This window comes from Eubalaena glacialis, chromosome X, assembly GCF_028564815.1.
Source record: "Eubalaena glacialis isolate mEubGla1 chromosome X, mEubGla1.1.hap2.+ XY, whole genome shotgun sequence".
Taxonomy (NCBI): Eukaryota; Metazoa; Chordata; class Mammalia; order Artiodactyla; family Balaenidae; genus Eubalaena; species Eubalaena glacialis.
This window is the reverse complement of record NC_083736.1, coordinates 96,911,383-98,064,815: the sequence shown is the minus strand read 5'-3', so window position 1 is coordinate 98,064,815 and position 1,153,433 is coordinate 96,911,383. Positions and strand designations below refer to the sequence as shown.

The 1,153,433-nt window shown below is 37.3% G+C and overlaps 3 protein-coding genes across 8 annotated transcripts; 1 reads left to right on the top strand and 2 right to left on the bottom strand.

The window, feature by feature from the left end:
• The first annotated feature begins 42,966 nt into the window (after window positions 1–42,966).
• SERPINA7 (serpin family A member 7) lies at window positions 42,967–48,107 on the top strand. Its single transcript, XM_061178975.1, has 5 exons — window positions 42,967–42,973; window positions 44,536–45,171; window positions 46,240–46,513; window positions 47,217–47,364; window positions 47,910–48,107. Exons 1-5 carry the CDS (start codon window positions 42,967–42,969, stop codon window positions 48,105–48,107), a joined length of 1,263 nt encoding a protein of 420 aa, XP_061034958.1.
• Window positions 48,108–88,416: 40,309 nt separating this feature from the next.
• NRK (Nik related kinase) lies at window positions 88,417–230,696 on the bottom strand. 6 transcript variants are annotated; one of them, XM_061177973.1, is made up of 29 exons: window positions 230,327–230,696; window positions 223,299–223,364; window positions 169,136–169,192; window positions 167,742–167,813; window positions 159,129–159,254; window positions 155,954–156,064; window positions 154,365–154,455; window positions 151,592–151,722; window positions 149,664–149,718; window positions 145,455–145,533; window positions 144,210–144,385; window positions 136,590–136,653; window positions 135,009–136,176; window positions 132,787–132,894; window positions 120,544–120,611; window positions 118,656–118,750; window positions 116,109–116,206; window positions 114,678–115,042; window positions 112,800–113,136; window positions 109,929–110,115; window positions 109,328–109,483; window positions 107,006–107,149; window positions 104,945–105,103; window positions 101,225–101,329; window positions 99,448–99,590; window positions 99,008–99,157; window positions 96,073–96,232; window positions 93,206–93,345; window positions 88,417–91,489 (listed from the first exon to the last, which is right to left on the bottom strand). In XM_061177973.1, exons 1-29 carry the CDS (start codon window positions 230,381–230,383, stop codon window positions 91,394–91,396), a joined length of 4,764 nt encoding a protein of 1,587 aa, XP_061033956.1. In that variant the 5' UTR covers window positions 230,384–230,696; the 3' UTR covers window positions 88,417–91,393. The 6 variants fall into 6 exon arrangements, with proteins under 6 accessions (XP_061033956.1, XP_061033951.1, XP_061033952.1 ...); XM_061177968.1 differs by lacking the exon at window positions 99,448–99,590 and having other exon boundaries at window positions 101,229–101,329; XM_061177969.1 differs by lacking the exon at window positions 99,448–99,590 and having other exon boundaries at window positions 96,073–96,208; window positions 101,229–101,329.
• A 76,503-nt stretch (window positions 230,697–307,199) lies between these two features.
• IL1RAPL2 (interleukin 1 receptor accessory protein like 2) lies at window positions 307,200–1,027,807 on the bottom strand. Its single transcript, XM_061178193.1, has 12 exons — window positions 1,027,802–1,027,807; window positions 853,602–853,651; window positions 846,281–846,306; window positions 835,543–835,816; window positions 805,320–805,506; window positions 790,277–790,430; window positions 577,261–577,335; window positions 349,115–349,244; window positions 334,161–334,306; window positions 325,280–325,423; window positions 319,709–319,879; window positions 307,200–307,897 (listed from the first exon to the last, which is right to left on the bottom strand). The coding sequence occupies exons 1-12, from the start codon at window positions 1,027,805–1,027,807 to the stop codon at window positions 307,200–307,202; spliced, it is 2,061 nt and encodes a 686-aa protein (XP_061034176.1).
• Window positions 1,027,808–1,153,433: the final 125,626 nt, after the last annotated feature.

The following is a 1,153,433-nucleotide window of genomic DNA, read 5'->3' as shown; positions in this document are numbered from 1 at the left end:
TAGCCTGCCTGGCAGGAGAGCAAATTTGCAGTCTCACCAAGTTGTTGAGCATAACCTCCAAGTCCTGCCCCTCTGGGAAATGTGGCCACAGACATCTGGAAAGTGCAGAGCACATCTGATGGCATACCTGGACAGGGAGCCAAGCCAGCAGCCCTGCCCAGCTTGCCCGAACTGTTACCATGAGCAGCCTCAGAGCACAGTCTATGGCACCACCAAGCCATGGAGCTCAGCCTAAAACCCCACCCAGAATTGGAGCAAAGCCTATAGCCCTGCCTGATTACTGAACACAGCCTGTGGCTTCACCCAGGCAGGAAGCTGAGCCAGTGACTCCACCCAATGGGGAATCATGGCCTGTGAGCCCACCTGACCAGGGAGATGGGACATCAACCCAGCATCAATGTAGAACACTGTCTCCAGCTCCACCCAACTGTGGGGTACAGCTGGAGTTTCCACCCAATCAGAGAGCCTGGCTAGTGTCCTTGAACAACAGCAGAGCATAGCCAACAGCTTACCCAACTGCAAAATCCAGCCTGTGGTCCCATTCAACTCCAGGGCACAGTCTGCAGACCCCTGCTTGATCTCAGAGCACATCTGAAGCCCCATCCAACTGTGCTGCCTGGCTTGTGGTGCCACATGAATGTAGAGTCCAGCCAGTGGCACCATCTGTTTGGTTGGGGAGCACAGCTGCAGGTCCAATCCAACTGGAGGTAATTGCAGAGACTAGCTAGTGGCTTCACCTGATTGCAGAATGCAGCCAGCAGCCCTGCGCAACCAGGAAGCTCTACTTGGACAAGGAGCCCAGCCAACAGACAAACCCAACCATGGAGCTCAGGCAGTGATACCCTGCCCTCCCAGAGTACAAGCAGTGGCCTTGCCCAACTGGAGACCCTGATAGCAGGCCCTGCCTGCCTTTGAATGCTACCAGCTGACCTGTACAGTACTCCAAGTCGAGCTGACTGGTGAAGCTCTTTCCCTGCTTAAGCAAACCTGTAAAGTCTAGAAGAGGAGACTGCTCATTCATATGTGCAGATACCAATGCAAGGATGCAAGGATCATGGAGAATAGTATAAAAATGACACCACTAATAAAGCTCTAGAATCTGACCTTAAAGAAATGGAGACCTGTGAATTGTCTGGCAAAGAATTCAGAATAATTCTCTTAAGGAAGTTCAGCAAAATACAAGAACGTACAGACGAGAAATGAGGAAGGAAGGAACAAAGGATCTATAAGACAGTCAGAAAACAATGATCAAAATAGGAATAACAAGTTCTTGCCTATCAATAATTACTTTAAAATAAAAATAGATTAAATTCTCCAATCAAAAAACATAGAATGGCTGAATGGATTAAAAAACAAACAAACAAAAAATAAAATCCAATAGTATGCTGCCTTAAACAGACACCTTAGTTTTAAAGACAGTCTGAGAGTGAAGGGATGGAAAAAGAGATTCTGAGCCTATAGATAGTAACAAAAAGAAAACGGAGGCAGCTATACTTATATCAGACAAAATAGACTTTAAGCTAAAAATGGTCACAAGATACAAAGAAGGTCATTATATAATGATAAAGGGATTAATTCATCCAGAAGATATAACAGTTGCAAATATTTATGCACTCAACATCAAAGCAGCTAAATATATAAAGCAAACACTAACAGAAGTAAAATAAGAAATAAACAGCAATACAATAATAGTTGGGGTCTTTAGTATCCCACTCTCAAAAATGGATAGATCATCCAGAGAATCAGTAAGGAAACAGTGGATTTGAACACTGTAGACCAAATGAACCTAACAGACATATACAGAACATTCCATTCAACATTAGCAGAATACACATTCTTCTCAAGCACACATGGAACATTTTCTAGGATAGGCATATATTAGCCTAAAAAACAAGTCTGAACATATTTAGGAAGGTAGAAATTATGTCAAGTATCTTTCCTGACTAAAATTGTATGAAACTAGAAATTAACAGACAAAAGTTGAAAATTCACAAATTGACAAAATTCAACATCTATTCAAGATAAAAATTTTCATCAAAGTTGATATAGAGGGAACATACTTCAACACAATAAAGGCCATTTATGACAAAACCACAGCTAACATCATACTCAATGGTGAAAAGCTGAAAGCTTTTCCTCTAAAATCAGGGACAAAACAAGGATGCCCAGTCTCGCCACTACTATTTAACATAGTATTGGAAACCCTAGACACAGCAATCAGACAAGAAAATGAAATAAAAAGCATCCAAATTGGAAGAGAAAGGAATCCCCAAAGAAAGAAAGCAAAGAGGTGAGACCAAAATTTGGCAGGGTGTTTTCCCATAAGACATTTGTTGATTTTTAAAGTAGTAGCTGAGGTTTTGGAGCTGAGCAGAGCTTCCAGAAGCATCTTGGGGCTTGAAGAACAAAAACTGGATTTTTCTCTGATACTGAGAAAAAGCCCTTTGCATGCCCAAGGACTTTAGTAAGGAATTATGAAGGGCTAAGAATAAAAATCAGCCCTCCCAAACATTGAATCTCAGCTTTGAATCACCTGTCTGAATTAAGGTCCTCTGCCTTAACAGACATAACCACCTTGATGCAAAGGACTAAAGGATGTGTAATTGCAGTCGCAGAATGAGAGGGGATACAGAATCAATGAACGAAATATTGTAAGTAACATAACTGGGAATTTTTAAAATATTAAAGGCATCAAAACATACATTCAAGAAATGCCACAAACACCAAAGGGAATGCAAAGGACATCACACTTAACCACATTATGGAGAAATTACTGAAAATCAAATGCGAAGGAAAAAAATAACACACATCAGTTATTTAAATAGATTGAATGATGAATTGTTTTAAAAAATTGGAATATTGAAAGGGACAGAAAAAGAGAAGGAAACATTGAGACAGCATACAAGAAGTAACAGCAGGAAGCAGCTACCATAATTAGAGACAGGATGAAACGTGGGGAAGAGATTGGGGTTATTCAAATATGTTTAGGAACCTCTCTTTCTAGAACTCAAAAGTCACAAGACCATCCAATCGCAGGCCTCTGTCATCTTAAATCACAGAATAAGAGGTATATGGGCACAGCTGGAATGTCAATCTTTTCTCAGCGGAAGCAACCGGCTTCTCCCACACAAGAGGATAGATCAGATGGCACTTATCCTGACTTACATCCTCCCCCTCAAAAAATAGAAAAGCTCATAATAATGGTAGACAAGCAATAAGCCTGTTGTTGATGGAAGCATTCTTCCATCTATTGTAAATATGCTGCTAAATATTTCTGCTTCCGGGATATGTGGGCATAACCCAGGTATCATAGAAAGCAGAATGCCATTATAAAGTTCTAATTGTTGTTAGATTTCTACGGAAACTGGAAAATACAAATTCATTCCCAGTGGTACCCCCTTAATCTAGACATCAGCCATTTATTGCCCACCTAATCCAATTAATGAATTAGTAAATAAAATATTAAAGGCAATATCAGCAACCCTCAAAAAAAACATTGAAGAAAAAATCTTTTCAAATAGTGAGTTATGGAGGACACAAAGGAACAGATTTGTCTTTTCCAGTAGACACACAGATGTAGATAAACAGGGTGGAAAAGATCTCAAAGTCCACAAAGCCCCAAATTCAATCACAACACTTGGTTGCCATGATTGATCCCAAGACCCAAAGATGGAGAGAATGGAGGCATGGCTGAGATATGTCTGATGACCTTCCCTAAAGATCTCAGGTTTGAGTCACTTACCAAGGGGCTTTAGGCCCTTAGTTTCAAACCCCAAGCAAACACACACATTAAAATCTGCAAAGATTGGGTCTTTAGGGATTCCGGATATCATATCTTTGTATACAACATATAATTTCAATGCATAACTGTATTCAATAACTGGACCTCCAGGCATAAATTACTTCATCCCAGGCAACAGAAAAATGAAAATGTGATGTGTTACAAGACTAATGTATACATGGGTATAAATACATGGGTTGCAAGATTAACATATACTTTCTATGGCACATTCACAAGCACTGCCTTAAATACTTCTCAATGATCACACATTCCTCCCAAAGCTAGGAAGGAATGAATGGATGAAGCAAAAGTGAAAAAGTTAGAACCTGGAGATGAAGACTCAGGTGAGAAAGGAGAACTTAAATAATATATCTAAGTTTCTTATAAGAGATCCATATAAAGAGTGAAATTTGCCCAATTATAACAGTCACCAGGATTCTAATAAGGAGGAGAGAATTTAATGAAGATAACCTCCACAGGTTCAGAGAAAATAACCCACATTGAGGCAATGCCAGGGCCAAACATGTAGATAATCATTGGACAAACATGTACAATGATATTGGAGAAAAATCAAGCTCCCAGAGAAGAGAAACAAACTCTAAAAAGTATCTTATGTTCTTGTGACCACAGGGAGAGAAATTGAGCCTGTCATATTTGGGAAATTGCATTCCCCAGGAAATGCTAAATCGACACCCTGCAAATGTATAAAGATGCCTGGAGTTAAGGAATTTTTTTTATCATCCTATGATGAAACAAGCAGACAAAAAAGTAAGTAGCTTTGCAGAGACCTCACATCCTCATCATCAGAGTACATAAGGAAGGACACTCTTACACAAATTCAGGATATTCCAGTTAGAGAGACAGAAACATAGTATGGCCTTGATTGATTTGGGGAGATTAATAACAAAATTATTTTTAATTGTAATTGTTTATTAATAAGAAGATTAATAAGAAAAAGCCCTATCTGTTCAGGCCTAGGTATTCTAAACAAAATGAAGCCATCTCATACCTCTGGGGCCCACAAAAGAAGAACCATCTAGGACAAGATTATACATGTAGCCAAACAGGATTGTTTTCACTTCTCTCAGAGAGAAAATGTAAATAAAAAGAGAGACGTCTTCAGAAATAAAATACTGAGAGAATAAATAGAAACGTGATTCCACATTTTAAACCTGTTTTGAATGACCTACTAGGTCATTAGCATGGGTGTGAGGAAATGGTCACTCTCAGGCATGTGCCCAAAGTCACACAGATGAGAAGCAGAGGAGCCCATATTGGACCCAGGTCTGTGTCCTCCATAGCAGTCAGTTGTACTCTCTCCACCACTCTTCCCCACGTCCTATGTGAGGAATCAGGCTTTGTTTTAGCAACCAGGGTGATGTTCATCCATAGAATGATAAAATTGATGATTATAATCCCAGCGTATGTTTTGTTTAATTCTATGACCCTGATGGACAGTTTTGGAAAATTCTGGCTGTTTTTAGTAAACCTATCCATATTTTTTCACTCTCCCTCACATTCTCATACTTTCATACTATCATTGTCACATTTCACACTCACTCCAGACATTCACATACTTCTTGTTTGTTTGTTTATTATGTCTTAATATCCCTCACCTATTTCTGTCATCTTCTCATTCCATTCCCCTCTGGTGACCACCTGTTTGCCCTCTGTATCTATGACTGTTTCTGTTTTGTTATGTTTATTCATTTGTTTTGTTTTTTAGATTCTGCATATAGGTGAAATCATACATCATTTGTCCTTCCCTGACTTATTTCACTTAGCATAATAACCTCTATGTCCATTCATGTTGTTGCAAATGGCAAGATTTCATTTTCTATGGCTGTATAATACTCCATTGTATATGCATGCCACATCTTCCTTATCCATTCATCTATTGATGGGCACTGAGGTTGCTTCCATATCTTGACTACTGTAAAAAATGCTGAGATGAATATAGGGGTACATATCTTTTCTAATTAGTGTTTTTGTTTTCTTTGGATAAATACCCAGTAGTGGTATGTAATGTCCTTCTTTGTCTCTTGTTACAGTCTTTGTTTTAAATTCTATTTTGTTTAATATAAGTGTTGTTACCCTGGCTTTCTTTTTTATTCCATTTGCATGGAATAATTTTTTCTATCCCTTCACTTTCAGTTTGTGTGTATGTTTAAATCTGAAGTGAGTCTCTTACAGGCAGCATATAGATAGGTCTTGTTTTTATATCCATTCACCACTCTATGTATTTTGATCAGAGCATTTACATTTAAAGTAATTATTGATAGGTATGTACTTATTACCATTTTGTTAATTGTTTTGGGGTTGTTTTGTAGTTCCTTTTTGTTCTTTTCTTCTTCTTTTGCTCTCTTCTCTGTGATTCGATGATTATCTTTAGTATTATGTTTGGATTCCTTTCTCTTGTGTGTGTGTGTATCTATTATAGATTTCTTGTTTGTGGTTATCACGAGGTATATATATATATATATATATTTTTTTTTAAAGTTGATGATCTCAAGTTCTAACAACCCTGAAGTTTTAATCCTCCCCACAACATTTAACGTTTTTGACACCATACTTTACATCTTTCTGTTTTGTATATCCCTTAACTACTTATTGTGGACATAGATGATTTTACTACTTTTGTCTTTTAACTTTCCTACTAGCTTTATAAGTGGTTGATCTACTACATTTACTGTATATTTGTCTTTATCAATATTTTTCCTTTTGTAATTTTCATATTTCTAGTTGTGGTCTCTTCTTTTCTGCTTAGAGAAATCGTTTTAACATTTCTTGTAAAGCTGGTTTAGTGGTGCTAAACTCTTCTAGCCTTTGGTTGTCTGTAGAACTCTTTATCTCTCCTTCAAATATGAATGATAACCTTGCTGGATAGAGTATTCTTGGTTGTAGGTTTTTCCTTTCATCACTTTAAATATATCAGTATCATGCTACTTCCTTCTTGTCTGCAGAGTTTCTGCTGAAAAGTCGTATGGGAGTTCCCTTGTGTGGAACTAATTGCTTTTCCCTTGCTGGTTTTTAATATTCTCTATTTATCTTTAATTTTTGCCATTTTAATTACAATGTGTTTTGGTGTGGTCCTCCTTATACTTCTTAGAACTGGATGTCTGTTTCTTTTTCTGGGTTAGGGAAATTTTCAGCTATTATTTCTTCAAATAAGTTCTCTGCCCCTTTCTCTCTTTCTCTTCTCCTGTAAAGTGGATATTAGTATGCTTGATGTTGTGTCAGAGGTCTCTTAAACTGTCCTCATTTTTAAAAAATTCTTTTTTCTTTTCAGCTTGAGTGATTTCCACTACTCTGTCTTCCAGTTCACTGATTCATTCCTCTGTATCACCTAATCTATTGTTGATTCTTTCTAGTATATTTTTAAGTTCAGTTATTGGATTCTTCAGCTCTGTTTGCTTCCCCTTTATATTTTCTAACTCTTTGTTAAACTTCTTACTGTGTTCATCCAATCTTCTCCCAAGTTCATTGAGCATCTTTATGATCATTACCTTAAACTCTTTATTGGGTAGATTGCTTATCTCCACTTTGCATTGCTCTTCTTCTGGGGTTTTATCTTGTTCTTTTTTTTTTTCCAAAAATTTTCCTTTGTCACCTCATTTTGCCTGATTTTTTGTTTTTTATTTCTATGCATGAGGTAGGTCAGGCATGTTTCCTGATATTGGAGAAATGGACTTATGTAGGAGATGTTCTATGGGTCCCAGCAGCACACTCCCCTCTGTTCACCAGAGTTATATGCTCTAGGGGTGACCCCTATGTGGGCTGCATGGTCCCTTCTTTTGTAGTGGGACCAACTACTGTGGGTGTTCTGCTAAGTGTGGCTAGCCCCCAACCTCATTGGTTGCCAAGTCCTGCCTAATGTGGGAGCTGCTGGCCACTAGTGGGCAGGGCTACATCTTAAGGTGGCTGGCTACAGACCCCTGGGGAATCCCAGGCCTAGTGCCAGCCCACTGTTGGGCAGATCAAGTTTCTGGGGTTGGGTCTTGGGGAGGCTGGAGTGCTCAGGAAGACCTACAGCTGCTGTTGGCCTTCTGATGGGTGGAGCTATGTCCCTGCATGGCTAACTGCTTGGCCTCGTGGGTCCCAGAACTGAGGCTGACTGGCTGGTTGGCATGGCTGGGTCCAGGTGCCAATAAGATAGAGGAAGGACTCTAAAATGTTCTCATAGTAGAATAAGGTTCCCCAAATGGCTGCTGCCAGTGTCTGTGTCCTTAGGGTAAGTCCCAATTGCCTCCCACTTCTCTAAGAGGCTCTCCAAAATCAGCAAGTGGGTCGCTTAACTAGGGGTGTGGGTATTGACTATACTGTGTCTCTGACCATCCTACCCATCTCATTGTGGTTCCTTCTTTATATCGTTAGTTGTAGAAGATCTTTTTTGCTAGTTTTCAGGTCATTCTCATCAACAGTTTCTCTGTAAATAGTTGTAATGTTGGTGCACCTTTGGGAGGAGGTGAGCTCAACGTCTTCCTACTCTACTATATTGGCCACTCCCTCTGGGAGGATGACATTCACATATTTCTAAACTGATTCTCAACCTTAAACAGAACATACACTCACACTTATTTATGACCTTTCATTTAACCTTATGTAAGAGCCTTTGTCCTGATCTTAGAATGATCTAAGTCAGTGGCTCTCAGACACTTTCAGATAGACAAAACATCTTCTAAGAATCATAAAATTATAACTCAAATTAAATTATAGGATTTCTTAAAATTTCAAAGGTGTATCCTATAAGAGCCTCACAGAATTCCAAGGTAGAGAAGAAATTTTTAGGTGTGGTTTTTGTTTAATGGGGTAGATTATAAATTGATATGCAGGAAGCCCCCAAAGGTTTTAAAGGAACTACCTCAGTTTGAACTGAAAAGGATAGGGGTTATACAAAATAAAAAGAGGCATTTTGGCACCCAAACTTCTCTGAGAGTGTAGAAGACTGAGGTTACTCCACTTTAAACACAGGCCACTTCTTAGGGAAAAAATAAAGATGACTCAGAGAGCAGAAGCAAGACACACAGTCCAAAGCCAAGAGCCTCAGAGAACAGATCCCAGGGAGTAGTACTACTACTTTATCAAGGAACTGCAGGAAATGACTAGTTGGATTTTAGAATTGCCATATTCAGTGGCTAAGTGCCTCTTATTTTCCCGTTTGAATGGGAGTGTCTATAGTAATTTTCCTGTGCCTGTCTCAAATTTTATGTTGGGAGGGAAGGAGAAATTACTTGTCTCATTAATTCACAGGTTTTCAGATTGAGAAGAATGGTACTCAAAGAGGCAAAATTGAAGAACAATAACCAAAGAGCGTTATGTGCACAGGGACCTGATTGAGATGATGAGATCCAGGTCTTGAGCAGAATCTTTAACAGTATGAGACTTCTGGGGGGGGTCTTGAAGGAGATGAGTGTAATTTGCATGCTGGAAGAATATAAGTAATTGTTGCTAGAGAGCAGACTGTGGAAGATTTTATTTTCCAAAGATATCTATGACCTCGTCTTCCATCCCACATGCTGCTCAAGAACATTGCTATATCTCATTGAGAATTGGGGCCTATGTCCCTAACCCTTTCATCTGGGCAGGTTTGGGGGGAATGTTTCATTTAATAGGGTTTGGCGAAGGTGACACTATTTGACTTCCAAGGATAGACCCTGAAAGTCAATGCAACTTTCATATGGTCTTCTGTAATACTTGTCTTTGAGTTCTTGAGCTGCCATGTAATATGTCTATCCTGAGGCCAATATGATCTAAGGAAGCCAAGCCATCTAGAGAGTTCACATGCATGCATGTGTTCTGATTGGCAATCCTAGCTTTTGCATCCTTTCAATCTGGGCATCGTATGTGTGAGTGAATGTACCTTCCTATTATTCCATTCCCCAGCTAATGAAAGACTCCTAGATTTCAGATCTATCCAGCTGAAGCCCAAGATATAATGGAGCAGAGATAAATCTTTTCTGCTATGCCGTTTCAGAATTCCTGACCTAAAAAATCTGATAGCATAATAAAATTTTTGTATTATACCACTATTTTGGGGATGATTTGCTGTGCATAAAAATAGCCAGAACAGATATCAGGAGTGGTTCCAGAGGAACTGCTTTAAGGATGGTTTCTCTGAATTAGTTCTCTGATTTGATTATATTTAAAGACATTAATAGCTTTTTCCATTGGTAAAGGGCATAGTATAGTTTACGGTGTACAGCAGCAATACAATTTCTTATATTATCACCTGTAGACACCTTGAAGCAAATGCATATACATGGCAAGACTTTGAGTGTCTGAAAAACACTTGCAGCCATAAAACACTTTATTGAAATAAGGTTTATAATGAGGTTGGTTGTTTGCTTCTACATGTTTCAGAGAACTTGGGAAAGAGAATGATGAGCTCAGGGTTTTAAATTCCCAGATCAAGTTCCTGGTAGGGAAGCAAACCACATCTATGACTGCTCTAAACAACAATTGTTATCTCATGTAGTCATAAGGCTGATATTTCTGAAAAGCAAAACTAAAGTATAATCTTGTGGGGGACTGAAGTACAATGAAAATTTATTTTCCAAACTTACGGATTCTCTTATATTAAAGTTAGAACATTGATAGGAAAGTAAATGAACAATGAAAATTTAGAGAGGAACATGCAGGAAGATCATCATGAAGCTGAAGTCCTTGAAACCATAAATTCTGCCAATCTGCCTTTGCTATTAGTAGCAGTCTTTACACTTGTGTCTGAGGAGATCAGTCTTCCTTAGTATGAAAAACCTGTAATGGCCTTCCTTACCTGAGGTAACTGACTTGCAAGGGACTACTGATTCTCCTCAGCACCTACCCACACCATGTATCATTGCTTTTATTTTTACTTTCCTACCTTTATTAAGATATAATTGTCATATAATATTATGTAAGTTAAGGTATACAATGCATTATGACAAAATGATTACCACCATAGTGCTAGCTAACACCTCCATCATATCACATAATTACCATTGCTTTTAGATCTATAACCAGACTCAAGTCCTAGCAGCTTCCAGAGCATGAGGTAAAAAGTGTAGCCTATGGGAAGGTGTGATACATATCAGAAGAGTTATATGATTTTGTCCACTTATATTAATGAAATCTGGGGAACAAGCCTGGAAATAGATCCTAAAGTTGTTGGATCATGATGTAAAAAGATATGTTGGATTGGGCCATATTTATTGATATGGTCTCACTAAGCGGAGAGAATTTAATACGTCAACTTCAGTGGCAAGAGTGAACTTAGCAATTTGCTTAATTGGTTGACTGAAACACGGACCCAAAGGTATCCTATAGGAAATGAAGTCAAAATGTCAGTACTTCCTTAGAACACTGGAGATGAAGGTATCTAAAGGTTTAAGGAGTCTGAAATGGTAGAGTGGATTTATCGCTTAAGACCTACTCTCAACACCCCACTGTGACATCCAGAAAAGTCCAGAAGACTCTTTCTTTACCAAAGCTGTTAGAAACACATCCAAGAGGGGAGCCTCAGCATCATTGAATGCTCTGTGATGTATAGTCTTTGTAGGGCAGAGTTGAGAGTGGGAACTGCTGCCATCAAATTGAGCTTCCTGCATCAAAAGGGGACATTGTGTTCTTGGTTTGGAAGGAGACAAGTGGGGACATGTATTTGCTAGAGACAAGATGGGTATGGTTGCTATAATAGGTGGCAGAGCTTAAGCAGTAATGAGCATTTTCTGACTCACAGTGAGCTTTGGTGTTGACAAGTAGATTGTGGTGTCCCTAGAACTAAAATAGATGAGCAGCCTACTAAATTCTACTTCATCTGTATAAACTAAACAGCTCTATATCTAATAAATAGAAATCTGACTTGAATCGCTATAATAAAATGTCACAGACCTTCTTGAGCTCAACTCCCATACTTGAGCCACTTCACAAATTCCATGCCCTGTGAATAAAGGGGAGGCCAGATCCCCTTGAAAAAGGACTCTGCTACCCAACCAAAAGAAATATTGTAAATCTTTATTTGGTCTTCCCTAAAGGAACTTGTATCCATTTATCAAGGAAACTGCATTGAGAAAGGAGGAAAATAATAAAAATTTTCAGAGATTACTAGACACTGACTCTGAAGTAATCCTAATTCCCAGAGACTCAAAATGCCACTGTGGAGTTTTGACTCAAGTGAGTGACACATATCCTGCTACGCTGTTGTTATCCTTATTACAGAATGCATAAATGAAATAGACACACTCAGAAACTGAAAGAATCCCCATGTTGGTTTCCTGCTCCATAGAATATGGACTATTACTGCAGGGAAGGCCAAGTGAAAAACACTAAAACTGCCTCTGTCTACAAATACAGTAAACCAAAAGCAATATTGTACAGTAAGTCCCCTGCATACAAACAAGTTCCATTCCGAGAGCGTGTTTGTAAGTCCAATTTGTTCATAAGTCCAACAAAGTTAGCCTAGGTATTGGACTAACACAATCGACTATATAGTACTGTACTGTAATAGGTGTATAATACTTTTCATACAAATCATACATAAAGAAACAAACACAAAAAATAAAACATTTTTTAATTTTACAGTACAGTACCCTGAAAAGTACAGTAGTACCAGCTACATCACTGCTGCTTTTATGCTTGCTTCTGGACATCCTGGGCTTGAAATAAAGGTACTGTACTACTCTACTCTATACAGTAAAGTACACAAAAGCACAACTACCTGTAGAGGATGCACTCACGTGACAATGTACACCGGACACGTGAACTAACTTATGTGACTGGACATGCAAATGCACGTTCACATCTTTGAAAGTTCGTGACTTGAAGGTTCGTATGTAGGGGACTTACTGTATTCCTGGAGGAAACTTGAGATTAACACCACCATCAAGGACTTCAAATATTCAGGGAGTGGACATTCTCATCATATCCCCATTCAACATTCCTATTTGGCCTGTGTAGGAGAAAGATGGATTTTCAAGAATAGTAGTGGATTATTATAAAAGCAGTCAAATGGTGAACCCAATTGTAGATGCTATTCAAGATGTGGTTTCTTTGCTGGAGAAAAGCAACATATCCCCTGGCACCTGGTGTGAAGCTTTTTTCCCTCTGTATTTGGAAATAAAGACCCTATGAAGCAGTTTGATTTTAGCTGTCAGGGCCAGCAGGTTACCTTCACCATTCTGCCTCAGGGCTCTATCAATTCTCCAGACTTATGTCAAAAACTAATCCTTCCGGATCTTGATCACTTCTCCATACCACAGGAAATTACACTGTCCCATTACATTGATGATATCATGCTAATTGAACCTGATGAGTAGGATGCAGCAACAACCCTAGACACCTTGGTAAGATGAATGTATGCCAGAGAATGGGAAATGAACCCCACAAAAAATTCAGGGACTGGCCTCCTTGGTGAATTTTCTAGGGGTTCAGTGGTCTAGAGAACATTGAAATATTCCTTCAAGGGGAAGGACAAGTTGCTGCACCTGGTCCATACTAGTGGGCTTCTTTTGACTTTGAAGGCATCATATATCTTACTTGGGAGTGCTAATCCTACCCATTTACTGAGTATGCTAAAAGGCTGCCAGTTGTGAGTGGGGTCCAGAATGAGAAAAAGATCTGCAATATGCACAGGCTGCCATGCAACCTGCTCTTTCACTTGGTCAGAATGGCCCAGCAGATCTAGTGGAATTTGCAGTGACTGTGGCAAATCAGGATGTTGTGTGGAGCACTTTTCATACTTTTATAAGTGATAGTTTGCTTATAATTCCTTCAACTGCCCATAGCAAATAGTTTATTTGGGTTTATACCCTTCCCCAAGATAATTGTGGCATGCTACACCTCCCACCCCTTTGTTTTTTTCTCAGAGGGGACCAATATAAAGTTATTCTCACTCTGACAATTCCTGCATTAATATTTTATTTTCCAAAACTAACAATATAACTTTTTTAAATGAAGAGGCTAAGAATTTCTAAATTCACAGAGGCACATTTTGACAAGTTTCCAGCTTTTTTGTAGCTTACTTAGTATTTCACTCTGTGAAAAACTACCCTTACAAAAATAGAAACTGTTCTGTAGCTTATCACAATCTATGATTAACAGAGAGAAATCAAATAGGATATTGACAGGTCAGATGGGAAGGCTGTCAGGGAAGCAAAATGTTCTTAAGAAGGATTGTTCTTAAGAATGATTGTTCTGTATGGTCTTAAATGGGCTCCATACAAGTGTGTATGAACAAGTTGATGGCTGTAGCCTCAAGGCGACTGTTTGCATGGGGGAGAAGTGGTTTTGAGTAAGAGAATTTATGCACCCAATATGTGTGGAGAAAGTGAGATATGAATGGGAGAAAGGGTGTATGTGATTGGGCATGGGAAGGGGAGCAAGAAGATGGTTGGTGATTATACTTTAGCCTTGCCCAGGGCCTAGGTCCATAGGTCCAACCTTGTAGAATGATGGACTATGGGATCCAGCTGCAGAGACCATTTCCAAAGCAAGGAGCAGCACTGTTTCTGTGCCTAGGTAACAAAGTGTGACAGGGAGTGAGGATGGGGAAGGGGTAATAGGTCAAATATCTAAACTGGACCACCTGTAACATTTGAAATATTTAAAGGTTTAGGGCAAGAGTTTAATTGGGGGCTTACAGGCCATATATAAAAATATGTGAAAGGTTTAAATCAACTAATAGACTGTTAAACAAAATATCTTGACATTAACCTGAATGGTCAGGTTTGCATTTGAGTAGTCTGTGTATTGTGTTGTTTTTCTTATATAGTTGATTGAGGAAATTTAAAAACAAAGCTGTCAGTACAGGTGTATGTCAGGAATGGTTCGGTGGTACTCAAGATCACACATCCAGATACCTATCTCCAGGGCTGTCCTGTGCTAAATCCAGTGTATTAATTATCTATTGTTATATAACAAATTACCACACAAAGGATCTCTCTCACCTTTCCATATTCTATTGGTTAGAAGGAAGTCATTAGTCCTGCCAAACTCCAGGGCGAGGAATTTTGCAAGAGTGTGAATACCAGAAGGTGGGGATTATTGGGGGCCAGCTTTTGGTCTGTCCACTATACTTGGACTCCTTTAAGTTCTGTTCCAGTGATGTGGGGAGAATAGAGCCACCACCCTAGGTCCATGGTCCTCCTCCCAGACCCCAGCCTCTCCTCTACCTCTTCTTTACACTCACTGAGCTCCATTCCTCACCTCAAGAGGCTTCATATGCATATATGCAGATAATGTAGCTAACTTGTCCTCTGTTCCCTGCCTACAGCCATTACCTCTTGGTCACTTCTCAGTCCTGGGAGTATATATCTTGGCTGTGAATTCAACTCTCAGAAGCACAGGCCCACTGAAGAGGACGATGCAGGCCTCTTGGGCCTTAGGACTTAGGGCTACATGGGGAGCAAATTTCGGGCCTCAAATAGGTAGGGAGGCAAAAGTTCTGAGCATGCACATCCCCTTAACCCCACACACTGGACTCTTGGCCGTTTGCAGAGTTGAAGCCCACCATGTAACCCTTCCCAATTAAATTTTCTTCACTTTCTCTCCACTCGAGGTAGACACTATCCTAAATAAGTTGTTTATAATTCTCATACATGACTTTTTGTGTGCTACATATGCATGCATAATTCTTATGCATTCCTTTTATTACATGTGTATTTACCCATAATCAATTTATGGCGATTGTTTTGAATGTTTTTAAACTTCGTATACAAGGCATCATAATGTTTGTGAGACTAGATTTTTCCCTTACCCATGAATGTTTTTAAACTTCGTATACAAGGCATCATAATGTTTGTGAGACTAGATTTTTCCCTTACCCATGTTTTGTTTCACTGCTACCACCCAATCTTTGTACCTGGTCTTTCTCTGTCTCTCCATACCTGAGAATTCTGGTCTCTTTCCCAGTTCAGCCTTTATTGTCCCGTTCAATTTACTTGAAACAGTCACAAGTCAGTGAAGTAAGACTGGTCATCACATAGATAAAGCCTAAGCCAGTGGTTTTCAAACTTTAGTGTGCTTCAGATTCACCTAAAGGACTTGTAAAACTCTGATTGCTGGACCACCTTCAAATTTCCAATTCAGTATGTCTGGAATGGGGCCTGAGAATTTGCATGCATTTCTAACAAGTTCCCAAATGACACTGATGCTGCTGCTCCATGTCAGCCCAGTACCAGCCCAGCACCATCTGGTCTCGAGGTAAGCTAAGTCATCCATCAGGTTCTTTCAATAAAATGCAGTAGGGCCTAGACCTCCATGCCTCTTTACATAAATTGTTTATAACTTGATATTTCAATTAATTGAAGGATGCAATAAAAGAACTTGATCCCTTTCAATGACAGTAAGGTGGGCCAAAACAGAAAGAAAGATAAAGTTGAATCAGAGTTATTTATCTAAAAAAATCTTTCAGATTATTCATTTTAAACAAAGTTTTATTTTCAACTTGAACAAATGCTGTCAGATATATCTGAATAAAGAGAAAAATCAGATATCATTGGATGTTACTTTTTGGGTGATGAACTTTGGAACAAACCCATGTTGATAAAATTTCCCACGGACTCCTGAAAATCAGAAAATCTCAAATCCGTGAAGAACAAATTCACTGTTTCTCCTTCATCCATGTCTTTCTATGACTTCAAACTGTAGGAAGAAATAAATGAACAATTGAACACAATTAAAATACACCAGTGACTTTCTAAATCTAAGAATAGTCAATCATACATATATCTGTTGTGTCAACAAGAGAAAACACAATCTTCCTCTTGTAACCCAGATCCTTGGGTATCAGGGTGGTTGTCCATCATTTGACGCCTTCAATCATCTGATCACACCAATATCATTTCCCACTTGCCAAACACCAAAAATGCGTGTTATTTTTTTTTGGGGGGGGGGGAAGTAGGATACTACTCAGGGATATAAATATGTCTTTCCACCTTAAAAGACTGTGCTCTTTCCATAAACCATAATCTCTTAATTTCCCAGACCCTCAGTGTCCATATCTGTAAAAGGAGAAAGAAAAAAAAAGAAGGAAATAAAAGAATAGAAGAGATGTAAGTTAAATTAACAATTCAATGATAACCAAAATCTTAATATGACTAATTTTCTTTTAAGTGTCACATGAAATACAAAAGTTTAAAACTAAGAAAATACTTAGGTATAAGTCATTAAATGTGGTCCTACTTGAAATTCTTAACTTTTTACAATTTTTAGGTAGTCACATTATCAAAGGCATTGCCTCCGAGTTAGTACAAGAGACCACATATAATTGGCCACCGAATGATGAAGTCCCATCTAATGTATGTTCCAGTCACTTTAGCTACTAGTTCTGGCAACTGTGTTCTAAACAAATAATCTCAGTTACCAGGTCTGATAAATTTCCCACCTATAGAAGTCTTATAATTACAGCTCAAAGAATGTGTGCCTGTGAAAGAAGTACAATTCAGAATAAGCTGCATTCTATATGATGTAGTATATATGTATATTATTAACCCTAAAACTGGTTTATAAAAATTTTAAACAATTTATTATTGTTTATTCAGAAAATTTAAGAATATGACATGTGTATGGCAGGAATGGTTGGATGATATTCAACCTGGATTCTTCCAGGCTGCACTGTACTGGATTTGGATCTTTCTCAGGTCCTTCTTCTGGTTCTTCATTTTCAGCTTCTTTCTCCTCCTTGCCTTCAGATTCTTGGACCTCTTCAACAGAGTTTTCATACTGATATTTAATTGCTTCTTTCATGAAGAGTAATATGGACTTTGGGATGAGAACTTCACGGAAAAAATAGCCCAACTTATAATCAGTGGTGACATCCAGAAATCTACCCTCCGGAGAATCAGGAGGGTAGAAGTAGGTGAAGAAAGAAGAGCTGGGCACCTTCCTAGGGGTCGGTACGACACCTCCAGGGCCCTCACAATTCTGCAGCTTGAGAGTTTTCACGGTGAGGTCTTTCCCGTCTTTCCAGTAGATCTCACGCCCTGTGCTGCTGATTATTTCTGGCCCTTTGGAGAAGAAGGGATCAGAATCATCTGGGTCTGATCGCATGTGGTATGTTTTCGTCAGAACTTTGTTGAAAAAGTATTCATTTGACTTAAAGAGAAATTCTACAGTGAAGCTCATGGGTTCCCAACCCCTGAAAATCTTATTTTTACATCTTTCAGGTGCTCCAGTACAAGTTCATCATTTCCCCAGATCACGCTACTGAGAATCTTTACATTTTTACAAGCCGTCAACCAAAAGCGAGGTATGCCATTTGTTTGCCCCTTTCCTTCAGGCTCTCTTTCCATTTCCTCCCAAGCTCCTTCCTGAACACCTACTTGCCACTGACTTCGACTTCTGTGGGCTCATGTATTGCATTGATGATGTCAGCTTTCTTATCAAACAGAGGTTGGTAGAAGGCAGCATACTTTTTCTCAAGATCATAAAGGTCTTTATAGAATTGGGCTTCTACCTTGTGCATATTGTGCCTGAAGGTTTTTGAGAGCTTTGACCAGCTGCTTAACTGCTAGAGGCCAGCTCTGAGCGTGGCCTGCCTTTGAGGCTGATGCCCCAGCAGGGGCTGCAAGGGCCTGAGGACTGGGCCACCACTCGCCAGCCTCGGCCCCGTCGGGTCCACAGGCCCCACCACAGGCCCCAGTCTCCCAGGACTCGGAGGCATCAGCCAGGACCTCGCCCACCCAGAACTGGGCCTCCGCCGCTGGTTCCTCTGCCTTCTGGGATGCCGCCTCCTCTACAAGTTCCTTGGGCACTTGCGGGGAGGTTCCCTCTGCCAGGTCCTCGTCCTCCCGAGATATGGGTCCCTCTCCCGGATCCTCGGGCTCTGGGGAACAACTCCTGACCACTATGCAGCCTGCATGAGGGTGATTCAAGACGTGGTCATTTTAATGGATACAGCGTGTATGGGACTGGATCAGATCCCAGAAAAGGGATTGAAACCCTGCCATGGGTAACTAAAGGACCCCTACAACGACTACTGCACCCTCCTCCTGTACCTCCTCGTTATGGTCTTCCCCTTCATACTCATCTTCCTCCTCGCCATCGTAGTCCTGTTCCTCTTCCTCCTCCTCCTTCCCCTCCTCCAGGTCTTCCTCTTGCTCTGCTGACCGGACATCCCTGTCCTCTTCGACTGTGGGCTGGGAGGCCTCCTGCTCACCCTCCTCCTCCAGAAGAGCTCTGGCGACTGCCTGGGAAGCCAGAAAGGCTGCAGCCCCCACAAATTCATCTGACCCTTCTGCAAGGGGAACCACGGGGGCCTCGACGAGTCCAGGGTCACGGTCTGCCCCACCATCAGCTCTGTCCTGGTCACCTTGAGTTGGGTCTTGCTCCTCTGTGGCAAACATGGCAGGAGGGATGCACGAATCCCTGCCTGGACCTAAGCTGTGATCCTGTGCAGCGATGACTGCGGTGAAGATGGCAGCCACCAAACTGACTGCCACTGAGGGGATGCTGTTGGCAGTGGGGCCACCGGGAGGTGGTGGAGGCACAAAGAAGATGACTGCACAGGGGACAAGAGTCTGCGAAGGTGCCTGTGGGGGACCCGTGACAGGAAGGGCGGAGTGCAGCCCACCAAGACTGCACCTGCGGTGGCAGTGGACAAGGTGGGAAAGAATCCGAGGGGCGGGTGGTGGGAGCGGAAGCTTGACGGGTCAACAAAGGACCACTTCTGTCATCGCCGAGCTCTAAGCTCATTTGCTGAGAAGTGAGGATTGACATGCCTGTGGTCCAATGAGTGATCAAGACCCCTTGGTTCTGGATTGCTTAGAATCTCCCTTTGAACCTTAGAGTCCTTGTTCGCCCTTTAGGCCCACACGAGTTCATAAGTCCTGTTAATTTCACCATTGTCAGCAAAACTATAGTATTCCAACATGGCTGCACCCTGCAGCACAGGAACTGTAATCCCCTCCTCCCATTTTCATCTAAGGACAGCTCATGTCAGTAGGGACAAAGTCATAAAAAATTGTATAGCTCAGATCTCAGCAGTGGCAAAAGTCTCCAAGAAGAGAGAGAGAAAAGATTTTGGATTTACTAATGTTATTAAAACTCCTTAAGAAGAACATATAAAGCTAAAATGAAATCAGTCAGAACAAAGGGTTGAAGAAATGTTAGAAACAGGAGCTGGAAGGAGTTTAATAAATGCTGCCAAAAACACATCAGTCCTCTAAAGAATAAATATAGAAAGGAGGACACTTATTTAAGGCAACCGTAAAAGGCTTTAAAAGGGCAGCCTTCTTAGGATGATCTGAGTTAAACTAAGCCTTTCTGTTGCATTCTGACCCACTAAACCAAGAAATCAAGTGTAAAAAAATTCTTAAAAAAATGGATAGATCACGTTTTTGGTATTTATTCTGAAAATTAAAATATTTTGTAACTGAAAAATATTTTAGAAAAAAGAAACATAGGAAATGAATTCTGAAATATCATATATCAGAAAAATAACACTGATAAATCCCTTTCATCACTCCAACAAAATTTCAATAAATTTTAAATTAAAAAAATTTAATGATTTTTATTGAAGTAATATTAGTTTATAATATTATGTAAGTTTCATGTGTGCAACATTGTATTTTTACTTCTGAATACACAACAGCATGCTCAGCACCAAAAATTTACTTTCCATCCATCACCATATTGAAACAGAGCAGGACCCTATGGGGCCTTCCCAGGACAGACCCACCCCCCCCCTGCCCCAACCATGTCCTCTGCCTGCCTTTTGTTGGTGAGAAAAACTTTAGCCAAAAAATAAGTTTAATCTGAAAAGTGAGAAAATACAGAAACAAAAGAAAATGGTCCAACAAGACTAAATAATAATAGTTTAGTCATTAAGCATAGTCAAGGACCTTTAGTTCCTTCTCAAGGGCTATAGATAATATTCTGAGCCATATCCTTTGAACTGTTTTATAGATACTGAATCTCCCACCAGGTGGAAGAAGTTAACTACATGATGACCAGACTGTAGCCATGACATAAGCTACCATAATTCTGAGAAATGGCCTCAAGGAAATGGGACAAACCCACCCTGGAACCGAAGATTAACTGTATTTAAAACAATCAAGATGACACTGATTAGACCACTGCATGACCAATTTCAAGATGACTGTCAGAGCTGACTGTGCTGTTTCTGCATGCCCCCCTCCCTCTGCCTATAGACCCTGAAACTCCCCCTTAAAAGCTATTCCCCACTGATTGTCAGGAGAGAGTTGGCCTTTGAACATGAGTCTGCCTTCTCCCCCAACTGCCAGCCTCTGGAATAAAGCAAACTTTCCCTTCTGCCAATCTTGTCTCTTGAGTATTGGCTTTTGAGCAGTGAGCAGCTGGACCTGAGTTTTGTTACCCATTTTGCCCTCCTCCTCAGTGGTTACCCTCTGGAGACCACTACTCTGTTTTCTGTATCTAGGTGTTTGTTTGGATTGCTTTGGTTTGTTCATTTATTATGTTTGTTTGTTTGTTTGTTTTTTACATTCCAGTAATGAGCGAAATCATATGATGTATGTCTTTCTCTGTCTGACTTATTTCACTTAGCATAATTTCACTTAGCATACCCACAAGGTGAATCCATGTTGTTGCAAATGGCAAAATTTCATTTTTAAATGGCTGAGTAATAGATATATATTATAAAGAAGATATATATCACATCATCTTTATCCATTCATCTATTGATTGTCACTAAGTTTGTTACCATATCTTGGCTATTGTAAATAATGCTGCCATGAACAAGGGGGTACATATATCTTTTCAAATTAGTGTTTTCATATTCTTTGGATAAGTACCCAGAAGAGGGATAGCTGGATCATATGGCAGTTAATTTTGTCTCTGGTCTCACCTCAAGAATGGAACATGACATTGCCAAAAAACACTGATTTAAATTTGAAGGGAATGTAGCAAAGTAACTAACCAGACACAGAGAAAATCAATGTCCCAGAGCACCTAATTGGCTTGTCGAAGGTCACGCAAATTAATGGCAGAGTCAAGTCTCCATACAAAATTTCCTGATTAATCTGCATTTAAACAAGATTGCTTTTTCTATCCAGCTTGGGGGGCAACATGACATCTGAAGGTTAATTAGCCAGCCACAGAGAAAGTCAGTGACCCCAATTAAGGGAATCTGAAAGGACCAGACTAACCTATCTCCACCACTCTCCCTCCACCTTTGACCAAAAACATTGCCAGGGACTGAGAAAGAGGTGCCACAGTCCCCCAAAATGAGAGGCTCAAAGTCTGGCTTGGAGAAAAGACTGAATGTGAATTGGATCTATAAAGTATCATTACACATAATACATTTACTACTAACTGTGTAGCTGAAAGAATCAGGAGGGGTCACAGTGGGTGGGCTTTTCTCAAGAAAGGAGGAGGAAGGACTTAAGGTGGGCACCAAAAGTAAGGCATCAGACACCTGACTTGGTAGGACAGTTTTTGCTTTGCCCCTTCACAGTGCCCTAGTCCTCTCAGAGTGTCCTTGACTTTTTCTCTCTGGAGGAAGGAAAATATAATGGAGATTTGACTTTACGTTACTGTAGGAACTGGCAAAACAATTTTGGTTCAGCTGTTACCTTCACATCTGGTGCTGATCCTCAACTCACAAGACACATGGCTGGGAAGGAAGAATAAATATGAACTGGGGAAATGCAGGGAAAAATTGAAACATGCAAACAAGATGGAACCTGTATCATTCCTTTCTTTCATTGGCCCCCATGTCAGAATTTGTCTAACATCAAGCCTAAAAATTTGCTGCCATGTATGACCTGCAAGAGAAATGCAACTCCTGCCACAAAGTCCGTCTTGAACTTGGCCCAGAAGTGATAGAAGCTAGAGGAATATGACCCTGGAGGCTGGAGTTGTGAGCCTGGCTACTGCCATTGTCAACAGTGGAACCAGCAGATGTACAAGAAATTTTGTGATCTACAACATGGTACCTGACCTGCATCATCCTTCCAACAATAAAACATGGCTACTGTTTCATTTCAGCTTTCCAGATTTTAGGCACAATTTTATGGTGACAAACCCTAACTTGTAACATGCAAAGTAAACAATTCTGGGAAATGTAGTTTGGCTTAGCCAAGTTGACACAGAACAGTGCTTTCACAGTCCAGCCCTTGTCAACTTGGCATCCATACACAATTCAACCAAAGGAAAGAGCAAAGCCATGCTTCAGCCTATCATGATGCAACTCTCCCATGTAAAAATCAGAACATGCTAACTCTCTTCATAAAAGAAGATACAATCCCCTTTATCCATCTTGGGATCTTGGGTGATGTTCACTTTTCCTCTCAGACCACTTTGACATCTGGTAACTTGTACACCAAAACAAAAATTAACCGTAAGTAGCACATGTTATATAAATAGGAAGGAATAAGGGAAAAGGAAGGTAGAAGAAAAATGGTTAATATAAAGACAGATATATTGATATCAAAATAAGGAAGAAATACTCATAACTATTACAGCCCTGGGGTTTGCAACTGGTCTGGTGATCATAACTGAGGCTTTCACCTATCTTCTTCTACTACCCATTCCGTAGTCTCATTGCTGTCAGCAAGTCCCTTAGCTGGGTGAGTTTCCTTGCTTGGTGGAATGACCCAATTTTTCCTTTCTGGAGGGTCTGAACCATTAGCAGTTCTGTTTGTATGGGCTGCTATAGTTTTCCATTGATTTTGTTCACAGGACATGGGAGTGTTAATGAACCAAACTTGAGTCCGCTTGCCCACATGCAATAAAGCCAATCTACTGACCCGAGGTTGTGGTGAAGGACAGTGTGGCATTTATTGCCAGGCACCAAGCAAGGAGTCCAGGTAGCTAGTGCTCAAAAAGTGTGAACTCCCCTATGGCTTTCAGGGAAAGGTTTCTAAAGGCAGGGTGAGTGATTGGGGTGGGGGGGGGTTGTGGGGTGTGTGATCAGCTTGTGGACATTCTTCTGATTGGTTGGTGGTGAGGTAATTGGGAGTCCACATTATCAACATTCTGGTTCCAACCGGTCTGAGGTATATGTACTTGTGGGCAGCATGCAGTTAACTTCTTCCACCTGGTGGGGGGCTTTCAGTATCTTCAAAACAGCTCAAAGGACTTGGATCAGAATAATATCTATAGACCTTGAGGAGGAACTAAAGGTCCTTGACTTCGTTTAATGGCTAAAGTATTGTTACTTTGTCTTGCTTGACTGGAACTCAGGGAAGGCCTAGGAGGCTAAAGTTTTCAACAGACAAGAGGCAGGCAAAGGACATGGGGGGAAATCTGTCCTGGGAAGGCCCCACAGGGTCCTGCTCAGGTACAGGAGTAGTAAGAGGCATCCCTGGGAAACTCCTGCATTACAACCCCCCATTTTGTGTGACAATGCCATTTCTTCTTGATAGTCAGGATCTACCACCCCAACCAGTACTCTAACCCCTCTCTTTTCCTGTTCATTCAGTGGCATGAGTAACCCAAGGTGGCCAAGTGGTAATCTCAACTACAAGTTCAGTGGACCCATTGTTGTGCCCCTCAGTGGAAGCACTCATCCATTTGAATCCGGAGAGCCTAGTTCACAGGGACAGGAAGCAAGAATTGTGCTAGTGGATTAGTAGGGGAGTAATGAGAGGATCCACACTCATTTTCACTCCTTGATTCCCCAACCTGTGAATCCAGGCTATGGGAGAGACAGCACCACATCTTGGATGCTGATTTAGAGCATATACCACATCACAAAGGACATTGTCCTACCCTACAAGGTGTTGTCATCTAGCTGGCACTGCAACTGAGTTCAAAAGGCCTTTTCACTCTCTATTAGGCCAGCTGTTTCAAGGTGATGGGAAACATGGTCAGACCAGAGAGTTTCATGAATATCAACCCATTGCCACATTTAGTTTGGTGTGGAACGAGATTTTTTTTGTCAGAAGTGATGCTATGTAGGGTATCATGATGGTAGATAGGGAAGTTTGTACGTCCATGGATAGTAGTTTTGGCAAAAGCATTGTGGGAAAGGAAGGCAAAGCCACATTTAGAGTCAATGTCTATTCCCGTGAGAACAAAGCAATGCCCTTTCTATAATGTATGTGGTCCAATGTAATCAAGGTAAAACCAAATAGCTTGCTAGTTCCCCTGAGGTATAGTGCCTTACTTGAAACTCAGTGTTGGTATCTGCTGTTGTTGTGGTCGCATTGAACTTGTTGAGTGGAGGTCCTCATTTCTGAGCCCATGCATAAATTTTATCTCATTTGGTATAGCCACTTTCTTCATGATCTCATCTGGCAAGGACAGGAATATCTGGGAAAAGTCGCTGATTGACATCCACAGATTGCATCATCTTTTCCACCTGATTATTAAAATTTCTACTCTGCTAATATTGCTCTTCGCTGAAGATTTGCATGGGACAGAAATATCTTCATGCTCCATGGTCATTTGCAGAGAGTTACACACATACCGCTTCCCCAGACCTCCTATCACTTGTTTTCCATTCATGTCCTTTTCATGTTCCCAATCATTCAGGCCAACCATTAACCATCGTCCATGAATTAGGGTAGATGCATAATTCTGTTTACGTTTGCTTTCAGGGAAAATGAGCAATCTGGTGCACTGCTTGAAGTCTTGGCCACTGAGAAGATTTTCCTTCATCACTGTCCTTTTAAGAGCAGCTTATTTTTTGATCTTGAACTCTAGAACAAACTAATGTTTGATGGTGGGCCACCAAACACTCATGTAACCTGAAATGCCCATTGATGAACTGAATGTTGCTTAACCCATTAAACCATAAAGTTGGGTGTGAACAATAGCATTTCATCAACACATGATAGTGGTATAGCTGGGAAGTGGAAGATTTGGCTTGAGCAAGTCCTGAAGGGACAAGCAATTTGCACAAGTGTGGTATAATGGGAAATATATATTTGGTCTTTGTCCCCAGTTCCTAACACAGAGTTCCTAAAACCCTTGGAATTTTCTGAGTCATAGGGGTGATAGAAACTTCTTTTGTTATTTATAACAAGCCTCTTTAACCTTTAAACCATACCTGAGTTTATGCTAATGAGGTGACTCTTGGCTGGACCCTAGATAGCTTCAGGATTGGGGTTGGTTGCCAGAAAGACCAAGCCATTATTAGAGGTTTAGAACTTTCAGCCCCATGTACTAATCTCTAGGGAGGGGAGAAGTGTTGGAGATTGATTTCAATCACCAATGGCAAATGATTTGATCAATCATGCCCACATAATTAAATCCCCATTAAAAATCCCTAAACAACAGGATGTAGGAAGCCTCTAGGTTGGTAAACACATCAAAGTGCTGGGAAAGTGGCATGCCTGGAGAGGGCATGGAAACTCCATGCAACTACCCCATACCTTGGCTTATGCATTTCTTCCAATTCACTATTCCTGAGTTGTATCCTTTATAATAAACCAGTAAATGTTTAATTGCTATTTTGATTTCCCATCTATTTGGGTCTTTACAAAAAGGTAAAAGGATAAGGAAGGCCCTTGCAGGGTCTACTACGGAGACCAAAGTGTCAATACTATAAAAGAAGGGTACACAGTTGAAGGAAGGAGGTAGACAGTGTGATCAAACATATGGCATAAGGGCTTTTTTGGGGGAATTATTGTGTTGATACCCCAGACTACTCACTCGAGATATGTAGTCCAAGCTGGGATTATTTTGTCCCATCTTGTCAGCTGCTTAAGCTTGTCCTTTAATTATCCTTTAAATTTTCCAATTACCTCTGTGGCTTGGGCATGATATGAAGCTTGGAGATTGTATCATATATCCCATGATTGGGTCCACTGATGTGTACTTTGGATCACAAATCTGAAGCCATTATTAGATGCAATGTATTCAGGAAACCTGAACAGGAAAAAAATGTTGTTTTGTAGGTCCAGGATAATGTGACCAAGTCAATGAAATACATATAAATGACTAGGCCAAACCCCAGAGAAAATGTCTGCACTAGTTAGGATCCAGTGAAGCCCTCCAGATGTGACCAGAGGCTCAATGTGATTAACCTGTTAAGAATGTCCTGGCCCATGGCTTGGGGAATCTTGGGCAGTGTTTTAAGCTTTGACCAGGGTTTGGCAGGTGTAGTAGGTTTTCTGTGTTGTTTCAGTATTTTCTAATGGCACTGGCAGTGCATGTGTGTAGACCAAGTCTAGGATTGTGTCTGAATTTCTATGGGCTATCTCTGGTGGACCCCAGGGGCAAGGTATCACAAATCTACCTGCTTTAGGGTAGAAGACACTTCAGTCTCAGCATTTAGCAGACAATCACAGTCTACTCATTGATTATGTTTTCCTTCACCATTATTAGAGGCTTTCTAGTGAGCATCTGTATGGGTAACAAAAAGTTTATTAGGAGCAAAACTGATTTTTATTTAAATGTTTCTGCCCTACAAGGGGCCTTGTTTTATAGGCCAGTCTGAGGCTTGCAAGTGGCCAGATCAAATTTACAAGCCATTAGCTATAACCTATGAGTCACATAGGTTTTTACGGTTTTCCATATGTCCCACTAAAATGGCCCTAATTGTAGCAATTCTCATCAGGGCCTGAGGGCAAAAGCTAGCAGAGATGTATGTAGACAATATGTCAATACCAATAACACATTAAGTTGTGGCAGTCATAAAAATAGAGATTTGTAGGAGCTCTAAGGGACCCTGCCATAGTCAAGCTTAGGTAAGGGTATTAGTGGTTGTGGATTTAGACTCCAAATCAGAGGGTATTATCTACTTTTCTCTCATCTTGGTGTCAGTGGTTGTGTGGAGCACAGTAACCTATGAAATGATACTTAGAAAGCCAAGGAGTTTAATTTTTTCACCTCTCTATTGAATTTTAACCTTTGCATAGGAACTCTGGTCCCCTGGTAACATAGGGACATTGGCTTGATCGCAGTCTTATTTGTATTTGAAAGCTGAGAGGTCAGATTCTGGTTCAAGATGGCTATATAGGAAGATCCTGAACTCACCCTCTCACATGCACACACTGAGTCTATAGCTATATGGAACAATTTCCTCTGAAGGAAACCTAAAGGCTGGCTGAGCAATGACTACACATCAAGCAAACAAGAAAAAAAAAACCTCATAGAAGTGGGTAGAAGAGACTGGGACACAATCTTCCCATAAAACCCACCCCTAGCATGGTGACCCACAATTGGGATGGAACTCAAAACCTAGAGCTTCTCCCTGAGTAGCAAAGGATTTGAACACCACATTGGTCACCCAAACTTTTAAGACCTGCACCTGAGGGGTGAACCCCCAAAACATCTAGCTTTGAAAACCAACTGAGCTCACAGCCATGAGATCTACAAGACTGTAGCAATACGAGAAGTGGCTCTAAAAGGGCTTGTGTGCTTGGGCTCACCACCCCCTAGGGCCTAGCTCAGAGGTAGCCAATTGTACTCAGAGGCTAAGTGAAAGAGGTTTGTGTGTATTAAAGTGTTGGCTTTAGGGGCAGGCATCTAATTTAACACACATATCTAAAAGCCTGCTGGAATACTCTCTGGGAGCAGACTATTGGGCGCCATCTTTGTACTCTCCCTCTGCCTTACTCTAGCCAGGAGGTACCATCCTTTTATTTATTTATTTAATTTCTGGTGGAACCATCTTTATGCTCCCCCTCTGCCTCATTACTGCTGGTGGGCACCATTTTCACACTCTCCCTCTGCCATGCTCTGAAGCACCAGTATCTCAGGGAGGGGAGCTTTTACACAAATCTGGTGCCCTGATTTTTGCAGCTACCACCCAGGGTATGCCCCTTGATTTCCTGGTTCTGGAGGCCAAGAGAAATTGTATTCCTGGGTACCATGGAACTGTATCAATCAAAGAGACAGTTCTTGGCAGTCTACCACCCCCAAGGCATTGCACAGACAGTAGACTGAAACACACCCTGATATTTATATGAAAGAGTCCTATTTGCTTGTCCAGGAACTTTGGCCTCAGGGGCAGGCTTCTGGTTTAACACACATCTGGTGCCCTAAGAAGTGATTTCAGGGAACAGAGACCAATGGATGCAATCTTTGCACTCTCCCTCTGCCTCACTACAGCTCATTGTTATCTCCCAGGAAGGAGCTTATACCCTTGCCTGGTGCCCAGATTCTTGCAACTGCCACCAGGGGACACCTCTACATGGCCTGGCTCTGGTGACCAGTGGGGCTTATGCTTGTGGGTCCCACAGGATTTTAACCAACAGAAAAATAGTTCTTAAGTAGTTACCACCCCAAGGGCACAGCAAGAGACAGCAGATCCAGGAGCTCAGTCTCTATGAAAGAAGCCTATTAGCTAATCGTCATAGATGCAGACTGAGGGGCAAGCTTCTAATTAAGCACACATCTAAGGCATGACTGTAATCCTTTCCACAGACCTCAGAGGGTGGGTGCTATCTTTACACTCTCCCTCTGCTGTGCACAGGAGCAACAGTATCTCCCAGAGGGGCACTCTCATACATGTCTGGGGCCCTGATTTTTGTGGCTGCTGCCGAGGGGATGCTCCTTGACTGCCTGGGTTTGGTGGCCAGAGAAGTTTGTTTTCCTGGGTCCCATGGGACTGTAACAATCAGAGAGATATTTCTTCACAAGCTAACACCCCGATAACACTGCAGAAACGATGGACTGAAATGCACCCCCAGTCTTTCTGTGAAAGAGGCTTATTTGCTTGTCCTGGAGCATTGGCCTGAGGGGCAGGCTTCAGGTTTGGCTCATACCAAGGAGCCTATGGAACTGCTCTCAGGGAATGTAGGACAGTGGATGCCATCTTTGTGCTCTCCCTCTGTCTTACTAAAGCTTGCCAGTATCTCCCATAAAAGAGCTTATATACTTATCTGGAGACCCAACATCTGAAACTGCTGCCCAGGGGACACCTGCAAATGGCCTGGATTTGGTGGCTAGAAGGGCACACGCTTGTGATCCCACCAGACTGTGTATACTTGCATACTTTAAAAGCTGCTGCCTGAAGGTCTGGACTTCAATAAGCCTGAATCTAGGAGCTGAATGAGACCCTCCCCTTTGGGATGTTGACAGGTCTTAGCACACCCTCAACTACTTGGAGCTATTAAAATTATAATAGGCTGCTTGGACAATCACAAAGGTTTGAGAGATAACCAAGAGCTATGGAAGGGTTGAATGACAAGGTTCATCTCCTACCTAAAGCTACTACTTCAAGGCTGGGAGAGGTGCCTGGTTCATCTAATGCATTGAAACCAACACAGAGGGTCAAGCAGAATGAAGAAACAGAGGAATATGTTCCAAATGAAAAATGATGAAATTTCAGAAAAAAATCTTAATGAAATGAAGATAAATAATTTAAACCTGATAAAGAGTTAAAGGTAAGGGTAAAGTAAAAGTAAAGATGTTCACCAAACTCAGGAGAAGAATGGATGAACAGAGTGTGAACTTCCACAAAGAGATGGAAAATATAAGAAGTACCAAGTAAAAGAAGAAATCAAAGAAAAAATTTAAAAATACATCAACACAAACAAAAATGGAAATACAATGAATTGAAATTTAGGGGATGCAGCAAAAGCAGTTCTAAGAGGGAAGTTCATAGCAATAAATGCCTATCTCAAGAAACAAGAAAAATGTCAAATAAACAACCTAACTTTAAACCTAAAGGAACTATAAAAAGAAGAACAAATAAACCCAAACTTAGTAGAGGGAGGAGAATAACAAAAATCAAGCAGAAATAAATGAAATAGAGACTAAAAAGACAATAGAGAAGATCAATGAAACTAAGAGCTGGTTCTTTGGAGAAATAAACAAAATTGACAAACTTTTATCTAGACTCACTGAGAAAAAAAGAGAAAAAACTCAGATAAATAAAATCAGAAAAGAAAGAGGGGATGTTACAACTGATACTACAGAAATACAAAGGATCGTAAGAGCTTACTATACATCAACAAATCTGACAACCTAGAAGAAATGAATAAATTCTTAAAAACATACAACCTACCAAAGGCTGAATCATGAAGAAATAGAAAATCTGGACATATTACTAGTAAGGGGATTGAATCAATAATCAAAAACTTCCCAAGAAACAGAATTCCAGTCTGCACTGATAAATTCTATCAAACATTTAAAAAAAGAATTAAGAGCAATTCTTCTCAAACTTCTAAAATATAGAAGAGGAGGGAACTCTTCCAAACTCATTTTACAAAGTCAGCATTACTCTGACATAACTAGGCAAGGACATCACAAGTAAAGAAAATTATAGGCCCAAATCTCTGATGAGCATAGAGGCAAAAATCCTCAACAAAATAGTAGCAATCCAAAATCAACAATAAAGATATTAAAAGGATAATACACCATAATCAAGTGGGATTTATTCCAGGGATACAAGGATGGTTCAACATCTGTAAATCAATCAATGCAGTACATCACATTAACAAAATGAAGGATAAACATCATCTCAATAGAAGATCATCTCAATAAATGCAGAAAAAGCATTTGACAAAATTAAACACCCATTTATGATAAAAATCTCAACAAATTGGGTATAGAGGGAATGTACCTCAACATAGTAAAGGGCCACATATGACAATCCCACAGCTAACATCATACTCAATGGTAAAGAGCTGAAAGCTTTTCCTCCAAGAGCAGAAACAAGACAAGGATGCCCCCTCTCACCACTTTTATTCAACATAGTATTGGAAGTCCTAGCAAGAGCAATTAAGCAAGAAAAAGAAATAGACATCAAAATTGGAAAGAAAGAAGTAAAACTGTCACTATTTGCACATGATAAGATGTTATATATAGAAAAACCAAAAGACTCCATTAAAAAACTGCTAGAACTAATACAAGAATTTAGTAAATTTGCAGGATACAAAATCAATATACAAAAATATGTTGTGTTTCTATTCACTAATAACAAACTATCAGAAAGAGAAATTAAGAAAACAATCCCATTTACAATTGCACCAAAAAGAATAAAATACCTAGGAATAAATTTAACCAAAGAGGTGAAAGACCTATATAATGAAAGCTACAAGAACTTAATCAAAGAAATTGCAGAAGACACAAATAAATGAAAATCTATGCCATGCACATGGATTAGAAAAATTAATACTGTTAACATGTTCATACTACCCAAAGCAATCTACAGATTTAATGCAATCCCTATCAAAATTCCAATGGCATTTTTCATAGAAATAGAACAAACCATCCTAAAATTTGTATGGAACTGTAAAAGACCTCAAATAGCCAAATCAATCTTGAGAAAGAAGAACAGAGGTGGAGGCATCATGCTCCCAGATTTCAAAGTATATTATAAGGCTATAGAAATCAAAACTGTATGGTACTGGCAGAAAAACAGACACATAGATATCAGTGGAACAGAATAGAGCACTCAGAAATAAACCCACATATAAATGGTCAATTAATCTACAACAAAGGAACCAAGACTATACAATGGGGAGAAGACAGTCTCTTCAATAAATAGTGTTGTGAAAACTGTATAGTCACATGCAAAAGAATGAAACTGGGCCATTATCTCACACCATACACAAAAATTAACTCAAACCATATTAAAGACTTAAATTTAAGACTGGCAACCATAAACTAGAAGAAACATAGATGGTAAGCTACTTCACATAGGTCTTGGTGATAATTTTTGAATCTGACATCAAAAGCAAAAGCAACAAAAGCAAACAAACAAACAAAACCAAGTGGGACTACATAAAACTGAAAAGCTCCTGCACAGCAAAGGAAACCATTAACAAAATGAAAAGGCAACCTACTGAATGAGAGAAAATATTTGTGAATCATATATCTGACAAGGGGTTAATATCTAAAATATATAAAGAACTCCTGCAACTCAAGAGCAAAAGAAAAATGCAATTAAGAATGGTCAGAAGATCTGAATACATATTTTTTCCAAAGAAGACATACAGATAGCCAACAGGTACATGAAAAAGTGCTCAACATCACTAATCATCAGAGAAATGAAAATCAAAATCATAATGAGATGTCACCTCACACTTGTTAGAATGTCTATTATCAAAAAGAAAACAAATAACAAGTGTTGGTGAGTATGTGGAGAAAAGGGAATACTTGTGACTTGTTGCTGGGAATCTAAATTCGTGTAGCCACTATGTAAAAGAATATGGAGTTTCCTCAAAAAATTAAAAATAAAACTACCATGTGATCTAGCAATTCTACTTCTGGGTATTTATCTGAAGAAAACAAAAACATTAACTCAAAAAGATACATGAACCCATGTTCATAGCAGGATTATTTACAACATACATTAGCCAAAGTATGGAAACAGCTTACATGTCCATCGATGGATGAATGGATAAAAAAAGTGACATACGTACATATGTGTATATATATATATATACACACATATATATATACATATGTATATATGTATACACATATATATTATAATTCAGCAATAGAAAAGAATGAAATCTTACCATTTATGACAACATGGATGATCCTTGAGGGCATTAAGCTAAGTGAAAAATGTCAGATAGAAAAAGACAAACAGAATGACCATCATTAAAAAGTCTACAAACAATACATGCTGCAGAGGGTGTGGAGAAAAGGGAACCCTTTTACACCGTTGGTTGGAATGTAAATTGGTACAATCACTATGGAGAACAGTATGGAGGTTCCTTAAAAAACTAAAAATAGAACTACCATATGATCCAGCAATCGCACTCCTGGGCATATATCCAGAGAAAACCATCATTTGGAAAGATGTATGCACCCCAATGTTCATTGCAGCACTATTTATTTACAATAGCCAAAACATGGAAGCAACCTAAATGTCCATTGACAGAGGAATGGATAAAGAAGATGTGGTACATATATAAAATGGAATATTACTCAGCCATAAAAAAGGACGAAATAATACTATTTACAGCAACATGTTGGACCTAGAGGTTATCATAATAAGTGAAGTAACTCAGAGAGAGACAAATATCATATGATATCATTTATATGTGGAATTAAAAAAAATGATACAAATGAACTTAGTTAAAAAACGGAGGGCTTCCCTGGTGGTGCAGTGGTTGAGAATCTGCCTGCCAATGCAGGCGACACGGGTTCGAGCCCTGGTCTGGGAAGATCCCACATGCCGCGGAGCAACTGGGCCCGTGAGCCACAATTACGGAGCCTGCGCGTCTGGAGCCTGTGCTCCGCAACAAGAGAGGCCGCGATAGTGAGAGGCCCGCGCACCACGATGAAGAGTGGCCCCCGCTTGCCACAACTGGAGAAAGCCCTCGCACAGAAACGAAGACCCAACACAGCCATAAATAAATAAAAATTAAAAAAAAAATTAAAAAAAAAAAACAAACAGAAACAGACTTAGAAAACGAATTTATGGTTACCAAAGAGGAAAGGTGGGGGAGAGCAATAAATTAGGAGTTTGGGATTAACATATACACACTACTATATATAAAACAGATCATCAACAAGGACCTACCGTGTAACAGAGGGGACTCTACTCAATATCCTGTAATAACCTATATGAGAAAATAATCTGAAAAAGAATGGATATATGTATATGTATAACTGAATCACTGTGCTGTACACCTGAAGCTAACACAACATTGTAAATCAACTATACCTCAATATAAAATAAAAATTAAATTAAAAAAGAGAAAGACAAATACTGTATGATATCACTTATATGTGGAACATAAAAACAAAAACGAAACTTAAAATAAAACAAAACCAGAAACCCAAATTCATAGATACAGAGAACGGATTGGTGGTTGCCAACAGCGGTGGGTGAAGAGTGGGAAAAATGGGCAAAGCGGATCAAAAATTATAAACTTCAGTTATAAAATAAATAAATCATGGGGATGTAATGTACAGCATGGTGACTACAGTTAATACTCTATTTCATATTTTAAAGATGCTAAGAAAGTACGTCTCATCACAAGGAAAAAAATTTTTTGTAACTATGTAAGGTGACAGATGTTAACTAGACATTGTGGTGATCATTCATTATGTTGTACACGTGAAACTAATATAATGTTATATGTCACTTAGACCTCAATTTAAAAAATATTTCTTTTAAAGAAGAAGAAAAAAATGCTGAGAGGTCTAGACAAAGCTTCTGGGCCTTTTGATATATTCCCAGGTCCACAGGGAGGGGTGGACCTGCATCGGTCACAGGGGCTGACAGCATAGAGACCCCAGCAAGGCAACCTCCCTGGATTTGGCCACAGTTTCTCTGGAGCAGGAGAGGGAGAAGGAGCAGAGAGTGGGTGAAGCAACTGACTAGGGTGGACAGCTGTTTCCTGGCTAGGACTCCTGGGGGCGTGCAGGGTGGGCCTGTTCAAGCAGAGCCCAGGCTTCCCTGGAAGGGGATGGCAACCAGAAGGCTGCAGCTGCTGTTGCTGCTGCTGTTTGCATTCTGTTATCCTGGCAACGGCTGCCGTAAGGGCACTCTGAATGACAGAGTTTGTAGTAACGCACCCCACACTGTGCCACTCTCCCTTTATTAACTTTAGCTAGATTACCTCTGGTGGGATCTAATTAAGTTTCTAAGGTCTCTTTGGGGCTGCTGGACAAAGTAATCTTGAGGGGTACTACACTTTTTTTCTCTCTTGAAGTTTCAACAACTTGCTGACAGCAGGGTGTTTATTGGCACCAGGGACATAGAGTACAAGTTACTCAGCTTGCGTGACAGCACCATCCCCCCATCTCATTGTTGGAGAGCCCTAAACAGTGGCTAGGATATTGCTTCCCTAGCTTTCTTTGAACCCCTCTGTTGGATCACTTGTCTGACTAGCCGGGTGAGATCTGCCAGGGAGTCAGGCACTAAGGAGGACTAGAAATTGCCCTCAGAGCTGAAAACTTTATATAAAAATACGCTAACACCCTCTAAGAATGCCCCATGGCTTCCTCTAGCATTCCCCAAGACCCATACGCATGGCTGGCAAAGTGCCCCATGGGACTTTTAGACTCTTGCAAATAATCCACTAGCAATCTTTTAATATGCCCTGCGGACTCCGCTAATACCTCCCAAAGGTACTGCGGGGGATCTTCAGGCTTTGTGATTTTCCAGGATAGCATTGTGGTTAATTGACCGCTTGGCTCTCTACATCAATTTGTCAGGAGCTCAGTTGAGCTGGAAAGAAAGCTGATCTGCCAGATGTCAGACTAGCTGCTTAAGACAACAAACCAAAGTGAAAGTAACACTCAAGCCTTACTTAAATCACTTACTGCAATAAGATAAGCAAAAAGCTAAACTGGGGAAAGTGCTGATTCCACTCTTTTCCATTGTGCCCATGGACCAGTACCAGCACAGGGTCAGATGGATGAACACAGACATGGAGATTGTCTCACTGTGGAAGGAGCCCTGAACAAAATGCTCCTGTGGTTTTACGGTCCGAGGAGCTGGAGAACAGGAGAGGGAGAAGAGCTAAGAGCGTAATGAGTACTGATTCAGAGAGGAGAAAAAGTGTCTTCAAGGTTCCTTCCCTCTCCATCCCCCACCCAAGGAGATTTCAGCAGAGGCACCTGAGGAAGGCCTCTGCCCAAGGCACCTGTTAAAAAGGCCCTCAAGTGGAGGCACCCAGGCTAGGAACGCAGCTATGTGTAAGAGCATGGCCAGCCAGGAGAGGCTGATTCCTTGACAGCAACGCCCTCCAGAGACTTCAATGCATTGGTTGAACAAGACATCTGGTGTAGGGAGAGCAATGTTCTCTTGTGAAGTCTGCCAGTTAAAGCCTTTGTAATTGCCTATGGTCAGGCCTGAAAATCACACATAAGTTTTTAACCACGAGCCAGACTCTTCATTTTCATTATATTTTTTAGTGGGTTTTTTTTAAGTGGATGCCCTAGGGCTCAACATACACATCTTAACTTTTTAATATCAGCTTCAGATTTATACTAACTTAATTCCAGTTAGATATACAAACACTACTCTTATATAGCTGTATTCACTTTACCCTATTTTGTGGTATTATTGTTATACATGTTAACTAATAAATGTTACAAACCCAATAATACATTGTTATAACTATTACTTTATATAATTTTATGTTTCTTGAAGAATCTGAGAGGAGAACAAGTACATGTTTATAGCTTTTGTTATATTAACCTTCTTATTTATCATAGCTGGTTCTCTTCATTTGTTCCTGTGAATTCAAGTTACCATCTGGAGTCATTTCCTTAGTCCAATACAGCTTTGCTCCTACCTTCCTCCACTGTGCTGTTTTTGCTAAATATATTACATTTCTATATGTTATAAGCTCTACAATATATTATGTACATATTTTTAATACAATTGCCTTTTAAATCCGTTAAGAAAGGAAAGGAGAGTAAATATGCTTGTATACAGTCTTTTTATAATTACATAGTTACTGTTGCTCTTTCTCTGTGTGTATGTGTGTGTGTGTGTGTATTCAAATTACAATCTGGGGTCACCCATTGTCAGCCTGAAGAACTTCCTTTAGTATTTATTGTACATTGAATCTGTAGATTGCTTTGGGTAGTAGAGTCATTTTCACAATGTTGATTCTTCCAATCCAAGAACATGGTATATCTCTCCATCTATTTGTATCATCTTTAATTTCTTTCATCAGTGTCTTATAATTTTCTGCATACAGGTCTTTTGTCTCCTTAGGTAGGTTTATTCCTAGATATTTTATTCTTTTTGTTGCAATGGTAAATGGGAGTGTTTTCTTAATTTCACTTTCAGATTTTTCATCATTAGTGTATAGGAATGCAAGAGATTTCTGTGCATTAATTTTGTATCCTGCTACTTTACCAAATTCATTGATTAGCTCTAGTAGATTTCTGGTGGCATCTTTAGGATTCTCTATGTATAGTATCATGTCATCTGCAAACAGTGACAGCTTTACTTCCTCTTTTCCAATTTGGATTCCTTTTATTTCTTTTTCTTCTCTGATTGCTGTGGCTAAAACTTCCAAGACTATGTTGAATAATAGTGGTGAGAGTGGGCAACCTTGTCTTGTTCCTGATCTTAGTGGAAATGGTTTCAGTTTTTCACCAGTGAGGACGATGTTGGCTGTGGGTTTGTCATATATGGCCTTTATTATGTTGAGGAAAGTTCCCTCTACAGCAGGTGTGCTAGCAACAAATTCTTTAAGCTTTTGTTTGTCTGGAATGTGTTTATTTCACCTTCATTCTTGAAAGATCACTTTGCTTGATATAGGATTATTGGTTGACAGTTTTTTTCTTTGAGCACTGTATTTTGGCCTCCATTGTCTCTCTCTCTCTCTTTTTTTAAAAAAAAATTGAAGTATAGTTGACATACAAAATTATATGTTTCAGATGTATGACATAGTGATTCAACATTTATATACATTACAAATTAAAAACGACAAGTGTAGCAAACATCTGTCATTGCAATATTATTGACAATTATTGTTACAATAACTTATAATAATGTTATTGCAATATTATTGACAATATTCCCTATGCTGTATATTATATATCTGAGACATTTATTTTATAACTGGAAGTTTGTACCTCTGAATCTCCTTCACCTATTTTGCCCAGTCCCCCACCACTCTCCCTTCTGGTGACCACCAGTTTGTTCTCTGTATCTATGAGTCTGTTTGTTTGTTTATTTATTTATAAAATATTCCACATATAGGTGAGATCATACAGTATTTGTCTTTTCTGACTTATTTCACTTAACATAATATCCTCAGTGTCCATCCATGTTGTTGCAAATGGCAATATTTCATTCTTTTTTTATGGCTGAGTAATATGCCATTGTGTGTATATATCTATATCTATATCTATCTATATATATACCACATATTTATCCATTCATCTATCGATGGATACTTAGGTTGCTTCCATATCTTGGCTATTGTAAATAATGCTGCAAGGAACACTGGCGTGCATGTATCTTTCAAATTAGTGGGTTTTTTCTTTTTCTTTTTCTTTTTTTATAAATACCCAGAGGTGGAATTGCTGGATTGTATGGTAATTCTACTTTTAGTTCTTTGAGGAATCTCCATACTGTTTTCCACAGTGGCTGCACCAATTTACATTCCCACCAACAGTGCACGAAGGTTCCTTTTCTCCATATCCTCACCAACACTTGTTTTTTGCTGTCTTTTTAAAAATTTTTATTGGAGTATAGTTGATTTACAATGTTGTGTTAGTTTCAGGTGTACAGCAAATTGAATCAGTTATGCACATACATATATCCACTCTCTTTAAGATTCTTTTGTTTTTTGTTGTCTTTTTGATAATAGATTTTCTGATAGGTGTGTGGTAATATTTCATTATAGTTTTGAGTTGCATTTCCCTGATGATTAAGGGTATTGAGCAGCTTTCATGTATCTGTTGGCCATCTATATGTCTTCCTTGGAAAAATGTCTATTCAAATTCTCTGCCCAATTTTATTCAGATTTTTTAATATATATTGAGTTGTGTGAGTTTATTATATATTTTAGATGTTAACCCCTCACTGGATATACTATTTGCAGATATCTTCTCCAATTCAGTAGGTTGCCTTTTGCTTTTGTTGATGGTTTCCTTTACTGTGCAAAAACTTTTTAGTTTGATGTAGTACCATTTAGTTATTTTTGCTTTTGTTTCTTTTTCCTGAGGAGACTGATCCAAAAAATGTCACTATGACTGATGTCAAAGAGTGTACTGCCTATGTTTTCTTCTAGGAGTTTTATGGTTTCAGGTCTTACATTTATGTTTTTAAACCACTTTGAGGTTATTTGTGTAGATACTATAAGAAAGTGGTCCAGTTTCATTCTTTTGCACGTGGCTGTTCAGTTTTCCCAACACTATTTATTGAAGACACTGTCTTTTTCCCACTGTATATATATTCTTGGTTCCTCTGTTATAAATTAATCAACCATATAAGGATAGGTTTCTTTCTGGGCTCTCTATTCTGTTCCATTGATATCTATGTGTCTGTTTTTGTGCCAATGTCATATAGTTTTTTTTTAAGTTAATTAATTAATTAATTAATGGCTGTGTTGGGTCTTCATTTCTGTGTGAGGGCTTTCTCTAGTTGTGGCAAGCGGGGGCCACTCTTCATCGCGGTGCGTGGGCCTCTCACTATCGTGGCCTCTCTTGTTGCGGAGCACAGGCTCCAGACGCGCAGGCTCAGTAATTGTGGCTCACGGGCCCAGTTGCTCCGCGGCATGTGGGATCTTCCCAGACCAGGGCTCGAACCCGTGTCCCTTGCATTGGCAGGCAGATTCTCAACCACTGCGCCACCAGGGAAACCTGGTCATATAGTTTTGATTACTATAACTTTGTAGTGTAGTTTGAAATCATGGAGTGTGATACCTCCAGCTTTGTTCTTCTTTCTCAAGATTGCTTTGGCTATTCGGGGTCTTTTGTGCTTTGTACAAATGTTAAGATTATTTGTTCCAGTTTTGTGAAAAAATTTTTGATGAAATTATGAAACTTTGAAATTGATTATCTAGTCTAGCAGGGGTAAAGGCAGCTGAAAGCCCTATAAGGGAATATCAAATGAAATGACAAAGTAATTAAGTGGTCCTCTGAATTATAAGGGAGATACGTATTTTTAGATTTGGTTGAGTTTACTGATATGGCTGCACTTCCTAGAGATTCTGTATTCAATGTGCTAGCTCCAGCAGCTTTACACGGGACCAAAATAATTATTTTAAATATAAGAACTACCATACGACCCAGCAATCCCACTACTGGACATATACCCTGAGAAAACCATAATTCAAAAAGAGGCATGTACCAAAATGTTCATTGCAGCTCTATTTACAATAGCCAGGACATGGAAGCAACCTAAGTGTCCATCAACAGATGAATGGATAAAGAAGATGTGGCACATATATACAATGGAATATTACTCAGCCATAAACAGGAACGAAACTGAGTTATTTGTAGTGAGGTGGATGGACCTAGAGACTGTCATACAGAGTGAAGTAAGTCAGAAAGAGAAAAACAAATACCGTATGCTAACACATATATATGGAATCTAAAAAAAAAAAAGAAAGAAAGAAAATGGTCCAAAGAACCTAGGGGCAAGACGGGAATAAAGATGCAGACCTACTAGAGACTGGACTTGAGGATACGGGGAGGGGGAAGGGTAAGCTGGGATAAAGTGAGAGAGTGGCATGGACATATATACACTACCAAACGTAAAACCAATAGCTAGTGGGAAGCAGCCGCATAGGACAGAGAGATCAGCTCGGTGCTTTGTGACCACCTAGAAGGGTGGGATAGGGAGGGTGGGAGGGAGGGAGATGCAAGAGGGAAGAGATATGGGGACATATGTATATGTATAGCTGATTCACTTTGTTATAATGCAGAAACTGACACACCATTGTAAAGCAATTATACTCTAATAAAGATTTTTTTAAAAAAAAATATGTTTTAGAGAAGATCTTACACATTAACAGTCAATCCATCAATTTCATCTTAGGGAGAATGTTTTTCCAGAAAGGAGAACTGAACAGTAGTCTGGAATGGGAGGGAGGTGGCGTACAGGGACTGTGGAGACTTGGAGTGGGGGAAGAGAATCAAGATAGTAGATGAAGGGGAAGAGAATTAACAGTTTCTGGATCCCTGCTATGTGCCAGGTACTATATAGGAGCTATATATATACCACCTCTAAATTTTACTTGATACTCCTGATAACCACATGATGTGGGGATTGTTATCATTCTACTCTAGAAGAGAGGAAACTTAAGTTCAGGGATGTTAAGTAACTTGCCCCAAATTACACAGTTCTTACATAGCAAAGGCATGACAGGAGCACAGGACTCCAGAGCACAGAACAGGGGAGTCTTGGTTGGGGGGTGGAGGGCTGCCCTTCTCATTTGTGAGCAACAGATCTTGCAGTTGCTACCTGCTAGCAAAGCTCAGCTGAATCAGATACAGCAGAAAATAAGCTGTGCCATTGTCTGACTATGCCGCCAGAGGGCACAACTTTGGAAGTTTTCTTTCTAGACAGTCTGCCTGTTTCGTCTGAAGCAAATACTTATAACTGAAAGAGCAGACTGTGTGTTGTATACCAAGAGTGAGTATGGACTGACCTCAGTGTTGGGAGATCTGAGCTTTCCATTGCATTGCTGCAGGACAAATACACCCATGACCATCCTATATGTGAGGTGTGCCCTCTCCTGTTCGGTTTGGGCAGTGGGTGTCAGGTAGTTGGAAAGATCCTTTGAGTTCAGGACTGATAGCAGCAGTGGGATTTTGAAATCCCATTGTTAAGTGTGGTCATTTCCACACAGTAGGAGCTCTGTCTATGTTTGCTTGAGAAGAAACAATGTCACAGTACAATCACCCTCTATCTAGTCACTGCTTTGTCAAAATCCCCCAGTGGCTTTCTAATGCCCTCTAGGTAAACTGTGCACTATTTAACCTGGCTTCCAAATCCCACCATAGACTGTGGTCTAAGCTTATCTCAAACTAGCTCCTTTTTCCCCAACACTCACCCCAATCTTAACATACACACATCCTTAACGTAGTCCTGAAGCAGTGAGTGCTTGGAATTAGATGCTTCACATCACGCCCTGCACATGGTAAATACTCAATAAGCAGGAGTTTCTACTACTGCTAGACCTAGAAATTGGCAGAGGCAAGGTCGAACTCAGGTCTCCTGACTGAGTCCAGTGCTCTTTGCTCCCACTGCTGTTTGCAGCACACAGTTCGGTACATAGTGAATGCCGAACAATGAAATCTTTGATTCCACTCTCCTTGGCCCCTTCTGTGTTCTCTTTTGGGGTCCCGTGGCACAGGCAATGGCACAGGTGATTTTAGTGACCAGAGGACAGGACTGCTTTCCCCCTGAGCAGACGTAGATGTGTACAGCACCAGAAGTCTAGCGTTGGAAGCTACCTTTGACATCATCTCCTCCAAGCCAATGCATAAATAATTTCTACAGCACCCATTAAAAGAGATTCACCCAGCCTCTGCCTGTGTATATTTTCCCCTCAAAAGGCTGCTGATCCCAGCACTGTTATGCCGTGATGGGGAAAATAGTCTTTGCCTTGCTGCCTTTTGGCACGTTTGCCCTTGGTTCTCATCCTGCCTGGTGAAAAGACACATTTCCTAGCATGAACATGGGCCCTGCCTGCTCTGACAATCTTCTTCCTCTCTTGTTATAGATGAAGAATGTGGCAGCAAAGCAATCATTCAAAGTTCCATCCTTATCATTTTTCACTTTGTTCTTTTTGGCCTTGGTTTTGTACACCAGCTTTGAAACTATCACCCCAGGGCTAATGCCTGGGGTTAATGAGTAACTAAGAACACTCTACTTTTGCAATACAGGGCATGTTATAAAAATGGAAAGATTTTGCTTTCTGAGACATGCAAGTGGCTTCTTGGGCATGTGCTGTAAGTACTTTTTTTCTCTTTTGGAACCTTGAGCATCTCTATCAGCAAGACAGAATCCCAAATAACCATGAGCTCCAAATTCTTAACTCTAGAGGCCAAGGTCTAAGTGTGATCATCTTATAATTGACCTCCTACCAGCCTCTGCGACTTTTTCAGAAAAAGGACTTTGGTGACAATGTGGAAATTGGATAGAGGGGTAGAAGAAGGGGGATTGGAGTGGGAGAGATTGAAGGTCGTGTGACCTGCTAGGAGCTGGTGAAGTAGTTCAGTCCATGAACTGAGGCAGTGGCAGTAGAAAGGGAGAGAAAGGAACAGTTTTGAGAGTTATTTAGAAGGTAGTACTCATAAGGCATCATGACTCATTAGATGTGGGGAATGAGAATGAAGAAGCCCCTAGGATGACTCCCAGGTTTCTGGCATGGGAGCCTCAATAGACAGTGATGTGGAATGAAGATGAAGGAGCAGCCTTGAGGGTGAAAAAGATGATGCGTCTACTTTAGGAAACTGAGATTTCCAAATTGAAACTGAGTTATGTGTGGAACATTCTGGTGGCTATATACAGTAGGCAGCTGGACAAATGGCTGAGAACACAGGAGTACACTCTGCAATACAGTATGTAGTTTTGTGCAATGGCAGTTTAGTTCCTGGAAGTGGATGAGATCACTCAGGAAGAGAATGGAGGGCTATCTCTTCCTTCCTATCACTCATGTCCATGGTCACTGGATTCCACAGCTGACTCCCTTTCTCTGCTGCCTCGTACTCTTACAGGCTCGGAGAATCTTACATCATATTTTCTGGCTTCTGCTCTAATAATTAAAAAAAAACCTGAATGAGTTTAAGAATAATAGTGATAAGATGTCTTGCAACTTAAATATGACTCTTTAGATGATACTGATGGTGAAAGAGATCTGAAATGCAAGAACTATACTTTCATCTTCCTGTTGTTTAGAAATATTCCTGTGACTTCCATATGTTGCATGAATGCATTAATTTCAGATCATGACCTTGTACATGGCTCCATAAACTACCACCATTCCATTCCAATTAAACATATCTTGTGAAAATTATTCTCCTTTTGTCTTTTATCCAAAGAAAAGTACAAGTATTCTCTCATCTCATCTCTCATAGATTTTACCTTAAGAAAAACACCAAATTAAAAAAATTTTAAAATTCTTATCTATAAAAAATAATGTAAGCAGAGAGAGTGCTAATTTTATCTAAAGAGTCTTCCTTCTCCAAAAGGTTGCCTCTGGTTCAAATAAAAAGTAATTCAATTTCCATACATTTGATTTATTCCCAGAGTTTTCATATGTCACTATTACATCTGAATGACAGTCCTTGCCATTATTTCTGTGGCCCCAGGAGGCCACCTATTTCCTGCTCCTATTAGATGTGCCATCAGTTTTTCAGGGGAGAAAGGCCTCCCCACAGGCCCTGGTGAGCACACCAGTAGATATTTTCTACAGTTTTACTAATCATGATGGGTGAATATTATGTGTTTCTGGTTCAGAGTTTTCATCCAGCTAAGATCCCCAATGGTTTTCTCACCTCATCTCTTATAGATTACCCTCCTTCCAAAATGCCACTGTTCTTCTATCTGGTTCTCTTGGTACTTGGGCTTCATTGTGCACCACCTAACAGCTGTGAAGGCAAAATAACCTCCTGCCTTTCCCCCCAACAAAATGCCACTCTCTATAAGATGTCATCTATCAATGCTGACTTTGCATTCAACCTGTACCGGAGGTTCACAGTGGAGACTCCAGATCAGAACATCTTCTTTTCCCCTGTGAGCATCTCTGCAGCTTTGGCCATGCTCTCTATTGGGGCCTGCTCCAGCACCCAAACTCAAATCCTGGAAAGCTTGGGGTTTAACCTTACAGACACCCCAATGGCAGAGATCCAGCAGGGCTTCCAGTACCTGATCTGTTCACTGAATTTTCCAAAGAAGGAGCTGGAATTACAGATGGGAAATGCCCTTTTCATTGGGAAGCAGCTGAAACCACTGGCAAAGTTCTTGGATGATGTCAACAACCTCTATGAGACTGAAGTCTTTTCTACAGACTTCTCCAATGTTTCTGCAGCCCAGCAGGAGATCAATAGTCACGTGGAGAGGAAAACCAAAGGGAAAATTGTGGGCCTCATCCAAGACCTCAAACCAAACACCATTATGGTTCTGGTGAACTATATTTACTTTAAAGGTAAGGTTCTAAGATGTCCATTTCTAGTTCAGTGTTCCAATAATTTAATGGGGCACTTGGGGAAGCTCGAGGTGTCTTCTCACTGGCATCAGTAGGTGTCCCTCATACTACAGTGACCTGCTTCACTGGACATAGCTGTGTGTAGTTTTGGATCTTCCAGGAGGGACACACAGCTCGTGGATGAGCCCAGGAAATTTCTAGGGAGAGGGAACTTTCAGAGAGGTTAGTTACAGTGGTATGAACACCTTGCTCACATCTAGCTACAGAATCATGGTTTCCAAAAGATTTGGTGAGGTGAGACAAGCTTGCACTTGGCAGGTAAACAGAATTAGTTTTGAACCTTAAAGTGACCCTCACTTGCTGTTCATTCTTGGGCATGTTACATAAAGACCTCTATCATGTACTATGTACCCACTATATACTAAGCACCATGCTACATGTGTGGTTTACACACATTGTCTCATCTAATCTTCACAAGTGCCCAGGTTCACACAGTTAATAAGTTTCAGAGCTGGTATTCCCACCCAGGTTTGTCTGATTCTAAAGCTGGTGCTTGTAACAACAAGAATCATGTGACTCTTTCCTGAAGGTGCTGTGCCCAAATGATTTCTGCTGGTTCTACAGCACATGTCAGCCACGTTTGGTGGAGGAGTGAACGATTCTTGGCCACAAATCACACACTTGTAGACGGATAAAACGGCAGAACAGATCTGTTGTCTCATTTCACCCTGTGTGTTGGATGTGCTTATGCCTTTTTACGGAAGAGGAAACTGTGGCTCTGATGGGTTTAGTGTAAGTATAGTGGTTCTGAACACAGATGGAACATCTGTTGAACATGGAGTCTAACAACCCTGGGTGTGACTCCTGGCTCTGCCACCAGCTACCTGGGAGAACATGTAAAGTCACTTTCTCTCCCTGATTCTCAGTTACTCATTTGTAAAACTGGTTGACAGAAGGTACCTACCTCTGCGGTGGTATTAATTACTAGATTAGATGACTGATAGAGAAGTTCATATTGGCACAAATACTGGTTTTAAACAAACAACTCTCTTCTCTTTGTATTTTAAGCCCAGTGGGCAAATCCTTTTGATCCATCCAAGACAGAAGAGGGTTCCAGTTTCTTAGTGGACAAGACCACAACAGTGCAAGTGCCCATGATGCACCAGATTGAACAATACTATCACCTGGTGGATACAGAGCTGAACTGCACAGTGCTGCAAATGGACTACAGCAAGAATGCTCTGGCACTCTTTGTCCTTCCCAAGGAGGGCCAGATTGAGTGGGTGGAAGGGGCCATGTCATCTAAAACACTGAAGAAGTGGAACCGCTTACTGCGGAAGGGGTAAACATCTTAGATGATGTGAGAAGTGGAGGGTGGGCATAATGGCACAGAGACCGAATTCAGCAGAAATCCAGAGGCAGGAGAATCACTCTGAACCACTTAAGAGCTGTGTGTTGATCACTACAGTATAGTGAGGACATACTCTTTGCCAATCCCTTTGTTGGGCACTTTACATACTTTATTTCATCTAAGCACATCAACAAACCTGCAAAGGAGATAGTATTACAGGCATTTTTCACATGAAGAAATCAGGACTAGAAAAATAAAATGAACTATCCAAAGTCAGTCAGCTAGTAAATTGGTGCCTTCCCAGAGTCCAAGTGGAGCTTGGGGAATGGGTAGGATATTGATAGATATTTCATACTGAGCTGGAAGTGCTAGATGGAAGACCATGAAATTCCCCCTGGTACTACCCATTGACATTCATGCCACTGGCTTCCCAACCTTCATGAACACCCCCAGAGATTATAAGTGGGTCACATCTTCCAACTTCCATTGTTGCAGTCCCAAATGGGCTGAACCAGAGAGTATTCCTTCCAGGATAACTTCTGAGGTTTTGGTGCCACGTGTTGACCTGCATAGTAGTGGTTGTCAATACCTAGGAGAGGAGCAGCACCCAATACAATAACATGGAGACAGAGAGGGAGGGAATCATGAGCTTGGTGTGCTAATAGCCATATGTCCCCTTCCCCTTTCTCCACAGGTGGATTGACTTGTTTGTTCCAAAGTTTTCCATTTCTGCCACATATGACCTTGGAGCCATCCTTTTGAAGATGGGCATCCAGGATGCCTTTGCTGACACTGCTGATTTTTCTGGACTCACAAAGGACAATGGTCTTAAACTTTCCAATGTAAGTTGGTAAATTAGAGTCCTTTAATATCCTTTAGATGTAAGGGCCATTGAGAGTCAGTTAATGCAACTCTCTCATTTTATCAGTGATGATTCTGAAGCCTGTAGAGGCAGAATGACTTCTCCTAAGCCAGGTTTACTCCAGGGCCATTCTCATTACCCCCAAACAAGTCATTGTAACAGTTACTTCCATCCTTGACCTTCATGTCCTAAATGATTCTGTTAGAAGAACTTAATCATCAGAATTGACTCTGATGTGATACAGTTCTTGAGGAGGTGGTGGGGGCAGGGGACAGCTTAATAAGTGACTTCTAGAGGCAGAAAGCCATGGAAAGAGTGGTGGTTCCTTGACAGCTAGCTCTAAAATCACCAGAGAGTCATTAACTACACTTAGACAAATGTCCTTCATATTCAAGCACCATCAACATAATACAGTAAAGGGGTGGCCCCATCCTTCCTTCTTCTTCCCTGCTTCTAAACTGTTCCAAAGATGTTTCCTGTTTCTTCAGGGGATCAGCAGTGTTTATTCTCCCCCCCACTCCACAGGCTGCCCACAAGGCTGTGCTGCACATTGGTGAAAAGGGAACTGAAGCTGTCCCTGAAGTCAGATTTCTGAATCAGCCTGAAATAACTCTTCTTCATCCTATCATCCAGTTTGATAGATCCTTCCTGTTGTTGATATTGGAGAAAAACACCAGGAGTATTCTCTTTCTAGGGAAAATTGTGGACCCAACAGAAGTGTAGTTGGGAAAGAGGTTGTTGGCTAATTGCATGTGCTTATTGCAATGAGAAATAAATAAATAGTATAGCCTGATGTGATCGATGTGGGCTTGGATGTGCTTTCCTTTGTACAGGGGTGGAGACTGGACCCTAGCCGAACTGCATTGGGTGTGAAAGAGGCCACTCTAATGTTCAGATAGTCAATGAGTGACTCATTACCCAAAGCACAAGAAGGCCCCATGTCAATGCATTCCTCTTTGTCAGAACCCCAGTTAGTTAGCTCCCAGTTAGTTAGCTCCAAGGAATTTTACTGGGCTGACAAATGTCTTGTCTTCTGCCCTCTTGGAGAATAGTTGAAATGCAGGTCAGGTCCTCCTAACCCATTATTTTCATAATAAGTACAATGAATATTAAGCAACATAAATGCAGTAGATTATATATGAACTTCTCAACCTCCTTCCTCCCACCCCATCAAAATTGTTCTCTGTGTTCTTGCCAGAACTGCCATTGGTGGGTTGTAAAAAGGTGTTTTCACTACAGGGCTGAGTCACAGACTGAGAGCTACTGCTAGGGATGTCGCTTTTGTGACCTAACAAGCATGGGACAAAAAAGCAAGAAAGACAGAGATGAACTTCACTGTACAAGCCCACCTTGCCCCTAAAAAAGTTTCCTTATTGATAAGCTATAAGCTGGCAGTGGAGAAGGAAAGTGATTCATTCATATTATATCTCATGGCCCTTCCTTTTCTGTATTCTAATCAGACTCCTTTCCAAATGTTGTACCTTGGTCTCACTTGCTCAAGTATAAATCTCCTGGTTAGTTTCACTGAAGTTTGATACCTCCCTATCCTCAGATCCTTCAGCAATTTTCCCTTGTCTGTTCATGCCCTTCTACCCCCATCCACCAAACTAGACTTCATCTCAGACAATACGTATTCAAATCTCCAATATTAGATAGAATTCAGTACACATAAATAGTACAATGACTGTTAATGATGTACTGTCTGAAATTCCAGCCCTAAGGCGAAACTCTTCAGTGACAGGGAAATAATAACAAATGCATAAGTGCTTTTGCAGATATTGTGCTTCCAGATTGAAATAAATATATATGTTTAGAAAAGTATGTAGCCCACAAACATTCTAGTGTTTTATTAGACAATTTGCATGGAGGTTTGCTTACTCCTGGGTATAGTTTGCATTTTGGCTTTATGGATAAGAAACTGGAAGCCCAGGGAGGGAAAGTGATTTATAGCACAGAAAAGTCATCACTAACATGCAGTTTGGTTTCACTGAAGTTACAATACAATCCTGGCTCTGCTACTTATACTGTTTTGTGATCTTGGACAAGGTACTTAAACCTTGCACCTTGTTTTCCTCATCTGTAAAATGGGAACACTAATAATATTCGTGTCAGCAGGATTTTGTGAACATTCCTTGCTACAGAATATGTAATGTTCTCATCACAGAGTCAGACATCTGATAAAAAGCCTTGTAAATATTAATTGTTTTTCCTGTTGGTCAACATCAGCCAGGAGCCTAGTGTCAGAGCCAAGGTTGTAGTGTGGGTCTCCTGGTTTGCAGATTTATGTTCTCTGGCACAGACCCTACATCCAGAGGCCAGAGTTAATGTTATACAGGCACCTTCCTAAACCTCCCCAAATGAATTGGATCAGAGGTTGTTCTTGGAGGAATATCAGTTTCTCCAGGGGGAAGTCGGGAATTACCAAGACACTGTCTTTCAAGCAGAGACTAAATCTCATTCAATCAGTCATTCCTGTAGCCAGATCATGAAGAACTACCACTATTAACCATATAAATCTCAGCTTATTCTAGCAAACTAGGACTAGAAGATAACTTCCTTAATTTCATAAATGTTAACCATAAAATACCTATACCAATATTTCAGTAGCAAAAGTTCACAGCAGAATTTTTACTAAATTGGGAAAAAGACAAGTATTTTCTCTATCATTGTTTCTATTAAACATTATACTGGAGGTCCTAGTGAATACAGCAAGATAAGAAAAAGAAGTACACATTATAAAAAATGTAGTGGAAAGGAGGAAACAAATCTCCCTACACAGAAAAACCAAGAAAAATCTATGGGTAAACTCGTAGAACAAAAGGGAGAAAACTTGTTGGGGGACAGGGTACAAAAGAGTAGTGGCATACATTGCACGAAGTTCATCAGCTCTGTTTTCCTTTCTCCATTATAATAGAATCATAGCCACAAGGCTTCCCTGATATACTGCATTTCCTAGCCTCCCTTACAACTAAGTGTGACCATGAGACTAAGTTCTCATTAATGGAATATGAGTGTAGGTGTGGTGTGACATTTACTGGTCAGGGCATTACAATAGTTGGGTACCTCCTTCACTCTTTTTCCATCTCCTTTGAACTGGTTTGTGGACTTACTTATGATCTAGTTTGACCACCAAGCAGATGAAGAGCTTTTTGGCAGTGTGGTGTAATGTATGTGCCTCTTTTCAGAATATTTTAAATGCCAAAAAAATTTAGGATTGCAAAGGCCATCAGTAACATTGAAATATAATTATAAAAATAATACAATTGAAATGACTGATACAGTAATATGTATGCTTCCACCACAACATATTAATTAATAAGATTTTGTAACTGGTATAATAAATACATTCTTTCCAAAGTAATCGGAAGTATAAGTGCTTTGAAATTATGTGAACTTTGTTTGTGACAAAATCACAGGTACCGTTGCCACTACTGTGGTTTGTGGCCCACAGTTATAAATGAACAAAATGCTAAATTTTGGTTGGAGGCTGGCAAAATTAAAGATGAATTTTTTTCATAAACAAATTTACAGATTCTCAGAATTTTGTCCTTAGACATCCTTGAAGTTTCTTTGGACTCCAGGTTAAAAATTCTGCCTTTGCAGAAAAACAGGATGGAAAAGACCTGATATCTAAATACCCACATGGAAGAGAGGTGGCCACTGACCTAAAATTCTTATCCCAGATGATTAGGTGACCAGAAATAATTTTCTGTCTTCTTTAAGAATTAGACTTATTGCTGAGTCTATTTACTAATCAGGCTGCCATAACTATACTACAAACTGATTGGCTTAAAAAATAAATTTATTTTGTCACTGTTCTGGAGGCTAGAAGTCTGTGATCAAGGTGATGGCAAATTCCATTTCTGTTGAAATCTTTCTTCCTAGCTGAAGCCTTTGTGCTATGTCCTCTCATGGCTTTTCCTCCCATGCATACATGTGTGTGGAAAGAGCAAGTGAGCTCTCAGGTATCTCTTCTTATAAGGATACTAATCTTATCAGATCACGGTCCCACTCTGGTCACGTCATTTAACCTTAATTAATTCCTTAGTCCGTATATAGCCACACTGAGGGGGGGGGGTAGGGCTTCAATGTATGAATGGGGGGAGCAAATACATTCAGTCCATAACACTAGCCTTATTCCAAGTCATACAGAAATTGGTAGCACTAGTGGAGATGTTGCCGGTTATATTCTCCAGGAAGCAGACAGAGTTCATCATACAGGATGTTTACAGGGAGTTTCTTTGTGACTGATGCAATTAAATGGATGGGCCTTCACACACCCACCTCAATCAGTCATTGAATATGGGCCAGACATCTCTCTACAGCTGAGGCTATCCTATAAAGGTCTAAAGCTGAAGACTTTCTACTGACAGGACACCTAGAATCTGGAAAAACAAGTTCTTTCCCTGAAGAGGAATATGTATGGTACATCTCCATGTCCAACACAATCTATTTCTTATGCTGCTTAAATCTACTTCTTCATATAAGTCCAAGAAGCAGATCCTCCAGAGTCCTCCACTATCTGTTCTAGATTCCTATTCTTCTCAGCTGGCCTCTGTACCTCACTTCGTGACATGACTGAGACCCTCATCCCTGACAAGTCTTGAACACTTCTCTGGCCAAGGTTGCTACATATGTCTATTTCCCATCAAAACTGGTCAAAGGAGTATCAAAAGGCACCATGTGGATTGCTTGGTGCCAAGCATATTCAGCTTGCTCCCACTGTGTAACAACATTTCTTCCTCCTTCTGATAGAGAGGGTCAATTGCCTTTGCCTCAGATGGTGTAATAGTCTGAATCCATTTTTTAATGCTTGATTGCTAACATCTTCTAAGCCTCACCCCTCCCTATTCCCCTTGTGTACCACATCTGGGCAAGCTTATAAGAAACTAAGGTGTTCCCTCCTTTAGTGCTGATGGGAGGTTCAAATCACACAAGCATGCACAAAAGAATCTCCATACCCTACTCACCATAAAACCCCAAGCCAGTTTCATTTCCCTGATCTCTGAAGTCATTTTTGGACCAGCATAAGAAACCAGCTCTTTTGAAAAATCCTTACTATGTAAGTAATAAGACTTTAACACGTGTGTGTGTGTGTGTGTGTGTGTGTGTGTGTGTTTACCAGTCTTGACGTCTGAAACAAATTTTGAGCAGGGGTCCATTTTGTGTCTGTAAGGATGGCAGCAACAGATGGTGACTCCTCTTGTTGTTTGCTATTCCCTGAACAAAAGAATCCTGAAGTGTCCATGCAACATCCATAGCTTATAGTACAATGGGACTCTTGCTGGTTTTCATGGGAGAAGTGTTTGTCTTTTGGGGATCATGACCTGCAACCCTAAAGAGCCCAGAGTTGTAGGAACAGAAAGAAAAATTTCATCTCTGGACTGCCTTTAGATACAAGACTACAACATCAACTCTTCCCTGGATCTCTGCTCTGTTAGCATGCCCTGCAGATTTTGGACTTGCCAGCTTCCACAATTATGTGATCCAATTCCATAAAATCAATCAATGAATCTCATATACATTATATGTGTTGCTCATTTCCAGCTGAGGCCTCACTAAAGTCACCTTAATGTCCATATTTCTAGATTTCACTCTAAAACTCTTCCAGCCTCTACCCATTACCCAGTTCCAAAGCCACTTCCACATTTTTAGGTATTTGCTATAGCAGCACCCTATTTCTCACTAACAAAACGTCTTAGTCTGCTTGGGCTGCCATAACAAAATGTCATCAATTGGGTGGCTTACATGACAGAAATTTATCTTATCATAGTTTTAGAGGCTAGGAGTCCCAGATCAAGGTGCAGTAGGAATTATTTCTAACAAGTATTAGCCTCCTGCCTTATAGATAACCACCTTCTCACTCTATCCTGACATAGACTTTCTCAGTGTGTGTGTGTGTGTGTGTGTGTGTGTGTGTGTAGATAGATCTCTCTCTCTTCTTCTTCTTGTAAGGCCCCCAGTGTTATCAGATTAGGACCTCACTCTTATGGCTTCATTTTTAGCTTAATTACAGTCTAAAAGCTCTATCTCCATATACCGTCACATTGTGGATTAGGGTTTCAGCACATAAAATTTGGAGGGACACATAGGAGTGGTCCTGCAGCATTTAAAATGCCAACAGTATACTTCTGGACTCTAAATAGAAAGACTTCGGGCTGAAAAAGTCTTCAAGAAAAAAGGCTCATTACTATTTACAATAGCCAGGACATGGAAGCAACCTAAATGTCCATCAACAGAGGAATGGATAAAGAATATATGGTACATATATACGATGGAATATTACTCAGCCATGAAAAAGAACGAAATAATGCCATTTGCAGCAACATGCTTGGACCTAGAGATCGTCATACTGAGTGAAGTAAGTCAGACAGAGAAAGACAAATATCATATGACATCACTTATAAGTGGAATCTAAAAAAAAATGGTATAAATGAACTTATTTACAAAACAGAAATAGAGTCACAGATGTAGAAAACAAACTTATGATTACTAGGAGAAAGGGGGAAGGATAAATTGGGAGACTGGGATTGACATATACACATTACTATATATAAAATAGATAACTAGTAAGGACCTACTGTATAGCACAGGGAACTCTTCTCAACACTCTGTAATGACCTATATGGGAAAAGAATCTAAAAAAGAGTGGATATATGTATATGTGTAACTGATTTACTTTGCTGTACACCTGAAACTAACACAACATTTTAAATCAGCTATACTCCAATAAAAATTTTTAAAAAGTCTCATTAAGTCTCTTCAGTTAGAGAGAAAATGGTAGAATAGAAAACCTTAAAAGCCCATTCTTCCACAAAAATAGTAAACTGGCAAAACCTGTCAGAATCAACTTTACTAAACTCTGGAAAGTTATTAATATATACACACCTAACATAGGAGCACCAAATATATAAGACAGTTATTAGCAGACCTAAAGGGAGATATTGACAACAACACAATAATAGTAACAGACTTTAACATGCCACTTACATCAATGGATAGATCATCCAGACAGAAAGTCAACAAAAAAACTTCAGCCTTAAATGAAATACTAGAGCAGATGGGCTAATAGATATATACAGAAAATTCCAAAATGCTCAGGCCCAGATGGCTTCACTGTCAAATTCTACCAAATTTTTACAAAAGAATTAAAATGAATTATTCTCAAACTTTTGCAAAAATATAGAAGAAGAAAGAACACTTCCTAACTTATTCTATTAGGCCAGTATTACCTTGATACCAAGGCCAGACAAAGACTTCACACACACACACACAAAACAACAAATACCAATATCATTTATAGATATAGATGCAAATATCCTCAACAAAATACTAGTAGGGTGAACCCGGCAACATATATTTATTTATTTATTTTTGGCTGTGTTGGGTCTTCATTTCTGTGCGAGGGCTTTCTCTAGTTGCGGCGAGCAGGGGCCACTCTTCATCGCGGTGCACGGGCCTCTCACTGTCGCGGCCTCTCTTGTTGCGGAGCACAAGCTCCAGACATGCAGGCTCAGTAGTTGTGGCTCACAGGCCTAGTTGCTCTGCGGCATGTGGGATCTTCCCAGACCAGGGCTCGAACCTGTGTCCCTTGCGTTGGCAGGCAGATTCTCAACCACTGTGCCACCAGGGAAGCCCCCCAGCAACATATAAAAAGTATTATACACCATGCCCATGGGAGATTTATCCCAGGAAAGCAATGGTGATTCAACATACAAAACTCAATATAATACAGTATATTAATAGAATGAATTAAAAAAGCACAATATCATTTCAATAATTGAAGAGAAAGTGTTTGAAAAATTAAACACACTTTCATGATATAAACAATCAACCAGGTAGGAATAAAAGGGAACTTCCTCAACATAATAAAGGACATTTGTTAAGAACCCAAGGCCAATACCATACTCAATAGTGAGAAACTGGCAGCATTTCTCCCCAAATCAGGAAAAAGACAAGGATGCCCAATATCACCACTTATATTCAATATTTTACTGGCATTTATATCCAAAGCAATTAGGCAAGAAAAATAAATAAGTATACTACAGATTGGAAAGGAGGAAAAATTATTTCTATTTGTAGATGAAAACCCTTAAGAATCCATAGGATACTACTGAAACTAATAAAGAAGTTCAGCCATATTGTAGGATATAAAGCAACATACAAAAATCAGGTCTATATCTATATACTAGCAATAAATAATCTTAAAGGAAATTAAGAAAACAATTCATTTACAAAAGCATCATAAAGATTTAAATATTTAGGAATAAATTTAACTAAAGAAATGCAAGACTTGCACATTGAAACTATACAATATTGTTGAAAGAAATTAAAGAATACATAAATTAATGGAAAGTCATCCGGGGTTCATGGATTAGAAGACTTAATATTGTTAAACTGGCATTACTCACCCAATATGGATCCACAGATTAAATGTAATCCTAGTCAAACTTCCAACCACTTTTTCTTGCAGAAATGGAAAAGCTGATCCTAAAATTCATAAGGAAGTACAAGGGACCCTGAGTAGCCAAAAAATCTTGAAAAAGAACAAAGATGTAGAAATTACACTTACTGATTTATAAACCTATGCCAACCTATAGTAATCAAAGCAGTGTGGTACTGGTATTGATAGACATGTGGATCAATGGAGTAGAATTTAATTCTAGAAATAAACCCATACATCTATGGTGAGTTGATTTTTGGCAAGGGTCCCAAGACCATTCAATGAGAAATTATAGTCTGTTTGACACATGATGTTGTGACAACTGGATATCAACATGAAAAAGAATGAAGTTGGACCGTTATATCACACCATATACAAAAATTAACTTCAAATAGAAAAGGTTCTAATTAACTCAAGTAGATAAAGGTCTTTGAAAGGCTTATTAAGACTTCATTTAAACTGATATACTCAGTCTTTCAGCAAAGATCAGATTATAGCTGTTTCCTTCTCACCCAACCCAACAGATTTAGATGGCCTTAATTAAGAAAAGAGGTTGGCAGAGAGTGAGGAAGCAAAGAAATAAGGTAGACTTAATTGTGTCTAGGAAAAAAGTTGGATATGGTTGCTGTCATATGGGACTGAATGAGTGCAAATAGACTGAAAGCTTATTGAGTTTTGAGGCAATTGCATTGACAGAGAAACCACAAACTTGTTGTAAAAGAGTTTATGACTGTATGGTCTGGTCCCCAAACCTGTACCATCAGGAAGAGGGGTGTGGAAAATTGTGTATCCACCAAGGAAGGAAATATCCCCCAAACCCACTTGAGATATTACTATGGATAGCAATGGACAAGGGAGTTTCTCACAGGGAGAAGATTCACTATCTAATCAGGGAACCTCCCTCACTACCAGGGCAGAGTGTCTTCAGACCTGATCAGTAAGATTCCATCATTGCTATGAACAAGTGATCACAATATATCTTTCATTCCTCCATTTTTATAATGGAAGTTTTTATTCAGCTTACTCTGTCCCTATTCTACCATTGTCTATTGGGGACGTGGGAGAGACTGATAATTTAACTTTTAGTTCAAAAGTATCTACATGTGGACCTGATGGAGAGGACTGCACATCACCCAGAGATCCTGGATTTTGAACTGAATGTAGTAACTGTTTAGAACATTGGCTTATCTTCTTTGGAGAGGGAGTCAGTATATTCTAGATGTGAGAAGGAAGATGCATACAGATATATATAGCTAAGGAAACACTGTAGATGAGAGAATAAAGGCTCAGGGGCTTAAAGAACTTTCCCAAACTTAAATGGCTTTTTTAGTGTTGAGACAGGATTCTTACTGCCATCTCACTCTGGAGCCTTTGCTCTTGGCTAGGACATTACTTGTCTCCTGGAAAAATAGTAGAAATAAGGGCATTGCCAGCAGTACTGGTATTTGTACAGTTACTTCCTGCTACAGCAGGAGGCCACCCACAGGTAAATAGAAAGCAATAAGCAAAAGCAGTCAGAATGCTTCATCATTTTTCAACATTTCCAAGAAGTTAGTTGGAAAGTTGGAACTTGGAATTAAAGGCCCAGAAGCAGAGGGGGACCCACAAACCTTCTTGATGCATTCATTCATTAATTCAACAGACATAAATGGAGGGCCTATCATGTGCCAGGATCTGTTCCAACAAAACAAAACAAAAATATTCATGGAGATTACAATCCAAGTGTGGAAAGACTGACAGTAAACTAAATAAGTAAAATATACTAGGTCTTTTACATAGTTATGAGTATCATGGAGAACAATAAAGCAAGGAAGAAGGAAAGTACAACAGTTCAGATATAATGGTTCCTTTCTGCAGGTTGGAGAAACAAGGGTTACTCTTTCTGTTTGATATACCACACTTCCCAGAACCTGAGATGAAACACCCTCACAAGGTCTAAGTTGATTTTTGCTCCCCCCATCACCTATTTGTTTTATTTCCTTGCAAATTATTAACTTTGCAAGGTACGATTTTGCAAGGGTTTGTCTCGGTCTGCACCTCCCTTCCCCTATCCTGTTGTGGCAATTGTCTTATCTACTTTCCATCTCTCTACTGCCCATCCAACAGGCCTGTTCTTTGCTGATTGTGGGCCTATGACTCCTGATGTTGTTCCACTTATTTCCTGCCTCTTATCTCAGTCTTTTCTTATTCATTCAAGGAGCCAGACTAGCACCACAAGTGTGAGTTTTGGAATCAGAGGAACCTGAATTTAAACCTTGGTTCTATCACTTACTGGGTATGGGAACTTTGGCAAATCACTTAATGCCTGAATAGCATGAAATGAATATAATGCTAGGAAAGCAATCTAAACTTGTTATTTAGATTGAAAAGTTGGCACCAGAATGTAAATTAATGCAACTCTTCTCTGGCAGCGCATCCGAAGGCTCAGATCAGGCAAGAATTAAAGTTTGAGTATACCACTGAACAATGAAGCCCAACTGCTAAGGTGCTGGTAAAAAGAAAAGGGTATATTAAATGGTGAGTGGAGGAAGGAAGTCATAAATGCTAAATATGATCTCAATACCAGCTAAAGAAATATGGGCTTTGCAAATAGGTCTTTACAAATAGGTTCTTTCTTACTGGTCATGGATTTATACGTATATATTTTAATTAATATAGTCCCTTTCTTCCAAAACTGTACGTAAACTGTGTTTATGATGGCGAAATTTAGTCCACAAGTTGAGGAATATTGAAGCATAATCACAATAAATCTAGAGGAAGTATGAGCATTACCCATAGATCCTGGAATTGGAGCTCAGTGAAGTGACTGAAGAAATGTTGGAAAGTGACAGAATTTATTTTGGATTATATATAAGATAATTGTATCTTTTTGGGTAAGAACATTTTTGGAAGAAAGTATTTGGGAAGAAGGGGATGTAGATGTTGGGTAGCCCTAAGCATGGATTCTAATAGACATGTATTACTTTTTAGCAACCCAGCATCAACTTTCCCAGTCCTTAATGTACTCCAGTTTCCTTTTAAAGAAGTACCCTTGCCTTTTATATTAAATCTACTTAAATCAATGGCACTTCTCTCCTCTAACGAAGAGGCAGGCATATCTTGACCTAAGTTAGAATAATCTAATGCTCTGTGGCTAGATTTTGGGTCTTAATAACAGGGACACAAGAATGAAAACGTCTGAGATCTAAGCAAACCATGTGTCAGTATCCTCATCAGACCAATCATGCTACATCACCACTTTTGGTTATTCCTAGCCCAGTTGTCCAGTTTCCTGTTGGTTCTCTGAGCTCTTAATATCATTATAGCAAATTCACTTTTTAAGTTTGCCTGAGTTATTTTCTATTTTTTCTCACTTTAAAAAATTTAAAGAATTTCAATATGATAAACCAATGATGTACATGGGTACTAGCATTAGAGCATGGGTTTAAATTCTGGTCCCACAACTTATTTAAACTCTCTGGGCCTCAGTTTCTTTAGTATTTTGTAGAAAGGAGATGATAAAAATGGCACCTACATCATAGTTTTTGTGTGATGTGTCCAATAAATGTTAGCTTTTACTATCATGTAACTGACTAAATTTTTTTGAATTAAGTATTCCTACCCTTTTGTCCTTCATTGCCATGTTATAAGGAGGAATGCCCTGTTGCGTGGGCAGCTCCCAGACATGGGATTTTATTGCGCTGATTGGAATAATGAATAGAGCTGCAGAACTGAAGGACCCTAAAAAGATTAGCTCAGTTTACCTTTGAAAGGGAAAGGTAAACTGAGCTAATTCTTAGGAAGAGGTGACTATTCAAAAGACTGGAGTCTTTTGAATATAACATTGTGATGTAACTGATCAGAGACAACAAGCTTTACTTTGTATTAATTAAAATAAATTAGGTGTGTGTGCGATGTTATGGGGGAGGTTCTTCCCCTGATATGTTCCTGGGAGTTTCAGCTGAAGCATTCTGTCTTGCCCCCTCTGCCACATAATTTCTTTTTAGGCAATGTCGATCAATACTTCCTCTATCTGTGCTCATTTTCTGACTGTCTTCTATAATTAAGTCTTCATCACCAACATGCATATAGTTAAGTTTTTGACCTGAATATTCCCTATGGTTCATAATATTCCCATTGGCCTGCCTCAGAGTTCTAAAGCACTTTGTCAATATTATTTAACTAGTGTTTACTTTGAAAACACTGAGGACCTTTAAACTCTCCCCATTAAGTACTTTACCTTTTCCATCTGGCAGCAACAAGTTTTGCTAACGACAGGGTTCAAATGTCTCTTTCCCTGGTGCTAGAGCAGGACTACTTGAGAAAAATCTCTGCTTTTAATAAAAGTGACTTTAACTATGAGATGAACATCTTTTCCTATTGCTTATCCTAAATTATGTTCCCAGAATTTGCTAATTCTGTGGGAGCTTGGATTTATTTATTTGTTTATTTATTCATTCATTCATTCAGCCGTGAATCTTCCTCTTTATGGGAATGTAGCCCTTTTACTCCCCAACAATGCTGCATTTGTAGGGAGAGGCTTTGAAAATCAACTACATTTTTGATGTTCAGGCATACATGCAAAACATTTAATAGTAGTTGGCCCTTAGTAGTGGGGGGTGGAGGTGTGGATTTTGGGTATTTAAAATTTTATTTTATACATTTCTTTTTTTAAAAAAAAAGGATCATGTGATGCTTTTATAATTACACATTTTCCTAAACTATAGATCCTTCCTTATGAAGCCATTTTCTAAGGAAATCTATTATAATAATAGTCTCTATATCTGGGTATTTTATCCAGCTCAAATTCATGCTCAATCATGATAATTATTTTCTTGCATATGCCCTTGACTCTCTTGCTCTTCTTTCATTTTGGCACACTTACTTGGGAAACTGGAACCTTGGTTAAATCCACCTTTCTCTCATACTTGCACCTGAAAAGCTGACCATGACTGGAGAAAAAATTGCACAACAATAAATTAATGACCACATACCTAAACTACGTTTTTAATGCTGCCAGATACCTTGTTATTTGTTTTAAATCCATTAAATCTCCCAGCCACAAAGGTGACTATTTCACAGCTTCTTCTCTCTCTTCAAACCTCTAATACCATCTCCCCCATCTTCTCTCTCAGCTGATTTCTTTGCTTCCTACGTTGGAGATAAATTGAAACAAAGGGGAACTTCCACATACTCTTATCACTACTTCTATCCACTTAGCAGCATCTGCACCCATATACGCTAACTTCCTGCTTGTACAAAGATGATCTTTCCTTACTTTTCTCTAAAATCAATCTTTTTTGCACTAGATTGCATATTCTTTTAACCACTTTTGCTTAAGCCCCAGAGATTCTTTCTTCACTCTCCTATAAATTCTTATTTTTTGCTCTCTAGTGGATCATTCCAATAAACATATAAATTTCCTATTACTTCTTCCATCATAAAAGAAAAGTTCCCTGATATCACTTCCCTGTTATCTGGCACCAAATTCTTTTACTCACTTGCACAGTAAAACAAAAATTTTTACTAATACTTGACATATACAATTTCTCTCATCCCATTCTCTGTTCTCTCTCTCTCTTTGCCCCCTCTCTCTCACACATGTGCATACACACTCATCTTTAATATAATTCACATGTAGTGAAATAATTATATTGAAAGTGTACCATTCAATGAGTTTTCACAAATGTATACACCCTCAAAATCCATCCTCAAATGGAGATATAAAATATTTGCATCAATCCAGAAAGTTTCCTCATGTCCCTTTGTAATGTCTCCACATCATTTATTGTTTCCATTTCTATTGCTATAGGCTAGTTTAATCTGTTCTTAAATGTAAATGTACTTAATAGTCCATAGACAGATGCTTTTATGTCTAGCATTTTTACCTCTGTATTGTAAGGATTGAAATTCCATGCACTGCCTTGACATCTTTGAGACTCACGTAGCCCCAAATGGTTAGCTGTGAGTTCTCCTGCTCTCACCATGTATGCTCCACATCCAGCAGGGAAACCTTCCCACCTAATTAGTCTCTTTATCAGTGGGTTCAGCGGCACCCAATCTGGTCCTGAACCTAAGGTGTTTTACTTCCATGGCAACCCGTGAAACTATTCAAACAAATTACAGGTTTCTTTAAAGGTACTGTTTTTCACACTTCTGTATTTTTTATATGCTTCATTATAATATTTATATAATTTTATAGTAATGATTTGGGATTTGGGCAGAATTATAAATTTCTGTAATGGATGAGAATATCTTGTTTACTTTGTACCACCAGGCCTCAAGACTGGATATAAACAAGGAAATGAGTATAGACAGAGAAGGGAAATAAGGACTGAACCCTGGGGAATGCCAGTGTTAAGGGGTTAGCTAGAATAGGAGAAACTAGAAAGGGCAGTGAGAAGAAGCTGTCAATGAGGTTGGAGAAAAAAACATAAGAATGCCATTTCTGGAAATCAAGGAAAAAAGGTTTATCAAAGAGAAGGTGTAATCAACTGTGTCAAATGCTGTTGCTAGGTCAATTAATATGAAGTCTGAGCCACATATGATGCACCTCAGCCCTGGGGTCTGACACTGGGAACACAAGCCCCCTTAGCTGTTTGAAAAACAGTGGGACTTAGTAAATGGCTATAAGAAGCCAAGACTCTTCTTGAAGAGCGTGTGCATAGACTTGCACACTCACAGTCACAGCTCAGAGGCAGCAGATTGAAAACTGCCTAGAGCTCTGGCCAGTTTGCCAGGACTGCTCCAGCACACCCCCAGCCCACAGCAGGCTCCTGCTCCAGCCCTTCTTGCTCCAGTGTTGCTCCCCACTGAGACGGAGCCTACCATTGCCAATGAGAATGCACACACTTGAAGGGAATAGAGGCAGCTCAGACCTGACCCTGCCTCTGACCAGAGCTGGGCAGCCATTACCAGCTTGCATGTCCCTGTACACACTCCAGAGAAAGTGAAGCTAGCTCCAGGGCAGAGACAGCCACTGCAGGAGCATGCATTCCTCTACACACTTGGGAGAGGGTGGGGGCTGCTCAGTGGTGTAGTACCCACCCCTCTGGCCAGGACCCAGCCTCTAACTAAGGTATGCATACCAGGGGAAAAGTGAAACCAGCACAGAAGTGCAGCACCAAGCCCTCAAACCCCAGCCATGTCCCAGACCAAGATGGAGACTGCCTTTATACCAAGGAGAAACCCAGTTCCCTGAGAGCTCCTGCTCCAGCTCCTCAGCCCCCAACCCCACCCATGATAAGGGGGTGATGGCCACTAAGCTTAGGAAAAGTCCTGACTTGCACCTGGCTTTGGCTCTAGTCCCTCTGACTCCAGCCCTACCTCCCACCAAGGTGGTGGCTGCCAGCACACCCCAGGGAAAGATGCAGCCCATGCTCATTTCAGGTCCAGCTCTTCCACCAAAGCCACTGTGCACAAGCAGATTGCATAGAGATACTCCCACACAAGGGCACACCTTGAAGACTGTGATGGGTAAATGTTTCACCTAATTTCACAGAGACAGAGAAAGTTAAACAAAATGAAAAGACACAGGGACATGTTTCAAATTAAAGAACGGGGGGGGGGGGAAATCACTGAAAAAAAACCCTAATGAAACAGAGATAATTACCTGATAAAGAGTTCAAAACAATAGTAATAAGAATGCTAACTGAAGTGAGGAAAAGACTAGATGAACATAGTGAGAATTTTAACAAATAACTAGAAAATATAAAAAAGAAACAGTCAGAGCTGAAGAATACAATAACTGAAATGAAAAATACTTTAGAGGGAATTAATAGCAGATTAGGTGATACAGAAGAGTGCATAAGTGATCTGCAAAATAGAATAATGGAAATCACCCAATTAGAACAGTAAAAAGAAAAACAAATTTAAAAAATGAGAACAGTTTAAGGGACTTCTGGAACAAAATCAAACATATTTTTAAAAAATTTATTTATTTATTTATTTATTTTTGGCTGCGTTGGGTCTTTGCTGCTGTGAGTGGGCTTTCTCTAGTTGTGGCAAGGGGGGGCTACTCTTCATTGCGGTGCACAGGCTTCTCATTGCGGTGGCTTGTCTTGTTGTGGAGCATGGGCTCTAGGCATGAAGGCTTCAGTAGTTGTGGCTCATGGGCTCTAGAGCACAGGCTCAGTAGTTGTAGTGTATGGGCTTAGTTGCTCCATGGCATGTGGGGTCTTCCCGGACCAGGGCTCAAACCCGTGTCCCCTGCATTGGCAGGTGGATTCTTAACCACTGTGCCACAAGGGAAGCCCCATTAAACATATTAACATTCACATTATAGGGGTCCTGGTGGGAGAAGAGAGAGAGAAAGGGGTAGAAAATTTATTTGATGGAATTATGGCTGAAAATTTCCTGAACCTGAAGAAAGAAACATATATATCCAGGTACAGGAAATACAGAGTTCTAAACAAGATGAACCCAAGAGACCCACAACAAGACATATCATAATTAAGATGGCAAAAGTTAAAGATAAAAAGACAATTCTGAAGGCAGCAAGAGAAAAACAAACAAGAGTCACATGCAAGGGAACCCCCATAAGTCTATCTGCTGAGTTTTTAGCAGAAACTTTGCAGGCCAGAGGGGAGTGGCATAATATATTTAAAGTGCTGAAAGGGAAAAGCTTACAACCTAGGATACTCTGCCTAGCAAGGTTATCATTCAGAATTGAAGGTGAGATAAAGAGATTCTCAGACAAGCAAAAACCTAAGAGTTCATCAATACTAAACTGAACTTATAAGAAGTGTTAAAGGGTCTGCTTTAAGTGAAAAAGATAAGGCTACAACAAGAAAAAAGAATTACAGGAAGGGGAAAATTCTACTGGTAAAGGCAAATGTATAGTAAAGGCTGTGGATCAGCCACTTAAATAAGCTAGTACAAAGATTAAAAGACAAAATTGAAAATCAAATATAACTACAATAAATAGTTAATAGATAGACAGTAAGATGTAAAATATGACATCAAAAACACAAAACATGGAGGGGGGAGTAAAAAATGTAGAGCTTTTAGAATGTGTTTGAACTTAAATGACTATTAGTTTAAAACAGGTAGATATGGTTATAGGTCAACACATATGAACTCCATGGTAACCACAAATCAAAACCCAACAGTAGATAAACAGAAACTAGAGAGAAAGAAACAAAAACATAACACTAAACAAAATCATCAAACCACAAGGGAAGAGACTAAAAGAAGAAAAGAACAGAAAAGAACTACAAAAACAACCAGAAAACAAATAACACAATGGCAATAAGTACTTACTTGTCAATAATCACTTTAAGTGTCAATGGACGAAATGCTCCCATCAAAAGACACAGGGTGGCTGAATGGATAAAAAAACAAACCATCTATATGCTGTTTACAAGAGACTCACTTCAGAGCTAAGGCCACAGACAGACTGAAAGTGAAGGGATGGAAGCAGATATTCCATGCAAATGGAACTGGAAAGAAATCTGGGGTAGCAATACTCATATGAGACAAAGTAGAATTTAAAACAAAGAAGTCTATAATAAAAGACAAAAAAGGGCATTATATGGTGATAAAGGGATCAGTACAAGAGGATATAACTTTAGTAAACATATATGCACCTAATATAGTAGAACTTACATATATAAGGCAAATATTAATAGACATAAAATGAGAAACTGACAAGAATACAATAATAGTAGAGGACTTTAACACCCCACTTACATCAATGAACAGATCATCCAGACAGAAAATCAGTAGGGAAACAGTGGCTTTAAATGACACACACATTATAGCAGTTGGACTTAATAGATATCTACAAGGCATTCCATCCAAAAACAGCAGAATACACATTCTTTTCACATGCACATGGAATGTCCTCCAAGATAAATTACATGCTAGGCCACAAAACAAGTCTCAACAAATTTAAGAGGACAGAAATTATACCAAGCATCTTTTCTGACTACAAGGATATGAAAATAGAAATCAGTTACAGGAATAAAAATGGGAAAAACACAAAAATGTAAATACTAAACAACATGCTACTAAACAACCAATAGGTCAATGAAGAAATCAAAGGAAATCAGAAAATACTTCGAGACAAAAATAAAAACACAACTTTCCAAATTCTATCTGACTCAGCAAAAGCAGTTCTAAGAGGGAAGTTTATAGTGATAAAGGCATACCTCAAGAAACAAAAAAACCTCAAATAAACAACCTAACGTACCATCTAACGAAATTAGAAAAAGAAGAACAAACAAAATCCAAAGTTAGCAGAAGGAAGGAAACAATGAAGATCAGAGCAGAAATAAAATAGAGACCCCTGCCCAAATAGAAAGATCATTGAAACCAAGAGCTGGTTTTTTAAAAAGATAAACAAAATTGATTAGCCTTTAGCCAGGTTCATTAGAAAAAAAGAGAGAGGACCCAAATAAACAAAATAAGAAATGAAAAGGAGAAGTTACAACTGATATCACAGAAATACTAATAATCATAAGAAAATACTATGAACAGTTATAAGCAAACAAATTGGACAATCTAGAAGAAATAGATAAATTCATAGAAACATACAATTTTCCGAAACTGAATCAGGAAGAAATAGATAATCTGAACAGACTGATGACTAGCACTGAAATTGAATCAGTAATCAAAAAATTCCCAACAAACAAAAGTCCAGGATGAGATAGCTTCACAGGGGGATTCTACCAAACATATAAAGAAGAGGTAATACCTATCCTTCTCAAACTATTCCAAAAAATTAACAGAAGGGAACACTCCCAAATTCATTCTATGGGGACACCATTACCCTGATATGGAAACCAGAGAAAAACACTATAAAAACCCAAAATTATAGGCTAATATACCTGATGAATATATATGCAAAATATCTTCAACAAAATATTAGCAAACTGAATTCAACAATATATAAAAAGGATCATACACTGTGATCAAGTGGGATTTATTCTAGGGATGCAGGAATGCAAGATCAGTATCTGCAAATCAATGTGTGACACATATTAACAAAATGAAGTGTAAAAATCACACGATCATCTCAATAGATGCAGAAAAAGCATTTGACAACAGGCAACATCAATTTATGATAGAAACTCTCAACAAAGTGAGTATAGAGGAAATGTACCTCCACATAATAAAAGCCATAAATGACAAACCAACAGTTAACATCATACTCAATGTTAAAAAGCTGAAAGCTTTCCTCTAAGATGAAGAATAAGACAATGATGACCACTTTCATCATATCTATTTTGCATAGTGTTGGAAGTACTAGCCACCGCAATTAGACAAGAATAATACATAAAAAGCATCCAAATTGGAAGGGAAGAAGTAATACTATCACTATTTGCATATGACATACTATATATAGAAACCCGTAAAATCTCCACCAAAAAATATTAGAACTAATAAATTAATTCAGTGAAGTTGCAAGATGCAAGATTAATATACAGAAATCTGTTGAATTTCTATACACTAATACCAAACTATCAGAAAGAGAACAATCCCATTTACAGTAACATAAAAAAGAATGAAATACCTAGTAATAAATTTAATCAAGGAGGTAAAAGAGCTATACTCTGAAAACTATAAGATATTGATGGAGGACGCTGAAGGTGATAAAATAAATAGAAATATATCCTGTGTTCATGAATTGGAAGAATTAATATAGTTAAAATGTCCATACTACCCAAAGCAATCTACAGATTTAATGCAACCCTTATCAAAAAACCATGAAAATTTTCATAGAACTAAAACAAATAATCCTAAAATTTGTATGGAACCACAAAAGATCCCAAATAGGCAAAGCAATCTTGAGAAAAAAGAAGAAAGCTGGAGGTATCATGCTCCCTGACTTCAGACTATACTACAAAACTATAGTAATCAAAACAGTATGGTACTGGCACAAAACCAGATACATAGATCAATGGAACAGAATAGAGAGCCCAGAAATGAACCCACACAATATGGTCAATTAATCTATGACAAAGGAGGCAAAAATATACAATGGAGAAGATAGTCTCTTCAATATGTGGTGCTGGGAAAACTGGATAGCTACATGTAAAAGAATGAAATTAGAACATTTTTCACACCACGTACAAAAATAAACTCAAAATAGATTTAAGACCTAAATGTAAGAGTAGAAATCATAAAATCCCTAAAATAAAACATAAAGTGCACGAAGTACACTCTTTGACATAAATCTTAGCAATATTTTTTTGGACCTATTCTCCTCCACCAAGGGAAACAAGAGCAAAAATAAACAAATGAGATCTAATCAAACTGAAAAGCTTTTGGGTAGCTAAGGAAGCCATCAATAAAACAAAAAGACAAACTACTGAATGAGAGAAGATATTTGTAAATGATATGCCTGATAGGGGTTAACAGCCAAAAAATATAAAGAGTTCATCCAACTCAATATAAAAAAAAAACAACCTGATTAAAAATTGGCAGAAGATCTGAATAGACATTTTTGCAAAGAAGATATACAGATGGCCAATAGGCACATGAAAAGATGCTCAACATCACTAATCATAAGAGAAATGCAAATCAAAACCACAATGAGATATCACCTCACACCTGTCAGAATGGCTATCATCAGAAAGACAGCAAATCATAAATGTTGGCAAGGATGTGGAGAAAAGGGAACCCTAGTACACTGTTGGTGGGAATGTAAATTGGTATAGCCACTTTGGAAAACAGTATGGAGATTCCTCAAAAAAAGTAAAAATAGAACTGCCATATAATCCAGCAATCCCACTCCTGGGCATATACCTGGAGAAATCTCTAATTCAAAAATATACATGCACCCCAATACTCATAGAAGCACTATGTACAATAGCCGAGATATAGAAGCAACCTAAGTGTCCATCAATAGATGAATGTATAAAGGAGATACACACACACACACACACACACACACACATATATATACACACAATGGAATATTACTCAGCCATAAAAAGAATGAAAATTTGCCATTGTGACAATATGGGTGGACCTGGATGGTATTATGCTTAGTGAAGTCAGACAGAGAAAGACAAATACTGTATGTTTTCACTTATATGTGGAATCTAAAATATAAAACAGTTCTTGCTCTCCTACAGTCTATTTTCAAAAAGTCAGAGTAATCCTTTTAATATTTAAGTCAGTTCATGTTTCTTCTGCATAAAACCATCTAATGACATCCTCTCAGAATAAAATCCAAAGTCCTTTAAGTGGTTTAGACTTTAACTTTATGTCTTCTTCTTCTACTATTTGTTATCTCCATCAACTACAGCAACTCTAACCTCCTTGCTCCTTGAACATACTAGGCATGTTCCAACCTCAGAGCCTTTGTACTTGCTATTTCCTCTCCCTGTAATGCTCTTTGTTGAAATAGACACATGACTTGCTCCCTCACCTATTTCAAATCTTTGCTCAAATATTAACTCACTGAGACTTACCCTGACCACCCTCTTTAAAATTGCAGCCAACAATTCCAGCACGCCTCCCCTTCAGCATGTTTTATTTTTCTGTAATATTTCATCTTCTAAAATACTCTATACTTTACTTATTAATTTTCCTTATTTAGTGTCTCACTCTCCTAGAAAATAAGTTCCACGAAGACAAGGATTTTGTCTCTTTTGTTCACTGCTATGTCACCAGCATCTAGAAGAGATACTAAAAAAATACTAGATACTCCAGAAAAGCTGGTAAATTTTGAATCAAGCTCCACCTGGACTGCTTTTAAGGCTATTCTTAACTTGACATGTGTCATATCCTGAATTCATCCATTCTCACCATTGTTATCTTGCTGCCACTGCACAGATGCAGGTGATTCCTATTGCTGATTGACACTCTCCACCTATAAGTGCTAGTTACTGCTGCCACCATTTGGGGCAAACTTGACCAATGTCCAGCTTCATGGATCTCCTGTCCAAATGCCACTGGTCATTTATGAAACCTCAGTACTCCAAACTACAACTTAGAGTTTGCCTGAGTCATTATCTTCACCATCACAATGTGCTTTTGATATAATCATTTGTTATAATCATCTCTTGGACTTAAACTTCTTGGAACTATAAGGAAATGCCTTTTTATCACATCTCTGTGCTGGTTTAGAAAGGTCTAACAGTAAATATGCAATAACTCTTGTGCTATAACACATTTTGTTTTATGCTCACAGCTATTTCTTCTCCTAGGACACAAAGGTGCTTCTTGGGAGTGGGGTCAAGGTGAGTTCAATCGTCTTGGACTGAGTATGCCTTAATGTTGTCAGAAGGCCACATACTGTACTGATACTTACTGTTCTCTAACTTCTGTCTCTGTTACATGGGTGACTCATGTTGCTAGACTGGGTTCATTTGCAGGGCCCTGAAGTCTCTTCTGTCATACTCTCTGCATATAGTTTGTCAGATATACTTCTATGCAGGGCACATAAACCTTTAGTGTTCAAGGTTAAGTTCTTTCCTAGGAGATGAATTGCATCTAATAAGGGCCTTGATCAAAGATGGCACTGCTATGGTCTAGTCAACACAGACTCAATCTCCTCCACATATCTGTCAGATGTGTTTAGAAGGGTGTTTATATGACAAAATGAAATCAGATTTAGTTTCATGGAGTCAAAATTCTTTTACTGAGACTGTGTATCTCTTCAGCTGTATCTGGGGCAATATTGTTGGGGAGAAGACACCATAGATTTGAAGACTGGGTGATCCTGTCTGGGAAAGCAGTGCTCTGATATAGTCGATGGGGCCTAAGGCCTGACTGCATTCCTGGCCTTTAGTTCTCGTTTTGAAAAATACTTTATCCTTATGATGTTTAGGATTAGAATCTGCAGCCAGTGACTAAAAAATTCAAAATTTCCATTGCTTAAATATTTTAGAAATGTATTTCTCTCATGTAAAATCTGGAGTTTCATATGTCAGGGGTGCCATGGCAGCTCTGACCAATGAAATCTTAGAGAACTTAAGCTCCTCCAGTTCATTTTCTACCTTGCTGAGCGGAGCCCTTACCCTTAGGTCTAAAGCGTCAACCACATTCCAGGCAGCAGGACAGAAGAAAAGATGAAGAAAAACGTGCAACATGCAACCTTCAGCACTTTTATAAAGAAGGTTGTTGGAAGATGTCATGTGACACTTCTGCTTTCATCTCATTGGCCAGAACTTAATCACATGTCATATGTAGGGAGGCTCAGAAATTTATTCTTTATTCTAGGGAGCTACATTTCCAACTAAAAATACTATTATTTGGCTGATTGAATCGCAGGGCTTGTAGCAGGCTTGAGAAAAATGCATATTAGGAGCAATCTCTGCTACCACACTTCTCAATTACATATATATGTAGTGCAGTTAGCATCTATAGGTATATGTGTGTGTATGCGGCTGCTCATGTGTGTAATGGGAGTAGTCTTTACGTGAGAGGTGGTATGAGATGAGATAGTGGTTAGAAACATGGACTTGATTCCATTCAATTTTGCTGTAAACTTAAAACTTCTCTAAAAATAAAGTATATTAAAAATAGGAAAAATAACTCATGATCTTAGGTCAGCAGACCTTAGATTTAAACCCTGATTCTTCTACTTATAAGCCCTATGAACTTGGACAAGTTATTTCACCATCCTGAACCTCAATTTGTCATCTGTAAAGCAGAAAATATATCAACTTTTGGGGCTATTGCAATTTTAATATCAGTAATATATATAACTTGCTTAAGCACAGAATTTGACACATAGTAAGTTCAACAAATAGCAGCTCATATTATTTATATATATGTATGATTATTTACATAAAAACTTACCTATATATCCATGTGGAAGCCATTCAAACAACAATTTCAAAATTGTTGTAGCATTGCGTATTGATTTTCAAAGAGATAGTGTGGCTTTCTGAAAGGGCCCTAAAGTCAGAAGAGCTTTTAACTCAGATGGCCTTAGGCAATTCACTTACTATTTTTTTTCATTTCCTTCCTCCCTTCCTTCCTTCCTTCCTTCCTTCCTTTCTTCCTTCCTTCCTTCCTTCCTTCCTTCCTCCCTCCCTCCCTCCTTCCCTCTCTCCCTCCCTCCCTTCTGTCTCTCTCACTTTTTTTTTTAAACATCTTTATTGGAGTATAATTGCTTTACAATGGTGTGTTAGTTTCTGCTGTATAACAAAGTGAATCAGCTATACATATACATATATCCCCATATCTCCTCCCTCTTGCGTCTCCCTCCCACCCACCCTATCCCACCCCTCTAGGTGGTCACAAAGCACGGAGCTGATCTCCCTGTGCTATGCAGCTGCTTCCCACTAGCTATCTATTTTACATTTGATAGTGTATATATGTCTATGCTGCTGTCTCACTTCGTCCCAGCTTACCCTTCCCCCCTCCCCGTGTCCTCAAGTCCATTCTCTAGTAGGTCTGCGTCTTTATTCCTGTCCTGCCCCTAGGTTCTTCAGAACCATTTTTTTTAAGATTCCATATATATATATGTGTTAGCATATGGTATTTGTTTTTCTCTTTCTGACTTACTTCACTCTGTATGGCAGACTCTAGGTCCATCCACCTCACTACAAATAACTCAATTTCATTTCTTTTTATGGCTGAGTAATATTCCATTGTATCTATGTGCCACATCTTCTTTATCCATTCACCTGTCGATGGACACTTAGGTTGCTTCCATGTCCTGGCTATTGTAAATAGAGCTGCAATGAACATTGTGGTACATGACTCTTTTTGAATTATGGTTTTCTCAGGGTATATGCCCAGTAGTGGGATTGCTGGGTTGTATGGTAGTTCTATTTTTAGTTTCTTGAGGAACCTCCATACTGATCTCCATAGTGGCTGTATCAATTTACACTCCCACCAACAGTGCAAGAAGGTTCCCTTTTCTCCACATCCTCTCCAGCGTTTATTGTTTGTAGAATTTTTGATGATGGCTATTCTGACTGGTATGAGGTGATACCTCATTGTAGTTTTGATTTGCATTTCTCTAATGATTAGTGATGTTGAGCATCCTTTCATGTGTTTGTTGGCAATCTGTATATCTTATTTGGAGAAATGTCTATTTAGGTCTTCTGCCCATTTTCGGATTGGGTTGTTTGTTTTTTTGATGTTGAGCTGCTTGTATAATTTGGAGATTAATCCTTTGTCAGTTGCTTCGTTTGCAAATATTTTCTCCCATTTTGAGGGTTGTCTTGTAACTTTTTTTTCTTCTTTGCATTGTAGTATCAAGGATCACAAAATGTAATGGAAATGAATTAGCGAAAATATAAAGTACATCCTCTTTAGCATCCCTGGTCTCTACACACTACATGCTAGTAGCACCAACCTCACTCATTTGTGACAATGCAAATTGTCTTCAGACATTGCCAAATGACCTCTGGGGAACAAAATTGCCCCCAGTTAAGAACCACCACTGTAGGCAATAAGATATTGAGAAAGTAATGCTAAGTGTTATCAGTTTAGAATAGAATCATTTAATAAAAACTGTATTAAATACGAAATAAACTTAAAGCATTTTTCTTTTGTAGTTTCCTGGTGTGTAAAGTTATTAAGTCTTTCCGTAATCACAGGTTCATAGTGGAATGGCATGCAGGAAGCTGGAATTTTAAAAGAAAAAGACAAAATTATATGATACTAAAATTGTTGTACGTTCTATAATACTGCAATTGTTTTTAATAATCTGGTATGAAGTAGAATAATGAAACAAGTGTCACCTGTATAACCCACCCCTAGGCCTTCTAGTGAACTCATCCAGTCCTTCAACATCTCAGCTTCTGAATACTCATTTTGAGCAAAGGAGTAAAATTTTGGGAGGAAAATCGGCCTGAATGTTTGTCAGTTTTCTTGGAAGATTCCAAAAACATCACTATATCTATTTTCATAAAATAATTGAACTTGTCCCTTATTTCTCATACTTGAGCCTATAGCGCCACTTAGTGGCTAGTAGGGTTCACAAGAAAAGCAAGTTTAAGAGTAGTTTTCTTCCTAAGGTCTAACAGGAAAACAGGTGCTATTCCTATTTTCTGATTTTGTTACAACGCTTATTTAAAATAACCAAGTGCAGCAGAACTATAATACAAATATCAAACAGCTGTAATTTCATCTAATCTCAGGGAAAATTTATATTCCCCCTTGATATTGCATCAGAGGCCTAAGCTCAAGTCCAGGTGAAGGAACTCCTTTTCTCTCTTGTGCTGCCTGATTTTGCTCCAAAAGAAGCAATTAGAGCAAGGTAGAGGAATCAAGCGAAAAGGAATAGCTGGTAATAGCATAAAGGAGTTTTCCAGTGAAGAGGGTGATGGTGCCGCCCAAACATGCCATGCAGAGCTTATGAAAATATTTTTTTGAGGGGAGAGGACTTTGTTACTTTATTATTAAAGTAATACAAACAATTCAGAAAAGTATGAAGAATAAATAAGATAATATATAGTCCTACCTCTATGTAGATAATTACTTTTAACATTTTGGTGTGTGTGTGTGCATTTGTGTGTGTGTATGTGTATTTTCTATGCACAAGAGCTATAGAACAAATTGTTTTTCTCTCTGAAACTGATACACTAAATTAAACTGAAGATTAATTTCAATTACAATTGAGGAACACAGCATCCATTATTTGGTTAATTTTTTTGTAATTGAAAAAGTAATATACAGGCATGACTAAAAATTCTAAGAGTACAACAGGATAGAAAAATAGATGTTTTACCTAATCAGAAACTATTTTTCCTTTCTCAGAGACATTGTATGTTAATGTTAAAAGTTATTATGTAATATAGTAGGTAATATAAATAATATGATTCTTAATTATACTATGTACATTTTTTGCACCTTGTGTAATCCCTTTAATGAATCTGATTTTCCATATTGGCCCACATAGATAAGCTCCATTTTTGTTAATGGCATATTTTCTGCTGTATAGGTTTACTATACTTTTTAAACCAATCACCTGCTGATGGAAATTCAGTATTTTTTCCCCAGTCCAGTACTTTATTACAACCAATCCTGCAACAAACATTCTTGTGCATATAACTGTGTCTGAGTATATCTATAGTATATATTTCTACAAGTAAAATTGCAGGTTCAAAGGGAATGTGTGTGCTGAATGCTATTGTCAAATTGCCTTGCAAAGAGATTGTAACACTAGAACATAAAAGTGGCATAATATCAAAATCTTTAACCTTTGCTAATCTGACAGATAAAAAATGGTTTTCTTTGTTCTCATTCCTGTTTTTTTTTTTCATTATGAGTGGGCCAAACATATTTTAATAAGTTTATAAGTTATTCATATTTCTTTTGATGACCTTATTGTTCATGTTTTTAGCCTATTTTAGTCTATTGGGTTTGTCTTAGTTTGGCACTGAAAGGAGAACTTTATACAAGGATATGGATTCAGATAGTTTATTTGAGAGATGATCTCAGAAAGCAGGAGTTGGAGAGTTGGTAGAGTGAGAAAAAGAGGAAGGAAAGACAATAAAATGATGTATGGATGCATTATTTAGGCCACTGCAAGTTTTAGGGACAAGATGAAACAGACTCATTTCTCCCTGCCCCTTCCCACCAGGTACAGCTATAAACTCTGAATTTAGAGTGCATTTGGCAACCAAAGAATTCTAAAAGGTGGTAATAGGAAGGCAAGGTTGTTGGGACTCCCAAGACTGGAGAAACAACACAGTGGCAAGTTATCATAAGTATTCCCAATCCTCAGCTGAGTAAAAAGAGGTAGCCCAGATAGGACCATTTCTCCCCCAGATTTAATGAGAGTCCCTCTGACAACATCAAGAAAGCCCAACACTACTAGAAAAGGAAATTTATCAGTAACCTCATGAGGAATAAGTGGCCAAAGGAGGCACTCTTGCACCCCGCTGGGCCAGAGACTCCAATCCCACACTGGAAAATACTGGGGGTAGCCTGGTAACACCAGCAAGAGGGGTTCCACCACAATAATCAGCCCAGCCTGGAAAGCTCCTTTGTCTCCACTAGCATAAGACTCCTCTTCCCAGCCCAGAGACATTAGTTCACCAGTAGATGAGATCCTACAACAACTGACCAGCCAGAGATATACACTCCATCATCCACAGACAGAGGAAACCATGCCAAAACAACCTCACTGCCAGGGAAGCCTCTTTGGCCCATGGCTTGAGACTCCCCTCTCCTACCCAGAGAACCAGGTACCTAGGACTAGGGAAACATCTTCCACCCCAGCAGCAGGTACTAGTGGGAGCTACAGCAGCACCAGATAAACCAAACAGACCAAAATAATACTGCAAAGACTCTGAAAATAAATAAACTGTCATTGTAACCACAGATCACAAAAGTAGACCAGGACTTTGGTGTTAAATCTAAGCATGGTGGCTTCCTGCTTAGATAAAAGATTTAAATGCGAGTCTCCTAACATAATCAATAAAATGTATAGGAAATATAAATCTGTCATACCAAGAATCAGGGAAATCATAACTTGAATAAGAAAAGATAAGTAACAGATGCCAAAAGTAAGATGAATCAAATGTTGGAGTCATCTGGGCATCACTATCATGGTACCATAAGTCGTCCTTTGTATTTGTCCTCCCACTTCAACAACAACACTTTGACAACCATCCATGAACAAAATCGCCTCTCTGAGAGTTCTGAGATCCAGGACCATATGCCAAAGGACCTGGGAGGAGTCTCACCCACCTGTGCATTGGAGAGCAGTCAGACAGACCTTGACACTGGTTTGGAATTTGCAGGAGACAATGAACTGGTTCTAGTCCCTATCGGCTACGGTCTGCAAACAACTGGAGAACGCTGACTTGGGCAGACAACTATGGATGAGAGTCATTTCAGCACTCCCTTGGAGCAAAAAAATTACAAGTTTCTACACATTGGAATGGGTAAAAGAAAACACTTCACTAGCATCACCCTTCCCCCAAGGCAGGACAGCTTAGGGCTAAATAAATAAGCCTGTGATCTCTCCCTGGGGAGAATGGGAGAGTGGGTGGGTAAACACCTGGCTTTCCCAGCTGTGTAGGACACTGCCAAAGAGACTCATTTCTCCCTCATAGCATCTAGAGTATTAACTTCTGAGCTCCACTACTGGGAGGAAGAAACAGATCAGGGGAGTGGCATAAAAGATTCCTGGAGGATATTAAAAGGACATGATTCCTACTGACGGCATTCTGGATTCCATTAGGAAATCTACCCAGAAGCTGTAGGGAAAATCTCAACCACAGATCCCCTGGACTGGCCCACAGACACCCACAGTGTATTGCATACCAAATCCACACCTCCTCCAACTCTGCAGCTGGCTCCCTGTGGTGACCATGAGAGTGTGATTTGGAAGAAGACTAGGGAACATTCACAGGAAGCAGGCCAGGGTCTGTGGGCAAGGGAGAAAGCACAAACTTGAGCTGTAGTATCTCCTTCAAGAAAGTAAAAGAGAGACTATCAGCAACTGGCCTGATGCACTGTAGGATCAAGAGAAGCCATGCAAGCTTAAGAATTCTGCCACAAGAAGGAACACGAAGCAGGGAGCAGCTGTACCCATACAAGGTCTGAGAGACTCTCAGAATTTACAGCAAGACTGATTAAAGGTATTTCTACCCTGAATGCAGTTAGTAAAGATTGGAGGTGGTAACTGTTATTTCAAATGTGAAAACAACAACACAAAACTCCAAGGAACGTGAAAAATCAAGGAAGCATGACAGCACTAAAAGATCACAATAATCTTCCAATAACCAAACACAAAGATATGGAGATCTATGATTTATACAATAAAGAATTCAAAATAGCTGTTTTAAGGAAACTCAGTGAGCTACAAAAAACCCCACAGACAATTCAATGAAATCAAGAAAACAATACACAATCAAAATGAGAAATTTAACAAAGAGAAATCATAAAAAATAACCAAACATACAGTCAGAGCTGAAGAATTCAATGAATAAAATGAAAAAACTGCAGTAAAGAACATAAACAGCAGAATAGGTCAAACATAAGAAAGAATCAGTGGAATCAGCAAGATAGAGGATAGGGACTTTGAAATAACCCAGTCAGAGAACAACAAAAAGAGTGAAAAAATCCTATGTGATCTATCAGAGACCATAAAAGAAACCAATATACAAATCATTGGAATTCCAGAAGGCAAAGAGAGAGAGAAGGGGTCAGAAAGCTTATTAAATAAATAGTGGCTGAGAACTTCCCAAAACTGGGGAGAGATTTAGACACCCAAATTCATGAAACTAATAGGTCACACCATTATTTCAATCCAAAACAATCTTCTCCAAGACACATTATAATAGAACTGCCAAAATGACAGACAAAGAAAGAATTTTAAAGGCAGCAAGTGAAAAGAAGTTTGTAATCTACAAAAGAACTCTCATTAGACTATCAGTGGATTTCTCAGCAGAACACTTACAGGCCAAGAGAGAGTAGGATGATATATTCAAAGTGATGAAAGGAAAAAAAAATTGCTAACCAAGAACGCTCTATCTGGCAAAGTTATCCTTCAATGAAAGAGAATAAAGACTTTCCCAGACAAACAAAAGCTTGGGGAATTTATCCCCACTAGACATGCCTTACAAGAAATGCTGCAAGGAGTTCTTCAAAAAGAAATGAAAGGCCACTATTTAGTGACAAAAACATGTGAAAATATAAAATTCAGTGGTAAAGGTAAATACACAGTTAGATTAAGACCACTGTAATTCTGTAATATGATGATGTGTTAACTACTTAACTATAGTATAAAGGTTACAGGACAAGAGTATTAAAAATAACTATAGCCGCTATAATTTGTTAATGAATACATAGCATAAAAAGTGGTAAATTGTGACATTAAAAACATAAAGAGGGAAGTAAAAGGGTACAGTTTTTGTATGTGATTGAAGTTAACTTTTTACCAGCATAACATAGAGTATTTAACTATAAGATATTTTATGTAAGTCTCATGGTAACCACAAGCTAAACTCTATAGTAAACTCACAAAAATAAAGAGAAGGGAATCAGAGCATACCACAGTGGAAAATCACCAATTCAAAAAGGAAGGCAGTAAGAAAGATAGCAAGGAACAAGGGAACTACAAAACAGCCAGAAATCAATTAATAAGATGATATTAGTACTTCCTTATATATCAATAATTATTCTAAATATAAATAGATTGAATTCTCCAATAAAAAGGCACAGAATGGCTGGATGGTTGAAAAAAAAGATCCAAGTGTACGCTGCTTACAAGAGAATTGCTTCAGCTTTAAGGACACACTTAAGCTCAAAGTAAAGGAATAGGAAAAGATATTCCATGCAAGTGAAAACCAAAAAAGAAAAGGGGTAGTTGTCCTTATATCAGGTAGAATAGACTTTAAGCCAAGAACAATAATGAGACAAAGAAGGTCGCTATATAATGATAAAGAGGTCAACTAAACAAGAAGAGATAACAATTGTAAATATATACACACTCAACATCAGAGCACCTAAATATATTAAGCAAATACTAACAGATCTGAAGGGAGAAATAGACAATATAAAATAATAGTATGGAACTTTAATACCCCACTTCTAGAAATGGATAGATCTTCCAGACAGAAAATAAGCAAGGAATCACTGGACTTGAACCACACTTTAGAACAAATGAATCTAACAAACACATACAGGACATTCTACCATCTACCAACAGCAGAATACACATTATTAGCAAGCATGAATGGAACTTTCTCCAGGATACATCATATAATAGGCCACAAAACAAGTCTTAGCAAATTTAAGAAGACTAAAATCATACCAAATATCACTTCTGACCACAATGGTATGCAACTAGAAATGAAAACCAAGAAACTGGAAAATTTACAAATATATGGAATTAAACAACATTGTCCTGAACAACCAATGAATCAAAGAAGAAATCAAAAGGGAAATAAAAAATATATTAAAGAAATTAAAATGTAAAAACAACATACCAAAACACATGGGATGCTGTAAAAACAGTTCTAAGAGTTTAATCAGATTCTTGAATTGTCAGGCTTATGTCTTTCACCATATTTGGACATTTTCTGTCATTATTTCTTTATATTATTTTCCATACTACCCTCTCTTTCTCTTCTCTACATCTGGGACCTTGATGGTACTCAAAAGTAATTAATCCAAAGACATCCACTCCAAGGCACAGAATAATCTTCTGAAAACAAAAGGAAAAGGAAAAACCTTGAAAGGAGCCAGAAAGAAAAAATGTATTACCTATAGAGGGTCATCAACTAGAATGAGAGCAGATTTTTCATCTAACACCATGAAGGTCAAAAGGAACTGGCACATATTTTTCAAGTGCTGAAAAAGAACTGTCAACTTTGGATTCTATATCATGTGAGAATAGTCTTCAGGAATAAAGGTAGAAATACGTAAATTCATTCTAGGATTAAAGAAAACTAAAAGGATTGGTCTCTAGAAGAACTACACTGAAAGATTGGTGAAGGAGTGTTTTTCAAACAGAAAGGAAGTGATACGAGAAGCAATCTGGAGACTCAGGAAGAAGAAAGAAAAAAGGAAAGAGCCAGAAATATGATAATACAAGAAACTATCCCTTCCCTCATGAGTTGTATAAATTATAATGATATTTACATGCCATTATCTAAAAATGATAGTTGAAAAGACTAAAGCACAATCTGATACTCAAGTTAAAGATATTTTAAAATGGAGAAGGTAAAGGGACCTAAAGGGAAGTAAGGTTTTCACATTTTACTTCAAGTGGTCAAATGTTGATATCATTAGGCTGTGATGAATCCCATAAGTATATATATAATTTAAATTTTTTTGAAGTATAGTTGATATACAATGTTGTGTTAATTTCTGCTGTACAGCAAAGTGACTCAGTTATACACATATATTTTTCATATTCTTTTCCATTATGGTTTATCACAGGATATTGAATATAGTTCTTTGTGCTATATAGTAGGACCTTGTTGTTTATCCATCTTATATATAATAGTTTGCATCTGCTAATCCCAAACTCCCAGTACTTCCTTCCCCCACCACCCTTCCCCTTGGCAACCACAAGTCTACAAGTCTGTTCTCTATGTCTGTGAGCCTGTTTCTGTTTCATGGATAGGTTCATTTGTGCCATATTTTAGATTCCATATATAAGTGATATCATATGGCATTTGTCTTTCTCTTTATGATTTACTTTGCTTAGTATGATAATCTCTAGGTCCATCCATGTTGCTGCAAATGGCATTCTTTCTTTCTTTTTTTTGATGGCTGAGTAATATTCCGTTGTATATATGTACCACATTTTTATCCATTTCTTTGGAGATGGACATTTAGGTTTTTTCCATGCCTTGGCTATTGTAAATAGTGCTGCTATGGACATAGGGGTGCATGTATCTTTTTGAAGTTTGGTTTTTCTGGGTATATGCCCAGTAGTGGAATTGTTGGATCATATGGTAACTCTCTTTATTTTTTTGGGAGGGTCCATACTGTTCTCCAAGTGGCTGCACAAATTTACATGACCACCAACAGTGTAAGAGGGTTTCCTTTTCTCCACACCCTCTTTAGCATTTATTATTTGTAGACTTTTTAATGATGGCTATTCTGACCAGTGTGAGGTGGTACCTCATTGTAGTTTTGATTTGCATTTCTCTAATAATTAGTGATTATGAGCATGTTTTCATGTGCCTATTGGCTATATGTATGTCTTCTTTGGGGAGATGTCTAGTTAGGTCTTCTGCCCATTTTTCGATTGGGTTGTTTGTTTGTTTTTGTTATTGAACTGTATGACCTGTTTGTATATTTTGGAAATTAAGCCCTTGTCAGTCGCATCATTTGCAAATATTTTCTCCCAGTCTGTAGAATGTCTTTTCATTTTGTTTATGGTTTCCTTTGCTGTGCAAAAGCTTATAAGTTTGATTAGGTCCCATTTGTTTATTTTTGCTTTTATTTCTATTGCCTTGGGAGACTGACCTAAGAAAACATTGGTACAATTTATGTCAGACAATGTTTTGTCTATGTTCTCTTCTAGGAGTTTTACGGTGCCTTGTCTTATGTAAGTGTTTAAGCCATTTTGAGTTTACTTTTGTGTATGGTGTGAGGGTGTGTTCTAATTTCATTGATTTACATGTGGCTGTCTGAGTTTCCCAGCACCACCTGCTGAAGAGACTGTCTTTTCCCCATTGTATATTCTTGCCTCTTTTGCCAAAGATTAATTGTCCATAAGTGTGTGGGTTTATTTCTGGGCTCTCTATTCTGTTGCATTGATCCGTATGTCTGTTTTTGTGCCAATGCCATGTTGTTTTGATTACTGTAGCTTTGTAGTATTGTCTGAGGTCTGGAAGGGTTACGTGTCCTGCTTTGTTTTTTGTTTTCCTCAGGATTGCATTGGCAATTCTGGGTCTTTTATAGTTCCATATAAATTTTAAGATTATTTGTTCTAGCTCTGTAAAAAATGTAATGGGTAATTTGATAGGGATCGCATTAAATCTGTAGATTGCTTTGGGTAGTATGGCCACTTTAACAATATTAATTCTTCCAATCCAAGAGCATGGGTTATCTTTCCATCTTCAATTTCCTTTATTAATGTTTTGTAGTTCTCAGCATATAAGTCTTTCACCTCCTTGGTAAGGTTTATTCCTAAGTATTTTATGTTTTTGATATAATTTTAAAAGTGATTGTTTGTTTACATTCCCTTTCTGATATTTCATTATTAGTGTAAAGAACCAATAAGTATATTTTAATACCCAGTGTAACCACCACAAAATTATACAAAGCAATACACTAAAAATCATTATAAATAAACTGAAATGGCCAAGTAGCCCACAGGAAGTCAAGAAGAGAGAACTAGAAGAAAGAACTAGAGGAAAAAAAAATAATACAATGACAGAATTAGGTTTTAAATTACTTATAGCACTAGATACTTGCACTGTAAACAAGGAAATGTCTCAAACCAATCATCTAAGTTCCTACCTCAAGGAAATAGAAAAAGAAGAGCAAAATGCATCTATAAAAAGCAGAAGGAAGAGAATAATAAAAATAAGAGCAAGAATCAATGAAAGTGAAAATTGGAAAACTGTATAGAAATTCAACAAAACAAAGACAAGGTTTTCAAAAAATCAATAAAATTGATAAGCCTCTGGCAGGACATACAAAAATAAAGAGATAGAAGACATAAATCACCACTACCAAGACTGAGGCAGGGAATATCACTAAGGATCCAGCAACTTAAAAGAATTGGACCACTCCTCAAAAACAATACACTACTAAAACTCAACCAAGATGAATTACACAATCTTAATAGACCTATAACCATTAAAAAATTTAATTCATAGTTTCACAGCTACCCCCCAAAAAGAAATCTTCAGGCACAAGTGGTTTTGTTGGAGAATTCTGCCAAAAATGAATATATCATATAAGCTGTAGATTACATGAGTTTGGAGCTCTGAAGAGTGGTTCAGACTGGAGGTAATTATTTGGGTGTTGTCTGTGTATAGATGACATTAAAATGCACTAGAATAGATGTTATCACCTAAGGAGAAATTGTAGATAGAAGAGATATAATATACTAGAACTGAACCCTGAGGTGCTACAACATTTAGAGATCACAGAGATGAAAAGAAATCAGAAGAGGAGACAGGAAAAGATGAGACCAGTTAGCAGAATTGTTCATGACTGTAGAGCCACAATCAACTGCACTAGTGATGTAGGAGACAAACCAGGAGAGAGTGGTATCCCAGTGGCCAGAGAAGAAATTATTTCAAGGAGGAGGGACTGATCAATTTTGCCAAACATTGCTGATATGTTAAATGAAAGAGGACTGGGAAAAACTGGCACTGTATTTAACAATGTAGAGGTCATTGATGACCTTGCAAAGAGCTCATCAGCTCTTTCTGTGGAATGGTGGGAATGAAAATCTGACTGGAATTAATATAAAAATGATTTGTAGAAGAGGAATTGCAGAGAATCAACTTGATACATGGGTGGATAAGATGGTGGGAGCTACTGATTGCTTTTATTTTCTCAGTGAAGTAAGAATGCAGGTCATTAGGTGAGAAGGAGAATCAGTGGAGGCAGATTTTAGAAGATTAAGGACAGAAGAGAAAATATGAATTTTTCATCTTCCCATATGTGAGTGGGAAGAGTGAGTGGAATAGGGAAATGTTGTATAAATTACTGAGTTGCATTGCCAGCCCACTGGTGGCTTTCAGGAATGAATTCAAAATGAGACCAGTTAGCACAGTTGTGTGTTTTCTTTTTTTAAAAAACCTGCAGTTTATTTTATTTTATTTTTTAAAATTTATTTATTTATTTTTGGCTGTGTTGGGTCTTAGTTTCTGTGTGAGGGCTTTCTCTAGTTGCGGCAAGCGGGGGCCACTCTTCATTGCGGTGTGCGGGCCTCTCACTATCGCGGTCTCTCTTGTGTGGAGCACAGGCTCCAGACACGCAGGCTCAGTAGTTGTGGCTCACGGGCCCAGTTGCTCCGCGGCATGTGGGATCTTCCCAGACCAGGGCTCGAACCCGTGTCCCCTGCATTAGCAGGCAGATTCTCAACAACTGCACCACCAGGGAAGCCCAGTTGTGTGTTTTCTATAGCCACAATCAGCTGCACTGATGTGGGTGTGAAGGAGACAAAGAATTTGATTCAAGGAAATTTATAATTTTGCTAAGCTAAAGAAAGGCAATGAAGTTAAGGGCCCATGCATAGGACTGATTATGTTGATATACCACGAAATGTTAGCTGAGCCAATAAGGGATTGAGAACTTCTCTGAGTGAGGGTGAAGGGCAGTAAAAAGATGTTAGGATCATTGAATTGTGGGTCCATATGAAGTCAAAGAATTTTTGGAGTCCAGTGATAGAGGGAGTCAGTTGGAAAATGAAAGTGGTGGTCTGAGACTGGAACAATTGAATCTAAGCTTGTAAAAGTATAATTAATGGTAATGATACAGTCTAGAGTGTATTACTCTGGGAGTGGGTGGCTGAGATAATGTGGTCAAGTTTAATTGGATAGTAAGTCACGGATTACAGGCCGAAGGATATCGACAGAATCATCTAAGTAGATATTAACTTTACCAAGAATTAGAGGGCTTCCCTGGTGGTGCAGTGGTTGAGAATCTGCCTGCCAATGCAGGGGACACGGGTTCGAGCCCTGGTCTGGGAAGATCCCACATGCCGCGGAGCTACTAGGCCCGTGAGCCACAACTACAGAGCCTGCGTGTCTGGAGCCTGTGCTCCTCAACAAGAGAGGCCGCGATAGTGAGAGGCCCACGCACCGCGATGAAGAGTGGCCCCTGCTTGCCGCAACTAGAGAAAGCCCTCGCACAGAAACGAAGACCCAACACAGCCAAAAATAAATAAATAAATAAATTGAAAAAAAAAAAGAACTAGAAATAGTGTTGGAGGAAATGACAGCAAGCCAGCGTTAAAATTTTTAAGGAATGAAGAGGAATGATGTGGAGGTCTATACATGACTGCAACAAGGATGAGTAATGGATAGTATGGTCTGATTGATAGCAAGAGATTCAACAGTGGAGACTATCAAGGAAAGAGAGACAATGACTTAGAAGGGACAATTGTTTGGAAGCTGCAACAGGGCACAAAGGAAAGTGTCAGGGTACTAGGGAGGGGACTGTAGAGAGAGTAATGAGAAGTGATTAGACATTTCTGGACTTCCTTATCGTTACAATGATAATGTTTCACTCTTCGAAATTTTCGTTTCTTTGATTACATTAAGTTGAATTATTTTTTCATATGTAGGTGACAGGATAAGTAACTGGTTTAATTTGTTCTAACTGAATTTACTCTCCCCAAGTTTATGGATGGGTCCTTTTCCTTTGGCAGGTACAGAGGTTATACAGTGGAACTCAAGGCAAAAGTTGTCTCAAAATCTCATGCTGGATTTTTGTTTGTTTTTTGCTTAAGCTCTTTGACACAATTTTCATAAAGGGAAAGGAAAGAGGTACTTACATTTTATATGGGATGAGGTGAGGACAGAAGTATAAGAGCTTAAGAGGAGAGAGAGAGAGAGAGAGAGAGAGAGAGAGAGAGATTCACCAGGAATAGGAAAAGATATGAGGAACTGTGGTTACTTAAAGCAGCAGGGACCTATGCCCACCCAGCACCCAGGGAGGTACTGTGACCACCATGGATATGACCCTAGGTATCTGGGCTCCCTGCTTTGACAAAGATTTCCATAGCTACACAAGACACAGAAGTTGCAGAGGCACCACAATAGACTAAGTGAGCAATGAGTGTAACAATCTTGACCAGTGTAGACTATAGATTGGTGGGGTACCCCTATTTTTTCTGATCCCTCAGACCTTCGTACAACCCTAGTAGATAAATAAGGAAAGAACAAATAATGATTAAGTTTAAATTTCCTCTCAGACTGGTGGGATAAGAGTTGGAGTTCAAATAACCATTTTTTGTTTGTTTTGGATTGGTTTTTGCACATACAGGTTTGTGGAATAAAATTCATAAATACTTTCTACATTGTCAAATGAAGTGCCTATTTTCCCAGCCTGTCATATAATATTAATTTTCCTTTTAGAGAGAAGATTTTCATTTTTGTGTAGTCCAATTTACTTTGAACTTCATTATATTCATTTCTCACTATCTGGACTTGTGAGACTCAACTTCATGGTGTTAAAAGTTTGCTTTTAGAATTTTGGAAAGATTGTTCCATTTGGCATGCATTTTAATGGCTACCTGCAAGTCAGACACACTCTTTCATCAGCTAAAAAAGTACCTTCAAGGGATGCCTGGAATTTGATATATCGGTTTATGGGAACATAATTTAAAATTTTGGGATCAATAGTATATTGACAAACTTTGATGACCCTTAAATATGTCTCAGGATGCTGCAACGTTGAGTCATTCTTGTGAAAAAGAATCAGATTCAAACCAAATGTTTGTACAAAACAGACAGTTATATAGCTTGTTTTTGTGCTGTTTTTATATTATTAAATAACCTTTGTCATTTCTCATGATCCTTGGGTAATTACTAAAGGGGCATAGTGGTCCCTTATGTGTTGCTTTTAAAGGTAAACAAAACTTTAAAAGACACTATTTTAATTTTATTTTGACCTACCCTTTGTTACATTTCAGGTTTGTAGGGTAAAGTAATTTGAAGTTACCCAAAATAGGTCATTACCCTTTGGTCACTGGAACCCAGATGGTACTTTGATGAAACAATTGGATTTGTGAGTTTCCATTTCAGGCTGTTGTAAATTAAATAGCACTAAGGACAATCAAATCAAAAAAGACTCAGTTTCCCCTTTAAACTCATGTTTTTATTGGGTCTTTGCTGTATAAGCACCAAATGAGGCACTTTGATGTATGGGATGGCAACATTATAAGAAAAAGTTAATCCCGAACCTGATTTTGTATTTCTCTACAAAGTAGGCTGTGCACTAGCTGCTGAAAATATAAATCCATATAGAATCAGTTTTATTCCCTTAGGATCTATTCTTCTTTAATCAGTTGACATGGTTGTAAACAATATAAAATGTAATATTGACAATGTTTTTTGAAACATGTTGGCCTTTATTACATTAGCTGTCTATTAAAGAGCAGGCACACTCAACCTGACTATCCTTAGGTGAGGGTTAAAGGACCTATAAAGAAAAAAGTGTTATTACACTGGAAAAAGATTGTTAATAGACTTGCAGTGTTGGAGTCTGTAAACCCACTGCTCCCTTTGAGAAAGATAAAGTTACCAATAGCGATTTCTACTCATGACCTACACTACCCCATCCTTTGGTAAAGGATCCCCAGGATAATGCCATCTTTCAGCCTTGGGGCATCACCCTGACCATTCTAATTCCAATCTGTGATGATATTTTCATTCCTTGGCTCATAACACTGTCCCTTAAAGTAGTTGAAGTCAGTGGGTCCTATGTATCAAGCCGAATGAGTCAATTTGATCATAATGAAGTATTTTGAATTTAGCCTCTAAAAGCCTGAGCAAGCATGTCGTGTCCAGCTAACCCAACTCCTGAATGTCTGGCCATACTTGACAAATTAGGACCACACCAATTGGCTCTAACAGGAAAGTCTGATGAACATCTCTCCAGAATGTTCTGAGACAATAGGATCTTCATGGGACCAGTCCTCTAACGCTTTTGTGACCTGCTGAGAGAAGTGCTATTCCTCTCCTGACCCTAACTGAAGAACTTGGCTTCCTTGACAATCTTCCATGTTTATCTTCCATTTTCCACCATCACTCTGCACTAAACCTTTTCTTGAATGTTAATAAACTTTAAATCTTTACTCCACTCTTTGAATAACGTTTCTCCTCTTTTTTCTCCACTGGACTTCAGGACGGACACTGGGATGGGATGGGAAGGAAGTCAACATTAAAACTTGCTCGGGTTTTACCCATACCCTGTGAGTCTGTGTGTCTGTTTAAAGTTCCACACATTTAGAGGAAAACTAATCCCACCACTGTACCCAGAAAGATTTTACTTTCTAATTCCACCACTGTACACAGAAAGATTTTAGTCAGGTTAATATACCCCTCCTTGGCTAGAATTCCTAATGGAACAATAGGCAGAACCCGTAACACCTCCCAATCAGTGCATTATTATATACTTTAAAGAAATGAATATTCCTTGAATGAGTCTTAACTCTGAGGTATTAGACGAGTGTATTTCAAATAATGACATCAATCAATACATTAAAAAAATTTTTATTTTTAGAGGTTGAACAATGATTCATTGCAGACTTTCTGATGAAACAATTAGCAGTCTCAAAGATTACTTCAATAAATTTTAAAGTTAGAGCACAGATTGAATATAAATCGATTTAAATAGGCACAGTTTTGAAAAGAACTGAAGAGTACTTAAAAGATCCCATTGAATTCATGTGGCACTATTCCTAGTTTTATCGATAGTGTCTCAATTAAATGTCCTGGCAGAAAACACTTAGTGATTAATTTATCTAGAAACTGGTAGCACTGAAAATATTAAAATTTATGCATTCTAATGGTTTGCGTGTGTGTGCTTCTATGTACACATGTGTGATTTCTGCTTTGCCTATTTTACTATCTTAATGATTATCCTTTCTTACTGTTTCCTCTGAGGCTCTCACCTTACTTCAAGAGACCTAATCACACTGAACTTTTCTTGTCAGCTCTTTGCATACATCATTTTCTAGCTTTTGAACATTTTCAATAATTCCTTCTATTTTGGACAAGGGCTTTGGTGAAAGAACTAAAGTACACTAAAATAACACTGTACTCTGTCCCAATGCTACTCACAACTTGCCAGAACTTTCATGCTTCAACTCACAGGACTCAGGAATCTGGCTTTTCAGAAATCCCCCTCAATGCTTCTGTGGTGGGCCAGGGCTTCCAGGTACTGCTGCTACAAGGTGAGGTGTAGTTATAATTTTTTCTGTCACTGTGCATTGACTGTGAAATTTAATTGTCCCTTCACTTTCTTGTTTCGGCTGGCAAAGGATGTAAAAATTCCAGATGGATTAACATCTAAATTGGAAATATTCATTACCTACAAACCACTTTAAATATTTTCAGTCCTTCCTAAATTGGCTATCCAACATCTCAATCTCCTTTCTTAATATGTGCCAAGCTTCCTTTCCTCATTAGCACCTTATCATTTAACACTCAATTACACATTTGCAGTGTCTCTTGCTTGTTTACTTTGGGACACCTCTGTAGATGCAGTTCACTATTGTGTATGTTTATTAGAATAACAGCCACAGAGCACAATGGGAGTTGACTTCCTAAAATAGTTTACTGTCTTACTGTGTTAAAAATATGATTTTAAGATAAAACTTATTTTTGAACCTTAACTGAGTAAATATTATGAAGAAAAAATGAATTCTTAAAAGACTTGATTCTACACGCTACTTAAATGAGAAAATTTTCTGAAATTCAAACATAGCAAGCTCCATTTGCTCAGCGATGAGGTACTTGCACAAAGTTCCCCATGGCCTTTTTGGTGTACAAATTTATAATAATGAAGACTACTTCTAAGGAAATAATTTGAAATAAAACTTTTTTTTCTCTTTAAACTACTGCATTTAAAAAGTCATTCGAGTTGTAAACACTCAAGGATAAGCCAGTTTTAAGATCACATTATTGTGTCACAGTAACAGAAATGTGAATCACATTTACCTTTAATTCATGGATTCAGGTTCTCCTAAATTCTCATTATTGAGCTACTACATTCTTGATATAAGTTGTTAGGAAAATCCAAATCATCATTCCTGGCGCCAAGGTGCCAAGAAATAACGTGCTATCATGAAATCACACATAGTCTGCTTTTGTATTTTGGTTAACCAGGTAGTTTGAAAATTATTATCCCACTAGCACTGTCTTCAGATTTTAGAAGCAGAACTAGAGGAATTATAATGAGGTATACTTTGTGGTAGTTCTGTTGCTTCTCTACTGCTCTAGAACTAACCATGGTATTGAGGATGGATATGCAGAAATGATGCTTTTCACCAGGTAGCAATTACCATAGGTGACCAAACGCCACCTATCTATGGCGTCTATAACTTATTGGGGTGATGGACTAGAATGATTTTTTCAAGACTATAAATTTGTAGACCTAGGTATTTGATGAAAGTTGTATTTTCTTTCAAAATCGTTTTTTAACCTATTACATTAAGTCCCTACAAGTGGACTTATCACTTTTAGATTAATTTCTGATATTACAGAAATAGAAACATGAAAAACACAAGTATTAGCAGCCAAAACTTTTTGTTGTTACATTTTGTAATTTTTGTTTAATAACTGGAGTGAAATTTTTATATAGTTTAATCTGGAATCAGGAAAATATTTAATGCTGTCTGATGGTCACACTGTTGGCCAGATAAGAGTTTTGATAAATCAACCAATCTGCCTTGGGGGATAGAATTTGACGCCTACTTTAAAGTATTAAAAAATACAACTTATTCTACAGTACATGTGTATAGGAGTTCAGTCCTATATTCAGGCTTGCAAGTGTATTTATTATTCGGTGGTTTTTAAAAACAGCTATTGCACATCTTTGGAGTTTCTGAGGAAAATCAAGCATCCGAGGCTTTCTTCCTTTCTTCTTATCAGGAGAAAACCAGCTTAACATGGGGTGAAAAGAACACAACTGTTCTCTATCTGTGGGCTTAACTGTCATGGAGCAATGAGGAAATGGGTGGCCTTTTCCCCTTTATCACTGTAGTTTTCTCCAGGCATGCAGGTTGCTCAGCCTTAGTCTGGTTTATGCTTAGTCCTTATTATTTTCATTTCATAATCTAACCTTTGGTTCTTCATAGGACTTGGCAAATTTGCATATGGTTTATTGCTATTTTTATTTTTTTCCAAAAAAAAAACCCCTCATTCAGGGCCAACTCTTTTGAAAGCTGTTTGGAATCTAACTTATTACAGGTTTCTTAACTCCATGTTGTAAAATCTGAATATAGATACTGTCCAAACTGTCCAAAGAGTAATGTTTGAATTCACAGTAACAAAAGTTACAAGGTTTGTGCAAAAGATATTGTACACCATTGGAGTACATAGAGCTTGCTATAGTTAATTTTATATATAAAGCTGCATTTCTCATTAAAACTATTCTGTGCTACATTAAAAGTATCTGATTTAATTTTTCCCTACCAGTAAAACTGAATGCTCATTTAATCTCAGAAATTTAAAATGCAAATTGCATATTTATGATGTTTGTAATTGTTATAATAAATCATTGGAACCTTTTAAACACCATAATTGCTTTGGAGCTCTTCAAGTTTTCCAAGGGTCATGAAGTAAACCCGGCTGTGGCGATTGCGCAGGATAGAGGTAAAGAACAGCTTTAAAAAGAGAGAAAGAGACACCATCAGTAAATATTTAATACATTGCAAACTGATATTTCATAGGTACAACTATAACTTCAATTTATCTGCACCAACCAATAAAATATTAAGCCATACTGTTTTTCAGAAAGGGATTTCCTCAGATTAAAGAATACGAATTTAAATTAGTATGGAGTCTAAATTACAATTAAAAAATAACCTTTTACCATACTCTATAATTGTACTTCATATAGTTTAAATAAAATTAGATTTTTGTAGGTGGCATTCATCTGCTAAACTTCTTGATTGGTTTGGTTAACAATTCTCCTTTGCTATTTGTTTAAAATCTATTTTTATTCAAGTTGGCTTTCCTTTTTCTTTTAATATATGGAAAATATTACCTTATTTAGATGTTCACATTGTTGCTGGTGTTTAAGTGGCCACTGAAATTTTCTACTTGGTGCAAGCTTCTATTTCAGTGGAACAGACTGACATCAATAGACTGAGATTATGAGCTAAACCAATCGGCTTAGAGAGGAACATGTTGTGTAAATATGGTCTGTGCCATAAAGAAAATTAGGACAGTACAATAATATAAATAGCAAACAGAGGTATCCTTGCTAGGACTAAGGTTTTCAACATCCACAATGGATATACTTAGGAGGGTGTGTGATGTAATGATGATGATGATGATAATAACACTAGCTACCCTTGATTTAACACTTTTATGTGCCAGGCAATCTGTGAGATGCTTACTATGTACATATTATTGATAATTTTCAGAATTGTTCCCAAAGTAGTTATTAATATTCCCATTTCTGAGATGAAAAAGCTAAGGTTCAGAAGGACTAGTCAAACTTTCAGGTTTTTACACGTAGTTAGGTGGCAAAGCTGGGACTGCATCCTAGATCTATCCGATCTCAATCACTGGTTCTTGCCATTATATCCCTTTATATTACAAAAAAGTACCTTTTCTTGATGCCCAGTGCTTTACCCTGTTTGTTCTGATATTAATTCAAATCCTTTGCAATTTCTTCCAAATGTGAATGTTTCCTGGTCTTATTAGAATTATTTCTTCACGCTATTATTTCTCATAACATGTTGGGACTGTAATTATGTCATGCAATTCATTTTTCCATCTAAACTATCTGAATTGGTTAAAATTGATCACATTACACAAATAATTGCCAAATCTTGATTTTATTTTTCTTTCCTGTGAAATGGACATAATAATGTCCACTTGTGAAGATTAACTATGATAGCTTCTAAAGTATTTAGCACAAACTCTACCATATAATTAGGTGTTCAGCAAACATAAGTAACTTTTTCCTTCTTCTGTTATTGGATTACGTTGAAAACTATAAAAGGAAGATTTACTCAAGCATTCTTTTTCAAAATATCATATTAATAGGAACATGAAAAGAACTATGCATCAAAGACAATGGAATTTGTAAGAAATAAAATAAAGGCTAAGCTTTGCTTTGGACACAATTAGAATTTTTACATTTTTGAAAATGATTTCTTTTGAAATCAAATTTCATGATTTACCAAATCAATGTTTCTAATGCAAATTGCAAAATTATTTTTATTAATTTATTATATTATTAAGAGTATGCCAATTTGGTAAATATAGCATAAATATATTTATAGCCAGAAAGAAAAGGATATAAATTTCCTTAGTTAATTTTCATCACTTGCTTTATTTTTGCTTTAACTGGGGGATGTAAACTATACCTTGTCACCTCGGGTACACAGAAATCTCAGCTTCTTAATTGACCTGCGCTTCAGTTCACTTTCCAGAACCCTTGACTGCAAAGAGCGGACTTCAATGGCTTTTTGGCCCCATCCTGTGGCTCGCTGTGAACACTCATAAGCTACAATAAAAATTTAAAAATCAGAAAAACATAATATCTTTCTGTCAGTGATAGAAAATTATAAACACAGTCAACATTTGATTATTAAGAGGGACATTATTACAGTTCAGGTAAATACATTCTTTTTTTCCTGCTTATAAGACTGTTGTTTGGCCATTATGCTGCTCAACAGTGGTGTTCAAACCAGCTATGTACTATCACCATTGTGACCAACTATTCAACATTGTGAATAACTAGATCTCAGTTAATTTTTGTATTCATATTCTCCAATACCACAGAAAAAGCTAAGGGTTAATCTTACCCTGTTTGTAGAAAGTCAAATCTAGCTACAGTGATTCTTTATTTTATAATCTAGTTGAGGTACAACATCCTGTAAGGGTTTGTACTTGTGCTTAAGTGACATACATGGAAACCTGACTAACTTTTCAAAATTAAAACTGCTAAAAAATGACTCGCTCAAATAATGACTTTAGCAACTCTAATGTAATTCAATTAACTACCATGTTATACATAGAACTAAAGCTAATTTGATACTGCTAAGCCTTTCTCTTGCTCAGGAAATTTTTATTAAGATTTAAACTATTGGACCCTGTTTTATATTACTCAGTGACAATAAAGACTATGACAATTGCTTTAAAGCAGAAAACCTAATTATGTAAATAGCCATATAGTCAGCTGACACTGTAAGGTATTTTCTGACATGGGGAGCAGTATTTTTTCCAACAACTGCATACAGCAAAATTTTCTAAACTTAATGCACAATGTACTTGCTGAGCCCAAGTACACAGTTCACATGGCATTACATAATTTCTACCTTAATTCTAAAACACATTAATCAGCCACTTAACCTAGCTACTGAGCTAGCTTGTGTATGGGATGAAATCCAATGATTTAGTTTGGAATGCTTAATGATACTTGCTGTGATTGTTAAGTCTCTATATATTTGTTTGAAAATCCAAAGCAAAGATCTTATTAGTAAAAACATTCATTATATCTAAAGGAATGTAGATTGGGAAAATCTGGATCTAGGTTAGTTTTAAATAACAAAGCAGTTGTTTTTAGACAGAAAAAGAGAGTAATTGATTTCCTTAATATTAGTGTTATAATGCAATCTTTATATACTCTCAAAATACCCTTAATACACAGACCAAAATATCATGTTTTTATAGTGCTATAATTTATCTTACACATAGAGGAATGCTTTTCAATTTTAGTGACTTAAAATAGCTCTTTGCTTTAGGTCAGAAGTTGTCCTGCCTAAGGACAAGAACTGTACCAGATGACTTTTTAAGACCTCTTTGAGTCCTATCATTGTCTACATGTGGCATAAATATGGCATAAATATAGGGGCTCTGTTTCCCATTTGAACTGAATTTCCTTATTCCAATTTCTGATTAATATATTGATCACAACCACTGTAAAGGTTAGAACAAGATTCATTATTTCAGGGTTTTTTTGCCCCAGATCTGTCAATTATATTGTAAGCGTTTACGTCTTGTCACAAAATGGTTTTAAACCCTCTGTGAGTTCTTACCTTTTGAAGAAATTGGAGGAGGTTTTCAGGATAATCCTTAACACTATGTATGCAAAAAGAAAGGATTCTGCAGATGCAATGCAAAGTGCCATCATCCCATAATGGAAAAAATGTCCATTAAAAAGAAGTTCTTTCAAACTGGTCTTTAAAGCCACATGTGGATCACATTTAGCCATTTTATAGGGATTTCAGAAGCTTCTGGCTTCTTTATTGATAAACTATTTTCTCTCTGTCTCTCTTGTCCTCCTTCCCTCCCTCCCTTCCTCCCCTTCCTTCCTTCTCTCTCTCTCTCTCTCTCCCTCTCTCCACCCCCCTTCCCTCCCTCACCCTTTCCTTGTCCTTCTCCCTCTCCATCTCCTTCTCCCTTCTCCTTTATTTGCTTCATTAACCTTATCTTCCTTCCAGGAACATTTATCTTCAAGCAAATCATTCTACTCTCTCTCTAATATTTTTACTGTTCATATGCATTATTCTGTTCCCTATCTAGAATCACCTCTGTAGCCACCAAGACTCAGAGAAATACGAGTTTCAAGTTATTCAGATTGCCCAGATCAGCAGTCCTGCGATGGTCAGGAAGAAAAAAAAAATGTCCTGGTCTAATGAAGATGAAAAGGCAGTTTTCTTTATGTTGCCATCTGGGTAGTACCTAATAGGCATTCCAGTCAGTCATATTTATCTCTTTTGTAAATGAAGTTTGATGAAATCTTAGTGACAACCAATATGTCACATATTCAGTTTGTTTTTGATTCTTCACAGAAATATTACTTGCTGAACAGAACACTATTAACTGTATAAAATGGAAGTATTTTGCTCTTCTCTTATGACTATTTGGCAGTCTCCTAAGATAAAGGTAAACCCCAAAAATCAATGTGATGGAATGAAACAGTTTCAACATCTGTGTAAAAGCTGCAAGCAAAGGGATTTAAAATAAAATTACAGATTATTGTGGAAAAGAATTACTTTCCTATTTTAATTACATGATTATTGAAAATGAACAACTAAGACAGCCAAAATCAGTCTCTTTGTGGTAGCCTTGTGAATTCATTAAGCATAAGACAAACATACACATTACCTTACAAGGGAATAAGTATGCCATATCTCAAATTAACACTATATGCCTTGAGAAAAAGTGATACTTCAGGAAATAGAAGCTTTTCTGGGATCATCTGAAAGGAGAAAAATTTTAGACATACCTACTGAAGATGGTATGTCTTTCCACACTTCAAGGATCTTCTTGAAGAGTTGTTCATTTGCTTCCATGGAAAGGGCTTCAGCATTGAAGGTGAGCATCATGCCAATTCCCACGGAATCAGGTAAAATGATGATATTCTGTGGTATAATGATTTCCAGGGGCTGGAATTATGTTTCATAAGGATTTACACGTCCAACATTTTATCACTACTACTTTCATTGAAGCAGCTTGGTTGAGCAATAAAGACCAAAAAGGGGTTCAAAATGCAGGGAGGAGAGAAATTTCTATTTCAGTACTAAACAGCATGCTATCCAACACTTGAAAAGAGCCTTCCCTATGTCATAAATCTGTCACTGTTTAATATTCTCCTTTATATTTAGGAGAAAACTTTGTAAAAAACAGAGATATACTTCCAACACAGAGAAATTCGTTGAAATTTCACAAACTATTATGTATAATGATAGAAGAAACATTACTTGTTTGATTTCAGATTCATTTCAGCACACTAATGAATACTTTAGTAAGGAATGTGTGAACCAAGTAACAAATACAAAATCACTGCTTATCAACCAATTCATTCAAATCAGAAATAGAAAATTAACTTTAAAATAGCTTGAGCTTAAATATTTACAAGGGGCAGCTTTATAATATCCTTCACTGCTTGAAATGTATCCTCCCTTCACAAAAATATAGAATTTCTTATCAAATTTATATAATCTTAAAATATCTTCAGAGATGTATTAGGTGACAGAAGATGAAATACTAAGAAATATCTAAGAATTTCTAAATTTCATAATGCATAAAACAATGTGACAAAACTTGCCTAAACTACAGATATTGTCACATTAATCATATTTCCCTAAAAACCGAACAATTAATTCCTCTATCATTTTTCGAATTTAGCAAGTTAAAGGAAAAAATGTCAGAAACTATACTTGCCAAACCCAGCGTACTCAGGCCAAGTGCTTGAGGCCATGTCTCAGTCTCAGCAACAACAATTCTTAAAACTAAAATGGGGATCCAGAGGCGAAAAGCAATTTTAATGCGTTCCCTGGGCACTCTCATGAGCAGTTGAATCAGAAAAGAGATGAAGGAAGAGAGAAAAAGAAATTCAAGAAAAAAGATTGCCTCAAAAAATTTGTTTAGAATAGATCTGGGCTGTTGTAAATCCAGAAAGCCTCAAAGGTAATTCTCTTGTTTCTCAGATGATTCCTGAAGTAACCAGATATTCTGTAGCTTTACAGCTTTTGTAATCTAGCACTTTTGGAAAAGTATTATTTTTAGTACATTCTGTTTCAGAAGACACTCTCTCCTCCCTTATATTAGAGTCCTTTCTCTTTTAATGGGTCAAGACACTAAGGCATTTAGCTAAAAATTCTATTTTTTAATACACTTAAGGTATCCTAATTAGGCCAGAAAATGATTTTTTTAAAAACCTCATCTTCTCTCATTCTTGTTTCCATAATAATTAACTGATCGTTTCAAAAGAAAATAATTCTTCTTGCTTAGTAGTCAAGTGGAACACAGAATTCAACCTTCCTAAATGACTTTTCAAATAAGTATAAACTTGGACCAATACTGTGGTGTTCAATAATGCACTACCTTCAAAATAAAGGCTATCTGACATGACATAAAAAATAAGATGCAGGAAGTGATGGAAGACACTCCAAGTGAAAAGTACTATAATATTTACACTAAAATTAACCTGAACTCATTTAAATGGCTTTGGCTGGGCTTGGTTCAGTATTTTCTGCCTTATAAACAGTGATTTCTATATAATCATAGGTGACAACAGAATGATCAGCTAATTAGATTGTTAAATATGACCAAAACTTTAAAAAAAGTCTCCACTAATGATCTGACAATTGCTCCATGTAATCTGTCAGAGATATATAGATAATTCTGAAAGCTGTGCAAAATATCACATTAGTACAGTGGCTTAGCAGTACATAAAAGTTTTCTCCTGGAATTTTGTATAATGCTAAACTGCTAAAACTTTAGTGATTGACAAAATGGGGAATTCTAAAAGGGTGAAGCAGAGATTTGTTGGTTCAGCCCTTCCTTTTTACTATAATTTTTCAATAGGACAAATATCATTTCTACCATCAAATTTGAGATATAGGAGAATTATATTATGTATGGTACGTGTGTGTGAGGGGTATTATGTTCAAGCTCTTCAGACAAATGATGTGTATAGTATTTTTACAACTATCCATATTTTAGATGCTGTGCCATATTTTCATATTTATAATTACTTAAGAGTTAAGAGTTGATGTGCATTAGCTTTTAAAATGCTGAATCCTTTGATCAGAAATTCTAAGTATAACTTATACTGTGAGAGAATACTTGATGATAATTTGCTATATATCACAGTTAAAGTACTACAATCTGGATAAAGAAAGGGCATACACATAATAATGCTGCAATACTGGTGTAATTTAAAAAAATCTGTTAATGCATTATGAGGTGCAGAAGACTAAAGCAAGGGTTGCAAACTCATATGGCTACGAGGGCCAGTTATTATAAATACATAATGGTGGATGGATAGAGAATGTATAGCGTATGTTCCATCTAAAAGTGGGCAGGCACAAATTTGTTCCAGTTGATTATGGTCAGATAGTAATGTTGGCCTGATATTGTCAGATCGTTGGTTTTTCAATAGAAATCCAGATTTTAAGTGTAAATGATATTCACTTAAAAACAAACAAAAATCACTGTTGCAGACAAAATCTATCTGCGGAACAGACTTAGCTGTCTGGACTAAGAAACCATCAGTGATTTTTGTTTATCCGTTACTACTTTCTGGCACTTTATACTTACCTTTTACGTCTCAGTTCTAATATAGATATTGATACTCATATATTTTTAAACCTTTAAGAGTTTTGACAGTTGGAAATACTCAAATTGTGTTATACAGTAATTTCTAGGGATCTTACGTTATTTGGCAGGGTCACATCAGATATAACCTCAGATTCTGCATCAATGATGTGATATCCATCTGCTGAACTGAAGAAAATCTTTAGTCTTTTTTCAGAACCAATAGCCAGGTCAACTGTCACTGGCTTATGACCAAGTGTTGGAAACACCTGTAGATATAAAACCAAATATGGCCAAAAGGCCAAAAATGACACTCTGTCTAAGGCGAAAATTCCCCTGCCCTTTTGTTTAACAGGTTTATAAAACCCAGAATGATTTTTAAAATTACATAATATATTTAGAGACCTATGTATTATAACTTTTCTTAGGTCTGTTATTACAATAAGAACGATTATATTCAGGTTCTAAATATTGAGTTTTCCTTCGAAGGCCAAATCTCCAAAAATCATAAGAGCCTTGTATGGCCCTGTACTCTGTTTGCTGTCTTTAAATTCCTTGCCTTGAGCTTCAGCAAATGAAGGAGCTCATCTGGTCTCTTAAACCGGTTTGCTGGATCAGCTGCCTGTATTTTTGCCAGTATTCGTATATAGGCTTCATAGGACATGTAGTCTCCTTCGGAGTCTGCTGATTGATCAATGCACACTTGGTAGGGAATGAGAAAGGCCAGACATGTTAACCTACCATAGACTGGATGTACTCTAGGCTCTTATGGTTCCTAGTACAAGGAAACAAAAAGCCAAACAGGATTCATTGCCAAGTTCAGGTCACAGTAGAGGACTGGGCAGCACAGGTTTCACCACACTGTAGTCATGAGGTGGGATTCAAGAACTGGAGTGAGGACTTGGACCAGGAACTGTGTATCAGGCTACACAGACTGTTGGTACTTACCTTCTTTGCTTTCCAGCTCCATACCAGGCAGCTCTGACCAATCAGCAGACCCCCAAGAACAAACCCATATCCAAATACTGACAGCTGACCCAAAGCCCAATTTAGGGAGATCAGATCAGGGATGTGATTTGTGTCAGGACAGACCCAGACTATCTATATAGTAGTCTGTGCTATTTATAAAAGAACATATTTATTGTGCAAATAGACATTGAGGAGCAGTCATAAGTATTAACCCATCTTTATTGTATACATGTGATGTTTTGGTCTATAAAATATACCATGTAATCAGATCCTGACCTAAGATACAATAGTATTTCATGAATATGTTGTTGGGGTCTATCATGATGTGCCCCTATCAGTGCTTTGTAAAAACTTGTCCAGGGACCAACCAGTTCAAAATCTCCTGGGATGTTTGATAAAAATATAGATTCCCAGGCTCCACTTCAGACCTACTAATTTGGCCTGGAGTTGGGTCTGAGATCTAAACTTTTAACAAATGCTCCAGATGATTCTTGTGTATATCCCAGATTAGGAGCTACTGGACTCTATGTAATATTGCCAGTTCATTAATCAGTCCTTATTACTATAGAATAAATACAAAATAATCTTATTTATGTTGAATTCTGGAGCATTATAAAAAGATAATGAAGATAAAAATAGCCCCCAGTTTATGAGATGTGATTAAAAATCATCAGCAACTTAATTGTTTGGGACACTAAATGGTTACCTTAAGAGGCTGATCCATAGAAGTTCAATTAAACCATAATAAGGGTGGAAATAGTACTCATAATCCAAATAAGCCTAACCACCATTCCTTGTAATAGTTCTAGAGAAAAATGTGTTTAGAGATCCAGCTTGGAAGGAATATAGAGCCATCCTTTCCTCCCCACCCCCATCTACTGTAGCCCTGGTAATTAGAGCAAAGGCTTTCTCTTCCTTCATTCCTCTTCCAGGTTCATTCCTCTACCATTCCTCTACAATGGTAGAGGTTTCCCCCTTTACCATTGTCACACCTTTCCTTACCTTCCCTCTGCTCTCCACCCCCCACTAAGAGAGAACAGGGACTTTCTCAGCTTCAAGTCATTGGGGTGGCACCCAAAGCTTGTGTTTGTGGCTTTAGAAGAGAAGTTCTTCATGTTGACTACAGGAATTGGGAGTGAGGAGCTGGTGGGGAGGTCCTTTAAGGGGAGGGGTCAGGGATTTCCCTCACACTCTCCCTTGGTGTGGTGCCTGTGAATTATCTAAAAAAGGGTTAAATGATAATTATTGACATGGTATATTTAAATTACATTAATTGTAGAAGAATGGTATATATTTCTGCTACTCTATTCCAAATACTGTCCTGTTTACAATTTCTCAAAAGAAAAACCAAAGGAAAAGGAGACCACTCACTTTAATGGCAGTGCTTTCATCAAAGGACTTTGGTGCCCATGCATACAGGTGAATTGATGATTTCAAAGCAATTGCAATATATGTTGTTTCTTCATGTTGCACTACAATGATAAAATACAAAGAAGTAACGATGCCACAGAGTTAACAAGAACACTCAAGTATTTGTGTTTGTTGTTGAAAATGTCATAATAACAACGTAAGACCATAGATCATTTATTTTAGAAAAGTTATTTGGTTACAATTTGATGCCCAAAAGAAGGTGACAAAAATACTGTATAGTTTTATGGAGTGTATGCATTAACCTTTAAGAACACTCTAAATTGTACACTGAAAACTACAGAACATTGCTGAAAGAAACTAAAGAAGACCTAAATAAATGGAAATACTTCCTCTGTTCATGGACGGGTAGACTTAACATTGTTAAGAGGTCAATACTATCCAAAGTGATCTACAGATTCATTGCAATCTCTATTAAAGTCCCAATGGCCCCCTATGCATAAATGGAAATGCTGATTAAAATTCACTTGGAATTGGAAGAGGCTCCAAATAGCCAAAACAATCTTGAAAATGAAAAACAAAGTTGGAGGACTCACAGTTCCCAATTTCTAAACTTACTACAAGCTACAGTAATCAAAAGAGTGTAGTACTGACCTAAGGACAGGCATATAGATCAATGGAGTGGAATTGAAAGTCTACAAATAAAGCCGTACATTTATGGTCAATGGTGCCAGGACTATTCAATAGGGAAAGAATAATCTCTTCATCAAATGGTACTGCGACAACTGAATATCCAAGTACAAAAAAATGAATTGGACCTCTTACCTCAATCCATGTACAAAAATTAACTTGAAATGGATCAAAGACCTAGATGTAAGAGCTAAAACTATGAAATTCTTAGAAGTAATTATAGGAATAAACCTTCATGGCAATAGATTCTTTTTTTTTTTTTTTTTTTTTTTTTTGGCAATAGATTCTTATATTTGACACCAAAAGCATAAGTGACAAAAGAAAGAAACAGATAATTTGGGTTTCCTTAAAATTAATACTTCTATATATCAAAGGACACTATCAAGAAAGTAAAAAGACAAAGTATGGACCGGGAATAAATATCTGCAAATCATATATCTGATAAAGGTCTAATGTCCAGAATATATAAAGAATATTTACAACTCAATAACAAAAAGATAAATAAGCCAAGGAAGATATACAAATGGTCAATAAACACTTGAAAAGATGCTCAACAACATTATTCATCAGGGAAGTGCAAATCAAAACTATAATGTGATGCCACGTTACACCCACTTGGATGGCTAGGATCAAAAGACTGACATTTACAGGTTTTGGTAAGAATGAAGAGAAAAATGGAGCTTTCATACTTATGGCAATGTAAAACAGTTCTGTCAGTCACTTTTAAAAATATTCTGGCAGTACTATCTAAGAGAAAAGAAAATATTCACTCCAATGTACAAAGACATGTATGAAAATGTTCATAGCAGAATTATTCCTAATAGCCAAAAAGTGGAAAAAGTGCAAACGTATAAAACAATGGATGTATAAAAAACTGAATAAACAAAAGGTGATATATCTATACAATGCAATACTATTCAGCAATAAAAAGGAATACTGATACATGTTGAACAGGTTACAGCATGGATGAACCTTGAAAACATTATGCTAAGTGACAGAAGCTTGTCACAAAAGACCACATAATGTATAATTCCATTTAAATAAATCGTGGAGAAAAGACAAATCCACAGCAAAGAAAGTAGATCAGTAGCTACTTAGGACTATGAGGGGAATAAGGTAAGAGGAATAAAATATGGAGTGACTGCTAATGGACATGAGGTTTCTTTTTGGAATGATGAAAATTAGATCATGGTGATGGTTACACAACTCTATAAACATACCCTAAACCCTTTAATTGTACACTTTAATGGGATGTATTTTATGATGTGTAAATTATTTCAATAGAGCCTTTTTTTAATTAAAAAAGAGAAAAATATATAAAAAGTATATGCTTGCTCTTGGCTAGACCTTCTGGCTCTCATGAAATATGTTGTCCTACTTCTAGATTTATATTTGCGCTAAAACCCCGCTTCTTTGGCAGAGACACTGCTTCTGTATTCGCTAGCCAGACTTCATCTGAGACTAATATATACGAATTCTCTCTCTCCTCTCCCCTCCCCTCCTCTCTCCTTCTCTCTTTCTCATTCTGTGTCTCTGTCTCCCTGAGTTTAGCTTTGCTTTCTTTTTTTTTAAACTGTTCAGAAGTAGGTCAAAGAAGCATGATTAATAAATCCCCAAGAAGCAAAGGAATTCTTTGTAAAGCAAATAGTTCCAATAATTTTAATATACGACGGTAACTGATGTCGGTCTATTATTTTGTTGACCTTGGAAGGCTATGAAAATACCATGCAAGTATGGTTATGTTGTTGTCCTCCTATGTAACAGTGCTACTGTTCCACCTGTCAGTAGGACAAATGTTATTGGTTGTTATGAGAGCTGGGATGGGTTGGAATGCGGTCAGCCAGGAAAACTAGACTAAACTAGTCCATCTGTTTACCAAAAGCACAGATTTGCAAGGTGACTATCTTTGTAAACTCTCTCTTATTGAACTAAAAACTCGATAAGTTAGTAAGAGGCAGTTCTGCTATATAAACTTTTGGGTTAACATCTGGGAATATCTTTCACCTCTGGCTACCACATTTATGTAATAGGATTTGGAGGAAATTAGTGATACATAAAACTAGAAGAAAGTAGTATATTTATTTGATGCCTAAGTTGTCTGGGTGCTCATTCCTACCTTTATTGGTGTTTGTGTACATATGTACACACATATGGAAACCTATCCTCGGAAAGGCTCTTTGCACGCAGAACAGAAACAGTCAGTCAGTATAGAAATATCCTGCCTCAACTCATATTATGTGATTCCAGCTATCTCTTACCTATGCCACTAGTTCTGCCTCACAGGCAATTAGTAAAGAGGAAAGAAGAAAACAAAGGCTGAGAGTAGAGGGGATTTGCTTCAGAAATAGAAAGAATTGGATAACATTACTTCCAAGTTGTTGACAGATTAGAGCAGGACTCTAAGACCTTGGATTTATTACTCCATTTCACAGTGGATGGTTGTGAAGAGACAGGGGATATGAAAACACAGTAATCAGACAGGAAATATTTAGCAATTATACTCATGAATATCGACAGTGGGAATGAGAGCCAGCAGACAATTGATGAGTTTTCTTTTTGACTCATGGTAAAGTTTCCTAGTCAGTATTAAGAGGGATTTTTCTGATTTTGAAAAAAGGAATTATTATGTGATCCTATTTTATTGCTGTTCCAAGGAACGATAATGTCATATAAATCTCCTTGTAGGTTATTGAAGATACATCAACACCATTTATATAATTGAAGTTAGATAGAAGCAGGAAGAAATATCAGTTCATATGAACTAATTAGAGTGGCTGGGAAGGGAAGAAAGGTGAGAAAGTGAACTAAACTTAACTCCAGTAGTTATTTCAGTCAATCTATATTTTCTCAATAACAGCCATGATTGTGACATAAAAGACCTGAAAGGTTTCTCAGTGAAATTCACTCATTTTTGTATTTGAAGTTGCAAATTCTTTTCTTTCTCTACTTTGCCTTTCACAATAATGTTCTTCACCAAATGAAGGGAAGCAAAATTTATATAGCTATAGTAAATATGAAATGAGACTTACAGACACTGAAGTGTTCACAGCCTGTCAACTTATCAATAGCTTTGCAGGCTTCCTCTGTCTTGAGCATTTCCTCTTGTCTTCTTTTACTTTCTGGATCATCATTCAAAATCTTGTTTCTCAGCCAGGTCAAATGATACACCCGAAGTCTGTTCTTATGGCCTGATAGATAAGAAAAGATACAATGTTTCAATTCAGTCTATTTTTTTTATATATTAGAAGAACAGAAAAGGTAAAAGTATTTTTGTCTTTTTAACCAAATGTTTTCATTAAAGTAAAAAAGCACTTTTAAAAATCTATGCTGCATCAGAGTCTTCCCTTTAGAGAAATATGATAGCAAAGTCTCTCTTAGTCTCTCACTTCCAAGAGATAGCTGAAGTGTCTACCAGCTACCTATGTAGAAGTAAATGTAAAATACTTCTTTGGGACAGGTTAAGGCTGCCACTGTGCAGGCAACAGAATCACCATCCATTCATTTGTACCTTAGCTTCTTATCTAAGTCATGACCTTTCTGGGATTCAGAGACCCAGAAGCTATCTCTGGTAGTGTGTATATATGAGAAGGGTGTCTTATGTATTGCTTGTTAGGCATTCTGGGCCAGTGAGATGGGTCTTTGTACTCTTTCATTCCAGTATACTTACGAAGTAACTGAACAGTTTCATTATTTTTTCTCAGCCCAATCTATCTTTAACGTTAATTTTCTAACTGTAAGTCCCATCAAATTCCTACAATTCCTTCAGAAAAACAAGCCATTAAAATTACACATTTCTTTTCATATATAGTGACTTTACATTCAATTTTTAGGGTTTATGACTGTAAGATTTCTGGGCCCAACAATAAGATTCTCATTTATGTAATTAATCTTAAATATATTTTTACACAACATTTTTGAGCAGTGTTAGAATTCAAGCATCTATATCTATTGCCATTCTATTCTCAAATGGTAAAATAAAATTGAACTCCAAACTATTAGATATCTTTCTATACTGATGTTCTCAGTACTATTTGATGCAAAAATAATCCACATTTAAGAGAAACTTAAGAATTAAAAAGAGAACATTTGGGTTAGAGAAAGCTGGATAAAAAGTAAAGAAATCTGTTATCCAGATGTGCAGTCTGTAAGCCACCCAGATGTTTTCAAAAACTAAATGTTGCTTCTGTGTGCCTCAAGCAACTATAAATGAATGACCAAACAATCATGACACTTTAGTATATCTGTAGAGGATTTCTCTAACCAAAACTTAAAGCAAAGTTAATCATATTTAGGACTATACATAATCATTAATTAATGTGCAATATCGTTATTAGGTACAGACAGGAAGTATATAAACACATAAAATTACTGTGATTAGCATAATTTTATTCTACAGTCAAACCATTTAAAAAATTTTTCCTAATCTTTCAGCAGTCATTTTTTTGCCTAAAGTCAGCATTAATGTTAGTGCTTTCCTGATACCAAGTACTGTTTAGTAATCACAATAATTATTAACATCCATATACTTGTTCTCTCATATTTCAAGGTTCAGGATCTGACTGACCAAAACTAAGAAGTTCAACTACTACGTGGGAAGAATGGAGAGATCTTAGGGGATCCATTCTTGTTACTAGTCCTATCTGTAGGCCCTTATTATACGGCTGTGGCAGAGACAACAGAGTCTCATTTTTATCCAATTATTGTCCTTTTTGTTCTTTGTTGCTTCTAACACAAGAAAGGTATATAGTGGAGGTTAGTGTGGTCGTGTGTGCATGGGTGGGTGAAGCTGTGAGTTGTGAAGATGTAGGTGGCTCCTCAGAAAAGATGTGAAAGGATGCAAATGGCATGGTTTTTCTTGTCACTGACCTAGGACAGGTACATTACAATCAAATATCCAGACACCAAAGGAGAGTCAGAAGTTTAAATTGTAAATAGGTAAGAAAATACAAGTAGGAAAGCCTGGTGTCCCAATTAAAGTTTATATTTAAAGTGCTTTCCTATGAATACTTCCACTTGAGAAAGTCTTTAGCCCAGTTTGCAACCTAATTTATCTGCATAATTACTCAGTTAATTTTAGTTCTTAAACAAACCGGAGATGGTAATCAGCAAATTGAGTGGCTCTACAACTTGAATTTGACGGAATGGTCTTCGCTTTATAAGTTTAGTAATGTCTGCCTTTCCGCTTCTGTCCATCAGATACAGATTTGATCGAGTTCCCAACAGCAAATTCACTCCTGTTCATATATAAAAAGAAAAGTGCTATATTAGCTCAGATTACATTTTTATAATTGAATTTATACTAGTATTTTTGCTACTCCAGTGTGCTCATCTATGTAAAGATGACGTTTATCATCTTAGGCTAATGTTAATTTCATTCTGTGTAAAAATGAACTCTCTGCCAACAGAACAAATTTATTTTCATTAAAATATTGAAGATAATACCCTCTGGCAATATTCTACTGGCTGGTGTCTTGTTTGCCATCACACAAATAGAACTTTATGTATATCTCAGCACCTTTTAGTAGTGTCCCAAACTTTATAAAAATCAATCAACCTTTTTGAAAGTTACCATTAAATAAAAAAGATGCCTAGTATATATCAAGTCTTCAATTCAGTTGATTTCTCATTGCTAACTGTAACACGGTTTTAATGCTTTTAGAATAATTGCATGTAAATTGTTTTTAAATTGAGTGATTCTGTGTTCACACATATATTAAAAAAAACTTATATTGCTAAATGCCTATAAAATTAGTTTCTACTTTCATGTATTTACACTCCTACACTCTGTTATTTGTGTGCTGGCTCTATTCATTCTAATAGAAGCACTGTTTATAGACTGAATGAAAAGACTAAAATAGCAGATTGAAGTAAAGTTAGAATATACTTCAAATGGGGGTCAGGATCAAGATGGTGGAGTAGAAAGACCCTGAACACACCTCTTTCCATGGGCATACAAAAATTACAACTATTTACAGAGCAACTGTCTATCAGAATGACCTGAAGACTAGCAGAAAAGATTTTCCACAACTAAAGACATAAAGAAGGAGCCACAACAATATGGAAAGGAGTGGCAGAGATGTGGTTTAGTAAAGACCCACACCCCAGGGTCGATGACTCATAAACAAAAGGGATATCATAACCACAGAGGTTCTCCTCAAGGAGCAAGGGGTCTGAAACCGACATTGGGTTCCCCAGCCTGGGGGTCTGGCACTGGGAAGATGAGTTCCTAGAACATCTGCCTTTGAAAATCAAGTGGGGCTTATGTTCAGGAGAGCTGGGGGGCTATAGGAAAAGGAAATTTCATTCTTACAGGGCATGCACAAAATCTCACATGCTCCAAGTGGCATGACGCAGGGCAGATGCAGTAGTGTGAAAGATGCCTGGGTCAGAACCACTTGTTGTTCTTAGAGAATCCCCCTGGAGAGGCATGAGGCAGCTGGGACCCCCCTGAGGACTGAGACACTGGCAGCAGCCATTTTGGGGATCTCAGTCTACCACATTGACACATATTATAATCTTTTATTTTTCAAAATATAAAATGACAAATGATAAAAATGAGTTACTAGACATTAAGTTCATCTCTGGGTAGTTGCCTGACTGAAATGATAATGAAGTAAACTTTGCTTTCTTGTTATCTGATACATTATATTAGTAGAACTTTGAGGATGGCTTATTTTTTCCCAAGTTGTTTAATCCACGTAACTATAATGTTTGCTACACTGCTCTATTTTTAATTTAAAATTCTGTCTCCTGTTCAATCATACATTAAGCAAATCTATGAAACTGAAGGTAGGAGGTTGGCATTTATTTTGGATTTTCCCTTCCTTGCATTCATTTATTCTGTTTAATTTATGATTCAGACCCGCTTGAGGTAAAATATTGTCTCAGCATTACCAATGTGGTTATAATTCTTCTGGAACAAAGGGTTGAAAAAGTCTATCAAAGTTAAGATATTACACAAGGAACTTTCTCTACAAATCCTCAAGATATTTTAAAAACAAGAACCTGAAGAAATTTCTTGTAATATCTCATTAGGTATTATATGTTGCATTCTGCCCAAATTAAAAATACTAAGCTTGAATTTTCAAATAATCATAACCTAGTCCGATTTTATATTTTAGCCAAGTTAATTCGGGCCGTAAAGAAAAACAGAATAAAAAGGGTAGGGAGTAATTCAAACAGCAAACTGCATTGAGTAAAAATAAATCAGCAAATAAATAAATAAGCAAGTTAACTACTGTGTGTGTGTGTATGTGTGTGTATATGTATGTGTATATATGTATATACTTGGAAATGTACAGTTTTTCAATAGCAAACACATGTTTACATCTATGATTTTTCACAAGTTTGCTATATAGATAAAAATATATTCTTTAAAATATAACAACTCAGTTTTAAGAAACCAAACTCACCCCACAAAGAACCACAGTAGATCTCAGAAGTGAATTCCTTTTCATACATGTGGATTAGTGGTTTTTTACATTCAGGAGAGACATAGAGTGGGTTAACATTGACTTCAGAGGGTTGCTTAGATGATTTCTCAGGTACTTCCACTAATCCAGCATGTACTGTGAAGAGAAGATATTGAGAGAACTTACAGCATATGCGCTTGAGTGTTTCCACAAATGAGACATAGCTTAGAAAAATTCCTTTTCCTTTATTGTATTTTATTTTTTTATTGGAGCTATAATTTCTATAAATACTAAACCATCAGGTAACACAAATCAAGATGGTCAGAATACATTTCTGAATATGAATATACTTCAAGTTACTGTGATTAGATTGCAAGTAAAATCCAGATGAGGGACCCAATTTCTCAATTGTAATTCAAATTTAGGTGCCATAAAGACTAAGTGAAGAGTAGATTTAAAAATATATACACATCCATCTGAATTCATGTCAACTGAGTATCAGAATGATTTGATTCTTTTCTGATAATGAACCAGTGGCCAAACACTGTATTTAATATGTGAACAGACTGCAGCGTTTGGAGATTATATTAAATACACTTACAGATGGCACTGGCAAAGTCAGCATTTGCGGCCCCTTCAGAACCGTTGGAAGGAGATGAGTGGCTGGCAGAAAAACCTGATTCTGTTGATACTTCTGATATGTCCATAGTGTCATTCTCATCACCAGGTGCTGCAGGTGCAGCGCCTGAGGCAACGGCATTTGAGGCTTCACTTCTACCACCTGACTCCTAAAAGATGATTAAAAATTTATTTTGACTTTATTAGGAAATTAACAGTGAGAGAAATATGATATGCCTAGGGGTTATTTGAAAAAGAGAATACAAAATTTGTAACATCTTATAATTCTTTATCCTTATAAAATCCACATTTACCAGTAGAACTCAACAATGTTATCAGAAAAGAAATAACTAACCTATATTGAGACAACTGATGCCAAAGTAGGAATTCAAGGAGCATGAACTCCTTAGCTGTATAATTTACGGACCTAAAATTTGTGGAGTTTTTACTATGCATTAGATACCCTGCTAGGCATCTTATTTACATATTGTTGTGAATCCTTGCAACAACCCCAAAAGTAAGTAAGATTATCTCCATTTTACTTACAAGGAAACTAAAGCTTAGCAAAGTTATATAATTTATTCAAGGTCATAGAGATAACTAAGAGGATCAGAGTTTGAAGCCAAAGTCTGTTTGATTCCAAAGCTTACATTCAGCTATGCTATGGTAGATTCATTTCCATTTTGTCAAATGACAAAGTTAATGATGGAAAATCAACTAACACAAATTCAAGAGTGTGAACATGCTTCAGTGAAAATTTAACCAGATTCCATTAACTTACAGAGAAGAAATTCAAGGATAAAAGTCACAAAATGTGACAGAATTTATGTGGGATGCCATATCCTGTGGAAAAACATACCAACAGTTTTTGGTAAGCCTGTTTGCTGATAAGCATTTCTTTGTTTCTAAACAGTGATTGAGACAGTTGTGCTGCCCTGTCAAAGACTTGTTTTTATGACCTTTCCTGCCACAAAAGTGTTGTATGGCAACATGTCCTTTTAAAATTAAAATAAAAAGAAGATCCATTCACTCTGTAAATGTCAAAAACATTTCTTAAGATAACTGGAGATACCCAGGGGTGCTATGAAAACTGTGCTGGGACATCCTGTTTTAATGTCTTTAATTAAGATAAGTAGGTAGGCAGTTAGGTAGGTAGGTAGTAGGTAGGTAGGATGGATGGATGGATAGATGGATGGATGGAAAGATAGATAGATAGATAGATAGACAAGTAGGTAGATAGATAGATAGGTAGATAGATAGATAGACAGATAGAGAGGCAGACATAGATACTTTCCCACTGATGTTGCTTTCCCATTGGAAACCATCTAGGGAGTTTCCTCCTTCCTTGTCTTCTTTGTTTCCTTCCTTCATTGATTTCTTCCGTAATTACTGTATGCCTGCCATAGACGAAGCCCTAAGTTGGACCCTGAGATTGTGTGAGTAGGTAACAAAAAGTAATCAAGGATGGATTAAAAATAGTTCCTGCCTTTTAAGAGTTTACAATCTATCGTGACAGAAGAGCAAGTAAACAAATAAATAAATTACAAAGTCATAAGTACTAAAATAAAACGATGGGCAAAATGCTTGCATGTGCAGATGAAGAGGTGTGTAATTCTGCCTTGGGAAGTCAAAGATGATATATGAGTTGGATCATGAAGGATGACTAGTTCACAAGCAGAGAAGAGGTAAGGGGAAGGCTTATAGACAAAGGGAAGTGCTTGAACAAGGTCACTAATTCATGAAAATCGTGGCATCTTCTAAGCTAGTTATGATAGGACAATAGGCTGGGAAAGTAAATTGGCATGATTTTTCCTTTGTCTGGAATCTCATCTCTGTTTTCAGATATCCAATACTCCCCATTTGTCAAGAATTAGTTCAAAAACCACGTGTTCCAGGAAATCTCTGTGATAATTCCTATTTATCTAGCATATGTGAAGCTACCTGAGTATTTTAAAACATATCTATAAAGTTTGTAAATATTTTGTGAATGACAAAATAATTGTCTAAACACAGTACACTACTTCTGTTTTAAATTGTATGTGTTAACACTTCCTCAAAAAGTTAAAATAGAAGATAACAATTCCACTCCTAGGTATATAGCTCAAAGAATTAAAAAGAGGGACTCCAACAACTGATACTTGTACACCAATGTTCACAACAGCCAAAGGTGAAAATGACCCAAGTGTCTATCAACATATGAATGGATAAACAAAATATGATATATTCATACTACAGAATATTATTCAGCCTTAAAAAGGAAGGAAATTCTGATACATGCTACAAAATGGATGAACCTTGAAAATATTATGCTGAGTGAAATAGACAGACACAAAAGGACAAATATTGTATGATTCTGCCTATATAAGGTACCTACACAGAAAGTAGAATAGAGGTTATTAGGGACTCGGGGGAGGGATAATGGGGAGTTAATTGTTTGTTTGAGATGATAAAAAATTTCCAGAAATGAATAGTAGTAATGGTTGTAAAACATTGTGAATGTACTTAATTCCACTGAATTGTACACTTAAAAAATGGTTAAAACATAAAATTTTATGTTATGTGTATTTTATCACAATAAAACCTCCCAGAAAAATGTATGTGTTAAGAGACACTATCCCAAGCATGTGATCTGAGTAATAAAGGTAAACAAATAGGATATTTTTGTCCCTGGAAGAAAATAGGAACCATCCATATTAGAAGAAATAAAGATCTATCTAGAGCTATAATTAAAAATCTTTAAGGCTTTGGGATAGAAGTTTAAAATATATTTGTAATGGCTGGAAATATGACATATCACATGAAGAACGCATTCACAAGGAGAGAAATTCATTCTCCTTTTCAAATGGCGCATTACCTCTGGTTTATGTTCAAATTCCTGGGATACTGGTCTCTCCAATACTGGATCATCTATCTCTGAGCAATTTTCTTCTCCATTGAGTTCAAGGGCTTCACTCTCTTCATTGGTTCCACTGACTCCCTCATTTCCATTACCGTCTTTGCATCTTCTTCCACTGCCTGTATTGGCTCTGTGTCCTTCATGGTCTCCAATGGCTACACTGCCCCCAATGGCTGTACTTCCTCCGTGGCTTCTACTAGCTCTCTGGCTTCCATTGCTGCTGAAAGTTCCTTCCCCTCCATCACTTCCATCTTTACCATCTTGCTTGTAGCTTCCACCTCTGCCACAGCTTGGCCTGATAACAAGATCCGATTAATGATAGAAAACCACCCAACAAAAACATATTTGAAAGTCAACAAATGAAACAAAATTAGGATGCCTTACACATATGTACTATCTCCAGGCATGTTTTTGTTCTATGTGAACACTACTGGTATGATATAGATATGAAAAATGTCCCTATGTCCTGTCAATCTTAAATATTGAATTAACACCATAGCCACTGTCAATTCCCTAGCTGCATTTGGATGGCAGATGGAAGAGAACTTGCATCCTTTATTAGGAACATGTGTTAGGTTAGTAGCAATAATATGTTTTATTTTCTTAAACCGTAGACTACTTCATGCATTAGCAACTTCACAGCCACATGAATGATCAAGCCCATATTTTTGGTTCAACCACAACATATTTAAATAATTCTTATAATATATGTAATTTATGTTAATTTAAACACATGCCTTTATTTTCTAACATGTGTATTGTCTGCTTTGCAACAGATTTCCATTGATTGTTCTACTATTATCACCAGGAAGTTCAGTAATATAGATCTCATTAAGTTAAGATAGTCACTTAATTATTTGCTAAGAACACCAAGCTTAGCAAAATGTCTCAATGATCTTTTGCATAAGGGACAACATAAATATGTACCTATGATAATTCTAAAAGCAAATGAATTTGAGAACAGAATTCCTGGTAGTTTTTTAGTTGGCAAAAAAGAAAAAAATGTTGAATGAATTGTAGTCTGTTCTGTCATGTATATCCCCAGCAACATTTGAAAATTAACAAAACAAAATATGGATTTCAATATTATAAAGCAAACAATTCTCCCACTGTTAATTATTTTTCTAAAAATATACTATATTAATGAATCACCTTTGAGAGCAGTTTAAATACAAACCATAAGCACATGTAAATAAGAACACACTAGCTGCTTATAGAGCAGGAACAAGTAACTATATATATATAGCATACTGGTGGTATGCCAAAAACACTACTTCACTAAATATTACCACTTTGAGCAGCTACTCTATAAGAAGATAAAATTGAACGAGCACTGAATTTAGTTACAGCAGTTTTCAGAATCCCAAGGATAATGCTATGTTAGTAAGTTGGAGCTTAAAACTATCAAGTGAGTATCATATTTGCACTTCATTTTTCTCAGCAAATTTAGAGATTTTGTTCACAAACATCAGGGTTCAACTTACAATTATTAAGAGGCACACTACTTAATTTGTCAGCCCATTTCTCACACTCATTGTGTCTTACAGGGTAGAATGATTCAGTAGCATTAATTTTAACAGAAACACCCAGACAATTCCAGTTATAAAGAACATAATAAATAGTTGAATGCTAATAAAATATAGTATTACAAGAAATGCAAAATTAAGTGTTTTGCATTAAAATAATTTAAAATCTATTGTTGAAAATCAACCATTTACCAACATGCAAGTGCAATTCATTTGCCCTCTTGGTAATAAATTTTGAAAGTAAACCAAAGATGCAAATAGTTTTGAAATTATAAAATATGGATAATGCAAGTAATCCAGAAAAACCAACCTTGGCCAACTAGGAGCATCATCAGGATTATTGCCTTTGTCATCAACAACCTCATCATTGTCGTCATCATCTTGGTCTTCACCAGCATCATTAGCCTGATCAACCTGGTTATCCAACTCATCACAGCCATTGTCATGGTCATAAGTATCTTCATAAGCATCATTAGAATCATCATCATCGCCATCAGTATCAGCACCAGCATCATAGAGTTCAACATAATCACCATCCTCTTCAGGTGGCTGAATGACAGGTGCAGGAGTTAACCAATCATTCCGGAAGATTTCAGAGAGTGCATTATAGCCTACCCATTCATTTGTCAAGTAAACGGGGGGTGATATTTTTCCTACTTTAAATCCATCTGGAACCTGTGTGCACAAGAAAGGTTAATGTAGTCTCTAGTAGCCTTTCATTTTCTTCTAGATTGGAAAGCTTCCAGGCTGATAATATTTTAAAATGTATTTTCAATTGAAATGAAGATGTTCACTCACTATATAGAGCCAACATTTTTGTGAGGATGAGCTGCCAAAACCCAAACCTCAGGCTATGATCATTAATGGCCTTTCTGGATCACACAGGGCAAAATTTACTCACTTTGTTTTTTATTAGTCCTACTTATCTGCTGAGAACTAGACATTTGGTTTTGGTGCTGGAGAAGAGAACAGATAATTTAACATTCTAGAGAAGATAGTCACTTTTTTCCTTTTGTTTTATCCTTTGATATTGGGATTAGCTCTTAAAATTGATATGTTAATTTCCCAGCTCTAGTTTTATACAACATAGGCTGTATTAAAGTAATGTAAACACTTCTAAGAAGTAAATTAATATAAATTCACCTTTAAGTATGGTATGTGTCCTATAAGCAACCTCTGAGCAATCTGAAAGGGGTGTATGTGTAGTAGGGTAGAGGTAATTACAAAAGTAAAACAGAATGATCTGAAAGCACACTGCAAAAATAATTAGAAGGCCTTTTTATTTATGAAATTAGAAAGCATTTTATTTTTCGCTAAATGTTTTATCTTTATGCATTCATTGCCTCATCATCCACGAAATGATATTAGACAAAAACTGAGCACCTAAACCTTACTCCTTAATTTGAGATTAGTTTCTACAAATAGCTTTTTATCACTCCTCTCCTGAATATGATCTGACACAAGAATGTGAAAGTAAAATATTTTATGATCGATTAAATGTTTTTATATTTTACATCACAAAATATTTTACATTAAATGTTTTTACATCGATTAAATTTAATTTCTAGATTTCATATTCTGCATACTGACATACCAATAGAAATATATATTTGAAAGATTAATTTAAAAACTGAACACTTTAGCCTTTCCCTCGAATGAAGATGAAAATATGTAAGTTAAAAGAAATTGAAAATTAAAAAGAACAGATATAAATGTGTTAAGAGTTAAGATGGAAACCTACATGGATGTCAACCAGCAACCTCTGATCAATAGTAGAATAAGGTGGTGATGACTGGGACCTCCTCCTGGTCACAGGGCTCTCTTCCTCAGAAGAAGATTCTGTGGAATGCCAAAAAGACATTAGTAACAGTTGTGATCACAGCCATTGACTTCTTTTTTATAGTGTACCAGTTCAATCCCTTGGTATTTTTCTTGTAGCCTCTTTCCATTCTGGAGATATCACTTGATAAATTCTTATGGGGCTAAGATCCTATGTTCTGTTTTCACAGGTAGTGACAGGCTCACGGTTTGTTCTGTTAGACCTGTATGGTTTTTCTGTTTTCAGTATTAAGTGTACACTTGCTAGGTATTTTTCTCTATCTGTGTAACAAGGTACACAATAAGACTGGTATACAGATAGTCCCATGAAAAAAAGAGAATGTATCAAGAATAGGAAGGGCTGGGTGGTATTTCTGGCCTCCCATACTAACCAGTAGAAAAAGAGCCCAACAGTATATTAGAAGATGATAGATTAGACAAAACTTTCAAGAGGAGAGTTGACTCTTGAATCTTAATCCCCCAATTTCTACTCAATGATATATCTTCAAGTATTTCAATACAGTTGAGAAGTGAACAGCTGAAAAGTGGCAAATCTTAGCCCTTTTTATAAAGCCAGGAACCTTTCTATAGAAGCTCTCTGCAATAGAACTTTCTGCAGTAATAGAAATGTTCTGTATCTGCATTGTCCAATACAGTAGCCACTATCCACACATGGCTATTGAGCATTTGAAATATGGCCAGTGTGTCTGAGAGGTTGAATTTAAAATTTAACTTCATTTTCATTTTAGTTTTAATTTTAATAGCCACATTTGCTAGTTGTATCACAATGCACAGCTCATTTCTATAGTGTAAATACTTCCATTTAAAATGCAAATTTGCCTGGATTAGAAGTCTGGATTTTTGATATTAAGACTTGTGGTATAGTAAATAACATCTGTGGTTAAAATAGAGTGAGAATATTTAGGCTCAAAGATCAGTAAATCTGGGTGAGTGTACTTGGAAAAAGCTTCACTAAGGGGACTCTCAAGTCCCTTTTTATTGTTTTTGTGTGCTTGGAATTTGAAGATAAATAGTACTATCCCTCTTTTATTTGCAGCCTTTGTACTAAACACATCTTACAATTTGTGTTCACATCTTCTGACACTGTTGTACTTTTGCAATTTATTATCTTTCCGTAGGAAACTATTTTCTCTCAGGTCTTTTGGTGTGTCATTAGGCTAAGTAAGAAGTTTGGGTGAATGTCTGAGATTTTGAGGCAAATTTGTAGTAAGGTGTTCTGATTTCCTGCATCATGAAGTATGCAGTCTCATGGGAACTTCAAATCATCTATGTAGCACACACAATAAAATAATAGAATTTTAGAGCTAAAAAGAACTTTAGCTATTATCTACACAGATACTCTCCCTTTCTCCCTCCCACCACTGTTCCTAAATGCTTTGAGGCCTAGTCCAGAGTTTCCTTATTTCAAAATATACAATATGAATAAACCTTAAAGTTTTAGTTGTTTCTTCAGTATTAGCAAAATTAACACTAGTCAAACCAGAAAGATTCTGGGGAAAAAAGTCCTAAAGTTTCTCTTCACACAGGCTTATCTTATTTCTCACAAGATAATATTTCTGCACAAGGGGACACTACCATTTAAAAGAATTAGGCCATTATCTGAGTCTCCTAAGAAGAAGAATGGGATTTTAAAATTCAGGTCTTCGACTATCTGATTTTCATACAGTGTACCTATATATCCATTTAATTATTGACATTTTAATAAAATCTATATGCTATATTTTACAGACGACTTGGGGACTCAGTCAGGCATTTTTCCCTCACTTAACTTACTTGAATTGCTTAAAAGTAGATAGTGCCAGATTTTATGACCCAAGGCATAACTTTTCACTTTGTTTATCTGATATTTCACAAATCTATAATTCATTTAAACTCTCTCAAAAGTACATCATAAAATAAAATACTTATTTGAAATTCATATCACAGTTTGTAAAGTTATTTTCTATGATTTTATTGATTAATTTTTCATTTTGAGTAACTACATTAATTTTTAACATTTAAGAGATATTGTATATATCTTACTTTGGGGAGGTGAAATAACAAACTGATAAATAAAACACATGCCCGCAACTACCCCATTTAATATTTCAATATTCTAAAGATTGCCTATAAATTTTAGCCTGTTGTAGAAGCCTCTCTCAAATTCCTTTCCCAGATTTTTCACACATGGTATAGAAACTAAAGCTGAACCCCCCCTCCCGCCTCCCTAGACACATTTTTAACTACTACCCAACTGAAAGAAGAAATTTCAGAAAAATTACTTTCCATTTCTCAAAGGTCATCACTGATCACCTAGTTGCCAAATCCAATGGCCTCCTGGTCTTAATCCTACTTGGCCTCCCTGACACTATTGATTCATTCCTTCTTGAAATTCTTTCTTAACTTTTGCAAAATAAACTATTAAACATTAACTCCGTTTTGACTGTTTAAACTTTGTGCTTTGAATCACCTGATGCTGCTGGGCAATTTTGAGGATTTTGCGAACTTCTTTGTCTGATGTCAATGGGCTTCTGAGCTTGTTCCAAAAGAGACCGCTGAGGAACACTAATGAAAAGACAGAAAAGCATGTGCCACATCCTAACATCCATAAAGGGAATGTACAACTCCACATCAAGACCAACAAAAGTTTTAAGTATATGGGTATATATCAAACTAAAAAGAAGTAGAGCTTAAGTAATATTTTCCAATTTCCCCAAACCTGTTATTTTATCTAGAAGAGAGAAACAATTTCCAAAATATAAAAAATTGTCTCTATACAAGTATGTTTCCTTCACATATCATATTTATTTCTAAAAAGTCCTACGAACTTTCTTTAAGCTAATATTCAGACATTATTACTACCTGGGTAAAACAGCAAGAAACATAAATTTATAGTATATGTGAGTATTTTAACATGATAAAAACTAAGTTATTTTTATGTTAAATATTCCACTATTATAATCCTGATCTCAAATGTTTGGAATTTGTGTTTTTTAATGTCCTGTTCCTAATTTAGATATATGGATAAATAGATAGGACACTTTAGTTTTCACTATTCAAATTCAGGGAATATTTAGAAAGTTTCTTTGGACCAGTGCTGCTAAATTTTATAGCTGCTTTGGAATTTCTATATAGGAAGGACTTTGGTTATTGATTTAGGCCTAGAACAGACAAGAGTCTTTTCTATGACCCCAAATTTCAGGAAAGACTTAAGTTTCAGTTAAATTGATTTCATAAATATAACCATATTTAAAGTAAATATATTTGCAATTCATAAATTCAAAACCCTTTTTTGTAATAAGAACAACCAATTCCAGTTTAATAGCAATATTGATTTTTATATACCCCATGTTTATCAGTTATATTGATTTTATATCATACCCCATGATACCAAAACAGATACACAAAACTAAACTGATTTCTCCCCCTTTGTTGTCAGAAGGATCATGACAACTCATTCACTGAACGCATAGTAAGAGAAAGTTCCCAATCTTGCTTTAAAATTTTTCAAGATTTCTGCACACCAGTTAAATCTAAGGACACAAATACATGGGGTTTTTAAAGAATAATAAGATAAGAATATACATACTAAATACTATCAGCTTTATGCCATCTGACCATACTGTTCAGAATCTTGAATACAGTAAGTACTCAATAAGTATTTACTGAATGACTGAGTGAATGAATATAGGTTAAGTTCTCTCCACTATGAGTTGGAGTTGGAAGGGGTATGATTTTCAAGGAACATCTAAATTAAAATTTAGCATTCAAATATAACACATTGCATACATCTAAAATATGAAACATGATCTTTGAAAATTACTGAAGATTATCAATACTACAGAGTTAAAAATTACAGTGACTGGTATAAAATATTGCTATAATATTGAGTTTTAGATTTGATTTTCCCTATAGGTTATTTTAGGTTTGCCCATTCTGTGGCATTAGCTTCTGAGGTTAGCGATTGTGTGTGTTTTATCATGTAGTACATCACGAATATCATGTAATTGAAGTGTACATGATACACATGAAACTTCACATCTTTTTATTGTAAATTACTAATTGAACACTGTCCAAGAATTCACTGTTGTTTCTGTTATTAAATTGTGAATGTTACCAGCTAATCATCAAACTAAATAACACTGAGATTGCAGTATGTCCAAAGGTGAAAGATCTAGTTAATGGATTGTTGCAGTTTTAAGGTTTTAAATATGGGCCGGTGATATCACTGATGACTATGTTGTCATTAATATTTTAGTTTTGAATTCACACAGAACTTAGTATCAAATAGATAAGCTTTAATTTCCCATATGACAGTAAATCAGAGTAATCTGAATATAGAAATCAGAGACACATACCTTGAAGAGAACTTGACACGATGTACACGATCCTGGTTGTAAGGAATAGAAATAGATCTCTCTTGGATCTTAAAGATACAATGCAATACTTTGGTAGAATTCTGAATCATACATTTTTTGAGCTATTAATTCATGGGAAAATGTCATTCTTCACAAAGAGATATTTTCTTAAAAATCCAGCTTATAAAATCTGATTTTCATAAATAGATTGTATTTCATTATTACTTATAGTATAACATTAGAACTACTTAACCATAATTTTTGAATATATCATTGAATTTTAGTATAACAACAGATTTTGGAGATCATATAATCAAACACCCTCATTTATTATTGAGGAATCTGTATCCCAGAGATGGAAAATGACTTTTCTAAGAACTTTACATCAAGTCAAAGGATATCTTTAATCAGACTGTAGGTCTCCCACCTGCTAATTTAATGTTCTTTCTATGTTTTCATATTACTTTTTATACCAAGTTCAAACTTCCCACTCACTCACCCTTTCAAGCTAATACTAGATTTTCAAAAGTTGTAACACACATACACATCACTAAAAACCTCTCAAGAGTCTAAAGTGTTCCTACTTTATTTTTATTGGAGTATAGTTGCAATATTGTGTTAGTTTATACTGTACAGCAAAGTGAATCAGCTATATGTATACATATATCCCCTCTTTTTTGGATTTCCTTCTCATTTAGGTCACCACAGAGCATTGAGTAGAGTTCCCTGTGCTATACAGTAGGTTCTCATTAGTTATTTTATACATAGTATCAATAGTGTATATATGTCAATCCCAATCTCCCAATTCATCCCACCCCCGCTTTCACCCTTGGTGTCTATATGTTTGTTCTATATGTCTGTGTCTCTATTTCTGCTTTGTAAATAAGATCATCTGTACCAATTTTTTCAGATTCCACATATGTGTGTTAATGTACAATATTTGTTTTTCTCTTTCTGACTTACTTCACTCTGTATGACAGACTCTAGGTCCATCCACGTCTGTACAAATTACCCAATTTCGCTCCTTTTTATGGCTGAGTAATATTCTGTTGTATATATGTACCACATCTTCTTTATCCATTCCTCTGTTGATGGACATTTAGGTTGCTTCCACGTCCTGGCTATTGTAAATAGTGCTGCAATGAACAATGGGGTGCATGTGTCTTTTTGAATTACGGTTTTCTCTGGGTATATGCCCAGTAGTGGGATTGCTGGGTCATATGGTAATTCTATATTTAGTTTTTTAAGGAATCTCCATACTGTTCTCTATAGTGGCTGTATCAATTTACATTCCCACCAACAATGCATGAAGGTTCCCTTTTCTCCACACCCTCTCCAGCATTTATTGTTTGTAGATTTTTTCATGATGGACATTCTGACAGGTGTCAGGTGGTACCTCATTGTAGTTTTGATTTGCATTTCTCTAATAATTAGTGATGTTGAGCATCTTTTCGTGTGTTCGTCGGCCATCTGTATGTCTTCTTTGGAGAAATGTCTATTTAGGTCTCCTGCCCATTTTTGGATTGGGTTGTTTGTTTTTATTGATACTGAGCTTCATGAGATGTTTGTATATTTTGGAGATTAATCCTTTGTCAGTTGCTTCATTCAGAAATACTTTCTCTCATTCTGTGTGCTGTCTTTTCGTCTTGTTTATGGTTTCCGTTGTTGTGCAAAAGCTTTTAAGTTTAACTATGTCCCATTTGTTTATCTTTGTTTTTATTCTTATTACTCTAGGAGGTGGGTCAAAAAAGATCTTGCTAAGATTTATGTCAAAGAGTGTTCTGCCTGTTTTCCTCCAAGAGTTTTATAGTGTCTGGCCTTACTCATCTTTAAGAAAGTATGTATTTTTTCACTTTACAACTTGACTGTAATGTCATAATCAGAGTTCCAAATACTTTTCAATTCTAAATAAATTAATTTTTATTTTATTAACTATTCATTCATCTAATACAGCAAAAGACTCAAGAAAGAGCACATATAATGAGCCAGCTTCCATCAGTGGTGCAGATTTACCTTCTGCCAACATTAATATATAGGGCCATGGAGTGTTGCCTTGCTTAATTTAATTTTATATCTCTAGGTTTCTACTCAAAATAGTTTTTAGCTAACCCCCAAAATAGATCATTCTGACATTCAACAAGGCAGTCATATTAGATTCTTTAGAAAGGAAAATTCAACATGTTACAATAAAAAATAAATTTAGCATTTTCATGCTGATAAAATCACGCTATAGTTTCTAGAAACTATAATAACCTTACTACATTTTTTTTTCTCTTATGTAGTAACTTTTCAAGGTTGTCTTTATACTCCAACAGACAGATACATAAGAAGTGAAAAATGTTGTCAATCATTCACATGTTTTGTTAATGAATGTTTCCAAATACAACCAGATGTTTGGCAGTATGCAGGATAAGCATCTGACTGACTTTTTCCACTTTTGATTCAGATAACTGGAATCATATTGACCCAGTCTAGGCCTCCTGGTTCATGAAGCTGATCTCAGAAAGTTTATTGAAACTAGTTTACCAGAGGCCAAAGTTACTCAGAAGAGATAAAGGGCAAAAATAAGAAAGGCTAATGCCTAATATGAATTGACTGTATTTGTTCTGAAAAATGGGGAGAAGAAAATGATTAGTAAGAATAGCATATGTTATGGAAAATGATGTATTCCAAATCAACCAGACACAGCTCATTATATTTTGGGCTTAACGTATCATGCTTATAGTAATAATTCTTTTCTGGGAGTAAGAGTAAAGTCATCATTTAATAAGGCAGAGAGGGGGACACATTGCCTCTTGTAATTAAATAATACAATCCAGCATATTTTCCTTCTGTCAGTAATTAGTATTTATAAAGCAGTACTCTGTTATTCATTTCAGAGGACTGTTAGTATCAGAAAGAACATATTTAAAAAGGATGGACCCAGCAATCCCTCTACTGGGCATATACCCAGAGAAAACCACAGTTCCAAAAGACACATGCGGATAGCTTCAAGACGGCAGACGAGTAAGACGTGGAGATCACCTTCCTCCCCACAAGTACATCAAAAATACATCTACATGAGGAACAGCTCCTACAGAACACCTACTGAACGCTGGCAGAAGACCTCAGACTTCCCAAAAGGCAAGAAACTCCCCACATACCTGGGTAGGGCAAAAGAAAAAAGAAAAAACAGAGACAAAAGAATAGGGATGGGACCTGCACCTCTGGGAGGGAGCTGTGAAGGAGGAATAGTTTCCACACACTAGGAAGCCCCTTCACTGGTGGAGATGAAGGGTGGGTGGGGGGAATCTTCAGAGCTATGGAGGAGAGCACAGCAACAGGGGTGCTGAGGGCAAAGCGGAGAGATTCCCGCACAGAGGATCACTGCCGACCAGCACTAACCAGCTTTAGAGGCTTGTCGGCTCACGTGCGGGGGCAGGTGGGGGCTGGAGGCTGAGGCTCGGGCTTTGGAAGTCAGAACCCAGGGAGAGGACTGGGGTTGGCTGCATGAACACAGCCTGAAGGGGGCTAGTGCGCCACAGCTAGCCAGGAGGGAGTCTGAGAAAAAGTCTGGAACTGCCTAAGAGGCAAAAGACCATTGTTTCGGGGTGCACGAGGAGAGGGGATTCAGAGTACCACCTAAACAAGCTCCAGAGATGGGCACGAGCCATGGCTACCAGCACAAAACCCAGAGACGGGCATGAAATGCTAAGGCTGCTACTGCAGCCACCAAGAAGACTGTGTACAAGCACAGGTCACTATCCACACCTGCCCTCCTGGAAGCCTGTATAGCCCGCCACTGCCAGGGTCCCGTGATCCAGGGACAACTTCCCCGGGAGAACACACGGCAAGCCTCAGGCTGTTGCGACGTCACGTGGGCCTCCGCCACCGCAGGCTCGCCCCGCATTCTGTACCCCTCCCTCCCCCTGGCCTGAGTGAGCCAGAGTCCCCAAATCAGCTGTTCCTTTAACCCTGTTCTGTCTGAGTGAAGAACAGACGCCCTCAGGCAACCTACACGCAGAGGCGGGGCCAAATCCAAAGCTGAACCCCAGGAGCTGTGTGAACAAAGAAGAGAAAGGGAAATATCTCCACGCAGCCCCAGGAGCAGTGGATTAAATCTCTACAATCAAATTAATGTACCCTGCATCTGTGGAATACCTGAATAGAGAATGAATCATCCCAAAATTGAGGTGGTGGACTTTGGGAGCAACTATAGACTTGGGGTTTGTTTTCTGCATCTAATTTGTTTCTGGTTTTATGTTTATCTTACTTTAGTATTTAGAGCTTATTATCATTGGTAGATTTGTTTATTGATTTGGTTGCTCTCTCCCTTTTTTATATATACATATATATATATATTTTTTTTCCTTTTTCTCCCTTTGTGAGTGTGTATGTGTATGCTTCTATGTGTGATTTTGTCTGTATAGCTTTGTTTTTACCATTTGTCCTAGGGTTCTTTCTGTTGGTTTTTTGGGTTTTTTTTTAGTATAGTTTTTAGCACTTGTTATCATTGGTGGATTTGTTTTTTGGTTTGGTTGCTCTCTTCTTTCTTTCTTTTTTTTACTACCTTTTTATTTTTAATAATATATATTTTATTATTTATTTTAATAACTTTATTTTATTTTTCTTTCTTTCTTTTTCTTCCTTCCTTTTCTTCTGAGCCATGTGGCTGACAGGGTCTAGGTGCTCCGGCCGGGTGTCAGGCCTAAGCCTCTGAGGTGTGAGAACTGAGTTCAGGACATTGGACACAGAGACCTCCCAGAGCCATGTAATATCAAATGGCGAGAGCTCTCTCAGAGATCTCCATCTCAACGTGAAGACCCAGCTCCACTCAACGACCAGCAAGCTACAGTGCTGGACACCCTATGCCAAACAACTAGGAAGACAGGAACACAACCCCACCCATTAGCAGAGAGGCTGCCTAAAATCACAATAAGTTCACAGAGACCCCAAAACACACCACCGGATGCGGTACTGCCCACCAGAAAGACACGATCTAGCCTCATCCACAAGAACACAGGCACCAGTCCCCTCCACCAGGAAGCCTACACAACCCACTGAACCAACCTCACCCACTGGGGGCAGACACCAAAAACAACGGGAACTATGAACCTCTAGCCTGTGAAAAGGAGACCCCAAACACAGTAAGTTAAGCGAAATGAGAAGACAGAGAAATACACAGCAGATGAAGGAGCAAGATAAAAACCCACCATACCAAACAAACGAAGAGGAAATAGGCAGTCAACCTGAAAAAGAATTCAGAATATGATAGTAAAGATGATCCAAAATCTTGGAAATACAGCATACAAGAAACATTTAAGAAGGACCTAGAAGAACTAAAGAGCAAACAAACAATGATGAACAACACAATAAATGAAATTAAAAATTCTCTAGAAGGAATCAATAGCAGAAAGACTGAGGCAGAAGAACGGATAAGTGACCTGGAAGATAAAATAGTGGAAATAACAATTGCAGACCAGGATAAAGAAAAAAGAACGAAGAGAATTGAGGACAGTCTCAGAGACCTATGGGACAACATTAAACGCATCAACATTCGAATTATAGGGGTCCCAAAAGAAGAAGAGAGAGAAAAAGGCACTGAGAAAATATTTGAAGAGATTATACTTGAAAACTTCCCTAATATGGGAAAGGAAATAGTCAATCAAGTCCACAAGCACAGAGAGTGCCATACAGGATAAATCCAAGGCGAAACACATCAAGACACATATTAATCAAAGTACCAAAAATTAAATACAAAGAAAAAAATATTAAAAGCAGCAAGGGAAAAGCAACAAATAACATACAAGGGAATCCCCATATGGTTAACATCTGATCTTTCAGCAGAAACTCTACAAGCCCAAAGGGAGTGGCAGGACATATTTAAAGTGATGAAAGGGAAAAACCAACAACCAAGATTACTCTACCCAGCAAGGATCTCATTCAGAATCAACGGGAAATTAAAACCTTTACAGACAAGCAAAAGTTAAGAGAATTCAGCACCACCAAACCAGCTTTACAACAAATGCTAAAGGAACTTCTCTAGGCAGGAAACACAAGAGAAGGAAAACACCTACAATAACAAACCCAAAACAATTAAGAAAATGGGAATAGGAACACACATATCGATAACTACCTTAAAGGTAAATGGATTAAATGCTCCACCAAAAGACATAGACTGGCTGAACGGATACAAAAACAAGACCTGTATATATGCTGTCTACAAGGGACCCACTTCAGACCTAGGGACACATACAGATTGAAAGTGAGGGGATGGAAAAAGATATTCCATGCAAATGGAAATCAAAAGAAAGCTGGAGTAGCAATTCTCATATCAGACGAAATAGACTTTAAAATAAAGACTATTACAAGAGACAAAGAAGGACACTACATAATGATCAAGGGATCAATCCAAGAAGAAGATATAACAATTGTAAATATTTATGCACCCAACATAGGAGCACCTCAATACATAAGGCAAATGCTAACAGCCATAAAAGGGGAAATCAACAGTAACACAATCATAGTAGGGGACTTTAACACCCCACTTTCACCAATGGACAGATCATCCAAAATGAAAATAAATAAGGAAACACAAGCTTTAAATGATACATTAAACAAGATGGACTTAATTGATATTTATAGGATATTCCATCCAAAAGCAACAGAATACACTTTCTTCTCAAGTGCTCATGGAACATTCTCCAGGATAGATCATATCTTGGGTCACAAATGAAGCCTTGGTAAATTTAAGAAAATTGAAATCTTATCAAGTATCTTTTCCATCGACAACGCTATGAGACTAGATATCCATTACAGGAAAAAAACCTGTGAAACATATAAACACATGGAGGCTAAACAATACACTACTAAATAACCAAGAGATCACTGAAGATATCAAAGAGGAAATCAAAAAATACCTAGAAACAAATGACAATGAAAACAGGACGACCCCAAACCTATGGGATGCAGCAAAAGCAGTTCTAAGAGGGAAGTTGATAGCAATACAATCCTACCTCAAGAAAGAAGAAACATCTCAAATAAACAACCTAACCTTACACCTAAAGCAATTAGAGAAAGAAGAACAAAAAAACCCCAAAGTTAGCAGAAAGAAAGAAATCATAAAGATCAGATCAGAAATAAATGAAAAAGAAATGAAGGAAACAGTAGCTGAGATCAGTAAAAGGAAAAGCTGGTTCTTTGAGAAGATAAACAAAATTGATAAATCACTAGCCATACTCATAAAGAAAAACGGGAGAAGGCTCAAATCAATAGAATTAGCAAAGAAGAAGGAGAAGTAACAACTGACACTGCAGAAATACAAAGGATCATGAGAGATTGCTATAAGCAACTGTATGCCAATAAAATGGACAACCTGGAAGAAATGGACAAATTCTTAGAAAAACACAACCTCCTGAGCCTGAACCAGGAAGAAAAAGAAAATATAAACAGACCAATCACAAGCACTGAAATTGAAACTGTGATTAAAAATCTTCCAACAAACAAAAGCCCTGGACCAGATGGCTTCACAGGCGAATTCTATCAAACATTTAGAGAAGAGCTAACAGCTATCCTTCTCAAACTCTTCCAAAATATAGCAGAGTGAGGAACACTCCCATACTCATTCTACGAGGCCACCATCACCCTGATACCAAAACCACACAAAGATGTCACAAAAAAGATAAATATAGACTAATATCACTGATGAACATAGATGCAAAAATTGCTAACAAAATATTAGCAAACATAATCCAACAGCACATTAAAAGATTCATACACCATGATCAAGTGAGGTTTATCCCAGGAATGCAGGGATTATTCAATATATGCAAATCAATCAATGTGATAAACCATATTAACAAATTGAAGGAGAAAAATCATATGATCATGTCAGTAGATGCAGAAAAAGCTTTCAAAAAAATTCAACACCCATTTATGATAAAAACTCTCCAGAAAGTAGGCATAGAGGGAACCTACCTCAACATAATAAAGGCCATATATGACAAACCCACAGCCAACATCATTCTCAAAGGTGAAAAACTGAAACCATTTCCACTAAGATCAGGAACAAGACAAGGTTGCCCACTCTCACCACTATTATTCAACATAGTTTTGGAAGTTTTAGCCACAGAAATCAGAGAAGAAAAGAAATAAAAGGAATTCAAATCGGAAAAGAAGAAGTAAAGCTGTTACTGTTTGCAGATGACATGATACTATACATAGAGAATCCCAAAGATGCTACCAGAAAACTACTGGAGCTAATCAGTGAATTTGGTGAAGTAGCAGGATATAAAATTAATGCACAGAAATCTCTTGCATTCCTATACACTAATGATGAAAAATCTGAAAGAGAAATTAAGGAAACACTCCCATTTACCTTTGCAACAAAAAGAATAAAATATCTAGGAATAAATCTACTTAAGGAGACAAAAGACCGGTATGCAGAAAATTATAAGACACTGATGAAAGAAATTAAAGATGATACAAACAGATGGAGAGATATACCATGTTCTTGATTGGGAAGAATCAACATTGTGAAAATGACTATACTACCCAAAGCAATCTACAGATTCAATGCAATCCCTATCCAACCACCAATAGAATTTTTCACAGAACTAGAACAAAAAATTTGACAATTTGTATGGAAACACAAAAGACCCCGAATAGCCAAGGCAATCTTGAGAAAGAAAAATGGAGCTGGAGGAATTAGGCTCCCTGACTTCAGAATATATTACAAAGCTACAGTCATCAAGACAGTATGATACTGGCACAAAAACAGAAATATAGATCAATGGAACAGGATAGAAAGCCCAGAGATAAACCCATGCACGTATCACCTTATCTTTGATAAAGGAGGAAAGAATATACAATGGAGAAAAGACAGCCTCTTCCGTAAGTGGTGCTGGGAAAACTGGACAGCTACATGTAAAAGAATGAAATTGGAACACTCCCTAACACTATACACAAAAATAAACTCAAAATGGATTAAAGATCTAAATGTAAGGCCAGACACTATAAAACTCTTAGAGGAAAACATAGGCAAAACACTGCATGACATAAATCACAGCAAGATCCTTTTTGACCCACTGCCTAGAGAAATGGAAATAAAAACTAAAATAAACAAATGGGACCTAATGAAACTTAAAAGCTTTTGCACAGCAAAGGAAACCATAAACAAGACGAAAAGACGCCCCTCAGAATGGGAGAATACATTTGCAAATGAAGCAACTGACAAAGGATTAATCTCCAAAATATACAGACAGCTCATGCAGTTCAATATCAAAAAAAGAAAAAACCCAATCCAAAAATGGGCAGAAGACCTAAATAGACATTTCTCCAAAGAAGATATAAAGATTGCCAACAAACAAATGAAAGGATGCTCAACATCACTAATCATTAGAGAAATGCAAATCAAAACTACAGTGAAGTATCACCTCACACCGGTCAGAATGGCCATCATCAAAAAATCTACAAACAATAAATGCTGGAGAGGGTGTGGAGAAAAGGGAACCCTCTTGCATTGTTGGTGGGAATGTAAATTGATACAGCCACTATGGAGAACAGTATGGATGTTCCTTAAAAAACTAAAAATAGAACTACCATACGACCCAGCCATCCCACTACTGGGCATATACCCTGAGAAAATCATAATTCAAAAAGAGTCATGGACCACAATGTTCATTGCAGCTCTATTTACAATAGCCAGGACATGGAAGCAACCTAAGTGTCCATCGACAGATGAATAGATAAAGAAGATGTGGCATATGTATACAATGGAATATTACACAGCTATTAAAGGAAATGAAATTGAGTTATATGTAGTGAGGTGGATGGGCCTAGAGACTGTCATACAGAGTGAAGTAAGTCAGAAAGAGAAAAATAAATACTGTATGCTAACACATATATATGGAATCTAAAAAAAAAAAAGGTTCTGAAGAACCTAGGGGCAGGACAGGAATAAGAGGCAGATGTAGAGAATGGACTTGAGGACACGGGGAGAGGGAATGGTAAGCTGGGAAGATGTGAGTGAGTGGCATGGACATATATACACTACCAAATGTAAAACAGATAGCTAGTGGGAAGCAGCCGCATAGCACATGGAGATCAGCTTGGTGTTTTGTGTCCACCTAGAGGGGTGGGATAGGGAGGTTGGGAGGGAGACGCAAGAGGGAGGGGATATGTGGATATATGTTTATGTATAGCTGATTCACTTTGTTATACAGCAGAAACTAACACACCATTGTGAAGCAATTATACTCCAATAAAGATGTTAAAAAAATATGTACAGCTGCATGTAAAGGATATTTTAAAAAATCTATCATGCCATTCTGTGTGTGTATATGTACAGATATGGAATTAAACACATAAAAATATATAAAAAATAAGTCACATGCACCCCAATGTTCATTGCAGCACTATTTACAATAGCCAGGTCATGGAAGCAACCTAAATGCCCATCGACAAACAAATGGTTAAAGAAGATGTGGTACATATATACAATGGAATATTACTCAGTCATAAAAAGGAACGAAACTGGGTCATTTGTACAGACGTGGATGGACCTAGAGACTGTCATACAGAGTGAAGTAAGTCAGAAAGAGAAAAACAAATATCGTATATTAATGCATTTATGTGGAATCTATTAAAATGGTACAGATGCACGGGATTGCAAGGTAGAAATAGAGACAGAGATGTAGAGAACAAACATATGGACACCAAGCGGAAAAAGCAAGGGGGGTGGGGTGGTGGTGGGATGAATTCGGAGATTGGGATTGACATATATACACTAATATGTATAAAATAGATAACTAGTAAGAACATGCTGTATAAAAAATAAATAAAATAAAATTAAAAAAAAGAAAAATAAGAAGGATGATTGTCCATGACATACATCATAATGGACTACTGTGAAGCATCTTGAAAGAGGAAATATAGTGATCTTGGGCCCTTGTCCTAATTAAGAACAGCAATGAGACTCATGACTCACTATGAGTAAGGCAAGAATTTCTGAGTTCTTCACCCATCCACCTATCTGTCCTTAGTGACCAAAAATTTTTTAGATAGCTAGCTGTAAGGAATGCTGTCTATAATGACACTACCTTGTCCTCACAGGAATTGAAACTGCTACTCGGTCCCCACCAATACCATGTGCTGAATATCTATTAATAAACTTGTGAAAACAAAAGTCAACCTGGACACCAGGACTGACTTGATTATTCCCATAAATCTAAGAAAATGAGTGACAGATTAAATGACCCAGACCCTGTCATAAACTACATCTCAGAACAGAAATGATCAAGGGAAAAAGTATGTGTGATTGTGTTACAAGCTGAACTACTGAATTTTTCATGGGCAATAGTTTTACTTAAAAGAATGACTGATGAGACAAACTGTAGTTATTCAACTTGGGTATCTGGCAGGCATTTTATTTAAAATCAACAAAGTAAGTCTATCAATTCAAGGAAAAAACAACTGATGTTAGTTGTTAGCAATGATAAAATTGAGCTTTCAATTGAATGTTAGAATTTTAAACTCATCTATCACTGTGCATTTGACAGCTTATCAATACTCAATAATTTTTATGATGAAATTGATGATATTAACAAATGCTATTTTTTGGTGTTGTAAAATAAAACGTGTAAATATTTGGAAAGATCTACATACACAGTGAACCAATATTTTCCGACTGACCAATGCACGAAGATACAAAATTGTGTATGAGCAAAACATCTATTCACAGCACACAACAGACTTGTGGATTTTAATATTACTGAATATTCAAAATTTCACTGATATGGTTTTGGACTCCACTTCTCTAGTTGTGGTGTATTTCAAAGAATATCGACAATTATCTGAAAAATCTATGGAAATTCTCTTTTTCCAACCACCTATATGTGAGAAGTCAGCTTTTACTCATATACTTCAACCTAAACAACATATGGCAACAGATTGAATGCAGAAGCAGATATGAGAATCCAGCTGTTTTCCATTAAGCAAGATGGAAAATGGTTATTTTCATTAAAATTTGTTTCTTATATTAACATCTAATAGTTTTCTTACTTTTTAAATGAAGTAGTAAATATTTTAAATTTTGGGGGTTTAATTTCTAATACATCATACATTGAATGACACAATCCAACTAAGCAAAAGCTTTTTGGGGTCTTCAATGTTTAAGAGTATAAAGACATCCTGAGACCAAAATGTTTAAGAACCACTGTTCCAGGCACTTATTAGTGTCACAGCAACTCATATAGAGAAACTTACCTCATTTTCTTTAGGATTTGGAATGTATGGCTGCAATGGTTCTATTTGGACTTCAGCCTGAATCGAATGAAATACTTCATCATTATCTGATGATTCATCTTCCTTTTCCTTGAAACAAAAAGGAAAATAAGTATTTTACTTGTTGTTAAACTGTAAATAATACGAGCAATTCCCATCATCTTAATGTTCAATTAAAAAAAATAATTTTCAAATATTCAAATTGATTTAAGCCTGTAGTTTCTAATAGTTTTTGGTCCTGGATCCCTTTCAGAATCTGAGTAATGCTACAGATTCTCTGTAGAAAACTGCATACAGACAGACACATGTCTCTGCAAGTATTTTCAGGGGGATCACTGGCCACCTGCAACTCACCTATTAGACCCAGGTTAAAAATCTCTGGTCTAAAGCTTAACTCATAGCCTCAAACTGTCACATTTAATAAGCGGTTATAACTACAAAGTTTGGCCCTCCTGTGCAGTGGAAGATCTGCAACACAGCAGTGCAAATATTTCTTCTTGATTGACTCCTAGTAGTTTAGGAAAGTTTCTGTTTTCCCATTTAAGCCAACTGATATTTCTCCAACTCAAAGAGAATAATGGGAATGTGTTTTCTTTCCTTCTAGTGAGTTGAAGCACTCACATATGTCTTTAAACTCTAATAAATTTTCAGGTATTTCAAAAGACCTATGACTTTGACTAGAACATCAATAATTTTCTTTTTCTTTATGTTTTCTTTAAGAGTTACACATAAAGGCAGGAATGTCTATACAAGATCCTAGGGTCATGGGATTAGTAACTATTATTTAGTAACTTTTTCTTCCATTTTAGAATGGCTTCTCACATAAATATTTAAAACACTGAATGCCAATAAGTATGGGTCATGCTACTAATACTATGAGTCTTGCAGAAATGCATAAAAGTCTTTTTAAAAAATGCAAAGCCCATTAGATCCAATTGTTACTAAGGCTCATTTTGGAATAGTCATTAGCATTTTAGATGCCTTAATGTCAGGCAAATATCAGCATTCTAGACTCATGCCACCCTTTCTCTATTTGGTTTCTTTTGCTTCTTATCTTCCTGTTTTTTTGGGGACTAGACATTCATTTCCCCTTTTGGGCCTTTCTTTTCTTGTTGCTTTTACCTTTTCTCATGTTAAACATGTCAGGGAAATAGTATTTGCTCAATTAACTCAATGGACAAAAACCAAAAGTCTCCCTTATTCAGACGTTCAGACAAGGTTCATTTGTAATAACTACATTAATTATTATTAGGTAAATGGATGTTGATACCAAGGTTTAATTTAGGATCTTCACAATGATTCCTTTTATGTAAATGGATGCTATGAAGTATTAGGAAACAACTGCTCTCCTGGTCTTTTTGACCTCTATAATTTGCTTACGAAGCCCACAAACCCTTCAGGATCAGATTAGATTTGCCAGATTGTATCCATCAACTCCAGCCCAATTATATCCATTTATATTAGAGAATTTTGAAAGAATGAAGTTTTGTTGACTAAACCAAAATAAGATAAAGAGATTAACATATTGCACCCCACATTTTAGAAGAGTGCAGAGATGAATTTGTAACTTGTGTCATGTTCTATGCAGGTACTTCATCAATTATGTAAAATGAGTGAAAAATAAGTGAGACAAGTCATACTTATGGTAACCATGTACAAAATGTTTTAGAAAATGCTTTTCCTTCTCAGTTTGACCTTTAACATCCTGATGTACGAAAGCTAGTGCAATTCTCTTAAATAATACATTCAGCATTCTATGGGAAGGAAGAGCAAAATAAACTTAGAGGTTGGAGGAACAAAACCAAATTTGTTTTTGTATTTATTTTTAATGAATTATATTTGAAATTTTGACCTATGAAAGTAATTTTTAAAGATCCAGTATAGTAACTTTAAATGTGCATATGACGTCCCTTTATTGGTTAAGGGAATAATAGGTAGAAATTTAACTAATAATTAAAGCTATATCTCTACAGAGATATTAAGCAATTACCTGGGTCATTCAAGCAAATTTTTCCTTCTCAAATTTAGTCACAATTATCTGGAAATTTCAGGATAATTTATTTGAAGCACAAATTATTTAGTTAATCTTCTGTGGGACACAAGGAATATTTATTTCATTTGGTTTTTACAGAGGGAACACTTGAGTATGAACTAGCATATTTTCTCTGCATATTTGACTTAGGAAAAATATCAGAAACTCTTACATTTGCAACTTGTCTCAATTCTTCCTCATGCTGATTAAAGATATCCTCCCATCTGCGTTGGCGCCTTTGCCTATGGGCTTCTAAATCTGATAGCTCAAACTCTTCAGGTCTGCGTGACAACTTTGCCCGGAACCTCTTTGGTGATAGCCTTTTTGCCAATGCCTGCCTTAGACTAGAAACTTTTGATTTTTTCTTCCGTGCTTGTTCTGGTTGAGAGTAAAACACGTCTGATGACAGGTTTTCCATCAGGGTTTGCAGTAGACCAAGCGGCTTTGAGTTATGTGAGTTTGGTGCTCGAAGTAAGTCTCTTGATAGTCCCTCTATCAGTGCTTGAACAGAGCCAACTGCCTGCGTGGGCTCTAGTGCCCAGGCCTGTGCTTGAGGTGACCTTTCATTTTGCCCCTCTACTGGAATGAGCACCTGAGTATCCAAATGTAGTGGCAACAGCACGTGGTGGTTCTGTGACAGTAGGGGCAGGAATACCTGGGCATGTACTCGTAATGACTCAGGTTCCTCTGCCTCTGTCTCTGCCTGTGTAGGCTCAGCAGCCTGTTCCTGTACCTCTGGCTGCTCTGGTGCCCTGTTCTGCTCCAGCTGCTGTTCAGGTACCTGGTTCTGTCTCTGCTGTTGTTCAGGGACCTGGCCCTGCCTCTGCTGTTGTTCAGGTACCTGATCTTGCCCTTGAAATTCCTCTGGTACCTGGTCCAGATCCTGTGGCTCTCCTGAGGCCTGGGGCTGGGCCTGAGCCTGCTGCTCTTTGGGTACCTGGGCCTGTACCTGTAGAGGCCTAGGCGCCTTAACCTGAGTCTGTAGTGGCATAAGCATCCAGGCTGTCCTCCGTAGTTGTGGAGGTGCCTTCATCTGCATCTGTAGGGGCCTAGATGCCTTAGCCTTAACCTGAGCCTGTAGTGGCATGAACACCCGAGCTGCCCCCTGTAGTCGCTGAGGTGCCTGGGCTTGCCCCTGTAGAGGCCTAGGTGCACTGTCATGAGCCTGTAGTGGCATGAACACCCTGGCTGCTCCCTGGAGATGCTGAAGGGCCTGAACCTGTGGCTCTTCTCGATCAGGTAACCACCTTGGCTGAGAGGGTTCTCCATGCAGGACTCTAAGTGGTCTGCATCTACTGCTGGTAGGCAATCTCAGAAGCTCGTGAGTACAAGAAGGTCCCCTAGAAATAAACATACAAATGACTGCTGCACAATTAGAGTTGTCAGTAGAGTGAAGTCATTCAGGGGAAATGCTTTTATTTTAAAAGATGAACATTTTCTGCAATAAAGGTATTTTCAGTACATCTTTCTTGAATCATTCCTGTAATGTCTGAAAGTCTTTGCATTACTAATATATTCAGTACTAATGGTCTTATAATATACTTGATCATTCTATTACCAGAAATTAAGGACTCTTTGGGTAGTAATAAAAACTTTTCCTCAACATTTCCACTCAAATATCTCTTGCAAATACAGATCTGTTTTTATTTTATCAGAAAGGATTAAGTTTTCTGAGTCACATACAACAGTATGGAATCAACTGTCTTACATGAATTGCTAACAACAAATTATATATGTAATTTGTCTAACGCACCTGAATCTTCTCATGGTATACTGCTCCTTAATAGCTTCTTCTCTTTCAAAGATCAGAGGTATTCCTTTTTATGAAAGAGAAAAAAAGTGCATAACAATCAACAGAGATTAAGATAATACACCTTAGTCAATGTGCACCCTTCACTACTCAGGAAGCTGAGTGAATTTATAAGGACAAGAGGACTGTAACCCTTCACATAACGCCTAGTTGGTGATGGAGACAATACCCTTGTTCCTAGGCCTACTTCTGCAGCACGGTGCAGCTATTCCATAGAGACTAATTTCTCTCAGCATAGGAAAAAATATTTAGCAATCTGATTGCTGCAATTCTAAAGAGGAAAAATTGAGAAAGGTAAAAAGAGAAAGGGCCAAGAGAAACTAAATGGTTGGTGAGCATGGCTTACAGGTGTGTACTCTGGATTTAAGGACTTTATGGCTTGGGCCCACACCTATCTTTGGTCCTTTCAATGAGAAGGTAAAAATCTAAATTCTGGGTTTTACACTTGACACACTGAAAATGTTTGGCATCTTTCCTGTCAGCTGTGCAGTACTGAAATATAGAAGCTTAAAAATAAAAGAGTTTTCTTTTGAATTTCCTATATTAAAGAGTTTAGGAATGCGGCCCCCACTTTTCATGCATTGCCTCAGGGAGCGCTAGCCTCATGAAGAAGCTCAGGGTAAAGGCACAGCTGCCAAAGCAGGAGTGAGAGATACTTGACACCAGGAGGGAGATCCCAAAGAGGCCGCAGCTGCAGGAGGTGGGAGTCCTGGTCACTGTTGGCCTTCCCTGAGGGCTTCGACTGGGCCCCTCAGGCCGTGCACCAGCTGAGCACCACCCGCCTCATGGACCTGTCCTGCCTCACATCACCGAAGAGTCGCCCTGTTGCCTAAATGAGCTGAAGTCTGAAAATTGCTCAGCAGGACCAGGCATAGCACGAGCCTCCTATCTTGTGGTTTCACTTGCCAAGGACCACTATCTTGATAATTCCGTGTGGCTGACAGGGTCTTGGTGCTCCAGCCTGGTGTCAGGCCTGAGGCTCTGAGGTGGGAGAACTGAGTTCAGGACATTGGACCACCAGAGACCTCCTGGCCCCACGTAATATCAATCAGCAAAAGCTCTCCCAGAGATCTCCATCTCAATGCTAAGACCCAGCTCCACCCTACAGCCAGCAAGCCCCAGTGCTGGACGCCCCATGCCAAACAACTAGCAAGACAGGAACACAACCCCACCCATTAGCAGAGAGGCTGCCTAAAATCACAATAAGTTCACAGACATCCCAAAACACACCACCAGATGTAGCCTTGCCCACCTGAAAGACAAGATCTAGCCTCATCCACAAGAACACAGGCACCAGTCCCCTCCACCAGGAAGCCTACACAACCCACTGAACCAACATCACCCACTGGGGGCAGACACCAAAAACAACGGGAACTATGAACCTCTAGCCTGTGAAAAGGAGACCCCAAACACAGTAAGTTAAGTGAAATGAGAAGACAGAGAAATGCACAGCAGATGAAGGAGCAAGATAAAAACCCACCATACCAAACAAACGAAGAGGAAATAGGCAGTCAACCTGAAAAAGAATTAAGAATAATGATAGTAAAGATGATCCAAAATCTTGGAAATACAGTATACAAGAAACATTTAAGAAGGACCTAGAAGAACTAAAGAGCAAACAAACAATGATGAACAATACAATAAATGAAATTAAAAATTCTCTAGAAGGAATCAATAGCAGAAAGACTGAGGCAGAAGAACGGATAAGTGACCTGGAAGATAAAATAGTGGAAATAACTACTGCAGAGCAGGATAAAGAAAAAAGAATGAAAAGAATTGAGGACAGTCTCAGAGACTTCTGGGACAACATTAAACGCACCAACATTCGAATTATAGGGGTCCCAAAAGAAGAAGAGAGAAAAATGGCACTGAGAAAATATTTGAAGAGATTATACTTGAAAACTTCCCTAATATGGGAAAGGAAACAGTCAATCAAGTCCACAAGCACAGAGAGTCCCATACAGGATAAATCCAAGGCAAAACACGTCAAGACACATATTAATCAAACTATCAAAAATTAAATCCAAAAAAAAATATTAATAGCAGCAAGGGAAAAGCAACAAATAACATACAAGGGAATCCCCATATGGTTAACATCTGATCTTTCAGCAGAAACTGTACAAGCCCAAAGGGAGTGGCAGGACATATTTAAAGTGATGAAAGGGAAAAACTGACAACCAAGATTACTCTACCCAGCAAGGATCTCATTCAGATTCAACGGGAAATTAAAACCTTTACAGACAAGCAAAAGTTAAGAGAATTCAGAACCACCAAACCAGCTTTACAACAAATGCTAAAGGAACTTCTCTAGGCAGGAAACACAAGAGATGGAAAAGACCTACAAAAACAAACCCAAAACAATTAAGAAAATGTTAATAGAAACATACATATGGATAATTACCTTAAATGTAAATGGGTTAAATGATCCAACAAAAAGACACAGACTGGCTGAATGGATACAAAAACAAGACCTGTGCATATGCTGTCTACAAGAGACCCACTTCAGACCTAGGGACACATATAGACTGAAAATGAGGGGATGGAAAAAGATATTCCATGCAAATGGAAATCAAAAGGAAGCTGGAGTAGCAATTCTCATATCAGACGAAATAGACTTTAAAATAAAGACTATTACAAGAGACAAAGAAGGACACTACATAATGATCAAGGGATCAATCCAAGAAGAAGATATAACAATTGTAAATATTTATGCACCCAACATAGGAGCACCTCAATGCATAAAGCAAATGCTAACAGCCATAAAAGGGGAAATCGACAGTAACAAAAATCATAGTAGGGGACATTAACACCCCACTTTCACCAATGGACAGATCATCCAAAATGAAACTAAATAAGGAAACACAAGCTTTAAATGATACATTAGACAAGGTGGACTTAATTGATTTTATAGGACATTCCATCCAAAAACAACAGAATACACTTTCTTCTCAAGTGCTCATGGAACATCCTCCAGGATAGATCATATCTTGGGTCACAAATGAAACCTTGGTACATTTAAGAAACTTGAAATTGTAGCAAGTATCTTTTCCCACCACAACGCTATGAAACTAGATATCCATTACAGGAAAGAAACTGTAAAAAATACAAACACATGGAGGCTAAACAATATGCTACTAAATAACCAAGAGATCACTTGAAGAAATCAAAAAGGAAATCAAAAAATACCTAGAAACAGATGACAATGAAAACACAGTGACCCAAAAGCTATGGGATGCAGCAAAAGCAGTTCTAAGAGGGAAGTTTATAGCAATAAAAACCTACCTCAAGAAAAGAGAAAACTCTCAAAGAAACAACCTAACCTTACACCAAAAGCAATTATAGAAAGAACAACAACAACAAAAAAACCCCAAAGTTAGCAGAAGGAAAGAAACCATAAAGATCAGATCAGAAGTAAATGAAAAAGACATGAAGAAAACAAGAGCAAAGATCAATAAAACTAAAAGCTGGTTCTTTGAGAAGATAAACAAAATTGATAAACCACTAGCCAGACTTATCAAGGAAAAAAGGGAGAAGACTCAAATTAACAGAATTAGAAATGAAAACGGAGAAGTAACAACTGACACTTCAGAAATACAAAGGATCATGAGAGATTACTACAAGCAACTATATGCCAAAAAAAATGGACAACCTGGAAGAAATGGACAAATTCTTAGAAAAACACAACCTTCTGAGACTGAACCAGGAAGGAATAGAAAATATAAACAGACCAATCACAAGCACTGAAATTGAAACTGTGATTAAAAATCTTCCAACAAACAAAAGCCCAGGACCAGATGGCTTCACAGGCGAATTCTATCAAACATTTAGAGAAGAGCTAACACATATCTTTCTCAAACTCTTCCAAAATATAGAAGAGGGAGGAACACTCTCAAACTCATTCTAAGGGCCACCATCACCCTGATACCAAAACCAGACAAAGATGTCACAAAGAAAGAAAACTACAGGCCAATATCACTGATGAACATAGATGTAAAAATCCTCAACAAAATACTAGCAAACAGAATCCAACAGTACATTAAAAGGATCATATACCATGATCAAGTAGGGTTTATCCCAGGGATGCAAGGATTCTTCAATATATGCAACTCAATCAATGTGAAACACCATATTAAAAAATTGAAGGATAAAAACCATACGATATCTCAAAAGATGCAAAAAAGATTTCGACAAAATTCAACACCCATTTATGATAAAAATCCTCTAGAAAGTAGTCATAGAGGGAACTTACCTCAACATAATAAAGGTCATATATGAGAAACCCACAGCCAACATTGTTCTCAATGGCGAAAAACTGAAACCGTTTCCACTAAGATCAGGAACAAGACAAGGTTGCCCACTCTCACCACTATTATTCAACATAGTTTTGGAAGTTTTAGCCACAGAAATCAGAGAAGAAAAGAAATAAAAGGAATTCAAATCGGAAAAGAAGAAGTAAAGCTGTTACTGTTTGCAGATGACATGATACTATACATAGAGAGTCCTAAAGACTCTACCAGAAAACTACTAGAGCTAATCAATGAATTGGTAAAGTAGCAGGATACAGAATTAATGCACAGAAATCTCTTGCATTCCTATACACTAATGATGAAAAATCTGAAAGAGAAATTAAGGAAACACTCCCATTTACCACTGCAACAAAAAGAATAAAATACCTAGGAATAAACCTGCCTAAGGAGACAAAAGACCTGTATGCAGAAAACTATAAGACACTGATGAAAGAAATTAAAGACGATACAAACAGATGGAGAGATATACCATGTTATTGGATTGGAAGAATCAACACTGTGAAAATGACTCTACTACCCAAAGCAATCTACAGATTCAGTGCAATCCCTATCAAACTACCAATGGCATTTTTCATAGAACTAGAACAAAAATTTTCACAATTTGTATGGAAACAAAAAAGAGCCCAAATAGCCAAAGCAATCTTGAGAAAGAAAAACGGAGCTGGAGGAATCAGGCTCCCAGACTTCAGACTATACTACAAAGTTACAGTAATCAAGACAGTATGGTACTGGCATAAAAACAGAAATATAGATCAATGGAACAGGATAGAAAGCCCAGAGAGAAACCCACACACATATGGTCACCTTGTTTGATAAAGGAGGCAAGAATATACAATGGAGAAAAGACAGCCTCTTCAATAAGTGGTGCCGGGAAAACTGGACAGCTACATGTAAAAGAATGAAATTAGAACACTCCCTAACACCATGCACAAAAATAAACTCAAAATGGATTAAAGACCTAAATGTAAGGCCAGACACTATCAAACTCTTAGAGGAAAACATAGACAGAACACTCTATGACATAAATCACAGCAAGATCCTTTTTGACCCACTTCCTAGAGAAATGGAAATAAAAACAAAAATAAACAAATGGGACCTAATGAAACGTAAAAGCTTTTGCACAACAAAGAAAACCATAAACAAGACGAAAAGACAACCCTCAGAATGGGAGAATATATTTGCAAATGAAGCAACTGACAAAGGATTAATCTCCAAAATATACAGACAGCTCATGCAGCTCAATATCAAAAAAACAAAATACCCAATCCAAAAATGGGCCGAAGACCTAAATAGACATTTCTCCAAAGAAGATATACAGATTGCCAACAAACACATGAAAGGATGCTCAACATCACTAATCATTAGAGAAATGCAAATCAAAACTACAGTGAAGTATCACCTCACACCAGTCAGAATGGCCATCATGAACAAATCTACAAACAATAAATGCTGGAGAGGAAACCAGCAGGGAACACTCTTGCACTGTTGGTGGGAATGTAAATTGATACAGCCACTATGGAGAACAGTATGGAGGTTCCTTAAAAATCTAAAAATAGAACTACCATACAACCCAGCAATTCCACTACTGGGCATATACCCTGAGAAAACCATAATTCAAAAAGAGTCATGGACCACAATGTTCATTGCAGCTCTATTTACAATAGCCACGACATGGAAACAATCTAAGTGTCCATTGACAGATGAATGGATAAAGAAGATGTGGCACATATATACAATGCAATATTACTGAGCCATAAAAAGATACGAAATTGAGTTATTTGTAGTGAGGTGGAGGGACCTAGAGACTGTCATACAGAGTGAAGTAAGTCAGAAAGAGAAAAACAAATACTGTATGCTAACACATATATATGGAATCTAAAAAAAAAAAAGGGTCTGAAGAACCTAGGGTCAGGACAGGAATAAAGATGCAGACGTAGAGAATGGACTGGAGGACACAGGGAGGGGAAGGGTAAACTGGGACAAAGTGAGAGAGTAACATTGACATATATACACTACCAAATGTCAATTAGATAGCTAGTGGGAAGCAGCCGCATAGCACAGGGAGATCAGCTCGGTGCTTTGTGACCACCTAGAGGGGTGGGATAGGGAGGGTTGGAGGGAGATGCAAGAGGGAGGGGGTATGGGGATATAAGTATACATATAGCTGATTCACTTTGTTATATAGAAGAAACTACCAGAACATTGTAAAGCAATGATACTCCAATAAAGACATTAAAAAAAAAAAAAAGAGTTGAGGACAACTATATTTACATCTTCCATGTAATCTCCATATAATCGTGTCTTTTCCTGCAGGTTACATTTTGAAAATCTTGCAGCTCTGGTAATTAGCGAATTCTCAACTAGATGTGTGGTCTTCCTGTATCCATTTGTGATTGGTCGGCTTCTGTGATGCTGGTCCAATAAATTCTCCACCATGGGTAAATAAATTAATTCCTTCTGCTTCTCACTCCAAAATAAGATATGTATATTTATGTAGATGGAAGGAGCTCGCTGCAATCAATCTTAGAGTGAATCTGAGAATGCCTGCTATCTTTTTCAGGCTCCCCCTTTGCCATTCCATTACCACTCAACCCTGCCTGTGGTGCCCTAAGTTAAATGCGGAATATGGTATACAACCTATAAAGTTAGAACTTCCTAAGTAATTTCCTCTGGGTTTGATGAACATTCATCCTGCCATTTTTGACATTAAAATCTAGAAGCTTACTTTTATTTGCATAAATGTGTTCCTTTAATTTCATCTTAAAGTTGGAGATTCGTACATAAAATCAACTTTGTATGGTACACTGATATTACTTCAAAATTAGTAGTCAGTAAATGGTTAATTACAAATCCATTTATCTCATTGGAGTTAATTAACATATTAGCCAAAAAAGAACAATAAGATATAGATTTTGTTATCTTTTTGTTTATTTTATTTCTTCAGTTAGGAGTTTTCTTAAAATAAAATTGGCATATCACAAAATTCTTCTGGAGACCTTCAAAGTCTTTGTAAATATGAACACGTGCCAGTTGTAACTGACAAAAATTTATAATCTTATGTATATATATATGATCAGGTAAGAGATAATGAATTAAATGCATATGGCATATTAGTGGAAAAACTAAATATCAGAGGCCTCAGAATTTTTACTTTCAACCTAATTCTTAAATATTTTTTTCCTGAAAAAAATAAATTAATAAATTTTGCTCTCATTTGAATATTTATTCCAGTAAAATGAAGATTCACATATTCTACCTTTTTTCTGTCTCTTTTTAATGATTCCAGTAAGGTGCTTCTTTAATGACTCAACAACATGTCCTTCATTTTTTATATTCCGAACAAATGGGTGATGAAGCATGTTTGCAGAAGTAGGACGAAATAAGAAATTTTTTATCATGCACTTTTCCATGAAATTATGGAACTTGCGGGACCTAAAAGAAATGAGTCAAAGAGATAAAAGAGCATTCTCAGGCCTGCCACACCTCCTCCCACCTCCACCCACATGCCACTCTGAAGGTTGTATTTTTGAAGAGAGTTGTCTCTAGCTATTAATAGTCTTTTCAGTAGCCAAATATTCTGCAGCTTGACAATATACATTACACAGCAATGCCATTCAAACCTCTGAAGAGGCCAGAGTCAATGGCATTTTCTACCCAAATAATAGTAGAAACTTCAATGAGTTCGGAAGTATGTACATGATAAAAAGTCAAGTGGTGTGAAGGCAATTAAGTGGTTGATGTGGTTTATGTAGACCATGAGACTAGATTGGTCATCCCACAGTAGTCATACTTTGAAGCCTGAGTGTTTCACTTGACTATATGCACTTTAAGTTATAAAGGTGCCAATGTAATGATCCAGAAAAGGGTGTTAATAGTACCATGACTAATTAATCTTATAAAATGGCCCATAGAAACAGATGTGACCAGAAAGCCTGAATCTGTGGGAAGGGTTAAATTTAATCACAAGGAAGAATGTCTGCAATCAAATCATAGTAACCACTTCTACCAGGGAAAGCAATAAATACTAAGAACAAGCAAGAGCTTCAGGTACTAGATCAAAAAGCTTCAGGAAGAAAGATTCCCAAGTTTAGTTGGGCTGTAGCACGCTGAGAGAATAAGTTCTCTTTCCTAGGTCTGTGGATGTTTAGTTCAATGGGTCAAACGACTGGGCTATATATCACAATCACTGACTGCCTATCTAGGCTCAGTGAGAAACTTCTCAAATGGCTTCCATTAGTCCATCCCATTACTGAAGAAATAACTGAATATGTCACTAATGCCAGGACAGTAATGTCATCACAATATACTACGGAGAGTATTATTTCTGATTGGCTAGCTAGCTCTTAATGAACACTAGTCATTTAGACCCCCTTACTTAAGGTATTGGTTTTTAGGAAATTTTGTCCAATAAGGATGTTGAAGCAGGGCTGACCAAATGAATTCTTTGCTACATAAAAATGTCAGGTTAATGTGTTTAAGAGATTAAGTCATTCATCTTTACCATCCGCTGGATTTGACTTTGGGAGCAGATTCTCGCAAAATAACGAATAGGGCTTCCAAAGGCTGAAGGTTACACAGGGCTGCAAAGGAAAATAGACAAGCTTCGAATGAGTAAGAAGGGTAACTACAGAACACACTTCTTATTCCTGAGGGGATTCTCAGTGTTCTTTCACATATGTTGAATAGATACTAAGGAATAGATACAAAAGAATGTAGTTAGAGGAAAGCTGATTTTAACGCAAACAGTCCATTATATAAGATCCTAAAGCTTCACTATTGCCAGGTGTGACAAATAATAATAAATTACACTAGATAAAAATTTTGAAATGTGTGATTGATAATTTATATCTAGAGAAGTAAACAATACAGGTGGAGACAAGCACTCTTCTGTGTTTTTGTGCTGCAGGTATCTACAGTTGTAAAATTGGAATATGTAATTATAGGCTGAAAAAGTCAACCAGACTAATAACTATGTGCAACAATACATAAACAATTATTTAGTAGTCTAAAAAGAGGAGAATAATCTGTTTTGGAAGCTGACAGTCCTAGGAAGAGAGGTAGATAGAGTAACTATTAAGAACACACCCTCTAGAGTAAGATCACCTGTGTTCAAATCCTAATTCTACCTTTGTGACTTTGGGCAAATTACTTAACCTCTCTGTGCCTTGGTTTCTTCATCGTAAAAACAGGAAATATATCAAGAATTCCTTCAAAGAGTTGCTATGAGGATTAAATGGCAACCTACATATAAAAGTGTCTGGCACAGAGTAAGCACTTAATAAATATTAGCTATTGATATTATAAGATTTTAACTATCTGGCACCTCAATTCTGTGCCAAATTACAAGACTTTCATTCTCTTTTTTTAGACACACAGCCATACAAAGAAAAACCTATTCCAATATGTGGTATATAAATTCATTACCTCATTGGCTTGGGAAATCGGGGATTTTCTGTAAGTGTTTAAATATGTGTCTCACTTCACTTATTTCCTCTTGTGTTTTGATTAAAGAAAACGGGCAGTGCAATAATTCCCCAAAGGAAAGCCATAGTGTAAATTTCATCTAACACTACAAGTGTGCCATTCATCTGAGGACATTTTGATATTAATGACTTTTTAGAGGCATCCTTCCTCTCCTAAAATACGTCTCCAGAGAAACTACAGTGTCGAACTGGCCTCTCATAGTAGTAGAAATAAACTCCCCAGGGTAATTTCATTAGAGTAATATAAAGGCAATTGTTCAAAGGTCAAAATTTTGTTTCAATTACATGGGTATAAATTAATAGAAGGTGCAGGTATATAATTGAGGGCAAAATTAGCCCCCAGCTCAAAACATCCGGATAATATTTGATTCTCTTCATTCCTTTACTGTGTCCAATCAATCACCAAAATCTGTCCTTTAAACATATCGTAAGTAAATTTTTACAATATTAAGCAGTTGTCATTTATTAACATCTGAGCATCTCAGTTAACTAACAACATCTTCAGTGTCAAGAGTTAGGGCATAGGCTGGGTAAGTTTTCATTAAAGGAAAGGAGAAGTCTACAAAGGAATGAAGCATAGGGTGGGTACAAGAACTATGTCAAACAGCAATTGTGGAGGTTTCCTATATTGTCTAATTTTAGGAATTCCAGTTAATGTCCCCTTCACCCCATATATCCTAATGTTGCCTAAATTTTCACCATTAGGGGCTCATTCCTTTGAAGTAGTAAATCTACTTTAAAAATACATATCTTGATAGATTAGAAACGTTAAACTGGGTGTAGTTTGAATTATTTTAAATAACGTGGTTTAACTCCTACAATATGTTGAGATCCAAAGGAATCTTCTGAATACTGAAGAAATGGGTCTCCTGATGGGACAGGGGTAAAGACACTCAGGTAAAGATTGATCCGGGGCATAAGGGAAGGACACTACAAGGAATAGAAGTAGGACTATAAACGAGCATGTCTGATAGTATTAAAAACAATCTCTACAACACCAAGGAGAATGCTAACATAGGGAAAGATACAGTTCTGATTAAGGTAAATTGGCTGGTGTAGATCCTTGACAAGGAAGGAGAGTTGGAGTAAACTGTCAATCCAGTACTGCTTCTCCAGGCAACGATTCACTTTTCTATAAAAAACAAAGAAACTAAGAACTACACATATTCAATATTAATTGACCTATGATATTCTGGTGTTTGAATAACTACTAGCAATGTTCTGGCCTTGGTTTAAAGGTCTGTGCATCAAGTTTGAATTTCTATCCAGAAGCCAAGGACTTAAAGTCCTGATGTGCAAGGGTCCTGATTCTCTCTCCTCCGAGAGTCCCTACAGCACCCTTTTAGTGAGAAGGTATTCTCTCTTTCTTTTTACTTCCCTGGGAGAGACTCACCAAAGGCAGAAGGGGATTTTGTTATTTGGACCTCAGAGGTAATTATCACATAACTGTCACTTTGGAAGGCCATCCTTTCTGAGATGATAAATATCACAACCTGGAGGATTTCTGTATTTAAATTGATGACAGCCATTCCCATCCAAAATTAATACTCCAGGCAATAAAGGAGACTGGTGAAAGACAAATGTTTTAGCAGTATGGCTATTTCAAGTTGTTCATGACCAAAGTTGCACCATTCCAATGACTACTTATCCAGGCATGCTGGTCCTATTTTCTACTGTGAGTTAAGAATCTCCTGGTCCTCATCTATCTTTTGCAAAAAGTTGCCATTTGTGTATTCTGTGAAAAACTCCCTCTCTGTATTTCTTCTGTGAGTTGCTCATTACCTCTCTTTTCTCCAATGATTTAATATTTTAGAATAAAAAAGTGAAACCAAAAAAGGTGAATCAAAAAGTACAAATCTGCAAAATGTAGAAAGCTAGTCTTTTTGGAAAGACACTAGAAATAATATACTACTTGATGCAGTCATTCATCCTAACCAAATACATGCATCAATACTCATGAAATGCAATATGTATATTTAAAGAGTGCAAGAGAGGAGGAGGAGGAAGAGGAAGAGAGGAGGAGCTCAATATAATTTAAGCATGTTTCATAAAGAGAAATAATCATGAGATAATGAGGAATAATATGCACCTTCCCAGTCTCATCTCAATTATATATATGTGGAGTAAACAATTTTTCCATCATTTTAAAACTCACCCAATATAGGTACTTTGTAGTTTTTTGGGCACTAGCAGAGACGCAGCAGTGACCTGATCTCCACATCTGGCTCAGCTTTAATCCAAGCCCGTTCTATGATACGTGCTATTCCAAGGGACACCAGGAATTCTTAACAATTATGTTACCACTATTTCTACTCCCATTAGCCTTGAAACACAGTGCTAAGATAGTAGATACTGTGCAGATGAAGCATGTAGGAACGTGGGAACCTACAAGATCTGCTTGGAGAGGGAGAAGCAAAGCAATTCCAACCCCTGCCCCCTGACACACACACTCCAGGCATTTCTCTCACTTCTCATCAATACTAGGAATGTATTTATTATTTATATCCTTGGATTTAGGTATTGAGGACAACAAATATGCTCTGCTTATGGGGTCATACATTAGATGGTTATTAATCATTTATACCCAAGTTCACATTCTATTTTCACTTTCCTATCAGAAAGCAGTGTCCTGAGAGAACAGAATGCTGACAGGTCATTTAAATGATGGGAAGGAGGGGGAAACAAGAGGAAATGGAGCCTTCTGAACAATTAGGGGCAATGAAGTGGCTGATAGGAGCAAGGAAGGCACCAATGATGAGCTAGACTGACTCCAAAGGAAAACAAAAAACTTACTTCTCAATGTTGTTGAGGATTGGCTCAATTAAAAGGAACTACTGGGGGATTTTCTCAACTGTCACAGTCTGAAGTAGTAGCAGTGTATAACTGTAAATGTTTGGGAACCTAAATATTCCACCAGTGAATATGTACTGAATGCCTTTATATTCTGTTTGGTCAGGACTATCAGGACCAAATGTTATTGAGGCTAAATTGAAACAACACTTAATCATCCTAAAATAAGATATCTTAAGAGAGAAAAATACAAACTCTTCTTATAGACATATCTGGCCATTCTGACTGCAGCATTTGGTAATCAGGAAAAGGCCACCATTTATAGTTTGGCACATAGTGTGGCACCTTTGTGGCCAGTGCAAGCTAGCTAGTACAAGTGGCGGATTTGTACAGCATGTTTCCCTAACTTTGAACAAACAACAAATATTTTTACTCACGAGGAGCCCCTTCAGCCATTTCAATAGCAGTGATTCCCACGGACCACACATCACTCTGCAAAAGAAAAGATGACCAAAAAAATGTCACTTAAAAATGGGAAACTGATAGTATTTAGAATCTCAAAACAATCTTTGGCTGAGGGGAGATGTCAATGCTACAGCCATTTTATGGGTTTTCTATAATGGGGCTTCATTGTAGACTGATGTTATAGGAAGATCTTATTTGACCTTGTGACCAGCCAGTACTGCACTACACAACCAGTTGACATGGGATGGGATTCAATGTAAGGAAAATTCATCTTGGGTGTATTGCTATTGTTACCTTAACTGAAATAACAGAAGGAATTTGTTGTAAAGAAGTCCTATCACATACTACTAGCTGTAAAGAAGTCGCATCTTAGGTAAATGATTTAACTCTTTGTACTTCAATTTCACCCTATGTAGAGATGATAATGGTATACACGTCATAGAACTAGTATAAGTATTAAATGAAATACTATATATAAGCACTTTCAGCAGTTCCTTGAATATAGTATATTGAGGATAGAATTATTATAATTCTAGGAAATTATATTCTAGGAGGCTCTAGGAAATGACCCTCACTACTATCAACTGTACTTTGTTTTTTAGAATGTGGAAAGGGCACAGGGCTAGAGGTGCACTGTTTGGCTTAATGACTCCTAAGCAAGTTAACTGAATTAAAACACCTGTTTATAGATGTCTTAGCTTCAAAGGGTTGTTGTGATGGTTTAAGTTTTCTTTAAGTTACATGGGACTAAAACTTAAAAATATATAATTAAAACGGGTGAAAGTCCTTGGAAGACTGCCAGAAATTGTACAGCTATAAAACATTATTTTTTACAGCAAGCCACTTAAAGAACATTACGCTTCCATTGTTTCCATAGCTCCTAATAGTACTGGGCTATAATAAGCTCTCAGCAGGTCTGCTTGCAGATCAAGCAGGGGGCATTTAAGGGAAAGGGAAAAGAGATGAAACTTGAATTAATCAACTTCAAGTATCGAGTCCTAGGTTCCACACAACGAAACCACAATGAATTGTTTGGATGACTTATGATGTGGAGAGTGAGTGTGGTTTTTCCAGTCTATAGCAAATGGAGAGTTTTCTTTCCACATCAGCTTTTTGAAATGTGTACATAGATGTATATTGTCCAAATTGCAGCTTCAGTGGAAATTTTAATAAATAGCATGAATTGTTACTTAATTTGTCTATTCCACTGATTTTCTGTGGTTTGGAGGTGAACCATGCCAAGGATTTTCTCCATTACTCTGAGTAATCAAATTATTATTTTTTTCTCTCTGGAGCTAAGTTACTGTGGGGATTAATAATTGGCTTTACATTTATTCATTTTTAAGTTTACAAAGCACTCTGTCCCTGGAAGTTAAATTTCCATATAAAGCCACATAATATAATATTTTTACCAAGAAGTTGCAAGCAATATGAACTAGACATTCTTCCTCAAATATGGATAACTCCCAATGGTCTACTTTGTCTACATTCTTAGAAAATATTATTTTTATGCACATCATTAAACCACATATAGGAATAGTGGCTAGCATTTCTTATTAGAGTCTATGTGAAAGAAGGAGCTGCCTGCTTTTTACAGGGAAATCAGCTCGATGCTTTGTGATGACCTAGAGGGGTGGGATAGGGAGGGTGGGAGGGAGGCTCAAGAGGGAGGGGATATGGGGATATATGTATACGTATAGCTGATTCACTTTGTTGTACAGCAGAAACTAACACAACATTGTAAGCAATTATACTCCAATAAAGATATAAAAAAGAATACATTAAAAGAATCATAAAAAAGGAGCTGCCTGCTTTTTATTCTTTTATTTCATAATTTAAAATAAAAAGTCAAAAGTCCTTTCCAAAATTTGATTCCTACTATCTGAATCCTTACACTTACTCTGTAATCATAGGAGCGTCTGGGGTCCTCGTCACAGTCAATCACCTCAGGTGCCATCCAGTATGGTGTCCCAATGAAGCTATTTCTCCTCCCATTAGTTCTGCTCACCTGGGCACTCACTCCAAAATCCACTGCAAAATTCATTTGTCAAAATAATTAATCAGTAACAAAAAGGTCAATAAATTATTGCTTTAACTTGGAAAGCCAATACAAAAGCCACAATGGATAACAGATTTTCATTCCAGCCCAGCAAACTTTACCATGAAGTCTACTCCAGGAACACTGGGAAATAGGCTTTTGCTGGTATTTATGTTGGAAAGAGAATCAGCAGTGCTATTATAAATCTACAGTAGGTTTGGCTGAACGTTTACCATGAATATTAAAAATAAAGTTCCATCAGTACACCCTGAACCTCTGAAGTGATAACATATGTAGTGTTTGGACCTGCCACCAAGCTGGAGGAAGACCAGCACTATAAGCAACATCTAAGAAATCTAAAACTTATTAGTACTTTATTAGGAAGTCTCATTTATGATATTAGAAAGCCCTACCACACTGATAAAGAAAAAGGAATTTATGCTAAAATTTAGTTTAAGTTCTTCTACAGATCTTCTGAATCAGATGCAAATATTTACTGCAGTATCCATATCTTAGCTTAGACTATAAAAGATCAGTCTTCTATTCATCTGTGGGATATATTATATGAAAATATTTAGTATGGTATCCTCAGAAACAGACAGAAAAAAGGCTAAAGTAGACTGGGGTTATTTAGTCCAGAAAAATAAGACAGGGATGAAAAATGAAGTAGATTTTCTAATTTAGAATGGTTTCCAGGAATCTAGAGGATGGCTAACAACCTTGACTGAAAAGTAGTTTAAAGAACTTAGGAAAGGAAAAGAAAAATTAAAAAGTTAAGAGTTTAAGGCAGTGTTAAAGGAAGGACTAAGAAGAACAATAACAACAAAATGTCCATAATATATGAAAATCATCATTGGGTGTTGCACAATCTCATTAGCTAGATATTTTTTTGAGAATAGGTTACATCAGAGCTCAGCATTCTCACTATCCCTGAGGGCCAAGGTTAAGGGCCAAGAAATACCTATGAAGGCCATAAACTGATATATGACATTCAGAGAAGAAAATGAAAGGAGAAAAGACTGGAAGAAACAGTGATGAATGGAAGAAAAGGGAAAAAAGAAAAGCTGAAGTTAAAAGTAGAGATGAGACCCCAGCAGTGGCATCATTCACCTTTTCTTTAAAGACCTAGGTACCAGAATATGAGGATTATTGATCAATTGCAATTGCAACAGAATCACTGTCCAGTCTCTTTCCTTTCTGTTACTCCCTTTGGCTGTCATTGAGTTTGGTTTCTGCAACCTTCTCCTTATAATATGTTGTTTAAAAATATGCTGAGATCTAAGAAATCTAAAACCAAATGTATAAGGATTACGTATATAATAAACCTGATTAAATTTTAATCTAGTGCTAAAAGGTCTCTCCTACAGAGTCAAGTACATGATCTTTAGTGCATGGACTTTGTGACAGGTTTTTCAGTGGCTTTTCACATATTTACAATTTCTCTTCTGTGTTGCAAATGGTAGGGCTGGCCAGCAACTTGACCCAGATATATGGTAGTGCTGCCACATGTGAACAGAGTGTAGCTGTGTGACATACTATCTACCCTGCACACTTGAATGTGAGATCCAAATGACTCTCATGAATTTTAACACAGTGTCTTAAAATTCTGTTTCTAGCTTTGTAGCTTGTAGACACAAAAGACACAGTACATTTTCTTGAAATTACTTTTCACTTATTTCAAGAACAATTATTGCCTCATGCTTCTTCCAGAAATATTCAGTGAAAAGCATTCTCAGTGAATGAACAAAATCTCTACTTTGGTTATATTTATTTAGCAGAAAAATGGGAATGATCTTAAGGTCATGCTAGAGACATGGTAGGCAAGAATTGATATAATTAAAAAGTAATGCAGGATTTGATACCAGTGATTTTATGTTCTATTGTATATATCAATGAGGTCATCTGCCATTACAAACTACTGACATTATTCATATGGCATTATTTAAAAACAAATCAACAATATTTATTTTAAACATTAAAAGGTGCAATATATTGTCCCCTGTGTGCCTGTGAGACATTATGTGTAGTTTTTCAAATAAATTATGCCATTCTGAACCCTGGAATAGAAAGCCAGGAACTTTTTGGTATTTTGATTTCTAATTCTCAATTTGATTTGGATATTACTGGAGCATTATTTCTAACTGATATCAGTTCTTTAAATATTTGAGGGGAAATCCCAATGAAGCAATTTGTGCTTAAGTCATTTAAAAGTTCTTTGATTTTCTTTGGAAAATATGGCTCTGTGATGTGGAAGAATTGTCTTCTTGTTTAATCCTTGTCCATGGCGCAGAAATTTGCACATGGTAAATACTCAATTCAATTGTTAAAATAAATGTAATAGCTGAATCTATTAGAGGGTTAAGCAATGATAAAAATGTAAAACTCCCATTATACTTGAAAAGTTGTTTTTATCTACATGATTTCAGAGAAGCAGTTAAGTGCATCTTTCTATTGTCCCAACCTCCCTTCCCAAACAAATTTTCAAATTTTGACTTGTTTTGCAGGCAGGGAAGACACGGCCTAAATAAGTAGAGGGGATTGTTAGTGACATGATAGAAAACACAGTAATCTTAAAGGATTTTTCTCTATTAAGATATTTTGGGCCTCACTTAAAGTATTACAAGAATAAACTTACCTAGTTTTACTTCAGCATTATGAGTCAGTAGCACATTCTGACCTTTGATGTCCCGGTGAATTACACGGTGTGCATGAAGATGAGCTAAGCCCTGCATATATATACATATATATATATATATATACACATTTATATTAAAAAGCAACATCAGTATATATTTTTCTCTTTTTCTGGTACTCTTCTTAGTATTTTTGGAAAAACTTTTGGTAAGAAAAATGGCCCAGATTTGCATTTTTCAGACAAAATTCTTTCTTTAGGCTGGAATTACTACAACCAGTTCCCAGAAATACTACTTTTGGCTATAAGGAAAGGAAAATAAATCAGGACACCCATGAAAGAAAAAAAACACCAAAAATTAATGTTTGTATACATTGGGCCATTTACCATCCTTTCTAGCCTCCATTTTTCCAACGAACCATATGAGTAAAGACCTGGATATCTTAAATATCATAGCTCGCATTGTTTTACTCTATTCTTCATCCAACCATTTGTTTAGTCCAAAATATTTTCTAGTCAACCTTGTAGGCTGAGAATTTGGGGGAATATGGAAATTCATTTTAAAGCATTTGCCATTTGTATTGGCTTACCATGCTGTCTCCAGACCATTCACCACTAAAACTAACCCGTGACCTGGCTAACCCATGCCCTGGCTTCAGTGAGATTGCTCTAGATATGAACTGGGGATTAATAACAGAAGTAACAGTAAAAACAGCTAATATTTACTGGGTCCTTATTCTTTGCCAAGCACTTTGCTAAGTGCTTTACGTGGAGTAAATTACTAAATCCTTATAGCAACTCTTTAAGGAAGGTGCTAATACCACCCCAAATTACAGATGAGGAAAATGAGATTTGGAGAAATTAAGTAATTGGCTCAAGGACACACAACTAATACATGATGAACCAGAATTTAAACTCAGTCCAGAGTTTGCACTCTTAATATTTACACTATTACCACAAGTGAATCCAATTAAGATGACAAGAAAGACATTCTAATATTTTATCAGTGGTGCTGTTCAGTTCTGTTAATATCCTTCTTGGGTGACCCTAAGCACTTAAGACACAAAGAAAAATTTGAGTTTGATAGATCAAGAAGATTGGCACTTTCATCCAATTTGGTGTTCAAAATAAGGAACGTTTTAGAAGTAAGCCATTATTCAGAGAGAATATCTGTCTGCAAAACAGTTTGTAGATGGTTTGGAGCCATTGAGTAAAACACTGACTTCTCAACTTATCTTAATCTCTAATGACAGTGCTATGCTTTTTTAAAAAAAGAACTCTAAAAATCATAACAACATAATAAATACTCCAAGTTGTCATATCCTTGATCCACTGAACACTACAGTCTGACTTTGACAGAGCCATTAAAGGCCACGATTTGGAAGGCCCTGGTTAGCCATCTGCTGGTGTACCTTAAAGTTTAAGGACATCATCTGAAAATCTGCTTTCTCTAAAGCCTTTTTCAGTATCCTGATCCAGAAGATATGTTTAGAATTCTAAAATCATCCTATATGAGCAGGTATAAGGTACATTGTATATATTACCACCAGGTTTTTTCAAGACCAGGGGAGAATGACTATATGAATGCTCACCTGGAGGATTTCTCGGCAGATATAAGCAATCCAATCTTCTTTCAAACTCTGATTTCTGGTCATTCTCACTACATCAGTGACTGAGCCTGCTGCACATAACTCCATCACCATCTGCAGGGAAGCCAGCAGAGTATCAAGGTTTAGAAAGTAATTCTCTGAAAATATCTGGAGAGTTTTAGTTCATATGGCTTGTATTTATATGCAATGTTTAGACACTAAGACACTGCAAAGACTGGCTCAATTGTCTGGTAGAATGAAAAAGAACTGGGAAAAAATCCAAAGATCTGTGGAGGGAGAGAAGGCAGGTACCACACCAGAGATTTTTAACCAGGACCTGGGATTTGAGCTAAGCCTTGAAGGATAGGTAGTGTTTGTATATGCTGAGAAAGAAGAACGTGCAGTTTATTGAAAACCGAATGAGACTTGCCTTTAGAAAGAAGCTTGTACAGGGGCAAGCCTGAATGATGACTGGAGTAGAACAAACAAAACAGTTGAGGGAATAGTTTGCAGGTGGAGAAGCAGGATGTGGAAGATCTCAAAACAATTTACACTTCAACATTAAGACTAGATTTGTTTTTTATTGTTGTTTTATTTTTATTTTCAAATTCTAGAATATTTTCCCCAAGAAACTGGCAAAATACAACTCCAAGGGGGAAACTGTCAGTTCCATTACTGTAGGGCATTTTTTTCCAAATAACTTTACTGCTAAGGAAAATCTATTTTAAGGTTAATACTTTGACAGTGTCTCATTCAGATTTTACTTTATTAATAAATGTAATTTCTCAGGAAATTTATTTTTGCCACTAATGAATCAGGTGTCCAACTAGTAAATTTGCTTCCCTATATTAGCTAATTAGGGGACTGACCAATGTGAAGGAGAACGTAACTATTATAATCAACTTCACAAACTTTAAGCACAGGTTTATGCATTAGTGCCCATGTCAATACTACCTTGCCAGTAGAACAAGACATGCCTTTAAAAAAAAAAAAGTGTAGGTAAGTTAATTATTGCCATAGATGAAGGGAAGCAAAAGGATAAACCCCAAATCATGAATATTCAAAAAGTCTACCTTATTTCCTTTTGGAATACTAAGATTTTCTTTTCAGAAAATTACTCCCTTATTTTATATTTGTTCACAACTGATATATCATGTGTCTTTTACCTGAGTACACTCTCCCAAAAAAGAAGAAAAGAAAAACAGCCTAACAAAACCAATAATACAGATAAACCCAAAAGGTTAATTTTCATGTCAACTATATCAAACAGGCACAACATATACACTGTGGTAATGGAAGAAAAGGGGCTCATTTTGAATCACGACAAACATGAATTAAAGCCATTCACTAAGATGAACATTGGAAAATCTTGCTAGTATTACCAGAGTCAGAAGAGCTCTACTATGAAAGGAATGCAAGGCATTCTCATTTTCCTGGCTTTGTAAGCACAGTGCCCGGCACATACATTTTATAAATGGTAATTATTTAGTCATTTACTTCCTCTGTGTTCTGATTAACATGGGAAAGAAAGTGCGAATGGTCCCATGAAAATTCTTACCTCAACAAATAACTTTTGCATGCAGTGCCTATTCATCCTTCAGATCTCAGTGCAAGAAAAAGTTTCTCAAGGAAGAGTTTCCCATTCCCTAACTCAGATTCCTTTGTTATTTGCCCACACAGAAGCATGTTATTTCCCTTCTGACAAATTATACATTTATTTGTGTGATTATTTGATTGATATTTGTCTTTGCAAATAAACTTTAAGTGCCAGTGGGCCAGGGTCATGTCAATTCAGCTTATCATGGTATTCCCAGCATCTAGCAAAGCCTGGCAAGTAGATGGGTTTTGAATGAATAGATGTTGAATGACTGAACAAATTGAGCACTAAGAAACATATCTAATAAGTAGACCGCCATACTGTCAGGAGGAAAAAAACTTGTAAGTAAAAATATATTAAAAGACAAATGTTGTATGCCCCCCCAAAAGAAAAAGAAAAACAGTAGCCATGAAAAATGTGCAGTGATATTTAATAAAATCTGAACTGGAATTGTCAGCGAATAGAGGATTTAGTTAACTGGACATTTGGGAGAAAATAGGGTTAAATCGAAGATCTCTAAATTTGAGGGTTCTCGAAGTGTGGTACCCAGATGAATAGCATCAACATCACCTGTAAACTTGTTAAAAAGTCCAAATTTGTGGACCCACACCCCAGACCAATTGAATCAGTAACTCTGTGGGTGGGGCCCAGCAATATGTGTTTTATCAGGATCCCCATGAAATTCTGATGCAGGCTAAAGGTTGAGAACCACTGTTTCAATTCAATCCCTTGTTGAAAACCTTTCTATGTCCACTATCCTGCTTCCTAAAGTTCACACATAAAATGTAACAGAATCTTTCTTTGACTCTTGAAGATCCTGAAGAGTCTCAGTCATTATTTTTTAAAAAAATACTACTCTTGACTTGGACTAGAAATCGAAATGCAAGCAAGTGTACACCGACCCCAGATTATGTTCTAAATATTCCTTTTTAAATAAAGATATCCTTGATCAAAGCTCATTTTCTTGTGATTTAATTACGTCTCCTATAGGGGGAGGCAGCAACAATTCTGTTAACCGTAGCATGGGTCTCACTTAGCCTCTAAAATTTATATCTTTATTGATTTGTAATTCATGATACTATAGGCATGAAGCCTAAGAAAAGGATGTCAACTAACCATTTAGAAAACAGTTTCTAGGAATTATGTTTAAACATAAGTGCATGTACTTAGCAAACACTTAAATTGCATTCATATGCTCTTCCCAAATGTGAATTAGAATCGATATTCATCCAGTCATTATACCCAAGTCCATCAGGTAGTCTCCTTAGCTATACCTTTAATTTACAAGTAAATGTAGTAACTACATAAAGTTAAAAGCAACAAAACTCTATTTAAAAAAAAATGTTTGAGTCTTCTCCCATCCTACCCCTGAGCCCCTTGACAGGCACTTAATTTATTTTTCCATATTTTATCACTCCCATATCCAGGAATCAGAGCACTTTTTTTTCCATACTACTTTGATCAGTTGAATGCTTAAGTTTTCCTGTAGGTGCACAAAAATGACATCTCAGCTTATGAAAGTTTATGCCCTCAAGTGAGACTTAGTCTTATGCAATAAGATCAAGGTAACTGAATACACACCCAAAGTTGATGTCTCTGGCCAGGGGGACTCAGTTTGAAAAATGCACCATAGAAGGACACAATGTTCTTGTGGAAAGAGTACTTCTTCAAAAGGTTGAGTTCAGTCCTGAGATCTTCTTCTTCATCCTGTAGAATAAGAATAGACAATAAAATTCCGAAGCTATGCCACTCAATGACTACGGAACCCTAAACTATAGTAGATCAAAGAAGGAGAATCCTATGGCAACCCATTATATCCCACAGCAATTTATAATAAGATCTCAACTAGAATTGTCAGAATGGAGATCTGGGGTTAACTGGGAATTTGGGAGAAAATAAAGGTTAATTAAATATCTTTTAATTCAATGCTTCTTAAAGTGTGATCCCTGGACCAGCAGCAATGGCCACTGTATAAAGTTTTCACTAACTGGAATCACCCAATTAAAGTGTAAAATTCAATGGTTTTTAGTATATTTACAAAATTATTCAACCATCACCACAATCAATTTTAGAACATTTTTATCACCCCAAGAGGAAACCCCATACCCTTTAGCTATCACCCCCAAATTCTGCACACACATCCCAGCTTTAGGCAACCACAAATATATTTTTTATCTCTGTAGATTTATCTATCCTTAACACCTTATATAAATGAAAATCATACAGTATGTGAACTTTTATGACTAGCTTTTTTTCCCCAGGATGCATCCATTTGTAATACATATCAGTATTTCATTCCTTTTCATTTACCATTCATCAACTGAAGGAGTTATTTCTACCCTTTGGCTCTTATGAATAATGCTGCTATGAGCATTCATATCAATTTTTTGTGTGGATATGTTTTCATTTCTCTTTGGTATATACCTAGGAGTGAAATTGTTAGGTCAAATGGTAATGCTATATTTAACATTTTGTTGAAATGCCAAACTTTTCCACAGTGGCTACACCATTTTACATTCCCAGATCAATGATGGTTCTCATTTCTCTATACCCTCACCAACACTTATTATTTTCTGTTTTATTATAACCATCAGAGTGGGTGTAAAGTGGTATCTCATTGTGGTTTTGATTTGCAATTCCCTAAAGACTGATGGTGTTAAGTATCTTTTTATGGGCAGAGGTATGTCTAATAGAATATCTTTGCCCCTATGTTTAAATTGGGTTAATAGTCTTTTTATTATTGAACAGTAAGATTTATTTATATATTCTATATATAAGTACTTTATAGGTGTATGATTTGCAAATATTTTCTCCCATTCTGCAGGTGCTCATTTCACTTTCTTGATAGTGTCTTCTGAGGAACAAAATTTTTAATTTTGATGAAGTCCAATTTATCAATTTCTTGTTTTGTTGATTGTACTTTTGGTGTCATATGTAAGGATCCATTGTCAAATCCAAGGTCATGAAGATGAACTCCAATTTCTCTTCAAAACATTTTATAGTTTTAGCTCTTACATTTAGGATTTTTATCCATTTTGAGTTAATTTTCATATAAAGTAGGGGACTAACTTCATTCTTTTACATGTGGATATCCAGTTGTCTCAGCATCATTTGTTGAAAAGACTAGTCTTTCCCTATGAATTGTCTTTTCATCCATGTCAAAAATTAGTTGACCACAGATATATGGAAATAGTTCTATTTCACTGATCTATGTATCTATCCTTATGCTTGTACCACACTGCCTTGATTAATTTGTGATTAACTGAATTTTAAAGGTATTGGTTTGATTTGTCCTATCTTTTTAAATGCTTAAATTCATTATTTTCCTAATCACTACAGTGGTAAATATGTAAAAAATACTATCTATCTATCTATCTATCTATCTATCTATCTATCTATCTATCTATCTATCTGTCTATCTAGAGAGATAAGTGATCTGAATTCCTACTAGCTATAAATTTCATTTCATTGTAAATAAACAAAGCTCTCCTACAGCATCTATAAAAGTTCAATTTATATAACCTTTTCAGGAATACTCTTATTGTACAAAGTGAAATATATCTGTAGTATGTAAAAAAGAGAAGACTTTTATTTTTTATTTTTATTTAACATCTTTATTGGAGTATAATTGCTTTACAATGGTGTGTTAGTTTCTGCTTTATAACAAAGTGAATCAGTTATACATATACATATATCCCCATATCTCTTCCCTCTTGCATCTCCCTCCCTCCCACCCTCCCTATCCCACCCCTCTAGGTAGTCACAGAGCACCTAGCTGATCTCTCTGTGCTATGCGGCTGCTTCCCACTAGCTATCTATTTTACATTTGGTAGTGTATATATGTCCATGCCACTCTCTCACTTTGTGCCAGCTTACCCTTCCCCCTCCCCGTATCTTCAAGTTCATTCTCTAGTAGGTATGCGTCTTTATTCCCGTCTTGCCCCTAGGTTCTTCATGACCATATTTTTGTTTGTTTTTTAGATTCTATATATATGTGTTAGCATACGGTATTTGCTTCTCTCTTTCTGATTTACTTCACTCTGTATGACAGACTATAGGTCCATCCACCTCACTACAAATAACTCAATTTCGTTTCCTTTTATGGCTGAGTAATATTGCATTGTATATATGTGCCACATCTTCTTCATCCAATCATCTGTTGATGGACACTTAGGTTGCTTCCATGTCCTGGCTATTGTAAATAGAGCTATAATGAACATTGTGGCACATGACTCTTTTGGAATTATGGTTTTCTCAGGGTATATGCCCAGTAGTGGGATGGCTGGGTCGTATGGTAGTTCTATTTTTAGTTTTTTAAGGAACCTCCATACTGTTCTCCATAGTGGCTGTATCAATTTACATTCCCACCAACACTGAAAGAGGGTTCCCTTTTCTCCACACCCTCTCCAGCATTTATTGTTTGTAGATATTTTGATGATGGCCATTCTGACCGGTGTGAGGTGATACTTCATTGTAGTTTTGATTTGCATTTCTCTAATGATTAATGATGTTGAGCATCCTTTCATGTGTTTGTTGGCAATCTGTATATCTTCTTTGGAGAAATGTCTATTTAGGTCTTTGGCCCATTTTTGGATTGGGTTTGTTTTTTTGATATTGAGCTGCATGAGTTGCTTGTATGCTTTGGAGATTAATCCTTTGTCAGTTGCTTCATTTGAAAATATTTTCTCCCATTCTGAGGGTTGTCTTTTCGTCTTGTTTATGGCTTCCTTTGTTGTGCAAAAGCTTTTAAGTTTAATTAGGTCCCATTTGTTTATTTTTGTTTTTATTTCCATTTCGCTAGGAGGTGGGTCAAAAAGGATCTTGCTGTGATTTATGTCATAGAGTGTTCTGCCTATGGTTTCCTCTAAGAGTTTGATAGTGTCTGGCCTTACATTTAGGTCTTTATTCCATTGTGAGTTTATTTTTGTGTATAGTGTTAGGGAGTGTTCTAATTTCATTCTTTTACATGTAGCTGTCCAGTTTTCCCAGCACCACTTTTTCAAGAGGCTGTCTCTTCTCCACTGTATATGCTTGCCTCCTTTATCAAAGATAAGGTGACCATATGTGCGTGGGTTTATCTCTGGGCTTTCTATCCTGTTCCATTGATCTATATTTCTCTTTTTGTGCCAGTACCATACTGTCTTGATTACTGTAGCTTTGTAGTATAGTCTGAATTCAGGGAGCCTGATTCCTCCAGCTCCGTTTTTCGTTCTCAAGGTTGCTTTGGCTATTCGGGGTCTTTTGTGTTTCCATACAAATTGTGAAATTTTTTGTTCGAGTTCTGTGAAAAATGCCAGTGGTAGTTGGATAGGGATTGCATTAAATCTGTAGATTGCTTTGGGTAGTATAGTCATTTTCACGATGTTGAATCTTCCAATCCAAGAACATGGTATATCTCTCCATCTGTTTGTATCATCTTTAATTTCTTTCATCAGTGTCTTATTATTTTCTGCATACAGGTCTTTTTTCTCCTTAGGTAGGTTTATTCCTAGATATTTTATTCTTTTTGTTGCAATGGTAAACGGGAGTGTTTTCTTAATTTCACTTTCAGATTTTTCATCATTACTGTATAGGAATGCAAGAGATTTCTGTGCATTAATTTTGTATCCTGCTAGCTTACCAAATTCCTTGATTAGCTCTCGTAGCTTTCTGGTAGCATCTTTAGGATTCTCTATGTATAGTATCATGTCATCTGCAAACAGTGACAGCTTGACTTCTTCTTTTCCGATTTGAATTCCTTTTATTTCTTTTTCTTCTCTTATTGCTGTGGCTAAAACTTCCAAAACTATGTTGAATAATAGTGGTGAGAGTGGACAACCTTGTCTTGTTCCTGATCTTAGTGGAAATGGTTTCAGTTTTTCACCTTTGAGAACGATGTTGGCTGTGGCTTTGTCATATATGGCCTTTATTATGTTGAGGTAGGTTCCCTCTATGCCTACTTTCTGGAGAGTTTTTTATCATAAATGGGTGTTGAATTTTGTCGAAAGCTTTCTCTGCATCTATTGAGATGATAATATGGTTTTTCTCCTTCAATTTGTTAATATCGTGTATCACATTGATTTATTTGCATATATTGAAGAATCCTTGCATTCCTGGGATAAACCCCACTTGATCATGGTGTATGATCCTTTTAATGTGCTGTTGGATTCTGTTTGGTAGTATTTTGTTGGCGATTTTTGCATCTATGTTCATCAGTGATTTTGGCCTGTAGTTTTCTTTCTTTGTGACATCTTTGTCTGGTTTTGGTGTCAGGGTGATGGTGGCCTCGTAGAATGAGTTTGGGAGTGTTCCTCCCTCTGTTATATTTTGGAAGAGTTTGAGAAGGATATGTGTTAGCTCTTCTCTAAATGTTTGATAGAATTCGCCTGTGAAGCCATCTGGTCCTGGGCTTTTGTTTGTTGGAAGATTTTTAATCACAGTTTCAATTTCAGTGCTTGTGATTGGTCTGTTCATATTTTCTATTTCTTCCTGGTTCAGTCTCAGAAGGTTGTGCATTTCTAAGAATTTGTCCATTTCTTCCAGGTTGTCCATTTTATTGGCATAGAGTTGCTTGTAGTAATCTCTCATGATCCTTTGTATTTCTGCAGGGTCAGTTGTTACTTCTCCTTTTCATTTCTAATTCTATTGATTTGAGTCTTCTCCCTTTTTTTCCTGATGAGTCTGGCTAATGGTTTATCAACTTTGTTTATCTTCTCAAAGAACCAGCTTTTAGCTTTATTGATCTTTGCTATTGTTTCCTTCATTTCTTTTTCATTTATTTCTGATCTGAGCTTTATGATTTCTTTCCTTCTGCTAACTTTGGGGTTTTTTTGTTCTTCTTTCTCTAATTGCTTTAGGTGTAAGGTTAGGTTGTTTATTTGAGATGTTTCTTGTTTCTTAAGGTAGGATTGTATTGCTATAAACTTCCCTCTTAGAACTGCTTTTGCTGCATTCCATAGGTTTTGGGTCCTCGTGTTTTCATTGTGATTTGTTTCTAGGTATTTTTTGATTTCCTCTTTGATTTCTTCAGTGATCTCTTGGTTATTAAGTGAAGACTTTTAAATTAAAGATACAGTTAAACTCCTGTTCTTAAATCCAGTGAAAAAGGATACCTTTGGCTTATTTGGGGCAATGAATTAGAACAGGGCCAACTGGCATTAAAAGCAATTAATGGGTGGACCTCTAACTATCTTTAGTTCTCCTCAGCATTTCCCTCAGTTACCTTGACTTGAAGACCTGGAGGTAGGGGAAAATACATCTGTAGAACATTTTTTAGCATTTCCCTAGGATTTTCCAGTGGATTTATCCATAAACATTCAATTACTATAAAACAAATCTAAACACCTGTATGTCTTTGGGGGAGGGGATGGAGCCGTATTTCTCCAGTTGGAAACCCCAATGACAGGCTCTATTTGTACTTATTGTGTAATAAAGGCATGAATGAATAAAACAATCACTTGTAGCATGAGAATTATATGGAACTTCAGGTTCCAGTTTCATCCCAGCCTCCCAAGGAAGCTTGGTTAATAAGTTTCCTTCAAATCCCCTTAACCTGTTTCCTACAAGCTAAAGATTGATCCTTGTGGCTTTCATTCTTGCCATGTAGGACCCTTAAACTTTCTGCCTCCCTTGTGATGTTGCCCTTCTTTGAAATTGTAACAATATCTGCAATCATATAGGAATAAATCTCAGAAACTAGCAATTCTGTATGTACAGGGGCACTCTCAGTTCCTAGCAAGGCACCAAGGTTCTACTGAGAGAAATATGAACTCATAAAGAGTGCAATAAATAAGAATGAGATGATGGTGTGAGGATAAGAACACAAAGAACAGGTTAAAAAGAAGCACAGGCTAGATTGAGTCGTTTAACTTGTTTGGTAGTTTGATATCAAAGAGCTTCCTTTTCTTTCTGGGTAAGAAATCTCATGTCCTCAGGCAGGAAGAGGAGAATGGCTGGGCTCTAGGCAGCTCTGTAGTTACATTTAACCATACTTTTAACCTTGTTATAGGCAGGCCAAATATTCTGGTGCCATTTTACCTATGAGAAACCTGAAGCCTAGAGAGGTAAGACTACTTTTCCAAGTACTTCTTGGTTATTTAGTGGTAGACTTGGCATTTGAACTCATGTTTCTGGACTTCCACATTATTGCTCTTTCCATAAACTCCTGACTTAATGAGATGTGTGTGCAAGTCACAAACTCTTTACCCCAAAGGATTCAGGGTGATTTAGAGATGCTAACTGGCCGATCACTTATTTTTCTTACTAAAATATATAATCAGAGGATACAAAGTTCCCAACTAGAAAAACTTTTAAGAGTGGGTTTCCCATATAAATGTAAACTCCCCCAAAACCAATAGACCAAGATCAGATATGTTTGGAAAGCATTAGTATGTTTGCCATTCTCAATTAACAGGAAGTTGAGCTTGTGAGAAACACATAAGTACATTATATCCATCAGGCCAAGTGGGTAATTTAAAACTGTCACATATATCCCAGTAATATGATGCTATAGCATTTCCTGGCTCAGGGCCAGTTGATCCCAGAGTGGCCTGAATATCCTGCTTTTTGTCAAGAAGAGGCAGCTCAAGGATGCCAAAACTTGCTTTGAAATTTCACCCAGTTCTAGAATCAAAATGTTTTTCCTTATAAAAGAATATCAGAGAGGGTTTGGAGATGAACTTTAAATGAGTTTATTAACACAAATGTTTGATGAAACCAAAATTGGTGAAACAATTATAATTTTCATATTTTACCTTTCATAGCTTCTTTTTTTTTTAAAGAATGTGATCATTTATTATTACTATTATTTTATTTATTTTTTTGGCTGCATTGGGTCTTCGTTGCTGCGCACAGGCTTTCTCTAGTTGTGGTGAGCGGGGGCTACTCTTTGTTGTGGTACGTGGGCTTCTCATTGTGGTGGCTTCTTTTGTTGTGGAGCATGGGCTCTAGGAATGCGAGCTTCAGTAGTTATGGCATGTGGGCTCAGTAGTTGTGGCCCGAGGGCTCTAGAGTGCAGGCTCAGTAGTTGTGGCACACGGGCTTAGTTGCTCGTGGGGCAACTAAGGATCCCAGGATGTGGGATCCTCCTGGACCAGGGATCGAACCCGTGTCCCCTGCATTGGCAGGTGGACTCTTAACCACTGCGCCACCAGGGAAGTCCCTTTCACAGATTCTTGATCAACCAAAGCATGTTATTAATCAGTACTACCTGTTACTTTTGGATATGCTTTGTCTCCCAAGATACACTGTAAACAAAACAGGAGCCCAGTACTTACTAAACCAATCATGAAACTCTTTACCAATGCCTTCCTAATATAACTAGAAAGTTCTTCTGGATGTGATTGTTAATGGAAAAGGTTATTTTAAATGAGCCTGAGAGCATATTTATCAAGACACAAAAGTTTGAAAATATTTGACTACTAGATAGTTAACTGCAGGGGAGACAATTAAGAAAAAAATATATCAATTATATTGTAAGAGCAAAATTCTACATTTAGGCCCAGAGAATATTTTGATAGATCACTAACATCTAGATCATCAACATCTACTGAAAAAGAATTTCCTTTGCCAGAGCTTATTCTAGAGCCAGCAAAGTATCAGAGTAATAGAGACTGCTTTGTAAAGCAGTTAAAAAGCTTCAAGTAGAAAGCACTTTCACCCTCCTTCATGTATTCAAGTACTGTGCCAGATGTCTGAACACTCTTAGGCTGGGTAGCCTGTTGGTTTTCTGTCTGCTACTGGTCTCACACATACAAAAAAGTAGTCATCATTGTGCTCATATATGATGGCAATGTTTCTTAGAATCATAATGGGGGAAAAGCCAGTCAGTCCGGAATACCATGTAAAAGGTGTAAAAAGGACCTTGCCAAGGCCAATTTTAGGCAAAATTCACTCTTGTTCCCATCATCTCTTTTGTTATTACTCAGCTAAAGGGCATAGAGCACTGTGAATTTACTTAGTCCTTCATCTGCAGTCAACACTTACCTGTTCAGGGAACCATTTCTTCTAGGCCCTGCTTTCTGATAGATGCTAGTGTTCACATATAATGAATGAAACTATGTGAATATGTTAAAAACATAAATATGTTATCACTTTTAGGCAAGAACATTTTAGTGGTGGCCTTCTAAAGATAATGATACAACACAAAAGGACTAGTTTAACTTGAATATTAAAGGAAAGACAGCTTGGGGGCTAATGAAGACTTTCAGTACTTACACTGTATCTCCACCCGACAGACTTTTGATATTTATTCACTCTCACTCGCCTCCCTATTTCAGGTAAAGGGGTCTGCAAAGCCAAGAACAAAATGTTATTAAACCCACTGGTACACTCTGAAAATGATTTATTCTTAAGTGCTTTGTGCTCTTCTAGTACTAAATGGAAGAGTAACATAATATTATTCCTCTCTCAATTTTCACTAATAGTTTTAATAAAAAATCAGATTCTTATATATACAGAAACTTGGCACCAAATTCATAGTAACAAATTTAACTGCCATTAATGGGATATTACAATTTGATGTTAGTAAAGTGCTATTTCCCCTAAAAAATAAACAAGGTAATTGACACTATCTATGGGCTGAACATGATTTTTAACTATTTCAAGTTAGAGTATCTAAAATGTAGATTAAGTGTGGGTCAAAGTCTCTCAAGTTAAAAAAAGGAAATAAGTATTTTAGAGAGTCTCACTCAAAAAGCACCAGGCTGATTATTTGGAAGTCATGGTTTATAGGGCAAAATAAATCCACAAAACCTCAAAATTCATTGAAACTCACGTTGGTTTGCAACATTTGACATTTACTGGCAAAACAAAAAGCATGCAACTCTTTAAATAGTTTCAGCAATTCACTTCCTGCACAAATTGGAAAAGAACAGTTTATGGCATTGATAACAACTCAGTGAACATGTACAATTTTTCAAATATAATATTTGAGAAGTTTCTTTTAGGGTGTAGTGCAGTGAAAATGTTTTGACCTTTGCTATGCTCATGCTAATATTATCTTGAGAAAGTGAGGCACTCATGCTAAAGAAAGAGGACAGAAATCAGGGCTTAACAAATTCTATGACAATATGTTATGATCCACGACACAGCTTTATGAATGTTATCAGGAACAGTGCCAATTAAACTGTCTCTCTCGCGCATCTGTCAGAAAATACATGAAAAATGTGCATCTCAGACAAGTTCTTTTCCTTCTACTTGTCATTGAAAATCTAGTGGCCTCAACTCTCAAAAGGAATGGTTGGGGAGGGAAAGAAATATGATGAAACAGAGGATTAACACAACATTAGAGGAAATCTACTTTTTACTATCCCTTGAAACAGATAATCAACTAGAAATAGACAGGAGTACAGATATTTTTTCATTTTTACAGAATACTAAAATATATAGCACTTTTGTTGTGAGTAAAAGTTTTTAATGTGTAAATGTAATAAATAATAAAAATAATATACTAATGATAGAAATAATATTAAATGATAAATATAATAAATGCAGATTAAGATAATTATATATAACAATGATGAAAAAAACAAACACAATATTTTCTGAGCTGTTTATCACAAGACCATAGTCCACTAAGGGAACAGAATACAGATAGGAGGTAATATTACCTTACGAGCATTCATCACTTTAACAGCTGTAAGTGCACCAGTCTTTTCATGGAGTCCCTGAAACACAGGATAGTAATAAACATCAAATGCTGGCTATATAATCTAGCAATCAAGAAGTAAATAAAGTAAAAAATATTAAAATTAAATAAGGTTAAACATTGTAGCCTATTATGAAATATAAAATATTATATAGAGATTAACTATAAGGTATTACATAGAGGACAGAAATATTAATTTATGAACATTTTAAAGAAACCCCAACCATGTCACTCAAAAAAATCAAGCAAATTTATGCAGTTTTGTTTTTTATGTTTGATTTGAGTAGTGGACATGATTGGCCATTTGAAGGCATTGCTTTCTTAGTATCTTTAATCTAGGTTTACATGGCACTGAAGCACCCAGATAAAAAGTAAAAATTTCAGACTGGAGATAGGGAAAAAGGAAATGTTTTATTGAGCATTTTTCCAACTGATTATGTGGTACTATGCAGACAGATATTTCTATTGACCCCCTCTTCACATACTAAAAAAGTTTTTTCCATAATGATCACAGATAAGAGTGATACATAATTAATTCAATGGCCTTTAAACCATTTAGTGTGCCCTCAATCATATGAACCAAAAATATTTATGAACAGGAGTTCTGAAAGATTCTTTCTTATTGAAAACACTCTGAGTTCTAAGAACTTGGACTTAGAAAATGTGAGTACAAGTTACAGGTTTATAATTTTCAAAAATGAACACAGAGGTTTGGAACAACAGTTCTTGTTTTGTGGCTGGTGCCTTTTAAAATATTTCAAGCTGTAGTCATAGAAAAAAATCAGTCTGATATTGATATGAGTAAGGCTTGAACTTGAAACAGAATGCCTTTTCTGATAGTTCTCCAGCAGATTTGATTCTTCAGCTGTACTGGGTTAGACAGTATCGCCACAGAATTCAGGTTCACCCATAACCTCATATGGTGACCTTCCTCGAAAATAGGGTCTTTGCAGTTGTTATCAAGTTAAATGAGGTCATACTGGATTACAATGGTCAATGACTAGTATGTTTATAAGAGAAAAGGGAGGGATATTTGGACACACACGCACACACACACACACACACACACACACACACACACACACACAAAGGGAAGATGGTCATATGAAGACAGGAAGAAAGTGGAGTGATGCAGCTATGAGTCAAGAGATGCCAAGGATTGCTGGCAACCACTAGAAGCTAGGAAGAGGGAAGGAAGTATTCTTCCCTAGAGCCTTCAGAGGGAGAATGAATCTGCAGACTTATAGCCTTGAGAACTATGAGAGAATAAATTTCTGTTTAAAGCCACCTAATTTGTGGATTTGTTACTGCAACTGTAGTAAACTAATATAGGGGCAAAACAAAGGACTGTCACTAGTCACAGATCTCATGTGAAAAACAGCCACACTTTTTAACTTATAGAATGATCAAATGAGGGGTGGTATTTCTGTATAATATTTTAAATATCTTGGGTAACCTGTCAAGTGAGTAACTATGCAAAAGATCGAGATTCCTTGATTTCAAGACAGTGATATTTAAATATATTGTTAGTTTGTTGTTAAATCTCTCTTATAAAGCATATGCTTTGAAGTATATGAATACTGTTTTTAGATGATTCCTACAAGTTTTCTCATCAAAATAAAGCCAACTGATCAAAGAAGCTCAAAAGAAAAAGAATCCCACTCTACCATTACTATCAATGTTACATGCTACATGAGTGTCAAAACTCCATTTTCTCCACTGATATGTTTGATAGGATTTAATCCCGTACATTTAAGGTTACTTCAATCCTATTGAGCAAGCCACTGTTTGTAAATGAAGCTGTGTGTCAGAAATGGATCAGAAGACTTTCAAGGAAATACAGTAACTCTAGAAACACCAGCACTTTGATTTAACTGCAGTTCATGCCTAAGAACTAGCATTAAACAGCTATACTGGTTAGATTGTTGTAGCACTGATGGGGAATGGCATGGATTGTTGGTTTCAGTTTATGGAGTCAGTCCTGTGAGAGTCAGGTCAAGGTGTTTTGTGTTCAGTTGTGTCCTCCAAAAAAATATGCTGAAGTTCTAACCACTGGTACCTGTGGGTGTGACCTTTTCTGAAAATAGGGTCTTTGTAGATGTAATCAAGTTAAGATGAAGTCATACTCAATTAGGGATGGCCCTAAAGCCAATAACTAGTGACCTTATAAGAAGAGGAAAATTTAGACACAGATACCCAGGGAGAATGCCATGTGATGACAGAGGCAGAGATTGGACCAGTGTGTCTACAAGTCAAGGAAAACCAAGGATTGCTGGCAATCGCCCAAAGCTAGAAGAGGCAAGGAAGGCTTCCTCCCTAGTGCCTTCAGAGGGAGAATGGCCCTACAGACACTTTGATTTTGGAATTCTAGCCTCCAGAATTGTGAGGGAATAAATTTCTTTTCTTTTAAGCCATCCAGTTTGTGGTAATTTGTTACAGCAGACCTAGGAAACTAGTACACAAGTCTAGAAGGATAGAAACTAAGCAAGGGAATAGGGCTGGACTTGGGATACAGTTCAGAAACTAATGATCAAGGTATAAGGAAATGTCTAGGATCAGGCGAGCAGTTTTGGGTGGAGCATGACAGCTACCAAAGACTAGAATTTTTAAAGGAAAGGAAAATGTTGTAGGTTACTGACTGATCAGAGAAAAGTAATTAATATTTTAGATATTAACCCCTCATCAGATAGATGATTTGCAAATATTTTCTCTCATTCTGTAGGTTGCCTTTTCATTTTGCTGATTGTTTCTTTTGCTGTGCAGAAGGTTTTTTGTTTGATGTAGTCCCACTTAAGTTTTTGATTTTGTTGCTGGTGCTTTTGGTGTCATATCCAAAAAATCCTTTCCAAGATCAACGTCAAGAAGTTTTTCCCCCTATGTTCTCTTCTTAGGAGCTTTACAACTCCAAGTTAAGTACTTAACCCATTTTGTGTTAATTTTTGTAAGTGGTGTAAGATAGGGGTCCAATTTCATTCTCTTGCATGTGGAAATTTAAATATGTTGGAGAGTCCCACATTTATTTACAGCTCTGGGAGAAAATATATATTAATATTTTTATCTATTTAGCCCGTATCATGACGTAGAAAGTATTGTTTTTCTAATTATTCCCATAAACACTTTTTAGTCAAATTTTACTCACATCTGTGTGCACAAATACAACATGTTGGAAACTGGTTCTCACACACCCTTTAGAGGAGTTAAAATGTTTACTTCCTTGATTCTAAGAGGTTTTTGTGGGCCAAAATACTATCCTGTGCAACACAAATATTCGGCTTGTTAGCAAAGGTATTAGCCATAAATTGCATTATTTGATCTATGGTTAGTAAACCACAAAAGTTTTTAAAGTCTGGAATACACAGCCATCATACTCATGACACATATTAGTGAGATAACTGAATATCTTTAAAAGGTGCCACCAATTGCCATAGAACAGAGAAAATCCACTTGGTTCCATCCTCATTATCTGGGATTTATTCTCTCACTTGAAAACTGCACAAAATTATTTTGACAGACAAGGAATCCTAATGTGGGGTTTTAAAAACATGCTCACTGTGTCTATAGAGGAATTAAACCCCAGATCTTGGAACCATATATGGGGTTAATATGCCTAACCATTATGCAAGCTTCCATAGAAGTCTAGAATAGCCAGATAATAGATAAATGGAAAACTGCTTCCTGTTAACTTAGTATTTCAGAGACTATCTTCTGTATGTTGACTTTTAAACTATTTTTATTTTAAATAATAATTTCAGACTTAGAGAACAGTTTCAAAGACAGTACAAGAGTGTTCCTGTATATCCTTCACCCAGCTTCTTTTAATGTTAACATCTTAAATGACCATGGCACAATTGTCAAAACTAAGAAATTAATATTGGTCTAATACTCTTAACTGCATTATAGTATTTATTAGGATTTCCTCAGTTTTTACACTAAAGTCCTTTTTGTAGGACTTGCATTGGGAACCTGCATTCCATTTAGCTGTCATATCTCCTTAGGCTCTTGCAATCTGTGACAGTTCCTTAGTCTACTTTTCTAGTTTTCATGAACTTGAGACTTTTCAGGAATACTGGTCAAGTATTCTATAGAATGTCCCTCACTTTGGGTTTGTCTGATGTTTTCTCATGATTAGACTGAGGTCATGGGTTTGAGGAAAGAACACCACAGAGGTGAAGTGCCCTTCTCATTACATCATGTCAGGAGTACATGGTATAACCATGACTGATCACTGGTGAAGTTAACCTAGATCACTTGGTTTAAGTGATGTCTGCCAGGTTTCTTTACTGTAAAGTTACTATTTGCCCCTTTCATACTCTATTCACTCTATCAATCAGAAGTGATTGATGTTGCTTTTGAAGAGGGATAACACTATTCTTGAGCATTTATCTAAAGAACCTAGAAGTCATCTTGAGATAAACAATATTTGTTCAGTGGTGCCATCTTGTGGTTCACTGACTACATAGAAGCTGTCTTGTGATCTTAGCTGAAGGTCATGTTGTCATAAACAGATTGTCTCCCAAATGAGATGTTGAATCAGCACCAGCAAATTCAATTTCTAGAATGTGCCTTTTATCAATTACAATGTATGTTTTATGAAAATTTAAACACCATTTGTTGAAAACACACATAGAGAATGCTAAGAAAGGAGTTTGGCTTTGAATTCTAGATTGAATGTTAAATAATCTCACATTTCCCACTGGTCTTAGTGACTATTATACAGGAAAATCACAAGGAAAACCTTAAACTATAAATGTGGGTTTTTTGGGTCTGATTTTCCTACCATCAGTAATTCCAATAATATCATGCAGGAGCTACTAACTGCACTGGATTAGCAATGCTCCCTTAAATAGAGTTTGTGTGCAAAGAATGACCTTTTAATTCTCAAGCATCACAGAGCAAGAAGAATATTTTCCTAGCTCTCATTCCTACCATAAGAAAAGAAGCCCTCTCATATTTTTAAATTAATTTTTATTGGAGTATAGTTGCTTTACATTGCTGTGTTAGTTTCTGCTGTACAGCAAAGTGAATCAGCTATATGTATACATTTATTCCCTCTTTTCTGGATTTCCTTCCCATTTAGGTCACCACACAGCATTGAATAGAGTTCCCTGTGCTATAGAGTAGGTGCTCATTAGTTATCTATTTTATACATAGTAGTGTATATACGTCAATCCCAATCTCCCAATTCATCCCACCCCCCCCTTCCCCCCAGTATCCATACATCCATTCTACATCTGTGTCTCTATTTCTGCTTTGCAAATAAGTTCATTGGTATCATTTTTCTAGATTCCATATATAAGCGATATTATACAATATTTCTTTTTCTCTCTCTGACTTACTTCACTCTGTATGACAGTCTCTAGGTCGATACACATCTCTACAAATTGCACATTTTTGTTCCTTTTTATGGCTGAGTAATATTCCACTGTATATATGTACCACACCTTCTTTTTTCCATTCTTCTGTTGACGTACATTTAGGTTGCTTTCATGTCCTGGCTATTGTAAATAGTGCTGCAATGAACATTGGGGTAGATGTGTCTTTTTGAATTATGGTTTTCTCTGGGTAAATGCCCAGGACTGGGGTTGCTGGGTCATATGGTAGTTCTATTTTTAGTTTTTTAAGGAACCTCCATGCTGTTATCCATAGTGGCTGTATCAATGTACATTCCCATCAATAGTGCAGGAGGGTTCCCTTTTCTCCACACCCTTTCCAGCATTTATTGTTTGTAGATATTTTGATGGTGGCCATTCTGACCAGTGTCAGGTGATACCTCATTGTAGTTTTGATTTTCATTTCTATAAAAATTAGTGATGTTGAGCATATTTTCATGTGTTTTTTGGCCACCTGTATGTCTTCTTTGGAGAAATATCTATTTAGGTCTTCCACCCATTTTTTGATTGGGTTGTTTTTTGATATTGAGCTGCATGAGCTATTTGTATACTTTGGAGATTAATCCCTTGTCAGTTGGTTTGTTTGCAAATATTTTCTCCAATTCTGAGGGTTGTCTTTTCATCTTGTTTATAGTTTCCTTTGTTGTGCAAAAGTTTTTAAGTTTCATTAGGTCCCATTTGTTTATTTTTGTTTTTATATTCATTACTCTAGGTGGTGGGTCCAAAAAGATCTTGCTGTGATTTATGTCAAAGTGTTCTGCCTATGTTTTCCTCTAAGAGTTTTATAGTGTCTGGCCTTACATTTAGGTCTTTAATCCATTTTGAGTTTATTTTTGTGTATGGTGTTAGGGAGTGTTCTAATTTTATTCTTTTATGTGTAGCTGTCCAGTGTTCCCAGCACCATTTATTGAAGAGGCTGTCTTTTCTCCATTGTATATTCGTGCCTCTTTTGTCAAAGATAAGGTGACCATATGTGCGTGGGTTTATCTCTGGGCTTTCTATCCTGTTCCATTGATCTATATTTCTGTTTTTGTTCCGGTACCATACTGTCTTGATTACTGTAGCTTTGTAGGATAGTCTGAAGTCAGGGAGCCTGATTCCTCCAGCTCCATTTTTCTTTCTCAAGATTGCTTTGGCTATTTGGGGTCTTTTGGGTTTCCATAAAAATTGTAAAATTTTTTGTTGTAATTCTGTGAAACATACCCTTGGTAATTTGATAGGGATTGAATTGAATCTGTAGATTGCTTTGTGTAGTATAGTCATTTTCATAATATTGATTCTTCCAATCCAAGAACATGGTATATCTCTCCATCTGTTTGTGTTGTCTTTGATTTCTTTCATCAGTATTTTATAGTTTTCTGAGTACAGGTCTTTTGCCTCCTTATGTAGGTTTATTCCTGGGTATGTTATTCTTTTTGTTGCAATGGTAAATGGGATTGTTTCTTTAATATCTCTTTCTGATCTTTCGTCATTAGTATATAGGAATGCAAGAGATTTCTGTGCATTAATTTTATATCCTGTTATTTTACCAAATTCATTGATGAGCTCTAGTAGCTTTCTGGTGGCATCTTTAGGATGCAAACAGTGACAGTTTTACTTCTTCTTTTCCAATTTGGACTCCTTTTTTTCTTTTTCTTCTCTGATTGCCATGGCTAGGACTTCCAAAACTATGTTGAATAAAAGTGGTGAGAGTGGACATCCTTGTCTTGTTCCTGATCTTAGAGGAAATGCTTTCAGTTTTTCACCATTGAAAATGATGTTTCCTGTGGGTTTGTCATATATGGCCTTTATTATGTTGAGGTAGGTTCCCTCTATGCTCACTTTCTGGAGTGTTTTTATCATAAATGGGTGTTGAATTTTGTTGAAAGCTTTTTCTGCATCTACTCAGATGATCATATGGTTTTATTCTTCAATTTGTTAATATAGTGTATCACACTGATTGATTTGTGTATATTGAAGAATCCTTGCATCCCTGGGATAAATCCCACTTGATCATGGTGTAAGCGCCTTTTAATATGTTGTTTGATTCTGTTTGCTAGTATTTTGTTGAGGATTTTTGCATCTATGTACATCAGTGATATTCGCCTGTAATTTTCTTTTTTGGTGATACCTTTTTCTGGTTTCATTATCATGGTGATGGTGGTTTCGTAGAATGAGCCCTCTGCAAATTTTTGGAAGAGTTTGAGAAGGATATGTGTTAGCTCTTCTCTAAATGTTTGATAGAATTCACCTGTGAAGCCATCTGGTCCCAGACTTTTGTTTCTTGGAAGATTTTTAATCACAGTTTCAATTTCATTACTTGTGATTGGTCTATTCATATTTTCTATTTCTTCCTGGTTCAGGCTTGGAAGGTTGTACCTTTCTAAGAATTTGTCCATTTCTTTCAGGTTGTCCTTTTTTTTGCATATAGTTACTTCTAGTTGTCTCTTATGATCCTTTGTATTTTTGCAGTGTCAGTTGTAACTTCTTCTTTTTCATTTCTAATTTTGTTGATTTGAGTCCTCTCCTTTTTTTCTTGATGAGTCTGGCTAATGGTTTATCAATTTTGTTTATCTTCTCAAATAACCAGCTTTTAGTTTCATTGAAATTTGCTATTGTTCTTTTCATTTCTATTTCATTTATTTCTGCTCTGATATTTATACTTTCTTTCCTTCTACTAACTTTGGGCTTTGTTTGCTTTTCTTTCTCTAATTGCTTTTGGTGTAAGGTTAGGTTGTTTATTTGAGATTTTTCTTGTTTCTTGAGGTAGGATTGTATTGCTATAAACTTCCTTCTTAGAACTGTTTTTGTTGCATCCCATAGGTTTTGTGTTGTCGTGTTTTTATTGTCATTTGTTTCTAAGTATTTTTTTATTTCCTCTTTGATTTTCTCACTGATCCACTGGTTATTTAGTAGTATATTGTTTAGCCTCCATGTGTTTATGTTTTTTACAGTTTTTTTTTCTGTAATTGATTTTGAATATCATAGTGTTGTGGTCAGAAAAGATGCTTGATATGATTTCAATTTTCTTAAATTTACTGAGGCTTGATTTGTGACCCAAGATGTGATCTATCCTGGAGACTGTTCTGTGTGCACTTGAGAAGAAAGTGTATTCTGCTGCTTCTGGATGGAATGTCCTATTAATATTAATTAAGTCTATCTGGTCTAATGTGTCATTTAAGGCTTGTGTTTCCTTATTAATTTTCTGTCTGCATGGTTTGTCCATCGGCGTAAGTGGAGTGTTAAAGTCCCCCACTATTATCGTGTTACTGTCGATTTCCCCTTTTATGGCTGTTAGCATTTGCCTTATGTATTGAGGTGCTCCTATGTTGGGTGCTTAAATATTTACAATTGTTATATCTTCTTCTTGGATTTATCCCTTGATCATTATGCAGTGTCCTTCCTTGTCTCTTGTAATAGTCTTTATCTTAAAGTCTATTTTTCTGATATGAGTATTGCTACTTCAGCTTTCTTTTGATTTCCATTTGCATGCAATATCTTTTTCCATCCCCTCACTTTCAGTCTGTATGTGTCCCTAGTTCTGAAGTGGGTCTCTTGTAGATAGCATATATACGAGTCTTGTTTTTGTATCCATTCAGCCAGTCTGTGCCTTTTGGTTGGAGCTTTTAATCCATTCATGTTTAAGGTAATTATCGATATGTATGTTCCTATTACCATTTTCTTAATTGTTTTGGGTTTGTTTTTGTAGGTCTTTTTCTTTTCTTGTGTTTCCCACCTAGAGAAGTTCCTTTAGCATTTGTTGTGGAGCTGGTTTGGTGGTGCTGAATTCTCTTAGCTTTTGCTTGTCTGTAACGCTTTTGATTTCTCTGTCGAATTTGAATGAGATCCTTGCTGGGTAGAGTAATCTTGGTTATGGGTTTTTCCCTTTCATCACTTTAAATATATCTTGCCACTCCCTTCTGGCCTGCAGAGTTTCTGCTGAACAATCTGCTGATAACCTTATAGTGATTCCCTTGTATATTATTTGTTGCTTTTCCTTTGCTGCTTTTAATATTTTTTCATTGTATTTAATTTTTGTTAGTTTGATTAATATGTCTCAGCATGTTTCTCCTTGGATTTATCCTGTATGGGAATCTCTGCACTTCCTGGACTTGGGTGACTATTTCCTTTCCCATGTTAGGGAAGTTTTCAAGTATAATCTCTTCAGACCCTTTCTCTTTCTCTTCTTCTGGGACCCATATAATTCAAATGTTGGTGCATTTAATGTTGTCTCAGAGGTCTCTGAGACTGTGCTCAATTCTTTGTATTCTTTTTTCTTTTTTCTGCTCCGCAGCCATTATTTCCACCATTCTACCTTCCAGCTTACTTATCCATTCTTCTGACTCAGTTATTCTGCTATTGATTCCTTCTATTGTATTTTTCATTTCAGTTATTGTGTCGTTTATCACTGTTTGTTTGTTCTTTAGTTCTTCTAGGTCCTTGTTAAACATTTCTTGTATCTTCTCGATCTGTGCCTCCATTCTATTTCCGAGATCTTGGATCATTTTTACTATCATTACTGTGAATTCTTTTTCAGGTAGCTTGCCTATTTCCTCTTCATTTATTTGGTCTTGTGGGTTTTTTTATCTTGCTCCTTCATCTGCAACATATTTTTATGTCTTCTCATTTTGTCTAACTTACTGTGCTTGTGGTCTCCTTTCTGCAGGCCACAGGGTCATAGTTCCTCTTGCTTCTGGTGTCTGCCCCCAGGTGGGTGAGGTTGACCCAGGGGCTTGCGTAGGCTTCCTGGTGGGAGGGACTGGTGCCTGTGCTCTGGTGGGTGGAACTGAGTCTTGTCCCTCTGATGGGCAGGGCAGCTTCAGGTGGTGTGCTTTGGGGGGGTCTGTGAGCTTAGTAAAAATTTAGGCAGCCTGTCTGCAGATGGGTGGGGCTGTGTTCCTGTCTTGCTGGTTGTTTGGCATGAGGCTTCCAGCACAGGAGCCGTCTGGGTGGCCGTCTTGTCACAGAGACACCTGAGGGGTGGCCATCCTGTCATTGACTCCTCCTCCAGGTGCAGTCATCTGAGGGCCAGGCACCAGGTCTGAGGCATGTGGGGTGCTGGGTGCTCGGGTCTGGTGGGCTCCATCTCAGCTCCAGAGTGTAGTGTTAGCAGGCTCAGCCGGTGCCTGGGGTCCAGTTTATGTCTCAGATCCGAGTTTCACCCTCTCATATTTGAGTAACAGAAGATATGTAGTAACAATTTTTTGTAGCCATTCCTGACTCTAGGCTCAAGCCTATTGACATTTGGCACCAAATCACCTATATTTTCACCTCAGGCAACTGTCTGTCTTGTCAATAAGCTCATTTAATTTATTTAAGTTTAGTTATTAATAGATGAAGCTCATATGATATGATTTTTAGGGGCAACAGAAGGTCAACTACTCAAAAAATCTCCCCCTCCAATACACCTTACAACCCACTACAAAGTATAAAATCACTATTATGGCCTCAATTTTATTAAAGGAATGATACTCTCTGATTATTCAAATGTTAGCTGAGAAAAAGACACATTGATTTATCATTTGTCATTAACACTTTAGCATGAGTTATAGGATCAGATTAAATAACTGCAAGAATGATAATGAACAGTTAAGTGTTGATGGAGGAAGGAAAGGGCTAGAGTCTGAGGAGTTCCAGGAGAGGTTGCTCCTCAGCCATAATGAAGGTAGGAGGTGCCTAGAATGGGTAAAGGTGGCTGAGAAGGCATTCTCAAAGTGTGAGGGAGTAAAAAAAAATGGGGGGCGGGGTGGAGAGGTGAAGAGACAAAATGCACCAAGTCACAATTTTACTGGAGAAATTTACAGTATTTAAGATGTATTATCTGAAACAATTACAGAATGAAACCAAATACAAAGACTAGTTAACAACATGAACTCGTTGGTCCCAAATATAGTCTAAGTACAGTTTAAAGGGTTCAAGAGACTAAATATATGATAAAACAAGAAGGTCTTAAATAAAGTCCTAAGAAACGTCCCTTACTAATTTATGATCATACTATTTTCTAGGATTGTACTCCAAAATATAGTAATTAGGACAAACTTGTATTCTTTTTCCAGGACCATTTGAAATTATCCAGGAAAGAACATAAATTCCTCAATGTGTTGATTTCAATTTGGCAGTGATTTGTGTTCTTATTAATTAATTAATTTAGATAATCAAATAAGCAGCATTATTTCATCTGCTTCCCCCAGGAAAAACAGAGTTTATTACTGTGCTGTTGCTCTTCCATGGCTCCAAGCTGAATATAAGCATTGTGAATCTGTCCTATGAACATAAAATGTGACATGTCCCTGAATTTAGGGCACTAGTTACATATAAAACATTGTTAAAACGTATATGTGCCTGCTTTAAACAAAAAACATTACAGGAAAATCTTTACATACTTAACAAAATAAATGAAGTAATGGCCATAAAAGAACTCTCTGGTTTACAAATGGACTTATACTAGCTTTCATTAAACACCAAACTCCTCAAATTTATTTTTGGAAAGTCAAATTACCACATTTCAGATTATTTCCAATTTGAGGGAATATATCAAAAGTAATAAAGCAAGGTCAACTTGTAGATTGGGAATCCAGAATCAAACTATAGATTACCTAATGATTACAGAAGAAAATTACAAATTTTCAGTATCCTGGTCACTTGAAACTTAGCCTTATTGACTTCTAGCGGACCAACCAGTCCATCATACTTCCTTTTGGCCCACAGCATCTCAAGATTTCCATTTTTGTTTGATTGGCTTATCTTCTGCCTTTAGACCTATTCAGATGGTGATAAATAGCTATTCCACTTATTCATTATGATTTCTGTTAGGAAATCTAGAAGATAGATGTAGATATGGAAGGAAGAGTAGGGAGAAGAAGGAAGAGTAGGGAGAAGGACAGTAGTAGAGCAGGGAACAGGTGACTGCCCCAGGCAGGGCCCAATCTTCTCAAATCCTTTATTATACAGAACCACATTGACAATGATAAATAAGATATATGGGTAAACTAATTACATGCAGACAATTACAATGGAAAAATAAATTAAGGCAATAAAGTCTAGTTCTCAAGCACATAATCATATCAAGGATTTAGTCACTCCATCAATAAACTCAGGCAAAAAATAAAAGTTCCTGAAATCTGGGAATATATGTCTTATATTTTGGTATCTCTAGTGCCTAGCACAACGGCTAGTATATAAGACCCTTTTAACGAATACTAGTTAAGTGAATGATGAATAGAGTAACTGGGAAGGCTTCCTGGAAGAGGTAGAATATCATTTGGACCATGAAGATGGCATAGCATTTGAACAGATTCTGAAGGGCAGGATGGACCAGTGAGTGACACACCATGAACAAAGACTATGAGGTAATACAGATTATGAAGGCACAGCCACTGAAGAAGAAAAGAAAAGGAAAAAGTGGGAGTGGCCATAAATAGAAGAGAGATGAAAAGGAGAGAATACAAGAGTGCACCTGTTTTTGTCATGCCAGAAATTTCAGTGTAAATTTTTTAAAAATAAAATCTTGTTTAAAAGAGGACAGAAGTGATCACTGAGAAATTAGCCATTAGTAGTATAGTACTTTATGACTGGCTTTTGTTAGTTAATGGTCTAATGCAAAGCTCAGGGTGGTTAAGGCAATGAAAAACCAGCACTGAATTGCAGTAATGATCAATTTCTTGGGGATTACACATTTTAAACCATAACAAATGATTTAAAATAGCAGTTGTGACAGCTGTGTTGGAAAAATCCATCATTCTGCGGCAGTTAATTACCACGTTTTTTTCCCCCAGAAAGAACACAAGACAGTCCTCGATGGCCTTGTAATTTTAATTAGGCTAAAAACTTTATTTTTAATAATGCAGTTAAGGAAACTGTTGTGGAAAGACTGCCAACTATTCGGCAGTTCCTACATAGTCCTTCTAGTTATTTACTTTGCCTTCTGTTGGGAAATCTAAACCACATAATCCCCAGGGCATTCTTTCTTTCTTTTCAATTGGTTTTGTGGTGGCAAAAGGCCACAAGGCACTCACTGCACTCATGTCCATTTGGTAACCTTGTTTTTCATTCACACAGTTTTGTCCTTCTAGTCATTTGTTTGGGTGCCAGCTTTCTCCTAGCAAACAAACCAAGTGAGGCTTCAAGGCCACCAAGAGTGCAGCCCTAAACAACATTGACTGAGTACTTCATGCTGTGCTGTGGAGGGATAAGACAACGTGGCTAACAGGATAGTTTTTGTCAGCATCGTGTCTATGCAGAAAAACAAAGACATGGGTCTCAAGAGAACTTTCAAAGGTTAGCAAGCCCATAACCCTGCCTCCAAGCAGGGACTTTCCTTAACCAATGTTTGAGATGGGAAGTAATGGTGGTTTGGTCCTTGTTCGAAAGTCTTTTCCTTTGCTTCCCTTTTTAGTCTTCATCACTACCAACAAGCTCAACGATGCCAAAGGAACAGATGAATTTGGAGCAGTCAGGGTTTGGAGGTGTGGCCAAGATTGGAGAGGATCTAGCACAGACTGGTAGTAGTGGTGAGTGGGTAGAGTTGGGGAACGTATAAGGGAACATGTTAATCACCCTACACCTCACCGCTTATCCATCAGGAAGATTTATTTATTCTAAAGATTGTCAAAGGAAGAGATGCAGCCTGTTCAGGGAGCTGCTTAAAGGAATTCCATAGACTTTAACTTTAGATTTGCTTTAAAATGTTGTAAGGAACTCATAGATGTGTAGATGTTTGAAAAGCACAATTTGATAATTGACAAGATTATTAAGACTCACAATTTTTATAACTCCCACAAAGCCTAGTACAGTGCTAGGACACAACAACTGTGTTCATTAAATTTGATTGAGGGGAAATAGTTATTTAACTGACAAGGGGCACTAAAAAGACTCTTTGATTTGATATTTGCATGAGCACCCCGTCATCACAAAAGTCTTGATACAACCAAGTGTATCAAAGTTGGAAAATTATTTTTGGATGTGACTTTCTCCTTTTGGAGAGAATTCAGAATAAGCAGGAGCAGATATTTCTGGCTTCGAGCAGATGGAACCTGGAGATGAATAAATACTATTTTAACCTTGACACCTTAGGATAGAAGGCTTCCATAATCAAGTTGCTACAACTTGCAGAACTTGCAATTTGGGGGGAAACAGTAGCTACACTTCCTTCAAGAATAGTAACAAACAGATTGTTGCTGGACTTTATATTTTTTATGACACAATTGTCACTTTTAGGTCCCTATGAAGAAGTGTCATATCCGTATAAATATATCATGAGATTTAATCTGCATTCATGTTGTTTCAGCAACATAAATGAAACTTACATTATAAGTTGGTACTTTATATTTCTGAGGCTTCATAAATTCCTTTTACCTAATTAGTCTATTTACCTATCCATCTCCACTATTAGACTGGCAGCTCTCTAAGGACAAATTTCCTCTCTGTATATCTTTATAGTCTAGCACAAAGCCTGGCATATCACCATCACACAGCAAATATGTTAAACTAAATCAAGTCAGTCTCCATATGGAGCTCTAAATAGGGGAGGACAACGCATGAGCAAAGGTGTGTATGTATGTGTGTGTGTGATGGTGGGGGAGTGTGCAGAGATATGCCAAGTTATGTGGGCGAAGATTTGGAGAGAGGCCAGAGTCCAATGTGCCCTATGATACACTGGGTTTTCTGACAAAGAATGGAATGCTGCACTGCAGCAGGCTACTCCAGGAACTCAAAGATCGTTACTTGTCCATAGATGAATTTCATTTTTTGACCCTATAATCACTTTTGTGGTTCCACTCTGAGGCCACTCAAAGTTCCTCACAAATCTCTTTGGTCAGAGATCCTCAAGGGAGATGATATGTGCTAGTCAGAGGGCATGATCTTACATAAATAATAGAAGTACCAAGGCTCTTGCCAAATTGGTACAAGTTTGGTTTGTCAGGTGAAATTACCTAATTCTTATCCATGCTTCCCTTAACCCATGGCTACTATTCCCAAAGCTTCTTCAGTAAAGATCTGCTGTTTATACCCCTTGTGGCTATATCTACTACAACTACATGAGACGGCGAGAGTTCCAAGTTCCTCACTTCCTTTTTTTTTTTTGTTAGCAAACCCCCAAATTACCCAAACCCTGGCTAAATGGAGCCAAAGAATATGTACTGAAACAGAAATTTTGTAGCTGAAAAGCTACTAACCATCAGCATAATCCAACGGAATAATGTTTTTCCTCATCCAGAAATCTGGGACAGTCATAACCATGCTTATTAGAACTGTGAAAGGAGTCAGAAGAGGGCCTTCATGGTTTAGGTGGCTATGTAGCTTAGAAACTGCCCTGTAATTTGAGGCAGTTATGTATGCTTATACAGCAGCTTCAAATGAGTTTTATTATCCTTGTTATTACTCCTGCAGGAAAAATAGGTCAAAATATGTAGTAACATCATTTGCAAATGGAGCTGCTCTCTATTGTGCTACAGCATTCAAACAGCAAATTGCTCAAAATGGACAATAAAGTTCAATGTTCTTGGCTGCAGGATACACACAACATTTGCTGGAAATAAATGAATAGCTACTAGTAGGCAACTAAGGGAAGCTCTCAACGCACTGCTATGTGGCAAGCACGTCAGTGTCCACGGGGGACAAAAGTATAAAGCCATTGAGTATTTGTGCTACAAATGGGTGACATCATGAAAACTCTGATGCTGGTCACAAACTCAGGTTTAAAGTCAGTCTGTAACTATGCTAATGCTGAGTAAACTGTGTAGGAACTCTGTGAGACTAGGGACCACACTATGTCAAATGCTCTGAAAACACTTCCAAACAGCTTTGTCTATAATATATAGTGAAATAATGATCAAGTGAGAGATGATGATTTAGTTCTCCATGCGTGAAGCTTCCCCACAGTGATATCTTCCCCCTCTGAAGGCCCATACACTACAAAAATAAAGAAGGAACTCGGCTACTAGAAGCCACTTTTGTATTCAGATTTTTTTCCTCTCAGTTTCCATTTTCTTCCATTGCCATAGATAGTGTCCTTTTTTTTCTTTAAGGTTTGTCTGGGCTTGACCATGGGGTAGTTGGTGAGGGCATGGGCAAGAGCAAAGGATGAAACCCTCTATAAGCAAACAGGCTTCAGCATACGCTAGATAATGCTTCTTTGCAATGTCACAATGTTTTAACACAGATTGCTTTCTTTATGCAATGCATGAATCAGTTAACACTCATGCAAAATGCATTCCATCTGCTCAGACAGATGAAAGCTGCAGTGTTTTCAATTCCATCAAATAGCACAGCTAGTTGAAAGAAAAAGACAGATGGGTAAGGAAAGAGACTCAACCAAAAGAAGCAGCTTTGCCTCAAAATCTACCCAATCAAAACAGGATCCTCAACTCTCCCAAGTCTGTCTACAGAGGTACAAACACAACACCCTCAGTATGAAGCTAAGGTGGAGAGGATGCTGATGCCTTAAAGAAAAAAAGTCCTTAAAAACCTAATTATCTCCATAATCTAAAGCAGTGATTAGCAGTTCTCAAAGGCACTTTTGGAGCACCTATATTTGACAGGGATGGACACTAAGACTTAGGGAAATGCCAAGGAGAAGGGAAAATGGAAAAAGAAGGAGTAGTGGGGGAAGTGAGAGAACAGGCAGGGCATAGAAAAGATTGAGAAAGGAGATGAAGAGAGAAAAATGGCTTCCACAGAAGATAGGCCAAGAAACACCAACAGCCTTCAGGGTCTAATCAATGCTCTAAAGCATAGATGTGAAGAAATTAAAGGACATTTTCCACCAATATTAATTTGGTAATTTACCACTAACTCCCCATCTCTGCCAGCCTCAAAAAGTTTGGGAGTCCTCATTCTAGCCCCTAAGATGACTTAAACATACATCTCATTGAACTGACATTGAATTGACCTTTGTGGGCAGTACTCCATGCCTTATATGTTTACTCCCTTATTACTCCACTCTACTACCCCATTCCTTCAGGATCCTGCTCTGGCCTTTTCAAAGTCAAAGCATTAGCTAACCTTCTCTTACTGATGTATTGGGAAGGTCTCATCTAGTGACCTTCCTTCTCACCAAGGAACTACTCGTGCATTTTAACTAGAACTGTCTGCTTTTTGGAGGGCCTTTTTAACTCAAAGGAGTTATCTAGGCAAAGGGAATTTCAACACATTTTGGCAACTATAGTGCTGGATTTGCCAATAACAGGCTGTTTACATCAAGTCTGCAGAAATGAAATCTGAAGAGTGTGAAATCAACTAAAAGGCTCAAAGTTAAACCCCTCAGTGTATCTCTCACAGTTGTGTGGCAGACAGAAGTGGGTGGGGAGAAAGGATAGCGGGATATAGCCTCCCAAAAAATGCTGAGTTGAAAATTGTAACAGGATAAAAGGAGAATGGTGCTAGTACACAGGGAAATAAAAGTACAGGAAGATCTTAGATAAGGCTAACCAAAAGAGGAAAGTTACCGAGGCAAGTCAAATCTAGCAAGGCAATATGGAAGACTAAGAGACTAAGGCAATAATAAGGCTGAATAATAAGGCTGGAAACATATATTTATGCCAAATACCTCATTATTTCAATAAAATCTGTGTGTGTGTGTGTGTGTGTTCACACACATGTGGGAGGAGCATTAGTGGGGAACAGTGTGTGTGTGTGTGTGTGTGTGTGTAGCAATGACGACTCCCAGATTTGCAGGAAAGGAACAAAAGAGATCTAAAGGATCATGGGGGCGTATAGAAATAAACTTTGCCTTTTACACAATTTTGACTTTTTCCTTTCCTCTTTCAAATAGTTTTGCCATTTTTTCCTGCTGTATTCTCTACCAATAGCCCCCCAGATTAGCAGCAGAGGCACAATTAAGCCCAAGACTTCCTTCCCAATCTGATGTTCCTTTCACTCCTTCACACAACCTCCATATTTAAGGAATATTTATTAAATCCCACCTATATGCTAGACACCAGGCAATATATTATAAAAATTAGTTATAGTTTCTACTTTTAAAGAATTTTCTAGATAGTAATAAAGGTACACAAACTACCAAAATGAAGGAGAAGAAGTGGCAACTTTTATAAGGGTGCACATGAAAACTTATGAGGTTCTTGAAAGTATCAGAATTATATTTAAGATTTTCCTGTTGAAAGTATTTCACAAATCCAGACCAGCATTCCTATAAATCAGTGAGATCCTATATATTTGACTATTTTCAAATTCCTAGTATATAACTGAAATCATACATAATAGCTACATTTTCTTAGGCCATAGGTTCTATATGGTCTCATATTGAGTGCAATGCCACATATTACTGTTATAATTATAAGCTTCAGGGTGGATTCTTGATGAAATCCAATGGAGCAAACTGCTAATATTTAGAGGATATAAGGAAAAGAACTGATATAATAGGCTATTTGAATTTTTTGTTTTAATTTTTATTTGTAATGGAAGGAAGAGTTTCATCTGTAAAGATCCCTGTGAATTCAAATGCAGACACAAATGTACTGTTTAAATATTATTTTAACCAGATAAGTGTTTCTTTGACAATGCTGAGACATTAAATAATAGAAATATGTTTGATGAGATTTATTTTCAGGATGGGTTTGTGTAAGTCAGGGACTGTGGCCTAATTCTTAGTCTGGCATTAGGCCACTACATTTAGGTGGCCTATCTATAACCTTAGCAGGCTCATTTTGGCTAATCATCAGACCTTTCAAAAACATGTATCAGTTTTCCCAGCACCACTTATTGAAGAGGCTGTCTTTTCTCCATTGTATACTCTTGCCTCCTTTATCAAAGATAAGGTGACCACATGTGCATGGGTTTATCTCTGGGCTTTCTATCCTGTTCCATTGATCTACATTTCTGCTTTTGTGCTGGTACCATACTGTCTTGATTACTGTAGCTTTGTAGTATAGTCTAAAGTCAGGAAGCCTGATTCTTCCAGCTCCCTTTTTCTTTCTCAAGATTGCTTTGGCTATTCGGGGTCTTTTGTGTTTCCATACAAATTGTGAAATTTTTTGTTCTAGTTCTGTGAAAAATGCCATTGGTAGTTTGATAGGGATTGCATTGAATCTGTGGATTGCTTTGGGTAGTATAGTCATAGCATTGCTCAGAACCTCCAAAAAAACAAAAACAAACATATATCACACCTGGCTTAGGATCAGAGTACAGAGTCCAGAGAAGATACTTCACCCATACCTCACTTGGTCAAAAGAGCATCTGTAAGATGTAGCTTTGGTTGTCATTTTGCCTTTTCAGAAGATTAAATAAGTAGATTATGCTTCAATAATTTAGACAAATTTTCAGAAAAGACATTCTGAATTATTTCAAAATCTAAATTGAAATAACTTCAGTATATTTATCCAGGTTGCCAAATAGACAACATTAGGGAATCTACTTTGACTGGGTAAGAATGATTTTCAATTAACTCATCAAGACTATACCAAGGATAGTTTTTCATTAATTTTTACTGCATACAATCCAACAAAAATTAATTGAATGCCTGTTTGCAAAGCATTTTGCTAGGAAGTGTGTGATAGAAAATCTAGTGCTGCCAAAGGACTTGAAAAAAATTGTTATTCTTAACAGATTAAATAATCTTCTTACGATTGTCTATTATATTAATTTGCTTAACACTTTTTTTCCAATCAACCAACAAGTATTATGAATTATTATGCTATGTGTTTACTACTATTATTTGATATCCATGGGAGGTTCAAAATAGCCCTTTCCTATTTAATCAAAATTATTGCTGGATTGGATAAATATCTGAGTAAAAAAGTATTTTTGAGTGTATATTAAAATATTAATTTCTCTATGAATTATTTATATATACAAGCTTTTGATTCCTAAATACATGAGGAATTTTGTTACCATTTTGTTGTTGCTTTCTAAATTGTATTGAATTTTGGTCAGATAGTATGTTCTTTAGGATACAGATTTTTTAATATTTAAGATTTTCTTTATAGCCAAGCATATAACCAAATTTTCAAAATGCCTCTTATGTTCTGGGAAAGAATGTTTGTTCCCTAATAGTTGGTTGCAGAATTCTACTTATTTCTAAGAAATCAAGCTTGCTAATTATATTTTCGTCAACTTGGTCTGTAAAATTCTGAGACAGGGGTCAAAGTCTTCCACTGTGATTGGGGATAGACTAATTTCTCCTTGTAATTCTATCAATTTAGCTTCACTTACTTCTGATATTTTAATATTTTACCTATACATTTTAAATTTCATCATTATACAATAAACTTCTTTTAATAAAAATACACTTAAGCCAGGAAAAAAATCCATTTGAGTTCATAACTCAAATTAAAATCTATCATGAAAAAATCCCGCTTTTATTACTTACTTTTTGTTTTGGTTTGTTTTAAGCACCTGACTTACACTTTTTGAGAGTTATGCCACCTAGAGTACTTCCCAGGCTAAGGAGTGTCCCTTGGGCCAAACTTTGAAAACAAAACAACTGACTGAACTGGTTTATCCCTGAATTGACTGACAAATGGCTGTGTTGGCAGAATCTAAAAGAAGAAAAGATTATCTTGCCATAGTAATGCCTACGAGGCTGTAAGACCAATATCTTTTTCTTAAATAAGTGTTCAACAGATAAGGAAATAGAGCTAGAGACCTGCAAAGAAAGGTAGCAAAGGCAGATTTTTTCTTTTATTCCAATTTTATTTATTAATACACAAAGTCCAATTCCTTTCAGGCCCAAATTACAATATTTACATAAACAGTAGCTCAGCAGCCTTCACCAATTGTGTGGGTTTAAATGTTTGTTGCACCCCTTAACAGAGGCTGCAACATATTTCAGGGTTTCCACTTCAGCAAGACAATTATTTAAAAAAAGATTCCACTATCTCTCTAAGTCCACAAGTGGGATTTCACAAAACCAAAATACTCTGGTTCCAAGGGTCTTTGCTGGTGATATGGTCATGAGTCACTGTCAGTGAGGTAATACAGAAGTTGCTCTTATTTATCATATAGTGTACCTTTATTCCACTGTGAATTGTGAGAAGTCAGAAAATTCCTTGTCTTTGTGGGGCAGTACCTGAAAGGGTGTGAACTCAGGGGCCTCCTCTGGGAGGACACTGTACCTGTGAAAATTGAGCCTTCCCTCCAAGGAATAAAATGCTATCTGGTATCCTCCATTATCTCTCCTCCTGTCTTCCCCAAACTACCACTCCAGGCATAAGCTTAGAGAAATAGTGAAGTTGTTTTATAATTGTCTTGCTGAAATGAACCCCTGTAATATGTTTCAGCAGCTGTTAAGGAGTGCAACAACATTTAAGTTCAGGGGAGATTCACAAATTAAAATAAACATCTGGGGCAATCATGAAGGGGAAAAATATTTCTGAAGAGGACCCTGAAGAGGAGCTGGGTAGAAGAATGGAGTAGACCCATCCACTTTGACTGGGTGAAGGTGGGAAACTGGGGGAAGCAGGGAAGGGGAGGGAGGGAAGGAAGGAAAGAGAGAGGGAGAGAGAGGGAGGGGGAGGGAGGGAGAGAGAGAAGGAGAAGAAGGGGAAGGAGAAGAAGAAGAAGAAGAGGAGGAGGAGGGAGGGGGAAGGGAGGAGGAAGGTAGAAGAGGGAATGGGGAGGAAGATGATGAAGGCAGGAAGAGAAAGAGGTGCAGGAGGAGAAGGAGAAGGTGGAGAAGAAGGAGGAAGAGGAGGGGAGGGGAAGGAGGAGAGGGGAGGCGATGAGAAAGACTGACTCTCTTTGAGAGTAGGCAAAGTGTGCAGCCAAAGCAATTCATTTTACAAGTCCCTTCTGCTTAGTATCTGTGAAGTTTACTAGTCTCGCAGCAAAATTCAGACACCTTAAATGACCTAGGTTTACTCTTTCAAATTAACTCTGGCCTAACCAACTCTTGCCTCACAGAAAGCCAAATGGAAACTAGTTTTCTACCTTGACAAGTTTAACTACCAAATTACATCAATAAGATTATTCAGGTATTGAGAACCATATATGTGTGTGCATGAGCATATGTGTGTTTCACTTATTAGGTATATATTCATTAAACTTTGGATGGTTTGGTATGTTTGCCACCAGCTAAAATAAATGACAATTTTCTATAAAGATCAGATTTCTTCCTCTACTTGGTACATTTGATGGTTTCAGTTTTCCCACTAATACATATTTTATTCCTTTTAATTTAAAAGGATTTCAAAACTTCTAGCTCAAACAATAGGGAGAGATTTTTCTAATCAATAGGGTGAATAAATTTGCAAAATTGGCCGGATATAACTGGACAGTGGCCTATAGATATGTTAAGATCTCCCCTATACTTACAAGGTAATGAGATGTACTACACCACATTACAGACTAAATATCTGTCTTTTGTCTGTGTCCCATTTAGATTTTTGAAATTAAGCAGCACCGAGAACTGCGGGATCCTTTCTTTAGGGATTTGTAACTCTATGCTCTGCCCCTTCGGATATATAAATTAAACTCAGCATGTCCTTGCAGTATACATTCTAAATATACTTATAACAATAGAGAAAAACCTTTTTAATCCTTTTTTAAAAGTTTCCATTCAAATTACAACTTTATATTGTTATGCATGACACTGAATGACCATGGATAAAGAAGAACTTAGAAGATCATCCTCTTGCAAAAAGTGACTCAGTTTGGTTTAAACACATTGTTCTCCTGCATTAATGACCAAATTGACTCCAAAGGCAGAGCATTTGAGAGATGCTTTGGCATAAGATTTTCTTATATAGTTTTCAGATATGACCACACATGGTGAGAAACAACAGTTTGAGAAATGTCAAGGTGAGAAATGAAAGTCTCCTAAATAGAATTCTGAGATTGTTAGGTTCCCTCTTTCATTTGAAAAGTACAAAAAGTGCAGACGCTCCTGAAGAGACTCTACTTAAGCCAATTTGAGCATTATCATTTTTTAAGAGAAGAATATTCTTTTACAAAGAATAACAGAAATCACTGAAGTGATGGTAAGTGAATCTTTCCAGGAAAGTTTAGAGGTATTAAAGTTGTAAAGCTGAGAGAAGGTTCAATGGTAACCTGGAAGATTGTCTTCAAATATACATATATATATACATACACACACACACACACACACACACACACACACACACACACACATATATATATACATATAGTGTGACTACAGGAAAGTGATAAAAAGGAAATAGGCTTTAATTAAAGCAGGAAAGATTTTTTTTGAATTTAATTTTATTTATTTTTTTATACAGCAGGTTCTTATTAGTCATCCATTTTATACACATCAGTGTATACATGTCAATCCCAATCTCCCAATTCATCATAAAGCAGGAAAGATTTTGACTAAATGGCAGCAAGAATTCTTTGACAATTAGAATGATAACACATGGGAATGGGTTACCTTCTTTTCACAGAGACTTTTAAAAACTGTGTGTGTGTGTAACTAACTTGAAGGTTTGAAGTTTGGCCAGTCTAAATATAGGTTTTGGTGTTGGAACAAAACTCTCTATTCTCTGATATTAATAGTATTCAATAATACAACTGCCTTCTTACCTTTTGCGACTTTAGCATCCTTAGAATCATCCCTAGTGTTTTCATAGTGGCTTTCCTTCTTGCCTTTCAGGAAATGTAATCAATGTAGTACAAAAGACTGGGCTAAGGTTTCATAAAAATCATATATCATACCATCCCATAGCTTAACTATTATTCCTTGTCCACCATTTATACAATATTGCTTTTGTTTTTCCCAGGCCTATCATGCAGGATAAATGGAATATAAACTCCCCTGCTAGTTCCTAATTTTTTGGTGAATACAATTCCTAATTCTCAAATCAGTCACTCACCATTCAGAAGATTTAAGGACAGTTAAAGTATGAATTTGCTAAGTACTATGCAGGGCCTCTCTCACCCAAATGTATTGCCCACTGGAAACAAATTCAGTCAACTCTTGATGCTGCGATGCATCAAGATGCATCAAGAGCATAATAAGCACAAGCCCCTCCACCCTGGTTTTAACATCTGCCATTAATTGTATCCATCATAAACGTTGACTTAGGAAAGTTAAAGCTACAAACACATGCATTTTATATTTTAAAATTTTTTCTTCCAGTTTTACTGAGATATAACTGACATATAGCACTGTATACATTTAAGGTGTACAGCACAATGACTTGAACTACGTACATCATGAAATGATTACCACAATACGTTTAATGAACATTATCTCATAGATACAAAATTAAATAGCAAAAATATTTTTCTTGTGATGAGAACTCTCAGGATTTACTCTCTTAACAACTTTCATATATAACATACAGCAGCATTAATTATATTTATCATGTTGTACATTACATCCCTAGTACTTACTTATCTTACAACTGGAAGTTTGTAGCTTTTGACCACCTTCATCCAATTTCCCCTTCTCCCACCCCCACCTCTGGTACCCACAAATCTGATCTCTTTTTTCTATGAGTTTGTTTTTGAAGTATAATTGACCTACAGCACTGTTAGTTCCTGTTACACAACATAGGGATTTTACCACCTGTTTTTATAAATAAAGTTTTATTGGAATACAGCCATTTACGTATTGTCAATGGCCGCTTTAGTACAAACACACACATTTTAAAACCAACTTTTTCTCTGTATACTTTGTACAACAAATGATCCATATCATAATACCAAAATATTCTGTCCTCCATTGCTATTTTTTGAAACAAATCTATGAATAATCTTAGCCAAAGGAAAGTTCTAAGGAAAGCACTTTGGAGACTATAAAATATATTTCTTCTTCATTTTGGAGATGTGTGACAACTTTCCTTTTATTCTGATTTTTTAGTGTCTTATGATTATATTTCATTTGTATAGGATAATTACCTGGCTGTTTTTTTTCTTTTCCCCTTTGTAATTTTAGTGGTTAACCAGTAAAAAATTCTTCTTGCATTTAATAGAAGGCAGTCAATGATATTTATATATTACTGTATTCAAAACTAGCTCTTGAGTAATCCATTTCACAGGTAAGGTGAAACTACAGTAGAGAATAATTTACTGTAACAAAGACCGAAGTATAATTATTTTCAAAATTAGAAGCCACTCACTTTTTCTTCCTTGATGACAAAATTCTTTCAATAACTATTTTAGAGCAAGTAAGTTTATATCTTATCATGGTTTCATTTTGTGCAAAGCTCAAATATCTAAATTAAATTCATGGCAGACATCATAAAAATTTGATAACATATGAAAATAATTTTTTTAACATTTTTATTGGAGTATAATTGCTTTACAATGGTGTGTTAGTTTCTGCTTTATAACAAAGTGAATCAGTTATACATATACATATATTCCCATATCTCTTCCCTCTTGCGTCTCCCTCCTTCCCACCCTCCCTATCCCACCCTTCTAGCTGGTCACAAAGCACTGAGCTGACATGAAAATAATTTAAATTATTTTAAGTTATGTCTATATGTCTATATTTATGTTCAAATGGTTGTTGACAAGAGTGTCAAGACAATCGTGGAGAAGTAATAAATTTTTTTAACAAACGGTGTTGGAATAACCTGCAAAAGAATTAAGTTGTACCCCTCCCTCATATCATATACAAAAATTAACCTGAAATGGATCAGCTACCTAAACATAAGAGCCAAAACTATAAAACTCTTAGAAAAAAACATAGGAGTAAATCTTTGTGACATTGGATCAGGTAATGGTTTCTTAGAACAACTAAAGAAAATATAGATAAATTGGAGTTCATCAAAATTAAATGAAAAGAAGAATGGGAGAAAATATTTGCAAATCATGTGTCTGATCAGGGACTTATATCAGCAAAGGATTTGAGTAGACATTTACCCTAGGAAGATGCACAAGTGGTCAATAAGTACATTAAAATATACTCAACAACATTGGTCATTAGGGTAATGCAAATCAAAGCCACAATGAGACACTACACTGTATCCACAAGGATGGCTATAATATTCTTTTAATGAAAAAGAGTGTTGGTGAGGATGGAAAGAAAGCAGAAATTTTATATACTTTTAACAAGAATGTAAAATGGTGCAGCCATTGTGGAAAACAGTCTTGTAGTTCCTCAGTCATATACTTATCATGTGATCCAGCAATTCCATGCCAAGGTGTATACCCAATAGGATAGAAGACATACATCCATGCAAAAACTTGTACATGAATCATCATAGCAACATTATTCATAATAATCAAAAATGTTAAAATAACCTAAATCTCTATCAAAACTGAAGAATGGGTAAACAAAGTGTGGTATATCCATACAATGAAGTATTATTCAGCCATTAAAAAAGAATGATGCACTGATTCACACTACAACATGATGAACCCTGAAAATAGTATGCTAAGTGAAAGTATCTGGTCACAAAAAGGTCACATATTGTATGATTCTGTTATATTTATGTAAAATTTCTAGAATATGCAAATATTTTGAGATGGTATATTAGTGATTGTCAGTGTCTGGGGGAAGGGGGAATGGGGAATGATTGCTAATGGGTACAGGATTTCTTTTGTGGGTAATGAAAAGGTTGTGGAATCAGATAGTAGTCATGGTTGCACCAATTTGTGAATATATCAATACTAAAAAATACTGAATTACACACTTTTAAAAGGTGAAATTTATGTTAATTTTATCTCAATAAAGCTGTATTGAAAAATGAAAATAAGTTAAATAATGACTGTAGGAACATTAAGTATGAATCTCCTCTAGTCTTAACAGAACAATGTAGCAAAAGAAACAGCTTAATAATAATTGCTAATATATTAGAATGGCATACAAATATATGTTTAATCTCTTTGGACAGTGAAGCAAGCTCTGGTATGGTAAAAAGAGTATGTTGGTCTTTGAATTTCAGACGTTTACCATTACATAATTATGTGACCAGCTATTAGGCAAGTTACTTGACCTTTCTGAATCTCAGTTTCCTCATCTGTAAAATAGGAATGATGATACCTTTCTCACAGGAATGTTTTGGAGGTCAAAAAAAACATACATGAAAGAAGTAGCACAGTGCCTGACACAAAGTAAGCCAAAAAAAAAAAAAAAGAAAAAAGAAAAAGAAACCAAACAGAACTAATTCATTCAATGCAAGGTGCTGGGCTTGAGCTTTAAAAACAAATTAAGTCAAGGACTTCACCTTCAAGAAGTTCAGGGTCAACTAGGCTATTAAAAATTACCATAAACCAGGTTTATTATTCTTTCCAAGCTTTCTGTGTAGCAAGGGCTACTCAACTGCCCATTTACCCCCTCAGAAGATTTCTGTACCCTCCTACCCCCACTGTCACACGATTATGGAAACATCAAGTAAGTTAGTGCAAAGAATTCTACTTGTGTATGTTGTTGTTAAATGAACACTATAAAGCAGTTATTTTTCACTGGGGATATCTATAGTATATTTTTAAAAAGTAGTTTACAATAGAAGCTTGGTTTCCATGCACTCTGTTGAGAAACACATTCCAGTGTGTTTCTGAGATATATGAAGACTTCTTAGTTGCTGCTGTTCTCTAGGTTCAAGCCACATTTTATCTTAACCACACCCTTGTTGGGTTATGAGTAACTAAAATAATGCTGATACTGGCTATATATAATTGTTTGACAAGTCACTGACATAAAAGTACTCTAATTTATCACTGGGGATTCTTGTCTCATAGGTTTCATTTATAGATGCTCTTTATAGGTTGAAGACAACCAAGTTCAACCAGAGAGCATAGTTTGCCTTGGCTCCTCTTATTTCTTTTTCAAAATCATCATCTTATCAAGTTTACTATTTTAATAGGTCTATTTGTGCTTGGAAATGGAAATCAGGTCTCCCAAACATAATTAGGTTATATTACAGCATATATTGCTCAATATTGCTCAAAGAATTATTCTTTCACATTCAATACTGATACAATCAATGATACAGGTTTTCCTCATTTCTCTAACTGAAAGAGATATTTTTGAGCAAGCAATTACAGGAAAGCAAGACAGTAAAATATTCATAAAATAATACCCACTCCTCTTAGAGGCAATCTTTACTCTTCTAAGATGAGTATAATTCTCTTACACTGAGAATAACTGTTCATTAATTCTTTCCCTCTTCCCCCATAGCTTAAAAAAAAAAACCCGACAACAATTCCCAATGAAAGTGAAAATAATCCTAAAAACTATAAAACTGATAATAGTCTTTTTTTACACTGGCCAAAATGTCTTGGGTCAATTAGATTCTGATTTCGGCAACCTGATACATCACTTTGACCCAGGTGACTCCATCTTGACCCAGACACTGCTATAGGCTAACAGATGTTTCTCAAATTTCACATGACATTATCCATTCCACCTGTTTTTGTGACAGATGATTTACTTTCTGACACTTAAACAAATCCTCCCTCCTCCCACCCTCTCCCCAAATCAGGTCACCTCAACAGAAAATGAGGTGACCTTAATGAGGTTCTAGTCCAACCCCTTAAGCTTATAAGAGGCAGAAACAACCTCCAGAAAGTGTAAGTAAACTTAGCGGTGTCACTTGGAGGAGGGGTGTAGCCAGTGGTGTGGCTGAGCCTGAAATTATGCCTCTGGGGTTTCAGTCTCAGTGCTTTTCTATAACTACATAATTTTATCTCTATAGCATTTTGGATATCTATCCATTCATCCATCCAGATATCTTTTAAATCTCTCCCTTTCAAAATCCAAGGAGAAAAAATTTGGAGATGGAGCACATTTTTGGGGGTCGGGTTTACTGAAGTAAAATTTACATTAGTAAAATTTACTTGTTTTAGTGTATATTTCTATGTGTTTTGACAAACACAGTCATGTAACTACCACCACAATCAAGATATAGAGTAGTTTCATTATCCTGGAAAATTCCCTTGGGTGGCACTTTATTCTTACTATATTGACAGTGCTGGTAATGAACTTAGCAGTCAATGGAAAGTTCTGTTTGACTAAATGTTTAGCTTAACTGCGAGGTAACCATAAACACTTTTGGTTCCACTTTTGCTGAAAAGCTTTCTAAAATGCCAGAGTACATTTGCTGCCTTATTATGTAGAAAAGAGAAAGGCAGGAGATACAGACCAATTTACTTGATCAAGTAGGGTTCCTCAGGTGACAAGTCTGGGAGGGATTCTACCAAGTTAAGGAAGGAAGGAAGGAAGAACAAAAGAGGAAGGGGAGATGGCAAAGGAAATTTTGCTTATTCATATATTTTGCAGACAGTCTTAAAGGTTGATATAGACAGAAGATTTGTAAAACCATGGGGAATGTGTGCTTGCCTGCCAGCAAATGCCTGGAAATAGCTTTTTATGCTTATTTTGTTATTTTCCTCCTTGTCCTACAAGTTATTTATGTAACAAAACCCCAGTAAATTAAGGCTCCCTTAGGTTGGGATTAACCAATCAAGATAGGATTGTAAAAAAAATTAGTTTTCTTTTTTTTTTAATATAGTTTTCTACAAATTGATATAAATGCCATCAGGATTTAAAAAAAAAAATTTCCTTTTCTTGGCCTCAGATGCCGAGAAATCCAGATCTTTATTATTCAACTAACTCATTTTCTGATGTTAGATTACTGGTATAATTATCTTTATTCTTCTCCTAATTGGTTTCTGATCTCTCACCTTGATCTTAACAAATGTATATTAACATTATAAATTACCTCAACATTATAAATTACCTAATATTATAAATTACCTTTTTCTCTGAAAAAGGTGAGGTTTAATTTACATATTATTTACATCCGGTTGCTTGGAAACTGGCTAAAAAGAGTCATGTGGAATCTAAATCTGTACCAACCTTTTGCTTCTTAACTGACAGCCCATATTTTATGAGGAGTGTGATTCTAATCAAAGATTATAGAGCAATACTATTTTGTTAATAGTAGATTAGAGCAATAAAAATAATGATTGCTTTAAAAAGGAAATAAATCAATCTCAATTTCTTCTACATGCTGGTTATTGTTTCACTATTACTGCAGGACAAAGAGCCATTAGACTCAAATAACTAATGACAACGATAAAAATTAAAATTTTATATGGCTTTCTATGCACCAGGTTTTGTTCTAACAATTGTTACCATATATAAGCCCAGTTAATCCTCACTACTACCTTATTGGGTAAGTAGTATTATTACACCCACTGTGCAGATGAGAAAATTAAGAGGTCACATGCCCAAGATCACATAGGTACTTAAGTGGCAGAGCCAGGATACAAATTCAAAACTCCAGATCCTATGTTTTGAATGATTATACAACACTGCCTTTCACTATTTGTTGACTCAAATAATTTTCTTAACTGAACCCAACAACCCACTTACTGATCAAACCTATTTGATTTAGCATCTATTTGAAACAGCCTCATATACATGGATAGTTAAGTTTAGATACTATTGTATCTAAGAAAACCAGGCCCTTTTATCTCTATAAGTGGTCCTGAGGTACCTATTTCTGTCCCTAAGTAGTCAGTGATCCTGTGGTGGTGGTATCCTTAGCTTGGTATATTGTTTTTTTTCTACTTGGAATTGCCTACAAGCATAACAAACATTGATGTTGTTTTCTACTGCTATTGTATCCATGAAGAGTCTTAAATAAGGATCACGCACATTGGCAATATTGATGTGATGCTGCAATCAAACATCTAGATGTTTAGCATCTTATGTACATAAGCACTAACCCTATGACATAGTGGACTACAATGAGACTTCTCATGGCATCCCAGGAGCATTAGTGTTACTTTATTACAGACTGTTTACATACCATTGAAGATCAAGTGGCAAAAGTGGAAAATAAACACACTCCCAGAATTTGGAATTCCTTTAAGAACAAGAATTCTAGTGAGAGTTGTTAGATGCCTAGGTATTTTCTCAGCAAAGGTTTCTCATAAATTTCTTGATTTTCAAATTTTTTGTAAGCAACTATTAATGTATCTAAATAAAATGATTAGATATATTTTCATAAGGTATCAATTCAAAGCTTTGACAAACTGTCCCAAAAGATTTCTTTTTAATTAAAGAAGGAATGATTACAGGACATAGATCAATAGAAGCAACAAAATAGTTACTATCCCAAATTTTTCTTTTGAGTGTGGTTGATAAACATAAAACTTGAAGAAAAATGGTAAAAATTAGGTGAAAAGTATTTTCATGGATCAAATGGCTCAGAGGAAAACTATCAATATAATGACTGTTGGTTGACTAATAGCTATAGAGTGACTACTCATCCTAATGACCCTTAGTTTATTCATTAAATTTGTTGTTCTGTTAATGTTAGGTACATTAGAGTGGTGTTTAAAAGTGAGGCATGAACAAAGAAGTGAGGCCTAAGTTAATACCTTAATTACATATTTTATCTTCCACAAAAATATAGTATCTACAGTGGTTTAGTGGATTTCACGCTATCTTCTTTCTGTCAGAGTCAGACCACAATTAAAAAATATTACTGATTCACTTTGTTATAAAGCAGAAACTAACACACCATTGTAAAGCAATCATACTCCAATAAAGATGTTAAAAAATTATTACTGTCTCAATAAAAACTGAGGCATGAATATCTATGGGTCTCTACTGCCAATAATTTTCCTTCATTCTTTTGTTTTATAAGATAAAGATCATCATTTAGGAGATAGTCACCTGAGGAGATAATCAATTATGTATGCTGCAAATGCAGACTTGTCTCCCAGCTAGGGGAGGTGAGAGGGCATGAGGAGAAAGCTTCCAGAAACTCCCCCACTTTCAATCTTCTCAATCAGAATAATTTCAATGTCTTTCCCTCCTTCTCTCCCACAAACCCCCACTGTCATTCATAGCTCCTTTTATAGTACTTATTACAATATGCACTGTATTACAATTATTTCTGAATTCTCTCCTGGTTGAATTATGAAGATACATTTCCCCTTCTCCCAATTCTAGTTTTTGCTTCTTCCCTGAGATCCGTACTTCCATTTTACCATTCAATATTGTTTCTTCCATTGAATCAAAACTCTTTTTTATCCTTGTTATTGAATCAAAGCACAGAGATGCCAACCTCAGGCCCTTTCACCTTCTCTTTCCCTCTGTTCAACAGCTAATGTATTACCATGTGCACAGTTCATGATTGATTCTGTCAGGAAGACAAACAGTATACTCCCTTCAGGTCACTAGGACAACTCAGTGTTTATGCCTCTTAATTAAGATTAGTTTCTCAAGTGTAGATTCCTGTGTCCTGAAAGGTGGTAACTAACATTTACTGAGTACTTAAGTATCAGGTACTGTATCTTGTGAGGTAAGTATTATTATCATTAATTTTGCAGATGAGGAAACCTGAGGCTCAGACTGGTTAAGGAATTTGCCTAAGGTCACACAGAAAGTGGCAGAGTTAGGGTTAAAACCCAGGTCTGAGTGACTCCAAAGCTCATGCTTTCTGCAATACACTATGCAGCTCCCGAAGGCAATCCAGGAGAGCTAGTACAACTGAGGATTCCCTTGCAAATACTGAAACTCAGCCTCAGAGAGAGCAGAACATTTATCATCTGACATGTGCACTTAACGATGTCATGTACCAGACCATAGTGAACCTGGGTTTAGTCAACTTGGGTGCAGGTTAAAAGAAACACAGGTGAAGTGTACTTTACTATAAAAGGTTTGGTGCTTCCTGTGACTCAAATGATTAAGTTTCATCTGAAGCCCATCAACCAAATATAAAATTATATTCATGTGGCTTGCAGATGTTAGTGTTTCCTCAGTTTCTTTCTGGGAATATATCAAACGTAGGCTGTGTCTTGAGGCTATTGTGTCTTGAATGAAATAGCCAGCCGTATAGTTAATCAGGAGTTAATTTAGCCAAACAACTGGTTTGACAATGTTTCTTTTTCATTATTAAATTGATTGACTAAGTTGACGGGAATAGACCAATCTGTTTGGCGGCAAAACAACAAAAGTTCTAAAATCATTTGCAAAGTATTTCACTCTGTAAATCTTACCAGGAGAGGGGATCATACATCTCTCTCCATTACCATCCTCAACTTCTGTCCTTTCTGAGAAATCTTGCACTGGTTTACAGATCTGAAAGTTCTGCAGAAACATTTAGTGAATTCTAGCCCATCATCACGGGGAAATTTACTGCAGAATGCTGTTATAGTACTCCAAACCATGGCACTAAGCTGCCACCACTAACTTGCCAAGAAAGAACTTTGCGAAGACAGCCCCAAAATGCTACTCGACTGTGTATTAAGATATAAGGAACAAATTGCTTAAGTTTCCAATTCACTAACAGGATACATATGCAAAGCAAGGAAAAGTAACTAATTCTATAATCAAAATCAGGGCTACATGTATTTCTAAACTTTTAGGGATTTGCGGTGTGGGAGTAGAGGAGTGAGGAGATTTGCTTTTATCAATGCCCAAGGACATGCTTGCATAGTTTATAGTTTATTTTTACTGTGAAAGAGAGTCAAATACCTTCCTCAAGTCTATATCCTCTAAGAACTTAATCTGAAGGATAACCTATATAAATGCATGTGCTTGACATGGGGACATAGAGTATGTGCAATAGAGGGACAAAAGAGCACCTACAAGGATGGTATATAACTAAGGAATGTACTAAGGCAGTGGCTCTCCAGGTTGGTGCATGCATCAGAATTATTTAATCTGTTAAAACAAACTGCCTGCCCGCACAACCAGCACTCCTTCCACAGAGTTTGAGTTTCTGATTTAGTAGTTCTGAGGTGGCAACCAAGAATTTGTACTTCTAACAAGTTCCTGAGTGATACTGATGCTGCTGGTCCAGATGCCAAACTTTGGGAACCACTGTATAAGGGTATTAACATGTGAAAGTAGAATCTGTGAATCAACCGCTCCAAAAGGTCATAAAAATAAAAACTAAAGAGTAATTCCAAGGACCACTGGGACACTGCACTGAACTTTACAGGAAGAACCTGGTAAACCAGAGGAGGAAAAAAACTAATTTCATTACTCAATTGACAGATGTGAAGTTCACAAGGGTGTAATAGGGCATTCAAAAGGATTTTTAAGTCATTATATCCCACCTTCCTTTGCCACCAAGGCTGTTAAGGTCTTACGGGTTTTGGGCAGTTGACCATATTTCCAGTAAGTCCATATTGACTAGATTTTAATTCTACTGTATGATCTGCCAAGACGTCAGTACCAGCTTCTGGGCTCCCCATAAAGAAAGTGGTCCCCACTCATGCCACTTCAGCTGGCTTCCTTAATTAAAAACATTGGTGCTGCTTCAGGGAATAGATGCTAACTTGGGAGCCAGGGGAGTAAAAAAGAGTTCATGTGCTTGGCTTGGTTTAAATCCTGCTGCTTAGATTTGATATGTGCTTTAATCCCTGTTTTACATGGCCAAATACTAAAAAGAAAAAAAAATAATAAAAAGTCCAAGACTCAAGTCATCTGACCAAAGAGCAACGAAAAAATCCAAGAGCAGATGAATTAAAACCACATTTTTTAAGGGAACGTAGTCTCTTAACTATATGCTGCTCAGGACGTCTGGACAAATGGGCTTTATTGATATCTGGAAAGAAAGATAAAAGTCATGGTAGAATTCATGATTACCAATGTCCCAAAACTTCTTTTTAACCAAACCAGAACTTTCAATATTTCACTATTTTTCATTTAACTTAAAACAGCCTAATCTACATGACCATTTTCCCCATCCCCTCTAACCAGCCTTCAGCCAAGATCCCTGTGCTTGCATTTTCAGCATATTGAAAGGTTCTGACAGGTCTTCTGAAAGGTTTCTTTCACCTAAGAGTCAGTCCCTCTATCTGCCAGAGGACGTAGTAGGACGCACAACTCTGGCTGAGGTTCACGTGAGCAAACAGAAAATGGCATTTCAAAATGATATGACATAGTTTAATTAATTTCCCTGAATTGACAAATAAATTTAAAGTTGCTTTGAATATGTGTTTGTGCCTGTGTGTGTGCATGCGTGCATGCGTGTGCGTGTCTGTGTGTTTCTCTTCACTGAATAGGCCACATCAATCAGCTGTTAAATACTGTGTAACCTAAATGGTAGGGTTAAGTCCCTCCAGCCTTTCTCCTTTTGTTGCTTTGCATTTAAATGAACCAGGGTCAATGGAGGGTCATTCTAAGCAAAAGTGACTTGAGCCTGTGAGAGTAAGAGAAACAGGCTCCCTCCATCAAGGGCAAATGGATAACCTCTGGCAAAGTGTATTTTGCCTTCATCTCCTGCCCCGCTTTCACTGGCTCCTCCCATGTCACCCTTAAGGCTCTCTCTTACAGAGGTGCTACATCTGGCTTTGCTTTCCTTGGGAACAACTCCCATGTTACAAAACTCTCCCTCTCCCCTCTCTCACAGCCACCAAAAATAATTTACCTGCCTTGTGCCTCATTTCCCTTGGGATTAGGGTGAGACCTAATCTCATCTGTGCTAAAGTGTTAATTAGTAGTTTAATGTATTACTTAATTTATAATATGCATGTAAATAGGTGATTTCTGGTGAGAAGTCCAAAGAAATGACTCTTTAATAATGGGAATTTTCAGGAATGCAGTAGGTTTGTCTTTGGGATATATATTTGGTCTGGGATATCTTTCCTGAAACTCATACCATACTGAGTCAAATCTCTGCCCTCCCAGCACATATGCTTAATTTTTTCCACTTATGAAAAAAGTAATATACCCTCTCTGAGATTTCTAGGTTACATGTAGAATCTCAAGTTCACCTAGGCAGTGGTTCCCAGTCAGAATCTCTTAGTGTGGGTCTTGAACATTTGCATTTTTAAATGATTCCTCCAGAGGATTTTGATATGCACTCCTGCTTGAGAACCATGGAAATACAGAAGTAAGGGCATTCTGCTCCATCAGAAGGCATCAAGTCCAGGCCTGATACTGCCTTTGCTCAAAATGCTGCTTAAACACAGTTTCTCAGTTCATGTCAAATTATGAATTGCTCTGGAAAAAATGCAACATTGAAATCCATGAGTATATATTCTTTCATTCACTCTCTCTCCCTTACTGCCTCTCACCCCACTCCTGCATATCGATTATCAGTGGTTATTTGACCTGCTACGGGGCCATAAGGAACAATACAGAGAGACATTTTAAGATTAGGCAGGCCAGGACTTCACTTAATTTCAGTGCTTTCAAGTGTTCATCGCCATCTAATGTATCTGGGACAAATTACTCAAAATTTTACATAATAATACAAAGCATATGGAGATAAGCATGGTGCAAAGTGACTCTGGAAAGTCAACTAATAAGTCACTTTTACATTTCTCCAGATTTTGTCCAAAAAAATTAAAGAGACTTATAGCAGTCAAGGTCACTTACCACACTTAGAATTGTCAGTATCTAAAGAAAAAAATGAGGGGGTATATAAAACGAAAATAAAAGAACTTGTCAAGGCAAAGAGATATAAAGTGGGGCTGATGTGAGTTGAAGACAGAGGATTCATTTTTCAGAGGCTGGAGTAACTGAAGCCTGATTTATGAAATTTCTTTTTCTCCTTGTATTTTTGATAAATACTAATAAGCCTCCTTAATGTAAATTGAATAATATCCTTTATTCCTATCCGTCACTCAGAAGAGTCTGAAGGTACATTTGAATCATCATTCTGATTTCAAAAATTATAGTTTCACTGGTATAATAAGACAATAATTATAACTATAAACTTGAATTATTACAGTTTTAATTAGTCATAATCTGGTATGAGAGGGAAAATGAGATATTTCATCTCAGCTCCCTATGATGAAGTAGCATACTTAGGGGATGACTATCTGGAAATTAGAGCATTAGCTAATATCTAAGAAGCCTTGAACAACTGAGTATTAGTTAACAAGGGATCGGAACATGGTCCTTCTAAAACAAAGTGAGGCTTTACACCTTTAGATATTTGACCTTAAGCAAGTCACATCTCCTCTCAGGGTTTGAGTTTCGTCATCTGTAAAAAATCTGACCTCTAGGGAGTCCTTCCAGCTCTATCCTGCAGTCAAGTTTGATTCTTCCTCACTTGTCTCAGCTTTCTGACTAGCGAATATTAAAATAACTTTTATATTAAAGAAAGGCATCCCTCCATCAATTCCTGCACTCAGTGGTAATAACATTTTTATAATGCTTTCAGTCTTGATGAAAGGCTTTTTGCATGTTCTCTCCTGGGGATAATAACAGATGCACTGAATAATGGGTTTATTATCCCCATTATTTTTGTGAAACTGCTGCTTAGAGATGTTAAGTGACCCACCTCCTGGTCACTCACCTCATGGATTAAATTCAGATCTGTGTGACACCAAAACACATGCTCCCACTGTGGCATGGCAGGGGACTAGACAGACTTGATTATCCAAGGATGGAAGCTGCATACTTCAAACTTGTGTCAAAATAAGTCCCTACATGAATTTTTAGCTGACTAGTTAGAATCTATACTATGAACCTAAACTGAAACCTTCCTGGCCAGGGGTCTCATCAAAGGGATTAGTTTTTTAAACAGTATGTGTCTACTGTCTAGTTTTTTGAGAGAAGAGTTTTTCCTCTTGAAATTGTATAGCACAATATCGATAGCATGTCTAATTTATTTCTGTTCTGGTTGGTTCCAAAACCTATATTGTGCACCAGACACTTTGCTGTTGAAAGATTTTACATAAAATTTATTCTTAAAAATAAAAGCCAGTTCTCAGTGAGAAATTTTAATTGAATCCTTCTTAAATATTTACTATTCAGAATAGGCACTTCATGAATGGCTAATTAATTTCTCATGTAGCTTCTAATGTTCCCCATAAAATATACCATGTAATTTGGCTTTGTCAATTGACTGAAAAGATAATTCTCTAATTCTCTCTGTCTTCATTAGAAAGGCTCTCTGAGACTGAGTGGAAGAAAACAATAATGCTTGAAACTGGGAGAATTATATACACTGGAGCCTTATCCTAAACACTCCTTTGGGGCTTGGTGGAACCACCTTCTAGGTTCTCATTGATCCAAATATATCATGTATCAATAGAAAGGTGTTACTTTTTGTACTTACCAATCCTCTTGTGGTTTTATATAGCATAGTTAAAGTGAGGGCTTTGAAGGCCAGAGAGATCTGGTTTCAAACCTGGCTTGGCCACTTACTGCCTGGCTTTAGACGGGTTATTTAACTTCTCCATGCCTCAGTTTCATATACAAAATGAGAATAAGATTTATAAAATCTACCTCATGGGATTTCTATGAGGCTCAAGTCAGTTAATGTCTATAAAGAATATAGAATAGTGTCTGATATATAGTAAGCAATTAATGGTAACGAATTGTTTTGGGCTAGGGTTCAAGACTGATTTACTTTGTATCTATACATTACAGTGCATGGCCTTCCCCACTTATTATTTAGGAACTACTTTTTCCTGAAGCACTAGAAAGAGTTGATGATGGCAGAAGGTCCAATAAGTGAAGTCACTGAGAAAGCTGGGAGATGGTGACATTGTTTCAGGCTCTATTTCTCTCTCTACTGGGGACTCTTAGCAAATCCAGAGAGGGCATAACTAACAATGTCACAACAAGTAGAGACCTCCAGTATATCACTGCCCCTTTTGGAATCTTCTTAAAATCTACAGAAGCATTCTTCCTGTGTGATTATCAGTTGTCCTTGAGGACATTCTCTGGGCCATCCTGAGGGAATTAGGAGCAGAGCGAGATGATGGTTGGATTTAAACAGTTTTGCTGGCAATGTCTCTATTCTGCACTGTAGATCAGTCATGCCCTATGTATCCTTCTTTAAGGTAAACTCCCAGTATCACAGGCAAAATGATTTAACTCACAACTCTTAAAAACAAATGAACCACATGCAGCGGGGCTCTAAACAACACAAATGGTCTTCCTATGAAGAAACAACTCTGTAAATTGAAGCCAGTGATATACTGGCCTGTGAAACAGAATAACGAAGACTGTTTACCGAAAAACAAAACAAACAAACAAACATCATTGACTGATATTGGCTGAAATCACATTAGGTGCTTGGGTCCATATTAGGTACAATAAAACTGGAGAGTGACTAATCAAGTCATCAGCTTGGTGCCCTTCCGCTTTTAGAGAAGGAAAAAAAAAGTGATATTGATTCTCTTTTTCGGCCCAGGGGACTGAGCAGTCAAAATGTTCTCCTTGGCATGTCAAAGAGAAAACTCTCCTTTCCTCTACTCAGCCTCTCAGCAAAGAGAAAATTACACACTTGTACTAGGTGGGCCCTACAGCTACCAGCAAAGCAGTCTTGCTATGGAGCCTGAAAGCACACCAAACATTTGCCAGAAGAAGCAGGGAGGAGTAGCAGCTGTTCTAGGACCAGAAGACCACTCCTATCTAGACATTGGCAGCTTCTTAGTAGGCTGAACTGGCATTCTCTACCATACCACAGCAGGTGGGTGAGATAATCTCCCTCTTACTTCTTAACACAGGGTTGGTGGATGGCAAATCTGTGACCTGGGGAAAGCTGTTCTAGATAAGGCTGGCAGATAAACTATAGGACAGGCCCAGTTAAATTTGAATTTCAAATAAACAAACATTTTTTAGCATAAGTATATACTATTGGGACACACTGACACTAAAAAAAAAAAAAATTTGTTCTTTATCAAAATTAAAATTTAACTGGGCATCCTGTATTTTTATTTGTAAAATCTGGCAGCCTTTATTGTAAGTTCTTTCTTACCCTTCTATTGTTTTTTTAATTTTTATTTTATATTGGAGTATAGTTGATGTACCATGTTGTGTTAGTTTCAGGTGTACAGCAAAGTGAATCAGTTATACATATACATTTATCTATTCTTTTTCAGATTCTTTTCCCCACATAGGTTATTACAGAGTATCGAGTAGAGCTCCCTGTACTATGGAGTAGGTCCTTGTTGATTGTATATTTTATATATAGTAGTGTGTATATGTTAATTTTTTCCTCTCCATTTCCCCCACTCCCCCATCTGATCATCAGGGCCCTGGAATATAAGATTTGAATAAAGAAAACCACAAAATATAGAATTAACCAATGAAATTTCATTCATCATAGTGCTACTTCAGGGGATATTAAAGAAGCAATGTATAGTATCTAGTCCCTGACCTCATAGCCTTTTTACAATGAAAAGTTTGATTGGGGCCAAGTGAAGTTACTTGGGGCCACATTTCATTCTGCAGATTTTAATGCAAATAGAGGGCAAGTTGCATCCTTAAAGGGTCAAGTGACTTTTGCTTCTATATAAACCTGAGATACAACCGTAGGCATTAAATCTCTGTTGCTGTAACTCATTCAAACTGCATTGCAATTCTCTACCAAGTACATAATGATATATTAAATGCAAATAAATGGCAAGATAATTCGCAGCACCAACAGAACTCAGAAGAGATAAGTATTTATAAAGGAGTTGATACCACATTACTATATTTACCAATACTGTAGAAAGGCCAATCATTTGCCTATTTTTTAAAAAAATACAAACCCTGCTGATTTGTAGAGAGTTAGGAAGGCTTTACAACTCAATTTCAATGGAGCCATGTAAATAGTTACTTTGATATTTATTTCTTTAAATGAATTATCCTTATAAATTAACTGGCCATATTCTAATTGATTTATGTAAACCCTCTCCCAACCCAACTCACCTATCACTCATGCCACTGCCAGATCCAAAAAGGTGAAGGGAATGGGGGGAGGTTAATCTGAAAAGTTCTGGCCTCATACCGGAGCATCCCATCTGAAGGGCGTTAGGGAGGTAAGTTGACAGTGCGTTATGCTTCTCTAATCTCCCTCCCTTGATGTCCAAGCATTAAGATCTGTCTGAGAAGTCCCTTCTAAAAACCATTTTGGACACAATGTAAAACGTCCATGTCGCTCCTAAAAACCATTTTGGACACAATGTAAAACATCCATTTTCCATTTTAGTAAGGCTATGGGTACTAGATGCCAACAAACATTTTGGTAATTTCTGTCAAATAATCAGTCAATTAATTCTGTCAGTTTATTTTTGGAGGGGATGGTGGTGGTGGTGAAGAAATCAGTCAAACCAATTTTCACATTGTGCTGGCTGGGGTAAACATAGACTCTGCTCCCTACAAATATCACCACTCTGTTTTTCACTTCTCTTAAACTACTTTGCACCTTTCTACTCCCATCTGTTAGTTCTGTCCTGAGTACTGTTGAGGGGAGGATACAACTACCTCTTACTCAGTACAATATGTTGCTCAAGTATGAAAAGGCATAAATCAAGCATGTATGTATGGTGTCCCTAACTGATGGGAGTTTCCCAAGACATGGGACTAGAAACGTAACCCAACAACCAAGGTGTATATATATATGTATATATATGTATATATATATATATACACACACACACACACACACATATATATATACATAGATATATACATATATATATACACACACACACACACACATATATATATATATATCAGTGTAGGGCCTTGCAAAATCCACATTACTAAAACTTTTAGAGTTTAACATTTTGGGGCATTTAATTTTTTTGAAACTCACTAAAATTTAAGGTAGTTTAAAAACCCATTACCGCAACTGGCAAGCGTGGGTAGAAGGCTGAGAGAAGCAAAGGCATTTGAAGGCTCTTATTTATGTGTTTTTCTTTCTAATGGCTGCCAATCTTCCAAGTCAGGAAATATTTGCACATGTTCTAGACATCTTCCTGAAGGTATGAGGCTCTCTTGAAACCATCCTTACACTTGGCTGTGCCAAAGACACTACAGCAAACTACAGTACCCCAAGAAAAAATATACTCTTTCAAGCTTCCTAAATGACTCATTCAGCAGAAAGTAATAAAAAAAAAAAAGTAAGGCTAATATTTCCATCCTTTGGAAATATTTATCTCTACACAGTGCCACCTTTTTCTAATAGTCAGAGTAGAAATTTACTTAGGTGGCATAATTTTTAAAGGCCAACCTGTCTCCAGCACTGGCTTAACAGGGTGTCATTAGTCAATCCTTTCCATCAAGGCACATCTGCAGACAGCCCCTATTAAAATATGTCATTTGGGAGGGGGTCACTTTTGTACACATCTTTTTAGTCCCACAAGAAATTGTGCTAAGCACCCACATGTAGAAGGTATTCTGCTAGTCCCAAAGAGATTATAAAGGTGATTCAGATAGATTTTTCTGGACACACCTAATTTTTTCATAGCACGTACTTGTAGAATGACAACGGTGATAATAAAATGAGAAAATGAATGTAGGCAATAGAAAACATACTAAGACATTTACATTGAATTTTTTGCTTGGCATACATTCCTGATGCTCTTTGTGCCTAGTACATGCAAGGCACTTTATGAGGTGCTCTGGAAGTACAGCCAAAATGAAAATGTCCTGGTCTCTGCCTCTGAAGAAATTTGTGAACTAGTTTTATTTATATATTTATTTATTGTGAACTAGTTTTAAAGACTAATGAATTCTTAGGCATCAACTGCAAGCTCCGGAACTGGTTTTCTACTGTCATTGCAACACATTATTTTGTGACAAGGTGGGAGGAACTTGGCTGCCTGCAAAATTCTTGTAGAGGTTAACCACCAGGAAAGCCTCAAGTTCTGCTAAAACCTGCATCTCCCTCTGAAGCGATACTATAAGAAGAATTTTACTTAAGCAGCACACCTGGTATACACCTCCTCATCTCAATGCCAAACCTGCCTCCATCTACCTGTTCAACTCTCTTCCTCTGCCAGCCTCTAACCTTCCAAGCTATAGCCACTTAGCCCCTACATGTAATTTATTCCCAGCCTAGACTGTGGGAGAAGTTGTGCTCTTAAGCAGGAAACAAACAATTATCCCTAGAAATGCATCTCTTAGATAATACACAGATTATTTTTAATTTGTTAATTTTAAAAATACCCACCAATCAGAAACCAATCATCCACAAAGGAAATCCTGAGGTTCTGTTTCATCTTTGAGAGACACTAATTTTCAATGATCATTTGTTGCCTCCCTCTTCCCTGGGGCTCCCAGTAGGAGCAGTAAGTGAGGCAAAATACCTCTGGCCCTGCTCACTAGAAGAGAGTAAAGCACTAGCAAGCACTTCTTTGCCTTCCTAGGGCTTCTAAGGGTTTGAGTAGGGATTTAGTCATGAGCTTCAAGTGTCCTATAAAGCCCATCTGCTTGCTCCAGTCCACTTCTGGAATTCTACTAAGTCCCTCAGACTAGAGCGTGCCTTAGTGCCCATCATGAAGGAAACAAATATGCCAGAGGGACAAATCATAAATAATCTTCATCACTGACCTCAGCTCACCAGTTTCCTGTAAATTTTTATATTTGGGCAGATATATTTTTCAACTGGCTGATCTAGTTTAGTGGTTTTTGACTCTGGCTTGTACCTGTTGATCTGAATATAATGTAGTAGAGTTAAGAACACAGACCTAGTGGCCAGGCAAATTTTGGTTTGACTCCTGACTTTGCAACTTAATAGCTTTGTTCAGTAACTCAAATTTTGGATCCTTAATTTCTTCTTTTATGAGATGGGGGAGATGATAACAATGGTACCTACCTCAAAACACTCTTATGAGATATAAATGATACAGTGTAAATTAAGCACTAGGCGCAATGTAAGCACTCAGTGAATGTTACCTATTTTTTCTTTAATGTTACCAATTCTTAGGACACTGAGCTCACTATCTCTAAAGTGACAAACATTTCATTCTCCATCTTTTTTTCTCACTCAATTTGTGTACCAAATAATTTTATTTAATTTTAATGTTTTTCTCAGAGTTAGGAAAAGCTGTCCTTCTCTGAGGACTCTCAGACGTGTCCTTTTTGATCATGGTGGTGTTTTTATTTTGTTTTGTTTCTCTTCAGAGTTAATGATTTATACAAAATGTTACTGGCAGTGCTTAGAATATAATCAATCTTCTTTTCCCTCAGGGGAACCTGAATAATCCAACCTCCTTTTCCTAGTCATAAAGGAACTCTGCCTATAAATGACATACCTAAAAGGAGCTTTATTATTTTTCCAGCACGAATTACACATAAACCACCTCCATATTATTATTTCTCCAATTGAAAAGACACATAATTTATGCCTTATTGTTCCTCTCTTTCTCCATGCTCTGCTAGAGGAGGAATACAAATTACTGAGTGTAGCTGAGCAGAGAAAAATAAGAGTACTGGTTAAACAACTGCTTAATATTCTGACATTCTTTGATATTTTAGCATTATTTTACTCACAGCCTCTTTATAAGAGCCTGCCTTTAATGTAGCCCCAGCAACATAAAAGTTTAAGAGCTTCTACTTTTACTTTGGCACCTCCAGAGAGCTACAGTGGCACATTAATTTCTAAATGCTATTTTGGCATCATCCACAAAACTACCTTAGACACAGATACACAAGTATGGTATAATGTTGAAAAGTCCTAAAACCAAGTTAGGGCTCGTTGTTATTTTCAAGAGTTAGAAATGCCTAAATGCTATTTTCCAAAGTGTCTGTTTCATGAAATGTGGTGAGGACCTGGCCAACAAATTTTTAGTGGTCAACTATTAGAGGATCAAGGAAAGAAAGAACTTTTGATACTTCAACCACCTTCACCGAATTTACTGAGAATCTGACCACAGTGTCATATAGATATACATACGTATATATATATATATATATATATATATATATATATATATATATACACACATACACACACACACACACACGTATATAATATTCTGTGTAGTATAAATATATAGTATGTATATACATATACTTGCATTTTGTGTATATATGTATATACAAACATATATATATTTATATGTATATTCCTATACATAAATGTACATATATAGTATATATAAATATATATGCATATATATGCAAAATAAAACAAAACTTGATTTTCAATATATTAGACAAAGAGCACATTAGTATTTTTAGCAGTACTCCCACCACTCTTTAAAATGGGCTTTTTCACATAAATTTTCCTAGGACTGACATATTTAAAACATCTTTAAGTGTAAAATCGAAGCATCAATTTTGCAATTTTGTATATCAATTTAAAAAAATTTATTTAAAAAAATTTTTATTGGAGTATAGTTGCTTTACAATATTGTGTTAGTTTCTACTGTACAGCACAGTGAATCAGCTATATGTATACATATATCCCCTCTTTTCTGGATTTCCTTCCCATTTAGGTCACCACAGAGCATTGAGTAGAGTTCCCTGTGCTATACACTAGGTTCTCATTAATTATCAATTTTATGCATAGTATCAATAGTGTATATATGTCAATCCCAATCTCCTAATTGTACATCAATTTTTAAGTAACTGTATTATTTCCCCTTACACACAGAGATTTATATTTTATTAAAAATCTATAATTGGGATGCTTTTATCTGATTGAACAAAGCCACATGCTATAGTTTATTAGTCTTGGCTTTTGTTTAGAAATATGTATTTGTCTCCATTCATTTAAATTTGTCTTTTCTGCTCATAAAACCCATTTGTAAAATCAACTGGATTAAGTATATGAAGACATGAGACCATGATTTTTGTATTACCCCAACACACCAAATATAGAATTTCAATTTCTCCCCATATATATCTGTGAACTTATTAAATAGATGAGTAGTTGTGAAAATTTGTAATTGTGGCCTCTAGAGAGCACAAATTCTACATATGACTTTTATTTTCACCTTTCATTTCTATCATGCTATTGCTTCTTCCTCCCTCAAGTTTTATCAGGAGGCAGAAGTAAATTTTGGTATAACACAAAAAGAAAAAGACAAGCCTACAACTCAGAGACTGGGTTATATTCCACAGTTGGAGAGATGTCATGGCCAAGATAGAAATATTCCATTTTCTCCAAGGCTGCTAAGCCTCAGCACTTTCCACTAATTTGGTCCCCTGAGTCTCAATTTATTTAGTGTATGTTGGTTCTTTCACCCCCATTGCAAATATTCAAACTCAGTTCTCTTGTTGAGGAAAAACTTGTTCCTGGAGGGTGAATTAGAAGGTTCATTAGACTTTCCACATCCAAAAAAAAAAAAAAAGGACATCCCTATTTTCTCCCTCCTTTTGCCCAATCTCACCCTAGCACTCCCTTTCCTTTCTGTTACTCATCATTCCCTCCTCAATATAGAGCTACAGTCATAGGGAAAATAACCTCCTTCTTTATGTCTACTAAAACTAAATCAATAAAAATGACCATCCCCCCCAAAAAAATGGTTTCTGGTAATTCTAACTAGCACCTAGTACTTAACATATTGCTTGGGACACAGTGAACATTCGATAAATATTTTTTAATTGTATTATGGAAAATTAAACATTCAAAGCAATGTTTTTATTTAATGGATAAATTGATGTTTCCTATGTTAGAGAAGCCAGAGGGTTACTTAAGTAAGACCAACCTCTACTTTTGAGGCATATAATCACAAGGGGGTGATGTCATAGGAAGAAGGAGGAACGAAGAGAGGGATCTGGTCTTATGGTACTGCACCAGGAAGGCACAACGGCCTCGTAAGTCTGTGGCCTCAACTCAGCTACAGCTTCAGTTCCTGCTTCTGAGGCTTGCAATGTATAATGAAATGCACAGTGTTATGCACTTTATGGGTGCTTAAGCAATATTTGTTGGCTGACTTAATTGAGCTATATTTGCAAAATGGCAAGGATGTGAGGAAACTTTCCTACCTAAAAAGAAAGCATTCACAGTGCTAGACATTTGGTAGGCAAATAAACAGTATAATTTCAGCCTAAAAGGAAAAATATTCAAACCCCTATCCAATAGGCCTAGTGGCTAGGCAATCCAAATGTCAGCACCATGTTTCTGAAACTTAATTTAAAATATCATAAATTGTATGTCATCAACTTTGAGGACGTTTCTTTCCTGCCTTTCTGTTCCCATTCCCTGTCCTAACTGCAAATCCAGAAAACGTAACTAGTAAACCTAAATCTCACCTGTCTGGTGAGATTTCCAAGTAAAAGCAATGTGTCAAGCAGTGATTTAAAAAAAAATCAAATTTAACAGGGACGCATTGGACAGTGTTTTAAAAAGAAATTACCATATTCAACAGTACACTTCCAGAGAGCAAGCGATTCAGGAATTTGCTCATCATTGTAATGACACACCTTCTATATCTGACTTAATCTGCTAAGTGCCAAGGGGCAGATGACCCCTCTAATATATCTCAAGGACAGATGGTTACTTATGCCCAGGGTATGTTTTTAAGTTTTAGAACAATAATATATTTGGCCCAGTCCCTTCCTTCCACCAGCATTAACTGAGTTCCAACTAGGCATCAGGGACGTGTGAAAATTAAGCTCTAGACCCAACTGTAAAGTTTTACCCTATTTCAGGTGAATTTTTCCTTTGCTTGAAACAGTTGCCTTGAACCTTTTCCCACTTCTTTTTCTGCTTTCACCACCTGCAAATGGCAACGTGGGAATAGGTGATTAAAGTTAGAAGTACAGTCAAGACGTCATGAAGGGCAAGGCAAACTGGTTCACTCTGGCGATTCAGTTCATTGTCTTACCCCAATAGTATTCCGCTTAAGAAAATGCTGTTAGATAACAGTAACACAGTTTTACCTTTGCATTGGGCATCATAGTAGTTACTGAGATAAATATTAGGTCTTGCTATCAGGTAGTAAAGTGGAGGAAAGAATGGAAAAACATGATGAGAATCATTTTATTTGGTGAAATGAGGAACTACTTCACCTAATAGCCAATAATCAACTTCTATTTTGCAAGGTGGTGAAAGAACTATAAGCTAGTTATTATTATGCTGGTGACAGTAAGAATAAGAATAGTTTACATTTTACTGAGTTCCAGGCACTGTGCTAGGTGTATTGTTGAAGAGCCAGAAGAACGCTGGAGATTATCTAGCGAAACACATATATTTTATACTTGAGGAAACAGGCCCAGAAAAGTCAATTTATAAGTATTGTGTCAGTTAATGGGAGAGTCAGGTTGCCACCCACTGAGCCAACCTAAAGGGCCTTGGTCTCTTTCTTAATATTTCATAAAATAACTGTGGTCTCTCCGTGTATATCGCTCTTCGGGAAATTGTTTATTTTTTTAATAGTAACATTAAAAAACAAGTTTCAAACTATTTTCTTTTTGTTTATTTGGTCTCACATGGGCAAATTCTAATTCAAATGACAATTCTTAAGCTATGAGACTAGCATCTAAAGGTGAAGAGGAAACTACGTTTTATAACTCTACTAGAGGAAAAAAAAGAAAGAGCAGTACTTTCTCCTAAAAAGAGAGAGAAAAATAAAACCCACAATTTTAAGTGAGGTTTGTACTGGCAGGAGGTGGGAGAGGGTAGAAAGACAGGCATTTAATTAGAAGAAAAAGAAGGAAAGGAAAAGGGTTTCAATGTGGAATGTGCAACTCAGCCTTCATTTCAACGTGCACAGACCTCAGTAGATAGCTGGAAACCTGCCAGAGAACGAGGCCTTGGAAACAAGCTGGAAGACATTGGAGAGACTTTAACCAAAACAAACACCAGCAGGGGATGTGGTTGGCAGAGCTGAAAAAGCAAAGGACTCTATGAGTCACTCCGACATTAATTTTGAATGGTATCATGCTTCCATTTTGTTGTACAGGGTATCTATACAGCATTATATATGTACATATATATACATATATATATATATATAATATACATACACACATACATATATATTATTTAGGTAAAGAACATATAACATTACAGTCATTAGAAATATACAATTAAAAAATATAGAGTAGAAAAGTACATCCAGTATCTCACTATTCTAACCATTTAATTCACCATTTTTCATGTGCAAGTTTTAACAGAACTGTAATAGAGTATACAAATAATATGCAATACTTTACTAAACATCATAAACATAGTTCTATGCTGCTAGATATCTTCATAAACATTGCTTTTCAGAGAAATAATATATTAACTGAGTTAAGATAATTTACTTCATCTTATTTTTTACTATTTAGTATTTTGCTGAATTTGTCTTCCTACAAGTAATAGGAACAGTAATAATGATATCAGTGGCTATCTTTTAAAGATAGCTACCATGTGCCAAGTGCTTTATAGGCATTGTTTCTAAATTTTATAAAATCTTGCAAGGTAGGTATTATTAGCTCCACTTTATAAATAAGGAAATTTATACTCAGAGGTTAAGTGACTTGCTCAAGGTCATAGCTAATTAATGGCCAAGTAAGCACTGAATTAGGTCTGTCTCATTCCAAAGCAGGTCCACTTTTCACCACAAAATGCCACCTTTCTGCTAAAATGAATATCTTTATGCTTTTTCTATATTTTTGTGTTTATCATAGATTTCCAGAAGCAGAATTATTGGTGTAAAGAGTATGAACATTTTAAAACCATTTACTACATACTCAAGGTTGTTTTCCATGAAGGAGGTATTTATATAAAGTGCCACCATCCCAAAAATTTTTACAGAAGGAAATAAATTTGAGGTAGAAAAAAGAGGTCACATCAATGAGTGACAAAGGAAAATCTGTCTAATGTAAATAAAGCATCTGTAATCATTCACCTTCTGTAACACAGAGGTTTCTAGTTTGAAGATCTGATGGTAGAAAGTGTCCTCTATCTCTGGATGTGAATAGGTACATATAAAAGTCTTAGGAATTATAAATGTGTACAGGACCTAGCATATAGTAGATGCTTCATGAAAATTCAGTTTGACATGGACTTCTGGCTCCTGATGAAGATGTGGAAAGCTGGAAGGAGTGCCACCTCCACCCTAACAACAATCAAAACGTGAATAACCTACGAAATCATTAATTTTCTTGAGCCCAGAGAGAAGTCTCAAGGCAACCAGCCAGCCTGAAGTCTGAAAAAAGACAAGCACTTGCAGGGAGAGATCGGACATGAGCACTGGCTCACCTGTGGCTACAGAGGGAAGACAGGATCACATAGAAGCTGGTATAAAGAATTCTGCTGAACATGGATGGACCTGGAGATTATCATACTAAGTGAAGTAAGTCAGACAGAGAAAGACAAATATCACATGATATCACTTATATGCAGAATCTAAAAAAAATGATACAAATGAACTTATCTATGAAAATGATACAAATGAACTTATTTACAAAACAGAAACAGACTCACAGACATAGAGAACGAACTTATGGTTACCAGTGGGGGAAGCGTGGAGGGGAGGGACAGATTGGGAGTTTGGGATTGACATGTACACACTGCTATATTTAAAATAGATAACCAAAAAGGACCTACTGTATAACACAGGGAACACTGTTCAATATTCTGAAGTAACTTAAATGGGAAAAGAATTTTAAAAAGAATAGCTACGTGTATATGTATAACTGAATCACTTTGCTGTACACCTGAGACTAACACAACATTGTTGATCAACTATGTTTCAATAAAAAATAAAAATTAAAAAAAGAATTCTGCTGAAGTTTTAATGAACTGCTAAAGGCCAAGTATGGGCTAGCATAAGAGTACAGTACTCTCATGAGCCACAGATACAAGAGGAATATATACACAGCCATAAGCTTTTCTCCACAGATTTATGGTACTGACCTGATGGAGAGAAGAAGCCCTTGCAGTAGGAAACGTGTGAAACCATATGCAATTTCTCTCCCCGCCCCCCATGGAATAAAAGCCCTAAGCCTTAGGGGAAGGGCATCAAACGCTATTCCCCGCAGGTTGCAGAGGAAGACCTGATATAGCTGGGGGAAATGTAAAAAAAAAATAATTCACTCCTCTATTTCTGGGGGTAGCGCAGGAATTAGTCCTGGGTCCAAAACACTTAGGATGTCTTACCACTAATAGAGGGGCAGGGTAAGTAAGAAAGTCTCACTCTCATGACCTAGAAGCACAGTATCTGCCTAAGACTGGGGTTGAATCAGGAAAACAGAGAACTCCTCCCTGCCCCACACCATCAGGCTAACAAGCACTTAAAGAAGCGATAGCAGTATACCACTAGGGGAGGCAGGAGAGCATTGAGCGAGAATCTTTGAAGCACAGAAGCACAAGGAAGAACTAAAGCTCATATCCCAGAAGCTCAGAGAAACCCAAGGATGGTAAATACCCCACCAAACACACACACACACACACACACACACAAAATAAAAACAAAACCCCTAGACATTTCATATTTAAACTGCTGAAAAACAAAGATAAGGAGAAAAATCTTAAAGGCAGCCAGAAGATAGAAGGAGGAACGAAGATGACAGCAGACTTCAGAAACTATGCAAGCCAGAAGACAATAGAGTGTTATCTTTAAAGTGCTGAAAGAAAATACAGTAACTGTCAACCCCAAATTCTATATCCACTGTAAATATCTTTTAAAAATGAAGGAGAAATAAGGACTTCTCACACAAAAGCAGAGACTTCATTACCAGAAGCCCTGCACTATAAGAAATGTTAGAGGAAGTTCTTCAGGCTTAAAGAGTATCATACCCAGATAGAAACTTGGATTTACCCAACGAAATGAAGATTCCAGAAATAGCTCAAATGAGTATAAATATAAATTTTTCTTCTTTTTAAATTGCTCTAAAAGGTAACTGACTAAAGAAAAAGTAGTAGTATTGAGTAGAAGGGAAAAAGTAGTAGTAGTGTAGGTTCCTATCATACGTAAGAGCAAAATGTATAACAACCATAAGCATAGTACACAAACTAGGACACCACACAGTGAAGTGGTAGAATATTACTTGAAGGTATACTGTGTAATTTAAGATGTATATTGAAAAATCTTGATTGTGGTGGTAGTTACATGACTGGACATGTTTGTCCAAACTCATAAAATTCTACACTTAAAAGGATGAATTTACCAAGTGTAAACTATACCTAAATAAGCCCTAGTTTATTTATTTTTTTAAAGATTTTTTTGATGTGGACCATTTTAAAGGTCTTTATTGAATTTGTTACAATATTGCTTCTGTTTTCTGTTTTGGTTTTTTTTGGCCGCGAGGCATGTGGGATCTTAGCTCCCCAACCAGGGATCGAACCCACACCCCCTGCATTGGAAGGCGAAGTCCTAACCACTGGACTGCCAGGGAAGTCCCCTAAGCCCTAGTTTTTTAAAAAAGAGAATTATCATGCACAACTCACCTTTTTACCCTCTTGACTTTTCTTCTTCTTATGGCATCACAATTCTGATGACTGCTGATGAGAAACCATCTTTTTGTGTTATCTAGCCTTACCTTTGCCTTTTGCCTTATATAACTGAGGTTTTTATTCCTAATATCTGATGGTGGAGAGAGCTCTATACCTTCAAATCAAGCCAAGTATACACACACACACACACACACATGCACACACACACACTTAAATACACACCCCTCAGGAATTAAAATGTGCGTGGAGCCATGGAGATTATAAATGTGCCATAAAGAAGAGAAACTTCTATGTATAAGGTGTAGGTATCTATGCACAAAGTGGCAAAATTTGCTTAGATCACACAAATGTTAACTAATCATTTAGTCTGGAATGCAATTGAAGTAACAGAAACAATATATTTGTGTCTGTATCACATTTCCGTCTATAGCTTATTGTTTCTGTTAATAGGTCAGGTCAAAATTGCTTGAAAAATCTTTTGTCATGAATATTGACACTCTCTCCGTTCCTTATACTCACCAAGGTTCTTTCTGCTTTTAGGATCCTTCCACAATGCTATTTCTACTACTCAACGTCTGTACTTTAGGCACATTTGCGAAACTTTTAAAGATCTCCCCACCCTACCTGGGTAGATGAATTTTAAAAAGAAGCTACTTCTGGGCAGATGCAGCCCTAAGGTTACAAGGCTTGGCAGGCAGAGGGCACCTTTGTCTGAACTAGAAAGAAGCCCCTTCCACTGGACCCATTTCAAGACACTTCTACACAACCCATACGTAGAGGACCTGTGGTCAGTCGACAGTAAGGATCAGCCTAGGGACAGTGATCTGGTTTTTGAGGGACATTCCTGGGGAAGAGGAACCCTGCATTTGTACATAACATTATACAAGATTGAGAAAATGTCTATTCACCATATTAGAGAGCGGGGGAAGGGCACCTGATCAAGGTGATAGGGCCACAAAAGCACCCCCCATCTCCAATCCAGCCCTTACCACTGCCCCTGCTCTACCTAGAATGAATCAACATCATCCTCTACAACCATACCTTTGCTTGGTTATCTCATATTTGTCCTCCTGATGTCATTTTAACAGTGATTCCCCCGGGGAGCCTGACCTTTCAATCTAAATTAAGCCCCCCTGTTCTTTACTTTTACATCACTAGGAATTTTCTTACAGAAATATATTACAATTGCAATTATATAGTTATTCATGTGCTTACTTATATATTTGCCTCCTCCAAGCCCCCACGCACCCACACACAAATACACACATTTAATCACTTACATATTTCTACACCATAAACCCTGGAAGAGTAGGGACTATCTGTTTTGTTCACCACTTAAGACTATCACAGTGCCTGGCATATATTTTGTGCTTAATAAATATCATTAAACAAATGCAGAGATTTTCTTGTTAGATTATTTTGGAAGCTATCATATACATGTGCACATTCATGTACATAGTATGATATAGAATGCTATGGAAACTTTTTGTAACATTCAGCTTAAAAGTTGAATGTCAGTAATTAGAACGGTATGGACATATAATATCACAAGTGATATTTTTATTTGGGTACATATTATTTGAATTAGCTCTCTTTTCCTTTAGTGATTTTATTAATTTTCTGCTAATAATGTTTAGATCTTATGTTTTGTTGGTTGGTTCACTACAGCTTTCCAATCCATTTTTTTGGTAATAATTCTCACAGTTGTCACTGAGCTATCTTAATTTGATTGTTTTTACAAAGTGAAATGTGTTTTGGCATTATTTGATTTGCAGTGTAGGGTTTCGACTTAGCAATCACTGTTGTTATTAGAAAATGCAGAATGAATACCTAATGTAACTCCACTTACCAAATAGATTCTGCCATAAGTACCAAGGCCAATGGTTTTATCCAGTGAGAATATTCCAGTGGGATCCTGCAAAAATGTAGGATAAAACTTTTCAATTTTCTTGGAAAAACAGCCAAGCATTAAATTATCTAGAGTGGTATTTCTAATCTGCCTTGTTCCCTTAGAATTTCCATGGGAAGAACCTAAGTGTTATTTACCAAAAGAATAGCGTTGTCACAATCTCCCTGGACTGAGAGTATTCATTTATAAAAAAGAAGCAATGGTGTGAACATTAAGTAGTTATATAATTATCATAAAACTGTAAAATGCATACAATTATGTCTAGTTGAGGCATATTCATAAGTTAATTAGAAAGGCTATTAAAAGTAGAAATAAATTAATTTATTTGCAATTGAAATACTCTTTTGATATCCATCTTTTGAGTGCTAACCAGACAGGCAGAAAGTTTACCATATAGCAATGGTAATATTGAGTAAATATGTAATGATGAGTAGGTACTGGCTACAAAGTCTAGATTGTTTATATAATAGTAATTCTTAAGAAAGAATATTGCCTCTAAATATGAATAACAAAATAAGATCATGGCATTAAAAGAGCATCATTTTTTTAAAAAAACTAGACAATATAACATGTTTATCAGCAGATTCTTAAGGCTTCCATATTTATCCTTAAACATTGTTTCCTTACCTTAAAATATGGATATTCATTTCTTGTTCACCACAAAACATGGTTTCTTGAATTTTATCACTATTTAAACTCTTACTCTAGCAGCTTATTTTGCTATTTTAGCAAAACAGATATGAAATATGAGTAGATGCCAATTTATACACAAAGTAATAGGAGCATTGGCAAATTCTTGGAAATTCACATGCCTTATAGAAAGCACATTTTATATATACAAACTTTGTATAACCTTGTTTAAAAATATTTTTATCACTGTGACAAATGTGAGCTAAACAGAAAAACTATTGAGCAAATGCAACGTATATGACTGAAATTATAGATTCCTTTAAACTGGTGTGATATTTGTGTAATCTAGCAAAAGTGTCATAGGAAAATGACACAGCTCTGGGATTACTTCAGTCAACAAGTATTCAACTGGACAGAGTCAGGAGACTGAAGTTATAGCCCCAGTTCTGCCATTAATTAACTATATGACTTTGTGTAAGTTATTTACTCTCTCTGGGACTCAGTTTTCACATATATAAAATAAAGGTGCTGTGTTAAGTGATTTCCTAGCTCTAAAATTCTTTAGAAAAAATCAGATTCTGACATTCTAAAATCCAGATGTTTCCAATGCATTGATATGACAATTGTTAGCAGCCTACTTTCTTAAAATTAGCATTAAAATCAATGTCACAATATGCACAGTATTACTGTAGGAAAATAGTTCAGGGAACATACTCCCAATGAAAATACAAAAATTTTTTTTAAATGATAATTTTGAGGATTCAAGAAAACTAAAAATAGATTGTTATAGTGAACTTTGATAACAAGCATATCATTGCTGTTATAATTCATTGAAAAATTTATGGGAAAAAGCCAACAAAGAAGTTCCTAAGGTTTCGCTTGAAGAGTTTATCAATTTAGCATATTTCTTTAAAGGAGATCTTTGAGGAATTTATATGAGACATTATTAATTCTGGAGAAACAGTCTCCGGTCATCTGTCAAAAGAATCAAATATGTTAGCTGATTCCTATCGGTAAACCATTCTTTGTTATAGTTGAGGCTGCATTTTAGCTAAAAACAAACAAACAAACCCGATACCATATATCAGAGAATTACTGTATTATCTGAACAAGTTTATTTCCAAATCTTTGAGCGCGGTCTTTAATTTCTGTAATCCTTTTTCTAGCCCTCAATAATGTAAGTACCTTACTCATATTTGAACCCAGGTATTTACATACTTAAAAAAGACACCAAGGAAACGAACGGGACAATAAAATGCCAGTGGAATTCTTGGAGGCCTTATTTTATCTATATTCATGTTGTTTGGAAAATTTTTCCTGCTCACAAATGACCAAAACATCTTAATTCTCCTCATGCTCACATTTAATAATAAAAGGTTTTAAAAACTTTTTTTCTGTTCTTAAAGGCAGCTCATTTTGGTATTCATCTAAGACTATTTTTTTCATTAGTTTTATGCAATATTTTTTTGTTCCCATCTCCACACTAATCTCTTTCAAGACTAAATGATTGTCAAACTCGGCAAAAAGAGGAAGGGAACTATGCTAATTACTAGGGTAATATTACTCAATTTCTTGTATCAGATTTTCCACTGAATTATAGTCAGAGAAAGCTTATTCTGGGCTCCCAAAGAAGGAAGTATTGAGAAGTCAACTTTTTTCGGTCACTGTGAAATTTAAAGTCCTCACCAAGGGGGTCTCTATGATTACTTGGTCCTCTCCTCTGCCCTGCTACTCGGAGATAAGAAAACCAGAAGAGGAAAGATCTTTATATTTATGACTGCTATATCAGTTTAGAGAATATTTGGTGGTTCAGTATGTTCCGGTGTTCCATTTGGTTAAAAGAATGGTCAGTTAACAAGAAACCTTAATTTGTGAAAGTTTTTTTCAAAAGATATTACTAAAAGTCTAAGTTTTAAAACATTTTTGAACCATAAAATGTTGGGCAAATACTCTATACTTCGTTATATTTTTCTATGTATCTAAATTAACTCTTGCAATTTAAAAGTCCTAGTCTGCCCCCTGAAATCCTGAATTTTGGGGAGTTGTTTCTGTCTTCTGAATTCAAGAAGAGGGGGGGAAATGGGAACCTTGATGGGTAATTTTATTAAAGGCAGGGGGTTGGGGGTAACAGGAAGAAAAAGAACCACTAGAAGGCAGTGTTTGCTGGTCATGGAAGAGACGCAAAAGCAAAGGCTGATCTACAGGACCAAATACAGCAGAAATTAAGAACAAAGTGGAAATGATAAATGGTCATCATAGGTAGCAATACATTTCAGATTTAGGGCAGTAAAAGAGAATCATAGAACACATTCCAGTAGTTAGACAGCTAAAGGAAGAAAAGAGGTTGCACAGTACCTAGAAGAAATAGCAGAGGCTATTGTTCTTTTGTTTTAAATATTAGAAAATGTGATTTTATGAAAATAGTTTATGGAGAGAGAACCTGAAAATGGCAGATAAAACAAAATAAGTGTCAGAGTAAGTTTCAGAGATATTTGGAGGAATGGGCTTCACAATTCAAGTGGAAAATTTAAAAAGGACAATCTCTTCCTTTAGACTAGTGTTTCTCAAACTGTGGACTGCATAGACTCTCCTTACATGAGACTCATCTGGAGAATCTTGTTTAAAATACAGATTCCTTGTCCCAACCATGGAATTATGAAACCAGAATTTCTGTGGATGGGTCTCAAGATTCAAGATCATTCTTGGGCACTGTTCTGGTGCACTAACATAAAACCCACTGCTCTAGATATTGAGGGGAAAAAGACTGAGAAAACTGATTGAAGTACAATGTCATTTTGAGGTGATGCTCTAGAATACCTAATGGAGGATATGCTGAATATTTCAATCCTTGCGGACTAGAAGGTAAAACTGATTCAAAATAGGGGGCTAAGGGACTTGAGAAAGTGAAAGTTTCTCATGACTGAGTGTGGAAAGCAGGCTTGGTCTGGGTGGTGGAAGACTGGGAGAGCTGGCAGTTATATTTAAATATAAACCTAATGTAATTCAAATATAGTTTTTTGGATCATGTACTATTTCAGATCACCTCTGCCACTACTGTCCTCCAAGCCTGTCTAATCCTGACCCCAATATAGATTAGGACTACACACGGCAGTGTCAAATACCAAGGCCAGAGTTGTGAGGAATGTCATTACCATACTGGGCACAGAAGGCAAAGGGGACTATCATAGTGAAAGACATGCCAGATTTGGAGATGAAGAAATAGTTTCCAGTCCCAAGGATTGAGTGACATATGCATAGTAGGGAAAAAAACTTACATATATATATATATCTCCGCAGGTATTGCTGCTGGCAGACAATGTGAAACACACACAGATTTTATATATACATATATACATATATATATGTATATATATGTATATATATATGGTTTTGCCATTCTCTTTCTCAAAAAGGAAGCACAAACCACAAATCTCTGTACTTTCTTTTCTGTTTTGTCACCTATAGGAAATGTTTATTAAATAGTAAGTCAGGAAAAATGGAAAAATGACAGTAACCCATTAATTAACAAAGAAAATGTAGCTTACCCACCTGTCAGTCTCTGGTTATTATGTTTACTCTTTTATTTTATGTCTTTAACTTTAGGGAGTTATGCAAAAAAGAAAGAACAATTCTCTCTCCCCTCTCCCTGCTTCCCCAGCTTTCACTATTGCTTAATATTTTAGGTCTTAAAAGATATCTATCTAATAACAAAAATGCCAAATAACCTTCTACTACTTTCTTTAAATAGCAATTTGCACAGCCAGCTTGGCCTCTCTCAAAGGTCCTTGTCTTGTGGTCATTTAGCTGTCCAGCCCTAGAACGGACATAATATATCAATCTTAAACTATACTCGTATTTAATCATTCTATACTCTTCAAGATTCTTTTTTTGCTCAATGTGAAACTCCAAAGTCTGAATCCCCCCTCATTATCTGGCTGTTGCCAAGTTGGTATACTTGGTGTTGACAGATGCCAACTTTCTGACCTCATATGTATCCTATTGAGGATAATTATCACAAGGGATCTCACCATATGCAGGTTTCTTTGCTTGCTTTATCATCTCTACTTTGCATCAAAATGCAAACTTCCAAACAGATAACTTAGATATCTCTTGACCTTTTCATTTACTCTTATTTCTTCAGCAACTTAGGAAATAAGTCAAATGCAAAGAAATCCAAAATCACTAATCTATACCTCAGTGACCAAAACAACAGTGAATGTTTTGAATCTCTAAAAATTTGATGTTAAAAAAAAAAAATTCTAAAGGGGGGTGCTCTTCTTCTGCTTGATTTCTTAGGGTTTAGACCCTGATGGATGTTCAGGAAGAGGGGAAACTTATGCATAATTTGCTCACATGGTGAAGATCTCCATGATGTAAAATAGCTCCTATGTAATAGAAGTTTAGAAATTGTTAGAAGTTGAGGACTTTACGAGACTTTCATGAAGTCTGTAAAATGAGGCCAAACATCATTGCCCTGAAATTTTGTCTTCTTCCTATCCCTATATTAAAAACTAACCTCATCTTTCTCCCCTCCACACCCCCACCAACCCCCAGAAAACTATTTCAGTGAACTGCAATGTAAAGATTGGAGCCTTTCCCCTTATCTTCTTGGCTCTCACCAAGTTCTCATGTCCAGGGCCATGACCGGGTCAGTTAGTCTGGGCCATTTCCCCCCATTTTTTTTTTGCAGCAATCAAACCTTTTCTCCTTGCTTTTGGAATTCCTTGCTCTATCATTTCTAGGAGGTCTTTCCCATTCCTCCCTTCAGTCAATTTAAAAAAGAGTTTATTTCAGTTTGCCTACGTGTGGTTTCCATATTTGCCCTAGTTTTTTTTTTTTTTTTCTCTTTCCCCCACTGTCCACAGAGAATGTTGGAGGAGGGTAACATTTCATTCATTGGTTTTACACTTGGGAGCAAATCTAGTCAGAATATGAAAGTGCTGTTCAGAAAGGAAACCACCAATTGAGGCCTCCATATTCCAGAAATCTCATGTATACACTGAGTGGAAAAATATTTAACTTTTAAAAATTCTGTGACTTTATTTTATGAAGCTGCATCAATAACCACAATGCTGATTATCCGTAATTCAACACGTTTACATTGAGGCTCCTTTAAAAAAAAGGCTGAGAACAATTTGCTAAAATGTTACCCATGTGCATCACCTCCTCCTCCACATTGTTTTAGTGTAAAATTATATAGGTGAGGCTTGGGGAATGCCCCATTTTTGAGGGGGACAGGTGTCTGCCACCATCAGGAAGACAATATTTAAATGTAAATATGTATAAAATTAAGGCACTGCTACTTTGAATAGTTCCATAACCTCAAGGTTAATATTTAGCTTTTCCCAAAGCAAGCAGGCCACTGCCCTGTACTACAGTTGCCTGGTGATCATTCCAGCACGGTGCATGCTTATTCCCTTTAGAGAGTCCAGGGGCCCTTTGCATTCAAGAGAGGGTGCGAGTGAAATGCCAATCTAAAAAGGGAACTTGAAAAACGGATTTGGGTGGGATCCAATATCTGCCAGAAACCAGATGCCAATGAAATAAACGGTGCTGCTAAAATAATAAGTCTACTAATAACGACGGCGATAATAGCTCACCAATCAATTACACCTCTGGAGGAAAGCTGGGCATTTGGGAAAAGGAGAATCCGCAAACGAAAACCACGAGAAAAAGCTAAATCTGGTTAGCAAGTGAGCGCAATACTTTTTTTTTTTTTTTTTTAAATTGGGGTGTGCAGAATTCACTTCTTCCCCAAGCGGCGTCGAGTTCTTTAGCTCCGGCAATACTAAATCGGGACCAGTGCCCTGGCAGAGTAAGAAGGTTTTAGAAAGTGCTATTAGAAAGTGAGACTTTAACGCTTTAATTTTCTGGCTGTCACCTAGAAGGAAAGGTCACGCCGAGAGTGGGCATCTCTTCTGGCAAAAGAAGAAGCAAATGACGGGGCGGCGGGGTGACAGAGAGGCGTGCTTTCAGGAAGCCACGCGTCGTCGCGCTCTTTGGCCTCTCCTTGGGCCCCGCTAGGACAAGTACCCGAGCGCCGCCAGACCAAACGGGCCACATTTAGAAAAGGTCCCGCTGTTTGTGGCCCGCACCAACCTACTGCCACCTCTTCCCACCATCCCTCTTCCCCCGGCCCTTTGCCTTTCCGTGAGTTTGGAGCAACCCGGGTGCCCAGGGGGCGCCTTTCCCACAAGCCCACTCCCGGGGTCCCCTCCTGCAGTCGTGGTCTCATCGAAGTCCTGGCCTAGCCAGGCTTTCGGACGTCTGTCCCCTCCATCGATGTTCAGAACTCGCAGAAGAGAGCACTTCGGGGGTGACGGGCGTCCTCTACTCACCGGCAAGTGGCCCAGATCCGTGACCTCCTTGTCCCTCCAACCCCCAGGTCCCGCCATGGCTTCGAGCGGAACCGGAGCGGGCGACTGAGTTAGGCACGCTCAGGGAGTCTGAGGTGAAAGCGGACAGAAGTCGAAGGAGGAGAAGGGAAGGGGAAGGGCCGGGGAAAGCAACGGGGACCAGGGTTTGCGGCGTGGGAGAAAGAGGAGGGGAAAGTGGAGGGAAAAGAGCGAGGAGTGGAGGGAAGCCGGAGTTTGAGAGGCGGGAAAACGAGTCTGGCTAAGGCGAGAGAAGAGTCTGAGCGTCCGTCCCGGAGACCAAAGAGTGAGAAGGGTGCTCCGAGGGCGAGAGCGCAGCGTCTGTCCCGGCAGGGTGCGCCTCTTTCAGGGTGGGGAGGGGGGCGGTGCAAGGAGGGGGCCCGGGAGCAGCTCGAAGGGGATTGGTGCAGCGTCACGTCGCCAGGTGGGCAGCCCCGCGGCGGGGAGGCGGGCGAGGGGGCCACTGGCCGAGAGAGGTGCTGAAGGACTATAACGGTTTGCGAGCCGGCCTCCGGCGCCCGCCCCCTCCCACGTCCACCGCTGATCCCGCCGCCCCCGCCCCCGCTGGCGAGTGTTCCACAGGAAACTTTTTCGAGGCAGCTGCCAGCCCCGGAAAACCGGTCCCGCTCCGCGCCGCTCCCAGTCTGGGCCCCACAGCTCTGCCGCAGTCCAAACAGCCCGCGCCCTCACCTCTCCATGAAACACTTGTGACTTTTCTAGTTGTCTATTTTCTCTTTCTGCTCCTCTAATTTTATTGCTCCATTTATTGCAAAGACCCATCAAGATAGATAAGGAAATGACTTACCACTGGGTTAGGGATCAGACCTAGGCGAGCCCCTGTGCGGGCGGGGCGGGGAGAAAACACCAAGTGCGCCGCAGGGCTACCACAGCTCGGTCTTCGAAGCCACTAGCCTAGGGCAGCGCAGCGTGGACAGGGCCGCTGCGAAGTCCCCTCGAGGAGGTCTACATCTCTTCTAGCCCCGGGCTAGTTGGTACTAGGCCCGGGCTGCCCAGTCGGAACCGCACCTGTTCACAGGTGCTGGGAGTTAAGAGAGACTGAGCCTCAGAAGCCCTGGTTACCCCGGGTCCTAAGTTTGCAGTTCGCCGCATTCGCAAAGCTCAGAGAAAGTTCCTGCGTCCTTCCCAGTCTCCAGCTCTTGGGCCGGGTTTCATTCATTCGCTCCTTTGTTGCAGAACATTTCCGGGTGCCCAAGCTGTTCGCCTCCGTTTCCCCACAAAGCGCAGGAGGTCCGATACACGGTTTAAAAGAATCTGACAGAGGCGATTTAACCTTGAGAGGTAAGGCATGTCTTGAAGAGTTTATGGGAAAGGGAGTCGGTGTGTACAGCTAACCGCATTCTAAGCTCTTGCACTGCAAAGAACACTTTAGAAAACGTCCCAAGGCTGCTTACTTTCCCTTGAGCTCATCGACTGCATTCGCGCACCCGCACTCCGGAGTCAGTACGCGATGTGGGGGGTTTGTTTCCGGTTTCTTTCTTTTTTAAGTAAAAAATTTCTACCCCCACTAGGAAGATTTACAGGAATAATTCTTCCCACAGACCTGGAGCTCACCATTTCTGACCCAGGCTTCTAACTTTGTTATTATTTTCTTTATATATTGGTGGATTTTGTTTATTTCGTGTCTGTTTCAACTTCCGAGTTTGACCCCTTTACATTCCTTAACCTCCGAGCCTCAGTGAGTTCTGTAATCGCCACAGTCTGAGGAACCCGGTCTCGCTAAATAAAGAAAATTCTCTGTGAACGGGTGCGGGAAAACCAACTACCGCCTCCCCCCAAAAAGAGACTCGGATGTTCTGGATCGAATTTTCGTGTTAATTCAAATATGATGTAAACCAAGCAAATTTTATTTTCCAAGAATTCAAATCTTGACAACTCCACCGCACAAAATCTTGCCTTTTTAAAACACAGTTTAAGCATTCCTGAATGATCAGAAAAACTCTTCTAGATCTTGTTAAATATTAATCTGAAAATAACATTTCATAACTACAGCTGGGCAGGTGAGCTAATTAATAGAAAGTTACACTTTTTAATACATATCTAGTTTTTAGAAATCAAGAGAGTCGAGAAATACAACATTTAAAGGAAATCTGAAGAGAATCTTTGCTAAAGGGAACAAGTGTTGAGACTTTTTTTTTTTAACAATGCAGTTTGCTGACGGTAGGGTGTGGGGAAATGCCCCGTGGCCCCCGATGGCAGAGAGTGTTTTAGCCTGTCTAAGGGGACAAGTCCAGACCAGGCAAAAGAATCCAGGCTAGATCGTTGGGCTCTCTAGTTGCAAGGCTCCGTGGGAGGCTAGCGGCTTCTTGACTCCATGGGGATTAGCCGCATCGCCGGGTGGAACCCCCCTGGTAGGGGGAGGGGAAGCTAGGTGTTTGATCAGAACTTGACAGAGAACCTACACATTTTTAAAGTTATTATTATTTTCAAGGAAAAAGGAGTCATGGAAGAGCGTGGAAACTTTGCCTTGTAAGCTGCCATTATGGGGATTTTTGTGGCCAGCTTGGGGAAGGTCAGCCCGGCTAGCCGACCAGAAGGCAAATAGATGGCCCCCAAGCATGAGGCTGAGACAAACCCTGAAGTAGGGCACTTGTTTTCCAACTTCAGGACTTCTTTTCCCCTCACCCCACAACCATCACTTCCCCTTCTCCCTTCCAAAGTGTTCTTTTTTCTCTCTTTATTTCCTGACCTCAAACTGCGTGAAAATAACCCTAGTCAATCCAGAGTCTAGGAACTTGTCAGATTGTATTTTACCCAGAAATAATTTCTTTGCCAACACTTTATGTCCCATATTTATTCCATCCCTTTCTCCTCCAATCCATTCTGTTATCTTAAGGCCCTGTGCACTTTGTAACTTTTGATTGTTGTTATTTTTTAATAGCTAAAATTTATTGAGTACTTGCTATATGTTCTGGATGAAGTGTTTTGTATATAATTATCTCATTTAATTTTGTCAAAAATTCTTCCAGCTTTTAAATTATCTCTGTTTTATAGGCAAGGAAGTTGAGGCACAGAGAGATGAAGTAACTTTCCTAAAGCCTCACAGCTAGTAATTGGAGGAGCCTGGCTTCCAATTCAGGCAGTCTGACTCCAGAACCCACTTGTCAATGACTGTTGAAGGGCCGGTGCATATTTTGAGACTGTGTGAAGAGGAGCCAAATTCAAAAAAGCTTCAGGGTAAATGAGATCAGATGACATTAGCTAGGCCCCTGAATATCCAGTTCCCCTTTCCCCGCTTTCAGCCTGCAAGCCCTCCTAACAGAAATAACAAGGGCTTTATAAGAAGTAATGGAACCCAGCTCTAGCCCAAGAGTAGCCTGTGACCTGCCTGCGCAGAGATTACCAAGTGGATCACCTCACAGGGAAAAATCATGGATTTCCAGCTTAAGAAACTTCCAGAGGAAAAACCCAGCAATTTTCAATGCTTAGAAAATATTAAAATCCATTCCTATTCCTTCTAGAGAGTTTTTTGGCTGAAAAGAAACCTTATTCAGTGGAGACTTGAAGGAGGCTGTGTTTGTGAGCAATCGTGCTTAGCAGACCTGAGACGCTAAATGGCAAGGTTACAGCCAGTTAGCTCAGTTGGTAAGAGTACTGCAGACATGGTGCCAAGGGTATGGGTTTGATCCTCCAGAGGGCCAGTGTGCATCTCTCTACTCTTTGGCCCTTGATAGCACCTCACCTCTGGCCAGCCAGCGATGCTTTCATCTTTGTATACAAAGAATTGCACATTTGTTTTTTCATGTAAATTGCTAATTGCCATAATCTGGAGAAATTATACTGTAAGAGCATGTGTGTGTTATGAAAAATACAGATTCAAAAGATTCTAGGCTGCTTTTTCTTCTTTTTTCATTTATACATTTATAACTGGCAATATATATCTTAATCGACACTAAAAATGAATCTCATAAAATGCTTTATTACACATCTGTTAAGCATTTAAACACACAAAATGGTCTGCCATTTATTGTTTTTCCTCCATTCTGACACCTTGGGTATGAAAATGAGTGTCTTGTAAACTTCTGTTAGGACAAGTTTGCTGCTACATTACTGATCCTGAGTGGGAATAGCAGAATTAGGTTACATAGCAATCTTCTTGACAAGATACTTTGCACATTTGTGATTGTAAATACTCAAGGTCCAATATCTCCCAGTATACATGTGAGTGGCTGGGGCAGCCTATCTTTAAGAGTCTCAGGATTCCTCTTTGAGGGAGGAACCTCCTTTGGGAACCATTGGGCTAAAGGACCTTCTTATGGTTTTCATTCTTCTTTTTGGAGACAACTTTGAAACTGTAGGATTTCTGCCGCAGTCCCCAACACTCTTGCCACTGATTCTTTGGATTTTTCCTATGTGTCAATCTTCTGGGGACAAAGCAAAAAAAACCACCTGATGTTTCTCAGGCTAAAGGTCATGAAATGTGCCTTCTGACCATAGTTTGCAAAGCTTCTGTCACTTGTCATGGAATGCTCTTAAGCTCGGCATGATTTGAGCTATGCTTGTTTCTAAAATGGGGCCCTGGAAATCTGATCCTGGCTGAACATGGGTCTTGTCGCTATTGAAAACTGGAATGCTACTCTAAAAAAAGACAATTGTTTTATAAAGAGACCTAAAACAGGGAAATTAAAACCAAAAGTCAGATGAATTTCTGAAGTTAGCCATGGGGCTTCCTTTTTTCTCACTCTTTTCCCTCTTTGAAGGCCATACCATCCTAGTCCTGGAATTCCCAACCCAGGAACTTCAGGCTAGCCAGCCTCCCTCCCTTAGCACAAACACATATAGGAACACATCTACCAGGATGGTAATGAAGCTTATGCTTCAGGATAACTCACTTGCACTTCTAAGGGCCTGGGAGTGGTACTAGCAATTCTGCATTGGCAATTTTATATTCTGTTTTGAAGTGGGCTCCCAAAATTATAAAAGCTTCAGATCCAACAGAACTTGGATTTGGCCCTGAATGCATAATGTATAAAGAACATAGTAAAGTTGAAGTATGTGTGTGTGTGTGTTTAATCTCCATAATATTACTGAGACTTAAAAAAGTGAGTTGCAACTAGCAATCCACAACTAGAGTGTGTGTATTTTGAAAAGAGAGAAAAATAAAAGAAGGAAAAGAGAAATATCACGGAAGTTTAAGAAATTAAACATTTACGTAGAAAGGAATACATTACATAAGTAGGATGGATATCCTTTTGATTGAGGATTAAAAGGAAAGAGAAAATGGAAGTGGTATTGTTATGAGAATGTGCTATAGACTGATGAAAGGAAATATATGGGCAACGCTTTCCTAAATCTAGGTCACAGCGCTGCCACTGGGGGAGGAAGTAATAATGATAGAGAGCATATTTTTAATGTCTTATATTATTGTATTAGAAAATATCAACTCATTGTAATGTCAAACAACTCAAAGTTGAATGCAGAAAAAGGTAACAGTCTCTACCTTCTCCATCCAATCACATACTACCACCACAACCCCCTCCCCCAAGTTGTTAACAATTTGGTGTACACCATTCTCTATGACAATAAACTTTAGGAAAACACACACACATGGCATTCTCTCCTTATTCTTTTGTTCCCTTATTTTTAAATTTATATCTCAAGAAGTAGGATTCTTGTTCATGGTTCTGTCTTGTAGAGAGCAACACATACACGCACAAATACACACAGAATCAAGAATGTCCTGAGAGAACATTACTTCAACAAAAAAATATTGTGATACACTACACAATAGTGTTGGAGAAGAGAGAAAATTGATAGAGAGTACTCAGCTGTTGTGCTGAGGGGCAAATCTCTAGGCTCATAAAAATGACAGACTTAAAATTAAAAAAAAAAACCCTGCATATGTGATTGTGGTGATCTTTGGAATATAATAGAAGTGCTGCAAATTTGAAGACAGGCAAAATTCCAATTTTCAAAACAGAACAAAAAGATAGATTCCAGGGACTATAGACCAGTAACCTTGATGTTGGTTCTAAAGGAATTCTCACAGAATATTATATAGATGGCTCCTAAGAGGTACTTCCCAGGAGCAAGCAGGGATACATTAATAAGGTACCATGACAAACCAGCTCATATTTTATTTTGAATGATGTGACATCAACCTTCAAGGTACCCCCCAGTGAACCAGGCATCTTGTCATTCATGACATGACCTTGTGTGGTATCCTCCCACAATTAATGAGGGCTGACCTGTGTGGCCAATAGAATATGGATGAAGTGCTAATGTATGACTTATAAAGCTAGGTCATAAAAGACATTGAAGCTTCTACCTAGGTGTCTCAGATTGCTTGATCTGGTGGAAGCCATTTGCCAGGGTTTGAAGACATTGAAGCAGCCCTGTGGTGAGACCTACATGGAGAAGAACTGAGGCCTGTGGACAACATCCAATACCATCTTGCCAATTATGTAATGAGTTACATTGGATGTGAATTTCCCAGCCCCATTCAAGCCTTAAGATGATAGCACTCACAGGTAACATCTGACTGCAACTTCATGACAGACCCTGAACTAAGCCACTCCTAAATTCCTAACCCATAGAAAACATGAGAAATAAGAAAAGATGATATTTTTACACCACTAAATTTTGGGATGAATTGTTACAAAGCAATAAATAACTAGTCAAATGAGTTGCTCACCAAGTAGACCAGGATACTACTATAGTCAATGTATTTTTATTTCAGTAAAGAATCTTATAATATCCTCTTAGTCTAGATAGGCAAATGTGGGATGGAAAAAGCACAGAAGGGCATGATTAGATGAACAAAACAGTTGACTAACGAATCAATAGCAAATTGAAGAGAATTTGTTATACTGATATAAGGGTATGCTGAGCATAATGAAATATATATTCTGGAGTAGCACTGTTCAGTAGAATTTCTGTGGTGGTAAAAATGTTCAATATCTGCACTGTTACTTAAGTATGATAGCCTCTAGAAACATGTGGCTGATTACTTGAAATGTGACTATTACAACTTAGGAACTGAATTTTAAATTTTATTTAATTTTAATTGAGGTAACTTTAAATTTATTTATACAGTGCATAATTAATACAGTGTATAATTTAAAATTATACAATGGCTAGAGGCCACTATACTGGACAGTGCAGCTCTCTATGATTTAAGAAATACGGTTTGTTAAAATTAGTGGAAAAATAAATAGAATCCTAAAGAGAGAAACTCTAAAAGGAATGTGATACAGATTTTCTGTCCTTGTCTTGGTTTTCAACTTATTTATCAGTGTTTTAGGTGACAACATGAAAGGCATGCATATAACTTTTGTTGATGAACCCAAACTGTGAAGAATTATTAATATATAGGTTGACCACTCCAAGGCCGAGCAAGAAGGAAGTAGAGCTAAGGAAGTGATTGGGCTGAGACATAAGGTAGTCTTTAGGGTTAATTCAAAGGAAAGGGTCCCAAGGTCAGAATAGGGTAGAGAAGACAAGCAATAAATTGGCCATAGGTTTGGGAGGCAGTGAAGCAGACAAGCTGAGAAGATAAAACTAGAGATGAGACTGGAGCTGCCAGGAAGCTAGAATGATGAATGAGCAGGGGGTTAGGAAAGGGAGGCAGGGGGCAAACTGAAGTGGAGCAAAGAATAAGCACAAATGAAGGCCCGTTCTGCTGGCTTTTGGCTGTCTTGTTCCTCTGGTTGTTTTTGCTTATGGCATTTTGCATTCCCTCTGGGCATGGACTAGAGCATTAAAGTAGCAGGGGTATCCTGTAGAGAATCGGACTGTGCAAGAACCTAGAAATATTGGCCTAAACCAACCAGGTGACATTTTACAGATATAAGTGTGAATTTTTGCATCCTGGTTTGAAAAACAAATAATCAATTCCATAAGAACAAGAAGGGGAGAAACAACTTTAAAAGGTAACATTAATCTAGTATTGCAGTGACACCAGAAAGACCAGTAAGATAACCAAATCAAGGACAATTTTCTTAATTGTACCCCGGTAAAGACACCAGAAGAGGGCTGATTATTTCAGAATATTATATTTAAACAAATTAAATAGTCTCCAAACTAGGGAAAGTGAATAATGGTGAATAATTTAGAAATTATGACATTTGGAAATGTTGAGGGACTGGTGATGTACAGCCTTTTGAGGAGAAGGCTTAGGGAGATGGAGTAGCTATCTTCACATATTTTTAATGGGAAGTCATAATAAAGAAGGATCAATGGATAGATGTTCCAAGAAGGTAAAACATATAGCAATATAAAGAACATTCTAATAGTTGTCACTATAAAGAATTAGCTGCTTTATGAAGGAAAGAGCTCTCTCTAACTGGAAATATTTCAAGAGGAGACTACCCTGGATCATCTGCCCTGGATTTGTACAAAGAACTCATGGATTAGAAGGTAGATTGAACTAAAGCAACTCTAAATCCTTTCCAATTCTGAGAAACTGCAACTACTGTTCTTTTCCCCTATGTATTGTGGTCTCTGGCTATTCACTCAGAAGACATTGCTATTCTGTTTCCAACTTAGGGACATGTACTATCCTTAAGTCACACCCATGAAACTACATTTTATATAAAGTCACAGAACAAATGCTACACTTGGTTAGAATTCAAAGACATAACTAGCTATTTTTATATGTGGAGCAAGTGCCAAGCAATGCAAACATTGCCACCCCTCCTTCCCTCTCCCTTTAGCCTCCTCCTGATCCTAGGCGTTACCACACAAAGTGCACTCTCAATCACAATCTGCAAGTATGTACTTCCATTTCTTCTGTTTTTCTCTTTGCAGTATTCAAACGTTAGAGGGTCTTTAAGGTCAGGTTTTTGTATGTGTATGTATGTGTGTGTTGGGGGGTAGTGTGTTACTTCTGGGAATGTGTGACTATGCTACTCTCCCGACCATAATTTAGGGAACAAATCCAATCAATTATTCCTCTTATAGTGCTTCCAAGAAGAATCTGTGAGAGTGGTACATGCCCTACATGATATACATTCTCATCCAAGGAGGATACTGAAAGCACAGTGATAGTATTCTTTAATATTTTTCCATTTACAATAACCATACGTACTTGCTGTAACAAATCAAGTCATATATGGATGTGTAAAGAAAAAGTTAATAATCGCTTCTTCTCCCATCTCACATCATTGAGATAATCAGTGTTAATAGTCTGGGTTTCATCTTTCCATACTTTTATCTTTTCTCATAAAAATATGCAAGCATAATATATTTTCCTCTATTTTTTAAATGAGAAGATAAGATTGTACTATACATATCACTCAGCAACTTGTTTTATTTCACTTAATATTTTATACACAGCAAAGCATATAGATCTAACTTACTGTTTTAAGAGCTTCAGGAAAAGACTGTTAGCTTTTTATTTATTTATTTATTTATTTATTTATTTATTTATTTATTTATTTATTTATTTTTGGCTGTGTTGGGTCTTCGTTTCTGTGCGAGGGCTTTCTTTAGCTGCGGCGAGCGGGGGCCACTCTTCATCGCAGTGCGCGGGCCTCTCACTATCGCGGCCTCTCTTGTTGCGGAGCACAGGCTCCAGATGCGCAGGCTCAGTAGCTGTGGCTCACGGGCCTAGTTGCTCCGCGGTATGTGGGATCTTCCCAGACCAGGGCTCGAACCCGTGTCCCCTGCATTAGCAGGCAGATTCTCAACCACTGCACCACCAGGGAAGCCTGACTGTTAGCTTTGATCACATAAAAACTAAAATAATTCAATGGACCTGGAAAAATATTTGCAATATATATGACCAACAAATTCTTAATCTCACTAATAGGCAAGGAGCTATTAAAAATTGATAGAGAAAAAAATATCCCCAATGGAAAAATGAGCAAAAGCTATGAATAGGCAATTCACAGAAGAAGAAATACAAGTAACGAATAAATATATAAAAACTTGCTCTACTTCATAGTAGTCAGGGAAAATTAAATCCAGAGAAAAAGCATATTTCATTAAAATTATGAAACTAATAAAACTTTATTGTAAAAAAAGGGCAACAGTAAAACTATGAAATAAAAGTATATAAAGTAAAGCATAATAGTCTCATCTTCACCTTTGCAGTCTCACTTTCCGTGAGTTAACAGTATTTACTATTTACCACACAATTCTCCATTCTCTTACAAACCTAAACAAACCCATAACAAAGGCTATTCTTTTACACTATTTTTTTCTTTTTAACTTTTTTATTGAAGTATAGTTGACTTAAAATATTATTTTAGTTTCAGGTGTATGACATAGTGATTAGACATTTATATACAATACAAATTGATCACCACAATGTATAGTAACTATCTGTCACCACACAAAGTTATTACAATATTATTGAATATTCTCTATGCTGTACATTACATCCCAGTGACTTATTTATTTTATAACTGGAAGTTTGTACTTCTTAATCCTTTTCATCTATTTCACCCAACCCCTCAAACTCCTCCTCTCTAAAGACCATCAGTTTTTTCCTCTGTTTCTATGGGTCTGTTTCTGTTTTGTTAATTTGTTTTGTTTTTTAGATTCCACATATAAGTGAAGTAATATGGTATTTTTCTTTCTCTGACTGACTTATTTGATTTAGCATAACACCCTCTTAGTCTATCCGTGTTGTTGCAAATGGCACAATTTCATTCTTCTTTATGGCTGAATAATATTCCATTATGTATATATACACACACACATATATATGTATATATATACATACATATACATACACATATCACATCTTCTTTATCCATTCATCTATTGATAGACACTTAGGTTGCTTCCACATCTTGGTTATTGTAAATAATGCTGGAATGAACATAAGGGTATATATATATATATATATTCTAATTAGTGTTTTCATTTTCTTCTGATAAATGCCCAGAAGTGGAATTTCTGGATCATATGGTAGTTCTATTTTTAATTTTATGAGGAACCTTCATGCTCTTTTCCATAGTGGTTGCACCAATTTTCATTCCTACCAACAGTGCACATGGGTTCCCCCGTCCTCACCAACACATATTAGTTTTAGCCTTTTTGATAGTAGCCATTCTGACAGTTGTGAGGTGATATCTCATGGTGGTTTTGATTTGCATTTCCCTGATGATTTGTGATGTTCAGCATCTTTTCATGTATGTGTTAGCCATCTGTATGTTTTCTTTGGAAAAATATAGATCTTCTGCCCATTTTTAATCAGACTGCTTTTTTTTGACATTGAGTTGTATGAGCTTGTTATATGTTTTGATATTATCACCTTATCAGATATGTGATTTGCAAATGTTTTCTCCCATTCCATAGGCTGCCTTTAAATTTTGTTGATTGTTTACTTTGCTGTGCAAAAGGTTTTTAGTTTTATATAATCTCATTTGTTTAGTTTTGCTTTTGTTCCCCTTGCCTGAGGAAACAGATCCAAAAAATTATTGCTAAGATGGACGTCAAAGAGCATATTTCCTATGCTTTATTCAAGGAGTTTTATAGTTTCAGGTATTATATTTACATCTTTAATCCATTTTGGGGTGGTGTTTGTTTGTTTGTTTGTTTAGGGAATAAAAAAGTGGTCCCCCAAAAAAGTGGTCCACTTTCATTCTTTTGCATGTAGCTGTCCAGTTTTCCCAGCACCATTTATTGAAGAGACTGTCTTTTCCCACTGTATATTCATAGCCCCTTTGTCGTAAATTAATTGACCTTGTAAGCATAGGTTTGTTTCTGGGCTCTCTTTTCTGTTCCAGTGATCTGTGTATTTGTTTTTGTTTTGGTGTCAGTACCATACAGTTTTGATCACTATACCTTTGTAGTAAAGTTTGAAATCAGGGAACATAAAACCTCCAGCTTTGTTCTTCTTCTTAAGATTGCATTGGCTATTCGGGGTTTTTTTTGTGGTTCCATACAAATTTTAAGATTGTTTGTTCCAGTTCTGTAAAAAATGCGATTGGGATTTTGATAGTGATTGCATTGAATCTGTAGATTGCTTTGCATAGTATGAACGTTTTAACAATATTAATTCTTAAAATCCATGAGCACAGTGTATATTTCCATTTGTTTGTTATCTTCTATTTCTTTCATCAATGCCTTATAGTTTCCAGAGTACAGGTCTTTCACTTCCTAGATTAAATTTATTCCTAGGTATTTTATTCTTTTTGATGCAATTGTAAATAAGATTGTTTTCTTACTTTCTCTTTCTGATAGTTTGCTATTAGTGTATAGAAATGCAAATGATTCTGTTTATTGACTTTGTTACTACAACTTTACTCAATTTATTTATAGGATATAACAGTTTTTGGTGGAGTCTTTAGAGTTTTCTTATATAGTGTCATGTTGTGTGCAAGTAGTGACAGTTTTACTTCTTCCTTTCCAATTTGGATGGCTTTATATCTCTTTTTTGGTCTGATTACTGTGGCTAGGACTTCCAATACTATGTTGAATAAAAGTGGCAAAAGTGTGAATCCTTGACTTGTTGCTGATTTTAGAGGAAAAATTTTCAGCTTGTCATTGTTGAGTATTATGTTAGCTGTGGATTGGTCATATATGGCCTTTACTATGCTGAGGGATGTTCCCTCTATACCCATTTTGTTGAAAGTTTTTAACATAAATGGATGTTGAATTTCGTCAAATGCTTTTTCTGCATCTATTGAGATGATCATATTATTTTTATACATTGTTAACATAGTGTATCATGTTCGCTGATTTACGGATATTGAAACATCCTTGTATCACTGGAATAAATCCCACTTGAACATGGTGTATGATCCTTTTAATGTATTGTTGAATTTGGCTTGCTAATAATTTGTTGAGGACTTTTGCATCTATGTTCATCAGGGATATTGGCCTGTAATTTTCTTCTTTGTAATGGCTTTATCTGGCCTTTGTTTCAGGGTAATGCTAGCCTCATAAAATAAATTTGGAAACATTTCTTCCCGTTACTTTTTTGAAATAATTTGAGGATAGGTATTAACTCTTTAAATACTTAGTAGAATTCACCTGTGATGCCCTGGACTTTTGTTTGTTGGGAGTTTTTTGATTACTGATTCAATTGCATTACTAATAATCAGTCTGCTCATATTTTCTACTTCTTCCTGATTCAGTCTTGGAAGATTTTAAGTTTATAGGACTTTATCCATTTATTCTTGGTTGTCTAATTTTTTGGTGCATAGTTGTTCATAGTTATCTCTTATGATACTCGGTTTTTCTGTGGTATATGTTGGAACGTCTCCTTTTTCATTTTTGATTTCATTTATTTGGACCCTGTCTGTTTTTCTCTTGATGAATCTAGCTAAAGTTTTATCAATTTTGTTTATCTTTTCAAAGAAGCAGCCATGAGTTTCATTGATCTTTTCTATTGCTGTTTTTTTTTAAATCTCTATTTTATTTCCACTATGATCTCTGTCATTTCCTTCCTTCTACTAACTTTGGGCTTTGTTTGTTCTTCTTTTCCTAGTTCCTTTAAATGTAAACTTAGATAATTGGAGATTTTTCCTGAGGTAGGCCTGTATCACTGTAAACTTCCCTCTTAGAACTGCTTTTGCTGTGTCCCATAGCTTTTGGAACATTGTGTTTCCATTTTCATTTGTCTATAGGTATTTATTGATTTCCTCTTTGATTTCTTCAATGACACATTGGTCATTTAGTAACGTGCTGTTTAGACTCCAGGTGTTTGTGTGTTTTGCAGTTTTTTCTTGAAATTAATTTCTAGTCTTACACCACTGTGGTTGGAAAAAATGCTTGATATGATTTCAATCTTCTTAAATTTGAGACGTTTTGTGACCTCACATGTGATCTATCCTGGAGAATGTTCCATGTACACTTGAAAAAAATGTGTATTCTTCTATTTTTGGGTGGAATGTGTTATATATATCTACTAAGTTTATCTGGTCTAATGTATCATTTAAAGCCAATGTTTCCTTATTAATTTTTTTTTTTGGTCTGGATGATTTATCCACTGATGTTTTTTAAGTAGGGTGTTAAAATACCCTAATATTATTGTATTACTGTCAATTTCTCTCTTTATGTATTTGCTTTATGTATTTCAGTGCTCCTATGTTGGGTGCATAGATATTTACAAGTGTTATATCCTCTTTGGGGATTGATACCTTTATCATTATATAATGGCTTTGTCTCTTGTTGCAGTCTTTGTTTTAAAGATTATTTTGTCTTATATACGTATTGCTACCCCAGCTATTTTTGGTTTCCATTTGCATGGAATATCTTTCTCCATCCCCTCATTTTCAGTTTGTGTGTGTCTTTAGCTCTTAAAGTGAGCCACTTGTTGGCAGCATATATATGGATCTTGTTTTTTATCCATTCAACCACCTTATGTCTTTTAATTGGAAAATTTAGTTCATTTACATTTAAAGTAATCATTGATAGCTATGTACTTATTGCCATCTTGCTAACTGTTTCTTGGGGTTTTTTTTTTTTAACATCTTTATTGGAGTATAATTGCTTTACAATGGTGTGTTAGTTTCTGCTTTATAACAAAGAGAATCAGCTATACATATACGTATATCCCCATATCTCCTCCCTCTTGCGTCTCCCTCCCACCCTCCCTATCCCACCCCTGTGGGTGATCACAAAGCACGGAGCTGATCTCCCTGTGCTATGTCAGTCACCTTCTTAATGACGTTTGTTCATCTTCTGGAGGACATCTCTTCTGACTGGTTTCAGTTAGGACTTGTTGCTCTTCCCCCACATACACAGTTGTCATCTGGAGTCTCACTTCCTCATCAGTCTGAAAATTCCCTTTGCCTGTAGCTTGTGTTGAATCCTGGTTCCCAGTCACGTATCTTCTTCATTCTGCATTTATTTCCTTGTTTTGGTCGTGTACTTTCTTTAGTAGCTTCCTAAGAAAGAGTGGATAGGAGGTAAATTATTTGAGACAGTGTAAGTCTGAAAAATACCTTTTTCTTCTGCCTTACACTTGATATTTTGACTGGTTGTAGAATACTAGGTTAGAATAATTTTCTGTCAGATTTTGATTGTCTTCTACCTGGGTTGCCCTTCTACCAGGCTTTCTTAATCAGAAGACATTCTGAATCCTTATCCTTGTGTGAAACCTGTTTTTCCATATGGAAGTTTTAAAGCATTTTTTTTTATTCATAGTTTTATGAAATTTCTTGGTGATGTATTTTAAGAATACTGTATTGGGTCTTTGATGATCTCTTTCGGTGTGGAAGCTCATGTCATCAATTCTCTTTTCTTTATTGTTGATGTAGACCCACTTAATGTTTTCAAAAAATTCTCTTTCTGACACTTCTCTTTTACAGGTATCGGATTTCCTAGATTGACTCTCTGGTTTTCTTGTCTTTTTTATTTCTATGATTTTGTCTTTTTGCTCTGCTTTGTAGGATATTTTCTGTTTTATATTCCAGTCCTTTCATTGAGCTTTTTGTTTCTGCTATCCTATTTTTAATTTCTGAGAACTTCCCTCCATTTTTTTTAAACTACCCTGTCTTGTTTCATGGATGTAGTGTCTTACCTGAGGATATTTATGATAGAGTTTTTTGTTTTGTTTTGTTTTGTTTTTTTTTAAACATCTTTATTGAAGTATAATTGCTTTACAATGGTGTGTTAGCTTCTGCTTTATAACAAAGTGAATCAGTTATACATATACATATGTTCCCATATCTCTTCCCTCTTGCAACTCCCTCCCTCCCACCCTCCCTATCCCACCCTCCCTATCCCACCCCTCTAGGTGGTCACAAAGCACCGAGCTGATCTCCCTGTGCTATGCGGCTGCTTCCCACTAACTATCTATTTTACATTTGGTAGTGTATATATGTCCATGACACTCTCTCACCCTGTCACATCTCAACCCTCCCCCTCCCCATATCCTCAAGTCCATTCTCTAGTAGGTCTGTGTCTTTATTCCCATCTTGCCACTAGGTTCTTCATGACCTTTTTTTTTTTTTCTTCTTAGATTCCATATATATGTGTTAGCATACTGTATTTCTTTTTCTCTTTCTGACTTACTTCACTCTGTATGACAGACTCTAACTCCATCCACCTCATTACAAATACCTCCATTTCATTTCTTTTTATGGTTGAGTAATATTCCATTGTATATATGTGCCACATCTTCTTTATCCATTCATCCGATGATGGACACCTAGGTTGCTTCCATGTCCTGGCTATTGTAAACAGAGCTGCAATGAATATTTTGGTACATGACTCTTTCTGAATTATGGTTTTCTCAGGGTATATGCCCAGTAGTGGGATTGCTGGGTCGTATGGTAGTTCTATTTTTAGTTTTTTAAGGAACCTCCATACTGTTCTCCATAGTGGCTGTATCCATTTACATTCCCACCAACAGTGCAAGAGTGTTCCCTTTTCTCCACACCCTCTCCAGCATTTATTGTTTCTAGATTTTTTGATGATGGCCATTCTGACTGGTGTGAGATGATACCTCATTGTAGTTTTGATTTGCATTTCTCTAATGATTAATGATGTTGAGCATTCTTTCATGTGTCTGTTGGCAATCTGTATATCTTCTTTGGAGAAATGTCTATTTAGGTCTTCTGCCCATTTTTGGATTGGGTTGTTTGTTTTTTTGTTATTGAGCTGCATGAGCTGCTTGTAAATCTTGGAGATTAATCCTTTGTCAGTTGCTTCATTTGCAAATATTTTCTCCCATTCTGAGGGTTGTCTTTTGGTCTTGTTTATGGTTTCCTTTGCTGTGCAAAAGCTTTTAAGCTTCATTAGGTCCCATTTGTTTATTTTTGTTTTTATTTCCATTTCTCTAGGAGCTGGGTCAAAAAGGATCTTGCTGTGATTTATGTCATAGAGTGTTCTGCCTATGTTTTCCTCTAAGAGTTTGATAGTGTCTGGCCTTACACTTAGGTCCTTAATCCATTTTGAGTTTATTTTTGTGTATGGTGTCAGGGAGTGTTCTAATTTCATACTTTTACATGTACCTGTCCAATTTTCCCAGCACCACTTATTGAAGAGGCTGTCTTTTCTCCACTGTATATGCTTGCCTCCTTTATCAAAGATAAGGTGACCATATGTGCGTGGGCTTATCTCTGGGCTTTCTATCCTGTTCCATTGATCTATATTTCTGTTTTTGTGCCAGTACCATACTGTCTTGATTACTGTAGCTTTGTAATATAGTCTGAAGTCAGGGAGCCTGATTCCTCCAGCTCCATTTTTCGTTCTCAAGATTGCTTTGGCTATTCGGAGTCTTTTGTGTTTCCATACAAATTGTGAAATTTTTTGTTCTAGTTCTGTGAAAAATGCCAGTGGTAGTTTGATAGGGATTGCATTGAATCTGTAGATTGCTTTGGGTAGCAGAGTCATTTTCACAATGTTGATTCTTCCAATCCAAGAACATGGTATATCTCTCCATCTATTTGTATCATCTTTAATTTCTTTCATCAGTGTCCTATAATTTTCTGCATACAGGTCTTTTGTCTCCTTAGGTAGGTTTATTCCTAGGTATTTTATTCTTTTTGTTGCAATGGTAAACGGGAGTGTTTTCTTAATTTCACTTTCAGATTTTTCATCATTAGTATACAGGAATGCAAGAGATTTCTGTGCATTAATTTTGTATCCTGCTACTTTACCAAATTCATTGATTAGCTCTAGTAGTTTTCTGGTAGCATCTTTTGGATTCTCTATGTATAGTATCATGTCATCTGCAAACAGTGACAGCTTTACTTCTTCTTTTCCGATTTGGATTCCTTTTATTTCTTTTTCGTCTCTGATTGCTGTGGCTAACACTTCCAAAACTATGTTGAATAATAGTGGTGAGAGTGGGCAACCTTGTCTTGTTCCTGATCTTAGTGGAAATGGTTTCAGTTTTTCACCATTGAGGACAATGTTGGCTGTGGGTTTGTCATATACAGCCTTTATTATGTTGAGGAAAGTTCCCTCTATGCCTACTTTCTGCAGGACTTTTATCATAAATGGGTGTTGAATTTTGTCGAAAGCTTTCTCTGCATCTATTGAGATGATCATATGGTTTTTCTCCTTCAATTTGTTAATATGATGTATCACGTTGATTGATTTGCGTATATTGAAGAATCCTTGCATTCCTGGAATAAACCCCACTTGATCATGGTGTATGATCCTTTTAATGTGCTGTTGGATTCTGTTTGCTAGTATTTTGTTGCGGATTTTTGCATCTATGTTCATCAGTGATATTGGCCTGTATTTTTCTTTTTTTGTGACATCTTTGTCTCATTTTGGTACCAGGGTGATGGTGGCATCATAGAATGAGTTTGGGAGTGTTCCTCCCTCTGCTATGTTTTGGAAGAGTTTGGGAAGGATAGGTGTTAGCTCTTCTCTAAATGTTTGATAGAATTCACCTGTGAAGCCATCTGGTCCTGGGCTTTTGTGTGTTGGAAGATTTTTAATCACAGTTTCAATTTCAGTGCTTGTGATTGGTCTGTTCATATTTTCTATTTCTTCCTGGTTCAGTCTCAGCAGGTTGTGCATTTCTAAGAATCTGTCCATTTCTTCCAGGTTGTCCATTTTATTGGCATAGAGTTGCTTGTAGTAATCTCTCATGATCGTTTGTATTTCTGCAGTGTCAGTGGTTACTTCTCCTTTTTCATTTCTAATTCTATTGATTTGAGTCTTCTCCCTTTTTCTCTTGATGAGTCTGGCCAATGGTTTATCAATTTTGTTTATCTTCTCAAAGAACCAGCTTTTAGTTTCATTGATTTTTGCTATTGTTTCCTTCATTTCTTTTTCATTTATTTCTGATCTGATCTTTATGATTTCTTTCCTTCTGCTAGCTTTGGGGTTTTTTTGTTCTTCTTTCTCTAACTGCTTTAGGTGCAAGGTTAGGTTGTTTATTCGAGATGTTTCCTGTTTCTTGATGTAGGCTTGTATTGCTATAAACTTCCCTCTTAGAACTGCTTTTGCTGCATCCCATAGGTTTTGGATCGTCGTGTCTCCACTGTCATTTGTTTCTAGGTATTTTTTGATTTCCCCTTTGATTTCTTCAGTGATCACTTCGTTATTAAGTAGTGTATTGTGTAGCCTCCATGTGTTTGTATTTTTTACAGATCTTTTCCTGTAATTGATATCTAGTCTCATAGCGTTGTGGTCGGAAAAGATACTTGATACGATTTCAATTTTCTTAAATTTACCAAGGCTTGATTTGTGACCCAAGATATGATCTATCCTGGAGAATGTTCCATGAGCACTTGAGAAGAATGTGTATTCTGTTGTTTTTGGGTGGAATGTCCTATAAATATCAATTAAGTCCATCTTGTTTAATGTATCATTTAAAGCTTGTGTTTCCTTATTGATTTTCATTTTGGATGATCTGTCCATTGGTGAAAGTGGGGTGTTAAAGTCCCCTACTATGATTGTGTTGCTGTCGATTTCCCCTTTTATGGCTGTTAGTATTTGCCTTATGTATTGAGGTGCTCCTATGTTGGGTGCATAAATATTTACAATTGTTATACCTTCCTCTTGGATCGATCCCTTGATCATTATATAGTGTCCTTCTTTGTCTCTTGTAATAGTCTTTATTTTAAAGTCTATTTTGTCTCATATGAGAATTGCTACTCCAGCTTTCTTTTGATTTCCATTTGCATGGAATATCTTTTTCCATCCCCTCACTTTCAGTCTGTATGTGTCTCTAGGTCTGAAGTGGGTCTCTTGTAGACAGCATATATATGCGTCTTGTTTTTGTATCCATTCAGCCAGTCTGTGTCTTTTGGTGGGAGCATTTAATCCATTTACATTTAAGGTAATTATCGATATGTATGTTCCTATTCCCATTTTCTTAAATGTTTTGGGTTTGTTATTGTAGGTGTTTTCCTTCTCTTGTGTTTCTTGCCTAGAGAAGTTCCTTTAGCATTTGTTGTAAAGCTGGTTTGGTGGTGCTGAACTCTCTCAGCTTTTGCTTGTCTGTAAAGGTTTTAATTTCTCCATCAAATCTGAATGAGATCCTTGCTGGGTAGAGCAATCTTGGTTGTAGGTTTTTCTCCTTCATCACTTTAAGTATATCCTGCCACTCCCTTCTGGCTTGCAGAGTTTCTGCTGAAAGATCAGCTGTTAACCTTATGGGGATGCCCTTGTGTGTTATTTGTTGTTTTTCCCTTGCTGCTTTTAATATGTTTTCTTTATATTTAATTTTTGATAGTTTGATTAATATGTGTCTTGGTGTATTTCTCCTTGGATTTATCCTGTATGGGACTCTCTGTGCTTCCAGGACTTGATTAACTATTTCCTTTCCCATATTAGGGAAGTTTTCAACTATAATCTCTTCAAATATTTTCTCAGTCCCTTTCTTTTTCTCTTCTTCTTCTGGGACCCCTATAATTCAAATGTTGGTGCGTTTAATGTTGTCCCAGAGGTCTCTGAGACTGTCCTCAGTTCTTTTCATTCTTTTTTCTTTATTCTGGTCTGCAGTAGTTATTTCCACCATTTTATCTTCCAGGTCACTTATCCGTTCTTCTGCCTCAGTTATTCTGCTATTGATCCCATCTAGAGTATTTTTAATTTCATTTATTGTGCTTTTCATCGTTGCTTGGTTCCTCTTTAGTTCTTCTACGTCCTTGTTAAATGTTTCTTGCATTTTGCCTATTCTATTTCCAAGATTTTGGATCATCCTTACTATCATTATTATGAATTCTTTTTCAGGTAGACTACCTATTTCCTCTTCATTTGTTAGGTCTGGTGTGTTTTGACCCTGCTCCTTCATCTGCTGTGTGTTTTTCTGTCTTCTCATTTTGCTTATCTTACTGTGTTTGGGGTCTCCTTTTCACAGGCTGCAGGTTTATAGTTCCCGTTGTTTTTGGTATCTGTCCCCAGTGGCTAAGGTTGGTTCAGTGGGTTGTGTAGGTTTCCTGGTGGAGGGAACTAGTGCCTGTGTTCTGGTGGATGAGGCTGGATGTTGTCTTTCTGGTGGGCTCGTCCACGTTTGGTGGTGTGTTTTGGGGTGTCTGTGGCCTTATTATGATTTTAGGCAGCCTCTCTGTTAATGGATGGGGCTGTGTTCCTGTCTTCCTAGTTGTTTGGCATAGGGTGTCCAGCACTGTAGCTTGCTGGTCGTTGAGTGAAGCTGGGTCTTGATGTTGAGATGGAGATCTCTGAGAGATTTTTGCCGTTTGGTATTACGTGGAGCTGGGAGGTCTCTTGTGGACCAGTGTCCTGAAGTTGGCTCTCCCACCTCAGAGGCACAGCCCTGATGCCTGGCTGGAGCACCAAGAGCCTTTCATCCACACGGCTCAGAATAAAAGGGAGAAAAAATGGAAAGAAAGAAAGAAAGAGGATAAAATAAAATAAAATAAAGCAATTATAATAAAAAATAAGAAAAAAATTATTAAGAATAAAGTTATTAAGAAAAAAATTTTTTTAATATTTAAAAATAGATTTATTAATTTTTTATACTAAAAATAAGAAAAAAATTATTAAGAAAAAATTTATTAAGAAAAAAATTTTTTAATTTTTTAAAATAAAAAATATGAAAAAACTTATTAAAAATTTTATTTTAATTTTTTAAAATAGAAATTAAAGAAAAAATTATTAAAAAAACAGTTATTAGGGGAAAAAATTTTTTTTAAGTAAAAAAAAAAAACAAAACAAAAAAAAAAACGGACTGTCCTAACCCTAGGACTAACGGTGAGAGCAAAGCTATACAGACAAAATCTCACCCAGAAGCATACACATATACACTCACAAAAAAAGGAAAAGGGGAAAAGTTAATATATCCTGCTCCCAAAGTCCACCTCCTAAATTTGGGATGATTCGTTGTCTATTCAGGTATTCAACAGATGCAGGCACATCAAGTTGTTTGTGGAGCTTTAACCCACTGCTTCTGAGGCTGCTGGGAGAGATTTCCCTTTCTCTTCTTTGTTCGTACAGCTCCCGGGGTTCAGCTTTGGATTTGGCCCCGCCTCTGCATATAGGTCGCCTGAGGGCATCTGTTCCCCGCCCAGACAGAACGGGGTTAAAGGAGCAGCTGATTTGGCGGCTCTGGCTCAGTCAGGCCGGGGGGAGGGAGCGGTACGGAGGAGGCGGGGCGAGCCTGCGGCGGCAGAAGCCGGCGTGACGTTGCAGCAGCCTGAGGCGCGCCGTGTGCTCTCCCGGGGAAGTTGTCCCCGGATCACGGGAGCCTGGCCGTGGCGGGCTGCACAGGCTCCCAGGAGGGGCGGTGTGGAGAATGACCTGTGCTCGCCCACAGGCTTTTTGGTGGCGGCAGCAGCAGCCTTAGCGTCTCATGCCCGTCTCTGGGGTCCGCGCTGATAACTGTGGCTCGCGCCCGTCTCTGGAGTTCGTTTAAGTGGCGCTCTGAATCCCCTCTCCTTGCACGCCGCGAAACAAAGAGGCAAGAAAAAGTCTCTTGCCTCTTCGGCAGCTGCAGACTTTTTCTCGGGCTCCCTCCCGGCCAGCTGTGGTGCGCTAGACCCTTCAGGCTGTGTTCACGCAGCCAACCCCAGTCCTCTCCCTGGGATCCGACTGAAGCCCGCGCCTCAGCTCCCAGCCCCCGCCCGCCCCGGCGGGTGAGCAGACAAGCCTCTCGGGCTGGTGAGTGCTGCTCGGCGCCGAGCCTCTGTGCGGGAATCTCTCCGTTTTTCCCTCTGCGTCCCTGTTGCTGTGGGATCTGCGCTGATAGCCGCGGCTCACGCCCGCCTCTGGAGCTCGATTAGGCGGCGCTCTGAATCCCCTCTCCTTGCGCGCTGCGAAACAAAGAGGCAAGAAAAAGTCTCTTGCCTCTTCGGCAGCTGTAGTCTTTTTCCCGGACTCCCTCCCGGCTAGCACCGAAGCCCGAGCCTCAGCTCCCAGCCCCCGCCCGCCCCGGCGGCTGAACAGAGAAGCCTCTCGGGCTGGTGAGTGCTGGTCGGCACCGCTCCTCTGTGCGGGAATCTCTCCGCTTTGCCCTCCGCACCACTGTGGCTGTGCTCTTCTCCGTGGCTTTGAAGCCACTTCCTAACACTATACACAAAAATAAACTCAAAATAGATTAAAGACCTAAATGTAAGGCCAGACACTCTAAAACTCTTAAAGGAAAATAGAGGCTGAACACTCTATGACATAAATCACAGCAAGATCCTTTTTGACCCAGCTCCTAGAGAAATGGAAATAAAAACAAAAATAAACAAATGGGACCTAATAAAACTTAAAAGCTTTTGCACAGCAAAGGAAACCATAAACAAGATGAAAAGAAAACCCTCAGAATGGGAGAAAATATTTGCATATGAAGCAACTGACAAAGGATTAATCTCCAAAATCTACAAGCAGCTCATGCAGCTCAATATCAACAAAACAAACAACCCAATCCAAAAATGGGCAGAAGACCTAAATAGACATTTCTCCAAAGAAGATATACAGATTGCCAACAAACACATGAAAAGATGCTCAACATCACTAATCATTAGAGAAATGCAAGTCAAAACTACAATGAGGTATCACCTCACACCGGTCAGAATGGCCATCATCAAAAAATCTACAAACTATAAATGCTGGAGAGGGTGTGGAGTAAAGGGAACCCTCTTGCACTGTTGGTGGGAATGTAAATTGATACAGCCACTATGGAGAACAGTATGGAGGTTCCTTAAAAAACTAAAAATAGAACTTCCATATGACCCAGCAATTCCACTACTGGGCATATACCCTGAGAAAATCATAATTCAAAAGCACACATGTACCCCAATGTTCACTGCAGCACTATTTACAATAGCCAGGACATGGAAGCAACCTAAGTGTCCATTGACAGATGAATGGATAAAGAAGATGTGGCACATATATACAGTGGAATATTAGCCATAAAAAGAAATGAAATTGAGTTATTTGTAATGAGGTGGATGGACCTATAGTCTGTCATACAGAGTGAAGTAAGTCAGAAAGAGAAAAACAAGTACTGTATGCTAACACATATATATGGAATTAAAAAAAAAATGGTCCTGAAGAACCTAGGGGCAGGACAGGAATAAAGATGCAGATGTAGAGAATGGACTTGAGGACACGGGGAGGGGTAAGGGTAAGCTGAGACGAAGTGAGAGAGTGGCATGGAGATATATACACTACCAAATGTAAAATCGATATCTAGTGGGAAGCAGCTGCATAGCACAGGGAGATCAGCTCGGAGCTCTGTGACCACCTAGAAGGGTGGGATAGGGAGTTTGAGAGGGAGACACAAGAGGGAGGAGATATGGGGACATATGTATATGTATGGCTGATTCACTTTGTTTTAAACCAGAAACTAACACACCATTGTAGAGCAATTATACTCCAATAAAGATGTTAAAAAAAAAAACCTATGTATATAGCAGTCTACTTTAATTTAATGGTTGCTTATGTTCTAGCATATTTTAAAAGCACTACATTTTTACTCTCCTTTTCTCGTTTTATGTTTTTGACATCATACTTTACATATTTTAATATTGTGTATTGTTTAATTATTTTAGATATAGATGATTTTACTAATTTTGTCTTTAACCTTCATACTAGCTTTATAGGTGATTGATCCACTACTTTTACTATATGTTTGCCTTTACCAGTGAGAGTTTTTCTTTCATGATTTTCTTGTTTCTAAATATGGCCTTTTCTTTTCTGTTATGTTCTGTTTAAAGAAGTCCCTGTAATGAACTCCTTTAGCTTTTGCTTGTCTGGGAAACCCCTGATGTCTCCATTTCTGAACAATTTTGCTGAGTAGAGTATTTTTGTTTGTAAGTTTTTTTTTTTTCTTTCAGCACTTTGAATATATCATCCCAGTCCCTTCTGGCCTCTAAAGTTTCTGCTGAAAAATCAGCTGGTAGTCTTCTATTGATTCCCTCATATGTAACTAGTTGTTTTTCTGTTGCTGCTTTAAGATTCTATCTTTATATTTAACTTTTGACATTTTAAGTATAATTTTTCTTGGTGTAGGTCTCTTTGGGTTTATCTTGTTTGAGACTCTCTGTGCTTCCTGGACTTAGATGTCTGTTTCCTTCACCAGGTTAGGGAAGTTTTCAGCTGTTATTTCTTCAGATAGGTTTTCTGTACTTTTCTCTCTCTCTTTTCCTTCCTGGACCCTTACCATGTGAATGTTAGTATGCTTGATTTTGTTCCAGAGGTCCCTTAAACTGTCTTCATTTTTAAGTCTTTTTTCTTTTTGCTGTTCTGATTGGGTGATTTCCACTACCTTGTCTTCCAGATCACTGGTCCATTCTTCTGCATACTCTAATCTGCTGTTGATTCCCTTTATTGTATTTTTCATTTCAGTTATTGTATTCTTGAGATCCATTTGGTTCTTTTTTTTGTATTTTCTATCTCTTTGTTGAAGTTCTCACTGAGTTCATCCATTCGTCTCCCGAGTTTGGTGGGCATGTTTTTGACTATTGCTTTGAACTCTTTTCCTGGTAAACTGCTTATCTGCCTTTCCTTTAATGAGGTTTTGTCTTGTTCTTTTGTTTGGAAGGTATTCCTTTGTCTCCTTTATTTTACCTAACTCTCTGTGTTTGTTTCTATGTGTTAGGTATATCAACTATGTTTCCCTATCTTGAAAGAGTGGCATTATATGGAAGATGTCCTGTGGGGCCCAGTGGTACAATCTCTCCAGTCACCAAAGCCAGCTTTTCCAGGTGTGCTGTGGTTGGGCTGTGGTTGCTGTGGGTACACTGGTGGGCAGTGTTGGTCCCCAGACTGGCTGGCTGTTAGGCTTGGCTGATACTTCTGTGGGTATGCTGGTGTATGAGGCTGGCTCCTGGCATTGCTGGCTCTGTGGGTTGGTCATGACTGCTATGGACACCCTGATGGGTGGGACTTTTCTCTGGCCCTGCTGACTATGAGGACTGGCTATGACTGCTGTTGGCATGCTGGTGTATGGGGCTGGCCCCCTGGAGTGAGAGTACTTTTGGAGGGGCACTGGTGCTGGCCAAGGTGGCCCACTTGGTGGGGCAGGGAAGAGCTGCTTTGGAAAGGCCTGTGGGGTGTGGTCATGGTGTTAGCTAGGTTGGTGGAGAGTGACAGAAATGGCACCCATAACTGTCAGGCCAGCTAGGTGGAAGATTTTTTTAAAAAAATGGCACCTATTGGTGCTTCTATACCCAGAGAAAGTTCCACCAGACTCCCTTCTATCACATGCCCTGAAATTAGTCAATTTATCTCTTTCTCATGTGACACAGGGTCTCTGTAAGCTGCTGCCTCTGCAATTGAGCCTTAGAGTAAATGAATATGTATATGAACCCTTCAAGAGTACAGTCTCTGTTTCCCACAGCCCTCTGGCTCTTCTGGACATAAACCTGGCTGGTTTCAAAGCCACACAATATGGGGACTTAACTTCCCAATGCAGTCCTCTGGGCTGGGGAGTCTGACATAGGACTCAGAGCCCTTGCTACTTAGAGCAGCACTTTGTAGTTTTGATATTCCTCCTGCTTGGGGGTTGCTGCACTAGGAGAGTGGATTCTGACTAGACTACCTCTCTGCCTCTCCTACCTATCTTGATATGGCCTTTTGTTTGTATCCTTTGTTGTAGAAAATCTGTTCTGCTTGTCTTCAGGTCATTGTTGGAGATAGTTGTTCTATAAGTAGTGGTAGTTTTGGTGCATCCATGGGAGGAGATGAGCTCACGATCTTCCTACCACCCCATCTTGATCTGGACCAACAAAAGCTATATTAAATAAAATTGTGACCTCCTAAGTATATTACCTTGAAACCTGCTTTTTTCATTTAACAATTTTCATGGATATCTCCCTGGTCAATGTGCAAAGACTCAGCCCATTGTTTTAAATAGCTACATAGTAGTCCATAGGTTAGATATATCACAATTTATTCAACCTATTGGTGGACTTTCAAGTCGTTTGCAGATTTTATTCCCTTATAAATAATCCTTCAATAAATATCCTTATAGTTATATCTTATGTGCTGTTGCTTATATTATCTATTAAAGATTTTCAGAACTGAAATTTCTGTCTCAAAGGTTATGTGCATTTTAAATTTTTAATAATATTGTCACATTGCTTTCCAAATGTCTGGTGGTAAACACATTCTTACCAGCAGTTTACAAGGGTTCTCATATTTCTACACATTTGCTCCAATAGATGATTCCAATATTTTATCTTTTTCTTTGTATTTAATTTAATTTATTTATTTAAACATCTTTATTGGAGTATAATTGTTTACAATGTTGTGTTAGTTTATGCTGTACAACAAAGTGAATCAGCTATACATATACATATACCCCCATATCCCCTCCCTCTTGCGTCTCGCTTCCACCCTCCCTATCCCACCCCTCTAGGTGGTCAGAAAGCACCGAGCTGATCTCCCTGTGCTTTGCAGCTTCTTCTCACTAGCTATCTATTTTACATTTGGTCATGTATACATGTCCATGCCACTCTCTCACTTTGTCCCAGCTTACCCCTCCCCCTCCCTGTGTCCTCAAGTCCATTCTCTATGTCTGCATCTCCATTCCTGTCCTGCCACTAGGTTCTTCAGAACAATTTTTTTTTTTTTTTTAGATTCCAGATATATGTGTTAGCATATGGTATTTGTTTTTCTCTTTCTGACTTACTTCACTCTGTATGACAGACTCTAGGTTTTCTTTGTATTTTAAAATAACAATTGTTTTTCCATGCTGCTTGGTTCATGACAAAATATAAGCCTACAAATGTTCATGCATATCAATAATTATTCTGATTTTTAAGCAAATATAATGCATATACATATACCTCATATAAAATAAAAGGTATATGCTATTCGACTCTGTGTGCCTAAATTATTTTGTGGGACCTTGATTTTTTAAAATTAAGACTTTATATTTTTTGAGCAGTTTTAGGTTCACAGCAAAATTGAGGGGAAGGTACAGAGTTTTTCCAGATACCCCTGCCACCACACATGCATAGTCTCCCCCATTATCAACATCTCCCATAAGAGTGGGATATTTGTTACAATTGATGGACCTACACTGACACATCATAATGACCAAAGTCCATAGTTTAATATTAGGGTTCACTCTTGGTGTTGTACATTCTATGGATTTGGACAAATGTATAATGACCTGTATGTATCATCATGGTGTCATACAGAATATTTTCACTGTCCTAAAAATCCTCTGTGCTCCGCCTATTTATTCCTCCCTCCCCAACTGCTGGCAACCACTGATTTGCTGTCTATAAAATTTTACCTTTTCTAGTAAAGGTAAAGTCATATAGCTGGAATTATACAGTATATAGTCTTTTGAGATTGGCTTTTTCACTTAGTAATATGCACTTAAGTTTCCTCTATGCCTTTTCACAGCTTGGTATCTCATTTTTTTTAGTGTTGCATAATGTTCCATTGTCTGGATGTACCACAGTTTATTTGCACATTCACTTACTGAAAGAAATCTCAGTTGTTTTCATATTTTAGCAATTATGAATAAAGTTGCTATAAACATCTGTGGGCAAGTTTTTTTGTGGATATAAGATTTTAATTCCCTTGGGTAAATACCAAGGAGAATGATTGTTGAATTATTTGGTAAGAGTATGTTCAGTTATGTAAGAAACCACCAAACTATCTTCCAAAATGTTTATAACATTTTGCATTCTCTCCAGTAATGAATGAGAGTTTCTGTTGCTCCATATCTTTGCCAGCATTGTGTTTCCAGTGTTCTGTATTTTGGCTATTCTAATAAATGTGTGGTGGTATCTCATTATTGTTTTAATATGCATTTCCCTAATGACATATAATGTGGAGCATCTTTTCATAAGCTTATGTGCCATCAGTATCTCTTCGTTGGTGAGAGTTCCATTAAAATTTTTGGACAATTTTTAAATTGGATTTGTTTCCTTGTTGTGGAGTTTTAAGAGTTCTTTGTATATTTATATAACCAGGCTTTTATCAGATGTGTCTTTTGTAAATATTTTCTCCCATTCTATGCCTTGTTTTACTCTCTTGACATCGTCTTTCACAGAGCAGAAGTTCTTAATTTTAACGAAGCCCAGCTTATCAATTATTTCTTTCATAGGGTGTGCCTTTGGTATTGTATCTATAAAGTCATCAGCATACACAAGGATTTTTTTTAATTTTTAAATTTTATTTTATTTTTTTTATACAGCAGGTTTTTATTAGTCATCAATTTTATACACATCAGTGTATACTTGTCAATCCCAATCGCCCAATTCATCACACCACCATCCCCACCCCCCCCGCGGCTTTCCCCTTGGTGTCCATACGTTTGTTCTCTACATCTGTGTCTCAACTTCTGCCCTGCAAACTGGTTCATCTGTACCATTTTTCTAGGTTCCACATACATGCGTTAATATATGATATTTGTTTTTCTCTTTCTGACTTACTTCATTCTGTATGACAGTCTCTAGATCCATCCACGTCTCAACAAATGACCCATTTCATTCCTTTTTATGGCTAATATTCCATTGTATATATATATATACACCATACCTTCTTTATCCATTCGTCTATCGATGGGCATTTAGGTTTCTTCCATGACCTGGCTATTGTAAATAGTGCTGCAATGAACTTTGGGGTGCATGTGTCTTTCTGAATTATGGTTTTCTCTGGGTATATGCCCAGTAGTGGGATTGCTGGACCATATGGTAATTCTATTTTTAGTTTTTTAAGGAACCTCCATACTTTTCTCCATATTGGCGGTATCGATTTACATTCCCACCAACAGTGCAAGAGGGTTCCCTTTTCTCCACACCCTCTCCAGCATTTGTTGTTTGTAGATTTTCTGATGATGCCCATTCTAACGGGTGTGAGGTGATACCTCATTGTAGTTTTGATTTGCATTTCTCTAATAATTAATGATGTTGAGCAGCTTTTCATGTGCTTCTTGGCCATCTGTATTTCTTCTTTGGAGAAATGTCTATTTAGGTCTTCTGCCCATTTTTGGATTGGGTTGTTTGTTTCTTTAATATTGAGCTGCATGAGCTGTTTATATATTTTGGAGATTAATCCTTTCTCCATTGATTCATTTGCGAATATTTTCTCCCATTCTGAGGGTTTTCTTTTCATCTTGTTTATGGTTTCCTTTGCTGTGCAAAAGCGTTTAAGTTTCATTAGGTCCCATTTGTTTATTTTTGTTTTTATTTCCATGACTCTAGGAGGTGGATCAAAAAAGATCTTGCTGTGATTTATGTCAAAGAATGTTCTTCCTATGTTTTCTTCTAAGAATTTTATAGTGTCCGGTCTTACATTTAGGTCTCGAATCCATTTTCAGTTTATTTTTGTGTATGGTGTTAGGGAGTGTTCAGATTTCATTCTTTTACATGTAGCTGTCCAGTTTTCCCAGCACCACTTATTGAAGAGACTGTCTTTTCTCCATTGTATATCCTTGCCTCCTATGTCATAGATTACTTGGCCATAGGTGCGTGGGTTTATCTCTGGGCTTTCTATCTTGTTCCATTGATCTATGTTTCTGTTTTTGTGCCAGTACCATATTGTCTTGATTACTGTAGCTTTGTAGTATGGTTTGAAGTCAGGAAGTCTGATTCCTCCAGCTCCGTTTTTTTCCCTCAAGACTGCTTCGGCTATTCAGCATCTTTTGTGTCTCCATACAAATTTTAAGATTTTTTGTTCTAGTTCTGTAAAATATGCCATTGGTAATTTGATAGGTATTGCATTGAATCTGTAGATTGCTTTGGGTAGTATAGTCATTTTCACAATATTGATTCTTCCAATCCAAGAACATGGTATATCTCTCTATCTGTTGGTATCATCTGTAATTTCTTTCATCAGTGTCTTATAGTTTTCTGCATACAGGTCTTTTGTCTCCCTAGGTAGGTTTATTCCTAAGTATTTTATTCTTTTTGTTGCAATGGTAAATGGGGGTGTTTACTTAATTTCTCTTTCAGATTTTTCATCATGAGTGTATAGGAATGCAAGAGATTTCTGTGCATTAATTTTGTATCTTGCAACTTTACCAAATTCATTGATTAGCTCTAGTAGTTTTCTGGTGGCATTTTTAGGATTCTCTAGGTATAATATCATGTCATCTGCAAACAGTGACAGTTTTACTTCTTCTTTTCCAATTTGTATTCCTTTTATTTCTTTTTCTTCTCTGATTGCCATGGCTAGGACTTGCAAAACTATATTGAATAATACTGGTGAGAATGGACATCCTTGTCTTGTTCCTGATCTTAGAGGAAATGCTTTCAGTTTTTCACCATTGAGAATGATGTTTGCTGTGGGTTTCTCGTATATGGCCTTTATTATGTTGAGGTAGGTTCCCTCTATGCCCACTTTCTGGAGAGTTTTTATCATAAATGGGTCTTGAATTTTGTCAAAAGCTTTTTCTGCATCTATTGAGATGATCATATGGTTTTTATTCTTCAATTTGTTAATATGGTGTATCACATTGATTGACGCGTATATTGAAGAATCCTTGCATCCCTGGGATAAATCCAACTTGATCATGGTGTATGATCCTTTTAATGTGTTGTTGGATTCTGTTTGCTAGTATTTTGTTGAGGATTTTTGCATCTATATTCATCAGTGATATCGGTCTGTAATTTCCTTTTTTTGTACTATATTTGTCTGGTTTTGGTATCAGGGTGATGGTGGCCTCATAGAATGAGTTTGGGAGTGTTCCTTCCTCTGCAATTTTTTGGAAGAGTTTGAGAAGGATGGGTGTTAGCTCTTCTCTAAATGTTTGATAGAATTCACCTGTGAATCCATCTGGTCCTGGACTTCTGTTTGTTGGAAGATTTTTAATCACAGTTTCAATTTCATTACTTGTGATTGGTCTGTTCATATTTTCTATTTCTTCCTGGTTCAGTCTTGGAAGGTTATACCTTTCTAAGAATTTGTCCATTTCTTCCAGGTTGTCCATTTTATTGGCATAGAGTTGCTTGTAGTAGTCTCTTAGGATGCTTTGCATTTCTGCCGTGTCTGTTGTAACTTCTCCTTTTTCATTTCTAATTTTATCGATTTGAGTCCTCTCACTCTTTTTCTTGATGAGTCTGGCTAATGGTTTATCAATTTTGTTTGTCTTCTCAAAGAACCAGCTTTTAGTTTTATTGATCTTTGCTATTGTTTTCTTTGTTTCTATTTCTTTTATTTCTGCTCTGATCTTTATGATTTCTTTCCTTCTGCTAACTTTGGGTTTTGTTTGTTCTTCTTTCTCTAGTTCCTTTAGGTGTAAGGTTAGATTGTTTACTTGAGATTTTTCTTGTTTCTTGAGGTAGGCTTGTATAACTATAAACTTCCCTCTTAGAACTGCTTTTGCTGCATCCCATAGGTTTTGGATCGTCATGTTTTCATTGTCATTTTTCTCTAGGTATTTTTTGATTTCCTCTTTGATTTCTTCAGTGATCTCTTGGTTATTTAGTAACGTATTGTTTAGCCTCCATGTGTTTGTGTTTTTTACATTTTTCTCCCTGTAATTCATTTGTAATCTCATAGCGTTGTGGTCAGAAAAGATGCTAGGTATGATTCCAATTTTCTAAAATTTACTGAGGCTTGATTTGTGACCCAAGATGTGATCTATCCTGGAGAATGTTCCATGCGCACTTGAAAGTGTAATCTGCTGTTTTTGGATGGAATATCCTATAAATATCAACTAAATCTATCTGGTCTATTGTGTCATTTAAAGCTTCTGTTTCCTTATTTATTTTCATTTTGGATGATCTTTCCATTGGTGTAAGTGAGGTGTTATAGTCCCCCACTATTATTGTGTTACTGTCGATTTCCTCTTTTATAGCTGTTAGCAGTTGCCTTATGTATTGAGGTGCTCCTATGTTGGGTGCATATATATTTATAATTGTTATATCTTCTTCTTGCATTGATCCCTTGATCATTAGGTAGTGTCCTTCCTTGTCTCTTGTAACATTCTTTATTTTAAAGTCTATTTTATCTGATATGAGTATTGCTACTCAAGCTTTCTTTTGATTTCCATTTGCATGGAATATCTTTTTCCATCCCCTCACTTTCAGTCTGTATGTGTTCCTAGGTCTGAAGTGGGTCTCTTGTAGACAGCATATATATGGGTCTTGTTTTTGTATCCATTCAGCAAGCCTGTGTCTTTTGGTTGGAGCCTTTAATCCATTCACGTTTAAGGTAATTATCGATATGTATGTTCCTATGACCATTTTCTTAATTGTTTTGGGTTTGTTTTTGTAGGTCCTTTTTTTCTCTTGTGTTTCACACTTAGAGAATTTCCTTTAGCATTTGTTGTAGAGCTGGTTTGGTGGTGCTGTATTCTCTTAGCTTTTGCTTGTCTTTAAAGCTTTTGATTTCTCCATCGAATCTGAATGAGATCCTTGCTGGGTAGAGTAATCTTGGCTGAAGGTTCTTCCCTTTCATCCCTTTAAGTATATCATGCCACTCCCTTGTGGCTTGTAGAGTTTCTGCTGAGAAATCAGCTGTTAACCTTATGGGAGTTCCCTTGTATGTTATTTGTCATTTTTCCCTTGCTGCTTTCAATAATTATTCTTTGTCTTTAATTTTTTGCCAATTTGAGTACTATGTGTCTCTGCGTGTTTCTCCTTGGGTTTATCCTGTATGGGACTCGCTGCGCTTCCTGGACTTGGGTGGCTATTTCTTTTCCCATGTTAGGGAAGTTTTCGACTATCATCTCTTCAAATATTTTCTCGGGTCCTTTCTCTCTCTCTTCTCCTTCTGGGACCCTTATAATGTGAATGTTATTGTGTTTAATGTTGTCCCAGAGGTGTCTTAGGCTGTCTTCGTTTCTTTTCATTGTTTTTTCTTTATTCTGTTTCACAGCAGTGAATTCCACCGTTCTGTCTTCCAGGTCACTTATCCGTTCTTCTGCCTCAGTTATTCTGCTATTGATTCCTTCTAGTGTACTTTTCATTTCAGTTATTGTATTGTTCATCTCTGTTTGTTTGTTCTTTAATTCTTCTAAGTCTTTTTTAAACATTTCTTGCATTTTCTCAATCTTTGCCTCCATTCTTTTTCCAAGGTCCTGGATCATCTTCAGTATCATTATTCTGAATTCTTTTTCTGGAAGGTTGCCTACCTCCACTTCATATAGTTGTTTATCTGGGGTTTTATCTTGTTCCTTCATCTGGTACATAGCCCCCTGCCTTTTCATCTTGTCTCTCTTTCTGTGAATGTGGTTTTTGTTCCACTGACTGCAGGATTGTAGTTCGTCTTGCTTCTGCTGTCTGCCCTCTGGTGGATGAGGCTATCTAAGAGGCTTGTGCAAGTTTCCTGATGGGAGGGACTGGTGATGGGTAGAGCTGACTGTTGCTCTGGTTGGCAGAACTCAGTAAAACTTTAATTCGCTTGACTGTTGATGGGTGGGGCTGGGTTCCCTCCCTGTTGGTTGTTTGGCCTGAAGCAACCCAACACTGGAGCCTACCTGGGCTCTTTGGTGAGGCTAATGGCAGACTCTGGGAGGGCTCACGCCCAGGAGTACTTCCCAGAACTTCTGCTGCCAGTGTCCTTGTCCCCACGGTGAGCCACAGCCACCCCCCGCCTCTGCAGGAGACCCTCCAACACTAGCAGGTAGGTCTGGTTCAGTCTCCCCTGGGGTCACTCCTCCTTCCCCTGGGTCCCGATACTTTGTGTGTGCCCTCCAAGAGTGGAGTCTCTGTTTCACCCAGTCCTGTCGAAGTCCTGCAATCAAATCCCACTAGGCTTCAAAGTCTGATTCTCTAGGAATTCCTCCTCCCGTTGCCGGACCCCCAGGTTGGGAAGCTGGACGTGGGGCTCAAAACCTTCACTGCAGTGGGTGGACTTCTGTGGTATAAGTGTTCTCCAGTCTGTGAGGCACTCACCAAGCAGTTACGGGATTTGATTTTACTGTGATTTTGCCCCTCCTACTGTCTCATTGTGGCTTCTCCTTTGTCTTTGGATGAGGGGTATCTTTTTGGGTGAGTTCCAGTGTCTTCCTGTTGATGACTGTCCAGCATCTAGTTGTGATTCTGGTGTTCTCACCAGAGGGAGTGAGAGCACGTCCTTCTACTCCGCCATCTTGGTTCCTCCATACCCAAGCTTTTCTAGGCATTCTCCTATGTTATCTCCTAGGAGTTTTGTAGTTTTGGTATTTTACAATTAGGTCTGACTTATTTTGATTAATTTTTATAACAGGTATAAGGTCTGTATCTAGATTCTTTTTTGTTTTATTTATTTATTTTTACATATCAAGGTCCAACTATTCTAACACCATTTGTTGAAAATACTATTTTTGCTCCATGTATTGCCTTTGCTCCTTTGTCAAAGATCCGTTGACTATATTTATGTGGGTTTTTTTTTTAGCTTTGTGTTCTGTTTGCTTGATTTATTTGTATGTTGTTTTACTAATATCATACTGTCTTGATTAGTGTAGCTTTATATTAAGTCTTGAAGTCTGGTAGTGTCAGTCTTCCAACTTTGTTCTCTCCTTCAATGTTGTGTTGGTTATTCTGGGTCTTTTGCCACTCTGTATAAACTTTAGAGTTAGTTTGTCAATATTCACAAAATGACTTGCTGGGATTTTGATTGGGATTGCATGGAATCTATAGATCAAGTTGGGAAGAATTGACATCTTGACAGTATTTTCTTCCTGTCAATGAACATGGAGCATCTCTCCATTTATTTAGTTCTTCTTTGATTTCATTTATCAGATTTATGCAGTTTTTCTCATGTAGATCTTATACATTTTTTTTAGATTTATACCTCAGTATTTCATTTTGGGGGGTCCTAATGTAAATGATATTGTGTTTTCAATTTCAAATTCCACTTGTTCATTGCTGGTATATAGGAAAGTGATTGACTTTGTATATTAACCTTGTGTCCTCCATCCTAGCTATAAATGTTTATTAGCTCCAGGAGTTTCTCTGTTGATTCTTTCAGATTTTCTACTTAGGCAATCATGTCTTCTGCAAACAAATACAGTTTTAATTTTTCTTTCTCAATCTGTATACTTTTTATTTCCTTTTTTTGTCTTATTGCATTAATTAGGACTTCCAGGATGATGTTGAAAAGGAGTGTGTGTGGTTAGGCCATTCAAGATGGCTGTTCTCTTGCTCTCTGTACATCCCCTTGCTCGACCAGCCACGCTTCTCTCACATGACTATCCAATCCTCTTAATTATAGGGCTTAATTAATAACTGCCTTTGAAGTTGCCCCCTGCCCCAGCTGCTGGTTTCCCTGCTAATTGATGAGTCAACCTGACGTCAATCTCTCCTATTAATGGTAACTTCCTTCTTACCCTAGTAGTGAAGATGGCTACCATGTTCTGCTTGCCGTCTGCTGGCCATGGTGGGGTGTCACTCCAGGACCTTTGTTTCAGACATGTAAGATCCCCTGTGCAATAAACCCTTGATATCTCTGTCACTGTCTCCGGGCTCTTTCTTCAGTCTCAAGGCTGGGCAACTACAAGGCTTGCGGGCCCACGGGGTGTAGCTTAACAATTGACAAGGCAGCCAGGAGGCCAAGGAAGCTCCTGTGAACACTGAGATGTTGGGAATTAAGGACAGGGAATGGAAAGTTGTGGAGGAAATCCTGAGGTGGCTGTCCACTAGCATGTGGGTCCCTGTGACAGCTGACTACCATGAGAGATGTCTTTCTATTCCATTATACTGACGATATTCTGTTGACCTCAGGGTCTCTTTCCAGTTTAAAAGTTGCAGCCCTGTGCTCATAGTTCCTCTGACTGCATGTGAATGGCTGGTGAATACAGACAAAACACAAGGACCTGGATTACCTACAAAATACAAGCATACTCCCAACACGCTACCCATACACAATAACAGACACAGGATTTAGGGATATTAACTCAGGGACAGACTTGTGAATTGGACATGGCCAATTACCCGGAGGGGTTCGGTTGGGGCCTATGGCAATGGCAAAATAATAAAAGAGTACCCTTCGGCTTCTAGTCCCAGCTATGGAAGCGGGCAGAGCAACAATACAGTGTAGTGGAACAATAGCTATATGCAGCCTACAGTGCATTACAACAGGTGGAAGACATTACAAAAGGCCTACCCAAGTCATTGAGCACTGCAGAAAAACGCTATTGGGGGTCTAGAACAGCTGTGTGTGACATAGAGGACCCCCATGGACATCGATAGAGACCAAGGAATCCACTTTACCAGCCATGCAGTTCAGGAATGGGCCAATAAAAATGACATACACTGGTATTTCCACCTGCCCTATGACTCCATTGCTGCCGTGCTAACTGGAGGGATGAATGGGCTACTTAAACAGCAGTTGAGACTGGAAACCCGCTCTCAACATGTGGACCAGAGGCTAACTCAAGCCCTACGGACTATAACTGAACATCCCAGGAGCAATCGTCCCAGTGCCTATGCTATGTTAACCCAGAAACAACTAGTCAACACCATCAAGTTCAACTGTTGACCACCGAAGGACCTTTGCTAGCTATTGATCAGGACAATCACTTACTTTTGCCCTTGCTACAGGATCTACCCCCAGGGGAACACATTATAAAATGGCCCTAGGACTGGCAGGTAAGTCCCTGGTGGTTTGGGTTTGCCACCCCATGGGGAATAGGATTAGAAAGGGACTTACAGATTTCACCTGTGTTCTACCGGGCCCCACCTAAGACTACTAAAGTAATTTATCCAGATCCCCTACTGGAGAAGGCACCACTCTATTAACCATGTGGTCTGTTGTTATACTGCCTCTTCAGTATTTGGCAGCGGCTGTGGAGACTGAGGGTGGACCGGTAGTATGGTACTGCAGGCCAGGACAAAGACCAAAGGCAGGGGTGGTATTATCTCAGAATGCTGTTACTGCTTGTATTTTGTTTAATGGTCATGATATTCTCTGTGTTGTGCCTGTTAAACATCTCACTTTCGTCCCTAGTCTCAGTGGAGGGAATCTCTTCATGGACTGGGCAAAAATGGTGGCCTCACTGTGAAATGAGTTTGATTGCTGGGTCTGCAGTGAGATGCCATTGTTGTCCTCCTCTGGACTTCGATGAAAAACTGACCCATCAAGCACCTGGCTCCAAAGTTTGCCTACCTCCAGGACTCTTGATACTCTTTAGTTGCCATCTTTATTGCACTTGTGGTATTTGGCTGCAGTGCACTTCTACATACCTGACCCTAGGGATATCGTGGAATAAGGGCAGACCAAGACTGTAAGGGTCATGCAGAGTGTGTAGGGGTTGAGTGTATGATCAGGCCACTCAAGATGGCTGTTCTCTTGCTCTCTGTACATCCCCGTGCTTGACCAGTACCTGGTTCTCTCACATAACCATCTAATCTTCCTAATTATAGGGCTTAATTAGTAATGCTTAGGTATTGAATACTTGCCCCTTGCCCCAGCTGCTGATTTCCCTGGTAACTGATGAGCCAACCTTACATCAATTCCTCCCCGTAAATGGTAGCCTCCTTCTCCCCTGAGTAGCGAAGATGGCTGTCAGGTCCTGCCTACCGTCTGCCATCTGTGGTGGGGAGTTACTCCAGGACGTTTGTTTTGGACGTGTAAAATGCCCTGTCCAGTAAGCCACTGATGTCTCTGTTGCTGTCTCTGGGTTCTTTCCTCAGTCTCAAGGCTGGGCGACTACAAGGCTTGCAGCCCAACAGAGTGGTGAGAGAGGACATCCTTGCCTTGTTCCTGATCTTAGTGGAAAAGCTTCTAGTTTCTCATTATGAAGTATGTTAGCTGTAGGGGTTTGTTGTAGCTATTCTTTATCAAGCTGAAAAAGTTCCCATTTATTTCTACTCTCTGAGAGTTTTTATCACAAACAGGTGTTGGATTTTGTCAATTATGATGACTTTTTAGATAGTGTTTTTTCTGTCTATTAATATTTTCATGTGATTTTTCTTCTCTTGCTTGTTTTTTTTCCTTCCCTCTTAGTTGGGATAGAATGGTTAGAGTGGGCTGGAGTTGGATATTTCACTTCACCCAGGTCAGTTTAGCTCTGATTATACCCTGGAAGGTTAGGTTCTGGTTAACAAGTTTCCCATGAGGGTGGGCATTAAGAAGAACCAAGTACTCTGATGTAGTGATATTTCAGAATGGTTCCTTTACCTTTTCCCCTGCTGGAAGCACAAGAGGATTTTTCTCCAGTATTTACTGTGAGAACCTATTCAACTCCTGGAGGTAAGTTTCACATTATCATTGGGGCCCCTCTGACTGGGTCCCCCTGGAGTTTTAACTCTCATACTTGTCCACACTGAGCCTCCAGCAATTCCTCATTTACAGTTCAGGTTTTTCTACCCAGGCATTTGTTCCCACAGCAGTTTCTGCTCATGAGTTGCCATTCTTATAAGCTGCAAATCTCTGTATTCCCCTGTCTGTCTCTCCAATTTTGGGGACAGTGGTTTGACCTGTGTCCTCCCCTCTCTTATGGTTGTTGATTTTTTTCACTCTGTTCAGCTTTTTACTTGTTTGCTAGAGTGGTGATTTCCAAACACCTTACATACAGAACAGGGTCTTGAATCTACTGATTTTTTTCTTTCAAGGGTATGGGTTTGTGGCCGGGGGTGATAGTGGTGGGGGAAAGTGTTTAAATATAGCAGAAAGTATTATTACATTGAGGCCTATCATTCATTTCATTTTATCTAACTGCAGAATTCTTAGCTTGTTCTTTGGCGTCTGGCCTATCTGGTAGACTGATGAGAAGATGTTCAGCTAACACTGCCTATGTGCCAACTAAAATTTAGAGTCAATATTTTTGCACACCTCCTTGCCAGACTAGCATAATAATCATCATTTCACTGAGGAATTAAGTTATCATTGTAGTAGTATGCTTTTATGGAGATTATCTAGCAGATTAGCAACTTCCTAAAAAGAAGGTTCCGATGCTTTATTTGGGGTAAGAAAAAGAATAGCAAATATTGGTTTTCCAGATTGCAGCCTAGAGCTTCTTGGTCAGATATCTCAATAAGAACATCAGAACTGCCACCTAGGGCTCTTTCATGACCCATACAGCCCAGCATTTTGTCTCAGACCCAGAGAAGATTATTTATAATACCTTCAATTTATTGAATGCTTAAATCATGAAAATCACTGTGCTAATGTTTTACATTAATCATCTCATATGAGTTCTATGAGGATGACATTAATAGCTCCACTTTTGCATAAGACAATTGAGGCTCACAGAAGTAATTTGCTCAAGGCAGAGTGAGAACTTAAACCCAATTCTGTGAAACTTTAAAGCTACTATGGTCCATGGCAGGTCAGCAAACTTTTTCTATAAATGGTCATATAGTAAATATTTCTGGCTTTGCAGACAATACAGTCTCTGCAACTAATTCACTCCGCCATTGTTGCATGAAAGCAGCCATAGATAATACATAAACAAATGAGAATGGCTGTGTTCCACTGAATCTTTATTTACAAACACTGAAATTTGAATGCCACATAATTTTCACTTGTCATGAAATACCGTTTTCCTTTTTCTTTCAACCATTTAAAAATGTAAAAAACATTCTTAGATCATGGGTCATCCAAAAACAGGTGGTGGTTCAGATTTGTTTTGTGGGGCCATAGTTTGCTGATGCCTAATCTATGGCATCTCAAAGGTTGCAGAGCTTATCAAGCACATAAATTGAAAGACTTCTTCAGACATTAACTTTCTCTTAATAGCTCAATATGGGTCAGTCATTCATGCCCACATCTAAGCCTTTTTGGAGATGTTTGTCTATTCAGTACCATATATGTATTGATTTTATCTGGTACAAAGTAATCCTCTTCTAAGGATCTATTCAAATATTCTAGCATTCACTGAACAATCCTGTATTTATTGGATTCTTTTATTTTTTAAAAACTGGCTCTTCTTTATTTTACATACCATGCTAAACGTTTGCCCACTGTGCCAACATTTGTTCTATAACATATTCATCCTCCAACAGCTTAGGGGCATCTTCTACACAGCAATTAATGACTCTCATAAAAATAACAAATATGTAACTTTTTAAGTATTAAGAGTGATTGAAGGATTATACCATTGTCAGTGATTTCAACAATAGACAGCATTACTAAAAAGCTCTTAGACATTGCAGTCCATTCCAAGAAATGCCTTTTTTTCTTTCCTCATTCCTTTAAACATTACTCTTTTGCACTTTATCCCTCAATACCAAGAGATAATGAGATCAATGACAGCAAGTGTCTTGCTCACCAGTGCCTAGCACAGTGCCTGTCACATAGTAGGTGCTCACTTGTTAAATGACTGAATTATTAAGCGTCCCAGGTTAGCTGGAAAATTCCCACACCACTCAGATCATGGGCTTTGATGACTTTGTTAAGATACAGCATAAGGTTTAGTCTCTTCAAAAGGATTTACTGGTCCCCAAAATGCTGGCAGATCAGAGATATTCTAAAGCTTTGGGAGGAAGAAAAACGGGAGACGTTTTCAAGGCTTTTTATTTGTTAGAGGATTTGCTGGTAGGCCAGAAAACTACTTTAGAATGATATTGCCTCCTCTTCCACAACTTCTGGTGACTGATGGGATGGAGAATCCCCCAAGTTATTCTATACCTTTTTTTTGTTTGGCTGCGCCGTGCAGCTTGTGGGATCATAGTTCCCTGACCAGGGATTGAACCCGGGGCAGTGGCAGTGAAAGTGCCGAGTCCTACCCACTGGACCGCCAGGGAACTCCCTATTCTATACCTTGAAGATCATCATTTGGGCCAGAGTTACTGTCTGGCGAGGGGAATTGCGAAGTTAATTCTTGGTGTCTGTAGGCTTGGCTTTATTATTTGTATGCTCTGTTATCTGAATAAATGTGAGGAAAAAAAGGTTAACAAGATCAAAATTGTGGGTATAGTTTTCATGTGGGCCTTTTAGTTTTTGCTGTGTTCCAGAACTGTAGACCCCAACACTAACCATTGTCAATTCTATGGTGTAACTTATGGCTTTCATCATAAGATGGGCAGAGTGTGTATGTGAATAGTTCAATACAAAACCTCCCTCCACTACCTTTAAATAAGTTCATAGCCTATGTCTTACTAGTGGTGGTGGGTCAGAAGTGTCTGTCACCCTAGAAAAGATGTCCAAAGGGAAACAAAAGTAAGTGGGGAGTGATGGAAGATTATTATTTCAGTGTGCAAAATAGGGAAACTATCTGCCATATCTCTAGGCCCTGACTAGACTTTCTTGGAAATAAGTAGGATTCATTCATTTAAGGAATATTTATGGGGTACCTATTATGTGTCAAATAGACAAAAAACCTGTCTTTTAACAATTGCTAGGAAAATAATAAAAAGGATGGGAGAATAATAACGGGACTGTCCTTATATAAGGTAGTAAAATTAAAGCCTCATTGAAAAGGTGACATTTAGCTGAGAATGCTACCTGCTATATATGTTTTCTGCCTCATTTTGCCGTAAGACCAACTGTTTTATTGGGTTGGGGAAAACATTTTCTATCTCTCTCTTTTTTTTTTTTTCTGGCCATGCTGTGCGGCTTGTGGGATCTTAGTTCCCTGACCAGGGATCAAACCTGCACCCTCTGCAGTGAAAGCATAGAGTCCTAAACACTGGACTGCCAGGGAATTCCTGAGAATATTTTCTATATGAGAACTTTTCCCACTAAAATAATCTGTAGACATTAGAGAGCAAGTTTTTAGGTTCTGTGCAGAAAGGAAGAGAACTGACATTTATTGAGCATTTGCCCTCAACCAGACTCCTCACATATATTATTTCATTATATTTATTTCCTAACAGAGGTCCAGGCAGTCTGCATTATTATTTCTATTTTGTGGATGAACAGACTGAGACTCAATAAGGTAAAATAACTTGCCCAAAGTAACATCGGAGTCCGGGATTCAAAATTAAGATTGCTTTTCCTCTGAAATCCATGTTCTTGTCATTATACCATGATGCTACCCAGCAGAGTGAGTTAATTCACCAAGAATACTCATTGCTACCATACTGGGAGAGGTACTGCATTAACAGCTTTAGGGACATTCTTTCACTTGACCCACAGTTAGTTCCTGCAGGAACTACTAACATTCTATATATGAAGAAATCAAGCATGGCCTAGGAGACTTAAGCAACTTGCTCAAGTCACATAGCTAGTCAATTACAGATACCCACTTTCACCACCTGATAATTTTTCAGGAGATGCTCTGCTTGTCAAGCTTTAGACTTATGACTGGGCCAGTTTGATGTTCCCAAAGTGGCTTTGTCTCAAAGTCAGGTTGAAGGAAATGCTAACCATTCAGTTGGGTCCTCACATTTCTTCCATCCAGGTCCAGATTCTCTGGGACCAAAGTGAGGCAGTAAAACAAGATCACTCTTCAAATGCAAAGCAAACGGCATAAGACAGGGGATACTGTTGGTACTTCCCTTTGCCAAAGAAATGCCATTTCCCCTAGGAAATAAAAAAAAAGCCAGAAGTCACAAGGGAGGCTCAGCAAGAGAGTGAATTCAGCCTACTGCCAGAAGTAAAATGCCTGCTTGTGAGCATCCCTTACTTTTAAATATATTTTTCAATACATTACTACTTTTTTAAAAACACCTTTATTGGAGTATAATTGCTTTACAATGTTGTGTTAGTTGCTGCTGTATAACAAAGTGAATCAGCTATATGTATACATATATCCCCATATCCCCTCCCTCTTGCGTCTCCCTCCCACCCTCCCTATCCCACCCCTCTAGGTGGTCACAAAGCACCGAGCTCATCTCCCTGTGCTATGTGGCTGCTTCCCACTAGCTATCTATTTTTTTTTTGTATTTTTTTTTAACATCTTTATTGGAGTATAATTGCTTTACAATGGTGTGTTAGTTTCTGCTTTATAACAAAGTGAATCAGTTATACATATATTTATGTTCCCATATCTCTTCCCTCTTGCATCTCCCTCCCTCCCACCCTCCCTATCCCACCCCTCTAGGTGGTCACAAAGCACAGAGCTGATCTCCCTGTGCTATGCGGTTGCTTCCCACTAGCTATCTGTTTTACGTTTGGTAGTGTATATATGTCCATGCCACTCTCTCACTTTGTCGCATCTTACCCTTCCCCCTCCCCATATCCTCAAGTCCATTCTCTAGTAGGTCTGTGTCTTTATTCCCGTCTTTCCACTAGGTTCTTCATGACCTTTTTTTTTTTTTCCCCTTAGATTCCATATATATGTGTTAGCATACTGTATTTCTTTTTCTCTTTCTGACTTACTTCACTCTGTATGACAGACATCTATTTTACATTTGGTAGAGTATACATGTCCATGTCACTCTTTCACTTTGTCCCGGCTTACCCTTCCCCCTCCCCGTGTCCTCAAGTCCATTTTCTATATCTTTATTCCTGTCCTGCCCCTAGGTTCATCAGGACCATTTTTTTTTTCTTTTTAGATTCCATATATATGTGTTAGCATACAGTATTTGTTTTTCTCTTTCTGACTTACTTCACTCTGTATGACAGACTCTAAGTCCATCCACCTCACTACAAATAACTCAATTTCGTTTCTTTTTATGGCTGAGTAATATTTCACTGTATATATGTGCCACATCTTCTTTATCCATTCATCTGTCAATGGACACTTAGGTTGCTTCCATGTCCTGGCTATTGTAAATAGTGCTGCAATGAACCTTGTGGTACATGACTCTTTTTGAATTATGGTTTTCTCAGAGTATATGCCCAGTACTGGGATTGCTGGGTCGTATGGTAGTTCTATTTTTAGTTTTTTAAGGAACCTCCATACTGTTCTCCATAGTGGCTGTATCAATTTACATTCCCACCAACAGTACTACTTTTTTTAAATATGTTTTTGAACACTTTTATTATGAGGACAGATGTTTTGTTGTTCTACTCAGAAAACCAATGCTCACAAACCTGATTTGTCTAAGCAGCTGGAAAATATCCAAAGCAGAAGGGAGAGGGGCTGGAGCCTAGAAAACTTGTGAGGTTGAGGGTATATTTTAGGTTCTGCATTGCTGTTCACGCATCCCCTCCCCTCACCTAGAGTGACGGTGCTCTCGCCATCACACATAGCCTCCGCTATAACATGGTGTCCTCTCTGCATTTTTACCTCCTCATGTACTGCTCTGAGGAAGGGAGCTGCTAAATTCATCAGAAAATGATGGATAAAGCTAAACATTTTCTCTTCCTAAGGAGGGGGGTTGAATTTTAATAATTTAATGTGTATTAAAAACTTCCTGACACTGTGCTAAATGTTAAATTTAATAAATTTAATTAAGTTTAATCTGTGATAATCCAATAAGGTAGGCGTTGTTATTATTAGCACCACCCTCATTTTATAAATTTGGGAAAATGGGCTCAGAGAGATTGAATAATTTTCCCAAGCCCACCAAGCTAATAAGTAGTACAGATATGATTGGAATGTAAGTCTGACTGAATCTTAAGTGTGTGTTCTTAACCAATACTACAGTATTTTGGCTTTAAACCAAAAAGACAAAGCACTAACTGCAATTTAGGTAACAGCAAACTGGATGAGGGAGGTATTTGTGGGGTAGTGAGGAACAGGGAAGAAGACAGAAAGTGTCTTCATGATATCCCTAGAATCACACCATGAATTAGGCTGCCTATTCCACTCACTACTCATCCACTCACTACTCATAACGATGAAGAACGGCTCTTCCAAGCCCAGTGTCTCTCAGTTATATCATTACTGAATGGGTGAAAATATTATTGTTCTATCCTATGCATGAACAATGCAAGCTGGTTCTAATACTAAATCATACCCCTTTGGAGAAAAGGGAAAAGGAAAATTTTCTCTAGAGAATTGTTAGCATATGTCCCAAGGGGTTTAAATCTGTATACTACTTGATACTAACCTTTGATTTGTTAGCACCCTTTGAAAGTGAATAAACATTGGTCAGTTGGTACAACAGAATCCAAAAGTGTACTAAAGTTTACTCTTCTTGACTTGTGGGTTCTACCTGCTTTGACCATTGTGCCATGATCAGTTTGCAGGTGAATGAAATAGTCTCAATTCCCAGAAGAATATATTGAATTCTGAGTTGGGTGGTATAGCCATTAATTTGGGGATCTTAAATTATATTGGTCTTGCATTAGTAACGGGAAAAGACAACTGGCTTTTTATCTTCATGGATCTACTAACAGAAAAAAAGGTTGCTAATATACATGCTATTTAATAGCCTTACTTTAGTAGATGGTAATTTTTAACAACTTTTATTTCTCTCAAACTTCTGAGTTTATGTCAATGGATTCTGCCCCACCCCAAATTTCACAAGTTCTGTTTCTCCCTTCCCCCAAGTATTTCCTATTGAAGGAGGCAAGTTGGAAGAGGATCTTAGTATGTTAATCATGTTGTACCCTTAATACCTTTAGCCAAACTTGAGCCCCAAGTCTCACTCACACCATCTTTTAGTCACTGGAAAAGGTACTCCTTGGTGCTTTATTTAAAAATACCACCCATTAAATTTGTGCAAAGTAGCATTTTCAGCAATGTTTCTGGGTTTCTCAGGATATATATATATATATATATATATATATATATAATTTTTTTTCTCACAATATTAGCCTCTATGCTCAAATCTGTCTTACAATATCATGACATGATTTCTCAAGTAACAATGGTTATTAGAGGTTTTCTGTTTACATTTACAAATACACACTCACACAGTGAATTTTCCTTTGGGGAAATTTTCAACAGTATTTCCATAGGCTTGTCTGGCTGCCAAATTACTTTTTAAATTTTTTTGCTTACTGGGCTAGGATTTGGCTTCCTTGGGTCTATGCCCTTGGCTTGGAATGTAATCTCATTTATGCAAATGAGGACCCCAACTAATGAGAGCTTTTTTTGTTTGGGATGAATATTCTTCAAATATTAAGTATTTTAAATTTATAGATTAAAATTAAATTTAAGTAATATTAATTATTTTTTAAAGTGTCTTTAAAACAAACTACTTTGATGTGAGAAGAAATCTTCAAGCTCATCAACACAAACACTATATTTTATTGATTTCTAAAGGACAAAAAAGTACTCTCTGGTTCATTTAATGCAGTTTCACTCTGACCTATTACTGTTTGTACTGTTACAGGATGTATGTATTGTTATAGGATCAGGATAAACTAGGTTGCAGTGAAAGGAATATGCTCCCTAATTATGTCTTTGTTTTTCTCTAAACACGTAGTTGGAATACATCACCCTGGTGTCTAAATGTTTACAGAAATTCTGATGGGAAAAAAAATGTCATTCTGTTTTGTTTTTATTTTCAACTTGAATTGAGAGATTTTTAACATCTTCATTTTATTTAACTTTTTTTTGCTGCCAGTGTCAATTTCTATATGAACTATTGGATCACTTGGCTGTTAGCAGTGTGATGACAGCATTTTTATGAGGAAAGGAAGGGTCCTACTAACCCCCACCATATGGGTACTGGCATGTTGTTAGTTAGATGGCCTTAGAAGGTGAAATTAGAGGCTTAGCTCTGTATTTGGTATCACTGGGGACACCCATTTAAGGATGAGTAGCTTTATGTAAATGGTTATTATGTGTTTGCTACATTCTGTTTAACACTCTTCTCCTTTTGAGCAAAAGAGTTGCCTTAATTCTCAGGTCTTCCTGATTGATTCATGCTTGATTCAATATCTTGCTCTATTATGAAGAAATGTCATTATTTTTTGTATTTTTAAGCAAGAAACTCATGCTGTATTTTTTAAGTGATAGGGAGTTCAGTACTTGCAAAGGTTGGAGTGAGTATAGGTTGACAAGAGTAGAGCAGGAAAAACATTATTCCTGTGTTTGGTGACATTAGGTCTGTTCTTTGACCTGGAAGCTACCTACTAATACTTCCACCCTCCTGGACACTCCTTTTGCTCTTCTTTCTCTGCAAGTGCCAAAAAAATGTGTTGCTTATGTATGGTGTTGTGGACAGCAGGTGGGAAATGTATGTTATTGAGAGATACATTGCCCCCCAAGATGTGATTAGTATTGAATTTATGTTATTGCCTAATGCAATACTTTTAATCATATTATTATTGTTGTATTTGTTGTCTAATGTAGTTTATCAACTTTAAAATGGCCCTGTTTCTCAGCAATTTGTATTTCACTATGTGTAGATTCCATGGTATAAGTTGAAAGATGTTGAAATCCCTCCTTGCTTCCCATTGTCTCTGTAGTCAGCCTGTGTCAGTGCCTGAAGTTCCCAACTTAGAGTATCCTTTCATCCCCTGGATCAAGTCTTTGTAGAAGTCTCCTGCTAAAATATATAGATACATGGGAGTTAATAAATCACCCTGAGCCTTTAATTCCTTAGCTTATATGAATTTACAAGATTATATCTAGTAGAAAACAGGCTGCTAAAGGAATACGACACAGGATAAGGAAGTTTAAATAGGAAGAAATGGGGGAGCAAATATTTTGAATATTTCTGGAAATTGGGTAGCCAGGTTGGATTAAATCAACAATTTTGCCTGTTGATCCCAATTAAAGGTACAGCAAGTGGCCTAACCCTACCTGCATAGCAGTATATTGCATTAACATTGCCTATCTCAATGGTTTCCACATTGTTATTGTTGCTGTTGTTGTTTGTTCTTATTTACTGTCCTTTTTCCCCTTTTTCCCACCTTGCAAACCATGTTGGAGGTCTGTCTTTCCTTTTTAGTCTCTCTCCTTTTCAAAGACTCATTTGAATTCTCTTTTGAAGGCCATTTAAATCTGTTAAATTCATCTTCTTTCTAAATGATTTCTAACTGAATAGAGACATGAGATTGGAACTTGTTTACTGATAGGTTAAGGCATTCAGATAAAAACTGATAAAATTACTTTATTCTGTTTTTTTTTAAAAAACTACCTTTTTTGCAATTTTTAAAGCATTCAAGGACTAACAGTGAATTTTCTTAATTTTCTCTTTTACTTCCAAACAAGGGACATTCTGTCTGCTATCCTTTTTAATTTACTGAAGTGAAAGCTACAGGAGATATTAACTATCTCTGCTCCAAGGTTAACATCTTTCCTCCAATCAACAGAACCCACAATAATCAGGCTTACATTGTAGTTTCCAATTTCTCACCTTTTAGCTTCCAAAGCTTTTCGGGTGGTGCTTTAAAAAAAATTTTTTTTTATTGGAGTACATAGAGTTGGTTTACAATGTTGTGTTAGTTTAGTTTCAGGTGTACAATAAAGTGAATCAGTTGTATATATATATATATATATATATATATATATATATATATATACATTCCAGAAATATCTTATAAAGGATTTTATATTTAGACTTGAGTTTATTGTTGGGAATACTAATACCTGCCTTGTGGGGTTATTGTGGGAATTAAAGGAGATAATGTATGTGAAAGCATTTTGTAATCACAGAAATGTAATTCTGAAAGTCAAACTGCCAGCCTCAAAAAAAGCCAGAAAAACCCTTTATGGTTCTCTTTCCTTTGGCTGAGAATCTCTGAATGAGCATTAGTCCTAGAATCAGGCTATCTTGGTTCTATTTTCCGTCACTTTCTAGCTGTGTTATCATTGGACGAGTCACTTAACTTCTATGGGCCTTGATTTCTTCTTCTATAAAACAAAGATAATATCTACCTAACATAAGTATTGAGAGGATTAAATATGATGATATGAAAAATGCATGCACAGTGCTTGGAACACAGTAAGTACTTAATACATTGTAGGTCCCATCCCACCGGTACCATTGTAGGTAACCATTAAAAGCATGAAGAAAAACTTTGTCAAGTAGAGCCTCTATTTTGTCTTACTTGTTGAATCCCACCTTTTCAAAATGGCAAGATCCCCTAAATACCTTCTTCTGGATTTGTGGTTTGCTTAAGATGATGATTACCAAGGCAGGTTTACAGTGAAATCTGGAATGATCAGTCTACAACATTGCTCAGTCCTCCTTGTGCAGTTCCATGAGAGACCCACATTTGTTGGAAGAAGCTAACCTTCACAGAGAGAAGAATATGTTCTTTGGTTAAGGTTACAGGAGCAGCTGTACACTCCTATGAAAAGGCTCCAAATATATGCATTTTCACCTCTGATAACCTTTTCTCTGTGTGTTGACATTTCTGTTGCCTTTGAATAGTCCTTAATGTTTTAATATGTTTAGGCAAAGTTGATAGGCCATTTCCTAGCAAAGTAGGACTTAGCTACAACAGAGCCTGGTGGTTTCCATATGTAGACCTTAATATATGAATTATCTTCCAAGATTTGCTTTCAGAATGCTTGACAGGCACATAAATTTACTGATATCAACCTCATCTGTCATTATAGTTAAAAAATGAGGCTTTCATGTCTCAATGATATTCTTGACTTTCAAACGAGGCATTATATTCCAAGTATCCCATATGCTCTAGATTTCTTTTGTCTTTAAGACACTCATGGAAGCTCTGCCAGAATTAAGAGGCTGTCAAAGTTCTATTACAAGCATGGTTTAATTACTGATGTAGGGCAAGGGTAAAGAACATATCATAGATGTTATGGCCAAAGCTGAGCCTTCCTACATTGCAGCCCCAGTTATAAACATTTTTCTGTGATGCATATAAACATTAGTGACTTACATGTCTATCCACCTTTTAAACATAGATCCAAGGGCTTCTGCAAAGCAACTAAGTGGAGGTGGCAAACTTAACATGCAGAAGTATACAGAAAGATTGATTACGGGGTCTTTTGAATATTTTCCCTTAAATATCCCAAGGAATTCAGAGACTCTTAATCCCTAAAAAGGATCCTGTCAAGTTTAACCAAACCCAAGGAATTATTTGGACCCCAGCTCAGTGGATACAACAATGGACATATTCCAGGTTGAGACTGGAATTGATATGGGGGTAAAAGGAATGTGAGCAGGTTTTGTTCATTTTCCTTTCCTTCTATCACACAGACATGTTTGTTCCCCACTCTCATAGGAGGGTCATGTAGAGGGAAAAAAAGAGTGGGAGAGAGATAAAGCAAGGGAAAAGAGGGGGGGAACCAAGAAGGCAAAAATGGAGAAAATGTCAAGATAAAACTAAGCAGGGTGTTGCATTGGGTTTTGTGCAGCAAAAGAAGATGAAAGTTGGAACCAGAAACTCCAAAATACCAGAGTGGTCTTAAGGGTCTAGCTGGCAAGAGGTTAGTTAGTTTAGGGAAGGTTCTGGGAATCTGAGCTCAGATTTTTAAATAGGATTGGACTCACCCATTAAAATCATTTTCTTTTCACATTTCTGGTATCCACTCAGCTGAGTTTATTGAAGCAGCCATTTGTATAATCAAGGTCATAGTTTTCACTGTTAGACATTTATTTCCTTTTGTATTGTGCTTATCTATGCAGATTATCAGTGTGTCAATTACAACATCTTGATCAGCTTAAAGAGGATAAACCCCATTGCACCCAAAGAAAATTGGGGTGGTTACCATCACTGTACCTTTGGAAAGAAAAAAGAGTCATGTATGCTACCCTCAAGAAATTTACAATCCAGCTGGTTTTCTCCCAGTAGTTTAGCAGCTTGTAGAATCCCCTTGATATCTCAGTTCTTATTGGCTAGGTTATACCATAATAATATGCCAAAATCACAGTGCTTAAAAATGGCTGACATTTGAGCAGGATTTCACACTCATCTGCGTGGAAGCTTGATTCCTATTAAGTAAGAGGTTGTGAAATATATGGAAAATAGGAGGTACTTGACCTCATACAGATCAAAAGATTAGGTTGATTGACACTCTTCAAGCAGGGTTGTACCATTTACTGTCTTTTTTCTTTTTTCCACCCAACCTAAGTGGTTTTGTAACTCTTCAAAAGTTACTTAACAGAGACTGAGCGTTAAAGTCCTCATCTGTATAATGGGAGTAATATTATTTACCTTACAGGGTAATTATGAGAATCGATGGGCTAAAAATACATAAATTGTCTGTGGTAGAAACCATGAATTGTTTCCCCCAATTCTGCACTATCCTTCTTTCTTAATAGAAGAATGGGTAATTTTATTTTGCCACATGCCCATCTAGAATAAAGACTTCATCTCCCAGTCTCTTTTGAATCTGGGTGTGGCCATGTGACTAAGTTCTGACCAAAGCAATTAGGTTGGAGAAGAATGAACTGACAAGGAACAGGGAGCAACCTCCAGCCAACTGCCAGGAAAGAACTGAATCCTGCCAACTGTGAGTTAGCTTGGAATCAGATTTGTCCCCAGTCAAACCTTCACATGAAACACAGCCTCAACCAACACCTTGATTGTAACCTTGTGAGAGAATGTGAGACAGAAGTTGCAACTAAGCCATGCCCAGATTCTTGACCCACAGAACTGAGTCATTTTAAATTGCTAGATGTTGGGATAATGTATAATGCAGTAGTAGGAAATTGGGACAGGGATTAATTATGAGTGGAATATGTGAATTCCAGAAAGTGTCCTTAAGGAGAGAGAGTGTGCCCTTCTTCAGCTCCTTTGTCTTGATAGCTGGAAGAAGTATACAATGACTGGAACTATAGCAGCTATTTTGAACAGTGAAGTGAGAACAGAGCAGAGCAACAAGTAAACAGGGAACTGGATTCCTGAAATTATTATGTAAAATACTGCTCTAGATCATCTGTATCTATCTAAACAACAGAGAGAAAAATATCAACTTTTTGTTTATTTTATTTAGTTTATTTTGATTTTATTCTTGGGTCTCCTGTCACTTGAAGACAAATCTAGTCCTAACTAATAGGGGTGCCTGATACTACTCTTAACACCTGATAAATATTTAATAAATACTAGTTTTCTTTCTTTGCATCAAAAAGAATAAAATAATAGAACTACCATATGACCCAGCAATCCCACTACTGGGCATATACCCTGAGAAAACCATAATTCAAAAAGAGTCATGTACCAAAATGTTCATTGCAGCTCTATTTACAATAGCCAGGACATGGAAGCAACATAAGTGTCCATCATCGGATGAATGGATAAAGAAGATGTGGCACATATATACAATGGAATATTACTCAGCCATAAAAAGAAATGAAATGGAGGTATTTGTAATGAGGTGGATGGAGTTAGAGTCTGTCATACAGAGTGAAGTAAGTCAGAAAGAGAAAAACAAATACAGTATGCTAACACATATATATGGAATCTAAGAAAAAAAAAAAAAGGTCATGAAGAACCTAGTGGCAAGACGGGAATAAAGACACAGACCTACTAGAGAATGGACTTGAGGATATGGGGAGGGGGAGGGGTGAGATGTGACCGGGTGAGAGAGTGTCATGGACATATATACACTACCAAATGTAAAATAGATAGCTAGTGGGAAGCAGCCGCATAGCACAGGGAGATCAGCTCGGTGCTTTGTGACCACCTAGAGGGGTGGGATAGGGAGGGTGGGAGGGAGGGAGATGCAAGAGGGAAGAGATATGGGAACATAAGTATATGTATAACTGATTCACTTTGTTATAAAGCAGAAACTAACACACCATTGTAAAGCAATTATACTTCAATAAAGATGTTTAAAAAAAAAAAGAATAAAATACTTAGGAACATATTTAACCAATGAGGCAAAAGACTTCTCCACTTAAAATCATAAGACATTAATGAACGAAGTTTAAGAAGACACAAATAAATGGAAATATATTCCATGCTCATGGATTGGAAGAATTAATAATGTTAAAATATCTATACTACCCAAAGTGATCTACAGATTAAGTGCAATTCCTATCAAAATCCCAATGGCATTTTTCACAGAAATGGAAAAAAACAATTCTAAAATTTGTATGGAACCACAGAAGGACCCAAATAGCTAAAGCAATCTTAAAAAAGAAGAACAGAGCTAGAGACACACATGCCCTGATTTCAAACTATACTACAAAGCTATAGTAATTAAAACAGTATGGTTTTGGCATAAAAACAGACTCATAGATCAGTGGGACAGAATAGAGAGCTAAGAAAAAAAACCCACATATATATGGTCAATTTATGATAAAGAAGCCAGGAATATACAATGGGAAAAGGACAGTCTCTTAATTAAATGGAGTTGGGAAAACTGGAGAGCTGCATGCAAAAGAATAAAACTGGACAACTACCTAGCACCATATAGAAAAATTAACTCGAAATGGATTGAAGACTTGAATGTAAGACCTTACACTATTAAACTCCTAGAAGAAAACACAGGCAGTAAGCTCCTTGACATCAGCCTTGGTGATGATTTTTTGGAACTGACAACAAAAGCAAAGGGAACAAAAGCAAAAATAAATGGGTAGGACTACAACAAACTAAAAAGCTTTTGCACAGCAAACGAATAATCAACGAAAAAGGCAACCTATTAAATGGGAGAAAATATTTGCAATTCATAAATCTGATAAGGGGTTAATATCCAAAATATATAAAGAACTCATACAACTCAATAGCAAAAACTCAAAAAATCTGATTTTAAAATGGGCAGAGGATCTGAATAAACATTTAACCAAAGAAAACTTTCAGATGGTCAACAGGTACATGAAAATATGCTCAACATCACTCATCAGAGAAATTTGAATCAAAACCACGAGATATCATCTCACACCTGTCACAATGGCTATCATCACAAAGACAACAAATAACAAGTGTTGGCAATGATGTGGAGAAAATGGAGCTCTTTTTTTATTTTTTATTTTTTTTAACATCTTTATTGGAGTATAATTGCTTTACAATGTGTGTTAGTTTCTGCTGTATAACAAAGTGAATCAGCTATATATATACATATATCCCCATATGCCCTCCCTCTTGTATCTCCCTCCCACCCTCCCTATCCCACCCCTCTAGGTGATCACAAAGCACCGAGCTGATCTCCCTGTGCTATGTGGCTGCTTCCCACTAGCTATCGATTTTACATTTGGTAGGGTATATATGTCCATGCCACTCTCTCACTTCGTCCCAGCTTACCCTTCCCCCTCCCCGTGTCCTCAAGTCCATTCTCTACGTCTGAGTCTTTATTCCTGTCCTGCCCCTAGGTTCTTCAGAACCATTTTTTATTTTTTTTTTAGATTCCATATATATGTGTTAGCATACGGTATTTGTTTTTCTCTTTCTGACTTCATTCTGTATAAGAGACTCTACAAATAACTCAATTTCATTTCTTTTTATGGATGAGTAATATTCCACTGTATATATGTGCCACATCTTCTTTATCCATTCATCTGTCGATGGACACTTAGGTTGCTTCCATGTCCTGGCTATTGTAAATAGTGCTGCAATGAACATTGTGGTACATGACTCTTTTTTTTTTTTTTTTTACATGACTCTTTTTGAATTATAGTTTTCTCAGGGTATATGCCCAGTAGCAGGATTGCTGGGTCGTGTGGTAGTTCTATTTTTAGTTTTTTTAAGGAACCTCCATACTGTTCTCCATAGTGGCTGTATCAATTTACATTCCCACCAACAGTGCAAGAGGGTTCCGAAAAGTCAACTCTTGTGCACTGAAGATGGGAACATAAACTGGTGCAGCCATTATGGAAAACAGTATGGATATTCCTCAAAAAATTTAAAAATAGAACTATCATATGTTCCAGAAATTCCACTTCTGGGTATTTATCAGGAGAAAATAAAAACATTAACTCAGAAGATATTTTCACCCTCATGTTCATTGCAGCATTATTTACAATAATAAAGATATGAAAATAACTTAAATGTCATGGATAGATGAATGGATAATGAAAATGTTACACACATACACAATGGAATATTATTCAGCCATAAAAAGAATGAAGTTTTGCCATTTGTATCAACATGGATGGACCTTGAGTACATTATGCTATGCAAAATAAGTCAGAGAAAGACAAATACCATATAATCTCACTTATATGTGGAACCTAAAAAGAAAAAAAACTCAAAGATACAGAGAACATATTGGTGGTTGCCAGAGGCCTGGTGTGAGGCGTGGGTTAAATGGATAAAGGGGGTCAAAAGGTACAAATTTCCAGTTAAAAATAAGTAAGTCATGTGAATTTAATGTACATCATGGTGACTATAGTTAATAACACTGTATTGCATATCTTAAAGTTGTTAAGAGAGTAGATTCTAAAAGTCTCATCATAAGAAAAACAATGAAACTATGTATGGTGATGGATGTTTACTAGACTTATTGTGGTGATCATTTCGGAGCATAAACAAATATCAAATCATGTTGTACACCTGAATCTAATAAAATGTTATATGCCAATTATACCTCAATAATTTAGAAAAAGAAATTCTAGTTTTCTTTCTACCCCAAGAGTCATGGAAGAATGAATACAATATACATTGTGGTGAAGTTCTTGTCTTTCAGGAACATACAGTCTAACTTCAAAATTGTTTTAATGGTTTAGCTAAATTTTTCTCACTAAACTCCATTCCCAGAAGTCTCTCCCTCTTAACATTTAAATATGCCAGATTCTCTAAAGAGTGCTGAATCTTTTTTGTAATGGGAAAAATTTATTTCGTGATAGCAATATTCACCCCTAATTCTATCCATTGGTTAAAAAAATGGAGCTTTCTATATTTTTCTTCTTACTTAACTAAGAATCTTTACATATATAATGAGTTCTGGTTTTATCACTGGCAAATTGTATTAATTTACCCAAGTTCCTTACTATCTCGGAGCCTCAGACTCCCCATTGGCAAGACAAAAATAATATTACCCTCCTCATAGTGTAGACTAAATGAGATAATGCACCTAAAATATTTATCATAGTACTCCACACAAGTAAATACTATATAAATTCAAGTATCATGTTATTTAAAGTGTTATTATAAATACATTTCTCTAGGGCAAAATTTTTGTGTTGATCTTGGCCTTTTTAAAATTAACATATCGACTCTGAGGTCCTCTGGAGACAATGCTTAAACCTGAAAGAATGAGTCTGATGTTGAAATACTCAGGTACTAAGGCAGACTAATAGGGTGGATTTTTTTGTTTTGTTTTGTTTTTGGTCAGGGGGTGAACTTTCCCAAAAATCCATCAAATTCCTCTCCATGAAGGAAGGCACCATCTATTCTTATGTCTATGGCAGGCCCAATAACAACAGATGATTACCTTTTTTTTTTTTTGAAGAACTTCACAGGTGGAAACTTTATCCACCCTACCTCACCTTTATTCAGTATTCCATTATGTTTTCCTGTCCCTTAGCTCTTCAAGAAGCTCTTGCTTAGGTCTTGATTTGTATACCTGGACTCATAGAAAGACCTAAATACGTAGAAGTTTCTTCACTAGCTGACCTTTGGTATCATTTACAACTTATACAATGTATATATTTAAGGACAAAATGTAGCTCAAATTTTGGTCTCTCTGGATTTTATGTGCTTTTGGCTGTGGGGCTCATCTGTGGGATAATTAATTTTGGCAAATATTTGCTGGCCTGGTTTTCTGGAAATAAGAGATTGTCATTAATCTGGTCCCAGGTTCTTATGAATTTCTCTATGCTGCTCATCCAGCTGCTTTGGCTTGCCAGAGACTCCTCAATACTAAAATTTTCATACAAAGCTCTGTGCTCTCCACCCCGCTCAAGCAGCTTAGTTCCCTCAGGAGTGTGCTCAGAATTGAAATCACTGGAAAATTATTGTAGCTCTAATTGATGATAAAGAAATCCTGAGCTGGCCCCAGGGTTTAACAGGATCAGATATTTTATAAAAATGAGCTTTTGACAGAGCAAATAGCATCTATAGGCTTTAATGTTAATGAAGAAGTACATTCTTCATAGAAGATAAAGATGTTCTAACTTGTCATCTTGAGATTTCAGTGTGGTTTTCTTTCTTTTTCTGGCTGTGTAGCTAGATATGGTTATACACTTTACTCTCCTTTTCAGGATTTGGGTTGAGTGTGTGTGTGTGTGTGTGTGTGTGTGTGTGTGTCTATGTGTGTATATATATATATATATATATACATATATATATATATACATCTCCTTATCTCCAGAATGAAGTAAACAGACTTTTTTTTTTAGAAAGTGTGATCCTTGTGACTTATTGATATTCATAGATTTTTAACCACTGGTGCTAAATGTCCGCAGATTTTAATGCTCTAGGCCAGAGACCAACGAAATTTTCCAGTAGTTGATGTGATTGCCCGCCAGAGTGTACTTGGAGTCTATTTTCTCTCCCTGTCTTGTATTGTGGCATATCCTACCTTATTCACACCCACTTGGATGGCCATAACTTAAAAAAAAAAAAAATGAAAACAGTAAGCGTTGGTGAGGATGTGGTGAAATTGGAACCCTCATACATTGCTGGTAGGAATATAAAGTGATGCAGCTGCAGGAAAACAGTTTAGCAGTTCCTCAAAAAGTTAATCATAGAATTAACATAGAACCCAGCAATTCCACTCCACTCATAGGTATATACCCAAAAGAATTGAAAATGGGTGTTTAAGAAAAAAGCATATACATGAATGTACATAGCAGTACTATTCACAATAACCAAAAGGTGGAAACAACCCAACCCAAGTGTTCATCAGCTTATGAGGAGATAAACAAAATGCGGTATATCCATATAACAGAATATTATTCAGCCATAAAAAGGGTTGAAGTACTAATACATGCTACAATATTGATGAACATCGAATATGTGATGCTAACTGAATTATGCCAGACACAAAAAGTCACATATTGAATGATTCTATTTATATTAAATATCCAGAATAGGCAAATACATAGAGCCAGGAAGCAGATTGGTGGTTGCCAAGGGCTGGGGGGAGGAGGGAAGTAGTAGTGATTGCTTAATGGGTATGGAGTTTTCTTTTGGTGCAATGAAAATGTTTTGGAACTAGATAGAGGGATTGGTCACACACACAACATTCTAAATGTACTAAATGCTACTTAATTGTACACTTTAAGTGGTTAATTTTATGTTACATGAATTTAACCTCAAAAATGTTTAAAAAATTTTTATCTTATTGGTTTATCAAGGAACTCTACTGGCTTCTTTAGTAGGCTGTCACATTCATGTTGCTTTTGTGGAAATGTGTGTTATAGCAGTGAGGTTCACATTTTGCACTCTGAAATGAATTGGGTTTTAGAGGGCAGAAGATACAGAAAAAGACCTCTTTGAGGTAAAGGTATATATTTTAAAAAAACAGTATTAGCCAGTTGAGAGCCCCAACGTCCAGTTAAAAGGCTCTTAAAGTCATCTGGGTCAACCTAATCCCTAATTATAACTCTCTTGGGTGCCATAGATCATGGCTATGGAAAATCAATGAGTCTAACTGAAACACTAACTTTCTTCTGTTTAACTTGTCGCATGTTATTCTCCAGTAACAATATCCTGTTTGCACATCTCCAGATATGAATTTTATTTCATTTCTTGTTCTCTTTGTATTTTCTGTACATTTTCTTTGGAATGTTCTTCTTCTCCTTGGTCACCTAGCACACTTTTACTCTTCTTTTGAGACCTAAGTCAAAGTATCACCTCCTCAAGAAGACTTAGGTAGACTAGCAGAAGGAAAAACTAATATCTTGTACATACTTCTATTAGTCCACTTAGGGCAGGTAATTATAATTGCATGCTTGAATTTCTAACTTCCGCACTAGACTGAGTTCCTTAAGAACAGGAACCTTATCCACTATGCTCTCTGCTATGTTTTTTCTGCCTGGGAAATTGCAGGGTCTATAAGAGGAATTCATAAATGTATGTTAAGTCATTTAATTATGCAAAAGACATTATGATGTTGGTTTTCTTGGAGGCAGGAAAATAATGAAAACACCCTTGGAAATCTAGTAATATCTGAGAGTGATCTCAGCTGCCATAGAATTCTTTTTGAGAATTTTAGCTTCAAGGAATCCTGTCTCAAAGCCTTAATCATCTATCTCCTCCCAAGATATAATGTCTCTGCTGTTTTGTTCCCAGCTTCTCCAGTTCAGAAAGGTTCCTGATTATTTGTGCTGGCAAGAGTATTTCCTGTAGATGCTCTTAATGTAAAATACAGCATTCTGAGATCATGGGATCTACACCGAAGAACTTTTTTTCTACTTGTATCTGCTGCCATGGCTCAATTGTTCTGAAAACTTGGACACTTCTTTTGTGACCTGATTTTCTCTAAAAAAGACAACTCCCTCATCCCTAGAGCCCTTGAAGGTCTCTAGAAGCTTTAGCGAGGCAGATGAGTCCGCCAACCCCAGCACTCTGCCAGTTTCCATCCTGTACATGTTTTTAACCCTCAGGGTAGAGTGAATGCCTGGAGATATTCTTTCATAACATTTGTTTGGCAAGAAAAATAGAAAAAAATGATAGCAGCCAAGGGTCACAGTTTCTACATTCTGCAAGAATATCTTTAAGCATATTCTGCTTTTATTTTTGTAAAGTAAAAAAGCTCATTTTTGTAACAACTCCTTGCATTCTTTTTTGTTTTGTTTTGTTCCTGGGATGGGACTATCACAGCTCTAATTCTAGATTGCTTGTATCGTTTGCATTTTTGTTTTACTTGAAAGTGTTATGCTATACTCCCTACGTTTTCTCTTATTATGCATCCCATCCTTCCCATATTTAATTTTCAACTTCTAGAGGAGGCACTCTTAATAAGGGACCACTGGCCCTTAATGGCACACATAGATGGGCTTCTGGAAATACATGAAGCCTCTCAGATTTGTGAGCTGAGCAAACTTATGTATATTCGTATATGTGTGCATTTTTTGAGGAATCGAATCCATAAATTTTGCCAGATTCTCAACATGGTCCATGAGCCAAAAATATGTTCAGAACTATCACTGTATACAAACCTAGACAAATCTGCCTTAAGAGACTTCTTCAGAAAATAAAGTGTCTCTGGCCTGAAAAGGAGCTTCTTCTCAAGAGGAGCTTTCTTTTTCTTTGGGGAGTTCTCATGAAATGACACTAGAACTTTCTGGATTGTAAAAAACTGGTTTTGGAATTACACCCTCACACCTAGAGATTGTCTCCTTGTTCAAGCTGCTGGAACTTACAGACTACTAGCTGAGCTGTTAGAAATCACATAAAAATCACCAGTTGTAGCTCCTAAAGGAGAAACAGCAAAGGAACTGTTGCTGGACTTATAAATCTTTTTCAAATATTTGAGGTCCAGTTGTTATTTGTAGGTTGCTGGGGAAAATGTTCCAGCATATTAATATCTGTGAATTTATATGTGTAAACCTGTGTACATTTCTTTATCAATCTGCATTTATTCAGCACTCTAAGATGATTTACACCCTCCCAGTCCCTGAATACCCTGAGGACAGAGTGTTACACATACTCCCAATTATTTATGCATAAAAATATGAGGTTTGGCTATTGGACCCACTGACATAGCTAAACATTTTTGGCCTCCTCACAAGGTAAAGAGTGGAGATGTGGCGGTTTGTGGACTTACATTCCATAGTCTGCATTGGTCTGTGGGGGAAGTAAAAAGTGGGGAGAAAAAGTTTCTTCAACTTCTTAGGCTACACTCTCAGAAACAGTTTCATCCATTGAGGCACAATATCAGAAGTAGGACACTTTCAGTTTCTGTCAACTTGGAGCTCTAATTTCTGTCCTTAAATCATCCCCTTCCCCAATACTATACGCTATGCATATGCTTGTCTTGGTGAGATGGGGGAGGGTTACATATGAAGTGCTTATATTTCATACTTGGTACATTTCTTGTCTAGCATCATAAAAGCAGGGACCATGATTTAAACTTTACATGCACAATGTTCAGCATATAATAATATCTACTGATTGATTTCAATTTTCATGTTGACTAGTAATTTCTGACCTTTAGTGACTTAAAATGATATCTCTGAGTCCTAGAGATAAGGTGGTTGGACTTTCATTTAAAGGTACAAAACCAGAGAACAGAGATCACCAAATACAGGCATTCTTTTCTTACTGGTGGTCAACTTGGTTTGGATCTAGTTAGATTGCATATAACTAGTTAGACTGGACAAGATTGGAAGCTTCCAGGACTTACTTTCATTCACACAAGCATGACAGATGACCCTTCTCATAGGTGTATTAAAATACAGGGAAAAGAATCCAGTTTCCAAAATTGTTCCACATGGTAAGATCTGTGTTGTTTAGTTCAAGTCAATTTGGCGATGAGCAAGGAAGTTTTACAGAAGGGCCAGTCAGATGAACTATTGTTTCAACAAACCCTTCTTTTCTGGGAGCTTATTGGCCATCCATTAAAATGTAAGTGCTATGGGGACAGGCATTTGTATTTGTTTTGTTCACTTTAGTGACCTAGTGACTAGAACAGTGCCTGGCAGAGAGAGTGCTCAATAAAACTTTCCAAGTAGACTCAATTAACAAGAGCTTAGTGAGCAGTAATTATATGCCTAACAAAGTGGTAATTTCTTTGAAGATACGAAGAAAATTTTAAATATGAAGCACTCCTTATCCTCCATAAATTTAGAATTCACCTGAGAAGATTAAATAAGCAGATATAAAAACAATTACAGAGACGCAAGAGGGAGGAGATATGGGGATATATGTATATGTATAGCTGATTCACTTTGTTATAAAGCAGAAACTAACACACCATTGTAAAGCAATTATACTCCAATAAAGATGTTAAAAAAAACCCAAAAAAAACCAACACCGAAAAACAATTACATGCTAAAGCACCCAGACCAAAAACAGATGTTTGAGTTCTCTTTATGGCTCTGCTACTAATATGCTGGGATACCTTGGACACGTCACTTTATTGGGGGGCATTATCATTTCCTTATTTGGAAAATTGTGGATTACATAAAATTAGAGATTGAAAATAAGACAGTGCTATATTTACAAATTCAGAGAAACAAGAGACACAGTGGACTTGTAATAGCCAAAGAAAGTGTCAGGCAAAAGATGGACTAGAACTTGGCCCTGAAAGATGAATGTCAGTTAATTTTGTGGATGGAAGGATTAAAAGAATTTCAGGAAGAAATACAGTACATACAAAGGCATGGAATAAAATATGAGTTTGACTTAGCTAGGATGTCTTCAATAGTTGAGAATATATTTTGGAGAAGAGGGAGGGATAAAGTTGCCAAGAGGGAGAAGCTCATGTAGTAGGAGGTGCAAAGTGTCAGAAAAGAGACTTGGACCCAATTCAGGAGATAAGAATCAGTCATGTATAAAGTGTGTTTGTGTGTGTACATATAGTGCTTAGAACAGTGCCTGGCACACGGTGAACTCCATCTATGTCTAAACAATTACGTGCATGTGTGTGAAATAGAAGGGGGGGGGTGGAAGGTAGTAAATAAAAATTGAGTGAAAAGATTAGTCTGACAAGAGTGTAGTAATAGTAGTGTTCAAGGTGGATTAGAAGAGAGATAAGCTACATGGGTATTTCACTATCTGAGCATATAGTCATGGAACTATAATTATAGATCCCAGTTGAAAATATTCTTAGATATCGAGTACTTTAACCTCACACTTAAGGTAGAAATCCTTTCTGCATTCTCCCAGTCTCTGACAGTTTGCAGTGACAGAGTTTACTGTTTTGCAAGGCAGCCCATTCCGTTTATGGGTATTTTGTATCCTTAGAGCTTTCTGATCCTAAGCCTAAATTTGCCTCCTCATGACTTCTACTCATTATCTTGGTTCTCCCCTTGGGACTGCACTGAATATGTCTAATTTTGTTTCCACATCATATTCTGGCTAAATTTTCCCTTTTTCAGGAAAAAAACATTTCCAGTTTCTTCAATCATCCTTCCTTGGCATGATTTTAGAAACTTCACCATCTGGACTATCTTATTCTGAAATGTCTTTAGACTGATAGACTTCCCATTAGAATGTGGGTGCCCAGAAATGAACACAGCCTACCAGATGTGGTCTGACTAGTGCTGAGTTCCTCCTTTGAACTGGGCATTCTCTTTGTATTGCTCTCTTCTAACACTGCATTTGCTTTCTAAGAAGCTACATCACACTATTGACTCATTTCAACTTCTGATTGCCTAAAAGCCACAACTATGTAATGGCTTGTTGACCTGGTGAACTTCCTCTTTACTATTTTGGCCTTTCAAACCTGTTGATATCTTGTAAGTAGAAAATCCAGGGGACTAGGCAGGTTGAAAAACTACTTCTTTCTTAAAAATGTCTAGGTTTGTTGTTATTTGGGGGGAGAAGGGAGTGTTGAGGTATAGTTACAACTCAGTAATTCAAGAGTAGTTGGAAGATCTATCTACTGAATCAGTGAAAAGTCTGAATCACTTTCTAATGTGAAAAAAATGATGTTTGAAATAACAGTAGTAATTGGAATAAAGGTTTTGATATTTTCAAGGAAAGGATGTGTTAGTCATCTTTGAATAACAGGCATGACTAATAATTAACAGTACCCTACCTTACACATATTTCATGTTTAAAATTCTTTAAAATAGTCCCTGTAATGCTCAATGTTGGACATTAATTTGATGAGCCAACATTTTTTCCCTATACAGCAGAGAAAAAAATACAAGTAATAGCTAACACTTTTATGGCAACTACTATATGTGAGACTGTCTTCTAAGCACTTTACATGTTCATTTGAACTTCTCAATGATTCCATAATGTGAGCACTATTGTTATAATCACTTCCTCATCTCTATTTTACAGCTGAGGAAACTGAGGTACTGAGAATTTAAGTAACTTCTGCAAAGCCAGTAATTTCAAATATGGAATTTGAATCCAGATAGTCTGGGTCCAGAGTTGGTGCTCATAGTATTTCGCATATACAATCACTAGTTTCAATCAGAATAGCAGAATCCAAATAATGATTTACAGTATCTAGAAAATGTCCCCAACTTGCTTGGGCTAAGAAAACCAAATTTAAGTAAGTTTAGTTTCTATACTCCAGACTAATATATCTTCTCTCCTGCAAGTGGTGGTGGTGGTTGTGGGGGAGGAAGTTTCGCAATTGATTCCGGTCCCTTTGTGCATGTAGTATATTTGATTAAACATTTTAAAATCTCACAGATGAATCCACATGACATAAAGATGTTTGAAAAGATTTAAAGTTATATGAATTGGCAAGACATTGGCTGCCCTCCACCTGAAAAGGTGGATGGATGGATAAATATCTTAAGGATCCAGTTTATGAATTGCTGAGAGCATGACTGGAATAGTGGAAAGAGAGGTCAAATAGAAATATTGGATTCTACTTTTGCCTCTGTCACTAATTAGCTCTCTGGCCTTGGATAAGTCACTTAACCTTTCTGAGTCTCAGTTTCCCCCTCTTTAAAATAAGAGGATTAGATGATCTCTCAGGACTCTTCCAATCCTAACATTCCATGTTTTAAAAGATTAAAGGAAACCAATGGTAGAGAAGTAGAAAAAATGTTTAAAGAACTGCCATGAATGGAGAAATAAAACCTAGCCTTGGCCTCACCAGTTTTAATCATCCTGGGTTGTAACTGGAACTGAAAAACAAAGGACATCAATGACCCTCATCCTCCACAATGTGGCTCAGAACTGGGTTTGCTCACATTAAAAGAAAGTAAAGGGAAGGGAAGGAAAAAACAAATATTTCACCCTAGTAAAGCTAATTTCATGTGAATTGGCATCAGTGCAAAACAAATTAGATGAGTAGTTTACAGTATATCTCCCATAATAATCTGGCTTGTCTTGAAACGTTGAGCTTTTTAAACAAATTTTACTGCCTAGTCTACGGCTTTGTGGTTCCATCGTGCTCAAGGAAAAATGCTGACAACTTGTTTTTTGTTTCCACTGGCAGCATTACTGTTTTTAAATTGAAATGATAAATGGTCGGGTATGGTGCAATGGTAGAACTCTGAATTCTATACTGATATTCTATATTCTCTTTAATGAATACATTTTAATTCCCTGGTAGGTTTCAACTGTGTTAGACAAAATAGCCATCATGTGATAATTGTAATCAGTGAACAATTATATGTATTTTGGTCCTAATACTTGAGGTTACATCCTAATTTAGGCTTTTTTTTTCATTATATGGGAGTACTTTCAAGAAGACCAGGGAACTCTGAAGAGAAAATTCCTTTTTGTTTTTTCTACTTGGGGAAACACAGGTGTGCAGAATATTTTTGTACATTTTTTTTATCTGGGACTTTTAAAGCATTTGAGAACAGTTGATTTGTATTTTCTCCACACATATTGCCAAAGACAGTGCTAGAGACCTTGGAAAGATACATTTTGATCTGAAGCAAGATTTTTTTTTGTTTTTATGTTTTTTTGCCATGTGCTTATGAAATTGAGCACTACCTGATAATCAAAACCAACTCCCTAAATTTGAGCTTAGTCCTTTGATGCCTTATTTGAGTCTTTGGGGGAAAGCTTAAACCTTTACATCTTCTTCTGTCAAATGAGCTGATCCAAGCCCCAAACAACATTATGCTCAATGGTTTTTAACCACTGTGGAAGATGGAGCAAAGGCTGCTATTTGTGTTAAGTAGTGTTGTTTATATTGACAAAATTATTCATAGGTGAAGCATATTCATGTTGGGTCCTCTGCTTGGTGTCCACCCAAGTCTTACTCCTATCTTCAGCATAATCCCAGCATTTCCTGTGTACCCAGTGTTTTCACGAATTCCAGAATCCTTTCTATTTTCTGTTTCTGTCTCCTTCCACCTTTATGAAAATGTATACATTAATTGCCTCATAATTATAGGCTTTTGTATTCCATGTCACTTAAGCAAGTCACAGTTTCTGAGCCTCAGTTTTCCCATAAGTAAAATAAAGGGGTTGAAATAGATGACCTTGAAGGCCCCTGTTCAGCTCTAAAATTGTATGAGTCAATACCTGTGTTAATGTGGTATCTAGTAAATGTGCTTTACTTCCTGACAGAAGAGTTTGGTAGAATCATAAAGGCCAGATTGTGGCAACTCCCTGGGAATATTATGATTTAACCTAGTTAAAATTATTTTAGAACACCAATGATAGGCATTTCAGGGACTTCCTCATGGTTTTTGACTTCCTTAAAATCACATTCCATAAATGGCTACCTATTTTGTTTATAGTCAACTCCTTTTATTGGTTTTCAGGTAGCAAATATCCAGTCATTTCATAACCAGAAGAAAAGATTTATATGTATTCTTTTGGACTTAACTCCTTATTTAGTTGAGTTCAGATCCTCTTAGGGAAATAAACAATATTTCTGAAGTTTCTTTAGCAAACTGTCCTTTACTGTTGGTATCAACCCAGCCACACTTGCCCAGATAGTTCATTATGATCAACTCTTCCAAAATATTGTCTCACTCTGAAAAGCGTCACTTCTCACAAATGCTACTCATGAATCAGATGTCTTTTTTAAGTTAAAAAAAAAAACTCCTCTTGAAAACAGCTCATCTAGTGATATTATCAACAAGATTCCTAATAAGCTTTGGTACATTTTAAATTTCTATGACAAGAAAGTAGTTCAATTTTGCCCAGGTTAAGGAAATAGACAAACCATGGTGGAATTTTTTTTTCTTCTGGCTTCTTTTTCTTTTAAAACAAAGAACAAAATGACAAATCCAAAATCTGAGACATCTGGATGTTTCCCATCATGTGGCTTAAGCATCTGCATTTTTTCACTTCTCATCCAGATGTTTTGGTCTTATGTAAACCTAGCTAAAGTGAAGGAGAATATCAAGCAATCATCTGGGGACTTTGATTAACATGGACAGCAAATCTGAATAATCCATGTTCTGAGAGTCCTGTTTTTTGTCTAGCTCAGAACACATTACTAATGAGGTCAAAGTTACCGTAGGTTTGTTCCTTGTATGGGCCAGTTAGCTCTGATTTGTTCCATGACCACAGAATGCACCTCTAGCCTCAGCCAGCTATCTAGAAAATGAGTGTCCTTGGTCCTACAGGCAGTCATGCAAGAAACTGAATAGCTGATCTCTACCAATTGGAAAGTAAAATAAAAATGCGTTTCTTATGGATGGTGGGTCAGTGGTGCCATTTTTGTATGAAAACAATTATAATTATTATAATATTAACTCTTATATAGTGACTATTTTGTGTCAAACACTGTTCTTAGCACTTTATGTGCTAAGAACATTAAATCACAATGTTCACAACAACCCTGTTTGTATTATTACTATTCTCATTTTACAGGTGAGGAAATAGGGGCACAGAAAGTTAAGTAATTTGCCCAAGATGAAAATGGATGGCATTCTCATTTTTCTGTTCATTTTCCCACATTCCCTCTGTCAAGAAGGTCGGGTCACAATGTAATGACTGTCTAGAAAATATGTCAAAAGAGGAGAGAAACTTGGATATTTTTGCATAGTGAATTAATTGGTGGACCTGCTACTGTGGCACGCCAGTTGCCCAGTAAAGGAGGTTAATCTAATTCCTATTCTTCCACCCAATATGATAATTATCATAAAAGTACCCTTTGCAAAAAAGAAAGACAATGTTTTTGTTGGCAATAAGTCAGTATATAAAGTATATATTTAAGCAGCCGCATAGCACAGGGAGATCAGCTCGGTGCTTTGTGACCACCTAGAGGGGTGGGATAGGGAGGGTGGGAGGGAGGGAGATGCAAGAGGGAAGAGATATGGGAACATATGTATATGTATAACTGATTCACTTTGTTATAAAGCAGAAACTAACACACCATTGTAAAGCAATTATACTTCAATAAAGATGTTTAAAAAAAAAAAAAGAAACAGGACTATGTGGCTAGGAGCAATGAACTACATTGGGTGGCCTCATAGAACTAAATTGTCTGAATGTTCTGAGGAAGAATGATTTCTTTGACTGGCAAAATGCTTAAGAAACTTTGATCTCCAACCACAAATTGACTTAGAATCCTAAAATTCTAGACCTAGACAGGGCGTAAAGAGATAATCTGTTTTTCTTTTTTTAAAATTGTAAACAATAAATTACTTGTTGAAAGAAGCAAAAGAAAAAAAAATTCCTCTTATATTTTTAAGGACTCCAGGAATTAGAAGTTCACAGATGCTCTCAAATTTATTTGTCCATTTATCAAGAAATGTGATGTGAGCGCCTACTCTGTGACCAGCACTGTTACGTGTGCTTGGATTTTAACAAGGAATAAAACATGACCATTGGTCTTCAGAAACTCTTCATCTAGTCTGGTGTTTTCTGCTTTAGAAAGTAAAGGGTCTCCTTCCTATAACTTTCCTGCCTATTTTTAAATAATTAATTAATTAATTAATTAATTTTTGGCTGCATTGGGTCTTCGTTGCTGTGCGCCGGCTTTCTCTAGTTGCGGCAAGCGGGGGTGACTCTTCATTGCGGTGCGCGGGCTTCTCATTGCGGTGGCTTCTCTTGTTGCAGAGCACAGGCTCTAGGCGCACGGGCTTCAGTAGTTGTGGCACGCAGGCTCAGTAGTTGTGGCTCACAGGCTCTAGAACGCAGGCTCAATAGTTGTGGTGCACGGGCTTAGTTGTTCCGTAGCATGTGGGATCTTCCCGGACCAGGGCTCGAACCTGTGTCCCCTGCATTGGCAGGCAGATTCTTAACCACTGTGCCACCAGGGAAGTCCCTTTCCTGCCTATTTTTTGTTTCATCTTCTAGCATTATGGAAAAGAATTGCTCAGCATCTTACTAATGGAGACTATGTTCATTAAGCTACATTTCCTTTTCCTTCTGGGCAATGCTAGGCTACATTTCCTACCCCCTAAACTCTCTCCCCCTCTCCCCCCTCTTGGTATATGAGTGGTTTTTATGGGCCATTTGGTACCAGCTTCCATGCCCTCTTTCTTTACCAATCTACTGGCTGAATGGTGAGGATTCCTTGGACCTAGAGGATATCAGAGAAACAAAATGGAAAAACCCTATCTCTGACTTTGAAGCAGAGCCTCTCCTCATAACCCCATCTAATCTTCACTGGACTGATTTGAGAAAACAGTACTTGCAGGATTTGGGTTATTGACCTTAACAACAGTTATCTATTCTTACTAATACGATGTCCCTTATAAAATTTCTTCATACTTTAAAAGATGGTAATCACTCTGCCTTCAATTTTGGTGAAACTTTGGTTCCTTGTGTTCAATACTTATGTGGTTATTCATTCTTTATTGTTCGTCACCAGTCCACTCTCTGCACCTCCTCCCACCACTCCAACACACTCCAACATGTCCTTTTTCTCTTTGTGAACATTGTCCACTTTCTCTGTTTTTCTTCTTTCATTTATTACCTTTTTAATTTAAATGTAGTTGATTTACAATATTGTGTTAGTTTCAGGTATACAGCATAGTGACTCAGTTATATATATATATATATATATATATATATATATATATATATATATATATATATATATATATATATCCTTTTTCATATTCTTTTCCAATATGGTTTATCATGGGATACTGAATATAGTTCCCTGTGCTATACAGTAGATCCTTCTTGTTTATCTATTTTATATATGGTACCATGCATCTGTCAGTCCCATACTCCCAATTTATTCTCCCCCCCCACCTTCTCCTTTGGTGACCATAAGTTTGTTTTGTATTTCTGTGAATCTGTTTTGTAAATAAGTTCATTTGTACTATTTTTTAGAGTCCACATATAAGTATCATATAATATTTGTCTTTGTCTGACTTACTTTGCTTAGTATGATAATCTCTAGGTCCATCCATGTTGCTGCAAATGGCATTATTTCATTCTTTTTTATGGCTGAGTAATAGTCCATTGCGTGTATGTGTGTGTGTGTGTATATATATATATATATATATATATATATATATATATATATATATATATATATATACCACAGTTTCTTTATCCATTCATCTGTCGATGGGCATTTAGGTTGCTTCCATGTCTTGCCTGTTGTAAATAGTGCCACTATGAACATTGGCGTGCATGTATCTTTTCTGATTAGTGCTTTCGACTTTTCTGGATATATGCCCAGGAATGGGATTGCTAGATCATGTGGTAATTCTAGTTTTAGTTTTTTAAGGAACCTCCATACTGTTTTCCATAGTGGCTATGCTAATTTACATTCCCACCAACAGTGTAAAAGGGTCCCTTTTCTCCACATGCTCTCCAGCATTTATTATTTGTAGACATTTTGATGACAGCCATTCTGACCCATGTGAGGTGACACCTCGTAGTTTTGATTTGCATTTCTCTAATAATTAGCAGTGTTGAGCATCTTTTCATGTGCCTGTTGGCCGTCTGTCTTCTTTGGAGAAATGTCTATTTAGGTCTTCTGCCCATTTTTCGACTGGGTTGTTTGTTTTTTTGTTATTGAGTTGTATGAGCAGTTTGTATATTTTGGAAATTAAGCCCTGGTCAGTTGCAATGTTTGCAAATACTTTCTCCCAGTCTGTAGGTTGTCTTTTTGTTTATGGTTTCCTTTGCTGTGCAAAAGCTTATAAGTTTGACTGGGTCCCATTTGTTTATTTTTGCTTTTATTTCTATTGCCTTGGGAGACTGACCTAAGAAAACATTGGTACGATTTATGTCAGAGAATGTTTTGCCTATGTTCTCTTCTAGGAGTTTTATGGGGTCATGCCTCATATTTAAGTCTTTAAGCCATTTTTACTTTATTTCTGGGCTCTTATTCTGTTCTATTCTGATCTATATGTCTGTTTTTCTGTTTTTGTGCCAGTACCACACTGTTTTGATTACTATAGCTTTGTAGTATTGTCTGAAGTCTGGAAGGGTTATGCCTCCAGCTTTGCTCATTTCCCTCAGGATTGCTTTGGCAATTCTGGGTCTTTTGCAGTTCCATATAAACATTAGGATTATTCTAGTTCTGTAAAAATATGTCATGGGTAATTTGATAGGGATTGCATTAAATCTGTAGGTTGCTTTGGGTAGTATGGCCATTTTAACTATATTAATTCTTTCAATACAAGAGCATGGCATACATTTTCATTTCCTTGAATCATCTTCAATTTCTTTTATCAGTGTTTTATAGTTCTCAGCCTATAAGTCTTTCATCTCCTTGGTTAGGTTTATTCCTAGGTATTTTATTTTTTTGATGTGATTTTTAAATGGGATTTTTTTTTTTTTTTACTTTCTCCTTATATTTCGCTGTTAGTGTAAAGAAGTGCAACAGATTTCTGTATATTAATCTTGTATCCTGCTACCTTGCTGAATTCACTTATCAGTTCTAATAGTTTCTGTGTGGAGTCTTTACGGTTTTCTATATAGAGTATCATACCATCAGCAGCATATAATGACAATTTTACTCTTCCCTTCCTGTTTGGTTACCTTTTATTTCTTTTTCTTGTTTGATTGCTGTGGCTGGAACTTCCAATACTATGTTGAATAGAACTGGTGAGAGTGTGCATCCTTGTCTTATTCCAGAATTTAGTGAGAAGGCTTTCAGTTTTTCACCATTTAGTATTATGTTGGCTGTGGGTTTGTCATAAATGGCTTTCATTATGTTGAGATATGTTCCCTCTATACCAACTTTGGCAAGAATTTTTATTATGAACTGATGAAGTTTATCAAATGCTTTTTCTGAATTTATGTGGTTTTTGGCTTTTATTGATGTGTAATATCACATTGATTTGCATATGTTGAACCATTCTTGTGACCCTGGAATGGATCCAACTTGATCATGGTGTATGATCCTTTTTATGTGTTGTTGAGTTTGGTTTGCTAATATTTTGTTGGGGATTTTGTATCTATATTCATCAAAGATATTGTTGCTTTTTCTGTTTTAAAACTCATGGCAAACCCCCAATCTCTGCCTCCTAGAGTTTCCTCTGATTGAATAACTTCAGTGTCTTCAAGATCATAATTCTTTACTCCAGAGTGAGGTGAAGAATTTGAACAGAATCAGAAGATGAGACATAAATGATCAAATTCCATCAATTCCTTGTTTAAGATTTTGTGATTATACTCAGTGGAGTAAATGTAATTATTTGTTTCTAAATCAGATTTGCTGAAGCACTTTGCCTTTCCTGACAAATATTCTCCTGCAAACACTTCAGGTTTGCTCCAGTAGCAAATATACCTGTTGTTGTCGCTATCCTTGTCTTTACAGTGTGAGGGTGCTCAGTTAAGAAGGTAAGTTAAATACTCTAAAATAATTCCTTTGATACAACTAAATTTTCTGATCTTTGGAGTCTTTATTGACTGTGTTTCTTCTTCATTTTCCATTTTTCACATCCCACATCCTGCCTATTCCTCTTCATCCTCAAATTTGCCTTTTTTTTGGAGAATATCCAGGCCACCACCCTCCATCTCTTATCACCTCACATGTGGACTATGACAACAGCCCCCTGACTGGCCTCCCTGACACAATTGTTTCCCTCCATCTAATTCTTCTTACCAGGTGCATGTTCCAGAGATTCTCCTGGCCTTATTTTTTATTATGTGCTCACACAGATTTCTGCCCTTGCTAGCCAAATTTGCTCATCAGCTAAATAGGACTTACTATTTCCCCCTCAGTCTTTACATGTGCTATTCTCCACATTTGGGAAATTGCCTTTTTTTCACTACTTGTTCCCTCTGTTCCAAACTTAACTCTTGCCCAATTCAGGACTGAATCACCCCATCTCATTTATCAGCTCTGTGTGTACGATATTAATTTTTCTACACTGGACTGTGTTTTTCAAATACCCCTTTCTTCTTGCATTTGATGTGTAAAATACTTGAGAACAGGGACTTCAATTTTTTAAAAATATTTCTATCATACTTTTTGTAGTGGACAGTACACAGTGGGCATCTAATATTCACGATTGACTTTGGTAATATCTGGAGAAATGTGTTTGATTAACTAACAGTGAGCATTTGGGAAGACAAACTTTGATGGGTGTAGGTGATTTTACAAGTTCTGATTTCACAGTAATTAGAGTGCTGAATAACCTTAAATTGCCTATGGCTGATTTTAGTTCTAAAAAAGACAAATTTGATATGAAAGAGTTTGAAGTGAATTATTGTTTATCAAACAGCCCCATATATTCATCAGAGTGCCTTGATGTTCAACACTGTGACCTCCTATCAAACATCTTAGAACAAAAATGCATGAGTCATAGAGAAATTTGAGCCAGACAATTTTCAACATTAAATTCTCTCCCAGAAAAGAGCAACAACAATTGCAAGTGTTCAAACGTAACTGGACACTATGGAACTATTTTCTGTCTTAACTTCACTCTGGCTTTATCAGATCACTACCTCACCTTGGGAAATGAATACAAGGAGCGTAAAGATTTATATGTGCAATTTTCAAGATATTTCCCTTGGTCATTATTTAATTTTCTAGAAAACGCTTGGTGAAAACCAACTAATTTATTTAAAAATAAAAAGCCAAAGGGCAGTAAATTCTTGAAACCAGTGGTTCTATATACTTGTAAGCCCTTCAACCACCAAGTGCGTCAGGGAGTCTCCTTCTTTTACTTACCATAATTTCCTTCTTTCTCACACCAGCCATTTTCCAACTTGTTACAGAGGTAATCCATAGGCTACTACTCATTTCCGTGTTCTCTTGAAAATCCTGTATAAATTTCTATAAATTTCTTTCATAACTGAACTGTTTCTCCTCTCACTGAAGCCTATTTCCTACTTTTAAACAGCCACAGATCTTCAACAAAATATCAACTTTTCACATGATGAAAAGTTGGGTTCGTCTTATCAGAAGCCTTCAAGTGTCATTTTACCCATTTTTAAATGAGAGTGATTGAAAGCAGAACATATTTGGATCTAATTCAATTAAGACTTGGGATGAGGAGAGATACCTTCTTACGTCTTTTCAAGAACCATCCAGCTACCTTTCAGAGTCTCCATAGTTAGATTGGAGCCCATAGATTGCCAAACCTGCTGGATTTCACACTTTGTCAAATTAAAACCATGTATGTGTTGTTCATCTCCCTGAGCGTTGTTTATTTTTAATGCAGTTTTCATTTCCTATATATCTATTGCTTTTGTGCATTTCTCACTTGTCTCATAATTATTTCTGACATTTTCAGAATTTTTCACCTTAAAATAGCCTCAATTTTAAAAAGTAAGCATACTGTTGGTGGATGAGCTATATAAAGTTGTTATGAATGTATGGGAACTAGTTGCATCAGTATTTTTCTGAATTTCCAAAATCCATTTCAGTGAAAAACTGAGAAGAAAAATTTTTCCCACTGTGAAAGCAACTGGAAGAATGCATCATGTTCTAGACTAAATACTTATTATGCCCATATGGGCTATATCTTTTAAAAAAATCTCAGATGAAAATTGAATTTTGAATTGCCATCTAGAAATAAATTTTTATAGATAGTGTACACATTGGTTCCTGAAAATGGTAGAAAAGGTTTCTTGTCAAGTTCCCCAACACAAGTGTGAATGCTCTGTTTTTGACTACCTACTAGTAGTGAAAGGACACATTGTGGCCAGCCAACTCAAATTGCTACCCACGTTTAATCATTGTAAATAAAGGAAGCAGAGAGACCCATGTTATATTTTCAGAACTGGCATGCTCAATACAGAACTATTAGTTTAAAAATACCACTGAACATTCTATTTGAATTAATCTAGACTTCTGTGAAAAACAAACTAATAAAAAGTACAATTGGTCACTTAAACATGTACTACTCATTTCATGCAGGTTATTAACTTAGTAATTACACATATCATTAAAGAACAATGAGAGTAAATACAACTTTGTAACACTTGGAAAACAGTTCTGAATCGATAAATTTCCATTTTGAAATACCTAAAGTTTCTACAGAAGCAAAATCACTTTTCTCAGTGGAAAAAAAAATACATCTATGAAACACCTATGTGTTGAACAGTACTTTTTAAAGGAGCAACTAATTGTCCCACTGTGAAATGAACATGTATCACTGCTAAGGTTTCACATACTGTTGGTGCATAATGCATTTTCTGAGCAGCTGGATATAGAAAAGCAGCAGAAAAACAAGTACTTGGAACAAAACCCATGGATTATAGGGAATCACTCATGTAAAGAGGTTGAAAGAAATAAAACATGTTACCTAATGTTCTCTTAACACATTTGAGTTTCACAATTACAAGGACTGGGAAAATTCTTAATTTTTACACACTGTGTACATTTGTACTTGTTTATATTTGCCCCAAAACATGATTTAAGAACCATATACAAAATGCCAGAATGAAACTCAATTAACAATTGACCCCCACAGGAATCTTTGTGGAGAGCACACCCAAATTAATTGGAAGAACATAAATTAGTAATTCACAATAAATACTAGAATAGGGGCACATTCCTTACAGCAAATTCACAATATTTTAGATTATTCACAGGGATTTTCTGATATGGTACAGTCACAGTCACAATGTGAGGGTAGAGAAGTTTAGTCTATAAAATATACTCATTGAAGCACCAGGAATAGAGATACTTCTGAAGGAGCCTTGCACACATGGCCAAGCAGATATTGTGTATGTACAGAATAGTCTGTTTCACAACTACATTTCAGATGAGAATCACTGCAATTGCTGCTCTACCACTAGTAAACTTGAATCATTTAGCACTTCATCTGTGAATATTGTTTCACTTCCTTTCTACTGCTGACACTTGCAGTCAATATTTATTTAAATTCAAACTCCAACGATGTTGAAATAAAAGTAGGACGATGTGAGCATCTTCATATAAAGCTTATAGCAGGTCAAGAGATCATTTGGAAAAAATCCAAATCTGATTGTTAGCAAACAATAAAATGCATAACTTAAAATGTGTTTTCAAATTTGTAAAACTTTGTTAATAGGCTAAAATGCCATAAGGTTTGTTTAACACCATCCTAAAAGAACAGCCTATCTATTCATTTGCTTAAGAAATGCACATTGTTTATCTACCTACCAGTTTGCCTACAGAAGATGTGCTTGCCTAATAAAACTAAAGGCTCTCATTATGAGCTGTTGATTTAGTATACAGAGGTTGTCCATTATGTTGAAGAAGTTCTAAACGTTTCAATCACATTTTTTCTTAACTGATCTTCCTCTACAAACAATCTTCCACTTGGGATGCCTCAACACCTCTTTCTTGATAATTCCTGATTTTCGGTTACTCTATAGAAGTTCTCTTTTCCCCTTAAAACTTAGTTCAGAAATTTCAAATTCAGTTAAAGTCTTTAAATTTCCTGCTTTCAAATAACATGTAAATACTGAAATATTCATAAATATTAACTTACCTACCAAACTTGCAGTCTAAGTGGTATCATAAAACCTACTCTATAGAATAGAATTTAATATTGTTTTCTTAAGGAAGAAATCAAAACTGTACATTGGAACAAGGTACTATACTACAAAAGCAGGTCCTTCTATCCCCCCACTACTCTGGAAATGTAAACAAAAAAATTAGATACAAAAGTGATTTCTGTGCCTTTTTCTTTGAACACCTTTTCAGCACCTCAATGTTATTAGGTGTACTTTTTTGCTTGGTATAGCAGAAATTTTGTATGCTCACATAGCTGTTCAGAGGACTTCAGATTTTCCGCTACCAAATATCACTGGTGAAGCTAAGCTCTTTGGATGATAAAGGTAGCAGGGAACTGTTCCTATGAAATTCCTGGGTATCTTTCAGGGCATTATTAAGGGGTAGCTGTCCATTGAGTAGTGTCGGAGGCAGGTTACAATAAGTGTGGTGGTTGCCTAAGGAAGGTACTGGCAAGGTGGTGGTTGGCATCTCGTGTTTATAACCTCTGCAACAGTGCCTCATTTGCATCGAATCTGAATGGTGGAAATCTGGGAGATCAGCTTGAGATGACACCAGAGAGGCCGAGGTACTGGTCATGGCAATAGATGGTATAGGCTGGAGTTCTCCAAAAAGTCCTTGTTCTGCGGAGTCCAGAACATGACACCGAGAAAGCATTTCTTTTTTCCTGATGGGCATTTCATATACTAAGTGCTTCCAAAACTTAGAATTTAATTTGCTGCTCTTGGGTCCCTTCCACTTGATCAAGGACAGAAGTTTGATGCTGCGCTTTAGTGATTCCACTTCCTGGCAATTCACCTTCCCCTTTAATTCTGTACATTCAATCAAAATCACTTTGATTTCTCCACTGACTAGCATGTTATGGAGTCTGCTTTCCAATTCGAAAACACTCCATCCTCGTCTGAGAATATAGTCTGGAGTTAGCACGATAATAAGTCTTCTGCTTTGCTCAACACATCTTGTGAGATCTTCAATGTAGGCTACAAATCACAGAAAGAGAGAAAGAGTAAAACAAAGACATTTCCAGTCTTTAAAGCATTAGGTTTGCACCCTAGTATAGCAAAGATCCAGTCTTGCACTAAGGTACATCACATTTTCTTTTCTTGTATTGCACACTCAGAAAGCTCATTGATTAAAAATAAAAATGAAAAAAAAAAACCAAGCTTCTAATACTTTTCTTTCCCCTCATCATTACTTACAGTGTTCTGTTAGCTATATAAACTCTGACTTCTTCAGAGCTTAGGTGTAGTTCAGTTATTTTTATTTACTTAATCATTTAATTCAAGGCAGGCTTCCAGGCTAGTACTCTAAGTGAACAAGCAATCAGCAGGTTGATGAAAAGAGAAATGGAACCTTTTAATGAAGGTCACTGTATTTATGGGTTTGGTTTGCTTTTCCCCCAGTTTCCAACTACTAAACAAGTAGAGGGTCTATGTATATGTAATATATATATATATATATATATATATAATATATATATATTATTTTTATATATATAAATATATAAATACTTCAAAGATAATGTGATTGATAGAGATGGTGGAAAATCTCTTCTACAATCCTAGCTTGTTTCTCAGAATACCTTCTGCTCTTTGCAACCTTACGTTCTCCATTTTGCCCTTCAAACCCGGAGATAGGGAAGTGGTGTGTGTGTGCCCATGACTTTAATTTGAACCAGCTGCTCTTTGTTCAGAGGAGGAGTGAGGGGTGGAGTCGGAGGTGGGGGATGGTGTGGAATGAACAGTAAAGGGGGAGGAGTCTATTAACTGAGAAGTCTTTGCTCTACTTTGTGGAACAACTCTGAAAGTGAGGTGAATAAGTTATGTCCTTTTCCTAGTAGAAAAACACTCAACGAACTCTAGATTTGTTTATCCCATGGAATAATCCTTTTGCAACCGTGCTTCCCAAAGTCTTATCCGCCAAAAAGGGAAACACACACATGTGTTAACAAATGGAGACTTGGACACAGGTGCTGCAACAGAGAGCTGTCTTTACTAAGCAGAGCACAAGGCCTTGTCTAATGTACAGTGCCCTCTAGCAGAAGCAGTGCTTACAGAAGCATAGCAACATTTGTCACTGCAAATCTGCCCAAGGTTACAGACTGCTTTCAAGGAGTCACGTCCAGTACACAGTGAGGGGCCACCAAACAGCCCAGTACAAGCCATTTGAAAAGAGAAACTTATTTTACAGATGCATATTTTACAGATGATCTCTCTTTTCCAGGGTTTTATTTCTACCATTTGGCAGCAAGAACACTTTCACAAGTGAAAAAGAGCAAATTTTCTATACATCCTACAGATAAACAAAAAACTTTTTGAGATATACACAGAGAATTGCCCATTTAACAATTTGTTGTTACTGCTGTTTTGGTTTTTACTTAATACATTTCAGGACTTTCTCATGCAGTAGTTACAGAGACTGTATCTGAGGGAATAAGGCAACTTCTAAGTGGGGAGGGAACCCATTAAGAATTTTATGCATTTTCTTTTAGAGATCACGTTTTCAAGGAAAAAAAATCAGCATTGAAATCTGCAAAAAATAAAAATGAAAACCAAACAAAAATACCACACAAGTAGCAATGGGGAAGTTATCACTCTGTAATTGTCATTTAGAGAACTGGTGAAACAGAATGGAAGGAAAGGTAGAAAGTTTCAATAGAGTGGAAAAATATTATCCCAATGTATCAACAGCTCTGACTCTTCATTTTCTTCCTTTCTTTCTGCTCCCAAAAAGAAAGAAGTTATGTGGGAAGCTTCATCATTAGAAGTTGGATCTGTAAGATACAGTAAAATAAACTATCATGCATCTTTCCCATTATTCTATTCACCTTTCCTCCAAACAAAATGAAACAAAACCAAACCCCAAACTTATACATGGTATAAGTGCAGGAGTCCATGAAAACACAATTTTACCAGGTTATGTATGAGTTAATTGTTATTTTTACAGAAGAATTCCTTACCAAATGATTTACCGAGGAATTATTCCAAGTAGCATTCTTCCCTCATTAATTGTAGCTTTACATTTAATTTTTAAAAATTGATCTGTACAAACCTTGGCAGGAGCACATTTGTCACAGAAACTATACCTCTATGAACAACATTGTTTCTATGTGTTGGGATGTAGTGTATTTTTAAACTATACTTTTAAAAACAAAAGGTATAAGCTATACATATCTCTATCCACTTCAAGAAAATTACAACTCAAGTGTTCAGTCATAAGAGAAACTATACACATACACACTAATGAATTTGACTGGGATGTCATAGGCTTTGGCTTTATTATCCTCTTTCTCGTTTGGGGAAGGGAACAGGGTACAACATTTTCCCCCATTAATATTGTTCTCCGCCTTCACCAGTCTATTACACTTTGCCATTTGACAGCTAAGCAGAATGCAAAATTTAGGGTTTGGGGGGCTTCTTAGAGATTAATTAAACAGAATTTTCACTTGCCCCCAGAAGGAATGCCTGTCAGGACGGATCCCACTACACTCAGCTGCACAGGGTGTGGGTGTTGAAGGGAACCTTGGAGAGAGGGAGTGGTCCCTGTCTCCTGCATACTACGCTGGCTCTGCTTATCCTGGCAAAGCCTAGTGGAGAGTTGAGGCAACCATCCAGATAATTCCGGCTGAAAACCTGCTCTGGAAGAAAAAAAGGTCTGAATTATCCTGGTTTGCCCTATATATACATTAATCATATGCACTGGAGTCAGTCAGTCAGTACATCTAAATTTTCCCCGGGTAGACACAGCCCAAGTGTCCCAAAGAAAACATGAGCCATTTTCTTGGGCCCTGAATTTCGTGTTCCATTTCACTTGGTGAAAAACCAAGTGGAAGTTTTCAGATGTGAAGCCCACATTTCACTTCTTGGGATGGTGATCAGTGGCTGGGCAGCAACCTCAATGTTTGAAAGCAGCTGGGGAGGTGCCGCTAAGAGCTGCCTGGCTCTAAGGAAAAGAAGGAGAGACTGTGCCCTAGCTTCCATATTCTGGCTTGTTCTCTCTGTTTTTCTATGTTTTTTTCCTCATTCTCACCCCCTTTGCTCCTCTTTCTTTCTCCATTTCTTTTTTTTTCCTTTCCTGTGCTGTCTCTCTTGTCCTTTTACCTCCCTCTTTGCTTTCTTTCTCACTTTTTTCTCCCTTCCCCTGTTTTACTCTCCCTTCCTCTTTTGCCTATCTCCCTTTGCCCCCTTTCTCCCTCCCTTCCTAAATCTTTTCTTTCTGTCTCTTTATCTTTGGGAAAAAACAAGGACCTAAACATCATGAAAAGTATAAATAAATTAGCAAGGGACCCAACAGGTAGAGTTAATATTTTTTACTTGCTAATCTTTAGCCAGGCAGTCATTGCTGCCTCCCACACAGCAAGTGCCCAAAATAATTTTCCCCTTACCGTGGGGTTGCATGTCTGTATCCAATGACTGTGAATTGGAGCCTGATCCATTAGGACCATGTCCTGTTTTTGTATGACCTGTGAGCTAAGAATGATTTTTTAAAACATTTTTAAAGGGTTGTAAAAGAAATAAAGAATATGATGCAACAGAGACCATATATAACCTACAAAGCCTAAAATATTTATTCTCTGGACCTTTACAGAGAAAGGTTGCCACCGCTGAATTAGAGACCAATCAGGATGTTTAGGTTTGGAAAAGTTCCAAATAAACAAAGCAGAAACAGGCATCAAGTTAAGGCATTGCTGGTCCATAGCTAGTGTAGTCCATGACAGGCAGTGGTGTTTGTCATGGTAGGGCTGTGGTTTTGTGGGAGACATGTTAGAAAACTTCAGAAACCATTTTAAAAGGTTTCTTACCACGAAGAGATAATAAAGAAATGTTTTTCAAAAAAAAAAAAAATCCCTAAATCCACAGCGCATAAGAATACTCGCTAAATCTTGCCCTGACTTGTTCAGGCAAATTTAGCAACTGAGTAGCAGGAATCCCTTAAAAGACTCTTTTTTTCCACATAAAAATATAAAGTATCACTTAAATGAAAGGTCATTATTTCTTTGCAGATTTTGGTTTGAAGTAACTTATGATGACAGAAAAAACTAAAGAGGGTTGTGTCTGACAGCATTCTGCTTCTCTAAACAAGGCTATGAAACCACGCTAGATTATCAGCCATGAAACAAAGCTATTACACTTAACCTATTTGTGATCTTCACAATTTTGTAAAAAAACAAACAAAAAAAACGGACAGTTGTATAAACCAAAATTCCAGTGTATTTAGAAAAATAGAATTCAATCTACAAAAGTGACTTGAAAACAGGACACATTAACGAAGCAAAATGTAAACTGAAGGAAGAAATAAAAGGACAAAATAGAAGCAGAAAGAATATAATGGCAGCCCCAAGAAATCACTTCTAATGGGGTGTATATTCTTTCCCAAAAGAACTCAGTACTCTTAAATGTCAGGCTTTGAATCTACTGCAGATGTAGGCAGAAGGACAAGGGGAAAACACTCTCATTCATGAATTTCTATGTGGTCTTGCTACTGCCTACTAACCATCTGATTTATCAAACTAATCAATTAGCTACTTATAAATTATCTTTGTGTTGACACTTCCACTTATGTCAGGATCATTATTAGGGGCAGATAGCATATTAAAAATTAAAAGACAAATAGTCTGTAAACAAAAGCGTAATTTATTACTTTGCCAGGTTCAAATAATAGAATCTTGGTAGGCTTATATTCACAGCTATGTACAACCAATATCAGTTAAACAGACAAATCATTAGGGTGAGATAGGATGCATCAAAACTGATAATACCCCACCAATTTTAGTGAATATTAGTTAATTGATAGCTATCAATGGTGATATTTATTAAACCTATGGATTAATATATCAATACTTAAAATCAAGACAATTTCTGACAGTGATTGAGATGGATCCACTCCTATGACTGGTGAGGAAAAACCAGCAAAAATAATACAGGTTTCACATGTATCAAAAAAAATGTATTACTCCACACTAAATATTTGGTAAAAAATTATTAGACCTCTGGTATAAATAGAGGCATACAGTGAGGTACTTTATAATGTAGTCTTACTGAAAATACTACCTGCATTTAAAATAATGACACTTAATACTAACCTATTGAAAGAGATACAGGTTGACAACCTCACTCTTTGTCTTGGCCAATGTTGCTAAAGCTTTTGGGTCTTGCTTCTGTCTCTGGCAGATGTAAGAATCTGTGTTGTCTGCCACAGAGATTGAGGGTACAAAATTTTTTATTTAGCCAGGTGTGTGTGAGGGGAGTAGGGGGCTTGCTAAACAGTGTGTGATATTACTTGCCCTACAAAAACCTTCCCTGGCCCCTCCTCCAAGTCCTTGGCTTGATAATTCATAGTTCACTGGGCTAAATTTTTTGGCAGGATTTTTGTTTTCTATTGACTAGTGTAAGTGTTCTAACTGATTCTGATTAAAACGTTGATCAACAGTTAACATGGATTTGTTGAGTCCTTGTGAGTGCAGGGAACCACAATTTTTTTACAGTTTTGACTTTGGAGGCTGTATTTCTGGTAGTGAATCCTTTACTTTTGCTATAGCATTTCACCAGTGGATGGACAGGGAAGCATGACGGTGGGTAGAATTTACTCTGGAATGTTGTCCACATCTCTAAATTCTTTCTCTTCCCTCTTTACCTCGTCACTGAGAATAGAGGTAAGTAATAGAACACATTCAGAGAATACTAAAAGAAAGAAAATGTGGAGAGTAGCAAACAAAGAGAGTCTGCAAAATGTCCTTCCCCTCCTCTTTTCCCCCTTAAACTCATGCCCTAAAAATTTGTAGATATAACTAATTCTAATCAGTGCAATCTTGATAAATATGGAACAAGACAACTTGCTCCTTATATAGTCTTTTCTGTGGTTCTTTTGGTACTTAAGACAATTTTATCCTGGTCTTCTACTCTTTTTTTAAGGTGTCTGTTCTTTGTGCTATCCAAAAAGTAGATTTCCTGATTGAAATTCTACACAATGGATTCTTCCTTTACCTCAAACTTTGATGAGAAACCTCAGTCCATTGACCGCAGTACTTTGCTGGGCATATTGGATACAGTTCCCTCTCTCTTGACTCTAACATGAAGGAGATGGTGGGCGTATCTAATTTTATTCCATGTGAGTAAATTGTACACAATGTGTTAAATTTCCATGACTGTGCATGTCACCCCTGCCTCACACTTTTTAGGTCACAGACGTCAGATTGCCTGGAAAAGGAATTTATTACTCCCCAAGGACAATTTCCTTGAATGGTATCCAATATGTCCAGCTATTAGAGGAACTATTGGCAATGAGTAGCTACAGATCCATGTACAAAAATGTTTTTTGCATGCCTCACTTCAGAAGTGACTAGGGATCATGTGACACCAGATGTATTCTCTAGTCATTTGTCATTTCAATGTCAGCACAATCACATGGCCATTAAAGAACTGAAGATTAGAATAATGAGGAAGGTCTAGCAAATGCAAGAATGTAATCAGACATTATAATTTTTCCCTTAAATTACTGAAAGAGTCCTAGGATTCTTGAGTGAGAGAAACTCATAGAAATTTTAGCATGAAAACAAATGGAAAGACAATTTGATATTTGAGGCCAAATTCTTAAATATAATTTCAATAGACATGGCTGATCAGCCATACGCACGATAATATTTTTCGCTCACTAGTGTCTTTCTCTGGTGCAATAATGCAGGAAGAACTCACACAGAGGTCCCCATAGTCTTCCTATGATTAGAAGAGGAAACTGAGCTAAAAGACTTTGAAAGATTTTTTTCTCTTTAATGTGCACTTAATCATCTATAGATTTTTCTATAACTTCAGCCAGAACTAGCTCAATTTATAATTGTTAATCAGTATTGCACATGCACTTTTAAGCACCTTGCTTGCTTTCTCTTAAGGGCAAACAAAAGCTACAGGATTGGGTTGTTTCTACTTTTAGTCTTGGAGTACTATTCTCTCCATCTGACCAGTTGATTAACTTTTATATTTTTATGTTTTTAAATCTCTGCAGAAACACTGAGATAAGATGGGCTCAAAAGCCTAAATGGTACTCATCCAAAAATGTCCCCAATCTCAGGATCTCAACTGCACAGCTGGGTTCTGTTGGTCACATGTCAGCTTCAGAGCACATCTGTTCATTCCTAAAGGATCCACTAGGCCCTATGAACACAATGTGCTCTGTGTAGAGTACTTTACACCACAAAACCCAGCAGCTGCATGGGTGAGAAAATCTCTACTTCTCAAGTTTGTGTCTCTAGGCAGTTTGAGTAGAGTGTTTTCTCTCTGGCTTTCTTTTGGTTGCCTGTCACTCCTGACATTCAGATGCCTGTTGGCAACAAAGTTGCTTTTGCTATTCTACTACAGATGTTTCTAGCCTGGGAAGAGACAGACCAAACTTTTACTGGAAAGTAGAAATTCTTGCCACATTCAGGCACCAAACCTGAGAAAACATAAGGAAGATCCTGGCCACAGGCTCAAGAATGGAAAGGTAGGTCACTGCCAGGAAAATAATGTCCAGATCTGAAGACTTTTAGTTTTAGCATTTAGGAAAAATGTTTGTGTCAAATCTTCCCACCTGTGCTGTTCCATGATGGTCAAAGGACACTCCTCTAGTAGGGCATGCGAGAAGGGTACAGTTACCTATACCTCACCTTGGAAAGTGATATCTTTATATTGAAGCTTTTTGTGAACTCATGATCATGCGTGCATTGGTGTCAGGGGGAGGGAGAAGGGTGGGGGAGACCCATTCATGTACTTCTGAAACTGTATACATTGGAAATATTTGTGTGTTGATGAGGTTGAGTTGGAATACCACGAGAGTGGTACAAAAGAAACTGAAGATACATCAAAAGTGAAGGCATTAAACATGAATGGGTTTATGTCATAGACTTCATTAGTTTGATTCATAGAAAATTATTGTTGTAGGTCAAGAATGATATTATGAAGTCTGCTTTTACAATTCTCAAAGGCCTCATTGCTAGTTTTTAGAGGAAGGAGCAGTCTTGGGTCAACATGTTTTAAATGAGATGTGAGGGACAAACGTAGCTTATAATATTGTAACTAATTCCCCCCCCGCAGGAATGTGTCTATATTTATATAGCATAACCTGTTAAATCTGTACCAATGGCTGCAACTACAGACCACAGAAGCTTCTTTAATAACACACATACACCAAGTCCAAAATGTTCTACTCTGTCATTCATGTGTAAATCAAGTATATTATTCATATACTTCATCGACTTCCTGAATGCGTGCTAAAAATGCCAAGGAAAAACTCGTTAATCGTGACATGGTGACTGCTCAGCCAGCTCTGAAATGTTGATGGAAAAGAAAAATGGTCAAAGGGCCTTTTTAAGAACCTCTGCAGGTTACACTCACAAATCGGAATTCAGAGAACATGAATTTCCTCGTTCAGGAAGGAAGGATTAAAATCAAACACCCTCCAGTGGTTGCATCTAAAAACTGCATAGTTGTCCCAAATGGCTTAGTTGTAAAAGGAGTCTTCCTGTGTACCACTGAGTACCCAGGATCCAAGTCCCTGCTCAGTCTAATTGTTGTACAATCTCAAAAAAACTAAAATGATCTTCTATGGACTATAAAAATCTCTCTTCACCTTAATAACATCATCTTGGGTATTTTTATGTTGAGTTCTTTAAATGCCAGGGTATACGAGGTGACAACCTTCTATTATCTCTTATGTAGTATGTTATAGTCCTCAACTAAAATCTTGTAGTTTTGTGCTAGGAAATATGGCTTGTGTAAGCCTTATACCCCATGGTCAAGGAGGACATTCAGACTTGTCTGTGATACACCAAAACAACTAATCGATTTCAATCAATTTAGCCAATCAACTAGCTGACTCAATGAGGTGTAAAATCGTCTACCACCTGTTTGGCTAAATTGACACAGCAGGTTGATTCAATTGACCTGTCGTCATCAAAATAGACTATCTGAGAGAACTAAGAGAACACGGTTTGGGGATGCATCTCTCTCGCTCTCATGCTCTCTGGGTCTCACTCTCACCCATGCACAATAGCTGCTTCTTTATATAATAAGCAAGTGTCATCTACTGAGTCTCAGGTAAAGTGGCTCGCCTGTGTTCCATGTTGTCCCTATTTCCTTTTCTGATGTGCACAATGTTGAAGCATTGTTTTCCAGGTCAGAAGAAAGATAATCAAATTTGATGTGTTCGGACATGAAGGGTGACATTTTTAAGTCACTTAGTGGGGTTGATAAAGACTGTCTTTTGTGGTGCCAACAATTTTGTAATGCAATAAGCCAGAAATTGAATCCATATTGAATCCTACTGAAGGTGACTTGACATAGAGTATAAATTCCACTTTGGTAATGATATTACTTTAATACAATTTAGTACACTATCACTCTAAAAATCTATGTTGCAGAATTTTGATAGTTAACAAGATGCTCTTGGCAAAAATGCAAAAAATACATAGGAATCTAAGGAATTAAACCAAAAAAACAGTAAAGGGATATTTTTGATATTTCATTAATGATTGATCAACCTCTTGTAGATATTCTTTCTAATATCTGAAAAAAATAAAAGTAATATACACATTAGGATTGAAACTATTCCTATTAATTACATTATTTCCTTTCAGCAGAAAGCTCCTTTTTTAGATTTCACATTCACTTTGTTAAAAAAATGCCTTTCAGATACTGTCATGCAAAAATTAAAATTTTTACTTATTTCATTCTTATTATTTCCTCTTGTCTTAAACCAATACTATTAAAACAAAATCAACAAGCATCTATGAAGCATCTGCTGAGTTCAGGTATTTTGGTAGATGATAACAGGGGTATGAAGATGAATGAGAGACAGTCCTTGCCCTCATGGAGCTTATAGTTTTGCTGAGAAGATAAGACAAATAGCTGGAACACTACATTAAAAAAAAATAACACAAAATATCACAGGAGTAAGGAGTACAAAATTTATAGTCAAACAAGTGATTATACACCACATACTCTAGGGCTAGAGAAATTATTATGGACTTTTCACAGAGGCAGTGTTATGGAGAGTATAAATAGGATTTGTAAAGGTGTAGAAGACTAACATGAACAAAAGTGTTGCACCAGACTGTAGCAGTGTTTAGCTAAGGGTTAATGGATTTTATACTGTAAGAAATGGTGAAGAATTTAAGGTTGTTGAATAGGGGAGAGACATGATCAAGGAGGTATACATATTAGTGGGACTAGATGCGTAAGAGGAAAAATAGGGAAGGTAGAGAGTAATCAACACTCAGGAATGAGGTGATTAGGGCCTATACTAGAATGGTGGAAGTGGTAATGGAAAAGATGCAATGGACACTGGATTTGGGAGAGAGATACAAAAGAATCAAAAATGACTCTGAGGTATCTGCATGTTCCTTGGGGCTCGATCAATGTAGAAGTGGTATTTAAAGTCATGAAAATAAAGGAAATTACAGAAAGAAAAGAGGAGAGGATCATGGGAAGAAATTTGGGGAAATATTACATTTGTAGAAAGTAATGTACCAGAAAATATTGTTTGGTTTCTTTCTATGCATGTGTAAGTGTGCATACTCATGTGCAAACCCAAACATATACAGAAACATATGCACTCTGAAAAAAGAGATGAACAGCAAAAACTCAGTTGTTTCAATTTGTTTCCTGTCAGTTTAGTGACCACGGTGGACTTCTGATAATCTGAATAAAAGTTATTGAGGAATAAATAGCGTGATCTAGAGGAGTGAGAACCAGAATCAAACAGATATAGGTTCTTATTCCATCTCTACCATTTGCCAGCTGACTGGTCTTGGACTTCTTTCAGGCCTTATTTCCTCATCTGTAAGATGAAGATAACAGTACCTGCTCTTTCTCCACATAGGGTTATTGTAAAGATGAAATGAAATAACGTATGTGAAAATATTCTATATACTGTGAAGTACTAAATATATAAGCTTTTAAATTTTGTTAGCCCATGTGTATAAAATACCATATTCTGATTTGTGGTCACAGCTTAATCTCCCCCTCTCAAGGATATTAATATAGACATGCAAATGAATTCTAGCACTTTTATGTTCCCTCAATGACATTTCAAGCTCTTCGAGGGCAGGGACCATATCTTTTCTGTATTTACCTCACACTTTACTGTGTACAATACTCTGAACAGAAACAGGAAAAAAGTATATATTTTTACTTGAACCTGAATTTATTCTGTAAGCTCAAATATAGCTTTCAATATGTAGCATAATTTAAAAGTAGCAGTCAAGCCTACATAGTCTAGAACTTCTTAAAAATAATATAAATACACAGTGAAGGTGCCATACGCCATGGCCTCACTTTCATTTTTAAGTGGATTTTCTTCTGCAAATCTGGAAATGAGTATTAAAGCATAAATTCAGAGTTATTAGTGACAATGATTGTAGGTATAAGTAGAAGCACAATGACAGAAGACCAGCTTTGGAACTGAAATGCATTGAAAATCTGAAATGCAAAAAATCTGAAATGCAAAAAGTCTGAAATGCAAAAAATATCTGACTTATACACATTTTTTTTAACGATCATCATTTTCTCAGAACACTAAGGCAATATAATAAAGCATACTATTAAAGCACAATTTAAAAACCATACCTAAAATATAAATGAGAGTGCCTTTTAAAAAAATTTGGATGCTAGAAAGTCAGAACACAGGTATTGGGGAAAAAGTTGAATTTAATAAAATCTCCTGTAAGAAAAACTATCTAAATACTTGGCTCTGACATTTGAAGTCTCCACATAACTTAAGTGAAGCCAAACTTTTAAAATATAAAACTTGAAAGTACTTACTTCCACTTGGAATTAGGTCCCTTTCTGGGATGAAGAGTTTATATCCATAGTGTTTTTCTAGCACATCTGGCAGTATTTCAAGAGCAAAATGCTCTTCTTCAGGGTTGTCACATTCCAAAGTATCTTGGTCCACTTTTGTGTAAGAGAGATAGGCATCATATTCCTTGTTGTCTTAGAAACAAAGAAAAACAAAAGGGTTGTATGTATCATTAGGTTCGCTTTAAGTACTAAATGTCTATAATCATTAACAGGCTGGAATAAGCACTATAATTAGTGACTGTCATTAATAACTGGAAAAAATAAGTCACATGCAATGCTATAAGAAATCTAGTACATTTCAACATAACTTAGTTATAGTCATAGGATATGAACTGAAACTGTTATGCAGTGGGCAACATATAGTCAGGACAGAATAAAAGAGAACTATTATTTGTGACTTTTGGTGTGAATGATCAGCTCAGTGTGTTTGAATGCAGGACTAAATAGACTCATGGATTTGAACTCTTTCTGTGCCAGTTGGCTTGGCTCTGTTACTTGGTCACAGACTATACCTTGTTTGCACAAATATGTGTAAGAGATCCAAGAGGGGCTGGGCCCTAGAGTGTGGAAGATCGAAATAATCCAGCCTCACTCCTGGAGACACTACTTGTAGCACATGCCATACTTCCAGTTGGTTAGTGTCATCATCCTCATATACAAAATGCAGTTCATTACCAAATATTAGAGAGAGCAGCTGGGTTTTATACAAGTGCATTGCCTGTTATTCTTGTTCAATCCATGGCCAACTAATTTGACACAAGCTACCAAAAGAAGCCTTTGTTTCAGAATATACATCCTTCCAATATTGCCAAATTAGGTTTTCCCTTCACACATTTAGTCAGAGAGTTAACTGTGCTTTGAGAATGTATTTTTTTCTTCCTTTGCTATATTGGCTCAGAGCCAGTCTCCCCAAAGAGAAAACTCTCTCTCTCTCTCTCTCTCTCTCTCTCTCTCTCTCTATATATATATATATATATATATATATATATATATATATATATGCAGTTTTTTCTCAAAGTATTAGTCCCCGCTGGTTTTAGAAGGAACACATTGGAAAAGTTATAGTGGTTTTCAAAATTCCCTTATTTATAGAAAAAAATTTAAAAGTTAATGTAGTGAACCTAGACTCATATGGAACTATTTGTATTTATTAAACCTAGTTACTTGCACATAATAATTTTAAAAGACGAGCAAACATTTCAGGATTTGTTTCTAAAACACAGAAATATTTTCCATTAAAACAGACCTGATTAGAATATAGCTAAATCTTGACCAAAAGTTAATTTACAGGATGAAGCAGCCACTCACTTCCCTATACCACTAAAATTTGGTTCTACCTGCTGAAAGAGGAATATGTGATAGGCATATAAAGAGATATAAATACCCTATGGTAGGAGTACGCAGGACCCCCTGACTATCTAGTGATAACTGAGGCAGGATTATATTGTTCTAAGTCTAGTAAGATTCCAGGCTTCACTACCCCCACATGAAAGGAACTCTGCTTATTTATGTTAAGATGGTGCCTGAAGCCAGGAGCCTTCTCTTTAGCCTGTCCTCTAGCTGGAAAAGACTTCTGTGAACCTTGGTTGGGTACTTGATTGCCTAGAAGCAGATGCACATGAAGGACTGCCCTCATAGTTGAGATCACTTGGCTTACAAATGGGGCACATTCCACTGTTATGCATAAAACGCCACTTGGAAGTGAGAATGTTCATCATAAGCAATGCTAATGTAAGAACCTCCTGGTAATCCTAGCACCTCTGCCCCTGTTCCAATCAAGCTCAGGATGCACCTGCAGGCCCTTGACTCTCTCCAGCTATAATTACTCACCTGGGACTGAGAGCTGCCGATGATACACAGCTGGAAGAATAAAATAGGCCAAAGGACAAACAGATCCATTTCTATGAGCAGAATGTATTTCATTGTTTTTGATGGATGGTGTTGCTGCCTCAAACTCCATAATGTTAGACTAGACCCTAGTTTCCTCTGACTTTGATAACTCTATCTTACAAACCTCCTGAAATTCAACAACTTATTAATTCATTCAACAGTGATTTGTTGAGCATCTACTATGAGCTAGCCATCTGCAATGACTACCTGACTCTTTCACCCATCTGGCCAGAACTTCTAGACTTTTGCCACATTGCTTGTCCTGACTATGACTATTTGCCCTCCAACCATGCCTAATCTCACATATTCCTGGTCCTGTCCTTACTTGCTTCACCCATACTCTAATATAGGTGATGCTACAAAGACTTTTTTCCAGAAAAATATTGCTATATTTGCATATCCCAAGTCAAGTTATGAGAAAGAACATGGATGTCTTTGATATGTGTTAACACCCAACACATCTGGATAACAAATTGTACACAACATTCTAGAAACACATCATTCTTTGGAAAATGGTTGCTTCTGGTTTCAGTCATGTCCCTTTGAGGTGAACTAAAGGTGAAGAGCTTATGGTAGCTGGCCAGAGCAGGAAGAGAGCTCTCAAAGCCACCATGTCAGATGTCCCAGAAGGTCTAGGATGCCAGCTAGTGAGCAAGCAGTGATGCAGATGCCACAGTTTTAAAAATGCACTTCAGCTCTATGTAGACAGCCAAGAAAACCTCATGAATAGCCACAGCTGTTGCTCACAAAGAGGAGCAAGATGGATAGAGCAATATCAACAATATAATGCAAATAAAGGTTAACAGCAAGTCCTGAAAATTGTTTTAAAACCGAATGGCAATTCAGCAACACCACTTTGCTAGGTGAGGCTAATGAGCATTCCTCTGTGTTAAATCATGCTGACTGAGCTCAACTGAGGAACCAGAAAACAGCACAATGGAGACAGAACATTATAAGGAAGAGGGCTCGCACAGTGGTCACCATAGGTATGCTGTTCCCAATGAAGAGAGAAGTTATGACAAAGGGAACCAAACTCTCTGTGGAAGAATTTTCCTGTTATCACACTGTCCTTCCCATTTTAAAATCTCATTTTAATCCTGTTCACCATTAGGAAGCCATTCCTGTTTACAATGTAGTTCTTCTGGGGCTCTGCTAAACACAGTGCTAAATCCTTAGCTTCTAAAGTGCAAAGACTGTGTAACTTTGTGGATTATTGTGTCTCCAATGCCTACTATACTACCAGTGTGTGTGTGTGTGTGTGTGTGTGTGTGTGTGTGTGTGTGTGTGTGTAGGGTTAATCCAGGTGAAGAATATATACGAGTATATACATCATTCATAGTGCTTGGCACACAGTAGACACTTAATAAGTATTTAATGACTGCATAATTCAAAGATGAAATAAATGAAGCAATCATTGTTTGATGAATTGAAATGAAATGAATTATATCAAAAATGTTTAAGAAGTTAGTTTGATAGATTTTATTTTATAAAAAATATGGCATTTTTATAAGAACTTTCAGGAAATGCTACTATAGACATGAATCCAAGAGAAAACATGAACAAAAAGTACATGGGTAAAACTATGGTGTGTCTATGAGATGTCAAGATATTTAAATAAAGAAATGAAAATTCAGTAGGCTATCTAGCTGACATTTGGCATCATGAAACTGGATATTTCTAGAAGGGCTTTAATATTCATTTATTCATCCTCACTACATATCTGCTGACTTTTTAGTATTCTATTCAGCCAGTACAGAGATTGTGTGTTTAAAGTCCAAGTTTCCATGTAGGAATATAAACTATTTTAATTTTCCTTCCTGCTGAAAATCCTTGAAGTTCCCCCCCAATTGAATTTTTCCCTAAAATAATTGGTTTGGAACCAATACACACAATTCTCTAAACAAAATGCTCTAGACTACTTGTCATCTTTGGCCACATGGGCCACATTGGAGATATAGATGCAAAATGTCCTATGATATTAGCATGAATTTAATCTTACAAATATGTACTACAACTGATCAGTTAGTCTGGATTATTGGATGTGGGTGATGAAAGTAATTATTTCAGATTAACCTCATAAACTATATCACCTCTTGCAGAAAGTATTAACAAATTGCTTGTAATCATGACCTAAAGCAAATGAATCAGAGCAGACTCTCTTTCATGTACTTTCATATAGGCAATGCATCTTTAACATTCCCAGTTAGATACTTTAGCCATTTGTTGGCGCTTGGGAACCAGTGAAATTTTCCTCAATAGCATATTTCATCTCATTATTTTATGTGTACAGGTTAAGAAGTCAGATTTTTCAATATTAATTATTGTATACAGAAACTGAAGGTAATTGACTACATTTTCATACATATTGTTGGAGCATGTAATTATCATCAGAACAGGCCCTAATTTCTCATATTGAAGATATATCTAAGTAAGGGTCTTCAGTACTTTTGAATAGGCTGCTATGATCATTAGGTAAATACACTGCTTTGAAAATGAGCATGCATATGTATTCACCAAGCAGCATTTCTCGAATTTACTGTGAAAACATAAACGTCAATTAAAACACACTCATATCATTGTTCATATCATAGTAACAACAAGACCAAAATCAAAGATTCTTCAAAAATTTTGATGTTACATTCACCACTCTGCCTTTGTCCTATCACTATAAAAATAAAACAAAATCATAAACTGCTCTCCTTTGAGGATCTCAAAACAAACAAGAGCTCTAACTTTCATTATTCCAATAGAATGAAAACTAAAATTGAAATCTGGCTTTTTAAAGGAATGACTTACAATTGAACTTCTTTTTTATCTTGGCTTACCTAAGGCATTCCATACACATGTTTCCAAGGCTTATAGTAGTTTGTGGGCGAGGACTGTATGCATAAGGAGTGATATGTCATGATTTCTTATTGGTATTGATTGGAAATATGGTAATTTGTTCTCTTGAAAAATTAAATCATTTTTGAATGTTCAAAGAAACAAGGCTCAATACAACGTTTTATTGATATTTCATATATAAGATTTTCAAGGGCCATAAATGGCAAACAGAAGAAAATTATAAGCCACATTCTGAATTTTTTTCCATTGAGGTCACCTTTGAGAATTGTGCTACAATCATCCAAAATATATCAGTCCAGATGTACTATGAGCTTTAAAATGAGTATCTCCATAGTTTTTAATATATTTTTTGAATAATTTGCTTTTTTCAATGCCAGGAAGAGCTAAATATGATCTGTGCCTAAATTTGAATCTTCTGGAAGAAAAAAATGAAATTGATTCTTAATTTGTTTCTTAATAAGGGAAAGGGCTTTGACAGCAATTGTTTGATCTCCTGACCAACTAATAGCTCCTTGTTAAACTATTTATTTTGGAAATAAATTTCAAGAAATAAAACTATTTTAAAGAACACCCATATATTCTTTACCCAGGTTCATCTATTAATATTTTCTCCCCTTTGCTGTCTTTCTTGATAGATTAATACCATTTTTTTCTGAACTATTTGAGGGTAAGTTGCATTAGTCATAGCCTTTTAACTCTAAATTTTTCATCATGTATCTCCTAAGAATAGGGATATTCTCTTACATAATCACAAATTCATGCCTTTTAATTGAATTTGAACAATAGGAGACAGCTTACCATCTGCAGTTTCATCACCTCCAAAATGCTGTCGGTAGAAGAGCATCAATTCAATATTGTAGCATTTGTAGATGACCACGAGCAGTACAAGGAGGAGGAAGATTGCTCCCAGGCCTCCTGCAAGTTCAATTTTGTAGATTAAATCTGGAACAAATAAAATAAACAGGAAAAGGTAATTAAATCGGCAACATTGAGGAACTTCCCATATTTCTAGTCTCTAAGATGTACAACCCATTCTGTTTTTCTTTACAGAAGATTCTTGCTTAATGCAGTAAGTAGATGCGTTCTTGATACATTTGTGTAAATCAATTTCTTGTTAAATTAACTCTCTTCTAAGTATTTGAAAAATTTTACTGTTGAAAGTGATGTCTATCTGAAAAAGAATAGTCTCTCCCACTTTGTTTTGAACACATCTAGACCTCACATGTATACGTTTGCTTTAAGTGTACTTCAGGAAACTATTAGAGCTGCCTTTTACTGGGTTCAGGTCCAATATTTTGTTGTTTCTGTTAAATTATCTTTTGGCTTAGCAAGATTACAATCTAATACTTCTTAGGCCACAGGCCCTATTCTTCTACAGGAGAACAGCATCATAAAATTATTCTCAGAATCAAATAAAAACCAATGAGCCTACAGGATTTAACTGTTTCATTTAACCACAGTAGAAAATAATCCAATAGAAGGTAGGCAGGGGAAATTAGCTTATCCATTTCCCCTACTTATCTGAATAAATGACTATAATTTGTATGTGATATAATATGCCCAATGGTGCTAAAAGAGAATGAGAAATCTAGGCTAATCACTTGGCCTATTCAGCCAACACCAGGCTACCTGATAGCAGCCTTAGGCTCTTCCAGTGGGGCACCCCTAGTACTCTGAGAGTTGGAACAATTAAATCAACACATAATGGAAGGAGACATAGTATATCCTAGGCCCAGGACATAGTGACTTACCTGTAGCTTAATTAGTGATATTAACAAAATCTAGGGTGTATCATCAAAAGAGGGGATAGCATCATGGAATTTAGAGAAAGGGGAAGTCAGAGAAGAATTTAGAATATGAATTCAGCAATGTCCAGAGGAGAAATGCTGAATCTGAAAGACACTAGACCAGAGATATTTTCCACTGTGTGACAGGGAAATTCATTGGTCTCAACATAATACAGATAAAACTATCTTAAAAATTAGCTAAGCTCCCCTTAATCTAATTCCATAATTACCAAGTGACTCTTTTATTATTAATTCAGCTTACCACGTAACTACAAACTGAAAAAGGGAGTGGCATTTTAGTTTGTACATCAGTTGCTTATGAGTTTGCTTGGCATCAATCAGCCTCCCTGGATGGATCAATTCTGGGGTACTGCCAAAATCAAATTGATGACCATGACAGACTGCCATTCTTGAAGGTCTCTTGACAATAAAATCATGAGCCTTTCCCTGGGATTGTCCCTTGTCTCTATATAGGCTTATTGCTCAAGATAAATTAGGCTCAATATAACAATAAGATTAAGAAAAAAGATTAACATATATAATATATACTACAAGTAATGTATATTATAGATAAAATTTTCTACCAGTCTACTATCTATTCTCTAAGTAATCCTTTAGGGCAAGAATTGTTGGTCCAAATTCATCACTGAAGAATCTAAGACTCAGTAGTTTAATTCACTTAACCAAGGTCATACACCTAAGGAGTGGCCAAGATGGGACTTGAGCCCAGATATTCTAACTTCATATTTAAGGTTCTTTTTATTACACCACAGTTTTGTAAGCTCCTCTGGAAAGTGACAATGAAATTCCTTCTCCCTCTTCCTCCATAGAACTCTTGGTAATGCTTCTCAAGAACATGTGACCTGCGGTGAATTTTGGATTCTTCTGCCCTTTCAATTCCAAGGAAAGAAGCTAAACTACAATTGCCAGGCAGAACGATAGGACAGAGAAGATCTCAGACAGTTTATTGGAGGGTATTGAAGAATTCTGTAGCTATATCAAGAAGGAACGAGGGGCTCCTTGGAGTCCAGCATATGAGAAGTTTTAGGTTTTGTAGGGAGATAGAGAATTTGGTATTTTAAAAGAGGTGGAGTAATAGAGAAGATGGTAGTGGCCAGAGACAGCATGGCCAATGAGGAGAGTCGCTGAGTAGAAATGTAAGAAATATAAATGTATTCTTTTTCAGTAAGGAGAGAGGGAGAAGGATAGAAAAAAGAAGGGAATGAAGCTGTTGTGAGAGACAAAATATATTAATAAGGAGCATTATGAGGGGCCACATAATGAGTAGGGATAGGAAATTGGAATCTATCTCTGTCATGCCTGCTGCAAGAGGTGGTCATTTGGAAAATTAAGCCACAAAATTTCAGGTAAAAATAATCCTACCTCATATTAGCTCTGCCTCCTGCCCTCCCTATAGAAAGTGACTCCCCAGGAACCACTGCCTGCCTCTATGTGGGTGGTAAGGCAGGCTTGCTTATGAGACCTCTGTGGGGCTGCAGTATCACAACCTTTGCTTGTTTTCTTACTGTTTTATCAATTATGCATTCTTTTTTTTATTCAAAAAAAAAGAATATCAAGTGTCTTTATTTTTTTTTTAACATCTTTATTGGAGTATAATTGCTTTACAATGGTGTGTTTGTTAGTTTCTGCTTTATAACAAAGTGAATCAGCCATACATATACATATATCCCCATATCTCCTCCCTCTTGCGTCTCCCTCCTACCCTCCCTATCCCACCCCTCTAGGTGGTCACAAAGCACTGAGCTGATCTCCCTGTGCTATGCAGCTGCTTCCCACTACCTGTCTATTTTACATTTGGTAGTATATATAAGTCCATGTCACTCTCTCACTTCGTCCCAGCTTACCCTTCCCCCTCCTCATGTCCTCGAGTCCATTCTGTACGTCTGTGTCTTTATTCCTGTCCTGCCCCCTAGGTTCTTCAGAACCATTTTTTTTTTTTTTTTTTAGATTCCATATATATGTATTAGCATACGGTATTTGTTTCTCTAGCCAGCGTTAAATTGACAGGACAATATGATTTTTTTTTGTTTACTCTGAAAACTGAATTCTCTTTGATCTTAGGTCATTGATTGACTTGATTCAACATGTTTTTCCTGTTGTAAAATGTTCATTTAATGTTGTAATTTTGTTAACTCTTTGTCTCTGTCTCTCTCCCTCTGTCTCACTCTCTGGTCAGAACAGATTTCAACTGTTTTCAAAGTCACTGAATGGGATTTTTTTCCACCAATTTCTATGTTATTTACAGAGTAGAGTTGCTATTAGATAGATGGAAAACTTCAGCAGCAGGAACAATTTGTGCTCCAAAGTAGCAGACACCTTTTTCAGCAGTAAATTTATGGAAGAAAACTGTGGTGTGAAAAGTACCTTTGTGGTTTTGGGGTCCATTTTATAAAAATATCTTTGAAAGATATTACCTAATGATGGCTGTTTACATTGAAAACTGTGGACTGAGTCCCTGAGACTCAACCAGTATTCTTTGATTCAGCCCAGGCAGTCACATTAAAAGGGAAACATGTATCCTATAATCAGAGGGCAGAATTGCCATCACCCAGTTGACACCTAGCTTTTCTTTTGTCTTCTGTTTTCAACTGCCATTTTCCATCTCAGCAGGATCTATACTTCTAGGGACATTTCCTGACTGAGAAGGTGAAAGTCATTTTATTTGGACTGTGTCGTGTATACGCTTCACAAGGATAGAGATAGCCAGAACAGCAAATATTTATGGGATTGTAACTTTTTCCAGGCACCCAAAGTACAAGTGTAGTTCTTTTTAACCTTCTTAGTTTGAACCCAGCTAGTTCTTCACTTTGAACATGAAGATCAGACAGTATAGAATGGGACAAATAATAGCTGAAGTCAAGGGACTGGAGAGCAGGAAGACTGGAACTGTTCTGAGCTTGCTCATAATTTGGGAAGCAGGTTAGGAGATCCCACCTGAGGGTCTCCTATACAGGTCGGGGGTTCAGGGTGGGGCAGTAGCACTAGGAATGAAGAGAAAGAGAGAGTCATTGATATGTCTCTGTTTGTGGGAAAGGGAGTATGTGCAGAGAAGGCATAATTATCAGAATTTTCCTAGCATTAAGTTCAGAGTCTTGGTTCACAAAAAAAAAAAAAAAAAAAAAAAAAAAGAATGAATTTCTTACTAAAATGTTAGTTGTACTTGTTGGCAAATAGTTCATTGGAGAGTGAGGGCGTAGCAGGTTAGTAAATGAAGGTAGAAGATGCATAGGTAAGAGACATCTTGCTTTGAGAATGCCTGACCCTGTTAATTGCATATATTAGACATGAGTTTTCATTTTACGAAAGGCCTTTTCACTTTGTGAAAGGATTCATGAAATGTTTCTTCTCTATAATGATCACTTATGGCATTTTTGATATTTAACTTATAGATCATCAGGGAGTTATTGTTCCATAAAACGAGTCATACTCATATTCCAGGTGGAAATCCTGTGGCTACTGATGCCAGGCTATGTTGTGACAAAGCCTGAAAGGTTCAACTCCAAAGGAAATAACTGAAATTTTGCAATACAAGCCAGAGTTCAGTCTGATTTAATATGTTGGATCAGGACCATAGGGCTTCTTGTTCTTTTCTGGACCTCTACCATATTGTCGAGAGCTCCTAAAGAAAATGGAGTAAGGGAAGATGAACTGCATCCTTTTGCAAAGCACAGTGAAAACATTTAAATGCTACCTAAAACAGAGAGTACAAACTGGTATACAATGGGCCAGAAAAAAGGTTTTTGTTGGTCTATATGTTTCCCAAAAAGTAGATACTAATATTTTAAAATAAAAATATTGCATATCCGGGCTTTCAACTTCACTTGAAAACCCTGAAGCTCTCATAACCTTAGGTTCACATTTTAGCAAGCATGGCAATAATCTAGAAAAGAATAGTGACTGCCCTTTAAAGCAAGGCATGTTTCCTCTAGCCTGTGTTTAATATCCAGACATCTTTTTCTTTTAATTTCAATATCTACCTGGCTATTGAGGTCTTTGAGTTTTTATCCCCCAATCTGGAAATTGAATGTTTTGAAAAGAGAAATGCATTCAGATAACCCAGAATAGACACTAGTCAAGACCAGATCTCAGGGAAATCCTCTCTTTACCAATCCCTGTTACCCATCCTCTATCCTATTGCACCTGTCCTCTAGGAGGACCATTTTCACCCAACAAATGTTTTTGAGCACTTACTATATTATATGTGCTAAGGATACAGCAGTAAATAAGGCAGGAAAAAGTCCCTGTTCTTATGAAGTTTACATCCTAGTGTGTGTGTGTGGGGGGGGGAGACAAGAAGAAAACAAGTATGTAATATGATATCAGATAGTAGTAAATACAATATACAGAAATAGAGCCAAGTGAGAGGGAAAAGAAGGTGATGGGTAGTCTATCGATGGATGAATGGATCCAGAAAATATGGCATATATACACAATGGAATATTATTCAACCTTAAAAGAGGAGATTCTGTCATTTGCTACAACATGGATGAACCTGTAGGGCATTATGCTAAGTGAAATAAGCCAGAGAGAGAAAGATAAATATTATAGTGCATGGTATCACTTATATGTGGAATCTTAAAAAAAAAGCTGAAGTCACAGAAACAGAGAGGAGAAAAGTGGTTGTCAGGGGATGGACGGTGGGAGAGGAAATAGGGAGAGGTTAGTAAAAGGGTACAAACTTTCAGGCAGATGAATCTGGTCTGAGGATCTAATGTATAACATGGTGACAGTAGTGGATAACACTGTACTGTATAACTGAAATTTGTTGGGAAGGTACAACTTAAATGTTCTTACACACACAGAAATAAAATGTAGGTGTGTGAGGTGATTGATGTGTTAATTAACTCAATGGGGAGAGTCATTTCACAATGGACACATATATCAAATCATCACATTGTACACTTAATATATCTATATATCTTACAATTTTATTTGTCAGTTTTACCTCAATAAAGCTAAAAAATTTTTTAAAAGAAAGTGATTGGGTAGTACTATTTTATAAAAAGTGGCCAGGGAAAGGCCTATTGAGTAGGTAATATTTAAGCAGAGACCTGTATGAAAAGAGGGAATGAGTCATGGGAACAGCTGGGGGAAACAGCAGTGTTCCAGGCAGAGGAAATAGCAAGGGCAAAGATCATGAGCCAGGACTGTGCTCGGTGAGCATGAGAAATAGAAAGGAGGCTAGTGTGTGCAAGGTTTGAGGCAGACTGTGGTAGAAAATGAGATCAGAAATGTCTTGAAGGCCATGGAAAAGATTTGGGGTTTCATTCTAAGTGTAACAGCGAGGGTTCTGTAATTGGATGGTTCTAATTAGGGAAATAATATGATCTGACCTAGATATTAAAAGGATCACTCCAGATGCTGTGATGAGAATAGACTGTGAGGGGACAAGGGGGAAGCAGGGAGACCGTTCACGGGGCTATTGCAGTGAGCCAGGCAATTGTTGCTGGTGGCTTAGACTCAGGTGATAACAGTGAAGATGGGGAACGTGCTCAGAGTACATATGTTTTAAAAGTAGAGCCATGGAATTTGCTGGTAGACTAGATATAGTGTATGAGCAGAGAAAAGAAGAAGTCAATGATGACTCCAAGGATTTTGGGCCTGAGCAACTGGAAGGATGGTGATGGAGATGAAGAAGGCAACTGGAGGATCAAGTTTATAGGGAGGAGAAATCAGGAATCCTGTGTGGGACAAGTGAAGCTTGATATGCCTGCTAGATATGTCTACTATGGAGTTTTTGAATAGTTGCTGAATAGGCAGTTAGGAATACAACTCTGGAGTTTAGGCGAGAAGTCCAAGCTAGAGATATAAATTTGGGAGATGTCAGCATATAAATCGTAAGCAAAACCGAGGTGGAGATGGAATTGAAATCATCTAGGGAGTGAGTGAGAAAAGGGGACCTGAACCCTGGGGAACTCTAATATTTAACGATTAGGAAGATGAGTATTAATATTCGCAGTTATTCATGATTTAGACACATTTCTTTGCAGAAGCCATGGGAGGCAGCAGTTTTGCAGTGTACCTTGGTTTCTAGTGTCAGATTATTAGAAATTTGAAGGGCTGCTAGTGGTTGTTTACTTATTAAAGGGAAATGGATTTATTTTAAAACTCAAGGCTATTTCTGTCTCTACTGACTGACTATATGGTAAGACCCCCATTATTTTTCCTCAGAGCGGGCTTTTAATTGAAACACTATATACATTTTGTGCAATTTTTTGTTTCATGTTTGAGCTTTGTCTTTCTTTGCACCCTCACTTCCCTGAAGACTATAAGCCCCACACAGACTTGGGGATGTCTATTCCCTAGTACCTAACACGATGCTTGCTATACATGATCCTCAGTAATAAAAGAGAACATTATTCATTTATTAACCAGAATGAGTTCTAAGTGCCTATTAGTGGCCGGACACTGCCCAAGTTGCTGAGGATACAGAGGTGCAGCCGAGTCCAGCTTGGAGGATCTCTAAGCCTAAAACAAGACCGAGATGGACAGCAACAAAGCGATCCTTGCAACAAGGTACCTGGACATAATCAATGTCTGCCCTTCAAGTAGGTGGAGAAGTGGTTGCTTAGTGGATACAAGTTATCCAAATTCCATTTAATAACAAATCTTGTTTGAGCATGGTATATTTCACACCATATCATTATTATTTGAACCTCAAAGTGACTCTACAAGGTAGGTATTTTTACCCCTATTTTATAGATGAGGAAACTAAAGTTTAGGATGTCTAATCAGACAAGTTAGTCCTACTGAAGTAGGTAGCCAAGGCAGTGGCTGAACCGGGATCTCCTGAAGCAGGGTCTCCTAGTTTCACTTTCTATATTAGACTCCTCTATACTTAAATACTCCATTATTTTAAGATGAAATCAAGTCCAACAGAGTAAGAAATGACGCTAGAGAGATAAAAGCAGTATTCTCAGAATAATGACATTTCCCTGCTTCTCCTAGAGCTGCTGGTCAAGGTTACGTATTAGGGCTGGTTGGAAAACAGAAATTCCATCTTGGCTACAAGGTGCAACTAGTGACCTTGCTGATTGAATCTGTTCTAGCTCTATAGCCTAGACAAAAAGAACACTGATGGAGAACATTTGTTCTGTTACATTTACAAAACCTTTGCCAGATGCACACATACAGAAAGTATTTAGCCTTTTGCAGTAATCAGGAGTTGTTTCAGGGTAAGAGCCAATCTCAGAAGTTGCTCCAGCAGCTGGGATTGTTGTTCCTATGTCTGCTTTTATCTCTTTTATTTGTAAATTTATAGTTTCTTTTCTTTCCTCATTGTATACAATTTCCACCCCATATGGAATCAGCTCTAGAGAGGGATCTACATAAATGCCAAAGTATTTAAAAATATATGCACCTGCTGAAGGCCTTCAACACCAGGTCATATCATGAAATATTGTTCATGATCTTTATTATAATAATTGTAAAAATTATATGATACTATCTATGATAAAATACTATTTTATTTATATTTTAGTCAGGGAATAAAGAAGTGATTTTGTTTCTCATCCAATAGTAAAACCCCTAGTATTTAATTTAAGCAATATAGGATGAAGTGAAATATAGAGAAAATGTTGAATATCAATGCCTATCAAATTTTATGTAACACTTATAACCAAGGTATATTTCATCTCACTGGATTTAACAAATAACAACATTTCATTTCATTTATCCACTTCCTAATGGTATGGAAGATCATAGGAATTTTATGCTAATATCCACAGCAAGAGAGAGATATTTCCTTAAAAAGACAAAATGTTTAATAGACATTTATACTAAATGATAAAATAAGGCCAGGAAACATACCTAACTTCAATAGTTACTTGGTAGGTAAACAAACTATAGTAACGGTTATTAAAAAAAAATACCCTTTTTACGCAGCAGAACACTTGCATGTTTTCGTCCATTTCGGTTTTCCACATGGCAGGTATAATTTGCCAGGTCAGCCTCCACCACTGAATCAAAGATGAGTGCCAACTCAACTTCTTTTTCTCCAAGATGCTCTTTGAGTAGCCTGAAATAAAGGAAAGTATTCTTGGCTGAATTGGTTTGATTTGGGGAGAGCCCAGCCATGCAAGGACTAAAGATGGTTACGTAGCTTACTAAGGTCTCCAGTGGGCTGGAGAGTCCTGACGGGGTGTATGTGCAGAAACTTGAAAAAGAAAACACAAAAAGTGACTCAACGCAAAGGTCAGATGGAAAAGGAAAAAAGTGAGGAATTCACTCAGCAAAAAGAAATATTATCATGCCACTAGGCTTTGATAAATGAAGCTAATATGATTTGTGTGGCAAACAGGAGGAGACGTTGGACTCCATATTCTAAGCTGAGCTTATGGAAACAAATTGGATTTTTGCAACACAGCATGAAGGGAAAAATGTCTGTAGAAATGTAGAGTTTATGTCAGAGGCTAGAGTTTTGACAACAGGGGGTAAGATGGTAAAGAAATGGGCCTTGAAAATGACTGCTTTATGAGAAGTAAACGAAGGGTGTTTAGTGGCCTTTTATCCCCAAATATCGGTGAGAAGCCTGTTCTCTACTTTCTCCTGCCTTCTGTCCAATGCAGGTATATACCCCTAATCCTCCAATGGCCCTGCTTTCTCCCGACATTGCTCGCCATTTGTCTTTCTCCTTCCCTCCACACCCTCCCATGCCCCTAGGAGGAACTGCCCTATGTGACATTTTCTCATAGTGCTGCCTTTTGCATTCTCAAGTGAAGTTGCAAAGGGTCTTGAATGGCCAGTAACAGTTGTTCTTCACAGAGGAGCTGAGTTGCCAGGAACCTTTCCTGAGGAGTGTGCCTCTTGTTTCTCTGGAGAGTTATATTCTTGCCAATGGCCAGCTGCCTCCTGGGTGAGGTGAAAGTAGGTACACTGCCTACTTTTACTTTCTATCTCCTGGTTTTGACCAAAGAAAGAGCAAATTGTGAGTCTAAATAGTGGAAAGCCTGCTGTTAAGTTCTGGGGTGAGGTTGTTAAATACATGAATTTGCAAGATGGAACATTTGGGGCATTTAAAGTAATTCTCATCTCCTTTTTGACACCTGGTTATGAAGGTGGAGAAGAACATTCAGATTTACTGGCATTTAGCATAAAGTTGGAAAAGACAACTGTACTCAGAGAAAACTGGGTTATAAATATGGGCCTCCCACTTACAAGCTCAAGCTGGAGTCTTACGAAGTAATTAACTCAATGGCACCTTAATATAACTCATCTTTAAGTTGGGAAAAATACCTACCATACTTAACTTTGCTGTGGGGGTAAAATGGGTAAAATGATTTCAAGATTAAATGGCATATGCAAATGCAAATGAATGTTATTAAACACCAACATTTCATTATCCAAAGGTGAACTGTTTATAAATTTTGGCTCCTCGAAACATATTTGTATTTATACTTATTGATATTTCAATTTGGTTTGGATTAATCTCTTCTGGCTCCCCTTTAGGAGAAGGAAAAGCTTAAAGTTGGGTTGGTGGGAAGGGAGTTCTTAGAATCTGAGACTCTCCCGTACTGAAATCCTAAACCCAGATTATATCCCAAATAGAGATGCTTTTAAAATTAACCCTATTTCTGTTACCTTCCAATAATATACATATCAGAGAGTTGACAATACTGACATTTGTAACTTGAGTAAGTCTCTTTAGTATAAGAATTTTCTTAACCATATTTTACTGGTAGTCTATTCATTTTTTTCTTCCTGGCTAAACTTGCAGTTTTCCTTTCTCCTCTCCCAACATATACCTAAACAAGGAAAAATGGGAATTTACTGTCCTAATGGTTTATGTTGAATTTTACTCTATTTTCCCCCTGCTATGTGTATATCACACTATACACAATTCTTTTAGTTCTGTGTGACCTGCTATGGGATAACCCCCTTTAGGCCAGAAGCTGCTTAAGCACCGCAAATTAAGTTTGATTTAAAGCTTCACATGTAGGGCAGCCACAGCCTTTGCCAGGCATAAGGCAGAAAGCTGATCCTGTCCCTCCAGACAAAGCCTTTCCCTCTTCATTTCTAATGCAGTTTCCAAAAACAGCTCTTCACAGGCTGCAGAAAGAATCTGGAGAGAGGATTTGAAAAATGATCCTTCATCCATCTATTAATATATATGAGGTGTCTTAATTATCAGCTCTTGAATATCTAGAGGAGACCTGCTTTTTTGGAATTAAAGAGCAAATTGGCGTTTATGTCTATAAATCATTCTGCAGAGCATTCACAATTTCCTAGCAAATATTGATATGTAACAATCTATCAATTATTCTTTGTCATTCCCCTGAGTGCCTAGCTCTGGGATAGATATTTGGTGTAAGAGAAATATAAGCACTATAAGACCAGGTGTCTGCTCCCAGTAAGCATTAAAATTTAAACAAGGAGACAAAATCTACACAGCTGAAAAAATTATAGGCGGAATGAGGTAAAACAGGATGGTACAGTCATTCTTACAATGGAATTTCAAAAAAGGGAGAGATTATTATTTACTAAATTAGCTGGAGAAGGCTTGAGAAGACTCTGCCTAAACAAAAGGAAGAAGGAAGCATTTTCTAGGAGGGAAGATAGGAACAGGTTTTTGCAGAATGTTTGAAAGAGAGACACTGAAGGGACTGGTTTTGAAATGGAGGATACAAATAAGGGGGTCTTGGGATATACTTCAAATAACTTCAGAAGTATCTCATTCCAAGGATTAATATTGAAGGCAAGTTATAGGCAACAGTGAACACTGGCAAAATAAAAAATACTAAATTCAGGTGACAGAAATCACTAGTTTCAAAAGTTTTATTGTTAAGACCTATTACTAAAAAGTAATACTAGAAAATGTTTGGAAGTTGTCACTCTCATCCTTACAAGAGAAAAAGCAAACAAAATGAAAGTCAACAACTTTTCATAGATCCATCAGAGAATTGAGGTCACAGGGCAAACTCCTGCCGCCCAAATTTGAGATAGCTAGACAAATACTGAGAATCACAGTGTACTGGGAGCAGAAACCCAGGAGCAGGAATCAGTATGAATAAAAACACTTAAAATGTAATTGATGAGTCACTGTAGGCCCAATATGGACTAGATTGAGAGTTAAAAAAAAAACTCCATGGGATCTAATCTTAGGGGTGCCCAGTACTTTCATGAGTTTTGCTTCCAAGAGCCTGACCAGAGTTTCAGGGTGAAGATCAGAGAATCCTTTATGCTTTTGGCAGGGGAAGGGGAAAAGCAACTATCTTGAAATGAGCCCAGAGCACTCTTTCTTCTCAACAAAGGCACGCCCTCAAGTGAAACTCTTTAGCAGAACCTAAATTACTTGGGTTTTACCGAAACTGGAGGGAAGAGAAATATCCAACTCCAGCCTCCTCAAGCCTTCCTGTCTCATCTAAGAAAAGGAGGAAAGCTGAGGAATACTTGTAAAGGTCACAGCCTGAAGGTACAGGTTCATTGAAAGACTAAGACTTTACCATAGGATTATAGGATACTTACCACCACAACAATCAAGCTCCTGTATGATTACAAAGGTTTTCAGCTGAAAAAACTGCAAAGCTCAGACCCTATTTAAGAAGCAGTCTCTAGGAAAACTGAAAGAAACAGTGGAGACATAAACAAGTACATTATAGGAAATTTTAGCCTCTTACACCTACGACTACAGAAAACAGTAAACACGGCCTAACTCCTAGCCACATAAACATAAAATCTCACAATGAAGACCTATTTACTTCAGTTCCTTTTATCTGATACATCACATCTGGCTTTCAATCAAAAAATGATAAGGCATGTTAAAAAGAAAAAAAGTCTGAAAAGACAATGCAAGCATCAGAACCATATTCAGGTATGGCAGAGAATTATCAGAATGGGAATATAAAATAACCATTATTAATATGTTAAAGGCTCAAATGGAAAAAGTGAACAACATAAATCAATAGCTTGGTAGTATAACCAGAGAGATGGAAATTCTAAGAAAGGCTCAAAAGGAAATGCTAGAAATTAAAACACTGTAATAGAAATAAAGAGTGGCTTTCATGGGCCATTAACAGACTGGACGTGGCCAAAGAATCAGTGATCCTGAAGACAATCAACAGAAATCTCCTAAATTGAAACACAAAGAGAAAAGAGCATGGCAAAAAAGGAACAAAACATTGAACACCTGAGATATAACTACAAAAGGCATAACATACATGTACTCTAAATACCAAAAGAAGAAAGAGAAAGGAACAATATAAATATTTGAAGTAATAATAACTGAGAATTTTCCAAAGATACCAGACCACAGATGCAGAAGTTCAGAGAATACCAAGCAGAGTGAATATTGGAAAATCTACACCTTGATGCATCATATTCTAACTGTATAAAGTGAAAAAATGAGAGAAAATCTTGAAAGAATTCAGAGGAAAAAACTTACCTATAGAGGAATAAGAATAAGAAATACATCAGACTTCTCTTTAGAAACTATGTAAGCAAGAAGAGAGTGGAGTGAAATATTGAAAGTGTTGAAAGAAAATTACTACCAACCTAGAATACTGTATCCATTTATCCTTCAAATGTGAAGGAAAAATAAAGACTTTTTCAGACAAATAAAAACTGAGGGAATTTGTTGTCAGTAGACCTGTCTTGCAAGAAATGTTAAAAGAACCTCTTAAGAGAAAATGAAAATGATATAGGTCAGAAATTTGGATCTACATAATGAAAGGAAGAGTGTTAGAGAAGGAATAAATAAAGATGAAATATTTTATTTTTCCTATTCATAATTGATCTAACAGGTAACAGTTTGTTTAAAATAATAATAGCAATAAAAGCAGTTATAAGAAGTTCTGAGGATCTAATATACAGCATGGTGACTATAGTTAGTAACGTGTATTGTATACGTGAACGTTGCTGAGATTAGATCTTAAGCATTCTCACCACATTAAAAAAAGAGTTAATTATGTTAGCTATGTGAGCTTAACTAATATAATGGTATATGTCAATTATACCTCAATAAAATAAAATAAGAGTGAAAATGTAACCTGCAGAATGGGAGAAAATATTTGCAAACCATATATCTGATAATGGGTTAATATCCAAAATATATAAGGAACTTTTACAACTGAATATAAAAACAAAATCAAACAAATAACTTGATGAAAAATAAAATGGGCTAAGGACCTGAACAGACATTTCTCCAAAGAAGGCATACAAATGGCCAACAGGTATATGAAAAGGTACTCAACTTCACTATCATCAGGGATATGCAAATCAAAATCACAATATGATATCATCTCAAATCTGTTAGAATGTCTGTTACCAGGAAGACAAAAGATAAGAATTGTTGGCAAGAATGTGGAGTAAAGGGAACACTGTATACTAATCGTGGGAATGTAATTTGGTGCAGCCATTGTGGAAAAGAGTACAGAGATTCCTCCAAAAACTAAAAATGGAACTACCATATGATCCAGCAATCCCACTTCTGGGTATATATCAAAGGAAATGAAATCAAGATCTCAAAAAGATATTTGTACTCTCATGCTCAATTTAGCATTATTCATAATAGGCAAGATGTGGAAACAACTTGTGTCCATCAGTAGATGAATGGAAAAAGAATATGTGGTTTATGTGTACAATGAAATATTATTCAGTCTCAAAAAAAAAGAAAAGAAAAGAAAATCTTGCAATTTATGACAACATAGGGGAACCTGGAGAATACTATGCTAAGTCAAATAAGTCAGACAGAGAATGAAAAATACTGTATAATATTACTTATATATGACCTCTAGACAAGCCAAACTAATAGTGACAGAATGGTGGTTACCAGGAGCTGGAGGGTGGAAGAAATAGGGAGACGCTGGTTGGTAGATGAACTGGGGAATTGCTGGTCAAAGAGTACAAACTTTCAGTTGTAAGATGAATAAGTTCTGGAAACCTAATGTACAGCATGGTGACTATAGTTAACAATACTGTACTGTATCCTTGAAATTTGAGAGGAGAGTAAATCTCAAGTGTTTTCACCATACACACACAAAAATGATAACTGTGTGGTGATGGATATGTTAATTAGTTGATTGTGGTAATCATTTCACAATGTATATATATACCAAAACATCACATTGTATACCTTAAATATATACAATTTTTTAAAAAAAATAATTACCTCCTAATTGTTCTGTAAATCTGTTTTTTTTTTAAATTTTATTTATTTATTTATGGCTGTGTTGGGTCTTCGTTTCTGTGCGAGGGCTTTCTCTAGTTGCGGCAAGTGGGGGCCACTCTTCATCGCGGTGCGCAGGCCTCTCACTATTGCGGCCTCTCTTGTTGCGGAGCACAGGCTCCAGACGCGCAGGCTCAGCAATTGTGGCTCACGGGCCTAGTCGCTCCGTGGCATGTGGGATCTTCCCAGACCAGGGCTCGAACCCCCTGCATTGGCAGGCAGATTCTCAACCACTGCGCCACCAGGGAAGCCCTATATACAATTTTTATTTGTCAATCATACTTCAATAAAGATGGAATTTTTTAAAAATCAAAAATGAAATAGAGGAAAGAGATTGGATTCCCCCCAAAATAAAAAATAAATAAATAAAATAAAATAAAATAAAAGCTTGTAATTCTTGGAACATATGGTAGTTCTATTTTTAGTTTTTTGAGGAACTTCCATACTGTTTTCCACAGTGGCTCACCAATTTACAATCCCACCAACAGTGTACTAGGGTTCCCTTTTCTCCACATCCTCTCCAATATTTGTTATTTGTGTTCTTTTTGATGAGAACCATTCTGACAGGTGTGAGGTGATCTCTCATTGTGGTTTTGATTTGCATTTCCCTGATGATTAGCGATGTTTAGCATCTTTTCATGTGCCTGTTGGCCTTCTGCATTTCCTCTTTAGAAAAATGTCTATTCAGGTCTTCTGCTCATTTTTAATTGGGTTCTTTGTTTCTTTGATGTTGAGTTGTATGTGCTGTTACAGTTTCCATTAACTGTAAATAGTCCCTTAAACCAAATTGAATCCTCCTTTGATGACTATGTATCTTGCAAGTCTCTGGGTCTTCATTCTGAGTATGAGTAATCATTATCCAGGAATAATGATTGAGAACATCAATAATAGGAGATAGTTTTTAAAAACCCTCTTAAGGAAACAAAATCTTTATTTTAGTGTCATTTGCTTTTTAAAAAAATTCCTGTTAAAGCCTTATTAGTCAAAGACCAGGATCAAGCCCATAGGCTGGCACAATCAGATTTGTTTGCTGAATACACTGTGGAAGGAAGGCTCCAGAGGAACTGTGGATTGTTTCTTGATTGAAGAGAAGAAGAAAGCATCTTTTGTAACATTTGGGTTCCCACTAAAGATTCTGAGGATGGTCTAAAGAAGCAGAAATAAGTTCTGGATTGATTGCAACTTCTGAGGCAGTTGGTGGTATGGGGGGAGGATTGAGTAGGAATTGTGTACTGTCATGAGGTGGAGGTGGTTTACTAATTGGGTATTCCCAGTAATATGAAAATAGCAAAGCAGGTCTGGGCATCACTGGTAAGAAAGCAGTAGTCACTCCAAAGAGGTGGGGGTCATTATGGCATTATACAACTGCTGCATGACCTTGGAAGAAACAGTATTTTCTGTTAACTTTGCGGCTGGTTTTATCTGTCTGTCCTCCCAGCCTGATTAATAGCTGGGCTGCTTATTCTCAGTCCCAACTGATTTTTTACTCTTTCAGTCCCGGGCAGGTTTTGAATCTTTATATCCTAAATGTGGACTACAACAGATCATTCTGAGAATTGATGATTCTTGCTAGCTGTGTTCTGATAAAGTCAATGTAGCTCCACTGGAACTGTGAATCAACTGCCCAAGGACAGCTCTTCCTCAGTCACTAAACCTCAGATTTTTTTATTTGTAAAATAAACTGATATGATTTATCTCAGATGGTTATCATAAAAATCCAATGTAATTTAGGATGTCAAAATGTTTCTGCAATGTACTGTGTAGCATAGAAACATGGAGGAATTATTATTATTATTATTTACTAACTATAGTTTCTTGTCTCGAGCAGCTTACAATAGAAAACACCATATTTGAGACTAGGCATCTATAATCTGCTCAGTAAATGAAGAGAGATAACAAATATGTCTTAGGTAGCCTTTAAATATTTTATGTATACGTCAAGGCTAAGACCCACTGTGGAAGTGGAACTGTGGATAGTAGAGTCACCACTCCTCCAAAACTCATCCTTCAGATAAATGGTCATTAAAGCTGCCCTTAGGTAAAACTATGCTGCTTATGAAGTTTACTTTTCCATTGAAGCCTCCTTATGACTTACAAAATCTACACTTACATATACATATGATGAGTTTTGAAAATTATTTAAGTCAAGGCAAAGTGACCAATCAATATTCCTCCTTCCAGTGGGATGACCTGAGAGTGGGAGAAAAGAAGAGATGATGTGTGTGTTGGGGGATTGTTTTGTTATGTTTTTAGCTCAATTTTGGGGCAGCCAGAGCAGGCTGGGTGTTTCAAGGCACTGAAAAAGCATGGTGGGAAGTTGCCAAAACAGAGCTCATCATTTTGCCTTGGGCTGCCTGGGGAAAAATTAATATTCCCAGCTCCATATTATTTGTTTAAATTGGTGAGATATTAATAGGTTATTTCGGATCTTTAACATAGACTCACCCTATTTTAAGAATAAAATCTTTTCATACCTGTATCACATTCCCTTCTTTGTTAAGAGCATTTCACTCACTCAAGAAAGGTATGTTAAGGTAAAGGGATGGAAACAGAAGGCTGGAAAGTGGTAGAAGCAGGAGTGAAAAAAACAAAACTTACAAGCGAACAAAGCCCATATTCAACTTGTAGCCTTTTAGGAATTGAAAGTAAATTAAATTATTTGCATTTTAAGAAGCTTGTCTGAAAAGCCTTAAGATAAATTGAATATGTTTTTCCTGTCAAGAATTATACAAGATTTGGTAAACTTGCTTTATGGTATTGCCTGGGGGAAAAACATTAGCTATTGATAGGGAGATTTGTAAAGTGAGATTTATAATCAAAAATTACTCTCCATTGGGGCAAAGCAATTGCACTGAAATTCATGCAGTCTCCATCGACTATCAGATGCAATTCACAACCCTGCAGGGAAGCTTAAGGACTATTATTTCTTGTTTAATAGGATTAGTTCAGTTTCTCTGGCATTTTTTATTAACACTGTGGAATATGTACCTCACTGTAATTTAAAAAAAAAATTCTCAAGCCTCTGTTAAGATTAATTAAAAGGAAGGTCTGTAAAGGTGTGGAACTGGGTTGGTCTTGCTAGATGCTCATACCCAAAGACTACTGTTCATGAACTCTCTTATCCCACTTTGCAAGCCGTTCCCATTAATTTAAACAGAGGGACAGAAATTAGGAAGTCCTCTCCTAATGATCGTTTCCACTGGGTCTCCTCCAAATAATAATTTGACTTCTCTGAATAGACATGGTAGAGCTTGTAGAGAGCAACTTGTTGCAAGGACTTTAAAATGGTAGATAAAAATAACCAGATTTGCACAACTGTAGCTTATGCTACTGCACATGCAAAATTCCCTTAACATCCCCACAGATGACATCTTTTGGAGTCGGTGGAAATGTTGTGATGCAGTTGTATGGGATAGGCTGGCAGTTGTGATTGGATGCTACATTTGGGTTCAAATTTCCTTAGGGCTCAGTCTCTTAGAAACATCATGGACTTTGGTAGGGTTATGCCAATTTCTGCCTAAAGGGAGATAAAGGAGAATCTGTATGCCCAGAGTGGAGTTTGAGTACTTTGGCAGCAGGTTGCAAGTAAGGAGATACAAGGAACCATGGTGGTCAAAGTAACCCAGAGAACAAACAAATAAGAACTCCAAAACCCTGGTCAGGATTCGATCAAATCTGCTAGTCAAACTGCAAGAGAACTGCTGAATACAGAGGCTGCACTGACTATAGTCTGAGCGGCATTATTTCATCAAGCCTTTGGTAAATATCCAAGCCTTTCCCTTAGGCAGATTTTTTTCTTCAAAGTCTTCTATTCCTCTGGGGCAATACTAAGAGATAAAAAGTACAACACATACTTCTAGGATCAAGCTGCTGCCCAGGAAATGGAGAACCTAGGCAGCATGGTCAGTTGTCTTGCCAGATCCATTGCTTCTGCAGCAGCTTCTCCATAAGTTAACTTCTTAAGAGCAATTAATTTACATCCCCACTTCTTAGATCTACTGGGCAGTGCACTTCTGACATATGTGCACAACACAAGAGCTGTGATTCAATTAAAATATGAAGTAAATACAATACCCTTTGGGAGAGCTATGCATTCAGAAGGAAATTTTGTTTCCAGAAAAGCTTTTGAGAGGAATCCTCTACTTCACATCTTCAGCATTCTGCTGTCAGAACTGTTCCCTTTGGAGAATATATGTGGGCTATGAAAGAATGCAGATCTTTTCTTGATTGAACTAATGGTATGATTAGCAACTTTTTTATAGATGAAACTACCAGATTTGTTCCAATCCACCATACTGTGTAAAAATCTTGTTTCAAGGACATTGCTTTTGGAAGCTAGAAAACAGAATCTAGTAATTAACTCGTGTGTTAGCATAAATGGCCATAGCCTGAATGAATTCCCACACCCACACAAGCTCCCAAATAGATCATAGATCATACAATTAATATTACAAAATGGCCGACTATATGTTTCTCTTGGCCAGGAATTCCTGCCTCTTTGTTTGTACTTCTCTGAAAGTGTCTCCAGTTAGCTAGTAAGGTTTTGTGAAATTTTCAAAACAAATTCTATGTTACTTTCCTCCCCTGCAAAAATATAGGTATGCACCCTTTGTTACTGGAAGGGCTGCAGATGGTAGAGAAAGAGGATCTAACAGAATCCAATAAACAATTATGTTTTGCAAATCCTGAAAGTTTGACTTCCTATAGCGCTTTAATATCTGGGTGACTCATTTGGCACCTAATACAGTGGCTGGGACTGGATTAAACTGTTTCACATATGTGTGCTTTGTCTCCCACCACTCTAATCATTTGCTGCTGGAGCAGCAGCATGGCCTAACTTTTCTTTTGTAAAGTGGTATAACCACTTTGGAGTATAGTTTGGAAGATTCTTAAAAAGTTAGATAATCCTGGAGAAAAAAAAAGACAGTAAGTAAAAACTAAGGCCATTTGAATGAAGTATTGACTTTAGTTAATAATAACGTATCAATTTTGGTTCTTTAATTGTAACAAATGTACCATAGTAACTTAAGATGTTAATAACAAGAAAAACTGGGTACTGGGGTATGTAGGAACTTTCTATACTATCTGCCATGGACTGAATGTTTATCTCTCCTCCCCCAATTCATTTGTTGAAATCCTAACTAACTCCCTAATGGGATGGTATTAGAAGGTGAGGCTCTGGGGAGGTGACTAGGTCATGAGAAAGGTGCTCTAATGAATGGGATTAGTGGCCCTATAAAAGAGACTCCAGAGAACTCTCTGGCCTCTTTTGCCATGTGAGGACATGTGAGGGTACAGTAAGAAAATGGCCATCTATCAACCAGGAAGTGAGCTCACATCAGCCATTGAGTCTGCTGGTGCCTTGATTTTGGACTTCCCAATCTCTAGAACTGTGAGAAATAAATATTTGTTGTTTAACCCACCCAGTCTATGAAATTTATAGCAGCTGAACAGAATAAGACACTATCTTCACAATTTTTCTGTAAATCTAAAATTATTCTAAAAAATAAAGTTTTTTTTTAAAAAAGCTTAAAAAGGAACTAAAACAGTTAAATGTACACTTACTATCTAATTCATCCATTCCATGTCTAGACATTTATCCAGGAATAAAGGAAATATATATGCATGCAAAGATGCATACATGTATGTTCATAGCAGCTTTATCTGTAATAGCCCTCAAACTGGAAACAACCCAAATGTCCATCAACAAGTGAATGGATAACCAAATTGTTTATATCCATATAATGGAATAATACTGAGCAATAAAAAAAAAAGAATTAACTACTGATACATGTAACAAGACAGATGAATCTCAAAATAATTGTGTTTAGTGAAATAATCCAGACAAAAAAAGAGTACATACTGCATGATTCCGTTTATATAAAACTCTATAAAATGCAAACTGATTTATAGTGACAGAAAGATAAGTGTTGTTTTGAAAGAAGGGCAGGAGGGGGGCATTACCAAGGAGCACCAGGAAACTTGTGGGTAATTTATATGTTCATTATCTTCATTATGATGATGGTTTCATAGGCGGATACATATATCAATCAGCCCTTACATATTATACACTCTAAATTGTGTGTTTATTGTATGTCAATTATGTGCCAATAAACCTGTTTATTTTTTTAAAAATCCAATTAGTCATGTATAGGAAAAGGGAAATAATAATCTTAGGCTCATATAACTACTACCTTTGATCATTAAACATAGCTCTGAGCTTTTTGGTAGTGGAAATTTTGCTTCTTTGTACCACTGTACCTACCACTGGCTGTTTGGGGACCAGTTTCTTTCTCTGAAAAATGACGAGTGACCCTTAAAGTCTTTTACAGGCAGATATATTGAGAATAATTCTAAACATGTATCTTCTGAAAGAAGTTAAAATAAATTCATTTGCATTAGTTTCATAAACCTTAACTTGAAATTGGCTAATAAAGTGATATCTATTAGGAAACTTAACGATTAAATGGGAATTAATAGTTAAGAACTATTTGTAAGTAGTATACTGATTATTTTTTTCTGAGTATCTGTTTTATGTCAGGCAATCAAATAGAAGTATTTTTTTAAAAATAGCTTTATTGAGATATCATTTACATACCATACAATTCATCCATTTAAAATGCACAATTCACTGTTTTTTAGTATATTCACAGATATGTGCAACCATCAGCACAGTCAATTTTGTAACATTTTCATCACCTCAAAAAGAAGCCGTAGACTCAAAGGGCATAGAGATTCCTCTTGGGGTGATGAAAAATTTCTGGAACTAGATAGTGGTGGTGGTTGCACAACATTGTGAATGTATTAAATGTTACTGAATTGTACACTTTAAAATAGTGCATTTTAGATTACAATATTGTATCCAGCACACCAAAACCCACTCCATAAAACCCACCCATATACTTTAGGTACTTACCCTTATCGCTCCATTCTCCCAGCTCTAAGCAAACACGAATATACTTTTGTCTCTATAGATTGGCCTATTCTAGGCATTTCATATAAATGAAATCATATAATATGTGGTCTTTTGTCACTGACTTCTTTCACTGAGAATGTTTTCAAGGTTCATCCATGCTGTAGTGTGTATCAGTACCTCATTTATTCCTTTATATGGCTGAACACTATTCCACTGTATGAATACATCACATTTTATTTATCCATGCATCAGTTAATGGTCATTTAGGCTGTTTCCACCTATTGTCTATTATGAATAATGCTACTGTGAACATTTATATACAAGTTTTTGTGTGGATATATGTTTTGATTTCTCTTGGTTATATACCTAGGAAGGGAATTGCTGATAACTCTTTGTTTAACCATTTGAGGAATTGCAGAAAGTGGCTGCACCATTTTACACTCCCACCAGAAGTGTATGAGGGTTCCAATTTCTCTGCATCCTCGTCAGCACTTGTTGTAATCTGACTTTTTGATTATAGCCATCCTAGTGAGTATGAAGTATTGGGTTGGCCAAAAAGTTTGTTGGGGTTTTCCATACCATCTTACAGAAAAACCCGAACGAACTTTTTGGCCAACCCAATATTATCACATGGTTTTGATTTATCTTTCCCTGATGACTAATGGTGTCAGGTACATTTTCATGTACTTTTTTTCCTAGAAATATGCTCATATAGAAAATATTTTGCTCATATAGAGAATATTTTGCATATAGAGAATATTTTGAGTATTTTGCTCATATAGAGAAAGGTGCCTCAAAGTTATGAACCCCTAGAGGGGAGTTATTACATGGACACATGAAGAGAAACTGTCATGGTAGTTATTATAAATTATACCTAATCATAGTAAATAATATAATGTGTACGTTTTTCTTTTACACTGCTATATATTTAATAAGAAAAGTAAAAGAACACATTTTAACATTAGTTGCACTGAAATACTGGTTTGCTTTCCATTTCATGATTCTTAATAGCGGTGGAGGGGGAGGGGTCCCAGTTCCTATTGAAGTGAGAAAAGTACATTATATATCACCATTTCTGAAATCAAAGGGTAACCCCATAGACTGAGGTAGAAAAAATTACCTATCTCTTATTTGTACAATGTGGTCATATACATAGGATTAGAAAACCAATAGAATAGATGTCTATATATCAGGGAGGTATCTGTGTAACAGGAGAGTGAAAAGACGTCTAGGGAGGTACTAACCTGAAAGTCACTTTCAGGATGAGCAGTGGGTACTGGGAAAAAGAAAAACTATTCAACAAGAGTCAACAGTTATTTTGGCGAGTACGGGCTTACTACTGCCACCACAGCTTTATACTTACGACATATGAAAGTTGTCTGTTCCCAGGGAGTAAATGAGCATTTGCCCTGTGGTCTGAAGAGTCACCTACAAAGTTTGGATCTTTTCTGGGACTGGAGAAACAGTGGCCTAAGCTTTGAAACCTTAAAGGAATTTGCTTAGGCAGCTTTGAGGGAATCATTATACCCCATGGTATATTCTTAGAACCTGAGAAAACTTCCTTATATTGGAAGCTTATACATTAGCATTTCTTAAGGCAGTCAGCCTCACTCTCTCCACCAGATCAGCTTTTAGAAAATGGAATGATTTGGAGTTGCAATTAAAATCCCAGGCAGAAGCTCTTCTAGGATGTTCCATTGCTTAACTGCAAACACAGCAAAGAAAAGTAAGCAATTCAAGTTCTGTACCTTATTTCACCTTCTCTAATGTGACCTGCCAGTTCCTCAATAAACTTCTCCCCTTTCATCCAGTAGATCATTGGTCCGGACTCTCCACTGAATCCAAAGAATGCTTTGCAAGGGATGTTCAGAGGCTTACCTGAGAATGGCAGAGAAAAAAATGAGCAAATGGCTCTGGTTATCATTGGGAGACAGAAAAGGACCATTTAACATCCAAAGGAAAACTCAGAAGTGACCCATTTTTCAACTCTTCTTCCAATCACCTTATCACTGCAAATGAGAAAATTTTTAAATAGTTACAAGGGCCTCTGGGAAATTTTAAAATTCAATATATTATCAAAAATGAGAAAGTAAAGAAAGTTACTAAGTTTTTAAAACTGCTTATTTTTACTGCCTCCCTCCTAGGAACTAATACGAAAGAATCATATGGAAGGAACCCTCTTTTATTTTCCTTTTTTGAGAATATTAATAACTGCTTACTTGGACTTGCCTTTGAAGTTAACATTAATCAAAGTATAAGTTAATTTTTGATTTGTGAGAAAACATATAAGACTATCCACTATTACTAAGATTGCATAGGGAAATTTTGTTAATTCTGATTATTGTATATTCTGAGAAAAATTGGATAATTCAAATCAAATAAGAATTTTATAATTATAAGAATATCTATAGAAAGTACATGGAGTGAAAACTCAGTCTAACCATATCTCCGATATTCCTTGTGTCACCTACAGTACTTAAATAATTCTAGGCAATACTGCAGTTTTTTACTATGCATCTTTGTGATTATAGCTAAAAACTTTGTTTTAATTATGAATTTATCATCAAATATATAAGCAATTATTTTTTTGCTGGTGTTGATTTTATTTTCTTCTTACAAAGTAAATCAGTAAGGGAAGAATGGTATAGAGAGTACAATCTTAACATTTCTGACAAAGGAATCCCCTAATTCATAAATCATAATATAACATATCATTTTCTCTATAACATGTAATTTTTGCCCTTGTTGGAGCACTAGATAAAGCAATTTCAAAAATATTTTTTTCCTTGTAGAGTACATGGTGAAGTTGTTCCCATTATAACTCTGAGCTGTGTAAAATTTCTCCTTTCTATTCTTAAATTGATCCAAAACTTCCATGTTCTAAGAACCATTACTTTTTGGGAACCTTTCTATTTAATCACCATAACTAGCAGATGGCTTGCTTTGAGGACCATTTTCACCAAGAAACAATTTTAATTGGAGTTAGGGTCTACATTGAGACAGTGGAAATTAAGAAAACCTCATAGGGGCTTCCCTGGTGGCGCAGTGGTTGAGAATCTGCCTGCCAATGCAGGGGACACGGGTTCGAGCCCTGGTCTGGGAAGATCCCGCATGCCGCGGAGCAGCTGGGCCCGTGAGCCACAACTACTGAGCCTGCGCGTCTGGAGCCTGTGCTCCGCAACAAGAGAGGCCACGATGGTGAGAGGCCCGCGCACCGCGATGAAGAGTGGCCCCCGCTTGCCGCAACTAGAGAAAGCCCTCGCACAGAAACGAAGACCCAACACAGCGAAAAATAAATATAAAAATAAATAAATAAATTAACTTTAAAAAAAAAAAAAAGAAAACCTCATAGACATATGGATGCTGGGTGGTAGGCTGGGCTTAACCACAATAAGTGTTACCAAATATTGGTCTTTTTACAGTGTAAATTTCTCTCTCAGCAAGATGACTTGTCATGGACCTTTGGGATCATTCAATTACTCTCAAAAGCTTTGATATCAGCAGTCTTTCATATATGTCATGCTAATCTGAAACAAGGTTATTCATTGTTTCTTTGAACATGTGTTTTGTGATACAAGCTTGTGTAAAAAATGGAAGACAGCCTGGTACAGCTAAGAGATGTGGGTCATTGTTTTGGATCTATCATTAAAAAGTAGACTCTCTCTCTGGCCCTGGGTAGATTACCTAACCTTTTACAAATTGATTTCTCATATATGTAATACGGATGGTAATAATACTTTGGATGCTCAGATAAGACAATATCTACAAAAGTGCTTGGTGAACATGCAAGTCCCATCCAAATTTAGCATGGTTGTGTTTTCCTTCCAAGGCTTGGTCTTTCAAAAAGTCAAGTTTGAGGCATAATTCTATATGTGTAATGAGATAGCTAACTGTTCATTTTGATCCTGCCAATCTCATGTCCTTCTTTTATTTATGAGCACCTATGGGGTAATATCCTTTTCTTATCAATGCTCTATAAATATTTCCCAGATTCTAGAGTAGGTGTGATTCATCCAAGCAGGCCCCGTGTTCTCTAAACCCGAACACAGGGTCTTTTTATGCCTTACTGCTCTTCATTCCCATGAAATTAAAGGTATTATGGAATGTCAAACTAGATGGCAAAAGATCCAGAGACTGTGATAAACATTATTATAAGGATCCCAGTTGCTAAAACTACCAGTATATACATTTATACAAATAAATTCTGGTTGTCATTCCTTTGGGCTATGTTGAAAGAATATATCAAATAAAATACGTTTTAGTGATTCCTAGCCTGTGGGTACTCAAGCCTGGTTTGATTTTAATGGAAAAAGACGATTATAGCAATGTGCAAAAAGGGGCCTCCTTGAGGTGGTCTATCAAAAATGACAGCATCTGCCCTTTCCTTGGCACTACACAATGGGTACTGACTATTGCAGCGATTTCTCCTGGGAATGTCTTTACTCTCCCATCAGACAGGTTTTGTTAAATAAATGCAAGAGACATATTTCAGCGGTCTAGTTTCTACAAATGCTGAACAAATATCCTGAAGCCTTTGTCAACAGCTAAAACAGGAAGATGGTCCAATCATCATATGCAGTACTCTGAGGAGAGTCCCAAAATAATCAGCTCTTGCGCCAGATAGTGAGAATCAATGTGTGCCAGGTTGTGAGTACCTCTTCTTTCAAAAGGCCTAGGAGGAATCTCAACACTGATTGAGCAAATAACCTGAAACAGTCTCTCCAGGTTTTTCTAAAATCTGGCTTACGTGCATGTGCAAACTCCTATCTACCATTTGTATCTGTTTGCTATTGTATTGTTTTGCCTCCAGATGTTTTCAAAGTCATTCCTATGGTACTGTATATCCTACTAGTAGAGATGACCAACTCATATTTGTATCTAAAAAGGATTGTACAGTAGGTTGAAGACTATCAAAATAAAAATAACTGCGAGTTTCTCAGTGTTTTGTGCTATTTATAAGGTAACAGCTTTAAACATAACTCCCTTTTAGGTTCAGCCTGTATTACTAGCAATTTCTCTATCACTTTATTAAGTCTAGACCAGTCAACAAAACATATGTTCATACAAAAACGTATATATGAATGTTCATACCAGCTTTATTTGTAATACCCCAAAACTGGAAATAGTCCAGATGTTCATCAACAGGTGAAGGAATACTCTGGTACATCCATACAAAAAAATATTCATCAGGTATGGAAAGGATGAAGTACTGATACATACCACAACATATGATTTTTGAGATTTAAAGCAATTATACTAAGTTAAAGAAGTCAGACAAAAGAGTACATGCTTTATGACTCAATTTATATAAAATTCTAGGAAGTTAAAATTAATCTACAGTTTCTTAAAAAGTTGAACATCTGCCATGTGATCCAACCATTCCATATGAAAGCCTGTGTCTATATAAAGACTTGTACACAAATATTCATATCAGCTTTATTTTTCCAATTGAGGTATAATTGACATATTATATTAGTTTTAGGTATACAACACAATGATTTGATATTTGTATATATTGCAAAATGATCACCAAAATAAGTCTAGTTAACATGTCACCACACATAGTCATGAATTTATTTTTTCTTGTGATGAAGGCTTTTACGATCTACTCTCTTAGCAACTTTCAAAATGCAATACAGTATTAACTATAATCACCATGTTGTACATTATATCATCATGACTTATTTATTTTATAATTGGAAGTTTGTACCTATTGACCCCTCATTTTGCCCACCCACCACAAACCCCACCTCTGGCAACCACCGATCTATTTTTATCTATGAGTTTGTTTTTTGTTTACTTATTTGTTTGTTTTAGATTCCACATATAATTGAGGTCATACAGTATTTGTCTTTGTATGACTTATTTCACTTAGCATAATGCCCTCAATGTCCATCCATGTTGTTTCAAATGGTGAGATTTCATTCTTTTTCATGGGTGAATGATATTTCATTACACACACACACACACACACACCACATTTTCTTTATCCATTCACCCATTGATGGACACTTAGGTTGTTTCCATATCTTGGCTATTGTAAGTAATGCTCCAATGAATATGGGGGTGCAGATATCTTTTTGAGCTAGTGTGTTCATTTTCTTTGGATAAATAGAGCAGAATTACTGAATCATATGGTAGTTCTATTTTTAATTTTGAGAAAATTCCATACTGTTTCCCATAGTGGCTGCACTAATTTACATTCCTACCAACAGTGCACAAGGTTTCCTTTTTTTCCACATCCTCACCGACACTTGTTATCTGTTGTCTTTTTGATAATAGCCATTCTAACAGGTGTGAAGTGATCTCATTGTGGTTTGATTTGCATTTCACTGATGATTATTTCATGTACCTGTTAGCAATCTGTTGATTATAATTTCATGTACCTGTTGGCCATCTGTATGTCTTCTTTGGAAATATGTTTGTTCAGATCTGCCCATTTCTAAATCAAGGTTTTTTTTTTTTTTTGGTTTGTTTTGCTATTGAGTTATATGTGTTCTTTATATATTTTGGATATTTACCACCTATCATATATATGATTTGCAAATATTTTCTCTTATTCAGTCGGTTGCCTTTTCATTGTTGATGGTTTCCTTTACTGTGCAAAAGCTTTTTTGTTTGATGTAATCCCATTTGTTTATTTTTGTTTTTGTTGCTTTTGGTTTGGAGTCAGATTTTAAAAATCATCTCCAAACTAACTGATATCAAGGAGTTTACTGCCTATGTTTTGTTCTAGGAGTTTTATAGGTTCAGGTGTTTCGTTCTACTCTTTAATCCATTTTGAGTTAATTTTTGTGTATGGTATAGGATATTCATCCAGTTTCATTCTTTTGCATGTGGTTGTCCAGTTTTCCCAACAACATTTATTGAAGATACTGGCCTTTCCTCATTGTATATTTTTGACTCCTGTGTCATAAATTAATTGACCATATATGTGTGGGTGTATTTCTGGGCTCTATATTCTGTTCCATTGATCTATGTGTCTGTTTTTATGCCAGTACCATACTGTTTTGATTACTGTAGCTTTGTAATACAGTTTGAAATCAGGGAGTATGATGCCTCCATATTTGTTCTTCTTTCTCAAAATGTTTTGGCTATCCATGTCTTTTATTGTCCCATACAAATTTTAGGATTGCTTATTCTATTTATGTGAAAAAATGCCATTGCCATTTTGATAGGGATTGCATTGAATCTGTAGATTGCTTTGGGTAGTATAGACATTTTAACAGTATTATTTCTTCCAATCCATGAGCATATGATATCTTTCCATTTATTTTTGTCTTCTTCCATTTCTTTCATGATGTCTTATAGTGTTCAGTGTATAGGTCTTTCACTTCCTTGGTTAAATTTATTCCTAGGAATTTTATTCTTTTGATGCTGTTGTAAATGGAGTTTTATTCTTAATTTCTCTTAATGATAGTTTGTTATTAGTGTATAGAAATGCGACAGACTTTGGTATATTGACTTCATATCCTGCAACTTTACTGAATTCATTTATTAGTCTTAACAGTTTTTTTTGTGGAGTCTTTATGGTTTTCTATACATAATATCATGTCATCTGCAAATAGTAACAGTTTTAATTATTCCTATTCACTTTGGATGATTTTATTTATTTTTCTTGCCTAATTGCTCTGGTTAGGACTTCCAATACTCTGTTGAATAAAAATGGTGAAAGTAGACATTCTTGTCTTGTTCCTAATCTTAGACAAAAAGCTTTTAGCTCTTCACCATTGAGTATGATGTTAGCTGTGGGCCTGTCATATATGGCCTTTATTATGTTGAGGGATGTTCCCTGTATAACCACTGTGTTGAGAATTTCTATCATACGTGGAAGTTGAATTTTATCAAATGCTTTTCCAGCATCTATTGAGATGATCATATAATTTTTAGCCTTTATTTTTTTGAATTTTATTTATTTTTTTATACAGCAGGTTCTTATTAGTTATCTATTATATATATATTAGTGTATACATGTCAATCCCAATCTCCCAATTCATCCCCCCACCCCCCACCACCACTTTCCCCCCTTAGTGTCCATATGTTTGTTTTCTACATCTGTGTCTCTATTCCTGCTCTGCAAACCGGTTCATCTGTGCCATTTTTCTAGGTTCCACATATATGCCATTACTTTTTAATGTGATGTATCCCATTGATTTGCAGTTGTTTAGCCATTCTTGCATGCCTGGAATAAATCCCACTTGATTATGGGGTACAATCCTTTTCATAAATTGTTGAATTTTGTTTGATAATGTTTTGTTGAGGATTTTTGCATCTATTTTCATTTGGGATATTGGCCTGTAATTTTATTTTCTTGTGGTGTCCTAGTCTGGTTTTGGTTTCATGGTAACACTAGCCTTGTAAAATGAAGCTGGAAGTGTTCCCTCCTCTACAGGTTTTTGGAAGAGTTTGAGAATAATTGGTATTAATCCTTTCATGTTGGGTAGAATCCATCAGTGAAGACATCCAATTCTGGACTTTTGTTTCTTGGGAAGTTTTTGACTACTGATTCAACCTCCTTACTAGTAATCAGTCTGTTCAGATTTTCTTTCTTCAGGATTCAGTCTTAGAATGTTGTCTATTTCTAGGAATTTACCCATTTCTTCTAGGTTATCCAGTTTGTTGGCATATGATTTTCATAGTAGCCTCTTAAGATCCTTTTATCTGCAGTATCATTTCTAATATTTCCTCTTTCATTTGTTATGTTATTTTTGTGAGCCCTCTCTTTTTCTTGGTGAGTATAGCTAAAGGTTTGTCAATTTTGTTTACCTTTTCAAAGAACCAACACTTAGTTTCAGTAATCTTTTCTATTGTCTTTTTAGTCTTCATTTCATTTATTTCCACTCTGATCTTTGTTATTTCCTTCCTTCTACTAACTTTGGGCTTCATTTGTCTTTCTTTCTCTAGTTCCTTGAAGTATAGTTAGGTTACTTACTTAAGATTTTTGTTTGTTTGTTTCTTGAGGTAAGCATTTATTGCTATGAACTTCCCTCTTAGAACTGCTTTTGCTGCATCCCATAAATTTTGGTATGTTGTATTTCCATTTTCATTTGTTGCACAGTATTTTTTAATTTCTCTTTTGACTTCTTTGTTGATCCATTTGTTGTTTAGCAGCATGTTTAATATTCATATATTTGTGTATTTTACAGTTTTCTTCTTTTAATTAATTTCTAGTTTCATACGATTGTTGTTGAAATGATGCTTGATGTGATTATTTTTGTAAGTTTTAAAATGCTGTGTTTATTTTTTTAACATCTTTATTGGAGTATAATTGCTTTACAATGTTGTGTTCGTTTCTGCTGTATAACAAAGTGAATCAGCTATACACACACACACACACACACACACATATATATGTACATATATCCCCATATCCCCTCCCTCTTGTGTCTCCCTCTCACCCTCTCTATCTCACCACTCTAGGTGGTCACAAAGCACCGAGCTGACCTCCCTGTGCTAAGGGTAAGCTTGATATGATTTTGATCTTCTTAAATTTATTAAGACTTATTCTGTGGCCTAACATATGATCTATTCTGGAGAATGTTCCATGTGTACTTGAGAAAAAATGTTTATGCTGCTGCTTATGTAATGTCCTTTGATTATATAATGAAGCTTGATTATTTTATTCATTGAATCCATGAATATAGAGCCCTCAAATATGAAGGGACGACTGTACACAGCTATGTGTCTTGGTGTAGGTCTCTTTGGGTTCCTCATACAAGGAACTCTCTGGGTTTCTTGGATTTGGGTGTCCATCTCCTTCCCCAGGTTAGGGAAGTTTTCAGTCATTATTTCTTCAAATATGTTGTATGGCCTTTTCTCTCTCTCTTCTTCTGGGACTTCCTATAATGCAAATGTTAGTCTGCTTGGTGTTGTCTCGTAAATCTCTTAGGCTATCTTCACTTTTTTCCCATTCTTTTTCTTTTTGCTGCTCTGATTGGGTGAGTTCTACTGTCTTGTCTTCAGGTAAACATTTCTTTGCTTCATCTATTATAGTCTGATGTTGAATCCCTCCAGTGTATTTTTCAGTTCAGTTATTGTATTCTTCAGCTCTGTGACTTCTGTTTGGTACTTTCTTACATTTTCTATCTCTGTGTTGAAATTCTCATCCTGTGCTCATCCTTTCTTCTCCCAAATTTGGTGAGTATTTTTATGACCATTACTTTGAACTCTATCAAGTAAATTACTTATCTCCATTTCATTAAGGTATTTTACTGAGATTTTATTTTGTTCTTTTGCTTGAAACATATTCCTCTGTTTATTTTCCTTCACCCTCTGTGTTGACTTCTATGAATTAGATAGAACAACCACCTTTTCCAGTCTTGAAGTGGTGGCCTCATGTAGGAGATGAACCTTGTTGCTCAACTCACCCTAGCTTTTGGTTGTCTCTCAAACCTTTGTGATTGTCCAAGCAGTCTATTATATTTTTAATAGCTCCCAGTAATTTAGGGTGTGCCAAGACTTGTCAGTGGCCTAAAGAGGGGAGGATCTCAGTCAGCACTTAGATTCAGGCTGATTGGAACTCAGATCCTCAGGAAGCAGCTTTTAAAGTATTCTTATATAATAGTCCTGTGGATCCACAAGTGTAATCCCTGCTAGCCACCAGAGCCAGGCAATCTGGTGGTGTTCCCTTGGCAAACTTGGGGATCCAGATGAATCTATAAGCTCCTTACTGGGAGACACAGGTGAGCTGGAGTGAGTCAGAGGGAGAGCACAAAGATGATGTCACCTAGCCTTCATTCCTTGAGAGTACCTCCATAGTATCTAGGTGTGAGCCAAATCTGAAGCTCTTGACTCAGGCTGAGGCCCCAGGACTAGCAAGTAGGCCTCTTTCACTGAAAAACTGGGGATGTGTTCCAGTCTGCTGTCTGTGCAGTGCCCTGGGGGTGGTAGTCTGCCAATAACCGTCTCTTCAATTGTTACAGTCCCATGGGACTCAGGAACGCAAGCCCCCTGACTCCCAGAGCCAGATGATCAAGGGGCATATGCTGGGCAGCAACTTCAAAAACTGAGGCACCAGATGTAAAATCTGGGGTACCAGACACAGGTAAGAGTTCCCTTCTGAAAGATACTGGTGCTCTGGGGTGTGACAGAGAGAGAGCACAAAGACAGTGCCAGCCCTCTGAGGTCTCTGGGAAGGTTTATAGTCAGCCTTTAGACGTGTTTAATTAGAAGTCTGCCCCTCAGGCTGCAGCCACGATGATAAACTAACAGGCCTGTTTCACGGAAAGATTGAGCTTCTGGGTCTATTGTCTCTTCTTGTGCCCTGAGAGTGGTAGCTGTTTAAGAACTCTTTCTCTATTGATTACAGTCTTTTGGGACCTGCAAGCATAAGCCCCACTGACCCTCAGAGCCAGGTGATGTAGAGGTGTCCACTGGAAGCAGCTGCAAAAAGCAAGGCACCAGATGTAAAAAGCAAGGCACCAGATGTAAAACCTGTGGTACAAGACACATGTAAAAGCTCCCGTCTGGGAGACACTGGTATTCTGGAGCAGGCAGAGGGAAAGTGCAAAGATGGCGCCCACTGAGAAAAGAAAAAAAAAAAAGATGGTGCCTGTCACCTTTAGCAAGGAAGAAGGAGAGTGTGAAAATGGCCCTCAACAGCCTCTGTCCCTAGGAGACTGGTGCTTTAAGATTAGCTAATTAATCTCTTTCACATAAAGGCTGGGTGCTTTTCAAACAGCTGCTTCTCTGCTGGGTCCTGGGGTGAGTGAGTCCACATGTGAGCACTTTAAGAGCTCTTTCTCAGTTTGCTACAGCCCTTTGGGTCTTGGGGATATAAGCCCTGTTGGTTTTCAAAGTCAGATGTTTTGGGGACTCATCTGTTAGGTGCAGGCCTTAAAAGTTGGGGTGATCGATGTGGGGTATGAATCCTTCACTCCTCAGGAAGGAGCTCCAGGCTGGTGACTTCTCTCCCTACTGTGCATTGCCACACTTGGGGTGGTATTTATGGTGAGTTTGTATCTCAGCCTCTCCTACCTGCCTTCTTCTCATTTGCCTAATGTGAAGGAGTTTCTTAGCTAGTTTCTACGACTTTTTCAGAGGAAATTATTCCATATGTAGTTGTTGATTTGGTGTGCCTGTGGGAGGAGATGAATTCAGGATCTTCCTACATCATCAATTCAAACCACCTCCCTGTATCAGCTTTATTTGTAATAGCCCAAAACATCTCAAGTTTCAGTCAACATGTGGATGGTTACTGATACATTCTACAACATGAATAAAACTCAAAATCATTATGCTGAGTGAAAGAAGCCAGATGCAAAAGTCTGCATATTGTATGATTCCATTTATATTAAATTTTTAGAGAACACATGACTATAAAAACAGAAGCAGATCAGTAATTACTTACGGCTGGGGTCAGGGATTGACTGAAAATCTGAAGGAGGAAACTCTTAGGAAATGATAGCAGTGTTTTAAAGCTGCATTGGGATGATGGCTGCACTAATATGTAAATTTACTAAGAGCCATTGAATGGTACACTTTCATGGGTAAATTGTATGATATGTAAATTTCAGCTCAACAAAGTTGTTAAAAGTTAAAAAAAATCCATGTCCTCAGGAAGTTTATGTCTGGGAGGGGAAAGAGGAAGAGGTGAAGGACAATACACAAAATGAATTAAATATAATGCAAGTTGCAAACATGTTATAGACATCTCAATCTTTGTGTTTTAAGAGCCAAAGTCATCACCCTAATCACTGAATTGTCTATGTATAAGTCTCCTGCTAGCCCAAAGAGACTCTGTTTTGCATTTCAAATCCATATAATTGCTCTGGGACAACTTTAAAGGAAACAGAGGCTGAATTATCTAATGTGAGAGAATTGCAGGTAAGAGTGGAATGACAAAATTTATTTAATTTGGCCACACATCTTAATCTCCCCCTGTACGTGGGCTTTCTAAGAATTTCTCAAGGGCAAAAATTTGACTTTCAATTTCTTTATCCAGATAGATCTGCCCCTCCCTGTATCCGTATCCCGTGATGGGCTATCTTGCCACACAGTTGTTCTTCATTCTTTGTTTTTCTCTTAAAACAGTTTTCAACAAACCTCTTTCAAATTGTCCTATTATCTCTATTTCTTGGGATGCAATTTTTTTTCTGTTTGTGTCAGTGGAAGCACGCATATGGTGGTTAATTTCCTTGCAAGGTTTGTAATTACTGTGTTTTAATCTACAGTAGGGATTGTTTTCTCTGGGAGTCCTGGGTGGCGAGTGCTGTGGAGGCATTCCCTCAGAGTGGTTCCAAGTTTGCCTCTGCCAAGTCCTTACAAGTTTCACTGGTTTGGAAACAGTTTTTCTGTTAATTTCTTAGCTTGGGGGTTTGTACCACATGTGGGTTGTGTGAATTTAAAGTCCACATCCATGCTTGGTACAAGTTTAGAGTTCCAATTTCTCTGGAGTGTCTCTTCATTCATGACCATGGCCCGGACAGAATGTGAATTTCCTGGTTACTTTCCCAGACCAACGAGCAGAGTTTTCTACTTCCTGTTTCATAGAGTTTCAGGCTTCATAGATTATTCAGGCTTCTAGATTTTTGCTGGGCTCTCAGTTCTAGCTCCACACTTCACACAGATCTGTGGCTCTATCATCTGACCTTGAGCTCAAGCCCTTAGACTCTAAGATCCTTATCCGATTCTGATAGCCTCAGGAGGTATTTAGCTTCCGTTTATGCTCCCTTCTCTGGGTTTGAGTTCCCTTTTCATTCCTAAAGCCTGGGAATTTCCCTTACTTGCTTTCATGCTGAGCTAAGCATGTACAATCTTTATTTTGACCAGCATTTCTCTGTGTTTAGAACAAGAGATGATTCTTTACCATATCAATTCAGTCTATCATATTAACTAGTTGTATAAAGTTACACCACTGAAATCTATAAGCAGTATATCTTAGGCCTGAATGATCAAGTTAATTTTACATTCATCCAAGGAGTTGAAGGTAGAATTTCTATTCCTGTTACTGCTAACATAAACGAAGGTTTTCCTTTCTTCCCTGGGCTCACACTTAGATTTGACCTTTACAAGATGAGATGAAAAGAGGAGTGGATATTTGTGATGCCCAATGTAAAAGCCATTCACCTTCTTGCTGTGCTTTATGTACTTAAGTTTGTAGTTTCAACTTTCAAGAGCTTTATTCTTTCAGAAGAGAATGCATAATTAGGGCACACACCTTTTGCTTATTTGCCCATGAAGTGCTGAGAGTGTCCTGGGCCACATGCTTCAGTCCAGTTGGTTAATATTAGGACACACGAAACATAGGGGCATGTGTCTCATACTTTCAGTTGTGAGACACATTTTAAGAAGTTTGTTCTAATAATACACTGAATTTGTAAATTAGTTCCTCAAAAACTCATAGCAGAGCTGAGGTTATCACTATATTGATGTCGCTCTTACTCATATTCATTTGAACATGCCCTTTCTTGAGTGAAAGATAAAGGGTGGAGTCATAACTTGCGTATGGGGAATGTCCATTAAGAATCTGTCTGATAGTGAATGTCATCTGTCCAGTGTGTTAAAGAGGGAAAAAGTTGAGAACCACTGATCCATGGATGTGGTTTTCTTGAGTCGAAGAGAAACATATATTCTCTCACTTTGAAAAATTACACACAAACACACACACACAAAGCAAAATAGCTCAGGTGTGGTTGAATCCCAAGATAGTTCTTCATTGCTCACACTGGCCTTTCCTATCAATCATCTAATATGCTAAGTAACCATTTGTAGCCCAAACTATACTGGTGAAAACTCCAGGGTCCTTGATTTCACTGAGATTACAGACTCAAATTGAATGGATCATTGTGATTTAGACACAGGCTCACACAGAAATAAACTGACTTTCCTGAGGTAAAATAATGATCTAGCTTCAATGCTGAAAAACTAATTCATGTCTTCTAATATGTTAATACAGTGTTCAATCTACTATAGACAATGTTGCCTTCCCATTTCTATGTATCTGGAAAAGAAAGAATCCTTGACATTCCAGAGTGATTTTTTTTCTTTATTTGTGTATAATTGCTTTACAATGTTGTGTTAGTTTCTGCTGTATAACAAAGTGAATCAGCTATATATATACATATATCCCCATATCTCCTCTCTCTTGTGTCTCCCTCCTACCCTCCCTATCCCACCCATCTAGGTGGTCACAAAGCACCGAGCTGATCTCCCTGTACTATGCAGCTGCTTCCCACTATCTATTTTACATTTGGTAGTGTATGATAATCTCAATAGATGCAGAAAAAGCTTTCAACAAAATTCAACACCCATTTATGATTAAAAACTCTCCAGAAAGTAGGCGTAGAGGGAACCTACCTCAACATAATAAAGGCCATATATGACAAACCCACAGCCAACATCGTTCTCAATGGTGAAAAACTGAAACCATTTGCACTAAGATCAGGAACAAGACAAGGTTGTCCACTCTCACCACTATTATTCAACATAGTTTTGGAAGTTTTAGCCACAGCAATCAGAGAAGAAAAAGAAATAAAAGGAATCCAAATTGGAAAAGAAGTAAAGCTGTCACTGTTTGCAGGCGACATGATACTATACATAGAGAATCCTAAAGATGGTACTAGAGCTAATCAATGAATTTGGTAGAGTGGCAGGATTTAATGCACAGAAATATCTTGCATTCCTATACACTAATGATGAAAACTCTGAAAGAGAAATTAAGGAAACATTCCCACTTACCATTGCAACAAAAGGAATAAAATACCTAGGAATAAACCTACCTAAGGAGACAAAAGACCTGTATGCAGAAAACTATAAGACACTGATGAAAGAAATTAAAGATGATACCAACAGATGGAGAGATATACCATGTTCTTGGATTGGAAGAATCAACATTGTGAAAATGACTATACTACCCAAAGCAATCTACAGATTCAATGCAATCCCTATCAAACTACCAATGGCATTTTTCATAGAACTAGAACAAAAAATTTCACAATTTGTATGGAAATACAAAAGACCCAGAGTGATTTTGTGTAGCTTTCCCCCCACTTCTTTCTAAAGAAGAACCCTCTTGCCATAATTTTCTAAATTAATTGATACAGCCACTGGAGTGAATTATAAATTATAGTTGAGAGCAAGCAATTATGAAGCTAAAGGCAGGAAGAAAGAATGTATTTCTTCCAGTAAGATTCAAAAGGAGATGAAAAGTTGATGAGGCAGAGATAGGCAATGGTTATCCCAGATGGTGGAAACTGCAGCAAAGTAGGGTTTTCTACCCAGAAGAGATTAAGACTTTGTGAGAAAAGAAAGTGGGTACCAAAGCTAATTGACAACTGACTGGGGAAGGAGGAAGACTGGGAGAAAATCCTTGAGTACCCTTAAACTAATTATTTGGAAATGGTGAAAAATATGCGTGCGTGTGTGTGTGTGTGTGTGAGAGAGAGAGAGAGAGAGAGGGAGAGAGAGAGAGAGAGAGAGAGAGAGAGAGACAGAGACAGATGGAAACTTCCTACTGTTTCATGTTTCGCAATGCATGTAAAGCCAGGAAATCTTTTTAGGGATGATGCCCACAGCTATTTGTCTATACTAGAGACAAGTAGCATAGCAGCAGGCCTCAAAGATGAGACAGAGCACTGTTTTCATGACTAAAAGTTTAAGCAATGAGGTTGCTTTGGTCTATAATCGGCTCTTAGGGATAAGTGGCACAAAGTTCAGTGGAAAATGAAATGTTTAGAGTTACAGGACTTACCAAGCTGTCACATCAAGTAGCCTCAATCTCAATAGAAGTTTCTTTCACTGAATTTCATCAAGGGTAAATAAACAGAACTCCCTTTGTGACTACATAGCATGCCCATAAACCTTACTTACTTTACCTCTTTCATCTCCTTAGAACAGGGATTGGTTGGCTCAGTGTCTGAAGATACTTGTTTTCTCATTCATATTTCTGATTCAAGGACACAAGGTATAGGCAAGGCAGAAACACAGCATGGGAAGAGTACTGGAATCAGGACACTGAAATTATAGGCCTGGTGGTTTCACTAGGTTGCTGTGGGTTTTTTGCTGTTTTTTGTTTGTTTGTTTTGATAAGTTCATTCTCCCAAATAGCCTCAGTTTCTTCTAAAAAATGATAGTCAACTAAGAGAATTTCTAAGGACCCTTTCAGGTCTGACATTCTCATATTTCAAGAAGCTGGCGTACAAGAGTGAGTGTTAGGATTTTCCAGGTGGGAAGAATTTCTTCCATTGGAGTACAAGCCCTGGAGTAGCAGTCGTTAGTTCTCTTTGTAAAAGGAAGAGGATGTGAGTCCCTCTGCCTTGGGTAGGTTTTGGCTTTAGCTCCAAGGTCCCTTGGCCCTGGTGTTTTGTGTCTGAGTCTGGCTGCCTGCTGTGCCTGGAGTCCTAGTTCCTGTGTATCCCCCCTTAACCTCTGTTTACTGCAGAGTGAGTTTCCTGCCTATGCACCCTACCTTGCCTTGAACCGTAGCTCCTCTCTGTCCCACTGGCCCCTAGCTGCTTATGTTGGCTCTGCTGATCTTGGCTTATGGCCCTGCTTTCCTTGACCCAGTGCTTTCCATATCTCAGTTTGACAAAGGGATTTTAAAAAGTTCCCTATGGGAAAAGACAAAGACCTTGAGTATTAACTCACTACACTAGTAAGTCCAACTCATACTCAGCAAATTGAGATGGCAAGAGAGTTGAAGTAAGCAAATACTCTATCTGTGTGCGTGTATGCAAGTGTATATATAGTTGCAAAAGAATTCATTTGAATTGAATTAATTAATAGTTCAAAATTAAATACACATGATTCTCTATAATTTGTTAGGTGGAAGAATAAACAGACAACCCTTTTAATCCTTTAATATTAAATGACTTCATTTTTTAAAAATTCCCTTATTGATCTAGAAATCTAGGTTTGTCGGGTAGCCAACCTGTGTAATCATACCAATTGAAAAATGACTTAAATCCATGTGAGATTCATATTTAAAGTTATTTTGTTTCAAAAGTTATTTACTTGGTTTCCAATTATATGGAATTAAATGTTAAGGTTTATAATGTTACGCCTATTCTAGGAACCAAAAATAAAACACAGGGTAACCATTACTTTCTGTAAAGGAGGTCACTTTTGTCATTTGAGAACATCTGATTGGAAACAAATTTTTTTCACTTTCTCCCCTTCTGCATCATCAAAAGTGCTTTTTAAAAAAAAAAAGTGCTTTTGATTCCCTTACTGATAAGATCACAACTTCTGGTACTAGGAATTACTGGCTAGTCAAATCCTGCTGTACCAGTTCAGAGGAGAAATGCATCAATACAACCATGGTAATTCTTACTGTGTATCTGAAGATTGATCCAGGTATTATATGGTGACTGAAGAAAATGCTGATCTGTTTTCTGGGTATAATAGTGTGATTTAAAATGTGGTTGTGGAAAGCTTTAAAAATCTTCAACAAAATAAAAATAAAAATAAAATGTGGCTGTAGTTTTAACATAGGTGACATTCACTTCGATAAGCCTTGCTGGCTGTTTGCAGGCTGTGACTCCAGAATCAATGTTTAAAATAATCCCACAAGGATCCTTTAATACTTCAGAAAAAGGAAATATCAAGGTTTAATGCCAGGTGAGAATATGAAACCTGAAGCTATCCACAGATTTCTGATCAGATTCATGTCACACTATTGATTTTCTGAAGTCCCACAAGGGTTCTTTTGGACTATTAATTTCCTTTGACAACAAATTCCCCTCGTCTTGCCATTCATTAAACTCTATTTTGCTGCCTACTTGATTGACATGCCTCTACGTTCCTCTTTTGCCCATTTAAAGCCTCACCATTCAAGGTCTAGCTCAAGTGTAATCTATACCATGAAGTCAGCCCTGACTACCCTAAGTGCACACTGACTTATCTCGTTTTCTCTAAAATCTATTTGCATATGTTCATAGGGAGTTAAACATCTAGTTGTGCTCCACTTCATAAATTATTACAGCAAAAATAAGCTAAGTGCCTAATATGTTCTAAGTTAATCCCCAAAGACACCCAGTGAGTAAGGTAGTAATATTCTCAGTTTACAAATGAGCAAATGGAAGCAGAGAGAAGTTAAACATCTTGTCCAAAGCCACAGATATTGAAAGTAGGAAAACTTAAAACCAGACAAGTTTAGCTCCATAGCCAAAGATCCTAACCACTCTTCAATACTGCCTTTTCACAGATGTTTGTCTCATTTACCAATTAAATGTTATAGTCTTTAAAAGTGGAAACCATATTTTATATTTCACTTTCATTTCCATAGAGAGACTAGCATAGTGCAAGGCATGCAGTTGTGCCCGATAGTACTTGCTTGTTTCTCAATATCTTAGCTCAAATTTCAACTTTTCTTATTTTTAAAATTTTCTCTTATGGCATTAAATGTATCTTTGTAAGCCATCAAAATCCATCCATTTTGGAATAAAGCAGCATGCAAATAATAATTGAGTGCCCTGCAGTTCAAATTTTTCCTTTCTTTCCCCAACTCTCTTAAAGTGGGAGGAGGGAACAAAGGAAAAGGAAGAGGAACAGATGTGATCCATCCGTGTTGCCTTTTGAAAAATTCCATCAAGGCACAGTCAACAACAAAATGAGAGGAAACTTCAACGGTTATATGCTTGTGAAAATCAGCCAATGTGCTGTGTCAGGCAATACCAATAAAAGAGGGCAACTGTCACTTTTGCTTTGGATTTTTGGATTTTATCTTGAATTGTTCTGTGCATGGAATCTTTCTCTGCCCATGTCCATAAATTCCAGAAGAAAAAGAGAGTTGGTTCAATGAATCTAGAAAGGGAGAATAGAACAATTACATTCCTTTCATTTAATAAGGTCAAATAAATTTTCTATTCTTTAGACAGAAGGATACATGAACAACAGAAAATAAAGGATTTTGAAGCTAATTATTATAATTAACAAACAATATCATAATACACAAGAAGTCACCTCCTCTTTATGCCTTTGCTGAAAGGTATGATGATTAATAGAAACAAAGACCCATCATTAAAGTCAGAAATCAAGTTCTGAGTCTTATGCCAGGAACAACATGAAATGAAATTCTGAAAGTCAGTGAAGTATATTTTGGGGATTTCGTGTACCTTCCAGTAATTTATCCCCATTCCTTGAGCCATATAATCCCCAGTTCTGGGTCCTCACTTTGTTTCTCCTGCAACAACAATGAGCCAACCACCTTGCTGGAGACGGATTCCCCACCCCATCATTCCTCTACCCTTCCCTACTGGTATCCTGCACTGCTCTTAGCCACTCAGACTTGATAGCTTAAACAACTCTTCCCACTGTAACTTTCCACTACAAACTCTTTGTACCTTCCATAGTGAAAAAATTGACTAATTTTAAAAAATAATCCATGATAATTTGCTAATATGGGGTAAAGCTAAAGAAGGGGGTTCTCCATATTCTTCCACATAATGTGTGTTTTTTTTCTTTGAAAACTAGTGTACATCTTCAGCAAAGTTTCTCAAAGAGCAGGCCAATATAATATTTGCTTAACAGAGCAGAGCTTTCTAAAATTCCTCTCTACTCATCTATTGACTCTAAGTTCTCAAATCGCTGCTCACAATCTTTTCTCTCTCTCCTCTAAAATTCTTTCCCAATTACACAGGGAACTATCCTGTCTCCTCAATCATCCCCACTCTCTCTGCCCTCTGGATCTAGTCCTATCTTCCTTCCCTTTCCTTTCCCTGCCATTTCCTTTATAAAGGCTCTATAAAGCTGTGATTTTTTAGTATAAAATAATAAATGCTTATAAAATTCAACAGTGCACAAAATTTTAAAAAAATAAAAATCCCCTATTTTCCCAAAACAGTCACACACTGCAACCTCCCAATTACACTGTTAATTGCTTTGTAAGTATCTTGTAACTAGGCTTCTGGAAACAATGATCTCCTTAGGTTTTGAATTTTCATAGCTTCTACAGTTCCCTGCACAAGTATGCCACTTCATTTCAACAAACATGTAACAAGTGCCTACCATGGGCAAAGTCTTTTTCCTTGGTGTTGAGAGGATATAAAATTAAATAATACATGGTTGGTCTCTGCCTTCAAAGATATCATGGTGTCACTACGCATTCTTTATCAAGATAGTTTCATGGCATTTCTTAGGTTGGTAGTTTTCCTCTCACCTGTTTGTGTTCAGTATTATTCTGAACTATTCACATGCTTTCTAGACCAGGATGGTGTTTTATGCAGTCCCATATTTCCCACAGTGTGAATATTATACAAGCAGTAGGCCAGGAGTGACCTAGTTGGAAAAAAATCTCAGAGCCAATTGTTTCTGTCACACCCTCCTCTCTATTTGACTGGAGCCAACAGGGACCTCTCAACATCATTCCACCCCGGCCCATTCCCTACACTCTCTTTCACTTACTCCTTATTGTCAACACCTGATTGAAAACAACCTCTTTCCCCTCCATCTCTCAAGTAGATACTCAAAGATAATTTTCCTTGACCATCCAGCTCAGAAAATGAAGGAAATCACCTTTCCCAGTGCATTTGGGCAGGAAACTGGTTAATGTGAGTTATACCTTATGCACATGTACTGGCCCTCTGCCACACTAACATTCATGGCCATCTGATGGAAGAGACAGCCTATCTGTAAGAAGCCATGTCAGTTTTGACTGAGGAAAGGTGTCTAATTTGCCAGCTAGAAGTGGGCTAGGAAGTCAGCCTGTAAACAGAGGAAACAGGGATACAGCTTTTGGAAGAAATACTCAAGCTGACAATGTCAAATAGCCTCTGCAACTAGGAGTACAGATGGTGATGTAAAAGACCCAATAATCTTGTTATCTCTATTCCTTGTGTTCATCATCACAACCACTCAACGAAGATCTAGGTTTTCTGCATATGATTTTCTCAAGAGGACAGACATTGAGCTCCTTGAGGATAGAGAACTGGGTCTCTTTTTCCCCATCCTCTTTAGTAGCTTGCACATTATTAGGCACACAGAAGGTTTGAATTGCTTTTCTGACTAGAATACCCCTAGTTTAAGGATAGAGGAGATTGCATTCAGAAAAGAAAGGTATGCTTGTTTTAATTAAATCCCTTGTTTCATTTTTCTCATTCAGGAGATTGTGCTCTAGACCTCGGTTTCATTTTCACTGTTATCACTTTTTTAGTATCAGAAGCCACTACGACTTCTAGGTTTTCCTTTAGTAGTCTATTCCCAGTTGCACTTCCTTGTATTTCCTTATCCCTAATATTTATCCTAAACCTTTCTTTTCTTATCTACAAATGACTAGTCTTAGCAATCCCAAGTTATGTGAATAATTTCCTTCCTGCGTTTATATTATTGCCTTGAATATACATTCAAGAACAGCATCTTGTACTTAGCAGCTTCTTTCTCTTCATGAGTCTTTCCTTAGAACATTCTTGCTTTCTCTTTTTGTACTTTATATTACAGATTTTCTTCTGTTTATCCTCACACTTCCTGTATGTGTTACAAGATCTATATGCATCATTCCAGATGTTGCCTTTTAAAGGTCAAAATTACCTGAACATAATTACCCATGGTTATCTACAAAGAGGCAACAGGGAAAACAGAGTTTACTGAAAACCATAAATGGCATGAAACCATGTTTTGTATATTAGTTTGAACTTCTCTTTATAGTTTTTCCCCCCAAAGATAGCTAAAGGAGCCAAACTGACTCGGCTGTTAATTCCATTCTCTGTCTGTTCACTAAATAAGGAAAGAAAAGCAGTGCAGTAACTTAGCAGGTAAAAGGAAGGAAAATAAGCCATTCAAATGGTGTAACTAATTCCTGAATAGTTGCCAGTTGTCTATATTTTTTCTCTTTGGCCTAGACATACATATAGACACCTATTCACTCACATATATCCACTTACGAAGATATTGTTCTTTACTATGATCTCTATCTCTCTGTCTGTGACGTGGCATTTTCTCCCTGAGTTAATTACGTCTGTCTCCACCATATTCCCCTCATACTATGTATGTATGCACATAAGTTTGTACCTCAAAAATGATCTCAAGTAGGACCTGTTAACCAAAGTAATACATCTGCTATGTACACAGCTCTGCTGATAGCCTGAAGAGAGGGCAAGAAAGAAAATAATAGAAAATAGCTCAACAGGAAAAGTGTCCATACAAAATCTGCACTTAGTTTTATGGCATATAGTAAAACCTTAACATTAAAAAAATCTGCTGATTTAGAACAAAGATTGCTAAAGCAAGAAACAAAATAGTATAGATAAGATTTTAAGAAAGATATTTAATGTATCACAATCTTAAAAAAAGAGAATGATTTCAAGTTATTTAAAACAACCATTTACATACAAACAATTTGCTAGTTTCCAAACATTCTTGTCTACTTGTTAAGGCTCCACTGGCAAATGAGGTCAGCCTATGGGTGGAACAATTACGATAAGTTATATATTACTCAGGCACAATTGAGTTGACAGATGTTTGTTTGCCATGTATTTTTCTTAAAATTTTTAGACTCAGTGAAAAAGTTGTATGTATTTTTTAAACATCTTTATTGGAGTATAATTGCTTTACATTGTTGTGTTAGTTTCTGCTGTAAATCAAAGTGAATCAGCTATACGTATACATATATCCCCATATCCCCTCCCTCTTGCGTCTCCCTCCCACCCTCCCTATCCCACCCTTCTAGGTGGTCACAAAGCACCAAGCTGATCTCCCTGTGCTATGCGGCTGCTTCCCACTAGCTATCTATTTTACATTTGGTAGTGGATATATGTCCATGCCACTCTCTCACTTCGTCCCAGCTTACCCTTCTCCCTCCCTGTGTTCTCAAGTTCATTCTCTACGTCTGCGTCTTTATTCCTGTCCTGCCCCTAGGTTCTTCAGAACCATTTTTTAATTTTTAGATTCCATATATATATGTTAGCATATATTTACAATAGCCAGGACATGGAAGCAACCTAAGTGTCCATCGACAGATGAATGGATAAAGAAGATGTGGCACATATATACAATGGAATATTACTCAGCCATTAAAAGAAACAAAATTGAGTTATTTGTAGTGAGGTCTATGGACCTAGAGTCTGTCATACAGAGTGAAGTAAGTCAGAAAGAGAAAGTTGTATGTATTTTAAAAAGTTGATTTATTTTTTAAGCCTGGGATTAAGCTGTATTCTACACTATTTAACAATTTGAAAATCAGCCTGTTGATGTGCGTGAGACTTGCACGTACAGTTTGTCTGGAATGTATTATATTCTGCTCTGTATTACAGTTGTGTATATTGCTGACCTTCCTTACTGTACTGCAAACTTCTTGGCAGGCCCCATAATTTATCTTTTTAACCCCTGCGAAGCCCAGCACAGTGTCTTACACTGAGTATGCTTTCAGCAAATGCTAAATTAATTAAACTAGATTCCAAAACACCTCGCCTAGGCAATACTTCAATCTCTATGTTCCAGGTACTTTATGTAATACATGTACATGTGTTTAAAATGCATTTCCTAATTCAGATTTTTCACTATTTCTGACTTGTCTTTTCACCCAACTAAATCTAAAAAGTGAGGTCATACTCTTTACCTTTACACAGCAAAGTCAGACACACATTTGGTACCACCAAGATTCTTTTGAAAGACATATGGAGAAGAGTGGATGTGGTTAATGTTAGTGATAACATTTGCATATCTATCTTTAACAGACTCAAAGTATATGGAGATAGAAGGGAACTTTGAGATTATCATCTCACTCTCTCTCTGTGTAGATGAGTAAGGGAGGGCACAAAGGTAAATAACTTGTCCAAGAACACATACTAACTGCTGGCAGAGCTTGCAGTGTAATCCAATTGCCTTGACTATAAGCTGAATGATCTTTCCAATACAGCAGCTACCTCTGGACTTTACACTGAGACCATCGCCGTATCTTCCGGCCAGACCTTTTTGCCTTCAATCTCTTCCCCTTTCCAATTTGTCTTGTAGACTTTGCATGTTTTTCTTCCCTAAGCATAGATTCAGTCATGACACATCTCTGCTTCAAAATCTAAAATGGCTTTATTTGGCATTATAAATATACCAATTAAAGTGGTTCTCAATGGGGGGAATTCTGCCCTGGAAGGGGATACTTGGCAGTGTCTGGAGACATTTTTGGTTGTCACAATTGGGGAAGGAAGTGTTATTGGCATCTAGTGGGTAGAGGACAGGGGTGCTGCTAAACATCCTGCAATACACAGGACAGGCCCCCACAACAAAGAATTCTGTGGCACCAACTGTCAATAAGTGCTGAGGTTGAGAAACCCTGTTCTAGATTTAGAGGACTTTCATGGCCTGATCTCAACTTTATTTTCTAACTTTATTTTCCACTACCTTCTGACAACTTAGAAAATGTAAACTACTTCTTATTTCTTGTACATGTTCCACACTTTCTCATTGCCTTGATTTTGCTTAACTTGAAATGTTTTTTTCTCATCTTTCCACATTCTTTCTATTTGTTAAAGATGAAACGATATGTGGCTTCCTCCATAAAAATCTTCCCTGATCCTTACAACTAGATCATTGTTTTCTCTTCTCAAGTCTCATAGAAATTTGTATGTAAGCTATTAAAAATATATATATTATTTTGGGAAAGTCTGGCTGTTAGACTATGAAGCAGCTGTGAGAAAAATATACTAAGTTTGGAGTCCAAAGACTTATGACTTCATCATGTATTAAGCGTGTTTGATCTTGGACATGCCATTTAATCTCACCAGGCTTCAAATTTTTCATCACTAAAATGGGACAAATAATGCCTACTTCCTAAACATGGTGAGAGGAGGAAGCAAAATTATATAAATGAAAGTGCTTTTTAAGTTTTAAAGCACTATGCCAACTTGAGGGATTGTTATTTTCATTACAAGGGGAGTTAGCCCTTGAAAGGTAGGTAAAGCTTCCATTTAACCTTGTGAAGGGAATAAGAAATGCCATTGACCATACTGCAAGTTTTCTGGCTGACCTTGTGTGAGGGCTGGGAATATGCTTAAGTCTAATTTTCCTCATGAAGAGTACAGTATGTTCTTTATGACTCGTATCTACTCAGTGTGGTGGTAAGGAAAACACTTCCTTTCTCTGGAGAAGAAAGAGAACAGGTGAGTTCACCAGCCAATTATTCACAGCAGGATTGCCAGGGGCAACAAGAGACCTGCAAAACAATTTTTCTGCAGTCAAATACATCCAACTCATAAAGAAAGTCATAATTTACTTCCAGTTATTTGCAAGGGCATTTCTGGAAGTGTTGTCCTTGCCATTTCATAATCCCCAGAATGCAAGTGTCCTTTGGTAGCCAAAGTTTGGGAATAAAATATATGAGAGTTAATAAGAAGAAACCTGACGAGGTTTTATTGTTGGATGATAATTTGTCATATTTGCGGAGGCCTGGTTATCTAAATTTTGTATAACACCAATACCTATGGAAATCAGGGCTGGATAAGAGGCCCTGGAGCTTGAGATCATAACTATACAGATGTTTCACACTAGAGGTCACTCTTGCAATCTAAGAACAAAATTCTGAAAATAAGAAAACACAGCAAAACAGAACAAAAAGCAAACACCCATCAACAACAACAACACAACACGGACATGACATCAATGCAAAAATTGAGGATACAGTTTTTCATTTGAAATCTATGAGGATGGTTTTTAAATGATCAAATGAATTGGTAATGTGATGGGCAGTTATTATTGAGTACAGGAGGAAGCTAAAAAATAACAATTGCTCTACCTGGCAGGCAGGCAGGTAAACAGCCTGTTCTTCCATGACTTGGGACATCAACCCACAGCTGCACTGAAGTGATCAGCTTGATACAGATCTAACTAGACTGGAATGACATACACATTTTAAACTGAGTTGTTGGTAAGAGGAATTGCAGGAATTCAATGCAGCAATATAGCAAAGAATAAATACTCTCTGTTCCTGGCTTTCTAAAGAAAAGTAGTTTTTATTGTGAAAGTTCATTTATTAAACCGATGTCAAATGTCTAAGTGAGTAGATTAGAATCATCCTACGAGTTGTCTCAAGGACTAGGCACATATTTGTACATAACAGACCACTATGTATTTTATGAGGGAAAGGCTCAAACTCTTCTCCTGCTTCTCCAAACCCTCATCTCTGCTGCAAACTTAATTGGCCTGCACAGTGCCTGAAATTCCAGCTATCATTCATTCCTCAGGTAAATGCATTTTACTTTCATGTGTCCCTTATTAAAACCCAAAATCTCCTGGAAGAAGAAGAGGGGAAAGAGGTAAAGTTTTTTTTTTTTTAATATAAATTTATTTATTTATTTATTTATTTATTTTTGGCTGTGTTGGGTCTTCGTTTCTGTGCGAGGGCTTTCTCTAGTTGCGGCGAGCGGGGGCCACTCTTCATTGCGGTGCGTGGGCATCTCACTGTCGCAGCCTCTCTTGTTGCGGAGCACAGGCTCCAGACGCGCAGGCTCAGTAGTTGTGGCTCACGGGCCCAGCCGCTCCGCGGCATGTGGGATCCTCCCAGACCAGGGCTCGAACCCGTGTCCCCTGCATTGGCAGGCAGATTCTCAACCACTGTGCCACCAGGGAAGCCCCGAGGTAAAGTTTTTATCATCATTCGAACCTCACTTTTAAGGTAGATTCTCATTTGGGAACCTGGCAATAAAGTCCAAAGGAAGACAGGACATGTGGCACAGGAGGAAATATTGATGTGGTTCAGAGGAGAGGAAAGACAGGTATGGGTGGTAAACATGAGGCACCACTGGGGAGCACTTGAGAAGGGAGGGGAGTACTGAAAAAACAATGAGATAATAAAGATTTCAAATTTTATCAAGCTAGTAGTATGAGAGAGATTTAAAAATCTGGCCTTGGGCTTCCCTGGTGGTGCAGTGGCTAAGAATCCGCCTGCCAATACAGGGGACATGGGTTTGAGCCCTGGTCCAAGAAGATCCCACATGCCGTGGAGCAACTAAGCCTGTGTGCCACAACTACGGAGCCTGTGCTCTAGAGCCCACGAGCCACAACTACTGAGCCCACATGCCACAACTACTGAAGCCCATGTGCCTAGAGCCCGTGCTCTGCAACAAGAGAAGCCACCGCAATGAGAAGCTCATACACCGCAACAAAGAGTAGCCCCCGCTCGCCGCAACTAGAGAAAGCCCACGTGCATCAACGAAGACCCAGTGCAACCAAAAATAAATGAATGAATGAATGAATTAATAAATAAATAAATTTATTAAATAAATACATAAAAATTAAAAAAATAAAAATCTGGTCTTTCATCTGCAAATTAAATCAATACAAGTATGAAGAAAACTTTTTTATTTTTCTCTATGAAAGAAAGGGATAAATAATGAATAATATTATTAAATAAACTCTAATATATACATATATATATATATATATATATATATACTAGACTGGTAATAAATCAAAGGAATACTGACACAGTAAGTTTGATCTGTCCAACATATCCTCTTTCTTAATGTGTTTAACAAAAACAAAACCATAGAAATGGGGCTTTGGTTTCAAGACCTAGAATGTTTTGTTACCAAAGCACATTAGCAAAATGTCACCATAAAGCCCCACTGAGATTTAAGCACTTTTCAAGAACTTTGACCTCAAGCGCCTGGGAGAATGATAGGTAGCTATACTGGAATAAGGGAAATCAAATTATAGGACTTGAGTCCAGAAGAGTAGGTGAGTCATTTAGGGAAATTCTCTTTACAATGTACACCTTTGAAGAAAATCAGATGATGTATAAGGTTCTGTCTAAACATCGGGAATAAAGTGGTTACGTGACTCAGTTATCTCAATAATTCAAGCCCAACATAGCCCACTCTTGCCTCAGTTTCAGATTTAGCTCCCTGCCAAATCTGTCCAGGAAATTGACTTCAGAACTCACTTTTCTCTGAATGCACTGATGGAGCCAAAGGCAGTGCAGAAAAAGTGACTCTTACTGAACAATTTAGCCCATGCCAATTTATACTGCTACTTTTACTGTACTTCATAACCTTGGGAGAATTTACCTTTTCTTATTAGTACCAACCACTTCCACAGTGAGTTAAAAGTGGGAGAAATTGTTAGAGAGAAAAATTCTGTTGGCAAATAAAAACCAAAAACTAGGAAAAAATATATAATATGATACTACTGAGAAAAATTCAGTGGCTGCTGGAAGACATTTTAAGGACTAACCTCTGATTCTTTTACCTAGAAAGTAAAAATTGATGGCTAATAATCTGTTCTCTGCAACATAAGAGCTGCCTGAACTTGGAAACTCAAAAAATCTAAGCAGTGACCTAGAGAAAAGGACAAAAAGCCCCAACAAGTTTATGTCCAGGGTGTGTTTCATCCAAAAGAGATACAATAAAGCCATGTTAAAAATAAGTAAGCTTCTCTAAGAAAAGCATCTCACTTCAATTCTAGGACCCTTGAGAAGGTCACAGGGAAAGCAGAGATTTGTCTAAGACTTGAAGAGGGTTGATTCCAAACCCCATCCCACAGAGGAATGTGGAAGAAGAAAAAAGAGCCATGGTAGGTTAAGCTAATCAAATAAAGAGAGGTAAACTGGAGGGAGAATATCTGGGTTCAGGGCCAAAATTATTTACTCATTTTAAAATTCTATGACAGAGGATAAATATCTGTATAACCTGTTGTTAAGTTCACTATAATGTATGATCTATGAGGCCAGAAATTTTAATCTGTGATGTTCATTGCTATATTTCCAGAGCCTAGAAGAATAATCGACACATAGTAGGTCCTCAATAAGTATTTGCTGAAAGACTGAATGGGTGAGGACATCTCTCTAATCTGTATATATAAAATGTAAAATGTATATATCTAGGAATATTGTGATGGTTAAGTGGCAGAATGCATGTACAGGTATCAATCCAGGTTTTGTGGGCCTAAGGTTTACACAGTTCAAGGGGGTGCCTTTAAGAAAAAGAATACAGAATTATAAGTACAGAATTAGGTATGAAAGTGAATATATTTTTAGAATGAGAAAATAAATCACTTTATATTACACATTTTGAAAACCTGATAAATGCCACAAACATCATAGAATCAAAAGAATAGTTCCATGAATAAACTATCTGACACACTTTATATTTTTATTCCTTACATTTTTAAACTGCATATACCCTGCTTTCCTCCTATGACAACAATTTTATAATATTTTCTTTAGACAGAACATAAAGATAATCCAATCTTTCCTCTAGCACGGTTGATTGAAATTTGCTTTTTATTATTGGTAAGTTTAGAAGTTTCCTTCAGCTTCAGAACTTGTTATTATTAATGTCATGTAAAGTTTGAGAATTGCTGTCAAATTAGGGGGAAGCACGTACCAACTTTAAAATCAATTTTCTATCAGTTTTCTTGTAGATATAGAATAATCTTCCATAGACTGCTTCTAACCCTATATATGTCAAAGCTTATTTCTCTTACATTCACTTATACTTCTGTTGCCAAACACTTTGGGACGTGTTATTGTTGTAACAGGACTTCTGGTTCTGCAGCTTCAGGTCACTGGGTGAGTCAGCACAGGGGGTGGTAGGATGATTTCCTGGAAGCCATTCCATACTGGGGTAGCTAGCATAACAAAACTGTGAATCCTATGTCCTACCAAACCCAAATTAAATGTTTTGCTAGGTCAACTGAGTCTTCTCAGATAGATCCCTAAAATGCCCATGTTTACTCCAATGCCATCAGGTAAGAGGGAAAATGACTTAACTGAATTCAGGTAAAATATCTTCTACAAATTTTACAAAGACATAGGACACGGGGAGGGGGAAGGGTAAGCTGGGATGAAGTGAGAGGGTGGCATGGACATATATACACTACCAAACGTAAAATAGATAGCTAGTGGGAAGCAGCCGCATAGCACAGGGAGATCAGCTTGGTGCTTTGTGATCACCTAGAGGGGTGGGATAGGGAGGGTGGGAGGGAGGGAGACCCAAGAGGGAAGAGATATGGCGATATATGTATATGTATAACTGATTCACTTTGTTATAAAGCAGTAACTAGCACACCATTGTAAAGCAATTATACTCCAATAAAGATGTAAAAAAAAGAAAAAGTAAAACATATGACCAGAAAAAAGCATTTCTAAGGCTATTCTCAGAGGTTTGGAGGGAGCCTATAAGGCTTATACTTCATTAACTTCACAACAAACCAACCTCCGTGGATATGTGAGTGTACTTTGTAAAGTGCAGAGTGTAATAAAAACATTGATGATGGTGATGATGATTGTATTACAAAATATTTAGCCTAGTGATATTTGTAGAAAGTAACAAGTTATGGGAGAAGCCATACTGGTCTCTTTAAGAGTCATTTCATGCTGTGTGTACTCTACTCCCTGAAAATCCCTGGTAGAAACCATATCCTGATTGCCTGACCTGAATCTCAGGAAGCAGGAAGGAAAAATGTTGGCTTGTATAACTATGTCATTCATGCAGTGATTCCACAAAAAAGGGGCTCTAGAAACTAGCCCAAGTGATGTCAAAAATTCCCTGGATCACCCCCTTTTATTTTTAGTATGCATTTTTTAGAAAAATATATAATGACAGAAAATATCTACTAATTCACTAATGATTTGAAATAAGCTGCCATTTTATTCATCACAACAGCATTTGCACACAACTCAAAAATGTCAGTGGTATAAATATATGAATAAGACATAATAATGATTCAGTCTTCAGGTGTCGTGTGTGTATATAGCTTCTTCATAACCCCTATAGTTTCTAAGCCAATTCTGACCTGGGAGGAGCATATGTTAGGACTGTTAATCCAACCCATAAATGGGTGAACTCTGGAATTCATCTTTGTGTCTTGATATTCTTTAAGCCACCAAGTCCACTGTAACTCCCAGCCATTCAGCTGGCACCATATAAACACAAGGCTCAATCAATCTCTCACCATACACAACTGCAGCCCTAAAGAGCTTGCTACTACCTATTCCGAGCACTGCCTCATAATTGACTGCTGATTCCTTTGCCCCTACCCCCAATATTTTTCTTTCTTCCATTGATGGTCCTGATTCAACATTCAGGTTTGGCCTTTGACACTGCATTGTTACTTAGGTTCTTGTCTTCCCTCCTTGACTGACATCTTGGTTTTCTTTTTCAGCTATGTTGCCTTAGGCCACCCAAAATAAATATCCTGTTTTGGCTATGTCTGGCTCCCAGGAACTCCTATTCTGAGGTCCCTAAGTTTTCTCTGGTCCTATGAGTGGAAACTGGATAATAGGACTAGTACATGATATCTTTAAGGTCAGCCCTAGGTGTTCACATGTGCCCTGAGTCAGTCATGGTCTTCTCTGTATCCCTGTCATGTTTACTCAGTTCTTACAACTTCCCACATGAGATTAGTGACTGACCTTGAACTCTAGTCCATTTGGCCAGAACCATGATCCTTTGCCTAATTTTTGCCGGTCCTTCAACTCTTGCTTGATGGGGGCTGGATATGGTGTCCCATATTCACTCATCAACAAGAACTGCATTGTTAGCACTTCATCTGCTTTGAAGTATTACTAGTCCTAAACACCAGATTGGGGCTCCTTGATTGTTTATTAACCATAGTCTGGATGAACCTCTTCCCTTTAGATAGTATATCTCTTTAGATATGACACACTGGGATGATAGCCAATCACCTAGAATCAAGATGTCCAGCTGTGTCAGTCCCATTAACCTTTGTCCTGGGCTGGCCTATCCCTCCTTCTTCACCTACATATGTAGCTGAAGACCCATCTGCCTTAGATAAAGCATGACCAATTTGGGCACTTGCTTTTATTCAATCATCTATGATTCTCTAGTTATTTCATTTGGTAGCCTTATCTCTCTAACTAGATTATGAACTCCTTGAGGAAAGGAACCATGCCATATGCTTATATATTTCCATGGTCCTGGCTACATATTGAGTATTGTGTTTGAAGTTTTCAAAGCAGAGTGAAGATACATGAGTTGGTGAGGTACCAGAATTGGGAGAGGAGTGGTAGTTAAGTGGGGATCCCATCCCAGTTCTCTAATTCTCCTCCTGGACTTAGATGGCACACCATTAGACAAGACTGTATGCAGAAACTGCAGCACATGCGAAAGAGCAATTAAGTACTTGGGTTTGGAGTCAGTTGTGGGTATTTGGTCAAATCACTTATTCTTTTCACTTCAACTTCCTCATTTATAAAATTGTGAAGATAATATTACTTACTATATAATGCTTCTGTGGTAACTAAATGAGTCATTAAAATGCCTAGCACAGTACCTGACACAAGTAATGCTCAATAAGGGTAGCTTTTCTATTGTTACTATAGCTACTTGCTTTGTAACTTTAGGCCTAAATAAAGCTATAACTTTTTACACACAGATAATACATATCAAGGAAGCATCTGCATATCTCATTTTACATTGTTTTCTACAAATTTCTAATATAAAGACAATAATAATAGCATCTAGCATTTATTGAATACTTATCCTCTACTGGTTCGATTTCCTGCCATAGAAAAAGGCTACTACCATTTAGCTGTAAGACTCATGGAAGTAATATGGACACTCTATAATTCATAGCATTCTGTATTTGGTGGCATAGTGATTTTCAATATGAAATTTTACTTTGTATCTGACATGTTTTCTCTAAAATATGGTAATTTTTTTGTTTATTGACTACTTCATTTATCTATTGATTCATAAAATAATGTAAGAGTAATTGTCTACTGGGATTGAGACCAAAACCTAGAAGGTAGCGTTTTACGTAGAAATTAGAAGTAAGAATATTTAGAAACAATTTTTTGATAACTTTAAGAACACCACTTACCATATTTATCTTTGCAATTTTCAAGATACTATGTGAGGAGATATGTACATAGTTGCTAAGGAAACTAGCTACATGATATAATGGCTCTTAAGAAATGAAACTAACCTTCCTCAACTTTGGGTGTTTGTTAGTTCCTTGGTTCAATAATGATTCCCAAGGAGAAAGAGAGAGGAAAAAATATCATTTCCAGGGAAAGAAGCCATAAAGGACATCTCTTCCTTTATAAACCACAACCTGCCCCCCCAGATTAAATCTTAGTCAACTCAGCATCTTATACCTACTGTCCTATTAGTATGATTACTAACAGATGGCTTTATTTGGATCTGCATTTTCATTATTAGCTTCTCTATTGATTTTCACATTATCTGGCTGGGAACGTTTTGATGTGGCTGTACCAGTATATAAAAGCCCGAGAGTGAAAGTAAACATGGGTATCCATTCCAGATGAAAGAGTAAGCAGGGACATACTTCCATTAATCATCTAAGATCTCAGAAAAGAATGAGGTAAAAGTAGGGCTATTGGGATATGTAAGCAACATAGTCCAGCCAGGAGAAAAGATCAGGGGGTCAGTAGTCTTGTGTTCTATTTCAAGCTATGGGACATCAGACAAATCATTTAATCTCTGGGCTAAATATAGGTGATAATGTTTCTTCCTGCATTAAAAGTAGGTGATAATCAAATATGTTTCATCTCCCTCACCCTCTATATTCATTTAATCATCAGATTTTGATGGTTTTACCTACTAAATATCTTTTGAACCGCTCCTTTCCTTTCCATCTCTCCTACAGCAACTTAAAGTCCTTTTTACTTCTTACCTGGATTACTCTGACTCCTAACCAGTTGTAGTGGATTTTAAAAGGCAACACATTTCATATAGTTCTTACCATCAAGAGATGAATTATATTTCCCTACCCTTGAATCTGGGCTGGCCTTGTGACTTGCTTTGACCAATAGAATGGGGCAAAAGTGACATTGTGCAACTTCTGAGCTAGGTCTCAGGAGGCCTTTTAGCTTCTGTTTTTATTTAATCTCTTGCTGCTTTGAGATTGCTATGTATATTAGCTTTCTACAGCTGCTGTAAAAATTAGCACAAATTTGGTAACTTGAAATAACACAAATTTACCATATAGTTCTGAAGGTCAGAAGTCCAAAATCAGTCTCAGTGAATTAAAGTCAAGGTGTCAACAGATCTGGTTCCTTCCTTCTCTGGGGGAGAATTTGTTTCCTTGTGTTTTCCAGCTTCTATAGACTGCCTGCATTCCTTGGTTCAGTGCTCTTTTTCCAGCTTCAAAGCCAGCAGTGTAGCATCTTCAAATTTCTCTCCAACTCTCTCATATCTGCATTGTCTCTTTTGCTACTTAAGATAATGTATTCACAGGTTCTGGAGATTAGGACATGAGCACTTTTGGTGGTGTAGGGCATTATTCTGCCTATCACACCATGTAAGGGAACATGGGCTATCCTTCTTGAAGATGAAAAACCACAGGGAGAGGGAGGTCCAGGAAACAGCACAAATGATCAGACATGTGGATGAGGCCCCAAGAGAGATCTACAGAAGAACAGCCCAGCTGAGCACAGCCCAAACTGCTGATGGACAGAATCTTGAGCAAATAAATAGTCCACTAAATTTTGAGTTTTTTTTTTTTTTTTTTTTTTTTTTTTTTTTTTTTTTTTAAAGACAAGAGATACATCAGTCTCTCTGGATCCAGGCTTACTGACTATTTAATTCCTTTTCCATTCTGCTGCTGAAGCAATCTTTCTAAAATGCAATTCTTTCTTAAAATCTTACAATTTCTCCCCTTGGCCTTCAGGATAATGTTAAAGTTACTTTGCATGATATTCAAGGCCCTCCCCAACCTCATCCCTGCCCATATCTTCAACCTTTTCTTTCATTCAGTATTCGTTTCTTAGAAATGTGTATTCCTGCATCAGTGAACTGTTAGCTTGTGTTATTACACATTATAGTTGTGTGAGTATATGTCTGTCTCCCTTCCTTGTCTGGGAATTCGAAGCCATGAGTATTGCCTCACTTACATATTGTAGTGTTTCTTGACCCTTTTAGGGTCCCTGGCTGGGTGTGAAATTTAAACTGCAAAGACAGATGAACAGGAAAAATGCATGAAAATTTATTTAATATAAATTTTATGTGACATGGGAGACTTCATCAGAAAATAAAGACCTGAAGAAACAGTTAGAGCTGAGTATTTTATGCTATGTTTGATGAAAAGTGGGTAGTTGTATAGAAACATGATAGGTTAAGGAATATGAGGTAAGTACAGTAAACGGTGGAAATTTAGTAAGGCCTGTCTGTTCAGATTCCTCTTGGCATCATTTTGTTTTCAGAGATAAGGATGTTCCATTCTTCCAGGTATAGGAAGGGCACCTCTCACTTGAGAGTTTTATGACTTGTTTCTGTGAAGAAGGGTAGGGGTGGGGAGGAGGTCAGAGTGATTTTCCTCCTTCTTCCATTTCCTCAGACTCCTTCAACTTAAAATAATTAATATGCCAAGGTGCCATAGTTTGGGTTAGTGTGTCCTAAACCCCATCATTACGTACTTGAAGCACTTGGCACAGCATCTGGGATATAGTAACAATCAATAATTATTCAATGAACCAGTGAAAAAATAAAGGGTCATTCTGTTTTCAAGAAAGTTCTGTTTTCTGGCATTTTGTAGATTATATGAAACATCTCATTAAAATGTTCCTCCAAATACTAACTAGTGCATATCTCAATGGCCTACTTACTGGTATTTGCTAGTTGTGGAACCATACACATATTATTTTAATTTTCTGTGTCTTAGTTTCTTCACCTGTAAAATGGGGATAATATTAGTTATAATATTAGTAATATTAGTGCCTACTTCATAGAGTTGTTGTGGGGAATAAATAGATGTATGTAAAGTGCTTAGAAGCATCGTTGGCACAGAGTTAGTGCTATGTCAGTATCAAGAATCATTATGATGATTGTCACGGTGGTAGTGTTGGTGGTGGTTGTTAACCCCACAGTCTATGAGAGTGTGTGAACTCAGTCGAAGATTAGCTGGAACAAAATTAGGTTAGAAATGTAATCTGTAATATTCCCAACAAAACTAATTGCAGAACGCATTCTAAAAAAATATATATCAAAAACAAAAAACAAAAAAACAGTTCTCAATTATTCCTATATGTAGAAAAAAATACTGTGTATCAGTGGAAATCTGTTTCAGTGGAAAACTTGTGGCCTGTCTTATTCAGTCCTGTTCATTTTCTTTGAGCTATTTTGCAACCATATGTAAATTGTAAATTCTGTCTTCCTGGTAGAGGTTTAGTTGATTTCCCTCCCTTCACCCTCATGGAAAAACCAATTTTATCTCCATTTGCAATTCATACCAATACTATATTCCATATACATTCGTGCTCTTCAGTCTTTTCCTTTAAACAGGTTATAACATCTGCTTGGTGCCCTCATATCATAAAAGTAAAATCTTTAGCACATGTTTATTTTATATCTATATGAAAATCATGATTTTTACTTTTTTCTAAAAATTATATTTTAACGGTTTTAGCCCAGTCATGTCTTCCTTTGGTTCCCAGAGGTGACTCTAGACTGGCAATGAAATATGCTGACTGTCTTTCTAATTTGAATTTTGCTCTCCACTAATCTTGTTTTTGGTTTGTTTACACTCAATAAGTTATTCCCCACTGAGAATGTGATCTTATGGTCTGACCATTTGGTGATTTCTGGAAATGGATTGTTTATAGAAATCTATTCTTTGTTAGGTGAAAGATGACAGAGAATATATTTTGTTAGCCTTTTTGATTGGGAATTTGTTTTTATGGTTTGATCATTTGATGACCCCCATACATTGATTAATAGTTGTACAGAGACCTTGTTCCTGTTGGGTGAGAGATAACAGAAAATCTGGTTTGTTAATATTTTCTGATTGTCTATTTTGAACTCAAGTCAGTTATTTTACCCACTGAGAGGAGAATAGCTCTTTGATATGGATCAGAGAGTTATATGTGTTTGTTTACTTTTCACCCATGGCTGAAATTTTGGAATTGAAGCTATAAGTTCTACCTGTGTGAGAGTGTGCTGTGGATTAAAATCTATCCCCCCAAAATTCATGTGGATGTTCTAATCCCCAATGTGACTGTATCTGGAGATAGGGTCATTAAGAGGTAATTAAGGTTAAATGGGGTCATAAGGGTGGGGTCATAATCTGATAAAACTGTGGTCTTTTAAGAAGAGGAAGACCTCTCTCTCTCTCTCTCTCTCTCTCTCTCTCTCTCTCTCTCTCTCTCCTTCCCCCACCCTCCCTCCCTCTTTTCCTCCACTGATTTTGCCTTCACAAAGCCAAATCTTAGATGCAGAATAAAAATAAAATAAAATAAAACTTCTAAGTTATCTTTTACACCTAAAACTATCTTTTTAGGCTTCCTGGAAAGACACACAGATTTGTTTTTGGTAAAAAGAGAGGTTATAGAAGAAGTAGGTTTATTTGTTATGTTGCATGGGGAGACTTTTCAAATCAGAAGAGATGCTCAGCCTTCTCTAAGTTAAGTTTGTGTGGGTAAGATGTTATTAGTATAAATATTTCAGAAATTGTATACAGTGTGGGAAGTTCCAAGAGATTTGTCAAACCCTTTGGTGCTTTCCCTGATATTAGATGATAGCAGTAGTGTTATCAGTCATAATTTCAGTTATTTAAAAAACGTTAACTGGGACTTCCCTATTGGTCCAGTGGTTAAGGCTTTGCCTTCCAATGCAGAGGGTATGGGTTCGATCCCTGGTCGGGGAGCTAAGATCCCACATGTCTCACGGCCAAAAAACCAAAATATAAAACAGAAGCAATGTTGTAATAAATTCAATAACTACTTTAAAAATGGTCTACATCAAAAAAATCTTTAAAAAAATATATTGTCACAACTTTGACTCCTTAATTTTATTCTTGCATCTTCTATGCCAGGGTTTTCTAATGGGGATTCATATCACTTACCTATGGAGTTTTATTAATATACAGATGTTTAGGATGTACTCCACACTGGATCACTTTACCTGATATTAATGTATTCTTGGTATATTCTTACTCTATGCTTGGAATGTTCATTGTATACTATGTCATGATTATTTTATCTCAAGATTATTTTCTCACTAAAATTATGTTCATCCATTTAAAAAAATTAGATGTAATGTTCACTGTCTTTTTTGAAAATAGGGTTAACCACCATATCTATAATTATTTTGTCTAAACTTTTTTTGGACTTTACTATCTTGTTTGCTTGTCAAAGAAACAACCGAATTTCCTTGACAGTTGCGTTATTCTTGTAATAAACTCAAATCAGATCTTTCACTTTTGAAAGTTATCTGTAATAAATTAAGCACAGCCAATTTAAGTCTTTCTTTTGTCATGTTTACATGTTTTTGTTTGTTTTCCTCTGATGCTTCCTTGAAAATACTTGCAATCAGCTACAGGCCTGAGTGCTTCATTAGCAACAAAAGAGAGACTATCTCAGAGCCCCAAGGAAAGGGATTATGCCAAGTATTCTTGCATACAGGCTTCTGCTAATACAAGATCCTGTAGAACAAGAACTAATTATATAAGACTGAATGAAATGATGTAATTAAAAAATATTCTTGATATTTTAATGTTCTGTTTTCTGGATACATAAGGAAGTCATTTCTCTTTCCTCTTAAGCTTTCTATCACCCTCAACAATTTAGTAGACTCTGCTTTTGTAAACCCAAATTAAACATTTGTAAATGAGATTTTATTCTTCTTATCTGATCCTCAGATTTCAGAAACTCTTATTGAATATTCTTATTTTCATATTGTAGTTATTTGCATGGATTAAATAAGAATCTGTTCTCCTTTTACTAGGACATAATTAGAAACTTTGGTTATACAACTAAGGACTTGCCTGGGATGTTATATTTGAGAATTATGCTCATTTAATCATATGTGACCTGATGCTTTAAAGGAACTAAGGCTGACTTTATGAAGCCAAAGCATAAAACGCGCTCTCTCGGGAAACCTGGCCTGGAACCTGGCTTCCAGGGTTCTTAGTCTTACAGATGAGCAAAGAAGGTCATTTCCTGGTAGACCAGGAGCCTAGGATATTTTGAAGACCTTAAGAAGAGAGGAATTCACCCAAAAGTATGTGTACTACAGGTGAAATCTGGCTTGCTTCCTAGCTTCAGGACTGCAAATAATAAGAGGCTTGTGAAAGTCCAATCTGAGATGCCTCATGAAAATTTCCATTGAAACAAACTTCAGAAGGTCACATGGCAAATGAACATACTTGCTGCTGCACCTATGTAAGTCATCAGGTCAGATCTAATGACACACATCATATTTTGTGATCAAGATAATCTTTTTCGAGATTGTTTTTGATCAAAGGAGGGGGTAATTGTAACAAAAAAAGTTGTTTTTCACTGGAAAACTATGTATCATCTAGAGCACACCCTTCAGGCCTATCTGGTAGAAATTTAGTTGACTCCCAAACCTCACCCTGGAAAAACCAGTTTTGTCTCCATTTGCAATTCATTTCAACATTCCTTTACTCCATAAAAATATTTGCCCTTTTGACTTTTTAACCAGTTATAATATCTGCTTGGTTCCCTCATATGATATGAGTAAAATAAAACATTAACCTGCATTTATTTTTATGTCTGTAGGAAAATCATGGTTTTACCTTTTTGTAAAAATTATTTTTTAAGAAAATTGCATTTAATTCTTAATTACCTTTCTGAGTTTAGATTATAGAGTTGACTATGTTCTCTCTATCACGGAACTTTATGATTTAACAAAAAAGATTCATAAAAAGAAGTGACTGACCTGTCATGACATATAACTTAAGTGACAACTTAAGTAGAACCCAAGTGTCATTTTAGTTTCATATTCTGTTCTTCATTCATTTTCACTCTGATTCCATATAGCAAACAAGTCTAGGGGATCAGAAGCTGTGGAGAGTAAATAATGACTCTGTCTACCACATGCTAGTAAAACAAGATAGACTTTTTCAGAAGCCATCTTTTCACTTATTTGGAGGATGTAATTCATCCCCTAACCAAATCTTATTTTGCCTTCTTCATTTATGCTCCATTCTCTCTTTTCCTGGTTGTGTATACATATTTTAAAACTAATGTTTCTGCCTGTTGGTTTAGAGAAAATTATTTTCCTTTTTTTAGTCGTATGCAATATAAATTAACTTTCATTACCTTCTAGTTTGTTAAAAGAAGACTTAACAGAGCTGTTGCTTTTTAATAAAACTTGGGTATATCTGTAGGGCCCTATATAGGGATTGTGTGTGTGTGTGTGTGTGTGTGTGTGTGTGTGTGTGTGTGTGAAGTAATGTTGGAGACTCTTGATCTTACTCTTGTCACTGTGGTTATTACCCTGTTGACTCCTAGTATGAGCTATTCAAAAAACAGGAAAAGACAAGGAAATCAGTGGTGATTGATTCTGTAACCTGAAGGGTAGCTACCAACTATAGGTCTTCCTATAAAATATGGGGTTACTATCTCCTACCTCCATCACGCCTATTGCTCGTCTGTTACCCATGCATCATGACAGCACTGAATCTCACAGATTACAGTGTCTATGTGGTATTTGCACTTATCCTATTTCCGTCTATTGTCCACCTCTATTACATATATGTTTTTGACATCTCTTGGTTTGGATCACAAATCAGAAAATAATGTATCCATAATTTTGATATTAGGTAATGAATCAGAGCTTCCAGATATGATAAACACTCCCAGTTTGCACTTCACTAGTAAAGGGCAGGGGGTATAGTTTTTCTCTCAGTAAATTCTCCTGGAATAGCTTCACTTCCCTAATAAGGTGTAGAATTTGATTATTCTTCACTCTCCATGAGCACAATCTTTTTCAACTTCCATTAAAACTTCTCAGAGAGAGTGTTCTAATTCCATTCTTTTACATGTAGCTGTCCAGTTTTCCCAGCACCACTTATTGAAGAGGCTGTCTTTTCTCCATTGTACATTCTTGCCTCCTTTATCAAAGATAAGGTGACCATATGTGTGTGGGTTTATCTCTGGGCTTTCTATCCTGTTCCATTGATCTATATTTCTGTTTTTGTGCCAGTACCATACTGTCTTGATTACTGTAGCTTTGTAGTATAGTCTGAGGTCCGGGAGCCTGATTCCTCCAGATCCGTTTTTCTTTCTCAAGATTGTTTGGCTATTCGGGCTCCTTTGTGTTTCCATACAAATTGTGAAATTTTTTGTTCTAGTTCTGTGAAAAATGCCAGTGGTAGTTTGATAGGGATTACATTGAATCTGTAGATTGCTTTGGGTAGTAGAGTCATTTTCACAATGTTGATTCTTCCAATCCAAGAACATGGTATATCTCTCTATCTATTTGTATCATCTTTAGTTTCTTTCATCAGTGTCTTATAATTTTCTGCATACAGTTCTTTTGTCTCCTCAGGTAGGTTTATTCCCAGGTATTTTATTCTTTTTGTTGCAATGGTAAATGGGAGTGTTTTCTTAATTTCACTTTCAGATTTTTCATTATTAGTGTATAGAAATGCATGTAAAAGAATGAAATTAGAACACTCCCTAACACCATACACAAAAATAAACTCAAAATGGATTAAAGACCTAAATGTAAGGGCAGACACTATCAAACTCTTAGAGGAAAACATAGGCAGAACACTCTATGACATAAATCACAGCAAGATCCTTTTTGACCCAGCTCCTAGAGAAATGGAAATAAGAACAAAAATAAACAAATGGGACCTAATGAAACTTAAAAGCTTTTGCACAGCAAAGGAAACCATAAACAAGACGAAAAGACAACCCTTAGAATGGGAGAAAATATTTGCAAACGAAGCAACTGACAGAGGATTAATCTCCAAAATATACAAGCAGCTCATGCAGCTCAATATCAAAAAAACAAACAACCCAATCCAAAAATGGGCAGAAGACCCATTAAATAGATAGACATTTCTCCAAAGAAGACCCATTAAATAAATAGACATTTCTCCAAAGAAGATATACAGATTGCCAACAAACACATGAAAGAATGTTCAACAGCACTAATCCTTAGAGAAACACAAATCAAAACTACAATGAGGTATCACCTCACACCTATCAGAATGTCCATCATCAAAAAATCTACAAACAATAAATGCTGGCGAGGGTGTGGAGAAAAGGGAACCCTCTTGCACTCTTGGTGGGAATGTAAATTGATACAGCCACTATGGAGAACAGTATGGAGGTTCCTTAAAAAACTAAAAATAGAACTACCATACGACCCAGCAATCCCACTACTGGGCATATACCCTGAGAAAAGCAAAATTCAAAAAGAGTCATGTACCAAAATGTTCATTGCAGCTCTATTTACAATAGCCAGGACATGGAAGCAACCTAAGTGTCCATCGACAGATGAATGGATAAAGAAGATGTGGCACATATATACAATCGAATATTACTCAGCCATAAAAAGAAACGAAATTGAGTTATTTGTAGTGAGGTGGATGGACCTAGAGTCTGTCATACAGAGTGAAGTAAGTCAGAAAGAGAAAAACAAATACCATATGCTAACACATATACATGGAATCTAAAAAAAAAAAAAAGGTTATGAAGAACCTAGGGGCAAGATGGCAATAAAGACACAGACCTACTAGAGAATGGACTTGAGGACACGGGGAGGGGGAAGGGTAAGCTGGGACGAAGTGAGAGAGTGGTATGGACATATATACACTACCAAATGTAAAATAGATAGCTAGTGGGAAGCAACCGCATAGCACAGGGAGATCAGCTCAGTGCTTTGTGACCAGCTAGAAGGGTGGGATAGGGAGGGTGGGAGGGAGGGAGACGCAAAAGGGAAGAGATATGGGGATATATATACATGTATAACTGATTCACTTTGTTATAAAGCAGAAACTAACACACCATTGTAAAGCAGTTATACTCCAATAAAAACGTTAAAAAAAAAAAAAAAAACTTCTCAGAGAATATGTGTAGTTCCATAGCACTGGGGGTGATTTTGTCCCCCTGCGGATATTTGGCGATGTCTGGGGCCATTTTGAGTAGTCACAACTGATGAGGAGTGCTACTGGCCTTTAGCTGGTAGAAACTAGGGGGTGCTACTAAAAGCCCAGGACAGCCCCCTACAAAGACTTTTCTGGTCCTAAATGTCAATAGTGCTGATATTGGGAAACCTTGGCCTAGTGTTCGAACAATGCCATCTGCCTGATATTGAACTGCTTATATTTCAAATAAGGACTACCCTGAAAAAACAGTTTTCTGACTTTCTTAGAATAAGACTATTAATGTGGTCTGCAACTTAACCCAAGTATTTCTCTTTTCTTGTTTTAGGGCCTCATGATAAGGAGTGGGGAAATTACACAAACTTAAATAACACAGAATGAGGGAAGTAGTATGAGTTTGGGAATGTGCAATACACATAGATGCTTAGTGAAAAAATCATTCTATAAAGTTAAACAGGTTTTACTTATCCTATGAGATCCAATAATTATGCATAATACAAACAGAGGAAATTAATCAGGAACTGTTATAACTGATGACATTTTCTTTCATCTGGCACTGTTCAGTGATAATTTTGCCTTGTAATCTAAATTATTGACTTTAAAAATCTCCAATGCACAAAACTGGAAACTAGAAGATGGAAACAATATTAAATTATTTACATTATTCAATTACAGAGTAAAGTGCCTCTTTAATGCAACATAAGTCTTAATAAAAAGCTGTAATAATCTAAACAACAATAACCCCAAGAGACATTTTAAACTTAAAAAAATGAGAGGTATAGTTTATATAGCAAACAGCAGAAAATAATGAAATTACTGTGTGTGTTGTCAAATATTATTTAAGAATAGAATTTTATCTCCTACCTCTTTATTTAATAAATAAATATGTAGTCACTAAAGCATTATGACTTAGTATCTTACTGTTTTTCTCATATAATAGCATTAGTTGAGGGAAATGAAAACTACCATGTCATTATTATCCAGTTTTGACAAGGTGCCATGTAGTTACACATTCAGTTGTTGCTATGTAATTACTGAGGAGGCCATTCATCTAACATTTTTTTTGTGCCTTGGCGGTAGCCCCTGCAATATGGTACCAAACAGAGTCTAATGGTGAAACAAATCTCCCAAGATTTGTAGCAGTAATCTTTAAAAAGCAGATCCCTTCAGTGATGTAGGTTTTCATGTGATAGAAATTCCTTTTGGCCAAAGGGGAAGTCTTTGGGTACGAGGGAATACTTTTCTCCTCCATTGCTTTAGTTAGCCCCATCTTGCTAGCCTTTGAGTAGTTACTAAGTGGATTCTAATGAACCTAATGCCATCTAGAGAAAGACAATTTTCTGTGCAGTCTCTTTGTAATCAACTCTGACCACTTGTGGTGGTTCTAAAGAGCCCTCCTGCCTTCCAACTGACCAGTAAAAGAGCAATTGTGTCTGAGAGAATATTTATCACCAACAACAGCCTATATCAAACTACCATGAGATGATGAAAGTTAATGTGAATGAACTCCAGTCTGGCCTGTGATGTTTCAGGGATCTTGAAAGAGCTCATTATCTTTTACCAATGGGAGAGGTACCCAGGTGGACACAATGTTTATTTTAAAAAATTGCTTTAGGAGGCTTTTGCTTCTGGGAAGATGGAATAGATGTACTTTCCCCTATTCCTCTTCCTATGTACAACTAAGCTCTGGATATTATGTATAAAGCATATATAAGAAGACTCTTAAAGATGACAGAATAATAGGGACCTCAGGATCCGTGGAACGACATGGTGGTGCGTTCTCTGGGTTGTCTTTGTGTCTCACAAATCGCAGACTTATCGCTGACAAGCCAGCAACCTAGAAATATCAACAGGCACAGAGAGAAAAAGTTCAATGAAGACTTGCTCTCTCTAGCTAAAGGAGAAGGAAAAGGGAAGTCTACAAAGATAGAAAACTTTTAGACAATAATCACCCTACTCAAGCCATACATCACAGAAAAAAACTATGGCCCCACTCATACATATGCCAGCAAAGGCTGATTGGGGAACCTAGACATCCAATCTCAGGATGCTGTCATAAATTTCCCTAACATTCCCATTGGAGAGGTATCAGAGACAGTCAAATAGGAAGCCAAGACTCTCAACCTCACCATCTGATAACAAGGACGACCCTGCTCCCCTCCTTCTGTGTTGTCAATGGACACCATGTGAGGAGTCTGGACTTCTTCCCCCACCCAGCTGTAATGAGACACCCCTCCACTTTTCCACTGGGTTGCTTTCAGAAGAAGACTTTCACCATTGCCAAGTGATAATGAGGCCACACATACCGCGGTGTCAATGGAGACCATGGGAACTCCTACCCATATAACAGTAGAGAGGAGATCCTCACTTTGGGTGTTAATGGAAGTTGAGTAGTGAACTCAGACTTCTACCTTTGCCAGGCAGTAATGAGATGACCCTCATTTTCCTCTGATAAGCAATGTCAGAGAAAGCTATCTAAAATGAAAAGTTTAAATAAGAACATAAGAGAAAAATGTCCAGATTTAAATTGAAAACTACTAGTCATAGCAAAAACTAAGAAAATCTCAACTAAATGAAAAAAGCTAGTCAATAGACATTAATACAGTAAGTCCCTCACATATGAATGAGTTCCATTCCGAGAGCACGTTAGTAAGTCCAATTTGTTCATAAGTCCAACTAAGTTAGCCTAGGTACTCAATTAACAATCAGCTATATAGTACTGTATAATACTTTTTACACAAATAATACATAAAAAACAAAAACAAAAAATAAAGAAAACATTTTAAATCTTACGGTACCTTGAAAAGTACAGTAGTACAGTACAATAGCTGGCATACAGGGGCTAGCAATCGAGTGAACAGGCAAGAAGAGTTACTGACTGGAGGAGGGAGGGGATGTGGGAGATACTGAAGGACTGTCAGCAGTAGGAGACGGAGGGCAAGCTGCAATTTCACTCACACCTGACGGTGATGGCACAGGTTCTGGTTCCTTGCTGGATTCAATTCTATCTACTCTCTTGAGAAAACAATCCAGTATATGTCTGGGTAGTAGCTCTTTTTTTCTTGTCATAGATCACACGTAGCACTGGATTGCATTCTGAACAGCTGCTGCAACGTTCGTGTACCTTTCTACGTTCGGGTCCTATGCCTCAAAAACTAACAGTGACTCCTCAAATAAAGAAAATCCCCTTGCAATTTCCTGCATCGTGAATCTCTTTGGTTCTTCAGTTACTTCTTCTTCCTCTTGTCTCTCTTCGTCCTTTCTCCGGGCCTCCAATTCCATCAGGTCTTCATTAGTAAGCTCCTCGTGTTGCACAGCAAGGAGTTCAATGAAGTTGTCCTTTTACAGATCTAGCTCCAGCTTCTCGATGAGGGTCACTAAGTTGCTGAAAACCTCTTTGGACCCATCATCCACCTTCTCAAATCCACGAAAATTGTGAACTGTGGGCAAAGGTTCTTCCAAACCCCATTTATGGTGACAGTCATAACCTCACGCCAAGCAAAGTCAATGTTTTTTATGGCCTTGTAGATGTTATAGTCCTTCCAAAATTGTCGCAAGGTTGTTCCTGATTTCTCACTTGCCTTTATTGCCTGACGAAAAGTGTGATGTAAATAATATTTCTTGAAAGTCGCTCTAAATCCCTGGTACATAGGTTGGATGAATGATGTAATATTTGGTGGCAGATGCACTACTTTGATGTTGGGATGAAAGTAGTCCATGAATAGGGGGTGGCCCGGAGCACTGTCCAGCAGCAAAAGAATGTTGAACGGGACATCCTTCTCCAAGCAATATTTCTCTACCTCTGGGATAAAGTGGTGGAAAAACCAGTCCTGGAAAATGGCCTGTGTAATCCAGGCTTTGGGGTTACTCTTCCACACAACAGGAAGAGAGCCCTTGGCTATGTCTTGTTCCTGATCTTAGAGGAAATGGTTTCAGTTTTTCACCATTGAGAATGATGTTGGCTGTGGGTTCATCATATATGGCCTTTATTATGTTGAGGTAGGTTCCCTCTATGCCCACTTTCTGGAGAGTTTTTACCATAAATAGGTGTTGAATTTTGTCAAAAACTTTTTCTGCATCTACTGAGATGGTCATATGGTTTTTATTCTTCAGTTTGTTAATATGGTGTATCATATTGATCAATTTACGTATATTGAAGAATCCTTGCATCCCTGGTATAAATCCCACTTGATCATTGTGTGATCCTTTTAATGTGTTGTTGGATTCGGTTTGCTAGTATTTTGTTGAGGATTTTTGCATCTATGTTCATCAGTGATATTAGCCTGTAATTTTCTCAAAGTCGTCTACAGATTTATGCAAGCCCTATCAAATTACCATTCACATTTTTCACAGAATTAGAACAAAACATTTTATAATTTGTATGGAAACACAAAAGACCCCAAATAACCTAAGCAGTCTTGAGAAAGAAAAACAGAGCTGGAGGAATCAGGCTCCCTGACTTCAGACTAAACTACAAAGCTACAGTAATCAAAACAGTATGGTACTGGCACAAAAACAGAAAAGATCAATGGAACAGGATAGAAAGTCCAGAGATAAACCAATGCACCTATGGTCACCTGATCTATGACAAAGGAGGCAAGAATATGCAATGGAGAAAAGGCAGTCTCTTCAATAAGTGGTGCTGGGAAAACTGGACAGCTACATGTAAAAGAATGAGATTAGAACACCCCCTAACACCATACACAAAAACAAACTCAAAATGGATTAAAGATCTAAATGTATGACCAGATACTATAAAACTCTCAGAGGAAAACATAGGCAGAACACTGTCTGACATAAATCACAGCAAGATCTTTTCTGATCCACCTCCTAGAGTAATGAAAATAAAAACACAAATAAACAAATGTGACCTAATTCTTTTGCACAGCAAAGGAAACCATAAACAAAACGAAAAGACAACCTACAGAATGGGAGAAAATATTTGCAAACAAAGCAATTGACAAGGGGTTAATCTCCAAAATATACAAACAGCTCATGCAGCTCAATATGAAAAAAATCACTTTGCTGTACACCTTAAACTAACACAACACTGTAAGTCAACTATACTCCAATAAATTTTTTTTTAAAAATCAAGAAAACAAACCACTCAATCAAAAAAATGGGCAGAAGATCTAAATAGACATTTGTCCAAAGAAGACATACAGATGGCCAAAAAGAACATGAAAAGATGCTCAACATCACTAATTATTAGAGAAATGCAAATCAAAACTACAATGAGGTATCATCTCACACTGGTCAGAATGGCCATCATCAAAAAATCTATAAACAATAAATGCTGGAGAGGGTGTAGAGAAGAGCGAACCCTCCTACACTGTTTGTGGGAATGTAAATTGGTACAGCCACTATGGAGAACAGTATGGACGTTCCTTAAAAAACTAAAAATAGAGCTACCATATGATCCTGCAATCCCACTCCTGGGCATATATCTGGAGAAAATCATAATTTGAAAAGATACATACACCCCAATATTCACTGCAGCACTGTTTACAATAGCCAGGGCATGGAAGCAACCTACGTGTCCATCAGTGGATGAATGAATAAAGAAGATGTGGTACATATATACAATGGAATATTACTCAGCCATAAAAAAGAACAATACCATTTGCAGCAACATGGACAGAACTAGAGATTGTCATACTGAGTGAGGTAAGTCAAACAGAGAAAGACAAATATCATATGATATTGCTTATATGTGGAATCTAAAAATGGTACAAATCAACTTATTTACAAAACAGAAATAGAGTCACAGATGTAGAAAACAAACATGACTACCAAGGGGGAAGGGAGGGAGGGATAAATGGGAGATTGGGATTGACATATACACACTACATTATATAAAATAGATAACTAATAAGAACCTACTGTATAGCACAGGGAAATCTACTCCATACTCTGTAATGACCTATATGGGAAAAGAATCTAAAAAAGAGTAGATATATGTATGTGTATAAGTGATTCACTTTGCTGTACAGCGGAAACAAACACAACATTGTAAATCAACTATACTATAATAAAAATTAATTTAAAAAAACATATACTATAATGTTCAAGGATCAATTGTATTTCTATAAACTATCATGAATCCACGGATATACAAATTAAAAATACCAAATGAAAATAAAAAGTGAATAAAAATACAATGTCATTTCAATCACTATATTAAATGCTTAGGTGTAAATCTAGGAAATCATGTACAAGGTTTATGTGCTAAAAACTACAGAATACTGAAGAAGTAAAGCTAAAAAGAGGATCTAAATAGATGGAGAAACACTGTGTTCATGGATCAGAAGATTCAACATAGTAAAAATGTCAGTTCTCCACAAATTGATATAAAGGTTTAATTCATTCTTATCAAAATTCCAGCAAGACATTTTGTACATATAGACAACATTTTTCTAAATCTATATGGAAAGGCAAAGGACCTAGAATAGCTAAAACAATACTGAAAAAGAAGAGAAAAGTGGAAGGAATTAGTCTATGTGATTTCAAGAGCTACTATATAGCTACAATCATCAAGACTATGTGGTACTGATGGAGAGACAGACACATAGATCAACAGAACAGAAATCCAGAAACTGACTCACAAAAATATACCCTACTTAATTTTTACAAAAATGTAAAAGCAAGTCAATGGAGGAAAGATAGCCTTCTCAACAAATGGCGGTGTAATAATGGGACATACTTAAGCAAAAATAATGAAACTTGAAATAAGTCTCACAACTTACATAATAAAATTAACTCAAAATGGATCAAGGACTTAAATATAAAAAAAAAGAAAAGAAAAGAAAAGAAAATGGTCAGAAGAACATAGGGGCAAGACAGGAATAAAGATGCAGACCTACTAGATAATGGACTTGAGGATACGGGGAGGGGGAAGGGTAAGCTGGGACAAAGTGAGAGAGTGGCATGGACATATATACACTACCAAACATAAAATAAATAGCTAGTGGGAAGCAGCCACATAGCACAGAGAGATCAGCTCGGTGCTTTGTGACCACCTAGAGGGGTGGGATATGGAGGGTGGGAGGGAGGGAGATGCAAGAGGGAAGAGATATGGGGACATATGTATATGTAGAACTGATTCACTTTGTTATAAAGCAGAAACTGACACACCATCGTAAAGCAATTATACTCTAATAAAGATGTTTAAAAATAAATAAATAAATAAATAAAAATAAAATAAAATAAAATATAAAACTATGAAACTTTTTGAAAAAAAGTATTGGGGCAAATCTTTGGAAACTAGGGCTAGGCAAAGAGTTCTTAGACTTGACACCAAAAGCCCAATCCATAAAAGGAAAAATGGGTAAATTGGACTTTATCAAAATGAAACATTTTGCTCTGTGAAATACTCTATTAAAAGGATAAAAAGTCAATTTCTTCCACAGAGTGGGAGAACATATGGGCAAACCACATATCTGACAAAGAAATAGTATCAAATCAAACAAAAAACTATAGTATCTAGAATATTTTTACTAACTTAAAGAGTATTTCAAAATTGTACAGTAATGAAACAAAATAATAAATTAGAAAATGGGCAAAAGTCTTGAAGAGAGATTTCACTGAAGAGGATGTATAGATGGCTAATAAGCCCATGAAAACATGTTTAGCATCACTAGATACTAGGAAAATATAAATTAAAACCACAATGTGGTATCACTGTAAGCCTATCAGAATGACTTAAAAAATAGTGACAACACCAAATGCTGGGAAGGATGTAGAGAAACTTGACCATTCATACATTGCTTATGGAAGTGTAAAATGGTATAGCTACTCTGGAACAGTTGACAGTTTATTTAAAAATTAGACATGTAAGTACCACATAACCCAGCAATTATATTCCTGGGTATTTATCCCAGATAAATGAAGACTTACATCTCTACATATATATAAAAACCTGTACTTGAATGTTTATATCAGCTTTATTCACAATAGCCAAAACCTGGAGACAATGTAGATGACCTTCAAGGGATAATGGTTAAACAGTTTGGCCCATCCATACCATGGACTCCTACTCAACAATAAAAAATAACAAATCTATGGATTAATATACAACCTGGATGAATCTCCAGGGGATTATGCTGAGTGAAAAAAGCCAATCCCCAAAGGTTTTATACTATATGATTCCATTCATGTAACACTCTCAAAATGAATATTTACAGAAATGGATAGCAGCTTAATGGTTGCCAGGAGTTAAGGAGCGGAAGAGGGTGGGAGGGAAGTAGGTGTTGCTATAAGAGAGCAACATGAAGGATCTTTGTGGTGATAGAACTGTTCTGTGTCATGACGGTATCAGCATCCTGGTTGTGGTATTTCACTACAGTTCTGCGAGAGGTTACCATTTAGAGGAAACTGGGTAAAGAGTACATGGGATCTCTCTATACTATTTCTTACACCTGCAAGTGAATGTATAATTATCTCAAATTAAAAAGTTTAATTAGAAAAATTGTTTTTAGTGGGAAAAATGAAAAGAAAGCAGCAAAACAATGACAATGTGATGTTTGGATTTATCTTTCAAGAAATGGAATCTGACATGTTGTTTGGCTCTGGAAACCACGCGTGGTTTTTGGATAGGACAAGCCAGGCTTTTCTGTACGTAACTGATATAAAATGTTTGTCCCTTTCCTGTCCTTCAGGGGTAATGAGTTCATGTCCAGAAGACTGGGAAAACTTGAACAATGGAACACAAAATGAGGAATGAATGAGAGATCACTAACATGAAATCTTTTTTTTTTTTTTTGCTTGTTTGTATAATGTTGAAGACCCCATTTTTTTATCCTAAGGTATTTTGGAGTCTATACAATTCACAAAAATAAGTAATTTTATTTTTATTTAGACATTAATCTTGAAAACATTTAAAAAATCATACAGAAATAAACTAATTGTGAGCTATAGCTTGATATTAAAATAAAGTTAGATAATTTTAAAACTATTTGAAATGGATTACAAAAGTAAGCAGTTTTTATTGTTTTAAGTTTTAAGCTGGGGCAACTTAGTAAAAAATTCTGTATTTTGTACTCCATTTTTGCTCAAAAAAGTAAAAACTCATTTTGAGAAAACTTCAAAAAGGAGATAAAAAATAAATTCAGTTCAATAAATATATACTCAGATAATGAATCAATATTTTAATTCACTAACTCAGTAAACAATTTACAGTGAAATTAATCTCTTCTAATATATCAAAATGAAGCATCTTATTATTTGTCCTTTTCATAAAAACAAGTTATATTAAATAGCATTATGGTGGGTATAATTTCAAAAAGGTCAAGTATTTTAGAAGTCCATTCATAAAAATTCAACAGGTGTGCTCTTGTAGTTTGGCTTTGTTCTCTCAAATGATAGGAGGAAAAATAGTACATCATATTGCTCTGTTAAGGTAACTAAACTTTTACACAGACACACACACACACACACACACACACACACACACATACCTCACCCCCATACAAAATAAGGGCTTGTTAAATTTCCTTTTATCTGAGACTTAGCTCCTTGGGTTACAACTATTCAGGATAGGAATCAACGCATGAAAATCCATTCTGCTTCATGGCTTGAACTATCTCATCTATCAGGTACAGGTAAGTATTATACAGAAAACAATCTAAGCTTTTTTGAGAGATGTAATAATCTAACTGTTTAAACCTATTAATGTCTTCTTAATTATATATTTCTATGTCAAAAATTACCCTAAAACTTAGTGGCTTAAAATAACAAACATTTATTACTTCACAGTTTTTGTTGTTCAGGAGTTTGGGAGTGGCTTAGTTGGGTGGTTCTGGTGCAGCATCTCTTAAGAGTCAGACTCTCAAGATGTCAGCTGAGGCTGCAGTCATTAGAAATCTTGACTGAGGCTTTAGGATTCACTTCAAGATTGCTCACTCACACAGCTATTAGCAGGAGTTCTATTCCTTACATGGTAGGCCTTTTCATAAGCTGCTTGAGTGTCTTCACAACATGGCAGCTAACTTTCTCCACGGTGAGCAGCCTGAGAGTGAGTGAGAAAGAAGCCACAGTGCCTTTTATGATCTAGTCTCCAGGGTCTCACACCACTGCTTCTGCCTTATTCTATTTGTTAGAAATGAGTCATTAAAGCCAGTGCATAATCCAAGGGAGGAGAATTAGGCTCCACCTCTTGAAGGGAGGAGTTTCAAAGAATTTGAGGATATATTTTAAAAGCTCAACTACAGCCAACTCCAGTTTATTCTGGGTATTTTCCCTTGCACAGAGTTGGTAAAACTCATAATTTTTGCACATCAAGTAAGATATCAGTTACACAGATGTGAACCATACACCACAAAGCTCAGTGCCAGCCGAGGAATGGAAAGCATAACGACTCAAAATCTGGGATTTTAAAACTGAAACTTCTGAGAGTTCTGCCTGAGGTGTGGAATCACCTTGTAAAGAGATAGCATGCTAACAGAGGCTTTCCAGATGGAATCCCCACTCATAAGCATGGGAGTTCTACAAGTATAGCTGGAAGAGTTTTTGATATGCATGCAGAAAAAACAATCCCATTGTCTACAGCAGCGGTCCCCAAACTTTTTGGCACGAGGGACCGGTTTCGTGTAAGACAATTTTTCCACGGGGTGAGGGGGATGGTTCAGGTGATAATGCGAGCGATGGGGAGCAGCGGATGAAGCTTCGCTCGCTTGCCCGCCGTTCACCCCTGCTGTGCGGCCTGGTTCCTAACAGGCCATGGACCCAGTACCAGTCTGAGGCCTGGGGGTTGGGGACCCCTGGTCTACAGGCTGTTACTGACGCCAAAACTAACATTTGGAGTAGCAACATCTCACTAGTATATTAACCGTACTAGGGAAAATGGGCTCAAGATAATGTAAATAAACAAGAACGCAAATGGATTATTTTTTCCATTTTTAAATGAAACATATAATAATTCAGAAGTATTACATTAAGAAATATTCATTGTGAAAATTCAGACATTACATATGAATCTGGTAAGAAGTTCAGAAGCTGGCCACTACCCCTAATCCTGGTTCTTTTTCCAGAAGAAGCCCATGGTTAACAGTTTCATGTGTTTTGCTTCTCAGATTTCAATGTATATATGACTCAACTGGGAATTTTGTTAAAATGTAGATCCTGATTCAGTAGATTTGGGATTGGCCTGATAATCTGCATTTCTTTTATTTCCTCCAGCTTTATTGAGGAATAATTGACAAATGTATATATTTAAAGTGTACAACATGATGATTTGATATACATATACACTGTGAAATGATTACCAAGATAAAGATAATTAACACATCCCATCTTATATAGTTAAATCTTTTTGTGTGTATGTGATGGAATGCTTAAGATCTACTCTAAGCAGATTTCAAGTATACAACGCCATATTATTAACTATAGTCACCACGCTGTACATTAGATCCTCAGAACTTATTCATCTTAGAATTGAAAGTTTGTACACTTTCACCTATATCTCTCACCCAGCCCCTGTCAATCAGCATTCTATATTCTATTCTCTGTTTCTATGAAAGCACCTTCTTTTTTTCTTTTTTAGTGTCCACATATATGTGATACCATATAGTATTTGTCTTTTTCTGTCTGGCTTATTTCACTCAGCATAATGCCCTCCGGGTTCATCCATGCTGTTGCAAATGACAGGATTTCCTTCTTTGTTATGGCTAACATATACATATACATACATATATATATATATATATATATATATATATATATATATATTTACTTATTTACTTACTTAATCTACCTACCTATTTACTTACTTACATCACATTTTCTTTATCTGGAGTGGATTCCTTTCTGAATTCTTAGCCCGTGTAGCTTTCTGGGAGAAGAGTGGGTCTTATGCATTATTAACTCATTAACAGTTTACATAAGGTAATAGTATTATACTCTAACATCTCCTTGGCCAAGCAAGTTATAATAACCTTATTAATTGGACTTACATCTGTTTTAGTACATTCTAGAAAGTCCATTTTCTTACTTGATGAAAGTAAGTGGCTTACTTTTAAGCCACTAAAACATAATAGATCCCCACTGTACAAGGCCTTTAGAATGATGATGATGATGACACTGATTTAAATCTTTTAATGCATCATTACATGCTGAACTCTACTGGAAGCTAGAAGCAAAGTAAGACATACCTCTTAAGTCCAAGATAGTATAGCTCCAATTAAGGTAGATGTTTACAATATCATGACAGAGATGGAGGAGAAAACACAAAATTGGTGACCAAATAATCCAAGAGAAGTCAAAAGAGAACCGCTTCATAAATAATTTTTGGGAAATTAAACAGAATACTTACAATTCCCACAGTGGATAGTAGACACATAGAGCTTATTGTACCAAGAGGTAGAGCCAGCTCAAAATATAATTAGTTCAAGGAGAATTTAAAATAAATTCCTACATGATAGACTCATCATAAATTAAGGACAGATAGAAATATATAGGGATGGCTTTAACTTTTTGAGGTTGACATCATGGATAGCATCATCATAGCACAACTATTTATCTTGATGCTCTTGTCAAGAATAGTGCATCTGTGTGTGTCTGTGTGCAGTATCAGTAGCAGTAGTACGGGTGATAGTAAATTTTGTAGGGCCTATAAATGTGAGTAGGAAATTGATTCTAATTGCAAAAGTTGAAAAAAGTGTAAAATTGTTTTTCATGGTTAAGGATATTAATGGAAAGTTATGTATAACCTATGTGTGATCCATGAGTCTGGGGCAAGTCAGAAGTAGAATAAACAACATTCTGAATAGTGAACTGTTGCTTTCTTTAGAACAGAGAATGTGTTTCTTGGGAGTTGAATCCAGGACTGCTGGTTTGAGAGACACAGGAATCAGTGATATCCTTTGCAAGACCTTTCAACTATGCACCCTGTGAAAGGAGAGGAGAAAAACCTAAAAACCTCATGAGCAAAAGGTATTGTCACAAAATCCAGTAGAAACCAAGGTACCCCTTATTGACAGGGACCCCAAAGAGTGATGGCTTATGTCTTATGGTCTCCACCTTTCAGGGAAACAAAACAAAGAAAAAAAAATGAAACAACCACTGGGCAATACACTCTCTGGAGACACGTATCCATATCTTAGTCATTTTGGGTCTCCCAGAGCACTTGATGAAGTGCTTTGTACAAAACAGGCACTCAATAAATATGTCTTGTCTTTTCTCTTCTGTTGAATAATAGTAGAAAAATAGGTTGCCATGTGAAGACTTGCTATTAAGTCATGCTGATTCTTTTTCTCCCATCTGTCTACTCTCCACCCCAAAACAAAGAAACAAATAACAGGGACACGTATGTGCACAGGTCACTTGCTTCTTTCTTCTCTCTCTACCTGCTCCCTTCCACAACAACAAAAAGATTAAAAATGAGGACAAAAATGTCAAAGACATAGGTCATTCTCCCAATATTTCAACTTGGACGATAACCTGATAATTGCGATGATGAAGAAAAGCTTCTGACAGATGTGCCATGTTGATACCAATGATCTAATTCCTTAATCAACAAAATACAGTTGTTTGAAGAATTAAAATCAGAAAATAGTGCTCATTGCTACATACTCTACTGTTTGATTCCTGTTTTTTTCAAAGACCCAGGTTTATGGGTGAAATGGTAAATGGATTCTCTCCATCAAAAATGTGTTCTATTTTGTACCTTGACATTGAAGTAATACAGATAGTGACGAAATAGTATCAGTCTATTCATAACATTTTGCAGCCAAACATGTCCATTGGAATATAAGAAGAGCAACATGGCCTGGACAATATTATAAAGTCCAACAACTCAAAAGTTACCAAATAATTGGCAATAAAGAAGACAATTTCAGAATTAGAAGAGAAATGCTTATTATTTTGTAATTAAAGAAATTGTCTATGTAAACAGAACAGGATGGGTTAGAATGAGATGTAATATGGTAGGTCAGATGGGATGTCCCATGAGTTAGAACTGTGACAGACCAAACATTGGTGCTTGGTGACTGGGTCCTGGCTTAGAGCCCAGGATGCATGTTTGTCTTCAGTACAGAAAAGTGATACTTGGACACTTGTTAGGAACAGAATCACTGGCTTAATAGATTAGGGGTATGACATAATGTTACTTTCCTTATGTTGGGCTTGCAGCAGTAGGAAACATGCAAATACAATTCTAATGAAAAGAAGTCAGCCTACATGGTCCTAACGGAAAAAGCTTCACTGTCAAAACAACATGAGAGTTTTCCACCATTTCAATCATTTCTAAAATTGCTTTAAATTTCTACATTTCCCTGGGGCTTCTGCCCACCCTCTACTCCAGCGATTGTCTGTCTATGGGTTAGTTGGGCAGGACAGGAAGTAAGAATTCAACTGAAGAGTAACCTGTACCTAGATCTCATGGACTGTCCAAATTTATTTTCTTTCAGTCCAAATTCTGATGACAGGAAAAGAAGTTGATGTGTTTCTGAGAGCCATAGTAGCATGTTCTGAAAAGCAAAGCATATTCCAAAGTGGGAAGTTGATAAACGCCAGAAACATGGCTTTGGGAGTATTGTATTAAAATGAAGCTTGCTTATTTGCAGAAGAACAAACAAAACAAGAAGCCAAAATAAGAAGCCTCTAGTCTGTTTGAGAATAGATGTTGGTACACAAGCAATGAAGGAAGACAAGAAAGGAAGTCTGGGGCTTTTTAATTGTTTAATAAGGAAATATGCTTACTCAAAGTGGTTTAAAAGGACCTTTTAAAATACAGTTTCCAAGGCAAACCACTTATCAGTTTCTCCTTGAATTAATATAGACATATTCCAGATTAATATTGAATATTGAACATGAGCTCTATTCAAAATATCAAAGAAAAAGTTCTCTTCATTCCAGGTTTAAATCTTCATGTCTCATAAGCTAAGAGAAGAGATTACAGGAGGTAAAAGAAAAGTGGAATTTGAGCCTGTGAAGTGTTGACCTAGAGAGGAAAGAAATGGCCTAAAAGAAAAACTAACTCTTGCTTCCCCATTTGGGTAGAAGGAGACCTAATTTCTGTTTTCCACTGACCTCTAGAGATCTAGACAAGAGTTCATAATACTTCACAAAGTTCTTCTGGAGTGAAGAGTTCAAAAGATTTGATCATCCAGCTTCAGCCATCACCTCAAAGGTCAAAGGATGGCTAACTCACAGCCAAGGCATTGGAATCTCCACGACTTGCTTTTGACATTTCTGTGGCTTCTTTTTCACCCCTGGATCTAGTTGGGCACATTTGAAGGATATTAATTGTAGCCCTCCAATTCTCTAACATAAGGAGTGTGTGTATATGTGTGTATACATAAATATTGTATACACACATATTATGGGAATTAAAAAATAAGGCCCCACAATCAATTTATAAAGGAGATTGATATTCAGCCTCATGGCTCATTTCCCCCAATATATGCACAGGCCAACACACATATACCTGCAATGTGCTGGATGGCCTTGTTCTCTTAAACTAAAACATTTAGTCTCAGAGAGAAAATAGTATTTATCTTGAGAAATTCTGAAGACATACCCTCAAGATAAACTTTATATGGATAGTACTTATTTGAAGGTGAGGAAGGGAACACATTTTTCTCTTTCTAAGTTTTTAAATTGCTCTACTTCTGTGGGGGGGAATAATAGTATGTCTACCACATTAAAAGAAAAAATTCTCAGCGAAGAAGGAAGGAAGGAAGGAAGCGGGGAAGGAGGGAGGGAGGGAGGGAGGGAGGGAAATAAAATGAACCATAGCTGGAGAGGCATAAAATATAACTGTTATATCAGATATGGTGTGACTCTCTTTGCCTGGATTCATTAACTCATTGAGTTTCAAAAATTTTCTACTTTATACTGCATCTGTGATATGCCATTACTTTGTCAAACGATGGGTAGAGGCTCTTCTTTTGAGTATTACAAATTATTTCTATTATTCTGTTGTGTCACATTCTCATGTATTTTTCTTCTGAATTTTTGAATTTTATTTACTTTTTATACAGCAGGTTCTTATTAGTTATCTATTTTATACATATTAGTGTATATATGTCAATCCCAATCTCCCAATTCATCCCACCACCACCACCCCCCACCATTTTCTCCCCATGGCGTCCATATGTTTGTTCTCTACATCTGTGTCTCTATTTCTGCCTTGCAAACCGGTTCATCTGTACCATTTTTCTAGATTCCACATATATGCGTTAATATACGATATTTGTTTTTCTCTTTCTGACTTACTTCACTCTGTATGACAGTCTCATGTACTTTTTAAATGCCAGGTATAAGGAAAAGAGAAAACCCAAATTGTTAAAGAAAACTAAAATCCAAAAGGAGGGTATTTTCTCGGGACTCCAAAAGTATTCTTTCCTTATTCCAGTATTACATGGTACTACTCAGTTCAGCACCATGTTGGTATTGCGTCTTTTGGTTTGTTTAGCTCCTGTTTTGTTTACTGAGCTTTATTATATTGTCCTCTATAACTGTGCACTTATTATTGTCTTCCCATCTATATTGTGAGGTAAAATTTCCCATTCTCTCTTATTCATCATAGATCACAGCATGGTATTGGGTATACAGTAGATGCCCAATAAAATATTTGTTAATGAAATGATAACCTACAGTTGGTGCCACAGGATACAACTTCACCGAATCCTGATTACCCCATCCTTTGCTTCCTTCCTTCCTCCTCCCCTTCCTTCATTTTTCCTTTCCTTTCCTTTCCTTTCCTTTTTCTTAGAGTACTATATTTATTGTGGACCTACTATGTATTTTGCATTATAATGGCATAAAATTGTATAAGCCAGAGTTTTTCCCTTCAATGAGCTTACAGTTTTATCAGGAAATAATATTTACACGAGAAACTGTTAAATAAGATTTAGTGCCTTAATAAATGGTAAAGACAATAGGTATTATAAATTCAGAGAAGGGGGCATTACTATGATTCAGTTGGTTAAAGGAGGTCTCCTAGAAGAGACACTATTAGAAATGAGCTCTGAACAATAATATCTACCTCATAGTGTTCTTGCAAATACTAAGCCAGATGATAAATTTGAAGGTTTAACACAATGTCTTAAACATAGTTAACAATCAACAAATAGTGTCTGTGATGATGACAATGACGATGATGGGAGAAAGGTGAGGAGAAGGAAAACTGTATTGATGGAGAAGCTGGTAGTTTTCAGGTGGTGGAAAGCATCTAGGCAAACAGTAGATTTTAGGATAAGCATGGTAAGATGGGAGCAGTTAAGTTAAAAGAGAGCACTCATTCTGAGGAATCAAAATAACAAAGAGGAAGGTCCATGTCAAGATTGAGGAGAACTTTGAGTGTCAGGTTGATGCATTAAGACTCACTTTTCTATAGGCAGTGAGGAACCATTGGCATTTGAAAGATTCTTGTTGCAGTCTATTGGATTTTGAGGTCTTCTCACTAAGATTGCAATACCATGTACCTACATTTCCCCAACACAACCTAGTAAAAAGAAAAATTCAGGCAATCAAGTAAAAAATTTTTATCTAAAGGTGTCTATTAAGTGTACTGATGGTTTCTCTTTCTAACTCTAGCCTCTTACCCCATCTTAGAATGATTGAACCAAATGGTTTTCTTGAAGTAGACACAGCAAACATGGCTCCTAAGACATATACTCCCTGAAGGCCAAGTGAAAAGATTATGGATTACACTGATTATCATTGTATGGGATCACATTCTCTCATATTGCATCACATCCTGAAATTATAAAACAATAATTAGCTATTAAATTGACCTCAGACAGTCAATGTGTTAAATGATGTGCAAAGCCTGCACATGCTCTCAGGAGGTCTTTGCATGAGAGTGAACACACAACTGAAAAGTGGGAGAATTAGCGAAAGGAGAAAAGAAATAGTTAGAAAAGAGAGGAAGAGCAGTGAGGCAGAGTCATAGTTTTCAACAATATAACAGGGTAGAAAAGTTACATAATAAACTTTCATAACTGGGAATAACTGAGAAATTGAATCTTCATAGAGAGAAAATATAATGTAAAAAGCACATTGTAAAACCAGCACCTTAGGGGACATGGTGCAAATAAAGATACAGACTTCATAGAATCATAGAACTTAACAAAAATCTTGAAATATCATTTTGTCCTTTCCCCTGATCTTCAAGTAAAACCTCACCTCAATCATCTCAGACAAGAGAGAAACTATGCTGTTTGACACCAAAATGTAAAAGAGTCCAGAGTTCGTAACCTCCACAGTAATGTATTCTGATGTTTGACAGCCTTCACTGCCAGTAAATTCTTTCTCATGCTATAGTGTCATTTCCATTGGCTCCGCCCTCACTGCAGATGGGGAGCATCTGGTCCTAATGACTGCCCTTCAGATCCTAGAAGATCATTACTAAATCACCTCTTAGCCAGCTTTTCTATGAGCTGAACAATCTCAATTCCCTTTGGTTTTCTCTTCTTCAGTTTATTTTCCTGCTGTTTATCATCTATGCTCTGGGATAGCTTTATAATAAGAAAAACAATCTTGCTGTCTTCCATGCCAAATAATCATACAATTAAAGCTCTAACTTAAAAAAAAGAGCATATATCCGCCTTGGCTCCTAGGCCAAGAATATTTTAAAAATTAGCCTCTTTTCCTTTTCTCGATGACAGATGCCAGTGGAAAATCTTACTTAACCTAAAAAACAGTATTTCTCTAAGGAGTTGAACTGTGCAGAAGAATTATTTCTGCTGTGGAGAGAGATCAACCTTTTTTTTTTTCCTGTCTTCATGGGTAAATTGTGAAGTTACATAAAAGGAAAAATTACTCAAAGTGCCACTGACATAGGGAGTTTTACCAACTTACATAGCCCCAAGCAAAGGTTATGTTCCTGAACTCTGAACCCACCTTTCCTAGCTTTCCTCAGTAACCCAACAGAGATAATGATACAGAAAAATCTTCAGGCCTTCAAATGATAAAGTAACACTTTCCCAAAACCTAAGGGGAAAGTACTGTCAGAGGATTGATAAAATCATAACCAATTTTAGAAACATTTGACCCATAAAATATAGAAAGACAACTCTGAAATTCTATCTCACTCCTGCAATTCAGATGAAAGTTTTAGGTATTGTTTCTAAGGCAATAGAGTTTACCAACTTAATTGTACATTATACCATTTACAGAGTCTTGGTGGTTTGTCTCTCCACTTGGAAGCTGGGTCCCTGAGCCCCTGCTAGAATTTAGGTATAATTTTCATACGAAAGAGGTTAAGATTGTAACTTAATTTCTATGTGAGCTTTTTAGCTTTATTCTGTTATGTGGGCACTGGCAACCTCGTGAATTCATAATACGGACCAAGTGATGTACAAATATGGACTAAGTGATGTACAAACCTATTTAGAGAAGAGGTTGGCAAGGAATTCCATTCAGGGTAAAATGCTATCTTCCTCTAAGGGCAGTACAGTATTATTATTTCTATAAAGAGAAGATTTGGGGGAAAATGTCATCTTTTTCAACAAATAGCAGGCATTTTCTCCATGCCCCATCAGTTTGATTTAGTAAAAATATGAAGAGTTTGAGTCCCAATAACACTGGTCACAAACAAACAAACAAAAACATATAAGGAACTTTGGTCTTATCCTCTAATAGGGTAATAGCTGGAACTCAACCACCCTGTGAGAGTGACATTGCCCTCCATCACTATGAGGTGGCCCTCAAAATGATCCTGTAAACCAGTGGCTCTCAACTAGGGGGCAGTTTTGCCTCCCAGGGGACATTTGGCAGTCTGGAGTAGTTTTTGGTTGTCACAACTGGGGGGGCTAGGGCTACTGGCATCCAGTAGATTGAGGTTGAGGATGCTGCTCAACATCCTCCAATACACAAGATGGCCCCCTACAGCAAAGAAATACCCAGCCCAAAATGTCAAGAGTGCTGAGGTTAAAAAATCCTGGCTTAGTCTCCTGACTTACACCACTAAGGGAGAACAGCTCTTGTTGCAGTTTGGACCCTAGGTCACAGTCTGCCTTACCCAGGATGTTGCTTCTCTACCAACGTGCTGCCTGCCTGTCCCTGCTATCTCTCTCCTCCTCCTTACTTTCTGAAGGATGGGAAGACCTGAGAAGACTCAAGATATCTTTCCTTATCTCCCTGGGAAGACAGTGCCAAGTTCTACCCCTAAGGGCTGTGTTCTTTCTGTTGCCTATTCTCCAATCTCTAGTCTTGTGGAAAACTCCAGAGGGAGCATATGCCCTTTCTCTGAGGAGATGAGAGGAATACTCCTCTGGAGTTCACAGACGGCCAAGCTGCTCTGCCCAGTTTCTTGAATACTTCCATTTCTACCCTCAGGCAGATTTCCTATACCCCCCATGTTTGGCTGCTACCTCTTTGTAGTTTCTGGCTACACTTGTATGCACTCAACTCAAGTATTTGTTGGGAAGTTGGGAAGTTACCTACATAGTGATTTAAGCCTGGCTAATTTGTTTTCAAGTTCCTAATGACTGTAATTTAGTACTGGAAGCAATATGAATCACCCTGGTTAATCAAAGACTCTGGTTAACTGAGAGTCATCAGAGATACCATGTCAGAACCACTGATTGTTTTATCAAGGAGTTGGAAAGAGACCAAATACACTAAACACTAAAACCATAGCGAACATCATTTAATCTTTACTTGACAATTTAAATGACTCATTAGGATCTTTTATTGCCTTACAGTCATTATTAGAATCCTCTCTCTCTTTGTCTCATTTGCTTGACTGATGCTTGGTGAAGGAATTAGTTCAATTAAGGAATTCTGGGAGACAGAATTGGGCCCTCAGTAAAAATTATATGCAGACTAATGCAAGCAGATAGAGGCTACCCCATTGTGGAAATCTATTGTCCAAATCTTGACATTTAGAAAAAAATCTAGAAGCATAAAAAAACATGGAAAGCAGAGAGCTAAAAATGAATGCTACCCTCAGTTGCATATTGGATCTCTCAGTTGTAATTTCCTATTATCATCTACCAGTAACTCAGAAAAATGGTACTTTTGCAATGTGAAAGGCTTTAACTCTAGCTTTATTTAAATAACCTACTGACTTTCCTCACCCACCTGGTACTAGGTGTACTGTATTCTGTTTTGCCTTCAGCCTAGGGCTCTGAGACCACACGTACTTGGGGATTGACTGCACTGGAAGCTTCACCCTGTTATGCTTTCCCTGACCCTTTCCCAGACATCACAGGAATTCTCTATACTTAGGCAAATACAGGAACTTGGTGACCAGCTTGCCTGTGCCTTTTGCCAAAGGAAAGATCACAGTTGTATTTTGTTTGCTTGGAAAACAGAAGACACTAATACTGAGGTGCCACATATGTTAAACACCTAATAGCTTTATTCTCAGTCCAGCAAATGCTACAAGGTCAGAGAGATGCAGCCCTGAGGGAATCAGAATTTGCCCTTTCTCTCCCTTTTTTCTTCTTGCAGAGCACTTCACTGCTCTACATATTCCCTGTGGTATCACAGACCTGGTGAAGTTGTTGAGGATAGTTAAACAAAGTCATATCTGCACATCTGATTATCAATTTGCATCTTAGGACTTGAAATTCATTTTCTTGCTTTTTGTTTCTTTTTTTTAACTTTTTGTTCTTTTCTTGTCCCCTCCCAGTCTGAGATAACCTGCATGAAGCAAGCAGGACAAGTTCCCAGCACTTTAGGCCATAAGCAGTTTCCAGGAGCCCAGACCCCCCGTACTGAACATTTTCTACCTGTTACCACTTCTACTAGAAAAGAACAAAGAGCACAATTCTGAGCACCAGAAAAATTCCTGATTCCCTTTTGAACACTATCTGTTTTTTCTTTTTTTTTTCCTAATGAGAAAGTGCTGTCATTCATTTACGAAGCTGCTGCATAAGATCTGCCATTAGTAGGAAAGTTATTTTCTCATTAATATGAATAAATGTATCAAGTGTTTACTATATTATAGGGATTCTGTGTTTATTATCATGATTTTCCCCAAGAACACTGCAAGGTAGTATTCTGAACCCTATTTCATAGGTATGGCAACAGGATCAGAGAACTTAAGTGAAAAGTTTATGTTCTTTTTCTTACACTCTATGCTATGCTACTGAAGCACTGGAATGTTCATTCGGTCTAGCTTGTGACCTCGCCACTTATAAAGTCAGCTGACACAGCTGTGGGGTGTGTTGGTTCAGGTCCTCTGAGAAGCAGATGCCATGGCAGGATGAGACATGCCAGAGCTTCATTGGGGGAGGGAACAACCTGTGAGGGAAAATAGAGAGAAGACAAAGGAGGCTGGGAGAGCCAATAGACTGTGATATAGTTCTGACCCTTGTGGAGGAGAGAGGGAAGGAAGGAGGGTTAATTAATAAGAGTTTTAAATTGCAGAGAAATTCTAAGAAAGTTTTGGCAAAGCCAACGAGGAATCCTTGAACTAAAGTCATCCATCCAAGGAATTCTGCATCGCCCAGGAACAGGTCTGCCCTAGTGTCCTTGTGATGCTCAGTCACTGGCTGGAGGCAGCTTGTGAGAAGTGTGGCTCCTAACATAGTGGTAGATTCAGAGCATAGCAGCTGTGGCTACCTGTCAGTTACATTCCCTGAGAAGCAGATTTTTATTGTTGCCATGGGGAGATAGACTGGGCTAGGTTCAGGGGTTTATTAGAGGCCTTTGACCTAATTATGAAAGTCCATTTACCATATTTTACTAACCAAGTTCTTTTGAGGATAGGGGTTTTGTCTTACTCATTTCTGTGTCTTTCAGAGCACCTGGTTGGGTGCAAAATAGGTGCTCAGTGATTGATATGGACTGAACATGACTTGGCCGGCAGCAGTCCGCCCTCTTGCAAGGTAATAAAAATGATTTGATGACACTTTGCAAACATGAAATGATAGTGTCCTTAAATGGATCTTAAAATGAATAGCTGTAAAAAAGCAAAGCTGACAAATACTGCTAATTACAATTACAATCATTAAGAATAAGAGCAGTAATTATAATTCTTTGCCCTTCCTAACCTAGCCCCCCTTCACAGGATGCAAAGCCTCAAGATTTGAACTATTGGACAAAGCCTCACAAAATCACTGATAAACCAGTGCATACAAACCCAGGCAGACACCTACATATGCACAAACACTCACCCTTCCAGACAGAGCTGTGATCTAATTTCAACTGTGTGGAAATTGACTCTGGAGTGCAAAGCAACTCTGAATGCATAGAAGAGCTTCCCTCACCCCCAGGGTCACCATTAAAGCAGAGGGAGAGAGAGTGTAAGAAAGCTCTTGCGTACCCGGGGTGAAATCAAGTCTATGTCATGGGCAGGCTAGGAAGAAAAAATGAGAGTGAGAAAGAAGTAAGGCATCTTTGAAGTAAAGAAGGGCAAGAGGGAGAACAAAAGAGGAGAGGGGAAGGAAAAGAAGGATGAACTTATGCTGGAGATCATAACACATCTGTGATAATGATCTTGGGGTTGACGGAGCAGGCCCAGGCTGCAGATTACCCTTGCCAGTGACTGCAGACACAGGAATTCACTTGTTTAGGCAATTAATCTGAATAAACACCAAGCGTAGTATTACTGACCATGTGTTGAACACTCATGTGCCAGGCTCTGTGCTAAGCACTTTACCTGAGTTATCTCAAATAATTATTTTAATACAACCCTGTGAAGTAGATACTAATATGCTCCCATTTTCAGATGAAGCAACTAAGTCTGCAAAGATATTAATTACCTTGTGGAAGGTCACACAGCTAATAAATGGCAGAGCTCAGATGGGAACCCAGTTCTGTCAGATGTATTTACCCTCTACACTAATTTATTCCTCACCTATCAAGACTATTTAGACTATCAAGACTATTTATATTACATTGTATTTGAGACTTTGGGTCCTTAGCTAAGATTAGACATGGCCCCTCCTATCAAAGACCACAAATTTTGTCATCTGATTAGAGAAAGTACACTCAACCTCTCAAAACGAACACACAAAAGCAACCCAGGATTCCAAAAATGACAAAAGTGTATTGAGAGAAGGGAATCATTATGGCAGGTTGGAGACTGGGCTGGGTCTATCGGGCAAAGCTTCCTGAGGATGTGGCAACCTTAAGCCACACAATCAAAGGGAGAAGGAAATACAGCATGGTTTGATGTTTAGGACAGAAATCTGACATCATTTTGTGAGAATAAATGATGCAGGACTTGCTGCAGGGCTGCCTGGAAAAGAAGTGCTAAAAACTCAGACGTTAGGCCTGAGAGCTTGTTTCTGAACAAGAGGTATGATGGAAAAGCTTGCTTGAATATATTATTGTACCATAGGACAACATTGTCAATATGAGCCAGACAGGTCATCATCAGAAAGTGTTACAACTGGGTGGGATCAAATCACCAGCACAAATGGCACCCTCTTGAGCAGTTTCAGCCAAGATGCCAAAGGCTGACTGGCATGAAAGGTGGCAGATGGACAGTGCTGAAAAGGAGCTTGCCCAGCTGCTGACACTGTGTAATACTTTATCCAGCTGTGAAACTTTTTCTGGGCCAGAGTAAGTGGAATTCTGGGATCATCAACTTGAATCCAGTTTTCTTGCAAAGAAGCAAAGAGCCAGAAGCATGACTCAGGAAAAGCACATATTCGAACTGTTTTCTATCAGCCTGTGGTGTTGTTTCTGTCCTCTGTCGTTGGTCCTTTACATGGATTTGGCCCATCTCTGTAATATACTAAAAGGAACGTGCAGAAGCCCTGGTGTAGGCAGCAGCCCTCTGCCTCAGGTCTTTATCTTATTACTCTCCTGCTTGCCCGTTTCCACCAGATCTCCTTTTTCCTGATTCTCAGACCTGAATGGACCTAATCTCTGGCTACTAATGTGTGCCTTAGGTCCTCCTCACTCTGACAATCTATTTAGACTTGTTTCCCTGGTTTATTTCCATCAGTTCTCTGTATACATTTTCAACTTTCAACTTTGTACACACCATGAACGTCATGAGCACCTGCAGGTGTGGGCAAGAGACAGTCCTACCACCCACCCCAGCCCTGTAGGGCCCACACTAGTTATGCCAGCTTGTTTGGAATCCTTGCCAAGATAGGCGATGGGACACCTGGCATGGAGGAACATTTCTCCCTTGAAAAGGCAGTTTAAAAAATCCAAAAATTATATTTGGTGGCATGCTCAGGCGTTTAAAGGCCCAAAGGGGAATTAGGGGGGACAGAGCCTTGTCAGTCAAGATGATTAATTGTAAGGTGTAAAAGGGGATTGTGTTTCAAGCAGAGCGGGTGATGGCAGCATGCCCACAGAGACAGTTGTGTTATAGTGGAAAGAAAACTAGCCTAGGTGTCAGGAGACCTGGGTTCTCACCAAAATCAACCATGAATAGTTGTGTGAACTTGGGTCAGTCCTGTCCCCTCTCTGAGCCTTGGTTTTATATCTAATAAAGAAAGTACCCGATTAAATGACCTTCTGGGGTCAATTCCACGTCTCATCATCTAGGACTAATTGGTTGCTTAATAGGCAAGTAAAGAGGGCAGAATTTACTCTTTGTGGATGCCCTGAAGCCTGATTGCCAATGAAGCAGATTTATTGTTGGAAAATAAAAGCAATAAATTGAAAAACTGAATAAGAGAGATCAGGAATTGGACATTGGTTGTGTGTTGTAGGTCCGAGGCAGGGGAGTACAGTTGGTGAGGAACAATTTATGTGGAACAAAGACTTCTGGTGGACTAAAAGTCCAAAAACAGGGTTTTTAATGAAGCTGGAATATATGTGAGTAATGATGTTTAGGTGATAGTGTTTAAGGAATTGAAGGGGCTAAGTTGATGTCCAATGCCTTCTCTGCTATTCTACCATTATGTTGTAATTCCCACTTTTTTGGTGTCTGTTAAAAAGCAAATATATTACTAGGGGAGTATGGCACATAAATCCACAATTGTTCATTTACACCTGAGCAAAACCTAATTTCTTCAGATTAGCCAGTCACCCAGTAGGGCTCTGAGGGCATGGAATGCAAGATCGATAGATGTTGATGGGAGCAGGGGTGGTGGGGAGTGGAGGGCAGGAGTCTGGGTATGAAGGGGAAAGTGATTCAGAATGTGGGGGACTATTTAGGATAGAGATATGGTAACACATCCTGCCCTTCTTCCCTAGTTGGGATCCCTAGGCAGTCAGTGAATACTGTGAGGATATAAGGAACTTGAAGAAACCTTGTGGAATTAGAGAGGGAACAATACACAGAAAGGACCAGAAAGTGAAAGCAGAGGCACAAGCTTTCTAAATATCAATTATAGGCACATAAACAAACATAAAGGTTCAAGCCTTTCTCCTGAGCTCCACACCCATATATTCAATTACATAATGTACATCCACATCCAGGTGTCCCACCAAGCACCACAAAAACAAAACATGACCACAATAGAGTTATCATTGTCATCCATAAATATTCTGTATTTTCCATCTTGGTTGATGGGATCACCTTCTAATTACCTTGACATCCAAGTCAGAAATGCAGAATTTCTTCCAGAATATTTTCTTTTCCTCATCATTCCATCTCCCTTTCAACCATCACAAAGCCCTTAGATCCAAGTTTTTCCTTTTAAACAATTTAAATATTTTTTACCTCCTCTCCATTCTCTGTCACTGCCTTTGTTCAAGCCCACCTTGCTTAATGCCTGGATGACTGCCACAGCCTCCTAACCGATCTGTCTGTATCCAGCCTTCTCCCATGATAATGCTGTCAGATCCTCCATAATGCTGTCAGAGTAATCTAAGCTATAATTCTAATCACGTCACACCTTTGCATGTCACCATTGGCTTTCATTTGCCTAACGAATATACCCCACACTCCACTACATGGCTTATAAGGCATGGTTTGGCATTTATCTACCTCTCTGCTCTTGTCATCCATCACTTTCCTACGTGTTTCTTTTAACTTGCATCAAATTACTACTTATCTTTTCCCAAACTTGCAATGCTAATTCATGTCCATGTGCCTTTGAATTTGCAAATTCCTCTATCCATCACCCATTTTGAGCTAGCTCACTTCTCACCCTTTAGGACTTACTCAGGTATCAGCTCTTCAAGGAAGCCTATATCACTGCCCTCTCTGACTATCCCCCCAAGAGTTGAGGTATGCTTCCACTGTGTTCTCACAGAATCTTATGCTTAACTATGCTATAGTCATTGCTATGGTATCAAGAATTTTAGTTATTTTTCTGGTCTTTCAACTAGCTTGTGAGCTCCTCAAAGACTACATTTTATTCATCTCTATATCCCCTACCTAGTAGACTACCTGACATAGGGTAGGTGTTCAGTAAATGCTTGCTGAATGTATGAATGAACAAAGGAACTTAAGGAATTTATTTTAAAATAAATTGTTGGATCTCATATTCTAACTAGGAAAAAAGTTTTAACGTGCAAATTAAGGATTTTTGTGGGTAGGCATATCAACTCGAGAAAATCTCTTTCCCAATGGCCTCACAAACTTATAGGCTGAATAAATTGCAGAACTTGAGATGCTAGCCTAGAGTTCTCCCCTCTTAAATATTTACAGCCTAAGTCTAGCTAACTTGTGCTTAATTTTCATGAGTTTACCATCTATTTTCAATACTGTATTTAGTCAGCCATCAATTCCCTTTATAAAGAGCTACCCAATTAGGACTCCCACATCACTTACACTGGCATTGTTGCACCTGTCAATCAGTTCCAGCCATTAACAGATTAGTTGGGAAGCAAAAGAGCCAGGGTTTAAGGGAGGGGAAGAAACACAAATGGTCAAACCTGTTTGGCTGTCTTAATTTTTTTTTTTTTACTGAAAAAGCTTTGTGTACCTTAATGACCAGTCCTTACATTATTTTTTAGAACTTTTGAAATGGTTTGTGGCTTTTAGGCAAATAGCTTGTTAGTCCACCCCAGTCTTTTTGGTCACAACTGTGCACAATGAAAGCAAACACTGTCAGCAGTTTAAGCTCCTAAGACAAAAATCTGGTTGATATGATCCTCTTGGATCCTCAATGGATGTGGGTATTTTGAACCTGCTGCAACATTATTTGTAGTTTACTGCACAGGATAAAATCGACTGAAGTAGAAAGAGGATTCCCTTCATGGCTGATACAGAGAGGTGGGGGGACCTGGGGGAGGTGTCTTGCAGTAGGTCTGTGACTGCTCCATGTTGGTGCTAGGCATTCCTGAGCAGCTAGGCCAGTAAAAGTTTTCTGCAAGTTCATTTTTTCGAGTTAGTTCCTGGCCCTAATTCAAATCCTTAACATAAACCTGAATGAATTTAGATATGAGTTGTATCAACAGTAACAACTACTAAAAGCTCCTCCTATATATTTCACAAAACATAAGTAATTCCTATAGTCTTCAGCCAGATATAAAACATGATAGGGCTTCCCTGGTGGCGCAGTGGTTGAGAATCTGCCTGCCAATGCAGGGGACACGGGTTCGAGCCCTGGTCTGGGAAGATCCCACATGCCACGGAGCAGCTGGGCCCGTGAGCCACAATTGCTGAGCCTGCGCGTCTGGAGCCTGTGCTCTGCAACAAGAGAGGCCGCGATAGTGAGAGGCCCGTGCACTGCAATGAAGAGTGGCCCCCGCTTGCCACAACTAGAGAAAGCCCTCGCACAGAAACGAAGACCCAACACAACCATAAATAAATAAATAAATAAATAAAGCATGATACAAATTAAGCAATGTGAATACCATCAAGCTTTCATCATCATAAAAAAAAAATACACATGATAGACGTGGGTAGATAGATATGCTTGTGGCTTTTCACAGATTCTCTTTGGAGCTTTAGCAGATATAAATGATGGTAAAGGGCAGACTCCAAGTTTGACATGACTTGACTGGCTGTAATGAGAAACCAATGACTCTGCAGAGGACCATGAAAAATAGAATGCCATACGGTAGCTGTCACTTCTGCCAATAGGCTTCATATCTTGGGTACTTTAAACTCATGGCTTTTTTTGTGTGAGTCTGTGGGTTTTTTTTCCTTTTTTTCTCTCTTTCTCTTTGTGTGTGTGTGTGTGTATGTGTGCGGGGCGGTCAAAGCGAAAGGTGAGGTGAATAGATGACCAGGAGATTTTAGTTGGAAAAATGGAGCTGGGACTGGATATTCTACAATAAAGATGAGTAGTGATGATTACTGGTGTGAAGGTAGAGTAAACTGTAAAATTAAAAGCCTTGTATAGGGAGAAAAATTAATTCTAGTTTTCTATGAGGGTTCACACTTTTTAAAGACTCTCTAGTTCTATAAGATATTATCTTTAATTCCAAGAACATAGTTCCTCTGCTTTCAGATGTGTTCTAGATCTTCTCTTACTCACCCTTTTAGAATTTCTATTTTCAGTACCTTAATGGTAATATTCTGAGTGCTGCACAAAGGTTCACATCTTCCCTGTGCCGGATTTCACAAGAGCAAGGATTTAACTTGGCTGTGTATGGAAAATGCCCAGTGGAAAGTTATGGCAGGTTGTGTCCCATGCAATGCAGTAAGTTCCTGATGGTCTTTATGTGGGGATTAATAAGGTTATAATCATGATATTAGATTTATTTAAGAAAGAAGTGTTTTGAAATCATATATTGATATAGCATGGGGATATCCAACATGATTTTAAGTTTGAAATAATTACTGACTTTTCTCCTAAACACAAATCTGACAAAATCCATACTAAACTGAATACAACTTAATACTAACTGGGAAAATGTACAAGAAAAAGAAAAATAAACCTCCCCAAACAGAACTTGTATTTCTACTAGATTCCCTCTATGGCTAAATTATTAAGCATTCTATGTGCTAATCCAGGTTTAGAAATGAAATAGTGATTTGATCATTAATGCAATTTTCTTCTCTATTACTTTTCCATGAGGCATCACTTCTGGATGTTTCTGGACAAAGAATAAGAGAAAAATATAAACCAGGTCAACATGAAAGCCTGAGCCAGATCAGGGGGATCCCAGGATATGAATTAAAAAGCTCTGTACTTTTCAAAAGAATGTCTACCCAGCACCATACATGGTGCCCACTGTGCACAAAATCTCTGCTACCAAAACTGAAATATTTTATTTTTAATAAGATTTAACTCAATTGCAATTCAATTTCTTCCAATAGTTTTAGCTTTAATTATTTAGAATTATATTGCTTTCTTTTTTTCTTTTCTCTTGAAGAACCATATTTGAAGCAGTGGTTCATTTCAAATGCTTTTGTATTGATTAGAATTATGCTTCTTCCATACCATAAAAGGGTCTTCTAAAGCAGGAAACCTTCCCAGGTACAAGATAAAATTGTCCATGTTGCTGGGTTAATGAATCTGTAGGCCATCTGAGGATGACAGAGCAGAATCTTAAAATTTTCAGGGTGAAAGATCTCCTTCTTCCCCCTTCAGACTGGCAAACCATCCAGGATAGATGACTGTCTCTTTGCTACTTCAAATTGTCTTTGGTAAAGATGTTTTCTTGTATTAAAAACTCCTTCACCAAAACAGCAAGAAGAGCAACATCAAATAAACAAAACAAAACAAAACAAAACCAAACCAAGAACCTTCCAAAAATCTTCAGGAGTACAAAATCCATAATGTCTTCCAGTACAGCCAAACCCATTATTTTATTTACCTGATGTTCTTCCTTATGTCTAATTGTAGTCTTTCCTGCTTCAATTTATGGGTATGACCTTTTGTTAAGAGAAGGAAAATGAGAGGCAAATTTAAAAGGCAAACTGTTCAAGCTGAGTCTTCTCTATATCAAGTCTGCAAATGAATGAATATAGGGGGCAATGCCAAATAATTTAATACTAAAAACAGACAATTGCCATTCAGAGTTTCTTTGGAGGCTCAGCATCATGCCAGGACAGAGGGATGCAATGGAGTGATCAGACTGAGGGAGTCATTTCAGAATTTCCTCTTTATAAAATTTAAATTTAGTTTTCAGTTTCCTAGAGTGACCATTCCAGATGGTCCAAGTGGTTCAGATAAAATAGAAACTGACCTACAATCACTCTCTAGTTTCGAGGGAAGGGGAAATGGAGCTTAGTTGAGGTTGTTTTTCATTTCTAAGTGTCTCTGCACTGAGGTGAGATATATGTACTCCCTTTTCATGTAGACAAAGGTGCAAGAATAAAGGCTGAAACAAAACAAGTGGTATATATACAGAGAGAACACTTTCTTCCCAGTAGGCAGAAAGATCTAATAGTGAGGTAGCTGTTACTGCCTTCCTTCCTTCTTCTTCTAGCCCCTCTCCACTTTCCTTTTCTGCTTTCTCACTATCCCAACCCTGGAAAAGGGAAAGCTATCCATTTAGATTATAATATGGAACTAATAGCCCTCATCTTCTCCTACTACCCAATAGCCCGGAGGTTAGATTTAGAGCCATTTTATATACCATCCCCCTTAAACTTTCAGCTCAGTGACCTTGATGTCAGACGTTGAAGATGAAGCCAGGGTGGTGAGTTGCAGCTGTTGCCTGTAATGTGATCCCTTAGGGGAATGCCTGGCCCCTTGTGTAGGTCCCTATAAAAGCAACAGTACAAGGTCAAAACTCATCTCAAATATCACCTCCTTTGGGAAGTCTTCCTGGCACCCCGCCCCCTGTCTCCTTACCCAATGCTCCAGGGTTTCATGGTTTTCACCTCTATCACAGCATTCATCATGCTACACTATACTGTGTTGATTTCTCTGCCTCCTCTACTAGGCTGTGAGATCTTTAGGGATGTAAACTCTTTTATCTCTGTATCTCCAATGCTTAACATAGAGTGTGGCACAAAACAAACTTTCAATAAATGTTTGCTGAATGAATGCCAGGTTCACTCTAACATGGTCTGTATCTGAGCATCACGGGCAGGTATGTGTATGAATTTCTTCACTGTTTCCAACATTTCTACAAAAACTCAACTATCATAAATTTAATATATTATGTTATTATCTAACACCTTGGTACCTCTAATGTATTCATTACTTATAATTTCTAATTAATTGTATCTAGTATATCATGTTAATTTCACATTTTAATTATTATACTTATATAAATAAATGTTCATATAATATATACCAATTATAACTAATAAGTAATTATACTTAACCAAGTAAGGTGTTAACTGAATCAGACACAGGGAAGTCACATTTTGATAGGATCAAAGAGAGGAGAAAAAGTTAAGAAAATGGGTTACCTAATAAATTTCTTTCTTCTTTCTAAATTGAACCTTTCCCCTTATCCTCTTAATCTTACCCCTCCCTTCTCTGCCACATTCCTGTTCCATAAATCATGCCCTCTCTCTTCCTCTCTGCTGGCTACTCTTCGACCAATGATAGGTTCAGTCCTCCCCTATCCTAAAAGAAACTTTCCTTGACTCTTCTATTCCCTTAAGCTACTCTCCCCTACTGTTTACCTTCCTTTGTGAACCCTTCTGAATTGTAGACAGAATAAGTTGATAGTTATAACCTCCACTGTCTTACCACCCACTCATTCCACAATCATTCGCACATCTGTCCTCTCCTTTCCAATCAATCTTTGCTATTTGATTCCTATCCTTATTACTCTGCTGAAACCTCTCTCTCAAAGGTGACCATAAATTCAATAGCAGTAGATCTTAGAGATTAAGAACATGGGCTTCAGAGTTTAAAAGATTTGTGTTTATGTCCAGGCTGTACCTCTTAACTAGCTATGAGGCCTTGATCAAGTTTCTTACCCTCTCTAAACTTCAGTTTCCTCATCTTTAAAATGGGGGTAAATAACAGTCCTTAACTCACAAGTGGTTCTGAGGATTAAATGGGGAAATTTCCTGTAAAGTGCTTAGCGCAGTAACTGGAGCATAAGAAGTGACCAAAAGCAGTAGAAATTTAGCATGCTATAAGTCCTGATTCTCTTCAAATTTTATGGTATTTGACACTAGGGACTAAACACCTTCTTCTGGAACCCTGACCTTCCATGGCATCTACAATACTTGAAACCTCCATCCACATTGCTGATGGCTCTTCCTCCTCCTACCCCATCAGCGTGATCATGTCCTAAGATTCTGTTAACTCTTTTTTCCTTTCTCAATCTCTCCCTCAATGAAGATGGAAATATGGGTCTTGGATTTAGGAGAGAGGTTATTGCAAGTCCACAGCCACACTCATCGTCATTCCTTCTAAACTGGCTTTCCTCCTGAATTTGCTCTTTTTGTCACTAGTATCACAGATTTGGCTTTGTTGCAGCTAAACTCTACCATTTGCAACCCTCTAAATATAGCATATATGCTTTACAGCCTCCACAATTTTGCTTGTATTGGCTTATTTGTTAAACTCCAACCCATTCCTCAAAGACCATCTTAAATATTATCTCTTCTGTAAAATGTTTCCTATCAACATGAGTTCTGGAATAATTCTCGTTCTACTACTTTCTAGTTGCGTGACGAGGGAGAAGTTACTAAATCACCCAGCTTCAATTTCTTCATTCAGAGTATGAGGATAATCATGATCCCTAACTGATCAAGTTGATATGAGGATGAAATTAAATGAGAAAAATTTGTATAAAAGTGCTTTGCATAGCATCTCACATATAATAACCTCAATAGGTGCTAGTGCTTACTGTTGTTTCTCCTCCTTCCCCCCTCCTCCCCTTCCCCCTTCTTCTTCTTCTCCTGCTCCTTCTCCTTCTCCCTCTCTTCTTCTTCTTTGACTACTACCGCTAGTATTACTACTATTATTGATATTACCATATCTTCATTTGGAACTCCAGAGCGATTGAGTTCTGCCTCTTCTATTGAATTTTTTTAATTCTAACTTTTGTTAGAGCTATTTATCTACATAGTTGACACCTGTCATTAACCTCCTCCAACTATTATCTTATAAGGACAAGAACCATGTCTTCCTTATCTTACTGTGTAGGGGCTCAATATGCTTTTGCTGAATTTAAGTAAATTGAATCCTATTTCCTGCTCGTCCCTTTTGGCATTAATTTTTGTTCCTTCCTCTTTTGTTCAGTTCCAAAGGAAGCAGTTGTGATTAGTGTAAGAATGTAAGACATTTCATTGTAATATTTTCCTTCTACCTTTGAATAGAGTCTTGCTTTCCTTTGTTTGGTCTCTCATGGCAAATTGTTTACTCAGGGATTGTGGTGGCTGGGAGTAAGTGGGCAGGGGACTTAGCCATGGAGTTAATGGGGGAAATTATAGCCCTGATTATAAGGAGGGGAAGGCTTATCTTTCTTTTCTATATACCTTTCAGACACTATCATTTATGTTCTCTTTTTGAACTAGGAAAGCCAGTCAATATTATTCCTTGATTTACTTTGGTGTACATACCCTTAGGCACCCAAAAGCATATAAGAAAAGCAGCGGACACACTCTCTAAAAAGAGTTCAATTTAGTTCTGTAGTTTCTTTCCTGAGCTGTCACACAGAACCCTAAAAGATGAAGGAAGGGAAAGAGTAAGAACTACTCTCATTGGGAGCATTATTAGAGTAATATATAGGCAAAACCATGAAACAAAGTCATTTATGTCCTTGTACCCGGTCCCTCTATTTAACCCCTTCTGTGGCCCTTCTCAGGTGCTGGGCACCAAATGTTTTCTCCCTAAACTCAAATTCAAAATCAAGTATCCATCTCTCATTTATACTCAAGCATAAATTTCTGAGAACAGCTTAGGGAGTTTCATTGCATGTGTGTATGTATGCATATATTACATTTTAAACAGCAATAAAAACTTTAAGTCTAAAAGATGTCACTTCGATGATTTTAAACATTAGTCAACAGGTATTGAATAGAAGTGGTGGTAGAAACTCTGAGGGTACAGAGAAGCTTTCCTAGGGCTTTTGAGTCCATATCACATAGGTCACCTTCTCTGCCTACATAGAAGTTCCCTACAAACTTGCTGTCAAATTGATACAGGCTCAATAATAAAATTATTAGTTTTTCCCTTTTATTTGAAAATTTCAAGACCCAAGGTAAGCAGTTGTTCCTGTGTTCATATTATCTGAAGATCAATAAACAAAGAAGAAATGAGTATGCAATCAGATAAGCCCAACTAAGATAATAACTAGGGGTCACTTTGGGTTTATCATATATCCCTGGGGGAAAAATAAAGCAAATAATAATTATCAATAAACATCTTTTTTTAGATTCCATATATATGTGTTAGTATATGGTATTTGTTTTTCTCTTTCTGACTTACTTCACTCTGTGGGAAGCAGCCACATAGCACAGGGAGATCAGCTCGGTGCTTTGTGACCACCTAGAGGGGTGGGATAGGGATGGTGGGAGGGAGACGCAAGAGGGAGGAGATACGGGGATATATGTATATGTATAGCTGATTCACTTTGTTATAAAGCAGAAACTAACACAGACACAAACACACACACACACACAAATAAATAAATAAATTTATATTAAAAATTTTCAAAACAAAAAAACCACAAAGATGAAAAATTTTTCTTGAATATAAAAAAAAGAAAACATCTTAAGTGAGGACTTATGAATGTATAAATGTATTAGTTCTCTCTTACATCCATAACATGCTGCATGAAAATCTAGCTGACTTAGTTCTTGGTTGTCCCCTTTATCTACAAAGTCTCTTGTTCTTAATGACTGTATGACAGTGAAAAACATCTTCAGCAAGGAATGAAATAGTGAAAAATGTTGGTAGAGAAACAGCATTGTAACGCTCAGTCCACTTCATCTATTTTCATGCTTGGCCTGTAGCCCATATTTCTCTTTTCTCTCTGAGAGGTGAGAGAAATTTCCTTGGCTGGGAAGAGAATGAAATGAATGAATGCGTTGATGGTGCACCTTCACACTTGAGCACTAACAGAAAGTTCTGTGCCAAATTCCTTTCCTTATAGCAGCAAGGAAGAGAAACTTAGTTTTGTGTAAAACTTGCACAACCGGGTGTGGCTGAAACTCCTCTCAGGGAGAACTGGCATGTGTGATTATATCTGTCTGGGACTGTGGCTTTCCTAAGTGAGAATGTTAACCATTTTGATTTGTTGTATTTGGAATTATTTCCTCAATAATGACAAGTTTTTACACAAATTATATGGCCTCAGTGAAGGCATATTATAAATGGAAGGGTGGAAGAGCCCACAGCCTATTAGAATTCAAGTATTAAAACTTCTATTCAGCAGAAATAAAACTGAGCTAACCTCTTGCATGATTTGGAATCATTTCCTAAAAGTGAGATGTCTGTTTGGGGGTAAAACAGAAGCGTGATGGTTGCCAAGAAGTGTTATAAAGAAGTTCCTCCAACCCTTTCCTCTACTACCTTCAGTAAAAAATGACAACCTTGACTTCCTCTTGGGGCTGTTAACAAATCTCATTCGATATTGATGGAATAGGAATATTAAAAATCTATGGTCTCTCCAGCAGGCCAATTCCGAGACCTCATGTCAATGTCAAATTCTATCAGCTGTCAAAAGCTAAAATGTCTTATTCCCAGAAATATGTGGAACCCTAGAGGAATGATTCACCCATTACATTTAACTAAAAAGGATTTATTGACCATTTCCTCAGCATCCTGCCCTAGATGTGGTGGAGAATGAAAAAGTATATGGCAGGGCCTTTAATCTCAGGGAGTTTATGAAGACCACACCTGAACATTCTGAAGGTCAGGGGCCAGTGACTTTTTTAGTTCTGTGTGGCTGTCAGCAGAGTTAAGCCCCAGTGAGTTCAGACAGGATTTAGGCACAGGTAGAAATGAGAAAGAAAGGGAGAGGAATAAAAGAGGACCTGGGAGAGTATGAGAAGATAAAGGAAAGATTTGTGAGACTGAAAAAAGAATAAGATATAAAGAAAGGTGGTGGAAGAGAGAGCAATAGTTAGGAAGAGGGAAGACAACTTGGGGAACCTAAAGTTTAGTCTGCCTCCCCTCTTTAATTAATATCTACACTAACTTTAAAAGTGCTGAATTCCTTAAGTCAAGATCCAGCATCCACAGTTGGGTTAGCTGTGATTTTTGTACTGAATGAGTTTGAAGGAAGGAAAAAGGACAGGGGCCTTTGACATGCTTGAATCCCTTCATCTACCTATCACAATGTCAAGGTATTGGAAGTTTCTAAGCCTGCACTGAGAGTGAATCTTGCCTTCTTATTGCATAAGACACCGAGGCTTGAATAGTGCCAGACCATCTTGTCTCTTCTAGGGAGGCTAAATTTCCAGTCAATAAATAACTGGGCTACTATATTGCACCCTGGAGAAGCAGGTCTGAGTTTGTTTGTTTATTCATTCTTGAAATTGGATTCCGGATGCTGGAGAAAGGGCGGCTGTTTTCTGAGGAAATTAGAGACTGTGTCAGGGCAGCATGCCCTCACCATCCCTCTCCATTTGCTGTGAAGAAGGACCAGACGGGATGATGGATAGCTGGGGCATTCATGGCTGTTGAATATGCCTAATCTGAATTCTCGGCAATTAGGGCTATTCAGCTTTAACCCTTTGGCTGGACTATACATTTCACCAGATGCAGCAGAAGCACTGACTAAATCTGTCTTTACCTCTCTGGCACCTCTCATCTGTCTGAACACTTTCCCTCAGATACAAATGTGTTCTATTTAAAAAGATGCTGTGGACACATTTCAAAGTATAGTTATGGAACACACCATTCCCCCCACCCCCTTACCACAGTTAAGTTTTTGTACAAAAAGGCTATGTAAGTTCTCCGGGCTGCTTTTCTGGAGATATGCATTTCCTTTCAAGAATTCTTACCCCATAACTGAATCAGATCCCTGCATGAAATCTTCATCGGTCTCCATTCTTCAATCCACATGATGTAAGCAAGACTCCCATGTTATCATATAATCACAGAATCTCAGCCAGAGGGAACTAGAGACCATTTAGTTATCCTCATAACTTAAGAAGTGAGGAAATCAAGACCAAGAGAGAAAATGGGATTTACCCACATTCACACAGCAATTTATGGTAGAGCTGGGGCCTTTGACTTGGACAGGAGTAAATAAATGGGGTCATAAGAAATTTCATATTTAATATCTCTGCTTTCCTTTTTTAGATGATGTACTCTTCTAATATTTCAGTTTTCAATTCATTGACATTTAATTCACTTAATGCTTATTTTCTAGATAGTTTTCTTTCTTTTTTTCCTGAAACCCAAATGAATAATCAATTTTCCACTTTGGTTAAAACCGTTAAGGGCAGTTGTTGAATTTTGTACAATTTTTGTTCTTCATAGTGCCTTTCACAGTTCTGGCACATAACTCATTTGATAAATATATGGGGAAGCAGTACCGTTTAGCAAAAAAGTCCTGAATTTGAAGCCAGACAAACCTAATTTTCATCTCAGCGCTGATGCTTAACTAGCTATGAGGCCTTGAGTAACTTATGTGCTATACTGGAGCCTTATTTCTGCATCTATAAAATGGAACTAATAATGGTACCTACGTCATGGGATTTTTGTGACAATTGAGGTAATTCATATAGAGTGTCTGCCCTAGTAAGTACGTAATAAATGGTGGCCATTCATATTACTTAATGAAAGGGTGAGTGAAAGTGAGAGAGATCTACTCTCAACAGGACAGTCACAGGGGAGAGCTAAACAGAGGGTCAAGAGGAGAAATTGAATAGCTTCCCAGCGCCCCCTTGAGTTAGAGTTTGGATTGATTTTTTGCTTTACTGTTGGTTTAAAACCAATCCCTAGAATATCCTGAAGTTGTCAGAGCAAAAGGGGCTTTAGAGATCACTTTGTTCAAACCTCTCATTTTGTAGTGTTGCAAAGTGAGGCCGAAAGATAAACTGAATTCACTTGGTCACAAACCTAGTTGAGGTGGGACCATACTTTGAGTTTTAAAGTGTTTCTTTCCAGAACATTTTCTCTGTAATGCCTGCTTCCATAAGTCACATCTGATTTCAAACATCAGCATAAAAATATACTTCAAAGCCACATTACATGATTTGGGCCTTACCTAGCATTTTGAATTAGTTATGCCTCTGCTCCTCTTCTTTAACATGAATAATCAAATGGGTAAACTTGAAGATTTAATTCCTAAAGGGTGTGCATATGATATGTGTGTGTGTGTGTGTGTGTGTGTATCAAGCCTCCCTGCACGCAATCTTGGTGAATGAAATATACGAAAAGAAAAAGAGAATCTGTCAAATGGAAGACAAAACACGTTTACCAAGTCAAAAGAAAACTGTGGCAAGCTGGGCTTTATGGTGTGGAAGAGAGTAGCACCTTGGAGTATTCTCTTTCTTTGGGGAAAGGGAATCTGGAGTGGAAATTGAATGGGAAAGTGTGGCTTTTTAGCCCCTGACTTTTTCTGAGAAGTGGCTAATCTCTTCTTCTGTTTCCTTGCCATGACACTGAAACTGTCCTGTGAACAAATTGTGCCATTTTAAAGGAACAGAGGGGGAAAAAAGAACTCAGCAGCAGGCTGAAGGCATCCTAAAACAAGTTTCAAGAAATGTTTTTGTAAATTGGTAAGTTCAGGATCAAGGAGACCTGGCAGCTGGAAGCCTATGGCTTTTAGCCCACTGGTTAGTCTTACCAAGGCCTGGGCCATTTTCCCCAACACAGTGCAGGAAAAAACAATTATCTTTGAATGGAAAACTATGCATTGTTTAGATCACACCCTTCCACTATATCTGATTCTAATCTTTCACTGTGTTTGAGCAATTTTATAACTTTGTAAACTGTAGAAAACTGATAGCAGTACACAATAATTCTTGTCCATAGACATGTAAATTGTATCCACTGGATGCCCAGTGGTCTCCCCACCACACATGGACACACTTTGAAGGAGGCCAGTTAGCCTCCATTTACACATCCATTTCAATATTACTGATCTACAGTGTCCTTCTTTTTTCTTGAATTCCCCCTCAGACTGGTTGTGTAACACCTCAACAGTTTCCTCAGTAATGAGTTAGGGAAAGTCTTTAATATTTGTTCATTTTTACAGCTGTAGGGGTGTCATGATTTTACATTCTTTTGTCAAATTATCTTTTAACGATAGCCATGCCAAAGATATAAAAGTCCCTTATCCCTTGGCTATCTAGACAACATATACAACAGATGGCAGATTTTGAAAAAGGAAGGCTTTGGTTAATAATTCAGACACTTCAGATGTAGTTATTGGCAAGTCGTGATTTCCTTGTGTTTGGTAGACTAATCTTTGTTGAGTTAGAGTAAGCAAGCTGGGTCTTTTCACTTTTGAAATGTGCAGCAAGACCAATGCACCTTGGCATCAAAGCAGCTCCCCCAGGAAGGGCTGCAAGCCTATTTGCAAAAGGAGCAAAAGGCACAGTCAGCACCAGGAAATGCTCCTCTAACCCCTACTCCACCCCCTCCATCCCCAGACACACAAGCTCCAGCAAAATAAAGGGATTCTGCTAACACAGTCTCGCCTGAACAGAGAAAGTAAACTTTCACAGAGATTCTGTAGTCAATGATTTCAGCAACTTAGGTGCCATTCCTGAACCTGCCATATGTAGAATGGCTGAGGAAAGCTGACTTTGTGAAGCCAACTAGCTTCCTTAATTATTGAATGGAGTTCTGGAATGTGTGCTCAGCATACACCTTTGGGCCTATTCACACCCTAGCCACAAAATGATGTGATAAAACTGTTTTCATCAGGGCTCAAGGATAGATCTGATTTCAAATGGTGATCAGCACAATTTCATGTCATCAAGAGAACAACTTTCTGACTTTCCAAGGATTTCAAGAAACAAAATTGATTCTCAAAAAATGAAAAAAGAACTTCAAGTTGAAGGTAGATGAGATGTGGTAGGGGTAGTGGGATGTGGGTTGACCAGATGGGGCAGGGAAACATTTTAGTATCCATGGCTCAAATGTCAATTTGTGGACTTCTATCCATATTTTCTAGCTTATAGAAGTACTACCTAATAGACTATTGCCTTGAGATTCAGAAAATATAGATTCTCTCCTTCTCTGCCAGTGGTTACTGTGTGATTTTAGGCTAGTCACCTAACTTCTTTGCATTTTTGATTGTTTTTACTTGTAAACTAGAGTTGTAAGTGTAAAATAGATAATGTTTGCTCTGAATTGGAAAAATCATAATCTTAAAAAGAGGATGTTCATTAGAAGATAATGTTTAAATATGTCATTATGGATGATATGACAATAAGTTGTTTCTTTTTTTTATAAATAAAGCAATAAGTGTTAGTCTGGCACAAAGAGCAGTCTTAATATAGAAAATTAAAAATTTTTAAAAAGGCCATGTCAGCCCTTACTAAAGAAAGGAAGCCTTTTAAAGTACAAGACAGGCTTGCTCTTCAATTCAATTCCATTAAAAACAATAAGAGATAAATATAAAGACAGTTTCTAAGATGAACTGAAAAGCTGTTTCCCTCTTATTATTACTTTATGTTTTCTTGTCACTAGTCCTGCAGATTCCCAGGCCAAACCTCAGGCTTAATAAATTAGGATCTTTGGTGAGAGGGGGAGCAGGAGACTGAATTCTACACAACTTCTCAAAGTGTTTCCAATGCACACTGAAGTCTGATAAATGCTTGGCTTAGAAGACAGGAGCGATTTTAAGGACAGGTAAAGAATAATATTTCAATGGATTTTAAATGACTAGTGTGGAGAACTTTTCAATTTTTTGTGTTTTTATTTCAACACCTAATAAAATTTTTCACCTCTTAAACACAGTTGCCACTGACTATGTTTATATTTAAAACCTTCCCCCCAAACCGAGGAGTCTGAAATTTCCATTCGTCATACTTAGAAGTAAAGGGTAACCTGGAAACCACCATCACATTTAAATACTTTCCTCTTTTCACATTGTTCTGGGTTGGAGAGGGAGTTCTGGGTATGTCAGCACAGGTTCCACCTGGGACCACTCTGAACTCAGACAATAGATTTAATGAGCTTGAAATGGGTTGGTGACCTTCTTCCAACTCATTAATGCCTTTTGGCAGCTCTCCTCATTTCTCACTCCCTGTCAACTTCTTTCCAAACACACCTTCTTGTGGCATTTCACTGACAAAAGGATGCATGTGAACCTCAAAAATTGAAAACACCCCTTTCAAAGGCTCATCTGACAAAAACCAGGGTTTGAAAGCATTTCACCGCATCCTTGCTTTTTTCTTATGTCAGGTTGCTCCTACTCTGAAATGTATACATCTTTGAGAGCCTGTAAATCTATCTATTATTTTCGTTAATACATGCTTAACCTACCTGTCTTTGGACCAGCTAAGAATATTCCAGCTAAGGTTTTTAACAGAATTTAAATAAAGCACTCCTAAAGCAATGTGCTGTAAATTCAGATTAATACACATTGAGAAAGATTCTGATACACTAAACTTATTTTTCTCTTTTGAGTTATTATGCAGTAGAGAATATTTGAATGGCTCTCTAAACATCTAGGTAGTTCAAGTCTGAACTGATGTTTGAAAATGCAAGAACAATGATTTCTGCTTTTTTCTAAATATTCCAACTCACCCTGAACTCTCTTCTCTGTATACACTCTGAGGCAGCTCCACAGTGAATAATACTTTATTGTTCCCTAATTGCCATCTTGGGTTCTTTTCACTTCCAACTCTCTGGCCTGTAGGCACTTGAACACAGGGATCAAATAATCTGTTTCTCTATCCCCCTCAAGCTCCCTAGCACAGAGTGAACAGTCAGGAAAGACGTGTCAATTGATCTGAGCAAAATACACTCCAAATCACAATGTGTTCAGTAGTTATAGGATAAAATGCAATTTTTAAGTTGCTTTGAAGCAAGTGAGTCTAGAGATGTCAGCACGTGTACTGAAGTCAGATATACAAAATAAGAGGTCTAGTCACTGTGACCACATCCCTAGGCAGAATTCATTGCCCCTTCCTCTGTGCTCCCACAGAATGTATTTAAGTAACACTTGTTTGATCCTGCCTAGTGATACAGATAGTTCCAAACAGATATGTCATACCCATTTGACTATGAACCTCTTGAGGGTATGGATTATGCTTAATCTTTAATACCTCCAGGACCTAGCATGGAACCTGGCAAAAAGAAAATAGTCAAGGAGTATTCTGTGATATGTATGTATGCATGTGTTGTGTATGATTCAGGATTAGGACTCTTCATCACTATTTTCACTAAAATGTAAGGATGCCAATGGTTTCCTAAAGCTCCTTTTAGATGCTAGTACTACGGTTCCATAAAAATAATGTAGGAACTGTTGGTGGGAATGTAAACTGGTACAGCCACTATGGAAAACAGTATGGAGGTCCTTAAAAAACTAAAAACAGAGTTATCATATGATCCAGCAATCTCACTCCTGGGCATATATCCAGAGAAAACTCTAATGTGAAAAAATACATGCACCGCAATGTTCAAAGCAGCACCATTTACAATAGGCAAGACATGGAAGCAACCTAAATGTCTATCAACAGAGGAATGGATAAAGAAGATGTGGCATACATACACACACACACACACACACACACACACACACACACAATGGAATATTAACCATAAAAAGAAGGAAATAATGCCATCTGCAGCAACATGGAAGGAAATTATCATGCTAAGTGAAGTAAGTCAGACAGAGAAAGACAAATATATATGACATCACTTATATGTGGAAACTAAAAAAAATGATACAGGCAGTCCTGCTTTCTCAGCTTGGTGAGCCTGTGAGGACCTGAGGTGCCAGGGCTGCCTGGCCACCAGGAGCCAAAGCAGGTCTGAGGAGGGTACCAAGGTACCCCTGGAGACACCTCAGTGCTGGGCAAACGACCACTGCCCTTGGCCTCCAAGTCCTCCTCCCCCACCTGGCCCCCAGCCCCTGCCCGGCCTGTCCTGTGTGGTGTGCTGGCCCATGCTGAGGTGCACTGTGAGGCAACATGCTCCTTTGGGTTGTGAAGACCAAGATAAAGGTGCTAAGTGGATAAAATTTAAGATAGAGGTTGCAGAATTCATGGGAGGAGACAAGCCATGTGGCTGACAGGGTCTTGGTGCTCTGGCCGGGTGTCAGACCTGAGCCTCTGAGGTGGGAGAGCCGAGCTGAGGACATTGGTCCACCAGAGACCTCCTGGCTCCATGTAATATCAAATGGCAAAAGCTCTCCCAGAGATCTTCATCTCAATGCTAAGACCCAGCTCCACTCAACAACCAGCAAGCTACAGTGCTGGACACCCTATGCGAAACAACTAGCAAGACAGGAACAAAACCCCACCCATTAGCAGAAAGGCTGCCTAAAAGCATAATTTCACAGACACCCCAAAACACACCACTGGACCTGTTCCTGCCCACCAGAAAGAAAAGATCCAGCCTCATCCACCAGAACACAGACACCAGTCCTCTCCACCAGGAAGCCTACACAACCCACTGAACCAACCTTACCCACTGGGAGAAGACACCAAAAACAACGGGAATTACAAACCGGCAGCCTGTGAAACAGAGACCCCAAACACAGTAAGTTAAGCAAAATGAGAAGACAGAGAAATACACAGCAGATGAAGGAGCAAGGTAAAAACCCACCAGACCAAAAATATGAAGAGGAAATAGGCAGTCTACCTGAAAAAGAATTCAGAATAATGATAGTAAAGATGATCCAAAATCTTGGAAATAGAATGGAGAAAATACAAGAAACGTTTAACAAGGACCTAGAAGAACTAAAGAGCAAACAAACAATGATGAAAAACACAATAAATGAAACTAAAAATTCTCTAGAAGGAATCAATAGCAGAATAACTGAGGCAGAAGAACGGATAAGTGACCTGGAAGATAAAATAGTGGAAATAACTACCGCAGAGCAGAATAAAGAAAAAAGAATGAAAAGAATTGAGGACAGTCTCAGAGACCTCTGGGACAACATTAAACACACTAACATTCAAATTATAGGGGTCCACGAAGAGGAAGAGAAAAAAAAGGGACTGAGAAAATATTTGAAGAGATTATGGTTGAAAACTTCCCTAACATAGGTAAGGAAACAGTCAATCAAATCCAGGAAGTGCACAGAGTCCCATACAGTATAAATTCAACTAGAAACATGTCAAGACACATATTAATCAAATGATCAAAAGTTAAATACAAAGAAAAAATATTAGTAGCAGCAAGGGAAAAGCAACAATTAATATACCAGGGAATCCGCATAAGATTAACAGCTGATCTTTCAGCAGAAACTCTGTAAGCCAGAAGGGAGTGGCAGGACATATTCAAAGTGATGAAAGGGAAAAACCTACAACCAAGACGACTCTACCCAGCAAGGATCTCATTCAGATTTGATGGAGAAATTAAAACCTTTACAGACAAGCAAAAACTAAGAGAATTCAGTACCACCAAACCAGCTCTACAACAAAGGCTAAAGGAACTTCTCTAGGCAGGAAACACAAGAGAAGGAAAAGACTTACAATAACAAACTGAAAACAATTAAGAAAATGGTAATAGGAACATAAATATCAATAACTACCTTAAATGAAAATGGATTAAATGCTCCAAGCAAAAGACATAGACTGGCTGAATGGATACAAAAACAAGACCTGTAAATCTGCTGTCTACAAGAGAACCACTTCACACCTAGGGACACATACAGACTGAAAGTGAGGGGATGGAAAAAGATATTCCATGCAAATGGAAATCAAAAGAAAGCTGGAGTAGCAATTCTCATATCAGACAAAATAGACTTTAAAATAAAGACTATTACAAGAGACAAAGAAGGACACTACATAATGATCAAGGGATCAATCCAAGAAGAAGATATAACAATTGTAAATATCTATGCACCCAACATACGAGCACCTCAATACATAAGGCAAATGCTAACAGCCATAAAAGGGGAAAACGACAGTAACACAATCATAGTAGGGGACTTTAACACCCCACTTTCACCAATGGACAGATCATCCTAAATGAAATAAATAAGGAAACACAAGCTTTAAATGATACATTAAACAAGATGGACTTAATTGATATTTATAGGACATTCCATCCAAAAACAGCAGAATACACTTTCTTCTCAAGTGCTCATGGAACATTCTCCAGGACAGATCATATCTTGGGTCACAAATCAAGCCTTGGTAAATTTAAGAAAATTGAAATTGTATCAAGTATCTTTTCAGACCACAACACTATGAGACTAGATATCAATTACAGGAAAAAATCTGTAAAAAACCCAAGCACATGGAGGCTAAACAATACACTACTAAATAACCAAGAGATCACTGAAGAAATCAAAGGGGAAATCAAAAAATACCTAGAAACAAATGACAATGAAAATACAATGACCCAAAACCTATGGGATGCAGCAAAAGCAGCTTAAGAGGGAAGTTTATAGCAATACAATCCTACCTCAAGAAACAAGAAACATCTCTAATAAACCACCTAACCTTACACCTGAAGCAATTAGAGAAAGAAGAACAAAAAATCCCCAAAGTTAGCAGAAGGAAAGAAATCATAAAGATCAGATCAGAAATAAATGAAAAAGAAATGAAGGAAACAATAGCTAAGATCAATAAAACTAAAACCTGGTTCTTTGAGAAGATAAACAAAATTGATAAACCATTAGCCAGACTCATCAAGAAAAAAAGGGAGAAGACAAATCAATAGAATTAGAAATGAAAAATGAGAAGTAACAACTGACACTGCAGAAATACAAAGGATCATGAGAGATTACTACAAGCAACTATATGCCAATAAAAGGGACAACTTGGAAGAAATGGACAAATTCTTAGAAAAGCACAACATTCTGAGACTGAACCAGGAAGAAATAGAAATTATAAACAGACCAATCACAAGCACTGAAATTGAAACTGTGATTAAAAATCTTCCAACAAACAAAAGCCCAGGACCAGATGGCCTCACAGGCTAATTCTATCAAACATTTAGAGAAGAGCTAACACCTATCCTTCTCAAACTTTTCCAAAATATACCAGAGGGGGGAACACTCCCAAACTCATTCTATGAGGCCACCATCACCCTGCTACCAAAACCAGACAAAGATGTCACAAAGAAAGAAAACTATAGGCCAATATCACTGATGAACACAGATGTAAAAATCTTCAACAAAATACTGGCAAACAGAATCCAACAGCACATTAAAAGGATCATACACTATGATCAAGTGGGATTTATCTCAGGAATGCAAGGATTCTTCAATATATACAAATCAGTCCATGTGATAAACCATATTAACAAACTGAAGGAGAAAAACCATATGATCATCTCAATAGATGCAGAAAAAGCTTTCGACAATATTTAACATTGATTTATGATAAAAACCCTCCAGAAAGTAGGCATAGAGGGAATTTACCTCAACTTAATAAAGGCCATATATGACAAACCCACAGCCAACATCGTTCTCAATGGTGAAAAAATGAAACCATTTCCTCTAATATCAGGAACAAGACAAGTTGTCCACTCTCACCAGTATTATTCAACATGGTTTTGGAAGTTTTACCCACAGCAATCAGAGAAGAAAAAGAAAGAAAAGGAATCCGATTCGGAAAAGAAGTAAAGCTGTCACTGTTTGCAGATGACATGATACTATACATAGAGAATCCTAAAGATGCTACCAGAAAACTACTAGAGCTAATCAATGAATTTGGTAAAGTAGCAGGATACAAAATTAATGCCCAGAAATCTCTTGCATTCCTATACACTAATGATGAAAAATCTGAAAGAGAAATTAAGGAAACACTCCCATTTACCACTGCAACAAAAAGAATAAAATACCTAGGAATAAACCTACCTAAGGAGACAAAAGACCTGTATGCAGAAAATTATAAGACACTGATGAAAGAAATTAAAGATGATACAAGCAGATGGAAAGATATACCATGTTCTTGAATTGGAAGAATCAACATTGCAAAAATGACTATACTACCCAAAGCAATCTGCAGATTCAGTGCAATCCCTATCAAATTACCAATGGCATTTTTCACAGAACTAGAACAAAACATTGCACAATTTGTATGGAAACACAAAGACCCCGAAGAGCAAAAGAAATCTTGAGAAAGAAAAATGGAGCTGGAGAAATCAGGCACCCGGACTTCAGACTATGCTACAAAGCTACAGTAATCAAGACAGTGTGGTACTCGCACAAAAACAGAAATATAGATCAATGGAATAGGATAGGAAGCCCAGAGATAAACCCACACATATATGGTCACCTTATCTTTTGATAAAGGAGGCAAGAATATACAGTGGAGAAAAGGCAGCCTCTTCAATAAGTGGTGCTGGGAAAACTGGACAGCTACATATAAACAAATGAAGTTAGAACACTCCCTAACACTATACACAAAAATAAACTCAAAATGAATTAAACACCTAAATGTAAGGCCAGACACTATAAAACTCTTAGAGGAAAACATAGGCAGAACACTCCATGACATAAATCACCGCAAGATCCTTTTTGACCCACCTCCTAGAGAAATGTAAATAAAAACAAAAATAGGGGGCTTCCCTGGCGGTGCAGTGGTTGGGAGTCTGCCTGCCGATGCAGGGGACACGGGTTCGAGCCCTGGTCTGGGAAGATTCCACATGCCGCAGAGTAACTGGGCCCGTGAGCCACAACTACTGAGCCTGCGCGTCTGGAGCCTGTGCTCTGCAACAGGAGAGGCCGCGATGGTGAGAGGCCCGCGCACCATGATGAAGAGTGGCCCCCGCTTGCCACAACTAGAGAAAGCCCTCGCACAGAAACGAAGACCCAACACAGCCAAAAAAATTAATTAATTAATTAATTAATTAATTAAAAAAACAAAAAAAACAAAAATAAACAAATGGGACCTAATGAAACTTAAAAGCTTTTGCACAGCCAAGGCAAACATAAACAAGACGAAAAGACAACCCTCGGAATGGGAGAAAGTATTTGCAAATGAAGCAACTGATAAAGGATTAATCTCCAAAATATACAAGCAGCTCATGCAGCTGTATATCAAAAAAAACAAACAATGCAATCCAAAACTGGTCGGAAGACCTAAATAGACATTTCTCCAAAGAAGATATATAGATTGCTAACAAACACATGAAAGGATGCTCAACATCACTAATCATTAGAGAAATGAAAATCAAACTACAATGAGGTATCACCTCACACCAGTCAGGATGGCCATCATCAAACTGGATCTTATACCTAAATATAAGAACTGAATCTATAGAACTTCTGAAAGAAACAAAGTAACCTTGGATTAGGCAAAGATATCTTAAATGTGACACAAAAATAAACATGAACTCCAAAATTTAAAAAAATCGATTGTCTTTTATCAAAATTTAAAACTTTTTCTCCTTATATTATACTATTAAGGAAATGAAAGGCAAGTACCAGACTAGAAGAGAAGATTTTCAAAACATCTGATAAAGAGTGTGGGCCTCGAACATGTAAAGAACTCTTACAACTCAATAATAAGAAGGCAAGTCCCCTGATTTTAAAAAGTGGGCAAAATATTTGAACACTTACTTCACCAAAGATGATATATGGCTTGTAAAACTCAATATCAAAAAAGCAAACATCCTCATCAAAGAAGTGGGCAGAAGACCTGAAAAGGCATTTTTCCAAGGAAGATATGCAGATGGTGAAGAGGGACATGAAAAGATGGTTCAACATCACTAATCATCAGAGAAATGCAAATCAAAACCACAATGAGTTACCACCTCACATCTGTCAGAATAACTATGATCAAAAAGTCTACAAATAAGAAATGTTGGGGAGAATGTGGAGAAAAGAGAACCCTAGTACACTGTTGGTGGGAATGTAAATTGGAGCAGCCACTAAGGAATACAGTATAAATATTCCTCAAAAAACTAAAAATAGAACTATCATATGATCCAGCAATTCCACTCCTGGGTATATATCCACAGAAAACAAAAACACTAATTTGAAAAGATACATGTATCCCAATGTTCATAGCAGCATTATTTATAATAGCCAAGATATGGAAGCAGCATAAGTGACCATCAACAGATGAATGGATAAAGAAGATGTGCACACACACACAAACATACACACACACAATGGAATATTACTCAGCCATAAAAAAGAATGAAATTTTGTCATTTGCAGCAACATGGATGGGCTTGGAGGGCATTATGCTTAGTGAAATCAGTCAGACAGAGAAAGACAAATATCAATATTATACATTATCACTTATATGTGGAATCTAAAAAGTAAAACAAACTAGTGAATATAACAAAAAAGAAACAAACACACTCACAGATATAGAGAACAAACTAGTTGTTACCAGTGGGGAGAGGGATGGGGGAGGGGCAAGATAGGGGTAGGGGATTAAGAGGCACAAACTACTATGCATAAAATAAATAAGCTACAAGTATACATTGTACAGCACAGGGGATATAACCAATATTTTATAATAACTTTAATGGAGTATAATCTATAAAAATATTAAATCACTATGTTGTACACCTAAAACTAATATAATATTGTAAATCAACTATACTTCAGTTAAAACAAAGATGATATATGATTGGCTAATAAGTATTGGGTTGGCCAAAAAGTTCATTTGGGTTTTTCCGTAACATGGAAAAACACGAACGAACTTGTTGGCCAGCCCAATACATGAAAATAATAGCATCGTTAGTCATCAAGAAAATGCAAATTAACACCACATTGAGATGCTACTTCACATGCAGCAGAATGGCTAAAATTAAAAATCTTGACAATACCATATGTGGACAAGGATGTGGGGCAACTGGAATGCTTGAGAGAATACAAGATAGTACATCACTTTAGAAAAGAATTTGGTTGTTTCTTTCAAACTTGCACTTACCATATGGACAAGCAATTCTTTTCAAGGGCAGTAAAAACATATGCCCTCACAAAGAATGCTCACAGCAGCTCTTTTTCATAATAGCCCCAAACTAGGAAAAACTCAGATGTCCAGGAACTAGGGAATGCATAAACAATTGTGGTATATTCATGCAATTAAAAACATGGTTGGAACTACCAGTACATATAATAGCATGGATGATCTCAAAAGAATTATACTAAGTGAAACACGCCATACACAAAATACCATATACTGTATACTCTCATTTTTATGAAATTCTAGAAAAGGCAAAACTATAATGCTATAAAGCAGGTCATTGGTTGCCTGGGGCTAGATAGGTAGGGGGGATTAACTGTAAATTGGAACAAGGGAATTTTGAGGGGTGATGGAAATATCCTACGTCTTGATTGTTGTGATAGTTACACAACTGACCATTACCAAAAATCATTAAACTGTACACTCAAAATTGGTTAACTTTATTTTATTTAAATTATTCCTCAAAGAAGCTGGGATAAAATTTGCAACAAATATGGCAGATGATGGTTTTATATCTTTGATATATATAGAAATATATGTGTATATATGTAGATAGATAAAAATATTAACATCCAAGTCAAAATTTGCCAAAGTACATGAATAGATAACTCAAGAAAAACTACAAATGGCCTATAAACCAAAATCCTAACTCAAAAGTAATACAAATACTAGTAATTGAAATACTATTTTCCTACATAAAATATGCATGTGTATGTGTATTCTAGACCTTGGAGGGTATGGCAAGATGGACACTTATATATACTGCCAGTATGGTTGTAAATATATACAATATTCCTGGAAAGCAGTTTAGCTATGTTATCAAGAGCCTCAAAAATATGTATTCTCTTTGATATAATAATCTCCACATCTAGGACCCTATCTCAAGGTCCTATATGCAAATATATGCTTATTTGCATAGATAATAATTTTAAAATTATTAACAGTAATATACACTATACTGGTGAAAAATTAGACACAGCCTAAACATTCATAAAGAGTAGTATGCTTAAATAAATTATGGTATATCCAAGTGGTGAAGAAAATCATAACACATAATTCAATTTCCTTGTGAAGAATATTTAACTACATGGGGAATGTTCGTAATAAAATATTAAATAAAAGATGGATAAAAACTTAAGCAGTTAGATCTCAAGTTCATAATCTCTCTATATTTATAACTTTATATGAAAACTGGTCAGAAATACACTGAAATATTAAAAGCCATTAACTTCAAACGGTGGGATTATAGATCATTATTTTGTTTATTATTCCTATACTTTCCAAATTTTCTATAATGAATATTTGTAACTTTTATAATCAGCAAATTAAAAACTGTCAACATTATTTCGAAAGTACAGAAACAAATCAAATTTTAAATGTTACTTTTTGGCTATGGAAAGAGAACTCGCATGATCATAGCAGTACAGTCAAGCCTAAATTAACTTTGTGCAGTTAATCCCTTTTGTAGTTCATCTATAGCAGATGGTACATCCCAGATTCTAGGTTAAGCTTTTGCTTCTAGGTTCCCTATCCTATGCCAGTTGGTGTGTCCAGGGACTTTCAACTAGTTTAGATATTAGTCTGAACAAAAACTAAGGTGGGTCCACAGAAGAAAAAAATATTCCAGAATGCATTTCTGAACCAAATGTTAGTGATTTAGGATTATCTCTCTCCTCTCCCCCCTTTTAAATTATGTTACCCTTCTCCCTCTTACTTAGCAGCATGCAAATTTAAGATATTTTCTAAATTTATTTTTTAAATTTCCATAAAATGCTTTAAGTTGTACACAATGGGCCTCATAAGGCTTAGCAGAATTCATTCTAAACAATCAAAAGGGTTGTCAAACCCTCTCCCTTTAAGGGTTATCCTAGGGATATTTCTCTGCCTTATTCTCTGAGCAGCCTTTTCTGGTAGAGCTTCAAAATCTTGGCTTCATAATGTTTTGGTTTGACAAATTTGTTTCCCTGCCCTGTCCTGCAACATTTAGGTACCTATGTTGTGAAATCTGTCTGGCTGCTGGCTCTTCTTTCTCAAAATTCATGCTATTCTGCTACTGTTGTCAAAGGTCCTACATGCACAGAATCCCCAGTTGTCCCTAGAGTGGGTGAGTCAAGGTGATTGCCCTGGGCCCCTTGTTAGGGGAAATGGGGGATACATATTCCTGGCAGCTGTACAGTTGTTCAGCTGGTGGATACAAGGGAAGTGATCTTTGCCAGAGTATGCCAGAAAACACATGAGGCTCACTTAACATTAATTCTTAGCCATCCTCCTCCCGCCAGCACCAAGGCATAAACATTGCCTAGGAATATCCTTCTCCAGTTTTATTTCTCTCTATATAACTGAGGCTGCCTATTTAAAAGTTCTTTTCCATTTTGGGTTATTTTAGCCTGATTTCACTGGATACGAATATGGAACTTGGGTCAGGAAAGCACATAGGATGATTTTTCACCAATGCTCCATTGAATAGCCTTAATAATATAATAGATTTATTTACCAACACGTATCTATTAAGTGTGGAGTGCAAAGATGGTTTTATCTGAACAATTTACTTGCAGCAAATAAGCTGTACAAGCAACCTGCCTTACAGTATCTGGGGGAGGGGGAGAGAGAGAGAGAATGCAATATGGGTAAGTCAAGAGAATAAAACCTGGGCTTCAAAGACTATCTTGGTCTCTTAGCTATCAATGTAATGATCTGTCAGGACACTACAACAATTCCAAATCATTTATTTTGGGCTTAGGAAGGGTATCCAATTTTTCTGATTTGCAGCATTATTACCAACCTATTGATGATCTGAGGCAATACGGACTGATGGATAATAACATAGACAGTTGTTAGAGCAGAATTGAGTATTGGCTTTCATATCTTCATATTTACGTGATCTTAAGCAAATTAATGTTCCTCTTTGAGCCTTAGTTCCTTATCTATTATGTGGAGTATCAAAATATATTGTACAAATTAATTGTGAAGAATTAATGTGATAATTAATTTAAAAATTAGCTTAGTGCCTGGCTCTTAGGAAAGTCTCAATGCTTATTAGTAACAGTAGCAGCAAAAATAGTAGAAGTGGCAGTAATAGAGTTGTTGTTATTATTATGTATTCTCAGCCTGCTATTTCAGTGAGTACTACATACAAATTATTCAATGACATGGTGGAGGCCAGTTTGATAATGTTTCCCTAGAGAAATAAAAAAAGGAAATGTGTTTGGTTATCTTTTTTCTAAGTCTTTTTAAAAAAAGTTTAAGATATTTTAAAAAGTTTTAGCCATGATTGTATTTAAACTTTCATCCCCCTCATGTGAATTTATTTTAGGGGTTGAAAAATTACCTTAGGGTTTGCAATTTTTCCCCTGATAGTGAAGTTAAAGTCATTAGTATAAGACAGACATGAAAAGTTGATTGGAGGAAAAACAATTACTTTATCTTAACACCAATATTCCCAAATGCCAAGTGTAAATGTAACTAACCAGCAGAACTTTTTACCCTAGTGGAAAGCTCATGCATAAGACCTGCAAGTCAAGCAAAAGTCATGTAGTTGGCAAACATTGAGAATCTACCTCTAACATTATTCCTGAGGGGAGAGGGCTAGATACTACTGTAGCTGGAGTCTATCCAGTGGGATTCAATTCCTGAAGAAGTAGATAGCCCTCAGTATAAAATGGATCTCAATTATAAGGTAGCCCTACCACCTGGACCTTGAGGGTAACACGGACTCATTATTTTATTTATTTTATTCAACAAACATTTATTGATCACATAGCTCTGGAAAGTCATTAAAGAAAGGGCCCATTATACAGACTTTAGAAAACAGTGATAGATTTTCAGTGTCTCCTAGTGATAGTGACAGGATGAATTTTTCTGATAAGTATTGGGACTAGAGTTTGGCTTTGGTGCCCTTTGTAATTATTAGTGGTGTACTTTCAAGGGGCCAACAGCTTTGAAAGGATCTCACCCCACACTGTTCTCCAATAACACTTACATCGGGGTTTTCTTGGCTTCTCTGTCTCCTTACCTTTGGTATTTGGAATTCCAGAAGGTTAAACTAAAAAGAAAATATTCCTATTCCAGTGATGTAGACTGTATTACTTCAGAAAAGGTATTAGTCACTGTGATTTAAAGTGATTTAAAGCATAATTAAAGGTACTTGTAGGAAAAATGTCAAATGTAAATAATAAAATATCAAACCAAGCTCAGCAGGCATGGTCTATGTCTTATATAACCCCTATGTTTGACATATCACTTAACCTTAAACATAGTAGGTGACTCCTCCCCTGAAAAATATTTTGTTTCAGAACCTATTCCCAGTGTGAGACAATCATATATATTTGCTAATCTATAAGCATATTCATGGAAGCTGGTCAAAAGCACTTACAGCTTTTCTGCTGTTACAGATGATTATAAAGTAAGTCTTGTACAAAGAAAGTGAAAAATTTCCTACAACTGGAAACATCTTGAACTCTTCAAGGCTGACATAACTTCAGAGCAATGGAAACCACATTTTTGACTGCATCCTAGGTCCTACCACAGAATGGAAAAAGAGATGGCGTTTGGTGGGGGGAGTGGAGAAGTGTGGTCAGCAGAGGGGAAATTATTATAGTCTGGCACTTTAAACTTCTTCAATATAGAGTTATGGGGTGGGTGGGGGGTGGGTACATGCTTTCTCATGGATAAGAGTAGTCTGGAAAATATGCCCTCAATTTTGGCTGAGGAGAGAGATATTTAATATCTTTTAAAAATCAATCAAATCAATAACAATGGTACATACCTAGTGCCTACTATTTGGGAGGAAATGGGAAGCAGAAGAGATATACCACCTTCGATACAACTAAAACCTAGTTGAGGTGACAAAACATATACAGATTGTGGTAAATCATGTTTCACTCTGCTAGTGCCATTAGCATTTAGCATGAGGGCAAAGATGTGGCTTCAGAGTTACTGGAAAGAAATTCTCTGGCTCAACCTTTCACAGATTGCTCCAAGCAATATTCAATGAGAATATTAAAATAAGTTTTAGGCATCCTTTTTTTTTCAATTTTTCTAGAAGTAACTTTCCACTAATGTTAACTAATGTTACATAGGCCCATCAAAAAAGATGATGGGGTTTTTTCAGTCTTCAGCTCCATTATCAAAGAAATCCTTTGCCCATAGTAGGCATTGATACTTGATGAAATTTTGTTGAATAAATGAATTTTTGGTAATTGCCTTTTCTAAAATAAGTAATCATATAGCTGGTTTATATTACTCACTGCAATACTCTCATGGCATCTGCTACTTCTGGGGCATTTTGCAGTTTTCCCCATTAAGTCTACATAATACTAACAAGGTAGTAAGGTCATGTAGGTGTTGCACATAAGTATTCTATCATATAACTATGTCTCAGTGCCCTAACAGAACATAAGTTCCTCAAAGGAAGTGACTGGGCTAAGCTTTCTGAATACTTCCAAGGTGACTTCTGGAATCTGCATATACAGCGTGAACACACTGTATCCTGTTGACCTACTGACCTACTGGAACTTGGCATATATATTCAGAAGGCTTAGTAATGCTAGACTGATTCCTCATCAACTTTTGTATCTTCAATTCTAATTTTGCACCAATGGGTGATTTACATTAGTAAATCTTACATTATTCTGTAAGATTCCGGGGATGTTTTAATAAATTGTACCTATTAGCATGTTGTATTGAATGCTTCTTTTTACCACCACACATCCAGCAATGTGCACTGCTGCAGTCTCACAAAAATGTACCATTACCACAGAGAAGAACGAGCTCATGTTTCTCCCAAATATACTTAACACTACTATTTTACTTCTCTAAACACAGTATTAACAGAGCTGATTGCACATTCAAGTACCACGACAGATAGCAAAGGGACCAGTTAACAATCCACACACCCACTTACTCTCTAGCCTCCCTCTGGACCTTCCAGTGATTCCTGCCTGATGGAAAAAGAAATTAAAACATGTTCCTCTTAGTTGATCCTACTAAAGAAAGACAGATCTGAGAAAGCAAGTGTCATTGAGCTATGAATCATATTCTCAGACATGTGATTATCATCCAAAGTTTAAATGTCAGCTCTTTTTTGATTAGCCTAGAAGACAGTGACCTGAGGAACTAGAAGATGGGACTGTCATGTACAGACCTTGCTTGGCAAGGGAGCCTGAAGATCCAGTGGGCCTTTCTTGCATCTTCTCCCTCCTCTCTGGAGACTCCATCCCGCCAGCATAATTAAGGCACTCAAGTCTTTCCCATCCTCAAGAAATACTCCCTTGATTTAATAATCCTCTAGTTATTGGCTTCTCCAGTATTCTACAGAAAAATTAGTTGAAAGATTAGCTTACATTAACTGTTTCTTTTTCCTTCCTTCCCAATCACTGCTTTCACTAAGGTCACCAGTGACCTCCACATTTACAAACCCAGTGAATAATCTTCTGCCATGGTATTATTTCATTACTTGATCTCTCTTAGGTATTTGACATTCTCTCTTAAATTTTCATTTTCTCTTGGCTTTCATGATATTCCTTTTTTCCCTCCTTACCAGTTGGAAGCTCATTTTCTTTCTTTCTTTCTTTTTTAACATCTTTATTGGAGTATAATTGCTTTAAAATGGTGTGTTAGTTTCTGCTTTATAACAAAGTGAATCAGTTATACATATACATATGTTCCCATATCTCTTCCCTCTTGCATCTCCCTCCCTCCCACTCTCCCTATCCCACCCCTCTAGGTGGTCACAAAGCACCAAGCTGATCTCCCTGTGCTATGCGGCTGCTTCCCACTAGCTATCTATTTTACGTTTGGTAGTGTATATATGTCCATGCCACTCTCTCACTTTGTCACGGCTTACCCTTCCCCCTCCCCATATCCTCAAGTCCATTCTCTAGTAGGTCTGTGTCTTTATTCCCGTCTTACCACTAGGTTCTTCATGACCTTTTTTTTTTTTTCCCCTTAGATTCCATATATATGTGTTAGCATACTGTATTTAGTTTTCTCTTTCTGACTTACTTCACTCTGTATGACAGACTCTAACTTCATCCACCTCACTACAAATAACTCAATTTCGTTTCTTTTTATGGCTAAGTAATATTCCATTGTATATATGTGCCACATCTTCTTAATCCATTCATCCGATGACGGACACTTAGGTTGCTTCCATGTCCTGGCTATTGTAAATAGAGCTGCAATGAACATTTTGGTACATGACTCTTTGTGAATTATGGTTTTCTCAGGGTTCATGCCCAGTAGTGGGATTGCTGGGTCATATGGTAGTTCTATTTTTAGTTTTTTAAGGAACCTCCATACTGTTCTCCATAGTGGCTGTATCAATTTACATTCCCACCAACAGTGCAAGGTGTTCCCTTTTCTCCACACCCTCTCCAGCATGTATTGGTTGTAGATTTTTTGATGATGGCCATTCTGACCGGTGTGAGATGATATCTCATTGTAGTTTTGATTTGCATTTCTCTAATGATTAATGATGTTGAGCATTCTTTCACATGTTTGTTGGTAATCTGTATATCTTCTTTGGAGAAATGTCTATTTAGGTCCTCTGCCCATTTTTGGATTGGGTTGTTTGTTTTTTTGTTATTGAGCTGCATGAGCTGCTTGTAAATCTTGGAGATTAATCCTTTGTCAGTTGCTTCATTTGCAAATATTTTCTCCCATTCTGAGGGTTGTCTTTTGGTCTTGTTTATGGTTTCCTTTGCTGTACAAAAGCGTTTAAGTTTCATTAGGTCCCATTTGTTTATTTTTGTTTTTATTTCCATTTCTCTAGGGGCTGGGTCAAAAAGGATCTTGCTGTGATTTATGTCATAGAGTGTTCTGCCTATGTTTTCCTCTAAGAGTTTGATAGTGTCTGGCCTTACATTTAGGTCTTTAATCCATTTTGAGTTTATTTTTGTGTATGGTGTTTGTTAGGAAGTGTTCTAATTTCATACTTTTACATGTACCTGTCCAGTTTTCCCAGCACCACTTATTGAAGAGGCTGTCTTTTCTCCACTGTATATGCTTGCCTCCTTTATCAAAGATAAGGTGACCATATGTGCGTGGGTTTATCTCTGGGATTTCTGTCCTGTTCCATTGATCTATATTTCTGTTTTTGTGCCAGTACCATGCTGTCTTGATTACTGTAGCTTTGTAGTATAGCCTGAAGTCAGGGAGCCTGATTCCTCCAGCTCCATTTTTCGTTCTCAAGATTGCTTTGGCTATTCGGGGTCTTTTGTGTTTCCATACAAATTGTGAAATTTTTTGTTCTAGTTCTGTGAAAAATGCCAGTGGTAGTTTGATAGGGATTGCATTGAATCTGTAGATTGCTTTGGGTAGTATAGTCATTTTTGCAATGTTGATTCTTCCAATCCAAGAACATGGTATATCTCTCCATCTATTTGTATTATCTTTAATTCTTTTGTCAGTGTCTTATAATTTTCTGCATACAGGTCTTTTGTCTCCTTAGGTAGGTTTATTCCTAGATATTTTATTCTTTTTGTTGCAATGGTAAATGAGAGTGTTTTCTTAATTTCACTTTCAGATTTTTCATCATTAGTGTATAGGAATCCTTCATGGTCTTTCCATTCTTCTTCATGGGCTTCCTCCACAATCATTTAGACACTGGTGTTACCCCTGATGCTGTTTTTACTCTATAGAGTTCTTTCACTGATTTATTCCAAACCATGGCCTATATTTCCAGTTATGGCTGATGACTTCAAGTCTGTATCTCAGAACTCTTAATTGTGTTCCAGACTCATGTTGCAACTTGCTTAAAAACTATTTCCACCTGGATGTCTCACAAGCATATAATATTCAACACGTACAAAACCTAACCCATTTTATTTCCCTGAAATTTTCCTCCTTGTCTTATGGTACTAACATGCATGTAGTTTTCTAAGTCAGAAATCTGTAAGTCATCTCACATTCCTTCCTTTTCCTTACTGTTAACATCCATTCACCCATTCACAAAATAATGTTGTTTCTGTCTTGTTAATAACACTAGCATCTGCTTCCTTCAGCTTCATTCGGACTTCATTCTTTACCACATAAATTCAGGTATTCATCATTTCTTGACTGGTTAACAATACTTTCCTAATTGATTTCTTTCCAAATCATGTCAGTCCACTGAAATAAATACCTTCCATGGCTTCCCACTATTTTCAGGATAAAGTTTAAACTCTTTAGCTAAATACACAAAGTTCTTCATGACCTCTTTCCACTCCACTAGCTTTATCTCTATCACTTTTGTACATGTGCACTTTTCTCCAGCCATATCAAAATACATTTAATTCCTCCAAATAAATCACATTCATGCAATTTGAATAACACTAGAGTAATTTGAATGCACTAGAGTAGGAGTTATCAAACTTTTTCTGTAAATGGCCTGATAGTAAATAATTCATGTTTTGCCAGCCAGAGAGTTTCTGTTGCAGCAACTTTGCTGATATAGTGTGTGTAAAAACAGCCATAAATAATCCCTAAACTTAATGAATGGGCATGACTTTGTCCCAATAAAAGTTTATTTACAAAAATAAGGGCTGGTCAGATTTGGTCCTTGGGTCACAGTTTGCTGACTCTAGAATTAGAGGACCATATATAAAGAAATCCTGTCTTGAATCCTTTTATAGAGCTAAAAACTAATTTTGATTTTTGTGCCAATTGTGATTTTCAAAAGTTAGGTTTACTTAAAACAAGGTATACCTGTACTTAAGACACATTAACCTCAGAGAGATCTAGGATAAAAAAGTAATTAATTTCCATCCATGAACTATATTCCTGGCCATAATACAAACTTAAGTTTTCCTAAATATTACATAAGTCTATGTTTTCACTTGGAAAATAAACAATATTCCAAGAATTATTGGCCTCACTGGATTTGACATATTAATTTATCCTTATGGTTCATTTTACTTTTTCCTGATGCTAAAATTTCTTGTAAATCACTTCTCATTTCTAGGTGTTTGTGCCTCCAGAGTAGGGGGAAATCCAGAGTCTGATAATTATTGGGCATGTCAGGGAAAGACTGATGTCACCAAATAAATGCTCCTATGACCGATTATGTCATGGGGCATGCAGATTGAGTGTCCTTACTCTGTAGGAAAAGTGAAATTAGAAATACTTGGAATGTCTTCATTTCTAGGTAAAGTTTTAAAAATCTGATTTTGAAGTTTGATGTAGGGACTGATAATTAAGGAAGGCTATGGTAATTTCCTCCTTAGTAGAAGAGGGAAAATTAGGGGCAAAGCAAGGGTTTAATCCTATATATAAGCAGAGTGGGTAGTTATCTTCTGTGGTCTAGTTCTTGTGAGCCTCCCCCAAGTCTCCCTTACCATACTGTCAAATTACCAAGCATTAGTAGACATGTATTATCATCTCCTCTTTTAGTGTTCTCCTTTCCAGAGAAAAATCTGGAAAAGCTTAGTGTGTTAATTATTCTAGGCAACATTCCATTTGAATTAAGACAATGCTCTTTAAGAATAAACCAAGTAGAGGGCTTCCCTGGTGGCGCAGTGGTTGAGAGTCTGCCTGCTAATGCAGGGGACGCGGGTTCGAGCCCTGGTCTGGGAAGATCCCACATGCCGCGGAGCAACTGGGCCCGTGAGCCACAACTACTGAGCCTGCGCGTCTGGAGCCTGTGCTCCACAACAAGAGAGGCCACGATAGTGAGAGGCCCGCATACCGCGATGAAGAGTGGCCCCCGCTTTCCGCAACTAGAGAAAGCCCTAGCACGGAAACGAAGACCCAACATAGCAATCAATCAATCAATAAATCTTTTTTTTTTAAAAAAAGAATAAACCAAGTAGAAATAAATTGTTATCAAAAGGGACTACTTACATATAGATGAACATGTGAGGGGGAAAACAAACAAACCACTTCAGTCTCGGTTAAGACAGTGGGTATTTAGTTATTTTGTTTTTGTTGTTATTGTTACAGCAGCCCAACTTCCTATATCATAATTAATTTGAATGATTTACCATCATCATCATCACCACCATTAATACTGTCATTTACCAATACACAGAGGATCTAGTTTATGCTTCAGGCTACCAAAACTACTTACAGAAAAGTTAGATACATTTAAGATTTCATTAAATAGATATATTATAAATCCTGACAGTCATATGTATATATCCAGGAAATGTAGATAGCTGTGTATGAAATGAGCCAAGTCTCCTCTTTCTGGGTCTCAGTTTCCTCATGTATAAGAGAGAGAGTTGGACCACATAATTTCTAAGGCTTCTTCCATTTATAAAAGTTATGATTCTAAGAGTCTATAGACTCTACCTTATTTTTCCTTGTGAGTGATTTGGTGAGCTCAACCAAGGAAAGAGAATGGGATTTTGAACATGGTGAGGGAAAAGCTATATTTAAGCCTGAGTTATGGCTTCAAGAATTTGACTGTTAATTTTTTTTAATGCTGTGGAAACATCTAACATCTACACTCTCAGAAATGATCCAGTATATTCAGAGAAATCTACTTCTATCTTGACAGAAGGGGATATTGGTTCAAAGTGGTGCTAAAGATAACTATCCTCCCTTCCCAATCCCTATACATTCTCTTCCTTTTTCCTTTTTCATAGGTAATATCTGAAGTGCACTTTAGCTCAATAGGGCAAAAAGTTTCCAAGTTCATGGTATTGTGATCGCTGCCATGCTCTTCTTACTATTCACAGTCTTCCCCTTTCATGTCAAATATCTTCCTTGCTGATGCAAAGTAAAGAAAGAGAAAGTGCTCAACCAGCTTAAAAGTGGGAGGTAGAATTGCTGGACTCATGAAACTCCTTTAAGCTCTTAATCTGTGACTAATCTATCATCACTACACTTAAAAAGAATAGGGCATTGACTCTCATTCCAGTACACCTACCAAATCCAAAATTATTTAATCTGAGAGTGGTTATAAAATGTTGCTAATGTAGCTGTGCAAAAATACTGCTGGCCCCAAAGGAGCAAGTTTCAACAGATATGAAGCTATTAGGAAGACACACTTAAATGAGAATATACTGGTCATTCCCATTGAAAAAGTATATCCATAAGTCAGGATAAAATAGGTTATGCCTCAAAAACAAACAATCATCCAAATATCCTTATCTTAAAACAGCAAAAGTTTATTTTTTATTTAGGTTTCACATACAATGTAGGTTGATGGGGTGGAGACTCTGTCCAAGGTAATCATTAAAAGACCCAGGCTTAAGGAGGATCCATCTAAAAAAGAGCTTCCACAATCAGCAAAGAAAGATAATTGAAAGGCTGAAGCCAACACTGGCAATTAAATGCTTCCACTAAGAAATGACATGTGTCACTTCTGCTCACGTTTCAATGACCAAAGTAAGTCATGTTGGCCACACCTAATTTCAGCTGGGCAGGAAAGTGAATTCCTACCATATGGCTAGAAGGACTGAAATATTTCTGACAGCCTTACTGACTGTCAGAGAGTATAAGACTGTAAATAATGTGACCAGAATTTCAGATTTAGTTATACTGTCAAATATGTGAGCTACAGCTTTTAAACTCAATGGGCTTCATCATCTTCCACACTGGTTTGTTGTGAGGATCAGAGAGGTAATAGAAAATGAAAAGTATAAGCCATTAATGAAATATAATTTTTAATTATCCATAATTTTATGATGAATTATTTTATCTAAAAATAGGGGCATGAATGCTTCTTCTGTAGACAGAGTGTAAAATCTCAATTTGTGGGAATTTGGAATGGCAATCAAATAACAGCAACCATTCAGCAATAAATTACTACTTATAAAAAAGTATATACACAATTACTTACTTGAAATGGTATGGGATTTGACTCTCTATAAAAAATGAAAATATTGCCAATGTAGCCCTGGGGTGAGTGACATACTCCAGAGATCAGGGTCTGTGTTGAGAGAGGGCTGGATGCAATGCCAATTATTTTATGCATTTAACAAAGGTTGCAACCACTCTCACATTCAGATAACTTCTTTTTTTAAAAGCCAGCTTACCATGCAATGCCATAATGGAAAGTATTAATTCAATGAATTGCTGCAATTAAAATTGACCTTAACTGAAATTCACCCAGTTGATATTTCCTGGATTGACCTGTGTAGGGAAAGAGGTTAGGAGTCTAACAAGGCGGTAACCAAAAATTCCCTTCTTGCTTCTCTGAAGGAGCCAAATAACCATTAGTGTTTTAAATAGGTTAAACTTCAGGGATGTCCAAATATTTTTTCAAATACATATCAGTCACATAATATGCCAGGACAGCCTAACCTGAGTTTAATGATACCCCCCTTTTCCTCCATCACCTGCACCAGGGGTGTTTTGAGTTACCTCAAAAGGTAACTCAAGGTCATAAGATTCTAATAAGAATGTTCAAGTAAAGGGATTTTAACTATATTCTGATTTTCTTTTTTTAAACATCAGCTTTAGTGAGATATAACTCATATACTGTTTTTCTTTTTAATAAATCAATGCTATATGGCACATTGAGGAGAGGCAGAGAATGCCACAAAATCAAAGGGTTTATAGGGGATACTGCTTAAAGAAAGAAGACGGATATCGCCACTCATGATTCATCTTCTTGAGCAAGATTGTTCTTTCTGAGCAGGCAACAATAATATAAAACAATGTGGTAACTGCTGTGTTTATGGCTGTTATTTTAATTTTTGTCTTTTTCTGTTTCTCTGTGTCTCTGACTCTGACTCTTCCTGTCTCTCTTACTTACACACACACACACACACACACACACACACACACACACACACAGAGTTCTAACAGTTTTATTATCTTCTCTTATTCTCCTATTCAAATTATGTTGATATGCCCTGGGGCCTGGTAGCAGAGGGTACCCTTTGTAAAATCTAACAAATGAGTGAAAGTACTAAAAAGAAGTGACTCCATGAGGGCAACTTTCTGATTTTTTTTCTTCTTTAGGACTTTATCTTCCTTTTAAGAAAACGCTCCACAAATCCCTGGATAAGTGCCAAAGGACATAGATATTTAGCAGAAGTTCCCTGAGGAAAAATATGAAATTTTTAATGTATCAATAATGTTATATTTAACAAAGTCTGTAAAACTTTCTAGGCTGAGAAAATCCAAGACAAATTGACAAATGAGATTTTATATGTTAGTCTTCCAGATTCAACCACAAATAATGGTATGGTGGAAGATACCAAATAATTCATAACGATATAATCCTTTGCAGTGGAATTAATGATTCAAATGTAAATGAACTCTTAAGAAGAAAGGGAAAAAAGATAACCCATTACTCAGAGATCTATACCTTTGGTAAGATGCTGTTTTATTTAGCTGGAAGTCCTCTGGTCCTCTTATATTGTTGGCACAATTCTCCACGGGGTGTCTGGCTCATCTCTAATCCTTAAAATAAATTATTCTGATTTTCCGCTAGAACCATGGTTTACATATGCACATTGTTTGCATATGAATGTTCCCTGCCTGTGTGTCAGAGTGTGGAGAATGCTCATGCCTTTCATAGTCCATGGACCTCAAATCTAAGCTATATTCCCCATAAATCTACAGCTTTAGCCTTAAGGGAGGGTTCTGCTCTGGTTTCATGCTTAGTGAAGTGTTTGATTCATTGTTTTGCATCTCTCTATCTGTACCACTCTCCTCAATCCCCTACTTTGTCTTGGATAGCTAGTACGTTTTAAGTTCTGGATCTTAGGTGCATTTTCCCCCCTAACAGGAGCTGGCCTTAAAGAGTCCACTTAAAAAATACTTTCAAAACTAAAGTAAGCAATTTTCTCCCTCTCTCATCTCTATCTTCAGTTCTAGAGTTATCAAATTAGATAATTTCAAGTATTTGCTGCACCCTTTCCCTCAATGCATATACACAGCCAGATCAATAGGAAGATAGTTCCTCCGGAAACATCTGGGGCAGAATAGAAGTACATTTGTAGAAAGGATTCTCGGAGAGATCATCTAATCCAAGCACCTGCCTTCAGGCTGCTGTCAAATTATTTAGGTCTCAGGATTATTGTATCTCCCCTTGAAGATCTACATAGTTTCCATCCAGGTGTCTCATTCTAGTCTGTTTCACTAGAATAGCTAAAAACCATCTTCCTTATATCCCACTGAAATATTTTTTAACTATAATTTTATCCCACTTCCTTGTTTACTCTTCTACATATTAATAGATAGAAATCAAAGGTTTAAAAATCTCCTCTAAAAATATTTCTTAAACATGCAGACATTATTTTGGTCACTCTTCAAGTCACAACATCTCAGGCTGTTTGGGTTTTCAGGTGCCCTTAATGTGTTGTGTTCTAGCTTTCTCAAACCGCTTTGAAAACTTCTTGTCAAGAGATTATCTGAGGTAAGAGAGGAAGGGCAGCCAATACTGAAAAAAGGAAAGGTAAATAAAGAAAGAGAGCAGACAGCTTAAGAAGGCATATACTTTTCCAGTACTACCATTCACCCATTCATCAAAATCGGAAACCTAGATATCAACCCCTACTCCTTCCTCTCCTTCATGCCACACATACAATCAGTTACCAAGTTTTGTCATTTCTATTCCTAACTATCTCTAAAACCAAGCCCTTTACTTCTCTTCCACCATCTCTTGCTAACTCACCCCCACCCTACCTGCCAACACACAAACAAACCCTGTGTAATACTCAAGATCTACCCTTCAGCAGTTTGAATACGCATCACTGCAACAGCTCTTAACCAGTCTATTTTCAGTTTGCCGTCCAATTCATCTTCCAGACAATACCACAAAATGATATCCATAAAATGTAAATCTGAACATGATTTCTTCTGCTCAAAATTGTCAGATAGCCACTATTACCTAAGAATGAAGTCTATTTTTGTTTTTAATCTAATCCTAGGAGGCTGTACATGAGTTTGGTCTAGCTTACCTGTTTGGCTTCAATAAATACCATTTCTCCATTCATATCATATGTTCCCCCATTGTACTGGGTAATTGTGCTTCCTTAAACAGGTCACATACCTTTATGCCTTTGTGCCTTTTCACTTGTTGTTCTCCTCTGTCTAGAATATTTTTCTGTCATGTCTCTGTCTTTAACCTACTTAAATAGTATCATCTCTGTGGAACAGTCTCCAATCTCCCAGGCATAGTTTTGCATATGCCTCTTTTTAACTCTTAACTCATAATGTTTCAACAACTTCTTTATACCTATACCTCTGGTACTAGATTGAGAGGGACTCTATCTTATTCACTTTGTATTTTCAATGCCTAGTACAGTGTCTGCTGTAGATTTAGTGCTCTGAAGACTTTTTACGACAGGTGAATGGATGAAATATTTGAGGATGAAGAGGAGGAGTTGTGATAGACAGATGGCCAAACCGGAGCACATCCTGTAGTTGGCATCTGTACCTTTGTTTGGAAGGCTGGCTTATGTCAGGTTGAGAAATAGGGAACTTGAGTTTTTGAAGTCCTTAACACAATGAAAATGCATGAATACTCTTCCAGTTTAACCAGAAATAGATACTATGGTCCAGGTTTTCAATTCTGGCTTATTAGGAAAGAATGTAAAGGCCAGGGTCCCCTGGGTGAGTAGCTAGGTAGCCAAAGGCAGAAACTTAAAGGTACTTAAAAACTGTGGCCAAGAAGCACAATGAGAGAGATGGCTACATGCAGGTACCTATTTCTGGGGCCCTTTTCCTGTCTTACTACTTCTAAGCAACCTGCCCTCTGGAGCTTAATACTAGACTCTTATGCCAGGCTCTTCCTGGGTTGCTGCCATTAAGAATATACATGTTCCAGTTGTGGAGTTGGCAATGGTTTTATTTCTCTGAGGAGACTTCTATAAACAAAGCACTTTGTTTTGTTTTCCTCTTGTCTGGCCTCCATCCATACTGGCTTCACCCTGCCCCCACCATTCCCACATGGAAACACTACAAGCCAAGTTAGGATGGCAGCTCTTAGATTCTGAAGCTGACATGACACTCTGAAGATCTTCACCAGCCAAATTACTCTCCACAAATTGCTTAATTTGTGGAACATGTTCCATAATCACATTTTTCTCCTGACTACCCTACAACCTCTTCTTCTCCTTATCTCTTTGCCCCATTTCCTTTCCCTTGCTGACAGCAGGTGGTCAGTGGTGTCTTGGAAAGAGAACCTGGCACCAATTCAACCCAAAGCAACAGAAACTGTGATTCAGTTAACTATTATTTGCCAAGTATAGACTTTGATGGGAGACTAGGCTTTTCCTTACTGACTGCATAGATGGCCAGGGCTGAGGGTGGAGGTGTAATATGGGGAAGTGGTACAGAGACAGCAATATCCAGATTTACAACCACACCATGTCAGTCCATTAAAAGTCAACTTGATTTTTCCGTACTTTATTTATAAAATGAGATTAAAATTCCTGGAAAATATTGGCTCAGAATATTTATGGTTAAAATGGCACTGCACCCATTTTATGGATGGGCCACTGGTGAGAGGAGATGTCACAGAAGTCCCTCATAGCAAAATTGGAAAATACATGCCAGAATAGAATGCCTTGGTTTCTTGGTCCTCAGAGCCTATGTACTTGCCAAAATCTCCTCAAAATCAACTTCATTAAAATTTTATTTATATTCAACTTCTAGTTCTAGTTCCACTTTCAACAGAAAATAGGTTATAAGCCCATTGTCTGGCTCTGTAGAGCCAAAGGTGAATTTCAGTGGATTCTCTGGTTCACTGGGTATATTCTAAAATGAACTACATTTTCCTTTTAAAATACCAATTCTCCCAACACCTAATGAGCTCACAAACATCTAGTTCTCAAGGATGTGTAATGAATTCTAGAAAGTTTTTAGGAAGCAATAGCCACTAACATAGCATTTTACAGCTGAAAAAAAATGGAGGCTTAAAAGATTTACCTGAAGAATACAAATGATAGAGCCAGCTAGTCTCCCACACTGGGCCTCTCTCAGCTTCCCTTTGTGGGGAGCTACCTAAGGCCCTATTAAAGATAAAACAGGCAAGTTTCTTTGCTGCTTTATTTGTTTGTCTAATATTCAGCAAAAATCAAAGGATTTGACAGTGTGTGGGAAAAGAAAGGGAGGGAAGAGAAAGGCAAAGCAAGGCAGAGCAGGCATGGAGTCAGAGGGAGACTTGCTGCTTGTCCAGAATAATGAATGGGTGAGTCAGCCCCATCCCACAAGTGATCTGATCACATCCTGGCTTCCCCATACCACACAAAGGCTATGACACAAGACAGGCAGTGCTCTACTTGGCTTTCTTTGCTAACATTGCCCATCAGCCTATTATTCTGACATTCCCACAGTGTTACTACTGTACTATTAGAAAGGGAAGGTTGACAGGCAAGGTATATCTAAAGTTATTTCATTAAAGCTGACAGCTTTAAAATGTGCTTCTGAAGGGAAGAAAAAGATATATATCAAATAACTGCCTGCTAGTCCTCAAATAACCAATGGGTCTTAAATTTTCCTTCATGGCTTTACCAATTTTACGTACCATGTTTTCCTGGAGCACCTGATTCAATGACAGTAGCAGTTATAGAAAATGATGCACTGCCCAAGGGCTATTTCACATATAGATACCAGGTCTTGTTGAGAAACTCGACATGTCAATTCTTAAAATCCCCAAATCATAGAAACTCTCAAGAACCCACCAAAGTTGGTATGGGAGAAGAAGTTGAAGATGAAGATGTCATTAAAATATCCTTAAGCCACTGTCAACTCTGGCCCTCCAAACCTATTAAGTCATTATTTTTCTGTCTCTCTCTCTTTCTCACTTGGCCTCCATGTATTTCACTCTGTATTTCTTTGACTTTATTTTCCCTCAGAAGACAGCATGGTATATTAGAAAGAGTACGGACTTTGGTGACAGACTAACCCAAATGTATAACCTTGTTCCTTTGTGGCTGTGAGACCTTGGACAACAGGAATGCTTATAACTATCTCATGGGTTTGTTGTAAGGATTAAATAAGACCGTATGAGTAAAATAGCTTACACATACATAGAAAACTCTTGAATGTTAGTCATTTTGTTTCCCCTTCTCTTTCCCTGCTTTCTCTGTCAGTTATCACCCTTACTCTGCTTCTTTTTGCATAGTCCTGTTGGTACCTCACAGGGTTAATGGGACAGTGTGCACATCCCTCTGCCTTTTACACAGAGTCCAAAATGCCAAGTATCACAGTGATTCCAAGCATGGGATTTGGTGTCAGACTGCTCGAGTTCAAACCCCAGCTCTGTTACTAGCTATGTCTCCTTGGCCAAGTTATTTAACTTCTCTAAGGCTCTATTTTCCCATTTGTAAAACAAGAATAATAATACTCCTACCCCATAGGATTTCAGTGAAGATGTAATGAGTTAATTCAAGTTGTTGGCACATAATAGGTGCTAACTAAATGTGCATTATTAAAAATCAAATGTTACCTTCTCAGAGAGGCTTTCCTTGACTATCTATTCAAAATTGTAGCCATTACTCTTACTCCCCTTTACCTCACCATGCTTCATTTTTATTCTTAACAATTATAACCCTCTGACTAAATATATATTTATCAGTTTATGTATTTGCTTATTTTTATCTTGCTCCCTCTATCACTAGAACATTACCTCCGTGAAAGCAAGCTTTTTATTTTCTTTAATCCCCAACACCTAAAAGAGTACCTGGAACATAGTAGGCACTAAATAAATATCCATTGACTGAATGAATGTATTCTACCTAAGGCATTCCAATAAGAGGAGAATCTCAGCTCTTTCAGGATGAGGGTGGCCATAACCCGAGTGTGGGACCCTTCCTATTGTCTATCGATCCTCCTCCTAGGAAGAGAGCATCCTGAAAGCCGAGCTAAGCCCTCTGGGTGGCTGCAACACTTGATTACTTCTCTTAAGTGCAGGCATAAACTCCTACTTACCTGGCAGCCTGGCTGTGAGGCCTGTAATTAAGTTCACTAAGACATCTTGTATTGTGTGGCTTTTTAAATTTTTTTTTTAGGCTCTTCCCCAGATTCCACTCTAAAAATTTCATCCCCATCAAGTCTTTGCTCAGATCTCATCTTTTTTTTTTTTTTTTTTACTAAATTTATTTATTTATTTATTCATTTATTTTTTGGCTGTGTTGGGTCTTCGTTTCTGTGCAAGGGCTTTCTCTAGTTGTGGCAAGCGGGTGCCACTCTTCATCGCAGTGCGCGGGCCTCTCACTATCGCGGCCTCTCTTGTTGCGGAGCACAGGCTCCAGATGCGCAGGCTCAGTAGTTGTGGCTCATGGGCTCAGTTGCTCCGCGGCATGTGGGATCCTCCCAGACCAGGGCTCGAACCCGTGTCCCCTGCATTGGCAGGCAGATTCTCAACCACTGCGCCACCAGGGAAGCCCTGTGTGGCTTTTTAAAAAACATTCTGCTTCCTTTAAATTTTCTTCCCAGGTCATAAAAGATTTTAAGTGGTTTATTACCTTAATAGATTAACCCTGGATCTCAAATCCTGCCTTTTCCTTTTTAGTAGTATACTACTGAAGCAGATATGACAGGTCAGTGAGAGTCAGAGCAACTCTATACACAATGGGAGTGAGGAACAAGAGAGGTTCAAGCCAAGTGGTTCCAGCCAAGTGCCTCCAGGCATCTCCAGTACCCATGTCTACTTGTAAATCACAGGAACATTGAAATGCTACTCTGCACAGTTAGCTTGGTTTCTACTTTAACCCTGAGATCTTCTGTTGATGTTATACCTGGCTGGGTGTTGTCCACTTGGTATTTGTGAATCTTTTCCCTCTTCTGATGTGAAACTCTGCATTGTCCCCAAAGCTTCCCTTCTGCTTATTTCTGCATAGCACTATTATTTTTAAGAAATATACTGTAGCAAAGGTCAGGAGAGAAGGGGGGATTAGGCTTTAGCTCAGGGAGAAGCCAGACTACTGTGCAGTGGCAAAATGAAGCAGAGGCACTCTATTTACCAAATTGTGAGAGGAAATAGCCCTGAGCCTTAGCATTGCTCATATATGCTTTATATGCATGACCTTCAAATGGCAGTAATGAATATCACTTTTCCTGTTGATAAATATTGATTACTCTGTGCTGGTGGGAATCTCAAGTCCATTTGGATTTGATAACTACCAGCTGTGACTTATTAAGAGGGTACATGCCCCTCAGCATGTTTGGCTGCTTGGGTAACTCCTGTTTTTACCCACCTACCAATTTTAGGTCAGGGCTTTCAAAGCAAATATGGATCAAAGAAGATTTCTGCCAGCACTTCTTCACTTTAGACCTGACTCTGAAGGTGAAGCTGAATCTTAATGGTTTCTGAAGGTGAGTTGTGCACATAGCTATTTACTTGGCCACATCCTTATTAACTGCCAGCAACTATATCTCAGTGAGCATATACTACAAGTGTGTCCCATTCATATGAGTACGATAATATCCCATTCTAAAGGTCCATGCTGTGGGTCATTTTACAGGTAAAACATTCTACTGCTGACATTTTTCTGGAGAATAACATCTCTTTGTAGGTTTAAGACTTATCTGGTTTGGGGTTGATGGATTCTCTGGCTCAAGTGAATTATGATGAGCTAACTTCCATAATGTCATAGATCAGCTGTGAAAATAAAAAGCAGCCTACTTAGAACAAGCCTGAAAATAAATAGAACTGTGGGGCCCTAAGAAGTATCTGCTAATGAAAACTGGGCCACTTATCTCTAGACTCTATTTTCCTCTCTATTTCTGCTTCTTTTGTTTGATTTTATGGAGGATAGGTTTATGGTAGTGTCTTTGCTCTATTTTCTTTTGTTGGTGGTCGTTTTATGATTGCAATAGAATATGATAAGAGAGGTAAAGAAAGAATGGGTAAAATGCCCATAAACAAGAGAGAGGGACGAAATAGCATCTTTTTTTTTCTTTCTTTTTTTTTTTATACAGGGCATCAAAATAACATTTGGAAAAGAAAAGGTTTTTCTCTTCATAGAGTAGGATGGAGAATGCAATGTCAGAGATTTGATTATCAGGCAGTGTATTTCATCAAATGTGTGGTCCTCAGAAAGCACTATGAACCCAGGAAGGTTTATCTTCATACTGACAGTGTGACTGTCTTTTACCTTTTTTCCTCCCTCTGGAGTTCATACTCCATCTTCTCTCTCTGAGCTTGACTCTATCCTGATCTTTTCCTATCAAAACCTGTGCAGTGCCTTCATTTTCACTCAGCAGTAGATGACTGATAACAGTGTGGCATGTTCCCTCTTCCAGGAAGAATACTGTGTAAAGATCAAAGGACTTAAGTGAAAGGAGAAATCTCTGAGAGTAAAGTCTAGGTATCCAACCAAAAGTTGAGGAAAGACTGAGATGTATGTGTGGACCACAAGTGGATATCAGTATCCTCCTTGTTACCTTGAAATCCTACCAAAGAGTATATTTTACTCTAAGTTGCTCTAGCTCAGAAAAAGTCTTCATACAGACTCTTGAGGAGATTTCCTTCTTTAAACTTGTGGTAGAGACCTCAGCTTAAGACTTGTTATGTCCACTGCTAGAGTTCAGGCAAGTTGGGATGATTATGGTGAACTAGTACAGTTAATTTGTATGAGGGCTGAAGGAAGATGGAGGGTTTTGTCCATTTTTTGCACAGGTTACTGAGGAAATAAAGGGAAATAGAGAGGCTGTATGATGTCTGGTGTCCCACTCAGTCTCAAGGATTGCTATCTGAGCCCCATGGAGAACAAGACTTCAGACTGAATCCAAATGAGCTATTTTTACAATAGCTATAGGGAAAGATAACAAAACAAGCAATACTGCTTCAATGCCCAAGTGAAAAAATGTTATAGATTGGGGGCAGAGTAACACTTTCCCCATCTTACCCAGAGTGGCACTGACACAGTGAGACCTGAAAAGACCTTAAGTGTTATCTTGGCTTTTCACAAGGTGTGCTACTTTGAAGAGCACAAGAAGAAATTATCCTAAGCAAGAAATCATGGTCCCACAAGATGGCACGGCAGCAGTGACAGCAGTAAAGTGACATTTTCAAGTGTCCTCTTGCAGAACAGATATTGACAAAAGGCCTGAAGTGGATGAATATGAAAATACTGTTTGTGAGCACAGGTGAGAAATGTCTAGAGATTCTCCTGTATAACTAACTGGGTGACACTTTGGGAGAGAGAGTCAAGGGATCCTGAAATATGCACGTGGAAATAATAAGACAGTGATATTGGTACTGATATTACAGTTCATGTGACCTGATTTATAACCATTGGTTGGAGAGGTCTGAGGTAGTCACACTGCATAAACAAGGATGGCTCTACTGATTCAGAACTTGTCAGGTGTGCATCTTGCATCTGAGTTTTCTTCTTTTTTTTTTTTTTAAGCAATGAATATGGCTTTTTGCTTAAGAATCTACAACCTCTCAACGAATCTCCCTTTTCATCAAGAGTACACATCTATATCAGAGCTATCTTGGTGGAAAAGGGTGAAGCTAACTGGCCCTTATAAGAATCAAATTCACAGCCTTGACCTCATTAGTATGTTCCAACCATCTGAGTTAACTGGCCGTGATCCTGGGAAACGTTTTCCTTCTGAACACTAGAAACTCAATAGTTTCAGTAACGTGATAAAGATAAGTTGGGTCATGAGTAAAAATTAGAAGACTCTCTGAGTCAATGGTTTTAGGCTTAGAAGAGGCAATGTAAAATAAAGATAAACGTCTGCTCTGGGCAGGGATTAAAAACTGCACCAAGAGATAGAGTGGAACCTATACCCAGGGAATTAAAAAAATGTAAAGAAACGAGGTAAACAGATTTAATTAAAACACAGACTTCCTAAATCCATTTTCTATGATTATTTGTTATTATTCTTAGGAGCTGATTAAGCAGTAGCAGATGCCACTAATACACAAATCGCATTACACATGTTAAATGTGTTCAGTACATAGAAGACAATGATTAGAACATTTCTGCAAGATACTGCTAACTACTTCCTACTTGATTTAAAAGGAAAATTTTACTTTAGAATTCGGAAAGTACATAAGATTTGAGTCAAACCTTGAGTCACTTTCTGGGAAATTATAAAACCAAATTGAACTTGTCCTTTTTATTCAGATAGACAAATATTCATTGAGTGTAAATACATGCACAACATTTAGAATAGGAAAATAACTATTTAAAAATGTTGGCCTTTGCCTTAAAGAATAAAGAGGGCAAAAAAATGAGAGTGGAGTGGAGGGCATTATTCCCTTCTGGCCAATCCAGAAGTTGCTTCACTTAGACAACATTCTGAAATGAAGGTAGTATGGAAGGAAAATTGTGAGATATGTCTTTTTTGCTATGAGGTACTTTCTATTTACAGCTAACACCTGAGTACCTGAGTAGTGTTTATCATGGGCCAGGCATACTAAGTACCTTGCATATGTTCACTTGCTACCACAACTCTATGAGACAGGTACTACCATATCCCCATTTTATAGTAAAAGAAACTGTAATAAAAAGATGTGACAAAACTTGCCCAAGGTCAAGGTCATAGGACCAGTAAGTGGTAGAACTGGGACTTGACTCCAGGCAGTTTGATCCTAGCGTCCACACTCTTCACCACCACCCCATGCTGCCTCTCAGTACAGGTGCTGGAAGTATTTGGGTTGTGAATCCTTAAATAATCAGAATTACTTTACTACTTTGAATAAGCAAATACCTTTAATAAGAAAAACATATTAAAGAGAAAACATAACAAAGGCATAGTATGCATGCTTCCTTAACTTCCGAAATAAATAAATAAATAAATAAATAAATGTATATGGTGCAGATTATTAGCAAGTCAACAGTTTCATAGAGTGCAGAGCAATCTCCTGTGAAAGCACAACACATACTTTTCCAGGGTCCTGAACTGTTCAAAACTATGTGAATTTCCAACTAGAATCATTTTTATTGCAGAGTTGGTGGGAGGGCTACTGTTCCTTACACTTACACAGCATTTAAATACTCCTTCTATAAGCTTCAATGACATGAAAATGGGAAATTATGTCAATGTTTGTACTTGTGTTTGAGGATGGAATTAGGAAAGGAGCCCTTTTATTGGTCTTTTATTTCAGGGAAAGGGAGTATCATGAAAACTGCAAAGGAACAGTATAATTTGTTGCCCAAATTAAATGGTATTCACAAGACATATTTTTGAATTAATGAAGACATAAGCATCAAGAACTTGTTTCCGTTCCCTGTTAAAGCTGCTAACATTTGTATTTACTCAAAAATATGTAGACTCCTGGTATTTCTTTCAGAATCTGGCAGAATGTAATATTTGTGTCAGAAAATACTACTTCTTTTAGGATCTCCAGAAGAAAAAAAAAAAAAGAGTTGCTGGCTACTGTTACATTGTATTATTCCACTGTCTCTATTTCATTTAAGAGGCTTTGGGACAATGATCTCTCACCTCTTTGGAAATATGACAGCTCACCACTAACAGCAATCATGGGGAAGAGGAGGAGTTAGAACATCTGCAGGACAACTTTCTAAACCTTTTCTAAGCCACAGCACACAGTATAATTCCTTTTTCTAAAATGCTATGAAAAGGCTTTCAACTTCAAACAACCAGATAATAAACAAATATATTCCCATGTGAGAGATCAAAAGGAAATTTTATATAACCCTATGTTTTGTAGCAATTTGGCAGAAAGGCTATATGAAGCAGACCACTATCTTATGTATTTCCCTGATTCTCTAAAGAGTGATTTAGTAGTAAAGAGAGATTTTTGCTGTCTCATATTTCCTTATTACCTAATTTATTTTCTGTATTTATTTATATAATATTTAGTTAACAAAGTAATTATTTCAAATTTTATTTTGATGGCTAAAAAGAGCTGAGCAAATCTTCCATTAAACATTTATAACATGTGGTAAGCAAAGTAAAAACTAAAGAAAACACTAAACCTTTTCTAGGAAATGCTAATTACAAGGCCAGTCACATATATGTCCTCAAATTTAAACAATATTTGAGATTATTGTTAATTAAATTTTTGCATGTATCATAGTTTTATCAATAGAGATTACTATACAAACAATGAAATGAGGGGTTTAATGGGATGTAGTTATTCGTATGCAACTTGGATGGAATGATGGTATTGGGGGTGGGATGATGGTGTTGGGGATGCTGTGATGGGGTCGAAGGCAGGTTGCATTATTTTCATCAAAAATCTCAGGAGAAAAGAGCAGCTTGGCTTAAAGACTCATCAAGAGATGGAGTTTTGTGTTTTGTGTTCTAACTCCATTTCTTGATTGCTGGATGACCTTGAATAAATGTCTTATCTCTTGGCTCTCAGCTTCCCTGTTGGGGGAGGGGGACCAAGTGGTGGTACTATCATGTAGTTGTAGATAAATCATTATTTTAAATTATTTTTAAGAAACTCTTCACAAGCATGCAGCAAAAGCCTAACAAAACAATTTCAGATAGGCCAAGAGAAAAAGCACGCATACAAAGCTTCTGGTAATGTCCCCCTATGACATGGCAAAATTTGACAGTACAAACACAATAGTCATTAATTTCATTTGCTCTTTTCTGTAAAGCACAATACTAAATTGTGGTGGGGTGAATGGTGGGTAATGCCTCTAGTTTAAAGAAGAACAAACTAAATGACTAACATAATCTTGGCCTGTTTGTTCACTTCTTTGCAAAGGCCTCTGAAGCCCAAATTATTTTACTGATCACTGACTACTAATGATACATGATGTAAATGAGAGATGAATAAAATAAGACCTGCATTTCCAGTTCACAAAGGTCTAAGGCCTGCTCTTAAAGGAGGATAAAATGTTTTTGTTCTCCATCTGGAACTCCCAACAATCTTTTAGACAAAAGAACAACTCTCAAATGTTTAGGTACTGAATGAGGACAACTGAATATACCTCTAATTTGAAGCTTTACTCTCAAAAAGCTTTTCTTCAAAGCCAAAGATTTAATGTAGCCTCATAATATGGTGTGGGTTTGGTTGGACAAGGGAAGGAGTGTGTAAAAACAAGATACTATAGGACACTAAGAGTTCATCTATATTTCAGCTAATAAGAAATTATTATTGTCTGAAATATCCTTTGATCAATCTGGGGCTATCAAGAGACCAGATGTTATGCTAAGCCATAGAAGGAAGCCATCTCTGAAGTATGACGGAGAGCTTTTAAGAGAAATGCAAATCAAAACTACAATGAGATATCATCTCACACCGGTCAGAATGGCCATCATCAAAAAATCTAGAAACAATAAATGTTGGAGAGGGTGTGGAGAAAAGGGGAGACTCTTGCACTGTGGTGGGAATGTAAATTGATACAGCCACTATGGAGAACAGTATGGAGGTTCCTTAAAAAACTAAAAATAGAACTACCATACGACCCAGCAATCCCACTACTGGGCATATACCCTGAGAAAAACATAATTCAAAAAGAGTCATGTACCAAAATGTTCATTGCAGCTCTATTTACAATAGCCAGGACATGGAAACAACCTAAGTGTCCATCATCGGATGAATGGATAAAGAAGATGTGGCACATATATACAATGAAATGTTACTCAGCCATAAAAAGAAATGAAATTGAGATATTTGTAGTGAGGTGGATGGACCTAGAGTCTGTCATACAGAGTGAAGTAAGTCAGAAAGAGAAAAACAAATACCGTATGCTAACACACATATATATATGGAATCTAAGGAAAAAAAAGAAAAGGTCATGAAGAACCTGGGGTAAGACGGGAATAAAGACACAGACCTACTAGAGAATGGACTTGAGTATATGGGGAGGGGGAAGGGTAAGCTGTGACGAAGTGAGAGAGTGGCATGGACATATGTACGCTACCAAATGTAAGATAGATAGCTAGTGGGAAGCCTCCACATAGCACAGGGAGATCAGCTCGGTGGTTTGTGACCACCTAGAGGGGTGGGATAGGGAGGGTGGGAGGGAGGGAAATGCAAGAGGGAAGAGATATGGGAACATATATATATGTATAACTGATTCACTTTGTTATAGAGCAGAAACTAACACACCATTGTAGAGCAATTATACTCCAATAAAGATGTTAAAAATAAATAAATAAATAAATTTAAAAAAAAAAAGGATTCCTTGGGACTTATGCTTTTGGCCCTGAAGGAATAACTGGTACTTGAGTTACTCTCTCACCATAGAAAACTAGGGAAGTGTACAAAAGATACGGAATAACTGTTTTCAAGTATTGGATGATGGGCAACACAGGTCTCTGACACCCTGGCTTTCTGCCTAGGGGAATATTTTGAACTGCAGAGTAGGGCAAGGGAACTCAAGTAGAAGATGGTGGTCTTGCTAAGTTGAGGAAACAGACAGTGAAGTTTGGGAAGACTGAAGGGGCTAGGATTTACAAGGCAGAGTGCTGGGGAGAATGGGGCTACTCAGAAAAATAGCTCCAGAAATCTGCATGTGGTCCTGTTTCATCTTCATCTTAATATTAAGCTGCACATGCATAGGGTAAAACTCTATACGGCTAGTCAAAGAAAAACTACCAGAGAGCTGTAAGCTGAAAAATTCCCAAAACTCACACAGGGTTATGAAACGTTTGAGTCCTGATGTTACTGATTGGAGAAATCTCACTGAATGCCTAAGCCAATCAGCAGAGAATGTAGAAGGGTCTAGACTTAGTAGTAAAATGTCATGACTAACTAGGAAAAATCAGTCAATAGAAACAGACTCCAAAATGATAGAGTGATATAATTATCATATAAGGATTTTAAAAGTTATTATAAATATTATTAAGGATTTAAAGGAAAATATAAACATAATAAAAATAGAAATGAAAAATATTTTTAAAAGAACTAAATACAAATAGACATCAAAACATTGAAAATTCAATAGATGGGCTTAATAGAAAATTAAACATTGCAGAAGCAAAGAAAAATGAACTTTCAGATTAAGTAGTAGAAACTATCATAACTAAAGGACATTGAAGAAAAAAGCTGAAAAAAATAAACACATAATCAGGGACCTGTGAAGCAATATCACAATCTACCATACATGTAAATGTCTAGAAAGGGGATGGGCAGAAAAACTATGTGGATAAATACTGCCTGAAAGTTCTCAAAATTAGATTAAAAATAGCAACCATAAATTTGAGAAGGTCAGTGAATCCCATGTAGAATAAACACAGAGAATAATACACCAAGACATATTATCAAATTACTGAAAATCAGCATCAGTGAGAAAAATTTTTAAGCAGCCAAAGGGACAAAAATGTTCCTTGACCTCAAAGGGCGCTGTCTTTCTAGAACCCTTGGTTAAACTGTAAATACTTTTTTCCCCCCAAGCTTTACTAAGATACAACTGACATATAACATTGTGTAAGTTTAAGTTTGATAAACACTGTGTTTCTCAAACAACATGTTGATTTGATACACATATATATTGTAAATTGATTATAGTCATAGCATTAGCTAACACCTCAATCAGGTCACATAACTATCATTTTTTTCTTTCTTTTCTTTTTTATTTTGGTGAAAATATTTAAGATCTACTCTCTTAGCAACTTTCAAGTATATAATATAGTATTATCAAATACAAATACTCTTGAGGAGAGAATACAGTATACAATTCAAACTACCCTGTGGAGGAGTTTCAGGATTATTTTGGAATAGGGCATCTGTTGAAGGGTAGGGCCTTTAGGCAATGGAGAACAGGTTAGATAAATGTGAATAAGTCCTGGTATGTGGAGCAACCCCACATGATATGTTACTTAGAGGGGATGTGAAAAGATACAGCAGACAAATTTTATCAACTTTGAAATTTGGACTCAGGATGATTGTGGCCTCAGACTAAGGATCCTGATTGGGGAATTTGGTGTTGAAGATGAAAGTTTTCAAAATTGGAAAGAGACTTGTAACCTTATGGAGTTAGATTTCTATGGTCAGTCCCTATTGAGTTAGCCTATTTTTCTTTAGGCACTAAGCCTGAGATTTCCAAGTCTTGCCCCCAAGTGATCAGTGGCACCTTGGGTAATAGAATGTAAACCATGTGTTTGGGGTTGCTTCAATAGTGGAAGATTGAGAAAGCAATAAAATATGAATATTTCATACTTGACATATTTTGTTTTAAAGGCAAATTATTAAAATAATAGCACAAATATTGGTTAACTAAACACCTCATTTAAGTTATCACATAGAATAATTTAAAAAGAAATAGAAAACTTAGAGATAAATGTTACCTACGTTTATTATCTAAACACAGAGTGATTATTAATCACCTTGACTAAATTGGGACTTTCTTATATATACTATTACAAAAATATGTAACTTTTAAAAATCCGTAGGCATTGTCTTAACTCACTCTAAGTCATTTGTAGCTGTGGAGTTAAAATTCCTTTTAGCTATTGTACTTTCTCCTTTTGCTAGTCTTAGTTGTCCTAGTGAGAGTTTCCTCTTGGTTTGCTTGCTGCACATTCCAGTGTGCCCCCCTTTAGGTAGTTTCTGTGGCCTGATACAGATGGTTCTCTGCTTCAAGGTCTCTGCCAACTGATCACAAAAAAGCTCCTAAAATACACAGTCACTCATAATTCTCTAGGCCATGTTTTCCTATGATTATCTCTTTTTTATCCCAACCATCCCACTATGGTTTATTTCTTCTCTAAGGAAGCTCAGATTGAGTGACAGATCTTTTCCATACAATAGCTAAAGGTCACCTATTCACTAAGCTCTGCCATAGACATCCAGGAATGTCTACTAGGAAATTCTGGTTAAAACTGCTTCTTAAGAGTGAAGGGTATTTTTCTTCCTTTGAATTTTTCAGAAAACAATATGCCAGATATCAAAGCACTGTGATACATATTTTCATATGATACATATGAAAATAAAACCAATTTGAGTACAAAGAATACTTCACCCAATTTAAACTTAACAGAACAAAGTTTAAATTCAATAGTATTCCAACAAATGGTGTGAACCCTAATTGAAAATTTTGCAGACATTGAACAAGTACAATAACATACCGAAATTAAGTATTCTAGACATGTATTAGTTAAAGTAACATTAGCTGCAGCAGCAGTTAAACCAAGAAATCTCAATTGCTCATCATAATAAAAATTTCTCACTTATTCAGAGACCCAGGCTCTGCCACCTTCAACACATGGGTTCCAAAGTTACTTTGGGATCCAACATCTAATCAGCAGATGGGGGAATTGAGAGAGAGGACAGAATTGCATGGGAAGTAATGTGCCAGGCCTGGAAGTAAGTTGCATCATCTCCAGAAATCCACTGAAATGGCCACATCTAAGTTAAGGAAGGCTGTGAGTATATTCTAACTATGTGCCAAGGAAGAAAGGGAAACAAATTCAGTGAGTAATTAGACTATCTCTGCCACAAGGCATAATCCTGGGGAAAATGGAAGTGGTATTGGTTACAAAGAAATCCTTGTCACAGGTTTAAGAATACCACTTAACAAATATTTATTGAGTCCCTATTATGAGCTAGGCACTTTGTTAAGCATCAGAACTAAAGAAAAACTAGAATTTACTTACTATCCTTTGTTTATTATGGTACAGTGAGGGATAACACATTTAACTGATTTTTGCCATTCAGAGTGATAAATGTTATGGGAGAGGTAAATACAGGGAATCAAAAATCTTGTCTCTAAAGCGAATTCTTCTCATTTACAATTTACCCACCCTTTAGCTCAGGAGAGATGACATTTTTCGCTGCATATTAAGGGAGTATGAGCTGGGTAGTTAGGAAGAAGTCATAACTTTTATTACTTCCTTGCTGCAATGTGGACATTTTTATTTGCAGCCTAGAGGTTACATATACTTCATGAGGCTAAATTCTTGCTTATTTAACATTCACTAAACATTCTGCCTTATATGCCTTAGCAACATTTTTTAAGTGAAAAAAAAAAAGGATAAATTTTTTAGGCTATTGAGGCCTGCTTTTCTGCAGGTCTGCTGTTTTGAGGGACATGAAGGCAGTTGGAGGTGGGGAGTTGTTGTTTCACAGAAATGTCCAGAGATGAAAGAGAAAGAACTTCATGAATATAATAAAATTGCTCTTATCAAAAATGGGACATATGAGGTTCTTAAAGGCCTCTTTTATCTTCATCATAAAGCAAAAGGGCATCTATAATGCTTTTTCTTTGGAAAATGCATTGATTCTGAGTGATTTTTTTGGCAAGTGCATTGATTCTCTGTCATTCCATTTGCATAAGTGATGCTGTTAGAATACTGCTAATGATAAGCATGTTCAGAGACATAATGGGATCCTGAAATTTTGAGAAAAATGTTCTTTAAGGCAACTTCTCCACTTCTCTTTAAAACTGGAGTAGGTTTGTGGAAAGAAAATTAGGCTAGGTGTCAGAAGAAGAAAATTGTAGTCCCATTCTACCACCACTCACTACAAGAATCTAGATAGCATTCCACTTCATTTCACCTTGCTTCACTTCAGTCTCTGTAAGTACAAAGGATGATGAATAATGCTAGTTATATGTACGTGTGTGTATGTGTGTGTGTGTGTGTGTGTGTATATATATGTCTGTGTGTATAATAATAAGACATAATAATACCAGTCATATATATATGTGTGTGTTTGTGTATGTGTGTATGAAAGTGTAGCACGAAGATTTTCTAGAATGTAAAACCTACTTTGTTCTTCTTCATAAAATTCATTACAAAAGTGATATAACTTTAATGTATAGAATACAGCTAATCCAAATAAAAATTATCTGTAATCCCACTCTGCAGAGATAACCACTGTTTATGGAATAAACTCCCAAACTTTTCGTCCTTTGGTAAACACTACTTCTCAGAATCTTTAACGCTCTTAGTATGTCCTGAGACCACACCCTGCATTAAAAAATTCTCTTCTTTGCACATCTGAAGCACATCCCATTTTCAGAAATAGTCTACAAGCAACCAGGGGAGTATTTTTTCCATTATCAGTGTAAGAGGCATCAGCTATTTTCTGTTTGAAAGACCCTGTGAGCTTGCAACAAAAAGAAAGGGAGTACGCCGATGACTTCATGGTAAGGAACAGGGATTGTATGGATAAGGCTGTAAATAATACTAAAACTAGTGAAATGACCTGAATGGGACAGAAGGATTTATTTCATAGTTTATCTGAACACTCTTGGGAAATAGACAATGGAATATAGCCTTAGTGTTCAATTCCATCCCTTTTTATTGAGTCAGGGGATGTTTAAAGAAATTTATAGAGCTCTTTTTAAGTCAGCATTTTTAGTAAGTGGCACTGAGAAAAGATTATACTGAGGGAGAGCCAGGTGACAATACAGAACATGAGACATGAGGGAATTTATAATGGCTGAGCTAATTAAGGTGGAGGACACACAGGGAGGTGGCCCCCAGTGAATTATCTGCTCAACATTCTTACTACTGCCTATTCCCCTGCCTCTCTCTCTTTATCAATGACAATTTCAGAGTTCTCAGATCCTATCTTCTGGAACTGAATTGCTATGTAAAAGCCTTTGGTTTGTATAGCAGTGCCACTCTCAGACCCAGAAATCATTCCTGATATAGAAATATGTCTTAGGATAAATCCAAACAAATCTCATAGACTTTGGAACCCAGGAGGAGACCACATTTTTTCTGAGCATACAGAAAAACAACAAAAAAGAATTAAAGAAGTGGAAAATGGAGCCTATGAAGAAAGATTTAATAAAGAAGGTGGCCAGAATATCTAGAGCCTAGATTTGGAATTAAGACTAGGATTCTGGATTCTAGAATAGATCTGGATTCTAGGTCCAGATCCACAAATAGATGTGAGCTACAGGAATTAAGAGATGTTACAGGTTGGGTTCTCTGGAAAGAGATACTGAAATGGAATTTATTAGGGCATGCTGGGTGTTTATTAGGGATCAACACCTGTTGAAGAGAAGAGGAGGAAGCAGGATCATACAGATCAAGAAAAACTGCCATGCTGGCCAACCCCACAAGGAAGTCTGGAGTACATATGGCTCCCCAGCATGTCTCACATTGGGCTTGGAAGGCTGGGCCTCTCTACTCCCACTGTAATTCATCATTGGATAGGAAGGGTAAGCCCATAGGAAAATTTGCTCTCTGTTGCTGAGACAAACCCTAAAGCAAGTGGCAGCACTCCCATAGATGGACCAACAAGTTCTTCCTTTAAGGGCAGTCTGGGCAACACATATCTCTGTCCACCACAAAAAGGGAGTGAGGTGAAAAAGAGTTAGATTAGATGTTTAAGGTTTCTTTCAGCCCTAAAAAACGATTTTTTTAAAGAATAATAACGTATATCATAATAGACTGGGGTCATTTAAAAAAACCAATCACTGCTGTCAAGAGAAAAGTATAACCACTATATTACAGAGAAAGACATTCCAGTCATTGCTATTAACTTGGTGAATATGACTAATTATAGAGAGACACACACACATATACACAAACATGCACCTATACATGTCAGGAAATAAGTAAGAAGATACTTTGTGTCAGGGTTTGTAAGATAGTGTACTAACTGCATGTTCTTCATACCCAGAAAGAGCCAAATCCAAGGCACTGAGTTTATTTTATATCATAAATGAAGGACTCAGATTAGATTTTTTGATGATTTTCCTATCCAAAACTCCTTGTGGATAGTTAAAACAGGAAGCCAAGTTAAAACTCACATGTTAAGAATATATTTGGAGGATCATGGCCCAATATGGTTAAGGGAGCAAAAAAGGAATCATACTAATAACTATCATTTAGTCACAATTTACTATGTGTTAGAGATTGTGTTAAGCACTTTACTTAAGTTATTCTACTTAATTCACATAACAACTCATGAGGTAGCTATTGTAATCTCCATTTTACAGGTTCAAGATCACACAGTAAGTGGCAGAGTGTGGGTTCTTATCTAGGAAATCTGATTCTAGAGCCTATACTCTTAACTACTATCTTAAACTGCTATCATATAAAAGAGGGATCTGATTGTTCTCTATGGCTCCAAGAAATAAAATGACAAAACTTCTCAAGGCTCTACACAACTTGTCCACTGCCTACTTCTTCAAGAGTACTTTCCATTTTACCCCACTATATTGGCTTGGAACAAGTAAAGTTCTTTCCACCTCATAGCCTTTGTATTTGCATATATACTCTGCCTGAAACATTCTTTCCCTTGCTCTTCACCTGTCTACCCTTTATGTCACTCCTTCAAGTAAGCTTTTCCTGACCCCTCTCCCTCAGACTAGTTTAGATACTCCTGTTACATGCTTTTATGGTTCCCCTGACTACTTCAAGGCATATATACTTTTTTCAGAATACAATTGTCTCTTTACTTGTTTACTGTTTGTCTCCTCACATCAAATATAACTTTCATGACAGAAAGGATCATAGTTGATCTATTCACTATATTTTTCTATGCTATTTAGTACTTAGCATATTAGGTGCTTGTTTGCTGGCCGGCTGGATAACTGTGTACATAGATAAAAACTACAACCAATGAATGGAAGCTACAAGGAGTCAGAACTGAACTATAATGAAAGAAGCTACTTTGGAATGTACTAACTTCTTTCCATTGGAGATGATCAATCAAAAGATATATAGCCACAATAACAGAATCCATAGACCACTTAATAGCCACAAATTTGTTACATTGTGCTTGCAAGCACAGTGACTTTCCTCTTCCTTGTAAGAAGGAATAGTCTATTTATTCACCCCTGAAGCTAGGCTTGGTCATGTGATGTGCTTTTGTAATGGGACATTAACAGAGTGACAGAAGTAGTGACTTGGAAAGTGTGTGCACATTGAAATTGTCCTCTCTGGAAACACGGTTGCCACCATTTGGAGTCTGAACTAAACTTGAGAATGAGAGAACAACTGGAGAGAGATGCAGTTGACAGCCAGTAGTAACCACTGGACATATGAGCGAGGCCATATTAGACCACTGCTAGATGATAAAGCCACCATATGACTACAGTCACATAAGTGCACCAGGTAAAACCAGGAAAAGAATTGTATAGCTAAGCTTGGCCCAAATTGGTGACTTACAGTATCATGAGCAAAAAAAAAATATATGCTGGTCACTAGATTTTGGAGAGGTTGGTTGGACAGTAATAGCAGAATCAGGGGCCACTGTAGAAGATTTTCCAATAACAGGTAGACGTGTTTACTAGATGACCTTAAATGACCCTTTCAATCTTAAGAATCTATAATTGTACTGAATGTTTTTTTAAATACTTAAATGTCATTCAAAACAACTGAAAAGTCCCTTTGTGATAAAAATGCACCATAGAGGCTATTCATCCATTTGTTTGGATTTACTGTACATGTCATAATTAAAGAAGCATTTCAGCATTTGATTTGTACTTAAAGCTCACATAATTTTAAATACATTCTCTAAATCCTTCCTAGCAAGCAAAATAACATTTATGCTGAAATCTGTCTCATGGCCTGTTCTATATTTCCATGTACAGACTGCAGGAGTTATAATTCATCCATAAAGACAGCTGAAATATGCACTGCTTTGAATTGTTTTAATCTTGTGCACAAGAGACTGGAGAAGAAAATTAACTGCCGTATGCCACCTCATTCAAAGTATCAGATGGATAATAATAAAACAGAAAACATATAAAATCATTTAGAGCCATTTTAGGACCATATGCTCAACTTCACTGACAACAATCAACTATAATATATTTCAGAAAATAGAAGTGGAGAGAATATAATTCTACTCATTATATTGGGTGTTAGACTCAAAATCATTTGAAAATATCATGGATCTATAGAAATGTAGTTTTTATCTAGAGATAACTAGACAGCTGATTAAGATGAATTTAGTTACTCATGGGGAATGTTTTTCCTCTTTTCTTTTGCCATAACTCAAGTTTCTCTTCCTTCACAGGTCACATCCAAGCTCACAGTTTTCAGGGCATCATCCCAGATGCAACAAAATTCATGCAGATTCCTCCTTCCCATTGTACCTACCCAATTCTGTACTCGTCTGTACATATATTAGTAGATAGTGAATATTATTAGCTTTACAAAAACTCACCATAGGTTTCCTTTAAGCAGAAGGAACCCCTAGTGCTACTTTCTTATTTTCCCTTCTCCCTCTCTCCATTTATCTTACTGTATTTTTTTTGTTTATTTGCAAGAATGTTTTCCTAATTAAATATTAAGTTCCTTGTGGATGTGTGAATTATGTGACTTGAAATATTGGATTAAAATATGGCACATGTTAGGTTCTCAACAAATTAATAGTTGAATGAACAAATGATTGAATTTAAAATACTATGCTACAGACCTTCAAGATGGCGGAGGAGTAAGATGTGATCATCCTCCTCCCCACACATACATCAGAAATACATCTACATGTGGAACAACTACTACAGAACACCTACTGAACGCTGGCAGGAGACCTCAGACTTCCCAAAAGGCAAGAAACTCCCCACGTACCTGGGTAGGGCAACAGAAAAAAGAAAAAACAGAGACAAAAGAATAGGGACGGGACCTGCACCAGTGGGAGGGAGTTGTGAAGGAGGAAAAGTTTCCACACACTAGGAAGCCCCTTCGGGGTGGAGACTGTGGGTGTCAGAGGGGGGAAGCTTTGGAGCCGCGGAGGAGAGCGCAGCAACAGGGTTGCAGAGGGCAAAGCGGAGAGATTCCCGCACAGAGGATTGGTGCCGACCAGCACTCACCAACCCGAGAGGCTTGTCTGCTCCCCCGCCGGGGCGGGCGGGGGCTGGGAGCTGAGGCTCGGGCTTCGGTTGGATCGCAGGGAGAGGACTGGGGTTGGCGGCGTGAACACAGCCTGAAGGGGGCTAGTGCACCACAGCTAGCTGGGAGGGAGTCCGGGAAAATGTCTGCAGCTGCCAAAGAGGCAAGAGACATTTTCTTGCCTCTTTGTTTCCTGGGGCACAAGGAAAGGGGATTAAGAGCGCCGCTTAAAGGAGCTCTGGAGACGGGCGCGAGCCACGGCTATCAGCGCGGACCCCAGAGATGGGCATGAGACGCTAAGGCTGCTGCTGCCGCCACCAAGAAGCCTGTGTGCGAGCACAGGTCACTCTCCACACCTGCCCTCCCGGGAGCCTGTGCAGCCCGCCACTGCCAGGGTCCCGTGATCCAGGGACAACTTCCAAGGGAGAACACACGGCGTGCCTCAGGCTGGTGCAACATCACAGCAGACTCTGCCGCCGCAAGCTTGCCCCGCATCCGTACCCCTCCCTCCCCACGGCCTGAGTGAGCCAGAGCCCCTGAAGCAGCTACTCCTTTAACCCCGTCCTGTGTGAGTGAAGAACAGATGCCCTCAGGCGACCTACACGCAGAGGCGGGGCCAAATCCAAAGCTGAACACCGGGAGCTGTGCGAACAAAGAAGAGAAAGGGAAATCTCTCCCAGCAGCCTCAGGAGCAGCAGATTAAATCTCCACAATCAACTTGATGTGCCCTGCATCTCTGGAATACCTGAATAGACAATGAATCATCTCAAAATTGAGGCAGTGCACTTTGGGAGCAACTGTAGACTTGGGGTTTGCTTTCTGCAAATAATTTGTTTCTGGTTTGATGTTTATCTTAGTTTAGTATTTAGAGTTTATTATCATTGGTAGATACGTTTATTGATTTGGTTGCTCTTTTCCTTTTTTATTTTATATACAGATATATATCTATTTTTTTCCTTTTTCTCTTTTTGTGAGTGTCTATGTGTAGATTTCTTTGTGTGAGTTTGTCTGTATAGCTTTGTTTTTACCACTTGTCCTAGGGTTCTGTCTGTCCATTTTCTTTTATTTTACTGTAGTTTTTAGCGCTTGTTATCATTGGTGGATTTGTTTTTGGTTTGGTTCCTCTCTTCTTTCTTTCTTTTTTTAATCAATTTTTAATATTTTTTATTTTAATAACTTTCTTTCTTTCTTTCTTTCTTTCTTTCTTTCTTTCTTTCTCTCTCTCTCTCTCCCTCCCTCCTTCCCTCTCTCTCTCTCTCCCTCCCTCCTTCCCTCTCTCTCTCTCTCTCTTTCTTTCTTTCTTTCTTTCTTTTTTTCTCCCTTTTCTTCTTAGCTGGGTGGCTGACAGGGTCTTGGTGCTCTGGCCGGGTGTTAAGCCTGAACCTCTGAGGTGGGAGAGCCGAGTTGAGGACATTGATCCACCAGAGACCTCCCAGTTCCATGGAATGTCAAACAGCAAAAGCTTTCTCAGAGATCTCCATCTCAATGCTAAGACCCAGTCCACTCAACGACCAGCAAGGTACAGTGCTAGATACCCTATGCCAAACAAACAGCAGGACAGGAACACAACCTCACCCATTAGCAGAGAGGCTGCCTAAAATCATAATAAGGTCACAGACACCCAAAAACACAACACCGTATGTGGTCCTACCCACCAGAAAAACAAGATCCAGCCTCATCCACCAGAACAGAGACACGAGTCCCCTCCACCAGGAAGCCTAAAGAACCCACTAAACCAACCTTAGCAGTGGGGGCAGACACCAAAAACAAGGGGAACAACGAACCTGCAGCCTGTGAAAAGGAGACCCCAAACACAGTAAGGTAAGCAAAATGAAAAGACAGAGAAACACACAGCAGATGAAGGACCAACGTAAAAACCCACCAGACCAAACAAATGAAAAGGAAAAAGGCAGTCTACCTGAAAAAGAATTCAGAGTAATGATAGTAAAGATAATAAAAAATCTTGGAAATAGAATGGAGAAAATATAAGAAATGTTTAACAAGGACCCAGAAGAACTAAAGAGCAAACAAACTATGATGAACAACATGATAAATGAAATTAAAAATTCTCTAGAAGGAATCAACAGCAGAATAATGAGGCAGACGAACAGAGAAGTGACCTGGAAGATAAAATACTGGAAATAGCAACCACAGAGCAGATTAAAGAAAAAAGAATGAAAAGAATTGAGGACAGTCTCAGAGACCTCTGGAACAACATTAAACATACCAACATTCGAATTATAGGGATCCCAGAAGAAAAAGTGAAATAGAAAAGGACTGAGAAAATATTTGAAGAGATTATAGTTGAAAACTTCCCAAATATGGGAAAGGAAATAGTCAATCAAATCCAGGAAGCCCACAGAGTCCATTACAGGATAAATCCAAGGAGAAACATGCCAAGACACATATTAATCAAACTATCAAAAATTAAATACAAAGAAAAAAATATTAAAAGCAGCAAGGGAAAAACAACAAATAACATACAAGGGAAGCCCCATAAGGTTAACAGCTGATCTTGCAGCAGAAACTCTGCAAGCCAGAAGGGAGTGGCAGGACATATTCAAAGTGATGAAAGGGAAAAACCCACAACCAAGATTACTCTACACAGCAAGGATCTCATTCAGATTTGATGGAGAAATTAAAACCTTTACAAGCAAAAGTTAAGAGATACAGCACCAACAAACCGCTTTACAACAAATGCTAAAGGAACTTCTCTAGGCAGGAAACACAAGAGAAGGAAAAGACCTAGAATAACAAACCCCAAACAATTAAGAAAATGGGAATAGGAACATACATATCGATAACTACCTTAAATGTAAATGGATTAAATGCTCCCACCAAAAGCCACAGACTGGCTAAATGGATACAAAAACAAGACGTGTATATATGCTGTCTACAAGAGACCCACTTCAGACCTAGGGACACATACAGACTGAAAGTGAGGGGATGGAAAAAGATATTCCATGCAAATGGAAATCAAAAGAAAGATGGAGGAGCAATTCTCATATCAGAAAAAATAGACTTTAAAATAAAGACCATTACAAGGGACAAAGAAGGACACTACATAATGATCAAGGGAGCAATACAAGAATAAGATATAACAATTCTAAATATTTATGCACCCAACATAGGAGCACCTCAATACATAAGGCAAATGCTAACAGCCATAAAAGGGGAAATTGATAGTAACCCAGTAATAGTAGGGGACTTTAACACCCCCAATGGACAGATCATCCTAAATGAAATAAATAAGGAAACACAAGCTTTAAATGATACATTAAACAAGTGGACTTAATTGATATTTATAGGACATTCCATCCAAAAACAACACAATACACTTTCTTCTCAAGTGTTCATGGAATATTTTCCAGGATAGATCATATCTTGGGACACAAATCAAGCCTTGGTAGATATAAGAAAATTGAAATCATATCAAGTATCTTTTCCGACCACATTGCTATGAGTCTAGATATCAATTACAAGAAAAAAATCTGTAAGAAATACAAACATATGGAGGCTAAACAACACACTACTTAATAACCAAGAGATCACTGAAGAAATCAAAGAGGAAATCAAAGAATACCTAAAAAAAATGACAATGAAAACACAATGACCCAAAACTTATGGGATGCAGCAAAAGCAGTTCTAAGAGGGAAGTTTATAGCAATACAATCCTACCTCAAGAAACAAGAAACATCTCAAATAAACAACCTAACCTTACACCTAAAGCAATTAGAGCAAGAACAACAACAGCAACAAAAAAACCCCAAAGTTAGAAGAAGGAAAGAAATCATAAAGATCAGATCAGAAATAAATGAAAAAGAAATGAAGAAAACAATAGCAAAGATCAATAAAACTAAAAGCTGGTTCTTTGAGAAGATAAACAAAATTGACAAACCATTAGCCACACTCATCAAGAAATAGAGGGAGAAGACTCAAATCAATAGAATTAGTAATGAAAAAGGAGAAGTAACAATTGACACTGCAGAAATACAAAGGATCATGAGAGATTACTAAAAGCAACTATATGCCAATGAAATGGACAACCTGGAAGAAATGGACAAATTCTTAGAAAAGCACAACCTTCTGAGACTAAACTAGGAAGAAATAGAAAATATGAACAGACCAATCACAAGCACTGAAATTGAGACTGTGATAAAAAAATCTTCTAACAAACAAAGCCCAGGACCAGATGGCTTCACAGGTGAATTCTCTCAAAAATTTAGAGAAGAGTTAACACCTATCCTTCTCAAATTCTTCCAAAATATAGCAGAGGGAGGAACACTCCGAAACTCATTGTACAAGGCCACCATCAACCTGATACCAAAACCATACAAAGATGTCACAAAGAAAGAAAACTACGAGGAGCTTCAAGATGGCAGAAGAGTGAGACGAGGAGATCAACTTCCTCTCCACAAATACATCAGAAATACATCTACATATGGAACAGCTCCTATAGAACACCCACTGAACACTGGCAGAAGACCTCAGACCGCCCAAAAGGCAAGAAACTCCCCATGTAACTGGGTAGGGCAAAAGGAAAAAGAAAAAACAGAGACAAAAGAATAGAGACAGGATCTGCACCACTGGGAGGGAGCTATGAAGGAGGAAAGGTTTCCACACAGTAGGAAGCCCCTTCATGGGCGGAGATTGTGTGCGGCGGAAGGGGGAGCTTCGGAGCCACAGAGGAGAGTGCAACAACAGGGGTGTGGAGGGCAAAGCAGAGATTCCCCCACAGAGGAACGGTACCAACCAGCACTCACCAGCCCGAGAGGCTTGTCTGCTCACCCGCCAGGGTGGGCAGGGGCTGGGAGCTGAGGCTCGGGCTTCAGAGTTCAGATCCCAGGGAGAGGACTGGGGTTGGCTGCGTGAACACAGCCTGAAGGGACTAGTGTGCCAGAGCTAGCCGGGAGGGAGTCCGGGAAAAAGTCTGTACCTGCTGAAGAGGCAAGAGACTTTTTCTTCCCTCTTTGTTTCCTGGTGCGCGAGGAGAGGGGATTAAGAGCGCCGCTTAAAGGAGTTCCAGAGACGGACGCGAGCCATGGCTATCAGCGCGGACACCAGAGACGGGCATGGGACGCCAAGGCTGCTGCTGCCGCCACCAAGAAGCCTGTGTGCAAGCACAGGTCACTCTCCACACCTCCCCTCCCAGGAGCCTGTGCAACCCGCCACTGCCAGGGTCCCGTGATCCAGGGACAACTTCCCCAGGAGGACACATCGTGAGCCTCAGGCAGTTGCAACATCATGCCGGCCTCTGCCGCAGCAAGCTTGCCCCGCATCCGTACCCCTCCCTCCCCACGGCCTGAGTGAGCCAGAGCCCCTGAATCAGCTGCTCCTTTAACCCCGTCCTGTCTGAGCGAAGAATAGACGCCCTCAGGCGACCTACACGCAGAGGCGGGTACAAATCCAAAGCTGAACACCGGGAGTTGTGCAAACAAAGAAGAGAAAGGGAAATTTCCCCCAGCAGACTCAGGAGCAGAGGATTAAATCTCCACAATCAACTTGATGTACCCTGCATCTCTGGAATACCTGAATAGACAACGAATCATCCCAAATTGAGGAGGTGGACTTTGGGAGCAAAGATATATATATATTTTTTCCCTTTTTCTCTTTTTGTGAGTGGGTATGTGTATGCTTCTGTGTGTGATTTTGTCTGTATAGCTTTGCTTTTACCATTTGTCCTAGGGTTCTGTCCATCTGTTTTGTTTTTGTTTATTTTGTTTTTACTTTAAAAAAAAATTTTCTGAATAATTATTTTTTATTGTAATAACTTTATTTTATCTTTTCCTTCTTTCTTTCTTTCTTTCTTCCTTCCTTCCTTCCTTCCTTCCTTCCTTCCTTCCTTTCTTTCTTTCTTTCTTTCTTTCTTTCTTTCTTTCTTTCTTTCTTTCTTTCTTTCTTTCTTTCTTTCTTTCTTTCTTTCTTTCTTTCTTTCTTTCTTTCTTATTTTTTATTCCTTTTATTCTGAGCCGTGTGGATGAAAGGCTCTTGCTGCTCCAGCCAGGTGTCAGGGCTGTGCCTCTGAGGTAGGAGAGCCAAGTTCAGGACACTGGTCCACAAGAGACCGTCCAGCTCCACGTAATATCAAATGGCGAAAATGTCGCAGAGATCTACATCTCAACGCCAAGACCCAGCTTCACTCAACAACCAGCAAGCTACAGAGCTGGACACCCTATGACAAACATCTAGCAAGACAGGAACACAACCCCATCCATTAGCAGAGAGAAGGCCTAAAATCATAATAAGGCCACAGATACCCCAAAACACACCACCGGATGTGATCCTGCACACCAGAAAGACAAGATCTAGCCTCATCCACCAGAACACAGGCACTAGTCCCCTCCACCAGGAAGCCTACACAACCCACTGAACCAACCTTAGCCACTGGGGACAGACACCAAAAACAACGGGAACTACGAACCTGCAGCCTGCAAAAAAGAGACCCCAAACACAGTAAGTTAAGCAAAATGAGAAGACAGAAAAACACACAGCAGATGAAGGAGCAAGGTAAAAACCCACCAGACCTAACAAATGAAGAGGAAATAGGCAGTCTACCTGAAAAAGAATTCAGAATAATGATAGTAAAGATGATCCAAAATCTTGGAAATAGAATACAGAAAATTCAAGAAACGTTTAACAAGGACCTAGAAGAACTAAAGAGCAAACAAACAATGATGAACAACACAATAAATGAAATTAAAAATTCTCTAGACGGGATCAATAGCAGAATAACTGAGGCAGAAGAATGGATAAGTGACCTGGAAGATAAAATAGTGGAAATAATTACCACAGAGCAGAATAAAGAAAAAAGAATGAAAAGAACTGAGGACAGTCTAGAGACCTCTGGGAAAACATTAAACACACCAACATTCGAATTATAGGGGTCCCAGACGAAGAAGAGAAAAAGAAAGGGACTGAAAATATTTGAAGAGATTATAGATGAAAATTTCCCTAATATGGGAAAGGAAATAGTTAATCAAGCCCAGGAAGCACAGAGAGTCCCGTACAGGATAAATCCAAGGAGAAACACGCCAGGACACAAATTAATCAAATTATCAAAAACTAAATACAAAGAAGAAGTATTAAAAGCAGCAAGGGAAAAACAACAAATAACACACAAAGGAATTCCCATAAGGTTAACAGCTGATCTTGCAGCAGAAACTCTGCAAGCCAGAAGGGAGTGGCAGGACATATTTAAAGTGATGAAGGAGAAAAACCTACAACCAAGATTACTCTACCCAGCAAGGATCTCATTCAGATTTGATGGAGAAATTAAAAACTTTACAGACAAGCAAAAGCTGAGAAAGTTCAGGTCCACCAAACCAGCTTTACAACAAATGCTAAAGGAACTTCTCTAGGCAAGAAACACAAGAGAAGGAAAACACCTACAATAACAAACCCAAAACAATTAAGAAAATGGGAATAGGAACATACATATTGATAATTACCTTAAATGTAAATGGGTTAAATGCTCCCACCAAAAGACACAGACTGGCTGAAAGGATACAAAAACAAGACCCATATATATGCTGTCTACAAGAGACCCACTTCAGACCTAGAGACACATACAGACTGAAAGTGAGGGGATGGAAAAAGATATTCCATGCAAATGGAAATCAAAAGAAAGATGGAGTAGCAATTCTCATATCAGACAAAATAGACTTTAAAATAAAGACTATTACAAGAGACAAAGAAGGACACTATATAATGATCAAGGGATTGATCCAAGAGGAAGGTATAACAATTGTAAATATTTATGCACCCAACACAGGAGCACCTCAATACATAAGGCAAATACTAACAGCCATAAAAGGGGAAATCGACAGCAACACAATCATAGTAGGGGACTTTAACACCCCACTTTCACCAATGGACAGATCATCTAAAATGAAAATAAATAACGAAACACAAGCTTTAAAAGATACATTAAACAAATTGGACTTAATTGATATTTATAGGACATTCCACCCAAAAACAACAGAATACACATTTTTCTCAAGTGCTCATGGAACATTCTCCAGGATAGATCATATCTTGGGTCACAAATCAAGCCTTGGTAAATGTAAGAAAATTGAAATCGTATCAAGTATCTTTTCCGACCACAACGCTATGAGACTAGATATCAATTACAGGAAAAGATCTGTAAAAAATACAAACACATGGAGGCTACACAATACACTACTTAATAACGAAGTGATCCCTGAAGAAATCAAAGGGGAAATCAAAAAATACCTAGAAAAAAATGACAATGGAGACACGACGACCCAAAACCTATGGGATGCAGCAAAAGCAGTGCTAAGAGGGAAGTTTATAGCAATACAAGCCTACCTCAAGAAACAGGAAACATCTCGAATAAACAACCTAACCTTGCACCTAAAGCAATTAGAGAAAGAAGAACAAAAAACCCCAAAGCTAGCAGAAGGAGAGAAATCATAAAGATCAGATCAGAAATAAATGAAAAAGAAATGAAGGAGACAATAGCGAAGATCAATAAAACTAAAAGCTGGTTCTTTGAGAAGATAAACAAAATTGATAAACCATTAGCCAGACTCATCAAGAAAGAAAGGGAGAAGACAAATCAATAGAATTAGAAATGAAAAATGAGAAGTAACAACTGACACTGCAGAAATACAAAGGATCATGAGAGATTACTACAAGCAACTCTATGCCAATAAAATGGACAACCTGGAAGTAATGGACAGATTCTTAGAAATGCACAACCTGCTGAGACTGAACCAGGAAGAAATAGAAAATATGAACAGACCAATCACAAGCACTCAAATGGAAACTGTGATTAAAAATCTTCCAACAAACAAAAGCCCAGGACCAGATGGCTTCACAGGCGAATTCTATCAAACATTTAGAGAAGAGCTAACACCTATCCTTCTCAAACTCTTCCAAAATATTGCAGAGGGAGGAACACTCCCAAACTCATTCTACGAGGCGATCATCACCCTGCTACCAAAACCAGGCAAAGATGTCACAAAGAAAGAAAACTACAGGCCAATATCACTGATGAACATAGATGCAAAAATCCTCAACAAAATACTAGCAAACAGAATCCAACAGCACATTAAAAGGATCATACACCATGATCAAGTGGGGTTTATTCCAGGAATGCAAGGATTCTTCAATATACGCAAATCAATCAATGTGATACATCATATTAACAAATTGAAGGAGAAAATCCATATGATCATCTCAATAGATGCAGAGAAAGCTTTGGACAAAATTCAACACCCATTTATGATAAAAACCCTGCAAAAAAAAAAAAAAAAAAAAAAAAACCCTGCAGAAAGTAGGCATAGAGGGAACTTTCCTCAACATAATAAAGGCCATATATGACAAACCCACAGCCAACATTGTCCTCAATGGTGAAAAACTGAAACCATTTCCACTAAGATCAGGAACAAGACAAGGTTGCCCACTCTCACCACTATTATTCAACATAGTTTTGGAAGTGTTAGCCACAGCAATCAGAGAAGAAAAAGAAATAAAAGGAATCCAAATCGGAAAAGAAGAAGTAAAGCTGTCACTGTTTGCAGATGACATGATACTATCCATAGAGCATCTTAAAGATGCTACCAGAAAACTACTAGAGCTAATCAATGAATTTGGTAAAGTAGCAGGATACAAAATTAATGCACAGAAATCCCTTGCATTTCTATACACTAATGATGAAAAATCTGAAAGTGAAATTAAGAAAACACTCCCGTTTACCATTGCAACAAAAAGAATAAAATATCTAGGAATAAACCTACCTAAGGAGACAAAAGACCTGTATGCAGAAAATTATAAGACACTGATGAAAGAAATTTAAGATGATACAAATAGATGGAGAGATATACCATGTTCTTGGATTGGAAGAATCAACATTGTGAAAATGACTCTACTACCCAAAGCAATCTACAGATTCAATGCAATCCCTATGAAACTACCACTGGCATTTTTCACAGAACTAGAACAAAAAATTTCACAATTTGTATGGAAACACAAAAGACCCCGAATAGCCTAAGCAATCTTGAGAACGAAAAATGGAGCTGGAGGAATCAGGCTCCCTGACTTCAGACTATATTACAAAGCTACAGTAATCAAGACAGTTTGGTACTGGCACAAAAACAGAAATATAGATCAATGGTATAGGATAGAAATTCCAGAGATAAGCCCACGCACATATGGTCACCTTATCTTTGATAAAGGAGGCAAGCATATACAGTGGAGAAAAGACAGCCTCTTCAATAAGTGGTGCTGGGAAAATTGGACAGGTACATGTAAAAGTATGAAATTAGAACACTCCTTGACACCATACACAAAAATGAACTCAAAAAGGATTAAAGACCTAAGTGTAAGGCCAGACCCTATCAAACTCTTAGAGGAAAATATAGGCAGAACACTCTATGACATAAATCACAGCAAGATCCTTTTTGACCCAGCCCCTAGAGAAATGGAAATAAAAACACAAATAAACAAATGGGACCTAATGAAACTTAAAAGCTTTTGCACAGCAGAGGAAACCATAAACAAGACCAAAAGTCAACCCTCAGAATGGGAGAAAATATTTGCAAATGAAGCAACTGACAAAGGATTAATCTCCAAGATTTACAAGCAGCTCATGCAGCTCAATAACAAAAAAACAAACAACCCAATCCAAAAATGGGCAGAAGACCTAAATAGACATTTCTCCAAAGAAGATATACAGATTGCCAACAGACACATGAAAGAATGCTGAACATCATTAATCATTAGAGAAATGCAAATCAAAACTACAATGAGATATCATCTCACACCGGTCAGAATGGCCATCATCAAAAAATCTACAAACAATAAGTGCTGGAGAGGGTGTGGAGGAGAGGGAACCCTCTTGCACTGTTGGTGGGAATGTAAGTTGATACAGCCAGTATGGAGAACAGTATGGAGGTTCCTTAAAAAACTACAAATAGAACTACCATATGACCCAGCAATCCCACTACTGGGCATATACCCTGAGAAAACCGTAGTTCAAAAAGAGTCATGTACCAAAATGTTAATTGCAGCTCTATTTACAATAGCCAGGACATGGAAGCAACCTAAGTGTCCATCATCGGATGAATGGATAAAGAAGATGTGGCACATATATACAATGGAATATTACTCAGCCATAAAAAGAAATGAAATGGAGGTATTTGTAATGAGGTGGATGGAGTTAGAGTCTGTCATACAGAGTGAAGTAAGTCAGAAAGAGAAAAACAAATACAGTATGCTAACACATATATATGGAATCTAAGGGAAAATAAAGGTCATGATGAACCTAGTGGCAAGATGGGAATAAAGACACAGACCTACTAGAGAATGGACTTGAGGATATGGGGAGGGGGAGGGGTAAGATGTGACAGGGTGAGAGAGTGGCATCGACATATATACACTACCAAAGGTAAAATAGATAGCTAGTGGGAAGCAGCCTCATAGCACAGGGAGATCAGCTCTCGGTGCTTTGTGACCACCTAGAGGGGTGGGATAGGGAGGGTGGGAGGGAGGGAGATGCAAGAGGGAAGAGATATGGGAACATATGTATATGTATAACTGATTCACTTTGTTATAAAGCAGAAACTAACACACCATTTTAAAGCAATTATACTCCAATAAAGATGTTTAAAAAAACAAACAAAAAAAACCAAAACAAACAAACAAAAAAAACAAAAAGATTCATGAAACCCCAATGTTCATACCAGCACTATTTACAATTGCCAAGAGATAGAAGCAACTTAAATGTCCATTGACAGATAAATGGATAAAGAAGATGTGGTATATATACATAATGTAATACTACTCAGCCATAAAAAAGAATGAAGTAATGCCATTTGAAGCAACATGGTGGACCTAGAGATTATCATACTAAGTGAAGTAAGTCAGAAAAAGACCAATACCATATGATATCACTTATATGTGGAAGCCAAAATATGACACAATGAATTTATTTATGAGACAGAAAGACTCACAGACATAAAAAACAAACTTATGGTAACTGAAGGAGAAAGGGGGTAGAGGAGGGATAAATTAGGGATAAATTTGGGATTAGCAGATACAAACTACTGTATATAAAATAGATAAACCACAGTCCTACTGTATAGCACAGGGAATTAGGGAATTATATTCAATATCTTGTAATAAACCATAATGGAAAATACTAAAAAAAAAAGTTGTACGTGAATGTTCATAGCAGTATTATTTATAGTATTCAAAAAGTGAAAAAGATGCAAATGTCCATCAATTGATGAATGGGTAAACACCTGGTATATTCATACAAGGGAATGTTATTCAGCCATGAAAAGGAACAAAGTACTGATGCATGCTACAAAGGATGATCATCAAAAATAGTATACTAAGTGAAGAAAGCTAGTCATAAGGGACCATACATTGTATAATTCCATAGGAAGTGAACTATGCTTAACTCATAGTAGGTGGTCAGTCACCACTATGGTCTTTGTTGTCTTCAGATGTCTCATGCTGATTCTCCAGGAATGTTCATAGTTTCAGCCTCAGCCAGCCCTCCATGTCATGTGAGCATCAATGCCATCCAGAAGAAACCTTGCAAATAAACTCAGCATATCTCACACTCAGTGCTTTTGCATAGCTCCAATGTGCTATCCAGGGAAGAAGGAGCCACTGTATGGTATGGAGAAAGACCAGAAGTGTTTATATTTGGATTTTTCTCCAACTCTACAGCACTCATTCAAAAAAAGTTTAACCCATTCAATGCAGTGCTCCTGATATTGCTGAATATTTTTGTGTAACCATATTTCTTTTCTCTTATTCCTTATAGGATTGGGCCACATGGTATGTACTCAAGAATTACTATTGATTGATTGGTTGAACTTTGTGAGTCTACTGTTTTCACAGGATTTAGATGAAAGAAGATGCCAGGTCACTTCCTTGGAAATATATTTGCATAAGGAGTTATTGTCTCATGGTACCATAAAAGAGCAGTGTTTTCTTACAAAGAGACCAATGTTACAAATTCTTCTCAGAAGTCTGAAGAGGTTGCCTCCCCAATGAACTAACATATTTATTTCTGCTAAACAGTGGTACCTATGAGTGTAGCATGGTGGTTAAGTAGTAGACACTATGGGGCCAGACTGTATGGATTTTAATCCCAACTTCTCCAGTTCCTAGACTGAATTTGAATCCTGATTTATTCACTTACTCTATGCTTCAGTTACTGCATATATAAAATGAACATAATAGGATCTATTTTATAGGATTGTTTTGAGGATTAAACAACACACAGGAAGCATTCAATAAATGTTGCTGACCCCACTCTTTCTCTTCCACAACACCTCCATTAAAGGAGGAAGAAAAAACACAGTGCTATTAGTGGTATAGAGATGATATATAGTCTAATTTCTCCAATGAAAGCCATTTGTGTAGCCTATTTTCCATAGAGGCCAAGAGGGAGTTTTGTTGTATCAGTACATTCTTTGGAGAGAGTTAATCAAACTAGACTGGCTGACTGCAATGGGTTGCATCACCCATCCTCCTATACTCTTGATCTTTAAAATGTAATATAGTATAAATAATAATGTAAGACTGTGTCTTATTCACCTTTGTATCCTCAATGGCTGATACAATGTTCCTTACAAGAGAGGTACAGGTGAAATATTATGGAGATTCAGAGGAGGGAAATTACTAACAACCTGGGAGGGTGGAAAAGCAGTAAAAGCTTGCTAGAAAAGATGTTTAAGCTGCTCAGGATTCAGACATATCCAGCTTGAGAGAAAAGGAGCTGGGAGAATGTACTATAAGGGGAGGCAACTATGTGCAAAGGGAGAGAGGGAAAAAAAGCATAGGATGTGCAGAGAGGACAGTGTGAGGTAAGATTCATGAAGTGTGGGTGAAGGATACAAAGACTGGAAATGTAGTTTAAATTGCCTAATATGTGTGAAAAGGGAGTTCAGAGGAGTGAAGCTTGAACTACACTACTATGGAGTTTGGATTTTATCTTGTAACCAACACAGAATGACAGAAGTTCCCTGAAGAAGGAAATGATATGACCAGAGCTGTGTATTAGAAAGATTAAGCTGGTAAGAAAGTTAAGAGAAGAAGAGGAGGGTCCAATTTGTAAGTTGTTTGAATAGTCCAGGCAAGAGGTAACTTGGGTTAGAAACAGGGAAAAGGTAATGGGTAATGTAAAGGAGAGGATAGATTAAAGAGAAATTTCAGGAGAAAACATAAATGAGGATTTGACAATCTATCACATTCCTACTCTGCTTAGGCTATGTCACAGTTCAGCATTCAGTACTCTCCACAATCTGTTCCAACTACTTTCTTCAGATTTATCTTTCACTAAGCAAGCCACATGCTCATTCTCCAAGCTGTAGTGGATTGAATTCCTTTACTAAAGCATACCCTGCACTTATCCATTTACTCTCCTTATCTCCACATGTATAAATTCTATCCATCCTTGAAACTTCAGTTCAAATGTCATCTCTTTCATCAACCTCTCCTGATTCTCCTTCAACCAGAATTAACTCCCTCTTCTATTCTTTCCTAGCATTTTATTTTTACCTCTGGTTTAGCATGCACCCCACTTTGTACATACAGTCCACAATATTTTATCACCAAGAGAATAAAGTTCAAAAGCCTTACCATGACATCCAAGGTCTCTAACCCAAAGAAGTATTTATTTGGTCATTGATTAATTCACTAATTAATTCATCCAAAAATATTTGCATACCTAATTATGCCAGGCACTTTGCTGAACACTGCAGATACAATAGGGAAGAAGACAGATATAGTGCTTAATCTTATGGAGCACATATTCTACTGGAAGAAGCAGGCAAAAACAAATAAGTAAATAAACTGATTGAGAGTTACAGTCAGTGATATAAAGGACATGCTCAAGGGGCTGATATTGAGAATGATTTAGATCGAGAGAAAGTTCTATGTTAACAAAGGCTTGACTGAGGATATAATATTTAAGACCTAAAGGATAGGAAGGAGGGAGTTTTGTGGAGGGTATGGAGAAGGGCATTCTAGGCAAAAAGAATAGCATACGCACAGGCACTGAGATAAGAAAGGCCTTGGTACAATACATTCAAAGAACTGAAAGAAAATTGATGTGGGGTTGAGCACAGTGAAAGGTATAAGATGAGGCTGGAGGCTTTGTGTGACATAAATAAACTGGAGAAAATTATTTCAGAATTGGATGAGATTACTTAGAGAGAATGCAGAGAGAGAAGAGGACAAAACACTCAGTCCTGAGGCATTCTACCATTTAGAAGGTAGAGAAGAAGAAAACTACACATAAGATTTATTCAAAGCAGCTATTGGGGTAGAAAAAACAACGTGACAGAGCGTGATGTTGATGAAAGCAAAGAATATTTCAAGACAAATAGTGAGGTAAATTGTGCCATATGCTACTCAGGTCAAGTAAGATGATGACAGAGAAAGGTCCATTGGATTTTGCATTATGGAAGTTGTTGGTGACTGTGTCAAGAGTATTTTCATTTGAGCTGTAGAGAAAGAAGCCAGAATGGAGTGGGTTGAAGGGTAAATGGAAGCTCATAAATTAAAGAAAGTAAGTGTGGATAAATCTTCCAATGAGTTTGACTAGGATGAATAGCAGAGAAATAGAGAGATAGTTAGAGTAGAGGTGGGGTCAAGAAAGGTTGTTTCTTTTTACAAAATGAGAGACTGGGAAGTAGGAAGGCATGTTAATGTTGTTGGGATTGATCCAGTAAAGAAGGAAAAATTAATGATGTAGAAAAGGGAGAAGATAAATGAAGTAGCAAAAATTTTGAATAGGAGAAAAAGGATGGGAAATAAAGAGCAGATGAAAGAATTTGCCTGTGACAGAAGGAGGGATACATCCTCATTTGGAAACTGTGGGAAAGGGGAAGAATATGAATGCAGACAAAGGTAGTATTGTATTGATAGATTTGGGCATGGGGAGATGAGGGAGTGTCTAGATGATGATGATGATGATGATAACAAACACTTACAGACACTTATTATTTTCCAGGCATTACACACCCACATCCACACCCACCCACACACTTAATCAAAACTATCAGGCAAGTACTATTATTATCTTCATTTTGTAGATGAAGAAACTGAAACACAGAAAGGTTAATAAACTTGCTCAATGTTATGCAGCTGGTATTCACATGCAGCTGCAATTCATGCCTAGTCAGTATAGATTCAAAGTTCATGCTTTTAACCATATGTTACTTTTTCAGTGAGGTAAGAGATAAAGTAATCAGATATAAGCAAAGGTTGAAAAGCTTGGATGAAAGAGGAAAAGATATGAAATAGTCATTTTGACAAATGGAAAGGTGAGCATAAAGAGGAATATAGTACAATTACTATGTAGCATTACATGCCTATTTTAGGTTTGAGATTTAATTTAAACAGAATCTAGGCAGCTATAATTAACAGCAGGTTCAGGAAAGTGATGTATAGGTCTCTGTTTCCCAAGAAATTATGGATTCCTTGAGATGAGGAATGTGCTATTTTTGTCTGTATATTCACCAGAGCTTCCTGCAAATAATAGGTACCTAATGTCTATTTAATTGAGTTTGATCTATTGCTCCCAATTAAAATCATATGAGAGGATTGTTAAACAATCGCTCTAACTATGATTCAAAGTCCAGATGCAATAAAATATTGGAAAATTTGATTACATAAAATTTTCTGCAGGGCAAAAAAAAAAATCATAGCAAGCAAAAATTCAAATTACAAACTAGTTCAAAATGTTACTTGCAACATGCATCACAAAAAAGGGCTAATATCCCTAATATAGAGATATGTATTCTTCAAAATAGATGAAAACAAAAGATCAAAATTGGGTAAGAAATATAGGCAAAAACCATGGACAAACAGTTAACAAAAATGTATAAACAATTATTCTTAAATATATAAAAAACAAAGCTCAAGTTTGCTTGTAATAAGAGAAATGCAAATCAAAACCACAATGAGAAAAAATTTCTAATCCATAAGTTTGAAAAACTTCAAAAGTTTGACAATACACTGTTGGTGAGGCTGTGGGGGAAACAGGCACTCTCACATATTTCTGGTAAAAGTGCAAAATGGCATTAGTTCTTCAACGGGAATTTCAAAATACACAATGGTGTGGTAGTAAATGTTTGACAGCTGGTTCTCTGGAAACAAACCAAAACCCAAACCAAAAAGCTCTGAGGTATAGCATTTGTTGATTTCCTTGGTGAAAATAGTCTCACCATGGCCAATTTCAAGCTACTAAGGTAACATCGCTGAACACCGATTGGAAAGAGATGCACATTAGCATACATTTATATAGATTTCCTACCATATAGTTATAATTAACACGAATACCTGAGAGAACGTAGCTAATAGCAAAATGTAGTTTAAAAGAATTAGGATTAGTGATGAATTTAGAGTATTCATTGCCTTACTTTTAAATATTTTTTTTAAATGGTGAGTTTATAGGATTTAATTTTTACTACTAGCTATGTTTTACAACTAGCTCACAAAATTCCTGAAAATGTAAAAATTGATTCTGAAAAGCCACTATGAACCACTTTGAGCACACTACTGAAATAGCTGAAAAGCTAAATACACATTTATCCTTTGACCCAACAGTCCTACTCCTAGGAATTTACTCGAAGATATATCTTCAACATACAAAAATGAATATGTACAAAATTATTCACTGCAGGATTGTTTATAATCTCAAAATTTTGGAAACAATCTATGTGCCCATACATTAGAAATCCACACAATGAAGTTTTATGTGGCTGCAAAAATGAATGAGGATAAAGGAACTTGCACATGAATGTTCAGAGCAGCTTTATTTATTCATTATAGCTAAAAACTGGAAACTACCCAAATGTCCTTTAGTGGGTGAATAGTTAAACTGTGGTACATCTATTCCATAGTATACTGCTCAGCAATAACAAAGAACAAACTACTAATACACGTAACTTGGATAAGACTCAAGGAAATTTTACTGAGTGAAGGAAAATATCCAGTCTCAGAAGGATACATATTGTATGATGCCATTCATGTAACATTTGTGAAATAGCATAATTATAGAGACAAAAAATAGATTAGTGGCTCTCTAGCATTAAGGATAGTGGGAGAGAGGAAGGGTATGTCTATAAAGAGGTAACTTGAGGGAGTCTTTTTTTCTTCCAGCTTTATTGAGATTTAATTGAGATATTAATATGGCATCAATTTAAAGTGTACAATGTGATGATTTGATATATGTATATATTGTGAAATGATTACTAAAAGGTCAGTTAACACTTCCATCACCTCACACAGTTATCATGTGAATGTGTGTGTGGTGAGAACTTTTAAGATCTACTCTCTTTATATACTTTCAAATATATAAAGTTTTATCACATATATAGACTTGTATAACTACAAGTTATAGTCACCATGGTGTATATTAGATACCCAGAACTTATTCATCTTATAACTGAAAGTTTGTACCCTTTGACCAGCATCTCCTCATCACCCCCTCACCTGCCCCTAGCAACTACCAGTCTACTCTCTGTTTCTACAATGATATCATACAGTATTTGTCTTCCTCTGTCTGACTTATTTCACTTATTAGCATAATGCTCTCAAGGGTCACCCACGTTGAAAATGGTAGTATTACTTCTTTTTATGGCTGAATAATATTCCACTGCATATATATATATATATATATATATATATATATATATATATATATATATATATATACAATTTTTTTGTCCATTCACCCATTGATAGATATTCCGGCTGTTTTCATGTTTTGGCTATTGTGAATAATGCTACAATGAACATGGTGAGTGGATATCTCTTTGAGATAGTGATTTCATATCCTTTGGATATATACTCAGAAGTAGAATTGCTAGATCATATGGTACTTCCACTTTTAATTTTTGAGGAAACTTCATACTATTTTTCATAGTGTCTGTACCAATTTACATGCCCACCAACAGCACAAGGGTTCACTTTTCTCCATACCTTTGAGGAAATCTGGTGATATTACAGTTCAATATCTTGATTGTGGTGGTAGTTATACAAGTCCATATATGTGATAAAACTTCCAAAACCTGAACACACACAAATACAAATGAGTATATATGTAAGTGGTGAAATCTGAATAAACTCTGTGGATTGTAACAATGTCAAATTCCTGGGTATCGATATTGAACTGCAGTTGTATAAGATATTAACAGGAAGGCTGGGGGAAGGAAATAAAGGACTTTCTTATACATTCTTTGCAACCACCTGTGAATCTATAATTATTTCAAAGTTAAATTTTGAAAAGAATGAGGTTTTCCATGAGCTGATATGAGCTGAAATATATGGAGTAATTTTCCAGGATATATTGTCAGGATATATATTTTCCAGGATATATTGTCAAGTGAAAAAAAATACAAAAGAGAATGCACATTTAATATACTATGTTTCAGGAAAGAAAGAAGGTGAAAATGTGTAAAAAGAAAAATATGTATATGTATAACTGATTTACTTTGTTATAAAGCAGAAACTAACACACCATTGTAAAGAAATTATACTCTAATAAAGATGTTAAAAAAATGTAATTATATATTTGCTTTTGCAAAATGTGACAAAGGAGTAATGATGCAGAAATAAATGAAATTGTTTCCATAAAAGGGCAAAATTAACTGCACAGAAATTCTGAGCTTTAATTATAAGATTTATTGTGGATGTTTCAATGGGTGTAGGAATTCCAAAACTGTATGTGTATGTGTGTGTGTGTGTGTGTGTGTGTGTGTGTGTGTGTGTGTGTGTGTATAAATGCTTTAGGGAATCAGGGTTCACACTTTGGGTGGAGAGTACAAATATAAAATTGAGGAAAGAGAGAATGAAACCTGTGGTTTTGAGTGGAATTAGAGATATTGGTATCAACTCATTTACCTACTGAAAATGTCTAAAATCAATGACACCTCAATAGAAATGAGCACAACTGATGCCTAGACATCTTGGTTTCAAAGGGCCATCCCCCACTAAAATGAACCAGTGCTCCTTCCAGGGCTGGGAAAGGGAAAGTACACAGCGAGTCTAGAACACTCTGTGCCAGATCATAAGGAAATATTAAAAAACTGATGGAGATATTTCAAAAGAACACAGAAGCTAGCTTGAAGTGGTTCCCACTGGCCTAATTTAGGAAAAAGGTGAGTATTGAAAAAGAATAATATGGACTTATCAAACTTCAAAACTTCTGTTCATCAAAAGAACATGATTAAGAAAGTGAAAAGGCAAGCCACAAACTGGGTGAAAATATCCAATCTCAGTCTCTAGCTATATTTTTCTCTCTCTCATCCAGAAAATATAAAGAACTCCTAAAACTCAATGAGGAAAACAAATAATTTTAAAAACTGTATAAAAACTGGTCAAAAGCCCTGAAAAGGCAGCCCCCAAAGAAGATATCTGAATGGCCAATAAGCATATGAAAAAGTGGTCAATATCATGTGCAATCAAGGAAATGCAAATTAAAACCACCAAGAGATACCACCACACACACCAGAAAGGACAAAATGACAAAGAATTATAATACCAAGATCTTACAACTACTTTGAAAAATGATTTAGCAATTCCTTTTAAAGTTGAACATATACTTACCATATAACCTAGTTATTCCACACCTATGTATTTATCCAAGAAAAATGAGTCTATATGTTTACCAAAGACCTTAACAAGAATGTTGATATTAGCTTTATTTACAGAAGCAAAAACCTGGAAATAACCCAAATGCTCATTAACAAGAGAATGGATAAACAAAATTTGGCATATTCATGCAGTAGAATCTCTACAGCAATAAAATAATGAATTGTTGAACCAGGGATAATATGAATGCATCTCAAAAACGTATTGAGCACAACATACCTCTGCCTGTCCACCACTGGACTGAAAGACATCCAGCTACACTCTAGCAAAACTGACACCCCTACAGTTCTCCAAATGAGCCCAGCATGTTCAGGACCACAAGAGCCATATTATTGATCCAAGGCTGTCCATCCAGTTCAGTTTGCATCTGCTTTATACTACCACTTCAAGTGGTGGTAAGTTCTTTCTCTTATTAAACCTTAAGTTCCTTGAAGGTAGGGACTCTGTGTCATATTTCTGTGTATTCTTGACATGTTTACTTGACAAAATGTAGGCACTGAATAAACTTGTGTTCATTAAAAAAAATGAGCAATAGGGTGTATACTGTTTGTATCTATTATATGAAGTTCAAACACTTGCCAATTAAATCTATGGTAATAGACACCACAGTAGTTCTTAGGGAGTTTTAACTAGAAAGGAACATGAAAGAATTTTCTGGGATGATGGAAAAGTTCTAATCTTGATGTGTTGATTACATGGGTACATTTATATTTAAAAATTCACTGAGATGGATAAAAATCAATACAAAAAATCAATTGTGTTTCTACATATTAACAATGAATAATCCAAAAAGGAAATTAAGAAAACAATTCCATTTCCAATATCATCAAAAATAATAAAATACGTAGGAATAAACTTAACCAAAGAGGTGAAAGACTTGTGCACTGAAAAGTACAAATGTTGCTGAAATAAATTAAATACACAAATAAATAAAAAGGCATCCTGCATTCATGGATTGGAAGAATTAATATTGTTAATATGGGAATAATACTCAAAGCAATCTACAGCTTCAATGAAATCCCTATCAAAATCCCAATGAGTTTTTTTTTTTTCATAAACAGGAAAATCCATCCTAAAACCCCATATGGAATATGGGACTCTCAGGGAACCCTGAATAGCCAAAGCAATCTTGAAAAATAATAAAGTTGAAGGCCTCATACTTTCTGATTTCAAAAGTTACTACAAAGCTCAAGTAATCAAAACAGTACAGTACTATTATAAAGAGAGACATTTAAACCAATGGAATAGAATACAGAGCCCAGAAATAAAACTTCACATATGCAGTCAAATTATTTTGGTAAGGGTGCCAAGGCCACTTAATGGGGGAAAAGACAGTCTTTTGAATGATTGATATTGGGAAAACTGGATATCCACATGAAAAAGAACGAAGTTGGACATTTACCTTACACCATATACAAAAATTCAGTCAAAATGGATCAAAAATCTAAACATAAGAGGAAGAATTATAAAACTCTTACAAGAAAATATAGGGGAAAATTTCATGACACTGAATTTGACCACGATTTCTTGGGTACAGAAAGCACAGGCAACAAAAGGAAAAAAAAGATAAATTGGGATTTCATCAAAATTAAAACTTTTGTGCATCAATGGACACTATCAACAGAGTGAAAATGTAACCCACAGGAGAAAATATTTGCAAATCATATATCTGAAAAGGGATTAATATCCAAAATATATAAAGAACTCCTGTAACTCAACAACAAATAAACAAACCCAATTTTTAAATGGACACAGGACTTGAGTAGAAATTTCTGCAAAGAAGATATACAAATGGCCAATAAGTAAGTACTTGAAAAGATGCTCAATGTCACTAATCATCAGAGAAACATAAATCAAAACCATAATGAGATACAATTCCATATCCATTAGAATGACTATTGTGTGTGTGTGTGTGTGTGTGTGTGTGTGTGTATAAACAACAGAAAAATATGTGTGGCAAGGGTGTGGAAAAATTGTAACCCTTGCATATTACTGGTAGGAATGTAAAATGGTGCAGCTGCTACAGAAAACGATGTGACAGTTCTACAGAAAATTAAAATTAAGTATATAAGTACTATATGATCCAATTCTACTTTTAGGCATATACCCCCAAAAATTAAAAGCAGGAACTCAAACAGATATTTGTACACCAATATTTACAGCAACATTATTTATAATAGCCAAAATGTGGAAGCGACCCAAGTGTCCATATAAAGATAAATGGATAAACAAAAAGAGATATATACAAAAATGGAATATTATTCAGCCTTAAAAAGAAATTCTGATGCTACAACATGGTTGGATTTTGAAGACACTATGCTAAGTGAAATAAGCCATTCCACTTATATGAGGTACCTAGAATAGTTAAATTTGCAGAGACAGAAAGTAGAATGGTGGTTGCCAGGGGCTTGGGATAGGGGGAAATGGGGAGCTACTGTTTAATGGGTATGCAGTTTCAGTTTGGGAAGATGAAAATGTTCTGGAGATGGATGGGGGTGATGGTTTTTAAAAAATGTGAATGTTCTAAATGTCCTGAAATGGACACTTAAATATGGTTAAAATTGTAATAAAAATAATTCTCTGAGATTACATTGAAGATTTGTGCATTTCAGAATGGACAGAATTGGATGAAAAAGAGTCTATGAGTCCACAGTAATACTAATAAAAGAGGGAAGAGCTCCTTTTTATATAAGAATACCAACTAATATATGGAGAAGGACTTAGAAATCACCAGTTGGCCACCACCATTGTAATAGCTGATTCAGGAAAGAATCATCAATGAAAAGTTTTGTGAAACAGGGTATTTAAATTGGCTCAAGGTATCACCCAACAGATTATTCATTAGTTATTATCTGTTGGATTATAATTAATTACAGTGGATTAATCTGTCAGATACTTCCTCAAATAAATGATCAAACTCAGAATAATCAATAATGAGACAAAGTAAATCACGTACCTACCTCTTGAAGTTAGGCACAGAGAAGGACACAAAAATCATGCAAGTCGTATTCTAGTCAAAAATGTATAATGTGAATCTAATCATGAGGAAACAATCAGATGAATTCAAATTGAAGATAATTCTACAAAACAATTGGCCTAGTTGCTTCAAAGATGTCAATGTCATGAAATCAATTTTAAATAAATTTAAATTTAAAAAGCTGGGGAACTGTTCTACATTAAATGAGAAAGACATGATAAAAAATGTAATGCATAATCTTCTATTGGATTCTGGATCAGAAAAATACCATAAAGGACAGTATTGGGACAAATGGGGAGATTTGAATATAGAATATACATTAGATATAGTACTGTATCAAAGTTAAGTTTACTGAATGTGATAATTGTATTGCAGCTATGTAGGAGAAGGTCCTTATTCTTATGAGGCACATGCTAAATTATTTAGGGGTGAAGTATCATATCTGCAGTTAACTTTCAAATGGTTCAGGAAAAAAACACACTTAGGCACATATGAATACATAGAAATAATACAAATGTGGCACGCTGTTAACAATTGGTGAATTTAGATAAAAGGTAATTTTTCTCACAATTTTCCCATTTGAAATGTTTGAAATGAACATTTTGAAATGTTTCCAAATAAATAAAGCTATAAAAAATTAAATAAAAATCTCTTAAAAAAGATATTCACTCTCTCTCCTTAAAGTCATCTACTATGCTGAGGCTGAAGCTGCTATATTTGAAGGAAGAAAGGAATGGCTGGATGACTGGATAAATAGAGTCAGATGCCCTAAATTCTAGTCCAGGTACTGTCATTAACTTGTCATTTCACTTGGGTTTTCTCATGGGTCAAATAGGGGGTGATAATACCTCTTTGCCATGCCTACTTTATAGGGCTGTTGTGAGGATTAAATGAGATAACAGATGGGAAAGTACACTGACAAGGGGAAAAAGTACTATTCAAATTCAGAACACTCACTGTTATGTCATCTTAGTCAGAATATTTTTACATTGTCTACTACCAAATTCATTTCTGGAAACTGACAATTACTGATTTGCACATTTTCAATGATGTACATTTACCCCTTTGCTTTTGAAATTCCTGTATCCTATGATGGGTATTCCCTAAAATGATTGATGGCCCTTGCAGGCTATCATTAGCACTGAATGACACCACTGGCATCCAAGAGGATTCTGCCACATGCCTGCTTTCTGGGCAGCAGTTCTGCATATTTTCCATTTGAGTCAGTGGTAGTAGTTCTGGTTAAATAAAGTGTAACCAGAGAAGATGGTGAACAGAAGAGAGGTTGGTGGAAGGAAAGAGGAAGGAAAGGTGGCAGTGTCATGAAGAGACTCCTTGGTACATTTTAAGGGAGAGGACCAGAAAGTCTTGACACTGTTATATACAGGTATCTATCTCCTTGGGGTGTTCTTACGTTTCTCTAGAACAATCACTTACCGCTGCTCACAAATTTGCCATATGGTTAGTGGCGGGAAGACTGTCCAAAAGTCAATGTCTCATTCACACTGTTTGGAAATACCCAAGTTAATTCTTTTTCAATAATCATTACATGAGGCAGGACTCATTTTTCACTTAATTAATGATTCAATATCCTTGGCATACAAAATGTGCCATAGATAATCTAAGGGTAACTTTTGGTAAAAAAAAAAATTAAGATCTTCAAACTATTTCAGAAAGGATAATCAGACATATGCATGCACTCACATTCACTGAATGTCCTCTTTCTCTTGTAGGCTCTGGGAAGAAAGCCACATTTATGACCCATAATTGGCCATTATTTACTTGGTAGAGACCTCGATCAACATGAGGACCTAAATAATAGAGACTTAGAAATATAGGTCCATTCAACTGTACCATCTTATGAATAAAGGTTACTGGTCAATCTTCTCTAAATTATATCTGCTGCCATTCATTCATTCAATTCTTACAGCTGACTCTAGAACCTAGTCTCCTGGCTTATAGTTAAATGTCCTTTGTCAAATTCTCATTAATAGGAAAAACAAGTTAGATTACGAGGCAGCACATTACACTTGGCCACAGTTCAAGAGAGCTGGGCTCTCTTCCTGGCCTTTATGATCTCAGGAAATTAAAATTAAAAATGTTCTTAACATGCTCACCTATAAAATGGACCTATTAGTTCTTGCTCAACTTTAGTGTTATGATGATGATCAAATCCAGAAATGCATTTAAGGTGATCCATACTAGCAAAAATGAACATAGTACTTTGCATCAAATTTTGACTTATGTGAAATACATATCTCCTTCCCAGAAAGCACTAAACTAGAAAAAAGAACCAGACAACACAAAGACAGCTTAGTGTATTTTTCAGTTATGACTAATTCAACAGCCAAGATGTCAAATAGCGTGCCTAAAATCTCTGTGCATCCAACTTGTAAAGCTTAGAAGAAAGTTTAGAGCCTGGCAAAGAGCAACTGCTAAAATGCCAGAGTCCCTTTTTCCTGGCAGCATTAATGGAGCCCATAATAGCAAAGAGTGACAGCAATCCTGTCAGTAACTATGAGCATGGGAATAAGAGCTGTACAGTGCTTGTCTAGGCATGATGGAACCCATGCTATTTCTAAATGTGATGTTTTGTCCAAGATTAAATATTTGACTCAAGATTTAATCTCTAATACATGGGAGAACACAATCAAGGAAGAATGAATTGAGGAAAACATTGATGAAAGATGTTATTAAATAATTAGGTGGATTTTCCATGTGGTGAAGCATTATTTTGGCCTGAGTTTCCCCAGAGAAGAATGATGTGATTAAATCATGTATTTCTTTAAAGAAACAAAACAACAAAACAAAAAGGAAAAAACAGACAAAGCCTCAAATGGACAATAAACTGATCACATATGATAAAATTCAAGGGGGTTTCATATCACTAGTATGCAGAGAATTATTCAATATTTTCCAAAATGATGAAAGAATTTTACAAAGCTAGAAGGGAAGGAGATGAAAATATTCTCTGTGGGAAAGGTGGGGAGAGATTGGGGCTAGTGGATAACCTGGCTTGTCTTAGTGCTGTTAGAGTTGATATAGTAACAATTTTAATTATTACTAACACAGTTCATTTCAACTGTGGGATTAAGATAGCTCAGAGTATATATTGTAACTTCCAGCCATGAATCACAAATTATCTAACAAACATTAACTACCACAGTTCGTGAGAAGTCAGTGATTTTTGCCAGTGGGGAAAGAGTTGTTAACTTGCCTACAGATGCAGGGTGTCAATGGGGAGGGGCAACCTGTATGAATTTACAGAGGGAGAGGAATTTAATTTGCCTCCATTCTTTTCTCTCTTGATGATTTGGGGAGGGGCAGGAATGAGGGAACAAGAGCAGCAGAGAAGGGTTTTCTACCTTTTTGTTCTGGAGGAAAGAACTGAGCAAATACAATAAAACTGCATTAAGCAATTACATGACTAGGCACTTCATGAGGATGCACTGAGCACGTATACCCATTTCTGTGTCAGTCACTGAGATAAAGAATAGCAGAAGCCCCTATCCCTGCCCTTCAAGGAGTCCGTAGTCTTTTAAAATGCACTAATTCATATTGTTAATTTTGTCAGTTGTTTTAATAATGCTATAGTTACAAAAGAAAATGTCCTTTTTTTTAAGACATGCATGCTGAAGTATTTAGAGGTGAAACACCATGTATTTTTAATTACCATAAAATATATATGGAAAAATAAAGAGGTAGCAAATGTGGCAGAATGTTAATAATTGTAAAATCTAGGTACTTGATAAATGGGTGTTCATTAGACTATTTTATTTGCTTTTCTGCATGTCTTCAAACTTTTATAATAAAGGTTAATTTTTTTACCAATCAGATTAATGGGGAAAAGCCAATTTCAATCATAAGAAAGTTTTTTTTGGCCACACCACACGACATGCAGGCTCTTAGTTCCCCAACCAGAGATCGAACCTGTGCCCCCTGCAGTGGAAGGGCAGAGTCTTAACCACCGGACCGCCAGAGAAGTCCTGACAACAACTTTTGAAAGAGACTTTTAACTTTGATTCTTCATAGTAGCTGAAGCTAAGCTAGTTTTGCCTTATATATGCCTTGTTTAAAAAGGAATTACAGAGGTTCAAGCAATTTAACAAAGTCAAATAGATTTAAAATAATAGTAAAAATGTAAGAAGGAATCACAACGTGCAAGTTTTTATCCTTGTGTGAAGTGGGCCACAAAGTGAACCTTAAGATGTCTGGCAGCAACATAAAGAGGGAAATATTCAATAAAATGTTTATTTGAAAAAAAATAAACTGGTTACTAAGAAAACATTATGATACTATTAGAGCTAACATTTACTGAGCATTTAACATGTTTGTCAGGAATAGTTCTAAGCACTTTTCACGTATAAATTCATTGAATCCTCACCATAGGGGCTACTTTTTTCCCCAATTTTACAGGTGAGGAAATTGAGGCTCATAGAAGATAAGTGACTTGTCAAAGTTCACACAGCCAGGAGGTGAAAGAGTTAGGATTTAACCACAGCTAGTCTGGACTAGAAGACTTTAATCTCTCATTAATACTATTACATTAAAACTATCACATTTTAATCTCTAATTAATACTATCTCTTTTCCTGGTAAGTGTAACTTTTTCTAATAATGAAACCAGAGAGAAACATATATTCCAGGAGTTTTTGTAGAGCAAATAATGAATAACATCCTCAAAAAACATCTTTACTGTAAACACAGTGACAAGTTTCATCGAGCTTGTCACGATGATTTATAATTATCCTATCTAGTATTTGTAGCAAATAACTTCTTAGGTACTTACAAGCATGTGTTTTAAGTAGCTTAAACACACCTCCCTTCATCTGCTAATACTATTAATCTGCCAAGAATAATTGCACCCCTTTTTTTCAGAGAAGTCTGATTCATCACAAATTCTGAATTACTAGAGCCCGAACCTCTGAAACGTTAAAAGTGGTAAGGCTCATTTAGACTTAATTTATACTTATTCTAGATAGGATCATGTATGGCAGTCTTTGAATGTTGTGATAGATTAAATAATGAGGTCAAATGGTGGGAAATGATCGCTGAGCAGCCTGACAATGTTAAGTTCAGCTATGATAGCATACTGTGAATTTGGTCTTGAAGAAATCAACCAAGTATTCCACCACCTACATACCTCTATATCCTTTCCTCTACTTATTTCTTATTCACCCCTCTAAGTGGAGCCTTTAAACCTAGAACTTCTGTTTAGAGAATATCTCAATGATGAATGTGCAATAAACATGATAAGCAAGACATGGATCTTTTCTTAAAATCTAGAATTATCTGATTATGTAAAAATGCAAAATTGAGATAAGCTGTCATTAAATTACAGCATTATAGCACTTCAAAGTCTGGGTTTGTTCACTTCAGGAACACTAGTCATTCATGCACTGAACTGAGAAGGAGGCAGGGGAAACAGGTGGTCTATTACTAGATCCATTAAACAAGAGATTTATGCATTATATATCCATCTTGAGGCAATTAGGCTGATCATTTTTTTTTCTTTTATGGCTTCACTGAAAACTCCCGGCAGTAAAGTAATTATTATGTCAGTATCCTAGCATTTATCTATGATATCAAAGGCAATGGACTTTTCATGCATTAGAAGTAAAGTGGACCTCTATTCACTTTTCCCCTGTGAAATTCAGTACTTCCAAGGCAAAGTCACTGTTCTGAAAGATGTGTAAATATGAGAGGTTTAGTGTATGAATGGTAAATAAGATGGATGAGGTAATTTGTTTTAACTGCCAAATCATTGTTTGTTAATTTTAAACAAACTCTAATTATTACCTGTCAAATTTTCATTTGAAAACAGAGTTGCTAACATGGATTTAAACACGTAATATGTACCCGGCTCTGTGTGAAACATGTTATGGGTATTATTTCACTTAATGATCACAACCCTAATAATTATGATCATTATCTATATTGTATAGATGTGAAAATTGAGGCTAGGAGAGGTTACATTAGTAATCCAAGGTCATCTAGTTAGAAAATGGTGGAACCAGGATTTAATTTCAGACAGCCTAACTCTGAATTCACTACCATGCTATACCATTTGTGATAGGATGATGCCAAAATATTTGGGGGAAAAGGAAAAAACAATTCATGATCATTTAGATACCGATGTAAATCAATTTCTAGTGGTAAGTTGGGGCAGACTGCACAGGATCAGGACTCAAAATCTAGTAAGATCTCTAGATTTGATTAAAGGTCAGGGGTCAGAACATGGGGAAAAGGCAAAATATTCTGGAAAATAGGAAACCTGTCAACAAAGAACCAGGTTCCAAGACCGACTGTTTCTAGCAGGGCTGGACCAAGCATGTGATTGAGTTTTAAGTGGAAAGAATTTGGTAGGAGTCCAAGTAGGGAGGTTACTGATAGGAGATAAATAATTTTCAGGGACACAGTCATTGAGAAACACTGGGGAATTGATGTACTAAATAGGAAATTGATTATTGGAGAAGTATTGAAGTACCAAGGCAGCATAGAACCAGTAAGTGAATGAACTAGATCAGTGGTTCTTAACCTTACCTCTACACTAAAACTACCTAGCAAACTTCTAAAAAATCCTGATACCTACACTATACTCCAGGCCAACTACATCAGAATCTCTGGGAGGTGACATCAAGTATCAATACTTTTCAAAGCTGCTCATTGACTATAATATCCAGACAAAATTTAGAACCACTAAACTAGGTACCAAGTCATGGAGTAACTAGAACTCTTTATTTTCCCCTATGTAGACACATAAATTATCCCAGAAACTGGGATAGGATTGAACCTACAGGTATGTAATTACTGATCTCAACACTGAAAATTAGAGTAATGCACGCAGGCAAGCATGTCGTGTTACTTGTTTCTAAATAATGTCAAATGTCCAGATGGTACTAAATTTGATTGATGCATGATTCTAAATATCCAGATGCTTGACACCATGTAGGAAATTATCTTGATGACTAAATAAAATTCAATTTTTTACCTAATGTGTTGATATATACACATTAGGTTGATACACATTAGTACTAACTAATATAGCTATGAGATTTATCATTAAGACTCAGATATACTTTATGTCAAATCACCTCTTTCAAACCAAATAATTCCATGTAGCAAAGCTTCATGACACTACCTTCAAGCTTGCCATATTCATAGAATAAATTTCCGACTCTTGAAACCTTAGTTTTGAATTAAATTAAAATTCGTTGATGGTGCACCATGTACCAAATACTTGATTTAATATGTATTGATATATTAGGGATGTATGATATTAAGACTGCATAAGAGCCAAGTCAAGAGTTTTTGAGAGGATCAATTGAAATAACATATGTGAAAGAGCTGGTCAATATTAAGTGCTAGAAAATGTTAAAAATTAAAACTGATTTAATGAAATTTCCATAAACCATGTATGTACCCTGTGGGCCAGTGGGCTGTAGTTGTCTATACAACTACTACTAAGTGACTTCTTATATTACTTGGTGGTGAGGATGATTTACATCACCAAGACACATGCAGCTTCATGATGAGCACCTAAACATCAGAAGACGGACAGTTCTCTTTAAATTTCTTGGTGTCATATAACTGCAGTTAAAGAGTAAGTCACAGTCTATTTGCTCTTCCCTGGTTCCATTTTGTTGTTGTTGTTACCCTCCAAATCTCCATGTGAGTTCCTGACCCATTTAATGCAGCTGGCAAAACCCAGATGTTCCAAACTTGAATTCCCTTGCTCTGTTAGAAATAGCTCTAATAGAGGAACTACCTGGTTAACATCACATGATCGGCTAAATGAAATCTAATGGAGGAGTCTAAGCAGTTGCAATTTTAGCAAGTACAGCATTCTAGCCGCATTCCTGATCTGTGAATTTCCCTTCAATTCGTTTGGGTTCACCTTTGGACTCATTGAGTCTTTTCCCACTTAAAGTTCTGCATGAATTTGTAACTAAATATCTGTATGTGTTGGAGTAATTTAGGGAAATGGGTTGGCCATAAACTGTTGCTTCAAGAAGAAAAAAATATGGCACAATTTTAAGTTAAAAAGAGGGGGAAAAAAAGTCTTGACTCTGTTGTGGTTTAAAATTGAATAAAGAAGAATTTAAGGCTTTGGGGATAGTTTTCTTATGCAGCTGACAGAACTCAAAATTGTATCATTTTTATAAATCAAACTTGACAGGTGATTAATATCTAATAAGTACTAATTAAAGTGGCTTGGAAAACAATTTATAAAACTATATTAAAACACAGCCAAAAAGCAATATCTGAAAATCACCTGAGCATGATCATCTATCTCAAAATGCAAATGATGACACCAACTCATTGACAAATGTGGTGTAAGCTATATGGGTACAAAGAAAGATTATTCTGGTCCAACCTGATGAAAAGGCAAATAGAATGATCCATTCCAGACACTTAATTCTTGTAGCACTAATGGGTCCTCAATTAAAACCTTTACAACTCAAGAAGTTCTTATCAGGGAGAGCAATCATTATGTAGCATATAATAGAAGGAGCCTAGTCAATTAGACCAGCCATCAAAACAACTGCTAATACTGGATAAAGAAACTTGGTACCTTCCATTTAATGTTTTTAGACAATTCATAACTGATCAACTTCTGAATAAGTCCCCCAAAGTATGAATTTTAGGACAACAAATAGAATCCAGTTTTCTAGAATGTGCTTAAAGTAAAAACAAGGATTCTGTAGTCAGGTAGATGTTGAAAAAGTCTGGGTTAAATAAAGTAAAACAATTTTAATTAATGCAGGACTTCTTTGAGGCTTTAATATACATTGTAAATTGAAAACCAAACTGTTTACTTTCACACTCAGTCTGGACACTGAGAATCAAAACCACACCTTACTGTCTATATTAACATGACTTTGCTATTTCGTTTTCTTTATTAGCATTTCTTCACTCTTCCAGGATTATCCTGTCCATGCAAATGGTTTGATTATTTATTACAGGAAATTCCTGAAAGACTCACTAACTCTTCCGTGGAAAGCATCCAACAGTTTGAGCCCTAAGATTCTTTGAATCCTATCTTCAAAATCCTTACCTTGCTGCTTCCACCAATCCTGGACTGTTGTATCACAATTCTTAGTCAATACTAGTCAAACTCCCACATTTAAATACCCACCATAAACCAAATTTCCAGTTCTTAATAAATTCTGTCCTCACTTTCCCCACTCTGAAACACAGCCCAAGTTCTGTGAAGGTATTTAAGAAATAAACACAACTTTGTTTTATCCACAAGTTGTGTTGGTGATATTCCAGGAGACTTCATAACAGAATCTTCAAGAGGATGGCATAGCACACATAACTTTCTAAATTTGTTTGACTTTCCCCAACATATACATGCATGTACATGTACATGAATGTGTGTGCTTGTGCACGTGTGTCTGTGTGTGTATATAACACTTTGCACATTTATACATTTTGAGAAAGGCTGATGTAGTGGAAAGGATCTTGGACTAACATCAGGAAATCTGCGTTCCTGCTTCTAACTACTTGTGGTTTTGGGTAGGTCCCTCCCCTTATCTGGGCCTTAACTTTCCTCACCTGTAAATGAAATAATAGGACTAAATGATCTCTCAAGATGTGGTTGAGTATTAATCTTTTTGTTCTACCAGGGCACTCATGGTGAAAGAAATACAGATGTCTGAGTTGTAGCATAAGGCAGGTTGTGGATTATAAACAATTCCTGTCATACTAGCCTTTCTTTCTCATTCAAGAATTAAGATAGGGAACAGCTTCAAGATGGCGGAAGGGTAAGACGCGGAAATCACCTTCCTCCCCACAGATACATCAGAAATACATCTACATGTGGAACAACCCCTACAGAACACCTACTGAACACTGTCAGAAGACCTCAGACTTCCCAAAACGCAAGAAACTCCCCACGTACCTGGGTAGGGCAAAAGAAAAAAGAAAAAACAGAGACAAAAGAATAGGGACGGGACCTGCACCAGTGGGAGGGAGCTGTGAAGGAGGAAAGGTTTCCACACACTAGGAAGCCCTTTCGCGGGCAGAGACTGCGGGTGGCAGAGGGGGGAAGCTTCGGAGCCACGGAGGAGAGTGCAGCCACAGGGGTGCAGAGGGCAAAGCAGAGAGATTCCCGCACAGAGGAGCGGTGCCGACCAGCACTCACCAGCCCGAGAGGCTTGTCTGCTCACCCGCTGGGGTGGGCGGGGGCTGGGAGCTGAGGCTCGGGCTTCAGAGTTCAGATCCCAGGGAGAGGACTGGGGTTGGCTGCGTGAACACAGCCTGAAGGGACTAGTGTGCCAGAGCTAGCTGAGAGGGAGTCCGGGAAAAGTCTGGAGCTGCCGAAGAGACAAGAGACTTTTTCTTGCCTCTTTGTTTCCTGGTGCGCGAGGAGAGGGGATTCAGAGCGCCACCTAAACGAGCTCCAGAAATGGGCGCGAGCCGCGGCTATCAGCGCGGACCCCAGAGACGGGCATGAGACGCTAAGGCTGCTGCTGCAGCCACCAAGAATCTTGTGTGCAAGCACAGGTCACTATCCACACCTCCCTTCCTGGGAGCCTGTGCAGCCCACCACTGCCAGGGTCCTGTGATCCAGGGACAACTTCCCCGGGAGAACACACAGTGTGCCTCAGGCTGGTGCAACGTCATGCTGGCCTCTGCCGCCGCAGGCTCGCCCCGCTTCCGTACCCCTCCCTCCCCCTGCCTCAGTGAGCCAGAGCCCCCGAATCAGCTGTTCCTTTAACCCCGTCCTGTCTGAGTGAAGAACAGACACCCTCAGGCGACCTACACGCAGAGGCGGGTCCAAATCCAAAGCTGAACCCCGGGAGCTGTGCGAACAAAGGAAAGAAAGGGAAATCTCTCCCAGCAGCCTCAGAAGCAGCAGATTAAACCTCCACAATCAACTTGTACCCTGCATCTGTGGAATACCTGAATAGAAAATGAATCATCCCAAACTGAGGAGGTGGACTTTGGGAGCAATGATATATATATACTTTTCCCTTTTTCTCTTTTTGTGAGTGTGTATGTGTATGCTTCTGTGTATGATTTTGTCTGTATAGCTTTGCTTTTACCATCTGTCCTAGGGTTCTGTCTATCCGTTATTTTTTTCTTTTCTTTTACATAAAATTTTTTTTCTTAATAATAATTTTTTATATTTTATTTTATTTTACTTTATTTTATTTTATTTTATTTTATCTTCTTCGTTCTTTCTTTCTTTTCTCCCTTTTATTCTGAGCCATGTGGAGGACAGGCTCTTGGTGTTCCAGCCAGGCATCAGGGCTGTGCCACTGAGATGGGAGGGCCAAGTTCAAGACACTGGTCCACAAGAGACCTCCCAGCTCCACGTAATATCAAACGGTGAAAGCTCTCCCAGAGATCTCCATCTCAATGCTAAGACCCAGCTCCACTCAACAACCAGCAAGCTACAGTGCAGGACACCCTATGCCAAACATCTAGCAAGACAGGAACACAACCCCACCCATTAGCAGAGAGGCTGCCTAAAATCATAATAAGGTCACAGACACCCCAAAACACACCACCGGATGTGATCCTGCACACCAGAAAGACAAGATGGAGGCTCATCCACCAGAACACAGGCACTAGTCCCCTCCACCAGGAAGCCTACACAACCCACTGAACCAACCTTAGCCACTGGGGACAGACACCAAAAACAGTGGAAACTAAGAACCTGCAGCCTGCAAAAAGGAGACCCCAAACACAGTAAGTTAAGCAAAATGAGAAGACAGAGAAACACAGAGCAGATGAAAGAGCAAGGCAAAAACCCACCAGACCTAACAAATTAAGAGGAAATAGGCAGTCTACCTGAAAAAGAATACAGAATAATGATAGTAAAGATGATCCAAAATCGTGGAAATAGAATGGAAAAAAATACAAGAAACGTTTAAGAAGGACCTAGAAGAACTAAAGAGCAAACAAACTGTGATGAAAAACACAATAAATGAAATTAAAAATTCTCTAGAAGGGATCAATAGCAGAATAACTGAGGCAGAAGAACGGATAGGTGACCTGGAAGATAAAATAGTGGAAATAACTACTGCAGAGCAGAATAAAGAAAAAAGAATGAAAAGAATTGAGGACAGCCTCAGAGACCTCTGGAACAACATTAAATGCACCAACATTTGAATTATAGGGGTCCCAGAAGAAGAAGAGAAAAAGAAAGGGACTGAGAAAATATTTGAAGAGATTATAGTTGAAAACTTCCCTAATATGGGAAAGGAAATAGTTAATCAAATCCAGGAAGCACAGAGAGCCCATACAGGATAAATCCAAGGAGAAACACGCCAAGACACATATTAATCAAACTATAAAAAATTAAATACAAAGAAGAAATATTAAAAGCAGCAAGGGAAAAACAACAAATAACACATAAGTGAATCCCCATAAGGTTAACAGCTGATCGTTCAGCAGAAACTCTGCAAGCCAGAAGGGAGTGGCAGGACATATTTAAAGTGATGAAGGAGAAAAACCTACAACCAAGATTATTCTACCCAGCAAGGATCTCATTCAGATTTGATGGAGAAATTAAAAGCTTTACAGACAAGCAAAAGCTGAGAGAATTCAGCACCACCAAACCAGCTTTACAACAAATGCTAAAGGAACTTCTCTAGGCAGGAAACACAAGAGAAGGAAAAGACCTACAATAATAAACCTAAAACAATTAAGAAAATGGTAATGGGAACATACACATTGATAATTACCTTAAATGTAAATGGATTAAATGCTCCAACCAAAAGACACAGACTGGCTGAATGGACACAAAAACAAGACCCATATATATGCTGTCTACAAGAGACCCACTTCAGACCTGGGACACATATAGACTGAAAATGAGGGGATGGAAAAAGATATTCTATGCAAATGTAAATCAAAAGAAAGCTGGAGGAACAATTCTCATATCAGAGGAAATAGACTTTAAAATAAAGACTATTACAAGAGACAAAGAAGGACACTACATAATGATCAAGGGATCAATCCAAGAAGAAGATATAACAATTGTAAATATTTATGCACCCAACATAGGAGCACCTCAATACATAAGGCAAATACTAACAGCCATAAAAGGGGAAATCGACAGTAACACAATCATAGAAGGGAACTTTAACACCCCACTTTCACCAATGGACAGAGCATCCTAAATGAAAATAAAAAAGGAAACACAAGCTTTAAATGATACATTAAACAAGATGGACTTAATTGATATTTATAGGACATTCCACCCAAAAACAACAGAATACACATTCTTCTCAAGTGATCATGGAACACTCTTCAGGATAGATCATATCTTGGGTCACAAATCAAGCCTTGGTAAATTTAAGAAAATTGAAATCGCATCAACTATCTTTTCTGACCACAATGCTATGAGACTAGATATCAATTATAGGAAAAAATCTGTAAGAAATACAAACATATGGAGGCTAAACAACACACTACTTAATAACCAAGAGATCACTGAAGAAATCAAAGAGGAAATCAAAAAATACCTAGAAAAAAATGACAATGAAAACACAATGACACAAAACCTATGGGATTCGGCAAAAGCAGTTCTAAGAGGGAAGTTTATAGCTATACAAGCCTACCTTAAGAAACAAGAAACATCTCAAATAAACAACCTAACCTTACACCTAAAGCAATTAGAGAAAGAAGAACAAAAAATCCCAAAAGTTAGCAGAAAGAAAGAAATCATAAAGATCAGATCAGAAAGAAATGAAGGAAATGATAGCAAAGATCAGTAAAACTAAAAGCTGGTTCTTTGAGAAGATAAACAAAATTGATAAAACATTAGCCAGACTTATCAAGAAAAAAAGGGAGAAGACTCAAATCAATAGAATTAGAAATGAAAAAGAAGAAGTAACAACTGACACTGCAGAAATACAAAGGATCATGAGAGATTACTACAAGCAACTCTATGCCAATAAAATGGACAACCTGGAAGAAATGGACAAATTCTTAGAAATGCACAACTTTCTGAGACTGAACTAAGAAGAAATAGAAAATATGAACAGACCAATCACAAGCACTCAAATGGAAACTGTGATTAAAAATCTTCCAACAAACAAAAACCCAGGACCAGATGGCCTCACAGGCGAATTCTATCGAACATTTAGAGAAGAGCTAACACCTATCCTTCTCAAACTCTTCCAAAATATAGCAGAGGGAGGAACACTCCCAAACTCATTCTACAAGGCCACCATCACTCTGATACCAAAACCAGAAAAAGATGTCACAAAGAAAGAAAACTACAGGCCAATATCACTGATGAACATAGATGCAAAAATCCTCAACAAAATACTAGCAAACAGAATCCAACAGCACATTAAAAGGATCATACACCATGATCAAGTGGGGTTTATCCCAGGAATGCAAGGAGTCTTCAACATACGCAAATCAATCAACGTGATACACCATATTAACAAATTGAAGGAGAAAAACCATATGATCATCTCAATAGATGCAGAGAAAGCCTTTGACAAATTTCAACACCCATTTATGATAAAAACCATCCAGAAAGCAGGCATAGAGGGAACTTTTCTCAACATAATAAAGGTCATATATGACAAACCCACAGCCAACATCATCCTCAATGGTGAAAAACTGAAACCATTCCCACTATGATCAGGAACAAGAAAAGGTTGCCCACCCTCACCATTATTATTCAACATAGATTTGGAAGTTTTAGGCACAGCAATCAGAGAAGAAAAAGAAATAAAAGGAATCCAAATTGGAAAAGAAGACATAAAGCTGTCACTGTTTGCAGATGACATGATACTATACATAGAGAATCCTAAAGATGCTACCAGAAAACTACTAGAGCTAATCAATGAATTTGGTAAAGTAGCAGGATACAAAATTAATGCACAGAAATCTCTTGCATTCCTGTATACTAATGATGAAAAATCTGAAGGTGAAATTAAGAAAACACTCCCATTTACCATTGCAACAAAAAGAATAAAATATCTAGGAATAAACCTACCTAAGGAGACAAAAGACCTGTATGCAGAAAATTATAAGACACTGATGAAAGAAATTAAAAATGATACAAACAGATGGAGTGATATACCATGTTTTTGGATTGGAAGAATCAACATTGCAAAAATGACTATACTACCCAAAGCGATCTATAGATTCAATGCAATCCCTATCAAACTACCACTGGCATTCTTCACAGAACTAGAACAAAAAATTCCACAATTTGTATGGAAACACAAAAGACCCCGAATAGCCAAAGCAATCTTGAGAAAGAAAAACGGAGCTGGAGGAATCAGACTCCCTGACTTCAGGCTACACTACAAAGCTACAGTAATCAAGACAGTATGGTACTGGCACAAAAACAGAAATATAGATCAATGGAACAGGATAGAAATCCCAGAGATAAACCCATGCACATATGGTCACCTTATCTTTGATAAAGGAGGCAAGAATATACAGTGGAGAAAAGACAGCCTCTTCAATAAGTGGTGCTGGGAAAACTGGACAGGTACATGTCAAAGTATGAAATTAGAACACTCCCTCACACCATACACAAAAATAAACTCAAAATGGATTAAAGACCTAAATGTAAGGCCAGACACCATCAAACTCTTAAAGGAAAACATAGGCAGAACACTGTATGACATACATCACAGCAAGATCCTTTTTGACCCACCTCCTAGAGAAATGGAAATAAAAACAAAAATAAACAAATGGGACCTAATGAAACTTAAAAGCTTTTGCACAGCAAAGGAAAACATAAACAAGCTGAAAAGGCAACAACTCAGAATGGTAGAAAATATTTGCAAATGAAGCAACTGACAAAGGATTAATCTCCAAAACATACAAGCAACTCATGCAGCTCAATATCAAAAAAGCAAACAACCCAATCCAAAAATGGGCAGAAGACCCAAATAGACATTTCTCCAAAGAAGACATACAGATGGCCAAGAAGCACATGAAAAGCTGCTCAACATCACTAATTATTAGAGAAATGCAAATCAAAACTACAATGAGGTATCACCTCACACCAGTTAGAATGGGCATCATCAGAAAATCTACAAACAACAAATGCTGGAGAGGGTGTGGAGAAAAGGGAACCCTCTTGCACTGTTGGTGGGAATGTAAACTGATACAGCCACTGTGGAGAACAGTATGGAGGTTCCTTAAAAAACTAAAAATAGAACCACCATACGACCCAGCAATCCCACTACTGGGCATATACCCTGAGGAAACCATAATTCAAAAAGAGTCATGTACCAAAATGTTCATTTCAGCTCTATTTACAATAGCCAGGACATGGAAGCAACCTAAGTGTCCATCATCGGATGAATGGATAAAGAAGATGTGGCACATATATACAATGGAATATTACTCAGCCATCAAAAGGAATGAAATTGAGTTATTTGTATTGAGGTGGATGGACCTAGAGACTGTCACACAGAGTGAAGTAAGTCAGAAAGAGAAAAACAAATACCATATGCTAACACATATATATGGAATCTAAAAATGAAGAAAAAATGGTCAGAAGAACCTAGGGGCAAGATGGGAATAAAGATGCAGACCTACTAGAGAAAGGACTTGATGATATGGGGAGGGGGAAGGGTAAGCTGGGACAAAGTGAGAGAGTGGCATGGATATATACACACTACCAAACGTAAAATAGATAGCTAGTGGGAAGCAGCCGCATAGCACAGGGAGATCAGCTCGGTGCTTTGTGACCATCTAGAGGGCTGGGATAGGGAGGGTGGGAGGCAGGGAGATGCAAGAGGGAAGAGATATGCGGACATATGTATAACTGATTCACTTTGTTATAAAGCAGAAGCTAACACACCATTGTAAAGCAACTGTACTCTAATAAAGATGTTTAAAAAAAAAAAGAATTAAGATAGGGTTTGTGACCACCTAGAGCAGTGGGATAGGGAGGATGGGAGGGAGACGCAAGAGGGAGGAGATATGGGGATATAGGTATATGTATAGCTGATTCACTTTGTTATAAAGTAGAAATTAACACACCATTGTAAAGCAATTATACTCCAATAAAGATGTTTAAAAAAATAATAAGAAAATAAAATAAAGTAAAATTGCAAAAAAAAAAAAAGAATTAAGATAGAAATGTAAGCCAGTGAGTGATATTATTATAGGGCTATACTTGGATCTGTTCACAAGTTTTACTTGTTAGCAAGTATTTGAAATATGTCACTAGTAAATAGTAACCTGGAGGATGAAAGTAAAATCAAATTCATACAATACCTGGTACTGAGCTCAATCCCAGCAGATGCACAGCAAGTCATGACAACTGTTAACTGGAGGTCTGCAAACTCTTACCCCTAATATTTTTCTGGACTGGTGATTGAATGCCTCCTCATTTGTAGAGCACTTTAAAATGATGCTAATTATATTATCTTACATTTGTATAGAACTTTACATTTTGCTGGTCTCTTTTGCTCACATTCTTACTGAACCCATATGACAAAGCTGAGATGTAGATGAAGGAGTGGTTATTGCTCTCTTTTTGGAGATGGGGAAGGAGTTTCACAAAAATTAACTTGCTTAAGGTTATGCAGTAGAAGACCCAGTAGTCCAGTACAGATTTGCAGATTCCATTTCTTTCTTTCTTTTTTTCATCAAAATAATTTTTTCCTTTTTATTACTCATATTAATATCAAAACCTGGCATACTGGGGGCATACATAAATCTTTTTATTCCTTTTTTATTTAGTAAATTTGACATGTTATATTTTATAAATTTAAGGTATACAGCATAATTACTTTGATACATTTACATATTGTAATACAATTGCCATTGAAGCAATATTTATCACATTACCTCATTTGGGACAACACGAATGGACCTTGAGCACATTATGCTAAGCAAGACAAGTCAGACAAATTCCAATTCTTTATCTTTTCTGCCCTCAAAATTTCTCCATATCGTCACTCTTTCCCCACCAAAATCCTATTAAATCCAATGGTCTCTTCATTTGTTCTTTCTTCATCTTTCCATTCGTTCAACAGATATTCACTGTTCATTCCTCTTTCTTGATTTTTCTATCTTCTTCAACACTGTTAAGCATCCCATTCACCTTGTTCTCTCTCACTGCTCTGCTACTTATCTGTCCCCTTCTCTGGCGCCTTTTCCCCTCAGGTCCCCTAAAAAGTGTTTCCCTAAACTCTGACCTTGACATTTTTCTATTACCTCTTTGTACTTTGTCCTTTGGCAATTTCATTTTACTTTAAGATATCAATTATTATATCTGTATGGATGACACCCAAATCTCTCTTTCTAGTATGAGAGAAATACAGATAAAATGCTATAAAAGCTTGAACAAAGAAGTCACTTCCAGATTTTATTTTGTTTTTTAAGGGATGATAAAGTGGGAATCAGAAATTTCCTGGTGGGGATACAGGTTTCCAGTGGGGCCTTAAAGTCTGGAGTAAAATATGGACAAGCAGAAATGGTAGAAAAAGCTTTGCAATAGAGAAAGCAGGGTGGACAAAAGCACACTGGTGGGAAACGATAGAGCATGTGTGGGGAACAGCAAGCATTTCAGTTTGCATTATAAAATGATTGAATGCAGTAGTGAGAATTAATGTTTGCTGAGATGTGGGGGGAGGTCTTAAGTGATAGACATGGGATTTTGACTATATTTGAACTTAAGGTACTAGCAGGATGACCAGGTTGAATCATCCAGTAGGGAGCTGCATAGGTGAAATTGGAATTAGGAAGAAAATTCACTACTACATTTACAGCATTATACCTGGTTGTTTTTTAGTTTCTTGAGAAAATGATCTGTGGACACTTCATATTGATTACCTACCCCATTATCAGCATTTAGTGTTGATATCTTGGAGTTAATAAAAGAATAAATGATGCCTACTTAATTACTGGCAACATTGCCTTTTAAAACACTCCTGGTCTTTGATTTTCTGACCTTACACAACATATTTCTTGTGTCTAGTGGAAAGGACTCTAGTCTGAAAATCTGGAGCCCAATTTCAAGTGTTCTACTAATACCATCCTAATTTCACTGTATCTCCTCTGTGCCTGGAGTCTTGTTCAACCCTCCAATCTGGGTCAGGTGCCCCTCTTCTGAAATATTTTAGGACTGTGTGCACATCTCTATCACACCACTACTCACTATGCACTTGGGCTGTGGGATCCTTCTAGAAAAGGACTATGTATTTTACTTCTGTATTACCAGGCATATGCCTAGGACACAGTGGACACTAAAAACAGCATCCAGTGAATGTAGGAATGATTGTTGTTCCAAAGTCTTTTTTAAATATCACTACTTATTCTTGCATTATTGCATTTATTGTTTTCTAAGTGCATGATACTCCAATTAATATAGTGTGGTATCAGATGAATTCTGTCCTCAAATAGCTTTTCATCTACTAGGGGAGATGTGACCTGTATAAATAAATATATATATACATTATATATATATACACAAACTAAAAAGGTCAACAATTTCCAAGCAGGTAATTTCACTGTCCCCTAAAAGTCTTTCATTGTAGCCAGGTGTTTGAAATCCTGGATACCCAACACCTGGATGATTCCTGCCTTCTCCTCCAGATGTCATGCCATCTTGTAATTATAGGCTAAGTCTCCCCTGTGTTCTGGGGCTGCTGTCAAAGTCGACTCTGAGTGACTTGCTGTGACTTTTGAAAACAGTGCAGTAAGTTCAGAATGATGGATTAAATGAAAAATCTCTGCCCAGTGCAAGAGGAATAAAGTTCTGTCTTGCCAAATCACTGCTGTAAGAGTTACTTGCTGTCTAAATAAACAATATACACTCAATGAGAACTTGGTCTGGCTTGGGAAAACCAGACAGACTACCAGCTGTCTCCAGACCCTGAATCACATATTCAAAAGAAAATGTTTGAATATGTGATAATATTTATTCAAATCCATTCCTGACTCCTTCCCCTGACTTTTGGGCTTTGAACTCCTCTCAGAAACACATTCTTACACCTTACAAATTTCTAAATCCCACTGCCAACCCAGCAAATTCTCTAGGAATAGATTTTCTGTGAATCCAAGCACAGCTCAGAAACTGTTGTTGTCACATATACTAAAACAAGTCACAAGGATAAAGGTGCAATACTTACAGATTTATATTTTCCCATTTACTTTTATCAGGTAAGCTAGATCCATTTCCCTGATGCCAGGTCACAAAGCAGATGTCAAGGGATTCAGATCATAGCTGTTCCACCCTCCACTCCTCCTGGTCATGAGTTCCTGGTTTTCTTTTCTACCACACCGCTAGCAGTAATCTTTGCCCAGTCAAGACAGTCTTATGTAATAACTTGAGCAAGTCTTTTCTTCTCTCTCCTACTTTAAATGTTCCAAGGACAGCTCAGATCCTTGGGACTCACTGAAGAGTCCCTTGATCACTCAAGCCTGCAATGAACTCCCAAAACACTTATCAGCTATTGCATTCCAGTCACGCTCCATCCTGCTAATCCCTGACCTGTCAGTTGATTCAAATTTTAAGACCTAAATGTCCAAGTCAGAAAATACTCTAAAATCCTCACTGATTTTTCTTCTCAGTGGTAGAGCTGGCAAATGAGCATACAAGAAGATCCTAGAGTAGTCCAATGATAAACAGAGGTCTCTAAACTGGGTTGCAAGACACTATGAACTTCCTGATATTACATGCACAATTTTCAGCTTACAGATTATTATTTTCTCTGCAAAGTTTGTACAGTTTTCATTAGATTCTCAAAATGATCTGTAATTGACAAATAGTTAAGAACTATAAGAGGTTTTGTCTTGTGGCCTTATCAGGAAAGTCTTAGTCTGAGGTTCTGTCTTCAGCTGAAAGGATGTTGTGATCAGTGAATGTACTTCCTCTCTGACTTCCCAGGGACTGTGAAGGAGGGAGTGGCTACAAATCTACAGATGCCCCTAAAGAAAAGAACTCTGTGCTCAGAGCCTAGGAGCAGCATTATTATTACCATTCATATTTATTTTTTTCTGGGATGTTCATAGTGCTGGACAATTTACAAAGCTCTTCTTATGTACTGCCTCCATTCCTATCCTAACTCTGTCCTTTTTCCCACTTCTCCTTCTCCTCAACCTTGATTTGACTGATTTGCTCTAGCAGGATCTGCCCTGGAGGCTGACAAAGGTTAATGTTTTAAACAAATTAAAGAAAGCAGGACTTTTGTTTAGTGGCATACTGGTGCAGCTGGTCTTTAAGGAACTTGATTAGGTAGAACTGTATAGCAAAACTTCTATTAACTCTTTCTTCCTTTTGGTGGGTACCACCATCCCACTACACAACAGTAGTTTCTCCTCAAAACCAGCCTTTTATTGCCCACCTTTGATTCTGGGTATACTTCTTATATACTTCTGGGAAATTTCTGCCCATATTTCTTAGTTGCACTTAGTGTTGTGGGTTACAATGCAATGTCTATTTCTAACAACATTCTATGTTTTTGGACTTTTATAGTATCTATTTCAAAGGTTTACTACATATATTACTTTTTTTTTTTTTTTACTTGCTCTGGCAGGCATCTTTCCTTTCATTTGGTAAATGAATAAACCAAGGCACAGAAGGTTCTAGGAAGTTGCTGAAGCAGAGTTGGAAGCAATCTCTTGTTGCCCCACCTGCCTCCAGATTACACTGGATCATATTGCTTCTCCTGCATTGGAAATATTAAACACAGGTGTTCCAGTGGTTATTGCTTCTAAATGATAAACTGGGATAGGCAACTTTTCAAAGTGTTGTCTGGTGAGAGAATCTTTGGTTATTTTGTCAAAGCCTGAAAGTAGAAAATGTACCAGACATCAAATTCTTCTTAGGAAATACCCACTGAGAGTAGACTGATGTTTGTTAAAACCAGATTGTTTTTGACTCATCACTTTTCTGACAACCCACAGACATGCAGTTAGTGACACTAGCCTTCCCTATTTTACTGTCATTTAATATGATTTGATAGAGAATCTAAATCAGATTTGATGGACTCATCTTAAACTTTTAAACATTGCCGGTTTCAATCTAGAGTACAGCTAGATATTAAAAGTTTATACACATGCCTGCCAGCTGTTCTGTTGCCCGCTACTTAATTCCATAATCACCTGTTACTGTCAACAGGAAAGTCAGATATCTTTGTTTACTTTTTTCTAAAATTTTTATGAATTTTTGAGAGAATACCCAACACACAACAAAAAAAAATGACAGAATTGTTAGGAGGCCAGATGCTTCAATGAAACTTTTTTTTTAGGGACTTTTTTTTTTTTCGACATATTTATTGGAGTATAACTGCTTTACAATGCTGTGTTAGTTTCTGTTTTATAACAAAGTGAATCAGCTATACATATACCTATATCCTCAAATCTCCTCTCTTTTGTGTCTCCCTCCCATCCTCCATATCCCACACCTGTAGGTCGGCACAAAGCACCGAGCTGATCTCCCTGTGCTATGCAGCTGCTTCCCACTAGCTATCTAGTTTACATTTGGTAGTGTATATATGTCCATGTCACTCTCTCATTTTGTCTCAGCTTACCCTTCCCCCTCCCCATGTCCTCAAGTCCATTCTCCACGTCTGTGTCTTTATTCCTGTCCTGCCCTGAGGTTCTTCAGAAGCTTTTTTTTTTTTTTTTAGATTCCATATATATGTGATAGCATATGGTATTTGTTTTTCTCTTTCTGACTTACTTCACTCTGCATGATAGACTCTAGGTCCATCCACCTCACTACAAATAACTCAATTTCGTTTCTTTTTATGGCTGAGTAATATTCCATTGTATGTATGTGCCACAACTTCTTTATCCATTCAACTGTCGATGGACACTTAGGTTGTTTCCATGTCCTGGCTATTGTAAATAGAGCTGCAGTGAACATTTTGGTACATGACTCTTTTTGAATTATGGTTTTCTCAGGGTATATGCCCAGTAGTGGGATTGCTGGGTCGAATGGTAGTTCTATTTATAGTTTTTTAAGGAACCACCATACTGTTCTCCATAGTGGCTGTATCAGCTTACATTCCCACCAACAGTGCAAGAGGGTTCCCTTTTCTCCACACCCTCTCCAGCATTTATTGGTTGTAGATTTGCTGACGATGCCCATTTTGACTGGTGTGAGCTGATACCTCATTGTAGTTTTGATTTGCATTTCTCTAATAATTAGTGACGTTGAGCGTTCTTTCATGTGTTTGTTGGCAATCTGTATACATTCTTTGGAGAAATGTCTATTTAGGTCTTCTGCTCATTTATGGATTGGGTGGTTTGTTTTTTGGATATTGAGCTGCATGAACTGCTTGTAAATTGGAGATTAATCCTTTGTCAGTTGCTTCATTTGCAAATATTTTCTCCCATTCTGAGGGTTGTCTTTTCGTCTTGTTTATGTTTTCCTTTACTGTGCAAAAGTTTTTAAGTCTCATTAGGTCCCATTTGTTTATTTTTGTTTTTATTTCCATTTCTCTAGGAGGTGGGTCAAGAAGGAGCTTTCTGTGATTTATGTCATAGAGTGTTCTGCCTATGTTTTCCTCTAAGAGTTTAATAGCGTCTGGCCTTACATTTAGGTCCTTAATCCACTTTGAGTTTACTTTTGTGTATGGTGTTAGGGAGTGTTCTAATTTCATTCTTTTACATGTAGCAGTCCAGTATTCCCAGTACTTATTGAAGAGGCTGTCTTTTCTCCATTGTATATTCTTGCCTCCTTTATCAAAAATAAGGTGACCATATGTGCATGGGTTTATCTCTGGGCTTTCTATCCTGTTCCATTAATGTATATTTCAGTTTTTGTGCCAGTACCATACTGTCTTGACTACTGTAGCTTTGTAGTATAGTCTGAAGTCAGGGAGCTTGATTCCTCCAGCTTCATTTTTCTTTCTCAAGATTACTTTGGCTATTCGGGGCCTTTTGTGTTTCCATTAAATTGTGAAATTTTTTGTTCTAGTTCTGTGAAAAATGCCATTGGTAGTTAGATAGGGATTGCATTGAATCTGTAGATTGCTTTGGGTAGTAGAGTCATTTTCACAATGCCAATTCTTCCAATCCAAGACCATGGTATATCTCTCCATCTGTTTGTATCATCTTTAATTTCTTTCATCAGTGTCTTATAGTTTTCTGCATACAGGTCTTTTGTCTCCTTAGGTAGGTTTATTCCTAGGTATTTTATTCTTTATTTCACAGTGGTAAAAGGGAATATTTCCTTAAATTCTCTTTCAGAATTTTCATCATTAGTGTATAGGAATGCAAGAGATTTCTGTGCATTAATTCTGTATCCTGCTACTTTATCAAATTCATTGATTAGCTCTAGTAGTTTTCTGGTAGCATCTTTAGGATTCTCTATGTATAGTATCATGTCATCTGCAAAGAGTGACACCTTTATTTCTTCTTTTCCGATTTGGATTCCTTTTCTTTCTTTTTCTTCTCTGATTGCTGTGTGTAAAAATTCCAAAACCATGTTGAATAATAGTGGTGAGGGTGGACAACCTTGTCTTGTCCTGATCTTAGAGGAAATGGTTTCAGTTTTTCACCATTGAGAACAATGTTTGCTGTGGGTTTGTCGTATATGGCCTTTATTATGTTGAGTTAGGTTCCCTCTATGCCCACTTTCTGGAGTTTTTATCATAAATGGGTGTTGAATTTTGTCAAAAGCTTTTTTGCCTCTATTGAGATGATCATATGGTTTTTCTCCTTCAATTTGTTAATATGGTTTATCACACTGATTGATTTGCATATACTGAAGAATCTTTGCATTCCTGGGATAAACCTGACTTGATCACGGTGTATGATCCTTTTAATGTGCTGTTTGGATTCTGTTTGCTAGTATTTTTTGAGGATTTTTGCAACGATTTTCATCAGTGATATTGGCCTATAATTTTCTTTCTTTGTCTGGTTTGGCTGTCAGGGTGATGGTGGCCTCATAGAACGAGTTTGGGTGTGTTCCACCCTCTGCTATATGTTGGAAGAGTTTGAGAAGGAAAGGTGTTAGCTCTTCTCTAAATGTTTGATAGAATTCGCCTGTGAGGCCATCTGGTCCTGGGCTTTTGTTTTTTGGAAGAGTTTTAATCACAGTCTCAATTTCAGTGCTTGTGCTTGGTCTGTTTATATTTTCTATTTCTTCCTGGTTCACAGTCGGAAGGCTGGGCTTTTCTAAGAATTTGTCCATTTCTTCCAGGTTGTCCATTTTATTGGCATAGAGTTGCTTGTACTTATAACTCATGATCTGTTGTATTTCTGCAGTGTCTGTTGTTACTTCTCCTTTTTCATTTCTAATTCTATTGATTTGAGTCTTCTCCCTTTTTTTCTTGATGAGTCTGGCTAATGGTTTATCAATTTTATTTATCTTGTCAAAGAACCAGCTTTTAGTTTTATTGATCTTTGCTATTGTTTCCTTCATTTCTTTTTCATTTATTTCTGATCTGATCTTTATGACTTCTTCCTTCTGCTAACTTTGGGGTTTTTTTGTTCTTCTGTCTCTAATTGCTTTAGGTGTAAGGTTAGGTTGTTTATTTGAGATGTTTCTTGTTTCTTCAGGTAGGATTTTATTGCTATAAACTTCCCTCTTAGAAGTGCTTTTGCTGCATCCCATAGGCTTTGTGTCATCATGTTTTCATTGTCATTTGTTTCTAGGTATTTTTGGATTTCCTCTTTGATTTCTTCAGTGATCTCTTCATTATTTAGTAGTGTATTGTTTAGCCTCCATGTTTTTGTATTTTTTACAGATTTTGTCCTGTAATTGATATCTAGTCTCATAGCCCTGTGGTCGGAAAAGACACTTGATATGATTTCAATTTTCTTAAATTTACCATGGCTTGATTTGTGACCCATGATATGATCTCTTCTGGAGAATGTTCCATGAGCACTTGAAAAGAAAGTGTAATCTGTTGTTTTTGGATGGAATGTCCTATAAATATCAATTAAGTCCATCTTGTTTAATGTATCATTTAAAGCTTGTGTTTCCTTATTTATTTCATTTTGGATGATCTGTCCATTGGTGAAAGTGGGATGTTAAAGTCCCCTACTATGATTGTGTTACTGTCAATTTTCCCTTTTATGGCTGTTAGCAGTTGCCTTATGTATTGTGGTGTTCCTATGGTGGGCGCATAAATATTTACAATTGTTATATCTTCTTCTTGGAGTGATCCCTTGATCATTATGTAGTGTCCTTCTTTGTCTCTTGTAATAGTCTTTAGTTTAACGTCTATTTCGTCTGATATGAGAATTGCTCCTCCATCTTCCTTTAGATTTCTATTTGCATGGAATATCTTTTTCCATCCCCTCACTTTCAGTCTATATGTGTCCCTAGGTCTGAAATGGTTCTCTTGTAGACAGCATATATACGGATCTTGTTTTTGTATCCATTCAGCCAGTCTATGTCTTTTGGTTGGAGCATTTAATCCATTTACAGTTAAGATAGTTATTGATATGTATGCTCCTATTACCATTTTCTTAATTGTTTTGGGTTTGTTATTGTAGGTCTTTTCCTTCTCTTGTGTTTCCTGCCTAGAGAAGTTCCTTTAGCATTTGTTTGAAACCTGGTGTGTTGGTGCTGAATTCTCTTAGCTTTTGCTTGTCTGTAAAGATTTTAATTTCTCCATCAAATCTGAATGAGATCCTTGCTGGGTAGAGTCGTCTTGGTTGTAGGTTTTTCCCTTTCATCACTTTGAATATGTCCTGCCACTCCCTTCTGGCTTGCAGAGTTTCTGCTGAAAGATCAGCTGTTAACCTTATGGGGATTCCCTTGTATATTAATTGTTGCTTTTCCCTTGCTGCTTTTAATTTTTTTTCTTTGTATTTAACTTTTGATCATTTGATTAATATGTGTCTTAGCATGTTTCTCCTTGAATTTATCCTGTATGGGACTCTGTGCACTTCCTGGACTTGATTGACTGTTTCCTTACCTATTTAGGGAAGTTTTCAACCATAATCTCTTCAAATATTTTCTCAGTCCCTTTTTTTTTTTTTTCTCTTCCTCTTCGTGGACCCCTATAGTTTGAATGTTGGTGCGTTTAATGTTGTCCCAGAGGCCTCTGAGGCTGTCTTCAATTCTTTTCATTCTTTTTTCTTTATTCTGCTCTGTGGTAATTATTTCCACTATTTTATCTTCCAGGTCACTTATCCGTTCTTCTGCCTCAGTTATTCTGCTATTGATTCCTTCTAGAGAATTTTTAATTTCATTTATTGTGTTGTTCATCACTGTTTGTTTGCTCTTTAGTTCTTCTAGTTCCTTGTTAAAGTTTTCTTGTATTTTCTCCATTCTATTTCCAAGATTTTAGATCACCTTTACTATCATTACTCTGAATTCTTTTTCAGATAGACTGCCTATTTCCCCTTCATTTGTTTGGTCTGGTGGGTTTTTACCTTGCTCCTTCATCTGCTGTGTATTTCTCTGTCTTCTCATTTTGCTTAACTTACTGTGCTTGGGGTCTCCTTTTTGCAGGCTGAAGGTTTGCAGTTCCCATTGTTTTTTGCTGTCTTCCCCCAGTGGCTAATTTTGCTTTAGTGGGTTGTGTAGGCTTCCTGGTGGAGGGGACTGCTGCCTGTGTTCTGGTGGATGAGCCTCGATCTTGTCTTTCTGGTGTGCAGGATCGCATCCGGTGGTGTGTTTTGGGGTGTCTGTGACCTTATTATGATTTTAGGCAGCCTCTCTGCTAATGGGTGGGGTTGTGTTCCTGTTTTGCTAGTTTTTTGGCATAGGGTGTTGAGCACTGTAGCTTGCTGGTCGTTGAGTGGAGCTGGGTCTTAGCATTGAGATGGAGATCTCTGGGAGAGCTTTCACCTTTTGATATTATGTGGAGCAGGAGGACTCTGGTGGACCAATGTCCTGATCTCAGCTCTCCCCCCTCAGAGGCACAAGCCTGACACCTAGCCAGAGCACCAAGACCCTGTCAGCCACATGGCTCAGAAGAAAAGGGAGAAAGAAAGAAAGAAAGAAAGAAAGAAAGAAAGAAAGAAAGAAAGAAAGAAAGAAAGAAAGAAAGAAAGAAAGAAAGAAAGAAAGAAAGAAAGAAAGAAAGAAAGAAGGAAGGAAGGAAGGAAGGAAGGAAAGAAAGAAAGAAAGAAAGAAAGAAAGAAAGAAAGAAAGAAAGAAAGAAAATAAAGTTATTAAAATAAAAACTAAAAAATATATTAAAAATTTTTTAAATTAAATAGTAATTAAAAAAAGAAAGAAGAGAGCAATCAAAGTGAAAAGCAAATCCACCAATGATAACAATTGCTAAAAACTATACTAAAAAAAAAACCCAAAAAAGAAAAATGCAGACAGACAGAACCCTAGGACAAACAGTAAATGCAAAGCTATACAGACAAAATCACACAAAGAAGCATACACATACACACTCACAAAAAGATAAAAAGGAAAAAATATACATATATCTATATATTAAAAAAAAAGGAGAGCAACCAAATCAATAAACAAATCCAGCAATGACAATAAACTCTAAATACTAAGCTAAGATAAATATAAGACCAGAAACAATATAGATGCAGAAAGCAAACCCCAAGTCTACAGTTGCTCCCAAAGTCCACTGCCTCAATTTTGGGATTATTCGTTGTCTATTCACATATTCCAGAGATGCTGGGTACATCAAGTTGATTGTGGAAATTTAATCCGCTTCTCCTGAGGCTGCTGGGAGAGATTTCCTTTTCTCTTCTTTGTTCGCACAGCTCCCGGGGTTCAGCTTTGGATTTGGCCCCGCCTCTGTGTGTAGGTTGCCTTAAGGTGTCTGTTCTTCACTCAGACAGGACGGGGTTAAAGTAGCAGATGATTAGGGGGCTCTGGCTCACTCAGACCTGGAGGAGGGAGGGGTACGGAATGCGGGGAGAGCCTGCAGCGGCAGAGGCCGGTGTGACATTTCAACAGCCTGAGGCGCACCGTGTGTTCTCCCGGGAAGTTGTCCCTGGATCACGGCGCGCTGCACAGGCTCCCAGGAGGGCAGGTGTGGATAGTGACCTGTGCTTGCACACAGGCTTCTTGGTGGCTGCAGCAGCAGCCTTAGAGTTTCATGCCTGTCTCTGGGGTCCACTCTGATAGCCTCAGCTCACGCCCGTGTCTGGAGCTAGTTTAGGCAGTGCTCTGAATCCCCTCTCTTCGTGCACCCCGAACAATGGTCTCTTGCCTCTTAGGCAGTTTCAGACTTTTTCCCGGACTCCCTCCTGGCTAGCTGTGGTGCACTAGCCCCCTTCAGGCTGTGTTCACACATCCAACCCCAGTCCTCTCCCTGGGATCTGACCTCTGAAGCTGGAGCCTCTGCTCCCAGCCCCCACCCACCCCGGTGGTTGAGCAGACAAGCCTCTCAGGCTGGTGAGTGCTGGTCGGCACCAATCCTCTGTGCGGGAATCTCTCTGCTTTGCCCTCTGCACCCCTATTGCTGTGCTCTCCTCCATAGTTCTGAAGCTTCTGCCCGCCACCCCCCGTCTCTACCAGTGAAGGGACTTCCTAGTGTGTGGAAACTTTTCCTCCTTCACTGTTCCCTCCCTGAGTTGCAGGTCCTGTCCTTGTTCTTTTGTCTCTCTTTTTTCTTTTTTCTTTTGCCCTAACCAGGTACGTGGGGAGTTGCTTGCCTTTTGGGAAGTCTGAGGTCTTCTGCCAGCATTCAGTAGGTGTTCTGTAGGAGTTGTCCCACATGTAGATGTATTTCTGATGTATTTGTGGGGAGGAAGGTGATCTCCACGTCTTACTCCTCCGCCATCTTGAAGGTCTCGCTTCAATGAAACTATGAGGGAAAAGACTAGAAAAGTGCTGCATTGGTGCTCCTGGCAAGAAGTAGACTTATAAGTAATAATCTCACCTTGCATGTCAACTGACTCAAATCCTAAAGGTAAAGAGTGTCATCAGGTCCTGAATGAATTCGTGTAAATTTAGAAACTATTCACAGAACAGTTTAGGAAAAAAGAGATGCTACAGTTTCAGAGGAGAGCAATTCCCAGTCAAGAATAATATTCAGTCTTGGGTAGGCCTTCCTCTAAAGGCAATTTTCCTGGGAAATCCATTTTTTGCAATTGATAGAATTTAGTAGATTTTTTTAAAATTTAAAACATTGAGTACTCTTGTTTGTTTTGTTTTCTGTGCCCACGTGTTTTCAGAAAAGCCCTATAAACCAATATAGGGTTGGCTAAAAAGTTTTTCTTTAAATTCAGTCATCTGTTTCTTTTGGCAATATGTTAGTATAAAGAGAAAAAGATCTGTAACTGCTGAATTTTTAAAAATCTGATTTGTTTGTGTATACTATCTGACCCTAGTTTGAAAAAAGACTCTTACTTGAATTTTCTAAAACTGTTCTCATCTCATGAATTTTATTTTTTTCAGTAAACTTGGTGTGTTAAATATATAACCAAATGTGATTTTCTTTTTATACCTTTATAGGACTTTCTACGTAAGTAAATTCACAAATCAGAAAAAGAAAAATGATGCTAGATAATGCATTCTGTTTTTTGGTTCAGAAAATATGGGTATTAACACTTCATTGGGCTTGATGAGAGGAAGAAAAGCCATAACTGAAGTACAACTTTGTCCTCTCTTTTGCCAAAATATACAGATAAAGTGTCTTATCTGTAGAAAAACACCAGGAAAATATCTTGCGGACTCAGAGAGACAGCTCTGTTGTAATGGAACCTACCAAAAGAGTCTAGAGCTACTTCTTACCACTGACCTAAAGTCAATAAGAAACCACCAAGAGAGTCAACCAAGACAGCAAAGAAAAGTCTGGGACCAGATGGCTTCACTGGTGAAGTCTACCAAACATTAAAAAAAAAACTACTATCAATCCTTCCCAAATTCTTCCAAAAAATAGAAAAGGAGCGAACACTTCAAAACTCATTTTATGAGGCCAGCACTACCCTAATAGCAAAGCCAGAGGAGGACATTACTAGAAAAGAAAATTACAGGTAATACCCCTGATGAATATAAATGCAAACTGAATTCAACAATACATTAAAAGGATCATACACCACGATCAAGTAAGATTTATTCCAGGGGTACTAGGCTGGTTCAACAGCCACATATCAATGATTGTGATACACCACAGTAACAAAATGAAGAATAAAAATCATATGATTACCTCAATAGATGTAGAAAAAGCATTGGACAAAATTCAACATTCATTTATGATTAAGAAAACTCTCCAGAAAGTGGGCATAGAGGGAACATACCTCAACATAATAAAGGCCATATATGACATGCCTACAGCAAACATTATTCTCAATGGTGAAAAACTAAAACCTTTTCCTCAAAGGTCAGGAACAAGACAAGGATGCCCACTCTCACCACTTTTATTCAACATACTATTAGAAGTCCTAGCCAGAGAAATTAGGCTAATAATAGTAATAATAATAAGTAAATGGCAACCAAATCAGAAAGGAGGAAGCAAAATTGTCTCTATTTGCAAATGACATGATACTATACATAGAAAATCCTAAAGACTCCACCAAAAAACTAATAAACAAATTTAGTAAAATTGCAGGGTACAAAATCAAAAAAGTAACCATCTTCCTATACACTAACAATGAATGATCAGAAAGAAAACAATTCTATTTACAACAGTATCAAAAAATAAACTACTTAGAAATAACAGAAACCAAAGATGTGAAAGATCTGTACACTGAAAACTATAAGACTTTGATGAAAGAAACTGAAGAAGACATAAATAAGTGAAAAGATATCCTCTGTTCGTGGACTGGAAGAATTAATATTGTTAAAATGCTGATATTACCCAAAATGATCTATAGATTCAATGCAATCCCTATCAAAATTCCAATGCCATTTTTTACAGAAGTAGTGTAAACAATCCTAAAATTTGTAAAGAACCAAAATAGTCAAATAGTCAAAACAATTTTGAGAAAGAAGAACAAAGATGGAGGCATCACAATTCCTTATTTCAAACTATATTACAAAGCTACAGTAATCAAAGCAGTATGGCATTGCTGTAAAAGGCACATAGGTCAATGGAACAATATAGAGAAACCTAGAAATAAACCTATGCTTATATGATCAATTAATTTACAACAAAGGAGCCAAGAATATACAATGAGGAAAGAATAGTCTCTTCAATAAATGGTGCTGGGAAATCTGTAGAGCCACATGCAAAAGAATGAAACTGGATCCCTATCTTACACAATACACAAAAATCAACTCAAAATGGATTAAAGGCTTGAATGTTAGACCTGAGTCATAAAACTAGAAGAAAACATAAGTGGTAAGCTTCCTGACACTGGCCTTGGCAAAAGGAAGGGCAACAAAAGCAAAGATAATCAAGTGAGACTACATCAAATTAAAAGGTTTATGCACAGCAAAGGAAACTATCAACAAAATGAAAAGAAAAGTTATGAAATGGTAGAAAATATTTGCAAATCATACATCTGATAAGAGGTTAATATCCAAAATGTTCAAGAAACTCATATAATTCAATAACAAATATATCCAATAACCCAGTTAATAAATGGGCAAAGGATCTAAATAGATATTTTTCCAAAGAAAACATACAAATGGCCATCAGGTACATGAAAAAGTGCTCGACATTACCAATCATCAGGGAAATGCAAAACCACAAAGAGATATCACCTCACATCTCTTAGGATGTATGTGATCAAAAAGACAAAAGATAACAAATGCTGGCAAGGATATGGAGAAAAGCAAACCCTTGTGCACTGTTGGTGGGGATGTAAACTGGTACAGCCACTATGTAAAACAGTATGGATGTTCCTCAAGAAATTAAATATAGAACTACCATAGGATCCAACAATTCCAATTCTGGGTATCTATCCAAAGGAAATGAAATCATTATCTCAGAGAGACATCTGTACTTACATGTTTATTGCAGCATTACTCACATTAGCCAAAGTATAGAAACAACCTAAGTGTTTGTGGACAGATGAATGGATAAAGAAAATGTAATCAGTAAAATGTGTATATACACACACAAACACACACACAAACAGGAATATTATTCAGCTTTAAAAAAGAAGGAAATCCTGTCATTTGTGACAACGTAGATGAACCTGGAGGGCATTATGCTAAGTGAAATAAGTCAGAGAAAGACAAATACTGCATGCTATCACTTATGCGTGGAACTGAAAAAAAGTTGAAGTCATAGAAACAGAGAGGAAAAAAGTGGTTGCTGGGGCTGGAGGGCAGGGAAAATAAGGAGAGTTTGGTGAAAGAGTAAAAACTTTCAGTTGTAAGATGTATAAAGACTGAGGATATAATGTATAGTTGATAAAACTATATTATATAATTGCTAAGAGGGTAGAACTTAGATGTTTTAACTAAAAAAAAGAAGGTAAATATGTGAGGTGATAGATGTATTAATGAACTTGATGGGGAGAATTCTCTTACAATGTATATGCATATCAAATCATCATGCTGTACACTTTAAATATCTTATCACTGTGTTTGTCAATTATACCTCAATAATTTTTGTTTAATATCACATGCCAAAAAAGAAAGAAAGAAAGAAAGAAAGAAAAGAAGCCGCAGAGAAGAGGTGAAAGGCCCATGTCAAACTACAATATCTACCTTGAGAACTGTTTGATTGGAGCAAATTTAATTACCCATGAAAACAAAAGCTGCCTGTGACAATTTTTCACCCAGAAATGCCATATGGTTGTACTGAAATTAAGGAGAATAACTTTAAAAGTTTGGAATTAGAATCTTGAAGTATTTGCATCACATATATTATTTTAAACTTGTTTTCAGTCAAATTTCCTGTTCCTCTGTTAGCTGTTACTGTAGGAGCCAACCACCTGAAAAAAGGACTTGTATACATGTGGTATATAGTATATAAATATACAAGAGTTCAATTTAAAAAACAAAATATATCCTTTGTAAAACATTCAGTTCAGCATGAGATATTAACAGTCTCATCTACTTGGATGTTTATTTTAAGATGTTTGATACAAAGAAGAGATAGCCTTTTGCTCAATACTGTGCTAAACAGAAGATGCTAAGGTAATAATTCTCAAAGCTGAAGTTGAAATATTATTCTTTTTCTCTTAGTTCACCTGGCTACTAATGAGACAAGTTCAGGGGTCCAGGTGTTATAAAGGCCAATCAACTTCTCTCTAGTTCATCCACACAATCATTGTCTCAGTCTACATTTTGATCTTGGCCAATGAAATGCTGGCTATTTATTTTGGACAGAACACTTGTGGTTAGGTGGGTAGACGGTTCAGGAAAATTCTTCTTTATGGCTAGAAAAACAACTCAAAACATATGCCCTAGTGAGGCTAGGTGCATAAATCTTGTTTTGTGTATACAGGACAGCACAAAATAGCCTATTGAAAAGAATTTTTCTAGAAAATTCCTTCCAGCTTTCAAGAAGCAGGACCCAAGAATACTTGGTGCAGAAATGAAATTAGTAAAAATAGACATCATTCATACTCATGACAATATGATGCTTTGTGGACCTGGAGCTAGTGCAATGGAAAACAGTTATCTCAAAATGCCCAATGATCTTTTCTAAGATCCTCAAGAGCTGGTTAAACAGAACCAGTGAAAAATATGAAAAATGCTTATAAGTGAAATGATCTCTAAGATTGCCATGCCTTATAAAGCTCAATCAGATCTTGATCTGCATCCACTCTCTCTATATATGTGAGTGGTCAACTTCAGTACTGTATCTAGTCAGTGTGGTTGAGGGAACTGCATTATATTTTTATTGAAGTATAGTTGATTTACAATATTGTGTTAGTTTCAGGTGTTCAGCAAAGTGATTCTGGAACTGCATTCTTTATGTCATATCAACAGAATAATCTACTAAATGTGCCCTCTATATGGTGTTGGTAACACAGTACAATCTTACCCTAAGGTAAGGTGTACTTGTTATCTACTGTTGCTGTAACAAGTTATCACAAACTTGATGGCTTAAAATCACAAAAATTTATTATCTTTTTAGCTTTATTGAGGTATAGTTATATTTAATGTATACGTCTTGTTGAGTTTAGACATATGCATACACTCTTGGTACTATCACCACACAAAATACTAAACATATCCATCACCTCCAAAAGTTTCCTATGCTCTTTTATGTTTTGTTTGTTTGTTGTGGTAAGAACAGTTAACATAAGATCTCTCCTCAACGTATTTTAAAATTCACAACACTGTGTTGTTAACTACAGGTACTTTATTATATAGCAAGCCAATCTCTAGAACTTATTCATCTTGCATAACAGAAACTTTATACCCAATGAGCAACAACTCCTCAATTTATCCTTTCCCCATCCCCTGGCAACCACTATTTTATTCTCTGCTTCTATGAGTTTGACTGGTTTAGATATCAAATATAAATGAAATCATACATCATTTTTCATTATGTGATTGCCTTATTTTACTTAGCGTAAAGTCTTCTAGGTTCATCCATGTTGTTGCAAATGGCAGGATTTCCTTCTTTTTAAATATTGAATAATATTCCATTGTATGTATTTCCATATTTTAAAATCTATTCACCAATGGTATTTGGGTTGTTTCAATATCTTGGCTATTGTGAACAATGTTGCAATGAACATGGGAGTGCAGGTATCTATTTGAGATCATGATTACAATTATTTTGAATATACACTCAGAAGTGGGATTACTGGATCATATGGTAGTTTTATTTTTAATTTTTTGAGGAACATCCATATTGTTTTCCATAATGGTCACACCATTCTATATTCTCACTGACAGTGTACAAGCGTCCAGTTTTTCCACACCCTTACCAACACTTGCTGTTATCTTTTGAGTTTTTAAAAAATATAATAGCCATTCTAACAAGTGTGAGATGATATCTCATTGTAGTTTTGATCTGCATTTCCCTGATAATTAGTGAAGTTGAACACTTTTTCATATACTGGAGGCCATTTGTATGTCTTGTTTGGAGAAATGTCTGTTCAAGTCCTTGGCTGAATTTTAAAATCAGGGTTTTGCTTTTGTTTTTGTTATTTAGTTGTAGGCAGTTCTTATATATTTTAGATAATTAACTCGTTATCTTCAGATAGATGGTTTGCAAATATTTTCCCCTATTCCGTAGGTTGCAAATTTATTATATTGTAGTTCTGTAGTTCACAAGTCTGACATGGGTCTCATTTGGGCTAAAATCAACATGTTGGCAGGACTGCATATCTTTCTTGATACTATGGGGGACAATCTGTTTCCTTGCCTTTTCTAGCTTCTAGCACCTGTCACGTTCCTTAGCTAGTGGCCTCTTTTCTCCATTGTTAAAGCCAACAACAGTGAGTTGAACCCATCTCACATTAAATCACATCACTCTGACCTATTCTGCCTCCATCTTCCATTTGTTAGGACTCTTGTAATTACAATGAGCCCACCAGATAATATAGGATAATTCCAGCTGCAAACTTAATTTCCTTTTGTCATGTAAAATAACACCGGCACAGGTTTAAGGGATTAGGATATGTACATCTTTTGAGGGAGCATTATTCTATCTACCACATGGGGTACAGTTTAGCACTACCAAACAGAATCCATTTGGTTTTCGTACAAAACTCATATCTAGATTTTTCTAAGGTGTGTTCAGTGGGATGTGTGTGGGTGCAATGCACACACATACATAAATACATGCATCATACCCACACATATATACACAAAACACACACATTCCCACACAAATTATTACATGGTAAAATATGTTAAGGAAATGATAGATTAACCAAAATTCAATAGGTTTCCTTATTACATGATATTGCAGAGATTTTGATGGACTAATTAATATTCACTATACAACTCCAAGATGGGGAGAGGGTATGGGGCCATTCCCAATCTTAGCTGATTATAAAACTCTTGTTTGTGAGTGTATCACACTGGACTTTTGGGAAACACTACCCTAAGGTTTTTGACATCTGATTCCAGTTGCTTACAGAGACTGGAACTAAGGTGACTGGATAACAGTCCAACTGGTCTATTCTGTGGTTACAAACTACACTTACAAATTGATCATCCCCTTTGAAATTTTTATTCATTGGTTTTCACTGGTTACTGACTCACTGCTCACTGTCAGTAGAACTTGGAGGCATAGCACATACAAATATACATGTGCTTATATCTCTTACTTTATGAAATTAAACATAATTTATGTATTTTCAAACTTGTTAACTCATGAGAAAATTCTGTTACTTTTGTCAGCCAGAGGCTACAAATGAGGCCACGATTTTATAAAGGCCAATCATCTTCTCTCCAGTTTATGTCCACAGTCATTGTCCAAGTCTATAATTCTCATGTTGGCCAATGAAAAGCTGGCTTTTTGTCATAAGTTCCTCAAACTTTTTCCATGGTTGGCTCATTCATTTCCTTTAGTTTTCAGCCTAAAAGTCACTTCTTCAGTGAGGTCTTTTTTGATTACTCCATATGAAGCAGCCTTTCCCAGTTAGTTTATATCACATTTTCTTGTTCTTTTCCTTCATAGAAATTATCAGAATCTGTGAACATATTATATACATATTTTTCTTACCTAATAATTGTCTCTTTCCCCAATGAAAATGTAAGCCCCATGAGGAAAGGGGCTTTATTGGTCTTGTTTACTGCTGTATCTCCAGTGCCTAGAATTGAACCTGACACAAATCAAGTGATCAATAAATATACGATGACTGAATCACTGAATTCCTATTATATGTATTAGGAAGAAGAAGCTATTTACTGAGGCAAAATTATTTGCCTAATATCACCAAGCCTCTTTGTGACACAGCTAGGACCATATGCCTTGTCTGCTAATGCTTAGAGAATCGTTCTTTGCTTTATAGAACATGATTTGCTAATTACTGGTTTACTAATTACTGTAGATTTACTGTGATTTAGTTGGTAGTTACTAGTCAGTACTTTCTCTCATTGCTTTGAGAATGAATCAGTAAGCACTGGTGCTTAATGTGTGAATAAATCTCCCAGGGCTGGACACAGGTAGAGAGGAATGGGAAAGTTCACATTTCTTCCTTTTAGAAGTCATCAGTAAAGAAATGCTTTCCCTTTTTTCCTTTCTGACAGCACCTGAGGGACCTCCTATGGGTTGCTCTACAACAACTGTTTCTAAATTCTGGAACCTAAGAACATCTACTGATGATTTTTTTTTCCTTTCAGAGCTGGCAAACATTAGCTACTTGAAGTAAACCTTATGATATGCAAGTAGTAATGTGAAATTCAAACACAGGTTTTCATTAATTTTGATGAAAGAGAAAGGGTTGAATGAATAAAGCAAAGTGATGTGAATAATGCAGCACTATGTCTATGACTTAAGGCTGCATTAGCTTTGGTTACTGTTTCAGAAATCAGTTATTTATGCTTATCTTGGCAATATGATCTCTAAAAAGGACCCTAATGTTGACGATAGTCCCAGATATTGAATAGAATCTAACTGTGGGCCTAGTACTGTCAAGGTTGCTATATGGGGTCTTGAAGAAATAAAAAAAAAAAACCCTCTCCTGCACACAGGGAGTTTCTGAGTCTCATCTTTCCTTGGGACAAAATGATGACAGTTTGCTTTATAGAAGGTCAGTGGCTGTTTCAGGCAGCAGCACATTGCAATAGAACAGAGGTTTTCAGAAGCCACTCTTCAGAGCAAAGGGGATCTATGACAGTGTCTGGGCCTCAGTGGGATTGGGACCTCATTAGGAATCTCCTTCTTCACTAAAGTTGCCTCCTCTTAATATATTTTTATATTGAGATTCAATTTTAAATTGTTTTTCTAGAAATGGTTCCACTACTAAAAGGGGAATTCAACTGAAAGAGATAATAATTTTTAACTTTTGTAAAGTCCAAACACTACCAATTTGACTTGAGACCCTGTGCTTCTCTCAAATATGTGCTAAATGTTCTTTTCAATGTTAACATTAAAATAAATTAAAATTAAATTTCTAATCAAAACTTAAGAAAATTGAGATAGTTAGAGATCCCTAAGGAAGTTGTAAATTAGGGTTGATAAGTGTAGCACTATCAAAACCATTTGTGAAATGGATCTAAAGACTGCCCATACTCAGTAAAATTGCTTTTCAAAAATTCAACACCTATTTATGATAAAAACCCTGCAGAAAGTAGGCATAGAGGGAACTTTCCTCAACATAATAAAGGCCATATATGACAAACCCACAGCCAACATCCTCCTCAATGGTGAAAAACTGAAACCATTTCAACTAAGATCAGGAACAAGACAAGGTTGCCCACTCTCACCACTATTATTCAACATAGTTTTGGAAGTGTTAGCCACAGCAATCAGAGAAGAAAAAGAAATAAAAGGAATCCAAGTCGGAAAAGAAGAAGTAAAGCTGTCACTGTTTGCAGATGACATGATACTATACATAGAGAATCCTAAAGGTGCTACCAGAAAACTACTAGAGCTAATCAATGAATTTGGTAAAGTAGCAGGATACAAAATTAATGCAAAGAAATATCTGGCATTCCTATACACTAATGATGAAAAATCTGAAAGTGGAATTAAGAAAACACTCCCATTTACCATTGCAACAAAAAGAATAAAATATCTAGGAATAAACCTAACTAAGGAGACAAAAGACCTGTATGCAGAAAATTATAAGACACTGATGAAAGAAATTAAAGATGATACAAATAGATGGAGAGATATACCATGTTCTTGGATTGGAAGAATCAACATTGTTGAATCTACTACCCAAATGACTCTACTACCCAAAGCAATCTACAGATTCAATGCAATCCCTATCAAACTACCACTGGCATTCTTCACAGAACTAGAACAAAAAATTTCACAATTCGTATGGAAACACAAAAGACCCCGAATAGCCAAAGCAATCTTGAGAACGAAAAACGGAGCTGGAGGAATCAGACTCCCTGACTTCAGACTATATTACAAAGCTACAGTAATCAAGACTGTATGGTACTGGCACAAAAAGAGAAATATAGATCAATGGAACAGGATAGAAATCCCAGAGATAAACCCATGCACATATGGTCACCTTATCTTTGATAAAGGAGGCAAGCATATACAGTGGAGAAAAGACAGCCTTTCAATAAGTGGTGCTGGGAAAACTGGACAGGTACATGTCAAAGTATGAAATTAGAACACTCCCTCACACCATACACAAAAATAAACTCAAAATGGATTAAAGACCTAAATGTAAGGCCAGACACTATCAAACTCTTAGAGGAAAACATAGGCAGAACACTCTATGACATAACTCACAGCAAGATCCTTTTTGACTCACCTCCTAGAGAAATGGAAATAAAAACAAAAATAAACAAATGGGACCTAATGAAACTTAAACGCTTTTGCACAGCAAAGGAAACCATAAACAAGACCAAAAGACAACCCTCAGAATGGGAGAAAATATTTGCAAATGAAGCAACTGACAAAGGATTAATCTCCAAGATTTACAAGCAGCTCATGCCACTCAATAACAAAAAAACAAACAACCCAATCCAAAAATGGGCAGAAGACCTAAATAGACATCTCTCCAAAGAATATATACAGATTGCCAACAAACACATGAAGGAATGCTCAACATCATTAATCATTAGAGAAATGCAAATCAAAACTACAATGAGATATCATCTCACACCAGTCAGAATGGCCATCATCAAAAAATCTAGAAACAATAAATGCTGGAGAGGGTGTGGAGAAAAGGGAACACTCTTGCACTGTCGGTGGGAATGTAAATTGATACAGCCACTATGGAGAACAGTATGGAGGTTCCTTAAAAAACTAAAACTAGAACTACCATACGACCCAGCAATCCCACTACTGGGCATATACCCTGAGAAAAACATAATTCAAAAAGAGTCATGTACCAAAATGTTCATTGCAGCTCTATTTACAATAGCCAGGACATGAGAGCAACCTAAGTGTCCATCATCGGATGAATGGATAAAGAAGATGTGGCACATATATACAATGGAATATTACTCAGCCATAAAAAGAAACGAAATTGAGATATTTGTAGTGAGGTGGATGGACCTAGAGTCTGTCATACAGAGTGAAGTAAGTCAGAAAGAGAAGAACAAATACCGTATGCTAACACATATATATGGAATCTAAGAAAAAAAAATGGTCATGAAGAACCTAGGGGTAAGACGGGAATAAAGACACAGACCTACTAGAGAATGGACTTGAGGATATGGGGAGGGGGAAGGGTAAGCTGTGACAAAGTGAGAGAGTGGCATGGACATATATACACTACCAAAAGTAAAATAGATAGCTAGTGGGAAGCAGCCGCATAGCACAGGGAGATCAGCTCGGTGGTTTGTGACCACCTGGAGGGGTGGGATAGGGAGGGTGGGAGGGAGGGAGACGCAAGAGGGAAGAGATATGGGAACATATGTATATGTATAACTGATTCACTTTGTTAAAAAGCAGAAACTAACACACCATTGTAAAGCAATTATACTCCAATAAAGATGTTAAAGAAAAAATAAATTAACAAAATGGACTCAAACATTAGTGCAACTTTAGTTATTATATTATTCATTTCTACCATCCACACCATCCATCATCATGTGAACAGTCTTTTAAATCAGATGTTCCTATTGTATGTGTATGGTGGGGGAGAGAAGAAGGGGGCGAGTAATAAGACAGACTTATCCTGATTTTAATCCTTGCTTTGAAAAATAGACTCATGATTCATTATTTTGACCTTCTCAGTATTGTATATTTTGATTTGATGGCCATTCCACCTCTCTTCCACCGTTCACTGAGGCTGTAAACAAGAGAAGATGTACAATGGCATACCCTGAAAATTATACATTGTTGAAAAGGTCAAAATAGTAGAGGCGAATGTTGCTATTTGTAATTTACAGAATATATGAGGCATTCAAATTCAAATAACTCATTCTCTTGACAGACAGAGTAAGAACAACATAAAATGGAACACCATGAATCCATTTGGGAAACAGGCAAAAGAAATAAAACATAGCCAGAGCCCAATTTCTTTCTTGGTTTCCTAAGATGGTGCTCCATTTACTTATCCAGGCACTTAGAAAACCATGAGGTTCCCTAGAAAATAAGTTATATTTCCTTCAAATGTTAGCTTGAAAAATGTTGAATGAAGGAAAATTCGAGAGTAGATCACATTTTGTTATACAAAGAGATAGCAGGAATGTAGTTTCAAAAGCACTTGAGATAATTGTACCTTCGATATCATGCTCTAATTAGCTGTATGACCTTAAAATGTCACTTTTATTCTCTGGGCTTGAGTTTCCTCACATGAAAAACAATGTAATCAGACCAGAAGCTCTCTTGGGATCCCCCTAGCTCTATTATTCTGACCTATCATTTGATTTTGTGATTCATAATCCAAATCTTCTTTCAGACATTTCCATGGCAGTAGATTATTTCTGAACATTGTCATCACCTATTGATACATTGTGCATGTATCAATAGTTTCTCCTTTTGAGAGGTGGAATCGACTTCCCTTTCCCTTGAATTTGGGCTTCCATTGTGCCATGCTTTGACCAATAGAATATGGTGAAAATGATGCCCATTTCAGGCCTAGTTTTTAAGAGACCTTGTATCTTCTGCCTGTCTTACTAGTGAGTTGCTAAGTAAACAAGGACTAAAAAAGTGAATAATAAAACATCACGTGGAAAGAAAGAAGCTACATGGAGGAGAAATGAGGTGCTTTTGACAAAGGTCATCACCAAGGTCCCAGAAATGAAAGTTAGGCCATGATGGGTATTCCAGGCTCAGCCAAGCTCTCAGCTGAATGCAACTACATGAATGACCACAGTAAAAATCATGTGCAGCCAAAGAACCACCCAGCTGCCTGTAACACCATAAAAAATAATTGCTTTTAAGTCACTAAATTTTGGAGGATGTTTGTTACAGGGTAACATAATTGAAATGCCCACTTTAGTAAATTACATCTCTACTCTCTCAACTGTTCAGAGTCAGAAACTTGGAAAACTTTCATTAGTTGACCCTCTTTCTCATCACCCCATATCCAATCCACTATTAAGTCCACTAAATTGCAGGCTTCTTGAAGACAGGAACCATGTCTCTCTTGCTCGCTACTGCATCTCCAGCAATTAACACAGTGTCTGAGACACAGTAGGTTAATTTAAGGGAATGGCTATTGATCTTACCTCCACCAACAGATTCAACTTCATCTTTTGCCTAAAATACTACAAATCCTTTTAACTAGGGTCCACAATAAAAGAAGCTGGGTGAATGGTATACAAGAACTCTGCTGATTTTGCAACATTTCTGTAAGTCTAAAATTATTTCAAAATAAAAAGTTAAATATAGATGTATGCATATAAATTGCATCATGAGACTTTTTTTGTTTATAACATTATATGTTTCATGTATACAATATTATATTTTGACTTCTGTAGAGAAGACTTCTTTGATTAGAACCCTCCCATGAGGTTCTGCATAATGTGACAACTCCTTACCTCTCTGATGTCAATTCATGCCATCCTTACTTCCATTGCCACAGATTACAATGTTCAAGCTACACTGGATTTAAGTCTCTCAAATATTTCCAACTTTTCTGCCTCTGCAGGACCTTGACATATGCAATTCCCTTTGCATGAAACACATGCCCCTACATTTTCACATGGTGCTTCCTTCTCATCCTATAAGTCTCAGCTTCTAAACTTTCTGAAACCATACAGCTCTACCCATCCACAATTTTACTGATATTCTCTCATAGAACTCTCTTCTTCCCATTCATAACACTTAATCACAATAAGTAATTTTACATTCACATAAAATAGTAGGTTAATTTACTTAACCTGTCTCCCCTGTTAGACAATAGTCACCATGAGAAAATAAACCATATCTGTCTTATACTCACAGTGTTTAGAACATCATTAGCATTCAATAACTCTTTGTTGAGTGAGTTAAATCTAATGGATCCTCACTTAAATTACCGATTTGTATCAAGTACTAATTAAAATATATGCAAGTTAGAATACATTGGCAAAGGTCATGTTTGTGGCCATGAACAGCACCCTCGTGTTAGGAAGGGAAGGTGAGAGGTTACTTTATGGCTCTAGACAGAACAAAGACCAAATCATCCCACATGACCATACCAGCACTAAAAGGACCTAGGGATTACAACAAAAGTAAATGTCACATCTTTATTTACTAGACCATAGTAATACTACATTTATTTATTCAGCACTTTTTGATCATCTATTGTGTGAACTGCCTATTGTCTACTCCGACTACACATGACATTTACACTGCCCTGTACTAGGTGCTAGGAGGAAGACGCAGGTTGCATCACATGTTCAGACTGAAAGAAATTCCAATGATACAAAGTAATACACAAATACCACTCCTACACAGCAATAGTATAGAAATTCACTATATAATTATCTGTAATCTACTTACAGGAAAACAATAGATGTATGTCACCTATTTTGTTCCATTTTCCAAGCTACCCCTTTTCTCTATCATTTTTGGGCTAAGATAAGAAATGAACATAACCCTGAAACTGCACTTGCTTACTATACCACTTCTGTCATGTATGTATACCCTTAGATTAAATTGGCCAGATTTTGCTCTCCTCGGTGCTATGTTATAATGAAAGACTTTTATTCAATTTTTTCTGATCTATAAACTGATATTGCTCCATAAATACAAACTCAATAAACACATCAGGATCTCTGAAATTTCCCAGCGATGAGGAAATATTTCTGTCAAGGGAGACAGCTAAAATGAGTAAGCCCTTATGGCCCTAGACAGGGAGGAAAAAACAATACTTGAAATAAGGCCCACTTTTGAAAGGGGCTTCATATATACAAAAGGATTTCCTCTCCTGGACTTGGTAAGCTAGACTTATAGATTCAGCACTGAGGCCACAACCTATTTTTAGATAAGACTTCCTTTTTAAGATCTGCACAAGTCCTGCCAATGTGCTTTTCTAGTAGTATATCTTTCCAGAGGCCTCCAATGATATGAAAACTGAAATGTCCAGGCTTCTAAATGATCAGATTTTAGCACAGCAAACTTCTCATTTTGAGACTGAAGATCTTACTTCTCATCCAGATGTTCACTGTCATATGAATATCAATATAAGCAGGTGTGGTGTTATGGATTGAATTGTGTCCCCCAAAAGCTATGTACTTTTAACCTGTGGTATCTGTGACTGTGACCTTATTGGGAAATAGGGGCTTTGCAGAGTTGAGACAAGGTTATACTGGAGTATGGTGAGACCTATCATCCATTCACTCGTGCCCTTATAAAAAGAGGGAAAATTAGACACAGAAAGAGACAGACAGGGAAAGAACAGCATGTGGTAACAGAGACAGAGATTGAAGGGATGCATCCACAAGGCAAGGGACACCAAGCATTACTGGCAGCTCCAGAAGCTAAGAGAGAGACATGAACCAGATTCTCCCTCAGAGCCTCAAAAGGGAACCAATACTGCTGACACCTTGATTTCAGATTTCTAGTCTCCGGAACTATGAGACAATAAATTTCTGTTGTTTTAAGACACGCAGTTTGTGGCATTTTGTTACAGCAGACCCAGGAAATTAGTGCATGTAGTAAGGTTAAAGGTGGGTATGTTAGAGTAAAATGCAACCAGCCCGCCTACATAGGATGCACCACTATGCTCTTGTGGTAAATAATCAGAGAGACACTGTTAATTTTTTAGGCTCAGTCAAAACCACTATGTACTTTTCACTATCCAATATGGAAGCTGATTTCTTTCCTTTTTCTCTTATTTAGTAAACTGGAAAGTCTGGTCTACCAAGACTGAAGAAAGTTAATATACTTCAAACATCACATAATGTAGTTGCCTTTAACAGATTGAAGTAGTCCAATTAATTCATTGGGAACTATTTCAAAAGCTCAATATTTGAAAACACCGTCACATTCCCTATGGAGAAGTACAAATAGACTAACCAATTAAAATGACAGCATTAAAAAAGTTCTGATCCTTTCATTATGGACTGTTAATCTTGGATTAAGAGATGGCTCTGATTTACGGGCTTGAAAAGTAAATGATCCAGAACATTCCTAGAGAGGGAGAAGAATATGGTGGAAAAGGTATGTTTTTCCATATTTCTGCTTTGACTATACTAATCGTGAGATTTCAAGGCTGCTATTATTTATGATTTCTGTGCTTCTGTATAATTTAAATTGGTCGTACTGTTTGCAAATTCCAAGAAAATGTGCAGTTCTTGACCACAGAAAGCAGTTAATGAAAACAAAACCATTAGCTACTAAAGAGGAAATCAAAAGTCTAAGGCCATTCCCACACCATAACCACAAATAGACAAAAGAAGCCTTAAATCAGGTATTTGTTGTCATGCAGAGAAAATTTTTTAAAAAATGCTTAGCTAACTGAATTTGTACTTAAAAAAAAAAACAAACCAACACTGAATTTGGTCAAAGTGGTTTGTGTGGGTTGATAGGACTTAAATCTTATCAAACATTTTAAATTGGTAGTTACCCCTGGAAATCTAGACACTATTAAGCTTATTTTCTCAAAGGCAAAAAATGAATGGCGTATTTATTACTGACCATGGAACAAATGATTATGGGGCTCTTTCATGTAGCAATTCCTGTGAAAAAGGTTTGGTGATTTAGCTGACCACAAGTTTAAAATACTGGCCAACAGTGTGATGTGGCTGCTGAATAAGCTAATGCAATCTCAAGCTACATTTATAAGAATAATGATACCTTCCACGAGCATGCTGCTTTACATTGTGAAAAGTGCTTTCATAAAGATGATCTCATTTTACACAGTGGACAGCTTACAGGAAGTCAGTATCCTGTTCTCTACAAGAGTTTGGTCACATTTAGTGTATGGTCTCATATTTTAAGAAGTTCACTGACAACCTTCATTAGAGTATATCCAGAGGAGGGTAGCCATAATAGTGGAAAGTTCCTATAAGAAATTATTAAAAACTGGAAATATTTATCCTAAAGAAGACAAGATCCTGGGGGAATCTGCTACTTTATTCAAATATTTAAAGGGCTTAATGGAAGAAAAATAGTTTTACTCTCTCTTATTACAAGAGGGAGATCACAGCTCAGAATAAAGAACTTTCTAGTGATGAGAATTTTATAATAATTGAACAGGCTGCCTTGTGAAGATAGTGAGTGTTTCCCCTATCATAGAACTCTCTTCTTCCAAAGAATCCTCTTTTAAGGATACTCTCATAGGACAAGATGACTGCTGTAGGGACAGTCAATGCTCACCCATATCATGTGTTCCTCTACATTCTACAGCCTCCCTTGAAATTAGGTTGGCCATGTAGCTGAACTCTGAACAAAAAAATGTGGTTGGAAGTAAAATACACTACGTTCTGTTCTGGCACCTAAAAACATTCTTGTGATCTATCTATCTATCAATCAATCAATCTCCCTCCCTCCCTCCCTCCCTCTCTCCCCACCTCCTTCCGTCCCTCTCTTTCTCTCTCCCCCTCCCTCCCTCTCCTTCTCTCTCCCTTTCTCTGCCTCTCTCTCTCTCCCTCCCTTCCCTAGATAAACAAAAAGTACACAGCAGAAGGCTCTGAAAGGTCACTAGGAGATGGTAAAGCTACTATCACAAAAAATCATCTGAACACCCAGCTAGACTTTGTGTTAGCAAAAAGTAAACTTTTATTATGTTCAGCCACTGTGATTTTGTGGTTATTATACTTGCTGGAGTTATTTACCCTTACTAATAAAACCACTAAGGTTCCTTCTAAGTCTAAGATTCTATGTTTCTTGATAGCATGAAATACAACCACAAGGTTCTCTTCTAAAGTAAATTTAGTTTTGGAAAGTATACAAAAGTTAATAGGAGGGCTACTGTGAGGGATAGTGCCAGCCATCTGGAATTTGGTAATCTCAAATATTCATTCACTTTTTTATTCATTTATTCATGTGTATGTGAAATTCACTGACCATCAGGCACTGTGCTAATTTCTAGGGAAAAATGTTGAACAAAATATCTAAGTATCAAGTTCACAGTCTAGTAAATAGAGACTGACATATCAACAAATAAAGGTATAATTAAGAGCTATATATGCTGGGACACAAAATTCATAAGATATAGTAGGGGTATTTTTTAAAAGGAGACATATCTTCTTCTTGGAATTATGGATCAGGGATCAGTAAAAGCTTCATTAGGAGGTGATGCTAAAATCAATTTTGCTCTATAAAGAAGTCTTTGACAGGTGGCTGTGGGTGGAGAAGGGCATGGGTTGCTTCACAAGTGAAACTAATGGAAACAGTTTGGTATATTTAGAATAATGGGTGCAAGGAGAGGATAGGACTAGAAAAGTAGGTGGCAGCCAGTAATCAAGGCAAAAAATGTGTTTTCTTTCCTAGATAGGTAATGGAGAGTTACTGAAGCTATTTAATTCGAAGATATAAATGAGATTTACATTTTTACATTTTACTGGTTATAGTGATGATGAGAATTGATTGAAGGTAAGCAAGACTGGAGGCAGAGACACCTGTTTGGAATTGATAATAATACCTGCCCCAGTGAGAAATATGGGAGACTGATCTGAAGCTGTTTAAGCAATGATACAGAATATTCTAAGTAGGGAGAATCCTAAGCACTGTTGGTATGATTTGCAAGATGTGGTAAAGGGAAGAGTGCATTTTAAGCCTGAGGTTTCTGGTTTGGAAGATCTCAGAATACTTCTTAACAACAACTCAGTAATTTTTTTTAGTTTTAGCAACAAACATATAACACATAACCTACCTTCTTAACAAAGCTTTAAGGGTACGGTACAGTATTGTTAATTATATGCCTGTTGTTGTACAGCAAATCTCTGGAAATTTTTCATCTTGCATGACTGAAACTCTATACCCATTGAAGAGCAAACCCTCCCTCTCCCCAGCCCCTGCCAACCACAATCCTAATTTCTGCTTCTAAAAGTTTGACTCTTTTAGTTACCTCATATAAGTGTAATCATGCAGTATTTGTCTTCCAGTGACTGACTTAGCATAATGTCTTCAAGTTTCATCCATGCTGTTGTATATGACAGGATTCATATGCTTCTATTTTTAAGGTTGAATAATATTCCATTGTATGTATATAACACATTTTCTTTATCCATTCATCTGTTGATGGACTTTTAGATTGTTTCCATACCTTGGCCATTGTGAATAATGCTGCAAAAAATATGGGAGTGCAAATATGTCTTCAAGATACGGATTTCAATTCTTTTGGATAAATAGAAGTGGGATTGCTGGATCAAATAGTAGTTCTATCCTTAATTTTTTGAGGAATATTCACACTGTTTCTCATAGCAGCTGCACCATTTTGCATTTCCACCAACTGTGTATAACGGTTCCAATTTCTCCATATCTTCAACAGTACTCGTTATTTTCTGGGTTTTTTTGTTTGTTTGCTTATTGTTTTTAATGCACATCCTGACAGCTGTGCGGTGATATCCCATTAGGGTTTTGATTTGTATTTTCTTAATTTTTAGTGATGTTAAGTATCTTTTCATAAACCTGCTGACCATTCGTATGTCTTCTTTGGGGAAATGACTATTCAATTCTTTTGCCAATTTTTAAAATCAGGTAATTTGTTTTCTTGTTACTGAATTGTAGGAGTTCCTTATATTTTTGGATATTAATCCCTTACCAGAAATGTTTTGCAAATATTTTTTCCCATTCTGTAGGTTGCCTCTTTACTTATTATTTCCTTTGATGTGCAGAAACTTTTTAGTGTGTTGTGTCCCACTCGTCTATTTTTACTTTTGTTGCCTGTCCTTTGGTGTCATATCCAAGAAATTATTACCAAGACCAAAGTTATGAAGGTTTCCCCATGTTTTCTTCTAGGAGTTGTATAGTTTTAGGCCTTCATTTAAGTCTCTAATCCACTCTGAGTTGATTTTTGTGTATGGTGTAAAGAAAGGGTCTAATTTTATTCTTTTGCATGTGGCTATCCATTTTCCTCAACAAATTTATTGAAGAGATTATCCTTTCCCCATTGAGAGATCTTGACACCTTTTTGTAAGATCATTTGACCACATATGTATGGGTTTATTTCTGGGTTTTCTAGTCTATTCCATCGGTCTATATGTATATTCTCATGCCAGTACAATGCTGCTTTGCTTGGTTTCTGTGGTTTTATAATATGTTTTGAAGTCAGGAAGTGTGAGGCCTCCAGCTTTGTTCTGTCTCAAGATTGTTCTGGCTATTTAGGTCCATTGTAGTTCCATATGAATTTTAGGATTGTTTTTTACTACTTCTGTGGAAAATGCTATTGGAATTTTTCACTTTGAATCTGTAGATTGTTTGGGGTCATAAGGACATTTTAACAATATTGTCTTCCTATCCATGAACATGATGTGTTTTCCCATTTATTTGTGTCTTCTTTAATTTCTTTCAGCAATATTTTAAGCAATATTTTATAGTCTTCAGTGTACAAGTAATTCACCTTCTTAGTTAAGTTTATTCGTAAGTATTTTATTCTTTTTAATGCTACTGTAAATAGGATTTTTAAAATTTCCTTCTTGGATTGTTCATTGTTAGCGTATAAAAAATGCAACAGAATTTTTAATGTTGATTTATATCCTGCAACTTTGCTGAATTCATTTATTAGATAACAGGGATTTTTCTGGAATCTTTAAGGTTTTCTACATGCAAGATAACACCATCTATGAACAGAGAAAATTTTACTTCTTCGTTTCTGACTTGGATGAATTTAATTTCTTGCTCTTGCCTAATTTCTCTGGCTAGGACTTCTAGTACTATATTAAATAGAAATTTCATGAGATGACATCCTTGACTTGTTTCTGATCTTAAAGGAAAATCTTTCAGTTTTTTATTGTTGAATGTAATGTTAACTGTGGGATTTTGAAATATGGCCTTTATTATATTGAGGTAATTTGCTTCTGTTCCTAGTTTAGTCAGTGTTTTTATCATAAAAGAGTGTTGAATTTTGCCAAATGGTTTTCTGCATCTATTGAGATAATCATGTGATATTGATATTTGTCTTTTGTTCTGTTAATGTCGTGTATCACACTGATTGACTTCCATATGTTGAACCATCCTCTCACCCCAGGGATAAATCCCATTTGGTCATGGTGCAAGATCCTTTTAATGCGATGTTGAATTCAGTTTGCTAATATCTTGTTGAGGATTCTTGCATCTGTACTCATCAGGGATATTGGCCTGCAGTTCTGTTTTCTTGTAGTGTCCTTGTCTAGCTTTGTTATCAGGGTATGCTGTCCTCATAAAATGAGTTTGGAAATGATCCCTCCAGTTCAAATTTGTGGTAGAGTTTGAAAAGATTAGTACTAAGTTTTATATAAATTTTTGATAGAATTCTCCAGTGAAGCCACTTACTCATGGGCTTTTCTTTATTGGAAAGTTTTTGGTACTGCTTTAATCTCTTTACAGTTATAGGTCTGTTCAGATGTTCTAATTCTTTATGATTCAGTTTTGGTAGGTTGTATGGTTCTAGGAATTTATCCTTTTTTTCCAGGTAATCCAATTTGTTAGTAGATAATTGTTCATAGTGATCTCATAATCCTTTTTATTTCTGTGGAATCAGTTGTATTTGCTTCTTTTTCATTTATTTTTTACTTATTTGAATCTTCTTTATTTTTTCTTAATCTAGTTTGTCAATTTTGTTTTTTTCAGAAAAAAACTGTTAGTTTTGTTGATATTTTCTATTGTTTTCCTATTCTCTAATTGATTAATTTCCCCTCTAATTGTTCTTATTTCCTTCCTTCTACTAATTTTGGGATTAATTTGTTCTTTTTCTAGTTATTTGAGGTGTACAGTTAGGTTTTTTTAATTTTGAAACTTTATTCTTTTTAATGTAGCTGTTTATCACTATAAACTTCCTTCAATACTGCTTTTGTTTCATCCTTTAAAATTTGGTATATTGTATTTTAAATTCTTTTATCTCAAGACATTTTCAAACTGCTCTTTTGATTTCTTCTTTTGCCCATTTGTTGTTAAAAATTGTGTTATTTAATTTCTACATATTTATGAATTTTCCAATTTTCCTCCTGCTATTTGTTTCTAGTTTCATTCCATTGTTGTAAGAAAAGATACTTGGTATTATTTCAATCTTCTAAAATTTGTGAAGACTTATTCTGTGAACTACCATGGGATTTATCCTGGTAAATGTTCTATGTGTGCTTCAGAAGAATGTGTATTCTGACAATGTTGGGTGGATTGTTCTGTATATAACTGTTAGGTGCATTGGTCTATAGTACATTGGCCAAGTCCTCTGTCTCCTTATTGATCTGTCTGGATATTCTATCCATTATTGAAAGTGGGGGTCTTTAAGTCCTCTGTCAATGATTGCTTTATATATTTGGGTGCTCTGATGTTGGGGGCATATATATTTATAATTGTTTTATATTCCTGGTAAATTGAGCCTTTTGTCATTACATAATGTCTTTATGTCTTTTTTAAATGTCTTGTGACAGTTTTTGTCTTGAAGTCTCTGTTTTGTTTGCTCTATGTATGGCCACCCCTGCTCTCTTTTGGTTAACATTGCATAGGACGTATTTTCCATTCTTTTACTTTCTACGTATGTGTGCCCTTAAATCTAAATCAGGGTCCTGTAGACACCAAATAGTTTTCTCTTGATTTATGTTTGTTTGTTGGTTGGCTTTATTTTTATCTATTCATTTTGATTTGAAGTAATTAGTGATAGTGCAAGACTTACTCTTGACATTTTGTTAGTTGTTTTCTGTCTGTCTTGTAGCTTTTTCGTCCCTCTTTGGTTGCTGTCTTCCACTGTGTTTTGCTGATTTTTTTTTTTGTAGTGACATTCTTCGATTCCTTTTTCTTTATCTTTTATACATATACTACAGGCATTTTATTTTGGGTTACCATAGGGCTGACATAAAATACCTTGTAGTTATAACAATATATTTTAGTTGATAATAACTTAACTTCAATTGCATGCAAAAACTACTCTTCTACATTTCCCCCCAAATTCTGTTTTAGTGATGTCACAAATTACATCTTTTTATATTGTTACCCATTAACATATTTTATAGTTATATTTATTTGTATAATTTTGTCCTTTAACTCCTATACCATAATTAAAAACTATTTATGCACCACCATTACAGTATTACAGTTTCCTGTATATGTCTGTATAGTTACTTTTACCAGCAAGTTTTATACTTTCCTATGTTTTCATGTTGCTGCCTAGTGTCCTTTCATTTCAACCTGAAGGACTTCCTTCAGCATTTTCCATGTGCCAGTCCTAATGATAATAAACTCCCTCAGTTTTTGTTAATCTGGGGAAGTCTTTATTTCTCCTTTGTTTTTGAAGGACAGTTTTGCTGGATATGGTATACTTGGTTTTGTATTTCTTTTAGCACTTTGAATATATCATTCCATTTTCTTCTGGCTTGCAAAGTTTCTGCTGAGAAATTCACTTATATTCTTATGGGTGTCGCTGGTACATGATGAGTCACTTTTGTCTCGTAGCTTTCAAAATTCTTCCCTTGTCTTTGATTTTTGACAATTTACTCATAATGTGTCTTGGTGTGGACTCTCTGTTTTCATCTTTATTGGAATGTTTTGGGCTTCTTGAATCTGGATGTCCACTACCTTTCCCAGATTTGGGGTTTTCTCCCATTATTTCTTCAAATAAAATTTCTCCTTTATTTCTCTTTCTTCCCCTTCTGAGACTCCCATAATGCATATACTGATCTGCTTATTGGTATCCCATAAGTCTCAGGCTTTGTTTACTCATTCTTTTTTATTTTGCTCCTTTAACTGGATAATTTCAAGTGACCTGCCTTGAGGTCACTGATTTTTCTTCTGCTTGATCATGTCTACTGTGGAACTTCTGTAGCAAACTTTTCAGTTCAGTTTTTGTGTTCTTCAGCTTTAAAATTTAGGTTTTTTTTTTTAATTTTCTAATTCTTTGTAGATATTTTCACTTTGTTCATGCATCATTTTTCTGAGCTTGTTGAACATCTTCATGAGACTTATTTTAAATTATTTGTCAGGTAATCCATATTCCTCCATTTCTTTAGGGTTGATTTCTGGAGATTTATTTTGTTCCTTCAATTAGGCCATGTTTTCCTATTTCTTTGTGTGCTTTGAAACTTTGTGTTGTCATCCATGCATTTTAAAACACAGCCACCTCTCCCACTCTTTACAGAAAATCTTCACACAGGGAAATGCCTTCACTAATCAATCTATCTAGATATTCTGAGAGCCTCTCAAAACTCTTCTGGGAATGCATCTTCTCTAGCTATATTCACTGGTTTTTCTGGAGCTTGTAGTATCTTGCTTCCTCTGGTGTCTGTCTGTAAGCTGTCTTGCACTGCCTCAAGCCACTGGGCTCTCTTTAATTTTCTGTGGCCCCTAGGCATCCCAGGCATGTTGATTCCCCATCTCTCCCCATCTGTGTCAGGAGAGACAGAACCAGTCTTTTTCTCAGTCCCCCCAAAACCTGGAACACTGGATGTATGTTCTACTCTTTTTTTCCCTCCCAAGGGAGAAGCTGTAAGTTGGGTTTTTCTTCCAACTGCTGGCTATGCCAGCTTGGAGGAGGAGGTGACATGGTTGAAATGTGATTTTTCTTACCTTTTCAATGTAACTGTTCTTGGCTTTGAGCTTGTCTGGGGTACTGTGACTTCCTATCTAATTTTTGGAGTTTTCATAAAGGCTTTTTGGATCATTTATTGTTGTTAAGTGGGTGTTTCTGTAGAGGGACACGGTCTGAAGCTTCCTATTCTACTGTCTTACTGATGTCACCTCATACTCTGTATTGTTTGTTTATCTCAATCACATCAGCTAAATTCTAGTCTCCATAGGAACTATGTCTACATTTAACCACCTGTGTGTCTCCATAGGATCTTATACACAGTGGGTGTTCAATTAATATCTTAGTTACTGGAGGAATCTTATTAATAATCCTAGTTCAAAATGAGAGTCCTTTCTTAAAGCTTTCATTAATTAAGAATAGGCATTCCTTTTTACCAAATAAACCAAAGCAGGCACTTCTATCTTATTTAATAAAGGCCTACATATTAGCCAAACCCATGTTTTCATAATGTAAATTTGTGAATATTTAAAAATTATCCTTATGGTTTAAACTTGTACTGATCCTATTTCCCACTAACACCAATTAACGAAGGAGTTGTAGGAAGAGAGATCAGAAAGAGAAATTGAGAAGAAACAAGAAGATAATTAGGTTAAGAACTAGAAGAGTAAACAGGAGATTTGGAAGAAAAAGGAGGTATTCTTCACACACTAAACATGTACTGTGTGCCAAGCAAGGTACTGGAAAAGAACATATTCAATGGTGCCAAAAGGCGTAAAATGATCCTAAAATGGAAGAGGCAATAGAGGAGGCTGCAGAATTAGATAATTATAAGAAGATAATTAATTAAATAACTGAGAGATGAGCTTCAACAGAATTGTGGCATTGAAGTCAGGTTCAGTAAGGTGGGAAGTGAATGATATATGGTAAAACAGATGGTCTATGTATCAAGCAATTGAGTGTGGACAGGAAAAATAGAGATGGAACAGTGTATCTTGAAGAAGAAGCAGGATACAGAAAATGGTTTTTTTCTAATATATATTTTGTTTAGGATGGGAGAAAAATTAGTGCATTTACTTTGGGACAGAGTTAAAAATGCAGTTGAAAGAAAGAATAATTCATGGGTAACAAAAGACATGGGAAGGGGTGGAATCAAGAGCAGGCATAGACAATTTAAATTTGGAAAGAATTCATGGCACCTCTTCTTCCTAGAATAGAGGAAAGGGGAAAAGGAAGGATAAAAATTAAGAGACATTTTGAAACAGAGGGGAAAAGTTTGAGACATTTTATACTGAATGATCTTGGTCTGTTTGTTCAGTGACTTTGGATGTGACGCTGGTTTCCAGATCTGTAGAATGAAATAAATTGTACTAAGTTTACTTCTGCTATAAATAAAGGGATGTAATTAAAATGCTGATAAGAGTAGATTAAATACAATAAAACAATCCATTTGGAGAAGACAACTGATGATTAATAGAATTATTCTTTGGCATATACAGACATAACAGAAGTCAAATAGAAGGTTTAAAAGAAACAATAGCCTAGAGGACTAATAGAACCATGGACTTGCCTTTGACAAAGAGAAGTTCCATTCTTACTGAGCTATTTCTACACATTGTATGAAGGCAGGGTCTCCCTCTTATCCTTTGCAAATGTTAACATGTACCCACTACTATCACCATTTTATTTGTTTTTTTACCTGTCCTCTTTAAGAATACTTTGCACATCAGAAGAATGTAAAAACTAAAATACCAAGAATCAACACATAGAGCCAAAGAGTAAATGCAAACACAGGCTACCAATCAAAGTTTAAGACCTACTAGTCTGATATACTAAGTGGTCACTCATGAGAACAGCTGTTACTAGGTTAATAAGCTAATTACTAGAGTGAGATAGAAAGTAGCAAAACATACAGAAGTGAGTAAATAGATCATCCCTGCTATACAATTGTACATATATAATAGCAGAGTCAACAGTAATTCTGAGCTGCCTGATAATTGGTCAGGCTAATAATCATTTATTTAATGAATAAGTGAACATTTATTCATTTATTTACTGGTCCAGCTGATTCCTCACTAGTATATTTAGTTAAAATGCCTGTGGGTGTCACAAAGAACTTTAATCTCAACACATGTCAATGGTTAATAATGACTCATCCTATTTTCCAAAAATATTAAAGAAATTAAGTAAATAGTACCTGACAAAAAGCTTTGAGTTACTTAGAGAAGTATACTGCATAAATATGATATATAAGTATTAAAATTAATCCTTCCCCCATAAGGAACTCTGCTCAGTGTTATGTGGCAGCCTGGATGGGAGGGGAGTTTGGGGGAGAATGGATACATGCACATGTATGGCTGGGTCCCTTTGCTGTGCACCTGAAACTATCACAACATTGTTAATCAGCTCTATTCCAATATAAATTAAAAAGTTAAAAAAATTAATCTTTTCCCTTCTGTAATTCTCTTATCTAAAATTATCACAATTCTTTCCTCTCTAAAGAACTTAATATTTTTCCATAATTGAGATAAGGGTTTTTCAGTTTGGGCCTTAACCAAAATTCCCTCTCCTCTATGGCAGGGTCTCACTCCAAATGTTCACATTCTTTCTGTTCCTTTGCTGACTCATCATCACAATCAGCCTTGAGACACACCTTGGTTATCATCTCACCAAGTAAAAATCTTATCAAACAGCTTAGCTATTAAATGGAAAATCATCATCATAGCAATGGGAGGACTCCCAACACATTTGCAACGAAGGAAACAAACTACCTGTTATAGGCCCTCAGTGGACCAAAGCTGCTGTTCATGGAAAACAAATGTATAAAGCATATGCAAAATATCAATATATGGAAGCTCCGGGGTTGATACTGCATTTGTAAACAAAACTAAAATGTATTTTTGGGCATGATGCATATGCTATTAATTCAATTTTAAAAATTCAGGTATTGGCAAAGACTAGACTGTTTCTATCAGAACTGGTCTCAGGCTAAGTTTGCCTTTCACTCTTTTTGATGGAGCTCCCTTTCTCACCCCTGTGTTCATAAACTGCTCCTAACTGTCAGGTGTGTCCTCCTCTGCATTACTCTAAGCCCCAGTTCTTTCCAACTTCCTTTTTAGGGACCATGCCCAGTGACAATACCTTTCTCTTATGGGAAACAAGTGCCAACTCTTACAGGTCTAATGCCACTGTTTCTGATTTTTCAGTATCCATGTGTTGCTTGATTTTGGATGGCTTCTCAGCCTTTGACTTTCTCACCTTGCTAGGAGCCCAAGATTGGTGTGTTCTTTGACCTGACCTATTTGCTCACCACCTTGCTGTAAGCTTCCGGACTTCAGGTTGTTACCTTGACTCTAGACTATCAGCTCTGTCTTCAGAAACCTCTGAGTTTTTCCTCCAGATCTCTTGCCTGGCCCTTATTTTGTGTTGAGTCTGATCTACGGTTGTCCACCATAACAGTGTAGGAGATAATTAGGGTAAGGATGTGAAGGAAAGTGGGAAAATTTCAGGTATTCTCTAATTAACAGCAACACATGTGCCTATTAACAAAACCATATATTTATATAATACTCCTGATATCTCTATGTGATTTCTGAAAAAAAACTATTTCTAAAGAAGCAAAAGATCTTACAAAGTTTAAGCCAGATCTGTACAAATAAAGTGTATAAAATAATTAAGGGACTTATTTAAATGATGCAAAGCCACCCTTCCACCTCAATTCTGAAGACACTTAGAAGTCATTTATGTGTGAACCAGCCAGGTGATATTTCCCTCAATTTTCTACAAGTTTACCTATAATATAAAATCCACTTTTATTTACATAAAATAAGCTATTTGAGTTGGAAGTGGTGCCTAAATTATTCTTTTTTTCCCCCAGTTCATGTTGGATGTTAAGACATAGTCAAAAGAGGTAGCTTTATTTTTTCCCTTTTCAGATATTTAAAAAGCATACACTATCCACTTGTTAAAATGGGTTAGAGGACAGAACTGCTGAAAATAATTATAAAGTTGATGGTATTGATATTAATACAGACAGAACATGCTATTAGGGAATAGTGTCCTTAGTTGGCACATACTCCTAATAAGTTCCAAAAGTAGAGAGTTTCCTAACGTATTTTTTAGTCTCTAATCTATCCCTCCTATTATTGAATGACACAGATGAATTTCTTGGTATTTGTTCAGATGATGAAGCATACATGCAGCTTCCTGGTCACTTAAGTGTACATCCCTTTGGAAAGTTTTGTTATACTGCCTTGTGTTTCATAGCCCGTTTTCAGGTATGCCTGCAGGTTCTGAATTAGTTTGCCATTTGAAAATGTGTTTTGGCATGCATTACAAAGGTCAAAAACTCAAAATAATTCTCTCTTACTCATTCCTATTCTCCCACTGAATTAATTCACACAGGATACTCTTTTAACTTATAGGATCACTTGACTTCTGTCCAAAATCCATTTTAAAAAAGGGAACAGAACTAAGCCCCCAATGCAAGGAGACTGAGTAAACAACAGTACTAACATTAATGGACATTATGGGTAAGTGGTAAGAGTGTCAACTTACTTAGGCCTCACTATTTATAAACTGCTTACTAACTTGGGTAAGTTATATGACTTCTCTGAGCCAAATTTTCTCATTTTAAAAATTATCCATAGACATTTCTCCAAAGATATACAAATGGCAAATAAACACGCAAAAAAGATGCTTGACATAATTAACCATTACAGAAGTGTACATCAAAACCAAAATGAGATACCACTAAATACCTACTAGGATAACTATTATCAAAAGAATGGAAAATAACAAGTGTTGGTAAGGATGTGAATAAATTGGAATGCTTGTGTATTTCTACTGAGAATGTAAAATGGTGTAGTTGCTTTGGGAAGAATCTGGCAGTTCCTTAAAAGTTTAAATATAGAGTGACCAGTGATCCAACAGTTCTATTCCTAGGTAGAAATGATAACCCAAGAGAAATGATAACATATATCCACACAAAAAAATATGTACACTAATATTTATAGCAGCATTCTTTATAATAGCCAAAGAGTAGAAACAATAAAAATGTCCTTAAATTGATGTATGGATAAATAATATGTGGTACATCCATACAATGGAATATTATTTGGCATTTAAAAAGGGATGAAGTACTTATATAAGCTACAACATGTTTGAACCTTGAGAACAATATACTAAGTATAAGAAGCCAATCACAAAAGACCACATGTTGTATGATTTCATTTATATTAAATGTCCAGAATAGGCAAATTTATAGACAAAGAAAATTGATTAGCGGTTGCCTAGAGATGGTGGTGGGGGTGAAGGTGTGGGACTGAGAAGTGACTGCTAATGGGTTTGGAGTTTCTTTTGGGGATGTTGAAATGTTCTGAAATTGACTGTGGTGAGGGTTGCACAACTTTGAATATATTAGGAATAATTGAAATGTATGATTTAAGTTGATCAGTTGTATGGTGTATGAATAATATCTTAAAGATTCTCTTAAAAATGGGACAAATAGTTGCATCCATCCCATAGAGTCATTGAGAGGATTAAATGAGATAACTCATGTAAAGTATTAATATAGTGTCAGTACGTGGTAAGCAATCAATAAATGATAGCTCTACTATCATTACTGCTACTACTACTACCACTACAACAACTACTACTACTACTACTGGCAATAAAAACTACTAGTAGTAGTAGAGCTATTATTAAATAATCATACTAAATATTATTATAACAATAATAATTATTACTAGTAGAGCTATTGCTAAATAATTACTATTTCACATGTAGTTATAATACATATAATACAATTATTATTGTTGCTGTTATTATTATTAAAATGTCTCTATTGGCCTGATAGCTTTTTTGAGGATATAATTTTGGGCCTAGATAAAGTTACCATACTCGGTATGCTGCAATAAAAATGACACAAACTTTGGAGTCAGACAAATCTGATTGAAATCCCATTTTTACCACTTACTAAATATGTAACCTCAGGAAAATTATTTCATCTGTCTGAGGCCGAATTTCCTCATCTGCAAAATGGTTCAACAGTACCTACTACTACTTTAGGCTCTTGTGAGGAATAAATAAGACAGTGTATGTACAAATGCCTATTTCAGTGTCTATACATAGTAAATTCTCAAATTTTGTTTTGATATGTATAAAATCATTGTACTGGCATTAGTGAAAGTGTGATGAAACACCCTCAAGCTTATATTAATTATCTCAATGAGGCATAAACTTCAGCAATGCCCCAAAATAGCAATATATGGACTAGAGGTCTGGTCAACAATCATGTTATTCCTAAGATGTTCATAATTAACTCGTTACATTACAGATACATCTTAAGTGTTAACTTTTTTCTTTTCATTGTCAAATGCCTCAAAACAAGTATGATTAAGTTATACAAACTTAGACAAGTAAGTAAACCAGATTCAGTCTCAAGCCTTAATATGGCAGCCAACTCTTAGGGAAAAGGCTTGGCCCAGAATTTCCAAAGCTGTAAATAATGCACACGTTGTACAATCTGGGGAATAGAATAGTTTGCAGTTTGGTGTAGCCCCAGGCTAAACTTGTACATGTTATCCTGCAAAAAAATAGATCTTTTGGAAACAGCTCACTAGCCCTAGAATATCTACAAGGGACAGTGAACGCTGCCATGAACCAGCTCCAATTATGTGTGCCAAGAATGCTGAGTGAACTCATGATACCCTTCTTCTTCCTCTCCAAAGTCTTCACTTATTCAAGATTAAATTAAATGAAGGTTTTAAGGAGCTATTTGAAGTTAAAAACATAGGAGGAGTATACAAAAACAAAAATAATTAAATAAATCCCTTGCTACCACCATTATATACACGACACATATACATGACTCGAGCTTATGGAATAATCATGTATAGCTATTTATATTGATATTAATTATGGCTTGACATTTGAGCTCAATTGGTTGGTGACTTGCTTTGGATTATTTGTTCTATGACAACTTTAGAAATAGTTGGCTAATTTTGCTAAACTGAAGAGACTCAGGGATATCATAAGTTTCCATTTTTAATATTTACCATATTGAAGAAATGGTGGATAATTTATTATTATAAAAGGTTATATCTTGGCAATTTTTAATTATTTTCAAATAAATTTAGTACTTGCATTGAGGTTACAGAGATTTGTCATTATATTGAGTGAAAGTCAAAGAGTATAGAATTGTTAATTTATGAGGCCTTGTCACAAAAATGTCACTCTCCCTTTTCCCATCTCTGTTTTGGCCATTATCATATTGCATTGTAATTCTGCTTACACATCTCTCTTCCCCACTAGACTGAGAAACACCTTAAGTCCAAGGCCCTCATTTTGTTAACCTCTATATCCCCAGGTTCTAACACAGTGTTTGGCATCAACTAAGAACGCAAAAAACGTTTTTAGGTATATTGAGTTTAAAAAAAAGATTGATTTGGCTAAACAGCTAATTTCCTAAATTAGGGTTCAATCAGTTATTTTTTTGCCTTGTAGTCCTGAGTATTGCATTAAATATTATATTCTCCCTTATTCTCTTGTAGTATACAGTGGTCTCTTAGGGGACCTAATATAATTTTAAGTAGAAACTGCTGGTGGCCTTGATTTCTGACGAAGATTAAAACTCCTTATACACACAGAGAAAGTTTGAGCCAGTAGCACATAACACGGTCATTAAGTATGAATTTAAACAGCCTATAAAAATAAAACAAATTCTGAATGAGAATAGAAGAGAAATAAAGAGACTCTTTCAGGGACTGAGAAAATATTTGAAGAGATTATAGTTGAAAACTTCCCTAATATGGGAAAGGAAATAGTTAATCAAGTCCTGGAAGCACAGAGAGTCCCATAAAGGATAAATCCAAGGAGAAACACGCCAAGACACATATTAATCAAACTATCAAAAATTAAATATAAAGAAAACATATTAAAAGCAGCAAGGGAAAAACAACAAATAACACACAAGGGCATCCCCATAAGGTTAACAGCTGATCTTTCAGCAGAAACTCTGCAAGCCAGAAGGGAGTGGCAGGATATACTTAAAGTGATGAAGGAGAAAAACCTACAACCAAGATTACTCTACCCAGCAAGGATCTCATTCAGATTTGATGGAGAAATTAAAACCTTTACAGACAAGCAAAAGCTGAGAGAGTTCAGCACCACCAAACCAGCTTTACAACAAATGCTAAAGGAACTTCTCTAGGCAAGAAACACAAGAGAAGGAAAACACCTACAACAACAAACCCAAAACATTTAAGAAAATGGGAATAGGAACATACATATCGATAACTACCTTAAATGTAAATGGATTAAATGCTCCCACCAAAAGACACAGACTGGCTGAATGGATACAAAAACAAGACCCATATATATGCTGTCTACAAGAGACCCACTTCAGACCTAGAGACACATACAGACTGAAAGTGAGGGGATGGAAAAAGATATTCCATGCAAATGGAAATCAAAAGAAAGCTGGAGTAGCAATTCTCATATCAGACAAAATAGACTTTAAAATAAAGACTATTACAAGAGACAAAGAAGGACACTATATAATGATCAAGGGATCGATCCAAGAGGAAGGTATAACAATTGTAAATATTTATGCACCCAACATAGGAGCACCTCAATACATAAGGCAAATACTAACAGCCATAAAAGGGGAAATCGACAGTAACACAATCATAGTAGGGGACTTTAACACCCCACTTTCACCAATGGACAGATCATCCACAATGAAAATAAATAAGGAAACACAAGCTTTAAATGATATATTAAACAAGATGGACTTAATTGATATTTATAGGACATTCCACCCAAAAACAACAGAATACACATTTTTCTCAAGTGCTCATGGAACATCCTCCAGGATAGATCATATCTTGGGTCACAAATCAAGCCTTGGTAAATTTAAAAAAATTGAAATCATATCAAGTATCTTTTCCGACCACAATGCTATGAGACTAGATATCAATTACAGGAAAAGATCTGTAAAAAATACAAACACATGGAGGCTACACAATACACTACTTAATAACGAAGTGATCACTGAAGAAATCAAAGGGGAAATCAAAAAATACCTAGAAACAAATGACAATGGAGACACGACGATCCAAAACCTATGGGATGCAGCAAAAGCAGTTCTAAGAGGGAAGTTTATAGCAATACAAGCCTACATCAAGAAACAGGAAACATCTCAAATAAACAACCTAACCTTGCACCTAAAGCAATTAGAGAAAGAAGAACAAAAAAACCCCAAAGCTAGCAGAAGGAAAGAAATCATAAAGATCAGATCAGAAATAAATGAAAAAGAAATGAAGGAAACAATCGCAAAAATCAATGAAACTAAAAGCTGGTTTTTTGAGAAGATAAACAAAATTGATAAACCATTAGCCAGACTCATCAAGAGAAAAAGGGAGAAGACTCAAATCAATAGAATTAGAAATGAAAAAGGAGAAGTAACCACTGACACTGCAGAAATACAAACGATCATGAGAGATTACTACAAGCAACTCTATGCCAATAAAATGGACAACCTGGAAGAAATGGACAGATTCTTAGAAATGCACAGCCTGGCGATCTGAACCAGGAAGAAATAGAAAATATGAACAGACCAATCACAAGCACTGAAATTGAAACTGTGATTAAAAATCTTCCAACAAACAAAAGCCCAGGACCAGATGGCTTCACAGGCGAATTCTATCAAACATTTAGAGAAGAGCTAACACCTATCCTTCTCAAACTCTTCCAAAATATTGCAGAGGGAGGAACACTCCCAAACTCATTCTACGAGGCCACCATCACCCTGATACCAAAACCAGACAAAGATGTCACAAAGAAAGAAAACTACAGGCCAATATCACTGATGAACATAGATGCAAAAATCCTCAACAAAATACTAGCAAACAGAATCCAACAGCACATTAAAAGGATTATACACCATGATCAAGTGGGGTTTATTCCAGGAATGCAAGGATTCTTCAATATACGCAAATCAATCAACGTGATACATCATATTAACAAATTGAAGGAGAAAAACCATATGATCATCTCAGTAGATGCAGAGAAACCTTTCGACAAAATTCAACACCCATTTATGATAAAAGCCCTGCAGAAAGTAGGCATAGAGGGAACTTTCCTTCAACATAATAAAGGCCGTATATGACAAACCCACAGCCAACATCCTCCTCAATGGTGAAAAACTGAAACCATTTCCACTAAGATCAGGAACAAGACAAGGTTGCCCACTCTCACCACTATTATTCAACATAGTTTTGGAAGTGTTAGCCACAGCAATCAGAGAAGAAAAAGAAATAAAAGGAATCCAAATCGGAAAAGAAGAAGTAAAGCTGTCACTGTTTGCAGATGACATGATACTATACATAGAGAATCCTAAAGATGCTACCAGAAAACTACTAGAGCTAATCAATGAATTTGGTAAAGTAGCAGGATACAAAATTAATGCACAGAAATCTCTTGCATTCCTGTATACTAATGATGAAAAATCTGAAAGTGAAATTAAGAAAGCACTCCCGTTTACCATTGCAACAAAAAGAATAAAATATCTAGGAATAAACCTACCTAAGGAGACAAAAGACCTGTATGCAGAAAATTATAGGACACTGATGAAAGAAATTAAAGATGATACAAATAGATGGAGAGATATACCATGTTCTTGGATTGGAAGAATCAACATTGTGAAAATGACTCTGCTACCCAAAGCAATCTACAGATTCAATGCAATCCCTATCAAACTACCACTGGCATTTTTCACAGAACTAGAACAAAAAATTTCACAATTGGTATGGAAACACAAAAGACTCCGAATAGCCAAAGCAATCTTGAGAACGAAAAATGGAGCTGGAGGAATCAGGCTCCCTGACTTCAGACTATATTACAAAGCTACAGTAATCAAGACAGTTTGGTACTGGCACAAAAACAGAAATATAGATCAATGGAACAGGATAGAAAGCCCAGAGATAAGCCCACGCACATATGGTCACCTTATCTTTGATAAAGGAGGCAAGCATATACAGTGGAGAAAAGACAGCCTCTTCAATAAGTGGTGCTGGGAAAATTGGACAGGTACATGTAAAAGTATGAATTTAGAACACTCCCTGACACCATACACAAAAATAAACTCAAAATGGATTAAAGACCTAAGTGTAAGGCCAGACACTATCAAACTCTTAGAGGAAAACATAGGCAGAACACTCTATGACATAAATCACAGCAAGATCCTTTTTGACCCAGCTCCTAGAGAAATGGAAATAAAAACACAAATAAACAAATGGGACCTAATGAAACTGAAAAGCTTTTGCACAGCAAAGGAAACCATAAACAAGACCAAAAGACAACCCTCAGAATGGGAGAAAATATTTGCAAATGAAGCAACTGACAAAGGATTAATCTCCAAGATTTACAAGCAGCTCATGCAGCTCAATAACAAAAAAACAAACAACCCAATCCAAAAATGGGCAGAAGACCTAAATAGACATTTCTCCAAAGAAGATATACAGATTGCCAACAGACACATGAATGAATGCTCAACATCATTAATCATTAGAGAAATGCAAATCAAAACTACAATGAGGTATCATCTCACACCGGTCAGAATGGCCATAATCAAAAAAATCTAGAAACAATAAATGCTGGAGAGGGTGTGGAGAAAAGGGAACACTCTTGCACTGTTGGTGGGAATGTAATTTGATACAGCCACTATGGAGAACAGTATGGAGGTTCCTTAAAAAACTAAAAATAGAACTACCATACGACCCAGCAATCCCACTACTGGGCATATACCCTGAGAAAACCATAATTCAGAAAGAGTCATGTACCAAAATATTCATTGCAGCTCTGTTTACAATAGCCAGGACATGGAAGCAACCTAGGTGTCCATCATCGGATGAATGGATAAAGAAGATGTGGCACATATATACAATGGAATATTACTCAGCCATAAAAAGAAATGAAATGGAGGTATTTGTAATGAGGTGGATGGAGTTAGAGTCTGTCATACAGAGTGAAGTAAGTCAGAAAGAGAAAAACAAATACAGTATGCTAACACATATATATGGAATCTAAGGGAAAAAAAAAAAAAAGGTCATGAAGAACCTAGTGGCAAGATGGGAATAAAGACACAGACCTACTAGAGAATGGACTTGAGGATATGGGGAGGGGGAGGGGTGAGATGTGACAGGGTGAGAGAGTGTCATGGACATATATACACTACCAAATGTAAAATAGATAGCTAGTGGGAAGCAGCCGCATAGCACAGGGAGATCATCTCGGTGCTTTGTGACCACCTAGAGGGGTGGGATAGGGAGGGTGGGAGGGAGGGAGATGCAAGAGGGAAGAGATATGGGAACATATGTATATGTATAACTGATTCACTTTGTTATAAAGCAGAAGCTAACACACCATTGTAAAGCAATTATACTTCAATAAAGATGTTTAAAGAAAAAAAAAAAAAAGAGAGACTCTTTCATACTGGATCAGATTCATCTGGTATTCAATTAGCTTGGAACTATTCCACTGGTCTGAGTTTTTCTTATATGATTGGGGCCCCCAGGCCTTCTTTTTGACTCTTTAACACAGAAAGAGAAAATAAACAGTGTTTATATTTATTTTTATTTTTTCTATACCCTGAGGTTTATTATCAAAACAATAGCTTTTGCTTAATTTTTAGAACCAACATAGGAAAGAGCACTAGAAAGTTGCAATTTACTAATTTGCATACATTAGCAAATATTTTTTGGTCGTTATTAGCATAATGATCCAAAGTTATCCACAAGAATTATTTTCATTTTAAATCCTCAGGATAATGTAAATAACCGTATTAACAATTAGCGAGTAAACACTTTTATTCAACATGAAGTTGATGTTCAGCATCTGAGGCGCCTAGTACTTTTTTGCTTCTACACCAGGGATCAGCAAGCTGCAACCCCGGGGACACAGCAGGCCCAACTTCTGTTTTGGTATGGTCCACATGCTATGATTTTTACATTTTTCAAATAGTTGAAAACAAATTGAAGGAAGAATAATATTTCATGACATATGAAAATTATGTAAAATTGAAATCCTAGTTCTCATAAATAAAGTTTTATGAGGACTCAGTCATGCTCATATAATATCTATACTACTTTCACACTACATGATACTTATAATGAAGAACATATAGCCCACAAAGCCTAAAATATTTACTATCTAGGCTTTTACAAAAAGTTTGAAGACGCTTATTCTAAATCCATCGTTGGTAATCCATTTACCTTTGCCTAAAATTGCCTTCACTTGCCACGATCCTCAGAACTATTCTATTTTTTTTTTTGCATCTTTATTGGAGTATAATTCCTTTACAGTGTTGTGTTAGTTTCTGCTGTAAAACAAAGTGAATCAGCTATATGTATACATATATTCCCATATCCCCTCCCTATCTCATCCCTCTGCGTGGTCACAAAGCATGGAGCTGATCTGCCTGTGCAATGTAGCTGCTTCCCACTAGCTATCTATTTTACATTTAGTAGTGTATATATGTCAATGCTACTCTCTCACTTAGTCCCAGCTTCTCCTCCCCACCCCGTGTCCTCAAGTCCATTATCTACATCTGTGTCTTTATTCCTGTCTTGCTCCTAGGTCCATCAGAACCTTTTTTTTTTTTTTATTCCATAAATATGTGTTAGCACACGGTATTTGTTTTTCTCTTTCTGACTTACTTCACTCTGTATGACAGACTCTAGGTCCATCCACCTCACTACAAATAACTCAATTTTGTTTCTTTTTATGGCTGAGTAATATTCCATTGTATATATGTGACACATCTTCTTTATCCATTCATCTATCGATGGACACTTAGGTTGCTTCCATGTCCTGGCTATTGTAGATAGTGCTGCAATGAACATTGTGGTACATGTCTCCTTCTTAATTATGGTTTTCTCAGGGTATATGTCCAGTAGTGGGATTGCTGGGTCATATGGTAGTTCTATTTTTAGTTTTTTAAGGAACTTCCATACTGTTCTCCATAGTGGCTGTATCAATTTACATTCCCACCAACAGTGCAAGAGGGTTCCCTTTTCTCCACACCCTCTCCAGCATTTACTGTTTGTACATTTTCTGAGGATAGCCATTCTGACCGGTGTGACCTGATACCTCATTGCAGTTTTGATTTGCATTTCTCTAACGATTAGTGATGTTGAGCATCCTTTCATGTGTTTGTTGGCAATCTGTATATCTTCTGTGGAGAAATGTCTATTTAGGTCTTCCACCCATTTTTGGATTGCATTGTTTGTTTTTTTTTTGATATTGAACTGCATTAGCTGCTTGTATATTTTGGAGATTAATTCTTTGTCAGTTGCTTCGTTTGCAAATATTTTCTCCCATTCTGAGGGTTGTCTTTCCGTCTTGTTTATGTTTTCCTTGGCTGTGCAAAAGCTTTTAAGTTTCATTAGGTCCCATTTGTTTATTTTTGTTTTTATTTCCATTTCTCTAGGAGGTGGGTCAAAAGGATCTTGCTGTGATTTATGTCATAGAGTGTTCTGCCTATGTTTTCCTCTAAGAGTTTGACAGTGTCTGGCCTTACATGTAGATCTGTAATCCATTTTGAATTTATTTTTCTGTATGGTGTTAGGAAGTGTTCTAATTTCATTCTTTTACATGTAGCTGTCCAGTTTTCCCAGCACCACATATTGAAGAGGCTGTCTTTTCTCCATTGTATATTCTTGCCTCCTTTGTCAAAGATAAGGTGACCATATGTGTGTGGGTTTATCTCTGGGCTTCCTATCCTGTCCCACTGATCTGTATTTCTGTTTTTGTGCCAGTACCATACTATGTTGATGACTGTAGCTTTGTAGTATAGTCTGAAGTCAGGGAGCCTGATTCCTCCAGCTCCGTTTTTCTTTCTCAAGATTGCTTTGGCTATTTGGGGTCCTTTGGGTTTCCATACAAATTGTAAAATTATTTGGTCTAGTTCTGTGAAAAATGCCCTTAATAGTTTAATAGGGATTGAATTGAATCTGTAGATTGTTTTGGGTAGTATAGTCATTTTCACAATGTTGATTCTTCCAATCCAAGAACATGGTATATCTCTCCATCTGTTTGTATCGTCTTTAATTTCTTTCATCAGTGTCTTATAGTTTTCTGCATACAGGTCTTTTGTCTCCTTAGGTAGGTTGATTCCTAGTTATTTTATTCTTTTTGTTGCAATGATAAATGGGAATGTTTCCTTAATTTCTCTTTCAGATTTTTCATCATTAGTGTATAGGAATGCAAGAGATTTCTGTGCATTAATTCTGTATCCTGCTACTTTACCAAATTCATCGATTAGCTCTAGTAGTTTTCTGGTAGCATCTTTAGGATTCTCTATGTATAGTATCATGTGATCTGCAAACAGTGACAATTTTACTTCTTCTTTTCTGATTTGGATTCCTTTTATTTCTTTTTCTTCTCTGATTGCTGTGGCTAAAACTTCCAAAACTATGTTGAATAATAGTGATGAGAGTGGGCAACCTTGTCTTGTTCCTGATCTTAGTGGAAATGGTTTCAGTTTTTCACCATTGAGAACAATGTTGGCTGTGGGTTTGTCATATATGGCCTTTATTATGTTGAGGTAAGTTCCCTCTATGCCTACTTTCTGGAGGATTTTAATCATAAATGGGCGTTGAGCTTTGTCAAAAGCTTTTTATGCATCTATTGAGATGATCATATGTTTTTTCTCCTTCATTTTGTTAATATGGTTTATCACATTGGTTGATTTGCATATATCGAAGAATCCTTGCATTCCTGGGATGAACACCACTTGATCATGGTGTATGATCCTTTTAATGTGCTGTGGGATTCTGTTTGCTAGTATTATTTTGAGGATTTTTGCATCTATGTTCATCAGTGGTATTGGCCTGTAGTTTTCTTTCTTTCTGGTTTTGTTATTAGGATGATGGTGGCCTTGTAAAATGAGTTTGGGAGTATTCCTCCCTCTCCTATATTTTGGAAGAGTTTGAGAAGGATGGGTGTTAGCTCTTCTCTAAGTGTTTGATAGAACTCACCTGTGAAGCCATGTGGCCCTGGGCTTTTGTTTGTTGGAAAATTTTTAATCACAGTTTCAATTTCAGTGCTTGTGATTGGTCTGTTCATGTTTTCTATTTCTTCCTGGTATATTTATTTTATGCATAACACTGACTGGTAGTTTAAGTCTTAGGAAACTCCCAGGAAAAATAGTTATCATCATCAATGAGAAGAACAGGGCACATTTCCAAATTCACCATTAACTGAAATGAAATGTCAGATCTCAAATCTTTTCATCCACATTTGTTCATGGCTTTTTCAAAGTTTCTAGGAGTCTGTTATAGTTTGTAAAGCATGCATTTGTGTTCTATAAAAAAAGCAGTATCCAAAAGAGAGTCTACCTAGCATCAACACATTTCAAGTGGGGCAGATATCACTATGATGCTTTAATAATTTCGTATTAAAGTACAATATAAATTAATATACTGTGATGCAGTGTTATTTTTTCTTATAAAACTACTGAAAATATATTCCTTTTCAACTGCCAGAAACATAATTAGCCCTGGTACAACAAAGATTTTTTCATCAAATTTAAAGTTAAATTTACTTTTAGAGGGAGAAAATAAATGGAAGGTAATAGGGCCAGATTGAATTTGTGTGTGTGTTTTATACATTTCTTTTATCTTTATATTTCATACATTACCACAGGCAGCTTTAGCTGAATAGGCTTGCTTTGTGAGAACAATAATTTTAATATTATTTTGTTAAGAACATGTTTATCATCTCAAAATATATAGTTATTTGTTAAGATTAATCTTCTTTCAGCATTATAGTGTGAACACAATTTAGCAACAACCAAACTGTCATCACTATGTCAGCAAAAAGTATGTAAATTTCTATAACCTTGTGGATGACTAATGGATTACACTATAGGAGAGAGAAAGTCAAGATGTTTATTTTCCTCTAGAGACACAACAAAATATCTGTACTGATGCCAACTCCATGCACTAAAAAGTGTTCATCTGAACTGAAAATTTTCATTTACTGGATTGCCTTTACAAATGTGCAGAACTGATAACTGAGTGCAACCCTCAAACAAACACATAAATAATAATTCTAGATCATGTTTTCTAAAACTATCTTGAAGCTGATACTCAAATATTTCTTACAATATTTCTAACTTGGCATAAAATGCCTGCATGAGACTCTTGTTCATGGGTAGAATGGAATTCAAAATGTTCTAGAGAAAATTAATTAATGTTTGTTCTCGGTATCTATTGTTTAACAAACTATACCTAGCTTAGTGACTAGTGATAACCCTTTTTTTTGTTTGTTTGATTATGACTTTTTGGGTCAGAAATCTAGGAAGAGTTCAGCTCAATGGTTTATCTCTGAACTACATGGCATAGGTCAGGGCATCTGGGACTGGAGGATCCACTTCCAACATGGGTTCTTACACTCACATGTCTGGTGCCTTGGTGTTTTATTGGCCTTTCTTTCTCCACATGGCATCTCAAACTCTAGGGTCTCTACATGTGGCTTGAGTTTCTCACAGCATGGTTGTTTCAGACCAGACCAAGAGATCCAAGGAGAAGTTACAAGATTTCTTTTAACCCAACCTCCAACATCTCAGTATATCCTAGGCCAACCAGATTCAAGGGGAGGGGAATGAGAAACTATGTTTAGATGGTAGGAATAGGAGAAAATCTGGGGCTAACTTTAATCCACTACAATGTTATCCCAAATTTTCAAATATTGGGATTTGACAAAACTGAACTTGGTAATGTGCTTAGCCATTTAGATTGGATTGTTATATTTTGGGTAGTCCTCATTTTAGTTCTAGTTTAAGGATGTGTAAAACTGCATGTGCTTGGTAAACTGTAAAAAATGAAGTAAAATAATTTCTAGAAGTTTTGAGATCTTAGTTAATTCTAAAAGTTTTCAAGATATAGACAGGGATGTCCAATCACCACAGTTATCTTTCTCTAGCTCATTTTTATGCCTAGAGTTTCTAAGCCGTCATCATTCTGACTGCAGAGCCCCCACCAACACTGAAGAGCTCTCTGGAATTTATAGTGCTTCTAACATCACCTTACTATTGAGGTATGAGTAAATTACAAAATGATTTCCAGTTGTGAATAAACAGTACTAAATAAATATGTGGAAAAGTTAAAATCACTTAAAATTAACCAGTCATGTGCTCCTTGAAATGCCAAAGATCTTGTTTAAGTGATTTTGTTTTTCTTTCTCTGAATTACATGGTCGATTTAGCATCTTGGAGAAACAGCCTTTCTGGAATGAAAAATGGGCAGGTCTCCATCTTTCTGTCAATAAAGTTGTTTCCAAATTGTGTAACAAACTAAAAACTGAAAAGTTCAGCCTTGCATCTAATGTAAATTGGAAGCAAATTACTTTAATGATTTTACAGGGTGGTGTTGGTGAGCTTTTTTGGTATACATACCTATGTTGGAATCCATATTTATAAAAAGCACACATCTCTGTTCTATTAGAGATGTCCTGAATAGAACAGACAAGTGTGACACCCAGTGAATCTGAATGAAATTTACTCCCTACAAGGGTCTCCCTCCTTACTTTACAGCAACACTCCTCACACTTTTCTGTTGAAGTTTGCTTAATGGCAGAGGAGAAGTATCCCCCTAGGGGCCACAAACACAAAATTTAGTCATGTTTTAATTGAAATAGTTGTGTGAATTTTGCTTGCTACTCCTTAGTTTATGTTTTCATATAAAAATCACTTATTCACTTAGCAACTTATCATTTGTTGAATCTTCAACAAATGATACAAGATCATCTTATGGCTTCATGTAACCCCTGGCAAACCAGAGTACCCTCGAGGTATTTTATATCAGTGTGGATGGAAAGATGTGAGTATATAAAACTTACTGAAAGAGTGTGTCAGCACATCTAGATTTGGCTTTAACAAAATGTGATGACTCTGCAAAATAACATACAAGTGGTGGGGAGAGAGCCATAGTCTAATCTTCAACATTACCAACAAAATATTCACCATTTTCACAGCTTACTCTTGACAACATGTTTATTATTTTCTTTTTGTTTTAAAATACTTAACTCTGGTACTCATACTGCTAGGCTGCATTAACTATAATGTGTTATATTTCATTCTTAAAAAATGAACAAGCTCTTCGGAATGTAATTTTCTCTCACCTATTTTTAAGATAGAAATAAGTCTCTAACAATCCAAGTTGTATTGGAAAGATCAAAAGTTGAGTCAAAAACTTCCGAAGTGACTGAAATATTGGGGCCAATTCATCTTCCCTAGCTATATAATTGGTAGGTACCACTGGTCACATATTTCAATGTCATATGCCCAAAGTATGACTAATACGTTGCCAGCATATTTACCCAGTTCTCTTGTTTAGAATTGAAGAAATTATTAGAACTGAAGAATAGAATAAAACCCAAGATAGGTGAAAGCTCACAGATGTTAAAGAATATAGTTTAGAGTAAAGGCCGTGGTTTGAAAGAGACACTAGCAGGCCTCTGAGTTTCAAGCTTAAATTTCTTGAAATATAACGTTTAGTGGCAGGAGACTCAAAAAGGAGGCTCAACACCTTGTGTCTTTGAATCTGTAAAACAGCACTAGCACCCATAAATCAATTTGTTATTTTCTCCTACTCCAGATGATTCATAAATATTTAGGATCTCAACCTGAAAACAAGTTTTAAATAGCCCTGGATTGTGCCATTGGAAATAATATTATCAGATCGTTTTAAAGTCTGTACTGAGGGGCTCTTTTATTTTAAAAAAGTGCTTGTTCTCCAGGAGTTAATGCTCTCTAAGTAAAAATTTGGGACTGATAAGCATGAAAAGTTTTCTGTACCAATCACCAATTCACGACACCCAGGAATCTATCAATCACAGAGTTAAAAAGCTCTGTCCTACAGCACACTTAATACCCAGTGTAACCACTTAGTATTACCATTCCTTGATGCAATACAAACTCATTTCCTTAAACTGCTATTGCAATGAACTCCAGGGTTATAAATGAACAGACACAAATTGATTTGCATGTAATAGCAGTAGCAATAAACCTTTCCTGGTTCATGCAACTTTCCCCATCTGTTAACAGAGAGGAAGTTTAGGACCTATTATTCCCAGAAGGAGACTTACCCAGCTGGACATCTATAACACTTGGCTGATTCTCCATGGGGAACAATGGCTTGGGAGGTTTGTCTGTGAGTAAAGCTAGAAGAGAAAATGAAAGAAGGTAATGGAAAAATTGAGATAAATTACAGGATGAGAAAGATTCTATCGTGTATGATATTTAATGTTTGTAGACTTGACAGTACGTAAACATTTATTAGACAGTGTTCCTACTTGAGCTGTTACTCTATCCATACAATCTCCACTTCCCAGCACATTTAGAGCACCATTGATTCATTGTGAATAGGCCACTTTGACAGCTACACTTTCCAACAAGATCAAACGAATGGTCTATTTTGAGTGGTTTTATAAGCTTGTGAGTGTAAAGAAATACAGATTTTAAAAGTATAATCATATAAACATTAAATCTTCATACCCACTTTGTGGTATTAAATATTCTTAATGAAATATAACCCTAATGGACATTTCTGGTGGACTGAACCTTCTATACCTCTGAATCATCCCTCACTCCCCACCTCAATCTCTAAAACAATATGATAAAACACTGGTACCTTCATTAGGATAAATGATCAAAAATACTGATTGAGCATCTTTTGTCCACTAAGTCCTATGCTAAGTGCTAAGGGAAAAGAAGTAAAATCTTTATCTTTGCCTTCAATATATAATCTAGGACTACGAACACAGAATTAGCACATGAAAATAAAGAGATGAACAAAGAATACAATTTAGTAAAAATAAAATTGTAGCATTTCAGCTATAAGGCTATATGTGGTAAAGGAATGGAGAAAGGAGAGGTCAATATTTGTTGTCAGGGTCGGGCAAAGTTTTATGAAGGAAATGAGTCTCCACACAGACCTTAAGGAATGGAGAAGATTTGGAAAGGCAGAGTAAGGAATAAGAAATGCAAGAAAAATTAATAACACAAATCGAGGAATAGAGGTAGAACTTAGAGAGGCACCTAGAAGAAAGAAGTGTCAGGACTTGGCACGCAGACATAAAATGCTTTACGACAAACCTTATATGAAGCTATTATTTATACCCTGAGTTCCTTTTACTTGTTCCCGTATTTATGCCTTACTTCAACTATCCAACTAGACTCTTACCTATCAAGGGGAAATGTTTTATAAGTCTTTGTAATTCACAAGAGACATAGAATAGAGCTGGGCACGAAAGAGATAATCATTAACCCATTGTTAATTGACTGGTTTAGGAATTCTGTGCCGATCTGAGAGAAGTTCATCTCATATTTGCAAAGATATTTAGAAGAGAAAGAGAGAAACAAAAGTTGATCACATGATAGGGAAGGTTAGGGAAATATACAAATTTGGTGATATTCCCAAAATAGTTGTTGATAACAAACAAATGCACCAGGACAGAGTTTACAGAACATTAGCTTTATCTTCCTGATATCCAAACTGTTAAGGAAAAATTTTAGTGACTTGTTCTCATTTTTCCAACAAATCTTTATTGATGGCCTGTAACGCATCTTGTCCTTATGGAATTGAATGATATATTTTTCTAACTAAGCTAATTTTGGCATAATACAGGCAAACACACAAATACAATATCTATAGTCTTCACTTCTTCAATATTTCAGTTACTCTTAATAACCTTATGTCAATATTTAAATATTATTTGAAATATAAAGGATATGCTTTTAAACAAAATTTAAATATTTGTATTCAAAATCCAGTCACAACAGATGTTCAGTTTTGTTGTTTGCTATCGTTTGTAATAGCAAAATATTGAGAACTACCCAAATATCCATCAGTAGGAGGCTGGTTAAATAATATTATGTTACTTCCATATAATGATAGATTATGATACATCTACTTAAAAGAATTAGGTAAATCTGTACATCTATTATGAAATATCTCCAAGATATACTATTCAATGAAAAAGCAAGGTTCCAAACAGTGTGCACAGTATACTATCCTTTGTGTAAAAAATATATGTGTGTGTGTGTGTGTGCATGCACATGTGCTGTGCATATATATATATATATATATATATATATATTTGTACAAGTGTGGAATATTTCTGAATGGATACATGTGAAACTCATAACAGTGATTTCCTTTGAGGAGAGGAACTAGGTGACTGGGGAATAGTGGTGGGTGAGGTTGGGTTAGGGCAGTACTGGCCAGCAGAGGAAGATTTAATTTTCACTGTATACCTGTTGTACATTTTGAACAACATGCATATACTGTGTATTCAAAACATGAATAAAAATTTTAAAAGTCCAGCCACCTACATTTTATTTATAAAAGAATCATTTTGGTTACTTGGCATAATTATTGTCAATTTGCCTTACACATCCAGATTATAGACACTTAGATTGCTGGAAACTGTTCTTAGTATTATTTTCAAATATGTCTTGCCTGCAAATGTATTAATTGGGATGTGGTAGGTGGGAAGTAACTGTAGGTAATGTATTTAATGCTCAAAGATGAATATCTTGTCTTACTTTCATCAGGATATGAATCTGGAGTCATTGTTGCCCCCCATCCTTACCTCCTGCCATGGACTATGGATATATTTACTCTGATTTTATTATTGTTAAATGTCAATTACTAAAACTTATTAATATTAATGATAATTTTAAGTGCCTTACGTTTACAGGTGGTTCATAATTTTTAAGGTGCTTTCAGATACATTAGTTCATGTGATCTACACAATGACCTTGGAAGGTAAGGAAGATAGTTACAATTATGGCCACCTTAGAGATGAAGCTAAATGAAGCTTGCATTGTCTCATTTGGTGCCCCCTTACGACCAAAAGCCCCTATATGCAGAATGGATAGGAAGATAGATATAAGTTGTAGGCAGGAAAGAGGTAAAAATGCTCAGTACTGAATCAATGGTTTTAGCCTCTTTGACTACAAACTAATTAAGCTTAGGTTCCCAGGCCAGTGGGAGTGGCTTTGTGGCAAACAGCCAGCTGGAACACGGTTTCTGTAGAACATTCCATGCACATACATTTTTTTCCCTAAACTCATGAATGAAAGGAGATGAACTTACACTTATCCTAATGCATCCCAGTGGGATGTATGGGCGTGGAACCTCATTAAATTCCAATATCATGTCTAGGCCTGGGAATTGCCAAGAAGTGCAAAACATTTGTGATGATAAAGCAGGAGCTGCAGCAATTCATCTGGATCCTGACCGCCAGCCCAGAGACAAATCTATCAGCGCCCAGCATAATTATAGCATTTGCAGATTAGCTAGAGCACATGCTGCCATGAGTAGGCAAGCTCATTTCATTTTTCTTCTTTTTTAAAAAATCTCATCTGAAAATCACATTTACTGTTTGGGAAATGAAGGGGAGAACTGTCAATACTAGACCCCATGAACAACACAGCGGAGATTTACAATTTTATTAGAAAACTTATCCTGGACCCCTAGAGGGATTAACTGGGGTCTGAGCTAGTCTTTCAATTTTCTGCTCAAGCTTCATGCTTTGATTGAAAGAATGAGAGCAAAGGATGCAGTTTGGTACTAACATTTCAGTCCACAATTCCTCCCTGCATTTCCCTCTGTAGCTGCTTATGTTTAATTATCCTTAACTATAATTGCTCTACTGAGTATACCATGGTATTAGTCTTAATGTGCTAGTGAAGCTACGACTGTTACTGCCTGCTTCTTCCTAAAGCTAGGTTTTATATGTTCAACACTAACTTTCCTGAGGAGAATGTCCAAATTAGCTCTTTCTTTCCTATTGCAGGCAAAGGTGTGTCTACCTATACAACCAGATCAATTGATTTGACTGAAATGATTGGTAAATTTCTATGAACTTAGTATAAGAAATCAGTAGAATTAACTGTTTGAATAAATCAATTTATGTGACTATATTGCCTAAGTGTTACATACAGTTATTACAAGTGTCATTGTCCTCTTTTGTTGATTTGTCTCTTTAATTAGACTTGCTAGCAAGCCAAGTGGAAGGGAATAGAAGGACAGCTTGATGCAAAGGACACTAAGTGTATGAACCCAGTAGAATCACAAAGTAGCTATTTAATTTCTAGGAATGAAGACATTATGAAATGTGTATGTTAAGGTCAATGAAATGGATCTCTCCAAATCCATTCAACGTATCAGCACTGAAATCACATTCCAAAATCATTATTTTCACCACAACATTTAACCATACAAAATCTCCCAATGTCCCCTACATTTACAAGAGGATAAAATATGAACCTGTCAGGTGTAAACATAAAGGCAGTCATGATATAGCCTTAAAAAAAGCCTTCCTGTCTTCTTACCCACTCTTCTACTTTATCTGTGCTTTGTTTGGCCAAGTTACTTTCCTTATTTAGACATTGCATTAATTTCCAACTCTGCATCTTGGCTTAAACACTTTCCCTAAGCTTAGAGACAAATAATAATAGTTGCCATAGTTATCATTTATTTAGTATCTGCTGTGTGCTAGGCCCTGTTCTAAGGCATTTTATATTACATTTTACAAATAACTTTCCCAAAGTCAAGGAGCTTGTAAAAGAGGGATCTGAAATGAGTAATGTCTGATCTCACCATGCCCACAGTGTCTAAGACCTTCCCCTTCCTTTTTGCCATCCCAAGTCCTATCTATCTTCCAAAAGTCAGTTTAAGTAAGTCCAACGTCCTCCAGAAAACCTTCCCTAATAAAAGCCCAAACAAACCTTTCCTCTCTCTGAAATCCTAAAGCATTTACTATTTCTTTGAACCACTCAGTTGGTTCACAGCATACATTGCTTTGAAAACAAATTAAACTTCACCTTATATGGGTATATCTAGTCTCCCTAACTAGATTTTGAAGTTCCTAGATGACAAGAATCATGTCTCACATAACCCAACAATCAAGGTAGTGTCTGACACTGTGGAACAAATAAACACAATTTTCAAATTATTTTCCCATTGTATTCTTTCTCTAAAAATGGGTGCTCCCAATAGGGTTCTTAGGTTACAAGGAACAGAAACACAGTCTTGCTAATTTAAGCAAAAAGGGAATTTATCAGAAGGATGTCTCAAGGATGGACAGGATGTCTGGGGAACTAAGTTTAGATACAGGAAAGAAACCAGGCTAGGTCTAGATGTACAGGCAAAAGGGACTGCACAACAATTTCATCTTGATCCCATCATAGGACTGAATTCACTCCAACTGGTTTGTGTGTGTGTGTGTGTGTGTGTGTGTGTATGTGTGTTTAATTTGTTTTGTCTTATTGTGTTGTATCTTGTTTTCTGTCCTTGTGTCACTTTGATCAAGATTCAAAATTCCAGGAAAGAGAGGCTGAATGGATAAGTTTTTAACTCCAGCCCTAGCCAAGACTGCATGCACACACCGAGGAAAACAAGAATCTCCCTAAAGCAGGATTTCACAACCTCAGCAATATTAATTTTCAGTGCCAGATAATTCTCTCTTGTAGGTGGCTGTCTTGTGCATTGTAGGATGTTTAACAGCATCCCTGGCCTCTACCCACTAAATGCTAGTAGCACCTTCCCCCAGTTGTAAAACCCAAAAATATCTCCAGATATTGGCAAATGCCCCTGGGGAGCAAAATCACCCCAGGTTGAGAACCACTGTCCTGCAGGAAACCTAGGTTCTCTGATGTTCTGAGGGAACCAAAGATCTTCAGAAAGAAGACTTGGGAATAGTCTTCACATGGGAAAAGGAAATGGAGGTCCTTACTAAGCAAATTAGATCTAGGGAGAGTCAGGGATCTTGTTAATATCCTTAAAGGTTTCCTGTAATCATGAAGGGAGATTATCCAAGTCTAGCCAAAGTAGTCGACTAGTTTCAAGATTTCATAAATTGAACACAGAATGAATCCAGAAATTGCTGAGTTCTGGAAACATCATAAGCATTATTATTTCTTGGAAAGGAATATCTCTTTCTGAATTAACATTAGAGACTTCCTAATTCTGAATTATGAGGCACATATTTTACTGGCTACTTAGTGAATATAAAGTCCCATATACTGTGAATATTTCATTTCTAGGATTACTAAGCTGAGAATCCCCTAATTTAGGTGATCATTCAGGAAAAAATATACAATAAATATGATTATTTAATATTATCTTTAATCCTCCAAACTTATAAACCCAAACAGGATCAGTCTTAGATATAATGTGTCTCCTTTGCCCTAAGCTTCCTCGTTTTGTGTACCTTACTTCAGAGGAGTTTCTTCTCCAGCCTGCTTTTAGACACCCAGTGTTGTGTCTCTCTAATCAAAACTCGCTGCAAAGAAATCTCTGCAATTTAAACCTTAGAATGAACTTAAGGTATCTGAATCTCCTCTCCTAAGGCTAGTTGCTTTTGAAGGATTGTCTGGAAATGTGGAAGGGCAGGCTTTATTCCTTAGTAGGGGGTTAAACAGCAGGCATATAATTGGCCCCAGGACCCTTCTCTTTACTCCTGTCTTCACATTGGTGTTGGTCAACAGACAGGGTGGACTTCAGCAGAAGTTAATGAAGACAGATACAGTTATTTTCCTCAAGATTCCAACCAGCATTATTATGAGTGATTTCTCCACTTCTTAACATATCTTAGGAAAGAGAGCCCAGCATAGTTTAAATTTAAAAATACATCAATGTTCATTAAAAGTCAAGTCTTGTTTTCACTTCAGCCTGTTACTACCTCCATCAACTAAGCACTATAGCAATTAATTTTTTATAAATATTTTCTCCACCAAAACTCTAATATATCTACTGCATTTAAAACAGGAGGGGTTCTTATTAGTTATCCATTTTATACATATTATTGTGTATATGTCAATCCCAATCCCAACTAATAAGAACCTGCTGTATAAAAAAACACAATAAAATAAAATTCAAATAAATAAATAAATAAAACAGGAGGAGGCAGACTGACATATATTATTTGTCTATTAATTCCATCCAAAAAGAATATGGATTCTCTAGGTGTTCCAACTATAGTAGAAAGGCTGAGATGGGGTCGGAAAATAAAATCAATCCAGTGATTCCAAGAGTCATTTGGAGATTTGTTTTAAACCACTGGTGGCTCAACCTTTGGATATTTAGATACGTGTCTCCCACACCTCCCTACTACTGACTAAGAATAATTTCCTTTAGTAAGTCACTACTATTGATGGTGGTGGCTCATGTTCCTCATGCGTGTATTTGAAAGATAAAATTATTGAGAAACACGGAGTCAAACAGACAGGAGGTAATATTCATATGATTAAATTGCTTTTTAATGCAAATACATTCTAGTTGAATTAAAATACTCCTACCATAATTTAAAGCCATTCCAAGTATTTGTCTTTATTTAAAACATAAAGTCAGGTATTTTCTTTGAATCAATAGGTGATCCTTTAACAGGCAGATGCTAAGCTGCCAGGGAAGTGCTGGGCAACCTACCAGGCCATTGCCCCTGCACAGCTCAGGATCTCGCTAGCAACTGCTCTGGGCATCTGGCTCAAAGACTCTGTGCTGCCTTGCAATTCAATGGATGTGCCTTGAGGGTCCTGAATGGTCAGGGGTGCTGTGAAGTTGCCCTGAGGTGCCCTTTCCTCTAGATTCCATATTTATTTCCACTAATATTTGAGTTTTGAGCAATGCATGAGCTTTGGGAAAGCTTGAGCATAAAGGCAGGGCAATTTCTTCTTGATGCCATTTGACACAGGGCCGTTCTCTGGAGAGAACAATGTTTATTCAGCACAAGTCCGCCCAGACATAAAACAACTTCTTCAAACTTGAAAAGAAAACAACCTTGGGGGAAATGGAAACTTAAACAGAGGTTGTGATGGTAGTTTTTTTTTTTTTTTCTCTCTTCACAGAACATGCTTTTTCTTCACTTTTGCCTTTTCCCCCTCAAGAAAGATTTTTGCCTTCTCTCTGTAAAACAGTACTCTCTGGGCACTTAAATGTTGATGTCTAACACATTCCAAATGTGGTTACTATCAAATAAGTTACCTGAGATAGTGTACTTCTGAGTTCCACACAGAACTTGGGATATAGTTAACACTAAAACAATGAGAGGTTACACATAGAAGATAGATCAGTTTTAAATTTTTTCAGCTTTATTGAAATATAATTGACATATAACATTGTGTAAGTTTACCGTATACAATCTGTTGATTTGACACACATATATTGCAATACAATTACCACCATATAGCTAACTAATACCTCCATCAGGTCACATAATTATAATTTCTTTTTTGTGGTGAGAACATTTAAGGTCTACTCTCTTAGCAGCTTTCAAGTATATACAACAGTAATGTTCATTATAATCACCATGCTGTGTATTAGATCCCTAGAACTTATTCATCTTCTAACAAGAAGTTTGTACTCTTTGACAAACATTGCCTTATTTTTTCCCACCTTCCAGCTCCTGGTAACCACCATACCAGTCTCTGTTTCTATGAGTTCAGCTTTTTTAGATTCCATGTATAAGTGATATCATGCAGTATTTTTCTTGTCTGAATTATTTCACTTAGCACAGTGCCCTCCAGGTCCATCTATGGTGGCACAAATGGCAAGATTTCCTTCTTTCTCACAGCTAAATAGTATTCCATTGTGTATCTTTATAAGATAGATCAATTTTCAACTTGCATCAAGATCCTCATTGGCTTCTGTGGTTACTGATCTGTCAGATTCTAGAAATTTGGCCCCGATAGTTATGCCTAAGAATATAATAAGATACTCTGGGATGGATAATTTTAGAGCTAGACAGGCTCATATTTGTCTAATTCATCTGGCTATTTTGAAAGATGAAGAAACTGAAAGGTAGAAAATGAAAGGATTTTCTGAACATCATATCGCAAATTAGTGATAAAACAGAAGACTAAAACCCATGTTTCCTGAATTAAAGATCAATATCCTTGCCGCTGCACCATGGCTAACATTGACTAAGCATGCATTCCATGCCAAGCTCTTTTACATTCATTCCATCATTAAATCCTCATGACAATACATGAAGTAGGTCCTAACATTATCAACATTTGACAGATGAGACAATTGAGGCTCAGTGAGATTAAGTGACTTGCCTAAAGTCACATTGCTGATAAATACATTATGGGTCCAGGAATCAACCTAAGTCTATTTGGCTCTTGAGTCTGAGCTCATAGACACTACTCTATACTGTTACCCCTTTTCCTTGTTTTTTGATTTAAGACTCTGTTTCTTTTATTCAAAACATATCCTGTTTCCATATAAGCATCTCAGAAAATACTTATTTAATTAGTGGAGTTTGGGGATGAATTGACTGAATACCTTTTACTGTATCTATACAATTCTACAAGTCAAAGAGTGGGATGAAAATTCAATTTGGATTATTTGGTGTCATTCATTCTTTCAATCAGTTAACAAATGTTTATAGTTCTATTATAGAAAGTTACTGTACTAAATAGTGTATGTGTCTGTGCTGCAGTTGGGGATGTAAAGCACAAATTTGAACAATATGTGGAGTCATATAAAAAGGGTTAATCTAGTATGAGAGATAGGCATGTACAAATGGCTGACAAAAAGAGGAAATTTTCTATTTTAGTTTTTCTTGCTATTATAACAAGTTACCACAAACTTAGTGGTTTAAAACAACACATTTATTATTATCTTATAGTTTAAGACATCAGAATTCTGACGTGGATCTTACTGGACTAAAATCAAGGTGCTGGCAAAGCTGTGTCCTTTTCTGAGGCCCTAGGGGACAATTTATTTCCTTTCCTTTTCCAGCTTATAGAGGCTGCCCACATTCCTTGGTGCTTGGTCTTCTTCCATCTACAAAGCCAGCAATTGTATCAATAGGTTGAGTCCTTCCCACATTACATCATACCAACCTTCTCTTCTGCCTCCCTCTTCTACTTTTAACAACGCTTGTGATTATATTGGGCTCATTTTGATAATTAAGATTAATTTCCCTATTTTATAGTCACATGACTAGCAATCGTAAATCCATTTGCAACGTTAATTTGCCCTTGCTATATAACCTAACAGATTCCTAAGAGATTAAGATGTGGACATCTTTGGGGAGCCATTATTCTGCCTACTAAAATGCCACAACAGGTAATCAAATAAAATACAAATAGAATTTATAGAAGGATATGACGTCTTGGCTGTCATATGGAACAACAACATACATTATTGCATGCACTGTATTTTAATGAAATAAACTTTTATTTAGTGGTCTCATTTCAGCCAAATCAGTTTGTGAACAGGGACACAATCTTTGTTTTCAAACAGAAGTCCATCCAGACAATTAATTATTTGAATAGATTGGGCTGGTATTGATACTTCTGTTTTCAGCTTAATGATTTATTTATTTACAAGTACTGAACTGATTAGGCATCCATAGCCTATCAATATAATGTTTTGTAATGCAAAAGAATAAGAAAAAGCAGAATATCACTTAAGCAATTTTAACCATTTGGATGTGCTTATAGTCCCTAATGAAGACTACAACTGTAGACATTAAATAAGGAATTGCTTTAGAATCAAAATTTCATGCCAAGAATAATTTTCTAATTCACAGAATAATCTTTTGGTGGACATTAAACATGATGTGATATTTAGAACTCAGGAATAAATTGTCCTCCTAAGTGGAGAACTTTTCTAACATAAAGACTGACTTTGGGGTCTGAAGTTGAAAAAAACAACTGGTATCAATCACAGGGCATTATCCCTTCATGTTAGCTTTGCATTTCCAGAAAATTTTTCATGATCATGATTAACCCATTTGTTTGCATGAAAGCAAGTCAAATGCATGGTCATCAAAAACACTATAAATTGCAGGGTATTATTTTGACTTTGCAGATGAGGAAACTGAGGTTCAGAAAACTTAATTTACTCACCTAAGGATACCCTGCTACTAAGGGACAGAACCAGGATTTAAAATCCAATTCCCTGACTCCTATTCTGTAGTCTCCTAGTTTCATTTAATCCTCACAACATTCCTATGAGGTGAGTACTACTATAATTCCTGTTTTATTGTTGAGGAAATTAAGGTTCAGAGAGGTTGGGTAACATAACCAGCTAGCAAAAGTGGCAGAAATGTTACCCAAATCTACAACTATATGACATTAAAGCTGGGATCTTTCCCCCTAAAACTCTCTAGGATGAATATGTCATAGTATTTCAAATCAACTCAATCCTACTACAAATATATCTGAAAATAAAATCATTTTGCTTTCCATTTTCATCACTGAAGTCAGAACCTGGCCCTTCGAAATCTTGATTGATTTCCCACATGATGGCAGCACTCTGGGAGGTTTCCAAGCTTGTTCCCTGTCTTCGTAAACACTGATGAGCACTAATTTAATTAATCAAATATAAGTTGACGTATGATGTTGAAATTGATTTTCAAATGAAGCCAATTATGATTGTTCTCAGTTCCAAGGAGAAAATATAAGCTGGGTGATTTCAAGACACAATTATTGAATGCAGAAGAATTGAAGACAAGAGAAGAAAAAACGGAATTTACAAAGCACTTTCCCTTTTCAATTATTATCTCATTAAATCCAACTGAGAGGCTAGTAGGGCAAGGATTGCTGTCTCCAGAAACTGAGATATGAAATCTCAGAAATTTTTCAAAGTAGGATCCAAGTCTCGCAAAACTGAATGCCTTGATATTTTTAATCAACCTCATAAACTTCCCCTCTAACTGTAGAACTTTAACGATAGACCCATATTTTCTGATAGGATAAGCACTTCCTCAGCTGTCATTATCATTCATCTCCTGATATAATTTTGTCAAGAGATTGGACTCAATGCTCAGAAAGAGAATCTGCATCTCTGAATAAGAAGCCTTTCATTACCATAAGGCAGGCTAATGCTATGACAGGATAGTCACTCCCTGGCACTCCACATTACAGTCTTCTTCATACTGGTTGAAATGAAGCAGCTTCCAAGTGTGGTTTAATCCACCTGAGGGTCTGCACGTACCCCCTCCCCACCCCATCATCCACTGATCTGGACTAATGCTTCACTGCAGAACATTCCAGTACAAATGAAACCCAGGTGCTCAAGGCTGCTCTGGCCTTATGCCATATTGATCTGGTGTCACTGGATATTTCTACAGCAAACACACACTTTCTCTAATAGTGTCTTTAGTCAAGAAGTGGTCAAGTCATTTGTGAGAGAACAAAAGGCTTTTCAAGGAACTTTCTTCTGTAGGGGTGTTTACCTAGGGTTATCAACCCATTACAACACTGCAGATCGATCTTGCTGTATTAGGTGACTCAGTGTCTACTGCTCTGCTTTTAGCCTGCTAAGTTACTGACATGTCTAACCAAAACCCAGGCCTTCAGGATCTTTGTCTGAATGCTTCAGCCTGAGCCTGACAGCTGGAGCTCACTAGCATATAGCCATTTAGTTTCAGAGATCCTTAAAGAAGAAAAAAGTGCTGTCCATTTCTTGAAGAGAGAATTTTAGTTCCTGGGACAGCAAAAGCCCCTCATCCTTGCCTGTCTTATGTGTATCCAGACCTTGGAAATGTCTGTGATGTTCATCAGCACTGGGCTGATCTCACTCTAATTCAGAGCAGATGGCTGATAATATGTTATGATTTTAAAAGGAAAGCCTCTTCCAACTTTCAAAAACATCTGCCACCCACTATCTAGGTCATAAACCCTATAATATTGCTGTTGAAAGCACAGACTCTGGGTTAAGAATACCTGAGTTTGAATCTGGATCTGCCACCTACTGTGTGACCTTGATCATGTTTCTTAATTCCTCCAGGATTCCATTTCCTTAATGCATAACTGTGGATGGTAATTGTACCCACTCTTTAGGATTGTTATGAGGATTAAATGAGATGATGCTTCTGAAGTGCAAAGTAGAGAACTGGCTCATAGTTAGTTCTCAATCAATGGTAGCAATTATTATTAATTTGCCAATTAAAGAAAACACTGAGTTGTATCTACTTCTAGGGAGAGAACCCAATGTAATGTATGACTGAGAATAGGTATGGCAATGAGAGAAAGGTTGAAAGGACAAGGGTAGGGTACTGAAGGGAAGAAGTGAGAGTAGGGTAGAGACAGAGCAACCAGATCACCAAAGCAATTTGCACTCATTTTAACAATCCCATTTTCCAATACCTTGAGCAGTCACAGTACTTGTGTATAGAGATCCAGATCTAAAACTCACATGGCCAGCTTCTGCCTTGGTAAGGGGATTGGATTTTTCTTTACAAGCTTAAAAAATATCTATAATATTGTGTAGGAAATAGATGAGCTGGCAGGTGTGTTTCAATAGTATCTATGTGGAAAATACACTGAACCTAAGTCAGTGATTTTACTGACTCCTCCTACCACTGCAAAATGAAAAGGAAATTGAGCTGGTTGGTTGGAGTTTCAGGCTGATGTCCATTTTGCTGCAAAACAGGTAGGCAAATTATTGGCACAATAATAGAAGCCACTTCATCAGCTTAATGAAATGTCTTCCACAGAATGGATAGACTAAAAGCAGCTCACTCTCCATGAGGTATATTGTTTAAGCCCTGGCCTGAAATTTCAGAGACCTGAGTTTTAATCCAGACTGCTAATAATATACTGTGTGACATTGGACAATTCAGATAACTTTTCAGTTGCTTAGTTTCCCCATCTTCAAAATGGGGATGATAATCACCCTGTATAGTTTGTACGGTTAATATAAGGACCAAATGAAATAAAAAATATAAAAGCCCTATGCAGTTTTAAAAAAGAACTCTAAAAATGTAAGCTATAAAGTGGGAAATATCCTCCTAAAGTAACAACTTCCAACAATGCATCCCAGAGATATAGCTGTCTTCTGCCATTCCTAGAAGTATCCAAGGAGGAAATCTACAGGACCAGTTTGGTTGCTTGTTCAGTGTTTTAAAAGATTTTGTCACCATACCATTCTACTTTATGTCTAGTATAAATTTATCTAACTGCAATGAATGGCTACATTTAGTAAAGAAAAGGGAGAAGAATCATCAACTATATTTCTGGAAAATAATATATAACACTCATATGGCACTTACTATAAGTCAGGTACTATTCTAAAGACTTAGATATTAATTCATTTAAAGCTTACAATAACTCTATGATTGAGGTACATACTGTTATTATCTCTATTTTATAGATAAAATACTGAGGCATCAAAAAATTAGGTGACCTGCCCTAGGTAACATATCTAGTAAGAAACAGAGCTGAGGTTTGAATTTAGGCAGTCTGGCTGCAGAGTTCTTGCTAAGTATAAGCTTAATACAATCCCGATCAATTTGTCACTTCGATGAGCATTTAGTCCTACAAAATCATAATTAGAAATACACTAGTCCTCCTAACACATAAATTCCTTCTAAAGAGTCCCCAACATTTAGTCTTGGCTTGATAACTTTTCTGCAATAGGCTCACTACCTCACAAGGTTGATCATTTCAATTTTAAATAACTCTATTAAAAATTTATTCTTTACATTCATCTAAAATTTGTCTCTTTGTATGTTTTATCTGCTGGTCCTATTTCTGCTCTTTGGAATAACACAGAATAAACCAACACACCTTTTATATACCAATGCCTAAAATATTTGCAGAAAGATCTCTTGATTTCTTTCACCCCCCTACCTTTCTGAAAATCTTACCCTTTCCAGGCTAAACACTCTCAGTTCCTTCAATTGTCCATTGTTTTTTAGGTGACATGTATTCCGAAACCCTTTACCATCCTAGACATCCTTTTTTGGGCAAAATGTAGTCTGTCAATAGATCTCTTAAATAAGGCAAAATAAACTGAACACATGATTTCAGATGTCATCTAAAGTGCAGTGGAACCAATACTTCTATTGTTCTGGACCCTGCCTTCCTGCGATGCAGACTAAGACTAAATTAGCATTTTTGGCAACCTAGTCATACTGCTTGTGTTCTTAGCCAAATAAAAACCCGAGACTGTACTTTTGCAGTTGGATTTTTGGACCTGAATGAAAAACTTTACATTTTTTTGATTAAATGTCATCTGGTTAGTTTCAACCCATCATTCCAAACTACTGAGATCTTTTTGAATAAGAATTATGTTCTCCAAAGAATTAACTGTCCCTCCCAACTTCCTCTCATCTGCAAATGTGATAAGTATAATTTATATGTCATCTAAGTCACTGATAAAAAATGCAGAACTGGACAGCACCCTGAGAGAGGGCTCTCTGGTGGTCAACAACACTGATTCACTAATCAACACTTCTGAAGTATAGTGCCTGCTGCATGCCCAATGTTCCCCACTGTGCCACATTTCTCTGGCTCTGTCTCATGCTCTGAGCCATTCTTCTCCAAATTGGACAAGCTAAGTATTTTGTGGAGAACAGTGCAAAAGTTAAGAATTTTAAGACAGTAACACTAGATCATTAAACCAAGTGTGGGGCCCTTCTAAGCATGGGACCCTGTATGACTACACAGGTCCTGTGTAGCTACCTGCCCATGCAGCTAGCCCTATCCCCAAACATTCCTGTGACAGAGACTGCTAGCTGTTCTGAAAAATCTGTTTTCTTTTCTTTCTGAGCAGATACCTAGACTGTATGTGCCAGCCTCCACTGCAGTTAGGTGTGACTATGAGTCTGAGTTCTAGCCAATACAATGTGAATGGAAGTGACATATATCAATTCCAGACCTGGCTCATAAAAATTTCACACACGAGTTTTTTCATGCCATTTTCTCTTTCATTAGCTTGATACAGATGAAAATGGAGACCTTGGAAGCCACATGCTACAGGTGGTAAAATTTCAAGAATGAAGGAACCGAAGTACTTGAATTAAGAATACTTTTTTTTAAAGAGTCGTGTACCACGATGTTCATTGCAGCTCTATTTACAAGAGCCAGGACATGGAAGCAACCTAAGTGTCCATCGACAGATGAATGGATAAAGAAGATGTGGCACATATATACAATGGAATATTACTCAGCCATAAAAAGAAATGAAATTGAGTTATTTGTAGTGAGGTGGATGGACCTAGAGTCTGTCATACAGAGTGAAGTAAGTCAGAAAGAGAAAAACAAATACCATATTCTAACACATATATATGGAATCTTAAAAAAAAAAAAGAATGGTCATGAAGAACCTAGGGGCAAGACGGGAATAAAGATGCAGACCTACTAGAAAATGGACTTGAGGACATGGGGAGGGGGAAGGGTAAGCTGGGACAAAGTGAGAGAGTGGTAGTGTATATATGGACATATATACACTACCAAATGTAAAATAGATTGCTAGTGGTAAGCAGTCGCATAGCACAGGGAGATCAACTCAGTGCTTTGTGACCAGCTAGAGGGGTGGGATAGGGAGTGTGGGAGGGAGGGAGACGCAAGAGTGAAGAGAGATGGGGATATATGTATATGTATAACTGATTCACTTTGTTATAAAGCAGAAACTAACACACCATTGTAAAGCAATTATACTCCAATAAAAACGTTAAAAAAAATAAAGAAATAAAGGAGAAAAAAAAAGAATACTTTTTTTAGAACTTTGTGTGAAAAAAATTAATTTATATTAGGGTTGAATCATTATACATCTTTGGGTTTGTTTCTTAAGCTGCTAATGTCACTCTAGAAAATACATTGCTTGAATATCAGGATTACGTAGAAGACTAGTTAAAATTCACCTGGGTCCCCCAACTAGAGAATACAATCCAGTGGGTCTGAGGTGGGGACTGGAAATCTGTGTTCTTAACCAACTCCTCACAGCTCATTCTGATGATAAGACAAGTTTGGAGACCCATTGTCTAGGCTTTTCCTTCCATTTTCCTTATCACAATACCCCCATCCTATGTTTGATTTTCTCCTGGTTCTTATTTCCCAGGTGATATTTACCTCATGTATTTAATTAATCTGCTTCATGGAATACAGTTTTGATGTCTGGCACTCCAGCAGCCATCTTGTAATTTGGGGATGGAAGTTATATGCAAAAAATGGAGGAGCAGAAAGAGAGTAAAACCTAGATCCCTGACGACTTCTTGAAACTTCCATACCAACTCTGGACTGTCTAACTCCTGATTCTTTTTGCTTTGAGAGAATGAATGCTTATGTGTTTGAAAAACTATTCAGTAGAGTTTTCTGTTATGTAGTTTTCTATTCTATGCAGTAGAAGCTAATCCTAACCCACAGGGAATTATGTTAGAATATGCTGTTCTTTCAGGGCCCATGATATACATTTCCTTATGCTGATGGTTGCTCTTTATCTTCATATAAAACCAGGCCTTCTCTGAGTAACTTGTCCAAGCAATTGAGTAGTATGGTGGAAGCAATGGAAGTCAGTACTTCATTTCACTAGGATCTTAAATCAGATTGTATTTCTCTTTAGTCATCAAGAAATGCCTCTTACAAGGCTAGAGATATCACTGTCAAAGTCTTAAAAATCTCAGAGACAATATCCTGTGTTTGATATGTTTCAATGAATATTTACCTTATACCAGCTTGCTATGGTCTGAATGTATGTGTCCCCTCAAAATTCATATGTTGAAACCTAATGCCCAAAGTGATAATATTCAGAGGTGAGGCATTTTGGAGGTAAGTCATATGAATGGGATTAATGCCCTTATAAAAGGGACCCCAGAGAGATCCCTTGCCTCTTCTGCTATGTGGCGTTACATTGAGAAAACCACTGTCAATGAGGAATCAGGCTCTCATCAGACCAAATCTACCGATGACTTGACCTGGAACTTCCCAGCCTGCAGAACTGTAAGAAATAAATTTCCGTTGTTTATAAGCCACCCATCTATATGGTATTTTTGTTATAGCAGCCCAAATAGACTAAGACAGAGCTCATGCTCTTCCTAATCTGATGAAAAGAAATAAGTGTGCTTTTGAGAAGCAAGATGATTGAGGCACCCCTTTTGGTTCAAGATGATTTTGAAAAGCATGGATGCGGATGGTTCTTTCTTTCATTCTTCTTTCATCTATTAAAAAGTAAAGATGGGGTGACAGATGCACAGGATCTGATCATCCATCTTAAAGGGACAGTTGGAGTTTTTGCATACAAATGAAAGCTATCATTCTTGTCACCTTTAAGCTGGAGTTCTAAACACGATGTCTGCAGCCAATTAATGTTCCATGACCAATCAGAGCACTCATGCAGACTGTTCTCCCATCCTGAAACATAATCCCAATGCCCCAAATTATTAGTTACAGAAGATAGAGAAGTTTTAACTTGTGATTTCCAATCAACTTGACTCAATATATTATTCATTTATGCTAAAAGCATGTATTTTCCAAAAATATTTTGACTATGTCTTGACAATGAAAAGCTGCTGAATAAAAGGCCTAAATTATTTGAGATTAGGTGTTCTGTAATGTAATGTCACAAAGAAGTCCAGCCCCACAAAGGTCAGCTTCCTAAGGATCATAGTCATGACTAGAGACATGCAGAATTCTGATTTCTGATTCAGGAGACAAAATCGTCACTTGGCTGTGAGAATTGGACCATCAATTCTGTCTTTCAGTGATGCTACCTCTATCCCTCGCAAATCCTTGGAATATGCCAATTTGGATGGTCTAAGAAGATATATGTGTGACATCAATAATGTCAGGGATAAAGTATGCCCACTGAGTATGCTCAAGGGATCTTGTGCCCTTAAAAGAGAGAAAAGCTAGAGAACAAGGATAACAGGCTTACTGACAGCTAACAAGCAGCCACAAGTAGCTTTAAAGCTGGACTGAGTCAGAAGTAGTATTTGCTTAAAAGCCCATTGTCCTTGAACAAAGAGAGAAAGCCCCTTGCACAGAAGAGGCAGGTCAATTTTCCCACTCTGAAATGTTGACAGCACTTTCCTTGCTGGGCTAGCAATCTACTAAGTGGGAGAGTGGTTGATTTCCTTACTCCTCAGTTCTGCAAATATATCTATGGGTGGTCCCTTCTGGCTAGCCAGAGTCAGGTTAAAATTCAACAGTAAGTGAAGCATTACTCATTAGGATGGATTGATTGGTTACCTACAAATGCAGGGTCCATCTCTATAAAAAGCTGAATTTTGAGAAGAATATTAACATCCTTGTACATTTATGTTAACACCTTTAACGTAAAAGCAAGTCTGTCTTTAAGTAATAACAGAGGAAAATAAATCAACAATAGTTTACAATGAATAATCTATGTTTAAAATAAAAACCAGCTCTCAAGTTCCATAATTATTCATTTCCATGACTTAATAGTACAAAATGAGAATGTGTTTTCCCATTCAAAGAAATTCTTGATACCAAGTCCACTTTACTTTCTTAGGAAAAAAGCCTTCTATAGAGTCAGTTTGAAAGAGGGAAAACATGGATATCTCTCAGGATTGAAGCTTAAAAATAAGCGAATGCTATGTTTTCTTCTTTCTAGATGGTATGGGAACTAAGGCAATACAACAGTGGTAAAAGGCTTATTAACTAGACATGAATTCCAATCCCAGCTCCACTACTTATTAGCAATATAAAAATTATGTAAACACTCTATGCCTCAGTTTCCTCACAAGTAAATGAGAATATTAGAATTTTTATTATATAGGGTTATTATAAGGATTAAATGAGATAACGTAAGCACTTATTAAATTAGAGCTGATGTGATTTTGATCATTACCACAGTCTTATTCTCTTGGTCCAATTTATAATCTTTACAAAATTCAAATAGGAATGTCCAAACATTGGTGCTGTATCTCAATGTCATTTCTTAAAGATATCTGTGTCAGAAGGGATTTACTGAGTATCTGTTATGTGCCTGGCATTGTGCTAGATACTGTAAAGAAGAAGGAAGATTTTACAGCTACTGCTTTCAAGGAATGTACAGTCAAAGTTGGAGTATATAGTCAAGTTTTGACAGAGTCTCTGGCAGATGCTAGAAATGCTTAATCTATAATGAGTAGTATACGACCAGGACTAGAATATAAAACTAGCCTAGACTGCTTAAATGGGAGAACAGATACTAAGATCATGTTGAAAAGTGATTTATTCACAGATTTTAGATAAACCTGAAACTTTAGTTAAGGCAAAATTTCTCAGCACAACCATTAATCTGTACATTTAAGAGACAAAATAAAATTTAAGACTTAAATCCTAGAAGGAGCATTCTTTGACTCATTAGTCTCTCTCTTGACTGCTTACTTTGTGTTTTATTTGAGCACAAGCACACATAAGAGAGAGAAAGAGAAGGAGAGATTAAGCTCAATCCCCTATTTTTATATAAACAGGAATGCAAAGAGGTAAAATGATTTTGCCTAAAGTCAAATACTTGTTTATTAGCAAAACCAGAATTAGAACCCTGAGCTAGAACTACCTAGCACCTCTCTAGGCTCTGGGAGGATTATCAAACCAATGACTCAGTTCCTTCAAAGGAAGCCAAGCAGGATCCACATCTTCAGCATCCTTTGCCTCCACCTACTCAACTACCCCTTACTGTCTATTGGTTGGAGAGCACACTGAGTGCTCAATAGACGCTTATCTAGTCAAGGGAAAATAATGTGGCTTGATTCAACAGTTGTGGAAAAAAATCTGTGGACTTGCCTATTCCATAGAGGGTAAATGTATTGTTGCTCAAGAAAAAGATAGTGATACTTTCTGCTATCCCTAACATGTCAAATTAACAAGATTCTTATCTGTTGTTATACCAAATAATCACATTTCACAGACTAAACCATTCACCTAAATGGATTACCCAGTGTTTTCAAGATAGTGGTTTCATGAGACAGAAAATGGAACCTTTCTAACACCTACCAGAGGGAAGAGAAAATGGGGGTCAGGCTGCAGATGGCAGATCAGGAGAGTGTTCTAGGTGTGAGTAGTGTGAACTGACTGAATTGGGCAAAAGGCCCCATGTGTTGTGGCAGGAGTATTTAACCTCTTAATTTTGATGCAGGGCTGAAAAATTATATTGGAAAGAGGAGTAGGAAGAAAGTGAGGGAAAGCATTGATGCTAAAACAACTGGGCTGCTTCTCTCAGAGGCCCTGGTTTGATGACTTGCCAGGTAGAAAGAGAATTCATAGATTTGTCTCTGAGAAAAATCATTCTGACCTTAATTTTTTCACTAGTATTTTAACAAACTCTTCCTTAAAACTTCTAAACTGATAATAGCTAAGTGCAAGTAGACAATTTTTTTTCTCTCTTCACACAATGGCAAAGTGTAATTAAAACCAACTGCTATTTCAAGGGCCTTCTTTAATAAATAAGGCCAGAATACAATTTTGTGTATCAATTCCAAGCATTCCTCATTTTAACTAAAATGACATGGGGAATGCAAATCCGTAGCTTCAGCAAATTTTCTCTTTCTAACAGTGATTTATCACCGTCAGATTACTTTGCAATTTCATGAAATGAGCTTCAGTGGCATTTTGAAAAATTAGGAAAGGGGGGATTGCAACTGGAATGGAATAAAGAAAATATTACATAACCCCAAGTGAGATATTAATCTCCATTCAGATGGCCATTGTGCTTTCATTATCAGGAAACAAAGCCTCACACATCTCCTTAATAACCCAACTTTTGATAGCACTAAGCAGCCCAATAATAATATAATTTGGGAACTATCCTCAGGCAGGAGGAATTAATGATGTCCTATGAAAGATTTGTATGGGAAGGAGGCGGGTGTGGGGTATGAAAGCCAAGAGTACAGTTCAAGGTGGATGTTTTCCAGTGTCCTGTTTATTTAGGAACCAAAAGAGCAACATCTCTAATAAGATACCTATTTCCTAAGGAGCTGCACTTTATAAATTATACACACACACACACCACACATATTCCTAGAAAGAGCTTCTTTCTTCTGTAGGTGAAGCATTCACATACCTCTTGCCTATAGTTCACCTCCACCACCTCTCTTGTTCTTCAACTATACTCTGCTATTATTACTCACTTCATTTCTATTGCAGTGGATTTGTGACAGAATGCTTGTTCTCCACAATGAAAGGAACTACTTATGAAGGAAGGTTCAGTGATTTTCTTAAACATAGATTGCTTAAGAGAACCTAGAAGCTTACTCTTTTGACAGACTGAGCCTTCAGGGGGAAAGAAAAACAGGCTGAGATTAATTCGTGCAGATGTGTAGGGATTTGTATTCAGATTACTTTTAGGGCCTAACATACTCTTATTTGGAAGTGGCATTAACCCTTTCAAGTCACTAGGGTGACATTTAGTAAGATGGACCCTCTAACTCAAATTGACTTTGGTGATGATTCAAAGACGTAAGGGCAAGTATCCATGGGGGTAAAAGTCATTAGCATAAGCTTCTTCTTGACTCAGTCCCTAATCATCTCCTTCTATACAGTTAACCTGAAGTAGACTGTGTTCTTCTCCTGCTAGAAGGCACTAAGGACAACTGACACTACAGAAAAAAATATGTATAAAATATGAAGTAACTCCTTTGGGCTCCACAGGACTTGGGGCCCTGGAAACCCTCTTTGAATGTCAGCAACAGCCAACAATAATCACTGAGTGCTTACTATGTGCCAGGCACAGTGTTAGGCATTTTGCATATCTTATTTCATTTAATCCTCTTGACCTCAAACATCTCAACCCTCAATATGGCATAGGAAGCACATATATTTTATATATAAGGAAAAGAGCAAATATACAGCGGAACATAGATTTAAACCTACATCTGTCTGACTTAAGTACTTGTATCCCTTTAATGTTCTCTTTCCAGAGACAAACTGAAATGAACCATTTTAAATAACTTTGTATGAACACAGACATGGCATTATTCTGGCTAAATGTGGGAATTGCTGCCTGCTATTTGGTCAAAGCTAGTAAGTGACTGAGTTTTAGTACACATCTGTGTAAAGGGTCATGATATGCTGAATACAGGTAATTTCCTAAAAGGAGAATTCTTTTAAAAACATGAAGATGGAAGAGACCAGTGAAACTCTTCTTGCCCATTGGTAACTAAACAATATAGGATGTTTCAGTCTATTTAGCATCATAATATTCTAGTCACAGACGCTGCCATTATATAGCTTGCTAGCCTCCATTGTTTGAAAAAATTCCCAGTTGAGCAGTGTGTCATTTTTTATGCACTTATGTGATTAATACTCCATATTTGAGAGCCATAATGTAAAAAGAAGTGTTTCATCTGTGCCTGGAAGGAAGAGAGGGAGGGAGGGCTGGGAAAAGAAAGGAAGGAAGGGAGGGGAGGAGGGAGGCAGGCAGGCAGGCAGGCAGGAAGGAAGGAAGGAAGGAAAGAGACATCAGAGCATCAGCATCCTTTGTTTTACAAGGAGATACATGGTGAGATTCTTAGGGTTGGGTATATATTCCCTCTTGCTGTTTACATTTCCTTTCTTAAATGAGAATGTCTGTTATTAAAACATGTTTGTGGTCACTTGGAGAGCCTTATATAGAGAAGGGTTACTTGCTTGCCCACGTACTGTGACTGAAGAAAAAGAAGGAACTCGATCTGGGGGATTTCTGGGCACTGAAGACAGTACTTTGCCTGCTTCGCCATTTTGACAAGATAGGCACTGAAAAAATATGATTAGCTGCTGGACAATCTGATAGCAAAGAATCCTTTAATATTCCAAAGGGGAATCGTGGCATTCCAACTTAGCATGGCCAAAATAACTGAAGTACAAGTTTATGTTGGTAAATTGGATATATTCACACTTAGGTTAGTATTTTTTGCCAATTGGATTTTCTCTACGGGGATTTAATGAGTATATAGTTATTTTTGCTTATATTTGTGAATTTGGATCCTTGGTTTGGATCATGATCCTGGCTGGGATAGCAGAGCAAATTGATAAAAGAAACTTAGAGAACATTTCTAATAAAGGTTTCTTGTTTTGAACAGAAAACATACATTCACACACATGTGCCAAACACTCATACTATTTATGTTGGATTGTCTTTAGTTTCTACATGAAAAGCTGTTAAATATATTTAAATAGATTTTCTATTATTACAGCAAACTTCTTGCTCTCTTGAAGACATGTTGTATTATTATCCTGTGTGTCCTGCTCACGTGCCCAAGCCTGAAAGATAAAGTCTTGAATATTGCACTGCTGCTAAAAGCCAAACACATAGGTATAGATGATGATATAAGAGGAAAAGGAGGCTGATCTTTAAAGGAGAGTGAATAGAATTGTAAAAATAACATATCTTTAAAACAAATATTCCAGAACCAACACACAGCCAGAAGGTATACAGTCTAAGTAGATGAACAGAATTTAAAAATTACATATATATGAGATTAAAACACATCAGACACAGAGAGACATATGTACATGCACACACACAAACATACACATGCATTCTATGCTGAATTAAACATTTTAAAACCATTCATCCAAGATAGGCACTTCAGGAAGGGTGGAGTAAGGACCTTAAAAATCTACTCCTTCATAAAAGCAATGACAACATTGGTAAAAATTGTCAAGTAAAACTTTTTCAGAACACTGACAAATAACTAGGGCTTGCAACAATCCAAGCAGTGTTTATTAAAGAAAAATGGCTGAATCTCGTTAACAACAATGAGCTTTGTGGCATTTTAACTTGCCCTAATCCCAAGCTCCACACTAGCCTTAAAAACCAACAGCCTCACAATTACGGTAGCTTGAAAATCAGCAGTCTCGCTGCTTTTGGAGAAAGCAGAACACGTTTGGAGCAATCCAAAAGTCTCATCCCCAGATAACTGATACTATATGAGATGTCTGGAAGTTTGATGAAAAGCTCCATTCTCAGGGCTTGACTTCTTTGGCCAGACACAGAGCCTACTTTGTGCAAAAAGTTTTGTCCACAGGGACTTTATAAAAAATGATCAGTAGCAATTGTTTAACACTGCTGCTGCCTGGGGTAGCATTACTAGTTGGCATTAACAAGAGGCTGACCAAAAAATGTAAAAAGGAAAAACTGGGGAATGAGATGTCCATGGAGGGCTTTGAAAAGCTCTGAGATATTCATAGTTACCCTAAGTTCACACACATGAGCAAGACTGTTCACAAGCCCAGGAAAAGACCTAAAAAGATCTGCTGATGGGTATGGATTTCCTTTTAGGGTGTTAAAGGTATCCTAAAATTGATTTTGGTTATGGTTTCACAACTCTTTGCACATACTATCTTTGCATACAGTTTTATGATTTATCCATGTATTAATGCTTCATTCTTTTTTTTATTGGTGAGTAAGTAATACTCCATTGTATGGTTATACCATGTTTTCTTTGTCCATTCATCAATTGTTAGACATTTAGGTTGTTTCCACCTTTTGGTTATTGTGAGCATTTGTGTACAAGTTATTTTATGTAGACATACACTTTTATTTCAGCAGCACCAGATAATCCAAGCAGACCAAAATAGCTCCCTAAAGGTTCTGAAAATTAAATTGAAACCACAGCCTACAAAAATAAACTAGCTTCTGAGTGCTAAATCTAAGCAGGTGACTGCCTGCTAGAGTAAAATATTTAAACAGGACCTAGACTCTCCTAATATAATAGACATAATGTCTAAGGAATAATAAAAAATCACCCACTACACCAAGAACCAGAGAAACCACAACTTGAATGAGAAAATGCAATGAATTGTCTCAAACAATGAGATGAATTGGATGTTGGGATTATCTGAAAAGGATTTTGAAGCAGGCATCATAAAAATACTTGAAAAATTAATTACAAATTCTCATAAAACAAATGAAAAAAATAATAAAATTTCAGCAAAGAAATAGGAGTAACTAAGAATCACAATCATAAAGCTAAAAAATACAAAACAAGAATTTATAAAAACTCTAAGGATAGACCCAATAGTAGAGTGGAGATATCAGCTGATAGAATCAGCAGACTTGAGGACAAAGTAATATAGTTCATACAATCTAAACAACAGAGAGCAAATAAACTGAATATTAACCAACAGAACCTCATAGACTTGCAGGATAATTACAAAAAATCTGATATTTGTATCATCAGAGTCTCAGAATGAGAGGAGAAAAACAGTGAGGCTGAAAGAATATTGAAAGAAATAATGGCTGAATCTTTCCCCAAATGGGAAAACTCTGTAATTCTATATCCAGTGAAAGAATCTTTTAATAATGAAGGATAAATACAGACATCTTCAGATGAAGGGAAACTAAAAGAATTGGTTGCTAGCAGATCTGCCCTTAAAGCTTGATTAAAGGACATTCTTCAAACAAAAAAGAAAATGATAAATGAAAGAATCTTATAGCATCCAGAAGGAAGAAGGAATAATAGAAAAGAGCAGAAATATGAGTACATACAAGTGACTATCCTTTTATTCATGAATTTTGTAAATCTTATTTGATGACAGAGAAAATTATAACATTTATACTAAAACCAATGATATTTAAAGCTGGGGAAGGTAAAGAGACCTAATGAAAGTGAGTTGTCTACACTTCACTCAAAGTGGTAAAATGATGACACAAGTAGACTGTCATAAGGCACATATGTATAATCATGATACACAAAGCAACCAGTTCAAAAGTTATACAAAAAAGATACACTTAAAATAACTGTAAGTAAATCAAAATGCAATCTTAAAAGGTGTTCAAGTAACCCACAGGAAGACAAGAAAAAAGAAATATAGAAATAAGAACTAGAGTAAATAAACTGAAAAATAAAATCAGTAATAAATAATAAAATCAAGCACATATAGACCAATGAAATACAATACAGAACCCAGAAATAAGCCCTCACATATATAGTCAATTGCATTACAACAAGGGTACCAAGATCATTCAATAGGGAAAGGACAATCTTCAACCAACTCAGAAACTGGTTACCTATATGCTAAAGAATAAAGGTGGACCTTTACCTTACACCTTATGTAAAAAGTAAATCAAAATAGATCAAAGTCCTAAACTTAAAAGCTAAGCTAAGCTAAACTTAAAAGCTAATTTATAAAATTATAAAACCCTTAAAAGAAAACCTTCATGGCATTAGGTTTGGCAATGATTTCTTGGATATGGCACCAAAAGATTAGGCAAGAACAAGTTATATATATGTAGTATGTGTATATATGTATGACTTCACTAAAATTGAGAACTTTTTCACATCAAAGGACATGATCAAGAAGAAGAAAAGACAACTACAGAGTGGGAGAAAATATTTGCAAATCTTATAAGGGATTAATATCCAGAATATATAAAAAACTATAACTCAACAATAAAAACAACACAATTAAAAAATGGGCAAAGGACTTGAATAGACACTTCTTTCAAAGAAGATATACAAATGGCCAATAAGCACATAAAATGATGCTCAACATCATCAGTCATTAAGGAAATACAATTAAAAAATCACAATGAGATACCACTTCAAACCCATAAGGATGACTATTATTAAGATAAAAAGAAAAAATAAACATAAAATAAGCATTGGTAAGGATGTAGAGAAATTGAAAATCTGTGCATTGCTCTTGGGAATACAAACTGAACAACCACTGTGGAAACTGGTAGTTTCTCAAAAATTTAAACACAGATCTACCACATGACCCAGCAACTCCACTCCTAAGAATATACTGAAATGAATTGAAAGCAGGGATTCAAAGATACTTGTACACTGATGTTTTAGCAGCATTATTCACAATAGCCAAAAGATGGAAACAATCCAAATACTCACTGGTAGATGAATGGAAAAACAAAATGTAATATATACATACAATGAAATATTATTCAGCTATAAAAAGTAATAGAATTTTGATATATGCTACAACATGGATAGACCTTGAAAACATTTTGCTAAGTGAAGTAAATGAGACATTAAGACAAATACTGTATGATTCCACTTATATGAAGTACCTAGAATAGGTAAATTCATAGAGACAGAAGATAGAATAGGGGTTACCAAAGGATGGGGGAGAGGGGAAATGAGGAGTTAGCTTAGTGTGTACAGAGTTTATGTTTGAGATGATGAAAAATTTGTGGTATAGATAGTGGTGATGGATACACTACACTGTGAATGTATTTAATGCCACTGAATTATACATTTACAAATTGTTAAAATGATAAATATTATGTATATTTTACCATAATAAAATGGTAAAATAAATAAATAAATTAAAAAAATGATTATCTTAAATATAAATGGTCTAAATGCACCAATCAAAAATGTTATGGATAAAAGAGCAGGATCCAAATATATACTGTTTACAATAACTCACTTGAATTTCAACAGCATGTGTATATTTAATATAAAAGGATGAAAAGAGATATAATATGAAATAATCCAGAAAAGAGCAGGATTGTCTATATTAGTATCAGAGAAAGTAGACTTCAGAGCAAAGAAAATAACTAGAGAAGAGGTACATTACATAATGTTATAGTAACCTATCAGGAAGACATGATGATCCTAAAATGTGTATGGACCATACAACACAGCCACAAAATACAAGAAGCAAAAACTGATGGAACTATAGAAAAAAAGAGACAAATCAACAATTATAGCAACACCACTACCTCAGCAACTGATAGAATTACTAGACATAAAATCAGCAATTATATAGAAAAACTGAAAATACAACCAACCAATAAGATCTCATTGAAATGAACAGAGTACTCCACTCAACATCAGACTACATAATTTTTTTGTGTCCAAAGAACATTCATCAAAACAGACCATATCCTGCACCATAATACAAACAAACATCAACAAATTGAAAATAACTGAAAATTTTACAGATTATGTTATCTGGTCAGAGTGGAATCAAACTAGAAACCAATAACAGAATGAAAAGAGGAAAGATCTCCAAATACTTGGAAATTAAACAACACACATCTAAATAATGCATGAGTCAAAGAGAAAGTCCCAAAGGAAATTTAGAAATACACAAACTGATTATAAATAAAATTATACCATGGCAATATATGAGATGTAACTAAAGAAGTTCTGAGAGGGAAATTTATAGCACTAAGTTTATAGCACTTATATTAGAAACAAGGAAAGATCTGAAATCTATAGTCTAAGGTCCTATTTCAAGAAAACAGAAAAACAAGAGCAAAATAAGTCCAAAGCAAGAAAGAAGGAAAGGATAAACAGAAGAAATCAATAAAATTGGAAATGGGAAAACAAATCGAGAAAATTCATAAAACAAAAAGCTGGTACTTTGAAAAAAATTAACGAAATGGAAAATTGTGTAGCAAGACAGACAAACATTGAGAGGAGACATAAATTACCCATAGCAGGTTGAAATAAGGGATATTACTACAGATTATACAGCCACCAAAAGAATAATAGGGGAATATTATGAACAACATTACACTCATAAGTTCTACAATTTAGAAAAACAGACCAATCCCCTGAAAAATACCAAAATCAAGTAAGATAAAATAGATAATCTGATTAGTCTTATAACCATTAAATAAACTGAATTTGTTAATAGAAAGCTCCTGAAAAAAATACATCTTTAGGCCTCGAACCAATTTTACACAGTGTCTTCCAAAATATAGAGAGGAAGGAGCACTTTCAACTCATTACTTGAGGACAGTATTAATCTGATAACAAACTTAGAAAAAAACAATTCAAAAATAGAAAACTACAGACCAATGTCTCTTACAAGCTTAGATGCAAAATCCTCAACAAAATATCAGCAACAGAATTCAACAATGTATAAAGACAATTATACACCACAACCAAGTGGCATTTATAACAAGTATGCCAAGATGGTTCTAGATCTGAATTCAATTAGTGTAATCTACAATATTAACAAGTTAAAGAAGAAAAGTGATAGGAACATGCCAATTGCTTGAGAAAAAGCATTTGACAAAATCCAAAACCAATTTATTATAAAAACTCTCAACAACTTTAGAAGGGAATTACCTCAAAATGAAAAAAGAATGTGTCAAAAGTCTACATCTAACATCATACTTAATTGTGAAAGACTGAATATTTTTCCTTGAATATCATCTACAAGGCAAGAATGTCTGCTATTACCACACTTATTCAATATGGTACAGGACGTTCTAGTTACTGCAATAAGTCAAAAAAAGGGTATGGGGGGGAGGCATACAGATTTTAAAGGAAGAAATAAATTTGAAGATGACATGATTGTCTAAATAGAAAATCCCAGGGAACCTCCTAACAAACAGTAAAACTAATAAATGAGCTCAGCAAATTCACAGGACACATACAAAAGATAAATGCACAAAAACTCAACTGTATTTCTGTATACTAATAATAAACATGTAGAAACCAAAATTTAAAACACAACCCCATCTATAATCTCTGCAAGGAGATGAAATAGCCACAAACTTAACAAAACATGTACAGGATCTGTATGGTGAAAACTACAAAGTACTCAGGAGGGAAATCAAATAACACTATCTAAATGGAGATAAATCACCTGTTCATAGATTGGAAGACTCAACATAATAAATATATCAATTCTCCCCAAATAAATTTTTAAGTATAATGTAATTTATTTCTTAATATCAGCCAAGTATTTTTCATATTCAGGCTTATTCTAAAATTTATATGAAGAGTCACAGGCCCTAGAATAGTGAAAACAATCTTGACAAAGAAGAATTAATTGGGAGGAATCACTCTACCTAAAGTAAGTCTTATTATATAGCTACAATTATCAAGATGGTGTGGTATTTGTGGAGGGACAGACATAGATGAATGGAAAAGATATAAAACCCAGAAACAAACCTACAGAATCATGCAAAATATATTTTTGACAAAGGGGAAAAACAATTCAATGGAGGGAGTATAGCATTTTCAACAAACGATGCCAGAACGATGGTACATTTGTAAAAAAAAAAAAAAAAAAAAAAGAACCTTGACCTAAAACTCATTCCTTATATAAAAGTTAACTAAAATGGACCATGGACTTAAATATAAAATTTAAAACTATAAAACTTTAGGAAAAAAAAAACACAAGAGAATATCTTTAGAATCCAGAGTTAGGCACAGAGTCCTTAGAGTTGACAACAAAAGCACAATCCAGAAAATGAAAAACTAATAAATTAGACATCATCAAATTAAAAACATTTGCTTTGTTAAAGACCCTCTTAAAGGAGGAAAAGACAACTTACACAGTAGAAGAAAATATTTGGAGATTGGTTCAAGATGGCGGAGAAGAAGGACGTGCTCTCACTCCCTCTTGCGAGAGCACTGGAATCACAAACTAACTGCTGAACAATCGTCGACAGGAAGACACTGGAAATCACCAAAAAAGATACTCCACATCCAAAGACAAAGGAGAAGCCACAATGAGACATAGGAGGGGCACAATCATAATAAAATCAAATCACATAACTGCAGGGTGGGTGACTCACAAACTGGAGAACACTTATATCACAGAAGTCCACCCACTGGAGTGAAGGTTCTGAGCCCCACGTCAGGCTTCCCAACCAGGTGGTCCGGCAATGAGAGGAGGAATTCCTAGAGAATAAGACATTGAAGGCTAGCGGGATTTGACTGCAGGACTTCAACAGGATTGGGGGAAACAGAAACTCCACTCTTGGAGGGGGCACACAAAGTAGTGTGCACATCAGGACCCAAGGAAAAGAGCAGTGACCCCATAGGAGACTGAACCTGCAGGGGGTGGCTGTGTCTCACCATGAGGAAAAGGACATGGGCAGCACAAGTTCTGGGAAGTACTCCTGGGCGTGAGTCCTCCCAGAGTCCACCATTAGCCCCACCAAAGAGCCCAGGTAGGCTCCAGTGTTGGGTCGCCTCAGGCCAAACAACCAACAGGGAGGGAACTCAGCCTCATACATCAGCAGACAAGCAGATTAAAGTTTTACTGAGCTCTGCCTACCAGAGCAACAGCCAGCTCTACCCACCACCAGTCCTTCCCATCAGGAAACTTGCACAAGCCTATTAGATAGCCTCACCCACCAGAACTACAGTCCTGCACCCTGTGGAACAAAAAGCACATTCACAGAAAGAGAGACAAGATGAAAAGGCAGGGGGCTATGTACCAGATGAAGGAACAAGATAAAACCCCAGATAAACAACTAAATGAAGTGGAGATATGCAACCTTCTAGAAAAAGAATTCAGAATAATGATAGTGAAGATGACCAGGACCTAAGAAAACGAATGGAGGCAAAGATCGAGAAGATGCAATAAATGGTTAACAAAGACTTAGAAGAATTAAAGAACAAACAAACAGAGATGAGCAATAAAATAACTGAAATGAAAAGTACACTAGAAGGAATCAATAGCAGAACAACTGAGGCAGAAGAACGGATAAGTGACCTGGAAGACAGAACGGTGGAATTCACTGCTGTGGAACAGAATAAAGAAAAAACAATGAAAAGAAACGAAGACAGCCTAAGACACCTCTGGGACAACATTAAACGCAATAACATTCACATTATAAGGGTCCCAGAAGGAGAAGAGAGAGAGAAAGGACCCGAGAAAATATTTGAAGAGATTATAGTCGAAAACTTCCCTAACATGGGAAAAGAAATAGCCACCCAAGTCCAGGAAGCACAGAGAGTCCCATACAGGAGAAACCCAAGGAGAAACACACTGAGACACATAGTAATCAAATTGGCAAAAAGTAAGACAAAGAAAAATTATTGAAAGCAGCAAGGGAAAAATGACAAATAACATACAAGGGAATTCCAATAAGGTTAACAGCTGATTTCTCAGCAGAAACTCTACAAGACAGAAGGGAGTGCCATGAAATATTTAAAGTGATGAAAGGGAAGAACCTACAACCAAGATTACTCTACCCAGCAAGGACCTCATTCAGATTCGATGGAGAAATCAAAAGCTTTACAGACAAGCAAAAGCTAAGAGAATTCAACACCACCAAACCAGCTCTACAACAAATGCTAAAGGAACTTCTCTAAGTGGGAAACACAAGAAAAGAAAAGGACCTACAAAAACAAATCCAAAACAATTAAGAAAATGGTCATAGGAATATACATATTGATAATTACCTTAAACGTGAATGGATTAAATGCTCCAACCAAAAGACACAGGGTCGCTGAATGGATACAAAAACAAGACCCATATATATGCTGTCTACCAGAGACCCACTCCAGACCTAGGGACACATATGGATGGAAAGTAAGGAGATGGAAAAAGATATTCCATGCAAATGGAAATGAAAAGAAAGCTGGAGTACCAATACTCATATAGGATAAATAGACTTTAAAATAAAGAGTGTTACAAGAGACAAGGAAGGACACTACATAATGATCAAGGGATCAATCCAAGAAGAAGATATAACAATTACAAATATATATGCACCCAACATAGGAGCACCTCAATACATAAGGCAACTGCTAACAGCTATAAAAGAGGAAATCAACAGTAACACAGTAATAGTGGGGGATTTTAACACCTCACTTACACTAATGGACAGGTCATCCAAAAAGAATATTAATAAGGAAACACAAGCTTTACATGACACAGTAGACCAGATAGATTTAATTGATATTCATAGGACATTCCATCCAAAAACAGCAGATTACACTTTCTTCTCAAGTGTGCACGGAACATTCTCCAGGATAGATCACATCTTGGATCACAAATCAAGCCTCGGTAAATTTAAGAAAATTGAAATCATATCAAGCATCTGTTCTGACCACAACGCTATGAGATTAGAAATGAATTACAGGGAAAAAAACGTAAAAACCACAAACACATGGAGGCTAAACAATACGTTACTAAATAACCAAGAGATGAGTGAAGAAATCAAAGAGGAAAGAAAAAATACCTAGAGACAAATGACAATGAAAACACGAAGACCCAAAACCCATGGGATGCAGCAAAAGCAGTTCTAAGAGGGCAGTTTATAGCAATACAAGCCTACCTCAAGAAAGAAGAAAAATCTCAAATAAACAATCTAACCTTACACCTAAAGGAACTAGAGAAAGAAGAACAAACAAAACCCAAAGTTAGCAGAAGGAAAGAAATCATAAAGATCAGAGCAGAAATAAATGAAATAGAAACAAAGAAAACAATAGAAAACATCAATAAAACTAAAAGCTAGTTCTTTGAGAAGATAAACAAAATTGATAAACCATTAGCCAGACTCTTCAAGAAAAAGAAGGAGAGGAATTTAATCAATAAAATTAGAAATGAAAAAGAAGAGGTTACAACAGACACCACAGAAATACAAAGCATTCTAAGAGACTACTACAAGCAACTCTATGCCAAAAAAATGGACAACCTGGAAGAAATGGACAAATTCTTAGAAAGGTATAACCTTCCAACACTGAACCCAGAAGAAATAGAAAATATGAACAGATCAATCACAAGTAATGAAATTGAAACTGTGATTAAAAATCTTCCAACAAACAAAAGTCCAGGACCAGATGGCTTCACAGGTGAATTCTATCAAACATTTAGAGAAGAGCTAACACCCATCCTTCTCAAACTCTTCGAAAAAATTGCACAGGAAGGAACACTCCCAAATTCACTCTCTGAGGCACCATCACCCTGATACCAAAACCAGACAAAGATACTACAATAAAAGACAATTACAGACCGATATCACTGATGAATATAGATGCAAAATTCCTCAACACAATACTGGCAAACAGAATCCAACAACACATTAAAAGGATCATACACCATGATCAAGTGGGATTTATCCCAGACATGCAAGGATTCTTCAATATAGGCAAATCAATCAATGTGATACACCATATTAACAAATCGAAGATGAAAAACAATATGATCATCTCAAAAGATGCAGAAAAAGTTGTGACAAAATTCAACACCCATTTATGATAAAAACTCTCCAGAAAGTGGGCATAGAGGGAACCTACCTCAACAAAATAAAGGCCATATATGACAAACCCACAGCAAACTTCGTTCTCAATGGTGAAAAACTGAAAGCATTTCCTCTAAGATCTGGACAAGACAAGGATGTCCACTCTCACCACTCTTATTCAAAACAGTGTTGGAAGTCCTAGCCAGGGCAATCAGAGAAGAAAAAGAAATAAAAGGAATACAGATTGGAAAAGAAGAAGTAAAACTGTTACTGTTAGCAAATTACATGATACCATACATAGAGAATCCTAAAGATGCCACCAGAAAACTACTAGAGGTAATCAATGAATTTGGTAAAGTTGCAGGATACAAAATTAATGCACAGAAATCTCTTGCATTCCTATACACTAATGATGAAAAATCTGAAAGAGAAATTAAGGAAACACTCCCATTTACCATTGCAGCAAAAAGAATAATATACCTAGGAATAAACCTACCTAAGGAGACAAAAGACCTTTATGCAGAAAACTATAAGACACTGATGAAAGATTTTAAAGATAATACAAACAGATGGAGAGATATACCATGTTCTTGGACTGGAAGAATCAACATTTTGAGAATGATTATAGTACCCAAAGCAATCTACAGATTCTATGCAATCCCTATCAAACTACCGATGGCATTTTTCACAGAACTAGAACAAAAATTTCACAATTTGTATGGAAACACAAAAGACCCCGAATAGCCAAAGCAATCTTGAGAACGAAAAACAGAGGTGGAGGAATCAGGATCCCAGGCTTCAGACTATACTACAAAGCTACAGTAATCAAGACAATATGGTACCGGCACAAAAACTGAAATATAGATCAATGGGATACGATAGAAAGCCCAGAGATAAACCCATGCACCTATGGTCAACTAATCTATGACGAAGGAGGCAAGGATATACAATGGAGAAAAGACAGTCTCTTCCATAAGTGGTGCTGGGAAAACTGGACAGCTACATGTAAAAGAAGGAAATTAGAACACTCCCTAACACCATACACAAAAATAAACTCAAAATGGATTAGAGCCCTAAATGTAAGACTGGACACTATAAAACTCTTAGAGGAAAACATAGGAAGAACATTCTTTGATATAATCACAGCAAGATCTTTTTTGATCCACCTCCTAGAGTCATAGAAATAAAAAGATAATGAAACAAATGGGACCTAATGAAACTTAAAAGCTTTTGCAAAGCAAAGGAATCTACAAACAAGACGAACAAACAACCCTCAGAATGGGAGAAAGTATTTGCAAACGAATCAATGGACAAAGGATTAATCTCCAAAATATTTAAACATCTCATGCAGCTCAGTATTAAAAAACAAACAACCCAATCCAAAAATGGGCAGAAGACCTAAATAGACATTTCTCCAAAGAAGACATACAGATGGCCAACAAACACATGAAAAGCTGCTCAACATCACTAATTATTAGAGAAATGCAAATCAAAACTACAATGAGGTATCACCTCATACCAGTTAGAATGGGCATCATCAGAAAATCTACAAACAACAAATCCTGGAGAGGGTGTGGAGAAAAGGGAATCCTCTTGCACTGGTGGTGGGAATGTAAATTTATACAGCCACTATGGAGAACAGTATGGAGGTTCCTTAAAAAACTAAAAATAGAATTACCATATGACCCAGCAATCCCACTACTGGGCATATATCTTGAGAAAACCATTATTCAAAAAGACACATGCACCCCAGTGTTCATTGGAGCACTATTTACAATAGCCAGGTCATTGAAGCAACCTAAATGCCCATCGACAGACGAATGGATATAGAAGATGTGGTACATATATATAATGGAATGTGACTCAGCCATCCAAAGTAACGAAATTGGGTCATTTATAGAGACGTGTTTGAATCTAGAGACTGTCCTACAGAGTGAAGGAAGTCAGAAAGAGAAAAACAGAATGTGGAAGCTAGAAAAATGGTACAGATGAACCGGTTTGCAGGGCAGAAATTGAGACACAGATGTAGAGAACAAACGTATGGGCACCAAGGGGGGAAAGTGGTGGGGGGTTGGTGGTGGTGGTGTGATGAATTGGGAGATTGCGATTGACATATATACACTAATATGTATAAAATGGATAAGTAATAAGAACCTGCTGTATAAAAAAATCAATAAAATTAAAAAAATTTTAAAAAGAAAAAAAAAAGAAAATATTTGCAAACCAAATATCCAACAAAGGAATAGTATATAGAATGTATAAAGAACTCTTAAAGGAACAGTAAAAAAACAGTTCAATTAGAAGATGACTAGAAAACATGGAGAGACATTCCACCAAAGAGGATATGCAGATGGCAAATAAGCACATTTAAAAGCACATGAAAAGTCATCAGGGAAATGCAAATTAAAACCATGATGATACATCACTACACAGTTATCAGAATGTCTAATATAAAAGAAAACTGACAACACCAAATGATTGTAAGGATGCAGAGAAACTGAATTGCTCATAAATTGCTGTCAGGAATGTAAAATGATACAGTCACCCTGGAAAACACTTTGTTAGTTTCTTATAAAATTAAATATTCTACTACCATGTAACCTAGCAATTTCAGTTTTGGGCATTTATCCCAGAATTATGAAAACTTATTTCACACAGAAACCTGTACACAGAAGTTCATAGCAGCTTTATTCATAATAGCCAAAAAGTGGAAAGAGCCCAGATATTCTTCAACAGGTGAATGGATAAACAAACTGTGGTACATTTAAGACATGGAATACTAGTCAGCAATAAAAAGAATTAACTTTTGACACATGCATCAGCTTGGATGAATATCCAGGGAATTATTCTGAGAGAAAACATAGCCTTCCTAAAGGATTACATACTATATGATTCAATTTATGTAACATTTTTGAAATGACAAAATTTTAGAAATGGAGAACAGATTAGTGATTGGCAAGATTAAGTGCCAGTGCAAGTGGGGCAGGGAGCAAGTGGGAAGATGACGTAGTTACAAAAGGGCAACACAAGGTAACCTTGTCATGGTAGAATGGTCAGTATCTTGACTATGGTGATAGCTGCATATATCCACAGATGTAATAAAATTGCATAGAACTAAATACACACACATGACAAATAATTAAAAGTAAAACTGGGAAGTGTGCATAAAATCAGTGGATGATATCAGTGTCAAATCCTGGTTGTGATACTGTGGTACAGTTTTGCAAGATGTTACCCTTGGGGGAAACCATGTAAAGGGTATTTGGATCTCTCTGTATTATTTCTTATGGCTGCATGTGAATCTGCAATTATTTCAAAGTACAACAAGTATTTTTAAAAACGTACTGAAAGAGGTTAAGATGTTTGCAATCTAACTAAAAAGAATTGGGACAACAACTTGCCTAGACCCATTCCATTCCACATACTAGAAATATAATAAACATACAGTATTTTTGATATTTTTATGACATGGTATCCTAAAAAAACTTGTATATTTTTAAGTATTTGTTTCTTCCCTGCTGAACTGGCACTCTAATCTCACTTCAGAGCAATTACTAAAGGAGTGGCAGGTATATATGGCAGAGAGGAAGTGGACAGGAAAGGAGAGGAGGGGGAGGGAAGGGGGAAGAAGAAGAGAAGAGAGGTGAGAGCTAGAGATACAGATATAACATGAAGGTGAACAATATGAATGTACCAAGTCTTCTTTCCTTGCCCTAGAGGAAGGAAATTAAGAGGCTCTAAGAGGAAGAGGGACTTGTTATTATGAATCTGCATAAGGCTGCATCTTTGCTCCTGGCTGAATTGGCTCTTTATAGGTCAACTATTAAGTGACTGATTAGACTACAAAAAAAGTCAATCTGATTTGACTTTTTGGACGTACAAAATTACTAGGATACAAATTTTTTCTGGATTTTGTGATTTGCTTTAATGAGTAAATAGGACTGAACTAGTGGCTTGGATTAGATTCAGTGTCAATGGTCAGAAAGAATGAATGGAACTCAAATGACTGATTTGACATGGAGTATCCACAGTCTAAATTATTTTGGAATCATGAACCTAGAACTCCTCATGAAGCCAGACTTGTGCAAGGGGGAAAGTAGCTAAAATGAAGTCAAAGTGACCTTCATCCTCATCATTAGTCAATATTTACCAGGTGTTTACCTAAAGTTTTAGATGTGGAAGATTCTTTGTGTGGTCTTGTGTCAGTTTGAAGACCTAAGACTCTTGATTGATGGGAGTCCAAAAAAAAAAAAAAAACAGATATGGAGAGTGCGATGGAGGGATTCTAAAAACATACGTAGGCTACTTGACAATTTCACTTCCCAATGGAGGCAGAGAAAGTTGAATATCCCAGCCTTCCTCCACAAAAGCATATATCAACCATTTAAAGACTTCCCACAATGTTCAACTTGTATTTTTGTAGTGGATGTGCACCATGCATCATCTTACCAGCCTTGCCAAGTCACTTCAAATCCGTGTTTTACAAGTTTTTAAAAATACTTTCAAAATGCCAATAAAAATGTCCAGCTGCAGTGCTAAGGTTATTGAAGCCTAAAGCCCAACACCAAATCTGTCAGGATTCTCAGTTTTCATTCTTTTGTGGGATAGACAATTGGTAAGTACAAGGTGTATATGACAAGGTCAGTTGAGTCTGGAAAAATCTTCGATTGAAAATTTTGCTCCTTTGAGAGCTTAATATCATTATCAATGATATTGATTATCTTTAAGACAGTCAATGCCCCTTTTAATATCTATGAAATGTGAATACAAAAAGAAACAAAGTTCTTGCTATCCCAGGAACACTAAAGACAGAGTCCAATAAAAGTAAGAAAGATATTTCAGATACATCAACAAAGTCAAGTCTTCCCCACAAGGAACCTTTTACCACTGTTCTGGAGTACAAAACGTCAACATCAGATCTATCATATGGAATGTCAATTTCTGGAAAGGTCTCTGCATAGGAGTGTCACTGGGGCTTCCATAAGCAGTGTTCCTAAATTATTAGTTAGTTGTATACACTTATCCACTAGTTTGGGCAGGAAGATGGATGTGATCATTTCTTAAACTTTATTGAATCTGAAGTCCATGATTTCTGATAAGTGTATTCTGTTTTTCACCTTATCATGAGAAAAAAATCAAGTTAAAAAAGATCAACAGAGATAGCCTCATCCACCAGAGGGCAGACAGCAGAAGCAAGAAGAACTACAATCCTGCAGTCAGTGGAACAAAAACCACATTCACAGAAAGAGAGACAAGATGAAAAGGCAGGGGGCTATGTAGCAGATGAAGGAACAAGATAAAACCCCAGATAAACAACTATATGAAGTGGAGATAGGCAACCTTCTAGAAAAAGAATTCAGAATAATGATACTGAAGATGATCCAGGACCTTGGAAAAAGAATGGAGGCAAAGATTGAGACAATGCAAGAAATGTTTAAAAAAGACTTAGAAGAATTAAAGAACAAACAAACAGAGATGAACAATACAATAACTGAAATGAAAAGTACACTAGAAGGAATCAATAGAAGAATAACTGAGGCAGAAGAACGGATAAGTGACCTGGAAGACAGAACGGTGGAATTCACTGCTGTGGAACAGAATAAAGAAAAAACAATGAAAAGAAACGAAGACAGCCTAAGACACCTCTGGGACAACATTAAACGCAATAACATTCACATTATAAGGGTCCCAGAAGGAGAAGAGAGAGAGAAAGGACCCGAGAAAATATTTGAAGAGATTATAGTCGAAAACTTCCCTAACATGGGAAAAGAAATAGCTACCCAAGTCCAGGAAGCACAGAGAGTCCCATACAGGAGAAATCCAAGGAGAAACACACTGAGACACATAGTAATCAAATTGGCAAAAAGTAAGACAAAGAAAAATTATTGAAAGCAGCAAGGGAAAAATGACAAATAACATACAAGGGAATTCCAATAAGGTTAACAGCTGATTTCTCAGCAGAAACTCTACAAGACAGAAGGGAGTGCCATGATATACTTAAAGTGATGAAAGGGAAGAACCTACAACCAAGATTACTCTACCCTGCAAGGATCTCATTCAGATTCGATAGAGAAATCAAAAGCTTTACAGACAAGCAAAAGCTAAGAGAATTCAACACCACCAAACCAGCTCTACAACAAATGCTAAAGGAACTTCTCTAAGTGGGAAACACAAGAAAAGAAAAGGACCTACAAAAACAAATCCAAAACAATTAAGAAAATGGTCATAGGAATATACATATCGATAATTACCTTAAACGTGAATGGATTAAATGCTCCAACCAAAAGACACAGGGTCGCTGAATGGATACAAAAACAAGACCCATATATATGCTGTCTACCAGAGACCCACTTCAGACCTAGGGACACATATAGATGGAAAGTAAGGAGATGGAAAAAGATATTCCATGCAAATGGAAATGAAAAGAAAGCTGGAGTACCAATACTCATATAGGATAAATAGACTTTAAAATAAAGAGTGTTACAAGAGACAAGGAAGGACACTACATAATGATCAAGGGATCAATCCAAGAAGAAGATATAACAATTACAAATATATATGCACCCAACATAGGAGCACCTCAATACATAAGGCAACTGCTAACAGCTATAAAAGAGGAAATCAACAGTAACACAGTAATAGTGGGGGATTTTAACACCTCACTTACACTAATGGACAGGTCATCCAAAAAGAATATTAATAAGGAAACACAAGCTTTACATGACACAGTAGACCAGATAGATTTAATTGATATTCATAGGACATTTCATCCAAAAACAGCAGATTACACTTTCTTCTCAAGTGTGCACGGAACATTCTCCAGGATAGATCACATCTTGGATCACAAATCAAGCCTCGGTAAATTTAAGAAAACTGAAATCATATCAAGCATCTGTTCTGACCACAACGTTATGAGATTAGAAATGAATTACAGGGGAAAAAAACGTAAAAATACCAAATACATGAAGTCTAAACAATACGTTACTAAATAACCAAGAGGTGAGTGAAGAAATCAAAGAGGAAAGCAAAAAATACCTGGAGACAAATGACAATGAAAACACGATGATCCAAAACCTATGGGATGCAGCAAAAGCAGTTCTAAGAGGGAAGTTTAGAGCAATACAATCCTACCTCAAGAAACAACAAACATCTCAAATAAACAATCTCACTTTACACCTAAAGGAACTAGAGAAAGAAGAACAAACAAAACCCAAAGTTAGCAGAAGGAAAGAAATCATAAAGACCAGAGCAGAAATAAATGAAATAGAAACAAAGAAAACAATAGCAAAGGTCAATAAAAGTAAAAGCTGGTTCTTTGAGAAGATAAACAAAATTGATAAACCATTAGCCAGACTCATCAAGAAAAAGAAGGAGATGAATCTAATCAATAAAATTAGAAATGAAAAAGGAGAGGTTACAACAGACCCTGCAGGAATACAAAGCATCCTAAGAGACTACTACAAGCAACTCTATGCCAATAAAATGGACAACCTGGAAGAAATGGACAAATTCTTAGAAAGGTATAACCTTCCAAGACTGAACCAGGAAGAAATAGAAAATATGAACAGACCAATCACAAGTAATGAAATTGAAACTGTGATTAAAAGTCTTCGAACAAACAAAAGTCCAAGACCAGATGGTCTCACAGGTGAATTCTATCAAACATTAGGGAAGAGCTAACACCCATCCTTCTCAAACTCTTCCAAAATTTGGAGAGGAAGGAATACTCCCAAACTCACTCTATGAGGCCAACATCACCCTGATACCAAAACCAGACAAAGATACTACAATAAAAGACAATTACAGACCAATATCACTCATGAATATAGATGCAAAAATCCTCAACAAAATACTAGCAAACAGAATCCAACAACACATTAAAAGGATCATACACCATGATCAAGTGGGATTTATCCCAGACATGCAAGGATTCTTCAATATAGGCAAATCAATCAATGTGATACACCATATTAACAAATCGAAGATGAAAAACAATATGATCATCTCAAAAGATGCAGAAAAAGTTGTGACAAAATTCAACATCCATTTATGATAAAAACTCTCCAGAAAGTGGGCATAGAGGGAACCTACCTCAACAAAATAAAGGCCATATACGACAAACCCACAGCAAACTTCGTTCTCAATGGTGAAAAACTGAAAGCATTTCCTCTAAGATCTGGACAAGACAAGGATGTCCACTCTCACCACTCTTATTCAAAACAGTGTTGGAAGTCCTAGCCAGGGCAATCAGAGAAGAAAAAGAAATAAAAGGAATACAGATTGGAAAAGAAGAAGTAAAACTGTTACTGTTAGCAATCGACATGATACTATACATAGAGAATCCTAAAGATGTCACCAGGAAACTACTAGAGCTAATCAATGAATTTGGTAAAGTTGCAGGATACAAAATTAATGCCCAGACATCTCTTGCATTCCTATACACTAATGATGAAAAATCTGAAAGAGAAATTGAGGAAACACTCCCATTTTCCATTGCAGCAAAAAGAATAAAATACCTAAGAATAAACCTACCTAGGGATACAAAAGACCTTTATGCAGAAAACTATAAGACAGTGATGAAAGAAATTAAAGATGATACCAGCAGATGGAGAGATATACCATGTTCTTGGATTGGAAGAATCAACATTGTGAAAATGACTATACTACCCAAAGCAATCTACAGATTCAATGCAATCCCTATCAAATTACCAATGGCATTTTTTATGGAAGTAGAACAAAAAATCTTAAAATTTCTATTGAGACACAAAAGACCCTGAATAGCTAAAGCAGTCTTTAGGGAAAAAAAACGGAGCTGGAGGAATCAGACTCCCTGACTTCAGACTATACTACAAAGCTACAGTAATCAAGACAATATGGTACTGGCACAGAAACAGAAACATAGATCAATGGAACAAGATAGAAAGCCCAGAGATAAACCCATGCACCTATGGTCAACTAATCTATGACAAAGGAGGCAAAGATATACAATGGAGAAAAGACAGGCTCTTCAATAAGTGGTGCTGGTAAAACTGGACAGCTACATGTAAAAGAATGAAATTAGAAAACTCCCTAACACCATACACAAAAATAAACTCAAAATGGATTAGAGACCTAAATGTAAGACCAGAGACTATAAAACTCTTAGAGGAAAACATAGGAAGAACACTCTTTGACATAAATCACAGCAAGATCTTTTTTGATCCACCTCCTAGAGTCATTGAAATAAAAACAAAAATAAACAAATGGGACCTAATGAAACGTCAAAGTTCTTGCACAGCAAAGGAAACCATAAACAAGATGAAAAGACAACCCTCAGAATGGGAGGAAATATTTGCAAACGAATCAACAGACAAAGGATTAGTCTCCAAAATATATAAACAGCTCATGCAGCTCCATATTAAAAAAACAAACACCCCAATCCAAAAATGGGCAGAAGACCTAAATAGACATTTCTCCGAAGAAGACATACAGACGGCCACGAAGCACATGAAAAGATGCTCAACATCACTAATGATTAGAGAAATGCAAATCAAAACTACAATGAAGTATCACCTCACACCAGTTAGAATGGGCAGCATCAGAAAATCTACAAACAACAAATGCTGGAGAGGGTGTGGAGAAAAGGGCACCCTCTTGCACTGTTGGTGGGAATGTAAATTGATACAGCCACTATGGAGAACAGTATGGAGGTTCCTTAAAAAACTAAAAATAGAATTACCATATGATCTAGCAATCCCACTACTTGGCATATACCCAGAGAAAACCATAATCCAAAAAGACACATGCACCCCAATGTTCATTGCAGCACTATTTACAATAGCCAGGTCATGGAAGAAACCTAAATGCCCATCGACAGACGAATGGATAAAGAAGATGTGGTACATATATACAATGGAATATTGCTCAGCCATAAAAAGGAACGAAATTGGGTCATTTGTTGAGACGTGGATGGATCTAGAGACTGTCATACAGAGTGAAGTAAGTCAGAAAGAGAAAAACAAATATCGTATATTAACGCATATATGTGGAGCCTAGAAAAATGGTACAGATGAACCAGTTTGCAGGACAGAAATTGAGACACAGATGTAGAGAACAAATGTATGGACACTAAGGGGGGAAAGCAGCGGTGGGTGGGGGTGTGGTATAATGAATTGGGCGATTGGGATTGACATGTATACACTGATGTGTATAAAATTGTTGACTAATAAGAACTGTCTGTATAAAAAAATAAATAAAATAAAATTCAAAAATTAAAAAAAAGATCAATAACAGCCTCAAAAATAAGATAAAGTTTCATTTTAGCTCTAAAATTGGCCAAAATTGCAGGGTTTTCTTCTTTAGATATGAACTTTTTTTCCACTCCTTATTTTAATGTACACATCAAGTTTAGATCATTACAAGATGACGCAAAATTCTTTCAATGGTGTTATTTATCATAACAAGAAGGATTCAACACTGGAGATTTTGCCAAGGATGAAGCATAGTCTTAAGTATCTCATATGTCAAGAAGTACAGTTGAAAATGTAGCCTCAGGAAACATCTAAAAGTGTTATAATGTTTTTTTTTTTAAGACCACATGCCTATATTTAGATTAGTAATTATATACTAGAGGACTTTTCACAGGACAATCAGAAAACAATGTCTATAAGTTCATGATTATCAGTGGGGAAAAACTCTACCCATCTCATTATTGAATGTGGCTAATGGGTTATTCACCAAATATCTTTGTACCTTTCCTTCAGCATACTCACAAAGGCAGCATTAAATTGAACTGGATGACATGGGTTCCTGCAGGCAATAAGTATGCAGAAGTGGTTTTAACCTCTATAGATATTATGCTTACACACATACCTCATCTTTTCACAGATGTTATTATGGATAGACTAATCTGGGAAACAGGAATGTTTATGTAATCAAAGCACAGATGTTCATAGAGGGAACTGTGGAACTGCAGGCATGCCTAAAGCCAAAGGGAATCACTAAGAAGACTTTAAAAGGACTTAAAATACTGTCTTTCCTTTCTCTCACTCTTTTCAAAACTTAATATCTACATCCTACACTAGTAACTACTATTTATTGAGTGCCTTTCCATGTGTCAGAAACAATGCCAGGCATTTTTGTATTCATTCTCATTCAACTGTCATAGTCCTATAAAATAGTAATTATTATCCCCATCTGTCGGGCAAGAAAACTAAGAGAAAGATAAATCTGACACTTTCCCGGTGAAAGTACAATTCTGGGTACAGCCCATCAGATAAGCCCATGGAAGAAAGCAGGGAAGTAAGGGATATAGATGTTTAAAGGCCTTTTGTACAAAGAGAATAGCTCCCGTTTCATTCCCACAGTTTAATTTGGACAAAATGTAAGACAGGAAAAATTAAATGCTTTATTTTAGAGTATAAACTAGAAGTTTCGTGGAAGTTCTGAAAAGAGAAAGATTCAGGAATAATCAGAGAAGGCTTCACGGAGGAAGTAGGAGTTGTACTAGTCCCAAGAGAAAAGGGAGGAGACATTCTAGGCAAGAGAACAAAATGTGAAAGGATATGGAGGTACAAATGAGTAATGTCATTAATTAATCCAGCTAAGTAAAAAAAACCAATACCAACAATGATGATTGTAATTCTAACAGAGAAGTACGAAAAACAAAGAGATTTAGGATTGAGTTGTGCATCATTAATGTCTGTGTATCTTTGACAAATTTTGTAAAATTGGAATATCAAGGCCTGTCCTACTTTCCTCATAAGGTTGTTGTACAAATGAAATCCACAAATGTGTTTGAATGTGCCCTGTAAACATAAAAATTTACTTGAACAGAAGAGATTATTATTCCATATTATTCAAAGTTCATTTTCCTCACAAACATCCATTCTTGGAAAATCTCCAGCTACAAACTGAAAACTTCAATACAAATAGTTTTGCTTCCTCCTCTCAGAGTTCTTCACTGGGTATTTATAAAGTGCTCCGTGAGTAAAACTGAGAGTCTGAGGCTAGCCTTCAGACAAGCAAAGTCCACATTTATTGCTGGTTTAATGGATTTAACTGGTTACTGATTGGTTGTCAGACTGAATTAGAAACCGTCCAAATAGGTTTGAATTACCAATCCAATGAAGACACTATATAAGAAGAGCTCATAGGTTATGATCTACCCTTTTGAATTGAAGATTCTTTGTTCTCCCTTCAAGAAGAAGGGACCCAGTATATGGGCATATGCCAAGACTGTCTAGACAGCGTCTGCTGCACAGTATGATGGGGTAGAAACAGTGCAAAAGTGGAGGTGTTAACAATGAAAATGTAGGCAGAGCTCTATGTGTGCTTCTGTCAGAGCTGAAAACTATAATCATGTAGGATATGGAAGGTTGGTATCATTTGGGGCCACCAGAGGCTAGAGACAGCTTTTAAATGTGCTGCCAGGTTTGGGAATACTAGGGAGTTAACATTTGTGAGTAGCAATAGAGGGTAATGCTGAAGGGATTAAACAAATTTGCCCCTCATGCATTTGTTTGCCTGGGCCTATGATCAGGGGTGCATTCTTATACCCCAGGTATACAATTACCCAATTCATAATAATGAGCCTTTTTTTGGTAGTTGTTGTTACTTATGAATGCTATAAATCAAATACTTTGTGTGGAAAACAATTATAGTAGAAAGAATTGAAGCCTAAGTCAGCATGGATCAGCTAAGGTACTACTATACTTCACTTGCAAAGAAACTCTGTCTCTCACTTCCAGGTACCCTGTCTATAAGTATCTCCCTGTACTGGATGAGGCCCCATCCAAAGCCTCTACAAAAACACATAAAAATTCAGATAAGTTTACACATTTATATAATCAACTTCACACACACATACACACAAACACACATCTCCCCATGCACCGCCAGATGTAGAACAGAATGGAGGCTACTACCTGTAAATAAGTTTCAGCTCCCAGCATATTCATTAGTCAGGGTCATGTTTACATCACTTTGGGAACCTGTCATGTCTTAGTTTGACTTTAATAAACTAAGTATACCTCCGTTCAAGGCTGTCAGTATGAAAAAATGGCTTGAATGTTGTACACATAATACATATGAACTAGTATGTTTTAGGAGAGGCCTAGGTTCATTCGATATTAGAAATATTGACAGTTCTCTTCAAGGCCTAGAGGCTTAAGTGAATACTTCATTATCTGGCACTACAGAGAGATAACCCCATCTCTTATCAACTAATTTTCCCAAATTCTCTTTCTTCTCCGTTTATAGAACTTAGCTATTGGCATTCACATAGCTTAGTGCCATACTATACTTGATGTGGTAGTTATATTGAAAGACACAATATGGGCAAACCTGTGTATTTTCTCCCCCACAGTAACATTTACTAAGTAAGAGTATAAACTATTTTCTTCACTGAGGACTAGACCAAGTAGAAAACAATGTTCACTAAACACAATTTCTTCTAAAGTTTTAGAGTACTCACCCTAAATCTGATAGACATCGGACTCCAAATAATACTGCCTAAGGTAAGACAGCAGCCCTACAGTCTACTGTAATTACTAACACTTTACATTGTGCACAGTTGTATTAATAAACCTTTAAACCGTTTAAATATTTCATAACCAGTTTGGGGGTAAGTTGGTCTTTGTGAACAAAACTGTTTCTTTAGCCCTATTTTTTATTTTAATATTACAACAGCTGGTGATATTTTTTCCCCTCAGGAGCATGTTTGGCTCCAGTTGTACAAACTACTTAAGTTACTGTTAGTAGCATATATAGATTTTGTTACTATTCAAAACTACAAAGGTATTTCATATCAAAGTGATGTAGCATTCAGCTTTTGCATCTCTGAATGATGAGCAACATTACTATAAATGACATCTTTTTGTCAGAGTTGCTAGGGATAAAGACAGAATGAATCCATTTGTATAAACTGTGGCTTTGCTATTGAAGGATGATAAAAATATATTGTGCTACACTTAAACCTAAAACTATTAAGATAGTTAAAATATTGCCATCTTTTCACTAGAAAAACTAGCAAGTGCTTAAAATGCTATCATCAATCACAACTAATTCACTAAATACACAATTGAAGCAGCAACAGAAAAAAGAAAACACTGTTGGGCAGATCATCTGTCACTAAGTCAAATATCTCCATTTGTCATTGGACGAAGTGACTAAACACTTTCAAGGACTACAGTATAGATAATTCAGAATTGAATTCCTTTTCCAAGGGGACAACACTTCACATGCTGTCATTTTGGGGGATGTTTTCTGGGTTGGTATATAAATTAATTTTGAAAGGTAAACTTCCATGACGTTTTCCTACATGAGTCTGTATGTTTCAATTTAGCTGTGGAAAACATTCACCCAGGAAGTTCTCACCTTGTTTTTGCAGTCACAAATAGTTGTCAAAAAGGAAATAATACCTAGATTCTTGTTCCTAAAGCCCCAAACCATCTTTTAAGTCAGGTTTAATTTAGTAGTTGCCTAAGGTCACCAGATGTTTTTCATTATGCAGGATAATCTTGGATTTCAACTTCCTATTCCATTCTCATTGATATTTTCTGTCCTCATTGGGCCTGGCTCCTTTCCAGACCTACATAACACTACTCTGGGCCAGAGCAATTATCCATCCTGTGCAGTATGTTTTTCTCTGACCTGTACCAAGAAACATTTTAAAGGAGAAGAAGGTTCTTATTCCTTGTGAAATAAAATACAAAATGCTAAGTAGAATCTCTGAGCTACCCTGTCTCCTTAGTATCATTTCCCTTCTATCCTCCTCCTCACCCCATTTTCCTCATTTAGCAAAAGTTATATTGCTAGGGGAAGGGTCTTGGGCACTTTTGGCTGAGCCACTGTAATGGGATTAATAGGAATCATAGCACAGTCCAAGCAAAAATTCCAAAACCAAACATTCTGGTAAGGGGCAATTAAGACTTGTGGTTGGGCTTTTAGGCTCAGAAACACAGGATCTAATCAGGATCTGAAGTAAAGCAGATGCAGCAAAAAGGAAGTGAGGTCATAAACATATAAGCACTGGGCCAATGGCCAAGCCAAGATCACAGAAGAGATAGGGTTCAAGCTTACAAATGGGAACAGTGTAGGGATAAAAAGCGGGTCACTAACTGACAGGATAGAGGGAACTATGTGGCTTCTCATTTTCTATATGAATCTGAGGTCAGCATAACTTCCTTATTCTCAGTTATTTGTCTTCTCTTTGAGGTCTTGATGACTAATGGGAGAGGACAGATGCCGTAGCAATACTCTACAATCCTGACACTCTGATGTGTTGAAGGACTCAATTTTAAGCAAATCCAACTTTGTTGCAGGTCACCACAAACCAGCCCATCTGACAGTAGCAAAAGCTGGTATGATTTCAGCTTAGTACAAACTGTGGGCACTAAAAAGGATTCTATTATCTCTAGGATTCATTTTTCCCAACACAGCACTTCTCTCTGATGTACACAGATACCCCATCCCTAACTCACCTCTTAAGTCAACCCCAAACTGAGTTTTCAATAGTTACTCCTTTGGGTTACCAAGTTTGATCTTTTAGCTCTTTTCCCTAATTCTCTCCTGACTTAATATTCCCTTATCTGGATAAGGAAAGTGATAATAAAAATGATATATATACACACATATATACATATATATGCAAACAATGAGCTTGTATAGTTTCAGAATTTTGATGTAAGAAATTCATCAATTAAATGATTTCTTTTATTAAGAAGTTAAGATTTCAAGACATTTATTTTCATTCCAACAACGATTTCCTTTCCCGGTCTGAGTGTATTCAGTATGTGGGAAGGTCATATACATATCTATATATTCATCTGTAATACCACCCAGACTATGCCTCCAAAATAAAATTTGAAAAGCTAAGCAAATATGTTTCAGTGTCAGAAATGCATAGAAGGCCATCCTGGCTCTTCCCCACTAGAATGGCTCCTTTACTCAGTGGCCAGTGCTTGGAATACCACTCACTGAGATGCATTACTTCAACTTAAGACTTTGGTGACCTGTTCAAGTGAAAATCACCCTACTAGAAGACACATGTGCAACTATCAGTAGTTATTTAAATTTTTATGTGAATTGGTTCACCAGCTCACATCCTGAAAGCTGAGAGAAGGAACTGAGATTAGAGACTAGATGCCTAGAGGAGAATTGCTGATAAGATAAAAGAAGTGTTTAATGCTGAATTCAAACCTCACTTATTTTTAAATTTTGGCTAGGGTGAATTTTAACTATAAGTATTAATGTGTAATAAATATTTCATTAACATTTTTACATGTACAGTTCTATGAGTTTTAACACATGCATAGACTATGTAACTAGCACCATTGACAGGATACAAAACAGTTCCAACACTCCAGAGATTTCCCATGTGCTGTCCCTTTTTAATCTCTGTCCCCATCCTTAACCTCTTGGTAACCACTGAACTCTTCTCTCTCCATATAGTTTCACCTTTTCTAGAATGTTGTCTAAATGGAATTATGCAGTATGTGATCTCGTGTCTGGTTTCTTTCACCAAGCATAATGTGTTTGAGATTCATTCATACTGTTGCATGTATCAGTGGTTCATTTTACTATTTCATTTTGTGAACACTCTACAGTTTCTTTATCCATTCACTTGTTGAGTGACATTTGGTCGGTTTTCCGTTTTGGGCAACTATGAATCATGCTACTATAAATATTGTGTATAGATTTTTTGTTCAAACATAAGTTTTAAGATCTCTGGGTCACATGGTAAGTATATGTTTAAATTTATAAGAACTTGCCAAGCCATTTTCCAGAATGGCTATGCCATCTTCCATTCCTACTAGTAGTATATGAAAATTTCAATTGTTTCACATCCTTGTCAGCACTTGGTATTATCAGTATTTTAATTTTAGTGTTAGCTATTTTAATGGGTAGGTAATGGTAGCTCAAGATTGTTTTAATTTGCATTACCCTGAAAACTAATAATGTTTAACTTATTTCATGTGTCTATTTGCCATCTTTATATCTCCTTTGTTTAAGTGTCTCTTCAACCTCTTCTTAATTGAATTTTGTTTTTCTCATTATTGAGTTTTGAGTTTCTTTTTTAAATATATTCTGGATTCAAGTACTTTGTTATATATGTGATCTGAAAATATTTGCTTCTTCTCTGTGACCTATCTTTTCATTATTTTAGCAGTATCTTTCATAGGGCAAAGTTTTAAATTTTGATGAAGTCCAATTTAATCATTTTTTTCATGCTTTTGATGACATATCTGTATCATTAACTTTTCCACTTTACATTGGTCTATGTACTTGTACACAAGAGGTAGAATGGAAATATCAAAAGATTAAGTCAAAATACTTGCTATTCTGTCCCAGCTCCACAACTGTAACCTATAGTAAATCACTAAATTTCATTGAGTCTCTGATTCTCCCTCTCTAAAATGGGGATAATAATCCCTGGAATGTCTACCTCATCTTTATATTCTCAGAGACTTATGACATTGCAGACACTTCGCAAGAACTCAGTAAGTACGTAAATGAATAGGGTAATTGCAAGGATTGATTAAGCTCGTGTTAGTAAATTAGAAAGTGCTATCAGATGTAATGTATCATTGTTATGGAACCAAATCTAAACATAGATTCATAGATGTTTAGTGCTTGAAGGAATATTAGAGGATATAGCTATGGTACTTTCTATTCATCCCACCAATTTCATAATTTTGTAGGTACAGCAACTAATAGAAGCATTTAATTCATTTAGTTTGGTTTATTTTGCTCCAGTAAAATGAACTAGGGGTCCCTACCAAATGGAAAGTAGTTTTAGTAAGCTAAGAGAAATGAGACCAGCCAAATAGTTGATTTTCAATTCTCACTGGGTACAAATATAGTCACTGTGAGGGGGAAAGCACATTGGTAGTCACTACATTGTGCTCAGCAATAGACATGTATGTCAATTTCATAACTAAGACGGCTGGACTAGAATATTAAACCTTGATCTATGTGGAAAGTAATAAAAAGGATAATAAAAATGTATCTGCTATACCAGTGAGCAAGCCATTTATTAAAGACAAGACGAGCTTTGTATATTAAAATTCTAGTTGATCTAAAGATTCATGCACAGACATGGTCCATAACATTACGAGTGTCAGTCTCCCATCTGTCACCAAGACAAAAAAATCAATTATTACACCCACTGCCAGATAATTGTTTGAATAGATAAAATGACTTGATGAAAAATTACTTTGGGTTAAAAACAACAAATTGGTCCTTTGATTTAACAATGAGCCCCCTGGGTGTGGTAAGTAGCTTCCTCAAGGTCTGACTGGCACTTTAAAATTGGTGTCTCTATCCTAGGGTTTGCCCTGAACTCTCTGAATGCTCCCCCATCCAATTCCCCAAATAACCTTGTACAAAAAAATAAAATATACATTGTTTTTCTAGAAAGTCTTGAATAAGTCTTTCAGGGCTCTCTAGCGTTCTTATAGAGTTTCATTTCAAGAGAACTAAATTCAAAGTGAATCAAACAAAAGCAAAAGAAAAACAACAACAAAGTACTTAGTGATAGTGCTGAGTCAAACACTGGGAGAGCCAGCTTCTCCCAACTTCCCAACATGTATTCCCACAGCCAGCCACAGGGCAGACTTTATAAGTGATCAATTGCCTATAGGTACTGTGATTTCAGTAGCAGTAAGAAGGCCAGCTACATCACCAATACCTCTTCAATTTAACTGAGGGATATTCAAAATTGCTCAAATAGGTCATTTACTGGACTCAAGATACATCTTCCTGGAAAGGAAACACAATGAACACTCTCATCCATCATTAACACTTTAGAGTGAATGAGCTCCCCAAATCTTTTTCAGATGTTGTAATTTCCAGAGGGAGGGGTTGAACACCTGGGGAGAATACTGAGGATCACATATGACAGTTACAGTGGTAGCATTCTAGAGTGAGAAAAGTACAAAAAATGCAGACTGAGGATACTGAATCTACTACCCAAATTTGCAGAGGGCTAGTCCTGCCTACCTAATCCTTGGAACATGAGGGTTCTTGGCTTGGTAAACTGAGCTTATCAATAAACAGTTTATAAGCCTGGTCAAAGTTTGGCCAGAGCATATCCAAAAACCATCAGGGGAACTTCCCTGGTGGCACAGTGGTTAAGAACTTGCCTGCCAATGCAGGGGACATGGATTTGAGCCCTGGTCTGGGAAGATCCCACATGCCATGGAGCAACGAAGCCCGTGTGCCACAACTACTGAGCCTGAGCTCTAGAGCCTGTGAGCCACAACTACTGAGCCCACGTGCCACAACTACTGAAGCCCGCACGCCTAGAACCTGTGCTCCGCAACAAGAGAAGCTACCACAATGAGAAGCCCGCACACTGTAATGAAGAATAGTCCTTGCTTGCCGCAACTAGAGAAAGCCTGCGCACAGCAACAAAGACCCAATGCAGCCAAAAATAAATAAATTTTAAAAAGAAAAAAAAAAACACCATCGGGATCTGAGTTCCTGCAATATATTCTAAGCTCTCATCACAGATTTCTTAACCCTAACTTTCTCTTACAAGGCCCGCTTGACACCAACATTTCTTTTCCACCATCTGTTCTCTCCCTGTAATTTGCACATGAGTTCCATGTCTTTCATTCTCCTACATTCACTTATAAACTCTCCCTACTTCCTATATGCTCTTGGTAAGCATCAAGACTAAAGAATACGAAGAGCAGACAGATTCTTATCTGTCTCAAAGACAGACATTAGAAAGGTGAGGAACATGTTATTTCTGGAGATGGCTCTCCCTAGAGTCTCTAACAAATGCCCTCTCTTTGCCTAAAACTGTTGACAGTTTTGTTGAGTAGCAAGAAGAAATTTTCCATATTTTAAGAGAAACAAGTTGGCTAAAAATAAACACAGTCAGATCCTGTTATGGAGATCTGGGAATATCAGAGGTCAGATAATGTTTCCTGAGGCCTAACATGGGCCTGGAGGAAAAGCCTAAAGAATGTGGTTTGTCTGTAAGGGAGATTTTGGTGCTGAAACACACATAGTAGATATAAAGGGATGTCACTATTCATCTCTTTCATTTTGGTGTGTGAGCCTCTATCAAATTTACTAAAAGTCAGAAGCTGGGTGTCTGATGGACATTACCTCTTAGATGGCATGTCAATGGAAAAATCCCATTTATTGGCTGTCTTACCTCAGAAACTTTGGGGCAAGCTACATAGTAGGACTGCATTAGTCCCCTGTACTGTTTTTAATCCTATTCAATTTGAGTTTCTGGTCAAGCCTTCTTCATAACCAATCCTACCACCCAGTAAAACACTTACTACCTATTCAGTAAATACTTAAATGCAGTCATGTTACACATGAGCTTTATGTACCAGGATAAAATTGAAAATGCCTTGAAAACTGCTTTGCTTCATTAAATGGTAATTTTTCTTCACGTTTTACTAAACATGTTTTACTAAAACAGCTAGCATATGACATAATGAGTTTGCAGAGTCAGTACTACGCTATGCAACTGAGTCCATTTAATGCTATAGCCTGCATTGTACTTAGTAAGCAAACATTTTGATTATGTAGCTAAACAATGCTTTAACAGTTTTAACCCAAATTTATCTAAAATGCTATCTCAAAGCATATGCTATAGTTTATAGATATCTGACCAAAAATCAGACTACAAGTCTCTAATTTCCAAATTGCTGATAACATCAGTTTTTATGGTTTCAAATGTTTTTTAATTAGTTAACTATTAGCAGGAGTTTTTAGTATACTAAACATTGACATTCTAATGAAAAAAGATGCTGTTTAAACCTGGCAACAAGTGTTTTTGGAGAATATCACTGAGTAACATGATTAGGCATAGACCCTGAATTTAAATATCTATGTTCTAACAGGAAAACGATGGCAACTAATGAAAATATATATTATGGAACACCACTAAGCAAGGCTTATAATTACACTGATTGAGATATAGTAGAAGAAATATTATGCGACCCCAAATAGAATAGCCACAGATAATAAAAACACCACATAGCAAGACTAGTTTATTAAGGTATAACACATAGGTTTCATCTCAAATATCAACTTTCGTTGGTTGGTAATGAGCAACTGGAATTCTTGAGAAAGATTTTGTGGCCATATAAATACCCAGAAGGAAAGAGTACTATAAATGGTTGGCAAAGTCTGCCATGGAGATAAGAAATGGAAAATGGCAGCTCAAATGCCAGGTGTATTCCATCCTTACTCTATCAAAATGTTCTTGTTCAATCTTGTTGCCCCCTACTATTATCATAGGGGGGTTCAGAATTATCAATGTGAATTATAGAGAAAACATAAGTAAGAGAATGTGTTGGCTAACTGGAGATTGGGCTTGGTTAATCCAGGAAGATTTTTGGAGAAAATGGGTCATAAGAATTCTTCTTCATTTTGTGTACACAGCTCAAGGAAATTTGTTCTCCCCCTTATTTTGTATTTACAATAGTAAATGGGACTAGGCTTCAATACCACAGTTAGCCAATAGATGCTTCTCTCTAACATAAACTGTACACCAGCTACAAAAAAACAGAGAGAAAGAGAAGAAAATAAAAGATGAAGGAAGGAAGGAAGGAAGGAAGGAAGGGAGGGAGAGAGGGAGGGAGAGAGGGAGGAAGGAAGGAAGGGAGGGAAGGAGGAAGGAAGGAAGGAAGGAAGGAAGGAAGGAAGGAAGGAAGGAAGGAAGGAAGGGAGGGAGGAAGGGAGGGAGGGAAGGAGGGAGAAATCCTCCTGAGACTGGAAGTTGTAGGTTTGTAAGAAGAGTTAATTCTTTAGGCTAGGGGCCAGGGTCTGAAAACTATGTTTACTATATATGACCCATGGTCAAATTCAGCTCTATGCCTGTTTTTATAAATAAAGTTTTACTGGAACACAGTCACACCCACCTGTTTACTTATTGTCTATGGCTGCTTTCATGCTACAACGACAGAGTTCATTAGTTGTCAAAGGCAGTTTATGGTCAACTTGCTTTGTTCATTAAAATGCAGATTCTTGGGCTAATACCAAATCCACTGAATGAAACTCTCTTTGTTAAGGGGCCAAATATCTGCATTTTATAAAGCATGACAGTTTATTCTGAAGCATATTAAATTGTGAAAACTATTGTTTTATGTCACAAATTTTATAAGTATAGTCTCTGAATCAAATATCTTGACGAGGGATGCCTACAGTATCTTTAATCTGCCAGATTGATTAAATATTTGCATAGTGTTCCTAGAGCCAAATAACAGAAATTCCATTTGTTTCTCTCCTGAACATTCAATATTCTGCCCATGTTGAGGTTCAGTTACAACTCATTTATAACTTGAAGCTCATTTTCACAATTTTTGATCAATATACTAATTTCTGTAGTCCCATTTTTATGTAGAATCTGCATAGCATTAGACCTTGTGCTAAGTAAGTGGTGAACAATTTCTGTGATAAAAAGTACGATTTAGGATAAGACTCTGGAATTCATACCCTAATCTTATTTTCACATTCTAAGGCTTTCTTTGGTGAAGTTTAGCATGGCTTTCATTTCAGATCAAGACATTTCTGGGTGTTCTTGAGTTTCTGTCTTTTGGACAAAACGTGTCCCCATCTAATCCAGCAGACTGCCTCTAGGGAAAGGAAAATCACAGGTTTTTCAGATTTAGGGGAAAAAACAAGCACAGTCCACCTATTTTCCAAGTCTTTCACCCAAATCTGAATTCTTAAGGCAACTGATCTTTTGGAACTCATTTTACATAAATCATGATGATCTTGGGAGTAAGAAATAAATGAGGGTTAAGCACAAATGGCTAGTTCTATAATGGGAAAACTACACCCCTAAAGTTCTCAGATCAGGAGACTATACAAATGTACCACAGATTTAGTATTGACTAAATCTAGGAAGTCTGCTTTAAATTCCTTCTGCTTTGATTATCTCTCATTTGTGTATGTTAGAAATTATAAAACTATTGGTTGGTATCATTTGCCAAATGCAAAAATAGGGCAAGTAAAGCTTCTTTTCTTTGTAGAGGTCAATGAAATGAGCAGGAGATGCATGGTGGAGGTGGAGTCAAATGACCACTAGAAATTTAGGAGGAGTCTCAGACAGAGCTGGCTGCTGCTATCAAGAACTCTGAGGGAAATGGCTTCTGAGATTATCAAAGCAAATGGCAGTTAGACAATGTAAATCTGAGTTAGCAAAGTCACGACCCAGGAAGGAAAACAAAGCTGAGAGTTAGTTAAATTCAGTTTCAACAGAGAAAGAGAAAGCTGCCACATTTATTTGTATCCCTAGAGTCTGAAAGTGGGCAGTTTTTACAACTCACACAAATTTTAGACTACTCCTGCCTGCATGTAAGAAGCTTTAGGCTTTTAGAAATCCTTGATAGTTCAATTTATTTAGTGCATCAAATATTTTATAGTTTTTTTCTTTAGATATTATTGTTTCTTTCATTTTTGATACTACATTTTGAAAATAGGGAATCCAAGACATTGCTATATGATTCAATTTTACTTTCTATTGTAACATTAACTAAAATGTATTATTTATGATTCTTATTTTCTTTTCAATTTTGTCATATAGTTTTTGAATTTGTATATATTGAAAGCATATTTTTTAATATTTTAAACCATAATCTTTTGTAATATTCCAAACCTCCAATATCTAGTTATGATGACTTTATATATACATATAATTTTATATATTTTCAATAGTGACTAAATTAGAAACTCAATCACAGATTTGCTAAATGACCCTTCCTGTTACGAATAGAAGCCAGCAGTTAGTATTAGTCTTAAACCATAACCTAAATCTAACCTACACATATTACCTACACAAATGTAGTTCTCAAAATGTCAAAGGAATGAAGATGTTTCCTCCCGTGGAAGACAGTCCTTTTGGAGTCTACCTCCTCTAATTACACTAATAAGCTTTCAGATTTGATCCAATTCAATTAAACAATACTTACTGAATGTCTGATAAAGACAAGGAGTGGTGCCAGGAGCAGCAGATCAGCAAGGTCTATATGTAGTACACGCATCTGCTGCATTTATAAACATGACTGCAGAAAGTTTAGAGAAATGACACTTACTAGGAAGAATAGGAAGGCAGAAGTGATACATCCTAAAGTAAATAAAATATTTGAGGTGGCTCCATTTGGGAAAAATCCTTCCCGGGGCCTAGTCATCTAAACCCCCCTGTTGGACACATGACTGACTCAGAGACAGAGACAACAGCTGCTCAAAATCATGGGATGCTAGAGAGTCCCAGAAGAGGTGGGAGGATGAAGAAACTGGAGAGACAGGGAGACAGTGCTGGCAGCAGAAGGTCTGACCAGGAGCCTGTACTAGCCCTGGCCCCCAACCCAGCAAGAGGAAGAATGGAGTCCAACTCAGGACAGCAACTAATCCAAGGTGACCCGATTAAAATGCCTTACTAGGCTCAGCTAGTCAAACTCCCAAAAGACTCTCTAGCACCCGGTTGGGAATTTGCTGCCCAAAAGACTCTCTAGCACCCGGTTGGGAATTTGCTGCTTGTGACAAAAATAACAAGGTACATTGTATTGCTGCAAGTGTGTTATATTACAAAAAATCCAGTTTTAGACCCAAGCCATTTTGTATATAAGAAATGTAAATAAAAGTGATTCCTGTCCTTCTTAGTTCCTCCTTTCAAAATAAATTATTTTTGTAATTTCATTTCAAATCATTGAAGTATAATTGGGGTTATCAAGACATTTCTAACCCAAGGTTTCCTCTGGTGTGGACTGAGAGCCTATTGCCATACCTAGAATATCATAAAAACACCAGGCCTCAGGAGGGCATGTCTGAATATTGAGGGATGGGGTAAGGAAAACTAGTAATGCATTTATTAGTTTCTTTACTCAGTTAATCAATCAACAAATATTTAACTGTCAACTGTGTACCAAAGATGTGTTAGGTACTGGGGATACAGAGTTGAGCAAACAAAGGCACAGTCCCAGTCCTCATAGATACCACAATGGGGGAGGCAGATAATAAAGAGTAAATAGATTTATAATTACAAATTATTTTGTGAAAAGCCCCTTGAAGGAAGTAAGCAGGATGCAGTGAGAGAGAACAACAAGGTGGGGGGGGGGGTGGTCTACCTAGATGGGATGTCCAAGGAGTTCTCACTTAGGTGCTTTTTATAATCAGAACTGAAGGACTGCCAAGCCAGGGAAGAGCATATAGGTAATGAAAGGGCATGTGTGGCACCCTGAGGTAGGAAGAGTATGGTGTGTGAGAGGAGTTGAAAGACCAGGAGAGCATACTGGGGTTGGTGAGAGGAGTTGAAAGATCAGGAGAGCAGACTGGGGTTGGGGACATAGGCAGGGATTAGAGGACACAGGATTTCACAGTCTAGTGGTCTGAGTCTCTCCCCAGGATTTGTTCTACCTGCTTACTGAGCCTCACCATTCATTCATTCATCCATCCATTCATTCAGTAAATGTTGAATGAGTGCCTACTATGTCCTCTTCTAGGCCATGGGAATATATATCCTAGGGAAAAAAATAGTTAATCCCTGCCCTCAGGGATCTGATATTCTACTGAAAGGAAGGCAGGCAGTAAATAAGAAAACAGGAAAAATAAACAAGGTAATTACAGATTTTGATATATGCTATGGCAGAAATAGATAAGTGCTATTACAGAGAATAACAGGGGGAAGGGATCCCTTTAATCAATTTCATCTCCTGACGTAGGGCTTTGCACTGGTTAGGTTTATGTTATTGTTTTTGTTGCTGTTGGGGGTTTGAGCATTTGTATTGAAATAAGCTAAATTAAATCTGGAAAATTATTGGTGAAGAGAAGGCAGAAATTCACTCTTTTGCTCTCTAGTTCTCCAACTTAAAAAATACACCTTAAAAATTACATTGTACACCTGGGCTTCCCTGGTGGCACCACAGTGGTTAAAAATCCGCCTGCCAATGCAGGGGACACGGGTTCGAGCCCTGGTCCGGGAAGATCCCACATGCCGGCAGAGCAACTAAGCCTGTGAGCCACAACTACTGAGCCCATGTGCCACAACTACTGAAGCCTGCGGGCCTAGAGCCTGTGCTCCCCAACAAGAGACGCCACCGCAATGAGAAGCCTGTGCAACCCAATGAAGAGTAGCCCCCGCTCGCCGCAACTAGAGAAAGCCCTCGCGCAACAACGAACACCCAACGCAGCCAAAAATAAATAAATAAAATAAATTTATTTTTTAAAATTACATTGTACACCTAAATATATAAAATTTTTGTCAATCATACTTCAATAAAACTGGGGGGGAAAAAGAAAAAAAAGAAATTCAAAACTTCACTCCAGTTCTACAAAGACCTTGTGAGAATAATTAGGGGTTGGAGGAGGCAAGGTCATCACACTTTCTCAGCTTCCCTTTCCCTGATAATGGGCTTGTGCACATAGACCAACAAAGGAAAGGTAGAGGATAGTAGGGGTTGACAGATATATTGAGTCAAAAAACTGATTATCGTCATTTAATTTCAAACTTGCTGAATCCTTTCCATAGAAATTGGCTTAAAGAAGAAAAAGAGAAACAGTTAAAAGAATGACTGTATTACAATCCCTGGGGGGGAATGCTGTTATCACCCTTAATTATATCCCTTTCCTTTTCCTATCTCTTCAGTTTCCCTTTTCCTGCCTCTGCCCTACTCTCATCTTCTTTATTCTCCCACCCTCTTTTTTTCTGTCTCTTCCCCTGCCTATTTTTGCCTTAGGTCAGCCAGATGTTTTCTTGGAAGGTGACATCTGCCTCCTTGGTTGCACTCAGAGCAAAGAGAGTTGTTGAGCTCTAACCCAAATAATCTCTATTCTGCCAACACCCTTCCATGGTTTAGTCAGAGTGTTGTTCTCTGTTCAGGGTCTGGATTGTGACAGCCTCTCCTCTCCAAGGTGAGATTTAATTTTCCCTCTTTCAGGTTAGCTGCACTCTGGAACACTGGTTTATCTGTTGGGGCAGACTCATAGCTGCCCTAAATTTCTTTTCAGTCTGACCGTGTCCTGGTGCCTCAGTTGGATGGAGACTGAGAATCAACAAGCTAGCCCTTCAACCCCAGCTGGCCGCCTGAATAGGACACCCCTGGGTGGTGTTATACAGGATCATGAGGCATGGCAGAGCTGTGAACTGAGCTAAGCAAGAGACAAGTTTCCTGGGAAGGAAGACATGGTGGAAAGAAAAGGCTTGTCAGTTACACACTCAGACCCTTTGTTCACTGTTTAGCTTCCCACCACCCCCCCTTCAGTTTCAATGTAAACCCTTTTTATCATTCCACTTCCTACCCCAATTGTGTACTATTCTTATCCTAAGCAATATGATTATCTTGGCAAAGGTTTCCCAGGCTTGTCTTTCTTGAGGAAGTTCAGAAGTAAAAGGAGGTCTTTCTGTCCAGGAGCAGCCGTAGGCTGGAGTTAAATCCAATTGTAACCCTACTATCTCTGAGTAGGCTAGTGGGGCTTTTCAGTCAAACTTCTCAAACTTCCCAGTACTGACTGAGTTGGTGCTGTCAAAGAGACAAATCTTAATCTTAAATACTCAGCCAAGATTTAAGTTGTTTTTGGAAGCCATTGCTGGGAAAGCATTTAAATAAAGCTTAGCTATTAACTACAGAGCATAAACCTATGGATATTTTTGCTTTATCAATATAAATGTACCTTACATTATAATTTGGTTTCTTGATATATACACTCCATAGTCCCTGAGACAGAATTATCTAAGCAAAACAAGGAGTCTTCGATGGGCCAAACACATGTCTGACTGAGGAGGGTTCTTTGTGAGGCTGCTGGAAACACACTACTGGGGGGAAGTTTCTAGGACTTTGGTTTAATATGCAAAAACTTTCTCTCAATTATAATTGTCCAGAAATGGAATGGGCCACCTTGAGTCTGAATGACCACATGTTAAGGACTTGTAAAGGGAATTCCACAATGGCTAAGGAGTTGGAACAGATCAGTAGTTCCAAAATAGTATACGGGCAAGTTATATTGAAAGTACCCAGTAGGCTTGTTTATAATGCAGGTTCTCAGGCCCCATTTCAGAGCTCCTGAATTGAAATCTCAGTGTAGAGCCCAAGACAGTATTTTCAAAAAGTTCTTGTAAGTGGTTCATAATGTGAAGGTTGTTTTGGGAGTCAGTGACCCAAATGACTTCAAAAATCCCTTTCAGATTCAATTTTCCTTTTATCTGTTGTACTTAAAGCAAAAAAAAAAACACAAACCTGGGTTTAATTTTCTCATCTCAAACCTATATTTTTTTAATGTGAAGGAGACCCTGAAGCACTGGATCATATACATTATCATTTATCAGTAACAAACATGCATTTGTAACTATTTCCTCCTTCAGCGAATGGCCTTGCCTTATAACAAGGGGGAAAAGGCAGGCGGGCAGTGTGTGGAAATCCCTGCATATAACATTTCATATTAATTCCAATATATAGGCCATAAAAAATGACAAGATGAAGAAACTTCTAATGAAAGGAGATGTAACTGGTTTTAAAACTCCTACTTGATTTCATTTACTGAATCAAATATTATGCATCAGTTTGGAGTTGCCTCTGGGTTAGACTTGCTGATGCTGCACTCCAGCAGCTTTGTAGACCAAGCTGTCAGCAAAAGAATATATATAATTGTTGGCACAAATTTTCTGTGATACTTGCACTGCTCTCTGAGTTTGAAATAAATATGGCACTTTTTTCTTTACATCTGTTGCCTTCTCATGCGGATATGTTTGAGATCATCTGTCCAAAATATAGTAGCATGCAAGTCTGTTTCTGGAAAACAACAAACAACATCCCCACTCTCAATTCAGTAGAATTCTGGCTTTGAAGAAGGCTTATCTAAATAGTCAGACGTGGAATCCTTGGTACATATAGAATGAAGGCAAATACTCAAAGTAACTGCATGTGATGACTGTAAAATGCTTGTTATGCTGAATGATATTTCTATCACAATACTTAAAAAAATCGAAATAAAAAACAATAAAAAACAAAAGGTTATTAGTGCCATATTTCTATAGTAATAGTGGACTGATAATACGGACAAACCCCATGAAAACAACTATTGTAACAGTGGAATTTTCCATTATAATAAATGGATTTTAAAGATGTGGCTGCTCACCCATATGTTTCATGATGAATTTTAACAAAACTGTCACACACTGGGGATGTCCACTTGGCAATTTTTATAACGTAATTTGCCATGTGTTATTCTGAATTTTTAAAGCACTCATACATATCAGTAGAAGCAATCTAATTTTGTGAGGGTAACTAGATGATATACTTCTGGGGAATTCTATATTTTCACTCCCAATCCAATGAATATAGAGATTAAGAAATCTGCTAATGTCAGCAAAACAAACCAGTGGTTCTAACTCAGGATGATGGGGCATATCTGTTATGGGTTTTTGTCAGTTATGGTCCAGTCACTTTCAAAATGCCTCATTTTCTCAGATCCCCAAACAACTGGAAGGCAAAAGTAATTAGGATATTTTCTGCTTTTGATTTTATAATAATAAGGTAGAGGACAAATAAGAAATTCGCCAGGTAATTTTTTAAAGAATAAGTCCCTATATGCATTTTGGGATTAGTGTAGATTCAAATCAATTTTCTCCACCTGCCATACCTACCATCCAATGATCACAGAATGCCTGAACAAATACCAGCTCAATATTCAATGATGTTGAGTATAATTGTAATGGTGAGTATATATTTCTGCATCTTAATTTCATGAAAATTAGTCAATGATTATTCTCAGCAAAAGGATTAATCAAAAGATGCAGTTAGAGACAATAGGGCAAGATGGCGGAAGAGTAAGATGCAGAGATCACCTTCCTTCCCACAGATACATTAGAAATACATCTACACGTGGAACTGCTCCTACAGAACACCCACTGAACGCTGGCAGAAGACGTCAGACCTCCCAAAAGGCAAGAAACTCCCCACGTACTTGGGTAGGGCAAAAGAAAAAAGAAATAACAGAGACAAAAGAATAGGGACGGGACCTGCACCAGTGGGAGGGAGCCGTGAAGGAGGAAAGGTTTCCACACACTAGGAAGCCCCTTCGCGGGCGGAGACTGCAGGTGGCAGAGGGGGGAAGCTTCAGAACCACGTAGGAGAGCGCAGCAACAGGGGTGCGGCTGGCAAAGTGGAGAGATTCCCGCACAGAGGAGCGGTGCCGACCAGCACTCACCAGCCCAAGAGGCTTGTCTGCTCACCTGCCGGGGCGAGCGGGGCTGGGAGCTGAGGCTCGGGCTTCAGTCGGATCGCAGGGAGAGGACTGGGGTTGGCGGCATGAACACAGCCTGAAGGGGTTAGCACACCACAGCTAGCCGGGAGGGAGTCCGGGAAAAAGTCTGCAGCTGCTGAACAGGCAAGAGACTTTTTCTTCCCTCTTTGTTTCCTGGTGCGTGAGGAGAGGGGATTCAGAGCGCCGCCTAAACGAACTCCAGAGACGGTCGCGAGCCGCGGCTATCAGCGCGGACCCCAGAGACGGGCATGAGACGCTAAGGCTGCTGCTGCCGCCACCAAAAAGCCTGTGTGCGAGCACAGGTCACTCTCCACACCGCCCCTCCCAGGAGCCGATGCAGCCCGCCACGGCCAGGCTCCCGTGATCCGGGGACAACTTCCCCGGGAGAACGCATGGCGCACCTCGGGCTGGTGCAACGTCACGCCGGCCTCTGCCACCGCAGGCTCGCCCTGCCTCCTCCGTGCCTCTCCCTCCCCCCGGCCTGACTGAGCCAGAGCCCCCGAATCAGCTGCTCCTTTAACCCCGTTCTGTCTGGGCGGGGAACAGACGCCCTCAGGCGACCTACACGCAGAGGCGGGTCCAAATCCAAAGCTGAACCCCGGGAGCTGTGCGAACAAAGAAGAGAAAGGGAAATCTCTCACAGCAGCCTCAGAAGCAGCAGATTAAAACTCCACAAACAACTTGGTGTGCCTGCATCTGTTGAATACCTGAATAGACAATGAATCATCACAAATTCAGGAGGTGGACTTTGGGAGCAGGATATATTAATTTTTCCCCTTTTCCTTTTCTTGTGAGTGTATATGTATATGCTTCTGGGTGAGATTTTGTCTGTATAGCTTTGCTTTATAATAGCTTTATTTTACTTCATTATATTTTATCCTCTTTCTTTCTTTCTTTCTATTTTTTCTCCCTTTTACTCTGAGCCGTGTGGATGAAAGGCTCTTGGTGCTCCAGCCAGGCATCAGGGCTGTGCCTCTGAGGTGGGGGAGCCAATTTCAGGACACTGGTCCACAAGAGACCTCCCAGCTCCACGTAATACCAAACGGCGAAAATCTCTCAGAGATCTCCATCTCAACATCAAGACCCAGCTTCACTCAACGACCAGCAAGCTACAGTGCTGGACACCCTATGCCAAACAACTAGCAAGAGAGGAACACAGCCCCATCCATTAGCAGAGAGGCTGCCTAAAATCATAATAAGGCCACAGACACCCCAAAACACACCACCAGACGTGGACGTGCCCACCAGAAAGACAAGATCCAGCCTCATCCACCAGAACACAGGCACTAGTTCCTTCCACCAGGAAGCCTACACAACCCACTGAACCAACCTTAGCCACTGGGGACAGATACCAAAAACAACGGGAACTACGAACCTGCAGCCTGTGAAAAGGAGACCCCAAACACAGTAAGATAAGCAAAATGAGAAGACAGAAAAACACATAGCAGATGAAGGAGCTGGGTCAAAACACACCAGACCTAACAAATGAAGAGGAAATAGGTAGTCTACCTGAAAAAGAATTCAGAATAATGATAGTAAGGATGATCCAAAATCTTGGAAATGGAATAGACAAAATGCAAGAAATATTTAACAAGGACGTAGAAAAACTAAAGAGGAACCAAGCAATGATGAAAAACACAATAAATGAAATTAAAAACACTCTAGATGGGATCAATAGCAGAATAACTGAGGCAGAAGAACAGATAAGTGACCTGGAAGATAAAATGGTGGAAATAACTACTGCAGAGCAGAATAAAGAAAAAAGAATGAAAAGAACTGAGGACAGTCTCAGAGACCTCTGGGACAACATTAAACGCACCAACATTCGAATTATAGGGGTCCCAGAAGAAGAAGAGAAAAAGAAAGGGACTGAGAAAATATTTGAAGAGATTATAGTTGAAAACTTCCCTAATATGGGAAAGGAAATAGTTAATCAAGTCCTGGAAGCACAGAGAGTCCCATACAGGATAAATCCAAGGAGAAACACACCAAGACACATATTAATCAAACTGTCAAAAATTAAATATAAAGAAAACATATTAAAAGCAGCAAGGGAAAAACAACAAATAACACACAAGGGAATCCCCATAAGGTTAACAGCTGATCTTTCAGCAGAAACTCTGCAAGCCAGAAGGGAGTGGCAGGATATACTTAAAGTGATGAAGGAGAAAAACCTACAACCAAGATTACTCTACCCAGCAAGGATCTCATTCAGATTTGATGGAGAAATCAAAACCTTTACAGACAAGCAAAAGCTGAGAGAGTTCAGCACCACCAAACCAGCTTTACAACAAATGCTAAAGGAACTTCTCTAGGCAAGAAACACAAGAGAAGGAAAACACCTACAATAACAAACCCCCAAAATTTAAGAAAATGGGAATAGGAATATACGTATCGATAATTACCTTAAATGTAAATGGATTAAATGCTCCTATCAAAAGACACAGACTGGCTAAATGGATACAAAAACAAGACCCATATATATGCTGTCTACAAGAGACCCACTTCAGACCTAGAGACACATACAGACTGAAAGTGAGGGGATGGAAAAAGATATTCCATGCAAATGGAAATCAAAAGAAAGCTGGAGTAGCAATTCTCATATCAGACAAAATAGACTTTAAAATAAAGACAATTACAAGAGACAAAGATGGACACTATATAATGATCAAGGGATCGATCCAAGAGGAAGGTATAACAATTGTAAATATTTACGCACCCAACATAGGAGCACCTCAATACATAAGGCAAATACTAACAGCCATAAAAGGGGAAATCGACAGTAACACAATCATAGTAGGGGACTTTAACACCCCACTTTCACCAATGGACAGATCATCCAAAATGAAAATAAATAAGGAAACACAAGCTTTAAATGATACATTAAACAAGATGGACTTAATTGATATTTATAGGACATTCCACCCAAAAACAACAGAATACACATTTTTCTCAAGTGCTCATGGAACATTCTCCAGGATAGATCATATCTTGGGTCACAAATCAAGCCTTGGTAAATTTAAAAAAATTGAAATCGTATCAAGTATCTTTTCCGACCACAACGCTATGAGACTAGATATCAATTACAGGAAAAGATCTGTAAAAAATACAAACACATGGAGGCTACACAATACACTACTTAATAACGAAGTGATCACTGAAGAAATCAAAGGGGAAATCAAAAAATACCTAGAAACAAATGACAATGGAGACACGACGACCCAAAACCTATGGGATGCAGCAAAAGCAGTGCTAAGAGGGAAGTTTATAGCAATACAAGCCTACCTCAAGAAACAGGAAACATCTCGAATAAACAACCTAACCTTGCACCTGAAGCAATTAGAGAAAGAAGAACAAAAAAACCCCAAAGCTAGCAGAAGGAAAGAAATCATAAAGATCAGGTCAGAAATAAATGAAAAAGAAATGAAGGAAACAATAGCAAAAATCAATGAAACTAAAAGCTGGTTCTTTGAGAAGATAAACAAAATTGATAAACCATTAGCCAGACTCATCAAGAGAAAAAGGGAGAAGACTCAAATCAATAGAATTAGAAATGAAAAAGGAGAAGTAACCACTGACACTGCAGAAATACAAACGATCATGAGAGATTACTACAAGCAACTCTATGCCAATAAAATGGACAACCTGGAAGAAATGGACAGATTCTTAGAAATGCACAGCCTGGCGATCTGAACCAGGAAGAAATAGAAAATATGAACAGACCAATCACAAGCACTGAAATGGAAACTGTGATTAAAAATCTTCCAACACACAAAAGCCCAGGACCAGATGGCTTCACAGGCGAATTCTATCAAACATTTAGAGAAGAGCTAACACCTATTCTTCTCAAACTCTTCCAAAATATTGCAGAGGGAGGAACACTCCCAAACTCATTCTACGAGGCCACCATCACCCTGCTACCAAAACCAGGCAAAGATGTCACAAAGAAAGAAAACTACAGGCCAATATCACTGATGAACATAGATGCAAAAATCCTCAACAAAATACTAGCAAACAGAATCCAACAGCACATTAAAAGGATTATACACCATGATCAAGTGGGGTTTATTCCAGGAATGCAAGGATTCTTCAATATATGCAAATCAATCAACGTGATACACCATATTAACAAATTGAAGGAGAAAAACCATATGATCATCTCAATAGATGCAGAGAAAGCTTTTGACAAAATTCAACACCCATTTATGATAAAAGCCCTGCAGAAAGTAGGCATAGAGGGAACTTTCCTCAACATAATGAAGGCCATATATGACAAACCCACAGCCAACATTGTCCTCAATGGTGAAAAACTGAAACCATTTCCACTAAGATCAGGAACAAGACAAGGTTGCCCACTCTCACCACTATTATTCAACATAGTTTTGGAAGTGTTAGCCACAGCAATCAGAGAAGAAAAAGAAATAAAAAGAATCCAAATCGGAAAAGAAGAAGTAAAGCTGTCACTGTTTGCAGATGACATGATACTATACATAGAGAATCCAAAAGATGCTACCAGAAAACTACTAGAGCTAATCAATGAATTTGGTAAAGTAGCAGGATACAAAATTAATGCACAGAAATCCCTTGCATTTCTATACACTAATGATGAAAAATCTGAAAGTGAAATTAAGAAAACACTCCCGTTTACCATTGCAACAAAAAGAATAAAATATCTAGGAATAAACCTACCTAAGGAGACAAAAGACCTGTATGCAGAAAATTATAAGACACTGACGAAAGAAATTAAAGATGATACAAATAGATGGAGAGATATACCATGTTCTTGGATTGGAAGAATCAACATTGTGAAAATGACTCTACTACCCAAAACAATCTACAGATTCAATGCAATCCCTATCAAACTACCACTGGCATTTTTCACAGAACTAGAACAAAAAATTTCACAATTTGTATGGAAACACAAAAGACCCCGAATAGCCAAAGCAATCTTGAGAACGAAAAATGGAGCTGGAGGAATCAGGCTCCCTGACTTCAGACTATATTACAAAGCTACAGTAATCAAGACAGTTTGGTACTGGCACAAAAACAGAAATATAGATCAATGGTACAGGATAGAAAGCCCACAGATAAACCCACGCACATATGGTCACCTTATCTTTGATAAAGGAGGCAAGCATATACAGTGGAGAAAAGACAGCCTCTTCAATAAGTGGTGCTGGGAAAATTGGACAGGTACATGTAAAAGTATGAAATTAGAACACTCCCTGACACCATACACAAAAATAAACTCAAAATCGATTAAAGACCTAAGCGTAAGGCCAGACACTATCAAACTCTTAGAGGAAAACATAGGCAGAACACTCTATGACATAAATCACAGCAAGATCCTTTTTGACCCAGCTCCTAGAGAAATGGAAATAAAAACGCAAATAAACAAATGGGACCTAATGAAACTTAAAAGCTTTTGCACAGCAAAGGAAACCATAAACAAGACCAAAAGACAACCCTCAGAATGGGAGAAAATATTTGCAAATGAAGCACCTGAAAAAGGATTAATCTCCAAGATTTACAAGCAGCTCATGCAGCTCAATACCAAAAAAACAAACAACCCAATCCAAAAATGGGCAGAAGACCTAAATAGACATTTCTCCAAAGAAGATATACAGATTGCCAACAGACACATGAAAGAATGCTCAACATCATTAATCATTAGAGAAATGCAAATCAAAACTACAGTGAGATATCATCTCACACCGGTCAGAATGGCCATCATCAAAAAATCTAGAAACAATAAATGCTGGAGAGGGTGTGGAGAAAAGGGAACACTCTTGCACTGTTGGTGGGAATGTAAATTGATACAGCCCCTATGGAGAACAGTATGGAGGTTCCTTAGATAACTAAAAATAGAACTACCATACGACCCAGCAATCCCACTACTGGGCATATACCCTGAGAAAACCATAATTCAAAAAGAGTCATGTACCAAAATGTTCATTGCAGCTCTATATACAATAGCCAGGACATGGAAGCAACCTAAGTGTCCATCATTGGATGAATGGATAAAGAAGATGTGGCACATATATACAATGGAATATTACTCAGCCATAAAAAGAAATGAAATGGAGGTATTTGTAGTGAGGTGGATGGAGTTAGAGTCTGTCATACAGAGTGAAGTAAGTCAGAAAGAGAAAAACAAATACAGTATGCTAACACATATATATGGAATCTAAGGGAAAATAAAGGTCATGAAGAACCTAGTGGCAAGACGGGAATAAAGACACAGACTTACTAGAGAATGGACTTGAGGATATGGGGAGGGGGAGGGGTAAGATGTGACAGGGTGAGAGAGTGGCATAGACATATATACACTACCAAAGGTAAAATAGATAGCTAGTGGGAAGCAACCACATAGCACAGGGAGATCAGCTCGGTGCTTTGTGACCACCTAGAGGGGTGGGATAGGGAGGGTGGGAGGGAGGGAGATGCAAGAGGGAAGAGATATGGGAACATATGTATATGTATAACTGATTCACTTTGTTATAAAGCAGAAACTAACACACCATTGTAAAGCAATTATACTCCAATAAAGATGTTTAAAAAAAAAAAAGATGCAGTTAACCAGAATATCCCTCAATTAGTTATGCATGTTAACATTATGCTTCAGGTGATGTAATTTTACCTACAGTTAATTTTGTTTTGTTTGTTTTTCTACACACATTCTGTGCTGGTTGCTCACAGAGTTAAACATAATAACAATGGTGATGGCAATGTCAAGGACGGACAGAAGGTACAAGAATGGACAAAAGTAAAGGAGGAGTGAGACTGAGGTAAAGAGAAATTTAACCATGAAAAGGGGGATTTGAACTTGACACCTGGGACCATATTACACAATATAACAATTGTTCATATTTTTTTACCTCTTTTAGCATATTTTTGGTAATTATTCACTATTGATTCATTTTTTTCACTTAACCCTGTGTTGAGCAGTAACTATATGCCAGATATTTTCATCAGCCCTAGAATTACACAGATCAACTATATAAATTACCATACCTTTTGGAGTTCATATTAAAGCTGAAGAGATGATAAATAGGTAATTATGGTTCAATGTACTAAGTGCTAAGAGAGGTATATGAAAAGGGCTACAAGTGGGCAGGGAAGAGAGGTATTTGTTCTGCTTGGAGAGGATGCTCAGAGAAGAATTCACTAAGAAGATACTATTAGAGTTATACTTTGACAAATGAATAACAGTTCACTAAGCAGAAAGTGAGGAGAAGGGCATTCTAGGCAGAGAAAATCATGGAAGAGCGATATAAATGTACAGGTCATATTCTCTGTGGACCAAGTGCATGAGAGATTAGAGGAGAGAACGGGCCAGAACGGTAGGCTGAGATGAGAATTACTGCTATTTATGTACACGGGTCGTCCTTTCTGCTAGACTGCAAGCTTCTTGAGGTTAAGATCCAAGTCTCACCCTTTTATCCTTCCATCTGGTCATCCAATAAACATCTTTTCAGTGTCCCCTACAAGACAAAGACTAGAGCTGGAAGACAGAATTACCAAGGCATTGACCTTGCCCTGAAGGAACTCATATTATGGTGACAGAGAAAAACATAAAAACAAATAATTGCAGTATATGTGTTGAAAGCTAGCCAAATGAAATTCCCGTCTTGCAGGATTTTCTAACAATTTAATATAAATTTTATACAAATCTAATTTCCTATTTGGTAGAAAGAAGAGGTGGTGCCGAAAATTTTATGTTTCATAAAAACTCCCCTGCTCCCTCTCAATTCCCTAACACGGGGCCAAGCGCTCATTAAATACTTGTTGATCCTGAATGAAATGAACTAACAATGGAAGAAAGAAGAAAGCTAGCGCTGCAATTTACAAAACTGAGCTAGATCACCAGCAAGACATGGGATAGGGAACAAAGGCAAAATATGAAGAAATACTGTGGCATGGGTATCAGGAAGCTGAGGAAAATGGAGTAATCAAAGAACCAGCTTTGATGTTCTGCAATGTTTCTTAATACATTGCTTTTTCGGTTAGGATTACGTTAGTCAAAGATATGGTCCTTTAACTTTGTCAGTCTCTTCCTCTTGACAATGAAAAGCAAATGAGACTAAGGCAAAGGTGGGGTGAGAGAACAGCCCTTATATGTTTTCTTTAATACAGGTAGGCTATGAGGAGAAGGATGCTTTAAGGATGTAGTTTAATAATGTAGGGTATTCAGAGGGCCAGTAGTAGAAAATCAGTAGTATCATTAATAGCATAATTTAAAGTAATAAAATAATAACATTTATTGTGAGAATTATGTAAAAATATTTTACATGCATTACTTTTATCTTCATAACAATTATATAAAGTAGTAGCATCATTATTCCCACTTTACAGATACAGGTACTGAAGTACAGAAATATCAGGTGACTTGCCAAGGCCATATGGCTGGTAGGTGGTGAAGAGAGATTTGAACTCGGTCAGTCTGATTCAAGACACCATGACTGGTGAAGGTGCAGAGGCAGAGATGGGAGCACTTGGGGTATTGTGATAGAGATAAAATAGGTATGTGTGCTTGGGTAGAGCGGAAGGTGGTGGCAAAAGAGACATAGAGATTTATCTAAGGCAAACAATGTTAGGTATCCAGGAATCATATAATAGCACTTCTCTGGTTGTAGTTTTTCCAGTGATATCAGTAATAATGACACATTCCCATTCTTTAAAGCTGTCTTAAGTCTATTTATATCTATATCTATAAGCTTATATCTCTGGCTATATATAATTATCTCTCTCTCTCTCTCTCTCTCTCTCTCTCTCTCTCTCTCTCTCTCTACCTATATTAAAAGGTTTTAGTTTGCTTTGGTTTTGCAACTCTGAAATGAGCAGATCAATCTTGATTCTGAAAGTATCAATTCTTGGGTATTACTTTTCAAATATCAAATTGGGATGTTCTTATTAAAGGTAAAGGATTGGTTATGATAACTGTTTCCCAAGAAGTAATTCAGTGACTTCAAAAACAGTGGCCTTAACCTTAGTCTAAGATACAGAGAAGCTATGCCATAAGGAAAACACAAAAACAAAATCCAGGAAAACAACTTTTCTAACATAAGTAATTTTTTTATATTGCTCTTTTACAACATTCCCATTTAAATGCAGATTGTAATGTGCTACTAAGTACAAGGTAAACATTTTTTGGCTATTAAAATGCTAATGGGAAGGTTAACTTTAAGTCAGAAACTACTGTTGAAAAGGCACAAAGGTAGGAAAATTTACTTTAAGGTAATTTAAGAAAGGCTAGGATTAAGCTCTGACTTTTTTCAGTGAAAAAAGAAATTTCTTATTAGAAAAAATATAAAGAAAGCACAGTGCAATTATACTTGTTTATAGCAATACGGCTGACCATTACACTACGGGATGCATTATTTCATTTCGGTGTTGCAAAACCTAACAGGCTCAAGTAAACAAACATCTCTGGACAGCTTCACCTACAGTACAAATAGTGAACTGATAGACTGTGCAAATATTTGTTACTCCTGCACCTACTCTCCTAAAAATGATGAGCTTCACAAGGCCCTAATACAGTAGTTGCAGAATAACTTCAGATATATTTGGGGCTTTCTGAATCTCCCCAAAGCTTTATCTTCCCCAATATTCAATTTCCTTTTTAGCCCAGAAAGTACTGACTCATGGCCTACTGCCCATCACAGTGGCTTGTAATGGCATTCCCACACGCTCTGTGTATTTACCCAAGGCTACCAGATGAACTGCTCCCACTCAATTCAATAAAAAAAAGCTCTTGTGAATGGTGTTGCCAGTGATATATTCAGTTGTTGAAAACACCAATAAGTGATAGGATAAGAGGAGCAGTAGAGACTGGAAAAATAGGAACCTGAAAGTACCAATGGATAGCAGGAATGTTTTTTTCATTGCTCCTTTTGTGTTCTGATTTACTATATGAAAACTATTACAAAAATATCCCCAATGTTGTTGTTGCTTTTCTTTCTTCACCCCTCCCACTCCATTCCCATGGTGTCCTCTACTGTGGAAATAGAGATGTATGTCTTAGAGAATGCAAGAGGGAATCTGAGTCAGCAGCCAATAGTTTTGTGAGCTTCCTATAATAAGAAATTCTTTAAGAAGAAAAAAAGAAGAAATTTAAGAAGGACTTCATTTAAGAACTTCCTTTAAGGAGAAATGTATCTTTGAAAATACAAGCATTTTCAAAAGGCAATGTAGAGAGATTGGTTCAAGGTGCTGGAGTAGAAGGACATGTACACACTCCCTCTTGCGAGAGCACCAGAATCACAACTAACTGCTGAACAGTCATCAACAGGAAGACACTGGAACTCACCAAAAAAGATACCCCACATCCAAAGACAAAGGAGAAGCCACAATGAGAGAGTAGGAGGGGCACAATCACAATAAAATCAAATCCCATAACCGCTGGGTGGGTGACTCACAAACTGGAGAAGAATTATACCACAGAAGGCCACCCACTGGAGTGAAGGTTCTGAGCCCCACGTCAGGCTTCCCAACCTTGGAGTCTAGCAAAGGGAGGAGGAATTCCCAGAGAAACAGACTTTGAGGCTAGCGGAATTTGACTGCAGGGCTTTGACAGGACTGGGGGAAACAGAGACTCCACTCGTGGAGGGCACATGCAAAGTAGTGCGCATATCAGGACCCAGGGAGAAGGAGCAGTGACCCATAGGACACTGAACCAGACATACCTGCTAGTGTTGGAGGGTCTCCTGCAGAGGCGTGGCGTGGCTGTGGCTCACCGCAGGGACAAGGACACTGGCAGCAGAAGGTCTGGGAAGTACTCCTTGGCATGAGCCCTCCCAGAGACCACCATTATCCCCACCAAAGAGCCTGTAGCTTCCAGTGCTGGGTCACCTCAGGCCAAGCAACCAACAGGGAGGGAACTCAGCCGCACCCATCAGCAGACAAGCAGATTGAAGTTTTACTGAGCTCTGCCCACCAGAGCAACAGCCAGCTCTACCCACCACCAGACTAACCCATCAGGAAGTTTGCACAAGCTACTTAGATAGCCTCATCCACCAGAGGGTAGACAGCAGAAGCAAGAAGAACTACAATCGTGCAGCCTATGGAATGAAAACCACATTCACAGAAAGATAGACAAAATGAAAAGACAGAAGAATATGTATCAGATGAAGGAACAAGATAAAACCCCAGAAACACAACTAAATGAAGTGGAGAAAGGTAACCTTGCAGAAAAATTCAGAATAATGATAGTGAAGATGATCCAGGACCTCGGAAAAAGAATGGAGGCAAAGATCGAGAAGATGCAAGAAATGTTCAACAAACACCTAGAAGAATTAAAAACCAAACAAACAGAGATGAACAATACAATAATTGAAATGAAAAATACACTAGAAGGAATCAATAGCAGAACGACTGAGGCAGAAGAATGGATAAGTGACCTGGAAGACAGAATGGTGGAATTCATTGCCATGGAACAGAATAAAGAAAAAAGAATGAAAAGAAATTAAGACAGCCTAAGAGAACTCTGCGGCAACATTAAATGCACCAACATTCGCATTATAGGGGTCCCAGAAGGAGAAGAGAGAAAGGACCCGAGAAAATATTTGAAGAGATTACAGTCGAAAACTTCCCAAACATGGGAAAGGAAATAGCCACCAAAGTCCAGGAAGCGCAGAGAGTCCCAGGCAGGATAAACCCAAGGAAAAACACAGTAATCAAATTGACAAAAATTAAAGACAAAGAAAAATTATCAAAAGCAGCAAGGGAAAAATGACAAATAACATACAAGGGAACTCCCATAAGGTTAACAGCTGATTTCTAAGCAGAAACTCCAAAAGCCAGAAGGGAATGGCATGATATATTTAAAGTGATGAAAGGGAAGAACCTACAACCAAGATTACTCTACCTGGCAAGGATCTCATTCAGATTCAATGGAGAAATCAAAAGCTTTACAGACAAGCAAAAGCTAAGAGAATTCAGCACCACAAAACCAGCTCTACAACAAATGCTAAAGGAACTTCTCTAAGTGGGAAACACAAGAGAAGAAAAGGACCTATGAAAATAAACCCAAAACAATTAACAAAATGATCAGAGGAACATACATATCAATAATTACCTTAAACCTGAATGGATTAAATGCTCAAACCAAAAGACATAGGCTCGCTGAATGGATACAAAAACAAGACCCATATATATGCTGTCTACAAGAGACCCACTTCAGACCTAGGGACACATTCAGACTGAAAGTGAGGGGATGGAAAAAGATATTCCATGCAAATGGAAATGAAAAGAAAGCTGGAGTACCAATACTCATATCAGATAACATAGACTTTAAAATAAAGAGTGTTACAAGAGACAAGGAAGGACACTACATAATGATCAAGGGATCAATCCAAGAAGAAGATGTAACAATTATAAATATATATGCACTCAACGTAGGAGGATCTCCATACATAAAGCTAATGCTAACAGCTATAAAAGAGGAAATCAACAGTAACAAAATAAGAGTGGGGGACATTAACACCTCACTTACACCAATGGACAGATCACCCAGACAGAAAATTAATAAGGAAACACAAGCTTTAAATGACAAAATAGACCAGGTAGATTTGATATTTATAGGACATTCCACCCAAAAACAGCAGATTACACTTTCTTCTCAAGTGCACACAGAACATTCTCCAAGATAGATCATATCTTGGATCACAAATCAAGCCTCATAAGTTTAAGAAAATTGAAATCATATCAAGCATCTTTTCCGACCACAATGCTACGAAATTAGAAGTCAATTACAGGGAAAAAAAACATAAAAAACACAAACACATGGAGGCTAAACAATACCTTACTAAATAACCAAGAGATCACTGAAGAAATCAAAGAGGAAATCAAAAAATATCTAGAGACAAATGAAAACGAAATAAACGACAATCCTAAACCTATGGGATGCAGCAAAAGAAGCTCTAAGAGGGCAGTTTATAGCAATACAATCCTACCTCAAGAAACAAGAAACATCTCAAATAAACAATGTAACCTTACAGCTAAAGGAACTGGAGAAAGAAGAGCAAACAAACCCAAAGTTAGTAGATGGAAAGAACTCATAAAGATCACAGTAGAAATAAGTGAAATAGAAACAAAGAAAACAGTAGCAAAGATCAATAAAACTAAAAGCTGGTTCTTTGAGAAGATAAACAAAATTGATAAACCTTTAGTCAGACTCATCAAGTAAAAGGGGGAGAGGACTCAACTCAATAAAATTAGAAATGAAAAAGCAGAAGTTATAACGGACAGTGCAGAAATACAAAGCATCATAAGAGACTACTACAAGCAATACTATGCCAATAAAATGGACAACCTGGAGGAAATGGACAAATTCTGAGAAAGGTATAACCTTCCAAGACTGAACCTGGAAGAAATAGAAAATATGAACAGACCAATCACAAGTAATGAAATTGAAACTCTCATTAAAAATCTTCCAACAGGGGGCTTCCCTAGTGGCACAGTGGTTGAGAGTCTGCCTGCCAATGTAGGGGACACGGGTTCGAGCCCTGGTCTGAGAGGATCCCACATGCCACGGAGCGACTAGGTCCGTGAGCCACAGCTACTGAGCCTGCGCGTCTGGAGCCTGTGCTGCACAACAAGAGAGGCCGCGACAGTGAGAGGCCCGTGCACCGCGATGAAGAGTGGCCCCCGCTCGCCACAACTAGAGAAAGCCCTCGCACAGAAACGAAGATCCAACACAGCAAAAAAATAAATAAATAAATAAATTTATTAAAAAAAAAATCTTCCAACAAACAAGATGAAAAGACAACCCTCAGAATGGGAGAAAATATTTGCAAACGAATTAACAAACAAAGGATTAAACTCCAAAATATATAAATAGCTCATGCTGCTCAATATTAAAAAAACAAACAACCCAATCCAAAAATCGGCAGAAGACCTAAATAGACATTTCTCCAAAGAAGATATACAGATGGGCAAGACGCACATGAAAGGCTGCTCAACATCACTAATTATTAGAGAAATGCAAGTCAAAACTACAATGAGGTATCACCTCACACCAGTTAGAATGGCCATCATCAGGAAATCTACAAACAACAAATGCTGGAGAGGCTGTGGAGAAAAGGGAACCCTCTTGCACTGTTGGTGGGAATGTAAATTGATACAGCCACTATGGAGAACAGTATGGAGGTTCCTTCAAAACCTAAAAATAAAATTACCATATGACCCAGCAATTCCACTACTTGGCATATACCAAGAGAAAACCATAATTCAAAAAGACACATGCACCCCAATGTTCACTGCAGCACTATTTACAATAGCCAGGTCATGGAAGCAACCTAAATGCCCATCTACAGACGAATGGATAAAGAAGATGTGGTACATATATACAATGGAATATTACTCAGCCATAAAAACGAACGAAATTGGGTCATTTGTAGAGACGTGGATGGACCTAGAGACTGCCATACAGAGTGAATTAAGTCAGAAAGAAAAAAACAAATATCATATATTAATGCATATATGTGGAACCTAGCAAAATGGTAGAGAGGAACCGGTTTGCAGGGCAGAAATTGAGACACAGATGTAGAGAACAAACGTATGGACAGCAAGGGGGAAAAGTGGTGGTGGGGGGTGGTGGTGTGATGAATTGGGAGATTGGGATTGACATATATACACTAATATGTATAAAATGGATAACTAATAAGAACCTGCTGTATAAAAAAATAAATAATAAAATTCAAAAATTAAATCTTCCAACAAACAGAAGTCCAGGACCAGATGGCTTCACAGGTGAATTCTATCAAACATTTAGAGAAGAGCTAACACCTATCCTTCTCAAACTCTTCCAAAAAATTGCAGAGGAAGGAACACTCCCAAACTCATTCTACAAGGCCACCATCACCCTGATGCCAAAACCAGACAAAGATACTACAAAAAAAGAAAATTACAGACCAATATCACTGATGAATATAGATGCAAAAATCCTCAACAAAACACTAGCAAACAGAATCCAACAACACATTAAAAGGATCATACATTATGATCAAGTGAGATTTATCCCAGGGAGGCAAGGATTCTTCAGTATACACAAATCAATGTGTGATTCACCATATTAACAAACTGAAGAATAAAAACTATATAATAATCTCAATGGATGCAGAAAAAGCTTTTGACAAAATTCAACACCATTTATGATAAAAACTCTCCAGAAAGTGGGCATAGAGGGAACCTACCTCAACATAATAAAGGCCATATATGGCAAACCCACAGCAAACATCATTCTCAATGGTGAAAAACTGAAAGCATTTCCTCTAAGATCAGGAACAAGACAAGGATGCCCACTCTCGCCACTCTTATTCAACATTGTTTTGGAAGCTTTAGCCACGACAGTCAGAGAAGAAAGAGAAACAAAAGGAATCAAAGTAGGAAAAGAAGAAGTAAAACTGTCACTTTGCAGATGACATAATACAATACATAGATAATCCTAAAGATGCCACCAGAAAACTACTAGAGCTAATCAATGAATTTGGTAACGTTGTGGAATACAAAATTAATGCACAGAAATCTCTTGCAATCCTATACACTAACAACGAAAGATCAGAAAGAGAAATTAAGGAAACAATCCCATTCACCAATGCAACAAAAAGAATAAAATACCTAGGAATAAACCTACCTAGGGAGACAAAAGACCTGTACTCAGAAAACTATAAGACACTGATGAAAGAAATCAAAGATGACACAGACAGATGGAGAGATATACCATGTTCTTGGACTGGAAGAATCAATATTGTGAAAATAACTATAGTACCCAAAGCAATCTACAGACTCAATGCAATCCCTATCAAATTACCAATGGCATTTTTTACGGAACTAGAACAAAAAATCTTAAAATTTGTATGAGGACACAAACAACCCCAAATAGCCAAAGCAATCTTGAGGGGAAAAAAAGGAGCTGGAGGAATCAGACTCTCTGACTTCAGACTATATTACAAAGCTACAGTAATCAAGACAATATGGTACTGACACAGAAACTGAAATATAGATAAATGGAACAGGATAGAAAGCCCAGAGATAAACCCACACACCTATGGTCAACTAATCGATGACAAAGGAGGCAAGGATATACAATGGAGAAAAGACAGTCTCTTCAATAAGTGGTGCTGGGAAAACTGGACAGCTACATGTAAAAGAATGAAATTAGAACACTCCCTAACACCATACACAAAAATAAACTAAAAATGGATTAAAGACCTAAATGTAAGACCGGATACTATAAAACTCTTAGTGGAAAACATAGGAGGAACATTCCTTGACATAAATCACAGCAAGATCTTTTTTGACCCACATCCTTGAGTAATGGAAATAAAAACAAATAAAACAAATGGGAACTAATGAAACTTAAAAGCTTTTGCACAGCAAAGGAAACAATAAACAAGATGAAAAGACAACCCTCAGAATGGGAGAAAATATTTGCAAACGAATCAACGGACAAAGGATTAATCTCCAAAATATTTAAACAGCTCATGCAGCTCAATATTAAAAAAACAAACAACCCAATCCAAAAATGGGCAGAAAACCTAAATAGATATTTCTCCAAGGAAGGCATACAGATGGCCAAGAGGCACATGAAAGGCTGCTCAACATCACTAATTATTAGAGAAATGCAAATCAAAACTACTATGATGAATCACCTCACACTGGTTAGAATGAGCATCATCATAAAATCTACAAACAACAAATGCTAGAGAGGGTGTGGAGAAAAGGGAACGCACTTGCACTGTTGGTGGGATTGTAAATTGATACAGCCACTATGGAGAACAGTATGGAGGTTCCTTCAAAAACTAAAAATAGAATTACCATATGACCCTGCAATCCCACTACTGGGCATATACCCAGAGAAAACCATAATTCAAAGAGACACATGCACCACAGTGTTCACTGCAGCACTATTTACAATAGCCAGGTCATGGAAGCAACCTAAATGCCCATCGACAGATGAATGGATAAGGAAGATGTGGTACATATATACAATGGAATGTTACTCAGCCATCAAAAGGAATGAAATTGGGTCATTTGTAGAGACGTGGATGGACCTAGTGACTGTCATACAGAGTGAATTAAGTCAGAAAGAAAAAAACAAATATCGTATATTAACGCATATATGTGGAATCTAGAAAAATGGTACAGATGAACCGGTTTGCAGGCAGAAATGAGACAGAGATGTAGAGAACAAACTTGTGGACACCACGGGGGGAAAGTTTGGGGGGGGATTTGTTGTTGTGGTGGTGGTGGTGGTATGAATTGGGAGATTGGGATTGACATATATGAATTAATATGTATAAAATAGGTAACTAATAGGAACCTGCTGTATAAAAAATTGAAATAAAATAAAATTCAAAACATAAAGAAAAAATAAATAAAAGGCAATATAATAAACTTGCCTATTGTGCTATTTTTTCCCAATGGTTTGAAGATATAACCCAAGATATCAAGAAAATCTATTTAAAAATTCACATATGACAAATAGTTTAAAACTACTTCAATTTCTTTTCTTCTTTCTCTTCCTTCTCATCTTCCTGCATCTCTTCCTATTACTATCACTACCATAAGCCTATCACATCTATATATTACATTACAGTTGACAAAGAGCTTATGTAGACATTACCTCATTTAATCATTCTACACCCATGTAATACACATTTACTGAGCAGCTATACCTTGCCTGGCCTTGAGTATACAGTAGTTAAAAAAAAAAATACATTGAGGTGATCATTTGCAAAGGGAATTTTAAAGATAAGCAAATAAGTTTATCCTTACAACTTGTGAAAAGTGCCCCTAAGGAAAAGAACACAATGTTTTGAATGAGAGGGCACAATGGATCAGTTTACACTGGGAGTCCAGAGAAGTTCTCTCTGAGCAGACTTGAGCTGAGATGGAAGAATGACAAGTCTTCAGTCAGATGAATAGTGGGATGAAGAGTTTTCTGGGCCTAGTGAACAACATGTGCAATGGCCCTGAGGCAGAAACAGGCTTGGCCCATTAGAATGGAGAAGAAAAGGCAAAACATGAAGTTAGACATGGACCAGAAGCCAGGTGATGCAGGATCTTATAAGTTCAAGGGTTTGAAGTATATTCCAAGTACAGTTGGAAGCTAGTGAAGGGCTTTAAATAGGGAAATTACAGTATCCTATTAACCTTTTATCTGGGCTATGTAAAAGAAATATAATTTTAAATTCTCTAGTAGCCACATTCAAAAAGTAAAATAGAACAGGTGAAGTAAATTTTAATATTGTCTTTTGTTTAACCCAGTATTTCCAAATTATCATTTCAATATGAAGTCAGTGTACGAAATCATTAATGAGATATTTTACATTTTTTATACTAAGTCTTTGAAACCCAGTGTGTACTTTACACATATAGCACACCTCATTTTAGAGCAGCCACATTTCAAGTGCTCATTTGCCACATGTGGCTAGTGGCTACTGTACTGGACAATGTAGGGTTGTAAAGTTTACTCTAGCTGCTGTATAGAGAATAAATTAGAGAGGAATGGGTTAAAGCAAGTATTTTTTTTTTTGATAGCTGCTCTTGCAAATTATCACAAATTTAGTGGCTTAAAACAACACAGATGTATTATCTTACAATTTCACAGGTCAGAATTCCAACATGGGTCTCTATGGGCTAAAATCAAGGTGTTGGCAGGGTTGCATTCCTTCTGTGGGCTTTAGGGGAGAATCTGTTTCCTTGCATTTTCCAGCTCCTAGAAGCCACCTACATGCCTTGGCTCATGGTCCCATTGCTCCATCTACAAACCTAACAGCCTTGGGCTGTGTCCCTCTTATGCTACCACCTCTCTGGTTCTCTCTTCTGCTTCTCTTCTTTTTGTAAGGACCCTTGTGATTACAATGGGTCCACCTGGATAGTTCAGCAAATCTCTCTAATCTCAAGGTCAGCTGATTAGCAACCTTAATTCCATCTGCAACCTTAATTACCCATTGCTATGTAACCAAACACAATCACATGTTCCAGGGATTAGGATGTGGACATCTACAGGCGAGGGGTGGGGAATGATTCTGTCTACCACAGCAAGAAAACATGTTATCTACACTAAAACAATATTTTAAAAACAATAATGAATTTAACATTTTATAGAAACAATATGCCTTCTTATGACAAAATTAATAAAATAGAGAAAAGCACAAAGAATAAATTAAACAACAAAACACTACTACACGAAATCTTAATACTCAGAAACATTTTTCTTAACATTTATTAAACATCATTTCAGCCACCTCTCTATGTACAGATACAGGTAGAAAGATGGAGAGAAAAATAATTTCACAAAAATAGGCTCACACTCATATTCTATTTTGAATAAAAAGTATTACCTTCAATCATTTTACTTGAATTTAACAGAAGAAAAATAAATTGAATGGAATTAGAAGAAATTACTGAACTTCAAATACATTTTTCTTCACCAGAATAGATATTAATTCCTAAAATATCTCTCTGGGGTTTAAAAAAATTATAAATAGTATTGAGCTTGGAATCATTACGCATTTAAATTCCATGTTTTAAACTTTAAACAATATCTTTTGATACTCACTTAAAGAGAAAAGAACCTAAAGCTAAGAGAGCCCAAGTGACTTGCCCCAAATCAAAGAGTACATTATTCTTCTGTTTCTCTTAGTAGGTTTTTTTTCCATGGTCCACTAATACTATTTTATCCCTTCTCTTTTCTCCTCAAAGTTTCTACATCTGTTCATCTGCAACCCTGGATCTTTGGTTGTTGACCTTACCGTGCTTCATTGAGAAAATGGGAGTACTCAGACAGAAATTCCCGAACATGAATGCTCAGAATCTTCCTTCATTGCTATAGCTTGGCATAAAAAGCTTCTCCTACTTTAAAGGCCGGCAACTCCTTTGTGCAATGGATACTGCCACTTTCACCTCTTCATGAACTTTGCCCCTACAATTATCCCCTTTCTCTCCTCTGGCAAAATTTTTTCCTCTCTACTGATTTCTTTCCATCAATAAACATCAAGTTCTAGTATGTCCAGTCTTGCAAAAAATAAAACAAAGACCCTTCCTTGACATATAATATGCCCGTTTTGCTACAGCCTCCTATCTCCCATCTCCTTCACAGCGAAACTTCTTGAGACAGTTGTGTGGAATAGTTGACTTCATTTCAGCATTCCACATTCTTTCCTCAGTCAATATTAATTGGGCTTCCTTTACCATCACTCAGTGATCTTCATACTGTCACTTCTGATAGCCATCTCTCAGTTCTTACCCTAATTATCTTCTCAGCAACATTTGACATAGCTTACTACTCCCTCCCACTTGAAATGTGTTCTTTCTTTTGGTTTCCCTTATACCACAGTCTCTCCTTGTTTTCCTTCTACCTCACTGACCAATCTTTCTCTTTGCTAACTCCTCCTTCTCTATTTAAATTCTAAGTATTAGAGTGTCTAATCTCCTTACAATTCCTCAAACACGCTGGGCTTATTTTTGCTTTGGAAATTTGCATATCATCAGCCTGGAATATTGTCCCCACTCATCTTCATATGGCTGACTCCTTTGTGGCATTCAGATCTCAGCCTTTCCTTACTGTGTAATGCATCCCATCCTATCAATCTCAACCACATCACATATGTTGTTTCTCCGGATGGCACTTACCACTAGCTGATATTTTTTTTCTTATTTATTTTCTTATCTATTTTATATGTCTCTCCCAAAGAATATAATCTCTGTAAGAGCAGGGACATTATTTATCATTTTTACAGTACTTGCTCCTAAAAGCAATGCCTAAAACCATAGTAGAGTCTCAAATTATAATTGTTAAATGTATAGAGTTTTTAAAGAATATATTATCTATAGCATTTTTCATGGGACAATGTTTATTTATCCTGAATTTTGCATATGCTTTCAACAACTTCATTATACACAGAAATTAATTTACCAGTTTAGAAGAATAGGTACTCAAAAATTAGTTATGAAAAAAGTTAATAAAGGTAAATATGAATGCCCTTCTTGACACCTTAAGCTATATACTTGTGGACACACCTAAGCATTTCAAAAGAGAGAGAGATGTAGGAAATAAACCTAGTATCAGCCATAAGAAAAATTTTGATACTACGCTCTGAGTTAGAATGATCTGTTGTAACTGAATTTTACAGATAGTGGCATTAAGGCCCAGAGAAGAAAAATAATTTGTCCAAGATTATATAACAAGTAAGTGGTAGAAGTATATCTAAAACCTAGGCTATATCACTCTTAACTTTCAGACCAAGTTTAAAGTAAATACTACACTATATGATAAAAGGGTCTTATCGTATTTTATATTTGGAAGCTACTTAAAGTTCTCATACAATTATGGGTTGTTAATGCAGGATTTTTACTCTTAGTGGTCTCAATTATTTCTTTCTCAAGAACAACCCAAATTTATATCACCATTACTCTTACATTACTAAATCAAATCAGAGTGAAACCTAGGAGTAAATAAAGGAAGAATATTTGAGTGTTTATATGTTCAGTGCAAATTCTGTACAGACTTATGAAAATACATGTAGATTTTATCAACTGTCTTACTTTTTATTATTCTGTGCCAAAACAATTTTCATAGCTATGAAATTCCAAAAATCAGACTAAACACATCTATAAAAACTAACCTAAAAATACAACACATTGTAATGACACTTACATGAACCACATATCATTTATCAAAAACATATCTATATCTATCACTATGTGTGACAATAAAGTCTCAAAACTACTTGCTTAGAATGTTTTCAAAACACAAAAAATCTGTATGGGAAATACATAAATTTGTTCATGGAATTTTTATTGGTTACGGTAACATATCACCTAGCTATAAGTAGTAAATAATATTTTAAGAAATTATAGTAAAATATATTAATATGTGTTGATTTTATTCTGTAAGCCAAAAGAATCTTTTCTTTTCCAGTACTACAGGCTGAATGTATACTGAGATCCTTGCTTTAGCGTCTCAAGCTATGAGGAAAGAAACCTTGTTTAGATGACACACCATCAGTGCCAGAAACTGTAGGATCATTGCCTGTATAATTGTTGAACCACTTGAATATAAATATGTAAAATACAGAATTGTAAAATGAGGAGACCCAGCCATACCTACCAACCACCATATCTGCTCTCTTTGTCAGGAAAAAAAAAATTTCCTCCCTCCTGTCCCTGAAGAGGAAAGAAAAAAAAAAAAAACAGAAAGATAGAGTAGAAAATTTCGGGAAGAAGAAAGCACAATCTTGCAGGGATAAGTTACATATTTAAAATCATCTGCAATAAGAGCAACAAATATTTACATTCTAGCCCATAGTAGTAAGATGAGGTAAACTAGGGGTTGGGAAAAGAGGCGAGGATATGTCATCATGACATTAGTCTAGTTGATCTGTAAGGCTGAACATGAGAAATGAGAATATGGTTAACATCAACTAAGAAAATCCTCTAGACCAGTCTCAGGCCCTGATAGACAAGGATGAAGCTTAAAGTCTGATCTTTTTTCTGGTGCTTCGTCACTAGGTGGCTCATATCTCTGTGGTTGGAGGAACCATGAGGCAGAATGAAAGACTCCCTGCTCTATTTATCTTCTAAACATAATGTCTAAGACTAGTTGAGTGACAAAACACAGGATCAATCAATTAATAAGTCTTTGCTGAACATCGATTTTATAACTATCACTGTATGAGGCACACTGGGAGAGAGAAGCATGTAACTATGTACCTACCTGTAAGAAGTATGTCATCTAAAACACTGCATGCAAATAGCAGAGTAGGAAGCAATATATTTTTGTTTTATAAAGAGAAATTAGTTGGCAAATTATTCCATTAACAAAGTAAGGAACAAAGAGCTTGACAGAAGTAAGACTGTAAAACTTTATAACCCTTTGGAGGTTGAGAGAAATTGGTTAGGGCCAGCATGTGGAGAAGAGTCTCAAATCATGCAGGCTGAGGTGGGGAGTAGCCCAGACCTTATCACATGAGATCTTTCTGGAAGTTTGACCCTGAACCACTCCCCATACATCTGAAGGTTACAAAGCGTGAGTCCCAAATACTCCCCAAGACATTAACATTAAAGCACATGACAAAAACATGATGAATGTGACATGTACTCCATGTGAGTTACCTAATGCCTTTGTTTTTGTTTTGGTTCTTTATACAGATTCTATTTCCATGAGCTTCTCTATAAATCACAAGCATCTGCAACCAAATTGCATCAGTAAATCTCATAAAACAGCTTCCCTGAGACTAGATTCAAGATGTTAACACAACAAGAAGAGTTTCCTCATTTTATATAATGGCTGGGTGGGTCTTTTTAGGAAAAAAAAATATTTCACAATGTCATTTACTTGGTGGAGAAGTTCCAGGAAAACGGCACTGTTGAATATCTTTAATAAACTGTGTATTTGTACTCGTTCTTAGAAGGCATTTAGAAAGAAAAATGTTATATTAACCTCTAACTGTTTCACCAAATCCCCCATTGTAAAGAAATATGGCATTCTCCTCCCTGAGCTAAACAGATACTTTGAAATGCAGGTTCCAGCTAAAGAACTTAGAACCTTCTAATCATTACATGACTAGGTGAAATTGGCTAGTATAACAAACCAGGGAAAGAAAAATAAACTAGTATAAATCATGCGTTTCTCCATGAATCACACAATAGTTTTATTCTTCCCACTATGTTGCAAAACACTTTAATTGAGGAAGTCTCTCCTTTAACATATACAGGATTTTCAAGATTTGCAAAGCTTTAAGTGGAACAGGTAATAAGAAAAAAATAAATAAGCTAGAAATATGAACAGCTTGAGCCTCTGTTATGAGTTCATAAATGCCTTAAATTAGGAAGAATTACAGTGGGATTTAGAGCTATTGGGATATATTTGCATCTTGAGCTGGTCTTTTTACTACTAAGGAGAAAATTTACTGACTTATTCCTTTGTGGGAAACAAAGGCATATTGTTACCTACTGTAATCTGTTAGCATAAAATATTTTGAATGCACTATAATGTGGGCACACAGAGTTTGAGACATATGTTCAGAACTGGAATCTGCACAAGATTTTAATTTTAATCAAAGCCAAAGCAGCCCATGACTTGGGTCACCGTCTGTCCTCCAGCAACAAAGACAATGTAGTTACTCTCAGAGGTTTTGTTTCATCCTATTTTCATCATATAAGAGTACAGTTGCTAGGATGAAGACATAAAAGATATGGACAAAAAGGGACTTAAATTCATTCAGGGAATACCTACAATAGTACATTCTTACAACCCCCTGCCTTTTTTAATATTTATACATACTTTGAAAACAGGCTAGGAAAGTAGTTTTCTTGTTACCCTTATCTTGCTGAAAGTCTTGCCAGTATTCAAGTTGAGATGTATGTCTACAGAAGCTCTGGCTCGTAATCATTAATATTGTGAAATGAGTGTATCATAACAGGATGGTATACCCTATTTGAAAAATTCTTTTTTTAAAAATAAATTTATTTATTTTTATTTTTGGCTGCGTTGGGTTTTCATTGCTGCATACGGGTTTTCTCTAGTTGCGGCGAGTGGGGGCTACTTTTCGTTGCGGTGCACGGGCTTCTCATTGCGGGAGCTTCTCTTGTTGCGGAGCACGGGCTCTAGGCATGCGGGCTTCAGTAGTTGTGGTGCACGGGCTCAGTAGTTGTGGCTCACGGGCTGTAGAGCACAGGCTCAGTAGTTGTAGCACACGGGCTTAGTTGCTCCACAGCATGTGGGATCTTCCCGGTCCAGGGCTCGAACCTGTGTCCCCTGCATTGGCAGGAGGATTCTTAACCACTGCACCATCAGGGAAGCCCTGAAAGATTCTTATAATTTAATGATAATGCCGTGAGTCTGTATTTCTTTGAATAAAATAACTGAAGAGGTTAAAAAAAGATTATCAATGGATATGAGGTTATTTTTAAATTTTACTCTCATTTTTGCAATTTTGTTGATGGCTTCTCTATGAGATCTTTGAGCAGCAGCCCCTGATGTGACATGCTCCACTGAATTAAGCAGTTAATTAATTAAACAATTAATTAAAATTGTCTAATTTTAGGAGGATGTTTCTTCAAATGTCTGCTCACAAAGCAGAAATTTTTTTCAAGCACCTAAACTCTGCTAGTTACCTTCAGGATGCTTAAAAATATATGCTGATTAGTAGAATACTTGGCTTTGCTGTGTCTCCTCCAATAGGACAAGTATTTTAGTCAAGTTTTAGTCAAATCCAGGAATTAAGGTGAATAATATGATCCTATATACTTAGTCAAAACCTTTTGCAAAGGAAAAAAAAAAAAAAAAAGCTAATGCTCAGTGGCTGATTGCTGATCTCTATCTGTGGACTTCTCCATAACTTGTTAGTGGCATAACAAAGAGAATCACAGACCTCAAAGAGTCCTGACTCTGCACTGCCTCACAACTGGAAGATAATTTACCTAGATTTACTGAAAAATGTAGATGAATTGTTATCCCTACAAAACTCTGCTTTTCACATTACTCATACAATGCCTGTGAAGAACTACAATAATCACAGAGGAAATTATTATTCTGTGCATTACAAAATTATTATTTTGTAGGGTGCATTGAACACACCCTACAATATCCAGACTTTGTATTCCTAATCTTACAGTGTGGCTGAATTTCCTATGAAAATGACATGCATCATTTACAAACTGCTTAAGGATTATGACTGTCAACCAATCCATATTACTCTTTGGGGGAATTGAAATATGCTTATTCTTAGTAGCTATGGGTACCATCTCTTTGAGCTTTGTGATGGTCCAGATCATGTCATATTCATCTTTTAATCCCCAGTACCCACCTGCAAAATGGCTGCTCCATAACATTCATTCAATACATTCTTATTGAGTGAGTAAAGTGCTGATTGATAAATATAGTGAAAAGACAAGTCAACTTAGTGAAACAATTTTCATGATGTAACCAATAAAACCAGTTGATGTGATTTTTTTTCATTTTTCCAATTGCTGCTCTTGTATCATCAGAAAGAGCATTAGTATAAAAATATTTCCCTTCATCTCTTACAGGTATTGGTTTGTATTTGGTTTCATGCTCAGTGTATGTTGGGAATACAGTATGAATAGAGTACTGGGCTATGGATATTTAAGATGGGTTCAGAAGACAATTATTACACAGTCTCTTGAGCCAAAATCCATGTATGAAACTACTATAAAAATACAAGGTAGGATGATATGAGGCATTATAATGAGTATATGAATAGCACAATTTAGTGTAATAAAAATCAAAAGGTTACTCTATCTAGACTGAAGTAATCAAGGAATAATCTTGGAGGACATAAGATTTGAACTACATCTCAATGTCTAACAAGAGTTGAATTAGTGGAAAGTAGTGGTGATTAGAATACAAGTGGAGGGTAGTATGGTTAGAAGTATGTAGACTAAGCTTTGTAGTTTTGGAAAACAACAGAAAGATCAAGAGTTTTATAGGCTATATTTCCTCTTGCTTTTAGGATAAAGACAAAATCTCCTTAACATGGCTTTAAGTTGCTACATGATTTAGAATCTACCTACTTCTCCAGCCTCATCCCCCACCTTTTGCTGCCTCTGATCAAGCCTTGCATGGCACTGTTCTCACATCCTGGAAGATTTTCTTTTGCTTTTTACCTAGGCAATGCCAAGTCATCTTTCAGATCTCAATTCAAGTATCACTTTCTTTTGGATTAGGTCAACCTCCCATCCTGCCCTGCTATTAGCTATTATAGCACTATGTACCTCTCCTTAATGACACTTATCACAGTTGTAATTTTACATTTATTTGTTTGATTATGAGTGTGCCTCCTCCACTGGACTATTAGTTCTATAAGAGTATGGATCATCTCTATTTTCATTTACCATGCTATCCACAGTGCCTAACAGTGCCTGATGCATAATAGGTGCTCATACATGAATGGAGTTGGATAATTAAAATAGGCTCAGATTAGTGAAGGCCTTTACAATGGGCTAGCGAATTTACTATATTGAAGCATCATACATTAATTGGTCTAACAAATATATATTGAATACTGATTATACACTGGACTTTGTACCAGGTATGGAAGATACAAAAATGGAAGATACTTCTTGTCTGTGGTCTACTCAATATGAGGGAGACAGATAAAAATAACAGGCATTTACAATGTAGGGTGAGCAATGCTTCTATGATAGACAGAAATATAGTACTTTTGGAGCATTACGGAAGAGACCTCTAAAAAGGATAGTGATGGTAAGGGGAGGCTGCCTGGTAGATACGGGTAATATTTAAATTGGTTTTTGACCTTTACTCTGCTTATAATATAAGAATGAATCTAAAAACTAACCAGTAAAGTAGCATCAGTAAATAATAGAATGCCTTTTAAAGTTTATAGATTAAAAACAAACAGGAACAGAAATGGCTCAGAGAATTGGAACCCAGAGCATCGGTGGGGCCAATGAGAGAGCAGATGAGTTAGGAGGATGAGTTTACCAGCCTCCTATTCTTGTGGTCCTTTCGAGGGGATTTCTGAAGATTATACAAATTACCTCATCGCTTTTCTGAAATTTTGTTCTATATGCATGTGAACTATAATGAGCATCTGTTCCACAGATATAACCTGTCTCCAGACTTAGGCGAGAACCCATTTTCTAAATATAGTGTCGACAGGGATATTCTAAAGGAGGAAGCAGAGGACAAGATGTTGTTTTTGTAAACTTTCAAATCAAGAAGTATAGACTGAGTTTCTGTTTCTCCTGCACTATACTAGGCAATATGGAGAAGAGAGGAGACGAAGACTATTCTTGCCCTAGAGGAAGATAAATGTGCTCTTTATAAGAGCTGACATTCAAAATCACTTTCTAGTTGCTACAAAAAGGCACTAAAAAGGAAATAGCCCTTATATTTATAATGTATTTCATTCACAGGCAACTATTAGAAATTTTAAAGTGAATATAGAAGGGTTAAAAACTAAACATCCAAAGCTTCCTAAAGCATATTGGTTCAGTCCCAAGGCATTTGCTAAAATTAGGCATAGAGCCTCACTTAGAAATAAATATAGCAAATTGCTACTTTGGAAATTGGGCTCTTGGGAATCTCTGCTCCTATTTCAAATGGTCATTCTTAATTACACACATGAAAAAAATCAAATATATCTTTAGATCAGATTTTTCTCTTAGGACAAAAATAATTATCCTGCTTCAACCTAAGTATAATATTCCTTCTTTTACTGTGAAGCTACTTACATCTTTCAGCAAATAACAAGTCAACAAAGTCAAAGCAAAGTCTATTGGAATAGGCAAGTTTACTCTGATGCATTTTAGAATCACTATAAAAAAGCTTCTAGGAAGCTCTTTCCAGATGAAGAAGGTAGGCAACAAGGGTTACTTTCTACTGGAAGAACAGAGCAGGGGATGAAAATGGAACGTTCCTGAGTTTGGAGGGTTTGGGAAAGAGCCTGGCAGGAAGACTAAGAAGTGAAATGATATCCATCAACTATTTGCAACATATTAGAACATGACTTTCAAAGCCAATTGAATTCTACTTACCGTAGCTCAATGGGAAGGCAAACAGGAAGCCAGCGACAGTATAATTATTCAGTATTTCTCTGAGTATAAAAAGATCTAGTCACAACTCAGCATCTCCTGTCTCAGAAAGGAAAACTTTGGACATGGATGAGATCTGCTCACGAGACTGAATATAGTGACAAAAAAGAGAGGTGAGGATGAAAAATTAGGGAAAAACCAACGAAGAGTAAGTAGATGAGAGAGAAAGTATCAAAAGAAATGGCCTTCATTCATTCAACAAACATTTCTGGAGCCTTGCATATTAAGGACTGAAAAAAACTGTTCACTTGAGGATTCTCAGTTAAGTTGAGAGAGGCAGATGATTTAATAGATAATAATAGCACAATATTCAAAGCTAATATCTCCTCTTGTGCCCTGGATCTTATCTCCTCACTCCTCTGAGACCTTATTCCATCACGTTCCCCCTCTCTCTACTCTATCTTCAAACTTTCCTTCTTAGCTCACTCGTTTTCTTTTGGATTGTAAACATACAAAATTTTCTTGGCTAATAAAAAAAAAAAAAAAACCTCCCACTGATGTTGTTTCTCAATCTGTCTGTTACTGCCCCTTTCTTTCCTTCCTTTCACATATAAGTTATATTTAAAGTTTCAACTTAATGTATTCCAATTCACTCCTCAATTTATTGCTGTCTTGTGCTCTCAAAATTTCCCTGAAGCTGTGATTACTAAGGACATCAGTGACTCCCTAAATGACAAATATAACTAATTAGTTCTTTTCTTACTTGACCTGTCTATGGCATTTGATACTGTTGACCTCATTGAAATTCTATCCTCCCGTCTCCATGATATCAATTTTCTGGCTCTCTCCCTTACTCTCTAGCCATTCCTATTTTCTCTGAAGTCCTCCCTTAAATATTGGTGTTCTTCAGAACTTCGTCTTTGGTACTCTTCTCACCCTCAATGTTCTTCTGGGTTACTTAACCCATTCAGACAATATCTATTACCATCTAGTACACTGTTGACACCAAAATCTTTATCTGTAGGCAATAACCTCTACCTTGAGGTTCAGACTCAAATATCCAAACTTTTACCAAACATTGACACATGGCACCCTAACACGACTCTCTCTCTCTCTCTCTCTCTCTCTCTCTCTCTCTATGTGTATATATATATATATATATATATATATATATATATATATATATATATATAACAGAAAGAGAAGAAAAAACAAAACATTAATTATTTTCTTCATACCCTGACCATCACGTTTACTTAGTGTTATAAGATCAGTCAACCTGACTACTCCCTCTTCTTTACCCTATGCATACAAATGGTAACATCAACCAATCAATTCTAACTCTTTAATATCTCATAAATCTATATTCTCTTCTCTCATTTTTTGATTTTTTGTATTCTACTAATTGGTTCTGCTACCTTAGTTTCACTCTCTTCCATTCCATCTTCCACATAAATTTCAGAATGACTTTTCTAAAATGCATATCCTACTAGGTCACCTGCTTGCCTCAAGCCTCTCAAAAATTCTTCATTGTCTGCAGCTGTGGCTCTTAAACTTTCCTGTGCATAAGTATACTTAGGAGGATTTGTTAAAACATGGAGTGTTGGGTCCCATCCCCAGGGTATCTGATTCAGGAGCTGTGGTGTTGGGCCTCAAAATTTACATTTCTAACAGTTTCCCAGGTTAATTTGGATGTATACTTAACAGAATTTATCACTTGGCTGTGCAGAGAGGGGAAGGAAAAATAAGGAGTGCAGGGTGACAGCTGAATTTCTGACATCAGAAACTTAAGAAGTTGGGTGGGTGTTGGTGCAATCACTGAGAAGGAGGATATAAGGAGTTAGCTGGGAAGAGGACATCAAATGTGATGAGCTTAATTTTGAAATGTTAAGGTGTTGTTTCAAACTGTACCCTCTATTTCCATACCCTTACTTGCCTTGAACCAACTCTAGTTTCCAGCCACTTTGTACTATTTATAAGTCACTGAATGCAATGAAGATATATCATGTCTCTCTTCTAATGAACTATATGTCTGGAATTCCTTTGCCTCTCCCTCTTCTTTCTGATGAATATTCAACTTATCCTTCATGACCCAGCCTAAGCATCTCTTTCTCATTTTAGTTTTCCCTTCTCAGTCTCTACTTTCTCATCTCTAAAATGAGCTTAAGAAGAATACCATTTTTCTTTATAATGGTTACATGAGGACTTATATGAGGATACCCTTAGCCCCAGAGGAGGAAGACTGATTGGAGAAGTGGTTTCTAGTTTCATCTAGTGTCAAGATTTGCATGTTCAAAGAAACACCATACATTTGTCAATGGCAAAACAATATGCATCACCATATACACTATTCCTAATTCCATCTAGTCAAATTAGGTAATGTTAAATTCATGGAGTCTCTATACTTCCTAGCTCATAAAATAAACAAAGAAAATTTATTGAATTACTGTACAGTACTCTGCTGCTAGACTCTTTGGGGAGTTATAGTCTGGTTACAGAGACAAAAGCAACATATATCAAATAATTAGAGAGCAGTTACATACTAAAATGTGTGTTACAATTATAATAGGGTAATCAGATACTTCTGAGTATCACCAGAAGTAATAGAGAAGACTTCATAGAGAATTTAGAGCTTGAGCTGAATGTTGGCAGTTGGTGAGAATTGGATAGATGGAAAGAAGGAGAAAAAACATCGAGTGTCAGGACAATGACAAGAACAAAATCTTGGATGTAGGAATTAGCATAGTCTATGTAGAAGACAATGAGAAAATCAGGTTAACCAGAACAGAATGTGAAAACCAGAGACCAGAAAGTGAAACCAGACTAGATTTGTGGTCAAGGGTCAGCATTTGAAAGATCCTGAAAACAATGCAGAGACATTTGGTCTTGATATGGTAAGCAATGAGGATTTTTTTTTAACTTTTTATTTTATACTGGAATATAGTTGATTAACAATATTGTGTTAGTTTCAGGTGTACAGCAAAGTGATTCAGTTATACATATACATGTATTATTTTTTAAAATTTGTATTAGAGCATAGTTGTTTGCAATGTTGTGTTAGTTTCTGTTGTATAGCAAAGTGAATCAGTTATACATATACATATATCCACTCTTTTTTAGATTCTTTTCCCATATAGGTCATTAGAGAGTATTGAGTAGAATTCCCTGTACTATACAGCAGGTCCTTATTAGTTATCTATTTTATATATAGTAGTGTGTATATGTCAATGCCAATTTTTCAATTTATCCCTCCCCCTCCCTTACCCCCTGGTAACCATAAGTTTGTTTTCTATATCTGTAACTCTATTTCCATATACATGTATTCTTTACAGGTTCCTGAATTAAAGAAGTAGAGTTTTGGTAAGGTAAGTTTATAAATAGTAATTTAAAAGGTTAGAAGAAGAGAGAGACTGGAGAAAGGCAACTAGTTATGAGAGATGACTATCAAAGAAGGGTGATATTCTAAGAATTTGAGAAGGAAAGAAAAAACAGTTCTTTGCAGATTTTAGAAATGATGCGTGATTGGATGAATAAGAGAATTCCCAAGTCCCACATATTCAACAAGGATGTAAATTAAGACATTTAGAAGTCTTCAGTACTGAATAGATAATATCCCCAAATATAGGTAATTCAAAGTAAACACAATTCTAAAATATAAAATAAGTTCTAGCAAACCAAAAAGATCTTTTTCTCATGACTACTTCTATACTTTAAAAATATTCATCAAGATTTATAGATATCTCTGCATTGTTAATGCCATAAGGACATGCTTTGTCTGCCCATTAAGCAAACCAGTAGCGCAAGTAAAATTAGCTAACAACAAAAAACCTCCCATGGTGGGTCAGAGTACACAAAAGCCATTTGACAAACTTCATCCCGTTTTATCAGACAATACTGTGAACTTGCTTATTTATCTTCATTTTAAAGAAAAGCACAAAATTATTAAAGGCATGGTCAAAAACCTTTTGATCAGAGACAGGTCATTATAATTCTCTGAGCCTCAGTTTCCTCATCTATTTAATAGGGAGGTTAATAATAATGCTCTCAGAGGGTAGTTGCAAACATAAAATGAGATGTGGTATGTTTCAGTGTCTAGTATAGCCCATATATACATATAGATATAGATATATTTCAACAATATTTATTGAATTGACTCAATAAATGCTCAAAAGTACTTATTGAACTGACATCTTCATGAGATCAACAGATTCTTAGAAAATTCCTCATAACCATGCTTCATTTCTAATTATTTTTCATCAAGTGCCCCAATTTTAAAATGGATGCCAATAAGAACCAAGGACTTAGAGAGTACAGCCAACGGGAATGAACTAAGATTTGTTAACTTGAAAAGGGGGTCTATTCGAGTTTCTGCATGTTTTCATCAAAGTCAAACTCTGGAGGAAACATACATATAGACATATACATATACATACACTCTCATTCAACCCTTCAGCACAACCGATGGGAATACTTAAGGTACACATATATCTCCATACATGAATTTGAGAACATTGTACATTGTCATGGCTGATTTATGAGGCCCTTTCACTAAGAGGGATAAATGTATTATTAGGACTACTGAGAATAAGGCTCATAAGTCAAAAATATGCCATTTGTACCTTTAAAAATATGTCACTGTCAAAATTCTTCATCTTCTCCTGGGATTTGTGGCATGCTGCACAATGTCTTAAATGTGGGAAATACTTGATACACATTTTGGTGACAATTCAGTAATTCAAATACTGGTAAAGTGCCAGGAGATTGTACCTAGAACTCTACTTATTTTTTGTCAACTGAGGCCAACATCAGAGGACATCATTTATTTATTTATGTATTTATCAATATATTTATTTATTTGTTTGTTTTATTTATTTTGTTTTTTGGGAGGGGAGTGTAACACAAGATTTTTCTATACAATCTGTGCTTCCTAAGAATGTTTCAAACTAGCTCTGTGAACTGCTGTGATGAGAGGTCCTAAATAGACAAGTGAATAAAACCTCAGTGGTTTCTGATTATGCCTCTTAAGTATTCAGAGTCAGTAGCCAACAGAACCTGGCTAATCTTTATCACTCTAACCTTCAGATACAGTCAGTCTTCTTTAAGTCTAGTGGCCTGGTTTTGCAGAACAGCATATTTTTATTTATTTATTTATTTATTTAAAAAATTATTTATTTATTTATTTACCTATTTTTGGCTGCATTGGGTCTTCGTTGCTGCGCACGGGCTTCTCATTGCGGGGGCTTCTCTTGTTGTGGAGCACAGGCTCTAGGCACGTGGGCTTCAGTAGTTGTAGCACGTAGGCTCAGTAGTTGTGGCTCACGGGCTCTAGAGCACAGGCTCAGTAGTTGGGGCGAACGGGCTTAGTTGCTCTGCGGCATGTGGGATCCAGGGCTTGAACCCATGTCCCCTGCAATGGCAGGTGGGTTCTTAACCACTGTGCCACCAGGGAAGCCCAAACATCATATTTTAAATAAGCCAAAGTTATGCTAAGACTGAGACTCCTTAGGTATCATTAATTTACTGGAGCACCCTACAACATGATTATTATTCACTCTGGAGTCTCATAAATAATTGAAGCCTAACTACATTGGCTGAAATAAATGAACAAAATATCACAAGCTAGTTTTCTCATGTGTAAAAAAATGGATAATAATAACTACCTTGCCTTGCTTAACTCACAGAGTTCACCCCATAAGCCCAAGGATTAAATGAAGAAAAGATCTGTGAAAATGTTTTGTGTGCTGTAATATAAAGCATTGTTGTGAGGTTGGTGATAGTAATTCCAGGTCTTTAACTTATTTCATCATATATTTTCCTTACCTATAGATTTAAAAAATTTAGTTTTTGTCAGTGGGTCTCTTACTCACCAGACTTATCTGAAGTAAAGACATCTAAAACACATATTTACAAGATTAGCTTTTCACCCTGGATGTACCAGAGGCAAAAACCTGTACCATGGATAGTGTAACTATCTGTGAAGATATTTCCCTCACACAGCATTGCAAGTGAAATGTGGTTAATTAAGGCCTTGGGAATTGGCTTGCTATTACTAATATATTAACTTCCCTTAAGCATGTTAAAGGCCCATAAGATAGTGGGGAATACTATTTTATAGAGCAATTTCTCTGTACTTTACTTAAAAAAACAATATAGGAAACTCTTAAACAAGCAGATTAAGAAGATGATAGTTGCTATATACTAATTCATATTACAAATAGATTACCTTAAATAAAATCCCCTATAGCATTTAACTCTTCATTCATTCTTTTATTCAATAAACATTTATTGGGATTTGACATGTACACACTGCTATATATAAAATGGATAACCAACAAGGACCTACTGGGGAACACAGGGAACTCTGCTTAATATTATGTAACAACCTAAATGGGAAAAGAATTTGAAAAAGAATAGATACATGTATATGTATAACTGAATCACTTTGCTGTACACGTGAAACTAACACAACATTGTTAATCAACTATACTGTACTAGAAAATAGAAAGTTAAAAAATAAACTTAAATAACATCAAAAATAATTTATTGAACACCAATTATACTTTAGGCACTCTGCTGGATGATGGGACAACTTTGATATATACACACACTCCTTACTTCTAGGATTCAACAGTATGAATGTTTCTGTATTATTAGAATGTTAGCTTATGAATGGGGAGAAATTTGTGATTGGTGAAAGGAGGGAAGTAGAAAATGGTGGGATTTGAGGCAGGGGTCAAATCACAAAGGACTTGGTGATGGAGACTCACTGAAGTTTTAATGTAGTGTAGTGATGTGATTAGATTTGCATTTTAGAAAGAGCATGGTGTAATCTTCCTTTTTCTCTGAAAATCTGACTATTAAAGGGGCACAACTGCAGAGGAGGGGGAACTGGAAACATATGATGAAAAAACATTTTTTAATTGATCGGAAGACAGATGAGTAGGAGATGTTTATTTTTTAAGTGACTCCTAAAAGAGGAACACAAATCAATATGACTGAAGAGTCTCTGAGCTATGTGTGTCTCATAGACCATTTCCATAGGATAGGGGGAGGGGAGATGGGGAGGATGAGGAAGGGTAGGGGCAGGGTTGAGGCAAATCTCCATGTTGTCCCAAGTTGAGTAGATCATATAATGCAGTTGCCTGGGGCGGTCCCAATTTATGCCAGTTGTCCCAGCATAACTTTTAGTAATTTATCCTCCTTCAGTCTCAAAAGTTATCTAGTTTGGAAGGTAAATTATATAGGCACCCTACCTAAAGGCAGGCTCTACTAACAAAGTATTCATTCATCACCTTGGAAGTCACTGGAAAAAGAACTATCTTAGAGATCCCAGCTGCTGGTCTAGACAGAACAAAATAAAACATGCTCTGTATTCACTCCACACTAGAAGCACAGTAATTCTCAAAAACAACAACATGAGATGACTAACGGGATGTTTGTCAAACCTATGGCTGACTAGCTTCAAGTTCCTATCCTGAAAACATTGAGCACAATTACCCTGAGGAAACTTCTCTAAGACATTCACAGCTCCTGAATGGTACTTGCCTAACAACTGCATAATCCAGCTCAAGTCACCACAACGGTAGAATTTGGTAATTAAGAGAGAGACTCAATGGACATCTTTTAGGGAAAATGGCAATTTAATGCCTATGCCCAGCTCCTGGCTGTAGAAGAAAGTGAGGAGGTCAACAAATGGCAGTATCTAAGACTATACTTTGATTCCAAGACAAACAGAATCCAACTCAATCTGATGCTCCACTATATGTCAAAGAAACATAAAATTACAAATAAAATATTCTATAAATTTCAAATAGTAACAAAATAACACTATCAAGCAAGTGGTATATCTTAGAAGCCACTCTAGGAATGGTGTAGGAAATCATAAAATAATCTTCTACCAAAACTAAGCAGGAGGAAAATCACTCCTGTGAGCATATTTTAAAAAGACATTAAAATTAAAATATAATAATTTATGCTGATAATATATCATGCTAGGAATTCCTTTGCAGTCAATTATTTATAATCAGAAATACAAACTTGCAACTCAAGTTGCAAATTTCAAATGACTCTAATAAGGAACTAATTCCCAAAGATTAGTACCCCTTTTATGTAATAAGACACAAAGCAAAGCAAGTCAAGACAAAATGATAACAAGATGCAATCAGGATGTATTAAATAAAACTAAATTGTGGATAAAAGAGAGGTTCTACACAAAAAACTCTGACAAATCTAGACATAAGAAAGTGCATATTTTGTTCCAATTAAAGGGTGATTTTAAGAACAATATAGTCATTGGTTACAAGATTGAGAGATGCAAGCCTTCCACTATTTTCAATGGTAAGTTGGACCATTACTGAATTGGCCTCTTCATAGACTGTGGTTATTGCTCTTTCCTGTTTTCCATTTGTCAGACTAGCTTGCCCTTATAACATGGGGAAGTTAAGCTGGAAATTATAAAGATCTCTCAATTAAAAAGCATAAAGTTGCCCAATTTTTTTTATAATGGTTGCAGAAAATCTGTGGTCATAACAATTCATTTTGTCTTCTTAATGGTATTAACTTTGAGTCACTATTAGTGAAAAAACCTTTTTGTTTTGGTAAAGTATTTGTTTTGATCCAAAACTTCTTGTGGTATGTCTCAATATGAGTATGTGTGTTCTAAATTTTTTATTTAGGTAGGCAAAACTGTGGCAGGTGACATGGATGGTCAGAGTTACTAATTTATGCTTTTATAGAATAGCTTGTTTTCTTCAATTACTCACGTACTAGAGACTCAATGCATAATATATACCAATCACTTTCTGCTTTTTAAATTAACCTGAGCTGAAGAGGTCTTAATTTTTTAAGTGTATTGCAAATGTGAAGTCCTTTATTCCTTAATTTGCAAAGATATCTTTATTAAATTAAGTGTTATGATGAACTAATTTCACATTGTAATTACATTTCACTTACAGTGTAGTTTTATGTGTCATGGTAAGGAAATGGTCCTGATTACTGTGATAGCATAAACAAAATAAAATAGAACTGTTCACTCATAATCATCAAGTGAGAATATTTTTTACAGAAAATGTACACAGTGAAAGTTATGATGAAAAATGTATGCAGGTGACAAAGTTGACAAATAAGTATACAATTTCTGATCACAGGTGCAAAACAGCAACAAAAGAATAAATATGCTTTATAATGAATTTGGAGTTGTACTCTGCCTTCACAAATGATCTAAGGTCCATAGTGTTAAATAAATAATATATATTTGTGTGTATATACATATACAGTTACATATATATCATCTACTCTCAACCTCAAAAGGATGGTAGACTTGAAAACCAGAAGGAACCTTAAAGATCATGTTGTTCATCCTGTCTCTTTCTCCCCAACTCCCATTTTATAGATGAGAAAACTGAGGCTCAGAGAGGTAAAGCACTTTCATTAAGGTCCTGTAACAAGATAGTGGCAGAGCCAGCTTGAGAATTCATATCTCATACATCTCACTTTTATTGTATGATCATATAGGTAGGATTAAATCTAATAGTGCTAGGGAAATGTCCTAATGTATTAAGTCACAGCAAGACTCTGTATGTATCTCTTAACCTCACATCAGTACTTCTCAAACTAGAGGTTTTGGGGGGCAGAACTTTTTATGAGAATACTTGTGTGTGTTTCAACTGAACTAAATCAACAAAATGTATTTTCAATATGCTAGGTGATCACCTCAGAACTGGGTACTGCCACATGGCTTTAGTGCCAACATTTACATATTTGTGATTATATTGGCACCAACTAGTATTATATATAAATGCATACATATAAATGTATATAAATGATGGCTTCATATTAAATGAGAACCAAAGGATATCATGGTGCACCATAGTCCAAATAATAAATAATGGTAGGGAAACTGCAGTACTTCACAGCACACAGTAACCCAGCCATGTGCAACTCAAAAGAACCTGCACTTGCCAGCCAGTACATATTTCAAGCAATGATTTTATTTCAGTAAAATCTGACCGCTTAATATGACTTTTAAATTTATCGGTTTTGTGGTTTTATTTATGTTACATTTGTAATTTTATTTCTGAATAAAAGTTATAGATCTAAAGATTTACAGCTAACTCGATATCTGTTTGCAATTTTATAAAAGGTATAGTGAACAAAATTTAAGATCACCATAGGGCTACACAGGAAGTTTTCTTCCTTTAAAGGTCTCATTTGTTAACCAGTTCCTTTCTTGAATGGGTTTACATTCTATTGTGGCTTCATATTTGTGCAGAGGAGTCTGAGAAAGCAAAGGAACATCCTAGTTTGGAACACGTTACATCTGAGGTCTCATCTTATTGAAACACTAACATCATGGGGAAAGAGAAGGATGAAATGTCTACATGTTGTAAGCCTTTGCTCCTTCTATGTTCTCATCAATTCTCTTGGCTTCCACTATCCTTTCTCCTCATACCTCTCCTTTGCCTTCAGAGCCCAGTTTTGATTTTTTTTAAACATTTTTATTGGAGCATAATTGCTTTACAATGGTGTGTTAGTTTCTGCTTTATAACAAAGTGAGTCAGCTATACATATACATATATCCCCATATCTCCTCCGGGTTCTGATTTTACATTTGAGCTTCAATTCCGTATTTCATCTGCTTAATAGATACTTCTACTTGGACATCTTACCATCAACCCAATCTCAGAATGTCAGAAACCAAATTAAGTATTTTTTTCTCCCAAGTCTTTATCCCTTTAGATTAAAAAAAAAAAAATCTCTATCAATGGTACAATCATTCCCCTTGTCACTCAAATCTGAGACTTGGCAAATCGCATTGCTTCTTTCTCCAAAATGGCTATTGCATTCATATCCTCGTTTCTGTTCTCATTGTTACTGACCCAGTTTATACATTTATCTCCTCACATCTGGATTATTTTAAACAATCATTCAATTGTGTTATTATGTACTATGTTGTAAGTACTATCCTGACCACAAACTCTGGAAACTGGCTGCGTTGATTTAAATCTCTCTTACATAAATTCTGCTACTTATTACCTGGGGGTTCTTGGCAAGTTATTTTATTTCTCTATGCTTTACTTTCTCCATCTAAATAACAGGGAGGATAATAACAACAAAACCTGTCTTATAGGGTTGCTGTAAGAATTAGACAGATTAAAATGTATAAAAAGTGTACTGGCTGACATATAATAAGTAGTCAATAAATTTTGTCTCTTAACATAAAATGTTTCCAATCTGCTCTACCTAAATCTAACAGCTTCTGCATATCATCCCCTCTGTTTAGTGTGTGAGGAAGCCTATGCACCACTTGTTTCATTAATATGAATGCATTTTGCCTTTCTATCTTTGGTTTCCTGATTTTCATGTTTTCTGCACCATGACATAAAGCATAGATGGATACAAGGGGAAGTGGGAGTTGAGACTAATGGCAGAAAGAAATTCTCTGCTGAGGTAGCACAGTTAGGAGTAAAACTAGGAAAGAATAATAGAAAAACATGCATGTAAGAGACAAATTTTGGTTCAACTTCCAAACCTAATATTCCTGGCTGTGTGGTCTTGACTAAGTCAATTATCAACTCTATCTTTACTTCCTCATTTGTAAATTAGGGATAATAACTACCAATCTTATAAGGTTGTTGTGAGGTAATGTAAAAACACTTGGAAAATAAACTGTGAGCTCCACGAGGGTAGACTTTCATCTGTCTTGTTTATTGCTATATCATTTTTTAGCACAGTAGGCACTCAATAAGTAGAGATGCATGAGTAAACTTCCTGGCACATGATGGGTGCTTATTAAATTATAGCTGCTATCATTATTCATCCCCTTTTCCCTCTGTACCTGTTGCATTTGTATGAACTCTGAAAAATGAAGTTGAACCAGAGAATTCTCAGTACAGCTTCAGAGTAGGAGATGGTAATCTGTACTGTCAAGTCAATAAAGAAGCCAATCAATACAAAGGAGACTTTTGTATGTTAGCTGTCTGTAAGTCTCTAATCGCATTTTCATTCATCTTCTAACAAGTGTTTTCTTTGACTAGAACAGGTCAATATTAAAATCAGGCCTAGGGAAATTCCATTGTGGACACGCTGATGAATTCAAGACAGGATGACTATATCGCCTTGCTTTGGAGTGGAGAGATCTATGGAACTGGGAGTCATGAGACTGGGTTGAAATACTGGCTCTGCCACAAGCCGCATCTGTCAACCTTGCCAATTCTTTACCCCTCCTTGGGCCTCAGTTTCCTTGCCTTCTTCTCACAGGAAGAAACCACAAGTCATGTCCTCATTTTTAGCATACTTATTATGTGAAAAAATTACCTTTAGGATCTCAAACTCTGAAATTCTCTCTGACCACAACTTCTTATTTTTCTACCCTCCTTATTCCCCACTCTCCCTGAGCCAGAAAGGAAGCATGATGTACTGCATTGCTTCTCAAGAGTTTCAGCAACAGGGGAATTTTTATTTTTCTTTCATGTTCTCCTAAGTTTAAAAAAAAATCACCTAGGGGGAGGGGCAAGATGGCGGAAGAGTAAGACGCGGAGATCACCTTCCTCCCCACAGATACATGAGAAATACATCTACACGTGGAACTGCTCCTACAGAACACCCACTGAACGCTGGCAGAAGACGTCAGACCTCCCAAAAGGCAAGAAAATCCCCACGTACTTGGGTAGGGCAAAAGAAAAAAGAAATAACAGAGACAAAAGAATAGGGACGGGACCTGCACCAGTGGGAGGGAGCTGTGAAGGAGGAAAGGTTTCCACACACTAGGAAGCCCCTTCGTGGGCAGAGACTGCGGGTAGCAGAGGGGGGAAGCTTCGGAGCCACGGAGGAGAGCGCAGCCACATTGGTGCGGAGGGCAAAGCGGAGATTCCCGCACAGAGGAGCGGTGCCGACCAGCACTCACCAGCCCGAGAGGCTTGTCTGCTCAGCCGCCGGGGCGGGCGGGGCCTGGGAGCTGGGGCTCGGGCTTCGGTGCTAGCCCGGAGGGAGTCCGGGAAAAAGACTGCAGCTGCCAAAGAGGCAAGAGAATTTTTCTTGCCTCTTTGTTTCGCGACGCGCAAGGAGAGGGGATTCAGAGCGCCGCCTAAACGAGCTCCAGAGACGGGCGCGAGCCGCGGCTATCAGCGCGGATCCCACAGCAACAGGGATGCAGAGGGAAAAACGGAGAGATTCCCGCACAGAGGCTCGGCGCCGAGCAGCACTCACCAGCCCGAGAGGCTTGTCTGCTCACCCGCCGGGGCGGGCGGGGGCTGGGAGCTGAGGCGCGGGCTTCGGTCAGATCCCAGGGAGAGGACTGGGGTTGGCTGCGTGAACACAGCCTGAAGGGTCTAGCGCACCACAACTAGCCGGGAGGGTGCACGAGAAAAAGTCTGCAGCTGCCGAAGAGGCAGGAGACTTTTTCTTGCCTCTTTGTTTCGCGGCGTGCAAGGAGAGGGGATTCAGAGCGCCACTTAAACGAACTCCAGAGACGGGCGCGAGCCGCGGCTATCAGCGCGGACCCCAGAGACGGGCATGAGACGCTAAGGCTGCTGCTGCCGCCACCAAAAAGCCTGTGGGCGAGCACAGGTCATTCTCCACACCGCCCCTCCCGGGAGCCTGTGCAGCCCGCCACGGCCAGGCTCCCGTGATCCGGGGACAGCTTCCCCGGGAGAGCGCACGGCGCGCCTCAGGCTGCTGCAACATCACGCCGGCTTCTGCCGCCGCAGGCTCGCCCCGCCTCCTCCGTACCGCTCCCTCCCCCCGGCCTGACTGAGCCAGAGCCCCCGAATCAGCTGCTCCTTTAACCCCGTTCTGTCTGGGCGGGGAACAGACGCCCTCAGGGGACCTACATGCAGAGGCGGGTCCAAATCCAAAGCTGAACCCCGGGAGCTGTACGAACAAAGAAGAGAAAGGGAAATCTCTCACAGCAGCCTCAGAAGCAGCGGATTAAAGCTCCACAAACAACTTGATGTGCCTGCATCTGTTGAATACCTGAATAGACAACGAATCATCCCAAATTTAGGAGATGGACTTTGGGAGCAGGATATATTAACTTTTCCCCTTTTCCTTTTTTTTGTGAGTGTAGACGTGTATGCTTCTGGGTGAGATTTTGTCTGTATATCTTTGCTCTCACCGTTAGTCCTAGGGTTAGGTCCGTCCGTTTTTTTTTTTTTTTTTTTTTTTTTGGCTTAAAAAATTTTTTTCCCTAATAAATGTTTTCTTAATAATTTTTTCCTTATTTTCTATTTTTAAAAAAAAATTTTAATAAGTTTTTTCATATTTTTTATTTTAAAAAATTAAAAAATTTTTTTTCTTAATAAATTTTTTCTAAATAATTTTTTTCTTATTTTTAGTATAAAAAATTAATAAATCTATTTTTAAAAATTAAAAAAAATTTTTTTTTCTTAATAAATTTACTCTTAATAATTTTTTTTCTTATTTTTTATTATAATTGCTTTATTTTATTTTATTTTATCCTCTTTTTTTCTTTCTTTCCATTTTTTCTCCCTTTTATTCTGAGCCGTGTGGATGAAAGGCTCTTGGTGCTCCAGCCAGGCATCAGGGCTGTGCCTCTGAGGTGGGAGAGCCAACTTCAGGACACTGGTCCACAAGAGACCTCCCAGCTCCACGTAATACCAAACAGCGAAAATCTCTCACAGATCTCCATCTCAACATCAAGACCCAGCTTCACTCAACGACCAGCAAGCTACAGTGCTGGACACCCTATGCCAACTAGCAAGAGAGGAACACAGCCCCATTCATTAACAGAGAGGCTGCCTAAAATCATAATAAGGCCACAGACACCCCAAAACACACCACCAGACGTGGACAAACCCACCAGAAAGACAACATCCAGCCTCATCCACCAGAACACAGGTACTAGTTCCCTCCACCAGGAAACCTACACAACCCACTGAACCAACCTTAGCCACTGGGGACAGATACCAAAAACAACGGGAACTACGAACCTGCAGCCTGTGAAAAGGAGACCCCAAACACAGTAAGATAAGCAAAATGAGAAGACAGAAAAACACACAGCAGATGAAGGAGCAGGGTCAAAACACACCAGACCTAACAAATGAAGAGGAAATAGGTAGTCTACCTGAAAAAGAATTCAGAATAATGATAGTAAGGATGATCCAAAGTCTTGGAAATAGAATAGACAAAATGCAAGAAACATTTAACAAGGACGTAGAAGAACTAAAGAGGAACCAAGAAACGATGACAAGCACAATAAATGAAATTAAAAATACTCTAGATGGGATCAATAGCAGAATAACTGAGGCAGAAGAACGGATAAGTGACCTGGAAGATAAAATGGTGGAAATAACTACTGCAGACCAGAATAAAGAAAAAAGAATGAAAAGAACTGAGGACAGTCTCAGAGACCTCTGGGACAACATTAAACGCACCAACATTCGAATTATAGGGGTCCCAGAAGAAGAAGAGAAAAAGAAAGGGACTGAGAAAATATTTGAAGAGATTATAGTTGAAAACTTCCCTAATATGGGAAAGGAAATAGTTAATCAAGTCCTGGAAGCACAGAGAGTCCCATACAGGATAAATCCAAGGAGAAACACACCAAGACACATATTAATCAAACTATCAAAAATTAAATATAAAGAAAACATATTAAAAGCAGCAAGGGAAAAACAACAGATAACACACAAGGGCATCCCCATAAGGTTAACAGCTGATCTTTCAGCAGAAACGCTGCAAGCCAGAAGGGAGTGGCAGGATATACTTAAAGTGATGAAGGAGAAAAACCTACAACCAAGATTACTCTACCCAGCAAGGATCTCATTCAGATTTGATGGAGAAATTAAAACCTTTACAGACAAGCAAAAGCTGAGAGAGTTCAGCACCACCAAACCAGCTTTACAACAAATGCTAAAGGAACTTCTCTAGGCAAGAAACACAAGAGAAGGAAAACACCTACAATAACAAACCCAAAACATTTAAGAAAATGGGAATAGGAACATACATATCGATAATTACCTTAAATGTAAATGGATTAAATGCTCCCACCAAAAGACACAGACTGGCTGAATGGATACAAAAACAAGACCCATATATATGCTGTCTACAAGAGACCCACTTCAGACCTAGAGACACATACAGACTGAAAGTGAGGGGATGGAAAAAGATATTCCATGCAAATGGAAATCAAAAGAAAGCTGGAGTAGCAATTCTCATATCAGACAAAATAGACTTTAAAATAAAGACAATTACAAGAGACAAAGACGGACACTATATAATGATCAAGGGATCGATCCAAGAGGAAGGTATAACAATTGTAAATATTTATGCACCCAACATAGGAGCACCTCAATACATAAGGCAAATACTAACAGCCATAAAAGGGGAAATCGACAGTAACACAATCATAGTAGGGGACTTTAACACCCCACTTTCACCAATGGACAGATCATCCAAAATGAAAATAAATAAGGAAACACAAGCTTTAAATGATACATTAAACAAGATGGACTTAATTGATATTTATAGGACATTCCACCCAAAAACAACAGAATACACATTTTTCTCAAGTGCTCATGGAACATTCTCCAGGATAGATCATATCTTGGGTCACAAATCAAGCCTTGGTAAATTTAAAAAAATTGAAATCGTATCAAGTATCTTTTCTGACCACAACGCTATGAGACTAGATATCAATTACAGGAAAAGATCTGTAAAAAATACAAACACATGGAGGCTACACAATACACTACTTAATAACGAAGTGATCACTGAAGAAATCAAAGGGGAAATCAAAAAATACCTAGAAACAAATGACAATGGAGACACGACGATCCAAAACCTATGGGATGCAGCAAAAGCAGTTCTAAGAGGGAAGTTTATAGCAATACAAGCCTACATCAAGAAACAGGAAACATCTCGAATAAACAACCTAACCTTGCACCTAAAGCAATTAGAGAAAGAAGAACAAAAAAACCCCAAAGCTAGCAGAAGGAAAGAAATCATAAAGATCAGATCAGAAATAAATGAAAAAGAAATGAAGGAAACAATAGCAAAAATCAATGAAACTAAAAGCTGGTTCTTTGAGAAGATAAACAAAATTGATAAACCATTAGCCAGACTCATCAAGAGAAAAAAGAAGACTCAAATTAATAGAATTAGAAATGAAAAAGGAGAAGTAACCACTGACACTGCAGAAATACAAACGATCATAAGAGATTACTACAAGCAACTCTATGCTAATAAAATGGACAACCTGGAAGAAATGGACAGATTCTTAGAAATGCACAACCTGCCGAGACTGAACCAGGAAGAAATAGAAAATATGAACAGACCAATCACAAGCACTGAAATTGAAACTGTGATTAAAAATCTTCCAACACACAAAAGCCCAGGACCAGATGGCTTCACAGGCGAATTCTATCAAACATTTAGAGAAGAGCTAACACCTATCCTTCTCAAACTCTTCCAAAATATTGCAGAGGGAGGAACACTCCCCAACTCATTCTACGAGGCCACCATCACCCTGATACCAAAACCAGGCAAAGATGTCACAAAGAAAGAAAACTACAGGCCAATATCACTGATGAACATAGATGCAAAAATCCTCAACAAAATACTAGCAAACAGAATCCAACAGCACATTAAAAGGATCATACACCATGATCAAGTGGGGTTTATTCCAGGAATGCAAGGATTCTTCAATATACGCAAATCAATCAACGTGATACATCATATTAACAAATTGAAGGAGAAAAACCATATGATCATCTCAATAGATGCAGAGAAAGCTTTCGACAAAATTCAACACCCATTTATGATAAAAGTCCTGCAGAAAGTAGGCATAGAGGGAACTTTCCTCAACATAATAAAGGCCGTATATGACAAACCCACAGCCAACATTGTCCTCAATGGTGAAACACTGAAACCATTTTCACTAAGATCAGGAACAAGACAAGGTTGCCCACTCTCACCACTATTATTCAACATAGTTTTGGAAGTGTTAGCCACAGCAATCAGAGACGAAAAAGAAATAAAAGGAATCCAAATCGGAAAAGAAGAAGTAAAGCTGTCACTGTTTGCAGATGACATGATACTATACATAGAGAATCCAAAAGATGCTACCAGAAAACTACTAGAGCTAATCAATGAATTTGGTAAAGTAGCAGGATACAAAATTAATGCACAGAAATCTCTTGCATTCCTGTATACTAATGATGAAAAATCTGAAAGTGAAATTAAGAAAACACTCCCGTTTACCATTGCAACAAAAAGAATAAAATACCTAGGAATAAACCTACCTAAGGAGACAAAAGACCTGTATGCAGAAAATTATAGGACACTGATGAAAGAAATTAAAGATGATACAAATAGATGGAGAGATATACCATGTTCTTGGATTGGAAGAATCAACATTGTGAAAATGACTCTGCTACCCAAAGCAATCTACAGATTCAATGCAATCCCTATCAAACTACCACTGGCATTTTTCACAGAACTAGAACAAAAAATTTCACAATTTGTATGGAAACACAAAAGACCCCGAATAGCCAAAGCAATCTTGAGAACGAAAAATGGAGCTGGAGGAATCAGGCTCCCTGACTTCAGACTATATTACAAAGCTACAGTAATCAAGACAGTTTGGTACTGGCACAAAAACAGAAATATAGATCAATGGAACAGGATAGAAAGCCCAGAGATAAGCCCACGCACATATGGTCACCTTATCTTTGATAAAGGAGGCAAGCATATACAGTGGAGAAAAGACAGCCTCTTCAATAAGTGGTGCTGGGAAAATTGGACAGGTACATGTAAAAGTATGAAATTAGAACACTCCCTAACACCATACACAAAAATAAACTCAAAATGGATTAAAGACCTAAGTGTAAGGCCAGACACTATCAAACTCTTAGAGGAAAACATAGGCAGAACACTGTATGACATAAGCCACAGCAAGATCCTTTTTGACCCAGGTCCTAGAGAAATGGAAATAAAAACACAAATAAACAAATGGGACCTAATGAAACTTAAAAGCTTTTGCACAGCAAAGGAAACCATAAACAAGACCAAAAGACAACCCTCAGAATGGGAGAAAATATTTGCAAATGAAGCAACGGACAAAGGATTAATCTCCAAGATTTACAAGCAGCTCATGCAGCTCAATACCAAAAAAACAAACAACCCAATCCAAAAATGGGCAGAAGACCTAAATAGACATTTCTCCAAAGAAGAGATACAGATTGCCAACAGACACATGAAAGAATGCTCAACATCTTTAATCATTAGAGAAATGCAAATCAAAACTACAATGAGGTATCATCTCACACCGGTCAGAATGGCCATCATCAAAAAATCTAGAAACAATAAATGCTGGAGAGGGTGTGGAGAAAAGGGAACACTCTTGCACTGTTGGTGGGAATGTAAATTGATACAGCCACTATGGAGAACAGTATGGAGGTTCCTTAAAAAACTAAAAATAGAACTACCATATGACCCAGCAATCCCACTACTGGGCATATACCCTGAGAAAACCATAATTCAGAAAGAGTCATGTACCAAAATATTCATTGCAGCTCTGTTTACAATAGCCAGGACATGGAAGCAACCTAGGTGTCCATCATCGGATGAATGGATAAAGAAGATGTGGCACATATATACAATGGAATATCACTCAGCCATAAAAAGAAATGAAATGGAGGTGTTTGTAATGAGGTGGATGGAGTTAGAGTCTGTCATACAGAGTGAAGTAAGTCAGAAAGAGAAAAACAAATACAGTATGCTAACACATATATATGGAATCTAAGGGAAAAAAAAAAAAAAAGAGGTCATGAAGAACCTAGTGGCAAGATGGGAATAAAGACACAGACCTACTAGAGAATGGACTTGAGGATATGGGGAGGGGGAGGGGTGAGATGTGACAGGGTGAGAGAGTGTCATGGACATATATACACTACCAAATGTAAAATAGATAGCTAGTGGGAAGCAGCTGCATAGCACAGGGAGATCAGCTCGGTGCTTTGTGACCACCTAGAGGGGTGGGATAGGGAGGGTGGGAGGGAGGGAGATGCAAGAGGGAAGAGATATGGCAACATATGTATATGTGTAACTGATTCACTTTGTTGTAAAGCAGAAGCTAGCACACCATTGTAAAGCAATTATACTTCAATAAAGATGTTAAAAAAAATCACCTATATCAACTGCATTTATGATATAAAATTCACTTTTCCCATTTCCATTCATCGAAGACATATATAGCTGCCAATCAGTTTCCCATCAGTATGAGATAGTCACTATTACCAAAATGAGCTGATATAATTTCAGGCAAAAGCAAAGAAACTTGACATTTTAGTCAGGTTGTGTAATTTATCACAAGTAAATGAATGCTCTCTGTTAGGCTCCTTTCAAATATTGAAAATGATTCATAGATTCTCATTACTACCTTTAGAGATATCCCCAGGGAGAGGGTAGGGGCAGAAAACTCAGGCTGGGAATCACTGGTATAATAGAAAGAATGCTGGATTCTAATAAATGACACAGAATTGCAGAGCCTCAGTTTTGACTTCCTATTAAAAGAGAACAATATCTCACATACTACCTTGTAGCTACCATTTTTGAGTATGCCCTATGTGTAAGTTACATTGCTAAGTGCTTTATATATGCAATCTTATTTAAACCTTACAGTCACCTCATGATGTTATCCCCATTTACAAATGAGAAAACTGAGGCATAAGTGGTCAAATGAATATCCAAGATTATACCACTTGTAAATGGCAGAGCTGGAGTATAAACCAATGTTTGTTTGAGTCCAAAGCCATCCTCTTAACATCTCTGTCATACTCTCACATGCTAGGGATAAGTGATATCAAAACACATTGCAGATTAAACATTATACAAATACAAGGGACAATTGCTATTGGCATTCGTGGAAGAAGTCCATTCTTATAACCCCTCCCTATGCTCCCAGGCCATCATCTCTCTTTTAGCTTCCCTATCTACCACTCAAATATATACCCATTCGCTAACTCCTTCAAAAATAAAAGCCTTCAAAGGTTGACTTTCTGCCATCATTTCCTCATCAGTGACAAATCCTAAGTAATACTCAGGATGGAGAAAGTCCACAAAAGAGGCAGAGTCATTCTCATGACCCCTTTTTCTGCCTATCAAAGCCTAATCCTTCAGGGCCACTACCTCTGTGAAGCAATTAATGATATCATCCATTGATATGATAGCTCCTACTTTTGAATCCCTACATCATTTTGTTTGTAACACTCTTTTGAAATTATTGATATCATTCTGCTTTCTCTCATAGTTTTTTTGTGTAACAGTTTCAACCTGACAAAATACGGTAAACTTCTTGGGGATACAAACTGTTTTACTCACTGGATTGGACCATATTGTAGCTGAAAGGAATCTCAGAGATCATCAAATCCAGCCCCTAGGCCATAAAATTGGAAGTGAATCTCTAAATCGCATAACTAAGTGGCAGAGCTGGGATTAGAGGGCAAATCTCCTGACTCTAAGACCAGCGGACTGCCTTTTGAGTTTGCATTCTCCACAATGTCTACTGTGATGCTTTGCACATAGTAGCTATTCAAAAAATACTGGTTGACTAGAATAGAAAACTGGACAAAACATTACATTTTTGAGAAGCTGATACATTTTTTTACTTTATTACAGGTTAGAGCATATGTTCTTAGTTGGTGAACATGTTTCAAGGAATAGGAGGTAAATGGCTGACTGAAATATTTATTTGGATGAAAAAACTTTTTCACTAAATGTTTTAATGTTCAGATACAAAATGTGTTATGGGAAAGTCGTTCTTTCCCATCTACTGCTTTCATCTTAACTAAATGTACTCTATGAAACCTGCTCATTCATTCTGTTATCACAACACATTTTCTAAAATTCTGGATATCTAGCACAGCATGCTTTCCTCCAAATGTATCTTATCCCATTTTACCACTGTATCATTTTGCTCAAATGATTATATTAGCACGAGGAAGCCTATAAACCACCAAAACATTGGATTCTAATCTGTACCTCTTCCATCTTTCAAAAGTTACTAAATTCCAGTTTTGAGATACAAGCTGAAACACACTGGTAAAATACAGCATTCTTCCTAAAGTGAAAATTATGATTCCTGTCTTCTCTAAAACGTATACCTGCTCGATTTTCATGTACAATATTTTTTTTGGAAACATGGCAATATTTATTCATAATAATAAACATGATTTTTTAAAATATTTTTGAATTTTACTTTACTTATTTATTTTTTTATATAGCAGGTTCTTATTAGCAATCAATTTTATAAATATTAGTGTATATATGTCAATCCCAATATCCCAATTCATATCACCACCCCTGCCCCTGCTTTACCCCCTTGGTGTCCATTAATTGGTTCTCTACATCTGTGTCTCTATTTCTGCCTTGCAAACTGGTTCATCTGTACCATTTTTCTAGATTCCACATATATGCATTAATATACAATATTTGTTTTTCTCTTTCTGACTTACTTCACTCTGCGTGACAGACTCTAGGTCCATCCACGTCTCTACAAATGACCCAATTTCGTTCCTTTTTATGGCTGAGTAATATTCCATTATATATATGTACCACATCTTCTTTATCCATTCGTCTGTTGATGGGCATTTAGGTTGCTTCCATGACCTGGCTATTGTAAATAGTGCTGCAATGAAGAGAGGGGTGCATGTATCTTTTTGAATTATGTTTTTCTCTGGGTATATGCCCAGTAGTGGGATTGCAGGGTCATATGGTAATTCTATTTTTAGTTTCTGAAGGAACCTCCATACTGTTCTCCATAGTGGCTGTATCAATTTACATCCCACCAACAGTGCAAGAGGGTTCCCTTTTCTCCACACCCTCTCCAGCATTTGTTGTTTGTAGATTTTCTGATGATGCTCATTCTAACCAGTGTGAGGTGATTCATCATAGTAGTTTTGATTTTCATTTCTCTAATAATTAGTGATGTTGAGCAGCTTTTCATGTGCCTCTTGGCCATCTGTATGTCTTCTCTGAAGAAATGTCTATTTAGGTCTTCTGCCCATTTTTGGATTGGGTTGCTTGTTTTTTTTAATATTGAGTTGCATGAGCTGTTTATATATTTTGGAGATTAATCCTTTGTCCGTTGATTCATTTGCAAATATTTTCTCCCATTCCGAGGGTTGTTTTTTCGTCTTGTTTATAGTTTCCTTTGCTGGGCAAAAGCTTTTAAGTTTCATTAGGTCCCATTTGTTAATTTTTGTTTTTATTTCCATTACTCAAGGACGTGGGTCAAAAAAGATCTTGCTGTGATTTATGTCAAGGAGTGTTCTTCCTATGTTTTCCGCTAAGAGTTTTACAGTGTCCGGTCTTACATTTAGGTCTTTAATCTACTTTCGGTTTATTTTTGTGTATGGTGTTAGGGAGTGTTCTAATTTCATTCTTTTACATGTAGCTGTCCAGTTTTCCCAGCACCACTTATGGAAGAGACTGTCTTTTCTCCATTGTATATCTTTGCCTCCTTTGTCATAGGTTAGTTGATCATAGGTGCATGGGTTTATCTCTGGGCTTTCTATCCTGTCCCATTGATCTATATTTCAGTTTTTATGCCAGTACCATATTGTCTTGATTACTGTAGCTTTGTAGTATAGTCTGAAGCCTGGGATCCTGATTCCTCCAGCTCTGTTTTTCTTTCTCAAGATTGCTCTGGCTATTCGGGGTCTTTTGTGTTTCCATATAAATTGTGAAATTTTTGTTCTAGTTCTGTGAAAAATGCCATTGGTAGTTTGATAGAGATTGCATTGAATCTGTAGATTGCTTTGGGTACTATAGTCATTTTCACAATATTGATTCTTCCAGTCTAAGAACATGGTATATCTCTCCATCTGTCTGTGTCATCTTTGATTTCTTTCATCAGTGTCTTATAGTTTTCTGAGTACAGGTCTTTTACCTCCTTCAGTAGGTTTATTCCTAGGTATTTTATTCTTTGTGTTGCATTGGTGAATGGGGTTGTTTCCTTAATTTCTCTTTCTGATCTTTCGTTGTTAGTGTATAGGAATGCAAGACATTTCTGTGCATTAACTTTGTATCCTGCTACTTTACCAAATTCATTGATTAACTCTAGTAGTTTCCTGGCGGCATCTTTAGGATTATCTATGTATCATATCATGTCATCTGCAAAGTGACAGTTTTACTTCTTCTTTTCCTACTTTGATTCCTTTTATTTCTCTTTCTTCTCTGATTGTCATGGCTAAAGCTTCCAAAACAATGTTGAATAAGAGTGGCGAGAGTGGGCATCCTTGTCTTGTTCCTGATCTTAGAGGAAATGCTTTCAGTTTTTCACCATTGAGAATGATGTTTCCTGTGGGTTTGCCATATATGGTCTTTATTATGTTGAGGTAGGTTCCCTCTGTGACCACTTTCTGGAGCGTTTTTATCATAAATGGGTATTGAATTTTGTCAGAAGCTTTTTCTGCATCCATTGAGATGATTATATAGTTTTTATTCTTCAGTTTGTTAATATGGTGTATCACACTGATTGATTTCCATATATTGAAGAATCCTTGCATCCCTGGGATAAATCCCACTTGATCATGGTGTATGTGCCTTTTAATGTGTTGTTGCATTCTGTTTGCTAGTATTTTGTTGAGGATTTTTGCATCTATATTCATCAGTGATATTGGTCTGTAATTTTCTTTTTTTGTAGTATCTTTGTCTGGTTTTGGCATCAGGGTGATGGTGGCCTTGTAGAATGAGTTTGGGAGTGTTCCTTCCTCTGCAATTTTTTGGAAGAGTTTGAGAAGGACGGGTGTTACTGCCTCTCTAAATGTTTGATAGAATTCGCCTGTGAAGCCATCTGGTCCTGGACTTCTGTTTGTTGGAAGATTTCTAATGAGATTTTCAATTTCATTACTTGTGATTAGTCTGTTCATATTTTCTATTTCTTCCTGGTTCAGTCTTGGAAGGTTATACCTTTCTCAGAAATTTTCCATTTCCTCTAGGTTGTCCATTTTATTGGCATAGTGTTGTCTGTAGTAGTCTCTTATGATGCTTTGTATTTCTGCATTGTCCGTTATAACTTCTCCTTTTTCATTTCTAATTTTATTGATTTGAGTCCTCTCCCTCTTTCTCTTGAGTCTGGGTAAAGTTTTATCAATTTTGTTTATCTTCTGAAAGAACCAGCTTTTAGTTTTATTGATCTTTGCTATTGTTTTCTTTGTTTCTATTTCATTTATTTCTGCTCTGATCTTTATGATTTCTTTCCTTCTACTAACTTTGGGTTTTGTTTGTTCTTCTTTCTCTAGTTCCTTTAGGTGTAAGGTTAGATTGTTTATTTGAGATGTTTCTTGTTTCTTGAGGTGGGATTGTATTGCTATAAACTTCCCTCTTAGAGCTGCTTTTGCTGCATCCCATAGGTTTTGGATTGTCGTGTTTTCATTGTCATTTGTCTCTAGGCATCTTTTGATTTCCTCTTTGATTTTTTAACTGATCTCTTGGTTATTTAGTAACATATTGTTTAGCCTCCATGTGTTTGTGTTTTTATGGGTTTTTTTCCCTGTATTTAATTTCTAATCTCATAGCATTGTGGTCGGAAAAGATGCTTGATATGATTTCAATTTTCTTAAATTTACTGAGGCTTGATTTGAGAGCCAAGATGTGATCTATCCAGGAAAATGTTCCGTATTCTCTTGAGAAGAGAGTGTATTCTGCTGTTTTCGGGTGGAATGTCCTATAAATATCAAATCTACCTAGTCTATTGTGTCATTTAAAGCTTGGCTTTCCTTATTAATTTTCTGTCTGTATGATCTGTCCGTTGGTGTGAGTTATTAAAGTCCTCCACTATTATTGTGTTACTGTTGATTTCCTCTTTTATAGCTGTTAGCATTTGCCTTATGTATTGAGGTGCTCCTATGTTGGGTGCATATATATTTATAATTGTTACATCATCTTCTTGGATTGATCCCTTGATCATTATGTAGTGTCTTTCCTTGTCTCTTGTAGCATTCTTTATTTTAAAGCCTATTTTATCTGATATGAGTACCGCTACTCCAGCTTTCTTTTCATTTCCATTTGTAAGGAATATCTTTTTCCATCTCCTTACTTTCTGTCTATATGTGTCCCTAGGTCTGAAGTGGGTCTCTTGAATACAGCATATATATGGGTGTTGTTTTTGCATCCATTCAGCGAGCCTATGTCTTTTGGTTGGAGCATTTAATCCATTCATATTTAAGGTAATTATTGATATGTATGTTCCTATTACCATTTTCTTAATTGTTTTGGGTTTGTTTTTGTAGGTTCTTTTCTTCTCTTGTGTTTCCCACTTAGAGAAGTTCCTTTAGCATTTGTTGTAGAGCTGGTTTTGTGGTGCCAAATTCTCTTAGCTTTTGCTTGTCTGTAAAGCTTTTGATTTCCCCGTCAAATCTGAAGAGATCCTTGCCAGGTAGCATAATCTTGGTTGTAGGTTCTTCCCTTTCATCACTTTAAATATATCGAGCCACTGCCTTCTGGCTTGTGGAGTTTCTGCTGAGAAATCAGTTGTTAACCTTATGGGAGTTCCCTTGTATATTATTTGTCATTTTTCCCTTGCTGCTTTTAATAATTTTTCTTTGTCTTTAATTTTTGTCAATTTGATTACTATGTGTCTTGGCGTGTTTCTCCTTGGGTGTATCCTGCCTGGGACTCTGTGTGCTTCCTGGATTTGGGTGGCTATTTCCTTTCCCATGTTGGGGAAGTTTTCAACTGTAATCTCTTCAAATATTTTCTCGGGTCCTTTCTCTCTCTCTTCTCCTTCTGGGACCCCTATAATGCGAATGTTGGTGCGTTTAATGTTGCTGCAGTGTTCTCTTAGGCTGTCTTAATTTCTTTTCATTCTTTTTTCTTTATTCTGTTCCATGGCAGTGAATTCCACCATTCTGTCTTCCCGGTCACTTATCCATTCTTCTGCCTCACTTGTTCTGCTATTGATTCCTTCTAGTGTATTTTTCATTTCAGTTATTGTATTGTTCATCTCTGTTTGTTTGTTTTTTAATTCTTCTAGTGTTTGTTCGTTAATTCTTCTAGGTGTTTGTTAAACATTTCTTGCATCTTCTCGATCTTTGCCTCCATTCTTTTTCCGAGGTTCTGGATCATCTTCACTATCATTATTCTGAATCCTTTTTCTGGAAGGTTGCCTATCTCCAGTTCATTTAGTTGTTTTTCTCAGGTTTTATCTTGTTCCTTCATCTGGTACATAGTCTTCTGCCTTTTCATTTTGTCTATCTTTCTGTGAATGTGGTTTTCGTTCCACAGGCTGCAGGATTGTAGTTCTTCTTGCTTCTGCTGTCTGCCCCCTGGTGGATGAGGCTATCTAAGAGGCTTGTGCAAACTTCCTGATGGGTTAGACTGGTGGTGGGTAGAGCTGTGTGTTGCTCTGGTGGGCAGAGTTCAGTAAAACTTTAATCCGCTTGTCTGTTGATGGGTGTGGCTGAGTTCCCTCCCTGTTGGTTGTTTGGCCTGAGCCGACCCAACACTGGAGCCTACCCAGGCTCTTTGTTGGGGCTAATGGTAGTCTCTGGGAAGGCTCATGCCAAGGAGTACTTCCCTGAACTTCTACCATTGTCCTTGTCTGCACGGTGAGACACAGCCACCCCCTGCCTCTGCAGGAGACCCTCCAACACTAGCAGGTAGGTCTGGTTCAGTCTCCTATGGGGTCACTGGTCCTCCCCCCTAGGTCCTGATGCACACACTACTTTGTGTGTGCCCTCCAAGAGTGGAGTCTCTGTTTCCCCCAGTCCTGTCGAAGTCCTGCAATCAAATCCTGCTAGCCTTCAAAGTCTGATTCTCTGGGAATTCCGCCTCCCATTGCCAGGCCCCCAGGTTGGGAAGCCTGACATGACGTGGGGCTCAGAACCTTCACTCCAGTAGTTGGACTTCTGTGGTATAACTGTTCTCCAGTTTGTGAGTCACCCACCCAGTGGTTATGGGTTTTGGTTTTATTGTGATTGCGCCCCTCGTACCATCTCATTGTGGCTTCTCCTTTGTCTTCGTATGTGGGGTATTTTTTTGGTGAGTTGCAGTGTCTTCCTGTCAATTATTGTTCAGCAGTTAGTTGTGATTCTGGTGCTCTCACAAGAGAGAGTGAGTGCACATCCTTCTATTCCACCATCTTGAACCATTCTCCCCATGTCCAATATTTTAAACCTCAAGAATCTTCCTTCTACTGAAAATCTCAATGTTCAGCAGTTTAACCAACATCAACCTCCTCTCATTATTTTTTCTCCTTTGCTTCTCTAAAATGAGGACATCATTTTTCCAATCAGTTGTTTACAGTGAAATAAGTAGAATGAATACCATTTTGAAAATGAATTAGAGTAGTTATACCTATACAGTGGAGATAAGCTCATTCCTGTGCACTTTGGAAAGTCTATTATTCAGTTTTTGTTGTGGCAAAGTAGCCTTGATGTAGAGAAATATCATTTCAATCTGTAGTTTGTTTTTGTCAGATTTGCTTACTTCTTATAAAGCTGTTTGTGAGGAAAACAGCCTCATGGTCTTCAAAATTTGTCCACAGTCTTCAAATTTGCAATTAGTTTAAAGCTCAGATGTCCTAGAAGTGCAGGCCATATTCCCAGTGTGGAGTTCTTATGATGGAGAGAGTCACTTCAGCTGGCCTATACACACAGCCTGCTGCTATTCTGGGAGACTCCTTGTTTATATTGAGCCCCTAAGTGAGTTCACATTAGGGCACCTTTTCCAGTGTACCCCATCTCATATTCTTCTCTAATTAATTCATGTGTGGATGTCTGGTCTTACAACAAAGCAAATGTGTATGAGGAGGAATTTTGTCTTATAAAAATTTTTTAATATACAACAGTGTCTAGCACAGTACTGGATACAGAATAAGCCTTCACAAATACTTAAATAATTGAACTGATAGATTTTTTTCCCCCAACCTGGTATAACTGTAAAATATCAAGAAAAAGATCATGTTAACAAATGGTCATTCTAATCTGTTTGGCAGATTCATCCACTGATAAATTGAATATTTATGATTCTCTCTCTGTGTGTCTCTGTCTCTCTCTCTCTCTCTCTCTCACACACACACACAGACCCCTAAATATCCTAGATGGAGGTGGGGACTTGTTACATTCAGTAGTTTAAAAGGATGTTTAAGTCAATATATGCTGAAATGAAATGCTCTCCAAGACCTATTGTGAAGTGAGGGGGTGGGGGGCACGACACAAGGTGTAGAACTTCATATCAAGTTACTCCCATTTGTGTAAAAGTGGAAAAAAGGATATATAGAAACATAGAAATACCCTCTATGCTTATATATTTATAGAAATTTGGGGGAAGTTTAGAAAAAAATCTGTTATGATATTGCCTCTCAGAAGCAAGACTGATGGTGTGGGGTTGGAGATATACTTACTTTTGTTACACCTGATATTACACTGCTTGAACATTTTATTCACTTTCATTTTTCAGTTAATAAAACTAATTAAAAATTTTGATATATTAGTGTATCAAATGACTGATACATATATGTGTATCTGATTTGGCATTTTTCTTCACTGTTTGACAATCAACATATAGATTGTTCAACAAGACAAAATTATTTACTGCAAATTTTACCTTAATAATTCTCTATAGGTTGATGTTCTAAAACAGGGCATTTAGAACTAAAACATATCTTTAATCAATAGCTAGTTTCCTTTTTACCTACTCCTATTATGCTGATATGACTTGGAAAAGAATACTTATTTTTTAATACTCAGAGTAGGAACATCTCAGTGACTCTTTTACAGTAGTGATAATTTCTGCAAAGAAGTGTCTAAGGGTTTATCTTCTACCATGAAGAACAACAAAATCTCAGGTAATTTGAGAAATGCTGAGTAGCAGACTTAGAAGCATCAGAGTAAGGTGGCTGCCATTTTTCAGCTGATTGAAGCGAGCGCAGCAGAAAAAAGGATTTTCTTTAGTAAAGATTGAAAAATAGGTTAATATAAAATCTTCATGACTGTAGACAAATTTCATATTTCTTACAAGAGGGAGAAGGAAGAATACTTGCCAGGAGGAAGAGTAAATCTCTCAAAGTAAACATGTAAAGCATGACTTGGGGGAGCACTTGGCCTAATTTGTGGACACTCTTTGTCAGTGGTCCACAAAGAGCCTGTTAAAGCCACATGTAGAGCCTTCAACTTGCTAGGACCAGCTAGCCTCAATAAGTGTACCATCTGTATGAGCTGGGGCGCCTGACATCTGAGCAGCAGCTTAGGAACTTTTAGTTTTTTCTTCAGCATTGAGGCCTGACTTCTCTAAGTCATCTAAACTTCCCTGCCCAGTTCTCATGTGACTGAAGTCTTCCTAGAAAGCTGGGTGGGGTTAATGGCATCAACTGGAATGTTAGAATGGAGCCAAGCTACACAGCCCACATGCAGATTTTCTCTAGTTAAGAAATAATTATTAAGTGCTTACTGTACTAGATGTTGTGGGGGGAGGAGAAGAAACTGCAAAAGAAGACATGAGCCTTGGTTTCAAAAAGCTTATGAAACAGTTGGCAAGACTTGTGCACATGAACGAGAGAATAATAAAAGTCATTATGTAACCAAGTGCTAGGCTATAAAGAACAGATTATGAATGTTATTATTCAAATAATTAGTGGTTTATTTCAACAAACTGAGCTAGCTTTTAACATCTCATAAATGAGGGTAGATGTCAATTATCTCAAAACCAAGTAACATGGCAATAAACAGTTAACAGATTTCCTTTGAACAAGTTGACTAATTCCCAGAATGCCAAGTTTAGTTTCAAATAATTGAATGGGGTCAAGATATGCTACCCCAAAATATGCTACCTTGGCATATTGATTAATTTGAGCTGAATGCAACTGAAAAACTGAAGACCCAGAATGAGCTCTCTGTCCTCCTTCTTCCTGACTAAAAGCAGGGTATAAATTTCCCTTTGTAAAGGTCTCCCCCTGCCACGTCCCCTCCACTCCTTACCAGAAAGAGGACAAAGATTCTTTTTTTTTTTTAAACCTCTATTTGTTTTATACTCTTTTTTTAAAAAATTTTATTTATTTATTTATTTATGGCTGTGTTGGGTCTTTCGTTTCTGTGCAGGGCTTTCTCTAGTTGTGGTAAGTGGGGGCCACTCTTCATCGCGGTGCACGGGCCTCTCACTATCATGGTCTCTCTTGTTGCGGAGCACAGGCTCCAAACGCACAGGCTCAGTAATTGTGGCTCACGGGCCCAGCTGCTCCATGCTCACGGGCATGTGGGATCTTCCCAGACCAGGGCACGAACCCGTGTCCCCTGCATTAGCAGGCAGATTTTTAACCACTGCGCCACCAGGGAAGCCCAGGACAAAGATTCTTATCACAAAAGACAACATGAGTTTGCCTGATAAACCTTACTAAACAATTCATATCCACCATACATTTCCTAGCCCCCTTCCCTTTTCCTTTCCCACCACTAGGCCCCAACCTTCTTTTTCCTTTGTCTAGTCACTTCTCCACAGTTTATCCCCCTTTGTTAAAATGGTATATAAGCCCCCTAGTTTGCCTCTTTAGGTTTTTACTTTTTTTCTGAGAAGCCCCAAATGCATGTAAAAATATTAATAAAATCTGTATGCCTCTTCCATTATTAATCTGTCTTTTGTCAGTTTCATTTGCAGGCCCCAGTGACTAAATCTGACGGTAGAAGAAAAGTTTTTCCTCCCCTACATAATAAATGATAACTTTTGCCTTTCTTTGTAATACCCTGTGAAATATAGCAAGTTCAGGTTGTTCTTCAGGCCATTTGGCACAGACCTGATTGCCCTTTGAGATTCTGACCCTCTCAGGATATAGGAGTTTGTGGGGCAGTATGCTCTGAATGACTTACCAGGCCTCCTCTCTTTAAATATTCTGATACTGACTGATCTAGTACGAGGAGTTATTAGGAATCTCACCTCTACAGATTAAGTTAATTTTAAAAGAGGTAAATAGTTAATTTGGCATTGAGTTGATGAGATTGTTAAAATTTGATGAAATATTTAAAGGTGAAGATTGCACCAAAACTGTGTCTGCAACAGGTAGAATGCAATTGTTTTTATGATTCAGCACTATGAGCCCTAACAAGAGCAACAAAAATTGGTTCCAATTAAATATCAGGGAAATTAAATTCTTATTAAAACGGGTCTAGTTCTGATACTATATATATATTTTTTTCTCTTATGGGTGCTAATACCTGGGATATTAGTATATAACAGCGTCTTCAGCGGGTCCCTGAAAATAATGAAAGGGTCTGAAAGCCATGCCATCAATATAAAGATTCATTGAAAGAGCAAGGGCTTGAGTAAAGGGAAAATGTGATCATTTTATATTAAGATAGTAAGATATTAAGAGGATCGATGTGTAGAAAAGGAAGTAAATTTATTCTCTGTGGACCCAAAGAGTAGAACTAAATCTAATGGATAGGAGTTGTAAGGACATAGATTTATGCTTATTAAAAAGAAGGCCTTTTTAATAGCTGAGCAAAAAGGTCAGGTTGTGGCTAATGGTCAAGGTAATGAGTTTTCTGTTATAGGAGATATTCAAACATAGACTTAGTAATCCCTAACAATGATGTTATAGAGAAAATTCCAGCACAGAAGACATGAAAAGGAAGGAATTTATGTGAAGCCTCAAGATTTAGGGGATATGCTAAATTTAGTACCATACTACTATAACTTCCTCATTTACATCCATTTCCTGAACAACCACCTCAGATATTACCAAATGAGGACATAAAGATTTTTAAATGTCCTGGTCTATAGTAGATAATTTCAATCCTAATCACTAGTTTATTAAGCAAAAAACTGGAATGGCATATTTGGGTGTATCTTCCATGCCAAACACTGAAACAAAAGGTGTTTATGCCCAGTTTACTAGAAAAATAATTTGAACCTTCATTCCCTGAGCAGTCTATCTTTATTGCATTGAAATAAGGAAAAACAATAAATAATATTGATATATCATCATTACTATAACAATCATATTCTAAACATATCTATCTACCTACCAACCTATCTATCTATTTGAGAGAACTATCTGGAAAAATATACACTAAATATTAATTGTGGCTGACTCTGGATGGTGGGTCTACAAATGGTTATTATTTTTACCTTCTAATTTTCCTAAAATGAAAATTTATTTCCTGCACAATCATCAGGGTTTCCAAATTTAGATGCTGTAGGAGGCAGACTGGCAAAATCAATGAATGAATGAGCCAAGGGTGTAAGACAATAGGGAAGAATAGTGACTTGTATAACCTGGAGAATATATTCTTTTGAAAGGAGGTGGCTGCTACTCAGCTCTAGCTGTGATTGACATAAAGGGGTTTAAGAGATTTTATGTAATTTTTAGATGTTTAAATAAATGTTGACAACTAATGTAAATTTTGAAAACACTGGAGATCAAACAAAACAGATATATGGACCCACACCTGGTCAGTTTACCACTTCTGAAATGAACACGCATATTGTAAATCTAAAAAAAAATTATCTGTTCATGGTTCTATAGCCAGTTTCACAGAGAACACCTAAAGACCCTTCATAGGAGACGTAAATATAAATTGAGAAAATACAGTGACATAGTGTGATCAACAAACACAAACACTCTGAACAATTAAAAATGGGTAATTGAGGGTGTCATGAGATTTACATGTTTGACGGGGAGGAAACAATGGGAAGTTATTTAGTATTTTGGTTTCATAGGGAGATTTGGCATGTCTTGGGAAAGCAGATTGGGTAAGAGAGAAGTCAGGTAGGCTGGAATCCAAGAATAGGGAGAACAGTTCAAGCTCTAGGTATGTGCTAATTGCATGAAAAAGCGTTGATTGCCCGAGGCTAGCATTATAAGTAACAGGGAAGGCAAAAAGTGAGGAATAATGAATGGGCACCGTCCAGCTTTTGGAAATTATTTCTGGTAAAGGAGATTATTATTTCAACTACAGAATCATATATCGGAGACTCACTTATTCAGATTATTCAAATCATCTAAGTAAAATAATATGTTTGCCAGTTCAATGCTATTGCTCTTTCCTATATAAACTCCTCTGGTATTAAAGCGGCAAGGTTTAAAATTGGAAAAAAAGTCATTTCCTAATAAAATCTTACTCCATAAGCATTCATTTGTTGTGACTCCCCAAAAGAAATGTATAAATGGTGTTTCTTTTCATTGAAAAGCCAAACTAATAGCCACAATCCAAATATTGTCACTTTCCAACAGCCAGACATAGTAGACCCCTAGAAAAAGTCTGGATTTGTTTTCTATAAAGGGTTAATATTGATTGCAGCAGAGGTCAGTCTTGGGTACCTCTGGCTGCTGAGTTTCTCCACTGAGGAGACTGTGTGGCAAAAGCAACTGTCCTTTAAAGCAGTGTAACTCGAGTCAGCCAAATTTAGGCTTGAATCCTAGTTGGTGCTAGTGACCTACTGTGGGCAAGTCAATTAAACTCTTTGTGTCTCAGTTCTCTTATCAATAAACTGAGGAGGTGAATAACAGTGCCTACTGCAAAAGTTTGCTGTGGGTATCAAAAGTGAAGAACTTAGAATAGTGCCTACTAGTATACAAATAATGACAATGATTTTTTTTTTCTTATTCTCACCCCCATTAAAACTGACTAGCCCAATTTTCATTTTCCTAAGGGCATTTCTTTCCACTAGGAATGGGTTAATAGCATGCCGATGTGTGTGCATGCATATTCAAAAAACCTTTAAAAGTTAATGTTAATGATGGAATTGTATGCCAGGTCTGTGGAAAGACATTTAAGCTTGAGGAGGTCTTTCATGCCCCTCAAGGCACTTCTAACCACGCATGCCTAGTTGGCTCAAAAGTTGGGTTGGACCTATGGAAATAATTAACAATCATGCTGAAACAATCATGATGATAATTATGCTAATAAACTGCTACAACTAATAATGTTACTATTGTTAATAATAATAGTGGATAATTGACTTTGAGCACTGATTATGGATAAGACATTGTACTAAAGACTTTACATGGATTGTCTCATTTAATGCTCACAATAACTAACATTACGAGGTTGATACAGCTAAGAACTCAAAATAAGGAAACTGAACTTTAGCAAGGTTAACTAACACCCCCCAAACTATATATCTAGTACCACAGGCTTGGATTATATATGAAATTATTCTATCTTCAAAGCTTATGATCTTATTAGTCTCACTTTATGGATAAGAAAACTTAATGGAAAACACAGTAGACTAGGAGCCAGGAAAACTGGTCTTTGGTCCTAATTCTGCCTTATTTACTACCCATGTGATCCTGGACAAATTACTTTACTTCTCTGATTTCAGTATCTCTGAAATCAGTTTTGATTTCTAAGGATTTAGTGATGAAAAAGTTCTGGTTAATTGAGCTTCATAATGCTTTGGGTATTTATTAATCAAGATTTTACTAATGAAGAGGATCAGAATATGCCACCCTAAAACATGCCATTTTGGCATAAGGATTATTTTGAGCTAAAGAAACGAACAATTAAGAAACAACAGACACAGGAAGAACTCTCTTCCCTTCTTCTTTTGACTTGAAAGCAAAGTATAAATTTCCCTTTCTGAAAGTGTCCTCCCGCCCCTCTCCCATACCAGGAGGAAGGGAACGACACTTAACACAGGAGGTGGAAAGTCAGTACCAAGATGAGTCTGAATTAAGAAAAAGCTTATAAAATAACCCTTATCTTCCATTAGCTTCTGTGTATGTTTACCTTTCCATAATTTACTGCCCCTAGAAGCCCAAACTCCTTTTCCTTTGTCTTGTCACTTCTCCAAAAAATAGCACCCTTTGTTAAAGTGGTATATAAGTTCTCAAGCCTAACCATTTCTTTGGGTTTTCACTTCTTTTCTGTGCATGCAAAATAAACATTTTCTCCTGTTAATGTCTTTTGTCAGTTTAATTCACATGCCTTAGATACAGAATACGAGAGAGTAGATGAAAAGTTTTTTCTTTCCTATGCTAATTTGGTGGCATTTGAATGCAAAGCCATTAGCTTTGTGAGAAATAAAACCCTACAAATCCCCATGTTGGTTTAGTCCTGACTTTTAAGCTGTAACTCATCCTGAACAAAATAAAGAACCAGTTCAGTGCCATATATCAAATTGATTATAACCTAAACGGTATATTTAGATTTATTTTCATTTTTGTTTATGAGTGATAGCCTCCTAATTCCACAAGATGTTTGCTGGAGAGTTGGGATTTTAGTGAGATAAGAGACTTGTTTATTCAAAGTATTTTCCTTCACTGATGACACAGTAGGGTTGTTTACTGTCGAAGATAAAACCTGTTGTCTCTTGAGAAGTAGAGTTTGCAAAAGTTCCTACCCCTTCAGTCTGTGAAGAAGAAAAAAAAAAAGCTAGACTCCCATGTAGTCTATAATAGAAAAAAGTTGTAAAATATGTCCTAAAACTTTATTATCTACTTTAATTGAGAGAATTATATAATTCCATCAGTCTCCTGCATGGGAAAACATATTAGTTTGGAATAAAAACAGTCCCTTTCCCTTTTAAATTAAATGGAACTCTTGACAGGAGCTGTGGGTTTTATCACATTGAATTATAAAGCAAAAAGCACCCATCCACCTTGACATTTTCAAGGATTCCAGCAAAGACTAGAGAATGATGAAAATGCTGCAGCAGGGAAATGATTCTGTTCCACATTTGCTAACACAAAAAGACAAATATATGTGTTAATTATAAGTTAAAAAGCTTTAAAGACATTCTGAAGATCAGTGAGAATCTCACATAATTGTTTTTGAACAGATGATTATGTGTCTGGTGATAAAGGAATTCAACAAATGACATTATTGTTTAGCAGTCAGTAGAGTAATTACATACTCAATAAAAGCCTGAAGTGTTCAAAGTGCAAAAGAGTATATGGATACCATATAAAAGAGAGTCTCATGTGGAGGGTGACAGACCTTATTCCAGAAGATTTAGATTGCTACATTCAAGTATCTCAAAACCAAGGTAGGGTTCTATATATGAGGAAAGATCTTCTGGAGATCTTAAAGAGTCATGAATCCTATTTATCCTGACTCTATATAGAACTGCAGCTAAGCCTTCTGTAAGAAGTGAAAAGTTTTATGGAAATTATTTCCTCAACTTCCCTTGGAGACGTATCAAAGAGTGAGACCTAAGGGATGGCTTAAGGCACTGATTAGTAGTTTAAAACAGTACAAGTTGATCATATCATAGTTTCCATGGATGGAGAGTCCAGGCACAGCTTAGCTAGATCCACTGCTCCCAGGTCTCAGCAGGGTGCAATCCAGGTGTTGGCTGGTGCTGCAGTCTCATCAGTTTGACCAGGGAAATATCTCCTTCCAAGGTCATTCGTGTTGTTGGAACAGTTTATTCCCATGTGGTTGTAGGACTGAGGTCCTATTTTCTTGATGGCTGTCATTCAAGGGTCGCTCTCTGCTTCTAGAAGCTGCAAGCTGTTCCTTGTCATGTGACCCCTTTCTATAGGCCTTCTCAAAACACGGCTGTTTACTTCTTAAAAGCAATGGAAAGAGTCTCCTACTGTAGTCTGCTAAGACAGAATCTCATATAACAATGTGTGTCAATCCAGAGTGTCTATCCATCACTTTGCTATATTCTGTTGGTAAGAAGCAAGTCACAGGTGTGCCCACACGCTAGGAAATGGGATTACACAGAGGTGTTAGCATTTGGATATGGGGAATCATTTGGGGTGGGAGGTTTACCTCAGGATCTGGCTGCCTCAGAGAGGACAAAATTTCTCTCTGGCCTCTCTAAAACTTTTAGTTAGTTTTTATCTTATGGGTACTATATATCAAAGAACTGATCATTTCCTGGGATCCTTCCATTTTTTTTCTGGAAATATCAAACCTAAATGTATGTGGCCTCCCCCTAGCTAACTGTGCAGGACCTTATGGCTGGCAGTTTAGGAAGTTTTACCATAATTTTATCATATCTTATTTCTCCTACTGCTATTATTTCCTCATAATTTCCTCTCTTACTTTTTAATCTTGTGTATTATATACATAGCTGTGTAGCCTTTTTCAACTCCTTTTTGGAAGAGACAAGACATAAATATGTACATAAATAAATAATTGAATGAATGCACCAATCAATCCTCCCTAGGAAGCCACTTTCAGGCTTACTCACCTTAATATCAAGTTCACACTTGTCTCTAGGACCATGTTACTCATGCAAATGACTCAGAACATATCAGTAAAGCTGGATTTTTAGAGTTTTTTCCCCTTATATCAGAACACTTTTTTTAGCTTGAAAACAAAATGGAAATTAATTCCCTTCCAAAATTGCTCAATTCAACCTCTTTTCTTTATTTTTCTAAATTTCTTACCTGTTGACTGAATACAGTCACCCTCCTGCCTCCTACTACCCCCAAATAATTCTCATGTCACCAGAGGCCACATTCTCTCTTGACTGATTTTCTAATTTGTACCTATCTCCTAAAGGGAAGGGAAGAACTTAGTCCTCAGAAGGCTGTTCCACAGCTCCTTATAAAAACCCTGCATGGGAATGTTAAAGATAGTCATTAAGTAGCCCACCTTACTTATTTCTTCTTGATGAGTTGGCTTCAAACACTTAAATCTTTTCCCATTGGTCCTTTTCATCTTATGCCAAATCTGCTCTAGTGGGAAATACATAGCCAACTTTGGGAAAGGGCTTTTAAACCTTTTATATCACTGGTGAGTCATTTGGCAAATATTATAATAACATCTCATTAATTGTATTTTGGTGTTACTCTAACACACCAGGAAAGCTCCTGCCTCCAGGCCTTCACATTTGTTGTTCCCTCTGCCTGCAACACTCTTCCTCAGCATATCTGCATGGCTCACTTCTCTTCCTTCAGATCTCTGTTCATGTATCATCTTACCAAAAAAACCCTCCTGGCTACCCTATCTAAAATATTAACCCTCTCTCCAACCCTAACCTACTCCCAATCCTCCTTACTAGGTTTAATTTTTCTCCAGAGCACTGATCACCATCCCGAGATATTACATATTTAAGTAATTGTGACTCACTTGTCTCCTGGCTCTAGGATATAAACTCTATGAGTACAGGGACTTTGCCTCATTTATTTTGACATCTAAAACAGTGCCCAGCACACAATAAGACTCAACATATATCTGTTATAATAAAGGATGGATGAATGATGGGCATGAAATGATGAATAAGGTCAACCCAACTGACATAGGCTACAGAGCCTGAAACCTGGAAGAAATCAAGTAAAGACTCACTCCTTTGAGCTCACCAGTTCACTCTCTGGTCTCATATAATATTCCTGTTAGCCACCTTTGTGAAAACTGTGGACACTTAAGTAGAGAGGCAAAGCCACTTATCCCAGGTTGCTAAGGTGATAAGTAATCACTAAGTATCAACAAAGTGTCCAGTGATGTACCAAGCACTATAGAAGATACAAAAAAAAAAAAAAAGGCTTAAAGTATACTGCTTAAAATCACGGACTTTGGGAGTCAAAGGGACCTGGATTCTAATCTCAGCTCTACCACAGTTGAGCTATGTGATCTTGAACAAGTTTATTATACTGTCTGAGTTTCAGATACTTCATCCATAAAATAAGAACAATACTACCTTCCTCTGGTTTGTTGTGAGGATAAATGCTTTAATCCACAGAGAGAGGGAGAGAGGGAGAAAGTTTAACATAGTCTTGGCAAATAATAACCAGTACTAATAATATTACTAATAATAGTGAATGTATTATCATTAAAAGATTATAGTCCTGAGACATCTAGAGATCAACACAATAAAGTATGGGACCAAGGACCAGAACATCTCTTATAGACTGTCCATATCCTACCACCACCATTTGCAGGCATATTTCTCAGTTTCCAGTCATATAAACATGGTGTAATGGATGGATAAGTCTTTGGAGACAGAAGACTAGAGTTTGAGTGCCAGCTCCACCACTTACTTCACAGGTGACTTTGTGCAATTCATAACCACACTGAGATGCATTTTTCTCATATATGAAATGGAATAAGCCTGAAGGGTTATAATAATGACTAAATGAGATATTATATTATAAAAATTCCCAGCACCTGTTAAAAGTAGGAATTCAACAAAAGTCAGTTGAATTAAAGTCTGATTTATTTGTTGTATCCAGAATACAACTTGCCCATTTCCATACCATTCCCCACCCAAGACTGCATATCTGTCAATTCTCCTCTAGTACACTTATATAAATCCTATTCAACCTTCAAAGGCCAGTTCAAATTGTAATGCCTTGTAGTAGATGCTCCAGTACTCTGCTCAGGGCAGATTCTTCAGGCCAATGCACCCAGCTGCTGGGAATATCATATTGCTGACCCTCAAAGCTAGACCCACACTGAGAGTTGCCTTTGATTACAAGGAGCTGCCTTTACTAAGGCCAACACCCTTGCAGGGAGTGGTCCATGGCCAAAGACTGGATGATACAGAGATTCAAAAGCCCAGGCTCCTTGCCTCCATTTGGGATAACTTTGAAAACCCATCCCAGCTCCAGATCTCTCTGTAAGATCTGCTGAGGGCGTGTAGCAACCACATTATCGGTCAACTTCCCCCTCTGCTGAATCTTGCCTTTTGTCTTTCTTACTTCCTTATAGGTGTAATTTCCCAAGAACACTCTAGAATCAACCTTAATCATGCAACTCCTTGTTTCAGAATCTGTTTTTAGGGAACCCAAACTAAGATACCCCCAGAAGACTTTTAAGATCATTAGAGCTTATAAGAGGTCTTTTTCCATGAGGACTCATACTGATTTGTCATTATAGTATATTCTGCCTTGTGTGATGAGCTGTATTTCCAGGTATGCATATCACATTTCCCCAGCTAGATTTGAGGTTCTTTGAAGGTAGAGAAACAGTTTCATAGTTTCATACTTTCTCCATTGACACATAGTAGGTAGTCAATGAAGATTTTAGATTGCTTATTGGTTTGTTAACCATAATATTTAAAAAGCAACTTGTTTTCATGATTAAAAAATAAGACTGAGTTTGTCAATAATGTCAGTTAGTTTTCTCCTAGATAACCACTCACAGTATATTGACATAAAATAAATGATATAGTGAAAGAGATAGTGAAATGAGATAGTGAAAGAAAAATTACTGTGTAGAAATAAAACACATAAAGTCATATGGCAATCCTAGCTTAAAATTTTTAAGGAACCTCCATACTTTTTTCCATAATGATTGTAGCAATACAATAATCACCAAGAGTACACAAGGATTCCCTTTTCTACAATCCCTCACCAACACTTGTTATCTTTTGTCTTTTTAACAGTGGCCATTCTAAGAGGTGTGAAGTGATATCTTTTTGGACAAAAAAGTGGTAACTATGTGAAGTGATGGGTATATTAATTAACTTGCTTGTAGTAATCATTTCATAATGTGTATGTATATTAAATCATACATCATACACCTTTTAAAGATTCATGATGTACAACCTAAATGCATACAACTTTTGTTTGTCAATTGTATCTCAATAAAGCTGGAAAAAATGCTTGAAAAACCCCCCAAAGCATGTAAAGTCAAATTAGAATATAAACTTGGAGAACAGCAGAGGTATCTTTCTAAAGTTTGCAAATTTACATTGGGTCAAACTGTGGCTACCAATAGTAATTACAATTTGCTTAAGCATCTGAACAACACTTCCTTCAACTATTCTCCATAGTGGTCCTTGGTAGGAAACATTTTAATATACATAATAAATATATAAACATATATGTATACTATGCATGCATCTATATACATACATACTTTTAGAAACTGGAGAAGTTATGTCAGGTTCATGAAAACAAGGATGTCCTTGAGTGAATTTTAAATATGGTTCAGAAAAGAAAGCAAAAACCATGTAGCCATTATGGCCAAATCCTATTTTATCCTGTCCTGATGTTTTTTGCAAGCTTCCAGTGTTAAAACAAACAAATCCTTCAGTTTGCCCATTTCTGAACAATTTACATGAATGATAAGAGCAATAACCCTTATTGCTTTAAAAGCAAAGATATCCCATGTCTACTCCAAACAATTTAAAAGATAATACTTAGTGCAATTAAGACTACTAATCTGTGCCCAATATTAAAAAGAGTAATTTTGTCCCCATAAGCATTCCATCGAAAATAATTCAATTTAAATAACATAAAACTATTATAATGATGATAATTATAATACTTATAGCTAACAATTATTGAATATATACTATTCCCCAGATACCTAAGGGCATAACATGCTAAGAACACAAAACAACAATAATAATAACAATAGCTACCTCAATGAAATAGTCTGCAGTGCATTGTTCTAAGCACATTAAATGTATTGTATCTAATCCTCACCACTATGAGGTTGGTATGATCTGATTTCCATTTTATAAGCAGAGAAAGCAAGGCTCATAGAGGTTAAGTAACTTTTGCAAAATCACGTAACTTGAATGGTGAAGTCAGGATTTGAACCCAGGTCTTCCTGAATTTCAAAACTATGGTCTTATTAACCATACATATGGCCACCCAGTGATAAAAATAACCATTATTTTTATAGTCTGTGTCTTGTAGCTGAGAGTGCCAAAATGTGTTTTATTCCCAGCTATTTGTTCTTTAAAAATATATTTATTTAGAGCCTACCATGAGCAAGGTAATAATGCTGGGGTTATAGTAATGAAGATATTCTTGATTCCTCCTCCCTTTCTTTCACCCACAGCATCCATCCATTGCTAAGGCCTGTTGAATTTGATGTAGGATCATAAATGAGAGATAAGGGAGCACTGACTTACATTGGAAGGTCAGAGAAGACTTTAAGGATGGGCACTGAAGTTTGTTACAGTTCCCACTCCTGACCCTAATGTGTCTTTTGGCACTGTCCTCTGCCATGTAACATGGGCTGTTATTCAGAGAGCTTGCTTAAAATTATAACAGTATTCTCATCATTCTGTTTGTTTGCTCTGGACTCAACAAATCCAAATGGTCTGAGCAGGAAGAATGCTTACACACAAGAAGAGTGAGTCAGGCTTAAGGCATAACCTGTAAAAAAAAAAATATCACCAGTGTTAATGTTTTGTTCATCTTTTACAAAGAAAATTAGCCATTTAGGTTGAGTCTGTTGCAAACAAAAATCAGAAGAGAAGCTTCCTGCCTTTATAGGTTATTTTGATACACAATTCAGGTACTATGATGCATACAAAGAGGCTGAGATTTGAGCCCATTATTTGCAATATGCATCATCTGTGACTGATAACATCTTTATATGTTCTTGATGAAAATAGAATCAATAAACATTGAAAATATATTCTCAATAGATAAAGTACCCCACAAAAATCTGGAATGATGATTAAAGTAAAATATTTGCTTTCATTGTGAAGCTGTCACCCTAACCATAGCTTCCCGTAAAGTCCACCCTGAATTCAGTCCCCAAGAAACACGCACACACACACACACACACACACATGAAGACCTATGCATCCTAGGTCACTTTAAGATTTTTACAATTTTTATTATCTAAAATGCAGCAGAATCCCTAGTTGAACAGTCATATAATACCTTGGTGAAGCTACAGGGTATTCCTCAATTTAAACCAGGTAAGGTAGGGATATTTTATGGAGCGGTGTGGGAAGACCACCTGAAATGCAATGTTATAAACAATCAGTGCTAGTATCAGCCTAAAATCCTTGGATTGTATAGAGTTGTGTTGCAACCTAGGTTTAGTAAAAATATGCACTAAAATTCTTATCCTTGACTGTACCACGTTTCCTGGCCAACTAAGAAAAAATAGCTTGGTCATGTATTTACCAAATATTTACCAGCAGTCTATAATATATATGGTTGTATAAAAGGGCATTATATTATAAAAGACTTCTTTGACTTTCAGGAAATTATAATCAAATCAAGGAAATAAAATAGGCATGCAAGTCTTAATAGTGTAAGAGTAAATGTAATTTGAGACTTTCATTCATATAGCATGCATTTATTGAGTGCCTACTGTATGCCAGAGCTAAGAGCTAGAATAGAATAGTAAGCATAACAGATATGATCTCTGACCTCATGTTCATATAGTGTAGCCAGAAAGGAAATCAGTTAAACAAGCAATTATAACACAATGTGGTGTGACATGTGTGGCACAAGGTACTGTGCCATGGGGTGTCCAATCAAAATTAGGGGCTCAAGGAAGGTGTCCTAAAGAAAGTGTTCCAGGCAATGTAAACAGCATATGTGAAGGTCCAGAGAGGTAAGAAGCAATCAGAGTCAGCAAGCAAGAACATGCAAGAGTGAGAAAAATGCTTTCAAAGAGTTGAAAGTTTGGGAAGGCTGAAGGAAAACATGCAAATGAAAGAAGAGTAAGGAATGAGGCTAGAGAAGTAGGCAAGGATACTGTATCTTATATAACATGGTCAACGTTCTAGACTTTATCTTGAAGGATATGGAAAACCACTGAAGGCCTTTACAAGGAGAGGTACCAGACCCAAAATTGGCTGCTAAGTAACAAATGGATTGTAGGGTGGAGGAAGGAGACACAAAGCGACCTGTGTAGTAGTCTAGATAAAGGATTCAAGTAGACATATAGAAGATGAACTCTGGAGGTAAAGATGGCAGGGTTTCATGATTAATTAGATATTGGTGTAGGCAGTGGTAAGGGATGACTTCAAGGTTTCTGGCTTGAGCAGTTGGGTAGATGGTGATGCCATTTACTGAGATGGAGAACATAGAAAGGGGTGTAGGCCATGGATGGTGACAGTCTGGTCAAAATACAGTATGCTGATAAATGGTATATATTTGGTGGGGGAAGCACAGAAAAGAGAAGGATCCCTTCTGACATTGAGTTATTGTAAAAGAGGCAACGTTTGAACTGGGTGGGACTTTAGGAGAATAGTTAGCGCAGTGAAAGAATGCAAGGCATATTCAAGGAATGGCAAATGACTGTTCAGAGCATAAGTTTTCTTTTAAGGCACACTAGCAATAAAGATGCAGAGGCATACTGGAATTTAAATACAGAGGGCTTTGAATATTATGGTAAAGAGTTGAAGCTAACATGAGGATTTGCAGTCCAAGATTGCAAATATCAGTATGGCCTTAGGCAAGTCATTTAATCCTTCTTTCCTCATTTATGAAATGAGTGGCTCCCAGACTTTTGGATTGCATGGATGAGTAAAATTGTAAAAAGGGGTGGCCATGAAGCAACAAAGAGTTGCCAACATCATTTTACCAAGTATGGACATTAAGAAAAGCAAGTGTATAAAAAACTATCATCTAGTACCATCACTTCATAAAATAAAAGATATTTCAAAAAAAAGAAAGATGATTTCAAAGACGTTTTAAAATGGATACATTTGGTTTTATGGAACTCTAACTTCATTGTTTTTATTTTTCTTTTTCCATTGAGGATTCGTGCAAACTTCTGGCTCTGGTTCAGAGACCAGAGTTTGGCAACCACTGAATTATACTCCAGGATTCATTCCAATGCTGACATTCTAGGATTTCTATGATTCCTAAGAGTTTATTCATCAAGCGGTAGGGAACCATTGAAGGATTTTGGGGTAGTGAAATCATATTGTGAAAGCTATGTTTTAGGAAGTTAATATGGGAGGTCTTGGAAGAGGAAAAGCAAGCAGCCCAATCATGTGGCTAACACCAAAGCTGAAGCATAAATTAATAAAGGCACAAACTAAAGCAGTGACAATGGCAATGGAAAATTGGAATAAATGTGTCCAGGGGCACAGATTCTGGTAGAGCTGACAGTGTGCTATGTCAAGTCAGACCTTGGTTGGAAGGGTTGGCTTCATCTCAGTAGGTCCATTTGTACCATCCTTTTGTTTAGTAGACTCTTCAGGAAGTTGATTCAAAAACACCATTTTTTTTTCTGGCTCAAGATATTTAAACCACAATTTAGAATGTCTCTGGGAGGAAGATAGTGTATTATTCATATTGTGCTGAAGAGACCAAGGAATCAATTGGTTGAATGGGGTGAATCATGCAGAGGAAGCATATGCAAATGCGTTGCTTAAAAATCAGTGCTTGGAGAGGTCACAAATGAAAAACAGCCCTATCATGCCACAAAATCAAAGCCACAGGACTCAAACAGAAAATCAGAGAAAATAGCCCTTTTTATACCCTGGGCTATTTTTACTCCAACCCTTTCCAAAGAAAGTTACAAAATAGAAAGAGCGGGTCATCACGTGAAATTTGATTGAAGAGCTTCTGTTCTCTAACATTATTGAGTTAAATTCTCATACCTCTACACTTGTGGGATTTGCTAGACTCTGAATCTTCACAGAAAAAAAATGCATACATGTTTAACACGTCATCATATTCAATGGAACTTGCCTTTGTTTTATTTTATCTACACTTCTTCAAATAAACCACAGAATAGCTATAGACCTTGTAAGGCCTGTGGACCTAGAAGATGCTGTGGTCTACGTGTCAAAAACCATGAATCAGAATTTCTAACTGGGTCACCGTTTGGACCTTTCTTCTTTAATTTTGATGAGCCTGGTGCAAAGCTTTCAAACCAGAGTGCTGTGGACCACTGCATGTCACAAATGGGTTACACATAGCTAAGATATTGATCTCCTCAGCCCTCAGGTTGGCAGAGCCTCCTCCCTCTATTCCAGTTTGCTGGACAAATATTTATCATTTTCAGTATGCACCGTGACATGAAAAGTTTGGCAGCTTTTTTTGGAGCACTGTGATGGGGCCTGGAGGTTAGTTAACTCTTGGATTATGCTAATAGTTCTCCCATAGGTGTCTTTATGGGAGTAGTAATAATAATAGTTTACACTTACATGGTGTTTGCCATTGTGTCGGGCAGTGTTCTAAGTATGTTTTAACCCACCTGATCCTACAACAACCCTATGAAGTACTGACTATTAATATCCTTGTTTTACAAATTGAAGAAAATAGAGAAGTTAAGGTCACTAAGTGAATAATTGACAGAGCTGGGATTCCAACCCAGGATTATGGCTCCAGAGTCCTCATTTCAACTGCCCTTTATACAAAAATTTAAAGGAAAGGCTCTGATAGGCGGCCATTGGTCTAGCACTAGGGATTGGTAGATAAGGGCTGGAAGCCCAAAGTAGGGAACAATAAGTTGTTAGTCCAGAGATGTATTAAGGGTCAGAACTGGCTGTCACAAATTTTCAGGTTTAGAATAAGGCAAGAAGAGAATGTGATTTAGGTTCCAAAATGAAGGCCAAAGCCAGGGAACCTCAAGAAACCAAAATGAGAGTATAAGAAAAAAATCAAAGTTGCCAGATGAAACCAGAGGCAAGATAATACAGAGTAACAGGTATATGAATGGTAGAATAGCAGATAGTTTTCAGGGAAATTATTAAACCAAAGAATGCCTAGAGCAGTGGTTCTCGACTGGGGGCAATATTGCCCCCCTCTGCCACCAGAGGCCATATGACAACATCTGAAGACATTTCTGGTTGCACAGCTTGGAGTTTGGGGACAGGAATGTGTGCTACTGGTATCTAATGGGTAGAAGACAGGGATGCTGCTAAACATCCTACAATGCACAGGACAGCTTCTTCCCGACCTAACCAAGAATTATCCATCCCAAAATTTCAAGTGTCATTATTGAGAAACTCTGGCCTAGAGGTTTCTACTTGACTCCATGACCAACCCTGACCTTATAGGCAATGTTCACCAAGGATTATGATGATGGTGATGATGAAGAAATACGAATTAGAATACTCTAACAAAAAATAAAAGCAGAATCTACAACACATGTCTAGTGTTTACTAGACACTATACTAAGCTCTTTATTACACTATCTTGCTTAATCCTCAAAGCAAACCTATGAAATAGGTGTTATTATGAGTCCAACTTTCCACATGTGGAAAATGAGGCTCAGAGAAGTAAGTACCTTGCCCAGGATCACATAACTAGTGAGTGACCCAATGAGGATTCACATCCAAGTCTGTCTGACCCCAGACACCACTACATTAAACACTTTACAGTATGTGTACAATTGGTTAAGGGTTAACACTTGGTCCAAAAGTCAGGAGCCAGAATTGGACACAAGATAAACCCTTTCCAGGTTCTGGGGTGGGGGTAGGTGGAGGAGGGTACTATGAAGAAGAGTTTGAGAAAAAAAACACTGATATAATTCAATGAATTTTCAAAAAGATTCATCACTTGACAAGCAGGTGTGTATGCCATTTTATGAAAGGAACCATCGGGAATCAGTTTATTTCAAACTTGATGTAACATTCACATTTCTTCTGGACTTGGCAGCCAGCCTTCTTTCTCACCAAGGACAACCTGTGTATTATCTCTGCTAAAAGTGGAGAAGGTTGTCTAAAATTGTCCATTTCAACAATTCTACCTGGAGAAAAATAGCTACATTTACTATTCTTTTCAATGCTAAATTATTACACAATACAGTCCTTAAAAAAAAACCCTACTTTTAAACTAGAGTAGGCCCCCCTTACATTAGAACTGCTTATGATATCCAGAGGCCAGGCTGCATCTTGGAAATATAACAGCCCCATTCAGTCAAAACCAGCTCTATCCCAGCTAGCTTGTGACACTGATGTTAGTCCTGTCCCCCAAAACCAGCATTACAAAGGCCTGACACTCTTCTTCAGGGCCTTTCAAGTCAGATCCTATTTTCCTGCTGTCACAAATTAAAGCCTCAGTCAGTACGACATCTACTTCCGCATTTGGCAGAAGGCTCTCTGGTGACAATAAAAATGAAGGTACTTTCTTTTCTGATAGATTTTAGAGCTTATTCATAGACAGAGCTTTTGTTTCCTTGTGGGTTATACTAGTACAGTGAAGTAAGTATCCAAGCACTTGAGTAATTTTCCTTTTTCTTATTTTTATAACAAAAAAAAAAAAATCACTGCTCATAGAAATCAAAAGTGAAACGCCTGGAGTTCATACACTGCATTGTGTGTTTAAAGCTCTCAATATTACCAAACTCTTTTCATTTCATTTTATTCTCCTGGGACATGGAATTGTTGATTCTTGGTTTAACTCCCTTGGTTTATGGGAGTTATTAAACTGCACTTCCTAATACAATCAGAGTTTATTAGGCCTAAGTGAGAGGCAGCTTGTTCAAAAGCCTTGTAGGCTTTATACTCAGTGGTTTCTGCTTAAGATAAATCTTGTGTGTGTGTGTGTGTGTGTGTGTGTGTGTGTTTTAACTTTACAGTGATTCATACTTAAGTGAGGGAGAGTTTGAGAAAAGCTGAGTGTAGGCTTGAGTGATGTCACAGTTTCTGGGTACACTCCCTGCCTTGATGATCCAGATAATAACTTCCTGTCTGGAGCCTGTCACATTGCAGGCAGTAATTATGCCCTGAGCATCAAGTGCCTTATTACGTTGTGTGTTGGTGTGACTTTCATATTACTCCCTAGAATAGAAATACAGACAAACGGGTTAAACCTATTCCTGTGCTTATGCCATGACTAGCATGTATCAGTAGTTGCTGTCTTTTGATTTCAGGGTTAGGGGAGGAGGCAAATTAAATGCCTAATTGCCGCCTGAGGCTACATTCTGTGGTATGTCCCAGGTCATGAAAAGAAGATGATAATACCTGAAGGAAAAAGGAAAAACACAATATTTGGTGAATGGCCTAAAATGCCATTATCATGCTCAGAACAAGAAGAGTCTAATTGGAAAATATTAATTTGTAGTCCATTTCACATATGCTATAAAGCTTTTGAAATAAAAAAAAAAAAAACTTCTAGACAACTAGATGGATATTTACTCTGCTTTCTTCAAAGTAGCAAAGTATCATAAGACTGAAAAAGACTGCCATTGGTCTCAGAAAGACCTCATGTTAAAAAGACCTCATCCATGTGGTATAGTAGAAGTACATTATATGTTACATATATGAAAATCCTGCACTTAATTAACAGATGAAATAATGATTATTCATTGCATGAACTAGTCTCTCTGGTGATTCTTCACCCAGTGAGTTTCTCTACTATACTTGTTTGTTTATATATTGTTTTGGGAAATAAAATGGCAGGAAGCAGGTAATTGAGTGGGGATCTGGTAAATGATTTTTAAATGAAGGTGACTGTGATAAAAGGCATTGACTTCTTATATCCACTCAAGAATTTATAGGAGATTAACCAAGATGGCGGAGTAGAAGGACGTGCTCTCACTCCCTCTTGTGAGAGCACCAGAATCACAACTGTCTGCTGGACAATCATCAACAGGAAGACACTGGACTTCACCAAGGAGGATACCCCACATCCAAGGACAGAGGAGAAGCCACAGTGAGATGGTAGGAGGGGTGCAATCAGAGTAAAATCAAATCCCATAACTGCTGGGTGGGTGACTCACAGACTGGCAAGCACTTATACCACAGAAGTCCACCCACTGGAGTGAAGTTTCTGAGCCCCACGTCAGGCTTCCCAACTGGGGGATCCGGCAACGGGAGGAGGAATTCATAGAGAATCAGACTTTGAAGCCTAGTGGGAATTGATTGCAGGACTTCAACAGGACTGGGGGAAACAGAGACCCCACTCTTGGAGGGCGCACATGGAATAGTGTGTGCATCGGGACCCAGGGGAAGGAGCAGTGACCCTGGGGGAGACTGAACCAGACATACCTGCTGGTGTTGGGGGGTCTCCTGCAGAGGCGGGGGCTGGCTCTGTTTCACCGTGGGGACAAGGACACTGGCAGCGGAGGTTCTGGGAAGTACTCCTTGGCGTGAGCCCTCCCAGAGTCTGCCATTAGCCCCACCAAAGAGCCCGGGTAGGCTCCAGTATTGGGTTGCCTCAGGCAAAACAACCAACAGGGAGGGAACCCAGCCCCACCCATCAACAGTCAAGTGGATTAAAGTTTTACGGAGCTCTGACCGCCACAGCAACAGTCAGCTCTATCCACCTCCAGAGCCTCCCATCAAGCCTCTTAGATAGCCTCAACCACCAGAGGGCGGACAGCAGAAGCAAGAAAAACTACAGTCCTGCAGCCTGTGGAACAGAAAACACATTTACAGAAAGATAGACAAGATGAAAAGGCAGAGGGCTATATACCAGATGAAGGAACAAGAAAAAACCCCAGAAAAACAACTAAATGAAGTGGAGATAGGCAACCTTCCAGAAAAAGAATTCAGAATAATGATAGTGAAGATGATCCAGGACCTTGCAATAAGAATGGAGGCAAAGATTGAGAAGATGCAAGAAATGATTAACAAAGACCTAGAAGAATTAAAGAACAAACAAACAGAGATGACCAATACAATAACTGAAATGAAAACTACACTAGAAGGAATCAATAGTAGAATAACTGAGGCAGAAGAACGGATAAGTGACCTGGAAGACAGAATGGTGGAATTCACTGCTGCGGAACAGACTAAAGAAAAAAGAATGAAAAGAAATGAAGACAGACTAAGAGAGCTCTGGGACAACATTAAACGCAACAACATTCGCATTATAGGGGTCCCAGAAGGAGAAGAGAGAGAGAAAGGACCCAAGAAAATATTTGAAGAGATTATAGTCGAAAACTTCCCTAACATGGGAAAGGAAATAGCCACCCAAGTCCAGGAAGTGCAGAGAGTCCCATACAGGATAAACCCAAGGAGAAGCACGCCGAGACACATAGTAATCAAAGTGGCAAAAATTAAAGACAAAGAAAAATTATTAAAAGCAGCAAGGGAAAAACGACAAATAACATACAAGGGAACTCCCATAAGGTTAACAGCTGATTTCTAAGCAGAAATTCTACAAGCCAGAAGGGAGTGGCATGATATACTTAAAGTGATGAAAGGGAAGAACCTACAACCAAGATTACTCTACCCGGCAAGGATCTCATTTAGATTTGATGGAGAAATCAAAAGCTTTACAGACAAGCAAAAGCTAAGAGAATTCAGCACCACCAAACCAGCTCTACAACAAATGTTAAAGGAACTTCTCTAAGTGGGAAACACAAGAGAAGAAAAGGACCTACAAAAACAAACCCAAAACAATTAAGAAAATGGTCATAGGAATATACATATCGATAATTACCTTAAACGTGAATGGATTAAATGCTCCAGCCAAAAGACACAGGCTTGCTGAATGGATACAAAAACAAGACCCATATATATGCTGTCTACAAGAGACCCACTTTAGACCTAGGGACACATACAGACTGAAAGTGAGGGGATGGAAAAAGATATTCCATGCAAATGGAAATCAAAAGAAAGCTGGAGTAGCTATACTCATATCAGATAAAATAGACTTTAAAATAAAGAATGTTACAAGAGACAAGGAAGGACATTACATAATGATCAAGGGATCAATCCAAGAAGAAGATATAACAATTATAAATATATATGCACCCAACATAGGAGCACCTCAATACATAAGGCAACTGCTAACAGCTATAAAAGAGGAAATTGACAGTAACACAATAGTAGTGGAGGACTTTAACACCTCACTTACACCAATGGACAGATCATCCAAAATGAAAATAAATAAGGAAACAGAAGCTTTAAATGACACAATAGACCAGATAGATTTAATTGATATTTATAGGACATTCCATCCAAAAACAGCAGATTACACTTTCTTCTCAAGTGCGCATGGAACATTCTCCAGGATAGATCACATCTTGGGTCACAAATCAAGCCTCAGTAAATTAAAAAAACTGAAATCATATCAAGCATCTTTTCTGACCACAACGCTATGAGATTAGAAATGAATTACAGGGGAAAAAACGTAAAAAACACAAACACATGGAGGCTAAACAATACGTTACTAAATAACCAAGAGATCACTGAAGAAATCAAAGAGGAAATCAAAATATACCTAGAGACAAGTGACAATGAAAACACGACGACCCAAAACCTATGGGACGCAGCAAAAGCAGTTCTAAGAGGGAAGTTTATAGCTATACAAGCCTACCTCAAGAAACAAGAAATATCTCAAGTAAACAATCTAATGTTACACCTAAAGAAACTAGAGAAAAAAGAACAAACAAAACCCAAAGTTAGCAGAAGGAAAGAAATCATAAAGATCAGAGCAGAAATAAATGAAATAGAAACAAAGAAAACAATAGCAAAGATCAATAAAACTAAAAGCTGGTTCTTTGAGAAGATAAACAAAATTGATAAGCCATTAGCCAGACTCATCAAGAAAAAGAGGGAGAGGACTCAAATCAATAAAATCAGAAATGAAAAAGGAGAAGTTACAACAGACACCGCAGAAATACAAAGCATCCTAAGAGACTACTACAAGCAACTTTATGCCAATAAAATGGACAATCTGGAAGAAATGGACAAATTCTTAGAAAGGTATAACCTTCCAAGACTGAACCAGGAAGAAGCAGAAAATATGAACAGACCAATCACAAGTAATGAAATTGAAACTGTGATTAAAAATCTTCCAACAAACAAACGTCCAGGACCAGATGGCTTCACAGGTGAATTCTATCAAACATTTAGAGAAGAGCTAACACCTATCCTTCTCAAACTCTTCCAAAAAATTGCAGAGGAAGGAACACTCCCAAACTCATTCTATGAGGCCACCATCACCCTGATACCAAAACCAGACAAAGACACTACAAAAAGAAAATTACAGACCAATATCACTGATGAATATAGATGCAAAAATCCTCAACAAAATACTAGCAAACAGAATCCAACAACACATTAGAAGGATCATACACCACAATCAAGTGGGATTTATCCCAGGGATGCAAGGATTCTTCAATATACGCAAATCAATCAATGTGATACACCATATTAACAAATTGAAGAATAAAAACCATATGATCATCTCAATAGATGCAGAAAAAGCTTTTGACAAAATTCAACACCCATTTATGATAAAAACTCTCCAGAAAGTGGGCATAGAGGGAACCTACCTCAACATAATAAAGGCCATATATGACAAACCCACAGCAAACATCATTCTCAATGGTGAAAAACTGAAAGCATTTCCTCTAAGATCAGGAACGAGACAAGGATGTCCACTCTCACCACTATTATTCAACATAGTTCTGGAAGTCCTAGCCACGGCAATCAGAGAAGAAAAAGAAATAAAAGCAATACAAATTGGAAAAGAAGAAGTAAAACTGTCACTGTTTGCAGATGACATGATACCATACATAGAGAATCCTAAAACTGCCACCAGAAAACTGCTAGAGCTAATTAATGAATATGGTAAAGTTGCAGGATACAAAATTAATGCACATAAATCTCTTGCATTCCTATACACTAATGATGAAAAATCTGAAAGAGAAATTATGGAAAAACTCCCATTTACCATTGCAACAAAAAGAATAAAATACCTAGGAATAAACCTACCTAGGGAGACAAAAGACCTGTATGCAGAAAACTATAAGACAGTGATGAAAGAAATTAAAGATGATACCAACAGATGGAGAGATATACCATGTTCTTGGATTGGAAGAATCAACATTGTGACAATGACTATACTACCCAAAGCAATCTACAGATTCAATGCAATCCCTATCAAATTACCAATGGCATTTTTTATGGAGCTAGAACAAATCATCTTAAAATTTGTATGGAGACACAAAAGACCCCGAATAGCCAAAGCAGTCTTGAGGGAAAAAAACGAAGCTGGAGGAATCAGACTCCCTGACTTTAGACTATACTACAAAGCTACAGTAATCAAGACAATATGGTACTGGCACAAAAACAGAAACATACATCAATGGAACAAGATAGAAAGCCCAGAGATAAACCCACGCACCTATGGTCAACTAATCTATGACAAAGGAGGCAAAGATATACAATGGAGAAAAGACAGTCTCTTCAATAAGTGGTGCTGGGAAAACTGGACAGCTACATGTAAAAGAATGAAATTAGAAAACTCCCTAACACCATACACAAAAATAAACTCAAAATGGATTAGAGACCTAAATGTAAGACTGGACACTATAAAACTCTTAGAGGAAAACATAGGAAGAACACTCTTTGACATAAATCACAGCAAGATCTTTTTTGATCCACCTCCTAGAGTAATGGAAATAAAAACAAAAATAAACAAATGGGACCTAATGAAACTTCAAAGCTTTTGCACAGCAAAGGAAACCATAAACAAGACGAAAAGACAACCCTCAGAATGGGAGAAAATATTTGCAAATGAATCAACGGACAAAGGATTAATCTCCAAAATATATAAACAGCTCATTCAGCTCAATATTAAAGAAACAAACACCCCAATCCAAAAATGGGCAGAAGACCTAAATAGACATTTCTCCGAAGAAGACATACAGACGGCCACGAAGCACATGAAAAGATGCTCAACATCACTAATGATTAGAGAAATGCAAATCAAAACTACAATGAGGTATCACCTCACACCAGTTAGAATGGGCATCATCAGAAAATCTACAAACAACAAATGCTGGAGAGGGTGTGGAGAAAAGGGAACCCTCTTGCACTGTTGGTGGGAATGTAAATTGATACAGCCACTATGGAGAACAATATGGAGGTTCCTTAAAAAACTAAAAACAGAATTACCATATGACCCAGCAATCCCACTACTGGGCATATACCCAGAGAAAACCGTAATTCAAAAAGACACATGCACCCCAATGTTCATTGCAGCACTATTTACAATAGCCAGGTCATGGAAGCAACCTAAATGCCCATCGACAGACGAATGGATAAAGAAGATGTGGTACATATATACAATGGAATATTACTCAGCCATAAAAAGGAACGAAATTGAGTCATTTGTTGAGACGTGGATGGATCTAGAGACTGTCATACAGAGTGAAGTAAGTCAGAAAGAGAAAAACAAATATCGTATATTAACGCATGTATGTGGAACCTAGAAAAATGGTACACATGAGCTGGTTTGCAGGGCAGAAGTTGAGACACAGATGTAGAGAACAGACATATGGACACCAAGGGGGGAAAACCGCGGTGGGGTGGGGATGGTGGTGTGCTGAATTGGGCGATTGGGATTGACATGTATACACTGTTGTGTATAAAATTGATGACTAATAAGAACCTGCAGTATAAACAAACAAACAAACAAAACAACTAATACTAAACTTTCATTGGGTTATTTGTATGGAAATATGTTAATATAAATGTTTCAGACATTACATGAAATTTCTAAAAATCTTATATGTTCTGGTATAATGTTATAAGTCATAATCCTAGTTATTACTTTAAAAGGTATATCTCAGAAATAACTAATTTTCTTGTCAACTGCATTATTATGAACTTTCATCAAATCTTTCACCGTGGTCATTTTTAAGTCTTTTGTCATTTACAGACAGTTCTGGGTGTACTCTGATGCTTTTGTAAATATGTTTATAAAAGGGTTTCATCTTCAAGAAATTCATGGAAAAGACTCTGACAAGTACAGGTTTCTGATACCTGACTGTACTGCTGAACTGAATGAATAAGCATTTTCAGAACTCTAATGAAAAACTGATGAGCTCATAAAAGTGCTAACAAAAGATCAAGATGAAAAAAAAATTAATTACATGCGACTGAGTGAACTGATGAGGATGAGTATAATTTTTGTGACTTTCTGTTTGAATTTAAAAAAAGAAAAAATCCCACAAGGACTCAGAGGCAAAGAGCATACAAATCAATTTTCACTGCAAAGTAAAGGAGCTGTTACAGTGGAGGATTACTGGACTGAATGTCAATATTATGACATAGTATGAGTGTGTTTCATGTTTGGTAATTGCAATCATTGTTGCTTTTGTTGTGGTCATCCATGTACAATGCTTGGTGTCAGTCTATTTATCTCTTGTAAAAATAAAATACAGTGTGTGTGTGTGTAAAAAAAAAAAAAAAGAATTTATAAATTATTCCCCAGAATTAAGTGTGAGTCTCTAGCTAGATTGTTCATCCTGAAATTATAAAATAAATGAAACCCAGTTCTCATTTTTATATTTACTGATAGGTTGTATCTTGTAAATCTTTAGTATATGGGCCAGTAAATATGATAGTCAGTTTTGCAATGTTTGATGAAGTAAAAAAATCAATTCTGTTTCTAGGAGAAAGCCACCTTTGAGAATTATAGAGATTTGTACCAAGACATAGCCACTTCTACAAATTTTCAGATTTATATTTCACTGCACTCTACTTAAATTCAGCGCCAATCATAGATAAAATTGTAAGATATGTGAGGATTGTCTCTGAATTGTATACACTGTCCTGTCTGATCACCAGAATAGTTTTATTGAAGGAGAAAGCAGAATATCCTGAGAGCCCTGGGTGCTTGGACAAGAAAGAAATGGGAAGCAAGCTTTCAGAGACAATCCTCACATATCAGTGTGATGAGTGAGAGGGTTGAATTGCTGTTCCAGTCCCAAATAATAATGATAGCTGAGATTTATGGGGTGTTTATTATACTGGACATTGTTCTCTTTACACGGAATAACTCATTTATTCTCAAAACACAGATATGAGGTCAACAGCTTTATGAGCTATACACCATCATTATCCCAATTTACAGACAAGAAAGCTGAGGTACAGAGAGGTTGTTACTTGTCTAAGATCACAGAGCTAATAAGTAGTTCAGCAGAAAATCAAACCTAGGTTATCTGCCTCCAAGGCCTGTGCTTTAAGTCATAACACTTTACTCTGATTTTGCTCTATTATCATTTCTTAATTTAAAAAGTAATATATATTCATTATAGGAAATTTTGAAAATAACTAAAATTAAAAAAGAAATGAAAGTAGTTATTTATTTGCAAACCTACCAGTAGAAATAATCACTGTTAAATTTTAAGTATATATGTATCTTTCCAGACACACACACATCTTTTGCAAAAAATCAAACTGTAATATTTTATAAAAGAAGTATGCCCTTTGACCTAATGTTTTGATTTGTGGATGGCTATACTAGAGAAAAATATCCAGTTATGGAGGAATAATGACATGGATACATTCCCACCAAATAGTTGTTTACATGGCCCAAATTGGAAAGAACTCAAATGTCCATCATCATGGTACACTTATTCAATGGACCATTATGGAACCATTAAAATCATGATTTGAGAATTTCATAACAGCTTGGAAAATGCTTATGATAAAATATTAAGTTTTAAAAAGCAGCATAGAAAATTGTAAAGACAGTTTTATTACAACTATATAACCTTTATGGATAGGAGAAAAGACTGAAATTAAATACACCAAAATGCTAATAGAAGTTGTATAAGCATAGTGGTATTGTGGTAAATCTTTTAAAATTCATTCTATATTTTATAAGTATTTGCAATATAGTTTTTCTAATTAATTATTTTCTATTTTAAAGACATAAAAGAAAAAATACTCCAAAGAACATATTAAGCTACATATAAGGCTAGCCTTACCTTGCTTGATAGAAAGTTCACTAGCTCTGTCTAATGACTTTCTGAGGATAAATAAGCCTTCCAAGGACCATGACTCTTCAACTTAACTACCCGACCAACCTTTCCATTCTAGAGGATTCCTCATTTTTTTTCAACAGAGTAGCTATGTCAGATCTATTGCCTAGGTTTCAGTATGCAGCCAATTGCTATACTTTCCTGGTTTTCTTTTAAGATAAAACATGATATATGAGACCTTGGAAAGATAGAAATGAGGTCTTCCTTATTGCAGAGTAGGAATTTTCAAAATTTATCCCCCAAAGTGATATAGTGTCAGACCAAATTGCCAGGGCCTCCTGACTTAAAAGATCAATTTAATTGCAACATGCTTCTTCTTGTGTCTTTTTAAATAAATCAACAATTGGTCTGCTGTGCCTTAATTGAGATTAAATAAATGAGAAACAGGTTTAACCTTATTACAGAATTGATATTTTCAACATTTTGTCTCAGAAAGTTATATCCTGTCTGTTTTGACCATTGGCTCAGTTCCATAAATATAGCTGACTTGTCTGGTTCATTGATGGTTAAAACAGAATGTACTGAATCTGCTCTGAGGTTATATTTTCTACCCCATTCTACTTTGCCCTATGAAGCTAGCCAGTGATCTTTCCCTCTTCTCAACAAAAGCATTTGGGGACAATTGTACTAGATGTGGCCAAAAGCATCAGCAGGATTTCCTTGAGAAAGTGAAGAAAATTTGGACAGAAAAATTACGGGTAAAGATGGAAAAGAAAAAGATCATATAATTAAAATGCTTATAATGAAATATTTCAGTATAGGAATCTCTAAGAAATTACTGAATTGCATTCTTTACCTATGAGGTAGAAATAACAATTCTTAACATTTATCACGTAACCTAATATCTCATTTACAGGTCAGTTGGAGACTAAAAGTTAGTTTAAAATGCCAGTTAAGAGTTAATTCAGGTAACTTTCTAGGTGGTTTCTCTCATTCACCTTCCTTTGTTCTTACTGGAAATATTTGTATGAATGAGGATAGGTAAACAATCATGCTGATGGAAAAAATGTCTTGTGTAATTACTTTCAAAACAGTCCTCAGTAAAGGACAATATAAACCACACAGACTGAATGTGCCAGTGTGTAGGAGGGAATTAGAGTAACTGACATTTGCTGAAGCAGGGGAATTCTTCCTACAATATATTCCTCATCTAGGTTGAGAGAAAGTAAGGGACTGCAAATGTGTATGCACAAGCATTTACAATTTCTGTTAAGAATGAGGTTACAATCTAAACAAGATAATACACAAACATCCACAAATTCTACAGAGTGCAAGCAAGTCTATATTGAACAGCCCGGTTATGACATGTAGACCTGTCAGAAGACTGAATTTCCCTATCTCCAGGCAGTTAAGTTACTTTCATAACAAATGAGATAGATGTAGTTAAAGTCATTTATTCATTCAATATTCATTCAGTATTATTCATTCAATAATTTATTGCACATATACATTCTCTCACAAAGGAACTATTCTAGGCACTGGGAATATGTGAGTGAACAAGAGACAAAAATTCATGCTTACATTCTAGTGAGGGAAGACAGACAAGAAACAAGCAAAACTAATAAGTAAATTGCATAGACTGTTAGAAAGTCATAAATTATATAGAAAAAGAAAACCTTAGATCAAGGTAAGGTGGATAGAGAGTGTGGTGCAGTGGTCTCTTTCTCTCTCTCTCTCGACTTTCCTCCATGTGTGTGTGTGTCTGTGTTGGGAAATAGTCCACTCTAGCAGCAGAGGAGTTTTTGTTACTAACATTGTTCAGAATTGCTGACACATGGTGATAATAAAAAACAGACCAACATTTAGTTAGACTTATAATTATTTATACTTCTGTGCAGACAATGCATTCCTTTATTGTCTGCACCCAGAGCGGACTGCTTCCGTGGTTCCACCCTTAGTATGCCACTGTGTTTTTGCACACTCCAGCTTAAAATCTGAAATAATTAAGTCAAACTGGATTTTGTTGTACGTGTATACTCCACTGGTTTTGCATCTGATTGCTATCTGTGTTTGTTCTCTTAATTCTAATTAGAAGCCTCCCTAACCCAGTTTCCTTTGAACTTTTGAGCAGGCAGGTGGTTTCTGAGATAACATATCTGCCCTGTGCCCAGCCTGGCATAAGCATAGGATAACACTGGATTATGATTACAAAAAAATTAGGAGTTTTGATTTTTAAGAAGTGAGTTTTTGTTTTGATGATTTCATTTAAAATGCTGCTTCCCTTATCCTCATGTACATACTTACCATATATTGACCCAACTTCCCCACCATCTCCCCACCTTTAGTTCCATTCCAAATGCTCCACACACTATTAATTATGAGATTCTAAAAATGTATCTGGTGAAAGAGATCCAACAGGTCAAATCTGAGACCAGCTATTAATTTGGAGGCTTTATTAATAAACAATTCTCTATATGTTTTGAGGAACTCCTAGACTTTCCAATAAGGAATCTACGTGGAAGATGACAGAGTAGAGCATCCAAGATAAACCATCAAAAACAATGCTAGCCTCCTGTGTCAAACAACTGGGATCTGTGCTGGCAGTGGCAAGCCGATAGTACTACAACCTCCCAGTGGGGGAGGAGGGCATCATGCCCAACAGTTTGCCATGTTGCTCTTTTAAATGAAAAGATAGCTAAACTGCTTCAGATAATCAGTTGTAGAGGGAGGTGGAGGCAGCGAACGATGCTGAGGGAGGAAAACAAGAACAAAAATGGAAAAGGTTATCCTTTAGAAGCGTAACTCTTCAGAAGCCCTATTGCTGGGCCCAGCTGGAGTAGGGTTGTTGCAGTTTGGCTCCCCTTGGCTTCACCATAGCACAGCCTGTCTGCCATGCTGTGATGATGGAACTGGGAGCACCTTCAAAAACAGCAGAGCACCAAGGGCTTTGGGGAGGTGGGCATGGTGGAAGAGAGACAGGCAGAAGGCAGTATAATCTGTATCTGAGCCTAGACAAAGGTTTGGGCTCCAATGAACAACACTGAACTTTTAAATTCAGCTAGAGGAAATCCATCAAAAAGAGTTTAGGAATAGCCGTTATGTTTGTTGCACGATTCTAGGTGCTGTGACTGACAAAGAAGTAAGGCACAGTCTTTCTAAGTTGTTTGCAGGCTCACCTCTCTTCATCAGCAAAGAATATCTGAGTATCTATGGCTACAATCCTGGTACTAACATAACTAAGGCAAGTGCTCCACTGTATCTCTTCCTATTCAAGTAGAGAGTGAAGGTAATGAGAACATCAAAACTGGGCTTCTAGACCTAAAGCATGCACCACCCAGCTCAATATGTTGACCTTTAATAGAGAATAAAGAAGTATGTGATGGGAAGGTATGATTAATTTCCAATCATCTTTTCCTGAAACAGTTTGGGTTCTCTTAAAGTTCCATGTTTTGTCATTTATAAATGTATAGAACGGGTTTATTTATTCAAAGTATTAAATTTATTTGAAGCTATTGATACTTTCAGAAATGTACTTCTCACCATTTAAAATAACTTTCAGAAATGTACTTCTCACCGTTTAAAATAACATCTCCATTTATCAGTTTTATATTTACTGCTTTCAGTCATCAGGGACTCTCTTTCATTTGTCCCAGTGTTAGGAGTTTGAGTAAAATAAGTACCCATTCTCCCTCTTCAACCTCTCTATACCCAGAGTATTTGCAGTGCAGGATGTAAAACATCAAAATAAAGCAATTCTATTTCATATTTTATATACTCTCTCCATCCTTCAAAGTTCTGATTAAATCCCTTCTCCTCTGTGAATCCTTCTCTGAGTATTCCCAACCAAAATGATCTCTCTTTTCTCCCACTACATGGAAAACTTATTGCCTACTCCACTTTTCTATAATACTTTTCTATTTTCGGCTTTGGATTGTTACTAAATAATTTCACACACATATATGTTTTCCAGTCATGTTATAAGCTTTTTGAGGAAAAGGCACTCAATCCAAGATATTGCTTGACTACCTGTTAGATGCAAGGTACTGGGTCAGTGCCATGGAGAATAGAGCTGAATTAGAGTGAACTAGAGAGTATACGTCTATCTTAGAGGCAGTCACATTTAAAAAATCAATGTTTTGCTATTTAAACAAACACATCTAGCTTGCAGGCTGCCAGTTTGTAAATACTGGCTTAAACTAAGGTGTTGGAAGTAGGAATGGAAAAGAGAAAATACACAGGAAAGGTAGAATTTACAAGCTGTGAAGGCTCATTTGATTTTTGATCGGAAGAAAAAAAAAATGACATCAAAGAAAAGGATTAGGTAGAAGATAATATGTGTGGTTCATCCCATAAAGAAGGTGTCAACAGTGTAACCATGATGATGTTGCCAGTAGGGCAGCTGGAAGTCCGTGTCTAGAATTCAGGAGAGAAGCCAGAGGTCGAGATGTAGATTTTAAGAGTCGTGCTGAATATGGGATGTTACTTAGAGAGAGTGTAGAACAAGAAAAGAAACAAGGACAAAGCCCTGGGGAACACATGTGTATGGTCAGGACACTCAAGATGGCTATTTTCTTGCTCTCTCTACATCCCCTGCTCGACCAGCGCCTGCTTCATCTACAGTCATGCTTCATTTACTCACATGACTGACCTTCCTATGTAGTTGCCCCGGCCCCAGCTAGTGATGGTTCTAACTTTAGATCAGAGCATCTCCACTATGATAGCTTATCAAAGGGGCGACGAGGGGAATGCCCCTTTACTGGTTTCCCTGGTAACTAATGAGCCCACCTGATGTCAATTCCCCTATAACTGGCCATCTCCCCTTCCCCCCGGGAGTAAAGCCTGCTGCCATGTCCTGCCCGCCATCTGTCACACACAGTGAGGTGTCACTCTAGCACCTTGCTTCAGACACGTAAGCTCCCCCTTCCATTAAACCACTGATGTCTCTGTCACTGACTCCAGGCTCTTTCTTCAGTCTTGAAGCTGGGCAAGCACACGGCTTGTAATCTTGCGGGGTGCAGCCCAACAACATGTTACAGATAAAAAGAGAAAGGGAAGGCTGCATCTGTGACTAAGGAGCAGAACCAAGAGAATGTAGTGTCTCAGAACCCAAAGCAGAAAAAAGTTGTAAGGAATAGCATAGACTTGAAAGACTACCAAAGTGTTTGGCACATAGTAAGCATGCAATACAGATTTATTGAATGAATGAATGAGGCCTGAGAGGATCCATAGCAGAGCAAATCAGGCCACATCAGAGCCCTTTTCAGGACAAGAGCATCTCAGCTACCACCAGCAACTGGGCATCTCAATTCTAACTCTGCAATGTGTAAGTGAGTGATAGTATTATTTTACAACTTCATCTGATCTAATCTGTAAGGCTCGGCACACCTCGTGCTTGGATGACAATCATTTTCTTTTGAGTTGAATGGCTCTCTGATAACTTGTATTTTCAGAGTGGAAAATGTGTGGCTATTCACCAGCACTATAACTCAGTTTCAGTTGGTTTCAATCAGTTTTGAGGTTTGTAAAGGGCTGCAGAAATTTTCTTCATAACAGCCATGAAAACTCTAAATGAGAAACATTTAATCTCAACCAATAACTGTACTCATTTGGGTGTGCATTTTTATTGGCAAACATTCTCCTGTGTTACTGGAAAAAGATGTCTCCAGAGAAAAACTAAGGACATTAATTTCTCCCACCCATGGTTTCCAGTACTGTGTAGTGAGACCAGAATTCACAACATAAAAGGTTTGATAGAGCAAGGCAATATTAAAGCTCAGTTTGTGCTTTCCAGGGAAATCCTCTGTTTTCAGCCCTTTCAACACAACCTATCCCTTCTGGTCACAACTCAAGGGTGGTTTTCCCAAAACAGCACAACATTTATTAAAAATGGATTCAACTATTTGAGGTAGTCGACTGGAAAGATTTTCATCTAAGTTTTTGTATCTGGTATAAATGGGTTTTGTATGTATGTATCTGTGCTCTCACATGCTTGGGTACCTCAGACATTCATTTAAAATCTCTGCCCTGGGCCTGAACTATGTCCTGGTTCAATATGGCTTTTTTACTAAGTTTGAAATAATTAGGCCAGGATCTAGGAGCTAAAGCAATATTGTGGCTGGCAGATGAAAGGCATTGGGAATAACTGTTAACCCTTTTTTTTGTTTCAGAGAAACCCACCGAGAAGAGCTCTTTGTGTGACACAGCTCTGTGCCACATTGTGGCACCAGTTAGCTCTGAGTTAGTTTAATCATCATTTGGCAGAATGCACCTTCTTATATATATATATATATATATATATATATATATATATATATATATATATATATATATATATACACACACATACATATACCTGTTGAGAGAAGGGATCTGGTCCTGACCACTGAACAGCTGTAGTACAGCTAATCTTGGTATGAATGAATGTCCAGGATCATGGAAGAGGACCTCAAAGGTCAAATTCTTGATAAGGACATGCATGTGAGGTCACCAAACTGAGAGAAGCAACACAGAATCCCTTGGAATACAGGAGACAGAGGAATAGAGGGTTTGAGCAGAAGGGCAGCCTGGGCATTCTCAGGTCTAGAATATTGTATCATTAGGCTTTACTATACCGAGACCCAGCAAGTCATACCTTTGTTTCAAGGATTCACCCTGCCATCCAGTTACCCTGCTGGATTATGCCAGTACTTCACTTTAAGAAAACCTCTATATGAAAATGGATTCGCTTTTTCTTTTAATAAACTAATTTTCAAGTGTAGTTGTATGTTTCTGCTGTGTGAAGGATGGTATGTGTGTGAGCACCTATGTACACACAGGATTTGAGTGGTGATAAGACACTGAGGTTCATCCCAGGAGAGATAAGACTACGATGCTAATTCACATACCATGAACTCAAATCAATATGTGGAAGATTTCATGAGTAGTACACACTAAGTGTTTAGCAGGAGAGAGAGATTGTTCCCAACATCAGAATCTAGAGAGAGCGTTTTTAAGAAGAGAACATTTGAAAAACAAATAAAATAGTGAAAGATTTTTAAAAAGAGACAATGGCAAGATAAAGAATGGATCAAAGGCAGAAGAACTAGCATAAGCAAAGACAAGCAGGCAGAAAGGAGCAATGAATGTTCAAAGAATCACCATAGCAATCCAAATGAATTATAGCAGAAAGTTCCTGTCGGGGACCAGCAACAAATGCAGGTGAACCAAATCGAAGCCATAGCTCAGTGGTTCTCAAACATTTATGTGCATCTGCATTACTTGGGGGATGGCTTGTTAAAAATGAAGATTTTTGGATCCACTTCTAGGGATTCTACTTCATAGGTCTGAGGTACCACTGAGGAATTTGGAAGTTTAATAGGCACCTGCAAGGGAGGCTGATGCAGGTTGTCAGAGTCCACACTTCAGGAAACATTAAGTTAGGAGGTGCTATTCTGGTAGGATTCACTAACAGCTTCCTTTATTTTTTTATTTTATTTTTTCAAAATAACTTTATTTATTTATGTATTTTTGGCTGCGTTGAGTCTTCGTTGCTGTGCTTGTGCTTTCTCTAGTTGCGGCGAGCGGGGGCTACTCTTCGTTGCGGTGCGCGGGCTTCTCATTGCAGTGGCTTCTCTTGTTGTGGAGCACGGGCTCTAGGCATGTGGGCTTCAGTAGTTGTGGCTCACGGGCTCTAGAGCACAGGCTCAGTAGCTGTGAGGCATGGGCTTCGTTGCTCCGTGGCACGTGGGATCTTCCCGGACCAGGGCTCGAACCCGTGTCCCCTGCATTGGCAGGCGGATTCTTAACCACTGCGCCACCAAGGAAGTCCCAACAGGTTCCTTTAAATTCCAAATTTGCTTAATGATATTATGACAATATTTCATTTGAAGTAATTTCATTGAATTATATGTCTTCTAGAATAGATACATTTTGTAAAGCAAGTTTTGCCTGTAATTCCTTTTTCAAATGAAACAGGAGAAAAACACCAAGCAATAGTGCTTCAAAATTTTATACATAAACAGGCTGACCACAATCATTTTCCTTTAAATTATTCAGTGTCTGTTTGAAGGTCACAAAACAACTCTTTTTCCTCTCAGTTTGGATAAATTACGAGACCACCTGCTGTTCTGTTTACAAAAATTAGCTGTTCAATTTACCGTCTGGGAGAGCTTTGGTTACTTTGGTTGGAAAGTTCATGGGAATGAAATCTGAAATGTTGCCACATATTCCATTTGGACAACATCATACATTTATCAAATGGAATATATAAGCTTCCAGCATTAGATAATTACAGTTCACAGATGTATTTCAATATAAAAGCATGGGATATAGGTACATTTTTGCCATCAAAAAGAAGCCTTGAGTGCCGGGAACCAACTCAAGCAAAACAAAACAAAAAAAATTCGAAGTAGGATTTTTCCAGGCACAAAAATAAAGTAAGCGTATTTCAGGCAGAGCAAACAGTATGAGGGAATATGCATAAACCATAAAATGCTTTGTGTATTGTAAGAAATAGAACACTGGTTTCACTAGAAAGGTAGGTTGAGGTCATATGTTATAAAGGGTCTTGAACAACAACCATAATATAAGGTAATAGCTGCATAATGCTTACTCTGGACCAGGCACTGTTCTGAATGCTTTACATACATTAACTTACTTAATTATCACAATAAACCTTTTATATAGGTACTATTATTAGCCCCATTTTACAAGGAGATTGAATTACTAAGAGATCAGGGAGAGGTTCTAGGCATGATCAGATTTGTACGTGAGAAAGGTATTTATGGCTTTAATATGGAAGATGCTTAGAAAGGAGAGAATAGAAGCAGAAGATTAAAAAAGATGATAGTATAATAATTCAGGCAAGATTTAATGAAAACTAAATTAAAGACAGTAGAAATGGAAATCAAGAACATATTCAAGAGAGAGAGATCTGAGGCAAATTGACCATACTCAGTAGCCAGTTGGATTTCAGGTTAAGGGAGAACAGTGAGAAAAGAATTATTAATTATGACTTCCAAGTCTCACTTGTGTGTATAGGTAGGTGATGGTGACATTCATCAGGACAGGAAATGCAAAAGAAAGCATACTTTATAGGTAAGGTAGTTAATTTCATTTTGGACAGCTTGTATTGACATTCCAGTAGTACACCAGGGCTAAATATAAAACAGACAGTCTGCTGTCCAGATGTAGAACCAGGAGAGATATCTGAGCAGAAGATAGATTTGGGTATCAATAGCATTTGCACTTTTCATCTTTGGCCTTCTGGAGTTCCTGCCTTCATCACTGCTGTATGATTTATTAGTAAGAATCATGGTGTAAAAGGAGGGTAGGATTCTTTGAGAGCAGGAGACCTTGGCGTATAAAGGCAGCTTATAAATATACCAAAGCTTAGAGCCAGCATGTCTTGGGTTGACCTGGCCCTAATTGCCACATGTCAAGGCCAAAGAGGTCTAACATGTTTTACATGGGGAACTAGGAAGTATACGAATAAAGAATGCATGTGCTAGATCAGTATTTATCGAGCTTTAGTGTACATAGAAATCACTTTGAGAATCATGTTAAAATGCAGATTTTGGATTCAGTAGGTTTGGTGTGGGACATAAAACTCTGCATTTATATCAAGCTCTTGGGAAATGCCAACGTTGGTGGTCCATACGTTGAGTAACAACAAACTAGAGAAGTGCTGCCCATAGAAATATAATATTAGCCATATATTTAATGTAAAATTTTCTAGTAGCCACATTAAAAAAGTAAAAAGAAACTTGTGGTATTAATTTTAATAATAAATTTAATTAACCCAATATATCCAAATAATATAATTACAATATGTATCTAATATTTAAAACATTAATGAGATATTTTACATCCTTTTTTGTACTAATATTAATATTTAGAAATCCAGTGTGTAGTTTACACTTACATTTCATCTATTTCAGTTTGAACTAGCCACATTTCAAGTGCTTAAAAGTCACATTCAAAGGACGGCACAGGCCCAGATACTCAGTTCTAAATCATGTGTTGAATCCGTGATCAACAAACTGAAATCATCCACATGAAAATAGATCTCAATTTTCCACAAAGCATATGAAAAATTTCATCCCACTCTGTTCATAGCTATCTGCTCTCTTAGTTTTCAATGTGAATTCAACAGTTACATAGCTCAGACAATGTTCACTTTCAATCTCCATGTAGCTACCAAATATGTGACAAACTCATTCCAGACCAGGTCAATTGAGAAATTGAACAGGTTAATTAAGAAATTGAATAAGCACCAGAGTAGAAGTCTGGAGATATAAATGCAGGCCAAAGAGAGTTTTGTCCCCATTTAGCTGCTTATAACTTGGGCCACATAGTTCCCTACGTGGTAAAATGTGTATGTGTGTGTGTTGAGGTGGGGGTGGTTTGGACCAGATGATCTCTAAGGTTCCTCCCAGTTCTCATTTTCTACTAATCTGTATCTAATGCTATGCATTGTGAACACTTGGAGCAACAAATGGTCACAAGCCAACACTTCCAGGCCCTGAATCATTTCAACAATATATCAATTCTGTTGACAAATGAGCACTGAATGAGAATCCATAGCCAAATATTTTCTAATGACTGAACAGATAGTCAATCAACAAAGAAAAATAGCCTTTGCTATGGCAGCAGTGACCTGCCAGGAATAGAGCTTTGATAAACACCACCCAGTAACTCAATCATAATTAGCTGTCTAAATACTGAGCTGAATTCTGTAGGGTTTTGCCACTTGCAACAGGTCATTCCAAGGCTAAAATGAAGCAAGCAGATACAAAGCAAGAAGGAACAGAAGAAATTAGTATACTTATTATACCCACTCTCATGGAAAAACCATAAAAAGTTAAAATTTCTTCTTCATTTCAAGTTGGTAAAATTTTACTTAATACAATCTACTTCTTCCTGTAAGTATATTAGGATGGATTAGAGCCATGAGAATTAAGCTACTAAATGAAAATGGAATCAGAACAGTTGAAATCATACAAAGCACAGCAGAATTTTACTTTAAAATGGTGAGGTTCACCATGGTTTCCAAAAACAATTGATTACATTTTTGAAATGTTAATGACATTTTTCTTGAGAGTATGGGGCAATCTGAGGACTGTTACAACTTCCTTCTAGGCTCAGAAAAGAATTTGACAAAGGGGCCAAATTTAGATTAAACTAAATTCTTTGCCCCAGACAGGACTCCTGCTTCTTTCATAGTTGTAGTATTGAGATTTTATAAATATATGTATATACATATAATACTATCTTAATTTAAGAACTTTCCACTTCATAACTCATCTTTTTCCTTTGCTGGAGGCTAAAAAGCCATCACAATGGAAAGGAGCTTAAAATCATATGATAGCATGGGGATCTTTGGTAAGTAACCCCCCAGAGAAGATTGATTTTTAGAGATATAAAGAGATTAAATCATAGCTAAGAAATTATGCTTTCCTAATTTTTAAAAAATTTCAATGTATAATTCCCACATATATAAAGAAGATGAGATGCCACGGAAATGCCTACTATAGGAAAATACATTTTTCAGTAGTCTCCCTAGTCTGCCTATAGGCTGTTTTCAAGGCCATGCTTCTCATCTGCTTCCTTAAACTACCTCTTCCCATGACATTAACATCAATAGGTACAAAGTCCACATCCTATAAAAGAAACCCTCCCACAAGCCCTGTGGGCTTCCTACTCAGTCTACTCTCATGGTGTAAAAGCAAGGCATACAGGTTCATAGAGGGAAATCTCATACATAATTTATTTAGACCATTCCTTAGCAAATCTTAAATAATCCTACGGCTAGATCTTCAATAATCAATGCTGTTGAGGCCCAGTAAAATTCTCCTTGCTACTTCTCCAGGAACAACCATGACCTAGTCAAGTACATGAATGCAGTGACAACCCGAATGTAGGAGAACCTATATTGAGTAGTATTAGGGATACAATAAGGCTGAGTATCAAGGAAAACTGGCTCTGGGCTAGAGTGATCAGGTGTTTCTATTAAAGTTCTGGAAAGGAAGAAGAGTATTACTTAATCATGTATTGTGATGGCCATGTGAATGTACCTCACAGACTTCCAACTACAAAGAATATAATTGACCAGGGGCTTTACTTGCTGTATGCTAATATCCATCACCACACTGGTGTTGTGGTCATGTGTCCCATAGACTTCTCTCAACCACTGACTGTGCATGGCAGGGATACTAAGGCAGGTCTGTCCATTCCTGGGAGACAGAAAACACCTTGTTGGTGACTTTGGCTTGAGGACTCACTGGTGGCCTTGTCCAACCTTCCTTAGACTGTTGGAAACTCTAGGATTCTTCCTCCAAACCTTCTATCTCTCTCTCTTTCATTGATTCATTCAATGAATACATAAAATAAAACACTCACTCAACTTTGGTTCTCCAAAAATGCTAGACAATATAATTTGTATTAGACTACAATTCAGCATTGTCTTTTCTTATGCATACAGCCTTTGCTAGAACAAAATTGGAAACCTATTTTACAAAAAGAAGTTTTTCATTTATGTACTCATTGAATAAATATGTATTATTAAAGAAGACCTAAATGAATGAAGAGGCATTTGATGTCCATGGATTGAAGATTCAATACTATTAAGACTACAATTTTCCTCCAACTGATCTATAAATTCAACACAATCTCTCTTAAATCTCAGTAGGATTTTTTGGGCAGAAACAGCCAAATTACTCCTTGAATTTTTATGGAAAGGCAAAGAACCTAGAACAGCCAGAACAATCTTGGAAAAAAACAAATTCAGAGGACTTACACTTTCCTAAGGATAGATATATAGATCAATGGAAGAAAAATAAACCCTTACATTTACAGTCAATAGATTTCTGATAAAGGTGAAAAGGCATTTCAGTAGGGAAAGTATAGTCTTTTCAAAAAATGGTACTGGGGCAACACAAAAAGATTAATTTAGATCTCTACCACACACTGTACACAAACATTTACTAAAAATGGACTCCAGACCTAAGGGTAAGAGCTAAAACTATAAAGCTCGTAGAGGATAATATTGGCATAAATCCTTGTGATCTTGGATTAGGCAACTATTTCTTAGATATGACGCCAAACTCACAAGTGACAAAATAAAAACTAGGTCAATTGGAGTTCATCAAAATAAAAAAATAATTTATGTGTCAAGGTCACCATTAAGAAAATGAAGACAAGTCACACAGTGGGAGAAAATAATTTGCAATATCATCTCCTGACTCTGTTACTTGCTAAGAGTAAAGCTTGGGACTTTCTGATTGTTGGTTTTATCATCTGCAACCAAGAGAACAATATAACAATCTACGTTAAATTGCTTTTTACACAGAAATTGCAATATAAATTAAAGGGTTGTTTTTTTTTTATTAGTGGTGGTAGAGAAGATAAAATGTACCTATACATAAACTATGCTAAAGAGCAGAAAATGACCTGAGAGAGTTATAGATAACATACTATGGGATTTCAAAGGAGGGACAGTCTCTTTTTTGGCCTGAGTGAACAGAAAAGTTTCATGGAGATGCTGACATTTAAACTGGACCATGATGGATATTTGCATTTGAGCAAGTAGAGAAGGGATCTAGGAATCCAGTCAGAAAAATCAGAGGAAGTGTGGGTCACACATGGGCAGGTAAAATACACCTATTTACCTGAAGTATGGCTTTCTTGCTTCCTTATCTCTTCTTACACCTGAAAGGATTCCCCCCTCTGTAATCCTTTTCTATTCACACACTGCAAATTTCACCTCCTCTGCTTTATTCTTCTCTAACTCAGTACCCTTCCCAGCCCCCATTTCCTCCATCAGATGTGACATGTGATCTGACCCAAGACTTTGCCCATGTCTCTCATTTCGCACAGTTCTAACCCAACATTACATTACAATCTCTGGGTTGTGATTATCTTATCCTCTCTAAATTGTAAACTTGAGGTACAGAGTTTTGTCATATTGTTTGTTATAGTTCCTACACACAATATCTTCTCGAAGTCATTCACTGAATCAAAGTGAATTCACTGAATATTTATTAAGGGTTTATTCTCTGCCCAATATCATGCTATATGGAATATAGCATAGGACTTGACTCTTGCCCTCAAGTTGCTTACAGACTAGCCAGAAGGTCCCAAGCTTCATGTGAAATAATTTAGAGAACAATAGGAAATTAAATATAATGTATTCAGCACCAGTGATTGTCTGCCCCAGCCAATGTCTAACAGGAACAGTAAAATATATCTGACTTAACTGTGCCTTGCCATTAGTCAAACTGTTATAGACAGTCAGGTGGAAGAGGAGAGTGGAGACACAGGCAAATGTGATAAAGAGAGTAGCAGATCTTCCATCAATGGTAAATTTTAAAACACACTAATAGCAAAATCTGTTTCAAATGTCCATTAGTAACTGGTTTAAAACAAAGATGTATAATAAAAGATATGTTTTAAATGAAAATTGAGCCATCTCCTGTCTCATCTTAATAAACACTACACTTGAATTATTTGGTTCTCAATGAGACACTGGTAAAATTCTTTCAGAAATAAGTATTTGGTTCTAGGTCATTTCTTCCCAATGCATATTATCTGGCCCATCAGTGGTTCTTAATGGCATTTGGGTCATGGACCTCCAATGATGAAAGCTGGTAGTTGCTGTGCTCAGGAAAAATGTACAATCACAAATTTTTACATGACATCTTAGATGATTTTTGGACATGCCTTCAAAGTTCATTCATGGACATTGTGGTAGGTAGAATTCTAAGATGGCCTCCAAGAATCCTGACCCCTGGTGTCCATACCTTGTACAATCCCCTCTGTGAATATGATAGGATATCACTTTCATGATTAGGTTATGTTAGATTGCAAAGGTAAAAGAATCTTGCAGATGAGATTAAGGTCCCTAATCAGTTGACTCTGAGTTAATAAAAAGGAGGTTTTCCTCATTAAGCCTAACCTAATCAGGTGAAACCTTAAAAGACTGAAGAAGTCCGAGAAACTCTAAGCAGCAGAGATGCTCTCCTCCTGGCCTGGAAGAAAGCAAATAACCATTTTAGAAACTGCCTATGTAGAGGGCCATGCAGGTGGAACCTGATGGCAGCCTCTAGAATCTGAGAATGACTCACAGGTGACAGTAAAGAAGAAAATGGAGACCGCATTTCTATCACCACAGGAATACAATGCTGCCAGCAACCTAAATGAGCTTGAAAAAGGAGCCCCGAACTCTAGATGAGAACACAGACCACACATCAAGTTGATTTCAGCCTTGTGACACTCTGATCAGAGAAATCAGCTACACTGTGCCTGGACTTCTGACCAATAGAAACTGCGGGATAAAAATAGGTGGCTTAAAAGCCATTAAGTTTGTGGTGTTACCTAGCAATAAAAAACTAATACAAACATAAATTAAGAAACTATGACCTAAAGGGATAATATGGAACACCCAGACCATATTCATAGCAGTTGTGACTTTCAGAGGTTCTGATGGCAGCATAAAGATTCCAGACAGTGATTTCAGACATCTCAGAAAAGTTTTTATTATTCTTTAGGCCTAAGCTTTACTAAGGGAGCTAGCTACACATCAATTCTGCAGGCAAATCAGATCTAATATATTCAGAAGATTTATTTCTGTACTCTAAACCATTCCTTATTAAATACGTACAGTTATCCAGTAGACAGCTAATTTTTTTTTTTTCTTTTCCTCCCAGGTCCCTGGCCTGATATGACCATAAAGCCTTCTCCCCAGTCATGGTTGCTAAGTATTTGAAATTCATTCTTCTTACAAGTCAGAGACCCTGTGTTGATTACTTAGGAAGTGCTTATACTGGACAGCGCTTGTAGCAACCTCAGCTTATGTGTGAAACTCATGTGCACATCCCAATATAAATGTTGGTAACTGTGTCTCATGTTCCAGACTTATTTTTCTTCTCTCTAGTGCTTTCATCAAAACAAACTTGTCTAGTGTTCTGCTCTTATTTATTCCTGGCAGATGAGAGGTGTTAATTCAATCCATTCATTCATCCAACAAGTATTTACATAATGACCTATCACATGCAAGATACAGTGAACAATCTCGGTGGGACACAGCCAGCCTCATGAGTCTGTGACTTGTGTAGTTGCACAGGGCTCTGTATGTAGAAAGGCCCTGTGCTTGGTTTAATGCTCTGCTTTTGCCAGCTTGAAATTTCTAGTAATTTTGAACTAGCGGCCCTGCATTTTCATTTTACACTAGGCCCTACAAATTACATAGCCAGTCCTACCATGGGAATATACTATAATAGGGTACATAATGGGACTATAATATAAACAGGTTTGCAACTACATGCTTGTCTCAGTTGTCTCTTCTATAAATTGAGGGGATAAGACTGGGTCAGAGTTTCTGAAACCTACCTGATAATGAGAATCGCCAGGGGTGGTTATGACTACGAAGCACAGATTCTGAATGCAAGCCCCTAATCCTTTCGGTCAGCTTGTTCCCATCTCAATGTCCCCAACACTCCCCTGCACCCCAGTGCTAATTGCCCATAACTACAGGGGAGGTCAGATCCCTTGGGGGTGCAGAACATGAAATCAGGGAAGGATTCATGGAGGAGGTTGCACCTGAGCTGTACCTAGAGAGATGGGTCAAGATTTCCCAGGCAGAGATGAAGGGAAAGATTTTTCCAGAGAAAGATTGCATTTCTGTGCAAAACAAGAGGCAGTGTATAGGTGCAAGGCATGGGCTCATGAGTCAGGAGGAGGGGGTTCAAATGAAACTCTGGAACTAACTGCTTCTCCTCATGGTCCCCAGTCCTCTTCTCTCTTCTGTGTCAGGGTGAACTTCACAAACACACACACACACACACTCTCACACACTCATACATACACAGTATGTATATGTATGTGTGTATGTGTGTGTGTGTGTATATATATATATATATATCCCTCGATTTCACTTTGGTCCTCTTCCATTTTTGAGAACATAAGCCATTCTGGTATTTTGTCAGTTGAAATGTGAGCTCTGCCTTTTTTGCTTGCATTCTTTTCTATGGCAGCCCATTAAAACTGTCAGCTAAGGGTTCTCTGAGTCTCTTTAAGATCAAATTCCTACATGCTTGTGTGTGTATAAGTGTACGCAGTGTTATTTTCACCACATGTGCATCTTATTTGTAATATCCTGGCATTATTGACACATTTTAGAACATCTGCATATGTTGTACAAGCAGAAGCAAAATCACCGAATAGTACAGCACCAATTTGATTTGATTTGACTGACATATAGTATACCATAAAGTAAAATAGGGGATAAAAATCAGTAGCAAGAAAGCAAACATGAGAGCACCCTTTTTTAATCCACCAATAGTTCATAATTGCATGGCACTTTTCAGGATCATCTTGCTTCTTTTATGAACACAGTCCCATCACAATGAGTGAAAATAGCCACGTCAATGCCAATAATTCCAAAGTTATGATGTTCCCACCCTTGAGCTCAATTTCCTAAAATCACTGCCTAATGCTTCATACCAGGCACAATTCAGATGCCTGACTTTGCAAATACGGGTATCAACATTTAATACATTGGGAGTTTTGCACTAGCTTGGATCATCTCATGCAATTCGACAAGCTACCAGCTTTGTAAGTGACCTTGCTGTGGCATTAGAAGGAGCTAAGCTTACTGATTCTTAACCCTCTCACTGATAGCAGAATAGGTTGCAGGTCAGCCTGGGAGCTTTGTCAGGTTGAAACCTAAACATCAACCAATACAGAAAGAACAGCTCATCTCAAAGCTCTGTTTCTGGGCTGTGGGCAAGTTGGGGCAGTGGCACAATATCTAAACTCTGAGAAGGCCTTATTAAGTGTGACAGCAGCAGCTGGAGCTGCTAGAACTGGCAGAGCATTGAAAGAAACACAGGTCTGTTAGAGAAAGGAGAAAAATATATAATTTGAAATATGAAATAATGTATCTCTGGTCTGCTGGTAGGCATGAAAATCCTAGCAGCTTGAGTGGAGTTGTGTACTGCGTTGAAGGCAATAGTTATGAATCCCTTTGGACACTTTGGCTCATCTTGTCACATTTCCCCTTACAAATATAATCTATAACAGCACTTTGGAAAGCCAACGTATCTCATGCTCCACTTGATGGATAACAATAGTGAGAGTGCTTGGGACAAGCAGAAATTTGCTTATTCAATAAATAACTCTAAAGCAGAGAGAAACCCCAGAGGTTGGCATTCAAGGTCTTCTATCTGCTTAGATTACCCTGCCACACCAGACCTCATTCCACTGCTCTCTACTATGAACATGTCATGAATCCTTTTAGCACATGCTATATACTTCTTCTCCCTGTGCCTTCACTCTATTTGTGACTCTGCTTGAAGTAACCCTCTCTCTCTTACCTCCAACTTCAAAAAATGTACTTCTTACATTTTCCTTTGAGAGCTACCTCAGGTCCCATCTCCTCCAAAAAGTCCTCCCTGACTTGACAAACCACAGTGATGTCTTCCTTCTCTTTCTTTCTTTCTTCTTATTATTAAAGGTTATGATATTTATTTACTTTTAAATTGAAGTTTAGTTGATTTACAATGTCGCATTAGTTTCAGGTGTACAGCACAGCGATTCATATGTATATATATATATATATATATATATATTCTTTTTCAGATTCTTTTCCCTTATAGGTTATTACAAAATATTGAGTATAGTTTGAGTATAGTTTCCTGTGCTATACAGTAGGTCCCTGTTGTTTATCTATTTTATATATAGTAGTGTGTATATGTTAATCCCACCCTTCTAATTTATCCCTGCCCATCCCTTCCCCTTTGGTAACCATAACTTTGTTTTATATTTATTTCTGTAGTGCTTACTGGCTATACCACATAGCCTGGTCCCTGCATTTACACGATCTTGTATAGTTCTCTAATATAAAACTCCTGAAGGTCAAGGACTTATATTCCCCATAGTGCCTACAAGTGCTCATCACATAGTAATTTGTAAAATTACTTCATGTTTAGTTATGTGACCACTAAAGCCCAACTCTAATGCCTATCTGTGTGACTCCAGGCAAGTAATTTACTTTACTAAACTCCAGTTTTCTCATCTGTGAAATGGAAATAATAACAGCTACCCCACAGAATTAGCTCTGTCCTGTTCTCAAATTTAATTTCTGCCAATGAAGTTACATCAAAGCTTTTATTTTTTAGGGAAAAAAAAAAGAAAAATAGAAATGCCACATCAGTAAGGTCTACCTTGCTTAGTAAAGAAGGCTGTTGAAGACAGACCCAAATCAGTGGGTGGAATGACCATCAAACATGATTTCTGACCTTAAATAGGGGGCTGAAAATAGGAGATTTTTCATCCCTTTTTCCTCTTTCTTCCAAAATCTCATCGTCTGGGTGCCTATGGGCATGTAGGGAATCACTGCTGTTCATCCATAATCTAAAGGTGGGCTATTGAAAGGTGCTGAAAATAAGAAACATAGCCTTAGGTAGGATTTGTGAAAGATTTGTGAAAGTAGTCTAAAACTAATAGTGGTAGTAGTAGTAGCACTACTACTAGTAGTACTATAGTAGTAGTAGTAGTAGTAGTAGTAGTAGTAGTAGTAGTAGTAGTAGTAGTAGTAGTAGTACTGTAGTAGTAGTAGTAGTAGTAGTAGTACTAGTAGTACTGTAGTAGTAGTAGCAGCAACAATAATAAACTTTTCTGACATTTTCTGAGCACTTATTAAGTGCCAGGCACCGTTCTAAATACTTTGCATAGATGAACTCATTTTGAACCCATCTGAATGTAATTGGGTATATATTATGGTTATTCTCATTTTATAGATGAGGAAGCTGAGTCACAGAAAGATTCAGCAACTTCCCTAAGGTTACACAGCAAGGAAGGAGTGGAGTCATGTTTTGAACCCAGGTCTATCTGACTCTACAACTTGTGTTCCTAATCATTTTATCATTCTGAGTCTCCAGCAGATTTAGAAAAGAAAGAAAAGAAAGGAAAAGAAACCTAATAACTAAAGTTTTACAAATAAATATGGTTACAGGTGAATTGGCTGTTTGTTGGTTGGTTTTTAATTTAAATGAATGGTACCAGAAACCTTACCTAATCTCTCCCTGACTTCCCACACCTAACCACTCACCAAGTCCTATTGATTCTACCTCCCAAATAGCTCTCAAATCCATTTATTCTATTCTTCCCCACAGTCACCACCCTAGTTTAGGCATCATCACCATCTCTTGCCTCTTAACTGGTCTCCTGACTCTAGCCTTTCCCTCCTCTAGTCCAGAGGGCAGCAAGAGTTATTTTTCAAAAGTGGAAACCTGATAATATCACACCTTGCATAAAACCCATAAGTGGCTCCCAGGTGCCTTAATAATAAAAATCTAAACTTTGTAACCTGGCTCATATCATAAAAGATACTTCATGATTTGGATTATGTTTACCTCTCCAGACTATTCTCTTTTAAGGACACCCTTCCCCCAAGTGTGGATTACAACAATAAAAAAATAATTACAATTCTTTAAAAATGCTTTTGTCCCTCTGAAATCATAGGGCATACAGAGAAAACATTATGGCTTGGGCTGAAGGGATATAAGAAGTTGCTAAGGGCTTTAGGAGAAACTAAGTCAGAAGCTCAGAGCAGAAAGAGTGGAAACCCTGTGCAAATGAATAAACATAATAAGTGCCTTTTTCATATTTGCAAAATACTTCCCAAAATAAGTTGAACCAGTAGTGACTGCACTTTACAGAGGAATTCGATACTAGCAATTAAATCCTTATTAAATGTTTCGTAGGAAGGATTTGTTCTTATTTTTGCAGGTTCAGCAAACAGATATTTGTAAACATTCAAACTATAAGTTGTGAGTTCTATTTCAAAGAGTTTTTTCAACATACAGCCTATTTTTACTTTGAAAAATCACTACGAGATAGGGAGGGTAAGATGAGAAAATCAGATGAGAAAGGGTAAATTACTAGCCTAAGGTCACCAAGTTAATTACTAGTGAAGCCCAGATTAGAGCCTCTAGTGATTCCTAATCCAACTATCCCAAGTTTGACTTTATATAGATAATGCGTATTTTACATAAAAAAAAATATTGGAGACCTTCACCCTTGAGTCATGGGTTAAAATTGAACACTTAAATCAATGTTTTCCTCTCAATGTTTCTAGTGCATCTGGCTCCAAGAGACTTAAGAGTCACTGAACAGTAGAAGATGAATTGTGCCATTAGGCAGTGAATGCAAAATTGGCTCCTCCAGTTTATACCCATTGTCACTCCCATTAGCCTCTGCCTCCCAACAATATGCCCAAGCATTTGAATATGGATTAAGTTGAATTTCCTCCTTATAAGTAAGTTTCATCTTTGATTTTGTCTTCATTGAGTTATTTTACAGGGGAGAGCAGTGTTTATATCATACAGTAATCAATTCTTTCCTTCTTATGGTGGAAAGTCTAAGCATTTAAATACTCAAGTTTCCTGATTCTCTTTTTTCCTGCCTGATTTCATCAATAACTGTTTGGCAATGTCTTTATTTTAACCAAATTGTCTACATATCTTTGCTTCACTCTTCTGGTTAAAGCTAGATAACTAATGAGTGCATGGTCCTGGCTGTCACTCATTTCATGCCTTTTTTCATTGATTAACAAGTTGATTTTTCTATGATGGCCCATCACCAGCTATATTTATTTTTTAATATACTTGTTATTGCACCAGGCTAATTTTCCCAGCATTAGTTCCATCTGTTTTTCACCAGCCTTATCAAATAGCATACAGTCAAAATGGATGTGCAACAGAAAGCAAATTAGTGGTTGCCAGGAGTTGGGAGAGGTGGGGAGATGGGGAATGGCTGCTTAATGGATATGGGGTTTCCTTTTGGTGTGATGAATATGTTTTGGAACTAGACAGAGGTTATGGTTGTACAAAGTTGTGAATATACTAATGGACACTGAATTGTACACTTTAAAATGGCTACTTTTAGGTCATGTGAATTTCACCACACTGTTTTTAAAAGGTAATGACAAATTATATACCCACGTGACACTTATATGCTAATGGGAAAAAGGCAGACAATAAACAAAATAAGAAAGTAAATTACATTCTATTTTAGAAGGTGCTAAGTGCCAAAGAGTAAAATCAAACAAGGTTGTACTGAAGAAAGTGGATGTGGTTTTAAATAGAGTTGTCAAAGAAGACCTCATTGAAAAGATGACATTTAAGTAAAGACTTGAGGATGTTAAAGGAGCTATCCACTTGGGTATAAGGTAGAAGGGTACCCCACACTGAAGGAATAGTAAGTGCAAAGGCCCTAAGGTCCTAAAGGTATCCTGAAGGCTATCTATTCAAAATTGCTATTGCCTGACTTGAAGGTCGACTGCAGGGGCTAAGACAACATTACCATCTTCTGGCAGCGTGGAAGGGCTCAGCATCTGAGGGCCAGTCATGTTCTGTCTGATGGCTGAGTTGCCTGCCAAAGCTGAACAGAATGAGGGTAACACTCTGGAACAAAGAACTGACATTTATCATCACTTAGACCTTATATTTCTACAAGTGAATGGAAGCCCATATACGTTTGGTTGAAATTCCAATTGCCATTTTGGTCATTGGCCATTTAAAATAAGTTAATAGCCTCTCAACAGAAGAGCTAAATAACTTTAAGGTGATACATTAAGATTCAAGTATGTTTCTGACAATATGAAAGTACCTGTATGAACACATATTCCAAAGTCAAGTATTTCAGTGGATGTGGTGGACTCTCACAATCTTAAATTTTCATTACCTTATACTTCTTGTTCATTTAATTGAGACTTAACTATAGTTTGAATCTAGGAAAGATATCTTGGGCATATGGGAAAAGAACAAAGGTCCAAAGTTGCCTTTTATCTTAACTATTTACCATGTATATATAAAGTTCTGAGAGTATCTATACAATTCTTAACATCCTGAATATGCTTTTACAATTCAAATATTTCACATTAATTTTTGAGTCTTCATGTATAATGCTATACAACTTCAGGAAATGTCATGCTAACTATTTCTGTATCCAAACAGATTTCCCAACAAAGAATAAAGAATAACTTGTCTCAAGGAGCAATGGTAGGACATAAGGTTTCTGATTATATCACTTAGGGTTGGAAATTAAAGGCCGTTTTCCATAATGGAACTATTTTGAGGCATTGACATTACTGCTATAACAACACATAATTCACAGTCATCTTTAACTGACTTCTTAAAGTCTCTAGATACTGAATTAGATGATGTACACTTCCAATAAAAGAGAACTGATGCATTGCATTGCTTCAGGTGAATTATGGATTTCATTTTATTTTTTCCTGGAGGGAGTATCATATTACCGCCCATTCTTTGCAACTAGGGTCAAGTTGTCTTGTCCTAACCTGAAACAATGCTTCTGTTTCACACTCTGCCCAGGTATTAAAGGAATAACTAAGTCTCAGATGGTCATTTTGCAAAAAGGGTGTTTAAATGATGTATAAAAGAGGTCACTTACTCCCAACCATGACCACCAGTAGAAGAGACACTTGCATTGATAACTCCCTTGCCCAATTTTCTTGTGAAAAATGTCACACAAATCAATATGCACACTCATAGGGTCTCTATGTAAATGTGCATATACACATATACACACATTGATAGTAATTAACGAATTATGTTGAATTATCAAGGAATACATATATTCACCTAAGTGAAGTTTCAAGATAAAGCCTCAGAAATGAAAGCTTTCTAACATATTATTATACATTTACCTGACTTTGAAAACTATATTTACGGATTGATACTTAATAATGTTTAACACTGTTTTATGTGCATTGTCATTTAGAATAGCAATTGCTATGCTATGTTGCTGTGATCTTCTTAGAGTTTTACTCAATACTACATGGTCTCAGTAGACTATCAATTTTTAGTCCCTGTGTCCGTTTTCCTCAACTTTTCTATCTCCCTTCCAGCTCTCAGTTTATTAACTGTCACTTTTTGATGCTCCTGTACACTTACTTGGAGATGCCTCCTAGCTCTTATATTTAAAGTTAAAAATTATAACATTTTATTGGGGTTACAATGTATATAAAATGGAATGTAAATACAAATATAAATTATATATAAATATATATATGAAATACATATAACTGTCCACAAAGGATGAGGGTAGATAAAATATACTGTTGCAAAGTTCCCGTATTTTATAAGAAGTAGAAAATTAACTCTTAGTAAACTGGGATAGAATTAAGACACATACTGAATCCACAAACACCTAAAATGAATGGAAAGAAACCTAGTTAAATGGCCATAAAGAAATTAAAATGTAATAAAAAATATATTTGATTACCCCCCCAAAAAGAGCATGAAAGGAGGAACAGAAGAATAAGAAACCAGACTGGACAAATAGAAAATATATAGCAAATTGAAAGTATAGACACAGGTGTCTCAATAAGTACATTAAATGAAAAGAGAATTACATATATATATATATATATATATATATATATATATATATATATATATATATATTTAAAGGGGAGTAAATAGATATATATTATAAAATATGTCCCAATAAATTTCAAAATCTGAAATATTACAAATACATTCTCTGAACATAGTGGAATTCAATTAGAAATGAGTAACAACAAGATAGTAAGATATCTTAAAAAGTCCTAATATTTGGAAATTAAACAACACTTTTCTAAATACACTGTTAACCAAGAAGAAATCATCATTATAGTAAGTGAAAAATATTTTGAACTGGATAATGATGAAAATACAGCACATGAAAATTTGTAAGATTCAACTAAAGCAATTATCAGAGGAAATTTTGTAATTCGAATGCTTATACTAAGAAGTAATTCAATGATATATATTTCTACCTTAAGAAACTATAAAAAGACAAGAAAATTAAACCTAAAGTAAGTAGAAGGAAGGAAATAATAAAGATAAAATCAGAAATAAATTGAAGGTAGAAAAACATTAGAAAAATCAATAAAGCCCAAAAGTTGACTATCCAAACAGATAATAAAAAGTGATAAACTTCTAGCAAGACTGATGGCAAAAAATAAAAAGAAAAAACACAAATTATCACTACCATAGCATTACAAATCTTACAGATATGAAAAGCATAAGACAAAATTAAGAACTACTTTATACCAATTCAAAATTTAGGCAAAAGAGACAGGCCCAGGTGGTTTCACTGTGAATTCCATGAAACATTTTAAGATGAAATAATACCAATTTTATGTAAACAATTTCAGAAAAAGAGTTGGAGGGACCACTTCCCAACTTATTTTATAAGACCAGTGTAATCATGATACTCAAAGAGACAAAGATATTAGAAGAAAAGTATAGAACAATATATGCCTCATGAACATAGATACAAAAGCCTTTATCAAAATATTAGCAAATAGAATCCAACAATATATAAAAATATATATACTTGACAAGTAGAAAGTACTTGCAAAATATATATCTGACATAGGACTTTCTTCAGAATATATATATTTTAAAAAACCTTTTTACAGCACAATAGGGAAAATCCTAATTTTAAAAAATGGAGAAAAAATTAAAAGGACAGTTACAAGAGAAAATCTATGATTAGTCATTGCGGAAGGGGTGGGATAGGGAGGGTGGGAGGGAGATGCAAGAGGGAGGAGATATGGGGATATATGTATATGTATAGCTGATTCACTTTGTTATAAAGCAGAAACTAACACACCATTGTAAAGCAATTATACTCCAATAAAGATGTTTAAAAAAAAAAAAACCACTACAATAAGATACCAACACTCATGCACTAGAATGAAAAAGAATGAAAGCATGAGAAAGAGAACACCAAATGAGGCAAGGATATAGAGTTGCTGGATTCTCACATGTTGCTAATGGGATATAAAATGATATAATCACTTTGGCAAAATATTTGACATTTTCTTTCTAAGATAAACATTCCTCTACTCTTTGAACCAGCAATTCCACCACTAAGTATTTACCCAAGAAGAATAGAAACATGTCTGTAAAGATTGGTATGAGAATGTTCATAAGCAGCTTTATTCATAATTGCCCAAAAATAGAAACAACCTGGATATCTATCAACAGAATGGTTACCCAGTAGTAAAGGAGAATGAACTGCTGATACATGCAATATGGACAAATCCCTCAGATACAAAAAAAATTACATAGTATACGTTTCCATTTATATGAAATTCTAGAAAAGGAAAAAATAATATGTGGTAAAAAAAAAAAAAAACAACTCAGAACATTGGGTACATCTAGAAAGGAGAGAGGGATTGACTGGGAAGGGAAACAAGAGAACTTTCTGGAGTGATTGAAATGTTCTAAATCTTGATAGGGGTGTGCATCACATGGCTGTATCCATTTGTCAAAATTCATTGATTGTACACTTACGATTTAAGCATCTCAAGGGATACAAATCTTACATCAATGAAAATGAAAAGGACTGCAGACAAATATTGAATCCTTTTTGAGCTACCTAATTGTAGTGGAATGGGTTAGCAATTCTAAAATCTGTATATTCTAAATTCTGTATAACCTAGGCTTGGGCAAATGAGTAAATCTATTGAGGATAGTGGAAGCCATGTTTCTCTTAGTTATAAATATGGAAAAGGGGAAGACTAGAATGTTCTCTGTGATGCTGGCATGGAATTGGAGGTATCAGTATGAACTCAAAGTTTTTAATAGAGATATGTCTTTTCTCACTCTGTTCCCTCAGATGAACTAGAAACGATGATGCAGCTTATTGGAATGAGCACATCTAGTGCCCAGATCTTGGTTTTAAAATACTTCTCTTTACTAAACTAACCAGAATCCCATGAAAAAATGTCTGGTTTTAATTCTGGAGCAGGGAAAGGATAATAAGAGCCTGGAACAGCTTGTTGCATCTTAAATAAAGTAAGGAAGTACTCAACAAATAGAGATAAGATATGCTAAAAGGGCACTGGAGCCAGCTTGCAGGAGCTCCTAATGGTCAATTCTGGGGCAATTTGCACATCAAAAAAGTAAGTATAAAGGATTGTAACTCATTGAATACAAAAGAATCCATGACTTCACGATGATTAAATAATGAAATAAATAGGGAAGAAAGGAAACCTCTTTTTTTGTGAAATGCCAACTAATAAATATAAAAGAAATGCTGGAGTTAGAAAATTACCAGTAGATGTTAAAACTAGTAGTGAAAAGTTTGATAAGGCAAAGAATATACACATGGCCTCAAAGTGTTTCCTTACAAATTGCTCATTACTTACAAAGAAAAAATAAATACTAACTCCATAGTGGAGAAACCTGGAGGACACTACCTTAACCAAGTCTTCAAACTTAACCTCACCAATATTGAGACTCAATCATATGCCACATAATAAATCATAAGCTCAAATCATATGCCACATAATAACATGCACTGAAAAAGACACAATCTCTATTTAGTGGTATTCCTACCAAAAATGCATAACCTGAACCTAAGTAGGAGGAAACATCAGGCAATCTCAAACTGAGGGGCTTTCTATAAAATAATTGGTATATACTTTTCAAAAATGTCAAAGTTAAGGAACACAAAGTCTTAAAAACTGTTCCAAGTTAACGATGATTAAAGAGATATGACAACTAAATGCAATGTGTGATCCTGAATTGGGAAAAAAAAAAACTAGCTATAAAAGACATGATTAAGACAATTACACAAACTTGAATATGGACTGCAGATTAGATAAAACTAATGTATTAGTGTTAAACCTCCTGATTTTAATAACTGTACCCTTGCAGGTCTCCAACTTGATTTTTTATCCTATACCTTGATAAATTATCTCTAAATGTTATAAATTAAATTCTTTACCCCCCAGTGTGGAATATTAGCCATAATAAAGGATCAATCTTATTATCCAGCAACAGTAGTTTACAGTGTATATGTGTGTATATTATATATTTATATATATTCCCTAGCTAAGATCACTTGCTAGGTGCTCTTTATATAGTGACAGCCCTTGAAACTACATCTCCAGTATCTCTAGTACTGACTTCTCTTCAAACTCCAGACTCATATCCAATTATATCTCTTATTTCTGCATTTGAATATCTAAAACATATTTAAAATTTATCATATCACAAACTGAACTCTTCATTCAACTTTTAACCTCAACCCTCCAATCTATTCTTTCCCTCTGTTTTTCCCATTTTAGTAAATGGTATCACCATCCAACCCAGTTGGTTAAGTAAGAAACCTGAGTCATCCCTTAATTCTCTCTTTTCCTTTACTCCTCCATAACCAATCCATTAACAAGTCCTGTCCATTCTCCTTCCAAATTATATCTCAAATATATCCACTTCTTTCTATGTCCACTGTTACCACTCTAGTCTAATCAATTATCATCTCTTGAAGTGACCTTTGTAATAGCTTTCTAAACAGTCTCCCTGTGTCCACTCTTGCCATCCATTCTCTAATGGTAGCCAGAGTGATCATTTTAAAACATAAGGCAGATCATGTCCCTACCCTGCTTAAAGTCTTACAATGGCTTCCCATTATGCTTAGAATAACATCTAACTTTTTACCCTGTTGAAAAGGCTCCATATGACCTAGTTCCTGACTACCTCTCTGTTTTTGTCCATCCAGGCTGTTACAACAAAATACCTTAGACTGGATTGCTTATAAATAACAGAATTTTTTTTATTTCTTACAGTTCTAGAGGTTAGCCATTTGCAGCAACATGGATGCAACTAGAGATTGTCATACTAAAGGAAGTAAGTCAGAAAGAGAAAGACAAATACCATATGATATCACTTACATGTGGAATCCAAAATATGACACAAATGAACCTATCAGAAACAGACTCTCGGACACAGAGAACAGATTGGTGGTTGCCAAGGGGGAAGGGGCTGGGGGAGGGATGTCGTGGGAGGTTGGGGTTAGCAGATGTAAGCTTTTGTATATAGAATGGATAAACAACAAGGTCCTACTGTACAGCACAGAGAACTATATTCAATATCCAATGATAAACCATAATGGAAAAGAATATGTGTGTGCGTGTGTGTATATATATATATATATAACTGAGTCACTTTGCCGTACAGCAGAAATTAACACAACATTTTAAATCAACCATACTTCAATTTTAAAAATGAGAACAATTCTAGAGGCTAAGAAATCCAAGATCAAGGTGCTAGCAGATACCATGTCTAGTGAGGGCCCACTTCCTGGTTCATAGATTGGCCGTCTTCTCACTATACCCTCACATGTCCTCAAGTGGCAAAAGAGGGGAGAGAGCTCTCTGGAGTCTTTTTTGTAAGGGTACTAATCCCATTCCTTAGGGTTCCTCTCTCATGAGCTAATCAACTCCCCAAAGCCCCACCTCCTAGTACCACCACATGGGGCATTAAGTTTCAACATATGAATTTGGGGAGGGACACAAATACTCAATCCATAGCACTCTCTGACCTCACCTCCCACAACCCAACTGCTTGCTCTGTACGGCCCAGGTTTTCACTGTGTTCCTACAAAGAGCAAAGCACATTCTGACCTCAGGGCTTTTACATAGCAGTTCCCTCTGACTGGTATGCTTTTCTACCCAGATCTCTCACTTTCATATAGACCTCTGTTCAAATGTTACCTCCTCAAAGAGACCTTTCCTGTCATTCTCCTTCCCTTTGCCTTTTATTTTTATTTTAGCATTTACCACTACCTTTCTATATTACATTTGTTTACTGTTTGTCTTCACTACCATAATGCTAGGTCCATGAAAGTATATAGTTAGTTTCTTTTTAACATCTTTATTGGAGTATAATTGCTTTACAATGGTGTGTTAGTTTCTGCTGTATAACAAAGTGAATCAGCTATACGTAAACATATATCCCCATATCTCCTCGCTCTTGCATCTCCTTCCCACCCTCCCTATCCCACCCCTCTAGGTAGACACAAAGCACGGAGCTGATCTCCCTGTGTATATTGTTCAATGCTGTATCCCCAGTAAGGCCCCAGTAAATATTTGCTAAGTGAATGAAATTTGCACAGTAAATAATCTAGGGTTAAATGTTAGAAAATACTTTAAGTTAACTAGACCAGTCCCATATTTTTATAGGACCAGTCCCTTAAGCCAAAAAAAAAAAAAAGAAAACCCCAGAGAGATCAAATGGCATATTAAAGGTGACAAAATTTTCTGGTGACAGAGCCAACACTAGTGTTGAGGTCTTCTGATTCCTAGCCCAGTGCTCTTTCTTCCGGTCCATTTTGTCTCATGCTGTCAGCAACACTGAGAAAAATATTGGGAAAATACTTTGCTGAACTATATAATGTCATACTGCTTAGATGAAAACAAAAAGATACTGAATTGTGTCATGGATTCAGTATTCTTATTTATTTAGCAGCTGTTTATTGACCATCTACCATATGCAAAGTACTGTTTCCATTGTAGAGGTGAACAAGAAGCAACTCTAAAAAAGAGAATAAACCCAATTAATATACTGCAAGACAGAATGTGATGAGTCTCACGTGGGTGATAAACAGTATTGTGAGTCCAGAGAAGGAATTAACTATGCACAGCTGATTCGGGATTATAAAAGTATTGATAGAAGAGGTAATATTTGACATGGGCCTTAAAGGTTGAGAATGGCAAGTAAATGAGGAATGACATGAACAAAGACATGCGGAAATGAAAATACATGTATTCTGGAAAGAGCAAGTAGTACAGTTAAGCTGATCCATGGGGTCTCTGTGGTGCTACAGTAATCAGTAAAGTTGGAAAGATAGTTTGGGGTAATAATATAAAAGGCTTTGCATATCTGACTAAACCAAGAGTTTGGGCTTCATTTCTTGGGGGTTCAATCATCACTTATTGAGTGAACACTAAATAAATGAAGGGAGGACCATTCTTTCTTTAGGTAAAGGAGAATGGCATTATGTGAGTAGTGCTATAGAAATATTGATCTGGAAGCTGGGTATGTGATGGATTGGTAGGGCAGTTTGTGATTTGTGGAGGAATCAGGGGAGGGCATTCAAGGTGAAGCAAAAATATGAGAACACTATAGAGGAAGAAACAAACAATACATCTTTGTGAGATTAATCAATCTAACTTGAACATGAGGAGTTATAGAAAATGAAGTTGGATAGGAAGGGTGGAGATGAATTATAGAGGACCTTGAAAGCTAAAGCATATACTTTAGGCATAAACTATGTGCTTGATATACTGAAACCATACAGGTCAGTTTGGTGGTTAGAAATGGACCACGCAACAGATAAAGAGGGCCCAAAAAGGAAAGTGATGATGTGACTTTTCAACTAATGTTCAAATCAATCATGTAGACTGACAATTTACATGGGAGGAAAAAAGACTAATTCAGTGTTCTGCTCTAGATCAGAGACTTTTAAACTTTTTTTTTTTTTTTTTTTTTTTTTTTTACCACAAGCCATAGGAATAAATGTATTTTATGTCATGACTCAATGCAAATGTGTGCACACATGTATATACACAACTGAAATAAAATTTCACAAACATACTTTCTTTTAACATCTGCAATGCTATTCTATTTTCTATTTCATTTAAGAATATCAATCACAAACTTTGACACTGATTTATAACCAACTAATGGGTCATATCCCACAGTTTGAAAAAATATTGCCCTAGATTTAGTCCTAGTGATTTAGATGTCACTAACTCACATATACCTCTAGATCATGGGCTTCACTTTACATTTGTTTAACCATCTACCAAAAGTTAATCAATTTGACCTGAAGCAAATAATTCAAAGCCTTTGAAACCTATCGCTTACAATGCTATAATTTGAAAAGAGACTCATCTACCTCACATCAGACTACTTCAATAACCTCAAATCTAGTCACTCTGCCACCAAACATACCACTGTCAGAGTAATCTGCCTAAATCTTCTATGGTTCTCTACTGCCTAGTCCCAAAAGCCTTAACTATACGTTGTAGATTTCAAGGTCCTCTGTAATTTATCTCCACTTTTCCTATTCAACTTCATCTTCTACAACTCCTCACGTTCACGTTAGACTGATTAATCTCACAAACATGTACTGCTTGTTCCTTCCTCTATAGTGTGCTCATATTGTTGCCACTGTCTTGAATGTCTTCCCCTTATTTGTCTACCAATCACAAAAATGCCTACCTACCCTAGCCCATCTACGTCAGGAGGGATCTTCTGCTAATTACTCTGCTTCACAGTGAATTGCTTTCACACACACACACACAACCACGGAGTGTTTGGCTTTACCATCGTGTGCTCTCTAATTATTTCAACTGTATTAGATTTATCTCCATAACCTGAGAAAACATGATTAGTAGAAAGAGCATAAACTTTGGAGCCAGACAGAACTAAGTTTAAATCTGGAATCTGCCATTTACCAGTCATGCCTCCTTTGGTAAATTACTTCTGTAAGCCTTAAACCGCATGTCCATTAAGTACCAATAATAGTGCCTACTTCATAAGGTTATTTTGAGCATTTACATGAGATAGGATGTATAAAGGATCTATCAATAGTACAATGCCTGATATGACTCAACAACTATTTTCCCTTGCATGTTCTTTCACTAGAAAGGGGTTTCATGTCTTATACAGTATCTAACAGAGGGTTGAGTACATAGTAGACACTTACTAAAATCTGGTTATTTACTGGTCAATCAATTCACTCTCCTCCGCTAACATTGTACAGTAATCCCCCCTTATCTGTGGTTTTGCTTCCCATGGTTTCATTTACCTGGGGTCAACCGTGGTCTGAAAATATTAAATAGAAAATTACATAAATTAAAAATTCATAAGTTTTAAATTATGTGCTGTTCTGAGTAGCATGATGAAATCTTGAGTCGACTTGCTCCATCCCACTAGGGATGTAAATTATCCCTTTGTCCGGCATATCCAGCCCTTCAGTCACTTAGTAGCCATTCAGGTTATCAGATTGGCTATCACAGTATCACAGTGCTTGTGTTCAAGTAAGCTCTATTTTACTTAGTAATGCCCCCAAACCTCAAGAGTAGTGATGCTGGCAATTCAGACATGCCAACGAGAAACCGTAAAGTGTGTCCTTCAAGTGAAAAGGTGAAAGTTCTCGACTTATTAAAGAAAGAAAAAAGATCACATGCTGAGGTTTGCTAAGATCTACAGTAAGAACAAATCACCTATCCATGAAATTGTGTAGAAGGATAAAGAAATCTATGCTTGTTTTGTTATTGTACCTTACACTGCAAAAGCTACAGCCACAGTATGTGTTACGTGCTTAGTTAAGATGAAAAAGGCATTAAATGTGTACAATAAGATATTATGAGAGACAGACCATGTTCACGTAACTTTTATTATAGTATATTTTTATATTTGTTCTATTTTATCATCAGTTATTATTGTTAGTCTTTTACTGTGTCTAACATAAATTAAACTTTATCATAGGTATGTATGTATAGGAAAAAAACATAGTATATATAGTGTTTGGTACTGTCTGCAGTTTCAGGCATCCATTGGGGGTCTTGGAATGTATCCCCCACAGATAAGGGGAGACTACTGTATATAACTAATTTAAAATTTCCCCAGTCAGTATAGCCAACTAAACAGCAAAGCAAGAAATAAAGGTAAATCTTCATATTTTTTCATTTGGCTAACTTTTGTTGAAAATTAGCAGTGAGAGGTTCCCAAAGATAATTTGTGCTTTCCCCTGATCCCCTTTTGTGTTGCTGTGACTCCTCCTCTACTCTCTTCCTCTACTCTCTTCAGCAGTTTCCTTTGTTGTGTCCTCTGCACCAGCGGACTCAAAACAGACATTCCAATTATTTGGCTGTGATCTTTGTTAGAAAAGTTTTACATCTGTGTTGGGTGAAAAGCTCCATCATATTAAAAAATATAGTAACTGTAATGCAATCCTATTCTCTCATGGAATAGGCTCATTTCTGAAATTACTCCAGTCATTATTAAACTCTAGGGTTTTTTTTTTATAAAAGTCTACAGAAATTTCCTTTTGCCTTGGCTCCAAGAAAGCAGAGCTCTGGTGAATGAAAACTGCAGGATCTTGAAGAAGTTGTCCACTGAACTGTGGGAAACGGTGACAAAACCAGGAATAATGTGACCCATTGTCTTCCACAAAGGACAGGTAAAGGGAACAGCACATCACTTACATGTAGTAACAAAATGTTTTTTATTACATTATGATCTATTGTTCCAAATTGCTTTTGCTCAACTCTCTAGTTTTAGTTATATCATATTACAAACAGTTCAATCAATGTGATGTAAACCTGCTAAGCTAACTTCTAACATAGCTCAATTGGATCTGTTACTGTTTTGAAGCTGAATATCCGAACTGAAAGGACTCTTAAAGTTTAAGGTACTGAGCACATTCCTAAAGGGAAAATTGAAGGTTTACATTAATTTTTCTAAGAATTATATTTAGAAATTTAAAGATTGCCTGTGCCAAGGTTCTCTTTAAAGAAGTGAAACTATATGGTTCACAGAAAAGTAAAATGTAATAGTTTTGAAATATATGAAAACATGTTTAACCCCAATCATAATAAGATAAATCAAATAAACCTACAATAAGATATAATGTTTCTGCCATATGCTTGGCAAAGAGCAAAACATTTGAGGAAAAACTGTGCTGACGAGGTTTTGGGGAATCAAGTATTCTCAGACACCTGTTGATGTCATTATACATATGTATAAATTCCCTGGAAATGGAATTGCTGGATATTTGTTAATATCACCATTCATTTAATCAGCATTATTAGGAAAATAGTCTTGAACTTGTATGGATCCCACGAAAGGGTCTTGGGGCTTCTGAGAATACTTGATTTATAATTTGAGAATCACTGTTACATGCAATTGAATAGTGGATGATATCCAAGAAACTGGAAAAAAAATGATTGCATTTAAGTAAGGGGTTGGAGGTACAAGAGAGATTTTTCAGTGCATACATATTTGTAGTTTGTATTTTTTTGCTGTGTGCTAGTATTACATATTCAAAAATAAATAAAGACTGACAGAGGTATCCTCTTTGTTTCTTTAATAAAGCTAAGTGACTTCACCAATAATTCCTAACAGAACAAAAGGCCTATGTTTGAGAATTGTGGCTTATATTTCTGATGACTTTGTGATCATTTCATAAATGCCACAAATCCATTATGATAATTTGAAAAGCATTAGAATTCAGTTGGACTCAGGCCTTCACTATAAAGTTTCACCCTTGTTTCCCCTTTCTGTCCAACAGTTAATGAAGAGTAAACAGATATTTAAAGGCCATAGGAAGGCCTTTTGCCATTGAAAATATATACCTCTAATACATCTGTTCTATAAGATTCTTGTTTCCTTTTTTTTTTCTAAAGCACAAAAAATTGTACAAAGGTCCTAGTGAACTCAATTCTCAAACATCCTGTTCTATGTAAGAGGCTTAGACAAGTAGCGATTCAGCACAAAATGTAATAATTCATTATATTTTAAAGGGTTTTGATTTTGATCAAGCCTGGAGGAGGCTTTAAATAGGCAGAAATGGTCTTTATGAGGGACTAAGGGCCCAGCTGTGGATCTCATCTGATGGCCCTTCAGAGCCATGTGTCCCAGCACTTGACCCACTTTTGCCTTAGCAAAAGAGAAATGTTCCTATTAGAAAAGTAAAGTTCGATGAACTTGGACGGTTCATTTAGAGGAAAATCCAACTCCATTAAGCATTAGTAAAGCATCTGGTTTTTCAGTATTCACTTCGCTAGTGTAAGGATACTCGATTCTAATCAAATTTGAGCAAGAAATTTGTACTCCTTCCGACATACTCAATACTGGAACTTCAATGATCTTGGAGACTTTGGTATAACCATCAACTCGATCAGCCAAGCAGAAAATAAGGAATGTATTCACTTAACTTCTTTTCTCTTCCCTCTTCCCAATTTATCACCACCAAGTCCTCTAATATAGAAATCTTCCCCCACTTAAAGTCTTCAATGGCAATGAATCATCTGCAAGATAAAATCTAAGTTCCTTAGCATGGCACCCAGGACGCTAAATCATTTGGCCCTTTGCCTATCTCTCTGGCCCTTCTTCACTTGTCCACTTGATAAATTACAATCCATCTTTCAAAACAATATTTTTATGTTTCATACAGATGTTTCAACTGTATAAAGCATTTCAAGATAAATTTTGCTTATGGTTACTGGACCTTTACCCACTGCTGAATTCTCTTTGTCGAAAGTCACCCCCTTTGCAAAGCATTCTACCATGCTCCACCTTCACCCAAGATGAATTCTGGGTTCCCATAATATTTTGTTCATATTTCTACAGGAGCACTAAACATGTTATATTATCATTGTTAATGTATCTCATTTATCTACTATACCATGGATTCCCTAGGGGCAGAGATCAAAGCTTATTTATCTTTGGGTTTTAGCACCTGGCACACAACAGACCAATGCCCAGCACACAACAGGCTCTTAAGTAAATGCTAATAAAGGAATGAAGAAATACTCTCAAGGACAAGAATATGAAAAGGCAGCATGGTATAGTGAAAGGAAAACAGATGTAAGGATTGAGATTTTTGTCAACTAACAATAGCCATGTTTCTAAATCAAAAGGTCAGTTCTTATCCCTACCTTACATGACCAATCAACAGCATTCAACACAGTCCTCACTCTCTTTGATTCACTATCTTCACTTACTCTCTCTTGGTTTTCCTCTTGCTTCATTGGATGCTCCTCTTCAATCTCCTCTGTAATTTCCCTCTTATATTCCCAGCCTCTAATGCTGGCATGCATTCACAGTTCAGAACTTGGACTACTTCTGTTATCTAACTACATTCCCCAATGATCTCATGAATTTGCTTATCATTTATATGCTGTTCACTCCCAACTTGATTTCTCTATGGTGGACTTCTCCCTTCAATTCATATACTCAACATCTCCACTCAGATGTCTGAGATGTCTCAAATTAAACATGTAGAAAACCAAATTCCTGATCCCTAGTCTTCCCCATCTCAATAATCAGCAAATCTACTCTTAGTTACACAAGCCAAGAAATCTGGAATCATCTGTGACTTGTCTCTTTCTTTCACACCCCACACTCAATAGAACCAAAAACTGTTGGCTCTACCTTCAAAATATAACCAGAACTCTATCACTTTTAATTCCCCTTGCTGCTAACACCCTAGTTCAAGTCACCATCATCTTCCCTCTGGACTATAGCAATAGTCTCTTAATTGGTCTCCCTGCTCCAGTCCTTGCCTGTTAAGTCTGAGTTCCACCCAGGGTCCAGAATGCACCTTGTAAAATACACCATACCATGCCAAGTCTCTGCTCAAAACCCTCCAATGGCTTTTCATCTGTGAGTAAAAGCCAAAATCCTTACAACTGCCTATACAGCCCTACATGATCTGACCCTACCACCTCCTCAAGACATCAACTTCTAATTCCTCTCTAATTCTCCACTGTTCACTCTACTCCAACCACTCTGGCCTCCTTATTGTTCAGTGAAGCCTAAAGGCTCTCACCCAGGGCCTTTGCACTTGCTACCCCTCTGCCTAAAATAATCATTCCTGAGATATCAACATGACAAAAATCCCTCCCTTCTGCCAGGTCTCTGTTCAAATACAACCTTATAAACGAGGCTTGCTCTGACCATTCTGTATAATATAGTCAAAATTCCCTACCATCTTGCTTGATTTTTCTCCACAGCACACCTCTCTCTCCCTCCCTCTCTCTCCCAAACACACACACACACACACACACACACACACACACACACTGCTCATTTGTTTACTGTCAATCTTCCTATCTTCCTCCACTAAAGTGTACACTCCATGAAGATAGTTGGGGTTTTTTGCCACTACTAAATCTTTATCCCCTAGAATAATACCCAGAGTATAGTAGATGCTTGATAAATATTTGTTGATTGAATGGATGACCAAACACACTGGTTGTTAACATCAAGCAAGTCACTTCGACCCTCTAGATTCTTCTGATTTCCAATCAAATGAGAGTTTTAGACTAAAACTTCTTCCAGTTTCATCAGCCTATGAACTTATAACTTAATCTTCTTCTCAATCATCTCAGGCCTCCTTAGCACACTATCAGGAAAAGTATGTATTCAGTAAATTCTTATTTGTGTTCTATGATTTGGGATTAGAAGGACCTGCATTCATTAATAGCTCTTCCGTGCCAGGCAGAATTTATATGCAATATGACTTTTAATCTTCATGATAATCCTATAAAGAATGTATTACTATTCTCACTTTACAGATGGGGGAAACTGACACTCAGAAAAGCTAGGTGCCTTGTTCAGGTTCATATACCTGGCGAAAGGGTAGGACAAGGATTAAACTCTAGTCTGTATGGCAAGTCCTGTGCCTACTCCAATAAACTACCTTTGTCCTATGAAGGTTAAAAATGACAGTTTTAACAAAAAGAAAAAGACAGTACCAATACCTAATGGTGACTTAGTTTGTGAGGAAATGACTGACAGCCTGTGATGAAGGCACATTATTTTGTAGCCAGCCCCCTGCAGATTATTTTTCCCAGAATTCCCTCTTTGCAAACAGTACCACACCACGATGACCCAAGGATGCATACTAAAACAAGCATGATGTGATCACCATTTTCCCCTAGTCTATGTAGTCACTCATATATAGCCATAAGGTTAGGCTATAACAATTCTAATTTAAAGTAAATAAAAGGGGGAGTGGTTTTTCCCCCAGTATATGCTCAGAACAATATTCACTAGAGGCCATTAAATGTGAGAGCCATGCCAAAACTAATCAAGTGACAAAGAGTAGATAGATGATTTCCTGGGACCAGGAGTGAAGGGGATTAACTACAACTTTTTAGGGTTACATAGTAGCAGATATTTGTCAAAACTAATTAATGGGTGCATTTTATTGAATATAAACTTTATCTCAATAAAGTTGATTTAAAAATAAATGAATGTGAGAAAAATCTATTTAGAAGTTATTTAAATAAAACAATAAAAAAATAGGTGCTGCCTTAAGCAAAGCTGAGGAATTAAATGGTAGTATATGGAAGAAAATTTGAAAATAATGTTTTAATTTATAAAAGTAAATAGCAAGCAAACTACCCTGTTTATTTAAAGCAGGATTTAATTTGCCCCAATTTGATTTACACACCACTTTTCAGGAGCCTGTTGTATCTTGTAATGAGAGAGGAACAGTTAATAGTCTGCCAGAGATTGAGAAATCAGTCAGTGACACTAGAAATTGCCTCTTGACTCATAGGCATAGAATATACAGCCAGGTTGCTTATTGTACTAAGCAGAGGATAGAGAAGGAGGAAGGGGGAAAAGGGTATCTTTTTCTTTTCAAAGTTTAACGTCTAGTGAACATGTCCGACAAATGAGTGCATATAAATCCAAAATAACCCAACTCCACAATGACCCCTCTCTTCTTTGGCCTCCCTGAACACAGTTCCCTAACTCTGTCTAGTCTCTAGCCGATTCCCCTCCTCTAGGCTTCCACAGCACCCTTGGAAGACGTCTATCAGATATTTAGTCCACCACTGAACTCACTGTAACTACATGCTGATATTCTGTACCCCTCCCTGATTAGAGTGTGAGATTCTTGAGGATAAGCACCATAATTTATTCATCTCTGAATCTCCAACACCTATCATGATACCTAGCACATAGTAGCATATAGAAAGATCTGTGATTGAATGAACCTTGTCATACCTGGACCTCTCACTGAAAGGCACCACAATCCATCCAGTTGAACAAGCAAGGAGCCTAAGAATTACTTAAGAGACACCCTTCTACTCATCTAATACTCCATATCTAATCTATCATCAAGTCCTGTTGATTTTACATTCTAATTAGCCCCTCAAGTCCATCTACTTCTCTCCATCGCCACAACTTCCACCCTAGTCCAAGTTACTATCACCTCTAGCCTAGACTAGAGCAATTCCATCTATTCTGGCTCCCCTCCAATCCATTCTCCATACTGAAATCATCTGATGGGTTCATTGTCATACCCTTCCTTAAAATCACTTTAATGGCTTTCCATTACTCTTAGGATAAAGAGGCAATCTTTAGTGTGGCATAAAGGCCCTGCATTGTCTGTCTCCTAATCGCCACCTTAGCCTCATTTTATTCTAGTCTTTGCCTCCCTCACTTCACTCCAGCCAGCTGAAGTTGGCCTTATTTTAGCTGCTGGTATTTACCATGACCTCTACACAGAGCACGGTTGTACATGCTGATGCTTTTGCCAGAAAAGCCCTTCCTTCCTTTCTTTTCCTAGTTAATGCCCATTTACCCTTTGAATGTCTGCTTAAGCTTTACTTTCTCTAAGAAGACTTTCCTGAACTCTCTGATTAGGTCAAATCCCCCTAAAACATGTTCCTTTAACACATGTAGCTCTTTCCTTCATACTATTTTCACAATTAAAGCTTCATATTTATTTTTGTGATTGTTTAAGGTCTGTTTCTCCCACTAGATTTTAAGCTCTTAAATGTAATAACTGTGTATGATTTTGCTCCCCACTGCATTCCCAGAGCTTTGCACAGTGCCTGTCATAGAGTTGGATCTCAAATATATATATATATATATATATATATATATATATATAGTGTGTGTGAATTTTTGAATTTTATTTATTTTTTTATACAGCAGGTTCTTATTAGTCATCAATTTTATACACATCAGTGTATACATGTCAATCCCAATCGCCCAATTCAACACACCACCCGCCCGACCCCCCACCGCATTCCCCCCTTGGTGTCCATACGTTTGTTCTCTACATCTGTGTCTCAATTTCTGCCCTGCAAACCAGTTCATCTGTACCATTTTTCTAGGTTCCACATATATGCGTTAATATACAATATTTGTTTTTCTCTTTCTGACTTACTTCACTCTGTATGACAGTCTCTAGATCCATCCACGTCTCAACAAATGACTCAATTTCGTTCCTTTTTATGGCTGAGTAATATTCCATTGTATATATGTACCACAACTTCTTTATCCATTCGTCTGTCGATGGGCATTTAGGTTGCTTCCATGACCTGGCTATTGTAAATAGTGCTGCAATGAACATTGGGGTGCATGTGTCTTTTGGAATTATGATTTTCTCTGGGTATATGCCCAGTAGTGACATTGCTGGATCATATGGTAATTCTATTTTAAGTTTTTTAAGGAACTTCCATACTGTTCTCCATAGTGGCTGTATCAATTTACATTCCCACCAACTGTGCAAGAGGGTTCCCTTTTCTCCACACCCTCTCCAGCATTTGTTGTTTGTAGATTTTCTGATGATGCCCATTCTAACTGGTGTGAGGTGATATCTCATTGTAGTTTTCTTTTGCATTTCTCTAATAATTAGTGATGTTGAGCAGCTTTTCATGTGCTTCTTGGCCATCTGTATGTCTTCTTTGGAGAAATGTCTATTTAGGTCTTCTGCCCATTTTTGGATTGGGTTGTTTGTTTTTTTTAATATGGAGCTGCATGAGCTGTTTATATATTTTGGAGATTAATCCTTTGTCCGTTGATTCATTTGCAAATATTTTCTGCCATTTTGAGAGTTGTCTTTTTGTATTGTTTATGGTTTCCTTTGCTGTGCAAAAGTTTTGAAGTTTCATTAGCTCCCATTTGTTTATTTTTGTTTTTATTTCCATTACCCTAGGAGGTGGATCAAAAAAGATCTTGCTGTGATTTATGTCAAAGAGTGTTCTTCCTATGTTTTCCCCTAAGAGTTTTATAGTGTCCGGTCTTACATTTAGGTCTCTAATCCATTTTGAGTTTATTTTTGTGTATGGTGTTAGGGAGTGTTCTAATTTCATTCTTTTACATGTAGCTGTCCAGTTTTCCCAGCACCACTTATTGAAGAGACTGTCTTTTCTCCATTTTATATCCTTGCCTCCTTTACCATAGATTAGTTAACCGTAGGTGAGTGGGATTATCTCTGGGCTTTCTACCTTGTTCCATTGATCTATGTTTCTGTTTTTGTGCCAGTACCATATTGTCTTGACTGCTGTAGCTTTGTAGTATAGTCAGAAGTCAGGTAGTCTGATTCCTCCAGCTCTGTTTTTTTCCCTCAAGACTGCTTTGGCTATTCGGGGTCTTTTGTGTCTCCTTACAAATTTTAAGACTTTTTGTTCTAGTTCCCAATATGTCATTGGTAATTTGATAGGGATTGCATTGAATCTGTAGATTGCTTTGGGTAGTATAGTCATTTTCACAATATTGATTCTTCCAAACCAAGAACATGGTATATCTCTCCATCTGTTGGTATCATCTTTAATTTCTTTCATCAGTGTCTTATAGTTTTCTGCATACAGGTCTTTTGTCTCCCTAGGTAGGTTTATTCCTAGGTATTTTATTCTTTTTGTTGCAATGGTAAATGGGAGTGTTTCCTTAAATTCTCTTTCAGATTTTTCATCATTAGTGTATAGGAGTGCAAGAGATTTCTGTGCATTAATTTTGTATCCTGCAACTTTACCAAATTCATTGATTAGCTCTAGTAGTTTTTGGGTGACATCTTTAGGATTCTCTATGTATAGTATCATATCATCTGAAAACAGTGACAGTTTTACTTCTTCTTTTCCAATTTGTATTCCTTTTATTTCTTTTTCTTCTCTGATTGCCGTGGTTAGGACTTCCAAAACTATGTTGAATAATAGTGGTGAGTGTGGACATCCTTGTCTTCTTCCTGATCTTACAGGAAATGCTTTCAGTTTTTCACCATTGAGAATGATGTTTGCTGTGGGTTTGTCATATATGGCCTTTATTATGTTGAAGTAGATTCCCTCTATGCCCACTTTCTGGAGAGGTTTTATCATAAATCGGTGTTGAATTTTGTTGAAAGCTTTTTCTGCATCTATTGAGATGATCAAATGATTTTTATTCTTCAATTTGTTCATATGGTGTATCACATTGATTGACTTGCATATATTGAAGAATCCTTGCATCTCTGGGATAAATCTCACTTGATCATGGTGAATGATCCTTTTAATGTGTTGTTGGATTCTTTTTGCTAGTATTTTGTTGAGGATTTTTGCATCTATATTCATCAGTGATACTGCTCTGTAATTTTCTTTTTTTGTAGTGTCTTTGTCTGGTTTTGGTATCAGGGTGATGGTGGCCTTGTAGAATGAGTTTGGGAGTGTTCCTTCCTCTGCAATTTTTTGGAAGAGTTTGAGAAGGATGGGTGTTAGCTCTTTAAATGTTTCATAGAATTCACCTGTGAAGCCATCTGGTCCTGGACTTTTGTTTGTTGGAAGATTTTTAATCACAGTTTCAATTTCATTACTTGTGATTGGTCTGTTCATATTTTCTATTTCTTCCTGGTTCTGTCTTGGAAGGTTATACCTTTCTAAGAATTTGTCCATTTCTTCCAGGTTGTCCATTTTATTGGCATAGAGTTGCTTGCAGTAGTCTCTTAGGATGCTTTGTATTTCTGCGGTGTCTGTTGTAACTTCTCCTTTTTCTTTTCTAATTCTATTGATTTGAGTCCTCTCCCTCTTTTTCTTGATGAGTCTGGCTAATGGTTTATCAATTTTCTTTATCTTCTCAAAGAACCAGCTTTTAGTTTTATTGATCTTTGTTATTGTTTTCTTTGTTTCTACTTCATTTATTTCTGCTCTGATCTTTATGATTTCTTTCCTTCTGCTAACTTTGGGTTTTGTTTGTTCTTCTTTCTCTAGTTCCTTTAGGTGTAAGGTTAGATTATTTATTTGTGATGTTTCTTGAGTTAGGCTTGTATAGCTATAAACTTCCCTCTTAGAACTGCTTTTGCTGCATCCCATAGGTTTTGGATCATCGTGTTTTCATTGTTATTTGTCTCTAGGTTTTTTTAGATTTCCTCTTTGATTCCTTCAGTGATCTCTTGGTTATTTAGTAACGTATTGTTTAGCCTCCATGTGTTTGTGTTTTTTACGTTTTTTTCCCTGTAATTCATTTCTAATCTCATAGCATTGTGGTCAGAAAAGATGCTTGATATTATTTCAATTTTCTTACATTTACTGAGGCTTGATTTGTGAACCAAGATGTGATCTATCCTGGAGAATCTTCTGTGAGCACTTGAGAAGAAAGTGTAATCTGCTCTTTGTGGATGGAATGTCCTATAAATATCAATTATATCTATCTGGTCTATTGTGTCATTTAAAGCTTCTGTTTCCTTATTTATTTTCATTTTGGATGATCTGTCCATTGGTGTAAGTGAGGTGTTAAAGTCCCCCACTATTATTGTGTTACTGTTGATTTCCTCCTTTATAGCTGTTAGTAGTTGCCTTATGTAGTGCGGTGCTCCTATGTTGGGTGCATATGTGTTTATAATTGTTATATCTTCTTCTTGGATTGATCCCTTGATCATTTTGTAGTGTCCTTCCTTGTCTCTTGTAACACTCTTTATTTTAAAGTCTATTTTATCTGATATGAGTATTGCTACTCCAGCTTTTATTTGATTTCCATTTGCATGGAATATCTTTTTTCATCCCCTCACTTTCAGTCTGTACGTGTCCCTAGGTCTGAAGTGAGTCTCTTGTAGACAGCATATATATGGGTCTTGTCTTTGTATCCATTCAGCAAGCCTGTTTCTTTTGGTTGGAGCATTTAATCCATTCACATTTAAGGTAATTATCGATATGTATGCTCCTATGACCATTTTCTTAATTGTTTTGGGTTTGTTTTTGTAGGTTCTTTTCTTCTCTTGTGTTTCCCACTTAGAGAAGTTCCTTTAGCACTTGTTGTAGAGCTGGTTTGGTGGTGCTGAATTCTCTTAGCTTTTGCTTGTCTGTAAAGCTTTTGATTTCTCCATCGAATCTGAATGAGGTCCTTGCCTGGTAGAGTAATCTTGGTTGTAGGTTCTTCCCTTTCATCACTTTAAATATATCATGCTACTCCCTTCTGGCTTATAGGGTTTCTGCTGAGAAATCAGCTGTTAACCTTATGGGAGTTCCCTTGCATGTTATTTGTCATTTTTCCGTTGCTGCTTTCAATAATTTTTCTTTGTCTTTAATTTTTGTCAATTTGATTACTATGTGTCTCGGCGTGCTTCTCCTTGGGTTTATCCTGTATGGGACTCTCTGCGCTTCCTGGACTTGGGTGGTATTTCCTTTCCCATGTTAGGGAAGTTTTCGACTATAATCTCTTCAAATATTTTCTCGGGTCCTTTCTCTCTCTCTTCTTCTTCTGGGACCCCTATAATGTGAATGTTGTTGCGTTTAATGTTATCCCAGAGGTCTCTTAGGCTGTCTTCATTTATTTCATCCTTTTTCTTTATTCTGTTCCGCAGCAGTGAATTCCACCATTCTGTCTTCCAGGTCACTTATCCGTTCTTCTGCCTCAGTTATTCTGCTATTGATTCCTTCTAGTGTTTTTTCATTTCAGTTATTGTATTGTTCATCTCTGTTTGTTTGTTCTTTAATTCTTCTAGGTCTTTGTTAAACATTTCTTACATCTTCTCGATCTTTGCCTCCATTCTTTTTCCGAGGTCCTGGATCATCTTCACTATCATTATTCTGGATTCTTTTTCTGGAAGGTTGCCTATCTCCACTTCATTTAGTTGTTTTTCTGGGGTTTTATCTTTTTCCTTCATCTGGTACATAGCCCTCTGCCTTTTCATCATGTCTCACTTTCTGTGAATGTGGTTTTTGTTCCACAGGCTGCAGAATTATAGTTCTTCTTGCTTCTGGTCTCAAATATATTTTTAAGCAAATAAAAAAATACAACTATACAGAAACAATAGCAAACTAAAGAATACACAGTTTTACTTTTAGGAATTTCTATCGCTTATTCAATAAATATTCTTTCATCTACTTTGTGTCAAGCACTGTGCTAAAGAGATAGGAATGCAAAGGGGCAAGATTGATATAACTCCTGTCCTAATGGAACTTACCTGCTCATTTAATGAGAGGGTTATTTTTCTAACAATTTTATTTATAAAGTTATATGTTCTATAACTCAACTAAAGTACTATTTTTACTGAGTAAGTTATTTGCATTTTCTAACTTTTAATGTATTATTAGAAGCTGCTCTGTTCTATCCTGTGTCAAGGCTTTTCTGCTCTTGAGCTGATTCCATCTGCCAATATACTATATGTGGGGGCAGTTTCCTTCTGTTCAGCCTACTAAGTAGGTTAGTGGTAGTAATAGTAGTAGCAGTGGTAGTACTAGTACTAGTAGTACTGGTCACAGGACCAGTAAATAATAATCATAATGACAATGGCAATGATAGAAATGGGTATCATTTACTCTGTTATCTCAAATTCTCCCAAGAACTCTGCAAGGTAAATGTATACAAACAGATGTAGACATGCAGGCTTAGAGAAGTTCAATAACTTACCCAGGGTCACTTGGCAAGTTACTGGTAAAGAAAGAATTTGAAACCAAATCTTTCTGACTGTAAATCTTGTGCTCTTTCCACTCACCATACTTTTTCTAGAGCAAGGGAGACTGCTGGGGTGATTTTCTCAGTTCTGCTTCCTGGTATCTCCCTGCTAATAGACTTTAATATTCATGACGCAGTTCATGAGTTGATTTTGTAGTGCATATAATCCCTAAGGAGGGGAGAAGGTTTTGAGGATCAAAAAATCTTTGGAGTACAAAATTGACTTGTGAACCAACCAAAAAGGGATAAATATGGAGTTTGTCAGGGCTAGTTTGAAAATTGTCCTCTTTTAGTGTACATTCTGAGAATTAGTGAAGAGTATAAGTTAATAGCTTCTGGAAAATGTCAAAAATCCCACATACTTCCACAGTTTTGTTTGAATGACTTTTATAAACCAGATCAGCAGAACTCTCTGAAGTCTTTACATTAATCTGATTTAAATATTTCAATTATAATGAAGATATCTATTAAATTTGGCATAAAAAAAGCCTCTGAGGCAAGATTTAGGACTAAGTTAGAAAGGCACTGTGGAGCAGAAGAAAGTGGTAGAAAGCAGCATTGTATTAGGACAAATCCAAGCTTACCTACTCCCAAACTGTGTCTTTAGGGTACATAAATTAACCTCTCTGGATTCTGCTACCTCATCTAAAAACATGAGGGGATCAGATCATATTCTCATCGAAGGCCCTTCTAGCTCTTATCCCCTCCTGAAGCTATTTCTACTTCGCAGATGTTACTGGGTAAATCAAAAGTCTGTGTAGCTAAAATTCCAAGTGAGTAAAAATCAATCGGTCAATCAACTGAAAAAGAAGCCTCCAAGAATTGGAGAATATTTGATTGACAGGACAGTATAAATGTATATTCTCTCTTGCAGAAGCTCTAAGGAAATTATTTTGGCTATCTCTCCCGTATCTTTCTTCTTAGTCCTTCCCATCCCCAGACTTACATAGGCCAGCTGGTATGGTGTACCTGAATGCTCCCAACAACCAGTGCAGCAGCAATTACTTTAGTGCCTTTGCAGAGAAGAGACTCAGAAAAATCTTCCTTGAATTGAGTTAAAATGAGGAACTATAAGAAGGAAAGGTGTGCAAACCAGAAAGCACAAGGGAAGACAAGCCTTCTGAGCTCTAACAGGCACAGGCTAAGGAGCAGGGTTTATGCACTGTTGTGAGGGATTTTAGTTGGGAAACAGGTACCTAATATCCAAATGCTGGACCCTGCTTATCTGTGAGGAAAAACCATAGCTCTTCCATTGTGCATATTCCCAAATATTCTAAGAATATGAGTTATTCTCCCTGGCACTCAAGGTCCTCCAGTAATCAAGTCTACTTTACCTATCTAACCTTACCTCCCAATGTTCTCTAGCACAGTCCCGTGGCTTCACCTTCTCATTCAACTTGAGGAAGTATGGATTATAAGCTTAGAAACTAGAGAGATTCGGGGCTTCTCTGGTGGCACAGTGGTTAAGAATCTGCCTGACAATGCAAGGGACACGGGTTCGAGCCCTGGCCTGGGAAGATCCCACATGCCGCGGAGCAACTAAGCCCGTGCGTCAAAACTACTGAGCCTGAGCTCTAGAGCCTGCAAGCCACAACTACTGAGCCCACCTGCCACAACTACTGAAGCCTGCACGCCTAGAGCCTGTGCTCTGCAACAGAAGAGGCCATGACAATGAGACACCCGCACACCGCAACGAAGAGTAGCCCCCGCTCACCGCAACTAAAGAAAGCTCGTGCACAGCAACGAAGACCCAACACAACCAAAAATAAATAAATAAATAAATAAATTTATTAAAAAATAAGAAATTAGAGAGTGACCTTCAAATTCCAACTTAGTCCCTTAATAGCCGTGTGACCTTGGGCAAGTTGCTTAACCTCAGAGTTTTGATTTTCTTACCAGTAAAATAATAACACCTACTTCACAGGGCTTTTGTGAAGTTATCATTCAATGAGGTGATGAAAATTATCATAATAGCTATCATTTATTGTGAACCAACTACATACCAGGTTCTATGCTCCTCTCATTGTCCTGCACTTAGGGAATTATACTCCTGTTGGAAGTAAACATCAAACTAAGAATTCAGAACAAGGTATCCCAAAATTATAAAGGCAGCTGTTAGTCTAGGCAGGCAGTCACCTTCAGAATGGCCAGCAAGCTTAAGTGTCAATTTTATCTCAATAAACCTGGAAGGGTGCAGAATGACCAGCCAGCGCTGAGTATCCCAGCAGCAGGATGTGTGCATGCACCAGGAATCAAGGGCCAGGCCCCGTGCAACAATCCAAATTAGCAGGCTTTTATTCAAAATTGAGGAGATTTAGCAATAAGTTTGCACACCTCAGTATTTTCTTTATTTTCATTAGGGTGTAAAAGACTTAGGAAATCTGAAGAATTTGAAAGGAAATTTAGAATCACTTCTCCTAAAGTGTGGGATTGGAATAGGGAATAGACAGCTGCATACTTGCTGTGTGGCCTTGAGCAAGTCGTGTAACTTCCTGAATCTGAGTTTCTTTATATAAAAATTGGGGCCTGTACTTTGAAGGGCTGGGGTAATGATTAGAAATAAATATATGTAAAGTGATTTATACGGTATCTGAAATAGATAATAAATAGTGTCTGTAGTTATTATGGCAATAGTTATATTCCTCTAGCTCTGACAGATTCAAATGTCAGCTAAATACAGGATGTCATCCCCACATATCAGCAAAAATACAAGTACAGACATCATGCTTGATATTTAACAAGTTGATGAGGTTTGGAAAAATCATGATAAGTGGCTTTATTACACTGTCCTGATTCTGGAGAAAATATGTAACACAGGGCTTAGGAGCTGCAGTTTTCATTGATTTCCTATAGTAATCATCAGTTGCCACACACAATTTAGTATTTCATTGTATTCTACCCTATATACCATGCAGACTGCTCCCAAATTTATATCTCTATCCCAGACTTCTCCCTGAATGCAGGACTTACATATCCAACTGCCTATTCAGCATCTCCTCCAGGATGTCTAGTGGGTATCTCAAATAAAAGATGGCCAAAACAGAACTCTTGGATCTTGTCACAAAACCTTGCCTCCCCCACTCTAATTCAGTTCAGTAAATACAACTAGTGTCTACTCTATTACTGAAACCAAAAAACCTAGGAATCATCATGAGAAAGTGCAGTCATTTTTATCTCTATAATATCTCTTGAATCTGTCCACATTTTACTATCTCTATCACCACCACTCTAGTCCAAGCCATCATCATCTTTCTTTTGGATGCTGTAATAGCCTCTTAACCTGTCTCCCTGACTCCTTCCATCTATTATCCATGGAGCATCCAGAGGAAGATTATTTTTACATAAGTCAGAAGGAATGTGACATTGTTCTACTTAAAATCATCAAAAGGTGTCCTCCCACTCTTAGGATAAAGACCAAAACCCTAAAAGGCACTGTGTCATCTGGTCCTTCCCTACCTTTCCAATCTCATTTTGTCCCACTCCCCACCACTACTCCCTGTGATCCAGCCACACCGCTCTCTTTCTGTTCCCTAAGCATGCAGGGATCTTTGGCACCTCAAAGCCAACACATGCTGTTCCCTCTGAAATATTTTTCTGTTCATCCTTCACCGTGATGCCTTTTTCTTAACCTTCAGGGTCCAGCCTAAATGTTATTTTGCTTCAAGTAAACCTTCTCCAATGGTCCAATATAAAGTAACGGCCTACCTACTTCTCAGTTATTTTCCTTTATATCACTTACTGCAGTTATTAATTATATACTTATACATGTGTTTTTTGTTTTGTCTCATCTATTCCCACCCCACATTACACTACAAGCTCTATTAGGGCAGAACATGTCTCTTTTAGTTCACTTCTACTCACTCTGCACAATGAATATTTGATGAAGGTTAAAAAAAATCAAATATATTCATTGTGGATCCAGGGTTGATAATCACTGAATTAGATACTAAATAGTTGTTCACTTGTCCCAAAATGTCCTTTTCACCTTTCACCTCATATTGTAGACAGGACGTAAATTAAATAGCATTATGAAGATAATTTTACTGGCACAAAATATAAGGATATTGATATTAACAGATGTCTGTTTTAGAAGCAAGGTGGATTACATGATTTAATTATAATGTTAAACACCTTTTATCAGAAAAAAAATTCAAGCCCAATTATTTCTCATGCAACTTTTATGCCAAAGTTTACAGTGAAGCTATGATGCCCTGAATATCAAAATTGAGCAAATGACTCAGGGTACTGATCCAATATCTCTGAACATTATTATTACAGCCTTTCCATCCCATTTTCCCAGAGTACAGCTGAAGAGAATTATCAGAAACTACAGGTAGGGTCTGATGCAAAGAATTCAAAACACACAAAACATTAAAATTCACTCATCCAACAAATATATCAAATGATTACTATAAGCCAGAAACACAACTGGGTGTTTTTTCTAACCAGTCAGAGAGGATCAAGGCAATGTGCCCCAGAAATGAATCAACCTTCTCTGCCTGCAGACCCATGCCTAAGCATCTCATCACTTAGGCTTCTGCATCTGGTGCTTCCCAATTATTTCTTAGGATCCCCACTGGAGAACGGTGCCAAATCATGGGGAGATTTCTAGCTATATAAAGTTCTCCCGGCACCAAGAAATGATTTATGGACTTGAACTGATGAATTATTTTCCTATTTGACATCCAAAGGAGGCCATTTCACTGCCTTTTATAAACCACCAGTGATGAATTATAATGACATAAGGAATTGCTGGACAGGAAAAGGCCATTCTCCTTAACATGCCTGTCCTAGGGACTCATTTCCACCTCAGCTTTGTCTCTGCAGCCTTTGCTATTGGCTCACACATCATTAAAATGTCTTGATGGCTGCAAAAGCTCATTTATACAGACAACATTTGGTCTGACCACCTTAATTGACAAATTATTCCACATGATTGCATCTCCTTGAATGAAATAGTTTTGCCTAAAATACCAACATATGTAGCCCTTTGCTTGAGTTTGTCATAGCCCCTAGTTAACTTCCTAATTTTAAAAATTCATCCCCTGTAAATGAAGCACCCTATTAAAAATATCAATTTGTCTTAGACAATTTATCAGACTGTTTTCTTGTGGTAAAATGGCTGTGAGGTCATTTTTGCAAGTGTTCCAGTAATAATAATGATGATGATAATGATACTAATCATAATAATTAATATCATTGATTGAATACCTACTATTTCCCAGACACCATTGTAAGTGTTTTTCATATATTTTCTTCACTCAGCACAGCTACTACACCTCCCCATTTTGCATGGAGAAAAAACTGAAATTCAGAAGAGTAAATTAAAGTTCTCAAAGTCACACAGCTACAGGGATTTGAATCAGATCTTTCTGGTTCTAGATCAGGACGTAAGGGAGCAAATCAAGTTTTCAGAGTTTTCCAAGGGTCTTCTCTTAGAATCATACTCTTTGTTTTGCTAAGATTCCTGTGTGTGTGTGCGCATCTGTATCTTAACCATCTACATATAAGAAAATTTTTTGTTGTCAAATCAGATCATAGTACTATGAGCAATACATGGTTCTATAAACATTTACTAGTGGAAGGGGCTCAGGCTTTGAGAAAACAATAGCCACCTGAATCTTCATTCTAGCACCATTGTTCAGTTGTTGTAAAACACTGAGAGAAATTACCTAACATCTCCAAATTTCAACTTCAGCATCTGTAAAGAGGGGCTAAGGTGACAATACCACACAGGATTTTTTTGATACTTAAATGAGATCATATCTGTGAAAACATTGAGCCCAGCTCCTAGCTCCATAATTGTATTTTGTGTCTAAATGTCAAGATAAACCTTCGTATGGGGAACCAAGAATCTTGGAGAACATTAATCTAACTGGTGAGACAAAACCTAAACAAAGATGTCTAAGATAATTAATTATAAATTAGCATCAGTCAGTGTGGTGAAAACTTTTATAAAATTGCCAAGGGAATTTAGGAGAAAGAAACAGGTGATTGTAAAATAAAGTTAATCTGTGAAGACTTCCTGGAGGAAGTCCAGAAGTGCAAATATGTCCTGGCAAAGAAGAGTATGAAGGCATGAAGTAGGCAAACAAGCAGGAAGGTAAGGAGTTAATGGCATTTATGGAGCACTGTTGTGTGCAAGAGTCATGCAGGTAGTCTGTAGCATGTTGCTTTAAGAGCAAGGTTTTAGAACAAGGTGGGTTCACATCCTAGCCCCACCACTTACTAGCCGTGTGACCATAGACATGTAACTTATCCTGAGTCTCCATTTCTTCCCTTATAAAATAAAGACAATATTGGCAACCTTCCAAGGTTGTTGTGAACTTTGACTGTTTGTAAAGTACAGTGCCTGACCCAATAAATGGGCATTCTCTGAGCATCTACTCCACTGTGTTGGATCTAGTTCATGGCTAATCTCCCACCATACTAAGCTTCTAGTTTTCATCCCTTTACAAGGGTAGCTTGATAGAATATTCTCAGCCTTCTCAAACCACTGCTTTCAGGTTAGCAGAGAGCAAGGTAGCTGAGAGTCTCACAAATGAACATAATGGAACTAGGGAAATCTGTGCCCATGGATCTCAGGTGCCTATACACCTAGGATTCATAATGTAATTCCTTCCTAAGATCTCCTTCCCCCACCCCTAACTCAAGTCAGAAAAGTCAGTCAAGGAGTCAATGATCACCTCAGGTGCTGGAAGAGAGCCACTGGAGCGGAACTGGCCTAGACTGGGCACGTTTGCCACATCCTGCTGCTACGGTGCTCTAACTTGCTCACCCCCAGCCCTCCCAGCAAGCTGGTCTCCCGCACAGCTACTTGCGAAAGACTCCCACAGGAATGAATGTTCTCATAGTCCCTGACTTTGCAGAGGAACAAGAGTGTCTTTCTGCTGACGGGACAGTTTAATAGTGTTCGTTCATCTCCCTGTAGGGCATAGAAACACGACACAAAAATTTTCCTAGGACAGAGACTGGAAATCTCTTTGACCCTGGCTGTCACTAATAGGGTTAAGAGATAGCACTGTGTCATAGGTTGAGGCAAAGGAGGGTAATAAGGGGGAGAAAGGAGAGACAAAATAAGAGTGGCAGAAGAAGAAGGGAAAAAAATCACTCTTTAGACTGACATTCAAGGCCCTCCTTCCCACTAATTCTAAGGAGGATTTTTTTTTTCCTCCCTGTCCCCCAAGGTCATGAGTAGAGCTGACCTTGTTTCTAGAGGAAGCAAACAGCCACCTGCAGGGTATGAATTGTGACACTCTGGGAAAGGCCCCCCACAGGCACTGCAAAGCTGCCAGAAATTCCCACCATTAGTCATGCCTATGAGTTACAGAATTGAAATATCTATTAAATTGCAAATATGCTAGCTTAGAAGGGAAACATTTTGGCCATTATCAGTCATGAATTCTTTATCTCTTTGAGGTATTAGATTAGCCCCACCAGAAAGCAATGATCTGGGGAGATGGGCTACAGAGAAGACATGACATTAGGACATTTATAAGAGCTAGAGAGGGACAAAGATGTCATTCAGGGTGGGCTGGGTAGGGTAGGAAAGGCCAGGGTGACCCAGGAAAAGAGGGAGGCCTAAGAGGAAAGGCAAAGGAGCTGCTGCAAGCCGGTTTGGGTCATAAGATTTCTGCACCTGCAACTGTGCAAAAGAACAGTCAATTATGAAATGCACAGTCAGTCATGTGAAAGTTCCATTAATGTAGCCAAGAACTATTGACTGCTGAGGTCTTTCCTCATTAAGTCACAGAAAAGGTATAAATGAGATATATTCTCATACGATAATCGGGATACAGACATTCAGATCATATCAACTGGCTGCTGAGAGGGAACAGGAAGGAGAGCGAACACACGCCAATGATTTGTCCCCCTCGGTGCTTCACATGGCACTGCTTTGATGCTGCTCTAAGGCGGGTGCTTTATCCCCGGGGCTCTTCATTTATCTGTAACATTTGAGACCAACTTGTTTCATCATCTAAATCACTCTTCTCTGGAAGGTGATCAATTTGTCAATACCCCTCCTGTAGTATTACATCCATAAATTGTGCCCTTCACTCTCTGCTTGGATCGACCAGTCTGTTGGATGGTGTGATTAGGATAGCTTCTGAGTGCTGTTCTCAGTTTGTCTATTAACTGCTCTCCAGACCACTTTAAGATTTTTTTCCCCTCTTGCTGCTGGAGATGGAAATCGTGGAGCAGAGTCTGCACCAGCCACACAGCCAGTCGCTTGTTTAAAAGTGCTACTGAACCAAATTCTTTAAGGCAAAGGCCACAAATAGGCAGCCCTCAAATGGAATTTAGCCTACAGGCATGTTTTATTCGGTCCACACAATGCTCAACAAGCCAGGGATTTCCACATAAAAATCCAGACTTCTAGCATCTCTTCAAAAATTAGAGGGCCTAGCAGCACTGGATCCTTAATTTCATATAACAGCAATCAGCTAGGGCTGAGTTGGTACTGCGAGGACTCTCCAACTTGCCCCCCTCTGTGGCCTCACACACTCACTCAGGTATATGACCTGCCTGGCTTCTAGAAGTATTTTGAACATTGATTAGGGAATTACCCCTTCACTGGCCTAGCTTCAGCCATCAGCAGTAAATGCTTTTCCTTTTATAGAAGGAATCGAATCAGGGCTATTTCTTCTTAAAGCCAAAACAGTGGATTGGCAAATAAGCATTTTAAATAACAGGTTATTTAGGGATCCTTAGCTCTGGAGACCTGAGCTCTGGAGTCACCATCTTTGGAGTCCTCTTTGGGTTGCATCTCCTTTTTATCTGGCCCAGAACCCAGGATTAAGGGACTGTGGACAGAGCAACAGGGGGGTTAGGATAGGAAAGTATTGTGTTAGGAATCAGCAGATACGGGTTCTAGTCCTGGCTATGCCATTCACCAGTTCCCAGCCCAGGGCAAATGGTTTAAACACTCTGAGCCATAATTTACTCTGCTGAAAAATACAAAATACAAATAATGATAACAACAACAACAACAACAATCTTTGCCAACTCCATAAAGTTCTGTGAGAAACAGAATGAGATCTCAGAAGTGAAAGTGCTTTGAAATTATAAAGTTCTCTACAAATACCAAGCTGTCTTATTTGTGCCCAACTGAAGCACTCATCAATGAAATAAGCACCCAACCAATCCAAGCTACACATAATGTCTGAGTACTTACTATATGCTCAGCACTTGGGGAGATGCAAAAGAATTGGTCAACAAATCCCTGCCCTTAAGGAGCTTATAGGCTAGTTGAGAAAATAAGATAAACAATGGAAAACAAGATTATAATTGTAACATAAAGTTAATGCTTGCTAAGTATCTTACTGAAACCATTAAAGATACAGTCATCAGTAGGATGCCAGTAGACCCAGGTATTCACTTGACTACTCACTTAGCTTTTGTTTTTTTTGTTTTTTTTTTTTACAGTTTATTCTGTGGAAACAGCATCTTCAGATACTCTCAACCAGGGGAAAAGTGTTACGTGGTCATACAGTTTAGGAAATGTTCTAAACTATGGCCCATCTTCCTTTCAGAAAATTATAATATATATTAGAATATTATATACGCTAAGATGCCCTGAAATGCCTTGCAAGAAGGAAAGCTATATAACTTTGACCTAGCAGATAAACACATTGCCACAGAACTTCTCACCATTCTCTCTTCCTTTCCTTTTTCTCTCCCCAAAGTAACTATTAACATCTCTTAGAATTGGAGCTCCATAGAACAGTTGGGGAAACACTATTTGCCCTAATGAACATATTTTAAATTTTCACAGGTCCCAAAGGGAACATAATTCTGTCTCTACCTGTCTCCTTCAAGAACCACATTAGAAACTTGGATCCTATGCTCCTGGTTGCACAGAGTAGACACTGATTTTTGTGATGATTGGTCTTTACCAACTGAATCAATGTTGTTTAACTAGACTGTTCTCTATTGTTTCACTTCTACTAACTTGAAATCATTGCCATAACTGCAATGAACCTTACTGGAATTGATTTTTTTTTCACAGTACAGATTTTCTATTAATAGGGCCACTTGGCACCAAAACATGCAGCCTGGCAAATTCTATCTTCTGTACATTCTTGCTTTTCCTGGCACCACGCTGTTCCTTGTTTCTCTCCTGGCACTGTCCTAAGCTCAGATTTAATTATGTGTCCCATTACTACTAATCTCATCTAAGGTGCTCACTGACAGCTAAGGACTAGGCTCCAAAATGTCAAGTGTATTCTTTTTAGGGTTATCTAAACTCCAGCAGGGACTTCAAATTGAAGACCAAATAGTTAATGTCCAAAAAGGCCATTATAGTGGGGTGATGTACACTGTGATCAATATTTTGGCATCTTTTTCAATGTACGTAATATGGGTGAAATTGTATGGTTTGTGCTTGGTGATGGTTGAAAAGTAATATTTGAGAGTCAGAAAGACCTAGATTCATATTTGTGCTTGGCCAATTACAAAGTATGTGACCTTGGGACATAGCCTCTCTAAGTTTTAGTTTCTTCTTCTATAAAATGAGGACAATAATAGTATCCACTCTCATATGGTTGTTGTGAGGAATAAATGAGAAAATGAATGAAATACACTAAGCACAATGTCTCCTTCACAGTGAGCTGTCAATAGACATTAGCCCTCAGGGGGCCCCTATTATGATAACTTAGTTGTTGGCTTAGAGATCACTTCTCCTGTTGCATTATTATCACTCAGTCAGAATCTCCACTTCTTTTTATTCCCCCAACTCTCCACCATATCTTTAAATTCCACTGTTTTTCCTAAACCCACTCTCACCCCAGTGTCTCAGGATTAACTGTAGAGGCATGAAAGAGCAAAGAGCCAGGGCCAGGAAAAGCCCGTTTTCAAATCCGATGGGAAATTGCTTCCTCTGTGTGTAAACAGATGCCATTCTCCACACCAAAGGAAGGTGTACAGCTATACAGTCTAAGTGACACCTTCAATAATGCACTACAGTTAGTTTTAGCTTTGCAAAGTGAAATTAAAAGCACTTACTGAAGCCATGCATTTGAACATCTTCACCAAAGACTGATTCCAGCTTCCAGTTTGCAATTTAATCAAGCTTTGCATGACCAGATTGATTTGCTGCTATTATAGTAATCCAGCAGCAAATCTTTGCAACCTATCCATAGAATAAATCTCTCTTTCTAGCCATGACATTCAGACACCAATGGATTAAGAAATCTCTCATCCCTAATAAGTGAAGAGTCTCAAGTCACGAACTCTAGAGCTATCTAAGATAATCAGGAGTAGGGGTATTATTTGCATATTCACCAGAGAACAGGTTAGTGTTTTTTTCTAAATAGTCAATATGCTTTTCTGAAAAGGCATAAAATCATGTATTTATGAATGATTTGTTAGGTGAAGGGTGAATTATCTTCTAAATAGAGTTAATTAGTATTGGCTTCCTGCTTGGGTTCATTTTTGGGAACCCCTATAATTTATGTCTGTCATTGACCTTCTCAAGGCAGACATTCTCCTCTATTATAATAGGAGACCCTATTCCATTATCTTATCAACCCTCTCCCACTCCTCTTCTCCTTCTTCTATTATCACCTGTTCTACATTCTCATGTAGTCAACCTTCCCTTCTCTCCTTATCACTTTGACTAGGCTTCTACACAAAATTCAATGTGAGAATAAAGGAAAAAAAATCTTTAAAATAGCAAATAGCCACCTGAAATATGCTGTGGGAAATACAACTGTTAGTTGTTGGTATCTTTGACAAATGACCTAAATACCCTATTGTACATGTGTATATGTTGTTAAACCACTCCCTATTTATCTGCAGCCTCCAAAAGTATAAAAAAGAAATGTCTACAATAACATTACACAGGTCTGCTATGATTTAAATATTAAAATGATTCCAGAAAAGTTGCATTTAAATCAAATCCTACTTAAATGCAGCTGGCTATTTAAAGAAATCTCATGACAAATTCTTTTATATTGAAAAAATAATTTCATAAAGCCAAAGATTACCTTCTAATTAATCAGTTTTGAATAACTGGATCTTTTTACAACCGATCTATTTAAAGCAAGTAGTACCTATACACTTTAAGAGAGCACTTGTTTCACTGAAGAAATATTTCTGATTTATAAATTTAAAAGAACAGTGAGAAAATAATCTTTTAAAATTTTAATAATCTTTTAAAACTTGCATACTTGCAATACACAATCTTAAAAACCTCTACCTACATGATTTTGTAATTAACCAATCCTATGATTTTTGTATTAATATTCCTAGCCCATGCCTGCATGTTGCTAAACTCAAAACAAGTATGAGTGGGTTACCCTTTAAACAATCCCAGCCTTATATTTTGAAATATAAAAGGACAATCTGTTAATTACTCTTTTTTTTAACATCTTTATTAGAGTATAATTGCTTTACAATGGTGTGCTAGTTTCTGCTTTATAACAAAGTGAATCAGTTATACATATACATATGTCCCCATATCTCTTCCCTCTTGCATCTCCCTCCCTCCCACCCTCCCTATCCCACCCCTCTAGGTGGTCACAAAGCACCAGGCTGATCTCCCTGTGCTATGCGGCTGCTTCCCAGTAGCTATCTATTTTACGTTTGGTAGTGTATATATGTCCATGCCACTCTCACATTGTCCCAGCTTACCCTTCTCCCTCCCCGTATCCTCAAGTCCATTCTCTAGTAAGTCTGCATCTTTATTCCCATCTTGCCCCTAGGTTCTTCATGACCTTTTTTTTTTTTTTTAGATTCCATATATATGTGTTAGCATACGGTATTTGTTTTTCTCTTTCTGACTTACTTCACTCTGTATGACAGTCTCTAGGTCCGTCCACCTCACTACAAATAACTCAATTTCGTTCCTTTTTATGGCTGAGTAATTGCTCTTTAATCAAGGAAACAAGGAATAATATAGCTTAGACAATATTGCAAATAAAAATAAATCTTCACAGAGCAACCTCTTGAACTTCCATACCGAGAAGCCATTTTGTCTCTACATCAAGTATAACATTTGAACTCTGTGAATAAATAAACTTGATATCTTCTTATATGAACAATGACTCAAGGATAAGTTTGAATTATTTTTTCTAGTATGTAATACATACTCAGTGTATTTTTATTTAAATAGCAAATGAATAAATTACTGTTTCAGTGGCTGAGGTTTTATCCTCACCCTCCCTTGACAGATTTCCCTTAGTGACCAAAACTCTGTATTTTCATGACAGCTCTTAGGAGCTTAGGTGAAACAATTTTGGACCTATGAAAATTAGTTTTGGTGTGTGTGTGTACGTGTGAACTAACATGCTCACAAGGGAATCATACCTGTGACTGACTTCTTTGGCACCATTTTCTCAGCTAGTATTTCTCAAAGCATGATCCTTGAAAGGCATGCAAGTGATTCCCCAGGACAAAAAGATAAATTCCCTGTCTTACTGATGTACTAAATTAGAATCTGGAGGAGAGAGATGGGAATCTATATTTAAGGAACCTCATCTTTACCATACCTGGGTTCTTCCATGTGATTCTGATGCACATTAAAGTTTGAGAAACTCTGAGAGATAGAGTTCAGGTGAAATTTTAAATCCCCAGTTCAACTCTTCTTAAAGTTTAGGGCAAGTGAATTAATGCCTTATTAGACACCCAAAATAAGCTCCAGAATCTAAAAACAAACTAAAGAAACAAATGTGTTGTCACCATAACCCAACAGATGGAAGCATAAAAGAGGTTTGGTATTTACTTTATTCTGGTCCAACTTAAAATATAAGCTAAACACTATAATGTTACAAACTTTACTAAATGACCTCCAAATGGAAGTGTTCTGAAAGCATCAGATAAGAATTGTGTGACTGTGGTCAAAGTGATGATGCTGCAAGGATTTGTGCATGGTCAGGCCACTTATTAATGATGTATAACTGCCTATGATTGACTCTTCTGCTTGAATGAGGCAGGAAGTCTAGTTCATACTAAGGGAATCAGGAATTAAACAAAAGCAGACCTTTGCTATTTGGATTGGCCCAATATGGTAGTTATTTTGAAAGCTCATGGAGAAGCAACGCGCAATTCTAATCAAAATAATAATTCAAACCTTCACAGAAGGTACTTTACAATTCAGACTAAGAAGTAGAACTGTCATGTATCAGAATAGAGAATGAACTAAAGTATATATATTAATTTTTAATTAATTTTAAAGTGTATATATTGATTTTTATTTTTACTCCTTTTGTTAATATTTAGAATTTAGAAAAAGATGAAAAAAGAAACTAGTTGACTCTCAGGGATCAAAAACTAAATCAAATATATGTTATAGAAATGAACTTACTAAGCAAGTATCATTATTAGTAGACTGATTTTAACACTATCCCAAAAGGTCAGCTAGCCATAAACAAAAACAATATAGAAGAAAATCCATATTCCTAACATTAATGAGAGTATGTTGTAACTAAACAACTAGTTGATGTCAACATTAGATGGTTAAACAGGTAATGCTCAAGTTAATAAGTGCAATAAATATTACACTTGCCATTGATAATGTCAAATTTTACCATGGCTCAGATTTTACCCACAATACAAAAATGTGTGTGTATACTTATACACACACACATACATCTAAAACATATATAAGAAGAATAAAATTAGTCGAGATTTGCTCAGGCACAATAGTAGGTGGACCTTTTGTGACACAGTTTCTTAAGGTCCATCACACCCATTGTCAGGGATAACTTTTATGTCATTAGGGTCTGTCCTATTTCGCTGAAAATTACTTACTAACATTCTCCACCAGGTAAGAATATTCTGAGTCTCTCTCTTCCATTGTGAGTAGAATTACTAATTTACAATTTGCTTGTACTTCTGATGTAAAACACACATGTGCATGCTATTCATTTGGAGTTGCTCTATTTAAGAATCACTAGAACCTCACAATAACATCACTCATTTATGAGCAATTCTATATAAATGATATTTTGGATGCAGTCCAAGAAGATTTCATTACAAAAGCCCAACAGAACCTCATTCTGAGGCAGCCTTCTCCTGCAAGAAGACTCCACATATGGGTTAAGTCAACATTCTAAAGTGGTTCCAGCATATCTTTTCTGAGACGCTTAGTAACAATCAATGATACCCTGAAGAGTTAAGAACCTTTCATAAAAGCAGAGAACAGATATGCAGTAACTGGTACCATGTTCCCTAAATTAATTGTCCATATTCCACATATAGCTTATCGGTACAACTTATTAATAGTGAGCTTCACAACTATTTTATTTGTAGCTAATTCTAAATTCACAGCTAGTTTACTCTTTGTTTGGAAACTTTTCCTTCCTGTACCAAATTATACTTAAAATCTCATTTGCCATGATTTGGTAAAACCAATGCTTACCTGTAACTTTCAATTCAGTTGTTCTTCTTACAAGTTTTCCTTCATACTTAAGCTCACAAGTGTAATTTCCCCCATCTTCTTCTTGAACTTCCTGGATTAGAAGGGCATTTCCTTTCTGTATTATGATGCTTCTCCACATTTTTGGCTTGCATTCCTGCAGAGAAAATATTTTCAAGTAAGCAAAAAATAAAAATTCACATCACTAAGTCTTAGTACTGGCAAGTTAGTACTTTCACTTTTTTGCACTCTTCTCTTTAGTTTTCAAAATATGTGGATAAAGAGTTACGTCAATGACCAGAAAACATCACAAATGCATCTTATTGTATCCAATTGAAACATCACAACTATCACCCTAAGAACCACTTTAAAGGCCTGATCCCAAGAGCAGAAAGTCCTTAGAGACATTCTGCAAAAACAGAAAAGCATACAAGATCCCCAAACGCAAAAGAGGTAGAGCAGTCACTAAATAGCATTTTAATGCCCTGGTTCTTTCTATATGACAGGAATATGTCCTAAGAGTTCTAGGAGGATAGTGTTCACTTAGCAACATAATATAAACAAGGGAGTCTTAGGCATTATTTTAAAATTCTAGTTGGCTTTTACACTGGCAATGGTTTAATTAATTTTTATAGTAAATAATAATAATATTCAAGAGTCTCTCTCCCCATAGTCAAGAGATCTATTGTGGGGAGGTTGAGGGGGGAAGGGGATCAAGAAAATGAGGCTTGAGGAATTCTCTAGAAACATAGCTAGGTAAAATGAGGACACACTTTGTTGTAGTAAGGTAATGGGGAAATTATCCACTTATTTTCTGAGTTCAGTGATCTGTGACCAGATAATAAGATTTGGGTTTTGAGGTCAATTCTTTTACTCATCTGGTAAGAATGTGTTGCTACTGGAATTGGACTTTACTAGAAAGGAATGGTTAACACTTTTCCGTCGACCGACAGAGATACAACAATAGCAGAGTATGTAAGAATATTCAGCCAAGTGGCTTTGTCTTTTGGGAATTTTCTCAGACTACATTTTACATATTGCTCCAGTTAGTCTACCACTTATCTCAAGTGTTCAACGAAAGTGGTGGCCAAAAGCTGTGCAAACATCAGTGAAGCTGTGGGGGATAGGTGTGAGGGGGCTCTGAAGTATTTTATCATTTAAATTCTGGATCTTTCAGTTAAGGAATTAAAAAATTGATCATGAGGCAGATGACCTGAATAATAATTGAGGGCAGTTTCCACTTTCCCCATGGTATATACAACATCTCTTCTACCTCTCCTTCTCCCCACCCTTACTCCCACCCTCTGCACACACATCCTAAATATTCACGTAAAAGTAAAATCGGTGCTGACTCTCAATCCCCAGCTCTGCATGCTTGAGTGTGTGCATGTGTGTGTGAGCACATGTCGTAAAATGATTTGGAAGAGTGAGTACCCATTTATTAGATTTTACTGTAACAAAATTTCTTCTGTTATGATAGCAGAAGTTTTGACAGCAAAACACAAAAACTGACACTTAAGTTCACAGGTATAATATTTAAGAGATATGCTTGCTTTATGTCCAATACAACTACCCACACACATTGTCAGAGAGTAAATAAAAGTAATACTGTCTAGGGCATCTAGATATAAAGCTGCTTCACTCCCTAGGGTCTTTCCAAAGAACACTTAAGGGTCTGTCTGAAATTCTATTACATACCATGTCTGGCAAGGTTTATCACCTATATGAGATTTGCTTCTGAGTTAAACCTTGGGATATAAGGTTTCTGGGAAAATGAAAAAGAAAGACTGAACAGAAAGAAAAAAAGTAGCCCAGCTGCCACTATCGTCATACAATAATAATCCACAATTATTTTCGCATTGCTTCCAACTCTGATAGCCTCAGATTTCTAAAGAATCATTCTGAAGGTCATTAAACAAAAATATGGTCCCTCTGGGCATTTTGAGAGGAAAGGAAAAGGAAAACTGAGCTGCTTCACTTTCACATAGCAGTGGTGGGGGCAGGCAAATGAGCCCACACACTCACTTCATTCAAAGACAAATTGCATCGTTTTCTAATATAATTTTGGGGGGGAAAGTCCATATGCAATTAGCTCTGACCATTTTCATTTTCTCTGCACACTGCTTTGTTTTTTTTCCTAGGAAGTAAAATCTAAAGAGTGTACAGGAATTACAAAATAACTCCTGATGAAGAACAGCCTGGAATCTTCACATGTTCTTTGGGATAGATACAGATAGTCCCAAGTGCTTTTCAAGTTGTCATCTAGCCTTATAAAGGATTCCTTGTACCCAATAGAGTTTTTGTTTTTAACTGTGTTATAGGAAAATGTTATCTTCAGGTCACCTCCATCCTTCTGGAACAATGTAGTATAGATGAAAAGGCAAATTGGCTTCAGAGCAAGACAGCTCTAGGTCAAAATCTGGGGTTCATCCAAGTTCTGTGATCTTGGGAAAATTTGCCTAACTTCTTTAGGTCTCAGTTTTTTACTCTGCATATGGGGATACTATACATTACCATATGAGCAGCCAGAATCCAGAGGCTTGTAGAGTTTATTCATTACACTCTTGTTGGGCAGCACTATATGTAGTGGTCATCCAACACAGAGAATGCTTTTCATCCCTAAACTTTCACAATCCTGGATTATATCTCCTCCAAACGTCTGATTCTGCTTGGTGAAACTTGGTGCTAATGGACTAATCAGATAAAAACAAATCTTCACTAATTGGTTAACCATCCCTCAGCAACATAATACTTTAACCCACTGAAAATGTATAGCTCCTAAGAGGCCACTCCAACACTAATCCTAGCAGGTGGGTAGAGAAACTATATTTTGTTCAGAAGAACCTTGTAGATGATATCCTGCCCCCACCAACCCATCCTTCACGAAGTTACCTCATTGGCTATCCTGCCCACGTCTGGGTGCCTATATCAAATCTCAGAAGTCTTCCAGGTTTTTGACTCCATTATTTGCAGCATCTCTGCCTTAAGCTGCTGGCTGCTAGGCTTACTACTGTCACTGCTTCTCTCCTACCTCCAGTCTTCCCATCATCTCTTTCTTATTGGACAGACAACATTACCATACTTCACTCCCTCCAGACCTGTTTAGTTTAGTTCTGACAGCCTGGTGGGCAACAAAGTTTGCAGCACATAGGTCAAGTCTCAAGATGGTTGTTTATCTGAGGCAAGGACAAACTACCAGAACCTCGAATGGGAACAGGCCCCTAATATTGTCCTCAGTGTGTAATGCCTCTATGCCGCTGAGGACCAGTTTTACCTAAGTTTAACAAACAGCTTCAGTTCATGGTCCAGCTGTCCTCTCACAGAACAGTTTGCTGTAGGACATCCTTGCTCGGTCAAAATCACATTAGCCTTTAAATTCCAGCTTCCTTCCCTTCTTTCCAGCCTTCCTGAGTGGAAGATGTTATTTGCCAGCAGTTGCTAGGTTGGGAGCCTAGGATGTTCAACAGAAACATCTGTTGACCAAGCCCCTTGAAGCTGCCAGCCATATTTGGATCTTGGAGTTCCCACCCTGAAATATTCACCACTACATTCACAGTCTACTTCTGAGATAGCATCATCACAACCACAGGTGTATTTCAATCAGTTTGATTTGTTAGTCATGGTTACTTCAGTGCTATTCAGAGCACATGACTCATTTCTCACAGCAAGAACACGAGGAAGATTCATTTAAATATTTATTCTGATTCTGAATTTCAGACACAAAGCAGCTGTGCAACCATAAGGCAATCACATAACCTCTGGTCCTCTTCAAATACCTAACACACATTCCCTCACACCAAACTTCTCTCCTTTCCCCTGGAGACTGGACTATTCCACAGAGCATCTAGGCTCTGCCTAACAATTTGTAGGAAACCTGAACTTTCTTCACTTTAAAGATAGAAGAGATAGGAGCACAATTGTGAATTGGGTATCAATCTTGTACTTCCACTCCAAATGCCTAGGATAACCCACTGCAGGGAGTCCTACCCCTCCCTAGTTCTTTTCCTCTAACTTTCTATCTTCACAGTCCTAATGTTGAATTTGGTACCCCCACAGCGGTTGAGTATAAATCCCACATTCAAATACTTGGGATGAAATCCCAAGTTATATGCTCTTGAGCATGCTACTTAACCGATCTAAGCCTCAGTTGCTTCACCTATTTTTAAAAAGTTGGTGATAATCATAATATATACGAAATAGGGGTAATTATTAGGATTAAATGAGGTAATGCATATAAATCCTCTGTAATATAGAGCATCACATGCTAAAACCACTCAATAAATATTAACTATTATTCTATTATTGTCGTTACCCTCAGTATCCAGCTTTCAAATTACATACACAACTATCTTGATATGTTAATAACTATTAGGAGTTAATGTGACTCATATTTCTATAGGAGTCTGGAGACAATCCAAAAGACAATCTAAAGTTACCATTCCAATGAAGGGGTTGATTTACTGTTTCTTATCTGACACATAAAGGACGTGGAAGTTGTTACTACCATCCTAACAACAAGAAAAAAGCTGAATAAACTGAAACTCAATAACTTCTTTTATTTCCATCAGGTAATTGAAGTCACAGTAAAAGCCACTGTCCCAGAAACTGGAGAGACAGGTAGATACAGAGAATCACAGTTTACTGGGAGCAGAAGCAGCCTCAGGAGCCAACTGGTAGGAACACTTAAAGGATAATTGACTAATTTCTGGAAACTAAGTGTGAACTAGCTTGAGAAATAAAAAATCCCTGAGGGCCTAGTCTTGGAGGGCGGCCCACACTTTTGTAAGTTTTACCTCCACGAGTCCCACCAGGTTCTTCTCAGGCTGAAGATCAGAGAAAAATCCTGCTTCTGGCAAAGGATGGGGAAAGTAAACCATTTTGAAATATACCCAAAGAGCCTGCCCATAAAGGACCTGGGGTACAGGAAATATACAAACCCAGCCTCCTCTAGCCTTTGAAGTGGGGGAAGAAATAGCCAGCTCCAGTCCTCTCTATCTTTCCTGTCTTACAGGAAGCTGAGAAGCACATATGATGGTCACAGGCCAGGGACTAGGCTCACTAAAAGACTGAATCTAATCACAGGATTATAGAATGCTTTCCCTTGCCCAACACCTTACCAGTACATCAATAGGGCTCCTGTATAATAACACGATATTACAGTTGAAAGAAATACACAACACAGACCTTATTTAAGAATATGTCTCTAGAAAAATAGAAGGATAACAGGGAAGTAAAAAATAAGGACACCAGAGAGACTTTTAGCTTCTAACACCTACAGCAAGTAGTAAAAACAGCCTAACTCTTAGCCAGATAAGCATTAAAAAAACCTCACAGTAAAGGCCTATTTACTTCAGTTCCTTTTACCAAGTACATCACGTCTGGATTTTTAAAAATATTTACAAGGCATACTAAAAGACAGAAAAAAACGCACTGTTCGAAGAGAAAGAGGAAGCATCAGAACCAGACTAAGATAGGGCAGAAATTTTGGAATTACTAGTCTGGGAATTTAAAATAAGTATGATTAATATGTTAATGACACTAATAGAAATAGTGGACAATATGTAAGAACAGAAGAGAGATGGAAACTCTTAGAATCAAAAGGGAAATGCTAGAAATCAAAACACTGTAACAGAAATAAAGAATGTCTTTGATAGGCACATTCATAGACTGGACATGGCCGAGGAAAGAATTAGTGAGCTTGAAGGTATATCAATAGAAACCTCCCAAACTAAAAAACAAAGAGGAAAAAGAATGAAAAAAAATTGAACAGAATGTCCAAGAACTGTGAGAGGAGTACAAAAGATGTAACATAAATGTAATGGGAATACCAGAAGGAGAAGAAAGTGAGAAAGGAACAGAAGAAATATTTGAAGTCATTCTAATGCTGGCTCATCCAAGATTACCAGACTAGATCATATCAGACTAGGTATGACAGAGAGGTTTGGTGTACAGATAGGTTACTATAAGCAAATGAGCTGAGTTTTGAACAATATATAAAAGTTAGGCAGGCAAGCAGGACATACAGGACAGAGGGAATAACATGTGTAGAAGAACTCAGATGTGAAAAACCATGCAGTGGACAAAAAAATATGAATAGTTTTGCTCTCTTGAGAGTGGCAATGAGTAGGCTGAGGCCAGATACTAAAAGCCTTAAATTCCATTCTAAGATATTTGCACATTGTCAGGTTTCAAATCTCAGCTCTGTCACTATATAACCTATCTCATAAGACTATTCTAAGAATTGAATTAGCTAATTAATGAACATGTGTGGCACAGTGTCAGGCCCTGTAAATACTCAACAAAAAGGAACTACTAACTAAAAGTTTTTATAGAATCACTGGAGTGCTTTAAATAGTGGCACACTATGATCAGATGTGCATTTCTAAAAGATCATTCTAATGGATATATAGAAGGTAGTCAGATTACAAAAAGAGACATTGCTTAAAATGCTTTAATTTACTTTGATCTGTTTTTATCCCTCGAATGTCATTAATGCCATTAAGGATACACAGGAAGACCCTTTAAAGTCTGGATTCTTCTAACAATTTAGGAAAGATCAATAGCAAACTCCTGTTAAATTTGAGAAAAACGAACACGTCAAAAATTATAGAAGTTGACAAAAACATATCATTTTGATAAATCCAGAAATTGGACAGTCAAAACTCAACCTTATAAGATCTTTATTCCTAATCACCAAAACCCAGCAGCAAATGGTCATCAATGGGTGAATGGTTAAACAGTGGTACATCTCTACAGTGGAATATTGGACTATTATTCGGCAATAAAAGGAATGAACTATTGATATATATCACAACATTGACAAATCTCAAATGCATTATGCTAAGTGAGCAAAGATAGGCACAAAAGGCTACATATCATATTATTCAATTTATATGACATTCTGGAAAATACAAAACCATGAGAATAGAAAACAGATATCTTTTTAGCAAGGACTGGGGCTGGGAGGAAGGGACTGAATACAAAAGGACATGGAGAAAAATGGAATGATGAAAATGTTCTGTATCTTGTTTGTGGTGTATATATTTGCCAAAACACATCAAATTGTACAAGTAAAAAGGACGTATTTTATGTTTGTAGATTATACAGAATAACAGGACTTAAAAAACCCTCAGTCTTAAATTCCCAGTTGGAGTTTGAGATGTCCTATGTAACTTTGCTTCTAGCTTCCTATGTAACTTTTCCCTTTCTATAGTAGCAGCAAATATCAAGGACTTTAGTCATTAGATGTTTATAACATGCCTGAGATATATGGCACACATTGTTATATCTATTTTATATGTGGGAAAATAGAGGCCCAGTGTCATCCAATTACTCATCCACATTAATGGTGTAATGGTGACCAGAATCCAGGTCCCCAGACTCAAAGACCAGTGCTTCTTACACATATTAAATACCCACTCCTCAAATAGCAACCCATCTTCTTTATAATTTGCAAATAATAAATAACCATTTTCCCATTTCTAATGCCATACCTAAAAATAAAAACAAGGATAAACGGGTCTTAAATCTTGTGTCACTGACTGTGGTTTTAGGGCACACAAAATTGAAGCCTTCATGGGATTCCTAGCTCATTCCTTCTGGATAAAAGTATCTTTGAAAATTCTAGTTGAAGAGATTAAGATTTTCAGGATGGAATGTAATTTTATGATTACAAAATAAGGCACATATTAATATCATTACATTTTCAAAAAGGATTCAAAAACCCCAAGCATTTTGCCAAACCATTTTTTTAGCCAAAATGTGTTGGTCATTTGGGCTGTGGTATTACAAGGTCTTCAATGACCTTCTTTTTCCCTCTTTAAGAAAATTGTCAGGATTTTCTGGGAGACAAGATGGCGGATTAGAAAGACTTGAGCTCACCTCCTCTCATGAAAACACCAAAATCACAACTTATTGCTGAACAACCATTGACAAAGAAGACTGGAACCTACCAAAAAAGATATTCTACATCCAAAGACAAATAAGAAGCCACAGGACGGTAGGAGGGGCACTTTCATGATATAATCAAATCCTATAACCACCGAGTGGGTGACCCACAAACTGGAAAATAATTATATCACGGATGTTCACCTATAAGAGTGAGAGTTCTGAGCCCCATGTCAGGTTCCCCAGCCTGAGGGTCTGACATCAGGAGGAGGAGCCCCCAGAGAATTTGGCTTTGAAGACCAGTGGGCTTGTGTGCAGGAGATCCACAGGATGGAGGGAAACACAGACTCCACTCTTCGAGGGCACACACAAGGTTTCATGTGCACTGGGACCCTGGGCAAAACAGTGACTCCATAGAAGCCTGGGCCAGACCTACCTGTGGGTCTTGGAGGCTCTCCTGGGGAAGTGAGGGTCGCCTGTGGCCCACTGCAGGGGCAAGGACACTGGTGGCAGAGACCCCAGGCAATATTCCTTAGAGTGAGCTCCCCTGGTGGTCACCATTTTGGCGCTGAGACCTGGCCCCACCCAACAGCCTGAAGGCTCCAGTGCTGGGACACCTCAGGCCAAACAACCAACAGGGTGGGAACACAGACCCACCCATCAACAGACAGGTTGCCTAAAGTTGTCCTGAACCCACAGCCATCTCTAGACACACCCCTTGACACAGCCCTGCCCATCAGAGGGACAAGACCCAGTGCCACCCACCAGTGGGCAGGCACCAGTCCCTCCCACCAGGAAGCCTGCACAAAACCTTGGACCAACCTCACCCACCAGAGGGCAGACACCAGAAGCAGGAAGAACTACAATCCTGCAGCCTGCAGAACAGAGACCACAAATACAGAAAGCTAGACAAAATGGGATGGCAGAGAAATATGTTCCAAATGCAGGAACAAGATAAAAGCCCAGAAGAACAACTAAGTGAAGTGGAGATAGGCAATCTGCCTGAAAAGGAATTCAGAATAATGATAGTAAAGATGATCCAAGATCTCAGAAAAAGAATGGAGGAACAGACTGAGAAGATACAAGAAATGTTTAACAAAGAACCAGAAGATTTAAAGAACAAACAGAGATGAACAATACAATAACTGAAATGAAAAATACACTAGAAGGAATCAATAGCAGAATAAATGAGGCAGAAGAAGGAATAAGTGAGCTGGAAGACAGACTGGTGGAAATAATTGTCACGAAACAGAATAAAGAAAAAAGAGTGGAAAGAAATGAGGACAGTCTAAGAGACTTCTGGGATAACTTCAAATACACCAACATTCACATTATAGGGATCCCAGAAGGAGAAGAGAGAGAACCTGCCTCAGAAAACATTTGAAGAGATAGTAGCCGAAAACTTCCCTAACATGGGTAAGGAAACACTCAAGTCCGGGAAGCACAGAGAGTCCGATACAGGATAAACCCAAGGAGGAACACGCCAAGACACATTTTAATCAAATTGACAAAACTTAAAGACAAAGAGAAAATATTAAAAGCAACAAGGGAAAAGCAACAAATAACATACAAGGGAATGCCCATAAGGTTAACAGCTGATTTTTCAGCAGAAACTCAAATGAACATATTTACAAAGTGGAAACAGACTCACAGACTTCGAAAACAAACTCATGGTTACCAAAAGGGAAAGGTTGGGGGGGAGGCATAAATTAGGAGTTTGGGATTAACATATACACACTACTATATATAAAATAGATAATCAACAAGGACCTATTGTATAGCACAGGGAACTCTATTCAATATTCTATAATAACCTCCATGGGAGAAGAATCTGAAAAAGAATAGATATATGTATCTGTACAACTGAATCACTTTGCTGTACACCTGAAACTAACACAACATTGTAAATCAACTATACTCAAATATAAAATAAAAATTAAATTAAAAAAATCCATACTACCCAACTTAGCATTTAAAAAAAAGAAAGAAAATTGTCAGAATGTTTAGCAAGATAAATAACTGTAAAGCTCTTAACTTTGGAAGCTTATCTCATTGTAATGAGTGACAGCATTTAGAAATGGTCATTCCTAGACTATTATTTAGGAGATGAAATTAACTCCTCACAATCCATCTGGAATTTTCTTAAACATGGTATGAGTCAGATATCTATTTTTTTGCAAATGAATTGTCAATTATGTGCACATCATTTTTAATAAGCCGTTATCCCCCCTCCACACCCATTAAAATGAAATGTTATCATATACTAAATTCTCATATATACATACTTCATCTGTTTCTGGATTCTCTATTCTATTTAACTGATCTATTTATGCTTTCTTAAACTTATTATTTTAATTGCTACTGTTTTGCAGTAAGTTCAGTATCAGTTAGACTAAGTCCCCTCTCATTAACGTTTTTTCCAAAATTTCATTTGCAAAGCTGATATATTCATTCATCCATATGAATGTTATAATGTTTATCATGTTGTCTAATTTTTAAAAATTCATATTTTAGCAAATTGGATTACTTATTTATATAATATTGGGAATAACTGATCTTTTTTTCTATGAGATCTTCCAATGCAGAAATACGTTCTGTCTCTCCATTAATTTAGACTATATTTTATGTCCTTCAACAAAATTATATTTTTATATAGGTCTCCCCCTATCTTTGTTAAATGTATTCCAAAGTGTTTTTCAGTTTTTCATTGTTGTAAATGGGATAATTTCATTTTTTCCTTTACATATCTAACTGATTATTACGGGCAAAAATAAAAATTATTGAATAGTTTGTATATTTTTATTAAGCTACCTTATCAAATTATCTCATTAGTTCTATTTTTTTGTTGTTGTTTAATCTCTTGGGTTTTCTTGGTATACAGTTATACAATCTGAAAAATAAGATTATTTTGTCTCTTCTTTTCCAATGTTTGTATAGCGTATTTCATTTAATTTTCTTATGGCATCAGCTAGAACCTCCAAAACAATACTGAATAATAGTACTGACAGAGATCATTCCTATCTTGTACGCCATGGATGTAAGGATATAAGTATGTTTACAAGGATGTTTACTGCAATACTGTGATTATTTTTAAAAAACTAGAAAAAATTGAATATCCATCTGAAAAATGGCTGAATAAAGCAAGGTTATATCTAGCCTATGAACTATGATACAGCTATTAAAAATGAATTAGATATATATAATCAACATGCACATAGTAGGCACCCAGTATATATATACTAACTGAATGAATGAATTTGCACTGACCCATCCATAATGCCCTCAACCACCCCATTATAACCAATGGCAAACATCTGAAATTAAGATAATTGTGGCAAGAAAAAGGAGGATTCAAACTGGAAGCCTTGACCTCATTAACATCAGCCTTTTATCAGCTGAGGTAACTAATGACATAGATATGTGTTTTACCCCAAGGAACGTATTTGTATTTTCATTGCTAATGTCCTATTAAGGTTAGGGAATTCTTTTGTTTAGAAATGGGATAAAGGGACTCTACACTCTTGTGTCAAGTGTTCCCAGTGAATAATGAGGTTGTTCTCGTGTTCTTAGTTCAATAAAGAAAATAATCTTTATCTCTCATTTCAAAAATGTTTCCAAAAGCATTGACATAATTGTATATTCTGTTCTAATGTTTAAGCCCCATACATAGCATCAGGAGCAAGTGCTGAAAGTGTAGCCCCTCTCCTCACTTCCTTTTGCTAACTAATAGAGTTCAGATAGAGGAGTTACAGCCCCCTTATGCATATCTCTTACATTCCAAGGACAACCAGGATAGGCTTACTCATTCATCTTTATGAACACGCCCCAGTGCCATATGAGCCACCTCTACCTTCCTATTCAGCTGTGATTACCTGCAGGCATGGAAGAATAGTCCTCAAAGGCCTGCCATAACAGGATGGTTGGAAAAGAAACAAGTTTAAAGATTACATATATTTGAAAAGAAGACTGGGAAAAGGATCATGCAACACATACTTTTCACTGTTAAAACACTGGAGATAATACATTGTACATTTCTAACTTTGGATATGCACCAGAATTAACTCTGGACAAATGTGTCCTCCTCTTTTCATTGTTGTAGCCAGAGCAAAATCACTTCATGTTCAGTCTGGTAGGAAATGCACAGACTACAAAGCAAGCAAGGCAGATTATCGAAGTATTGGCTAAAAAGGAAACGTTTTCCCAATACGTCAATACAGTTTTTCAAGGATTTACTTAAAACCCTGTGTGAAAAAAGGGGTTAACAATGCAGTTGGGAGCTTCAGAGACTCTTTAACTTTTGGTTTTAATTTTTTATCCTGATCCATTTGTATAGTGTAATGGCTAAGTGGAAGGGCCCAGGAGCCAAACTGCAAGTCACAAACAGCTGTGTGACATTTGTTGAGTCACTTAACTTGTCTGAGTCTCCAGTCACGTCTTTTGTAAAATGGAGATAATAATAATACCTACATAAGACAGTAGAGATTGAGATTGAGAAACTAGAAATTGAGTTAATCCATCTAAAGCACTTAAAATAGAGTCTGGCATATAGTAAGTACTTAATAAATATTACCTATCATTATGCTTATTATTTATCAATTATAAAATGTTATACAAATATTAAATGTTATTATCCAGGCAGAGCTGGAAAAGCCCTTTGTTTCACCATCATTGGTCCATTTCTAAGAAAGAGTGAGGGTTAGCTTTTTCCAAGGAATAAACTGCTTTGGTATACAATGACTATGGTGATGTATAGAGATGTGAAGAAAGGGGAAGAAAGATTTTAGTGAAAAGACAAAAAGATGAGATAGAATGAACACTGTAAGAGAAAGCTGATGACCTGGATTTTACTCCTAGCTGCTAACCCTTGAGCTAGTCAACCTCCCTTCCTGAACTATAAAATTGAAATAAAACCTTTTTACTCATCTTAAAGAAGTGCCTGAGATCGAGGCTGGGTTTAGCTCCAGGCCTATTGCAGGAGAGGGTAGTGATTAAGAAAATGGACTCTGGAACCACACTGCCTTGAATATAAAATGAGACTTTGTTAGCTGAGTAGCTTTGGACAAGTCTCTACATTCCTGTAACACTCAAGTTTTTTCCTCTGTTAAATGATGATAATAGCACCCACCACACAGAGTTGCACTGAGACTTAAGTGAGATAACATAGAGACCAAGCTTAGCACAGCGAATGGCACATAGTAAGTGACTAAGAAATACTAACAAGGCTAGGACTTCCCTGGTGGTCGAGTGGTTAAGACTCCGTACCTCCACTGCAGGGGGTGTGGGTTTGATCCCCGGTCAGGGAACTAAGATCCCACATGCCGTGCAGCGTGGCCGAAAAAAAAAAAAATTGAAAAAAAAAAAAAGAGGGCTTCCCTGGTGGCGCAGTGGTTGGGAGTCTGCCTGCCAGTGCAGGGGACGCGGGTTCGAGCCCTGGTCTGGGAGGATCCCACATGCCGTGGAGCAACTGGGCCCGTGAGCCACAGCTGCTGAGCCTGCGCGTCTGGAGCCTGTGCTCCTCAACAAGAGAGGCCACGATAGTGAGAGGCCCGCGCACCGCAATGAAGAGTGGCCCCCGCTTGCCGCAGCTGGAGAAAGCCCTCGCACAGAAAAGAAGACCCAACACAGCCAAAAATATAAATAAATAAATAAATAAATAAATAAATAAATAAAAAACAAAAAAAAACAGCACAGGGAGTTTAAAAAAAAAAAAAAAGAAATACTAACAAGGCTGATGATGGCATGAAGGGTCCCACTAAGTATGGATATTCTATATTTATGCATAATGAACATCATGTTCCTTTTTATCTGTCAGAATATTAAGAAAAAAAAAGGAGGATGACACTTCACAAAGAGACTTGAGGTTCTAGTTCAGGACATGCTCTTGCTGTCTCTTTTCGAGTTCCCCCAGGTATGAAGATAGAGGAACTTCCAGATGTAAAAGCACCTGACAACTGTAGGAGCTAGGGGTTAGGTTTTCCTGGAAACTGAGGGTCTGTCAGATACTACAGAAACCACCTGTCCTACCTTTTATGTGTGTTTGGTTGCAATAATGTGCACAGTACCTGTGCAGAAAACCTCCTTGGTCACCTCTGGCCACCATATATGGTCATATATGATCACCGTGGGCCAACCAGTGTGGCTCAGAGGTGGCAGAGGGTGCTCAGTCCTCTTTTAGAACCACAGCGCCCCAGGCTCGCAGCCAGAATATCACAGTTGAAAGGTTCTATGTTTATTTCTCTGCTTCTTGCCCTAGATCCATGTTCTGCCCTTGTCTGACCTACTCTGTGCCCAGAGAAGCTGAAGACTATTGATTCTACCCCCTAGTTTTGCTCTCTGAATTCTGTTTGAACTCGCATGGTGGGAGGGAAGACACTAGCAAGAAACCAGAAGGCGGGAGTTAAGAGGGGTTAGGGTTTCCATCCTATCCACTCTCTCTCTGTTTTCCACAGTTAATATGCTCCTCTAAGGCCACAGCTCTTGACAGGCCTGCTCCGCTCTTGCCAGGTTCCAGAGATACAGCTCCTTCCCCTTGCCACTCTAGACCTAGGAGCGGTAATTTACAGCTTCTTCCCTTTTTGGTTCCCTTAACCCTAACCACACCTCTGTAAACAGTTCCTTCATTCAACTCTCGTCTGTACAACCATTGAGTGTGGTTTATTTCCAGATAAACACGTTATTTCCAGTGTTCACACATCCTGCACTGGGCCCATTTCTCTCTTCTGCACTGACTGCAGTGGTTCTCACAATATAGACCATGATAATCGTTGTTATTTTTTGTAAGCACCATTACTTGTAAAGATGGGCCTTTGTTCCTAACAGTAAATAATATTTCTATGTCCCTCAAATACTTTCTTTCATGTGTTATTTCAGTCTTCACTCTTCTTCTCATTTGCTCTCATGAGTTGGGGTAAAGGGATATTTTCCTTATTTTTAGTCTTTGGAGAAGCTGGGATTGCTTCTGACACCTGCTGATGGAAGTACATGAAAACCAGTAATATATAGGAATCATAGATCTGAATTACTTAGCTGTGGATCTGCTGATTCTTCTCAGTGAAACATCTAATACCAAAAACTCAAAATAAAATCTCTCCCTTTTTATCTCCCCAAGCCAGCTATTGACTTAGGGTAAAAAAATGCATTAGACATCATTCTGAATTACCTTGTACCACACAACATCAGGCTCCTGGTCGGACTTTTTAAAGTCATCCATGTCTGGGCAGGATATCTCCTTTCTTTTAGTGACTTCAGATTTTTCCAAATAGCGAATCCTGCTATTGTAGCACAGACCTGATTCATTCTCTGCAACAGTCAAGGACATTGACACCTTCATGCAATATGTCGAGTTTCTGTAGGAATAGAGAAATAGCAAAATGGCTTTATTGGGTGTTTACACCTATGTTTTTACTCTGTATATTTCAAGAATATTGACTTTTACATTTAGGACCTTGCCTAGAAATCAGAAACAACATGGAAACAACACAGAAAAAATTTCTACTTCAACTGACAGGAATATATGGAACAAAATGCTAACGTGGACATCTCTGGCCATGAGATAGCTAAATAGAGCAGCTGTACCCATCTTCTGAAATGTAAAATAATCAGACTTCTTTCCCAGTGGTAAACATTGCTATGTTGACAATCTGATAGCAAAAACTTATGAGAAAGTCTATAACTAGGGCTATAGCCATTTCTGGTTTGCCCTTATAGCCAGTCCCTTAACAGGTATTCCAAGGATTGTTAATTTTGCCATTGGTTTCTAAGCCAACATTTTCTTTTATAGGATACATACCAAAAAACAGATCAACAACTTGTATGGGTATAACTGAATCACTTTGTTGTACACCTGTAGCTAGCACATCATTGTTAATTAACTATACTCCAATATAAAATAAAAATTAAAAATAAAAACAGATCAACATACAGAAGATACCCGTTAACTCACATAGCTTTTTAAGGTGTTTACTGAGGTATGTCAGGGGTCAAATTTGGGTTCCTACAAAGAACAAATCCTAGCAGAGTGGATTAATTTTATCCATCAAAACTAGAATTATAAAGGAATTTCAACATTGAATTTTACCATAAAGCTGCTTTAGAAATTGGACATTAATGGGCTAACCCATAATAGAAGGGTATTTATGAAATTGAAATTCTGCCTTCATTTCCCTATGTATATCCCATGACATTTCCCAACCCTACTCTGCCTAGACTCCAGAAGGTATCAACCACACAAAAGAAATCTGGAAAGTATGAGGAAGAGACCAGAAGCAGCCTGGTAAGACTTAAAAGAAGGTCAACTGTAAATCTCTTGGTGAGACATTTCAGAATATGTGTTCTAAACATCAAGGGATACCTGCTGTTAAAAAACACAAAGTGCCAGGGATAATTCAAAACCGAGTATTTTTACAATTAAGTAATAACAATCCTGATAAATGGGATTAGCATGCCAACCAATAATTTTAAGATGGCCTCAAATGATTGTTACTGTTTGTACTTCTTAGTATTCATTGAAATTTCACAATATGCCAGACACCATACAAAACACAGGAGTGCAGATGGCTGCTGCCCATTGAGTTTACAAACTAAGTTAATCAAAATGACTGCTACTTGGATTTCTAGTGAAGTTAATTACTGGCAAGTACTCCTGACTATGCGATGCCTGTGTCATCTGAAGATGCACTTCCATTCTGATGTTCAGATGTAACCCCATTATACAATGTAGATTGTGAGCTATTGCTTTTCTCTCTTCCTCAATGAAGGTTCTCAGAAAGGGTATAATATATGCCCACTAGGGATCAAATGTAAGAACATTTAATTCTATTAAGAAATGTTTGACAGCTTCTTTAAGAGCCATGAAGCTAAAGCCACCAGAAATGTTTTTAAGTCTCAGACAATAAGGTAAAATTTGGTTCAATCAATTTGGCTCTTCTTGACTCCATTTTCAATACTTCAGTGCTAAACATGCCCATGTCTCCTTGCTTTCTTTAACACCCTACATGATGTGGCCTATCGTAACATTCTGTCCTTCACTCATTAGGGTGCAGTCGCAATCGTATTTACTCTGTTTCTTGAATATACTAAGCCTATTTGAGCCATGGTTGTTTATACTTGCTCTTCTCTTTGATTTTCTATCATGTGCTTTTTGTTAAGTGTGAGCAAAGAATTTGTTGCTCTTGTTCATCACTCTATTCCTGGGATCTAAGTTGATAGTAAGTGCTTAGTAAATCTTAGTTGATTAAATGTGTGGGCATCAAAAGGTATGTATTCAAGAGACATGTCCTCTCTGCTCTACTTTTGCATAAACCCCATATGGTACTAACCACCCCATCCCCATTCTACAGATTCATATAAGTATGTGGCTGGTCAAATATCACATTCCCTGTTTAAACATGACTCAGGATAATTCTGCAGGTATTCTTGTACCACCAGGGTAAGGATTAGCCAAATTTGGTGCATCAGCATACCAGCAAAGAAAAAAATATAATGACTATATCTGGGAGACAAGGAGGACTAGGGTATGTATAGGGTATGGAAGGAAGATAAATGGTCACAGTTTTTAAAAAGTTTTAAACAAAGAAGAAAGAAAAGCACCTCTGCTAAGTATGTAAAATATTATGAACAGTTCTTAATGTCACAGACTTTGATCATATCTGTTCCATGGTGTCCATCCATACAGGTGAAAGAGACTTACTTGTTAAATATCTTCCCATTTTTGTGTTACAAACCCAGAGAGAGAGAGCTGTTGACCAGCAGTCTCAAGAATAGAAGTATTAGACAGAATGTCCAGTTCCCTGAAAGGAGCTTACTATCCCAAATCTATTTAGTCCTGAGGAGAAAATAGGGTAGACTAAGTAAGGGACCAATATAATATAGTGGTTTCATAACAAAGCACTAGCTTTGAACTAAGATCCACTAGGTTCAACTAGCTCTGTGTCCTTGGGCAAGTTATGTAACATCTCTCAGTCTCAGATTCCTCAGCTGAAAAATGAGGATAAATCCTTTATGGTGGCTCCACTGGAGTTTGGAGGAAGAAGTTCTTTTTATTATACAAACTTAAGCAAAAATAAGTTTACTGTTTTCAGTTGGAATGGTTATAATATCTGACCTCTCCAGGCTGCTCTAACTATTAAGCAAATATAAAACATACAACACAGCATCTGGCCCATAGTAAATATTGAATAGACTGTCATTAGAATTGTTATTACCGCTTGTATTAGTTCGTACATATATTGTTGATAAATTAATAATTATAATTTATATGTGATGTAGTAATTGTGGACAATCACCAGTATAAGAAAAACAATACATTGGCAGCGATGGGTTAAGATATGCCACTGGCCTGGGGTGCTACTTGAGAGAAAAGAGTCTAGAAGAGGTCAGTTAGGCAACAGGCCTAGTACCAGTGCGTCATGAAGGTCTGAAAGGATCAAAAAGATATACTGACCTAGGCACAAAAAGAAGTTAATCAAGAGAAAGCAACTAAGGCAAGAAGGAACTTCCAAGTACTGTGAATACCAGCTATTAGGCAAAGGCCAGAACTTTGGAGGTCGAATTGTTAGTAAGAGTTCCACTAAGCCTTTTGCAAGTTTCTTAGACAAACACCTTCTATAATAAAGCCCAGACCCCTAGGCAAGGTTTCATGTTCCCTCTCCAAACTGCCCAAAGTATACACTATGTAGGTCATGCCAGCAGCACCTTCATTAACTTGGGATGAGGTTGAGGGAAGGGAACCCACCCTGTGAATGGCTGATAGGTTGAAGGAGGAAATAGTCTCTCACCCTTACCCACAAACAATCTTGACCAGGGCTCTGCATGAATTCACTCTTGCTCTGGTCTTTACCATGTAAAAGGCTGCTGACATACTGCTTGTTAGCCCACGAGCAAGCCCTAGTATGAAGTCCTTGATGACGACCAAGTTCTCCGGAACTCAAAACAAGGCCTGGTGTGAGTCCTGTTGTTTCCATTGCTGACTTGGGGGAGGTGTGATCAAGGATGCCTGACAGTCTGAGACTCAGGTTGATTTTTATCAGTTGTGTAATCCAGCCCTGGCACAGTTCCTGCTAACAGTCTTGCATTATAGAGATTTTACTTTGAAAAATGCCGCAGGCCAGTTCTATTTAAAATGTTTCCTGCAACTGGGACCTAAAAATGTTACTTTTCTTTCATTAGGTACAATTAGAGCTGTGCAAGTTTGAGGAGGCAGACTGACGAGTGTGCAAGAATGGGAATTGTACTTTTTTTTTTTCTGTCCTCCCTTCACATCCTGAGGAGGACAAGGAACACATTCAGGCTCAATATGAGCAAAGGGCCTTCACAGTGATGTTGCAGCAATGCCTTACAATTGTATACATTTGTAATCTTTCAAGTATTTCCATATCTCCTATTTTACTTAATTCTGGCAATAATCCAGGAAAAGGTGCAGGGTAAGTATCATCTACATTTTGTATAGGAGTAAAAGAGAGACACAGAGAGGATAAATAACTTAGTCAAGATCATATAGCTGGTCAGTGGCTTAGAACCAAGGCTCTGGCTGTTAACCCCTGGCCACTCTCAGAACTTGATGCTATCAGCTGAACTAACTCATGGTTATCCACACCAACTTGGGGATGCTCACAGAAAGAAATGCAGATGTGTAAAGATAACACTTCAAGAACACTGTTATTAAAATGCACAGCACAGAATTTTCAAATTTGTAAATAAACCTTGTTTTCTATTCCAAAGATTTAATGTTAGCTACTTTAGGTCATAATTTATACACTTTTTTTGCAGAAATATTTCTAAGGGAAAATGTTGATCATCTTGGGTTCCCTAAGGGGAAAAGTAAGACCTAGGATTTAAAACATACATGAGAAATACAGATGCCCCTTTCCAATTCCCATTTATAAAACATGCTAATATTATAAAATCTAAAGTTGTATTTCAAAATTTGAGTTTAAGTGCATTTGTTGTATCACCAGGGCTAACCTACTGAAAATAAACTAAATAAATTAGGGAACTCTTTCATATCTAAAAGCAGAAGCCCAGAAAAAATGCCTCAGGATATAGTTGAAACTTTTCTAAATGGTTCCTTCAACTGTCTTATTCTCATTTCAAAATAATTTCCTTGAAAATCACAGAACTATCTAATGGTTAGTAAACTAAAAAGTTTGTTTTCTGATATTTTTGAAATGTGAATTGACCACTATGCATAACTATCAATTAATCAATCTACCATTACTGGATGATATTGTCCTCAAACCAAAAGAACTATGAACTGATATTATACCAAATTCAAGGAAGGGAAACAAATGAATAAACAAACAGGATATTAGGCCCTTTGTTGAATTCCATTTCTCGAGAATCATTATAAAATAAGAAGATTTTACTGAAAAACATATTTGTGTGGAAAAGGAGACTTTCAGATGAGTGCAGAAATAAGTACATATAACTGCAAACATGCAATGTTAATACTTTAAAAGACCAAGAGGAGAAAAAAAGGGGGAGGATATAAATTACTAATATCAGAAATAAAAGAGGGGATATACAAACCCCATGAATACTAAAAGGATAACATAGGAATACTGTGAACAGCTCTATGCCCACAAATTTGATAACCTAGATGAAATGGACCAATTTTTTGAAAGGCAGAATCTGCCAAAACTCATACAAGAAGAATCAGGCAATATGAATAGACATATAGCTATTAAAGTAATTGAATAGATAATTAATAACCTTCCAAAACAGAAAGCACCAGGCCCAGATAGATTCACTGGTAAATTCTATCAAATATTTAAGAAAGAAATTATATCAATTCTTTATAATCTCTTTCAGAAGATAGAAGCAGAAGGAATACTTTCTAACTCATTCTATGAGGCCATCATTACCCTAATACCAAAACCAAAGACATTAAAAGAAAACTGCAGACCAATATTTCTCATGAACATAGATGCAAAATCCTCAACAAAATGTTAGCAAATCAAATCCAGTAATGTATGAAAAGAATTATACACCACAACCAAGTGAGATTTAACCTGGTTCGACATTCAAAAAGCAATTAATGTAATCCATCATATCAACAAGCTAAAGTAGAAAAAATCACATGATCAGATCAGTAGACACAGAGAAAGCATTTGACAAAATCCAAAACGCATTCATAATAAAAACTCTCAGTAAACTAGGACTAGAGGGGAAATTCCTCAACTTGATAAAGAATATCTACAAAAAACCCTACAGCTAACATACTTAGGGTGAGAAAGTAGAAGCTTTCCAACAATGACCAGGAATAAAGCAGTATGTCCTCTCTCACCACTCCTTTTCAACATTATACTGGAAGTCCTAGTTAATGCAGTAGACAAGAAAATTCACAGATTACATGATTTTCTATGTAGAAAATCTGAAAGAACTGACCAAAAAAAAAAAATGCCTGGAACTAATAAGCATTTATAGCAAGGTTGCAGGATATAAGGTTAATACACAAAAGTCAATTGCTTTCCTATATGTCAGCAATGAACAAGTTTTAAATTTGAAATTAAAATCACAATACCATTTATATTTTGGAAAACCCTAAATGAAACACATAGATATATATCTAACAAAATATTTACAAGATCTAGATGATGATAACTACAACACTGAGAAGAACAAAGCTGGAGGACTGACACTACCTGACTTCAAGGTCTACTATCAAGTTATAGTAATTAAGGCATTGTGATAATGGCAAAATAATAGACAAATAGATCAATGGAATAGAACGTTGAGCCTGGAAATAAATCCACATAAATATAGTCAACTGATCTTTTTTTTTTTTTAATCTGAGAAATCTTTCCTTTGCCTTCATTTTTTAAAAATTTATTTATTTTATTTATTTTATTTTTGGCTGTGTTGGGTCTTCTTTGCTGAACGGGGGCTTTCTCTAGTTGCAGCAAGCGGGGGCTACTCTTCCTTGCGGTGCACGGGCTTCTCGTTGCGGTGGCTTCTCTTGTTGCGGAGCATGGGCTCTAGGCTCATGGGCTTCAGTAGTTGTGGCTCGCGGGCTCTAGAGCTCAGGCTCAGTAGTTGTGGCACATGGGCTTAGTTGCTCCGCAGCATGTGGGATCTTCCCGGACCAGGGCTCGAACCCGTGTCCCCTGCATTGGCAGGAGGACTCTTAACCACTGAACCACGAGGGAAGCCCTCAAATGATCTTTGGCGAAGAAGCAAAGGCAATACAATGGAGCAAAGGCATTCTTTGCAACAAATGGTACTGGAATAACTGCACAGCCACATGCCAAAAAAATGAATCTAGACACAGATCCTTACACCCATCACTAAAAGTAACTCAGCATGGGTCACAGACCTAAACGTAAAATGCAAAACTATAAAACTGCTAGAAGACAACATAGAAGAAAACCTAGATGACATTGGATATGGCAATAATTTTTTTTTAAATTACAACACCAAAGGCATGATCCATGAAAGAAATAATTGATAAGCTGAACTTCATTAAAATGAAAAACTTCTGCTCTACGAAAAACAGTATCAAAAGAATTAGAAAACAAGCCACAGACTGGGAGAAAATATTTGCAGAAGACACATCTAATAAAGTTATCCCAAATATACAAAGAATTCTTAAAACTTAACAATAAGAAAATAACCCGACATAAAAATGAGCCAAAGACCTTAACAGACACCTCACCAAAGAAGGTACACAGATGGCAAATAAGCATTTGGAAAGATGTACATCATATGTCATCAGGGAAATGCAAATTAAAGCAACAACGAGATACTATTGCACATCTACCAGAATGGCCAAAATCCAGAACAAGTGACATCACCAAATGCTGGTGAGGATGCAGATCAACAGGAACACTCATTCATTAATGGTGGGAATGCAAAATGGTACAGCCACTTTGCAAGATAGTTTGACAGTGTCTTACAAAACGAAACATACTCTTACCGTATGATCTAGTATTCATGTTCTTTGGTATCCAACCAAAGGATTAAAGAAATTATGTCCACACAAAAACCTGCACATAGACATTTATAGCAGCTTTGTTCATAATTACCAAAACTTAGAAGCAACCAAGATGTCTTTCAGTTAGGTGAATGGATAAACTGTGGTACATCTAAGACAATGGCATATTATTTAGTGCTAAAAAGAAATGAGCTATCAGGCCAGGAAAGATATGGAGGAACCTTAAATACATGCTACTAAGAAAGAAAAAAAAAAGGCACTCTAAAAAGGCTACATACTGCAGGATTCCAACTATGTGACCTTGTAGAAATGGCAAATCTATGGAGACAATAAAAGATCGGTGGTTGCCAAGATTTGGGGGGAGGTATGAATAGGTGTGGTACTGAGGATTTTTAGGGTAGTGAAAATACTCTTTATGATACTATAATGGTAGATACATGTCACTATATATTTGTCCAATCCCATAGAATGTACAATGCCAAGAGTGAACCACAATGAAAACTATGGACTTTGGGTGATAATGATGTGTCAATGTAGGTTAATCAATTGTAACAAATGTTCTACTCTGATGAGAGATGTTGATAATGGTGTATGCATGTATGTGGGCAGGAGGTATATGGGAAATCTCTGTATCTTCCTCTCAATTTTATCATGAACCTAAAACTTCTCTGAAAAATAAAGTCTTTTTTCAAGAAAAGACCAAGAGGGCCAAAGCTCTGACCAATTTCTTAATATTATCATTTTACGAAGAGCCACAACCTTTTAGATGCATTCAAATGACATTTTTGAGAAACTTCTATGTGCCATGCTGCTTGGGCATATTAAAAAAGCAGATGTAAACAACACAATAACAAAAAATATCTGTGCTATAATAAGTTGAGGGAATACAAGATCTTTTGAAAATTTCACTTTTCTACTTTTCAGTCTATAAGCAAATAGTCTTATTTATAGTTGTGAAGAGTTCAGGGCTTTTTGTGTTTGTTTGTTTGTTTTTTAATAAAGAATGTTATCTTTCATGGGTGATATCTCTAGTCTATAATAATGTCAAAATAATAGGTTTGAATTTATGTACATTTGTTCCATTAGGCAGAAACACAGTTAATAAACAAACAAGGATTCATTGGAGGTATGAACAGGGAATACTTTATTAACTTCTTCTCCCCTGCTGAAATGAACACTCAGCCTTTGGAATGACATTGATAATCTACAACCCAGGACTATTCAAACATAATTTCCTAATGGTTCATGATACAGTCCAAAAAAAGGTCAACCCAGGGACTTGAACTGAACTGGACTTGAGAATTCTCACTGCTTGGGAACATGGCCACTACAGTCAGAGAGGCTTCGTTTCAAATCTCTACTCTATCATGCCCTAACCATGGATCTTTGGACAGGTCACTGAGCTTCATTTTTGTACGTGTAAAATGTGAATAATAAAAGTTATCCTAATAGGGTTGTTCTGTTACACAAGTGTTAAAAACCATGTAGGGTCTGAGATTTTTACCATACTTCCAATTTTCGTGGGTGTTGGTAGAAGACAAGAGACTCGGGTCAGAAACAATGGACAGTTAATTATTCACAGCAATAGAAATAGCCAGAATATCAGCATTTGTTTTGCTTCCCCAAACCCAGTTCCCACAAGGCAATACAAAGAGGGCCAGATGACACCAGCACAAGCAGTAGGCTGAATTACAGGACAGGAATCCCAAGCTTAGGAGGCACAAGTCCTTAATAATGGGACACAGGCATGCCTGCCTTTTGCTCCAGAGGGAGATACTATCTATATTTTCCAAGGCTGCAAGCAAAACCGTCATTTGCTCTGGTGGGAGGTGCAATTTCTACCTTTTAAGACTGTTCTCTATACATACATCCCTGAAAAGATAATCTGGGACAAGGGACAGTGCCTCTGTGCATAAGTCATGCAGAAATGCAAGAGATCCATAGGGAATTGTCTCTCAACAATGAGCTAATTTAAAGCTCTTAGCACAGTACCTGACATGTGGTAAGTGCTCCATAGAAAGTAACCCCCTCTTACATCATCACCACTGTATAATTAATACATTATCCACTGACTCCCAAGCCAAACTGTAAAGTAAATCTAGATGTTCTGTTTTGTTGTTTAAAGAAAGAGTAGCCAATGGACCAGGTTACAAGAGAAATTATATATATTCTAAAAACTACTGGCTCAAGATAAAATTTTGTTATCAAAATGTCATTCACCCTGAATTCAAAACAAACTATAATTTATCTGGGGGTGGAGTAGTTAAGTCAGATACCTACTCAAGAAAAATATTGTCTGTGTGTGTGTGTGTGTAAAATAACCCACTCATAGATAACTGAGAATTTTGGATCTTTCCAGTGGCAAGTTCGCCACCATTCTCAAGGAAAGCAATTGCAATCTGCCACCTAGGGGTGTGGGTAGCTAGTTAAAAATCTGTTGCTAGTGACTGACTGAAATGTGGGTAAAGGTAAGGGAATAATCAAGGGAAATTCAAAAGATTCCCTGCCACTATCATAACCCACATGTTACGAGTGACCCCTGATTTATTGTTTGGTTGAAGACAATTTTTCACTGACTCTATAACTACAGTTGAACAGTGAGGAGGTTAAGGGTGCCAATGCTCTGTGCAATCATAAATCCACATATAACTTATAGTTGGCCCTCCATATACATGGTTCCTCCATCTGTGGTTCTGCATCCATGATTCAACCAACTGTGGATTGTGTAATACTGTAGTATTTACTATTGAAAAAAACTGGCACATATGTGGACCCATGCAGTTCAAACCCATGTTGTTCAAAGGTCAACTGTATTTCTTACTTCTTCACTGCTTCCTATTTAGATTACACTGATATTTTTGTATATGTCAAAAAGTAGTTTTATAATTATTCTTATAATATTCACAAAAGTTTTGCTTTATCGCCCAAGTTACATTGCAAATACTTCAAAAGCACCGAGTTTCCTTTATATGTGGTTATATTCCTCCTCATACAGAAGCCAGAATATTCTATCTTTGTGTTGACAATTATATAAGTTAGTTGTCTTAGCAACTAAGCTGTCATACCCTATGCCTCCATGATCTATTCTCTGATCCCTGACTACCCACCATAACTGTCACTGTCAGAGGTCTTAAAAGACTGGTCAACATTCAAAATTTCTGCATGCTGCTCTAACTTCACTCTATGACCCACTAACATTTGGTTTCTGCCCCATAATTCTTTTGAATTTCTATCATTAGACTCAAGGACATCTTACTAGCCAAGTCTAATGACCTCTTGTTCACCCTCAGCCTATCTTACCTCAATGCATTGTTTGAAACTTGTAACTCTCCTTCAACTTTCTAAATCTCTCGTTACTTCTAAGATATCTCTCACTTAGGATTGTCTACTTCTCTGACCACTCCTTATAACTCTACTGCTGGCTTTTCTTCCCTGGGCTATCTCCAAAATGTTAGCCATCTTCCCCTAGGCCTCAGGTTTCCTTCCCCTGTTTTGTTTGCTTGCTTATTTGTGATTTTCTTCTCTCCCTCCAAACTTCATCTCCAGAAATTTTGTTCAAGCGCTAGATTCCAACTACAAACTAAGTACTGAAGACATCCAAATGTATAATATTTTTCTCTAGTTCTATCCTCTCTCTTAAGATCCAGCCTAGTACATCCATCTAACTATGATTCCATATTACTGTCATGAAGGCACTTATCAGTCCCAAACTGAACTTAGTACCTCTTCCCTACAGTCTGTTATTCCTCCTGTATTATCTATCATGATTAGGGGCATCACTAACCACACTACCTAGTTGCTCAAGTCAGATGCCTCAAAGTCATCTCCACTCCACCTCTCCGTACTTATTTCCCTTATACAATTGGCTAACAAGTTTCGCTAATTCTATTTCAAAATTCTCTCCTTATCTGATATTTCACCTAGGTCCTGCCACAGTTCAAGCCCTAATCGTGTCTTGCCTGTACTACTAAAGTAGGATCTTAACAGGTTTCCCTGTCTTCATTTTCTCCCTCCTCCAATCCTTTGGCCAAAAGAAATTATTTATTTTTAACTTCCTAAAAGTGTTTATAAGCAGAAGTGGAAGGATGGTAGCATACAGAGACAAGTGATCACAAGCTGAAGTTCACATTTAAAGTGTTATAGAAGGAATAAAAAAGGTAGGGCAAAAGATGTTCTGAGGCTAGAAGAAGGGACAGCAAAGAAGTAAGCAGGTAAGCTATAAAACTGTCGATGAGAGTGGACAGTGGCAGAAAGGAAGAGGTCAAGGGAGGAAAGCTAGGGATCTGTCCTAGGCACTCTGTTTTTCTTGTTCTATATCCTCTCCCTGGGTGATTTTAACCACTGCTTCAAATCCTACTTCCACTTCTCAAAACTACATCTCCAGCCCTGATGTCTCTCCGAAGGTCTAGACTCACACATCTAACTGCCTATAGGGTATCTCGACTGGTATGTGCCACAGTCTCCGTATGTCTAAAGGTGAACCCACCCCAGTTTCTCCTTCATTCTCCGTATAAGTATACAGCATCACTATCTACGTAGTTCCCTATAGTAGAAACCTGGGAATTACCTTACTCATTCTCTCATCCCTGCCCCTCTCTGGCATTCCCATGAATTCTACCTAGCAAAAAGCTGTGTACATGCACCACTCCGTCCCAAATTCCACTGCCCTTAGTTTACGTTTTGAATTACTGTGGCATCCCCCTAATGGGTCTCCCTGACTCCAGTATCTCCCCTTTCCTCACCATTCCAATTTCTACATTATGTTTTGAATGCTCTTTCTACAGAAGTCCCTCGAGAACAAGGGAAAACATGAACCCTTCCCACTAAGGTCTGATAATTAAAATACAAAAATTGAAATGGAAAGAAGACACATGATAACATTTTTAAAGAGAGCTAAAACAGTGGGATTTATACCTCTGGTACTTAACCACCTTCTTATGTAATACTTTAATGCCTGATTTATCATTTTTTTCTCTGTCACTATCTGACATAAACCCTTAAAGAATAAATGTTGTCTTTTTCAAACTAGTTCATAGAACAGAACATAATGCTCATATAACAAATAACGAATGTCTGATTTTTCAGATGGAAAAATAAATTAAAACCCACGAGTGTCTCTGCATGGCTAGTCCCTTGGGTACATAAATAATGGGTGAGAAGAAAATAGAGAGAGCTAGCCTGAGATGAGACCCTAACATCAAGCCAAGTAATTTGTCACATGAAGCCATCAAATATTTTTAAGCTTGAAAGTAACGTGATCATAGGAAAGGTTAGGAGGATATTAGGAATTAGAAAGAGATTAAAGTCAGGGAGATAATTTAAAAAGCAACAGGGGCATTCCCTAAATGGGAATGGATGTCAAAAAAAGTTCCTCAGGTATTAGCAATAAGACTTGGTGACTGATTTGATTGTTATTAAAGGGAGGTAGTCTTGGTGATTTTGAGATTTCTATACTGAACAACACAGGGATATAGGAGGAAAATCACTTCTTGGGGAAAAGGTTGACTTATGAACATTTGAATTTGGGATATCTATGGGACACACAGGAAATATGAATCTAGATCAGGAGTTGGCCAACTACAGGCCAAATCCTACCAGTTGCCTGTTTCTATAAATAAAAATTTGCTGGAACATAGCTACTTCTTCGAGTATTGCTTATGATTGCTTTTGTGCTACAAGTAGTCGGGACAGAGGTCCTTTGCTTACAAAGTCTCAAATAATTACTATATGGCCCTTTAAAGAAAGTTTCCTGACCAAGTATCAGAATCTGGCTGTGTCTAGAACAGGACCTACAGAACCTTCCTAGCGAGGGGGGCACCAGAGGCTACTGAGAGGTTGGGGCTGTTTCCTGTTCTAGAATATTCCATCTCTAGGAGGGGAGGGCCCCCTGAGTGGGACAAACCATTATGGTGGGGGGGGTGTTTGAGACTTTTTGTACTTGATTACAAGCGCTTCACGTTCTTGATTCTGAATCTTTTCTGACCACTCCTGCTTCTTCCCACCTTCAAAGACTTTCAACAGTGTAGGGGGTTCTCTTATGTCCTGGGGTGGGGGGAATCTTCCTCACGCACCCCTCCCACCCCCCATTGTTTCTGGAAGCTGGAACAGTCCCATGTTACTCTGACTTGGTCCCTGGCCGGTCCCCTGACCCACCCCCAGTCCCGTTCGCCGCTCCCCCGCCCCCCCCGCCCCCCCCCGCCCCCCCCCGCCCCCAGTCCCGTTCGCCGCTCCCCCGCCCCCCCCGCCCCCAGTCCCGTTCGCCGCTCCCCCGCCCCCCCCCGCTCCCCCCCCCGCCCCGTTCGCCGCTCCCCCGCACCACCCCCCCGCTCTCCCCCCCCCCCCCCCGCCCCGTTCGCCGCTCCGCCCCCCCCCCCCCCCGCCCCGTTCGCCGCTCCGCCCCCCCCCCCCCCCCCCCCCCCCGCAGAACGGGTCTCAGATCTGCTCACTTCTCTCCAGCAGCCGGTTGCAAAGGGACCAGGCCTGGCCACTGCCAGTGGGACCGGGGCAGAAGGAGCAGGTGAGGAGGAAGAGGAGGCAGGGGCCACTGCTCCTGCTGCAGCCGCTTCTGGAGCCACAGAAGGAGGAGGAAGACAGAAGGGTGTGGAAGGGTCAGAAGCTGCCGAGGGAGCAGAGGAGCTGCGCGGAGACCTTATGCAGCTTCCCGGAGTTGGGAACCAGAAAAAGTACACCTCTGGTGGGCAGAGGGAGGGAGCTCTCAGGTCCGTGGGCCCACCCATGTTTTATTTATCTGGGATAGCAAAGTCCGGGTCCACAGCCTCACGGGAACCCCCTCTTGTCCAGCTCCCTGCCTCATTCCCATCCTCACACTCACGCCCCTTATTCCCCTTCCCAGACGCACCCACACCATCCCCACCCACGTCCTCCCCACCAGCAGCGCCGTTCACAGCAGGAGCTCCATCTCAGAGGTCTCCCCGCTGGGGGCCCTCTGATTCTAGCTTGCGGTCTGATGTGGGGGGCCAGGGAATGGGCCCTCAAGAACCACAAAGAGACGGGAGGGACTCTGATCCCCACCAGCAGAGGACACCTCCAGTACTTCGAAGGCCAACGGGCTGCCCTTGGTGTAAAGTGAATTTTTCAAGGCAGAAAACTTGCTTCCACTGTGGGAGGGGAATCTGGCTATAAAACCTTTGAATTCAGAAACGTGAAACAGAATAGAAATGTACCCTGATGGGAAATCCGTTTTCAGTGGGAGGGGGAGGGGTGGGGGAGGGCTTGGGAAGAGTGGAAGGAAAGGGTGGGTGGGTGGGTGAATGGGGCAAGGGAGCTGTGAGAGAGGAGGGGAAATGGGGTGGAAGGTAGGGTATGGGGTGGTGGCTGGGGAAGTTGTAGATTGTGGGCTTAGGGGGGGAGAGACCTAGAGAGACAGACGTGTTTTGATGACCCTCTTTGTGTTCCAGAGCACTAGTACTCGACACCCCAGAACTACTGCCGCTTCTGTGTGTGTCTCTCCCCAACTCTAGCATCTGGTGGACCTGGGCAGACAGTATATAACACCCCCGTCTCTGCTTCCCCCCCCCACCCCTGAAACTAGACTGTAGATGACTGGAGCAGGAGTGGACATTTGACCCATCCTGAGCCAAACAGATCCTCACACTAGAGAATCTGAACAGAGAGGCAGATTTCATAGCCAGGATGGTGTCGGGCAATGAAGCAGTGGGTCACTGGGAGTCGGGGGCAAGGTCGGAGTCATGGACACCGAGGCCACAGCTGAGGCCTGGCCTTGGATGTGGGGGAACAGAACCGCGTGCTTTACAAAGGCCCAGTGCCCTTTAGAGAATCACAGTCTGAGGCCCCAGGGAGCAGAGAGACAGAGAAGCAGAGAGGAGTTGATCCCGTGACCCCAGACGTGCAGAGTGGCAGCCCGACCACTTTTCATTTCCTGCAGTTGTGCTGAGTGAAAATCCACTTTACACAGATCCTTTTTTCTTTAAGCTAACTTGAGAGGGTCCTTGGTCTGGGCAACCAGATTATTGCCAAGCCAGAAATTTACACCAGAAGAGCAGTTGCAAACCACAAACCATCAAAGAAAATGTCGGAACTGGCAGGGGCGGTGCATCAGGGAGTGATGGGTAGTGGGGATTCCTGCATCCCAAGTCTCCAGCAATGAACTGGCCAGGAAGCTCATTCATGTTCTGAGCGAGTTATATCATGAGAAACAAAACAGGCCTGGGGTTAACCCCGGGCTTACAACAGGGCCACCCCCCCCTAGAGGAATCCTTCAGGGTTGCACACAGAGGACGCCAGCACCAGCTGCAGACGAGGACTGCTATCGTCGTTCAGCCCCATGACAGGAGAAGCCTCCCCAGTCCCCAGTGGGCAGAACTGGGGACAGATCTGAACAGGGAACTTGTGCCACTGCCAAGGAGGCGAGTCAGCAACTTGACAGTGCCTGGAGGGTTTGCTGGTCTAGACCACTGACCACAGTATTTTGCCATCCTGAGATTTTCTCTCCCCCATCACCAGGATAACAGTGGGAGAGGAATCTGGCTACAAAGCTCCTTGTGAATTCAGAAATGTAGAATAGAACATACCCCGATGTGAAATCAATTTTCAGAGGGAGGGGGTGAAAGGGGGAGGGGGAGGATGGTCTGCATCTCCCCCTCTGATGACTAAGCTGTGTTGATGGCGGCTAAATGTATGGTTTAGCCCACAGGTGGAAAGATGCTGAGGAGTCATACCTGGACCAGACTGAGACACAACCGGAGGAACCCTGAACATTAACTGGGGACTGTGAACCTAATCACTGAAGCTTTCATGGCCCTGACCCTAACCCTAACCCTGGGACATTTCTGCAGCAGCTGGATGTGACTCTGAGTTGTCTCTTATGGGGGCAGATGTACATAATCATTATCAGGATTTGGGGCCAGATCCCTAGCTCGTTATTAAAGGGCCTGCACTTGACAGAAACCTTCTTGGGCTTATTTATATCCCTACAGAGTAGGATTTCACAGCTTCAGCACTCCTGACAGTTGAGCCTAGATTTCCAGAGGCTGTCCTGTGAATTGTAGGATGTTTGGCAGAATCCCTGGCCTCTACCCACTAGATGCCAGTAGAACACCCCACACCCCCAGAAAATCGTGACAACCAAAAATGTCTCCACATGTCCACTGGAGGGCAGAATCGCCCCTAATTGGGAACCATGGAGACAGTGAAGTACTTAGGAGTAGTCGAGACAGGGGGAAGAGAGTTGCAAGGGGAGTGTGTTCAGCAGTGCTAAGGGCTGCAGGGGGTGGGGCGCTAAGACAGGAGGTGAAAAGTGTTCACTGGGTCTGGCCATGTCTGATCTTTGAGCAGATCGGGGGAGTGGGGGGGCAGAAGCCGGCAGAAGCCTAAGCGCAAAGACTGCGGAGTGAGTGAAAGTGAGGAAGTGCTCAGTGAAGGGGGGGCTGTTCTTCAGGGACCTTTGACTGTGAAGGGAAGGAGTGAAGTGGGGTGCAAGACAGAGAGAGAGAGTACTTTTGAATGTGGGAGAAACTTGGGCCATAGGGAAGGAGATAGCTGCAGAAATCTTGAAAACACAAGAAATATGTAAAAGAATGAAGTAGATCCTGCATACTGTATTAGAGGCATGTCCACTGCACTGCTCAATGAAAAAAAATATGACGGCCAATTGTGTTTTTTTTGTGAAACAAAATCTCTCCCCAAATTTTTCATTATTCTGTGCGTGTATGTGTGATATATATATATATATATATATATATATATATATATATATATATATATATATACACACACACACACACACACACACACACATATATATACACACACATACACACACACACACACACACACACACACACACACACACACACATATATATAATGGATTTATGTAAGCATAGAAATGTTCTGGAAAAACTTTTTTTTCCAGAAAAATGGAGTAGGGTAGGGGCAGTAGGATAGAGGGCTTTTACTTCTTTATATACTTCTTTGTTAGGAAAGTAAAACAATTAAATGTTCACAAATATACAAAAAACAAAAGGAATTAATTTGCTGGCTCGGGTAGGTTTAGAAAGGCCACCTCTTCCTTTGGGACAGGATGAGAAGAGAGCAGACGCTGATCTCTGACACGAAGGGATGCGAAACCAAGAGGGCTCCTGCCTGTGTGTCCCTTAGACTAGGGATCTGAGAGTGAGTAAGGAAAGGAGGTCAGGGTGGGGGTGGGGGCTTCTGGACAATGGCACGTTTAGGAATAACTTCCATAAGTGGGGAATGGGGAAGGGGAAAGAAAAGATCATCTGGTTGCACAGAGGGCCCAGTTGGGTCCAAATGAAAGAAAACCAAAGGGCACTGCAACAAGAGCCTAGGAGGGGGCACTGGAAAGGAAGGTGAGTAGTTCCAGAAGGGGCGCCAGACACAAATCTCTACGTTACAGACTGTTTTCATAACATTTTTTTCAGTAAATGATTCGGTTTGTTTGGATTTGGGTTTGATAGGATTAAGGGAAGATATTGACATTTTCATGATTTTGTGTATCACACCCAATATAAAAGTTTTTTTCCCTCTGTACATCCAGAGGAAAGGATTTAATAAAGTTAATTCCACTTCTACCACTAAATATCCTCAACAGATCCAACAGAGGTGATATGACTTGGCCTTTGAGCCCTTGGGCTAGAATGCATAGATGAGCGGCTCAAGAGTAAGACAGCTGTAAAAATGATGTTGCTGGAAGAAAGACCCAGCTTCAGTGGGCAAGTGAAGGGAATGGAAATTTCATAGGTGCCAATAGCTTGGTCAAAGTCATTGATTTTTATATCTAGAGAAATGGTAGTGAGCCTCTCTGGGCTTGAGATAATGGCAAGCAAAGTAGTGAAAGGGAATGACTAGTGAAGGTGTTTCTGTTGACCACTCTCTTTCAAATGACTTGTCCACACATTGGGCAGTCAAACATGGCTACACCTGTCTCTAAAACAATGGAAAGTAAAAATAAGTCATATTTTATTTAGAAACAACAATGCTTTTCGATGTTTATTTTATGTCATGTGGGATCCAAGTCGAAAGTTTGCCAGAGTGTTTATATAATACAACAAAACTACATAATAAGAAATTTCCCTAAATGCCTTAAAATTTAGAATTTTCTGTGACATTGCACCATGCTATAAAATACTGATGTTCCCAGCATCATTCTTTGCATTGTCATCTCATAGTAAGTGCCTTCCTGCTATCTATCTCTGTTTCTATTGGTAAAATTTAACATATTAGAAAAGGAAAGATTTCATGGGACCAAATTAAAAATCCGCAGACCCTAATGATCTGAGGGTTACAGCCAGTAAGTCAGTAACCCACATGTATAGAAAGCCTGCTCTATGCGTGTAGAAACTGTGTGAGGGGGTAGTCCAGGGGTAAGTTTTAGACCCAGTTAAAAAGGAAGAGATAGACCAATGGAAAGAAAGGGAGGGAGGGAGGAGGAGGGCGAGAGGGAGCGAGTTGGGGGGGGAGAGGGGGGCAGAGAGAGAGAGAGAGAGAGAGAGAGAGAGAGAATCTTGCGTGAGAATAAAACAGATGAATGTAAATATAAAATCTAGCCAAACCGCTCTCCTTTACAGGGAGTCAGAGAAAGGTGTTGGGAGGGGGCAGGGTAATGGGGCTGAAAAATAAAAAATGCATATGGCATCTCTATATTGCCTTAGTATTGAAGAGTATGATCCAGTCTGGAAATGAGTGGGTGTAGATTCATGTTAATCTGGGTCTTGTTTTATTGAGATCAAGGCCCTGGAGTGGAACTACACATCACCATCCTACTTGGCTTTTCTCCGTTTCATAGCCATAGATAGAGACTGTACCCACTGAACCTTAACCAGCTATCTTGCCAAGGTGGATCACTCTTCAGAGTGGCCAGAGAGTGGGGATGGCTCCATATGAATTCATTCCCATCCCTGAGAAAACTAGTTGGAGTGTATGTTCTGACTGATAATGCTGAGGTCAGCAGCATCTCCTTTGTTAATAAGGGTAGAGTCATAGAAGGGAATTTACTCCCTTTAAATATTCTATTTTCTCCATGGAAACATCACCTGTTAAAATATGCATTATTATCTGACTGCATGTTAAGGTGCTCATTAGTTCTGTCCTTTATCTTATTTTCTAAGAATTGGTTGATGTCTTAAAGTCTCACATTCCAAAAATATATCTGAAACCTCTATAAAGCAAGGGTTAGTTATTGTTATGTGCATATTTAGAAAAAAATGCCTTGATAAATGCAGGTTCCAGCCACACTGACCTCCCTGTTTTCCTCTGGACATAACCCATGTTTTACTGCATCCTTGCTCTTGAACTCTGCTTCATCTGCCTGGTAATTCCTCTACTATTGCCACCTGTTTAGATCATCAAGAACCATCTCAAACACCATGATTCTATAAGTCAAAAGCTATTTTTCCTTACTCTCTACTACTACTTTATCTCCATCTTTCTTATAGCCCTTTTCACTTCCTCTCATGTGTGATGGAATAAAAGACATGAAGTTAGCGTTGGCAGTTTTCCCCTTCTCCCTGCCCTCCAGAGATAATCCTCTTTTTGGCTGCAGGGGTCTCTCCAAATTCAGCAACTTCTGTGGAGATTCTTGGTGTGCCAGATCAGTATCTGGGCTTTTAATGTGCAGAATAGGTGTAGGGAAGAAAGAGCTGAAAAATTGCAAGGAGCAATGCTAGTTTAATTAAATTATATTAGAACGGGGAACAAGAACTTCTTGCAAGGAAAAAAAAGTGACAAAAGACAAAAAAGGACAAAAAGAGGAAAAACTTGCAGGGGATGCATTCCAGGGTGAGTTTTTTAGTTGGGAATGAGAATGAGGAGTGATGAGAGAGGTTTCTGGGCAGTTGCCTTATGTAATAAATATTGAGCATGAAAGTAATGGGAAAAGATGATTTCAAATGTTGCCAGGGTGGGGGTTACAGACTGGTTTCCCCTTGATGTTTTTCAAAGGACTACATTAAATACCTAAATATTCAAACTTTTAAAATTATGTTTATTTGCTGGACTGTTTCCTAGGATACAATGCTCTGATGAGCCGTATGGGATCCTCTCTTTTACTTGAGTTATACTTGTTTGCTTGTAATTTGTATATATGTCCTAATTCCCCTTTAAATTTGTTAGGAGGCAGGAGCCCTGTCATTTGATTTTGCCTTTTTTGGTACCTTTTATAGAATAGGTGCTCAGTAAATATTTGTTTAGTGAAAAATAGGTACCTGAGACCTGAAATGATATCAGCTGAAAAATATCCCTTTTATTAAAAAATAAACAAAATAATATAAAACTGTACTTAGGAAGGAATGCACTCTCAATTTTCTACTTCTATGAAATACCTTTAGGGTAAATGGAGGGAAGTAGTTACATGCAATAAGTTCTTGAAAAACATAGCCATGCATTTATACACCTGATTATATTCATTCCAGTACTTTGTCACAGACTGATGTATATGCTTCTCTAATTGATTCATCGTGAATCTTATACCTTGCAGGTTTGGGAGTGAGAGTAAATGGACAAAAGAAAGCCAGTTAAGGACATACGTCCAACAAGGTTCCTCCATCCCTTTTCTTTGGTAGCAAACAACTTTTAAGCACATCTGTATAATGTTTGGAAACTGATAAATGATTGCAAAGGGTTTCAAACTTTGTAAGACAAGTAGTCTGTTTTTTTATCTCTGGAAATTTCTGCTTTAACTTGATCCTCACTTTTCATGAATTTAGGATCTCTATTTCACTGTCTTCTGTTGTCCACCTTTAATCAGTAGAATTCCATCCTCATCTCCAGACAGTACTGTACACCATGGAACGTGAAAACAGACGGATTCACAGAACTTTCTACAAACAGGAATTAACCATATCTCATTTGTTGTGATATACAGATACAGGTACCTACAAAGAACAGTAAACATAGGTAATAAACAAAAAGACGGTAGAGGAAACTGATTATGTGCATGAGCTAGGTAGACCTGGGTTCAAGTCTTAGCTCCATTATTTACTAGCCGTGTATCACGGGACAAGTTCTTTAACCTCTATGAGTATCAGTTTTATCATCTTCAATAATATGACCTACCTCATAGGGTTACTGAGGATTATCACAGTGTTTGCCATATAATAAGGGCTAAAAATCATAGATAGTAGTAACAATGGTAGCGGTAGTAAAAGTAGAAATAAGAGATAATGTGTTGAGTGCTTACTCTGTGTCAGCATTGGTGCTGTGCTTGTCCGCATTCCCTGAGGTAGACACTGTTATCCTTGCTCCTCTCCAGGCCTTCTCTTATCTCAGTTACTAGCACCATGATTCACTCAACTGCTTAAGTCAGAAACACTTGAGTCATACTTTATTCAACTATTTCTCCCGTTTCTCACATCCAGTGCATCAGTATGTCCTGGTGCTCATCCTTCAATGCATATCTAGAACGCATTCACTTCTCCCCATCTCCAAGTTACCACCCCAATCCAAGCTTACTATCACATATCTGTTCAACTAACACAATTCCGTCCAAACTTTGTCTCCTTGTTTGTCTCTCTACAGTCCCTTCCCACCAGGGCAGCCAGAGTGATCTTTTTAAAATGGAAATCTGATCGTGTTACTCCCCAGTTTAAAACAAACAGACAAAATACAACACTCCCTTTGCCCCTGATTACTAATAAAAATCAATTTTTATCCTAGCCCACGATATGCAACAGGATCTGGCCTCTGCCTGCCTCTCCAGCCTCATCCAGTACCATTTTCCTCCAGCTCACTGCACTCCATCCAGACTGGCCTTCTTTAACTTCCTTGAATATAAAAAGCCTGTTCCTGTTTCATGACCTTTGCACTTGCTGTTCACTCTGACTGGAACACTGTTCCTGTAGATCTTCACAAGGCTGGTTCCTTCCTTTCATGCATGTCTCAGCTTATAAGTCCCTTTCTCTGGGAGGCCCTCTAGACCACTTAAGCAAAAATGGCCTCCCAGTTACTCTTGCAACATGACCCTTCTTTTTTTTTTTTATTCTCATCATACACATTACCCAATGTAGTCTTGTGAATTTGTTATTTGTCTGTTTCCCCCACTCTAGAAGGTAATTTCCAGGAGAGTAGGAACTTTAATCTGTTTTGTTTAATGCTATATACCAAACACCTAAAGCAAGTGTTCAATGTATCTTAAGCTGAGTAAACAAATTAATCTTCATTTTCCAGGTTAGGAAAGCAAGGCACAGGTCACACAATTATAATATACCATCACTCCCTAGGTTAATGTTAGAGTTAGGATTTAGTAGTTCAGAGTTTGCCAACTGTGAATCCACTGGTTGAATCTGAGTAGGGACTTTTTTAGGAGGAGGGCCCTGAAAATTTTTAAATTTGAGAAATTTCACAGAAATATTCAGATTTAAAGTTTTTCTTTAAAAAGTCAGAAGATCTGGCAATACTTGGGCCTATATTCTTATACGGTAAAAATAATTTATATCTGTCAGGCAGCTACCTGACTTTAACTGGAAAATAGCTCATTCATTCATTATTTATTTACTGAGTGTCTACTATGTGCCACACACTATTCTAGGCCCTTGAGATATATTAGTGAACAACAAAAACAAAAAGGCAAAGATCTCTGTCCTTAAGGACCTTACATTCTAGCATGGGGAAATAGACAAATAAAAACAATAAATATAATACATAAATTATATATATTATATATATAATAAAAGGTGATAATTGCTATGGAAACAGAAGAAATAGAGGAAGGCAAGTATCAGTATAGAAGATGGGGACTGAGTGAAAGAGAATCTTAATATTACAAATAAGGTAGTCAAGGAAGGCCCACTGATAAGATTAGAATAGAAGAAATTATACAATTGAGGGAAATGAGGGAGTTGGTCATGTGAATATAGAAGAGGAAAACATTCTAGACAGAGGGAAGAGCCAGTGAAAAAACCCTGAGGATGGAGTATACTTGACATGTTTGAGAAACAGCAAGGAGGTCAGAGTGGCTGGAGTAGAGTAAGCCAAGGAGATAAGAATGGGAAAGTAGTAGTTAGAGTGGTACCAGGGACTAGATCACCTCCAGGGCCCTAGTAAGGACTTGGCTTTTATTCCAAGTGAAATGAGAAGCCATCAGAAGGTCCTGAGCAGAACAGAACACAGACATATGTGACTTACATTTTTAAAAGACCACTCTGACTATGGTGTTAAGAATAGATTGAAGGGACCTACTGTATAGCACAGGGAGCTCTACTCAATATTCTGTAATAACCTATATGGGAAAAGAATCTGTAAAAGAATGGATATATGTATAACAATCACTTTGCTGTACACCTGAAACTAACACAACAGTGTAAATCAACTACACTCCAATATAAAATAAAAATTAAAAAAAAGAATAGATTGAAGGGAGACATGTGCAAAAGCAGAGAAACTAATTAGGAGTTTATTGTAACAAGAGAGATAAGAGATCTTGGCTTGGACCAGCAGTGGTATGGAAGGCACGGATTATGCAATCCCCAAAATTCAAGGTGGTTAAGACCCTGTGGAATAACCCCTTGAACAATGGGAGATGGGAGCTGAGAAATAAATTGTTCCCCATTTCTTCTCCTGGATCAAGTTTGTCACAATATCCTTCCTTCTCCCTGCCTCACTTTCCTTTTCCTTCACTCCTATTTTTCTGGGATTACACTCCCTAATACATATTAGCTTTTTGCCCCAGAGTTTACTTTCTAGGAACCAATGATAAGATAGGAGGAAGATCAGGAGTTCAGTTTTGGACATATTGGTTTTGACACAAGTGGAGATGCTGAAAAGTCTGTTGGATAAAAAAGACTGCAGAGAGATCTGGGCTGGAAGGTATACATGTTGAAGTTACCAGTGTACAGATGGTATATAAAACTATAAGATGGTATAAACAGGTTATGGAGGGAGGGAGCATGGGTAGAGATGAAAAAACCTAAGGACCAAGCCCTAAGAGCCCTCTAACATTAAGAGGTCAGGGGGAATATGAGGGGTCAGCAAAGGAACTTCAGAAAGGATAACTGATGAAATAAGAGGAAAACTAGGAGGGTGTGATTCTCTGGAACTCAGGTAAAGGACATATCAAAAAGAAGGGATGATCAACTGTGCTAAATGTGCTGATCATGTAAAAAGTTTCCTTGCGATATGGCATAAAGCAAGTCCCATGACTGTTGACAGAAATATAAGACTTGTTTAATATATGCTACATAGGCACTTTTAAGTCAGGACCATTTAAGAGCCATCAAAATCAGGCAAAATTACTGTATACTTATATTTATCTCTTATTCTTTTTAATTATGGAACATTTCAAATATATTCAAAAATAAAAAAATGTAATGGATCCTCATGTACTCATTGTACAGATTCAAAAATTAGCTATCGATACATACTACATTTCTTGTTTCAGATATCTCCAACTCCCCTCAATTCTTCTGGTAATGTTGTTTTGCTAGAGTAATAATCACTCAAATGTGATGAATAGCAAGGCAAATGTCATGCCTCAGAACTGTGTAAATGCATTAAGGAACCCTTTAGAAGGAGTTTGTAAGGCAGTCAGATTTTGAGAACCTCATTTATTTCAATGATTACGAAAAACCAAAAATAGTTGGATTATCTTCCTGTTTAAGAAGAGGGCTCCTTATTCCATTTACTTCATTGGAGAGGTAAATAGTCGTGATGGTTTTGAACTTATTACTGATTCTCTGCACTTGGCATCGTCATCCCCAAACACACAGGTTTCTACAGATATTCAATTATATTTATTAACTCTTTTCAATATCTGTGAATTCAATTCAGGATTATAGGAATACATCTATCTTCATCCACAGCTTAAGTTGCCCCTTGTTCCAAGTTGTTGAGAAAGTGATATGTGGGATTTTGTCAGATAAGATTACTCTCATCATTTTTATTCTACTAAGTGCCTCCACTGAAAAGATCTGAGTGGAAAGGGGAGTAGACAGTAATTCTTGGATTGGCACAGCTCTCAAAATATGACTCACTTCTCCACCATTCCTCTGTCACTAACCCACCGACATGCTGAGAAATTCAAGTAATCACTCTTGAGACTGGCCAAATAAAAACACAAAAATGAGTAATTGGCTACTGAAAGGTCACAAACAGTAAACTTTTCTTGCTGTGACTTAAATGGGTGGAGCATATTACTAAATATTTCATATCTACATTTTTAACCACACTGAAATCAATAGTAACTTTTAATGAGGTCGATAAAGCACAGAAAAATCATTCCATAATTACCTTAAAATAGTATCAAATTTGGGATTTTAGGTGACATAGACATTGCCAAATTCAGAGCCTTTTTCACTATAGATGTCACTCTCTTGCCATTCTGAAAGAGGTTTCTATATCTCTGAGTTGACAAAAGACGGTTGCATCCTTTAGAACAGTGATTCCCAAATATTTTTTCTCCTTACCAAGGCACACATGAAGGATAATATTCAAAATTTCCCCCACACCATCAGTCCCAATCGTTCCCTAAGACCTGCTGCACGAATGAAAGAGGTCGCCACCTATGCTTGCATCTAAGCCTCTGCTCAGTGGAATACCACTCCTTTCTCTTCTATTGATCTAGATGTGAGGTGAGAATTACTGACTTAGATGATATCTACAAAAAAATACAAGTAAGGTCAATCTAATATACACTTGAAAGAGGGGGCCACCTATAGGAAAGGATTTCAGGGGCATTGGGAAATCCCCCTTGTGTATGAGGTAGTACAAGGCTTTGTTTAAAAGCAAGATAGGCTGTCAGCTGAGAGGGCCTAGAAGCAACAACTCCCCAGTAGCAATGAGCACACCTAGCACCCAAATCTTGGTGTCTAATATCATTCTTCATTAAAAGGAATCAAGGCTCCTTGGGAAAATGGCTGATTCTAGGACTGGGGGCGGGGAATATATAAGATAAGCCTGGAGCATCTTAGAGTGCTGAAATATAAGAAAATACTAAACAAACAAACAGACAACAACATAAAACAATGAGGAGGTTATGTCAGAGGGACAGATGCACCGACTGAAAGAGCTCCCAGTGGTCAAAGGTGGATGAATTTGACCCAGAAAATACAATTGCATTGGGTTATTACCCAATGTATAATATAAATATCCATGAGTCCATGGTGATATAAATAAATGATTGAATAAATAAATAAATGGGAGAAAAAAAAAGTATCCCATGCAGAAGAATTCTAAATAATTTTATGTAGATACTTTGGTCCTAATGAAGTGGAGTGTAACTACCACTCCTTATATATGGACTGTGAATAACTACTTTTTTCCAAAGAGGGCAATTTGAAAAGGGAGTGGAGAAAGAACAACTTTACAGTGGAGAAAGACAAATACTACCTTGAGCCAGATGATCAAGGTCAATATCAACAATGGAAAAGCATACTGATACTCCATATCCTTGTTATGATGTGATGAAAATAGTATTGTATCTCTGTGTCCTTCCTCCCCAAAACACATTACCCCAGTATAAACATGAAAAAAAAGTCAGATAAATCCCAACTGAGGGACATTCTACAAAATATCTGAATAGTACTACTCAAACTGTCAAGGTCATCAGAAACAAGGAGAGTCTGAGAAACCACCACGGCCAAAAGGAGCTTAAGGAGACACGACGATCAAATGCAAGGTGGGGTATCCCAGATGGAATTCTGGAACAGAAAAAGGGCATTAAGGAAAATCTGAGGAAATCTGAAGAAAATGTGGACTTTAGTTAATAATGATGTATCACTATTGGTTCATTAGTTGTAACAAGCGTATCACAGTCATGGAAAATGTTAATACTAGGGGAATATGGGTGTAGGGCATACAGGAACTTTCTGTACTATCTTTGCAATAATTCTGTATATCTAAAACTGTTCTAAAATTTAGAAGTGTATTTAAAAGCAAATTGGGAGCTTTAATTACAGCACTTTTTATAGGGACAAAAACACTGGAAACAAAGTATATGCACATCAATAATGAAATGATTGACTAAATTGTGGTATCATAGACTATTAAACAACACAGAATATTATGTACTTAAAAGGATGAGTGAGCTCTCTATCAATTGACTTGTAAATATTTCCACTATGTATTTTTAATAAGGAGAGAAAATGCAGGGAAATAAGTGACTCTCTTTTTATTTTGTAAAACAGTAAGGAGAAATCCCCATGTAGATATGCTTGTATAATTAAAAGAATAAGGGGAAGGTATGCAAGGATACACACTATATTGTTAGCATTTCTCAGGGTAGGGAGATGGGTGAGAGGAGAGGAAGGAAGAAAGGAGAGATAGTCAGACCGGGGAAATAAGCAGGGCAGGGGAAGTAAGCAGTAATTAATTCAATAATTCATTATAAGTATAGCACCTGTATATAGTAGGCTGATGCTCTACAAATAAAATTTTAAATTTGTGAAAACAAAACAAACAGAGCAAATGTAATAAGGGGAGGAAAAGAGATCTATTTTAGATTGGCAGGATTTAATGAGGGTGGGAATGAAAAGGGTGTAAGCAGGGAGAGAGTAGCAGCACTGTAAAGAACAGAGTGCCATACCAAATGTAAAATAGCTAGCTAGTGGGAAGCAGCCGCATAGCACAGGGAGATCAGCTAGGTGCTTTGTGACCACCTAGAGGGGTGGGATAGGGAGGGTGGGAGGGAGGGAGATGCAAGAGGGAAGAGATATGGGGACATATGTATATGTATAACTGATTCACTTTGTTATAAAGCAGAAACTAACACACCATTGTAAAGCAATTATACTTCAATAAAGATGTTTAAAAAAAAAAAAAAAAAAAAAGAACAGAGTGCCAGACAGTGGAACCGAATTACACCCACTTCTCATTTCTGCCAAGAGCTATCCAAGGAGGTGAAAATACTGATTATTGCTAAGGGTGTGATCAGAATGATTGCTATTTTTGCCAATATCCTGGGGCTTTTGCCCACCACAAAGAGACTAAACTTGCTCCCCCAACACTTCCTCCCAATATACATACAAAAGTGATTCTTAGAGCATCAAGAAGGTTCTCTATTTATATACCACCTTGTTCTCCTGCCCTTTTGAACAATGAGGCCACACCAGGGGCTTCCAAGTGCTTTTGATGAAGAGGTGACATAGCTTTGGCATCAGACAAAGTCCACAGGAAACAAAAATGGAAGGGTCTGCATTTCCAAGAAGGTAAAATCACACAGTAGAGTGCAGGTCCCTGGTGAGCAAGATCAGACACTTCTAAAATGGCAGTATTGAAGAGCGGTTTAAAGGTCACCTCAGCTACTTACTTCAACACCTAATGCAGTCTCTATCTGAGATTTGAGATCCTAGATCCTGACACTGGGGTGGAGGGGGGAGGAAGGACATATTGTGGAATTGCTGGGGATAAAACAGACTGCTTTTCACTATAAACTTCTTGCAAGTAGGAACTGTATCTGTGGTATCTTCCCAGAATAGTATATAGGAACACAGGATGACCATGTGTTTATAGGGTCCCATGTTGAATATTTAGATACAGTAGACTCAAATTCACATTGTAAATCCCATGAAGAATTTCACCAGAAGCATTTGAAGCTATTTTCCATCAATAAGAAAGGAAAGACCCTGACCTAAATGATACTTAAGGTCATTTTCATAGCCAGATATCAAGATCATTGAGCCAACTGGCTCCACGCAAAAACAATTTTTAATACAGATTTTCCTGTACTAACAATTGGGGTTATGTCCCAATAAACCCATAGTAAGCTGAAAATATCTTAAGTCAAAAATGCATTTAATACACCTAACCTACCGAACATCATAGCTTAGCCTAGCCTACCTTAAATGTGGTCAGAACACTTACATTAGCCTACAGTTGGGCAAAATTATCTAATTCAAAGCCTAATTTATAATAAAGTATGCATATTTCATGTAATTTATTGAATACTGTACTAAAAGTGAAAAATGGAATGGTTGTATGGGGACAGAGTGATTTTAAGTGTATCAGTTGTTTACCTCATGATCACGTGGCTGACTGGGAGCTGTGGCTGACTGGGAGCTGCAGCTTACTGCCTGCCACTGCCCAGCATTATGAGATAATATCATACCGTATATTGCTAGCCCGGAAAAAGTTCAAAATTCAAAATCCAAAGTGAGGTTTCTACTGAATGCGTGTCACTTTTGCACCATCGTAAAGCTGCAAAATTCTAAGTCCAACCATCGTTAAGTCAGGGACCATCTATATAAGACCCTGGGGCAGGGGTGGAGTTGGGAAATAAATGAATCACAAAATTTTCTGAATTAAATGAGCATACATAGTAAATGGGAATCTTATTTTATGAAAATGTGATAAGAACTTGCTATATTGTTCCAATAAATAATTAGAATTGAATTTACTGAAGCTCCACATGCACTGCAGCCTTTCAAGAATATAGTCACTGTATAACATGAGGCACATCCATACACACTCCAGTCCCAATCAAGACTACCACCCGTGACATTGAGCAGTTTTCACACAGCACTTACCTTAAAACACAAGTGTAGAATCCACTGTCTTGCGCCTCAGCTGAGTGAAACCATATTGAATCTTCCTCTTTGCTCATCCTGACCTCTGAAAAGATGATGGGCTCTTCCAAATCACCTTTGTTTTTGTACCACATCAGCCTGAGCCCAGTGCTCTGGGCCATGCTATAGTTGGTACGAATGTAACTGTAGAAAAGGGCACATTTCACTCGGACTGGTTCACCTGCCAAAGCCATGTATGTCTTGAGATCCACTGACCAGTCAATGCAGCCATCCACTGAAAGAAAACCAGATTGGGCATGAGATGCAGTGAGCATTGTTGATAATAATGAGAAGAGCAACAATTATTGCCAACATGTACTGAGGACGTGCTATGAGCTAGACACTGAGTCACGTGCTTTACATAGATTACCTCATTCAATCTTCCCAGTGATCCTATGAGATAGATCAGTATCCTCCTTAGACCCGGGCAAGCAGGATTCCTGCCCTAGCCCTGTGCCTTTGGGGTATTTCCAGTCCTCTGCAGTAAACTTTGGGTTGACTAGATCCTCCAAGGAGCTCCAGCACTCATGCCTATGGGGTTTTCCTGGGGCCCCACAGATAGGTATCAAGTCCAGTAGGGTGGCTGGCCAAGTGGATCACTCCTGCCAGTCACGAGGCATCCGCTTAACAGGATTTTGTGAGATTGGATGGCTACAATGACACTGACATGTTGATTTTTGGCGACTCAAATTGTTTATATAGACAGGAGCCCCACAAAACAAAGACTTCCTTAGGACCCATATAGAGCCTAGGAGCAGCCCTGAGATTGACCCTTTTATTATTCTTATGTTATAGATGAGAAAACAGAGACCCAGAAAAGTTCAGCAACTTTGCCTATGGACACAGAGCTAATAAGTGGTGGAAAACCAGTCAGTCTCTGATTCCCGAGACTGCGTTCTTAACCACTATCCTATACTGCCTCTGCCTGTAATTGTGACAGGAGCCATTGTTTTATTTATTTGCCTTTGAGAAAGTAGATGCCTGGGTTGGAAGCAGTGGATACCTAAAATGATTATTTGCCATTATCTACATGCCAGTTTTCCATGGTATGACCTATTAATAGCAGATATTTAATCACACTTCAATTTCTTTTTATACCCTTAGGTCTCCCTTGCTGCTCAGCTGGTGTGCGCTCATGGGAATATATTATATTAATGTCAAGTTTAATCAAATAATATTAGGTGGGTAAATCTACCATTAAAGAAAGACATATACAATAAATTCTCTCTTTTCCAGAAGGGTTGGAAATGAGACACTGTGGCTAATTTTATATGCTAATCAATACAATTAGCATAGTTATTCTACCTCCAATTGCTGATTTTCAAAGAATTTCATCAAATTGTGCTACATTATATTACTTGATTACCCTTTCTAAAATAATCCTTTCATAAACTGTATAAACACTGCCATTTTAAAATTATATGTTTCGCTTATCATTTTGTGAACTGATCTGCTTCCTTTTTTAGATGTTGAGAACTCTGCAACCCAGTGTGTTTATCTTTTAACCTCAGTTGACAGGAAGCTCAGAGCTAAATACAATGCTCAAGTGAAATAACTATCTTACCTCAGGATTTTGCTTTCTCTACATAAGGGGTTCTTGACCTGGGGTTCAAGGACACTCAGGGGCAGAGTGCCTGGATAGACTTCAAGGTTGTGCCTATTTGCATAGCTATACTTTTCTGGGGAGATGTTCCACAGCTCTTTATCAGATCTTCAAAGGGGTCTATGGCCCAAGAAAGTTTTTGAACTCTGTGGTTTCTGATGTCTCTTTGTAACTTCATTTTTCACTGCCTTGCTGCATATGAGCTTTTATTATAAGTTGCCTCAAATCCTCTTATAGTATGTGAAGTATTCATTAGAAATAAATCAATAACCAAATAAATAACTCATCCTAAATTTATAATGAAGGGCATTTGAACTTTGAGTACTCACAGGGCACCAGATTCATCACTGTGAATTTTGATGACCATTGTGCACTGTTGAAGTCAAGAAGGTACAATTGAATTGGACTAAGTACGTACGGATCTCTGGCTATCTCTTGGGGGGCTTTTTTAGTCACTCCCAAGTATCAGTTGTTTACCTGTCATTTGTCATTCTCACAACTGTCAAGAACAGAGAGGGGGAAATCTGCATTCGTTAAACTTTCTGGGTCATGGTAAATTACCGATGATACATCTCTGTAGTAAATGCAATTTTAATATTTATTGTTTTATCATCTTTAAATTAATTTTATATTATTCCTTTTTATGGATTATTTGTGATACTGTTCCCATGCATTAACACAACTGAGAGGAAACTGTTTTTTTTAGAGAATATATTTTTTTCTCATAGCTTTATTTTAAAAGTTGGTTAATAGAAAGAAAATATGGGGATAAATTTTTTTAAAACTCCTTAATATTCCAGTTTTTGTTTTCTCCTAACCCTAAGATGCACAGCAAGTGTTTCTGAATTGACAAATTTGTCTTGGTAAAGTAGTTTCAAACCTCTATAACTACCTACTTGATAGAAAAAAGAAATCTGGAATGTTTTTTTCATTTGCACCCTAAATCCCTTTAGTTACTTCCTCTAAACAATCTGTTGCATAATCTACACCTGTACAATGTTTAACAGGCTGGTTTGTCCCATTAGTGACAGGACATGGCTGGTATAGAAAATAATCAAAAATCTGCTCCTGGGACACAACCATCATGTTCAAAGGCAGTTGAAGACATTTAACTGCCATTACAACTAGCTTTGTCATACGGACCTTGCGAGTACACTGAGAATTCATTTCCTTCTAAGTACTAGCTGAGCAAAATGTATTTGACTTAATAAATTTATGGTTCCTTTTCTTCTGTTCCCTTGCTTTAGGTAGCAGAGAGGGAGTCTTTAGTTATAAAGTAGTCAATAGACAGAGAATAGATATTCAATAATAAGGACAACAATTTCCAAATGTTATTCCTTTATTCTTTTCTCTTAGTATAGTCATACCTCAGTATCTGCAGGGGATTGGTTTCAGGAGCCCCATGGATATTAACACCTGTGAATGCTCAGGTCCCTTATATAAAATGACATAGTAGTAGCATATAACCTACATATACCTTCTGATATACTTTAAATCATCTCTAGATTACTTATAATAGCTAATACAACGTAAATGTGATGTAGTTGTAAATGCAATGTAAAAGTTGCCAGTGTGCAGCAAATTCAAGTTTTTCTTTTTGGAACTTTCTGCAATTTTTTAAAAATATTTTCCATCCACGGTTGGTTGAATCCAAGGATGTAGAACCTGCGAATATGGGCAGGGTTGGGGGCGACTCTACTCACAATACAGGTTACAATATAACGTATCTCAAGAGACCTCAGGTGATTTTCCCAAAAAAAGCAGACAAAGTGTATGATACCAGGGATCCATGAAGGCCCATCTGACACTGAATATTTTCCCATGATGAACTTTACTCATGGGAAATCCATTCCCATGAGTAAAGGCCTTGTAGCCTTATATCTAGAGAGTGTAGGACCACTACTAGATTCCAGCAAGGTGGTATGATTTGTTTTTAATGGATTGCTATTCCTAGGAAAACCAACAGAGAGGGGGGCAAGACGGGATAAAATACTACAATGTGGTGCATTTATCTTTAGATTTGGGACTGATGAAACAACTAAAAAGGGTATACTGAGGTAAGAGGCCTGGAAACTCAGGTGGCAAGGGAACATGATGGGATTGAAACCTTGAGGTTAAGAGAGAAGGTTAAGAGAAAAGCATGAGAGAATCACAAAAAGGCAGGAAGAGGAGAAAGCTCACATAAAACTCAATTTGCCAAGGGCCATTCCAGGGATCAAAGATGGTGCCATCAGAAGTCACCAGTACAACTCACATTTCTGTCATGAGAAGGAGTTTGTAATACATGCCACACGTTCAGAGCCCTTTGCACTTTGACACTCCAGATATATTTGGCAAATAGGTGAATGAATAGATCTGTGATGCAGCTGACAAGGGAGCATGCTATGGCCAGGTTGGGGACATAGTGGAACTGAGTAGCCCACAGAGGAAGCCCACCTGCAAGCTTGACCTTATCAGCAAGGCCTCTCATTCACAGAGGGATCCAGCCCTATTCTGTTCACAACTCCAGTCGCACCTGTGTAGGCTTGCCCCCGAAAGGCTCCTAAGAAAAGTGGTTTCTGGATAGATTGGCTTCTCCCACAGGTGGTTTGATAACTACATTTCACTAACCAGCCACAAGTGTAAATAGAGGCACTGTAAGAAGGAAAATAGTTTTCCCCCCAAAAAACAGCAACATTCTGCAGTTGGATTGAAATTTGCTACAGAGCAAACCCATCAAAAGCATCAGTGAATGCATGCCTGTCCTCTGCTTCACAATCTCTCAGTATGGCTATAAATATTCCCATCATTCCATTAAAAAATACCTATTTCTAAATTATCCATTCCCTGTTCACTCTTGAGTCTTGTTATGAACAGCAATTCAAGTACTTAAAGAACAATTGTGTTTCTCTAGATGCTCATCTCTGTTCCCTTGATTTAGGTTTCTGTAAGGCTTAAAAATTATTACTCTTAGTTTGGTCTTGTTGGTAGAAATGCTTTAATATCTGAGCTATACAAAACAATTACAATGCAGCAAAGAAAGCCACTTCTTTAAAACCCAGGTCTCTATTTTAATCATTTTCATTTCAAACTGCAAAACAAGTGTATGCTTAGTTTGACATGAAGATTCAAAAAAAAAAAAAGGAGCATATGAAACATATAAAGGGACATGCCAATGTCCACGCAATTTATTTTACCAAGAGGAGATTCCTAGGGGGTAAACCTAATGCAGTATCCTGGAAAGTGCCCTGGGTGACCAAAGCAAACCTATTTAGCCTGCTTATAGACAAGCCTCGGCTTCCTCCTCAATACATCTGGAAAAGCAAATCCTGTCACACCTACCTGCTGCGAAAACAAAGTCCTGAGAAAAGTTTTTAATCCCTAGAAGAGGATAAGATGTTATTATCAACAACAACAATTATATTATTTTAGAAAAAAAAGAATATTGCATGCAGTAAAATTACGAGCTCTAATGGCTATGTACATTACAGTTTTTATTGGGGGATAGGATATGTAGGTATGCATAGGATTGCCAAGTTTGGATTTTTGCCCCAAACTGGGAATCTCTTTAGGTAAAATGGCTAATTAGCATATGAAAATATGCAATCTCCAGATATCTTGATAATGTTCACTACAGCTAAAGTCCTTTGCCTGAGATGTACATCCAATATTAGTTTATTATGTGTTCTTGATTAATAAATTGATTTGTTAAACCAGGTGTTTTCTGGTAACTATGTCAGCTGTATATATCCCATTCATTTTTATGGCCAGCCCTCCTATTTGTGAATCAACGGGGCAATTGTTGGGGGCAATTCATCAAAATACCACTAGAGGGCGGGCTGTCCAAGTTTTTGTGTAGCACGGTAGATTTTCCCCACCTAATTTCTAAAAATAACGATTTGCTATCTGCCAATCACTGGTTGCTGAGGAGGGATCACAGCAACCTCTGGGGATGCGCCCTTGGGGGTGGGTGATAGGGGGAGCCAAAAGTTGAGCATGTAGCTAAGATCTTGCTCAAATTGGATGACCAGGTTACATATGCCAGGTAAATGACCCAGCTTAGAAAGGTGCAACAGCAGCTACTGGCATTCATTGAGCCCTTAGTACAAAACAGGTAGGTACTGTGACAGGTGCTTTGCATGTAGTTTTCTCATTTCATTATCATGTCAACTCCGGGAGGTAGGGACTCTTGCTATTCCAATTTTACTGAGGAGAAAAGAAAAGCTCAGAGACTTTAAGTGACTTGCTCAAGGTCACTCAGGTTGTGATGGCAGAATTTGGACCCCAACGCAGGTGAGTTAGACTCCAGAACCTATGTTCTTAACCACTGTGTGTTCTACATACTGCCTCCTATACTCCTCATCCCAGTCCACGAGACATTAAAATATTAAAATTTGCTTGGTGCTATCCAAATTGTCATATGTATTCCAAAGAGCACATCCCTGTTCAGTAGAGTGGACCTTTCCAGCTGAGTAATAGTCTATCCCTAAATAATAACCATTGTGCGAATAATAAGCATCAAATAATGTATGCCAATTATTTACCTCTGAATTATACACGGTTTTTACACAGTAATGAATTATTAATAATCTGTGTACTTGATTTAACCTCTGAAGATCAGTCCTAAAACTTGGATAAATTTTATCTGACCCATATTGACTCATTTAAAATTAAATATCTAAGGATGATCACCCAATTCCTAACATTACAGTCTAGAAATAGAGTTCTATGCTTAATATTTGTACTTATTATGTATTATGCCTACTGAATACATTACTCTCCTTATTTCTAATATTTTAATGTGGGAGTTGTACACCTTCTGTTTCTCTCTCAGCTCTCCTTCAAACACATGCCTAAAGACAAAATTCTTTTTATTTATACCCATCACAGTGTACGCCGTCTGCCTCTAGTGGGCAGCCTCCGAGCACAAAAAGTCAAACTCTCCAAGAAGTGAGTGGCCTGTGCCCCAGCTGCTGGACATATGCCTTCTTGCCCCCAGCCTGGAAATATGGACAGAGCTGTTTCGTCATTTTTAAAATAAAGTTCTGACAGTGGGAAAATTTTCTTCATTTTTAAAATTTCATCTGCACATCCGTATCTATCAATAGAGAAAATATCCCCCACTCCAGCTCTATAAATACAATGAATGATTATTGCTTCACATTTTAAAAAGCATTTCTACATTTTTTATGGATTGGATTATACGCTTTCCTTTCACTCTTTTACCCCCCACTATTCGTCAATGGGAAAGTTCGGCCTAAATGAAGTCCTTCATCTCATTTCAACCCAGTTATCACACTTAATAATGGGCTGGCAACCATTTCATTACCCTTTCATTACAGGATCTGTACTGTGCTTTGTCAACATCATTCCTTCAATCTTTATCCGACAAATGACAGCCTCAATTATGTTCTGGAGGTGTGGCCACTTGAGGTATTACCACCAACTCTTCCACTCCTGATTACCTCAGGCCTGATGAGCCTCCTTGGGTATTACCCACTAGCCTGAAGCTCTTCTCAAATGCACTGATGTTAATTTGAAGGCTGCAGCCGCAAATGCGTCTGTGGGAGACAGGATATCAGCACTGCCCACCAAGCCCTCTAGCCGACTTTCTGCTACTCTCTCAAATCCAGGATGCTTGCCAGTGAGCTTATCTCCAATGCCGAATCTTCTCTGTCTCTCATGTTCACAGTCATCCAAGCCAAAAATTTTGGAAGCCATCCCTGAATCTTGCCTTTCCCTTCCCACTGACCTCCCCCTGCTCCACCCGTAAGACATTTCTGAAAAGTTACTCAAATTCTTCCCCTCCTCTCCATCCTCATAGACATGAAAGTCCAGGCCCTTCTCATATCTCGCTTGGACTACTGCCATACGCTTCTAAATGATCTTCCAAGTTTTCCATTCCAGTCTGCTCTTTAAACTGCTACCAAAGTGATGTTTCTGATGTACAAGACCATGTCCCTTTACCGCTCAAAACCTGCAGTGGCTCCTGGTACGCAAATCCCTAAGCCTAGCTCGCCTGCCTCACCAGCGACTGCCTGTCTTTCCTGTCCCCAGCCACAGCTCTGCACACACCCTACCCTTCAGTAAATACTCACCACTCCCCGACATGCCATTCACTTCTCTGCCATTGTTCTCTGGTTCCTTCCACTTTGCCTCTGTGCCTATCGATTGAGATTCTACTTATCGTCCAAGACAGCTTCAAATGCCACTTCGTCCAAAAAACTGCACTTCACTGCCCTGTGTGAATTCTTTCCCCTGCAGTGCTCTGACCACATGTTTGTCTACAGATCTCCTTCCCAGTTAGATGGGTGCCTCATTTCCTTTGTATCTCTAGGACAAGGCCCAGTGCATTGCACATAGTAGGCACTCATTAAATCTTTATGGGATGAAATTGTGTGGGGATTCCCCCCCCCCCAAAATTCACTAATAATCAAAAGTTGTTTGCATTTGTCGACCTTAAGATTCCTCCTATTGCTTCCCACCAGAGCAGGGATGCGTCCAAACTCTGATAGGAACGCTAGGAGCAAGGCTCCAAGGTATAAAATGTGTTCACAATAACAAATGATTGCTACTTTCCCATTAGCTAGCATCACAACAAACAGGAATCACAAAATAAAGTCACTGCCATATCCCTGCTCCAGAACTCATGATTCTATGGTAAGTCAATCAAAATCACCAAGTCTATCACCCAAGCCCTTTCAAATCAGGCCCCACCCTATCAAAATGGCTGCCTATCACTTTCCAAGAGAAATGCTCTTGAAGCGGACCTCCTCCCTCACAGAGCTACCCTAACCCTCCTTGTTAGGAAGCAGTTATGTTGTGGGCCCTTGCCCATTCAACTCTTTCCTGTCTCTACCCTCATACCACTTCTCCCACTTTCCATGCCTCTCCCAAACCAAATCTTAGTCAAATCCCGAGTTTAATTTACCTAGGTGTCAAGTTAGAAACGGCAGCTTGGTTTTCCAACCGTATTGACTAGCACATTAGTCAAGGTCAGAGACTTCTCATGGATTTTTTTTTTTTTTTGGTTTGTTTTTTCTTTTTTTCTTTTCATCTCTCCTCAAACACCTCCCAGACCACACACTTAGTAGGTCTTACTAAATATAGGTTGATATATTCTCATCTCATGAGACTTTGCTTAATTAAGTACTATTAGAGTGAACTGCTTTGGTTAATTCATTTTTGCATTAGCTGAAGTTTAACCTTTGGATTGTTGAAAATCTTTTTCTAAAAAGTCCGAATCCATTTTTTTGCCTAAGTAGAGAATCGTGATGAGAATAAAGTTTTCTGGATCGACTAAGGATTTGTCAGGTCCTTAGGGTCATCACCCTAGACCTTGATGCCAAGGCAGTATAAGAATAGAGCCTGGCAGTGTGAAAAGAGCATAGAGCTAGCTGGGGATCTGAAACCCTGGGTTTACATTCCACCTCTGCCTCCTCAAGGAGATATGTGACTTTGGGAAGTCAGTTTCTACTCCCAAAAGAAATGAAGACATTAAACTAGACAAGTTCTAACCCAGCACCAAGAAAACAGATTATATGATGGTTGCTGAGGTCTTTGGTCAAGAAGACCAGCTGCATGTGTGCTAAATTGGAAAATCTCTCCCTGGCAATCTTCATTTTTTTCTCTCTTAATTTCAAAGTTACAGAGAAATAAAAAGAGTACTATTACAAACTCCCATGATCTCAGCATCCAAAGTTAATAATGTTAACTTTTTTCCAATTTGCTTTCAGTAGCTTTGTTTTATTAAAGAAATAAAGCATTGCAGATATAGCTAATGTCCCCTTTTAATCACTACACACAGTCCCATCCTTATCTCAAACCCCCGCCTGGATGTAACCACTATTCCTTCCAACTTTTAGACTCTTACATACATAGGTGGATACCCTGAAGAAAAAATATTGTAGGGATTAAAAGTTTATCTTACAATAGGGAGTAGAGGTGGGAATAAAAGCCAGTTAACTGAGGGCTCTTATGAGGTGGGTTCTAGTCAACTGAGGTCTAAGACAGTATACTTACAGCTGCGCACACACCCCACACATGTGCAACCTGCACCTCTAACACACAGAGCCTGAGTGGGGACCAACCTCAGAGTCTACAGGGGTTTTCTGCCTGAAGTTAGTTGTTTCCACACCATGTGCGGCCACACAGATTTCAGGAGGAGATCTCTGGTCCTGTTGGAGTTGTGCTCTGTTGTGGGGAGAGTTCTGATTCACGGCAGAGACACAACTGTTACTCATCAAATAGCCAGGCTCTGGAAGTTACAGGCATGAGGCAGGGTCCACATCTTATGTTCTACACTTGGCTGCCTCTATTTTAAATCAAATTCTGGGTCAACTAGGATATACAGACTCCAAATAAGTGCCCAATAGGGCTTACTCTTATTCTTTAGATAACTTATTTCCCTCTCCATTTCTAAGTTTAGCACACCATTCAGCTACCATAAACCTCTCCTCTTTTTTTTTTTTTTTTCACATCTTTACTGGAGTATAATTGCTTTACAGTGGTGTGTTAGTTTCTGCTGTATCACAAAGTGAATCAGCTATACACATACATATAGCCCCATATCTCCTCCCTCTTGCACCTCCCTCCCACCGTCCCTATCCCACCCCTCTAGGTCATCACAAAGCACCGAGCTGATCTCCCTGTGCTATGCGGCTGCTTCCCGCTAGCTATCTATTTTACATTTGGTAGTGTATATATGTCCATGCCACTTTCTCACTTCATCCCAGCTTACCCTTCCCCCTCCCCATGTCCTCATGTCCATTCTCTACGTCTGCGTCTTTACTCCTGTCCTGCCCCCAGGTTCTTCAGAACCATTTTTTTTTTCTTTTTTAGATTCCATATATATGTGTTAGCATACGGTATTTGTTTTTCTCTTTCTGACTTACTTCACTCTGCATGACAGACTCTAGGTCCATCCACCTCACTACAGATAACTCAATTTCTAAACCCTTCCTCTTAACAAACAGTGGAAGCCCTCTCCAGGCTCTGACTATCAGGGGACTGTGAAGATTAAATACATTAATGTACTTCAAGTCCTTAGAACTAGAACAAACGGTGCCTTGCACACATACAATGATCAGTAAATCTTTCCTTTACTACCTCAACTACTACTATTTCTTCTTTTAATTATATATCTATTTTTTTAATTATTCTATTGTACTTCTCAAGTCTTTACATACAACAATATACATTATTTCAATGAAAATTGTCTTTTACACCATCTTTATATTAAAGTTAGGTCATTAAATTGTTTTATAATTAAATTGTTTTTTTAAAATTTGGGGCATAGGTAAGTCATATTACTTATAAATTTCATTTCAGGACAGTAAAGGGCCAATAAGTAATATTTTAGCATGGTATATATGCTTCAATATTAACTGTATATAATAGTATAGAGTAATATGTGTGTATCATTCTACACTATTATAATATGTATACTTGCTATATTATAACATTATATTATTGAAGACTGCATATATTTATATGTATATATTATATATACATTTACTCTATTACAGATTGCTTATCATAGTTTATAAATTTGCTTATATTTATATGTGTTTATTTTAAGTTTATGTAGTTAAATAATGTGTATTTATAATATAAAATAAATTGTTGTAACTAAATATATATAATTATATTTATATGTTAACTATAATAGGTTGAATCATATGAAATTGCTGTTTAAGTCAAAAAGATCAAATACTGGGACTTCCCTGGTGGTGCAGTGGTTAAGAATCCACCTGCCAAGGCAGGGGACACCGGTTCGAGCCCTGGTCTGGGAAGATCCTACATGCCGCGGAGCAACTAAGCCCATGCGCCACAACTACTGAGCCTGCGCTCTAGAGTCCACAAGCCACAACTATTGAAGCCTGCGTGCCTAGAGCTCGTGCTCCACAATAAAAGAAGCCACCGCAATGAGAAGCCCGTGCACGGCAACGAAGAGTAGCCCCCGCTCGCCGCAACTAGAGAAAGCCTGCGTGCAGCAACAAAGACCCAATGCAGCCAAAAATAAATAAATAAATAAATTTATTAAAAAAGATCAAATATTGACAACTTCATATGATTCATCCTAATATATATCTTATATAAGATGTCATAAATTCAAATAAACGTTTGTTATATAAAGTTGCAAGTATCCTCAAAAGGGAGAGTAGAACCAGACAGAGTTGAGAACTACTCTGTTAGTTGGTTAATATTGTTGTTATTTGTCATTACAAACTGGTCCATGCTAGGGCCCTTCAGATAGTTCATAAAATCAGCAGAGCTTCTTTTAACTCCAGGCCTTTGCAATGGCTGTGCCCTATGCCTAGTACACTGTTCCCTCAGACATCCACATGGCTCACTGGCTACCAACCTCCTTCACTTATCTGTTCAAATAATTTCGGGGTGAGGAGAATTTACTGATTCCAGGATTGATCAGACAAAGGAATGTGTAGCTTGATAACCTCCTCCAACTCACTTCATCTCCAGAAGAACCTTCCAGACCCTGAGCACTTCCTTTCCTTCCCCCATCTCCCAAGTGCATCTGATCCTTATCCACTAGCAAAAGAGTTTGTGGTCTGTACTGTGAACCCCCGCCTCCCCCAGGTAGGTGTCCAGGAAAGGAGGAAGGGCGGTAATGGAAGGGGGAAGCAGTTTTTCCTCTCTGTCTCTACCCAGTTGTTCCCCCCACCCCCAGTCTGGCCCTCCAATCCACCCATGTGGCTGGGGGCAGCGGCAGCCTTGGGGCACCTGGGAGTGCCCATGAGTGGGTTAGTCCACGTGGCCTTGAGGAGGAAATGTCCATGGCTTTGGTTCCATGGAGTGCCACTTCTCAGTGACTACCAGAGGATAGCACTTTCTGGGGCGAGATGCAGAGGGGCACTGTGAGCTGAGGGGACGCTGGCAGGGTGTCAAAGCCGGTGCCTGCACTCCAAGTGACTGGGAGGTACTGTGCAGTGCAGGTACTTACCTATAGCATTGATATGGCCTAGGTGGTGCTCAAGGGGGTGCCACCCACTGTGGAGCTGGCCCTGCCTTCCCTGCCAGGGAAATAGCCAAGCTCAAAGCACTTTCTGGGTTCCTGGGTATAGACTGTATCTGCAAAGTGTTAGCACCATTATCATAGTTTCACTACCTAGGATGCTGGTCTTTGCCTCCCAGAAATGGGTATGGTTACAGGACATCCCACAATGTTGCTATATGCATTTAGGTTAACATTAGAGGATTAATATATGTCTCAGTGTACGGGTACTGATTGTCCCCAGGGTAAAAGGGGCATAATTATTGCATATCCATAATATTATTATTTATAATTCTACAATATTATAATGTTATAATATTAGCCAGGACGCACCACCGGGGAGGCTTGTGTTATGCTTTACTTGCTGCTAACTGGGGATAATTACTGTGCATTATTATTATTTGTGTTTACATTATTGTTAATTACTTTACCTTTATAATACCCATTATTATAATTAAGGTCATAATTAAATGATTATATCATTAATCATTATAATGATTAATAGTAATACAATCACAATTGTATTACTATTACTATGTATACCGTAATTGTATTAAGTATTACAAGTATTATAGTATTATAGTAAATGTAACACAGGTTAATAATTCAGTAATAAATATAATTAATAATAAATTAATTCTGTACTGCTAAGAAACCCTGCTGTTCCATACTGCTAAGAAACCTTTTATCTCACCAGAATCAGGATAACTGAGGTAGAGCATTAATGCAGTTACTTGCATTATTGTGATATTTTTAAAACACTATAGTAACTACCACTCCTGGTAATGCTGGTGTGGTATTTTCTTCCCTGGGAAATGGCATAATTATATCACATGGTTAATGTTGTTATTGCTGTTGTTGTTGTTTTTATTATCACTAATGTTATTTTACCATCTATCCTAATGATGGACACCAATATACAAATAATGGTATTATCTGTTCCTGCCTGTGAAATGGAGATGATTTTGGAATATTGATAATTTACATTCTATTGATATTATAGTCATAATTAATACCACTACTGAGAATCTTGGCATGCATCTGTAAAATGGACATAATTTTGAGACATCATTGATACTGTTATTATTTGCATTTATGTTAGTGCTAGAGTCACAATTACTATTAGGAATGAGTATTTCTTGTAAACTATGGAGAAATTCACACCTCAGAGGGTTTTTGTCAGACTTATATGACTTTGAACCTGGTACACAGTAGTAAGGATAATAATATTAATAATAGGAGAGTTTAACTCCTTACTGTGTATCAGGCACTGCTTTAAGCACTTTACATGCATTGACTCATTTAATTGTCACAACAACCTTATAAGTAAGATAGGTATTATAGATATGCCCGGTTTACATCTGTGCAAACTGGGACTCAGAGAGGTTAAATGTCTTGCCTGAGATTCCACAGCCAGTTTGAGTCCGTGTTCCATTCTTTTAACCACTACTACTCTCTTGGGTATTAATGGGAATAATTATCACATGTAACTAATAATTTTAGGCAAGTTATTATCTTATTATTATGATGTATCAGACAAGAATGAGGATTTCTTTCTTTTTCATCATAAAACGGTCACAGGCACAGGCAGCGGCTAGTGTTGGAGGTTCTAATGTTGGGGATCCAGGCAGGGGTGGGATGACCAGTATAAAGAGGGGCTGAATCTCTCCCTCCTGATGTTGTCAGGAGACTCATTTAAAGTAGCTCAAGCCAAAAGTACCTGGTAGAGTGTTGGTGCACAATAAATGCTTCTCAAAAATTTGTTAATCCTTCATTATAGCCTTTAGCTCCTAGTAGCCCAGGTAAAAAGCGTGAGCAAATTTTAAAAAGGAGAAATGCAAAGGAAAGATATTATTCCCGGTGCTCAGTCAGTGAGTGTTCTTTTCTCTCTCCATCTGTGGCATGCCCCTCTCCACTTTATCCACCTGCCCTGCCCTCCCTGCTCAAAGGAAAACTCATCATGTCAACAGTCTATTGTTCATGGCTGTTTATGTAGCTACTATTTGACATAACACAGTGGTACAAGGCTTCTAGGCTGCATGTGTCCGATATGTACTTGGATAAGGCCCAGCTCAATTGATGTAGCCTGGAAGACTATGGAGGGAATGGAATGAGTCTCCATTCCCTGGGGCACTGAAGGGATGAATGATGATGATGTCTGGGTGAATGAGGAATTGAGAGAAGGAAGAGGGGAGATTTGTTAATGGATAGAGGTTTGTCAGCAAGAGTTCCCTCTAGGAGTGGTGGGAGGTTGAATGTGAGACTTACCAATAGGATTGGTTAGAAGTCTGCTTAAGAAGCAGTCAGAACCCCAGGTACACCACCCCAACATCAGTTCCACACACTAGTAGAAGGCTGGATAAAAGATCTCTAGAGGGTAAAACAGAAAGGGTGTGATTTACATGGGCATACCTACCCACACCAGGCCACGGTTTCCTGTTAATGATTATTTATCTGCCACTGAGCTTGGGCATTTTACAGAAACTTTGAAAGTAACAAAGCCCAGACTGCCAGGGTTTGGACCATTGGGACAAAGAGCCCCAGATTCAGAACCCCTTCCCTCCACCAGACCATGGAGGCCTGACCACTCATTTCCCCTCCTGCATGACCCCTGGAAAACAAGAGTTAGATGCCAGAGACCCCATTTTCTTGTTGGTCTCTGCTTTGCTTCTGGCTCTGTCCCAAACCACTCCTGAATAAGCCTGCAGTTTTTACCTACTGTATCTCTAGCTCATTAAATGTCATTCAGACAAAGATGTGATCCTGGACACCAGATACGTCCCTACCACATAGGTCTCACCATGCAATTCCGGAGGGGCAAGGAATGTCCCCATTTAAGTGGCTAGGTGGGGAGGAAGGCTTTTCATACTCTTTTTAGGAGACTTGGGAATGGGAGAATCTTAAGTCCCAGAACCCTGAGAGCCCTCCTGACCCATTTCTCCCTCTTTCAGTCCTCACCTCCAGTCACTGTAGCTCAATTTCTGGGGCCCATCAATATCACTAGATCATAAGCTGCTAAGAGATAACCATTGCCAGGGTATGTCTACCATCTTCTCCCTACATCCATCTCCCCAGCCAAAACATAAGCTCCTGGACCCTGCTTTGGCTGAGGGTGTGGGGTAGGTCTTTGGAGCCTGATGTTCCTAGTGAAATCCTAATTCCCTGCCCCCGAAACCCATAAACTCTCTTGTAGTACAATGACCCCCCAAAAGATGCCCCATCCTCATCCTCAGAACCTGCGAATAGGAAGAAATATCACTTATGTGATAATGTTATGTTATACAGCACAGTTGACCATAAAATAGAGAGATTATTCAGATGGACCTGATCTAATCACATGGGGGCTGAAAAGCAGCGTGTTTTCCCCAGCTATAGCAGAAGGGGGAGTCAGAGAAACCTGAAGTGTGAAAAGCACACGATGCAGGATTGCTGGCTTTGAAGACGGAGGGGGCCACTTGAGAAGGAATGACAGAAGCCTCAAGGCACAAAAAGTGGCTCCCAACTGACAGCAAGCTCAGTCCTCCAGTCAGCAAGAACTGGATTCGGCCAGTACCCTGAATGAGCCTCCATCCAAGAGCCCAGCTCGGGTGACATTTGACTTTGGCCTTGTGAGACCCTAAGCGGAAAACTCAGGTGAGCCCAGCTGGACCTACCAAACAGTGAGTTAATAAATAGGTGTTGTATTAAGCTGCTAAAAAATGTGTGGTAATCTGTGATGGCAGTGGTAGAAAACTAACATAACTTCTTAATCCCTACCCCTTTTCTTTTCCCTTCACAGATTATTAGGGCCCTGAGGAGGCCTCACACATCAGCTCCTCTCCTTGTCCATCCAGGAGGATGACTGGTTTTGTCCATAAGGTAATGTCCCCAGCCTCTTGCCCTTGCTGCCTTTGCCCTGCTCAAACTCTTTGCCCTCAGGCCTTCCACACATACATTTCACCCACCGAGTTTCCTCCAACTGTCCTGCCAGGACTGCCCAGCACAGCTGATGCTCTCCTCACCCGAGGGCATCCTGGCCTTCTGGTACTGATGGTTGGCAGACCACAGGGTGTTCTTGTCCTGGGGCACACTGTGCTGACCCTCTCAGCATGGTCTCTGCCCCTCTCCAGGGTCCTTGGGGGTTGGGAATATGCAATTCTCAAAAACACAATAAGGTATACACTTTTGTTTGAGCTTAGCCGAGATAGGGTCTCCTGGAAAGGATGTGACAATTCTGTGAATGTGTCCTTCCCAGGTGATCCCGCAGCCTCAGGGGCTGCTCCCTGTGACTTCCAGCTGTCCCTGATCCCTCTAGCTCTCTTCAGGTCCCTGTTGTTTCCCCCTTTTCAGGATAGAGAATAAGGAGACGAGGTAGTGGAGGGGGGAGCGCTGTGGCCCTTCCACCCACGGGTGCTGCCCTGCCTCCATTGCCCAACCTCATGCTCCAAAGCCAGTGAAGCATGCTGCCTATGGGTGGATGCATGCATGAACCACCCCATCAGCTAAACAATGCCACATGCTTCAGCTGCCTACCCAAGAGGCCTGGGAAATATGACAAGATCCTCATAGATCCCAGTTGTCAGCTTCACACTTGACTAAAGACTCACCAAGACTGGCTCCCTTCGCGATGATGATCATCTTATTATTATTACTATTATTACTTGCGGGACAGTGAACAGCATGAACATCAGCATATTTGCATAGGTTTCCCGTGTCCCTCAACTCCCACAGGAATGACACAGAACAGCCCAGGAGGCTGCTGTGCAGCAGAGTCGAGGAACACTGAGCTTGGGGAATCCACCAATTCTCAGCAAGCAGCAAGCCCAGTCTTTACCCTGAGAGAGACTTTACCACATTCTTTAAGGTTGTGTGCTGCAAACACAGCACTGAGAAATGGTCCAGGTAAAGGACCTCAATGCCTTGCATTCTTGGCATCCCCAGCAAGATGTGTGGGAGCATGAGAGTCTCCCGCAACAATTATCCTTCAATAAAATTTGCCCCCCCAAAAAAATACCCTGACTGACAACACTCCCCACCATTAACAAATCTTTCTCCTCCTCTCAACTCCTCATTCACTTCTTTCTTCTCTCTTTCACCCACTGCCCGCACGCCTGGTGCTATTCCTTTTCCAAATGGTTCTCTCTCTCCTCACCCCAGCCAGGGCATGAACTCTAAGCCAGAGAAGGGACTGGATTCAGAGAGATCTGGGATTGGACACTGTCACATTGTGAACCCTGTAGAAAGATTTCCCGAAACATGAATCACCTGTGATGGTGGCAGCCAGGGAGGGGCACTCCCTGTTGCCTCAGCACTAGCCTCCACCCTTCAGCATTCGTATGTGCCAGGCAGACCTAAGCAGGTAGGCAGGCCAGGAGAGTGCGGGTAGAGAGTAGAGGGAGCGTGCTCAACAGGGTCTGCCCAGGCCACACTCACACATGCATACACACAGAGGTGCTGACTACTTTAGTTAGCATGAAGCTTAGCAGGCTTGCAGCCTAAATAGGAACAAATGGGGATATCAGGACCAATGTCCCCAGGTATGCTCCCTAACATATGTTGGAGGCTAGATCGCCTTCTTCCACAGACCCCCCAAAATACAGGGCAGTGGAAAGAGACTACCCCTCAAAATACAAACCTAGCCTTATCCTCTGTGCTGCAGAAAGATAGGGAGTGAGGGGACAAAGGGAAGATGAGGAGCAAGCTGGCCTGGGGGGAGCCCTGTTGTTTCTGCCACGTACCATGAGCCCCACCTTCTTCCTGACTTCTGCAAGCCTGTGCTTCAGTTTCCATATCAGCAAAACAGAAATAATATCTGTGCCTACTTTGTAGGGTCATTGTGAGGATTTAAAGATGAATACATGTCAGGGACTTAGAACACACAGTACCTAACGCCTAGTAAATACTCAATAAGTATTAGTTATGGTTAATAGTAGTGATAATAAATATAATTTGATTTATAACTATAGCAGTGATGATTATTATCAGTAATATAATTTATGATATTGGAAATAATGTTTAATGTTAGAAATTATACAGCATATTATTAGAAATAATATATAATATCAGTAGTGATAATTCAATTCTCACTGGTAACTATAACAACTCATTATCTTGCTAATCCCCCCTTAAGATGTTATACATTCTTATACTCATTTGTAATTTCTCCTATTATTATGATATTTGCATAGTACTTATACAAAAGATTCAAAAGACTCTTTCCCTTTGTTATATATCTCTTTGGATGGGGTCATACTTAGCAAGCTGCATGGAAACTTTTTGTAACAAGGCAGAAGCTGTGGCTATGTCCTTTATGACATTGACTTCAATATAATGAGGTGGCTGGGAATGGGGACTGGAAGTGGACTCGTTTGTATCTGCTGACTTTCAAAGATGCAGCTGACAAAGCTCTTCCCAACTGTGCCTGGAAATCAACTCAATTTATAGGAGGAACAAGCAGAATCCTGCCCCCCCTCCCGCCCCGCAACTTCTATCCATTAGGTCTTGTTCAGTTTGAGAGGCACTGAAAAGCTTCCCAGCCAAAGGGATTTACCTGGGTTTATCTCCTCTGTGTCACATTTTATAGTGTTTGGAATCATGCAGTTTTCCTGAATTAGAATGTCTTGCTCCCTAGGAGTAGTGTCAAACTTCCTAACAGAGATATTATATATGAGCACAAATTCCTTAATCTGATTAACCCATTACTCCCTATCATCACCCAGCACAAACCTATTGATAAAATACGACCCTGAATAGTTTTGATTAAGTAGAGATGGGAGTAGGAAAAAGGAAAGGGGTACTTGGCCTTTGGGTGTTCTCTGGCCCTTAGTAAGTCATCTCACCACCAAAGAGTGGTATGGGGCTTCCCTGGTGGCGCAGTGGTTGAGAATCTGCCTGCCAATGCAGGGGACACGGGTTCGAGCCCTGGTCTGGGAAGATCCCACATGCCACGGAGCGACTAGGTCCGTGAGCCACAGCTACTGAGCCTGCGCGTCTGGAGCTTGTGCTCCGCAACAAGAGAGGCTGCGATAGTGAGAGGCCCGCGCACCGTGATGAAGAGCGGCCCCCACTCGCCGCAACTAGAGAAAGCCCTCGCACAGAAACGAAGACCCAACACAGCCAAAAAATAAATAAATAAATAAATTTATTGAAAAAAGAAAAAGTGGTATGACGGTTAGATGGTAGAGGCCAAAGGGCACAACACTTGAGGATATCTGGGTTTGATCCCATTTTATTATCTGTAAAATGGAGATATTAGCTCTACTTACTGTATAGACTTGTTGTAAAGATCCAGGAAGTAGACCTGAAGGGAAGAATCTTTCATTAAATCCTTACCAGGATTAGTAGTAACTATGACTATGATGGTTAATTTTATGACTGGGCCACAGAGTGCCCAGCCATATGGTCAAACATTATTCTGGGTGTGTCTGTGAGGGTGTTTCTGGATAAGATTAACATTTGAATCAGTAGACTGAGAAAAGGAAATTGCCCTCCCTCATGTGGCTAGACCTCATCCAATCTGATGAAGGCCTGAATGGAACTAAAAGGCTGACCTTCCCCTGAGTAAGAGAGAATTTCCCCCTGGCTAATTGCTTTGAGCTGGGACATTGGTTTTTTTTCCTGCCTTTAGACTCAAACTGAAACATCAGCTCTTCCTAGGTCAAGCCTGCCGGCAATAGGACTGGAACTTACACCACTGGCTCTCTTGGGTCTCTGCTGACCATAGATCTTGGAACCTGTCAGCCTCCATAATTGCATGAACCAACTCCTTATAATAAATATCTTTATATACATATATAGGGACAGTCTGGGGATAGGTAGGTAGATAGATAGATGATAGATAGATAGATAGATAGATGATAGTCTCTGAAGAGTCCTGACTAATACAGTGACTTACGTGTCTCATTTCATATGCACTAAAACCCTAGCACATAAATATGATTAGTCCCACAATATAGATGAGGACACTGAAATTCACTGCCATAACTTTTTCATGTCATCATACACATAGAAAATGATAAAATATGTTTGTTCATTCGGATAAAATGACAAGGTTTCTAGCAGCTTGAAGTAACTGGCCATCCCAGACCTTACTGGCCACCCAAGAGCTGAGGAATCAATGTGCTGGCACCCCTGTAGCTTAACTATAGCATACTGGTTGGGAAGCTCAGGGTTAAGTACTTGGCCATGGTCACATGTTTGTTGGAGAAGCAGAAGAGGAAAAATGTTAAGAATTTAGGCATTGGAATTAGACATACCTATGTTTGAATTCAGAATCTGCTATTGTTTGTGGCTCTATGACTTTGGGCAATTAGGATAACCTCTCTGTGCCTCTAGTTTTCCCACCTATAAAATGGGGATCATAATAGTACCTTTCTCCTGGGTCATTAGAGAATGAAATGTAAATTATATAAAGCACCCAGCATAGATTTTGGTACCTAGTAAACACTCTATACATACTAATACTACTACTAATAACAATAATAATAAGATAGAAAACAGTATCTTGCTGTTCTTTCACTGCCTTTTCTGAAGACACACATCCCCAGCTTTACAGTTTTGAGATAAAGCTGCCCCCATTTCCATTGGAGGCCAGGCTGTTCTAGAAGCTGCTGTGTTGGTATGTGTATGCATCCAGGGGATGGGATGGGGTGGAACAGTGCTATGCTTTCTCCGTTCTGTCTGCAACTGCCCCAAAGCCATTTTCACATAATTGTGTTTGTTTGTCATCTCCTGTTAAAGTGACTGACCAGTGGATTGACTGAATCAACCAAATCAACCAGGTGCTTTACCATCATTAGCAACAGTCTAAGAGTGTGGTGTTGTAGCTAGAACAAATTCATGAGGAAAATGTCTAAAGGAAAAAAACCAAAACTGACTGAATAAAAGTAATGTTTATCTCCTGAAAATTGTGTGTCAGCCCATAGAGCCGGCTCACAGAGTTAGGGAATCATTCCTTAGGAAGAGGCCCCTTGCGGGGGGCCAGCAAAATTGTTGGTCATAAAAGATAAATACTTCCACCTCTTCATCACAGAGTATTGGGCCAACCCTTCCCCACCTCATTATCTCTGAATATGAGAGTTCAAACAGCTATCTCAGTGCTCTAGTCAGTGATCTGGGATGCCTTAATTGTAGGTTCAGACAAGAGGTGAGAGAAGTTGGAACACAAAGCCCAGCTTGCCTAGTTATCTCCTTGAAGAAAGGCAATATCAAATCCCACAGAATAGTAACAATGATAAAGAGAATCGGACTGAAGTAAGGTAATAATTTATAATAAGGCTTGTAACAATTCGATGGCATTTTAAAAATGGTCTTGCAGTGAGTTTGGACTAAGTCTTAATTATAGAAGAGTTGCCAGTCAAATAGAAGATTCCTCCCCACTCCCCATTCACAGCATCACCAAGCAGGCTTCTCTTGTGTAACTGTATAGTCTCAAATCTAGGTCAGCCTGTCTCCATTAATGCGAAGCAGAGATGTTCTTTTTGCTGTTCTGTCAGTCATCCCGGTTCATGTGCTTTCTGATTAATCTGGAATCTGGCAAATTCTCGAAACCATCTCTTCAAGTGTCTAGAATGAGCAGGATGGAGCACAGCTAGCTCCATGACTAAGAAGCCTTTCCACTTCTTTTTTTTCTTTAGCGATTTGCTAGGATTTCACTTTTGGAACTGGGATGGTGTCATCCTTTGATCATTTTCCCAAGTCTTAAAAGTGATAACAAAGGTAAAAACTCCTGGCATTGAAAAATGGAGCTAAGCCTGCATACCTTCCCCCAAATAGCACAGTAGACATTGCATACGCCAAAAGAAAGGGCCAGCTGCAGACATTAGCCTCTGCCTCTTCCAGGTACATGAGGCTAAATGGGGATTGGCGAGTTGAGATGTTAAATGCTTTTGGTGGGGAAGGCATTTCAGTTCTCCATTTCTTTATTTTTTATTCATTCATTCACTGGATCATTTTTCAACAAGCATTTATTGAGCACCCACATAGCAGACACTAGAGTAGGCCCTGGGGCTATACTGTAAGTAATACATGGCCCTTACTCTCAGGAAGCTTACAGTCTAGTGGGATTATTAAATTAAAAGGTATGTCAATAATGGTATCAATAAATGACACAAAGTGCTTACCACGTGCCAGGCACTATTCTAAGCATTTTACATGTATTAACTCATCTAATCCTCACAACAACACCTTGAGATAGGTTTGATTATTTTTATTTCCCCAATTTTTAAAGAAAGACACTGAGAGTTAAGTAACCTGCCCAAAGCCACATGGTGGTATGTGTGAGAGCCAATGTTCAAATCTAGGGAGACTGCTCCTGAGGCTATGCGTTTAACCATTAAGCAGACTGCCTCTTCAGTGTGATACCGCAGACGCAGACGAAAAAGGTGTCATAGGAGCCGCTAAGCCAGATTGGGAGGTCAAGGAGAGCTTCACAGAGGAGGTGACCCTTGAATTAAGTTTTGAAGAAGGAGGAGCCAATAGCTAAATGAATACAGAAGAGAGAACATTCCAAGCAGAGGAAACCACATGTGTGAGGTCACAGAGTGCTGAAACAATGTGACGTGTTCAGGAAACTACAAGTAGTTCCATATAGCTGGAACATATGGGTAAGTGTCAGGAGAAGGTTCCAGTGAGGTAAATAAGAGACAGATCATAAAAGCGCTTTGTATGGTAAGCCAAGAAGTTTGACAATTATCCTGAAAGCTATGTGGAGTCACTGAAGGATCTTTAGAATAGTTTTTTACAACAATCATTCTGGTAGTAGTATTGAGCAAAGACTGGGAGAGGTCAAGACTGGAAGCAGAGATGGTTTATGAAATTACCACAGTTCAGGTTAAAAAAAAATGTGAACATGGTTGAAAAGAGACTAGTAAAGGAGATAAGCAATGCTAAGGAGGTAGAAAGTCTGGCCTTGGAGAATGAGGGAGAGCATGGGGGTAGTGGCTCCCAGGTTTCTGCTTGGTTGACAGTAAGACCAAGCTCCCAAAATTTATAGCACAATAAGTGGCACCCAATAAATGTTCTATAATAAATGAAGAATATCTAAATCAAAGAATGAATGAATGGTCAGTGTTTGATATTTAGGGAGTATGAAATATCATTGTCTGGATGTAGGGGGTGAAGGAAAGGAAGGAGTCACGAACGGTCAAAAGTTTCTGGCTCACATAACTTTCTTCCTTCACTGAGATAGGCAACACGGGAGGAGGAGCAGCTGGGGACAAGGATGAGGAGTTCAAGTTTAAATACATTAAGTTGGAGGTGCCTATAAGACACCCACATGACAGTGATACGTGCAAAGAAGAATACAGATGGATACAGATGTATCACAATAGTAGCTAACACTAAGTGCATGCTAAGCTCCAGACACTGTTCTAAGTGCTTTGTAATGACTTGTTTAATATTTCTCTAAGTCCCACTATTACTAATAGCTATTACTATTAGTATCCTTATTCACAGATAGCGAATTCAGAAACAGAGAGGTTAAATAACCCATTCAAAGTCACACAGCTTATAAGTGGTAGGGCCAGGATTTAAACCCACACTGTCTGATTCCCAAGACTGAAGTTTTAAGCATTGTGCTATATTGGCAATCCGTAGCAGAGAGAGCACATGAATTGAAAGTACTTAAAGGAGAATGTGGTTAAGCCAGGGAGTCCCTGTTATGTGACCCATTGCAGTAATCCAGCAGAGCTTTTATCATTGCTCTGTTCACTTTGCTTGTTAGCAGATCTCACTTCTGCCACTAGCTGGCATTTGATCGCCTTTTTCCACATTTCTTGGCACAGTATCTAGGGTTGAACTATTGTTTTCTCCAATAGTCACACCTGGGGTGACCAACTTGTCCCAGTTTGTTTGGGACTAAAAGGTTTCCCAGAACATGGCACTTCTACTTTGAAAACCAGAACAGTCCTGGGCAAACCAGGACAAATTGGTCACCCTGGACACATTTAACCATAATCGAAAATGGGAAGCTTTGGGATCAGCTCAGGCCACTTCCAATCTTACCAACACCTCTCTTCCAAAGAAGGATATGAGAACTCCATCAGTCACTGCTTCTGAAGCACAGCCTGATTACTGGGCAATCTGCTGCCAGCTAAGGATTGGTGTATTCCAATAGAGTACAAGATTTCTGTTTTGTTTTTCAAAAGCACTTTAAATCCTTTTAGATTATTCTTCCCCACCTTTAGCTGTTGACAGGAACAGGTGAATGTCCTCAACTCATTACAAAAAGTGTCTAATTCATCAGTTTCCCTGATACCTTATATAGAGTTTGATATCTTCAGAAGAGTTCTCTTAACTCTCCTCTTTAGACCTTAGGTGGGGCATGGGAGGGGGCTCTGAACCAAATGGCAGGCCTCCAGATAGAGATCAGTGATGTGATGGACAAGCACAAGGAGGAGAGGACCTTGGACCAGTCTCTTCATACCTTGGGCCAAGCCTGACTCTGAACAGTCCCTCCCTTTCCTGAGCCTGAAATGGTCACCATTTTAGGAATGGGGTGTGAGTTGTGCAGACACCTGCAAGACCTAGGGATCCAGAAACGATAAAAGCTCACAGACACCAGGGTAGAAAGCACAGAGGGTCTCTGTTGTGTATTGCACTTGCAGGTTCTGCTAATTCAACATGAAACATGAATGATATATTAGCAGAGATATATCAAAGGTATTAGAAAACATGAATTATCCCCCTACAATATTTGTACATAAAGTAAAATCTTTCAAATTTGCTAGGGAACTCCGGTTAGTGATTGGCAGAGTTGGAAAGAGAATTGGAAGGAACCAAAACCAAAAGCAAGAGCCTTGTCAGCTGATCCTTGCAGCTTCTTTCATTGGGTAAAATTAAGCCCTTAAAAAAGCTGGTGCACATCAGAGGAAAAAGATGCATTTCATTTGAAAAGGGGGAGAAATTTTTTAGAAACCTTTTCTGCAAGGTATAGAGCAGGAGTCAGCAAACTTTTTCTGTAAAGAGACTGATAATAAATTTTTTCAACTTTGTATGCCATACTGTCTGTCAGAAATACTCAACGCTCCCACTTTAATGCGAAAGCAGCCATAGACAGTATATAAACAATTAAGCGTGGCTGTGTTCCAACAGAACTTTTAAAAACAGGCAGTGTGCCAGGTTTGGCCCCTTGGTTATAGTTTGCCTATACCTGATCTAGAGGCTAAAGGAACTCCAAGACAATTGCCTAACTCTACCACCATACACAGCATTAAGCATAGTGTCTACATTTTCATAAGTGTGAGTTTGTAAAAGAGAATTCATTAAGTTTCCCTCATTACGTATTTTTAAAAACATGATAATTCAGTTACATAAAATAATGGATGAAACATTGGTCATATTATCATTCAAAACACAGAAATAATTGCTTAAGGAAATTTGTGTTTATTTTCTCTTCAGAAAATTGTGGCTACTATATATATAAAACATGCCCTGGAATATTTCTGTGCCTGACTTTGAGTGAGTCCTAAATTCCAAAGTTGTCCCTGGCCATACACACACATTGAATAGTCTTATAAAGCAATTGATCTTCATTTCAGCAGCAAAAGAAACATTTTCCATTCTACATTTATGAAGCATTTTCCCACGAATTTGCATTTCTTCCTCACAACAGTCGTGGGTGGTGGACAGAGTACATGGTTATTCCAAGTTACATGGGAATCTGAGGCTCAGAGAAACTATGCAACTTACTCATATCACACGGTAAGGTGAAGCCCCATTCTTGACTTCACAGCCAGTGCTGCTGCCACTGTAGCATAAGTAAGACAACTAAACACTTTATATTATTATATAACTCTAGACTTACAGTATCATCTAACAATGGTGAGCGGACATAAACTGGGTTGAAGAACTAGACATTTATTCTTGAGTTAAGGAAATTTATTCCAATCATAAAACACAGTTCGAGAAGATATGCAGAGATAAGCCTGCCGAAGCCTCCTGTAACACAGTTTTCAGGATCAGAGCCCAGAAAGCCACATTATAAGGGAAAGTACCTTATGCCATCCAGTAACTAAATCCCCTTGGAGAGGGTCCAAGGCATACCTATCTTATAACGAACTCTAATTTACGGCAAATAATATTTTAGTGAGATTTCAGTGTCAGATATTTCTGTTGTGGTTTTGCAAGCAATGTGGTCTTAAAAGCTGTCATAAAATGAAGATTTTGACAGATAGGTGATAACAAATAAAAAAGTCACACACAAATTGCCATGTTCCAAGGTTAATATTCATTTTATAATGCAGATTACATTTTCCAATTCCTAACAGTTTGCATTTTTCTTATTTAAAATAAAAACATGTGGTATAGACAAACTGGGTGAATTTTATCACGAACCACAATAATTTATGAGCAATTATAGAAGCACATGTACACAGTCTCTGAGTAATTTGTCTTTCTGCTTGCTGTCAAACAAATAATTTTTGCATCTTGAATCTGCCTGTAGTAATCGTGCTATGGCACCGTCACCTGGAGCAATTTATACTGTACAGTTGTTACACCTATTTGTCATATATCTTGTTACCTAAAATCCAATTTTAAATTCAAGTAAATGAGAAAAACCATAGTAATTTGTTGATGTACTTTCTAAAACAGGCTAGTGACTTAAGTAGCGACTTCTTTTAACTACGCACAGTTCAAAGGGAGCTCAATCTATCAGGTAACAACCAGAGGTTACAATCCAAATGGATCATTTCAAATAGTTTTATGTCTTGGGCAAGGAGCACAAATTCTCAATTAGATATTCTGTTGAGTTTCCTTTCTTATATGTTTATGAATTAAGTTGGTAGACTTCTCCAGTTTGAAAGCAAAGCAAATGGGAAAACTTGATGCCTTTTTGGTGATCTCAGATAAATCAAAATCAAGTAATCAATCTCAATCAATATCCCTCCATCCCTCCCTCCCTTCCTTCTTCTCTCTTAGATCTATGGCTTATTTGTTAAATTCCAGATGACTAGTTTTGGGGAGGATGAAAGAAGGACAGATGGATAAACTAGTTTGTGTGTATATATACAAACATATATATAAATACTTGAATATTTCTGTGTGAATATATATATATGTTCACTTTCTCTGAATATATATATATATATGTGTGTGTATATATATTCAGAGAAACTTCAAAACACTTGCACAATTAAAATAGGGAATTAAAGGTATAAAAGCATAAATTAAAATATATATCATATCAAGGCCATTCTCACATTCTTCTCTTGAGTTGTACTACTTCCCCTAAATGGTGCAGTCATCCCTGGATGTGGTATAAACACACTTATACTATTTCATCACATTGTATAACAGAAATAATGTGGTAGAATGCATCCAGGATGCCAGAACAATTTCTACATCTGCTTGTACTGGGCTGTGGAATGAATGCAGGAACCAATGAGTCATTAAAACAAGCTCACTCAAAATCATCCACGAGAAACCTAGAACTGAATCGCATATTTGTAAATGGACTGCAAAGAAAGTTTAACAGTTCTGTGGATCTTCTTGCCAACTTTTGCGGGAAGGGAGGAACACAGGCAACAGAGTTGGTAAAGGCTCTAGAATAATAGCAAATGTTCAAAGCAGCACGGGCCACAGGCTGGATCACTAGGTCAGGCCCTAATAGATTACGTTCTGTGAAAGTAAGCATTTACATTACAAACAACAAGTATGTTGGCTATTTAAACTAGTTCTATGTAATTTTTAACTGACTAACCTTAGGCAAGTCACTTAACCCATGTAGTCTGTTTCCTCTCATGAAAAAATGAGGGGCTTGGGCTCCATGAACTTTAAGGTCTCTTTTAATTCAAAGTCTGTGATTTTATGATGAGGGCAAAATAATCACCTGTCCTCAGGTACTGGGTTAAGCCAAATGTCAGGGAGCATGGCAAGGCTTGCAGAAAGCAGAGTAAACTGCAGTGTATGTGGAATGAACAGCAGCGATCTGCCCGAAGTACTTCACATGTCAGTCCACAAATGGCTCTTCCACTGTCCAGCCTTGGCACTTAAAATCCCCCTTCTATGACAGTAAGGGCTTTGTGTGAAAGTAGTGTATTTCCAGGAGGCCAATTTGGAAATTTATGAGAGGTACAACTTTTTAGCCCACTGCCACCAAGTTAGTGCAGACTAGTTTACTCCTAAAGAAAAAGAAGATCCCTGAAGGGATCTGGTACAGGGCAAGGCTACTGTCGTATCTTATTCTCTCATTCTCCCTCCTCCCTTCTTAACATTTTATTTATTTTGGTAGTAAAGGAGGCAGAGAAAGACCTCTAGTAGGAATCTTTAGGAGGAGATGGGGATTTCTCACTTGCTTGGCTTCTCAATCTAAAGGGAATAATGTCAGCACTTGATATTTTTCCTGCCTCCTCTCTGGACCTATATTATCAAAACTTCCCACCAAACTTTAGGCCGTAGAGAAATGGAAGGATACTCCCTCTTACAGAGAGCCTGGAAAAGCCTGGTCTAACTTCTAACTCTTATTAGCTTTATAAGTTGGGTAGGTCATTTAATGTCGCTAGAGCTTAGTTTCTTCATCTCCAAAATGGGGAAAAAAAATAATACCTACTTCACAGAGTTGTGGAGAGGTTTAAACAAGATATGTATGTAAAGTACCCAGTATAATTCTTGGTACACAGTAAGTGCCATAAGTAGTGGAATTTCCTCTCCCACAACCACCAGCCTGGAGCATTGGGTGTTGTGAAGGGAGAGTCCCTCCAGATAGCCAATGGATAGGATCACAGGGGATCTAGAAGCAAGGTGATGAGGGCAAGTAAGGTGGGGAAACACAATGCTGCGAGGGAAAAATATCCTTTAGAAACCCCTTCATGTTGCAGAGAGGTGAAATGACTTGCCCCAGTTTGCACAGTTAGTTAATGGAAGAGATGGAACAAGAGCCCATATCATCTGACTCATTCTAGAGTTCTCTTCCCTAGTCAAACCACCTCCTAAACAGCTACTTTAGCTATTGCATTATACAGCCAAAAGCAGGCAATCACACAGGCTCTCGCAATAGTCCCAGTAAGAGATGATGATGGCCTTGACCAGCAAGATAACAATGGAGGAGATGATGGAATTTGGAATCTATTCTGAGGAACTGGGTGGTAGATTGGATATGGTAGAAATAGAGAAACCAAGAAAAACCCTTAGGTTTTATGCCTGAGTCAAAATGAATGGGATTATCATTTACTGAGAGAAAAGAAGTGACAAGTTGCACATGAGGGAAAGGTGAGAATCAAGAATTCAGTTTTGAATATGTTAGGACTGAGATGCATTACTCAGCGTCTTGTCCAGACTTTGAAAGTAAGATGTAAAAAAGGGCCTAACCATAGATGAAACTTTTTTGTCAGTCCCCCATAGTTCTGCTCTTTTTTAAACTAGTGCTTGATACTAGCTCCCAGTGAGTCCATATTCGTACTTCTCAAACAAAAACCTCTTTTTCAAGAAGGAAGCTAAAACGCATCCACCCTAAAGATAACTAATTAATAACATCTTGAAATATACCTTATATTTACAGCAAACTTTGTGTTTTAACAATAACAACAATGAAAATCTCTCCCACTCGCTGGTTAATTTGTGAAATGTTACCCATTAAGCACTATCTCTTACTGTTCAATAAGAAATGGTACTTACTTTTTGATTCATAGAAATTCAGTGTTGGAAGATGTACTGGGTACGGTTCAGGGTATCTGTATGCCTGTTCATACACTTTTCTGAAATATATCTTTTGCTGTCCTTAACTCCTATTTTGGTTTCATATGAACCAACCTCCTACCCCCAAAAGCCAAAACTAATTGGACCATTGTGGACACAACACAAAAGCGTTCATTCCATAGGCTGGGCAACAACATATGACTTATGAGCTCTGGCTTGAAAAGAGCTTGACCAATCATTTTCTCTCCTGAATTAACTGGAAATTGAGAGGATGAGGCTGATAATTGTGGGGGTGGAGTTAGAAGGTCATGGGAGACTTAGAGCTAGAACCTTAGTGGGCCATGTGTAAGCCAAAGCTACAAGTGGTAGAAAGACAAGAATATTAAGAAGAATACTGCAGATATGTGGAGAGAAGAACAGAAAGAGAGACGGAGGGAGGGAGAAAGGAAAGGGAGGGGGGAAACTGAGGCAGAGAGAGAGAGAATGAACAAAGTAGCTTTGTAATTAGCCAGATCCTGACAAAAAGTAACTTCCAATCTTGACGGCTTCCTGTCCCCATTCCAATTTCCATGAGGCCTGGGTGTGCTGGAGCAGAACCTGTTCTTAGAGTCCTACAAGTCCCTGAAATTTCCATGTTATATGGTTTTCAAAAGGCTTTATTTTTACCCTTGATCTAACTTGAAGCCCAAAATAGTGCTAAGATAGAAGGTGATTTAGTTCAACACTCTGGTTTTGTAGATGGTGGGAAAAGAGACCCAGGAAAGTCAAGTACCATGTCTAAGTTCTCATAACACTTAAGGGGCAGACCTGGCACTAGAATGCAGGGCTCTCAAATTTAGCCATAACAGCGAAATTCCTGTAACAATTTCCTCTAATGGGAATTACTGTCAAATACATTAAATCTTATCAATATAAATTGTATAAATCTTATCAATATAAATTGTATAAATCGTATCAATTTAAGGTAACATTTATATGTATGTAGAAATTGTCATCAGTATATGAGGGAAAGGTACTTGGGGAAAGAGTCTCAAGGTCAAATAAATATTTTGTTTACAGAGATATTCCATTCCCTGGTTGCTCTATAATATTAGGATCATAAAGCAAACTGTATTTTTCAGGCAATAGCAAATCTCTTCAGAGATGAGTAGCCATATAGTTCATTTGAATAAAAATATTTTGAAAATGGAAAGAAATGAAACAAACTAAACAAATGAAATCTGTCATTTCTGCAAATACATTCACTTTTTGGAGTGTAGCTAAAGTATGCAAATGGCATTAAAGCTGCATGAGCTATGAAGCAGAGCCCACACCAGAGCCCGGAATGTGAGAATAAATCAATCAACATTTACCAAGCACCCAATGAAACATAAAATATGTGCTTTCATTCAGTAAACACTACCAGAAGAAGAAAATAGACTATGGAAGAAGAGATACTGAAAGTCTCTGTAAGTACCTGAGGTCCAGATGTGATAGTATAGCTAAACTGCAATCCTCATCAGCATAATGGACAGGGAAATATGCCTGTAAGTTAACTGATCCAAGCCCCCTGAGAGAATAAAAGGAAACAATCAAGGAAAATGTTTTTAACAACTACTATGGGTCTAGAACTGAACGAGGTAGGATGGGGATCTAAGGAACAAGACATGGTTTCTGTCCTCAAGAGGCTCCTGATTGCTCTCACCATAGAGGTAAAACATACTCAAATTAAAAGCCAGTTGAATAGAAGGCATGCAGTTTATGCTGAGTACTCACTAAAAGTACGATCATAAGGTCTCTAGAACTTCAAAGCATGCAAAATCACTGCCAGCTGGAGTGGGCATTCACTTCATCTTGTTTGAGCATCTATTATGGACAAGGTGTCTTGCTTCCAGTGCTTTTTCAGGACAAGCCCTCTTACAGGAGGAAGCACTGAAGCTTGAAGGATAGGAACATTTTGATAGATACTTTCCTGGTCATCTGGACTCTAACCCTCCCACTCTCCTCCCTCAGCCCCCACTCGGGGGATGGGGGCAAATTCAGCCTTTCACAAAACCTTATCAAATTTCCTGCCATAATATTTCTCACATCTGCATCCATCTCATCAGTTCTGTTCCCACTGCCATCCTATTGAAAGCCTTCATTAACTCACATCTGAACTCTATTATAACCTCCTAACCAGGCCTCCTCTCTCCAGTCTCTCCTCCCACTAATCTACCCTGCACACAGCTGCCAGATTCATCTTCCTGAAATGCCAATTTCATCATGTCTCTATGCATTTTCTACAGGATACATTTTAAATTCCTTTGCCTGGTATGCAAGACGCCCTACAATCAGAGCCCAAGCTACGTTTGCAATCTCATTTTTCCTGCAATAACGTTCTGGTTCAGCCAGGACTACTAACTGTCCCCAAACTTTTCTTACATTTCTTTCTCAAGCTTCTGTTTACACACTTTCCCCAATCTTAAATGCCTCCCTCAGGCATTTTTTATTGATATAAATTCTAAATTCCATCTCGTTCATAGAGTTTTCCCTGATTACCCTGGCCAACAATGAGAGCTTGCTCCCCTGACTTCAAACTATTCTATTGGCACTTATTTTAACTCCACTTTATTATGGGTGTATTCCTCCTCCCTAACCTCAGCACACAGGTGATGGGGATATGAAATCGGAAAAGGCACCAGGTGGTAAGCACCATGGAGCCAGGAGACCAGTTAGAAAGTTATTGTACTCTTGCAAGCAAGAGACTATGATGACTGGAAAATCTTTAGGTCCCAGGAATACAAAGGAACTAATGGTGAGATACATTACCAGAAAAAGGATCAGCAGGACTAGATTGAGGAGATAAGGGAATCAGAAAAAGGAATAACGATGAGTTTTGAGGCTGAATCACACCATTAAAATTTAAAAAGGAGAGTCAAACTGGTTTGGTAAAGAAGGTGATGAGTTTGTCTTAGGCCAGTTGAGCTCCTATCAGGGTATAGTAGATGGTTAAAGAGAAAAGAGCTTGTAAAAGTGATTAGAGCTGGTGATACTGGTTGGAGAGAAAGCTGCATAGAGGTAGTGACTAAAGTCATGATTATAAATGCATTTATAAAGAGCAAGGATGAATGAAGAATGAGAAAACAAGGGGGAGCAAGAGAAGAGAATCCAGGGGAGGAGACACAGGAACAATAGAAAGAAACAGGAGAGTTAAATAATCAAAGAGCTTGAACACAACAAAGAAGAAGAAGAAGAATAACAAATTCAACAACCCTAATTCTCATCCTTAGAAGATCAATAGTAACATCTAAGGTACCAGATTTAGGGACCAAAGCCATCAGCATTGGATGTAGGATGCCCTAAGTGGTAAGAAAATGAAGGTAATAGGTGTTTGGCACTGAGATTAAGAGAAGAAAAAAAATGGGACAGAAGCAAAAGGGTACAGAAAGGCAAACCAGTAATTTTGGTGTGGGGCTCTACCATATCACGTGCGACATTGCTGAGTTGTATGGTTTAGTGATTAAGAGTATACATACTTGTGTCAGACTAGCTGAGTTCATCCCAGGTCTGCCACTTTTAACCCCTGCAAAATTGGACATTTACCCCCCGCTTCATGATTCACTTTCCTCATACATTAATTGGGGATAATGAAAATAAAACCTACCTGATTGTGTTGTTGTCAGAATTGAATAAGGTAATATAGATCATGTGATTAGAATATAAACCGTGTTCAATACATGTTAGCTATATCATAATGGTAGTTCATCGTGATCCAGTTAATACTGGGGTCCTTTGCAGATACCTGCACATTTGCTCAGAAGGCCTCCAACTTGGAAGAATTATTTAAAAATCAACCATGGTGTTAATGCCTGTTGAAAGAGGACTAACATACAGATGTCAAGTTGTCTCAAAGGTCAGCTGACCTAAATAAACAAAACAATTAACTAATTAAATTATATTTGTGCTGTTCAGAAATTGAGACGTTTTCTAACTAGACTTTTAAATGCCCTTGAATTGTGCCCATGTAAGCTACCTATGAATAGTCAGGATTTTGTATATGATCTCTAACATGTATGATGTTTTAAATGAATTGCAGGATACATAAAATGCCTCATTTAATTTGATTAGAGAATTTAGTAAACAACAAATGAACTAGATGTTGCTATGCAGTGGCTCCTTAGAATAATACTGTATCTAATAATAAAAATGTTCCTAGTTTTTTATGGGCTATAGAGCACATTCAGTGAACTGTGAATAGGATGATAATCAACCAGCTGAAAATTCTATCTTTTACAAGATGAATTGTATGCACTCATAGTCAGCAGTATATAACTGAACAAATAATATTTCTAGGAGTTAAAATTTGTCATGTAATCATATAGCCCATTTTATAATACTTTGAAATAACATGGGCTCTGGGTACTGTCCCAATTTTATATTTATCATCTTACCCCCATCCCCAGTAGTCAGTAAAATAGAGGAAGTAGAATTTTCCTTCTAGCTGAATTCTCTCCTGTCCACTATGATAAATCTCCAGACTTTAAAAAACCCTCTACATCATAAATGTTCCCATAGAATGTACACCATTTTGGTTATTGTGATCTCTCTCTCTCTCTCTCTCTCTCTCTCTCTCTCTCTCCCCTCCTTCTCCCTCCCTCCTTCTCCCTCTCCCCCTAATTTTTCTACTAGAATACAGCCTTGATTAACCAGATCACAATTATCACAATTAAGAGAACTCTCAATTCATGATTTTAATACTTAGAAAAAGAAGTGGCAAGTCACATGGAGACCGAAATCATGGCAGTAATTTCATTAAAAATACTTCTAGGGAATGAATGAAGAACTCAGTGCAATTCAGCTCAATCTCCTAAACCATCTCCATCAATGACTATGGACATTGTTCACTGATGGTCAAAGCAGTGGTCCAGACACACTGAGCACCATAGTTGCATAATGAAGTTGCTCAAGGACACTACAAGAAGAGTTGCCATCATTATACAAAGGTTTCTTTCAATTTGATCAACTTTTTATTAAGACAGGAAAGTAAACACAATTTAGAAAGATATCCTAATAATTTGAACTCTAAAGCAAACTTTGAAACAGTGACAAATAATTCTAACAATCTCTTTAGAAATATAATGTGTGTGTGCATGTGTGTGTGTGTGTGTGTGTGTGTGTGTGTGTGTGTGTATCCCCTAAAAAATACAGTGATGTTCTCTGTTTCTCCACAAATTTAGGACATTCCTATCACTTGATTCTTTTGCCATTTTCTCACTTTTCAAGACAGGTCAAGGAAATAGTGTGGCAAATGGTTTAAGCTCTGTTTGTCACCCGTGGTGATGTACTTCGACATTTGGTTGCTATATTAGTAATACAAGTGTTGTTTCTAAGTGCATAACCAAAAGGGTAATTTATTAAGATCCATGACAGATTGAGTGCTAAAGCCTGAGCCATTATAGAGGAACCAACCAACAGGAGAAGTTCTTATTAACCTCCATGAAAGACAGACTACTTAGTTCTTTCCCTAAAGGCTGAGGCAGCCTGAGAACTGTCAGCCCAGTCCAGTCTGAGACAGACAGTGTATATCCTTTCTACTGAGGCAGCTGTTCATTTACTCAAAGGAACGAAGATGTTTAACAAGATCAGGAAGTAAAGAAACGTCAAAAAGAATGCATTGCGTAGAGAAAGAAAGACACCTGGGGGCCCTTTAAACAGTTTCCAGCTCCAGTGAAATATTTGAATAGATGGATTTTTAACCCTCAATGGGTCTGGTGAAAACAAATCCAGCTGGGACCGGGCTTGTTATTCAGGACCCTGAAGGTAGAGGCTGCTCCTCCTTGCTATCACTGCCACACTGGCAGAAGAGAGTTAAATGTTGAACGCTGACCCAGTTACCAAGGAGAATAACTAAAATCAAGTCCTGAGGGCACAGTGTGTCTTTTGATCATAGTATTTGGATGTTTTAGTGCTTTGTTAATTAAATAGCATTTGATTTAATTGTGTTTTAAGTGATTTCCCTGCTTGGCTGGTGATTCTATATTGATGTTGAGCCTACTGATACTTGAGCATCTTCATTTCATATATTTTACTGTGAAGTAAAGGGAAATAGTACAAAAGCCTAGATTTTGAAAGGTACATGTGTTAACTGATAAAAATTTAAATTCATGTAAATTTAGGCTTCCCCTTCACCTCATCCAGATACCGTAGGATCTCCTTTCTACAAAGAACAATGTGTTATTATCATTATTAATTAAAATTTCAATTTCAGTTTTAAATAATTACTTAAATGCATATCTGTTTTGTGATTTACTGCTTGCATAGTGCTTTCATATACATGTCCCCATTTGATCTCCACAACCTTATAAGGTAAGTATCATTATTATTTACCCCCATCTTACAGATGAGGAAACTATAGCACAGAATAGTTAAGGAATATACTCAAGGTCATATATATACCTAGCAAGTGGCAGAGGTTGGACTTGAATCAGACGCTAAGTCCACTGCTCTTTCTCCCCTTTTCCTGCTACTTTTTACAGATTTTGCAGTTTAATTTAAGGCTTTCCATACGTTCCTTTTTCCCGGTCCTCAGGTCCGTCAAGTGAAATTTCACTCTATGGGGATCATGCATATAGATATACCTTAAATAAATGTTTGGTATTTTATTTTATTTTTTATTTTTTTTAAATGATTCCATAGATGCTATCACAAAAAAAAAAAAAAAATCAAAGAAAAGGGCTTCAGACTAAAAGAACAGCGTGGTTTGTTGTCTTTAAATTCTCTGTCTCTGAGAAGTTGGCTTCATCTTTTCATTCCTCATGAATGCAGTGTTTTGGCTTTCTTTTCTGCTTCACAGACAGAGGCAAAGAGCATGTATACCTAATGACCTATGAGAATTTCCTTGCTAATCAAGGAAACTTTCTTTAAAGAATGTCTTAGATTCAGGAAGAAACTCAAACCCATTAGTGGGTATGAAATAGCAACTCAGAACTCTCTTTAAGGGGAAATTATAAATCACTGTTTTCCCCACCCTCACAGGATTGTGGAATCCTTTGCACCAAAACAGGTTTCCTAGATTCCAATAAAATGTTAAGTAAATTTAAGAAGAAAATCAGTTTTATGAAATCTATCGGGTGACATCCATAGCATACTATTTATAAAATCCAAACAGTTTATTTTCAAATAAATTACTTTGTATACTCTCAAACCACTGTTGCTGTTCAGGTGTAAGCTGAAAGTTAAAACATTACATTTTTCATCAGAATTGTAATTTGTAGAGAGTCTTGAGAAGACAGAACGTGTTATAATTTATCATTGACTTTTGATAAGCAAAAAATCCACAATTACTTCATTACATGAGGTTTATAAACATAATAATTCCATGCTTTGATTATTTTGAAGGCAGGAAAAAAGCAACTTCCTCTTTTCCTTGCAACTTTCCTTTAATAATTAGGTTTGTTTACTGATTTAGAGAGTGGGGGTGGCAATGTGTTCCTCCTCCCACCATCATAATGGAACATAGTGGGTATTTGTGTTTCTATAGACGTCTGGAGTCTTAATATTAAAAGTGAATTAGCAATTCCACTCCGAGGTACACGCCCAACAGAAATAAAAACATATGTGCACACAAAAATGTGTACATGAACATTCATAGAAGTTTTATTCAAAATAGCCAAAAAGTGGAAACAACCCAAACGTCCATAAGTAGACGAGTAAATAAACAAAATGTGACATATCCATACAATGGAATATTATCACCGTAAAAAGGAGTGAAGTTCTGATACATGCTACAACATGGATGAGCTTTGAAAACTTTACACTAAATTGAAAGAAGGCCCCAAATCCACATATATGATTCCATTTGTATGAAATGTTCAGAATAGGCTCAGAGACAGAAAGTAGATTTAGTGGTTGCCAGGGGCTGATTTGGAGGGTGGGGAGGGATTGATTGTTCTAAAATGTTCTAAAACTGATTGTGGTAATGGTTGCACAATTCTGTGAATACACTAAAGACCACTGAATTGTACACTTTAAACGGCTAAATTGTGTGGTATGTGAATTATATCTCAATAAATGTGTTATATTAAAAAATAAGTGAATTAGAAGACAGGAAGGGTGGTTTCTGAAGTACAATTTACAAATATAAGATTTGTATTAGCCAGATAAGATAATTTGGAAAATTCTAGATTGCTCATATAGAAGGAGTTGGGGGGGGTCCAAGACTCTCCTCCCACCCTCTCATAGACTATGGCTGTAGAATACTTTCTCAGATTTTCTAATCTTAGTAGAGCAGGAACAGGAAGGGGAAGCTCTATGAAGGACTAGAGGGAAATTCGGAACCAGAATAGGGCATACAATCAGTACCAGAGGGATCAGAACCTGCTTGGACCAGGCCAGCTTAAAGGCAGAGCAGGATATACCTAGTTTTCAGGAAATGGCAGAACACACAGCCCAGAATGAATTTCTTAGGAGTGAGAGGTACTCTAGTCTTAGTAGCAAAGGAGATAACTGACATCAGTGCAGGCTGGATCGCAGTGGTAGACTTGGGCCCCCAAAAGAAAGTCTGTCTCTGACTTCTACAGAGACAAAGAGGAGAACATCCTATACCTCTCAAACACTCAGAAGCATATTAAAAGGAAGTGCATGCTAGGTGCACCTAGTGAATCTGTTTAGTGTTTGAAATCTGAGTCTGCAGGGCCATCTCTGCAGCTGGGTGATTCTGAATCTAAGAAAGTTGATCATAACTAATGCTATTCTTCTTTGCAAATAATCCCCACTCTGACAGTCCCTCACCAGTCTGCCTCCTTCTCTGTACTGAACTACTGCAGGGGAATTCTAGGAGTTTTAGGAACCAAAGGGAACAGGGGAAGGTTGAAGTAGGAAAGTGCAGGGTTCTGGCTTTCACTGGAAGTGCTCTGAGTCGTTTCTTTCATTTGACATGTACAAAACAGATAATAATGCAACTCATCAGTTTAATACTTTAGAATTCATAAAGCAGCTTTATATCATAAAGCACTATATCAATTTAATATCCACAATAGTGACCACTATTAAAAGGACTTAAGAGTTCTGGCTTCAGGAGTCTGGTTTGGTGTTAGAAGAGCAGAAATTAGGTTTCACTTGACCAGGGATTTTCTTATCCTTATTCTCCAAAATAAGATTTGGGTTCAAGAAACACTTATTGAGCATCCTTTCCCGGAAAGGCCCTTTATCAGGTGTTGGAGACACAGAACAGAATAAAACATGGCCCTTGCCTTTAAAGAAGTTCACAGCTTTCCTCTATGGTAAATATTATGGGGGGTGGGAAAGTATGGGATGCTTTGGGAGAAAAGAGAGGTTCCTGCCTAGCCTGGATTGGTAGAGAAGGTATGTGGATGTAGTCAGTGAAGGAACCCCTGAGCAAAGTCTTAAGACGTACATAGAAATCATTCAGTCATTCAATCATTCAACCAATATGATTTTAGCAGCTACTATGTTTCAGGTTCTGTGGTAGGCACTGGCCATGGGTAGATGGCCAAAGAATTAGAATAAGAATGCTCCTGGTATAGGAAACACTGTGAACAAAGACAGGGAGGCACCAAGCCACAGAGGTCTCATGGAGAAAGCAGAAACCATTCTGTAGGACTAGAAAGCAAAGTGAGAAGATGGTGAGTGATAGTGAAAGATAGATAAGAGGTGCTAGGACCAAGTCCTGAAGGATCTTAACTATGCCAAGCAGCAAAAATTTTATCCCATAAACAAGGGGGAGCCACCAAAGGTTTAAGCAGGTTATGTGAGTTTTAACACCACCACTCTGGCTGCAGAGTAGATGATGAATGTGAGGGATATACACTTGGGAAGCTATTGAAAAAGAACTTGCATAAGGACAGTGGCATGAGGAGATAGATTACACTCTTCTCGAGAAGACCCCATGCACTGGCTCCTTCCTTCCCCCTTGGCACCCAAACGTATCTATCTTTGGCCTCACCCCTTAGAGGTTGACTGATAGTGAGGCTGACCTCTAACAACCTAATTAGTATAGAGGAGTTAATAGCTGAAACTGGTTTAATGTGCAGCCCTCCCAAGTTTTGCATCTGATGTAAGAGCTTGAACTGCCTGTGATTCAAAGGAGTGAAAAGAAAAAAACAAAATGTTTTAGCCCAGAATCTCCCAATATTAATGGTAAATCTTTTGATTTACCTATCATAGGTAGATGGAAAGAAGAACACAGAAAAGTGAAAAGTAACTCAGAAAAAAAACCTGTTGCTAATGATGAAGCATTGGTGTCAGTAAGTGGTTGCTTCCACCAAGGCAAGAAGGAGAAGAAGCCATGTGCACTGGAAAGGTTGGCAGGAGCAAATAGGGAGGCAAAGAAACAGAGGGAAGACAACAGATTCACACACACTCCACACCGTATGTCCAAAGGAGATTCTGCCTGTAATCTCTTGGGTACAGGAGGTATACCAAGATAACTAAGTATTTTGTATAAAGGTATCTCTATGCAAAAAATAGAAAAGTCCCACACACTGGAAATGTCTTCTGAAAGTTACAGATTTAAACAACCCTCACTGAAGCTGCAGAGGGACTGTTTCCTCGGCTCCACCTCCCCTCTCTTCCCCCCTTGTGCCTAATGATGGAAAAAACATAGCATCTAGAAAGGGCCTCTCCAACAAGAAGTGAAAGATGAAATGAATCCAGGTGAATGAAGTGGAAATTGCTGGAAAAATGAACAGGACAAAACTTTATTCCTGTTTAAGTGATGAGGAAAAAAATGAGACACCTGGGAAATAAAGTGCAATAAGATCACCCAGTAGATAAGAATAAAGGTAGTTACATGAGTACTTTATGGCAAAGTCCCCTTCAAAGGTGCAATTTGTCTTATCAAAAGTGTTGTGCACCTATAGGACTATTGGGATACAGATGAAGACTAAGGAGAAAAATCTGAATGTCAAAATCCTTCAGTGATCAGTTCAATTCTTCTTCTTTCTTTTTTTTTCTGAGGTTGGGAGGAAAGAATACATCTGACACATCTGAGAGAAAAAGCAAGCAACTTCAGGGAAAAGAGAATTTGTTCTTCCTCTTATGAACTTAACGATGAAAGCAGTCATTTCTCTTACTTTGTCTGATGTGCTGGGTTGTAAAACAAAGAACCAGTATTTGAGCTTGCATTTGACAGTGTAATAAATGCAATTATAATCATTTGCATATTAAAGGCATTATTATTACTTCGTGGCAAATATTTCCAACAAGATTGAATTGAAAAGAATCCCTCCTCCCAAGCGGGCTACACATGTTTTGTAGGATTTGACATAATCTGAAACCATGCTGTGTCAAACTGTCAATTGCAGAAATTCTCCAAAGCTACCACAGATCTTGTCCTAATCGCTTTTAAGACTCATTTGATGCCACATAATTGAAAATAACCGTTGGTTGTGATGTGTTAATTTTATGCAAGGAAAATAATAGGGTACTGATGTTATACTTTCAGCCAACTACTTTTGGGGGAAAACTGTACAAAACTTTTAGTCTCTATGACAGCTCACCTTAGGCTATATAACCCTATATAATGTCATTTTGGGGCCCTATTTAAACCCAAATATCCTGAAACATGGCATCCAAAATGATGAGATCTAAGGTTTCTTTTCTCTGAGACATAGTAGCTTGCCTTAGGTACTCTACATAAAATTGTAACCTAATTTATCTCGACTTACAAACTTAAGACGGGAAAAGAATCTCTCTCTCTCTCTCTTTCTCTCTCGATCTCTCTGTCTCTACCTTTCTCTTTCTCTCTCTCTCTAACTTACAATATCACTGGTTATTTCACTTGACATCCCTTAAGTGACCTATAAAGATAAGCCTCATCATTCAAAGGCTTGCAACACTCTAAGCCTTCTAAGCTAATGTTCACCTATGGGTTTCAAATATTTCTTCCTGTCTATCTGGGGTATTTCAATAAATTACATATAGCCTGTAGCTTAAAATCTTAATGAAAGATGTAGCTTAGACAGAACCCTGGAAAACAAGGTGAAAAGTTAATGAGATATAAATTAGTAACAGCTAAAGCTTTCCCTTAAAGAAAACATTGTTGATTTTAAAGAACTTACTAATGAAAAAGAATGGCACTCATTTAGGCCTGAGATATATCATAGATTCATTTATAAGAATAAATGAGGATGTGGATCCCAGGGAAGGGGCTTTGCATTCTGGCTGTGTCACTCCCCTGCAACCTCTTTTTGGGCCAATTAGGTTGGAGGATTTTCTAGTTATTGTTTGGGCCCTATGATATCTGATGTCCCCTCTACACCACTTGTACCTTTTTACACACCTACATCCACTTCTCATACCACTAGTATTAATGTATTCCACATTTGGATTTCTTTAAAATGCCTTCCTCTCATGAACATAATTTTATACTACAACCCCACATTAGCATTTGCTATCAAACATATGAAATTGCTCCTTTAATCCTTCAAAGCTTCCACCTAAGCTTAAAAACTCTTCCATAAAGCCTCTTAGGGTATTAGCATTACATATTAATTTGCACTTTGGGATAGTCTACTCCATGAGTATTGTATCAATTGGGTTTGCATTTGGCTTTGAGCAGTAACAGAAAACCCAAATTCAGTGGCTGAAACAAATGGGTGGGTTTTTTTTTTTCCCTCTCACATAACGAAAACACCAGAGGTAAGCAGTTCAGGGCCGGGGACAGCTCCTTCACAATGTCATCAACATTCCAGGTTCATTATATCCTTACACTTTATCCATGATGTTTGATTTTCATCCTTGTACTTGTCATTTCCTGGTCCCAGGATGGCTGCTCTACATCCAGCCTAATAGTGTCTGCACTCTAGTCAAAAAGGGAAGGAAAGCCGGAAGAGGTAGTTCCTAATCTCAGTCTATGTGCCATTCGGCAGGAAATTATCACACAAACCACCATAGCTGCAAGTGAATCTGAGAAGGCAAGTTGCTGTCAACAACAAAATTGGGGTCCTTAAAAAGGTAAAAAGTAGAATGACTATTGAGGTTTCAGTGGCATTTTCTGCTACAGTGTTCTTCAGTATGTTGTGTGACTACAATCTATCCCTTAATTAAGCTATCAACTCTGAGATCAGAGGTCATTAATTAAGTGTATTTCTTTTGTATCTTCTTCCTCCCATTGTCATTCTTGAACCCTTTCATGCCTAATGGTAACTGAATGAACCAAGTAGGCAGCTCTACCACATGTCCTCTTCTACCACATAGCTAGATGACATTTGTCTATGTCAATATGAGATTCATCTATAAAAAGAGAGAGCAAACAATATTTCTCATTTTTAAACAGCTGGGGTAACATTAGTTGATGGTTTGGGGGTTTTTTTCTACCAAATAAATTCCAACCACTTACTTAGCTTTTCAGACCTTCCCCAGCCTAGTCTCTTTCTACCAATCTCTCCTGCTTTAGGTCCCACTGCTCCCTTCCATATTCCATTTCCTTTCTCAAACTGAACTACACACTGTTATGAATTTAATCTGCAAATGACTTATTTTGTGTAATGTGCTCAAACGAACAACAAAGAAACAAACAAGCAATGACAACAACAAAAAACCCTGGCACTTGAATTTGTCAGTGTATATACAGTGTCCTCTTAGCATATTCAATATCCAAATTCTTCTATGTCTTCCATAAAACCTTTTCTGATTAGGTGAGATATTGTGAGTATTGGGAGAGGGCACAGGATGAAGTGTCATGCCCCTATAAGCTCCTTTCCAGTCTTACCCATCGTGTATAGTAAGGGTTCTTTTTAGCACCATAGGCAAATTTACACACCAAAAATTATCAGTATTAGCAAGAAAGAGTTTTATTTGTCTTTGTACTGCTCCAACATCAATAATCCAAGAGCATTTAACCTTATTTCTGTGGAAGTCTAAAAGAACCGGCACGGATCCAGGGAGGATAGTTTCACAGGCTTCCACCATATGGGCTACTAGCATGATGGAGCCAGGACTCTGGGGAGAGGGCAGAGGAGTGGAAATGGGAAGAGGGAAGGTACTCCCAAGTGCTAATTAGAGTCTGACTTTCTATGGGTTACAAAGTCAAGAAATGATGTATACCATCCTGTGGACTCTAAGAATATTCATATTTAGCTACTACTGAAAATGTATGATTTCTATAACAGAATGTACCTTTTTAGACATGGTGGAGTATAACATAGGGTTACATAGGTTAAAAACCTGACATGTACTAGGTTGCCACTCAATAAATGGCAGCTACCCTTCCAGTTCCCTAGCCCCAGAGGAGTTTTCCTCCTCTCACTTTTCATAGCACTTTGCCTATGCCTCTCTATTGGTGATTTCCATTTTTCTCTCTTTTTTTTTTTTTTAACAGTTATCCCATTGGATTATAAATACCTCAAGGGCCGGTAGTGCCTAATTTAACCTCACAAACTCCACAAGATCTGCTAATAGTGCCTCAAAGATGGTAGTTGCTCCATTGTTGAATGAAAGAATGAAAACATAAACTAATGCTTTAATTCATCCAAAATAACAGTTGAACAATCTAAATGGATTTTCTTGCTGATCAGTGGAGGCATTAGGGAAGGGTGCAAGGGAAGACAACAGTAGTGTTCTCACTTGCTCACACATACAAAAAAAGAGTTTTGTGGTCACTCTGGCACTCATAGCTCTCTAAGGGCCTCCTATCACTTAAGGTGTCAAATAGTTATTCCTGCCCATTGCTTTAGAACAGTGTTTCCAATAGAATTTTCTGGGGTGGTAAAAATGTTCTGTATCTGTGCTTTCCAATATAGTAGTGGTTAGCCATATTGAGCACTTGAAATGTAGCTAGTGTAACTAAGGAACTTACTTTTCAGTTGAATTGAATTTTCATTCATTTACATTTAAATAGACACATGTGGTTAGTGGCTATTGCACTGTACAGCACGACTCTAGAATATGTAGAAAGGCCCCTTCTTACAGGGCTGTCCACTCTCACTACCTGCCTCAGGCCATCTTGCATTCCTCCCTCTCCATTCATCAAGGTTCTCCTCCTCTGTAAGTCTTCGTTCTCCCACTAGAAAGCACACAATGACTCTGATGGATACCACATTCCTAACTTGGTTTACTTGGCAGGGTAGGGGACAGCTCGGGGTGCGGGAGTGACTCTATCCACTATGAGTTTATATAGCTTTATCTCTGCCCAAGGTCTCTCCATTCCCAGGCATAGGAAAACCCAGCAGGACATAGTAACTTGGCTCTACTGCCCTCTCACCCATATTGCTCTCGTAAGTTAATTTCTCCAGAAAATTTCCCTACCGAATCCTACCCGTTCTCTATTCCTCCTCCTCTAATCTCTTGCTACTCTATTTTCATATGCAGTGTACACAGTGATGCAAGGGGGAGGAGTTAGAAGAAAATAGGAGTTTGTTGTTGTCACAACCTACTTGCAACTAAAATATTGAGATAATACTGTAATTTTCTGACGATGGCTTCAGTTTTTCCAAATAACCTGAATACATGCACCATGAGCAAATTATGATGACACTCTTTTGAGTCAATTAGTGCATGTAAATAAACACTACACTTGAGCACAGACTCCTTAACGGGTGTCTCACTATAGTCAATCAAATGCTCATTTATTTCATTGCATTTGTTGCACTGCATGTAGCAGAGTGTGACAGAAAACACAGATCACATTTGCACGTGCCTCCGTGAAAGATATTTACTGCACCCATTTGCAACTGCCCAAAAAGGAGGGTTCAGGAGAAACAGACAATAAAGGTCAAAGTAAACAAAATCAGTACTAGGGAAAATCTAATATAAGCCTGGGCCTTATAACAGTTGTTGGCTGTAGAAAAATCTATACCACCTCCTGAAGTCAGCTGGATAAACGTGAATGAGCACTATCCTAACGAAATCTCCTTTCAATAAGAAAACAGTAACCTGGATGCATATGCAGGTGCAGTGAGTAATCATCTTGTTAACACTTGAATACATTCGATAATGCACAAAGTCACAAAACACTATCCTCCCTGATGCCCCTGGTTAGTCTTAATTCCATGCTTTATTTGACATACATTGAGCTGATTCTATTAAAGATGATGATACTGCCTTCTAGACCCACTGTGGCAATTTCTCTCCCAGGTCTCATTGTGATGGCAATCTTAAGAAAGTGCTAAAGTGTGGAGTTAGTTCCAAATCCACAGCTTGAGTTTCTAGAACCTCTGCTTAAGGTTTCTCTAGAGCAGAACAGTAACTAGTAATTAAAAACCCTAAACCCCTCCTGACACAGTGTGCAAAGGCAGTAGTCTTTGGGAAGATCTGGCCATCTGCATAGAATATCTTCTTGTGGAAGACTATGAAAGGTAAATATTTTCCAAGCTTCCTCTGAAATCCCTAAGCTAGAGCAGTAACACATTATCAACTTTTTGATATTTTAAGTTTCTCAAATCATTTTTGAGCATTTGTGTGCCCATCACTATGCAGTTATTAAAGATTACAAATATGATTTAAGGTACAACTCATATCTCCAAAGACCCTAGAGTTTAGTTCTCCACTCTAGTTCTACTATCGTGTATTAGTAATGGCAAAAATATTTATTTAGCAATTATCTGTACTATTGCAAAATGAGTCTTTCCATGTAATGCAGTCTGCAAATGGATAATGAAATGCTTGGATGGCATAAAGATTTGCTTTTAAAATTCTACTTTTATTTTAATCTAGATAAACAACCAACTAAATTGGCATTTTGCTAGCCTTTGAAATAAAGAAATGCAAAAACAGTAACATGTGTTTCTAGGAGAGTCCTACAAACACACCAAATCATTTAATGGCTGCTCTAAGTACTGAACCACCAGTCACCAAATACAGCAGTTAAACTCATGAGATGAACTGAAGTAAAAGCACCGGGAGGAGTCTCCTCATGCTAGTGTATCCCACAGGGTATGGCAAGGCATACTTATTAAATACATTAAATAGTAACGACCATTACCTGGAAATGTTTAATTGTGTTACCCAGGAGATGGCATAGGCAAATAGCACAAATAGTACCAAGCTGGGGTTCCACTTTTTAGCTCTGAATCCAAGTAAGATATGACTTCTCCAAAGTAGCACCCCTCATTTTTTCTGCCCCATGTTGGCCCCAACCAGTAGAACAATTCTGGTAGAGAGATTAGAGAGATAACAAACTCCAGTTGGAGAAGCAGGGATATGGCAATTTTACAGTAATTTCTGAAGTTATGGACTTAGAAAGAACAGCCTTACAAGAAAATAAAAGGCAGAGATTAGACTCAGTGGAATACATACAAACATAGGGCACACACAAGATCCATACCTGGCCAGGACTAGCACTAGATTCTTTCTGAAAAATAAATGGAGGCTGACATTAGAATTCATTGTAAAGTCTTGTAAAATGTATATAGTCCTCATTACAGAGTGTGGGGCCTCATAATTATCAATTCTTTATTTTACTGTCCATAAAATCTCCCCTGCCACTCCTCAGATTAAAAACCCTAGTAAATAGTATTAAGTACCTGACCTAGTGAAACCTACTTGGCTATTAGAATCACAGTGTTGATACCTGAGTGGGGAAAACTAAGCAAGCAACTGCTCTTGAATAATCCTTTTTTTTTTAAATTTTTTTATGATATTGGCCAGAGAATTTAGTGTTTAAGTTTTCCTGACAAACTGATTAACAGTTAACACAATACAGGAGGGTGGAAGCTCTCTCAACTTAAAAACCTCTGCTGGCTCTCCCTTGCCTATCAAATCAATTTTGATCTCCTTAGCGTGGCTCATCTGCCTGTTGTACTGGCCTCATCTTTTGCCAAAGACACCCCCATCCGCCAGCTCGTTTCAACACTTCCCACCACACTTTCTTAAAAATGAACTAACACGTTTTCAGCGTATATTTTAATTATTTTAAACTATTTATAATTTTACTAGTGATAGAAAGAGGCTCAACAAAGCAAAATATCCTGCCTGAGGTCACCCACCCAGTAAGTGGCAGAGCTGTCATTCCAAAGCCACTCCTCCTTTCCTAAGCCCTCCCCTCCTGTGCCTTGGCTTACATCATTCCCTCTGCCAAAAGGGCTCTCAAACTCACCTGGCAGTGAGCAATTACTGACTCTCTAATGCCAGCTCAGTCTTCTCTTAGTACTTCTTCATGTCGACCCTGAGACAAAACAAGCCACTGGTCCATTTGTGTACCCAGGGCCCCTTGCCTACTTCTATTAGGGGAAGAGTAAAACCCTCTGTATTTATACCTCTGTTTACTCCATTGCCACACAGCTCTTGAAGGCAGGGCCCTCATGCCCTTGAATAATTCTGTCTATAAGCATACTGAAGAGAGGGACACTGTCCTATTCCTCACTGTATCTCTAGAACTTAGAGCAGTGTCAATCACATAATAGGCAATCAATAAGTATTTGCTGAATGAATGAATGTGCAACACATTACGCTAGTTCAATGACATGGAGTCGGGGGATGGAAGCCCATAGTATGGCTGTGTCTATGTGAAACTACTTTTGCTACAATTTTGATTTAATTGACCAGAAATTTCATTCAAACCATTGGCCAATTCCATCAGAAAAGAGGTTGAATTGAATTTGCTCACTAGATTGATCAGGTAATTAACTAATATGACTGAATCAACTTTGGATTATTATTGCATCACAGGTAAATGTTTACAGTTAATAAAAGCTGTTGGTGGCATCATAAATCATGCAAGTTGAAGAGGTCAATCAGAAAATGGAAATAAAATGCAGTTGGAGATTAACAAGACAGTTTTACAAACACTAGGCAATAATATATCTCACAGAAAAGTGGTAGAATGTCTCATTTTCTGATAAGAATACATTTAAAGGTCTTTCTGTGATGGTGGAATATAAATAAATATATCATTTTGAAATTATTTGATCGTTGGTCCTGAGAGAAAATTTATATGAAAGACACTTGGGGTGTATACACACACACATATGCACACACTCTTATACACACACAGGTAGAATCCATTACATAAAATCCTAAAATTAGGAGCCCAAAAAATGAGATGGCTATTTGTGTAAATATTGTTTCCACCATACTTAAAATATTAAAGTTGAATTGCCTTAAGTTCCAAGTACATTTAAATATTTGCTTATAACTTGCTATTTCACAAAAGTTAGGAGTAGGACGGAAAAGATACAATGCCAAACTGTTAGAAATCACAGTCTACTGAAGATCAATAAAAATAACATTAAATTTCTCTCTCAAATCATGAAAATCAGTGGGGGAACAAAATTTGATTTAGAGGTTTTATTTACACCCAATATTTCCAGTAATGTCTTTACTGGGCAAAATTAATTCTACCTCCACTTCAATATCTTAGTAGGTTTTTAGATAATTATAGATATCTTCAGATTTGTAAACTTGTGGATGTTTACAAGAAAAGAAACAATGGTGGTGATTCTGATGCTCGACTAGTGCCAGTGAACTAGGGAGAGCAACATAACTTCATAGAAACATTTTTATTGAACAAACTTCAACTCCACAAGGAACTCTACACATATCACGCTTTTAGCTGATTAAAGTTTCCTACGTTCAGAGCAGCAGTTTTTACTCATTGCTTTTTCCCATATTGATTTCAATTAAGTTTCACCTCTGAGAACCCAAGAAACTTCAAATTGTGCTCTTCTCCCCCTAATGAGTTTGATCAAAATGTCTTCTCTCTGCTATAATCACAATACGGGGAATACAAGAAACAGCATGACCAGTTCTTAGTAAATATTCTGAGAGTTTAATTCTTTCTTTTACATATATGCCTAGTAAAAATTCTTTTCTAGGTTTCCTTGTGGGATAACTTTTTATGAGGGAAGTCATGGGTTTGGGAAAGGAGGAAGGGTAGGAAGCCAGCCAGGCACATCATCCTTTTTCCTTGGCCATCTTCCTGTTGCAGCTGGTTATTCCAAGGCTGGGCAGTCTGCAAAAATATCATGCTGGAATGGACAAATTCGTGCTTGTGTTTTCTCCCTGAAACCTATTTTTTTTAAAGAACCCTGAATTTTGCATTGATTGTTATTATTATATACACTTACTGACTTTTAAATGCTGAAAATTATCTTAATTGAACCATTTTAAGAAGAGGAAACCTACCCAACATTTTCAATAAAGCATACAAAGGCTAATGACATTTGATAGCATTCTGGTTGGATTTCCAACTGTGATTTCCCTTTGATTAAAATAAAGAAAGAAAGAAATGGTGGAGCACCAACTTTGTCACCTAAGCATTGTTAAATCTGACATTTGCAAAACATCTATGCTAATATGACATTTTCCCTTTTTTTCTTGGTACTTTGGTGTGATCTGACAATGAACCAAGAGGACTTTCCTTGAAACCTTTGGTATTTCACCAATTGCCACCTGTACATCAGTTGCTTTCAAACTATTGTCATTTTCCTGCCCCCCTGTCATGAATTAAAGGAACAGACTGCATTAAAACTTCAGCATATTCTGCATCCCCTAAACTGTGAGTTGGATAGACCACAGACTGCTTTAAAAGAACTGCAAAGTCCTTTTAGTAAAAAAGACTACTATGGCTATGGTGAAGCAAATTGCTTTTTAGCATGCATACCTACTTGGGCTTTCCCTATTTCTGCCTGGAGATTAGAAATAACTTAGCAACGCATAAATATCCACTCATAAGCAACCATATGCCTCTTTCTGACTGTTGGCTTTCTTTTGCAAATAAAATTCCTGCAACACCACTAACTCTGCAAGTGAACTTTGAAAGACTACTTATTTTCCACGTGATACTCAAGAAATAAATACCTGCTCAATTTGAGGAAATATTATATTAGCATTTGATTGGAAGAACTAATTTATAGGCGAGATCAGCAAATTATGGACTTTGGGCCAAATATGGCCTGCTGCCTTTTTTTTTTGAATTTTTGAATTTTATTTTATTTATTTTTTCATACAGCAGGTTCTTATTAGTTATCCATTTTATACATATTAGTGTATACGTGTCAATACCAATCTCCCAATTCATCACACCACCACCCCCTCCCCCCCACCCCTTTCCCCCGCCTTGGTGTCCATAGGTTTGTTCTCTACATCTGTGTCTCAATTTCTGCCCTGCAAACCGGTTAATCTGTACCATTTTTCTAGGTCTCACATATATGCGTTCATATATGATATTTGTTTTTCTCTTTCTGACTTACTTCACTCTGTATGACAGCCTCTAGATTCATCCACATCTCTACAAATGACCCAAATTCGTTCGTTTTTATGGCTGAGTAATATTCCATCGTATATATGTACAACAACTTCTTTATCCATTGGTCTGTTGATGGGCATCTAGGTTGCTTCCATGACCTGGCTATTGTAAATAGTGCTGCAATGAACATTGGGGTGCATGTGTCTTTTTGAATTATGGTTTTCTCTGGGTATATGCCAAGTAGTGGGATTGCTGGATCATATGGTAATTCTATTTTTAGTTTTTTAAGGAACCTCCATACTGTTCTCCATAGTGGCTGTATCAATTTACATTCCCACCAACAGTGCAAGAGGGTTCCTTTTTCTCCACACCCTCTCCAGCATTTGTTGTTTGTAGATTTTCTGATGATGCCCATTCTAACTGGTGTGATGTGATACCTCATTGTAGTTCTGATTTGCATTTCTCTAATGATTAGTGATGTTGAGCAGGCTTTCATGTGCTTCTTGGCCATCTGTATGTCCTCTTTGGAGAAATGTCTATTAGGTCTTCTGTCCATTTTTTGATTGGGGTGTTTGTTTTTTTTAATATTGAGCTGAATGAGCTGTTTATATATTTTGGAGATTAATCCTTTGTAGGTAGATTCGTTTGCAAATATTTTCTCCCATTCTGAGGGTTGTCTTTTCATCTTGTTTGTAGTTTCCTTTGCTTTGCAAAAGCTTTGAAGTTTCATTAGGTCCCACTTGTTTTATTTGTTTTTATTTCCATTACTCTAGGAGGTGGATCAAAAAAGATCTTGCTGTGATTTATGTCAAAGAGTGTTCTTCCTATGTTTTCCTCTAAGAGTTTTATAGTGTCCGGTCTTACATTTAGGTCTCGAATCCATTTTGAGTTTATTTTTGTGTATGGTGTTAGGGAGTGTTCTAATTTCATTCTTTTACATGTAGCTGTCCAGTTTTCCCAGCACCACTTATTGAAGAGACTGTCTTTTCTCCATTGTATATCCTTGCCTCCTCTGTCATAGATTAGTTGACCATAGGTGCGTGGATTTATTTCTGGGCTTTCTATCTTGTTCCATTGATCTATATTTCTGTTTTTGTGCCAGTACCATATTGTCTTGACTACTGTAGCTTTGTACTATAGACTGAAGTCAGGAAGTCTGATTCCTCCAGCTCCGTTTTTTTCCCTCAAGACTGCTTTGGCTATTCGGTGTCTTTGGTGCCTCCATACAAATTTTAAGATTTTTTGTTCTACTTCTGCAAAAAATGCCATTGGTAATTTGATAGGGATTGCATTGAATCTGTAGATTGCTTTGGGTAGTATAGTCATTTTCACAATATTGATTCTTCCAATCCAAGAACATGGTATATCTCTCCATCTGTTGGTATCATCTTTAATTTCTTTCAGCAGTATCTTATAGTTTTCTGCATACAGGTCTTTTGTCTCCCTAGGTAGGTTTATTCCTAAGTATTTTATTCTTTTTGTCGCAATGGTAAATGGGAGTGTTTCCTTAATTTCTCTTTCAGATTTTTCATCATTAGTGTATAGGAATGCAAGAGATTTCTGGGCATTAATTTTGTATTCTGCAACTTTACCAAATTCATTGATTAGCTCTTGTAGTTTTCTGGTGGCATCTTTAGGATTTTCTTTGTATACTATCATGTCATCTGCAAACAGTGACAGTTTTACTTCTTCTTTTCCAATTTGTATTCCTTTTATTTCTTTTTCTATTCGGATTGCCCTGGCTAGGACTTCCAAAACTATGTTCAATAAGGGTGGTGAGAGTTGACATCCTTGTCTTGTTCCAGATCTTAGAGGAAATGCTTTCACTTTTTCACCATTGAGAACGATGTTTGCTGTGGGTTTGTCGTACATGGCCTTTATTATGTTGAGATAGGTTCCCTCAATGCCCACTTTCTGGAGAGTTTTTATCATAAATGGGTGTTGAATTTTGTCAAAAGCTTTTTCTGCATCTATTGAGATGATCATATGGTTCTTATCCTTCAATTTGTTAATATGGTGTATCACATTGACTGATTTGTGTATACTGAAGAATCTTTGCATCCCTGGGATAAATCCCACTTGATCATGGTGTATGATCCTTTTAATGTGTTGTTGGATTCTGTTTGCTAGTATTTTGTTGAGGATTTTTGCATCTATATTCATCAGTGATATTGGTCTGTAATTTTCTGTTTTTTGTACTATCTTTGTCTGGTTTTGGTATCAGGGTGATGGTGGCCTCATAGAATGAGTTTGGGAGTGTTCCTTCCTCTGCAATTTTTTGGAAGAGTTTGAGAAGGATGGGTGTTAGCTCTTCTCTAAATGTTTCATAGAATTCACCTGTGAAGCCATCTGGTCCTGGACTTTTGTTTGTTGGAAGATTTTTAATCACAGTTTCAATTTCATTACTTCTGATTGGTCTGTTCATACTTTCTATTTCTTCCTGGTTTAGTCTTGGAAGGTTATACCTTTCTAAGAATTTGTCCATTTCTTCCAGGTTGTCCATTTTATTGGCATAGAGTTGCTTGTAGTAGTCTCTTAGGATGCTTTGTATTTCTGCGGTGTCCGTTGTAACTTCTCCTTTTTCATTTGTAATTTTATTGATTTGAGTCCTTTCCCTCTTTTTCTTGATGAGTCTGGCTAATGGTTTATCAATTTTGTTTATCTTCTCAAAGAAGCAGCTTTTAGTTTTATTGATCTTTGCTATTGTTTTCTTTGTTTCTAATTCATTTATTTCTGCTCTAATCTTTATGATTTCTTTCCGTCTACTAACTTTGGGTTTTGTTTGTTCTTCTTTCTCTAGTTCCTTTAGGTGTAAGGTTAGATTATTTATTTGTGATTTTTCTTGTTTCTTGAGGTAGGCTTGTATTACTCTAAACTTCCCTCTTAGAACTGCTTTTGTTGCATCCCATAGGTTTTGGATCATCGTGTTTTCATTGTCATTTGTCTCTAGGTATTTTTTGATTTCCTCTTTGATTTCTTCAGTGATCTCTTGGTTATTTAGTAACACGTTGTTTAACCTCCACGTGTTTGTCTTTTTTACGTTTTTTTCCCTGTAATTGATTTGTAATCTCATAGTGTTGTGGTCAGAAAAGATGCTTGATATGATTTCAATTTTCTTAAATTTACTGAGGCTTGATTTGTGAACCAAGATGTGATCTATCCTGGAGAATGTTCTGTGCACACTTGAGAAGAAATTGTAATCTGCTGTTTTTGGATGGAATGTCCTATAATTATCAATTAAATCTATCTGGTCTATTGTGTCATTTAAAGCTTGTGTTTCCTTCTTAATTTTCTGTTTGGATGATCTGTCCATTGGTGTAAGTGAGCTGTTAAAATCCCCCACTATTATTGTGTTACACTCAATTTCCGCTTTTACAGCTGTTAGCAGTTGCCTTATGTATTGAGGTGCTCCTATGTTGGGTGCATATATATTTATAATTGTTATATCTTCTTCTTGGATTGATCCCTTGATCATTATGTAGTGTCCTTCCTTGTCTCTTGTAACATTCTTTATTTTAAAGACTATTTTATCTGATATGAGTATTGCTACTCCAGCTCTCTTTTGATTTCCATTTGCATGGAATATCTTTTTCCATCCCCTCACTTTCAGTCTGAATGTGTCCCTAGGTCTGAAGTGGGTCTCTTGTAGACAGCATATATACGGGTCTTGTTTTGTATCCATTCAGCGAGCCTGTGTCTTTTGGTTGGAGCATTTAATCCATTCACATTTAAGGTAATTATTGATGTGTATTTTCCTATGACCATATTCTTAATTGTTTTGGGTTTGTTTTTGTAGGTCCTTTTCTTCTCTTGTGTTTCCCACTTAGAGAAGTTCCTTTAGCATTTGTTGTAGAGCTGGTTTGGTGATGCTGAATTCTCTTAGCTTTTGCTTGTCTATAAAGCTTTTGATTTCTCCATCAAATCTAAATGAGATCCTTGCAGGGTAGAGTAATCTTGGGTGTAGGTTCTTCCCTTTCATCACTTCAAGTGTATCATGCCACTCCCTTCTGGCTTGTAGAGTTTCTGCTGAGAAATCAGCTGTTAACCTTATGGGAGTTCCCTTGTATGTTATTTGTCATTTTTCCCTTGCTGCTTTCTATAATTTTTCTTTGTCTTTAATTTTTGCCAATTTGATTACTATGTGTCTCAGTGTGTTTCTCCTTGGGTTTATTCTGTATGGGACTCTCTGCGCTTTCTGGACTTGGGTGGTTGTTTCCTTTCCCATGTTAGGGAAATTTTTGACTATAATCTCTTCAAATATTTTCTCACGTCCTTTCTCTCTCTCTTCTCCTTCTGGGACTGCTATTATGTGAATGTTGTTGTGTTTAATGTTGTCCCAGAAGTCTCTTAGGCTGTCTTCATTTCTTTTCATTCTTTTTTCTTTATTCTGTTCCATGGTAGTGAATTCCACCATTCTTTCTTCCAGGTCACTTATCCGTTCTTCTGCCTCAGTTATTCTGCTATTGATTCCTTCTAGTGTATTTTTCATTTCAGTTATTGTATTGCTCATCTGTTTGTTTGTTCTTTAATTCTTCTAGATCTTTGTTAAACATTTCTTGCATCTTCTCGATCTTTGCCTCCATTCTTTTTCCTATGTCCTGGGTCATCTTCACTCTCATTATTCTGATTTCTTTTTCTGGAAAGTTGCCTATCTCCACTTCATTTAGTTGTTTTTCTGGGGTTTTATCTTGTTCCTTCATCTGGTACAGAGCCCTCTGCCTTGTCATCTTGTCTATCTTTCTGTGAGTGTGGTTTTTGTTCCACAGGTTGCAGGATTGTAGTTGTTCTTGCTTCTGCTGTCTGCCCTCTGGTGGATGAGGCTCTCTAAGAGGCTTGTGCAAGGTTTCTGATGGGAGGGACTGGTGGTGGGTAGAGCTGGCTCTTGCTCTGGTGGGCAGAGCTCAGTAAAACTTTAATCCACTTGTCTGCTGATGGGTGGGGCTGGGTTCCCTCCCTGTTGGTTTTTTGGTCTGAGGTGACCCAACACTGGAGCCTACCGGGGGCCCTTTGGTGGGGCTAATGGTGGACTCTGGGAGGGCTCACGTCAAGGAGTACTTCCCAGAACTTCTGCTGCCAGTGTCCTTGTCCTCACAGTGAGACACAGCCACCCCCTGCCTCTGCAGGAGACCCTCCAACACCAGCAGGCAGGTCTGGTTCTGTCTCCCATGGGGTCACTGCTCCCTCCCCTGGGTCCCAACATGCACACCACCTTGTGTGTGCCCTCCAAGAGTGGAGTCTCTGCTTCCGCCAGTCCTGTCGAAGTCCTGCACTCAAATCCCGCTAGCCTTCAAAGTCTGATTCTCTATGCGGTCCTCCTCCCATTGCTGGACGCTTAGGTTGGGAAGCCTGATGTGGGGCTTAGAACCCTCACTCCAGTCAGTGGACTTCTGTAGTATAAGTGTTTTCCAGTTTGTGAGTCACCCACCCAGTAGTTATGGGATTTGATTTTATTGTGATTGCACCCCTCCTACCATCTCATTGTGGCTTCTCTTTTGTCTTTAGACATGGGGTATCCCTTTTGGTGAGTTCCAGTGTCTTCCTGTTGATGATTGTTGAGCAGTTAGTTGTGATTCCTGTGCTCTTGCAAGAGGGAGTGTCCTGCTACCTTTTTTTTGTAATGGTTTATGAGATAAGAATGGTTTTTACAGTTTAATTTAAAATGGTCTTAAAATCAAAAGAATAATAATACTTCATGAAAATTCAAGATTCTGTATCCATAGCCATGGTCATTTTATACACACACACACACACACACACACACACACACACACACACACATACATATATTATATATTACTGTTTCCATGCTACAGTAGCCGTTGCGTAGTTGTGATAGAGGTGATATGGCCCACAAAGCTAAAATGTTTATTACCTGGCCTTTACAGAATAAAGGTTTCCTTAACCTGGTCTAGAGTCATATTTAATTAGGGGAAAACAGTTATAAGTGTTCACCTCTTTCTCCTTAAATAAAGCAGTAAAAATACAGCTCTCAAACACTCAGGCCAAGATAGAATTGAGGATACTTTTCGAAAACAAAAATTTCAATACGGAAAAGTAAAACTCTAACCAAAATAACATTTGAGTTCCAGCTCTGCCACTAATTCCTTGTGTGAATTTAGTCACACTACCTTGCCTTTCTTGCCTTTCTTTACATATCTTTAGAACTAAAAGTTTAAATAAAATTATCTCTCTGGTCCTTTTCAGATCTCAGAACCTAAGATTTTCTTCTCTTTTTAAATTTCTTATTTACATAAAAAAGATCATTCACTTTACTAAAGAACTCACCACTGGGTTTCTGTATTTAGTAAGCTCTTCCTTCTTAAAGTACTTGAGTATTTGTGTAAGTGGTCATTCCTTACTAAGTACTTGACTGATAAACAAAGTTGAAGTGAATGCTGTTAGAGATCTGTAAGAAATAAATAACGGCAGCACCTGAAATTATCATGAAAGTCAATGTGAAAAAGGAATTCAAGCTACAGAAATTAGACTTGCAGGTGAGTTTTCTGGGATATATCTATCGTGTAACCTATTATTCAACTAAAATTAATTCCATGTTTATGCTAAACTCACATTCTATCTTGGTCCACTGACTAAAGCATGTAGTAGTGTAGATCTTTAGACCAGCAACATGAGTATCCCCTGGGAGCTTGTTAGAAATGAAGAAAGTCAGGCCCCACCCCAGACCTTCTGAGTCAGCATCTGCAGTTTAAGGAGATCCCCAGGTGATTCGTATGCATAGTAAAGTTTGAGAAGCATTGGTGTAGGACAGTACTTCTCAAACCCTGGGCTGTGATACCTCAGAATCACTTGGGGGTGCTAAGTGTGCATATTGCTCAGCCTTGACCCTAGACCTATTGAATCTGAATCTCTTAGATGAGATCTGAAAATCAGTCTCTTTTAAAGCACTCCAGGTGATTATTATGCATAATAACATTTGAGAAGCACTGGAATAGTGGTTAAGAATGTGAATTTTTTTTTAGTGGAACATTCCTAGTTTTCTCACTTAATAGCTCTGTAATATCGTGTTACTTAGCCAATGTGATTCTCAATTTAGTCTTCTATAAAACAGGGATAACAAAAATACCTACCTTATAGGTTTTTGTGAAGATTTAACTAGAGAGTGAATGAGTCTGGCATACAGTAAGCACTCAATACATATTAGCTATTATCATCAGAATTATCATCATTGGGGTTCCCTGGCGGTCCAGTGGTTAAGATGCTGCACTTTCAATGCAGGGGATGAAGGTTTGAACCCTTGTGGGGAACTAAGATCCCGCATGCTGCGTGGCCAAGATAAAGAAAAAAAAGAATTATCATCATTGCCACCACTACCACTACTACCATGAGGAGTGGTGAAAGGTTAAGCTAAATACGTAGGTTCCCTGTTTCCATACAAATCAACTTGTTCTTTAATCTGCACATACTGGAGAGCCATTGAAGGCTTTTAAGCACAGGCATTACCGAAGCTTTGATGAACTTGGTTTTGGAGGATGGTGAGGGAGTCTAGACCAAAACTGGTCAAGAAGGATCACTTAGTTCTCAATAGGCTTGTGGTGTTCAGTTGCATACTAAGAACTCTACTCCTAGCCATCCTCAGTATGTAGGCTAGATAGTAATTGATGTGGGGCTGAGATATACCTCTTCAGCAATTCCAGAGTTATCATAGATTTGGAATGGCCCTAGATCTAGAACTCCTGAGGTCTTTCTATTCTGTCAATAAATCAGTCACACTGGTTAAGAGTCAACAGAGGGATGAAGATAAAAATCAAAATTCCAAGAGGAAGCCATAACTTAATGGAGACCAAATAAATGCACAGAACTAAGCATCATCACAGAAGAGATATAAATGAATTAAATGTCTGGCAGAAATAACAGTACAAAGAAAACTTAAAGGCTCTGAGATTCATCTATCCTTTCCTTGTCTAGAGTCAGAGCTCTAAAACTTCTACTCCACTATTGTCAAATTATCAGCTGACACTCTTGCTCTGTGAACACACTTGTTTTTTTTTTTTTTTTTTTTTTTTTACTGTGGCTGATATTAGACAAGATCCACGTATGTCCTTAAGGAGCTTACAATTCATTTAAAAAACTAAGGCTGAAATACAAGAAATCACTGGAGGGCAATGGAAGACAGATTAGAAGCAAGTGTTAGAAGAGGTGGCTTAGTCAGGGCAATAGCAGGAAGATACGTGAGACTTGGAAAATATATAGAATCTGGAGCAGAAGTAAAAAGGGGGGGGGTCAGCAACATTATAAAATGTATGGAGTCAGGAAAACACTATAGGAATGGTTGAATAAATTATGATACACTCACACCTTATAACACTACAAAGTAATTTTAAAAATAATGAGTTAGACTTACCAGCTAACTTAGAGGGATTTCCAAGGTGTACCATTCAATGAGAAGGCAGAATATATAGCATAATCTTACTTGTGTAAAACAAACAAAATCTCTTATGTGTGTGCTTATGTATAGAAAGTTACATATGGATATACACCAGCTTGTGAAAATTGGTTTGAGGGTAGTGGTAGGTAGGTGGCTCTGACAGGAGAGGGTAGTAAAGGGTAATAGGAAGGGGAAAGAGTAAGTAAAAGACATCACACAGTCCAATTTTTGAGCAAGTGATTTAAAAAAACAAAATCCAGAAACTAAGAGTGAGCAATAGGAGATATTTCGCTAAGGTATTTCTTGAAACAAAAAGGAGGTATTTCACTAAAACCTGGTTGGAAGAAACCCAGGGACACAAAAAGGAGGAAGAATTCTGTTAGATCCTTTTCTTAGCCACTGCTGTATAAGTTCCTTAAGCAGAAGAAATCGGAAGTAGAGAGCAGACTGTTGGATATTATTTTGATTTAGTTGCATACAAGTATACATAGCAAATCACAAAGTATTCTCCTCTCTCTCTCTCTCTCTCTCTCTCTCTCTCTCTCTCTCTCTCTACATATATATATATATATATATATGTAAAATTCCCCCTTTCTCTAAAGGGAATGAAGTCTAGGAGATTAGACTGAATATGTATGTAAGCAGTGCACTCTGGAAGTTGACTGTTTTCTATTTGCAGTTGTTGTTTACTTGTTTAAAATTCTCAATAAAAATTTGTTTTTGTTTCTTTTTCCAGAATGAAACATTTTAGTTTGAGCTGTCCTTGTGGTATTCTCATGACTTAAAAGTTAACACAGCTATTAAGGCACCAAAGAATGTCTTTTATATAAGAACTATTTAGCTTGATACAACTTATTTAGAAAGGTTCAAATTTGTTATAAATCTTGAAGGGTTATTTTGGTGGCTTTTTTCCAATCTTTTGTATAATGACTTCTAAAAAGGGTAACATAAAGAGTTCTATCACAGTTTCCCATGAACCAGCTGTGAGACTTTGGACAAGTCACTCTACTCCTCTAAGTGTACAGTTTTTCTTAGTCTAATTTGGCCTGAAGCTCAAAATATATTAGTTTCTTCCAATTTTAAAAATCTATTGTCCTAAAAAAATCACCACATACAACTTACACTCATGCTCCAACTAAGGTACTAATAGCCCTCAGTCACATAACTTATTCAGGATAAAATGCACACACTTACACATAAAATAATGAAAATCCATGATAAACATATTGAACAAATATTTGGTTGACAGTTGTTGGGGGGAAGTAGTTAACAATACAGTTCTTCCTTTGCTGGAATGAAAAAATCTATTTCCAAGGCTGTCAGTCTTTCAAATATTGAAAGTATTGCTTGGGAAAAATGTTATTGGTTTCTAACTGCTTTATAACTTCACTGATTACCCTGTCCTTATCTGAGATCTACTCAAATGCATCTAGCAATTACATCCCTTTCCTTGCTTGCTCTTTGGTGAGTCTCTATAGCATACATGTAAAAATGGGAGGAAAATCACCAGACTCAAATTTTCAGAAATAAAAAATTAGGCAAAGATGAAGCTTTAGCTAATGTTCATAGCTTTTTGCTATACTGTAATTAATTTCCAACTCTCAACAACATTTCTGGGCAAAATATCAAAGGTCATAGAGGGAAGGCTTATGCTCATTATTATATATGGTGATGCCCTTCTGGTAGAACCTTACAGCAATACCTGATCAACTTGGGAAGAATACCGAGTCTCTGGTATTCTGCCTTGCTGTGTTTGTTAATAAGAAAATATTCTGCTGGCATTCAGAGAAAATTAATACACTTGACATCTACGTCATGACATAAACCTTCCCTGCCTAGTCATCTGTAATGAGAACTAAGATGAAAAGAATAGTTTCCACAATTAAAATTTCTGGCCCATTTCAGAGGCATATTAATTCACTTTGATGCACCTGCTACACTCAACTCCAGCCAGTAAGAATAACACTTTCACCTCTTTAACAAATGGCTAGATGGGGAGCTTATTTAACCCTTAGCCAAAAAAAAAAAAAAAAAAAAAAGGCATCACAATAAAACAGCATTGATACCACTAGCTTGGAGCTTGTAAAATATCAGAAAGGAAGCTTGATGAAGTTTGCTTTTCAATATATGCAGGGAGGAAAAAGGAACACACTAAACAAATGAATGGTGGTCATAAGCTTACATAGAGAACATCTAGTGTCAACTATCTAGTGTCAACTATGTAGGAATGTTCACCAGCATGATTCCATGTCCATATTCTCATGATCAATGAATCTTGAGAACTGATTCCCTGTGGAGAGGGGGCAGGTCAGGGAGAAAATTGTGGATATAATCTCTATTCTCCAAATGACTTCTTACAGCTTATTCCTTGCTTAAAAGTTCCCAGACACGAGCTAGTAGAGATTAGTGTAGAGTTACATACTAGGTCAATAGGTAAGTCTGTCAGCTCCACTTGATGTCATCAAATAAATGAAGCATTTTCATGTGGAAAATAAAGTAAACTTATGTTGTGTGGCTACAGAGGCTTAACTAGGACCAAATACAGAACAATTACAGGGAGGCAGAATTTGAGTCAATATTAGTGAAGAACTTTTCAACAATGGAATATACTGCCTTTAAAAATAACATGCTTGCTGTCATTGCAATGCATAGTGTCAAAAGATTTCCTATACTGAGTGGGACCTTGAACTAAATAGTTTCTAAGGTCCTTCTAATTCTGAAATTGTATTTTGTAGGAGTATATTTAACTATTTAAAAGAAATAATTTTAAGTACCTTGTAAATACCTACTGAGAAAAAATTAATAAATTATTATTACCTACTTCTTAAATATGATCAAACATTTGGAAACAGTTTTTCTTAGCTTAGTTGGAATTTCTGTGCTTGAGTGAAATAAAATTGAATTCCTGTCACTATAATCACGATTCAGCCAGAATTAGTGAAGAGTTAGCACATGACTTTGAGAAAAATGGATGAGCGTTGAAGAAGCTTGCAGGATTAGAATGATTAAATGACTTTTTAAAACATTAAGCTTTTTTTTTTTCCAAATTAGCAAGCTTGGTGCCTTATTATACATTCCACACACATTTTTTGAGCAACTTCTGTCTGCCAGGCACTGTGCTAAACTCTGGGAATAGGCAAAGGAAAACAAAACAGAGACAACACCTTCCCTCTTGGAATTTATAACATTAACCACTATAACTTTAGTGAGGAAATTTATTCATATTTAACAAACAGTATCCACTATTCTAAATGCTTGGACATCAATGACAAGCAGTTGTAAGAGAAAGTAACACAAGCTCTATGTCATTGGAACAAAGAATATCAAGACTGTCCTCAGGCAAACATATGGCTGTTTAAGGTGTGGGGTGCATAAAATATTATTCTTTAAGTAAAAATAAGTGAATAAATAAATAAAGCAAGATAATACATTTAGGAGTCATAAAAACATACTCTGAACATTTTATTCAAAATGTACACACTTGTCACTATAACTAACTTAATGAAAAATCAAGTCTTTCAAAGTAGGTGAGAAAATTCAAAGAGAAATTCAAAGAGGGAAAAAAATAGAAATAGACACACTGTTCAATAATTTTAAAATATGATTATATAAATGAGCCTATAAGTAGGCATACATAATGTTTACTTCAAATAAATAAGCTTGTGACTCATATCATCTTGACACTGAGACCTTGTAATCTGAGGTCTATGGATGGGCTTCACAAGTCTATAAATCCCCTGAAAATGTATGTAAAACCATGTGTATATGTGCATTTTTCTTCTGTGGAAAGATTTCACAATTTTCTCCAGATTCTCAAAAATGACCTGGTCTACTCCCCTCCCACCCCCATCCACTGCAAAGTTTAAAAATCACTGTTTTAAAAGTAGCATGGCGAGAGACCCCCAGAAAGGCAACAAGGGCTATTGGCAGCATAAAGGCTTTGTAGTACAGGGAGGAATAATGACTAGTTAAGCACTTTAACAAAATACCAGGGTTGTTATGAGCCAATTTGCAAATGATGGGAATTCAAGGTTGTGCCTTAAAAAAACTTGAAATTGTCCTGATGATGCCACATTTAGATACATGATTAATAGGAGTGAAGTTGATGAGAATTTTCTGCCTCCAAAAAGAAACTATAAACGATTATAGCACTGAACTAAGCCAGGTTTGAGGCTACTCATCTCTAAATCATCTTGGGAGAGGCCCAGGAACAGATATGTTGATTAGTTATGGAGGGTCTTTGTTTAAAAGCCTGTAGGTTTTGAAGGACTGTAGAGAGGGATAAAATGAGAACTTTGATAAATGTAGCCCTATCTCAAGGTCACACAAGGAAAGAGAAATATTAGTTCACGTGCATTCCAGAATGCATAGCTTTAGCTTTGAATATTTAAACATGTATTTAATAATCCCCTTCCACATTACCACAACTATCAACACTCACAAAGAAATCTCTTTCAGTACTCTCTTTGTTCTGAAAGGTCTGGCAGTATCCATGGTTCTAATTCACCAACTAAATCTCAGATAATGTATCTACCAATTATTCCCATGCATCACTGATCAAACAGAAAGGGGATATGGTTGATCCATTCTTCTTTCCAGTAGTGGGGAATATGTACTCCTGCTTGTGATTTGTGGCTTGCATTTGTATGATGACCTGTTGGGGTAAGAGTTTGGGATAGATCTAAGCTAACTGGTTCAGAGACTGAATCTTTAACTATGAGGCCATCCTAAGATGGGGCTCCCACCAACTAACCTAAGCTACTTGGAGATTGTCCCAATATTAAAACAAATCCTTAAATATGATCACAAAAATAAAAATTTCCTGACCCCATCCCCTCATCTTTATTTCTCTGGCTCAGCCTCTCATTTTAATTTTTATCTTTTTTTAGAGATCACTGTTTTTCTCCACCAGGATATAAGTACCTTAGGTTTGTAGCAACATGGATGGACCTAGAGATTATCATACTAAGTGAAGTAAGTCAGAAAGAGAAAGACAACTATCATATAATATTGCTTATATGTGGAATCTAAAAAAAGAAAAGACACAAATGAACTTATTTACAAAACAGAAACAGACTCACAGACATATAAAACAAACTTATGGTTACCAAAGGGGAAAGGGGGGAGGAATAAATTAGGAGTCTGGGGTTTAATATACACACTACTGTATATAAAATAGATAACCAACAAGGGCCTACTGTATAGCACAGGGAACTATATTCAATATATTATAATAACCTATAATGGAAAAGAATCTTAAAAAGAATATATATATGTGCATATGTATAACTGAATCACTTTGTTGTACAACAGAAACTAACACAACACTGTAAATCAACTATATTTCAATAAAAAATTTTACAAATAAATAACTTCTATTTTTTAAAAAAACATACTTTAGGTGAAGGTGTCTTGGCAGAATCTAATCCTGTATTCTTCCCACTGCACCACAATCAAGTACTATATGGACTTGGGCAAAACAAAAGGAAATTTCTCAAAGTAAATGGCTAATATGTACATTATTTCATTGAAATGAGTGTATGTGTTCCATTGCATTTTTACTTATCAACGTGCTCTTTGGAATCTCAGGAAAGCATCATAAATATTTGTCTTTGAACCAATATCCAAATGCTAGACTAATTAACAGGTCCTGAGCACTGTACAGAACAGATAACAGGTTTATTTGCTTATTGTCTGCCTTCCCCCCACTGGAATATTTGCATTATGAGAATACAAACTTCATTTTGTTCACTAACACATCCCCTGAAACTAAGACAATGGTGGGAATGTATTAGATGGTCAACAAAAGTTTCCCCACTGCATAAACGGATGAATATGATTCTTGCCTCTTGTAGATACACTCAAATACATTCTGCTAGGAAATTCCATTTGGATTTTTACTTATAAATAAGATCCTGTGTACAATGTGACGATTTTCACATTAGCAAATTAAGCTCTCTTATTTGATTCAGAAACGGCTACGTCAAGGTCATGCTTCCCCAGAGAGCAATGGGCATTTGCCTGATTATCATCCTCTTTAAACCCTCCAGCCTCTTATGTGAGTTAGTCTGACTCACTCCGTGGATACTGCTTGTCCCTTGTTGTGGTTCAAATTTTATTTAAGGCGTTTTAAAACTGGTGTATATTTTAAACCTTGGGTTTCCAAGCACTCTCCATTACATCACATGAGTGTAATTTCTCTCTTCCTTTTTTATCTTCCAAACCCAAAGAGGAGACATTTAACAACCCCCTCCAAGAAGTTGGGAGTTTAACTAGAGCCGACCCTCTTGTTAGAATTTGTACTGTTTGCTCAGAACAGGACAAAACCATAATCTTCTAAAGTTCACCCTGGTTTCAAGGGTTACCAATTTTTCCCTTGTGGAGTTCTAATAACAGAAGTACATATACTGTTGAAACAGAGACACTCCAAGGACCAGAAATTAAATACACTATCACAAGATAACCTGGATACAAACAGATGGACAAATGCTGGATCTTTAGCTGCACCATTTGGTGGAGTTTCCTTTAGCCAATTTGAATGTCTCTGAGGATGAGAGCCTTTACACCTGACACATCTGTGTTCCAGATCCCCTGCCTTTAAAATGACTTTCCTGAGTGTTATTGGAAACAACAACATTAAGATAATGGCAAGAATGACAATAAGGCATGCACAAGGGAAGTAAAATAAATGAAATCAATTAGTATTATAAATATAGGTTCCTCATTCACGTCTTTCTTGTCAATTACATACATGCAACATCTTGAGGCTCCAAGTATGAGCCATCTTGCTTTGATCAGATAACAAAAACTAGAAAGCAAAAAACATGGGTGCTTCTATTTTGCTATTTTTATCACTGTCTCTTTTTAATGCCACTTAAATTTATAGAACAAAATGAAATTTTTAAAAACTCTCCAATATAATCTACTGCTTGTGAAAACTGAAAAAATATTCAGAAAATAAAATAGTGCTTTAAATAAACTCATTTAATAGAAAAGCAGATGCTCCATTTTACTTGATTTAATGGAAAACCACTCAGAGCCCAGTATAAATGAAGACAAAATGTGCATAACTAACAGCTCTATTAAAATGGGCAGTAACAGAATGTATCATTTTGAGGTCAGCTGTCATTCTGTTTGAATGGGTCCCTTAACAGATCACAGAGCAGATGGAAAAGGCCAGTATGACATGACTCTCTGACTTAATTATAGCATTACCAAGACAGCATATGGACTTTGTATGTACTAGATAATTTTTATTCAGTGAGTTTATTTGCACATAAATTCCGTGATGTGCCTCATTTGGTTTTACATTACCTTCAATATTTATATTTTACTTTAATTGAATCATTTTTATCTATGGATTAATAGGTCAGGCTGTTCTACCAATTACAGTTGATGCTTGTTGAAGCCCATATAAAAAAGGTATAGAATTTGGATTTATGTCTTATTCAAGATTCCTCAATTTAGAACACTATTACTGCTCCTGCAATTAGGGGGGAAGGGTCTTAATGCACTAGGTATTTGACACCTTCTAAGGTACGGGGGAGAGCAGCCATCTTTTGCTTTCAAGAAGCTGATTGGTCTGCCAGATGGTAAAATGCACAGCAGGACAAAAATACACTGAAGAGAACTCAATCAGTTTTGTGGGAAACACATCACCTTACAACCCATCCCAAAGTCAAATCCGTGGGAGCTACTGATCTAATTTATTACAAAAAGGAGTTGGAGAGCTCCGAGATTTTACTGCAAATCTGTCACACACAACTCTGCATGGACACGGTATGCATCACTGGAAAATAATTTAAAACTTCTGCAGACATAGGGGAGTATAGTCTAAGTGCTAAATTTAGGTGACAGCACAGATAAAACAGGAGATGAAATACTGCCCAAAGAAACCAGCCCTTGACTTGGTCAAAGCCAGAATTTAGATCCACAATCCACAATATATCAGCAGCTGTAATTTAACTGGATTCCCAGAAGAGCAATAAAATGGTAGCTCAGGAAGAGGGCAGTAACATCACATACACCAGCTTCAGCTTCCACTCCAAAGTGCTGGATTTTACTCTTGGTCTCTGCTAAAAGGCATATTTAATTTGAACTCAGATAAATATTAAGGCAAAGAGACAAATGGGTAATGCTCTGATCACGAATATTTAAAGGCTATTTCATTTACCTGAAAGCTCTGGAATAACTCAAATCAGAGAGAATATTTATTCTCTTTCATCCTCATAGACATAAATATTTCTTGAGGTTCTAATCCTTTTCTCCCTCTATATGAACGTGGGAGGAATATATAAATTATGTTATTATTATTAACAATTTACAGATTTATTTATATTATTATTATTAACAATTTATAGATTATGTTATTATTATTAACAATTTTTCTGTCAGTAAAAACTGGGATAATAATAATATCTACAGGGTTGTTGTGAAGATTAAATAACAGCATATGTAATATGCTTGACAAAAGCTCTGTAAATGTAGATTTTAATTACTGCAGTAATTTAATGACTATAGTCATCATTATCATAATTGTTACAATAATGTCTGTTTCTGACACATCAATTTGTCTGCAGTATCCAACTAACTCTTTTAGCTTAAACTGCATTGTTCACAGCTGTACATTCTTTTTCTAAACCTTTTCCCTCCAACACTGCTTAGGTGGACACACACGCTGGGAGTGAGTTGATTCATTGACCACAAAAGCCAATCCAATTCTCTTAAGAATTTGAAAGAAGAGAAACAAGACTAAATAGGTCAGAAGTTACAGTTCAGAAGTTATTGGGCACCAGAAGTGTAAGGTCCAAAACATTTGAGAGCAGAATAGGTAAAGCCCTAGGTGAGCTGGAGATACGGGAAAGTAGAAATTAAGAATCAGACTGGTGAAAGCCATTCTGCAAAAGGCAGGATGAAGCAGCAGTGCCGAAAGAAGCAGAGATGACAGATTGTGTGGCTACAGAGAATGAGAATGGATAGATGAGCTGCCTGACAATTTCCAATTCTCTGTGAGACTGGGTTCCATGAGACTCCCTTTACCTTTAAAATGCATTTTCCTTTACTTAGCTGAGCTTGTGACAGTTTCTGTTCCTTGCAATCAAATAGCTTCTAAAGACACAATGGCATACCTTAATTTGTATTAAAATTCTTCTTGCTTGCTTCGTCATTTCTTTTAAACCTGGCCTAAGTTCTCCACCACACGAGACATAGGTGTTCAAGTTGATTTATTGAACTGTGTAAAACACAACAGAACCCTGTTATGACAGGGTTTGTAGCTAAAAACCTTGGCTATATCACAAGTCAAAATGGGTCCTATGAAATGTAACAACTGCACTGAGCTTGGTTTCTCTGCAAGACTGACATCTATAAGGTCTGTCCCCAAGACACTGTCTGGGCTAACCAGTGTATCAGAAGATGTGGCACATATATACAATGGAATATAACTCAGCCATAAAAAGAAATGAAATTGAGTTATTTGTAGTGAGGTGGATGGACTTACAGTCTGAAATACAGAGTGAAATAAGTCAGAAAGAGAAAAACAAATACCGTATGCTAACACATATATATGGAATCTAAAAAAAAAAAAAAAAGGTTCTGATGAACCTAGGGGCAGGACAGGAATAAAGACGCAGACATAGAGAATGGACTTGAGGACATGGGGAGGGGGAAGGGTAAGCTGGGACGAAGTGGGAGAGTAGCATGGACATATATACACTACCAAATGTAAAATAGACAGCTAGTGAGAAGCAGCTGCTTAGCACAGGGAGATCAGCTCGGTACTTTGTGACCACCTAGAGGAGTGGGATAGGGAGGGTGAGAAGGAGACACAAGAGGGAAGGGATATGGGGATATATGTATACATATAGCTGATTCACTTTGTTATATAGCAGAAACTAACACAACGCTGTAAAGCAATTATACTCCAATAAAGATGCTAGAATAATGTACATAGTTGCTGATAACAAAAGAAAAACAGAAACACCAATCCATTTTAATTTTTTGCATCTCATTTTTATTAGGGTTCTGTACCACATTTTTTTGAACTATCACACATGATGGATATTTCCTAATATACTCAAACATCTCTGCTTACAGGGGAATAGCTATCTGTGAGTGAGGTTCCCCATACAGGAATAGTCAGCTGGCACTGAAATGCCAAATCCAGAGAAAAGAAAAGCAATATATTTCAGAAGAACAGAAATTGCATATAAGCCCATGAAGATTTTAATGCTTTTGTAATATGTTTTTCTCTTTCTTTTTTTATCGTTTCTTTATATGGTTAGATTGGTATTCTTTTTACTTTTTCTTTTCTTAAACGTAACCACAGAGCTGTAGTAGTAAAAGGCTGGTCTGCTCAGCCACCTCTTTGGAATAACTTAGTCCTAACACAAATTGGCTTCAATTTACTTGCACATTTGTGAATGGAGTAAGTGTGTTACTCAGTTGGTGTTACCAGCTGCCCCTGAGAAAAGAAAACAGGCCAGTAGCTGCCTGGGGCTGTTCTCTCCTCTCAGCTCACCAGTCCCAGTTGCCAGAAGCAATGTGCACTACTGTCTTCCTTCAGTTATTGGGGCTGATGGCCATGACCTTTGGTGAATAACAGATTAACTCCTCATCTGTTGGTTTTTTGGTTCTGGCTCACCAAAGGCTCCATTTAAATTGTTGGATAAGTCCACCTGAAATATTTTCTTCAATCAGTCACAATACGTATAGATAGACTCTTTTGTTTTCTACAGTGGTGTGAGAACTTAGTCACATTCAACAACTATTTCAGAATTTCCATTTGAATATTTGCTGAGGTTTATGGGTCCAATATTTACTTTAAGGTTGGCAGGCAACAATGAACAGAAAAAGTTGAAAAGCGGAGTTTATATCTGTCTTTACACAGTTCTACAAAGTAGAAAGTGGGTCACTTACTTCATGTGCCTAAGTGATGTTAGTGACCTCAACAACAACAACAACAAACTTTAAACTTTGGCTTGTTTATCCAGTAGTGTGGCTGGGTTACTCTCCATCAGTCCTTCTTGTGAACGGGATAAGTTGGTTGGAATGAATGATACCATCTCAAGACCAGTGCCTATTCAGTCACGTGCTGAGTGCCTAACTGTGTCAACTCTGGGAAAGCAACTTTTCCTTTTTAAGGGTTGAACCCAAAGGGTTGCTACTCTTCCATTAGAATCAAGATGTCAGGAAAAGAATGTTTCTAACGATCCCCCCAGAAAACGCCAAAATCCCCAAACAAAATACTGCATTCTCTCTACTATACCAGTCTCCCCATCCTACCCCTGATCAAACCCACTGGTTTCCCACAAGCAACTGGGCAATCAAGTCTTGACTCTAAGATACTGAATCTCTACATTTGTGCTTGACTTACAAGAAAGTGTCATATTCTTTTTTTTTAAAAACTCTCTTACTTTCAAAACACAAAATGTTCTAAATAGTGATTTTGATGTACAAGATACACCAGAGATACACAGAAATAATGTATGACAGTAAAAAGTTCACCAAATTAGAAGTCCTAAAATGGTTGCAAATAATTGTTTCAAGAAGATGTCATTTTATCAGATCGCTCTTTAGGGAAAAACTTAATTTTTAAAAAAAGGAGTTTTCTGAAATATCTTGGCAATTATTCTCTGGACCTAGGTGAAACTGAAGTTGTCCTACAGGTACATTTGTCAGGAATGTTAAGTTAGCCAAGAAAAAACAGGGCTCCAGATAAGGGATGTTTTATGAGCCTGAGAAAGAGTGAAAGGCATTAATGCCATCACTCTACAACTCTAATTTCTCACCAAAAAATCAGTTCTATATTGGAAAAAAAATGTTTTGGCAAAAAAAAGATGTTTAAAAATAATTTTCAAAAGCATACTTAAATTTTAAAAAGATATTTTATGCTGTTATTTATGGTAGAGGAAGTGAGGAGAGAGGCTAGGAGAAGAATGTCATTCCCACTTAGCATGAGCTACACAGAGCAGAGCCCAATAGCAGCACACAACAGCATTACTGCTATCCCTAATGAAGCTCCCCAAGGGAATAGCTGTGCTCCTTCAATGTAGATAAGCTTATTTCCCATTTGCTGGTAGTCAGACTCTGGAGAATGCACTGCTAATAGAGCTCTGGGCTCTAAGTAGAGATTTGGTGTCATCCCCACATAATTACAGCCATCTGCCCTTGTACCAATTGCAACAGATGCAAGGTTTGCTCCAAGACGCTTGCCTTTGGTTACCAGTGGTGAGATCTGTGCAGACAGCTTTTTTCTTTTACTTACCTGTTAGGCAGGCTTAGCAATTTTTTCAATGCCACTTCTAATGTAGGCCTGAGACCAGTACGGCCCTTTACAGATAATATGATCACTTTAGAGGAAAACAGTAAAGAATGAACCTGCATAATTCCCTCAAGGAATACTTGCTGCTCTTGAGAGCATCTAGAAAGCTAAAAGCAGAATTCATCCCTTTAACACTTTTCTTGGTAGCAATGTTGACTGCAGAGGATGCCTACCTCTGCAAGAGGGTGGAGTGGAGATGTGGGACTTGACCCACACAGAGCTGTGTTGCATTTGAGGGTTTCATGTTCATGAAAAATGCAAGTGGGCACATACATTCAAAAACGTAAACTAATATATACTCTGTGACCTTGTGCTTTTGACTAATAGACTACACACCTTACATTCCCCAAAATGTCTTATTCAAATACTTTTCCATTTACTTTTGTATATAATGCCTTTATGTGAAACATTTTAATTACTGCAGAGAATAGTATAAGTCCAGTTCCAGAGTCTTGTTTTTCTTTTTAACCTATAAAAGCCCTACTTTAATTGTCCAGAAAACCCACAGAAAGTTCAAACAAAATTTAGCTAAGTATCTGCATATATTTGCATATTTGCATGTGTGATCTTTTTTTTGTGGGGGAGAAGAGCAAGAAAAGAGTATGCAGTCAATCAACATTCTTTTCTTTAAACAAGGCTCTGTGGAAACAAAAAAAGATTTTGGAAAGTCCCTGACAACAGCAATATAGTCACTTTAAAGAAAATTAATAGTTTTCCTAGAGGCAAGTGCTCCTGTAGCTAAATTGTCTACAGACTAATTTAACTTGTCCCAGGCTGCTGGGTAATAGAATTCCTCATGCTTCAGAAAAGGGTGTCCTCTTCACGCAGTGGATACAGACAATAAGGTGTGGGGCCAGAATCACTAAAATTTAAACTGTTCCATTTGGCAGAGCCTGAGTTGGTTCACTGTCCCGGGAGGTAGCTCAGTAAAGTATGTAGATGTCAGAGTTGGAAAGCTCTAGACAATTCTGACCAAAGATGAATTCCTCCTATAATAGTTAAACATCATCACTGTCTTAATTTCTTTCTTTTCATGCATGGGAGCATGAAAAAGGAGACCAGCCATTAATTTATGTCATCTAGAGAGAGATTCAGAAAGAATGCATTAACTACCTACCATATAATTTCCTTCTTTGATTCTCAGTTTCAAAACAACAACAACCAAAAAATATGCCCAAGGAAACTTTATAAGTTAATTAGAAGTCAGAAATATTTTCCTGAAGACTGTCGTTGCTTCATGGGTACTCATTAAAATGTCTCAAAACAACCCATGTTATCTAATATCATTAGCAGATCAAGAAACTTGAAGCATTCTTCAGGGCAGATAATTAACTTATCTAGAGGAATTGTTGTCATTGCATGTTCTTCCCTGCAAATGGACAATATTACATAACGCTTGGGGTTGATATGAAGCTAAGTCAAGAAAGTAAAAGGGATCCTGCAGACCTGGCTTCTTTATCACAATATAGCATACAGGAGAGAACTAGCCACACTTTCCTTTTTGTCCTCAACCTTCTAGGTATTTTCAGCACGATTAACATCTATTTCCTTCGGGAAAACTGTTGCAAACTACAAGAGAAAAGAGACTGCTATACCACCTGCAACCTAGACCTCTCCAATATGATTTTAATTTAGAGAGGTTACCTCCCACAAATAGAGAAAAGAAATAGAAAAAATATGAAAAATACTGTCAATCACTTCTTATTAAAAGGACTACTACTATGGGCGGGGAGCTTCAAGATGGCAGAAGAGTGAGACGTGGAGATCACCTTCCTCCCCACAAATACATCAGAAATGCATCGACATGTGGAACAACTCCTACAGAACATCTACTGAACGCTGGCACAACACCTCAGACCTCCCAAAAGGCAAGAAACTCCCCACATACCTGGGTAGGGCAAAAGAAAAAAGAAAAAACAGAGACAAAAGAATAGGGACTGGACCTGCACCAGTGGGAGGGAGCTGTGAAGGAGGAAAGGTTTCCACACACTAGGAAGCCCCTTCGCGGGCGGAGACTGCGGGTGGCGGAGGGGGGAAGCTTCGGAGCCGCGGAGGAGAGCACAGCCACAGGGGTGCGGAGGGCAAAGCGGAGAGATTCCCACACAGAGGATGGGTGCCGACCAGCACTCACCAGCCCGAGAGGCTTGTCTGCTCACCCGCCGGGACGGGCAGGGGCTGGGAACTGAGGCTCCGGCTTCGGTCGGATCCCAGGGAGAGGACTGGGGTTGGCGGCATGAACACAGCCTGAAGGGGTGAGTGCACCACAGCTAGCCGGGAGGGAGTCCGGGAAAAAGTCTGGACCTACTGAAGAGGCAAGAGACGTTTTCTTGCCTCTTTGTTTCCTGGTGCGCGAGGAGAGGGGATTCAGAGCGCTGCTTAAAGGAGCTCCAGAGACTGACGCGAGCCGCGGCTATCAGCGCAGACCCCAGAGACGGGCATGAGATGCTAAGGCTGCTGCTGCAGCCACCAAGAAGCCTGTGTGCGAGCACAGGTCACTCTCCACACCTCCCCTCCCGGAAGCCTGTGCAGCCCGCCAGTGCCAGGGTCCCGTGATCCAGGGACAACTTCCCCGGGAGAACGCACGGCGCGCCTCAGGCTGGTGTAACGTCACGCTGGCCTCTGCCGCCGCAGGCTCGCCCCGCATTCCGTACCCATCCCTCCCCATGGCCTGAGTGAGCCAGAGCCCCTGAAGCAGCTGCTCCTTTAACCCCGTCCTGTCTGACCGAAAAACAGACGCCCTCAGGAGACCTACATGCAGAGGCGGGTCCAAGTCCAAAGCTGAACCCCGGGAGCTGTGCGAACAAAGAAGAGAAAGGGAAATCTCTCCCAGCAGCCTCAGGAGAAGCGGATTAAATCTCCACAATCAACTTGGTGTACGCTGCATCTGTGGAATACCTGAATAGACAACAAATCATCCCAAACTGAGGAGGTGGACGGTGGGAGCAAAAATATACATATATATTTCCCTTTTTCTCTTTTTGTGAGTGTGTATTGGTATGCTTCTGTGTGTGATTTTGTCTGTATAGCTTTGCTTTTACCATTTGTCCTAGGGTTCTGTCTGTCCATTTTTTGTTTTTTTGTTTTTTTGCTTTTTTTAGTATAGTTTTTAGCACTTGTTATCATTGGTGGATTTGTTTTTTGGTTTGGTTGCTATCTTCTTTCTTTCTTTTTTTTATTACTTTAAAAAAATTTTTTTAATAATTGTTTTTTATTTTTATTTTAATAACTTTATTTTATTTTACTTTATTTTATTCTATTTTATTTTATCTTCTTCTTTCTTTCTTTCTTTTTTTTCTCCCTTTTATTCTGAGCTGTGTGGAGGACAGGCTCTTGGTGCTCAAGACAGGCATCAGGGCTGTGCCTCTGAAGTGGGAGAGCCAAGTTCAGGACACTGGTCCAAAAGAGACCTCCCAGCTCCACATAATATCAAATGGTGCAAATCTCCCAGAGATCTCCATCTCAACACCAAGACCCAGCTCCACTCAATGATAAGCAAGCTACAGTGCTGGACACCCTATGCCAAACAACTAGCAAGAAAGGAACACAGCCCCATCCATTAGCAGAGGCTGCCTAAAATCATAATAAGGCCACAAACACCCCAAAACACACCACCAGACGTGGACCTGCCCACCAGAAAGACAAGATCCAGCCTCATCCACCAGAACAGAGGCACTAGTCTCCTCCACCAGGAAGCCTACACAACCCACTGAAACAACCTTAGCCACTGGGGACAGACACCAAAAACAATGGGAACTATGAACCTGCAGCCTGTGAAAAGGAGACCCCAAACACAGTAAGTTAAGCAAAATGAGAAGACAGAGAAACACACAGCAGATGAAGGAACAAGGAAAAAACCCACCAGACCTAACAAATGAAGACGAAATAGGCAGTCTACCTGAAAAAGAATTCAGAATAATGATAGTAAAGGTGACCCAAATCTTGGAAATAGAATGGAGAAAATACAAGAAACGTTTAACAAGGAGCTAGAAGAACTAAAGAGCAAACAAACAGTGATGAACAACACAATAAATGAAATTAAAAATTCTCTAGAAGGGATCAATAGCAGAATAACTGAGGCAGAAGAACGGATAAGTGAACAGGAAGATAAAATAGTGGAAATAACTACTGCAGAGCAGAAAAAAGAAAAAAGAATGAAAAGAATTGAGTACAGTCTCAGAGACCTCTGGGACAACATTAAACGCACCAACATTTGAATTATAGGGGTCCCAGAACAAGAAGAGAAAAAGAAAGGGTCTGAGAAAATATTTGAAGAGATTATACTTGAAAACTTCCCTAATATGGGAAAGGAAATAATTCATCAAGTCCAGGAAGCACAGAGAGTCCCATACAGGATAAATCCAAGGGGAAACACGCCAAGGCAAATATTAATCAAACTATGAAAAATTAAATACAAAGAAAAAATACTAAAAGTAGGAAGGGAAAAACAACAAATAACACATAAGTGAATCCCCATAAGGTTAACAGCTGATCTTTCAGCAGAAACTCTGCAAGACAGAAGGGAGTGGCAGGACATATTTAAAGTGATGAAGGAGAAAACCCTACAACCAAGATTACTACCCAGCAAGTATCTCATTCAGATTTGATGGAGAAATTAAAACCTTTACAGACAAGCAAATGCTAAGAGAATTCAGCACCAGCAAACCAGCTTTACAACAAATGCTAAAGGAACTTCTCCAAGCAGGAAACACAAGAGAAGGAAGAGACCTACAATATTAAACACAAAACAATTAAGAAAATGGTAACAGAAACATACATATCGATAACTACCTTAAATGGAAATGGGTTAAATGATCCAACCAAAAGACACAGACTGGCTGAATGGATACAAAAACAAGACCCGCATATATGCTGTCTACAAGAGACCCACTTCAGACCTAGGGACACATACAGACTGAAAGAGAGGGGATGGAAAAAGATATTCCATGCAAATGGAAATCAAAAGAAAGCTGTAGTAACAATTCTCATATCAGACAAAATAGACTTTAAAACAAAGACTATTACAAGAGACCAAGAAGGACACTACATAACGATCAAGGGATCAATCCAAGAAGAAGATATAACAGTTGTAAATATTTATGCACCCAACATAGGAGCACCTCAATACATAAGGCAAATACTAACAGCCATAAAAGGGGAAATTGACAGTAACACAATCATAGTAGGGGACTTTAACACCCCACTTTCACCATTGGACAGACCATCCAAAATGAAAATAAAAAAGGAAACACAAGCTTTAAATGATACATTAAACAAGATGGATTTAATTGATATTTATAGGACATTCCATCCAAAAACAACAGAATACACATTCTTCTCAAGTGCTCATGGAACATTCTCCAGGATAGATCATATCTTGGGTCACAAATCACGCCTTGGTAAATTTAAGAAAATTGAAATTGTATCAAGTATCCTTTCCGACCACAATGCTATGAGACTAGATATCAATTACAGGAAAAAATCTGGAAAAAATACGAGCACATGGGGTCTAAACAACACACTACTTAATAACCAAGAGACTACTGAAGAAATCAAAGAGGAAATCAAAAAATACCTAGAAACAAATGACAATGAAAACACGATGACCCAAAACCTATGGGATGCAGCAAAAGCAGTTCTAAGAGGGAAGTTTATAGCAATACAATCCTACCTTAAGAAACAAGAAACAGCTCAAATAAACAACCTAACATTACACCTAAAGCAATTAGAGAAAGAAGAAAAAGAAACCCCAAAGTTAGCGGAAGGAAAGAAATCATAAAGATCAGATCAGGAATAAATGAAAAAGAAATGAAGGAAAAGATAGAAAAGCTCAATAAAACTAAAAGTTGGTTCTTTGAGAAGATAAACAAAATTGTTAAACCATTAGCCATACTCATCAAAAAAAAAAAAGGGAGAAGACTCAAATCAATAGAATTAGAAGTGAAAAAGGAGAAGTAACAACTGACACTGCAGAAATACAAAGGATCATGAGAGATTACTACAAGCAACTCTATGCCAATAAAATGGACAACCTGGAAGAAATGGACAGATTCTTAGAAATGCGCAACCTTTCATGACTGAACCAGGAAGTGATAGAAAATATGAACAGACCAATCGCAAGCACTGAAACTGAAACTGTGATTAAAAATCTTCCCAACAAAAGCCTAGGACCAGATGGCTTCACAGGCAAATTCTATCAAACACTTAGAGAAGAGCTAATACCTATCCTTCTCAAACTCTTCCAAAATATAGCAGAAGGAGGAACACTCCCAAACTCATTCTTCAAGGCCACCATCACTCTGATACCAAAACCAGACAAAGATGTCACAAAGAGAGAAAACTACAGGCCAATATCACTGATGAACATAGATGCAAAAATCCTCAACAAAATACTAGCAAACAGAATCCAACAGCACATTAAAAGGATCATACACCATGATCAAGTGGGGTTTATCCCAGGAATGCAAGGATTCTTCAATATACACAAATTAATCAATGTGATACACCATATTAACAAATTGAAGGAGAAAAACCATACGATCATCTCAATAGATGCAGAGAAAGCTTTGGACAAAATTCAACAGCCATTTATGATAAAAACCCTCCAGAAAGTAGGCATAGAGGGAACTTTCCCCAACATAATAAAGGCCATATATGACAAACCCACAGCCAACATCATCCTCAATGGTGAAACCCTGAAACCATTTCCACTAAGATCAGGAACAAAACAAGGTTGCCCACTCTCACCACTATTATTCAACATAGTTTTGGAAGTTTTAGCTACAGCAATCAGAGAAGAAAAAGAAAAAAAAGGAATCCAAATCAGAAAAGAAGAAGTAAAGCTGTCACTGTTTGCAGATGACATGATACTATACATAGAGAATCCTAAAGATGCTACCAGAAAACTACTAGAGCTAATCAATGTATTTGGTAAAGTAGCAGGATACAAAATTAAGGCACAGAAATCTCTTGCATCCCTATACACTACTTATGAAAAATCTGAAAGTGAAATTAATAAAACATTCTCATTTACCACTGCAACAAAAAGAATAAAATATCTAGGAATAAACCTACCTAAGGAGACAAAAGACCTGTATGCAGAAAATTATAAGACACTGATGAAAGAAATTAAAGATGATGCAAATAGATGGAGAGATATACCATGTTCTTGGATTGGAAGAATCAACATTGTGAAAATGACTATACTACCCAAAGCATTCTACAGATTCAATGCAATCCCTATCAAACTACCATTGGCATTTTTCACAGAACTAGAACAAAAAATTTCACAATTTGTATGGAAACACAAAAGACCCCGAATAGCCAAAGCAATCTTGAGAAAGAAAAACGGAGCTGGAGGAATCAGACTCCCTGACTTCAGACTATACTACAAAGTTACAGTAATCAAGACAGTATGGTACTGGCACAAAAACAGAAATATAGATCAATGGAACAGGATAGAAAACCCAGAGATAAACCCACGCACATATGGTCAACTAATTTATGACAAAGGAGGCAAGAATATACAGTGGAGAAAAGGCAGCCTCTTCAATAAGTGGTGCTGGGAAAACTGGACAGCTACATGTAAAACAATGAAATTAGAGCACTCCCTAACACCATACACAAAAATCAGCTCAAAATGGATTAAAGACCTAAATGTAAGGCCAGAAAATATCAAACCCTTAGAGGAAAACATAGGCAGAACACTCTATGATATAAATCACAGCAAGATCCTTTTTGACCCACCTCCTAGAGAAATGGAAATAAAAACAAAAATAAACAAATGGGACCTAATGAAACTTAAAAGCTTTTGCACAGCAAAGGAAACCATAAACAAGACCAAAAGACAACCCTCAGAATGGGAGAAAATATTTGAAAATGAAGCAACTGACAAAGGATTAATCTCCAAAATTTACAAGCAGCTCATGCAGCTCAATATCAAAAAAACAAACAACCCAATCCAAAAATGGGCAGAAGACCTAAATAGACATTTCTCCAAAGAAGATATACAGATGCCAACAAATACATGAAAGAGTGCTCAACATCATTAATCATTAGAGAAATGGAAATCAAAACTACAATGAGATATCATCTCACACCGGTCAGAATGGCCATCATCAAAAAATCTACAAACGATAAATGCTGGAGAGGGTGGGGCGAAAAGGGAACCCTCTTGCACTGTTGGTGGGAATGTAAATTGATACAGCCACTACGGAGAACAGTATGGAGGTTCCTTAAAAAACTAAAAATAGAACTACCATATGACCCAGCAATCCCACTACTGGGCATATACCCTGAGAAAACCATAATTCAAAAAGAGTCATGTACCAAAATGTTCATTGCTGCACTATTTACAATAGCCAGGACGTGGAAGCTACCTAAGTGTCCATCAACAGATGAATGGTTAAAGAAGATGTGGCACATATATACAGTGGAATATTACTCGGCCATAAAAAGAAACAAAATTGAATTATTTGTAGTGAGGTGGATGGACCTAGAGTCTGTCATACAGAGTGAAGTAAGTCAGAAAGTGAAAAAGAAATACTGTATGCTAACACATATATATTGAATCTTAAAAAAAAATGGTCATGAAGAATCTAGGGGCAAGACGGGAATGAAGACACAGACCTACTAGATAATGGACTTGAGGATACGGGGAGGGGGAAGGGTAAGCTGGGACAAAGTGAGAGAGTGGCATGGACATATATACACTACCAAAGGTAAAATAGATAGCTAGTGGGAAGCAGCCGCATAGCACAGGGAGATCAGCTCGGTGGTTTGTGACCACCTAGAGGGGTGGGATAGGGAGGGTCGGAGGGAGGGAGATGCAAGAGGGAAGAGATATGGGAACATATGTATATGTATAACTGATTCACTTTGTTATAAAGCAGAAACTAACACACCATTGTAAAGCAATTATACTCCAATAAAGATGTTAAAAAAAAAAAAGTGTCATGTGCACTGGGAAAGATGGCTTAACCACACACACACACAAAAAAAATGGACTACTACTATGGTCAAGAATAAAGTGGAGGATTAAAAATAGTTAAATCCCTGCAATTTTTGTTACATTCTAGAACAAATTGGGTTTTTTTATAACAATTTTAAATAGAAATATTATCTGTTCTTGTCAACCCTTTCCTTTAAGCTACTTAATTAGACATAGCAAAGAAGTACAAGTAAGGCAACATTTTGAACTTTTACTGTTTTTAAAAAAGACAACAAGAAGTCTCTCAGTATTTTTACATTCCAGGTTGCAATTTGCATTCAAAAAGTGTGTTTCACCTTCTGTCTTTATTCCAGGATAGTGAGTGTTGCCTTGATATGTTTCTAAAGTAAAGTCGCATTCATTTGAGCCAGTGATGCCTTGCAGCCAGTCCCTGCCAAATGCAATTTACTCAGGAACTGCTGAGCCTCTTGACTGGTGCTAGAGATGTTTATCATGAAAGGGGTTCAATGTGTGACTTTTGCATTCACACTCTATTGGAAAAGTTGATGCTGACTTCAGAAATAACCTCAGAGAACAATGGATTCTTTTAGGTCTAAATACTGGCCTATCCGAAATTTCCAGCAAAAGAATCTGTGGTAGAAACTACAAGTTGCCTCCTCAAGGTCCATTCCTCCTTTGTTCCTTACTAAGAGAAACTACATTTCTCATCTTCCCTTGAAGACGGGGGTGAATAATAATTTATAAGAAGAAGTTGTCATGAAGGGCTTCTGAGAAAGTTCTTAAGGAGACCGATTTGGATGGGTATAATGGAAAGAACCCTGAAATGAGACTCAGAAGACAAGGGATTTAGTATGGGTCTGGTTATTAATTTGCTGTGTGAACCTGGTGAGTCACTTTACCTTTGTACCCCCATTTACTCACATGTAGAGTGAAACAGTTGAATTACAGAGTCTCTGAGGTCCTTTCCAAATTTAGGTCCCAATGCTTGCTCTCTCCCAGTTGCAAAGTCCCAAGGAGATAAAAACAGATGCATGAAATGGGTGTGTGTAATTTGTAAGGAGATCTTTATTATTTCCTGTTTCTTTACCCTCCAGCAAATTAAAAATCACTCAGTACAGTTTACATTGTTTACACACTTTCACAGTGATATGTGGTTTACATTACATACACACACTTTTAAGAACTTTATCAAGATGGAATTCACATACCATCAATCCCCTCATTTAAAGTGTAAACTTCAGTGGTGTTTATTATATTTACAGAGTTGTAGATCCATCACCACTATCTAAATTTTAGAACAAAAAGTAACTTCATACTCTTTGGCAGTCATATTCCCTCCTTTTCCTAGCCTCTGGCAGCCACTAATCTACTTTCCGTGTCTATGGATTTGCCTATTTTGGATATTTCTTCTTAAATAGAACCATACATTGTGTAGTCTTTTGTGACTGGCTTCTTTCATTTATCATAATGTTTTCAAGGTCCGCTTGTGCTATAACTTGAATAAATAATTTATTATTTTTATGGCTAAATAATATTCCATGGTATGGATATACCACAATTTCTTATCCATACATAAGATGATGGACATGTGGGTAATTTCTATTCTTTGGCTATTATGAGTGATGCTGCTATGAACATTTGTGTAAGATTCATTTTTAACAAGTATCTACTTATATGCCAGGTATTGTGCTTGGCGAATAAGATAGACACAGTCACTGCCCTCAAGGAACTTACTGTCTAATATGGAGGACAAACATTGAATAAGTAATGAAATGGGTTCTGAGTGGGAACAAAGGTAAAGTGCTGGGTTCTACACAAAATACGTAGACTAACCTACCCTGGGTCAAGTGTTGGTTAAGGAAGGTTTCCTGGTGGAAGTGATACTTAAATTATAACCTGAAATGTGAGGAGGGGAGAGAGAAAAAGCATGCGTGAAAGCACTGAGAGAGAAAGCTCAGTATGTTTGTAGAGTGAGGAGGGAAGTGCAGTGGGAGAAAGGTAAAAGATGAAGTTGGAGAAAGGTAATGATTTGGGGGCTTTATTCTAAGGGCAATGTAAATCTGTTAAGGAGTTTCAAACAAGGACATGAAAGTATTCAATTTACTTTTGTAAACAATCATTCAGGTAAATGAACTTTGGGTGTGAAGAAGGAGTGCATGTGCTGGATTCAGTTAAGAGACTATTTCAGTGGTCTAGCACAGACACAACTGAGGCTTAGACAAGGGTGGTAGCACAGAAGATTAAGAGATTTTAACATAGACAAGATATATTTGGGGACTTCCCTGGTGACACAGTGGTTAAGAATCCACCTGTCAATGCAGGGGACATGGGTTCGATCCCTGGCCTGGGAAGATCCCACATGCCGTGGAGCAACTAAGCCCGTGCACTACAACTACTGAGCCTGCTTTCTAGAGCCTGCAAGCCACGACTACTGTAGCCTGTATGCCTAGAGCCCATGCTCCACAACAAGAGAAGCCACTACAACGAGAAGCCCGCACACCGCAACGAAGAGTAGCCCCTGCTCGCCGCAACTAGAGAAAGCCCATGCACAGCAATGAAGGTCCAATGAAGCAAAAAAAAAAAAAAAAAAAAAAAAAAAAGATATATTTTGGTGTAAATAACAACTGAACTTGTGAATGGATTAGACTGGGGAGAGATGAAGAAGAATATTCTCAAGGGTGAAACCTACATTTCTGGCATAATGGGTGGATGGTCTTACTGTTTATTGAAATGGGAAAAATTAAAGGAGTAGCTGAATGTGTTGCAGAAGAGAGATTAGCTGATAAATTCATCTTGTGACATTTTGAGTTTAAGATACTTGTAGGATATGGACAGCCAGATTCAGATGTTGACAAGGCAGTTGGCTATGTGGGTTTTTAGCCCAGGAGAGCTTGGCTAAAGATGAATAGATCTGGGTCACCTTTATGTACAGATGGTAACTGAAGCCTAGGGAGGGTAGACTGGTGTGAAGAAAAGAGGGTATAGATATGACTGATCCTTGAAGACTTCTGTCATATAATTTGTAGATAATGGAAGAGGGGCTTAAAAAGGAGTCTGAGAAAGAGCAGCTATAAAGGAAACCAGAAGACTGTGTCACAGAAGCACAAGGAAAACACTGTGTCAAAGAGAGACTGGCCAAGTATGGAGAATACTGTTGAAAAGTCACATAAAATGAGGATCCAGAAGTGACCATAGGAATTATTGACGATAAAGTCAATGATAAACTTGGCAAAATAAAATTTTGGTGCCATGGTAGAGGATGGAAGAATGGGAAGCAAGTTATGGCTTTTATGTCTTTCTAAATCTTCTCAAAGAAAATGAGTTCTTTTTAAAGAACCAGATTTTAGTTTCATTGATCTATTCTGTTGGTTTTTTTAGATTCTATTTCATTTATTTCTGCTCTGATCTTCATGATTTCTTTCCTTCTACTAACTTTGGGTTTTGTTTGTTCTTCCTTCTCTAGTTCCGTTAGGTGTATGGTTAGGTTGTTTGAGAATTTTCTTATTTCCAGAGGTGAGCTTGTATCACTATAAACTTCCCTCTTAGAACTGCTTTTGCTGTGTCCCATAGGTTGGACTGTCATGTTTTCATTTTCATTTGTCTCTAGGTATTTTTTTATTTCCTCTTTGATTTCTTCAGTGATCCACTGGTTGTTTAGTAGTATATTTTTTAGTTTCCATGTTTTTGTGTTCTTTGCAGTTTTCTTGTAGTTGATTTCTAGTCTCATAGCTTTGTGGTCAGAAAAGATGCTTGATATAATTTCAATTTTCTTAAATTTACTGAGTCTTGTTTTGTAGCCCAGTATGTGATCTATCCTGGAGAACGTTCCATGGGCACTTGAGAAGAAATTGTATTCTGCTGTTTTCAGATGGAATGCTGTATATATATCAATTAAGTCCATTTGGTCTAGTGTGTCATTTAAGGCTTATATTTCCTTATTGATTTTCTGTCTGGATGATCTGTCCATTGATGTAAGTGGGATGTTAAAGTCCCCTACTATTATTGTGTTACTGTAGATTTCTCCTTTTATGTCTGTTAATATTTGCCTTATATATTTAGGTTCTCCTATGTTGGGTGCATATATATTTACAATTGTTAGATCTTCTTGGATTTATCCCTTGATCATTAGGTAGTGTCCTTCTTTGTCTCTTGTAACAGTCTTTATTTTAAAGTCAAATGCTTTCTGATATAAGTATTGCTACTCCAGCTTTCTTTTGATTTCCATTTGAATGGAATACCTTTTTCCATCCTCTCAAGGGAAATGACCTCATTTAAAGCAGAGACCCTTTTGTCTTCTGCTGAATGAATGAAAGACTAAATAACAGGAAAATTCTTGAAGCCAGCTGCTTTCCATTTTCTAATTCATTTAATATTCTCAGCAACACAGTTGTTAAATGACTCATCCAAGGTCACTCAAATGGTCAAAGTCCTTACCCAAACTCAAATTTTCTGATTTCAAGGCTGGTACTTTCCCTAAAGCCCAATAGCTGCATTCCTTTTTATATCATTCCCAAGGTACCCACTAAGAATAAGTACTCTAAAAATGCTTTGTGAATGGTTTTCTCATTAAGATACTGTGTTAAAAGTAAGATAAAGAATGAACTTTTACAACCAGTCCTAAAATAGGCAGTTTAACACCATCTGGTCTTTAAACTTCTGTATGCTGAAAGCCTAGTGATAAAGAGAAGGAGATAAATGGTGGCAAATAATGCCTGTGGTTGGAAATGTTCACTGAGAAAAAAAATGGCTTTATATAGTTAGTCTGTATCCTCTTAGACTGGACACCTCTTGAGGGCAGGGGATGCATCTCAGCCTTCTTTCCTGTGCCTAGCACAGTGCTTGGCTCAGAGAGGGGGCACAATAAATGTTTACTGAATCACATGGTACAGTATAAGGAAACAAGTTTTAATTTTCTGATCTTTTCTCCCATATGACAACAACAGTAATTGTTACCATTTACTGCTATTCCGGACACTGTTCTAAGCCATTTCTTCAATTAATCTCATTTTGTATTTAGAAAACTCCTAGGCTGTAGATATTATTATTAGCCCCATTTTATAGATGGAGTAACTGAGGCTCAGAAAGGAAAAGTGACTACTCCATGGCTGTGAAGGTAGCAGATGGAAGAGCCAGGCTTTAATGCAGGCAGAATGACTCCAGAGGCCAAGCTCTTAATCATGAATACTTCCTCTCATCTAAATTTAGCTCTTCTATGTCACATTCTTTATACTTTTCCTATGTGACAGCTGCACTGATAAATGAGCTGGTAACAAATGGTTTGTGCCATTACCTTTCTATATTTCCTTACTCTAGGTATTCTTATATTTCCAAATTTAATAAAAGTCATATACAAATATTTTAAAGAGCAAATGATGGGACTTCCATGTTTTGAGGTCCCTGAAATCTGCACCAAGTAGGAAGCTCTTATTCACTATATCTGTACTGGTCAAACTTCAGTGAACTCATTCTGTCTAGCTGTTCTTAACACCATGTGCTTTTATTTTGGATCTTCTTGACTACATCTCTTCCACAAATTGGCTATGAATTTTTATGACTATAAAGTTGAGGATAGGTCTTATTTGTTGCTTTTTCCTTGCTGCTTTTAGTATTGTTTCTTTGAATTTACTTTTTGTTAGTTTGATTAATATGTGTCTTGGTGTGTTTTTCCTAGGGTTTACCCTATGTGAGACTCTCTGCTCTTTCTGGACTTGGGTGGCTATTTTTTTCTCATGTTAGGGAAGTTTTTGACTATAATCTCTTCAAATATTTTTTCAGACCCTTTCTCTTTCTCTTCTTCTTCTGGAACCCCTGTAATTCGAATGTTGGTGCATTTAATATTGTCCCAGAAGTCTCTAAGACTGTCCTCAATTCTTTTCATTCTTTTTTCTTTATTCTGCTCCTTGACAGTTATTTCCACCATTCTATCTTCCAGCTCACTTATTTGTTCTTTATGACTATAAAGTTGAGGATAGGTCTCAAGGAGACCTTACATTCTACTTTGCTCAGGCCATTTCCCTTCTCCTCAATAGAAAGTACAGAATTGGAAGCTGCCCAGAAATGGATCTATACAATCATCATTGTCAAGGTTCCCAAAATACAAGGAGGCTTTAATATTTGTAGCCCCATTCAGAAAACAAACCTTTCTAGGAGGAACTAAATTTGAAAGTCACTGAGACAAGGGAGGAGATAACATGGCTGTATCAAACAAAACTGAACTGCAAGTCAGGAGCTCTAGTTCTGGCCTTAGCTCTATCAGTGAGAGACCATGTAAGCTTGAGAAACTAACTTTCTCTTTCTTGTTCTAGTTTCTTTCTCTGCGGTATTCAAACTAAAATAATGAGTCCAAATGCCAGTGAAATAAGTCAGAAACACACTATTTGGCATTCTCCTACAGCACAGATAAAGCTCAAGCAGCCCTCACAGCCCCAGGCAAGCACTTTGGTGTAGTAGAGAGAGCATAAGCATTGAAAACAGACACTGGAATTAACTCTGGACTGTGTCACCTCCTAGATGTATGACCCTGAATGAGTCACTTCACCTCAGACTCCTCATATATAAAAAGGGGGTAATGATAGTACTTACCTCACAGAATTGTTGTGAGAATTCAACAACGTAATCTATACAGGGAATCTAGCACCATGACTTACATATAGTAAGCATTCAAAAAAACATTATAATAATTAGTAGTAGTAAGAGAGTCTTTATTTTATTCTTACCCCCAAGTCTATATCAATCCAAAGCCTCATATCCTTATCTTATAGAGTCAGTATGATAGTTTCTGTATTTCCCACCTAACAGGGCTAACGTGAAGATAAAAATGCATGCATTCAATCACCAAACTAATAATTACTGAACACTGAGCAAGCCTCTGAAAATATAGCTGTAAACAAGGCAGCCAAAGTGCTTGCTCTCTTGGAGCTTTGAGTAAAGTTGGAGGAAACAGAAAATAAATATATAAATGAAGAATTGAGATCATTTCAAGTAATGAAAAGTGTTAGAGTGTGGCAGGATCCATCCAGGCTTTGAAGTATGAAGATTAAATCACCACAACAGTGTCTGTGGTCAACATTCAATAGCATTTATCACAACTTTTTATTATTGCATTTATTTACTGGCATATTTGTCAATCTGAACCACTGAGATGTGAATTCCAGAAAAATGGATCATGTCTGTCTGATTTATCACTGTAAACTAAGGCCCTAATAGAGCCTAGATTGACTAATCAATACATATGTGTTGGGGGGTAGAGTCAAGATGGCGGAGTAGGAGGATGCAGAGTTCACATCTCCTCACAACTAGGGCAACTACCAGGCGCTGGTGGGGGATCTCAGACACCTAAGGGGATGGGAGGAATCCCCAAGTGACCGGGTAGGACGTGGGGGGAAAGAGAGGGGAAGAGAAGTGGAGGCTGGATGGGACTGGTGCCCCTGAGGGGCGGCTGGGGGAGAGAAGGGATTCCCACACTCAGGAGGGGTCCACTCACAGTGAGGAGATCGGCAAGAACAGAGAGAGACCCTCCGGAGACAGGAGGATAAGAAGGAAACAGGCCAGAGTTTCCACCGCCCACTCGGGCCCTAGGGAGCCTGCCAAGGTCCCAGGCCTGACCCTTCTCACTCCGAGGCCCCCGCTAGCCAAGTCGAGCCTAGGCCCCACCCTCCACATCCCCACAGGGCCTTTTCCAGCCGCACGGGTCCTGAGACTAGGCCCCACCCCCTGCCTAAACCCTGCTCCTGCGAAAGCCTCGAAGTCCCAACCCCCCAATGCCTATTCCAGTACCACAGGCCCTGAGACTACGGCCTCTCCTCCTAACGCCCTCCCCTGCCTAAGCCATGCCCCTGCCTAAGCCCTGCCTCCCCACAGCCAAGGCATTTTCTGGCTTTTTTTTTTTTTTTTTTTGCTGTTGTGGTTCTATTTTACATTGTTGTTTTTGTTTCATTTATATTTTTATTTTTTCTAATATTTTTTTTTTCTTTTTCTAGTTTTATTTTATTTTTATTCTTTATTATTGCTCTGATTTTTTTTTTTTTTTTACCATGTCACATGGCTTGCGGGATCTTGGATCCCAGGCCAGGGGTCGGCCCAGAGCTCCTGTGGTGGGAGCACTGAGTCCAAACCACTGGACTAACAGAGAACCTCAGACCCCAGGGAATATTAATCAGAGTGAGGCATCCCAGAGGTCCTAATCTCTGCATCAAGACCAGGCTCCACACAACTGGCTACAAACTCCAGTGCTGGACACCTCAGGCCAAACAACTAATAAGACAGGAACACAGCTCAACCCAAAACAAAAAAAAATGAGATGACAAAAAAAAATATGTTACAGATGAAGGAGCAAAGTAAACACCTACAAGACCAAATAAATGAAGAGGAAATAGGCAACCTACCTGAAAAAGAATACAGAGTAATGATAGTAAAGATGATCCAAAATCTCAGAAACAGAATGGAGTCATGGATCAAGAAAATACAAAAAATGTTTAACAAAGACCTAGAAGAACTAAAGAACAAACAAACAGTGATGAACAACACAACAACTGAAATGAAAAGTACTCTAGAATGAATCAACAGAGAATAACTGAGGCAGCAGAACAAATAAGTGAGCTGGAAGATAGAATGGTGGAAATAACTGTCAAGGAGCAGAATAAAAAAAAAAGAATGAAAAGAATTGAGGACAGTCTTAGAGACTTCTGGGACAATATTAAATGCACCAACATTCGAATTACAGGGGTTCCAGAAGAAGAAGAGAAAGAGAAAGGGTCTGAAAAAATATTTGAAGAGATTAGAGTCAAAAACTTCCCTAACATGAGAAAAAAATAGCCACCCAAGTCCAGAAAGAGCAGAGAGTCTCACACAGGATAAAGCCTAGGAGAAACACACCAAGACACATATTAATCAAACTAACAAAAAGTAAATTCAAAGAAACAATACTAAAAGCAGCAAGGAAAATACAACAAATAACATACAAGGGAAACAACATAAGGGTATCAGCTGAGTTTTCAGCAGAAATTCTGCAGGCCAGAGGGAGTGGCAGGATATATTTAAAGTGATGAAAGGGAAAAACCTACAACAAAGATGGCTCTACCCAGCAAGCATCTCATTCACATTCAATGGAGGAATTAAAACCTTTAAAGACAAGAAAAGCTAAGAGAATTCAGCACCACCAAACCTGCTTTACAACAATTGCTAAAGGGATTTCTCTTGGTGGGAAACACAAGAGAAGAAAAGACCCACAAAAATGAACCCAAAACAATTAAGAAAATGGTAATAGGAACATACATATTGATAATTACCTTGAATGCAAATGGATTAAATGCTCCAACCAAAAGACATAGACTGGCTGAATGGTTACAAAAACAAGACCCATATACATACTGTCTACAAGAGACCCACTTCAGACCTAGGCACACATACAGACTGAAAGTGAGGGGATGGAAAAAGATATTCCATACAAATGGAAATCAAAAGAAACCTGGAGTAACAATTCTCACATCAGAGAAAATAGACTTTCAAATAAAGACTATTACAAGAGATAAGGAGGGACACTACATAATGATCAAGGGATCAATCCAAGAAGAAGACATAAAAAATTATAAATATTTATGCACTCAACATAGGAGCACCTCACTACATAAGGCAAATGCTAACAGCCATAAAAGGAGAAATCAACAGTAACACAATAATAGTGGGGGACTTTAACACCTCACTTACACCAATGGACAGATCATCCAAACAGAAAATAAATAAGGAACAGAAGCTTTAAATGACACAATAGACCAGATAGATTTAATTGATATTTATAGGACATTCCATCCGAAAGTGGCAGAATACACTCTCTTCTCAAGTGCACATGGAAAGAATATTCTCAAGGATAGATCACATCTTGGCTCCAAATCAGGCCTCGGAAAATTTAAGAAAATTGAAATCGTATCAAGCATCTTTTCTGATCACAACTCTATGAGATTAGAAATCAATTACAGGAAAAAAACTGTAAAAAACACAAACACATGGAGGCTAAACAGTGTGCTGCTAAATAACCAAGCGATCACTAAAGAAATCAAAGAGAAAATCAAAAAATGCACAGAAATAAATGACAGTGAAAACACAATGACCCAAAACCCATAGGTCACAGCAAAAGCAGTTCTAACAGGGAAGTTTATAGTAATTCAATGTCACCTCAAGAAACAAGAAAAACCTCAAATAAACAATCTAACCATACAGCTAAAGCAACTAGAGAATGAACAACAAACAAAACCCAAAGTTAGTAGAAGGAAAGAAACCATAAGGATCAGAGCAGAAATTAATAAAATAGAAAAAAAGAAAACAAGAGCAAAGACCAATAAAACTAAAGTTGGTACTTTGAGAAGATAAACGAAATTGATAAACCTTTAGCCAGACTCATCAAATAAAATGGAGAGGACTCAAATCAATAAAATTTGAAATGAAAAAGGAGAAATTACAAGTGACACCAGAGAAATACAAAGGATCATGAGAGATTACTACAAGCAACTATATGCCAATAAAATGGACAACCTGGAAGAAATGGACAAATTCTGTGAAAGGTACAACCTTCCAAGACTGAACCAGCAAGAAGCAGAAAGTATAAATAGACCAATCAAAAGTAATGAAATTGAAACTTATTAAAAATCTTCAAACAAACAAAAGTCCAGGACCAGATGGCTTCACAGGTGAATTCTATCAAACATTTAGAGAAGAGCTAACACCTATCCGTCTCAAACTCTTCCAAAAAATTGCAGAGGTATGAACACCCCCAAACTCGTTCTATGAGGCCACCATCACCCTGATACCAATACCAAAGATATCAAAAAAAAAAAGAAAATTACAGACCAATATCACTGATGAACAAAGATGCAAGAAAACCTCAACAAAACACTAGCAAACAGAATCCAACAAAACATTATAAGGGTCATACACCATGTTCAAGTGGGATTTATCCCAGGGATGCAAGGATTCTTCAATATATGCAAATCAATCAATGTGGTACACCACATTAACAAATTAAAGAATAAAAACTATATGATCATCCCAATAGATGCAGAAAAAGCTTTTGACAAAATTCCACACCCATTTATGATGAATACTCTCCAGAAAGTGGACCTAGAGGGAACCTAACTTAACAAAATAAAGGCCATATACAACAAACCCACTGCAAACTTCATTCTCAATGGTAAAAAACTGAAAGCATTTCCTCTAAGATCAGGAACAGGACAAGGATGTCCACTCTCACCATTATTATTCAACAGAGTCTTGGAAGTCCTAGCCACAGAAATCAGAGAAGAAAAAGAAATAAAAGGAATCCAAATTGGAAAAGAACAAGTAAAACTGTCACTGTTTGCAGATGACATGATACTATACTTAGAAAATCCTAAAGATATCAGCAGACAACTACTAGAGCTAATCAATGAACTTGGTAAAGTTGCAGGATACAAAATTAATACACAGAAATCTCTGGCATTCCTATATACTAACAACAAAAAATCAGAAAGAGAAATTAAGGAAACAATCCCATTTACCACTGCAACAAAAAGAATAAAATACCTAGGAATAAACCTACCTAAGGAGGCAAAAGACCTGTACACAGAAAATTATAAGACACTAATGAAAGAAATCAAAGATGACACAAACAGATGGAGAGATATACCATGTTCTTGGATTGGAAGAATCAATATTGTGAAAATGATTATACTACCGAAAGCAATCTACAGATTCAATGCAATCCCTATCAAATTACCAATGGTATTTTTCACAGAATTAGAACAAAAAATTTCACAATTTGTACAGTAACACATAAGACCCCGAATAGCCAAAGCAATCTTGAGAAAGAAAAAGAGAGCTGGAGGAATCACGTTCCCTGACTTCAGACTACACTACAAAGCTACAGTAACCAAGACAGTATGGTACTGGCACAAAAACAGAAATATAGATCAATGGAAGAGGTTAGAAATCCCACATTTAAACCCACACACCTGTGGTCACCTAATCTATGATAAAGGAGTCAAGAATATACAATGTAGAATAGACAGCCTCTTCAATAAGTGGTGCCAGGAAAACTGGACAGCTACATCTAAAAGAATGAAATTAGAACACTCCCTAACACCGTACAGAAAAATAAAGTCAAAATGAATTAAAGACCTAAATGTAAGACTGGACACTATAAAACTCTTAGAGGAAAACACAGGCAGAACACTTTGACATAAATCACACCAAGATATTTTTTGACCCACCTCCTAGAGTAATGGAAATTAAAACAAAAATAAACAAATGGGACCTAATGAAACTTAAAAGCTTTTGCAAAGCAAAGTAAACCATAAACAAGATGAAAAGACAACCCTCAGAATGGGAGAAAATATTTGCAAATGAAGCAACGGACAAAGGATTAATCTCCAAAATACACAAACAGCACATGCAGCTCAATGTCAAAAAAACAAACAACCCAATCAAAAAATGGGTGGAAGACCTAAATAGACATTTCTCCAAAGAAGACATACAGATGGCCAAGAGGCACATGAAACGATGCTCAGCATCACTAATTATTAGAGAAATGCAAATCAAAACTACAACGAGGTATCACTTCACACCCATCAGAATGGCTATCGTTAAAAAATCTACAAACAACAAATGCTGGAGAGGGTGTGGAGAAAAGGGAACCCTCTTACACTGTTGGTGGGAATGTAAATGGGTACAGCCACTGTGGAGAACAATATGGAGGTTACTTAAAAAAGTAAAAATAGAACTACCATATGACCCAGCAATCCCACTCCTGGGCATATACCCTGAGAAAACCGTAATTCAAAAAAAAGAGATATGTACCACAATGTTCATTGCAGCACTATTTACAATAGCCAGGACATGGGAACAACCTAAATGTTCACTGACAGATGAATGGATAAAGAAGATGTGGTACATATATACAATGGAATGTTACTCAGCCTTCAAAAGGAAGGAAATTGGGTCATTTGTAGAGACATGGATGGACCTAGGGTCTGTCATACAGAGTGATGTAAGTCAGAAAGAGAAAAACATATATCATATATTAACATATATGTGGAATCTAGAAAAATAGTACAGATGAACCTATTTTCAGGGCAGGAATAGAGACACAGATGTAGAGAACAGATGTGTGGACACAGTGGGGGAAGGGGAGGGTTTGATGAATTGGGAGATTAGGTTTGACATAAATACACTACTACCATGGGTAAAATAGATAGCTAGTGGGAACTTGCAGTATAGCACAGGGAGCTCATCTCGGTGCTCTGTGATGAACTTGATGGGCTAGGTGGGGGGTGGGAATGGGAGGGAGGTCCAAGAGGGAGGGGATATATGTATACATATAGCTGATTCACTTCGTTGTACAGCAGAAACTAACACAACATTGCAAAGCAGTTATACTCCAATTAAAAAAAAAACAAATGCTTGTTGAATACACACATGTGTACGTGTGCACACACATTCACACATACACTCACACATTTACAAATGCATATATGTACATGTATGCTCATAAGTAAAAAGGACATGGTGAAATTTTAGCATATGAAGAATAAGGCAACATTCTGCAAACTTCCAAGAAGCAAAAATTAATTACAAAGGTGAGAATTATACAGATATTAAACTTATTAGCAACAGTGGAGTAATATAATAAAGCATTAGGAAATCTGTTATAAAATAAATACTGCATCATATACAATGAGAATTTCATATCAGGGAAATGTTACTCAGACCTTTCAATAGTTTCACTCTTTGAAATAAATATTGAATAATATTGTAGACTTAAAATTTTGCTAAATAAGAAAGACAGTAATCAGATGTAGCAATGCCTTAATTTGTATCAGGAAAAATTATTTTCAACCTAGAATTATATTCAATCAAGCGTAAAGCAAAATAATATTTTGGTCATGCAAAAAAACAAAAAAGCACTTGGGAAAAACTGTTTGTTGATTGAATGAATAAATCTTCCCTTTCTGGACCTCTAGCAACATCGACCATTGCCCAGGGACCAATGAGCTCTTCCTGTCCCCTGACTGTTCCGGAGTCCAACTAAGAACTTCAGCCCTTTTTTCACCACAAAAGGCTATTCACATTTATGTTCACTGTCCATTCAGCTATACTCACCAGATTTCAAAATAAATTTGCTCTTTGCTTCCCAATTCTTACATTCTTTGAATTTAATTTTTAGATCTTATACCACCCATGCCTACACACACACACACACACACACACACACACACACACACACACACCCCTATAACAAAACAACTCTCTCCCTCCAATATCTGCTATAAAGCTTCCTCGCTGTTTTTTTTTTTTTTCTTGAACTTTTCTCCAAAACAGGGAGCCATAATCAGTAGGAGATGATGATCCCTAAATACTCCTCTTTGTGGAAATAAAATTGTTATAGCCAATGACTCATCTTTCATGGTCCAAAACCCTTTTCTGGGCCCAGAGCTAGTGCTACAGGGCAGGTCTCAGAAGGAGCTTCTGGTTCTGCTCAGCCTGCAACTCTCAGCAGCACTAGAACCCACCAATGGAGAGAAAGGCCCTGGAGCTCAGGACCTTCTCTGACAGAAATATTGTTTGCCAACTTTACACTATAGCCAACCCAGTTACTGGATCTTCTGGGTAACTTCTAGTGATTAAGGCAATCCCTTCAGGAGAAGAAGCCACCACAGCAGACTTCTACCTAAGCATTTAAAAACCACCCTACACAAAAGAATTATCATTTGTCTTTTATTAAGGAATCAGTAACTTAATCTTCCACCTAACCCTCAGGATGGCAGCACTAATCTTGGGTCACTGTGCCTGCCCTCAGGTTGAAAGGACTTGTCTGTGCTGGTGATAGTATGTAAATCTCTGTCATATAATCTTTGTTAAAAATGTTTATTGGAGTATAGTTGCTTTACAATGTTGTGTTAGTTTCTACTGTACAGCAAAGTGAATCAGCTATATGTATACATATATCCCCTCTTTTCTGGATTTCCTTCCCATTTAGGTCACCACAGAGCATTGAGTAGAGTTCCCTGTGCTATACAGTAGGTTCTCATTAGGTATCTATTTTATACATAGTATCAATAGTGTATATATGTCAATCCCAATCTCCCAATTCATCACACTCCCCCTTTCCCCCTTGGTTCTCTATGTTGGTGTCTCTATTTCTGCTTCGTAAATAAGATTGTCTGATCAGAATGGCCATCATCACAAAATCCACACACAGTAAATGCTGGAGAGGATGTAGAGAAAAGGGAATCCTCTTACACTGTTGGTGGGAATGTAAATTGATACAGCCACTATGGAGAACAGTATGGAGGTTCCTTAAAAAACTAAAAATAGAACTACCATGTGACCCAGCAATCCCACTACAGGGCATATACCCAGAGAGAACCATAATTCAAAAAGACACATGCACTCCAGTGTTCATTGCAGCACTATTTACAATAACCAGGACATGGAAACAACCTAAATGTCCATCAACAGAGGAATGGATAAAGAAGATGTGGTACATATATACAATGGACTATTACTCAGCCATAAAAAGGAACGAAATTGGGTCATTTGTTGAGACGTGGATGGATCTAGAGACTGTCATACAGAGTGAAGTAAGTCAGAAAGAGAAAAACAAATATCGTGTATTAATGCATATATGTGGAATCTGAAAAAATTGGTATAGGCGATCTGTCACATAATCTTAGAAGACACTCACTCTCATTGTCTTTCTTGGACCCAGCACCCCTGTTCTGCCTTGTCCACCATCAAATTGCAAAGATGGGTGTACATACCCAGTTGTACATATTTATGTACCCAGAGACTGTAAGCCCACAGATGTACACACATATACATTTATTAACATTAGTGAACTGTGTGGATATTCTGGAATTTTCTGGCTTTGCTATAAAATCTGGATTGGGAGGTATTTGAAGAACTGCAAGGGAAAGTTGGGCAGATCATCTTATTACATGAAAACTTGCATACTAAGTTCATTAGTCAAGTCAGTATAATTAGTCTTCTCTGTGACTAATCAAAGAAGATGGCATACGTTTACAATGTAAGTATTGATGTAAGAAGATTAATAACAGGCATCCTAGCTGTTTTCCTTCCCCACAGAAGGGAAATCAGAGCAAACAGGGCTTTCTTGATACTCCCAGAAAACAGAATGTGTGAGACTAAATAGAGATACCTTAGAAAGAGGTCAAAGGAAATTATCAAATTTTTTAAAAGTCTCACTTGACATCAAATGTGAGAATCCACGGAGAGAGAGTAGAATGACTTGGTAATACGAAGTGGCTGTGACTGAGAGGAGGTAGAGGGAAGTTAAAGGGCATTCATTCATTCAGTTAAAAATATTTATTGAGTGCTGACCCTATGCTTGCACTCTTCTAGGCACCAAAGATATTTTACTTGTGTCTCAAAATGATGTCTAAAAGATGTTGAACCAAATATGTTTAAGACTGCACTCACAGTTCCTCCATTCCCAGAAACCTCTCACAGTCTTCCTCATCATAGTAAACAGCAATTTCATCCGTTCATTTGCTTGGGGAAAAAATGCCCTCATCTTTGTTCTCGTTCTCTCACATCCCTCATTCCAATCCATTAGCAAATATTGTTGCCTGTGTTTTTAAACACATACAGACTTTACTCTGACTACTTCTCACCAGCTCCACTGTTACCACCCGTTCTATCGATGCATCCCCATCATCTCTTACACTGTATTATTGCAATGGCCTATTAATTAGTCTCTCTCCTTCTACCCTTGCCCTCTTACTGTTTATTCTCCATCCAGAAGCCAGATTGATGCTTCTAAAAAATATGTCATGCCACTCCTCTATTCAAATTGAGCCACTGGCACTCCATGTAGCTTAGAAGAAAATCCAGAGACCTTACTATGACCTACCATGCCCTACATGATGTGGCCACCCCTCCCGTCACTCCCAGCCTTATCCACTTATTCCATTCCAGCCACACTGGGTTCCTTGATATTCTTTGAATATACTCTGTGTGTTCCATATTTGGGCATTTATATTTGATCTTCCCCCCAAAATACAGATGGCTCCAACCCTCGACCCTCATGTCTTTTCTCAAATGTTCCCACATCATTGTGGCCTTTCCTAACAATCTTTTTAAAAATTGTCACACACACAGACAGATACAGTTTACAATTTCTTTTCTTATTGTCTATCTAAACCTAGTAGAAAATAAGCTTCAAGAGAGCAGTGATTTTTACCTCTTTATATACTGCAGTATCTCCAGGGCCCCTAGAACAGTGCCTGGTACATAGTGGGCCCTCAATAAATAAATATGAAATGAATAAAGTGGTGAACAATAACCCTGTTCTCATAAACATTACATTCTGGTAAGAGGAGACAGACTATAAACAAACAAAGAAACAAACAGAGACCGATAAGATTGGTAAGTGCTATGCAAAAATTTAAAACAGGCTGTTGGGTGGGTAGTGCTTAGGTGGTTCTTTTAGAGTTGGTGGCCCAGAAGGTCTCTCTGATGAGGCAAAATGACAAGGAGCCAAGCCACATAAAAATTAGAGGAAAGACTGTTCAGGCACAAGAAATACCTTGTGCAAAGGCTATAATGCAGGACACGTTTGTATGATTTCAGTAACAGCAAGCAGGCAAGCACAGCTGGGGCTCAGTGAGAAAGGGCAGAGTAGTAGAATGGGAGATCTAAGGGGGAGGATGCATCAGATCACCTAAAGCTCTGTAGACCAGAGAAAGAAGTTTGGGTTTTATTCTAAATAAAGGAGAGTTTTTAAATAGGAGGACACCTTGATAGGATTTATGTTTTAAGATTATACTTATTATACTGCTGAGAATGAATTTGGGTAAAAGGTGAAAGTGACTTGGATTACAGCAGTGGTGAAGAGGGTGAAAAGTGGGAGGGGGGATTGGGGCTTTATTCGAAGGATAATAACAAGACTAACATTCATTGAGTGATATCTATGTTTCAGGTACTGTGCTAAGCATTTTACATGGATTAATTTCCCTAATCCTCACAACTACCCTATGAGATTGGTACCATCATTAATCTCCATTTTACAGATGAGGATACTGAGACATAGGGAGGCTTTGTAACCTGTGGTTCCATGATTCAAACCTAGGTCACATGAGTCCGTGTTCCTAATGACCACAGTACACTGTCTCACAAAGTAAAGAAAGAAAACCTGATTTGGTCCTTTGAATCACCTACCTGTGTTTTCTTAACCATACCACTTAAGCAGTAATGCCTAATTATTTTCAGGCAGGCTAGATAGAAGGTCATAATCACTAAGGCTGTTGGAATGGCACAGTCATCGCCAGAATTAGAGGAACAGACAACTATCACCACACACATGCTCAGATAACCACAGATGCATTTACATATGTATTATACTGGTTATACACATATCTGAATATGCCTCAGATCAAAGATGTTTAATATTGCCCAGACCAAGTAGACACTGGTGACAGCTTATGTGCAAATGGAGTCAGAATGACTCTCCCAAAAATGTTATCTCCAAAAGATCTCAGAAAGACTCTATGTGCCACTTATTCTAAAATGGGGCTAATCATTTAAATGTAGCATTCTCAGGCATAAAGGTGTGCTAGTCACCTAGCATTTGGCATCTGTCTGGCATAGATGCTAAGTAAACTCTTGTGTTTACTTTAGGTTTGTCCTGCCCTTGCTGATCGGAAAAGACCTGAGTTTTTAAACTTGACTTATCCAAGTTTAATGAGGTAGCACCAAATAAACTCTATCTAGATTTAAAACCTAACCTTCTGGGAGCCCATTGGAGCTTAGGTCTGTGTTGAAGACATTTTTACTATGAAGCCAATTAATCACATACCCATAGGGGTAAGAAAGGGGCAGTTACTCATTCTCTAAGTTGAGTATAATTACACTAAATTGATTTATGAAAACTGTGAGCACATTTACGCTGGGACCCTTGAATCAAATATAAGCAATTTCCCTGTCTATGTGACATATACATAGGAAGGCCCACAGAGCTAAGAATAAATTGGCACCAGCAAGTGCTCTTTAAATGCACATTTAAGGAAAGTGGAGTTGGCATTCAACAATTCTTCTAGTGTCTCAGCAAGTCAAACTTCACAGAATCCTATGCCTGAAGATATCTGCTTCAGGCCCCCTGCCTTCAGGCTGCTAATAACCTACACCATCCAGAATAAATAGGAACCTATTCACTTGTTGAATTCTCCAGCCTCCTCATTCAATCTTTTTGATATTTTTAACACCAGGCAATCCAGAAAATCCTTCCTATTAAGAATGCCTCTCTGCCAGAGAACTGCCATCACCCCCCCACCCCTCCCACCAGCATTCACTATCTACCAAAACAGGCTGTTCTTGATCATTTTTACCAGTCAGTCTTCAGGCCATGTTCAATGAGGACTGGTCTCTCTAAAATAAGCACCAGGGAAGCAGAGATTGGGATTAGGAAATTAGCTGCATTATACTACTGAAGACTTTCTTTGGTTGGAACATGTTGTCTGATACTCTAGACTCCAAACTAGGGTCACTTAAGACCTCTCACTGCATCCCTGAGAAGGAATCCCTTTATCCATTATTTACTTATGTCTTAAGACTTTATGATATACAGAAGGGCATAGAAAGCTTTCAAGATGTTTCCTGGCTTTAGTTTGAATAGTAGTGACCTTAAGGTTGTGGAAAAATCCAGTTAGCTGAAGCTTATTATGGAAGCACTTAAAATTATAATTAATGAACTGTGTGTGACTGTTTAATATTGGTCTCCCTTTTTAGACTATAAATTCTCTCAAGGGTCACAACATTCTTGTACATGGCTGCACCCCTAGTGCATTGTACAGTGCCTGGCCAAGTATTTGCTCACTAAATGTTTGCTGAATGAATACACACAAACTGAGAGCAATGTATAGAGAACACAGTTGGCTTCATCATAGTCTTGATTACAGATGTGAAGAGAGAATTTTCTCCCCCACTACCTTGCCCTAATATCAGCCCTGTCTTGGAAATAACTTTTTTCAAACCACAACTTCGCCATGTTACATTTACCTCATAGTTTTCTGCCATGACGTGATTCTTCTTGTCAGTCATTCATTCCAGTCACATCAGAAGAACACAGAACAAACCATAACTGAAAATGGACAACTTCCTAAATCAAATGCGACTATGACCCAAATCAGGAGGGGAAGAAACAGTAATTCATTCTGGCACCTTAATTAATTATCACACAGATTGCTTATTGATTTTCTTGTATTCATTCTGATGCTTTATGAAGCACATTCCTTTCAAACGAAGTGTGGACAGCATAAGGAAGGCCTGCAGATAAAAATATATCTAAATATTTGGGAACACACTATCAGAGATTTTCCTAGGAGTCATTTCAAATTGCGCCCAGGAAGACACCCTGTATTTGAAAATATATTTCCTTTATTTAGGTGACCAAATTTCTGTGACTCAGAGACAAGACAAAAAAGTGTTTCAAAGTGAAAGATGTCCTGTGGGGATTTTTCCTGGTAGGTGACCAGTAGCAGGATCAAGTGGGGAATCCAGCCAAGAATTACAGGTAGAACCAGAGAGCAGATTAGGGAGGCCATAAAGGAAGGGACTGATCAAGAGAAGTAGGCAGACCTAGTTACGAAAATCCTGTCTAGATAGTAAAAATGAAAGAATTGTAAACTGTTCTTTATCAAGGAAACAGAGTAGAAAACAGACAAAGAGAAATTAAAAATAAGGATTAAGGGCAGGAGGCAGAAGGAGGAAATTGAAGGGGCCAGTAAAAGACAAAAATTCTATAAGAGATGTATGGATGCATCATACTATGAGGAGGGAGATAATGTTAAAACTCAGAGCTGTCCAGCCTTAAAAAGGACACTTTGCTTCTCAGGGGTCCCAATGAAGGTGTAGACACTTCTACCACATGCTATCTCAGGAAGTATTTTTCACTTATCTTCTGGAATGAGCATTGTGTTCCATTCTTAGAGAAAGGAAAAGGGACAAAATGCGAACCCTTTTCCCTATATGATGGGTACATTTACCAGCTTTGTTTTCCACAGGTCCAGGCATATAGTTACATATCTCAAACATAGCCCAGACCAGGAGATTCTGTAGTAGCCCCATCAATACTAAAATCTATTCTGGAAACCCTACTTACATTGCTTATATTTCTATTGAGGCAGTTTGTATGTGGGGCAGGGAAAGGATTATGCTAAGGGAAAGTAGTTCGAGTTAGGGGAGAGGAAAAATCACTGAGAATTCAGAGAACCATAAAACAGGACATTTTCCAATTATAGTTAATTACTGCTACACAACAAACAACATATGCATGTCTGAATATACTGAATATAACACACTTTTTTCTCCCATTCATCAGTTGATGGACATTTGGGTTGTTTCCACTTTTTGACTGTTATGAATAATGCTGCTATGAATATTCATGTATGAGTGTGTGCATGGATACACATTTTCATTTCTCTTGAGTATATATCTAGGAATGTAATTGCTGGGTCATATGTAACTCTAGGTTTAGCTTTCTGAGGAACTGCCAAACGATTCTCCATAATGGCTGTACCATTTTACCTTCCCATCAGCAACGCATTAGGTTTCTAATTTCTCCATATTCTCACCAACACTCATTATTTTTTTAAATTAATTATAGTCATTCTAAGTGATGTGAAATGGTATCTCATAGTGGTTTTGATTTGCATTTCCCTAATGACTGATAATATTGAACATCTTTTCATGTGCTTATTGGCCATTAGTATATCTTCTTTGGCGAAATGTCTATTCAAGCCCAACCCATAAAAAATGGGTTATCTTTTGTTGATTTATAAGAGTTCTTGATATATTCTGGATATATGACTTGCAAACTTTTTCTCCCATTATGTGAGTTGACTTTTCATTTTCTTCATTGTATCCTTTGTGCACAAAAGTTGTTCATTTTGATGCAGTCTAATTTATCTACTTTTTCTTTGGTTGCTTGTATTTTAGGTTTCACATCTAAAACCCACTGCCTAATCCAAGGTCAAAACGATTTAAACCTATGTTTTCTTCTAAGAGTTTTATAGTTTTAGTTGATATATATATCATATGTATATATATGATATATATGATCCATTTTTGTTTTAAGTTTTGTATATAGTGTTAGATAGGTGTCCAAATTCACTCTTTCACATGTGGATATCCAGTTGTTCTAGTGCCGTTTGTTGTAAACACTATTCATTCCCCATTGAATGGTTTTTGCACCCTTATTAAAAACTCAATTGACCATAGATATATGGGGTTTCTTCTGGACTCTCAAATCTATTCCATTAATCTTTATGTCTATTCTTATGCCAGGATCACATAGTCTTGATTGCTGAACCTTTGTAATATGAATAGAATAAAGAGATAAAAACCCACATCATCATCTCAACAGACACAGAAAAAACATTTGACAAAACCCAATACCCTTTCATGATAAAAAACACTCAATAAACTAAGAATACAAAGGAATTTCCTTATCCTGATAAAGGTAGTCTATGAAAAACCCAGAGCTAGAAGAATACTTAGTGGTGAAAGACTGAAAGTTTTTTCCCAAATGTCAAGAATGAGGTAAGAATGCCCACTCTTTCTACTTTTACTGAACATTGTATTTGAGGTACAGGGTAATAGCAGGGCAATTGGGCAAGAAAATGAATTAAAATAATCCAGACTGGTAAAGAAATAAAACTACTTTCAGATGACATGATCTTCTATTTATAAAATGCTCAGGAATCCACTAAAAATCTATTAGACATAACTAATGTATTCATCAAGGTTGCAAGATAGAAGATCAATAAACAATAGCAAAAATAATCCGAAAATAAAATTAAGAAAAAAATCTCATTAATAGCATGAAAAAGAGTAAAATCCTTAGAAATATATTTAGCCAAGGAAATGTAAGAATTATACACTGAATACTGTAAGACATCACTTAAAGAAATTTTAAAAGACCTAAAAAAATGAAAAGACATACTGTATTCATGGATTGGAAGACTTAATGTTGTTAAGATAACAATACTCCCCAAGGTGATGTACAGACTCAATGCATTACCTATCAAAATTCTAACTCCCTTTTTTTTTTTTTGGAAAAAATGGACAGGCAAATTTGAAAGTTCTTGTGGAAGTACAAGGGACTCTGAATAATGAAAATAATTTGTAAATGAAGAACAAAGTTGGAGGATTCACACTTTCTGATTTTAAAATTTACTGCAAAGCTACAGTGTGATAGTGGCGTTAAGTATAGACACATAGATCAATGGAATAGAATTGAGAGTCTAGGAAAAAACACATACATCTATGGTCAATTGATTTTAACTAGGGGGGGGGCCAAGGTCATTCAATGGGGGAAAGAGAGTCTTTCCAATGTATGCGTGTATATATTTACTTATTTACTTATTTACTTATTTATGTATTTATATATTTATACATGTACCCATTATGTATGTGTGTGAGTGACAAGTGGTTTGCATAAAAATATTTTATTGTATCTATTGTTTATCTGTTAAAGAAAATGCTCATTCTTTAGTCTCTGGAAACACTGAGGGGCAAAAGAAAGTAATACATTGTGATAGGACCTTTACATAACTTGCAAGGTATGTGCTATTACTACTGTTTTACAGATAAGAGTACTGAGTCTCAGAAAGTCTAAGCATTTTCCATTTTCTCTAGGAAAATGTGTAGGTCACACAACTTGAAAGTGGCATACCCTGGATTCAAATCTGTATGTATGACCCCCATAATGCAAGATGTTACCATTGTACCAAGCAGGATAACAAAACTTTGCTAATGTTTTTGTCACACCTGAGAGAATGGCTCAGTACATACTCCAGTCATCAGCCTTTTATGCACTATTGCCCATTGCCAAATAAGGATTAGAGGCAACAATGACCTCAAAGACCTGGTAATGCACTTCTTGGAAAGCATTTTCACATTCAGTATAGCAAAAGATGTTCCCATAGCCCTGTGATATAGCAGGACAGTTATCTCCATTTTATAGATGAAAACAGTACATATCATCATCATCATTATTATAACTCATTTATTGGATGTTTGCCTTGTGCCAAACACTGTGCTAAACACTTATTTAATCACTGTAAATGTCCTATGAGATTTGTTCTATTATTAGCACTAGTTGTACTGGTGAGAAACTGAGGGTTAGAGAACGTATATAATCTTCCTATGGTCACATAGCTATTAGTAGAGTTGGGATTTAAACTCTGGTGTGCCTGTCTCTAAGGCTAGTGCTGTTTCTACTGCTAGACTCTATAATAAATTAGCTGTAATTTTGCATTATTTGTCCCTTTCCATTAGAAAGATATAACCAAAAAATGGGCTATATCAAACTCCTTACCTTCATTTTGTTAAATCTACCCTAAGCTTGCTCTAGTTTATTTAAGCTTTGGATGTTCTTCTGTGTGATGTGGACCTTTGAATTCTGTTTCCCCACTTCTGAACAGGTGCAGATTATTTCAGAGCTTCAGAGTGTCTCTCCTGCCTTCCTTCCCTGTTTCTCTCTCCTCTTAGTACTTGCCGTTTTTCCACCCCTGTCTCTGGCCCCTAGCACCACACGAGTGAATGGGATAGCTGGCCATATTGTGAATTTGAGGATATCCAGGAAGATAATATAGCTTCACAAACCCCTGTTTTAAATCTCATCAAATGATATTAATTTCTTTGCCTTCATGATTGTTCTATGTTCAAGAGCCTCATATTTTTTTAAAAAATGGCCCTGGGAAGAATTTTCAAATTTTATTTAACACTTAAGATGGAATTTCTCAAATAGGCCATGGAGAATAGAGCCCATTGTGAGAAGACGTGTGTGTGTGTGTGTGTGTGTGTGTGTGCGCACTCTTGAGCATGTGCATGTGTATATGTGAGTGTGTTTATGAGTCTAGTGCACAAGAGAGGAGGTTAGTGGAGTAGGAGTATACCCTAGACAAACTATCTATCCACCTTCATCTACTTTACATTTTTCCCAGTGTGGACCTAGGTTAGGGTTCAAGGCATAAAAAATGGTTCAAGTTGGAGAACGGTGGGAGGGAAAAGGTAGATGGGGGAGGAGTAAGATTTCTGCCTTCTGCCCATTATTTTTACCTCTGGTCAAGCCTTTCTTTGATCTATATATAAAAGTACACATTATTTTATAGCACATTAAAACATCATTTGTCAGACACACAGGGAAAATAATAGAAACTAAAAGCATGGGTACTGGAGGGAGGTTGACTAGCGTTTACATGTACTAGCTCTGCAACCTCTGGCAAGTTGATTGACATCTCTGTACTTCTATATAGTAAAGAATCTAAACTTGTTCAAAAAAGAGGTCTGGCCTTTTCCTTCAGCTTCTGGAAGATAATCTTTCTTTGCTTGGGCCTTTGGGCTAACCAGACAATAACAATGTGACTTAGAGTAGGGGCTTTGGTATCAGTCTGGATATTGAAATTAACCATGTCGGCAATCAGTCAGTCATGTCTATATAACAGAGTCTCAGTAAAATCTCTGAGCACTGAGCTTGAGTGAGCTTTCTGGTTTGGCAATGCTCCATGCATACTGGCACACATCAATGCCAGGAGAGTAATGTGTCCTGAATCCACAGGGAGAAGATAATGGAAGCTTCACATTTGGTATTTCTCCTGGATTCTGCCCTATGTGCTTCTTCCTTTAGCTGATTTTAATGTGTGTTCTTTCCTTGTAATAATCCATAACTGTGAATATGATAGCTTTCAGTAAGTTTTGTGAGTCCTTCTAGTGAATTACCTTACATGAGGGTGGTTTTAGGAACCATCTAAACTTGCAGTTGGTGTCACAAGTGAGGGTGATCTTGAGGACTGTGCCCTCTAACTTTGTAGTTGACCATAACTCTTTGCAATCTTAGTTTCCTCATTTCTAAAATGGGTATAATACCTACCTACCCCTATTGGAAGGATAATTATAAGGATGAAACAAAATAAAACATTGATAGGGCCTAGAACTCAGTATATTCTTCAGTAAAAGGCAGGTATTTTTATCAAGCACACATCATAATCACAATCATCAGTGGTTTTTTGCGTATCCTATGAAATATATACACTGTCTCTCTCACACATAGATTGTCTCAATTCTTGGAAGTAATTAATATTTCCATTACGGATGAGAAAATGGAGGGCTAGTGCAAATACATGACTTATTAACTCATTCATTCATTAGGTAAATGTTGAATGCCTACTTCATGCGAGGCATTGTGCTAAGTGTTGGAGATGCACCAGGGAACAAAGAAGACATGATACTAGCACTCATTGGGTTTACTCTCTAATACTATAGAGAATAATATAGAATTAAAATTTTGTTAAATACTATGAAAAAACTGAAGAAGATATGGTTAAATATAATAAGTGACACTGGTAGGACTTGAACGCAGATCTCTGAAGACCAGTGTTGTTTCTACTGTACTATATGGCCTAAGACAAGTCTAGTAGGGTAACCAACCATCCTGGTTCCCTTTTGATGTAGGGGTTTCTCTTGACGTAGGATTTTCAGTGCTAAACCTGGAACAATCCTAGGCAAACCAGGATGGTATATTCAAAGGTCTAGTGTCCAATGACTTGTTTTTTCCTATTCTAAGGCAAATTCCCATATGTGTGGACTTTGTCAGGGATCATGTCTAGTAAGTCAGTAACAGAAGAGAATCAGAAGGAAGATGACCCAGAAATTCTTAACCTCAAAGACCACTATGGGAAAGTCACTGCCAGGTGCATCTTTGAGACCTGGCTGTCTTTGCAAAGAACCCCAGGCCATCTCTGGTGAAGGGCTGCTCCAGCTGGAGAAGAAAGCTAGAGTATGGTCAGGAAGTGAATGCAAGAGTACATATTTCAGGTTAGTTTCAGAAGGTATGGTTCTCACTTATGCTTTTATTAAAGTAAAAGTTTGTATCTTAAAATCACCTGCAGTTCCCAAAGTTGTTAATTTATATAAGTCACACACAAACACAGTTGGGGAGCAAAACGGAGCTTTCAACCAGCAAAGGCAATTGCCACTAAAGCAGAGCTGAACAGTTCCCTTAAGTATCTAGGGTCAGCTGGATCCTGAGCTCTTATGGTTCATATTAAAGAAAACAAAATTTTTTACATTCAGGGAGCCAGACTCATGCAAGGCTAATTAGAAATGGGAGTTGAAACCTGTAAGACCCCAGAGTGTACCCAGCAGAGAGCAGTGGTTTTGGAAGTGGGGAATAAGCATAGGTATAGCAGCAAATATTTCAGTGCATAGTCTTGGGGTTGGAAGAACTCTTATACCCAGGACAATGGCACTCTTCCTATCATCTGGAGGCTGGGTCCAATTTTTATATTGTCCATCATCTGATTTATCCCTAGGAGAATCATACAGATTTGTACTCAGTAGGCTCTAGGAGAAGTTGAGGTAACCTCAGAGGCCTGCTAGGCCTGTGTCTATAGACCTTTTAAGGAAAGTGTCCTGAAAAAGTTCTTGCTTACTAAGTTACTATGACTTGTGTTGAGTAAAACCAACCCTGCTACCCTGGCCACAAATGATTGGGCGAGGAATTTGTGCATGAACGCAGAAGGGAGATGGGGGATATTTATGTCATTTTCACTGCATCACCTCAGCTTTGGGTGGCACACACCTTACCAAAGAGCATGAGAAGCCTAGAGGTTATCCATTTGGATTCTTGACTAGGGCAAACTATCCACTCCAGGATGAGAGTTAATTATTCTTCCTCTTCCATCCCTTCTTTTTCTCACCTACCTTACCCTCTCTCTCTCTCCCCACCCTGCACTTTTCCAATAAGACAGAATGCAGCAAAATCTGATAACAAACTATAAATACTTAAGAGGTAACAACCATTAAGGACTTTTTTCAAAACACTTTCAGGGATATTAACTCTTATTGTTTTTCCTAAATCTAAGAAGGCAGTCTAGAGTAGTAGCAGTAAAGAGATTGGACATTTGGAATTAAACAAACAAGAGTGAGTCTTCTTACTCACTGTGGGACCTGAGACAAGTCATTTAATCTTCCTAAGTCTCAATTTCATCATCTGTAAAAGTGAGAATTAAATGAAGTACTGAATATAAAATGCTTGAAGAGCACCTGGAGCACAATAAAATAGTCATTATACTCAACACTGGCTATTGTTACTTTATGATTCCTCCTACTGCCATTACTACAACTAACAACACTCTTGATAAACATCAGTGGTCTGATAAAATGGACTCAGAACAAGTAAGTTTTGTGGCATCAGAGACAAAAAAGTAGTGCAGGCTTGTCTGGGGCATCATACTAGAAGAACCTGGGCTAGGGAGAAGACCACTGGGCATATTAGAGTTGGGAAGGTTGGAGAAGGAGAAGCATGCAGAGAGTTGGAAGAACAATGGGGAGCCACTTCACCTGTCTCGCAATTTAGTTTATCTGTGCACTTGTTGGAAATTTTGGCACATTCACTTCTATATGTTTCCTCTTCTCTTGCTAGACTGAAAAAGATTTTGGAGTTGAGGATGGGAAAAACAAGGGACATTTAAACATCCTCAAATGTGGGGGGAGGAGTGCCTAATTGTGCATGTAGAAAGAGTATCATGGCTGAAAATAGGCTGGAGGAGTACAGAACACTCCCTCCATTTAAGGAAGAAAACAGTGGTAATCTACTTAAATGAAAATCAATTTTAGTGGCTCCTTTATTACACTTTTATGGTCTACAAAGTTCCATCATTTTCATGCTGCAGAGTGAATGGTATGGAATTCTATACCAATGATAAATTTTCTGTTAGAAGAGAAGGGAAGGTTTTAACTTTTTAATAAGAATTATTTCCCTAGACTTTTTATCCGGTATTCAAACCATTTAATTTGTAAGGCCATATCTCTGATTCACAAAACTTTAAATGACACTAATTGCACTCAGCTATTTTCATTATTAATGTACAAGAATGCTAATCTAGTGTGACTTGACTCTTTAGCCATAGTATTAAGGTTTTTCTTTACCTTAAAGCAGAATTTAAGATTAGCAATAAAATTTAACATTTTTGTATTATCTACTTACTTTACTGACGTTACATTCATTGGAGATTAACTGGCACTAATAAATGGGTCTCTATTTAAAAATACACATTTAGTTCTGGTGTTTTCAGGGGACTGTTCTAATCCCAACATCACATGTAGAGTGGCACTGAAGGTGAAATTTATAATAAGAAAAAACAAAGCAGTAAAAGACAGCATAATCTAGAGCCTTCTCTAGGTTTTGCTCTTCCTAGATTTATTATTGTAATAAGTCCTCATTAATGTGGACCTGATAAACTCAAGTTTTGTGATGATTTGGACACAGGTTGGGCTTAAGTTGACCTTGTATTATGTATGAAAGAAAGGCTTTGCTAAGCATATAATCAGTATAAACAGAAATGCTGGAGGAATATTCAAACTACTTAATAGACCAAACTGTGCTTTCAAATACCTTAATACCATCCTATTATTACAGTGATTACAATTAAAAATGAATCTTATCTTTCATTAAAGCAGGCCCAGCATGATTCCTACTCATCACAAACTACCCATCACTCCTTTTCACATATTCTACTGTTTAGATTCATCACCAGTTTAGACTGGTTTCTCCTACAATTAGACTGAATTAATAGTGACAGACCAACTAACACAACATTGTAAATCAACTATACTCCAATAAAAAGTTTTAAAAATAGTGACTGACCATTTGGATTGATGTTATGATTTACACAGTATTCTTCCCTGGAAGAGCTTCATAAACATTATGTTAAAGTTTAACACCTCCCTTTAAACAGACTGACATTTCCAGTAGATCTTGGAGAAAGAATCATGCAACAGAGTATGCTGCAAGCTTGTGTTTCAAATGTGTTACAAAATTACATTACTCCAAATGAACTGTGTGTGACAAGGTTCATAAACCACATAGTCAGAAGTGCCTACCTTTCTTTCAGAGCTAAGAAAGTGAATGGAGATTCAAGAATACAAAAGTAATCCCAGCACTGAATCTCAAGGAAACAGGCTTTAAATATTTTCTTTCCTCAAATGTTATAGGACATCATGTAGTTGGGGGTGAGGTTAAGTGGAAAGAGGGCCCAGTAAAGATACTGGATATTTCATGAAATCTAGACTAAAGTCAGGACACTCCCAGTATATCAAAGAAACTGTCTCCTTTGTAGCTACTCTAAGAAAACACTTTCAAGTAGATGGATCCATATGTCCTAGGTATGCAAGAGATTTGCTAGCTGTTCCTAATTAATTATCACAGCAACCCTATAGGAAGTTTTCATTATCCTGCTTGGATAAAGTAAACACCTGAAGAGCATTTGAAGAAATGCCCTCTGTCTCTGAGGGTGTTGCAGAGTTGAGATCAGAACCTAAGTCCCCAGCATCTGCATGCCCTGGTTGGTGGTGGTGATGAATGAGCCACTCAGTTGCTGCTGTTAATAGAAGTAAAAATGGTAGTAGCAGCGCACCTTGTGTTAGGCATTAAGTATTTACCATGAAATTTTCACTGAATCCTCACAATACAATGAGGTAGGAGGTAGGTACTATTATTACCCCCATTTTATAGATGAGGAAACTGATCAAGAAAGAGGGTAGATGACCTTCATAAGTTCACACAAGTAGTAAGCATTAGAACTGTGACTTGATCCACAGTCTGACTATAACTCCTAAGCATTAACAAATTTATCTCCAGCAAACCAAACTGCTCCCTGCCTTTAGCCTTATACTCAGTGAGGTAGTTCAGGAGACTCCCTTGTCTCCCTTGAGGTAAATCCTCCGTTATCTCAGCTGGCTAGAATTCTGTGCTTATAAGGTCTGGCCCACAAAGACCAATGCACATGCTTAATTTTAATCTATTTTAAACTCATTTAATTTTTATCTGTTTCATGGCCCTTGACCATATCCCCAGCTACAGGTAGTCATCACCCAAAGGCAAATATTGTTGATAAGGAGGATGGAAGAGGGGAAAGCATGTTGCTCTGTCTTAAGTGTGTCCCATTGATGGTGGGAAAGAAAGAATTATGAGTCTCATTTTACACACTTGATAACCAAGACTCAAGGAGGTTAAGTGACTTGCCCAAAGTCACACAGTTAAGGAGCCCAGTAAGTGGCAGGATCAAGATTCAAACCTAGTTTTGTGTATGCCAAAGCTCATGCCATTTCCAGTTCACCACATGGTCCTCCACATGCTTAAGCTCAGGGAGGTACTTTCTGGAGCTAGACTGTCTAGGTTGGAATCAACCCTCTAACACTTTGTGTCTTGGATAGGTACCTAATCTCTCTGTGACTTGCTTCTTGTATCTGTTAATAGAACCTATCTCATGGGGTTGTGAAGATTAAGTGAGATGATGCATCTCCAGGAAAACACTGGTATCCCAGTACCCAGAGGTATATTCCTCACACCGTTGTTGTTTTCTTGTCTGAGTTCCTGGTTCCTCCTATTTCGATTTGCACTGCCCAGTAATAGCCAATGGCCACATGTGGCTATTAAAATTTTAATTTAAACTAATTAAAATTACTTAAAATTACAAAACTCAGTTCCTCAGTCACACTAGACACATTTCAAGTATTCAACAGCCACATGTAGCTAAGAGCTACCATATTGGGTAGTGCAGATTTATAACATTTTCTGCATGGGAGAAAATTTCATTGGACACAAAGAAAAATCACATAGGCTTATATATACATGTTTATGTAAATATATAGAAAGGGAACTGGAAAGATGCAAATGAGACCACTGAGGATGGGATAGGAGGTTAAAGAGGACCTTCATGTTTTGTTCTGTATGCTTTCATATTGTTTGAAAGGTGAATATATTCATTATGACTTTTGAAATCTAAGAAAACACAAAAACTCTCTTTAAAAGTAAGCAAATTTGGGGAAAAAAAAAAGATTGCTTTCAGATCTTAGGATAACAAAGGTCTTCCTAATCAAAGGAGAAAAGCCTGAAGGTGTAAGGGCAGGTGCCCTTCACGGTAGAGGATATTCGCCTAAGGACTATGATTGGATGTTTCCTCAGTGTCTGGCACACAGCAAACATTTGCTGCCAAATAAAGTGTTAATTAGAAAACGGCTCTGTTGAAGCCAGGGGCAGAGGAGTGTATTTTTTCTTTTTGCCCAGATAGTAAGGAGCCTTTGTAAGATAATATTCTCCAAGGGGCAAAACAGTCTCTTCAGCCTGGCCTTACCCAGTCCTCTTGGATTCCCAAGCCACATTTAGAGCAACTCTTGAAATATCAGGCAACAAGCATATCAAGAAAATCACAAGCCATCCTATGCCCAGCAAAAGAAGTTATGGTGTGCCCTTCATCACCCAGGCAAGGGGCCAATGATCAGGGGCTAGACATGCTGACTTGTTTGATACCTTAGAGAGAACATCTTGAATTATTCCATGGCTCCTCACCAAAAGGTTGACGAAGTAAAGCAAGAAACAGAAAATCAATTCCAATGAGAACAATAGCTTTTAACTTTTAGATTAAAGGAGAAAAGCTGATAATGCAAAGGCTCTGACAATTCAACTCCTGTTGGAAGAAAAAAATGATTACCTCAAGCCTCCTCCTTCCTAACCACCACCGCTACCTGGTTCTTTCTTGAGTCACTTTCCCTAGGAGGAAGTTTTCCTCACCTTCTTCTATCTTGGAGGACGGATCAAGGAGCAGTGTGGCTAAAATCACGAAGAGGCTCAGTAGTGATTGCCACATTAAGGCTTTCCAGAAGCCTTTTCTTCTGATCTTGACAAATTTTAAAAGATGGTAAAACCAGATGCAGCATCAACAATCTCAAAATGGAAGCATTAAAATGCAAAGGGAACAATTTGTTGCATCCTATCAACCATTTTACATGTTTTGCAGCATCCCTAATTCTCAGGAATTTAAAGAGTAGAATGCACTGCCTCTTTAGAACCCTGGTGTAATTGAATGTTAGCCTAACACTTCTTCTGGTGCAATCACTGAGCATGATGTTACCTGACAACACCTAATGAAAGTTGACAGATTCATTTCTGCCAGGTAAGAGAAGTCAGCTGCCCACCACAGAGCACTACATTCTTTCTAATTGATGCTCACTCATAGATCCAGGAGTTAGGCAGGAACTCACTGTTACTTTGAAGAAATAGAAGTCATGAACTTCCTGTCACAATGCCTCTTAACAATGTTAATACTGGTAGAGACTTTGGAGAGATCATCCAAGGCAAACCCATCCACCTTACAGATGAAGAAACTGAGGCTTTGAGAAGGGAGAGAACATAGATCTCATTTGCCTCAGAGCTGAGACTAGAACTCAGGTCCCTTTATATGTAGATTACTCACTGATCTAACTTACTGATAAAAGACTGTTTTGAAAGGTCAGCACAGCAAAATGGATTAACAAACAGAGAAGACTAAATATATGGACTAGTTTCTGAAGTTCTGGTTGCTGGATTTAGTGGTAACAGGTCATAACACTGATATTACTGGAGTCCATTTCAAGGTCATCAAGAAGGCCAGGACTTTTCTTCTTCTTTTTTTAATTTATTTTTATTTTTGGCTGCACTGAGTCTTTGTTGCTGCACGCAGGCTTTCTCTAGTTGCTTCGAGCGGGGGCTACTCTTCATTGTGGCACCGGCTTCTCAAGGTGGTGGCTTCTCTTGTTGCAGAGCACAGGCTCTAGGCACGCAGGCTCAGTAGTTGTGGCTCACGGGCTCTAAAGCGTAGGCTCACTAGTTGTGGTGCACGGGCTTAGTTGCTCCGCGGCATGTGGGATCTTCCCGGACCAGGAATTGAACCCGTATCCCCTGCATTGGCAGGCAGATTCTTAACCACTGCACCACCAGGGAAGTCCAGGGTTTTTCTTGATTTGTAAAAATGCAAGAAGGGAAGACTACAGTCATATGTTTAAACGATAATAGTAAACACTCACATGGGTTTGATTTGTGTCCTGTTTTTCCCTTCCCCTCCCCTGGAAAAAAGTTTCATGGCAGAGCCTATTCTTCAGCTATTCATCTTGTTTTAGAAGAGAGTAAAGTTGATTCATGTGCTCCTTAATATTCATAAACCAGATCGAGGTGTCTTCTCTCACTCTGGTTAATGTCATAAGTTATCATCATATACAGTTATTTCATAATGTTCACAGGATTTTGATATACAATTAACTTAAGAATAATCAGTAAATTTCTGTGATATAATTTCTGTGCCTTTTTACTTATGATAGAAGATTATTGGTAGGATTTTGAACAAGCTAAGTACCTCTCTTTACCTTGATTTGTAAAATGGGGATGGTGATAACAGTACCTACCTCATAGGGTTGATATGAGACTGTTAAATGAGTTAATATTTTAAAGCACTTGTAACAGTGCTTGGCAAATTGTATTTGTTAAATAAATCAGTTACACAATAAAGCATCAACCTCCAGACAAAATTTAAACATCTGGGGCAGGGGTTTTTCGATGTTGGCTTTACAGCAGAATGTCCTGTGGAGCATTTAAAAATGCAGATGCTTAGGCTCTACTCCAGATCTATGAAATGTGAACCTCCAGTGGAGAGAAAATGTGGGTGGAAAGGGTCTCTATAATTTGTCTCTGTGTGTGTGCATGTGTGTGTCTATGCGTGTATGCATTTGCCAGCATTTTAAAATTTCCTAGATACCCCTATTAAGAACCACTGGTTTAGACACTGGTGACCACGTGAGGCAATTTCTAACTTTCTATGGAATGCTGAAACCTGAACTTACCAAACTGGTACTCCTTTTTAATTCACCAGCACCAACCAATCCTTCCAACTTACCCCAAGTGCAAAATTATTAAAGCACACTCCTGACAGCGCTTCTGGTCTAGAAAATGGTTTAAATGTGGTCTATATTTAAAGAAATAGCACATTAACTCAGATAGCATTTCAAAGAGGATTCTGGGAAGGGAGAGTTTTGGCATATCATTTAGAACTCTATTGCCTCCTCTGCCTTAGCTTTCGAGCAAATTTCACCGTAATATTGCCAGTGCTATTTTTATACCCTGCCCTAATTTGCCTTCTTTGCACTGAAGCATATTTAATAAAAGCTAATTAAAAATGTATTTTGAAGGAGATAAAGAGAGCCATAGTATTAAAGAAAAGGCTGCCCACCATTATAACACTGATCATTTTGAGTATACAGACTTAAGAGTTCTCAAGTTCCTCCCATAAGCCACATTGGTATTTATTAAATCTATGTTGGTCCTTGATGAGTTTCACAACCCTGAGATACCAATCAAAAATACATTTCCATGGGGCCGGTTAGTCCAGGCATTTATGTAACTGACAAAAGTCTACTTGCTCTGTGCCTTACAACCATCATATTTTTCAGTCAAAATGTCAGCAGCTGCTCCTAGGACACATTTGAGTTTAGTCAGTATCACAGTTGGTACTAGTAGGCTTTGCTTCAGGGAACTGTTACTCAGGAAATCAAGTGTAATTTTGGATATAAAGTGGTTAAAAATTAATAGGCAACAAGGGTTGGGCGTGGTAAGCAGGCAAGATTGCTAGGGAAACTGATGAAGACATGTTCTGGGACCAGAACAAAGGCAACTGCCTCACTGAAGTACTACGAAGAAACAAAGAAGAGATCAACTTTCAAGAATGGGACAGAGAGGGAAATTTTTGCATCAATGTTCAGTAGAAAGCCTTTCAGGTTTCTGTGCCAATGCATTTCAGCCTGCCTTCCATTCAAAGTCTCCACACCTCCCTTCATCTATGTTCCCTGACTCTCCCACCACCAGTAACTTGCAGTGTTCAGCTAATTCCAATCTCCCTTTCACCCCATGGGTGAATACAACACTAATCTGAAAACCACCTCAGGGTACTTCCCTCCAGAGTTGGGAAGCAAGGGATGAGGGTAGGAGAAAGAGACACAAACACCAGATTAACCTAAAAAGAATCACCTCTCAACAGCCAGATATCCTATCATTGGTACCAAATTTAATACAACTCCTGCTTAAGGGAATATTCTATGCTGTAGGCCCTAATCACTGCAACTTGTAAAACAGCAATTAAATTAAAACAAAGTACAGGAAAAAAACACATTTCTTCAAACAACAATGGCAACACAACCCTGCTGCCAGCATTTTACGTAAAAGGGATAGCTTTTTTGTATTTGAACACTGAGAGTCTTTTATATTTTTTGCAACGTCCTTCATACTCATCAGTTCTAGCTGTTCTCCAAGATTGACAGTAGGTTACTAACTTGAGGCCATATTTCCAATCTTTGATTTTTTCCCCAAATAGCTTTAGTCCTGACTCCCTGCTCCTCCATACCTTGCCCACTTCTTAGGCTAGCAAGGAACAGAAAGGGATGCCCAACCAGAGTTCAAAACTAGTATTTTTAGGATGAGATGCCAATAAGAGATATTTATATGAGTGTGATAGAAATGAATTAATATAAATAATCATGGAACTAAGAGATCAGGTCTCAAACCACCCAGGAGCCATTTTTATAACCCCCTGTTTCATCAAACTCCATTTGAGGAGTTCTATTTTATGTCAAAGTAGAAACCAAACAGTATTGTCTCCAAGTATGTGTCGTTTGAACCCTCAGATCCTTACCTTCCTAGTTGACTTTTCTAACTATTTAAATGGACTTGATGCTCTTCAGGGGCCAGTCTTTTCATTACCAGCAAATTTTGGTTTTGTTTCACTTTTTCCAGTCAAATTCAATTACTATACTGAGCTGCCTATTTCATCTTCATAGCTTTGTTTCCAGAAGACTATATCTAAATCATTTCAAATGCTTTCCTCACTTACAGTTTCAGTACATATGGCCAGTAGGTTTTAGAAACTCAACAGGTTTGCACTTCCTTTGACTCAAAGGAAAGTGGCTGACAGGTGACTGATGAGGAAAGTTCACACCTATTTAGTAGCCATTCAGACCAGGTGGCTCCAAATCTTTGTCAGAACGGTTGAAGCAGAACATTATTCAACACTTTCCATGAAATAAATGGAAAGTTTCTCAGAATTTAGTTGCAATGAGTTTGGTAAGTATAAAATGAAGATAAAAAAGCCAGTTCCTTGATTAGGGGCTTTGGAACTGAGATCAAAGATGGAAACATGAAGCCCTCAAAGACCAGCTCTGAATTCTGCTGGCCAAAGGGCCTAGCTTGTATACTGTTGATGGAGGCAAGAGACTATTATCCTTGTTTACCATGGGGTGAACCATCAACATTGTAGCTGATGTTAATCAGATTCTTCTCCTTTACTCAACAAAGAAGCAGAAAGCAAGCTCTTCCAACATGAAGAGCATTTTCAGCACCTCAGTTTTTGGTCAATCAACAGACTGTCATGAAGCATGTCCCTAGCATGCACATTTGCATTTACCTCTGAAGCAGACAACTGTTCATAATTATCTTCCAACAATTTACAAACGTCTTTGCTCTTGGTTGTCAGGATTACACTTGGATATAAAATGGCCTTGATCCTACTCTTGCATTTTTAAGCTTTGAAGTAATTAGGCAGAAAACTGCCTGTGTGATTATCCTCATTAAATTATTTGGCTTTCATCGTGGAAACTGACATGGCAGTTCCCTCACTTGGTGCTGAGTTATGTTCATATTTAAGAAAAAATCATTCGTTTAGTGTGTCAGCTCTTCCCTTCTGTGGGCACACCTTCTCCACTTTGTCAATGTCATCATCTAAACTGAGTTAATTCTAAGTTATAAATTTGGTGTTTTGTTTTGTTTTAAAACAAAGGAAAAAAATCTGTAAAATGGCTCTCTGTGTTGTAAGCTGCCTTTGTTTCCTATATACTCAGTCAATAAATTTAACTGAATCTCTACTATACATGTCTAAATATGAAAGACATTTGTTATCAAAGATTTGGTCAATTTTCTCTTACTGACAGCAGGGGGAGTGAAAGAGAGAAATAAGTTTCCAAATACATTCAGGTAACATGCTGTTTCATCTTGGCTAAAATTGGTTGGAGGGATCTAATTTAATATAACTACAAACCTGGCCCTGAAAGAGCAACCTATTAGTCAAAAATAATCCCCAGTTCCTGTTCCATTGTTTAGTTCATTACTCATTTATGAAGCATCTACTATTTGCTAGACTCTGTGTTCTGTGCCAGAGATGCAATGATGAAAAGCCGCAGTTCCTTCCCCACAATAGACAGATCCTACCGTTCACTGCAAGGGAAAGCTGCTAAATGGAGGGAGCTAGATTTTGACTTGGCATAGGAAACAAGGCCAGAGAAGAGAATTGACTAGCAACTGTTTCTAGAAGTAGGTAAGGGGCCTCAGTATCACTGACTGAGTTGGCTGGGAAACTGGATAAATGTGGTACCAGAAATTTCAACTACTTCTGCTAATGCCTGACCATGCTCATCATATACAAAGTGTCTTTGCCTTAGCCAAACCTACATATGTCACTGTTCATGCAATTTGCTCTTTACTAAACAGAATAATAAAATTCAAGTGATCACATCAGTGCAGACATCTAGCCAGGCCAAACAATCCACTTGCTCCAATTAATTAACTTACTAGCTGGTTTAAAGAATGCACAGTAAAATCTTGATTAACTGGTATGCTTGGGGAACAGAAGATTGTAGGTAATTGAACTATCTAACCAAAAGTTGAGCAGAAAGCATTTTTGTTGTTTTTAATCCTTGTTGAAAATTATCTTTAAATAGTCAAGGCAAATTTCCAGCTCATGTGAGTAAAATCTAGCATACAGAGTTGCATTTTTACTGGGCAATTATGATTATTCAGGATTTCATGGTCATCACTGTGCACATCAGCACTCACGCACCAGAGCAAGAGATGGAAAATTAGAATGTCTAAGACTGTGGTTTGACCTAAAAATATTTCTTGGAAGCCATTTTTGAATGAATTCCTGATACTAGCTTGCTTCGGTTTTCCCCCAAATTAAATTAACAATAACAACAATAGTAATAATAATAACGTATTCTGGCTAATTCAGTGTTTTAGTAGAGTCTGCGAAAATACTAACAAGCTGTTTAACCTTTGGCAAATAACAGGAAATCATACATAGACCATAAGACCTGAAAGGAGTTTTAACTTTTTCTTTTTTTTCACAGTATACTATTTATTTTATTATTTTTTCATTAACATCTTTATTGGAGTATAATTGCTTTACATTGCTGTGTTAGTTTCTGCTGTATAACAAAGTGAATCAGCTGTACATATACATATACCCCAATATCCTCTCCCTTTTGTGTCTCCCTCCCACCCTCCCTATCCCACCCCTCTAGGTGGTCACAAAGCACTTAGCTGGTCTCCCTGTGATATGCGGCTGCTTCCCACTAGCTATCTATTTTACATTTGGTAGTGTATATATGTCCATGCCACTCTCTCACTTTGTCCCAGCTTACCCTTCCCCCTCCTCATGCCCTCAAGTCCATTCTCTACGTCTGCGTCTTTATTCCTGTCCTGCCTCTAGGCTCTTCAGAACCAATTTTTTTTTGTTTTTTTAGATTCCATATATATGTGTTAGCATACGGTATTTGTTTTTCTCTTTCTGACTTACTTCACTCTGTATGACAGACTCTAGGTCCATCCACCTCACTACAAATAAACTCAATTTCGTTTCTTTTTATGGCTGAGTAATATTCCATTGTATATGTATGCCACATCTTTAGCCATTCATCTGTCGATGGACACAAGTTGCTTCCATGTCCTGGCGATTGTAAATAGAGTTGTAATGAACACTGCGGTACATGACTCTTTTTGAATTATGGTTTTCTCAGGGTATGTGCCCAGTAGTGGGATTGCTGGGTCATAAGTTAGTTCTATTTTTAGTTTTTTAAGGAACCTCCATACTGTTCTCCATAGTGGCTGCATCAATATACATTCCCACCAACAGTGCAAGAGGGTTCATTTTTCTCCACACCCTCTCTAGCATTTATTGTTTGTAGATTTTTTGATGATGGCCACTCTGACCGGTGTGAGGTGATACCTCATTGTACTTTTGATTTGCATTTCTCTAATGATTAGTGATGTTGAGCATCCTTTCATGATGTTAGGGAGTGTTCTAATTTCATTCTTTTACATGTAGCAGTCCAGTTTTCCCAGCATCATTTATTGAAGGGGCTGTCTTTTCTCCTTTGTATACTCTTGTCTCCTTTATCAAAGATAAGGTGACTGGGCTTCCCTGGTGGTGCAGTTGTTGAGAATCAGCCTGCTAATGCAGGGGACACGGGTTCGAGCCCTGGTCTGGGAAGATCCCACATGCCGTGGAGCTACTGGGCCCGTGAGCCACAACTACTGAGCCTGCACGTCTGGAGCCTGTGCTCCGCAACAGGAGAGGCTGCGACAGTGAGAGGCCCGCACACCACGATGAAGAGTGGCCCCTGCTTGCCACAAGTAGAGGAAGCCCTCACATAGAAACGAAGACCCAACACAGCCAAAATAAATAAATAAATAAATAAATAATAATTAAAGGTGCTAATAATTAAAAAAAAAAAAAAGATAAGGTGACCATCTGTGCATGGGTTTATCTCTGGGCTTTCTATCCTGTTCCATTGATCTATATTTCTGTTTTTGTGCCAATACCATACTGTCTTGATTACTTTAGCTTTGTAGTATAGTCTGAACTCAGGAAGGCTGATTCCTCCAGTTCCGTTCTTCTTTCTCAAGATTGCTTTGGCTATTCAGGGTAGGTATTTTGTGATTTCCTCTTTGATTTCTTCAGTGATCTCTTGGTTATTTAGTAGTGTACTGTTTAGCCTCCATGTGTTTGTATTTTTTACAGTTTGTATCCTGTAATTAATATCTAATCTCATAGCATTGTGGTCGGAAAAGATACTTGATACAATTTCATTTTTCTTAAATTTATCAAGGCTTGATTTGTGACCCAAGATATGATCTATCCTGGAGAATGTTCCATGAGAGCTTGAGAAGAAAGTATATTCTGTTGTTTTTGGATGGAATGTCCTATAAATATCAATTAAGTCCATCTTGTTTAATGTATCATTTAAAGCTTGTGTTTCCTTATTTATTTTCATTTTGGTTGATCTTTCCATTGGTGAAAGTGGGGTGTTAAAGTCCCCTACTATGGTTGTGTTACTGTCGATTTCCCCTTTTATGGCTGTTAGTATTTGCCTTATGTATTGAGGTGCTCCTATGTTGGGTGCATCAATATTTACAATTGTTATATCTTCTTCTTGGATTGATCCCTTGATCGTTATATAGTGTCCTTCTTTGTCTTTTGTAATAGTCTTTATTTTAAAGTCTATTTCTTCTGACATGAGAATTGCTCCTGCATCTTTCTTTTGATTTCCATTTGCATGGAATATCTTTTTCCATCCCCTCACTTTCAGTCTGTATGTGTCCCTAGGTCTGAAGTGCGTCTCTTGTAGACAGCATATATATGGGTCTTGTTTTTGTATCCATTCAGCCAGTCTATGTCTTTTGTTGGAGCATTTAATCCATTTACATTTAAGGGAATTATTGATATGTATGTTCCTATTACTATTTTCTTAATTGTTTTGGGTTTGTCATTTTACGTTTTTCCTTCTCTTGTGTTTCCTACCTCGTGAAGTTCCTTTAGCATTTGTTGTAAAGCTGGTTGGGTGGTGCTGACTTCTCTTAGATTTTGCTTGTCTGTAGAGGTTTTACTTTCTCCATTGGATCTGAATGAGATCCTTGCTGGGTATAGTAATCCTGGTTGTAGGTTTTTCCCTTTCATCACTTTAAATATGTCCTGCCACTCCCTTCTGGCTTGCAGAGTTTCTGCTGAAAGATCAGTTGTTAACTTTATGGGGATTCCATTGTATGTTATTTGTTGATTTTTCCCTTGCTGCTTTTAATATTTTTTCTTTGTATTTAATTTTTGATAGTTTGATTAATATGTCCTTGGATTTATCCTGTATGGGACTCTCTGCACTTCCCGGACTTGATTATTTCCTTTCCCATATTAGGGATGTTTTCAACTATAATCTCTTCAAATATTTTCTCAGTCCCTTTTTTTTCCTCTTCTTCTGGGACCCCTATAATTCAAATGTTGGTGCGTTTAATGTTGTCCCAGAGGTCTCTTAGACTGTCCTCAATTCTTTTCATTCTTTTTTCTTTATTCTGCTCTGTGGTAGTTATTTCCACTATTTTATCTTCCAGGTCACTTATCCTTTCTTCTGCCTCAGTTATTCTGCTATTGATTCCTTCTAAAGAATTTTTAATTTCATTTATTGTGTTGTTCATCATTGTTTGTTTGCTCTTTAGTTCTTCTAGGTCCTTGTTAAATGTTTCTTGTATTCTCTCCATTTTATTTCCAACATTTGGATCACCCTTTACTATCATTACTCTGAATTCTTTTTCAGGTAGACTGCCCATTTCCTCTTCGTTTGTTTGCTCTGGTGGGTTTTTACCTTGCTACTTCATCTACTGCATATTTCTCTGTCTTCTCATTTTGCTTAACTTACTGTATTTGGGGTCTCCTTTGCTCAGGCTGCAGGTTCATAGTTCCTGTTGTTTTTGGTGTCTGTCCCCAGTGGCTAAGGTTGTTTCAGTGGGTTGTGTAGGCTTCCTGGTGGAGGGGACTAGTGCCTGTGTTCTGGTGGTTGAGGCTGGATCTTGTCTTTCTGGTGGGCAGGACCACGTCTGGTGGTGTGTTTTGGGGTGTCTGTGAACTTATTATGATTTTAGGCAGCCTGTCTGCTAATGGGTGGAGTTGTGTTCTTGTCTTGCTAGTTGTTTGGCATTGTGTGTCTAGCACTGGAGCTTGCTGGTCATTGAGTGGAGCTGGGTCTTAGCATTGAGACAGAGATCTCTGGGAGAGCTCTCGTCAATTGATATTACTTGGGGACAGGAGGTCTCTGATGGTCCAATGTCCTGATCTTGGCTCTCTCACCTCAGAGGCTCTGGCCTGACACGCGGCCAGAGCACCAAGACCCTGTCAGCCACTTGGCCAGGTACGTGCGGATTTTCTTGCCTTTTTGGAAGCCTGAGGTCTTCTACCAGCCTTCAGTAGGTGTTCTGTAGGAGTTGTTCCACGTGTAGATGTATTTTTTTGTTTTGTTTTGTTATGTTTTTAAGAGAGGAGGAAGCAGAGGTCCAGGGAAAGTGAAACTGACTTAGCCAAAGTCCCACAATTAATCTTAGAGCTGAGCTCTACATCCAGATTTCACCTTTCAGAATTCAGGATTTGATCTATATAGCCACAGTCAATACTAAGTTCTCTCAGGTTATGTTTTCTTTTCTCTCAAAAAGACTGGTCTTAATGATGCTGTCTCTCCCACCCCTAAATTTCTCAATTTCTTCAAATCAAGACTGTAATTTCTATACCTGCTTTAGAATGCTTGTTTTTTTTATTTTTTTAACCAGTTCAGAGGTGTAGGCATTATAATGACAAAGGATATTTTTGGATTTTCTATAGTACCTCAAAGTAGACAATGCAACACAGGGTGCTGAAAATTGTCAGAACACTCCTTTTATCTCAGAGGTGCACTGAAATGGAACTTTGAAAGATCATGTCTGTTCTGTCCCATGGCTGATGTTCTTTGACTGAAATGCAAATCTATTTTTTTCCAGAATAACTGTTAGTGCTAAGAAAACCTTTTGTATACAGAGGTGAAAATATATGCTTCTTTAATATGACTTTTTATTACTTTCAGTTGGAGCTCTTTATTCAGAAGGAATACAGGTAGGAAAATTACTGGTTTGACTGTGATGCTCAGTAGAAGAAACCTGTCATTTTTCTTTTAAAATTTAAATAACCTAGGTGTTTGCTAATTTATCTTCTGAAAGAATAGATATTCAAATTACAGAAAAATGTTGCTTTTTAAAGTTAAAAGTTTCTGCTTTCACCTTTGAAAAAAGAAAAATTGGCCTAAGTGTAGGCCGTGGTATATTAAGTCATTTTGGTGCTCTTTCCCTCGCCAACTACCAGAGTACTCTTTTAATATAGTATTTTCAAAAAGGCAAACCCACTGGGCTTTTTTAGTAAAAGCTGGTGTGATTTAGTGAGACTGAGCACTTTTACCACAAAGGTTTTGAAGTTGTAACTATTGACGATTCTAAAGGATAGGATTTTGCATTAGATTGTATATCAAATCCACAGATGAATCCAGTTTCTTTTCTAAATACCCACCTTTCAATCTTTATCATAAATTTATAAAATAGCAAAGGATAAAGATTAGAAGCAATTGTATTTGGCTCCTACACACCGATATGCATCTTTGTGTTTCTCATTTTATTTTCACCATTGTCAAAACATTCACTGCACAATACTGAAAATAATAAGAAGCAAGTTATTCCATTATAATTTTAAAAGGACTAATAGATGCCATGTAGGGTAAAGCTGTGCTATATCAGACACTGACTATGTAGAACTGATATTATGTGTCTGACAGGATTTCACCATTTATATAACAATAAGAAAGGTTATAAAGAGGACATGATAATGGATTGGTGATGATTTCAGACATGGTATTCAAGGAATATTCACATTTTCCTCTCAACTGTTTGTTTATAAATACAGAATTTATGAGGCAAAATGATAAACTCAGTCACTATCTTCTTAAAGATGTTCTACCTGTTTCACTTTGCCCATATCTACACAGACAGATAATTCAGGGTATAAGAAAATCCAGGTTAGGACCTGAGTTATCTACATCAGTACTCTCCAGGAGACTCTCTGTGATGGTAGGCATGTTCCATATCTGCACCATTCAATATGGTAGCCACTAGCTACATGTGTCTAAGGAGCACATGGTAGGTGGCTGGTATGATGAAGAGCCAAAATTTTAATTTTTTTAAAATTAATTAATTCCAATTGAAATGTAAGTACCCATATGTCGCTACCACATTGAACAGCACAGATCTAGATTTTTTTCATATGGAATAATGTCAACCAGTCAGGGCATATTGCGCTTAAGACTGGGCTGAGGGGGGATCTGGATTCAGCTTTCCTAGGTATGAATCCTGGATTCCATCACTCACTAGCTGTGGGGATTAGGACAAATTATGTTCCCTCTAAGAGCTTCAGTTTCCCCACTTGAAACCTAAGGACAATAATAATAGTCCTACTTCATAGGGTTGTTCTGAAGATTTAATGAGATAATATAAGTAAAATCCATAGCACAATGTCTGGCATAGAGTAAGCACTCGAAGCACAGTGGCTGTTATTATTATTACTTGATCAACTCCAAAACTTCAATTAATTTTGTGTTATATAGACAGTTTTAATGTCAGCAGAGGTGCTTCAATGTGTGGCAACAAAAAAAAAAAATGCAGAATGGAAAAGAATACAAAGTTCAGGCCTATAAGAAAAGAATTCAACGTTTTTTCTCCCCATGACAGACATATCATGCCAGAGTGGAAAACTGGAAGGTGACTTCTTATCATGAGAGTGTAGGAAGTTTCAATAAGAAACAGTTGAAATCCAAGGGATTATAAGACCTATGAGAGTAGCAGAAATTTTCTTATGCTGTGGTGAGAGGCGCTCTGAAAATACAGTAAGCCAGGGGGGAAAAAGGCATTATAAGTAATTCTTTGGGGAAGTTCTACCAGAAACTTAGTCACTTCCTTTATTTTCCTAGCAGCAGCTGCCAGGCTCATGAAATGGTCTTTTGCTGAACAAGAATCCCATGCCAGAGAAGAGTATGGCACAGACACCTGGTTTTTCCACAATATCCCCTTTGTCCTCTAGTAACAGAATTCCAAATTTTTAGCTGATCATATGGTTACCCAGCATAAAGATTTCCCAGTGGTCCTTGCAGTTAATTGTGGCCAGGAGACTAAGTCCTGGTCAATGGGATATAAGTGGAGGTAGAGTATACAAATCCTGGAAAACGTCCTTAAAGGGAGAGGTCTGCCCTTCTCTTTCCTTTCCTCCTTCTTGCTGGCCAGAATGGCTGGAGGAAGCCCTCTTTGACCACGAGATATCCTTCAGAGTGGAGGCCAGACATGGAAGAGCTCTGAAACCAACAGGCTAGACCATATCAGCCCTGCTATGGTAACTCTGCACTTGAACGCATGAGAGAAACAACCTGTTTTGTTTAAGCTACTCTTATTTAAGGTTTTCTATCCCTGTCAGCCAAACTTAAGTCTAACTAATCATAGTTGTTCTAATGTAGACTGTGTAAACATCTCTTTGTGATAAACAAGAGTTCCAAGGCAGATTTACTTAAGTTTTACCTTTTTTTTTTTTTTAAAGTGAGGGACACACTAACAGGGGGTACTCAAATAAGAATTTAGTGTACTTTGAAACTCATCCTTACAGGATTCAGGGGATCAGTCAAAAATCAAACAGGCTGCTAAAGGCCATATAAAGAGGGGATAACAAGGAACAACAGAACTATGGATGTCATGGAAAATGTAGCACCATCTTACAGCATCCATCTGTTGAATAGCAAGAGAAATGGAAAAGTGAAAGCTACATTTTTCAGTGTAACTAAGTCCTGCTTCCAAAAAGCTTCCTTTACACTTAGATGAGATATTTAAATTGATCATGCTGTGCCTATGGGCAGAAACAGGATTGTTTTTCTGCCATGTCATGCTAGTGAACCTTTGATGAGGACTCTCTGCTATTGAAAATCTACTGTTGGGCTCACAATGCAAGTACTTGGTGGTAGATTGTGGAAGCAAAGCAGCCAAAGGTCTCCTAATAATTTTATCCTATTAGAATGAAACGGATTCCTTTTACCTATTCTTTGAAGGATCAATTAGTATTGCATTTTAGGGAGAAAAGATCATTAATCAGAACCATTATTAGGACAACTCAGTGGTTTTAGAATTCAACAGCTATTTGGTTTATTATTTTTTAAGAACTAAGAACTTGCACAGTTTGGGGACAAAGTACTCCCACAGGCCTATAAAAAGAAATCAATAGTTCCCCCCAATTTAATACTGGATTCATTATTCAGAGTGCAGGGAGTACTTAATTTTCAAGAGCCATGTGTGAGTATTGACATTTCAGCTATATAGACATAACTTTATTTACTGTAGTAAAAGCATATTAATGTTGATTTATTTAAACACTTCAGTGAAGTGGCAGTTCAGTTTAATCAAACACCAACCTAATTGGGTTATGTTTGATTTAAAAGTTTCAAAACACTACTATAAGATTTGTTAAAGGCTGAATTTAGAAAAGTTATAATCATTAAAAATTTACATTATGTGCTGAGGCTATACTGAGTTTAGTGGCAAATTTCCAAGCAGCAGACCTTTTAAAAGACTAATTGTCTGTGACTATGTAATTCCCTCAGCGCTGAGCAGGCCTTGCCGTTGACTTGCAAATATGAAGTTAGAACACTGCCCAGAGCATAGACAAGAAAAAAATGCCTAAAATGTAAAAGGGGGAAAAAAGAGTATTGCTATATGTTTGCATCTTTCTTTCTTTTTAATTTCCAAATTGCACATTCTACAATTGTCATAGCACCAGCTAAAATTATGTTTTGTAAGTTACGTCAGCATACTCAGAAATTCACTCCTCACAACTCTTTTCAGATGTGTCATATATTCTAAAGACAGGATGCCACACAGCCTTATGAAACTTGAAAAAATGCAACTATTGAGAGAGAAGGGGTATCAACATAACTGAATTGTTCAAGATTCTCTTGAACAATTTTGCATCCTGTAGGCAAGGCCATAGTAAGGTTTTATTGAGCAGAGGGGGAGGGAAGAAGTTCATAAAGTGAAAGAGGATTTTGGACTGAAATGAAGAAAGAGAATTTTTTTCATCAAAGGTAATACAAATGCCCTGTAATTTAGATATTTTTCTCTAATTTTCAGTTTAGATAATAGAAACATTAAGTCTCTAAACCTGTGGTGACTAATAGGGTAGTCACTTGCTTAATAACATATGGTTATTGAGAACTTGAAATGTGGCTAGTGCAACCAAGGTACTACATTTTTAGTTTTAATTAATTTTTATTAATTTAAATTTAAATTGACACATGTTGCTAGTGGTCACGTATTAGACAGTACAGATCTAGCAGCTTGATCAAATTCTCTTTTGTTTTCTTTTCAAGACAACTTCATAGGTGGTGATGAAAAGATGGGTTCCTCTAAACCTGTACTGTCCAATATGGCAGCCGTTAGCCACACGTGACTTTGAGCACATGAAATGGGCCTAGTGCAAATTAAGATGCACTGTAAGTGCAAAATACACACTGAGTTTCTATGTATTTGTATGAAAAAAGAATGTACTATATCTTATGAATAATCATTTAAATAGATTACTTGGTGAAATTATGATATCTAATACCTTATGTTAAATTATTAGTTTAATTTCACCTTTCATTTTATATATTTTTATTTGGCTACTAGAAAAATTTAAATAACATATATAACTCACATTATATTTCTATTGGACAGTATTGCCCTAAACAAACCAGGCCAATGATTTAGTTCACTAAGCATGAAAATATAGCATCAGTGAAAAAGCATTGAAATAGTACTGCAACTATACTACAATAAAAATTAAAAAAAAAAAGTACTGCAAAATTTTGCTATTCTTTGACTGATTACTCCATTTTTAAATGAACCCTTTCTTTACCATGTGCCTCATGACACACAACATGAAAATCTCATTAATATCTTACAGTGAACTAACTTGTCCCCTCACAGCTTTGGTTCCTCTGCCTTCTCTACCTAGACTGTCCGAATGGATACTCTTCCTGGTGTGCTGTCTTTATTCCTTTGTCTCCCACTTTGCTGTCTCCTTACCTCCTTGTTGGAGCCTTAGCTTTGGTCTTAGTGGTGGTCTGTGAAGTTGTTTTGAAAATAGATCCTTCAGGCTATTGAGTCACCATTCTTTGATCGGGTTTGCTATACACCTGCCATCTCTTTTTCTCTCTTCTTTTTCCCCTCAATCTATTGACTCTCAGAAATAGAGTTTCTTTTCTGAGATTAAAAATGTTTTAGGCATGATTTGTTACCACAGATTTGCTGTGATGCCATCCAATCTTTCTTGGTGAAAGACAATGACAGCTGTTTTTCAGTTAGCATCCCCATTTCTCATCATATTGTCTCTTTTTCCAAATTACGATGATTGAATCAGGGGAGACTCCATGGCTTGCTCACAAATCCTAAACTGCTTACTCTGAAAAGAATTAGGCTAGAGCTGGCACTATTATTTATTTATTTTTTGAATTTTATTTTATTTATTTTTTTATACAGCATGTTCTTATTAGTCATCCATTTTACACACATCAGTGTATACATGTCAATCCCAATCTCCCAATTCATCACACTCCCACCCCCACTCCACACTGCTTTCCCCCCTTGGTGTCCATAAGTTTGTTCTCTACAGCTGTGTCTCAATTTCTGCCTTAAACCGGTTCATCTGTACCATTTTTCTAGGTTCCACATATACCCGTTAATATGCGATATTTGTTTTTCTCTTTCTGACTTACTTCACTCTGTATGACAGTCTCTAGATTCATCCACGTCTCTAAAAATGACCCAATTTTGTTCATTTTTATGGCTGAGTAATATTCCATTGTATATATGTACCACATCTTCTTTATCCATTCGTCTGTTGATGGGCATTTAGGTTGCTTGCATGACCTGGCTATTGTAAATACTGCTGCAATGAACATTGGGGTGCACGTGTCTTTTTGAATTATGGTTTTGTCTGGGTATATGCCCAGTAGCGGGATTGCTGGGTCATGTGGTAATTCTATTTTTAGTTTTTTAAGGAACCTCCATACTTTTCTCCATAGGGGCTGTATCAATTTACATTCCCACCAACAGTGCAAGAGAGTTCCCTTTTCTCCACACCCTCTCCAGGATGTGTTGTTTGTAGATCTTCTGATGATGCCCATTCTAACTGGTGTGAGGTTATACCTCATTGTAGTTTTGATTTGCATTTCTCTAATAATTAGTGATGTTAAGCAGCTTTTCATGTCCTCCTTGGCCATCTGTATGTCCTCTTTTGAGAAATGTCTATTTAGGTCTTCCGCCCATTTTTGGATTGGGTTGTTTGTTTTTTTAATATTGAGCTGCATGAGCTGTTTATATATTTTGGAGATTAATCCTTTGTCTGTTGATTCATTTGCAAATATTTTTTCCCATTTTGAGGGTTCTCTTTTCATCTTGTTTGTAGTTTCCTTTGCTTTGCAAAAGATTTTAAGTTTCATTAGGTACCATTTGTTTATTTTTGTGTTTATTTCCACTACTCTAGAAGGTGGATCAAAAAAGAACTTGGTGTGATTTATGTCAAAGAGTGTTCTTCCTATGTTTTCCTCTAAGAGTTTTATGGTGTCTGGTCTTACATTTAGGTCTCTAATCCATTTTGAGTTTATTTTTGTGTATGGTGTTAGGGAGTGTTCTACTTTCATTCTTTTACATGTAGTTGTCCAGTTTTCCCAGCACCACTTATTGAAGAGACTGTCTTTTCTCCATTGTGTATCCTTGCCTCCTTTGTCATAGATTAGTTGACCATAGGTGCGTGGGTTTATCTCTGGGCTTTCTATCTTGTTCCATTGATCTATATTTCTGTTTTTGTGCCAGTACCATGTTGTCTTGATTACTGTAGCTTTGTAGTATAGTCTGAAGTCAGGGAGTCTGATTCCTCCAGCTCCGTTTTTCTTTCTCAAGACTGCTTTGGCTATTCGGGGTCTTTTTTATGTTTCCATACAAATTTTAAGATTTTTTGTTCTAGTTCTGCAAAAAATGCCATTGGTAATTTGATAGGAATTGCATTGAATCTGTAGATTGCTTTGGGTAGTATAGTCATTTTCACAATATTGATTCTTCCAATCCAAGAACATGGTATATCTCTCCATCTATTCGTATCATCTTTAATTTATTTCATCAGTGGCTTATAGTTTTCTGCATACAGGTCTTTTGTCTCCCTAGGTCAGTTTATTCCTAAGTATTTTATTCTTTTTGTTGCAGTGGTAAATAGGAGTGTTTCTTTAATTTCTCTTTTAGATTTTTCATCATTAGTGTATAGGAATGCAAGAGATTTCTGTGCATTAATTTTGTATCCTGCAACTTTACCAAATTCATTGATTAGCTCTAGTAGTTTCCAGGTGGCATCTTTAGGATTCTCTATGTATAGTATCATGTCATCTGCAAACAGTGACAGTTTTACTTCTTCTTTTCAAATTTGTATTCCTTTTATTTCTTTTTCTTCTCTGATTGCCGTGGCTAGGACTTCCAAAACTATGTTGAATAATAGTTGTGAGAGTGGACATCCTTGTCTTGTTCCTAATCTTAGAGGAAATGCTTTCACTTTTTTACCATTGAGAATGATGTTTGCTGCGGGTTTGTCATATATGGACTTTATTATGTTGAAGTAGGCTGCCTCTATGCCCACTTTCTGGAGAGTTTTTATCATAAATAGGTGTTGAATTTTTGTCAAAAGCTTTTTCTGCATCTATTCAGATGATCATATGGTTTTTCTTCTTCAATTTGTTAATATGGTGTATCACATTGATTGATTTGCATATACGGAAGAATCCTTGCATCCCTGGGATAAATCCCACTTGATCATGGTGTATGATCCTTTTAATGTTTTGTTGGATTCTGTTTGCTGGTATTTTGTTGAGGATTTTTGCTTCCATATTCATCAGTGATATTGGTCTGTAATTTTCTTTTTTTGTACTATCTTTGTCTGGTTTTGGTATCAGGGTGATGGTGGCCTCATAGAATGAGTTTGGGAGTGTTCCTTCCTCTGCAATTTTTTGGAAGAGTTTGAGAAGGATGGGTGTTAGCTCTTCTCTAAATGTTTGATAGTATTCACCTGTGAAGCCATCTGGTCCTGGACTTCTGTTTGTTGGAAGAACTTTAATCACAGTTTCAATTTCATTACTTGTGATTGGTCTGTTCATATTTTCTATTTCTTCCTGGTTCAGTCTTGGAAAGTTATACCTTTCTAAGAATTTGTCCATTTCTTCCAGGTTGTGCATTTTATTGGCATAGAGTTGCTTGTAGTAGTCTCTTAGGATGCTTTGTATTTCTGTGGTGTCTGTTGTAAGTTCTCCTTTTTCATTTCTAATTTTATTGATTTGAGTCCTCTCCCTCTTTTTCTTGATGAGTCTGGCTAATGGTTTATCGATTTTGTTTACCTTCTCCAAGAACCAGCTTTTAGTTTTACTGATCTTTGTAACTGTTTTCTTTGTTTCTATTTCATTTATTTCTGCTCTGATGTTTATGATTTCTTTCCGTCTACTAACTTTGGGTTTTGTTTGTTCTTCTTTCTCTAGTTCCTTTAGGTGTAAGGTTAGATTGTTTATTTAAGATTTTTCTTGTTTCTTGAAGTAGGATTGTATTGCTATAAACTTCCCTCTTAGAACTGCTTTTGCTGCATCCCATAGGATTTGGATCATCGTGTTTTCATTATCATTTGTCTCTAAGTATTTTTTGATTTCCTCTTTGATTTCTTCAGTGATCTCTTGGTTATTTAGTAACATATTGTTTAGCCTCCACGTGTTTGTGTTTTTTATGTTTTTTTCCTTGTAATTGATTTCTCATCTCATAGCACTGTGGTCAGAAAAGATGTTTGATATGATTTCAATTTTCTTAAATTTACTGAGGCTTGATTTGTGACTCAAGATGTGATCTATCCTGGAGAATGTTCCGTGCACACTTGAGAAGAAATTGTAATCTGCTGTGTTTGGATGGGATGTCCCATAAATATCAATTAAATCTATCTGGGCTATTGTGTCATTTAAAGCTTCTGTTTCCTTATTAATTTTCTGTTTGGATGATCTATCCATTGGTGTAAGTGAGGTGTTAATGTCCCCCACTATGATTGTGTTACTGTCGATTTCCTCTTTTATAGCTGTTAGCAGTTGCCTTATGTATTGAGGTGCTCCTATGTTGGGTGCATATATATTTATAATTGTTATATCTTCCTGTTGGATTGATCCCTTGATCATTATGTCGTGTCATTCCTTGTCTCTTGTAAATTTCTTTATTTTGAAGTCTATTTTATCTGATATAAGTATTGCTACTCCAGCTTTCTTTTGATTTCCATTTGCGTAGAATATCTTTTTCCATCCCCTCAATTTCAATCTGAATGTGTCCCTAGGTCTGAAGTGAGTCTCTTGTAGACAGCATATATATGGGTCTTGTTTTTGTATCCATTCAGCAAGCGTGTGTCTTTTGGTTGGAGCATTTAATCCATTCACGTTTAAGGTAATTATCGATATGTGTGTTCCTATGACCATTTTCTTAATTGTTTTGGGTTTGTTTTTGTAGGTCATTTTCTCCTCTTGTGTTTCCCACTTAGAGAAGTTCCTTTAGCATTTGTTGTAGAGCTGGTTTGGTGATGCTGAATTCTCTTAGCTTTTCCTTGTCTGTAAAGCTTTTGATTTCTCCATCGATTGTGAATGAGATCCTTGCCTGATAGAGTAATCTTGGTTGTAGGTTCTTCCCTTTCATCCCTTTAAATATGTCACGCCACTCCCTTCTGGCTTGTAGAGTTTCTGCTGAGAAATCAGCTGTTAACCTTATGGGAGTTCCCTTGTTATGTTATTTGTCATTTTTCCCTTGCGGCTTTCAATAATTTTTCTTTGTCTTTAATTTTTGTCAATTTGATTACTATGTGTCTTGGCGTGTTTCTCCTTGGGTTTATCCTGTATGGGTATCTCTGCACTTCCTCGACTTGGGTGGCTATTTCCTTTCCCATGTTAAGGAAGTTTTTGACTATAATCTCTTCAAGTATTTTCTCGGGTCTTTTCTCTCTCTTCTCCTTCTGGGACCCCTATCTTCTGAATGTTGTTGCATTTAATGTTGTCCCAGAGGTCTCTTAGGCTGTCTTCATTTCTTTTCATTCTTTTTTCTTTATTCTGTTCTGCAGCAGTGAATTTCACCATTCTCTCTTCCAGGTCACTTATCCGTTCTTTTGCCTCAGTTATTCTGCTATTGATTCCTTCTAGTGTATTTTTCATTTCAGTTATTGTGTTGTTCATCTCTGTTTGTTTGTTCTTTAATTCTTCTAGATCTTTGTTAAACATTTCTTGCATCTTCTCGATCTTTTTCTCCATTCTTTTTTTGACGTCCTGGATCATCTTCACTATCATTATTCTGAATTTTTTTTCTGGAAGGTTTCCTATCTCCACTTCATTTAGTTGTTTTTCTGGGGTTTTATCTTGTTCCTTAATCTGGTACATAGCCCTCTGCTTTTCATGTTGTCTGTCTTTCTGTGAATGGGGTTTTTGCTCCACAAGCTGCAGGATTGTAGTTTTTCTTGCTTCTGCTGTCTGCCCTCTGGTGGATGAGGCTATCTAAGAGGCTTGTACAAGTTTCCTGATCTAGAGCTGGCACTTTTAAATAAGAAAATTTCTTGTTATAAGAGAAGACAAGCAGATGAGGGGGTATTCACTCTTAATTACTTCTAAAATCTTCTCCCTAGATCATAGGAATCCTACATCACTACCAGCTGGACTAAAAACCATAACACCCAAGCTAATATCAAGAATTATCAACCAGAAGGAAATATTTCAGGGAATTGAATTCCCCTTCTTGCTAAAAATAAATGAATAAGTGAATAGATTAATTACTTAGAACAAAAGAACGGCCATTTTCTGTTTTTATTGGCTAAAACAGCACACTAACCTTACACAGAGTAAAATGGCATACCAAACATACAAAAAGGGTTCAAAATTATTAGAAGTCTGAAAGAAAAAAAGAAGCCCAAAGAAAATACAAGTTACCAAAGCTGTGATAATATTCCGAAATAATAATGAATGATGTGAAATAAATATGTGTAATCTTCCAAGCCAAAATTAAAACATTCAAATTAAGTTCTACCTTCAAAAAAATAAAAAAGAACTCTCTATATAAGGAAAGTATACAACTTCCTGCACATAGTGAGGCATGAATGGCACCAGAAACACCTCTCATCCCCCTTCTCCTCTGCCTTCTATTATTTGCCATCCCCTCCTAAACACACACATACATACACAGACACCTGTACCTTCTTTGGGTACTGTAAAATGAAGGAGCCCATTAAGGTACAGCTATTACCTGGGAGGAGAATTACATTAAAGGAATCTCAACCCTTACCACTTGAATTAGGCTTTCAGTTCTATCTCCCTAGCGAGCACATAGCCCAAGCTGGACTGAAATGTATACAGTTACATTTTGTTAGGTATGAGAGGGCAATATAGGGCTGGATACGGTATTCTTCCTCACATGTGGAAAGAATCACACCAGCAATCTCTAGATATTCAGGAGTAAAGGTAGAGGACAGGATGAGGATTACGATCATATGAAAAGATTTGATGTGACAAATAGGAGAGAGGGAGAAGAGTAAGGGAAATGAAGAAATATCCCAGAGACAAATTCCTTGTGCTGGCCTTTTACTAGGTCTGGCACCCCCCCCCCGCAAAGCTCTTAATGCTTATGAGGGTAAATAAAGCAGAGTGGAAAATGGACAATGAAAGATGGATGGCATCTAACAGAGAAACCACTAGTAAGAATATAAAAAGAAATAGCACTGTGTTCAAACCTACCAGTAAACAAGACTTACACGCCATTTTGATGGTCACCAACCTGATGTATTTAAAATTATAACTGAAGTTCTTAGTGAGTCAAGTATAATTTATTTCTTATTAGAATACACTGGATACTAATGCAGGGACTGGACAAAGACAGGAATGAGAGATAGAGAAGAATCAGCGCTTGGATTTACCAAGAGGCAAGAGATGGGTTCAGTCTGGAATTTCAGCCTTACTGCCAGTGATGCCTGTAAGAACTGGTAACTGAATTTTTTAAATAAACACCAAGAACCAAGTAAAGAGAAAGATACACAAATTGTAATCCAGGGAGAAATTATAACCAGGACACCTCTTATCTCACTCTGGAATATGAGGTGAGGGTCAGTTGTAGAATATAAAAAATTCTCTTAGTCAGACTAGTACTACTCATGGTAGCTTTCACTTACTGGTTGGTTATTTTCACATTTGCTCTCCATCTATTTTTCAGAGGACCACATATGTGGTCATGCAATATCCAAAGTAAAAATTGCCTTATGTCTGTGACAAGGAGTACATTCACAAACAGATTTTTAAAATTTATTTTATTTTTTTCATTCATAATGATTTTTAAAAATATTTTATTGGAGTACAGTTGATTTACAGTGTTGTGTTAGTTTCAGGTATACAGTAAAGTGAATCAGTTATACATATACATATATACACTCATTTTTAGATTCTTTTCCCATATAGGCTATTACAGAGCATTGAGTAAACTACCCACATGAGTAACTTGAGTGCTTCATGTACTATGGAGTCTGGGAGAGCCTGGAAGATTTAATGTAACTTCTTCCTTCGTAGCATCTAATCTAATGAAGGGGAGTGAGGCTCAAGCTCTTGGGAGAAGAAAGTATTAAAGTTTTCCATAGTCGTTGAATTTTCAAAGCAGCAGACTTTGAAGGTTATTTAGTCAAACTTAATACTTTCTTAAAAATTAATTTCACTCAGTAACAAATATCCACCTTTAAAGACCACCTTTAATGTCCACCTTTAGTCAACTAGTACTACTAGGCTTATAACGACAAGAACAATCCCTGCCCCATCCTCTGCAAAAGCAAACCACATCCAACCCTTTGTTCTGTTTCTTCTGATATTTACCTCCCCCTATCTAAATTACACACTTACACTGTTATTTTCACATTTTTTTCAATTTCAAATACTATCTGCTGACTTCCTATTATAAGACGAGAATTCAGCTTTCCTAAATTCCCCCTTCGTCCAACACATACACCGTATTTGGTTAAATCAGTTCAATGTTTACACTATTATGATGATATAACATTATTTATAGCTGAACTACTCAATGTTTTATGATTACCTTCCTTTTCTTGTACTACTTTTTAAAAAATTTTGGAGCTCATTAATTGGCTCATATTTTCATTTGCTTAGTTTTTTATGTGGCAAAATTAATTCACTCCCAAATTCTCTAAAGAATCGAAAAACCTCTGAATATGCATTCAAAGATATCAGTATGCTATCAATGCCATGTTCTTGGAGGAATCTCTCTTAGAGCTTTCTGTCTTCCTGCTTCAATGTATACTGAGTGAGAAACCTGGCTGCCAGTTTCTTGGACTTCAGTATGGAAAGGCGATTGGAGCTTTTACTGTTCAACACATAGACTTCCTCTTATTTCCCCTGTTTTCAGTAAAAAGCATCTCCTCTGTTCTCAGTTGGGCCTGGTGTCTCTGAGCGCAGAGCCTGAGTGGTTAAGCCGTTCCAAAGAGCAAACTTTCAGTCTCCAACCAGAATAGGATTGGGAGAAGCAGCTGTCTGGGGGGACAGGATGGGAAGGGGACTGGGGGTGGGAGTCTAACTCCATGTTTTAAGACATTTCATCAGGCAGCCTGTTTTCAGTCTCACCCAATGCCCTGCCTGAAGAACTATTTGATATTTCTAGTTTTTGAAACTTTCTGGGATTCTCTGGTAAAAATGTGATTGCTTCCTGCTTCCCAACCCCCCTCCTTTGCAGGCTTAGGTTTCACTTATTCAGGGTCTGTTGAATCAGCATAACACTTGTCCGTCTGCTTTCCAACCTCCAGCTTTTTTTTTTTTTTGCTATCTCGTCTGCTGTCATCTCCTAGCCAATTGGGGTTGTTTTCTCTTTTGGTAAGATATGCCTTTTTTACTTCTTTAATATCATTTTAGGGGGGTTAGAAGATGGAATGGAGGTACATGCTTGCATTCAGTTCACCATGTAAAGCTCATTCATTTAAAAATACTATTTAAGGGGACTTCCTTGGTGGCGCAGTTATTAAGAATCCGCCTGTCAATGCAGAGGACATGGGTTTGATCTCTGGTCCGGGAAGATCCCACATGCTGTGGAGCAACTAAGCCCATGTGTCACAAGTACTGAGCCTGCACTCTAGAGCCCACAAGCCACAACTACTGATGCCTACGTGCCTAGAGCCCGTGCTCTGCAACGAGAAAAGCCACCGCAATGAGAAGCCCACGGACCATAACGAAGAGCAGCCCCTGCTTGCCACAGCTAGAGAAAGCCCGCGCACAGCAATGAAGACCCAATGCAGCCAAAAATAAATTAAAAATTTAAAAAAAAATACTATTTAAATACTACTTAAAATACTTTAAGATTTGGGAAGATCCAGTAGGTCTAAGTCCATAATATCTGCAAATGACAGAACCAGGTCCAGAGAGAACCCAGAATTCCTAAATCGTGGTTCTGTGCACTTTCCACTTATCCTACTGACTCCCTCATATGTAAAGACTATCTTCTCCATTGTTTTGACATTCTAATAAGTGTTTAGAGCTTTCTATCAAGTATTCTGAGTACAAGGTTTAATGCATTTAGAGGCCTGTTTATTACAGGTTGACTAATTGCCCTAAGAGTGGTTTCTTTTGCCAATTTTTAAACAGTACTCAACCCTAGGTATGTTTAGGAATACATAATTAAAACACTGTAGTTGACATTCATAAAATTAGACTCAATAACTCCAGAATCTTAGTTTGTTATTACTAATTAGACTCAGCAGTTTCAAAGAGATTATAACTCTTTGCTTGTGGTTGGGAAACTGTGGCTCTTTCAGGATGAAAAGAACAACCTAAATATGAACCGGGCAAACTTCCATTGGTCAGTTTAAGAACTTTATGGCAATAGCTTCCCCTCCATCTGAATGTGTAAAGAGTAGTGTTAAACTCAGGTGCCTCTTAGAGAACTGGAAAAATCCCCAACTGCCTCCTAAGGATATACTAACTATGGCTCTGATTACACATTGTAAGGATTTGGGGAGAAATCATTTGGGCTATGATATTAAAGCAATAACTGGGTAGAGAAGGGAATGGGGGAAGGGAAAAGAAGGAGGGACTTATTTCACAGCAGTTATAAGAAGGTAGTGAAAGAGGGGAAATGGAAGAGGGGATTGGGAGTTGGAGACTGGCTGCCTTCCTTGCCTAAACAAAAGGTTTTAGGACAGTGCTCCCTAATCAGTGTTTTAAAGAACACTGATTTGCCAAGAATGGGTTCCAGGTTAGCCAACATATTGATTCCCTCAGTCCTTGGGGTGGTTGAGCAGAATCTGAGGCAGCCAGAGTCCCTGCTGGTCTCTGATATCTGCCACACACATATTTTTGTTTTCTTTATGTGCTCTGATGTGGAAAAAAAAAGTTGGTAATCAGTGTCTTTAAAGGATCAAGGGATAACTACAGGCAGAAGTTGACCTAGAACCCATTTATAGATATGTTGGGAAGCACAGGTACTGTCATCCCCATTAAGGCCACACAAGACAGAGAAGTAGTGTTCTTTGCTGCTGCGCAGACTTGGAGTTGAGGATGTCACTGATCTTGCAAAATAGCCGCTTGTTTCATTGCATAGAGTTGGTCTCCCTTTATTAATAAAGGCTCTCTTTAAAGGACATTCCATGGCTTACTACACATGTTTATTCTAACATTTCCATCACATCTTCTTTGGTTTCTTTAAGCATAACTTCATTATTCTTAGTTACAGCCCCTTTGTATCTTTTACTAAGCTAAATCTACCTTTTCTCTTGCTAATGTTTGCACAATTGGAGACATACGTAGAACTTTAGACCTCCCCCTAAGCCAAGTTATATGTATTTTATTCTTTTAATCATCTTTATAAATTACCCACTCTCATTCCTTAAGCCAAGGAAATCTTATTTCCTCATACTATTGAAATATGGCATATTTTCTCTGCTATGACACTGTAGTTTATAGACATCAGTCCTATATTATATTCCCTCTCTGTCTTTTTTAATCTGCTACTTTAGTTAAGTAATATGTGGATTCAGAATGATAAATTTCAAAGAGCCCATTCCTATAGGGACACAAAATGCAGATAGAAGGCAGAGGTGCAAAGAAGGGACTAGAAATTAATGCAAAATGTAGATAATTAACCTTCTAGCACCAGGAGACAGGACACTGGAGGTTCAGCCACTAATCATGTACCTAGAAAAGATTCTATAACCACTGTACTCTTCTACGAAAGTAGTATGAGATACAAAACACCATGCACGCTTCCTCTGCCCCAATGCCCTGCAGTCTAAGAATTAAAGGTCAGGAGAGTGAGAATGACTAGACAGTAAAGTAGGAGAAAAATCAGGCCAGTATAATGTCAAGCAATCCAGGAGAAATAGTGGTTCAAGAAGACATGATTAACAGGATCAGATACAACCAAGATGTTGAGTAAGATGAAGACAGAGAAGTTACCAGTGGATTTTACATCATGGTGGTCATCCATGATTTCACCAAAAGCTGTTTCGGTTGGTTGGAATGGACAGGGGCCAGATTGCAGTGGACTGAATAGCAGAAGTGTGAGCATGATGCTGTGGGTGTGTCCTGGCCAGAGAGGCAGGTTTGGGGCAATTGGTGGGGGATCAAGTGCATTTTTAAGAGATGGAAAACCTTTGACTAATTTCTCTGTTTCATGGTCATGCTTTCCCACAGCTTACTCTAATAGTTTTTCACCATATTCTTAACGACAATTATGACAGCATAATACTTTTGCAGAATTTGCCTCAAGGGGAAAGTCTGTTCCCCTTGCTCTACCCTTAGTTGTGTTCACAAGCCAATTAGAGATGTGGAAATGGAGTCAATGATTGTGAAAAACTCTTTCAAGTTCTTCCATGAAAGGGAGTAGAGAAGCAGGGCCGTAGATAAGAGAGATTTGCAGGTTGAGGAGTTTCATTTGCTTATTTCTTTAAAATAGGAAAGAGTAGAGCATGTTTGAATGCCATTGGAAATGTTTCAGTCAAAAAAGAGAGATTAAGGTGATGGGATCCAGAGCACAAATGGCAGGGCTGGCCTTTGACAGGGGCTTGAACTCTTCAGCCTTTGTACTATGAGGGAAAACAGAGCATGGATATGGATTCAGGAATAAATATCACTTAGAGGGCCACTAGGTAGATTTCAGTGAGATAATAAACGTGACTCTCCTGGCCTACTGACTGGCACATGGAAGGTGCTTGACGTATACTACTTCCCCTGCCCGCTGCTCACCCTGCCATCTCATACTCTCTTGTACCCAGATCACACTCCCTAGTCTGGAATTGCTGACCCCCTGTAACTATCCAAACTTTCCTCTCTCCCTTCACTGACAAGAATCCTTCATTCTATTGAGGCCCATTCCCCCCCGATTAGCGCCACACACCTTGCTCAGTGCTCCCTCACAAGTCACTATCACACTACACCTCAATTTCCCTGTAGCCTTTTTCAAGTAACATCACCATCTTCCCTACAATTTCTCTATCTTTCCTTCCAATCCAACTATCAATTTTGACATTAAAGTAATCAGGGTCATCCCACAAATTCTTACTCAGCCTTTTTTGGTTATTATCTACTTGTGCATTTCCTATTCCTCTTGCAAACTTTCTCTATTCCTTTAGTCTTCTAGGAAATTAGCAAGCAGTATACATCAGCAAAGTTGTACATATTAGTATCCAAAAAGAACGACTCCATCTTCTAGATTACTGTGCTTCCCACAAGCCCATACAAAGTTAACCTGTGAGTTAAAGAGTTCCTCCATTATCCCTGACAGGACTCTATGGTGAAGATAAAATGTAGTAATTCTGTTTTATTTTTTTTTCAGCTTTACTGAGATATAATTGACACACAACATTTTATAAGTTTAAGGTGTACAATGTGCTGATTTTATACACATATATACTGTGAAATGGTTACCACAATGAGGTTAGTTAACACATCTTTAACCTCACATACTTACCATTTGTTGCTGTTGTTGTTGTTATGGTGAGAACACTAAAACTCTACTTTCATAGCAACTTTCAAGTATACAACACAGTACTGTTAACTGGAGTCACCATGATGTACCTTAGATTCCCAGAACTCATTCCTCCCATATCTGAAAGCTTTTACCTAACAGCTCCCCATTTCCCCCACCCCTTAGCCCCTGGCAACCACCATTCAACTCTCTGTTTCTATGAGTACAATGTTTTTAGATTCCATATATAAGACAAATACTATATTATCATATGATAATATAGTATTTGTCTTTCTATGTCTGACTTATTTCACTTAGCATAATGTCCACAGGTTCATCTATGTGTCACAAATGGCAGGATTTCCTTATTTTTTGTGTCTGAATAATATTCTAGTATATATATACAATATATATTATATATAATATACATAATAGATAATACTCCATTTTATACACACACACACCACATTTCCTTTATCCATTCATCCATTGCTGGACACTTAGGTTGTTCCCATATCTTGGCTATTATAAATAATATTCAAAGAACATAGGAGTGAAGATATCTCTTCAAGACAGTGATTTCATTTTCTTTAGATATATACCCAGAAGTGAGATTGCTGGATCATATAGTTATATTTAAAATTTTTGTAGAAACCTCCATACTGTTTTCCATAGTGGCTGTACCATTTTGCACTCCTACCAATTGTGCACAAGCGTTACCTTTCTCCACACCCTTGCCAACTTATCTCTTGTATATTTGATGATAGCCATTATGACAGGTGTGAGGCGACATCTCATGTGGTTCTGATTTGCTGTTCCCTGATGATTAGTGATGTTGATCATCTCTTCATGTACATGTTAGCCACTGAAAATGTAGTAACTCTGAATAAAAGGTCTCATCATTTAGACATGGATCTTCATTTTTCTCCCTTTATATTGTATATTATTATCACGCTCATCTGCAATAGCTCCAAAAGCACAATCATGACCAATTTTTGTGAATAAGAGTTGAGAGTTCAAGTTCATACCATAAAAGTGTTATTGTCTGTCACATTAATGAGGTCTCAGGAATCCTTCAACATATGAGTTCTTGAGACCAACCAACTCTTCAGGTGGGCTATGATGTCAAGGTATGTGCTAGACAGAAAGGCAATTCTTCCCAATAAACCTTATATATTAAAAAAAATGTATTTGGTTTTCCAAAGAAAAATGTTTCTGGAATTTTTCTTTTAATTTAGTAAATGGCCCAAATAAATGTCTCTCTGATGTCATTTTACAACTGTGGTATTTATTTGGCTTGTTCTGTGTGTATGTGGTAGGTAGTAGTTGTTGGTTTTGGAAACTCCAAAATATCTGGGACTGTTCCATAAGAAAGAGAAGCCAGGACTAGGTTGAATAACTTATCTTTTCTACGTTGCTAACTAGCTGTGTGATCTTGGCTAATTAGCTTAAACTTTCTGTGCTCTCATTTCCTACAATCTTAGTGAGGGGATTTGGTTTGGATCCATGGTTGTCTGTGCTCCAAGGTGTTTCAGGAACCCATATTGTAGGCTGCTGGGATTAAACAGGGCATTGAGCTAACCAGAGGTTTAGAAATAAGAAGCCCTAAGTTAAGGTAAAGTGCCTTTCTCATAGACATTAGTCAAATTCCTTTTAGTTATTTTTGGTTTTGCCTCATCACCAAAAGAATGATAATTAGGCTTCATGAACTTTCATGGGGAACATGGTTAGTGGAGGGAGCCATATAAGCTATATGAGGCACTGGATTCAGAAATGAGGGACTCATACACAGAAAGGGAAACTTGATTACTACATTAAAGCATCATAGCAATACTTTGTAATACCCGTTCACTGGAACAGAGTAGATAGTTAATGTTGGATTGAAGAGAATAGAGAAGAAATGCTCAGTAAACGTAAGTAAGAGTATAAGATGGAAAAAGATTGAATTTAATTTCCTCATGGAATAAAAAGGACAATTTGTTATTGGTATAATCTATGTATAAAGATGCATTAAACACAAATGTAGTTATGTGAATTTTTTCTCCCTTTAATGAGTAAATCTTTTATATTACTTTTCTGGGAATAAATGAAAATGTAAAAATACATAGGGTTCTTTTGTTTTAATGAACATTAGATCCATAAGATATAAATAAGGATTTGGTAAAAAGTGAGTTCAACCGTCATATAAATCTGTTTAAAGCCACATTAAATTGTTTTTTCCCCTCTGTGATACCTTTTAGAGCCATTACTTTATTGATGTGAATTGAGAATTTGCTCTTGGTAGATTCTGGTTTAGTGTTTCCCAAATTTGTTTTAACATGATTCCCTTTCTGAAGAAGATTAGGTGTGTCAGAGAACATGCTAGGGAATGCAGTGCTTACTAGGGATCTTATCATCAATTAATGGTAGTATTATAATCATTAATTTGAGAATTCAAATAAAAAACAGCTAGCAGATTCACAGAAAGATAGACAAGATGAAAAGGCAGAAGGCTATATACCACATGAAGGAACAAGATAAAACCCCAGAAAAACAACTAAATGAAGTGGAGATAAGCAACCTTCCAGAAAAAGAATTCAGAATACTGACAGTGAAGATGATCCAGGACCTCGGAATAAGAATGGAGGCAAAGATCGAGAAGATGCAAGAAATGTTTAACAAAGACCTAGAAGAATTAAAGAACAAGCAAGCAGAGATGAACAATACAATAACTGAAATGAAAACTACACTAGAAGGAATCAATAGCAGAATAACTGAGGCAGAAGAACGGATAAGTGACCTGGAAGACAGAATGGTGGAATTCACTGCTGTGGAACAGAATAAAGGAAAAAGAATGAAAAGAAATGAAGACAGACTAAGAGAGCTCTGGGACAACATTAAATGCAACAACATTCGCATTATACGGGTCCCAGAAGGAGAAGAGAGAGAGAAAGGACCAGAGAAAATATTTGAAGAGATTATAGTCGAAAACTTCCCTAACATGGGAAAGGAAATAGCCACCCAAGTACAGGAAGCGCAGAGAGTCCCATACAGGATAAACCCAAGGAGAAACACATCGAGACACATAGTAATCAAATTGGCAAAAATTAAACACAAAGAAAAATTACTGAAAGCAGCAAGGGAAAAATGACAAATAACATACAAGGGAACTCCCATAAGGTTAACAGCTGATTTCTGAGCAGAAACTCTACAAGCCAGAAGGAGTGGCATGATATAATTAAAGTGATGAAAGGAAAGAACCTACAACCAAGATTACTCTACCCAGCAAAGATCTCATTTAGATTTGATGGAGAAATCAAAAGCTTTAGAGACAAGCAAAAGCTAAGAGAATTCAGCACCACCAAACCAGCTCTACCACAAATGCTAAAGGAACTTCTCTAAGTGCGAAACACAACAGAAGAAAAGGACCTACAAAAACAAACCCAAAACAATTAAGAAAATGGTCATAGGAACATACATATTGATAATTACCTTAAACGTGAATGGATTAAACACTCGAACCAAAAGACACAGGCTTGCTGAATGGATACAAAAACAAGACCCATATATATGCTGTCTACAAGAGACCCACTTCAGACCTAGGGGCACATACAGACTGAAAGTGAGGGGATGGAAAAAGATATTCCATGCAAATGGAAATGAAGAGAAACCTGGAGTAGCTATACTCATATCAGATAAAATAGACTTTAAAATAAAGAATGTTACAAGAGACAAGGAAGGACACTACATAATGATCAAGGGATCAATCCAAGAAGAAGATATAACAATTATAAACATATATGCACCCAACATAGGAGCACCTCAATACATAAGGCAACTGCTAACAGCCATAAAAGGGGAAATCGACAGTAACACAATAATAGTGGGGGACTTTAACACCTCACTTATACCAATGCACAGATCATCCAAAATGAAAATAAATAAGGAAACAGAAGCTTTAAATGACACAATAGACCAGATAGATTTAATTGATATTTATAGGACATTCCATCCAAAACCAGCAGATTACACTTTCTTCTCAAGTGCGCATGGAACATTCTCCAGGATAGATCACATCTTGGGTCACAAATCAAGCCTCAGTGAATTTAAGAAAATTGAAATCATATCAAGCATCTTTTCTGACCACAACGCTATGAGATTAGAAATGAATTACAGGGAAAAAAACGTGAAAAGCACAAACACATGGAGGCTAAACAATACGTTACTAAATAACCAAGAGATCACTGAAGAAATCAGAGAGGAAATCAAAAAATACCAAAAGACAAATGACAATGAAAACAAGATGATCCAAAACCTATGGGATGAAGCAAAAGCAGTTCTAAGACGGAAGTTTATAGCTATACAAGCCTACCTAAAGAAACAAGAAAAATCTCAAGTAAACAATCTAACCTTACACGTAAAGGAACTAGAGAAAGAAGAACAAACAAAACCCAAAGTTACCAGAAGGAAAGAAATCATAAAGATCAGAGCAGAAATAAATGAAATAGAAAGAAAGAAAACAATAGCAAAGATCAATAAAACTAAAAGCTGGTTCTTTGAGAAGATAAATAAAATCGATAAACCATTAGCCAGACTCATCAAGAAAAAGAGAGAGAGGACTCAATTCAATAAAATTAGAAATGAAAAAGGAGAACTTACAACAGACACCACAGAAATACAAAGCATCCTAAGAGACTACTACAAGCAACTCTATGCCAATAAAATGCACAACCTGGAAGAAATGGACAAATTCTTAGAAAGGTATAACCTTCCAAGATTGAACCAGGAAGAAATAGAAAATATGAACAGACCAATCACAAGTAATGAAATTGAAACTGTGATTAAAATTCTTCCAACAAACAAAAGTCCAGGACCAGATGGCTTCACAGGTGAATTCTATCAAACATTTAGAGAAGAGCTAACACCCATCCTTCTCAAACTCTTCCAAAAATTGCAGAGGAAGGAACACTATCAAACTCATTCTATGAGGCCACCATCACCCTGATACCAAAACCAGACAAAGATATTATAAAAACAGAAAATTACAGACCAATATCACTGACGAAATTAGATGCAAAAATCCTCAACAAAATACTAGCAAACAGAATCCAACAACACATTAAAAGGATCATACAACATGATCAAGTGGGATTTATCCCAGGGATGCAAGGATTCTTCAATATAAGCAAATCAATCAGTGTGATACACCATATTAACAAATTGAAGAATAAAAACCATATGATCATGTCAATAGATGCAGAAAAAGCTTCTGACAAAATTCAACACCCATTTATGATAAAAACTCTCCAGAAAGTGGGCATAGAGGGAACCTACCTCAACATAATAAAGGCCATATACGACAAACCCACAGCAAACATCATTCTCAATGGTGAAAAACTGAAAGCATTTCCTCTAAGGTCAGGAAGAAGACAAGGATGTCCACTCTCACCACTATTATTCAATATAGTTTTGGAAGTCCTAGCCACGGCAATCAGAGAAGAAAAAGAAATAAAAGCAATACAAATTGGAAAAGAAGAATTAAAACTGTCACTCTTTGAAGATGGCATGATACTATACATAGAGAATGCTAAAAATGCCACCAGAAAGCTACTAGAGCTAATCAATGAATTTGGTAATGTTGCAGGATACAAAATTAATGCCCAGAAATCTCTTGCATTCCTATACACTAATGATGAAAAATCTGAAAGAGAAATTAGGGAAACACTCCCATTTACCATTGCAACAAAAAGAATAAGATACCTAGGAATAAACCTACCTAGGGAGACAAAAGACCTGTATGCAGAAAACTATAAGCCACTGATGAAATAAATTAAAGATGATACCAACAGATGGAGAGATATACCATGTTCTTGGATTGGAAGAATCAATATTGTGAAAATGACTATACTACCCAAAGCAATCTACAGATTTAATGCAATCCCTATCAAATTACCAATGGCATTTTTTACGGAACTAGAACAAATCATCTTAAAATTTGTATGGAGGCACAAAAGACCTCAAATAGCCAAAGCAGTCTTGAGGGAAAAAAACGGAGCTGGAGGAATCAGACTCCCTGACTTCAGACTATACTACAAAGCTACAGTAATCAAGACAATATGGTACTGACACAAAAACAGAAACATAGATCAATGGAACAAGATAGAAAGCCCAGAGATAAACCCACGCACCTATGGTCAACTAATCTATGACAAAGGAGGCAAGGATATACAATTTAGAAAAGACAGTCTCTTCAATAAGTGGTGCTGGGAAAACTGGACAGCTACATGTAAAAGAATGAAATTAGAACACTCCCTAACACCATACACAAAAATAAACTCAAAATGGATTCGAGACCTAAATGTAAGACCGGACACTATAAAACTCTTAGAGGAAAACATAGGAAGAACACTCTTTGACATAAATCACAGCAAGATCTTTTTAGATCCACCTGCTAGAGTAATGGAAATAAAAACAAAAATAAACAAATGGGACCTAATGAAACTTCAAAGCTTTTGCACAGCAAAGGAAACCATAAACAAGACGAAAAGACAACCCTCAGAATGGGAGAACATATTTGCAAATGAATCAACAGACAAAGGATTAATCTCCAAAATATATAAACAGCTCATTCAGCTCAATATTAAAGAAACAAACACCCCAATCCAAAAATGGGCAGAAGACCTAAATAGACATTTCTCCAAAGAAGACATACAGATGGCCAAGAAGCACATGAAAAGATGCTGAACATCACTAATTATTAGAGAAATGCAAATCACAACTTCAATGAGGTATCACCTCACACCAGTTAGAATGGGCATCATCAGAAAATCTACAAACAACAAATGCTGGAGAGGGTGTGGAGAAAAGGGAACCCTCTTGCACTGTTGGTGGGAATGTAAATTGATACAGCCACTATGGAGAACAATATGGAGGTTCCTTAAAAAACTAAAAATAGAATTACCATATGACCCAGCAATCCCACTATTAGGCATATACCCAGAGAAAACCATAATTCAAAAAGGCACATACACCCCAATGTTCATTGCAGCACTATTTACAATAGCCAGGTCATGGAAGCAACCTAAAAGCCCATTGACAGACCAATGGATAAAGAAGTTGTTGTACATATATACAATGGAATATTACTCAGCCATAAAAAGGAACAAAATTGAGTCATTTGTTGAGACGTGGATGGATCTAGAGACTGTCATACAGAGTGAAGTAAGTCAGAAAGAGAAACACAAATATCGTATACTAATGCATGTATGTGGAACCTAGAAAAATGGTACAGATGAACCGGTTTGCAGGCCAGAAGTTGAGACACAGATGTAGAGAACAAACATATGGACACCAAGGAGGGAAAACCGCGGTGGGGTGGGGATGGTTGTGTGCTGAATTGGGCGATTGGAATTGACATGTATACACTGATGTGTATAAAACTGATGACTGATTAAATAAATAAATAAATAAAACAGCTAGCACTATATATCTAGTGCTTCAGCAAAGATATAGAGTGACAGACTTCATAAATCTAAAATACAAAATGGAGCACTCAAAATGTAAAGGTACTACAAACAGACCTTGAACAACTTTATTTAAAGACAGCAAATCTGACCAAGTACAATAATGAAAATTATATAAAATCTAAATATGTAAGTATTCATAAATTTACCATGTCCCCAGGGTGTGTGTTTATGCTCATACTCCCTCACATATTTAATGTCCTTAGTTCTCTAGCCTTCCAGACTAACTTTTCCTTTTAATATCAAATGAAAAATATTCAAGTCCCTATTCTTATACAATTGCAGGTAGTCCAACACTCTTCTCAATATTCTCTTGTTTTTCCTAGTTGTTGCTAATACCTTTAATTCTGAATTCCAGCTTCCAGTTCAATTATTGATCTACTTCAGCCATCTTGGCACTATTATTACTGATATCTGTTCTCTCTCTTCACTGATTCACTCCACCTGTAGATACTGGGTTGACCAGAAGGTTTACTTGTTTTTTTTCCTTAAGATGGCTCCAGTAGCACTTAGTTGTCTTTAATTTCATTTGAAACAATTTTGTTAGATTGTATTGTGACAGCTGTCATATCAGCGTGCATTAAAAAAAAACTTATCAAAATTGGTGAATTTTTGTGTAGCCATTTTAATACTGAAGATGGAAGAAAAAAAGCAACATTTTAGGCATATTATGCTTTATTATTCCAAGAAAGGTAAAAACGCAACTGAAACACAAAAAAAGATTTGTGCAGTGTATGGAGAAGTGCTGCAACTGATTGAACATGTCAAAAGTGGTTTGCGAAGTTTCATGCTGGAGATTTCTCGCTCGATGATGCTCCATGGTTGGGTAGACCAGTTGAAGTTGACAGCGATCAAATCGAGACATTAACTGAGAACAATCAACATTATACCACACGCGAGACAGCCGACATACTCAAAATATCCAAGTCAAGCACTGAAAATCATTTGCACCAGCTTGGCTATGTTAGTCACTTTGATGTTTGGGTTCCACATAATTTAAGCACAAAAAACCTTCTTGACCATATTTCTGCATGTGATTCTCTACTTAAATGTAACAAAAACATTCCGTTTTTAAAACAAATTGTGACGGGTAATGAAAAGTGGATACTGTACAATAACATGGAACAGAAGAGTTCATGGGGCAAGTTAAATGAACTACCAGCAACCACACCAAAGGCCGGTCTTCAACCAAAGAATGTGATGTTGTGTATATGGTGGGACTGGAAGGGAGTCCTGTATTATTAGCTCCTTCTGGAAAAACCAAATGATTAATTCCAACAAGTATTGCTCCCAATTAGACCAACTGAAAGCAGCACTCAATGAAAAGCATCCAGAATTAGTCAGCAAAAAGCACATAATCTTCCATCAGGTTACCGCAAGACCGCATGTTCCTTTGATGAACAGGTAAAATCTGTTCAGCTTGGCTGGGAAGTTCTGATACCTCCGCCGTATTCACCAGACATTGCACCTTCAGATTGCCACTTATTTCGGTCTTTACAAAGCTCTCTTAATGGAAAAAATGTCAATTCCCTGGAAGACTGTAAAAGGCAACTGGAATAGTTCTTTACTCAAAAAGATAAAAAATTGTGGGAAGATGGAATTATGAAGTTGCCTGAAAAATGGCAGAAGGTAGCAAAACAAGACGTTGAATATGTTGCTCAATAAAGTTCTTGGTGAAAATGAAAAATGTGTCTTCCATGTTTACTTTAAATCCGAATGAACTTTTTGGCCAAGCCAATAAAACCCACTCTGCATGACCCCTCAAGGTACCACTAACACAGTGCTTTTGCATGCAATGGACTTTTTACTAAAGTTGGCCTAGCAGAGGGAGATTACTGGACAGAGCAGGTATCAACTTGTAAAAATTGAGTATCAGACATAAGTTCCTGCCATAGTGATGTTTTGTTTTTGACAATCTGCCATGATTCTGGAGCCCATTCTCCCATTAACTCTTTTCCACAGATTCCTGATTCCTACTCTTGTCTCTTTGGCTGCTTGATAGAAAATTCAAAATGCTTATAGAGGAGATCAATTTAGCTCCTATTTATTTCAACCACTACTTTCAGCTCAAAGTCTTACCTTCATAACTGAAAGCCTCATTAATGTGTTTCCCCAAACAAATCAACTGTCTTTGTTCTTCTTCCCACCTTGACTACAGAAACAGCTGCAACTATTTATTTATTTACTTATGTATTTTGCTGCACTAGGTCTTAGTTGCAGCATGCAGGACCTTTGCTGCCGCATGCAGGACCTTTGTTGCGGCATGCGGGATCCTTTAGTTGCAGCATGTGGGCTGTTAGTTGTAGCATGCAGGATCTAGTTCCCTGACCAGGGATCGAACCTAGGCCCCCTGCCTTGGGAGCATGGAATCCCAACCACTGGACCACCAGGGAAGTCCCAGCTGCAGTTATTTAAACAACACTCTTTTTTTTCATAAAATACCTTTAGCCAAATATGAAAGAATTTTGTGGCTAATAATGGGATCCTGAGAAGGTGAAAAGGGAGGGACTACAAGAAATACTGGCAACCATGTGTGAATGACTTTGCCTTGTAAAATAACTTATGAACACCCTTACACAATTTGTTTTTATTATTTTCTTTTGAAGTAACATAATCTAATAAGTTCCATGCTGTGATCAAGGTGATTCTTTTGTGCTTTAAGAAATAAAATCTAGATTGGTTCAAGATGGCAGAGTAGAAGGATGTGCTCCCACTCCCTCTTGCGAGAGCACCAGAATCACAACTAACTGCTGGACAATCATCAATAGCAAGACACTGGAACTCACCAAAAAAGATACCCCACATCCAAAGACAAAGGAGAAGCCACAATGAGACTGTAGGAGGGGCGCAATCACAATAAAATCAAATCCCATGACTGCTGGGTGGGTGACTCACATACCAGAGAACACTTATACCACAGAAGTCAACCCACTGGAGTGAAGGTTCTGAGCCCCACGTCAGGCTTCCCAACCGGGGGGTCCGGCAACAGGAGGAGGGATTCCTAGAGATTCAGACTTTGAAGGCTAGAGGTATTTGATTGCAGGACTTCAACAGGAATGGGGGAAACAGACACTCCACTCTTGGAAGGCACACACAAAGTACTGTGCTCATCGGGACCCAGGGGAAGGAGCAGTGACCCCATAGGAGACTGAACCAGACCTACCTGCTAGTGTTGGAGGGTCTCCTGCAGGGGTGGGGGGTGGCTGTGTCTCACTGTAAGGACAAGGACACTGGCAGCAGAAGTTCTGGGAAGTACTCCTTGGCATGAGCCCACCCAGAGTCCGCCATGAGCCCCACCAAAGAGCCCAGGTAGGCTCCAGTGTTGGGTCACCGCAGGCCTCGCCTCAGGGAGGGAACCCAGTGCCACCCATCAGCAGACAAGCAGATTAAAGTTTTACTGAGCTCTGCCCCCCACAGCAAGAGCCAGCTCTACCCACCACCAGTCCCTCCCATCAGGAAACTTGCACAAGCCTCTTAGATAGTCTCATCCACCAGAGGGCAGACAGCAGAAACAAGAAGAACTACAATCCTGCAGCCTGTGGAACTAAAACCACATTCACAGAAAGAGAGACAAGATGAAAAGGCAGAGGGCTATGTACCAGATGAAGGAACAAGACAAAACCCCAGAAAAAAACAACTAAATGAAGTGGAGATAGGCAACCTTCCAGAAAAAGAATTCAGAATAATGATAGTGAAGATGATCCAGGACCTTAGAAAAAGAACGGAGGCAAAGATCGAGAAGATGCAAGAAATGTTTAACAAATACCTAGAAGAATTAAAGAACAAACAAACAGAGATGAATAATATAATAACTGAATTGAAAAATACACTAGAAGGAATCAATAGCAGAATAACTGAGGCAGAAGAACGGATAAGTGACCTGGAAGACAGAATGGTGGAATTCACTGCTGCGGAACAGAATAAAGAAAAAAACAACGAAAAGAAATGAAGACAGCCTAAGAGACCTCTGGAACAACATTAAACATAACAACATTCCCATTATAGGGGTCCCAGAAGGAGAAGAGAGAGAGAAAGGACCCAAGAAAATATATGAAGAGATTACAGTCGAAAACTTCCCTAACATGGGAAAGGAAATAGCCACCCAAGTCCAGGACGTGCAGAGAGTCCCATACAGGATAAACTCACGGAGAAACATGCCGAGACACATAGTAATCAAATTGGCAAAACTTAAAGACAAAGAAAAATTACTGAAAGCAGCAAGGGAAAAATGACAAATAACATATAAGGGAACTCCCATAAGGTTAACAGCTGATTTCTCGGCAGAAACTCTACAAGCCAGAAGGGAGTGGCATGACATATTTAAAGTGATGAAAGGGAAGAACCTACAAGCAAGATTACTCTACCCAGCAAGGATCTCATTCAGATTCGATGGAGAAATCAAAAGCTTTACAGACAAGCAAAAGCTAAGAGAATTCGGCACCACCAAACCAGCTCTACAACAAATGCTAAAGGAACTTCTCTAAGTGCGAAACACAACAGAAGAAAAGGACCTACAAAAACAAACCCAAAACAAGTAAGAATATGGTCATTACATATCAATAATTACCTTAAACGTGAATGGATTAAATGCTCCAACCGAAAGACAGAGCCTTGCTGAATGGATACAAAAACAAGACCCATATATATGCTGTCTACAAGAGACCCACTTCAGACCTAGGGGCACATACAGACTGAAAGTGAGGGGATGGAAAAAGATATTCCATGCAAATGGAAATCAAAAGAAAGCTGAAGTAGCAATACTCATAGCAGATAAAATAGACTTTAAAATAAAGAATGTTACAAGAGACAAGGAAGGACACTACATAATGATCAAGGGATCAATCCAAGAAGAAGATATAACAATTATAAACATATATGCACCCAACATAGGAGTACCTCAATACATAAGGCAACTGCTAACAGCCATAAAAGGGGAAATCAACAGTAACACAATAATAGTGGCGGACTTTAACACCTCACTTACACCAATGGACAGATCATCCTAACAGAAAAATAATAAGGAAACACAAGCTTTAAATGACACAATAGACCAGATAGATTTAGTTGATATTTATAGGATATTCCATCCCAAAACAGAAGATTACACTTTCATCTCCAGTGTGCACAGAACATTCTCCAGGATAGATCACATCTTGGGTCACAAATCAAGCCTCAGTAAATTTAAGAAAATTGAAATCATATCAAGCATCTTTTCTGACCACAATGCTATGAGGTGAGAAATTAATTACAGGGAAAAAAACGTGAAAAGCACAAACACATGGAGGCTAAACAATACGTTACTAAATAACCAAGAGATCACTGAAGAAATCAAAGAGGAAATCAAAAAATACCTAGAGACGAATGACAATGAAAACATGATGATCCAAAACCTATGGGATGCAGCAAAAGCAGTTCTAAGACGGAAGTTTATAGCTATACAAGCCTACCTCAAGAAACAACAAACATCTCAAATAAACAATCTAACTTTACACCTAAAGGAACTAGAGAAAGAAGAACAAACAAAACCCAAAGTTAGTAGAAGGAAAGAAATCAGAAAGATCAGAGCAGAAATAAATGAAATAGAAAGAAAGAAAACAATAGCAAAGATCAATAAAACTAAAAGCTGGTTCTTTGAGAAGATAAACAAAATTGATAAACCATTAGCCAGACTCATCAAGAAAAAGAGAGAGAGGACTCAAATCAATAAAATTAGAAATGAAAAAGGAGAACTTACAACAGACACCACAGAAATACAAAGCATCCTAAGAGACTACTACAAGCAACTCTATGCCAATAAAATGGACAACCTGGAAGAAATGGACAAATTCTTAGAAAGGTATAACCTTCCAAGACTGAACCAGCAAGAAATAGAAAATATGAACAGACCAATCACAAGTAATGAAATTGAAAGTGCATTTAAAAATCTTCAAACAAACAAAAGTCCAGGACCAGATAGATTCACATGTGAATTCTACCAAACATTTAGAGAAGAGTTAACTCTCATCCTTCTCAAACTCTTCAAAAAATTGCAGAGGAAGGAACATTCCCAAACTCATTCTATGAGGCCACCATCACCCTGATACCAAAACCAGACAAAGATACTACAAAAACAGAAAATTACAGACCAATATCACTGACGAATTTAGATGCAAAAATCCTCAACAAAATACTACCAAACAGAATCCAACAAAACATTAAAAGGATCATACACCATGATCAAGTGGGATTTATCCCAGGGATGCAAGGATTCTTCCATATACTCAAATCAATCAGTGTGATACACCATATTAACAAATTGAAGAATAAAAACCATATGATCATGTCAATAGATGCAGAAAAAGCTTCTGACAAAATTCAACACCCATTTATGATAAAAACTCTCCAGAAAGTGGGCATAGAGTTAACCTACCTCAACATAATAAAGACCATATATGACAAACCCACAGCAAACATCATTCTCAATGGTGAAAAACTGAAAGCATTTCCTCTAAGATCAGGAACAAGACAAGGATGTCCACTCTCACCACTACTATTCTACATAGTTTTGGAAGTCCTAGCCACAGCAATCAGAGAAGAAAAAGAAATAAAAGCAATACAAATTGGAAAAGAAGAAGTAAAACTGTCACTGTCTGCAGATGACATGATACTATACATAGGGAATCCTAAAGATGCTACCAGAAAACTACTAGAGCTAATCAATGAATTTGGTAATGTTGCAGGATACAAAATTAATGCCCAGAAATCTCTTGCATTCCTATACACTAATGATGAAAAATCTGAAAGAGAAATTAAGGAAACACTCCCATTTACCATTGCAACAAAAAGAATAAGATACCTAGGAATAAACCTACCTAGGGAGACAAAAGACCTGTATGCAGAAAACTATAAGCCACTGATGAAATAAATTAAAGATGATACCAACAGATGGAGAGATATACCATGTTCTTGGATCGGAAGAATCAATATTGTGAAAATGACTATACTACCCAAAGCAATCTACAGATTTAATGCAATCCCTATTAAATTACCAATGGCATTTTTTAAGAAACTAGAACAAATCATCTTAAAATTTGTATGGAGACACAAAAGACCCGGAATAGCCAAAGTGGTCTTGAAGGAAAGAAACAGAGCTGGAGGAATCAGACTCCCTGACTTCAGACTATACTACAAAGCTACAGTAATCAAGACAATATGGCACTCGCACAAACATAGAAATATAGATCAATGGAACAGGATAGAAAGCCCAGAGATAAACCCATGCACCTATGGTCAACTAATCTATGACAAAGGAGGTAAGGATATACAATGGAAACAGGACAGTCTCTTCAATAAGTGGTGCTGGGAAAACTGGACAGCTACATGTAAAGAATGAAAGTAGAACACTCCCTAACACCATAGACAAAAATAAACTCAAAATGGATTAAAGACCTAAATGTAAGACTGGGCACTATAAAACTCTTAGAGGAAAACATCAGAAGAACACTCTTTGACATATATCACAGCAAGTTCTTTTTTGATCCACCTTCTAGAGTAATGGAAATAAACACAAAAATAAACAAATGGGACCTAATGAAACTTAAAATCTTTTGCACAGCAAAGGAAACTACAAACAAGACGAAAAGACAACCCTCAGAATGGGAGAAAAAATTGCAAACAAATCAACGGACAAAGGATTAATCTCCAAAATATATAAAGAGCTCATGCAGCTCAGTATTAAAAAAAAAAGAAACCACCCAATCCAAAAATGGGCAGAAGACCTAAATAGACATTTCTCCAAAGAAGATATACAGATGGCCAAGAAGCACATGAAAAGCTCTTAATGTCACTAATTATTAGAGAAATGCAAATCAAAACTACAATGAGGTATCACCTCACACCAGTTACAATGGGCATCATCAGAAAATCTACAAACAACAAATGCTGGAGAGGATGTGGAGAAAAGGGAACCCTCTTGCACTGTTGGTGGGAATGTAAATTGATACAGCCACTCTGGAGAACAGTATGGAGGTTTCTTAAAAAACTAAAAATAGAATTACCCTACGACCCAGCAATCCCACTATTGGGCATATACCCAGAGAAAACCATAATTCAAAAAGACATATGCACCCCAATGTTCATTGCAGCACTATTTACAATAGCCAGGACATGTAAGCAACCTAAATGCCCATCGACAGATGAATGGATAAAGAAGATGTGGTACATATATACAATGGAATATTACTTAGCCATAAAAACGAATGAAATTTGGTCATTTGTAGATACGTGGATGGATCTGGAGACTATCATACAGAGTGAAGTAAGTCAGAAAGAGAAAAATAAATATCATATAGTAATGCATATATGTGGAACCTAGAAAAATGGTACAGATGAACTGGTTTGCAGGGCAGAAACTGAGACACAGATGTAGAGAACAAACGTATGGACACCAAGGGGGAAAAGTGGTGGTGGGGAGGAGCGGTGGTGGTGGTGATGTGATGAATTGGGAGATTGGGGTTGACATATATAGACTAATATGTATAAAATGGATAACTAATGAGAATCTGCTGTCTAAAAAATAAATTAAATAAAATTCAAAAAACAAAAAAGAAATCCTATGCAGCCAAAAATAAATTATTAAATTAAAAAAAAAAAGAAAGAAAATCTAATTTATAGCCACTGTACCCAAAAAGAGGAAAAGGGCATAGGGAATAGTGCACTATTGCTGAGCTAATAGAAAAAAAAAAAAAATGGAACAATTTTCAACATTAATTCCATGGGCTTTTAAGACTAATTTGTCATTTAAGGGCAGGCCAGAAATATGCTGAAGTCAAAGATAAAGTCGGGTCAGCCTACTGGTTAAGGAAAGTATAGCAGCCCAGCTACTTGAGGGCAGAGGAAATAATTTCCACTTGAAATTTTTTGTTTTTAAAGTGGTCCTAATGACAAGACTGAGCAACAATTAGAGTTATAAGTTTTCAAATAAAATCATAATAAAGGATTTATTTGTCTTAAGTAAGTAAGTGAGTTTTACTTCCTCCTTGGATAATAGTCAGGGAAAACTAGAAAAATATGTTTTGAGACTCCTTCTCTCTTTTCTTCCTGGATCCTACTTAAAGATAAGAAGATTAAGAGTGTGTTAAACTGATACCAGTTCTAGGCAGGAAAAAAACAAGATCCCTTAAAAGCATTTTTCTTTAATTTATTTATTTTATTTTTGGCTGTGTTGGGTCTTGGTTGCTGTGTGCGGGCTTTCTCTAGTTGTGGCGAGCGGGGGCTACTCTTCGTTGCGGTGCGCGGGCTTCTCATTGCGGTGGTTCTTCTTGTTGAGGAGCACAGGCTCTAGGCATGTGGGCATCAGTAGTTGTGGCACGTGGGCTCTAGAGCGCAGGCTCAGTAGTTGTGGCGCACGGGTTTAGTTGCTCCATGGCATGTGGGATCTTCCCAGATCAGGGCTCGAACCCATGTCCCCTGAATTGGCAGGTGGATTCTTAACCACTGAACCACCAGGGAAGCCCCTTAAAAGAGTTTTTGTCTATAATCCCCTTACAGTACACAGTGGAAAACATTGCAAGTTCATTTTCAAATGTCACCACAGAGAAAAAATGGTTAAGAAAAAGCCTGACGTGATAGCAATAGGCATAGAAAACACTTTTCCATCCAAACAAACAAACAAAAAAAGGCATCATCACTGCTACCAAAGAAAAGCAAAGGAAAAGTGTGAAAAACAACATAGCAAATCTACTGACAAATCAGCAGAAGTTGGAAAGAAGTTAGAGAGACAACAACAAATAAGGATCCCTTAGAGGAAAACATAGGCAGAACACTCTATGACATAAATCACAGCAAGATCCTTTTTGACCCACCTCCTAGAGAAATGGAAATAAAAACACAATTAAACAAATGGGACCTAATGAAACTTAAAAGCTTTTGCACAGTAAAGGAAACCATAAACAAGACCAAAAGACAACCCTCAGAATGGGAGAAAATATTTGCAAATGAAGCACCTGACAAAGGATTAATCTCCAAAATTTACAAGCAGCTCATGCAGCTCAATATCAAAAAAACAAACAACCCAATCCAAAAATGGGCAGAAGACCTAAATAGACATTTCTCCAAAGAAGATATACAGATTGCCAACAAACACATGAAAGAATGCTCAACATCATTAATCATTAGAGAAATGCAAATCAAAACTACAATGAGGTATCATCTCACACCGGTCAGAATGGCCATCATCAAAAAATCTACAAACAATAAATGCTGGAGAGGGTGTGGAGAAAAGGGAACCCTCTTGCACTGTTGGTGGGAATGTAAATTGATACAGCCACTATGGAGAACAGTATGGAGGTTCCTTTAAAAACTAAAAATAGAACTACCATATGACCCAGCAATCCCACTACTGGGCATATACCCTGAGAAAACCATAATTCAAAAAGAGTCATGTACCAAAATGTTCATTACAGCTCTATTTACAATAGCCAGGACATGGAAGCAACCTAAGTGTCCATCATCGGATGAATGGATAAAGAAGATGTGGCACATATATACAATGGAATATTACTCAGCCATAAAAAGAAACGAAATTGAGTTATTTGTAGTGAGGTGGATGGACCTAGAGTCTGTCAAACAGAGTGAAGTAAGTCAGAAAGAGAAAAACAAATACCGTATGCTAACACATATATATGGAATCTAAGAGAAAAAAAAAGGTCATGAAGAACATAGGGACACGACAGGAATAAAGATACAGACCTACTAGAGAATGGACTTGAGGATATGGGGAGGGGGAAGGGTAAGCTGTGACAAAGTGAGAGAGTGGCATGGACATATATACACTACCAAACGTAAAATAGGTAGCTAGTGGGAAGCGGCCGCATAGCACAGGGAGATCAGGTCAGTGCTTTGTGACCATCTAGAGTGGTGGGTTATGGAGGGTGGGAGGGAGGGAGATGCAAGAGGGAAGAGATATGGGGACATATGTATATGTATAGCTGATTCACTTTGTTATAAAGCAGACACTAACACACCATTGTAAAGCAATTATACTCCAATAAAGATGTTTAAAAAAAAAAAAAAAGAATCCCTTGCCAAGTTTATAACTGCTTCATCTCTGTCAACATCAATATGCTGTCTTCTCTTACTGAACACCACCCAACACACCTCCCAGAAGCTGTTACAAGGAAATTGAAGAGAGAGTTGTAAAAGCTTGCAGTTAATGGTCAAGATTCCTCTTTTTGCTTTTGTTTGTAGAATTACACGCCTTCTGCTCAACCAGTGAATCTTTCAGAAACCACCACTTGCCCCAAACCACAACAAAACCAGTAACACCTAATTTTCCCAATCTTTGTTATCAACATTCACTCCTTACCTGTTTCCAAACCTCTAAGTACCTCTAAGCAATAATTTGATTCTCACATCATTTTTTGTTATTTAATCATGTCCTATTCCACACACAGAATTTTGTGCTATTATTTCTGTTCACATCATGGTCATACACTACTATTTTCTCTTGTACTACTTGAAACATTGTAAAAGCATAAGTTTATATCTGTCTGTACTTGATAGTGTCCATAACTAAATCCAGAGGGTGGACTTCTGAAAAAGAATGTGTAACATACACATCATGTAAAGATAAGCCTGGAAGATGAAGGGACTATTTCTAGTTCTAGATTAAAAGCAGAATTTGATTCTAAGTCTCCCTATATTGTCCATTGCCAAGATGCTTCAAGGCAAAATTATATGATAGGTAGAAAGGTATTTGACTGGGAAAAGTGCTAAATGAGAATTTGAATTTAACACAAGGGACTATTCTCATTAAGCTGTTAGATGCAGGGCATTCAATAAAACAAGGCAAATACTCTCCTTTTGGTGTTAAAATACTCTTTCTGTTCTTTGATCTTATTTTAAAGTAGTATAATAATTGCCAAATACATGAAGAGGTCCATTGCACAGTTTTAGTTAACCATGAGCTATATACAGCTCTTCAAGTACGTTCTCTATCCTCAGCATGAAGTCAATGTCCTTGAAAATATTTCAGAGAATGAAGATAATTGAAATGGGAAAAATCACTTTTAGGCAGGGTTGTAACTAGTAAATTAATTTAAATAATGCCACTCTTGAAATAAACAAGCACTTACAACTACTACCTGCCCTAGTAAAATAAAAACATAATATACTGATGCTGCCAAGAGGATTTCTTACTCAATATCTGCTCTGATTTTTTTTATTCTTCTTACCATTTTATTGACTATTTGAAGTAATGAAACCTGGAATTAGAAGAAATTTTTCTCTGCCTAAGGGTCTGTGTTTAATATTGTCTTCCAAACTTATCGGATGTTCTTTGGAATCCAAATTTAACAAAAATTAATGGAGTAAAACTATTTGGGAGGTCATTCCTAGAACTGCTGGTACATTCTTCATCAAATATTTATTGAGATGCTATTTTGTGTTGGACACTATTCTAAGTACTGGAGATTCAGCAGTGAATAAGCAAACAAGGTCCCTGTCATTATGAAAGTTAGATTCTAACAGAGGAGAGAGACAATACACAGAATAAGAATTAATTATATAATATAATTTCAGGGAGTGATAACTGCTATAGAGCAAAATAAAGCAAGTAAAGCAAGTAAGTTAAAGCACTGGAGCATGAATGTACAATTTTAGATAGGGTGGTCAGGGAAGACATCTGATTAGACATTTGACCAGAATAAAGAATGTGAGAGAAGATTCAAAAGTTTAAGAAACCTGAAATGACATTCTTTTTTTTCACCCAAAATGTATTGAACATTTATCATGTATCAGGCCATACCTAGGGACAAGTGATTAAAAAAAAAACTACTAAAATCTGGGTTCCTACCTTCCAAGGGCTTACAGTCAAGTGGAGCTAGAGAGACACAAAACTCAAGGACTCTGATTGTTATACTGTGATTAGCTCTATAAAGGAGGGCAGTGTCAGCTTAACAAAATTATAAAACAAGAAAGGTTGCCTTAGGTTACTCACATTCTATCTCCTTTTCATGTTCATTTCCCTCTAACTTAGTGCCCTATGTTTTTTTTTTATTTTCATGTATATATAACTCAACTTGCAGATGGTGTCAAGAGGTACCAAGATTCAGTGGCCTTAGCATCCACTGATCTTAAAGCTGTAGAAAACCACCTGAAGGCATTTCAGATTTTGGACCTTTTCTGAGTCCTTCTCCACAGGGGAAAAATCTACTAGCCCACTAACCATCTCCTCCAAGGAATGAGACTATGTGGTGCTGCCCTCTCAGAGCAGCTATTTGACATTCAAATATAGACTTACATAGACCTCAAAGTAGTCACTGAAATGGGAGAGGTTTCTGTTTGTGAGGAGGCTGGCCACTGAAACTTTCAGCATCTCTCACATCCTCTTTAACAAGCAGTCTCTTATGCCATCTACCCATGGGTTTTAGCCCCCATTAATGATCACAGAGCTGAAAGCCAGGCGAGCCTGGGATATCCATAAAAAGACTTTTCTTATTTCCCCAGTAACTTGGAGTACGGAGGGGGATATCACTTAAGTTTTAAATTTATTCTGCTTCTTGATTGAGCCGTTCATTAAGATAGAGAGGGGAAAGATGTATCCATAAGTCATTTAGCACATGTCACTGGGAAATCTTTAGAAAAGGAGCACTTAGAAAGTAAAATAGTAGTATCTTCAGAAATTAAAGATTATAATCTGGTTCATCTTGATTTTCTCTTGTATCAGAGTAAGACTAAGTAAACTGTTTGGAACCAGTCACATTTCTTAAATCCCCTCATTCCCCCACATGCTGGCTGCCTATCTTTACAAGAGTTTCAGTAACCTTGGACTATACATATTTCAAATCTATAAAATGTATATATATATATATAATATATATGTGTGTGTGTGTGTGTGTATATATATATATTTAGTATTCTGCATCTAAATATGTTATTTAGATTTCTTAAAAGTTCCTCAAGAGAAAAGAGAACATAAATCTCATAAAGGATAAGAATAACATATAGAGTGTTCAGAAATGTGCATTAGGGAGTCCCCCCATTCACTGGTCACTTTCTAGAATTGTATGACTGCTATCAATGCTCATATCTTAACTGTACTGACTAACCAAGGGCAAGGGCCATGCATGTTTTGATTGCCATAATGTATCTCCATCCCCACCCTCTGTCTGTCATATGGTAGGTATACACTCAAGTATTATTTACTACTTGAATAAATGGGGAAAAAGGAAGGAATCAAGGGAAGAAGGAGGCTCAGGTTAACTTACCACAGGCAAACGCCCACTTACTGCCTTGGGCAGTCCAGTCTAGTTATGAACAAAATCATCTAAAGAACAAGTAAATTTAACAGAATGAGAGCAGCTGTGGTAAATGAAAACAGATGAACTCTACCTTGAATATTTGAGCCTCCTGAAACAATCTTCTGAGAATCCTCCTCTTCACTAAATAAGTACCAGTGGCAGAGATGCCCTCAGCCCTGGCTGGTGTTTTGGGAAACCCTATACTGCTGATGGACTGAGCAGCAACCCAGAAAGGCAGACAGAGGAGAGGTCCTCAGTTCCTTAGCTATCTCATATGTTTATAAGCCCCACAGCCACCAAAAACTCCTAGGATCATACCCAAGAATGGGTTTTCCCTCCATTCTCACAGATTGTTTAGATTTTTTTTAAAGCTGATATATGGGGATAAAAGTGTGAAAGTCACTTCCTCAGTATAGCTTTCCCTGATCCGCTCAGTCCCTTAGATGGTCCTGGAGCCACAGCACCCTAGAATTAACACCAACAGTCTTGCTGAGGAAATAAGCATGAAAGGATTGGAATGACAGCTGTGTTGGAGGCCCTGACCTTGCACTAGAATTGAATGCAAACCAGGACTTTGACTTGAGTACATCTCAAGGGATTTGTGGAATGTACACATAGGTTATCTGGAAATGATTCAAGTTTACCTCTCCAAGTTAGATCTGACAATTAGATTAAAACTGAAGAGAACAGGACATCAGCTTATTTTGCAGTGTGGCTCTCTCTTAGAAAACTGCTGACACTGTTCTAACAACCATGATAAATGATGTGAAAAAAATGGATATGCTAAGGTAGGGATGGAACATCTTTAAATGTATGCATGGTCACCTTAATTTAGCATGAAGTCCTCATTCTCCCATATCTAATCTACATTATATAAGAGGTATCATTTCTTTTACCTCTGCTCTGTCCACCTTGCTGAGTCAATGCTCAAGTCTAGCAGCAGTGTAGATTTTCCTCAGACACTAGCCAATGCCGGGGAATCTCTGCCCTCTGATAATCAAACGGTGAACAGGGGGATTCTTGGGAGTAACAATAAGAGCTACTACCATTCAAAAGCCTATGTGTCACTGTGCTAAATAATAATAATAGTAGCTAACGTTTATTGAGTGCTTACTACATGCTAGGTACTGTGCTGTTTTACCTCCATCAGCTCCTTGCATTCACATAGCCCTGTGTAGTGAGTATTAATATTATTAATCCTCATCTTACGGATCTCAGATCAATCTGCCTCCATTAAGTAAAGACATCAGACTGTCATTTGGGATAATCTCTGGTCTATCCTGCCCAAAATTCTGTCACAGGAATAACACCACCACCATCAACAACAGCAACAACAACAAAACAAAAACAACAGTGGCAGTAGCACTGGGCTAAATACTTGATTGCATTATTTCCTTTAAACCTTGCAATAACACTATGAGCTGGGAAATATTACTTCCATTTTATAGAGAAGGAAACTGAGGTTTAAGGAAATTAAGAAACTGCCCGGGGTCCCACATGAAGTGGGGAAGACACAACTTTAACACTCAGGTTTCTCTGGCTCCAAAGTCTGGACCCTTTCCCCTGCTCTCCAGGGGCCCCTATGACTCCTCATGGTCTGCTACATTCAGGAGGTAAACCAAATATCCTTCATGTGATTTTCATACGTGAGTTAAAGATATTTTTAAATTCAAAGTCTATTGTAATCATAACCAGAAATCGCTTTCTTTAACAATTAACAGTTGAGGTCTACAATTACTTTTGAGGGAGTCCCTGAACATGGGAATAAGGTCAGAGGAAAATTGTTGCCAGTTCTTATTTCTAGCTCAATTTTTAAAAAATCAGAACTTTTATTATTATTGTGCAGCTCTTTTGGGGGAATTCCCAAGAGTATTTTTAGCAGGCAACAAGACATTCTTTTGTTATTCTTTAACTATTTATTATGTTTCAAGAAGAGACCATCTATTACCTACTGATTTTGAGGGTTGGATATTTCTCTCATAACAGATGGTCTTTTGTTCATGTCTCCATTCCGCTGACTTTCTAATTGCTAATATATGTGTTACTACTAATTATACCTTAACAGTAACCTCACTCCAGTAAGAAGGCACTTTTGGCTGTTTTTACAGAGCTGGTATTTCAACTTTTATAGCTTTCCCTCTGAACTATCTTCCAGACTTGAACAGGACTTCAAACAATGGTTGAAGGTATAGTTCTCTTCTTACTGCTTTGAAAAAAGAAAAAAAAAAAAGTCTAGAGGAACAGTGAGAGAAAAAAAGACAAAATAAAAAATAATTCTACAAGAAAGCAAAAGATGATACTGAAGAATAGAGTCATATACCCTCAGGCTACCCAATTCCATACTTGAATACTCTCATTGCATGTTTGCCCAACTTATATGCATTGCTTATCCATGATGAAAAACAGAGAACTATAAATAAAATACTTGGCTTAGTGCCTGAGCACATTATAAGTTAGCCCTCAAGAAATGGTAACAATTGTGATTAAGATTATTGGCTATTTCTCAGATGGCCACAGCAACACCTGGCATTTCTCAGCTACCTCACTCTGAGAAGCTACAACCTCCTTCTAGTTTACTCCCTCTGTTGAAACTCAGTGGTCACATAAGGAAGGTGGGAGGCCAGTCTCTTGATGATGTTTGTAGGAAATAGGAAAAATAGGAGTTTTAGTAACTTGCTGGGAATAAAAAGTGATTCAGTGTAGAAACTCAAAATAGCACTCAATATTTTTGACTCCTAGTCCTGTTTCTTTTGTATTTTTCCATAGATGGAGGCTTAAAACATCTGAGCAGACTAAGGACTTTCATGCACATGCAATATTTTATTTAAATCTCTCCATAATACTATTAGACATTATTGTTGTTGTTGTTAACCCTGTTTTTTAAACAAAACTGAGGCTCAGAGAAATTATGTAACTTATCCAAAATCACCCAGCTAGGAAATGCCAGAAAAGGAATTCTAATCCAAGTTTCTCTGACTCCAGTGCCCCAGATTTTAAACACAGTACCACCTCTACCATGTGATATACATGATTATGAAATAAGCATCAGTTGTTTTAGGAGCATGAAACTATGGGCTAGAGAGGAACATAGATACTGAAACTACTAATTACAATACATTAACAGTATTGCTCAAAGTTAGGCATATGCAAATTGCAGTGGAAGTACAGGAGAAGGCAACACAAGGAAAGCTTCACAGAGGAGACATTTTTGAGCTTAGGTTGGTAGAAAGGTAGGAGGCGGGCATTTTCAGCAGAGGGAATGGTACATAAAAAGGTACAGGAGCACGAATGTGTGTTCATTTATGGCTGGAGTGTAATGAGCAAGGGGGTAGGGATTAGGAAGAGATGAGGCTGGCAGGTCATATCATGTTATGCTTCGTTCCTCTAGAATAGCAGGCACATTTAAAAGTATTCTGAAAGACTTTCTGTGAAGGGTCCATTTCCCATTTCAAAGCTGTAGGTATTTTAACCCTTCCAGTCAATTTAAATTGCCCTTTAAGGAATGACACCCGGAAATACAACACCTTAAACCAAATAATAAGTTTAATAGTGGGGATTTCAGGCACATCATGGGGTTTGGTTCTACTTTTGGCCAAGAGGCTTCTCTTGGTAAGCCTTTGTGCTACACTCGGTAGCTTGCCTAAAAGCAGATGAGGGTCAGCTTGCTTTCTTGCATTCCTGAGTAGTCATTTTTTTTTTTTTTGCTGGGGCATATGAAATGCTTGGGTCTCTGCCATGGTTTCCCTCTTAGTCACTTTCTTCCAAGCTTCCTACTACAAACTGTTTTCCTTTTACCTCTGTTTGCTATTCCATCTGTTTTTCTTTTTGTTTTCATTGCTAGACATGCTCTGCTCCCTCCCCAACCAGTTCCATTCTATTCATACTCAGTTTTTACCCCCTCTCTACTCAGTGTTATGCTACCAGTGCCACCTCTTTGGTTTCTTCTCTCTTTTTTAGTAATACTTTAATTACATGCTGAAACCTTTTTTTGTGTTGTTTGGTTCTTAAAAGCTAGAGTCCTTGATGTTTTTAAAAGCTATGCCCTTTCAAAGACAAATTCAGAAACTTAAAAGTGCGAGCCAAGTGCTCAATTATTTTCCTTTGGTTGTGAGGGACCCCCTCTCCCTTATAAACAGAATCTGACTTACTTGCAAAAGTTTGTTTGTTGGTTGGTTTGCTGTGAGTTCAAATTTATTAAACTTACAGATACTTTTCACTTAATAAAATGCCTTTTTTCTGACGTGAGTTTCCTGTTTCTTTACTGGCATTCTTCCTACCTCCCCTATAGAACATTAGTCTTGAAGATACTCTATACAATTCCAAGAATAGAATTATAAATAATTGTAGGGAAGAAAAAATTTCATTCTACCCTCCCAAGTTCTCTGGCTGAGCCTAAGTATTAAACTGACCTAAGACAGTGTAAAATGAGAAAAGCATACAAATTTTATTTAATATTTTTACCTGCACACAGGAGTCTTCAAAAGGAAAATCATGACCCAAAGAACCCATTAGGCCCAAAAGGTTGTACACCTTGTGAAACAAAGAATGATAAATTGTGGGGATGTGGCAAAACTAAGGGACTTAGGCTAGGGGAAGTAATTTGTGGGATAGTGAATAAGAAATATATAGGGTAAACTATTGGAAACTAAGGGTTATTTCAGAAGGTCTGTTTGTACAGATCCATTTTAGCATTGACTCTAGTCTCCAGTGATAAGAATGTTCTTCTCTCCCGGTGTAGGGAGAGCACCTTTCTCATGGGAAATTTTATGACCTGCTTTTAGGTAGAAAAGGGGAGGTCAGAGAGCTGTTTCTGCATCTGCAATTTCTCAAGTGCCTTCAGCTCAAAATAATCAATATGCCAGAGCAGCATATTTTGGGGTGATATGTTCAAAACTCCTAAATCAACATCCCAGGCATTTCAGTTCAGGTGACTGAATGCTTACTATACGCCTAGTGCATATTATGCCAGATTTGCTGAGTCAAATTGTAGGAGTCAAGGCAGCTTCTTTCTCATAACTTCCTCATAACTGATGCAGATAAAGCAAAGATAATATCGAGGCCTCCACTTTGGTGTTCTCAGACCAGTGTGTATCACAATCACCTGGAGAGTGAGATCAAAATGACTACTGTGGGGCCCAACTTCCATGCATTTTCAGCATGTGCTCTAGGTTATTTGGTTGAAGGAATTTCCTTGGACCACACTTTGAGAAACCCTGCTCCCCAGTTACCTGACAGAATCCTTTTGACTTGGCACACTGTTCAATGAGTTTTACTATTACAGTTCAAATCAGAATAACTCATTTCCAGCAGGTTCCCACTAGCTATCTGTTTTACACATGGCAGTGCACATGGTCGGGGGAGGTTCAAGAGGGAGCGGATAAATGTATACATATAGCTGATTCACTTCACTGTACAGCAGAAACTAACACAACATTGTAAAGCAACTACACTCCAATAAAAAAAGAATAACTCATTTCCCTCTTATAAAAGATGTGAATAGGGCAAGCACTAGGAACCAAACAAAGAAACTACAATGATAGAGAATGTAAATATATGATTTCATTGACTACTTAACCTGAATACTGCAACCTACCTTGCTTTTGTTGAAATCCTATGGTATATAAATTAGAACTTAATAACATTGCATTTTATCATTCTCTGTTGGAGTGTGTGGGTGTGCGCATGTGTGTATTTAGCCCTGCGTCCCTGTTTAAAGAACTAGTTCTACAAGCTGGGCACACAGTTGGTACTGATATATATCAATAGTAGGCCCACAATATGAGCATCACTTACTTTTCAGGAACTCACTTATTGCTTTAAGTGAAGGGCAACTGAATATGACCCCTAAGCTGGGAACCTAGAAAGCCCTGATGCCTTCACTGTGGACAAACCACTGTGTAGCCTTGCTTGCCATAGAACTGTATTTCATTCCACTGAATGGTGTGAAAGCATTCCTCTGCTAAGGGCTGATTTGTGTATCCCAGGGGGAAAAAAAGGCAGGGATGTCACAAGATACATTTTCCTTGCTTTGATGCCCAGATTCAGACACCATTATTTATACCCCATATTAATCACTGGGAAATCTGCACCATCCTGAGACATCGTATGCCCTATTGACATTCAGATGGTTATCTTACAAAAGTGGAAATAAGACAAAACTTGAGGTGTTAAAAAACAAAAACAAAACAAAAACATTGTTTTTAGAATTCTCCCAAAGGTAATGTGAATAAAATGTCTTCAAATGATCCATTCTGTGACTAAACTTGGTTTCCTACAGGGATCTTTCGATTTTTTATTTATTTAAGGCCGATTGTTTTTTGTTTTGTTTTGTTTTCCATTTTCTGGGATGCTTCTTTAACGGGCATCTGAAGTTAGTTACTTTGTTTTGCTGTAGTTATCAATGCACCTGTCAGGTGAATTATGATACAGTAGTAAACACTACTGCTAATATTAATAGTAATGCCACCACAATTAAAGACTTGCACATAAATGTTCATAGCAGTATTATTCATCATAGCCAAAAAGTGGAAACAAACTCACATGTCCATCAACTGATGAATGGATAAAAGTGTGGTATATCTACACAATGGAATATTATTCAGCCATAGAAAGGAATGAAGTACTTACTGATGTTACAACATGGATATTTCAACAAGAACTTTGAAAACATCATATAAGTGAAAGAAGCCAGTCACAAAAGACCACATTTTATATCATTCCACTTATATGAATTGTCCAGAATAGTTAAATCCACAGAGATGGAAAGTAGGTTAGTGGTTGCCTGGGGATGGCTATGATGAAAATGTTCTAAACTGGATTATGGTGATGGTTGCAAAGCTTGTCAAATTTACTAAAATTCATTTAAATATATAATTAAAATAGGTGATCTTTATGGTATGTGAATTTATACCTCAGTAAGTTTTTTAAGCAATTCTAAAAAGCAAGGGAAAATCTGAAACAACATTTTTAGATACTTCAATAAAAGGAGAAACCTGGGGGTGGGGCATAATAAACATTGAGAATTAAACATTAATGCATTTTCCATTATTGAACACTTACTACGTGCCAGTCTATGAACTGCTTTACATATAACATCTCCTTTGAATCTCAGAGCAACAGTATGAAGTTGAATTATTGTACCACCTTCACATATGAGGAGGCAGACTCATAGAGTTTAAGTGAATTGTCCAAAATCACACAACTAGTAAGGGGCAGAACTAAGATTTGAAGACAAAGCCCAAGTCCTTAACCGTATGCTGTAATTTTCAAGTAAATTTATTACTCTTAATTCCCATTCAAGACCCTCCCCTCAGGTTTCCAAGATTGCCACCTCTCCAACCCCCTCCCCTGCCCATTTCTCACTCATCTCAGAAGGAAAGTGATTTATCCTGAGTCACCCTACCTCCTTCAGTCTCTACTATGGAGCTGTAAATAATTTGAGAAATTAAAAAAATAATTTAAATGCTATGGTTAAAAATTGCTTTGGAGCTAGGACTTATCCAATATCATAAACCCTTGTTAATTCTGACTTCTCCAGAATTCTCTGATTGCTTTTGTTAATTTCTTTTCAGTTCACCCTTCCTCTGGCCTATGCCATGCAGCAAATGTCAAACAGCAGGCCTAGAGTCTTTGGTAAGCCCATTTGGTGAAGGCCCTGAAAACACTTATGAAAATATAAGAATGAGTGAATCAAAGATGAAGCGGCACAAATGCCTTTTGCTGAACATTGCTATCTAAAAAAAAAACTTCGCTCTGGAATGCTATTAAGGCAGGGGAAATGACCAATTACCACAGTGATATTCTCTCTCTTCCATTAAAGTGTCTAATATAAACATTAAAAGAGAGGAGATAGTTCCCTTGTGGATCTAACAAGGAAACTTGTGAGTCTGGTAAAAAAAAAAAAATGATAATAAAAAGCAAAAGTGGATCTTAAAAATATATAATCAATTACCACTATAACAGGCATGCAAAAGAAACACTCAAAGTCCATCCCAGAATGAGAGTAAAACTCTTGCACCATGGTAAATAGGTAAGTAATAAAACTGGCTGAAATGCACACACTGCCAAGGTGCCAAGTGCTATTTTGGGAAAAAGCCTCTATTTGTACTACATCAGACTGGCATTTCTGGGTTAACAGAATGTACCCTAACTTTCAGGGAAGCCATTCAAATATGCAATTCATTATTTACTCTTGAGACTAACTTGCTCTTAAAATAGTTTGACTAAAAATCAAAAACAAAATAAAAAATACCTCTATAGAAAAGATAAGAATCACTTTGCAAGGTAATACAAAGCCCTTGCTGACAAAGCTAAATGATTAAAATATTAGGCACAGTTAATTTTTCAAAACTGAATTTAAAAATCATGCGTAGGTTATTTCCAAAGAGTGTATAGATCTCAAGGATAAGCTTATTTAAGGTAACAGGCAGAGGTTTCTGCAAGAGGATGGTAAGGATCCACCCATACTCAGAGGGAAACACTCCATTAAAAGCACAGTGTTGGAAAGTGTGATTTACACACAAAACAAAACAGTATTACAAAGAGATAAAAACACTATTTTCATTATATTTGTTCTCTAATTGAAAATCTGTTCAAACAATATTGAGTGCCTCTCATTAGTCAGAGCTCTGTCACTCTCTTTTGTAATCTTGGACAAGTTGCTTTCTTTCTTTCAGTCTTGGTCACATCTGCTGAAGTTCCTTCTAGCTTTAAAAGTCTATGAAAATGTCTTCTGATTCTTCTGTTCGCCCTACAGCATCTAATGATATGACACTAACCTTCACTTCCTAAACCCAATGAATGGGGGGGATCAGCATTATTCATTCACTTGCCTGATAAATTTTGTTACTTGCCTCTCGGACAGGCCCTCCTGAGACAAAATTGTTAAGTAGGCTGTTTACCTGTCCCTACCTAGCATCCATGTTGTAGACCCTTTATCTGCAGTAGAGGCCTAGGACTCTCATTGTTGTTCCTCCTCTTCCCTTTATAGATAGAGGCTCAGACACTCCATTTACATGAAGCTGCCAATGATTAGTGACAATCTGATGCATGGTCTAGGAGGACTGTACCAAAGACTAAGGTCTTCAACTAACAGAATAACATTTAGACAGTAGAATTTCATATGCTCATTGACAGAGCTATGAGTGAGGGAAGGAGAAGAAATGCCTGACCCTTCCTGATACCTGAAGTTGTGTCATATATTGGTTACCTATTCCACATATTCTGGACAAGGATGGTGTTCCTTAAGCCAAGACCACACATCCAACTCTATTCACTTAATATTCCTTTACTTGATGACCACAGACTTCATCATACGCCTATCTACATGCATCTTGCAAATGCACACTACATGAAGGAAAATAAACACCCAGAGGAGAAGATATGAGCTCCAAACCTAGAGAGAACCATCTGAGAAGGCACAGTATAGGAAGAATAACCCTATAACTTGTATATGTTGAAAAACACCACTCTAAAACCAGTGTGTGGAACCAGGGAAGATGTTTCTCTCTTTCATTAGAAAGTGCAGTTGTCACTTTGAAACATTACTATTGCCTTTATTAATCAGTTTAATTAGTGAGTCAGTCAGTCAGTTGAAGGTATAGTGTTTATGATCCCAAAAAGCTTCTGACTTTTTCTCCTTTGCCTTTGTACCTTCTTTCCATGCGCTTTTTTCTTCTTGGCATTTGCCTTCTCACTTCTCCAGGTCTTTGCATCATTTCTGACCTCAGCATTAGATCTCTGTAGCCTATCTACATTATCAGCTCACATTCCCACTGTGACTCTAACACAATTACCCTTATTAAGAAGAACATTTCAAGAAAAACACGACTAGGTAGAATTGAACGTTCCATCTTCTTGAAAAGGGAGGAGCAGTGCTACGGTGTGCGTGGCACTCTGCTTAGTATGAATCACTTTCACCTTCAGCACTGGTGGATTTTGTGATCGTAGCATCTTGGCACCAGAAGAGACTTTACAGATTGTCAGGCCCTACTGCCATCCAGTTTAAATCCTAAATCCTGTTTTATGTCACTAGGATTTTAATTAAGACAGAGTTTCCTTTCTCAGCACAAACAGGAGGTATCCTCCTAGACTGAGCCAAATAGCGGTAGAGATGAGTTGGCCTATGGAGTACTAACCATACCTCATACGGGAAAAGCAGTACCAACCTGTATGAAATGACCTAGGCTTAGTTCAGTTCTGGACAAATCATGCTATCTGGGCCAGTTTCTACATCTACAAAATGAAGTTGTAGACTATGCATCAGCATTCCAAAGCTGTTCCTAATGAGGAACTGTTCTTTTTGATTTCCCCCAAAGTTTGAAAAACTGTTCAATTGAACAAATAGCTGAGCACCTCTCATTAGTCAGTTCTGCCATTATCTTTCACAATTGAAGACAAGTCACTTCACTTCTTTCAGTTGCAGTATTACTCTCATCCATCTTTGTATTTTTGTATCTGCTTCAGCGTCTAGTCAAGCATTTCACTTCCAGGGGAGTTAGAGATACAAGTTGCTGGCCAGAGTGAAAGGCAGTTATGAGAGTGAAGCACAGATAGGGAATAACAAAGGCAGCTGCCAGCTGGATATTTTTTTCTTGGCAGGGAGCCCCCTTGAGAGAAAGCTGTAATTGCAATAATTCTGTTTTTACAATTGACCAGGTAAGACTTTACAGAACCATTGATATCTTGAAACTGAATAATTGTGGGTCCTGGTTCTATCCTATTCACTCTAAGCCTTGCAAATCTACCCTCTTCTTTTGAGAAAGGAACTAACAAGGGCTTCAGTTATCCTGACTAGCTGGTGGTAGAGATAGGGGTGGTGGTAAGATGATACAACTGGAACTCAACAGTGACACAATCTCAAAATGCATCCTTGGTTCATTCGTGGAGACCATAGTTCTCAGGGTTCCAGGTGAGCTTAATTGCTTAATAATTGATGAGCTGGATTGGAATTTGGGGGGTATAAAATGTATTGCTTACATGCATAGAGGAATTGACTGAGAGTCAATTTGATTTCTTTAATAGATCTTGGAACTCTGGAGTTAATTATCTATCTCTTCCTTGAAATGTAAGACCTACATAGGGGTCCTGAGAAAGTCATGTACAAGCAGCTGATGTTGTTTTAATTTAATGAAACGTGTTTTAATTCAGCAGAAAATATCCATTACTATATTCCTTCTACAAATTAGTATATTATATCCATCTATGAAGATTTAAACTTTCTTCTCTCCAAATGATGTGAATTTCAGTGAGATGTTTCCTCCCAGGCTCTCATAAAGGCCCACATAAAGTCCGTCATAGAAAGCCTTATTCCGAACACCCATTTGCTTGCCCCTCCCTTCTGTAGTAGTTCAGGTCAAAGTTCACAAAGTAAGAGTGACACAAATACCCACAAGGAGGGGAAAAATAACACCCAATACTGCTTCTCCAAAGGGCCAGGATTAATCACAGCTGATAATTGTATTCTCAAATGATGGTAATATATCATATAATCTCATTAAATTTTGAAACACCACGGCTTTTAGAGAGGCAAAACACAGCAAAAATCCACATTAGGTAAAGATAAAAATCCCTTATGTGTCTGAAATCTCAGAATAAACTTCTTTTAGTTGATTTGCACCTTATCTATATAAAACATAAGTAATATTCCATAGTTATGAGAATCAGAAATCATTCCCTTTGGGGAAATTATCTCCCTACCAAACCTCTGCTCATCATTTAAAGGGAATAATATTGTACTCCATGATTTTTGAGAGAAAGGACAAGTAACTTTGGTCTAGGAGACATAAGACTGAGCAGGCTGAAAATTATCTCCTCTGTTCATATAATTTCAACAAACCTATCTGAGGAAGCAGAGATGATTAGATGTTACTTTTTATGAAGAGTTCAAAGCATTATAGTGAGGACTAACCCTTAAAAAACTTGGAATTATATGGTGAACTAGAAAGGTAGAATTAGGAGGTTTCTAATGTAAGCAGAAGAGGAAGAAAGAGGGAAAAAATTAGCTGGGGCACACAAGAAGAAATATAAGATAAAGAGAAAGAAAAAGGTGTTCATGGTACGATTAGTCAAGTACAGCCCTGAATGCAGTAGAACAATGCTTCAAGACATTAATGTGCATACGAATCACATGGAGATCTTTTTCCAATGCACACTGCAATTGAGTAAGACTGAGGTGGGGCCTGAGAGTCTGCATTACTTATGAGCTTGCAGGTAATGCTCTTGTTGTTGGGCCATGTACCATAGACATGAACATAGACATAGAAAGGTTCATAGACAACAAAGTTGTTGAGTAGTCTGAGGTGTTACTCATCACGCACACTGGCTATTTCAGATCAACATCCTTAAACCTTTATTAAGCACCTCTCCTATGTGAGGCACTGTAGGAGGCCACGTGAAAGTAAATCTCTGTCCTTGTTCTTATTTATCTTACACTCTAGTTCAAGAAGAAATACTCAAAAGGAGTAGTTTTCCCCAAAGTCATATAAATGATACTTCATGTTTAGATCTCTTGATTTATCCTCTGTGCAACATAGTATTTAAATACTTTCTTGGGGGAATCCAAAGAGATCACAGATTGGGGTAGAGGGAGGAAGGCTGAGGGAGTGAACATAGAACATAGATAGGGAATTTAATTTCACAGTTTAAAGCTATTTCACAGGTGAAATTTTTCCATTAACACTGAACAAAGCATTTTTCCTCCCCACCCTCATTGAGGGAGGGGGGATAGTTTAACCTTGAACCAAAGGTGTGAATTGAATTTAAATAATATCATCTCACATTCTGCAGAGGAAACTTCACAATATATAAAGGAGGGATATGGTGAACCCCATTTTAAGACAATTTGTAGTAATACCCTGGCTCTTGAGGTACCACAAGATCCTTATTTAAAATGAGTGGGAAGAGGACACAGGGTCTCCTCAATATTTTCATCCTTCAATAAGTTTTTTAACATTACATCTAAGCATAATTTGATGAAAATCAAATTATATTCCTGAACCTCAAAAGGTACATGCTCCTCAATATTTTCATCCATAGTATAATTTCAATGTTAAAGATAGGTAGGACTCTAATAAAAATGAATTTATATTGCTGAACTCTAAGAGCAAGACACCAATTTTTATCACAGATTCGACCTGTTCTCATTTCACTAACTGCATGTTTCCCATACCTTGTAAGAACTCAATATTGAAAATTTTTTAAAAGTCTAGATCCAGGACTGTAAAAATCTTAAGAAATAAGAAAGAAGTTTCTTCCATGTTTGTGATATCAGCATCTTTTACTATGACTTCAAGATGCAGCTGCTAGCTTCAACCTCTCCCTGCCCATTTTATTTTCACTTACTCTTCATAATGTTTATCCTGGTCATTCGTCACTTGAAACCCAAGTCGCTTTCCTTTTCTGATGACTTGGAGCATTAAAACCACCTCACCAGGAGAGATATGTATGTTGAAAACAGATATCAAGACATCCAGGTGGAATAGTAAATGGACAACCCTTTCGGGTTGTAGACAGATGATCTGGAACTCTAAAAGTCTCTCCTGTCTAAAGATTCTTCAAGCCCTGAAGAAGAAAATCTCAGGAGCGAGAAGTTTGATTTTTTCCCATTTTGTAATGTTTCTGAAACGCTCTTGAAATTTTGGAATAAATTTGGAGAAAGCCTAGTGTTTCATTTTGGGAATCTTTGAGACAGCTCAACATATTAGGTTTCTTAGGTTTCTTCACTTAAACACAATATATTGATAAAATGTGTGCCTTCTGGAGCCAGACTATTTGTAATTTGATTTCTGTCTCTGCCACTGTGCAAATTTAAGAAATTTATATAGTCTACTTCAAACTTAAGAAATTTATGCAGTCACTTTCCTCATCTGTTGAGTATGAAAAATGATAATAAAATGATAATTGTACCTATCTCATAGGGTTATAATGAGGACTAGATGAATTAATATCTATAAAGATCTTAGAATAGTACCTGGGACATAGTAAGCACTCAATAAGCACTAGCTACTTTAATGTCAATTATTATCTTTCATCTTGGAAGTGAGGAGGAATGACTTCTGCAAGTATGGATGTGAATGCATGGGGATGGAGGGAGGAGAATGGGGGAGCCAGATATACAGAGGAAGGTAATATTAGTATAATATTAGTAATGTGTGAATGGAGAGGTGAACAGAGCAGAGCGCTACAGAATCAGGTACGGAAGATGTGAAGAAGAATGGTTCCTTCTCTCACCCTTACCAAGTGACCCAGCGTCAGACTGACAGCAGTAATAAAAACCTCCTCCAGAGAAGGAGTTGAAATGTGGGGAAGAAAATTATGGAAAGATACACAGAGGATAAAAAAGTACTTATCTTTCTTTAAATCTGTGTGAGAATGAGAATGAGAATGAGAGAGAGAGAGAGAGAATGAATATGACCTAAATAGGATATGAAAAATTGCTAAGCACTAAAAGTTAGGGCTTTGTTATGTTCACCTGTAAAACCAAATCTATAAGCGGAGGATCCCAAACATTTGCTATTTTAAGAAGTATCTATATTTTGGGTGATAATTAAGTACTCTAAACTTCCATCAAAATTACTGTCAACTCTTTGATGGCTCATTGATTTTTAGAGGCCATATCAGTTTTCACTCTCTCCCTGGATGCTTACAGTAATGTAGAGTAATAAAAATTAAACAACATGCTGAATGGTGATTTAAAAACAGCTGTGCATTTTATATTTGGGAGAGACAGAAGGGGCAGGAATATAATTTAAGCATATCCTGGGTGATTTTCCTACCAAACACTGATATAAAAATAAATCTATCATATATAAATACCAGCACAATGGTGGGGAGAAAAAGAACATTTAGAAACTCCACTGATTACATCCTCCCATCCAGAATAATACCATTGTCTTAAACAATCAACCCATTTCTTTACCTATCTCAGCAACTCTCAGGGATATGAAAGACCTTAGAACTCTAACATACCGTCTCAATAAAACATTATGAATGGAATACATTTTGATGGTGTTTATAGAACGAGATCACCTGAAATTGAGTCTTAATATCATAGACCAAAGTTTTCTTTACCCCATTCTCCCTCCTTAAAAATACTCAATTTTAAAAGGACTTAATTCATAGACTCTCTTTAGAAAAAAATATTCTTCTTCTATAGTATTGACACATAATGACGTTGGTGTGTATGTGTGTGTGTGTGCGCGCGCGTGCGTGCATGCTACAGGGGTTGCGGTAATGGCTACTGACATTCTTCACTCTAGGAAGGAAGGTTTTATATGTAAACAACACAAATTGAACCATTATGAAAATAAAGTTTAAGATTTTCTTTCCCAGAGAGTTCATGGACCACCATCTACAAGATTTAAAACATTCAGTTCCTATGACTTCAAAAAGGATTCCAAGACCTCATTCCTCAAACCAAGGAGAAATTTCAAAATATGTAAAACACGACTTCCAGATCACAAAAGGTGCTATTTAGGTGGAGGTCATGTCTGCCTATGATTCAGAAAACCAAAACTGTGAAATGGATGGACTTTCAAGGCATCTTATGTACGTTAGCTCTTCTTTTCATTCTCTTCCTTTGATAGGCTTATCTTTATTTTACACTCAAACTCGTTCTGTGGTATTTTCCTCTCTCCCTGTAAACCTGAAGTTTTATTCCTTGAATAGACCTCCCTTTGTCCTGCCATGCTTTTTGCATATAGCAGTTCCGACACAGAAGGCCTCTTTAGCTCCTATTATTGTTATTGGTGGATGACAGGCGGAACCCTTAGGACCCTATTGAAGGATCCTTAATGCTTTGCATTTCTATTCTGTGCCGTTTCCTGCTTGCACTCATTCAATTTCACACAGCTCTTGCTGCAGTCTTCCCAAATTCGTTCTGCAGAAACTCATCACTTTTATTTTTACCCCCTTTGCTTTCACTTTGGTCCCAATTACCAACCTAACTAGATTCTGATTTCTGTTCACTTCAGGAGTACCCCCACTTTTCACATAATCTTTTTTCACATCGTCTTTCACTCTTTTCATATGCAAACCCGAGCCTATGAATTGCTTCTGCTTTTTCTCTCCTGAGTTTACCTACTGTGTAATAAGAAAGCCCTTTACCATGTCACATTGCTTGGTGTATCCATTTATTAAGATCCCATGCTTAGAACTATCGTCTTCAAACTTCACTTTAAAAGATGCCCAATTTTCCTATGAAGTTCACTCTACTAAGAATCGACACTCCCCATATGCCTTTCTTTTGGTTTTCCCTCTTCAGAAGCAAGTATTTAAACGTTCTTTTTTTTTAATTGTTAGGGTTTTTAAAATACTTATTTATTTATTTTGGCTGCACCGAGTCTTAGTTGCGGCATGCATGTGGGATCTAGTTCCCCAACCGCGGATTGAACCCCGGCACCCTGCATTAGGAGTGGAGAGTCTTACTCACTAGACCACCAGGGAAGTCCCAGTATTTAAATGTTCTTTAGTCTGTTTGAGTTCGGCTGAACCAAGTTTCATCCTCACAGTTCTGGTTAGAAAGGTATGTCTAGAAAGCCTCAAATAGAAACAAGATAATCATACCTTAATGATGAAACAGGTTGAGCCTCCTGAAGGCCAGCTTTCTTATCTTGATCTATTTATTGTTTAGTGAACAAAGTGAAAGAACTAAGTTCTTTTGCAAATGATTACATTGAGTAAGTATTGCCAAGGGCCCAAAGAGAATGACTTTCTATAGAAGAGACTAGAGAAGAGATGTCCAGTATCCTGGAGACTAGACGTACTCACCCAAGTAGTATAGGTATTCTGTGCAGATCACAGTAGAAGGCAATGTTAGGATGTCTAACCAGATAGGCAGTTGGCATTAAGAAGACCCAATGTTAGGTAACATAGGACATCTCAACCGGTGGCTAGGGCCAATTTTTAGGATAATTTAGGAGTAACAATTTACTTGGTAGTGCCGGAAAGGGTCAGGTACAGGGTCAGGAGAGCAAGTGGTAGGAACCCAGTTACTTAAACGGGGGTACCAGCAAGGATTTGGTCAAAAGGAACAAGCAAGAGTAGATGAAGGCTGAGTTGCTGCTGGTTTAAGGGCTCCAATGGGTCTTTATATTTCCTTCATTAAGGGCCAGATTGATCTTCAGGTGCTGGAGCAAGCTGGGGGTTAAAATATCCCAGCCATGGAGGCTGAAGGCAGAGAGGCAGCAAACCAGGCTTGTCATTATAGCTGGAGTTCAACACTGACAGATTCTTATGGTTAATAACTATAATTTAATTATAATCAACCTTTAGTTCTTTGGACTTCATATAGCACACTGGAACTAGTGTAATTGTTGTTCAGCAACAGGTGCCATTTTAATATAACATTTAATATTTGGAGTATTTAAAAGCACCAGCGATTAGACTTTCTTGAAAGCATAATAAAAAGTTTCTTAATTTAAAGTTAATTTGATTTTTGTACTTCAGTAGATGTAGTTATTGATTAGTGAGAGTGTTTCTTTAAAAAAGAGCCAGGGTTAATGAAGGAATCATCATACCACTTTTGAACATTAAAAAAAGAATATTTATACCAACAATGAGACTAGAGACTGATGATGTTATGATCAGTATTTTTAGATTACCAGAACCATCTCAGGTAAGAACCCTGACATCTGTCATCTTAGCAGAGAGCAAACAGACCCCAGTCTCCCAGTGCCATCCATGAAAGATCTCTAGCTTGCACCTATTTTTATGCTGTCCCAAGTCTTCAACAATAATTCTCTAATTTCAGTTGAATTACTAACATCAAGTGATCCAAAAAATCTATAGCTATACATGGAAAGTAGATTTCTAATTGTAATTCCATAGTAATGAAAGGTGCTCTTTTTCTGGAGTTTAGGCTAGGTCAGGAAAATAATCTTCACAGAGGAACTTTTAAGAAATAGTAATAAGAACCTTGCTGAGAAAATATATTCCATATGAAAGGAATAGCACAATAAAATTTACCAGTGCATGATGTGGTAGGGAGTGAATCTACAACTAAGAGGTTTTGAGAAGGAAACAAAAGAGGAAGAAGGAGCTGAGGAAGGATGGAGGAACCATAGAAGAACATAAATACTTAAAGGAATGAGAGACAGCAGAGAAATGTGACCAAAGTAGTGTGTGGAAAGGAAAAAGAAATGGTATGAGTGGGAGGGGTAACAATTTTGAAGTATAAGATTAACTGGTAGAAGTCTTAGTAGGAAATTGGAAATACCAGACATAAAATTAAATGTTTGCCTTATACATAGGGAAGAGTGTCATTTGGCATTATGACCATCATAGGACAGGATGTACACTAGCACTAAGGCAAGCTTGGGGACATTTTTTTAAGCTAGCCTAAGTGAACATCAAGCAACATTAAAAAAAAAAAAAAAAGTAAGCAACAAGTAGGTTCCTATGACCTTAGCTATATAACATCTTATTAAGAACATCTTTTAGTTCCTTCTTTCAGTTCCAAAATATTGTTGCAGAAAACTCTATAACTGTGCAGATTGGTCACACTTTAAATGCATGGCCACAAATCTCAAATGTCACAAACACTGCCACCCAGAAATGTTCCTACACTTCCCTAGTATATTTACTTTTGCACTTTGAAAAAAAAAAAGTTTCACACGTTGTCCACTCTACTCAAACTGCCTGCAATAGCTCATTTCACTGCTCTTCCCCCCTCCATACTCTCCCACCTCATGTACACATAATCTCAGCTGGTGGTCTTGCCACACTCTCAGCCTGCTACTACTACAATGGATGATGCGTCCCTGTTTCCATTAAAGTTTCATCTAGATTGCTCAAGACATCACTCCTGCAATTGTCCCTTTTTTCTCTTGTGTTATCAATACTGCCCTCTATGTGATCATTCCCCTCTGCATTTAAAATACTCTAGTACCTCTTGTTTTAATGAAACACACAAAGAAATTTCTCCTTATTAACATTCTTTCTCCAGCTACTATCCCATTTCTCTTCTCCCCCTCACGGCAAATCTTGAAAGAGTTGTCATATTCACTGTCTCCACTTCCTCACCCACATTCTCCCCTCAACCCACTCCAATGGGGCTTCTGCCACTGTCACTTCACCGTCAAGGTCACCAATGACTTCTGTCTTACCAAATAGAATCATTTCTCTCTCTTTATGTGAATTGATTTCTCAACAGCATGTAACACTGTTGACAACTCTCTCCTAGTATACAACACTTTCTATAGTTCTTTCTTCTGCATTACTACTTTTTTTCTTCTAACTCACCAGATGTTCCTTATCTTTTTTGCTGGATTCTCCTTCTTTTACCCTTGATATTATTACAACTTTCTGGGATGTTCCTCCCCCAATTCTCACTTGACTGGTTCCCTCTTATAATTCATGTCTCAGCTTAAATTCACCTCCTATCTAATCAAAAAGAAACCTCCTAGTCTTTTTAATTTTTAATATTTATCAGTATCTGGTATCTCCTCGCTTATTGTCTTGTTGTCCTTCTCCTCCCACTAGATATAAGCACCCTGATAATGAAGACATTGTCTGCCTTATTAGCTATTATATTCCTAGGGCCTAGAGCAGTGTCTGGCATATAGTAGGCACTCAATAAATGTTTACTGAATTACTGAATAAATTCATTCAAGGTATGACATTCTCTCCATATCCAACTCTTTGTTATCTACTTAAGAAACAAGCCAATGGACTTTGGCATGACTGCTTGTTAGCATGTATGCTAGAATCAAAGATGTGGTCATTTAATGTGAAATATAATAACCATTTTCAGTCTGTCCATGGCTAATTTCCACTTATCTTACAAGTTTCAGCCTAAACATTGCCTCCTTAGGGAAGCATATCAGTATTTTCTGATACTATAGACTATTTTTTCCATGCTGTTTTTACCCAGCATATCCTCCTTTATATTACTCATCATACCTGTAATTACTTGTTACATACTTATGGGCTATATTCTCCATGAGGGCATAGGTTATGTTTTTTTAAATCTCTTTATCTAGTACAGTGTCTAGCATGAAGCAAGAGTTCATTAAATGTTTTCTGGATTGAATTAAACAGACCTGGCTCACACTGGCATTGAGGCTAGTAAGTCTGAACCTCAATATATACTTTCTTACTGAGTGAATCTAAGTTCCAATTATGAAAGAAAATTGAACTGTCATGTTTGTGGGATGACTCTATGATAGGAGAAAAATATTAAAGCATAAAACCATGTATTGCTCTGGGAGCATAACTTCCCTTCTTTTATTAACCTAAATTAAGAATCTGATATTCAGACATTTCATTTCAGAAAATCCAAGAAGGTTCAAACCACTAAAATAGCCATATATGTGAGTGGTTGGGTAGATATGTCTCTACTTAAATTAAAATAGTGCCTTGTTTGGAACTCTGCAGGTTGCTAGAGAAATGGTAAAATGGTGACACCCTTTCAGGAAGAGAGATAAGAGGGATCAAAGCCAGCTTATGGGTGGAAAAGAAGATAATCCTCTATCGCATGAAGGATTGATCTCTTTCAGTATGAAAGGAAACTAGCTCTGACAGATGTCAGTACATAGAAAAGCAGCACTTCCTGCTTCTATCATAAAGATAAATTGGAGCAAATGCCTTAGCTCTTGAGGCTATTTGAACTCCACAGCCCAGGTGGCAGAAACTACAATGAGAAGACTACTCAATTCAGCCCAATAGCCCGCCTGTTATTTACCTCTTCTTGATAATTGGCTGATTAATTAGTTACAGTAAGCACTTGTTATGAAACAGACCAATGTTTTTGAGTATCATACGCTAACTCTAGGCATAAGTAGTCATACTCTTATGCCACATAAGAGGCAGGCCTTTCTCTCACTGGGATAAACCTGCACTGTTTTCTTTTGATCAGCAGGTTTTATAATTAATGTCTTACTTTTAACAAATACTTATTGATCACGTGCTTTGTGCCAGACACTTTTCCAGACACTGAGGATATAGTAGTGAGCAAGACATATAAAGCCCAAGTCCTCAGGGGGCTTATAGTCTAGTGAAAAGAGACAGAGTAATTAGATAAAGCAATAATTTTGTAGCATAATATAAGGGCTATGAAGAAGAGTAAAGCAAGGTAAGAGGACAGAGAGTGATGGTGAGGGTAGGGTGTAATTATTGTAGATAATATGGTCAAGAAAGGTCTCCCCAAGGAGGTGTCATTTGAGCAGAGACCTGAATACACTGAAGAAGAAAGCCAAGGGAATAGCTGGGGCAGCGAGTTTCAGAGGAAACAGAAGCTTATCTGCTGATGTTTTGCTCAAGGCTAAAGCCTTGAATGCTCTAGGACAATTTTCAGAAGCATTATGGGGGCCTTCCAGCCTGCCTCTGTACCTCTTCTGCTTGGGAAGTCTGAAATGCCCAGACTTTTTTTTGTCCCACTCTAGACCAGGTACCCAGAAGAAAGTCATCTGGCATCCCAGCCACATGACTGGGTCCTACTTATTTTTGCTCTAGTGTATTAAGCACTGTTATCAATATTACAGAGATGACAATCCATGGATCTTCCCTCAAGAAGACCACAGTCATTTCCTTGGGGACAGGCTTGGGCTATAATACCATTTTCTTAAGTCCTTTTGGCCAAAACTCTTAGAGTCACCTGGCTAGGAACATTTCATCATTCCACTGTGGATCTTCATAGCTTCATCCCAGTCTCCTCAGAGTAGATGGCCTTGATTCTGGATTCTTGGCCTGATAATGGATTTGGATATGATCTACACATTTGAACTATGTAAAAGGTTTTTGAGGGTTAAATTTTGCTCTTTTTGTTTGCTTATTTTACATTTTTATGGGGTATAATTTCTAAGGAGTGAAATGCACAGATCTTACATATACAGTTCAATGAGTTTTTCCAAATTTATAAACCTGTGTGTCCCACATCCCAATCAAGTTAAATGGTATTTTTAACATCCCAGAAATTTCCTTTCTACTCTTTCTAGTCAATCCCTCTCCAGAGGTAACCACTATTCTGATTTTTTTTCACCACAGTGCAGTTTTGCCTATTTTTGAACTTTATATAAATGGAATCATACAGTATATACTCGCCCCTGTGCCTGGATTCTTTCACTCATCCTTACGTTTGTGAAATTCATCCATGCTGTATGTATTAGCAATTCATCTTCTTTAATTGTTGAGCGGTATTCTATTTTATGAATATACTGCAATCCATTTACTTATTGATAGAAGTTTGGATTGTTTCCAATTTTGGGCTATTACGAATGAAGCAGATATAAACATTTGTGAAAAAGTCTTTCTATGGACATATGTTTTCATTTTTCTGGGTTAAGTGTCTAGGAGTGGAAGTGGGATCATAGGGTATGATGGCATTAAGAATTTTAATATATACAAAAGTTTGGCTCTGAAGCCAGACTACCTGTTGGTAATGGTATGAACCCTCTTCTGAGCCTTGACAATTTTGATTCTGGCTGAAAAACCAGTGTATTAAGATAGTATAGCACAGTGGTTATGAGTAAGGTTTGTGGACTTGGACTGCCAAAGTTCACATCTTGGCCCCATTACTTAAAAGTTGTGAGGGCCTTGGGCATATTATTTAATGACCATGGACCTTGGATTCCTTATATGTAAAATACACTTGTTTCATAGGATTGTGTAGTGAGAATTCAATGAGATATTCTCCACAAAAGTAGTTAGTACAGTGCCTGGGCACTTCATAAAGTTTCAGTAAATATTGACTTGGGAGTTGGGGGAACTTAAGTCCTATCTGCACTTGCCTGAATGCTTCATTGAATATAACATCAAAATGAAAGGCAACCATACACCAAAAGGTATGTAATTAAATCACAAGGAAAGACCAAACTTGGAGCTTAATAAGAAACCAAATTTAAGTTAAATGATTGGCCTTAAATAATAGTGCACAAGCAAATATTGATTAATTGTTCACCTTTACCCTTCAGACAAACTTCATCTTCAGCAACACTGTATTTTCTTGTTAAATGATATTAGTCATATATATATACCTAATACATTCTCACTTCCTTGTAACTTGTTAAGATTCACAGGGGTGCCAATAATAACAGCTGAACTTGCAAAATATTGATATAAGGATCAATTCAGCAACATCATTAGGGACAATCAATGTCAGACTCAAGCATACAGATGCATAAACTACAAGAAACATTTTATGACTTGGCAATTACTAATTTATATATGTTTTACTTATCAATTTCAATAAAACCAATATCCTGACTCTCTCTGCTGAATATAGTTTTGGTCAGCTAGCATTAGATGATGAAAAACACAAATGTATGAATATTGGAGGAACTTTTCTTTCAAGTGATTCTGCTAGGTTTGCAATGTCAAGGTACCCAGCTGTTTGATTTCATAACTGCAGCAAATGCCAGGGCCACAATTCAAAACAGGTAATGATGACCTTTGATTTCATTTCCAAAGGAAACAATAATCACTGATGCAGCTGTGGATTCTAACCCAAGAGAAACTGAAAATCTAAAATTAAAATTTTCCTGTTCTCCCTCAAGCTAAATCATTGAAAAATATTGCTTGAGCTAGGGGTGTCCGTGATATTGGTATAAACTTAAATTCATTTTAAGGAGAAATTGAAAAGTTGTTTGAATTTTGTGGCCTTTTCCATTATTTGAATGGAAAAAAACAAAGTTCATATATTCATATTGAACAGAGAAAGTGCAAAGAGAAATATCAAATTCCTGATTTTCCCTAATGACATTGCTGGTGATATGAAATGTCAGTATTCTTCCTCAAACAAAGCCATGAGGGCCATGATGGAGCTGACATCTTTCTTGATGTCATCCTCAAAGGGTCAGAAAATGCCCCCCTCCCCACATCTTGGTAGCTCTCTCTCTACATTCTGCAGCTGTAATATATGGATGTGTTGGAAATCACTATGTCCTTCAATCATCACATCCTGGCAAATGTCCTGAATTCCTATAAACTTAAAAAGTACTCAAAATTCTGGAGGAAAAAAATAGAGCTCAAATTAAATAATTCTGCATTCCACAAATGGTTGTACCAGTTTTATGGGCTTATTTAACCTGTCAGTTATTAACTGAGTTCTGTGCACCTTTCTGTGTACCTCCCCTGTACTCCTTTAACTCAACTGCTTACCTCTATTATAGTACTTACCACACAGCTGTCAGTTTGATTTTTTTCTAGCATGCAAATCTCATTATGTCACTCCCTGCTTAGCATCCTTCAGTGGTTTTCTGCTGTTTCCAAGGTAACATCAGACTCTTTTACTTTGGCCTCCAAAGGCCCTTCCTGATCTGACCCTTGTTTATCTTTCTAGCATCATCTCCTGCCACATTTTCCCGTCCATCTCCAGTGTTAGCCAAACTGCCCTACCTGTAGCTCCTCCAAGAAGCCACACTTGCATCTCTCAATGTCTTAGCACATATCTTTTCCTGCTAATTTAAATGCCTTTCCCCCAGCTCCATTCAACTGGCCAATTCTCCTTATTTTTAAAAATTCAACTCTAGTGACATTTTCTTCTAAGATCATTTTTGTTTTTGCTCACATATGACCAACAGCTCAAACCTACATAAAATGCAGGTGTCTCTCCATTGCTCTCCCTCAGCTCCTACTGAATAATATTATCATAGCACTTGATGCTTTCATAATAGTGGAATTTTCTCAGTACTCTTCCCCAGTATACTGTGAGCTTGTGGGAGGCAGGGACACTATTTTATAAATTTCTGTATTCCTTACAGCCTGTCCCAGTGCCTGGCTCAAAGTGGGTGTTCAATAAGTGTTATCTGGGAACTTACCTGGTGGTCCAGTGGTAAAGAATCTGCCTTATAATGCATGGGACATAGGTTTGATCCCTGGTCAGGGAACTAAGATCCCACATGCCGCGGGGCAGCTAAGCCCACGTGCCACAACTACTGAGCTTGTGTGCCTCAACTAGACAGCCCGTGTGCTACAACTAGAGAAGAGAAAACCCGCACACCACAACTAGAGAGAAGCCCATGCACCACAATGAAGAGCCCGTGTGCCACAACTAAGACCCAATGCAGCCCAAAATAAATTAAATAAATAAAGAATAAATAAATCTTAAAAAAAATAAGTGCTGTCTGAAAATGCGACAAAGGGAAGAAAAAACCCTTGAAATTCCAATTGATACACTCATTTTTTTGAGTTCTTAATAGACATAGCTTTGGCCTGTAAACCTTCAATGTCAACACAATGTGAACACTCTGAGCCTAATTCATTATCATCTGTGACCCTCTGGACAGTCCTGCTGTTTTCCTGCCTTTTGGAAGGCAGTCCTCTGGCATTCTGTCAATTCTGTGAAAGGCTTTCTAGCCTCCTGTCCATGTTCTACTTACCATCTCAATTTCCTGTTGGGGCCTGATTCCAAGACTCTTATCCTTCCGCTGGCCACTGTGTGGACCTCTCCTCCGAATCTCCCTTTGACCAACTCAAGTAACTTGTCTGGTCCCTTGATCACTGATCCCGAGGCATGTACAGCATGAACTCTTCCTTTGCCCAGGTTGTTTAATAACTTAAATGTACTAATACATTAACATTTTGTAAAAAAAAAACAATGAGACACTGAGTAGAGCCAAAAGTATCAATAATATGTCTGGAGCCATAAAATACTCAAGGTCTTAGGGAGAGGGGTTATGAAAGCACGGGTAGCAAGCACTCTCACTACTCATTGCTCCCCAGTAACACCACTTCCTTAAATCTATAGGGGAAAATTCTGTTCTAATGTCCTCTACTGGTAAACTGAATTTCAGGCCAATTTCCATGCAGTCAGTGATCTTATGGGATTTTTTTTTCCACCAGGCTTCACTGGAGTTAATAAGGCCAAATATTCCTACTAAGGTATTTTTTCTCTAATAGGCCCTAAACATCTTGCATGGGTAGGCCAGTATCCCTACAGTAATTACCATTCCAAAAAAAAAAAAAGATGTGTTTAAACAGCTTTAGAAATAGAATGCATCTAGGCATCTAGAATAAAACAGCTGTTGACCTTTAAATATAATTTTGAACATAGGTCTTTCAACTGCTACTGACCCCAAAGAAGGCATCAAATAATGCATTTGCCTTATTGAATAATAATTTGCAATATGCTTTAAAGGTCTTCTCCCTCTCTTGGGCCATTGATGTTTTCGTGCTTTTGAAGAGTATTCAATGTCTGTTATGTTTTTATAATCCTTAAATCACCTTATATTCATCTGCAAGATCCACTGTGTTTCATGATTTGCTGTGGAGATTAGTGCATTAATGATACTTTTCCTTTCATATGCCTTGTAAAGAAAAAAGAAAAGGAAGCATGGATGCAGGACTATTTCAGTGTCATTTTGAAATCTCTCATTATGTATTGCTACCATTAAAAAAAATATATCCATCCCATGCTGGGGGTGGGGGCGTTGGAGGTGGATAAGTCATTTGTAAAATGTTATAGAGTTTTTATTTGTGTCAATAAAATGAGGAAGAAACTTCTAAATCTCCCATCAGCCAAGCAAAATAGCAATACTTTCCTGCGACTTTTAAACCATACAAGGAAAGACATGACTGCATATTTTTATAGTGTTTTCTAGTAACTCCTTATACAGGGAGAAATCGTCAAAACTTCCTATTTTGAGTGACGAGGTATGCATTGGTCTTAGTTTGCCAACCTACAACAGATTTTGGTGATGTAGGAAGTAGACTCCAAAAGAATTCATCCTTAGAAACAGCATTCAACTGCCTAGTGCAGAAAACAATTGTGACTGAGAGACAGCACATATGATGGTCAAGAGCCAAATTGTTTCTAACTTCTGTACAGAAAACAAGGAGTGATGAATTAACTACCTGAAACGTGAACTAAAACAGGGGAACTTAGGCAATGCTTCTAGCTCCTTTAAAGGCAAGAGGGCACGAGAAAACAAAAATATGGCAGTGGCTTCTGATATCAGAGGTAAGAAAATGAAAGAGATGAAGAAAAAAATGAAAGAGAGCAAAATAGTGCCATGATATAATGAGTTCAAATATCTAGCCTGAGATGATTCAGGAAATAGTTATATATTTGGTTAAAACTAATTTTAGGGTTTCCATCTGAAATCCAGACTAGAGAGAGGATATTTAAACAGAGTTTTCAGTCAAGCAGAAATATAGCTTTTGTTGATGCAGGAAACAATTCTGTGATGAGAGAATATGGTCATATGTCCATTTCACCCCCAAACTTGAAATATCTCAAATATTAGACAGTAAAAGTCATTGTACAAGAGTAAATAACAGGCATGATACTTGTCCTATGAGAAAATATAGTCCAAGGGAACAAAAGCTGCCCGTGATGCACAAAACAGTCTCAGAAACGTGAGACTTATCCTTGCCAATAATATGATTCTTTATTCTCTTTCACATACTGCTTATTCCCAGGATCAGGTACAAACTGCATTCTGAGTTGGTCTCCCAGATATGATGGTAGGTTGGGCCATCTACACTCACTCATCCAGTCCTCTTTGGGACTGGAAGTGCAGATTTATAAGACGACCCATTCTAGGGGACATTATAAGAATGTTAGAGTATCCAGTATCCAAAGTATAACAAGAAAGGCCAAATCCTATACTTTATTTGCCACCACGGCTCAAGATGTACACTCCAGTATGCCTGCGGTGGAAGTAACTACAAGGGAATGAGTGAAAGAGGGAACACATTTCTTATACACAGCATTTCCAGAAGGTCACTAGGATTTTCTAAGGAAAGGTATATACAATTTTTCCGCCAACTTCTCACTGTGTCACTGTGGCTGAGGGGAGATATATGTAGTTGACACTTGCCTCTGTAGCCAGGTGGGAAAGGAAGAACAATAAAGTAATAAAATGGGAGAAATAGAATTCAATTTATGAAAACTCACTTTGTGGTCGGCTCTGGATAAGACTCTATTACCTTAAGTGTAGTGCAAAAAGTATCAGCCGTTCCCTTACCGCCATGTAGTCGGTAAGTTTGTATATCAGAAAATTACATGTCCATACTCACTAAAAAATTGCATACCTAACTGAGAACAAAGGGTAGCTTTCCTTAATCAGTGAATTTGCTGGACGCAGTTTTGAAAACATAACTTCTCAACAGCATTTTAGTATGTGTGTAGTGCATGTTTTTAAATTTAAAAAACAATGGGCTTCAATAGAAGCAAAATAAAAAGTAAAACAAAAATGTTTTAAGTGGTAGTATTGTCATGGTAACTTCTCAAGGCTTAACTAGAATGAGATTAAAGATAATGTGCTAACAAAAGATGGCAAAGTGTCTATATTGATGCCTTGCTATCAATAAAGCTATAATAAAATGAGCTGTAGTATGCCTGTGACTTCAATCTTTGATGCATACAGAGACAGAATACTACATCCAGTTCTGTATGAAAGATTACTATTAGGATGGATAAAAACTACTATGTCCCATAATTCATTTATAAAATTTTACATAACTAGGCATTAGCTCCTAACTATAAATCAGTCCCAATTTCTTAGTGTTTAGTGAGCAAGTAGAAAATTTAACCTTGATCAATTAAATTAACCTCTAAATTGCTACCTGAGTATGTTGGTGACAGCTGTCAATCCAGAAGCAGTTTATAAAAACTGAAAGATGACAAGAAAATGCTGAGTTGATATGACAGTGATGACAAAAATTTACTAAGGCATGTATCCCTGTAGAAAATGTCTCTGCACCACAACAGATGGCCAGTGGCCAGGGAAAAACCATTAAAGCCAGAACTGTGGAAACTTTAACTCTTCACTCTGGGAGACTAAAGACTTACTACAAATCAAATCTTAAAAGCAGAGCTTGGTCTTAGAGCCTCATGGATGTTGGCAAAGGTGTCTGTACTATGCCTTGGGTTGGCAAGATAAACTAAAGCACTTAGAAAGAAAAACACTGAAATTTTCCACTAACAGTCTATAAAATTTATCAGACATGCTTTACTGCGGGGGCTGTGCTATCAATGTCTATTGCCCGGGGAGAGACACATCATGCAGGTAATGAATGATGCACTGAGAAACACACACGCAAGCCATACCCATTTGTACTTGCTGTCACAAAGCAGCTGAGGGCTGCTCTGCATCATTCAGTGGGGGCTGCCTTGATCCCCCAGCACTCTGCTCCTGATGAAGCTACATTGTGGACCACCTCTGAGGGTGACGTTTCTGAGCAGTAGGAAAGGAGAGGGGCAAAAACATGAGACCACCAGTGATCTAACCAAACAATGAGAGGGCCTGAAAATTTTCATTTAGGGTCTAATTTGATATAGGGCACAGAGCAAGGAAAAAACAAACAAACAAACAACTCTCACTGATTAAATAAGTAAGGAACAGTACATTTCCATAGTTGAGAGTGGCATAGCTGTACTCATTAACAGTATGGTCTCTGTTCTGTCTTAATTCGTAAAATTGTTCAGTTTTTCTGCATTATGCTCAACTTATAAACTACTTCAAAGTCCTCTGAAAGAAATCAGGGTATAAACTCCAAATAAATAAGTTACTGCCGCTACCCTGTGTATTTGCCAGAAGCATATATCACATTGAGTCACACTGTCGACAAGCCTGTGCTATCCCTTGGCCTTTTCAAAAGCTGCATTGACTCATGTCCCTGGAACACTACTTTCAGTGTTGAAAGGGTCATTCTCCTGCATAGCACTGACTGCTGAGTAAGATATTTGCTCAAAGGCTGGAGCAATTGTGTGCTTATTGTCTAAACAGTCAGCGAAGTCCACTTCAAAATGGAATGTATTTCTTATCACCAAAATGTGAAGAGATGGGAATGTAGAACAGACCACCATATGGAAGAATATGGGGAACAAGGTCACTATTCATGTAGTGCTGCTTTGCCAAGCAAAATACATATTAACACAGTGCCTGTGAGGCTGACAGACACTGCAAGTGCCTTTTATGCCATTTCTTAATGCTTTGTTGCAACCAGAAAAGTCCCTGCAGAGGAAAAAGGAGAGTAAGTAATTGTCCATGTATTTGACACTTTAATTAGGGCAGGACTAAAAGAGATTGAAGTTGTTTCTACACACAAAAAAACTAGGCAATTTAATCAAACTAGAGATCAATTGATGAAGTCAGAAAAACTTAAAAATGTGTGCCAAATAGTTGTTTTACTAAGTGGCGAGTCTATCTAAATGCCTCACAGGCGTGACTTCATTCCTCACCTTCTTTTATTTAGCAATGATTTTTGTGGAAATTTATGTATTATGTACATTCTGATGCCAAGACATCTAAAGAGCCATTTCACTCAGATAATCCAGCTAAACTAGTTATTAGTGGTATTGTAGAGGAAGCAACTAGTTGATGAGATTTTCAATTTTTAACTAGTTGTTTTGTTTCTATAGACATGGTCTGAGGCTCTTTCTAGCAGACAAATAAGTGTATTCTCTTCGAATGCAGACTTGAAAGGAAGCTTAATCAAACTATCAATTACTAAGCATGTATAGAGTACATAATAAGAGCTATAGTTTATTGGGTACTTACTGTGTGCCGGACTCTGTGCTATACAAATTAACATGGTTTATCTCATTTAATCCTCCAAATAAGCCTTTAGGTGGCTATATTATCACCCTCATTGTATAGATAGAGAAACAGTTTTGCTGAAGTGCCAGGTCCTAGAACAGCAGGCACTATGGTAAGGCATATCAGAAAAAAAATCTAGAGACCAATTTTGAGTCCTTAGTGCTTCAGAGACATTCAGAGGAGTGGAAGGAGAATATGGAGATAAACAGTCAAGAAAAGCTTGGGATGTGAGCAGAACTCTAAAGGATAAATAGCAAGAAGGGGAGAAAATATGGTGAAAAAAGATGCCAAAGACCAATGGGTGACATCGACTCATATAACATTAATGGACTGGTTTGAATTTATATGACTGGCATAGGGAGTCTACTGCCAGCTTTTCACTTCCTTTTGCATATCACAACTTTCGAAGACAAAATGTCAACATTGAAATGCAGGTACACACAATGGGGTGGTTTGTAAATGTGCTGCAGCTGGATCTCAGGAAAAGACAAATATTTGATAGCTCCAAAGACAGGGAGATCAGCTCGGTGCTTTGTGACCACCTAGAGGGGTGGGATAGGGAGGGTGGGAGGGAGGGAGATGCAAGAGGGAAGAGATATGGGAACATATGTATATGTATAACTGATTCACTTTGTTATAAAGCAGAAACTAACATACCATTGTAAAGCAATTATACTCCAATAAAGATGTTAAAAAAAAAAAAACGCACGTTATATATTGCCTCTCTTTCTATCGCCAAGCTAAAAGCTCCTTCATTTTCTCGATTATGACACTTTTTGCTAAATTCTGGGAAATCCATGTGGGTAGGATAATTCTGACAAGAGGCAGTAATTACAAGCTGACACCTGTGTGGACAGTTACAAGTTGCAGTAAAACATCTACCCTCCCAAGCATGTACAATCTCTGTTGCCAGTCATTTGGTCATTTAACTTAGCAGTGAAACATCAATGGGGTCTTTTCAGTTTTTTTTTTTTTTTTTTGTAATTAACATATTTTGATATGGGACTCTGCTCTTTGATCAGTATTATCGGCGAACACTCGAATCTATTCTAGAAAGAGATAAGCACTGATGCTTTAATAAATTTACAGATTTTGAAGCTGAAAAGTCATTTAATTCAATCTTCTGTAAACATAAAGAAAAACTAGGCGAATTTGATTTTTGATATGCTTTATTACTTTTCTTTTTATTCCTATTACTTGCAGTCAGTTCTAGTCATTTTCTTTCTATTTGGTCCTTAACCACAAGTTAAAATTATTAAGACATCACTTTCATCTCTCCTCTCTGCTGCTTTCCAACAACAAAACAATAAACATTTTAAAATATATCTGTATTAAGGAACTATTTTAAAACATATTTTCTGTAATCTGAGAATATTCCTCTGACCTCAAGGGAGGATGGAGTCTCTAACCCATGATTAGCATTATTCTGCACTAATATTTTTGAAACACTAATGTTGTAATCCATCCTACAAGGCCCACCTACACCATACGACCTGCTCCGATTACCCCAGTCCATTCGAAATTCTATGCTTCTATCATATTTGTCTGAGTCACCCAATGCAGTGCTTGTTTCCATGTTAATTACTATCTCCAGAGCTAACCTGAAGGCAAAGATCAGGTCTTATTCTACTTTTGTGGCTCCCTTACATACTATCTAGCAAAGTAACAGGTAGAAACAGATAAGTAAGATGGCTGCCAATGGGGAAGTTTGAGAGCAAGGGTAATGGGAATGTTGTGGGTCATGTTTTCTCAAAAGTGCTTTTCATATTTTTTTAATTAAATGTTCTGAAAATCCCATATGTGTGATTAACTCTGTGCTCATAAATTATTCTGGAAGAGACTGAAAGTTCTTAGTCTGGACACTATAATTAGCCATGGCAGATTTTCTTACATTGGCTTTACACTTAAAAAAAATAAACTAATTATTTCTCCCCCTGCTTCCTTCAATTTATCCAAGGTTGAAATCCAATAAACATTACAACTGGCTAAATTAATAACGGTAATAACAGCAACATCTGGATCTTATATTTTTTCTTCTGAGAAGCTAAAAGTTAGTTCTAGATGTTTGTTTGTGTACCCTTTATTAATGTGCCCCCAAAATGTAGATTGCTAAATGGCTAACTCAATTGGGTCCTTGTCAAGGAAAATACCTGTAGAAAGGCCAGAGGATCTTAAGTTTCTACATCTACCCTTGCTAACGCGATTTGATTTAAAATTTGAAAACAAGTGAAATTGCTGTATAGCTAGAATATTGTTAGAATAGAAAGTGAGTTCACTAACTTTTTTTTTGAAGTATAGTTGCTTTGCAATGTTGTGTTAATTTCTGCTGTATAGCAAACTGATTCAGTTATATATATACATATATATATATATATATATATACATGTATACATATATGTATACATTCGTTTTTATATTCTTTTCCATTATGGGTTATCACAGGATATTAAATACAGTTCCTGTGCTATACAATAGGACCTTCTTGTTTATCCGTTCTATATATAATAGTTTGCATCTACTAACCCCAAACTCCCTATCCATCCCTCCCCCACTCCCCCTCCCTATTGGCAACCACAGAGCTGTTCTCTATGTCTGGTGAGCTCACTAACTTTGCACTAGTTGGGATGAGGTTGAACTGAGGAATGAAGGTGTGTTTAAGCAATAGCATATACACTGAAGTACAGTAACCACTGTTAAGTGGGTAGTCAATGGCTGTAATAATGCTTCACAGGGGGAGAAACCATGGCCCATTTGTATTAGATGCTAGAATTGTGTTAGGAATAGAGAATGCTATATACATAGGATATTAGATAATGCAGAATAATTTTCCCCCTCTAGTAAAGAAATCAGAGCTATAGTGATAAATATATCAAATTCTGACTTGAAAACACTTATGAATATGTTCATGTATGGAGAGACTAGTAAGACACCCAGAAAGACTAGGATATGGCAAGACTCAGTACTGTCACACCTTCCAACCAAGCCCAAATCTGATTTTAAAAAGTTTTTGGAGAATGCAAAATGGCTCAAAAGACCAAGATCTTCTAATTCCATAATAAAACTCCTACTGTAGTTTTACCTTATCACGGGATGTATGAAACGGATGATGCATTCCTCAAGAAACAACCTAATGAGTTTCTCTACTATACCTCATGTTGTTCCTAAAGAAATGGAGGCATGATGATGAGGGACATGTTTCATCCTCATGAATATCTGAAATGCTGCTTTTCAGCAGAATCATACAATCGTTAAGAAACATAGAGGCTAGAGAGGTTAAAAGAAGTGTCTCATTCACTTCTAGAATTGATGTGTCATGTGTAAAATAAAAACAAATAGTATTTTCCCCAGTGAGACATATAAAAAATGACTGACACTTAAAAGTAGCAATTACAATTTCAGTGGAACTGCTATAAGAATTGAAATGATTTTATTAAAGGAAACAATACAAAAACATTACCTAGGTATATTATATTATACAGGGTTGGTTTCTGTTCAGAAAATGCAGTATATACTCAAATGTTAAGCTCAAAAACTACTAAACAACACTAGAGTTTAGGCTGCTAACAGACGGAAAAATCTTATTTTTTTTCTATTTGCTTTTGGTTTTCTGCTTACCTATTTATAGTTCCCTATATATTATAAACCCTCATTCAGTTCAGTTCAATCTAACAACCATTTATTGACCAATGATTATGCCTTAGGCACTCTGGTGCACATTGTAACTGGTTCAAAGATGAATACCACATGGTTTTGCCCTTGAAAAGCTCACAATCTAATGAGGGTTCTTGGGGTGGAGGCAAGAAGAAAACCAAAATTTCATAAATCACTACAACACAGGGTATGAGTGCCCTAAAACTGAGGATACTAGGAAAGACTGGATTTAGAAAGTTGTCTTCGAGATGGGACTTTCCCTGAGGGATTTGTTTTTTTTACATCTTTATTGGAGTATAATTGCTTTACAATGTTGTGCTAGTTTCTGCTATATAACGAAGTGAATCAACTATATGTATACACATATCCCCGTATCCCCTCCCTCTTGAGCCTCCCTTCCACCCCCCCATCCCACCCCTCTAGGTAGTCACAAAGCACTGAGCTGATCTCCCTGTACTATGCGGCTGCTTCCCATTAGCTATCTATTTTACATTTGGTAGTGTATATATGTCCATGCCACCCTCTCACTTCGTCCCAGCTTACCCTTCCCCCTTCCCGTGTCCTCAAGTCCATTCTCTACGTCTGCATCTTTATTCCTGTCCTGCCCCTAGGTTCTTCAGAACCATTTTTTTGTTTCTTTAGATTCCATATATATGTGCTAGCATATGGTATTTGTTTTCCTCTTTTTGACTTACTTCACTCTGTATGACACTCTCTAGGTCCATCCACCTTACTACAAGTAACTCAATTTCGTTTCTTTTTATGGCTGAGTAATATCCCATTGTATATATGTGCCACATCTTCTTTATCCATTCATCTGTCGATGGACATTTAGGTTTCTTCCATGTCCTGGTTATTGTAAATAGTGCTGCAATGAACATTGTGGTACATGTCTCTTTTTGAATTATGGTTTTCTCAGGGTATATGCCCAGTAGTGGGATTGCTGGGTCATTCCTTGAGGGATTTTAAAAATTTTTTAAGAAGGCAATTGGGAGAAAGACTTCATTGGCAGAAGGTACAGAGCAAAAACAAACAGACAAATAAATCTTGGTCCATCTTCCCTGGAGAGCAGGTTTTGTTTAGGGAGAAAATGGGTAAGAAGGCTGGGGAAGGTAAGATGGAGTAATATCAGCCTGGATTTCTTAAAAAAGTATGAAAAAAAAAACCCACTCATAAAGTAAAATATCAAATGGAACAAAAGAGAACACAATAAAAAGTGAGTGTCCCAGCCTAGACCCATTACCCAAGAGTGACTATTTTCAGTAATTTCTTGTGATGCTTGTAGATTTTCACATGTATATGCATATATATATATTCATGTATACCCTTTTCTATTTCACAAATGGGGATATATATTGTATACATGTTCTGAATCCTGATTTTTTCTTTACTTAGCATGTCTCGTAAATATTTTCCTATCAGCATATATGTACTTTATTATTTTTATAGACTATAGTATAATAGCACTCTGTGAATATGTCATAGTTTATGTGATCAGACTTCTATTGATGGACATTTAGGTTGCTTCCAGTCTTTTGTTTTTACAAATGATGCCGCAAAGAACGCCCTTGAACGTACATCTTTGTATGCTTGTATATCTATAGTAGGATTTCTCAACCTCAGCATAATTGACACTTTCAGCCAGATAATTATTTGTTGCAGGGTATTGTTTAATGCACTGTAGGATGTTTAGAAATATTCCTGTCTTCTATACACTAAATTCCAGTAGCACACCCACCCCTCTTGTGACAATCAAAAATGCCTCCAGACATTGCCAAATGTCCCCTTTGGGGCAAATCGCCCAGGTTCAGAACCACCAATCAGTAGGACAAATTTCTAGTAACAGAGTTGCTTCTAACTATGTTATCTGTTCACTTGTCAACACTGCATATTATACAAAATTAATATTTACTACTTACTTTAATCTGCATTTACTCATGAGTGAAACTGAAGATTCCTATGTTTATAAGCCATTTCTATTTCTCTTTAATTGAATTGCTTGTTATCGCTTTTCTTTTGTATTAAATAGTGATCTTGTACTGATTCATAAGAATGCTAATTACTAGGCTTTTATCTGTTATATGTGTTGAAAAATATTTTCTAGCTTTTCCCTTTGATCATTATATTTTTTCTCCTGTGAAGGATTTTAAAATTTATATAGTGACATTTATTAATATTATTCACTAGAGTTTTTATATTTTATGTCGTAGACCTTTTATATTTCAAGACCCCTACCCACCTTCTTCATGGCCAGTGTTCACTTCCAATACTTTTATAATTTTACTTATTTCATTTTCTATATTTCTACAGATATGTACTTATATGTTGTATAATTCTAATAATTTCCAGTTAGTACACTTGGATTTTCCATGTATAACAATCATATCATTTGTAAATGATGATCATTTTGCCTTTTTTCCAATTTTTAAATATTTTACATCTTTCTTTCATCTAATTGTATTAGCTGATACATCCAGAATTGAGTCAAATAATAGTGGTGATATTGCCTTGTTCCCAGCTTCAATGAGAATACTTTTAGTTTCATAATTAACCACAATGCTACATTTTTGTATTGGTATTTTATTAATACATTTTTATCATATAAGGAATTATTCTGCTCTTCCACTAACTTTAACTGGAGGTCTAAAAATGGGCTGTATTAGACTAATCATGAAGCAGTGTAGTTAGAGCTAAAAGGGTCTAGATCAGTGGTTTTCCAAAAGTATGGTTTCCAGACCAGCAGCATCAGCATCACCTGGAAACCTGTTAGCAATACAAATTCTTGCTGTCTTCCCTTATCTACTGAATCAGAGGAGCTCAACAATCTGTACTTTAACAAGCCCTCCAGGTGATCTGATGCATCCTAAAATTGGAGGACCACTGACCCAGTACAGGGGTCAGCAATTACAGCCCTCAGGCCAAATCTGGTTTGGCTTCCTGTATTTGTAAATAAAGTTTATTCAAATATACCACCCTCATTCATTTCTGTATTGTCTAAAGTTGCTTTCAAGCTACAATGGAAAAGTTGAGTAGTTGCAACAGACATTGTCTGACTTGCTAAGCCTAAAATGTTTACTATGTGGCCCTTTACAGAAAATGTTTGCCAACCCTGACCTCAAGCAATGATTCTCTGCCTTGGCTGAACATTAGAATTACGTGGGGCACTTTAAAAAAATACTCATGTCAGAGTCCCATAACCTACCATTTAAATAGAATCTCTAGGGTGGGATCCATACATGAGGGCTTTTTCTTTAGAGCACCCTACTAGATTCCAGTCTGCCATATTATCCAAACTAACTAATATTCATGAATCATAACTGCATGTCTTTGATGTTGATTTAGGTAGAGATGGATAAAGAGTTATTTCTTCTTTTTCATGGATACACAAGAAATTAATCCCTGGCACAATGTAATACTATGATAAAGGCAAGTAATGCAATAAAAAATGACAAGTCAACCATTATGCATATTTCTCAGAGAAAGCCAAAGGAGCTTTCTTCCCCTGAAGGTTTTGTTTAGGAATTGGTTGAAATGAATGAATCTAAATTATATTAGTTCTATAAAGCAGTTATTGGGCAATTTTCAAACCCAACCTGGATTAATCAATGAATTTTGAGTAACATGCACTCACCATCAAATTTCGTAGATCATCAAAAATACAAGTGAACCTGTCATAGATCCATAAGAAGTATCTGATTGCATAATTACACACACACACTCAAACACATGCACAAATAGATCCTATCATTAAGTTATGGTATATGTGGAAAATGAATCCTATATACTTGAAAGATACTTATATTTATGTCTTGTTATTTGCAAAGATACCCTGTTTACTTTTAATCTTATACAAAGAACCTTTTAAAGCAGCACTGAGAGAAACCTGGTGTCAAAAATATTAGAATAGGAGCAGAGGAAGAATAGGTGAGTCAAAAAAGAAGACATTTTGTTTCTCCTCTTACCCAATTTAAACTCCAAACTTAAAAATCATCATCTATTTCAGGAATTATAGAGATGGCCCAAGGAAGGTAAAGGATACTGCTGAAACATTATTTGAGTCCCGGGGCATGGAATCTACTTACCAGCCCTAAGGGCACAACAGGATCCAGGGGTGATTTCTAATTCGGAATGGCAGGTGAGAGCACTGACCCCATTAATGTCCAGGAGAAACACCTAGACTCAGAGTGTTTTCCATAAAGCCAAACTGATGTGTGTAGGACATGCTCAGCATTCCTGAGGGAAATGATTTCTTGTTATGCAAATAGCATTACTGTGTGAAATGTGTGAGATACATATGAATAATTAGATTTATAGTGAAATCTCCTGGTTGGAAGAGCAAAGTGTTAACTACTGCCTTAAGATGATTCAAAATATTTTTCTTAATCAAAATAATGTGAAGACAATACATTTTTGTAACTTTTTAAAAATAAAGTCCAATATACACATCCTAAAACGTGGAAAACTCTATAATAGCTCAGTTAAATCCAGATCTCATTTCTGAAATCCCATCGCTACCACTACCCAACTATTCAATAACTGATCACTGAGACCCCAAGGAATTGTGGGTGCTTTAATCCTGGTAGGCAGCCACATGTAATGAGAAGAACTGGTTACCATTAGCACCTGTCCAGGATAAAGAAACCCAAGTAAGTAATAATGACCATTAAAATGACCAAACAATGCCGCATTTATGAACTTTTTGCCATATGGAGAAAATTAGATAACAGCCATTCAACACTCCTATTTCGTGGATAGAGCTTGTAGCATCGACCTCACTGCCCAAATAGGGGATGCAGAGTCCCAGAGAAGGTAAGTCAATAATTTAAAAAGCACAATTAAGGTCTTTAAAACAGCACTTTCTAATATCCCTAAACAAGGATGTTGATGTGTCTTATCCCAGTAAAAGAAAAGGTCTAATGACGTACAGCAAAAACAAAGTTCTCTCAGCTTCAGCCCTAAAGTGTCCTTTTCTTCCTTAGAGTAAGTACATGTAAAGCACTGAGAATGGTGCCTTGGAGGTGGCTGTCATTAGCAGTGGTTGCTGATTTAGTTTCCTACCCTTTGCACTTGGGGCAAATAATTTTTCTTCTTCCCAGTGCTTCCTCTTAAGACTTAACATCTTTCCGTATAGAAAATAAGTCAATAAGCCTAAAGAAAATTACTATAACACCTAAATCACTATGAAGAGGTCAACTTAGCCTCACTGTAGTTTGCCTTTAGGTGCACACGACAAAAATCTTGGCAAAACATCAGCTTCCCAAGTGTATTTATTTACCTTCAAAATCAGTTTGGGCATATGTTAGGAGATAACCATGCCAACATTTTTAGAACTCAATGATCTAACAGTGAATTAGGAGGAAGCAAGGTGGCTGGAAATATTCCTGAAGCAAGTCAGACCAAACTCTGCAGCTCTGAAGAGCACCTTGGAAATAACTTGTCCCATGAACCCTGAAACAGTACTGAATGGCTGCTGCTGCGAAAGCCACAGTGAGAGGAAACAACAAGAAACACAGCACACATCAACATTTCAAAGTCTGGCATTTCTGTTGGTAAACTCTTCAGGAGGCCAGCAGTGTCTTTTCTCCAAAACAGGTAATCAGGTGGTAAGTATATAATGGGTGTTTAATAAGTACCTGCCAAATTCAGTCATTCATTAACTCATTCATCCATCCAGCAAATATTTATCGAGCACCTACTCTGAGCCAGGACTGTGCTGGGAGCCTGGGAAAAAGTGCTGACTATAAAGCAGACAGGGCCTCTGCTCTTAAGTAACTTACATGTCAGTGGGGGAAATCGGACAATAAATGAGTAAACACATTAGGTAATCTGAATTAATAATATGCTCTATGGAAAAATAAAACAAAATAACGGGACTGAGAGTTCTTGAAGGGATGGGTTGGGGGAGCTATTTTACATATGTCAGTCAGGGAAGAATTCTTGGATGAGATGACAACGGAGCTGAGACTGAAAGGAGACTTGAAAAACTATTATCCATGGGAAGGGGAGCCAAGTCATGATAATGGCAGCACCCTCTAGCATCAGCACATGGCTGGCAGCAAAACAGACATCATTTTACAGGGGGGATGGAGACAAGAGATCCAGCAACTCAGGCAAAGCTGAAAGGAAATTCACATCTTTGATCCAACAAGACAATAAAAACCAGGCAAGGGCTCAGGATTCAGAAGGTCAGTTCAAATCTCCAAATGTGATCTGACTCCAAGGCAGCAATATTTGACCTGTGACTGCTTTTCTTTTCTTTTTTTTTCTTTTCTTTCCTTTCCTTTTCCCTTCCATTCCCTCTTTTTATTTTTAATAGCAACCACCATTAAGCACTTACTATGTGCCAGACATTGTGCTCAATCTTTATATATTATCTCATTTAATCCTCAAAAAAAATTTGATGATCTAAGTACTCTTATTATTCCCATTGTGCAGGTGTGGAAACTGAGATCCAAGGTCACACAGTTAGAAGGTGGTGAAGTTGAGATGTGAACAAAGGCAGTCTGAGTCTAGAGCCCAATCTCTTAACCTCTGTGCTTTTATATTTCTATCCTAAATGCTGTTACTTAGAGAAGTAACTGAATACACAGGAATCTGAGTCAAGGACTTTGATACTAGCTCTGGATCAGCCATTACAGCCTGGGCACCTTGTTTAATCTCTTCCTGCCACACTTTCAATGATTCTGATTTGCCTTTAGGATAAAAATCAAAGCTCCTTAGTCTGGCATTCAATGCCCCTATTCAATTATGCTTTGTTCACTGGGGTTTGCTTTTTGTGTTTGCCTTTTTGGTTTTGTTTTGGTCTACTCAGGCAGCTTCCTTTGATTTTGAAACATGTAATTTCTTTTTCCTTTCTTCTGAGCACAGGTGACACTGAGGCTGATAGGCACATAAAGGGCCACTGTAGGTAGAAGGATATGTCAGAGACCCCCAAATTACTCTGATTATTACCCTAGTAGGTCAGAGAAACTAGAGTTCTCAGGAGGCTTTTACAAACTTTTTTATACCTTCTCCTCTGTCTCATCCAAAACTCATTATTTTCTGTTACTGTAGAGCAACATGCTTTTGTGCATTTTTCAAATGCAAAGCAATCAAAACATGAAGCGGTATCATTCTAATTTGTGTCTCCTTTTCAAAAACAAAGTTAGAAAAGTAGGCAACTTATTCAGGAAGAGCAAAGTCATAAATGCACAAGATCAAGGTGCCGCATTGCTGAGCTTTCAGTTTTTCCCCCTCCATTCTACTATTTGGTGTTGCTATGGGAATGCAACGCAAAGTGGTACTGGAGCTTGATTCAGTAAAATCAATGAAAATTCCAGGTGTGAATACAGCAGTATGTAGTCTGTAATTTTTCTTGCAAAACTGTAATTAGATGCTTGAGGGGAGGGAAGGTGGGATGTGAAGAGGACTGAAATAGGGGGAGGGGAGGAGTTGTTAGAAGAATGAGGGGGAAGATGAAGAGAGATTAACATTTCAGTTTTAGCTCACATACTGTAATTAGCCAGCACTCAAATTTCTAAGGAGTTGATAGCTATTCTTTTTCCCCCCACTCCCCTTCCCCATACACACACATATCTTCTGAGTGCTGCATTTTAAGAGAGACACAGAAAAAGTGAAGGACCCTTACCCACCCAAGGTTGCCAGGATATCATGTTTCAGTGGGGAAGAGCATAACATTAGTCAGAGAATTGGGGTTCCAGTTTTGGTTCTGTTGCACACTAGATGTGTAATCCTGGGCAAGTCAGTTAACATCTCTATGCCTTAGTTTCCTCATCTTCAAACAGGAATGACCTTTTTTTGGGGGGATGATAATTCTAAGCAACACCTTTGGTACTCTTCCTTTCCTCTTTTTCTCCAATAGATTACCCCAGATTTGTGTCCTAGGTTAAACTAACAAGCTAGTTTACGTAAAGTAAATGGTTGCCCTTGTCAGATAATATTTACATTCTTAATGAAGCCATCAAGGATTTAACCCTTCCAGTGACTCAATAATCAATAATGTATTTATTAAGTTGTACCAGTGCTCTGCAGGATAAAAAAAACAAAACAAAAAACAGATAAATAAGTATGTACACTATAGGCACTATACAGCTAAAGAGACCTAAAACAATAATAAGAAAAGGCAACTTAAGATACAGGATAGCTAAGTGTAAAACATGGTACAGAGCTCAAGTACCATCTGAATTTCAAGGACAGGATGTTTGGTTTGAGAGGAAGTACTTAGAAAAGGCTTCACGGAGATGGTGGCACAAGAAGGAGTCACGAAGGATGGGTTTGGGCAGGGAGAGGGAACAGAGGAAGGCATTCTGGTCGGTCAAGGAGAGTAATAGAAGCAAAGGAAAGGCATAACATGGGCTTTTCCAACATTCTAGCAGGCCAGAGAGAATGAAATCTTAAGGCAGAGGAGTTGGGCCCTTTGATGTGGATGGTTACTGACTGTACCCACACATGTAGTCAGTTGTACTCATGGGGCATAATGCCCAGTTGGTACCTTCAAATGCCAGAGAAAACCTCAAGAATGAGGCACTAAGTCAAACAAGCTTAGATCATATTGGCAAAGGGGCCAATCTTCCTGGCAGCCCTTAAAAAAGAGTCTATTCAAAAAAAATTCTCCAACTTTAATTTTTTCAGTGTAAATCAATAACTCTAAATGACTGTAGGAGGGAAAAGCTGCAAACTGGGTGGCCCCATTTCAGAGCAAGATTGATTTCAGAAACTGCAAGGGACCACTATAAGTCCCTGAACGCCAAGAGTACATGCTGGTAGAAGACCCACATACCTACTCTGCCTGTACTAAATGTAAGCAGTAGCTTAGAAATGAGAAGGCACATGATAGTCCATTTCCAAACAGGGCAATGTAAGCTGCAAATAATAAGGGCTAATTCAAATAAACTTCACTAAGCTAATGTATTCTTCTTAAAGCTCTTTCTCTAGTATGAGAGAAAGGTTAGGGTATACACGCTTTCTTTGGAACTTTTTTTAATAGACCAAGAAAATAGAGATGATTCTTCACCTGATCAGAAGAGGCACCAGAAAAGCCTTGGTTATTGACCAGCAAATTCATTTGTCTTAAAACTTTCTACAGCCACAGACTGCTCCCATAGAGCCACCATATCTCTGTTGCTAATTCCAAGAAGAACCTGTGAGAAGAAAAAAGACCCAGTGTTTCTCATGGAGAACCCCGCAGAGCATGCATCCTAGTGATGGTGGGTCAGTACCTAACAACTCTATTGGCGTCATGACATCCAGGTGAAACAGGCTTTTAATCTGTCATGATTGTTAGCTTGGAGCTTACCTCCAGGTTGCTAAGCCTGGGATATATATCTTCACTCTGATGCCTACAGCTCTGCAATGTTAATCATCATATTAGGCCTCATCCTGCGGGCTTCATAAGAATGGCATAAACAATAACAATAAATAATCTCAATGATGCTTCAACACCTCTCCTAAGGGGGAGCCCAAGGCATGTGCCAGCATTCACTTATTAATCTGTACTGTATATAGCATTCCAGAGTGATAGGAAGCTGTTAGCGGGGTCCTCTTTTCTTATCTGATGGCAGCAGTAAATCCTCCTAATCCAGCACTCTATCTGCCCTGCCTCTGTAGCCAAGTTTACAAGAGAGCTCACATCAGGCACCTTTAAAATAATTCATATATGACAGACATGAATTACCTAGGCAACAACACAGAAATGACTATACCTAGGTCTCAGGGAACTTCACACTTCACCTCCCAATCTCAAGTATTAGGGCCAACTCAATTTCCAGCCAGTTCAACCTGGTAATCAGGCTGGATGACAAACTCTGGGTGTCTAGGGCCTAGAACAAACCACATTACTCCCTTTCTGTCCATTTTTCTCCCTACCACGAACATCTATGGACCATATAACATAGTAAAATTAGGATAAAATAGATACCAAGGACCAGGATTGGTTACATAATTTGTGGAACCTGGTACAATATGAAAATGCAGGATCTCTTGTTCAAAAGTCATTAAGAATTTCAAGAAAGCAACAGAAGAGCAGTAAACAAAGCAACTGCATGGGTCGCACATCCATGATGCCAGCCCTGCCAAGGATGTTCCTAAAGAAATACATTTCCTTTGAAACATAATTAAGATGATGTTTTCAAAAGCAACTTTAGCAAAATGAAGAGGAAACCAAATTAAATAATTACAATAATAAAAAATAGTAGAAATTCAAATTTCCAAAGTCCAAGTTTCTGATTATAAAAATCCCAAATAAAAGTACCTTGGATGTTTCCTTGGATCTTAAAGCCCCTCAAAGTCCCTTAAAATGATTGTCTTAGTTCAGGCTGCTACAACAAAGCACCACAGACTGGGTGGCATTTAAACGACAGAAATGTATTTCCCACAGTTTTGGAACTTGGAAGTTTGAGATCAAGATGCCAGCATGGTTGGGTTCTGGTGAGAGCTCTCTACTGGGTTGTAGACTGCCTCTTATCGTATCCTCTCTTGGCAGAAAGAGGGCAAGAGAGCTCTAAGGGATCCTTTAATTTTTTAAATTTTAATTGTTACAATTAACATACTATATTAGTTTAGATGTACAAAATAGTGATTTGATATTTGTATACATTATGAAATGACAATCTGGGCACTCACTAATCCCATTCATGTGGGCTCCACCCTCACGACCTAATTACTTCCCAATGTCCTACCTCCTAATACCATCACATTGGGGATTATAATTTCAACATATGAATCTTGAGGAGATGAAAACATGAAAGCAGATAAAATCTGAGCTACTCTTGTTGAAAACAAGGGTGTGTGTGTGTGTGTGAGTATGTGCGCGTGTGTGTGTGTGTGCACGCAGTGACAAATCCTTGGCCACTGGAATTCCTCCTAATGATATCTCCATGGAATGCCTATGGCTATGAAGAAAGCCCCAGAATTACAGTTGAACCTTCTCAGTTTTACAGATGGTGAAACTGAGTCCCAGAAAAGAGAAATGAGTTGCCCAGGGTTAGTGTCAGTTGCCCAGGTTTGGCAGCACAGCTGGGACTATTAGAACCCAGATTTCCTTCCACGATTCATCATATCCCAAGGGTGCCTTTCACCCGCCAAGTCAGCCAGGTCTGGGTGTGAAGGAAAAGCAGCACTTTCTCCTCAATGCCCTTTACTCAGGCCACAACAGGACAGACTTTCAGGAATACCTTGTGGAGCAAAGTACTGCTCCCCGTTCTTTTGTATACACTTCCTTTCACCCAAGAAAGCAACTTTGAATCCCTGTAGGTTCCAGAATAAATACTGTTGTCTTCACAGTCCCCCTGACACACCACTTTTTTTAAAAAATTACTTTCTTGCTCTCTAGGGAAAACTAACTCCTACTGACAATGCACTGCTTGGCCCAGAAGACTCTCAATGAATAAACTATAGAACTGGCTAAAACCAAATTTAATTCCATGCATTTTGTCCTGAGAGACAAGCTTCTGAAGCCAAATGGAAGAAGGGTGAAGACATTGCACTGGGCCTGAGAATGTCATAGAATTCCTGGAAAACATACCTAAGTTCCTAAGTGATGGGTAAGGGTTAACCCTTCTAGAAGGGTTACAGAGCATGGGGAGTTTAGCACTGAGCTGAAATGGCTACATTATCTTTGGGGGGGGGGGGAATGTAAAGAGTAACAAGCATTGCAGCTTAGAGAGGAAATACCTACATATAAAGCATGTGAACCAGGCAGAGACTGCCCCGTACCCAAATCCCTAGAGAAAGTGTCCCAGTGACTCTGCAGCATGTTTCAGCTATAGTAAGAATTGCAGACAAATAATAAAGGCTGACTATTCTCTCTTTTGTCTTTCCCATCTCCAAGATACAGGCTAGGTGAGACTCCGAACATATCTACCTTCTCCAAGGCTAAGTTAGGTCCCCTCTTATACTCCCATAATCTTGTCGACTTCTTTCATAACAGTCATACCCGTAACTACTTGTGCAATACCTGTCTTGCCTGCCAGACTGCAAACTTCATGTCTTTCTTGTGTATCACTATATTTCTAGCATGCCTCCAAGAAATATATATTAAATTGAATTGACTCTATACTTTGAAATATCCATGGTTTTGTGGGTTATGATGACAAGAAGGGAAAAAGTATTTCTCCATGCTGCTTATTTATGGTCTGAAGACTTATTCCTATCATGATTGAAAATCACTGTGGTTTTCCTCTTCTCTAGACCCAGTGTCTGCTGTGTGAAACAATATGCTTAGCTACAGAGTGCTTTGGAGGTAACACTCTTTTCCTTTGAATCCATTTTACACATACAGCATGTTTTAAATAGTTTGCCAGCTGAATTAATTTAGTTAGACCTATTGGCCCAGGGCAGAAAGGAAGAATATCCCCTCAAATCTGTCTTCACTGTAACTGTCCCTGGACACTTTTTGATTTCCACAGACTAATTCTGTCAGTTTGGAACACAGCCTAACTACCATCCTCCTCACTCTTGTTCAATTCACTGTCCAACAAGAATAGTCATTCTACAGAAAGTATAAAGAAGAGAAATAGAGAGGGAAGAGAAAATATTATTAGTTGTGCTAAGAAAACATATATTAAATGTGCTAGTGTCCAGGTTGGCATGTTTGGCCGTTGATTAGGATGATTGAATCTATGATTCACATCACCAGGAAAATCAGAAACACATTAAAACACATATTATGGTTGCAGTTTATAGGAGAAAAATAAACAGTTATACTCATAATGATGAATACCTCTGTTCCATTTAGAAACTTAACTCTATTTTCTTTTTTTTTTTTTTTTTAAACATCTTTATTGAAGTATAATTGCTTTACAATGGTGTGCTAGCTTCTGCTTTACAACAAAGTGAATCAGTTACACATATACATACGTTGCCATATCTCTTCCCTCTTGCATCTCCCTCCCTCCCACCCTCCCTATCCCACCCCTCTAGGTGGTCACAAAGCACCGAGCTGATCTCCCTGTGCTATGCGGCTGCTTCCCACTAGTTATCTATTTTACATTTGGTAGTGTATATATGTCCATGACACTCTCTCACCCTGTCACATCTCACCCCTCCCCCTCCCCATATCCTCAAGTCCATTCTCTAGTAGGTCTGTGTCTTTATTCCCATCTTGCCACTAGGTTCTTCATGACCTCTTTTTTTTTTTTCCCTTAGATTCCATATATATGTGTTAGCATACTGTATTTGTTTTTCTCTTTCTGACTTACTTCACTCTGTATGACAGACTCTAACTCCATCCACCTCATTACAAACACCTCCATTTCATTTCTTTTTATGGCTGAGTAATATTCCATTGTATATATGTGCCACATCTTCTTTATCCATTCATCCGATGATGGACACCTAGGTTGCTTCCATGTCCTGGCTATTGTAAACAGAGCTGCAATGAATATTTTGGTACATGACTCTTTCTGAATTATGGTTTTCTCAGGGTATATGCCCAGTAGTGGGATTGCTGGGTCATATGGTAGTTCTATTTTTAGTTTTTTAAGGAACCTCCATACTGTTCTCCATAGTGGCTGTATCAATTTACATTCCCACCAACAGTGCAAGAGTGTTCCCTTTTCTCCACACCCTCTCCAGCATTTATTGTTTCTAGATTTTTTGATGATGGCCATTCTGACCGGTGTGAGATGATACCTCATTGTAGTTTTGATTTGCATTTCTCTAATGATTAATGATGTTGAGCATTCTTTCATGTGTCTGTTGGCAATCTGTATCTCTTCTTTGGAGAAATGTCTATTTAGGTCTTCTGCCCATTTTTGGATTGGGTTGTTTGTTTTTTTGTTATTGAGCTGCATGAGCTGCTTGTAAATCTTGGAGATTAATCCTTTGTCCGTTGCTTCATTTGCAAATATTTTCTCCCATTCTGAGGGTTATTTTCTTGATTTATTGCTCTTATTATACAAAGCCAGTTAGCTTGGCTTCAGGGTATCATTACAGAGAAGCCAAACAAAGTTCCTCAACCTTCTTTCTGAGCCTGGGTATGTGAATACCTTGGAAGAGAGAAAATAAAACAATTCTGTAACTCTTTTTTCCATCTGGGATGTTTCATTAAAAATTTTGTCATATATGGCAAAATATGACATATGACATGTACATCTCAGAACTTATCTATCCAAGTATATGTTTTCATACCAATTTATAAAGGCTTCTCTAACTTGGTTATCTGTTCCACATCTGTCTCCCACAGCACCTGTGTTCTCTTCTATAAGAGCACTTACCACATTGTACTATAAATGTCGATTGATTCATTTAATTTCCTCAACTAGACAGTAACATCCTTGAGGGCAGGGCCAAGACTTCCTCATCTCTGTAACCTCTCAGCCATGCACAAAGTAAATAATAAAAGTGACCTTTCAATGGCAGTAGCTGTGGGAAGTATGCACATATCCCTAAAATATGTATGCAACTGCCTTTAGAATCCATTTACAAGCCACCCAAGAGGAGCAGTCACATTATTTATAATCACATCTAATATGCCATCTAGGAATGATGAATTGCTAAAGAACACATCAAAATATAACCCATACTTGAATATTACATTGGACATTAATGAACCTCCTCTTCTGATTCAGAAGAAACTTGTGAGCCTTGGGAGTGACCATTGTGAGCTCTGATCAGAGTATGGCAAGTATGGATTGCTAGTTGACAGAGAGCTCTGTCTAAATAAAATGCTAAATTAATTGGAAAACTGAATTGTGTAAATTGGGCATAAGAAGGGTTTGTCATCGTCCTAGTGATACTCTTGTACCTCTGTTGGCTGATGGATACAGAAGGGGAGAAAATGATGTAGAAAACACCTACCTATCTTTTACTCATCTACTGTATAGGTTACCTTTAACTCACGAATGATCAGGGCCCATGGCACACCCTCAAAGCTCTCCTTAATTCTGAGAAATTAACACATAACTCTCAATGAGATAATTACATTGTTTTGTATATTGATGTTTCCTCTGTTAAAATAAATGCACTCTTTGCATGAAAATAAGTCATGTTGTGTTCTTGTAATTTATTATATATTTGACTGCATTCTGGAGGGCTTGCTCTTTTAACTATAAAGCAATCTACAGAGATTGACCAACAAACCTATAGAAGGTTGAGGCATGCTCTTTTGACCTCATAGAGGTTTTTCATGTGAAGCTTCTAAGCAACAAAAAACACCTATTTTCCAAAATGTCAATTTTATTTTAAAAAGAGTCATTTTAGAGCAAAGCAAACTTCTCTTTTCTTACATGCTGATCTCACTCTGAAGATGTTATGGATATAATGAATTTCCCCAAAATACATTTTATAGCTAGCATACTTTGTAGTGTAAAATCATAGCCAACTTATGCCCCACCAGGGATTTTATATCAGGGTTTGAGAACCCATATACTCTTTGATATTTACACACAGAAAACTCATTTAGCATTGCTTGTATAGTATATATTTTCTATAATATGTACAATATGGACAACTAAGTAATGTAGCTCTTTGGTATGTGTTAATTGTCAAGCCAGCTGCATTACAGTCATGTCTCAATATATACTCTGCTTATAGTTTATTCTACGTTCAGTAACAGATAATGTTTTATCTGTCTTTGTATAAACAATATACAAAGTCTGACACACAGTTTGTATTAGTGCTTATCACTTATTGAGTGCTTACTGTAGCCAGGCACACACATATACTTTCCTGTTGAATCCTTGCTGCATCCTTGCAAATAGGTAGGAGAGCCCAACTACATAGTTGAAGAAACTAAGACCATTAGCAGTTGTAACTCGCTCAAAGTCAGACAGTAAACTGTGCTCTGGGAAACCAACCACAGCTCATTTGATTATAATGCCCATGCTCTTAAACACCATGGTAGACTGCTCAGTGTAAATGTTTGTTGAACTGAACTGTTAAGCTGAATATAAAAATTTAAAGTCACTTGCATGAAATTAGTTTTATTTAGAATTTTCCAACTGAAAGCCAAAAATTAATTACTTTCATTATTTTTGGCAACTTCCACTCAGACAGTGTAATATAAATGGCTCTATATTCACCCTAAGTGAGTTATGCTTTTCTGTTATAAAAGGAAAAAAAAACCCAAATCTCAAAACTTTAGGTCTTACCTTCCCTGACCATTTGGTTTAGTTATTTTCCCACCCATTTATTTCATTTTTGGTAAAGAGTTTTTAAACATTTTTCATGTTATTTTATTTTCACAAATAAGTACCTCCTCACTTGTAGACCTGGAATTGTAGCAGATGCTATGTCATTATACATCATACTTCATACACTTAACTTGGTCAAGAATAGTAAAATCAGCATACATCTTACAGTTAAGCCATATTTATTCACCTTTTTAAAAGGCCAGAGGACTATGACTACCCTTACGATCCTAAAATAGAAAAAAAAAAAATACCCATTTGATTCTAAAATAAGGTGAAAGAAGACAAATTATACTATATGAAGATCAAAATACCAAGGGCATTTTTCATAGAACCAGAACAAATAATTTCAAAATTCGTATGGAAACACAAAAGACCCTGAATAGCCAAAACAATCTTGAGAAAGAAGAACAGAGCTATAGGAATCATGCTCCCTGACTTCAGACTATACTACAAAGCTACAGTAATCAAATCAAAACAGTGGCACAAAAACAGACACATAGATCAGTGGAACAGAATACAGAGCCCAGAAACAGACCCATGTATCTATAGTCAATTAATCTAAGACAAGGCAGGCAAAAATATACAATGGAGAAAAGTCTATTCATCAAGAGGTGCTAAGAAAACTGGACAGTTACATGTAAATGAATGAAATTAGAACATTCTCTAACACCATATACAAAAATAAACTCAAAATGGAATGTAAGACTAAAAATCATAAAACTCCTACAAGAAAAATTTGTGGAACACTCTTTCACATAAATCATAGCAAAACTTTTTGGATCTGTCTCCCAAAGCAAAGGAAATAAAAGCAAAAATAAATAAAAGAGGCCTAATTATACTTAAAAGCTTTTGCACAGCTAAGGAAACAAAAACAAAATGAAAAGACAACATACTTAATGGGAGAAAATACTTGCAAATTACATGACCAATAAGGGGTTAATATCCAAAATATATAAACAGCTCACACAAATCAACATAAAAAAAAAACCTGATTAAAAATGGGCAGAAGACATGAATAGATATTTTTACAAAGACATTCAGATGGCCCACATGCACATGAAAGGATGCTCAACACTGTTAACCATCAGGAAAATGCAAATCAAAACCACAGTGAGATACCACCTCATACCTATAAGAATGGTTATTATCAAAAAGGCAAAATAACAATGTGTTGGTAAAGATGTGGAAATAAGGAAACCCTCATGCACTATTGGTGGGAATGTAAATTGATTGCAGCTACTATGGAAAACAGTATGGAGGTTTCTCAAAAAACTAAAAACAGAACTACTATGTGACCCAGCAATTCCACTCCTGGATATATATCTGGAAAAAAAAAAACCCACTAATTCGAAAAGATACATGAACCCCAATGTTCATAGCAGCATTATTTACAATTGCCAAGATGTGGAAGCAACCTAAGTGTCCATCAACAGATGAATGGATAAAGAAGATGTGGTATATATACACAGTAGAATACTACTCAGCCTTAAGAAAGAATGAAATTTTGCCATTTGCAACAACACGGATAGACTTGGAGAGTATTATGTTAAGTGAAATAAGTCAGAGAAAGATAAATACTGTATTATATCACTTATATGTAGAATCTAAAAAATAAAACACACTAGTAAATATAACAAAAAAGAAACAGACTCACAGATTTAGAGGACAAACTTGTAGGTACCAGTGGAGAGAGCAAAGGGGGGAGGGGCAAGATAGGCGTAGGGGATTAAGAGGTACAAACTATTATGTATAAAATAAATAAGCTACAAGGATATATTATACAACATGGGGAATATACTAAATATTTTAAAGTAACTACAAATTGAGTGTAATGTATAAAAATTGTGAATTACTATGTTGTAATTACACCCGTAACTTATATAATTTTGCGCATCAACTATCCTTCAATAAAAATAGATCTAATAGGAAATAGTAAATGTAAAAGGAATCATGGAAGTAGAATATCATTGTTTGGCAACCACTATAGGGAAATAAAATTCTTATTTGAAAGTGTAAAAAATAAAATAAGCTGAAAAAAGAGAAAGTAAATTATATGAAGATCAAAAAATGGTCTATAGTGGCTGGAGCACATTACCACTAACATATGAGTAATTGTGAATTAAATCAAGGCAAGATGTGTTACAAACAAATACTCATTGCAGTAGAACCATAATCAATGAACTTGCTAATGGCCTTTCCTTCTCAAGACATTAGCAAATGTTCATCTTTAGTATTCACATACACCATACATTTTACTTTGGGAGCATATAAAAGAAGGCATACATGAAGTTGTTAAAATTAACTGGTACCTATTTATCAAGACACACATTCCCCTAAGATTCTTATTTCCAAGGATGTCAATGAGCCCTGGATATTGTACATTTGATTCCAATTAGCAGCAGATAATATTCTGTTAAACATGTTGGGCAAAGTGATAGATTTGATAATTTAAACATTTTTTCTTAATTATGAGTCTATATCACTTATCTTATAAAATGTTTGCCAAAATGTAGGGCTGTTAGATAATGGGCTCATCCATGCAGCAGAGACTTTAGTTTTTGGATATTTTAGGCATTTGGGAAGGTGAATATTCTCAAACCAATGGGACACAACCTCAATCCACTGCCAGGACAGAGGCAGATGGAGGAGCAAAAAGAAAAAGAGAACTGAGATGTGTGCTGGCCACTTATGCTAAGCACTTTTCAAATTACTTATCCAATCCTCACAACCTTACCAAGTAGGTCTTATCACCATTTTGGAGATGATAGAAATAAGGCTCAGTGATCTCGACTTCCCTAAAGCCACAAATCTAGTTAGTGGCTGAGGCAGAATTTGAACGCAGACCTTTATGACTTCAAAACTTGTGCTCTGTCCAGCACACATTAATGTCTCCTCCTCTAAGACATGTACAGCAGAAGAGTATATCTCTGAATTATTAGACTTAAAAGCCCTGATGCACAGAGAGACTAAATAATCAGTCTGAAATCACATAGTAATTTAATGAAATAGCTGGAACTAAGACCTAGGAAAAGGAACCCTAAAGCAGTGTTTCCTACTGGACATCACATAACTTGTAGACTATATGTGCTAATTCATGGAGGCAGTAGAGTCTTCATCAATTAAATGTAAAATTTAGACTAATGAGACTCTGAGGTTGATAACTCAAATAAAAGACTCATTTAAGTTCCAAAATCTGAAATTAAAGTTCTCATAGCAAGATTACTTTGTGCTAATTGTGTACACATATTATTTTGCTTTATTTTCTAGGCTGTAAACTACCTGCTTTTAGAGACAAGTTAATACTGATAAGAGAACAAAGCCTTGAGAACTTTCAAAAAACACAGTGTGAAATATGAATGATAATTAAATGTTATCATAATACAAACTTTCATAGAAAATGTCTTTGATTTTACTTTTGAAGCTGTATAGCGGAGATGTTTAGAAAAGAAAGAAGAGAAAATCCAGAAATCAAGGCCCTTACTGACTTTCTAGTAGAGAAAGATAAATTGGAAATACTTTCAGTAAGTGATAAAAATCACAATTTGACAATGTGAGTTGGAGATGGCTGTAGGTAGAGAAGGCATGTGGTTAAATAATAGCTGCTTGGATTGTTAAAAGGTGTACATGTTGGTCCAGTCAGAAAACACATCGTGTATCCTACAAAAGAAAGTGACTTGTATGTTTTGGAAAATCCACATCAGTAACTTCCAGACATGAAGAACCACTTTTAGGGTCATTAAAAATAATAGAGACCATATGCTGACATAGTATCATTCTTTCACTGAGCAACTATTTATTGAGAGCTACATATACTGGTCACAGCTTCTGGCACTGTGTATACATAAAGTGAACAAAATAGACAAAAATTTCTGCCCTCACGGAGTTTACATTCTTGTGGGGAGAGACAGTGAAACATTAACATAATAAGTAGGTAAATTTTATAGTATGTTAGATGGTGGTAAGTATCATGGAAAAATAGAGCAGGCAGGGGAATCAGTGGTGCTGAGTGTCTGCAGTTTTAAGTGGTGTGGTTGGTGTGGCCCTCACTGATGAAAGGGGCATATGAACAAATAATTGAAGGAGGAAGTGTACCCAAGCATATGGATTTCAGGGTAAGAACATTCCAGGCAGAGAGAACAGTCAGTTCAAAAGGCCCTAAGATGGACAACATCTTGAAATATGAGAGAAGGAAATCAATCAAGGTGACTCAGTGGTTTAAACTTGAGAAACAGGAAAGATGGAGTAGCCAAGTGGAGATGATGAGTAGGCAAGTTGTCTATACAAGTCTGGAGTTCAGGGGAGAAGTCTGGTCTGGATAAATTATAGAGTTATCAACACAAAGATATTTAAAGCCATGAAAGTAGATGAAATCACCAAGGGAATCAGTGCAGAGAAAACAATGAGTCCAAAGACTGAGCACTGGAGCATTCCAATGTTAAGAAAAGAGAAAAGAAGAGGAACCAGCAAAGGAAACTGAAATAAAAGAGCCAGTGAGATCAGAACCAGAATAAACAAACCTTAAAATGCTAAACTGGTCTGACTTTTTTTTAACATTCACAAAAAAACCTTGAGGTCTGAATTCTCCCAAGTGTCTTCTACTGGGTTGTTCATTTTTTTTAATTGCCACATAAGGGAAAATATTTATGCTATTTTTACATTTCTTTTTTTAAAATTGAACTATAGTTGATTTACAATATTGTGTTAGTTTCAGGAGAACAGCAAAGTGATTCAGTTATACCTATTTTTTTTCCAATTCTTTTTCATTACAGGTTATTACAATATATTGAGTAGATTTCCCTGTGCTATATAGTAGGACCTTGTTGTTTATCTATTTTATATATAGTGGTGTGTGTATATGTTAATCCCATACTCCTAATTTATCTCTCCCCCCCTTTCCCCTTTGGTAGCTATAAATTTGTTTTCTATATCTGTGAGTGTTTTTTCTGTTTTGTCAACAAATTCGTTTGTATTATTTTTTCAGATTCCACATATAAGTGATATCATATGATATTTCTCTTTCTCTGTCGGACTTACTTCACTTAGTATGATAATCTCTAGGTCCATCTATGTTGCTGCAAATGGTATTATTTCATTCTTTTTTATGGCTGAGTAGTATTCCAGTATATAAGTATACCACATCTTCTTTAGCCATTCATTGGTTGATGGACACTTAGGTTGTTTCCATATATTGGCTACTGTAAATAGTGCTGCTGTGAACGTTGGGGTGCATGTATATTTCTGAATTAGAGTTGGAATTAAAGTATGCTGATAATATGACTGGAAATACCTTTACATATTACTCTAACCTAGGTTATTTGAAAATATGCATAACCTGCACATGAACAAATATCCATATATAGACTATATAATCATATAACATACCAGTTTTGAAGTGTATAATATTGCTATTAATGATTTAAGTTTAAAAATCATAAAATGGTGAGCAGTTTTCTCAAGATAACTCCATCTTTTACAAGATATCCCTTATATTTAAGAAGAATTTATGGACATATAAGTATTTACTGACTGATAGCTACCATTCTTTTTTTTTTTAACATCTTTATTAGAGTATAATTGCTTTACAATGGTGTGTCAGTTTCTGATTTATAACAAAGTGAATCAGCTATACGTATACCTATATCCCCATATCTCCTCGCTCTTGCATCTCCCTCCCTCCCAACCTCGCTATGCCACCCGTCTAGGGGGTCACAAAGCACCGAGCTGATCTCCCTGTGGTATGCGGCTGCTTCCCACTAGCTATCTATTTTAAGTTTGGTAGTGTATATATGTCCATGCCACTCTTTCACTTTGTCACAGCTTACACATCCCCCTCCCCGTATCCTCAAGTCCATTCTCTAGTAGGTCTGCATCTTTATTCCCGTCTTGCCCCTACTTTCTTCTGACCATTTTCTTTTTTTTTCCTTTTTTTTTTTTTTAGATTCCATATATATGTGTTAGCATACGGTATTTGTTTTTCTCTTTCTGACTTACTTCACTCTGTATGACAGGCTCTAGGTCCATCCACCTCACTACAAATAACTCAATTTCGTTTCTTTCTATGGCTGAGTAATATTCCATTGTACATATGTGCCACATCTTCTTTATCCATTCATCTGTTGATGGACACTTAGGTTGCTTCCATGTCCTGGCTATTGTAAATAGAGCTTCAGTGAACATTGTGGTACATGACTCTTATTGAATTATGGTTTTCTCAGGGTATACGCCCAGTAGTGGGATTGCTGGGTTGTATGGTAGTTCTATTTTTAGTTTTTTAAGGAACCTCCATACTGTTCTCCATAGTGGCTGTATCAATTTACATTCCCACCAACAGTGCAAGAGGGTTCCCTTTTCTCCACACCCTCTCCAGCAGTTATTCTTTGTAGATTTTTTCATGATAGCCATTCTGACTGGTGTGAGATGATACCTCATTGTAGTTTTGATTTGCATTTCTCTAATGATTAATGATGTTGAGCATTCTTTCATGTGTTTGTTGGCAATCTGTATATCTTCTTTGGAGAAATGTCTATTTAGGTCTTCTGCCCATTTTTGGATTGGGTTGCCTTGCTTTTTTGATATTGAGCTGCATGAGCTGCTTGTATGTTTCGGAGATTAATCCTTTGTCAGTTGCTTCATCTGCAAATATATTCTCCCATTCTGAGGGTTGTCTTTTCATCTTGTTTATGGTGTCCTTTGCTGTGTAAAAGCTTTTAAGTTTCATTAGGTCCCATTTGTTTATTTTTGTTTTTATTTCCATTTCTCTAGGAGGTGGGTCAAAAAGGATCTTGCTGTGATTTATGTCATAGAGTGTTCTGCCTATGTTTTCCTCTAAGAGTTTGAGGGTGTCTGGCCTTACATTTAGGCCCTTAATCCATTTTGAGTTTATTTTTGTGTATGGTGTTAGGGAGTGTTTTAATTTCATTCTTTTACATGTAGCTGTTCAGTTTTCCCAGCACCACTTATTGAAGAGGCTGTCTTTTCTCCACTCTATATTCTTGCCTCCTTTATCAAAGATAAGGTGACCATATGTGCGTGGGTTTACCTCTGGGCTTTCTATCCTGTTCCACTCATCTATATTTCTGTTTTTGTGCCAGTACCATACTGTCTTGATTACTGTAGCTCTGTAGTATAGTCTGAAATCAGGGAGCCTGATTCCTCCAGCTCCGTTTTTCTTTCTCAACATTGCTTTGGCTATTCGGGGTCTTTTGTGTTTCCATACAAATTATGAAATTTTTTGTTCTAGTTCTGTGAAAACTGCCAGTGGTAGTTTGATAGGAATTGCATTGAATCTGTAGACTCCTTTAGAAAGTAGAGTCATTTTCACAATGTTGATTCTTCCAATCCAAGAACATGGTATATCTCTCCATCTGTTTGTATCATCTTTAATTTCTTTCATCACTGTCTTATAATTTTCTGCATACAGGTCTTTTGTCTCCTTAGGTAGGTTTATTCCTAGATATTTTATTCTTTTTGTTGCAATGGTAAATGGGAGTGTTTCCTTAATTTCACTTTCAGATTTTTCATCATTAGTGTATAGGAATGCAAGAGATTTCTGTGCATTAATTTTGTATCCTGCTACTTTACCAAATACATTGATTAGCTCTAGTAGTTTTCTGGTAGCATCTTTAGGATTCTCTATGTATAGTATCATGTCATCTGCAAACAGTGACAGCTTTACTTCTTCTTTTCCAATTTGGATTCCTTTTATTTCTTTTTCTTCTCTGATTGCTGTGACTAAAACTTCCAAAACTATGTTGAATAATAGTGGTGAGAGTGGGCAACCTTGTCTTGTTCCTGATCTTAGTGGAAATGGTTTCAGTTTTTCACCATTGAGGATGATGTTGGCTGTGGGTTTGTCATATATGGCCTTTATTATGTTGAGGTGAGTTCCCTCTATGCCTACTTTCTGAAGGGTTTTTATCATAAATGGGTGTTGAATTTTGTCAAAAGCTTTCTCTGCATCTATTGAGATGATCATATGGTTTTTCTCCTTCAATTTGTTAATATGGTGTATCACATTGATTGATTTGTGTATACTGAAGAATCCTTGCATTCCTGGGATAAACCCCACTTGATCATAATGTATGATCCTTTTAATGTGCTGTTGGATTCTGTTTGCTAGTATTTTGTTGAGGATTTTTGCATCTATGTTCATCAGTGATATTGGCCTGTAGTTTTCTTTCTTTGTGACATCTTTGTCTGGTTTTGGTATCAGGGTGATGGTGGCCTCGTAGAATAAGTTTGGGAGTGTTCCTCCTTCTGCTATATTTTGGAAGAGTTTGAGAAGGATAGGTGTTAGCTCTTCTCTAAATGTTTGATAGAATTCGCCTGTGAAGCCATCTGGTCCTGGGCTTTTGTGTGTTGGAAGTTTCAATTTCAGTGCTTGTGATTGCTCTGTTCATATTTTCTATTTTTTCCTGGTTCAGTCTCCAAAGGTTGTGCATTTCTAAGAATTTGTCCATTTCTTTCAGGTTGTCCACTTTATTGGCATAGAGTTGCTTGTAGTAGTCTCTTAGGATGCTTTGTATTTCTGTAGTGTCTGTTGTAACTTCTTTTTCATTTCTAAATTAATTGATTTGAGTCTTCTCCCTCTTTTTCTTGATGAGTCTGTCTAATGGTTTATCAATTTTGTTTATCTTCTCAAAGAACCAGCTTTTAGTTTTATTGATCTTTGCTATCATTTCCTTCATTTCTTTTTCATTTATTTCTAATGTGATCTTTATGATTTCTTTCCTTCTGCTAACTTTGGGGGTTTTCTTGTTCTTCTTTCTCTAATTGCTTTAGGTGTAAGGATAGGTTGTTTATTTGAGATGTTTCTTCTTCCTTAAGGTAGGTTTGTATAGCTATAAGCTTCCCTCTTAGAACTGCTTTTGCTGCATCCCATAGGTTTTGGGTTGTTGTGTTTTCATTGTCATTTTTTTCTAGGTATTTTTTGATTTCCTCTTTGATTTCTTCACTGATCTCTTGGTTATTAAGTAGTGTGTTGTTTAGCATCCATGTGTTTGTATTTCTTACAGATTTTTTCCTGTAATTGATATCTAGTCTCATAGCGTTGTGGTCGGAAAAGATACTTGATATGATTTCCATTTTCTTAAATTTACCAAGGCTTGATTTGTGACCCAAGATATGATCCATTCTGGACAATGTTCCATGAGCACTTGAGAAAAATGTGTATTCTGTTGTTTTTGGGTGGAATGTCCTATAAATATCAATTAAGTCCATCTTGTTTAATGTACCATTTAAAGCTTGTGTTTCCTTATTTATTTTCATTTTGGTTGATCTTTTCATTGGTGAAAGTGGGGTGTTAAAGTCCCCTACTATGATTGTGTTACTGTTGATTTCCCCTTTTATGGCTGTTAGCATTTGCCTTATGTATTGAGGTGCTCCTCTGTTGGGTGCATAAATATTTACAATTGTTATATCTTCTTCTTGGATCGATCCCTTGATCATTATGTAGTGTCAGTCTTTGTCTCTTGTAATAGTCTTTGTTTTAATGTCTATTTTGTCTGATATGAGAATTGCTACTCCAGCTTTCTTTTGATTTCCATTTGCATGGAATATCTTTTTCCATCCCCTCACTTTCAGTCTGTGTGTGTCCCTAGGTCTGAAGTGGGTCTCTTGTAAGCATATATACGGGTCTTGTTTTTTTATCCATTCAGCCAGTCTACGTCTTTTGGTTGGAGCATTTAATCCATTTACATTTAAGGTAATTACCGATATGTATGTTCCTATTACCATTTTCTTAATTGTTTTGGGTGTATTATTGTAGGTCTTTTCCTTCTCTTGTGTTTCCTGCCTAGAGAAGTTCCTTTAGCATTTGTTGTAAAGCTGGTTTGGTGGTGCTGACTTCTCTTAGCTTTTGCTTGTCTCTAAAGCTTTTAATTTCTCCATCAAATCTGAATGAGATTCTTGCTGGGTAGAGTAATCTTGGTTGTAGGTTTTTCTCCTTCATCACTTTAAATATGTCCTGCCACTCCCTACCATTCATTTTTTAATATCCTCATTGAGATATAATTCACATACCATAAATTCATTCATTTTAAGGGTGCAATTCAACAGTTTTTAGTATATTCACAGACATGTGCAACAATCACCATGGTCAATTTTACATTTTCATCACCACAAAGAGATACTCTGTATCATTTAGCTGTCATTCCCCAACTCCCATCTCCCCAGCCCTAAGCAACCACTAATTTACTTTGTCTTTATAGATTTGTCTATTCCAGACATTTACATAAAATCATATAATATGTAGTTTTATGTGACTGCCTTCTATCGCTTAGCATGTTTTCAAAGCTCTTCCATGTTGTAGCATGTAACAGTACTTCATTCTCTTTTACAGTCAAACAATATTCCATTATATGTATTTGCCTTATTTATTTGTTTGTTCATCGATTGATGGACATTTGAGTTGTTTCTACTTTTGGCTATTGTGAATATTGCTGCTATGGACATTCATGTATAAATTTTCATTTGGAAACCTGTTTTCAATTCTTTTGAGTATAAATCTTACCTTTGGTTTTGGAAACAAAAATATTTCTGCCCTTTAGAAACTACAAGCATTATTTTTCACCTTTTTCTTATAAGAAAACAAAAAGTCTGGGCAGAGATCAAGGGATTAGGGTTAATACTTACTGAACAAAAATTGTGGCTTAAAATAAATTGAGATCTCTAGGTTTAAAAAGTCAAATAGTCTTCCTACCTATAGGATTTGTCGAAGCCTTCAAAATGCTAACATGCATTGTGATCATCTATATGAAAGGATTCAGTGTTTCCCTAACTGATTTTCTTCTAAAGGGCTTTTTTTGTGGAGTTTTTCACAGGACAAATATTTCAATGGAATTTGTGTTGCAAAACACTGATGTAAAGTAATGACTAAGTTCATAATGGTTATTTATCAATTATTTTTGAAATGAGAAAATGCTTTTTTCCCCATGTCACCATTTTCTTCTTTTCCTTGGTCATTTGTTAGAAAAGAATCAACATTCTGATGGCCAGATAACACAAAGAAACCAACATCTCCCATGTTTCCAATTAAACCTCATGGCCAGCCTTCTACCTTGCCATTTAATCAGCAGGGCGGACGCTATTCCTTTTTTTGTATACTCCAGTGAATTTAATATTAGCACTTAATTAACCTGCTCACTAAACTAGAGCAGAAAACAAAAAGGAAAGAAGAGAGAGTAATTCATTATATAAATTTAGTGTTCGAATCATTTCAGTGAAGGCAAAGCCATTTTATCAGCAGTAATTTAACAAATCTATTGCATTCATTATTTTTGAAGATATTTGCACATTGCATTTCAGACATAGGCAACACAATTCTCCATAGTCACACTGTTGACAGGTATCTTTAAAGAAAACTCTAGCTGCTAATAGGAGATTCCAAATTTTAATATTTTGTTCTGATTACCAGAGGAGAATAAATAAAGTGAAAATCAAATAATAGTACCATACAGATACTGAGCAAGAATTCTAATAAAGCAATAATGCCTTTGCTAACAATTGTTATCCATAATCATGAACTATTTTGATATTCAGAAGCCTAAATAAAAATCATAAGAGCAATTTCTAAGTAAGTGCTTTCTGCCCAAAATAAATGTGTTTATATCCAATTCATTCAAATGATTGTTTATCTAAACCAGATTATAATGTTTTCAATATTACTGGCTTACCGTTTAAACCTTTTCAAGCTTTCTGTTTAATCAAAACTTAAAGCCATTCTACTGCATCCAAATATCACAAATCATAGAATGCAAAGTGCTCTGCCTGGTCAACCAAATGGAAATCAAGCAGCTGAATAAATGAGGTAGCTGCTTACAATTTAGGATTTACTATCTTATACACTTCATGCTTGCTAACTACATTCATTTAAACAAAGAGTAATATGCAGCTAAATGTGAAGATGCCAAAATCACTACCTTAGTAAGATAGAAATGAAATGGTCTATTCTTATCCAAAAAAACATAAGTGCCAATAATCAACACAACCCTGTCATAATGCAAAAGAGCATGGCGATAGTAAGAAGAGGAGCAATGTGTTCCAAATATCTGTGTTGGCAATTTCCAGAGACGCCTTTATGAGTACTGTAACTTGTGACTGAAAGAGAAAGCTGTTCACCAAAAATACATGCCCCTCTTTACTGTGTAGTGGTGTTATTCAGAGGCAGGTACCTAGTCAGGGACTACATTTCCCAGTCCCTCCTTGGTTCCAGGTGTGGCCATGTATCACATTTTTGCCAATGGAATGTGAACAGAAGTGATGGATATCACTTCCAGGTGAGAGTTTTTAGTAAGGGTGTGTTTTCTTCATGCTCTCTTTCCCCATCTTCAGGCTGGATGCAGAAGACTCTGAAAGCCTGAAGAACCACCACATGGAGGAAATCTGACTTCCTGAATCATCATTTGGAGGAAAGCTACCCACTGACTTGCCCACACCTGTAATGTAATTTACATGAATAAGAAGAAATCTTCCGTTGTGCTATGTCACTGAAATTTTGAGTTTTATTATTACAGAAGCTATTACTGTCTTAACTAATAAACACATTTTTTACAACAGCTTTTTTTTTCTCTTAGTTTAATGTCTACACAGACTTGAGTCAAGACACATAAAAAAATTCAGCAGGCTAATGATTTGGTGCCCCTTCAAATTAAATTCATTTAAATATTTGTTCAACCTGGATTAAAATGGCAGTCTGAGCTGTGTGTGGAGATGGGAGAACATGAAAGAAAGGACTCAGTCTTTGCCTGCTGCTCTAAGCAATACAGTACTATGTACAAACTCATCTACCTTACCCACATATACTACTCCCCCACTAGAGTCCTAGTAAATGCAACTTTCTCCATCTGCTTATAGTATCTGTGAAATATTTTTATATCTATAGATTGGCACTCAGGGCAGCTGCCCGGTTGATAGACTACTTAATCTGGCTCTAAATCTATGTCTTGCACCCTTTAGTATGCTTTATAGTCGTGTTTCTCAAACATTTTTGAGCTTGAGTCACAGTACAAAATGCATTTTACACGGGACCCAGTACCCTCCTATGTTTGTTTCATGAAAAAGTAATTGCCTTTCTATACATGATATTCTCTGATATTTTCTTTTTTTTTTTTTTTCATTTTAAAGTGCTGGTTGCAACCTACTAAATTCATTTCACATACACTAATGGGTCATAACACACAGTCTGAAAAACACTCTTGGATGGACTCTTCTGACTGGTATTTGGCTTTATTTTTTGGAATGAGAGAAGGGAAATGAAAACTGACTGAAATGAAGGAAGAAAGGTATGGTAAAATGGTTAAAAGTGGGAGAAGCAGAGAAAGAAATAATGGCATTTGTGAAAAGGGAAGGAAGGAACACATAGTATTAAGGAATGTACAACACACCATTAGCTATGCTCAGTGTAGAATATATGTTCAATGAACACGTTTGGGTTCTGTTTATAGTAGAAACCATAGAGTTTGAGGAAGTCCAACTGTGGAAGTACAGAAGCACAGTGCTCAGGTATGAGTAATGCCAGAGGTTTCACTTCTGAATATATAGAGACAGACGTTGAAAAAACTTGAGAAGAAAGAGCCAGGGACACCCTAAATGAGAATTTTATGCTCTAACTATTCTACATTCTCACTCTGTCACAATAGTTACATACACATTCACAAAATTTCCAAGAACTGAGATCCTGTAAGATCATATTTAATTTCAGCTTTGGAAAGTGTCCAGTCCATTCTTGGCCTACCAAGACAGGATAACAGAACAAATGAAAAAAGAAACACTTGGGCTCTGCAAGCATGGCACTCTCTTCAAGTGAAAATGATTGCTGAAAACTATATTTATGGATTAAAACAGATGATATGTTATGTTAATTTTCACATGCTTAGAAGGAAAGTGTTGGCTAGAAGTCATAAAGCCTCTCCAGAGGAACATTTATATATCATTCTATGAATCTCTTTCCTTTTTCTTTTTGCCATAAAAATTATAGTCTCTAGTCACACTGATCAAAAATATTGTCAACTTTTACACACTTTATAACAAAGTTTTCTTTTTTTATCAAATTTATTTTTAGAGCATTTTTAGGTTCATAGCAAGATTGAGGGGAAAGTACAAAAATTTCCCATATACTCCCCATATATCTATGTACAGGTTTTTATGTGGATATAAGTTTTCCACTCCTTTTGGTTAATACCAAGGAGTGAAATTGCTGGATCATAGTAAGAGTACATTAATTTTGTAAGAAACTGCCAAACAATCTTCCAAAGTGGCTGCACCATTTTGTATTCTAATCAGAAATCAGTGAGAGTCCCTGTTTCTCCACATCCTTGCCAGCACTTGGTGTTGTCAGTGTTCTGGATTTTGGCCATTCTAATAAGTGTGTAGATGTATCCCATTGTTGTTTTAATTTGAATTTCCCTGGTAATATATGATGGGGCATCTTTTCATAGGTTTATTTGCCATCTTATATCTTCTTTGGCAAAGTATCTATTAAGGTCATTGGCCCATTTTTAAATTGGGTTGTTTGTATTCTTATCATTGAGTTTTAAGAGTTCTTTTTATATTTAGGATAACAGTTCTTTATCAGATGTGTCTTCTGCGAATATTTTCTACCAGTCTGTGGCTTGTCTTCTCATTCTCTTAACATTCTTTCGCAGAGAAGAAGTTTATAATTTTAATGATGTCAGCTTATCAATTATTTCTTTCATGGATCATGCCTTTGGTGTTATAGCTAAAAAGTCATTGCTATACACAAGGTCATCTAAGTTTTCTCCTATGTTATCTTCTAGTAGTTTTGGAGTTTTTCATTTTATACTTAGGTCTGTAATTTATATTAATTTTTAAGATGGGTATAAGATCTGTGGCTAGATTTTTTTTTTTTTTTTTTTTGCACGTGGATATCCAGTTGTTTCAGCACCATTTGGCAAAAAGAGTATTTTGCTCCATTGTACTGCCTTTGTTCCTTTCTCAAAGTTCAGTTGACTGTATTTATGTGAGTCTACCTTTGGGCTCTCTATGTTGCTCCACTGATGTATTAGTTTATTCTTTCAATACTACACTGTCTTGATTACTGCAGGTTTATACTAAGTCTTGAAGTCAGGCAGTGTCAGTCCTCCAACTTTGTCCTTCTACTTCAAGACTGTGTTGGTTATTATGTGTCTTTTGACTCTCCATATAAACTTTGGAGTAACTTTGTCAATATCTACAAAATAACTTGCTGGGATTTTGACTGGGATTGCATTGAATCTATAGGTCAAGTTGGGAAGGACTGACACCATGACAATGTTGAGACTTCCTATCCATGAACATGGAGTATCACTATTTATTCTTTGATTTAATTCATCAGAGTTATGTAGTTTTCCTCATATAGATCTGATACATATTTTGTTAGACTTATACCTAAGTATTTCATTTTGGAGGGTACTAATGTAAATGATATATTTCAAATTTCAAATTCTACCTATTCATGCTGGTATATAGGAAAGAAATTGACTTTTGTATATTAACCTTATATCCTGCAACATTGTTATAATTTCTTATTAGTTCCAGGAGGATTTTTGTTGATTCTTTTGAATTTTCTACATAAATGATCATGTCATCTGCAAACAAATTTTCTTTCTTCTTCCAAATCTTTGTACCTTTTGTTTTCTTTTATTGTCTTCTTGCATTACCTAGAACTTCCAGTGTGATGTTGAAAAGGAGTGTTAAGAGGGGCTATCCTTGCTTTGTACTTGATTCTGGTGAGAAATCTTTGAGTTTCTTAGCATTAGTATGATGTTAGCTGTAGGTTTTTTATAAATATTCTTCTTTGGATTGAGGACGTTCCCCTCTATTCTTAGTTTACTTAGAGCTTTTACAGTAAATTTATTTTTGTTTTTTAATGTGCAAAAATCTTCAGAATATATAGGGTTATTACAAATAATAAAGAAATAACTAAGAATACAAAATAAAAAATTGACAAAAGTCACACATGGGCAATTCATAAAGGAGGAATTACAACTGGCCAATAAACATATGAAAATAAATGTTCAAGTGAATATGTAAGCAATGTAATGGAAGTTAAAACAACTAAAACTGATGTTTTGCTTATGAAATTAATATAGATTTAAAATATAAAGTAATGTTACTGACTGAGGGAATGGTAAGACTAGAAAGTTAAGAGAGTGGTTGGAAGAGGAATATAAATTGTTACAACCTTTATAGAAAGCATCAAGATTCATCAAGAGTCTTAAAAAATATGTATCCCTTTTGGCCTAGTATCTCTGTTTCTAGGAATCACCTTTAGGCAAATGATCAGAAAGTCAGAATAAGAGTCATACACATGTATGTTTGTTAGAGCATTAAACATAACAACAAAAAATCATGAATGGCCTATATATACCACAATTACATAATAGTTGAATTATCTGAGCAACTATTAAAAATTATGTTTAGGGAGATTTCAAATGCATGGATAAATCCTCTCAATAAAATATTAGGTTATAAAAAGCAGGATATGGAACTCCATAGTTGGTATGATCTCAAGAGTACAATAAACATAGATAAACATAAACACACAAAATGAACACACAAATGTGCACACAAAAAACAATATTGGTCATTTCTTGGTAGAAAGGACACTGAACATTTGTTCTTGTACTCATCTGCAGGGTCCTAACTATCTATAGTGAGCATTTGTAGCTCATACAACTCTTAAATAAAATAAGCTTTTAAAATAAAATAGAGTTTTTTTATTATAGAATATATGCTTGTTACCTAAAATTAGCAAAATTTTAAAATTTACATTGCTACACTTTCTGCAGCCCTGCCATGCCTCTATGTTTGCCCTGCACTCTATATATCAACTTGTATATAGTTATTTTTAAACAACATATTCTTCTGATTACAAAAGTAACACATGCTTATTGTAAAAAAATTGGAAAATATAGAAATAATAAACTAAAAATCATCTAGAATCCTACTACTGATGATGATGATAATAGCAGCAATATTGTTAGTCACAGACAGTTCCTCCTAAGTGCCAGACTTTTTATTAAGCATTTTGAATAAATTATCTCATTTAATTTTCACAATAGTCCTATGAGGTAACTATGAATATTCCTGTTTCAGAGATGTGAAAACAGATTCAGAAGAATTAATTACCTCATCCAAATCCACATAACTGCTAAGTGTAGAACTGGCCTGGCTCTACAACACAAGGTCTCAAGCACTACACTGTATTTTTTTCTGCTTTTATTTCTTACTATTTACACTCCTTCTTGGCTATCTATTTTTATATGCCAAATAATCTATGTTTAAAAAAAAACCTTTAGAAAGTGTGGCTCTCTTCTCTCTTTCTTCTAATTTTGCTTAGACTGTGATAGGCCTACTATTTTTTCAACTAAGAAAAACTTTTCTTTTTCTTTATATATATATCATTAATATTTTAGTTTTCTTTTTTTTTTCCTGAGGAATAATTAAAATTATTAGGATGGATAGCCATTCTTCAGATTTATCATCTTCTCCCTCAGGGGTCTCATCTTTGTCTTTTTCATTGCTTTCTGACAATATTTTTCAAGTATGTATGACATTCTCACTGAGCTGATTGTCAGCATTGTCAATTCTGCTCTCTTCAAGCCTTAACTGATGATATAAATTTGTGACTGAGTTTTAATTGTTGTAATCTTTCTTTATCTTATCTCCCATTTTTAATAAGTTCATTCTATTTTCTAATCCTCATCTGTTCTTTGATTATGGCATGGGTTCTGAAACAGAGGTTCATAAACAGACTTCAGAGGTTACGTGAAAGCCAAGAAATTAAATGGAAAAATGAGTATATTTATAAATTTGTTTTATATGGAAAGAAGGTCCAGAAATTTCATCAAATTTTCAAAGTGGTGCATGACGCTACAAAAGGTTCTGAATACCTTCCATTTTATACTCTGCTTCTTCATAGTAGTAGCTATGTCATCTCACATTTTCGTTAAAATAACAAAATATTTTCTAATATTTTTGTGACTCCTTTAAAAACTCATTTGCAGAAATGTGCTCTTTCTTTGAACATACAGAATAATTTTGCCTTTAGCCTGTTTACAATATTTTCCATGTGTTCCATGTTATTTTTTCTTTTGTTGCTTACTTTCAAAGAAGTTGCAATCTGTCTTGACCCTATGTTTGCCAATAGTAAGGAGACAGTAATTTTCCTTAGGCTGCACTCAAACTAGGTGTTATATAAATCCCTTTCTCAGATACACAGCTGGATGATAGTTTGATGTATATTATCTCCTATTCTCAACTGTCTGTTCTCCAAGTCTAAATTGATTTCATCTAACATATCACTTTTTTTTATAACACCTTTATTGGAGTATAATTGTTTTACAATGGTGTGTTACTTTCTGCTTTATAAAAAAGTGAATCAGTTATACATATACATATATCCCCATATCTCTTCCCTCTTGCATCTCTCTCCCTCCCACCCTCCCTATCCCACCCCTCTAGGTGGTCACAAAGCACCGAACTGATCTCCCTGTGCTATGCGGCTGCTTCTCACTAGCTATCTATTTTACATTTGGTAGTGTACATATGTCCATGCCACTCTCTCACTTTCTCCCAGCTTACCCTTCCCCCTCCCTGTACCCTCAAGTCCATTCTCTAGTAGGTCTGCGTGTTTATTCTCGTCTTGCCCCTAGGTTCTTCATTACCATTTTATTTTTTTTTTACATTCCATATATATGTGTTACCATACGGTATTTGTTTTTCTCTTTCTGACTTACTTCACTCTGTATGACAGACTCTAGGTCCATCCACCTCACTACAAATGACTCAATTTCATTTCTTTTTATGGCTGAGTAATATTCCATTGTATATATGTGCCAAATCTTCTTTATCCATTCATCTGGCAATGGACACTTAGGTTGCTTCCATGTCCTGGCTACTGTAAATAGAGCTGCAATGAACACTGTGGTACATGACTCTTTTTGAATTATGGTTTTCTCAGGGTATATGCCCAGTCGTGGGATTGCTGGGTCGTATGGTAGTTCTATTTGTAGTTTTTTAAGGAACCTCCATACTGTTCTCCATAGTGGCTGTATCAATTTACATTCCCACCAACAGTGCAAGAGGGTTCCCTTTTCTCCACACCCTCTGCAGCATTTATTGTTTGCAGATTTTTTGATGATGGCCATTCTGACTGGTGTGAGGTGATATCGCATTGTAGTTTTGATTTGCATTTCTCTAATGATTAATGATGTTGAGCATTCTTTCATGAATTTGTTGGCAATCTGTATATCTTCTTTGGAGAAATGTCTATTTAGGTCTTCTGCCCATTTTTGGATTGGGTTGTTTGTTTTTTTGATATTGAGCTGCATGAGCTGCTTGTAAATTTTGGAGATTAATCCTTTGTCAGTTGCTTCATTTTCAAATATTTTCTCCCATTCTGAGGGTTGTCTTTTTGTCTTGTTTATGGTTTCCTTTGCTGTGTAAAAGCTTTTAAGTTTCATTAGGTCCCATTTGTTTATTTTTGTTTTTATTTCCATTTCTCTAGGAGGTGGGTCAAAAAGGATCTTGTGATTTATGTCATAGAGTGTTCTGCCTATGTTTTCCTCTAAGAGTTTGAGGGTGTCTGGCCTTACATTTAGGTCCTTAATCCATTTTGAGTTTATTTTTGTGTATGATGTTAGGGAGTGTTCTAATTTCATTCTTTGACATGTACCTGTCCAGTTTTCCCAGCACCACTTATTGAAGAGGCTGTCTTTTCTCCACTGTATATTCTTGCCTCCTTTATCAAAGATAAGGTGACCATATGTGCATGGGTTTATCTCTGTGCTTTCTATCCTGTTCCATTGATCTATAACATATCACTTTTGAACTAAGATTGGATCCAGCCATTCCACTCCTGGGTATCTATCCAAAGAAAACAAAAACACTAATTTGAAAAGATATATGCACCCCAATGTTCATTGCAACATTATTTACAATAGCCAGGATATGGAAGTAACCAAGTGTCTATCAACAGATGAATGGATAAAAAAAGAAGTGAGTATATACATATATACAATGGAATACTACTCAGCCATGAGAAAGAAGGAAATTCTTCCATCTGCAACAACATGGATGGATCTGAAGGGTATCCTGCTAAGTGAAAGGAGTCAGAGAAAGATAGTATTTACTGTATGTTTTTGCTTATACGTGGAATGTAAAACAAAACAAACTTACAAATATAACAAAACAGAAACAGAGTCACCGATACAAATAAACTAGCAGTTGCCAGAGGGGAGGGGTGGGGGATGGGTGAAATAGGTGAAGGGGTTTAATAGGTACAAACCACTATTTATAAAATAAATAAGTTACAGGTTGTAATGTTCAGCATAGGGAATACAGTCAATAATATTTTAATAATTTTGTATGGTGTGTAATGTATAAAAATATTAAATCAATCTGTTGTACACCTGAAACTAATACAATATTGTAAATCAAATATACTTCAATTAAAACAAATCCCCCCTCCCTCCAAAAAAAAGATTAGATCCTCTCCTGACCCAAGTGCCTGCCTTGTTGATAATCTGAACTGATGGAATACATGAAAAAACTATAATCCTTGGAATACCCTCCTACCAAGATTCTTCTTTTCTCTGTTCCTACCAGAGCAGTTTGTTTGTGGAGACCGATCCTTATGGATATGATTCACCACTGCTTCATACTCAAACTTCCAAAGCCATCACCACCATCTGCCTTCTTTCATTGTTTTCTGGTAGTTTCAGTTCCCGAGTATATACAGGAAGAATGACAATATTTTAGGGGATAATGGCCAGCCTTCTAGGCCTCTAAAACAGTACCTTCTATGCCCATTAAACAACTACTCCATTTTGCTGGGTATAGAATTTGTATTTTGGAACCAGTATTTAGACTCTATGGGAGGAAAGAAGAGTTTTTTCCTACCTAGTCTCGATGTATTGGATTACCAATTTTCTATCAGCATAGTGTGAGTGGTCCAATGATTGTTCTTTTCAATCCATTTCTTTCTGATTTTTAGCTAGTGGAAATTTCTCCCTAGTTCTGGCAATAATTTGACTGCCGGTCAAAATTTTTAGCATTATTGTGAGTTCTCATCATTTTTCATGTCTTCATACATACTTTAGCAAAAATTCAAGAGTGTCTGTGTTAAGGGACTGCCAACCAGATGCCAGTTTTCCAAGTTAGCATTGCTAGGGCTATGCCAGGGGGAAAAGTTTCCAAGAGAAGCCTGGCAGCAAATTCTAAATCCCTGCTAACATCAGTATGTTAGGAAGTAGAAATTTCCCAGCACAAACTCTAGAATTAAAAATATAGTCTTTTAATTTCTTTCAGATAATTTTAAGATTCTCAGGAGTAGAAATAAATAATACCTAAAATTAAGGTTAACCAAGATCAAAGTTCTGAAGCAGATATAACATCTGCCTCTGAGTATGTCCGTATGTTTTCAGTGGGCTTCTCAAAATTAATGCCACACTTTCCCCTACTACCTAGGGCTTTCATGCCTATCACTGTGGAAATCCACCCTGGCCTGCCTTCCTTGGGCAGCAGCTCATATTCCTAAATCATCTTTCCTATCTTCTCCAATCAAATATCCTGTTTCTTCAATGTACCAATTTCTCCAACCAAGTAGACGGTTACAGATAGATCCTAGCCGTTCACTGGCAGGTTGTTTTTTAAGGGTGGGGTATTATAAGAGTGCAGCTACTTAATTCACACTTTCTCTTGCTATGTTGCTACTTCCACTGTAATACACATTTATATATATTCACTTTTCCTGGGGGTACATGCCACATACTACTCCACCTCTCCTTACTGCTACTCCTGACAAGACAGTTCTGGAATTCTTTGGTAAGCCAAATACCTTAATGAAGAAACATAGTGATTCCATGCTTTGGGGGAAATCCTACCATTTTTTAACATCAGGAATAACTATGCATAAATTATTGATATTGGTTATATATCCCAATATCTTCCATTTAACAGGTGCTGTTAGCAGCAGGATTAAAGATATGATTTTTGCTTCCTGCTGTAGAAACCCATAGATCAGCTTTTCTGTTTATTGGTTTTTAATCCTATATTGATGCAATATAACAGAGCAGTTATGGATATGACTTCAAATCCTTTCTCTGCTACTTACTCGCTGTATCACTTTGGAGACACTACTTATTTTCTCTAAACCTCAGTTTCTTCATTTGTGAAAGAAAAATAATGATGTAACCTGTCATGAAGGGCTGATGAAACAATTCAATAAACTACTGAATACATGGTGGCTAACTATACTGTGTGCCTGGATCATCATAACTGCACAATAAATATCATTATAAGACGACTGTACAATGTGACGTGCAAGAGAAATATGGATGCTGAAGTTATACTACCTAAGTTCAAATACCCTATCTACCACTTATTGGTTGTATGTTTTCAAACAAGTCATTTACCCTCCTGAGTCTCTGTTTTCTCATCTGTAAAAGTGAGATAATAATAAAACCTACCTTGAAGGGCTACTGTGAATGTCACATAAAATACTTCACATAAAAAAAAAAAGATACTTCACATAAAGCCCTTAGCAGAGTGCCTAGCACAGAGTGAACACTCAATAAGCATTAACAATTGTGCAACAATGGTGACAACTGTGTAAACAAGGAAAACCAATATCTCTCAAGTCACATTTACAGATCAGGCCACAATCTACTAACCTGGCAATGTGGCTCTCCCAGGATTCCCTGCTGATCTTCAAGTAAACAACTCATAGTGCCTGACCATAAATCTTAAATTAATTCCCTAAAATTAGCAACACTATCTCCTCTTCAATGCAGGTTTCTGATAACTTAACATCACTGATGTATTAAGAGCTTAGGAAATGGTCACAGAATTGAAGAACATCCAAAGTAGAAGAATGTCTGTGACAGAAATAGCTCTAAACTCAATAAACATAGAGAGGAAGCATTCTCCTGAGGCAATAGCTCAGCTGAATTTGACTAATTGAAAGGACAATAAAAAAGTGGTAAGGTAGTTGTAGTTAATGTCAAAAAAAAGAACACAGGAGTACAGAATACAGGCAATAACATGAGAAGAAGTTTACAAGCCCTAAAGAAAACATTTCAGGATAAGTGCAAAAGCTTACAAGCTGACTTAGAATTTGTGAGAGGTCACTGACAAGCTATGTTTGGATACAGACTTGAAAAGGCGTCATTTCTATAAGGCATATGGTTCCATGGTAGAACATGTGAAACGTTTGAAAAAAGTGGCATTTACATGAAATATATTTTGTGGCAAAGAGCTGGATGCAGAAGGAATACAGAGACACCAAATAGATCTGGAATCTGCGAATCTGTGCTTGGCATTAATGAAGATGTCAGGTGTGAAAGTCAAAATGAATGAATGAATCGCTGCCCCATACACACATGCTGGTTAACAACCTGCCAGAGATTGAGCAAAAACTACCTGGAATTGAGTCAGGCAAATAAAAGTTGATGAATCAGTAGCAGAAATAAACACTGCAATAAGAAACCCTGGGTTGCACAAGTGACACTTGAGGCACGATGTTAGAAATCTGGAACCGAGAATACACACTGACATTGGCAAGCCAAGCTCTTGGGACTAGTACTGCTAGAGAGAGCCGAACTGGGCCAGTGAGCACCAGGAGTATGAATCGTAGATGTGAGTAGGTGGCATAGAAAGAGCCCTTCTGCAGTGTTGTTGCAAAGGATCCTTTGGGGCATAGCATTTAATATAAGGTTGAGTCTTAGGTCAAGAGAAGTCAGCTCATGAACAAATAGAGGGCTAAATAAGGAGTTTTTTGATGGGTCTGACATTTTTTCATAACTACAAAAAAAGTCATGAATTCCACAAATTATGCCAATGTCACATTTGTTAAATCTATTTGCAATAGTCTGAAACCCCTAATCGTGCCAAAGAGGGCACAGGGACAAGATGCATTAATTTTTGAAAATCTCGATTTTTGCATATAAGCCAACTCGGGAGCATGCCACACCTTTTTTCTAGTAAAATGGTAAGAGGAGCAAATCATCTCTTTCTTTACTGACACCGCAATTAGAACGGTTACTGTTTCCTTAAGGAAATGAAATGTAAATGAATCTGAGATCGGTTTACTTAATTTTCAAATATCCTTTATCAGAAATATGTACAATCTATATTATTACCATCAATCCTGCCTAGATAGAGCAAAGCCAACCCGTTCTTCTCACCAAAATCACTAGCACCTACCTTACAAACTCACACAGAGAAGCCCATTATTCCTTAAAATACCAACTTAACACAAGTCTTTCCAATTCTACAGTGTAACATCACATAGCACATATTTAAGTTCCCTTTCCTCACATGGTTCCCAATACACATCCAGTCCAAGTACATTTTTGGCCAGTACTTATTTCCATGGCTACTTGAGTTCTGGGAGTTGGGAAGCCTTGAAATTTCTTTAAGCAACATCAACTTTGCTTATTACTTAGAGTCTCATTCTGGCACAGAAAAGAAGAGAAAAAGACATTTTGTTGTAATAACTAATTTCTCTAAGTGTGGCACATCCCGAACCTGATAAAGGAACAACATGGCTCCCTCAGCATGACTAAATCTGAAAGGATTACTTCAAGTCTCCTGGCCCAGATGAACTTTGAGTTGCTAGGCACTGTGTTCCAACAAACTCCCTATGCAGGCTAAGAAGGAGAAGAAAGGATTGACAAGACACTTACTGGCAAATGCTCAAGGAACTGGGACAAGCAGGGCTAATAACTATAATGAATCTAATCAAATGTTGCCCTGACTACTGAGTTTGATTTGCACCTCTCTATACCTATAGACTACAGATACACTTAGTGGTTGAAATGATACCATCTATTTTCATCAAACACTAGAAATCTGGCTCTGGTGCTTTCAAGTAACCAAGGACTCCCTTAAATACTGACATCCTTTGTCATGTTTCTTAGGAAGGTAATAGAAAATAATGTGCCAGTAATACCTGGATGATTAAATCTTCTTGTATTCTATAAAATACAGAAGGAAAAGAGTGCCATGGGAGGGAACTCAAATTCAAAACGAAGTATTCTTGACTTTATGTAGAGGAAAAACGTGGAGACTAGCAGGGAAGGGGTTCATATGTAAGATAAACTGCAAATTACATTTCATACTTCCTTAAATATCTACAAAAATATGTATTTTGTTGAGAAAGAAAGGTGGGAAAATTCGGTCACACTTTGCATTGTGAATTTAGGACTATAGTTTCAGAGGTATTTTAAACTGTCTTCATTCATTCAACAAATCTAGAACCTATTTTTCATACAAAATACTGGGCAACATGCTTTGGGGAATACAAATGTTCATAATTTATCATCCCTAGTCTCAAAAGCACTATAGTTAAACAACAATACAAATAGATAGAGGAAGACTAAAAATGTAGTAATGATAGTAAATACTATAATAAAAAAGAAGAAGAAATCACTGGTAGTTGCTGGCAGGGTCAGGGAAGTCATCATGGAGGTGATGGAGACTGTGTTGAACTTCATAAATGATGTAAGATTTAAATTGCAAGAGGGGTAGAAAGAGGCATGGACTTGGAGATGGTAATATTTTAGCTTTCTCTTCAATAGGAGAAATGAGCTCGCATTAAGTTCACCAAATTCTTTCACTTGCTCCACCTTGTTAGAGTCACAGAATCTTAGAGTTAACATCACCTAGTGCAAATATTTTCATTTACAATTAAGGAAACTGAGGTCCAGAGGGCTGTGTAATCTTCCCAAAGTCACACACCTAGTTAAAGGTGAAAAGAAGGTTGATTTCTGGTATAACACAGCTTGGTATATTGGGTAGAGTCTAAAGCCTATCAAGCATCTTTTCCGACCACAACGCTAAAAGATTAGAAATCAATGACAGGAAAAAAAACTATCACAAACACATGGAGGGTAAACAATACAGTACTAAATAACCAAGAGATCACTAAAGAAATCAAAGAGGAAATCAAAAAATAAATAGAAACAAATGACAACAACAACAAAAAAATCCAAAACATATGGGATGCAGTAAAAGCAGTCCTAAGAGGAAAGTTTTCAGCAATTCAATCCTATCTCAAGAAACAAGAAACATCTCAAATAAACAGCTTAACCTTACACCTAAAGCAACTAGAGAAAGAAAAACAAACAAAACTCAAAGTTAGCAGAAGGAAAGAAATCATAAAGATCAGAGTGGAAATAGATGAAATAGAAATGAAGAAAACAATAGCAAAAGTCATTGAAACTAAAAGCTTGTTCTCTGAGAAGATAAACAAAACTGATAAACCTTTAGTCAGACTCATCAAGAAAAAAAGGGACAGGACTCAAATCAATAAAATTAGAAATGAAAAAGGAGAAGATACAACAGACACTGCAGAAATACGAAGGATCATAAGAGACTACTACAAGGAACTATATGCCAGTAAAATGGACAACCTGGAAGAAATGGGTAAATTCTTAGAAAGGTACAACCTTCCAAGACTGAACCAGGAAGAAATAGAAAATATAAACAGACCAATCACAAGTAATGATATTGAAACTGTGGTTAAAAATCTTCCAACAAACAAAAGTCCAGGACCAGATGGCTTCGCAGGTGAATTCTACCAAACATTTAGAGAAGAGCTACCACCCACCCTTCTCAAGCTCTTCCAAAAAATTTCAGAGGAAGGAAAACTCCCAAGCTCATCCTACAAGGCCACCATCATCCTGACACCAAAACCAGAAAAAGATATCACACACAAAAAAGAAAATTACAGACCAATATCACTGATGAATATAGATGCAAAAATCCTCAACAAAATACTAGCAAACAGAATCCAACAACACATTAATAAGATCATACACCATGATGAAGTGGGATTTATCCCAGGGATGCAAGGATTCTTCAATATATGCAAATCAGTCAATGTGATACACCATATTAACAAATTAAAGAATAAAAACCATATGATCATCTTAATAGATGCAGAAAGTTTTTGAGAAAATTCAACACCCATTTATGATAAAAAGTTTCCAGAAAGTGGGCATAGAGGGAACCTACCTCAACATAAAAAAGGCCATATACAACAAACCCACAGCAAACATCATCCTCAAAGGTGAAAAACTGAAAGCAATTCCTCTAAAATCAGGAACAAGACAAAGATGTCCACTCTCACCACTATTATTCAACATAGTTTTGCAAGTCCTAGCCATGGCAATCAGAGAAGAAAAAGAAATGAAAGGAATACAAATTGGAAAAGAACAAGTAAAATTGTCACTGTTTGCAGATGACATGATACTATACTTAGAAAATCCTAAAGATGCCACCAGAAAACTACTAGAGCTAATGAATGTGGTAAAGTTGCAGGATACAAAATTAATGCACAGATATCTCTTGCATTCCTATACACTAACAAGGAAAGATCAGAAAGAGAAGTTAATGAAACAATCCCATTCACTATTGCAACAAAAATAATAAAATACCTAGGAATAAACCTATCTAAGGAGGTAAAAGAACTGTACTCAGAAAAGTATAAGACACTGATGAAAGAAATCAAAGACAACACAAACAGATGGTGAGATATACCATGTTCTTGGATTGGAAGAATCAATATTGTGAAAATGACTATACTACCCAAAGCAATCTACAGATTCAATGCAATCCCTATCAAATTACCAATGGCATTGTTCACAGAATTAGAACAAAAAAATTTACAATTTGTATGGAAACGCAAAAGACCTCAAATAGCCAGAGTAATTTGAGAAAGTAAAACGGAGCTGGAGGAATCAGGCTCCTGGATTTCAGACTATACTACAGAGCTACAGTAATCAAGACAGTATAGTACTGGCACAAAAACAGAAATATAGAAGAGGAATAAAAGAGGATAGAAAGCCCAGAGATAAACTGACGCACCTAATCTATAACAAAGGAGGCAAGAATGTACAATGGAGAAAAGGCAGCCTCTTCAGTAAGTGGTGCTGGGAAAACTGGACAGCTACATGTAAAAGAATGAAATTAGAACAGTTCCTTACACCATACACAAAAATAAACTCAAAATGGATTAAAGACCTAAGTGTAAGGCCAGACACTATCAAACTCTTAGAGGAAAACATAGGCAGAACACTCTATGACATAAATCACAGCAAGATCCTTTTTGACCCACCTCCTAGACAAATGGAAATAAAACCAAAAATAAACAAATGGGACCTAATGAAACTTAAAAGCTTTTGTACAGCAAAGAATACCATAGAGAAGACGAAAAGACAACCCTCAGAATGGGAGAAAATATTTGCAAACGAATCAATGGACAAGGGATTAATCTCCAAAATATACAAATAGCTCATGCAGCTCAATATCAAAAAAACAAACAACCCAATTCAAAAATGGATGGAAGACCTAAATAGACATTTCTCCAAAGAAGACATACAGATGGCCAAGAGGCACAAGAAAAGATGCTCAACATCACTAATTATTAGAGAAATGCAGATCAAAACTACAATCAGTTATCACCTCACACTGGTCAGAATGGCCATCATCACAAAATCTACAAACAATAAATGCTGGAGAGGGTGTGGAGGAACGGGAACCCTCTTGCACTGTTGGTGGGAATGTAAATTGATACAGTCACTTTGGAGAACAGTACAGAGGTTCCTTAAAAAATGAAAAATAGAACTACCATATGACCCAGCATCCCACTACTGGGCATATACCCTGAGAAAACCATAATTCAAAAAGACACATGCACCCCAATGTTCATTACAGCACTATTTACAATAGCCAGGACATAGAAGCAACCTAAATGTCCATCAACAGATGAATAGATAAAGAAGATGTGGTACATATTTACAATGGAATATTACTCACCCCTAAAAACGAACAAAATTTGGTCATTTGTAGAGACATGGATGGACCTAGAGTCTGTCATACAGAGTGAAGTAAGTCAGAAAGAGAAAAACAAATATCGTATATTAAGGCATATATATGGAATCTAGAAAAACGGTACAGATGAAACTATTTGCAGGGCAGGAATAGAGACACAGATGTAGAGAACAGACATGCGGAGATAGGTGGGAGATTGGGATAGACATATGTGTACTTCCATGTGTAAAACGGATAGCTGGTGGAAACCTGCTGTTTAGAGCAGGGAGCTCAGCTTGGTGCTCTGTGGTGACCTAGACGGGTGGGATGGGGAGGTGGGAGGGAGGTCCATGAGGGAGGAGATATATGTATACATATAGCTGATTCTCTTCGCTGTACAGCAGAAACTAATGAAACATTGTAAAGCAACTATACCCACAATTTAAAAAAATAATAAAATAAAGTGAGACTAAAGCAGGAAAAAAAAAAGATCACCTAGTGCAAATATTTTCATTTACAATTAAGGAAACTGAGGTCCAGAGGGTTGTGTAACCTTCCCAAAGTCACACACCTAGTTCAAGGTAAAGAAAAGGCTGATTTCTTGTGCAGCACCACTTGGTATAAGGGTAGAGTCTAAAGCCACAGAAAAGTGAGACTCACTGGTTCATCAAATTGAGTCAGCGAGTTTTAGCTCATTAATATTAGTTAGCTGTAAACCATGGTGTTTACCTGCCACAAAGAACCCTTCACAATGGAACAATTCAAAAGTAAATGAGAGAACAATGTGTCAAGCAAAAGTCCCAAAGTGACATAAAATTGAATGCTAATATTATGCCTACAGGTCTGAAAATACCCTCATGTGATGGTCTGCATCAACTATGATGCAAGGTACTTGGAGAGGACAAGAGTGGTCATTTCAACATCATACTGCACTCATATGATTTTAAAAGATGTGCTTTTTAAGTGAACACAGTCAGATCACAATGACTCCCAATATATGACTCAGATTGGCCAAAATCAGGACAATCCAATCTTCACATCAAATACTGACACTGCATTACAGTTTGACACACAGAGATAATGTGAATTTGGGGCTTGAATATATTTTGAAAAGCAATAATCAGAAATAATAAATAATTTATTTGTGGAAACCATGAACAAAATGATATTTCCATAGAGTTAATATCTTTATCTCTCTATAGTTTGAAAATTTGGAAATACCCATGAAATAATTGTGCCATGAAATACACCTGAACCTCAATAACATATCCAGTACACCTTGAGCAATTCAGCAATTAACCCATATAATTTTATCAGGTTTGCTTCAAATATTGGAGCTGTTTCTCCAAGAGGATTCTAAATATTTATATCAAGGTAATGACCAAAGTGTCATCTTTATATCTCACCCAATGTTCCTCTGATGGAACTAACTTCACAGGAGATGGTCAGGAACTACTTGTTGCTCACTTGTTTATAAAGGATTAAGAGTGGTCATCTTCACCTTTGATACTAACCAATGATAAGGTGTTGGTGGAAGAGCTATGTTATTCAAATCCCAACATCTGTCTTGATCCTCTGATTTTGTTTGCACAAATCGATAAATGATAGGGATGAATTCTATCTTGGTATATTGGTGGAAATTATAAAGCTGGGGAGGACCATAAAGATCACCAGATAGAGCTTCCTCTCTTTGGTAATGGAGATCCTCCAACCTCCAATAGTAACTCATTAATTTGCTCATTTAATGCATTCCATGGAAGTTTTCCTGCTGGTCAAAATGTTCTCCTTGCGGTTGGATCAGAGAAAGTAAGGACCTCCAAAAATCTTCTCCATAGAACAATGAGGGCACCAGCAAACATTGTCAGAATCAACTTTTTCACAGCTGTGGAAATAAATCAAAGGCTTGCAGCAATCTGGAGAGGATTCATTTAAGAAAAATGAATGAATCTCAATAAGCTTTGTGGCATTTTAATTTGTCCTACTCCCACAGTCTCTCCAACTGTGCAGTAGACTTGAAAATCAAGAGCCCATACACACAATCACAGGGAAAATGAGCAGCCTGGCAGTCACTGGAGGGAGAAGAATGAGTTGGAACTCCTTCAAAGCCCAATTCCCAGAGTATATAACAATAAAAAAACCATGATAATTATCTCATTAAATATAGAATATCAATAAAGTTATAGAAATTATAAAAATGAACCAAATAGAAATTCTGGAGCTGAAAAGTATGATAACTGAAATGAAAACTTCACTAGAGGGGTTCAACAGCAGATCTGAGTAGGCAGAAGAAAGAATCAGTAAACATTAAGATAGGTCAATTTGAAATTATCCCATCAAAAAACAATGAAGAGAAATGAAGAGAGCCTAAGGAACCCATGGGAAACAATTAAGCATACCATCATGGGCACTGTGAGAGTCCTAGAAGGAGAAGAGTAAGAAAAGAGTAGAAAGAATCTTTGAAGAAATAATGACCAAGAACTTCCCAAATTTGATTAAAAACTATAAGATACACATGCAGGAGGCTGAAAGAACTCTAAGTATGATAGAATCAGAGATCAACACTTAGACATGTCACATTCAAACAGTTTAAAAAAAAAAGCAAAGAGAGAATGATGAAAGCAGCAAGAGAGAAGTAACATATCATGTACAAGGGATGGGCAATAAATTAACAGTTGATTTATCATCAGACACTATGGAGGCCAGAAGGGCTACATAAACAAAACCAGAGAAGCTGTCATTAACAAGCTTCCTTTGTAAGAAATAGTAAAGGAAATTCTTCAGGAAGAAATGATAGGGCACTAGACATTAACTTGAATCCCCAAGAAGGAATAAAGATAAATATATAGATAAATATAAATATATAGATGAATATAAAAAAGTAAAAACCTATTTTTGTAATACTTTTCTTCTCCTATCTCATTTAAAAGTCAACAAGCAATCTGAAAATTTCTATGTAACCACAAAAGACCCTGAATAGCCAAAGCAATCTTGAAAAAGAAGAACAAAGCTGGAGGTGTCACTCTCCCTGACTTCAAACTATAATACAAAGCTATAGTGATCAAAACAGTATGGTATTTGCATAGAAACACACATAGATCAATGGAACAGAACAGAGAACAAATAATAAACCCACACATATATGGTCAATTAATCCAAGACAAAAAAGCCAAGAATATACAATGGGGAAAGGACAGTGTCTTCGATAAATGGTATTAGGAAAACTGGACAACCACATGCAAAAGGATAAAAGTGGACCACTATCTTACTGCATACACAAAAATTAACTCAAAATGGATTAAAGACTTGAATGTAAGAACTGAAACCATAAAACTCCTAGAAGAAAACACAGGCAGTAATCTCCTTGACATCAGTTTTGGCAATGATATTTAGATTTGACAGCAAAAGCAAAGGCAACAAAAGCAAAATTAAAAAGTGGAACTCATCATACTAAAAAGCATCTGCCAGCTAAAGAGATGATTGACGAAATAAAAAGGCAACATACTGAATGGAGAAAATATCTTTAAATCATGTATCTGATAAGGAGCTAATTTCCAAGATATATAAAAACCTCATACAACTCAACAGCAAAAACAAAAAACAAAAACAAAAAACAGTTAAAATATGGGTGGAGGATCTGAATAGATATTTTCCCCAAAAAGACATATAGATGGCTAACAGGTACATGAAAAGGTGCTCACCATCAATAATTATTAAGGAAATGCAAATCAAAACCACAATGAGATATCATCTTACACCTTTTAGAATGGTTATGATCAGAAAGACAAGATATAACAAGTGTTGGTGAGGGTGTGGAGAAATGGAATCTTTTTGCAATGTGTGGAATGCAAATTACTGAACCTGCTGAGAAAAATATTACCAAAGTTCCTCAAAAAATTTAAAATAGAACTCCGTATGATCCAGCAATTCTACATTTGGGTATTTATCCAAAGGTCATGAAAACACTACTTCAAAAAGATATATGCACCCCCATGCTCATTGCAGCATTATTTATAATAGCCAAGACATGGCAACAACTTAAGTGTCCACCAACAGATGAATGGATAAAGAAGATGTGGTATGCACATACAGTAGACTATTACTCAGCCATAAAAAAGAGTGAAATTTTGCCATTTGAAGCAAAATGGATGAACCCTGAGAACATTACGCTAAGTGAAATAAGTCAGACAGAGAAAGACATGTACTGTATGATTTCACTTACATGTGGAATCTTAAAAAAAAAAAAAAAGTAAAAAAAAGCTCATAGATACAGAGAACAAATTGGTGGTTACCAGATTCAGGGTGGAGGGGTGGGCACAATGGATGAAGGGGGTCAAAAGGTACACATTTCCAGTTATAAAATAAATAAGACATGGGGATGTAATATACAGCATGGTAAAAAAAAAAAAAAAGACAACCGCATAAAGAAATAGTTATGAATTTGTGTTGTTAGGTAGTATTTAAATATAAATGGGTTAAACACTTCAACTAAAAGGCAGAGCTTGGAAGAACAGATATAAAAACATGATCCACCTATATTCTGTCTACAAGAGACACACTTTAGATTCAAAGACTCAAACTGGTTGAAAGTGGAAGTATGGAAAAAGGTATATCACATAAACAGTAATTCAAATGGAGTTGGAGTTGTTATTCTCATATAAAACAAAATAGAATTTGAGTCAAAAATTGTTACTAGAAACAAAGAAGGACATTTTACAATGATAAAAGGGAAAATCTCTCAAATAGATATAACAAGTATAAAATATACGAACATAACAACAAAGTCCCAAAATAGATGAAGCAAAAACTGACAAGCTTAAAGGGAGAAATAGACAATTCCACAGTTACAGTTGGAAACTTCAATATTTCACTTTCAACAGTGGACAGAACAACTAGGCAGAAGATCAACAAGGCAGTAGATTTGAGCAACACTATAAACCAAATAAACCCATAAACAACTATAGACTACTCCATCCAACAGCACCATTATAAATGTTTCTTAACTGCATACAGAACATTCTCTAAGATAGATCATATGTTAGGCCACAAAACAAGTGTCAATAGATTTAAAAGGACTGAAATTACACAAATTATCTTCTTTGATCACAATGGGTTGAAATTAGAGTCAATAACTGGAAGAAATTTGGGATATTTATAAATATGTGAATATTAAACAACACATTCCTAAATAATCAGTGGGTTAAAACAAGGGAAAAGAGAAATTAGAAAGTACTTGGAGATAAATGGAAATGAAAATAACAAATGCCAGAATGTATATGATGCAGCTAAAGCAGTGCTTAGAAGGAAATTTATAGTTATTAATGCCCATATTAAAATAAAAGACCACAAATCAATAATCTAGCTTTCCATCTTAATAAACTAGTAAAAAACAAGGTGTTCAATATCACTAATCATCAAGGAAATGCTAATCAAAATCACAATAAGATATCACCTCATACCTTCTAGGATGGTTATTATCAAAAAACGGAAAAAGAAGAGAGAACAAGTGTTGGTAAGGTTGTGGAGAAAAGGGAACCCTTGTACACTGTTGGTAGAATGTAAATTGGTACAGCCTTTATGGAAAACAGTATGGAGTTTCCTTAAAAAACTAAAAATAGAACTGCCACATGATCTAGCAATCCCCTTTCTGGGTATATACCCCAAAGAAATATACCCCAAATATACCCCAAAGAAATCTTTCAGTACCTTGAAAGATACCTAAAACCCCTTGTTCACTGCAGTATTATTCACAATAGCCAAGATATGGAAACAACCTAAGTGTTCACTGACAGATGAATGGATGAAGAAATTGTGGGGGGTATGTTTTATATATATACATATGTATTATATGTATATGTATTATGTATTACATATATTATGTATTATATTTATATGTATTATATGTACTATGTATTATATATGTACTAATATTATTATATATTAAACATATGGAATATTATTCAGCCTCAGAAACGGAGATCCTGCCATTTTCAAAAACATGGTTGAATCTGGAGGACGTTATGCTAACTGAAATAAGACAGAGAAGAAAAAAAAACTGCATGCTCTCACTTAGATGTAGATTCTAAAAATGTTGACTACACAGAAGTAGATAGTAGAACAGTGGTTACCAGGTGCAGGAAGTGGGGGAAATGGGGAGATGATGGTCAATGGATACAAAGTTGCAGTTATATAGGTTGAATAAGTCTAGAGATCTAATGTACAGCATGATGACTCTAGTTAATAATACCAAACTGAGTACTGGAAATTTCCTAACAGAATAGATTTCATGTACTGTCATCACACACACAAAATGCAAACTACGTGAGGAGATGATATATTAATTAACTTGACTGTAGTAATCATCTCACTATGTATATGCAAATCAAATGATCATGTTGTATACCTTAAAAATATACGATTTTTTATTAAACAGAATAAAATAAAAATAAACAGTAAAAGTATACCCCCAAAGCCAGCAAAGGAAGAGAAATAATAGAGTGGAAATAAATAAAATTGAAAATAGAAAAATAAGACAGAATGATCAAAAAATTGACAAACCTTTATCTATTCTCACCAAGAAAAAGAGAGAAGACTCAAATTACTAAAATCATGAATTAAAGAAGAGAACACCACTATCAAATTTACAGAAATCACAAACATGATAAGGAAATATTATTGTATTCCAACAAATTAGATAACTAAATGAAAAAGACAAATCCCTAGAAAGACACAAATGACTGAAACTGATTCAAGAAGATATAAATAATCTGAGTAGATAGAAAACAAGCAAAGATGTTGAAAAATTAAACAAGAAACTTCTCACAAAGAAAAGCTCAAGACGAAATGATATCACTGGTGAATTCCTAAAATGTTTAAAGTAGTATTAATACCACTACTCCTCAAACTCTTCCAAAAATAGAAGTGGGTAGACCACTTCCTGTGTCATTTTATGAGGCCAGTATTACCCTCATACTGAAACCAGACACAAGCAGCACAAAAAAACTGTAGACAAATATCAGTTATAAAAATAGACACAAAAATACTCAACAAAATACTAGCAACCTGAATCCAATAATATATAAAAATGATTATAATCTATGATAAGCTGAGATTCACCCTGGGAATGCAAGGTTGTTTCAACATTTTAAAATCAACCAATATAACACATCATATTAAGGGAAAAAAGGGAAAATACATGACCATCTCAATAGATGAAGAAGTATTTGAAAAAACTCATCACCTTTTCATGATAAAAATATTCAACAAACAAGAATAGAAGCAAACTTCCTTAACCTGACAAAAAGCATATATGAAAAACCCACGCTTACATCATACTTAATGGTGAAAGACTTAAAGCTTTCTCTCTAAGATCAAGAATAAGACAAGGATGTTTGCCTCACCATTTCTACTCAGCATTGTGCTAGAGGAACTAGCCATGGCAAGCAGACAAAAAAATTAATGAAAAGCATTCAGATTGGAAAGGAAGAAGTAAAAGTATCTCTATTTGCAGATGACATCATCTTTATATAGAAAATTCTTGAAATCCACTAAAAAATGATTAGAATTAATAAACTAGTTAGGCAAGGTTGCAGGATACAAGAACAACACAGAAAATTCAATTGTATTTCTATACAATGTCAATGAGAAGTCCAAAAATACAATTAAGAAAATAATTTCACTTATAATAACCCATAAAAATAATAAAAGTTAAGAATAAATTTAACAAAATAAATGTAATATTTGTACACTAAAAAGTACAAAACATTGTTGAAAGAAATTAAGACCTAAATAAATGGGCAGTAGTCCTTTGTAAATGGATTGCAAGTTTTAATACTGTTAAGGTGTCAATACTTCTAAAATTGGTATATAGATTCAATTTAGTAACTATCAAAATATTAGCTCACTTTTTTAGCAGAATTAAGTAAGCTGACCGTAAAATTCATATGAAATTTCAAGGGACCCAGAATAATCTTGGAAAAGAAGAATAGAGTAGGAGGACTCACACTTCTTGTATCAAAACTTATGACAAAGCTACAGTAATAAAAACAGTGTGGTACTGGCATAAGGATAGACAGACATATAGGCCAGTGGAATAGAACTGATATTCCAGAAATAAATCCATCCATCTCTGGCCAATTGCTTTTAGACAAGGATGTCAAGATCATTTAATGGGGAAAGAATAGCCTTTTCAACAAATGGGGCTGGGGCAACTTGATATCCACATGCAAAGAATGAATTTGGACTACTACTTCACACCATATGCAAAAATGTTAACCTAAATTGGATCAAAGAGTTCAATGTAAGACCTAAAACTATAAAAGTTTAAAATGAAAACCTAGGGGTAAATCTTCATGATCTTGGATTAGGCAATGGTTTCTTAGGTATGACACCAAAAAGCATAAGCAACCAAAGAAAAATAAATTGGACATTGTCAAAATTAAAATCTTTTGTGCTTCTAAAGATATTTTCAAGAAAATGAAAAGACAACCAATAAAATGGGAAAAAATGTTTAGAAATCATTTATCTCATAAGAGACATGTATCGAGAATATATAAAGAACTCTTCTAACTCAGAAATAAAAGGACCAATAAACCGATTTTTAAATAGACTAAGGATCTGAATAGACCTTTCTCCAGGAAGTACATGAAAAGATGCCCAACATCATTAGTCATCCAGGAAATGCAAATAAAAAACATAGTGAGATACCACTTCAAACCTACTAATTTGGCCATAATCAAGGAAGACTGTTATTGTGTTAGTGAGAATGTAGAGAAATTAGGACCCTCAGACATCACTGATGGGAATGTAAAATAGTGCAGCCATTTTGGAAACAGCTTGGGATTTCCTGATATGGTTAAACACAGAGTTACCATATGAGTCAGCAATTCTACTCCTAGGTATATACCCAAAAGAAATGAAAACATAAGTCTACACAAAAACTTATATAAGAATCTTCATAGTAACATTATTCATGAGGGCCAAAATGTGGAAACAATCCAAATGTCTATCAACTCCTAAATGGATATACAAATGGGGTATATCCATACAAAAGAATATTATTCAGCCTTAAATAAATGATATGCTGATATATGCTACAAAATGGATGAAATGTGAAAACATTATGCTAAGTGAAAACCAGACAGAAAAGCCCACATATCATATGATTCCATTTTTTTTGAAATATCAAGAATAGGCAGATTCACAAAGGACAGTACATTAGTGGTTTCCAGAGTTAAGAGGCAGGGGTGCTGGAGGTGGGGGCTGGGTATGGGTAATGGCTGCTAAGAGGTTTACTTTTGATGTAATGAAAATATTCTGGAGTTAGAAAGTGGTGATGGTTACACAACATTGTGACTATACTAAAAACCACACCAAATTATACACGTTAAAAGGTGAATTTTACGGAATGTGCATTATATATAAATTGAAAAAAATCTTCCCCTTTCAGGTAAAATAAAGTTAGATTTGGAATGGATCTTAGAGTATAAAGTTGAATGATATCTTTAACAAAAAGCAAAATATACAAGAATGTAAGAGATAATGTATCCACCACCCAGATTTTACAAATATAAACAAAGTTTTGCCATGTTTACTTCATATTTTTCTCCTTCTCTTTGTATAAATAGGATATTATTAATACAGTTAAAACATTTCCTCATCCCTTCTTCTACCTAGAGGTACCCACTCCACTATTCTGACATTGTTGCATAGCTGCACCATGAATGTTTTTATAATTTTGTTACTGATAAGTATAAATATTTTGTTTTAAAAATGTGTGTAGATGGTCTTTTAGTCTGGTATCCTTAGAAAGCACAGCCTGAGGCAAAATCTTATGTGTCACTACTACTATTTGGTAGTGTAATCTCATAGCAGCAGAAGTAAGGGAAAGGGGGAGAGAAGCAGGGGAAGAAAACAAGAGCTAGGAGAGTATGATGTTGATTTGGTCGTGGCTTGATATCAAGCACAAATGATTACTTGATTTCTAGGGACCATTTACTCAGAGACTATACCAACTACTGTGACTCAGAAGAGTAAATCTGGGTGAGAGGGAGGACAAGAAATTATATGCCAGCAACAGTCTCCACTGCTCAGAGTCTCCCCATGGACCATGACTTCCCTCACACTTCTGGGTTATGTAGACAAGGGTGCTGAGTGAGTCCCATGGCATCTCATGCTTCAGAGGCAATAGGAAGGCCTCAAGGTGGTAGATATGAGTCACTTTGCACAGACATGAAGCAAGGTTGTACCCCTTGTAAAGTCAGTATGAGTCCAAACAGAATTAATCCCTAAAAGATTGGCTGGGGCAGAAGAAGTGCTAAAGAGCCCCTAGAGAATTGTAAGGCAAAGAGGATCTGAAGTGTGACATAAGAGTTGTCTAATGTAGTGTGCTATGTTATTTGTCCTTTTGTAACTTATTTTTTAATTCAATATCATACTTGAAGCTTATTCATGTTTCACATATGTGGATCTAAATAATTCATTTTTACTGCTTAAAGTTATTTCCTCTTAGGGAAGTATTACAGTCTACCCATTTTCCTATCAATGACCATTTAGCTTCTTTTCAGTTATCTGGTTCTTTTCAAACCATGATCATTGAATCCCTCAAGTTCTGTGGAGATAGCTTCAGGACCACGGAGGAGCTCCATAGGCTATTTTGTTCAAAGGGCATTATGCCTTTAAAAATAAGTTTGAAAGTCAATAAAAAATTATCAGGTATAATATCCAGGTTTCCAAACTGTGGTCCAGTGAGCTTTCTAACACAGCAGGATACTCAACTGAGATTCTGCCTCTTAATTTTAGTCCACTTGTCTTCCTAAATACTGAGATTTACTGGTCAGAATACTCAGTCTTATGATCCATAAGGTAAAATCAAATTATTTCACTTGTATTTTGAACAGTAATATCTGAGCTAGCTGTTACCAACAGAAGTGAAGACCAGAGGTTGTGGAATTCAAATGCTAAGGCATGCAATCTATGCAAGCTTTCTTTGCTATGCAACTCTCCAAATGTTAAGTGAATGTACTAAATATCACGTTAATATAATCCTATCGGTCCATCATAGACAGAGTATAGTTTTTCAACACCCCGCAATTTTTCTTTTGTATTTTTCAGGCAACATGCCATGATTATGGTATGTGCTTAATCATTTATTTGTTGTATGAATGAGGTAATGTAGAGCAGACACATAGCTTTTCAGTCCCCCTTATGAACTTTATATGTGGCTAGGATGTGATCTGTGGTCATAAGGTTACTATTCTAGGAAACCAAACCTAGACTCCTGGTCTGATTAAGAACATGCTCTATTATGCCAAGATGGCCAGCCATAAATAGAAAAACTGTTACACAAACTTTCTTTTGGAGTCTAAAATGATCTTATTACCTAGGGTAGTAATTAATAGATCTGTTCAAGTGAAATCAGAAGTCACTGGTACTAGAAATCAACATAGATCATGCAGAGAGGAAATAAGAGACTTTCTGAACAGCCACAGGTCTTCTTACTCTGCTAAATTGAGAAGTTGCTTCATGTTGTACAGAATTCAGTCAGAAACTCATAATATGCAGGTTTCCATTGTTTCTAGGACATTTTAAGCCAGTTTTTCTTTCAAGCAATTTTTAGCTGCTGGCTCAGCTAGACTGGGCACACTCACTTGCAAATCCTGGTATTTAAATTTTTATCTTGCAAATAGGGTTAGAAAGTTCCAGAGGGTAATTGGGCATTTCCTTTAGTGGCAATGAGATAACCTATTCTAGTTCTGGGAACTGGCGTGGGGTGTGGGTTTGCATTTGCCTGGTCCACCTAGTGAAGTTACTCCACTCCTGCCTGTTAGGACTTGCTTCATCAAGGTCCTCACTTTAAAACCCATAGCCAATTCATCAATTGGGTGATTGGGATTGACATGTATACACTGATGTGTATAAAACTGATGACTAATAAGAACCTGCTATATAAAAAAAATGAAAAATTAAAAAAATAAAATAAAATAAAACAAACAAACAAACAAATAACCCATAGCCAATTTGGGAACTTCCCTATCTTAAAAAAAATCCATAGGCAATAATCAAATGAAGGGGTTCCTAGTTTCATTTTCACTCAGGACCGCTTCTGACCTAAGGGATCTTCTTTTGCAATGAGTTAGTTTGCTCCTTTTGAATATTACATCAGAAATCTGGTGAGAAATTAATATTTTCCTGACATCTGAAGAATGTGGAAGACCTTGAGCATTTCATATTCTTCTTCTCCTTCTCCTTCTTTCCATAAACTAGGAAACGGCTACTTATTTTCATCAGGGACAGTTATTTTGCTTCATCAGATATCTTGGTTCTCTCCTGTCCAATAATATTAACAAAGAACATTTTAGACCAAAGGTTTAAAAATAAAAATAAAAGGTGTCAATCTCGTTCTCTTTTACTGCCATTTCAATATTCTAGATTAAATAACATAGTTGACACATTTTTATTTTCTATGACTAACTTCAAACACTCCACAGACTTTTAAGCTCTTGCTGACAATTCCAGAACATGTGACATAAAGAAACCTTTACATGTGAATTAGAGAGGATTCGCATCACTCTCAGTGTTCAGGATGTCAAATGACAGAATCTGGCTTACCAATACAAAGCTGAAAGTTTACTGGGGAAAGAGAAAGTTTAGAATGGAGAAATAGGGTGACGTAGGTCCAGATGGGGAAAACAGTTATTCATATCACCATTTTAAAACCCAGAAAGACCTTAAAAAAGAAGCAAAGATGATAAGCATACATTGAAGGTTACAAATAACACAGAAGGGCATTGGTTTCCCACATTATGGAGCTGAAGTATTTTCAATTATACCACTCTAAAATGTGAAGCCAGATTCTGTTCACAGATAAAGTCACAAAATTTCCAGTTAACACAAAGACAGTTTTTCATTCTCTGTCAGTAACAGTCTACAGAACTGAATTTTTCATTAAAAAAAAAAATTTATTCTAGCAATGTGAATATATATATCCAGACAAACATTCACATTTATTTTTCTATCTCTCCATTACTTTGTCAAAACTTCCCTCTCTTCCTTCAGTTGTTTGAGTCTCAGTGGGATTTTTTTTTTTTTTTGGTAAATATTTTTGTTGAAGTAGAACATATATTCAGAAAAGTGCACAAATCTTAAGTATACAGATAGACAGGGAAATAGATATAGATATTGATGAATGTAACTACTACCCAAAAGAAGATACAGAATATTACCAGCATTCCAAAGGGCTCCTTGTGCACCCTTCAAGTCAGTACACCTACAAGGTAACCAAAATCTTGATTTCCATTACCAAGATTAATTGTATCTATTTTGAACTTCATATAAATATTCTCTCTTTTATAAATATAAATATGTACTCTTTTGTGTATAAATATATACTCTTTTGTGTCTTATTCGCTCTATATGTTAAGCCTGTGAGATTCATCTGTATTGTTATAAGTAGTTTACTCTTTTTCATTGTTATATATTATCCCATTTGGATTGACATACTGCAATTTATTCGTTATTTGTTGAACCAAGTTTTTTTTAATTTTTATTTTATATTGGTGTATAGTTGACTTAAAATCTTGTGTTAGTTTCAGGTGTGTGGCAAAGTGATTTAGTATTCATATACATATATCTATTTTTTTTCAGATTCTTTTCCATAGAGGTTATTACAGAGTACTGAGTAGATTTCCCTATGCTATACAGTAGGTCCTTGTTGATTATTTATTTTAAATATAGTAGTGTATATATGTTGATCCCAATCTCCTAATTTATCCCTCCCCTTGACCTTTACCCTTTGGTGACCATAAGTTTGTTTTCTAAGTCTGCAAGTCTGTTTCTGTTTTATAAATAAGTTCATTTGTATCATTTTTTTAGATTCCACACATAAGTGATATCATATGATATTTGTCTTTCTCTGTCTGACTTACTTCACTCAGTATGATAATCTCCAGGTCCATCCAGTTGCTGCAAATGACATCATTTCATTCTTTTTTACGGCTAAGTAATATTCCATTGTATTGATATATATGTACCACATCTTTATCCATTCATCTGTTGATGGACATTTAGGTTGCTTCCATGTGTTGGCTATTGTAAATAGTGCTGTCTTGAACAAAGATGCCACTGGCATTTATGTTCTTGACTTTTGATGCAGGTAGGGGCTTGTTTTACTTTTCTAGGAATAATACTGCTGGGTCATGGAATATGCATATGACTGGCATTCAAAAATTTTGCCAGTGGTTATGACAATTTACACTTCCACTCGCAGTATATAAGAGTTCTATCTGTTTAATATTTTGCCAATGCTTGGTGTTGAAACCATATACAAGCCCCTGTGTCCCTGTCCTTTGAAGTAGAAGGCTTTTGCTTTAGTCTCCCAGGCCTCTCCTGAGTCTCAAAAGGCTGGCTCAAAATTTAATGATTAGGAAATGTGAAGATGTAGAAACGAAGAACAGCTGTTGCGCAGGGAAAGTGGTAACAACTTAAGACTATAAACCTGCAACATAGCAGAATTACCAAACTCCCAGTTCCCGAAAGATATAGATACAGGCCTGATACACATCCCCAAGTTGTTTTTACAGGAAGCAGACCCCCACCAGATGAAAACTGCTGACCGCAAGCTCAGAGATCTTAGATCAGTTGAAACCAGGTTGATGATGCTTGAAACTTCACCTTGATGCCAACCAATCTGAGAATTTTGCATAAGCTGATCATGTACCCTGCAGTCCCCTCCCTCACACTGCCTTCAAAACCCCTTCCCTGAAAGCCATCAGGGAGTTTGGGTCTTTTGAGCATGAGCTGCCTGTTCTCCTTGCTTGGCACCCTGCAATACACACTGTACTTTCCTTCAACACAACCCGGTGTCAGTAGATTTGCTTTACTGTTCATGGGCGAGCGGACCCACTTTTGGCTCAGTAATAATGCTATCAGTCTTTCAAATTTTATCTGTTCTGGCATGTGTGTAGTTTAATTTGCATTTCCCTAATAACTAATAATACTGAACACTTTTTCATATGATTCTTGGTTATTTATTTGAAGTCATACTTTGTAAAGTGCTCAAATTTTTGATCTAAGTTTTAAAAAGTTGAGCTTTCTCTCTTTTTCTTATTTGTATGAGAGGGTTCCCTGTATATTCTTTATGTATAATGCTGAAAGTCCTTTGTCAGGCATATGTATTGCAAATATCTTCTCCTACTCAGTGCCTTGTCTTTTTACTCACATAATAATGTCTTTTGATAAACATAAGTTTTAAAATATAATGAACTGCAATTTGCAATATTTTCTCTCATGATTGGTGCTTTTTGTGTCCAGTTTAAGCAGTTGCCTAACACAAGATCGTGAAGCTATTCACTTATAATTTATTATCTTCTAAGCTTTATTGTTTGCCATTTAAATTTAAAATTCATTTGGAATTCATTTTTTCATATGATATGAGGTAGAGATCAGGGTACATTTGCTTGCCACAGGGATATCAAATTGACCTAGATCCATTTATTGAAAAGACCATCCCTTACTCCTCTGCATTTCAGTGTCACCTTTGTCGTAAACTGAGTGGCCTTATATGTTTGGGTTTGTTTCTGGACTCTATTCTGTTTGTTTGATCTCTTTGTCTATCTTTGCACCAATAACTCACTGTTTTAATCATCTTACCTTTATAATAAATATTTCTGTTTTGTAGTGTAAATTCTCCCAACTTTTGCTTCTTCTTCAAGATTCTCTTGTCTATTCTTGGCCCTTTTCAGTTATGTATCCATTTAGTAAGTTAGCTATGGCTAAAAAATCCTTTTGGGATTTTTATTATGATTTTTTTGTCTATAGATCAATTTTCAAAGAATATATATTTTTTTTCAATATTGAGACTGCCAAATCATGAAGATGGTATGTCCCTCTATTTATTTAGATCTGTAATTATTTTCAATAATGGTGTGTAGTTTTCTATGTAGAGATCTTTTTTAAAGTTTTTTTTTTTTTTATGAGTGTGATGGTTTTTGATGGGACTATAAATGTTGTTTTTTTCTTCTCTTTCCCTTATTTCACTAACCAAGACCTGCAGGTAAGGTTAAATAAATTTTTAATGTTAATTTAACAGGAAATTTAGCAGTACAATAGGGAAAGAAAAGTGGACATCCTTCTCTCTTTCCCAATCACAGGGGACATATCCCATATATTTCAGTTTTAACAATATTTATTATAGTATATTATAGTTGTCCTTCATTAGACTAAAGAAAATGTCTTCAAGTCTTAGTCTGCTAAGAATTATCATGAATCTGTATTGAATTTATTTCTGCATTTATTGAAAGCATTTAGGTTTCTTACCCTCTTTATTCCATTAATATAGTGAATTACATTGATTAGTTTTTAAATGTTAAGCTAAACTTCCCATCCCAGAAATAAACCCAAATTAGTTGTAATGTGATTATCTGATATACATATATTGCTATAATTAATTTGCCATTATTTTATTTAGGAATGTTTGTTTCTGTTTATGATAGAAATGGCTTTTATTATTCTCTTGCAATGTTCTTGTCAGGTTTCATGTCAATATTAGGCTAATAGCATAAAAGAAATTGAGAAATATTTCTTCTTTCTCAGTGTTCTGAGTTTGTGTAAGAGTGATATTATTTCTTCTTAAATGTTTAGAAGAATTTACTGCTTGCCATCTGGGCCTGTTTTTGTTATTTTTTTAAAGTAAGGTTTTAAATTATGGCTTATTATTTTAAAATAAGTATATCAAATTCAACTTTTAAATTTCTTCTTATGACAGTTTTGTTAGGTTGTATTTTTCAAGGAATTTGTACATTTCATCCAAATTTTGAAAATCTTGGGCATAAAGTTCTTCATAATATTTTAATGATGTTTTTAATTATCTATAAGGCATTTCATTCTTTTTTTATACTGAGATATGGTGTACAATATTATATAAGTTACAGGTGTACAGTGATTCACAATTTTTAAAGGTTATACTCTATTTATAGTTATTATAAAATATTGGCTATATTCCCTGTGCTGTACAATATGCCACTGTAGTGTTATTTATTTTATACATAATAGTTTGTACCTCTTAATCCCCTAAATGCCTATCTTGTGCCTCCCCACTTCCCTCTCCCCACAGGTAAACACTAGCTTGTTTTCTATATCTGTGAGTCTGTTTCTTTTTTTATATTCACTACTTTGTTTTGTTTTTTAGATTCTACATATAAGTTATATCATACAGAATTTGTCTTTCTCTGTCTGACTTATTTCACTTAGCATAATACCTTCCAAATCTATCCATGTTGTCACAAATGGCAAAATTTCATATATTTATATACATACATACATACATACATACATACCACATCTTCTTTACCCAGTCATCTGTTGATGGACACTTAGGTTGCTTCCATATCTTGGCAATTGTAAATAATGCTGCTATGAAAGCTAGGGTGCATATATCTTTTCAAATTAGTGTTTTAGGTTTTTTTAAATATACACCCAGGAGTGGAAATGTTGGGTCATATATATGGTAGTTCTATCTTTAGTTTTTTGAGAAACCTCCATACCGTTTTCCACAGTGGTTGCACCAATTTACATTCCCACCAACAGCATACGAGGGTTCCCTTTTCTCTGTATCCTCACCAACATTTGTTATTTATGGTCCTTTTGATGATAACCATTCTGGCAGGTGGGAGGTGATATCTCATTGTGGCTTTAAATTTCATTTCTCTGTTGAATAACAATGTTGAGCATCTTTCCACATGACTGTTGGCCATCTGTAAGTCCTATCCACAGCAATCAGGCAAGAAAAAGAAATTTAAAAAATCTAAATTGGAAAGGAAGAAGCGACACTCACTGTTTGCAGATGACATGATACTATATATAGAAAATCCTAGACACCACCAGAAAACTACTAGAGCTCATCAATGAATTCGATAAAGTTACAAGATACAAAATTAGTGTATAGAAATGTAACAGATTTCTGTATATTAACAATGAACTATCATAAAGAGAAATTAAGGAAACAACCCTATTCACCATTGCATCAAAAAAGAGTAAAATACCTAGGAATAAACGTACCTAAGGAAGTAAAACACCTGTACTCAGAAAACTATAAGACACTGTTGAAAGAAATTGAATATTACACAAACAGATGGAAAGATATACTGTGTTCTTGGACTTGAAGAATTAATATTGTTAAAATGACCATACTACCCAAGGCAATCTACAGATTCAATGCAATCCCTATCAAAATACCAAGGGCATTTATCACAGAACTAGAATAATTTTAAAATTTGTACGGAAACACAAAAGATCCCAAAGAGCCAAAACAATCTTGAGAAAGAAGAATGGAGCTGGAGGAATAATGCTCCCTGACTTCAGACTATACCACAAAGTTACAGTAGTCAAAACAGTATGGTACACAGATCAATGGGACAGAATAGAGAGCCCAGAAATAAAACCACATAATACAGTCAACTAATCTATGACAAAGGAGGCAAGAATATACAAAGGAGAAAAGGAGGCAGTCTCTTCAATAAGTGGTGCTGGGAAAACTGGACAGTTACAGGTAAAAGAATGAAATTAGAACATTTTCTCACACCATATACAAAAATAACCTCAAACTAGCTTAAAGATTTAAATGTAAGACTGGAAACCATAAAACACCTAGGAGAAAATGAGGCAGAACACAGTTGGGCATAAATCATAGCAACTTTTTTTTACATCTTTCTCCTAAAGCAAAAGAAATAAAAGCAAAAAGAAACAAATGGGACCTAATTAGACTTAAAAACTTTTGTACAGCAAAGGAAACCATCAACCAAATGAAAGACAACCTACTGAATGGGAGAAGATATTTGCTAATGATATGACTGATAAGGGGTTAATATCCAAAATATATAAAACAGTTCATACAACTCAACATCCAAAAGACAAACAACCCAATTAAAAAATGGGTGGAAGACCTGAATAGATATTTTTCCAAGGCATCTCATTCTTGATTTGTAATTTGTATTTCACTTTTTCCCCTTGATTAGTCCTATAGAGGTTTATCTATTTTTTTTAATCTTTTCAGATAATCAACTTTTAGCTTTATTGGTTTTCTTTATTTTATGATTATTTTCTTTTTTACCGTAGCTCTTATCCTTTATAAATTTCCTGATTTCTACTCTTCTTTGAGTTTATTAAGATGAATAATTAGGCTATTGATTTTATTCTTTCTTCTTTGCTAATAGATGCATTTTTAAGGCTATAAATTTCCTCCTAAGTACTGTTTTAGCCCTATTTTGAAGTATTAAAATATTTTTATCTATGTTTAATTTTGAAATGTTTTACTTAATTTCCAAACATTTGGGAATTTTCTAGTTTAATTCTGTTGTGTTAAAGAACATGCTTACAATTTAGTCCTTAGAAATTCATTAAGATTTCTCTTATGCCCCAGCATAAGATCTATTTTGGTAAATATTAATGTGCATTTGATAAAAAGAAGGTGCATTCTGTAGTTGTTGGGGGTAGTTTACTATACATCAATTAGTTCCACCTGCCATTTTTTCACTCAGATGTTCTATATTTTTTTTTCTGTTTCTTTTATCAATTACTGAGATGTTCAGATGTTCTATATACTTTTTTCTATTTCTTTTATCAGTTACTGAGAGAAGTATCTCAAAGTTTAAACTATGATTGTGGTTTTACTTCTACCTATTTTTCCTTTATACCTGTTGAGGGTATTAGGTTAATTAGAATATAAGATATTACCTTTGTTCTTCCTGCTGGGTTGACCTCTTTTTTATCATTATGAAATATTCCTTTATCTTTAATAGTAATATATCTTGTCTTGAAGTTGACTCGGTCTGATATTAATATAACTACACCAGCTTTCTTTTGGCTAGTATTTGCATGGTATATTTTCTGGACATTTACTTTAAATCTTTCTGTCTTCTATTCAAGTTATAGCTTGTAAACAGTTTATAGCTTTTTTTTAAAAAATCCAGCTTGATAATCTTTATTACCTTTGTTCTTCCTGCTGGGTTGACCTCTTTTTTATCATTATGAAATATTCCTTTATCTTTAATAGTAATATATCTTGTCTCAAAGTTGACTCGGTCTGATATTAATATAACTACACCAGCTTTCTTTTGGCTAGTATTTGCATGGTATATTTTCTGGACATTTACTTTAAATCTTTCTGTCTTCTATTCAAGTTATATCTTGTAAACAGTTTATAGCTTTTTTTAAAAAATCCAGCTTGATAATCTTTACCATTTATTTGGAGTAGTCTTGTTACATTTCATGCAATTATGATATATTTTGGTTTAAGTTAACTATCTACTTGTCCTTATCTGTTTTTTTAAATTTCTATCTTCCTCCCTTCTTTCTTTTGGAGTAAACAAGCTTTTTGTTGTTGTTGTTGCTGTTATTTATTATTCTGTTTCACCCAACTTTTAACTTGTAGTTATTCCTTCTTTTAACTGGTAGTATTTTTCAGTTATTACCTTAGAAATTACAGCATGCACTCCCGACCTATTACAGTCCATTATAAATGAACACTTTTACCACTTCCCAGATACTGCAAAGACCTTAAAATACTTTAACCCTTCTTATTTTCCTCATGCCATATATGCTATTTTTGTTATGCATTTTATTCTACATATATTTAAAGGCTCATGAGATATTATCATTATTTTAAACAATCAGGCTTCCCTGGTGGCACACTGGTTAAGAATCTGCCTGCCAATGCAGGGGACATGGGTTCAAGCCCTGCTCCAGGAAGATCCCACATGCCGCGGAGCAACTAAGCCCATGCACCACAACTACTGAGCCTGCACTCTAGAGCCCGTGAGCCACAACTACTGAGCCCACGTGCCACAATTACTGAGGCCCGCGCCCCTAGAGCCCGTGCTGCACAACAAGAGAAGCCACCACAATGAGAAGCCCGCGCACCGCAACAAAGAGTAGCCCCGCCTTGCTTGCAACTAGAGAAAGCCCTCATGCAGCAACAAAGACCCAACGCAGCCAATCAATCAATCAATCAATCAATAAAATTAAGTTAAATTAAAATAAGCAATCAATATTCCTTTAAAATATCCCTTTTTATTTCCTCACTTATTTATCCTTTCTTGTGCTCTTCATTCCTTCTACCTTCCCATTCTTCCATGTGGGATTATTTTCCTACTGCCTGAGGAACTCCCCTTCATATATCTTTTAGTGTAGGTCCACAAGTTCCAAATTCTTACTTAGTTTTGCCTGAAAATGTGTTTATTTCACTTCCTTTTAAAAATGAATTTTTACACAAATGTAATTTGCCTTCATTTCTGGAGAATGTTTTCACTGAGTAAAGAATTCTAGATTAACTGCCTTTTTTCAGTACTTTAAAGGTATCACTTAAAGAACTTTCAACAATTAGTTCTCAAAAAATTGTTTTTTGCATACAAATTTTATTTCTTTAGCTAACTTAACTGAGAACAACTAAGCATCACTCTAAGTTTTAAGGAATCTTTTTCTCATAAATTAAAAACATACTGCTACTTTTTCAGTGACTATTAGAAAGTTCATCCTTATATTTTAGCTGAAATCTTTCTTTTGGTAGCTTCTTATGGTTCATCCTATTTCTACTCTTTGTGACCTTCTATAATGAGTTTAATCCCTCTACAACATGACAGCTCTTAAAATATTTAAAGATAGCTATCATGTTCCTGCCTCCCCCTTCAGTCTTTTCTCCAGACTAGACAAATCCAGTCTATTCATGTGTTCTCCATATATTGAGCCAAGTTCCCTTATTATTTCAGGACTTTGCTCTGAATGTGCTCCATTTGTTTGCCTTCAGCAAGCAGGTGACAACTTGCCTGATGTCAGGCAATTTGCAACAATGTTCTTCTATATAAGACCAATTCCCAAGTACAATTCAACTAACTCTGAATTTGGAAATAGATTCTGGGTCAACCTAGTCATGTTTTCTGTACTAGCCTTTGAAATTGATACAAAGAAAAAAGAAGGAAGAAAAGGAAGGGAGGGAGGGAGGGAGCGAGATTAGCACATAAATTTAAATTGTGTTCAATTTATTTTCTGTTTATGGGCAAAAGTATTCCTTACATCCCAGAGTGTTGTACAGTTCTGTTCACCTAATCTAAGAAAATTAAAAAAAAATATTTAGTCGGGAAGCTATTATTTGAGAGATAAAATTTTAAAGTTTATTAAGTGAGCATTTGTAACTACAGCAGATACAAAGGAAGGGAATATATCCAACAAGGCGAACCAGCAAAATATGATTTTGTGCAGCTTTTCAGTTACCTTCTGCAAGTCTTAATAGCAGGAATGATTCATTTTGCTTCATTCAAACTTACATTCTGAATAAAGCTTCATGAAGTGAACTGGTGGTATTTAGTCTTTGAAAAATCCATTTTATTTATAAACCCTCATGAATACAGGCATATTAACATAAAGAAAGTATAATTATTACATTGTTGCATGGCAGAGTATTCAAGGTTAAAATCTAAGAATAACCTTTCAGGACTAACCAAGCCTTGAAATATAATTACGCAATGTGGCAAACAAAAAAATATTAAAAGGTTTGAAATGAAAGACATGCTAAAAGTACAGTTGCAAATTGTTTTTGAAAGCTTTCAGTGAAACCCAAGAGTGGGTCAATAATCACATGGGAAGCTATTTATATTGCTGCTTCTGTGCCCTCCCAAGGTTCTGTCAAAATTCTTAATATTTGGACTTTGGTCTGTTTCTTCTTAGCAATCTGTTAGCTTTCATATACAAAGAGAATGCCACTGGGTCACTGTCAGAAGGCTATAGCCACCCTAGTAGTGGGAGTGGCCTATTAGGTTTTTCAAAGCTGAGGGCTAATCAATATTCCTCCCCAAGAACAAGGATGGGTCTACTAAAGCATAAGGTCACCATCTTGGGAAGATAAGTCAAGATAACAAACTAAGCTAAGACACTGGTTTAAAAAAATTAGCGCACCAACTTAGCAAACTTTAAAAATTCCAAGACTGTTTCTTGATCCTGGCCATGATGGAGTAGCTTACTTCAGACTGGGGACAACTATAAAAGCTGTATAAAAATTTTAAATATGTGATTCGAAGGCGTCAGTTATTAACCAAGGAAACCATAACTTAGAGGGGCCAAGATTCTGGATAGAAGGAAATTACACTGAGGTGAGCTCCACATTTATCTCTGCTTTTATCCCTGGGGCATTCACCTATTAACAATGTAGAGAAGAGAGTCAGGAAGCATCAGTGTGGGGCTTGCAGCAGTCTCACTGTAAAAGGGAGACAGAAGCTGGAGTTTGGGGCTGCCAAGATGGCAGGGACTTGAGGAGTCATGATCCAAGAAAGAGGTAAGCCAGAAACTCTGCAGGCAGTTTCCCCTTTAGGTGTTTGTCAACTCATAAGCTGCCCATATGCAGGGACAATGTTATTTTCTTGGTTCAAACACCACATCAGTTTACCCCACTGGTTAAATATTAAAGATCAAACTCCTTAGCATAATATATATAACCTCTACTGTCTGGTCTTCCTATTTGTGACAGACACACCCTACAATGACCCTCCCCTGCCGTGAGTCATTCACTTGTGAAATCTTTTCCCTGTAATCCCTTCCACTTGACCACAGGTAGAACCTGTGACCTGCTTCTCACAAATAAAACATAGCAAAGGTGAGAGATATCACTGCCATGACCATGTTACATAATATGGCAAAGATGAAGGAATTTTGCAAATATAATTAAGGTCCCAGATCAGTTGACCTTGAGTTCATCAAAAGAGTGTTCTTGAGGGGCCTGACCTAATCAGGTGAGTTCTTTAAAAGAGGACTTAGGCCTTCTCTAAAGCGAGAGACGTGAAGCAGCTAAGACTCCTTGTTGCTGGCTCTGATGAATTCTACAACCACAAGGAATTAATTCTGCCAACAATATGAGCTTCGTAAAGACCCCTGAGATCCAGATGAGAATGCAACTGGTCAACGAATTGATTATAACTTTGTGAGACCTTGAGTAGAATCCCCAGGTAGGCTGTGTCCAGACTTTTGCCCTACAGAAGTAGTGATGTCATATGAAGTTGTGTTGTTTTAAGCTGCTAACTTTGTGTTGTTTTGTTATGCAGCCATAAAAAACTAATACACCACTTGTGGCCTCAAATCCCATGTGGCAGTCAGTGAGAACCACTAGTACTGCTCTGACTTTGATATGCCATTTTATACATTTATGTGTTTATAAATATTGTTCCTTTCCCATTAAACGCCCTTTCTTAGTTTTTCTGCCTACAAAAGTTCCACTCATATTTTATTATCCAGCTCAAGCTTCTACTCTGAAGACTTTGTGACCCATTTGACGTCCTTTGGGCCACCACTATAGGTATTTTTTAAACACCACACTAGCACCTATCACACTGTATCGCACTCAGTTGTTTACATGCGTTACTCATTTATCCATTCCATGAGGTCAAGGAATATAATTCATTTTTGTATTGACAACTGGCCTAACTTAATGCCTAGCTAGAGTAGAGACTCAATAAACATTTGTTAAATGAATGGATTTATATTTGGTTATTGCATTGATTCTTCTTGATTTATAGCCAGCTTCTTCCTAAGTACAGGACCATATTTGATTTGCCATTTTTTGGTAAATGTATTCTTTTTGAGATTTGAGAGTATGTATCTGGGACTGAGAATGAAATCAGTAGACTTAGAGAAAGGACCTATATTCTTCTACTCTACCTCCTTCATGATTTTTATGTATTAATCATATCCTCTCTCTCAGCCTTTGGGTTTTCCTTTCTAAGAAGATCTTGTCTTCTTGTTCACATGTTTCCTAGCCGCTCCAATTCTGGAGCTTCCCCAATTATGTAATCCCTTATAATAAAAGGTTACAGACCTTTTATTGTTCTTCTCCTAGCTCTTCTTTTCATGATCTTCAAGTTCTTGACAATTCTTCACTGACAAGATGATAGCTTCTCTTTCAGTACTCTTTAGCTGTTAGGGCATTCAAGTTAAGTGGCTCCAAAGCAGTTCACTTAAAAGTAACTTGTTTAAATATCAAACATTCACAAAATGATGTTAGGGAAATTTCCTACAATTAAGTATTTCCCTCTCCCAACCTTGTTCCCCTAATTGAGTTATGAAAAAGCCAAAAGATCAGAAAAGACAACCTCCAAAGTGCCACTTTCTTTCTTTAGTATTGAACTGAGAACCATAGACCAAAAATTGTAAGTTCTCAGTCTGGCTGGTATGATCTATACTATTCTGCCTACTATTGAACCTCTCACTCGTTAGTCTGTTTCTTGAAGATGGCATAAACATTTCGATTTACCTTCTGGGGAACTTATCATAGGACGTGGGAAAGGGAATTGAAGAGCAGTAAAAATCCTGGAATAGCAAATAAATCATTCTTTGGATTCATTAACCACTCCCAAACCTCTATACAGCTTGCTCTAAACTCAACATTTGAACCAGCTTGCCAGTTTTGAGTTCAAGGTGACAGTCTTAGACAAGAGTGTGCATTATGACGAACAGAGAAACAATGAACACATTCACAGAGTATCTTTATACATGTGTAGCTTATATAGTAATTTAAGGCATGATTTATACTTTAGTCATTAATATATGAAAGTATTGATAAACCTGGTTGCCTCATACGAAATTGAAACCTATAGCACAGGGAAATCAGCTGGGTGCTTTGTGACCACCTAGAGGGGTGGAATAGGGAGGGTGGGAGGGAGACACAAGAGGGAGGAGATATGGGGATATGTGTATATGTATAGCTGATTCACTTTGTTATAAAGCAGAAACTAACACACCATTGTAAAGCAATTATACTCCAATAAAGATGTTAAGAAAAAAAAAGCAATAAATAAATAAATACAAACAGCTACTTCTCAGTAAACATGATAGATTGAATACACACTTTTTTCCTTAACTCCTCTCCAAAATCCCATTAAATTGACATTAAATAAATAAACATGCACAAATAGAACAGGATAGAATAGCAAAAGAAATGTCAACAAAATTTTGGAAGCTGGAAGACAAATAAATGAGTAGTAACTAACTTAACATACTGAAGAAAGGGAAAACTTAAACCATGTCAGGAAACCAACAAGAAATAAGCCTATTCTCCCTATGCAATTCCTGAAACACACAGATATTGAAGATATCAGGTATATCTGAAAACAGGGCTTGGTGTGGGGCTCAAGAGAAAATTGGTGAAAAGCCTACTAAGAAACTCTTCTAGACACCCCCATCCACATCCTTAATCTTTACCCAGGTATTCCAGGTAGGCAGGCTTGTGTGAAATGTAAGGAGACTTCATACCTGAAAACCAAGGGTAAGGTTTGCATTAAGTACACTACAGAGGGATCAGTGTTGGTGAGATCAGGTAGTCCACCTACCACATGGAGATATTTGGACAAAACTGGAAGAAATAATAAATTTGAGAATTATTTTAAAGTCCATGTATGAAAAATGAATTTAATTACAAAAAGGTTATGTGTCAATCCCAAAGCAATCTGAAGAGAAATCAATGGGCTATACAGGAGTTCAGCAAAACAGAATAAACTAACAACTAGGAATGCAAGTAATTCTCACTGCAATACAAATAAAATGGGTCTTTGTGTATGGTTCGCCAAAGGCTCCTTAGAAAAGAATGCTTCCAAAGTATCAAATGTATGTGGTGGGAAGGAAAGGACTCAGGAGAAGAAGAAATCCACACAGAAACTCAGAAAAAGTACTACCTAGCGTTCTAGAAAACAGGAGAGAAAATAGAGAGCTGAGAAAAAGCAGAGCAACTAATAGTGATACCCTATTTACTCCTATCTGATTTACTTATTTTGGTGAAAAATTCTCTAAAGATTTATAACTTCTCCCTGAAAAATTTAGTTGCATTCTTATAACTCTTTATTTATTTATTAATACATCTTTATTGGAGTATAATTGCTTCACAATGCTATGCTAGTTTCTGTTGTACAACAAAGTGAATCAGCCATATGCATACATATATCCCCATATCCCCTCCCTCTTGAGCCTCCCTCCCACCCTCCCTAACCCACCTCTCTAGGTTGTAGCAAAGCACCGAGCTGATCTCCCTGTGCTATGCTGCTGCTTCCAACTAGCTATCTATTTTACATTTGGTAGTATATATATGTTGATGCTACTCTCACTTCGCCCCAGCTTCCCCCTCCTTGCTGGGTCCTCAAGTCCATTCTCTATGTCTACGTCTTTATTCCTGCCCTGCCACTAGGTTCATCAGTACCATTTTTTTTAATCCCATATATATGCGTTAGCATACGGTATTTGTTTTTCTCTTTCTGACTTACTTCACTCTGTATGACAGACTCTAGGTCCATCCACCTCACTACAAATAACTCAATTTCATTTATTTTTATGGCTGAGTAATATTCCATAGTATATATGTGCCACATCTTCTTTATCCATTCATCTGTCGATGGACACTTAGGTTGCTTCCATGTCCTGGTTATTGTAAACAGTGCTGCAATGAGCATTGTGGTACATGTCTCTTTTTGAATTATGGCTTTCTCAGGGTACACAACCACTATGGAGAACAGTATGGAGGTTCTTTAAAATAGAACTAAAAATAGAACTAACCCTTTATTTATACTTCTAGTTTAGCTGTTTGTAGTCAAGTGTCTGTCTTAACAGATTGTTAACCACATATTCCTGGGCCTTGCTTCCAAGTTTTCGACTCAGTGGGCCCAATCATTTTATCTCTAACAAGTTGTCAGGTCACATTGATGCTGCTGGCTTAGGGACCAGACTTTGAGAAGCCCTACTGTAAACCAAATCTGGTCTCAGGCTTAGTAGCCCTACCTGGCCTCCAGGCAAGCTGGGTCATCCATAAGATTTTCTTCAAAAATGTGATGTCTAGACTTGAGCAGCGCTGTCTCATAGACAGATAATGTAAGCCACATCTGTCATTTAAATTTTCTAGTAACCATATTAAAAAAGTAAAAAGAAACTGGTAAAGTCAATTTTAATAATATATTTTATTTAACCTGATATATGCAAAATATTATCATTTCAACATGTAAGCAATATCAATATTTTTAAGTTATTTTACATTTTTCCAACTAAGTCTTTAAAAGAAGTTGTGTATTTTATACTTCTAGCACATGTGAAATCAGACCAGCCATGTACCAAGTGCTCAATAGCCATGTGTGGCTAGTCACTACCATATTGGACTTTGCAGTTCTAGATGCTCTACCTCTCTCTTTTAAAAATTTGTTTACAAATAAATGAAAAAAACAAACCAAACAGAAACAAACATGTAGATACTGAGAACAAAGTAGTGGTTACCAAAGGGGAAGGGGCAGTGGGGAGGGTGAAATGGGTAAAGGGCATCAACTGTATGGTGACAGACGGAATCTAAAATTTTTGGTGGTGAGCACACTGTAGGGTATATAGAAGTAGACATATAATGCTGTACATGTGAAACTTGTATAATGTTATAAACCAATGTTCTCAATAAAAAGTAAGTCTAAAAAATTGTTCAAAATCAGACATTTTAATTTATTTCGGGCTGCAATAAAAATATTTAAAATAGACATACCCAACGGTGGAAAGTAATACTTTTAAATGAAGGTAAGGTAGGCCAAAGCAAAAACACTATTGTCCTCCATTCCATCAAGAAATAGCATTCAGGGCTTCCTTGGTGGCGCACTGGTTGAGAATCTGCCTGCCAATGCAGGGGACACGGGTTCGAGCCCTGGTCTGGGAAGATCCCACATGCCGCGGAGCAACTAGGCCCGTGAGCCACAATTACTGAGCCTGCGCGTCTGGAGCCTGTGCTCCACAACAAGAGAGGCCGCGATAGTGAGAGGCCCACGCACCGCGATGAAGAGTGGCCCCCGCTTGCCGCAACTAGAGAAAGCCCTCGCACAGAAACGAAGACCCAACACAGCCATAATTTTAAAAAATATAAATAAATAAAAAATAAAATAAAAAAATAGCATTCAATGACCAAAATGCAATTTATATACATCTTCTTCCATAGATTTATATTTTGTAAACTTATATTACTGTATAACAAATAACCACTTTTTATTTGTATAACAGTAATATCTGAGGTGCTAAAGTACTAGAGAATATGGATCTGAGGAGGCTTCAATAAGATGTTAAAATTATATTATGTCATAAGAAGTGGATACTTTCTTCTTGTTATAACAACTTTGGTATTAATTTTGTAGTAAATGTTTATTATTGAAAATAGAGAAAATGCAGATGAGCGAAAAGAAGACTATAAAGATTACCTGTAATCTTATACCATTAATTCCTTTTATGTGTCTGCCCAGATACTTTTCCTTGCCTATAACTATATACTATTTTTGAAATCAACTGCAATGTATATAATATTTTGTGACTTGCTTTTTTCGATTAACAATATGGAATGAATATCTTTCCATGCATTTATGTATCATTCTATAAAATCATATTAAATGGTTGTATAGTATTGTAGGGACACGCCACAATATATCTAGTCCACTTTTATTGGACACTTAGCATTTTCATTCTTATAAACAACAATGAGATGCAAATGAGATAAAAAGCTGTCAAATTTGGTTAGGACTCCCTATGCACACTATCCTCCTGCTGATCCCTTTGTGACAAACCTCGCCCCTAAGTAATTACTCTCCAATTTCAACTTCCAGTGCTACCAAACTTTAGACTATATCAAAAACATCTGGTCTATTTTGTATATGTTTTTGTTTTTAATGAAGATCTCTAGGCCTTAGCTTCAGAGTCCAATTCAGCAAGTCTGGTATAGGGCCTAGGGATCTGCATTTATCATAGGCTCTCCAGGTGATTCTATGGCAGGCAGTCCATATTTTGAGAAACACTGCTCTGGTCCTTCTGTCACATTTATAATAAATTCAATAGTATTTTTCATTTACCTGCACACACTGCTCAAGAAAATGCTCTGAAATAAATAAATGCAGAAAATTTATCACTGTGAACCAAATTTCTACTCCCAGCAGCCAAAATCTATTTTTAAAGTCCCTATAGTTCTTATTATAACAAAACTAATATTCTAGTACATAATTTCTTCCCTAATACATTTTTAAAGAAGAAATGTGGTTAGTGTTTTGCCTGTTGCAAATGGAAGGCTCTATTTTGCAGCTGGTCTAAAGGCCTAATTTCCTGCAGACATGGATGGCATTTGCAATGTTTTGAATAACCTCTGTAGCCACCATCTCAGACTGCTCCGTTGGTTGAACTGCTCTCACCAGACAGGGTGCCCATTAGCTTTAATGGGCATTACTTGGTGTTGTGGTTTGTAGGATTATTTCTTGAAAGGGCTGAGTAGTTTCCATGAGAATCCCTTAACGCTGTTTAAAATTCTATCCAGAAATCAAACGCAGTTAATCAGCCTCTCTCTAGTGGCAGTTTACAGGAAACAGACAATCCAGAGACATCGGCTGCCCAGAGCAAACAAAACAGAACATATTCCTTCCACTTTGTTCAGAGGCCTGAAGTGATAAACCAAGAAGAAACTGATATTCTGAAACTTTGATGAAACCTTGTGAAATATTCCACAGTGGCAGGACAACATCCATACTCCCACTTCTGAAGGGAGACAAAGGGTACTTGAACACTGTGCTTCTGCCTAGAAAAATCAAAGGCAACTACCAGACCTTATTATCTTCTAAGAATTATTTTAAAACCCTAGAAAACTCTGTCTCCTCTGGTCGATGGCTTTCAGCCTGAATGCAAACAAAATAAACTATTTTTAATGATATATCGATACACCGTGAGCCTTGCCAGGAAAAGCAGAAAGAAAGGCCACACATAGTCTTACAAGATGTAGCCTCTGTGTTGCTTATACAGATAAACTCTAACTCATAGTGATTTTTTTTCTTATTCTGAATCGCACTGGCCCTGATACAGTCTTACTCTTACTATCCCCCATTGCTTAAATAATGTATCAGAATAATTTTCTAGTTCTTTCAAGATCCTATATTGGAAGATTTCTGATTATAAGGATTATGCCTGACACTTCTTTCATATCTCCGTTGGCACAGTCACAGGTACATGGTACTTGCATAATAAACAAATGAAATTGTACCACACATGCACGTATGCGTACACACCCTCATTCTGTGACCTTTTCTGGTTTTTTTTAAGCTGTAAAGCTTTTGGAATAGTGGTGAATAATGAGGCTTTAATCTGGGCCAGTGGGCTCATGACTTATTTGGGGTAAGTTAATTTCATTAGCCCAGCCTGCTTGGCCCTAACAGGCTTTATCATATGTACTAATAGACACACACATAGAAAATAAGTATTTTCACTGCTTCTGAAAGGAAGGCACTCCTGAAATGAAACCTAGCCACTACTGGAAAGCCACAAAGTAATACAGTATCCATATCTAAGTCTCATGGTCATACTAATTTGCCTGCAGCATGCTTTATAAACGTTTTTCACAAAATAATACTTACACTAGTCCACCAGGGAAAGGACAGAATTGTCTTTTAAAACTAGAATTATGTGGCTAGAGGTAGACAGAGATATGTGGTAGAGTAGAAAGCGCACTGGCCTGTGACTCAAGGGATAGTGTTCCATTCCAGGATGGACAAGTGACCTTGAACAAGTCATATTACCTCCTTGGGCTTCAGTTTTCTCATCTGTGAAATGAATTATGCACTAGATTTACTCATTCAGTATATTTTTAATGCCTACCAGGACCTCTTCTAGGTGTTAGGAATACAGCAGAAAACAAGAAAAAAAATCCTTGCCCTCCTGAGCTTACATTCTAGTGAGAGAGAAAGACAATTAACTTCTAAAAGATTTGAAAATGATCATTTTAGATACTGACAGGTGATATGAAGAAAAATGAACACAGTTAAGGGGATACAGAGGGAGGGGAGGAGGGAGGGAGAATGAAGAAATGGCAAGCTAGGTTGGGGAAGACCTCTCTGTGGAGGTGATTTCTGAACAGAGGTTTGAATGATAAGAATGAGATGACTGCAAATAGCTAGAGGAAGAGTATTCCAGGCAGGGGGAAGAGAAAATGTAAAACCTGTGAGTGGGAAACGAGCTTCGTCTTTTCAAATAACGGGAAGAAGGTCAGCATAGCTAGAGTGGAGTGAGCCAGGAGGAGGCTGGTAGAAGATGAGAGGTAGGTGGAGGCCAGATCATACAGGGGCTTTTAGATCATGGTGAGAGGTTTGAATTTTATTCTATTCATCACAGAAAATCTTTACAGGGTTTTGATCCAGGAATGACACGATCTGATTTATGTTTATAAAGGACAATGTATTATAGTTAGGATAAGAGTGGAAAGATGAGTAAGGAGGCCACTGCAGTGAGACATGGCTTGGCCTGTGGTCATGATAGTAGAGAGAGAAAATAAAACAGATTTGGGATTTGTTTAACTGAGGCTGAATCAATAGGACTTGCCAACTGATTCATTAGTTGTGGGATATGAGGGGAGAAAGGAGGAATTAAAGATGACCCTTAGGGTTCGGACCCAAACAATAATTGTCTAATGATTTTTGTTTCAGACATTTCACCCATGTTCATAAGTGAGATTGGACTATGCTTTTCTTTTCTGCTTCTATCCTTTCCTGGTTTTATGATCAAGGCTATACTAGTCTCATAAAGTGAGTTGAGTGGCTTTCTTTCTTTTTTCCATTTTCTGAAATTGTTAATGCAATTTGGATTGTATTATCCTTGAAAGTTAGGGGAAATTTGCCAGTAAAATCATTCAATCACCTGGATCTGAAGTCTTTTTTTGGAGGGGGGGGTGCTTAATTTTTATTACTAATTCAATATATTTAAGCATATTGGTTGATGAAGGTTTTCTAATTTTTCCTGAGATAATTTTGATAAATTTTATATTCTATTAATATGTCCATTTCATTTGTTTTCAACTTTAAATTTGCTCCGTAATATTCTCTTCTGATTTTTTCAAATCTTTGTTTTATCTATCATTACTTGCTATTTTCATTCCTAATATTACTTGCATGTGTCTTTCTCTCTTTTTTTCCCTTCCCTAGGTCAATAAACCTCATGATTCAGTCTTAGAAGTAGAAAGCTGCAAGGAAATTATTCAAAGAAGATCTGCAAATATATCAGTTTAATAGAACACCCCAGTCATTCCCATTCTTTCTTTTTGTATAGTGGTCTCACAAATTAGATGTGTGGGTGGGTATATAGCATGGGATGCTATGAGAGTGGGGAGGGTTATACAATTAAAAAAAAAAAACCTTTAGGAACAAAAGAGAAACAAGAAACCCCAAGATATCACTTTATAAGGTTCTAAAAATGCAAGTTTGCTATGCTGACCACATACAAAGGGGAAATTCAAATATTTAAAATACATTCAGAGAAGTATTTTTCACTTTAGAGCAGAACTATCAATAGAGGAACAATTTACCCAGTGACCATCAACAATGGCCATTAGTTGGTGATAGGATAGTAAACGAATATAAAGAGAAGAGCATTTGCAAATTGAAGGCAAGAATACACAGGCAAGTTTTGAGTTACTTTCTGACCCAACCATCTTTGTCTCCTTGGACTCAACAATCCACACAATAGATGAGAGCTTAGAATCGAATGTTCTGAGTTTTAATCCTGGCTTTGACACTCACTAGTTGTATGACTTAGAACAGAACACCACTTAGCCCTTCTGTGTTTCATTATCAACATCTGTAAAATAGGGATAATATAACTGACTTTAAAGAGTCCAGGAATCCTAGAGGATACCCATTATTTGCCCTCTGTTACAAGCCAGCTCAATCACCTCCTGAGAGAGTTAGTTATTTAGCTTTTACTGTGGTGTTTATATTTCTAAGTGTTTCCAGAGTTCATTTCCATTGAAATCCTAAGGGAGATTTATCTTAGAAGGTTTTATTTTTTTAAGAACTCATCTTGGGTAGAACTAGAATTATTGGGGAGAGGAGAGGTAATAACATCTAACCAACATATTTAAAGGTGACAATTTAGTGTGCTAGCTACTGAGCTGACTACATTTAATGAAAAAGAAATTATCACCACAATTGGTTACTTAGCCTTTTCTAAATAAGAGCCCTTAAAATAGCTCACATCTCCCCTTTAAAGACTCACAAATTAGTAGCAAATCCATAATGGAATAAAAAGATTTGGGGTATTATACTGAATACCATCAACCTTTAAGGCCCCTCCCCAGCCAAAAAAAGCTACAACTCTAATAGAACAATGAACTTGATGAGCAGTATTTAATTTCCCATTGCATAGTATTTAACTAAATTACCTCACATCAATTTTAAAATGTATTGATGCTCTTTTAAAGAATACCCTTTTCAGTCCCTTTGGATAGTGTATATACTTTATCATCAGTTTATCTCCTCCAGAACATTTACTACAATTTATAATCTGTTTTCTTCCCTTATTTTGTATTTGTTAATTGCCTTTCTCACTAGAATTTAATGAATAAAATACAAAAGCATTTAAGATTTTTAACCTGACATTTTTATTTTCATTGGCCAGGTTAGGAATTGACTGTTATCTATAACACCAGTAATATTTCTAGAATAGACAGATAGATAGCACATATCATAAAAGTTATTATTCATTAATTACAGAGCTGCCATTCTGGAACTGCAATGTCATTTTGTGCTAAATATAAAACCAGTTAACTTGAAGCTGAGAGAATTTTTAAAAGATAATTAAATACTTAGATACTGGAGTACTTCATTTTAGATCCAGATAGAATTTTCAAAGTTAACATCATTTTTACTAGCTGAAATGGATTCAAAATAGACCAATTCCTACTAACTTAGAGAATTATTTTTCTTACTCCCTATGAGGACTCACCCAATCTGTGTCAGAGTTCAAAGAACAAAAAATTGTCTTGGTTGATGTAATTTGGAGGTTAACATTGGTAATTTGTGAAAAACAACATCTCAGAACTTTTTCCATTATTGCTTAATCTACTGTGTCAAAAAGTACTTCACTTGCTAAGAATTATTTTTCACCTCCTCCGTCTCTGTTATGTCAAAGGTGGCTAGGAAGACAAAGTTCAATTTCCTTTTGGCCTCGGCAGTTCCCTCTGGAAAAACAAGATGCTACTTCACTTCCATAACATTCATACCAGGAGAGAAAGGCTGAAAAGAAATTCATGGAAATGGCAAGTATAAAGAAGCTTGGTCCTGGGTTTGGAATCTGATGATAGAAGGGAACAGCTAATTGGGGTTCTCAAGAGTCAAATAATAAGAAGGAATAGGATGCAGAAATTTCTTCATTAATATCTCACAGGACAGGGAGATACTATTTATATTATAATGCAAAGATAAAAATATCAATGTAATATAGGCAACCTTGGGAATAAGAAACACTAGCATTTGTTGAGTGCCTAACATGTGACACATACTATACACACTTCGTGGTACTTAGTCCTCACCTTGTAGCATGGGAATGGTTAGTCCCATGTTACAGGTAAAGAAACTAAGATGCATAGGATTTAATTTACTTGCCTGAGATCACACAGGTAATGAATGGCAGGTCTAGAATTTGAAACTAGGTCTTTCTTGTTTCAATGTCCCCACGCCAACTATGTTGTTTCCATAAGGATTTCACTAACATATCACTATGGGACAAAGTGTAAACTAAGTTTTGGGCAATGAAGGATTACCAGGTGCTGAATAGAGCTCTGCCAAAGCAAGTGGGCTCTCAAAATACATAGCCTGATGGAAAGTAACCAACTTCCCTATCACCTGAAAATTAGAATATACTCAGATAAGTCCTGGGTCATTAAGTGGGGCACATTAACATAATGAAATGAATAAACAAATGAATAACAAAAGGCCCTACAGTTAAGTGGTTCTCAAATGCAAATGGGTGGAATTCCATTCCCTCCTCGAGAATCTGATGCACAGTAAGAATTTGCTCCGTAGAAAAATAGCCCTATATGATACAACATTTTAAAAAACAATTTTAGGTACTTTTTGGTCTCCCTGAAGCCCCATGTGGTAGACTGAATCATTGCTCTCAATTCTTTTCCTTTCCTTACATTCATGTCCTTTGCCATAGGACTTTGTAGCTCCCCCAACTAGAGGCAGAGAATATTTCCATGCGCCATTGATGTTGGCCTTGGCCATCTGATTTGCTTTGGCCAATGTAAGTGGCATAATGCCACTTCCAACTACAGTCTTTAAGAGCCACTGCATGCTTCTGCTTATCCCTCTGGCATTCCTGCCATTACCATGAGAAGAAAATACCCCAAGTAGGCTTTTGGTCCAAGAAAGATGAGAAACATGTCTGGTAGACCTGGGCTCAACCTGCAGCTTAGAGCTCAGCCCAGCTGAGCCCAGCCTAGATCAGCCAACATCCAGCTGACTTGAAAATGTATAAATGAGAATAAACGATTGTTTTTAAGCCAGTGGGTTTTGCAGTGGTTTTTACTGCAGTATTATTGCAGCAATGGTTTACTATTATACTCATTCATAGGACTTCTCCCCATCAAGGGTCTACATAAGCTAAGAACCTCTGCTCTAGAATGTTTTATTATGCAAGTCCAGTGTGCTTCTCTATGCTGTACACACATTTTTGAAAATTAGTGTCTGAGTTCAATTTTATACAAATCAAACGCTATGTTTCCCACCAACGTACATTATAATGTCTCAGGGTTTTATCCTTATTTCAATGATCATCACCTGGCAGCAATTCCTAACACTTCAGCTTTTTGTCTTTCTGCTCCTCACTTTTTTCTGATGAGTATTCAATGACCAACAAACATATATTTTAAGTATGAAGGGAGAACCTCTTTAAAGGAACCCTGCAGTGAATCCATTTGTAAGTTGAAGAATCCTTCTGTAACAGGAACAATCTTCTCCTTGTTTATCTCTTTGGTAAGCTTGAATTTTTGACACTTGGGTCTCTGAAAGCAGGGTACCTAAATTACCAAGCCTGCTTCTAGGCAAAGTGCAGTATTTATCTTGATATAAAATAAATAATACTATTTGTTACATTTTGGTTGCTGAAAATTTAGTGTGATACTTGGATCTCATTCCATGTGAGCAGTGTTTGTATAAATATCCCTGCAACAGAAGTCAAGGTATATGACTGAGAAGCCTCCATTTCTGGTTTACATTTCTTTCTAGGAAGAAAGGAAACTAAACAGACAAGGTATGGTTTGGCAGAGTCCATTGCATTTAGATGCCCAATTAATATTTATGGAATTTAATTGGCAGAAAACTAAAATAGGTTCTGGTCCCAGCTCTGTCACCTACTAACTGTCTGACTATGGGAATTTGGATAGGTTGTGAGGAAGAGGAAGGACATTATAGGCAGAGAAATGATCTGCACAAGGACATAAAAGAAGGAATGAGCATGAGGTATTCAGTGAGCAAGGAGGAGACCAGCCAAACCAGAGAAAGATTGTAAGGGTAAGAAGGAAGGCTACAAGAACACGTAATTATGTATGGCATAAAATGTTGGACACATCACCTAAAGATTCACAGTCAATACCTGAAATGTTGGGTCAGTTTTCCTCAGAACACAGAAAGAACCAGGTGGAATCAAAGAGAGACTGTCTTTTGTATTTCCATTCATACTCTTAATTTAAACTCCAGAGGTAGTTTCCTTTTCTATGAAACTATGAATCTATGAATCTATTCCTTTTCTATGAATCATTCCCTATGGGAAGATAATTCTTTGAAGCTGAGAACAACAAGCAAAATAAAATGTATAATGATATTCAAAATAAAAATGTTACTGAGATTATAGCATGTATGTCACTCAACAGAAAGACACAGGAAAATATATTCAGGAGCAATAAACTTCAAGTTAAATAAATAGCATTAAAGCTTATAACAAAATTACAGACAAGTAATTCAAGCTCTCTCAAGGGCCTTACATACTTCAAGGAAAACATCTTCCAATTATCATAAAAAGCCCTTTCCAATTTTCACAGTTCATCTATAATAGGCTGATTGTAAATGTAAAATATATGGCTCAGGTAGTGCTATATAGTCAGCTGTAACCATAACCTCCTGTGTAATGACAAGCAATTTGAACAGCAATACTACTACTTAAGCTTTTAATTCAGATTGCTTGGCATTTATGCTGATACTCCCGTTGAAGGGAAAAAACACAAAATATGATAATAAACAAGTATATTCTGATTATTAATCTTTTATCACACAAAACATCCACCGAAAAAGAAATCAACAGCAGAAAAAGAAACAAAATAATTCTTTGACTACAGTGTTAATAGGAGAGTATCATTTTCTTAAATGTATTTCCCACATTATCAATGGAATGCCCACAGGTAAAAATTTTTAAAAAAAAAGAACAAAAGAAAATGTTCAGCTCAGAGGTTAAAACAAAGAATCCAAGAAAAGGTTTGTAGATGTCTGATCATTAAGAGCTTTCATGGAGGAAAAAAAGTCGATCTTAAAATTTCATTATATAGTGTCATTATGCAAAATCAGCAGGGAATAAGGAGATCTGGCTTCATGTCTAGTTTGCTAAGAGTTAAGCAAAGTGCAGACTTTTCTGCCTAGACACGGAGGTAGCAGTGCAGGCCAATTTTGGACAAGTCAATTGGTTTTTTGGAGCAAACTTGAGTTTTACAGGGATGTCCATAGCCCCAGGGGGCCCAGTGGCCTCTTCATCAACATATGATTTAGTCTTCTGAGACCCTTCTCTTTTGTTATTTCATTCATAAACCCAACCACTTATTGACTCCCTACTATATGCCAGCCTCTGCTAAGTCTCTTCCTTCAAGAAGCTTAACTTAGTAAGGTAGACAGCTATACAAATAAAGGAAAGAGAGATCACACCTACCTAGAAGATGGGGGTGAGGGGAGTTGGGAAGAAGTCAGTATTGTCTTCAGAGATAAAGGGACCCTTGAGTTAAGTCTTGAAAGATGAATAAGGGTTCTCCAGGCAGCGAAGAAGAAGAAATTCCAAGTAGAGGAGATAACAAAATCCTAGAAGTATGACCAGTCATGGTGTTTTGGGAGAACTGCAGTTATGCCTAATTAATAGGTCTTGGGTTTAATCCAAAACCCTCATTTACCTTGAGAAATTCAATACAACCCAAACACCCTAATATCTGGCAATTCTCAACAAACAAGGTTTTACAATATCCAAGTCCTATCTATGCAACATTGTATCACAGATAAATAACTTGATTTACTAAAGAACAAAAGAAACAGAAGGATAAATATCTTCTACCAATATCAAATATGTCCTGATCCTATGACTTGAAGACCAGAGGCTATTGATAACCTTCCATGTTAAGGCTGAGGTTCCAGCTCCCCTCTATAGGAGTGGCTGCTCAGGAGGGAGAGCTTCCTTATAGGACTTCTACTGGCTTACAAATAAGACCTTCTCATAGAGTTTGAGGAATGCTTCCAAAATCTAATTTTAATGATACCTATTTCTTGTGTGCATACATGCAAAGCCTCATGGGCCACTGTTCCTGGAAATTCTCTCTCCCTCTCTGGTTAGGGAAGTAGAGTCATCACTTCTTTCTTCCAGTAGCTCTAGAGCCAGGGGCAGGTAAATAGTGTGTAGAACTTCACAACAGTACCCTCTTAGCCTAGCTGTCTTCCAAATCACTGTACAATTCACTCACTGTTGGAGTTGTCTTGTCCTAAAGAATATATAGCTAGTTCAACATTCACTTTTCAGTCAATGTCAGAAGGTATTAGGCTAGCTAAAGATCTTTTAAAAAAATGTGTTCACAGCAATGTCATGTTGCTAATGTAGTCCTTTGGGTAAAGTTTATCATTCCTGACTCTGTGTCTTTTTACCTCAGATGAACTGTGAGAAAGTACTAAAAAACAATTTGGAAAAATGGTTGTTGATTATATCCTTCACATAGCCAAGCTCAGTCCTGATTTGTGGAGTTTCCAGTGGTACAGTGGGCGGACAAAGACAATCTAGTGGAGATCAAACTAGCTTCTCTTTTTACTCATGGAAGGCAACCCATAGTATGATTTAGCCAAAAAGATTCCAAATAGCCTTTTTCAATGGCCATTCCAGATAAACTAAGAAAAGGTTGAGAGCCTAACTTCACCACATTATTCCTATATGGAACTCCTACATTCTCTCATCCAGGGCCCTCCTCCTCTCCCTGGCCCCAAAATAAATGTTTCTGCAGAGTATGGCATACACCCTTTGGTCTTTGAGTTGCTGTTTTTAATGCACTTGATCTCTTATATGTGTGTTCACAGTAGTACTATGTCTCTTAGACATGAGGTTCCCAGAGAGCAGAGGTTCTTTCTCTGCTATTTCTTAGTATAATTAATGTATCACAAAGCAGCATGAATAGCAAGGTACTTAATCAATGCCTCAATGCTTTGGGATTAGTGTATAACTAAGGTGACCATGTAATTGATCATTCAAACTGGAACACCTGTGAGAGTGAATGGGGACACTATTAATTATGCTAGGACAAGAGGTATAAACCAGGACTGTTCTGGGCAAACCTTGATGATATTGTCACTCTTCTGATCCAAAAGAAGGATTCCCCTTTGCCAATAGCCAAATTAATTTCTCATGATCATGAGTAAGCCAGTATTTTGAGTTGGATATTTCTTTCAAATGGAGAAAAAGTATATCCTTCCAGAATGACTCCAAAAGAATAAAATTTGGTGTTTCCACTCACATATACTGAATTCTCTTCGTAGATATTGTAAGCTGGTCAGATGCCTCTCTTACACTAAATTTTTTATTTATGTCTATTAGTATGACACCTCATCCAAAATATGATAGAAGTAGGTACATATAAGTAATGAGTAAATAGTTAGGAAAAAACAATGGAAAGTTCTTGCAATAGGCATCTATTCTGCTTTTTTTTTTTTTAAAGGTTGCCACATAGAGTCATTAGTTCATCAAGCATATTTGCATTTCCAGGAATATAATTGTTTTTTTTTCATAAATCTGCCATTTGAAGCCAAGCAGCCAAATCTTAATGCATTTATCAAAGGAGAAGCCGTGAATTAGCTTTTTCAAGAGAGGGTTAACAAGTTTAAAAAAAAACCCACAGATCTGATATCTATTCTTCTCTCTTTCTAATTCCTTGCCATATTTATTTTATCTGATTATCCATCAAGTACTCTAGCAGCTACATGCTTCAACTCTCTAGGAAAATCTCCCAAATAAAACCTTTTGCTGAAATTGAGTTAACAAAAGATATATTTGTTTATATGATAGTAAGCTGAGAATGAACACTTAAAGATGTATCTCAGACTCGAATCCCCTTTTGTTTATTTTCTGTTTGTTCTCTTCCCTGCTGTTGCCATAGTACCAAAGCAACAACAGATCATAAGACTAACAGAAATAATGGAGAGAAAATCCAGAGTGTGTTAAAATCATTTGGTCCTGGCACTGGCTGTATAGAAAAAAGATGATGTCTGAAGTAATTTTTCTATTATATTATGCCATTTTGTTAACGTCATTTTAGTAACTGGATATGGATACATTAAGTCCTCCCCTGATTTATACTCCTTCCAATCATGCAAGCATAAACATCTAAAATTATCCTTTTTTTCTTTTTTTGACAACTTACAAAGGGGTGAGGGAGAGGTGGAGAAACAATATTTTAAATCTAATATTCAAATTAATTCAGGACAAAAGCCCAAAGCTTCAGCCAAGGTACACGAAAGGCAATACAGCAAAAGGTCAGCCCCAGAACTTTGTTTTCCTAATTCTTACTTGAAATAAGAATTAGAAAATATATACCCTTTATTCCATTTTTAAATTCAGTTTAGCTTGGTGTCAGTTGCAACTGTGAATGCTAGCATACCCATACTCACTTGTCTCTCATTAGGCATGCTACATGAGGTGTATGTGCCTCACAGTAGTCCTTGTAGCATAAAATCAACAGCAGTGACCCCAAGGAATCTCTTTTGTTCCACCAGCCCTGTACTGATCTTTCCAACTTTTATTAACACCATCCCACTCTCATTTATATCCTCTACTAAAAATCTGTGCATGGAGGCACACAAGCACACACCCAGTGAGATTCACCACCCAAATCAGTTTCCATGGAAACCAAATAGCTCACTTACCGAAAATTAAGGCCTCAGGTCTCCTGCAGAATTTTCTTTGCTAACCTCTTCCCCTACCCAACCCCACCACCGCCTATCACTTTCAGATCCCAAAACCAAGAACTGGAGCTTATATTCAAGGCTTAAGACTAGCCCAGTTAAGTCTTAAGATGAACTCAATTTCGCTTTAAGAAAACTCAAATGGAATGACACAGGCAGAATAAAGTTAACATTTATCATTGCACCTCCTGTGTGTTCAACGTCTTTAAATTTTTCTTCACTTTAAAAAAGGTTCTTCTTTAAATAGCCAGCAACCCTAGTGAATGCAAACAGAATATGACTTATAAAAGTGATGTCTACGGTACTTTTTGTGGGCAAGGTGGTTCTAATGTCAAAGTGACAGGCACTATGATGCTTGGAGCTGCTTTTGATGCACTTACTGTTGACTTTGTCTCTGCAGAAGTAGATCTGCTGACTTTAATTTCTTGTCCCTGCTACTTCAACAAAGAAAACATAAGAAGCGTCCAGCTAACATATCATGCATAACTTTTATAGTAGATTAATGATGGCTACAAATTCTTTGACACATCTCCCATTGAGAGGTGGGGTTCATGTCCTTTTTCCATGAGCTTTGGTAGACTCTGTATTTTGACCAATATAATATGAGGAAGTGACTGTGCCAGATTCTGAGCCCAGGAATTTAAAGATTGGCCGCTTTCATTTCTTATGTCTTGGAACACTTGCTCTAAGGGAAACAACTATCGTATAAAAATTCCAACTAGGGACTTCCCTGATGGTCCGGTGGTTAAGAGTTCGCCTTCCAATGCAGGGGGCGTGGGTTTGATCCCTGGTCGGGGAGCTAAGATCCCACATGCCTCGGGGCCCAAAAACCAAACATAAAACAGAAGCAATATTGTAACAAATTCAATAAAGACTTTAAAAATGACCCACATCAAAAAAAATCTTAAAGAAACAATTCCAACAAGGCTGAGACCACCACCATTCAGTGATGAAGCCCGTGCTACCATGTGGAGAGGCCACATGGAAAGAGAAATGTCCAGCCTGCCCTCGGCTTTCCTGCTGTCCCAACCTAGGCCCTAGATACAGGTGTGAAGAAGCTATCTTGACATTTAGTCTTCAGATGATTCCAGCCCTAGTCATCTGTAATTGTATGAGATCCCAAGTGACAAGTGACCAACAATGACTAGTTAATGTATAGAACCATAAGAGATAATAAATTATTGTTAAAGCCATAGGTTTGGGGATGCTTTGTTATTCAGCAATAAATAACCAAATAGCTTCCAACAAGAGGGAAATATTTTTCTTGATTGATCATTGAAAATGGGTACTTATTTAGAAGGAAAAAGTCACCTCACCAATTTGTTTTTCTCATACTCCTTACACCAACCTATGTCCCTTCCAATCTTCAAATTCCTCTTAAAAATATATATCTGATACCAGGCCTTACCTTTGTATTATTCTCCTGCATTTCCTCAGCATTTGTGTATTATATTTGCATATTTCTGTAAGCATATTTACATCTGGCAAACAGTAACATTCTTTTACAAAATGAGATGTTCATTTTTTTTTTAAGGAAAACAAGTGTTCCATAAAGGAAGTATGTAAACCTGAATATAAAAAATAAGACTTCACACACGGTAGAATATTTTTCCTTTAGTATTAAACTTGAGTTTTTCACAAAACTGGCATTTTTTAAAAAAATAAAGTTTTACTGTGTCCCTCTTTTTTTTTTTAAGGCCACTTATTTCTCAGTTTCTCTAAGAGTAACAGGAGATTCACCTCCTTCCCTTGTCTCAGGCTTTCCTGAGCATACATGTGAAGTCCACCTTCTCATTTCAATAGCCCTGCGTGGGGAAATAGAGAGCAGCAGATACTCCCTGAGGTTGTACTGCATCTCTTTTTTTTTTTTTCTTAATAAATTTATTTATTTATTTTTGGCTACGCTGGGTCTTTGTTGATGTGCAAGGGCTTTTTCTAGTTGCAGCGAGCGGGGGCTACTCTTTGTTGCCGTGTGTGGGCTTCTCATTGCGGTACCTACTCTTTGTTGCAGAGCACGGGCTCTAGGCATGTGGGCTTCAGTAGTTGTGGCATGCGGGCTCACTAGTTGTGGCTCGCGGGCTCCAGAGCGCAGGCTCAGTAGTTGTGGCGCACGGGCTTAGTTGCTCCGCGGCATGTGGGATCTTCCCGGATCAGGGCTCGAACCCGTGTCCCCTGCATTGGCAGGAGGATTCTTAACCACTGCACTACCAGGGAAGTCCCCTGTATTGCATCTCTAGTTGTGAAATAAGATGGATAATTTAACTACACGTTTATTCAGGAAAACAGCCACTTTTCAGTAGATAAGCATTTTCCATACACTCTCCCTAGAGTCTATTTAAATCTTAAAATAAATCACTGGCTTGGTACCTGCATACACCTATACTACAGAGCAGGGCATGCAGAACAAGATCAGATTGCTGAAAAGCAGACCTTAATCTATGGAAACTATTTCTCTTTGTTCCATGTATTACAGCATTAATTCAGTAACATTTCTAAAATGGAACTGTGCTTTTATAAGCAGATAAATAATTAGAAAGCATATGAATCATTACTTCCTAATGTAACTACAACAAGATTCAATGCAATTTACAGATAAATATGAGAAATGACTACTTCTTTTTACTGAATTAAATCCAGCAACGTTTCTAAGAAGAGAAATGAATACTCCCATGTTCACTAGCAAAGAACATAATCGTAAAGAAAGATAAATCTCATTTTTCACCCATTTAAAGTACTCCCTGAGTGAGGGGGATATAGCTGGAAAACTAACATGTTTACTCTTAATTAATAAAATGTCATCTTAAGATGAGGAGATAACCCTTCACTTTACTAAAATCTCACTTTATGTGGAATAAAGTTGAAATGATCAAAATGACTTTGTGTAAAGTCTGAGTTTCAAACTGCTTTTAAAAGGATATAGTACTGTTGGGACTTCCCTGGCCGTGCATTGGTTAAGAATCTGCCTGCGATGCAGGGGACATGGGTTTGAGCCCTGGTCGGGGTAGATCCCACATGCCGCGGAGCAACTAAGCCCATGCGCCACAACTATGGAGCCTGTGCTCTGGAGCCCGTGAGCCACAACTACTGAAGCCAGTGCGCCTAGAGCCCGTGCTCCACAACAAGAGAAGCCACTGCACTGAGAAACCCACGCACCGCAACAACGAGTAGCGCCCGCTCACCGCAACTAGAGAAAGCCCGCAAGCAGCAACGAAGACACAACATAGCCATAAATAAATACATACATACATACATACATACAGTTATTAAAAAAAAAAAGGATATAGTATTGTTAAACTTCACTGCACATTAATAACCATTAGGTAAAATGAGGTCATTACTGAAACATTTAAGACTCAAAATCAGTCCATGTCACTGAATACTGTGAGATATAAATCATAAATAACCTATAAAAATCAATCATGGGACCCAGAAGTTGAAGGCACTTTGAAGGATTGATTATTTTATTGGGGCTTTGATTTGGGAAAACAAAAAGCTATAGTTTTATGACATAATTGTTTAATTGAGAGATACTATACTTCCATAAAAACATATTATTTCTAATAGTTTACATTATAAGAGTCACAAAGACCTATCCAAACTAAAGGAAATTTTGATTTTTGTGATTTACTAATTAGTTAGTTTCTTTTTTGTAAAATGTGTCATGAAGTTCTGTCTTCTTGCTTAGGAAATGGCTCTAAGTGGTAAACTTGGATGATGAAAATAAGTAGAAATTTGGAGGAAAGACCATCCCCTTGGAAAATAATGGATGTAGGAAACAGTCTTATTGGTCCAGAGTTTCTACAAGAAAATGCATCCCAAGTCGGTATAAAAAGTGAGTGGAAAAATGAATGTTATCTAATTCCTGGAAGGTCTATGTATGGGATGGCAGAGCACTCCAAAGGTCATATATTCAATGGGACTATGCTTTTTCTCTGAAGAAGTCCTAACTCCTACTAACATCTTGGGGGGTTAGGAGGGTGCCAATCTCTGGCAGGACTTTCCTATAGAAGCCACTCAGTAGCTTGCCATGGGAGAATCTGACCAACTTACTGGGCTAAGGCTATATGTCCCCAATCCTAAGGTTTTCCTTCATAATTTGTTCCAGGCATTCTTTGAAGAGAAACCCAATCCTAATTAACAGAGAAGATAACTGGCATATTTGTGGCTGACCACAATTACTTAAAGAAGTAAAGAGTAGCAGAGGGAAAGGAAAATATTTCAAAAGAGATTTCGTGGACTCAGCAGGGAAAAATGAAAGGTACTACAGTTTGATTACCAAGCAATCAACTCACTCTACACACTTACTACTATACTTTTCACATTATCCTAATTGATTGCCAACTTCACCGTCATTCTCTGCTACCTGGAAACCATTCCTTAGGTAATTCAGTCTAGACTTAGTCTGTCTTGAACAAGCATGTTTGTAATTTTGAATATTTCTCACTGTAAGTCTCTACTTTCCTCCCATCTCACCAAAAAGAACCCACACAAATCACATGACTGTAACCTAGAAAACAAAGGATGCTGTCATAAAACAACTCATGACATCTAAACTCATACCTGCTTAGAGGATGAAGTCAAATGGCTACATTTACAAAGTACAACATATCATGCCAACAAGAACTAATGCCATAATTTGCACCAGATCTGGGGAGCTTGAAATATCTGGAAGAAGTAGGCTTCAGGCAAGAGTTTAATGTTGTATAGCCTATTGCAAAGGAAAATAAAGTTCACTCAACAAAGAAAGCCCCAAGTAATTCAATAAAGAAATCAACATACTACACTTGAAATTGAAACTGCTATGTGTTGAACAAGTTGTCAATTGACACAAATGTGATACTTGACTTTCCAATTAATATTGCCAGAAAATGCACATGCAAAAGAGCAATCAACTGTATGGAGCAAGACTGTATTTTGTTCATTCCTGTATTTTTTCCACTAGTTCTGCTTGGTCTCTTTTATAGATTAATGTGTGTGTTTGTTTTCTCAACTTTGCATTCAAAAACAGAAAGATAAAAGGTGGCACTAAGGAGAATTTTCAATAATTTGGAGTCACATGCTCTTAGGACAATTCCAACTAGCAATGAATTGTTACACAATTATTTACACTGACTATGACAATAAAAATAGTGAATCTAAAATCAAACAAAAGCATTAATCACAAAGGATCCCATTCTTTCTGAATGGTATGTTTTATACAGCTTCGTGAGTAACTCCTAATATATATCACATCAGTAAAAAGAACTTATTAACTGTGGGGCTGGTTCAATTGGAAATCAGAATGCAGTTGATCGTTTGATTCACTTAACATCTTCCTCTGCCACATTTCCCTTGATACTGGCTTTGTCTTACCAATTTCAGGTACGCAGACCCCATATATTCTTTGAACGTACTCCCATCAAAATTTGTTCATTTAAAAAGAGAACCGACAAAATACATGTATGTTAATGCCCAGTAATATTTGTTATAATTAGACTTCCAGATATATCTGCCCTTTAAATAGAGACCAAGAAGCTTCAAGCCAAAATAAAGTGCTTCTAAATTTTAAGATTTTAGCTATTAGCAATCCAGTAGGAAAGATATTTGGGGAGCAAAGAGACCTCCTGGAGCCCCTAAAATTACTTGGCATACTCCTGAGATTAACCATGACTGTCTAGATGTACATAACAGTGTTTATGTTTTAGTTTAGAACCAAGCTCCAGAAGAGAATTCCATACGCTATGACACCTACCTTTGGGAAAATCATAGCAAAGCTGATAGCATAGTGGACAAGAACATAAATGAGGTTGAGCACGTTATTTAACTTCACTGTGCCTCAGTCTCTTTATCCTTGAAATGTGTGTAATCAAAACATCTACTTCATTGGGTCGCTGTGAAGATTAAAACAGATAGTAATATATAAAGCACAGAGCACAGTGCCTGCAGGATACGAAGCACTGGACTAATCATGGTTATTATTATAATTATACTCACATATAAGAAATTCAGAAAACCACTGAACTGTCATATCAAGAGATAATAAGGTATTAATGGAAAGCCAGGTTGAAAGGAAGGTCATTACAACCTGGCACAGAGTACAGTCAAACCATCCTTCTAACTGACCCAATGCCCCAGGGCCTGTGCTAAGTGGTATCATGGTCCGGAGGCAAGGTACCACACCTCAGTCTGCGCAGCCTGATCATGCACACAAAGATGCGCTGAAAAAGCAGTAACCGCAGCGTAAAGCAACTTGGCAGAGAGATTCCTGTGTGATAAAAGCCAAAAGAGTCTTAGTCCACCAAGTTTCCTATAAGCCACCTCCAACAGAAGCTGCTAATGATACGCTACAATATGGAGGCATAGATTTTTACGAACTATTTCCCACATTTCTTTGGAGCCTTACTTCATTTTTTTCCAGGTCTTGTACATGCCCATTACTTCTCTATGAGTTTGTTTCCCATTTCTTCCAGTAAACAATGTTGTTTGTTCACAGGCTGTACTTACTTCATCTCCTTTGCCCTTGGGTATATCTCAGGAAAAATATGCTCTGTATGCATAAACGGCTCAATTGATTAAAGTTGTTGATGACTCTGTTGCACATATTTGATTGAAAATCTGGCTCAAGACATTATTTCCAAGTTGGTTCTGGGTTCTCTCGAATAGCTACCTGTGCAAATTCTTTAATAATGCTGATTTTAAATCTTTTCCAAAAAGACACCCAGATATCTTAACAAGAAATTTTATCTGAAGTTAGATGCTGGAAAGGAAAATATATGACAGTGATGTGTGTGTGTGCGCGCGCGCCTCTAAACCAGGTTTTTATTTTTTTTTCTATTTGGGGAAAATAATCAAGAATCTTTAAACAGAACCTTGCCATTTTTCAACCTTTTCCCAGTCTCTGCCTTGGAACTAGCCAAATATTTTCCCAATTTTGAGATATAGTTGACACATAACATTGTGTAAGTTTAAGGTGTACAATGTGTTGATTTGATTCATTTATAAATTGCAAAATGATTACCATCACAGTATTAGTTACCACATCTCCATCACATTTATAGTAAACAATTCTTTTCTGTGGCGAGAATATTTAAGATCTACTCTATTAGCAACAATCAAGTATATGATACAGTATTATTAGCTCTAATCACCATGCTATACATTAAACCACCAAACTTGTTAATCTTATAACTGGGAGTTTGTGCCCTTTGATCAATATCTACCCATTTCCCTCAGCCCCTAGTAAGCACCACACTACTCTCTGTTTCTCTGTTTGTCCTGTTTAGATTCTACATATAAGAGATATTATAGAGTATAAAATATTTTAAATAGGTTTTAATAATTGACATCAAGAATAAGAAACACATCTTGATTTTAAGTGGAGCAAGAAGAAAGAAAAATCTCTGACTTCCTAAATATGAAATTTCCCTAGCTTGTGGAGGATCCCAAATAAAAACAAATGTATATGATGAAACTATCATGATCATAAACAAATTTTTAAAAGAAAGTTTCTATGAGTTATATCAGTGATTCTCAAAGCATAGTTTATGTACTGGATGAGGATCGAAGCCAGCTTAGTTAAGGCAGCTGGTTGTGACTGTTACTTCAAAGTTATGGGGGCTGTGATGTGTAGCCAGAAGAGCGCCAACTCCTCAAAGTATAAGAGTGGCTGAACAGGCCCTTCAATATCAAGCCAAATCAAAAGTTGAGGTAGTAGTAATGTAGTATGATTCAAAAGGGAAATCATTCAGCCAGTTAAAAAAAAAACAAAAAACAAAAAACTAGTATTTCTTGAGTACCAACTTGAGCTGTTACCACTTCACTGTTAATTCAACAAATATCTTTTAAGTTACTATGATGTGCCCTGTACTGTTCTAGGCCTCTCCAGAGGTAAGACGATGAACAAGGGACTTCTCTGGTGATGCAGTGGTTAAGAATCTGCCTTGAAATGCAGGGGGCCCAGGTTCGATCCCTGGTCAGGACCCCTGACCCACATGCATGCCACAACTAAGGCGCCCACGAGCCGCAACTAAGGAGCCCGCCGGCCGCAACTAAGACTGGGTGCAACCAAAAAAAAAAAAAAAAAAGACAGTGAACAAGACAGATACGATCCCTATCTTCATAGAGCTTATATTCCAGAAGGCAAGATAAAAAATAAATAAAATTAAATAAGGAAATAATGCAGTATGTCAGATGGTGATATATGTTAAGTAGAAAAATAAAGCAAGGAAAGACAATGTGTACTTACAGAACGTGACTATATGTGAGGGGGGTGATGCAATTTTGAATAACATAGTCAGCTCAAATGTCTCTGAGAACCTGATCTTCGAACAAAGGCTTGAAGGAATAAAGATAGCAGAGTGAAGATATCTAGGGGGAAAGATTCCAGACCAAGGGTAGAATAAGCCAGGCTCTATGGGGAAAGGGAGAAAAGTGGAAGATATGGATCTTGTCCTAGAGGAATGCAGTATCTGGTTGAGTAGGAAAAAAAAAAAAACATATACAACTAAATATTCCCATCGTATCATATGCTTAACGCCTGGTGCTTTTCACATAGTATTAACTGTCCAGTTACTTGTCTATCTTCCCGCAATAGACTGTGAGCATCTTGAGGCAGGAGTCGTGGTTTACCCATTTTTTGTGTCTTCATTGTTAAGCACAGTATCTGACAGAGCAGGTGCTCAATAAACTAATGAGCATGTATCAGTTTAAGAAACAATACTGAAGTGCATAGGGCAGTAGTACCTTTCAAGTTATAAAATTCCTCAGAAGCTCAGAAAATTAAAAAAAAAAAAAGTCACAGCTGGAATCATCACGATAGGCTTCAAGGAGGAAAATGCCCCTCAGATTAGTAATGGGAGTGGGAGTGAATTGAGATGGGAGAAATAATTCTCTCCTTCAGCCTCACAAAGTTGGAAAACCTCTTATTTTATAATAGGCTAGAGAGGTCTCAGAACAGTATTCCATTTCTCAGATGTAACACTGAAGAATTAGTGACTGTGAGATTAAATTCACCTTAGAAGATGAACTTTAAGCCTGAAAAATAGAGTCCTCCATAAGTAAGCCCAATAGAATCCAGATTTCCTAAATCCCTTTAGCACAAAAGTTTTTGGTTAGTCACTCCTTCCAGGAACCTGTATCTCCTTATATCGGTTCTGTGAAATCAGTGAGGCTAGAAAAATCTAATGACAAACTTTAATCAAAACTTTAATTCCAAAATTTAAACTGACAGACTCCTGGTTCAGTGACTCTGAGAGACAGACATTCCTCAGGGTACTAAAACATTAGGAAAGAACCTTATCAAGTGCCTTTCTAGTACATGTATCTAGTACATTTATCTTTTTATTTAGTTATTATCTGGTCAGGGAGCACATTTATATTCCGGCCCCTTCTATGCTTAAATATAAAAATTCTTCCGGCCAATTTTGCCGATTTCTATTTACCAGCCATTGAGTTTTCTAGTGTGTTTCTAAATGGAGCTTGAAATTAACATGCCTTTTCCTTTTATTCACTTTCCTCTATCCTGGCAGCATCAATAACCAGTCTGAGAAGTGGACCTGATTTGTGGGTAGAGGATGATTGTTACCATTGGAACTATCCTGCTCTGGCATTCATTGCAAGGCTAGTGAAAATCAGATTACCTTGGTGTGTAAAGAAAAACATGTTCCACACCATTTACACTGCTCATAACCCTGTGTACATCCTAAGTTTAAGAGAAAGAGTTTAAAAAAATTAAACATAGTTTAGACGTCTGCACATGGACAAAGTAAAAGACTGGGAAAGAACTTTGTTTTTTTTGTTTTTTTTTACATCTTTATTGGAGTATAATTGCTTTACAATGGTGTGTTAGTTTCTGCTTTATAACAAAGTGAATCAGTTATACCTATACATATGTCCCCATATCTATTCCCTCTTGCGTCTCCCTCCCTCCCACCCTCCCTATCCCACCCCTTTAGGTGGCCACAAATCACCGAGCTGATCTCCCTGTGCTATGCGGCTGCTTCCCACTAGCTATCTATTTTATGTTTGGTAGTGTATATATGTCCATGCCACTCCCTCACTTTGTCCCAGCTTACCCTTCCCCCTCCCCGTATCCTCAAGTCCATTCTCTAGTAGGTCTGCATCTTTATTCCCGTCTTGCCCCTAGGTTCTTCATAACCATTTTTTTTTTAGATTCCATATATATGTGTTACCATACGGTATTTGATTTCCTCTTTCTGACTTACTTCACTCTGAATGACAGTCTCTAGGTCCATCCACCTCACTACAAATAACTCAGTTTCATTCCTTTTGATGGCTGAGTAATATTCCATTGTATATATGTGTCACATCTTCTTTATCCATTCATCTGTTGATGGACACTTAGGTTGCTTCCATGTCCTGGCTATTGTAAATAGAGCTGCAATGAACATTTTGGTACATGACTCTTTTTGAATTATGGTTTTCTCAGGGTATACGCCCAGTAGTGGGATTGCTGGGTTGTATGGTAGTTCTATTTTTAGTTTTTTAAGGAACCTCCATACAGTTCTCCATAATGGCTGTATCAATTTACATTCCCACCAACAGTGCAAGAGTGTTCCCTTTTCTCCACACACTCTCCAGCATTTATTGTTTCTAGATTTTTGATGATGGCCATTCTGACCAGTGTGAGATGATACCTCACTGTAGTTTTGATTTGCATTTCTCTAATAATTAGTGATGTTGAGCATTCTTTCATGTGTTTGTTGGCAATCTGTATATCTTCTTTGGAGAAATGTCCGTTTAGGTCTCTGCCCATTTTTGGACTGGGTTGTTTGTTTTTTTGATATTGAGCTGCATGAGCTGCTTGTAAATTTTGGAGATTAATCCTTTGTCAGTTGCTTCATTTGCAAATATTTTCTCCCATTCTGAGGGTTGTCTTTTCATCTTGTTTATGGTTTCCTTTGCTGTGCAAAAGCTTTTAGGTTTCATTAGGTCCTATTTGTTTATTTTTGTTTTTATTTCCATTTCTGTAGGAGGTGGGTCAAAAAGGTTCTTGCTGTGATTTATGTCATAGAGTGTTATGCCTATGTTTTCCTCTAAGAGTTTGAGGGTGTCTGGCCTTACATTTAGGTCTTTAATCCATTTTGAGTTGATTTTTGTGTATGGTGTTAGGGAGTGTTCTAATTTCATTCTTTTACATGTAGCTGTCCAGTTTTCCCAGCACCACTTATTGAAGAGGCTGTCTTTCTCCACTGTATATTCTTGCCTCCTTTATCAAAGATAAGGTGACCATATGTGCATGGGTTTATCTCTGGGATTTCTATCCTGTTCCATTGATCTATATTTCTGTTTCTGTGCCAGTACCATACTGTCTTGATTACTATAGCTTTGTAGTATAGTCTGAAGTCAGGGAGCCTGATTCCTCCAGCTCCGTTTTTCTTTCTCAAGATAGCTTTGGCTATTTGGGGTCTTTTGTGTTTCCATACAAATTGTGAAATTTTTTGTTCTAGTTCTGTGAAAAATGCCAGTGGTAGTTTGATAGGGATTGCACTGAATCTGTAGATTGCTTTGGGTAGTATAGTCATTTTCACAATGTTGATTCTTCCAATCCAAGAACATGGTATATCTCTCCATCTGTTTGTATCATCTTTAATTTCTTTCATCAGTGTCTTATAATTTTCTGCATACAGGTCTTTTGTCTCCTTAGGTAGGTTTATTCCTAGATATTTTACTCTTTTTGTTGCAATAGTAAATGAGAGTGTTTTCTTAATTTGGGAAACAACTTTGAACTGGAAGTGGAATTGAGGGAATGACATTTATGTCTATATATTTGGATGCAGCTAATTTGAAAGTAGTGATAATAATCCTTATCATATCATTAAAGAGGTTTTAAGAGTACCTAAAATTACAGGGAAAAACTACTTAACATATGATTTTCAAGCCTCCTTATACATACCAGGATGACTCACTTGTCAATATCAAAAAAAAAAAATATATATATATATATATATATATATATTTTCTATTTGTGTAATCAAGTTTTATAACCTTTGTTTGAAACATTCACTGCCTCTTCCTACAGGAATATTATACACCTTTTACCCTATTGTCTTCTGTCCTAGACATATGACTTGCTTTGACCAATGTAACATGAGTGGAAGTGATGTGTACTGCTTCCTAGAACTTTTAAAAGCAATCGAGTGATCTAACACCTTGCTCTTTTCCCTCAAATTAAAATGCCAGTGTCCTGGATGAGGATGGTTCTTTGAGCCTAGATCCCAGAGTGAAGAGAAAATGGAGCAGAGCTGCAGTCAACCTGCAGAAAACTCCTAAGTGATAAATGAATCTTTCTTTTTGTAAGCCATTGAGATTTGGGGGTTGTTTACTATCACAGCATAACTTAACTGAAGCTAATAAATGTAACTTCCATGAGGCAAAATAGTATATATGCTTGAATTTAATGGGACTTTGTTAAAAACCATATATTTACGTATATAAGTGTCTCTACACACACACGCATTTTAAATTTTCTTACTTGTAAGTCCCATTTATATTGCTCTACTATCTCTCGTTGCTTGGATATGAATTCACCTATATGTTGGTTCTGTGGTGTATCTTTTTTGGTGTTAAAGTTTCTAATATGTTTTATAATTTTTATTTTTGAGCTCAAGTTCCATGGAGATGTGAGCATATTTTCTGCATAAGACACAAACAGATCACGGGTTGTGATGGCCTCCTCTTTCATGATTTCATAGATTCTTCTGCCTAAGTACTAAAAGATTCACCATTTCCAAACCAGTTTTTAAATCTATTTATTAGCTCTAGGTCTTTAAAACTCAAGGATAAGGTTCTAGTTTCTCCCATATGACCTGAAGCTTAGGGTAATCAGTGAATTATCCTACGCCAGACAGCAGAGATTTTCTGATAGCTCTTCATAAATGATACAGTGCTTTTCTGGCTCTGGGAAGCATGTACAAAAATGAATTCCTGTTCCTTTCCCTTTAGAAAGCTTGTGATCTTGATAATAGGCCAGAGGCAGATTTACCACATAGCTAATGAAGCTTAGGTCTCAAGGCCTCACTTGTATGGGCTCCTTCCATGGTCCAAGGAATGGCCCTAGAAATGTGTCCACAGGATCATGAATTTTGGTGAAATTGGAAAGATAATTTTTAAGGAGAGCTTTTGAAATTGTATACATTTTCAGGTCCCAGAAAACTTGAAATTACTCATGCTGCCAACCTGTGAAGCATTTAATTCCCAGCCCCTAAGATAAGGTACGTTTAGAGCCCAGGTCCTTCACAATCTGTGCAGTTTCAACAATCACTTCCCCATTTAGCTGTGGTTTCTTCCTCATTTCCAACATCTATAGACACCCCCCCTTTTTTCTTTCAGGTTTGGCTATAATCCGTTTTAAAATATATTTTATCTAGCATTTTGTTTGTTTGTAGTAGTAGAGTATTTCCTTTCTGCTCAGTCCACCATCTTGTCCAGAATTTATTCATGACACTAAATTATACAGGATTTCTCAACAGCAGATACAACTTAAAAATGGTCTGAATGCCCACCATGAGTTCTTTTGGAGGCCAGGCATGTGGAGAATACAATGTAAGACAAAGCCATGATTTCTGCCCTTAAAGAACTTATAATTTAATTGAGACTATAAGTTTAACTCCCACAAAAGAGTTTAAAATAATTTCATTAAAGTGAACAAAAGTGTTCCTTCAAGATGGTAATTGCCATAAAAGTCAAGAAGTTCTGATGTATAATGGGGATTAACTAGAAAAGAAGGAATCATTCACACCAATATTTTGTTAACATCTCAGATGTCTCAGTTTGCATTCAATCACCTTCGTGTGTCCTATCTGGAATCCTTCCAAGACCTTCCTGTCCCTTTTACACAGGGGAGTTTAGAATTAGGTACATTAGACTAGTAAAAAGTATAAAATTTTTTCAGGAAAAAACCCCAGAATGACTATAATCACTGAGGATTTTAAAATAATGGAAAATGTTATTTAGAGCCAAATCACCCACGGTAAGGATAAAAAATGATGTCAGAGTTGGAGAGGATCTTAAAGGTCAACAAGACAATCCCTTTGTTTTAAAGATGAAGAAATTAAGGACAAAAGAAACTAAATGGCAGTACGTGGTTCTATATTTCTACCTTTGTGTCCCAGACTTGTATTATAATGTGACAGCAGAAAAATATATCATTTGGAAAAATGGAAGAGACTATGCAGGTTTCCTTCTACATTTTAAAACAGTTATAAAGGCAACTTCCTTACAAAGGAAAAAATTAGTAGAAAACTTGAGTATAAAATATTTCTAAACAAACCGACTTTTTGAGTAAACAGTCTGATTTAGTGAGATTTATATGAATAGGGACACACTTATCCAGAGGATTTTTACATACTCTGAAACTTTTTCAAATCATATTTGTTTCCAGTTTGAGTTTCCCCCATATGTTTATCTTTCTGGAGGATCTGAAAATGCTGTCCAGAGTCTCAGGAGAAAGTCCACAAAGGGTCTGGTTACACAATTGGGGTGATTTCACAGTTAGAGTATTTTCACAGAGAACTCAGGACCTTGGTGTCATTTATATAGAGAGAAAGGAAGCGCTCCATAAGGCATACAAATGCCTTCCATACTTACAATTGACAATTTGGAAATGACAGGAAACAAAATAAAAAAGACTTAAGTTTTCCTGAAGACAATTTTCTCTCTTAGGAGGAGAGAATAGAACAGTTCCAGGAGAGCCAATAAAACAAGGCATTCTGAGAAAAATCACAGAGAAAGGAAAAATAATGCCACCCTGACAATTTCCCTTAATAGTGTAAGAGACAGTTACAATGATTGCAGTATATGGTGGGGAGATGTGTAGGACGGCAAGTAAAGGGAGGTAAGAGTTAAGAGCACGGACTTTAGAGTCAGCCAAAACAAAGAGTGAATCCCAGTTGCCCAATTTATGATGTGGCCTTGAGCCAGTTACTTAACTTCTCTGATTCTCAGCTGCCTCATCTGTAAATTTACAGTCTCTCGTTTGTAATAATCCAGATAAGGTGCTTAATATAGGAGCTGGCACATAACAGTCACTCAATACATGCTAGTCATTATTGTTATTCACAGTTAAATATAAATTTTAGAACACATTCCAATGCCATATACTGATCCCACCACCACGTCTCTTCACAGTCATGAGTAATCACAAATCTATTATATTTTTAAATAAAGTAAGCTTACTTAGTATTCCCTTCATGGAGTTGTTGTGAGGATAAAATGAGATAATGCATATAAAGTGCTTAGCACAGCACCTAGCGCATTGTAAGCACTCAAGAAGTAGCCACTGTTCTTATTCACAGAGCTGACTGCTGGCTCCAGACTCATTTGATCTGTACCCTTATTCAGGGAAGTGATTGTAAAATGGCTGCAAGGGCAATATATTACTGTTGTGATAATGGAAACAGCAACACCCCAGGGATATGTGTTACTATGGGGTCTCTGTGGGATGCATATAAGAAACAGACACTCTAATAATCCCATCCAAACAGAGATAAATATTAAAAAAATAGGAGTCATTCTACATCCAGTGAAATAGATGTTTTTCCAACTATTACCAGGAATGTGCCACAGGGTAGGAGTGATGGAATAGATCTTAAAGAAGAAATGACATTGGAAGGGTGGGAACTAAACCTTACCAATACAACTTTCTTCCTATTTTCTATCTTTGAACGTCTGCATCTGACTGATATTCCTGCAGATTTATAGATAAAGTTTGGCTCTAGCTCCTTCTGGATGAAACTGGTCACTAATTCAACTCAATAATACAGTTTGGATAGAACACTCCCAAGAGTAGGAAAGACCAAAAAAAAAAAAAAAAGAATTTTATAGGGAATCATGAAGTGCCACATGAATTTTAGGGAAAAATTATTTGAAAAGGAAGAGACTTTTAATAAAAATGTATTTACAGTAGCTTCTCAGAGGCTTGAGTGAATGACACTAAAGATATACAAGATACTCCCCCACAAACAAATAAACCAACAACTTGCATTAAAAGAACTTTAGTAAATAACTGGCCAGAAAGTTATACCGGGGTCCAAGAAAAGTTGATATTTTTCTTGAAGCCCACAGAGAAAACACAAGGTAGGATATTTGATATTAAAAGAAATGAATGAATATTTGATGGTAAACATATGTTCAGAAAGAGAGAAAAGATCATTCAAGGCATCTTCAGACATCAAAGTTAATACAGAAGGGTAAGGAAATATGTCTGAACCTAGTGAGTTTGCTCTCCTGTGTGAGAAAGAATGGCATAACAATTTGATTGGAGACTTTTTAAGGCAATGGATATATATAGTATTCAGAGCTGTGCAAGGCTGACTCATGTATTTGGCCAAAAAAATTGATTTGAGTAAAAGTTAATTAGCAGTGTAATTTACAGATGACTACAATCCCTTCCCTTTGCAAAAATTAATTGGAAAGGTATAGCTTCACAGGAGATCTTGGGCTGTGCAAATTTATGCTGCCACAGAAGCAGCACTTATGTTTTTGAAGGGATCAAATATATGACAATTATATATACACATGATGATGTCACAATGTCAGATGTCCCAGTGGGGACAAGTCATCAAGTTCTTTCCTGCAGTCAACTGCTGTTGTAAATATCTCTGGTACTAGATTTCAAACAAAATGAAAAGGAAGGAGCGGGACCATTTTTTTTTTCCCCAGTTCTCTTTAGAGCAGACAGGTAATTTAATACCCTAAGGGAGGGAAAGTATCCCTAAACGATAATCTACCTCTTCAGAAGAGTATCTCTCAAAATACATGTCCACATAGAGAATTTCAGAGCTTTGCATGAGAGAGCAGTCTAATACCCTGCTACTGGTATGTCTAGAATATCTTCTCCTCAATCTCACAATGTAGCCAAAGTTTATACTCTTACAACTGGATTATTCCACTTGAATCCAGGAGAAGACAGGAGTAACTTAATGTAATAAATATACTCATAGACTCACTCAAAAGCACTTTCTAACCAGGTCTACTGGAAGTAGCCTCCTGATGGGTCTCCCTACCTCTGGGCTTGTCTATATCTTCAATCCATTTTTTACACTGCAGCAGAGTGATTTTCCATCAGTGACTCCCTAGTACCTTTAAGGACAAAGTCTGATTTTTTTTTTTAGTAGATGTTTATTGGAGTATAATTGCTTCACAATACTGTGTTAGTTTCTGTTGTACAACAAAGTGAAATCAGCCATATGCATGCGTATATCGCCATATGTGGCATAAATGGCCCTCCATTAGAGGCTCCAGCTTAACTTCCAGATTAATCTCTTTACATTTCTCTCTACAAATGTTATAATTCTCCCTCCTAAATATATTTCAAATCTATGCCCATGAACTGGTCCACATATGCATTGCAGTCACTGTGGGCCTTTATTACTTTTTAGCTAGATTGGTAAAATAACCTCCTAACTGGTCTCCTTTCCTCCAGTCTCTACTCCCTCCAATCCACGAGTCAGACTATGAAGAGTGCACCTAAAATGCCAATCTGATTATCTACCTCCCCTGGTTAAAAGCCACCCAGAGCAATCTCTTTCTTACAGAGCAGAGGCCAAATCCTTCTTAGCTTGGTTAACAGGGTCCCTCTCATATAACACGTGGGCATCATCAACCTCTCTAGTCTCATTGTCTCACAATCCACATACCCATGCTCCAGCCATGCTGATTGTTATACTCGCCAGCATCCAGCATAGTTCCTGTATATATGACACAAGTTTTAAACAAACACAAAGGAGTATAAGAAGCAATCATTATTGCTGGTGAATAACTTAAACAGCCAAAATTTGGGGAAATAGAAGAGGCAATTAGATGCTACTTGCTCTGCTTTATTCCTTACACATACACATTCCTCATGTCTACCTCCCTGTGGTACAGTTTTTAGTCCCCCAACTCAAAATGGCATTTTTATTTGGGTTTTTGTTTGCATAGTGATACAGTTTTGAAAGCATATATAAAGGCTGTAAGTTGGATTGGTCATATTACTGGTTTCTAGAATCTTCTTGAGTAGTGGATGCAAAGTTTACACAGGGTGAGGAACCTTTACTACACTATACCAGATAGCCTCAACCCACTATCCAAGAACATGACCATGTTCAGTAAACACATACTCATTTTTGCCCCAAATTTTAAAATTATCTTCCATTAGCTCAATTAAAATACACTTACAGGCATTTAAACCCTAGTAATGTTTGCTCTGAGTCCAAACAAACAAGATAAACTCCCAACGAGGTATAAATTGATTATATTAGCTTTTATTTTCTTCTAAAACCACAAAACCAGGTTCTCTAGGCTGAAAGGTCTCCTGTATCACTTAATATAGGGGTCGGCAAACTTCTACTATAAACAACCAATGAGTAAATATTTTAGGCTTTTGTGGGTCATAAGGTCATAACTATCTAGCTCTGCCATTATAATGCAAAAGAAGCCCTAGAAATATGTAAATGAAGAACATAGCTATGTTCCAATAAAACTCTATTTACAAACAGAGGCTGCTACAGATTGAAGGTCAGTTTCCTCTCAAAATTCCTATGTTGATATCAGTTCCCCCAAGTGATGGTATTTGGAGGTGGGACCTTTGGGAGGTGTTAAGTCATGAGGGTGGAGGCTTCATGATTGGGATTTATAAGGGCATTCTCTTATTTAAAAAAAAAAAAAAAAAAAAAAAAAAAAAAAGGTCCCAGAGAACTCCCTTCCCCCTTAGAGATGTGAAGCCAAAGAAAAAGATTGTCATTTATGAACCAGAAAGGGGGCTCTCACCAGACATTGATTCTGCCAGTGCTTGATCTTGGACTTCTCAGCCTCCAGAATTGTGACAACTAAATTTCTGTTGTTTATGAGCAACGTGATTTACAATATACTGTTATAGAAGCTTGAACAAACTGAGATAGAGGTGGTATGCCAAATGTGGTTTCTGGGCCACAGTTTGCTGACCTCAAACTATTTTGACTGTGATTCACATTAAGACATTTTACTCCCGGTCCAGTATATATTTACATACACGTATATAAAACAACATTTAGCAAAGACAAAATTATCCTTACTATGTGCAATGTACCCCAATATCTTCCATCTGCTTCCATTTTATTTCTTTAAAATGCTGGGTTTAACCTACCAAATTGATTCTAAAACCCACTGGTGAGTTGTGACTCACAAACTTACAAAACATGTTCCCATGGATTTCACTGTCTTATTCATTGTCTGAGTCACATCAGAAGTAACTTTAAGTAACTAGCATTCGAATACTCATTCTTTCATTCATTCATCAGTTCAATGCACATTTATTAAACAGACACTGTGTGTCACATGGAAAAGCACCATTACAACTAATATACTAATTGTGTGGTCTGTAGAAGGAAGGCTACTGTCAATACAGGTTCTGAATCCAACTGAGTGAAGATTCCAGAGGTACTCTGAATAAGTACTCAAATATGCCACTTTGAATGTTCTGGCTTTGCATCTTTTCCCAACTTAAAGCAGTTTCTCTGCCACTTTCTTCCTGCATTGCTATCTCAGGATATGTTCCAGAAACATAGTGAATCCTCTTGAAGTTTTAAGAACTCAAGAGCAAAGAATGCGAGACTTAATAAGTGTTTCTGAATGAGGACTATCTTTAGCCTGAGCGACTCTCTTTATCTCTGTTTGGCCTCTGAAGTTAATTGATCAATCTATAAAATTGAAAGGAAAAGAAAAGCACACTGTGGGAATCCAAAGGCTCTTTATAACACAGCCTAGAGGCTAAGTGAATGCCAGGTAGCAGGGCAATATCCAGGACTCAAGGAAGGTAATTGGTTGTTTGGTTTACATCCCCTCTGCGTTCTGACAAGAGTTCTTAATGACAGCTCCACATCAAGCTTCTCCCAAGTATGGGAGCCTTTAGGGGCCCAAAAGCTAAAGAAAGTCATATACTATTCAAGAAAGATGGCTTCCATGTTAAGACAAGTCTTGCCACCCAGAGTGAGAAAATGGCTGAAAAAAATGATCATTTTACATTTCAGAGTTTGAAGTGGTCAATGTTATTCAACTCAAAATATGAACTGTACTCTTTCTTGACAGAGGAGTTAAACTGAGGGACCAAAGATGCCCATAAAATAGTATTAAACTAACCATTTTAATAATAAATGTGGTGACAGAAGCTAAGTCTTAGTTCTAGAAATCAGTTCCTGATTAGCTGGGCCAAGTGGCAAAGGGAAACTATTCTTCACAGCTTAGATGGATACTTTGGGAATTAGCAACTATTCCATGAGCTTCTGACCACGGCCAAGCTGTTTGAGACAGTGAAACAGTTTCACAGAGCATAGGGTCACTGTTGTCTGAGAAGAATCACTGCATTCACCCTGGTTCTTAATTTAATCCCACGATTTATCTCTATAATCTGTCACTGGAAGCTTTTGAGGAGGAGAGAAATAAAAAAGATATTGGGAGTTGCAAATTTCTAATTTATCATCTCATTTGAAAAGTCCTACCTTGGGTAGCAGAAATACTGATAAACAATGCAATTTGTTACCCCTCAGGATACTGTAATAAATCTAAACAACTATCCCCCTTTCTATCATGTCCCAAAAGAAGTTTTTACAGAAACTCATGGGTGGTTAAATGATCCACATTTCTCAACTGGGTGGAATAGAAGATTTGGTCTCTTTTGCCTTCTTTTCTACCTAGACCAGTGGGCGGCAGTGATCTGAGCAAGTGTACTCTGTTTCACAGATTAAAATTACCCTTGACTGGGTTGTTCCAAGTTCCAGCCTGGGGCACAGAGAATTAATAAGCCTATTTGATTCTCACACCCAATGACATTCTCCAGCCACCTTGCCTTTATAGTGTTATAGGTGTTATTTCTATCTCCATCTCCCAGTTTTGTGTTTTATTTCTCAATTGGTTTAGAATGCAAGCAGGGAAAAGGTGTGCTATGGGATTTATTAGCCCCCATAAAGACTCCCAACATTTTCTTAACTGGTTTTCCTGTTTCTAGTCATAGTGTCCTCCAATCCTCCCTCCACAGTCCTTCAAGAATAATCTTCCTAACACACATCTGACCTTGTCACTACCTTGCTCAAAATATTAAGATGGCTTCACTGATTTCTCTTACACTTAATAAAGCAAAGTAAATGGGAATCATGTTATTATTATAAAAATGAAGTCAAATGTATTTTTGCTTATTTTAAAAAAATAAATTATGAATAAAGTTTACAACTTTATTCCTAGTAACTGTATTAGCTTTCTAGACTGCCATAACAAAGCAACACAGACTAGGTAGCTTGAACAACAGAAATTTATTTTCTAACATCTCTGGAGGATAGAAGTTCCAGATCAAGGTTTGGGCAAGACTGGTTTCTGCTAAGGGCCTCTCTCCTTGGCTTTTAGATGGCAGTCTTCTTCCTGTGTCTTCACTTGGTCTTCCCTCTGTGGCTGTCTGTGTCCCAATCTCCTCTTTTCATAATGACAGATTGGATTAGGACCTCACCCTAATTGTTTCTTTTTACCTTAATTACTTCTTTAAAGGCCCTGTTTCAATTCAGTCACAATCTTAGGTACTGGGGGTTAGAAATTCAACATATGAATTTTGGGGGGATTCATGATTTAGCTCACAACAATAACCAACAAGTTGTTCAATACAAGCAGGTCACAAATTGCCGTTCACCAATGCGCCTTGAGATACAGTACAGATCTTTAATATAACATAAAAGGGCTACCGTGTTCAAGTCTATGTCAGCCTTTCCAGCAACATCGTTCACTTCTTCTTCTTACACTAAATTTCAGTCTCAAACTACATTCAAGTTGTACCTTGCTGTTTCATGCTGCAGAGCATTTATGTAGGCTGTTCTATGCCTGGAACGCCTTCCCTCCCTTTGTCTAACAAACTCTTATTTATCCTTTAGACCCAGCTCAAACTTCATCTCTTTTCTGGCTACACTTTTCCCTGAACCTATGTTTGACAGAACCTACCACACTCTTATTTTTTAGTATGTCTGTCTCTTCTGCGATATAGAGAGCTCCTTGAGGGCACTGACTGCATTTTATTTGCATTTATGTCCCCAGTCCTCCCAGGTGCCTGGCACATAGTGGACAGTCAATAAATATTTGTTAATAAGCAGACAAATAATTTAGTTATTAAAGAAAAACTAGACTTGTTCAGGGGTCACTCTTAGCCTTATGAAACTGAATGATATAAAGGACAACCAAAATGATTTTCCATGAAGCATTTTTGGAATCTTTGTCAGTTAAAATACTAACAAGACAAACCACTGATCTGACCTGTAATAGCATTTTGTCAAGGGAGGGGATTTTAGCATTTCTTTCTAAACCTTCTAGGTGTTTGAAGAATCCACGTAATACAGTTAAGAGTAAGGCCCTGGCAATAAAGGTGGAAAATACTAGGTAGAAGTCTAGATCAAGGTTTGTCAGTATCAGATGATATGTACCAAGGCCAAAGTCCAAGGAGAGGGAAAGAAAAGGAGGAAATGAGACAGCTAGAGTCAAGATCTAGGAAGACCATCTGGGGGTCTTAAGTCCTTGACTGCAGTTGGCAGTAGTCTCACATCATTCTTATCCTGGATTCCAATTTAACTAATTTCCTCCCACTTGGCCAACCTGGGCTCTCCTGAGATAGTTTTTATTTTCCAGTCATATATCGTTTTTCTAGATGCTCCATGAGGCAAGGGTGATGTTTTATACATCTTTGGTGTGTCATATATCACACAGAGTTCCAATTCAGATGAGCAAGGGGAATAGCTGTTGATTAATTATGTTTGAAATTCAGAAGGAACATCATATGGCATGCAAAGGACAAAGGTAGATACAAAGAAACAGAGGGAAAAAATAGAAAAAAACAAATCAACTGAGCAAGTGAAAATAACAATGGTGGCATTTTCCCCACCATATCTACTTTACCCTGAGATACAGCCAGGGGGTAGAAAGAGTTTTTTCACCATGAGCTATTTCTTTATATTCATTACAGAATTACAGGGCAAGGACTGCCTGTCTCCAGCCTCCATCTCTGATAAATGGGTCAGCTCCATTGGCTATAGTTAGTGACAGTCCTTGGTCTTGACAGCTTGACTTAATTAATCTATTTAATTTATTGATCAAGCAGACAGCAAAAGAACATTCTCCATTAAATGGGTTTTTATCATCTGGAGTTATAGAGCTAAATGTCTTTTTAAAATCTGAAATTTAGTTAGCACATGACATGCTGTCTGTCTTACAAACTACTTGCAAAGAGGAAAATGCAAAGATTAAAAATGGCTCTGTGGCTTTAAGTAATGACCAAGAGGTCAGACTGTAAAATTGAACTCTATTCTGCCTGTCGACTTCACTGAAACTGCAACGCAAAGCAATATTGCCTCCAAGTAGTTTTAGGCTGATGTCTGAAGTTACAGTCATTAAACTATATTACATATGTTGTGCAGAGCAGGCAGGTGATAGGCTGTGATTTTCTGAGGCCCATTATGTTCATTATAGAGAAGGCGGTTACCTTACACCAGTTAGAATAAATCCCCGTCCTATCCAGATCCAATAACTTATTGTTTCCCCAAATTACAGCTCCATGGCCAACTCCCTAATACCAGTCTGTGATAATCACAGCACCCATCATTAATTGGGATTCAGGAACTGCATTAGGCACTTTAACATGTTTTTCCTTTGCATCAATACATCCTTTCCTTTCCTTTCCTATACATCAATACTGTCAGGAAAATCTCATTATATAAGCACTTCTTACAGCTGAGGAGACTGAGGCTTAGAGACATTAATAGATAGGGCTGGAGTTTGAACCCAGGTCTGTGTGATTCCAAAGCCTGTGCTCTTTCCACTATACCTTGCTGCCCCACTCTGACCTTGCTTCAGCACATAATTTAGCACTTGATTAGAGGTGTCTTTGTGTCACTTTCAGGTTATTTCATGTCTCTTTCAGCAAACTAGAAGCCTTTACTTTATCCTCTCCCTTTACTCTTGGCCTTCACACATCCAGAAGATTCATAGGTAAATAAATGCCCACAAGTAAAGGCACCCATAGATATCTCAGTAGAACAGCTAGAAACAGTGAACTCTTTAAGGCTGACACAGCATTCAATATGGAGGGAAAAACATATTAGCAATAGAGCACACACCCTAGTAGCCTCATTAGAAATAAATTTAAAAGCCATTTGAACAAAACCTCAATGGGAGAAGAACTGAATAGGATAGGTCAATCAAGCCATTATCTGTATAAATTTAGTACCATATTACTCTTTCAGAGTCTCAGCAATGTGGGAAAGAGATTAATCTCTGGTCTTCCTTGCAATCCCATTTTTATTTATTTCTAGCCAGCTGTCTAGCTAAGAATGACTCTTCCAATTCAAAGGCTAAATGAAAGGTCATTGGCTCTTGACAATATTTTCAGATCCTTTGGGGAAACACTTGGCTTTTGCTCATCTCTATATGTAATACCACTTCATTCATATTATTCTGATTTGAGCATTTTCTTTTAAACTGTTCTCTATAAAATGCAACAGTCCTTTATTTTAGACCAGACACATGCTTCACACTTAACCTAAACCAAACAGATGAGTGAAGGTGGAGTGGATGGTGGTTTAAATTTTTTTTAAGTTTACATTTCTCTTGATCTATGAATTCTTTGGAAGAAGTAAGAGCTCCTAAAAGCTTTAGGCAAATGAATTTGAGTTTTATTCTCTTTTAATTACTAGTTTTAATGAAATACAGAAGTTGGGTTTTGTTTTGAAACAAATTTGTTCACAAGTTTACTTGTTTGTGTTTAACTTTGCCTTGGTTTATGGCTCACCAAAAAAATTAGCAATTGGTCTAAATTAGGAAAATGGTGAAGTTCATGCCAATAGGAGCTCTGCAGTTGAGGTCAAGTCCCTCTGCCAAAAATTCTGTAAAGCCTGTGCTGTAGGTAACCTCCCAAATGCTTAATTAATATGAATTACAATCATTTAAAAATTTCTTCTGAGCATCTACCATGTACAAAACTCATTGCTAGACATTAGGGATACCAAGTAAATATAGTCTCTACCCTCAAGGAACAAAGGAACCCCAAATCTTGGGCACTGCATTATTTAGCAATTAAATCTAGGAGCATTTTGATTTATATTTTCATCATGGTACCAACACATGCCTTTATTATCATTATTAATAACTTTATTAAAGTCCAAATTCATCCTTCAACCTTAGGATCTGAGTGATGAAAGACTATGTGTACTGGGTGAACAAAAAACTTTTAGAATATTGCCTCCTGCAATATAAAGGTGAGAGAACTCTAAATACAATGCCCCTGATTTTCCTCTAAAACTACAGGATTCTAAAAATTAGCTAAAAGAATGAATATTTGATTACAGGCATACCTTGGAAATACTGTGTGTTCAGTTCTAGACCACCGAATAAAGTGAATATTGCAAAAAAGCATGTCACACAAATTGTTTGGTTTCCCAGGGCATATAAAGTTATGTTTACCCTATACTATAATCTGTTAATTGTAAATACCATTATGTCTAAGAAAACAATGCATATACCTTAATTTAAAAATAATGCTGTTGGAAAAATGGCACAAATAAGCTTGCTTGACCCAGGGTTGCCACAAACCTTCGATCTGTAGAAAATGCATTACCTGTGAAGTGCAATAAAGCAAAGCACAATAAAACAAGGTATGCCTGTATGTGTAGCTGTATGATTGCCACCAGCAGCAGGTACTATAGGGACAAGAACATAAATTCAGGGTGAAGAAAGCAATGACATTCCATATGGCAGCCCTGATTAACCCGAAGAGTGGGAGGACTTAAAGCTACTACCCAGGCAATAGTGTTCTGCAAGCCATCCAATAGCCACTTGTTCTCAGCTCTAAAATTGTGGCCTGAGGACTGTTGATAGACTACAAGGGTCCTCCATAGAAAATCCACACTGGCCCCTAATTTAAATATTTATAATAAGGCCACACAACACCACTTTCCATCACGAAAATGTAATAGCAACATTTAATAAAGAAATAGGTCTCACTATATTGGAATCTCATAGAAGTGGTTCCAGTCTTTCCTTTAATTCTGGGGTGAGAGTTTTCTTTGTGGAGGGCCACATTTGGGATCGTATGTACACTATGGGAGATGATTTGTTGCATCTGTGAACCAAAAAAATGTTTGAGAATTACTAACCTGCTGTGATCTGGTACATCTTTATAATTCTTCACCCTCCAGCCCTTGGAGCCTCAAGAAAGGACAAAGAAATTTACACACAGAAAGTATTATGTCATTCCTCAACACCCTGCCACCTGCAGGTCTAATATCTTAAGTCCTAAACCTATATGCCCCAACCTGTCTGACTTTCTCTTACCACTAAGGAGGCCCGTGACCTTTTCAAACATTCAATAAAGAACTGACTTGTCAAGTATTTAGGAGTCAGGCCGGGCATAGGAGTTCTAGCCTCCAGAGGCCAAATAAGTTTTTTCTCAGTTGCCTGTAAGATAACCAGTATTTTTTTTTTAAAGTTTTGAGGAGTGCTAAAGTGAACAACAGAGGATTGTCACACGTAGAAGTTCTAATAAGTAATATAGCATTATGGGAATTTTCTCGGCCTGTCTTATAAACAGTATAAGACAGCCCATTTCACTCAAATAGAGAAAGCAAAGTTTAAGGGCAAAGGTGAAAACCTGACAGAATTGTTTTGAAGCCCCTGGAATAGTTAAAAGCAGATTTATATTGAAATCTCACTTTCTGATTAGAAAAAATTAAACCACAGATTATAACGTTTTTATATAGTATTGCAGAAAGCATTTCCTCTATAAATTTTATCTGTGAATCAAAGCTATTAAAATCTTTTATTCTTAATAAATTACAAAATGCACATATTAATTTTGCTTTTGAAGATAAGTTTTACAAAGGCCAAAAAAAGCTACCAATTTCTATGAGCTGAACCAATCTGTATATGAGCACCCACTACCATTCTATATAAGACACTGGTATTAAGCATAGCAGGAGTAGAGATAGTTAAAGAAGTATAAGAAATTATTCCAAAATTAAGTGTGCATACTCTCTAAACACGCAAGAATTCACAACAAAAAATGTAGCCCTATAAAGGCATTTTAATCATTCATGACCTTTCAAGGTCGTGTGGAAAATAATTTCTTATTAAGCCATTCCCTTTAGGTTAGAGACTAATTTCTGTCATCCATTTTCCATGTGAGTTTCTGCAGAATTTGTCCTGATTTCTTGTTGTGAATGTGAAAGTTGTCTTGTTGACATATCAAATACACAGCTGAGTTTCAGCACTTAGAAGGCTTTGGGCTCTGAGATAATAAATATTTGAATAGCAGGTAACTGAAATTTTCTGTCTCAAATATTTTACAATCTCTAGCCTAGAGAATGTTCCCAAAAGAAAAAGACATCCCAAATCATTTGGTTCAATCTTTGTGGACTACCATATACTGTTGTTTTGCTGCTCCAAATTGTGTTAATGACCCTGTGGTGGAGGAAGGGAAGCAGCAACAATAGTAATTCCAGCTACTTTATATTGAATGCTGACTCTGTGCCAGGCACTGTGTCAGATATTTAACAAATGTTATTCCATTTAACTCATACCACAAATCTCTGTGGTCAAATACTACAGTTGTCCTCATTTTCAAAACTGAGCCTTATGACAGTTAAGAAATTTACTCAGGGTACCACAGCTGGTGGTTGGCATAGTTGAGAATGGTGTTCAGGCTATCTGATTCTAAAACTTGTACTGTTAACCCTGCGCTCAAATATACAGGCTCTTTAAACATGTGAGACACTTTGCTAAGAGAAATCTGGGCAATCGCCCCTAACTTTGGCTTAACCTCTGCTATACTGACCTTTTAACTTCCCCCATTTTGAATCACAATTTTCTCATCATACATCAGCCTTGGTTTCTAGCCCACTCTGTTCCAGATTACCATTCCCTCACCCCATCCCTTCCCCTTGGATTACATATTCTTGCTCCCTAATCCATTTGAGTAAGTAGTTGCCAGCTTCAGCTAAGATTAGTCTGACTCAGTAGCCCCAAGCTCTGCCACCCCATCCATCACCCTGGCATCGCACATCCTGTCTTGTTTTCTGGACACGCATATGGACCTCAGTCTAAGAACCTCCATTTGTGAGTTCAGAAGATGGGGATTTGCTTAGAGTCTAGGACAGAGGTCAGTCCCTTAGCCCAGAGTGAATAGACATGCTGGCATGAGGAACAGAGTCTCACTCTGTGATGCTAGAGTCACTTATAAAAGCCTCTTGTATAACATACAGTAGTCCCCCCTTATCAGGGGTTTTGTTTTCTGTGGTTTCAATTACCCATGGTAACCTGTGACCAAAAATATTATATGGAAAGTTCCATAAATAAACAATTCATAAGTTTTAAATTGTGCACTGTTCTGAGTAGCGTGATGAAATCTCGCACCACCCAGCTCCATCCCACCCTGGACATGAATCATTCCTTTGTCCAGCATAACATGCCCATTAGTCCCTTAGTAGCTGTCTAGGTTATCAGATGGACTGTCCTAGTATTGCAGTACTTGTGCTCAAGTAACCCTTATGCTATTAGTAAGGGCCCCAAAGTGCATGAGTAGCGATGCTGGCAATTTGGATATGCCAAAGAGAAGCCATAAAGTGTTTCCTTTTCATGAAAAGGTGAAAATTCTCAACTTAATTATGAAAGAAAAAAATTGTATGTTGAGGTTGCTAAGATCTATGTTGAGAATGAATCTTCTATCTGTGAAATTGTGAAGAAGGAAAAAGAAATTCATGCTACTTTTGCTGTCACACTTCAAACTGCAAAAGGTACGGCCACCGTACATGATAAGTGCTTAGTTAAGATGGAAAGGACGTTAAATTTGTGGGTGTAAGATGTGAACAGAAAACATGTTCCCATTGACAGCAACATGTTGTGCGTGGAGCCTATACGAAGACTTCAGCAAGGAATCCCCTGAAATGAGTGACACCAAGCCATTTGCTACAAGTAAGGGATGGTTACACAGATTCAGGAATAGGTTGTGATTGAAAAATATAAAAATTACTGGAGAGGCTGAGTGTGACAATGAAGAAGCAACCGTCTTACTTCCGGCAGAGTTAAAGAAGTTGACTGAGAGACCACATTCACATAATTTTTATTACAGTATAGTGTTATAATTGTTCAATTTTACCATTAGTTACTGTTGTTAATCTCTTACTGTGCCTAATTTCTAAATTAAACTTTATCATAGGTATGTATAGGAAAAAAACATAGTATATTTGGGGTTTTGTACTATCCAAGATTTTAGGCATCCACTGGGGGTCTTGGAACATATTCCCCATGGATAAAGGGGGCTACCGTTCCTCATTCACAAAAGGTTTTGGCTCTTCTAGAAAGATGTGATGGTTTGCCACTAAGGAACCACATTAATAGAAGGGACATTTTCAAATCTGATGCAACTGAAAGTGCTGGCCAGGAAGGAAAACAGTGTCCCCTTCTCTTGTTAACCCACACCATGTGAGGGAAAAATGGCTCAGGTCAGAAAATTATAATGCTGTGACTCCCCCATGACTCAACCCTATTTTGTGACTTCTAGCTCTTTGGCACTGACTCTCAGTTTGTATCTTATTTATCCCCTTTAGATACTGCTTTACAAACGTTCTCATACATTTTTCAAACATTCTATTGCCCACTTTACACCGCAGCATCCTCAAAGGCAAAAATATTTTCTTTCTTTTGTAACCAGTCCCCATTTCAGGTTTTCTGCATACAGTGGGTGCTCGACACATGCTGTTTACTAAATGTACTCCTACTGCAGTGTCCTTGGATTGTTAGGATTCCATATTTATACACAGGAAGTCAACATAAAAAGGCAGACTATTTCTCTGAATGCTTTCCCAAATAGCCTGTGTAGAATTATGTTATGCTTTTTTTGTGCATGTGTGGTTAAACCTAGATGGTGACTCATGAAACAATGTCACATTTCACACTTAGGAATTATTATGAATAATTATCTCTGGGCTTTGGTTTGAAAGGCAAACTGAAAGCTTTGAATGAGTCTTTTCTCCCTCATCACTTAATGACACCTTTTAAAAGAAAAGTCAGGGCTGCCTGATGACCTACACAGCTGTTTCTGAAAACCTGAATGTAATCAAGTGGAAGATCTGAGTTAGCTAACTGCATTCCAAATACAAGTCACTAACATGAAGGATTTAAATACACTAGTTCCTAAGATATTAAAGACTATTTATACATTTAAAAAATTGAGCATAGATTAATACTCTGATACTTTCTGATAATACTCTGATACTTTCTTCATGTTGCCCAGATGACCCTTCCTAAAACACCATTTAATTAGACCAGTCTCATGCTCAAGGACTTTCAGTAGCTCACCTTTGCCTAAGAGATGAATTCAGATTACTCTGCCTGGTTCTCTACTTCTTTCACAATCCAGTGCCACCTATCTTACTGTGTTCTTTCCACTACCTTGCAACAGAAGTCCTCTGGTCCAGCTAAGCCATGCTCTTCAATGCTCCCTCATAACACATATAGTGTATAATGCCCCAGAGAGTTTACACAGGTTTTTCACTCTGTAAACATCTCTTCCCCCATATAACTGCCACATTCTTTTTCATTAGTCCTTGCGGACTTAGCTTAATCCCACTTTCCTCCATGACACTTGTCCCTACACCTGCCCACTATAATGACCCACTGTCCCTACAAAGGAGTGCCTTGGCACTTTGGATCCTTACTCAAAGTCACTCTACTCTGATCACCTAAGAATGCGTTCTCTGAAACCAGCTGATACCATTCATGTAACACATAATCATATCCTTACTTTTGATATTTTACAATATTATGTACACTGTGTTCATCACAACAACAAAAATGTAAGCTTTTCAAGAGCAAGAATAATGATCAATTTTTCTTAATATTCTCCAAATTACCTAGCATTATGCAGTTTGACTAATAGTAGGCACTCAATATATACCTGACTTGAATTATATTTAACAACTGCCTTTTCTTTGGAATGTATCTGTTAAGTGTCTACAGGCAGAGGTGAAACCAAAGGGAATTTTAATTCTCCACAATTAAGTTATAGCGGATGCTGTTAGTGCTCTGACCAGATCCCCCGTATGGGGCCAGCTTCTAAAAGGGTTGGCTGCTAACGGCTTACAGCTGCACCCTTCTCAGGAACCACCTACATATGCCAGGGAGGTTACACCTCTCATCCCAGAGGCAACTCATTGCCAGTGACTGACAGGTGCAGGGGTAAAGTCCATTCTCCTTTGCCTCTGGGCAGGACAAACTCTGCGATGTAATTCATGTTCCAAAGGCCTCAGTGGGATCAGGCTATACTTCTGAAGCCACACTCCTACTTAGCTTCTTCTGTTTCCCTATCCTGCTTCCCTTACTCCCTTACACATTTTTCTTGAGCTCACTCTCTCAATAAACAATTTGCACAAGAATCCTAATCTCAGGCTTAGCTTCTAGGAAACACCACCTAAGACAACAGTATCTCTAAAATAGACAAGTTGTGGATGTTTATAACTGCTTCTAAGTAGCAGAAAATCTTTGATGAACTCGGTTATCAAGGAATATAACACCAACAAAAAACACTGTCCTTTCAGAGAGCCATACACAATTTTGGGGTGCCTGACTTTCAGTAATATAACTGGTATGTGTGAGGTGGAAGTGAGCTCAAACAGGATCTAGTCCTGTGGTTCTCAACCTCTGTTCTCCATCTCAGCACAGATAAGTAACATTCCAGCTTCCAAGGTAGCACTACCTTTGAACTTCAAAGAGGTCAGAGGAGCATGTTAGACCTTGGTTAGGAGGTTGGGAAAGCCTCAGAGTTGATTCTGATAAATAATTCCCACCCCTAACTCTAATCTCGTTCAATTTCATAATTTTTTACAAATCAGGAAACACAAGAAGCATGAAGGCAACTTCTCCAAGATCACAGAACTACTCTGTGGCAGAGGAGGCACCAGAACTCATATCTCCACATACACAGTACACAATTTGATTTAATGTATTTCCTAAAATGTGCTTTGCAGAACACTAGTCACTAGGTGTATGAGATGTACCATACGAAAGAAGTTCCAAATAATGCCTAATATATTCTTTCCTGGAAATTCACAAAGAGCATTAGCATATTAAAGACTGAAAAAAAGCATACATTAAAATATGTTTCCCAAATTTACTTAATCACAGATACTTCCTCTTCTTTCATATAATACCTATTAACCATCATGCCTCAGAAGTAGTGATTCAAGGTACTTATTTTGGAATAAGCTGACCTAATTGATTATCCTAGGGAGTCGCTAGGTACTGTGAACATTTATCTGAGTCACTTGGTAAAAATCATCTTATTCTTAACGTTTAAAAGGAAGAACAGAAAACGTTAGCACCGTGATTTTAATTCCCAAAAAGAAATGGAAGGAAGAAGGATCAGAAGGTTCGTGGAAGGTTAGCAACCACTTGAAATTATCATTAAAAAAC

Excerpts from the sequence above, each read along its gene's own strand:
- SERPINA7 (XM_061178975.1), top strand. Across the intron at positions 45,172-46,239 it reads GAACTATATTTACTTTAAAG|CCCAGTGGGCAAATCCTTTT; the intron begins GTAAGGTTCTAA and ends TTGTATTTTAAG. Across the intron at positions 46,514-47,216 it reads AACCGCTTACTGCGGAAGGG|GTGGATTGACTTGTTTGTTC; the intron begins GTAAACATCTTA and ends CTTTCTCCACAG.
- IL1RAPL2 (XM_061178193.1), bottom strand. Across the intron at positions 790,431-805,319 it reads CTGATGTTGTGTGGTACAAG|GAATGCAAGCCAAAAATGTG; the intron begins GTAATTCAGAAT and ends TTTTCTCTGCAG. Across the intron at positions 319,880-325,279 it reads AGGTGATGAAACTGCAGATG|ACAACAAGGAATATGATGCC; the intron begins GTAAGCTGTCTC and ends TTTGTTTCTAAG.
- NRK (XM_061177973.1), bottom strand. The coding sequence starts at position 230,383 with ATGGCGGGACCTGGGGGTTGGAGGGACAAGGAGGTCACGGATCTGGGC. Across the intron at positions 113,137-114,677 it reads GATGCTCCTAGTTGGCCAAG|GCCAAGCTGTGGCAGAGGTG; the intron begins GTTGGTTTTTCT and ends TCTTGTTATCAG. Across the intron at positions 91,490-93,205 it reads TGTGTACCCGAGGTGACAAG|CTGTTCTTTACCTCTATCCT; the intron begins GTATAGTTTACA and ends CTCTTTTTAAAG.